We start from the raw sequence: 1,139,530 nt of genomic DNA, 5'->3' as shown, positions 1-1,139,530 counted from the left end.
CAGCATTTTGCGCATGCTACTCTGGATTTGCAGTTTCTGCAGAATCTCTCGTGTCAGCGACAGGCAGACGTCCCCCTTTCCGCCCTCCCACTGACCCACCCTTTCAAATACAAAGGCAGGTCCCCAACCTCAGAATAGCAGCTTCTGGGCCTTCCGACTCTAAACTTTGACCTTCGACCATTGGTATTGACCCTGAGGACTGACTGACGGTGGAACCCGAACTCCAGGCCTTGCAAAAGGTGGCATAGCACTGGAGCGTCAGCTAGCTCCATCATATTATATGAGATAATATATTGAATTATATAATATTAAATTTTATAGTTAGATCATGACTTAATAGAACATAGAATAGTACAGCAGAGTACAGGTCATTCAGCCCACATTGGTGTGCCGACCCTCAAACCCCCCCACCTTAAATTCCTCCATATACCTGTCTAGTAGTCTCTTAAACTTCACAAGTGTATCTGCCTCCACCACTGACTCAGGCAGTTCATTCCATGCACCAACCACTCTCTGAGTGAAAAACCTTCCTCTAATATCCCCCTTGAACTTCCCACCCCTTACCTTAAAGCTATGTCCCCTTGTATTGAGCAGTGGTGCCCTGGGGAACAGGTACTGGCTATCCACTCTATCTATTCCTCTTAATATCTTGTATACCTCCTTCTCCTCTCATCCTCCTTCTCTCCAAAGAGTAAAGCCCTAACTCCCTTAATCTCTGATCATAATGCATACTCTCTAAACCAGGCAGCATCCTGGTAAACCTCCTCTGTACCCTTTCCAATGCTTCCACATCCTTCCTATAGTGAGGCGACCACAACTGGACACAATACTTTAAGTGTGGCCTAACTGGAGTTTTATAGAGCTGCATCATTACCTCGCAACTCTTAAACTCTATCCCTCGACTTATGAAAGCTAACACCTCATAAACTTTCTTAACTACCCTGTCTACCTGTGAGGCAACTTTCAGGGATCTGTGGACATGTACCCCCAGATCCCTCTGCTCCTCCACTCTACCAAGTATCCTGTCATTTACTTTGTACTCTGCCTTGGAATTTGTCCTTTTAAAGTGTACCACCTCACGCTTCTCTGGGTTGAACTCCATCTGCCACTTCTCAGCCCACTTCCGCATCCTATCAATGTCTCTCCGCAATCTTCGACAATCCTCTACACTATCTACACCACCACTAACCTTGGTGTTGTCTGCAAACTTGCCAACCCACACTTCTACCCCCACATCCAGGTCCTTAATAAAAATCAATATAACATACCAGGGGTGATTGATAAGTTCGTGGCCTAAGAGGAGTCAATTTTAGAAAGCCTGGCACATTTATATTTTCTACATTTACGCACTTAGTCCAGCGGTTGTGGAGCATACGGATTCCTTCTTTGTACAAGTTGGCGTCTTGGACCTCCAGAAAGTGATCCACAGCAGGGGTGATTGATAGGTTCGTGGCCTAAGGTAGAAGGAGATGTTATTAACTTAACACTTTCTGCATAATCACGCAGAGTTGAACTGTATGTGGATGTAACGAGAGCTGTATAACTCATCTTCTTCTACCTTAGGCCACGAACTTATCAATCACCACTGCTGTGGACCACCTGGAGGTCCAAGACGCTCTCGTTACATGCACGTGCAGTTCAACTTTTTGAGTGATAATGCGGAAAGTTTGAAGTTAATTACTCATCTCCTATCTTAGGCCACGAACCTATCAATCACCTCTGCTGTGAACCACTTCTACAAAGAAGGGATCTGTATGCTCCACGACCGCTGGACTAAGTGTGTACATGTAGGAGGAGACTATGTTGAAAAATAAATGTGCTAGGTTTTCTAAAATTGACTCCGCCTACCTTAGGCCACGAACTTATCAATCACCCTTGTATAATATATATGTTAGTACCTGAACAAGCAGTGTTGGAGATCCTTAGTAGGTCAGGCAACTTCTGAAGAGGGAGATAATATAATATAATAATATAAATATATAATATTTTATAATATATTAAATCATATAACGTATATTAAATAATATAACATTATACAATATAAAATATTAAATAATGTAATATTACATATATTATTAAAAAATGTAACAGTATGTTTTATAATATAATATATTAGTATAATACTAGATAATATATATAATATAAATATATGATATTGGATATGCCGTGTTCATGGGTTCATTAAGTTTTGGCTCTGCTTCCTTTTCGCACTGGTAATCTGAAACGAGCTGCGTGCTACGCGCACCCTCTGGTGGTCAGGGCGGAATTTGTAAGGGTCAAGTCAAAGTGATGTTTTATTTTTTTAAAAAGCAAAATTCGGAATAACTTCGTTTGTCGCACGTACATCAAACATAGAGCGAAATGCGTCAATTTGCGGTAATGACCAACATAGTCCGAGAGTGTGCCGGTGCGGAACCCGCAAGCGTTGCCAGCTTTCCAGTGCCAACATAGCATGCCCACAACTTACTAACACTAACCCGTACGTTTTTGGAATGCGGGTGAAACCAGAGCACCCAGAGGAAACTGACGCGGACATGTGGAGGACGCACAGTCTCCTTTCAGAGAGCGGCGTAACTGAACCCTGATCCATTCTACTGCTAGCGGAGTAAGCCGTTCCGCTAACCGCTACGATACCGCGCGGCCCTATGTGCAAATATGCACAGTGATTGGAATTGTCCCGAAAAGTCGACTGTTTATTTCTTTCCACGGATTCTACCTGGTTTGCTGACTTCCTCCAGGAGAAAAGTGTGCGTGTGTGTGTTGCTCTAGGTTTCCAACACTTACAGAATCTCCTGTATCCATTTTAGTGCAGAGTGATCCTGGTGTTAAGGAAATTAGGATTTTGCCGGTTCAAGAACCGAATGGTTGGAGGGAAGTAGCATTTTCTGAACCTGTCGGCGTGACATTACAGGCTTCAGGACGCCCTGCCCGATGGGAGATGCAAGAGGATGTCAAATGCAATCTGTTTTTAATTAATGCATTAATTTCGATAGATATACAGCACGGTAACAGGACTCTCTTGCTCGCGAATCAGCGCCGCCGAATAACATGCACGTGATCAAATAATTGGCTAACCCGTACGAATTTGGAATGAGAAGAAAGCGGAGCAACTGGAGGAAACCCACGCAGCTCCGGGGAGAAAGTAAAGGCAGAAGCAGAGGGAGGTGAAGTTAACGGAAAAAACAGAAAAATGAAAAGAAAAATCCTCGTTCGAAGACCAAAAAATATCAGGTGTTCTAAGGCTTTGCAGTAAGTGATTTATATTCCAGGCTGTTTGCAACCGTGAAGGGGAAGCTCCATGGAACGCGTATGAGGAGATTCCAGCGCTTTGGGACCAGTGGCTTAGCGACGCCGGCTATTGAACAATTTAAACTTCATTAAGGTACAGAAATATGCGGAAGCCCCACAGACAGAAACGCGAGGCGTCCGGAGATGAGAGCGTAATACCATAAGATATAGGAGCACAAATGGGCCATTTGTCTCATCGAGTCTGCTCCGCCACTTCATCATGGCTGATACAGTCTTGCCTCTCAGTCCCAGACTCCAGCTATCTCAACGATTCCCTTCATGCCCTGGCCAAACAAGAATCTATCAACCTCTGGCTTAAATATACATAAAGACTTGGCCTCCACAGCTGTCTGTGGCCAAAAGTTCCACAGATTCACCACTCTCTGGCTGAAGAAATTCCTCGTCATATCCGTTCTAAAAGGACGGCTGTCTATTCTGAGACTGTATTCTCTGGTCTTGGACTCTGCCACCATAGGAATCTCCCTCTCCTCATACACTCTATCAAGGTCTTTCACCTTCCGATAGGTTTCAATGAAGTCACCCGTCATTCTTCTGAATCCTGGTGAATGCAGCCCTGGAGCCATCAAATGCTCTTCATATGACAAACTATTCACTCCAGGAATCATTGTCGTGAACCTTTTTCGAACCATCTTTAGTTTTAGCACATCCTTTCTAACATAAGAGACCCAAAACTGCTCACAACACTCCAATTGAGGCCTCACCAGTGCTTTATGAAGTCTCAACATTACATCCTCGCTTTTATATTCTAGTCCTCTTGAAATGAATATCAACATCGCATTTGCCTTCCTTACCACAGGCTCAGCCTGCAAATTAATCTTTAGGGACTCCTGTACAAGGACCCAAGTCACTTTGAGCTTTTAGAAACTAGCCAACTTTTTCATTTCGTCTTCCAAACGTTTCCAGACACAGTATTCCAGCCGCCATTTCTTTGCCCATCTCCTAATCTGTCTAAGTCCGTCTGGAGCCTCTCTCCTTCCTCAAGACTATCCACCCCTCCACCTATCCTCATAACATCGGCAAACTTTGCAAGAAAGCCATCAATTCCACCATCCAAGTCATTGACATATAAATGAAAAGGCATCAGTCCCAACACAGACCCTGTGGAACACCACTGTTCACCGGCAGCCTATCAGAAAAGATGCCCTTTATTCCCACTCATTGCCGCCTGCCAATTAACCACTGCTTTATCCGTGGTAGGATCTTTCCTGTAATACTACAGGCTCGTAGCTTGTTAAGCAATCTCTTGTGTGGCACCTTGTCAAAGGCCTTCTGAAAATCTAAGTACACAACATCAACCAATTCTCCTTGGTCTAACCAGCTTGCTGTTTCTTCAAAGAATTCCAACAGATTTGTCAGGCAAGATCTTCCCTCGAGGAAACCATGCTGACTGCGAGCTATTTTATCATGTGCCTCCAAGCACCCTGAGACCTTATCTTTAATAACTGACTCTAACACCTTCCCAACCACAGAAGTCAGACTAATTGGCCTATAGTTTCCTTTCTTCTGCCTCTCTCCCTTCTTGCAGAATGGTGACGTCTGCAATTCTCCAGCCTTCCGGTACCAGTCCAGAATCTAGTGATTCTTGAAAGATCATTACTGATGCCTCCACAGTCTCTTCAGTCACCTCTTTCGGAATCCTTTGGTGTACACCATCAGGGCCAGGTGTCTTATCTACCTTCAGACATTTCAGTTTCCCAAGATCCTTCTCTCTACTTATGGTAATTTCACACGCTTCACAACTCCTGACAACTGGGGAATTCAACCATATTGCTGATGTCTCCCACAGTGAAGACTGATGCAAATACCTATTCAGTCGACCGCCTTTTCTTTGTCTCCTATTACTTCCTCTCCAGCATTGTTTTCTAGTGGTCGGACATCCACTTTCACCCCTCTTTTACACTTTATGTATCTGAAGAAACTTTTGGTATCCTTTTTGATATTATTTGCTAGCTTCCCTTCGTATTCCATCTTTATTGTCTTGATAACTTTTTTAGTTGCCTTTTGTTGATTTTTAAAAGCTTTCCAATCCTCTAATTTTCCACTATTTTTTCTCTATTGTATGCCGTCCCTTTGGCTTTTATGCAGGCCTTGAATTCTCTTGTTAGCCACAGTTGTGTCATCTTTCCTAGAGAATACTTCTTCCTCTTTGGGATGTATATACTTCGTGCTTTCCGAACTGCTTCCAGAAATTTGAACCATTGCTGCTCTGCCATCATCCCTGCCAGTGTTCCTGTCAAATCAATTCTGACCATCTCCTTTCTCATGCCTCTGTAATACCCTTTACTCCACCGCAAACTGATACATCTGACCTTAGATTCTATTTCTCAAATTTCAGGGTGAATTCGATAATCTTATGATGACTTACCCCAGTGGTTCTTTTACCTTAAGCTCTCTAATCAATTCCGGTTCATTATACAGCACCCAGTCCAGAATGGCTGATCCCCCCGTGGGCAATCACCTATCCTGCCTGGTATCTCTACTGTTCTAGCTGAGGAGATATAAAGACGGGATGGAGAAAAAACTTAACCTAGAGATTTTATTTTGCTTTCTCTACTGTAGCTTCTCTTCACTGAAGTCTTGGAAAGTGAAAGCCTCAAGATGGTCACTCTGACTCTGTCCACTCACTGAACGGCAGTTGCACTTTCCATTGACTTACTTTAATGTGCTCTTGCTAATCAATCTCCAATGCCGAATGGTCGCTGGGTAGATAACGTCTTTGCATAAAGGAGTGATTTTGCTGTCTGTTGTTTTTTTCTGAATCTATCACCGGTTCTTGTGTGGTGATAGTCTTCCCCTGCAGCAAGCAAAATAAAGGCACATCATTGACCCATACTGAGTTGCTTTTTTTTTGCTGCAGTATAAGACGTAGCAAAAAGGTGCACAACAAGATGTTGATCAGCATGATGACTTTGGGAAAGTAATTGTTTTAGAGTCAGGTGGAACTGACGTCGATGCTGCGTAGCCTCATCCCTGACTGGAGTGGGACCAACATTTCAAGTTAAGTTCACTTTTATTGCCATTCAACCATACAGATGTATACAGCTAAACGAATGGTCGTCCCTCCGGGGCCAAGGTGCAAAACACAGTAGATAAAGTCACACACAGAACACTTCGAATTAATACTGCCATAAAAACAAAGACTCACCACACAATTCTCCGGATTATGTCTCTCTCCTTTAAATCCCTGGACTTGTTCGTCAATTTCAGGACTTTTACCACTAACTAACCTTCATCAACGTGGCCCATCATTGCATTACATGGATTACGAGCTCGGAATTGCATTTCGAATAAAATGACGCCGGGGACAGAATATGAACTTCAACCCATCGTAATTGCGCTTTTTGAAAAACAGATCTAGCAAGTCCTATTACGTTTTACTGTAGTTCCTCTCCGGACAACTTAAGTTAAAAGGTTTTACAAGTATGTGAACAGCAAGAGGATAAAACGTCAGAGAATAAGCGTGACAGTGGAACCGGAGGAGATAGCAGAAGTACTTAATGAGTACTTTGCTTCAGTATTCACCTCGGAAGCTGATCTTGGCAATTGTAGGGATGACTTACAGCGGACTGAAAAGCTTGAGCATGTAGATATTAAAAAAGAGGATACTTTGGAGCTTTTGGAAAGCATCAAGTTGGATGTCACCGGGACCGGACTAGATGAACCCCAGTCTACTGTGGGAGGCGAGGGAGGAGATTGCTGAGCCTCTGGCGATGATCTTTGCATCAGCAATGGGGTTGGGAAATGTTCCGGAGGATTGGCGTGTTGCAGATGTTGTTCTATTATTCAAGAAAGGGAGTAGAGATAGCCCAGAAAATTATAGACCAGTGAGTCTTACTTCAGTGGTGGTAAGTTGATGGAGAAGATCCTGAGACGCAGGATTTATGAACTTTTGGAAAGACATAATAAGATTAGGAATAGTCAGCATGGCTTTGTGAAAGGCAGGTCGTGCTTTACGAGCCTAATTGAATTTTTTGAGGATGTGACTAAACACATTGATGAAGGTAGAGCAGTAGATGTAGTGTATATGGATTTCAGCAAGGCATTTGATAAGGTACACCATGCAAAGCTTATTGAGAAAGTAAGGAGGAATGGGATCCAAGGGGACATTGCTTTGTGGATCCAAAACTGGCTTGCCCACAGAAGGCAAAGAGTGGTTGGAGATGGGTCATATTCTGCATGGCCGTGGTGTGCCTCAGGGATCTGTTCTGGGACCCCTACTCTTCTTGATTTTAAGAAAGGACCTGGATGAGGAAGTGGAAGGATGGGTTAGTAAATTTGCTGATGACACAAAGGTTGGAGGTGTTGTGGATGGTGTGGAGGGCTGTCAGAGGTAACAGCGGGGCATTGATAGGATGCAAACTGGGCTGAGAAGTGGCAGATCGAGTTCGATTCAGCTAAGTGTGATGTGGTTCATTTTGGTAGGTCAAATATGATGACAGAATATAGTATTAATGGTAAGACTCTTGGCAGTGTAGAGGATCAGAGGGATCTTGGGGTCCGAGTCCATAGGACACGCAAAGCTACTGCGCAGGTTGAATCTGTGGTTAAGACAGCATACGGTGCATTGCCCCTTCATCAATCGTGGGATTGAGTTTAGGAGCCGAGAGGAAATGTTGCAGATATATAGGACCCTGGTCAGACCCCACTTGGAATACTGTGCTCAGTTCTGGTCGCCTCACTATAGGGAGGATGTGGCAACCATAGAAAGGGTGCAGAGGAGATTTACAAGGATGTTGCCTGGATTGGGGAGAATGCCTTATGAGAATAGGTTGAGTGTACTCGGCCTTTTTTCCTTGGAGCTTTGGAGGATGAGAGGTGACCTTACAGAGGTGTATAAGATGATGAGAGGCATTGATTTAGTGGATAGTCAGACGCTTTTCTCAGGGCTGAAATAGTTAGCACGAGAGGACACTGTCATTGTCCGATCCGTGAAGTCCTCATTCCGGTTCACGGTCCAGTCTGTGGACTCAGGACTCCGGGTCCTCCAGCTGTCCCTTGTTTCGGTTGGGTTAATCATAGGCACCTGATTCCCATCTTGGGGCTTGGAATATAAGTAGCCTTGGGGTCGAGTGTGGGCTGCTGGTTTGTTTTGTTAAGATCCCCTGGGAGCAACCTGCCGGTGGAAGGTTAGAGCGGCTACTTGCCATCTTTAGGCCGCGTTGGAGAACCACCACTTCATGCAGCCTTGCTGTCGGTAGTCGGAGTTTTCTTTGCTGTATGGATTCGGCTGTTTCCCGGGCCAGCTGAGTGGGCCATCAGCCACTCCGAACTAGGTAGGGATCCGACTGTTTCCATAGCCAGCCAAGGTTGCTGGCCATAACTGCGACTTGGAGCAACCCTGATGCAGAGATGGAACTGTCTGTCATTCTTCGGTGTTTGTCTCTTCTTGTCCTCGCCTCCGTGGGGTAAGTTATCCCGTTCTGCCGTTGCCCTGCGGGGGGATCTGTCTTGTCTTGTTCTCGCCTCCGTGGTTTAAGTCAGGCCGTTCCGCCATTGCCCTGCGGGGGGACCTGTCTTGTCTTGTCTTTGCCTCCGTTGGGTAAGTCCGACCGTTCTACCGTTACCCGACGGATGGACCTGTCCCAACTTGTTGTGGAGATAAAATTGAGTCCCGGCTTGTCTAAGGATAAGTCCCGGCTCTATGTCTATGTACTGTCCATTCTCATGTTAGTGTCGTGTTAAAGATGAGTCCTGGCTTTTCGAAGGGTAAGTCTTGGCTCTATTTTGATGTACAGTTCCCAGTCTGTCTCCGAGCTCCAGCCTCCGAGTTAGCAGCATCAAACCTCAAGACCCCAGCCTGCAGCCTCAAGCCTCGAGACCCGAGACCCGAAATATGTTGGTCTTTATTTCTATAGGATTTCATTAAAATATAGCTGTATATACGGCCTTTTATGGAACACCAGAACAAGTGAACTCAATATTGCTTCCTTACCTGATATAAAGGTTAATATGCGTCAGCGGGCGTGCAGTGACTTTCCGAACATGGGAGCATTCAGTAATGGAGAGGTTCTATTGTGTAGGCTTCTTTTCCTCTGAGGTTCTAAGAAGGAAAAGCGATCTCAAGTTCAAGTTCAAGTGTAATTGTCATTCAACCATGCACATGAATACGGCTGAACGAAACAGCGTTTCTCCAGGGCCAAGGTGCATAACACAGTGCCAACAGTCAAACACAGCCCACAACAGGACCAAGCCTGTACAGTTCTCATTATGATCTTTGGCGTGTTTCTTTAAGGCTACAGTTATGACTGCTTCTACTGCCAATCGTGAGAGCATTCCAGAATCATACCAGGCCGTGTAAAAAAGCCATCTGCTGCGCATGTCATTTAATCTCTCCCTCGCATCCCTCCCCCGCCCCCCCCCCCGCAACTTAGCTCTATGTCCTCCACATAACCTTTCTACCTCAAGGAATCCTTAGAGCTTCTACAAATATGTTAAGAGCAGAAGGATTGCAAGGGACAAAAGTGGTCCTCTGGAAGATCAGAATGGTGGTAATCTATGCATGGAGCCAAAAGAGATGGGGCAGACCCCAACTGTTTTTTTTTTTTTTTGCATCTGTATTTATACAGATTGCAGAGGAAGAGGTGTTCGCTGTCTTGAGGAAAATTATGGTGGGACAAATCCCCAGGGCCTGACAAGGTGTTCACTCGGATCCTGTGGGAGGTAAGTGCAGAAATTGCAGGGGTCCTATCAGAGAATTTTAATCATCCTTAGCGACTGGTAAGATACTGGAGGGTAGTTGTTGTTCTGCTGTTTAAGAAGGGCTCTACGAATGAGCCAGGAAACTATAGGACGGCAATAGTAGGAACGTTATTGGAAGGTATACTAAAGAACCCAATATTTGAGCATTTGGAAAGACAGGGAATGATTAGGTACAGTCAGCATAGCTTTGTGTGTGGTAGGTTGTGTCTATCCAATCTTATAGTTTCTCAAGGAAGTTACCAGGAAAGTTGAGGAAGGCAAGACAGTGGATGTTGTTTACATGGACTTTAGCATGGCCATTGACAAGGTCCCAATTGGAAGGTTAGTCACGAAGTTTCATTCGCTAGGTATTCAAGATGAGGTAATAAATTTGATTAGACATTGGCTTTGCGGGAGAAGTCAGAGAATAGTAGTGGTAGATAATTGCATCTCTGACTGGAGGGCTTGGTGCTAGGTATGTTGTTATTTGTAATCCATATCAACGACCTGGATGAGAATGTGGGGAACTGGATCAGCAACTTTGTGGATGACACTGGAGGTGTAGTCGATAGCAAAGTAGACCATCAAAGCTTGCAGCGCAATCTGGACCTGCTGGAAAAATGGGCTAAGAAATGGCAGATAGAAATTAATGCAGACAGCTGCGTGTTGTTGTACTTCAGTGGGACTAACGAGGGTCGATCTTACACAGTGAATGACAGGGTACTGCGGAGTGCGGTAGAACAAAGCGATCTAGGAATACAGGTCTATAATTCATTGAAAATGGTGTCATAGGCAGATATGATCGTAAGGAAAACTTTTGGCACTTTGACTTTCATTGATCGAAGTATTGAGTACAAGAGTTGGGGTGTTATGTTGAAGTTGTATAAGATGGAGGTGAGGCCTAATTTGGAGTATTGTGGCAGGAACGATGTAAGTAAGATTGAAAGAGTAAAGAAAGTTTACAAGGGTGTTGCAGGAGCTGGGGGACATGAATTATAAGGAAAGATTGAATAGTTTAGAACTTTATTCCCCAGAACGTGGAAGACTGAGGAGACATTTGATAGAATGCAAAGTTATGAGGTTCATAAATAGTGTAAATGCAAACATTCTTTTGTTCCACTGAGATTGGGCGGGACTACATCGAGAAGTCGTAGGTTAGGGATGAAACGTGAAGGGGAGCATCTTCACTCAGAGAGCGGTGAGAGAGAGGAGGAAGCTGCCAGCCCAAGTAGGGGATGTGATTTTGATTTCAATGTTTAAGAGGTTTGGATAGGTGGATGGATGGGAGGGGGATGGGAGGGGTATGGAGGGCTATGGTCTGGGTGCAGGTTAATGGGATTAGGCAGTTTAATTGTTTAGGAAAGGACTAGATGGGCCAATAGTCCTGTTTCTGTGCTGTAGTTTACTATTTCTATGTGACTTCATGACTTACGTCTGCCCCGTGACACTCTCAAGCTTCCGGTATGCTGCTGGTGTTTTTCACAGTGAATGAAGACGGACGCAAAATACTTACTCAGTTCCTTCGCCATTTTCTTGTCCCCGACTGCCACCCCTCCAGCGTCATTTTCCTAAGTCTACTCTCGCCTCTATCTTACGTGACATTAATTTAATTTACAGCGTTGATCAGACAAGCGGTGGATGTAGTAGCAAAGAACATTTCCCAGGCTAATTGCTGGGGTTTTATGTGGTAAATCTTAATTAAACTGTAAAATAAAAACCACGTTTCTCTCCACATAGCTAATGTATGCGATCACTTCTTTGTCACCTGCACTTTCCTGCTTCATTGCTGTTCGCAATGTGATATTACAACTGAATTAAGGTAGCAAATTTGCCATTACATGGATATTCACGGAACAGATAAGATGTTGTAAATGCTGTTAGCGTCACATACGTCCGTACTGTCGCAACACCTTAGGACCTGGATCAAATATAAAACATGTGTAAAATATAAAAATAATACCGCTTGATATCAGAGCTGAACTAAAGCAACAAATCTGCGATTACAGGGACATTCAAAGGTTCATCTTATTCTCAAGGTATGCATGTACAATACAACTCTTATCTTTGTCTCTTTCTCCGTAGATCCGTGAAATACAGAAAGACGATGCGTTTTTGATGAAAGAAAAGACATCAACTTCCCCCTTCCCGGCACGAGAAAGAAAAGATACAAAAATCGCAGATCCCAAAATCCCCACTCCTTCACACGCAGAAAAAAGAAAACAGCGACAGTAACAATCCCAAACCTCCTCATCTGCAGAAAAAAAATACAGCGACCATGACAATCCCCGACCCCCTCACTCGCAGAAATAAAAGCAGTGACATTCATAAAACAGAAAAAATATTGAATCAAACTCTCCAAGAAGACCACAACGTCGGCGTAGGGATTGGAGGCTTTCGTATCTCAATGTCCTGAAGAGTTATGTTGATTGGAGTCAGGGCCTTGTGACTTGGCTCTTCGTACGGTCACCCAGGATAAACAGGTCAAAGGGCAAGAAGCCAGCCGAAGAGTGGCCCACCGGTCCTCCAGGTTTGGGGGTTCAGCTATTGGCTAACAACACTAACAGCTGCTCAAAATAAAATTGTAACGGAATCAGCAATAAAGATTCCTCTTACGTGGCCAAGAACAGACCGAAACGGGGCTGCACGAGGACATACCCGATCAAATCTTTTCCATGAACGGCTTCCAGACCGTTTGGGCTGACCGGAAGTGCACTGAGAGCGGTTAACAACCGGGCCCCAGATCCGGGTCATATTACGATCGAGGAACGTGTTTGTAGAGCGGATATTGAACTTTTTGCTGATGGACCCCGGCCATATTCCACAGTGATACAACACTGGGCGTCACGGGAGGTTGTTCCTGCCTGTGGCCAACGAACTTTGCAGCTCCTCCCGTGGAGGGCCGGACTTCCATCTGGCATAGATTGCATTTTGTTGTTTGATTGTTTGTGGTTTTTTGTATTGTTATATTTATGCTCTAGGTTGGTGCGGCTGTAACGAAACCCAATTTCCCTCGGGATCAATAAAGTATATCTATTTATCTATCTATCTAAATTAAGGATCTTCACTGCTACCCCGAACTTCAGTGGCGTATCGGCCAATTAATTATTGATTATTATAACTCGAACCATACTTAACTGTTAGGCTATTTATTGCAAATACCATATATATTATTCATGTTGCAATCATATATGTTATCAATTTACGATTTGTTGATAGGCAAGTCAGCATTCTTGTACTGGATAGACAAATTCCAATGGAATATCAATTTTAACCAATATTAGTAATTGTATGAGGATAAACTACATCCGGCTGTGGAGCATTTGCTTTGGGTAATGAGGTTACCTTTAACTACATCTACCGCTAGGTCACCCTTAGGCAAGGTGTAGCACCTGTTAGCCTCCCTACTTGGGTTACAGCGAAGCCACGGAATGCAGGTGGTGGATGAAGCAGAAGGCAAGTTGTGAATGACGCAATCGATGGTTCCTGCTTCTCAGACGCTGAGCAGTAGATCCTTTTAATAGGACAACGTTCAGGGTCACCCGTCTTGTAAGGACACTGCATCGGAAGCAAGCAAGGGGAAGCTACTTCTTGTATTTTATCCCTAGTACAGCCATGGTTAATACATACACAAATGTAAAAGACAACAGTGTAAATGGCAGCCCACTTCCAAATAGTGCGGACACCTCGCTCGGTACGGGACATCATGTAAACAGACAGGTGAGCCCAGATCGTCATAACACTACTGTCTACAAGAACAAGAGACTGCGAATCGCCACTTGGAATGTTCGAACCCTGCACCAAGCTGGTAAGCTAGAAAACGTAAAATTAGAAATCAAGAGGTTAGAAGTCTGCATCCTAGGCCTAAGTGAAATAAGATGGAAAGGCACTGGAGTATTCCAATCAGACGACTACAGGATGATATACTCTGGTGGAGATAAACATGAAAAGGGGTTTGCAATCAACTTAGACAAAGAAACATCCAAGAGCCTGCTAGGATACTGGCATATCTCAGACAGAATGATGCTAATCAAACTAAAAGGACAGCAAAACAACATCCCTATCATCCAAGTATATGCACCCACAATGGCAAGCTCAGCTCTTGGCTCTATCCAGCTCTGTCCAGCTCTTGGCTCCACCCTCCCCACCACCGTCTTCTCCTATCATTTCGGATCTCTCCCTCCCCCTCCCACTTTCAAATCTCTTACTAGCTCTTCTTTCAATTAGTCCTGGCGAAAGGTCTCGGCCCGAAACGTCGACTGTACCTCTTCCTAGAGATGCTGCCTGGCCTGCTGCGCTCACCAGCAACTTTCATGTGTGTTGCTTGCAATTCCAGCATCCGCAGAATTCCTCGTATCTACCTATGTTTCATTGACTATACAAAAGCTTTTGACACTGTCAGACAGCAAGATCTTCTGGAAATGCTTCAAGATCTTGACATAGATGGGAAAGATATACGTTTCTTTAGAAACTTGCACTGGGACCAGACAGCATCCATCAGAATAGAAGGAAAAGTGAGTGAGTATGTGAATATCATGAGAGGAGTCAGGCAAGGTTGTGTCTTTTCGCCAGACTTATTCAACCTGTATAGTGAAAATATCCTGAGAAGTATCAAAGACACCAAAGGATTCACAATTGGAGGCCATAACATAAATAACATCAGATACGTTGATGACATCGTACTAATAGCTGACTCAGAAACAAAACTTCAAGAACTACTCACTATAGTGGCAGCAGAAAGTAATTGCAGAGGCCTCTCAATCAACACCAAGAAGACAGAAAGCATGGTCATCTCCAGAAAGACAAGCATCCCACAGTGCATGATCAAGATCGGAAATACAAACATCAAACAAGTCAACAAATTCAAATATCTTGGCAGCCTAATAACAAGTAATGGCAGGTGCGACACAGATATCAAATACAGAATAGCAATGGCGAAAGAAGCTTTCCAAAAAATGAAGACCATATTAACAGACAGAAAGATGAGCATGCACACTAAAAACAGAATACTGCAGTGCTACATTTATTCTATCCTGACTTATGGAAGGGAATGCTGGACCATTTCCCCAGCAATGGAAAAGAGACTAGAAGCAGCTGAATTATGGTTGTACAGGAGAATGTTAAAAATATCATGGACCACACACACATCAAATGAAGAAGTTATCAGAAGAGCCCAAGCAGTTCAATCACTCATGTCAACAATAAGAGAAAGACAACTCAGATTCCTAGGACACATCATGGGGAAAGGTGAACTAGAAAAACTCATACTCTCTGGAAAGATTGAGGGGAGCAAACCTAGAGGAAGACCTCGGCTTATGTACATCAAAAGCACAGCCAGGTGGCTACACATCGAGGAAATGGAAGTCATCCAAAAAACGAAGGATAGATCTATATGGAAAACCATGGTCACCGAAGTCCGCATCGGATATGGTTCCTAGTCAGACAGACAATAATTGTGTCCATATGGACATTTGGCAAAACTTGGAAAATAACTGAATTTGGACTTTTATTTAACATATGATAGAGTCGCCAGTTATTTTTATGATTTGACGAATTTCACAAGTAGATTCGCTGGATACATCACCGCGTTCTTCAGCTGCGCTCTGAATTTCCTCTGCGTCAGGACGTAGATGGATGTATTCGTGCACGAGCTGAGGACCTGCAGCATGAATCCAACTGCTTCAAGGTCACTTCCAGCATAATCCAGATTTCCTGCAAAATGCATACTAATGACGTAGAATGTTACAGTGCTCCATAACAGCATAAAAGTGCCGGATATACTGAAGACTAGAACAATTGATTTCCTACGGTTGTCCAACTCTGGGTCCTTATCTTTCGCCTCATTGCTGCGTCCGCGGAGTCCTCTACGGACTCTATTGGCCGCCACAATGTGTCTCACTGTCAGAGAATTGAAAACTAACAGTAGGAAAAACGGGATACAAGGGGTTAAGACTACATCAGCAATGTCAAATGCAATCCATATGGACAGTATATAGAACGTAGGCTTCATATCACACCCTCGGGGAACATTGTCCATTGTATATTCAGGATGAAATGCGAAATACCACGGAATGTTCGTTAAGCAGCTCACTGTACCCATGAGCGCAATAATAACGCCCGCCGTTTTCTCGGTGCAATATTTGCTTCTCAGCTTCTGACAACATATGGCCATAAAACGATCAAAGGTGAACGCCACAGTGAACCAGACAGAGGCTTCCGTAGCAGCGCAATACAGGACAACGTTAACCGAGCAGACCGGGGTAACAGTCAGAAATGAGAGTGGGAAATATTTATCGACTGTCGTGGTTAATAGGACGTTGGTGACACCGACCAGGAGATCGGCAGCCGCCATGGCCACCAGGTAGCGAGTGATGCACCTGGAGAGACCGCACTCTCCTCGGCATAGGATGACAATAGCCACCAAGTTACCTGTAAAGGAAGGAAAGAAGATCATTTTATTCTTGGTTTTCAAGATTGATTTTGTGTGTCTTTAACAAGATTGGTTTGATCAATTTGATTAAAGCCTGGAACTGAGCTTTGAATGACAACTCACGTAATATAGTACAGAAACAGAACTTCCCACTGGGATAAACCTGCAGCAAAAATAAACATTCATCAGGATTAGGAGCGTAGAACGTAGAAGAAATATACTTCATTCCGCAACGCTGAAATGAAATCAGCAATGCATTAAACTGGAGCACAATACCGATGGTACCACAATATGGGCACTTACTATGCAGGCACTGTTGGGGTTTAAGGTGTGTCCAGAGATAGGTAACAGCTCCGCTGAAGAAGCGTGTCGTGCCCATTCCCGCGAAACCCACTGAACATTCGTGCCCCTGGACACTCAGTTCTCATGCTCCAATTTGATGTTTACATGCGATAGCGGCCACATCCCGGTGCACCGCTTCATCTGGAAGGCTGAACTAGGTGAGGGTAGCCGGCTGCCTTACGCCCGGTGGGGTGGGGACGTGACCGTCCTAGTACGCAAAGGCAGCTCCGGCGGACCTGGTGGATAAGATCTACAGTGAGATCCATCGGTCAGGAAGGTGGCACTGTAACGCTTTGTAGAGAGCGAAGGGCGTGACAAGGCGGAGAAGACGTCATGGTCATCCACTGCAACCAAGGAAGAAATCAATTTGTGACGACGACGCACCGGATATTATTTATTTAGCTTATGTAGAGATACAGCGCGGAACAGCCCCTTCTCGCCAAATGAACCGCTCAGCACAGCGACCCACATATTTAACCCTCGCCTAATGACAGGTCAATTTTCAATGAGCAATTAACCAACTAACCGGTACGTCTTTGGACTGTGGGAGGAAAACAGAGCACGCGGAGGAAACCACTCAGTCACGTAGAGACCATACAAACTTCTGACAGTCCGCGCGCGTATTAAAGTCCGAACTCGGCACGTCCCCGGCTGTAACCACGTCGCGCAAACCGCTGCATTGCCGTATTACAGCTGAACTAAGGCAACGAATTCGCTATTGCTGGGGCCTTCTCAGAACAGGTAACATATTGTATACGAGTGAATTTCAGAGGGACCGAGGCGATGTAGTGCATGAAGTGCAAAACGGTAGCCGGTTGGAGAAATTAAACCGTATCACATCGGTCTGGTTTCATGTTGTGTGATATCGAAAAGCAGCGTAATAACCTTATCGCAGATTATAGTCTGAAGGCTTCAATATGGGCAGCACTCACCCGGAACGCCAATGAATGTCACAGCAGGATAGTATATGGCCGCTACTTGATGAAGTACCGAGGTTCCCATCTTTTCCAAGAAGCCACAAGCTATTTCATACAGGACGCATCAGGGAGAGAATTTAATGCCTTCTGAAGTAAACCAAAAACCACTTCTTAAATCGGAATGAAATTTCCAATGACCTCAGCCCCCTGATCAATTGATGTTAGTTACACTCACTGCACAAACAAGTTACATCATTTGTCTCCAGTTGAATACTATTCCAGGAAGACACTAGGGAGAGCAGAGCGAAAGTGCAATCTGTACGTGCGTTCATGATATTTTTCTACTTCTTTAAATTCATCACACCTTCTGGGGCATAGGTCGCCGGCAGAAAGTCGGCAGAGTCCTCTGTCCTGGGTCGAAGTTTGACCGGTGCTGTAATTTCTGTTTTCACCACACAAATTCATATGTCGTTTCGGTGAAGATCCTTCTTCCTCCGGAGATGAGCTCTTCGGAGCTTTTGTTTGCCTTTCTGTAGCTCTGAGTTTTTACAGGACAGCCCCATGCCCCGTTACACTGAATATTCAAAATCAGCGAGCACAAGTGCGGATTTATTAAAGCCTTGTTGAGACCTCTAATGTGTCAGTGTTGGTCATACAGCCATTGAGCACTGAGGCAGAAAATAGACTCTTCGTCAATCTAGTCCGTGCCGGTGTGTTATTCTGTCCAGTCCCATCGAACTGCACCGAACCATACCCTTCCCACCTATGTACTTATCCTAACCTTTCTAAAATATTGCAATTGAACCCGAACCAACCACTTCCGTTGGCAGGCCGTTGCACACTCTCACCAGAGTCTGGGTGAAGAAGTTTCCCGGAGGTTTCCCTTAAATATCGCACTTTTCACTTTTAACCTATCACCCCTAGTTGAAATCTCGCCCAAAGGCAGTGGAAAATACCTGCTTGAATTAACAATCATGAATTTGTACACCTTTATCAAATAAAATCATAAGTTATAACAGCAGATTTCGGCCATTTGGCCCATCGAGTCTCCTCCTCTATTTCATCATCGCTGAATTATTTCCCTCTCAGCCCTAATCTCCTGCCTTCTCCCCGTCAACTTACATGCCCGAACTAAACGAGAACATATCCAACTTTCTCGTACATATACCAAAATGACTTGAAATCCACAGCCGAGTGTGGCAACGAGTTCCACACATTCACCACTCTCTGGCTATTCTCTGATCATTCTCCCGTTTTTCAAGTAATATATAAGACCATAAGACAAAGGAGCAGAAGTCGGCCATTCGGCCCATCGAGTCTGCTCCGCCATTTTATCATGAGCTGATCCATTCTTCCATTTAGTCCCACTCCCCCAGCTTCTCACCATAACCTTTGATGCCCTGGCTACTCAGATACCTATCAATCTCTGCCTTAAATACACCCAATGACTTGGCCTCCACTGCCGCCCGTGGCAACAAATTCCATAGATTCATCACCCTCTGGCTAAAAAAATTTCTTCGCATCTCTGTTCTGAATGGGCGCCCTTCAATCCTTACGTCATGCCCTCTCGTACTAGACTCCCCTATCATGGGAAACAACTTTGTCACATCCACCCTGTCTATGCCTTTCAACATTCGAAATGTTTTTATGAGATCTCCCCTCATTCTTCTAAACTCCAAGGAATACAGTCCAAGAGCGGACAAACGTTGCTCATATGTTAACCCTCTCATTCCCAGAATCATTCTAGTGAATCCTCTCTGTACCCTCTCCAACGTCAGCCCATCCTTTCTTAAATAAGGAGACCAAAACTGCCCACAGTACTCCAAGTGAGATCTCACCAGCGCCTTATAGAGCCTCAACATCACATCCCTGCTCCTATACTCGGAACCTATTCAATACAGTCCGAACCTATTGAATTTTCCCCTATAACTCAAGTCCTCAAGTCCCAGCGACGTTTTTGAAAGCTTTCTCTGGAATCTTTCAAGCTTATTGATATCTTTGTTGTGGGTAGGTGATCCGCAAATCTAATATCTAGATAGAATAACCGTAACAAGAGGATGCTGCAACTATTTGGTTTCGCTTGAACAAATGGACCCAAACTCGATAGTTCCTTCAAAACCCACTCTATTGTTAATACAGAGAAGAAAATAGAGAGTTGCGAGAAATGCTGTATATCGTACTTTATACTTTATTGTCGCCAAACAATTGATACTAGAACATACAATCATCATAGTGTTATTTGATTCTGCGCTTCCCGCTCCCTGGATTACAAATCGATAGTAAATATTAAAAATTTAAATTATAAATCATAAATATATAGAAAAATGGAAAGTAAGGTAGTGCAAAAAAACCGAGAGGCATGTCCGGATATTTGGAGGGTACGGCCCAGATCCGGGTCAGGATCCGTTCAGCAGTCTTATCACAGTTGGAAAGAAACTGTTCCCAAATCTGGCCGTACGAGTCTTCAAGCTCCTGAGCCTTCTCCCGGAGGGAAGAGGGACGAAAAGTGTGTTGGCTGGGTGGGTCGTGTCCTTGATTTATCCTGGCAGCACTGCTCCGACAGCGTGCGGTGTAAAGTGAGTCCAAGGATGGAAGATTGGTTTGTGTGACGTGCTGCGCCGTGTTCACAATCTTCTGCAGCTTCTTTCGGTCTTGGACAGGACAACTTCCATACCAGGTTGTGATGCACCCTAGAAGAATGCTTTCTACGGTGCATCTATAAAAATTAGTGAGGGTTTTAGGGGACAGGCCAAATTTCTTCAGTTTTCTTAGGAAGTAAAGGCGCTGGTGGGCCTTCTTGGCAGTTGACTCTGCTTGGTTGGACCAACTCAGGTCATTTGTGATATTGGTCCCGAGCAACTTAAAGCTTTTGACCTGTTCCACTTGCGCACCACCGATGTAAATTGGGTCGTGCGGTCCGCTACTCCTTCTGAAGTCAACAGCCAATTCCTTCGTCTTGCTGACGTTGAGGGATAGGTTATTGTCTTCGCACCATGCCACCAGGTTCTTAATTTCCTCTCTGTACTCAAACTCATCATTACCTGAGAGACGGCCTACAATTGTTGTGTCATCAGCAAACTTATATATTGAGTTTGGTGGAAACTTGGCTACACAATCTTTGGTGTACAGTGAGTACAGCAGGGGGCTGAGTACACAGCCTTGTGGGGCACGGGTGCTCAGAGTGATTGTAGAGGAGAGCTTGTCCCCTATTTTTACAGCCTGGGTCCTGTTTGTAAGGAGGTTGAAGATCCAGATGCTGATCTGAGTGCTAAGACCCAGGTTCTGGAACTGAGGAATCAGTTTATTTAGAATGATGGTATTAGGTACACTACCTACACCACTGATACGTAGGGCTAACTTAAAGCAACCCCACGTAGTCTACACCGCCGAGTATACTTAGCAAAGTCTGCGTGATCCCTGATGCAGGCGATCGACCGTGGACTGGCTAAGGTGGAGATCCTTGGCGCCGGTTCAGCTGCTCGGCCCGAAGGTGGGACCCAGGCGAGTGGTCTGCCCAAGAAAGAACTTGCCCAACTTTATAGCTGTATCATCACCTCCCAGTCCAGCTGGAAGGGACCAAGCATCCAATCCGACACCTACACGAACCCAACTTGGGCCAGTTCCAAGTCCTGGTCACGTATTAGGCAAACATACATCCTTCACATCTGCAGGTCCCACAATTGGGTGGCCTACAACGGTCGGCCTCTGCCTCCCCAGGGACAATGCATCCTATTAAGCTTACAATCAAACAATATAAAAAAACACATTTTTAGAGACAAGGTAACTAATTGCTTTTACACAAATCAACATTTTTAGCTTGCTTTCATGTATTTTCATCCGGTATACCAGGGGTATATATATTGTTCTCCCCTTATTTAGTATCTATCAAGGGTCAATCTGCCCAACAAACGTAAATTCCTACTTGTTAACCATTTCTTTACCGTATCCATCTTCATACCCACTCACTCTACCCATACACTATACACTTACTTATACAGTAGGTGACAAGAATTGCAGAGAATACTCCAAATTACGCCTAATAAGCGTCTTATACAATTTCAACATATATTGCAATTCCTGTATTCAATACTTTGATTGATGAAGACGAACGTGTCAAAAGCTCTAAATACACCCCTATCTATCGATAACGCCACTTTCAAGGAATTATGGATCTGTATTCCCTGATCCCTCTGTTCTACCACCCTCCTCAATGACTTCAGCCTGCAAGTCCTACCCTGGTTTGTCCTCCCAAAGAGCTGGAAAATAGGCAGATGAGATTTCATGCAGGCTATTGTGAGGATCATATACGAAGAACAGGAGAGGAGGTGGTTGTTGCTTTGAGGCAAACCAGTGCCTGAGAAGATGCCCACTTGGATCTTTGATATCCACTAGGATCTTGTGCGAGGCTAGTGCAGAAATTGTATGGGTCAAGCAAGAGATATTAGCCACGGATGAGGTTGCAATCACCTCCTCTCCTGCAATCCGTGTAAGGACCTCACACATGTCTGCATTAAATTCCATCTCCCAGTTTCAGTCCACTTTTATAGATGGCGAGACAGCTATCTGCTACAATTCTGTGGTCTCTCCCTCGAAGCCAATGTCCAATTCAATTTACTACCTCATCCTGAATGCCAGCCTTCGATGCGGGACTTTGTCAAAGATCTTGCTAAGATCGACGTAGTTAAGATCCACTGCCTTTCCTTAATCACGTTCCCTGGTAACCCCCTCGAATGGCTAGACATGACTTACAAAGCCATGTTGACGATTCTTGCTCAGACACTGTATACAAATACTTATACATCTGGTATGTTCGAATAACTTCTAGGAAGTTAGCAGCTTCTGACGTCAAATTCGCTGTCCCATAATTTCCCACTTAGTTTTAGAATATTTGTTGAACAAAGGAAAAATTTGTAAAATTTACCTCATTTACATAGACTCTGTGTCTGTCTCCCAGGTAAATACAGACGCGAAAAAATCATTTAAGGCCAAGCCATCTCTTTCGGCTCCGTGCACGAGTTACCACTCTGATCTTTAAGTGGACAAATTCTGTCCTTTGCTATCCTTTTGTTCTTAATATAGCTGTAGAATCCGTTGGGATTCTCTTTCGCTTTCTCCGCCCGAAGAACCTCACCCCTTCTTTTAGTGATTTCCCTCTTAAGTGTCCTCTTGTCCCACAAATGTTTGGGATATCTCTACTTTTGTGAGAGAAATGACTGGAATACTGTTGACCGCACGAGTCAAGTTGAAGAAAGGTGTGCTAGACCCGACACAATCATGACGGACCCGAGCAAGGAAACATTAGGCTGGGGGGTGGTGGACATAATGGGAATCAATGCGTTGAGGGAGATGTGGGATTCAGCAAAGTGTCGAAGAGTTTGGCCATGTTCCTAAAGACCAACGAATAAAGAGTCAAAAAGGTCGATATTTCCAGAGGATTTTTGTACAATTGTCAAATTGTGTTACGACTGTTCATAGGGGCTTACTGAGGCAACGCCAGCAAAGTCAGAATCAATATTATCTCCTTATATAATATAGATAACTGCCCAGTGAAGATTCACCAATCTGTTACAGAAATGGAAAGTGTCAGAAAAGGAAGGGGTTCCTTTGAGAGGGCTTTTGATCTTCGAGGTCACAATACCGAGTTTCGAACTGGTTGATGCACGCTCCATACTTAAAAGCACCAGACTGACAGATGTGATGAAGAAACCTTCCAGGATAAATTTGTGCTGAGATGATCCAACAATAATGTATAGCCAGCACAGGTCTGAAATGGAGAGGGATTCCGCCGCTGCAAACGTTTGTTAGTACGTCGACAACCTGTGAAGATTTGGTCGTTGTTTCCGATAATAACTCAAAGGGATATGTTCTCAGTTAACACGTTATTAGGTACCGGCTGCACCTGATAAAGCGTCACTGAGTGTACATTCGTACTCTTCTGCTGAAACCTATGCACTATAAGGTTCGACATGTTGTGCGGTCAGAGATGAGGTTCCTCTGACTTCTGTTGTAACACGTGGTAATTTGAGTTACTGTCAACTTCCTGTCAGTTAGAACCAATCGGACCATTCTCCTCTGACATCTCATATTAACAAGGCGTTGTTGCCCACAGAACTTCTGCTCACTGATTTTTTTTCTGTTTTCCGGACCATTCTCTGTAAACACTAGAGACAGCTGTGTGTGAAAATCCCAGAACATTCCGCGGTCAAAGTCATTTACGTTACATTTCTTCCCCATTCTGATGTTTGGTCTGAACAACTAAAACATGCTATGAGGCATTACGCTGATGTCACACGATTGGCTGATTAGGTATTTGTACTAATGAGTAGATCTAGAGGTGTAACTAATAAAGTGGCCTCTGATTGCATGTTCAACATAGTGTTCAGGAAAATCCGCTTCAGGATTATAGTCAGTATACGACCTTATTCCAAGTGCAGATGGATTCCTTAACATCGAAGTCTGTCAACTGCTGGTCAAATATACAAAATGGGGCACGTTCTCCTACATCATAGACTACACCATGCACGGAGTATGATGATAAATTAGACTAAACCTGGCTGCCTGTGCAGGATCCATTTCCCTCCATTCTGAGTGCGTTCAATGTTACTTCAAGGCAACTCGTGACAGCGATTTCCAGAATCCTACTGGACCATGTAAAAATCATACACATATGCCTTTTTATCCTCCCCTCCTCTTAACTTAAAGTTATGTCCTCTGCCATATAATATTTCTTCCCTCGAAGAAAATACTCTGACTACTTACTATATTGTCTGTTAACTTTATTAACCTCTGACTACCTACTATGTATTCTGATAATGTTATGAACCCCCAACAATTTTATAAAACTCTTTCAGGTCGTCCGTTAGCCTCCGACTTTCCACCACCTACTCTCCTACACCTCCGCCCCCCACCCTTCTTCTTTCTTCCATGGCCTTCTGCCTCTTTCACCAATCAACTTCCCAGCTCTTTGCTTCATCCCTCGACTGTACTTTTTTTCCATCGGTGCTGTCTGGCCTGCTGAGTTCCTCCAGCATTTTGTGCCTGTTGCTCGGATTTCCAGTATCTGCAAATTTTCTCTCGTTTGTCAAGAAAAGAGAATTTTTTGAGAGGGAAGAAGATCGGCATGATCAAATAGCAGACCAGTCTCAATTATGTTCCTATGTCTTATGGTATAATTGGAGCACGAATATTTTCTTTGCTGTTTGCAACGAATAAGCAGCACAGCAAAGCATTGGTGTACATATATTACCTGACGTGTCACAGCGAATTGGAGTAAGTTGAGCGTTTGATGTCAGACGACGCCTGCTTGTTTGATGGGAGTCCTAATCAAGTTCAGCTTCAATCATACACATCTGTCCAACTAAACGAAACAGCGTTCCTCCGGTGCCAAAGTGCATAACATAGGTATATACAGGCACACACAGCGCACAGCATAGGTCGCACATGTAGTTACAATAGCACATATAGTCACCATAGCACATATAGTCACAAAAAATCTGTATGAACCAAGTCCCTGAGTGGCATTACATGAAGGTTGATGGTGCACGAGGCGTTCAGATGGAGCAGCGTTTCTGCAAGAACAAACACACTGCATTTCTTTATCTTGCGTTAGTGCAGCCGCAGACGAATTCAACCCAACGTGTTTTCACCGAGCGAACACTGGAGGTCAGCACCGACGGGAGGAGCCAGCCCCCAACCCAGCACGGAATCCGATGTGTCGACGTTGGAGTGACGTCGGTCACGTGCCATTCAAATATGTCGGCAACCGTGCTATTCCCTAGTGCCTGGGAATGTGGGAGGGTAAGGCTTGGAGGAGGGGTCATCATACTCAAATGAACTTGATGAACGATATCAACATCTCTTCTATATCGCAAACGTTTCCAGATCAGATATTCACTGACATCTACCACAGCAAGGAGAAGACGGATACGGGTTACATGCGGACAAATGTGATTAGATAGTCATCACGGTCGCCATGTAGTTAGACAGTAGGAACCGTCTCTGTGCTCGACAACTATCTGACCCGATGGCCACCTGCACCATCGCTACAATTTTTCGTTCTAATTCGGTTTTGTAATTATGGTGTGCAAACTGCCTCTGATGAAGACAAAGTTCTGTGAATCCAGGTCTAGGTCAGTAGTGGAAATGTGTCCGAATCAACATGCAGCACGCCCCTGTATGCATTCTGAAGAAACAAAGAACCAGTTCTTAAAGCCAAAGACAATTAGTCAACAATTTAGGTTGGTATACATCAGTACTTTCTCTGTGGCCCTCAATGTCAAGAGCAGAGAAACCACAACTCGCAAAAAAGAAAAACGATGGGTGGGCAAGGAGATAACATGAGAGAGAGACAAGGGGATGGGAAATGGTGAAGAGGGGGGAGGCATTACTGGAAGTTAGAGTAATTGATGTTCATGCCATCAGGTTGGAGGCTATCCAAATGGAATATAAGGTGTTGTTCTTCCAACCTAAGTGTGGCCTTATCCCGACAGTGGAGGGGGCTATGTATTGACGTAACGGAATGGGAATGGGAAGTGCAAATAAAATGGGTGGCCACTGGTAGATCTCTCTTGTTTTGGCGGACGGAGCATAGATGATCGGATAAGCGGTCTTCCAATCTACGTCGGGTCTCACTGATATACAGGAGGCCACACCTGGAGTACCGAACACAGTATATGATCCCAACAGACTCACAGGTGAAGTGTTACCTCATCTGGAAGGACTGTTTGGGGCCCATGAATGGTAGTGAGGGATGAGGTGTAGGGACAGGTGTAACACTTGTTCTGCTTGCAAGGATAAGTGCCAGGAGGGAGATCAGCGGGGAGGGACGAATGGACCAGTGAGCGGCAGTTTGATGGGTGAAAACGGCTTCTTAATGACAAGGATCAGAGGAGAATGTCCAGACTGGTCCAAGCTGACAGGAAGCCGAGAGTTTATGCAAATAACCATGCGTTAAAACAGCGGTGTGCAGAAGACCATCTCTGAACGCACAACGTCGAAAGTACAAGAAGTGGATGGTATAGAGCAGCAAGAGAAGAAAAACAGATGGCAGAAAGTTGTGGGGGGTGGGGGGGGGAGGGGAAGATGTGTTTGGTGGTGGGATCTAGTTGGAGGTGGCGGAAGTTTCGGAGAATTATGTACTGGACGCGGAGGCTGGTAGTTGAGGACAAGAGGAACCCTATCCCTGGTAGCTTGGCGGAAAGATGGAGTAAGAGCAGACGTGCGTGAAATGGAAGAGATGCGATTGAGGGCAGCGTTGATGGTGGAGTAAGAGAATCCCCTTTCTTTGAAGAAAGAGGACATCGCCTTCGTTCTAGAATGAAAAGCCTCATCCTGAGAGAAGATGCGGCGGAGACGGAGGAATCGAGCGGAGGGGATGGCGTTTTCTCAAGTAGCAGCGTGGGACGAGGTAGAGTCCAGGTAGCCGTGAGAGTCCGTTGGCGGTGGATAACCTGCCTCCGGAGATAGAGACAACGAGATCGAGAAAGGGAAAGGAAGTGTCGGAAATGGACCAGGTGAATTTGAGGGCAGGGTGAAAGTTGGAGGCAAAGTGGATGAAATCGACGAGTTCAGCATGGGTGCAGGAAGCAGCATCCATGCAGTCGTTGATGTAGCGTAGGAAAAGTGCGGGACGGTCACTAGAGTTGGCTTGCAACATAGACTGTTTCACGTAGCCGATAAGCAGGGACTCATGCGTGTGCCCGTGGCTACTCCTTTTGTTTGAAGAAAGTGGGAGGATCCAAAAGAGAAATTATTTAGAATAAGGACTGGTTCCACTAGGCGGAGGAGAGTGGTAGTGGAGGGGAACTGATTAGGTCTGGTGTCCAGAAAGAAATGGATTTCTTTCCGTACCCTTTCACACCCAAGCCTATCAAGAATCTACCAACTTCCACCTTATGTGCAGACAATAACCTGGTATCCACAGCCACCGTGGCAACGGATTCCATAGATTCACCACCCTCTGGCTGAAGAAAGTCCTCCTAATCTCTGTTCTAAGTAACGTCCCTCTATTCTGAGATTGTGCTCTTTGGTCCAAGACTTCCCCCATATCGGAAACATTCTCTCTGCATCCACTCTATATAGGCCCTTGAACTTCCGATAGGTTTCAATGAGATTACACACCCCCCATACATTCTTCTGTATTCCAGTGAGACAAGCCTATAGCCATTACGAACTGACCATATGATAAACCTTTCAGTCCAGAATCACTTTCTTGAATTTACTTCGAATCCTCTCCAATGTTAGCAACCCCCTTCTTAGATAAGGGACCCAAAACTGCTCACAATTCTCCAAGTGAGGCCTCACACATGCTTTCTATCATGCTTGTTATTTCCTCAAAGCATTCCTACAGATTTTTCAGGCACGAATCCATGCTGACTTTGGCATATTTTACCATGTGTTATTAATATCGTAAAACCGCAACTTGAAGAGTGGTGTGCCATTTTTAGTTTTTCCAGTCCACCGGAATCATGCCAGAATCAAGCGATCCTTGAACAATCATGCCTCCAGAACCTCTTCTGCTACCTTTTTCAGAGCCCTGGTTTGTAATCCCTCTAGTACAGGTGACGAATCTACCTTCAGACCTATCAGCTTCCCTTGCATCTTCTCTCTAGTAATAGCAACTGTACTCAGTAAAAAGATTAGATAGAATAGTGTTTGTCAGATGTGTTCCGGCAGGTTTTCTTGATCACTTCATGGAAGTCCCAACGAAAGAGTACGCAAAATTTGATCTCCTATTAGGGAATGAGGCAGAAAGTAACAGAAGTTTGTGTAGAGTAAAGTTTGCGTCTAGTGATCATAATGCCAATAGTTTCAACCAACGTTGATGGTACGTATCAGAAATGATCTGGCAAGTATGTGTTGGGACAGGATGTTTTCCGGCAAAGATGTACTTGGTAAGTGGAGTCCTTCAAAAGTGAAATTTTGAGAGTAAAACGCTTATATTTGCATTTCAGAATAAAAGGTAAGGATAACGAGTTTAGGGAACCTTGGTTTCGAGGGATATTGAGGCCCTGGTGAAGACAGAAAAGGAGGTGCATAGCAGGTATGGGCAAGGAGGAACAAATGAAGTGCATGAGGATTATAAGAAATACAAGAGAACACTTAAGAAAGAAATCAGGAGGGCTTAAAGAATACACGGGGTTGCTCTCGCAGACAAGATGAAGGAGAATCCTTTGGGCTTATACATATATATTGAGAGCAAAAGGGTTGCAAGAACACAGTTCTTGGAAAATCAGAATGGTAATCTATGCATTGAGGCAAAAGAGGAGAAGATCTAAAATTGATTTTTTTTTTTGCATCATTATTTAGTAGGAGTCTATAGAAGTGAGGCAAAGCAGCAGTGAGGTCTTGGCCGCATGCAGATTACAGATCAGGAAGCGTTGAGGCAAACCAGGGTGGACAAATCTCCAGGGCCTGGGAAGGTGTTCGCTCGGACACACTGGGAGGCAAGTGCAGAAATTGCAGGGGCCTTAGTACAGATGTATAAATAACTCTTAGCGACGGGTGAGGTACGAATTATTGGAAGATAGCTAATGATGCTTGGCTGTTCAAGAAAGACCCTTAGAATAAACCAGGAAATTATCGGCCGGTGAACCCGACATCAGGAGTGGTAAAGTTATTGTAAGGTATTTTAAGGGACCGTATATATGAGTATTTGGAGAGATAGGGACTGATTAGGGATACTCATCGTGAGTTTGTGCGTGGTAGGTCGTGGCTAACCAATCTTATAAAGTTTTACGGGGAAGCTACCAGGAAAAGTGACAAAGGTAATGAGGAACAAGGTCTTCATTGACTTAAACAAGGAATTTGACACAGACCCACATGGGAGGTTGGGCAAGAAGGTTCAGTTACTTGGCATTCAAGATGAGGTAGTAAATAGTATTAACCATTTGCTTTGCGAGAGAAGCCAGAGAGTGGTAAGTCGATGGCTGCCTCTCTGACTGGAGGCCTGTGACTAATGGAGTGCCACAGGGATCGGTACTTTGTCTGTTGTTGTTTGTCATCTTTCTCAACGATCTGGATGATAAACTTGCGGAAGACACGAAGAATGGGGTTGTAGTTGCAGTGAGGAAGACTTGCCGAAAGCTTGCGGAGAAATTTGGACCTGTTGGAAAAATGGGTTGCAAAATGGCAGGTGGAATTTAATACAGGCATGTGTGAGGTGTTGCACTTTGAGAGGACCAACCAGAGTAGGTCTTACACAGAAACCGGTCGGGCACTGAGGAGTGCGGTAGAACAAAGGGATCTGGGAAATCAGGTCCATAATTTACTGAACGTGGCGTCACAATTAGAGAGGGTCGAAAGAAAGCGTTTGGCATGTTGGCCTACATAGATCAAGGTAGTGAGCACAGAAGTTGGGATGCCAGGCTGAAGTCTAATTTGGAGTCAGCGATGTCCAATTTGGGGTATTGTACAGTTTTGATGACCATTTATAGGAAGGATGTAAATAAGATCGAAAGGGTACAGAGAAAATTTACAAGGAATTTGCCGGGACTGGAGGCGCTGAGTTATAAGGAAAAAAGAAACGTAGAAGACTGAGGGGAGATTTGATAAAGGTGCACAAACCTATGACGATAGGGTAAATACAAGCGATCTTTTTTTTCCCACAGAGGTTGGTTGAGCCTACAAATAGAGGTCATGGGTTAAGGGTGAAAGGTGAAATGTTTGAGGGGAACATGAGGGGAAACATCTTCACTCCGCGGGTGGTGAGAGAGTGAAATGAGCTGCCAGCGGAATTAATGGTTGCGATTTCTATTTCAAAGCTTAAGAGAAGTTTCGATCGGTACGTGCATGGGAGGGGTATGGAGGGCTATGGCCCCGTAGCAGCCTATGCAGCTTAAATGGTTCGGCAGGGACTAGATAGGCCGAAGGGCATGTTTATGTGCTGTAGTTTTCTGTGACTATATGACCTCATGGCTCAATTCTGTCTCCTGACGCCCTCGAACTTCCAGCATACTGCTGGTGTGTTCCCCGGTGAAGACAGACACAAAATACTTATTCGGTTGGACCGCCATTTCCTTGCCCCTATGACTATCTGATATTAACCAGACTAATTGCGGCGGTCTTATGTGATAATTCATAATCACATTTGTCTCTGCACAGCTAATATACGTGGCCATTTTTTTATCATCTATATTTTACTGCATTACTGCTGTCAGCAATATGATATTGCAGCTGAATTAAGGCAGCGAATTCGCTATTACAGGGACATTAATAGAACAGATAACATATTGTATATGCTGTTAGCGTCACATGCATCCGTTCTGTCGCAACAACTTATAAAACATAACATAAAACATATGTATAATACAAAAATGCAGCTTGATTTCACAACTTGATTAAGGCAGCAAATTCGCTATTACAGGGGTATTCATAGAAAAGTTAAAATATTACATAAGAGTCAAACTCTCCAAAAAGACTACGACCTCGTCTTAGCGTTTGGAGGCGTTCGTACCTCAATGACCTGGAGAACTATGTTGGCTAGAGTCAGGGCCTTGAGTTTGACTCTCCGGAGGGTCACCCATGTCAAACAGATGAAAGGGTAGAGGTAGAGTGGTTCACCACTTCTCCAGGCTCGGGGTTTCAGCTCAAGGCTAACAACCTTGACTGTTCAAAAATAATACTACAGAAACAGTAATGAAGATTCTTTCTATGTTGCCAAAGACAGACAGAGATGTAGGACCTTCATTGCTGCTCTAAACGCCAGATGTGTAACGGGCAATTAATTAATAATTACTATATAGGAGTCAAAAATGTTTGACTTAGCTTATTTATTGCAAATACTAAATATATAATTCGTGTTGAATCATACACGTTATCGATTTACGATTTGTTGTTAGGGAAGACAACATTCTTGTATAGATAGATTCTGATGGAATTTTAATACTCATTAATATCCACAAGTGGAGCACATAAGGGTAATTGGCATTCAAACTTCCAAAAGGTGGAAAATAGGTGAATATGGACTTTTATTTAACATTAGATGGAGTCGCCGATTAGTTTTATGATTTGACGAATTTCACAATTAGATTTGTTGGATACGTCACCGCATTCTTCAGCTGCTCTCTGAATTTCCTCTGCGTCAGGACGTAGATGGATGTATTCGTACACGAGCTGAGGACCTGCAGCATGAATCCAACTGCTTCAAAGTCACTTCCAGCAATATCTAGATTTCCTGCAAAATGCATACTAATGACGTAAAATGTTTTAGTGCTCCATAACAAAATAAACGAGCCGGATATAGTGAAGACTAGAACAATAGATTTCCGACGGTTCTCCATCTCTGGGTCTTTACCGTTGGCTACATTACCGCTTCCGCGGAGTCCCCTACGGATGCTGCTGGACGCCAAAATATGTCTCACTGTCAGAGAATTGAAAAGTAACAGTAGGAAAAACGGGACACAAGGGGTTAAGACTACATCAGAAATGTCAAATGCAATCCATACGGGCAATATATAGAAGGTGGGCTTCATATCACATCCTCGGGGAACATTGTCCATTGTATATTCAGGTTGAAATGCGAAATACCACGGAACGTTCATTAAACAGCTCAGCGTACCCATGAGCAGAATAACAACAGCTGCCGTTTTCTCGGTGCAATATTTAGTCCTCAGCTTCTGACAACAGATGACCATAAACCGATCAAAGGTAAAAGCCACCGTGAACCAGACTGAGGCTTCTGTAGCAGCGCAAAAAAGGGTAATGTTAACCGAACAGACCGGCGTTATGGTCAGAAATGAAAGAGGGAAATAACTCTCGACTGTCGTGATTAATAGGACGCTGGTGACACCGACTAGGAGATCCGCCGCCGCCATCGCCACCAGGTAGCGAGTGATGCACTTGGAGAGACCGCACTTCCCTCGACACAGGATCACAATCGCCACCAAGTTACCTTTCGTGGAAGGAAAGAAGATTGTTGTATTCTCGGTCCTCAAGATTGACTTTGAGTGTCTTTCCCAAGTTTGTCTTCTTCAATTTGACTAAATTTGGAATTGTGCTTTAAATGACAACTCACACAACATAATGCAGAAACAGGGAACTTCCCACTGGGGAAAAACGGCAGCAAAATAAGCATTAATCAGGATTAGGAGGACAGAACGTGGAAGAAATATATTTTATTCCGCAACGCTGAAATATAATCAGCATTTGATCTGGAGTACCTTGTCGATGGAACCACAATAAGGGCATTTACTATGCAGACCCTGCAAGGCGAGGTGAAGATGGGGCATGAGAAAAAAAATTATAAGATGTTCTCAGTCCTATGATGCGTTTTATAGGGTCAGGTCGTCTAAACAATTTTACAGCAATCGTCTTGGGATTGAAGGTTTGAGCTAGAGCTTTTTATGAAGTTACAATAAGTAATCCAGCTCAACCGCGTAGGAATGGACAAAGAAAGCGTGTTGGCTCCTTATCCCTCACCAGACTTTGAAATGGAATGCAAGGGCTGGGTCATCACTCACAGCTCTAGACTGCAGATGTAAGGCCAGAACTGGAGCACCATGTAGAGCTTTAGTGACTACAGTCAAGGGCGGATGTGATTACAGTGAGCCGGTGCGTTACTTAAGTTACTCTCTCTCTCTCTCTCTCACACACACACACACACACACTCACACACACTCACACACACAAACACACACAAACACACACACAAACACACACACACACACACACACACACACACACACACCAATGCATAACTACCAAAGCAGTTATCAGCTAAACAGTAAAGCAAGTAGTCAGGAAGGTGAACACCACGTTGAGGATATGTTCCTTCAGCATTTTGGGCATCGAGGGAGAGAGGAAGAGGACAGCCAACCAGAGAGGGCCTCAAGATGGCTGCGGCTCAAAAGAGGGGAGCCATGGAGTCATAAGTAGCTTGCCATCTGCACACAAGCTGGGGTCTGATCAGCCCCGGCTGGGTCACCTGGAGGAGGTTGTATGATGTTGAAAGACCCGAAACACCCGATGATTCCAGGAACATCACTGAAGATGTGTCCGGAAGCATCAATAAATGTATGTACACAGCTTGCAGTGGGAAATAGGAGTAACCTCGAAAATTTCGAGGTGGATGTAGTAGCAATGGAGACAGTGTAAAGAACATTCACCAGGCTAATTCCTGTGGCCTTATATGAATCATAATTAAAATATAAAATAAAAATTATGTTTCTTTCTATACGACTAGCTAGGTCGCCTGTTCTATATTATTAACGCTTTTACTGTTTTACTGCAGTTAGTGGCAGATGCGTCGCTCCTGAGACAGGTAAGAAATATTAAGAATCTGTAAGATAGAAAAGCAATGTCACTTTGTATTATATTGTTTAGACTTATTGAGAGATGCAGCGCGGATCAGCAACCCAATGATTAAAATGCAGACGAATCACAGGAAAATTTACAATGGCCGATCAGCCTAGTAATCAGTAGGTCTTTGAACTGTGGGAAGAAACAGCAGCACCCTCAGTAAACCAGGTAGCCACAAGGAGATCGTAGAAATTTCTTACAGTCGGCTTCAGAATTAACCTCCAAATTGCAGAACACCCCGATCTGTAATCATGTCGCGCAAACCGCTATCTTACCATGGCTCCCCGGTATTGCAGCTAAATTGAGGCAGCAAATTGACTATGGATAGACATTCACAGAACCGACCACATATCGAATATGAGTGAATTTAAGAAGAGCATGCACTGGAAAACGTTAGCATGTGATAGAAATCAAACTTAATCACATGGTTTGGCCGGGAGCTCTGGGGTGTGCATGAGGCTGTGGCCAAGTCTTTCAGCTGTTAAATTGTGTTCTTTACACTTGTGCAGCACAAGCAAACAATTAGTAATCCATTTCGTTTTGTGATATATCGAAAAGCAACGAAACAGCTTTAACGCAGATTACGGTCTTAAGCCTTTGATATTGGCAGCACTCACCCGGAACGCCAGCGACTGCCAAAATAGGAAAATATATGGCCGTTACTTGATGAAGTACCGACGTTTCCATCTTCTCCAAGAATCCCTAAGCTACCTCGTGCAGGGCGCATCAGAGAGAAGTTTTAGTGCGTTCTGAAGTTACTCATCAACCACTTCTTAAATCGGAATGAAAGCTCCAGAGTCCTCAGCCTCCTGATCATTGATGTTAGTTACACTAATTGCACAAACAAGTTACATCATTTGACTCCAGATGAATACTACTCTGGGAAGACGCTAGGGAGAGCAGAGCGAAAGTTCATAATAGATTCATAATATTCTTCTTGAAAACTGATCACACCTACTCGGGCATAGGCCGCTGACAGATCGGCAGAGTCCTCTGTCGTGGGTCGAACATTGATCGGCCCTGTGATTTCTGCTTTCACCACACAGATAAAATCATACGTCTAGGTGAAGATGCTTCTTCTCTCGGTGATTAGCTCTTTTGTTAGCGTTCCGATAGCCCTGAGTTTGTACGGGATGGAGTTGATAACCCTATGCTCAGTTAGATTCATGATATCATCACTGAATATTCATAATCTGCGAGCACAAGTGCGGGTTCATCAAAGCCTTGTTGAGGCCGCTAATGTGTCAGTGTTGGTTATACAGCCATTGAGTACTGTGGCAGAAAAACAGATCCTTCGTCAATCTAGTCCGTGCCGATGTGCTATTCCGTCTAGCCCCGTCGACCCGCACCTGAGCTAGACCACGCTGTCAATGTGCGTATCCAAACATCACTTAAGTATCGCAATCGAACCCACATCAACTACTTCCGCTGGTAGCTCGTTGCACACTCTCAGCACCGTCTGAGTGAAAAAGTTTCCCCGAGGTTCCCCTTAAATATTTCACCTTTCCCCCTTAAGCTATCACCTCTAGTTGTAGTGTCGCCCAAGGTCAGTGGAAAATGCCTGCTTGAATTAACACTTCATGCCCTGACGAGTCAAGAACCTATCAAACTCTCCCTTAAATAAAAGCAACGACATGGCCTCCACGTCCGCATGTGGCAACGGGTTCCACAGATTCACCACTCTCAGAATAAACTCTGGTCATTTCCCTACGCCCCGGGAAACACAGGGCTAACCTATTCAACTTCCCCCTATGAATCAGATCCTCAAGTCCCAGCAACAATCTTATAAATGTTCTCTGGGATCTTTCGGTCTTATTAATATATTGCTGTAGGTAGGTGATGAGAATTGCAGACAATACACCAAAGTACGTCTCTTAAACGTCTTACAAACTTCAGCATGCATCACAACTCCAGTATTCAGTACTTTGACTGATGAAGGCAAATGTGCCGAAAGCTCTCTTTATACCCCTATCTATCGGTGACGCCACTTTCAAGGAATTATGTTCTTCCTGTTCTACAACCCTCCTCAGTGCCCATCCGTTCACTGTGTAAGTCCTACCGTGGTTTGTCCTCCTAAAGAGCTGTAAGAATGGACAGATAGGATTTAAGGCAGGCTATTATAATGATCATATATGGAGTACAGGAAAGGAGTTCTTTGTTACCTTGAGGCAAACTAGGTCCACGCGGATATTGTGTGCTCACTTGTAACTTGTGGGAGCTTAGTGCAGAAATTGTAGGTGCCCTAGCAGAGATATTTAAAACATTCTTAGCCACGGATGACGTTGTAAGCACCTTCTCTCCTGCAATCCGTATATGGACCTCACACATGCCAGCATTTTCTGCCCATTTTTATAGATGGTGGGGATCACGCTGCAAACTTTGATAGCCTTCCTTGCTCCGCACTACAGTTTCTATCTTGATATCTTTCGAAAATTTGCTGAACCAGTTTACCACATTATCACCCAGTTCGTTGATGTAGATGAAAAAAAAAACAACAAAAGACCCAGCGTCGATCCCTGCTGAGATTGACATAGACAACATCCACTGTCTTTCCATAATCAACTTCCCTGGTAACCTCTTCGAATGGCTCGGCACGACCTACCACACACAAAACCATGTTGATGATCCTTTCTCAGCCTGTCTATTCAAATACTTATATATCCAGTGCGTTAGAATAACTACAAAGAACTTACCCACCACTGACTTCAGATTCGCTGGCCCACAATTTTCCACTTAGATTTAGATTCTTTGTTGAACAACGGACCATTTATATAGTTTGCCACATTTGCATAGACCCTGTGTCGGTCTTCAGAGTAAAAACACATGCAAAATAAATTAAAAATACATACAGAAATTAAGAACACTCTATTTCTTTCAGCTCCGTGCACAGATTACTTCTCTGATCTTCAAGAGGACCAACTTTGTCCCTTGCTATCCTTTTGTTCTTAATGTATTTGTAGAATCCGTTGGGATTCTCCTTCACCTTGTCAGCCTGAACAACCGCATGTCTTCCTTTAGCCATCGTGATTTCCCTCTTTAGTGTCCTCTTGTCCCAAAAATGTTATGGATATCTGTACTTTTGTGGGAGAAATGACTGGAATATTGCTTACCGCACGAGTCAAGTTGAACAAAGGTGTGCTAGACCCGACGCAATCATGACGGATGGAGAAAGGAAACACGAGGCTGGGCGATGGTGGACGTAATGCGAATTAATGCCGTGAAGGAGATGTGGGATTCATCATGATGCGGGTGAGTTTGGCTACGTTACAGAAAGCCAACGAGCATAAGGCGAATGTTACGTTGGCCTATATTTCCAGCGGATTTTAGTGCAATTTTTAAGATGCGTTTATGGGGCTTACTGAGGCAACGTTCGCAAAGTTAGATGAATATTTTCTCCTTATTTAACACAGACAAGGAGGAGTGCAGATAAGGACTGCGCAGCGAGGATTCGCCAATCTGTTATAAAAATGGAAGATGTCAGAAAAGGGGGTGGTTCTTTTGAGAGGGTTTTTGCTCTTCGGGATTACAATACCGAGTTTCGAGCTATATGATGCGTGCTCCGCACGGAGAATAACCGAACTGACAGAGGTAATGAGGAAACCGTGCTCGATTAATTTGTGCAGAGATCGTCCAACAATATTGGGCAGGGTACAAAGGTCTAAACTGGGGAGAGATTCCAAGTGTTTTTTAATACGTCGAACCCCGTGCAGATTTGATCGTTGAATCTATCATAAACTCGAAGGGATTTCCACTCAGTTACCACGTTATCGGTATCTCCTGTACCTAATAAAGTGGCCACTGAGTGCATGTTCATGGTCTTCTGCTGCTGCTGCTCATTCAATTCAAGGTTCAATATCTTGTGAGTTCAGTGATGCTGTTCAGGACGCCACTGTTGTAGCGCGTGGTTATTTGAGTCACTTTCCCGTCAATTGGAACCAATTTGACCATTCTCCCCTGGCCTCTCTTATTAACAAGGCGTTGTCCACAGAACTTCTGCTCACTGATTTTCTCTCCTGTTTTCCGGACCTTTCTCTGTAAACGCTGGAGACTGCTGTGCGTGAAAGTCCCAGAACATTGCACGGTCAAAGACACTTACATCACATTTCTTCCCCATTCGGAAGTTTGGTCTGAAGATCTGAAGCGCTTGACCACGTTAAGATGCTTTGACGCATTGCACTGCTGTCACACGAGTGGCTGATCAGCGATTTGCATTAACCAGCAGGGGCAGATGCACAGCTAATAAAGTGGCCACTGATTGTATGTTCAACAGTGTTCAGGCAAATCAGGTTCAGGGTAATCGTCAGTGCGCGAACGTGAAACAAGTGCAGATGGAATCCTTAACATCTACAGCTGTAGACGGAAATGGAGCACTATGCGCGGTGTATGATGATAAATTATACTAAACTTTGCTGCCTGCGCAGGGATCCATTTCCCTCCATCTCGTGTGCGTTCACGTGTCGGTCTAAATGTTTCTTCAAGGCTACTATCATGTCTGTTTCTACGACCAATCGTGACAGCGCGTTCCAGAATCCTTCTGGACCTTGTAAAAATCATACGTCGCATATACAATTTAATCTTCCCTCCTCTCAACATAAAGCTATGTCCACTGCCTTTTAACATTTCTACATTGAAGAAAATAGTCTGACTACTTACTAACTTACTTACTTACTTACTTACTGACGAAGGGTCTCGGCCTGAAGCGTCGACTGTACCTCTTCCTAGAGATGCTGCCTGGCCTGCTGCGTTCACCAGCAACTTTGATGTGTGTTGCTTGACTACTTACTATATGGTCCAATAACATTATTAGCCTGTGACTACTTACTATTTCTTCTGATAATTTCATGAACATCTCATAAGTTTATTAAGCTCTTTCAGGTCACACTTCAAACGCCAACTTTCCAGAGAAAATCATCCGAATTCTGCTGAGGAATCAAGTTCTCTCTTACCTTTGGTGAAACATCATGCACTCAGCATATCTCGGAAACCAACCCCCATTGCACGGACACTGTCTGTGCTCCTCATTGCCTCAGTAAAGTAGCCAGCATAATCAAAACCTACCCTACCCCAGTTATTCTCGCGTCTCGCTCTCCCCATTGGCAGAAGATACAAGAAGAACCTCTTGGCCATGCCTGCACACGTTAACTCATTGAGCTACTGCCACATGATTGGCTAATTAGATATTTATATTAACGAGCGGGTATACAGGTGTTCTACATAAAGTGAGCACTGAGTGTAAATGATGTGAACAGAGAAATAATTCCTTCCAAAACAACGTGGGTTATGAACAGGGTTTTCACAAACTGGAAGAGATACATATAGGTAAAATATTATTGGAAACAAAATACAGAAGGCGAGAAATCAGATAACAACAAAATAGCTCGATGAAAAGGACAATATGGCAACGGATTACCCACGGATAACCAGAGATGATAAAAAAATGAGAAAATGTCAACAGAATTCGGCAAAGATGCCACGTAAAGATACAGGAGAAGCTTGAGTAATACAGACACAAAATGCTGGAGGAACTCAGCAGGCCAGCAGCATCTAGCGTGAGGAATAAACAGTTGACGATTCGGGCGGAGACCATTCATCGGACAAGAAAGGAAGGGCGCAGAAGCTTGGATAAGAAGGTAGCGGAGGGGAAGAAGTACAAGCTGAAATTTGATCATCCAGAAACGTTGTCTCGTTATCTCTCTCTATAGATTCTGCTTCAATTGCTGAGTTCCTCCACCATTTTGTATGCGTCTCACTTTGGATTTCCAGCATCTGCAGAATCTCCTGTGTTCCTGGGAGTATCTGTTCAAGATTGTAACCGGAAGGTGGCCACGGGTGGATTGTTAGTGTTAGTGGAATGGAACTAATCTGGTCTATGTTCCAGGTACTGAGGGATATATGCACTTGAGGAAAAAAACGTCCGGCTTTAACTCCGTGATAGATCAGTCCATTGTCGCAAACAGCAGACTCTTCAGCAGTAACGATAGAGATTGACCTATGACGTGGATTGTAGGTTGCTTTTGACGTAGGGCGCTCATCATTTAGTGTTATTATTATAACAAAAAATAATGATGCGTGAAAAATACAAAGGTGTAGCTGCTTTATGCACTGTGCTTTATTAACTGACAATTCAAATATACATCTGACAGAACACTGTGAACAACATATTAGAATGATCTGCCTGTCGGATTGTTCATACTGGCTCACAAAATACTGCTACCTAAATTTCGAAAATGAATTCTGAACGCTCAAAGAATACTATAGATACAGGATCAAAATCAGAATCAGATTTACTGTCACTGGTTTATGTCGCAGAATTCGTTGTGCCGTGGTAACAGTACAGTGCAAGATATACAAATTACCTGAGATTACAAAGATAATTAAATCAGAATCAGAATCAGGCTTATTATCACCTGCATGTGACATGATATTTGTTAACTTAGCAGCAGCAGTTCATTGCAATATATAATCTAGCAGAGAGAGAAAAATAATAATAAATAAAATAAAACACAATAAATAAGCAAGCAAATGAATTACGTATATTGAATAGATATTGAAAATTGTGCAAAAACAGAAATACTGTATATTAAAAAAGTGAGGTAGTGTCCAAAGCTTCAATGTCGATTTAGGAATCGGGTGACAGAAGGGAAGAAGCTGTTCTGGAAACGCTGAGTGTGTGCCTTAAGGCTTCTGTATCTCCTACCTGATGGTGACAGTGCGAAAAGGGCATGCCATTAGTGCTGGAGGTCCTTAATAATAGACGCTGCCTTTCTGAGACACCACTCTCTAAAGATGTCCAGGGTTTCTAGTGCCCAAGATGGAACTGAGTAGACTTACAACCTTCTGCAGCTTCTTTTGGTCCTGTGCAGTAGTCCCTCCATACCAGACAGTGATGCAGCCTGTCAGAATGCTCTCCACGGTACAACTATAGAAGTTTTTGAGTGTATTTGTTGACAAGCCAAATCTCTTCAAACTCCTAACAAATTATAGCCGCTGTCTTACCTTCTTTATGACTACGTCAATATGTTGGGACCAGGTTAGATCCTCATAGATGTTGAAGCCCAGGAACTTGAAGCTGCTCACTCTCTCCATTTCTGATCCCTCTATGAGGATTGGTATGTGTTCCTTTGTCTTACCCTTCCTGAAGTCCACAATCAGCACTTTCGTCTTACTGACGTTGAGTGCCAGGTTGTTGCTGCGGCACCATTCCACTAGTTGGCATATCTCACTCCTGTACGCCCTCTTGTCACCACCTAAGGTAGTGCAAAATAGGAGTAATGAGGAAATGTTTGTGGGCTTATGGACCGTTCATGAATCTGATGGAGTTTGAAGGGGATTGATGAAGAATGAGGGTGGTTCACATTGAAACTTACCGAACATTGGAAGGTCTAGATAATGTTCAAGTTCACGTTCAAGATGAAATTTATTGTCATTCAACTGCACGCCTGTATATACCTAAACAAGAGAACTTTGCTCTAGGACCAAGGTACAAAACACAGTCCGTATATCACATACAGAACTTACAATAAAATAATATTAACAGATAATTAAAACATTCTGTTGAAGTACAAGTTGATACCAAGTGCATAGACAGGCTATAGTTAAATATACAACAATATTACTGCTACTAATGCTATCATAAATAATGTGTAATGGGTGCGGTCAGGATGTTCATAAGACTCACGGGGGAGGTAGGTGTTACCCAGACTAATAGTCTTCTTCTAAGACTGCTGTATCCTCTGCCTGACGGTAGGAAGTCAAAGAGATTGTGGGATCTCCTCAGGACGTGGAGGCGCAGTTATAATTTCTTGACTAAACGGATGATGTTGAGGGATCAGATGAGATCATCCGTGATGTGCACTCAGAAGCCTTGTGCTCCTGACTCTCTCCACCGAGGACAGTTGAGTGCACTGAGGAGAAAAGGAAGTGACGGTTTCTAATACGCGAGTGAGCGTGGCTCTTCAGGCTCCTATACCTCCTAGATAGTAATGAGAAAGGAACATGTCCCAGATGATGAGGGTCTTGAAAGATAGAGGACTATCAACGATTATTGCTCTGGAAGTCGATTACAAAGGTCTCTGGGAATTCCGCGATGGAATCAATATGTTTTGATCTCTCTTTAAAGGAAAGACGGCCATGTCTTCAAACCAGATTTGTGGATGTTTCTAGAATGACTTAGGCAATAAACAGTGTATTCCAAAGTATCTGAGCATCTCGGTTAACACCAGGAGGTCGTCTGAGAATAAGTGTGGGCAGAGGTGCGCTGGGGGAAGTGCAATATGTGCTTAACCAAAACCACGTTTTATCAACATCACAGTCTTATATTTGGTTTGCAAACTTCAAAAGCAACTTCCCGTTTCAACGAGCTCACGGAGTTCAAATTTTTGCCGCCCAGGGTAATTTGGACGGGTGACATGTTTCCCTTGCGGTTTTGTGTGATTGTGATGATTAATCAGAGAATTATGTGAATGACGGGACAAGACTATGTTGTTTTCCCTTCTAAGACAAGAGATTTTGCGGGTGCTGGAACCACAGTGAAACACACACAAGGTGTTGGAAAAACTCAACAAGTCAGGCGGCATCTCTAGAGAGGAAGAAACAGGTGAAGTTTCGGGCCGAGACCCTTCATCAGGGCTGGAGATGTACGGCGCAGACACCAGAATAAGGAAATGGGGGAGGGGTCAGTGTACAAGCCGAAAGGTGTTCGGTCAGAAACGTCGTCTCGTTATTCCTCTCTATCGATTATGTCTCATTGCTGTGTTCCTTCACCATTTCATATGTGTTACTCTGAAGTTCCAGAACTGGCTGAATCTTTTGTGTTCAGAGGAGAATCTTTCCAAGATTGTCACAAAAAGATGTCAACGGGTAGATCGGAGAATGAGTGGGCAGCAGAGCTGGATATGTCAACTAGAAAAAGACATCATATGTCTTTACCCCGGTGACAGATCGCAGACAACCCGCAGATTCTTCCTCAGTAAGCGTAGAGACTGACGTATGACGTTGATTGTCAGTTGCTGGTGAGGTAGGATGTTCATGATTTGACAATTAGCATTATTATTATAATAAAAACAGTGACGTACGAAAAATACAAAGGAGCGGCTGCGCAGTTTAATGCGTGTTATTTATTGAAGACAGAAATATAGATCCAGACGACCACTGCGTACAGAATATTAGAATGAATCTACCTGTCGTACACTCTTGTTCAGAAAAGACTTCTTTGTAAGTTTCCCAAAGAATCATCAAAGCTAAAATAATATTCTCGGTTCAGAACCAAGATCCCCGTAGGAAGGTGCCCGAATAGTCAGGGAACGTTGGTAGGCTGTGTATACATGGGACAGGAGAACACACTGTGTTGTGGAAGGGAGGGGAGGGGTGGGCAGCCTGGGGTATTAACGAAGATCGACTCTTAATACTGTCCTCGTTCTTTATCCCTTCTCCCTTCCAGTTCGTCTCTCGCTTCCCTTCTGCACCCACTTCCCCTCCCTTCTCCTCCCTCTTTCATACTCCTTTCGCCCTCCCTTTGCCCTTCGCTCCAACATCCTCCCTTTCCCTTCCCTTCACCTCTCGACCCCGACCCCTCCCATCTGGGTCACGTGAAACAATGGGAGTAGGTGGGGGATGGTCGTATGAGCAGCTGCTGCAAGATCACAAGTCCTGGTTATGCGACCACTGACCCCAGGCAGACAATCTCTGAAGACAATTGATAATGGGTGAGGACACCCATCTTGAAAAGACTCTGCACAGAGGAAGGCAATGGCAAACCACTTCTACAGAATAATCTGCCTAGAATAATCACGGTCATGAGAGCTTTATCACCTACGGCACACAAGAAACGAATGACTATACTGCTGCCGCAAAACAAACAAGAAAAAAATTGGCACGTGAATGACAATAAACCTGATTGTGATCTTATCGTACTAGGGATCTATTCAATAATCTTAAAACCACAGGATAGAAGCTGTCCTTGAACCTTGTGATACGTACGTTTCTTCTACCCGTAGGACAGGGGAAAAGAGAGAATGCCCCTGATGGGGCATTATAACAACTATTACGTGCCTGTAAAAAGTATTCACCCGCAGGAGGTTATCATGTTTTATTGCTCTACAAGAGTGAATTACTGTGGATTTGATTTGGTTTTTTAAAAATTCTGATCAACAGAACAATTCTCTTGCGTGTCTGAGTGAAGATAAATCTCTACAAAGTAATATAAATTAATTATAAATATAAAACTCAAAATAATAAATTGCTAAACATTCACCCTCTTTAATATGACACACGAAATCATCACCCGTGCAGTCAATTAGTTTTAGAAGTCACATAATTAGTTGTAGATCGCCCTTTGTACAGTCAAGGTGTTTCAATTGATTGCAGTAAAAATATACCAGTTATCTGGAAGTTTCAGCTTCTGCTGAGTCAGTATCCTGGCGAAAACTACACCATGAAGACAAAAGAACACCGCAGGCAATTCTGCGAAAAAGTAATTAAAAAGCACAAGTCAGGACATGGATGCTAGCACATTTTCAAGTCACTGAATCTCCCCTTGGAGTACAATTAAGTCAATCATCAAGAAATGGAAAGAGCATGGGGCAGTTGTAAATCTGCGTAGACCGGGTCTTCCTCAAAAACTGAGTGTCTGTACAAGAAGGGTACGAGTGAGAGAAGCCACTGAGAGATCAATGACAACGCCAGAGGAGTTACAAGCTTCAGTAGCTGAGATGGGAGAAACTGCGCAACAGCAACTGTTGCCTAGGTGCTTCACCAGTCGCAGCTTTTTGGACGAGTGGTAAAGAGAAGGCCAATGTTGAAAAAAAAACTCACATGCAATCTGGGCTAGAGATTGCCAGAAGGTATGTGGGAGAGTCTGAAGTCAGTTGGAAGTAGGTTCTATGGTCTGATGAAACGAAAATTGAGCTTATTGGCCATCAGGTTAAACGATATGTTTGGAATAAACTGAAGATTGCAAATCATCCTAAACATACCGCCCCTACCGTGAAGCATGGTGGTGGCGGCGTCCTGCTGCGGGGATGCTTCGCTGCAGCAGGGCCCGAAAGGCTTGGATAGGTAGAGGATAAAATGTATCCATTAAAATTCAGGAAAATCCTGCCGGAAAACATGATGAAGTCTGCAAGGGAACTGTGACTTGGGAGAAGATACATTTGTCGGCAAGACAATGACCCCAAACATAAAGCCAACGATACACAGGAAAGGCTTAAAACAATGTTAAAGCCCTGGAGTGATCATACAAGTCCAGACCTCAATCCAATTGAAAATTTGTGACTGGATTTGAAAAAGGCGATTCACTCACGATCCTCATAGAAACCGACAGAGCTTGAGCAGTTTTATAAAGAAGAATGGGGAAAAGTTGCAGTGACCAGATGTTCAAAGCTGATAGAGACCTATCCACACAGATAGGTCTGTAATTGCTGCCGAAGGTGAATCTACTAAATACCGACTTGAAGGTGGTGAGTTTCAATTACAATGCAATCAATTATCTTGTATTTAATAATAGCAATAATCAGAATAAGCAGAATCAGGTTTATTATCACTGGCATGTGACGTGAAATTTGTTAACTTAGCAGCAGCAGTTCAATGTAATAAAGTAGAAGAAAGAAAAACAAATAAAATAATAATAATAAATAAATAAGTAAACTAATTACAGTATATGCATATTGAATAGATTAAAAAAGTGCAAAAACAGAAATAATAAATGCATTACTAAAAAGTGATGTAATATCTATGGGTTCAATGACCATTTAGGAATCAGAAGGCAGGGGGGAAGAAGTTGTTCTGAAATGCGGAGTGTGTGCCCTCAGGCTTCTTTGCCTCCTACCTGATGATAACAGTGAGAAAAGGGCATGCCCTGGGTGTTGGAGGTCCTTAATAATGGACGTCCTTAATAATAAATGAGTGATGCCTTTCTGAGACATCACTCCCTGAAGATGTCCTGGGTACTTGGTAGGCTAGCATCCAAGATGGAGCTGAGTAGATTTCCAACCCTCTGCAGCTTCTTTCGGTCCTGCGCAGTAGCTCCCCACCGCTCCCCATACCAGAGAGCGATGCAGCCTGTCAGAATGCTCTCTACGGTACATCTAGAGAAGTTCTTGAGTGTATTTGTTGACACGCCAAATCTCTTCAAACTCCTAATGAAGTATAGCCGCTGTCTTGCCTTCTTTAGGACTGCATCAATATGGTGGGACAAGGTTAGATCCTCAGAGATCTCGACACCCTTGGACTTGAAACTGTTCACTCTCTCCAATTCTGATCCCTCAATGAGAATTGGTATGTGTTCCTTCGTCTTATCCTTCCTGAAGTCGACAATCAGCTCTTTCGTCTTATGTCGAGTGCCAGACTGTTGCTGCGGCACCACTTCACAATTTGGCATATCTCACTCCTGTACGCCCTCTCGATACCACCTGAGATTCTACCAACAATGGTGTGTTATTAGCAAATTATAGATGGTATTTGAGCTATGCCTAGTCACACAGTCATGTGTATATAGAGAGTAGAGCAGTGGGCTACGCACTGAGGTGTGCCAGTGTTGATTGTCAGCGAGGAGAATATGTTATCACCAATCCACACACGTCTTTAGGGTTTCTACAGATAAGTTAAGAAAAGAAGGATTACAATGATCAAAACTGGTCCTCTGGAAGATCAGAGTAGCAATCTATGCGTGGAGCCAAAAGAGTTAGGGGAGGTCATCACTGGATTATTTTGCAACCGTACTTACTCGGGAAAGGTACATAAACTCTACAGAAGCACAAACAAGATAAAATATGCAAATACTGGAAATCCAACCAAAAGACACAAAACGCTGGAGTAACTCAGCAGGCCAGGCACATCTATGGCAAAAAGTACAGTCGACGTTTCGGGCGAGGAGCTGTATACAGATTACAGAGGAAAAGGTTTGGCTGTCTTGAGGCAAATTCAGGGTGGAAAAATCCCAAAAGATGGACAAGGTGTTCAATCGTACCCTGTGAGAGGCGAATGACTGGAGGCTTGTGACTAGTGGAGTGCCGTACGGATTTGTACTGTGTTCACAGGTATTTATCATCTATATCAACGATCTGGATAATAATGTGATTAACTGGATCAGCCAGAAGACGCAGAAGACGCTAAGACTATTGGTGTTTTGGACAGCGAGGATGATTATCAAAGCTGGCAGCGCGATCTGGACTAACTGCAAGAATTGGGCTGAAAAAGGGCAGGTGGAATTTAATGCAGCATATGTGAGATGCTACACATTTGGAGGGCCAGCTAGAGTAGATCTTACACAGTGAGCGGCAGGACACTGAGGAGTGCTGTCGAACAAAAGGATCTGGGAATACAGGTCCAAAATCATTAAAAGTGGCGCCATTGTTAAACAGGGTCGTAAGGAAAGCTTTTGGCGCACTGACCTTTGTAGATCAAAGTACTGAGTACAGGAGTTGGGGTTTTATGTTGGAGTTGCATGAGGCCCAATTTGGAGTGTTGTGTGTAGAAAAGATGTAAATAAGATAGAAAGAGCACAGAGAATATCTACAAGGATTTTGAATAGTTTAGAACTTTATTCTGAAGAACATAGAAGATTTAGGGGAGATTTGATAGAGGTATACACAATTACGAGGAGTTTAGATAGGGTAAATGCAAGCATTGTTTTCCAGTGAGGTTAGCTGAGACGATAAATAGACATAATGATTTAAGAGCGAAAGTTGAAATTTTTAAGGGGAACGTGAGGGGAAACAAATTCACAGACGGTGGAGAGAGGGGAACGAGCGTGGTAGATTCGATTCCGATATCACAGTTGAAGAGAAGTTTGGACAGATACATGGATGGGAGGAGTATGAAGAGCTACGGTCTGGGTACTGGTCGATGGGACTAAGCAGTTTAAGTGTTTCGAAGCGGAATAGATGGACTAAAGGCATGTTTCTGTGCTTTAGGTTTCTTTGTCTATATGACTTTTGACGCACTTCAGCACCCTTACACTCTCGGATTGCCGGCATACTGCTAGTGTCTTCCACAGTGAAGACTGACGCAAAATTCAGGTCGTCCGCCATTTCCTTCTCACCCATTACTACCCCTTCAGCGTCATTTTACAGTAGTTCCCTATCTACTCACGCGTCTCTTATACCTGGTATCAATTTAGTTTACAATGTTCATCAGAAAAGAGGTGGCCGTATTAGCAATGGAGACATTAGCAAATGACGTTACCACGCTAAATGTTGTGGTCTTACATGATGACTCATAATTAAACTGTAAAAAAAAGTTTCTCTCTGCACAGCGAATGTATGTGATCATTTCTTTGTCATCTACACTTTACTGCTTCAATGCTGTCAGCAATATGATATTACAGCTGAATTAAGGCATCAAATTCGCTTTTGCAGAGGCATGTACAGAACAGATAAGATATAGCATGAGAGTCGAACACTCCCAGAGGACCACAACCTTGACCTTCCGGAGGCTAGCGTGCCTCAATGGCCCGGAGACTTACGTTGGCTGGATTCAAGGCCTTGTGCATTGGCTGTTTGTAGTGTCACCCATGACAGGCAGGTCAAAGGGTAAGGCTAGAGTACGAGTGGTCCACCGGTCCTCCAGGTTCGGGGTTTAGATTAGGGCTAACAGCACTGAATGCTCAAAATAACAAATTATACCAAAAACAGCAATGACAATTCCTTCTATGTGGACAAGGGCGGACAGATGTGAAGGACCTTCATTGCTGACTAAACCTCAGTGGCATTAAGGGCATTACTTAATAATCAATGTGACTCAGATTGTGTTTGAATATTAATTTATTTATTACAAACATCAAATATATAATTCGTATTGTAATCATACATGTAATCAATGCAAGATTGTATGATAGGCAAGGCAGCTTTCTTGGATATTCCACTGGAATATTAATTCTAGTCAATATTGACAAGTGGAGCACAAACGGGTAATTGGCTTTCAAACTACCAAAAAGTGGAAAGTAACGGAATTTGAACTTTTATTTAACATTAGATAGAGCTTCCAGTTACTTTTAAGATTTGACGAATTTCACAATTAGCTTCACTGGATACGTCACTGTGATCTTCAGCTGCTGCCTGAATTTCCTCTGCGTTAGGACGTAAATGGACGTATTGGCATACGAGCTGAGGACCTGCATCATTAATCCAACTGCTTCAAAGTCACTGCCAGAAAAATCCAGATTTCCTACAAAATGCATACCAATGACGTACAATGTTTTAGTGCTCCATAACAACATAAAAGTTCCGGATATACTGAAGAGTAGAACAATAGATTTTCGACGGTTCTCCATCTCTGGGTCCTTACTGTTCGCCAAATTACTGCATCGGCGGAGTTCCCTACGAACTCTGCTGGCTACCAAAATATGTTTCACTGTCAGAGTATTGAAAAGTAACAAGAGGAAAAACGGGACACAAGGGGTTAAGATTACATCAGCAATGTCAAATGCAATCCATATGGGCAATATATAGAATGTGGGCTTCATACCACACCCTCGGGGAACATTGTCCATTATATATTCAGGATGAAATGCGAAATACCACGGAATGTTTGTTAAACAGCTCAGTGTACCCGTGAGCCCAATAATAACACCCGCCATTTTCTCGGTGCAATATTTGCTTCTCAGCTTCTGACAACAAATTGCCATAAACCGATCAAAGGTGAAAGCTACAGTGAACCAGACAGAGGCTGCAGTAGCAGCGCCAAACAAGGCAATGTTAACCGAGCACAACGGTGTAACGGTCAGAAATGAAGGTGGGAAATAATTATGGACTGTCATCGTTAACAGAACGTTGGTGATACCGACCAGAAGATCGGCCATCGCCATGGCCACCAGGTAGCGAGTGATGCACTTGGAGAGACCACACTTCCCTCGACACAGGATCACAATCGCCACCAAATTACCTTTGTTGGAAGGAAGGAAAAGAAAGTCCTTAACATTGAGTTTGACTGTCTTTAACAATTTTGTCTCGTTCATCTTGATTATATTTTGGCATTGTGCTTTAAATGACAACTCACGCAATATAATGCAGAAACAGGGATCTTCTCACTGTACGAAAGCTGCAGTAAAATAGGTATTAATATGGATTAGGAGCACAGAATGTAAATAAATATATTTAATTCCACAACGCTAAAATGCAATCAGCAGTGAATTGAACTTGTACACAATGCCGATGGAACCACAAGAGCAGTTTCTATGCTGGCACCGGAAGTCTAGATATGTTGTGGTGGGCCATCGGCAAACTATTTGTAAAATGTTTGCAGTTCAGTGACGCATTTCATGACATCAGTTTGTCTCAAACATTTCACAGCAATCGCCTTGGAACTGAACGTCTGATCTTTAGCTTTTGAGTAGTCACATGAAGTAATCCAGCTCAACCGGGAATCAATGAACAATGGAAGCGTATTGGATCCTTGCCCCCAACTAAACATTGAAATGGCATGTAATATCTGGGGTGTTATTTGCAACTTTAATACGCAGATGTAAGGCCACGGCTGGAGTACCATACAGAACTTTAGTCATTGTACTAAAGGGCAATAATGAACACGTGCAGAGCAGATACAGTAGAATGTTTTTGGATCAGCCTGTTTCCCTCTAATATCAGGTCGACAGCGCGCGCGCGCGCGCACACACACGCACACACACAAACGTACCAACGCAGTTATCAAGTAAACAATAACGCAAGCCAGTAAGAAGTTAAACATCACGTCGAGGATATGTTACTGTTGTACACGGTGGGGAAGAGGAGAAACCTCGAATAATGTGTATAGAATTGGTCCCCGTCCCTCAGAGGTGGATATAGTAGCAATGGGAACAGTGTAAAGGACCTTCAGAAGGCTACTTTCTGGGGGCTTATGCGATTAATCATAATTTAACTGTAGAATAAAAATCTCGTTTCTCTCCACGGCAAATGTAAGTCGGCTGTTATATACGGTCACCACTTTACTGCTTTACTGCTGATGGCGGCAGATGCCGCAACACCTTAGGACCGGTGAGGCACATATAAAGTAAGTCAAATAGAAAAGAAATGTCACTTGATATTATTTATTTAGTTTTATTTAGAGATACAGCGCGAAATACGCCATTCCGATCAAACGAGCAGCTCTGCACAGCAACCTGTCGATTTAACCCTCGCCTAATAACAAGACAATTTACAAAGACCAGTTAACCTACTAACCGGTACGTTTTTGGACTGCGGGAGGAAACCGGAGCTCCCGGAGAAAGCCACACAGTCACGAGGAGATCGTACCAATTCCTTCGAGTAGGTGCCGGAATTAAACTCCGAACTGCAGAACGTCCCGAACCGTAATAGCGTCGCGCTAACCGCTAGGTACCGTGGCGCTCTGGTATTACAGCTGAATCAGGGCAGCACTTTCGCTATTGCTGAGATATTCATAGTATAGATCACATATGTGATTGAATTTCAGCGGGAGCGAGGCGATGTAGTGCATGAATTAGAAAACTTTGGCAAGTTTCAGAAATCAAACCAAAGCACATGGAATGTTTCGGAGTTAGAAACATGGAAATCTACAGCACACTACAGGCCCTTCGGCCCGCAATGTAGTGCCGACTATGTAACTTCCTCTAGAAACTGCTTAGAATTTCCCTATTGTATAGCTCTCTATTTTTATAAGCTCCTTGTACCTATCTAAGAGTCTCTGAATAGACCCTATTGTATTCCTCGCTATCACTTTCGTTGGCAGTGCAATCCACGCGCCCACCACTCTCTTTGTGAAAAAAAAAATCTCTGACATCCCTCCTTGAGCCTATTTCCAAGCACCTTAAAGCATCCACACATGTTAGCCATATCAGCCCTGGGAAAGAGCCTCTGGCTATCCACAAGATCAATAACTCTTATCATCTTACACACTTCTATCAGGTCATCAGTCGCTCCAAGGAGAAAATGCCAAGTTTGCTCAACTTATTCTCAAAAGTCACTCTCTCCAATTCAGGTAACATCCTTGTAAATCTCCTCTGCACTCTCTCTACAGCATCCATATCCTTCCTGCAATGAGGTGAGCAGAAATCAACACACGTGAGGTCTGACTAATGTCTTATATAGCTGTAACACTGCCTCACGGCTGCTGAACTCAATCCCATGGCTGATGAAGACCAATACATCATTCGCCTTATTAACAACACTGTCAACCTGCGCAGCAGCTTTGAGTGTCCTATGGACATGGATCCCCAGATCTCGCTGATCCTCCACAGTTCTAGGGTGCGGTGAGGCTGTAGCAAGATAGTCCTGTTACTCACTTGTGTCCTTTACATTTAAACAACAGAAACACGCAACTAATAATCCGTTTTGGTTTGTGAGATATCGAGAAGCAGCCAAACAATTTTAACGCAGGTTATAGCCTTCTGGGCAGCACTCACCCGGAACGCCAACTGCTGCCAATATAGGATAGTATAGGGCCGTTACTTGATGAAGTACTGCGGTTCTCATCTTCTCTAAGAAGGCACAAGCTACAGAGAGAGATTTTGATGTCTTCTCAAGTAAGCCAACAAGCACTTAAATCGGAGTGATATCTCTAGTGCCCTCAGCCTCCTGATCATTGATGTTAGTTACACTCATTGAACAAACACGTTACGTCATTTCTCTCCAGTTGAATACTATTCTGAGAAGACATCAGGGAGAGCAAAGCGTAAGTGCGGTCGATACGTAGCTTCATGATATCTTATTCTTATTAAACTCATCACACCTGTTGGGTAATCGGCCGCCGGCATCATCTCGGCAGGGTAAACTGTCCTGGGCCGACGGTTGATAGCCTGTATGATTTCTGCTTTCACCACACAAACTCATTCCACTACAAGGCAAAGTTCCTTTTTCTCTCAGGGATGAAATTCTTGAAGCTTCTGTTGGCGTTTCCGTAGCTCTGGGTTTTTAGGGACTGTAGTTAGCCCCATGCCCATGATTCATTTTATGGTAACTGAATATCAGTAATCAGCGAGCACTAGTACGGGTTCATAAATGCTTTGCTGAGGCTCCTATTGTGTCAGTGTTGGTCATACTGTCATAGAGCACTGAGAAACGGGACCTGTGGTAACTTAGTCCATGCCGATATGTTATTCTGTCTAGTTACACCAATCCGCACCTGAACCATACTACTCACATGCATGAACTTAACCAAACTTCTTTTAATTTTGCAACCGAACCCGCATTACCTATTCGGCTGGAAGCTCATCCTACACTCTTACCATCCTCTGCATAAAGACGTTTCCACTCAGGTACCCCTCCACATTTTACCTTTCAACCTTAACTTATTACTGCTAGTTTCAGCCTCACCCAAACTCAGTACCTCTTAAAGTTTTGGATCTCTCCATGAAATCTCCGCTCATTCTCCGACATTCCAGGGAATACCGTACTTATCTATTCAATTTTCCCCTCTAACTCAGATTTTCAAGTCCCGACAACATCCTTTAACCTTTCTCTGCAATCCTTCAATCTTATAGGTATCTTTCCTGTAAGTAACCCATTTTTCAAGATGGTGCAGGTCACGCTGCAAGCTTTGATAGCCTTCCTTGATGTAAACCACATCCCCAATCTTGGTATCTGCAAAAATACGGAGCCAATTTCCCACAGTATCACTCATATTGTTGATATAGACGACAAACAACAAAGACTCAGTCCCAGTCCCTGCTGCACACCACTTGGCACAGGCCGCCGGTCAGAGAGCCAGCTATCTGCTAACACTCTCCGGTCTCTCCTGCGAATGTAAAGCCTAATGCAACTTACTACCTCATTTCGAATACCAAGCGACGGGACCTTCTTGACCGGCCTCCCATGTGGAACTTTGGAAAAGGTCTTGCTAAGATGGACGTAGAGAAGATCCACCGCCTTTCCTTCATTAACCTCCCTGGTAACCTCGTCGATATGCTCTATGAGATTAGCTAGATACGACCTACCACGCAAAAAGCCATGTCGACTATCGTTGCTCGGGCCATTCTACCCAAATACTTTAAGATCCGGTCCATCAAAATACCTTCCAATAACCAATTACATATATAAGATTCAACCACATGCAAATTTCCGCCTAGTTTTAGTGGCTATCTTGAACAACCGAACATACCACGTGTGTTATGCGTGCCTGTATGTTACTGTGTTTTGCACTTTGGCTCCGGAAGATCTCTGTTTCGTTTAGCTCCCCAGATGTTTATGGATGAATGACAATTAATCTTGAACTTGAACTTGATTAGCACACGGAACAAAGACAGAGATGTCGTCTGACACCAAACGCTCGACTTACACCAACTCGCTGTGACACGTCAAGCCAGATATGAACATCAATGTTTGACTGTCCTGTTTATCGTTTGCAAATATTCGTATTGAAATCATACTATAAGACCATAATAAATAGCACTGTAACTAGGCCATTTGGACCATTGAGTTTTGTCCGCTCTTTGATCAGGGCTGATGTACTTCTCTCTCAATCCCATTCTCCCGCGTTTTTCCCGTAAACGTTCATGCCCTGACCTATCAAGAATCTATAAGCTTCTGCCTTAAGTGCACCCAATGACCTGGCCTCCACAGCGGCCGTGGCAGCAAATTCAATAGATGCACCACCCTCTGGTTATAAAAAACTCCCCCTAATCTCCGTTCTAAATGAGTCCCCTCGGTTCTGAGGTTCTGGCATCCGGTCCTACACCCCCCGCCCCATCATAGGGAATTGTCAGTAACTCCGATTGAACTGTGTCTTTTTGTGTGTTTCCCCCTAGCTGTCAGTCTATGGTTTTGTATTGCCATGTGCTCCTGTCCCCGCTCCTACTATATACTTCGGCCCCTGTATTACTGGGTACTCCATCTCTCATCTGCTTCTCATTATTACCTGTATTGCTGCCACTTCTATCTCATTGTTCTCCTTCCATCATCTGCCTCTCTGTTTATTGCTCAGTGTATTTCAGTCCTGTGTTTTCACCTGTTTGTTGCCAGATTGTGCCAGTGACTTTTCCTGAGCCTTTCCAGCATTCGTGTCTGTACTCTGTCTGTCTGAATACCGACTTGGCCTGTTTGCCGATTCTGGTTTTTGGATTTCTCTGGATGTTTTGATCTCTGCTTCAACTTTGACGCCGACTTTGTTTGCACCTCGAGATTTGTTACCCAATTAATATCACTGTGTGCACAGTACTGGGTCTGCTCCAGCGTCCTGATAGGAACATCCTCTCCACATCCACTCTGTATTGTGGCATCAGAAATATCTGACAGATGTGTATGGGGACAGTATCTTTTCCGGCAAAGGTGTACTTTGAAAGCACGAGGTCTTCAAAAGTGAAAGCTTGAGTGTAAAAATGTTATAATGGCCTGTCAGAGTAAAAGGCAAGGACAACAGGTTTAGGGACCCTAGGTTTCCTAGGGATAATGAGGCCCTGGTGAAGAAAGAAAGCAGGAGCATAGCTATTATGGGGGGTGGGGTAGAAAGTACTGATGTATATGTGAAGTATAAGAAATGCAACAGAATACTTAAGCAAGAAATCAGGAGAGCTAAACGAAGACAAGGTTATTCTCGGAGACAATGTTAAGGAGATTATTTAGGGCTGTTACAGTTATGTTGAGAGCAAATGGGGTTGCAAGGACTCAGTTGCTCCTCTGGAAGATCAGAATGATAATGTATGCATTGAGGGAAAAAAAAGGAAGAAGATCTAAAACACAAACACTTTCAAATCTCTTAAAAGCTCTTCTTTCAGTTAGTCCTGACGAAGGGTATCGGCCCGAAACGTCGACTGTACCTCTTCCTAGAGATGCTGCCTGGCCTGCTGCGTTCACCAGCAACTTTTATGTGTATTGCTATAAGATTTAAAATGGATTTTTTGCATCTGAGGCAACCAGCAGCGAGGCAATGGACCTTATACAGATTACAGAGTTGGTGTTGTTTGCTGTCCTGAGGCAAACCAGGACGGACAGATCTTCAGGGCCTGATAAGGCGTTCCATCAGATCCTGTGGGAGGCAAGCGCAGAAATTACAGGGGCATTAGTATAGGCATATAAAGAACTCTTAGCGCCAGCTGAGGTACGAGGTACTGGAAGACAGCTAATGTTGTTCTGCTGTTAAGAAAGGGACTAAAAATAAAACAGGAAATTATCGGACAGCGAACCTGACATCAGTACCGGAAACGTTATTGGAAGGCATTGCAATGGACCTAATACATGAGTATTTGGATAGTTAGGGACAGGTAAGAGGTGCTCATCATGGCTTTGTGCGTGCTAGGTCGTGTCTTACCAATATTATAGAGTTTTACGAGGAAGTTACCAGGAAAGGTGACAAAGGCAATACAGTGGATGTTTCTACATGGACTTATCAAGTCAGTAGACATGGTCCCGCATGGGAGGTTGGTCAGGACTAATTAGTCGTTTGGTATTCAAAATGAGGTAGTAGGTTGGATTAGCCACTGCATTTGCGAGAGAAACCAAAGAGTGGTAGTAGATAGTTGACTATCTGACTGGAGGCCTGTGGCTAATGGAATACTACCTGGATTGGTGCTTGGCCCGTTGTTGTTTGCCATCTACGTCAACGATCTGGATCATAATGTAATTAACCGATCAGGAAACCTGCGGATAACGTCAAGGTTGGCGTTGTAGCAGCAGCGAGGATGACTATCAAAGCTTGCAGCGAGATCTAGGCCAGTTGGAAAAATGGGCTAAAGTGTAGCAGATGGAATTCAATGCCGTCATGTATGAGCTGTTGCACTTTGAGAGAACCAACTAGAGTAGGTTTTACAAAGTGAACGATAGGCCTCTGTGAGTGCGGTAGAACAAAGGGATCTGAGACTACAGGTCCATAATTTATTGTATTTATAGTTACTTAGGGTCGTAAAGAAACCTTTGTCACATTGGCCTTCATGGACCAACGTAGTGAGTAGAGGAGTTGGGAAGTTATGTTGTAGTTGTAAAAGACATCAGTGATGTCTAATTTGGATTATTGCATGCATTTTTGGTTATTTACCTTCAGTAATTATGTAAATAGTATTGAAAGGGTACAGAGAAAATTTACAACGAATTGCCGGGACTGGAGGATCTGAGTTCTAAGAACAGAGTGAATTGATTAGAATTTTATTCCCTGGAACGTAGAAGACTGAGGGGAAATTTGATAGAGGTATACAAAATTATGAGGGTAGAGCCAGGGTAAATGCAAGTAATCTTTTTTCTTCCACCGAGGTTGACTGAGCCTAGAAGTAGAGGTCATGGGTTAAGGGAGACCATAGAACATAGAAATCTACAGCATATTACAGGCTCTTTGGCCAACTATGTTATCTGCTCTAGAAATTGCCTAGAATTTCCCTACCGCATAGCCCTTTATTTTTATAAGCTGCATGTACCTATCTAAGTGTCTCTTAAAAGACTATTGTATCTGCTTGTACCATTGTCGCTGGTAGTGCATTCCACGTACGCAATACTCTTTGTGTGAAAAACTTACCTCTGACTTCCCCCTTGTACCTACTTCTAAGCACCTTAAAATCATGCTCCCTCGTGTTAGCCATTTCAGCCCTGGGGAAAAGCCTCTGACTATGCACACGATCAATGCCTTTCATCATTTTATACACCTCTATCAGGTCACCTCTCATCCTCCGTCACTCTAAGGAGAGAAGGCCAGGTTCACTTAACGAATTCTCATAAGACATGCTCTCCAATCCAGGCAACATTCTGTAAATCTCCTCTGCACTCTCGCTATAGTATCCACATCATTCCTTCCGTGAGGTGACCAAAATGGAACACAATACCCCAAGTGGGGTCTAACTAATGTCTTATATACCTTAACATTACCTCACAGCTCTGGAATTCAATCCCACGGCTGATGAAGGCCATCACACCATATGCCTTCTTAACAACACTGATTTCGCTCATCCCAAGATCTCGCTGATCCACCACACTGCCAAGAGTCTTCCATCGACGTTATACTCTGTTTTCAAATTTGATCTACCTAAATGAACCAGTTCGCAGTTATCTGGGTGGAACTCCATATGCCACTTGTCAGCCCAGTTCTGTATCCTATCGATGTCCCTCAGTAACCTCTGACAACCCGCCAGACCATCCACTACACCTCCAACTTTTGTGTCCTCAGCAAACCTACTGACCCACCCTTCTACTTCCTCATCCAGGTCACTTAGAAAAATCAGAAGGAGGAGGGGTCCGAGATCTGATCGCATGCAGAATACGGACCATCTACAACCAACGTTTCCTTCTGTGGGCAAGCCAGATCTGGATCCACAAAGCAAGGACTCCTTGGATCCTATTCCTCCTTGCTTTCTGACTGTGCTTTAGATGGGGAACCATATCAAATGCCTAACTGAAAGCCATATACCACTACATCCACTGCTCTAGCTTCATAAATATGTTTTATTACACCCTCAAATAATTCAATTAGGCTCGTAAGGCAAGACCTGCCTTTGGCAAAATTATGTTGACCACCCCTAATCAGATTTTGACTCTCTAAATGCTCATACATCCTGCCTCTCAGGGTATTCTCCCTTTCTTGAACAAGGGAGTATTTGCGTATTTCCAATCTTCTGGTACTTTTCCCATCCCTATTGATGATACAAAAATCATTGCTATAGGCTAAGCAATCTTCTCCCTCGCGTTCAACAGTAGCCTGGGGTATGTCTCGTCCAGTTCCGGCAACACCTATCTTAAGACCTTTCAAAAACTCCAGCACATACTCCTTCTTAATGTGTATACGCTGAAGCACTTCAGTCCACTGTAAGTCATCCCCACGGTTGCCAAGGTCCTTTCCCTTGGTGAATACTGAAGCAAAGTGTTCATTAAGTACCTTCGCTGCCTCCTCCGACTCCATGCACACGTTTCCACTATCCCACCAGTTTGGTCCTATTCTCACACGGCTAATCTTCTTGCTCTTCACATTCATGTAAAATGACTTGGGGGTTTCGCTAATCCTGCTCGCCAAGGCCTTCTAGCTCCCCTAATTTCATTCTTGAGCTCCTTCCTGGCATTCTTGGTAATTTTCTAGAGCTCTAACAGTACCTAGTTTCTTGAATCTTTCGTAAGCTCTTATTTTCTTCTTAACTGCATCCTTTGTACACCATGGTTCTTTTACCCTATCATCCTTTCCCTGTATCAATGGAACATACCTATGCAGAACCCCATGCAAATGTACCCTGAATATTTTTCACATTTCTGCCGTGCGTTTCCCTGAGAACATCTGCTCCCAGTTTATGTTCCCAAGTTCCTGCCTGATTACATCATATTTTCACCTACCCCAATTAAATGATTTCACAAATTCATCTGCGCTATCTTCCTATTGTGACCTTCCCTGACTCGTGACATCAGGAATAATTCGGAGATTACCACCTTGGAGGTCGTGATCTTTAGCCTCCTTCTAACTCCCTAAACATATTACGCAGGATCTCTACCCCTCACCTGCCTATGTCATTTGTACCAACATGCACCACTACCTCTGGCTGCTCACCCTCCCCTTCAAGAATATTCTGTAACCGCTCAGAAAAATACTGGACCCTAGAATCCGGCAGGAAACATATTATCCTGGCGTATCTTTTGCTGCCGTAGAATCTCTTATCTGTCCCCCTAACTATTGAATCCCTTATGACTATTGCTCAGCCTGACTTCCCCCTACTCTTCTGAGGCTCAGAGCCAACCACACTGTTATTGGTCTGGGTGCTTCTGCCTTGCCCAGATAAGTCACCCCTACCCAGCAATATCCAAACGGGTATACCTGTTACTGAGGGGAATGGCCACAGGGGGACCCTGCGCTGACGTCTTTCGCCCTTTACATCTCTCAGTGTTCACCCATCTACTCTGCGAACTCCGTACTCTGGGTGTAAACACCTGCTCAAATGTATCTATCTGTCTGTCTCCCGGATGATCTTTAGTTCGTTCAACTCCAGCTGCAGTATCTTAATGCGGTCTTTCAGGAGCTGGGGTTTGCTGCACTTCCTGCAGATGTAGTCATCAGGGAGACCAACAGCTTCCATGAATTTCCACATCCTACAAGGAGGAGCATTCCACTGCCATATCCATCCTGCCTGCATGGTACAATGAACAACCAAGACCAAATCAACAATAACGAAAAGGAAAAATTAACCATTCTAATCTGTTTCTTTGGCCTGTAGCCTCTTCTCGTCGAAGCCTTTTGCGTCAAACCCTGGCGCTCCTACTCTCACTGCTGGCCTACTCCCAACAATGGTCCTTCTGTACTTTTATTTAATTCGCAGCGCTCTGCTCCCGCTCTGCTCCCGCTGATTGGCCCTCCAGAATCACTAACATATGAGAAAGGTACGATGTTTAAGGGAACGTGAGGGGAAACGTCTGCACTCAGAGGGCGGTGAAAGGGTGGAACGATCTGTCTGCGGAAGTGGTGGATGAGATTTCGACTACAAAGTTTAAGAGAAGTTTGGCTCGATACATGGATGGGAGGGGTACGGAGTGTGCAGGACGATGGAGCTAGGCAGCTTAAATAGTTATGCATGGACTAGATGGGCTGAAGGGCATGTTCAGATGTTGTAGTCTTCTGTGATTAGATGACTCTGTGCCTCACTTCAGTCCCCTGATGCCTTCAAACTTCCGGCATACCGCTAGTGTCTTCCCCGGTGAAAACAGACGCAAAATACTTATTCAGTGGGTCCACCATTTCCTTGTCCTTTATCACTAGCTGATAAAGGTGCTCATCGAAAGGTCTCGGCCTGAAACGTCGACTGTACCTCTTCCTAGAGATGCTGCCTGCCCTGCTGCGTTCACCAGCAACTTTGATGTGTGTTGCTTGAATTTACAGCATCTGCAGAATTCCTGTTGTTTACGTCGACTGTTTACTTTTTTTGCATAGAAGCCGCCTGGCCTGCCAAGTTTCGCCTGCATTTTATGCGTGTTACTGTCCATTTAGCGTCATATTCCAGTGATCGGATATTGTTTCTTTTTTTAAATCTAGTATCAACTTAGTTAGAGGTGGATGTAGTAGCGATGGAGACATTGCAAGTGGCATTTACAAGACAAATTGCAGTGGTCAAATGCGTTTAGTCATAATAAAATTGTATAAATAAAATCATTTTTTGCTCTGCACAGCTGATGTAAGTGACTACGTATTTATCATCTACACGTTACTGCTTCACTGCTGTTAGCAATATAATATTACATCTGAATTAGGGCTGCAAATTCGATATTGCAGCGATATTCACAGAGCAGAAAACATTTGAATATGCCTTTAGCGGCGCAAGTGTCCATCTTGTCGCAACAACTTATAAAACTTAAAATAAAGTATATGCAGAATACCAAAATGTCGCCTGATATTACGACTGAATTAAGCCAGTATATTGGCTATTACAGAGATATTCACAGAGCAGATAAAATATTGCTATGAGTCAAACTTTCCAGAAGGACCCCAACCTCGTCGTAGGGTTTGGAGGCTTTCGTACCTTAATGTCTCGGAGAGCTGTGTTGGCTGGAGTCAGGGTCCTGTGCTTTGGCTCTTGGGAGGGTCAACCATACCAAACAGGTCAAAAGGTAGAGGTCAGATTAAGGGTGGTCCTTCGGTCCACCTGGTTCGGGGGTTCAGCTCAGGGCTAACAACCCTGACTGCTGAAAAAAAATGTGCTACGAAAACAGCGATAAAAATTCCTTCCATGTTTCTTAGGACAGATAGAGATGGCAGACTTTCATTGCAGCCCTAAACGCCAGCAGTGTAAAGGGCAATTAATTAGTAATTAATATGAACCAAACCATGTTTGACCGCTAGTTTATTTATTGCAAATACTAAATACATAATTCACTTTGCAATCATACATGTTAACGATTTTTTGATAGGCAAGATAATATTCTTGTCTTGTACAGATAAATCCCGATGGAGTATCACGTCCAATCAATATTGGCAGGTGGAGCGCATACCAGTAATTCGCTATCAAACTTCCAAAAGATGTAAAATAAATCTATATGGATTTTATTTAAAATTAGATGAAGTCGCCAGTAATTTTTATGATTTAACGAATTTCACAATTCGATTCGCTGGATAGGTCATCGCGATCTTCAGCTGCTGCCTGAATTTCCTTTGCGTCAGGACGTAGATGGATGTGTTTGTGCATGAACTGAGGACCTGCAGCATAAATCCAACCGCTTCAAAGTCACTTCCAGCGTAATCCAGATTTCCTGCAAAATGCATACTAATAACGTAGAATGTTTTAGTACTCCAAAGCAAAATAAACGAGCCGGATATACTGAAGAGTAGAACAATAGATTTCCGACGGTTCTCCATCTCTGGGTCTTTACCGTTCGCTACATTGCTCCTTGCGCGGAGTCCCCTACGGATTCTGCTGGCTGCCAAAATGTGTCTCACTGTCAGAGAATTGAAAAGTAACAGTAGGAAAAATGGGACACACGGGTTTAGGACTACATCAGAAATGTCAAATGCAATCCATATGGGCAATATATAGAACGTGGGCTTCATATCACATCCTCGGGGAACATTGTCCATTGTATATTCAGGATGAAATGCAAAATACCACGGAATGTTTGTTAAACAACTCAATGCACCCGTGACCCCAATAACCACACCTGCCATTTTCTCGGTGCAATATTTGCTTCTCAGCTTCTGACAACAGATGGCCATAAACCGATCAAAGGTGAAAGCTACAGTGAACCAGACTGAGGCTTCCGTAGCAGCGCAAAACAGGGCAACGTTAACCGAGCAGACCGGCGTTATGGTCAGAAACGAAAGTGGGACCGTAACCGCCATTGTAAATAGGATGTTTGTGATTCCGACCAGGAGATCAGCCGCCGCCATGGCCACCAGTTAGCGAGTGATGCACTTGGAGAGACCGCACTTCCCTCGACACAGGATCACAATCGCCACCAAGTTACCTGAAGGAAAGAAGATGGTTGTTTTGTTGGTCCTCAAAGTTGATTTTGAGAGTCCTTAACATGTTTGCCTTGTTCAATTTGATTAAAGTTTGAAATTGTGCTTTAAATGACAGCTCACGCAATATAATGCAGAAAAATGGAGCTTCCCATCGCGAGAAACTGCAGAAAGGTAAGCATTAATCGGCATTAAGAAGACAGAACATGGAAGAAATATACTTTATTCCTCAACACTAAAATGTAATCAGCAGTGTACTGACCTGGAGCACGTTGCCGATGGAACCACAACAAAAACACTTTCTACGTAGACACTGGAAGACAAGTTGTCCAGTGGTGGGTGAATAAGGGCTATGGACCAAGTATTTATAGGTTGGTCGCAGTTCTACGATGCATTTTATGGAGTCAGCTTGTCTCAGCAATTTCACAGCAATCGCCTTGGAATCGAAGGTGTGAGTAGGGGCTTTTTGCGAAGTTACATTAAGTAATCCAAGTCAGTCGGGTAGGAATGGACTAACTAGACTTGAAAATGGAATATAAGATCCGGGATATTTTTCACAACTTTATAACCTCCATAACAGTTGGAGTACTCAAACGTTGTAGATATTTAGTGACTACACTCAAGGGCGGGAGTAATTACAATGAAGCGGTGCAGAACAGATTTAGTAGAATATTGTAGGACCCACTCCGTTCCTTCCGCCATCAGGTTTCTGAACGAACAATGAACCCATAAACTCTACCTCACTATCTGTGCATTAATTGTTCAATTTACAAATAGACAGACCATAAACACTAACTTACCATGGGTTTCCTATTTAAGTTATTCTCTCTCTTTCCTCTCTCTCTCTCTCTGTCTCTCTCTCTCTCTCTCTCTCTCTCTCACACACACACACACACACACACACACACATATACACACGCACTCTATATGAACACTTTACTGCTTCACTGCTGTCAGCGGCAGATGCGGCCCTTCTGAGGCAACACCTTGGGACCAAAAAGACATTTAAGACAGCTATACAATAGAAAATCAATGTCACTAAGATTTAGTTAGAGACACAGCAACCCACCAATTTAAACCTTGCCAAATCATAGGAAAATTTACAAAGTTAGAGTAACCTACTAATCAGTAAGCCTTTTTTTACTGCAGGAAGAAGTGGAGCACCCGGAGGAAGCCACGCAGTTACGAGAGGATCGTTCGAACTCCTTACAGTCGGCTCCGGAATTAAACTCCGAAATGAGTTGTAAGAACGTCAAGGTAACCGCCACGCTAAGCTACGGTGGCGTCGCAGTATTACAACTGAATTAAGGCAGCAAATTCGCTACTGATGGGACATTCACAAAACCAATCACACATTGTGTATGACTGAATCTCCAAGAGACCGAGGCGATCTACTGCATGAATTGGAAAACGTAAGCAGGTGATAAAAATCAAACCGGAGCACATCGATTGCCCGGGAGGTTCAGGCGTGCGCGTTAGATTTTGGCCAAATCTTTCTACTATTAACTTGCATCCTTTACATTTGTACTGCACAAGCAGACACAACCAGTTTCGTTTGGTAAGATATCGAAAAGCAGCGAAACAACCTTAACGCAGAATACAGCTTTAAGCCTTTTATACGGGCAACACCCACCCGGAACGCCAACGACTGCCAAAATAGGAAAGTATATGGCCGTTACTTCATGATGTTCCGAGATTCCCATCTTTTCCAAGAAGCCGCAAGCTGCTTTGTGCAGGACGTAACAGAGAGAGTTTTAATGCCTTTTGAAATTCCCACCGATCACTTCTTAAATCGGATTGAAATCACCTGTTTTCCCAGCGTCCTGATCATTGATGTTAGTTACACTCATTACACAAACACGTTACGTCATTTCTCTCCAGCTGAATTCTATTCTGGGAAGACACTAGGGGGAGAAAAACGAAAGTGCTATCTATACATAGGTCTATGAAGGTTCTCAGTCATCCGGGTCATTGCATATCAAGTAGTAGGAAATCAAGGCAACTGGACTTGCTGTGTTGTCCAGAAGACGTTTCCCTACTCATCTTAGAGGCTTCATCAGTTTTGATCCATGGTGGATAGTTTCCGGCATATAAACTCAGTGAATTGTTGAAAGGTATTGCAATCAAATGAAGGTTGACCTTCAAGTTCCTAGCAGCACAACTCATCAATAGCCCGTGCTGGACTAACGCTGAAGTTTCCATGACCAAAAAAGCGCACCAGGTCCTTAAGTCCCTTGGAACATATAACAATTTCTGATGTACCCGTTGACACCAACCAAATACCGTAGATGCAGCATAGATAGGAACCTAATTTGATGCATCACGGCTTCGTGTGGCAGCTATTCTGTCAACGATGATATGAGACTGCAAAGAGATGAGGACACAGCTCAGCTCATCGCGGAAACCAGCCTCCACTTCATGGGCACTGCCTACCCTCCTCACTGCCTCAGCAAAGCAGCCAGCATAATCAAAAACCTGCCCCACCCCACATATTCGCTCTTTCTCCTCTCCCTATGAGCAGAAAATAAAACAGCCTGTAAGGTATACCATCAGTCGCTAGCACAGCTTCTATTCTGTTCTCTTTGGACAATTGCAGGAGAGTCTTGCACGACAAAGATAGACTCTTACCCTCTGATGCTCCTCATCATGGCTCTTGTAAATTATCGTTTGCCTGCCCTTCACGCGCCTGTAAGCCCAATCCTTTATTCAGCAATCTATTGTTCTGCCCCTTTACTACGTCGATATACTGATCGGAATGATCAGCATAGATGATCTTCAATTCAAGGGTTTTCACCGTTGCTCTATACATGTGACAATAATGAACCAGGTTTCCAATTATACTCCCCACACGCAACCTCTTCTGAATAAGTTATCTAAGTCTATTCCCTGCCCATATTTGCAACCATTGTTCACTTTGCTAACCTTCTTCATAATGCACATCTCCAGCATTTTTATTCTGCCATCCGGAATCGTACCATTTTCATCCACATTTTAGCTCAAGTCATTTAAACTTTGAGAATTAAGAGAGGACCCAGCACAAATGGGCATGGAACACTATTACGCTCAAACTCGTATGGTGAACCCAATGTTGAATCGAATTTACCAAGTCCTATGGTGTCCCATGTAAAGCAATCAAACAGATCAGCCTATCGTCAAAAGACTGTATTCATACGATTTAGTACCGTTTATGTGGACAACATCCACTGCGACACCCTCATCAGTCAATGTGGTTTCCTTCTGAAATATAAAAAAAACATTCAGTTTGTAAGACGCGACCTCTCCCGCATAATGCCATGCTGACTATCCCTATGTATCCCCTCTAACATCTTCTCTTTCAATGCAGCATACAATTTCTTCGATTATCTCTATTTCGCTTCTTAAATAATGGGCCCATACTTGTGTATTTCGGGTTCTCTGTAACCTCGACCGTGGCTACAGAAGTTGCAAGCTTCTTTGTTAAGCCCCAGTCAGTCAACTCTTGTGTTCCCCAATAATCTGGAATAAACCCCTGCAGACAATGGTTAGCTATCCACTTTACACCTTCTTCATTAGACCGAAGGAACTTTGTTCCGTCCCAACGAAGGCACTGCACGGATATAATTATTCCAGAAAATGCAAGGAAACAGAGGTGTAAAGAAAAAAGTAATATTTGGTAATTCATATTGTTTGAAAACACCATGAAACAGAAACCAAGAGATTGAGAAGCAAATCAATGCCAGCGTCCGGCAACCCCAATCGCACTGTGATACACGCAGTAGCCACTTTATTACGCACCTCCTGTACTCAATAAAGTGGCCACTGTGCGCATTTTCGTGGCCTTCTGCTGCCGTCACCCAGCCACGTCAAGGTTCAACGTATCGTGCGTTCAGAGATGCTCTTCTGACACTACTGTGTTAACAGTTTTTTCGAGTTACTATTGCCTTCCTGTTAGCTTGAACCAGTCTGGTCAATATTCCCTGACGTCTCATCACAAGCGTCTTATCGCTAATAGGACTACCACTCACTAGAAGTTTCAGTTTTGGTTATGGCACCATTCTTTGTAAACTCTGGAGACTGGTGAGGCGATCGTCAATTTCTGAGATACCCAACCATCTTGTCTGGGCATCAACAATCATTCAATGATCAAAGTCACTTAGGTCATATATCTTTCCCACTCTGATGCTTGTTCTGAACAGCACTGAACCTTTGACCAGGCCTGCATACGTTTACGCATTGAGGTTCTGCCACATGATTGCCTGATTAAATATTTGCATTAACGAATCGGTATACATGTGCACCTAATAAGGTGGCCACTGAGTGTAAATGGTTTCTACACAGAAACAATTCCTTCCAGAACGAGATGGATTACAAACAGGGTTTCTACAGACTGAAAGAGATAGATATAGGTCAAATATTATTAGAAACAAAATATAGAAGGCGAGAAATCAGATAACCACAAAATAGTTAGCCTAATGAAAAGGACAATATGGCAGCTATTTGCTAGCCAGGGGTAATCAGAGATAAGCAGGGATAACAGAAAAAATGAGAAAATATCAACAGAATTAGGCAAGGATGCAAAGTAACAATACAGGAGAACCTGCGTAACACACAGAGAAAATACTGGAGGAACTCAGCATTTCTTCGGGCGGAGACCCTTCATCGGGCCGAGAAAGGAAGGACGCAGAAGTTAGCATAAGGAGATAGGGGAAGGGAAGATATACAAGCTGAAAGGTCAGAAACGTTGTTTCGTTATCCCTCTCTATGAATTCTTCCTCATCTGCTGAGTTCCTCCACCATTTTGTGTGTATCACTGTGGATTTCCAGCACCTACAGAATCACCTGTGTTCACGGGAGGATAGCTTCAAGATTGCAAATGGAAAATATGCACAGATGGGTCAGTGTGTTAGTGCAGAGAAACTGAGCAGGTTTATGTTCAAGGCAGTGCAGGTTAGGTCGATACGAAAAAAAACATACCCTTTAGTCCCGTGATGGGTCAGTCCATTCTTCTTAACCGTAGACTTTTCCGCAGTAAGGTTAGAGACTGACGTATGACGTCGATTGTCGGTTGCTTGTGAGGTAGGACGCTCAACATTTGGGCATTAGTGTTATTATTATAATAAATATAATGACTTCCATGAAAATTACAAAGGCGTGGCTGCGTTATTTACTGATAATTTATTAACTGACGACATAGATATACATCTGACAGACCACTGTGAACAGCATATTAGAAGTATCTGCATGACAGACACCCTCGCTCACAAAAGTCTGCTGTGTAAACTTACCAATGAATTATGAACCTTAAAAGAATACCATCGATTCAGAATCAAAATCAGAATCCGACTTATCATAATTGGCTTATGTCGAGGACATTGTCAGAATCCGAATCAAATTTATTATCACCGGCATGTGTCGTGCAATTTATTAACTTAGCAGTGGCAAAGTGCTGTTGTAACAGTACAGTGTAAGATATAAAATTACAGGAAGTTATAAAGATAATTAATTCTTTCAAAATAGGAATAATAAGGTAATATTTAGGGGTTCATGGACCATTCAGCAATCTGACGGAGCTTGAGGGGGATTGATGAAGAATAAGGGCGGATCGCATTGAAACCTACCGAACATTGAAAGGTCTAGATAGAGTTCAAGTTCAATGTCAAGTTTATTGTCATTCAATTTTACGCATATATACAGCTAAACGAGAGAACGTTGCTCTGGATTCAACGTGCAAAACACAGTCTATCTGTCACATACAGAACACTCAACAATATTAACTGATAATTAAGACATTCTGTAGATGTACAGGTTGACATAAAGCACATGTACGACTTATAGTTATATATACAACAGTATTACTGCAGCCGCGCTCTCATAAATAATGTGTAGTGGGTGGTGTCGGGATGTGCAGAAATCTCACAGACTGGGGGAGGTCGGTGCTATCCAGCTTAACTGTCTTTCTTCTTTTACTGCTTTATCTTCTCCCTGATGGTAAGAAGTCAAAGAAGCTATGGGGCCTGATGGGAGAGGTCCTTGACAATGCTAGGGTCTCTGAGAGCTTAGCTCTTCTGCTGTATACCCGGGATGGGAAGGGAGTGAGACCCCGATGATTCTCCTAGCAGTCTTCACAATCTGTTGCAGGAACTTGCGGTCAATGCCTTGCAATTCTCATATCAGACAGTGAGACAGCTGGTCTGGACATTCTCGATGGAGCTGCGGTAGGAAGTGGTCAGAATAGGGGCGTGGAGTTACGCTCTTTTCAATCTTTTCAGGAAGTGGAGGCGATGTTATGATTTATTAACTAAAGAGATGATGTTGAGGGACCTGATGAGATCATACGTGATGTGCACTCCCAGAAGTTTGGTACCCCTGATTCTTTCTACAGAGGAGCAGTTGAGAAGGACTGGAGTAACTATTTCCAATACGCATTGTGGCTCTTCAGGTTTCTGTACCTCCTCGATAGTAACGAGAGAAGGGCATGTTTCGGATGATGTCTTGAAAGATGGATGACCATTAATGATCTTTGCTCTGGAAGTCGATTACAAACATCTCTGGTAATTCCAGGATGGTGATCAAGATGCTTTGATTTCCCTTTAAAAGAAAGACGCCAATGCCCTGGAACAAGATTCGCGAAGGTTTCTAGAAGGACTTACACAATAAGCAGCTTATTTGGAAGTTTAACAGTGGGAAGCCGTATAAGAATAAGCATCGGCAGAGGTGCGATGGGGGCAGTGTAATATGTTCTTAACGAAAGTTACATTGTATCAACATCACTGTCTTACATTTGGTTTGCAATCTTCAAAAGCAATTTCCCGTTTTAAACACCTCACACAGTTCACATTTATTTTGCCGGCCAGAGCAATTTGGACCCATAGCATGTTTCAACTGCGGTTTTCTGAGTTCTGTGACGATTAACCGGACCATTAGGTTCTCCTGCAGTTAGAACGGGGCACGCCTGTTCGTTGTTTTTTTCTTCTAACAAGAGATTTGCAGATGTTGTAAATCCAGAGAAAAACACACAAATGCTGGAGGAGCTCAGCAGGTCAGGCAGCATCTACGGAAATGAAGAAACAACTGACTTTACGGGCCGAAACCCTTCATCAAGACTGGAAACGCATGGTGCCGAAGCCAGAATAAGAAGGTGCGGGAGGGGACAATGCACAAGCTGAAAGATGATAGGTCAGAAACGTCGTCTTGTTATCTCTGTCTATAGACTCTGCCTCATCTGCTGTGTTCCTTCACCATTTTGTATGTGTTAATATAAATTACCAGAATTGGCTGAATCTCTTGTGTACAGGGGCGAAGCTTTTCATGATTGTAACTGTGTAACTGGAAGATGGGCACGTGTGGATCAGAGAGTGAGTGGGCAGGAAATGCTCAGGTCTATATTTAAGGCAGTCGGGATATGTCCATAAGATCATATGTCCGAAAAAAAAAACATACAACTTTATCCCGGGGACAGAGTAGTCTATTGTTGCAAACCGGGGACTCTTCCGCAGTAAGGGTAAGTCAGAAGTATGACGTCGATTGTCGCTTACTTGTGAGGTAGGCCGCTCATTTGAGTATCAGCGCTATTATAATAATAAAAATAATGACGTAAGGAAAATACAATTGTGTGGCTGCGTTATTTACTGTTTTTTGTTTATTGACAACGCAAATATCGATCTGGCAGACCACTGTGAACTGAATATTAGATGGATTTCCCCGTCGTACCTCCTGGTCACAGAATGCTGCTACGTAAGTTTCCGAATGAATAGAATACCATTGTCGATTCAGAATCATAATCAGAATCAGATTTATCATCACTGGCTTATGGCGGAATCTTCGTTCTGCTGTGGTAATAGTACAGTGCAAGAGAGAAATATTACAGGAGGATACAAAGACAATTCAATAGTTCAAATTACTGCACCATTCAAAAACCTCCTGTATATTGAGGGGGACTGACGATGAATGAGGTCAATCGCACTGAAACCTACCGAATATTGATAGACTTCAGGTTGGTTTGTTGCATTCAACTGTACACATGCATATGTCTAAACGAGACAATGTTGCTCTGGGACCAAGGAGCAAAACACAGTCAATATATCACAAAACAAAATAATATTAACCCGACAATATTTACAGAAGTATATTCTGTAGATCTACAAGTTAACAGAAATGTCATATACGAGCTATAGTTAGACATGTAACACTATTGCTGCTGCTGGCGCTGACATAACTGATGTGTGGTGGGTGGTAGCAAGGTATTCAGAAGTCTTGTGGCCTGGTGGAAGAAGCTATTACCCAGCCGAACAGTCCTCGTGTTTGCACTGCGGTACTTTCTCCTTATTGGTAGAATGTCAAAGAAATTGTGAGACGGATGGGAGGATCACAAGACGGAGAATTTGTAGAATGCCTACGAGATTGCTTTTCAGAGGTCCTGTTTCAGCCCACTAGGGGATCAACTATTCTGCATTCGCTGTTGTGCAATAAACCGGTCTTAATTAGAGAGCTTAAAGTAAAACAACCCTTAGCGGCCAGTGATCATAATATGTCAAGGTTCAGTGGAATTTAAGAAGGAGAAACTAAAGTCAGATGTATAAGTATTACAATGGAGGAAAGGAAATTACAGGGGCACAAGAGAGGAACTGGCCACCATTGACTGGAAGGGAACACTAGTAGGAATGACGGCAAGTCAGCAACGGCTGGAGTTTCTACAGAGCAATTCGGAAGGCGCAGGACAGAGAGATCTCAAAGAAAAAGAAGTATTCTGAAGGCAGGATGATGCCACCGTGGCTGACAGGAGAAGTCAAAGCCAGCATGAAAGCCAAAGTGAGGGCAAAAATTTAAGCAAAATTAGTGGGAAGTAAAAAGATTGTGAAGCTTCTAAAAATCAACAGAAGCCATCTAAGAAGTCATTAAGAAGGAAAAGATGGGCTACGACTGTAGCGTAATCAATAATATTAACGAAGATACCAAAATATTCTTCAGATTTATGAAGTATAAAAGAGAGGCTAGAGTAGATATTGACCGCTGGAAAATGATAATAGACAGCTATTAATGGGGACATGGAAATGGCGGACGAACTGCATAAGTATTTTGCGTCAGTCATGTGAAAGATATTAGCAATATGCCGGAAGTTCGAGAGTGTCAGTGGGCAGAAGTGAGTGAGTTGCTATTACTAGGGAGAAGATGCTTGGGAAACCGAGGTAGTGTTGAAGGCTAGAGTAGGAACTAGACAGATTACCAACCTCTGACTAAAATCTACCCAATAACGTAGCCTCCTGAGCCACCTATGACAACGGACTCCACAGATTCACCACTCTTTAGCTAATGAAATCCCTCCTCTTCTCCATTCTAAGTGGAAGTCCCTCAGTTCTGAGGCTGTGCCCGCTGGTCATATTCTCTTTCACCAGAGGAAATATCCTCTTCACATCATATCTATCGAGGCTTGTCGGCATTCCACAGGCTCCAATGAAATCCATCCTCATTCTTCTGAATTCCAGTGAGTACAGGTCCAGAGCCACAAAGCCCTCCTGATATGGTAAACCTTTCAATATCGGAATCAACTTCGTGAACCTCCTTTGAACCATCTCCAATGTTAGCCCATTCTTTTGAGGCCCGGAACTGCTCACAATACTCGAAGTGAGGCCTCACCAATTCCTTACAAAGGCTCAACAATCCTTGTTTTTATATTGGACCATAACACCTAGGAGCAGAATCAGACCATTCAACCCATCCAGTTTGCTCCGCCATTCCTTCATGGCCAGGCCCGGATCCTACTCAGCAACCATACACCTGCCTTCTCGCTGTATCATTTGATGCCTTGACAAATCAAGAAACTATCAACTTCCGCCTTCATATACCCACGGAATTGACCTCCACCACGGTCTGTGGCAGAGAATTCCACGAAATGACTACTCTCAGGCAAAAAATAAACCCTCCTTACCTCTGTTCTGAACGGTCGCTCCTTAATGTTGAAGATGTGCCCTCTAGTTCTGAATATCCCCACCATAGGAAACATCCATTCCACATCCACTTTACCTAGTCCTTTCAACACTCTATAAGTTTCATTGAGATTCCTCCCGAATTCTTTTAAATCGTAGGGAGTACAGGCCCAAAGCTGCCACAACCGCCTCATACGTTAACCTCTTCACTTCCGGAATCACCCTCGTGAACCTCCTCTGGACTTTCTCCAATGCCAACACATCCTTTCTGAGAATGGGGCCCTAAACTGTTGACAATTCCCCAAGTGAGGCTTGACTCGTGTCTTATAAACCTCAGCACGTTCTCCTTGCTTTTATATTCTATTAACTTTGAAATAAATACCAACATGTTATCATTCTCTCGAAATTAATGCTACCATTGCATTTGTCTTCCTCACCATAGACTTAACTTGCAAATTAACCTGCAGTGAATCCTGCACGTGGACTCACTAGTTCAAATGCACCTCAGAATTTTGTAGTCTCCCTCCAAATAAAAAAAGTCCAAGCTTCTATTTTCTCTGCCAAATTGCATGTCTATATACCTCCGGCACAGTATTCCATCTCTTACTTATTTGCTTATTTTCTTAATCTATCTATGTCCTTCTGCAGCCTCCCTACTTCCCCTAAACTACCTACCTTTCCACTTATCTTCGTATCGTTTGCAAACTCGTCTGCAAAGCCATAAATTCTGTCATCGAAATAATTGACAAACAACAAAAAGTAGCGTACTCAACTTCTGCCAATCAGGCAATGGACTATCCATGCAAGTATATCTCCTTTAATACCATGGGTTCTTATGTTCCTAAGCAGCCTGATGTGCGGCACCTTCTTAAAGGCTTTTTAAATATCCATTTCCCCAACACCCAAACAACTGGAATTCTACAGATGCTGGAAAGTCAAACAACACACGTCAAAGTTGCTGGTGAACGCAGCGGGCCAGGCAGCATCTCTAGGAAGAGGTGCAGTCGACGTTTCAGGCCGAGACCCATCGTCAGGACAGCCCCAACACCCACCGCTTTTCCTTTGTGCACCATACTTGCATTTCCTCAAAATATTCCAACACATTTTCCAGGAAAGACTCTTCCTTAACGAAACAATGCTGACTCTGGTCTATTTTTCGAATATATCTCCAAGAGCCTCGACAACTCATCTGTACAATCTAATCCAACATCTTCCCAACCCCTGAGATCTGGCTATCTGGCGCATACTATCCTTTCTTCTGTCTCTCTCCCTTCTTGAAGAGTGGAGTGACATCTGCAATTTTCCAAATCGCTGGAACGATACCGAAAACAAAGGATTCTTGAAGGATCATTAATAATGCCTCCGCAACATCTTCTACTACCTCTTTTTGAACCCTGGTTTTTAGTCCACCTGACCCGGGTTGACTTATCTATCCTCAGACCTTTCAGCTTTCCAAGCTCCTTCTCCCTTAGGAAAAATGACTATATCGGATAGAGGTTGTCAAATGTGTTCCAGGAAGGTTCCTTAATCACTATATAGAAGTCCCAACGAAAGCGTGCACAATCTTGATCTCCTATTAGGGATAAGAATGAAGGTGAAAGAAGTTTGTGTAAGGAAACGCTTTTCATCATAATATTATTAGTTTCAAGGTAATTATGTATAAGGATATGTCTGGCCCTGGGGCTGAGATACTACTTCGTAGAAAGGCCAATTCTGATGGTACCAGTGAGGCTCTGACAAGCTGCTTTCTGGCAAAGGTGTACGGTAAGCTGAAGGTCTTTAATGGTGAAATTTTGAGAGTACTCATTGTCCGCGTGGCCTCGTGTATGGCGTGTCTAATAGATTATTGTAGAGCTTTTTGAGTAATTTGCCAGGAAAGTTAATAAAACAAAGGTCGTGGACGTCCACACTATATTTGACAAGGTCTTTCATGGAAGGTTAGTGAAAAAGGTTCAGTCGCTTGGAATTGAAGATGTGGCAGTAAATTGGACTTGACTTTTCACTTGCCAGAGAAGCTAAAGAGTGTCTGAAGGTGGTTGCCTCTCTCACTGGAGGCCTCTGACTAGTGGAGTGCTGCAGAAATCGGTGCTGGCTCCGTTGTTATTTGTAATCGTCATCAATGATCTGGATGATAACGTGGTTTCCTGGGTTACCAGCTTTGCGGATGACAACAAGATTAGGTTTCTAGTGGACAGAAGATTAGCGGGACCTGGATCAGCTCGAAAAATCGGCTTAAAATGGTAGATGGAATTTAATGCGGGGTAGTGTGAGGTCCATATACGGATTGCAAGAGAGGCGGCCCCATCCGTCGTTAATGCCGTTTTAAATATCTCTGCTAGTGCCTCTGCAATTTTGGTACTATAGGTCCACATATGAAGTTCCGGCTGGACGTCCTCTCCAAAACGACTCCAATTAATAATTTAGCCCAAAGCAACAAGCAGCAGCCTATTTTCAGATACTGAGCTGGCTGTCAAGGAACTGTAGGAGACCATCAACACGCTGGAGACTGCACACCCGGAGGCTGCCTTCATCGTCGCCGGTGACTTTAATTGAGCGTCGCTGACGAAAGTCTCTCCGAAGTTTTGTCAGCACATCCAGATGAGCACTCTTGGAGATAACACACTTGACCACTGTCACACTCCCTTCCGCAACGCTTACAAAGCTCTCCTTCACCCGACTTTTGGAAAGTCAGTTCACTCTTCGCTCCTGCTTTTGCCGATGTACAGGCAGAAGCTGAAACAAGAGACAGCCATAGTTAAAACCGTCCACTGTTGCTCCGACCGATCGGCCTCCATGCTGCAGAACTGCTTCGATTACGTCGACTGGAGAGCCTTCCATGATGAGGATGTCTCCGACCTTACGGATGGAGACGATATTGTCCCCCAGAAGTCGGCCAAGGTTTTCCCCAACCAGAAACCATGGATCAATAGTTCCATGCGACGTAGAGCTTACATTGCCGGCAATCAGCAGGAGCTCAAGAAAGGCAGCTACGATCGGCGCAAAGCAATCAAGGCTGCGAACCAACAATACAAGGACAAGATTGAGTCAAGATTCACACAACAGCGCCTCTTTCACCTCAGACGGCTAAGGAAGTTTGGTATGGGCTCTCAAATCCTAAGAACTTTTTACAGGGGCACAACTGACAGCATCCGACCTGGATGCATCATTGCTTGGTATGGGCACTGCCCTCCCTTAATCGCAGCATTCTGCAGAGAGTGGCGCAGACGGCCCAGCACATCTGTAGTTGTGAACTTCCTATGATTCAGGGCACTGACAAAGACAGGTGTGTAAAAAGGGCCCGAAGGATCATTGGGGACCCGTGTCATCCCAACCACAGTCTATTCCAGCTTCTACCATCCGGGAAAAGGTACCGCAGCATAAAAGCCAGGACCAACAGGCTCCGGGACAGCTTCTTCCACCAGGCCTTCGGACTGATTTGAGTGTATTTCTATGTTACATGACCGTTCTATTTATTATAAACCAATCTGTTGGACCAATCGTTGGAGTTTTTCGAGGAGATTACCAGGAAAGTGGATGAAGGGAAGGCAGTGGATATTGTCTACATGGACTTCAGTAAGGCCTTTGACAAGGTCCCGCATGGGAGGTTAGCTAGGAAAGTTCAGTCGCTAGGTATACATGTAGAGGTGGTAAATTGGATTAGACATTGGCTCGATGGAAGAAGCCAGAGAGTGTTGGTAGAGAATTGCTTCTCTGAGTGGAGGCCTGTGACTAGTGGTGTGCCACAGGATTCAGTGCTGGGTCCATTGTTATTTGTCATCTATATCAATGATCTGGATGATAATGTGGTAAATTGGATCAGCAAGTTTGCTGATGATACAAAGATTGGAGGCATAGTAGACAGTGAGGAAGGTTTTCAGAGCCTGCAGAGGGACTTGGACCAGCTGGAAAAATGGGCTGAAAAATGGCAGATGGAGTTTAATACTGACAAGTGTGAGGTATTGCACATTGGAAGGACAAATCAACGTAGAACATACAGGGTTAATGGTAAGGCACTGAAGAGGACAGTGGAACAGAGGGATCTGGGAATACAGATACAAAATTCCCTAAAAATTGTCGTCACAGGTAGATAGGGTCGTAAAGAGAGCTTTTGGTACTTTGGCCTTTATTAATCGAAGTATTGAGTATAAGAGCTGGAATGTTATGATGAGGTTGTATAAGGCATTGGTGAGGCCGAATCTGGAGTATTGTGTTCAGTTTTGGTCACCGAATTACAGGAAGGATATAAATAAGGTTGAAAGAGTGCAGAGAAGGTCTACCATGGTGCTGCCAGGACTTGAGAAACTCAGTTACAGAGAAAGGTTGAATAGGTTAGGACTTTATTCCCTGGAGCGTAGAAGAATGAGGGGAGATTTGATAGAGGTATATAAAATTATGATGGGTATAGATAGAGTGAATGCAAGCAGGCTTTTTCCACTGAAGCAAGGGGAGAAATAAAAACAGAGGACATGGGTTAAGAGTGAGGGGGGAAAAGTTTAAAGGGAACATTGGGGGGGGGAGCTTCTTCACACAGAGAGTGGTGGGAGCTGCCAGACGAGGTGGTAAATGCGGGTTCTTTTTTAACATTTAAGAATAAATTGGACAGATACATGGATGGGAGGTGTATGGAGGGATATGGTCCGTGTGCAGGTCAGTGGGACTAGGCAGAAAATGGTTCGGCACAGCCAAGAAGGGCCAAAGGGCCTGTTTCTGTGCTGTAGTTTCTATGGTTCTATGGTTAATACTTTAAATTACTTTGTTTGCACATTGCATATTCAGAAGGAGACGGAACGTACAGATGTTTACTCCTCATGTATGTGAAGGATTTAAGAAATAAAGTCAATTCAATTCAATTTGGAAGGACAAACCAGCGTAGGACGTACACGGTGAACGGTAGGGCATTGATGTGAGCGGTAGAACAGAGGGATGGGGTAATACGGATCCATAGTTCTTTGAAAGATGCAGCAGTAATAGATGGGGTTGAAACGAGTTTTTTTTTGGCAAATTTATCTTAATCGATCACCAAAAGTTTCTTCAGATAAATAAAGTGTAAACGAGAGGCAAGAGTCGATATCGGACCATTGGAGAACGATGCTGGAGAGGGCAAGGAAATGGTGGATGTAGTGCATGAGTATTTTGTATCAGTCTTCCCTGTGGAGGACATCAGCAGGATGGCGGAAATTCCGGGTGTTGGGGGGCATGAAGTGTGTGAAGTTACCATAACTAGAGAGAAGTTTCTTGGAAAACTGAAAAACCTGAAGGCATATAAGTCACATGGACCAGATACTGAACACCCAGCGTTTTGAAAGAGATGGTTGACATGATCGTGGGGACATTAGCGATTATCTTTCAAGAATCACTCGATTATGGAATTGCTCTGGAAGACTTGAAAATGGAAAATGTTACTGCACTTTAAAGAGTGAGAGTGGCTGTAGAAAGTAAATTATAGGCCAGTTAATATGACCTCTGTGGTTGGAAAGATGTTAGAGTCGATTGTTAAGTCAGTGTTTTCGGGTACTTGCAGCTACATGACAAGTTAGGCAGTGGTCAGTATGGTTTCCTCAAGGGAAAATCTTGCCTGACAAATCTGTTGGAATTCTTTGAAGAAATAGCAAGCAGGATAGACAAAAGAAAATCATTGATGTTGTGTATTTGGTTTGTCAGGAGGCTTTTAATAAGGTGCCACACAGAAGGCTGCTGACCAAGCTACGAACCCATGGCATTACAGGGAAAATTCTAGCATGGATAAAGACATGGCTGATTGGCAGGAAGCAAAGAGTGGGAGTAAAGGGAACCTTTTCTGGTTGGCTGCCAGTGACTAGTAGCGTTCCACATGGGTCTGTGTATGGTAATGGTTTGGATGATGGAATTGATGACTCCGTTGTAAAGTTTGCAGGCGATACGAAGATACGTGGAGGAGCAGGTAGCTTAGAGGAAATAGAGAAGCTATAGATGGACGTACACAGATTAGAAGAATGGACAAGGAAGAGACAGAAGGAATATAGTGACGGGAAATGTATGGTCATGCAATTGGTGGAAGAAGTGAAAAGATTAACTATTTTCTAAATGCAGAGAAAATGTAAATATCTGAGAGAATAACAGTGAACATGCATTGCCGGAAGTCCAGTTTGTTTGCCCCAATGTTCCATGATTGTATGACCAACACTGAGACATTAGAGACCTCATAAAGGCATTGATGATCCCATACTATTTCTCGCTGATGAATATTCAGGGATCATATCATGAATCGAACTGTGCATGATCAACTCCATCCTGAAAAAACTCAGAGATACCGAAACGCCAACAGAAACTCCAACGAACACAGCCCCAGGAGAGGAAGGAACTTCGCCTTAAAGACGTATGAAATTGTGTGGTAAATGGAGAAACCGCACAGGCTGTCATCCTTCGACCCAGGATAGAGGACTCTGCCGAGTTGCTATCGGCCGCCTATGCCCCAGTATGGATAATGTGTTAAAGAATAAGAAGAATATCACGATCGCACTTTCGTTCTTCTCTCCTAGTGTCTTCCCAGAATAGTATTCAACTGGGGACAAAAGTTGCAACGTGTTTGTTTGTGCAACGAGTGTACCTACCGTCAGTGATCTGGAGACCGAGGACCCTGGAGATTTCATTCCGATTTTAGAAGTGGATAGCGGGATCTTTCAGTCGTCATTAAAACCTCTCTCTGTTGCGCTCTGCACGAGATAGACTCCGGCTTCTTGGAGAAGATGGGAACCGCGGTACTTCATGAAGTTACGGCCATATATTTTCCTATTTTAGCAGTCGTCGGAGTTCCGGGTGAGTGCTGTCCATATAAAAGGCCTAAGTCTGTTATCTGCGTTAAGGTTATTTCGCTGCTTTATACAATCCAACACAACGAACCAAACTTTTCTTTGCTGTACGAATGTAAGAGCAGAGATTAATAGTAGGAGGAATTGTTATTACCCTCACCCCAGAACTCCCGACCAATCGATGTGGTCAGGTTTGACAACTGGCAATGTTTCCAAATCATGCCATACAGCGCCTCGTTCCCTCTAAAAATCACTCTTATACATTATATAATCTGTTCTGTGAATGTACCATCAGTAGCGATTTTGCGACCTTAATTCAGCTGTAATTCCCGGTGCCCCACAGTAGCGTAGCGGTTAGAATGACGCTCTTACAGCTCGGGGTATTCATCAGTTCGGAGTTTAATTCTGACGCCGACTGTCTGGAATTTGTACGATATCCTCGTGACAGCGCGGTTTCGTCCGGGAACTCCAATTTACTGTCGCAGTCCAAAGTAGGAGTGGTTGGTAGATTAATTGAGTCTTGTAAATTGAGCTGTGATTAGGGTAATCGGTGGGTTGCTGTTTGCGCATGGCAGGAAGGACCTATTCCATGCTGTATCTCTAAATAAACCTAAAGAAGTAATAACACGTGACATTTGTTTTCCACTGTAGATATGTTTTACATTTCTTACCGCTTAGTGCAGTGAAATAGTAACGTGTAAAACATTTCAATTGCATTCGCCGTGTAGAGAGAAACGTGACTTTTATTTAATACACATAAAAATAGCTGGTGATGCTGCAGGCCAGGCAGCATCTCTAGGAAGAGGTACAGTCGACGTTTGGGGCCGAGACCCTTCGTCAACACTAACTGAAAGAAGAGATAGTAAGAGATTTGAAAGTGGGAGGGGAAGGGGGAGATCCAAAATGATAGGAGAAAACAGGAGGGAGAAGGGATGGAGCCAAGAGCTGGACAGTTGATTGGCAAAAGGGATATGAGAGGATCATGGGACGGACGGGAGGCCTAGGGAGAGGGGGGAAGCCCAGAGGATGGGCAAAGAAGTAGAGAGAGGAAGAAAATTGTAAATAATAATAAAAGATAAATAAATAAGGGATGGGGTATGAAGGGGAGGTGGAAGTTAGAGAAGTCAATGTTTATGCAATCAGGTTGCAGGCTACCCAGACGAGCCCTTCGAAGAACAACACCTTATATTCCGTCTGGATTATTTAGATGTGGAGAGAATTCAAATTGCAAAGATGCAAAGGGACTTGGGAGTCCTTGTGGAGGATATGCAAAAGGTTAACCTCCTGGTAGAGTCGATGGTGAAGAAGGCAAATGCAATGTTGGCATTCACTTCAAGAGCTATAGAATATAAGAGGAGGGATATGATTTTGAGGATCTATAAGGCATTCAGGAAACCACACTTGGAATATTGTGTGCAGTTTTGGGCTCCTTATTTTAGAAAGGATATACTGACATTGGAGAGTGTTCATCGAAAATTCACGAGAATGATTCCAGGAATGAAAGGATTACAATATGAGGAACGTCTGGCAGCTCCTGGGCTGTATTCCTTGGAATTCAGGAGGATGTGGGGCCTGACCAGATTAGATACGGCAAAGTTATTTCCCATGGCAGGGAAGACCAGGACAAGAGGGTACCACTTCAAGATTGAAGGACGTCCATTTAGAGCGGGAAAATTACTTCAGTCAGAGAGTGGTAAATCTATGGAATTTGTTGCCACGAGCGGCTGCGGAGGTCAAGTCATTGGATGCATTTAAGGCAGACATAGATAGGTTATTGATTAGCCAGGGCATCAAAGGATATGGGGTGAAAGCAGGGGAGTGGGGATGACTGGAAGAATTGGATAAATCCATGATTGAATGGCGGAGCAGACTCAATGGGCTGAAAGGCTTACTTCTGCTCCGATAACTTATGGTCTTATAATTAATGCAAAAATACCGAGGTAATGTTTATGTGTTCATTATTTGCTCAGAATCCCGTCAGCTACCTGGACCCATAGGTGAGAACTGAGTGTTCAATTGTGTCCAAAAGTGAGTGGGGTGCAACTTGCTGGGCAAGACAAGCCCCTTTTAATGAGGTTTTGCCTCTTCCTGGACACACATACACCACAACAGTAGCCTTACTGATATTCCATTGGCAACGTGCTCCAGTTCAATACACAGGTGATTGCATTTTAGCGTTGCGGAATAAAATATATTTATTCCTCTGGTACGTTGATGGAGAAGATCCTGAGAGGCAGGATTTATGAACATTTGGAGAGGTGTAATATGATTAGAGATAGTCAGCATGGCTTTCTCAAAGGTAGATCGTGCCTTATGAGACCGATTTATTCTTTGAGGATGTGACTAAACAGATTGATGAAGGCAGATCCGTGGATATAGTGTATATGGATTTCAGCAAGGCATTTGACAAGGTACCCTATGCAAGGCTTATTGAAAAAGCAAGGAGGCATGGAATCCAAGGAAACATTGCTTTGTGGATCCAGCACTGGCTTGCCCACAGATGGCAAAGAGTGGTTGTAGATGGGTCGTATTCTGCATGGAGGTCGGCAACAATGGTGTGCCTCAGGGATCTGTTCTGTGACCCTTACTCTTCGTGAATTTTATAAGTGACCTGGATGAGGAAGTGGAGGGATCTGTTATTAAATTTGCTAATGGCACAAAGGTTGGGGGTGTTGCGGATAGTGTGGAGGGCTGTCAGAGGTTACAGCGGGACATTGATAGGATGCAAAACTGGGCTGAGAAGTGGCTGATGGAGTTCAACCCAGAAAAGTGTAAGGTGGTTCATTTTGATAGGTCAAATATGATGGTAGTGTACAGCATTGATGATAAGACTCTTGGCAGTGTGGAAGATCAGAGGGATCTTGGGATCCGAGTCCATAGGACATTCAAAAGCTGTTACACAGGTTGACTCTGTGGTTAAGAAGGCATACGGTGCATTGGCCTTCATCAATCGTGGGATTGAGTTTGAGAGCCAAGAGGTAATGTTACAGCTGTATAGGACCCTGGTCTGACCCCACTTGGAGTTCTGTGCTCAGATCTGGTCGCCTCAGTACAGGAAGGACGTGCAAACAATAGAAAGGATGCAGAGGAGATTTACAAGGATGTAGCCTGGATTGGGGAGCATGCCTTATGAGAATAGGTTGAGTGAACTCGGCCTTTTCTCCTTGGAGCGACGGGGGATGAGAGATGACCTGATAGAGCTGTACAAGATAATGAGAGGAATTGATCTTGTTGATTGTCAGAGTCTTTTTCCCAGGGGTGAAATGGCTAGCACGAGAGGGCGTAGTTTTATGGTGCCTGGAAGCAGGTACAGAGGAGATGTCAGGGGTAAGTTTTTTTACGCAGAGTGTCGTAAGTGCGTGGAATGGGCTGCCGCGGGGTCTTTTAAGAGACTCCTGGATAAGTAAATGGAGCTTAGAAAAATCGAGGGTTATGGGTAAGCCTAGGTAGTTCTAAGATAAGGACATGTTCGGCACAGCTTTGTGGGCCGAAGGGCCTGTATTGTGCCGTATATTTCTATGTTTCTACTTTATTTCCTCCGAATCCTGATTAATGCTTATTTCGGTGCAGTTTTCTGCCAGTTGAAAGTTCCCTGTTTTTGTATTATATTCCTACTGAGAAGCAATCTTGTAAAACAATAATGAACCGATCCTCTTTCCTTGCCTTACAGGTAACTTGATGGCGATTGTCATCCTGTGTCAAGGGAAGTGTGGTCTCTCCAAGTGCATCACTTGCTACCTGGTGGCCATGGCGGCTGCCGATCTCCTGGTCGGTGTTTCCAACGTCCTATTAACCACGACAGTCGAAAGTTATTTCCCACTTTCATTTCTGACCGTTACCCCGGTCTGCTCGGTTAACGTTGTCCTGTTTTGCGCTGCTACGGTAGCCTCTGTCTGGTTCACGGTGGCTTTCACCTTTGATCGTTTTATGGCCATCTGTTGTCAGAAGCTGAGAAACAAATATTGCACCGAGAAAACAGCGGGTGTTGTTATTGGGCTCACAGGTACACTGAGCTGTTTAACAAATATTCCGTGGTATTTCGCATTTCGTCCTGAATATACAATGGACAATGTTCCCCGAGGGTGTGATATGAAGCTCACGTTCTATAGATTGCCCATATGGATTGCATTTGACATTTCTGGTTTAGTCTTAACCCCTTGTATTCCGTTTTTCCTACTGTTACTTTTCAATTCTCTGACAGTGAGACACATTTTGACGGCCAGCAGAATCCGTAGGGAACTCCGTGGAAGGAGTAATGTAGCGAACGATAAAGACCCAGAGATGGAGAACCGTCGGAAATCTATTGTTCTACTGTTCAGCATATCCGGCACTTTTATGCTGTTATGGAGCACTAAAACATTTTACGTCATTACTATGCATTTTGCAGGAAATTTGGATTATGCTGGTAGTGACTTTGAAACAGTTGGATTTATGCTGCAAGTCCTCAGCTCGTGCACGAATACGTCCATCTACGTCCTGACACAAAGGAAATTCAGACAGCAGCTAAAGAATGCAATGACCTATCCAGTGAAGTTAATTGTAAAATTTGTTAAATTATGAAAATAACTAGCGAATCCATCTAATGTTAAATAAAAGTATAAATTCACTTATTTTCCACTGTTCAGAAGTTTGAAAGCCACTAGTTATCAGTTATCAGTTTTCGTTTATTGCCATTTAGAAATGCATGCATTAAAAATAATACAGCGTTCCTCCAGAATGATATCACAAGAAAACACAGGACAAACCAAGACTAAAACTGACAAAACCACATAATTATAACACATAGTTACAACATTGCAAAGCAATACCATGAGTTGATAAAAAGCAGACAATGGGCACGGTAAAAAAAAGTCTCTAAGTCCCAATAGACTCATCATCCCACGCAGGAGGCAAGAAGGAGGAACTCTCCCCGCAATGAACCTTCAAGCGCCGCCAACTCACCGATGCAGCACTATTGGAAGCAATCGACCGCAGCGGACTCTGAGTCCATCCGAAAACTTCAAGCCTCCGATCAGCCCCTCCGACACAGCCTCTCCGAGCGCCATCCTCTGCCGAGCGCTTCGAGTACACCCCGGCCGTCGAGCAACAAGCAAAGCCGAGGACTCGGGGCCTTCTCCCCCGGAGATTCTGGACCACACAGTAGCAGCAGCAGCGAAGGAGGCATTTCAGAAGTTTCGGCAGATGTTCCTCCGTGGCTCACGCCCGTCTCCACCAAATCAGGATTGTGCACGGCACCCTACTTGACAAATAACAGACATCACCACCAGAGTGGCCACTGCAAGCTGCGTCGCGCCGCCATCTTTCCACCTTCAATTTAGCATATGTACTCACTTGCCAATATTGATTAGAAAAGAAACATTTATCCGAATTTATCTATACAATGCCAATCAGTACTGACTCCAGCCTGGTCACCCCACCACACTGCCCATGGTGGGGCGCTCCGGTTATAACGCATCTCTCCTGATGGCTGAAGACAGGCGACATCGTGGTTTGAGGCTCGTTCTCGCCACGACCGAGGCCACGCAGTTCCTCCGCTTTAATGTCCAAAACCGTCTTGCGATTGCAAGTAAAACCGACAAGGCGGTCATTTGCATTGGAATGCAAGCCTCCTTCGACTCACGGATTAGCACTTTGCACAGGTCGTTCATTTTCTGCGCGAGAGAGCAGCTCACTGACAGGAAAGATCTGCAGTATCTTAAGTTCGTAATATTCTGCATGATCTTGCAATCATTAAAATTCGTTTAAATACGAAAGAAGAAAGTGCAAACGTTCGGTTGTTGCTCAGTATTAAGAAAATTAATGTCCACTAGTTCTATTAAGTCCGTGGTAATAAGTGGAAAGGAAGTGGAAGCAATGACGGAAACAGGAATTCTGCAGATGCTGGAAATTCAAGCAACACACATCAAAGTTGCTGGTGAACGCAGCAGACCAGGCAGCATCTCTAGGAAGAGGCACAGTCGACGTTTCAGGCCGAGACCCTTCGTCAGGACTAACTGAAGCAAGAGTGAGTAAGAGGTTTGAAAGTTGGAGCGGGAGGGGGAGATCCAAAATAATCGGAGAAGACAGGAGGGGGAGGGATGGAGCCAAGAGCTGGACAGGTGATTGGCAAAAGGGATACGAGAGGATCATGGGACAGGAGGTCCGGGAAGAAAGACAATGGGGGGGGGGACCCAGAGGATGGGCAAGGGGTATATTCAGAGGGACAGAGGGAGAAAAAGGAGAGTGAGAGAAAGAATGTGTGTATAAAAATAAATAACAGATGGGGTACGAGGGGGAGGTGGGGCATTAGCGGAAGCTACTCTTACTCTTACTCACTCTTCCTTCAGTTAGTCCTGACGAAGGGTCTCGGCCTGAAACGTCGACTCTACCTCTTCCTAGAGATCCTGCCTGGTCTGCTGCGTTCACCAGCAACTTTGATGTGTGTTGCTGGAAGCAATGACGGATTTTGTCTTCCTCGGTTCAAAGGTTTCCCTCGGTGGCAACTGCAGCCACGAAATTAAACTCGCTTACTTCTTGGGAGGGCAGTAATGGCAAATTTAGATAAAAACCTGAAGAGCAGAGGCAGAACATTATCATGAGGATCAGTATAATTAAGCCTGTGGTATTTCCAGTTGTGATGTATGGCTGAGCGAGCTGGACTATTGTTAAGCCTCTATACAAAAGAATCGATGACCTTGAACTTGGATGCTGGAGGAAAGTGTCAAGAATTGGTGGACAGCAAGAAGATCTAACAAGTCAATTCTTGACGAAGATACAGCCAGATTGTTCACGAGGTGGCTCGATTATGAGACAAAAGTATTTTGACCACATCATGAGAAGACAGGATTCCTTGGAGAAGGCTCTCATGTTAGGTAAAACAAGGTAAAAGAAGGAGAAGTCGACAGAGGCTACGATAGATAGATAGTATTACTCAGACGATGCGCATGACCTTGGAGGATCTTTGAGAGCCAGTTTCCAGAAGGAGGCTTGGTGTGCAGGAGTCCATGAAGTCATGAAGAGTCGGACTCGACTTAACGACTGAACAATGGCACCTTTTGTTGAACACTTAGAACCGTCTGAACAAAATTGCCGCTATCTTACCGGAAGATTTGACTGTCCTTAGCCACATAGAAGGAATGTTCATTACTCTCCGTAAGTATCGTTTTAATATTGAGGTTGCTAGCCCTCAGCTAAGGCCGCGAACCTAGGGGACCAGTGCACCACTCTTGGTCTGGCGTCTACACTGTTGTTCAGTTTGGCATGGGTGACCCTACCAAGACCCAAAGCACAAGGCCCTAACTCCAGCCAAGGCAGCCCTCCGGGTCATTCAGGCAGGCAAACCTCCGAATCCTACGACAAGGTTGCAGTTCTTATGGAGCTTATGTCTTATGGACTTCCAGTTCATTGCAATACAAATTCACGAATTATATCTCTGGGATTTTCAATTGATAAATAGACATTCAAACATGGTTATACCTATATTGCTTGACTTGTCAATATGTTGGAGTTAGCTGAGCGTTTGCGTTCATGTGACATCTGTTTCTTTGATCGGAATCCTAATGAAGTTCATGTTCAAGCTTAAGTCCGAAAGCTTCCAAACGCTCCTCATATGTTAACCTCTTTATTCTCGGAATTATCCTCGTTAAGATCCTCTGGACTCTCTCCAATGCCACATTTCCTTTCTGAGATATGCGGCCCAGAACTGTGGACAGTACTCCAAGTACGGCCTGACTATTGCCTGATAAAGCCTCAGCATTATCCCATTGCTTTTATATCCTGTTCCCCTTGAACGAAATGCCAACATCGCATTTGCAAAGCCAACGTATTCTAATCCTCTCGAAATGATTGCTATCATTGCATTTGCCTTTCTCACCACCGAATGAACCTGCAAATTAATGTTTAGGGAATCCTACACCTCTGAACTTTGAATTTTCTCTCCATATATAGAAGTCTATACTTCTGTTACTTCTACCAAATTTCAAGACCATACAATTCCCGGTACTATATTCCATCTGCCACTTCTTTGCCTACATTCCTAATTTGTCTATGTCCTTCTGCATCCTCCCTGCTTCCTCAAAACTATCTGCCCATCCACTTATTTTCGTACCGTCTTCAAATTCCTCTGTAAAAACCATCAATTCTGTCATTCAAATTGACGTTCAACGTAAAAAGTAGCGGACACAACACCTACCAATCAGGCAATGTCCTTTGAATGCTCATATATTTCCTGTGATCCATAGACTCTAATTTCCTAAGCAGCCTGATGTGCGGTACCTTCACAAGGCCCCTTTGAAAATCCATGTCAACAACATCCACCGAATTTCCTTTGTCAACCATGCTTATAATTTCCTTAAGGAATTCGAACAGATTTGCCAGAAAACGATACTGACTATGGCCTACTTTCCCAATGTGTCTCCAAGTACTCCAAAACCTCATCCTGAACAATCGAATCTAACATCTTCCAAAACCCCGAGGTCGGGTTAACTGGCCCCTACGATCCTTTCTTCTGCCTCCCTCCCCTCCAGAAGACAGGAGTGACATTTGCAATTTTCCAGAACGCCGGAACCTTGCCGGAAACAAGTGATTCTTGAAGGATCATTACTAACGGCTCCGCAAAATCATTTGCAACATCTTTCAGAACCCTGTTTTCTAGTCCATCTGGCCCAGGATGACTTATCTACCTTCAGGCCGTTTAGTTTCCCAAGCACCCTCTCACTAGGAATAGCAACTGCACTCCGTAAATGGACTAAATGGGATAGAGGTTGTCAAATATGTTTCAGAAAATTTCCTTAGTCAATACATAGAAGTCCCAAAGAGAGAGAGAGATCAATACTCGACCTCCTCTTAGGGAATAAAAAAGAAAGTGACCGAAGCTTGCGTAGGGGAATGCTTTCCATTTAGACCAATAGACCATAAGACAAAGGAGCGGAAGTCGGCCATTCAGCCCATTGAATCTGCTTCGCCATTTTATCATGAGCTGATCTATTCTCCCATTTAGTCTCACTCCCCCGCCTTCTCACCATAACCTTTGATGCCCTGGCTACTCAGATACCTATCAACCTCTGCCTTAAATACACCCAATGACTTGGCCTCCACTGCCGCCCGTGGCAACAAATTCCATAGATTCACCTCTGGCTAAAAAAATTTCTTCGCATCTCTGTTCTGAATGGGCGCCATTCAATTAAGTCATGCCCTCTCGTACTAGACTCCCCCACCATGGAAAACAATTTTGCCACATCCACTCTGTCCATGCCTTTCAATATTCGAAATGTTTCTATGAGGTCCCCCTCATTCTTCTAAACTCAAAGGAGTACAGTCCAAGAGCGGATAAACGTTCCTCATATGCTAACCCTCTCATTTCCGGAATCATTCTAGTGAATCTTCTCTGAACCTACTCCAACGTCAACACATCCTTTCTTAAATAAGGAGCCCAAAACTGCCCACAGTATTCCAAGTGAAGTCTTACCAGTGCCATACGTTGCATTCGCCTTCTTCACCACCGACTCAACCTGGAGGTTAAACTTAAGGGTATCCTGCACGAGGACTCCCAAGTCCCGTTACATCTCAGAACTTTGAATTCTCTCCCCATTTAAATAATAGTCTGCCCATTTATTTCTCCTGCCAAAGTGCATCACCATACACTTTCCAACATTGTAGTTCATTTACTACTTCTTTGTTCATTCTGTCAATCTATCCAAGTCTCTCTGCAGACTCTCCACTTCCTCAGCACCACCGGCCCCTCCACTTATCTTTGTATCATCAACAAACTTAACCACAAAGCCATCTATTCCATTATCCAAATCGTTGACGTACAACGTAAAAAGGAGCGGCCCCAACACGGACTCCTGTGGAACACCACTGGTAACCGGCCGCCAACCAGAATAGCATCCCTTTATTTCCACTGTCTTTTTCCAGACAAACAGACAACGCTCTATCCACGTATGTAGCTCTCCCATCATTCCATGGGCTCTTATCTTGTTAAGTAGCCTCATGTGTGGCACCTTGCCAAAGGCCCTCTGAAAATCCAAATATACTACATCCACTGCATCTCCCTTGTCTAGCCTACTTGTAATTTCCTCAAAAGATTGCAATAGGTTTGTCAGGCAGTATTTTTTTTTAAGGAAACCATGCTGAGTTCTGCCTATCTTGTCATATGCCTCCAGGTACTCCGTAACTTCATCCTTAACAATCGACTCCAACAACTTCCCAACCACCGATGTCAAGCTAACAGGTCTTTGCTTCCTTGTCCCCTTCTTAAATAGCGGAGTGACATTTTCAATCTTCCAGTCCTCCGGAACCATGCCAGAATCTACTGACTTTTGAAAGATCATTGCTAATGCCTTTGCAATCTCCACGGCTACTTCTTTCAGAACACGAGGGTGCATTCCATCTGGTCCGGGAGATTTATCTACCCTTCGACTATTCAGCTTCCCGAGTACTTTCTCTGTCGTAATTGTGACTGCGCACACTTCTCTTCCCTGACACCCTTGAGTGGCCGGTATACTGCTGATGGCTTCCTCAGTGAAGACTGATGCAAAATACTCGTTCAGTTCCTTCGCCATCTCCTTATCTCCCATTACAATTTCTCCAGCATCATTTTCTATCGGTCCTAGATCTACTCTAACCTGTCTTTTACTCTTTATATACTTAAAAAAGCTTTTAGTATCCTCTTTGATATTATTTGCTGGTTGCCTTTCATAGTTCACCTTTTCCCTCTTAATGGCCATTTTAGTTTCCTTTTGTAAGCTTTTAAAAACTTCCCAATTCTCTGTCTTCCCACTAATTTTTGCATCCTTCTATGCCCTCTCCTTTGGTTTAACTTTGGCTTTGACTTCTTTTGTCAACCATGGCTGCATCCTTTTTCCATTCGAAAATTTCTTCTTTTTTGGCATATATCTGTCTTGCTCCTTCCTCACTTCTCGCATAAACTCCAGCCACTGCTGCTCTGTTGCCCCTCCCGCTAGTGTCCCTTTCCAGTTAACTTTGCCCATTTCCTCTCGCATGCCACTGTAATTTCCTTTACTCCATTGAAATACCAACACATTGGATTTCGGCTTCTCTTTCTCAGATTTCACAGTGAACTCAATCATGGTATGATCACTGCCTCCTAAGGGTTCCTTCACCTCAATCCCTCTAATCAGCTCTGGTTCATTACACAATACCCAATCCAGTACAGCCGATCCCCTAGTTGGCTCAACAACAAGCTGTTCTAAAAAGCCATCTCGCAGACATACTACAAATTCTCTCTCTTGAGATCCAGTGCCGATCTGATTTCCCCAATCCGCTCGTATGTTAAAATCCCCCACAATTATCATAACGCTGCATTTCTGACAAGCCTTTTCTATTTCCTGTTGTAATTTGTAGTCCACATCACTGCAGCTGTTTGGAGGCCTGTATATAACTGCCATTAGTGTCCTTTTGCTCCTGCGATTTCGTAGCTCAACCCATAAAGATTCTGCACCTATGTCACCTCTTTCTAATGATTTAATATGATTTCTTACCAATAAAGCTACGCTCCCCCCTTTGCCTACCTGCCTATCCTTCCGATATACCGTGTATCCTTGAACGTTCAGATCCCAGAGACATGCACCCTTTAGCCACGTCTCAGTGATGGCCACAATATCATACCTGCCAATCTGCAGCTGTACGACAAGATCATCCACTTTATTACTTATGCTGCGTGCATTTAAGTATAACAACTTAAGTCCAGTATTTGGTACTTTTTGCTTTGATTGCACCGCAAATCATCCCATGGCTGCAAATTTGCCCCATCACCTGCCTGTCTTTCCTGACATCTTTACTGCTCACTATCTTAAATTCATTTGTGTTTCCCCCGCTCCTCTGCTCTATCATTCTGGTTCCCATCGCCCTGCCAAATGAGCTTAAACCCTCCCTAACAGCTCTATTCGACCTTCCCGCCAAGATACAGTATTGGTCCTCTTCGGGTTCAGGTGTAATCCGTTCCTTTTGAACAGGTCATACTTCCCCCAGGAGAGATCCCAATGATCCAAGAATATGAAGCCCTGCCCCCTGCACCAGTCTCTCAGCCACGCATTCATCTGCCTGATCCTACTATTCTTGCCCTCGCTAGCAAGTGGCACAGGTAGAAATCCTGAGATTACTACCCTGAAGGTCCTACTTCTCAGCTTCTTTCCTAACTCCCGGAAATCTCTCTTCGGGACCTCCACCCTTTTCCTATCTATTTCGTTGGTACCAACATGTACCAAGACAGCTGGCTGCTCGCCTTCTCCCTTCAAAATATCCTGGACCCGAGACGAGACATCCCGTACCCTGTCACCTAGGAGGCAACACACGATGCGGGTATTTCTATCAGGCTCACCGAATCTCCTGTCTGTTCCCCTGACTATGGAATCCCCTATGACTACTGCATTCCTCTTCTCCCTGCTTCCCTCCTGCACAACAGCGCCAGGCTCAGTGCCAGAGACCCGGTCACCGTGCCCGTCCTCTGTCAGGTCAACTCCCCTCAACAGCATCCAAAACGAGGTACTTGTTGCTGAGGGGGGCAGCCACAGGTGTGCTCTCCACTATTCGGGCATTTTCTTTCCCTCTTCTGACAGTCACCCAGTGATTTAGTGATCATAGCGCTATTAGTTTCAAGGTATTTATGGATAACGATACGTCTGGCCTTCGGCTGAGATTCTACTTTGTAGAAAGGCTAATTCTGGCGGAACAGGTTTTTATCTGGCAAAGGTGTACTTGCTAGTGGGAGATCATCAATAGTGAAATCTTGAGAATATTCAGCTTGTATATGCCTGTCCGAATAAAAAGCAAGTATAACAGGTTTAGGGACCCTTGATTTTCGACGGATATTGAGGACCTGATTAAGAAGAAAGGAGGTGCATGGCAGGTATCTTCAGGGAGGAATAAACTAAGTAGGTGAGGAGTATACAAATGCAAGAGAGCACTTAAGAAATAAATCAGGAGGTCTAAAAGAAGCCCTGAGGTTGCTCTAGCGGAGGAGATGAAGGAGAATCCTCAGGGCCCCTACAGATACTGTATGTTAAGAAGAAAGGAATTGCAAGAAAACATATTAGTCCTCTAGAAGATCAGAAAGCAAATCTATTCGTGGAGCCAAAAGTAATGGGGCGATCATAAATAGATTTTTAAAAACTATTATATTTACTGGTAGAATCCATGCAGCGAGGTCCTACACAGATTATACAGGAGAAGGTGACAACTGCCTTGAGAGAAGTTTGGGTGAACACAACCACACGGCCTGAAAAGGTGTTCACTTGGATCCTGTGAGAGACAAATGCAGAAGTTGAAGGATCTGCAGCAGAGATCTTTAGATCGTCATTAGCGACAAGTGAGGTACCGGAGGTTTTGAGGATAGCTAAGGTTGTTCCACTGTTCAAGGAAATTTCTAGGAATAAGCTAGGAAATTATAGGCCTGTGAGTCTGACATCCGCAGTGGGAAAGTTATTGGCTTGTATTCTAAGGACAGAATTTGTGAGTATTTAGATAGACAAGAACTGTATGGGGATAGTCAGCCTGGCCATGTGCATGGTAGGTCGTGTCGAACCAATTATTGTCGAGGTTTTCGAGTAAGGGAGAAGCCAAAGAGTAGTAGTAGGTGATTGCCTCTCTGACTGCCGGGGTGCCGCAGCCATCAGTGCTGGGTCCATTGTTCTTTGTCATCGTTAACAACGATCTAGATGATAATGTGGATAACTAGATCAGCAAATTTGCCGATGACACCAAGATTGAAGGTGTAGTGGACAAGGAGAAAGGCTATCATAGTTTGCAGCGGGATCTGGACCAGCTAGAAAAATCGTCTGAAAATGACAGATGGAACTTAATGCTTACTAGTGAGATGTCCATATAGAGATTACAGGAGAGGAGGTGCTCGCTGCCTCATCTGTGGCTAATGATGTTTTATGTATCTCTGCTAGTGCCCCTGCAGTTTAGGTACTAGCCTTCCACAAGGTCCTGGTGGACATCCTCTCTGACCTTGGGGTCTAATCTACTCTAATTTGCTTCAAGGCAACAAATACTTTTGATCCCGTAATCCGGATATGATCCTCACAATTTCCTGCTTTAAATCTCACTTTCCATTTTCAGCCCATTTTCCAGCGCCTTGGAAGGACAAACTAGCACAGGACGTACACGGGTCGTTAAGCTGTGCGACAGAGTGGAGGGATGGAGAAATGCGGATCTATAGTGCTTTGAAAGTGGCGTTACCAATAAATGGGGTTGAAAAGCGAGCTTTTGGCAAATTTACCTTCATCAATCAAAGTATTACCAAAAGTTTATTCAGATACATGAAGTGTAAAAGAGAAGCAAGAGTGGATATCGGACCGCGGGAAAACGATGCTGGAGAGACAGTAATGGGGAATAAGGAACTGGCTGATGAAGTGAATACGTATTTTGCATTAGTCTTCCTTGTGGAAGACACTAGCAGTATGGTGGAAGTTTTCAAGTGTCAGGGGGCATGAAGTGTGTGAAGTTACCAGAATTAGAGAGAAACTTCTTGGGAAGCTGAAAGACCTGAACGTAGATAAGTCATCTGGACCAGATGGTATACTCCCTAGGATTTTGAAAGAGGTGGATGCATTAGTAGTTATCTTTCAAGAATCACTAGATTCTGGAATAGTTCCAGAAGACTTGAAAATTGAAAATATCACTCCACTTTTCAAGAATGGAGGGAGTCAGGAGAAAGTAAATTATAGGCCAATTAAACTGAACCCAGTGATTGGGAAATTGTTTGAGTCAATTGTTAAGAATGTGATTCCGGAACACTTGCACGCACATGATAAATTAGGCGGCATTCAGCATGGTTTCTGCAAGGGAAAATCTTGCCTGACAAATCTGTTGAAATTCTTTGAAGATATAACAAGCTGGTTAGAGAAAGGAGAAGAGGTTAATGTTGTGAACTTGGATTTTCAGAAGGCCTTTGACAAGGTGCCACACATGATGCTCCTTAACATGCGAGGCGATGGTATTATGGGAAAGGTTCTAGCAGGAGGCAAAGAGTGGAAATAAAGGGAGCCTTGTGTGGTTGGCTGTTAGTGCCTAGTGGTGTTTCACAGGGGTCTGTTTTTAGACCGATTGTTTCTACGGTATGTTAATAGTTTGAATGATGGAAATGATGTCTTTGTTGTGAAGTCTGCAGTCGGTACGAATATATGTAGAGTGCAGGTAGTTCAGAGGAATTGGTGGTGTGGGGGGCAACAGAAGGACGTAGAAAGATTAGAAGAATGGGCAAAGAAGAGAAAAATAGAAAACAGTGATGGGAAGTGTATGGTCATACACTTTGTTGGAAGAAATGGAAAGATTGATTATTTTCTAGTTGGAAAGAAAATACAAAACTCTGAGGCGCAAAGGGATTTGGGAGTCCGTGTGCAGGATTCCCTAAAGGTTCTTTTGCAGGTTGACTCTGCGGTGAGGAAGGCAAATGTGATGTTAGCACTTATTTCAAGAGGACTAGAATATAAAAGCAAAGATGCAACGTTGAGAATTTATAAAAAATTAGTCAGTCCTCACTTGGAGCATAGTGTACAGTTTTCGACCCCTTATCTTCGAAAGGATATGCTGAAACTCGAGAGGGTTCAAAGGACATTCAAGAAAAAATTTCCAGGATTAAACGGCTTGTCATATGAACAGCGTCTGATGGCTCTGGGCCTGTATTCACTAGAATAGAGAAGAATGAGAAGTGACCTAATGAAAACCTATTGAATGGTGAAAGGCCGTGTTATAGTGAATGTAGAAAGGATGCTTCCTATGGTGGGAGGGTCTAAGACCAGAGCAGACAACCTCAAAGTAGACGGATTTCCTTTCAGAACGGAAATGATGCGGAATGTCTTCAGCCACAAAGTGCTGAATCTGTGGAATTCGTTGCCACAGGTGCTGTGGAGCCAAATCTTTATGTAAATTTAAGGTAGAGGTTGATAGATTCTTGGTTGGTCAAGGCATGGAGGGACAGAAAGAGAAGGGAGGAGATTTGGTCTGAGATGAAAAAATGAATCACCCGTGATGGAATGGCGGAAGAGACTCGGCGGGCAAAATGGCCTAATTCTACTCTTGTATCTTATTGTATTGTGGAATAGTGATGTACATTGTAATTGTATAAGTCATCGTTCAGGCGTAACTTGGAGTGTAGTGTGCAGCACTCATAACCTGTCTCCAGCAAAGATATCAACGTTCATTGAAATATTGCGGAGAAAATTTACCAGGATGTTGCCGGGTCATGAGGACCTCAGTTACAGGTGAAGGGTGAATAGATTAGGACTCTTTTCCCGGGAGCGCTGATCCGATGGAGGTATAGAAAATTTGGTGGTGGTGGTGGGAGGGGGGGTGGGTGGGGGTGGAGGAGGTGGAGTGGGAATAACGTTAATCCAAGCAGGCATTTGACATTAAGCTTGGGTGAGACACAGCAACTAGATGTGATAGGTTAAGGGTGAAAGGCAAAACACTTGAGGAGAACCTGTGTGGAAATTTCTTTACTCTGAGGTTTGTAAGATTGTGGAACGAGCGGAAGTAGTTGATGCGGCCTCGATTCCAATATTTAAGAGACGTTTGGGTTAGTACGTTATTGGGAGCGGTGTGACTCAGGCGCGGGTCGAAGTGGCTGGACAGAACAACACACATAATACATTGCCGAAGATCCAGTTTGTCTGTCTCAGTGCTCTATGATTGTATGACCAACACTGACACATTGGAGGTCTCAGAAAGTCATTGATGAACCTGTACTATTGCTCGCTGCCGATTAACAATAATAATCGGCTACAGAAACTCCAGCCATCTCATCCCTGGGACAGGAAGGAATTTCGCCTCGAAGACGTATGAAATTTTGTGGTGAAAGCAGAAACGATGCGGCCGATCAACGTTCGACTGAGGATAGAGACCTGCCGAGCAGTTCCCGGCGGCCAATGCCCCAGTAGGGATAATGAGTTGAAGAATATGAAGAATATCACAATCCTACGTACCGATCGCACTTTCAGTCTGCTCTCTCTGGTGTCTTCGCAGAATAGTATTTAATTGGAGACAAATGAAGCAACGTGTTTGTTCAATGAGCGCAACGAACATCAATGATCAGGAGGCTGAGGACACTAGAGATTTCATTCCGATTTTAAAAGTGAGTGGTGGGTTCTTCCAGAAGGCATAATAAATTCTCTGTTGCGCTCTGCACGAGGTAGCCTCTGGCTTCTTGGAGAAGATGGGAACTGCGGCACTTCATGAAGTCACGGTCATGTACTATCCTATTTTGGCGGTCGTTGGCGTACTGGGTGAGTGCTGCCTATACAAAATGCGTAAGACTGTAATCTGCGTGAAGGTTATCTCGCTGCTTTTCGCAATCTGACAAAACGAACCGGACTATTAGTTGCTGTACAAATGTAAGGGCCACAATTTAATCGCAGGAGTATTTTCTACTTCGCGCACCCCGGACCTCCCGACTAATCGATGTGATCAGGTTTGATTTCTTATAACTGCCAGCTTTTTCCCAATTCATGCAATGCATCGCTTCAGTACGTCTGAAATTCAGTCATATTCAACATGTAATCTGTTCTGTGAATGTCCCATCAATAGCTAATTTGCTGCCTTAATTCAGTTGTAACCCTGCGGTGCCACAGTAGCGTAGCAGTTAGCGCAGTGTTCTTGCAGCTTTTTTTTTAATATAATTTTTATTAAATTTTCAAAAAGAATACATGAAAAGATAAAATCTACCCACCCCCCCTCCCCTTAACCCTCCCCCCCCATATATAGTCCTGCCTAAAAAGAAAGAAAGAGAAAAAAAAGAAAAGAACCGCCTGGTTATTGGAAGGTTTCCACATGCTCCATGGGATTCAAAATAAATTTGGTATAATTATTCGTTACTTTCCCCAAGTAACCAAAATCTTTATCGGAGCACTTAAATATGCCATCCTATCTTTTGTAAATAAGGGCGCCAAATATTCAAAAATGTTACATAGTTATCTCTTAAAATATAAGTAATTTTTTTCAAGTGGAATAGAACTAGCCATTTCATTATTCCAACGATCCATACTTAAATAAGAATCAGATTTCCAAGTAACTGCTATAGTCTTCTTAGCTACTGCCAATGCAATTTTTATGAATTCTTTCTGATATTTATTCAATTTAAGTTTCGGTTTTATCCCTTCAATATCACCTAATAGAAATAATACAGGGTTATGTGGAAATTGAATTCCAGTAATTTGTTCCAATAAGACTCTTAAATTTATCCAAAAGGGTTGAATTTTAAAACAAGACCAAGTAGAATGTAAAAAAGTACCAATTTCTTGATTACACCGAAAACATTTATCAGATAGATTTGAATTTAATCTATTTATTTTTTGTGGTGTAATATATAATTGGTGTAAAAAATTATATTGTACTAATCTAAGTCGAACATTTATTGTATTTGTCATACTGTCAAGACAAAGTCTTGACCAATTTGTTTCATCAATATTAATATTCAGATCTGTTTCCCATTTTTGCTTTGACTTATAGATTCCTTGTTTAATTGTCTGTTCTTGAATCAAATTATACATACAAGAAATAAATTTTTTAATTTTCCCTTTTTGAATTAAAATTTCAATTTCATTAGGCTTTGGCAAAAACATTGTTTGACCCAGCTTACCTATTAAGTAAGCCCTTAATTGAAAGTAACAAAAGAAAGTATTATTAGATATTTTATATTTATCCTTTAATTGTTCAACTGACATCAATATACCTCGCTCAAAACAGTCTCCTATAAATTTAATCCCTTTTTGGTACCAATTATATAAAAGTTGATTATCCATTGTAAAAGGAATAAGTCTGTTTTGGAACAAAGGTCTCCTTGCTAATAGAGATTTCTGTGTTTCCTTATCAACATTTATCTTATTCCATAGATCAATCAAATGTGTTAATATAGGAGATTCTTTCTTTTCCCGTATCCATGTAGATTCCCATTTATATATAAAATCTTCAGGTTTATTTTCTCCTATTTTGTCTAGTTCTATTTTAATCCATGCTGGTTTTTGGTCATCGAAAGAAGATGCAATAAATCTAAGTTGATTTGCTTTATAGTAATTTTTAAAGTTTGGAAGTTGTAATCCTCCTAACCCAAATTTACATGTCAGTTTTTCCAATGATATTCTTGACATTTTACCTTTCCAAAGAAATTTTCTCACACATTTATTTAACTCTTGAAAAAATTTCTGTGGCAATTGCATTGGTAATATTTGAAACAAATACTGTAATCTAGGAAATATATTCATTTTTACAACATTGACTCTACCTACTAATGTTATTGGTAGTATCATCCATTTGTCAAGATCTTCTTGAATTTTTTCAACAGTGGCAAATAATTAAATTTATATAAATTCTTTACATCACTATCAAGTCTTATACCTAAATACTTTATACCATTTACCGGCCATCTAAATTGGGTTACTAATCGACATTGACTATAGTCTCTTTTAGTAAGAGGTAAAATTTCACTTTTATCCCAGTTTATTTTGTAACCTGATACCTTCCCAGAATCATCCAATCTAGAAGATAATTTATGTAACGAATGTTGTGGGTTTGTTAAATATATCAAAACATCATCGGCAAAAAGATTAATTTTATATTCCTCTTGGTTAACTCTAAAACCCATAATATCTGGATCAATTCTAATTAGTTCTGCTAATGGCTCTATCGCCAATACAAATAAAGCAGGTGATAGTGGACAACCTTGTCTAGTTGACCTTTTTAACTGGAATGGTATTGAAATTTGAGAGTTTGTCACTATTTTAGCTTTAGGGTTAGGATTTAAAGTTTTAATCCAATTTATAAAAGATGTTCCTAACCCATATTTTTCTAATACTTTAAATAAAAAATTCCATTCTAATCTATCAAATGCTTTTTCTGCATCCAAAGCTACTACTGTACTCTTCTCATCCCTTTTTAGTGCCAAATGAATTATACTGAGTAGCCGAGTTACATTATCTGCCAATTGTCTATTTTTAATAAATCCTGTTTGATCCATATGTATTAATTTTGGTAAATATTTAGATAATCTATTCGATAAAATTTTTGCTATTATTTTATAATCCGTATTCAATAAAGAAATAGGCCTGTATGATGTTGGTTTCATAGGATCTCTGTCCTTTTTTGGCAATACTATTACAATCGCTGTTGAAAAAGATTCTGGAAGTTTATGTATTTTTTCTACTTGACGTATTAGTTCCATAAAAAGAGGAAATAAGAAATCTTTAAATATTTTATAAAATTCAGGTGGAAAACCATCTTCTCCTGGAGATTTATTACTTTGGAGTGATCCTAAAGCTTCTTCAACTTCTTTTAATGTAAAAGGCATATCTAATCCCCTCTGTTCTTCCAAATTCAATTTTGGAAGAGAAACTTGTGATAAAAATCTTTCTATCTCATTAACATCATTTTGGGATTCTGATTGATATAATTCAGAATAAAAATTTTTAAAGGTTTCATTTATTTCAAGAGGTTTATAAGATATTTTATTTGCCCTTGTTCTAATTGCATTTATTGTTTTGGAAGCTTGTTCTGTTTTCAACTGCCAGGCAAGAATTTTATGTGCTCTCTCATCTAACTCATAATACCTTTGTTTAGTTCTTATAATTGCTTTTTCCGTTCTATATGTCTGAAGCGTATTATATTGTAACTTCTTATTGAGAAGTTGTCTTCGTTTTTCTTCTGACATATATCTTTGAGATTCTTTTTCTATTCTTGTAATCTCTTTTTCCAATTGATTTAGTTCTGCCATATATTCTTTCTTAATTTTAGACGTATAGCTTATTATCTGGCCCCTAAGATATGCTTTCATCGCATCCCATAATATAAATTTATCCTCCACTGAATGAAAACTTGTATCCAAAAAAAATTGAACCTGCTTTTTCATAAAATCACAAAAATCTTGACGCTTTAATAATGTTGAATTAAATCTCCATCTATAAGCCACTTCTTCCTTGTCAGCCATTACTATTGTCATTAATAAAGGAGAATGATCTGATAATATTCTTGCTTTATACTCCATATTTTTCACTCTGTGTTGAATATGCATTGATAATAGAAAAAAAATCTATCCTTGAGTAAGTTTTATGTCTATGGGAATAGAACGAATAGTCTCTTTCTTTAGGATTGATTCTTCTCCATTTATCAATCAAATTTAGATCTTTCATCAATGATAAAGTTAAATTTACTACCTTCGATTTTATAACAGCCTTGGTTGATCTATCTAAGACTGGGTCTAAGCAAAAATTAAAGTCTCCTCCAATTAATATTTTTTCACGTGCATCCGCCAAATTCAAAAAAGCTTCTTGTATGAATTTTGCATCATTTTCGTTTGGTGCATAAATATTCATAAAAGTCCATAGTTCGGAAAAAAGTTGACAATGTATAATCACATATCTCCCCGCAGAATCAGTTATTACATTTTGTATTCTAATTGGTAACGTTTTATTGATCAAAATTGCTACTCCCCTCGCTTTTGAATTAAATGAAGCCGCAACAACACTACCCACCCAATCTCTCTTTAGTTTCTGATGTTCTATTTCTGTTAGGTGCGTTTCCTGTAAAAAAGCTAAATCTATCTTCATTTTTTTAATATATGTTAAGATTCTTTTTCTTTTCACCGGTCCATTAAGCCCATTAACATTAAAACTCAAAAAATTCAATAAATTAGTCATTATTCTTAACAAAGTTACTCCAATCTAAAACATTACTTATCTTCTCAACTCTCATAGTTCCTTGGGGAATTTCTCTAAACTTCACCATGTTGCTATGTGTTTCCCCCCCCCCCCCCCAACATTCCAGGCAAAAAGAAAAAAAGATAGAAAAAAAAAAGAAAAAACAAAATTCCCCCCCCCACTAATGTTGTGAATGAAAGGATACACAACACTACCCCCTCCATTTTACGGGTCGCGGCAAAAGCCACGCTTGCACACATGATTAACGTAGCAATCGATCAGTGCTTCTTCCAGCTCCCCCGCAACAAAAAAAGTTATATATATATAGACAAAATTAGTATTACTATTCCCATCTAATTTCCTCGAGTGTTAACCTTTCTTACCCCCCTCATATAATTAATAATATATTTATACATTCATCCAGCTTCAAAAATCCAACAAATCCATTCTTTAACCCAATCTTCATCTTCAATCTATCTCTCTCTCCTGAGTTTGTTCTTGTATCTGGTGAATATTCAGAAAATCTTGCACAAATTGCTCTGCTTTCTGGTAGTCATCAAAAAATCTTTTTTCTCCACCAGGAAAAAAAATCTTCAAAGTTGCAGGATAACGCAGTATAAATTGATAACCATGATCCCATAGGGATTTTTTCACTGGATTAAACTTCTTCCTTTTCTTCAAAAGTTCGCAACTTATTTCAGGGTAGAAAAAAACTTTGTTCCCTTTAATTATCAATGGCCCTTTTCTATCTTTGGCAGCTCGAGCAGCTGCCTGTAGAATCCTTTCCTTGTCTTGAAATCTTAAGAATTTTATTAAAATCGATCGTGGATATTGGTCATCTTTTGGTTTTGGTCTTAGAGCTCTATGTGCCCGCTCAATTTCAATTGGTCGAGCCTCCTCTCCCATTTGCAAAACATCCGGGATCCATCTTTGAAAAAATTCTATTGGCTTTTCTCCCTCCATACCTTCTGTAAGACCAACAATTTTAATCTTATTACGTCTACTGAAATTTTCCAACATATCCACTTTCTCCAAGAGTCGGTTTCTTTCCGAGTTCCAAACAAGCAAATCATTTTCTGTTTTTTCCACTCTATCATTCATAAGCCCCATTTCTCTTTCCATCTTCTGAAGCCTCTTTTCCATTTTGTCCTGTCTTTCCATAACTTTATTATAGCACCTCTTCGTATCTCTAAGCTCTTCTCTTACTTTTCTTAGTTCAGCCGTTGATTGCAATAGAGCCACTCTTATGTCTCTATCATCTCCTTTACTTCCACTCGCTTCCAATTCTTCCTCCTCTTCTTCATCTGTGTTCTCTGCAGAGTCCAATTCTGACTCTGAGTCATTTTCAATTGCAGTGGGTGTCGGTTCTTGTAGTTTGCGTTGTCGATTTGCGCATGCGCATTTCCGGTGTCTTCTTCTGAGAAACCGTTGCCACCGCCATTGCTCCCTGTTCTACCGAAGGAGATCCAACCTGAGTCCGAGGCTCCATCGTTGCAGTAGGCCCTTTTTTTTCCTCCCGTCTCGCGGCTGCTTCGCAACAGCAGACTTCTTTTGTTGCAGTTTAGGAGGCATATCGTAAAGTAGTCTTACAAAGTTTATAAATAGTTTTGAGAAAATATTTACCAACTTTGTTTTATTTAAACGGTACTTTACTGATTTGCTGCGGGAGAGCTGGATTTACACGTCTCAATCCCACGTCATCACGTGACCCCCCCCCCCCCCCCACCGTTCTTGCAGCTTGAAGTGCTCCGCAGTTTGGAGTTTTTATTCCGGTGCTGACCCAACGGAGTTCGTACATCTCCTCGCGACTGTACGATCTGATCTCTTCCGAGTGCTCCAATTTCCTGCCGCAGTCCACAGAAGGACCGGTTAGTAGGTTAATTGGGCCTTGTAAATTAGGCTGTGATTCGACTAATCGGCGGGTTGCTGTGCGCAGCGGCTCGCTTGGCCAGAAGGGACTGTTCAGTGCTGTATCTCCAAATAACACTAAATAAACAATAAAAGTGACAATTCTTTTCGAGTTTACGAATGTTTTATATTTCTCGCTGGCCCTAAGGTGTTGCGTCAGGAGAGATGCATCAGTCGCTAACACTGAAACAGGAAAGTGTAAATCAGTTACAGCAGTCAACGTGAATTCGCTGTGCAGACAGAATCGTGATTTTTGTTTTACAGTTTAAGTTCGATTCATCCCGTAGGAATTAGCCCTGTGAATGGGCATTGCAGTGTCTTCATTGCTAATAGGTCCACCTCAAAGGCACAGGGATGAAACATGTGCACAGTATTACCTCTTTCCCACCATGTTCGACTGTAACGTATCTTCAACCTGGTGTTTACCTTCTTGATAGCTTGCATTATTCTCTATTCGATAACTGCTTGGTCCTTATGCACTGGTGTGTGAATGATGTGTGTGTGTGTGTAAATTTAAAAAGTAATACAAACATCCTGAGGGCTCTATATATGTAAATTAAATAATTAATGCAAAAATAGTGATGTATTGCTTATGCGTTTATTGTCCACTGAGAAAACTGTTGGCAAGGGCAACAAGCTGTCCTAAGACATTCCACTAAATCCGCTCTGCACGGGTTCATTGTCGTCACACCTGACCTTTAATATAGTGTCTAAGTCTCTACGTATTTCTCCAGCTGTGTCCTAACATCTGCGTTATATAGTTGTTAATAACTTCCCAGATTTTAGATTCCATTTAAAAGTATACTCAGGGACCAGTATTGGATACGTTTTTTGTGCATGCTTACCCGGTTGTGCTGGATTACTTGAAGTATTTTCGCAAAAATCTGGAGCTCAAACCTTCAATTCTAAGGCGATTGCTGTGAAATTATCGAGACAACCCGATTCCATGAAATGCATCATCGTCCTGCGAACATTTTATAAATAGCTTGCCCATGACCCATCATCACCCACCACAGGACAACTCAGTTCTGAAGGTAGAAACACTGTTGCACTGAGGCGTTCCACTCTTTCGACCTCAGAGATCCAGATGCAGTGGAACGAGCAACACACACAAACTGTTGGAGTAACTCAGCAGCCCAGGCAGCATCTACGGAAGAGAGTAAACTGTCGAGATATCCCCCGAGACCCTTCACCAGGCCTTAGCCCAAAACGTCGACTGTTTACTCTTTTCCATAAGTGCTGTTCAGATTTCCAGCATCTGCAAATTTTCTCATGTTTCATAGTAGTACTAGTAGTCGTCATAGACTGCTGTGTTCATTGACTGCAGTGGATGACCACTTCATGTCCTGTACCTTGTCATGCCTTTCCCTCTCCACCTTCCTGGCCGTTGGATATCACTGTAGACCTCATGCGCGCCCTGCCCGTTAGAACTGACTTGGTACGTAAAGCAGGCATGTCTCCGTCTCACTCGGATATACGGCCGGCGACCACTCTCATCTGGTTTAGCCCGCCTATTGAAGCGGTGCACTGATGTGTGGCCGCATAGAAACAGCTACTTGGATCCACAGGTGAGAACTGAGTGTTCAGTGGTGTCCGAAGGCCAGTGGGGTGCCCCGGAATGGACCCGACAAGCCCCTTCCAGCAGAAGTGCTGCCCCTTCCTGGACACCCATACACCACAACAGTGGTCTTATCGTGATTCCATTGGCAACACACTCCAGTTCAATACACTGCTGATTTCATTTTAGCGTTGCAGAATAAAATATATTTATTCTACGTTGTTTCCTCCTAATCCTAATCAATTCTTATTTCGATGCGGTTTTCTCCCAGTTGAAAGGTCCCTGTTTCTACATTGTATTCCGTGAGCTGTCATTTGAAGCACAATTCCGAAGTGTAATCAAATTAAACAAGAGAAACTTGCAGAAGGAACTCAAAGTCAGTTTTGAAAACCAATAACGCACCGCTCGTCTTTCCTTTCCTTACAGGCAACTTGGTGGCGATTGTGATCCTGTGTCGAGGGAAGTGCGGCCTCTCCAAGTGCATCTCTCGCTACCTGGTGGCTATGGCGGCGGCTGATCTCCTGGTTGGCGTTACCAACGTCCTATTAATCACGACAGTCGAGAGTTATTTCCCACTTTCGTTTCTGACTGTTACGCCGGTCTGCTCGGTTATCATTGCCTTGTTTGGCGCTGTTACGGTAGCCTCTGTCTGGTTCACGGCAGCTTTCACCTTTGACCGGTTTATGGCCATCTGCTGTCAGAAGTTGAGAAGCAAATATTGCACCGAGAAAACCGCCAGTGTTGTAATTGGGCTCGTGGGCGCACTGAGCTGTTTAACAAACATTCCGTGGTATTTCGCATTTCATCCTGAAGACATAATAGACAATGTTCCCCGAGGGTGTGATACAAAGCCGGCGTACTATAGATTGCCCATGTGGATTGCATTTGACATTTCTGATTTAGTCTTAACGCCTTGTATTCCGTTTTTCCTACTGTTACTTTTCAATTCTCTGACAGTGCGACACATTTTGGCGGCCAGCAGAATCCGTAGGGAACTCCGCGGAAGGAGCAATGTAAAGAACGACAAAGACTCAGAGATGGAGAACCGTCGAAAATCTATTGTTCTGCTGTTCAGCATATCCGGCACTTTTATGCTGTTATGGAGCACTAAAACATTTTACGTCATTGCTATGCATTTTGCAGGAAATCTGGATTATGCTGGAAGTGATCTTGAAACAGTTGGATTTATGCTGCAAGTGCTCAGCTCGTGCACGAATACGTCCATCTACGTCCTGACGCAGAAGAAATTCAGGCAGCAGCTGAAGAACGCAGTGACGTATCCAGCGAATTTAATTGTGAAATTTGTTAAATCATAAAAATAACTCGTGACTACATCTAATGTTCAATAAAAGTACAAATTCACTTATTTTCCATACAGTATTTTGGAAGTTTGAAAGGGAATGTCCGATATGTTTCTAATATTGATTAGAATTGATATTCCATCCGAGTTCGTCCATGCAATGCCAGAATTCCCCTCTTGCCTATCAACAAATCGATAATATGCGTGATTGCAACTGGAATTATATATTTCATATTTGCAATAAATAAACTAACATTCAAATATTGTTTGGCTCATATTAATTGTTAATTAATTGCCTATTACGCTGCTAATTAACACCCATTAGCGATTCCGGCAATACTGAAGGTCCTTCATCGCAATGCAATTCAATTCAAGTTTTATTATCATTCAAGCATACATGAATACTCATGAATAGAGCCGAACGAAACAGCGTTGCTCCCCCAACTTGAGGCGTAGTCCTCGCATATACAAGACAGCAAGCACGGAGAGGATATCAGTAAAATCCTATGACTCACAATATGGTGTATATAATCCAGACTCTGAGGCCATCGTACCGCCGAGCGAACACTGGGTGGGGGGGGGGGGGCTACATCGATTCTAGCTTGGACTCCTCGCCACACCAACCACTTGGAGCACGCCGGCTACAACACTTCTCTGCTGGTGGCTGCAGACAGGCGACTTCCTGGCTTGAAGCTTAGTTCTCGCCATGAGTGAGACAACGCAGCCCCCCGCCAGCTGTCCCTGCTCACTGGCAATAAAGCAGTAAACCGAACTTACGGCATTCTACATTATTAATTTCCAAAAGGGTCTCGCAATCACAAGAAAAATGACCAAGACAGTCATTCGACATTAGACTATAAGCCTCCTTCGACTCAGGCAGCAGCAGGTTGCGGAGCTCGTTCATTTTCTGCGTGAGCGAGGAACTCGCTGACGGAATAGATCTGCAGTATCTTATATTCGCAATATTCAGCAGGATCTTGCGATCATTAAAATATGCTTAAATGCGACATTGGCATTGATTGTTTGACCCGTAGAAGCCGTCTGACTGAATACGCATCTATCTTACCGAAAGATCTGTCTATCCTTGGCCCCATAGAAGGAATGTTCATGACTTAGTTTTGCTCTAACATTGAGGTCGATAGTTCTCAGCTCAACACCCGAACCTGGTGGACCAGTGGACCACTGTTAGTCTGGCCTCTACCCTTTGGGATGGGTGACCCAACCAAGAGCCAATGCACAAGGCCCTGACTCCAGCCAAGACAGCTTTCGGGAACATTGAGGCACGCAAGCCTTCGAACCCCACAACAATGTTGTGCTTCTCTTGGAGCGTTTCACTTATTTGCAATATTTTATCTGTTCTGTGAATGTCCCTGTAATAGCAAAGGTGCTGCTTTAATTGAGCTGTTACATTAAGCGACTTTGTCTTTTGTATTTTACGTATGTGTCATAGTTTTACCCGCTCCTAAAGCGTTGCGCTAACAGAATATACAAATTTTTTTCTGATCTGTGAATACCATTGCAATAACGAATATCACACATCAACGTTGCTGGTGAACGCAGCAGGCCAGGCAGCATCTCTAGGAAGACGTACAGTCGACGTTTCGGGCCGAGACCCTTCGTCAGGACTAACTGAAGGAAGAGCTAGTAAGAGATTTGAAAGAGGGAGGGGGAGGGGGAGATCCGAAATGATAGGAGAATACAGGAGGGGAAGGGATGGAGCTAAGAGCTGGACAGGTGATTGGCAAAAGGGATATGAGAAGATCATGGGACAGGAAGCCCAGGGAGAAAGAAAAGGGGGAGGGGGGGATCCCAGAGGATGGGCAAGGGGTATAGTCAGAGGGACAGAGGGAGAAAAAGGAGAGAGAGAGAAAGAATGTGTGTATATAAATAAATAACGGATGGGGTATGAGAGGGAGGTGGGGCATTAGCAGAAGTTAGAAAAGTCAATGTTCATGCCATCAGGTTGGAGGCTACCCAGACGGAATATAAGGTGTTGTTCCTCCAACCTGAATGTGGCTTCATCTTTACAGTAGAGGAGGCCGTGGATAGATATATCAGATTGGGAATGGGATGTGGAATTAAAATGTGTGGCCACTGGGAGATCCTGCTTTCTATGGCGGACAGAGCGTAGGTGTTCAGCAAAGCTATCTCCCAGTCTGCGTCGGGCCTCGCCAATATATAGAAGGCCACATCGGGAGCACCGGACGCAGTATATTTCAGCAGCCGACTCATAGGTGAAGTGTCACCTCACCTGGAAGGACTGTCTGGGGCACTGAATGGTGGTGAGGGAGGAAGTGTAAGGGCATGTGGCCGCCAGAGAAAGCAGGATCTCCCAGTGGCCACACATTTTAATTCCACATCCCATTCCCAATCTGGTATGTCTATCCACGGCCTCCTCTACTGTAAAGATGAAGCCACACTCAGGTTGGAGGAGTAATACCTTATGTTCCGTCTGGGTAGCCTTCAACCTGATGGCATGAACATTGACTTCTCTAACTTCCGCTAATGCCCCACCTCCCCTCATACCCCATCCGTTATTTATTTATATACACACATTCTTTCTCTCTCTCTCCCTTTTCTCCCTCTGTCCCTCTGACTATACCCCTTGCCCATCCTCTGGGTTTTCCCCTGCTCCCCCTTTTCTTTCTCCCTGGGCCTCCTGTCCCATGATCCTTTCATATCCCTTTTGCCAATCATCTGTCCAGATCTTGGCTCCATCCCTCCCCCTCCTGTCTTCTCCTATCATTTTGGATCTCCCCCTCCCCCTCCCACTTTCAAATTTCTTACTAGCTCTTCCTTTTGTTAGTCTTGATGAAGGGTCTCGGCCCGAAACGTCGACTGTACCTCTTCCTAGAGATGCTGCCTGGCCTGCTGCGTTCACCAGCAACTTTGATGTGTGTTGCTTGAATTTCCAGCATCTGCAGAATTCCTCGTGTTTACGCAATAATGAATATTCAGCTTTAATAATGCAGTAATATATTGCTAACAACAAAGTGATAAATAAGTGAACTGGTACATTAAATGTGTAGAGGGAAATACGATTTTGTTCTTACGAGTTAATTATGATCCATCACATAAAACCCTAACAATGAGCCTGGTTATTGCCCTTTGCATTGTCTTCATTGCTGCTGCATCAACATTGTAAACTAAGTTGATACCACGTAAAAGAGAGGCGAGAGTAGATATCGGACCACTGCAAAATGACGCTGGGGAGGCAACAATGGAGGTCAAAGAAATGACGGACGTACAGAATAAATATTTTGCCTCAGTCGCAATGTAAGCGATGAGCAGTATGCTGGAACTTTGAGGGCGTCAGGGAGCTGAATTAAGACACAGTGTAATTGAGAAGGAGAAAACTTCAGCAGAGAAAAATACTCTTCGCACATACAGTCCATGCCGAACCATTTAATTAAGCCCATCGACCTGCAAACGTATTATAGCCCTCCATACCCTTCTTATTCGTGTTTCTATCCAAACTTCTCTTGAACTGTTAAATGTAAATAGCCCACACCATTTCCGCTGGCAGCAGGATCCATCCTCTCAACACCCTCGCAGAGAAGAACTTTTTCCTCATGTTCCCCCTAAACATTGCAACTTTTACCCTTAACCCATGACCTGAAGTGTTGCCTCGGTCAAGTTGAGTTGGAAAAAAAAAGATTGCTTTCATTTACACTATCTATACTCTCAAAGTTTTGCATACTTCTGTCAAATCTACATTCAACCTCTAATTCCTCAGGAATATTCCAACCTATCCTTTTAACTCAGGTCCTCCTTCACGGCGACTTTCTTATAAATTTTCTCTGTGCACTTTCCATCTTATTTACATCTTTCCGGTAGGTATGTAATGAAACCTGCACACAATACTCCAAATTAGGCTTCACCAGCTCTTTTTACAACTTCAAAGTAATATCCTTCCTCCGATGCTCACTATTTTGATCTATGAAGGCCAATGTGTCAAAAGCTTTCTTTAGGATCCTATCTGTGACACCACTTTCTATTAACTGTGAACCTGTAGTCCCCGATCCCTTTGTACTACCAGACTCTTCAGTTTCCTACTGCTGACTGTGCAAGAGCTGCTTTGGTTGGTCCTACCGAGGTGTAACGCCTTGCACTTGTCTGCATTAAATTCCTTCTGCCATTTTCAGCGTATTTTTGCAACTGGTGCAGATCTCGCTGCAAGCTTTGGTGGTATTCTTCGCGGTTAGTACACGTCCAATGTTGGTGTCTTCCGTAAGTTTTCTGATCAATCAATCACACTATCATCCAGATCGTTGATATAGGTGACAAACAACAACGTACCAGAACAGGTTGCAGTGGCACTCAACAAGTCATAGACCTCCTGTCAGAGAAGCAACCATCTTTTACCACTCTCTGATTAATCCCTCAAAGCCAATGGCTAATCGAATTTACTACTTCTTCTAGAATGCTAAGCGATTAAACCTTCTTGACAATCCTTCCATGCTGGACATTGAGAAATGCCTTGTTGATGCCTTACTTTCATCAACATTCCTGGAAAAGTCCTTGTGAAACTCTATAACATTGGTTAGACACGAACTACCATACATAAACCTATACTGACTATCCATAATCAGTTCCTTTCTATCTATATATCCGGTCGGTTAGAATACCTTCCAATAACTTTCCCACTACCGATGTCAGGGTCACCGGCCCATAATTTCCCGTTTTATTCTTAAAGCCGTCCTTTAACAGTGGAACATTAGCTATCTTACAATACTCCGGTCGCTCACAGGTCGCTAACAATGATTTAAATGCCTCTGCCATTTCTGCAGTTACTTCCAACAGGGTACGAGAGAACACCTTGCACGACTAGGGAGATTTTTCCATCCTGATTGACTTCAAAGTTGCAATCACCCTCTCCGTAATTTGCAGAGGGTCCATGCAGTCACTGCTGTTTTGCCTCAGTTCTGCAGGCTCCGTGTTCGTCTCCCGAGGAAATAATGTGGGCAAAAGTCAGTTTAAGATAATCCCCTTCTCTTTTTGCTCTTTGCATGGGTTACAATTCTGATCTTCCACTGGACCAGTTGTGTCCGTTCCAATCTGCTTGCTCTCAACATACCTGTAGAAGGCTCAAGTATTCTCCTTCACCTTGTCTGCTAGAGCAACCTCATGACTTCTTTCGGCCAACCTGGTCTTTTCTTGCATTTGTTCTCTTGCATGTCATACACTCCTCATGTAGTCTATTTGTTCCTCCCTACCTATACCTGCTAGGCACCTCCTTAACCAGAGCCTCAATATCTTTCAAAAAAGAAGGATTCCTAAAACTGTTTTCCTTGCCTTTTATTCTGAGAGGTAGATACAAGGCCTTGTGATCTCAGAATTTCACGACTGAAGGCCTCCCACTTACCACGTACACCTTTGCCAGAAATCAGCCTGTTCAAATCCAGTCTTGTCAGATCGTTTCTGGTAACATTAATATTTATCTTTCCATGATTTAGAATCTCAACCCAAGGATCAGACATATTGTTATCCATAATTACCTTGACATTCGTGGCATTATGATCACCCGGTGCAAAGTGTTCCACTCTCCAAACTTCTGTCCGTAATAGGAGATCAAGAACTGCACACTCCCTGATTTGAACTTCTATGTACTGATTGAGGAAACTGTCCAAAACACACTTGACAAACTCTATCCCATATACAGTGTTCCTTTTTTACTGAGTAAAGTTGCAATCAATACGGGTAAGGATACCGAAATATCTGAAGGTAGATAAGTCACCTAGATCAGATGTTACCAACCAGAGTTCTGCAAGAAGAAACTGAAGAGATTTTGCAGACATTTGAATGAAATTTTCAAGAATCATTAGATTTTGATATGGTTCTGGAGGTCTGGAAAACTGAAAATGTAACTTCCTTCTTCACGAAGGAGGCAGGCAAAAGAAAGGAAATTATAGGCCATTTAACTTGACCACACTGGTTGGTAAGATGTTGAAGTACATTGCTAAAGATGAAGTTTTGGTGTACTTGAAGGCTTATGGTAAACTAGGCCAGAGTGGGCGTGGTTTCCGTAAGGAGAAATCTTTCATGCCAAATCTGTTGGAATTCGTTGAGGAAGTAACAAGTATGATAGGCAAATAAGAATCGGTGGTTGTTGTGTACCTGGATTTTCAGAAGGATTTTGTTGCCGCTCATGAAGTTATTGAGCAAGATTCGATCCCATGGTAGTATGGGAAAGATACCAACATTCAGAGTTTGACAGATTTGCATGTGTTGTGACGGCTTCTTTTTACGTTGTATATCAATCAAAATAGCCCCCACGTGTTCCTTTTCATTGGGCTATTTTGTTGCTATCTGTTTTCTCGACTTCTATATGATATTTTTATTTATAGGTGAGCTACATTTATATCTTTTAGTCTCTGTGAACCCTGTTCGTTGTTTTGGAAGGAAATGAATAAATTCTATCTATATGAGATGTCAGGGTTCAGTTTTTTTACGCAGAGAGTGGTGAGTGCATGGAATGGGCTGCTGGCGGCGGTGGTGGAGTCGGAAACAATAGGGTCTTTTAAGACACTCTTGCATGAATAAATGGAGCTTAGAAAAATAGAGGGCTATGGGTAAGCCTAGGTACTTCTCAGGTAAGGACATGTTCGTCAGAGATTTGTGGGCCGAAGGACCCGTATTGTGTTGTAGATTTTCCATGTTTCTATATTTATATTCAGCGGCCACTTAATTAGGTACACCTCTATACGCTCCCGAATAAAAATACAATATAATACAATTATCAGTCAATGATGTGCCAGCAACGCCAAGCATAAGAACATGCAGACGTGATCAGTTGCTCCTCTGACCAAGCATTAGACCAGGGATGAAATGCGATCTAAGTGACTTTGATCGTGGATTGATAGCTGTTGCCCAGACCGGGTGGCTTGAGTATCTCATGAACTTCTGATCTCCTGCAATTGTCACACACAACAGTCTCTGGAGTTTACAGCGAATGATCCGATAATAAGAAAAAAAATACATCTCGCGTGTGCTAGTTCTGCTGGCGAAATCGCCTTACTGTTGAGAGAGGTCAGAGGAGCACGGCCAGATTGGTTCAAGCTGACAGGAAGGCGACAGTAACTCAAATCACCACTCATTGCATCAATAGTGTGCAGAAGAGCATCTGGGAATTCATAACACGCCGCACCTTGAAGTGGATGGGCCTCGGCCAGCAGAAGACCACTTCTATTGTCCTCTGCATTCAGTACAGGAGGTGGACATTGCGTGTATTCCTGTGCCATAATGGTTTGCCAGAAGCTGGCATTTTTTTTTTACTTCATGGCGTCTTGGTTTCTACGTTACAATGTTTTCCATCAGTACAATTTGCCAAATATTACTTTAGTATTTATACTAATTGATTAATTAATACTTTAGTATTGCATGCAGTTTTGGTCTCCTAATCTGATGAAAGACATTCTTGCCACAGAGGGAGTACAAAGAAGGTTCATCAGATTGATTCCTGGGATGGTAGGATTTTCATATGATGAAAGACTGGATCGACTAGGCTTATACTCTCTGGAATTTAGAAGTTTGAGGGGGATCTTATTGAAACGCATAAAATCCTAAAGGGATTGGACAGGCTAGATGCAGGAAGATTGTCCCCGATGTTGGGGTAGTCCGGAACGCGGGGTCACAGTTTAAGGATAAAGGGGAAGCCTTTTAGGACCGAGATGAGGAAACACTTCTTCATACAGAGAGCGGTGAATCTGTGGAATTTTCTGCCACAGGAAGCAGTTGAGGCCAGCTCATTGGCTATATTTAAGAGGGAGTTAGATATGGCCCTTGTGGTAAAGGGACCAGGGGGTATGGAGAGAAGACAGGTACAGGGTTCTGAGTTGGATGATCAGCCATGATCATACTGAATGGCTGTGCAGGCTCGAAGGGCTTAATGGCCTACTCCTGCACCTATTTTCTATGTTTCTATGTTTCTATATTTGCACCTCCACCCCTGGTTACTTGTCTCCTGCAATTTAGGGTTGACTACCTCCCTGTAGCTCATGTCTATCACCTCCTCATTCTCCCGTACATGTCGGACTCTGCGCTGTAACTTCATTTCCTTAATACTTTGTCTCAGGAACTGCAAATCGGTTCCCGATCGGCTTCTGGCGCAGATATTAAATGAACAAATAAGAAGAGAGAGAAGGAGAGAGAGACGGAGCGAGAGAGGGAGAGAAAGAGTGAGGGGGAGAGAGAGAGAAAGAGAGAGAGAGAGAGAGAGAGAGAGAGAATGAATTTACCTCTCACAAGCTCGAGGAGCCAAGGCCACGCTGAAGACTAGCATGCTCAAAAGAATAGCCGCTCAGAGAATACCCACTCCGCTTGTACTTATTTATTTTCTTGGCCCTTCCTAATGAATCCCTCTTGCTGATTGGTCGCTCCTCGTCTCAGAGAAGCTGCCGCAAAGCTCTGCAGTTTAAATCTCGATGACCCTCCTGATGAAAAGTTAGTTCTTTTTATACAGCCTTGACGTTGATGGTCCAACTCAGTGCGCTATGACTGTATGAGGTATCGGGGAAAGTTGAATAGTTTAGGACTGTATTCCTTGGAGTGTATGAGAATGAGCGGAGATCAGCTAGAGAGTTGTGAATCTGTGAAAGTCGCTGCCACACGCGGCTGTGGAGGCCAAGACGTTGGCAATATTACAGGGAGAGGTTGATAGGTTCTTTATTAGTCGGGGCATGAAAGTTTAATCGGCGAAGACAGGAGATTGGGGCTGAGAGGGAAATGAATCAGCCATGATGAAATGGTGGTGCGGACTCTATGGGCCAAATGGTCAAACTCAGGTGTTTTATCTTAAGGTTTAATTTGATGGAGGTATACAAAATTATCAAGTGCATACATAGTATTAATTTAAGCAGGCATTTCCCATTGAGTTTGTGTGAGACTGCAGCTAGGGCTGATAGGTTAAGCGCGAAAGGCAAAATATTTGTTGGGAAACTTCTTCACTCGGAAGGTGGTGAGAGTGCGGCACAAGCTGCCAACGGAAGTAGTTAATGCGGATTAGAATTTAAATACTTAAGAGGTTTGAATAAATACATGGATATAGCTGAGGTGCAGGTCGATGTGACGAGACGGAATAACACAGAGGAACAGAATACATTGCCGAAAGGCGTATGACTGTATGGCCAAAACTAACACGGCAGAGGCCTCAACAAGGTATTGATGAACCGTACTGTTGGGTGTTGATTTATTAATATTCAATGACAATATTATGATCTAACTGGGAACGTGGATAGCAACTGCATCCCGTAAACCTTTGAGGTACAGAACTGCCAACAGAAGTTCCACCTGGGAGAGGAAGCATCTTCGCCAAGAAGATATATGAGTTTGTGTGGTGAAAACTGAAGTCCAGGACAGAGGACACTGCCGAGCCGCTGTCAGCCTACGCCTCAGTAGGTTTGATAAGTTTAAGGAGAATAATATCATGGACCTTCCTATAGATCGCACTTTCGCTCTGCTCTGCCAAGTGTCTTCCCAGAATAGTATCCAACTGGAGACAAATGACGCAACGTGTTTGTGCAATGAGTGTAACTAACATCAATAATGAGGAAGCTGAGGACACCGGAGATTTCACTCCGGTTTTAGAAGTGGCTGGAGGGTTATTTCAGAAGGCATTAAAACCTCTCTCTGTTGCACCTTGCGCGAGGCAGCTTACGGCTTCTTGCAGAAGATGGGATCCGCAGTACTACAGCAAGTCACAGCCATATACTATCCTATATTGGCAGTCGTTGGCGTTCCGGGTGAGTTCTGCCCATATGAAATGCTGAAGACGACAATCTGCGTTAATGCTGTTTCGCACTATCGCCCCTTTCCCAACCCCTTGCCGAATTAATTTAAACCCACCCGACAAGTCGAGAGAGAGAGAGAAGGGGGGGGGGGAGAGGGAGAGGTACAAAATAATTTACCTCTCACAAGCCCGAGGAGCCAAGACCACTCTGAAGACTAGCATGCTCAAACGAGTATCCACAAGTCAGTACGGACTATTAGTTGTTTGCGTGTGCTGTACAAATGTAACGGACGCATGTTAATAGCATGCATATTTGACCATAGCATCACTCTCCCGACCAATCCATGTGATCAGGGTTGATTTCTCTGAAATCTGCCAATGTTTACCAAATCGTGCACTACCTCGCCTCGATCCCTCTGAAATTCACTCCTATACAATATGTGATCTGTTCTTCGAATGTCCCAGCAATAGCGAATTTGCTGCCTTCGTTTGGTTGTAATAACGGGGCGCCACAGTAGCGCGACCCTCTTATAGCTCGGGTGTACGGCAGTTAAATTCCTGCGCCGAAAGTACGGAGTTTGTATGATCAATTCGTGGCTGCGAAGTTTGCCCCGGGTGCTCCAACTTCCCTCGGCAGTCCAAAGAAGTATCGCTTAAAAGGTTAATTGGGTCTTGCAAATTGTGCTGCGATTAAGTAGGGTGAAATCGGTGGATTGTTTTGCCGAGCGTCTCGTTTGGCCTGTAGAGGCTGTTCCGCGCTGTATCTCTAAGGAAAACTAATATCAAGAGACGCGTATTTTCTATCTTTATATTTTATCTATCTTTATATTTGATATATGTTTTATATTTCTTACTGGTCCTGAGGTGGTTGCGTCAGGAGGGACGCATCTGCCGCTAAAGGAAGTGAAGCAGTAAAATGTTCATCATGTAGAATAGGAGACACAGTCGTGCAGAGAGAAAATCGATTTTTATTTTACTGTTAATCATCCATAAACCCACTGGAATTAGCCCGGCGAATGTTCATTGCACCGTCCCCATTGCTGCTACATCCGTCTCTAAGGCAGAGGGACCGAATCTGTGCACAGTATTCGAGGTTTCTCCTCTTCCCCACCATGTACTATTGTAACGTACCCTCAACATGGTGTTTCTTTCTTGACGGTTTGCGTTATTGGCTACCTGATAACTGGTTTAGTGTGTGTGCGTGTGTGTGTGTGTGTGTGTGTGTGTGTGTGTGTGTGTGTGTGTGTGTCCTCTCCAAAGCATTCAACACTGTGCAAAGAGAGCTCTTATGAGATGTCCTCCTCAGGTTTGGCTGTCCCAATAAATTTGTTCACATCCTCCGCCAGTTCCACGATGGGATGACTGCTCGAGTGACCATAGGAGGACAAGAGTCCGAGCCCTTCCTTGTACGCACAGGGGTGAGGCAGGGGTGTGTGCTAGCGCCAATGCTCTTTAACATCTTCCACTTGTGTGTTACCAAGCTTCTCCACAATGGGATTGAAGACAGCAGCGGTGTGGCAGTGGACGTCAGATTAGATGGCAACCTCTTTGACATCAGGAGGCTCCACACAAACTCCGTTAAGAGCGGGTTCTGGAGCTGCAGTATGCAGACGTCTGTGCTCTTGTGGCCCATACTCCGGAGGATCTTCAGATTTGTCCTTGTTGTGGTGGTGAGAGCGTACAGCAGGATGGGGCTGACTGTGAATACCACCAAGACAGAAGTGGCTTGCCAATGGAGTACCAGTGTCCCACCCACTTTACCTGCCTTCACTGTTCGTGATGAAAAGCTGTCAGTAGTGCTATCTTTCAAATACCTGAGGAGCATTCTCTCTGAGGATGGCGGCATTGACAACGGCATCCAGAGCCGCATTAAACAGGCATCAACTGCCTTTGGGAGACTTCGGCGGAGAGTCTTTCAGAACAGGAGCCTTTGTCCCTCCAGAAAGGTGGCCGTATACCAAGCGGTCTGTGTCACCACCCTCCTTTATAGTTGTGAAGCTTGGGTAACCTACAGCCGTCACATCAAGTCCATAGAGCGCTTCCACATAAGCTGCCTCCAGCGCATCCTGGGAATTACCTGGCGTGAGCGGGCGCCTCACACTGAAATATTTGGAAAGACCATCTATAGGAGTATTGAGGCCTTGATCACCCAGCGTCAGCTGCAGTGGCTGGGCACGTGATAAGGATGCCCCCATGTAGGCTACCCCGCAGAGTGTTATACGGCCAGCCACATCATGGTCGACACTCAGCTGGAGGGCCGAAGAAGCGCTGTAAGGATCAGATGAAGAATGCTTTAAGGAAGTGCAAGATCAGACCCGAGGTCCTGTAGGATGTTGTTGCTGGCCGTACTACTTAGCGACAGCTGTGTAGGGACGAGGTGTTTATTCTGGAGATGGAAAGAACAACCAGAAGACAGCAAAAGAGAGTCAAGAGAAATGCAGCCACGGTTGCCACCACTACCACCATTACCAGCACCACCACGACATATACATGTCCCACCTGCAATAGAGCTTGTGGGTCCAGGATAGGACTGTATAGTCATCAAAGATATCACCGTTAAAGGAATGGACGTCGTCATCGGATTTCGATGGACAACCGAAGAAGAAGAAGGAGAAGAAGAAGGGGGGGGGGGGTGGGGGGGAGGAGAGAGAGAGAGAGAGAGAGAGAGAGAGAGAGAGAGAGAGAGAGAGAGAGAGATAGTATGTGTGTGTGTGTGTGTGTGTGTGTGTGTGTGTGTGTGTGTGTGTGTGTGTGTGTGTGTGTCTGTAAGAGAGAGTGCGTAAAATAAATTTTAATGCAAAAATAGTGACTTAGTATTTATGCGATTATTATCCGTTCAGAAACCTCATGGCGAAGACAAAAAAACAACTGTTCCTAAAACATTTTTCTACTGAATCTACTCTGCACTGGTTCATTGTAGTCGAACCCGCCCTTTAGTACAGTGACTAAAGCTCTACTACAACTGTGGCTTATCATCTGTGTTATAAAATTGTGAATAACATCCTAGGTATTATTTTCTGTTTGAAAATCTATTTAGGGGCAAATATCCAATACGCTTCCTTTGTCCATTCCTACCCGGTTGAGCTTACTTAATGTAACTTCACAACAAAGCTCTAGCTCAAGCCTTCAATTCTAAGGCGATTGATGTGAAATTATTGGACAGTTATTGTGAAAATTTTGTAAATAATTTGTTGGTAGCCCAGCATCACTCACGGCAGGACAACTCGCCTTTCAGTGCTTGCATATATGTGACTTATTGTAGTTCCATCGGCAAGGCGCTCCATTCAGTGCATTTTAGTGCAGCGGAATAAAATATATATTTTTTTCTACGTTGTGTTCTCCTAGTCCTGATTAATGCTTATTTTGTTGCAGTTTTCTGCCAGTGGGCAGTTCCTTGTTACTGCATTATATTGCGTAAGCACTAATTTAACGCGCAATTTCGAACGTAATCAAAATTAAAAAACGAATTTGCTGAAGGCACTGAAAGTCAATCTTGAAGACCAAGAATACAACGATCTTCCTTCCCTTTTATAGGTAATTTGGTGGCGATGGTGATCCTATGTCGAGGGAAGTGTGGTCTCTCCAAGTGCATCACTCGCTACCTGGTGGCCATGGCGGCTGCCGATCTCCTGGTCGGTGTCACCAACATTATTTTAACCACGACGGTAGATGGCTATTTCCCACTTTCATTTCTGACAGTTACGCCAGTGTGTTCGGTTAACGTTGCCCTGTTTTGCGCTGCTACGGTAGCCTCTGTTTGGTTCACGGTGGCTTTCACCTTTGATCGATTTATGGCCATCTGCTGTCAGAAGCTAAGAAGCAAGTATTGCACCGAGAAAACGGCGGGTGTTGTTATTGGGGTCACAGGTACACTGAGCTGTTTAACGAACATCCCATGGTATTTCGCATTTCATCCGGAATATACAATAGACAATGTTCCCCGAGGGTGTGGAATTAAACCCTCGTTTTATATGTTGCCCGTATGGATTGCATTTGACATTTATGATGTAGTCTTAACCCCTTGTGTTCCGTTATTCCTATTGTTACTTTTCAATTCTCTAACGGTGAGGCACATATTGGCGGCGAGCAGCGTCCGAAAGGCATTCCGCAAAAGCAGCAATGTAGCGAATGATAAGGACCAAGAGATGGAGAACCGTAGGAAATCTGTTGTTCTACTCTTCAGTATATCCGGCATTTTTATGTTGTTATGGAGTACTAAAACCTTCTACATCATTAGTATGCATTTTACAGGAAATCTGGATTATGCTGTAAGTGACTTTGAAACAGTTGGCTTAATGCTGCAGGTCCTCAGCTCGTGTACAAATACGTCCATCTACATCCTGACGCAGAGGAATTTCAGGCAGCAGTTGAAGAACGGGGTGATCTATCCAGCAACACTACTTGTGGCATTCGTTAAATCATAAAAATAACAAGCGACTTTCTCTCATGTTAAGTAACAGTCCAAATTCACTTATGGTCAACCTTTTGGGACTTTGAAAGCAAATTACCCATAAGTGCACCAGTTGCCAATATTCATGAGAATTAATATACAATCGGAATTGTAGAAGATTGTCAACAAATCGTTAATTGATATCATGTAAGGTTGCAACGCGAATTATATTATTGTTATTTTCAACAAAAACAGACAAATGCTTTTATTCGTATGAATTAAATTCCCGTTACGCCGCTGGTGTTTAAGGTAGCAGTGAAAGTCCTCCAACACTTTCTGTCCTCCGCCACATAAAAGGAAGCTTGATTGCTATTTCCGTAACAGTTTGTTTTGACTATTCAGGGTTGTTCGCCCTGAGATGAACCCTGCAACCCGGAGGACCGGTGTAGTACTCTTCATCTGACCTCTACCCTTTGACCTGTTTGACATGGGGGACTCTACCAAGGGCGAAAGTCCTGACTCCAGCCAACATATCTGTCCGGGGCATTGAGGCACCAAAGAGTCCAAACCCCATGACAAGGTTGTCGTCGTCTTGTAGGGTTTGAGTCATACCCAGTATGTTATCTGTTCTGTAAATGTCCCTGCAATAACGAAATTGCTGCGTTAATTTGGCTGTAGTATCATATTGCTAACAACTGTGAAGTACTAAAGTGTAGATGATAAACAAGTGGTCACGCACATTAACTGTGTGGAGAAAAACGTAGTTTTATTTTTTCAGTTTAATTATGAATCATCACATAACACCCCAGCAATTAGCCTGCTTAATGACCTTTGCAGTGTCTCCAATCTACTACATCCACCTCTTATCAGATCAATAGGGAAACTAAATGGATACCACGTAAAAGAGAAGCGAGTGTAGGTATTCGATTACGGGTAAATGACGCTGAAGAGGTAGTATTGGAGGACAAGGAAATAACGTGCGAAGTGAATAAGTGTTTTGCGTCATTCTTCCCTGTTGAAGAGGCTAGCAGTATGCCGGAAGTTCGAGAGTGTCATGGGGCCGAATTGAGTAATATAGTCCCAGAAAACTACAGCACAGAACCATGCCTTTCGGCATCTAATCTGTACCAAATCATGTAAAGTGCCTAGTCCCATCGACCAGCACGAGTTACATAGCACTCCATACCCCTGCCATCAATGTATCTCTCCAACCTTCTCTTAAACTGGGAAATCGAAATCGCATCTGTCACTTGCGCTGGCATATCGTTCCATTTTTTTCCAGCAACCTCTGAGTGAGAGGGTTTCTCCTCATGTTTCCCCTTAAAGGATTAAATTTTCACCCTTAGCCTCTAGTTGAGGGCTCAGCCAACCTCAGTGGAAAAAAAAAACACTTACATTTACCCTACCTATACCATTTTGTATACCTCTATCAAACATTCCCACAATCTGCGTTCTGGGGAATAAAGTTGAAAACTTTTCAATCTTTCCTTATAATTCTAATTCTCTGGTCCCGGAAACTTGCTCGTAAAATTTCTCTGTACTCTTTCAACCCTAGTTGCATTTTTTCCGTAGATAAGTGACCGAAACTGCACACAGTGCTCCAAACTAGGCTTCACCAACGTCTTGTACGACTTCATAATAACATCCGTACTCTTCTACTCACTAATTTGATCTATGAAGTCCAATGTACCAAGAGCTTTCTTTACGACCCTGTCTACTTATGACGCCATTTTCAATGAATTATGGACCTGTATTTCCATACCTCTTTGTTCAACCGCACACCCTAGTGTCCTACCGCTCACTGTGTAAGACCTACTCCGGTTGGTCTTCCCAAATTTGAGCACCTCATACATGCTGGCAATAAATTCCATCTGCCAATTTTTCAGCCCATTTTTGCAACAGGTCCAGATCTCACTGCAAACTTTGATAGTGTTCCTGGCTAGCGGCACGGGAGGTCGTTCCTGCCTGTGGCCATCGAACTTGCAGCTCCTACCGTGGAGGGTCAGACACCCTAAGCCAATAGACTGGTCCTGGACCTATTTTCCATTTGGCATAGTTTGCATTTTGTTGTTTGATTGTTTGTGTTTTTTGTATTGTTATATTTATGCTCTATTCTTGGTTGGTGCGGCTGTAACGAAACCCAATTTCCCTCGGGATCAATAAAGTATATCTATCTATCGATCTAGCTGCTACTACCTCCAGACTTAGTGTGATTGCAGGTTTGCCGATCAGTTCACCACACTGTCATCCAGATCATTGATATAGATAACAAAAATCAATGGACTAAGCACCGATATTAATGACACTCCACTAGGCACAGGTCTCTTCTAAGTGAGCAATCATCTACTACCACTCTGGCTTCTTCCGCAAAACCAGTGACTAATCCAATTTGCTACCTAATCATGAATGCCGAACGACTGAAACTTCTTGACCAACCTCTCCTGTTGGACATTGTTGAGGTCCGTGTAGAAGATATCCACTAACTTACTTTCATCAACTTTCCCAGTAAATTCCCCGATAAACACTTTAGGATTGATTACACACGAGTTACCACGCAATAAGCCATGCTGACTATACTCAATCAGTCCCTGCCGATCCCTATACCCATATATTGAGTCCCTTGGAATATCTTCCAGTAGCTTTCCCTACTGATATCAGGCTCAGTGGCCTTATAACTTCTAAGTTTATTCTTAGAGCCTTTCTTAAACAGCGGAGCAGCGTTAGCTGTCTTGGAAGTCTTCGGTACCTCGGTTGTCTCTAAGGATGATTTAGATACTCTGCAAGGGCCCCAGCAATTCCTGCACTTGCTTTCCACTGTATCCGAGGCAACACCTGTGAGGCCCTGGACTTTTGTCCACCCTGATTTGCATCAAGAGCGTAAACATTTTCGCCTCTGTAATTTCCATAGGGTCCATGACCTCGCCACTGCTTTGACTCACTTCACACAATTTACTATCTTCAATATCTATCGTTGCTTTTGCATGCACTTCATTTCTTCCTCCCTGCCTATGCCTATACCGGCTGTTCACCTCCTTATCTGTCTTAATCAGGGCCTCAATATCCCTCGAAAACCAAGTTTCCTTGCATTTTAATCTGACAGGCACACACACGCCCCGTACTTCCAGAATTTCACTTGTGAAGGACTCCCACTTACCAAGTACACCTTCCCCAGAAGACATCGTGCCGATACAGCCTTACCAGATCCTTTCTGATGCCTTCCATTCCGGCCTTTCGGTAATTTAGAATCTCAATCGGAGGACCTGACATATCCTTTTCCGTAATTACCTTAAAACTAATGGTATTATGATAACTCAATGCCAAAGCGTTCCCCTGTACAAACTTCTGTCGCCTTCTTTCTCATTCAGTGATGCAAGATCAAGTTTTGCACACTAATTCACTGTGAATTCTATGTTTTGATGGAGGCAACTTTCCTGAACACATTTGACAAACTGTATCCGATCTCGTCCTTTTACTGACTGCATTTGCTACTAATATAGAGAAGGTGCATGGGACGCCGATGGGTCTGAATGTAGATAAGACACCTGGACCAGATGGACTGCAAGCCAGGATTTCAAAAGAGGTAGCAGAAGAGTTTGTGGAGGCACTTGTAATGACTTTTGAAGAATCGCTAGATTCACGTATGGTTCCGGAGGAATGGCAAATTGCAAATGCCACTCACGTCTTGAAGAAGGGAAGGAGGCAGAAGAAATGAAATTATAGGCCATTTAACCTAACCTTAGTGGTTGGGAAGATGTTGGGGTCGATTGTTAAGGATAATGTTTCGGGGTGCTTGGAGACACGTGGCAAAATAGGCGCAAGTCAGCTTCGTTTCATAATGGGAAAAACTTGTCTGCCAACTCTGTTGGAATTCTTTGCGGAAACAACGAGCATGATAGAGAAAGGCGAACCAAAGATGTTGTTCACTTGGATTATCAGAAGGACTTTGAGATGTTGCAGCATATGAGGCTGCTTAGTAAGGTAAGAACCCATGGAAGTACTAAAACATACTAGCATGGACAGAGCATTGACTGATTGGCGGGTGTGGTGGCCGCCTCTTTTCAGGTTGTATGTAAATCTTTTGGATGACACAATTGTTGGTTTTGTGGCAGGTTTGCGGACGAAACGAAGATAAGTGGAGGGGCAGGTAGTGTTGAGGAAGCAGGGAGGTTTGAGAAACAATTAGACGTATCAGGAGAATGCACCAAGATGGAATAGTGTTGGAAACTCTATGGTCATGCACTTTGGTAGAAGGAATAAAAGCGTAGACTATTTTCTTAACGTGGAGAAATTTCAAAACTCCGAAACTCCGAGATGCAGAGGGACTTGGGAGTCCTTGTGAAATGTTCCCTACAAGTTAACTCGCACAGACCATGCAAGTTGAATCGGAAGGCAAATGCAACGTTAGCATCCATTTCCAGAAGACTGGAATATGAAAACTAGGATGTAATGCCGAGGCTTTATAATGCACTCTTGAGGTCTCCTTTGGAGTATTGTGAGTAGTGTGTGGCCCCTTATCTAAGAAAGGAGTGCTGACGTTGGAGAGGGTTCGAAGAAGATTGAAGAAAGTGATTCCGGGAACGTAAGGCTCATAATATAAAGAGCGCGTAATAGCTTTGGTCCTATACTCACTGTAAATCAGAAGAATGAGGGGGATCTCATTGAAACCTATTGAATGTCGAAAGGCCTGGGTAGACTGACTGTGGGGCGGATGTTTTCTATAGTGGGGTAGTCCAGGATCGGAGGGCGCTACTTCAGAATCCAGGGACGTCAATTAAAAAGGAAACCAAGAGCAATTTATTTAGCCACAGTGTGGTGAATCTGTGGAATTCGTTGCAATGGCGACAGTCGAGGCCAGGCTATTCGGTGTATTTATGGCGGAGGTTGATAGGTTCTTGATAGGTTAGGTCGGGAGGAAGGCAGGCGAATGAGGTTGAGAGGGAAATATATCAGCCATAATCAAATGTGCAGCAGGCTCGATGGACCGAATGGCCCAATTGTGTTCCTATGTGTTATGGTCTTATGGTCTCACAGTATGATTGCAACACGAATAATATATTTGGTATTTGCAGCAGATAAATAGACTGTTAAACATGGTTATACAAATATTGTTTAACTTATCACAGCATGCTGGAGTAAGTTGAGCGTTTGGTCTCAGACGATGTCTGTTTCTTTGATCGGAATCCCAACGTATTTCAAGTTCAAGTTTAGGTCATTCAACTATACGCTAAACGAAGCAGTGTTCCTCTCAGGCCAAGTGCAAAGACCATTGCATAACATCATACACCTAGCACACAGCAGATGTAATATCTGTAGTTACAAAAGCACGTGGAGTTGCAAAAATATATGTAGCCCAAAGTCCCTGAGTTGCATAGCATGAAAATTGATGGCACTTGGGATATTGACCCAGAGCCAGTCTTCAACAAGGACAAACACGCTGCATGTCCTTATCTCGTGCTAGTGTAGGCGCAGACGAATTCAATGCAACTTGTCTTCCACCGGACGTAAACTGGAGTGCAGCACAGATGGGACGGGGTAAGCCTCCAACCCAGCAGGGAATCCAACGTGCTCGCATTGGAATAACGTCGATGATGTTGCATTCCAGATGTGTTAGTATCCTTGCCATTCCCTAATGACTGGGAATGTTGGAGGATAAGGCCTGGAAGAGGGGCGGCCATACTCAAATGAACTTGGTGAACGTTATCAAAGTGCCTGTATAATACAAAGCTTTCCAGAAATAATATTAACTGTCACCTGCCACAGCAAAGAGAAGAAGGATACGGGTTTTATGTGGGCAAGTGGGTTTGGAAATTCATCACAGTCGCCGTGTAGTTAGACAGTAGGTACCGTCTGTGTTCCATAATTCTATGTCCCGATGACCATTTACGCTACCGCCACCATTTCCCGCACAAAATTCAATTTGTATAGTATGGACTGGAAACTGTTAAGTTGACGGCTAATGAAGAAGAAGTTCTGTAAAGACAGATCCAGACATAGTGAGAACGTGTCCGAAGCCACATGTAGCAGGAAAAATCAGAGAATCAGGCCTTAAAGCAAAAGAAAACTAAACAGGGTCGCTTTCAGTGTCAAAGGAAAAAGCAACTACAACTCGCATCTCCAAATCTGCAGTACTGTGCGAAAGTCCCAGGCACACCCACAGATATATAACGAAGGTGCCAAAGACTGTTGCACAGCAACGGGTGACACCCATATTCACTCATCATTTTCACCCAGATATCATCATTTCCGAATTGATATACAGACATCCGTCAGTCTCATGGGACCATGGATTTGCCCCTTGGAAAGGTTGTATGGAAGACCAGCAGTTGCCCATGCTGCAAGTCTCCCCTCTCCACACCACTAATGTTGTCCAAGAGAAGGGCATTAGGACCCATACAGTTTGGCACCGGTGTCGTCGCAGAGCAATGTGTGGTTAAATGCCTTGCTCAGGGACACACACGCTGCCTCAGCCAGGGCTCGAACTAGCGACCTTCAAATCACTAGACGAATGCAACGCCTTAACCACTTGGCCACGCGCCAACATTTCCGAACTGATATTGCATACTATTTGACAATAATATGAAATGGGTGATAAACTATTACCCCTAATAAATTCCGTTCTAGCATTCTACATGCAAATGATAAGTCTGCATAGCGCTTTTATCCTGGTACTCGCTATTAATTGCAACAGTTTCAGCACCCCTGAGGTAGCGGTTCATAGCTCCTCCTTCTGTAGTTTCTTTTGCCCCCCCCCCCCCTTCAGCTACTGCAGTGTGTGGGTCATTAACAGCGGAATTAGCTTGGAATAACAGTGAAGACATGTCGGGGTAATTCATTTCTTTCAGACAGACTTCATTTGCTCACAGAGCTCCCATTGAATTCGCCTTACCTACCAACCCACGCAATGTGGATCGCCTTCCTTCTTAATTTTCTCTCACTGAGTAGGTGTTCTCATTCAACTAAAGACCGGATTGCCTTACTCGCGAAGCTAATTTCATGCTGTCCTCAGTTTTGTCAATCACATGGATCCCTTGTCCTCAACCTCCGTGCAATTTAACCAGCATATTGTTTTTCTGCTTCTCTAGTCTAGTGAAGGGTCAAACCTGAATGGTGGACATGCTTATTCTTCCGGCAGATACAGACTTTCTTCCTGTACAATTTCATCACTTAAAGACTTTGTTTCGTTCGTTTCAGTCTCACTTCCCCACTCCTGGCCAGTGGGAAAACTTCATGTCTCTTCTCTCTCTACCAACGGGAATATTCCACCCCTCTGTACTAGTGATGGCATATTAGCTCTCTGCTTTCTGGAATATTGGCGAAAGGTTATACTTTATTGTCATAAAGTATATAAGGTTTAATTAATTTCACGATTACACATAATTATCCAGAACCCTCAGAAGCAGAGGGAAGATAGGAAGAAAAATTAAGCGCAAGAGATTTTTGAATGCAAAAAATCAGAGTAACCCCTGCAAAATGCCCAGTCCTGATGAAGTGTCATGCCCGAAACATCGACTGTTTATTCATTTCCATATGTACTGCTGAACGGATCCAGACCCGGATCTGGGCCGTACCCTCCAAATATCCGGACCTGCATCTCGGTTTTTTTTGCACTACCTTACTTTCCATTTTTCTATTTTCTATTTATGATTTATAATTTAAATTTTTAATATTTACTATCGATTTATACTCCAGGGAGTGGGAAGCGCAGAATCAAATATCGCTGTGATGATTGTACGTTCTAGCATCAATTGTTTGGCGACAACAAAGTATAAAGTACTGCCTGACCTTTTTAGTTCCTCCAGCATTTTGTCTGTGTTACTGGGAAGAATGTTTCTGCTTTATATATGCATAACTATTGAGCCACATCCATTGACAGTTTTTATTTTCATTCATCTCCTCGATAGCTACATTCATAGCAGGTTATCTGTGGCTACCATATTCCGCCAGTCGGCCCAACGCCAGGTTTTGCACTCAAACATCACCTCGCATCCCAGACCTCAGCTCCTCTGCAGACTAAATGATTCATTTTATTTTCAATCGAAAAGATTTGAGAGGAAGAGCCGATTTTGTTTCTATCTCCACATATGCATCGCATATGCAGAGTGGAAGTTGGAACTTAAGTGAAGTTGTACCCGCAGTATGGCATGGTTCTTTTTCTCGAAAATGAAGGCGGAGACAGATTTCTTTCATGCATTCCAACACCGTCGGGATGTGGGCTCGTGGAGCAGCGACCAGTATGAATGTAATCCAAGCGTCTCTAAATCTGCTTAGGCGTTGCTACCCTCTTTCGACCGCTACCTATTTTACGCACCAAATGACGCTCTTCTGTGTCGAAAGCATGTTGTCTTAATCTTCCTGTCATTCTGTGATCATGCAGAAGATAGGTTTCAACTGCAGAAGGCAGAAAAATAGTGACGCGAACATACAAAAGGCAGCAGGTTTCAATTGCGCATACACCTATTCAGCAGAAGCGGAGGCGATGGGTTGTGAGATTGTTTCTAAGAACAAGCTGATGATAGACAAAATTGAAGTCATTAGGATACGTTGCAGTGTAGAAGGGGGGCGAAATTGAGAAGGGTGATGGATATGAGGCAGAATGGACACAGTCTACCGAATAAGCAGATGAATTTGTAACGCATTTAGAGATTAGCAAGTATGATGTTGTGAGCTTCTTTGCGGTATGGCCGAAGGAAGATTATATTTGAGAGTTTAACATGTAAGGTCTTATGGTAAAATCTTTACCAATGGAGTGAAACAAAATAAATAAAAACACAGTCTGCTGGAGAAACTCATCAGGTCAAGAGAGATGAAGGTCTCGGCCGGAAACATCGACCCTTCAGTGATTGTCATAGATGCTGACTGACCTGCTGTGTTTTCCCAGCATTCTGTGTGTTTTACGCCGTCTTTCCAGCATCTGCAGAATTTCTTGTGTTAAAAATCACACACACACACATACACTGTTGTGTCGTGCACTAACTGTGGAGGGATGTGCAGTTCACACAATGGTCTAAATAATCATCCTAGAGCAAATGAAGCCCCAGAGGAAGCATGTACTTGGTCCAAATTACTCTGAGCACGCAGAAATTGTGAACTGTGTGAGATCGTTGAAAGGGGAATTGGGTTTGAAGTTTGCAAACCACGTGTAAGACAGTAATGTTGATGCAATGTAATTTTGGTTGAGCACATATTACGTTGCCTCAGGGCTACTCTGTTGATACTTTGGCTCAGACGACTTCGTGATGTGAACCAGGAACACTCAATAACTTCCGAACAAACTGCTTATTGCATATGTCATTCTAGAAGCCTTCGCAGATCTGGTCTAAAATCATTGGCCTCCTTCCTTAAAAGAGAGGTCAAAACACACGAATTCCCATCGCGGAATTACCAGAAACCGTTTTAATCGACTTCCAGAACAATTATCACGAATGGTCATCCACCATTCAAGAGTCCCATCATCCGGGATATACTCTTTTCCCGTTACTATCATTGGCGATAATGTACAGTAGCCTGAAAAGCCACACTCCCTCAACGTATTAGAAACAGTTACTTCCCCTCCTCCCTACTGCACATCAACGGCTCCTCCGTGGTTAGAGATAGGGGCACCTAGTATCTGGGAGTGCATATCACCGATGTTCTCACTTGGTCCCTCAACGTAATCTGTTTAGACAAGAAATCATAGCAACGCCTCAGCGTCCCGAGGAGATGGAAGCCAGCGTAACTCCCTGCCCCCGTAGTAACCACATTCTCCAGGAGCACATCGAGAAAGTCCTGACCAGCGGTATCACCGACTGGTATGGAAATTGCAATGCATCTCACCTCAAGACCCTGGAACGGTTTTTCGGGACTGCTGAAATAATTATCGGGTTCTCCCTCTTCTCCCATCCACGGTAAACACTAGGCAAGCTGCCTTGGCAAAGACCCCAGCATTGTCAAGTGCGTCTTCCATCTGCCCCTCAATCCCTTTGACGCCGTACTATCAGGCAGAATGTACCGCGGTATGAAAACGAGGACTTTTATGCAGGATAACAGTTTCTTCCACGCTGAACACGCTGAGACCACCCAGGACACGTTATTTATGAGAGTGCCAGTAGCAGTATTGCTGTTGCATATTTAACTATATGCCATGTATACACTTCATGTTATCTTGTACGTCTACAGAATATTTAAAATAATCCGGCAATGTAATTGTGTTAATATTAATTTATGTTTATGTATTGATTATGTTTTGCACCTTGTTCTCAGAGCAACGTGGTTTCGTTTAGCGGCTGTATGACAATAAACTTAAATTTGAACTTGAACTCTATCTAGGCCTTTCAATATTCAGTAGGATCTGCACTCATTCTTGATCAACCCCCTTATAACTTCTTTAAAAACAGCCATATTCTCCTTTTCATTGAGCTAAATATTTTGCCGTTGTCTGTTTTCTCGCCTTTTATATTTTATTTTAATAATATTTGAGCGATATTTATGTCTTCCAGTCCGTTGAAACCCTGTTCATGATCCACATTGTTTTGGAAAGAAATAAATTCATTATTTCCATTTGTAAACCATTTATACAATGTGGCTATTTTTTTTTAGGTACACCTGTACACCTGCTCCTTATTGCAAATATCCTATCAACCAATGATGTGGCAGCAAATCAATGCACAATAGCATGCACACATTTATCGAAAGGTTCAGTTGATTTTTTGACCAAACAGCTGAATGGGGATGAAATGTGATCACAGTGACCTTGACCGTGAATTGACTGTTTGTGCCCAGACTGTTGGTGGTTTGACTATCTCCGGAACTGCTGATCTCCTCAGATTGTGCAACACAACAGTCTCGCTAGTTTACAGAAAATGGTGCGAAATTTAAAAAAAAAATCTAGCGAGTGGTAGTTTTGTTGGTGAAATGAGGGAGGTCAGAGGAGAATGGCCAGATTGGTTCAAGCTGACAAGAAGGCGACAGTATCTCAAATCACCATGCATTGCAATGGTGGTGCGGAGAAGAACACGTTCGAACGCTTTCACGTTTAGCCTTGAACTGGATGGGCTACAGCAGGAGAGGACCAGGAATATACTCAGATTATTCACTGTGTTGGAATATCTGAACGTTTTTGAGACGAACAAGCCTTTCGGCCCGACAAAGCTTTCCATATTCCTATTCACACAGTGCATTGAAATAACTATCGAGTTTAGATTTGAAAGTCTCTAAGGTATTACTTTAAATACACAACTAGGTAGTTTTTTCCATGTGTCCATGACTTACCGTGTAAAAAATGCTTCCTGATGATAATCTGAAACCTCCCTTTAACCAGTATTCACCTATGGTCCCGCCTCATCGTTGAGGTGCTGAGTTGATTATGAAGTAGAAGCTGGCATCCTCATTACTTTGCCTTTAATGACTTCGAACACTTCTATCATGTCTCCGCTAATTCTACGTCTATTTAGGCTAAAAAAAAAAATATTTATTTCAGTCTTTCTTCATAGCTCGTACCCTGCAGACCTGGAATGGGTCTCGTCGCCGTTCTCTGAACTCTCTCCAGTGTCTTCACATCCCTCACAAAATATGGAGACCAAATTTGTACAAGGTAATATCCTCACAAACGTATTATATAGCTTAAGCAGAACGTCTCTGGGCTTGAACTCCACTGAGCGCATGATGTAACCCAACATTCTATTAACCTTCCAATCGCTTGTGTGCATTGTCTAGATGTTGATAGTGATGAGTCTACCAGGACGCCCGAATTCTTCTCATACTGTGCACTTTCTAACTCAGGACCCTCATTGTCAGGGCGCTGGAGCAGCGATCCAATCGCAGATCCAGTACTGTGCACACAGTGATATTAGTTGAGTAACAAATCCCGAGGTGCAAACGAAGTCGGCGTCAAAGTTCAGACAGAGATGAAAACATCTAGAGAAATCCAAAACCAGAATCGGGAAACAGACAGAGTCGATATTCAGACGGACAGAGCACAGATACGAATGCTGGAAAGGCTCAGGAAAGTTCACTGGCACAATCTGGCAACAAACAGATGAAAACACAAGACTGAGATACACTGAGCAATAAACAGAGAGGCAGATGATAGGTGGAGCACAATGAGACAGAAGTGGCGGCAAAACAAGTAATAATGAGACACAGGTGAGAGGCGGAGTACTCACAATACAGGAGCTGGAGGAGAGCAGGAGCGGGGTCAGGAACACACGGGGCATGAAGACAAACAAGAGCACATGACAATACAAAACCACAGACTGCCAGCTAGGGGGTGTTACATATCTCAAGGAGATCTTGTGTTTTTTTTTGTGAGAATGATGTAATAGTCTTTTGGAGGTCACCTGATGTAATTTTCCCGCCGATGTGAGGTCACGTGATGACATGTTCACCACGGGTATATAAGGGAGGATCTCAGATGACGCAGTTAGTTTTTAGGTTTTAGTTTTCCAGCTAGAACGTTAGTGCTTCTCCGTTTCTGTTGTGTATTTATTTTATGACGCAGTTTCATTTTTAAAACGGAGTGTTACGTTCTGTTGCAAGGTACAATAGTGCTGGACTGGCAATGTTTGCTAGATGTGTGAATGTACCTTTTTCCAGCAGTATTGGAGAGTGAAGACTTCATCGAGGTACGAAGTATGAAGGATTAAAATAAGTCAGGAATGTTCGGCAGTTTAATAAAGGATAGACCTTATTGAGTTTTCGTTGAAGAAGTAGCGATCTGCATCGTGGATAACTCTTGCCAAAAGAGTAATGAAGTTCATGCAAGGTTTGCTCTCTAGAAACTAAGGTCAGTTGGTTAACTTCCGGTAAACGTTTTTGTTTGGTTCTCATTGTTTATCCGTGTTTAATAAATGTTTGGTTGTTTTTATATAACCTGTCTCGATTGATATTCATTGTTGCTGGTTACGTAACGGGGAAACACACAAAAAGACAGAGTTCAACTGGAGGTACTGACTCCCATTGTGTATTTATATTTAATATTTCTGCTTATATGTTTAACAGATCTAACTGTACTGTTTCTGCTTTCTGAACGTTATCAGAACGTCCCTTAATTTTGTGTCATCTGCAAAATTTCCTAGTTTATTTGTTGTATGCTTATCCAAATTAAATGTAAATTAAAAATAGCAGCAGCCCCAAAACTGATCCCTGCGGAACCCCGTTTTTAACAACCTAGGTGTGAAAATGATTCTCTCCCCATTACTCATTGTTTTCTGTTTTTGAGCCAATTCTGCACCCATTCGCACACCTTACCCTGAATCCCTACCTCTTGTAATTTGATTAATAACCTCCTGTGGGGTACCTTGTCAAAAGCCTTCTGAAAGTCCAAGTAGGTTATATCAACTGCTCTACCCTCTATTCTTATCATAAATATTAATTGCCTCTTCATAGAACCTCAGCATTTTAGTAAAACGCGATTTCCCCTTTCTGAACCCATGCTGGTTTTCTGCTAACATATCTGTTCTTATAATCTGTTTAAATCTTATCTTTTAAATATTTCCATTACCTTATCTACTGTAGACGTTAAGCTTACCGGTCAATTGTTACCAGGGTCAGTGCGGTCACCCTTCATATATACCAGGACAACATTAACCCATTTCCAGTCAATAGGGATTTCACCGGTCTTCACTAACTTTTGAAATATACGTGTTAAGGGTTTGTATATATAATTACAGACCTCTTTAAAAATCTTTGGATATATGTTGCCCAGCCCTCGATATTTATTAACTTTCAGCTTTTTTAGTTGAAGCAGGACCTCACTTTCTAAGATCTCTAAGTTACTTAAAACAACCCTATTTTTCTCAACACTTACTGGCATATTTCTAATATTATCACAGATGAATACTTTTGCAAAACATGAGTTAAGAGTATCCGCTATGTCCTCCTCTGCATAGTTTTTCACCCCACTATTATTCCTAATACACTTAACTTCCTTCTTGTCTTTCCTTTTACTGCTAATGTACTAAAACAAAATCTCTTCTGATCAATGTTTGTCACGGTCCGGTAGTGAATTCCCCATTCCGGTTCACGGTCCGGTCAATGAAGTCCGCATTCTCGTTCACGTTCCGGTCCGTGGATTCCGTACTCAGGTTATTCCGTTTTCCCTTGTTCCGTTGGGTGCCTTAACTGAGGCACCTGATACTCGTTTCGGGCTTGCAACTTAAATAGCTCTGGGGTGAAGTGATTACTGTCTGGACCGTCCTCGGTAGTAACCTCGTCAGTGTCCTCGTCTGTAACCGCGTCAGTAACCTCGTCGCTCGAAAGTTGCGACAGTGATGATCCAGCTCTCAGACTAGGATGACTCTTGCGAACACTCAACTAAGCTACGTACAGAAAACTGGAAAGTGCAACACCCAGTATGGTAAAACGAATAGTCACCTCCAAGTGGACCACAGTAGTCCACCAGCCTCCCTGCGCCCCAAAAGGCCACCAGCTCGAATGGAGTGTAATAGCTGATGAGCTGGTCCGCCACCTTATCTTACACACTGACTCTCAGATGTGATCAACCAGGTGTGTGATGCTCTGCAGCGCATCAGAAATATAGGGGCAGTATTGTTGACCAATAACAGTACAAGTGTCACCTTCCTTGTGAGCAGTTAATCTAAGGTAATCGAAATCAGTTCCCGGGATACTCTGGCCACTGCAAACTGAGAAAGGCTGTCATTGAAAACCTTCCTTCCTTTGTAATAAACCTATTACCGACCCTCATAGACAAGTTGCTCATACAGGGCAATGGGGTGGCATACATATGGCACCACATATCAACCGCACCACCCAGTGGGAACCACGGTTAGGCCGAGCATCTGCATATCCAGTAAGTGCCATACATCTAACAAGTGTCCACATTCATAACACAATTTGGCAAAGACACAGCCATCCCAGGATACTGTTTCTGATCATATGAGCTCTCCACTTTGCACCTTGTATCTGCATTCAACATACCACTTAGACTCTGTCAGGTGTGGAAATCACTTTAAGAGTTGGGACCATACAAATAAACAAGTGGTACGTTGGGGGGAAAAAAAACAGCCCTAAAGATCTTACTACACCAGGGCTATTAACCATACTCTGGGTCGAGGTTAGCTGGAACAGATTATTCCTTTCCAGCTCCTTCAAAACGGAATGCCAAAACCCAAGAAGCCAGATTATTCCTCCAACACTTTTTTGTCTTGTCAAAGGGAACAATATCAGTGACATCCCTTCCGTGACGTAGTAAGCAGTCCTCATACATATTGAACAATCTGTTCCGTTGATCTGGTGTGCAAATTCAAACGTCGTCCACAGAAATTTATCACAGGATTTTCTATCACAAGTCAGCATTCACCACTTTGCCATTCTGTAAAGCAGGGAGAGAGAAATGTACTCGTCCCTGCACATGACAAGATAGACCAAAATCCAGTATGTTTTCCTGAAAGGAAAATCGCGGCTGACTAACCTACTGCAAACTTTTGAGGAAATTGCAAGCAGCATAAATAAAGGGGATGCAGTAGATATGGTGTAGTTGGCTTTTCAGAAGGCCTTTGACAAAGTGCCGCACATGAGGCTGCTTAGCACGATAAGTGACTATGGAATTACAGGGAAGTTACTTGCATGAGTGGAGCATTCGCTGACCGGCAGAAAACATAAAGTAGGAATCAAAGAAGCCCAACCCGGCTGGCTGCCGGTTACCAGGGGGAGCTCCACAGGTGTCGGTGTTGGGACTGCTGCTTTTTATGATGTATGTCAATGGTTTTGTGGCTAGATTTGCCGATGATACAAAGATAGATGGAAGACCAGGTAGTGCTGAAGAAACAGAGAGCCTTCAGAGCTAGTTAGGGGAATGGGCAGATGAAATACAATTTTGGAAGGTGAATGGTCATGCACTTTGGTAAAGGAAATAAACGGGAAGACTATTATTTAGATAGGGAGACAATTCAAAATGCAGAGATGTAAAGGGACTAGGGAATCCTTGTGCATGATACCCCAGAGGTTAACTTCCAGGTTGAGTCAGTGGTGAAGAAGGCGAATGCAATGTTGGCATTCATTTCTAGAGGTATAGAATATAAGAGCAGGATGTGATGTTGAGGGTCTATAAGGCACTCGTGAGACCACACGGAGTATTGTGTGCAGTTTTGGTCTCCTTATTTTAGAATAGATATACTGACATTGGAGAGGGTTCAGAGAAGATTCACGAGATTGATTCCAGGAAATAAAGGGTTATCGTGTGAGGAACGTCTGACAGCTCTTGGGCTGTATTCCCTGGAGCTCAGGAGAGTGAGGGGGGATGTCATAGAAACGTTCCAAATGTTGCAAGGCCTAAGCAGATTTGATATGGCAAAGTTATTTCCCATGGCTGTGGAGTCTAGGACAAGAGGACACGACTTCAGGATTGAAGGATGTCCATTTAGAACAGAGATGCGGAGAAATTACTTTAGTCAGAGAGTGGTAAATCTGTGGAATTTGTTGCCACGAGCGGCTGTGGAGGCCAAGACATTGGGTGCATTTAAGGCAGAGATAGATATATTCTTGATTAGGCAGGGCTTCAACGGTATGGCGAGAAGGCAGGGGAGAGGGAATGACTGTACGAATTGGATCAGGCCATGATTGAATGGCAGAGAAGACTCAGTGGACCGAATGGCTACTTCCGCTCCTAAATCTTATGGACTATGGTCTTATGAGTTGTCACTGTGTATTTAGAAAACACGTAACAGAACTAATGGACGTGCTCTCCACGTGGTTATGTCTCTCTTAAATGTGGGCATCTCGTATCCGGAATAAAGTTGCCTAAATGCCGAACCCATCAACTCATATTTCACGTGGCCAGTGTGAAATGTGAATTATCCCTAAAACCAATTACATGGGGAAACAAGTAACAAAATAACAAAGTAACGGATTAAGTCACAATAAACACGTAACAGATTAAGAAAACAAGAAACAAAGTAACGGACTAAAATACAGGAAAGAAAGTAACAGATGGGAGCACAAAATCCAGGCTGTACTCTTCCTCCTGAAAACTTCGTATGGAATTTCAAAAACTTAAAACAGACAGTTAATTTCATACTTGTCAGAAATAGCACACTGTTTAGAAAACAACCGAGAAGAAAAGAAGTAAATGGGAGGGCCCCAACACATTCACATAGTCTCAGAGACTCTTGAAGGCAAATTCCTCACAGACAGATAGACAGACAGACAGACAGACACACACACACACACACACACACACACACACGCACACACACACGCAGACAAACATACACAAAAGCAAAACGAAGCGTGTAGCCACAGCTCGCATTTCTCCGCATTCAAATCATTCACACTCTATTTCCAGGGAAGAGGGATGCAGGCCAGATGAACCCCCCTCCCTACGGGGTTGACGCGCGAAGGTGCCAACCGTCCCCGATTCCCACTGCGGTCGAACGTTAGCCAAGGTGCTTTCCCGTGAACCCCGAATGGAATGCGAGTAATCTGGTAGAAGACAAACTGAGCCTTTATCGGGAGAGGACATGAAGAATTACCCTTCCTCCTCAGCAGTATGTCCGGATAGTATTTCCTCCAGATTGTATAGACGGTGGGAGTGGGAACCTCATTTACCTGCTCCTCTAGAACCCCAGCTTTGAGCAATGCTAAAAAAACATTTCTTTTCGGGACATGCAGGATTCCTAATTCCCCGTTTGTTTTAACAACCGTACCTGGCTACACGCACCCTCTTCTGCATACTCTAAACCTTGCACAAATTGAATCCCTATACCTACAGCTTCCACTTTCATTTGGGAAGCCGCTGTCCCATTATAGCCACATGTCCTATCATTCCGGAAGTCAATTCAATATCCTTCTGCTTCTCCTTCTGCTTGGTACTGCGCAAGTGCTGCTGAACGGCTGTTATAACGCGCAGTCGGTGTGAACGGCTTGGGAGTTAAATTGTAAAGTAAGCGTTTTTGACTAAATCCCCTAAATCGATTTGATTGAGTCTATCTTTAAAAATATTAATGTCAGAAATACTGCGCAGGTCTGGCGGCAGAAGATTCCACTCTCTTGTTGATCTTGGGTAGAGAGTACTGGGAGCAAATCTTATTGAATGAAGGAGTTTCCAATATGTGAGGTCCAGCTTGCTGTCGAGTTGAACTGACCTTGTGACAAATTTGGATGTTTGATGGAGTGATGTTGTGAGCTTCTTTGAAAATGAAATTTAACCGTAATTTCATCCCGTCGGTTTTCAAGTGGTTCCCATTGAAAGTTAGAGAGCATGTTGGTGACACTGGATTTCCTGCTGTAATCGTTTAACACAAAGCGAGCAGCAAGGCGTTGGATTTTTTCGATGGACTTCTTATTGTTAGCTTGATAAGGATCTCATATGGCCGCGCAATACTCAAGCTTTGGACGGATGAATGTCTTATATGCCATGTCCTTGACGGATTTACATCATGAGTGGAAGTTTCTTCTCAGGATACCCAGCATTTTATTTCCTTTGGTTGTAAACTGATTGATGTTGCATATGGCATAAGATCCTTGCTAATTTCAACACAAGGATATGGATGGTGGGTGACTGTTTCAAGAATCTGCCCATTCATGTCATATGTCGTGTTGATTGGTTTAACTTTGTGACTGACATGCACAGCATAACATTTAGATGAGTTGAAGGACAGCTCCTCCGGCGGCTTAGCAGTATCGCGGTATAATTCTGTGATTCGAGCCCACTGCCGTAGAACCTAAGTACTCCCCCTCTACTGTGCTCCATTCTGTCTGGGGTTATAAATTCAATTCAGTAAGAGAATGATACAGAAATTTAACCGGAGCCATTACTCGAAACCAAAGTGATGTATTATGCTCAGGGGAAGCAAACAGCGTTCACAGGGCGTTATTGATCGCATGTTAGGACAATTGGCTCTCTAAAAGATTCACCTCTCTATTAGATAGGCTCACTCTGGTGCCCCACTCATCCTGTCTCCTCAATATCCACGCGGCCAAAGACTCCTTAGCCTTTTGTCTGTACCTATCTGCTAAACTCACTGATTCTTTAACGGAGAATTCTCTGATCTCCGGTTCTCTCGAAGATGCCCATTGTACCATACCGCACACATTCCTGATCCTCCTGTCCCTTAACAGGGTCGGGCTGCCAACCTATTTGGCGCGCAGCGTCTAAGTGCTGTACCGCAGCTTCACTAGCTGACAAGCTATCACTACATTCTTATTCTCTAATTTTGCAGCTCGTCTGGGCCATCAAAAGCGATTTTCCAGAATAATACAGGGCTGATTAAGATTTTTCGATTCATTCTTAACACTCGCCTTCGCTTCATACTGATGTCTTAAAATCGATGCAAACAACCAGAAAGCATCCCGCCGACTATCTTTTCTCCTGGAAATGCCAACGATGTAAGTATGGAAGCAATGTGGTGTCCATTTCAAATCCGGTGAAATCTAACCGGTCTGACAAATCTACCGGCATTCCATAACCCATCAGTGGTTCAGCGAGAGTTCCACGTCATTCCCTGTTATCTGTCCACCCTGGGACTCTGTATCTCTTATACGGGATGTGGAGCAATCTTTTAACTAACTTTGTAAAGAAATGCATATCTGCTCACATCTGCGCAAAGCAGCTTCAAAATGTAATGTTGAATCAGGTCCGCAGGTCAGACGAGCGAGACAGAAAACACTGACTGCGAATAAGTTTATTAATCATTTATTTACAAACAATAAAAATTCTACCAGGCATTCATATTCCCCAAGTTACAGAAACTACAAGGCCGAATATTCAACAAACATACTTCAATAAACTTCAATTCAACAAACATTTGTAATGTCCTTGTTAAGCTTTCTACTGCTATGCTGTGAGGTAGTTCGTAGTTCTCTGTAAAACTAGTGCGCCATGTTGGAAAGTCTGCTTTGGTTTCTGCTACTGTACGGAGCCTGTTGTGTAACTTAGGAATGTGTGTCAGCCAATCAAGATACTGGGGAAGATCTTTCTGAATTACAGTAGTCTAATTTGGGGTCTTTTGGTAGGAGCTGGGGAATAGGGTACAAGGGAAGGTGGCGCAGAGTACAATGAGAAGGAGTGTCCCTGTTGCAAGAAGTGCTTTGTGCAGATGAATAGCTCCAAGGAAGAAGGGATAATACAATTGACAGAGCCAGTTCGTACGAAATGGTCTTCGACGGGAGTTCAGAATATGGCGGGTGATTTCACGCAGACCATGGGTCCATCTCGAGACATAAAACCCCAACTTACCTCCGGCGTATGTGAACAATGTAAAGGGCCCTTTCGGTAACCATTTGATTAAGTGAAAATTGATAAATATACTTTCTTTATAGTTGTATACATTGTACGATCTGTTGACAATCGATAATTGTTCATGGGCAGTATCTACAAGGCATTCACCCAAATCGAAGTTCTTTTACTCATAAATCCCAATATTCCTGTTTGGTTGAACCCCAAATCATACCCACCCCAGATTCAGGAAGGGCATCTTCTCACGATGGAATCACTTGGCAGTCAGCAGAGTTAGCTAATGAGCCTAGTTTGAAGCACCGGTGAGAAGGTTACTTTTTGTGGGGCTACGACCGGGGATTTTGGTTGCCGTGTGAACGTTGTTTTAAGATTGATAAAATGGTTTGTTTGCTTAATCCAGTGATTAAACTAGTGTCGGGGAAAGCCGTTAAGCTACCTTATTGTGGATGCAGTAGGGATTAAGGTTCGATGCGATTCCAAGAGGTTAGCCACAGATAATGTCTGTGTTCCGACCGCGGGGTGACTATCTGAAGCCCTGATGAACTGCTTATTAAAGTGTAGAGTCCTGTAAAATTGTTGGTAAAAGTATCGCTGATTGAACGCTGATTGACCGATCGGCTGGTAAAGATCTCGTGTCAGTCCAAACTAGTAGTGGCGTAACTGAAATTGCGCTACCCGTTACATTAGGGATCCTGGATTGGTACGGCCATGGGCAGTCCATATCTCTAGAGAAGATGGAGAATGTAGCTGAGGGTGAAGACTTTAAAGACAATGTTTTCTCCTTGATGTGAAGTGAGGGAAAGGAGTTGTCTGATGTGAAAAGTCCAATGGGTTCTTCAGAGGTTGATTTAAATTCTGAGGTATTACATTACTGGTTGATAAATGCCAAAGTGTACTTCCGGAGAGCCAAAGTTATCTTAGGCTGAAATATTTTCTGGAGTCAAGCTCACGCACGGTGGGGAAGAATATGAGCCCTGAGCGGAACAGACATCTCAGTTACTGGATGAGTGGAAGTGCTAGGGTTATATGAAAAAACAGAGACCGGTAGAAAGTTTAAAGGGTCCGGCTCCTGATACAATGAGGATTCAAAAGGCAGAAATCCCATTGGCCCCGTAAGCTAATTACTTTCAAGCTCTGGAAGAAGCTTTTGGCATTGCTGAAAATGCAGCCGATGTTAGGATGAATTTTAGGCACACTTTCCAGGACGAAGGAGAGAAGCTGTCTGCCACCCTTTTCAGGTGAAGAGACTGCTGCATTGCCTGTGCCACAAAAGGAGCATTCAGCTGTCTGAGAGAAATTGCTTGAGGATGTAACAACTTGTGAAAGGCGCTCTGTCACCTTATGTGATTGCTCTACGCGCTCAAATGACCGCAAGATGCGCCCTCCGCCATCCTTTACCGGCTACTTAGAGAAGTTAGAGAGGAGGCAACATGACTGAAAAGCGAAACATTTCCAAGAGCCGAGTAGCGTCTTGAGTGGTAGCCTCAGTTGCTAAAGCGACCCGTGGTGCCACAGAGCTAGAGCTTTTGAGGAATAAGGTGAAAAGCTTTAGAGCTGAGCTGAGTCGATGAATGTCTGCTAAAGCTTCAGCTAAACGTGACACGTCCGTTGGGAAACCCCACCCACCTGTAGAGCTTCTGACGCAGAGGAATGCTGCTGAATAGAATCATTTGACTAGAGAGGCGACCGGTATTTCCTATTATAACTGTGGAAAAAATGGTCATTTCAAGCGAGACTGTGAGGAACAGGAAATTCTTCGAAAAGTAAGTCAGCGGTAAATCAAACAGAGATGAAAAGAGGCAAAATATGGAGGGACCCAGTAAAGGAACGGACTGATGTCTCGGAGAGGATACGTTCCAAACAGTGCATCGAGGCAAATGCTGAAGTGCAAAACACCATTCCCGAAGGTTTAAAGGAATGAAGCTCTGTTATATCCAACCGGATTGAATGCGGATTGTGCTAGACCATACTTCACACATGTTCTCAATACTTTGCTTTCTAGATCCTTTTACAACCGGTCTTTGAAGCATTTACCATTGACGCTACTCAGTGCCCTTGAGAGCTGGGGGCTTAGCGCTGATGAGTGCCCGGACGATGGTTACTTACCGTTCAAACTGGAGTATCAGAAGCAGATATTGGATTAACGGAGACACCAGTGTTGGTCTGCCCCGACATTGAAAAGGATGAAGCTTCCATTATATTGGGATCAAATACTTAATTGTGAGAAGGCTCATGACAGAATGCAAACAGAGATATGGAGAGAACTTTTTGAAAACCTTGTCCATTCACCCTCTGCTCAGAGCGGCTTTTGAGACGGTGCACGTTCCTCCTAAGCAGGATGATGAACAGAAACGAGGAGCTGTCTGGTACATCTAGTCTAAACCTGTGATGTTACGTCATAGAAGACGTAAAGCTAGAGTGACAACAACTATCGTAATTTACGTGATTGGCCAACGGCTCGGCCATACACGAGGATGCTCCTGATGATCAGGAAGAAGGGCACACATATCTCAGGAGTGATGATGATACTTGAACTGCAGGAATCTTCGGCTGTATACACAAACAGGATGACATTGATTGTCAGGAGTACTTCAGGAAGAGATGTTACCCTCAGACATGGAATGCAAATTACCCATCGTTTTCCTGTGACAGTAGTGTCTAGTTTTCCGTTGTAAACGGAAGAGAAACCGCTTCCTGGATCGAGGAAGTCGACATCGAGGTCATTCAACTTTGGTGACTGACCGATACCCGAGGGATGAAAACATAGAAAACATAGAAAATAGGTACAGGAGTAGGCCATTCGACCCTTCGAGCCTGCACCGCCATTTATTATGATCATGGCTGATCATCCAACTCAGAACCCTGCACCAGCCTTCCCTCCATACCCTCTGATCCCCCTAGCCACAAGGGCCATATCTAACTCCCTCTTAAATATAGCCAATGAACTGGCCTCAACTGTTTCCTGTGGCAGAGAATTCCACAGATTCACCACTCTCTGTGGAAAAGGAGAATAACTGACAGGATTTCTGGAAAAGCAATGTACCATGCTGGAAAGTTTTGGCTTCGACTAAGATAAGAAGCGTGTTGTCCAAATTATAAATGTGTGTCAGCCAATCTGGATTGTGGGGAAGAGTTTTCTTAATTATAATGGTCTGGTCTGAGGTCTTTTGGCGGGTGTTGCATGGCGGATACAAGGGACGGTACGGCAGGATGCCGTTGAGAAGAGAGTCCCGGTTGACAAAATTGCTTTGTTCAGATGAATGGCACCAGGGAGGAAGGGCCAATACTGCTGAGAGAGACAATTCGTTAGAAATGGTCTTCGAGGGTGCTTGAAACATGGTGGGTGCTTTCACGCAGACCATGGGTCCAGCGCGTGATTAAAGAGGCACACCCCAGCTACTCCAGTATGAGCTCCAACAGTCATGTGCACATTGGACTGCTTTAACTGTAATGTGCCCTGTAGTTAATGTTTGACAAAGCGAGAATTGATAAATATACTTTCCTTAGAATTGAAAATGGTGTACGATCTGTTATTTCTCGTCGATAATTATTGTGTGTGGGCAATATGTACATAGCATTCACTCAAATCGAGGTCCCTTTAATCGGAAATCCCAATATTCCTGTTTAGTTGAACCGCAATTCATACTGACCTTAGACGTATATGTTGATGAAAGGTGGCCTTCTTATAGCTGAGTCACGCGGCTGTTAGCCAATCACGAAAAAAGGACGTTCGACAGGCAGAGTAAGTCACGCCCCCCACAAGACACATTGTAGGGCCACATTTACCTGTGACGCCACCTTCAATGAATTATGGACCTCTATTCCCAGATCCCTTTGTTCTACCACATTTTTCAGTGTCCTACCTTTCACTGTATAAGAGCTGCCATGATTCGTCTTACCTAAGTACAACACCTCGTACCTCCCTTCATTGAATTCCACCTGCCATTTCTCAGCTTATTTTCCTAATTGATCCAAATCCCTCTGCAATCCATGATAGCTTTCCTCGCTGTCCACTACCCTGGGAACCTTGGCGTCATCCGCGATTTTGCTCAGCCAGTTCACCATATTATCACCCAGACTGTTAATATAGATTACAAACAACAACGGATAAAACATAAATAAGGCATCGATCATGTTTGCATATCTTGCACTAGTCAGAGAGGCCTAGAAGTACCATGTAGAGAGGCACGTGAATGCGCTCTGAAAGGGGGAAATGAATCCCGGGAAGGCAGCCACGTTCAGTATAATTTATCGTCGTACTCAGCGAATGGTAGTCTGTGGTGTGGGAGAGTTTGCTCTATTTTCTATATTTTGACCGGCCGTACACAGCGGTAGATATTGGGGACTCCACCTGCACTTGTTATAAATTCGTTCGCTGACTATTACCCTGAGCTTGTACTTCTTGAACACTATATTGAACATAAAATTAATGGCCACGTTATTAGTAATATCTGTACACTGCTGGTTAATGAAAGTACCTAATCAGTCAATTATGCGGCACCAACGCAATGCATCGATGCATGCAGACATTGTCAAGCGGTTCAGTTGGTGTTCAGAACAAACACTAGAATCTAGAAAAATGGACTAATTATTGATTCCAGATAGGATTCTTTCAGTATCTCAGAAGCAGTCTGTAGAGTTCACTGAGAATGGCGTGGAAAACAGAAAAGAAATCCAATGACCTGGAGTTCTGTGGGCAGAAACGCCTTGTTAGTAAGATAGGTCAGAGGAGAATGGTCAGATTGGTTCAATCTGATAGGAAAGTGACAGGACCTCAAATAGCTACAGGTTACAACAGTGGCGTGAAAAAGAGCATCTCTGAACGCACATGTCGAACCTTGCAGTGGATGGGCTACAGCAGCCGACGACAGCGAACATACATTCAGTGGTTACTATATTAGGTGTAGGCGGTGCCAAATAACGTGGCCACTGTGTGTATATCACTTCGAGTATCTAATGGAAAAAACGACAAAACCTGCACAGTGAGTCAAAGTATTAACCAGCACTCGAAGCGACGAAATTCCTCTCTATTTCAGATCCATGTTGCCTACATATCATTGTGTGACCATCTCTGCGTAACTTCTTCCGGGAAGGCTTCTTTATCACATATTTCAGGTTGGCTCTTCTAGGCATGAAACATACATCAAATAGTTGGAAACACAGTATTATAACCCCTAAGAACAAAAGCCATCCCATAGGAATACCCTCCTTTCTGACATTTTTCCATTTTGGAACAGATAGGTGAATCTTTACTGCGTCCCTTATTAAGGGGGGGGGCGTTATCTGCTTTAGATAAAGAGATAATATTCAATCGAACTTTGCTGATGTTGCCTCAGTAAGCCTCACTAAATAGTCGTAACACATCTTACAATTGCACTGAAATCATCTGGATATAAGAGCCTTTATTGCTGTATGCTCGTTGGCCTTCAGTAATATGGCCAAACTTGCCCATACCGTGGTGAATCCCACATCTCCCTTAACGCATTAATTCGCATTACGTCCACCACCGCCTCCACCCCTGTTTCCTCATTTCGTCCATCTTGACTGCGCAGGGTCTAGCACAACTTTGTTGAACTGGGTTTGTACAGTAGGCAGCATTACAGTCATTTCTGCCATAGACGTAGAGATATCGGAACGATTTGTGGGACCTGAGTACACTTAAGACGGAAATTACGATGGCTAAAAGAAGACATGAGTTTGCTCGGGCTGGCAAGGTGAAGGAGAACCCCAGCGGATTCTACAGATATATTAAGAGCAGAAAGATAGCAAAGGACTAAATTGGTCCTCTTGAAGATCACAGCGATAATTTGTACAGTGAGCCGAAGGAGATCGGGATGATATTAAATAAATGGCTATTTCGGTATCTGTATTTACTCGGGAGACGGACACAGAGTCCATGAAACGGAGACAAAACGGCAGGGAGCGCATTGACCATACACGGACAACAGAAGAGGAGATACTTGCTGTCTTGACGCAAATTAGGGTGGATAAGTATTCAGGACTTGAGAAGCTGTCCACTGTGATCTTGTAGGAGGCTAGTTCAGAAATTGCTGGGTCATTGGCAGAGGTAGTTAAACATTCTTAGTCACGGGTGAGCTGCCTGAAGACGAGAGGATGGGTAATGTTGTTCCGTTGTTCAAGAGAACCTTTGAAACTTAATGGGAAGTTATAGGCGTCAAATCTGACGTCAGCCATGGTTATACTCTTAGAAGGTTATCTAATAGACTGGGTATATACGCATTTGCATAGACGGGGCCTGAGCAGGGATCGTCAGCATTGCTTTGTGCGTGGTAGGTTGTGTCTAGCCAATCTTATAGAACACCTTGAGGAGATTACCAGGGAAGCTGATGAAGGAAAGGCAGATGATCTTGCCTACGTCGATCGTCGCAAGACCCTTGACAAAGTCCGGCATGGGAGACTGATCGAGAAGGTCAATCGCCTGGCATTCCGGCGAGATAGTAAATAGGATTAGACATTGGCTTCAGGGGAGGCATCGGAGAGTGGTAGCAGATGGCTGGCTCTCTGACTGAAGGCCTCCGATTCATGGTTCGCTGCAGGAATCGGCGCTGCGTCTGTTGTTTGCCATCTGTATTGAGACCTGGTTGACAACATGATAAACTAGATCAACATAGTCATGGTCATAGTCATAGTCATAGTCATACTTTATTGATCCCCGGGAAAAATGGTTTTCGTTACAGTTGCACCATAAATAATAAATAGTAATAGAACCATAAATAGTTAAATAGTAGAATGTAAATTATGCCAGTAAATTATGAAATAAGTCCAGGACTAGCCTATTGGCTCAGGGTGTCTGACCCTCCAAGGGAGGAGTTGTAAAGTTTGATGGCCACAGGCAGGAATGACTTCCTATGACGCTCTGTGCTGCATCTCGGTGCAATGAGCCTCTGGCTGAATGTACTCCTGTGCCCACCCAGTACATTATGTAGTGGATGGGAAACATTGATCAAGATGGTATGCAATTTAGACAGCATCTTCTTTTCAGACACCATCGTGAGAGAGTCCAGTTCCATCCCCACAACATCACTGGCCATACGGATGAGTTTGTTGACTCTACTGGTGTCTGCTACCCTCAGCCTGCTGCTCCAGCAAACAACAGCAAACATGATAGCACTGGCCACCACAGACTTGTAGAACATCCTCAGCATCGTCCGGCAGATGTTAAAGGACCTCAGTCTCCTCAGGAAATAGAGAAGGCTCTGACCCTTCTTGTAGACAGCCTCAGTGTTCTTTGACCAGTCCAGTTTATTGTCAATTCGTATCCCCAGGTATTTGTAATCCTCCACCATGTCCACACAGAACCCCTGGATGGAAGCAGGGGTCACCGGTACCTTAGCTCTCCTCAGGTCTACCACCAGCTCCTTAGTCTTTTTCACATTAAGCTGCAGATAATTCTGCTCACACCATGTGACACCATTTGAAGATGATATCGAGATTAGGAATATAGTGTACAGTGAGGAAGGCTTTAAAAGCTTGGAACGTGATCTGGTCCGTCTGAACGTTGAATCTGACTCAGATGTAATGTAGAGTATAGTTGTCAGATCTCTTCATTTGCCTACCGCAAAGATATCAATAAGATTGAAAGATTTCAGACAAAATTTACAATGGCGTTGCCGGGACTTGAGGAACTGGGTTATAGAGAGAAAGTAGAATAGATTAGGAATGTATCCCTGGAGTGTAGGTTTAATGGCGGTATACGGAAATTTGAGGAGGAGAGATAGTGTTGAATCAAACAGGCATTTTCCACTGAGTTTGGGTGAGACTGGAACTGGAGGTGATAGGCAAAGAGTAAAAGATAAAATATCTGAGGGGAGCCTGAGAGGAAACTTCTTCACTCAGAGGGTGATGAGTGTGTGGAGCGAGCTGCCATTGGAAGTGGTTGATGTGTGTTCAATTGCAATATTTAAGAGGCGTTTTGATAGAGTATGGTGCAGTTGCAGGTCGACGGGACTAGACAAAATTACACATTGGCACGAACCCTGCTTCTCTGCCTCAGTGCCCTAAAACTGAATGACCAGCACTGATACATTATAGGCCACAATAAGGCATTGATGAACCCGTACTATTTCTCGCAGATCATTAATTTCAGTGACCATATCACTGATATAATTGGGCATGGGGCTAGCAGCTCTATCCTTTCAAACTTCAGAGCCACAGTAACTCCAACAGAATCTCCGGAGACCTCAGCCCTGTGAGAGGAGGAATCTTCGCCAAGAGGAGGTATGAACTTGTGTGAAAAGCGGCCCACAAGGCCGATTCACTTTTGGCCCAGGACAGAGATCCTTGCCGAGCTGCTTTCGGCGGTCTATACCACAGTAGGAGTGAAGAGCGTAAGAAGAAGAATAATAACATGAAACTACGTATAGATCACTCTGTTCCCCCTAGAATTCCCAGAATAGCATTCAACTGGATTTGTGCAATGAGTGTAACTAATACGAATGATCAGGAGGCGGAAGGCACTGGAGATTTCATTCCCATTTAAGAAGTGACTGTTGGCTTATTTCAAAAGGTATTAACAGCTCTCTGTGCGCCCTGTAGGAGGTTTGTAGCTTCGGGCTTGTTGTAGAAGATGGGAACCGTGGTACTTCATCAAATCACGGCCGTATATTATCCTATTTTGGCAGTCGTTGGCGGTCCGGGTGAGTGTTGCCCATATCAAAGGCTTAAGACTGTAATCTGCGATAAGGTTGTTTCGCTGTTTTTCGGTATCTCACAAAACGAAACGGACTATCAATTACTTTCTTGTTAAATTATACAAATATAAGGACACCAATTAATAGCAGGAGGATTTGGCCACAGCCTCACGTGCACCCCAGACCACCCGAACATCGATGTGATCAAACTTCATTTCTACCACCTGCTAATGTTTTCCAATTCATACACCACACCGTCTCACTCCGTCTGAAATTCAATCAAATACAATATGTGATCCGTTCTTTGATTGTCGCAGCACTCGCGAATTCGCTGCCTTAATTCAGCTGTAATGTCAGGGCGCAGGAGTAGCCTATCGGTTAGCGGGACGCTATTGTAGCTCGGGGCGTTCTGCAGGTCGGTATTTAATTTCGGCGCTAACAGAAATGAATTGTGACGAGGTCCTTGTGACTGCGAGGTTTTCTCAGGTTGTCCCAGTTTCCTCCCGCAGTCGGAAGAACTAGAAGGTTAGTAGCTTAACTGGGTCACGTAAATTGTCATGTGATTAGGCTAGTGTTCAATCTGTGCGATGCACTGCGGAGCGGCTCGTTTGAACGGAAGGGACTATTCCGCGATGTATCTCTAAATAGATCTGAATAAATAATGTCAAGTGGTATTTCGTTTTTATTTTACTTATGATATTTAATTTCCTACTGGTCCTAAGGCTTGCGTCCGGAGGAACGCATCTGCAGTTAACAGCAGTGAAGCAGTACATGGTAGATCATAGAGAACAGGCGACGAGCATTAGCCTTGTCGAGTGAAGCGTGATTTTTATTTTACAGTTTAACTAGGTTTCATCACGTAAGCCCTCTGGAATTAGCCTGGTGAATGTCCTTTACACTATCTCCGTTTATGCTATATCCGCTTCATAGGGACCAAGTCAGTGCATAGCATTGGAAGTTTCTCCTCTTCCCCACCATGTACAGCTGTAACATATCCTCAAGATGGCATTTGCCTTCTTGGTTGCTTGCGTTATTTTGTAAACGTCCGATCAGAAACCTGAAGGCGAAGGGAAAGAAGCTCTTCCTAAAAATGTCTACTGGATCTGCTTTGTACCGGTTCATTATCGTCCCACCCGCCATTTAGTGCCGTGACATAGTACTCAGGCAGTGCCCTTACACTGCGATATAAAGTTGTGAATAACATCCCAGATATCGCATTCCATTTCAATGTCTAGTAAGGGAAAAGTATCCAATACGCTTGCATTGTCCATCCGTTCAGATGGAATACTTAATGTAACCTCGCAAAAGCTACAGCTCAGTCCTTCAGTTTCATGGCGATTGCTGTGAAATAGCTGAAACGACCTGATTCCATGAAATGCGTCATAGAACTCAAGCATTTTAGAAATAATTTGTCCCTTGGTCGATCATCACCGCCTCAGGACAACATGCCTTGCAGTGCCTGCATAGCCAGTGCCTTTATTTTGGATCCATCGGCGTTGTGCTCCAGTTCGATATAAATAAAAGCATTTTAGCGCCGCGGATTAAAATATGTTTCGACTACGTTGTGTCCTCCTAACAGAAATTAATACTTATTTTGCTGCAGTTTTTTCCCAATGGCAAGTTCCCTGTTTCAGCGTTATATTACGTGAGCTGTCGCTTAAAGCACAATTATACAATTTAATCAAATTGAATAAAGCAAACTTGTTGAACGCACTGAAAAGAGATCTTAAGGACCAAGAATACAACTATCTTCATTCTTCCCCTTAAAGGTAACTTGGTGGCGATTGTCATCCTGTGTCGAGGGAAGTGCGGTCTCTCCAATTGCATCACTCTCTACCTAGTGGCTATGGCGGTAGCCGATCTCCTGGTCGATGTCAGCAACATCCTATTAACGATAACAGTCCATAGTTATTTCCCATTTTCATTTCTGACTGTTACGCCGGTGTGTTCGGTTAACGTTGCCCTGTTTTGCGCTGCTACGGTAGCCTCTGTCTGGTTCACGGTGGCTTTCACCTTTGATCGATTTATGGTCATCTGTTGTCAGAAACTAAGAAGCAATATTGCACAGAGAAAACAGCGGATGTTGTTATTGGGCTCACAGGTACACTGAGCTGTTTAACGAACATTCCGTGGTATTTTGCATTTCATCCTGAGTATACAATAGACAATGTTCCCCGAGGGTGTGATATGAAGCCTACGTTCTATATATTGCCCGTATGGACTGCATTTGACATTTGTGGATTAATCTTAACCCCTTGTCTCCCGTTTTCCCTACTGTTACTTTTCAACTCTCTGACGGTGAGACACATTTTGGCAGCCAGCAGGATCCGTAAGAGACTCCGCGGACGTAGTAATATGGCGAACGATATGGACCTAGAGATGGGGAACCGTAGGAAGTCTATTATTCTACCCTCTAATATATCCGGCACGTTTATGCTTTTATGGAGCACTAAAACAGTGAACGTCGTTAGTATGCAGTTTGAAGGAAATCTGGATTATGCTGGAAGTGACTTTGAAGCAGTTGGAACCATGCTGCAGGTCCTCAGCTCATGCACGAATACGTCCATCTACGTTCTGACGCAGAGGAAATTTAAGCAACAGCTGAAAAAGGCTGTGATGTATCCAGCGGCACTAATTGTTAAATTCGTTAACTCATAAAAAATAAATGGCTACTCCATGTAATGTTAAATAAAAGTTCAAAATCACTTCTTTTCCACCTTTTGGAAGTTTAAGAACGAATTACCAATATGTACTCCACTTGACATTGATATTCCATTGAAAATTATCTATATATGTCCTCTTGCCTTCCAACAAATCAATAATTGATAATATGATTGCAATACGAATTATGTATTTGGTATTTGCTAAAAAAAAAACAACTAACAGGCAAACTTGGTTGTGGAAGAATTTAAGACTCTTTGGATATGTAGGGGTTAACCTGATAGCTTGTGAGTGCTCTTAAAATTCAGCTGAAGTCCTTGCTCTTAGAATTTAGCTGGAAGTCCTTGATAATGTCTAAAGAAAAGTGGAAATTTAGGCCAAGTTCAAAGTCACGTTGTTTGTTACATTCTAGGCCTAAGTTCACAGTCAAGCAATGTTATTGTTAAGTACTTTTAGTTACGTACGCTGTGTCTATATAATGAAGCGTGTCTGAAAGCTAACCAGAACTTCTGAACACCGCTTTTGGGAAAAGAAGGCTTCCCGTTGTATCACGTATAAATGAAGTCCTTTAGTCTGAAGCAAGTCGGCCTGATTTGTTCTGTTTGCTGCTCCTGAGATTTTTTCCGCAACACAATGGCGACGAGGATGGGATCGCTATAGGGTACGCTGGAGCAAAAGCAAGACGCTGGCTCTTACTCTTGAGCTGAGGCAAGATAGTGGGGAGTACGCTTGAGCGGAAGCAAGACAGCGGCTCTTACGCGATTCTAGGAAACGAACCCTAGGCGGAAAAGGGGAAGCAGGACAAAAAGGTGCCTTCCAAGTTGGGAAGGAAAATTAGTCTCCGAGCTGAAAGGGGGAGACTCGTGTCCTGCGTCCTAGCAGAAAGCGGGACGGCAGGGGTCGCTCGTGGGAGTACCAGGGTAGCTACCGATTTATTCCGTGACTGAACTCAGAGACCTGTGTAAAGACAGAGGAAACACACCAGTGAGTGCTTATTGTGTACATAGTGTGTATAAAGAAACTTTGTGCTGTCTTAATTGAAATTAAAATCTTAAACAGGAAAAATGGGAAGTGCCAGCAGTAGATCAGTTAGCGCTGATCCTGCTCATAAACCGAAGAGTTCCGGAGGTAAGACGGAGGGTTTGAACACTCAACTGCAAGTAGGGAAAAAACTGCCAAAAAGATTCAAAAGATAAAACGGAATCACCAGCAAATAGACACGGTTCAGCAGGTAGACGATGGCATCATCAACTCCTAGTCGGGGCTGGTAGGCGAACTGGAGGGGATCTAAGTGTGGCCTGACCATAGGCCGGAGCAGCACCAGAACAAGTCTCTCCAGGGTCTTCATGATGTGGGAGGTCAATGCCACCGGTCTGTAGTCATTGGGGCCGCTGGGGCGCGGCGACTTCGGCACAGGGACGAAGTCGCGCCTGGATCCCCGACGGATATGGTAATCAGAGAGACTGGAGAGGATGGTTATGGGGTAACATTCAGTTATGAGTGGTCACATGGGGATTGGCTGTATAGGGGAGGTTTTAATTTGAGACTAATCCAGCACTGGGAGGACGCCACCCGAAATGGGGACGGCGACCCAAATTGGGATGCTGATTACATGTTGAGACGTTTTAAATGATGGAAGGTGGTGGCTAAAAGTCACCAACCTCCAAAGAAAAGGAGATTAAGCAGCCTGAAACAGAGAAGGCTGGTGCTGAAACAAAACCTGCCACGGGACTTCATCCCCAACTCCCCGTACTGGTCAGTGCCCCATTGGCACCCAATAGTGAAATAGACCATTTAACCCAGCACCCGAGTGCCCTCATTACCATCTCACGTGACTTCAACCAGGTTACCATGGCTAGAACGCTGCCCAACTTCAGGCAGTATGTGAGCTGTACAACCAGAGGGGAGAGGACTCTGGATTTGATGTACGCTAAGGTTAAGGATGCATACAGCTCCTCTCCCCTCCCCTCACTGGGAAGGTCAGATCACAACTTGGTGCATCTAAAACCCTGCTACCTGCCTCTGGTGAAGAGTAAACCTGCAACGTCGAGGACAGTGAGGAAATGGTCGGAGGAGGCTTATGAGGCGCTCCAGGGTTGTTTTGAGGTGATAGACTGGCAGGCACTCTGTGAGCCACATGGGGAGGATATTGAAGGGCTTCACTGATTACAACAACTTCTGCGTGGACTGCAATGTTTCGACAAGAACTGTCCTTTGTTATTCAAATAAGAAGCCATGGGTGACAAAGGACATTAAGGACATCCTGAACGCTAAAAAGAGGGCGTTTAGAGATGGAAATAGGGAGGAGCTGAGGGCAATACAGAGGGACCTGAAAGTCAGGATCAGGGAGGTTGAAGACAGGTACAGGAGGAAACTTGAGTGGAAACTCCAGCAGAACAACATGAGAGAGGTCTGGAGGGGGATGAGGGCCATCACTGGGTTTCGGCAAACTAGCAACAGAGGAGCTGAAGGCAGTGTGGACAGGGCCAACGAACTTAACCTGTTCTTTAACAGATTTGACATTGTGACCCCTGCCCATGCCCCACATGAGCCATCTGTTGTCGGCCCCCAACCAACACATATTCCACTCTCCCCTCTTACCCCTCCTCACAGTCCCCCACCCTGCTCTCATGACTATACCCTTCCCCCACACGAAACCACCACGGTGGGCTTCACGGCTGACAGGTGAGAAGACAGCTGAAACGTCTCAGCCAAGCAAGGCTGCAGGACCGTATGGTGTCAGTACTAGGGTGCTCAAAGCCTCTGCCCCTCAGCTATGTGGAGTACTTTGCCATGTATTCAACATGAGCCTGAGGCTTCGGACGGTTCATGTACTGTGGAAGACGTCCTGCCTCGTCCCTGTGCCGAAGTCGCCGCGCCCCAGCGGCCTCAATGACTACAGACCGGTGGCATTGACCTCCCACATCATGAAGACCCTGGAGAGACTTGTTCTGGTGCTGCTCCGGCCTATGGTCAGGCCACACTTAGATCCCGTTCAGTTCACCTACCAGCCCCGACTAGGAGTTGATGATGCCATCGTCTACCTGCTGAACCATGTTTACGCCCACCTGGACAAGCCAGCGAGCATTGTGAGGGTCATGTTTTTTGACTTCTCCAGTGCGTTCAACACCATCCGCCCTGCTCTGCTGGGGAAGAAGCTGACAGCGATGCAGGTGGATGCTTCCCTGGTATCATGGATTCTTGATAACCTGACTGGCAGACCACAGTACGTGTGCTTCCAACACTGTGTGTCCGACAGAGTGATCAGCAGCACTGGGGCTCCACAGGGGACTGTCTTGTCTCCCTTCCTCTTCACCATCTACACCTCGGACTTCAACTACTGCACAGAGTCTTGTCAGCTTCAGAAGTTTTCTGATGACTCTGCCATAGTTGGATGCATCAGCAAGGGAGATGAGGCTGAGTACAGGGCTACGGTAGGAAACTTTGTCACATGGTGTGAGCAGAATTATCTGCAGCTTAATGTGAAAAAGACTAAAGAGCTGGTGGTAGACCTGAGGACAGCTAAGGTATGGGTGACCCCCGTTTCCATCCAGGGGGTCAGTGTGGACCTGGTGGAGGATTACAAATACCTGGGGATACGAATTGACAATAAACTGGACTGGTCAAAGAACACTGAGGCTGTCTACAAGAAGGGTCAGAGCCGTCTCTATTTCCTGAGGAGACTGAGGTCCTTTAACATCTGCCGGACGATGCTGAGGATGTTCTGCGAGTCTGTGGTGGCCAGTGCTATCATGTTTGCTGTTGTTTGCTGGAGCAGCAGGCTGAGGGTAGTAGACAGCAACAGAATCAACAAACTCATCCGTAAGGCCAGTGATGTTGTGGGGATGGAACTGGACTCTCTCACGGTGGTGTCTGAAAAGAGGATGCTGTCTAAGTTGCATGCCATCTTGGTCAATGTCTCCCATCCACTACATAATGTACTGGGTGGGCACAGGAGTACATTCAGCCAGAGACTCAGATGCAGCACAGAGCGTCATAGGAGGTCATTCCTGCCTGTGGCCATCAAACTTTACAACCCCTCCCTTGGAAGGTCAGACACCCTGAGCCGATAGGCTGGTCTTGGACTTATTTCATAATTTACTGGCATAATTTACATATTACTATTTAATTATTTATTGTTCTATTACAATTTATTATTTATGGTGCAACCGTAACGAAAACCATTTTCCCCGGGGATCAATAGAGTGTGACTATGACTATGACTAATGACGCCGACTGCCATGGGACGACCCGCACCCACTCCTTACAACCCCCCATGCCAGAAGTTCAGGCACTTGACAGTCCCAGGTGAGCAGACATCAGTAACAAGAGAAGGGTCTCAGGAAAGAGGAATTGAAGCCTAGGGAGTTGAAGGAAGTGCTAGCAGTACTAGAGGTGACTAAAAGAAAAACTTCCGGTAATGCCCTCTCCCTCCCTTCCCCTATCCTTATGTCACTCTGCCCCCTCCCCCAGCTGCCTATCACCTCCCTCATGGTTCCGCCTCCTTCTACTACCCATTGTGTTTTCCCCTATTCTTTCTTCACCTTTCCTGCCTACCACCTCCCTGCCTCCCCTTCCCCCACCCCTTTATCTTTCCCCTTACTGGTTTTTCACCTGGAACCTTCCAGCCTTCACCTTCCCACCCTCCCCCCACCTTCTTTAAAGGGCCTCTGCCCCTTCCCTCTTCAGTCCTGACGAAGGGTTCCGGCCCTAAACGTCGACCGATCTTTTCCATGGATGCTGCCCGACCTCCTGAGTTCCTCCAGCGTATTGTGAGTGTAGATTTGATCGCAAACACGAGGAAATCTGCAGGAGCTGGAATTTCAAGCAACACACATAAAAGTGTCTCATATCCCTCCATACGGCTAAAGGGATCAGGGGATATGGAGGGAAGGCTGGTACAGGGTTCTGAGTTGGATGATCAGCCATGATCATAGTGAATGGCGGTGCAGGCTCGAAGGGCCGAATAGCCTACTCCTGCACCTATTTTCCATGTTTCTAAGTTTCTATCCCTCCCCCTCTTATCTTCTTCTATCATTTTGGATCTCCCCCACCCCCTCCCACTTTCAAATCTCTTACTAGCTCTTCTTTCAGTTAGTCCTGACGAAGGGTCTCACCCGAAACGTCGACTGTACCTCTTCCTAGAGATGCTGCCTGGCCTGCTGCGTTCACCAGCAACTTTCATGTGTGTCGCTAGATTTGATCAGCTGCCCCAACCGGAATTTATACCTAGGTTTGGAATTCCCCTAGGGATAAATAGCGACAGGGGAACACATTTTACAAATACAGTAGTGCAGGGACTGAAGGAAGACTTGGGGTTCTATTAAAAATTGCATAACCCCTACCAGCCTCAGTCCTTAGGTATGGTAGAAAGAGCAAACGGGGAAATAAAAGCGGCTTTTACAAAAGTTTGTCTCAGGTTGAACACTTTTTTTTTGTCTGCCATTGCCCACGGACCTTTTTCCGTATCATCCTCGTGGCCCACACAATCACTCAGCTTTGTGCCATCAGCAGACCTGGAATGGTACTGCTTCAGCATCACCTTCATAAGCCTAGAATGAAGGACATTAGGGTTGTATCGTACTTCTTGTCCTCATTCATTTAACCAATTTTTTTCCTTAATCATTGCAAGTTTCAAGACCATTTAATGGAGCGACACTGTAGCATAGCGGTTAGAGCGCCGCTATTACAGCTCGGGTGTCACAACCACGGATTCAGCAGCGCAGTAGATACGGCAATTCCGCTTTGAATTTGCACGTGTCAGGTAATTATTATTTAATTGTGATAGTATTTAACTCCATTCTTGTCGTCGTATTGCTTGTCGAGACTTGGACAGAGCATAGCAACGCTTCGCTGCTGTTTTGTATTCGGCCTTCCCTGAGCCACTGGACTTTCAAAATCAAATAAAACAATAAACGCTCGGCCAAACAGGGCCGTTAACTAAAACTGTCAAAAGGGAGCCTACACTGCGGCTGAAAAGAATATCGAAACATTAAACAAATACCGCTAGTCTTCAGAGTCAGTGGATTTTGAAAGTCCAATGGCTCAGGGAAGGTCAAGCACTAGGACAACAAGGATGGAGTTAAATACTATCACGATTAAATATTAATTACCTGACACCTGCAAATTCACAAGAGCAGTAGCTGTATCTACTGTGTTGCCGGATCCATGGTTGTGACATCGGGATGCCGGAGTTCAATTTGGATGCCATCTCGAAGGGATTTCCACGTCTTCCCCATGAGCGCGTGTTCTTCCTCCAGGTGCTTCAGTTGTCCTCTCTTGTGGAAGGAAACAGAATTCATGACTTAAGTTGTCAGTCCAGGGTCATCATTGTTGAGTTGACATTTGTACAGTGAAAATAAAGTGCAACCTTTGAATTAAATAGGATCAGGGTAGAGAATTGTCTAACCTAGGTCAGTTGGCAAAAGGTCAATGAGTACATGGATGGGGGAAGTGTGGAGGGTCCAGTCAAGTCAAATTTGTTGCCATTTAACTATATAAATGAATATCGTCAAACAAGACAATGTTTCTCTGGACCAGAGTGTAAAACGCAGTAGTACAGATAACACACATGTATAACACACAATAACTTCAGAGAGTAAGGATAAAATCTGCTGGATCATGGAAAGAAACTGGAGCACTACAGTGAAGTCTACACGGTCACAAGATGAACATGCAAACTACACAAAAGGGCACTGAAGATTAGGTCTGAGTCCACTGTGTTGTGTCACAGCAGGACTATTTTCAAGCAATTGACTTCTGTTCTTTTTCTGTGTGATTAAGCACATACGGCCTTTATTTTGAAATGAGCAGTTTCAGATCTGTATGAGGTCACTTCCTGCAGTCAGGAACTAGGAAGTAGGAAAGCTCTTTGGCTGGCAGAAGTCCGGAGGTTTATGTCAGGAGCTAAAGAAGTTTCTATCTAGAACCCCCCTGTTGTTTCCCCAGCAGAAGCATTGACTGTAACTTGACGTTATATTGTTCAGAAGTTAATCTAAAGGTATCAGTTAGATTTTGCTGAAATAGAACGTTAATTTTGAGTTTATTAGACACTAACCCAGATGCCAATGGTTTACACATACTACTTAACTGTAGTCAGAATCCTATAATATTTACCTGTAGGAAACTTAGCTAAGTTCTTACTTACCTGCGCATATTTACTTGTGGGACTGGGTATATTTGTGTTGTATTTTGTTGTTTATCAGTTTCACTCCTTATTCACTCTGTTGTGCCATTGCGTCTACAATAAACCCAAGGAGCTAGGAGACCGTACCCTGACTCTCATGTCATTTTGAATGGAGTTTGGCTCACTGTCTAGTTGATGTTATTACACCTCGGGGGGGCGGGGGGCAATATGATTGGTATTGGTTTATTATTGTCATATGCACCAAGATACAGTGAAAAGTTTGTTGTTTGCATACTGTTTATACAGATCAAATCATTGCAGAGTGCATTGAACTGAAATTAGGTAAAAGAATAACAATGCAGAATAAAGTGTCAAACCTACTAAAAGAGTGCAGTGCAGGTAAAGTGCAAAATCATAATGAAATAGATTGTGAGGCCAAGAGTACACCTTGTTGCACAAGAGGTCCATTTAAGTGTCTGACAGCCATGGGGCAGAAGCTGTCCTTGAGCCTGGTTCCAGGTCGGTTCTTTCAGGTGTTAGCATCTTTGGGCCAGTGGGAGAGGAGGGAAAAGAGAATGTCCAGAGTGTGTAGGATTTTTAATGATAATAATAATAAATACTTTATTGATCCTGAATGGGCAATTATTTCATTACAGCAACAACATTTAGAAACACACTTAGCAATAATAATAATAAATATAATAATAGTTTTGTTGGTGTTCAGTCATTAAGTTGAGTCTGACTCTTCATGACCTCATGGACCATATGGTTTTCATGGCAAGATACGAAAATAGTTTGCCAGGCCTTTTTTCCGCACAGATACTGCTGCTGCCCAGGTTGGGACCTGGCTGGGTTTGAACTCACGACCATCTGCCTTGAAGTCCAGTGCTGATGCCACTACACCAGCTGGTATTAATTCATATAAATAGAAGTATTAACTAATAATGAAGTGTTATGGTCATGGTTATGCACTTTGGCAGAAGAAATAAATGGGCAGACTATAATTTAAATGGGGAGAGAATTCAAAGTTCTGAGTTTCATCGGGACTTGGGAGTCCTCGTGCAGGATACCCTTAAGGTTAACCTCCAGGTTGAGTCGGTGGTGAAGAAGGCGAATGCAATGTTGGCATTCATTTCTAGAGGAATAGGGTATAGGAGCAGGGATGTGATGTTGAGGCTCTATAAGGCACTGGTGTGATCTCACTTGGAGTACTGTCGGCAGTTTTGGTCTCCTTATTTAAGAAAGGATGTGCTGACGTTGGAGAGGGTACAGAGAAGATTCACTAGAATGATTCCGGGAATGAGCGGGTTAACATATGAGGAACGCTTGTCCGCTCTTGGACTGTATTCCTTGGAGTTTAGAAGAAGGAGGGGGGACCTCATAGAAACATTTCGAATATTGAAAAGCATCGACAGAGTGGATGTGACAAAGTTGTTTCCCATGATGGGGGAGTCTAGTACGAGAGGGCATGACTTAAGGATTGAAGGGCGCCCATTCAGAATAGAGATGCAAAGAAATTTTTTTAGGCAGAGGGTGGCGAATCTATGGAATTTGTTGCCACGGGCGGCAGTGGAGGCTAAGTCATTGGGTGTATTTAAGGCAGAAATTGATAGGTATCTGAGTAGCCGGGGCATCAAAGGTTATGGTGAGAAGGTGGGGAGTGGGACAAAATGGGAAAATGGATCAGCTCATGATAAAATGGCGGAGCAGACTCCATGGGCCGAATGGCCGACTTCTGCTCCTTTGTCTTATGGTCTTATGGTCTACGTGCAGGATAGTTATATATACAGTAATAGTTTACTAATGTGGGATACTCTGCAATAATAATGTACGAAATAACAAAGCAGAGACTATTATACTTTGTGTGTTCTCCTGTCGCACAGAGACGTATAGGCTTACTGCATTTGCTTTACTTATGCTGGCTGCCTTACCGAGGAGGGGGTAAGTACAGAACAGAGTCCATGGCACGGGGCTGGTTCCTGTGATGTGCTGAGCTATGGTCTTGTGGTCACATGCAGAGCTCTTGCACCATGCACCCAGACGGGATGCTTTGTATGGTAAAACTTGATACAAATTGGTATGTCAATGGGACTGTGCTGAACTTCCTCAGCCTCCTGAGGAAGTGGAGGCGTTGGTAAGCTTCGTCGCCCGTGACATCGGTGTGGACCGACTCAGGCTATTGGTGATGGCCACTTGTAACTCTCAACCTCAACACCACTGATATAGGCAGGAGCCTGTGCATCACATCCCCACCCCTTCTGAAGTCAATTTTCAGCTCTTTTGTTGACATTGAGGGAAAGGTTGGCGTCGTGACCTGTCCTGAAGGAACAAGTTATGATGACCACAAAACAGTCAGATTTCTATAAAACCCGATGTGATCTGTTTACCGTCTTCAGGAATAGAACGGATCAGTACAGCCCAGGAACAGGCCCTTCGGCCCACAATATTGTGCTGAACCAGATTAAAAGTAAATCAAAAATGCCCAAACACCAATCCCTCCTACCTACACCATGTCCATATTCCTCCATCTTCCTTACATCCACGTGCCTATCCAAACGTCTCCTAAAAGCCTCTAATGTATTTGCCTTGATAATGAAAGAGGTCAGAGGAGAATGGCCAGACTGGTCCAAGCTCTCAGGGGCACGACAGTAACTCAGATAACCACGTGGTGAGCCAAAGAGCATCTCTGAATACAGAACTTGTTGAATCTGGGAGTGGATGGGCTACAGCAGCAGAAGACCACTCCAGGTTCCACACCTGTACCTGATAAAGTGGCTAATGAGTGTGTCTTCTATTAAACCATTGGAATGTTGCTAAAAATGTACTCAGTGTTACGTAAAATAAAATGTTATTAATCCCCCAATATTTTTATTTCATTTTTGCATAATACACACCAATAAAAATAAAGCAAGCATTAACATACAAACACTTTGGACCTTGGCTCCAGCTGTAATCCACCCATGTTCCTGACCATTGGCGTTCTTGACCTGGACCACAGCTCCGCCTGATACTGAGCCTACTCCCCGGTTCTGTCTGTACACCCTGCTTATATTTGAGACGATATCTCAAACTCCAGACAAATGAGTAAGCCAGATGCTGTAAATGGGAATTTTACAGACCCATGAGAGGCAAGCATTTCATCCATGCCTATTTCAATAAAATCTTTAAATTGAAGGCGGTCTTAGGGTCACAGAAAAGGCCCTTTGGGTCATCTAATCCATGCCAAACCATTCGAACTACCTACTCCCATCAACCTGCACCGGGACCATAGCCCTCCATACCCCTACTACCCATGTACCTATCCAAATTTTTCTTAAATGTTGAAATTGAGCTTGCATGCACCGCTTGCACTGGCAGCTCATTCCACACACTCGCGACCCTCTGAGTGAAGACGTTTCCCCTTATGTTCCCCTTAAACTTTTCACCTTTCACCCTTAAACCATGATGTCTAGTTGTAGTCCCATCCAACCTCAGTGGAAAAAGCCTGCTTACATTTATCCTATCTATACCCCTCATAATTTTGTATACCTCTATCAAATCTCTCTCAGTCTTCTACCTTCTAAGGAATAAAGTCCTAACCTATTCAATCTTTCCTTATAACTCAGGTCTTTCAGTTCTGGCAACATCCTTGTAAATTTTTTTCTGTACACTTTCAATCTTATTTGCGAACTTTGTAGATTAAATTTCACCATGTAGAAACCAACAATGGGTAATATTTAAAGGGGTTGAAGGGCAGGCACCATGGTGGTGTAGCAGTTAGCACAATGCTATTACAGTTCGTGGTGTTCCAGAGTTTGGAGTTCAATTCCAGCGCCTTCTGCAAGGAGTTTGTACATTCTCTCCGGGACCACGTGGGTTTCCTCCAGGTGCTCTGGTTTCCTCCCACATCCCAAAGACATACCGGTTCATCGGTTAATTGGTCATTGTAAATTGTCCTGTGATTAGGCTACTGTTAAATAGGTGAATTGCTGGGTGGTGCAACTTGTTGGGCTGGAAGGGCCCATTCTGCACTATACAGTATCGCTAAATAAAATAATACAAAATAGAAATAATTATATACATATATAATATGTTTATTATAATTATTAAAATACATGCCTATAAACTCAGCATCAAAATAGAAATAAAGTTTAATATTTTACATTAATACTGTAAACACTTCTGGGGAGTATTTTAAATTCTACTTTACAACTATGAATACACTACACATAAAAAGAAAATCTGAATAAACTAATTCTTTTTGTGCTCACTTTTTAAAAGTTTCACAAGTTTGTTTTCATGTCAACATGGCACAGTCGAACTGAGCAAAAACAGGCCTGACTGGAGCACATTTTACAAGGTCTCAACTTGTACCGGAGATAATTCTGTTCTAGCAATCCTTATCAAGAGCATGTTAAAAGCAAACTTTTTCAAGCCGTTCCAACTGCACATAAGCTTGGGCAAAATTAAAATTATCTCCAAACTCATCACTTTTCAAGAGAACTTTTCAAGGTGTGAAATTGTAAAATTAATCTCTTGTTTCAGTTCCCCGATTTTCATAATTTTCTTGCTACAAGATAACCCGTCTCACTGATAAAATGTAGGGTTTACATTTCAAGCATATGATATTGCTGAAGAAGCACGACTTTTTTTTTTTACACTGAAGTGAATACAGATATGGTATCAGTCCACACAGTCGTAGAGCTCTCTTTAGTTCCTTGATGTCTGCAGCCATGTTTCCTCCATTCTCTCTCAAACATCGACGAAAGAGTAACTGGGGTTATTCCGGCAAATGAAATGTGCAACCAACTGTCCATCACCAATCATCAGCAACAAACCGACACTTAAAAGAAGAATCATAGTTGTTAAAACTCATAACTATCACCATGGTCTATGAACTGTACAAATAGTCTTACAATACTTTACAAGATGGAATAGGTTGAAGATCAGGCATCAGAAATTTAAAAGGGACATCAGGGTCAGCTTCTCAGTGCAAAGGGCGGTGTGTTTGTATTTGGGATGAGCTGCCAGATACAGTACAGCACAAAAGTCTTAGGCACACATACACAACTAAGGATTTTGCACAGTGCTGTACTTGTCAATGTGAAGCAGAGAGCGAGTTTGTAACTCTGGCAGGAGCAAAGGTTGTTGGGAATAGTGAGCGTGGAGCGCCGTAGGAGGAGTGTGGGACAGGTGGAAGCAGAGGAGTGCCAGGGGTGGGGGTTTGCTGTAGGTGCAGATACACCCAGCCCTGAGACAACAGGCAAGGTCATTTGATGCCAAACAATTGGTTTATTAATCATTCCGGAATGTCTCCCTGGTGCTTCCCTCTCCCTTCCCCTTTTCCCAACCACGATTCTCCTCTCCCTGCCCCCTTCCCACTCTCAGTTCACAATAGAGACCCATAGGTTTACCACCACTCACATATGCCATGAAATTTGTTTTTTTTTGCAGCAGTACAGTGCAATATATAAAATTATTAGAGTACTGTTTCGTGGAAGTCTGTGAAGAGTAAGAATTTCAAGTTGTAGACTGTATACATTCTCTGATATTAAACTGAACCATTGAACATTTAAAAACCATCAAATGCATGGATTGGAGAGGTTTAAAGAGCTATGATCCAAACATGAGCAGATGAGAGTAGATTGCTGTATAACATGGTCAGCATAGACAATTTAGGCCAAAGGGCCTGACTCTATGACTAACTATGATAACATCATTTCAGCATTGTATCTCTGTTAAACTGCAAAAAGAAATTTAGTGCTCATTGTCCAGTAGAGTCTGATTTAACTATACAGAAGTCAATTGAATTAAGAATCTACAGCATGTTTATAACATTTTTTAAGAAAATCTACTCAGACTCAGCCAATGCCAAACACCATTGCCATACTAAAGGAAATTCGACCATCACTGTAAATGAAATGAAACCCGAATTTAATGACTTTGCAGTGTTTCACACCTTGACATAAGATTCTTAAAACAAGCAAACTGAGGAGGAATTTCTTTAGCCTAGGATGGTGAATCTTTGGAATTTATTGCCACAGATGGCTGTGGAGGCCAAGTCTCATCTTTTCATTCAAATCACAGAATAGAGGAAGACCATTTCCCCACCACCAGTACCCAGAAGAACAGCCCGTCATCCTTTCCCAAACTCCAGTCCATTATTTCCCTTTGTGCCTATCCAGTTCCTTTTTGAAAATGGTTTCTTACCACCCTTACAGCTGATCAGTTCAAAATTGTAAGTATTCTGCATGAAATGTTTTTCCGTCTATCTCCTTCTACCCGTGACCTTGAAACCCCCTTCACACGTCTCCCACCCCCATCTGCTTAACCTGACTAGTGATAGACCCGTACATCTTTATCAAATCAACTCTCAACCTTCATTGCTTTAAGGAGAATAACCCCAGCTTCTCCAGCTTCTCATGTTTTCTGACTTATTACTTGAGACCGTTGATGCAGAGGTATAGCCATTACACCAAGCCACATGTTGCCACCTCTGTCTGGTTCCGCATATCCCCTTGCAGATATACTTCATAGGCACGTACAAAGGGACTGATGGAAAATTTCTTGGTCACCACCTCAGTGGCCCAGGATATACCAACCAGTGAAACAAAGGGCAATTAGAATAATTGACACTAGGGAAAACCATAATATTTAAAGCTGATATAAAATGACTCCCATATTCCAGTTCATGATATGATTAAATCTGAGTTCTTACCTGCTGAAGTCAGCAGGATATGGCTGAGTGCAACTGTGAAAGAGTAGTCCCAAACCCTTTCCTTAACTACAGCTGCAAACAGCAGACCGCTGATGAAATATGTCAATTCCATTGACAGCAGGTTCACCAGGAGAGTGAAGAAAGAAACTTATTGACAAGATTCATTACAAGTACCACAGTGAAGCCATTTTATTGTAAACTATTAGCAAAAACTAACAAGCATAAGCAGTAAACGAACAAAAGCACTGGAAATACTACTTTATTTTAAGGTAAGTAGACCAAAACTGTGTACAGTATTCCAGGTTTAGTCTCAACAATAGGTTGTACGACTATGATAAAACCTAAACTCGCAAATGGTAGGGAGACTTTAAGATCCTCTCTTATTAAACTCTCCATTTTTAAACTCCAGTTCCTTTTCAATAAATGCAAAATACCATTTGCCTTCTTAACTACACATTGGATCTGCATACCAACTTTTTCTGATTCAAGTCAAGTTTATTGTCATTTAGCTATATACATGTTTACCATCAAACGAGCCAACACTTCTCTAGACCAGGGTGTAAAGCATCCAAGTACCCATAACACACATAATACGTAATAACTTATGAAAGTAAGGATAAAATCTACAGATGAATTACACATAATTAAACAAAGTAAAGTGCACAAGTTAAATATTGTAAGGTACAGAACAGTTTAACCGGTGACATTTTGAATGTGACACGGCAGCGACTTCAGGAGCCTCATGGCCTGAGGGAAGAAACTGTTTCCCATCCTGGAGGTTTTGTCTTTATGCATCGGAGTCTCCTGCCTGATGGTAGAAAGCTAAGGAGGAAGCTGGATGGATGAGTGGGAACCTTAATAATACTAAGGGCCCTGTGAACACAGTGCTTCTGCTGTATGTCCCCGATGAATGGTAGGGAGACCCTATGATCCTCTCGGCCATTCTCACAAATCCTTTGAGGGGCGACCAGTCCGATGTTCTGCTGCTCCCAGACCAGATGGAGATGCAACTTGTTGGGATGCTCTAAGTGGCACTTCACCTCTTGGATTCCTCTGAATTTCACTACACAGAGTCTCTCTCCATTTCCATAATCACTTGCCTTTTGGTTCTAGAAGTGCATTACCCCAAATATTCCCTAAGACAATCATTCTATGTATGTCAGAATGCAGAATCACTGTGTCCTCCTCATAACACAACCTTCCGCCCACATAGGTATCATCTGCAAACTTGGAAACCTTACATTTCATTCCTTCCTCTAATTCATTAATGTCAATAGTATAGAACTGACAGCCAATCTCTCCACTCCAGTTACATCCAAACCCAGCCTGATAAGGACCCACGTATTTCAACGTTTTGTCTCCTATGTCACAGCCAGTGTTCAATCCATGCGGCACCACCACCTGGAATAGGAACACCAATGCCTTTAAATGGAAAATCCTGCAAAGAGTAGTGGATTCGGCCCTGTACCTCATCGGTAAAGTCCTCCCGACCATTGAGCATATCTACATGAAACGCTGCTGTAGGGAAGCACAGATCCTCACCACCCAGGCCATGCTCTCTTCTAGCTGCTGCCATCAGGCAGAAGGTATGGGACCCTCAGGACTCGCACACCAGGTTCAAGAACAGTAACTACCCCTCAACCAACAGGCTCTTGAACAAAAGGGGATAACTACATTCCCCTGCCCATATAATGAAATGTTTTCATAACTAATAATCTCACTTTAAGGACTCTTTATCTTGTTATTTCATGTTCTCGTTACTTATTGCTATTTATTTATATTTGCATTTGCACAGTTTGTTGTCTTCTGCACTCTGGTTGATAGTTCATTGACCCTGTTATAGTTACTGTTCTATAGGTTTATTGAGTATGCCTGCAGGAAAATGAATCTCAGGGTGCAAAACATATACAGCGCTTTCAAAATAACGAGGAAAAAAAAAGACACGCCAAAAAAAAAAACACACATATAGTCCAAGACCTTGTGTGACATGTTCTACAAATTGACGGTAATATAATGACATTACCCTTTTGAATGAATGCCTATTTGCTAATCAGCATAAAATACAGTTTGAGACCGTCTCTGAAAGACAACTATAGTTAAACTACAAAATGAATCCTGTTGTGAGAAGAGGTATTAATCTGAAGGAAAAAACCTTAGATTTCCTAGAATAGGCCAGAGCATTAAAAGGTCATTAAAACTTGCAGGGATTCAGGTTGCTCATCTAGCGAGCCCAAAATAAATAATAATTCTACTCCACAGCACTTTGATCAGATTATAATTTTGAAACTCTTCAATCAATTGTGTAATTTTTCTTACCTAGGTACTTTGAGCTGGATGTTCAAGCTGGAGTTTTAAAGTCAAATGGAATCAACCCATCGAATGAATCATGACTGCAATGCGCAAAGAGTTTCAGGAACATATGAATATAGGACGTGGAAGCAAACATAGGCCATTCAGCTCATCATCCTTCTTCAATCATTCAATAATGTCATGGCTGGTTTTTTACCTCAGCACCATCGTTCTGAACAGACCCAATTCCCATAATAAATAAAAACAGATCAAGTCTTGAACGTGTTCAGCGACTGGGGTTCTGCAATGATTAAATAACTTTGGGGAGAAGAAATTTCTTTTAACCTTTTCTCAGACTGATCCCTTACTTTGAGACTGTCAGGAAACCCAAGTCCACATCTACCTTGTTAAGCCTCTTAAGAGCTAATGAAAGAGAAACATTACAAATTGTAGGAGCCCTATATTCTGTGCTGGGCATTTATTATGTGTATATGGTAACTAGTCACATTAATGGGGACGTGGCAAAAGCGAAGGGAATAAGTTACTTATAGATGCTTACTTTGGGACCGTGGAGGTCATACCTTTGCTGACTGCTGACGCCCAATAATGCTTAACTGTATGTTTGCTAATTGCTAATTAAGGAACAGAATAAGGAATTCGAATCTTTGGAGCAGTGGCGTGTCACACAAGTATAACAACGCCGTGGAGTCGCAGGCTGATGGCAATTGATTTGTTTTGATTTTGGATCCATTTTGCAACTACACAAACCTTCCGAGAGCTTGCTTCCCAAAGAATGAATTCTTTTTAAATTTAAACAGGGGCATAAGGGAATGTTGATAGGATAAGATTGTTGGTCCATTGATTCCATCGGATACCATATTTAATACACTAAGAACATTATCACTTCCAATCCCCAGCCATTAATGGTGAAGTTACTAAGTTTACTAGCCGTTCTTTCTAGTATTTCTTTCAGGAGTTTTTGTGTACTAAAAAGCCATTTGCACAATTACTAAATCATTATGTTCACGACTATTTTGGCATACTAATTAACTGAATAAGCAGTTTTCAATGCCCCAGATAACGAAAGCCAATATTCAGTATGGTTTTTGTCTCGCTATGCTGCCATCTTCCAAGGCTCTTTCGTCTTGCAGTCCAAGATCCATCCCTTCCTCGATACTTCCAATGATCGGACTATCCATGGTGTATGTCCTAGCCTCCTAATACTCCCAAAACACATCTCAGTATGTTTATCAGTGTTAATACTATCAGCCGTTTCTCAAGCATGCACACAAAATGTTGGAGGAACTCAGCAGGTCAGGCAGCATCTATGGAAATGAAAGAAGAACATAGAACACAGAAATTTGCAGCACATTACAGGTCCTTCGGCCCACGATGTTGTGCCAATCATGTAACCTACTCTACAGACTGCCTAGAATTTCCCTACCACGTAGCCCTCTATTTGTCTAGGCTCTATGTACCTATCTAAGAGTATCTTAAAAGACACTATTATATCCACTTCCACCACCACTACCAGCAGTGCAGTCCACGCACCCACCACTCTGTGTGAAAAACTTACCCCTGATGTCCCCTCGGTACCCATTTCCAAGCACCTTAAACTAGGCCCCCTTGTGTTAGCCATTTCAGCCCTGGGAAAAAGCCTCTGGCTATCCACACGATCAATGCCCCTCATCATCTTACAGACCTCTATCAGGTCACCTATCATCCTCCATCGCTCCAAGCAGAAAAGGCCAAGTACACTCAACCTATTCTCATAAGGTACGCTCTCCAATCCAGATAACATCCTTGTAAATCTCTGCTGCACTCCCTCTATAGTATCCACGTCCTTCCTGTAGTGAGGTGACCAGAACTGAACACAGTACTCCAGTTGGGGTCTGACCAAAGTCTTATATAACTGTAACATCACCTCACGGCTCTTGAGCTCAATCCCATGGTTGATGAATGCCAACACACCATGCTCCTTCTTAACAACACTGTCAACCCGCGCAGCAGCTTTGAGTGTCCTATCGATACAGACCCCAAGATCTCTCAGATCCTCCACACTGCCAAGAGTCTTACCATTTATATTATATTCTGTCTTCAAATTGGACCTAACAAACTGAACCACTTCACACTTACCTGGGTTGAACTCCATCTGCCACTTCTCAGGCCAGTTCTCCATCCCATTGATGTCCCGCTGTAATCTCTGACAACTCTCCAGACTACCTCCTGATTTCCTGAGTTATTTCTCCTCCTCTTCTTGAACAAGGGAACAACATTTGCAACCCTCCAACCCTCCGGTACTTCTCCCGTCCCTAGTGATGAGGCAAAGATCGTCGCAAGAGGCTCGGCAATCTCCTCCCTTGCTTCTCACAGTAGCCTAGTGTATACCTCATCCAGTCCCGGTGACTTACCTAACTTCATACTTTTCAAAAGCTCCAGCACATCCTCTTTCTTAATGTCTATATATTCTCAAGTGTTTCAGTCCGCTGTAAGTCATTCCTGCAATTGCCAAGCTCTTTTTCCCTAGTGAATACTGAAGCAAAGTATTAAGTACCTCCGCTACCTCCTCCATCTCCATGCACTTCTCCACTATCACACCTGATTTGGTCTTATTCTCACACGGCTCATCCTCTTGCTCTTCACATACTTGTAGAATGCCTTGTGGTTTTCTTTCATCCCACTCACCAAGGCCTTCTCATGGCCCCTTCTGGTTCTCCTAATTCCATACTTAAGCTCCTTCCTCGCAACCTTGTCATTTTCTAGAGTTCTAACAATACCTAGTTACTGTAATATTGTCAATTCAACTGGATTCCAATTGATGTTACCTACAGAATATCCATCTGAGATCTAACCGTGGCCCACCAGCTCAGCAGACATCAAGGCAAGGTCCTAACTGGATACTTTGTATCAAGATTTACAAGCAGAAGGACATCATATTTGGAGAATAGAGGGAGGGTGGTTGCAACCTAGAGGGATGGTGGAGGTAGAGCCTTTCACCACATTTAAGCGAAAGTTTGGGCACCCTGCACGGTCAGTACTTAGTAACTCCTCCTTTGGCAGGTATCACAGTTTGTAAACGCTTTCTGTAGCCAGCTAAAAGTCTTTTAATTCTTGTTTGGGGGATCTTTACTCATTCTTCCTTGCAAAAGGCTTCTAGTTCTGTGAGATTCTCAGGCCGTCTCGGATGTACTGCTGTTTTGAGGTCTATCCATAGATTTTCGATGATGTTTAGGTCGGGGGACTTTCAGTACCACGGCAAAACCTTCAGCTTGCGCCTCTTTTGGTAGTCCATTGTGGATTTTGAGGTGTGTTTAGGATCATTATTCTGTTGTAGAAGCCATCCTCTTTTCATCTTCAGCATTCTTACAGATGGTGTGATGTTTGCTTCCAGAATTTGCTGGTATTTAATTGAATTCATTCTTCCCTCTACCAGTGAAATGTTCCCCGTGCCACTGGCTGCAACACAAGCACAAAGCATGATCGATCCACCCCAGTGCTTAACAGTTGGAGAGGTGTTCTTTTCACGAAATTCTGTACCCTTTTTTCTCCAAACATACCTTTTCCCATTGCAGCCAATAAGTTCTATTTATCTTCATCAGGGCTTGTTTCCAAAATGCATCAGGCTTGTTTAGATATTCCTTTGCAAGCTTCTGACCCTGAATTTTGTGGTGAGGACGCAGGAAAGATTTTCTTCTGATGACTCTTCCATGAAGGTCATATTTGTGCAGGTGTCGCTGCACAGTAGAACAGTGCACCACCACTCCAGAGTCTGCTAAGTCTTCCTGAAGGTCTTTTGCAGTCAAACAGGGGTTTTGATTTGCCTTTCAAGCAATCCTACGAGCAGTTTTCTCAGAAAGTTTTCTTGGTCTTCCAGTCCTCAACTTGACCCCCACCGTTCGTGTAAACTGCCATTTCTTAATTACGTTAGCAACTGAGGAAATGGCTACTTAAAAACAGTTTGATATCTTCTTATAGCCTTCTCCTGCTTTGTGGGCATCACTTATTTTAATTTTCAGAGTACTAGGCAGCTGCTTAGAGGAGCCTATGCCCTCCTTCTTGGGACGAGGTTTGAGGAGTCAGGGTATTTATAAAGCTTTGAAATTTGCATCACCTGGCCTTTCCTAACGATGACTTGTTAGCCATAGCCCTAACAAGCTAATTAAGGTCAGAGACCTTGGTGAAAGTTATCGGAGAGCTCAAATCTCTTGAGGTGCCCAAACTTTTGCATGGTGTACCTTTCCTTTTTTTAACTCTAAAATTGTACAAAACAAAAATAATACACTAGTCTTGCTTAAAATGTTGAAAAGAATGTTTCATCTTTAATTTTATGACATTTTAAGATCAGTTCATCTTCTACTCACTTAACTATTCACAGTAACAGAAATTTTGACCAGGGGTGCCCAAACTTTTGCATGCCACTGTAACGGCGACAATATGTCTTTCCCAAATGCTCCAATGCAGACACTTGCAAACAGGTAGTAGACTGCGTAGAATACCAGCAAACAGACCAGCAAGTTCAGCAGGATAGTCTAGGAAAATGCAAACCAACATGGATTTGATTTTTTATTTACTACTTATCAAGATACAGTGTGGATAGGTCCTTCTGGCCCTTTGAACCACGCCACTCAGCAATCTCCAGATTTAATCCTAGCCTATTCATGGGACAATTTACAATAAGCAATTAACCTACCGATAGATACGTCTTTGGACTGTGGGAGGAAACCGGAGCACCTGGAGGAAACCCACGCAGTCATGGGCAGTATGTACAAACTGCTGACAGACAGCAGCGGGAATTCATTAGAAGCTTCAAGGAGATTTTGGTATATCACCAAAGACTCTGGCAAATTTCGATCGCCGGGCAGCGGAGAACATTCTGACTGGCTGCATCACCATCTGGTATTGTGGGGCTCCAGCGTGCAGGATCGAAGGAGGCTGCAGAGCATTGTGGACAACCCTCGCTTCCATTCAAAATAAAGTGTAGAGCTAATGGCAGGACCCTTAAGAGAAATGCTTTATGGAGTGTCCCTGGTCTCCAAGGAACTGAAAGATTGCTGCACAGTTTGATAGGGGAGTAAAGAAGGTTTACCGGTCGAAGCACAACACCCAAAATGCTGGAGAAACTCAGCAGGCCAGGCAGCATCTGTCCTCTAGCATTTAGTGTGCTTTGCCTTGGATTTCCATCGTCTGCAGGTTTTCTTGTGTTTGTATTCATTGGGGCATTGATCTTATAAAGGAAGGTATATTGCAGCTTGATAAAACTCTCACAAACATTTCTAAATTTTTTATTAATGCTGTCATAGCAACCTGTTATTTTGCACAGCCATTCTGTCGATATATATCATGTGGAGAGAAGTGAAATTAGTGGGAAAGATATGCCATTGAGTGACTGTCTCAGCATGGCATTGGCAGAGACATGGAAACATTTAGTCCGATTGATGCCACAAAGGCATAGAGTGGCATAGTGACTAAGAATTGAATTCATATCCGGAGCCTCAACTGTTCATTCAAACTATACACCCCAACAACAAAAACAAGCTCTAATATCTGTATAAAACTGGAATGAAATACTTGTAACCCTGAAGAAGGATCTCAGCCCGAAACGTCAACTGTTTTCCGTAGATACTGCCAGGCCTGCTGAGTTCCTCCAGCATTTTGCTCGTGTTGCTTGCATTTCCAGCATCTGCAGATTTTCTCTTGTTTGTAAAATAATTGTATAATCAGATGGTTATAAAAACCCCACTGGTTCACTAATGTCTTTTGAGAAGTGAGTTACAGAATCATCCAGCTGGAAGGTGGCCTTTTGGCCCCTCATGTCTGTGCTAGTCATCAAGTACCAGGTACATTAACACAACTAAGTCTGCGGCGCTGGAAATCCAAAGCAACACACACTAAATGCTGAAGGAACTCAACAAGTCAGGCAGCATCTATGGAAGTGAATAAACTGTCGAAGTTTTGGGCCGCAAACCCTATGCAGTGCCTACGCGTTAAATTCTAATACATTAAATTCTAATGTATTTCTTTACTTTCTTCTAAATGCCTGCAAGAAAACCAATGTCAGGGTTGTATATGGTGACATATACTGTACATACTTTGATATGTGTGTGTATTTCTCTCTCTCTCTCTCATGTGCATGTGTGCGCGAGTGTATAGATTTGTCTCCATAGTCACCCTTGATGGACAATTATATGAAATAGTTTGTGACGCACTTGCCATTTCTCTCCAGAAAACATGCAATTCCCATAATTGTGGAGTAACACCAACAGGCCTATGAAGGCCCCAATTCTGAACACATTTCGTTGATCTCTTGCTAGAATTTCTCATGTGTTTATTACTGGAACAAGATACTGAAAATTTTTTGCTTTTGTGATTTCTAAGGAAAGCTAACACTCTTACATTCTGCTAAAATACCAAGAACGTATAGCCGAAATTTGTTGTTCTAAGGACTAAAGCACATCAACATCTTGTTTCCGAAAATTTATCAATTTTGTGTAATTATTCAATACTCACAACTAATGCAAGAATGGTGACTCAGTAGCATAGTGGTTAGCACAACGGTTTACAGTACAGGCGACCTGGGTTCAATTCCTGCTGCTGCCTTTAAGGAGTTTGTACATTCTCCCCGTGACCGCATGGGTTTCCTCCGGGTGCTCTGGTCTCCTCCCACAATCCAAAGACGTACTGGTTGACAGGTCAATTGCTCATTGTAAACTGTCCTGTGATTAGGATGGGATTAAATCGGGAGTTGTTGGCCAGTGCAGCTCTAAAGGCTGGATGGGCCTATTCCATGCTATTTTATTAAATAATTAATTAGATTAGTTAGTGCGCAAAGGCAGCGTGCAGTGTAACCATGGGCAATTGTCGTGGACATTTTACATTAGATTAGATTCAACTGTGTTGTCATTGTGCCGAATACAGATACAAAGCCAATGAAATGCATTTAGCATCTGACCAGAAATACAAAGAATAGTGTTATTTACAAAATAACTGCAAATAAAAAAAGTGCTACAGCACACAAATATAAAAGCACTGAGACAGTACAATACCGATGCAATATTGCTTAGCGCTGTGATGTAATAACATTTTAACCAGTGTTTTATTTCAAATAACATGTGCCTGTTGAAAAGGTAAGGAGAAATGTATTTCTGTTTCCCACATTCATGGAAAACATTTCTCATGATACGTCCAGTTTAGGAGTAAGCGCTGGACTGAAAATACTGTGTAGTGAACCAGTGCAATATGACTGCATGAATTTGCAATTGGTTTTGAAAACCAATGTCTTTTTTCCCCCTCCATGTATTTGCACAGTATTCTGCCTTTTTCACTTTATTGTACTGCTCTTTAGAGATATGCACCCATTGGGGAGCAGAGGTTGTTTTTGTTGTACGGACAAGGGAAGCGTGAATGCCTGCTTCTGCTCCCAACAGATGACATGACAGCCTGGGCTCTAACAGCCACCTTGATCAAATGAGAAGCCAGCAATCTGCTCACCTCCCAAAACCATATCTTTGTTCCAAGGACTCTGTCTTTGAAGGCCATTTAAAGAGCTAAAGAATTCTGAATTGCACTGAGACTTATTCCTTCTCGTTCTTTTGGCTTCACGGTCCTCGGCCGAAGGAGAGACACAGTGCTGCCCACAGGACAAGTTGACAGCAGAGGAGTTAATTCTGGGTATCACCAACCCCAACAACTGCAGATCCCAAACTGTCTACCTTGCCAGTAGAATTTAGCGAAGGACAAAATACCGCAGAAAACCTGAAGTAAAGAACAAAAATGCTGTAATCTTCAGAAAGTAATTGGTTTACAATTGTCATAAGAGACAGTGTTGGAGAGTAAGAATGAAGGCCTTTGCTCATTTATTTTTAAAATTATAGCAATTGTGGAACTTGTTGCTACAGGCGGCTGTGGAGGCCAAGTCATTAGGTATGTTTAAGGTAGAGATTAGTAGATTCTTGATTAGACCATAAGATATAGGAGCAGAATTAGGCCATTTGGCCCATCAAGTCTGCTGCACTCTTTTATCATGGCTGATCCAATTTTCCTCTCAGCCCCAGTCTCCTGCCTTCCCCCCCATATCCCTTCAGGCCCTGACCAATCAAGGATCTACCAAGCTCTGCCATAAACATGCATAAAGACTTGGCTTCCACAACTGCCTGTGGAAAAGAATTTCACAGATTCACCACTCTCTGGCTAAAGAAATCCCTCCTCATCTCCTTTCTAAAAGGACACCCCTCTATTCTGAGGCTGTGTCCCCTCGTCTTAGACTCTCCGACCATAGAAAACATCCTCTCCACATCCACCCTATCAAGACCTTTCACCATTTGATAGGTTTTTAATGACATCATCCCTCATTCTTCTAAATTCTCATGAATACAGGCCAGAACCATCAACACTCTTCATAATACAAGCCATTCAATCTTGCAATCATTTTCCTGAACCTCTTTTGAACCCTCTCCAGTTTCAGCATATCCTTCTAAGATACGGGACCCAAACCTGCTCACAATACTCCAAGTGAGGCCTCACCATTTCTATATAAAGCCTCAACATTACATCCTTGCTTTTATATTCTAGACTTCTTAAAATGAATGCTAACATTGCATTTGCTTTCCCCACCACAGGCTCAACATGCAAATTAACCTTCAGAGAAACCTGCACAAGCACTCCAAGACCTTGCACCTCAGTTTTTTTGTATTTTCTCTCCATTTAGAAAATAGTCAACCCTTTCATTTCTTGTACCAAAGTGCGTGACCATACACTTCATATGAATTGCAGGGTACTGAGGTGTGCAGTAAGAACAAAGAGGCCTGGGAATCATCAGCATGATCTGGTTAGGGCTGGTTAGCAGGACTTAGTGAGGGGTAGACATGCTCTCTTCTCATTGCTGCCATCAGCAAGAAGGTAAAAGAATCTCAAGACTCAGACTGCCAGATTCAGGGACTCCTCAACCATTAGGCTCTTGAACTAAAGGGGGTAGCTTCACTCAACCTCACATATCCATCATTGAAATGTTCCCACAACCAAAGGACTCACTTTCAAGGACTCTTCATCTCATGTTCTCGATACTTGTTGTTTACTTATTTATATTATCGATTCTTCTTTTTGCATTTGCACAGTTTGTTTTCTGCACTCTGGTTGATCTTTCATTGATCCTATTATAGTTATTAATCTATCGACTTGCTGGATATGTCCGCAGGAAAATGAATCTCAGGGTTGTATTGGGTGGCATATATTTACTTTGAACTTTGCTGTGTGAGGACAGGTTAGCTTCCAGCATTAGGAAAAATGAGAGGAGTTCCATTTGAAATGTATAAACTTCTTATAGTGCTTGTCAGGGATATATGGAGAATGTACAATGTCAAAGCCAGTTACTCTCACTCCACCTCTTTGGATAAAAGCTGTGACGAGATCTGAAGCTGCGTCTTGTGACAAAACCCAAACTAAAAATCAGTGAGCAAATTGTGAAGATGACGTTTCACAACACTTATACCGCCTTGCTGATGATGCAGAGTGGACTTTCTTTTCTCTTGCTCTTGTTAGATAGGTCATGACCAGGATAACGTTCAGTAAATGTCAGTGTAGTAGCTACAGTGAAATGGGGTACATGGCTCTTTCGAAATGCAGATACGGTTTGAGTCTATCCCATTTAAAATGACAAAGGGGAAAAAGAGAGCAAGAAGGGAGGTCGTTCGGCTCTTAGAGAATACTCTGCCATCCAAAATGATCATTCTTTACCTCAGCACCAATTTTCCATTGATGCCTTTTGTGTCTGGAAATCTAGCTACCCTCTTAGCTTCTGCTTCCTTCTATATTAAGATTCAATAGTCGTATTTCTCCTAAAATGTCTTTTCCCACATTCTGAGACTGTTATTTATTGATTGATTGATTGTTTCTGATACTGCATGGAATAGGCCATTACAGAAACGCTGAACTCCAACCGTACCATCGACTGTGAACGATGGAGACAAGACAGGAGATCATCAGTGGCCTATGCTCCACTGGGGGCTAAAGGCCCCAGAAGAAAAAAACTATATTACCGGTAAATATGACGTTGTTTCAATATTGTAATGCCCTGTCAACTTTGCTGCCCCTTCTCCCCATGAAAAGCCGCCGCCTCTTTTTGTCACAAACAAGAGGAAATCTGAAGATGCTAGAAATCCAAACAACGCACACACAAGATGCTGGAGGAACTCAGCAGGCCAGGCAGCATTTGTGAAAAAGAGTACAGTTGGCGTTTCAGGCTGAGACCCTTCGAACTGAGAATCCGCCCAAAACATTGACTGTACTCTTTTCCTTAGATGCTGCCTGGCCTGCTGAGTTCCTCCACCATTTTCTGTGTACTGCCTGTTTTTATCTCTGTCATCCAATCAAGCACTGATCCTTCTTTTTTCAGATACTCTTTTTGAAGTAATTCAAAATTCAACAATCTAAATTAATATATTAATTTTGCATAATTCCATATTTATGTGTTAGTATCTTAGCATCTTCCTGACAAAACAAGTTTAATAGTACAAGCTCCTAAGGGAAATTTCTAATCACTCACCTCTCTCTGTTTTCACCATCAATGTCTGAATTCAAATAACAGTTGTTTAGTCAGTATGATGCACCTAACAGAGAGAATGCAAGATCCGGAATTAGAATGCTCTATTATGACGTCTCAATAGTATCCAATGGGCGGATAGAATGGTTTTGGAATTTTTAAACATATTGTTATTTCATTTGTTACTATGCACTTTTGAAAGCTGTGATACTTTACTGCCTTCTATTTGCCTTATACATTGCTACTATTTTTTTTCCCCAACTCACCTGAACCTGAATTAACAGCACCTGCCTGTTACACGGTTGGCATTTAGGACAGCAATGAAGGTCCTCCATCTCTGAATACGAAGGATTCTTCCTTGCTGCTTTCTTAACAATTGTTTTTTTTTGACTAGTCATGATTGTTAGCCCCCCGAACCTGGAGGACCAGTGGACTGCTCTTAGTCAGGCCTCTACCCTTTGACCTGTTTGGTGTTGCACACTTGGACTCAAAAGGGACTTCCAGGCATGCAGAAGTTTAAAATAACGTCTCTATTTTCCTTTCTGGAAACACCGGAACACAGCGCATCGGCTTTCCACGTACGCTGCCGGACCATCTCCGTCTACTCCATCACATGCGCACTCCCGTGCCCCCAGGACCCCTCAGCTGCCCCAAGTGCCTGTATAAGCTTTGCCCATTGAACATTAATCAAATTGTGAATGAATCAAATAACAAAACCAAAGCAATACAAATAATATGAACATAATATAAGAAAATTAGAGGGGTTATCCAGTGTCCAATAATATACTCCACATTACTATGGGTCCCACACTCTTCCCTTTCTTGGAAGGTATCCTAACGGACCGGATATATAAGTATTTGTATAGACGGGATCTGAGCAGGGATCGTCTATATGACTTTGTGCGTGGTAGGTCGGGTCTAGTCAATCTTATAGAACCCATTGCGTAGGTTACCAGGAAAGATGATGAAAGAAAAGGAGTGGATCATAGCAAAACCTTTGACAAAGTCCCGCTTGGGAAGCTGGTAAAGAAGGTTCAGACGCTTGACATTCAGGGTGAGGTAGTAAATTGGATAAGGGGTTAGCGTCGCGGTATTGACCAGAGAGTGTTCGTAGATGGCAGGCTCGCTGACTGGAGGCCTGTGACCAGTGTTACGCTGCAGGGATCGGTGCTGGGTCTGCTGCTGTTTGTCAAAATTTGCCCGCAACTGCGAGCAAACTGCACTTGGGTAGGACGCATCATTTAGACGTTGCAGTTGAATAAGATGCCATTTGGAGTATATTGTGCAGTTCTCCTCACTTACCTACAGCAAAGATACCGGTAAGATGTCAAGACTGCAGAGAAAATTTACAAAGACGTTGGCTGGACTCGAGGACTTGAGTTATAGAGGAAAGGTGAATAGGTTAGGATTGTATGTATCCCTGGAGCGGAGGAGAATAAGCCGGGATTTAATAGAGGTATACAAAACTTTGAGGGGTATAGATAGTGTTAATTCAAGCAGGTATTTTCCACTGAGTTTCGGAGAGACAGCAAAAAGAGGTGATAAGTTTAGCGTGAGACGAACCTGCAGGAAAGCTTCTTCACTCAGAGGGTGGTGACAATGTGGAAGTGAAAGTGGTTGATACGGTTTCGATTAAGAGAGTTGCGGGTCGATGGACAGAATAACACATCGGCACCCACTAGTTATCCGAAGGGTCTGTTTCTCTGTCTCTGCTCTCTTTGATTGTACGACCAACACTGACACATTTGAGGCCTCAACAGGGCACTGATAAACCAGTACTATTACCCGCTGATTGTTAATATTGAGTGAAATTATCATGAATCTAACTGGGCATGCGTGTAGCAGCACCATCGCTAAAAACGTAGAGCTATAGAAACGTCAACACAGACACCAACGAACGCATCCCTGGGAGAGGATGGATCTTCCCTTAGCAGACATATGCATTTGTGTGGTGAACTCTGAATCCGGAAGGCCGGTCATCATCGGCCCCGGACAGGGGACTATGACGAACAGCTATCGGTGGCCTATGGTCCACCAGGTGTAATGAGTGGAAGAAAAAAAAATATAATGAACCTACGTATAGATCACACTTTCGCTATTATCTCCCCAGTGTCTTCCCAAAATAGTATTCATCTGGTTACAAATGATGTAATGTATTTGTGCAATGAGTGTAAAGAACACGAATGATCGTTAGGATGAGGACACTGGAGATTTCATTCCGATTTAAGAGGTGATTGCTGGGTTATTTCGGAAGGAATTAAAACCCCTGTCTGTTGCACCTGAACGAGGTATGTACCTTTTGGCTTCTTCGAGAAGATGGGGACCGCGGTACTTCATGAAGTCATGCCCATATACTTCCCTATTTTGGCAGTCGTTGGCGTTCCGGGTGAGTTCTGCCGATAAAGGACTTAAGGGTATAATCCACGTTATGGTTGTTTCACTGTTTTTCAGTATTACATAAAATGAATCGGACTATTAGTTGCTTGCCTGTGTTGTACAAATGTAAAGGGCACAGGTTAATAGCAGGAGTCACAGCCTCACGACTTCCCGACCAATCAATGTGATCAGGTTTGATTTCTGAAACCATGCACTTTATCGCCTCAGTCCCTCTGAAATTCACTCATACACAATATGTGATGTGTTCTGTGAATGTTCCATCAACAGCGAATTTTTTTGCTGTAGTTCAGCTGTAATACTAGGCGCCAAATTAGAGTAGCTGTTAGCCTCTCGCTGTTATAGATTGGGGTGTTCTACATTTCGGAGACTAATTCCAGCGCCGACTGTCAAGAGTTTGTACGTTCTCCCCGTGAATGCGTGGTTTCATCTGGATCCAGTTTCCTCCCCCAGTCCAGAAGTACGGGTTAGTAGGTTAATTAGGTCCTGTAAATTGTACTGTGATTAGGCCAGGGTTAAATCGGTGGATTGCCGTGCGGAGGGGCTCGTTTGGCCGAGAGGCCCTGTACGGTACTGTATCTCTAAATATATTAAAGTATATAATATCAAGTGACATTTCTTTTCTATTTCATATGGTTTATATTTCTCACAGATACTAAGATGTTGTTTCAGGAGGGACGCACAGCAGTGAAGCAGTGCTGTAGACCACAAAGAACAGGCGACGGACATAGCCATGTAGAGCCAAACGTGATTATTATTTTACAGTTTAGTTATGACTCAGCACATAAGACCCCAGGATCTTACATTCCATTTCAAAGTCGGGTAAGGACAAGTATTCAATCGGCTTTCTTTGCCCATTCCTAGCCCGTTGAGCTGGATTACTAAATGCAACAGCATAAAGCTCTAATATTCCAACTTTCAATTCCAAAGGGACTGCTGTGAAATTTTTTACACAACCTGATTCCATGATATGTGCCATGGAACTATGATAATGACATAAATAGTTTGCCGATCGCCCATCACCGCCCATCACAGGACAACACCTTGCAGTGCCTGCGTGGTTGTTGGCCATGGTGTCCGACGTTGACAGGAAACCTGTGCGAGAGAGTATTAAAAGTGGAAAAGCTTTTGCACTGGGACATTTCCATTCTCTCCACCTCAGACATCCGGATACAGCAGTACGTCTGGTCTTCAGAAACAGGTGTCTTCCTTGCTTGCAATGGATGACCATAAGGTTTTCCGCGCCTTGCCATGCTGTTCGCTGTCTAGGGAGCGTTGCAATACCGCCTTCCTGAACGTTGGATCTCACAGTAGATTTCATCCACCCAGACAGCCGGAGCTGGTTTCTTATGCTAGGACAGGGGGTGTCCCAAACTCGCCGGGTATAAGGCCCACGACCACCCTCACGTGGTTGAGTCGCCAGTCGAACCGGCCCATCGGGATGTGGCCACGTAAGTCAACACCTACTTGGAGCCAAAGCTGAAAGCTGAGTGTCCAGTGGGGGCCACACGTCAGTGAGCTGCCGCAGAATGGACTCGACAAGTTCGTTCAACAGAAGTGTTAACTCTCCGCAGACAGTCTAAACACCCCAAAAGTGGTTGCATAGTCAGGACCACTATTGTGATTCCAGTTGTATACTCCGCTGATTCTATTTTGGAATTGCGAAATAAAATGTTTTTCTTCTACGTTGTGCTCTCCTAATCTTGATTAATACTTAATTTGCTGAAGTTTTCTCCCTGTAGGAAGTTCCCCGTTCCTTCATTATATTGTGTTAGCTGTTATTTAAAGCACAATCCCAAAGTTAACAAGGCAAGTTTATTAAATACACTCAAAATCAATTTTGAGGACTAAGAATACAACGATCTTATTTCCTCCCTTTACAGGTAACTTGATGGCGATTGTAATCCTCTGTCGAGGGAAATGTGGTCTCTCCAAGTGCATCATTCGCTATATGGTGGCTATGGCGGCGGCCGATCTCTTGGTCGGTGTTACCAACCTCCTATTAACCACGACCGTGGATAAATATTTCCCACTTTCATTTCTGACCATCACGCCGGTCTGCTCGGTTAACGTGGCCCTGTCTGCCGCAGCTACGGTAGCCTCTGTTTGGTTCACGGTGGCTTTCACCTTTGATCGGTTTATGGCCATCTGCTGTCAGAAGCTGAGAAACAAATATTGCACCGAGAAAACGGCGGGTGTTGTTATTGGGCTCACGGGTACATGGAGCTGTTTAACGAACATTCCGTGGTATTTCGCACTTCGGCCTGAATATATAATAGACAATATTCCCCGAGGATGTGGTATAAAACCCACATTCTATGTATTGCCCACATGGATTGCATTTGACATTTACGATATAGTCTTAACCCCTTGTGTCCCTTTTTTCCTGGTGTTGCTTTTCAATACTCTGACAATGAGATACATTTTGGCGACCAGCAGAATCCGTAAGGGACTCCGCGAACGCAGTAATATAGCAAGCGATAAGGACCCAGAGATGGAGAACCGTAGGAAATCTATTATTCTACTCTTCGCTATATCGGGCACATTCATCTTGTTATGGAGCACTAAAACATTCTACGTTATTGGTATGCATTTTGCAGGAAACCTGGATTATGCTGGAAGTGACTTTGAAGCAGCTGGGTTCATGCTTCAGGTCCTCAGCTCGTGTACGAATACATCGATCTACGTCCTGATGCAGAGGAATTTCAGAGAGCAGCTGAAGAACGCGATGACGTATCCAGCGAATTTAATTGTTAAATTGTTTACATCAAAAAAAATAACCGGCGACTCTATCTAAAGTTAAATCAAAGTCCTAATTCATTTATTTTCTACCTTTTGGAAGTTTGAAAGCCAATTACCCATTCGTGCTCTGCTTGCCAACATCGATTGGAATTGATATTCCATCAGTATTTAGATAGACAATCCCAGAATGTTGTATTGCCTATCAACAAATCGTAAATTGATAAAATGCATGATTTCAAAACGAATTATATATTCGGTATTTGCAATAAATAAGCTAACCGTCTAACATGGTTTGAGTTATATTAATTATTAATTAATATCCCTTTACGCCACTGTCGTTTAGGGCAGCAATGAAGGTCTTCCATTTCTGTCTGTCCGTGGCCACATACTCTATTGTAGAAGGAATCTTCCTTCTACAGTAGACTGAACTGATAGCACCTAAAAGTGAAGCGAGAGTGCATAACGGACTACTGGAAATTGACGCAGGAAGTGTACTAAAGCGGGAGAAGGAAAAAGCAGACGAGCTGAATAGGTATTTTGTATCAGTATTGTGGAAGACACTAGCAGTATGCCGGAAGTTCGAGAGTGTCAGGGGATTGAAGTGATCAATGAGGATATAGTCATAGGTAACTACAGCACAGAAACAGGCCCTCCGGTCCACCTAGTACGTCTTAAACCATTTAAGCTGCCTAGTCCCATAGACCTGCAAGCGACCTGTATGCCATTCTCTTCCATGCATGTATCGAAACTGCTCTTAAACGTTGAATCGAAATCGCAGCCACAACATCCTCTGGCATCTCGTTTATCTTCCTCACCATACTTTGTCTGAAGAAGTTTCGCTTATATTCCCTTTAAAAATGTCTCCTTCCACCCTTATCCCATGACATCGTAGTCTCACCCAAATCAGAGGAAAACATCGCTCGCATTTTTCCTATGTATATCACTCATAATTTTGTATACCTCTATTCAATCTGCCCTCAATCTTCGACTTTCCAGGGAATACCGTTCTAACCTATTCAATGTTTCCTCATAACTCGGATCCTCAAGTCCTGGCAACATCCTTGTAAACTTTCTCTGTAATCTTTTATCATTATTTATGTATTTCCCGTAGATAGGTGTTCAAAACTGCACACTTTACTCCAAGTTAGGTTTCAACATCGTCTTTTTAAAACCTCAACATAACCTCCCAACTCCGTGCTCAGTACTTTGATGTATGAAGGCAAATGCGTTAAAAACTTTCTTTAAAACTCTATCTATTGTGTCGCCAATTTTAGTGAGTTATGGAACTGTATTCCCAGATTCCTTTGTCCGACTGTACATCTCAGTGTCGTACCGCTTACTGTGTAAAACTTAATCTGGTTGGTCCACCCAAAGTGCAACACCTAACACAAGTCTGCATTAAATTCTACTGAACCTTCTTGATCCAGCTTTTCTAGCGGGACTTTGTCAAAGGTCTAGATAAGATCGACGTAGAGATCCATAATGGTGTCCCTTCATAGACTTCAATGGTAAACCCCTGGATATGTTCACTATGAAGGGCCATCACGCCGAAAGCCATGTTGACTATTCCTGCTCGGGCACTGTATATTCAAACACGTGTATGTCCGATCCGTCAGAATACCTTCGACTAATTTACCTACAACTGACGTCGAAGTCGTCGGCTTATAATTCCCCGCTTATTTTTAGAGGCTTTTTCCAACTTAGATAAGTGTGAGGTGATGTATTTTGGATAGATAAAACCAAAGTAGAACCTATTCAATGAATGGCAGAGCACTGATGAGCGTTGTTCAACAGAAGACTTGTGAAAACGAGTGCACAGGCCTCTAAAGTCTGCCTTGAAAGTGGACAAGGTAGTGAAGGTCGTTATTAGTAATGGCATTCATTGGAGGAGTAGGTGTCACAACCACTGATTTGGCAGCGCAGTGGATACGGCAATTGCGTTTGTGAATATTCATGTGTCAGGTAATTATTATTTCATTGTGATAGTACTTAACTCCATACTTGTCGTCATAGAGCTTGTCGAGACTTGGACACAGCAACGCTTTGCTGCCTGCTTGTATTCCATCTTGCCTGAGAAATTGGACTGTCGAGTCAACTGACTCTGAAAACTAGCGGCATCCGTTATATGTTTAGTGTTCTTTTCAGTTGCAGTGTAGGCTTCGCTTTGAATTTGCGAGTTTTAGTTAACGGCTCTGTTTGGCTCGCCTTTATTGTTTTCTTTTCCCTTTAACACTGTTCGCATTAAAGTCTGTGAACTATCGACCTGCTTCAGTGTCTTTCACACCGCATTTGGGCCATCTCCAAACCCGGGGGGCGGGGTGGTGTGGTGACATTAGCTTCATTATGTTGCAGTTATGCAATTACTTCTTAAGGGTGCGCTTGGATGATTCTGTACATATATTGTCGTCGAATTAAGAAATACATTATCAAGCTGGTTAGAGTGCAGATGAAATTCATGAGGAAGCTACGTTGTCTAGAAGGCCTGAGCTATAGACAGATGTTGGCCACACTGTACTTTTATTCCATGGAACGTTGGAGAATAAGGCTAGAAGATTATAATGTCATGATGGGGTCGAAAATATGGGCGGAAATTTTTGTGCAAGGGTTGGAGAGTCCAAGAGTAGAGGTGAGATATTTTAGAGATATCTGAGAGCTAACGAGTAACGTCTTAATACTTTAATATATATAGGCATCCGTTAGTCTCGTGAGACCATGGATTTGCGCCTTGGAAGGTTTCCAGGGCGCAGGCCTGGGCAAGGTTGTATGGAAGACCGGCAGTTGCCCATGCTGCAAGTCTCCCCTCTCCAGGCCACTGATGTTGTCCAAGGGAAGGGCACTAGGGCCGGTACAGCTTGGCACCGGTGTCGTCACAGAGCAATGTGTGGTTAAGTGCCTTGCTCAAGGACACAACATTAGGCTGAGGCTCGACCTAGCGACCTTTAGATCACTCGACCGACGCCTTTACCACTCGGACACGCGCCAAACCTTAATACAGAGGGTTGTGATTACCTGGAATGAGCTGCCAGAAGAAATCTTGCGAGTTGGGTGCAATTGCAACATGCAAGATGCGTTCTGGTGGATACATGGGGGGAAGTGTCTTGGAAGTTTATGGAAGGTATGTGGGAAACTGGGACTAGCAAGGAAGCTGCGTGGTCGGAATTGGTTAGTTCGGCTGTAGTTTCAGTTTATGTGCTGTACAACTCTAGGAATGAATCAATTAAGCATTGAAAATTACAGCGGCGAATCACTGTCAACATAATGATATAACAATTGTAGAAAGAGAAAAGTAGTTCCACTTGAATGTGAAAAAAGAAGTGTAGTTCCGAGCAACAGCTTAAATAATTTTAAACAAACGTTGAAATAGAAATACATTGAATATTTCCAGACCGGGGCTTTCCTTGATGTTTTACAATCATGAAAGGTGAAAACCACAACGTACTGGGCGAGTGCGTGGTAAAAACAGGGTGAGTGACAACGCGTGTGTGTGATTGCACAAATCTAAAGTTAGACTTTGAATGATGCATTTAAGAAGGAAAACGTCATATTTTTTTCAGACTATTATCTAGCCTGCAGTTACTTCTGTAATTGAAAATGTAGTATTCTCTCTTTTTCCACACCCCTGACAAGAAAATAGAAGAGATAAAAACAAAAATCCAAGGTAAATATTCATTCTCATGGACGTCAGAACAGAAAAATACCATTTTTATACATGTAAGACTCGCTTTGCCTAGTGACATATTCTCGGGGGTGGCACCCCCTAACCGGCCAAACTTTAGCACTCTTGTTTGAGTGGATGCTGCGTGTTGTGTCCGCTGTGCAACATCAGTACCCCGAAATAACATTCAGTCCACAATGTGCAGTTAAACGATTAAGATTTTATATTTAAGTACAGGGTTAGTGGAGAACCAAAAGAAAAGGAAAACAAATAACAACGCCAATAATCTCATAAATATGTCCAGTGCACAAACGTTGGAGCTCACGGATTCCCTGTCACTGATCTTCCACCGTTCGTCGTCGACCCCTGGGCTCCTGCCCTGAGCCCAGGCCCAGCGGGTCCGGCAACCATCTCCTCAAGCCATGTCTTCTCTCTTCATCCTCCTCGCGCCTTCTCCCCAAGCCCGCGCAGACTAACAGCTGTCACTCAGACAGAAAGAATAACATTCTATCCCAATTGGTTAGCAAATGAATACAAGTCCCGTTATCACTAAATATAACCCAAACATGCTGCTCCAGGGAACATTGCCTCATCAGTTAACATTACAGTGAAGCCATTTCATTATACACTCCAGAGAAGCCAGTTCATTATTAGCCTTAGCAAGTAACATGAAAGGACAAACCCTTACATACATAATGGACTAGCAGCTATGGATATTGCCCTCTTCTTTACTCTCTGTATACCAAAACTATGTCGCCACCCCCAGCTCCAATCTGCTACTTAAATGTGCTGACAATACAACATTGATGGGCCGACTCGCAAATAGTAACGAGGCGCCTACTGCGAAGAAGTTATCACCCGGATACAGTGATGTCAAGAAAACAACATCTCCCTCAAAGTCCCAAAAACAGTGGAGCTGGTTGTGCGCTAAAGGAGGAATAGAGACAGGCTAACCCCTCTTGACATCAATAGATCTGGGGTTGAGAGGGTGAACAGTTTTAAGTTCCTCGGTATGCACATCACAGAGGATCTCATGCAATCTGTACGTACCGGCTGTCTGGTGAAAAAAAAGCACAACAGCGTGTCTTTTACCTCAGAAGGTTGAAGAAGTTTGGTATGTTCCACTAAATCCTAAGAACGTTGTACAGAGGCACAATTGAGAGCATCCTGACCGGATGCATCACTGCCTGGTATGGGAACTGTAATTTCCTTAATCGCAGAACTCTGAAGAGAATGGTGCATACAGCCCAGCGCATCTGTAGATATGAACCTCCCACTATTCATGACATTTACAAAGACAGGTGTGTAAAAAGAGCCCGAAGGATTATTGGGGGTCCAAGCCATTCCAACCACAAACTGTTGCAGCTGCTACCATCCAGGAAACGTTACCGTAGTATAAAAGCCAGGACCAACAGGCTCCGGTACAACTTCTTCTACCAGGCTATCAGATTGATTAACTCACGCTGAAACAATTGTATTTCTATGTTATATTGATTGTTCTGTTGTACGGTGCATACTATTTATTACAAATTACTATAAATTGCACATTGCACATTTAGAGGGAGACGTAACCTAAAGATTTTTTCCTTCTCATGTACATGAAGGATATAAGTAATAAAGTCAATTCAGTTCAATATTGGCCACTTAGAGAGCAGTGCATATTCAAATTCCCTACCTGTGAGATCAAACGCCATTCACAATACAGGTGTTAAAACTCAAAATAAACTACAAACTAACAACCAACGATAGTTTGAAGTTAGTAAAATAATTGTCCCTTAGTTGGTGCTCAGTTTACTGACCGTTACGTTGCTGATGTTTAGAGAAGCAATGAATGTCGGCTATCCTTGGTGGTGTTTAGGTTTACCTTCATCATGTCAGTAGGTTCCTCTCAGTTTTCACCACTGTCCATCATGCAAGTCCCTGGTCGAGGCTCAGGAATATCATCCCGCTCAGTATAGAAGGATTCTTCATCGCTTTTTCCATAACGATGTTGTCTTAGCGGTCAAGGTTGTTAGCCCTGAGTTGAACCCCACTAAACCTAGAGGAATGGTGAACTTAATCTGGCCTCGACCCTTTGTCTTTCTTGCATGGGTGACCCAACCAACAGCCAAATGCTTAATTTCCTGACACTAGCCGACATAGGTCTCTGGGTCATTGAGGCACGCAAGCTCCCAAAGCCCGACAAGGTTGTGGTCCTCTGGGATGTTAGCCGATGGCGTTCATTGATTACTCCCAGGAATCGCTCCGTTATATTCTTATCTCTTCTCTCTCAAATTGCTCCAGTTCGCTGAGTGCAAAGGGAAGTTATGGTCATTAAGGACCTTTCTTAAAAGACCTGGGATGTCTGCACTCTATTAATCCGCCTTGTCCCATCGACTGCACGCGGACCATAGCCCTCGCCGCCCTTCCCATCCATGTTCCTGTCTAAGTTACTCTTAAATGTGGAAATCATACCTTGTTCCGCACTCTGAAGGAAGACATTTCCCTTCATGTTCCCCTAAAACATTTCACCCTTCACTCTTAACCATTGACCTCCAGTTCTCGTCTCGCCCGATGTCATTTGAAAAAGCCTGCTTACCTTTACCCTACCTATACCATTCATAATTTTGGAATACCTCTGCCAAATCTCCCTTCATTTTCCTACGCCCTGGGGAAGAAAGTTCTAACCTATTCAACCTCTCCCCATAACTCTCCTCCTCAAGTCCCGAAAACATCTTTGTTACGTCTTTATGACGTTTTTTTCGGCCAATCTGCATGTACATCCAGCGACCATCCTATGCCAATATTATTTTTGTCCCTACGTTTCAATAGCCCCTTGTGTTCAAACGCTGCTATTGGGTTCATTTAGAGTGGCCGGTTGCTTAATAGTGTATCACACCTTCGACGTGCGGAAGGAGTTCGGATAACCCGGGCAAAACCAGAATGGTCACAGAAAGAATGTGAAAACTTAAGCTAAGATGTAATGGAGGTCATAATTGAAGCTGTGAGGAAGCAACTCTGCCAGATGTGTGAATGTTTGCGGTCCCATGCGGTCACAGTACAGACCACAATAATATATAGTAGGCGCCGCTGCAACGTAGCGGGTAGCGCGAAGCTGTTACAGCTCGGGACGTCGGATTCAGTGTTCAGTTCTGGCGTCCGCTGCGAGAATTTTGTACTGTGAGCTTGTGGGGTTCTTCCAAGTGCTCCGGTTTTCTCCCACAGTCCAAAGTCGTACAGATTAGTAAGTCAATTGGTCATTGTAAGTTGTCCTGTGATTACGCTCTGGTTAAAAAATGAGTTGTTGGATAGACGGCTCGTTGAACTGGAAGGGCCTGTTCTGCGCTGTATCAAAAAAAGGTCAAAAGACATCGGAGCAGAATTCGGCCATTGAGCTCAAAAGTTCAAAGGAATTTAATCGCTGTTCATATTATTTTTTTTTCCCTGTCTGTATGTTGTTCATGTCTAAATATATAGGCATAATTTCGAACACAGTTGCAACGTGGTCACATTTCAACTTGGAAATAGAGTCGAGGTAATGAGTTAGAGATAGGAGTTGTAAGGAGTTCCTTCCTTTCGCTAGCCTGAAGGTCATCCTTGAACAATGCTTAGCACTTGTTTAGCCTTCCGCCCACCCCCGATCAGTGACATGTGAAGCTATGGGAGCAGGTGGTGGATGGTCGTATGAGCAAGATAAAATCTGAAGATGCTGGAATTCCGAGCAACACACACAAAAAGCTGGAGAAACCCAGCAGGCCAGGAAACATCTATGGAAAATAAGTACAGTTGACGTTTTGGGTCGAATGTCCTGTCGAAGGGAAGGGGCGAATGGTCAAGGGAGCGGCGTAGGGAGCGATCCCCGCAGAAAGGTAAAGTAATGGGGGGGGGGGAGGAGGGGTTAAAGGGAAAGGTGTGCTTGGTGGTAGGATCCCGTTAGAGATGGCGGAAGTTACGGAGAATTAAGAGCTCTCCCTCTCTTTGGGATTTAAATCATTCAAATTCAAAGAATTAAATCTGGTTTATTTTGACAATGATCAACAGAGAAAGACTCATTCCTGTCAAATTGAACAGATCTTTATAAAGTGATCTAAATTAATTGCAAACATAAAACACAAATTAATGGATTGCATAAAAATTCACTCCCTTCAAGTCAGTAGATGCAACATTGGCAGCAATTGCAGACTTGAATCTACGTGGATATGTCTCCATCAGTTTTGCACATCCCGGCATTATATTTCTTCCTCACTCTTCTTTACAAAACTGTTCAAGCTCCTTCGGATTGCATTGGGATCGCGAGTGAACAGCCCTTTCTAAATCCAGACGCAAATTATCAATTGGATTGAGATCTGGACTCTGACTTGGCCACTCTGGGACATTAGCCTTGTTGTGTTTGATCCATTCCTGTGTGGCTTTGGCTTTATGCTTGGTGTCATTGTCTTGCTGGAAGACGAATCTTCTACTAAGTCGCAGTTCTCTTGCAAACTGAATCAGGTTTTCCTCCATGATTTCCTTATATTTTGTTGCATTGATTTTACTCTATATTTCACGTGCATTCCAGGACCTGCTGCAGTGAAGGATCCCCACAGCATGATGCAAGCACTGCTACGCTTCACAGCAGGGATGGTGTGTTTTTGATTATCTGCGGGAGTCTGCCATTCTTCCGCACTTGAGTTCAGTTGTCTATCAGCGCACCGCGTAACAATATGTAATAGAATCAGAATCAGGATTATCTTTAATATTATTGACATATGCCATGAAATTTGTTGTTTTGCAGCAGCAGTACAGTGCCATACCCATAAAAACCATAAGTTACAATAAGAAACACGCTGCATATTAAAAAAAAAACAAATTAGACAAATAGTGCAAAACGAGAGCAAAATAATGAAGTAGTGCTGACGGGCTGGTTCATTCACCATTCAGAAATCGGATACAGAAGGGAAAAAGCTGTGTGTCTTTAGGCTCGTGTACCTTCTCCCTGATGGTAACAATAACGAGAAAAAGGCTGGCAGTCAGTCCATTCTACCATCCAGTCTATAACACAGTGGAGCTCCCTACCGGTCACACATTTCACTATGCCACTGATATTCCGGTCATCGACTTATTTACAAAGTATTCTTTATACACAGAGATTAATTACACTAACATACAGTGCCATGCAAAAGTCTTAGGCACCCTGGCTATATAAATATGCCCAAGGGGAATCTTGCACAGTACTGTACTTCTCTCTGTCTCTCTGTCTGTCTGTCTGTCTCTCTCTCTCTCGCGCCCTCTCTCTCCATCTCTCTCTCCCTCCCTCCCTTCCTCTTACCACTCAGTGCTTCTCTTACACATTATCTCTTCGGCTCCCTCTTTCTCTTTCTTTCTCTCTATCTCTCAATCACAAATACATACTCATACATTTACTCATGCACCCAGACATACATACACGAGCGCGCACGCTGCTAGTAGAGTTTATTACAAGCTTTGTTTACTCGATGGGTTATAAACACCTTCCCTGGTCAATACGCATATCACCCTATGCCAGTGAATATGCATTACGAATGAGAGTTTTCGCATCAATTTGAATGAATGAAATTTCTTTAGCAGGTGCAGCTCCTGGAACTGGGCATTTATGATAGGCTAGGTTCTTGTACCTGATAGACAGGCCACTGAATGTAAGGAGGTTATTCTGTGGCTGGCCGCTGTCCGACTTCAAAAACCTCCTCGTCCTTCCGATGTTATTCGTTTACGTGGTGACTGGCGTCACCAGGCCCAGAAGTCAAAGGGAATCACACGCCTCGACTCAAACACTCGTACTATGCCTATTCTGACGATTAGAAATAACAGTAGTTAAAATTGGCATTCAGCTCTAAATATCTTTTCTTCAGTCTTGACGTAGCAAAGTCCAATATGTTATACCTGGATCAGATGGACTACATCACTGCGTTCTGAAATAAGACGATAAGATATAGGGCCAGAAGTAGCCCATTCGGCCCATCGAGTCTGCTCTGCCATGCAATCAAGATCCAATTCTTCCAATCATCTCCACTCCCTTGCTTTCACCCCCTTTGATGCCCTGGCCAATCAAGAACCTGGCTAATCAAGAATTGGTAGCAGAAGTGATTGCAGTAGCATTAGTAGTGTTCTTTCAAAAATCACTATATTCTGGAATGGTTCTGAAGGACTGGAAATTTGAAAATTTTACTCCATTCTTTAAGAAGACAGGAAATTATAGACCAGTTAGCTTGACTTCAGTAGTTGAGAAGATATTGGATGATGTTTTCGATAATTAAGGATGAGGTTTCGGGCAGTTGAATCCACATTTTAAGCCATGTAGAAGTAAGCGTGGTTTACCTAAAGGGAAATCTTTCCTGATAAATCTGTTCCAATTCTTTGATAGTTAAAGGAATGCCAGTGATGTTTCATTGGATGTTCAGAAGGCCTTTGACAGGATGCCTCTCTTGAGGCTGCTGAGCAAGATAAGATTCCGTGGGATTACAGGGAAGATACTAGCATGGAAGGAAAATTGGCTAACAGGCAGAAATCAAAGAGTTGGAATAAAGGGGGGCTTTTCTGATTAGCTGCCGCTGATAAAGTGGTGTTTCGCAGAGGTCTCAGTTGTGACCGCTTCTTTTCACGTTACTGTATATGTCAATGATTTGGATAATGAAACTGATGGCTTCTGGCCACGTTTCTGGACGATGCAAAGATAAGTGGAGGGGCAGGTATTGTTGAAGAAGCAGCGTGTCTGCAGAAAGAATTGGATGGATCAGGACAACGGTAAAGAGGTGGCATATGAAATAAAGTGTAGGGAAGTGTATGCACTTTGGTAGAAGGAATAACGACGTAGACTATTTTATCTACGTGGACAAATGTCAGAAACCAGAGATGCAAAGGGTCTTGGGAGTACTTACACAGGATTCCCAAAAGTTTAACTTCCATTTTGAGTTGTTGGTGAGGAAGGCAAATGTGATGTGTGCATTCATTTCAAGACGGATAGAATGTAATATCAAGGATGTAATGCTGAGGCTTTATAGAACGTTGGTCAGACCACACTTGGGATACTGTAAAAATTTTTGGACCCGTTGTCTAAGAAAGGATATGCTGGTATTGGAGTGGTTCCAAAGGATGTTCACGAGAATAATATCAGGAATGTGAGGATTGACGTATGTGGAGCGTTTGATGGCTTTGGGCCTGCCCTCGCCATATTTCAAAAGAATGAGGGAGATATTATTGAAACATATCGAACATCGAAAGGCCTAGATAGATTGGAAGTTGAGACGATGCTTCCTATAGTGGACGAGTCTCTGACCTGAAAGCGCAGCCTCATAATAGCCTTCCCTTTCTCCCATAGTCAACTCTCCACTCATATCAGATATGACCATCTACTGCTCTTTACTTTTTCTACCTATCACCTCCGAGTACTAATTTAATTTCCCTTCTCAAACCATGTGCCTTCATCTATCATTTTCTAGTTTGTACTCCTTTTCATTCCTCACATTTTATTCTGGATTCTTCCTCCTTCTTTTTCAATTCTGCTGAAGTGTCTCGGTCGAAACAGCGATTGTTTATTCATTTCTGTTGATGCTGTCTCATCTGCTAAGTTACTCCAAAATTCTGTATGTGTTGCTCTGGATTTCCAGCTTCTTCAGAGTCTCTTGTGTTTATGCCTTTGGCCAAGTTATTTTTTGAACTCAGATTCAAAATGTGAACGTGTGTACGATCAAGAATTCTACAAGTATTTCAACTTGTTATTGGATAAGTTTGGCGAGACTAGGTTCCCCTTGAACCAACTTTCCATTACGTGCTGCCTTGATGACAGCGGAAGCCACCTTGCCTCACTTCCAGAATACAGCTGTTTGGTCCGCGATTGGACCAAATGCCGTAATTCAGAAAAATTCCTTTCACACTATCTGGCAAACAGATCAGTTGACGCTGTAAAGTACATAAGCAAGCTGGTGACGCAATACGTCCAATTTAAATTGTCTGAGGATTGCATCACAATGTGCGGCTAATTTGTTCCAGGTCATCCTCCGCAGCATTCTTTCAGTCGCAGACTTACCTCAAATTCAAGATGTGGTTATTATAAGACCAAAAGACTAAAAGACAAAGGAACAGAAGTCGGCCATTCGGCCCATTGAGTCTGCTCCGTCATTTTATCATGAGCTGATCCATTCTCCCATTTAGTCCCACTCCCCCGCCTTCTCACCACAACCTTTGATGACTTGGCTACTCAGATACCTATCAATCTCTGCCTTAAATATACCCAATGATTTGGCCTCCACTGCTGCCCGTGGCAACAAATTCCATAGATTCACCACCCTCTGGCTAAAAAACTTTCTTCGCATCTCCGTTCTGAATGGGCGCCCTTCAATCCTTAAGTCATGCCCTCTCGTACTAGACTCCCCCATCACGGGAAACAACTTTCCCACATCCGCTCTGATCATGCCTTTCAACATTCGAAATGTTCCTATGAGGTCTCCCCTCATTCTTCTAAACTCCAAGGAATACAGTCCAAGAGCGGACAAACGTTCCTCATATGTTAACCCTCTCATTCCCGGAATCATTCTAGTGAATCTTCTCTGTATCCTCTCCAACGTCAGCACATCCTTTCTTAAATAAGGAGACCAAAACTGCCCACAGTACTCCAAGTGAGGTCTTACCAGTGCCTTATAGAGGCTCAACATCACATCTCTGCTCCTATACTCTATTCCTCTAGAAATGAATGCCAACATTGCATTCGCTTTCTTCACCACCGACTCAACCTGGAAGTTAACCTTTAGGGTATTGAGGACTCCCAAGTCCCGTTGCATCTCAGAACTTTGAATTCTCTCCCAATTTATATAACAGTCTGCCCGTTTATTAAGTGCATAAACATACACTTTCCAACATTGTGTTTATTTTGCCACTTCTTTGCCCACTCTTCCAATCTATCCAAGTCTCTCTTTAGACTCTCTATTTCCTCAGCACTACCGGCCCCTCCACCTATCTTCGTATCATCAGCAAACTTAGCCACAAAGCCATCTATTCCATAATTCAAATCGTTGATGTACAACGTAAAAAGAAGCAGCCCCAACATGGACCCCTGTGGAACACCACTGGTAACCGGCAACCAACCAGAATAAGATCCATTTATTCCCACTCTCTGTTCCCTGCCAATCAGCCAACGCCCTATCCATATCATGGTCTGGTCCGTGAAGTCCGCATTCCGGTTAACGGTCCGGTCTGTGGATTCAGGACTCCGGGTCTTCCAGCTGTCTCTTGTTTGACTAAATCAAAGGCACCTGATTCCCGTCTTTGGGCTTATAATATAAGTAGACTTGGGATTGAGTGTGGGCTGCTGGTTTGTCTTGTCAGTCCTCCTTGGAGTAAACTGCTGATAAAACCATTTGTGATATCTAGGCCTAGTTGGAGGACCACTGCTTCATGGTGCCTTGTTGTCACCTGCTGGAGTAGTCTTTGTGGTATGGATTCGGCTGTTTCACGGGCTAGCTGAGATGCTGCCAGCCACTCTGAGCTAGGTCGGGATCTGGCTGTTTCTGTAGCCAGCTGAGATTGCTGGCTGAACTGAGACTTGGAGCTACCCCAGAGCAGAGATGGAACTGTCTGTTGTTCTTTGGTGTTTGTCTCTTCTTGTCCTTGGAGTAAGTCAGGCCGTCTTGACGTTGCCCTGCATGGGGACATGTCTTGTCTTTGCCTCTGTTGGGTAAGTCTGGCCGTCCTGCCGTTATCCAATAGTTGGACCTGTCCCACCTTGGTGTAGAGAAGTTGAGTCCCGGCTTGCCTTAGGATAAGTCCCGCCTCTATGTCTATGTTCTGTCCTGTCTCAAGTTAGTGTCGTGTTAAAGATGAGTCTCGGCTTGTTGAAGGATAAGTCCCGGCTCGATGTTGATGTTTGGTTCCCAGTCTGTCTCTGAGCTCCAAGAACCCCAGCCCCAGACCCGGGAACCCCAGCCTTAAGCTATGTCATGTCCTTGCCTGGTTCTGGGGTCCAAGCCCGAGGCAAGATCCAGGTTCTGGGTCCTTGTCCAGTCTCGGTCTCACAGTCCAGGCGTTGTCTTATAGTCCATGGTTCCTAGTCCTGGTCCCACTTTGCCTCGCCCAAGTCTACGCTCTTGTCCCTGCTCCTTGCCTGAACCCTGTCACGTCCTTACTCCAGTCAAGTCCTGTTCCTTGTACTTTAGTGTCTGTGTCTTGCATTTGGGTCCGTTCCCAGCACCGCCATTGTGACAGAACGAACCAGCCCTCCATGGACCCAGTGGCACAGACATTGGAGATGTACTCTCGCCATCCTGGATTCCCTAGGGCTGAAACCTCCCATCCGCCTGCCCTAGTTGTCCTTAGTCCTGGAGAGCCTCTTCAGTCGCCCGGAGGCTCCCGTGGGAAGTCGGGTGGTGGGGGGGGAGGGGGTGAAGAACTGTCATGGTCCGGTCCATGAAGTCCGCATTCCGTTTCATGGTTGGGTCCGTGGACTCAGGACTCCAGGTCTTCCAGCTATCCCTTGTTTGACTAAATCAAAGGCATCTGATTCCCATCTTTAGGCTTGCAATATAAGTAGCCTTGGGATTGAGTGTGGGCTGCTGGTTTTTCTTGTCAGTCCCCCTTGGAGCAACCTGCTGATGAAACCATTTGTGATCTCTAGGCCTGATAGGAGGACCATTGCTTCATGGGGCCTTGTTGATAATTTTTGGTGTAGTCTTTGCTGTATGGATTCAGCTGTTTCCGGGCCAGCTGAGTGGCTGCCAGCCATTCCAAGCTAGATCGGGTTCCGGCTGTTTCCGTAGCCAGCTGAGGTTGCTGGCTGAACTGAGACTTGGAGCTACACTGGAGCAGAGATGGAAGTGTCTGTTGTTCTTTGGTGTTTGTCTCTTCTTGTCCTCTCCTCCGTGGGCTAGGTCAGGCCGTCTTGCTGTTGCACTGCGGGGGGCGGGGGGACATGTCTTTGCCTCTGTTGGGTAAGTCTGGCCGTCCTGCTGTTACCCAACAGGTGGATCTGTCCGACCTTGATGTGGAGAAGTTGAGTCCCGGCTTGTTGAAGGATAAGTCACGGCTCTATGTTGATGTTTGGTTTCCAGTCTATCTCTGAGCTCCAAGAACCCCAGCCTCGAGGATCCTGCAGCCAAGCTCAAGACCCAAGACCCCAAGCCTCGAGGATCCCGCAGCCAAGCTCAAGACCCAAGACCCCAGCCTGAAGCCATGTCATGTCTTTGCCTGGTTCTGGCGTCCGAGCCCGAGGCAAGACCCAGGTTCTGGTTTCTTGTCCAGTCTCGGGCTGGGAGTCCAAGCCTTGTCTCCTAGTCCATGGTTCCTAGTCCTGGTCCTGCTTTCCCTAACCCAAGTCTGCGCTCTTGTCCCTGCTCCTTGCCTGAATCCTGTCACGTCCTTACTCTAGTCAAGTCCCGTTCCTTGTACTTCAGTGTCTGTGTCTTGCATTTGGGTCCGTTCCCAGCACCCCCATTGTGACAATCCATGTATGTAACTTTCCCGTAATTCCATGGGCTCTTATCTTGTTAAGAAGCCTCATGTGTGGCACCTTGTCAAAGGCCTTCTAAAAATCCAAATATACAACATCCACTGCATCTCCCTTGTCTTGCCTACTCGTAATTTCCTCAAAAAATTGTAATAGGTTTGTCAGGCAGGATTTTCATTTGAGGAAACCACGCTGAGTTCTGCCTATCTTGACATATGCCTCCAGGTACTCCGTAACCTCATCCTTGACAATCGACTCCAATAACTTCCCAACCACCGATGTCAGGCTAACAGGTCTATAATTTCCTATTTGCTTCCTTGCCCCCTTCTTAAATAGCAGAGTGACATTTTCAATCTTCCAAGGCTCCAGAACCATGCCAGAATCTATCGACTTTTGAAAGATCGTCGCTAATGCCTCCGCAATCTCGACAGCTACTTCTTCCAGAGCACGACGGTGCATTCCATCTGGTCCAGGAGATTTACCTACCCTTAGACTATTCAGCTTCCTGAGTACTTTCTCTGTCGTAATTGTGACTACGTACACTTCTCTTCCCTGCCACCGTTGCTGATGTCTTCCTCAGTGAAGACTGATGCAAAATACTTGTTCAGTTCCTCCGCCATCTCCTTCTCTCCCATTTCAATTTCTCCAGCATCATTTTCTATCGGTCCTATATCTACTCTTACCTGTCTTTTACTCTTTATATACTTGAAAAAAATTTTAGTATCCTCTTTGATATTATTTGCTAGCTTCCTTTCATAGCTCATCATTTCCCTCTTCATCATCTTCTTAGTTTCCTTTTGTAAGCTTTTTAAAACTTCCCAATCCTGTCTTCCCACTAATTTTTGCTTCCTTGTATGCCCACTTCTTTGCTTTAACTTGGGCTTTGACCTCTCTTGTCAGCTACAGTTGCATCTTTTTTCCATTTGAAAATTTCTTCATCTTTGGAATATACCTGACTTACACCTTCCTCACTTCTCGCATAAACTCCAGCCACTGCTGCTCTGCCGTCCTTCCCGCCAGTGTCCCTTTCCAGTCAACTTTGGCCAGTTCCTCTCTCATGGCACTATAATTTCCTTTACTCCACTGAAATACCGACACATCGGATTTCGGCTTCTCTTTTTCAAATTTCACAGTGAACTCAATCATGTTATGATCACTGCCTCCTAAGAGTTCCTTCACCTCAATCCCTCTAATCACCTCCAGTTCATTACACAACACCCAATCCAGTACAGCCGATCCCCTAGTGGGCTCAACAACAAGCTGTTATAAAAAGCCATCTCGCAGACATTCTACAAATTCTCTCCCTTGAGATCCAGTGCCGACCTAATTTTGCCAATCCACTCGCATGTTTAAAATCCCCCACAATTACCATAACACTGCCCCTCTGACAAGACTTTTCTATTTCCTGTTGTAATTTGTAGTCCACATCACTGCAGCTGTTTGGACGCTCCCCCGACTCGTCAGTTCAGGGTTCATTTCATTTTGTTGAAGCGATGCGTTTGGTCAGTTGCAGAATCCTGTATTCGCCCATTATTGTCACGAGTAGAGATCCACAGTGAAATGCTTGTGTTAAGGCGAGCAGAAAAAACCAACCCCTTTCGGTCGGATGACAAGCAACTGACTACCACTGATTTCCCATCGTCCTGACAACGGCTAGCATATTCTTCGATAGACGTTTAAATAGTTGTGTTCTGGTTGCACCTTTAATTTTTTGGCTGCTTGTTTTTACCGGAATAAGGTTTATTTCGTGTTCTGGCTTTGTTCTATCTCCTGGCTCAGGGTCTCATTACTTGCTACTTGTGTGGAATGAGCTGCTAGCAGAAGTGGTGGATGCGGGTTGGATTTACACAATTAAGAGAAATCTGGATAGGTACATAGATTAGATTGAGGACACGCAGTCCTCTTTTATTGTCATTTAGTAATGCATGCATTAAGAACTGATGGAATATTCCTCCGGTGTGATATCACAGACACACAGGACAGATCAAGACTGAAAAACTAATAAAAACCGCATAATTATAACATATAGTTACAACAGTGCAACAATACTATAACTTGATGAAGAACAGGCCATGGCACAGTAAAAAAGTTCAAAGTCTCTCGAATGTCCCTCATCTCACGCAGAGGGGAGAAGGAAGAAAACTCCTCCTGCTATGCCCGACCACAGTCCGACTCTGAGTCGTCCGAAAAGTTCGAGTCTTCGATCAACCCTCCGTCACCCAGTACCGAGCACCATTTCTATCCGAACGCTTCGAACTCAGCCTTGGTTGCCAGCAGCAGGCAAAGTCGGAGATTTTGGGGCTTTCCTTCCGGATGATTCTCGATCGCGCATTAGCAGTGGCAGCGAACCAAAATTTCAGAAATTTCTCCAGATGTTCCTCTGTGCTTTCACGTCTGTCTCCATCAAATCAGAATTGTCCACGGCCCCTATTTAACAGATACGATATCATTTCACTGGAGAGCTGCGCCCGCTGCGTCACAGTGCCATCTTCTCCTCCCGCCTCATGGGAGGGGTATTGAGGGCAATGATCCGGATGCAGGTGGATGGGACTAGGAATATTCAGAGGTCAGTCTGAACTAGTTTTTGTGCTGTAGTTGTTCTATGACACTGAGACTTTATGAATCTATGACGCTGTTCAACACAGACTAGGTGAGTCTGAGGGCCTGTTTCTGTGCTGTAGCATTCTATAACTCCTTGACTCGATGACAACATACTCAATATATTACCTAATGCATTGAGCTATCCCGAGATGTACTGGAATACATATAGGCCTTCAAGGTAAACAAAAATATAGTGAAAATGATAGAGATTGTCCTCCCGACATAGGAAGGTGCAAAATCTTCAGGCAGACAATTAATGCATATTACGGCAATAGTGCCACCAACAGTGATGGCAATCCGTTCTGCTAGCTCCACGCAAGAGTTATTTTCTTACTTTTGCATTTTCACATATCTTCGCAATTGCATAAACCACACGTCAGATCAATGGCAAAGTTTACGTTTCGAACTGTTTAACGTGCCTGCCCGAAGCAAAGAAAATAGGGACAAACCGCGTTTCTGAGCAAACTCACGACCTTTCCTATTAATGTGTAAATGAGCAAGATGTTCACAATGCACTGCGGGCTAATTACCTCAATTTGTGTTACGCAATCGAGTCGTGCCTGTTCCTTACTTTGTCATAATTTCTTTTTTTCACATGAAAGTGGACGCCGAGTAATTTACGAGGAGTTCAGTCATCAGAAGCCGTGTTATCTTGCAAAAGACATCTGTAGAATATACTCTCAGTGATCACCTCCTCTTTGTAGTCGTCTGCTTCTGCAGCCCGACCAATTCAAATTTCAACACGATATGCCTCTGTTCTAACATTTGGTTATTTGAGTTAATAACTCCTTCCTGTTAGCTTGAAACTATCTGGCCATTCCAATTTGACTACTCTCATTAACAAGGCGTTTTCACCCACATCACTGTCGCCCACTGGAAGTTTTTTTTGCCTGTTTCTCGCATCATTCTCTTTAAATTCTAGAGACAGTTGTGAGTGAAAATCCTGGGAGATCAGCCGCTTCTGAGATAATCAAGTTACCCTGTCTAGCACCAACGGTCAAAGTCACACAGATCACATTACTTCCCCATTCTGATATTAAGATTGAACAATTGTACCTCGTGACCCTGTCTGCATATTTTCTGCATTGAGTTGCTGCCACAAGATTGGGAGTTAGAGGGGCATGAGAGAGGCGGAGGCCAATGTTGGTTGGAGAGATGACGGCAGACAGCAATGGCTAGTGCTTCCGGGAGCAATTCGGAACGCGCAGTATAGATGCATCCCAAAGAAGTAGTATTCTAATGGCAGGATGACACAACCGTGGCTGACAAGGGAAGTCAAAACTACATAAAAGCAAAAGTGATGGCATTTACTAGATCAAAAGTTAATGCGAATTTATGTGATTAGGAAGCTCTTAAAAAGGAACAGAGGGCAGTTAAAGAAGCCATACTGCGGGGGGGGGAGATTAACTATGGAGGTAAGCTAGCCAACGATATCAACAAAAATACGGAAAGTTTATTCAGGTATATAAAGTAAAAGAAAGACAAAAGTACATAAAGTACTTTTGGAAATGACACGGGAGCAATGGGGGACAAGGAAATGGCGGAGGAGCTAAATAAGCATTTTTTATCAATATTCATTGTGGAGGACACGAGCAGTATGTCAGAAGTTCGAAAGTGTCAGAGTCAGAGGCAATTGCAATTATTACAGATCGGTGCTTGGCAAGCTGAAATGTCTGACGGTGAATAAGTCACCTGGATTAGATGGACTAGACCCAACAGTTCTGATGTAGGGAGCTGAAGAGATTGTGGTGGCATTAGTAATGATCTTCCAAGCATCACTAGATTCTGGCGTGGTTCTGTAGGAATGGAAAATTGTAGATGTCACTCCACTCTTCAGGAAGAAAGTGAGATGAAAAGCAATAATAGGCCAGTTAGACTAACCTCAGTGGTTGACAAGAAACTAAAGTTGATTGTAAAGAATGTATTCTCAGGGTACTTGGAGGCATAAGATAAAATAGGACAACGTCAGTATGTTTTCCTTAAGGGAAAAGCTTAATTAAAAATCTGTTAGAATTATTTGCGGAAATAACAAGTAGGATAGACAAGGGAAAAACAGCGGATGCTGTATGATTGAATTCTCAGAAGGCCTTTGACAAGGTGCCACTAATGAGATCCCTTAAACAATTCAATTAATTTGATACAGCATCGTTCAAAATATGTTGACATTTTACAGACCTGCTTCCCTCTTAAGTCACTGAGTGAAAGCTAAATGCATGATAATCATGAGAAAAGCGGCCTAGCGATTTGTAATGGTTCTTTGTCTTTCACCTGAAAGTCGCACCCCTCCTGCAAGCAAGCAAGGTCTGTATACTTTCTGTAAATATCCTTTGGAGTACAAATAGAAATCGCACAGAAGTGCGATTCGCATGAGAACATATCCTTCTCGAGCTGGAGCAGTGCCAGAAAAAACAGTGACAACTTGGAGAAAAATAAAACATTTTGTTAACCATTAATTCCACTTAGAACAAAAACTGCGCAATAAGTGTTTTGAGGCATCCGATAGGGTGAAGTGTGAGGGCGGGGTAGAACAGCAAGCGAAACGTAGCGGTTTAATGAAATTAAACATCATGAAGCGCACGTGAGCAATTGCTGAACTGTACATAGAGTTGAGCAGATGGAGATAGAGAAATATGGATAGATAAACAGAGAGAGGGGAGGGGAGAGCAGTAGAGAAAGAGGGAGTGAGGGGGGAAAGAGAGAGAGAGAGAAAGAGAGGAGAGGGAAGGAGAGGGAGAATAGGGAGATGGATAGTGATAGCCACAGAGACAGAGGGGAAAGAGTGAGATGGAGAAAGATAGAGATAGAGAGAGAGGGAGAGAGAGAGAAAATAGGCAGATCGACAGCGACGAACACAGAGACAGAGACAGACAGGGGCGTAAAACCGAGGTACAGAGGTGAAAGCCGAAAGGGGAGATGGAGAGAGTGGGTAGGCAAATGGGCCTAAGGCGACTGGGAGCAGATGGAAAAGAGAGAGAAGGATGAAGGGCGAGATCGAGGAAAATAAGAAAGGATACTGAGAGTGAGAGAGGGAGGTGGCATGGTAAAAGATAGATGCACAATGAGATCAAGAGAAAACGAGTGGTGTAGACTAAGGCTCAGAGTATACGGGCCTGATATGCAGAAGCCTAATGTGAAGCAGATAGTAATAGTGAGAGGGAAGTCAAGATGCAGTGGAGGGAAAGGTATGGTGAGAAGAAACGAAGAGCGAAGTTGAGATTGAACAAAGGGTGAGTAATCAGAAATAGGGTTAAGATAGAAAGGCAGAGAGAAAAGAAGGAATAGAGTGAGGGGAAGGAATACGTAGAATTAGGGAAAGATGAATGAAAGGGGAGTGGGGGAGGGAGAGAGAGCGAGGGAGATGATGGGGACAGGGGAGGAGAGAGGCACATAGAAAGGAAGAGAAATGTATTGGCAGTTTTCAGCTGGAATCAAGAAGCCGAAATTGAGGAACATATTCTGTGTGAAGAAAAGGAGACAGACAGAGAGAGACAGGTATGAGAATAAAAGCGAGGGGGCAGATATGGGGGGAGAGAGAGAAGGAGAGAGTGAATGAGTGAATGAGAGACAGGGATAGAGAGGAGAGAGAGACAGAGAAAGAGAGACAGCTAAAGGGAAAAGTTCATTGCAGAGAGGAGAATTTTCCCCAACGGTGTAAACACCACACAAACAGAGTCCAGGGAAGTGTAAACACATTGAGAGCATCAAGCCTCCGAGTGCGCACAGAGTCCTAGTTAATGTCAACATATCAGGACATTCACCCTCAGTTCGCAAACACAGAGGGAACACAGGTCGCGAGAATGACAACACAGCACTGGATACGTGGCCAATATAATGTAAGTACCAAGGTGTAGACAGAACACGGGTATTGCCCTTGTGTAAAGACAACAGAAGTACGTTCCTCGGTGCTTGGTCCGTGCGGAACAGTGGTATGCACAGATTGAGCTGGGTTAAGGGTTAGGCTTTGGCTGAAAACGTCGATGCTACTAGGGCGGCTAGGGTGGTTGCGGAATTGCGATTCATTGTAGAGCAAGTATGGATGAACAACATGTACGATTCTAAGTTTCGATATGAAATCCGGTATGTGAACATATGCCCCAACTGTGTTTTTCGTCTGGATCAAGGCTTAAGCTTGGTAGAAGTATAAAAAAATGAAATCCTGACGTTATTGTGAACACCAGATTTTGTGCCTGAGATGTTCGTTTGCTCAATCGAACCTTTTTGTTTTCAAGATTGCTTGACCGTTATCAGGAAGAGGGGTTAGATTTCCAAGCCAGAAACGCGTAGAACACGTATACATGACTTGGACGTTGTTATTTCCGACCTTAGGTAAGTGACTCCAACCTTAGGCAAGTAGTCTCTTGCGGGGATTAGAACAATACAGCACAGTGATAGGCTCTTCCGCTCAAGCTGTCTGTGTTCAGCATAATACCGTGTTATAGTAATGCTTTCTTTCAGCACGTGGGCCACATATAATAGCTACTTGTGGAGTTTATTGTCAGATACACAAGTACATATAGGTATAGGTGTAATTAAAAAAAATATATACTAACAACAGGAACACGCGCATAAAATGCTGGAGAACTGGGCTGCCGGCGACAGTCGTGGAGGCAGAATTGATAGGGTCTTTTAAGGGACTCCTGGATAGGTACATGTAGGTTAGAAAAATAGAGGGCTATGAGTAATCCTAGGTAACTAGGTAAAGTGAGGACATGTTCGGCGGAGCATTGTGGCCGAAGAGCCTGTGTTGTGCTATAGGTTTTCTGTGTTTTTATGAACTCAGCAGGCCAGGCAGAATCTATGTTAAAAAGTACAGTCAACGTTTCAGGTTAAAACCCTTCGGAGTGGGGGAAAAAGCTGAGGAGTAGATTTAAAAGGTGGAGGAGGGGAAAGAGAGCCAACAGGTGAAAATAAGAACATTAGAAATAGGAGCAGGAGTAGGCCATCGGGCCGTTTGAGCCTGCTCCTCCAATCAATAAGATCATAGCTGATTTGACCATGGAATCATCTCCACCAGCCTGCCATTTCCCATGACCTTTCATTCCCCTACAATGCAAAAATCTAGCCAACCTTTTCTGGAATATATTTACTGAGATAGCTTGCACTGCTTCATTAAGCTGTGCATTCCATAGATTCACCACGCTTTGGCAAAAGCAGTTCCCTATCATCTCCGTTCTAAATTTACTCCATCGAAGCTTGAGGCTTTGTACCCTAGTTATTGTCTCACCTACCAGTCGACATAACTTTCCTGTATCTACCTTATAAACCTTTCATATTTTTATATTACTGTAAGATCTCCTCTCATTCTTCTGGATTCCAGCGAGTTCTGTACCAGGCGACCCAACCTCTCCACATGGTCTAACGCCCCGCATCTCTGGAATTACTGGTGACCCGCCTCCAAAGCCAGGAGATCCTTCCTCAAGTAAGGAGACCAGAAATGCAGGCAGTACTCCAGATGTGGCCCCACCATTACCCATAGAATTGCAACCTAACTTACCTGCTCTTAAATTCAATCCCTTTATCAATGAAGGCTAACATTCCATTTGCCTTCTTGATAGCCTGCTGCACCTGCAAACCAATCTTTGACGATTCATGCACAAACACTCCCAAGTCCTTCTGCACAGCAACATGCTGCAATCTTTTACTATTTACATAATTATCTACTCTTCCGGTTTTCCTTCCAAGGTGGATGACCTCGCATTTACCAGCATTGTACTCCATCTGCCAGACCCTTGCCCGCCCACTTAACCTATCTATATCTCTCTGCAAATCTCCGTATCCTCTGCATAATTTGATTTTCCACTCAATTTAGTGTCGTCAACAAACTTTGATACACTACACTCGGGCCCCTCTTCCAGATCGTTAATGTATATCGTGAACAGTTGTGGGCCCAGCACCGACAGCTGCGGCAACTGATTGCCAACCAGAGAAACACCCATGTATCCCAACTCTCGGCTTTCCATTGGTTAACCAATCCTCTATCTATGCGAATACATCATCCCCAACTCTATGCATCTGTACATTATGGACAGGTCTTTTACGCGGCACCTTATCCAACGCCTTCTGGAAATCCAAGTAAATAACCGACCATCTATTCCCCTCTATCCACTGCCTTTGTTATATAGACAATAGACAATAGGTGCAGAAGTAGACCATTTGGCCTTTCGAGCCTGCACCGCCATTCTGAGATCATGGCTGATCATCTACTATCAATACCCGGTTCCTGCCTTGTCCCCATAACCCTTGATTCCCCTATCCATAAGATACCTATCTAGCTCCTTCTTGAAAACATCCAGAGAATTGGCCTCCACTGCCTTCTGAGGCAGCGCGTTCCACACCTCCACAGCTCTCTGGGAGAAGAAGCTCCTCCTCAACTCTGTCCTAAATGACCTACCCCTTATTCTTAAACCACGCCCTCTGGTACTGGACTCTCCCACCATCTGGAACATATTTCCTGCCTCTATCTAGTCCAATCCCTTAATAATCTTATATGTCTCAATCAGATCCCCCCTCAATCTCCTTAATTCCAGCATGTACAAACCCAGTCTCTCTAACCTCTCTGCGTAAGACAGTCTGGACATCCCAGGAATTAACCTAGTGAACCTACACTGCACCTCCTCCACAGCCAGGATGTCCTTCTTTAACCCTGGAGACCAAAACTGCACACAATACTCCAGGTGTGGTCTCACCAGGGCCCTGTACAAATGCAAAAGGATTTCCTTGCTCTTGTACTCAATTCCCTTTGTAATAAAGGCCAACATTGCATTAGCCTTCTTCACTGCCTGCTGCACTTGCTCATGCACCTTCAGAGACTGATGAACAAGTACTCCTAGATCTCTTTGTATTTCTTCCTTACCTAACTCCACACTGTTCAGATAATAATCTGCCTTCCTGTTCTTGCTCCCAAAGTGAATAACCTCACACTTATTCACATTAAACACCATCTGCCAAGTTTCTGCCCACTCACCCAGCCTATCCAAGTCACCTTGAATTCTCCTAACATCCTCATCACATGTCACAATGCCACCCAGCTTAGTATCATCAGCAAACTTGCTGATGTTATTCACAATGCCTTCCTCTAAATCATTGACGTAAATCGTAAACAGCTGTGGTGCCAATGCCGAGCCCTGTGGCACCCCACTAGTCACCAACTGCCATTCCGAGAAACACCCATTCACTGCTACCATTTGCTTTCTATCTACCAACCAGTTTTCTATCCATGTCAATATCCTCCCCCCATGAGTTCTGATTTTACCCACTAATCTCCTATGCGGTACCTTATCAAATGCCTTCTGAGAGTCAAGGTACACCACATCCACTGGATCTCCCGCGTCTATCTTCCTGGTTACATCCTTGAAAAACTCCAATAGATTAGCCAAGCATGATTTGCCCTTGGTAAATCCATGCTGGTTCGGCCCAGTCTTATCACTGCTATCAAGATATGCCGCTATTTCATCTTTAATAATGGACTCTAGCATCTTTCCCACTACTGATATTAGGCTAACAGGGCGATAGTTCTCTGTTTTCTCCCTCCCTCTTTTCTTAAAAAGTGGGATAACATTATCCATTCGCTAATCCTCAGGAATCTAAGGAACATTGGAAAATGATCACCAATGCATCCGCAACTTCCAGAGCCACCTCCTTTAGTACCCTAGGATGCAGGCCATCAGGACATGGGGATTTGTTATTCTTCTGTCCCATCAGTCTACTCATCACCGTTTCCTTCCTAATGTCAATCTGTTTCAGTTCCTCTGTTACCCTATGTCCTTGGCCCATCCATACATCTGAGAGATTGCTTGAGTCTTCCCTTGTGAAGACAGATCCAAAGTACTTATTAAATTCGTCTGCCATTTCTCTGTTTCCCATAACAATATCTCCCAATTCATTCTTCAAGGGCCCAACATTGTTCTTAACTGTCTTCCTTCCCTTCACTTACCTAAAAAAAAACTTTTGTATCCTCCTTTATATTCCTAGCTCTAGCTTGCGTTCATACCTCATTTTTTCTCCCGTATTGCCTTTTTAATTCAGTTCTGTTGCTCCTTAACAATTTCCCAATCATCCGTCTTCCCACTCACCTTAGCTCTGTTATACTTGTTCTTTTTTAATGCTATGCTATCTCTGACTTCCTTTGTCAACCACTGTGGCCACTTTCCCCCCTTTGAATCCTTCCTTCTCCGGGGGATGAACCGATTTTGCTCCTTGTGCATTATTCCCAAGAATACCTGCCATTGCTGTTCCACTGTCTTCAAAGGATTCCAGTAAGTCTGTCAAAAAGGCCTACCTTTACTAAATTCACGCTGCGATGGCTTGATGGACCAGTTTTCTTTCCCAATGCCTCGTTATTTCTTCTTTAGTTATAGCTTCAATCATTTTCCCAACTACACATGTCAAACTGACTGCCCGATAGTTAACTGTGTTTTGCCGACTTCCTTTTTTGAACAGTGGCGTGACCTTAACCTTCCGGGACCTGCTCAGCGTCCAGAGAATTTTGGTAAATTATCACCAAAGCCCCAACTATAACCTCTGCAATTTATTTCAGTATCCTGGGATGCATACTATCAGGACCAGGGCACTCGTCCATCTTTAGGCCCATAAGTTTGCTCAGCACTACCTCTTGTATCGAGATCCTCACCTCCTATCACATCCATATCATCTCTTCAGAATTTTACATGTGTCCCCCATAGTGAAGACGGACACAAAATAGTCATTCAAAGCCTTGGCTATTTCCTCATTATCCAATATCAATTCCCCTTTCTCGTCCTCCAAGGACCTGCGTTCACTTTCGCCAGCCTTTACCGCTTTATATGATTATAAAATCATTTGCTAGCCGTTTATATATTGTGTGCTAGTTTATTTTCGTAATCTATCTTCCCTTTCTTTATTTCTCACTTAATGGTTCTTTAATGTTTTTTAAAGTTTTCCCAGTCTTCCAATTTTCCCCTACTCATAGTGAATTTGTACGCACAAGCTTTTAGTTTGATGCCTTCCTTTATTTTTTTTAGATGTCCATGGCTGGCACTCTCCACCCTTACTGTTCTTGCTTTTAACTGGAATGTATTCGTGTTGAGCACTATGAAAAATCTCTTTGAAAGTCTTCCACTCTTCCTTAACCGTCTCACAATATATCCTACGTTTCCATTTTACCCTACCAACTCCTCCCTCAACCCGTTGTAGTCTGTCTTGTATGGGCACTGGTTTTAGATCGAAATATTGCACCCTTCAGTTGTATGAGAAATTCGCCTATACTGTGATCACTCTTTCCAAGAGGATACCGAACTACAGGATTGCTAATTTTACCTGTTTCATTACATAGAAACAGATCCATGATAGCATGTTCCCTTGTAAGTTCAGTAACACGCTGTTCAAGAAAGCTATCAGGTATGCATTCTATGAAGTCCTACTCAAGATTGCCTCGACCAACTTGGTGCACCGCACCTATGTGCAAGTTAACGTCCCCACGATAACTTCTGTTCCATTCTTACATAGCTCAGATATTTCTCGGTTTATTGCCTGTGCCACTATAATGTTATTATTCACAAAATTATTCAGTGGTCTATAGGAAACTCCCACCAGTGATTTCTTCACCCTTACTATTCCTAATCTCTATCCAGATGGATTCAATATTCTGCTCCTTAGATTTTATATCGTCTCTCACTATCTCCCTGATCTCACCCTTAATTAAGACAACTACCCCACCTTTCATACTTTCCTGCCTATCCTTCAGTATTGCCTGATATCCTGGATATTTAATTTCCAAACCTCTCCACCCTGCAACCACGTTTCTATAATGGCCTCTTAATCATACCCCTTTATACTGATTTGAGCCACAAGTTCACTGACATTGTTACGAATACTACAGGCGTTCAGATAAAGTGCCCTTACACTCAGTGTGCCTTTAAAATCTACTCATCTTTGTCTCTTATGCACTTGGCTTTTCTGCACTCCACCCTTACTTTTCTCTTTTTTCATCTTTTACTTTTACTTTATCTTTATCCACACTTTTCTCTTTTACTTTCTCCATACTTTTGCAGTCTGTTGAAGCAACCCCACTGCTATTTAGTTTAAACCCCTATCTAGAACCTTAGTTATGCGAATCGCCAGGATCCAGGTCCCATCATGGTTCAAGTGGAGCCATCCTAATGGAATAGTTTCCTCCTCCCCAATACTGGTGCCAGTTTCCTATGAATCCAAACCCAGCACTCACACACCAATCCTTCAGGCACGCATTTAATTCTCTAATCTTCTTAATTCTGTGCAGATATGCATGTGGCGCAGATAGTAATTCCGAGATTACCACCTTTTTGGTTGTCCTTTTAAATTTATTCCTTAGCTGCTCAAATTACGTCAGCAAACCTCTTTTCTTGTTCTACCTATGATGTTCATACTCACATGGAGCATTGCAACTGGATCATTCCCCAACCACTGGCAATTCCTCTGCAGGTCAGATAAGATGTCCAAAACCCGGACATCGGGCAGTCGATATATCCTTCGGGATGCTCTGTCCCTGCGACAGAGAACTTTGCCTATGCCCCTAACTGTACAATGTCCAATTATCACTCATTCCTCTTCTCTTCCCCCTCTTGAATGGCCCCCTGAACCACGGTGCCACAGTTAGGTTGCTCATCCTTCCTCCAGCCCCACTCTCGTCCACACAGGAAGCAAGAATCTCAGATCTGTTGGACAAAATCAAGGGATGAGGTTCCTCCAGCACTGCCTCTTGGATGTCACTACCTGCCTGACACGCAGTCACGCCCTCTTTCCCCTGACCAAAGACCCAATTTGGGTGCGCCTAGCTCCTGAAACAGAGCATCCAGGTTACTCTCTCCCTCCCTGCTGTGTCGCAGTTTGAAGCTCAGATTCCAGGTCATCAACTTGGAGTCTGAGTTCCTCGAGCAGCCAATATTTGCTGTAGATCTAGTCACCAGGAACCACAAACTCCCATATCATGCGGCTACCGCACATCGCCTGATCCTGCGCCTTCCTTACTTTATTTAATTAGTTCACAATGCTAAAAATGTGCAGTGAATGATGACCTTTGCTTCGATATCACGTCCGAAGCTTCAGGAACAGCAAAAACTTAAATTCCGTAGAAACCTGTTGTTTTAAGATACGGATGCCCTTTCAAAATCACTTCGCTGCTATATATTACTGGCTCTAGTAAAGTTTCTGGGAATATGTTGCAGAAGGGAATATGCCATGCAAGTTAATTTAATTGCAATATTACACTATAAAATTGTTCAAAACGTTTGTTGATAGCGTATGTTTTTTTACAGTGATTCTGGGAATTCAGCAGAATGTGTATTCACAAGGTTAGTACTTAATTTTTCAGAAAAAAACTCGCCATGGTTTCTCGTAAACATTAATACTGTCCTACAGTTCATACTCTTAATACATCGTCTTTAGTACCTAAGGTGGACAGATCTAAGCCGACTAGCTGTCGCCTTTTTGATGTAAATCACTTAGTTACCTGAATTTACTCTTTACCATCTGCAGAATTTCCCTGTTGACCAATGAATAAACATTTAGGCGACACACCATTTGGCAGAATATGACAAACGAAAGCTCAGCAGATAATTATCAGCGAGAGTTGTATTCGCAAGCGCAGACGCAAGAGTACATAATCTATGCGGAGGTAACCCCTTCACCAACAGACAGAACCACACGCATATAGATACACAGGCGTATCTTTCACTCTCTCACACGCGCATCTTCACACACACACACACACACACACACACACACACAATAGAAGAAAAATATTTCAAAGTTCATTGGAAATCTATTTTCAAATTCGGACGCGTCACCATGTACTTGCGGCCATTCACAGTAAACGAAATAAATACAATTAAAATCAATGGAAAACAGCCAACGACAAACAACCAACGTGCAAAAGAAGTCAAATCGTGCAAATATTAAAAAAGCAAAAAATATATCTACAGATCGACAGATGGAATTATTAATCGAGAGACAGACAGATAAATAGATAGGTAAATAGATGGATAGTTAGAGAGATGGATAGATGGATGGATAGATAGATAGTTAGATAGGTAGATTTTAGCCGTTGGTGATGAGACAGAGTTCTGTATAATTGCGGTATTATATAAAAGATGTGATTAAATTGGGGGGAGTGCAGAGCAAATTTACGAGGGCATTACCTGGTCAGGAAGCCTAGAGTTAAAGGGAAACGTTGGTCAGGCTTCATTGGAATGTGGGAGTAAGAGATATGAGATTATAGAGGGTTATATATGATAACTACATTTTGGCAGGGTCGGGCAGAGTAAAACAAGGGGTCATCAGATTAGGATGGGGGAGAAACATTTAAAAAAGCAACTGTGGAACAACCTTTCACAGAAAGGGTGGTGAGCATACAAAATGAGATGCCAGAAGAAGTGGTTGCGATAGACGCAATAACATCATTGAAGAAGCAATTGTCTGGCCAAGGATTGAGAGATACAGTGCGAAAGTCTCATGTTAGGACTATCTGGATCGGTGACCTTCTAGCTAGCATCTGCGCTGTACTGATGTGCAATTGTTTTCTTCTTTAAATGAAAGAATATCTCATTGGACGAGAGATGTTGACAAATTTCTTTATTCAAAGGTTCTTGAATCTCTTGTATTTATGCCCACAGACGGCCATGGAGGCCAAGCTATCGGATGTTTCAAAGCGAAGGTTGATGGGTTCATGAGTAGTAAGGGGAGAGGCTTGGAGTATGGGGCTGAGCGGGCAAATGTATCAGCCATGATGATATGGCAGAGCAGACTCAAGTGGCCTAATTCAGCAGCTACGTTTTCTGACCTTATAGTCTTAACTCCATGACTCTAGTCAATAAGGGCGTTGTAATCTGCGGATCCTGTTTTATTTTTAAATATTGCAGCATTGCCAATGGCATCAGGAAGCAGCATCAACAATCGAGCATTGCGGTATGTAACTTATCTCCAAATATAGATCATGAGGACCTTCATCGGTCGAGGTCGACCATACACATTCCATTCTGGCTGCAACGTAGTCGATATCGAGAGCAAACTGTTGTCCCTGAAGCAGCAACCCCCACCCCCAGCAACACCACCACGCTACAAAGACGATGAATCCAAAGGTGTGGCAGAAACTGCCAGTTTGTTACCAGCAGCTTTGCTGGAATGATCAGTCGGCGTTGAATTCCTCGCAGGTCTGCCTTAGGATCACAATTTCAGGATTGCTCCTTGGGTTTTACTCCTGAAGCCTTGACCGTAAGTGGGTATGGCCGCAAAGCAGGGAAGGTTTAAGATCAGGGTTTTAGTCTCCAAGATGAGCTGCCAACCACAGATGACCAGCTCATGTGTCTGAAGCAACTGGTTTTATATCGCAAGTAACTCGCCTAGGCCCCTTCTCCTTTCGGTAGAAACTGTTATGTCGGGTGTTGTAGCTAGAACACATATCAATGCCAGAAGCTCGGCTTGCTTGTCAGCGCCATCTCCAGCTGCACGCCATTGGCAGTGTTTAATAATTAGCTGGAACTTATCTTTCTATCTCAACTTTCATCGATCTAGCTATCACGGATGCAACCCCACCCAGAGGGAGAGAGATAAAGACAGAGGTAGAGCGATAGAGAGAGGGAGTGAGCGAGGTGGGGGGGGGGGAGAGAGAGAGAGAGAGAGAGAAAGAAAGAATAGGCAGATCGGTGGTGATAGACAGACATAGAGACAGATCGGGGCGTAAAACCGAGGTAGGGTAGATAGGTGAAGGCAGAAACGGGAGCTGGAGAGAGTGGGCAGAGAGAGGGAACCAAATGCAAAATTAATGTTTGTTTGAATTTCATTTCAGTGCCTGCGGTGCGATTGGTGAACGGAGATGGCTACTGTTCAGGAAGAGTGGAAATAAACTACAATGGAACGTGGGGAACGGTCTGCGATGATGACTGGTCCTTGGATGACGCGCGGGTTGTGTGCCGTCAGCTGGGGTGTGGTCTTGCCGTGTCAGCAGACTCCTCTAGCAAATTCGGGCCAGGTACAGGGAAGATTCTCATGGACAACGTTGCCTGTAGCGGGACAGAATCCTTCCTGTCGGCCTGTTCCTTCGGCGGCTGGGAAAACCACAATTGCAAACACGAGGAAGATGCTGGTGTTGTCTGCCAACCAGGTATGAGTATTGTTGAACAACCTTCTTTCTTTCAGCAGAAGCATTTCCACGTTCAACAGAAACGCTGTTCGAACTTTACTCCATAATAGGTGCGTGGCCAGGTGGTTAAGGCGTTCGTCTAATGGTTTGAAGGTCGCTAGGTCGAGCCTTGGCTGAGGTAGCGTGTGTGTGTCCGTGAGCAAGGCATCTAACCACACATAACTCTGCGACGACACCGGTGCCAAGCTGTATGGGTCCTAATGTCCTTCCCTTTGACAACATCGGTGGCGTGGAGAGCGGAGACTTGCAGCATGGTCAACTGCTGGTCTTCCATACAACCTTGCCCAGGCCTGTGCCCGGGAAACCTACCAAGGGCACAAAACCATGGTCTCATGAGACTAACGGATGCCTATAGAATAGGCGACGATATAGTATCTGTAACTTGTTTATTGTTCCATAAAGCAAAGCGAATATGCAGATGCTGAAAATCCGGAGTGATACATACGAAATATTGGAGGAACATCAGGAAGTAAGTCAGCATTTATGGAGAGGATTGAAGCGTCAGCGTTTTATGTGGAGAGACTTCATTAGGACTGGAAAGTTAGCGGGGAGAAGCCAGACATAGATAGAGAGGTAAATTCCAGCCGTTGGTGAGACTACACAGTTTTGTATAATTGCGGTATTATATAAAAGATGTGATTAAATTGGAGCGACTGCAGAGCAAACTGACGAGGGCATTACCTAGGCATGAAGCCTTGGACTTAAAGGACAACGTTGGCCTGGCTTCATTGAAAAGATAGTAAGGTAGAAGGGCTGAAATGTGTGTACCTCAATGCAAGAAGCATCTGGAACAAAGGTGATGAACTGAGAGCTTGGAAACATACATGGAATTATGAAGTACTGGCCATTACAGAGACTTGGCTGGCACCAGGGCAGGAATGGATTCTCAATATTACTGGATATCAGTGCTTTAAAAGGGATAGAGAGGGTGGAAAATGGGGAGGAGGGTGGCATTACTGGTCAGGGATACTATTACAGCTACAGAAAGGGTGGGTAATGTAGCAGAATCCTCTTTTGAGTCAATATGGGTGGAAGTCAGGAACAGGAAGGGAGCAGTTACTCTATTGGGGGTATTCTATAGGCCCCGTGGTAGCAGCAGGGATACAGAGGAGCAGATTGGGAGGCAGAATTTGTAAAGGGGGAAAACTAACAGCGTTGTTATCATGGGTGACTTTAACTTCCCTAATATTGATTGGCACCTGATTAGTTCCAAGGGTTTAGATGGGGCAGAGTTTGTTAAGTGTGTGGACAGGCCAACCAGGGGGAATGCCATACTAGATCAAGTACTAGGTAATGAACCGGGTCAGGTCACAGATCTCTCAGTGGGTGAGATTGTTGGGGACAGTGACCAACGCTCCCTGGCCTTCAGCGTTATCATGGAAAAGGATAGAATCAGAGAGGACAGGAAATTTTTAATTGAGGAAAGGGAAATTATGAGGCTATACGGCTAGAACTTGCGGGTGTGAATTGGGATGATGTTTTTGCAGGGAAGTGTACTATGGACATGTGGTGGATGTTTAGAGATGTCTTGCGTGATGTTAGGGATAAATTTGTCCCTGTGAGCAAGATAAATAACGGTAGGGTGTTGGAAACATGGGTGACAAGTGAGGTGGAAAATCTATTCAGGTGGAAGAAGGCAACATACATGATGTTTAGGAAGCAAGGATCAGATGGGTCTATTGAGGAATACAGGGAAGCAAGAAAGGAGCTTAAGAAGGGTCTGAGAAGAGCATGAAGGGGGCATGTGAAGACCTTGGTGAGTAGGGCAAAGGAAACCCCACGGCATTCTTCAATTATGTGAAGAAAAGAAGGTTGACAGGAGTGAAGGTAGGGCTGATTAGAGATAAAGGTGGGAAGGTGTGCCTGGAGGCTGTGGAAGTGAGCAAGGTCCTCAATGAATACTTCTCTTCGGTATTCAACAAATGAGAGGAAACTTGATGATGGTTAGGACAATGTGAGTGAGGTTGATGTTCTGGAGCATGTTGATATTAAGGGAGATTTAGTCTCCAAGGTGAGCTGCAAACTACAGTTGACCAGCTCATCTGTCCGAAGCAACTGGTTTCATATCGCAAGTAACTCGCCTAGACCCCTTCTCATTTCGGTAGAAACTTTTCTATCGGGTTTTGTAGCTGGAACACATATCAATGCCAGAAGCTCGGCTTGCTTGTCAGCGCCATCTCCAGATGCACGCCATTGGCAGTGTTTAATAATTAGCGGGAACTTATCTTTCTATCTCAACTTCTCTTTTATCTAGCTATCTCAGGGATGCAACCCCACCCCCGGAATGCGCGCCCACACACACACACACACACACACACACACACACAACCAGAGGGAGAGAGATAAAGACAGAGGTAGAGAGATAGAGAGAGGGAGTGAGCGAGGTGGTGGGGTGGCGGGTGTGTGTATAGAGAGAGAGAGAGAGAGAGAAAGAATAGGCAGATTGGTCGTGATAGACAGACACAGAGACAGATAGGGGTGTAAAACCGAGGTAGGGTAGATAGGTGAAAGCAAAAACGGGAGATGGAGGCAGTGAGTAGAGAGAGGGAACCAAATGCAAAATTAATGTTTGTTTGAATTTCATTTCAGTGCCTGCGGTGCGATTGGTGAACGGAGATGGCTACTGTTCAGGAAGAGTGGAAATAAACTACAATGGAACGTGGGGAACGGTCTGCGATGATAACTGGTCCTTGGATGACGCGCGGGTTGTGTGCCGTCAGCTGGGGTGTGGTCTTGCCGTGTCAGCAGACTCCTCTAGCAAATTCGGGCCAGGTACAGGGAAGATTCTGATGGACAACGTTGCCTGTAGCGGGACAGAATCCTTCCTGTCGGCCTGTTCCTTCGGCGGCTGGGAAAACCACAATTGCAAACACGAGGAAGATGCTGGTGTTGTCTGCCAACCAGGTATGAGTATTGTTGAACAACCTTCTTTCCTTCAGCAGAAGCATTTCCACGTTCAACAGAAACGCTGTTCGAACTTTACTCCATAATAGGTGCGTGGCCAGGTGGTTAAGGCGTTCGTCTAATGGTTTGAAGGTCGGTAGTTCGAGTCTTGGCTGAGGTAGCGTGTGTGTCCATGAGCAAGGCACCTAACCACACATTACTCTGCGACGACACCGGTGCCAAGCTGTATGGGTCCTACTGTCCTTCCCTTTGACAACATTGGTGGCGTGGAGAGCGGAGTCTTGCAGCATGGTCAACTGCTGGTCTTCCATACAACCTTGCCCAGGCCTGCGCCCTGGAAAACTTCCAAAGGCACAAAACCATGGTCTCATGAGACTAACGGATCCCTATAGAATAGGCGACGATACAGTATCTATAACTTGTTTATTGTTCCATAAAGCAAAGCGAATATGCAGATGCTGAAAATCCAGAGTGATACAGACAAAATATTGGAGGAACATCAGGAAGTAAGGCAGCATTTATGGAGAGGATTGAAGCATCAGCGTTTTAGGTGGAGAGACTTCATTGGAACTGGAAAGGTAGCGGGGAGAAGCCAGACATAGATAGAGAGGTAAATTCCAGCCGTTGGTGAGACTACACAGTTTTGTATAATTGCGGTATTATATAAAAGATGTGATTAAATTGGAGCGACTGCAGAGCAAACTGACGAGGGCATTACCTACGCATGAAGCCTTGGACTTAAAGGACAACGTTGGCCTGGCTTCATTGAAAACATAGTAAGGTAGAAGGGCTGAAATGTGTGTACCTGAATGCAAGAAGCATCTGGAACAAAGGTGATGAACTGAGAGCTTGGAAACATACATGGAATTATGATGTACTGGCCATTACAGAGACTTGGCTGGCACCAGAGCGGAAAATGGGGAGGAGGGGTGGCATTACTGGTCAGGGATACTATTACAGCTACAGAAAGGCTGGGTAATGTAGCAGAATCCTCTTTTGAGTAAATATGGGTGGAAGTCAGGAACAGGAAGGGAGCAGTTACTCTATTAGGGGTATTCTATAGGCCCCGTGGTAGCAGCAGAGATACAGAGGAGCAGATTGGGAGGCAGAATTTGTAAAGGGGCAAAAATAACAGGGTTGTTATCATGGGTGACTTTAACTTCCCTAATATTGATTGGCACCTGATTAGTTCCAAGGGTTTAGATGGGGCAGAGTTTGTTAAGTGTGTGGACAGGTCGACCAGGGGGAATGCCATACTAGATCAAGTACTAGGTAATGAACCAGGTTAGGTCACAGATCTCTCAGTGGGTGAGCATCTCGGGGACAGTGACCAACGCTTCCTGGCCTTCAGCATTATCCTGGAAAAGGATAGAATCAGAGAGGACAGGAAAATTTTTAATTGGGGAAAGGGAAATTATGAGGCTATACGGCTGGAACTTGCGGGTGTGAATTGGGTTGATGTTTTTGCAGGGAAATGTACTATGGACATGTCGTGGATGTTCAGAGATCTCTTGCGGGATGTTAGGGATAAATTTGTCCCGGTGAGCAAGAGAAATAACGGTAGGGTGTTGGAAACATGGGTGACAAGTGAGGTGGAAAATCTATTCAGGTGGAAGAAGGCAACATACATGATGTTTAGGAAGCAAGGATCAGATGGGTCTATTGAAGAATACAGGGAAGCAAGAAAGGAGCTTAAGAAGGGTCTGAGAAGAGGATGAAGGGGCATGTGAAGACCTTGGTGAGTAGGGCAAAGGAAAACCCCAAGGCATTCTTCAATTATGTGAAGAAAAGAAGGATGACAGGAGTGAAGGTAGGGCTAATTAGAGATAATGGTGGGAAGGTGTGCCTGGAGGCTGTGGAAGTGAGCAAGGTCCTGAATGAATACTTCTCTTTGGTATTCAATAAATGAGAGGCAACTTGATGATGGTGAGGACAATGTGAGTGAGGTTGATGTTCTGGAGCTTGTTGATATTAAGGGAGATGTAGTCTCCAAGGTGAGCTGCAAACTACAGCTGACCAGCTCATCTGTCCGAAGCAACTGGTTTCATATCGCAAGTAACTCGCCTAGACCCCTTCTCATTTCGGTAGAAACTGTTCTATCGGGTTTTGTAGCTGGAACACATATCAATGCCAGAAGCTCGGCTTGCTTGTCAGCGCCATCTCCAGATGCACGCCATTGGCAGTGTTTAATAATTAGCGGGAACTTATCTTTCTATCTCAACTTCTCTTTTATCTAGCTATCTCACGGATGCAACCCCACCCCTGCAACACACACACACACACACACACACACACACACAACCAGAGGGAGAGAGATAAAGACAGAGGTAGAGAGATAGAGAGAGGGAGTGAGCGAGGTGGTGGGGTGGCGGGTGTTTGTATAGAGAGAGAGAGAGAGAGAGAGAGAGAGAGAGAGAGAGAGAGAGAGAGAGAGAGAAAGAATAGGCAGATCGGTCGTGATAGACAGACACAGAGACAGATCGGGGCGTAAAACCGAGTTAGGGTATATAGGTGAAGGCAGAAACGGGAGATGGAGACAGTGAGTAGAGAGAGGGAACCAAATGCAAAATTAATGTTTGTTTGAATTTCATTTCAGTGCCTGCGGTGCGATTGGTGAACGGAGATGGCTACTGTTCAGGAAGAGTGGAAATAAACTACAATGGAACGTGGGGAACGGTCTGCGATGATAACTGGTCCTTGGATGACGCGCGGGTTGTGTGCCGTCAGCTGGGGTGTGGTCTTGCCGTGTCAGCAGACTCCTCTAGCAAATTCGGGCCAGGTACAGGGAAGATTCTGATGGACAACGTTGCCTGTAGCGGGACAGAATCCTTCCTGTCAGCCTGTTCCTTCGGCGGCTGGGAAAACCACAATTGCAATCACGAGGAAGATGCTGGTGTTGTCTGCCAACCAGGTATGAGTATTGTTGAACAACCTTCTTTCTTTCAGCAGAAGCATTTCCACGTTCAACAGAAACGCTGTTCGAACTTTACTCCATAATAGGTGCGTGGCCAGGTGGTTAAGGTGTTCGTCTAATGGTTTGAAGGTCGCTAGTTCGAGCCTTGGCCGAGGTAGCGTGTGTGTCCGTGAGCAAGGCATCTAACCACACATTACTCTGCGACGACACCGGTGCCAAGCTGTATGGGTCCTAATGTCCTTCCCTTTGACAACATTGGTGGCGTGGAGAGTGGAGACTTGCAGCATGGTCAACTGCTGGTCTTCCATACAACCTTGCCCAGGCCTGTGCCCTGGAAACCTTCCAAGGGCACAAAACCATGGTCTCATGAGACTAACGGATGCCTATAGAATAGGCGACGATACAGTATCTATAACTTGTTTATTGTTCCATAAACCAAAGCGAATATGCAGATGCTGAAAATCCAGAGTGATACATACAAAATATTGGAGGAACATCAGGAAGTAAGGCAGCGTTTATGGAGAGGATTGAAGCATCAGCGTTTTAGGTGGAGAGACTTCATTGGAACTGGAAAGGTAGCGGGGAGAAGCCAGACATAGATAGAGAGGTAAATTCTAGCCGTTGGTGAGACTACACAGTTTTGTATAATTGCGGTATTATATAAAAGATGTGATTAAATTGGAGCGACTTCAGAGCAAACTGACTAGGGCATTACCTAGGCATGAAGCCTTGGACTTGAAGGACAATGTTGGCCTGGCTTCATTGTAAAGACAGTAAGGTAGCAGGGCTGAAATGTGTGTACCTCAATGCAAGAAGCATCTGGAAGAAAGGTGATGAACTCAGAGCTTGGATACATACATGGAATTATGATGTACTGGCCATTACAGAGACTTGGCTGGCACCAGGGCAGGAATGGATTCTCAATATTACTGGATTTCAGTGCTTTAAACGGGATAGAGAGGGTGGAAAATAGGGAGGAGGGGTGGCATTACTGATCAGGGATACTATAACAGCTACAGAAAGGGTGGGTAATGTAGCAGAATCCTCTTTTGAGTCAATATGGATGAAAGAAAGGAACAGGAAGGGAGCATTTACTCTATTGGGGGTATTGTATAGGCCCCCTGGTAGCAGCAGAGATACAGAGTAGCAGATTGGGAGGCAGGTTTTGGAAAGGTGCAAAAATAACAGGGTTGTTACCATGGGTGACTTTAACTTCCCTAATATTGATTGCCACCTGATTAGTTCCAAGGGTTTAGATGGGGCAGAGTTTGTTAAGTGTGTGGACAGGCCGACGAGGGGGAATGCCATACTAGATCAAGTACTAAGTAATGAACCGGGTCAGGTCACAGATCTCTCAGTGGGTGAGCAGCTGGGGGACAGTGACCAACGCTCCCTGGCCTTCAGCATTATCATGGAAAAGGATAGAATCAGAGAGAACAGGATAATTTTTAATTGGGGAAAGGCAAATTATGAGGCTATAAGGCTAGAACTTGCGGGTGTGAATTGGGATGATGTTTTTGCAGGGAAATATACTATGGACATGTGGTCGAAGTCTAGAGATCTCTTGTGGGATGTTAGGGAGAAATTTGTCACGGTGAGCAAGATAAAGGACGGTAGGGTGAAGGAACCATGGGTGACAAGTGAGGTGGAAAATCTACTCAGGTGACAGACTGACAGAAGAAGGCAACATACATGATGTTTAGGAAGCAAGGATCAGGTGGGTCTATTGAGGAATACAGGGAAGCAAGAAAGGTGCTTAAGAGGGGTCTGAGAAGAGCAGGAAGGGGGCATGAGAAGGCCTTGGTGAGTAGGGCAAAAGAAAACCCCAAGGCATTGTTCAATTATGTGAAGAAAAAAAGGACGACAGGAGTGAAGGTAGGACTGATTAGAGATAAAGGTGGGAAGATGTGCCTGGAGGCTGTGGAAATGAGCAAGGTCCTCAATGAATACTTCTCTTCGGTATTCAACAAATGAGAGGGATCTTGATGATGGTGAGGACAACGTGAGTGAGGTTGATGTTCTGGAGCATGTTGATATTAAGGGAGTTTTAGTCTCCATGGTGAGCTGCCAACCACAGTTGACCAGCTCATCTGTCCGAAGCAACTGGTTTTATATCGCAAGTAACTCGCCGAGACCTCTTCTCCTTTTGGTAGAAACTGTTCTATTGGGTGTTGCAGCTAGAACACATATCAATGCCAGAAGCTCGGCTTGCTTGTCAGCGCCATCTCCAGATGCACGCCATTGGCAGTGTTTAATAATTAGCGGGAACTTATCTTTCTATCTACCTATCTCACGGATGCAACCCCACCCCCGCAACACACACACACACACACACACACACACACACACACACACACACACACAACCAGAGGGAGAGAGATAAAGACAGAGGTAGAGAGATAGAGAGAGGGAGTGAGCGACGTGGTGGAGGAGTTTGGGTGGAGAGAGAGAGAGAGAAAGAATAGGCAGATCGGTCGTGATAGACAGACATAGAGACAGATCGGGGCGTAAAACCGAGGTAGGGTAGATAGGTGAAGGCAGAAAGGGAGCTGGAGAGAGTGGGCAGACAGAGGGAACTAAATGCAAAATTAATGTTTGTTTGAATTTCATTTCAGTGCCTGCGGTGCGATTGGTGAACGGAGATGGCTACTGTTCAGGAAGAGTGGAAATAAACTACAATGGAACGTGGGGAACGGTCTGCGATGATAACTGGTCCTTGGATGACGCGCGGGTTGTGTGCCGTCAGCTGGGGTGTGGTCTTGCCGTGTCAGCAGACTCCTCTAGCAAATTCGGGCCAGGTACAGGGAAGATTCTGATGGACAACGTTGCCTGTAGCGGGACAGAATCCTTCCTGTCGGCCTGTTCCTTCGGTGGCTGGGAAAAGCACAATTGCAATCACGAGGAAGATGCTGGTGTTGTCTGCCAACCAGGTATGAGTATTGTTGAACAACCTTCTTTCCTTCAGCAGAAGCATTTCCACGTTCAACAGAAACGCTGTTCGAACTTTACTCCATAATAGGTGCGTGGCCAGGTGGTTAAGGCGTTCGTCTAATGATTTGAAGGTCGCTAGTTCGAGCCTTGGCTGAGGTAGCGTGTGTGTCCATGAGCAAGGCATCTAACCACACATAACTCTGCGACGACACCGGTGCCAAGCTGTATGGGTCCTACTGTCCTTCCCTTTGACAACATCGGTGGCGTGGAGAGCGGAGACTTGCAGCATGGTCAACTGCTGGTCTTCCATACAACCTTGCCCAGGCCTGTGCCCTGGAAACCTTCCAAAGGCACAAAACCATGGTCTCATGAGACTAACGGATGCCTATAGAATAGGCGACGATACAGTATCTGTAACTTGTTTATTGTTCCATAAAGCAAAGCGAATATGCAGATGCTGAAAATCCGGAGTGATACATACAAAATATTGGAGGAACATCAGGAAGTAAGGCAGCATTTATGGAGAGGATTGAAGCGTCAGCGTTTTATGTGGAGAGACTTCATTAGGACTGGAAAGTTAGCGGGGAGAAGCCAGACATAGATAGAGAGGTAAATTTTAGCCGTTGGTGTGGCTTCACAGATTTGTATAATTGCGGTATTATATAAAAGGTGTGATTAAATTGGAGCGACTGCAGAGCAAACTGACGAGGGCATTACCTAGGCATGAAGCCTTGGACTTAAAGGACAACGTTGGCCTGGCTTCATTGAAAAGATAGTAAGGTAGAAGGGCTGAAATGTGTGTACCTCAATGCAAGAAGCATCTGGAACAAAGGTGATGAACTGAGAGCTTGGAAACATACATGGAATTATGAAGTACTGGCCATTACAGAGACTTGGCTGGCACCAGGGCAGGAATGGATTCTCAATATTACTGGATATCAGTGCTTTAAAAGGGATAGAGAGGGTGGAAAATGGGGAGGAGGGTGGCATTACTGGTCAGGGATACTATTACAGCTACAGAAAGGGTGGGTAATGTAGCAGAATCCTCTTTTGAGTCAATATGGGTGGAAGTCAGGAACAGGAAGGGAGCAGTTACTCTATTGGGGGTATTCTATAGGCCCCGTGGTAGCAGCAGGGATACAGAGGAGCAGATTGGGAGGCAGAATTTGTAAAGGGGGAAAACTAACAGCGTTGTTATCATGGGTGACTTTAACTTCCCTAATATTGATTGGCACCTGATTAGTTCCAAGGGTTTAGATGGGGCAGAGTTTGTTAAGTGTGTGGACAGGCCAACCAGGGGGAATGCCATACTAGATCAAGTACTAGGTAATGAACCGGGTCAGGTCACAGATCTCTCAGTGGGTGAGAATGTTGGGGACAGTGACCAACGCTCCCTGGCCTTCAGCGTTATCATGGAAAAGGATAGAATCAGAGAGGACAGGAAATTTTTAATTGAGGAAAGGGAAATTATGAGGCTATACGGCTAGAACTTGCGGGTGTGAATTGGGATGATGTTTTTGCAGGGAAGTGTACTATGGACATGTGGTGGATGTTTAGAGATGTCTTGCGTGATGTTAGGGATAAATTTGTCCCTGTGAGCAAGATAAATAACGGTAGGGTGTTGGAAACATGGGTGACAAGTGAGGTGGAAAATCTATTCAGGTGGAAGAAGGCAACATACATGATGTTTAGGAAGCAAGGATCAGATGGGTCTATTGAGGAATACAGGGAAGCAAGAAAGGAGCTTAAGAAGGGTCTGAGAAGAGCATGAAGGGGGCATGAGAAGGCCTTGGTGAGTAGGGCAAAGGAAACCACACGGCATTCTTCAATTATGTGGAGAAAAGAAGGATGACAGGAGTGAAGGTAGGGCTGATTAGAGATAAAGGTGGGAAGGTGTGCCTGGAGGCTGTGGAAGTGAGCAAGGTCCTCAATGAATACTTCTCTTCGATATTCAACAAATGAGAGGAAACTTGATGATGGTTAGGACAATGTGAGTGAGGTTGATGTTCTGGAGCATGTTGATATTAAGGGAGATTTAGTCTCCAAGGTGAGCTGCAAACTACAGTTGACCAGCTCATCTGTCCGAAGCAACTGGTTTCATATCGCAAGTAACTCGCCTAGACCCCTTCTCATTTCGGTAGAAACTTTTCTATCGGGTTTTGTAGCTGGAACACATATCAATGCCAGAAGCTCGGCTTGCTTGTCAGCGCCATCTCCAGATGCACGCCATTGGCAGTGTTTAATAATTAGCGGGAACTTATCTTTCTATCTCAACTTCTCTTTTATCTAGCTATCTCAGGGATGCAACCCCACCCCCGGAATGCGCGCCCACACACACACACACACACACACACACACACACACACAACCAGAGGGAGAGAGATAAAGACAGAGGTAGAGAGATAGAGAGAGGGAGTGAGCGAGGTGGTGGGGTGGCGGGTGTGTGTATAGAGAGAGAGAGAGAGAGAGAAAGAATAGGCAGATTGGTCGTGATAGACAGACACAGAGACAGATAGGGGTGTAAAACCGAGGTAGGGTAGATAGGTGAAGGCAGAAACGGGAGATGGAGACAGTGGGTAGAGAGAGGGAACCAAATGCAAAATTAATGTTTGTTTGAATTTCATTTCAGTGCCTGCGGTGCGATTGGTGAACGGAGATGGCTACTGTTCAGGAAGAGTGGAAATAAACTACAATGGAACGTGGGGAACGGTCTGCGATGATAACTGGTCCTTGGATGACGCGCGGGTTGTGTGCCGTCAGCTGGGGTGTGGTCTTGCCGTGTCAGCAGACTCCTCTAGCAAATTCGGGCCAGGTACAGGGAAGATTCTGATGGACAACGTTGCCTGTAGCGGGACAGAATCCTTCCTGTCGGCCTGTTCCTTCGGCGGCTGGGAAAACCACAATTGCAAACACGAGGAAGATGCTGGTGTTGTCTGCCAACCAGGTATGAGTATTGTTGAACAACCTTCTTTCCTTCAGCAGAAGCATTTCCACGTTCAACAGAAACGCTGTTCGAACTTTACTCCATAATAGGTGCGTGGCCAGGTGGTTAAGGCGTTCGTCTAATGGTTTGAAGGTCGGTAGTTCGAGTCTTGGCTGAGGTAGCGTGTGTGTCCATGAGCAAGGCACCTAACCACACATTACTCTGCGACGACACCGGTGCCAAGCTGTATGGGTCCTACTGTCCTTCCCTTTGACAACATCGGTGGCGTGGAGAGCGGAGACTTGCAGCATGGTCAACTGCTGGTCTTCCATACAACCTTGCCCAGGCCTGTGCCCTGGAAACCTACCAAGGGCACAAAACCATGGTCTCATGAGACTAACGGATCCCTATAGAATAGGCGACGATACAGTATCTGTAACTTGTTTATTGTTCCATAAAGCAAAGCGAATATGCAGATGCTGAAAATCCAGAGTGATACAGACAAAATATTGGAGGAACATCAGGAAGTAAGGCAGCATTTATGGAGAGGATTGAAGCATCAGCGTTTTAGGTGGAGAGACTTCATTGGAACTGGAAAGGTAGCGGGGAGAAGCCAGACATAGATAGAGAGGTAAATTCCAGCCGTTGGTGAGACTACACAGTTTTGTATAATTGCGGTATTATATAAAAGATGTGATTAAATTGGAGCGACTGCAGAGCAAACTGACGAGGGCATTACCTACGCATGAAGCCTTGGACTTAAAGGACAACGTTGGCCTGGCTTCATTGAAAACATAGTAAGGCAGAAGGGCTGAAATGTGTGTACCTGAATGCAAGAAGCATCTGGAACAAAGGTGATGAACTGAGAGCTTGGAAACATACATGGAATTATGATGTACTGGCCATTACAGAGACTTGGCTGGCACCAGAGCGGAAAATGGGGAGGAGGGGTGGCATTACTGGTCAGGGATACTATTACAGCTACAGAAAGGCTGGGTAATGTAGCAGAATCCTCTTTTGAGTAAATATGGGTGGAAGTCAGGAACAGGAAGGGAGCAGTTACTCTATTAGGGGTATTCTATAGGCCCCGTGGTAGCAGCAGAGATACAGAGGAGCAGATTGGGAGGCAGAATTTGTAAAGGGGCAAAAATAACAGGGTTGTTATCATGGGTGACTTTAACTTCCCTAATATTGATTGGCACCTGATTAGTTCCAAGGGTTTAGATGGGGCAGAGTTTGTTAAGTGTGTGGACAGGTCGACCAGGGGGAATGCCATACTAGATCAAGTACTAGGTAATGAACCAGGTTAGGTCACAGATCTCTCAGTGGGTGAGCATCTCGGGGACAGTGACCAACGCTTCCTGGCCTTCAGCATTATCCTGGAAAAGGATAGAATCAGAGAGGACAGGAAAATTTTTAATTGGGGAAAGGGAAATTATGAGGCTATACGGCTGGAACTTGCGGGTGTGAATTGGGTTGATGTTTTTGCAGGGAAATGTACTATGGACATGTCGTGGATGTTTAGAGATCTCTTGCGGGATGTTAGGGATAAATTTGTCCCGGTGAGCAAGAGAAATAACGGTAGGGTGTTGGAAACATGGGTGACAAGTGAGGTGGAAAATCTATTCAGGTGGAAGAAGGCAACATACATGATGTTTAGGAAGCAAGGATCAGATGGGTCTATTGAAGAATACAGGGAAGCAAGAAAGGAGCTTAAGAAGGGTCTGAGAAGAGGATGAAGGGGCATGTGAAGACCTTGGTGAGTAGGGCAAAGGAAAACCCCAAGGCATTCTTCAATTATGTGAAGAAAAGAAGGATGACAGGAGTGAAGGTAGGGCTAATTAGAGATAATGGTGGGAAGGTGTGCCTGGAGGCTGTGGAAGTGAGCAAGGTCCTGAATGAATACTTCTCTTTGGTATTCAATAAATGAGAGGCAACTTGATGATGGTGAGGACAATGTGAGTGAGGTTGATGTTCTGGAGCTTGTTGATATTAAGGGAGATGTAGTCTCCAAGGTGAGCTGCAAACTACAGCTGACCAGCTCATCTGTCCGAAGCAACTGGTTTCATATCGCAAGTAACTCGCCTAGACCCCTTCTCCTTTTGGTAGAAACTGTTCTATCGGGTTTTGTAGCTGGAACACATATCAATGCCAGAAGCTCGGCTTGCTTGTCAGCGCCATCTCCAGATGCACGCCATTGGCAGTGTTTAATAATTAGCGGGAACTTATCTTTCTATCTCAACTTCCCTTTTATCTAGCTATCTCACGGATGCAACCCCACCCCTGCAACACACACACACACACACACACACACACACACACACACACACACACAACCAGAGGGAGAGAGATAAAGACAGAGGTAGAGAGATAGAGAGAGGGAGTGAGCGAGGTGGTGGGGTGGCGGGTGTTTGTATAGAGAGAGAGAGAGAGAGAGAGAGAGAGAGAGAGAGAGAGAGAGAGAGAGAGAAAGAATAGGCAGATCGGTCGTGATAGACAGACACAGAGACAGATCGGGGCGTAAAACCGAGTTAGGGTATATAGGTGAAGGCAGAAACGGGAGATGGAGACAGTGAGTAGAGAGAGGGAACCAAATGCAAAATTAATGTTTGTTTGAATTTCATTTCAGTGCCTGCGGTGCGATTGGTGAACGGAGATGGCTACTGTTCAGGAAGAGTGGAAATAAACTACAATGGAACGTGGGGAACGGTCTGCGATGATAACTGGTCCTTGGATGACGCGCGGGTTGTGTGCCGTCAGCTGGGGTGTGGTCTTGCCGTGTCAGCAGACTCCTCTAGCAAATTCGGGCCAGGTACAGGGAAGATTCTGATGGACAACGTTGCCTGTAGCGGGACAGAATCCTTCCTGTCAGCCTGTTCCTTCGGCGGCTGGGAAAACCACAATTGCAATCACGAGGAAGATGCTGGTGTTGTCTGCCAACCAGGTATGAGTATTGTTGAACAACCTTCTTTCTTTCAGCAGAAGCATTTCCACGTTCAACAGAAACGCTGTTCGAACTTTACTCCATAATAGGTGCGTGGCCAGGTGGTTAAGGTGTTCGTCTAATGGTTTGAAGGTCGCTAGTTCGAGCCTTGGCCGAGGTAGCGTGTGTGTCCGTGAGCAAGGCATCTAACCACACATTACTCTGCGACGACACCGGTGCCAAGCTGTATGGGTCCTAATGTCCTTCCCTTTGACAACATCGGTGGCGTGGAGAGCGGAGACTTGCAGCATGGTCAACTGCTGGTCTTCCATACAACCTTGCCCAGGCCTGCGCCCTGGAAACCTTCCAAGGGCACAAAACCATGGTCTCATGAGACTAACGGATCCCTATAGAATAGGTGATGATATAGTATATATAACTTGTTTATTGTTCCATAAACCAAAGCGAATATGCAGATGCTGAAAATCCAGAGTGATACATGCAAAATATTGGAGGAACATCAGGAAGTGAGGCAGCATTTATGGAGAGGATTGAAGCGTCAGCGTTTTAGGTGGAGAGACTTCATTGGAACTGGAAAGGTAGTGGGGAGAAGCCAGACATAGATAGAGAGGTAAATTCTAGCCGTTGGTGAGACTACACAGTTTTGTATAATTGCGGTATTATATAAAAGATGTGATTAAATTGGAGCGACTTCAGAGCAAACTGACTAGGGCATTACCTAGGCATGAAGCCTTGGACTTGAAGGACAATGTTGGCCTGGCTTCATTGTAAAGACAGTAAGGTAGCAGGGCTGAAATGTGTGTACCTCAATGCAAGAAGCATCTGGAAGAAAGGTGATGAACTCAGAGCTTGGATACATACATGGAATTATGATGTACTGGCCATTACAGAGACTTGGCTGGCACCAGGGCAGGAATGGATTCTCAATATTACTGGATTTCAGTGCTTTAAACGGGATAGAGAGGGTGGAAAATAGGGAGGAGGGGTGGCATTACTGATCAGGGATACTATTACAGCTACAGAAAGGGTGGGTAATGTAGCAGAATCCTCTTTTGAGTCAATATGGATGAAAGAAAGGAACAGGAAGGGAGCATTTACTCTATTGGGGGTATTGTATAGGCCCCCTGGTAGCAGCAGAGATACAGAGTAGCAGATTGGGAGGCAGGTTTTGGAAAGGTGCAAAAATAACAGGGTTGTTACCATGGGTGACTTTAACTTCCCTAATATTGATTGCCACCTGATTAGTTCCAAGGGTTTAGATGGGGCAGAGTTTGTTAAGTGTGTGGACAGGCCGACGAGGGGGAATGCCATACTAGATCAAGTACTAAGTAATGAACCGGGTCAGGTCACAGATCTCTCAGTGGGTGAGCAGCTGGGGGACAGTGACCAACGCTCCCTGGCCTTCAGCATTATCATGGAAAAGGATAGAATCAGAGAGAACAGGATAATTTTTAATTGGGGAAAGGCAAATTATGAGGCTATAAGGCTAGAACTTGCGGGTGTGAATTGGGATGATGTTTTTGCAGGGAAATATACTATGGACATGTGGTCGAAGTCTAGAGATCTCTTGTGGGATGTTAGGGAGAAATTTGTCACGGTGAGCAAGATAAAGGACGGTAGGGTGAAGGAACCATGGGTGACAAGTGAGGTGGAAAATCTACTCAGGTGACAGACTGACAGAAGAAGGCAACATACATGATGTTTAGGAAGCAAGGATCAGGTGGGTCTATTGAGGAATACAGGGAAGCAAGAAAGGTGCTTAAGAGGGGTCTGAGAAGAGCAGGAAGGGGGCATGAGAAGGCCTTGGTGAGTAGGGCAAAAGAAAACCCCAAGGCATTGTTCAATTATGTGAAGAAAAAAAGGACGACAGGAGTGAAGGTAGGGCTGATTAGAGATAAAGGTGGGAAGATGTGCCTGGAGGCTGTGGAAATGAGCAAGGTCCTCAATGAATACTTCTCTTCGGTATTCAACAAATGAGAGGGATCTTGATGATGGTGAGGACAACGTGAGTGAGGTTGATGTTCTGGAGCATGTTGATATTAAGGGAGTTTTAGTCTCCATGGTGAGCTGCCAACCACAGTTGACCAGCTCATCTGTCCGAAGCAACTGGTTTTATATCGCAAGTAACTCGCCGAGACCTCTTCTCCTTTTGGTAGAAACTGTTCTATTGGGTGTTGCAGCTAGAACACATATCAATGCCAGAAGCTCGGCTTGCTTGTCAGCGCCATCTCCAGATGCACGCCATTGGCAGTGTTTAATAATTAGCGGGAACTTATCTTTCTATCTACATATCTCACGGATGCAACCCCACCCCCGCAACACACACACACACACACACACACACACACACACACACACACACACACACACACAACCAGAGGGAGAGAGATAAAGACAGAGGTAGAGAGATAGAGAGAGGGAGTGAGCGACGTGGTGGAGGAGTTTGGGTGGAGAGAGAGAGAGAGAAAGAATAGGCAGATCGGTCGTGATAGACAGACATAGAGACAGATCGGGGCGTAAAACCGAGGTAGGGTAGATAGGTGAAGGCAGAAAGGGAGCTGGAGAGAGTGGGCAGACAGAGGGAACTAAATGCAAAATTAATGTTTGTTTGAATTTCATTTCAGTGCCTGCGGTGCGATTGGTGAACGCAGATGGCTACTGTTCAGGAAGAGTGGAAATAAACTACAATGGAGTGTGGGGAACGGTCTGCGATGATAACTGGTCCTTGGATGACGCGCGGGTTGTGTGCCGTCAGCTGGGGTGTGGTCTTGCCGTGTCAGCAGACTCCTCTAGCAAATTCGGGCCAGGTACAGGGAAGATTCTCATGGACAACGTTGCCTGTAGCGGGACAGAATCCTTCCTGTCGGCCTGTTCCTTCGGCGGCTGGGAAAACCACAATTGCAATCACGAGGAAGATGCTGGTGTTGTCTGCCAACCAGGTATGAGTATTGTTGAACAACCTTCTTTCTTTCAGCAGAAGCATTTCCACGTTCAACAGAAACGCTGTTCGAACTTTACTCCATAATAGGTGCGTGGCCAGGTGGTTAAGGTGTTCGTCTAATGGTTTGAAGGTCGCTAGTTCGAACCTTGGCTGAGGTAGCGTGTGTGTCCGTGAGCAAGGCACCTAACCACACATAACTCTGCGACGACACCGGTGCCAAGCTGTATGGGTCCTACTGTCCTTCCCTTTGACAACATCGGTGGCGTGGAGAGTGGAGACTTGCAGCATGGTCAACTGCTGGTCTTCCATACAACCTTGACCAGGCCTGTGCCCTGGAAACCTTCCAAGGGCACAAAACCATGGTCTCATGAGACTAACGGATGCCTATAGAATAGGCGACGATATAGTATATACAACTTGTTCATTGTTCCATAAACCAAAGCTAATATGCAGATGCTGAAAATCCAGAGTGATACATACAAAATATTGGAGGAACATCAGGAAGTAAGGCAGCATTTATGGAGAGGATTGAAGCGTCAGCCTTTTAGGTGGAGAGACTTCATTGGAACTGGAAAGGAAGCGGGGAGAAGTCGGCCATAGATATAGAGGTAAATTCTAGCCATTGGTGAGACTACACAGTTTTGTATAATTGCGGTAATATATATAAAAAATGTGATTAAATTGGAGCGACTTCAGAGGAAACTGACAGGGCATTACCTAGGCATGAAGCCTTGGACTTGAAGGACAACGTTGGCCTGGCTTCATTGGAAAGACAGTAAGGTAGCAGGGCTCAAATGTGTGTAACTCTATGCAAGAAGCATCTGGAACAAAGGTGATGAACTGAGAGCTTGAATAAATACATGCAATTATGATGTACTGGCTATTACAGAGACTTGGCTGGCACCAGGGCAGGAATGGATTCTCAATATTACTGGATTTCAGTGCTTTAAAAAGGATAGAGAAGGCAGAAAATGGGGAGGAGGGGTGGCATTACTGGTCAGGGATACTATTACAGCTACAGAAAGGCTGGGTAATGTAGCAGAATCCTCTTTTCAGTCAATATGGGTGGAAGACAGGAACAGGAAGGGAGCAGTTACTCTATTGGGGGATTCTATAGGCCCCCTGGTAGCAGCAGGGATACAGAGGAGCAGATTGGGAGGCAGGTTTTGGAAAGGTGCAAAAATAACAGGGTTGTTATCATGGGTGACTTTAACTTCCCTAATATTGATTGCAACCCGATTAGTTCCAAGGGTTTAGATGGGGCAGAGTTTATTAATTTTGTGGACAGGCCGACGAGGGGGAATGCCATACTAGATCAAGTGCTAGGTAATGAACCGGGTCAGGTCACAAATCTCTCAGTGGGTGAGCATCTGGGGGACAGTGACCAACACTCCCTGGCCTTCAGCATTATTATGGAAAAGGATAGAATCAGAGAGAACAGGATAATTTTTAATTGGGGAAAGGCAAATTATGAGGCTATAAGGCTAGAACTTGCGGGTGTGAATTGGGATGATGTTTTTGCAGGGAAATATACTATGGAGATATGGTCGATGTTTAGAGATCTCTTGCGGGATGTTAGGGATAAACTTGTCCCGGTGAGCAAGATAAAGAACGGTAGGGTGAAGGAACCATGGGTGACAAGTGAGGTGGAAAATCTAGTCAGGTGGAAGAAGGCAGCATACATGATGTTTAGGAAGCAAGGATCAGATGGGTCTATTGAGGCATATCGGGAAGCAAGAAAGGAGCTTAAGAAGGGTCTGAGAAGAGCATGAATGGGGCATGAGAAGACCTTGGTGAGTAGGGCAAAAGAAAACCCCAGGGCATTCTTCAATTATGTGAAGAAAAAAAGGATGACAGGAGTGAAGGTAGGACTGATAAGAGATAAAGGTGGGAAGGTGTACCTGGAGGCTGTGGAAGTGAGCAAGGTCCTCAATGAATACTTCTCTTCGGTATTCAACAAATGAGAGGGAACTTGATGATGGTGAGGACAATGTGAGTGAGGTTGATGTTCTGGAGCATGTTGATATTAAGGGAGTTTTATTCACCAAGGTGAGCTGCCAACCACAGTTGACCAGCTCATCTGTCCGAAGCAACTGGTTTTATATCGCAAGTAACTCGCCGAGACCCCTTCTCCTTTCGGTAGAAACTGTTCTGTCGGGTGTTGTAGCTAAAACACATATCAATGCCAGAAGCTCGGCTTGCTTGTCAGCGCCATCTCCAGATGCACGCCATTGGCAGTGTTTAATAATTAGCGGAAACTAATCTTTCTACCTCAACTTTCCTATATCTTCCTATCTCACGGAATCAACCCCAACCCCGCAACACACACACACACACACACACACACACACACACACACACAACCAGAAGGAGAGAGAAAAAGACAGAGGTAGAGAGATAGAGGGAGTGAGCGACGTGAGGGGCGGGGTTCGGGTGGAGAGAGAGAGAGAGAGAAAGAAAAGGCAGATCGGTGGTGATAGACAGACAGAGAGACAGATAGGGGCGTAAAACCGAGGTAGGGTAGATAGGTGAAGGCAGAAAGGGAGCTGGAGAGAGTGGGCAGAGAGAGGGAACCAAATGCAAAATTAATGTTTGTTTGAATTTCATTTCAGTGCCTGCGGTGCGATTGGTGAACGGAGATGGCTACTGTTCAGGAAGAGTGGAAATAAACTACAATGGAACGTGGGGAACGGTCTGCGATGATGACTGGTCCTTGGATGACGCGCGGGTTGTGTGCCGTCAACTGGGGTGTGGTCTTGCCGTGTCAACAGACTCCTCTAGCAAATTCGGGCCAGGTACAGGGAAGATTCTGATGGACAACGTTGCCTGTAGCGGGACAGAATCCTTCCTGTCAGCCTGTTCCTTCGGTGGCTGGGAAAACCACAATTGCAATCACGAGGAAGATGCTGGTGTTGTCTGCCAACCAGGTATGAGTATTGTTGAACAACCTTCTTTCCTTCAGCAGAAGCATTTCCACGTTCAACAGAAACGCTGTTCGAACTTTACTCCATAATAGGTGCGTGGCCAGGTGGTTAAGGTGTTCGTCTAATGATTTGAAGGTCGCTAGGTCGAGCCTTGGCTGAGGTAGCGTGTGTGTCCATGAGCAAGGCATCTAACCACACATAACTCTGCGACGACACCGGTGCCAAGCTGTATGGGTCCTACTGTCCTTCCCTTTGACAACATCGGTGGCGTGGAGAGCGGAGACTTGCAGCATGGTCAACTGCTGGTCTTCCATACAACCTTGCCCAGGCCTGTGCCCGGGAAACCTTCCAAAGGCACAAAACCATGGTCTCATGAGACTAACGGATGCCTATAGAATAGGCGACGATATAGTATATATAACTTGTTTATTGTTCCATAAACCAAATCTAATATGCAGATGCTGAAAATCCAGAGTGATACATACAAAATATTAGAGGAACATCAGGAAGTAAGGAAGCATTTATGGAGAGGATTGAAGCGTCAGCGTTTTAGGTGGAGAGACTTCATTGGAACTGGAAAGGTAGCGGGGAGAAGCCAGACATAGATATAGAGGTAAATTCTAGCCGTTAGTGAGACTACACAGTTTTGTATAATTGCGGTATTATATATAAAAGATGTGATTAAATTGGAGCGACTTCAGAGGAAACTGACGATGGCATTACCTAGGCATGAAGCCTTGGACTTGAAGGACAACGTTGGCCTGGCTTCATTGGAAAGGCAGTAAGGTAGAAGGGCTGAAATGTGTGTACCTCAATGCAAGAAGCATCTGGAACAAAGGTGATGAACTGAGAGCTTGGAAACATACATGGAATTATGATGTACTGGCCATTACAGAGACTTGGCTGGCACCAGGGCAGGAATGGATTCTCAATATTACTGTATATCAGTGCTTTAAAAGGGGTAGAGAGGGCGGAAAATAGGGAGGAGGGGTGGCATTACTGGTCAGGGATACTATTACAGCTACAGAAAGGCTGGGTAATGTAGCAGAATCCTCTTTTGAGTCAATATGGGTGGAAGACAGGAACAGGAAGGGAGAGTTACTCTATTGGGGCTATTCTATAGGCCCCCTGGTAGCAGCAGGGAAACAGAAGAGCAGATTGGGAGGCAGGTGTTGGAAAGGTGAAAAAATAACAGGGTTGTTATCATGGGTGACTTTAACTTCGGTAATTTTGATTGCATCCTGATTAGTTCCAAGGGTTTAGATGGGGCAGAGTTTGTTAAGTGTGTGGACAGGCCGACCAGGGGGAATGCCATACTAGATCAAGTACTAGGTAATGAATCGGGTCAGGTCACAGATCTCTCACTGGGTGAGCATCTGGGGGACAGTGACCAACGCTCCCTGGCCTTCAGCATTATCATGGAAAAGGATAGAATCAGAGAGAACAGGATAATTTTTAATTTGGGAAAGGCAAATTATGAGGCTATAAAGCTAGAACTTGCGGGTGTGAATTGGGATGATGTTTTTGCAGGGAAATATGCTATGGACATGTGGTCGATGTTTAGAGATCTCTTGCGGGATGTTAGGGATAAATTTGTCCCGATGAGCAAGATAAAGAACGGTAGGGTGAAGGAACCATGGGTGACAAGTTAGGTGGAAAATCTCGTCAGCTGGAAGAAGGCAGCATACATGATGTTTAGGAAGCAAGGATCAGATGGGTCTGTTGAGGAATATAGGGAAGCAAGAAAGGAGCTTAAGAAGGGTCTGAGAAGAGCATGAAGGGGGCATGAGAAGGCCTTGGTGAGTAGGGCAAAAGAAAACCCCAAGGCATTGTTCAATTATGTGAAGAAAAAAAGGATGACAGGAGTGAAGGTAGGACTGATTAGAGATAAAGGTGGGAAGGTGTGCCTGGAGGCTGTGGAAGTGAGCAAGGTCCTCAATGAATACTTCTCTTCGGTATTCACCAAATGAGAGGGAACTTGATGATGGTGAGGACAATGTGAGTGAGGTTGATGTTCTGGAGCATGTTGATATTAAGGGTGTTTTTGTCTCCAAGGTGAGCTGCCAACCACAGTTGACCAGCTCATCCGTCCGAAGCAACTGGTTTTATATCGCAAGTAACTCGCCTAGACCCCTTGTCCTTTCGGTAGAAACTGTTCTGTCGGGTGTTGTAGCTAGAACACATATCAATGCCAGAAGCTCAGCTTGCTTGTCAGCGCCATCTCCAGATGCACGCCATTGGCAGTGTTTAATAATTAGCCGGAACTTATCTTTCTATCTCAACTTTCTTCTGTCTACGTATCTCACGGAATCAACCCCACCCCCACAACACACACACACACAACCAGAGGGAGAGAGAAAAAGACAGAGGTAGAGAGATAGAGAGAGGGAGTGAGCGACGTGGGGGGAGGGGTTTGGGTGGAGAGAGAGAGAGAGAGAAAGAATAGGCAGATCGGTGCTGATAGACAGACACAGAGACAGATAGGGGCGTAAAACCGAGGTAGGGTAGATAGGTGAAAGCAAAAACGGGAGATGGAGAGAGTGGGTAGAGAGAGGGAACCAAATACAAAATTAATATTTGTTTGAATTTCATTTCAGTGCCTGCGGTGCGATTGGTGAACGGAAGTGGCTACTGTTCAGGAAGAGTGGAAATAAACTACAATGGAACGTGGGGAACGGTCTGCGATGATGACTGGTCCTTGGATGACGCGCGGGTTGTGTGCCGTCAGCTGGGGTGTGGTCTTGCCGTGTCAGCAGACTCCTCTAGCAAATTCGGGCCAGGTACAGGGAAGATTCTCATGGACAACGTTGCCTGTAGCGGGACAGAATCCTTCCTGTCAGCCTGTTCCTTCGGTGGCTGGGAAAAGCACAATTGCAATCACGAGGAAGATGCTGGTGTTGTCTGCCAACCAGGTATGAGTATTGTTGAACAACCTTCTTTCCTTCAGCAGAAGCATTTCCACGTTCAACAGAAACGCTGTTCGAACTTTACTCCATAATAGGTGCGTGGCCAGGTGGTTAAGGCGTTCGTCTAATGATTTGAAGGTCGCTAGTTCGAGCCTTGGCTGAGGTAGCGTGTGTGTCCATGAGCAAGGCATCTAACCACACATTACTCTGCGACGACACCGGTGCCAAGCTGTATGGGTCCTAATGTCCTTCCCTTTGACAACATCGGTGGCGTGGAGAGCGGAGACTTGCAGCATGGTCAACTGCTGGTCTTCCATACAACCTTGCCCAGGCCTGCGCACTGGAAACCTTCCAAGGGCACAAAACCATGGTCTCATGAGACTAACGGATCCCTATAGAATAGGCGACGATACAGTATCTGTAACTTGTTTATTGTTCCATAAAGCAAAGCGAATATGCAGATGCTGAAAATCCGGAGTGATACATACGAAATATTGGAGGAACATCAGGAAGTAAGTCAGCATTTATGGAGAGGATTGAAGCGTCAGCGTTTTATGTGGAGAGACTTCATTAGGACTGGAAAGTTAGCGGGGAGAAGCCAGACATAGATAGAGAGGTAAATTCCAGCCGTTGGTGAGACTACACAGTTTTGTATAATTGCGGTATTATATAAAAGATGTGATTAAATTGGAGCGACTGCAGAGCAAACTGACGAGGGCATTACCTAGGCATGAAGCCTTGGACTTAAAGGACAACGTTGGCCTGGCTTCATTGAAAAGATAGTAAGGTAGAAGGGCTGAAATGTGTGTACCTCAATGCAAGAAGCATCTGGAACAAAGGTGATGAACTGAGAGCTTGGAAACATACATGGAATTATGAAGTACTGGCCATTACAGAGACTTGGCTGGCACCAGGGCAGGAATGGATTCTCAATATTACTGGATATCAGTGCTTTAAAAGGGATAGAGAGGGTGGAAAATGGGGAGGAGGGTGGCATTACTGGTCAGGGATACTATTACAGCTACAGAAAGGGTGGGTAATGTAGCAGAATCCTCTTTTGAGTCAATATGGGTGGAAGTCAGGAACAGGAAGGGAGCAGTTACTCTATTGGGGGTATTCTATAGGCCCCGTGGTAGCAGCAGGGATACAGAGGAGCAGATTGGGAGGCAGAATTTGTAAAGGGGGAAAACTAACAGCGTTGTTATCATGGGTGACTTTAACTTCCCTAATATTGATTGGCACCTGATTAGTTCCAAGGGTTTAGATGGGGCAGAGTTTGTTAAGTGTGTGGACAGGCCAACCAGGGGGAATGCCATACTAGATCAAGTACTAGGTAATGAACCGGGTCAGGTCACAGATCTCTCAGTGGGTGAGAATGTTGGGGACAGTGACCAACGCTCCCTGGCCTTCAGCGTTATCATGGAAAAGGATAGAATCAGAGAGGACAGGAAATTTTTAATTGAGGAAAGGGAAATTATGAGGCTATACGGCTAGAACTTGCGGGTGTGAATTGGGATGATGTTTTTGCAGGGAAGTGTACTATGGACATGTGGTGGATGTTTAGAGATGTCTTGCGTGATGTTAGGGATAAATTTGTCCCTGTGAGCAAGATAAATAACGGTAGGGTGTTGGAAACATGGGTGACAAGTGAGGTGGAAAATCTATTCAGGTGGAAGAAGGCAACATACATGATGTTTAGGAAGCAAGGATCAGATGGGTCTATTGAGGAATACAGGGAAGCAAGAAGGGAGCTTAAGAAGGGTCTGAGAAGAGCATGAAGGGGGCATGTGAAGACCTTGGTGAGTAGGGCAAAGGAATCCCCACGGCATTCTTCAATTATGTGAAGAAAAGAAGGATGACAGGAGTGAAGGTAGGGCTGATTGGAGATAAAGGTGGGAAGGTGTGCCTGGAGGCTGTGGAAGTGAGCAAGGTCCTCAATGAATACTTCTCTTCGGTATTCAACAAATGAGAGGAAACTTGATGATGGTGAGGACAATGTGAGTGAGGTTGATCTTCTGGAGCATGTTGATATTAAGGGAGATTTAGTCTCCAAGGTGAGCTGCAAACTACAGTTGACCAGCTCATCTGTCCGAAGCAACTGGTTTCATATTGCAAGTAACTCGCCTAGACCCCTTCTCCTTTTGGTAGAAACTTTTCTATCGGGTTTTGTAGCTGGAACACATATCAATGCCAGAAGCTCGGCTTGCTTGTCAGCGCCATCTCCAGATGCACGCCATTGGCAGTGTTTAATAATTAGTGGGAACCTATCTTTCTATCTCAACTTCCTTCTATCTAGCTATCTCAGGGATGCAACCCCACCCCCGCAATGCGCGCCCACACACACACACACACACACACACACACACAACCAGAGGGAGAGAGATAAAGACAGAGGTAGAGAGATAGAGAGAGGGAGTGAGCGAGGTGGTGGGGTGGCGGGTGTGTGTATAGAGAGAGAGAGAGAGAGAGAGAAAGAATAGGCAGATCGGTCGTGATAGACAGACACAGAGACAGATCGGGGCGTAAAACCGAGGTAGGGTAGATAGGTGAAGGCAGAAACGGGAGATGGAGACAGTGGGTAGAGAGAGGGAACCAAATGCAAAATTAATGTTTGTTTGAATTTCATTTCAGTGCCTGCGGTGCGATTGGTGAACGGAGATGGCTACTGTTCAGGAAGAGTGGAAATAAACTACAATGGAACGTGGGGAACGGTCTGCGATGATAACTGGTCCTTGGATGACGCGCGGGTTGTGTGCCGTCAGCTGGGGTGTGGTCTTGCCGTGTCAGCAGACTCCTCTAGCAAATTCGGGCCAGGTACAGGGAAGATTCTGATGGACAATGTTGCCTGTAACGGGACAGAATCCTTCCTGTCGGCCTGTTCCTTCGGCGGCTGGGAAAACCACAATTGCAATCACGAGGAAGATGCTGGTGTTGTCTGCCAACCAGGTATGAGTATTGTTGAACAACCTTCTTTCTTTCAGCAGAAGCATTTCCACGTTCAACAGAAACGCTGTTCGAACTTTACTCCATAATAGGTGCGTGGCCAGGTGGTTAAGGCGTTCGTCTAATGGTTTGAAGGTCGCTAGTTCGAGCCTTGGCTGAGGTAGCGTGTGTGTCCGTGAGCAAGGCATCTAACCACACATTACTCTGCGACGACACCGGTGCCAAGCTGTATGGGTCCTACTGTCCTTCCCTTTGACAACATTGGTGGCGTGGAGAGTGGAGACTTGCAGCATGGTCAACTGCTGGTCTTCCATACAACCTTGCCCAGGCCTGTGCCCTGGAAACCTTCCAAGGGCACAAAACCATGGTCTCATGAGACTAACGGATGCCTATAGAATAGGCGACGATACAGTATCTGTAACTTGTTTATTGTTCCATAAAGCAAAGCGAATATGCAGATGCTGAAAATCCAGAGTGATACAGACAAAATATTGGAGGAACATCAGGAAGTGAGGCAGCATTTATGGAGAGGATTGAAGCGTCAGCGTTTTAGGTGGAGAGACTTCATTAGGACTGGAAAGGTAGCGGGGAGAAGCCAGACATAGATAGAGAGGTAAATTCCAGCCGTTGGTGAGACTACACAGTTTTGTATAATTGCGGTATTATATAAAAGATGTGATTAAATTGGAGCGACTGCAGAGCAAACTGACGAGGGCATTACCTACGCATGAAGCCTTGGACTTAAAGGACAACGTTGGCCTGGCTTCATTGAAAACATAGTAAGGTAGAAGGGCTGAAATGTGTGTACCTGAATGCAAGAAGCATCTGGAACAAAGGTGATGAACTGAGAGCTTGGAAACATACATGGAATTATGATGTACTGGCCATTACAGAGACTTGGCTGGCACCAGAGCGGAAAATGGGGAGGAGGGGTGGCATTACTGGTCAGGGATACTATTACAGCTACAGAAAGGCTGGGTAATGTAGCAGAATCCTCTTTTGAGTAAATATGGGTGGAAGTCAGGAACAGGAAGGGAGCAGTTACTCTATTAGGGGTATTCTATAGGCCCCGTGGTAGCAGCAGAGATACAGAGGAGCAGATTGGGAGGCAGAATTTGTAAAGGGGCAAAAATAACAGGGTTGTTATCATGGGTGACTTTAACTTCCCTAATATTGATTGGCACCTGATTAGTTCCAAGGGTTTAGATGGGGCAGAGTTTGTTAAGTGTGTGGACAGGTCGACCAGGGGGAATGCCATACTAGATCAAGTACTAGGTAATGAACCAGGTTAGGTCACAGATCTCTCAGTGGGTGAGCATCTCGGGGACAGTGACCAACGCTTCCTGGCCTTCAGCATTATCCTGGAAAAGGATAGAATCAGAGAGGACAGGAAAATTTTTAATTGGGGAAAGGGAAATTATGAGGCTATACGGCTGGAACTTGCGGGTGTGAATTGGGTTGATGTTTTTGCAGGGAAATGTACTATGGGCATGTCGTGGATGTTCAGAGATCTCTTGCGGGATGTTAGGGATAAATTTGTCCCGGTGAGCAAGAGAAATAACGGTAGGGTGTTGGAAACATGGGTGACAAGTGAGGTGGAAAATCTATTCAGGTGGAAGAAGGCAACATACATGATGTTTAGGAAGCAAGGATCAGATGGGTCTATTGAAGAATACAGGGAAGCAAGAAAGGAGCTTAAGAAGGGTCTGAGAAGAGGATGAAGGGGCATGTGAAGACCTTGGTGAGTAGGGCAAAGGAAAACCCCAAGGCATTCTTCAATTATGTGAAGAAAAGAAGGATGACAGGAGTGAAGGTAGGGCTAATTAGAGATAATGGTGGGAAGGTGTGCCTGGAGGCTGTGGAAGTGAGCAAGGTCCTGAATGAATACTTCTCTTTGGTATTCAATAAATGAGAGGCAACTTGATGATGGTGAGGACAATGTGAGTGAGGTTGATGTTCTGGAGCTTGTTGATATTAAGGGAGATGTAGTCTCCAAGGTGAGCTGCAAACTACAGCTGACCAGCTCATCTGTCCGAAGCAACTGGTTTCATATCGCAAGTAACTCGCCTAGACCCCTTCTCCTTTTGGTAGAAACTGTTCTATCGGGTTTTGTAGCTGGAACACATATCAATGCCAGAAGCTCGGCTTGCTTGTCAGCGCCATCTCCAGATGCACGCCATTGGCAGTGTTTAATAATTAGCGGGAACTTATCTTTCTATCTCAACTTCTCTTTTATCTAGCTATCTCACGGATGCAACCCCACCCCTGCAACACACACACACACACACACACACACACACACACACACACAACCAGAGGGAGAGAGATAAAGACAGAGGTAGAGAGATAGAGAGAGGGAGTGAGCGAGGTGGTGGGGTGGCGGGTGTGTGTATAGAGAGAGAGAGAGAGAGAGAGAGAGAGAGTGAGAGAGAGAGGGAAAGAATAGGCAGATCGGTCGTGATAGACAGACACAGAGACAGATCGGGGCGTAAAACCGAGGTAGGGTAGATAGGTGAAGGCAGAAACGGGAGATGGAGACAGTGAGTAGAGAGAGGGAACCAAATGCAAAATTAATGTTTGTTTGAATTTCATTTCAGTGCCTGCGGTGCGATTGGTGAACGGAGATGGCTACTGTTCAGGAAGAGTGGAAATAAACTACAATGGAGTGTGGGGAACGGTCTGCGATGATGACTGGTCCTTGGATGACGCGCGGGTTGTGTGCCGTCAACTGGGGTGTGGTCTTGCCGTGTCAGCAGACTCCTCTAGCAAATTCGGGCCAGGTACAGGGAAGATTCTGATGGACAACGTTGCCTGTAGCGGGACAGAATCCTTCTTGTTGGCCTGTTCCTTCGGCGGCTGGGAAAACCACAATTGCAATCACGAGGAAGATGCTGGTGTTGTCTGCCAACCAGGTATGAGTATCGTTGAACAACCTTCTTTCTTTCACCAGAAGCATTTCCACGTTCAACAGAAACGCTGTTCGAACTTTATTCCATAATAGGTGCGTGGCCAGGTGGTTAAGGTGTTCGTGTAATGGTTTGAAGGTCGTTAGTTCCAGCCTTGGCTGAGGTAGCGTGTGTGTCCATGAGCAAGGCATCTAACCACACATAACTCTGCGACGACACCGGTGCCAAGCTGTATGGGTCCTACTGTCCTTCCCTTTGACAACATCGGTGGCGTGGAGAGCGGAGACTTGCAGCATGGTCAACTGCTGGTCTTCCATACAACCTTGCCCAGGCCTGTGCCCGGGAAACCTTCCAAGGGTGCAAAACCATGGTCTCATGAGACTAACGGATGCCTATAGAATAGGCGATGATATAGTATATATAACTTGTTTATTGTTCTATAAACTAAAGCGAATATGCAGATGCTGAAAATCCAGAGTGATACATACAAAATATTGGAGGAACATCAGGAAGTCAGGCAGCATTTATGGAGAGGATTGAAGCGTCAGCGTTTTAGGTGGAGAGACTTCGTTGGAACTGGAAAGGTAGCGGGGAGAAGCCAGACATAGATAGAGAGGTAAATTCTAGCCGTTGGTGAGGCTACACAGTTTTGTATAATTGCGGTATTATATAAAAGATGTGATTAAATTGGAGCGACAGCAGAGCAAACTGACGAGGGCATTACCTGGGCATGAAGCCTTGGACTTGAAGGACAACGTTGGCCTGGCTTCATTGAAAACATAGTAAGGTAGAAGGGCTGAAATGTGTGTACCTCAATGCAAGAAGCATCTGGAACAAAGGTGATGAACTGAGAGCTTGGAAACATACATGGAATTATGAAGTACTGGCCATTACAGAGACTTGGCTGGCACCAGGACAGGAATGGATTCTCAATATTACTGGATTTTAGTGCTTTTAAAGGGTTAGAGAGGGCGGAAAATGGGGAGGAGGGGTGGCATTACTGGTCAGGGATACTATTACAGCTACAGAAAGGTTGGGTAATGTAGCAGAATCCTCTTTTGAGTCAATATGGGTGGAAGTCAGGAACAGGAAGGGAGCAGTTACTCTATTGGGGGTATTCTATTGGCCCCGTGGTAGCAGCAGAGATACAGAGGAGCAGATTGGGAGGCAGAATTTGGAAAGGTACAAAAATAACAGGGTTGTTATCATGGGTGACTTTAACTTCCCTAATATTGATTGGCACCTGATTAGTTCCAAGGGTTTAGATGGGGCAGAGTTTGTTAATTGTGTGGTCAGGGTGACGAGTGGGAATGCCATACTGGATCAAGTACTAAGTAATGAACCATGTGAGGTCACAGATCTCTCAGTGGGTGAGCATCTGGGGGACAGTGACCACCGCTCCCGGGCCTTCAGCATTATCCTGGAAAAGGATAGAATCAGAGAGGAGAGGAAAATTTTTAATTGGGGAAAGGGAAATTATGAGGCTGTACGGCTGGAACTTGCAGGTGTGAATTGGGATGATGTTTTTGCAGGGAAATGTACTATGGACATGTGGTCGATGTTTAGAGATCCCTTGCGGGATGTTAGGGATAAATTTGTCCCTGTGAGCAAGATAAAGAACGGTAGGGTGTAGGATACATGGGTGACAAGTGAGGTGGAAAATCTATTCAGGTGGAAGAAGGCAACATACATGATGTTTTGGAAGCAAGGATCAGATGGGTCTATTGAGGAAAGTAGGGAAGCAAGAAAGGAGCTTAAGAAGGGTCTGAGAAGAGCATGACGGGAGCATGTAAGACCTTGGTGAGTAGGGCAAAGGAAAACCCGAAGGTAGGACTCTAATCAGTCCTACCTTCACTCCTGTCATTCTTCAATTATGTGAAGAAAAGAAGGATGACAGGAGTGAAGGTAGGACTGATTAGAGATAAAGGTGGGAAGGTGTGCCTGGAGGCTGTGGAAGTGAGCAAGGTCCTGAATGAATACTTCTCTTTGGTATTCAATAAATGAGAGGCAACTTGATGATGTTGAGGACAATGTGAGTGAGGTTGATGTTCTGGAACTTGTTGATATTAAGGGAGATTTAGTCTCCAAGGTGAGCTGCAAACTACAGTTGACCAGCTCATCTGTCCGAAGCAACTGGTTTCATATCGCAAGTAACTCTCCTAGACCCCTTCTCCTTTCGGTAGAAACTTTTCTATCGGGTTTTGTAGCTAGAACACATATCAATTCCAAAAGCTCGGCTTGCTTGTCAGCGCCATCTCCAGATGCACGCCATTGGCAGTGTTTAATAATTAGCTGGAACTTATTTTTCTATCTCAACTTTCTTCTATCTAGCTATCTCACTGATGCAAGCCCACCCCCGCAATGCCCGTGTGCGCGCGCACACACACACACACACACACACACACACACACACACACACACACACACACACACACACACACACACACACACACACACACACACACACACAACCAGAGGGAGAGAGATAAAGACAGAGGTAGAGAGATGGAGTGAGCGAGGTTGGGGCGGGAAGTGTGGGTAGAGAGAGAGAGACAGAAAGAGAGAGAGAGAGAGAGAAAGAACAGGCAGATCGGTCGTGATAGACAGACACAGAGACAGATAGGGGCCTAAAACCGAGGTAGGTTAGATAGGTGAAGGCAGAAACGGGAGATGGAGAGAGTGGGTCGAGAGAGGAGGTGTTGGAGTTGTTAAAATACGTTAGGACAGACAAGTCGCCGGGGTCTGAAGGAATATTCCCCAGGCTGCTCCAAGAGGCGAGAGAAAAGATTGCTCAGCCTCTGGCTAGGATCTTTATGTTCTCGTTGTCCACGGGAATGGTACCGGAGGATTGTAGGGAGGCGAATGCTGTCCCCTTGTTCAAAAAAGTTAGTAGGGATAGTCAGGGTAATTATAGACCAGTGAGCCATACGTCTGTGGTGGGAAAGCAGTTGGAAAAGATTCTTAGAGATAGGATCTATAGGCATTTATAGAATCATGGTCTGATCAGGGACAGTCAGCATGGCTTTGTGAAGGGCAGATCGTGTCTAACAAGCCTGATCGAGTTCTTTAGGGAGGTGACCAGGCATATAGATGAGGGTAGTGCAGTGGATGTGATCTATATGGATTTTAGTAAGGAATTTGACAAGGTTCCACACGGTAGGCTTATTCAGAAAATTAGAAGGCATGGGATCCAGGGAAGTTTGGCCAGGTGGTTTCAGAATTAGCTTGCCTGCAGAAGGCAGAGTGTGGTTGTGGAGGGAGTACATTCAGATTGGAGGTTTGTGACTAGTGGTCTCCCACAAGGTTCTGTTCTGAGACCTCTACTTTTCGTGGTTTTTATTAACGACCTGGATGTGGGGGTAGAAGGGTGGGTTGGCAAGTTTGCAGATGATACAAAGGTTGGTGGTGCTGTACATAGTGCAGAGGATTGTCAAAGATTGCAGAGGGATATTGATAGGATGAAGAAGTGGACTAACAAGTGGCAGATGGAGTTCAACCCGGAGAAATATGAGATGGTACACTATGGAAGGACAAACTCCAAGGCAGAGTACAAAGTAATTGGCAGGATTCTTGGTAGTGTGGAGGAGCAGAGAGATCTTGGGGTACATGTCCACAGATCCCTGAAAGTTGCCTCACAGGTGGATAAGGTAGTTAAGAAAACTTATGGGTTGGTAGCTTTCAGAAGTCGAGGAATAGAGTTTAAGAGTCGCGATGTAATGATGCAGTTCTGTAAAACTCTGGTTAGGCCACACTTAAAGTATTGTGTCCAGTTCTGGTCACCTCCCTATAGGAAGGATGTGGAAGCATTAGAAAAAGTACAGAGGAGATTTACCAGGATGCTGCCTGGTTTAGAATGTATGCATTATGATCAGAGATTAAGGGAGCTAGGGCTTTACTCTTTGGAGAGAAGGAGGATGAGAGGAGACATGATAGAGGTGTACAAGATAATAAGAGAAATAGATAGAGTCGATAGCCAGCCCTCTTCCCCAGGGCACCACTGCTCAATACAAGAGGACATGGCTTTAAGGTAAGGGGTGGGAAATTCAAGGGGTATATTAGAGGAAGGTTTTTTACTCAGAGAGTGGTTGTTGCGTGCAATGCACTGCCTGAGTCAGTGGTGGAGGCAGATACAATAGTGAAGTTTAAGAGACTACTAGACAGGTATATGGAGGAATTTAAGGTGGGGCTTATATGGGAGGCGGGGTTTGAGGGTCGGCACAACATTGTGGGCCGAAGGCCCTGTACTGTGCTGTACTATTCTATGTTCTATGTTTTATGGAACGTGGGATCAAGAGCAATGGGTTTACAGAAGATTAAAATTATGAGAGACCTAGAAAAGCTGCATGATAACTGTTTTTTCGCAGGGTCGGGCAGAGTAAAACAAGGCGTCATCAGTTTAGGATGAGGGAGAAACATTTAAAAAGAAACTGAGAAACAACCTTTCACAGAGAGGGTAGTGAGTATACGCAATGAACCGCCAGAAGAAGTTGTTGAGATGGAAGCCATAACATGATTAAAGAAGCAATTGTCTGGCCAAGGATTGAAAAGACGCAGTGCGAAATTTTCATGTTAGCACTATCTGGGTCGGTGTCCATCTAGCTAGCATCTGCGCTGTATTGATGTGCAATTGTGTTCTTTTTGAAAGAAAAGGTCATCTCATTGCACTAAAGATGATGAGAAATTTCTTTATTCAAAGGTTGTTGAATCTCTTGTATTTATTGCCACAGACGGCCGTGGGGGCCAAGTCATCGGATGTTTTAAAGCGGTGTTTGATGGGTTCTTGTGTAGTAAGTGGAGAGGCTTGGAGTATGGGGCTGAGCAGGCAAGTATATTAGCCCTGATGAAATGGCAGAGCAGAGTCGAGTGGCGTAATTCTGCAGCTACAATTTCTGACCTTATAGTCTTAACTCCATGACTCTAGTCAGTAAAGACGTTGTAATCACTGGATCCTGTTTCGATTTTAAATATCGCAGCATTGACAGTGGTATCAGGAAGCAGCAACAATAATTGAACATTGCGATATGTAACTGTTATCTTGAAACATGGATTATGAGGACCTGCATCGGTCGAGGTCGACCATACACATTGCGTTCTGGTTGCAACGTAGTCGATATCGAGAGCAAACTGTTGTCCATGAAGCAGCAACCCCCACCCCCAGCAACACCACTATGCTCCAAGGACGATGAATCCAAAGGTGTGGCAGAAACTGCCTGTTTGATACCAACAGCTTTGCTGAAATGATCAGTCAGCGTTGAATTCCTCGTAGGTCTGCCTTAGGATCCCAATTTCAGGATTGCTCCCTGAGTTTTACTCCTGAAGCCTTGACAGCAAGTGGGTATGGCCGCAAAGCAGGGAAGGTTTTAGATCAGGATTTTAGTCTCCAAGGTGAGCTGCCAACCACAGTTGACCAGCTCATCAGTCCGAAGCAACTGGTTTTATATCGCAAGTAACTCGCCTAGACCCCTTCTCCTTTCGGTAGAAACTGTTCTATCGGGTGTTGTAACTAGAACACATATCAATGCCAAAAGCTCGGCTTGCTTGTCAGCGCGATCTCCAGATACATGCCATTGGCAGTGTTTAATAATTAGTGGGAACTTATCTTTCAATCTCAACTTTCTTCTATCTAGCTATCTCACCGATGCAACCCCACCCCCGCAATGCGCGCACAGACACACACACACACACAAGCAGAGGGAGAGAGAAAAAGACAGAAGTAGAGAGATAGAGAGAGGGAGTGAGTGAGGTTGGGGGGTGGGTGTGTGGGGAGAGAGAGAGAGAGAGAAAGAATAGGCAGATCGGTGGTGATAGACAGACAGAGAGACAGATCGGGGCGTAAAACCGAGGTAGGGTAGATAGGTGAAGGCAGAAAGGGAGCTGGAGAGAGTGGGTAGAGAGAGGGAACCAAATGCAAAATTAATGTTTGTTTGAATTTCATTTCAGTGCCTGCGGTGCGATTGGTGAACGGAGATGGCTACTGTTCAGGAAGAGTGGAAATAAACTACAATGGAACGTGGGGAACGGTCTGCGATGATAACTGGTCCTTGGATGACGCGCGGGTTGTGTGCCGTCAGCTGGGGTGTGGTCTTGCCGTGTCAGCAGACTCCTCTAGCAAATTCGGGCCAGGTACAGGGAAGATTCTGATGGACAATGTTGCCTGTAGCGGGACAGAATCCTTCCTGTCGGCCTGTTCCTTCGGTGGCTGGGAAAAGCACAATTGCAATCACGAGGAAGATGCTGGTGTTGTCTGCCAACCAGGTATGAGTATTGTTGAACAACCTTCTTTCCTTCAGCAGAAGCATTTCCACGTTCAACAGAAACGCTGTTCGAACTTTACTCCATAATAGGTGCGTGGCCAGGTGGTTAAGGCGTTCGTCTAATGGTTTGAAGGTCGCTAGTTCGAGCCTTGGCTGAGGTAGCGTGTGTGTCCATGAGCAAGGCATCTAACCACACATTACTCTGCGACGACACCGGTGCCAAGCTGTATGGGTCCTACTGTCCTTCCCTTTGACAACATTGGTGGCGTGGAGAGCGGAGACTTGCAGCATGGTCAACTGCTGGTCTTCCATACAACCTTGCCCAGGCCTGTGCCCTGGAAACCTTCCAAAGGCACAAAACCATGGTCTCATGAGACTAACGGATCCCTATAGAATAGGCGACGATACAGTATCTATAACTTGTTTATTGTTCCATAAAGCAAAGCGAATTTGCAGATGCTGAAAATCCAGAGTGATACATACAAAGTATTGGAGGAACATCAGGAAGTAAGGCAGCATTTATGGAGAGGATTGAAGCGTCAGCGTTTTAGGTGGAGAGACTTCATTAGGACTGGAAAGGTAGCGGGGAGAAGCCAGACATAGATAGAGAGGTAAATTCTAGCCGTTAGTGAGGCTACGCAGTTTTGTATAATTGCGGTATTATATAAAAGATGTGATTAAATTGGAGCGACTGCAGAGCAAACTGACGAGGGCATTACCTAGGCATGAAGCCTTGGACTTGAAGGACAACGTTGGCCTGGCTTCATTGTAAAGACAGTAAGGTAGCAGGGCTGAAATGTGTGTACCTCAATGCAAGAAGCATCTGGAACAAAGGTAATGAACTGAGAGCTTGGAAACATACATGGAATTATGATGTACTGGCCATTACAGACACTTGGCTGGCACCAGGGCAGGAATGGATTCTCAATATTACTGGATTTCAGTGCTTTAAAAGGGATAGAGAGGGTGGAAAATGGGGAGGAGGGGTGGCATTACTGGTCAGGGATACTATTACAGCTACAGAAAGAGTGGGTAATGTAGCAGAATCCTCTTTTGTGTCAATATGGGTGGAAGTCAGGAACAGGAAGGGAGCAGTTACTCTATTGGGGCAATTCTATAGGCCCCCTGGCAGCAGCAGAGATACAGAGGAGCAGATTGGGAGGCAGATTTTGGAAAGGTGCAAAAATAACAGGGTTATTATCATGGGTGACTTTAACTTCCCTAATATTGATTGGCACTTGATTAGTTCCAAGGGTTCAGATGGGGCAGAGTTTGTTAAGTGTGTGGACAGGCCGACCAGGGGGAATGCCATACTAGATCAAGTACTAGGTAATGAACCGGGTCAGGTCACAGATCTCTCAGTGGGTGAGCATCTTGGGGACAGTGACCAACACTCCCTGGCCTTCAGCATTATCATGGAAAAGGATAGAATCAGAGAGGACAGGAAATTTTTAATTGGGGAAAGGCAAATTATGAGGCTATAAGGCTAGAACTTGCGGGTGTGAATTGGGATGTTGCTCTTGCAGGGAAATGTACTATGGACATGTGGTCGATGTTTAGAGATCTCTTGCGGGATATTAGGGATAAATTTGTCCCGGTGAGCATGATAAAGAACGGTAGGGTGAAGGAACCATGGGTGACAAGTGAGGTGGAAAATCTATTCAGGTGGAAGAAGGCAGTATACATGATGTTTAGGAAGCAAGGATCAGATGGTTCTATTGAGGAATATAGGGAAGCAAGAAAGGAGCTTAAGAAGGGTCAAGAAGAGCATGAAGCGGGCATGAGAAGACCTTGGTGTGTAGGGCAAAGGAAAACCCCAAGGCATTGTTCAATTATGTGAAGAAAAGAAGGATGACAGGAGTGCAGGTAGGACTGATTAGAGATAAAGGTGGGAAGATGTGCCTGGAGGCTGTGGAAGTGAGCAAGGTCCTCAATGAATACTTCTCTTCGGTATTCACCAAATGAGAGGGAACTTGATGATGGTGAGGACAATGTGAGTGAGGTTGATGTTCTGGAGCATGTTGATATTAAGGGAGTTTTAGTCTCCAAGGTGAGCTGCCAACCACAGTTGACCAGCTCATCTGTCCGAAGCAACTGGTTTCATATCGCAAGTAACTCGCCTGGACCCCTTCTCATTTCGGTAGAAACTGTTCTATCGGGTGTTGTAGCTAGAACACATATCAATGCCAGAAGCTCGGCTTGCTTGTCAGCGCCATCTCCAAATGCACGCCATTGTCAGTGTTTAATAGTTAGTGGGAACTTACCTTTCTATCTCAACTTTCTTCTATCTAGCTATTTCACGTATCAACCCCACCCCCGCAACACACACACACACACACACACACACACACACACACACACACACACACACACACACACATATACACACACACATAAGCAGAGGGAGAGAGATAAAGACAGAGGTAGAGAGATAGAGAGAGGGAGTCAGCGAGGTGTGGTGGCGGGTGTGTGTATATAGAGAGAGAGAGAGAGAGAGAGAGAAAGAATAGGCAGATCGGTGGTGATAGACAGACACAGAGACAGATCGGGGCGTAAAACCGAGGTAGGGTAGATAGGTGAAGGCAGAAACGGGAGATGGAGACAGTGAGTAGAGAGAGGGAACCAAATGCAAAATTAATGTTTGTTTGAATTTCATTTCAGTGCCTGCGGTGCGATTGGTGAACGGAAGTGGCTACTGTTCAGGAAGAGTGGAAATAAACTACAATGGAACGTGGGGAACGGTCTGCGATGATAACTGGTCCTTGGATGACGCGCGGGTTGTGTGCCGTCAACTGGGGTGTGGTCTTGCCGTGTCAGCAGACTCCTCTAGCAAATTCGGGCCAGGTACAGGGAAGATTCTGATGGACAATGTTGCCTGTAACGGGACAGAATCCTTCCTGTCGGCCTGTTCCTTCGGCGGCTGGGAAAACCACAATTGCAATCACGAGGAAGATGCTGGTGTTGTCTGCCAACCAGGTATGAGTATTGTTGAACAACCTTCTTTCCTTCAGCAGAAGCATTTCCACGTTCAACAGAAACGCTGTTCGAACTTTACTCCATAATAGGTGCGTGGCCAGGTGGTTAAGGCGTTCGTCTAATGATTTGAAGGTCGCTAGGTCGAGCCTTGGCTGAGGCAGCGTGTGTGTCTGTCAGCAAGGCACCTAACCACACATTACTCTGCGACGACACCGGTGATAAATTTGTCCCGGTGAGCAAGATAAAGAACGGTAGGGGGAAGGAACCATGGGTGACAAGTGAGGTGGAAAATCTAGTCAGGTGGAAGAAGGCAGCACACATGATGTTTAGGAAGCAAGGATCAGATGGGTCTATTGAGGAATATAGGGAAGCAAGAAAGGAGCTTAAGAAGGGTCAAGAAGAGCATGAAGGGGACATGAGAAGGCCTTCGTGAGTAGGGCAAAGGAAAACCCCAAGGCATTCTTCAATTATGTAAAGAAAAAAAGGATGACAGGAGTGAAGGTAGGACCGATTAGGGATAAAGGTGGGAAGGTGTACCTGGAGGATGTGGAAGTGAGCAAGGTTCTCAATAAATACTTCTCTTCGGTATTCACCAAATGAGAGGGAACTTGATGATGGTGAGGACAATGTGAGTGAGGTTGATGTTCTGGTGCATGTTGATATTAAGGGAGTTTTAGTCTCCAAGGTGAGCTGCCAAGCACAGTTGACCAGCTCATCTGTCAGAAGCAACTGGTTTCATATCGCAAGTAACTCGCCTAGACCCCTTCTCCTTTTGGTAGAAACTGTTCTATCGGGTGTTGTAGCTAGAACACATATGAATGCCAGAAGCTCGGCTTGCTTGTCAGCGCCATCTCCAGATGCACACCATTGGCGGTGTTTAATAGTTACTGGGAACTTATCTTTCTATCTCAACTTTCTTCTATCTAGCTATTTCACGGAGGCAACCCCACCCCCGCAACACACACACACACACACACACACACACAAGCAGAGGGAGAGAGATAAAGACAGAGGTAGAGAGATAGAGAGAGGGAGTGAGCGAGGTGGGGGAGTGGCGGGTGTTTGTATGGAGAGAGAGAGAGAGAGAGAAAGAATAGGCAGATCGGTGGTGATAGACAGACAAAGAGACAGATAGGGGTGTAAAACCGAGGTAGGGTAGATAGGTGAAGGCAGAAACGGGAACTGGAGAGAGTGGGCAGAGAGAGGGAACCAAATGCAAAATTAATGTTTGTTTGAATTTCATTTCAGTGCCTGCGGTGCGATTGGTGAACGGAGATGGCTACTGTTCAGGAAGAGTGGAAATAAACTACAATGGAACGTGGGGAACGGTCTGCGATGATGACTGGTCCTTGGATGACGCGCGGGTTGTGTGCCGTCAGCTGGGGTGTGGTCTTGCCGTGTCAGCAGACTCCTCTAGCAAATTCGGGCCAGGTACAGGGAAGATTCTCATGGACAACGTTGCCTGTAGCGGGACAGAATCCTTCCTGTCGGCCTGTTCCTTCGGCGGCTGGGAAAACCACAATTGCAAACACGAGGAAGATGCTGGTGTTGTCTGCCAACCAGGTATGAGTATTGTTGAACAACCTTCTTTCCTTCAGCAGAAGGATTTCCACGTTCAACAGAAACGCTGTTCGAACTTTACTCCATAATAGGTGCGTGGCCAGGTGGTTAAGGTGTTCGTCTAATGATTTGAAGGTCGCTAGTTCGAGACTTGGCTGAGGTAGCGTGTGTGTCCATGAGCAAGGCATCTAACCACACATTACTCTGCGACGACACCGGTGCCAAGCTGTATGGGTCCTACTGTCCTTCCCTTTGACAACATTGGTGGCGTGGAGAGCGGAGACTTGCAGCATGGTCAACTGCTGGTCTTCCATACAACCTTGCCCAGGCCTGCGCACTGGAAACCTTCCAAGGGCACAAAACCATGGTCTCATGAGACTAACGGATCCCTATAGAATAGGCGACGATACAGTATCTATAACTTGTTTATTGTTCCATAAAGCAAAGCGAATATGCAGATGCTGAAAATCCAGAGTGATACATACAAAATATTGGAGGAACATCAGGAAGTAAGGCAGCATTTATGGAGAGGATTGAAACGTCAGCGTTTTAGGTGGAGAGACTTCATTAGGACTGGAAAGGTAGCGGAGAGAAGCCAGACATAGATAGAGAGGTAAATTCTAGCCGTTGGTGAGGCTACACAGTTTTGTATAATTGCGGTATTATATAAAAGATGTGATTAAATTGGAGCGAATGCAGAGCAAACTGACGAGGGCATTACCTAGGCATGAAGCCTTGGACTTAAAGGACAACGTTGGCCTGGCTTCATTGAAAAGATAGTAAGGTAGAAGAGCTGAAAAGTGTGTACCTCAATGCAAGAAGCATCTGGAACAAAGGTGATGAACTGTGAGCTTGGAAACATACATGGAATTATGATGTACTGGCCATTACAGAGACTTGGCTGGCACCAGGGCAGGAATGGATTCTCAATATTACTGGATATCAGTGCTTTAAAAGGGGTAGAGAGGGTGGAAAATGGGGAGGAGGGGTGGCATTACTGGTCAGGGATACTATTACAGCTACAGAAAGGCTGGGTAATGTAGCAGAATCCTCTTTTGAGTCAATATGGGTGGAAGTCAGGAACAGGAAGGGAGCAGTTACTCTATTGGGGGTATTCTATAGGCCCCGTGGTAGCAGCAGAGATACAGAGGAGCAGATTGGGAGGCAGAATTTGTAAAGGGGCAAAAATAACAGGGTTGTTATCATGGGTGACTTTAACTTCCCTAATATTGATTGGCACCTGATTAGTTCCAAGGGTTTAGATGGGGCAGAGTTTGTTAATTGTGTGGACAGGCCGACCAGGGGGAATGCCATACTAGATCAAGTACTAGGTAATGGACCGGGTCAGGTCACAGATCTCTCAGTGGGTGAGCATCTGGGGGACAGTGACCACCGCTCCCTGGCCTTCAGCATTATCCTGGAAAAGGATAGAATCAGAGAGGGCAGAAAATTTTTAATTAGGGAAAGGCAAATTATGAGGCTATAAGGCTAGAACTTGCGGGTGTGGATTGGAATGATGTTTTTGCAGGGAAATGTACTATGGTCATGTGGTCGATGTTTAGAGATCTCTTGCGGGATGTTAGGGATAAATTTGTCCCGGTGAGCAAGATAAAGAACGGTAGGGTGAAGGAACCATGGGTGACAAGTGAGGTGGAAAATCTAGTCAGGTGGAAGAAGGCAGCATACATGATGTTTAGGAATCAAGGATCAGATTGGTCTATTGCGGAATACAGGGAAGCAAGAAAGGAGATTAAGAAGGGTCAAGAAGAGCATGAAGGGGGCATGAGAAGACCTTGGTGTGTAGGGCAAAGGAAAACCCCAAGGTATTCTTCAATTATGTGAAGAAAATAAGGATGACAGGAGTGAAGGTAGGACTGATTAGAGATAAAGGTGGGAAGGTGTACCTGGAGGATGTGGAAGTGAGCAAGGTCCTCAATGAATACTTCTCTTCGGTATTCACCAAATGAGAGGGAACTTGATGATGGTGAGGACAATGTGAGTGAGGTTGATGTTCTGGAGCATGTTGATATTAAGGGAGTTTTAGTCTCCAAGCTGAGCTGCCAACCACAGCTGACCAGCTCATCTGTCCGAAGCAACTGGTTTCATATCGCAAGTAACTCGCCTAGACCCCTTCTCCTTTCGGTAGAAACTGTTCTATCGGGTGTTGTAGCTAGAACACATATCAATGCCAGAAGCTCGGCTTGCTTGTCAGCGCCATCTCCAGATGCACGCCATTGGCAGTGTTTAATAGTTAGTGGGAACTTACCTTTCTATCTTAACTTTCCTCTATCTAGCTATTTCACGTATCAACCCCACCCCCACAACACACACACACACACACACACACACACACAAGCAGAGGGAGAGAGATAAAGACAGAGGTAAAGAGATAGAGAGAGGGAGTGTGCGAGGTTGGGGGGTGGCGGGTGTGTGTATAGATAGAGAGAGAGAGAGAGAAAGAATAGGCAGATCGGTCGTGATAGACAGACACAGAGACAGATCGGGGCGTAAAACCGAGGTAGGGTAGATAGGTGAAGGCAGAAACGGCAGATGGAGGCAGTGGGTAGAGAGAGGGAACCAAATGCAAAATTAATGTTTGTTTGAATTTCATTTCAGTGCCTGCGGTGCGATTGGTGAACGGAGATGGCTACTGTTCAGGAAGAGTGGAAATAAACTACAATGGAACGTGGGGAACGGTCTGCGATGATGAGTGGTCCTTGGATGACGCGCGGGTTGTGTGCCGTCAGCTGGGGTGTGGTTTTGCCGTGTCAGCAGACTCCTCTAGCAAATTCGGGCCAGGTACAGGGAAGATTCTGATGGACAACGTTGCCTGTAGCGGGACAGAATCCTTCCTGTCGGCCTGTTCCTTCGGCGGCTGGGAAAACCACAATTGCAATCACGAGGAAGATGCTGGTGTTGTCTGCCAACCAGGTATGAGTATTGTTGAACAACCTTCTTTCTTTCAGCAGAAGCATTTCCACGTTCAACAGAAACGCTGTTCGAACTTTACTCCATAATAGGTGCGTGGCCAGGTGGTTAAGGTGTTCGTCCAATGGTTTGAAGGTCGCTAGGTCGAGCCTTGGCTGAGGTAGCGTGTGTGTCCATGAGCAAGGCATCTAACCACACATAACTCTGCGACGACACCGGTGCCAAGCTGTATGGGTCCTAATGTCCTTCCCTTTGACAACATCGGTGGCGTGGAGAGCGGAGACTTGCAGCATGGTCAACTGCTGGTCTTCCATACAACCTTGCCCAGGCCTGCGCCCTGGAAACCTTCCAAGGCACAAATCCATCGTCTCATGAGACTAACGGATCCCTATAGAATAGGCGACGATACAGTATCTATAACTTGTTTATTGTTCCATAAATTGAAGCGAATATGCAGATGCTGAAAATCCAGAGTGATACATACAAAATATTGGAGGAACATCAGGAAGTAAGGCAGCATTTATGGAGAGGATTGAAGCGTCAGCGTTTTAGGTGGAGAGACTTCATTAGGACTGGAAAGGTAGCGGGGAGGAGCCAGACATAGATAGAGAGGTAACTTCTAGCCGTTGGTGAGGCTACACAGTTTTGTATAATTGCAGTATTATATAAAAGATGTGATTAAATTGGAGCGACTGCAGAGCAAACTGACGAGGGCATTACCTAGGCATGAAGCCTTGGATAAAGGACAACATTGCCCTGGCTTCATTGAAAAGATAGTAAGGTAGAAGAGCTGAAAAGTGTGTACCTCAATGCAAGAAGCATCTGGAACAAAGGTGATGAACTGAGAGATTGGAAACATACATGGAATTATGATGTACTGGCCATTACAGAGACTTGGCTGGCACCAGGGCAGGAATGGATTCTCAATATTACTGGATATCAGTGCTTTAAGAGGGGTAGAGAGGGCGGAAAATGGGGAGGAGGGGTGGCATTACTGGTCAGGGATACTATTACAGCTACAGAAAGGCTGGGTAATGTAGCAGAATCCTCTTTTGAGACAATATGGGTGGAAGTCAGGAACTGGAAGGGAGCAGTTACTCTATTGGGGGTATGTTATAGGTCCCGTGGTAGTAGCAGAGATACAGAGGAGCATATTGGGAGGCAGAATTTGTAAAGGGGCAAAAATAACAGGGTTGTTATCATAGGTGACTTTAATTTCCCTCATATTGATTGGCACCTGATTAGTTCCAAGGGTTTAGATGGGGCAGAGTTTGTTAAGTGTGTGGACTGGCCGACCAGGGGGAATGCCACACTAGATCAAGTACTAGGTAATGAACCAGGTCAGGTCACAGATCTCTCAGTGGGTGAGCATCTGGGGAACAGTGACCACCGCTCCCTGGCCTTCAGCATTATCCTGGAAAAGGATAGAATCAGAGAGCAGAGGAAAATTTTTAATTGGGGAAAGGGAAATTATGAGGCTATATGGCTAGAACTTGCGGGTGTGAATTGGGAAGATGTTTTTGCAGGGAAATGTACTATGGACATGTGGTCAATGTTTAGAGATCTCTTGCGGGATGTCAGGGATAAATTTGTCCCAGTGAGAAAGATAAATAACGGTCGGGTGTAGGAAACATGGGTGACAAGTGAGGTGGAAAATCTATTCAGGTGGAAGAAGGCAACATACATGATGTTTAGGAAGCAAGGATCAGATGGGTCTATTGAGGAATACAGGGAAGCAAGAAAGGAGCTTAAGAGGGGTCTGAGAAGAGCATGAAGGGGGCATGTGAAGACCTTGGTGAGTAGTGCAAAGGAAAACCCCAAGGCATTCTTCAATTATGTGAAGAAAAGAAGGATGACAGGAGTGAAGGTAGGGCTGATTGGAGATAAAGGTGGGAAGATGTGCCTGGAGGCTGTGGAAGTGAGCAAGGTCCTCAATGAATACTTCTCTTCGGTATTCAACAAATGAGAGGCAACTTGATGATGGTGAGGACAATGTGAGTGAGGTTGATGTTCTGGAGCATATTGATATTAAGGGAAATTTAGTCTCCCAGGTGAACTGCAAACTACAGTTGACCAGCTCATCTGTCCGAAGCAACTGGTTTCATATCGCAAGTAACTCGCCTAGACCCCTTCTCCTTTCGGTAGAAACTTTTCTATCGGGTTTTGCAGCTAGAACACATATCAATGCCAGAAGCTCGGCTTGCTTGTCAGCGCCATCTCCAGATGCACACCATTGGCGGTGTTTAATAGTTACTGGGAACTTATCTTTCTATCTCAACTTTCTTCTATCTAGCTATTTCACGGAGGCAACCCCACCCCCGCAACACACACACACACACACACACACACACACACACACACAACCAGAGGGAGAGAGATAAAGACAGAGGTAGAGAGAGGGAGTGAGCGAGGTGGGGGGGTGGCGGGTGTGTGTAGACAGAGAGAGAGAGAGAGAGAAAGAAAGAATAGGCAGATCGGTCGTGATAGACAGACACAGAGACAGATCGGGGCGTAAAACCGAGGTAGGGTAGATAGGTGAAGGCAGAAACGGGAGATGGAGAGAGTGGGCAGAGAGAGGGAACCAAATGCAAAATTAATGTTTGTTTGAATTTCATTTCAGTGCCTGCGGTGCGATTGGTGAACGGAGATGGCTACTGTTCAGGAAGAGTGGAAATAAACTACAATGGAACATGGGGAACGGTCTGCGATGATGACTGGTCCTTGGATGACGCGCGGGTTGTGTGCCGTCAACTGGGGTGTGGTCTTGCCGTGTCAACAGACTCCTCTAGCAAATTCGGGCCAGGTACAGGGAAGATTCTGATGGACAACGTTGCCTGTAGCGGGACAGAATCCTTCCTGTCAGCCTGTTCCTTCGGCGGCTGGGAAAACCACAATTGCAATCACGAGGAAGATGCTGGTGTTGTCTGCCAACCAGGTATGAGTATTGTTGAACAACCTTCTTTCTTTCAGCAGAAGCATTTCCACGTTCAACAGAAACGCTGTTCGAACTTTACTCCATAATAGGTGCGTGGCCAGGTGGTTAAGGCGTTCGTCTAATGGTTTGAAGGTCGCTAGTTCGAGTCTTGGCTGAGGTAGCGTGTGTGTCCATGAGCAAGGCACCTAACCACACATTACTCTGCGACGACACCGGTGCCAAGCTGTATGGGTCCTAATGTCCTTCCCTTTGACAACATCGGTGGCGTGGAGAGCGGAGACTTGCAGCATGGTCAACTGCTGGTCTTCCATACAACCTTGCCCAGGCCTGCGCCCTGGAAAACTTCCAAGGGCCCTAAACCATGGTCTCATGAGACTAACTGATCCCTATAGAATAGGTGACGATATAGTATCTATAACTTGTTTATTGTTCCATAAAGCAAAGCGAATATGCAGATGCTGAAAATCCAGAGTGATACATACAAAATATTGGAGGAACATCAGGAAGTAAGGCAGCATTTATGGAGAGGATTGAAGCGTCAGCGTTTTAGGTGGAGAGACTTCATTAGGACTGGAAAGGTAGCGGGGAGAAGCCAGACATAGATAGAGAGGTAAATTCTAGCCGTTGGTGAGGCTACACAGTTTTGTATAATTGCAGTATTATATAAAAGATGTGATTAAATTGGAGCGACTGCAGAGCAAACTGACGAGGGCATTACCTGGGCATGAAGCCTTGGACTTAAAGGACAACGTTGGCCTGGCTTCATTGAAAAGATAGTAAGGTAGAAGGGCTGAAATGTGTGTACCTCAATGCAAGAAGCATCTGGAACAAAGGTGATGAACTGAGAGATTGGAAACATACATGGAATTATGATGTACTAGCCATTACAGAGACTTGGCTGGTACCAGTGCAGGAATGGATTCTCAATATTACTGGATTTTAGTGCTTTAAAAGGGTTAGAGAGGGTGGAAAATGGGGAGGAGGGGTGGTATTACTGGTCAGGGATACTATTACAGCTACAGAAAGGTTGGGTACTGTAGCAGAATCCTCTTTTGAGTCAATATGGGTGGAAGTCAGGAACAGGAAGGGAGCAGTTACTCTATTGGAGGATTCTATAGGCCCCGTGGTAGCAGCAGAGATACAGAGGAGCAGATTGGGAGGCAGAATTTGGAAAGGTGCAAAAATAACAGGGTTGTTATCATGGGTGACTTTAACTTCCCTAATATTGATTGGCACCTGATTAGTTCCAAGGGTTTAGATGGGGCAGAGTTTGTTAATTGTGTGGACAGGCCGACCAGGGGGAATGCTATACTAGATGAAGTACTAGGTAATGAACCGTGTCTGGGCACAGATCTCTCAGAGGGTGAGCATCTTGGGGACAATGACTACCACTCCCTGGCCTTCAGCATTATCCTGGAAAAGGATAGAATCAGAGAGGACAGGAAAATTTTTAATTGGGGAAAGGGAAATTATGAGGCTATACGGCTAGAACTTGCGGGTGTGAATTGGGATGATGTTTTTGCAGGGAAATGTACTATGGACATGTGGTGGATGTTTAGACATCTCTTGCAGGATGTTAGGGATAAATTTGTCCCGGTGAGCAAGATAAAGAACGGTAGGGTGTAGGAAACATGGGTGACAAGTGAGGTGGAAAATCTATTCAGGTGGAAGAAGGCAACATACATGATGTTTAGGAAGCAAGGATCAGATGGGTCTATTGAGGAATATAGGGAAGCAAGAAAGGAGCTTCAGAAGGGTCTGAGAAGAGCATGAAGGGGGCATGTGAAGACCTTGCTGAGTAGGGCAAAGGAAAACCCCAAGGTATTCTTCAATTATGTGAAGAAAAGAATGATGACAGGAGTGAAGGTAGGCTGATTAGAGATAAAGGTGGGAAGATGTGCCTGGAGGCTGTGGAAGTGAGCAAGGTCCTCAATGAATACTTCTCTTCGGTATTCACCAAATGAGAGGCAACTTGATGATGGTGAGGACAATGTGAGTGAGGTTGATGTTCTGGAGCGTGTTGATATTAAGGGAGTTTTAATCTGCAAGGTGAGCTGCAAACTACAGTTGACCAGCTCATCTGCCCGAAGCAGCTGGTTTCATATCGCAAGTAACTCGCCTAGACCCCTTCTCCTTTCGGTAGAAACTGTTCTATCGGGTGTTGTAGCTAGAACACATATCAATGCCAGAAGCTCGGCTTGCTTGTCAGCACCATCTCCAGATGCACGCCATTGGCAATGTTTAATAATTTGCTGGAACTTATTTTTATATCTCAACTTTCTTCTATCTAGCTATCTCACTGATGCAAGCCCACCCCCGCAAAAGAGAGATAAAGACAGAGGTAGAGAGACGGAGTGAGCGAGGTTGGGGCGGGAGGTGTGGGTAGAGAGAGAGAGAGAGAGAGAGAAAGAAAGAATAGGCAGATCGGTCGTGATAGACAGACACAGAGACATATAGGGGCCTAAAACCGAGGTAGGTTAGATAGGTGAAGGCAGAAACGGGAGATGGAGAGAGCGGGTAGAGAGCGGAGGTGTTGAAGTTGTTAAAATACGTTAGGACAGGCAAGTCGCCGGGGCCTGAAGGAATATTCCCCAGGCTGCTCCAAGAGGTGAGAGAAAAGATTGCTCAGCCTCTGGCTAGGATCTTTATGTTCTCGTTGTCCACGGGAATGGTACCGGAGGATTGTAGGGAGGCGAATGCTGTCCCCTTGTTCAAAAAAGTTAGTAGGGATAGTCAGGGTAATTATAGACCAGTGAGCCTTACATCTGTGATGGGAAAGCTGTTGGAAAAGATTCTTAGAGATAGGATCTATAGGCATTTATAGAATCATGGTCTGATCAAGGACAGTCAGCATGGCTTTGTGAAGGGCAGATCGTGTCTAACAAGCCTGATAGAGTTCTTTAGGGAGGTGACCAGGCATATTGATGAGGGTAGTGCAGTGGATGTGATCTATATGGATTTTAGTAAGGAATTTGACAAGGTTCCACACGGTAGGCTTATTCAGAAAATTAGAAGGCATGGGATCCAGGGAAGTTTGACCAGGTGGTTTCAGAATTAGCTTGCCTGCAGAAGGCAGAGGGTGGTTGTGGAGGGAGTACATTCAGATTGGAGGTTTGTGACTAGTAGTGTCCCACAAGGTTCTGTTCTGAGACCTCTACTTTTCGTGGTTTTTATTAATGACCTGGATGTGGGGGTAGAAGGGTGGGTTGGCAAGTTTGCAGACGACACAAAGGTTGGTGGTGCTGTACATAGTGCAGAGGATTGTCAAAGATTGCAGAGGGACATTGATAGGATGAAGAAGTGGACTAAGAAGTGGCAGATGGAGTTCAACCCGGTGAAATATGAGATGGTACACTTTGGAAGGACAAACACCAAGGCAGAGTACAAAGTAATTGGCAGGATTCTTGGTAGTGTGGAGGAGCAGAGAGATCTTGGGGTACATGTCCACAGATCCCTGAAAGTTGCCTCACAGGTGGATAGGGTAGTTAAGAAAACTTATGGGTTGGTAGCTTTCATAAGTCGAGGAATAGAGTTTAAGAGTCGCGATGTAATGATGCAACTCTGTAAAACTCTGGTTTGGCCACACTTAAAGTATTGTGTCCAGTTCTGGTCACCTTCCTATAGGAAGGATGTGGAAGCATTAGAAAGAGTAAAGAGGAGATTTACCAGGATGCTGCCTGGTTTGGAATGTATGCATTATGATCAGAGATTAAGGGAGCTAGGGCTTTACTCTTTGGAGAGAAGGAGGATGAGAGGAGACATGATAGAGGTGTACAAGATAATAAGAGGAATAGATAGAGTCGATAGCCAGCCCTCTTCCCCAGGGCACCACTGCTCAATACAAGAGGACATGGCTTTAAGGTAAGGGGTGGGAAGTTCAAGGGGAATATTAGAGGAAGGTTTTTTTACTCAGAGAGTGATTGGTGCGTGCAATGCACTGCCTGAGTCAGTGGTGGAGGCAGATACAATAGTGAAGTTTAAGAGACTACCAGACAGGTATATGGAGGAATTTAAGGTGGGGGCTTATATGGGAGGCGGGGTTTGAGGGTCGGCACAACATTGTGGGCCGAAGGCCCTGTACTGTGCTGTACTATTCTATGTTCTATGTTTTATGGAACGTGGGATCAAGAGCAATGGGTTTACAGACGATTAAAATTATGAGAGACCAAGAAAAGCTATATGATAACTGTTTTTTCGCAGGGTCGGGCAGAGTAAAACAAGGCGTCATCAGTTTACGATGAGAGAGAAACATTTAAAAAGAAACTGAGAAACAACCTTTCACGGAGAGGGTAGTGAGTATATGCAATGAACCGCCAGAAGAAGTTATTGGAATGGAAGCCATAACATGATTAAAGAAGCAATTGTCTGGCCAAGGATTGAAAAGACGCAGTGTGAAATTTTCATGTTAGCACTATCTGGGTCGGTGTCCATCTAGCTAGCATCTGCGCTGTATTGATGTGCAATTGTGTTCTTTTTGAAATAAAAGGTCATCTCATTGCACTAGAGATGATGAGAAATTTCTTTATTCAAAGGTTGTTGAATCTCTTGTATTTATTGCCACAGACGGCCATGGGGGCCAAGTCATCGGATGTTTTAAAGCGGTGGTTGATGGGTTCGTGAGTAGTAAGTGGAGAGGCTTGGAGTATGGGTCTGAGCGGGCAAGTATATTAGCCCTGATGAAATGGCAGAGCAGAGCCGAGTGGCGTATTTCTGCAGCTACAATTTCTGACCTTATAGTCTTAACTCCATGATTCTAGTCAGTAAAGACTTTGTAATCACCGGATCCTGTTTCGATTTTAAATATCGCAGCATTGACAGTGGTATCAGGAAGCAGCAACAATAATCGAACATTGCGATATGTAACTGTTATCTCGAAATATCGATTATGAGGACCTGCATCGGTCGAGGTCGACCATACACATTGCATTCTGGTTGCAACGTAGTCGATATCGAGAGCAAACTGTTGTCCATGAAGCAGCAACCCCCACCCCCAGCAACACCACTACGCTCCAAGGACGATGAATCCAAAGGTGTGGCAAAAACTGCCTGTTTGATACCAACAGCTTTGCTGAAATGATCAGTCAGCGTTGAATTCCTCGTAGGTCTGCCTTAGGATCTCAATTTCAGGATTGCTCCTTGAGTTTTACTCCTGAAGCCTTGACAGCAATTGGGTATGGCCGCAAAGCAGGGAAGGTTTTAGATCAGGATTTTAGTCTCCAATGTGAGCTGCCAACCACAGTTGACCAGCTCAGCAGTCCGAAGCAACTGGTTTTATATCGCAAGTAACTCTCCTAGACCACTTCTCCTTTCCATAGAAACTGTTCTATCGGGTGTTGTAGCTAGAACACATATCAATGCCAGAAGCTCGGCTTGCTTGTCAGCGCCATCTCCAGATGCACGCCATTGGCAGTGTTTAATAATTAGCGGGAACTTATCTTTCTATCTCAACTTTCTTCTATCTAGCTATCTCATGGATGCAACCCCACCCCCGCAAAGTGCGCGCAGACACACACACACACACACACACACACAAGCAGAGGGAGAGAGATAAAGACAGAGGTAGAGAGATAGAGAGAGGGAGTGAGCGAGGTGGTGGGGTGGCGGGTGTGTGTATAGAGAGAGAGAGAGAGAGAAAGAATAGGCAGATCGGTGGTGATAGACAGACACAGAGACAGATCGGGGCGTAAAACCGAGGTAGGGTAGATAGGTGAAGGCAGAAAGGGAGCTGGAGAGAGTGGGCAGACAGAGGGAACTAAATACAAAATTAATGTTTGTTTGAATTTCATTTCAGTGCCTGCGGTGCGATTGGTGAACGGAGATGGCTACTGTTCAGGAAGAGTGGAAATAAACTACAATGGAACGTGGGGAACGGTCTGCGATGATAACTGGTCCTTGGATGACGCGCGGGTTGTGTGCCGTCAGCTGGGGTGTGGTCTTGCCGTGTCAACAGACTCCTCTAGCAAATTCGGGCCAGGTACAGGGAAGATTCTGATGGACAACGTTGCCTGTAACGGGACAGAATCCTTCCTGTCGGCCTGTTCCTTCGGCGGCTGGGAAAACCACAATTGCAATCACGAGGAAGATGCTGGTGTTGTCTGCCAACCAGGTATGAGTATTGTTGAACAACCTTCTTTCCTTCAGCAGAAGCATTTCCACGTTCAACAGAAACGCTGTTCGAACTTTACTCCATAATAGGTGCGTGGCCAGGTGGTTAAGGTGTTCGTCCAATGGTTTGAAGGTCGCTAGTTCGAACCTTGGCTGAGGTAGCGTGTGTGTCCATGAGCAAGGCATCTAACCACACATTACTCTGCGACGACACCGGTGCCAAGCTGTATGGGTCCTACTGTCCTTCCCTTTGACAACATCGGTGGCGTGGAGAGCGGAGACTTGCAGCATGGTCAACTGCTGGTCTTCCATACAACCTTGCCCAGGCCTGTGCCCGGGAAACCTTCCAAGGGCACAAAACCATGGTCTCATGAGACTAACGGATGCCTATAGAATAGGCGACGATACAGTATCTATAACTTGTTTATTGTTCCATAAACCAAAGCGAATATGCAGATGCTGAAAATCCGGAGTGATACATACAAAATATTGGAGGAACATCAGGAAGTTAGGCAGCATTTATGGAGAGGATTGAAGCATCAGCGTTTTAGGTGGAGAGACTTCATTGGAACTGGAAAGGTAGTGGGGAGAAGCCAGACATAGATAGAGAGGTAAATTCTAGGCGTTGGTGAGGCCACACAGTTTTGTATAATTGCGGTATTATATAAAAGATATGATTAAATTGGAGCGACTGCAGAGCAAACTGACGAGGGCATTACCTCGGCATGAAGCCTTGGACTTAAAGGACAACGTTGGCCTGGCTTCATTGGAAAGATAGTAAGGTAGAAGAGCTGAAATGTGTGTACCTCAATGCAAGAAGCATCTGGAACAAAGGTGATGAACTGAGAGCTTGGAAACATACATGGAATTATGATGTACTGGCCATTACAGAGACTTGGCTGGCACCAGGGCAGGAATGGATTCTCAATATTACTGGATTTCAGTGCTTTAAAAGGGATAGCGAGGGTGGAAAATGGGGAGGAGGGGTGGCATGACTGGTCAGGGATACTATTACAGCTACAGAAAGGGTGGGTAATGTAGCAGAATCCTCTTTTGAGTCAATATGGGTGGAAGTCAGGAACAGGAAGGGAGCAGTTACTCTATTGGGGCTATTCTATAGGCCCCGTGGTAGCAGCAGAGATACAGAGGAGCAGATTGGGAGGCAGATTTTGGAAAGGTGCAAAAATAACAGGGTTATTAACATGGGTGACTTTAACTTCCCTAATATTGATTGGCACCTGATTAGTTCCAAGGGTTTAGATGGGGCAGAGTTTGTTAAGTGTGTGGACAGGCCGACCAGGGGGAATGCCATACTAGGTCAAGTACTAGGTAATGAACCGGGTCAGGTCACAGATCTCTCAGTGGGTGAGCACCTTGGGGACAGTGACCACCGCTCCCTGGCCTTCAGCATTATCATGGAAAAGGATAGAATCAGAGAGGACAGGAAATATTTAATTGGGGAAAGGCAAATTATGAGGCTATGAGGCTAGAACTTGCTGGTGTGAATTGGGATGATGTTTTTGCAGGGAAATGTACTATGGACATGTGGTCGATGTTTAGAGATCTCTTGCGGGATGTTAGGGATAAATTTGTCCTGGTGAGCATGATAAAGAACGGTAGGGTGAAGGAACCATGAGTGACAAGTGAGCTGGAAAATCTAGTCAGGTGGAAGAAGGCAGCATACATGAGGTTTAGGAAGCAAGGATCAGATGGGTCTATTGAGGAATATAGGGAAACAAGAAAGGAGCTTAAGAAGGGTCGCGAAGAGCATGAAGGGGACATGAGAAGGCCTTGGTGTGTAGGGCAAAGGAAAACCCCAAGGCTTTCTTCAATTATGTGAAGAAAAAAAGGATGACAGGAGTGAAGGTAGGACTGATTAGAGATAAAGGTGGAAAGGTGTACCTGGAGGATGTGGAAGTGAGCAAGGTCCTCAATGAATACTTCTCTTCGGTATTCACCAAATGAGAGGGAACTTGATGATGGTGAGGACAATGTGAGTGAGGTTGATGTTCTGGAGCATATTGATATTAAGGGAGTTTTAGTCTCCAAGGTGAGCTGCCAACCATAGTTGACCAGCTCATCTGTCAGAAGCAACTGGTTTCATATCGCAAGTAACTCGCCTAGACCCCTTCTTCTTTAGGTAGAAACTGTTCTATTGGGTGTTGTAGCTAGAACACATATCAATGCCAGAAGCTCAGCTTGCTTGTCAGCGCCATCTCCAGATGCACGCCATTGGCAGTGTTTAATATTGAGTGGGAACTTACTTTGCTATCTCAACTTTCTTCTATCTAGCTATCTCACGGATGCAACCCCACCCCGCAACACACACACACACACACACACACACACACACACACACACACACACACACACACACACACAAGCAGAGGGAGAGAGATAAAGACAGAGGTAGAGAGATAGAGAGAGGGTGTGAGCGAGGTGGGCGGGGTGTGTTATAGAGAGAGAGAGAGAGAAAGAATAGGCAGATCCGTCGTGATAGACAGACACAGAGACAGATAGGGGCGTAAAACCAAGGTAGGGTAGATAGGTGAAGGCAGAAACGGGAGATGGAGAGAGTGGGCAGAGAGAGGGGACCAAATACAAAATTAATGATTGTTTGAATTTCATTTCAGTGCCTGTGGTGCGATTGGTGAACGGAGATGGCTACTGTTCAGGAAGAGTGGAAATAAACTACAATGGAACGTGGGGAACGGTCTGCGATGATGACTGGTCCTTGGATGACGCGCGGGTTGTGTGCCGTCAACTGGGGTGTGGTCTTGCCGTGTCAACACACTCCTCTAGAAAATTTGGACCAGGTACAGGGAAGATTCTGATGGACAATGCTGCCTGTAGCGGGACAGAATCCTTCCTGTCGGCCTGTTCGTTCGGCGGCTGGGAAAACCACAATTGCAATCACGAGGAAGATGCTGGTGTTGTCTGCCAACCAGGTATGAGTATTGTTGAAAAACGTTCTTTCTTTCACGAGAAGCATTTCCACGTTCAACAGAAACGCTGTTCGAACTTTACTCCAGAATAGGTGCGTGGCCAAGTGGTTAAGGCGTTCGTCTAATGGTTTGAAGGTCGCTAGTTCGAGACTTGGCTGAGGTAGCCTGTGTGTCCGCGAGCAAGGCATCTAACCACACATTACTCTGTGACGGCACAGGTGCCAAGCTATATGGGTCCTAATGTCCTTCCCTTTGACAACATTGGTGGCGTGGAGAGCGGAGACTTGCAGCATGGTCAACTGCTGGTCTTCCATACAACCTTGCCCAGGCCTGTGCCCTGGAAACCTTCCAAGGGCACAAAACCATGGTCTCATGAGACTAACGGATGCCTATAGAATAGGCGACGATACAGTATCTATAACTTGTTTATTGTTCCATAAAGCAAAGCGAATATGCAGATGCTGTAAATCCAGAGTGATACATACAAAATATTGGAGGAACATCAGGAAGTAAGGCAGCGTTTATGGAGAGGATTGAAGCATCAGCGTTTTAGGTGGAGAGACTTCATTAGGACTGGAAAGGTAGCGGGGAGAAGCCAGACATAGATAGAGAGGTAAATTTTAGCCTTTGGTGAGGCTACGCAGTTTTGTATAATTGCGGTATTATACAAAAGATGTGATTAAATTGGAGCGACTGCAGAGCAAACTGACGAGGGCATTACCGAGGCATGAAGCCTTGGACTTAAAGGACAACGTTGGCCTGGCTTCATTGGAAAGATAGTAAGGTAGAAGGGCTGAAAAGTGTGTACCTCAATGCAGTAAGCATCTGGAACAAATGTGATGAACTGAGAGCTTGGAAACATACATGGAATTATGATTTACTGGCCATTACAGAGACTTGGTTGGCACCAGGGCAGGAATGGATTCTCAATATTACTGGATTTCAGTGCTTTAAAAGGTATAGAGAGGGCGGAAAATGAGGAGGAGGGGTGGTATTACTGGTCAGGGATAATATTACAGCTACAGAAAGGCTGGGTAATGTAGCAGAATCCTCTTTTGAGTCAATATGGGTGGAAGTCAGGAACAGGAAGGGAGCAGTTACTCTATTGGGGTATTCTATAGGCCCCCTGGTAGCAGCAGAGATACAGAGGAGCAGATTGGGAGGCAGATTTTGGAAAGGTGCAAAAATAACAGGGTTGTTATCATGGGTGACTTTAACTTCCCTAATATTGATTGGCACCTGATTAGTTCCAAGGGTTTCGATGGGGCAGAGTTTGTTAAGTGTGTGGACAGGCCGACCAGGGGGAATGCCATACTAGATCAAGTACTAGGTAATGAACCGGTTCAGGTCACAGATCTCTCAGTGGGTGAGCATCTTGGGGACAGTGACCAACGCTCCCTGGCCTTCAGCATTATCATGGAAAAGGATAGAATCAGAGAGAACAGGAAAATTTTTAATTGGGGAAAGGGAAATTATGAGGCTATACGGCTAGAACTTGCGGGTGTGAATTGGGATGATGTTTTTGCAGGGAAATGTACTATGGACATGTGGTGGATGTTTAGAGATATCTTGCGGGATGTGAGGGATAAATTTGTCCGGTGAGCAAGATAAAGAACGGTAGGGTGAAGGAACCATGGGTGACAAGTGAGATGGAATATCTAGTCAGGTGGAAGAAGGCAGCATACATGATGTTTAGGAAGCAAGGATCAGATGGGTCTATTGAGGAATATAGGGAATCAAGAAAGGAGCTTAAGTAGGGTCTGAGAAGAGCATGAAGGGGGCATGAGGAGACCTTGGTGAGTAGGGCAAAGGAAAACCCCAAGTCATTCTTCAATTATGGGAAGAAAAAAAGGATGACAGGAGTGAAGGTAGGACCGATTAGAGATAAAGGTGGGAAGGTGTGCCTGGAGGCTGTGGAAGTGAGCAAGGTCCTCAATGAATACTTCTCTTCGGTATTCACCAAATGCGAGGGAACTTGATGATGGTGAGGACAATGTGAGTGAGGTTGATGTTCTGGAGTATGTTGATATTAAGGGAGAGGAGGTGTTGGAGTTGTTAAAATACTTTAGGACAGGTAAGTCCCCGGGGCCTGACGGAATATTCCCTAGGCTGCTCCACGAGGCGGGAGAAGTGATTGCTCAGCCTCTGACTAGGATCTTTATGTTCTCGTTGTCCACGGAAATGATACCGGAGGATTGTAGGGAGGTGAATGCTGTCCCCTTGTTCATAAAAGTTAGTAGGGATAGTCAGGGTAATTATAGACCAGTGAGCCATACGTCTGTGGTGGGAAAGCTGTTGGAAAAGATTCTTAGAGATAGGATCTATAGGCATTTAGGGAATCATGGTCTGATCAAGGACAGTCAGCATGGCTTTGTGAAGGGCAGATAGTGTCTAATAAGCCTGATAGAGTTCTTTGAGAAGGTGACCAGGCATCTTGATGAGAGTAGTGCAGTGGATGTGATCTATGTGGATTTTAGTAAGGCATTTGACAAGGTTCCAAACGGTAGGCTTATTCAGAAAGTTAGAAGGCATGGGATCCGGGGAAGTTTGGCCAGGTGGATTTAGAATTGGCTTGCCTGCAGAAGGCAGAGGGTGGTTGTGGAGGGAGTACATTCAGATTGGAGGATTGTGACTAGTGGTGTCCCACAAGGTTCTGTTCTGAGACCTCTACTTTTCGTGGTTTTTATTAACGACCTGGATGTGGGGGTAGAAGGGTGGGTTGGCATGTTTGCAGATGACACAAAGGTTGGTGGTGTTGTAGAGAGTGTAGAGGATTGTCAAAGATCGCAGAAAGTCATTGATAGGAGGAAGAAGTGAACTGAGAAGTGGCAGATGGAGTTCAACCCGGAGAAATATGAGGTGGTACACTTTGGAAGGACAAACTCCAAGGCAGAGTACAAAGTAAATGGCAGATTCTTGGTAGTGTGGAGGAGCAGAGAGATCTTGGGGTACATGTCCACAGATCCCTGAAAGTTGCCTCACAGGTGGATAGGGTAGTTAAGAAAGCTTATGGTGTGTTAGCTTTCATAAGTTGAGGAATAGAGTTTAAGAGCCGCGATGTAATGATGCAACTCTATAAAACTCTGGTTAGGCAACACTTAGAGCATTGTGTCCAGTTCTGGTCACCTCCCCATAGGAAGGATGTGGAAGCATTGGAAAGGGTACAGAGGAGATTTACCAGGATGCTGCCTGGTTTAGAGAGTATGCATTATGATCAGAGATCCAGGGAGCTAGGGCTTTATTCTTTGGAGAGAAGGAGGATGAGAGGAGACATGATAGAGGTGTACAAGATAATAAGAGGAATAGATAGAGTGGATAGCCAGCCCTCTTCTCCAGGGCACCACTGCTCAATACAAGAGGACATGGCTTTAAGGTAAGGGGTGGGAAATTCATAGGGGATATTAGAGGAAGTTTTTTTTACTCAGAGAATGGTTGGTGCGTGCAGTGCACTGCCTGAGTCAGTGGTGGAGGCAGATACAATAGTGAAGTTTAAGAGACTACTAGACAGGTATATGGAGTAATGTAAGTTGGGGGCTTATATGGGAGGCGGGGTTTGAAGGTCGGCACAACATTGTGGGCCAAAGGGCCTGTACTGTGCTGTACTATTCTATGTTCTATGTTCTATGGAACGTGGGATCAAGAGCAATGGGTTTACAGAAGATTAAATTTATGAGAGACCTAGAAAAGCTGCATGATAACTGTTTTTTCGCAGGGTCGGGCAGAGTAAAACAAGGCGTCATCAGTTTAGGATGAGGGAGAAACATTTAAAAAGAAACTGGGAAACAACCTTTCACAGAGAGGGTAGTGAGTATAAGCAATAAACCGCCAGAAGAATTTGTTGGGATAGAAGCCATAACATGATTAAAGAAGCAATTGTCTGGCCAAGGATTGAAAAGACGCAGTGCGAAATTTTCATGTTAGCACTATCTGGGTCGGTGTCCATCTAGCTAGCATCTGCGCTGTATTGATGTGCAATTGTGTTCTTTTTGAAAGAAAAGGTCATCTCATTGCACTAGAGATGATGAGAAATTTCTTTATTCAAAGGTTATTGATTCTCTTGTATTTATTGCCACAGACGGCCGTGGGGGCCAAGTCATCGGATGTTTTAAAGCGGTGTTTGATGGGTTCTTGTGTAGTAAGTGGAGAGGCTTGGAGTATGGGGCTGAGCGGGCAAGTATATTAGCCCTGATGAAATGGCAGAGCAGAGTCAGGTGGCGTAATTCTGCAGCTACAATTTCTGACCTTATAGTCTTAACTCCATGACTCTAGTCAGTAAAGACGTTGTAATCACTGGATCCTGTTTCGATTTTAAATATTGCAGCATTGACAGTGGTATCAGGAAGCTGCAACAATAATCGAACATTGCGATATGTAACTGTTATCTCCAAACATGGATTCTGAGGACCTGCATCGGTCGAGGTCCGTTGCATTCTGGCTGCCAACGTAGTCGATATCGAGAGCAAACTATTGTCCATGAAGCATCAACTCCCACCACCACCACCACTACACTCCAAGGACGATGATTCCAAAGGTGTGGCTGAAACTGATAGTGTGACACAAGCAGATTTGTAGGAATGGCCAGTCCGCGTTGAATTCTTCGTAGGTCTGCCTTAGGATCCCAATTTCAGGATTGTTTCTCGGGTTTTACTCCTTAGCCTTGACCGTGAATGGGTAGAGCCGCAAAGTAAGGAAGGTTTGAGATCAGAGTATTAGTCTCCAAGATGAGCTGCCAACCACGGTTGACCAGCCCCATCTGTCCGAAGCTTTATGTCGCAAGTAACTCACCTAGACTCCTTCTCCTGTCAGTAGAAACACACACACACACACACACACACACACACACACACACACAAAACCAGAGGTAGAGAGATAAAGGCAGAGTTAGATAGACAGAGAGATAGAGAGAGGGAGTGAGCGAGGTAGGGGACAGAGAGAGAAAGTGAGAGATGGAAGGAGGGAGGGAGGGAGAGAGAGAGAGAATATAGGGAGACCAATAGTGGTAGACAGGCACAGAGACAGATCGGGGTGTAAAACCGAGGGAGAGAGTTGAAGGCAGAGAGGAGAGAGTGGGCACGGACAATGTCCCCAAAAAACTCTCACCTGCCTTCTCCCTGCAGGGCCCCATGAGCCTTTTCACAAGAGGGGATTTGGTCCCCACCAGAATGAAAACGCCGCCCGTCTCAACAGGGTCCGGACAAACCAGCACCACTGTATCAAAAACCTTAGACATTCCCACATCAGCCTCCAAGTACTTCAGTTTCAATGACAAATAACCGATGTATGGATAATCACCTGCATTGAGACCACAATATCCAGTGCATTGAATAATGTCAAGGGTAAATGCTTCAGATACCGATTGTAAAACGAACGGTACGGTAACGTGACCTGAGACTCTGTGTCGATTATGGCTTTAGTGTAAATACCATCTATCCGTAGCTACACACCGGAGCGTAGTCCCATTAAGCCTTCAGGAAAAGGGTCTTTTGCTTTCGGGAGTTCCTCGGTACATTGCTGGGAACGTGTTCCCCCAGAGACACCAGGCCGTTCCCTCACTGGGTCTCCTCTGAGTTTTCCCAAAGACTCTCCCTGCGGAGGTACCCGGGGGCTCTACCTCCTTCTGGCGTGACCCCTGCTGCCAGCAGTCCTCTACATTGTTCGTTCCATTGGGGAATCCACCCCGTCCATCAGCTCCATCATATGGGGGGGGGGGGGGGATCACACCAGCAGATAACAGCCGACGTATCTCCGTTCTCAACTCCGCCACAATCTCTTCTACCGCTCCCCGGCTATCTGTGGTCACTTCACCGCAGCGGACTACCACCGAGGACTGTACACTGCTGACTGAGTCCTCCCACGCCTCTGCCGCGTTCTCCTCTTCCCGTACCTCTCTGATCAGCTCAACGAAATTTAGATGGGGGCGCGTCTTATTAGATTGTCGGAGACCCCATGCAATCCGGTCATGGGACTGGGCACCCCTGGCTATCTGGTCCATTGTTAACTGATCCACCTCAGCCGCCTGAATGACCCTCTGCGCCGCAAGCAATTTAGCTGCCTCTCTAGCTGAAAAATAAATGCAAAAAGCTTCTCCCCCTTCTCCTGACGCATGTTCTGAAACCCCACCGTGAGCTCCATTGGGCTCCCAGTCGGACCAAAAGCATTGTCCAGTGCTTGCAGATAATTGACAGCTGTCGCTACAGGATAATTTAACCTACACACATAAAAGTTGCTGGTGAACGCAGCAGGCCTGGCAGCATCTCTAGGAAGAGGTACAGTCGACGTTTCAGCCGAGACCCTTCGTCGGGACTAACTGTCAGTTAGAGATGCTGCCTGGCCTGCTGCGTTCACCAGCAACTTTTATGTGTATTGCTTGAAATTCCAGCATCTGCAGATTTCCTCGAGTTTGGGTAATTTAACCTGACAGTTCTGACAACGTCAGCGGCCCGCCTATTCAAACTTTCCACCAATCTCTGTCGCCTTTTACCATCCGAGCACTGCCACTTATCTAACAACTGAGAGGTCATTTCCGCCCACGTCGCATACTCCTCCTCTCCTTTAGACGTGGGTGTTATTCCAGAGAATAGGCGGAGCCTGCCATAGCTAGAACTTTGAATCTGAATTTTCCATTTATTTGCCAGAGAAGTAAGGGCGGATACTACCCCCGAATTCTCACTCTTCACTGGGGGACGTGGACCAATTAGACATTCCAAATCCGACCACTCCTTCCCCTCACTCTTCAGAAATAATAGAACCCTGTCTTTGAAATCTCCGCCCAAGCTACCTCAGCACTGGTCTGCATTAAAACGAGAGAGGCACCCGCCATTTTATCAAACCTCCGCTCACAATTGCAAATTTAACAGTACTTAACAGTGGAATTAACAATTCATCCGGAGTACAAGTATCTGCCCCACTGGTTCATTGCTCAGGGTAATCACACAGCATCCAACGGAATCAATCCCGAACATAGCCCCCACAATTGTGACACTCGCTTCGCCTAGTGGCTAAATATATGGGATGATAACCCACTGCCCGGCCAAACTTAAGAAATCTCATTTGGGTGGATGCTGCGCGATGTGTCCCCTGTTACAAATCAGTACCCTGAAATAACAAACAGTACACAATGTGCGATTAAACGATTAAGTTTTATAACTCTTACTTTGACTATATGGTTAGTAGAGAAACGAAATACAAAAAAAAAGGGCCCAAATCTTTTTAAACAGTTGAAGCTCATTCATAGGCCGATCGGTCCCCATCGACCTCCTCCGATCGTCGCTACCCTTCGGACCCTCGTTCCGAGTCCACCCCATCCGGCGGGCTACCAAATCTATGCATCCGCTACTTCTCTCTTCATCTCTCTCCCTCTCTCTCCGGCAAAAGCCCGCGAAATCCACTGCTTCCAGAGTGACAAGACAGGGCAACAAAATCCTGATTGGCTAACATGGGTCTAGAATTCTGTATCTCCAGCCATAACCCAAACATTGCTGCTACAGGGAAACCGTTACAATCGAAGTGAAACCTTACAGCGCGTTATATACATAAATTGTTTATTGTTCATAAACAAAAGAGAATATGCAGATACTGAACACCCAGGGTGATGCATTCAAACTATTGGAGGAACGTCAATAAGTAAGGCAGCATTTATGGAGAGGAATGAAACCTCGGCGGAGAGACTTCATCAGGACTGGAAAGGTAGCGGAAAAAAGCCCGACAAAGACGTTGGAGAGGGAGACAGGGGAAGGAGTAAAAGCTAGAAGCTATTAAATGAAGACAGATGTAGAATATCAACATCATAATCATGCGATCGTGGTCTTCGATGTGTCATGACAATGATTGTACTCGGCAATTATTTCCTACAGGTTTTTTTTGGCATTGCCTTCTTCTGCACAGTGTCTTTACAAGACGTATGTCCCCAGCCATTATCAGTATCCTTCAGAGATTGCCTTCCTGACATGAGTGGTCGCATAACCTGGACTTGTGATATGCACCAACTGCTCATACAACCATCGACCACCTAGTCCCATGGCTTTACGTGACCTTGAACGGGGGTGGGGGTGGAGGGCTACTCAAGTATTACACCTTGTCCAAGAGAGACCTGCAGGCTAACAGAGGGAAAGAGCGCCTTACCCCTCCTTCGCCCTCCACCTCGTCAATGGCTAGAGAAGAAGGAATCTGATAGGAGAGGAGCGTTTCCTCAAACGTTCTAAACTGAAAATATGAATTGGGCTAATTAAAGTGAATATACAGAAAAAAAGAAGCATTTCACGATATTAAGCGCACAAAGTAAGAACAATTGTCATATAATCGTGTTTTTGATTTGAGAGTGACGAACAACGGAACCCAGTTAGAAGATAAGAGCCGCTTCGTTATAAAACTTGTTAAGGCATGGAAAAAATCTGCTCTTAAATGAGAGTGATATCTGAAATCCTCTCCCCTGGAGAGCAGTGGATGCAATGTCATTAGATATGTTTATGGCACAGAATAATACTTTGGAGACCTGGGGACTGAGGATTATGGAGCAGCTGATACTGAAGAGCACTTGAGACCATGATCACGTTGAATAGATGATCATGCTTCATTGAACACAAAGTTAGGCTGCGTGTAGCGTATTGCTTTCGTTTTTAGTCGTCTGATTAGAGGAAGGATGTGGAGATTTCGGAGAAGGAGCAGAAACGTTTTCCTAGATGTTGCTTGGGTTAGAGGGCTTGTTCTAGAAGGAGAGGTTGGAAAGGCTAAGATTTAAAGCTCAAAAAGTTCTTAGCGAATTTATTACCAATAGAAATATATCTCATCATTACAACGTGTAACTGCAAACGGGTGAGGTAAAGGAACAGAAGGTTCACACCTAAAATAGACCAGCCAGGGTCTCATTCCCGGTGCATCATTCCGTTACTTACTTACTTAAATCACCCTTAAACGGTCATAGACAGTCGACAGTAGCTCGCCGGAGATCTCTGTCCTGGGCCAATCTTTGAAGATGTCCCCAGGTGTAGTGTACCTTCAAAGATCTTTGCGCTCCCGGGATGAGATCTTGGAAGATACTGTTGGCGTTGCTCTAGTTATGAGTTTTTACATATGGAGTTGCTAGTGCTATTTCCAACCCCTCTTTCTTTCGCAGTCGGGCTCCTTTGCTTCAGCACCACTGTCCTTCAGTCACTCCATTCCTGAGCCATCACCCGTAGAGATCTCTCCATTGCTCTCTGTTAAATCCAGTGTAACGTAGAAATAGATTCACAGGTTTGGTAAGCGAGACAGAGAACACTAACTACTAATAAGCATATTAATCATTTATTTACAAACATTTAAATAAATCGGCTAATTAACCTACCATCGCTTACGTCTTTGGACTGTGGGAGGAAACCAGAGCACCCGTAGGAAACACACTCTCTCATGCGAAGGAATGTACACATTTCTTTCAAACCGAGCAGGTGTTGAACTCCGACTCGCCGACCTGTAAAAACATTGTGCTGACCACTGCGCTACCAGGGGGTCCCCAGATCTTCTTCCTCAGTCAAGTTATGGGGCGTAGAGTCGGAGTGAAAAGGGGAAGATTTGAAAGGAATCCGGAGGACAATGTTTTCAAAACGAGCCTAGTGACTATATGGAATAAACTCCCAAAGGAGGTGGTTGAAGCATGAATTAAAAACCACTTGAGTGGAAACGTGGAAGGGAGTGTCCTGGAGTGATAAGTGTTTAACACAGAAAATTGAAAAAATGTGTGGTCATCATTGTCAGTATGAGGTCATTGTCCCGAAGGGGCTGTATCTGTGCTCTATTGTTCTATAACGGATATTCTATGACTCCATTTCAGGTTTGAAATTGAGACTGGTGGGCGGGAGAAATCGCTGTTCCGGACGACTGGAGGTCCGCTACAATAACGAGTGGGGAACAGTCTGCGACGACGATTGGTCAGCTGAAGACGCTGCAGTTGTTTGCCGACAACTCGGCTGCGGTTTCCCCGCGACTGCGCACCCAGGAACGCACTATGGACCAGGTTGTGGGACTATCTGGATGGACGATGTTGCGTGCGAAGGGAATGAAGATTTTCTCTCAACTTGCGCTTTCAGCGGATGGGGAGTGAACAACTGCCAGCACGACGAAGATGCAGGCGTGACCTGCCAATCAGGTGTGTATAATATCCTTAGAATATAGAACAGTGCAATACAGAAACAACTCCTGCGACCATGATGTTGTGCTGATCTGCTGAAACTAGTAATTAAATGCCTAACTAAACCGATCTCTTCTACTGACAAAACGCCTGTGTCTTTCCGTTATCTTCATATGCCTCTGCCTAACTAGAATCTCATTAAAGCCTTTTATCGTATCTCCCACCATCAACAATCGGGACGGCGCATTCCAGGCACACACCAAGCTCTGTGTGCGAATAAAGAATTGTCCCGCTGATCTCATTTGAACTTACATCGTCTCACCTGAAATGATATTTTGACTCTAGGAAGAAGATGCCGGCTCCCTACCTCATTTATGGCTCTCGCAAACTTGTACTTCTATCGATTCTGCCATGTTCCTTCACTGCTCCAGAGAAAACACACGTTTGTCAATCAGCTCCTTATAACACAGGCTCTCCAATCCAGGCAGCATCCTGATGAACCTCTCTAAATCTTCAACGCTCTTTCCACAGTGATTAAATCAAAATTAAATACATTAGTTCTGGTGCGGCCTGCAACTTAACTTCCTGACACTTGAAATCAGTGCCTCCACGAATAAAGGCACGCCTTCATTACCTTCCTGCCAAACCATGCAGCCACTGTCGGGGAGCGATGGACATGGACTTGATTGAAGAGATACTTATTTAAGTTGGGAGCATTAGTGATAGTGATAGATGTTGGGGAACCTTCTATACACTTCCTTTCACTTGTTCCGCCTCGTTGTTTGAGTATAACGTATGGCAAAGTAGCTATATATCTTTGCCAAAGAAGGCGTAAGGCTCTGCATCCCTCCGCTAGCCTGCAGGTCACACCCAGACAAGGCGTAGCACCTGCTTAGAGCTCAGATCGGGGTCACGTAAAGTCATTGGGAGCAGGTGGTGGATGGTCGTACATGAGCAGCTGGTGCATATCACAGGTACTGGTTATAAGGCCATTGACGCCAAGCAGACAGTCGCTGAAGGGTATTGATAATGGCTGGGGTCACCCATTTTGTAAAATCGCTGCAACATGCACAAAATGCTGCAGGAACAGCAGAGCAAACAACATCTATAGGAAAGAGTAATGAGTCGACATTTCAGACAGAGACCCTTCATCAAGACAGTTTACTCTTTTCCATAGATACTGCCCGACCCGCTGAGTTGCTCAGGCATTTTGTGTGTGTTGCTTGCATTTCCAGCACCTGCAGATTTCCGAGCCTTTGTAAAGTCGCTGCCCAGAAGGCAATGGTATCCACTTCTGTAGAAGGAAGTGCCAAGAACAATCATGGTCATGAATAGAGGAAAGAATAAGCAAAAGACAAATGGAAGACCATGATAACCCACGTAATATGACAAGACATAAAATGATGATGATGATGATGATGATGACGATAATGATGACTTTACGTGAAGAATTGCTAGGATTCCTGGACTCTTCCGAGCACTTTGATGAGACAGCTAACACAGCCGATTTTTTAGTGAATCATTTCATTGTGGCCAAGCGATGATGATACCCAAAAGCAAATCAACACTATTGTTGCTAATTAAACCGAAATAATACAGCACACTGCAAACGACCCCAAACAGTGACTATGCCTATGTTATATTAACTGCAATTAATGCCTTCTCTACCCGACTGTCTGCACCTTTACACAGTAAAGTACTACTTTTTCCTTGCTGTTTAACTCACGTGCTTCAGAAACGCCAATGACGAATTTTGTGGTGTATTTATTTTTTCAGATTTTTTTTCCAGAAAACTAAACTAATACTCTAAACATAACGACAACTGAGAAGCAATCAGGAAAATGCTATTATTACTACAGGAGCAGTGCACTGAGTAGCCACTTTGTTGGGTTACTAAATAACCCAATAACCTGACCTCTGTCTGCAACTGTTTCTGTGATTTTCACGCACAACGGTATCTAGCGTTGACAGAAGATGCTATGGAAAACAAAAAGAAACAAAAATAATTCCAGTGAACGGTGTTTCAGTGGGCCAAAATGCTTTGCTAATGAGAGAAGTCAGAGGAGAATGGCCGCACTGGTTTAAGTTGACAGGAAGGTGCCAGTAACTTAAATAACCACGTGTTACACCAGTGGTGTGCAGAAGAGCATATTTTTGCGCACAGTACTCAAACCTTGAAATGGTTTGGGTACAGCATTAGAAGACATAACGTCTTCCTAAAAGTGCCCCTAATAAAATGACTACTGAGTGCACGTTGGACTTAAAAATAACTGAAAGGAAGTAGAAGAGACTTACAAAATTCTTCAGCTTTGCGGCAGAGAACAGTTTAACTGGTTGCATAACAGACCACAGCAAGAGGCTGCAGAAGGTTGTGGACTGAATCTGTTCTATTTGCGCAGTTCTGCAGTAACCAAAATGCTCCCGTGCATTTTGAGCCTCAACGCAGTCGGAATAAAAACAGTCGAGAAAAGGTTTTCAAACCGTGAAGGATTTTCTTTGTTGTGCTGTATTTTATCATGCCCATAAATAAATTAATAAAATCAAAAGTGTGCGAGTTTTCAATTTTAATTCTGAATATTCATAGTACACATAACTAGAAAAACATTTTAGGTGTAGTGCAGGTTTCAGGCTGTGTAAAAAAATCCATATCATAGCAATGGCTTATCCGCACATTTGAAAAGAATTAGGTAGACCGTTGAGACTCAGCCAGCTGCATCAAGGGCACAAGCTCCCCACCATCGAGGACATCTTCAAGAAGGCGGCATACATCACTGAGCGCCCTCATTATCTGGAGCATGACTTTGTAACGTTATTATCTTCGGGAGGCGGTACAGGAGTCTGAAGACCGACGCTCAGCGATTCATAAGGGTCTTCTTACTCTCTGCTATCAAGTTTCTGAACGATACTTCGTGAGTTTTTTTTCTTTTTTATCTTTGTAATGTACAGTTGATTTGAGTTCATGATTGTACAAGGGAGGAGTACTGAAGTGGTTGCCTTCTTCAGTTGCAGTGTCCATACTGGACAAGTAACCCTGGCCATTGATCAGCAGATCCATATGCCCAGGATTTTTAGTTTTACCACCATAAATTCCAATTGTAGAATCTGCTTAGAAAACATCCACCACGTGCAAACCGTGGCTTCACGTGACCCTGATTGAGAGGCTAAACAGGTACTACACCTTGCCCAAGGCTCTCAGCTGCTATATTCTTCCTCTATGGATGTATGGCTGCGAGTCATGGGACATCACAAATGCAATGGAAAAAAGAATCAATGCAGCAAAGATGTGATTTCTCAGGAGAATTCTATGCATATCATATACGGGCAGGATAACCAAAGAAAAAGTTCTACAGAGAATGAAAACAAAACGTACATTACTTAAAATAAATCAGAAAACAGCAATCAAAATTCTTTGGGCACATCACGCGAAGAGAGGCATTAGTACATTTAATTACAACTAGAAGGCTGGAAGGAAAAAGAAGCAGATGCAGACAGAGATTGAAAATGACAGATGGAATAACATCACGGTTAGAAACTTGGGAGGCAACAACTACAGTTCGGAGGGTCAGGGACCGTGATGGATGGAGAGACGTGATAGCCCACGCCGAAAGGCAAGGCAGCTGAATGACGATGAATGTACAGTATATTTGCATCACACTACTGTCACAAAATAACTGATTTCAAGTCACATACGTTAGTGAAAATAAATCTGATTCTGATCCTGATAACTCGTGTGGAGTAACCTACGATCAAACTTCATGATATTACCATTATAGGAAATTCAATACATAACATGAAAAGAAGCCAAATGTACTTGCTCTGTTACAAACTGGTGATTATCTTCTCCGTGACAACCCGAAGCAAACATATAATAACAAATGACAGATCATGCTTTGAGTCTCAACTAACTACTTTTTCAATGTTGTTTCAGATGCGGCGGTGCGGCTGGTAAACGGCAGCGACACCTGTTCGGGAAGAGTGGAGGTGTATTACAATGAGACATGGGGAACAGTTTGCGACAACAATTGGGGTCCGGAAGAGGCGAAGGTTGTCTGCAATCAGATGGGCTGCGGCTCTCGCGCAAAGGAGGTGTCAGGAGCGTACTTCGGGGAAGGTAGCGGGAAAATTTGGATGGACAATGTCGCGTGCAGTGGAAGTGAATCTTCTATTGTGTATTGTTCCTTCGCCGGATGGGAAGCCCATGACTGCGCACACTATAAAGATGCTGCTGTGATTTGTAAGGAAGGTAAAAACAGTATTATTGTTATTTTCATAGAGCATTTTAGCGTTCTCTTTGGCTTAAGGTCATCATATCTGGCGGGGTTTAGTGGGGATAAGCACCCACTACCTATTAAATGCTCCCAATGGCGTTGGTTTCAAATACCCTCTGACAACCAAATTCAGCTCCTGGCCTCCACGCGTGGCCTAGTTATTAAGCCCAGCGGGACCGTTTTTTTACTGATTCAGAAAGGACAAATCCGGGTTACTAACGCCTTAAAACCAGTCACTGCTGGCAGACGGAGCTCGTATGTCATGGCTGGCAACTCAGCTAGAAGAAAGAAATCTCTGATCTCAATCCTCCGCAGTCTTGTGGTTGTATCCATTGATGGTAATGTTTCAGGAGTAAACACTGACGAAAGATCCGAAGCTTGAGTCCAACCTTGAGTTCAATGCTGACTAGCAACCCCTGCGACTCTGCAGGTGCGAAACAGTATCAGTCTCTGCCATACCTTTCGATACCTCAGTTGCGTGGAGAGTGGGTTGGTTGCTGCATGGGCAATAGCTTGCTCTCCATATCGTACTGCCCTGGTGTGCGTACTAGCTTGCGTATAACATAGACCGCAGGGTCACAACATCTATGGTCGACCCCGACCAACTGAAGTCCTCATGCATTTTACATTCGAATCAATCATGTTCAATCGCTAACTTTCTCTGTAATATGGGTGACGGAATTTATGGCTTTGTGGCTATATTTGCGGATAATCCAAATTTAGTAGTGAAAGTAGTGACGAAGCAAGGAGTCTGCAGAGGAACTCAGAAAGGTTGGGGGATAGGGCAAAGAAGTGACAGATATAATGCAGAGTAGGAAAGTATATGATCATGCACGTTCGTAGAAGGAATATCGGCGTAGATAATTTTCTAAGTGGGGAGTGGACTTAGAAATCGGAGTTGCAAAAGAACCTGAGAGGCCTAGTTCAAGATAACCTAATGATTAACTTTCATCTCGAGGGGTCTTAAGGAAGGCAATTGCAATGTTGCATTCTATTTCGACTTGCCTAGTATCAAATCGATGAACGATGTAATATTGAGCATTGCTCAGGCCACTCTAGAGTATTGTGAAAAGTTTTCAACTTCAAGGTTATTGTTATTCTACTACACATATGGATACAGCTGAACGAGGCATCATTCCTTGGGGTCAATGCGCAAAACACCGTACATATAGTCACACAAAGGAAATATACAGCAGTTACGATCCAGCACTTGCAGTCAAAAATAATATTAACACAAATCCCTGTGTGACATGGCCTGAAGCTTGACAGGTTGACTGGTGCATGTTTTACACTATAATGTTACTACACTACACGATTATAATATAGCAAGCAGTAGTATAAATAAGTGAAACAGCAGCAATCAAAGATCAAAAGTGACCAGTGCATGATGAGAGCTTGCCGGTGAGTTAGGGAGGGATAGGGGCTTAGGCCATTCAAACAGGTGTACAAGTCTAATCGCACCATATCTGATAAGTTGGCGTTGGAGAGTGTCCAGCGGAAATTTCCCAGAATGATCCCGGGATTGAAAGGGTAAACGCATGAGGGACGTTTAATGACACTTGCCCTGTACTCCTTCAAGTTTAGAAGAGTGAAGGAGGGTGGGTCTGATTGACACCTATTGAATATTGAAAGACCTAGGTAGAAAGGACGTGGAGAAAATATTTCCAATAGTGGGGAGAATCTAGGACCGGAGCGACCAGCTTCAGAAAAAATAGATGTTTATTTAGAAAAGAAACGAAGTGTAACTTCTTCAGCCAGCGGGCGGTTGGACTGTGGAAGTCGTTGGCGCAGTCAGCTGTGGGGGCCTTGTTACAGGGAACTGTATATTTAAAGCAGAGGTTGATCGTTAATGATTAGTAAGGGCGTCAAAAGTTCCGGTACGAATGCAGGAGAACAGTGTTGAGAGGAATGGTAAATCAGCCATGATAGAATGCCGCAGAAGACTCGATGGGCCAAACGCCTAGTTCTGTTCCTATGTCTTATGGTAATATGGACTAATAAATGACTTCTGACAATCAGGTCAGCTTTGTTGGCTAGGGTCTCCTTTGTGTTCTGGACGTAAAGTCATCCCGCACTTCTGAGCCAGTACATTCCGGATCTTTAGATTAAAATGCGCATTGAGTGCGTTAGGAAGTTCGAAGATGAACGAAGATTGGTAGTGTGGAGAGTGCAGAAGATTGCCAAACAACACAGCGGGGTATAGACCACGTGCAGATACGGGCGGATAAATGGCAGATGGTGTGTAAGTCTACATATCTATCCTGTTGTGCAGCAAATAGAATTGCGCACAGAACTCCAACTTTGGTGCACCGATGTTTAATAAAAATTCAACATGATTTCCCAATTGTTATACTTAGAACCTCGACCATTGGTGCCAGTCTTGATATGCCCCTTCTTCTCAGCCTATCGTCGTGATGTCATTTCATGGAGCAATGGACTTGCACCCCCAGGATAAGTCACCACATCAATGTTCAGCGGGACTGATTTTTGCTTATTTTTTATATGTCGTGCAGAATTCGTTGGAGTGGAGCTGGTTGACCAATAGTCTTCTCCCCGCACCTCCCGCGCATCTCTCTCTCTCTCTCTCTCTCTCTCTCTCACACACACACACACACACACACACACACACACACATACACGAACACCCATACTCACAACTCCCCTCCCCCCCCCCCCCCCCCGCGCGGGCGCACACACATACAGGTACCGACGCGTATATCTCTCTAGCTCACTCTTTCCCTCTCTATTTCTCGCTCCCTCTCTCAAATCCACAGAACCACGTTCACACACACTCACACACTTGCACACACACATTCACACACAGTGTTTTATTTCCAAAATCCAACCATTCAGCTCCCCTACTTTGTCTGTCTTTTTCTCTCTATACGCGCGAGCTTCACTGTTCTCGCTGTGCCTGTGTTGCCCTCTTTCTCGCACTCTTTGCCACCCTAGAGAGATGTGAACAGAATGATTGGGTTACGACCGATGTTTCTTTCAATGTTATTTCAGAATCGGCAGTGCGGCTGGTGAACGGTAGTTACGCCTGTTCTGGAAGAGTGGAGGTTTATTACGATGGAGTGTGGGGGACCGTTTGCGACGACGAGTGGGGCCCTGAAGACGCGAAGGTTGTCTGCAAACAGTTGGGCTGCGGCAGTCATGCTACAGCAAAGCGCGGAGCGTACTTCGGGAAAGGTTGCGGGAACATCTGGATGGATAATGTGGCCTGCAGTGGAATAGAATCCTCTCTTGTGTACTGCCCCTTCGCCGGTTGGGGGATCCATGACTGCGGTCATCAGCAAGATGCGGCTGTGATCTGTGAGGCAGGTAATACACCCGTGTTCATTTCATTAATCGCTATCATGGTATTCTACTTCAAATCAACATATTTTCTTTCGCTAACAAATGACCTCTCAGTCATAAAGTCATGACGGGGAGCCGCGATGGCGTATCCTGTAGCGCGACGCTATTGCAGGTCGTATCGTGGAGTTTGGAGTTCAATCCCGGAGTCCTCTGTAAGTGGTTTGTACATTCTCGCGGTAGAATGCGTGGCGTTTCTCCGGGTGCTCCGGTTTCATCCCACGGTACAAAGATGTACAGGTTAGTGATTAATTTTCAACTGTCCCGTGATTAGGCAAGGGCAAATCGGGGGTTGCTGGCAGCGTGTCTCGATGGGCCGGATGGGTATATTCCGCGTTTTTCTCTAAATAAGTAAATGAATATGGGCATTTATAGATAAATCCATGGAGTCACAGTTATACAGCCCAAATGACCCATGGCATCACGATGAATATCTGTACTTGTGACACCCCCCCCGTGTTAGCTCACACCCCCTGAACTTTTCCTCCCAATGTACCTGTCCACATGGCTTTTAAATATTGAAATTGTACCTAACTAATCTACTGCCCCTCGCAGATCGTTTTTCACCCAATGGCCACTTTGGTTGGTAAACCTGTACACTTGCATGTTAATGCAAATATCTAATCAGCCAATTACGTGGCAGCAGCTGAATGCATAAATGCATGTTGACATCGTCAAGAATTTCATTTGTTACTGAGACCAAATGATGATTTTGACCGTGGGATAATTGTTGGTGCCGGGGGGGGGGGGGGCGGTGATTGGCGTAGCAATTGAAACATGGAATTTATTCCCGAAATTGGAGCAACCGTTTACTGATGATCTGTTTGCTACTGAATGCCAGGGGTACAGCAGAGTCCAGGGTTCTCTGTCACATCTATCATATGAAACTGTAGTCCTGTTAATGGTTGGTCTGGGAAGACAGAGACTCACTGCAGGCTACAGCGATTACAATAGAGAGACAATATGAGACAATTGTCCTGTCAATGGCTGGTTTCTCAATGGGGAGGGGTGTGAGGGGTGAGGCGGGGAAGGGTAGTGGGGATAAGCTCCAGATACTTAGTAAATACTCCCAGATACGTGCGCCTCAAATAGCCTCCGATAAAGAGAAGATGCAAAGGGAGGTTACTGGTGTCTGAAAACCAGTTATCTGGTTGCCAACTCATCTCGGAGAAGGAAACTCCGATCTCAGACCTCTGCTGCTTTGCGGCTATACCTACTCATGGGGAAAGCCTCGCGAAAAAATCCTCGAGGATAAATCAGGAGTTTCTGTCCCTTGGCCAGTCCAATGTTGTGTTCATCGCTGACTAGCGACACCCGCGACTCCGTTGGTGCGAAATTGTGTCTGGCTCTGCCATTCCATTCGATTCATATGTGGCATGGAGAGGAACAGCCTGCTGCATAGGCAACAGCTTGCTCTTCATATCAAACCGCCGTGGCATGCGTACCACTAGGACCATGTTACATGCATGGTCGACCCCGACCAATCTCTAAGTTGGACCACACTGGCCACAATCAAGGAATAGTGGGGATGTTGTTAATATATTCTAATTATTATGTACTCATTTTTAATTAATTATTATAACTTTCTCTGTCATTTCAGAGATGGATATAAGGGTAGTAGGTGGCAGCGATCGTTGCTCAGGAAGATTGGAGGTCAGTTACAATGGAGAATGGGGGACCGTTTGCCATGATGGCTGGGACATGAAGGATGCCAAAGTCGTGTGTAAACAGCTCGGTTGTGGCCCTCCCACTGCAGCACTCCGGAGCGCTCACTTCGGGCAAGGGAACGGGAAAATCTGGATGGACGATGTCGCGTGTAAAGGAGAAGAGTTGTCCCTTTGGGAATGCTCCTTCCCAGGATGGGGTATTAACAACTGCGGTCACGGAGAAGATGTGGGAGTGAACTGCACGGAAGGCAAGTACATAACCTTGGAATTTTAATCTCTGATTTGCCTGTGGTATAAAGGCCGTGGTGAAATCATGTTACTTCCAATTACTGTGGTCATCTCACAATGACAATAGGCGCTGAAATGGACATTGTTGATGACGTCTGGTGTCAATGACCACCTTGTTGTCAGGTGGAAAACATCATGGCAAGTCAAAATTTTCATCATTATCTCACACACAAAATGCTGGAGGAACTGGGTTGGTCAAGCAGATTCTATAGAAAGGACTAAAGAGTGGATGTTTCAGGCCCAGACCCTTCATCAGGACTGAATTCCTCCAGCAGTTTGTATTTGTTGCTCTGGATTTCCAACTCCGTTATGGTCTGTTCCAAGGCTGGATGAGAAAGCAGAGAGGTTGGCAACGCTATCCTGTAAAAACCCAGTACTGCATTACAGAAATGCCAATAAAGCTCTAAAGATATTTCCTGAGAGGGGAAAGATACAGCAAGCTGGTGGGTGACACTTGGGGACATCGTGAAGGACCGGCCCAGGACAGAGGACTCTGGCGAGCTAATGTCGGCAGCCCATGCTTTTGTAAGATCGATAGCTTTTAACCGACCAACTCTGGATTTCCAGCATATAGATATCTCTTGCTTTACCCTTGACTCCGGTTGTAACAAGCACATAGACGGAAAATTCAGAACTCTTTGTATTTACTAAGCCACGGAGAAGATTCTTCTGGGTTTTCTCCTTCCTTTCCAGAGCTGAAAAATGACTTGTGTTTGTTCATTTTCATGGATGCTGCCTGACCTGCTGAGTTCCTCCAAAATTTTGTATGCATTACTCTGTATTTCCAGCATCTGCAGAACTTCTTATGTCTAAATAAAATGCTTGGGGAATTTTCCTAAAAATATGCGCATTAAAGATAAATCATGCCCCACATTTGCGCATCCTGGCCACACGCCAAATTCACTATATACCTGTAACTAATTTGCACTTTGTGTTACAAGAGTGCCATATGGGAGATCTGTGATGTGAAAACTTTGTGTAACACCTTGCTGTGCAATAGGTCGCCGCTAAAATGGTGATCTTTCAATCTATGTGTACACTTCATTGAAAAGTTAAATACAGCATTGCCAGAAAATAAATCATTTATAATAAATGAGGTAAGACTATTTTTGAAGGTCTGTTGGTTACGAACCCTCGGCTTTGCGACATCGCAACAAACGAAAGGCCTCTCATAATATTATTGAATTCCAACGTGGTATGTCCAATGATGCTCCCAACCTCCCTCTCTCTCTCTATCTATCTATCTATCTATAAATCTCTCTCATATTCTCTCTTCCTCTCTCTCTTTCTCAAGCAGTCTCTAAGTCTTTAACATACACTGTTTTTGTTTGCGTGTGTGTGTGTGAGACTTGTCTATCCGCTTGTGTCTGTTTGTCAGTCTGTTTTCTGTGTCACTCTCAGTCTGTATGCTTACATGAATCTCTCTCTCGCTCTGTCTCTCGCTGTCTCTATATCTCTATTTCTCTCTCTCTCTCTCTCTCTCTCTTTCAAGAATCTGATAGGAGAGTGAATGGTCATATTTGCTGAACAGAACGGAGAAGGGTTAGCATACTTATAACCATATAACAATTACAGCACGGAGACAGGCCATCTCCGCCCTTCTAGTCCATGCCGAACTCTTACTCTCATCTCGTTCCACCAACCTGCACTCAGCCCATAACCCTCCATTCCACTCCTGTCCATATAGCTATCCAATTTAACTTTAAATGACAACATCGAACCTGCCTCAGCCACTTCTGATGGAAGCTCGTTCCACACAGCTACCACTCTCTGAGTAAAGAAATTCCCCCTCATGTTACACTAAAACTTTTGCCCTTTAACTCTCAACTGACGTCCTCTTGTTTGAATCTCCCCACTCTCAATGGGAAAAACTTATCCACGTTAACTCTATCTATCCTCCTCATAATTTTAAATACCTCTATCAAGTCCTCCCTCAACTTTCTACGCTCCAACGAATAAAGACCCAACTTGTTCAACCTTTATCTGTAACTTAGGAGAAGAAACCCAGGTAACATTCGAGTAAATCTTCTCTGTACTCTCTCTATTTTGTTGACACCTTTCCTATAATTCGATGACCAGAACTGTACACAATACTCCAAATTTGGCCTTCCCAATGCCTTGTACAATTTCAACTTTACATCCCAACTCCTATACTCAATGCTCTGATTTATAAGGGCCAGCATACCAAAAGCTTTCTTCACCACCCTATCCACATGAGATTCCACCTTCAGAGAACTATGCACCATCATTCCTAGATCCCTCTGTTCTACTGCATCCTTCAATGCCCTACCATTTACCATGTATGTCCTATTTTGATTAGTCCTACCAAAACGTAACACCTCATGTTTATCAGCATTAAACTCCATCTGCCATCTTTCAGCCCACTCTTCTAACTGGCCTAAATCTATCTGCAAGCTTTGAAAAACTACTTCATTATCCACAACTCCACCTATCTTAGTATCATCTGCATACTTACTAATCCAATTTACCAACCCATCATCCAGATCATTAATATATATGACAAACAACATCGGACCCAGTACAGATCCCTAAGGCACACCACTAGACACCTGCCTCCAATCTGACAGACAGTTATCCACCACTACTCTCTGGCATCTCCCATCCAGCCACTGCTGAATCCATTTTACTACTTCAATATTAATACCTAACGATTGAACCTTCCTAACTAACCTTCCGTGTGGAACCTTGTCAAAGGTCTTCCTGAAGTCCATATAGACAACATCCACCGCTTTACCCTCGTCAACTTCCCTAGTAACCTCTTCAAAAAATTCAATAAGATTTGTCAAACATGACCTTCCACGCACAAATCCATGTTGATTGTTCCTAATCAGACCCTGTCTATCCAGATAATTATATATACCATCTCTAAGAATACTTACCATCAGTTTACCCACCAATTGCTAGGTTTACTCTTAGAACCGTTTCCTCCCATAGTGTAGAATAACTACACAACACGGAAACAAATTTCTGCCAGATTTATCTGGGCTGACCACGATGTCTCACTGTTAGTCCTAGTTGCCAGCATTTAAAGCATATTTGTCTGCTGTGTGTGACTTTATTTAATGTGGAGAGGCTGGTGCAACGATAGACACCAAACGGTTCTTGACAGATCGGAGTCAGGGACCATTGGCATGGAATACAAGACCACTGGTGACCCTGCACTGCTGCACCCTTCCTCTGCCTTCGCTGTTGTTGTAATGTGTCATCATCTTCCTCCAGCTCTGCAGCTGAGATCGTGGTTGGTTCATTCTTTTTCTGTAAACTCCCGCTTGATCTCACAGCCATGCGTGAATCTAACAGGCACCAAGCACCAGATGGCAAAACTCCGTCCAACCTCACACTCGGGATCTCAGGAACTCACAAGTCTCTCCATCACGACAAGGTGCCGCTCCCCAGAGAAGTATTGAACAGTATCTGACAATAAATGGCGCGTCGTATTCTTCACGAGATGTATTTGCACTTATTTATATAGAAGTAGCAAATTGTAATGTTGGCAGAGCAAAACGGAGTGCAAATATAGGGAGCATTCCTGTCTGAGGGACTACTGTCAAGCGAGAAGATTAATTACTGAATATTACAGAGAAAACAGAAATCAGGTGTTCACTCTTGTATGGAGCAAGGTCCTCACTGGTGGTTGCCTCACATACATGTCTCAGATATCATGGCCAGAAGCAAGAAGCAGAGGTGTACAGTTAGGGTTAGGTTTAGTAATTTGTGGTCATGCTATGTTTGCGAAACAAACGTGGCAATAATTGCGGGCTACTTTTGCACAATCCTCGCAGGCTTGATTTGATGCAAACAATGCATTCACAAGAGATTCTGCAGATGTTGTAAATCAAGAGTAACTCACAACAAATGCTAGAAGAACTCAAGAGATAAGGCAATTTGTATGGAAAATAATCAATCGTCGACGCTTCTGGCTGGAACCCTCACCAGACTGGGAAAGGTGGAGGTGGTTTGGTGCTTTGAGCAGCGGCAAATCGATGATTGGAACCCTCAGTCAGGTTCACCAATTGAATAGAAAAGGCAGCGACTCGTGGCATTTTGAAGCTTTGAGTAGCGACCAATCAGAATTCGAAATAGATTGGAAAGAATAAATTAAAGTTAGGCAGGGGCAAGTTGAGCGGCCATTGTCTGAGCGGCCTTCATTTGAGTGGTCGGAGTTAGAGTGGCGATTTTGAGGCTTAAAATCTTCGAAGCTTCACCAAGGAAAGGCTTCAGTGAGAGAAGACAAAGGAAAGCTATAGGTAGTTTTCCTCCACAGTTTGTTGTTTTTCCTTCTTTTTATTTTCTCATTTAGAACAATAAAGATATCAGGCAGGATAATGGACTGCTCCTCTTCCTGCATGCGTGAAGGCAGGGAGACCTCCATTATTCCTGGTGACTACGCCTGCGGGAAGTGCATCCAGCTGCAGTTTCTAACAATTCGCATTCAAGATTAGGAGATGGATAAATACTGGATTACTCCGAAGGCTGAGGGGATGAAATATAAGACATATAGAGATGTCGTTACATCCAAGGTGCAGTCAGTCAGGAAAGGGAAAGGAGTTAAACAGCCAATTCAGAGTATCCTATGGCCATCCCCTTCAAAAACAGGATACTGACCTAGCAGAGGAAAGTCACAGCGATCAGTTCTCTGACGCTGAGTCTAATCTTGCGACTCAGAATGGAAGGGGGGAGAACAGGCGAGTTGTAGGGAGAGGGAATTCATTGTTAGGGGAAGACAAAGAAGGTGCTATGGTTCAGAACGAGATTCCCGGATGGTACGCTGCCTCCTGGGTGGCAGAGCCCGGGCAATCTAACAATCGGGTCCTCCGTATTCTTAAGACAGAGAGGTGACAGCTGGAGGTCGTGGTGCATGTAGGCACCAATGACATAGGTAGGAAGAATGACGAGGTTCTGCAATGGGATTTCAGTGCTAGATTAAAAAGCAGAACCTCCAGAGTTTGGATCTCAGGATTGTTACATGTACCAGGTGCTAGTGCGCCCAGAAATAGAAAACTAGGCTTAATACGTAGCTAAGCAGTTGGTGTAGGAGGGAGGTCATATGATTTTGGATCATTGAGCCCTCTTTTAGGAAACGTGGGACCTATATGGAAAAGGCTGCTTGCACCTGAACTGGAAGGGGACTAATATCATAGAGGGAAGATTTGCTAGTGCTGCATGGGTTTAAACTAGAGTTGTAGGGGCATGGGAACCATTGTGCCCGAACAGTTAGTGAAGTTGTGGAGACAGATATTGTTAGGACCTACGACAAAATCAGGAATCGAACCTTCGAGCATTGTGTGACTAATTTCCTGAGTAGCGTACTTCAATGCAACAAGTATCGTAGGAAATTCAGATGAGCTCAGGGCAAGGATAAACACCTGGAATTATGTTATGGTAGACGTTAGTGAGACTTGGTTGCAGGAGGGGCAGAACTGGCAGCCCAATATACTGGGCGTCGGTTGTTTAAGACAGAGAGGGAGGGGGTAGAAGAGTAGGGGTGGGGTTTTACTAGTCAGGGAGAATGTCACGGAAATGCTCAAATGTCAAGACAGTCTGGAGAACTCGTCAAGTGAGGCGTTATGGGTGGAACTGAGAAATAAAAAAAGGTACGACGCTATTAATAGGGTGATTTAGAGTGATTTAGAGGCAAACTAAATTAGACTTGGTTTCACTCCAAATTAGAGCCACCAGGATAGGTCTTACACAGTGAACGGTAGGGCACTGAGTAATAAGGTTGAAAGGGTCAGAAAAATCTACAAGTAGGGTAAATTTGGAAGTTCGTAGATTGAGATGAGATTTGAAAGAGGTATACAGAATCACGAGAGGTATAGATAGGGTAAATGCAAACAGGCTATTTCCACTGAGGTTGGGTGGGACTACTACTAGAGAGCATGGCTTAAAGGCGGAAGGTGGAAAGTTTGAGTAGAACATGATGGAAAGCATCTTCACTCAGTGTTCATTAGGGTGTGGAATGAGCTGCCAGCACTAGTGTGCATGGGAGCGCGATTTCAACCTGTACGAGAAATGTGGATAGGCATACAGATAGCAGGGGTATGGTCGGCTATGGTCCCGGTGCAGATCGATGGGAGTACTCCGTTCAAATGGATCGTATGGACTAGCTGGGTCGAACGGACTGTTTCTGTTCTGTACTTTTCTATGATGCTATGATTTTATGGCTACGATGCCAGAAATAGGTGAGGCGAGGTGAAGGAGGACAAGTTATAAGATGATACGTGAAAATGGGAGAGTGCCTGAGCGGGAATCAAGTAAAAAGTAGCGAGTGATAGGCAGAAAAGGCAAAGGGCTGGAAAAGGAATTTGATCGGAAAGGAGAATGGACGATGGAACAAAGGGAAGCCACTCCAGAGAAAACAACCCAAATTTGTCAAACATCCCCATTGAAGAAAGTCCAGAAGGTTTGCTAAGCACGATTTCTAATGCACAAAGTCATGCTCACTACACACACACAGAGTCTGTAGATCCAATATGGTGGTAGATCCTCTCCCTCAGAATTGGTTCCAGTAACCTGTCCACTACTGTTGTCAGGCTGTCCTGCCTGTTGTTCCCTGACTTGCCATTTGTAAACATCAGAACAACATAAAGCCTTTGCCTGATCATCAGGGATTCACTGGTAGCTAACAAGGAAGAAAACATCTCTGCATGGGCCTACCCAATTTCTTCATTAGCCTTCCACAAAGTCCCAGATGCACACTGTCAGGACCTATGGATGTGTCCAAGGAGTTGCGATGCAGGAGATACATCTCCCTAATTTTATAAATGTCTGAATACATGGATAGGAAAGGTTGACAATAAAATTGTATATGACTGTGATGCTATAGTAAGTTAGTTTTTCATTACATCTGTGTTTAGCAGGTCAATTAGATTAAATTCCTTGCTGTTATCATTACAAGTGATCTGTACTGCGACGAGCACGTAAGTGTCATTCTGAAGAAAGAACGGCAGCTCCTCTGCTTTCTAAGACGTTTGCGCAGCTTCTGCATGTAATCTGACTCTTTGACAAACTTCTATAGATCGAAGGTGGAGAGCATTCTGACAGATTGCATCATGAGCTAGTATAAAACATCAATGCCCTAGAACGGTCTACAAAAAGTTATGGGTACAGCACAGGGAAAGTCTTCCCCACCATTGAGCACATCTACAAAGTGCGCTGACGCAAGAAAGCAGCATCCATCATCAAGGACGCCCAAATCTAGGCCTACCTCTCTTCTCGCTGATGTCAAAGGGAGGGAGGTATAGGAGCCGTAGGTCTCACACCATTAGGTTTAGGAATAGTTATCACCATTCAACTATCAGGCTTGAGAACCGGCACGGATAACTTCACTCACCTCAACACTGAACTAATTCCATAACCTACGGACTCACTTTCAAAGACTCAACCACTCGTTTATCCATTCCTGATGAAGAGTCTCGGCCCTAAACGTCAACTTATTATTCATTTCCATAGATGCTGGTTGACGTGCTGGAATGAAATTTGCAGAATCGCTTCTGTTTATTGTCTGTATAAAATACGTTAGATTTTGCTGAGATGTCATAGAAGTAGGCGAGAAGACCCAGACTTTCTCCACCACATCGCTCTGCCCTTTTACAAAAAAAAACACAATACGAGATCCGTGTCTAACGTGCAATTTCTTCCTGATTTTTTTTTATTTCAGAGCAAATACGACTAGTTGGTGGCAACGATCGCTGCTCAGGAAGAGTGGAGGTCAAGCATAACGGGCAGTGGGGGACGGTGTGTGACGATGGCTGGGACAATGAAGACGCCAAGGTGCTTTGCAGTCAGCTGCATTGTGGTGCTCCTACCTGGGTTCTTTCGGGAGCACACTTCGGGCAAGGGAGCGGCAAAATCTGGATGGACGATGTGGCGTGCCAGGGAAACGAACTTTTCCTCTGGGACTGCGCCTTCCCGGGATGGGAGAGTCACAACTGCGGTCACGGGGAAGATGCCGGTGTGATCTGTGCGAGTAAATATTCTCTTTTAATTGAATAAGCTTAAGTAGACGGGCAGGAAATGATGGAAAACATTTTTAAAAAGCAATACACGCAAAATGCCGGAGGAACTTACCAGGCCAGGCAGCATCTATGGAAAAGAATGAACAGTTGATGTTTCGGACTGAAACCCTTCCTCAGGACTGGAAAGGAAAAGCAGGTCAGAGTAAGACGGTGGGGGTGGGGGGAGGGAAGGAAGAAGTGCAAGGCAGCAGGTGATGGGTGAAACCGGGAGAAGGGGAGGGGGTGAAGTAAAGTACTGGGAATCTGTTTGGTGAAAGAAATAAAGAGCTGGGAAAGGGGGAATCAAATAGGAGAGGGTAGAAGACCATGGAAGAAATGGAAAGGGGAGAAGCACCAGAAGGAGGAAATGGGCAGGTAACGAGATAAGGTGAGAATGGGAATTTGGAACAGGGAATGCTGAAGGGAGGAGAGGCAAGTCAATTACCGGAAGTTCGAATGATCGATGTTCAGGGCATCATTTTGGAGGCTACCCAGTTGGAATATAAAGTATTTCTCCTCCAACATCGGTGTGGCCGCATCGTAGGAGTATACTGACATGCCGGAATGGGAATGAGAAGTAGGATTGAAATGGATGACCACCGGGAGATCCCACTTTTTGTGGTGGACGGAGCAAAGGTGATCGGCGGACCGATCTCCCAATCTACGTCGGAATTCAGCATGAGGCTTTTCATTCCAGAACTTCGCATATGTCCTCCTTCTTCAATGAAAGGGGCTTACTTCCATCCACCATCAATACTGCCCTCACCCGTATCTCTACCATTAGGCGCTCATCTGTCTCATTCCATCTTCCCGCCGACACACCAGGGATAAGGTTCCTCTTGTCCTCACCTAATACTCCACTAGCCTCTGCACCCAGCATATAGGTCTCCATATCTTCGCCATCTCCCAAGGGGATCCTACTATTAAGCATATCTTTCTCTCACCCTACTTTCCGCTTTCTGCAGGAATCACTCCCTACGCGACTCCCTTCTGCACTCGTTCCTCCACAGTGACTCCCCTCCTAGGACTGATTCTTGCAACAGAACAAGTGCCACAGCTGCTCCAATACCTCCTCCGTCACTACCATTAAGGTGTCGAAGAGTCCTTCCAGGTGAGGCAACACTTCACCTGAGAATCTCTTGGGGTCATCAATTCTATCCGGTGCTCCCAGCGTAGCCTCCTGTATATCGGTGAGACCCGAAACAGATGTGAAGACCCTCCCAGCACCTTCACAAAAAGCAGGATATACTGGTGACCACTCATAGCAGTTCTACTTCCCATTCCCATTCTGACGTGTCAGTTCATGGCCTCCTCTACTGCCGCAATGAGGCCACACTCAGGTTGGAGGTGTAACACCTTATATTCCGTCTCGGTAGCTTGCAACCTGATAGTATGAACATTGACTTCTCGAATTTCTGGTAATTTCCCACCTCCTTCACCATTTTCACATGTTTGTTTCCCTCTCTCCTTACCTGCCCATCACTCCCCTCTGATGCTCCACCCTCTTCCTTTATTCAATGGCCTTCGGTCTTCGGTTCTTCCAATGGTCTTCCACTCTTTGGTTCCATCTGCTTTGCCCTTGATCTCTTTCACTAATCAACATCCTCGCACTTTACTCTACTCCCTCCTCCTGTACCGGTTTCACCTATCACCTGCCAATTTGTACTTCTTTCTCCTCCCCGCACCATATTATTCTGACTTCTCTGACTCCTGAGGAAGGGCCTTGGCCTGAAACGTCGGCTCTTTACTCTTTTCCATGGATGCTGCCTGGTCTGCTGAGTCTCTACAGCATTTTGTGTGTGCCACATTGTATTTCCACCATCTGCAAATTTTCACGTGTTTGTGATACTTTAAAAAAACATCCTTTGCTCGCACATTTAAAATTATTGCAGGAGAATCAGGTGAATTCAAGCCGAGATGATTATTATAAGCACAAACACATAAGTGCATGTGTAATGGAGGGAGTGCTAGCGGCAGTAACGTGGATAAGTTCCCACTTCCTATTAAATTCTCCTAATGGAGTGTGCCTCAGATTGCCTCCCACCACCACGTACACCTCCTGGCCTTCATGTGTGGCTTAGCTACTAAGCCAAGCGGAATCGTTTGTACTTAAGGACAGCATGGAACATAGAACAGTACAGCACAGGAACATTGTTATTCTGCCCACAAAGTTATGCTGAACCAGTTAAAAAAAAAACAAATATAAAATATCCAAACAGTAGCCCCTCCGACCTGCAAAATGTCCATATCCCTCCATTTTCCTTACCTGCATGTTCCTATTCAAACGTCACTCAAAAGCCTCTAATGTATTTCCCTCCATACCAGGTAGCGCCTTCCAAGAATCCACTTCTCTATGAGTAAAAAAAAAACTTACCCCTCAAATTCACCTTGACTCTACCGCTTCTCACCTTCAATACCTGCTCTCTGGTATTAGACATTTCGACCACTGGAAACAGATCCTCTATGTCCACCCTACTTATGCTTCTCATAATCTTGTAAACCTCTGTCAGATGGCGCCTCTGCCTCCGCCTTACAGAGAAATCAATCCATGTTTATCCAGCCTCGTGATAGTACATGTCCACTAAGCCAGGCAGCATCCTGGTAAACCCTCCCCAAAGGCTCAACACCCTTCCTATGATGAGGCAACTGGAACTGTGTGCAATACTCCAGATGTTGCCCAACGAGAGTTTTATAAAGTTTTAACATAACCTCTTGACTTTTGAACTCAATTCCTCCACTAATAAAAGTAAGAACCCTATAATCCTTCTTAACCACGTTATCGTCCTGGTTACTGATGCTTTAAAACCTACCGCTTCGGGCAGATGGGGCTCATAGGCCGTGGTCGTCAGGTGAATTAGGAGAGCAAAAACTCTGATCTCAAGCCTCAGCTGCCTTGCAGCTATATTGAAGGTTTCGGCAGTAAATACCGGGGGACAATTCCTGAGCTGAGTCCCTAAGGAAGTATTACGTTAAGATCAATGTGATTGGCAACTCCTGCGATGCTGCTGGTGCCAAAGTGTATTGGTCTCTACCTTTCCTTTGGGTTCAACAGATTCATGTAGCTTGCTCTCCATATTGTACTGCACAGGCACCTAGAACGCAACCCTGACGAACAGAGGCCTCAGACAAAAAAAAAATTCTTGCAGCAGGAATCTAGAGATGTCGGGACGAGACCCGCGTTCAGGACTCGATGAAGGGTCTGATTGCTGGTTATATTTCGGTACTTGAGGTGAACTCTGTCTAACAATTGGTTTTGCTCTGTAATTTATAGGGAATTGACATAATTTCGCTTAAGGGGATGGATCAGATTTCCCCCGTACTACAGTGACAACGTTTCAAAAACCTAAACGGTGTGTATTACAATTTTCGGGATTGAGCATTCAACAACCCCTTTGCAATGCACCGGTCTCCTGTAAACACTGTCAACCGCCAGGACTTTGAAACCTGCTTGTGATTCGTTGAGCATGAAACTTAATGTCCAACAAATTTAACAAATGTATGGTAAATGTAAATTTATTGAATTCAATGTCCATGCTTGCTTGTGTTAAAGAATAAAATATCTTTTAAATTTAGCTGAAAACTATCGTTAATGGTAGCCTCCAACATTACAGCGTGAACACCAATTTCTCTAACTTCTTGTATTTCCTCCTTCTCTCCTTATTCATTCCCCATTCTGTCTCCCCTTGTACCTGTTCCTTTTTCTTCACCTGCCCATCATCTCCCCCTAGTGCCCTGCTCCAGTTGTGATGAAGCACGTCGACTTGAAAGGTCGAAGGTCCGTTTCCCTCCTTCGAAGCTATCCAACTTGTAGAGTTTCTCCAGCATTGCGTGTGTGCGGGCGCTTGTGTGTGTGTATGTGTGTGTGTGTGTGTGTGTGTGTGTGTGTGTGTGTGTGTGTGTGTGTGTGTGTGTGTGTGTGTGTATATGTGCGTAGGTGTGTTGCTCCAGGTTCCCAGCACATGCAGTCTCTCTCGTGGAAGGAAAGAGGGAGGGTAATTCCGTGGGGCTATTCTGCGAACACATTTCCACGACGTGTTTCCTGAACTGCTTTTCATTCGGGGATGGGTGGATTCAAGCCACTGAAAGAAGTAGTAACAACGCCCTCTACCGATAACCCGCTGCCGCTTTGTGGAAGAGAGGCTAATGCCTGTTTTAAGTAACCTGAGCCCAGTATCTGAATGAGCTATCTGGTGCTGGTTTAAAATAACCTATTGCAGGGAATACAATAAAGAAATTGCATCAGAAACAAGTTCTTATTTTGGGAGAGGAGTACTGAGGTAACGCTACATACAGCCCTGTGCCAGAAGCCAAGGGAATCCACAGGGAATCCAAAAAAGCCAGAACCAATGGGATAGGGGTGCAATAGTGCAAATATTAACAGCAGTAAGAAGATAATAATGAAGGTTTTCCGATCTGGAGCAACTCCTGTCCCTCTTTCCCGATGGCAGCAACGAGAAGAGAGCATAATTTGCGTCCTTGATGATGCTGCTTTCTTGCGTTAGTGCTCCTTGTGGATGTGCTCAATTTAGGGTTGAGGGATTTCCCGTGATGGACTCTGCTGTATTGACCATTTCTGTACGCTTTTCCGATCTTAGGCGTTGGCGTTTCTATACCAGTCTGCGATGTAACCAGTCAGGATACTCCGCACTGCGCATGTATAGAAGTTTGCCAAAGTTTTAGATGACAAGACGAATCTGTGCAAACTCCAAAGAAAGTAGTGGCACTGCTGTATCTTCTTTATAATGGAACTAAAGTACTGGTGCCATCAGTTAAATACGGAATCAGGTTCATTATCACTGACATATATCGTGAAATGTGCTGTTTTGTGGCTGCGGCACAGTACGGACATAACAATTGTTATCATTTATAAGTAAGCAGGCAAATAAACAGTACAAGGGAAGAATAACGTAGTAGTATTCAGGTGTCGTTTAGAAAGCTGATGCCAGACGGGAGGAATCAGTTCCTAATGCACTATGTGTCGATTCGTTCCAATGAAAGGAAGGTATGCCTCGGATGGTGAGGGTCCTTAAGTGATGAATACTGTCTTCCTTAGGCACCGCCTCTTTAGCATGTCTTTGATAGTGGGGATGGATGTGCCTGAGATGGAGTTGTGCGAGTCTAGAATCATAGAACCATAGAACCATAGAAACTACAGCACAGAAACAGGCCTTTTGGTCCTTCTTGGCTGTGCCGAACCATTTTCTGCCTAGCCCCACTGACCTGCACACGGACCATATCCCTCCATACACCTCCCATCCATGTATCTGTCAAATCCTTTGCATATTCTTGTGACCCTGCACTTCGGAGCCGCCATTCCAACCAGTTGGAATGCTCCCCTTTCTGGAGGATGGAGCTGTAGCAATTTGCAGGAGTCTTAGTTGACATACTGAATTTCCTCAGCTTTCAAAGGAAGAAGACCCGGTGGACGGATGTCAGTCTGAATCCACCACTGCCATTTCCCTCCACACTTATTTTAATTTCAAACCTGAACTACATACACAAATTAAATATGCAAAAACAAAGAATAAGAATAAAGTGCAGAACTGTATAGTTTAAATATCATCTTGTCAACACATTCATGCAGTCTTCATCTGAAATGGGGATGAAATTGAGAAATTAAAGTGCAATCGAATTTTGCGTTATGTTTTGTAACTTTGAAAAATAATGCAAAGAAAACTATGGCAGCGGGGAGATGCAGGTCTACTTCGTTTTTTCACTTTTTTTTTCTTCAGAGAGGCGCTCACGTATGACTTGGTAAAGTAATGACGAAAGTCTTTTACCTACTTTTCCACACAACCCATGAAGAATTACATAAACAGCTGTAACAACCTGCTTCACATTTTTACTGCTATGTTATAGGTATTTCATTTTAGAAGTTCTGTTAAGAGCAGTCTGTTCTGCGTTCAGCCCGTTGGGGGTACCGTTAAAGATAAGGGATGCTTAAGAAAGTGTGTCATCAAATCAGGATGGTGGAACTGAAAATGCTGGAGGTCGATTTTGTGAGGGACACTAAGGTTGGCCGATGTCTTTATCAGCGGGAGATGGAGAGAGGAGGAGCTCGAGAGAACTGGCCGTAGAATTTGATTCGGTGGGAACTTATGATCCAATGGAGCCCAAGGAGGGAAATTTTATCGGGGAGCGATGAATAAGAGTTCGTGCAGTCAGTACATTGAAAACAAAGGTTTCTGAAAGTTTTGAGCTCCAGCGTGCACATCTGATTGTTTAATTATAATGTTTTTTTTTGTTTTCCCCCTTTCTTTTCTTTAATAACTCTTTGCTTAAGCTAACATTCTTGAATATAGTTTATTTATAATTGTATGCAGTGTACGATCTTCATTCACGTAAACCGGGTTTTGAGTGGGCGAAACATCCTAATCTCACGAGTTTGGCGGGAGCAAAACCGTGACTGGGAAAGGTGGTTTCCCTGCCGTGGAGTTCAGTGACTGTTAGCCAGGGGCTAACGAGCCGCATTTTCAAAGATCACCAGTAGAAATGAGTTTCATTGTGGGGGGGGGGGGGGGCGGGTATCGTCCTGGATTGAATTCGCTGAACGTTATGTGATTGCACTAATAATTGATTAATGATTTTGTGTTGAGCTATTGTCCTGGAAAGTGGTTAAAATACATGGTTATGGGCGCCGCAGGGATTCAGCGTTGGTGCGATTCAAAGACATTACCTGTAATTAATGTTTGTGTTCTGGGTTTGGTGGATATTCGCAGCTTATATGAGTTGTTGATAGGATTTTAAATACTGTTAGTGCATTAGGCAAAGTTACAATGATGGAGCGGCAGTATGAGCAAACGATGGGGAAAAATGTGCATTAGTTCAGGCTGGGGCTGTAGTAACGGGAGTGGACCTGCCTGGTACACTTGGGGTCCCTGGAGAGGTGGGACCAGAGACCCGAGGGTGTCGAATTGGAAGTCGAGTTTTCCGTAGCTGAAGGCGAAGACTTTAAAGACAATTTGCTCTTGTTTCTACGGAGTGAGGGGAAGGAGTATTTTGATGTGGAAAGTCTAATAAGTACTCCAGCGAGGGGTGAAAATTCCGAGTTGCTATCGGCCCTTACATCCCTGGTGACTAAATGGTCTGGTGCAAGAGAGTCAAAGTTACCATAAGCTGAGAATTACTCGGGAGTGAAGCCTACCCTGGAGGGGGAGGAGGAATGTAAAACTTGGGCAAAACAGACATCTCAGATGCTAGATTGCTAGATGAGTGGCGACGGGTAGAGAGCCTAAAAGGTCCGGTTGCTGAAGTGGTGAGGTACTAATAATGGAATAATAGAATCATAGAAACCCAGAGCAAATCACAGGCCCTTCGGGCCACAATGTTGTGCCGACCATGTAACCTGCTCACCAAACTACCTAGAACTGCCCGAACTGCCTTCTATTTTTCTATGCTCCATGTAGCTGTCTGAGAATCTCTTAAATTCCCTATTGTATCCACCTCTACCACTGTCGCTGGCAGTGCATTTCACACACCCACCACTCTGCGTAAAAAACTTATCACTGACATACCCCTTGTACCTACTTCCAAGCACTTTAAAACTATGCCCTCTTGTATTAGCCATTTCAGTCCTGGGGAAAAGCCGCTGCTTGTCCATACGATCAATGCCTGTCATCATCCCATACACCTCCATCAAGCCACCTCTCATCCTCCGTCGCTCCAAGGAGAAAAGGCCAAGTTCATTCAACCTATTATCATAAGGCATCCCATGTCTCATTATCTTCTGAATAAGCCTTGCATGGGGAACCTTATCAAAAGCCTTACTGAAATCCATGCATACTACATCCACTGCTCTACTTTCATCAATGTGCTTTGTTACCTCCTCAAAGAATTCAATTAGGCTTGTAAGACACGACCTGCCCTTGACAAAGCCATGCTGACTTTCCCTACAGATTTTGTTTCTACAAATGCTCATAAATCTTGCCTATTAGGATCTTATCCAACACCTTACCTGCCGCTGAAGTGACACTCCCTGGTCTATAATTTCCTGGGCTATGCTTACTCTCTTTCCTGAACAAGGGAATAACATTTGCAACCTTCCAAACCTCTGGTCTTCTCCCGTCCCTATAGATGCAAAAAGCATCGCCAGAGGCTCAGCAATCTTCTCCCTCGTTTCCCACAGGAGCCTGGGGTATATCTCGTCCGGTCCCTGCAAATTGTCTAACTCAATACCTTTCAACAGCTCCAGCACGTTCTCTTTCTTAATGTCAGTCTGCTGTAAGTCATCCCCAAAATTACCAAGCTCCTTTTCACTGGTGAATACTGAAGCAAAGTTTTCATTAAGTACCTCTGTTACCTCTTCCGGCTCCATGCACATGTTTCCACCATTGCACCTGCTTGCACACGGCTCACCCTCTTGCTCTTCACGTACTTGTAGAATGCCTTGGGATTTTTCTTAATCCTGCTCGCCAAGGCCTTCTCTCAACCTCTTCGAGCTCTCCTAATTTCATTCTTGAGAGCCATCCTGGCACCCTTGTAATTTTCAGAGTTCTAACACTACCTCGTTTCTTTCAAAAGCTTTTCTTTTCTTCTTAACTAGATTTCCTACATACTTTGTATACCACGACTCTTTTACCTTACCTTCCTTTCCCTGTCTCAATGGAACATACCTATGCAGAACGCCATGCAAATATTCACTGAACATTTGCCACATTTCTGCCGTGCATTCCCCTGAGAATAACTGGTCCCAATTTATATTCCCAACTTTCTGCATATTATTATATTTCGCCTAACCGCAATTAAATGTTTTCCCAAGTTTTTCTGCTCCTGTCCCTTTCCAGCGCTATGTTAAATGAGATAGGGTTGCGATCATCACCTCTACAATGCTGTCCCACCCAGAGATATGACACCTGACCAGGCTCATTTCCCAATACCAGCTCAAGTACAGCCTCTCCTCCAGGAAATCTTCCTGAACACACTTAACAAACTCCACCCCATCTGAACCCTTTTGCTCTGAGAAGATGCCCGTCTATACTGGGAAAGATAAATTCGCCTATCACAACAACCCTATTATTATTGTACCGTTCCAGAATCTGCCTCACTATCTGCTCCTCAATGTCTCTGTTTCTATTGGGGGGGGGGGGTGTCTATGAAAACACCCCGTTGAGTTATTGCCGTCTTCCTGTTTCTGACTGCCACCCACAGTGACTCAGTAGACAATACCTCCATGACTTCCTCATTTTCTGCAGCCGTGATACTATCCTTCATTAGGAATGTCATCCGCCCCACCCACGTCTGTTCCCTCCCTCCCTCTCCCTTTTGAAACATCTATAGCCCGGCACATTCAGCAGCGATTCTTGCCTCTGAGACATCCAAGTCTCTGTAATGGCCACAACGTCATAGTTCCACCTATTGATCCACGCTCTAAGTTCATCCGCCTTATTTATGATACACCTTGCATTAAAATTGAAACCTCTCAAACCATCTGGCTAAGTGCAGCTTTGCTGTATCATCTGCTTATCCTTCCTCACAAACTCCTTATAAACTGTCCTCACTCGTGCGCCAACCGTCCCACCCTCTGCCTCTTCACCTCGGTTCCGCCCTCCCTTAAAATCTAGTTTAAACCCTCCCCAACTGCACTAGCGAACCTCCCTCCTAGGATATTGGTTCCCATCCAGTTCAGGTGAAATTCGTTCTTGAAAGCAGCGAACCCCGTACATGCTACATACAAGCGCCAGAAAGGGTTTTTGGCACGACTGAAAGCCCAGTGGAGCTTATGGCGGGGTTTCGGAGCATGTTTCAGGAGAAAGAGGAGAAAACTTCTGCCTACCTTTTTCGGCTAGAGAAACAAAAGCGTTGCTTGAGGCATAAAGGGGCCATCGAACTGGCTGAGGTGAAGCAGTTAAGGATGGACCAAGTGGCGAAAGATGTCACAGGACATGAACGCTCTAAACCTCCGAATGCCCCGGAATGCGGGTCCCCCTCCCTCGTTGCTGAGCTGATCAGAGAAGTAAGAGAGGAGGAGCGGGAGGCCTCTGTCAGCAGGGTACAGTGCTCAGCAGTAGCCTCTGTTTCTGAAGTGACCCCTGATGTCCCACAGGCGGGAGCTTTACAGGAGTTCGGGAAAGATTTTAGAGCTGAGGTATCTCGGTTGAGATCGGCGTGTGTTGCCACCAAGCATGACGAAACCGATAGGGAGCCGGACCCACTGATACGACGCACTAAGCAGGGAGCTGCTATTGAACAGGGGTCTCTTGAAAAGGGGAGCGATCAGTATTGTTGGATTCAACTGTGGTGAGGAGGGACATTTCAGGCGGGAGTAGGAAGGACGCGAAAACTCTTCGGAATGGGAACCAACCGTTACTTAAGCAGAAAGGGAAGTCGGGGAACTTCGGAGAGATCCAGTGAGAGAACGGCCTGGCGTCAGGGGGAAACATGTTCTAATCAATGTAACAAGGAAAACGTTAAAGTGCAAATCCCTATTCCTGAAGCCTTTGTGGAGCCAAGATCGAGTATATCCCTATGGATCGAGGGTACTTATGCTATAGCCGTACTTGTCACAGGTTTCCACGTTACTCTGCTGTACACAGAATGAAGCGATTTGATGTTTGGGCTCGAAACAAGATTGCCTCTTCGCCTTTGCTTTGGGACTAGTGGGAAAGATTTGCACAGAAGACCTACCTTAAGAATGTGTCTGACGTAAGGAGAGCATTGCAAAAGGCTTATGAACTAGCCGATCTCTGCTACCAAGCAGAATCAGGGAAGTAAGAGGAGATATGATCAAAAGATTCGGTTCTCCTAACTGATGCCCTGGGGACATAAGGAATCTGGGGCTACCTGGGAAGCATAAGTTGACACACCGCTGGGTGTCTACACCGTACGTAGTGGAGAGTCAAATGCCAAATATACCAGTTTTCCGGGTGAAAGAAGATGGGAATGGACCTGTCAAGTTTCGCCATCAGAACCACCTTCTAACTCTACGGCAGGAGGTAGGTATTGACCCAGAGCCTGACATGAACCCTACACCTGGTAAGAGACTTTGTGGAAGAACAGGAAGACAAGCAGTGGAGAGACCTGGAAGGGACCACTGAATGTTCTCCGGGCTCAGAGAATGAGGAAATGGCGGGGGGAGATGTTACATGTTACCCCCATGCAAACTCCCCGATAATTAACGGAGAGATTCCCGAACCTCCCCACGCTGATGTGCATGTACGGGGGATGAGGGGACTAGCAGTGGACAGGCAGGCTTGTGGATGGACTGGACCCAAAAAAAAGGTGATGAAGCTGAGATCAGTCAAGTGACAGAGGACTTGAGCTGTTGGAAGGAACGGATATTCGACGGGGGAAGGCGCTCCAAGTAGACAGAAAAGATCCCAAGGTGTGTGTAAGACTGATGAAGTAGATGATGGGATAAGGAGGTCTCAAAGAGTCAAAAAAGCCCCAGACAGGCTGGCCGGGAGAACAGCGTGTTGAGCCTATCCCTCTAGTGAGATATGTCACTACCATTTACAAACGTATTGAAAGTCGAAACATCACGAAGATCCTTTGAAAAGCTGTGTTATTAATGATGCATTGATAAGTTTCAAAGTCATGAGGACATGACTATTTTCGGTGGGGGGGTGGGTGTAACATCATGGTTACACATTTTTACTGCTATACAGTAGCATTTCATTTTAGCATTTATGTGAGAGCAGTCTGTTCTGCTTTCAGCCTGTTTGGGTTACCGTTAAAGATAAGGGATGCTTAGGAAGCTGTGTAATTCAATCAGGGCGGTGGAAATTGAAAGAAGGTTCCAGAGAACGCTGGGGAGAGGTTTCGTGAGGGACGCTAAGGTTGGTCGAGGTCTTCTTCAGCGGGAGGTCGTGAGAGAAGGAGATCGAGGGAACTGGCCGTAGGATTCTATCCAGCGGGAACATGCAATTCAATGGAGCCAAGAGCGGAACTTTTTAATCGGGGAGCGGTGAATAGGAGTTGATGTAGTGAGTACATCGTAAACACCGGCTTCTGGAAGATTTGAGTTCCAACGTGTACATGTGACTGTTTAATGATAATAGGCCATATTTGTTATTTTTTCCTTTCTTTTCTTTAATAACTGTTTGCTTGTTAACATTCTTAAATATAGCTTCTTTATAGTTTTATACAGTGTACGATCTTTTATTTTTTTCCGACTAGGGGCAGTAAATCACACTGCATTCACACAGACTGGGGTCTGGGTGGAAGAAACATCCCACTCTCATGGATTTGGCGGGACAAAAGTCGTATACACCCTAGAGGAACAGAGTTTCAACTCCCAAGTCCAGTGGCTGTTAGAGAAGAGCTGACAAGCTGAATTTCAAAGATTCAAAGATTCAAAAAACTTTATTGTCATTCTAACCATACATCAGCTCTGCAGGGCAGAATAAGACAGCGTTTCCCAGGAGCAGTGCCATCATAACATAACAAACGCAACACTAAATAATAAACATAACAATAAATATTAAAACACAACAGCCACATGTCAGTTAACTTCTAGAGACACCCAGTAAAAACGGGGTTCAATACAATATCACTCCGATATTACTGAAGTATTAAATATACAATGCTCTTCCCTGCATAGCATTAAACGCGAACTCAATATAAAATGCTTCATAATGTGTACACACACACACACACACACACACACACACACAGAGTATACTATATAATACAACTACTATATAGACATCCACAGCACAGTAAATTTTAAAACGTCCCAGGCAGGCGTAACGATTTAATTGTTGTGGAATATTTTTTAATCTTATAGACATGTCAGGACGCTGCAGCAGGGATCCAATCGCAGACCCAGTACTGTGCACACAGTGATATTAACTGAGTAACAAATCCCGAGGTGCAAACAAAGTCGGCGTCAAAGTTCAGATAGAGATCAAAACATCCACAGAAATCCAAAAACCAGAATCAGGAAACAGGCAGAGCCGATATTCAGACGGACAGAATACAGATACGAATGCTGGAAAGGCTCAGGAAAATTCACTGGCACAATTTGGCAACAAACAGGTGAAAACACAGGACTGAAATACACTGAGCAATAAACAGAGAGGCAGATGATTAGTGGAGCACGACGAGACACAGGTGGCAGCAGTACGGGTAATAATGAGAAACAGATGAGAGACGGAGTACTCAGGAATACAGGGACCAGAGTAGAGCAGGAGCGGGGACAGGAGCACATGGCAATACAAACCACAGACTGACAGCTCAAGGTAAACACACAAAAAGACAGAGTTCAACTGGAGGTACAGACATTACCCCCCCCCCCCCCGCCACACACACACACTATAGACGCCTCCTGGCGTCACGACAGGTAGTGCTGGGTGCTGGTGATGAAAGAGGGGTCCAAGATGTTCGGGGCGGGGACCTAGCACCTCTCCTTGGGACCACAAAGTACTGGAGGCCATGGCCCCGGCGACGAACTTCCAGCAGTCGACGCATCATGGCTTCAGTGTCCTACTGAGCTGCACCCACGAGGCAATGAGCAGGGCAGATGACATCGGGCACCTCAGGGGTCTCAGAGGAAGAAAATCTTCGGGAGGGGGCATCAGGTTTTCCATTCTTGGAACGGGGCGGAAGGACAGAGTAAAATTGAATCTTGAGAAAAACGGAGACCAATGAGCTTGACGGGAGTTGAGACGCTTGACGGTACGGATATATTCCAGAGTCTTGTGATCAATCCAGACTAAGAATGGCACCTTTGCTCCCTCCAGCCAATGCCTTCACTCGACCAGATCTAGCTTCACAGTCAGCAGTTCCTGGTTTCCGACATCGTAATTCTGCTCCATGGGAGTGAGACAGTGAGAGAAGAAGGCACAGGGGTGTACCTTCTCATCCTTGGCCGAGCACTGAGAGAGAACAGCTCCTGCACCAATGTCAGATGCATCCACCTCCACAATGAACTGCCGGTCGATGTCGGGTTGAATCCGGATGGGGGCAGAGGTGAACATAGAAACCCAGAAAATAGGTGCAGGAGTAGGCCATTCGGCCTTTCGAGCCTGCATCGCCATTCTGTATGATCATGGCTGATCATCCAACTCAGAACCCTGTACCAGCCTTCCCCCAAACCCCTGATCCCTTTAGCTACAAGGGCCATATCTAACTCCCTCTTATATATAGCCAATGAACTGGCCTCAACTGTTTCCTGTGGCAGAGAATTCCACAGATTCACCACTCTCTGTGTGAAGAAGTTTTTCCTCATCTCTGTCCTAAAAGGCTTCCCCTTTATCCTCAAACTGTGACCCCTCGTTCTGGACTTCCCCAACATCAGGAACAATCTTCCTACATCTAGCCTGTCCAATCCCTTTAGAATTTTAAACATTTCAATAAGATCCCCCCTCAATCTTCTAAATTCCAGAGAGTATAAGCCTAGTCGATCCAGTCTTTCATCATATGAAAGTCCTGCCATCTCAGGAATCAATCTGGTGAACCTTCTTTGTACTCCCTCTATGGCAAGGATGTCTTTCCTCTGATTAGGGGACCAAAACTGCACACAATACTCCAGGTGTGGGCTCAACGTGCAACGTTCCTTCAGGTCAGAGAATGCTTTTTCAGCAGCAGGGGACCAGGAGAATCTGACAGCAGATGAGGTAAGAGCAGCGAGTGGTGCAGCCAGTGTACTGTAATTTCTGATGAAGCAGCGATAGAAGTTAGCAAAGCCCAAGAAATGTTGCAGCTCCCGACAAGTTGAGGGTTGGGACCATTCGACCACCGCCTTGACCTTCTGTTGGTCCATCTGAATGGAACCGCCTGAAATTACATACCCCAGGAAGGAGACTGTATTGCGGTGAAACTCACATTTCTCAGCCCTCACAAAGATCTGGTTCTCCAGAGAGCGCTGGAGAAATCTGCGGACATGATTGCATATTCAGCAAGGGACTTAGGGAAAATCAAAATGTTCGTCGAGATACACAAAAACAAATTGGTTCAGCATGTACTTGAGAACATCACTTAGCAGGGCTTGGAATGCGGCGGGGGCATTGGTGAGACTGAATGGCATGACCAGATACTCGTAATGGCCTGAGTTGGTGTTAAAGGCCGTCTTCCACTCGTCCCTTTCGCAGATGCAGACAAGATGGTAGGCGTTACGGAGATCAAGTTTGGTGAAAACTGAGGCTCCTTGTAGAGGTTCAAATGCCGAGGTCATGAACGGAAGAGGGTAACAGTTCTTAACAGGGACGTCATTCAGTCCCCGATAATCAATGCACGGACGCAAGTAGCAGTCCTTCTGTTCAACAAAGAAAACACTGGCACCAGCAGGGGAGGAAGTCGGCCGGATGACACCTGCATCTTGAATGTACTTACTCCTGGGAATACAGGTGGCCCCTTGGGGGAGATGTGCTAGGCAAGAGGTCAATGGCGCAATCATATGGACGATAAGGTGACAGGGAAGTGACCCGGGGCCTTCTGAACACAGCTCTGAGGTCCATGTATCCAGGAGGGTTGGCACTAAAAGGTCCAGAAACTCCTCAGTGGGATCTGGACTTGGAGACAAAGGGATCTGAGCATGGCAGAGGCAGTGGGAATGGCAGAATGGGCTCCAGCCTACAATTCTGCGACTGAGCCAGTCAATGTGGGGCTTGTGTCTGACTAACCAGGGATGGCCCAGGACAATGGGAGCTTGGCTAGAGTCAATAACATAAAGAGTTAACTGTTCATGATGGTTGCCAGATAAACTGAGACTCACCGGGGCCGTGACATAGGTGATATTAAGCAGTCTCTGACCGTTCAAGACATTGGCCACCAATGGTGACTGGGGAGCAGACGTGGGTAATCCCCACTGGGCAGCCAAGGCGGAATCGATAACATATCCCTCCGTACCAGAATCGATCAAGGCCAAGACTGCTCGGCGTCGAACGCCCACTCCAGAGAAGGGAGTATGAAAGTGAGTGGTGTCGAGGAGGGCAGGACAGGGGTCACGCTCACCAGTACTCCTCACCCCGAGCGCTTGGCTTTTACTGGGCAGGTGGAGATGAAATGGCCTGGTTGGTCACAGTACAGACAAGAGCGGGTGCTGATTCTCCTTTGTCTTTCAGTTGGTGTCAGGCGGGTACAGTCAACATGCATAGCCTTGGGCTCTGGAACAGGAATTGTAGGAGGCAAACGGCAGGGAAATGTAGACTGATGAGGAGCTTGGAACTCACCCAGTTCCCCCAGGGACCCTCTGGAACCCCTCCCTCTGCGGCGCTACTGAAGGCAAATATTAATATGGATGACCAAATCTACCAGTGCTTCAAAGGTGGCAGGAAGGTCCTGGGTGACCAGCTCATCTTTGAGGTCTTTGGAGAATGTTCAGGAAAATGTCGTACTGTGCCTCTGAGTTCCAGCCGCTGAAGGTGGCAGGAGTCCAGAACTCTATGGCGTAATCTGGTACAAATCTGCACCCCTGGTGCATGTGCAACATTTCACGGACAGCCTCTCTCCCATGTTTGGAGCAATCAAACACTTCCGCATCTCCTCAGAAAATCACCAAAAACTACTGCAGAAAGCGCAGCCTGCCTCCCAGACGGCCGTTCCCCAATCTCTCGCTTGACTGGACAGTTGGGTGATGATGTAGGCTACCTTGGCTCGTGAGTACTTTTGTAGATGAGGCAGACGGGGCTCTTGGACGGGAGGAGCATGCGAGGACGCGGAGGGCGGGGTGGAAGATGCAGTTGCAGAATGTTGGTGGGCGCTCTGGGACAGCGGGAGTGACTGAGCCTGGGCCACAAGATCGGCTACATTGGCAGAAAGCGACTCCACTGCCCTGAGCATTGAGTCCAGCTGTTTCTAGTGTCTTGCTAGCATCTCTCCCTGTTGTTCCAGACAATTGGGGTCTGCTGGATCCATACTGGCCAGATTGTACAGTCAGAACGCTGGAGCAATTCTCCAATTGCAGACCCAATATTGTGCACACAGTGATATTAATTGAGTAACAAATCCCGAGGTGCAAACAAAGTCGGCGTCGAAGTTCAGGAAGAGTTTAAAACATGCGGAGAAATCCAAAAACCAGAACTGGGAAACAAGTAGCGTCGATATTCAGACAGACAGAGTACAGATACAAATGCTGGAAAGGCTCAGGAAAATTCACTGGCACAATCTGGCAACAAACAGGTGAAAACACAGGACTGAGATACACTGAGCAATAAACAGAGAGGCAGATGATAGGTGGAGCACAATGAGACACAGGTGGCAGTGATACGGGTAATAATGAGAAACAGAGTACTCAGTAATGCAGGAGCAGGGATAGGAGCACATGGCAATACAAAACCATTGGCAGACAGCTAGAGAGAAACACACAAAAATACTGAGTTCATCTAGAGGTACTGACAAGATAACGTCTTTCCTGACAAATGGGGAGGGAGGGAGGAGTCACTCTGCTTGGCAGACGAGACATGTAGCTGTGAAACAATCTCAGGTTCTGGACCCTTCTAGGTTGTGATGGTAGGAGTTGACTCAAGGACTGCAGGAAGTGATTCTGACAGCTCAGGACATCTTTCTTCTCTACCAATTGATTCTGCTTTCCTCAACTGATTGATATGTCATCTCCAAATGACATCGGGCGCAAACTCCACTATGTAGGACCATGGTCTAGTTCTGTCATTAATGTTTCTAAGTACCCACTTTTGATCACCTTTGTAGCCCCTCGTCAGGACTGCTTGCCCAGGAGTGAAACATAAACCTCGTTGTTTGAGGAAACCTCAGTTTGTCTCCGCTGTTTATCTTGCACATTTCTTCTGAGATTAGGTTTAAGAAGCAAGTGTGAGTGCAAAGGACGACTATGGCTGGTTAGATGTAGGTTGTGGAATGTGCCGCATTGCGATACACAAGGAGGTTATTGGTGAGCATCTAATTCAGTGTCAGTGTAGAGTGTTCTACTGACATTGTTTGCATTGTGTTCTTTAGACTCTGACAGAACTTTCTGCAAGCCATTTGTAGCTGAGTGGTACAGCACAGATATATTATGTCTTATTCCATTAATTTTCAGGTATGGCTGAAGCATTTCCACAACAAACTGTGGTCTATTGTCACCGACTAAGTGTTCTGGGACACCAGTCCTAGAGAAAAGGTTTCTCCACATATCAGCAGTGTGCAAGACTGTAGTGGAGGCTATTGGGAACACTTCTGGCCACTTTGTAGCTGCATCCACTACTACTAAGAAATTTGTGACCGTGAATGGTTCGGCAAAATCCAAATGAATCCTCTGCTAGGCCAATGGAGGCCATTCCCAGGGATGGAGAGGCTCTGCTCTTGGCATCTTCTAGACGTGCTGGCTTCCTGAGCAGTGCATTGCAAGTTTCTCTACCTACCGATCTGTCTTAAGCCATCAGACATAGCTTTGAGCCAATGCTTTCATTTTCACCATGTATAGATGACCACATGTATCTCCTCCAAACCTTTTCCCCTCAGCTTGGAGGCTAAAACGACTCTCACTCTCCACATAAGGCAACCCCGCCCCCCCCCCCCCCCATCAAGTGCAAGTTCATTCCGGTGCTGGTTAAAAATGGGGGAACTGGAATTTATGTTGCATATTCCAGATTTTTTTTAGTTGTCATGTAAACCTGAGATACTGTGCGATCTTTTTCTCGTTTCCTTTAGAATATTCTCTGCCATAACAGGAAGAGTTTTGACTTACATCAGGGAAAATATGTCAATCAGTCCCCTTTGGTAAAACTTTAAGGTATTTCCTTTCCCAAGGGTAAACAGGACAATCAGTCAACATTTCCTTATTTAGTTGTTCTCCAAGAACAGTGCCCATCTCTGCATTCCTGAACACCCTTCTGCGAAAGGAAAATGGACTCCAGTGGTTGTTGCTCAGTAATGAAGGGAAACTCTCTTCCATACAAATACTAGCTGAAATGCTTTATATCCCAAATTAGACTCAAGGCCTCTCTGTCAATCTGTGTGTAATTTTTCTTTCAGTAAGGGAATTAGATGCAAAGACTATGTTCATTTCCATCACTCATAACATATTACGACTGCACCTGGCGTCACAGACAAGCTTCATTGGTGGATGTGGATAATAACGTATGAGTAGTGCGTCTGATATCATTATTTCCTTTGTCTTTTGAAGAGCCATCTCATACAGCTTTATCCATTGCCATTTCTTCCCAATCTGTAGCAGTGAGTTGTTTCTCCTTGCGTGTTTTTTCCCCCTTAAAAACAGTAGCCAGTGCTCAGGTGGCAGGTATGGCAATGGAATGCTCCTCCTGTAGGATGCAGAAATTGATGGAACCTGATGGTCTCCCTGATGACTACACCTGCGGGAAGTGCAGCCAAGTCCAGCTCCTGAAGGATCTCATTAAGGAGCTGGAGCTGGAGTTGGATGAACTGAGGATCATTCGGGAGGCAGAGCAATAGATATATAAGGTTTTTCAGCAGTTGATTACACCCAGAGTGCAGAATTCAGGGAGTAGATGGGTGGAAACCGGAAAAAGTAAAGGGAGAAAGAAGTCAGTGCAGGGTGCCCTGTGGCCACTCCCCTCAGCAACATGAATACCGCAGGATACCGTTGAGGGGGATGACCTATCTGGGCAAGGTAGCAGCAGCCAGACCAATAGCACTGTCGCTGGCTATGAGCCTCAGAAAGGTAGGGTGAAGCCAGGCGGAACAATAGTCAGAGGGGACTCAGTAGTTACGGGGACAGATAGGAGGTTCTGCTGGTGCAAAAGAGACGCCAGGATAATGTGTTACCTCCGGGTGTTAGGTCCGGGAGTTCTCTGAGTGTTTGCAGAGTATTCTTGAAGGCGGGGGTGGGGGGCATGCAGTGAGCATTGAGAGGTCGTGGTACATATTGGTGTCAATTACGTAGGCAGGAGAGGTGCAGAGGTTTAGGGAGTTAAGAAGGAAGCTGAAGAGCATGACCTCCAAAGTGGTAATCTCCGGATTACTCCCTAAGCAACGAGCAAGGGAAGGTCAAAACAGGAAGGTAGCGCAGACGAATGAGTGACTGAGGAGTTGATGTCGGGGATGCCGGGGGTGGGGTTTCAAGTTCTTGGATCATTGGAACATTTTCTGAGAAAGGAGTGAGCTGTACAAGTGGGATGGGTTGCATCTGAACCTGACGAGAATCAATATCCTAGGAGGGAAGTTTGCTAATGCTATTGGGAGGGTTTAAACTAGATTTGAAGGGGGCTGGGAACCGAAGCGAAGAGGCAGAGGATGGGGCAGTTGGTGCACAAGTAGAGATGAATAATATGGAGTTTGTGAGGAAGTTTTATAGGCAGATGATAAAGCAAAGATGCACTCAGGCAGATGGTTTGAGATGTGTCTATTTTAATAGAAGTAGTATCAGAAACAAGGCCAATGAACTTAGACTGTGGATCAATATGTGGAACTCTGACGTTGTGGCCATTACATAGAGTTGGATGTCTCAGGGACAAGAATGGCTGCTGAGCGTGCCAGGCTTTTTATGTTTCAAAGAGGAGAGGGAGGGAAGGAGGGAAAAGACATGAAAGGGGTGGCATTGCTATTGAGGGATTATCTGCTGAGTCATTGTGGGTGGAAGTCAGAAAATTGAAGGGGACAATAACACCAATGGGTGTTTTTATAGACTCCACCAATAGTAACAGCGACATTGAAGACCAGATAGGGAGGCAGATTCTGGAATGGTGCAGGAATAATAGAATTGGTGCAATGGGTGATTTTAGCTTTCCTAATATTGACTGGAATCTCTTTCAGGCAAGGGGTTTGGATGGGTTGGAGTTTTAGGTGTGTTCAGAAGGGTTTTCAGACACAACATGTACATAAGCCAACTAGGGGAAAGGCTGTACTTCATCTGATATTGGGAAATGAACCTGGTCAGCTGTCAGATCTCTCGGTGGGAGAGCATTTTGTAGGCAGTGATACAACTCTAACGTGCTGGCAGCAGCCCCCCCCCAAGAGTCTCCCATCATTTCAGCACCAACATGGCATGTCAACAATCCTCAGCAGGACAACACAAGCAACCAGCAAAAAAATTCCAGGAAATTTTTACAGATGTCTGGTGGACAGCTTGCATTGTGGCCTGGCACCAGGCTACAATTGCAGGAACGATAGAGGTTGCAGTGAGTTGGAGTCTCAGGCTGCTCTATCACAGGCATGGACCTCTTTGCCACTGGGGACTTCTTCAAAAGAGATTGCCACAAGTAGGCAGCATCCATCAAGGGCTGTCACTATCAGGTACATGTCCAATTCTCAATACAGGAGTTACAGGAGCCTGAAGACACACACTCAAAATTTTAGGAGTAGCTTCTTCCCCTCCACCATCAGATTCTTGAATGGTCCATGAAGCCATGCCTCGCTGTTCCTCTTTTGCAATATTCATTTATTTATGAGTGTTTGTTTGCTTGGTTACTTGCTGTGATTTGGGTATCTTTTAGGTCTTGCATTGTCCTGCAGCCAGAAAACAACAAATTTAATGGCATATCCCTGACCAGCATTACATGGAGCCATGGGTGCAGATGGTGGATGGTCCTATAAGCAGCTGGTGCATATCACAAGTCCTGGTTTCGTGACCACAGACACCAGGCTGACAATCACTGAAGTATTGATAATGGCTGGGGTCACCCGTCCTGTAAAGACACTGTCTAGAAGAAGGCACTTCTGTAGAAAAATTTATCAAGAACTCTCATGGTCATGGAAAGGCCATGATCGTCCACATCATACAACATGGTGCATCATGATGATGATGATGACTATGACCAGGATATCAGTGATAGGATAAAAATGTTTAATTAGGGCATCAAAGGTTAGAGGGAGAGGGCAGGAGAATAGGGTTGAAAAGGAAAATAAATCAGTCATGATGGAAAGCTGGAGCAGACATGATGGGCCAAAGGGCCCAGTTCTTCTCCTACATCTTATGGTCTTAAATTAAACCTGATTCTGAGTTAATAATTGGGATAGCTATAGACTCAAGAGACATTAAAATTGCGTGCCTGGATTCCTGTCCACGGAAGGTTTTAGACCAGGGGCTCCCTCCACGGACCCCTTACTTTATGCTGTTAGTCCATGAGATAAAAAAAAGTTGGGAACTCCTGTTATAGACAATCTGTGTGTGAATTATTTTGACCCTGCAGGGATGATTGAACCTTCAAAGGCATCTCTGCTCCACACCTTTGGTAATATCTACAAGAGGCAGTGCCTCAATAAGTCAATGTGAACCTTCAAAAATCCCCACCATCAGGACTGTGTCATCTTCTCACAGCTCCCATCAGGTTATAGGGACAAAAACCTGAAGACCCATATCACCAGGTTCAGGAACAGCTAATTCCCTACAACTGCTTGATTCTTGAACCCAATGTCACAATGGCAATCCCTAGAGTTTATCAACACTTATTACAAATTTGATCACAGCATGAAAAATTGACTTTGTTTTGATTCTAATTGTATTCTTTCTTGTAAAAATTATGTTCAATTCATATTGAATTTATATATATATTATTGTAAATGTGCCTATCCTGAATATGAGGCAAAAAAAACCTGTGATGCTGCTGGAAGTTTGGCATTGCAAATGTGCATACGTGCATGACAAAAAACTACACTTTGACTTTGTCATGGAACAGAGAACATAACAGTACAGTACAAGCCCTTCAGTCCACAATATTGTGCCAACCTTTTAACCAACCCTAGGGGCAATCTAACCATTCTTTCTCACGTAGCTTTTAATGTTTCTATCATCCATGTGCCTAAGAGTCATTTAAATAACCCCAACATGGCTGTCTCTACCACCACCCCGGAGGGCATTTCACACACCCACTACCCACTGTGTAAAAGAATATACTTCTGACTTCCTTCTTATTCTTACCTCCAATTACTACCTTTATGCACCTCTGCATAGCCATGGGAAAAAGACTCTGATTCTCCACTCATCCTAATCCTCTTATCATCTTGTACACCTCTAGCAAGTCACCACTCATCCTCCTTTACTCCAAAGAGAAAAGCTCTAGCTCACTCAACCTACCTTCATAAGATATGCTCCCTAATCTAGGCAACATCCTGGTAAATCTCCTCAGCACCCTGTCTAAATCTCCCACATCATTCCTATAATGAGGCGACCAGAACTCTAAACAATATTCTGTGCGGTCCAACCCAGGGTTTTATGAAGCTGGAATGTTAGGGAACATGAGGGGAAACTTCTTCAATAAGAGGGCCATGAGAGTGTGGAATGATTTGCAAGTTCAATTTCAGTGTTTGAGAGAAGTTTGGAAACGTACCTGGATGGTAGGGGTATGGAGGGCTATGGTCCTGAGGTATGTCGATGATTAAATAGTTCAGCATGGACTAGACAGGCTGAGGGGTCTTTCTTCTGCGTTATACTTTTCTATGACTCTATTACCTTGTCAAGGTAGTTTTGGAATTGATTTATTATTATTACATATACCAAGGTACAGTGAAAACCTTGTCTTGCATACTGTTCATATGACAGTGCCTCTACTTCCTCAGGAGTCTGCAGAGGTTCAGCGAGTCATTGAAAACTTTGACAAACTTCCATCGATGTATGGTAAAAAGTGTGCTAACTGGCTGCATTACAGCCTGGTAGTATCAAAGACATCTTTAAGGAGCAGTGTCTCAGAATGGTGACGTCTATTATTAAGGAGCCATATCACCCAGGGCATGCCCTTTTCTCAGTGTTGCCATCAGGAAGGAAGTACAGAGCCTGAAGGCACACGCTCAACCATTCAGGGACAGCTTCTTCCCCTCTGCCATATGATTCCTAAATGGACATTGGACCCATGAACACTTTAAAAAAAAAATTGTGTTTGCACTACTTCAATCTATTTCATATTTTTTTCTTTGTATATTATCATGTATTGCATTGTACTGCTGCTGCTAAGATAAAACGTTTCATGACATATGCCAGTGATAATAAACCTGATTCTGATTCTGGCATAGGAACACCAATACCTTTAAGTGTAAAAATGAAGTTGATACAGTCCATACATCATGAGGAAAATCCTCCCAACCATTGAGCATATCTACATGAAACATTGGCCTAGAAAAGCAGCATCAATCACCTAACATCCTCAGCATCCAGGCTATGCTCTTTTCTCTCTGCTGCCATCAGGTGGAAGGTACAGTTGCCACAGGACTCACACCTCCATGTTCAAGAACAGTTATCTCCCCTCAACCATCAGGCTCTTGAACAAAAGGAGATAGCTATTATCATTTAAGGACTGTTATTTTGTTATTTCATGCTCGTTATTTATTGCTATTTATTTATACCTGCAAATGGACAATTTACAGTTTATTGTTCCTGATGTTCACACTTACTGTTCTCTAGGTTTGCGAAGTATGCCTGGGAATTGAATTTTAGTATTTATATGGTGACACGTATGTACTCTGACAATAAATTTGACTTTGAATAAAAGATTATTGCAGTGTGCACTGATGTGGAACGGGTAATTTAAAAAAAAATTATATAGAGCTTTGTGGGTGTGTGGAACATCCTGGCAGAGGTGGGAGTAGAGGAAGATACATTAAGGACATTTGAGAAACTCTTATGCAGGCACATGGTTAATAGAAAAATTGAGGCCATGTAGGAGGAAAGGGTGAGATTGATTCTAAGAATAGGTTAAAAGGTTGGCACATCTTATAGTTTGAGCGAGCTAGGGCTTTTCTCTTTGTAATGAAGGAGGATAAAAGTTGACTTGACAGAGGTGTAGAAGAAAAGCATAAATCAAGTGGATAGCAAGAGACTTTATCCCAGGGTTATACGAAAGGGCATAATTTTATGGTGATTGGTGATAAGCATGGTGGGGGGGGGAAGGGGTAGGTTATCTCCCCCCCCCCCACACACTAGAGTGGTGGATGCATGCAATGTGCTGACAGGGGTAGTGGTAGAGGCAGATATATTAGGGACTTCTTAAGAGGCTCTTAAATAGACACATGGATGATTGAAAAATGGAGGTCCTATAGGAGAGAAGGGTAAGATTGATCTTAGAATAGCATAAAAAGTCAGCAAAACCTCAAAAGCCGAAGGGCTGGTACTATACTGTAGTGTACCAACTCACAAATTTCAGAAGAGGTGAAGAGCATTCTAACTAGCTGCATTGCCATCTGGTTGGAGGGGTAGGGGAAATGCACAGGATTGAAATGAACTGCAGAAAGATGTAAATCAGTCAGCCCCATCATGGGCACTTGCCTTTGGAATATCCTGGAGATCTTCAAAGAGCGATGCCTCAAAAAAGTATCCATCATTAAGGACCCCATCACCCAGGACATGCACTACTCTTATTGCTACCATCAAGGAGTAGTTACAGGAGCCTGAAGACACACACTCAATGATTCAGAAACAGCCTTTTCCCCTCTACCACTGAGTGAACAATGAACCCATGTACACTACCTCATTATTCTTTGTACATGAATGTGTGTATACGGTGAATAAGAGTAAAAAGTCTTTTGCAAGGTACTTTAGTAATTTTCTGTATTGTATTGCACTACTGCTGTAAATAAAGAAACAAATTTCATGACGTATGTGAGTGATGATAAACCTGATCCCAATATGGTTCTGTATTGTGGTCTGACAGTGGGAAGAGGGCAGGGAGAGGGGAATCATGGTTGGGAAAATGAGAAGGTAGAGGGGAGGAAGCCAGAAGCACCAGAGATATTCTGTAATGATCAATAATCCAATTCTTTGGAATCAAATGCCCTTGCCTGGTGTCTCAGGGCTGTGTGTGTCTGCACCCATGCCACTCCCCCACCCCTGGCACACCTTCTCTGCCACCTGCCCCACAGTTACTGTGGCACTCCACCACTGCCACTCCCAACATCCTTTGCTCCCAGATTTAGAAACGTGTTCCTCACTCCACGGTGAAAAATTACAGTACGATGCAAGTCTTAGGCATCCTAGTGATATACACGTGCCTAGGACTTTTGCACAGTCATACAAAATATTATTGTAATTCAGTTTTTTTTTAAATTTACGAGTTGCAATGTACTGATGCAGTAAAACCAAAAAATATTCACAAAATATGCCAGTGATATTAAAACTGATTCCAAAGCCCCCTTCCCACTATCAAGTACATCTTCACAAGACAGTAACTCAAAAAGGCAGCAGGCATCACCGAAAGCCCTCGCCATGCGGGACATGCCCCCTTTTTTGATAACACCACCAGGGAGAAACTACAGGAGCATAAACGCCCGCATTCAATTATTTCAGAATAGCTTTTTCCCTTCCACCATCCGATTTTTTTGAATGGACAATAAACTCATGAACATTATGTCACTTTTTCTCTCTCTCTACCTACTTAATTTATAATTATTACGTTTTGCAATGTATTCATGCCATAAAAGATCAAATTTCACGACATATGCCAATACCAAGGCTAATTCTGATTCACTATCTCAATATCTGTCTTTTACATCTTTAGTTTCTAATTTACAATAATTTTAATGCTTTTGCACTAATAGTGTTGGCCCGAACCCAGATTTCACGATAAACGACAGTGACAATAAACCTGATTCTGTCACATCGAATTCTGATCCCGATTTCGTTTTGCGAAGAGCTGGTCGACGGGCCGAACAGTCCCCTGCCTAGGCCCAATAGCCGTCCTCAGATCCATACTGCAAGGAAATGGAGCGGTGGCGTCGGAGGGTTCCCGGGCAGGGGGAAACGAGAGAGGACAAATGCCCACAATGGAATTCTGTTTAAAAGCCCTCACAAGCTATTCAATGTTAATGTTAAATTCATCTTCAACTAGGGGAAAAAAAGCCGTACGGCGGGACCAAAAAAAAGAAGCGACAGAACGGCGATTAAAAGCCCACATCAGATTCAAATTTATTTCAAGACCAGAGTGAAATCTACAAGGGAACAACAGTGTGGCTTTGTCCAGGCCGGTTTCGCCATTCAATCGGATTACCTCGGCGCCATTTTCCTCGGTGTTTTCTCCTCCACCCCTCCCCCCTTCGCCAACAAACCACTGAAATGTCCAGAAATGTCTATTGATGTCTTCTTGTTTCGGGATGTACCCCGGCGACCGAGCCTCCAGGGAAAATATTAGTAGATCGCGAAAAAAAAACTCACCGCCCGCTGCGAGAACAACTGGTTTTGTTTTTGCAATGTTCGCTCTTTATATCAGCACAGTCCTTTGTACCCAACCCTTGCAAACAGATTCTGTGGGCGGCTCTGAAAAGAGCCTTTTTTTTGTTTTGTGTGTTTTCTGTCTCCTATTCTTTGGAGGGTAGGGTGGTGGGGTGGGGAGGTTAGTGGGAGAGAGGTGGGGGAGGCGGTTCAGATCAGGTCACTTCACTTGCTGGCTCCGCCGGTTTTCTTGGGCAACAGCACGGCCTGGATGTTCGGCAGCACCCCGCCCTGAGCGATGGTCACCCCTCCCAGCAGCTTGTTGAGCTCCTCGTCGTTGCGGACGGCCAGCTGCAGGTGCCTGGGGATGATGCGGGTTTTCTTATTGTCCCGGGCGGCGTTGCCGGCCAACTCCAGGATCTCAGCCGTCAGGTACTCGAGCACTGCAGCCAGATAGACCGGAGCCCCGGCGCCTACCCGCTCGGCGTAGTTGCCCTTCCTCAGCAGCCTGTGGACACGGCCCACCGGGAACTGGAGTCCGGCCCGAGACGAACGAGACTTGGCCTTGGCCCGAGCTTTACCACCGGTCTTTCCTCGCCCAGACATTTCGCCTCCGAGATTAATCGAGGGGGTTAAATATATATATAAAAAAAGCTTCTCCACAAAGAATGAAGAAATCCACTTGTTCTCTTCCCCAAAGCTTCTGCAAGGAATGTAGCTGTCCAGGTGGATGATTGACAAGTCGCTGGCCAATCCCATTGGCCCGCTATACCTCGGCCAATCAGGTCGCGTCCGCGCCTGCCAATCATCAGCAGGGCGAGCGAAATCATCAGCAGGGCGAGCGTGGGAAGGAAATTAATTACTCGAGGAGCCCCTCGCCTCAGAATCAGATTTAATATCACTGCCACTACATACACAAAATGGTGGAGGCACTCAGCTGGACACTCAGCAAATTAATAAACAGCGGACGTTTGCGTTTGGGGCCGAGACCCTTCTTCAGAATATTATTACCGCCACATGTCGTGTAATATGATAGGCTACGGCTGCAGCAAATTGCAATACATAATAAAAATACAGGAGAAAATATTTATCATTATAATATATAAAATTATATATATATGTGTGTGTATGTGTGTGATTAAATAAATAGGGCGTAAAGTACGTGAAAAAAGAGTATGTTGAGGTAGCCTGGCGATCCCTTTCCATTCATAAAATCTGACGGCGGAATGGAAGAATCTGTTTCTGAAAAACTGAGTGTGTGTCTTCAGGCTCCTGTGCCTCCTTCTTGGTGGTAGCATTGAGAAGAGGGCGTGTCCTAGGTATTGGAAGTCCTTAATGATGGATGCCGCCAACTTGAGGCATTGCCTTTTGAAGGTTTCCGCAATGCTGGGGTGGCTAGTGCCCTTAATGGAGCACCGAACATTCTGCAGATACAGCGGGATTCCATCCATATTCCGTATTGAATGCTATTAGTAGTCCACATTCAATTGACAGTCCATATATGAACAGTCCATCAAAGGGTTTGGAGGGATATGGTCTGGGTGCAGGGAAACTGGAATAGGTAGAAAAACAGTTCAGCACAGACTAAACCACCAGAAAATCTGCAGATACTGGAAATTCAAACAACGCACACAAAATGCTGGTAGAACACGGCAGGTCAGGCAGCATCTATAGGAAGGGGTACAGTCAGCGTTTCGAGCCTGCTGTGTTCTACCAGCATTTTGTGTGTGTTGTTAGCACAGACTAGAAGGGCTGAAGGGCCCGATCTATGCTGTAGGACTCTTTACCTCTAAGTTGATCAACATGGACAGTTAGGCAATGCCTTTAGGGAAGACAAACCAGGGCAGGACTTGCACAGTAAACAGTGTTACACTTTGGGAGGACATACCAGGGTAGGTCTAACAAAGTGTAAAGTCACAGTTCAATGTAAAATTTATTATCAAAGTATATACATATATATATACATATATATATATATATATAAAATATATATCGCTATATTCTACACTGTAATTCATTTTCTTGTGGGCATTCACTGTAGCTACAAAGAAACACAATAAAATCTCACTGTTACCATCAGGTAGGAGATACAGAAGCCTGAAGGCACACACTCAGCGATTCAGGAATAGCTTCTTCCCCTTTGCCATCCGATTCCTGAATGGACTTTGAAGCTTTGGACGCTACCTCACTTTTTTAATATACAGTATTTCTGTTTTTGCACATTTTTAATAATCTATTCAATATACATAATTGATTTACATGTTTATTTACTTTTTTTCTCTCTCTGCTAGATTATGTATTGCATTGAACTGCTGCTGCTTAAGTTTACAAATTTCATGTCACATGCCAGTGATAATAAACCTGATTCTGATTCTGATTCATTACAAAGACAGAGAAGCAACCAAAATGTAAAAGACAACAAATTTTACACATGCAAAAAGAAACAAAAAATCAAAATAATAATAATAGTAAATAAGTAATAAATATTGATAACGTGAGTTGTAGAGTCCTGAAAGTGGACACAGCATAGGTTGTGGAATCACTTCATTGTTGAGGTGAGTGAAGTTATCCATGTTGATTCAGGAACCTGATGGTTGAGGGTTAATAACAGTTGCTGAATATTTTAATACTGTACTTCCAGGACTATAATTCTGAGCAAACTCATTACCAAACTCTGGGCTCCAGGATTCAACGTCTTCACTGCAACAATAGCACTTATTTAGAATTTATTGTAACTAAACATAACAAAGACTGACAAACAACCAATGTGCAAAGGAAAACAAATTGTGTCATTGACTCTTGAAAAGGGGAGCAGTACACATGCTTCTGTCTACATCAGTGATATTATAGTTGAGAGGGTTGAGAGCTTCAGGTGCTTAGGTGTGAACATCACCAATAGCCCGTTCTGGTCCAAGCACATAGACATCATGATGAAGAAAGCTCACTACCTCCGCAAGAAGCTAGAGAAATTTGGCTTGTCCCCATTGACTCTTACCAATTTTTATTGATGCATCACAGAATGCATCCTACCTGGATTCATCATGGCTTGGTATGGCACTGCTCTTCCCATGACTGCAAGAAACTACAGAGAGTTGTGGACACAGCTCAGAACATCATGGAAGCCAACCTCCCCTCCACGGACACTATTTATACTTTCAGCTGCCTAAGTAAAGCAGCCAGCATAATCCAAGTGTTCACCCACCTTGGGCATTCTCTCTTCTCTCCTCTCCCTACAGGCAGAAGAAAGCATATACCGCCAAGCCAGCTCAAGGGCAGCTTCTATCCCACTGTTATTAGACTCTTATCGTACAATAAGATGGACACCTGGCCTCACAATCTACCTTGTTATGATCTTGCCTTCACTGTGTACTTGCAGTGCTCTCTGTCTGTGGATGTTGCACTTTATTCAGCATTCTGTTATTGTTCTACTTCAATGAACTGCAGCTGATCTGTACAAACAGTATGCAAGACCAGATTTCCACTGTCTGGTTAAATGTGACAGTTAAAATAACAGTATCAATAGAGTCATAGAGCACTACACCACAGAAACAGGCCCTTTGGCCCACCTAGTCTGTGCCAATCCATAAACTACCTAGTCCCATTGACCTTCACCTGGACCATAGCCCACCATAGACTTTCCATTTATGTCTCATTCCAAATTTCTCTTAAATGCTGAAATCAAACCCAAATCCACAACTGGAGCTCATTTCACACTCTTATCACTATCTGAAAGAAGAAGTTCCCCCTCATGTTTCCCTTAAACAGTTCACCTTTCACCCTCAACCTATGACCTTTAGATCGAGTCTCACCCAACTTCACTGGAAAAAACTTGCTTGCATTTACTCTATCTATAATTTTGTTTACCTTTATTAAATCTTGCCTCATTCTCCTATGCTCTAGTGAGTAAATTCCTAAACTATTCAGTCTTTCCCTACAACTAAGTCCTCAGGTCCTGGCAATAGTCTGGTAAATTTTCTCTGCACTTTTTCAATAAACCAATGAAAGAGACTGGGCACAGTTGCCACAAGGCTCCATTGGTTATTACAGCATCTGATTCACTCAGAAACAGAATTAAGTTAACAGAACAGCTTGTGTACTGTTTAATATACATGTGTGCATGTACACTCACACACACAAATTTATTTATACATAACCTCAGTCCATACATCATTTACAGTGTTATCCAAACCTATACTGTTGTTGTAAATAGGAAAATGGATATGAAGCCTGCACCTTCCCCCCACTCCTCTCTCTCTCTCTCATACACACACACACAAATTTGTATATACATAACCTCAGTCCATACTTCATTTACAGTGTTATCCCAACCTATACTGTTGTTGTAAATAGGAAAATGGATATGAAGCCTGCACCTTCCCCCCACTCCTCTCTCTCTCTCTCTCTCTCTCATACACACACACACACACACACACACAAATTTGTATATACATAACCTCAGTCCATACATCATTTACAGTGTTATCCCAACCTATACTGTTGTTGTAAATGGGAAAATGGATATGAAGCCTGCACCTCCCACCCCTCTCTCTCTCACACATTGTTGTTCGTCCATCTTTGTCGTCGATGAAGACCTCGACACCATTATGATGGTGCCAAGACCAGCGCTTGATTTGGATTTAAGTGAGGGAGAGTTGCGCAGCGTCAGCCTCACTCTCTCTTCCCAATTCCCATCTGGATCCAGCGGCAAGACAACAGTCGAGATGGCTGGAGATGGGACTAGGCGCAGTGGATGACCAGGACATCTTCTGTGTCTTGTTCTGCTCTACACGTTCCACGACGCTTGCAGGACCGCCTTCTTGACCGTCGGACCTTCCGTTGGTCTCGTCCGCTCAGTCCGCCGGAGTCTGTCTTCACATGCTGGGATAGACAACTCCCTATCTCACCGAGGGTTTGAGACCCGTCAGCTACCCTCACCTGGTTTAGCCAGCTTGTCGAAGCTGTTGCTCGGGGGTGTGGCCACTGTCGCATGCAAACAGCTACGGGGAGCCACAGGTGAGAGCTGAGTGCCAGGTGGGGACCAAAGGTGGACAAGCCACCCTGAAAAGGACGCGACATGTTCCCCCACCAGAGGTACTACCCCTCCTTGACACCCCATACACAAACACACACATACACACAAGTTCACATATACATATCAGCACAAGTTGATAGGTACTTGTTTAATAAAGGTGTCAAAAGTGACAGGGACAAGGCAGGAGAATAGGGTTAAGGGGGATAATTATTCAGCCTTGATGGAATGGTGGAGAAGATTCGATGGGTCAAATGGCCTAATTCTGCTCCTATGTCTTATGGTCTTATGCTCTCATCTGTAAAAGAATAAAGACAGAAATAGGAAACCAACTATAGTACAATGAACTGAAAATTTACTGAAAATTTACAGACAAACAGGTGATTATGCAAACATACAAAGCCTTAGGACTCATGCCACCAGGTTCGGGAACAGTTACTACCCTAAAACCATGACCAAAAGGGATAACTTCACTTGCCCTACCATTGAAATGTTCCCGCTACCAACAAACTCGATTTCAAGAACCCATCATCTCATGTTGTCAATATTTATTGCTTATTTGCTTATATAGTTGTTTTCTCTTTTTTTGCATTTGCACAATTTGTTGTCTTCTACAGTCTGGCTGAACACTCTGGTTGAGTGGTCTTACATTGATTCTCTTATTGTTATTATTCTATAGATTTGTTGAGGATGCCCACAAGAAATCTCAGGTTTGTATATAGGGACGTATATATACTTCGATAATAAAATTTATTTTGAACTTTGAACAAAATAAAATAAAGTTACAAGAAAAGTTATCAATTAGTACGATATAAAGCAACATCAGGCCGTGGCGTTGAGAGAGGAACACAATGTAATGTGCTGAAGACACTTTTTCAAAACTCAGCATGAGGGCTGGAGATGGAGGAAGGATCTATCCCAGGCCTAATGTAGTGATGTAATTACAAAGAAGGCACAACAGCAGCTATACTTCATCAGGAATTTGAGGAGACTTGCAAATTTCTAGTGATGCACCTTGGAGGGCTTTCTAACAATTGCATCACCTTCTGGCACGGAGGGGCCTCTGCGCAGGATCAGAAAAAGCTGCAGGAAGTTGTAATCTCATCCAATTGCATCATGGGCATTAGCCCCGCTACCCCCCAAGGACAACTTCAAAAGGTGATGCCTCAAAAAGGGGGCATCTGTATTTACGGACACCCCCATCACCCAGGATATGCCCTCTTCTCATTGGTACCATCTAGGAGGATGTACAGGAGTCTGAAGTCACACAGTCAGCTTTTCAGGAATAGTTTCTTCCCCTCTGCCATCAGATTTCTGAATGGAAAATGAACCCATGTATACCACCTCACTATTAATTTATTTTATTTTTTTCTGCTCTCATTCTTAACTGAGTACTACTTAATTAATTTATTTTTTATATATGTTTTTATTGTAATTTATAGTTTTTATTATTGTGTATTGCAAAGTACTGCTGGCAAAAAAACAAATTTCATGACATATGCCAGTAAGATTAAGCATGATTCTGACTCTGTTTCGGAGAATTTGGCTCGAGAGGCTTTGGTGCGAAGAGGTGGAGGATGTGGTGCGGGGTGGAGAGGTTAAGTAGATCTTTAAGTGAAATGCTTGCGAGAGGAAACAGGTAAGAACAGGTAAGGTTTTACTTTGTTGTTTATCCTTTGTTTTGGTGTAGGCAGGATGGTTATGATGAGCACAAAAGATCCTGCAGATGCTGGAAATTCAGAGCAACGCACACAAAATACTGGAGGAACTCAACAGGTTACTCAGCTTCTATGGAAATGAATAAGCTGTCAATGTCTTGGGCTGAGACTCTTCACCAGAATTGGATAGTAAGAGGGAAGATGTCAGAATATGAATGTGAGGAGAGAACATAAGAAATAGGAGCAGGAGTAAGCCACCTGCTCTGTCATTCAATAAGATCATGGCTCATCTCCACCTACCTGCCATTTCCTCATAACCCTAATTCTCCTATTATACAAAAATCTATCCAACCTTGTCTTAAGTATATCTACTGAGGTAGTCTCCACTGCTTCATTGGGCAGAAAATTCTACAGATTTACCACTCTTGGAGAAAATCAGTTCTTCCTCATCTCCATCCTAAACCTACTCCCCTGAATCTTGAGTCTGTACCCCCTAGTTCTAGGCTCGCCTACCAGTGGAAACAACTTTCCTGCCTCTATCTTATCTATGCCTTTAACAAGGCTGGTCTGAAAAAATCACTAAACAATTACCATCAATAGATCACTTGCAATACCAGAGGAAATAACACACTGGACCATTGCTACACCACCATGAAGAATGCATACCGTGCTATTCCACGTCTGCATTTCAGGAAGTCTGATCATCTAGCTGCACTTTTACACCCTGAATATAGGCAGAGACTGAAGACTGCAGCACCAGCAGTGAGGACCAAGAAGGTTTAGACAAGGGAAGCACAGGAGCGCCTACAGGACTACTTTGAATCAATAGACTGGACTGTATTCAGGGATTCATCTTTGAATCTGGATGAGTATGGTACAGTTGTTACCAGCTTCATTAAAACCTGTGTCAATGAGTGTGTGCCTACAAAGACTTACTGTACATTTCCAAACCAAAAAGCCGTGGATGAACCAGGAGATATGTTGTCTGCTGAAGGCTACATCTGTGGCATTCAGATCTGGCAACCCAGGCCCGTCCCAGAAAACCAGGTATGATTTGCAGAGGCTATTTCAGAGGTGAAGAGACAATTCCAAACGAGTTTGGAGGCGATATCAGATGCACAGCAACTCTGGCGGGGCCTGAAAGACAGTACTTCCTACAAAGCAAAACCCAATAGTATGAATGGCAGTGATGCTTCACTACCAGATGAACTCAACGCCTTCTATGCACGCTTTCAAAGGGAGAACACAACTACAGCTGTGAAGATCCCTGCTGCACTTGATGACCCTGTGATCTCCATCTCAGAGGACAATGTTAGACTGTCTTTAAAGAGAGTGAACCCTTGCAAGGCAGAAGTTCCTGATGGAGTACCTGGTAAGGCTCTGAAAACCTGTGCCAACCAGCTAGCGGGAGTATTCAAGGGCATTTTCAATCTCTCAGTGCTACAGGCAGAAGTTTTCACATGCCTCAAAAAGGCAACAATTATGCCAGTGCCAAAGAAGAATAATGTGGGCTGCCTTAATGACTTTCATCCGGTAGCACTCACATTGACAGTGATGAAATGAGACGTTGGTTATGACTAGACTGAACTCCTGCCTCAGCAAGGACATGGACCATTGCAATTTGCCTAGCACCACAATAGGTCAATGGCAGACACATTCTCAATGGCTCTCCACACGGCTTTAGACCACCTAGATAACACAAACTCCTACTTCAGGATGCTGTTCATCGACTATAGCTCAACATTTAATACCATTATTCCCACAATCCTGATTGAGAAGTTGCAGAACCTGGGCCTCTGTACCTCCCTCTGCAACTGGATCTCGACTTCCTAACTGGAATATCACAGTCTGTGTGGACTGGTGATAACATATCCTCCTCGCTGATGATCAACACTGGCACACCTCAGGGGTGTGTGCTTAGCCCACTGCTCTACTCTCTGTATACACATGACTGTGTGGCTAGGCATAGCTCAAATACCATCTATAAATTTTCTGATGATACAACCATTGTTGGTAGCATCTCTAGTGGTGAGATATGCCAACTAGTGGAATGGTGCCACATCAACAACCTGGCACTCAACGTCAGTAAGATGAAAGATCTGATTATGGACTTCAGGAAGGGTAAGATGAAGGAACACATACAAATCCTCATAGAGGGATCGGAGGTGGAGAGAGTGAGCAGCTTCAAGTTCCTTGGTGTCAAGATCTCTGAGGATCTAACCTGGTCCCAACATATCAATGCAGTCATAAAGAAGGCAAGACAGCGGCTATACTTTATTAGGAGTTTAAAGAGATTTGTCATGTCAACAAATACACTCAAAAACTTCTATCGTTGTACGGTGGAGAGCATTCTGACAGGCTGCATCACTGTCTGGTATGGAGGGGCTACTGCACAGGACCGAAAGAAGCTGCAGAAGGTTGTAAATCTAGTCAGCTCCATCTTGGGCACTAGCCTACAAAGTTCCCAAGACATCTTCAGGTAGCAGTGTCTCCGAAAGGCAGCGTCCATTATTAAGGAACTCCAGCACCCTGGGCATGGCCTTTTCTCACTGTTACCATCAGGTAGGAGATACAGAAGCCTGAAGTCACACACCCAGCAATTCAAGAACAGCTTCTTCCCCTCTGCCATCCGATTCCTAAATGGACATTGAAGCTTTGGACACTATCTCACTTTTTTAAATGTACAGTATTTCTGTTTTTGCACATTAAAAAAAATCTATTCAATATACGTAATTGATTTACTTGTTTATTTATTATTATGTTTTATTTTTTTCTCTCTCTCTGCTGGACTATGCACTGTATTGAACTGCTGCTGCTAAGTTAACAAATTTCACGTCACATGCCGGTGATAATAAACCTAATTCTGATTCATAACTTTATATGCTTCTATAAGATCTCCTCTCATTCTTCTGAATTCCAGCAAATACTGACCTAGGTGACTCAATCTCTCCTCATAGTCTAACCCTCTCATTTCTGGAATCAACCTGTGAACCTCCCCTGCACCACCTGCAAAGCCAGTACATCCTGTCTCAAGTAAGGAGACCAGAACTGCCGCCTCACCAGTACCCTGTACAGTTGCAGCATAACCTCCCTGCTCTTAAGTTCAATTCCTCCCATATTGAAAGTCAATATTCCATTTGCCTTCTTGATAGCCTGCTGCAGTTGCAAACCAACCTTTTATGATTCATGCACAAGCACAACAGCAGGTTGCAAGTATTTACCATTTAAATAATAATCTGCTCTTTCATTTTTCTTTCCAAAGTGGATGACCTCATATTTACCAACATTGTACTCCACCTGCCAGACCCTTGTCCACTCACTTAACCTATCTATAGCTTTCTGCATTATGTCTGTATTCTCTGCAAAATTTGCTTTTCTACTCAATTTAGTATCATCAGCAAAGTTAGATACACTACACTCGGTTCCCTCTTCCAGATCGTTAATGCATATCGTGAACTTCTGCGGGCCCAGCACCGGCCCCTGTGGCACACCATTCACCATTGATTGCCAAACTGAATCACACCCATGCATCCCAATTCTCTGCTTTCTAATAGTTAACCAATCCTTCATCCACGCTAATATTTTTAAATTTCAAAATATACTTTATTTAAAAATAAAATTATATACAATAAATATTCAATAACTTTCCATCCTTGACATGCGTTTCCATTATGGTTTGTACATATCCATACTTATGGCCACCCACGTGGCACTCCAGTTGTTCACCTTAGCACATCATTGTTGAGGGGTATACTCCCCGCCACCCAACCCCTCCCACTCCCGTGGGTGAAGAAACCTATACTGTGGTCCTTCCCCACCGGGCCCTTGCGGTGGCTGCACCGAGTTTCAGTGTGTCCCTCAGCACGTACTCCTGCAGCCGAGAACGTGCCAGTTGGCAGCATTCTCCCACGGACATCTCCATGTGCTGGTAGATCATCAAGTTTCGGGCCGACCAAAGAACGTCTTTCACTGAGTTGATGATCTGCCAGCATACATCACTCAACAATATGCATCCTTATCTTATGGATAAGTCTTCTATGTGGCACTTTATTGAACGCCTCTTGTCCCTGACCACACACCAGATTTGAGGCAGCTAATCTAATGGGTGTGACTGCCTGTTGAAACAGAGACTCCAGGTAACTCTCCCAGTCCCTGATGTGCCGCAATGTTTGACGCTCTGATTCTGGGTCATCATCTTTGAGCCCGAGTTCCTCAGCAGCTAACACTTGCTGCAGATGGGGTCACCAGGAACCACAGTGGGATCCACCAGCTCCCAAATCATGCACATCACCTGATCCTGCATCATCCCTACTTTATTTAATTAGCTGTAATTTGTCGATTTTTTTCATTCAACCACTACGAAAGTCTTACCCTCTGCTTACCTGTGCCTGCTTGCTGAAGCCTCATGAACCAAAGCCTCAAGTACCCACTCATGTACTGGTCCACTCACACAATGGCTGCTCTGCTTCGACCCTGCTTTACTTTTATTTGCTCCTGCTAATGAATCACGAATCAATTGGTCTGCCGCTATTGCCCCAAGCCATTCGAAATGCTCCATTTTAAAACTCTTCTCTGCGACCTGTGCAAGGCTCTCTCTCTCTCTGTGAATTGATTGGCCCACCGCTAATGTGCCAAGCCCCACAAAAGGCCATATTTTAAACTCTTTTCCCTGACCTGTGCAAAGCTCTCTCTCGCTCTCTCTGTGAATCAATTGGTCTGTCACTAATGAGAGGAGCAGGAGTACAAGCTAGAAGGTGACAGGTGAAATCATGTGGGTGTGAGATTGGGAAAATGAAGTAGGAAGCTGGGTGGTGATTGAAGAAAAGAGAAAAGTGCTGGAGAAGAAGGAATCTGACAGGAGAGGAGAGTGGATCAATGGAGGAAGGGAAGGCAGAGGTGTACCGGGGGAGATGATAGGCAGGTGAGGAAATGAGATAAGAGTTCAGAGCTGTGTGGTGAAAAAGGCACAACAGCTCCTCTTTCACCTCAGACAGTTGAGGAAGTTTGGTATGGGCCCCTAATTCCTAAGAACTTTCCACAGGGGCACAATTGAGAGCATCCAGATTGGCTGCATTACTACCTAGTATGGGGACTCCCTTAATCGCAGGATTCTGAAGAGATTGGTGCGGACGGCCCAGCGCATCTGTAGTTGTGAACTTCCCATGATTCAGGACATTTACAAAGACATGTGTGATAAAATGGCCCGAAGGATCATTGAGGACCCTAGTCACGCCAACCATAATCTATTCCAGCTGCTACCATTCGGGAAATGGGACCACAGCATGAAAGCCAGGACCAACAGGCTCCAGGATAGCTTCTTCCACCAGGCCATCAGACTGATTAACTCACTCTGATTTGAATGTATTTCTATGGAAGTTCTACTTATTATAAATTATTATAAATTACTACGATTGCACAGTGCACATTTAGAAGGAGATGTAACGTAAAGATTTTTACTCCTCATGTATGTGAAGGATGTAAGAAACAAAGTCAATTCATTCAATTCATTCATTCATTCATTCAGAGTGGGGAATTAAAGAAGAGGGAAGGAGAGAGGGTAAAAACTTCCAGAAGCTGGAGATGTCAATGTTCATGCCATTAGGTTGGAGGCTGTCTGGTTGGATAGAGAACATAGAGCAGTGCAGCACAGTACAGGCCCTTTGGCCCACAATGTTGTGCCGACCCTTAAACACCACCTCCCATATAACCTCCCACCTTAAATTTCTCCATATACCTGTCTAGTAGTCTCTTAAATTTCATTAGTGTATCTGCCTCCAGCACTTTGCATTCCAGGCACCAACCACTCTGAGTAAAAAAACCTTCCTCTAATATCCCCCTTGAACTTCCCACCCCTTACCTTAAAGCCATGTGCTCTTGTATTGAGCAGTTGTACCCTGGGGAAGAGGCGCTGGCTGTCCTCTTAACATCTTGTATACAACAGGATATGATAGGACTGTAACGTTCCGTTATATTGGCTCGTGTACGTCTAGGAGAAATCCCGCCCAGCACCTGCTTCAGCACTCCCCTCAGGGTCAGTCGTCGCCCGAATCAATCACAAACATCGATCATCAGCCAGCACACCCAGTAAATTTTAACACATACACTTTATAGATATTACTAATTCTATGACATTAATATACATTTGATACAGAGAGGAAAGTAAAGGGGAAAAAAAAGGCACCAACACTTATCAAAGTCCAAGTTCTTCGCGCGCTACCGTTGGAGCTCAGTTCGACGTCAGACGACCACCCGAATTCCGTCGACCCACGGCTCGGGACCACCCGGAGTGATCGACCGGAGCCTCTCCGCACGTCCGCCGTCCTCCTCGTCTCTCCTCCGACTCCCCGCCAAAACTCAGTCCACAGTCATATCATACAGCATGGCATCCGAAAGCAAAACGATACATAACCAGCCAATGGCTAATAGAATCTGGTTATCTCATTTAAAGTAAAACAAACTGTTAACGCAAACTCTCTGCAGCGTTAAAACACAACAAAGCCGCATTCCACAGATTAACATAACAAAATCGCCATTTTAAATGTAACAAAAGAAAGACCCCGTACACTCTCCCCCCACCTCAAAAAGTCATGCCCTCATGACGTTAACAGAATTCACTAGTACTCCTTGTAAAACACAAAACCCAACCCAGGTGCATAAAGCAGTGACATAACTTTGCAGGGCAGTAGAGATCACACCCTGCTCTCCCGGCGCTATATAAGTGAGTCTTTCCGGGGGATGTCTACTCCTCTGAGGCCTCTGTACTTCCTCTGCTGTCTCTCCCTGTTCAGACACCCCAGTTGACCCCTCGAGCCTATCTGACGGACCTTCCCCTTCACCGGGATCCCTCTGCCCCAGTGTGCCCTCTGGCTCGGGCTTTGCCTCCACCCTCTCCTCCCCCAATGCCGGCTGTAATACAGGCGGCTCTGCAACACCCTCCCTCGGTTCCCCTGACTCAGTGATGGAAGGGCCAAGAGTCTCTTCTCCCGGCACCGGGGAATCAGCGAACGGAAGCAGGTACCACACGCCCGAATCATCATCTTCCGATGACGTATCCCTTCTCGAGGTGGGGACCGGCCCCGTTTTCTTCGCAGCGGGCTCTTCCCGCGCCCCGCGCCCTCGCAAAGTCCTCGTAATAGGAGTAAACTCCCATTCGGGCTCTGGGTCCATCTTCACCTCTCGACCCAGAGGCAACAGGTGGTTCCGATGGAGTACCTTGACAGGCCTCTGCCCGCCCTCAGGTCTCACCCGGTAAACCGGGAGATTCGGCATCTGATTCTCCGCCACATATGGGGTGGCTGCCCAACGGTCCGCCAACTTGTGCTTACCCTGTAGTCCTAAATTCCGGATAAGGACTCGGTCTCCCGGCAATAGCTGGACGAACTTTACCTTCTAATCATACCTCCTTTTATTCCGCTCGTTCTGCTTGGTGGCTGCCGCCTCAGCCAACTCGTACGGCCTTTTCAACTCTCTCCTCATATCGGACACGTACTTCAGACACGGCTTCGAAGGTATTTCCCCCGCTTCAGTCCCAAAACACAGATCAATGGGCAACCTCGCTTCCCGTCCGAACATCAGATAGTAGGGCGAGTACCCCGTAGCATCATTGCGAGTACGTTTGTAACAATGAACCAAATGGGCAATGTGCTGACTCCACTTACTCTTCTGTCCAATCTCCAAAGTGCCGAGCATGTCCAGCAGGGTCTGGTTAAACCTCTCGGGTTGAGGATCACCCTGCGGGTGATAGGGGGTGGTTCTGGACTTTTCAACCCCAAGCATATCCAGCAGTTCATGGATAAGCCTGCTCTCGAAGTCCCGTCCCTGATCACTGTGGATCCGCCGGGGAAGGCCATAATGAACAAAGTACTTCTCCCATAACACCTCCGCCACTGTAGTCGCTTTCTGATCCTTAGTAGGAAAAGCCTGCGCATATCTAGTGTAGTGATCCGTGAGGACCAAAACATTCGCGGTATTGCTGGTGTCCGGCTCAATAGACAGGAAATCCATACACACCAGGTCCATGGGTCCCGCACTCTGCAAGTGGGATAACGGAGCCGCTTGCGCAGGCAAGGTCTTCCTCCTGACGCAACGGCTACAGGTCTTACAGTATTCTTCCACCTCCCACCGCATCCGGGGCCAGTAAAACCGGTCCTTGACTAATCCATAGGTTTTCTCTACCCCTAAGTGCCCGGAATCATCATGTAGAGCCTGAAGCACAGCCTTTCGATACTTCTCAGGCATGACCAGCTGCCAGCGCCGGGGGTGGTCCGGAGGCGACGTGACTCGGTACAGGACGTGGTTCTTCAGCTTCAACCGGGGCCACTCCTTCAGTAGTAGAGGAACGGAGGCATGTTTCGCCTTCTCCACCTGCCCCATATCACCCTGGCTAACCGCGTACCAGATAGTGCCAATGCTTGAGTCATCACGCTGAGCCGCCTTTACTTCCTGGGGACTCAACTCCGGCAGCTGCCTGTTCCTCAGAGCAGTCACATTACAGTAAACAGTGGGTATCGCGTCATCGTCAGCCCCCAGATGATCTACTGCCCGATCCGTTCCCATCTGTGCTCCTACTTCCCCGTCGCTCCCAACTTGACACATGGCCTTTACTCCCTGGGCAGGGACACTCTTCCACTCCTCAGTCGTGCCCGACTTGTCGTGCGCCCGACGAGACAGGGCATCTGCATCGATGTTCCGACTCCCCGGGCGGTACTTCAGGCTGAACTCATAGGCAGACAAGGCTGCTAACCACCGGTGCCCAGTAGCGTCCAGCTTCGCCGAGGTCAGGATATAAGTGAGGCGGTTGTTATCAGTTCTCACCTCAAACTGGGCCCCGTATAGGTAGTCACTCAACTTGTCCACCACCGCCCATTTCAACGCCAAGAACTCCAGCTTGTGAGTGGGATAGTTTCTCTCAGATGACGACAAGCTCCGACTGACAAATGCCACCGGCCTCAAGCCGTTTCTCTGTTCCTGGTACAGAACAGCCCCCAGACCGTCGTGACTGGCATCAGTGTGTAGAACATACGGCTTCCGGGGATCAGCAAAAGCCAACACTGGGGCCTGTGTCAGCGCCCTTTTTAGAGATTGGAACGCCTCCTCACATTGAGCATCCCACCTCAATCCAAAAGGCTCCCCCGTGTTCAAGTATCCTCCTACCTCCGACACCTCCTCACTTGCGTCCTCGGGGAGAGTGTGGAGACCCCACGGCCCCGCCTCCCCCTGGACGTGGACTGTCGCTGGTAATTCTATAGTCATGACGTCGGCACTCCCCCACACCAACATCCAGCTAGCCTCCAGTTCTTTCCCACCCCTTCTAGCTACAAGTTCTACCTGCCCGATACCTTTAATCAAACTCAACACTCGCACCAGTACCTCTGCCGAAATGCGATAATCGACCCCGCTTACCACACACGCATGATTCACCGGTACCTCCTCCATTTCACACCAACTTACAATCTTATCTCGCTCCATCTTCACACCACTTACCGCAACAACAAGTACAACTTTCCCGAAAAAGTCCAAATCCCTGACGGTAGCCCCCACTTGTAACGTTCCGATATATTGGCTCGTGTATGTCTGGGGGAAATCCCGCCCAGCACCTGCTTCAACACTCCCCTCAGGGTCAGTCGTCGCCCGAATCAATCACAAACATCAATCATCAGCCAGCACACCCAGTAAATTTTAACACATACACTTTATAGATATCACTAATTCTATGACATTAATATACATTTGATACAGAGAGGAAAGTAATGGGAAAAAAAAGGCGCCAACACTTTGATAAGTTCTTCGCGCGCTACCGTTGGAGCTCAGTTCGACGTCAGACGTCCACCCGAATTCCGTCGACCCACGGCTCGGGACCACCCGGAGTGATCGACCGGAGCCTCTCCGCACGTCCGCCGTCCTCCTCGTCTCTCCTCCGACTCCCCGCCAAAACTCAGTCCACAGTCATATCATACAGCATGGCATCCGAAAACAAAACGATACATAACCAGCCAATGGCTAATAGAATCTGGTTATCTCATTTAAAGTAAAACAAACTGTTAGCGCAAACTCTCTGCAGCGTTAAAACACAACAAAGCCGCATTCCACAGATTAACATAACAAAATCGCCATTTTAAATGTAACAAAAGAAAGACCCCGTACAGGACGATGAAGATATACTAGTCAATAGAATCTATGCATAATGGCCAGTAATACTTCAGAATTAGTTATGTAACACTCCAATAGTAAGTGTTACCCTAGAACCCTTTGGCTTCCGTATCTTGTCTCAGCATGTCAAATGGCTCCAGTCTCATGCTGCACAAAGTCCTGCCTTGTCTGGGTTCAGTGCACACTGCCTGTAAATTATCCTTGCCAGGTCATTATCTTAACCCTTGACTTGCTGTACCTTCCACACCTTCTTCATGATAGCATCAATGTGTTGGGCCCAAAGACCGATCTCTGAGATGGTGAGGTATTGCATGTTGTCTAGTAAGGTAAGGTGTTGACCAGTACCTTCAGAGGAGGCTCATCAATTAGATTACAATGCACGGGATCTGAAGTGGAAAGGTTGGGCTGTTTCAAATTCCTGGGTATCAACATCTCTGAGGGTCTATCCTGGGCCCAGCATATCGATGGCGGACTGATATGTCAGAATGGGAATGGGAAGTAGAATTGAAACGGGTGGCAAACTGGAAATCCCGCTTTTTGTAGTGGATGGAGCGAAAGTGCTCAACTAAGTGGTTTCTCAATCTGCGTCGGGTCTCACCGATATACAGGAGGCCACATCAGGAGCACCAGATACAGTAGATGACCCTCAACAGGCTTAGGTGAGTTGTCGCCTCACCTGGAAGGACTGTTAAGAGCCCTGAATGGTATTGAGGGAGGAGGTGCAGGAGCAGGTGTGGCACCTGTTCCCTTGCAAGGACAAGTACAAGGAGGAAGATCAGCGGTGAGGGACAAGCGATCCCAGCTCTCATCCATGCCGGGTCTTCACAATTCCCTTCGACCTTCCCCTCTCTGATGCAGAACTTTCTGTCCTCAGTAAAGGCCTCACCCTTGTTCCATTGTGCCCAAATCTCAGCGAGTTCTGCGACTGCCATGAGGCAGCGGGTCCAGATCCCAGAGCGTGTCGGAGCGAGAGAACATGATGCTTGGATGACGATTTAAGCACTGGGCCAAATTGGAAAGGTCTGATACAGGTCGAATTGAGGTGGCGAGGGCCAGGCCCCGAGTGTATTGAAGCGACAGAACCCAATGTTTGCATGGCGATTTAAGTGCTGGGCCAGATTGAAAAGGTTAGGGTGTTCGAGGCCTGAGGCGAGGGATGGTCAAATTCAGCTCTCTGCTCTGTGAAGTTTACTGGCTTCTGTGCTGAACAGATGGTCTGTGGATGGACTGACTTTCTTTCCCGGACCTCAGTTCTGAATGTTATTTGCTTGCCTTTATTGTTTATACGATCTGTTTTTTTCTCTCTCTGCACATTGTCGGCACTTTTTGTGTGTGTTGCTTGAATTTCCAGCATCTGCAGATTTCCTCGTGTTTGCGTTTTTAAAAATTGGTTCTTTTCAGTTTCTTGTGGCTGTTTGTAAGGAGACATATATCAAGGCTATGTAATATATATATGCAAACAACAGGAATTCTGCAGATGCTGGAAATTCGAGCAACACACATCAAAGTTGCTGGTGAACGCAGCAGGCCAGGCAGCATCTGTAGGAAGAGGTGCAATCGACGTTTCAGGCCGAGACCCTTCGTCAGCACTAACTGAAGGAAGAGTGAGTAAGGGATTTGAAAGTTGGAGGGGGGAGGGGGAGATCCAAAATGATAGGAGAAGACAGGAGGGGGAGGGATAGAGCCAAGAGCTGGACAGGTGATAGGCAAAAGGGGATACGAGAGGATCATGGGACAGGAGGTCCGGGAAGAAAGACAAGGGGGGGGGACCCAGAGGATGGGCAAGAGGTATATTCAGAGGGACAGAGGGAGAAAAAGGAGAGTGAGAGAAAGAATGTGTGCATAAAAATAAGTAACAGATGGGATACCAGGGGGAGGTGGGGCCTTGGCGGAAGTTAGAGAAGTCGATGTTCATGCCATCAGGTTGGAGGCTACCCAGACGTAATATAAGGTGTTGTTCCTCCAACCTGAGTGTGGCTTCATCTTTACAGTAGAGGAGGCCGTGGATAGACATGTCAGAATGGGAATGGGATGTGGAATTAAATTGTGTGGCCACTGGGAGATCCTGCTTTCTCTGGCGGACAGCGTAGATGTTCAGCAAAGCGGTCTCCCAGTCTGCGTCAGTCAACACTTCACCTGTGAGTCGACTGGGGTGATATACTGTGTCCGGTGCTCCCGATGTGGCCTTTTATATATTGGCGAGACTGGACGCAGACTGGGAGACCGCTTTGCTGAACATCTACGCTCTGTCCGCCAGAGAAAGCAGGATCTCCCAGTGGCCACACATTTTAATTCCACATCCCATTCCCATTCTGATATGTCTATCCACCGCCTTCTCTACTGTAAAGATGAAGCCACACTCAGGTTGGAGGAACAACACCTTATATTCCATCTGGGTAGCCTCCAACCTGATGGCATGAACATCGACTTCTCTAACTTCCGCTAAGGCCCCACCTCCCCCGGTACCCCATCTGTTATTTATTTTTATGCACACATTCTTTCTCTCACTCTCCTTTTTCTCCCTCTGTCCCTCTGAATATACCTCTTGCCCATCCTCTGGGTCCCCCCCCCTTGTCTTTCTTCCCGGACCTCCTGTCCCATGATCCTCTCGTATCATCTTTTGCCTATAACCTGTCCAGCACTTGGCTCCATCCCTCCCCCTCCTGTCTTCTCCTATCATTTTGGATCTCCCCCTCCCCCTCCAACTTTCAAATCCCTTACTCACTCTTCCTTCAGTTAGTGCTGACGAAGGGTCTCGGCCTGAAACGTCGACTGCACCTCTTCCTAGAGATGCTGCCTGGCCTGCTGCGTTCACCAGCAACTTTGATGTAATATATATATTTTTTGGTAATAAATGCACCTTGAACTGGTTAGCTGAGAGTTAACTCGCTGGGTTTCTAGACAGTGCGGCTAAGAGGGCCTGTTCCGTGCTGTATTTCTAAAATGAGAAGTCAAAATAAATTAATTTCCCTCTTAAATGTCTGCAAACTGCACGTGTAACTCGGAGGCCGTTAGGTTTGCTTTGAAATGTGAATGGACATTGTTCGAAATGTTTGCAAGAATTCTTTGATTGACACGCTCCTCCCTCTTTGTGACGCTTCCCAGTCACGTGATCCCAAGCGGAGTGGCGGTGACCCGGCTCCCGGCTTTGATTGGAGCTGACATCACAAAGCAGAACACCCGCGTTGCCGGGCAATGGGTTCAGTGAGAGGAAAAGGGTAACGTCCAGTGAACAAAGGGCGCCATGACGTCACAAGGGATCCGCGACCCTGGCAGCGATAGGCGTGCGCGAAGCCGATGGCATCTCGTCTGTGGACGTCGTCTGGCGAGCTCGGCGTGATGACGTCAGGTGGCACCGTCACCTGGCAACGGCGGCGGCCGAGGTACGATAATGGCGGTCGCTGCCGTTGCGCTTATTCTGCACTCTTTGTGTTTGCTGCTGTCGGCAGGTGGCGGGACCGGGAGCTCCGGACGGCCAGAGACAGGGGAAAGAAACCTGAGGACGGGTAAGACGCTGGAGGGAGGGGAGTGTGTGGGAACTTAGCGGGTCAAGCAGCGTCTGAGGAGGGGAGGGGAGTGTGGGGTCAGCCTTAAATAAAGATAATCATGTCCTTCCACTGGTCGAAACTCGTCCGCCCGCGGTCTATGGAATTTCCTTCTGCAGCTTTGAAATGTGCGTGGGCAATGTTTGCGAGACTGCTTTGATTAACAGTTGATTGACACTCTCATCCCTCCCTCCCCGGGATAGTGAAGGACCCAAATGAGATCAATTCATACAATGGCACGTAGTGCAAGGTAAGATAATAACAGCATGTAGAATAAAGTATAACTGCTACAGGGAGATTGAAAGTTTGGCTGAGTGGTGTCATAACAGCAACCTCTCAGTCAACGGCAGCAAAACCAAGGAACTGGTCGTAGTCTTCAGGAGAGGGAAACCAGAGGTCCACGAGCCAGTCCTCATCGGAGGATCAGAGGTGGAGAGGGTTAGCAATGTTAAATTCCCGGATGTTACTACTTCAGTGGGCTTGTCCTGGACCCTTCAAACTTTCTGCATTATCACTCAGAGTTGAACTGCACGTGCATGTAACGAGAGCGTCTTGGACCTCCAGGTGGTCCACAGTAGGGGGTGATTGATAAATCTGTGGCCTAAGGGGGAAGGAGATGAGTTATACAGCTCTCGTTACATGCAAGTGCAGTTCAACTCTTTGAGTGATAATGCAGAAAGTTTGAAGTTAATAATTCACCTCCTTCTACCTTAGGCCACAAACTTATCAGTCACTCCTGCTGTGGACCGCTTTTGGAGGTCCAAGTCACTGACTTCTATAGAAGGGATCCGTATGTTCCACAACCACTGGACTAAGTGTGTAAATGTAGGAAAAATAAATGTGCTAGGTTTTCTAAAATTGACCTCTTCTACCTTAGGCCATGAACTTATCAATCACCCCTCATACTACAATTTACAGACAAATGGGTGATTAGGTGTAGAATAAGCTAAAGCTACAAGGAAAAGCACAACTAAAACAACAATCTGAACCTAAATCCAACAATCCTTGCACTTGGTGAAGGGCAGGTCCAATTTTTATGCTGTATGACAAGGGTTAATACGATTGCAGGGAGATAAATGGGGGAAACAGAACTGATGGGTGAGAGCTGGCATCGGATCAGTGGGTTGAATGGCCACATCCAACATCATCAAGAAGAGAGATTGGAAGGCTGAGAGGAGTAACGCACCAAAAGTGCTGGAGGAACTCAGCAAGTCAGGCAGGATTTATGGAGGGGAGTAAACAGTTGATGTTTTGGCCCAAGACCCTTCTTCAGGGCTGAGACCTTCATTAGGCTGAGAGGAGACTTCAACGTAGGACTGTGTCAGGGATTCCAGCTCCAGACATTTCTTTGAGGTTTACTCCCAAAGCCTTCCCCATGAGTGGGTACAGCCGCAAGGCAGTGGAGGTTTGAGATCAGATGAGCCTTCCGCCAGATGACGTGCCAACCACAGCTGATGAGCCTCATCTGTCTGGAGGGAAGATGTAATGGAAGTGAATAAAGTGAGGATACATCTCCATGCAACGGGTCGTAGATCAGCTGCTGCTTTTACCGGTTCAAGTTTGAGTTTAATTGTCTTGCAACCATACATGAATACCCATAAATACAACCAAATGAAACTGCATTACAATGTCAAAATACAGTATCAGCAGACACACACAGTGCAAAGTAAGTATAATCAGTAAAATACAGTCACACTAAAAAAAATTGTAAAAGATCCTGAGTCCCAGAATGTTGCAGCAGTCTGCAATCAAACACCATCCGACTTGTCTTTGCTGAGCGAACACTGGGGGCAGCATCGACTCCAACTTGGATGTTGCACCTCACTGCATCCACTGGACGACACCAAATCCAGTGATCGCAGGAATGCGGAGGGGAAATTAAGAGTGATGTGAAGATGGGGGCAAAATTACCTCCACATGACATTCTCAAAGTTCAAGGTAAATTCATCATCAATATGCATTATATGTTGTTATATGCTGCCTTGAGATTCATTTTCTTGCAGGCATTTACAATAGAACAGAAATACAATAGAATCAATGAAAAATTATACACAAAGACTGAGAAACAACCAATGTGCTATGGATGATAAATAGTGCAAATAATAAAAAAAATAAATAAATAATGCTGAGAACATGAGCTGTAGAGTCTTTGAAAGCGAGTCCATAAAGTGGAGTCCATTCAGAGTTGAGGTGAGTAAAGTTATCCACAGTGGTTCAGGAGCCTGATGGTTGCATGGTAATAATTATTCCTGCACTTGGTGGTGTGGTACTTCCTGACGGCATCAGTGAGGAGAGAGCATGGCCTCGATGGTGGGGGTCCTTGATGATGGATGCTGCTTTCTTACATCAGTGCTCCTTGTAGATTTCCTTTGTACGGATGCTCCTATGTGCAGAACCGAAAGAGACTGCAGAAGGTTTGTAATCTCAGCCAGCTCCTTCATGGGCACAATCCTCCCAGTAATTGAGGACGTTGTGTAGAAGTGGTTCCTCAAGAAGGCGGCATCCATCATTAAGGACTGTCAGCACCTGGAGCATTCCTCTTCTCACTACCACAGCAGGTACCATGCACCTGCTGTCCATCTGTGTTGCTATGGAAACTAGTATCATGAGTGGGGGGGCATGGTAAAAGTGAACAGAATGAGTTGCGTCTTCTTGCTTTGTGTGTTGTTGTTTGCAGTTGAGGACGGATGGATATCATATCTTTAGTTAAATGCACAATTATGCTTAACCTGCACTTGAGCATGCTTAAATTCCATCGCTTCAAAATTGTGTGTTTGCTAATAAAGGATCGAATGCACATCTTTGACTTTGGAACGATCATTATTGGAGGTGGGGGTGTGTCATACAAGAATAACAAATCTGTGGGGATTGCCAGCGTTGGCAAGAGAGATAGACACTTTATTGATCCCAAAGGAAATTACAGTGTCACAATAGCATTACAAATGCACAGATATAAATGTTGGAAAAGAAATAGAAAGAATGAAGAAAATACTACAAGCAACTTCCCCTGCTATTGGTTGACTCACTATAGAGCCTAATGGCCAAGGGTAAGAATGACCTCATATAGTGTTTTTTAGAGCAGCGCAGTTGTCTTAGTCTATTACTAAAAGTGCTCCTCTGTTCATCCAAGGTGGCATGCAGAGGGTGAAAAACATTGTCCCCAATTGCCAGGATTTTCCGTAGAGTCCTTTGTTCTATCACAGCTTCCAGTGTTGCCAGTTTGACTCCAACAACAGAGCCAGCCGTTCTAACTGGTTTATTGAGCCTGTTGGCATCATCCGTGTTGATGCCATTGCCCCAGCACACCACTTCATAGAAGATTTGGTTTGATTAGAATTGGCTGCTAAAACCACCAATGGAAAGCAGGAAAAGGAGCCTGAAGACCCAGACTCAACATTTTAGGAGACATATATCAAAGTCAAAGTATTCATATTGGAATTGGTTTATTGTCATCATGTGTCAAGGTGCATTGAAAAGCTTCATTTCTGCATACCCCCTACACAGTTTGTCACATAAGTACATCATAGTAGTACAAAGTGACAAGTAGTAACAGAACGTCACAGTGAATGTTACAGTTACAGAAAAAAGTACAGTGTAGGTAAACAATAAGGTGCAAAGGCCACAATACCTTGGTCCTATGATAGTGCTGGTGAGATATGGTGATATTTTGTGGGCAGTTAACAGAATTACTGGACTGTGATCACTGCAATATGCAGCCTCTAGTTTCCCTTTGGGAGCTGTGTTTTGGAACCATCTGTACGATCTAGCACTTCTGCGGTATCCTGAAGGATTCAGTGTGCTGGACTCTCGAGTGCAAGTACAGCCGCAATGGCCATTGCTGGAGTGGACTTTGGCCCGGATTGAAACCTGGGGCCAGACTGAAGCGGCAGAGCCTGAGCCCAAGAGCAGAAAATAAACATATATTTAACTGATTCAAGCGCCGAGCTGAATATAATGGGAATTAAGCCGTTGAGGCTGAGGGCGAAGGGTGAACTGGAGTTCGACTTACTACTCTGTGAGGCTATACTCACCTCAGTGTTGAGCCAGCTTTGTGTGTGCTCACTTTTGGGGGCTCTGCGGTTCGAGTTCTACATATTATTTGTTTAGTTCTTAATTGTCTGCACTATTTGTTTCTTTCGCATATTCGATATCTGATAGTCTTTGTCAGGTTTCTTGTGGATTCTGTTGTGACTTTGCTTTGTGGCTGCCTGCAAGATGACGAATCTCAAAGTTGTGTAAGGTGTGTATCCGACGATGACAGGAAACCTGAGCGGGAGAGTTTTTAAAGTAGAAAAGCTGTTGCACTGGAGCCGTTCCACTCTCTTGACCTCTGGTCCAGGTCCAGTGGAACAGACAGGTGTCACAAACATGGGTCTTCCTTGGTGGCAGTAGATGACCAAGATGTCTGTGGTGCCTTATCATACCCTTCGCTCCTGAGGCGTTGAGGCTGAAGACGGAGGGTAAACTGGTTTTCGGCTCACTACTCTGTAAGGCTTTTCTCACCTCAGCGCTGAACCAACTCTGTGCCTGAGAGGGGGAAGAAGAAAGTGGGATGTGGGGGTTGGGGATGTCCAAGGCAACGAGAAGTTTGAGAGTCCATCTTTATTGTGCTGAAGGTTTCCCGGATCTTTGGAGGCTGTCATTGCTGTATTGTAAGGTTATGTCTTCTCTTCCAGCGGTTCCTATTTGTATCTGTGACCTGACCCCAGGAATGTGCGAACTGAACTGCTGCTGTGATCGTGACTGCTCCACCACTGATGTCCGTGCTTTCTCATCCTGCCTGCCGGGCAGTGAACCGTGAGTCTCTTTCAGTTACCATTGCTAGACCTGGGTATTGGGTGTGTGAATGGCCATCCCCAGCTTATTATTTGATGCACATGTACACACAGGGATCTGTTCTGGCTCCCCAGGTCTTTGCAATTTTTTAACAAATGACTTTGGATGGGTAATTTGAGAGGAGAGTTAGAAGCTTGCAGGTGACATAAAGATAGGAATATTTTTCCATGGAGTACTTTTTACTTGGTGTGTTTGGGTTGTCCAGAGTGGTAGCACCTCTGGTGAAGTGGTTTTAGTGTCAAATTAGGGGAAGCTTGCTCTCGTTTGGTCCCTGTGGCTCCAAGTAGCTGTTTGCATGTGACAGCAGCCACACACTGGTACACCGCTCTGACAGGCGGGCTAAACCAGATGAGGGTAGCTGGTGGCCATATACCCCGGTGAGAGAGGGACATGCCTGTCTTAGCATGCGATTTACAATGAGATTCAACTGATAGGAAGGTGGTACTGCAATGCTCTATAGAGTGTGAAGAACATGACAAGGCACAGAAGACGTTATGGTCATCTACTGCGACCAAGGAAGACCCCAGTGTGTGACGCTTGTTCATCCCACTGGACCCGGACTTTAAGGTTGAGAGAGTGCGATAGCTTTTCCATTTTAAGAACTCTCATGCGCAGGTTTCTTGTCATCATCTGACATGATGGACAATCACCACTTTTTATTTATTTAGAGACATACTGTGGAACAGGCCTTTCCAGCCCAATGGCCTGCAGCACCCAGCAAACCAACTGTTTAACAGTAGACTAATCACAGGATAATTTGCAAAGTCCTATTAACCTGCTAACAGTTACGTCTTTGGATTGTAGGAGGAAATGGGAGCACCCGGAGGAAACCGCACTGTTATGGGGAGTATGTACAAACTCCTTACAGACGCTGCTGGAATTGAACTCTGAATGTCTCAAGCTGAAATAGCATCGCACTAACTGCTACGCTGCCGTTGCTTGGAGTACTATGTCCAGTTCCAGTCTTCTCATTATAGGAAGGGTGAGAAAGCTTCAGAGAGGGTGTAGAGCAGATTTACCAGAACGTTATCTTAAGAGGAATGGTTGAACTTGCTAGAGATGTTTTCTTTGAAGCGAAGGAAGCTGAGAGGTGATTTGTTATAAGATGATAAGAGGCGTTAATAAAGTAGGCAGCCAGCGACTTTTCCCGGGGCTGATACGAAGGGATATAATTTTAAGGTGATTGGAGGAAAGTGCAGGGGGCATATCAGTGTGGATATGCAGTGGGGATTTTACAAAGTTGTGGGTACATGGAATACATAGCCAGGGGTGGTGGTAGAGGCAGTTACATTAGAGATGTAAAAGAGACGGTTAGATAGGCATATGTATGTTAGAAAAATAAAAGCATAAGACATGGGAGCAGAACTATTTCATTCAGTCCATGGATTCTGCTCTGCCATTCCACCGTGGCTAATTTATTATCTCTCTCATCACTATTCTCTTCCCTTCTCCCTGTAACCTTTGTTGTTCTGGCTAGTCAAGAATCCATTAAACTCCTTTTTAAATATACCCAGTGACTTGATATTCACAGCTGTCTGTGGCAATGAATTCTGCAGATTTACTACTCTCTGGCTAAAGAAATTCCTCACATCTCTGTTCGAAATGAACATCCCAGACTCTAAGACTGCCCCCACTATAGGAAACATCATCTTCATGTCAATTTTATTTAGGCCTTTCAATATCGATAGGTTTCAATCAGATCCCCACTCATTCTTCTAAACTCCAGTGAGTACAGGCCCAGAGTCCTTAAATGCTTCTCATACATTAACCCTTTCATTCCCAGAGTCATTCTTGTAAACCTCCTTTGTACCTTCTCCAATGACAGCGCTGCCTTTCTTAGATAAGTGGTCAGAACTGTTCACAATATTCCCAAGTGCTGTCTGACCAATGTCTTGTAAAGCCTCAGGGTTACATCCTTGGTTTTATATTCTAATCCTCTTGAAATGAATGCTAACATTGCATTTGCCTTCCTCACCACTGATTCAACCTGCAAGTTAACCTTTGGGGAATCCTGCATGATGGCTCCCAATTGCCTTTGCACCTCTGATTTTTGAATTTTCTCCCATTTTAGAAAATAGTCTACGCCTTTATTCCTTCCACCAAAGTGCATGACCATACAATTCCCAACATGGTATTCCATTTTTCACTTTTTTGCCCATTCTCCCAACCTGTTTTTCCTCCTGCATTCTCTCTCCTTGCTCAGCACTACCTGCTGCTCTGCCTACCTTTGTATCATCTGCAAACTTTGCCACAAAGCCAGCAATTCTGTCATCTAAATCATTGACATATAAGGTAAAAAGAAATGGTCACAACACTGACTACTGTAGATCAGCACTAGGCACTGGCAGCCAGCAGAAAGGCCCCCTTTATTCCCACTGTTTGCCTCCTGCTAGTCAGCTAATCTTCTATCCATGCTAGTATCTTTTGTGTAATATCATGTGCTGTTATCTTGTTAAGCAGTCTCATTTGTGGCATCTTGTCAAAGGCTTTTTGAAAATTCAAGCCAGAAACATCCACTGTCTTGCCTTTGTCTATCTTGCTTATTATTTCTTGAAGGAATGACAACAAATTTATCAGACCAGATTTTCTCTTCAGGAAACCACGCTGAATTTGATCTATTTTATCATGTGCCTCCAAGTACCCTGAAACCACATCCTTATATTAGGCGCTGATATTTTCCCAACTACTGAGGTCAGGCTAACTGGCCTATAATTTTCTTTCTCCTGACACCTTCCCTTCCTATAGAGTGGAGTGACATTTGCAATTTTGCAGTCCTCTAGAACTATTCCAGAATCTAGTGATTCTTATAAGATCATTATTAATGCTGCCACAATCTCTTTAGCTATCTTTTTTCAGAACTCTGAACTGTAGTCCATCTGGTCCAGATGTACTGTCTACCTTTGGACTTTTCAATTTCCCAAACACCTTCTCCTTAGTAATAGCAATTACATTCATTTCTGCCCCCTGAGACTTGAACTTCTGTCATACTGCTTGTGTCTTCCATGCTTAAGATTGACTCTATGATTTATTAAGTGGATCTTCCATTTCTTTGTCCGCCATTATTACTTTTCCAGTGTCATTTCCCACTGGTCTGAGATCCACTCCCCTCTTTTTTTCAGTTCTTTATACAGTATGTCTGAAAAAACTTTTGATACCCTTTTTTCTATATTTGGATAGTTTAATGTCCTCTTTCAGTTTTCTTCTCCTTCTGACCTTATTAATTGCCTTCTGTTGATTTTTTTTAAAAGCTTTTCAATTCTCTAGCTTCCCACTAATATTCGTCATCATCATCGTCAGGTGCCATGCCCAGTTTGAGCTTTGACTGCCATGGCCCACACACTCCACTAATATTAGCAATATTATTTGCAATGTAATGTTATATATCATCAAGTGCTCTGTCATATAACACAGGTGATCATGGTCCCATGACCATGGTTGCTCTTGGCATTTTTTCTACACTGAAGTGGTTTTTCATTGCCGCCTTCTAGGCAGTATCTTTTCAAGAAGGGTGACCCCAACCATTGGCAATACTCTTCAGAGATTGTCTCCCTGGCGTCTTGGTTACATAATCAGAACTTGTGAAATGCACTGGTTGCTCGTACAACCATCCACCACCTGTTCCCATTTCTCCATGTGACCCTGATCGGGGGCGGTGGGGGTGGTTAAGTGGGTGCTATAGCTTACCCAAGGGTGACCTGCAGGCTAGAGGAGGGAAGGAATGCCTTGCACCTTTGTTGGTAGAGACCTATCTCCACCCCTGCCTGTTTGGTATAGAAGGATTAGATTGATCTTGGAGTAGGTTAAAAGACCTATACAAAGGACCTATACTGGGCTGTACTGTTCTGTGTTTGATGGCTGTGTTGCGGATAGTGTAGAAGTTGTAGATTATGACAGGACATTGACAGGATGCAAAGCTGGTCTGAGAATTGGCAGATGAGTTCAATAATAAAAAAAAATATGATGAGATTCATTTTGGAAGGTCAAATTTTGAAAACGATGGTACAGGGTTAATGACAGGATTCTTAGCTGCGTGGAGGAACAGAAGGATCTTGTGGTTCAAGTCCGTAGATCGTTAAAGTTGCCGTGCAAGTTGATTGTGTAGTCAAGAACACTTCTGGTGTGTCAGCCTTCAGTAGATGGGGAATTAAGTTCAGGGGCTGTGGGGTAATGTTGCAGCTCCATGAAACTTAAGTTGAACCACACTTGGAGTATTGTGTTCAGTTCTGGAAGGATGTGGAAGCTTCAGAGAAGGTGCAAAGGAGATTTACCAAGATGTTGACTGGATTAGTGTACATGTCTTATGAGGAAAACCTGAGCAAACTGGAGCGAATCGAATCAATTCAAGTTTAATTATCATTCAGACCATACATGGATATAGTCAATCAAGACAGCGTTCCTCTCGGGCCCAGGTGCATAACATACATTCAAAATAGCGAGAGAGAAAATATATCTATCTCTCACTCTCTCACTCTCTCGAACATGCGCGCGCACGCACACGCGCACACACACACACACACACACACACACACACACACACACACACACACACAGTTACACAAGAAAACACGTGTACAGTCCGAGTCCCTGAGCGACATGCAAATTGATGGTACATCTCCCTACAATTTAGCCTGTCCTTCCGTCAGTCGAACACTATAGGGCAACACCGACGGGAGCGGCCAGTGCCTAACAGAGCACAGACTTCATGCTACACCGCCTCCAGCGTCGTTCGCCTGGAGTGCAGCAGCACGCAAGCCTACCTGAGGCCTTGTCCTTGTTACAACCGAGGCCATGTTGCTGTCTTACCACCTGTCTCGCCACCAAACAAGGGAAACAGACCTGCGGCATCTTACATTATCAATGTCCAACAGGGTCTTGCGATTGCAAGAGAAACGTCCAAGACAGTCACTCACAGTTACACTGCACGCTGCTTTCACACACCAACTCTGGTGTCTTCAAGTAGCAGGCAGCAGCATGGCCTGCACCCAGCTCAGCAACTCAGAACCTTCTCTGGGCCGTTCGCCAGATCCTCCACATCCTGACCTGTCTGCCAGAGGTTCTGAACAACAAACAGATCACTGATGCGGTAAACCTGCTATAATTATTGTTCTTGGAGTATAGTCTTATGATCATAAAACACATTTTAAAAAGAAAATAAATATATTCTTATTTGTTTATTGATGTTTGCATATTTGACCTTTCTAATGGATGATTGCTCTTATCTGTGTGCACTATTGCCTTGTAAATTGTTGGTTGCTACTGTGTTGGCTGTATGGTGTTGTCCTGTGGTTTATGCTTGGCACCGAACCAGAATCACATACTGACAATAAAGTGACTGATGATTCTGATTTGAACTGAATGGTAGAAAGTTTGAGAGGGCTGTTAAGAGCTAGTGTTTTTTTTAACCTAAAGACTGGTAAGTGCCAGCTATGAACTGCCAGGTGTGGTGCTGGAGGTTGATACAAAAGGGATATTTATGAGACTCTAAGATAGGCACGTGGAGGAAAGAAAATGAGGGGTTATGGGCACTGCACAAATGAAGGATTAAGTGGATTGATGGGGGCATGCTAAATTTCTTTAGCCTCCTGAAGAACCTGAGGTGTTGGTGAGCTTTCTTGATTTTCCATCTTTGCAAAAATCTCTCCGGATTATACTACATAGCCATGCACCAGAAGCAAGTTGTACACTGGAGGCTATACCTCCAAAACCCCCTCATGCAGTGTGCTCCACATTCTGAATAACTTGTCAGTTTGCATATATTGAGGAAGTGTATGGGAACTCATAGAGCCACCAGGACACAATGCAGACCTCATCAGATTGAACTTGGGTTGCTGGAGCGTCCTGGTTGGTTGTCATTTTATTGTACCCTCCGCACTGCTCCATACCTTTCTGCTCCCAACTATACATAAGACGATAGACATAGGAGCAGAATTAGGCCATTCTGTCCATCTAGTTGGGTCCGCCATTCCATCATGGATGATTTATTATTCTTCTCACACCCATTCTCCTACCTTCTTCCCGTAATTGACGCCATGACTAATCAAGAGTCATTAGACCGCCACCTTAAATATACCCAATGACTTGGCCTCCACAGTTGTCTGTGCCAATGAATTCACCACCTTCTAGTTAAATTCCTTTTCATCTTTGTTCTAAATGGTTATCTCTCCATTCTGTGGCTGTGTCCTCTGATCCTAGACTCTCCCACTACAGGAATCATCCTCACCACATCGACTCTATCTAGGCCTTTTAATATTCAATAGGTTTTAGTGAGATCGCCACCCCCCCACTCCAATTCTTCTAAACTCCAGGCAGTACTGAACCAAAGCCATCAAATGTTCGTCATACGTTAATCCTTTCATTCCCAAGATCATTCTCATCTACCACCTCTTCACTCTCTCCAATGCCCGGACCTCTTTTCTCAGATAAGTGGCCTGAAACTACTCCTAATAATCCAGGCAACACACATCAAAGTTGCTGGTGAACGCAGCCGGCCAGGCAGCATCTCTAGGAAGAGGTACTGTCAACGTTTCGGGCCGAGACCCTTCGTCAGGACTAACTGAAGGAAGGATCCAGAAAGGTTCTGACCATCGCTCTCTTCTCTGTCCACTGCAGGGTCATTAGCCGGGTTTGCATCAAGGACTCTGTTGTCTTCATCAGCAATAATCCTCTCCCAACAGTTCTCGACCGGAACGGTTTGGACGTTCTCTTCTGTGTGATCGTCAACAATCGTAAGTTGCGTGCAGGGTGTAATTCATGAGTGGCAGTTAGTGTGTTTTGAAATTGAGCAAGAAAACAGAGTGAAGCAAGCACTTTATCCAAAAACTATTAAATTAAGTCTGCTGTCTCAGAAGTTTATGAAATTATGGGCAAATTAGATAGAATAGTCGCAGTTCTTTCTTTTCCTGGTAGGTGAGTCTAAAACTAGAGAGCATGCTATTGGTTTGCAGGGGTTCCCAACCTTTATTATGCCATGGGCTAGTACCATTAAGCAAAGGATCAGTAAAGCTCAGGTTGGGAACCTCTGGTTTAAGGTGAGAGGGGAAGGGTTTAAAAGAGGTATATGGGGGATGGTGGGGAAGAAAGTTTTAACACAGTTATGGGTGTATGGAACAAACTGCCAGAAGATCTGGGTAAATGCCCTTCATCTGGATGGAAGAGCGTCAACCCAAAATGTCGCTGTCCATTTCCTTCCACTGATGTTGCCAGACCTGATGACTTCCTCCAGCGTTTTTTGTGTTGCTCTGGATTCCAGCACCTGCAGTCTCTTGTATCTCTGTAGGATTGCTGGTATTAGAATCAGAAGCAGAATTAGGTTTATTATCAGTCTTGTCTGACATGGAATTTGGTATTTTGTGACAGTAGTGCAGAACAAAAGCTTAAAATTACAGTGGAAGTGGTCAATCCGTGTTTGATTCCAACAGTTAAGGGGATTTTGGATAAGTGCGGGAATGGAGGGCTATGGTTCAGTTGCAGGTCGATGGGACTAGGTAAAATAATGGCTTGGCATGGATTAGATGGACCGAAGGAACTGTTTCTGTGCTGTAGTGCTCTATGACTAAACTCTAAATTACAAACTAAGTAAATCGTGGTAAAGAAGAAATGATGAAGTAGCGCCATGTGTTTAAAGACTATCAGAAATATGATGGCAGAGGGGAAAAAGCTGATTTATTGAGTGTGGGTCTTTAGTTTCTTGTACTTCCTCCCCGATGCTGATAACGAGAAAATCAATGAAATCCTGAATGGCAAGGGTCTTTAGTGATGGAAGCCACCTTCCTGAGGTATCTACTGCCTCTTGAGGATGTACTCGATGCTGGGAGGTTAGTGCCCATGATGGTTGGCTGAATGTACAACCTTCTGTAGCCTCTTCTTTTCTTGTGCATTGGAGTCCCGCCACCAGCTGTGATGTGACAAGTCAGAATGCTCTCCACCGTACATCTATAGAATCAGGCTTAATATCACAAACACGGGTGAATTTTTTTCTTTTGCAGCAGCAGTGCAGTTTAGTACATAAAAATCTATAAATTACAATAAGAACTGTATATAAAAATGAATATTAAATAAGTAGAGTAAAAAGAGAGCAAGAATAGTGAGGTAGTGTTCATAGGCTGGTTCATTCTCCATTCAGAAATCTAATGGTCAAGGGGAAGAAGCTGTTCCTAAATTCTTGAGTGTGTGTCTCAGGGCTCCTGTGCTGCCTCCCTGATGGTAGCAATGAGAAGAGGGCGTAGCCTGGGTGATGGGGTCTCTAATGATGGATGTTGCCTCTTTGAGGCATCATTTTTTGAAGATGGTGGGGAGGCTAGTGCCCACGATGGAGCTGGATAAGTCTGCAACCCTCTGCTGCTTTTTCCTGATCCTGTGCCGTGGCCCCTCCATACTAAATGTTGATGCAACCAGTCAGAATGCTCTCCATGATACATCTATAGAAATTTGTTAGAGTCCTTGGTGACATAGCAAATCTCAAACCCTTGATCGAATATAGCCACTAACATGCCTTCTTCATAATTGCATCAATATGCTGGGCTCAGCATAGCTCCTCAGGGATGTTGACACTCAGAAACTTGAAACTGCTCACCTTTTCCACTGTTGACCCCTTGATGAGGACTGGTGGATGCTCAAGAATCTTTGGTGATGTGGGTAGGAGTACAATCTGAAGTAGGGATGGAGCTCAGGGTTATAGTCACGCCACCTGTGATGTTGAAGGCTGCACCAGAGTGGAAGGGCTAAATGGCCTCCTACTTTGTTTGTTCATGTACAAACCCTAGCTTATTGACCCTCTTACCATGTTACAATCTCAAGAAATGCAGGGAAGATGTGTCAGTAATTATCGAGAACATGAGGTGACGAATCCTTGAAAGCAATTCATAGTTTGTGAGAACATTTCAGTAAGGAAGTGAAATTGAGTGAAGTTATCCCCTTTGGTTCAAGAGCCTGATGGTTGAGGGGTAATAACTATTCCTGAACCTGGTGGTGTGAGTTCCTAGACTCCTGTACCACTTTCCTGATGGCAGCAGCGAGAAGAGAGCATGTCCTAGGTGGTGGGTATCCCTGATGATGGATGCTTCTTTCCTGTGACAATGTGCTGAATGGTATGGAGGGCATAGCTTATCTCAGGACTCTCATCACCAGGTTCAGGAAGAGTTATTACCCCTTAACCATCAAACTCTTGAACCAGAGGGGATAACTTTATTCAACTTGACTTGCCATCAGTATCACTGAACTGTTCCCACAACCTATGGACTCACTTTCAAGAGCTCTTCATCTTGTGTTCTCGATATTGTCCGTCTGTCTACTTTCTTTTGTAGTTGCACAGTTTGCTGTCTTTTGCACATTGGTAGTTTGTCTGTCTTGTCGGGGGGTAGTCTTTCATTGATGCTATTGTATCACTTGTATTTACCATGAATAGCTGCAAGATAATGACTCTCAAGGTTGTATATGGTGACATATCTGTAGTTTGATAATAAATTTACTTTGAACTTTGAAATGGTCAGTATCAGTAACTGCTAGTCAATTCTGTATAAAAATGGCATTTCTCTGTTCAGACTTCAGGACAGTTTGGTGACAGGGACCGTGCTGTTCTCCTTGTGCACAATTAAAATAAAGTATGATTGAGGAATGAATGTGAGTTTCGGAATCCAGTTAATTGGCGATGACACTTGCACTTTATTGCCTATACCAGGAGTTCCCAACCTGGGGGTCTGTGGACCCCTTGGTTAATGGTAGGGATCCATGGCATAAAAAAGGTTGGGAACCCCTGCTCTACGCCAACACCAGTGGAACTTTGTTTACCCCAGGCCAACAATTTAAGTCAAGAATGCTACCGTATTAAGGTGTATGGTGTGTTGTCTTTTATTAATTGCGGATTGAGTTCAAAAGCCGAGAGGTAATGTCGCAGTTATGTAAAACTCTGGTTGGATCACACTTGGAGTATAGTTTTCAATCTAGGTTGTGGAAACTTTAGAGAGGGGGGTGCAGCGGAGATTTAACAGGATGCTGTCTGAATTAGAGAGAATGTCTTATAAGCATAGGTTCAGCGAACTAAGGCATTTCTCTTTGGAATGAAGGAGGATGAGAAGTGACTTGATAGAGGTGTAGAAGATGATAAGAGGCATAGATTGAGTGAATAGTCATTGACTTTTCCCCGGCACGGAAATGGCTAATATGAGATGCCAGTATAGAGGGGATATCAAAGATAGGTTTCTTTATACAGCGTGGTGGATGCGTGGTACATGCAGCCAGTAGTGGTGGTAGAGGCAGATACAGTAGGGACATTTAAGAAATTCTTAAATCGGCATGTAGGGTAATGTAATTAGTGGAAAGTGCATAATTCACAACCACTGACGTTGGCGTTCATGTTAAGAGGCTGGTCTGACGTGATGATGTAATTACGTAAAGGACTGTTACTGTGCTTTGTGTTTAGTTTTTTGGAGTTTAATAAATGAGTTGTTACAGCTTTTTCTTAAATAAAATGACATGACCATTTTATGTTTATGAAAACCTACCTTGCTGACCCTAATGCTGCAGGATGATTCCAAGAGTTATTGAACATGTCAGCCAATGCAGTCGCTTTGAAACTGCTAGAGTGTTGGGAACAAAATGCCATAGCTTGGTTTGTACATTCTGAGGCCCAAGTTGCGCTGCGAGAAATCTCTGCCAACAAAACCAAATTCTACTATGTGGTAGCATCACTTGGAAACTCCTCCATAGCTACGAGAGTGGTGAGTCTTCTAGAACACCCGCCTCAGCACAATAAATACCGATTGCTGATAACTCACGTTTTACTCATTTTTGGACTATTGGAGTCTGAGCACGCCAAACAGTTGCTCTCCTTACCCAGTCTTGGCGATGTTAAACCATTGGTGCTAATGGGCCACATGCTGTTTCTCCTGGGAAATCACCATTCTTGTTTTATTTTTAAAGAACTCTTCCTTCAGCCAATGCCTGATTAAGTTTACATGGCCCTTGCTAATACACATGTGAAGGACTATAGGGAGATAGTCTACACTCAGCTTGGCTGGAGTGTAATTACGTCTCTTTTCCATGCCTCAGTGAGCCCACAGCAAGGCCTCCAACATAAGCACGCGAAACAGGCTACTAACAATGCCGCAAAACAGGCGATGCCAGGTCTGTGTTTTTACCATGCTCACTTTGGTACAAATGCTAGGAAGTACCAACTGCCTTACAGCTTCGATAGTACCAGCATATTGGGACATCAGAGATCTGTGAACACTGTGGGTTCTAGCTGCCAGGATTGTCTACTGTTCATTACAGACACCTCCCAGGGTAATTCTTCCTGTGTGATATGGGTGCTCAGTTAAGTGTGCTGCCAACATCGTCTTTTGATGAGAAGGCAAAGAGTGACAAACCCTCGTAGGAGGCTGCCAATGGCAACATGATTTAGACTTGCGGGACACAACGAGTAATGCAGTACTTTAGTGAGTGGTGTTACACATGGGACTTCGTCCTGGCTAAAGTGGCTAGACCTCTGCTCGGTGTAGATTTTCTGTGTGCCCCAGGACTATAAGTCGATCTTAAAAAACGCTGGCTTGTAGAGTCAAGGACTTTGGGTCATTACCCTTCCCCCCCCCCCCCCCGGTAAATTCTATGAGTTTACTGGACTGCTGGGCAAATTCCCAAAACTCACCAAGCCCCTATTCTCCACTACAGTAATAAAACATGGGATCGAGTACCAGATTCCAACAACTGGCCCGCAAGTCCATGCCCGCTTGTGTAGACTGGATCCAGAAAAGCGGGCAACCGCAAAGGCTGAGCTAGCCAATATGGAAAGACTTGGCATTTTACACTCGTCGAATAGCCCCTGGGCTTTGACCTCCATACGATCCCTAAGTTCGATGGTGGTTGCTGCCCGTGTGGTGATTACTGACGCCCTAACAAGGGCACCAACATGATCATTTCCCTGTCCCACACTTTCTAGACTTTACGGCATGTTTAGCCGGAAAGTTAATTTTTTCCAAAGCTGATCTTGTTCGGGGCTACCATCAGCTGCCTGTGTGCTCGGAGGACTGTCCGTAATGGCTGTGATAACCCTGCTTGGTTTCTTTGAGTTTCTGCACATACCATCTGGGCTGAAAAATGCAGTGCAGACTGTCCAATGGCTGATAGATTAGATTAGATTGTGAGGACATGCAGTCCTCTTTTATTGTCATTTAGTAATGCATGCATTAAGAAATGATACAATATTCCTCTGGTGTGATATCACAGAAACACAGGACAGACCAAGACTGAAAAACTGACAAAAACCACATAATTATAACATATAGTTACAACAGTGCAAGCAATACCGTAACTTGATGAAGAACAGGACATTTAGCACGGTAAAAAGTTCAAAGTCTCTTGAAAGTCCCACATCTCATGCAGACGGGAGAAGGAAGAAAACTCTCCCTGCCATACCCGACCACAGTCCGACTCTGAGCCGTCCGAAAATTTTGAGCTCCGACCAGCCCTCCGACACCGAGCACCTTCTCTGCGGAACGCTTCAACCCCAGCTCCGGTTGCCAGCAGCAGGAAAAGCCGAGGATTTTGGGGGCCTTCCCTCCGGAGATTCTCGATCGCACAGTAGCAGCGGCAGCGAACCGGGCATTTCAGAAGTTGCTCCAGATGTTCCTCCATGCTCTCATGGCTGTCTCCATCAAATCAGAATTGTGCACGGCCCCTATTTAACAACACAAAGACACTGTGTTTTAAAAAGAACTTTCTTTTTGTTTGCCTGGATGACATACTTGTCACAAGTGCATCATACTGGACAGCCAGCGCCAATGGCTAATACCAGAGGACATCCTTTTGAGGTGAGTGGAGGAAAGTTTAGGAGAGATGGCAGAGGTAGTATTTTTTTTCCACACAGTGAGTGGAAAGTGCCTGGAATTCTCTGCTGGTGATGGTGGCAAAGGCTCATAGGTTAGGGACATTTAAGAGACTCTTAAGACCATAAGACACAGGAACAGAATTAGGTCATTCAGCTCATTGAGTCTGGTCTGCCATTCCATCATGGCTGACTTATGACCCCTCTCAATCCCATTCTCCTGCCTTCACCCTGTAACCTTTGACACCCTTATTAATTAAAAACCTATCCAACTTCGCTTTAAATATGCCCAATGACTCGGCCTCCAGAGCCATTTGTGGCAATGATTTCCACAGATTCAGCACCCACTGGATAAAGAAAATTGAAGGGTTATCAGCTGTGTTGGCGAGAAGGGTTAGATTGGTCGTAGAGCAGATTGAAATGCCGGTACAACATCGTGGGCTGAAGGGCCAGTATTACGCTGCGTAGTTTTATGTTCTGTGACTGATACAGTGTGTGAAGCATGGTTACTTTAACTTTCAGAAAATGTGACTAAAAATCTCCTCTTCCAGCGGAAACAAATTACTTTGTCGTGCCACGGTCCGTCACCCGGGAGGGGTTCCCGCTGCTGGCTTCACAGTACGGCGAAAGCTCCTTCATCATCCCTTCACAGCTATCAGTGTTCGATGGCAAGTACACGGTAAGGTGGCACCTTCAACTTACAGTTATGGGACCCTGTTGTGGACGTAGCAGTGACTAGACACATGGGGATGAGGGTGGTGGCTGACGGAACTGACCTCAATCAGGTTCGATCTTGACTTCTTGCAATCCCTGTCTGTAGAATTGCAAGTTTGTCCTGGGTGGGCTCCCCCCACCCCCTAACTTCCCCGGATCCCTCCCTCTTCCCACAGATGTGCGGTTCATGAGTTTAGTGGCCCCGAGTCTGTTGGCGAGGGTTAGAATTGGGAGTGAATGTGAGCATAGAACAATATAGCATATGTACGCGACCTTTTGGTCTATAACGCTAACAAAGCATGTGAACTAATAAAGCTAATGGCATCTACTCATTTACGTCCACATCTGTTCCATATATCTCCATTCTCAGCATGTTCACGTCTGTCTAAGGGTTTCCATTTAATTGCCTCTCTCCTATGTGCCTCTACCACTATAGACAAGGCATTCCAGGCAGCCATGGTTCTGTGTTTTTAAAAAAAAAAACAAATGAATTCCTCCATGCGGGTGGCACGGTATCGTAGTGGTTAGCACAAGGCTTTATGGTACTGGCGACCCGGGTTCAATACCCGTTGCTGCCTAAGGAGTTTGTAAGTTGTCCCTGTGACCGTGTGGGTTTTATTCAGGGGCTCTAGTTTCCTCCCACAGTCTCAAAAAGACATACCAGTTGATTGGTTAATTGTAAATTGTCTCGTAGTTAGGCTAGGATTAAATGGCGGGGTGGTATTGCTGGGTTGCATGCCTTGAAGGACCAGAAGGGCCTATTTTGTGCTGTATCTCAATAAAATAAAAAAGATAAAACTTCTCCTTTTATTTATTTATTTAGAGATGCAGCTTGAAACAGGCCCTTCTGGCCTAACAAGCTGCACTGCTCAGTAAACCCACCCATTTAACCCTAGCCTAATCACAAGGCAAGTTACAAAGTCCAATTAACCTACTAACTGCTTGGTCTTTGGACTGTGGGAGGAAATCTACGTGCTCACGGGAGGGGCATACAAACTTCTTCCAGATGGCGTCGGAATTGAAGTCCGAACTGCAAAGCTCTGAACTGTAGTAGTGTCATGCTAACCACTACACTACAACCACAGCACAGTTACCCCTTTTTGTAGCCTGACACCGCAGCGACCCCTAGTGCTTCCTTCATCCTGCCATTGCTATAGCATCTTCAGATCTTCATGGCATTCCCTTCCCCTTCACTCTATGTTCTCTCTCTGTCAGGCATACTGGCACAACTCGTAGAGCCATTGCCTTACTGTGGGGAAAAATAAACCTGTTTTTCAATCCTTTCACGTTCTCCCTTTTGACAGCAGTATATAAAAGAAAGACTACACCACAGGAAAAGGCCCTTCAGCCCATGATGTATGTGCTGACCAGGACAAAATTTAAATGAATCCATCTGGCAGCACAAGATCTATGATACCCCATTCATAGAGTACTATGACAGTGAAATAGTCCCATTGGCCCAATTCGTATATGCAGATAAAGAAGCCTGTCTTGGCCAGTCCCATATTCCCGGTTTTCGCCCAGATCTCTCCCCCTCCCCTCTTCCTCTATTCCCCACTCTGGTCTTTTACCTCTTCTCACCTGCTTATCATTTCCCCCTGGGTTCCCTTCCTCCCTCTCTTTTTCCTATGGTCCACTCTCGTCTCCTATTAGATTCTTTCTTCCCTGGCCCTTTACCTTTCCCATCCACCTGGCTTCACCTGTTACCTGCCAGCTAGCCTGCTTCCCCTTCCCCCACCTTTTTATTCTAATGTGTGTTCTTCCTTCTCGGTCCTGAGAAGTCTCAACTTGAAACGTCGACTGTTTATTCATTTCCATAGATGCTGCCTGACCTGAGTTCCTCCAGCATTTTGTTTGTGTGTCTCTTTAAACCATTCCTTTCCAACTCTCTCTGTCTGTTCATGTGCCTGTCTCAAAGCCTCAGGTGTGTTGGTCAGTAAATGATTAAAACATTGGAAAATTGGTTTATTTTTGTTTGGAAAAAAGCATAGTTTTACATGCCATCTATACAGACCATTCTATTTCACCAGTACACTGGGATAGTACAAGGGTTAAGTATGTCAGAATGCAGAATAAAGTGTTCCTGTTTCAGAGAAAGTGCAGTGAAGGCAGACAATGAGGTGCAAGGGCCCTGACAAGGTTGACTGTGAGCTCAGGAGTTCATCTTATCGTACTGGGGACCATTCAGTAGTCTGATAACTGTGAGGTAAAAGCTATGCTTGAGCCTGCGTTGATAGGTTAATTGGTGCAGGCAGATGGTAGAACTGATGAGAAAATGGGGAAGTTGGATTAAACAAAAAGTGGTGTGGCAATGGGGTGACTGTGTGTGACAGTGTAGACCTTACCAATGTGTAGGTGAGTGATAGAATCTGAGATGTATTGATGGGGTTTGGGGAGAATAACATGAGATTTCACATTGGCCTTAAATGAAAGTACTGAGTACGGGATCAAGAGGTATCTGCAAGATGCTGGTGGAACAAATGCCATCACCTGCCTCTGCACCTGCTCCCTCACTACCCTTCAGGGCACCAAATAGCCCTTCTAGGTGAGACAACACTTCACCTGTGAGTCTGTTGGGATTATCTACCATATCCGGTGCTCTGTGGCCCCCTGTGTATCGATGAGACCCAATGTAGAATTGGAGACTGTTTCACCGAGCACCTTTGTTCTGTCCACCACGTAGAGTGGGATCTCTCGGTGGCCACCCATTTCAGTTCCATTTCCCATTCCCATTCCCATTCTAACATGTCAGTCCATGGCCTCCTCTGCTGCTGTGATGAGGCAACACTCAGGTTGGTTGAGCAACAGCTTATATTCTATTTGGATATTGTCCAACCTAATGGCATGAACGTTGATTTCCCAATCTTCTGGTAATTGCTCCCCTCCCCCTCAACCCCTTTCACCATTCCCCACCCTGTTTTCCCTCTCTCAGCTTATCTCCTTACCTGTTTATCATCTCCCTCTGCTGCTCCTCCCCCTTCCCTTTCTTCCATGGTCTTCCGTCCTCTCCTGTCAGATTCCCCCTTCTCCAGCCCTTTATCTATTTTACCAATCAGCTTCCCAGCTCTTTACTTCACCCCTCCTCATTATTTCACCTATCACCTGCTACCACCTTCTTTTTCCTCCCCTCCCTCCACCCTCTTAGTCTGACTGCTGCCCCCCTTCCTTTCCAGTCCTGATGAAGGGTTGAAGGGTCTCAGTCTGAAATGCTGACTGATTACTCTTTTACATAGATGCTGCATAGCCTGCTGAGTTCAGCCTGGATTCTGTGTGTGCTGTTATTGAGTACAGGAAATGGGATTTTCTGTTGAATTTGTATAAGATATTGGTCAACCCTAATTTGGAGTATTACGTGCAGTTTTGGCCACCTACCTGTAGCAAAGATATCAATAAGGTTGAAAGAAATCAGAGAAAATTTACAAAGATGTTGCCAGGTCTGCAGGACCGTAGTTATAAGGAAATATTCAACAGATTAGGACTTTATTCCTTGGAACATAGATGATTGAGGGGAGATTTGATAGAGGTGCAAGCTAGTTTATGGACAGTAAGTTCTGGATTTTTTTAATGTAGGGTATAGGCTTCTCAGTGAGTTCACAGGAGGCACCCATATCCTGTCCTGAGAATTCAACTGATCTTTTGAATTGTTGCTTGTTTCAAAGAATTGACTTGTGATTGTATAACGTTCGCTTTCTCTCTTCCTTCAATGCAGAGCCCGAATGAGTCTGCGAACTTCTATAAGGTAAGCCTGATACATTTATTTAAGTTTGGCACTTGATCTACCTAGAATCAGAATTAGGTTTATTATACCTGGCATATGTTATGAAATTTATTGTTTTGTGGTTGTAGTACAATACAAGAAATTAAAAATTACTAAGTTACATTAAGGAATAAAAAATTGTGCAAAAGAGGAATGGAAAGGTAGTGTATATGGGATCAAGGATAATTCAGTTCCTTAATGACAGAGGAAAAAGTCCGTTTCTAAATGTTGAGTGTGCATCTTCAGGCTCCTGTACCTTCTCCTTGATGGTAGCAATGAGAAGAGGGCATATCATCTTCTTGAGGCACCACCTGTTGGAGAATCAGAATTAGTATCACTGGCATGTGTCGTGATATTTGTTGTTATGCGACAGCAGTGCATTGCAATACATTAATAAAAACTTAATTACAGTAAGACGTATATATATTTTAAGTTAAATATGTTGTGTAGAACGAGAAAATAAATTAGTAATGTGCATGCAGAAATCTGATTGCAGTTAGAAGAAGCTATTTCTGAAATGTTCAGTGTGTGTGCCTTCGAGCTTCTGTACCCACCTCTCTGCTGATGGCAATGAGAAGAGAACATGTCCTGGGCGATGGGGGGTTCTTAATGATGGCTGCATTCATTTTGAAGCATTGCCTTTTGAAGATGTCCTCAATGCTGGGGAGATGAGTGCCCATGATAGAGCTGGTTAGGTTTACAACTTTCTGCAGTTTTTTTTGATCCTGTGCAGTGCCGCCTTCTCCATACCAGATGTTGATGCAACCAGTTACAATGCTCCCCAAGGTACATCCTTAGAAATTTTCAAGTGTCTTTGATGCAAAACTGATTCTTCTCAAACTCCTAATGAAATATTGCCAGTGTCTCATCCCACCAAACAGCGTGAATTCACTCCAATGGAGGAACGGGGCTTCCTTTCTGTGCGGAACACAGACGGGGAGCGTTGGATGAGAGTGTTAAATCTGTCTGCTGGGGAACTGGTTACACTGTTGGAGATAAGCCACGTGTCCCCCCACCTTGTTGCAAGCAGTGTGAGTCAGGGTGGTGTAAATGTCCCCTCCTGTGTCTTGCAAACATTTCAGGAATTACTCCTGCTCCTCCGCTTGTAGTAGCTGTTTGTAAATGCTAAGTGTGCATCTTCAAACTCCTGTATTTCCTCCCTGATGGTAGCAATGAGAAGATGGCATGTCTTGGATGGTAAGGGTCCTTACTAATGGATGTCACGTTCTTGAGGCACCATCTGATGAAGATGCTCTCAATGGTGGAGAGTGTTGTGCCCATGAGTGAGCTGGCTGGCCTACAACCCTCTGTAGTCTCTTTCGATCCTCTATAGTGGCCCTTCATACCTGGCAATGACACCCTTCTCCACCCATCCACATTCCCCTCACCTGGTTTCAAAGTTCTGTACGCTTTATTATCAAAATATGTACATTTTGTACAACTTCTTGATTTGTTTCCTTACAGGCAGCTACGACAAACGGAGCCCCAATAAAACCTATTGAAAACAAAGACCATCCAAGCAGCCAGTGTGCAGAGAGAGAGGGAAAAAAAGCAAATCTTGCAAACAATAAAAGTAAAGCAAAAGCATTTAGAACTGAAGTTCACAATGTCAGGCATCACTGCAGCCAATCCAGAAGTCCACGAGTTGCAGGCCACAATTTAAGTCCAGCACAGTGAGCAGGTTTCACCTAAAACCTGCCAGCTTGTACTCCTTTCCCTCCCCTACCTTGCTCTAACCTGCCCCCTTCCTTTCCAGTCCTGATGAAGGTTCTCGGTCTGAAACCTTAACTGTTTATTTCCCTCCATAGCTGTTGCCTGACCTGGTGAGAAAAGGTAGTGGAGTTGTGGATTGTGCAGAAGGCTGTGAATGGTGCAGTAGGTTGTGAAAGGATACAGCAGGATATGGATCAGACGGAGATATGGGGGAGAAACAGCAGATGAAGTTTATTCCTGGCAAGTGTGGGGTGCTGCACTTTAGGTCAAATGTAAGAGAAAATTACAAAGTCGCAGGACCCTTAAGAGCAGTGATGTACAGAGCGAACTCGGAGGCCATATGTCTCCGAAACTGGTGACAAAATTGGGCAGAGCAGGAAAGAATTTGTGCGGTGTACTTGTTTTCATCAGTGGGAGCATTAAGTGTAAAAGTTGGGTTATTATGTTTGATCTGTCTAAAACTTTGGTTAGCGTGCATCTGGAGTACATGAAATGCCGGCACAGGGAAACAACATCCATTATTGGGGACCCCCACCACCCAGGGTATGCTCTCTTGTCACTGCTACCATCAGGAAGAAGGCACATGAGCCTTGGGACTTGCAACATCAGGTTCAGGAACAGTTAGTACCCCTCAATCATCAGGCTCTTGAACCAGAGGGGATAACCTCACTTCAGCTTCAACTCATTTTCAAGGACTCTTCATCTCATGTTCTCCATATTTATTGCTTATTTATTTATTATTATTATTTTTCCTTTTTGTATTTGCACAGTCTGTTGTCTTCTGCACTCTAGTTGAACACCCTAGCTGGGTGGTCTTTCACTGATTCTGCTATATTAGATTTGTTAAGTATGCCCACATGAAAGTGAATCTCAGGGCTGTATATTATACTGTATTAATAAATTTACTGTGAACTTTGAGTAGCGTGTGCATTTCGGGTTTCCACATTACAACCGGGATGTGGAGGTTTTGTGGACACGAGATTCTGCAGATGTTGAACAACTTGAGCAACATACACAAAATCCCGGAACATGTTTTTTGTGTGTTTCTAGAGACTTGAAGACGGTGCAAAAGAATTTTAGGTGGAAGTTGCCTCCATGAGGGAGTATAAGCGATAAGGAAAGGTTGGGCAAACTTTGGTGGTTTACTTTGCAGCTTCAGAGGCTGACAGGCAACCTAAGAGAAATCTATATAAATATGACTAACATAGACTGGATATACGGTAGGAATCCTTTATTTCCCTGTGTGTAAATGTTAAAAACAAGAAGTCATTGTTTTAAAGTACGATGCAAGAAGTTTGACTGAGATCTAAAATCTAAAAGCCAGTTTTTTGTAAAACAAAAAGTCTGTTAGGTGCCTGTACTCCAGAAGTAAGACTGTAAGTCTTCAAAGCAGAATTAAGCCATTTAACCTATCGAGTCTGCTTCGCCATTTCATCATGGCTGATCCATTTCCCTTCAAACCCCGTATTCTCCATTCTTATCTTCGTTTATCAGATCAATTTGTTATGCTTCAATATCGTTGGCTCAGGCACATCTGACTGACCTGTGTCAGCTTCTTATTGGGTCTGGCTTAAGACTATAAACAGTATTACTTCAGGTTGGAGGAGAAAACCTCATTATCCAACTAGGTAGTCTATACCTGATGTTATGAACAATGATTTCTCCAGCTTCCAGTAAATTTCTCCCTCTTCAATTCCTCATTCTGACCCCTTGCCTCTTTTCCTCACCTGCCTATCACCTTCCCCTGGTATTCCTCTTCCTTCCTTTTCTCTCATGGTCCACTCTTCTCTTATCCGATTCCTCCTTCTCCAGCCCTTTACCTTTATCACCTGTCATCTCCTAGCATCTTACTTCATCCCCCACTTCCCCCACCCACCTGGCTTCATCTATCATCTTCCAACGTCCTTCTTTTCCCTCTCCCCGCCTTCTTATTCTGGCACCTTCCCCCTTCCTTTCCAGTCCTGATGAAGGGTCTTGGCTCGAAATGTCTCCTGTTTATTCCTTTCCATAGATGCTGCCAGACCTGCTGAGTTCCTCCAGTATTTTGTGTGTTGTTGAGAATTTCCAGCATCTGCAGAAACTCTTGTGTTTAAGCAGTATTACTTCATGGTTCTCCCACCAGACTTGTGCCTCAGGTCTTCCCAACTTGGACCAGTTCAAAGGAGTTTAGCCAGGTCAGCCAAACACTGGGTTCAGGCTACTTCAGGTCACAGGCTGTTCTTTCTACAGCACACACAAAATGCTGGAGGAACTCAACAGTTCAGGAAGCACATAGAGAGGGAAATAAATTGTTGATTTTAAAGCCCGAAACCCATCATCAGGATCCTTCATCAAGACCTGATGGTCTCTGCTCGAAATGTTCACTCTTTAATTCCCTGCATAGATGCTGCCTGACCTACTGAGTTCCTCCAGCATTTTGTGTGTTGCTGCAGGTGATAGAGAAATAATAATAATAAATAAACAAACATGAGATGAATCCTTGAAAGTGAGTCCATACCTTGTGAGAACGGTTCAGGGTTTGTTTGAAAGAAGATATCCCCTCTGGTTCAAGGGCCTGATGGTTGAGGTGTCATAACTGTTCCTAAACCTGATGCTGTGGGTTTTGAGACTCCCTCACCTCCCTCTAGATGGCGAGAGCAAGAAGAGTCCTGTTTTTCTTTTGTGTTCTCACCCATTCTTTCTTGTTGCAGTTTGTAGGCTAGGGTTTTGGGTGACCTGTTAGTTTTTATGCCAGGTGTTTGAAGTTTGAGTTTTTGTTTTTTCTTTTCATGTGGGTGGATGTCTTTCTTTCAACTACTTGTATGATTTTCTGTATTCTATGGCTTTCTGAAGAAGAGACAAATTTCAAATTCTACATACAAAACTTTAATAATAAAATGAACTTTTGAACCTTTGTCTTGGATGGCAAGGGTCGTTGATGATTCATGCTGCTTTACCAAGGCAGCGAGGAATGTAGGCAGGATCTAGAGAGGAGAGGCTGGTTCCTGTGGTGTACTGAGCTGTGCCCACAGCTCTCTGCAGTTTGTTGTAGTCAAGTGCAGAGCAGTTGCCATACCAAGCCGTGATGCATCCAGACAGAATGGTGCATCGATTAAAGAAAGTGTTGACAGGGTTTGGCATGCTTAATCTGTGAAACTAATCACCCTGTTTTCTTCACACCCCACTTCCCATCCTGCCACCAACTCCAGGTTGGTCAACAGATTCTCACCTACTTCCCACACGCCCATGCCCTAGGCGTCTTCATGCAGCCGACGGCGCTGGTTGGAGGGCAGTGCACGGACAGGAACCCAGCAGGTATCGTTGCTGACAATTCAGTGATCACTGTGAATCCTGGTCCTTAAGAATTCCACTCATTTGCAGTCAGGATCAGGTTTAATATTACTATTAGAAGTAAGTTGGAAAGGTGAGAGAGAGAGACAGAGGAAAGAGCGAAACTCCAGATGATAGGTGATACCGGGAGTGGAGGGATGAAGTAGAGAGCTGGGAAGTTGATTGTTGAAAGAGATACAGGGCTAGTGAAGCCGGCAGGTTTGTTAGAGCTGTTGGGGAGGGTTTAAGCTAATTTGGCAGGGGGGTGGCAACTGGGGTAAAGGGACTTAGAATAGGACAGATGGTAAAAATGTAAAGATAGTGTGCAGTCAGGAAGGGCAGGCAGGTGATGGGACTTAGTTGCAGCCAACAGGCTGAGTATCAAAACATTAGGGATGCAGAATCAGAAAGGACAGCAAATACGGTACTCAAGGTGTTGTACTCAAGTGTGTAGTATAAGATATAAGGTGGATGATCTTGTTGCACTATTACAGATTGCCAGGTGTGATGTTGTGGCCATCACTGAATCGTGGCTGGTTGTAGTTGGGAGCTGAATGTCCAAGGTTACACGTTATATTGAAGGGATAGGAAGGTAGGCAGAGGGGGTGGTGTGGCTCTACTAGTAAAGAATGGCATCAAATCAGTAGAAAGATGTGACATAGGATCGGAAGATGTTGAATCCTTGTGGGTTGAGTTCAGAAACTGCAAGGGTAAAAGAGACGTTGATGGCAGTTATATACAGGCCACCCAACAGTGGCTGGGAGGCGGACCACAGATTACGATAGGAAATAGAAAAGGTGAGTCAAAAGGGCAATGTTGCGGTAGTCATGGGAGATTTTAACATGCAGGTCGATTTGGAAAATCAGGTTGGTATTGGATCTCAAATGAGTGAGTTTGTTGAATGCCTAAGAGATAGCTTTTTAGAGCAGTTTGTTGTTGAGCCTGCTCGGGAATCACCTGTACTGGATGGGGTGTTGTGTAATGAACCAGAGGCGATCAGGGAGCTTAAAGTAAAAGAACCCTTAGGAACCAATGATCACAGTATGATTGAGTTCAACTTGAAATTTGACAGGGAGAAAGTAAAGTATGGTGTAGCAGTATTTCGGTAGAGTAAAGGATATTATAGTGGTCTGAGAGAGGAGCTGGCCAAAGTAAATTGGAAGGAGCTGCTGGCAGGGATGTCAGCAGAGCAGCAATGGCATGCGTTTCTGGGAAAAATGAGAAAGGTGCTTGACATGTGTATTCCAAAAATGAAGAAATACTCAAATGGTAAAATAGTACAACCATGGCTGTCAAAGGAAGTCAAAGCTATTGTAAAAGCAAAAGAAAGGACATACAACAAAGTAAAAATTAGTGGAAAAATAAAGGATTGGGAAGTTTTCAAAAACCCTCAGAAAGGAACTAAAAAAAATCATTAGAAGGGAAAAGATGAAATATGAAAGCAAGCTGGCAAACAATATCAAAGTGGATAATAAAATTTTTTTCAAGTATGTTAAAAATAAAAGAGAAATGAGAATGGATATGGAACTGCTAGAAAATGAGGCAGGAGAAATGATAATGGGGGACAAGGAGATGGCTGATGAATTAAATGAGTACACGTTTCCCCCGCTATCCGAAGGTAGAGCGTTCCTATGAAACTGTTCGTAAGCCGAAATGGCGTAAAGCGAAGAAGCAATTACCGTTAATTTTTATGAGAAAAATTTTTGAGCATTCCCAGACCCGAAAAAATAACCTACCAAATCATACCAAGTAGCACATAAAAATACACAGCCTATATAAAGTAGAAATAATGTATGTACAGTGTAGTTTCACTAACCGGAATTGGGAAGACAGCGAGCACACTGATGATGGTGTGTTAGGCTGAGACTGCGGTGGTGGAAGGTACAGGAGACTGGTCACTAACGTCTTCTATGTCTACCTGCCTCGACGTCGAAGGTCGAGGTTCGTCGTCTGCTGTGGCTGATGTGGAAGGCTTAAAAAACGACAGTATGCTTGACTGCTTAGCCTCACGCATTTTTCTATCATACAGTTCTTTGTAAGCAGTCAAACCATTCTGCAAATATGCCCTTTCAAAATTAAAGTCATACTTTTCTGCAATCATTGCAGCGCTGTCAGTTGCAGCGAAAATCTCACGCAAGTGCCTCACGTTTAGTTCCTGGACGACTTCACTTTTGGGCCGTTCGCTACTGTGTTCGGTTTCGATTCGCATCCTTTCCTCCTGCAATTGCATCAGCTCTTCATCTGTCAGTTCTTGGCCATGGGATGCCAAAACCTCTTCAACATCATCTTTGCTAACTTCCACAAACCCAGACTCCTTAGCCAAAGTCACTATTGCAGTATTTATTGTTGATGGTTCGAAGCCTTTAAAATTGTTCACTGCTTCGGGACACAGTTTCCTTCAAACGCCATTTCTCATTGAGACTGTTAGCCTATCGAGAGCATCTCCAAGGTTGGCGATTGCCAATTTTATATTGTATTCTTTCCAGATCTCTCGCAAAGACGCTTCGGAGTTGCCCTCTCTGTCAGTGGTACTTATTATAAAATGCATCACATTTTGCGTACAGTAAGCCTTAATTGTGGCTATTTGGCCTTGGTTGCACAGCTGCAGCAACAATGTCGTATTCAGTGGTAAGAACGCAACATGAATGTTACCACCATACTCGGTAATGCCAGGTGGATGAGCAGCAGAATTATTGACAATCACGAGACACCTATTATTGAGGTTATTTTCTCTGCAGTATTTTTCAACAAAAGGACTAACATATTCACTCATGTACTCAGAAAAAATCCCTTGGGTATTCCAACTACTTGGATGTGAACGGAACACAACAGGAAGTGTATTCTTATCAACACCTTCTAGTGCCCTCGGATTTTCTGAATGGTACACTAGTAGAGGCGTTAATAATAGGCATTAGGGGAAACCTGTCCTTTCGATGCCTTGCGTCCCTTAGCCTGCTTTTCTTCTATCAAAATAAATGTCTTGCTCAGCAATTTTTTCCAATAAATTGCAGTTTTGTCACAGTTAAACGCCTGCTTATACGAATAACCACCTTCTGTAATTTTTTTTTCTTCAGTTCTGCTGGGAGCTTTTTGGCAGCTTCTGTATCAGCAGAAGCACTCTGTCCGGTAACGTTAAACTATGAAGCTGCCCTTCTCTCAGAAACCAATCAAACCACCCATGACTACCTTTAAATTCCACTTTCGCAACACTTTCATCACCATTGTCCAGTGCTTTCTGTTTCAGCTTATTAAAAAGACTGACAGATTTTTCCATAAGTATAAGGTAACCTAACGGAACATCACGCTTTGTACAGCCATCAATTCACTCAAGCAATAGACTTTTCATTTTATCCATTATTGGATGCCGACTAGAAGAGACCACTTTGCTACGAGCAGAACCAATAGTAACATCGGCAGCTTTGAAGATTCTTTCTCTCTGCGTGTAAATAGTGCGAATGGTGGACGCAGGCAAGTTCAACGCACGGACAATGTCTTTATTTCGTTCACCACGATCAAAACGCTTAATTACGTCTAGTTTTACGCTAAACGTAACAACTTTACGAGCTCTCTTAGGCTTTTCCGATACCTTAGAACTCACCTTGCTAACAGATGCACAAAATAAATCCAGATAAAGCACAGATGCTCACAGACACATGTTTAAGCTATAGTGACTAGAATGCAGTTCCAGGGGAGGAGCTTGGCTGCTCAGGGCGCGCGCGCATTGCCTTTTCTCGTAAAAGCGAAAACACACTTCGGTTAGCGAAAACAGGTAACTAGTGTAGGTCTTTCGTAACAGTGAGCTGTCGTAAAGCGAACGTTTGGAAAACGGGGGCCACCTGTATTTTGCATCAGTCTTCACTTTGGAAGACACTAGCAGTATGCCTGATGTTGTAGTGTGTGAAAGAAGAAAAGTGGGTGCAGTTACTGTTACAAGAGAGAAAGTCATAGTCATACTTTATTGATCCCAGGGGAAATTGGTTTTCGTTACAGTTGCACCGTAAATAATTAAATAGTAATAAAACCATAAATAATTAAATAGTAATATGTAAATTATGCCAAAAAATAAGTCCAGGACCAGCCTATTGGCTCAGGGTGTCTGATCCTACAAGGGAGGAGTTGTAAAGTTTGATGGCCACAGGCAGGTATGACTTCCTATGACGCTCTGTGTTGCATCTCGGTGGAATGAGTCTCTGGCTGAATGTACTCCTGTCCCCAACCAGTACATTCTGTAGTGGATGGGAGACATTGTCCAAGATGGCACGCAACTTGGACAGCATCCTCTTTTCAGACACCACCGTCAGAGAGTCCAATTCTATCCTCACAACATCACTGGCCTAACGAATGAGTTTGTTGATTCTGTTGGTGTCTGCTGCCCTCAGCCTGCTGCCCCAGCACACAACAGCAAATATGATCGCACTGGCCACCACAGACTCGTAGAACATCCTCAGCATCGTCCGGCAGATGTTAAAGGACCTCAGTCTCCTCAGGAAATGGAGATGGCTTTTACCCTTCTTGTAGACAGCCTCAGTGTTCTTTGACCAGTCCAGTTTATTGTCAATTCGTATCCCCAGGTATTTGTAATCCTCCACCATGTCCACACTGACCCCCTGGATGGAAACGGGTCGCCGGTACCTTAGCTCTCCTCAGGTCTACTACCAGCTCCTTAGTCTCTTTCACATTAAGCTGCAGATAATTCTGCTCACACCATGTGACAAAGTTTCTTACCGTAGCTCTGTACTCAGCCTCATCTCCTTTGCTGATGCATCCAACTATGGCAGAGTCATCAGAAAACTTCTGAAGATGACAAGACTCTGTGCAGTAGTTGAAGTCGGAGGTGTAAATGGTGAAGAGAAAGGGAGACAAGACAGTGCCGTTTGGAGCCCCAGTGCTGCTGATCACTCTGTCGGACACACATTGTTGCAAGCACACGCACTATGGTCTGCCAGTCAGGTAATCAAGAATCCATGACACCAGGAAAGCATCCACCTGAATCGCTGTCAGTTTCTCGCCCAGCAGAGCAGGGCGGATGGTGTTGAACACACTGGAGAAGTCAAAAAACATGGCCCTCACAGTGCTGGCTGGCTTGTCCAGGTGGGTGGGCGTAGACATGGTTCAGCAGGTAGACGATGGCATCCTCAACTCCTAATCGGGGCTGGTAGGTGAACTGGAGGGGATCTAAGTGTGGCCTGACCATCGGCCAGAGCAGCTCCAGAACAAGTCTGTCCATGGTCTTCATGATGTGGGAGGTCAATGCCACCGGTCTGTAGTCATTGAGGCTGCTGGGGCACGGCGTCTTCGGCACAGGGACGAGGCAGGACGTCTTCCACAGCATAGGAACCCTCCGGAGCCTTAGGCTCAGGTTGAAGACATAGTGAAATACTCCACATAACTGAGGGGCACAGGCTTTGAACACCCTGGTACTGACACCATCCGGTCCTGCAGCCTTGCTTGGGTTGAGACATTTCAGTTGTCTTCTCACCTGTTCAGCTGTGAAGCCCACCGTAGTGGTTTCGTGTGGGGAAGGGGTATAGTCATGAGAGCAGAGTGGGGGACTGTGAGAAGGGGTAGGAGGGGAGAGTGGAATATGTTTTGGTTGGGGGCCGACAACAGATGACTCATGTGGGGGATGGGCAGGGGCCACAATGTCAAATCTGTTAAAGAACAGGTTAAGTTCGTTGGCCCTGAATTTTAATAAGTGGAATAGAATGATATATAAAAGCCCTTTTGCTACTGTTATTACTAATAATTGCAGATCTCCTTTTTTTCGACTCTCGGGGGGTACGAGACAAGGATGTCCGTTAAGTCCCCTGTCATTTAATTTGGTGTTGGAACCCTTGGCCATTGCACTTCATGAAGCTACAGATATCCATAGAATTTTCCATAAATGGGACTATTCATAAGATCTCCCTTTATGCTGATGATATCTTAGATTATGTTTCAAATCCTGAAGAATCCATTCCTCGTTTATTGAAATTATTAAATGAATTTGGAAAGTTTTCGGGATATAAATTAAACCTTCATAAAAGTGAATTATTTCTTCTAAATGATTCTGCTTTTATATATGATGACGTTCCTTTTAAAGTTACGGACTCTTTTAAATATTTAGGTATTATCACTAAAAATCACAGAGACCTTTATAGAGTTAATTTGGTTCCTTTAGTGGATTTCATGAAGCAATTATTTTATAGATGGAATCCACTTACACTTTCGTTAGCTGGCTGAATTCATGCAGTTGAAATGATGATTTTACCAAAATTTTTATATGTATTTCAAAATATTCCTATTTTTTTAACTAAGAAGCTTTTTGATCAGGTTGATTCTATTATTTAATCTTTTGTTTGGAATAATAAAAGACCAAGAATTGGAAAATATCATTTACAAAAATTAAAAAAGGATGGAGGTTTTGCTCGGCCTAATTTAAGAATGTACTATTAGGCTGTTAATATGCATTATGTGTGTTCTTGGTATTTTTTGGTTGATAAAAATGAATGACCACCTTGGACTGATTTGGAATTGAAAGCTGTGAAACAATTTTACTTAACCTCATTATTAGGAGCTTCTTTACCTGTACAACTGGCGAAAATTTCAAATCTAAATTTATATCCTATGATTAAACAGCCGTTACGAATTTGGTACCAGTTTCGTAATTTTTTTAATCTCAAAAAATTTAACCTTCTTAGTTTAATTTATTGAAATTATTTATTTAAACCTTCATTAAGTGATCCTACCTTTTTTCTTTGGAGGAATAAAGGAGTCTATTCCTTCATGGATTTTTTTTCCAAGAAGGCCGATTGATGTCTTTTGAGAAATTAGTAACTAAATACTCTCTCTTGTACTCACATTTCTTGCAATATCTTCAGGTCAGACATTTCTTACAAGAATATTTAAGTAATTTTCCATATATACAGGATTCTGACCTGTTGGATATTATTTTAAAAATAAATCCTTTAGTGAAAGGTTTTATTGAGTAAATTTATAATTTACTGTTACAACAGTACAATTACCCTTCACTTAAGATTAAGCAAGATTGGGAAAGAGAGCTTATCATGACCTTGATAACGGAGGATTGGTTGCGAATTTTGAAGTTGGTTAACTCTTCGATTTGTGCCAGTCACTCTTTAATTCAATTTAAAATTGTACATCATTACTATTTGACAAAGGAGAGACTGTCTAAAGTGTTTCCTAATGTTGATAGTCAGTGTGATAGATGTAAAACTGAGACAGCTATATTGACACATATGTTTTGGTTGTGTTCTGTATTGAAACAGTTTTGGAAATCTATTTTCTCTACAATTTCTAAAGCTTTAAAAATTAATTTACAACCTAATAAATTGACAGTTTTGTTCGGTATAATCCCTCAATATAATCATAGTATTTCTATACCAGGCCAACATGTAATTGCATTCGTTACATTATCAGCCAGAAGGGCTATTTTATTGAAATGGAAAGATGCGTCTGCGCCCACTTTGATACAGTGGTTCTTTCAGGTCTTAGTTTGGACAAAATCAGAAGTCGAACTTTTGATCCTCGTTTTGACTTTGAGAAAAGGTGGGGTTGTTTGGCCCACTACTATCATCTGATTTGAGTTAATTAAGATGGTTTCCTTCTAATTGTTTAATTGGATTTGAATTGGTGGATTGATGTTTTTCTTTTATGGAAGCTTGTATGGCGTATAGCTCCGGGGTTGTGCTCCCCATGGGTTTTTTTTTTCTCTTTTCGTTTTTTTTTTGCTAGTGGGGTTTTTTTTTGTTGTAGTTAGCAGGGGTTCTTTTTTCCCTTCTTGCTTTTTCCCAAAAAAAATATTCTTAATACTTTATTTCTTATTATTATTGGTATATTGTTTAGCTTTGTTAATCAGTTATTTGGTAATCTCATTGCACATATTGGCACGTTGACTTGATTACTTTAATGTATTTTTTTGTTGATCTCAATAATAATCAATAAAAAAGATTTAAAAATGAAAAATCATGTAGTAGCGGGAATGCAGCATCCATGGTCGACCCCAACCACAGAGGGCCTCATTGATGCATCTACACTTGGATGTCGTTTGACTTAATTTAAATATCATGATTGCATGGCAGAGTTATTGTTACGCAGTAAATCCAAATCAACCCTTTTCAGAGTCAGAATCAAGTTTAAAATCACTGGTATCTGTTGTGAAATGTGTTGTTATATGGCAGGAGTGCAATGCAATACATAATAAAAATACTGTGAATTACACTAAGTGTGTGCCTGTGTACATAGACATTCAACAATTGCATCCATAGATTTTCCTGCATTGCCTTTGGAGATGTCAGTGGCAAGTGTGTATGGGGGCACCTACTACTGCACAGAATCGAAAGAAATTGCAGTAAGTTGTGAATGAAATATACATCTATATAAAATAGTTCAATGAAATAAATTGTGAGATAGTATTCATGGGTTCAATGCCCATTCAGAAATCTGATGAGAAAGGGGAAGAAACCATTCCTGAATCGTTGAGTGTGTGCCTTCAGGCTCCTGTACCTACTCCCTGATGGTAGCATTGAGAAGAGGGCATGTCCTGGGTGATAGTGGTCCTTAATGATAGAAGTCGCCTTTTTGAGGCATCGCTCCTTCAAGATGTCCTTGATGTTGGAGGGGCTAGTGCCCATAATGCAACTGAGTTCAGAAATTTCTGCAGCTGCTTTTGATCCTCTGCAGTAGTAGCCTCCTATATACACTTCCCACTGATATTTCCAACAGTGACGCAGAAAAATCTGTAGATGTAATTGTTGAACGTATTAGAACTCAGTCAGCTCCATCAAGCACCTCCCCACCATGAAGGACATCTTAAATAATTAATGCCTTGAGAAGGAAGCATTTATCTAGGTTGGCACAACATGGTGAACCAGAGGGCCTCTGTGTTCTAAGTTTGTTGTCTGTAATGAAAAGACAATTAAAAGGTGGTAGAACATTTGATGGAGGGAGTTTAACGTTTTTTTTCCCCCTCGCTGCCTAGGTTTTCTGCAGAGTCGCAGCTCCACGTGCTCCCGCAACCTCCAGGACTTGCGCACATCTTGCAACGGGCTCCGTGCATTGAATGCAGCTGAATATTACAAGTACTTTGTCCTTCTCCAGGTGAGGATGCCTTTAATCCTTTCCAGTGATGACATGCCAATGTGGTTCAAGGGGAGGGCTTGGTGGAAAAAAAGGGGGCGCTTCTTTTGTAGGTGGAAAGATGATTCTGGCTTCTGCCTCCTCTCTTTCCAGCCATGATGAGGGGTCTTGGCTTGAAACGTTGACTATTCGTTTCCTTCCATAGATGCTGCCTGACTTGCTGAGTTCCTCCAGCATTTTGTGTGTGTTGCCTCCCCCCCCTTGAAACTGTGCTCTCCTCATTTTGGACACCCAATGGGCCCTTCCCATTGGTCATGGTTGACCATGGATATTGTGTCCCAACTGCTTACACGATACACAAGCCAGGGCAGTATGACATGGAGAGCAAGTTATTGCCCATTCAGCAGCTGTGATGAACCCAAAGGAGCAGCGGACACTGATACTTTTTTGCACCATCAGCATTGTAAGAGCTGCCAATCAGCATTGAACTCAATGTAGGACTGCCTTAGGGACTCCAGCTCTGGATCTTTCCTCGGGGTTTACTCCTGAAGCCTTTCCCATGAGTGGGTACTGTCGCAAGGCAGTGGAGGTTTGAGACCAGAGTTTTCCATCTCCTAAATGAGCTTCCAGCCATGGCTAATGAGCCCCATCTGCCCAGATGGACTGGTTTTAAGGCACCAGTGACCCGCCTTTGTCCCTTCTCTTGTTAGTAGAAACAGTTCCTCTGGGCTTAGTAGCTAATCCAGGTGTGGCCATGAGCTGAACTTGATTGTCAGAGCCTATTAGAGATGCACATCATTGGGAGCATTTAATAGGTAATGGGGCCTCATCATGAGTAACTCCCACCTACACCCCCCCCCCCCAAAGCAATGGCAACTTTAAGGACCCCCTAAACCTGGGAAAATGACAAAGACTGTTGCAAAGGGAACTGTCAAGTCCCAGGTCTTGGAGTCTGTAGATCAGTTTGCTTGGAATTATGATATTGTAATCAGAGCTGTCATCGATAAGTTGTATCTGATGTAAATATCTTTATCAGAATCAGAATCCTTTATTATCGCCAAGTATGTGGACACATACAGGGAATTTGATGTTGGTTTCCCTGAGATCTCACTGTACAGAATCAAAAAGCAAACAAAATAATAGTGCAAATAATCGTGAACTATATACAATAAGGTATACCTGTGTATGTACAGGTGGACTTGGTTTATTATGACGATGCTTCAGAGATGAGTGTAGTGCCAGTTGATGGGTAGCACTGACTCAATGGGCTGAACTGCCTGTTTACCTTACTGTAGCTCTTTGCGACTTTGAACGAAGTGCTGGCATTGATTCCCATGTTCTAACCTGCTCTCTCTCTGTGTATTTTGTGTCTTGCAGACTCCGAATACCACAGTCATGAGAGAGGTAAGGCCTCTCTGCCAAGGATTCTGTCATTCTCCTTTGAGCATTCATTTTGACAGGACTAGAATACGGTAGCATAGCAGTTAGTGTAATGCTATTACAGCACCATCAGCCTGGGTTAAATTCAGCAACTTATATGTTCTCCCCATGACTACGCAGGTTTCCTCCGGGTACTCCACTTTCCTCCCACATTCCAAAAAGATGTATGGATTAGTAGGTTCATTGGTCACATGACTGATGACACAGTCTAGTTGCACCAGAAAGGCCTGTTACTGTGTGGTATTGCTATAATAATAAAATAAAAGCAAAGGTGTAATCCTAAAGCTTTGTAAGGAGATGGTTTGACCATATTTGGAATAACGTGAATAGATTTTGGGCAGCCTATGTCTGAGGAAGGATGTGCTGGCATTGGAGAGAGTCCAGGGGAGGTTTACGAGAATGATACTGGGATGAAACAGTTAATGTATGAGTAGTATTTGATGCCTCTAGGCCTGTACTCACTGGAGTTTAGAAGAATGAAGGGGGAGCGGAATCTCATTAAGACCTTTTGAATATTGAAAGGCCTCGATATAGTGGATGTGGAGATGATGTTTCCACTTTTGAAAGGGTCTCGAACCAGCAGCTACTTAGAATAAAGGTATCTCCCTTTAGGAATGAGGGTGAGGATAGTGTTGTATACTGATATTTTGATCCAGGGTTCTTTTGGAAGATGAGAAAGATGGACAAAACTTGTTGCTTCACAATTGTTTTATAAGTGCTCAGAGAACAAAGGAATTGGAAATGTAGAGTAGCAAAAGCCTAGTAACTAAGAGCAAAGAATAGAAAAAGACGGTGGGTCAACATGCTCAGTCCTTCTTATACCGTAGATACGAGACATTCCATTCAAATTAGTAGATAAGAGTTAATCAGATGTCCCCTATTCAAATAATGCAATAGCAAAGGCACTTCTAGAAAGAGAAAGAACCGTAATCACTAGGGGACGTACTGAATGATTGCATGCGTTGAGGCCTTCCATTGGTCAGGGATGACCATGGATGTTGCGTCCTGCCTGTCTATGTGATACACAAGCCAGCGTAATATGATATGGAGAGCAAGCTGTTGGTGATGCAGCAGGCTTCCCCTCTTCACATAGCTGATGAATCCAGAGGAACAGCAGAGACTGATACAGTTTGGCACCAGTGGTATTGCAGAAGTTGCCAGTCAGTGTTGAATTCAACGTAGGTCTTCTTAAGGGACTCCAGCTCTGAATGTTTATGGGGTTTACTCTCGAAACCTTACGCAGAAGTGGGTGTAGCCTCAAGGCAGTGGACATTGGAGATCACAGTTTTCTTTCTTCTAGGTGAGTTGCCAACCACGGCTGATGAGCCCCATCTGCCCGAAGCGACTGGTTTTAAAGTGCTAGTAACCTGATTTGTCTCTTCTCCTGTCAATAGAAATGGTTCATCTGGGCTTAGTAACTAAGCCCTACATGAAGGCCAGGAGCTGGACTTGGTTATTAGAGACCTTTTGGGACACATGTCGTTGGGAGCATTTAATAGGTAGTGGGAGCTTATCTCCACTGCCAACCCTAATATAACACCCTTGAGGATCTGCATATAGAGTGTATAGGTAATTATATAAAATACAAATTAGCATATAAAGTTAAACTGAAAAATAATAAAAATATTAAAAATTACACTATGTAATCTAACAGAGGTGAGCCATACTCTGGCTCCCAATACAGTGGGAGCTTCACTTTGTCTATTATCTGTCCCATTTATGCTCTGGGAGTGAATGATGGAGCGGCACAGTGGGAGGTCCACTTTGCATGTGGCTGGTGCCATTCCTGCTTGGACTGGTGGATGATCAGTATCTCCTCTGAGACTTTGTGATGCAATAGAACAAAGAAGCCTCCCGGTGCTCGTCCCTTCTGTCATTTGACGGTCTGGTTGTGTTTCTGTCCCCTTCGCTGTTGCCTGCAGGCATAGCCGATAGAACTCTGCCTGCTCCATTCACTCTGAGCGTGTTTCTGCTGTGTTCCAGGTGAGGATTCAACCTCAAGGTGGGCGGGTTGTGCCCTCCCCAACTCTTCTGAATGACCTGTGCATCAACGTCATCTCAGAGGTAAGTGAGGTAGTGGTGGTGTGTGTGAGTGGACCCATGTGCTAGCTTTCAGAGTCAGTATGCACAGAAGAAAGGAGTGAGTTAGGGTTCACATTTGTCAGCTATTCTGCCTTCTGCGTGGTCTTTTCACATTTTCCTCCCCAACTCGCTGTAGGCTTTCTCCCCACCCTAAAGAGGTGTGTGCATTAGTATAGTTCTGTAAGACATTGAAGCATAAGACCTCTTGTGCAATAAGATGGGCTCATGACCTTACAATCTACCTCATTATGATCTTGCACTTTATTGTTTATCTGCATGCACTTTTGATTGATCTAGAATAATGTAAGACAATAGCAATGCAGTATAAAGTGTAATTCTTTTAATCTATTTCCCAAATTATGGACTCGCTTTCAAGGACTTTACAACTCATCCTTACTCCCTGTTATTCCGCTAGCATTTAGGACAGCAATGAAGGTCCTCTTTTTCTGGCAGAGGTTAGAGCTTCCTTCATCATGTCAATAGCTTCCTCTCAGATTTCACTTCTGTCAGTCCTGAAAGTCCCGGGTGTAGGCTCAGGAATACTGTCACACTCAGATGTAGGAGGATTCTTCATTGCTGTTTCCATAAGTTTTGTTTTACCAGTTAGGGTTGTTGGCCGTGAGCTGAATCCCTGAACCTGGAGGACCAGTGAACCACATTTAGTTTGGTATTTACCCACTTTGACCTGTTTGGCATGGAATACCCATCCAACACCCAGCATGGCTCTCCGGAACACAGAAGCGTGCAAGCCTCCAAACTCTACGACAAGTTTGTGGTCCTCTTGGACGTTTACAACTCATGTTCTCAGCATTTTTTTTTGTCTGTCTGTTTGCCTAGTCTTCTTTTGCATATTGGATGTTGATAGTCTTTGTGTGCAGTTTTTCATTGATTCTACTGCATTTCTTTGTTCCTCTGTGAATGCCTGCAAGAAAATGAATCTCAGGGTGGTACATGGTGGCAGACCTACTTTGGTAACAAACTTACTTTGAAGTTTGAACCTATTCTGCATTATTACTGTTTTTCGTTGTTTTAGCTCAATGGATGATGGGTGGAGATGTGTGTGTACCAAAGGAGGTGCAAGGCGTTCCTTCCCTCTGCTAGCTTGCAGGTCACCTTTAGGCAAGGTGTTGCAACTGCTTAGCAACCCCCTCCCTTACCCAAGCAGGGTCATGTGAAGCCATGGGAGCAAGTGGGGGATGGTTGTATGAGCAGCTGGTCTATATCACGTCCTGGTTATGCAACCACTGGTGTCAGGCAGACAATGGCTGGGCTCACCCATCTTGTAGAAGACAATGCAAACCACTTCTGTAGAAAAATTTGTCAAGAACAATCATGGTCATGGGAAAGACTACGATCGCATATGTCATCGGAGACATTATGAAAGAACACACCTCAATGCATTGTGTAATGACTTGACCTGTATGAACAATATGCAAGTCAACTTTTTCATTGCATCTTTGCACGTGTGAAAATTTTATACCAAATAGACCAGAATTAGCCCATTTGTTTCATCAAGTGTGTTTTGCTGCATTTGGTTATGGCTGCTTCCCCATTTATTCCTGATTTTATTTATTCCCTCTCCACCCATTTCCCCCGCAACCTCACTAATCAAGAGCCTGTCAACCTCCACTTTAAGTGTACCCAACAAATTAGCCTCCACAGCCATTCTGTTGAAATGAATTCCACAGATTCACCGCCCACTGGTCAAGGACATTCCTCCTCATCTCAATTCTGAAGGGATGTCCTTTTATTCTAAGGTCATGGCCTCTTATCCTAGACTCTCCCACTACTGAGAAATGCCCTCTGCATATCCTCCATGTTCTGGCCCTTTCAAGGTTCAGTAGGTTTCAATGAGATCATCTTCTCTTCCCCCTCACCTCTAAACTCCAATCCATAAAGACCGAGATGCTGGAGCTTTTGGTTTTTGTGCAGCTACAAGCAATTGACTTACAGACATCCGATAGCAGTCACTCACTCACTGAGTCATTGAGGCTGGTTGGTGGCCACTCTGCCATTATAGTTTCCATGATTCTCTTCTGCACACTGTTACAGAACCATAGAACCATAGAGAATGGAAAGAGGCCTTTTGTCCAACTCACCATGTCAGTTTAGTGTCCTGGAGCACTACTGTGCAGAAACGGGTCCTTCAACCCATCCAGCCCATGCCGATCTGGTCTTCTGCCTTGTCTCATTTACCCTTACCCGGACCATTGCCCTTCATACTTCTCTCATCCACATACATATTGAACCTAACTAAACGTCTCTTAACTACAGCTTGTTCCACTCTCGCAGCACTCTGAGTGAAGAAGTTCCTCCACAAGTTACCCTTAAATATCTCACTTTTTGCAGGGGAAAGCCTGTATGTATTTACTCTATCTATACCTGTTATAATTTAATTTGCTTGGATAAGATCTCCCCTGATTCTCCTGTGCTGTGAGGAGTAAAGTTCTAATCTATTCAACCTTTCCCCTACAACTCAGGACCCTCAATTCCCAGCAACATCCTTGTAAATTTTGTCTGAACTCTATCTCATTGATATCTTCCCTGTAGGTTGACTAAGATCAAGTTCAAGTTTATTGTACATATATGGATGCAAACTAAACAATGTTCCTCTGCATCAGGATTCACCCACACAATATGTATCATACACAGCACATAAATCAAAATCTTATACCATGAATTAATTAATAAAATATAATTCAAAATGCATGTAGTAAAGTGTAGCACAGATAATATAGTAAACAGCTTGCTATCCTAGTGATGAGATCACAGTGGTGGCAACGTATTCATTACTTTCACAGCCTGAGTGAAGGAGCTGTTACCTAGTCTGGCAATCCTAGTCCTGATGCTCCTGTACCTACTTCTTGATGGTACTGAGTTAAAGAAATTGTGAGATGGGTGGTAGAGACCTTCAACAATGCTTTGGGTTCTTTGTCTACAACACTCCTGGTAAATGTCAGAAATAAGGGAGAGGGAGACCCCGGTGATCCTCTTGGTGGTTTTTACTGTCCCCTGTAGGGTCTTGCAGTCTGATGCCTTGCAACTTCTGTACCACACAATAATGCAGCCAGACAGAACAGTCCGGATGGTGCTCCTGTAGAAAGTTGTTAGAAAGATGCTCATCTGCTCTCGCCCCATTTGCGACTGTCTCTGAAAGCCTTTCCTATTGAAGTAATATGTACTTGTCTCTTATATGTTGCCTGAAGCACTTCCTCTAGTATCTGTTTCATAGTTTCCCCTGTTAAATTTCTGCATTTAAACCTGTGCCCTCTAGTTCTTAATTTCCTAACCTTGGGGAAAAAAAGAGTGTGCATATTTGCCCTATCTGTGCCCCTCATGGTTTTATACACCTCTTTCAGGTCACCCCTCAGTCTCCTATGCTCCAAGAAATAAAGTCACAGCCTACTTAATGTCTCCATAGAACCTACTGAAGTACTGGCAACACTCAAGGAGGAGGCTATGTAGCATCCTCACCAGGACCATCAGACTCAACAGTTATTTTCCTCAAGCAGTAAAGCTGATCAACACCTCCACCCACTAACCCACCCCTCTACAACCCCAACCACCACTGCTTTATCATCTCCTGTCAGAATCACCTTATGTACAGACTCTCCTGTGCCTAGTGTCACTTCATGGACATATATATAAGCTACCTTATGTATTTATATTTCTGTTTTTATATTATTGTTGTGTTCTTTGTCTTGTGCTTTTTTTTGTGTTGTATTGGATCTGGGGTAGCTTTCTTCTGGATCTCTTTACATTGGAAATGACATCAAACAATCTTGAATATTGAACACAAACGAGAAAATCTGCAGATGCTGGAAATCAAAGAAATACATGCAAAATGCTGGAGGAACTCAGCAGGCCAGGCAGCATTGATGGAAAAGAATGAACAGTTGATGTTTCAGGGCAAAACCCTTTATCATGTGTGAGTCCTGATGAAGGTTTTGTCCTAAAATGTCGACTGTTTTCTCTTTTCCATAGATGCTGCCTGGCCAGCAGAATTCCTGCAGCATCTTGTGTTGAATATTGAACATCCTGCAAAATCTGCTTAGTATTCTTTCCAGCATAATGGCATCTTTCCAGTAGTAGGGCGACCAAAACCGAACACAGTTGTCCAAGCGGCCTCACTATTGCTTCCTGTAAAACTTCAATGTAACATCCCTCTAATATACTCATAGCCCTGACTGCTGAAGGCCAGCAGGCAAAAGCCTTCCCCACTACCCTATCTACCTGTGTTGCCACTTTGAGGGGCCATGTACCTGTACTCCTGGGTCCTTTTGGTCCACAACACTCCACGGCTCTACCATTCACAGTGAAAATCCTACCTGTTGTACGTTTCCAACTTTTGAACATTTTGAATTATGAACAGCTGCAGTCATAGTCTTAGAGTATGGAAACAGGACTTTCAAAGTTCAAAGTAAATTTATTATCAAAGCACATATACGTCTCCATAAACAACCCTGAGATTTATTTTCTTGCAGGCATTCACAGTAAGTACAAGAAAAACAAAAGAATCAATGAAAGAGTGTACCTAACAGGACAGACAGCAACCAATGTGCAAAAAAACACTAAAGAGAAAAAAATGACAATAACTAAATATTGAGAACATTGAGAGTCCTTGATAGCGAGTCCATAGGTTGTGGGAGCAGTGATGGAGTGAGTGGGGTGAACCCTTCTGGTTCTATAGCCTGATGGTTGAAGGGTAATAACTGTTCATGAACCTGGTGGTGCAGGTCTTGAGGCTTCTGTACCACTACCTTGGTGGCAGTGGCAAAAAGAGAATGTGCCTGGGTGTGGGGGTCCTTGATGATGGTTGCTGCTTTCCTGTGACAGTGCTCCATGTAGATGTGTTTAGTGGTGGGAGGGCTTTACCTGTGATGGTCTGGGCCATATCCACTACTTTTTGTAGGCTTTTCTGCCAAAGGGCATTGGTATTTCCATATCAGCCTGTGATGCAGCCAGTCAATATATTCTCCACCTTGCCTTCTATAAAAGTTTGTCAAAGTTTTAGATGATATACCGAATCTTTGCAAACTTCTAAGAAAGAGAGGCGACATAGGGGATAGTCAATGAAGTGGAAGAATTATTAGAGATGTATGCCTAGTAGTACAACATGGGGAGCTTCATAAATGGACATTTCTTTCCTAGTAACTCAGGTCTCCAAGTCCATTCAGTGTCCTGGTGTATCTTTAAGTTCTGAGGAACAGATCCCTGTCATAAACCATAGATTTCCTAAGTTATTTGGGCATCAGATAATGCTCCTGGTGTGTATGTATATGGCAGAAGTTGGGGAAAGTTGTTGGTGATGCAGGGAGAGCACTAGGGGATTTTTTTTTTTTTTTAGCATTTCAGTTCTTGGAAAGTGTCTTGTTCATCCTGAAACAAAATTAAACAGTACAGGCACTTCAGCCTATGATGTTGTGCTGACCTTTTAACCTACTCCAAGAACAATCTCAGCCAGCCTTCCCACCTATATTTTTCTTACATCCATGTCCCTATCTAAGAGTCTCTTAAATGTCTCCATTGTATCTGTTCTGGCATTATGTTCCAAGTACTTATCACTCTCTGTGTCAAACTACCTCTGACATACATACTCAACTTCCCTCCAATCACCTTAAAGGTATATCCTCTCATATTGGCCATTACTGCCCTGGGAAAAAGGAGCTGGCTGCACACTTGCAACACACACAAAAGTTGCTGGTGAATGCAGCAGGCCAGGCAGCATCTCTAGGAAGAGGTACGGTTGACGTTTTGGGTGGAGACCCCTCGAAAGGACTAACTGAAAGAAGAGCTAGTAAGAGATTTGAAAGTGGGAGAGGGAGGGGCAGATCCGAAATGATAGAAGACAGGAGGAGGAGGGATGGAGCCAAGAGCTGGACAGTTGATTGGCAAAAGGGATATGAGAGGATCATGGGACAGGAGGCTGAATGCTGAACTGTAGTCTTAGAACAGCATTCTCACATAAGCATCCCTCTTCTCCAGATGTGCAAGGACGGTTTGTAGAGCTGTGGTTATTGCGTCATCTATCGATTGGTTGTGTCAGAAGGCAAATTGTAGGGGGTCAAGTGTGGGTGGCAGAGGAGTTGATCATGAGGCATAAACCTCAAACTTTTTTTTTTTTGAGACACTCGTTAGTCCTAATCCATCTGAATCGCTGCATCCGGTACAGAAGGGGATAACGAGGATTCCATTAAACAAAGGATGCAAGTGGCCCTAATGTCCCTCTGATACAGCACCCTAGCTCTTTCTCTATCCCCAAGGTTGGCACTCTGACCTACTGAATGTTTTTGACATTTTCTGCTTTGGATAGATTAGTACGACACTGTATGGGCCCTTCAGCCCACAAAGTTGTGCTAACTATATAAACCTACTCAACAATTAATCTAATCACCAGCGATTCTGCAGATACTGGAAATCCAGAACAACACACACTCAAAGTGCTGGGAGCAATCAGCTGATCCGGCAGCATGTATGAAAATGAATAAGCATTGGATTTTCGGGTCGAGACTCTTCATCAGGATTAGAAAGGAAAGGGAAAGATGCCAGAATAAGGAGGTGGGGAAAGGGATGAAGCTGCCTGACCTGCAGAGTTCCTCCATCATTTTGTGTGTGTTGCCCACGATTAATCTAACCCTTCCCTCCTATACACCCCATAGCCCTCCTTTTTTTGTAGATCGATAGGCCTGTTTAAAAATTTTGTAAGTGTCTCTTCCATCTCTGTCACCAGTCCCTGGCACTGTATTCCAGGCATATGCCACTCTTTCTATATATAAAAAAAAACACCTAACTTCGACATCTCTCCTAATTTTTCCTTCACTCTCCCTACTGGAAGATGTCCTCCAGTACTAACATTGCCACCTTGGGAAAAACACTCTGGCTGCCCATTCTATGTATGCCTCTCATAACAATTCACCTTTGTCAGGACCCACTCCTCTTCCTTTTTCTCTGAAGAGAAAAGCCCTAGCTCATTCAGCCTTTCCACATAACATAAGGAATGTTTTCCAGTCCAGGTAGCTTGGGTTCATTTTGGTTGGATCTGGAGATGATATGAGATGAGAAATCTTTTTAAGCCAGAGAGTAATGAATATCTGGACTTCATTGCCATAGATGGCTGTGGAGGCGGAGTCATTTGCTATATTTAAAGCAGCGGTTTATAGGTACTTGATTAGTAAGGATATCAAAGATTACAGGGAGATGGTGGGAGAATGGGGTTGAGAGGGATAATAAATCAGCCTTAATGGAATAGCAGAGTGGACTTAATGGGCCAAAGGTCTAACTCTGCTCCTATTTCTTATTGTTTCACTATACTCATCACACTGCATGAAGAAGTTGCCTCTTTGGTCTCTTTTAAGTCCTGTTGCGCTCACATCAAACTTGGACTCTCTGGTTTTTGATTCCCTTTCAATGGGAGAAAGACCATAAGATATAGGAGCAGAATTAGGCCATTTGGCCTATTGAGTCTGCTCTGCCATTTCATCTTGGCTAATCCATTTCCCTCTCACCCCCAATCTCCTGCCTTCGCCCTGTATCCCTTCATACCTTGACTAATCAAGAATCTATTAACCTCTGCCTTAAGCATAAGACACAGGAAGAATTAGGCCACTTGGCCTATTGAGTATGTTCCACCATTCAACCATGGCTGATCCTTTTTTCCTTTCCTCAGCTCCACTCCCTGGACTTCTCCCTGTAACCTTTGATGCCATGTCCAATCAGGAACCTATCAATCTCTACCTTAATTAAACCCAAGAACCTGGCCTCCACAGCTGTCTGTGGTAACAAATTCCACAAATTCACCACCCACTGGTTGAAGAAATTTCTCTGCATCTCTGTTTTAAATGGACACCCCTTTATCCTGAGGTTGTGCCCTCTTGTCCAAGACTCCCCCACCATGAGAAACATTCTTTTCACATCTACTCTGTTGAGGCCTTTCAACATTCAAAAGACTTCAATGAAATCCCCTCCTCATCCTTCTAAATTCCAGTGAGTACAGACCCAGAGCCTTCAAATGTTCCTCATATGATAGCGCTTTCATTCCAGGATTCATGCTTGTGAACCTCGTCTGAACCCTCTGCAATGCCTGCACATCTTTTCTTAGATGAGGTGCCCAAAAACTGTTCACAATACTCAAGGAGCCTCAGTATCACATCCCAGCTCCTGTATTCTGACCTTTGAAATGAATGCTAACATTGCTTTGCCTTCCTCACCACCGACTCAACCTCAGAGTTAACCTTCAGGGTGTTCTGCACAAGGACTTCCATGTCCCTTTGCCTCTCAGGTTTTTGGATTTTTCTCTCCGTTTAGGAAATAGTCTGCACATTTATTTCTATTACCGAAGTGCATGACCATGTATTTTCCAACATTGTATTTCATTTGCCCCTTTTGGGCAAGAATGGGCAAATTCTTTTAATCTTTCGAAGTTCTTCTGCAGCCTACCTGTTTCCTCAACACTACCAGAAAAGGATCCTCGTATTCCCACTCGCTGCCTCCTACCAATCAGCCAATGCTCTAACCATACAAGTAACTTTCCTGTAATACCACGGGCTCTTAACTTGTAAACAGTCTCATGTGTGGCACTTTGTCAAAGGCCTTCTGTAAGTCCAAATATACAACATCTACTGCATCCCCTTTATTAATCCTACTTCTAATCTCCTCAAAGAATTCCAACAGGTTTGTCAAGCAAGATTTTCCTTCAAGGAAACCATACTGACTTTGTCGTACCTTGTCCTGTGTTGCCAAGTACTCCATAACCACATCCTTAACAATTGACTACAAATGACTTGGCTGCCGCAGCTGCTGGTGGCAACAAATTGTACAGATTCACCATTCTCCGGCTAAAGAAATTTCTCTTATCTCAGTTCTAAAAAGACATAGCTCTATTCTGAGCCTGTGTCCTCTGGTCTTAGACTCCCTCAAAATCAGAAACAACCTCTCCACATCCACTCTTTTGAGGCCTTTTAACACTTGATAGGTTTCAATGAAATCTCCCTCATTCTTCTGAGTTCTAGTGAGTTCAGGCCCGGAATCTTCAATGGCTTCTAATATGATAAGCTTTTCCATCTCAGAATCATTTTCGTGAACCTGTGTGTATTCACCCTTCCCATAGGCAAGGTGATTTTTTTTTACATCTCCACTAGGTCACAGGGATACTGGGTGTTAAGGAGGTCTTTTGACATGGTGGAATTTGTGACTGGGCATTCTGTCACACTCACCTCAATAATAAGCAAATGCTTTGAGAGGCTGGTCAAGGATTACATCTGCAGCTTGCTACCACCCACACTAGACCCCCTATAATTCACCTAACAACACAACCGATGGACAGATGATGCAATAGCTGCTGCTGTACATGCTGTCCTTACACATCCAAAGAAGAAGGATGCTTATGTTAGAATGTTGTACTTGGACTACAGTTCAGCGTTCAACACCGTAGTTCCATCCAGGCTTGATAAGAAGCTCAGAGTCCTCGGCCTTGACCCTGTCTTGTCCAGCTAGATCCTGGACTTCCTTTCAGATTGCCAGCAGATTGTAAGAGTGGGCTTCCTCACCTCCAACCCTCTGACTCTCAATACAGGAGCCCCTCAGTGCTGCGTACTGAGTCCCCTGCTTTATTTCATGTATACCCACGACTGTATTGTCACCCACAGCCCCAATCTGCTAATTAAATTTGCTGACGACACTACATTGATTGGCCTTATCTTAAACAATAATAAGGTGGCCTACAAGGAAGAAGTAATCTCTCTGATACAGTGGTGTCAAGGAAACAGCCTCTCCCTCAATGTCGCAAAAACAAAGGAGCTGGTTGTGGATTACAGGAGGAATGGAGACGGACTAACCCCTATTGACATCAATGGATCTGGGGTTGAGGTGGTAAACAGCTTTAAGTTCCTTGGCATCCACATTACCAAGAACCTCACATGGTCTGTACACATCACCTGAGTGGTGAAAAAGGCACAATAGCATCTCTTTCACCTCAGATAGTTGAGGAAGTTTGGTATGGGCCCCCAAATCCTAAAACTTTCTACAGGGGCACATTTGAGAGCATCCTGACTAGCTGCATCACTGCCTGATATGGGAACTGTACCTCCCTTAATCACAGGACACTGCAGAGAGTGGTGCGGACAGCCCAGCGCATCTGTAGTTGTGAACTTCGCATGATTCAGGACATTTACAATGATAGGTGTGTAAAAAAGGGCCCATAGGATCATTGGGGACCCAAGCCATCCCAACCACCATCTATTCCAGCTGCTACCATCTGGGAAGCGGTACCGCAGCAAAAAAGTCAGGAGCAGCAGGCTCCAGAACGGCTTCTTCCACCAGGCCATCAGACTGATGAAATGATGGTGACTTGAGTATACTCTCTATTGCATTGTTCTATTTATTATAAATTATTTTAAATTACTATGATTGCACACTGCACATTTAGATGGAGACGTAATATAAAGATTTTTACTCCTTATGTATGTGAAGGATGTAAGAAATAAAGTCAATTCAATTCAATCCTTCGTGATGCTACTGGCTTTTTTCTGACCCCTTTCCACATGTGTCCTTGATGACAGGTAGGCTGGTGCCAGTGATGCGTTGGGCAGTTTTGACTACCAGTTGTAGAGCCATCCTATCTGCCACAGTGCAATTTCCATATCGTGTAGTGATGCATCATGTTAGGCTGCTCTCTACTAGCCATCTGTAGAATGATGTGAGCATAGGTGTGCAAGATATAGTCCGGCTATCCATCTATAAAACGCTAGAGTCCCTGATGAACCAATGTCAATAACTCCCTTCCTCTTCTTGCTACTAGCTCTCCCCTCAGCCTCCACCACATCACAGAAAACAACAGAAGTTTGCTCTACCTCTCCTGATCCCACTCCTCATGGGTCGCGGTTCCCTACAAAGCTACCGACATTGGAGTCATGGGGCCACAGAAGGAAATGGGAGATCCTGGGGGGGAAATCTGTGGAGTAATGAGAGATATAGGCAAGCAACGCACAACACCAGGGGGTCAAGGTCGAACAGGTTGTCTGAGCTCTGAGGTGGCATTCCCACTGTCCAGCGCGTGAGACCAAGATTCAGGCTATCACAAAGCAATCATTGAGTGCATATTTCCTCCTCCTGTCCCTCCCAGGTGACCTACATGATAAGAAGTCGAGGCCGAGAAGGGATCGTTGAGGCAAACGTCAGCTTCACCTTCACGAATGTATCATTGACGGCCACCAGCATTCAGCAAACCTATCGCGTCTTCTTTGTAATGGTGAGTTCAGGGTCCAGAAAGTGACAGATTCAGATTTAGATTAATTTATTATGTGTACATGAAAAGATAAAGTGAAATGTGTCATCTGTGTTTACACCCAACACAGCCAAGAATGTACTAGGGGCAGCCCGCAAGTGTCGCCATATATTCCAGTGTTTTGCAATGCTTGACAGAACAACACAGAGGACAATAAAACAGAGCTATAGCTGTGAAACAAGACCTGTTCCCTCCTCCTTCACACCCATGCCGGCTTGTCTAGTGCATGCTAAGTTGGTTTTCTGCTTAGTCACACCTAGCTGCAACTGAACATACCCCTTTTTCATCCAAGTATGTCTCCAGACACTGGTCCCTGACTTCACTCTTGGACTTGCAGAAATTCAGAGACCCGGGCTCTGGTTATCAGACCTCGATGTCTGGACTTCTGATTGATGATGAGGCTTCGATCCAGACCTCCGATCAGCCTTTAAGGCCTCAATCTAGACCTCTAATCTGCCTTTGAGATTCGATCTTCAGCCCAGGACGCACAGATGATGGCAGGAATCAAATGTGAACAGCAATCACAGAGTTTGTATGAGGGGTGCGTGGGGCCCTTCATAATGCTGTTTGCTTTACGGATGCAGCGTGTGGTGTAAATGTCTGTAATAGCAGGAAGAGAGACCCCGATGATGATCTCAGCTGAACTCACTATCCACTGCAAGGTCTTGCAATCTGAGATGGTGCAATTTCCGAACTAGGCAGTGATGCAGCTGCTCAGGATGCTCTCAATACAACCTCTGTAGAATGTGGTGAGGATGGGGGTGGGAGATGGACTTTTCTTAGCCTTTGCGGAAAGTAGAGACGCTGCTGGGCTTTCTTTGCTATGGAGCTGGTTTTGAAGGACCAGGTGAGATTCTCCGCCAGGCAAACACCAAGAAATTTGGTGCTCTTAACGATCTCTATGGAGGAGTCATCGAAGTTCAGCGGAAAGTGGTCGCTCCGTGTCCTCCTGAAGTCAACAACCATCTCTTTTGTTTTGTTCACATTCAGAGGCAGGTTGTTGCTCTGCACCAGTCCATTAGCCACTGTACCTCCTCTCTGTATGCTGACTCATCGTTCTTGCTGATGAGACCTACCACGGTTGTGTCTATAACAGATCCATGCTGTTCCTGCTTACTGCTGGGAGTTGGGGGAAGGGGTGTTTATAAAGGTCACTACTCTACTAGATCATTACTGGGGATTACAGACCCCTGTTCTTCTCATTCCTTATTGAAGATTACAGAGTTCTGCTGTTCCGTTTCATCACTGGGGATTACTGACCCCTATTGTTGTCTTTCATTGCTGGGAGATTACAGAACCTTGCTGTTCTGGTTCAGAACTCGGGCATGACAACCCCTGTTGTTCTAGTTAATCCCTGAGCATTACAGTCACCAGCTATTCCATTCCATCACTGAAGTTTATAGACTCCAGGTACTCTTGTTCATCAATAGGGGATTACAGACCTCTGCTGTTTAAATTCATAAACTGGGGGAATCACAGACTCCTGCTGTACGAGTTTATCACTGCGGATATGTGTAGGCATCTGTATATGCATATATGTGTATGTATGTGTAATTATGTACTTATATTTATTTATTTTGCAATAAAGCCATTCCACACCAGCAACTCCATACCCCAATTAACCCTAACCTAATTAGGGGCAAATTGTGGTGAATTTGTGGAACTTGTTGCCACATGCAGCTGTGGAGGCCAGGTCATTGGGTGTATTTAAGGCAGAGATTGATGGGTTCTTCACTGGACGTGGCATCAAAGGTTACGGGGAGAAGGCCGGGAACTGGGGTTGAGGAGGAGATCGAAAAAATCACCAGCCATGATTCAAATGGCGGAGTAGACTCGATGGGCCAGATGGCCTAATTCTGCTCCTATGTCTCATGGTCTAATTACAATGACTAATTAACCTATGTGGATGTGTCTTTGGATTGTGGGAGGAAACTGGAGCACCCAGAGAAAATCCACGCATTCCACAGAGAGGACATACAGAGACAGAGCACCTTTGGAATTGAACTCCCAAAGCCTGGAACCTCCCAAACTCTTAACAGTGTCATGCTGACCACTATGTTACCGTGGTGCTTATTTACAGATGCTGGTTTTATTACTCAGTGCCGTGACTATGATCTTGATACTTAGCGGTAGCACGACGCAGCTCAGAGGATTGGAGTTTGGTGTTCGATTCTGGTATCATCTGCAATAAGTTTGTATGTCCTCAGTGTGAAGGACATGGGTTTCTTCTGGTGCTGTTGTTTCCACCCAGAGTCCAAACATGTACTGGATAGTAGGTTAATTGGTCTTTGTAAATTGACCTGTGATTAGGCTAGTGTCAGATGGGTGGGTTGCTGGGTGGTGCGGCTTGTTGTGGTAGAAGAGCCTGTTCTGTGCTGTATCTCTAAATAAATAATTTCTGTGTCGTGAATTTCAGAACCTTGCTAACTTGCTTCTATATTTTGGGTTTGCTAACCATTGTTGGTATAGTTCAGTAATAGACTTTCCAGGCCCTTGTTACACTCAGTGACCACTTTATTAGGTACACCTACACACTTGCTCATTAATGCAAATATCTAATCAGCCAATCATGTGGCAGCTAGTGCCCGTGTTGGAGCTGGCTGGGTTCACAACCTTCTGCAGCTCTGTCTTACCCTGTGCAGTAGCTCCTCCACCCTAGGCGGTGATGCAACCAGTTTGAATGTTCTCCACGGTACATGTATAGAAATTTGCTAGAGTCCAAGTCATCTCACTCAGTGGCCATTTTGTTAGGTACACCTGCTTGTTAACACCAATATCTAATCAACCGATCATGTGTCAGCAACTCTAAGTAAAAGCATGCAAGCATGGTCAAGAGATTTAGTTCTTTTTCATGTAATGCCCTGCTTTATATTTTTTTACTGTTATGCTGTATGTATTTCATTTTAGCAGCTTTGTGTGAGCTGCTTGTTTTTATATTTCTACTGTTATGCTGTATTTATTTCATTTTGAGCTGTTCTGTGCGAACTGTTTGTTTTCAGCTTGTGTTTGGGTTATTGTTGAAGATAAAAGAGGAGGAGAAATGTGTACCATCCAATTAGGATGGTTGAATTGAAGGGGATGTTTCTCTGGTGAGGGACACTAAGGTTGGGCTTGGGGTTTGTTTTTGGTTCGAGAGAGATGAAGAGAGAAGAGGTTGTAGGATTTGACCTGGAGTGGGACTGTGATTCGACGAAGCCCAGGGTGAGATTGATTGAGGATCGGTGACTTGGGGAAACTGTGAGCGCCATCTTGTGCACATTAGACTGTTACATTAAAATGGGCCCTTTTCTATTTTGTTCTTTTCTTTACTAACCCTTTAGTCATCTTAAGAATTATAAAGATAAATCTTAATTGTATGTGGTATGCGGTCTGTTATTTTGTGACACTCATTTGTAACAAGGTAGTGAATTACACAGCATCCACAGGAACAAGGGATTTGGGGTAGGCTCGCTCCTCAATCTCACAAGTTTGGCAGGGCCAGAGATTGTCTTGCCTAGACTTATTCAGCCCAGGAAACCAGGGTGTTTCATTGAAAACAACCATTAGAATGGGGAAGGAATATGCTTTAAGTGACTTTGACCGTTGAATAAGTGTTGGTGCCAGACAGGGTGGACTGAGTATCTTAGTATGTGCTAATCTGCTGGGTTTTCATGGACACCAGCTACTGGGCTTTATAGAAAATGGCGTGAAGAACATAAAAGATATCCAGTGGGTGTCAGTTCTGTGGACAGAAGAACCTGTTGATGAGAGAGGTCCGAGGAGAATGGCCAGACTGGTTCAAGCTGACAGGAAGGCAACAGTAACTCAAATAACCATGCGTTGCAGCAGTGGTGTGCAGAGGAGCATCTCTGAACATGTAACACATGAAACCTTGAAGTGGATAAGCTACAGCAGCAGAATATACCAGAAACATACAGGACAACACTCAGTTGCCACTTTATTAGGTACCTCCTGAACCCAATGATGTGCCACTGAGTGTATTTTGATTCTGTGTGTGTGCTCTCCATTTTTCTTATTGTGTGAAGAAGGTTGCTGATGTGAGCATGAGTCCATGCACTTGTGGTGTTAAGTATTTTATTGACTTGTTTTGTTCGCCTTGCTGTCTGTTATAGTCCACCGCTGTGATTTCGGCATTGACATTAAGTTGTGGCAGTACCCTTGTAGTTGTGTTTCAGCCTTGTAAACGAAACCATGCTGATTCAGCTTGTCTCTGACTCCCTCTTGAGCACTGTCCTGGGATGTTATAGTCAGTTGAAGCTTGCAGACTGCCTTGGTCTGTCAGGAGTCCTCCTCTGTTGACCCTTTTGTTGGCTTAAGTCATGCTGGAGTTTGATTGGGTGATTTGTGTGTTGTGGCTTTCCATATTAATGCAGCAATATCTTTTCTCCATGTCCAGGATTCGGGGAACAGCACAGTGAAGAGACGGAGCGGAAATCCCGGTTACCTGATTGGGAAGCCCATTCTGGCCTTCAGAGGGGAGGACTCTGCATATCCATTTTCCATGCGGGATGGATGGGAGACAATGATGTGGTCCATTGAACCAGGTCCTGCATTAGAGCTACCCCAGGGCAGCTGAATACTGGGCTTGGATAGTTACCACTGTGGGTCAGGCCACTGTGTTTCGCCAATCTCCCAAGGATGCCGAAATCCCAAGGAGGAGGACATTGGATATTGTCAGTGTTCACTGGATCTCTTGAGGAACAGGGCACTGAGTTGGGTCTGCCCCCACTGGATTCCCAGTGGAATTGGGCACTGGGCTTGGTATGACTCCACTTTATCCCCTATGGCAATAGGGTGGGTTAATCTGCACTAGACCCTCGGTGGCAGCTGTCATTTCCTCTGTAGTGGTTCAGTCTGCGCTGGATCCCCAGTTAATCTGCGCGGTGTACTGGCTCAGGCTCCACTGGGTCCCTAGTGGTACAGGAGTCTAGTTTGTCAGTTGCCACTGTACCCCATGTGGAACTGGGCACTATTCTGCATCTGTCTCTGCCTTGTCCCCAGTTGAACCCAGCACAGATCCAGTTTAGTCTCTGCTGGATCCCTAGTGGAACAGGACCCTGGCTGATCTGTATCCACTGGATGCTCAGGGAACAGGTTACTGTGTTATGCCGGTCTCCACTGGATCCGCTGTGGAACATGACGCTGGGGTTGCTCAAACTCCACTCAGTGCCCATGGAATAGGTCACTGGGTTGGTTCAATTACCACTGGCTGCTGAGGGAGCTGGACACTGGGATGGTTCAGTCCCCACTGGATCTTAAGTAGAACTGGACTGCACAAGTCTCATATGCAACCATTGGGAAGTAGTGTAGGTCTGACTATTGTCAGTGGGCAAGTTTGCCTGTCCCCAGTCACCGACCTATTTGTATTGGGGTGGGAGGGTGGAGGTAGGTATGGAGAGTTGGGCAGGTTGTGTGGAGGGCTTCTGTCCCTCATGCAGGTCTGGGCCTGTTGTCCCAACACTGTCTTCTACTCTGGATTCCTTAACCTGTCCTGACACCAGTCTGAGTATCCTGCACAGCGAGATGGATGGATCTTGCTCCCCAACCCTGAGGACAGCAGTGGTCTACCGGCACAACATGAGGGCTGGCTGCTGGTACAGGTGAGGGGTATGGGGTGGGGTGTGTAGGGGTGATTTTTTTGGTGGTGGGGCTGCCAGTGAGGGTTGTGGGGGAGGGGAGCTGCAAATGAAATCAAATTATTTTGCTTCAAGTTCACTTGATTGAGCTCTGCCAAGAGCACGGAGAGCAATAAGATTGTACAGCACAAAATTAGACCCTTCAGCCCATCAGTATCTGTGCAGACCCTTGTTTATTTCCCCCATCTACGCTAATCCTGTTTGCCTGCCCTTCCTTGTTCATGCCCTTCCACACTTCACCTATTTTAATGTCTGTCTAAATGTCTGTTCACCAACTCCAATCAGGGAACAGGCTGTGTAGCATCCATGCCAGGACCACCAAACTCAACAAAAGTTACTTTCCCTAAGCTGTAAGGCTGATCAACCCCCTCCCACCACTATCCCACCCTTCCACCACCTCAACCATTTTTGCACTACTGATTTAAATTATCTATTTTAAATATATACAGTAAATCCTACTTTTTCTATTATTACGTGTTGCATTATACTGCTGCTGCAAAGTCAACAAATTTCACAACGTATCCCGGTGATATTAAATCTGATTCTGATTCTAACCATTAACCAACCAAACCGGTAAATCTTTGGACTATGGGAGGAAACCCACGTGGTCACGGGGAGAACGTGCAAACTCCTTCCAGGCAGCGATGGGAATTGAACCTGGGTTGCCTGTACTGTAAAGCAGTTTGTTAACCACTATGTGACCGTGCTGCTCCATTAGCAATTAGCATAAGTTATTACAGCTGCAATGACCCGGTTCAATTCCCACTGTTGTTGGTGAGGAGTTTTTATGTTCACTCCGTGAGGTTTCCTCCTCACAGGGAGAAATAAGAAAGGTATGACCACGTTAATGGGGTTGTATTACAGACCACCCAAACGTCCTGGAGATTTAGAGGAACAAATTTGTAAGGAGATTGCAGACTGTTGCAAGAAACATAAAGTTATCGTAGTAGGTGAATTTTAACCTTTCACATATTGATGGGGAGTCCCGTAACGTAAAAGCACTATATGGGATAGAATTTGTCAAGTGTATTCAGGAAAGTTATCTTCATCAGTATGTAGAAGTTGCAGTGAGAGAGCGTGTGATACTGGATCTGCTAATAGAGAATGAGGCAGGGCAGGTGACAGATGTTTGTGTAGGGGAACACTTTGCATCCAGTGACCACAATGTCTTTAATTCAAAGTAAGTATGCACAGAGATAGGTCTGGTCTGTGGGTTGAGATTCTAAATTGGAGAAAGGCCAGTTTTGATGGTATCAGAAATGATCTGGCAAGTGTGGATAGGATAGGCTGTTTTCTGGCAAAGGTGTTCTTGAACAGTGGGAGGCCTTCAAAACTAAAATTTTGGAAGTACAAAGCTTGTACATGCCTGTCAGAATAAAAGGTTAAGATTACAAGTGCAGGGAACCTTGCTTTTCAAGAGATATTGAGGCCCTGGTTAAGGGAAAAAACGACGTGCATAGCAGGTAGAGGCAAGTAGAAACACCTGAGGTACTTGTGGAGTACAAGAAATGCACGAGAGGACCCAGGAATCAAATCATGAAGGCTAAAAGAAGGCATGAAGTTGAAGGAGAATCCTAAGGAATTCTATAGATATGTTAAGAGCAAAAGGATTGCTTGGGATGGCATTGTTCCAGAATGGTAATCCATGTGTGTAGCCAAAACATATGGGGGAGATCTTAAATGCATTCTTTGCTCAGGAGGTGGACGCAGAGTCTACAGAAGTGATGCAAAGAAGCATCATCTTCATGGATCCTCAACAGATTACAGAGGAGGAGGTGTTTGCTACACCGACGCAAATGAGGGTGGATAAATCCCCAGGGCCCAACAAGGTGTTCCCTCTGGACCTAAGGCAGGCAAGTGCAGAAATTACTGGGGCTTGAGCATAGATATTTAAAACATATTTAGCGACAGGAGATGTACCAGAGGATTGGAATATAGCCAGTGTTGTTCCCCTGTTTAAAAAAGGTCCTAAACAGAAACCAGGAAATTAAAGGCCAGTGAGTCTGACATCAGTTGTGGGAAAGTTATTGGAAGATATTCTAAGGGATCAGATATATAAGTATTTGGATAGACATGATTAAGGACAATTAGCATGGCTTCATACATGGTAGGTTATGTCTAATCATCTAGAGTTTTTCGAGGAAGTACTAGTAAAGTGGATGAAGGCAAGGCAGTGGATGGACTTTATGTCTACATGGACTTTAGTAAAGCATTTGTGATTTGGCATTTCACAATATCTACATGGACTTTAGTAAAGCATGGGAGGCTGGTCAAGAAGGTTCAGTGCTCAGCATTAAGGATTAGGTAGTAAATTGGTTTAGACGTTGGCTCTGTGGGAGAAACCAGAGAGTAGAAGTAGATGTTTGCCTCTCTGACTTGAGGCCTATGACTCGTGGTGTGCTGCAGCGGTTTGTGCTGGGTTCTTTGTTGTTTGTCATCTAAGTCAATGATCTGGATTATAATATGGTTAAATGGATCAACAAATTTGGAGATGATACCAAGATTCAGGGTGTTGTGGACAGTGAGGAGGCAATCATGGCTTGCAGAGAGACCTGCATCAGCTGGAAAAATGGGCTGAAAAATGGCAGAACGAATTTATTGCAGAGAATTGCGAAGGTTTGCACTTCAGTAGGACCAACCAGGGTAGGTCTTACACAGTGAATGGTAAGGCACTGAAGGGTGTGGTAGAACAAAATGTTCTGGGAATACAGGTATATAATTTGCTGAAAGTGGTGTCACACATAGGTAGGGTCGTAAAGAAAGCTTTTGACACACTGGCCTTCAGAAATCAATGTATTGAGTACAGAGGTTGGGATGTTGTGTTGAAGTTGTATAAGACATTGGTGAGGCTTAATTTGGAGTATTTTGTGCAGTTCTGGTCAGAGAAATTGTAAACAAGGTTAAAAGAATGCAGATAAAATTTACAACAGTGTTGCCTGGTCTGGAGGACCTGAGTTATAGGGAAAGGTTGAATAGGTTAGGACTGTATTTTTTAGAACATAGAAGATTGAGAGGAGATTTGATAGAGCTAAGCAAAATTATGAGGGATGAGGATAGAGTAAATGCTTGCAAGCTTTTTCCACTAAGGTGGAACTACAACCGGTGGTCATGGCTTAAGAGTAAAAGGTGAGAAGTTTAAGGGGAACAGGAAGGGAAACTTCTTCACTCGGGGGATCATAAGAGTGTGGAATGAGCTGCCAGCACAAATGGTCCATGCGAGTTCAATTTCAAAGTTTAAAAGAAGTTTGAATAGGTACATGGATAGTAGGGATATTGAGGGCTATTGCCTTAGTACAGGTTGTTAGGAGTAGGCAGTTTAAATGCTTTTGGCATGGACTAATTAATTAATTGGTTACATGGTTGTACAGGGGCAGCATAGGCTGTTGGGCCAGAAGGATCTGTTATAGGCCATATCTTCAAATAAAATAAATACCTAATAAATGTTTGTAGCTGATTTCACCACCTTTTCTGGCAGTACTTTCTTGATGTCACCCACTCTCTGTCTAGGAAAGAAACACCAAATCCTCTAAAGCTTCTTTGTTTCCCCTGAAGCCTCTGCCCTGTTTTTTTTTCTTGGACAAAAATACATACTCTGTGTTAGACTATGTATCCTATCTCTGCCTCTAATAACCTTGTATTCCTCTATCAGGTCACACCTCAGTCGTTATGTACAGAAGCCTGAAGTGACATACCACCACGGACATCCAATCCCTTTACACTTCTATCCACCATGAAGAAGGTTTTAAAGCACTTTGCTTCTTTTTTGTCAACAGATCCAACCAGTTCCTCTCCACCATCACCCTCCTCCATTTGCGAGAACCTGGTACTTGCCTTTTACAACTAGTTTTTCAGCTCCTCCCTCATGATTTTATGCACCTCTACAACATCACAGAGAAGGAAAGCCTTGATTTCAAACCTCTGCTGCCTTGCGGCTATCCCCCTTCATAGGGAAGGCTTTGAGTGTAAACCTTGAGGGAAAGATCCAGGGCTGGAGTCCCTAAGGCAGTTCCACAATGCGTTCAACGTTGACTGGCGTCACCTGCGACATTGCTGATGCCAAACTGTACCGGTCTGTGCCGTTCCTGTAGGTTCATAGGATGTGTGGAGAGGGGGAGGCTGCTACATGTACGACAGCTTGCTCTCCATATTGTATTGCCTAGGCTTATGGATGTAGACAGCTAGGACGCAACATCCATTGTTGACTCTGACCAACTGAGGCCTGAGATAAGATCATAGAACATAGAGTATTACTGCAAAGTTATGCTAACCTACTCTGACATCAGTCCAACCTTTCCTTCCTATGTAGCTCTCAATTTTTCAATCATCCTTGTGCCTACCTATGAGAATCTTCCACACACTCATCACTCAGTTTGGGGGGAAAAAAATTACCTCTGACATCCCACTTATTCTTAGTGATTACCGTGACGCTATTACAGCTCTGGGCGTTGGAGTTCATTTCCGACATCATTTGTAGGGTGTCTGTATGTCCTCCCCATAAAATGTGTGGGTTTTCTACGGGTCCTCTTGTTTCCTCCCAAAGTCCAAAGATGTACCAGTTAGTAGGTTAATTGGTCATTGTAAATTGTCCCATGATTGGGCTAGCTTTAAAATTGGTGGGTTGCTGTGCAGTGCGACTTGAGGGGTCGGAAGGGACAACTCCGAACTGTATCTCGTTACGTAAATAGTAAATAATAAATTTCTTTAAATTTATGCCCCTTCATTTCGGGTGCCGTAGGAAAAAGTCTCTAGCTGCCCAGTCGATCTATGCCTCTTATCATCTTGTTCGCCTCTATCAAGTCACCTGTCACCCTCATTTGCTTCAAAGAGAAAAGCCCTAGCTTGTTCATCCTTTCCTCATAAGGCTCTCCAATCCAGGCAGCATCCTGGTAAATCCACTCTGCACCTTCTCTAAAACTTCCACGTTCATTCGTTATGTTACGTGCTGTGTTGTATGATGTGGGCGATCATGATCTTTCCACGACCATGACTGATGTTGGCAAATTTTTCTACAAAACTGGTTTGCCATTGCCACCTCCTGGGCAGTGTTTTTACAAGACGGGTGAGCCCAGCCATTATCAATACTCCAGAGATTTTCTACCTGGTATCATTGGTCACATAACCAGAACTTGTGCAATGCATCAGCTGCTCATATGACCATCCACCACCAGCTCCCATGGCTTCACGTGACCCTGATCAGGAGGGCTAATCAGGTGCCACAGCTTGCCCAAGGGTGACCTGCAGGCCAGTGGAGGGAAGGAGTGCCTTACACCTCCTTTGATAGGGCAAATCCTATATCTTACGCCTATCACCTCCTTTGGTAAAGCTTCCACATCCTTCCTTTAATGAGGCAATCAGAAATAATTACAATATTCCAAGTTGGGTCTAACCAGAGTTTCATGGAGCTGGATCAGTACCTTGTGACTCTTGAACTCAAACCACTTACTACTGAAGGCCAACGTGCCTCCTTAACGACCCTGTCAACTGCATTAACTTGTGCAGTAATTTTGAGGTCATTGTTCAATCTCCTACGTTGCAAGAAATAAAGACCTAATGTGCCTGACCTCACTCCCCAATGCAGGCTCCCACATCCTGGCAACATCTTTGCAAATCTGTTCTTCACTCTTCCCAGTTTCAACATGCCTTTCCTATAACTGGGTGATAACACAATATTCGAAGTGTAATCTCATCAGTATCTTTCCCAACTGCAACATAATGTCCGAACTCCTGTACACAGTATCCTGACTGATGAAGGCTGGTGCACCAAACGGTTTGTTCATCACTCACTTTCCATAAGACAGAGGGGCCATTCTGCCCATCTTTTCTATTCTGCTACTGAATTATGGCCAATTTATTATTCCCTATCAACCCCATTCTCCTGCTTTCTCCCTGTAACCTTTGACACTCTTAGTAATCAAGAACCTATCAACCTCTTCTTTAAATATACCCGGTGACGTCCTCCACAGCCATCTGAGGGAGTGAATTTCACAGATTCCTCAGATTCACTACTCTTTGGCTAAAGAAATTTCTCCTCATCTCTATTCTAAAGCGACATCCTTTCATTCTGACTCTGTGCCCTCTGGTCTTAGGCTCTCGCATTACTGGAAACATCCTCTCCACATCAGTACTGATGAAGTTTCAATATAGTCCCTATTCAGTGAGCTATGCATTTGTGCTCCGTCTGGTCTACACCACTTCCATGTTGTGATCTTCCTTTCTGTTTCTTCAGCTAGACCCATCTACTTTCATTTTTTTTTTGGCAGTTTTGCCTCCCGAAATACGTGCCGTCAACGCCAGGAAGCCATTAACCTCATCCTCCTGGGAGATAATCCCCCCGATTCCCTCGGCATCCTGGGTAACGCCAGTGGCAGTGAACTCCAGGGTCTGACTCGGATTATCAATGGCATTCCTGAGACAGCGGTGAGAAACTCCTCGTCACAGCGGTGCCTTCTTCTGGAGGGAGGGAGCAGGGGGAGCAAAAGGGAAGGGGAGGAGGGAAGGAAGGAGGGTATGGGATGGGGTGGATGGAGGGAAGGGATTGGACGGGGAAGATGGAGGGAGGGGAAGGGAGGGAGCGGATGGAGGAAGGGCATGAGTTAAAGGAATTCTCCCGGGAATTTTGTGAATAATTCTGAGGAGCAAAACAAATATACTACAGTAGCCAGTCATGGCTCCGTCTGTCTAAGTAGACAATGGACGAGCCCGTCTGGGGCGCAGACCTGGGCGATGAATATGGAGATTCTGGGCTGCCCAGACATCAAGATCCCCCTCTCGGCCTCGTGATGCAAAGCAGTACATTTGGCAGCAACTCGGCTGCAGGAGCTGCCGCGGGGTGATGTGATACGTCATCCAATCGCCTTAGGGGCTCCAGTCTGGATTTGTGTAGGGTTTACTCCTTAGCTTTCTCTTCTCCCGAAGATACCCACAAGGCAGTGGGATCCGCAACCCTGGATAGGGGCCCATACCAGGTACTGTCAGCCGAAGCCAGCTGAGCTTGGGACTCGAGTAAGGCAGGGTCCTCACGCCCTGTAGCAGTACATAATGGAGCCATTACCCACTACAGTAAACAGGATTGTAACATCAGAAAATGGAGATACAAGAGGCTGCAAACACTGGAATACTGCTGGAAAATCTCAGTAGGTCAGGCAGCAGCTGTGGATGCAAATTGATGGCCGGCACCCATTTCAGACAGGTAGGGGGCAAACTCATGAAAGAAGGTGAAATTCCAATAATCCTGTGGGTTTGGGACTTTGGTGTTACTGGACTGGCAGATGTTCTTGATTGTTGGATGTTGTGCAGAATTGAAATTACAATTAATTAAAGTATTTTATAAAATTGAAGTTACCCTGTGTTATCATACAGTACTATGCAAAAGTCTTAGGCACATCTATATAGGGTGCCTATGACTTTTGGACAGTACTGTATTTGTCAACACAGAGCAGTGAAAAAGTCTGTAAATCAGGAGGAGACAAAGGATGTTGGGGCATGGTGAGGGTGGAGTGCTACGGGAGGGGTGTGGAACAGGTGGCAGAGAAGGAGTGCCAGGAGTGTGGAGTAGCACTAGTGCAGACATACCCAGCCTTGAGACATGAGGCAAGGTCATTGGATTCCAAACAATTGGTTATTGATCATTACAGAATTTGTCTCTGGTGCTTCCCCCTCACTTCTTTTCCCAACTACAATTCCTCTCTCACTCCACAATAGAGACCCATATCAGAATCATGTTTATCATCACTCACATATATCATGAAATTTGTTTTTTTTGCAGCAATGGTACAGTGCAATACATAAAATTACTATAGTGTGAAAAAGTGTTAAGCACCCTAGCTATATGTGGCTAAGACTTTTGCACAGTACTGTATACTTTCCAGTGAACCCAGTAAGTTTAAAAGGAGTGTAGGAAACATGGCAACAGTTTTTTTCTAGGGAGTGGGAAACAGGACCCTTGTTTAATGGGAGAGAGGGAAACAGGGCCTTTATTTAACAGGAGAGAAGGAAGTGGAATCTCAGTGAATTTAAAGGGGATGGATGGTGAATAGGGTTTCTGTGTTTTAAGGGAGCGAGAAACGGCCTTGGTGAGTTTAAAAGGGGTGGGAGACAGGGTCCCAGTGGATTTAAAAGGAGTGGGAATAGGGATTCCGAAAGGTTTAAATGGAGTCGGGGTCCCAGTGGGTTTAAAGGAAGAAATGGGGTTCCGCTTGGTTAAAAGGGAGTGGGGAAAATGGTGTCTAAGTGAGTTTAAAGGGAGCACATGGATTTCTTCCAGGTGCTGTGGTTTCCTTCCACAGTCTAAATACGTACCAGTTACTAGGTTAATTGATCATTGTAAATTGCCCTGATTAGGCTAGAGTCAAATCGAAGTTGCAGGGTAATGTGCCTTGCACTGTGCTACATCTCAATAAATAAATAAATTTGTGTCTTTCTTGTGAATACTGCTTATAACATGTCATGTGCATATGATGCTGGTGCAAGCCAAATTCATCCATAGAAGATATGCAGGTTTTTTTTTTAAACACAGAAAGTGGTGGATGTCTGGAATGTGCTTCTGTGGTAGTGGTAGAGGAAGAACATTGGAGACTTTTAGGAAACGTTTAGATAGGCATGTGAATCTGAGTAAAATGGAAAGATATGGACATTGTGCAGGCAGAAAAAATTAGTTGAGTTAGCCGTTTGATTACTAATTTAGATTAGATTAGATTATGAGGACACTCAGTCCTCGTTTATTGTCATTTAGAAATGCATTGCATTAAAAAATGATACAATGTTCCTTCAGAAACACAGGACAAACCAAGACTAAAACTGGCAAAACCACATAATTATAACATATAGTTCCAACAGTGCAAAGCAGTACCATAATTTGATAAAGAGCAGACCATGGGCACGGTAAAAAAAAAGTCTCAAGTCTCGATAGCCCCATCATCTCATGCAGACGGTAGAAGGGAAAAGCTCTCCCTGCCATGAACCTCCAAGCGCCGCAAACTTGCTGATGCGTTGGAAGCACCTGACCGCAGCCGACTCTGAGTCCGTCCGAAAACTTCGAGCCTCCGACACCGAGCACCAAGCACCATCTCTGCCGAGCGCTTCGGCCCCGCTCCAGCTGCCGAACAACAAGCAAAGCCGAGGATCTGGGGCCTTCCCTTCCGGAGATTCTGGATCACACAGCAGCAGCGGCAGCGAAACAGGCATTTTAGAAGTTTCACCAGATGTTCCTCCGTGCTCTCACGTCTGTCTCCATCAAATCAGGATTGTGCAGGGCATCCTACTTGACAGATAACAGATATCATTCACTGGAGTGGCTGCTGCAAACTGTGTCGTGCCGCCATCTTCTCCTCCCTCCTCAATTTAATTGGCTTATCGCAACATTGTGGGAATATGGGTGTGATCTCCCATAAACTAGTGCAAGTCTAACCACCCACCCTTGACACTGTGGCAAAGTTTACGGATGCTACAAAGATAGGTGGAGGGGCAAGTGAAGTTGAGGAAGCACGGAGGCTGCAGGGACTTGGGCAGATTAGGAGAATGGGCAAAGAGGTGGCAGATTGAATATAGCGTAGGGAAGTGTATGATCGTGCACTTCGGTAGAAGGAATAAAGGCGTAGATTATTTTCTAGATTGGGTGCAGATTCAGAATTCAGAGGTGCAAAGGGACTTGGGAATCCAAGTGTAAGTTAACTTGCAGGTTGAGTTGGTGATAAGGAAGGTAAATACAATGTTAGCATTCATTTTCAGAGGACTAGAATATAAAATCAGGTATGTAATGCTGAGGATTTATAAGGCATTAGTCAGACCACATGTGAAGTACTGTTAGCAGTTTTGGGCCCCATATTTTAAAAAAAAACAAACAAAGTGCAGGCATTTGAGCGGGTTCGGAGGACGTTTACAAGAATGATCTTGGGAATAAAGGGGTTAAGGTATGAGGAGCATTTAATGGCTGTGGGTGTGTACTCACTGGAGTTTAGAAGAATGGAGAAGGAGGATCTCATGGAAACATACTGTCTGTTGAAAGGCCTAGAGAGATTGGATGTGGGAGAGTCTAGTACCAGAGGGCACAGGCTCTGAATATGAGGACGGCTCTTTAGGACAGAGATGAAGAGGAATTTTTTTAGCCAGAGGGTGGTGAATCTGTGGAATTTATTGCCACAGATGGCTGTGGAGGCCAAGTCATTGTGTATATTTAAAGCAGAGGTTGATAGGTTCCTGATTAGTAAAGGCATCAAAGATTACACAGAGTAGGCAGGAGAATGGAGTTGAGATGGAAAGTAAATCAGCCGTGATGGAATAGTAAAGCAGTCTCAATGGACTGAATGGCCTAATTCTGCACCTATGTCTTATGGGCATTCAGTGGTGTTCTCATCGCACCAACAGCATCCTGGAGGTAACTATAAAGCAGCAACATAATTTCATGACTTTTGAACTCAGTGCCTTGACTAACATAGACAAGTATGCCATATGACTTCTTAACCACCCTTTCAATCTGTGTAGCCACTTTCAGGGAGCTATGAACTTGGAAGCTAAGATCCCTCTGCTCCTCAACACTGTTAAAGTATCGTCCTTCATGAAGCTGTAAATACTACCAATGGTGAGGTACATTGTGCCAAGATGTATCGGTCAAAGTCCGGTTCTCTGCAGTATTGTAAGTTCTTGGGCATTCATGTTTCCGTACCAGACCACGATGCAACCAGTCAGGGTACTTTCCCCAGTACATTATTAAAGTCTGATGGAGTGTTTGATGACAAGCCAAACCTCTGAAGAAACAAGATGTAGGCCATAAACAGAAGAGGTGTTGCAGATGCTAAAAGCAAGGATGTACTGCTGAGGCTATATAAGCACTTGCTCTATAAGATATAGGAGCAGAATTCATCACGGATGATCCATTTCCCTCTCAGCCCCAATCTCCTTCCTTCTCCATATATCCTTTCATGCCCTGACTAAGCCAGCATCTATCAACCTCTGCCTTAAGTTGGAAGTTTGGAGAGGAGGGGACTTCAATCAGGTCTACTGCCCAGGGACACAAGGCAGGAGCAGTTCGCAGCTGTGTAATACAGCTTTGACCAGTGGCCAATTGACGTTTAGGATTGATTAGTTGGAGCAAATTAAAGGAAGGTAGGTGCAAGAGCAGCACCGTCATCTGAACTGACATAGTTGAAGTGGTGATCTTAAAGCTTTAGCTCTTTGGGGCTTTTGTGAAGAGGGGCTTCACTCAGAGAAAGCAAAGGAAAGAAAAGCTAAAGTTTTTTTCCTTCTCTTTATATATGCTCAGCTCGGACAGTAGAGGTGTCAGGCAAGTTAGTGCAATGCTCCTCTTGTGGGATGTGGGAAGGAAGTGAGTCCTCCAGTATCCCTGACCACTACAACTGCGAGAAGTGCATCCAGCTGCAGCTTCTAAAAAAGAGTTGCAGCTGGAACTGCATGAACTCTGGATCATTCAAGAGGCTGAATGGGTGATCAATATGGCATATAGAGTGGTAATTACACTCAAGGTGCAGGAAACAGGAATCTGAGTGACATTTAGGAAGGGGAAAGGGGTTAAGGAGCCATTGCGGAGTACCCGTGGCTATCCCGCTCAACAACAGATATATCACTTTGGATACTGTTTGGGGGAGGGGGTGAGGGCGAATGACCTAACGGAAGAAAGTCACAGTGGTCAGGTCTCTGGCACTGAGTCTGACTCAGAAGGGGGAAGAAGAGGCATGCTGTCGTGATTGAGTATTCATTAGTTAGGGGAATGGACAGAAGCTTCTGTGGATGAGAACGAGATTTCCAAATGGTATGTTCCCTCCCAGGTGCCAGGTCTGGATATCTCGGATTGAGTCCTCAGCATTCTTAATGAACAGCTGGAAGTTGTGCTCCATGTAGGTACCAATGACGTGGATAGGACAAGTGACGGACTTCTGCATAATGAGTTTAGGGAGTTAGGTGCTAAGTTAAAAGGCAGGATCTTCAGGGTTGTGATCTCAGGATTGCTACCCATGCCACTTACTTGTAAGGCTAGAACTAGGAAGATTATGCATTTTAATACATGGCTAAGGAGTTGGTGCAGGAGGGAAGGCATAAAATTTTTGGATCATTGGGCTCTTTTCCAGGAAAGGTGGGACTTGTACAGAGGGGACGATTGGCACCTGAACTGGAGGGAGACTAATTTTCTAGTGGGAAGGTTTGTTAATGCTGCATGTTGGGGTTTAGACTAGATTTACAGCGGATGGGAACAAGAGTGCCAGAACAGTTAGTGGAGAGGTTGTGGAGGCAGATGTTGGTAAGACCTCAGACAAAGTTATGAATCGAAAGGTTGAGCATGGTGCGATAAAATCAAAAAGGGTTGAATACAGGATTCAAGGCGTTATATCTGAATGTGCGCGGTATACAGAATAAGGTAGATGAAACGGCAGCACCGTTGCAGGTTGCTAGGTATAATGTTGGAGGCATCATGGAATCCTGGCTGAAAGATTATAGCTGGGAGCTTAATGTACAAGGATACACATTATATTGAAAGGATAGGCAGGAAGGTATAGGGGGCAGCTTTGCTTTGTTGGTAAAAAATGAAAGGAAATCTTTAGAAAGAGGTGACATAGGGTCAGAATATGTTGAATCATTATGGATGGAGCTAAAGTACCACAAGGGTATAAAGACCCTGATGGGAGTTGTTTACAGATGTCCAAACAGTATTAAGGATGTGGCTTACAAATTACAACGGGGAGATAGAAAATGCATGCCAAAAGGGCAATGTTACAAAAGTCGTGAGGGACTTCAATGTGCAGATAGATTGGGAAAATCAGGTTGGTACTGGATTACAGGAAGGGAAATTTATAGAGTGCCTACAAGATGGCTTTTTACATCAGCTCGTGATTGAGTGCTCTAGGGGATCAGCTATTCTGGATTGGGTGTTGTGCAATGAATCAGAATTGATTAGAGAGTTTAAAGTAAAAGAACCCTTGGGAAAGTCATCATAATATAATCAAATTCACCCTGAAATTTGAGAAGGAGAAGGTAAAGTCAGATGTACCAGTATTACAGTGGAGTAAAGGAATTACAGAGGCTTGAGAGAGGAGTTGGCCAGAATTGATTGAAAAAGAACACTGGCAGAGGTGATGGCAGAGCAGCAATGACTGTAATTTCTGGAAGCAATTTGGAAGGCACTGGATATATACCTGTACATCCCAAAAAGGAAGAAATATTCTAAAGGAAAGATAACACAACTGTGGATAATGAGAAGTCAAAATCAACATAAAAGCCAAAGAGAGGGTATATAATAGAGCAAAAGTTAGTGGGAAGTTAGAGGATTGGGAAGCTTTTAAAAAACAAACTGAAGGCAACTAAAAAGTCATTAAAAGGTAAAGATGGAATACAGAAGTAAGCTAACCAATAACATTAAAGAGAATACCAAAAGCTTATTGAAATACATAAAGTATAAAAGAGAGGCAAGAGTGGATATCGGACCGCTGGAAAACGATGCTGGAGAGGTAGTAATGGGTAACAAAAAGGCAGATGAACTGAATAATTATTTTGCATCATCATTCACTGTGGAAGACACGAGGAATTGGAGGAAGTTCCAAGTGTCTTAAGTTACCATAACTAGAGAGAAGGTTCTCGGGAAACTGAAAGGTCTGAAGGTCGGTAAGTCACCTGAACTAGATGGTGTACACCCCAGAGTTCTTAAAGAGGTGGCTAAATAGATTGTGGAAGCATTAGTAATGATCTTTCAAGAACCACTAGATTCTGTAATGGTTCCAGAAGAATGGAAAATTATTAATATCACTGCTCTCTTCAAGAAGGTAGAGAGGCAAAAGAAAGGAAACTATAGGCCAGTTAGTATGACGTCAGTGGTTGGGAAGACGTTGGAATCGATTATTAAGGATGAGGACTCAGGTCACTTGGAGGCACATGATAAAATAGGCTGTAGTCAGCATGGTTTCCTCAAGGGGGATATCTTGCCTAACAAATTGGTTGGAATCCTTTCAACAAATAACAAGCAGGATAGACAAAGGAAAATTGGCTGTTATGTTCTTGATTTTCAGAAGGCCTTTGACAAGGTGCCACACATGATTCTGGTTAACCAGCTATGAGTCCATGGTATTACAAGAAAGATTCTACCATGGATAAAGCAGTGGTTGATAGGCAGGAGACAAAGAGTGTGAATAAATGGAGCCTTTTCTGGCTGACTGTTGGTGACTAGTGGTATTCCATGGGGTCTGTGTTGGGTCCAGTTCTTTTTACTTTGTATGTCAATGATTTGGATGATGGTATTGACGGCTTTGTTGCAAAGTTTGCAGATGATATGAAGATAGGTGGAGGGACGGGTAATTTTGAGGAAGTAGAGAGGTTACGGAAGGACTTAGACAGATTAGGAGAATGGGCAAAGAAAAGGCAGATGAAATGCACTGTTGGGAAGTGCATAGTCATGCACTTTGTAGAAGAAATGAAAGGGTTGACAATTTTCTAAATGGAGAGAAAATATGAAAAACTGAGGTGTAAAGGGACTTGGGAGACTTTGTGCAGGATTCCCTGAAGGTTAATTTGCAGGTTGAGTCTGTGGTGAAGAAGGCAAATGCAATGTTAGCATTCATTTCAGGAGGACGAGAATATAAAAGCAAGGATGTAATGTTGAGACTTGTTATAGCACTGGTGAGTCCTCACTTGGAGTATTATAAACAGGTTTTGGCCCCCTGTCTTAGAAAAGATATGCTGAAACTGGAGATGATTCAAGGGAGATTCACGAAAATTATTCCAGAATTGAAAGGCTTGTCATATGAGGAGCGTTTGATGGCTCTGAGGTTCTACTCACTCGAATTCAGAAGAATGAGGGGAGATTGCATTGAAACCTATGGAATGTTGAAAGTCATCAATAGAGTGGATGTGGAGAGGGTGATTCCTGTGGCTGGGTCTGAGACCAGAGGGCACAGCCTCAGAATGGAGATGAGGAGTAATTTCTTCAGTCAGAGAATGGTGAATCTGTGGAATTGATTGCTACAAGTGGCTGTGGAGGCCAAGTCATGGGGTCTATTTAAGGCAGACATTGATAGATCCTTGATTAGTCAAGGCATGATGAGATACAAGGAGAAGGCAGGAGACTGGCACTCACAGGAAAATTAGATCAGCTATGATGAAATGGCAGAGATGACGCGACGGGCCAAATGGCCTAATTCTGCTCCTATATCTTGTGGGCTTAAATATACCTAATGACTTGGCCTCTACAGCCTCCTGTGCCAAAGTATTCCACAGATTCACTACTCTCTAGCTAAAGAAATTCTTCCTGATCTCCGTTCGAAATGGACATCCTTCTATTCTGAGGCTGTGTCCCATGGTCTTATACTCCCCTACCATAGGAAATATCCTCTCCACATCCACTCTTTCGAGGCCTTTCAATATTCAATACTTTTCAATGAGCTCACCCCCACCCCCATTATTCTTCTGAATTTGAGTGAGTAGCCTAGAGCCATCAAATGCTCCTCATATGACAAGTTTTTCAATCCCGGAATAATTTTCATGAACCTTTTTTGAACCCTCTCCAATGTCAGCACATCCTTTCTTAGATAAGGGGTATTGGAGTATTGTGAGCAGTTTTTAACCCCATATTAAGAAAGGGTGTGGTGGTGTTGGAGAAGGTCCAGAAGAATTTCACAAGAATTATTACGGGAATGAAAGGGTTAATATATGAGAAATGTTTGATACCTTTTGGTCTGTTTAGAAGATTGAGAGGGGAGCTCATTGACACCCATTAGATATTGAAAATCCTAGGTGGAGTGAACGTGGAGAGGGTGATTTCTATAGTGGAGGAGTCTAGGACCAGAGAGGGCATAGCCTCAGTATACAAAGGTGGTCCCTTTAGAATGGAAATAAGGAACTCCTTTAACTAGTGTGTGGAATTAATTGCCACAAATGGCTGTGGATGCCAAGTCATTTGGTACATTTAAAGCAGAGGCTGATAGGTTCTTGATTAGTGAGGGCATCAAAGGTTACGGGGATAAGGCAGGAGAATGGGGTTGACAGGGATAATGTCAGTCGTGATAGAATGATGGAGTAGGCTTGATGGGCAAAATAGCATAAAGTTTCTCCTATATCTAATGGACTTATGGAAACCGAAAGCAATGCTCAAAATGCCAGAGGACACTCAGCGAGTCAGGCAGTATTTATGTAGGCAATGAACAGTTGACATTTCAGGCCAAGATCCTACATCAGAGACCCTTCATTACTGATGAAAGGTCTTGATCTGAAACATTGGCTTTTTATTCAGCTCCATAGCCACAGCCTGAGTTGCTACATTCCTCCAGCATTTTGAGTGTGTTGCCAATGTCACTGGCACTTATCATTGCATCTTTGTGACACTAATGAAGGCAGATCACAGCTGGATGTAGAACAGTCCATGTACCCTCATTAAGCACTTTATGATCTTATGATCTGCCAAGCTGTGCATAATAGGGGCAGCATGGTAGTTTAGTGGTTAGTGTAAAACTATTTTTGTGCCAGTGACTGGGGTTGTAAGGAGTTTGTACGTTCTCCCTGTGACCTCATGGGTTTCCACTGAGGTGCTCTGTTTTCCCCCCACATTTCAAAGATGCATGGGTGAGTAGGTAACTTAGTTACATGGTATAATTGGGAAGTACAGGCTCGTTGAGCCAGAAGGGCTTGCTATCGTGCTGAATCTTGTCACAAAAACTCACTGTGCTTCCCTTTGCAGAATATCATGTGTGAGGTCAGCTGCACCCTTGCTGTATCGCTGGACATCCAGATCCTGTGGGCAAAATTGGGTCCGCTCTCCAATCCTCAGTCCGCTGTGCTGGGTGCTCGCTTCCAGTACCACACCCAGGAAGTTCAGGTGGGTGCCTTGTCTGTTCCTCACAGGGGTGACCATTTGAGAGCCTTTCAAGGCAGCACCAAGAGTTTTGAGGTAATAGGTGGGCATTCGAAACTTGAGGAGGCCAGAGACCCTTCTTTTGATGGCAGTGGATCTCTGGAGCTTTCTTATTCCAGAATGTGGTGGAGATGGGATTGGGAGTCCTTGTGCAGGATTCCCTAAAGGTTAACTAGCAGGTTGAGTTGGTGGTAGAACAGAGGGATATGGGAATACCAATCCATAATTCCTTGAAAGTGGCATCACAGGTAGATAGGGTTGTGAAGCGAGATTTTGGCCTATTGATTAGAAGGTAAGAGCTATAAGGAGAGGTTGGACAAACTTGGGTTGCATTTTCTGGTGCGACAGGGGCTGAGGGGAGATCTGAAATAGGTTTATAAGATTATGAAAGGCATAGATAGAGTAGAGAGCCGATATCCTTTTCCACTGGGTGGAAATATCTAATACCAGTGGGCATGCATTTATGGTGAGAGATGGCAAGTTGAAAGGAAATGTGCGGGGCAGGGTTTTTTTTTTACACAGACTAGTGGATGCTTGGAATATTCTGCCAAGGTGGTGGTAGAGGCATATATGATAAACGCATTCATGAGGCTCTCAGAATGTCCAGGGAATTGGGGGGATAATCTGTATGCAGAAAAGTTTAATGTAGTTCCACATAAACAAGGTTTTGCAGATGTTGGAAATCTAGAGCAACAGACACAAAATGATGGAGGAACTCAGCAAATCAGGCAGTGGAGGGTAATAAACAATTGAAGTTTCAGACCAAGGTCCTTCACCAGGACTGGAAAGGAAGGGAGAAGAAGCCAAAATAAGAAGATGGGGGAGAGGGGAAGGAGCACAAGCTGGAAAATGATTAGGTGATGCTAGATGAGGGGGAATGGTAGGTAGGTGGGGGAGGGGAGGGATTAAGTGTGAAGCTGGGAGTTGATAGGTGGAATACAGCAAAAATGAGTGGGAAGTTTAGAGGACTGGGAAGTATTTAAAAAAACAATAAAGGCAACTAAAAAAACCGTAAGAGGTGAAAAGATAAAATATGAAGGTAAGCTGGTTAGTAATATCAAAAGTGATACTTTTTTTTGGATATGTAAAGAGTAAAAGCTGGAGTATATAGTAGACAGCTGGAAAATGATGCTGCAGAGGTAGTAATGGGGGTCAAGGAAATGGTGGATGAACTGAAGGAGAATTTTGCATCCATCTTCACTGTGGTAGACACTGGTAGTATGTCAGAAGTTCTAGAATGTCAAGGGGCAGAAGTGAGTGCAGTTTCTCTTACTAGGGGGATTGTGCTTGGAAACTGAAAGGTCTGAAGGTAGATAAGTCAACTGGACCTGATGGGACTACACCCCAGAGTTCTAAAAGAGGTAGTTAAAATATTGTGGATGCACTAGTAACAATCTTTCAAGAATCAATGGATTCTGGTACAGTTCCAGAGGACTGGAAAATTGCAAATGTCACTCCACTCTTCAAGAAAGGAAGGATGCAGATGAAAGGAAGCTATAAGAGATAGATAGGTTCTTAATGAGTCAGACACGAATGGTTATGGGGAGAAGGCAGGAGAATAGGGTTGAAAGGGCGGAGCAGACTTGATAGACCGAATGACCTAATTCTGCTCCTATGTCTTATGGTCTTATGAAGAGCTGAAGAAACAGAAATCTGATAGGAGAGTGGACTATTGGAGAACGGGAATGAGGAGGGGATGCAGAAGGTGGTGATAGGCAGGTGAGAAGAGAAGGGGTGAAAAGGGAGACAAAGGGGAATGGAAAAAGAGAGAAGAAGGAGTGGTTACCCTAGTTAGGCATTTGATTACTTGTGTAATTAGACTGGCAGATTACAGTCTGCCAAAGGGCCTGTTCTGGTGCACTGATCTATGTTCTGTGTAAGGATCTACAGTGTCTTAATAACATCTCATTGTTTCACAGTGTTCAAGAACCAAAGTCTCCCTGAGATCCTCTGTCATCTTTGTGGAGACCACTCGCTACCCGCCGTCACCCAGGGGCCAGCCGTCCCTGGACTGGAAGCTGCCTATTGACTTCTTCTACCCGTTTCGAGTCTCGCGGGCTGGAATTGCTGAGCCAGCGGGTGGGGCACTGGGTCCCGTCTATGCTGTGGCTGTAGTGCTTTTCCTGAGTCAGCGGTGAGGACTGGACAATCTGATTGTGGCAGGATTGACAGATGGGGGTGGGTGGAGTCACTGGGCGGGCAGCTTTTGCTGAATGCAGGAGGGCTGGCGCATGGCATAGCTCTTCCTGGTCTTTGCACAGAGGCAGGACATGTGAATTACACAGGGTGCTGGATAGGGATGATTGCACACTTCACAGGGTCCTGGGCTGGGACAGGAATGTGGATTATGCAAGTTCCTGGACTGGGACACAGTGGATGTGGATTACACAGGGTGTGTGCATTACTCAGGGTCCCAAGGTGGGTCAGGGTGTGGACTACACAGAGTCATGGCTGGGACAGAAGTTGTAGTTACACTGAGGTCTGATCTTGGACAGCGGGTGGCATGCATTATTCCAGGTCCTGGTCTTACACTGGGTGTTGGGCTAAGTGAGAGGGTGTGGTTACAGAGCATCCAAGACAGGTAAATAGGTCCCACAGCAGCACTCCAGAGGGATATGGGACCCACTTAGACCAAGGAGTTCTTGTCCATTTAAAGCCCCCTCCAGGAAGTGTATTGGGGAAATGTATCAGGGCAGGATGCAGGGGGTGTATGAATCCCTCCCTACCGCCCCTGCCCCCCAAATGTGTGCTGCCTCTATATCAGGTAGGAGAGGTTCTGAACCAAACCAGAGGCATCAACACAAACATGTGGAGTGCGAGCCTTTGACTCAAAGCCTGCTTATTTGAGTGCTTTTGAGGTTCATCCCTTGCTTCTGAGCATGAAGTGCCTTGTCCCAGCCCCTGCCACCATTCTTGAGCAGGACAGAAAGGGGACGACCTTGAATACAATGTTGTTCCGAACCAATTAAATTATAAATCAATGTCCACCAAAACTTATTCCTTCTGCCTACATAATGTCCATATCCATTCATTTCTTGCTGATTTGCGTGCCTATCTCAGATCCACCGAAATGCTTCTATTGTATTTACCACCACAACCATAGTTCTACCACAACTCTATGTATACAAAAGCTTACCCCACACATCTCCTTTGAAATCACTCCCTTTCACCTTAAAGGCATGGCTCTGGTATTAGACAGTTCAATCCTGATAAAGGATACTGAGTGTCCATTCTATCTTTGCCCCTCTTAATTTTCTAAACCTCTATGCGGTCTCCTCTCAGCCTCTGTTCCACAGAAGACAATCCAAGTTTGTTCAACCTTGCCACATAAGTTAATAAGCTGCTTAAGAAGGCACATGGTGTGCTGGTTTTCATTAAACCATTAAATATAGGAGCAGAATTAGACCATTTAGCCCATCGAGTCCGCTCTGCCATTCTATCGTGGCTGATCCCTTTTCCTCTCTCAGCCCCATTCTCCTGACTTTTCTCTGTATCCCTTCATGCCATGACTAATCAAGAATCTATCAACCTCTGCCTGAAGTATATCCAATGATTTGGCCTCCACTGTTGCCCGTGGGAATGAATTCCACAGTTTCACCACTCTCTGGCTAAAGATATTCCTCCTCAACTCTGTTCTAAAAGGGCGTCCCTCTATTGAGGCTCTGTCTGGTCTTAAACTCCTCCACAATAGGAAACATCCTCTTCACATCCACTGTATCAAGGCCTTTCAACATTCAATGGGTTTCAATGAGGGCACCCCTCATTCTTCTGAATTTCAGTCAGTGGAGGCCCAGAACCATCAAACGCTCCTCATATGTTCAACCTCTCAACTCTGCAGTTATTTTTATGAACCTCCTTTGAACCATCTCCAATGTCAGCACATCTTTTCTTAGAGAAGGGGCCCAAAACTGCTCTCAGTACTACTAAGTGTAGCCTCACCAGTGCTTGGTAAAGCCTCAATATTGCATCCTTGCATTAGCCGGGGGATTATGTTCAGAAGAAGTAATGTTGCAGCTGTATAGACTGCACTTGGAGTATTGTGTTCAGTGCTGGTCACCTCATTATAGGAAGGATGGGGAAGCTTTAGAGAAGGTGCAGAGGAGAATTACCAGGACGCTGCCTGGATTAGTGAATATGTCTTTTGAGGAAAGGTTTAGCAGGGTAGGGCTTTTCGTTTTGGAGTGGAGGAAGATGAGAGATGACCTAGTAGACTTTGAGAAGCATAGATGGAGTGGACAGCCAGCATCATTTTCCCAGGGTGACAATGGCTATTTGTTTAAAGTAATTTGAGGAAAAGTTAGGGAAGGTGGCACGGGTAGGTGTTTTACATAGAGAGTTGTGGGTGCCTGGAATGCACTGCTGGGGATGGTGGCAGAGGGTGATATAACAGAGACATTAAAGACTCAGATGGGCACATGAACGTAAGAATATTGGAAGGTATTAGGTGGATCAAAATCATGGGCTGAAGAACCTGTACTCTGCTGTATTGTGTTGTTCTTAACATTTTATATCACAAGCTCTTTAATCCAGGTGGCATCCTGGTAAACCTCTTCTGCACCCTAAATTCTACATATCTTTCCCATAATGGGATGACCAGAACTGAATGCAATCCTCCAGAAGCACCCTAACAACTGCAATGTATCTTCCTGACTCTTGAACTTAATTGTTACCTGTTGACTTGAGGTTAGTGGGAATGTACACAGGCTCGCGGGTTTTAATACTTGTTTGTATTTGGATCTTTATAAATAAAATTCATATATTTTATTTTCAACTGACATAATTTGTGTGTCTCCTTTACCAAACATGAGGAAGGGGAGGGCAAGATCAAAAGAAAAAAAATGTGCAATAATACCACAGTATGTAATAGTTAGAGCAGCAGTCTTACAGTTCAGGGTCATTGGAGTTCAGAGTTCAATTCTACCGTCCTCCATAAAGAGTTCATCCAGGTTTCCTCCGGGTGCTCCGTTTTCCTCCCACATTCTAAAGACCGACTAGTTAGTAAGTTAATTGGTCATTGTAACATGTCCTGATTAGGCTAGGGTGAAACAGGTGGGATGCTGGACAGTGCAGCTTGTTAGGCCAGAAGGTCCTGTTCAGTGCAGTATTACTAAGTAAAAATAAAATACATATATGCTCAAACAGATTGATGTTAAGTACAGGAGCACATAATGTGATTGACAGGAAAGGATAAAGTGGTGATTGGGGGTGTGGAGTGGGGTGCATTAGTGGGTAGCGGCCTGATTTCTTGGGGAAAGTAGCTATTTTCGAATCTTGTGGTCCTGCTGTGAATGCAACATAGCCTCCTCCCTGATGGGAGTGGGAAAACAGTCCATAAACTAGGTATTGGGCTCCGTCATGATGCTACTGGTCCTTTTCTGGTACCTTTCTGAATATGTGTCTTCAATGGCGAGTAGGTTGGTGAAGGTGATGTGTTGGGCTGTTTTGAATAACTGTAGTTGATTCCTTAGGTTTGTTTCCCTGTTTTATAATTACATTACTGTAAGTGAATTAAGTCATAGGGTGAATAGGTAGTGGAGAAACATGGGAACGATTCATTTGTTTAATGTCATTTGCAGTACAAAGGTGTAAAGGAGAACAAAATATTTGTTACTCTAGATCCTATGCAGCACAAAATAACAATGAGATAAAGAACACAATAATAAAAGAAAGACAAATAATATATGGTAAATCCAGTAATGCTTATATATGGATGGTGTGTACATAAATGGACAACAGGTACTGGAGTGTCTGCACATAAGGTGACTCTGGACAGGACATGATAATGCAGTGGCAGCAGAGTTGTGGTGTGGTGAGTTAGTGGGTGGAGGTGTTGATCACTATTAATTCATCAGGAATGCAACTGTTTTTGAGTCTGGTGGTCCTGGTGTGGATGCTACATAGTGTGGGGCTAACAGTCCATGAGCAGGATGAGACCAGGCAGGGAAACCACTAACACAGAACATAGAAATCTACAGCACATTACAGACTGTTTAGTTAACAATGTTGAGCCGACCATGTAACCTACTCTAGAAACTGCCTAGAATTTCCCTATTGTATCCGCTTCCATGACTGCCGCTGGTGGTGCATTCAACACACCCACCACTCTCTGTGTGAAAATATACATTAAGTATAAATGTAAAAGCAATCCTGTTGAATGCTATGTAGAAGTATCTATTATATACATAGACTAATTGTATATACATAAACTGACGCTATGTGATGTCTATCGTGGTGGTGGGGGGTCGTGGGTTGGGTTAGTGGGTGGAGGTACTGATCAGCCTTACTGCTTGGGAAAAGTAACTGTTTCCGAGTCTGGTCGTCCTGGTGTGGATGCTGTGTAGCCACTTCTCTGATGGGCGTGGGACAGTCCATGAGCAGGGTGGGTGGGATCCATTATGATATTGCTGGCCTTTTCCTGCCACCTTCCTGTAATTACATCCTTGATGGTGGGTGCACTGGTGTTATGCTCATATTGAAAGGGAGAACAGTGGTAAGTGGTTGGATCTGCCAAAGGCATCAAAGTTTTCAAAGTGAAAGTATATGTCACCATATGCTACTCTGAGATTCATTTCCTTCCGAGCATTCACAGTAGAGCTAAGAAATACAGTAAAATCAATGATAAACTACCTACAAAGACAGGCAAACGACATAATGTGCAAAGGAAAACAAACTGTGCAAATACAAAAAAAATGTTTTAGATGGTAGGTAGGCTTGTGCCAATGTTTTAACAACCTGTGTAAAACCCTCCTGTCTGCCATAATGCAGTTTCTGTACCACACAGTGATGTAGCATGTTAAGGTGCCTAACAAATTACATTGGTAATCTGTTGTCCAACTGAATTAATTACACCTTCTATATCTTGCATTTCCTGTGTGTACATATGCCTACTTAAAATGCTTCTATTGCATCTGCCTCCACCACCACCTCTGGGAGCACGTTCCAGGCACCCACCACCCTCTTCCAAAAAAACTTGCCCTGCACATCTCGTTTGAACTCATCCCCTCGCTCTTTCAATGCATGCTCTTGAATATTAGACATTATGAAGCTGTGGGGAAAATACTAGCTGTCTATGCCAGAGTCTTAATATTATATAAATCTCAATCAGATCTCTCTGCTCAGCCTACACCAACCCAGAGAAAGCAACCCAAGTTTTCCCAACCTCTCATTATAAGCACATGCCCTCTCATGCATAAGACCGTAAGGCATAGGAGCCAAATTAGGCCAATTGGCCCATCTTGTCTGATCAAGGCTGATTATTATTCCTCTCAATCCATTCTCCTACATTCTCCCCGTAATGTTTGATGCCTTTAATAACCAAGAACCTATCAAATTCCACTTGAAATATACTCAATGACGTCCATGGCAATGAATTCCACAGTATCACCAACCTCTCTGGCTAAAAGAATTCCTCCTGATCTCTGTTATAAATGGATGTTCCTGTATTCTGAGGCTCTACCCTCTGAAACTAAACTTCTCTGTTGATGAAACATCCTCACCAGATGCACTGTATTTAGGCCTTTCAGTATACGAAAGGTTTCAGTGAGAGTGTACAGTGAGAGTGGTGATACGCTGTAATAGTTTGAGGTGGCAATAGTTTTATATATCATTATCGGGACAAGGTATACCTGTTCATATTTCATACTCTTTCAATTTCCTCTTTTAATTCAGAATATTTCTGTTGTTATATTGCTTATTGATTTCTGTCGGTTATGTGCGTTTGGAAAGACTATGTGTACTAAGTAAGTGGTTCTTGCTTTTTCGTCCCATCCTTGTTTATTCCGTATGGTTATTATCCATTGCCATATATGCAATAATGGCTCTGTCGTAATAGAATTTGCAGTACCCTGACTCTAAAACTAGATTAGGTTTACATTTACAATAAGGTATGGTGTCTTTTATGAGTTTACATTTCAAAGCAAGATTTTAGTGACTGGTGTTTGCCAGTTGATTGTGTTTGTGTAAGTAATCAGATTGAGTTAAACTGCTGTGAGGTCCTGTAATGTGTTAGATTGTTTCTGGTTTCTCTTGGCATTTTCTGCATGAATTCTCTGGAATTTGATGTTTTTATTAGGTAATGTTGATTTTTTTTTTGTGTTACCACCTGGTCCTGTATTGCCATAAGGAAACCCACTGTTTCTGGGAAGAGGACCCAATTCTGAGCCAGGTGTTCGATGCTTTCTTGATGACATCTAGTTTGATCAGGTCTTGTGGATATCTTTCTTAGAGGGCCATGCTCTTCCGTTGATCAACTTTTTCTTCTATAGTGATGATTTTTTTTTCTCTTTTTCTGAGTTAGGATTTAATTTAAGTTTAGTGGTTTGTGCTTCATACCAGAATTGCATATGCTCCCGTGGAGTGCTGTGTCCTGTGTTAGTCACTGGTAAGCAGCAAAAACGTGAGATAATTGATAAAAAAAAAGAGGAAATAAATACGAACTCTGCAGGAGTAGAATGAGAGGATTTTCATTTGCCTTGGATTCAGTGAACATTGCGGAGATACAGTACCACGTTCATTTCTAGATTAATCGGCTGCTGTGACATCAACAGAAGCACAGAAAACCATTGTAACGTACAGCAGAGTTTTAAATAAAGAGGAACAGTGAAACATTCAGGTCAAAATGTAAACAGGACAGACATTTGACAATATTCGTAAAAGCTGAAAATAGAGCCATTGCTTTTAAACTGTCATGTTACACGGCACACCGGTCTTTTCCCTAAAGGAGATCTGACGCCATGGACATTTATGTGTTACTACAATATGTGCACCATATATAATAATGTTGATGCAATGTGTTTGTTCAAGTGACTAACCAGGGAAAATGATCAGAGCTATAACCTTGCTACTGGAGACTGATCCTCTATAAATTAGTGCCTTTTGGACTAGATCAGCTGCGAGTGGCTGCCAGTGCTTTGCATTCCGGAGCAACGAAAATCACTGCTTCTCACTGAAATGCAATATCCAATAATCTGGCGGATGGAAGACATTTTCCAGCCTGTTATTTCAGCCATTGGGATTCCCGGTAAGCTATTGACTCATCTGGCTTTGGTGGAAATTCATACTTAATTTCAATCTCCAGACGTGTATCTCTGGTGACCCATCGAATCCCAGCATTTCAAAAACGGGATTTCGTGGTCTCGTATCCTTTTGTCTTGTAGCAACTGCATCATGACTGCGTTTCTGCAGCAAGGGTACTGATAGTGGATTACATGTTTAAGTGTAGTGGGGGCAAGTATCAGACTGTATGGCGGAAATTGGACCATCGGCAACTTTTAGCAGTAACATTGATGTGTAAAAAACCTCCTCTGCAATTTCTTTCAGGGTATTTGAAATCAGAGGCTGAATTTGAGTTCGTTGGGTAAGTTGCAGAGTCCACGAAGCGAACGCAATTTCAGAATGAACAGAGACATTTGAGTTAATTAGCTATCAAAGTAGCGAGACATGTTTCATTATTTCTATAGCAGACATCATTACCGGGGGACAAACTGCCGATCTGGTTAGTTGCATCTTATTGGCATCCCCTTCTGTTCCCTATTGATGCATTCAATGTGAATCGTACGTCTCGTTTTGAGGTTACCAAATTGCGCTAAAAGTGCTGTGACCAGCGGACCGGTCACTGGGGTGCAGCAAGTGTGTGACTGGTTGATGGGACAATACCTCCCTCTGCCGGATCGCTGCGTTCATTTCAGATCAGGTAGCAAATAAGCTATAGGTGCCAGAATCTGAAAGAGAAAAAAATGATGAATGCTCAAAGAACTCAGCCAGTAAAGGAGCACAGAGGAAAGTGGAACAATAGCGTTGAGGAGAAGTGTACTGGACAGTAAATCTCCACTAGTTAACTTTATCCTGCATTGCTGTCTCTCCTGCCATTGACTTAATTTGATTTACGACGTTACGGTGCCAGTAAACGCAAACACGAGGAATTCTGCAGATGCTGGAATTTCAAGCAACACACACAAAAGTTGCTGGTGAACGCAGCAGGCCAGGCAGCATCTCTAGGAAGAGGTACAGTCGACGTTTCAGGCCGAGACCCTTCGTCAGGACTAACTGAAGGAAGAGTTAGTAAGAGATTTGAGAGGGGGAGATCCGAAATGATAGGAGAAGACAGGATGGAGCCAAGAGCTGAACAGGTGATTGGCAAAAGGGATATGAGAGGATCATGGGACAGGAGGCCCAGGGAGAAAGAAAATGGGGAGGGGGGGAACCAGAGGATTTTTTTTAGTGTGACTGTATTTTACTGATTATACTTACTTTGCACTGTGTGTGTCTGCTGATACTGTATTTTGACCTTGTAATGCAGTTTCATTTGGTTGTATTTATGGGTATTCATGTATGGTTGCAAGACAATTAAACTCAAACTTGAACCGGTAAAAGCAGCAGCTGATCTACGACCCGTTGCATGGAGATGTATCCTCACTTTATTCACTTCCATTACATCTTCCCTCCAGACAGATGGGGCTCATCAGCTGTGGTTGGCACGTCATCTGGCGGAAGGCTCATCTGATCTCAAACCTCCACTGCCTTGTGGCTGTACCCACTCATGGGGAAGGCTTTGGGAGTAAACCCCAAAGAAATGTCTGGAGCTGGAGTCCCTGACACAGTCCTACGTTGAAGTCTCCTCTCAGCCTAATGAAGGTCTCAGCCCTGAAGAAGGGTCTTGGGCCAAAACATCAACTGTTTACTCCCCTCCATAAATCCTGCCTGACTTGCTGAGTTCCTCCAGCACTTTTGGTGCGTTACTCCTCTCAGCCTTCCAATCTCTCTTCTTGATGATGTTGGATGTGGCCATTCAACCCACTGATCCGATGCCAGCTCTCACCCATCAGTTCTGTTTCCCCCATTTATCTCCCTGCAATCGTATTAACCCTTGTCATACAGCATAAAAATTGGACCTGCCCTTCACCAAGTGCAAGGATTGTTGGATTTAGGTTCAGATTGTTGTTTTAGTTGTGTTTTTCCTTGTAGCTTTAGCTTATTCTACACCTAATCACCCATTTGTCTGTAAATTGTAGTATGAGGGGTGATTGATAAGTTCATGGCCTAAGGTAGAAGAGGTCAATTTTAGAAAACCTAGCACATTTATTTTTCCTACATTTACACACTTAGTCCAGCGGTTGTGGAACATATGGATCCCTTCTATAGAAGTCAGTGACTTGGACCTCCAAAAGCGGTCCACAGCAGGGGTGACTGATAAGTTTGTGGCCTAAGGTAGAAGGAGGTGAATTATTAACTTCAAACTTTCTGCATTATCACTCAAAGAGTTGAACTGCACTTGCATGTAACGAGAGCTGTATAACTCATCTCCTTCCCCCTTAGGCCACAGATTTATCAATCACCCCCTACTGTGGACCACCTGGAGGTCCAAGACGCTCTCGTTACATGCACGTGCAGTTCAACTCTTTGAGTGATAATGCAGAAAGTTTGAAGGGTCCAGGACAAGCCCACTGAAATAGTAACATCCGGGAATTTAACATTGCTAACCCTCTCCACCTCTGATGCTCCGATGAGGACTGGCTCGTGGACCTCTGGTTTCCCTCTCCTGAAGACTACGACCAGTTCCTTGGTTTTGCTGCCGTTGACTGAGAGGTTGCTGTTATGACACCACTCAGCCAAACTTTCAATCTCCCTGTAGCAGTTATACTTTATTCTACATGCTGTTATTATCTTACCTTGCACTACGTGCCATTGTATGAATTGATCTCATTTGGGTCCTTCACTATCCCGGGGAGGGAGGGATGAGAGTGTCAATCAACTGTTAATCAAAGCAGCCTCGCAAACATTGCCCACGCACATTTCAAAGCTGCAGAAGGAAATTCCATAGACCGCGGGCGAACGAGTTTCGACCAGTGGAAGGACATGATTGTCTTTATTTAAGGCTGACCCCACACTCCCCTCCCCTCCTCAGACGCTGCTTGACCCGCTAAGTTCCCACACACTCCCCTCCCTCCAGTGTCTTACCCGTCCTCAGGTTTCTTTCCCCTGTCTCTGGCCGTCCGAAGCTCCCGGTCCCGCCACCTGCCGACAGCAGCAATCACAAAGAGTGCAGAATAACCGCAACGGCAGCGGCGGCAAAAGCCACCATCATCGTACCTCGGCCGCCGCCATTGCCAGGTGACGGTGCCACCTGCGTACACAGACGAGATGCCATCGGCTTCGCGCACGCCTATCGCTGCCAGGGTCGCGGATCCCTTGTGACGTCATGGCGCCCTTTGTTCACTGGACGTTACCCTTTTCCTCTCACTGAACCCATTGCCCGGCAACGCGGGTGTTCTGCTTTGTGATGTCAGCTCCAATCAAAGCCGGGAGACGGGTCACCGCCACTCCGCTTGGGATCACGTGACTGGGAAGCGTCACAAGGAGGGAGGAGCGTGTCAATCAAAGAATTCTTGCAAACATTTCGAACAATGTCCATTCACATTTCAGAGCAAACCTAACGGCCTCCGAGTTACACGTGCAGTTTGCAGACATTTAAGAAGGAAATTAATTTATTTTGACTTCTGATTTTAGAAATACAGCACGGAACAGGCCCTCTTAGCCGCACTGTCTAGAAACCCAGCGAGTTAACTCTCAGCTAACCAGTTCAAGGTGCATTTATTATCAAAATATATATATATTACATCAAAGTTGCTGGTGAACGCAGCAGGCCAGGCAGCATCTCTAGGAAGAGGTGCAGTCGACGTTTCAGGCCGAGACCCTTCGTCAGCACTAACTGAAGGAAGAGTGAGTAAGGGATTTGAAAGTTGGAGGGGGAGGGGGAGATCCAAAATGATAGGAGAAGACAGGAGGGGGAGGGATGGAGCCAAGAGCTGGACAGGTGAAAGACAAAAGGGGATACGAGAGGATCATGGGACAGGAGGTCCGGGAAGAAAGACGGGGGGGGGGGGTGGACCCAGAAGATGGGCAAGAGGTATATTCAGAGGGACAGAGGGAGAAAAAGGAGAGTGAGAGAAAGAATATGTGCATAAAAATAAGTAACAGATGGGGTACCAGGGGGAGGTGGGGCCTTAGCGGAAGTTAGAGAAGTCGATGTTCATGCCATCAGGTTGGAGGCTACCCAGACGGAATATAAGGTGTTGTTCCTCCAACCTGAGTGTGGCTTCATCTTTACAGTAGAGAAGGCCGTGGATAGACATATTAAAGTGGGAATGGGACGTAGAATTAAAATGTATGGCCACTGGAAATTCCTGCTTTCTCTGGCGGACAGAGCGTAGGTGTTCAGCGAAACGATCTCCCTGTCTGCGTCGGGTCTTGCCAATATATAGAAGGCCACATCGGGAGCACCGGACACAGTATATCACCCCAGCCGATTCCAATTCAGTTTCTGGGCAATATTAAAGCCCAGGGTATTGATTGCAGGTGTCAGTGAATACAATTTCATGTCAAAGGGAAAGGCATGGATTTCCTGTTGCTGCGTAGTGCCATTGTTTTGTACTTCTGTCGCGAGAATGTCACTTTGCACCTATCGTCGCCCAGATCTCACTACGTTCGTATGTGCACTTATGCGTTAACCGAAGAGTTGCTCTTTCTTTTCTAAATATTGCGAACTCAATATCTCCTTACTATGGAAGGAAAGGTAACGATGAATCATTGAAGATAGCTGGGACATATACACTCCTGTAGCGAGCTGCTCTGCAAGAGGTAATTGAACTTTGTCCACCACAGCCATCCTCCTTTGTCATTGGTATTATTCTCCCTCGCTGATATTTTTATGTAATTATTTTATCAGTAATATTTCGTGTCGATTTTGTCACTTTATGGACAATTTCAGAGTTTAAAGAAATGTGGATGACCACTAGACGTGCAAAATCTCTTTCCGGGGTGTAATATTTTCGCCTACATCGGATGGTGAATTCAATTGAACCCAAGGCAATCTTTGACAGAATTTGGGATCAGCCATCCATGATAAATCGCATGATCAAAACACAAAGAGAAACTTTCCTGTGGTTGTGATAATGGTTCGCAGTCAGGACAGCCCTTGAGGTGATCAGAGTTCAGCCAGCCAGCCGCAGGACATCACTCAGGATGTTTCGCAGATTGCTGCTCCTTAGATCCATAGTTACATGACCTTCAATTCCATTTCCAGTTCATCTGAAAATGGCACCGGGTGATAACCAACAAGAGCCGTTCTAACCACCTTAAATAGAATTCCATCACGTTAGCATGATTCAGGGCGAATTATCAAAACGCGTGTCTTTGTATTGAATCGAAATCCATCCTGCCGTCTATACAAAGCCAATGTTCGTGGACGCTTCTGAGTTCTCTTGTGACATTCGTGGTCGGATTGTGTTCGGCACTGGCTTGAGGATGGGTTAATTGCAATGCAACTGCGTGCTGTTGAAAGTAACAATAATAATGAAGCATAATTGCAGTAATAGCGAGGCATAAGATTTTATTAAATGTTGCAAGTACTCACACTCATGTCGGTGCGTTCCGGGTTGAACGGGCGGTGTAACTCCAATGGGGTGAGGGATGGGGACATCAAGTGGGTTAAACTGGTACTGCACCAGAACCAAAGATGCATCCACATTTTTAAAATTAGCATTTCCATAATTCCTTGTGTAAGTTTGCATCAGATATCCGTAAAAAAGACCTGGTCCTCAATATCTGGAAATAAGTGTCTCACATTGAATTTTTGCGAGCACCGGAGTTTTTGTCGCCAACAAAACTGCTGACGCGTTACTTGGGTTTGTTTTTGCACTGAAACTCTTGCACCGATGGAATGTTTCAAGTTTTTGATTTTAAAAAGCTGTAGAATTCGCGTATCTCTTTTTTTTACTTCCTATAACGCTGATGCTTTGACAAGGTAATAAAACTTTAACTAGCGTTTTCACGTTGATCTATACTAGGGGTGATTGATAAGTTCGTGGCCTAAGGTAGGCGGAGTCAATTTTAGAAAACCAAGCACATTTTTTTTTCAACATAGTCCCCTCCTACATGTATACACTTAGTCCAGCGGTCGTGGAGCATACGGATCCCTTCTTTGTAGAAGGGGTCCATAGCAGGGGTGATTGATAAGTTCGTGGCCTAAGGTAGAAGGAGATGAATTATTAACTTAAAACTTACTGCATTATCAAAGAGTTGAACTGCACGTGCATGTAACGAGAGCGTCTTGGACCTCCAGATGGTCCACAGCAGGAATGATTGGTAAGTTCGTGGCCTTAGGTAGAAGGAGATGAGTTATACAGCTCTTGTTACATGCACGCGCAGTTCAACTCTTTGAGTGAAAATGTAGAAAGTTTGAAGTTAATAACTCATCCCCTTCTACCCTAGGCCACAAACTTATCAGTCACCCCTCGTATTATAATCCTGCTTCACCATCCTCCAAATAACCGTACAGGTCCACTCTGATCCCATCGCGGCTACACTTTAACCATCTTTCTCATTTTGCCTCGAAGTGTTTCGCTTTACTTTCCCCATCATAAAAATGCACCAACCGCTCATTTGGCCCGTCACGTTGGAGCAGCTTCTTTGCTCAAGCTAGGATGATCCCATCAAGAAAGCTGAAACAATGTGCGTTGCTAATCCTGATGTTTATTATAGTATGAGAAGTAAACGCAGTCGAACATACACATTGTAAGAAGGTAGAAAGTAGAGTTTGAGTTGTCTTCACTCAAGGGAGAGTCATGAACAGGGAGAAACAGCAAAAAAAAAAGATGGATCGATCGATAGATAAACAAACAAATAAAACGAAGAGCCAGGGATTTAAAACAGAGATGCGTAGACGCCTTTTCTTCTTAGAGCACGCGTTCCCAACCTTTTTTACGCCATTGTCTCCAACCATTAACCGAGGAGTCCGTGGACTCCAGGTTGGGAACCCCTGTGTTACAGGGTAATTAATAGGTGAAGTTCTCTGGTCAAAAGGGCATTGACGCAAGATAATCAGAAATATTTAAGAGGAGATGGATCTAAATTCTGCCTGCCGTGTACATAAAGTCAACGACTATCGTGTCAGTGGAGGCTTCTGATTTCTCTTTTGACCTTCATGCTTGGACTGTGTTCAGCACAGGTTTGAGGATGGATTAATTGCAATGCAACAGTGTGCTGCTGAAAATAACAAAAACAACGAAGTATAATTGCAGTAATGGCGGGGTATGGGACTTAATTAAATGTTGCAAGTACCCGCTGTCAGTTCCTAAGTTTGTCTTAGCCGGGGGTGGTAGTGGGGATAAGCTCCCACTACCTATGAAGTGCTCCAAATGGCGTGCGGCTCTAATAGCCTCTGACAACCAAGTTCAGATCTTGGCTTTCACATGTGACTTAACTGCTAGGCCCGGCGGAACTGTTTCTACTGACAAAAGAAGGGGCAAAAGCGGACCACTGGTGTCTCAAACCCAGTTGCTTCGTATAGGTGGGGCTCGTCAGACTTTGACGGCAGCCTGCCTAGGAGGAGGAAATCTCTGATTTTAAACTTCTGCTGGCTTGCGGGCATACCCATCCATTGGAAAGGCTTCTGGAGTAAACCCCGAGGAAGAAATCCGGAGCCGTGGTCCCTAAGGCAGTTTGGTGTTGTTTGCAACTTCACTCTGGAAACGTTTGCGACGACACTGGTGCCAAACTGCATCGGCGCTTGCCCTTCCCTTGGACTACATCAGTGATGTGGAGATGTGGGATCGACGGCTGCATACTACTACCCGCTGTCACGTCAGTGCGTACCAGGGTGAATGGGTCGTGTAACTCTGATGGGGTGTGGGATGGGGACATCATGTGGTCTGAACGGGAACTGCAATAAAAACAGAAGCACGCCTGCAGGTTTTAAATTTGTTGTTTCAGAATTCTGGATGTAATTTTGCATCTGATACTCCATGGTAAAGACACTTTTTTAACTGCAGAGTTCGCCTATCTCCTTTTCTTTTCATTTCTTATAACTCTGTTGCTTTAATAAGGAGATCATTGAATACTAGTGAACTCTTAAAGTCGGGTTTTCTCGTCGAACCTTACAGTTCTTATTGACCATCCCCGACGTCACCGTAGAAATCATGGTAGTAGGACACCCTGAAGTCATCGCACTCCAGTTAAACACTGAAGGAGTTGATATTGGTGAGGAATTGGCTCCAGGGAGAATCGGAGACCAACATCAAACAGTCATCATCATATTGAAATTGAGGCGGGGGTGGGGGCAAGTCTCCTTTGCCAACGCTACTCGTAGATTGCATGTAGAACATAGAACTCAGAACATAGAGGAATAACTACAGAACATTAGAACAGGCTGTTCCTGCCAGGATGGTGTGCGGAAGTATTAATTGCCCAGCGAAACTAATCCGTTTTGCCTGCACAATGTTAATTGCGCTCAAATGCCTGCGCATTGATCTGCCCATCTGAGAGCATCGTAAACGGCTCCGTTACCATCTCTATCACCTTGTGCCGTTTTTGCCTCCTTTGAACTCTTCCCTTACACCTTAAATACAAGCTGTCTAGTATCAGATAATTAAACTTAAAGAGAATCTCGTGCTTTCCTAATCCACCTATACTTCTTATCAACGCCTTCCCGCATCTTCCGCTGATCCAGAGAAAATAAACGAGCTTCATCAAACCTCTCTTTATAGACATGCTCTCTAGTCCAGACAAGATCTTAGTAAACCTTATCTGCACCCTCTCCAAAGCCTATAATAGGACGAAAAGACATGAATTGAAACTTGACATGCGGCCTTACGAGAGCTTCACTGTATAAAGCTGCAGCGCAACTTCCCAACTGCCAAAGCCGATTTTCACAACTACCAAAGTCAAGTATGCTATACGTCTATTTTTTTTCGAAACTATCAACTTGTGGAGACACATTCGGGAATCTATATGCCCCGAGATTCCTCTGTACATATAATCTTGGGGCTTTGACATTAAGAGCACGATCCATTTACATTTGATCTCCTAAAGCAAAACTACTCACACATAGCCCAATTCACGACGTGGTATTACTCTGCCTTTTTGTGCAACTGTTTTATATCCCGCTGCTTTACTAGGCAAAGTTCTACGATATTCATAACATCTTCAAACTCTTTACTGTCTGTGAACTGACTAACACACACTTCCACATTTTCATCGCAGAGGGATCTGCCCAGATCTATAAACACCATTGGTGAGGGACCTCGAGGCGGAATACATCCCAACGACTATCACGTCACTTCTCAATCCAAAACGGCGCGGTCACTCTGAATCCTTTGCATCTCAATCTTTTGGATTGTCTACCACGAAGAGCGGCAAACATCTGATTATGTGCTATGTTTTAACACTCTAAGCTCTAACCTCAAAGATCAGTCAAGCTAGTTATATGCAACTTCTCCTACCAATGACGTGACATTGGTGCATCATTTACAGGTTATTTCGATTTTCTCAATTCCTTTCATTTCGCATCCAGCTAGTTTGTACACGAACATTTTGGTCATGGCTCCATAAATCTTATCACTTGATTCTATCAATCACCTGGGGGTATATCTCATAAGCTCTTGGGGATATACACAGCTTAATATTCTTTAAGGTATCCAACACTCTCCCTTTCGTTATTTCAAAATACCGTAAGATAATAGCACATTCCATACTGACATCACTGAGCACCTGTCGTTCTTGTTTAAAAATATGAACACCAGGAACTTGTTAAAGAATTCGCCTTCCCCTTCCGTGTCCAAACACATGTTCATTTCTTCATGCTTGAATGACCCAGATCTCTCTCTCGATATGCTCTTTCTTGTGATGTATGCGTAAAATTCTTCAGACTTCTCTTGCATTCCACTTGGCTAATACTTTTCGTGGAGCCTCCTTGCTCTCTCTCTCCTTTTTCTCCCTCTGTCCCTCTGACTATACCCCTTGCCCATCCTCTGGGTTCCCCCCTCCCCCTTTTCCTTCTCCCTGGGCCTCCTGTCCCACGATCCTCTCATATCCCTTTTGCCAATCACCTGTCCAGCTCTTGGCTCCATCCCTCCCTCTCCTGTCTTCTTCTATCATTTTGGATCTCCCCCTCCCCCTCCCACTTTCAAATTTCTTACTAGCTCTTCCTTCAGTTAGTCCTGACGAAGGGTCTTGGCCTGAAACGTCGATTGTACTTCTTCCTAGAGATGCTGCCTGGCCTGCTGCGTTCACCAGCAACTTTGATGTATGTTGCTCCAAAACCATTTGTAGACTTAAAAAGAAAAAAAAACAAAGGCAAGAAGAAGTTATCATCTGTGTTCTATGGTGTGTGAGAGAAGAAACTATAATATGAGTTCCTTGTTCTGAAATAAGTGCTCACCCATGTGATGCACAGGTTGTGTCATTTATACTCCAAAATGGTCCGAAGTAGTTGACGGTATCCTCTTCAACGAATAAAATATGGAGGTAAGTATTTAGCGAGAACAATATGCGAGAAGGATTTAACCGTGTTCTTGTTAGGTGGAGAAGAAGGCCCGAGACCCTTCCGCGATTGCTTCCGGATAAACACGGTATTTCATAAGAATCTGAGACGACTCATTATTGCCTGATCAACAAACTTCAGTAGTTACTAACATTTCTTTCCATTTCTTTATCGGGAGTTTATGGGAAAACAGCATTAAATACAGGAACAAGTACTTTACCTGCAAAGTGCAAAATAATCGTATATAAAATAATGAGAGTGTGATGGAATTAGAATAGTCTTTGAAATAAACATTTGGGCCAACTTTCTTGTCTCTAATACAAGGGGAGTTACAACACACCAACAGCCTCCAGAAAAAAAAAAATAAGTAAGGAAACATCATTTTACGAATACAAAAGAAACATACCCGAGCTGTTTGCCCAGATTTCATACTTAACGGGATTGGTTGGCGCCCCACAGCAAACCCTTGCCATGGAAAACAATAATACATATAATAAATCAGCAATATTATAATGGTAATCGCTGCAGTTTTACGCCAAGGACGTAAATGATAGCTCCCACTCAACAACTTACAACAAACAATTCAAAGCATAACTATTTCCTTGTTGGTCCAGATTTTATTCATTCATGTGGTGGACACTTCGGAGGTCTTAAGCACGGCGAGTTTTACAGAACACTCGTGTGCTATTTCTACGGATGTGCGGTCATATTCAGTCTCCGCTCACCTGATGCCAATTTTCTCTTTAATTTCAGCTTTGAATTTCTCCATCTGCCTCAAAGTAATCTACATTCATGTCCCGAGAATCAATAAATATAAAAATTTCATTCTATTAATCGTAAACACGTATCATCAGCGTTTCTCCAAGTTCTGCGATTTAAACTGATTAATGTTGCTGAACGAGGTGGACGCAACATGCTCAGGGTTGTTATATACATAGTTCAACGTAAGCAAGTCATTAAGTTCACGTTCGAGCTTACTGTCATTCAACGGCGTACATGATATCGTCAAACAAAACACGTTTCTTCGAGACCAAATTGCCAACACAGTACATATAACTCACACATAATACAAAGTAATATAACCACAAATAACGAAATCAATTCCAGAGGAATGACAACATTTACGACACAAGTTAAAAAGTCAAAAGTCAACAGCATAACCTTGGTGGTACTTCATACGTGATGAGACCTGGGTGGCGGCAGAGAATTCAGTAGTCCAAAGGCTTGGTGGAAGAAATTGTTTTCCATTCTAAAACGTCTTGTTCTAATACTACAGAAACTCCAACTTGATGATAGGATTTCAAAGGCATTGTGAAACGCATGGCAGATATTCTTGACAACACTAAGTTTATTACCCACAGCTCAAAATATTATAACATCGCTCAGTGAATGTACTAACAGAATTTATACGTCATTTGCATAGCTGTCCACTTAATCTAGGCAGATACTTCAGCGCATTCTTCAGCTCCTCCCTGAATTTTCTCTGTGACAGTGTGTAGATACACGTGTTAGTGCAGGTACACAGAAATTGCAACATGAATGCACATTGCTGCAAGATATATATCGGGTTACTGAAATATTTGTCTGTGTAAAAATAATTTTGCGGTTGCCAGTTCGTGGAGTGTACTACATAGGGTATCCACAGCAAAATGAAATTCGTTGATATGGCGAACAACAAAATCATCGACTTTCTCCTGTTCTTCACCTCTGGATCATTCTGATCTTCACTGTTGTTACGGAGTCCACGGCGGACTCTATTTGCTGCTATAATATGTCTGACGGTTAAAATATTGAACAGCAGGATCAGAGCAATTGGTAATAAAGGTGTTATGATGCTGTCGAATGACTCGTAGACTTTCCAAAAATATGATGTATAGTATTCAATTTTGGGGACGCAACGCCACGGCACGTGGTTAATGACCATCAGAGGCTCCACTGCAAAGTAAAACGGCACACATCTCCCACTGCTCAATGCACTCGTGATTACTATAATCACAGTCGCCGTTTTCTCGGTGCAGTATCGCTCCCGAAGCTTTTGACAAGAAATAGCGATAAAGCGATCGAAAGTGAATGCAACCGTGAGCCAAACAGAAACGTCCACGGTTGCTATCCTTAGGACAACTATCACTGCGCAGATCGGTGTAATAAGCAAGACTCTGGAATACACATAGATATTATTCAGCTGATCCAATCCAACAGCGAAGATGACGCTCATTAAATCAGCCGCTGCCATCCCCACTAGATAACGGGTAACGCATTTGGTTAGACCACAATTTCCCCGAGAAAGGATCACTACCGCTATTAAATTAACTGTGAAGAATTAAAAAGAAAGCATGTTAGTTCCAAGCACGTACTACGTTGTGTGTGATACTTGATTTAGCCTTGGGTTTGTCCTATGTCCTGCCGAATGGTTCCATTTATTTTTCCTCTGATATCCTCTCTGTCTGCGTGGGAATCCTGGAGTAGAAATGTATTGGGCCCCGTATCCGCCACGGCGCTGTGGATGGAGAACAAGTACGGTCCCAAGCTGTGGTTGTGTCATTAACTCCCCAACAATTTACACCGGGGTATTTGAAGTCCACGAAAGAGTTACCGGTTAGCGTCCGATCGGGTGAGTCGTTGCAACTTTGCTCATCAACAGAGTGATGGATGTTGAAGGGAGCATTAAGCGTGCCAAGAAAGTGCACGAAAAGGGATTTATTCGTCGGGTAAAATATATTTGGGAATTGGAACGCCGAATAATAATAATAACAATAATGTTATCAATAATAACAACAGCAACAGCAACAACAATGAGGATTTTACTAGCTTGAGCTGAGAAAATAAATAATTATAATAACAGTGGAGATTATTGCTATTGAAGGAAAATTTAAACAAGGGAAGAGCACGACCATCCATCGAAAAGAACCCCACCATCTGAGCGGACTAGAGGTCTACAAGGAAACAACGAACTCCTGCCTCAGAGTTGGGTACATCTTCCCTGAAACAGAGGGGTTCTTTCGGCAATTCACGACACAAAAAAGGCAAAAACAGAAATAAATGAACAAACAATTCAAAATGATAGATGTAAAAAAATGTCAATAAGAAGCAGAATTAACCCAATACGCCACAGGATCCTCTAGCAGTTTTATTCAATCTGATTACTCACATAGGCACAATCAAGTGGGAAACATCATTCATCAAAATCTTGTTTTAAAATATAAACTCAAGAAAAAAAACATACCTCAGTATAAATACAAGCCTGATCCGTTATTACAGATAGTATAATCCATGATAACAATCTGATTATCATAATACAGGATAAACAAACAGGAACAGCTTACTTAATATAGTCCTTCCAAAGACACGTAACTTTCAGAACTCAATTAAGTAAATAACAGCAGAAATATGCTGAATTAAAAGAGGCGATTGAAAGTCTTTTGAATATGAACACGGTATACATTGTTCCACTAATAATATTTACAACTGGTATCATCCTAAAGACACTACACAATGGCACTAACCAATTAGGGCTGTACAAAAATATCTGTGTAAATCTTCAGAAACCCATAATACTAAACACCAAGAGAATGGTCCGAAAGTTCCTAACGATTGAGAAATGAATGTGCTTGGCTATGCCCGATCCTTAAGGTCTACCAGCTTGAGCTGAGTCAAAATAAAGAAACATAAATTAATAATAATTTCTAAATGGGACGAAAATATGGTATAATATCAGAAACAACCAAACAAGTTGCACGTTGATAAAAATTCTCTACATGGAGGACTAGAAATTACAGACGCTTTCATCAGTAAATCTAAACCGATTAATATAAAGAGTAGAACTATTTTTTTAAGATATAAACATAACTTTGGACTAAATAGGTGCGGCGCATTAAATATAAAGAGAGCTGCAATAGAGCTAATAGAATAGAAAGCAGTCCAATGCGATACAATACAGTCTCTAGATGATAAGGAACATAATCGTTAACTGGGATATCAACAAGTACAGTAAATAACTCATCGTGTAATAAATAACTTACTTCAACGCTTCAGAAGATCTGACAAATAAAGCTCAATAGTAAAGATATTACAGAAGGAATAAACACGTTAGCTATACCATTTTTAACGTATTCTTTTGGCAGTCGACCTTGGTCTGAAACTGGTCTGGAAAAATTACAAGGTAAAATAAGAACTGAAATGACAAATTACGGAAAACACTATGTGTACTCGAAAGCTCGCATGTTAACACTACCCAGGACAGAAGGAAGAGGGAGTGTAGATTACACAGCAGTCAGATAAAGCACATAAGGACATATTCCATCAACGAAAACAGGATTCTACAACGACAAAAGCTATGATTTGCCTGGTTTTCTCTTTGAAACTTCACGCGAGTATATGCTACTGAGGTAAAAAAGTAAACACTGCTAAATTTAAATGAAAGCACAGCCCAAAAGAAAATTAAGAAATTATCACTATAGAAGAGAAAGTTAACGACTAGAAGAACACGACGTCCCATGGAGGGCATTTCCAGGATCTTAGCAAACTACATTGCGCCAAGGAAGCGCGGAACACTTAGTCAAGTGTTCCCATTCCCAGAAAAAAATTATGTCAAAATACATAAAAATGACCGAGAACCTCAAGTCGATAATTACAGAAGTGCCAAGACTGGGCATTATCCGACATGTCAAGGGGATGTCCTAAAGGTTCGGCTCGCCTATGGAGGCCTAGGATCTCCGGTCTTTGGAGACAGGCGGACTGAAGGTCGGTCATCGACAGATCGGTGTTGCGGGGGACCGGACGATCTTTGGCTGTGTGCCCAGAGACAGAAGATGTTTAGGCGCAGAGCTCGGAAGAGGCAACGCAACGGATTTTTGACATCATGAAACAGCGAGCCGTTTGCGATGTCCTTTCTCCATGTGAAATGGAGACGCCTCTTTCTCCCTTATCAGGAAGAGAGAGACTGTGGTATGTCGAATACCGGGTGAACGCGCTGCCTTTGGAGGACTGAAAGTATGTGTTTTTTGGTCACGCTTGACTGATCGGTGGTGGGTGCCGATGTTTTTTTTTCTGGTGGAGGGATGGGGATCGTTGCTTGCTGCCACTTACGCGCGGGAGGGAGGGGAGTTAAGGGGGACTTTGGGGTTTTAACACTTAGCTGTCATTCATTCTTTGGGACAGTCCTCTCATTTCGTGGATGGTTGCGAAGAAAAATCATTTCAGGATGTATATTGCAAACATTTCTCTGACAACATTAAATGTACCTTTGAAACCTTTGAAAGAGAAGAAGAAGAAGAAGAAGAATTTGTCAAAAGAAAAAAGAAGGAATGCAGCGGTGATGCATTTCAAGAGCCAGGTGCAACAGAAAGGTCCTTTAAATGAAGGATGTAAAAGTAAAACACGAATTTGCCTAGTTGCTACTGAAATCATCTGGAGGTTCTTTGAACAAAAAAAAAACCTTTGGCACGGGGAAAAGTTACTTCTTCGTGAGTTAGTTACGAGTGTCTTCAATAGTGCAGATTCACACTTCGAACATACTAACTGTGATGTGTGGGATTGTCGATGTAAGTAAAATAATGTCAAAAACGCCACGATTGGCACAAAGTGCAATGGTGATATTGACAAACTAACTAGTAGTCAAAGCGATTAACACACTTGAAAAAAACATGACTCGTCTTCTGACACGAGGAAATCTGCAGATGCTCGAAATCAAGCAGCAGACACAAAATGCTGGTGGAACGCAGCAGGCCAGGCAGCATCTATGGGAAGAGGTACAGTCGACGTTTCGGGCCGAGACCCTTCGTCAGGACTAACTGAGAGAAGAGCTAGTTAGAGATCCGAAAGGACAGGAGAAGACAGGACGGGAGGGGTGGATCTAAGAGCTGGAAAATTGATTGACAAAAGGGATACCAGACTGGAGAACGGAGAGAATCATGAGACGGGAAGTCTGGGGAGAGAGAGAAGGGGTGGAGTGGAGCCCAGGGGGTGGAGAGCAGGCAAGGAGCTATAGTGAGAGGGACAGAGGGAGAAACAAGAGAGAGAGAGAGAGAGAGAAAAAAAGGGGGGGGGGTATAAAAATATATTAAATAAATAAATAACGAACAGGGTACGGGGGGAGGTGGGGCATTAACAGAAGTTAGAGAAGTCAATATTCATGCCATCAGGTTGGAGGCTACCGAGACGGAATATAAGGTGTCGTTACTCCATCCTGAGTGGCTTCATCTAGACAGTAGAGGAAGCCGTGGATAGACATATCAGAATGGGAATGGGACGTGGAATTAAAATGTGTGGCCACTGGGAGATCTTGCTTTCTCTGGCGGACAGAGCGTAGGTGTTCAGCGAAACGGTCTCCCAGCCTGCGTCGGGTCTCGCCAATATATAGAAGGCCGCACCAGGGGCACCGGACGCAGTGTATCACCCCAGCGGACTCACAGGGGAAGTATCGCCTCACTTGGAAGGACTGTCTGGGGCCCTGAATGGTGGTGAGGGAGGAAGTGTAAGGGCATGTGTAGCACTTGTTCCGCTTACAAGGGTAAATACCAGGAGGGATTTCGGTGGGAAGGGATGGGGAGACGAATGGACAAGGGAGTCGTGTAGGGAGTGATCCCTGTGCAAAGCAGAAACGAGCGGGGAGTGGGGGGGTGGGGAGAGAAAGATGTGCTTGGTGTTGGGATCCCGTTGGAGGTGGCGGAACTTACGGGGAATTATATGTTGGACTCAGAGGCTGGTGGGGTGGTAGATAAGGGCAAGGGGAACCCTATTCCTAGTGGGGTGGCGGGAGGATGGAGTGAGAGCAGATGTGCGTGAAATGGGAGACATGCGTTTGAGAGCAGAGTTGATGGTGGAGGAAGGGAAGCCTCTTTCTTTAAAAAAGGAGGACATCTCCTTCGTAGTGGAATGAAAAGCTTCATCCTGAGAGCAGATGCGGCGGAGACGGAGAAATTGCGGGAAGCGGATGGCATTTTTGCAAGAGACAGGGTGGGAAGAGGAATTGTCCAAGTAGCTGTGAGAGTCTCTGTAGGCTTATAGTAGACATCAGTAGATAAGCTGTCTCCAGAGATAGAGACAGAAAGATCAAGAAAGGGAGGGAGGTGTCAGAAATGGACCAGGTAATCTTCAGGGCAGGGTGAAAGTTGGAGGCAAAGTTAATGAATTCAACGAGCTCAGCATGCGTGCAGGAAGCAGCGTCAATGCAGTCGTCGTTGTAGCGAGGGAAAAGAGGGGGACAGATACCAGCAAAGGCTTGGAACGTGGATTGTTCCACAAAGCCAACGAAAAGGCAAAAATAGCTGGGACCCATACGAGTGCTCATGGCTACACCTTTTGTTTGGAGGAAGTGAGAGGAGCCAAAGGAGAAATTGTTAAGAGTAAGGACAAATTCCGCTAGACCGAGGAGAGTGGTGGTGGAGGGGAATTGGTTAGGTCTGGAATCCAAAAAGAACTGGAGAGCTTTGAGACGTTCCTGGTGGGGAATAGAGGTATATAGGGACTGAACATCCATGGTGAAAATAAAGCGGTGGGGGCCAGGGAACTTAAAATCATTGAAAAGATTCAGAGCATACTCCTCTTCTGATGCACCATCTGTGCTGAGCATTAACTCATCTGTTTCATAGTGCAGTGGGTAGAGCAATAGGAAGCAGATACAGATTTGGCATCCAGATTCAATTACTTACCAGGTATCCCAACCGATAAAAGTACAGGATAGAAAATGCTCGCTACATAGTAAATCGCTGGATATCCCATATTTCACGTGAGGCAATCAGATGCATGAAGGCTTCCAACACTCGGCTGAACTGGGGATTAGTTTAATCAACTCTTATATAAGAAATGGAATGCCCACAGTGCCAATTAGTGCGAATACTGTGTCATCTAACCCCCCCGAGCAAACAGACACAAACATTATTATTTTTTTAAAATCATAGTGTCACTGTACAATGAATTTTGTCTCTCGCGGGATATTACAAACAATCAGTTGTAATATTTCCTGTCTATTTTTCTAAAGTACAATTGCACATTCTGTTTCTATGCCACATGGTTTGAGCTCCTTCCATGAATGAAACAGTATTTCTAACAATATACGCAGCTCCTGGATTTATAAGATTCTGGACTGAAGCTTACTTTGGCATCCAAAATTATGTATTTGTCAAGGAAAGATTGGGGCAATTACTTTTGTGTCGGAGAAATGCCATGTAAGGCAGAATTGGGGAGTACCGGTTGATGAGGGATAATGTCGGTCAGGCGAGGAAAGCTGAGGTATAAGTTAGGTAGTGGTAGCTGGAATCAAACGAACACCTTGACGAGTGTAAGGGATGTAGAAGAGCACCATGTGGAAATTTAGAAGGGGAAACAATGCAGTCACTACCTTTGGAGGACAAACAACATATCCGAACATTCTAAAGTATCCTGTGAGTACTTTAAGAGCAAATGAGTAGGTTGGCAAATGATAATTCCACATAGGATCGAACAGTAGGACTTTCAATCAGTGATTTGCGTCACTATTTATTGTGGAAAAGGAAGCCAAGAGAAAAGAATAAAGATGCATTGAAGCATATCCCTACTTATAAAAGAGGAAGTGCCGGACGTTTTGCATATATATTAACAAATCAACAGTGCCTCTCCGCATGCTGGGAACAAGAACAGTAATGTTTTACAGAGGCAGTTGTATCATCATTCAGCACGATATGAGAAGATTGGAAGTGAGGGAGTTCGTTCTGTGGCAAAGTTCGCCTCGCAAATTTGATAGAGTTTTTTTTTATGAAATCGTGACCGAGAAGATTCATAATGGCAGGTCGAGGGACTTTGTCTATTTGACTTTTAAAAACCTCTTTTATAAGATCCAAATTGAGTTGGCCGATTGGATACAGCTGTCCTTGGTGCTACGAAGCAGGGGTTGTTATTAGAGGGTTTCAGGTTAGAGGGCTTTGTTCACTGGTGTCCGAGATGGAACAGTTCGAGGTCCACCGTTTTTCTTTTGTCTTGTATGTTACCAATTTGAGCAAAATTGTGGATAGCAAAGTTAGTGCGTTTACAGATGAAATGGTCATTCGTATTGCAGTGGATATCGAAAAAGGACGTATACATTCACCCAGGACCTTTATCAAATAGGAAAATAGGACGAATACGATTTTTTTGCATTTTGATAACATAAAACGGGGGTGGTGGGGGGGGGGGGGAGTGGATGGCATTGTAGAACAAAGAGAAGAATGATGTAAATATATAAGATAATTATATAAGATATAAGATTCTTCTCTCTTCTTATGGTGTCAGGACGTCATGTTACACAGGTTCAAAAAGTTGGTTAGACTACACTTGGAATATGGAATAACGTTACAGTCCTCTAACTACAAGATGGATGTTATGAAGGGGAAAGCGTAAATAAAATATTCGCAATGCTGTTACTGGGGGCTGGTGAGCTACAGTTTTAAAGAGAGACTGGATAGGCTGGGGATTTCAGTACAACACCTGGACTGTAAGAAGCTGATGTTGACCTTATAGAGGTGCAACGATAATGAAGATAGCAGTAAGAATAAATGCTCATTGACTTTTACCTAGGATAGAGGAGTCTAAATATGGACACATGTTTAATATTCATGGAGAAAACACGTGGTACAGAAACATGACCGTTTCTGGATTAGAACGCTGGATTCTTCTCATTGTGGCACATTCCTCCATGCACTGGTCCGTGGCACAGAGAATAATCCGAAAATTACTACCTTGGATGTTTTCAACTTCGTTCCTAACTCTATGTACTAAGTGGGTAGGGACTGTTCCCCTTTTCTCCCTATGTCATTCGTGGCAATATGCTCCATGATCTTTGGCTGTTCACGCTGTCCCTTGAGAATATCCTGCAGCTGCTGCGATACATGGTGGATCTTGATATGCTTGTGTGCCTTTTGCAGCCACAGCATCTCCTTTCAGCCCTCCTAACTATTGAATTACCTTTAACTGTTCTTTCTTGTTGAGCCTCAGTGTCAATCCCAGTGCCACCAGCCTGGCCGCTGCTCCCGAGCCCTGATGGGTCATTCCATCCCAGCAGTATCCATAGAGGAATACTTGTTGCTGAGCAGAATGTCCACAGGGAACCCTGCTCTGACCCGGTCAGTCAGGTGCTGAAGATGGGTGCAATTCCCAGAGATATTTAATCACGAAGCCGTAATTCGACGGAGGAGTATTCCATTCTGACCGCTCTGGTAAAAAAAAAATGCTTCCCACTACTTAACCGTTCCTCCGCCTGTTCACGTCGATGACTGTTAAGCTACAGCCTTCCCACTGTATCACTGACACTCTCCAGCAATCGCCGTTCCACTTGAGCCTACCGTCCTTTTTATTTGCAGCTGAGCTTTGGTCTCCAACGCCGGCACTCACCACCCCTGCGCAGCCGAAAAAAAATCCGGCATTGCCCGAATCTGCTCCTTTAATGCTCCATCTCCGGTCTTCGGTAGGATCCTGACACGGACACTCACACCTCTGCTCCTGAGTCACCGAAAACAATACCGGAGTAACGCACGTCTCTTTTTTAAATTTTTACTTTTTAAATACGGCGGAAACCGTTAGAAATTGGCATAAATGGCGTCGCAGAAGTAGCCATTCAGCGTTGCATTAGAAGTGCTACTGCCTTAGGGACTCCAGCACCGGATTTTCCCTCGAGATTTACTCCCGAATTCTTCCCGATGAGAGAATATAGCCGCAAGGGCAGCGGCGGTTGGAGATCAGTTTTCCTTCTCCTAGATGAGCTGTCAGCCACGGCTGACGAGCCCCGTTTACCCGAAGGCGCCAATATCCCGTTTTGTGTCTTCTCTTGTCAATTGAAACAGTCCACTGGGATTAGTAGCTAAACCACACGTGAAGGTCAGGAAAAGGACTTGGTTGTCAGAGGCTATTTATTTCGTCCACTATTTAGTAGGTAGTGGAGGCTTATCTCCATTACTACCCTCGGCTATTGAAACCTTCTTATCGGATGAGAATAAATGCGTTGTGTCGCAGAGTACAGCAACATCATGCTTTTAGTTGTATCATGTAGTGTTGAATAAATAAATCTCAGGATTGGAAAACGCTGAAGAATGTTGCAACACGCAAAAAATACTGGAGGAACTCAGCAGACCAGGAAGCATGTAGGAAAAATGTCCAGTCGACGTTTCGGGCCAAAACCCTTCCGCAGGACTGGAAAATAAAGCTGAGGATTAGATTTAAAAGATGGAGGGCGGGGAGAGAAAAACTCAAGGTGATAGGAGAAACATGCAGAAGGGAAAATGAAGTAAAGAGCTGGGAAGGTGATTGGTGAAAGAGACAGAAGGCCTTGGAAGACAGAAGAGGAGGAGCAGAACCTGAGGGAGTCGATGGCGGGCAAGGCGATAAGGTGAGAGAGGGAATAAAGGTGATGGGAAATGGCAAAGGTAGGGGTGCGGTGCTGGTTGAAGGAATTACTGGAAGTTTGAGAATGCGATGTTCCTGCTATCAGGTTCGAGGGTACACAAACTGTAAATAAGGTGTTGTTTCTCCAACCTAAGTGTAGCCTCATCACGAGGAGACCATGGATGGATATAAGGGAATGGTAAAGGGAAGTGGAATTTTAATGGGTGACCACTAGGAGATCCGCTTGTTCAGGCGGAGAGACCATAGATAATTGGCGAAAAGTTCTCCCAGTCTACGTCGGGTCTCAGCGATATACAGGAGGCCACACAGGGAGCACCGAAGAGAGTAAATGACCCCAACAGACCACAGGTGAAGTGTCGCCTCATCTGGAATGGCTGTTTGGTAGTGATGGAGGAGGTGTAGACTTGTTCTGCTTGCAGGGAGAGATCAGCGGGGAAGGGCAAATGTACAAGGGAACCATCCCTATAGAAAACAGAAAAGGGGGTGGGCGTGGGAGATGTGCTTGCTGGGGGGATCACGTTGGAGATAGCGGAAGTATCGGAGAATTACCGCAGGACGCGGATGCTGATAGAGTGGTAGGTGAGGACAAGTGGAACCCTATCCCTGGTAGGTTGGCGGGAGGATGGGATAAGAGCAGACGTGCGAGAAATGGAAGAGATCCGGTTGAGGGCAGCGTTGATGAGGGAAGAAAGGAAGCCCCTTTCTTTGAAGAAGAGGACATCTCCTTCGTTCTAAAATGAAGCGCCTAATCCTGAGAGAAGATGCACCAGAGGCGCAGGAATTGAGAGAAGGGGATGGCGTTTTTAAAAGTAACAAGGTGGGATGAGGTATAGTCCAGGTAGATGTGACCGCCCGTGGGTTTATAACAGACATCGGTGGACACGCAGTTTCTGAAGATAAAGAAGAAAAATCGAGAAACGGGAAGCTGGTGTCAGTAATGGACCAGGTAACTTTGAGGGCAGGGTGGAGGTTGGAGGCAAAGTGGATAAAGACGACGGGTTCAGCATGGGTGTAGGAAGCGGCACCAAAACAGACTGCAAAACAGGCTCCATCACGGAGGACATTTTTAAAAGGCGATGCCTTAAAAGAGTTGCATACTTTATTAAGGACTACTACCATCCAGGCCATGCCTTTTTCTCGTTACTACCACGAAGGAAGAGGTACAGGAACATGAATGCACACAGCCGACGTTCAAAGAACAACTACTTTCCCACCACCATCCGATTTTTGAACGGTTTGTGAACCGTTATTCACTACGTCTGTCTATGCTTTGCTATTTCTTTTTCAGAATTCATTCCCAATGGCCATAGGATTGACTTTGACGGCACAAAACTATTGTGCCGCACCAATAGCCTTCCTCCCTGCTTAATACGCCGCCAAACTTCGTGTCATACGCATATTTGCCAATCCAGATTACCTCATTATCAGATTGTTGATATAGGTGATCAACAACCATGGACTCAACACCGATCCCTGTGGAAAGCCATACTCACAATCATCCTGTCAGAGAGTTAGCCATCTTCTATCGCTCTCTAGCTTCTCCGTATAGCCTATTTCCAAACCTCATCGTAATGCTAAGGAACAGAAACTAATTGCCCAGCTTTCCAAGCGGCACTCTGACAAAGGTTTTGTTAAAGACCATGTGCATAACATTTATCACATTTCCTTCAATAGCATTCCTGGTAAACTCATCAAAAACTCTATAAAATTGGTTGGACGAAGCATACAAAAAACACATAATTATCACTCCATTCCAGTCCAAGTCCATCAAAATATAACTGGTGCTTTAGATTACATTCCAATAGTTCTCCCACTACTAAGGGCAGGCTCACAGGCATATAGTTTTACGGCTTATTCTTAGAGGTTTCCTCCAACAACGAAAAAAGAAATATGGGTTATTCTCCAGTCCACCGGCACCTCATCCGTGGCAAAGGACGTTATAGATACCTATTCCATCTCAGTTTCTGAGCTACCATCCGACAAGGTCCGAAGAGATAGCTTGTCGATTCTTGTATCCTATCTAGCATAATGAAACTCAAGACAGCAAGAACATCCTCTTCAGCAATCCATAGTCTATGAGGTCAGAAGTGTATTACACGGTTCTACAAGCTCTCTTTATATTTTAGACCCTTTGGACTTTCCTTTACCATGTTTGCTGGAACAAAGACTTGCCATATTTTAACGTTTCTGCTTTCCCCCCGAGGTGGTCTCTTGCATTTCATATAATCAATCGACTTATTAGTATCTTGCTGCCCGTACCTCCTGCGCGCCTCCTTATTTTCCTGAACAAATGCCTTGATGTCTGTAAAAAACCAGGGGCCCCTATATCTGTTAGCGTTGGGTTTTTATTCTAACAGGAACTCTCTCTGTACTCTCGAAATTTCACTTTTGCAGTCACCCAACTTACCAAGAGTCACTTTGGGAGAAAGCAGTCTAACCAAATCTACATTTTCCAGATGCTTTCTTATGCCACCAAGATCGGGCTTTCTCTATTTTAGAATATCAAACCGACAGCACGTTCTCTCCTTCTCCATCGTTATCTTGAAACTAATGGAATTATCATCATTCGAACCAAATTGCTCCCCCAACACACAATTCTGTCAAATTCCTTGTGTCATTCCCTAATAGGGTCCTTAGTATCACGATCTCTCCAGTTCGCAATTTTATGTATTTATTAAGGACACTTTCCTGAAGACATCTGAGAAACGATATCCCAGTAAGCATTTTTGAAATAGGGGACTCTTAGTCAATTTGCGGAACATACAAAGCTCTTACTATCACAACCTTATTTCTTTTGAAACTCCTTACTCTCTAAAATGTGATTCTCAAAATTCCAATGAGTATTGAGTAGTTCGTAATATAATTCTATCAACGTGATTATACTACTTTTATTCCTAAATTCCACCCATATATTCTCAGAAGACGAACCTTCCAGTGTGTCCTGTTTGTGTACTTCGGTGACATTTTCCCCGAGTAGATATGCCACCCTTCCCCATTTAATACTTCCACTTCGATCGTGTTCCTGCCTTGGCGGTAACATACTTGAATATAGTGTAGCAGCGATCGACTGTTGATCAGTGTTGAATTGACTACAGTAGCATAGCGGTTAGTGAGACGCTATTGCAGCTCAGCTGCACGAGTTCAGAATACAGTTCTGACATCGTCTGTAAGAAGTTTGCACTTGCTTCCCAGTAGCGCGCTGGTTTCTTCTAGATACTCCTGTTCTCTCCAGCATTTCAAATACATATCGGTTAATACGGTAATTGGTCATTGTAAACTCCAGTAATTATGCTAGAGTTAAACATTTGCATTGCTAGGCGGTGCGGCTTTATAGACAGGAAAGACCCATTCCGAGCTGTATCTCTAAATAAAGGAAAAGAAGTATAAAAACGGGATCACTGAAGATTGACTTGAATATCCTGCGCCTCCTGGAAGCATGTCTTACTAGTGGCTATAATATCATCTTTGCATGCGCTGCCGTATTCTGTAAGCTCAATCGCCTTACCTGCAATATCCTTTGCACTGGAATATATACAACCTTGCATATTCTTCCAACATGCTCAACATTTAGATTGTGATTTCATGTAGACTTCATCTTTCACCGCAACCGCACCACTCTCTCCACTGGTACTTTGCTCCCATCTCTTCCAACTCTGGTGTAAACATCGTCCTGGGAGGAGCACCAGCAAATCTTCCAGCAACGACTTTGGTCTCGCTTCAAAAGCTTCACCTTCCCAGGAGTCTGAAGACCTCTCTGCTGCAGCATTTGCTTAATCACGCGTGAAAATGAATTTTCATCTTACTTCTGTTCTCACTAGTATGTGTGATGGGGACGAATTCTGAGATCACAGCTCTTGATTTACTCTCCTTTGAAATCCTGGGATGAAGTGGAGATTCCGGATTAGACTGGAACCAACGAAGGATGCTCGACAACTGTTGCAAGGATTGAATGTCATAACCTCCTACAAATATAAATCCTGCAATATAGAGGACAGCGGAGCTTCGTTTCACATAAGCACAATGTCTTCTAAGCTCGCTTTGACATCCAGAACGGAGGGGGGCGGGGGAAACCACCGCGCACCACCATGTCTCCCAATGATGCTTTCGTCTCAGTGTCTGAAGATGATGTGAATGCTGCTTTCAACAAAATGAAACCAACGAAAACATCTGGTCCGGACAGAATACCTGGCCGAGTACTGAAGATCTGTATTGACTAACTGGCTGATGTTCTCACTGATACATTCAACCTCTCGCTCCGGCGGTGTGTGGCACCCTCCCGCTTCAAGCAGGCTTCAATAGTACCGATACCCAAGAAGAGCGTGGTAACCTGTCTGAATAAATATCGCCAAGTGACACTTACATTCACAGTGATGAAGTCTGTTGAGAGGCTGGCGTTGGAACATATCAGCTCCTGTATGAATGGCGACTTGGATCTGCTCCCATTCCCTTACCGAAACAACAGGCCTACCGCAGAATCTGTTCCGCTGGCTCTTCATACAAGCCAGAAACATTTGGACAGCAAAGATTAATTCATCAGGATGCTCTTTATAGATTACTGCTCGGCATTTGACACCATCATCTCCTCAAAATTAATCCGTAAACTCCAAGATCTGTACCACAATAACCTCTTGTGAAATTGGATCATTGATTTCCTCACTTACAGACCCAATTCAATTCGGACTGGGAAAATCCATCTCCTTCACAATCTCCATTAGCACCACAGGGACGCGTACCAAGCCCCCTTCTCTCACTCAATGTCATTAAGAACAGGAAACTGATTGTAGACTTCAAGAGAGCGAAACCGGAAGTCAATGAGCCAGTCTAAATGGAGACAAGTTTCAAACACTTGAGGTGCAGAGGGACTTAGGAGTTCTCGTGCAGGACTCCCAGAATGATAATTTGCAGTTTCAGTCTGTGGTAAAAGCAATGTTGTCATTTAATCAAGGGGAATTGAATATAAATGGAAGGCGATATTGCTGAGGCTTTATAAGACATCAATCAGGCCGCAGCTGGAGTATTGTCAGCAGTTTTCGGGACCACATCTCAGTAAGGATGTATTATCATTGGAGAAAATCCAGAGGAGGTAAACAATGATTATTCCAGGAATGAAGGAGTTAACGGACAAAGAGCGTTTGGCAGCTTTGGGCCTGAACTTACTGGAAATTAAAAAAATCCTTGACATATCATTGAAATCTAATGTGCTGAAAGAACTAGATAGTGTGGATGTGGAGAGGATGTTTCATGTTTGGGGAGTATCCAGAGCTAAAGGCCACAGTCTCGAATTTGAGGAGTGACCTTTTACAACAGCTATAAGGAGGATCTCTTTAGCCAGAGGGCGGTGAATCTGTGGAATGCTCTGCCAAAAATTGTGATGGAGGCCAAATCCGTGGGTATATTTAAGGCGAAAGTTGATAGTTTCCTGATCAGTCAGGGCATCGAAGGATTATGGCGCGAACACAAGAGTATGGGGTTGATTAGGGTCCAGGATCAGCCATAATGGAATGGCACAGCAGATGGTCTTAATGGTCCAATTTTGTTCCAATGTCTTCTGGTCTGCTGGTCTTATTATCGGAGGATCGGAAGTGAAGAGACTCAGAAACTTTAAATTTCTGGTTGGAACTATCTCAGAGAACTTGTCCTGGACCCATCATATAAATATTATTGCGAAGAAAGCACGATAACGCCTCTACCTTCTCAGGAAGTTTTGGGGGTTCACCATGCCATCAAACACCTTGCCAAACTCTCGTGGAAAGTGGGTAATCACAGGTAAAACCATCTCAACCATTGAGTATATCCACAGGAAATGTACGGATGCCTCAGAACTAGCATCACCAGGTTCAAGAACAATTACTACCACCCAACCATCAGGCTCTTGAACAAAAGGGATAGCTACACCCTTTTGATTCTGTTATATTGTTAAATTGATGGCGGCTATATTGTTACTTCATCTTCTTTATTTATGGCTATTTATTTATATATATGTTTGTACAGCATGTTTCCAGTTTAAAGTTACTGTTCTATAGATTTACTAAGTATGCCCGCAGATAAATAATCTCAGGATTATATGTGGTGACATACATGTACTCTAATAATACATTTTAATTTGAATTTTGAAATTTAATTTACAGAGAATGATACTGCCGTGGTTCTCACTAAGGTTTGCACACCACAAAAGGCATACGTCAAGCAAGATCTCGATGTATTGTACTGGTAATCAAGCAAGAAACGTCCTACCATGAGGACTTTTAATCTATTTTAGCGGACTTCATCAAGATTGCCTGAAGAACTCACTCCCTGACAATCATCAGAATATCACCTGAAGCAATAGGTGATCTGGATTCCAGAGCACTCGACAACAGTTAACTACAATCACGACTGGCTATTTGATCCATCCTCCGAACATTGTTCTGGAACCCTGAACGTTCAGCTTTTCACCTACTTGCATATATTCAGAAGACTGAGCATGTAATCAGCGGAGGGACAATAAAGACGTAATCGCTGGTGACAGAGAATCTACAGCGGGTTTGCTTCGAGTCGGTGGCCTGGGCCATGATTCTTCACAGGTCTAGAATAAACACGCCATAGTTGTCACGGACTTTGTAATGACATTGGTGGACTGGTGTGTCATGGCTACAGCATTCCGAGTCAAGAATCCATCAAACTCTGCCTAAAATATAAATAAAGACGGCCTCCACAGCTGCCTCGGCAAAGAGTTCCACAGTTTGTCCAGTCTCTGGCTAAAGAAATTCTTCCTCATTTCTGTTTTAAAATAACGCCTCTCTGTTCTGACGCTCTGTCCTGTGGCCTTACACTCTCCTACCACAGGAACATTCCTTTCATATCCAGTCTATCAAGGCCATTCACATTCCATAGGTTGATGAGGTCAACCCTCATTTTTCTGAATTCTAGTGAATGCAGGCACGGAGACATCAGACGTTTTTCGTGTGACAAGCCATTGCAGCCTGCAATCGTTTCGTGAACCTCCTTTGAACTCTCACCATTTTCAGCACATCATTTCTAAGATAAGAGCCCAAATCTGCTCACAATGCACAAGTGAAGCCTCACCAGTCTTTTAAAAATTTTTTTAACATTACTTCCTTGTTTTTATACTCTAGTTTTCTTCAAATTAATGCTAACACACGACAGACTCAACCTGCAAAGTAACCTTTAGGGAATCCTGCAAAAGGACTGTTAAGTCCCTCTGTGCCTCATTTTGCTTCGTAACTTCTTTCCATTTGGAAAATCTTCAACCCTTTGATTTGTTCTACCAAAGTGCATGACCGTACTCTTCCCAACACTATATTCCACTTGCTAACTCTTTGACTATTCTCCTAATCTGTTTGCTCTTCTGTAGCCTCTTTACTTCCTTAAAACTACCCGTCCTCCACTTGTCTTCACATCGTTTGAAACCTGGGCAAGAAGCCATTAACTCAATCTTTCAGATCATTGACATGCAACGTAAAAATAATCAGTCCGAACACAGACCCCAGTGGAACACCATTAGTCACCGGCAGCCGGTTAGAAAAGGCTCCCTTCATCCTCACTCTTTGGCTTCTGCCAACAAGACACTGCTTTATCAATGCTAGAATCTTTCCTGTAATACCGTGAACACTTACCACAATAAGGTGCCATATTTGCTTAACATTACTAAAGGTCTTCTGTAAATCCAAGTACAGAACATCAACTGATTCTTCCTTGCCTACGCTGCTTACAATTCTTTCAAAGAATCCCAACAGATTTGTCAGACAAGATTTTCTCTTTAGGAAACTATGCTGACTACGGCCTATTTTTATCCTCCAAGTACCCTGAAATCCCCTCCTTAATAATCGCCTCCAAGTACCCTGAAATCCCCTCCTTAATAATCGACTCCAACATCTTCCCAACCACTGAGGTCAGACCTACTAGCCTATAGTTTCCTTTCTGCTACCTCTCTCACTTCCTGAAGAGTAGAATGACTTTTGGCAGTTTTTTTTTGTATTCGATAACCATTCTTGAATCTAATGATTCTTGAAAGACGATTACTAATGCACCCATCATCTCTTAAGCCATTTCTTTCAGAACGCTAGGGTTTGTACAATCTGGTGCAGGTGAGTTCTTTACAACTTCAGACGTTTCAGTTTTCGAAGAATGTTCAATTTAGCCTCTTTAGTAATGGTAATTTCACACACTTCATGTCCCCAGACAGCTGGAACTTCTGCCTTGCTACCGTTGTCTTCCACGGTGAAGAATGATACAACGTACTTAATCAGTTCGTCCGCTATTTATTTGTTCCCCATTAAAACTCCAGCAAAGATTTCCATCGTCCGATATCCACTCTCTCCCCTCTTTTACATCGGATGTCTATGAAAACTTTTGGCATCCTTTTCAATATTACTAGCTAGCTAACTACCGTATTCCATCTTTACCTTATTAATAACTTTTTAGTTGCCTTCTGTCGGATTTTTTAAAAATATAATTTTTATTAAATTTTCAGAAAGAATACATGAAAAGATAAAATCTACCCCCCCTTAACCCTCCCCCTCCCCATATATAGTCCTACCTAAAAAGAAAGAAAGAGAAAAAAAAGAAAAGAACCGCCTGGTTATTGGAAGGTTTCCACATGCTCCATGGGATTCAAAATAAATTTGGGATAATTATTCGTTACTTTCCCCAAGTAACCAAAATCTTTATCGGAGCACTTAAATATGCCATCCTATCTTTTGTAAATAAGGGCGCCAAATATTCAAAAATGTTACATATTTATCTCTTAAATTATAAGTAATTTTTTCAAGTGGAATAGAACTAGCCATTTCATTATTCCAACGATCCATACTTAAATACGAATCAGATTTCCAAGTAACTGCTATAGTCTTCTTAGCTACCGCCAATGCAATTTTTATAAATTCTTTCTGATATTTATTCAATTTAAGTTTCGGTTTTATCCCTTCAATATCACCTAATAGAAATAATACAGGGTTATGTGGAAATTGAATTCCAGTAATTTGTTCCAATAAGACTCTTAAATTTATCCAAAAGGGTTGAATTTTAAAACAAGACCAAGTAGAATGTAAAAAAGTACCAATTTCTTGATTACACCGAAAACATTTATCAGATAGATTTGAATTTAATCTATTTATTTTTTGTGGTGTAATATATAATTGGTGTAAAAAATTATATTGTACTAATCTAAGTCGAACATTTATTGTATTTGTCATACTGTCAAGACAAAGTCTTGACCAATTTGTTTCATCAATATTAATATTCAGATCTGTTTCCCATTTTTGCTTTGACTAATGGATTCCTTGTTTAATTGCCTGTTCTTGAATCAAATTATACATACAAGAAATAAATTTTTAAATTTTCCCTTTTTGAATTAAAATTTCAATTTCATTAGGCTTTGGCAAAAACATTGATTGACCCAGCTTACCTATTAAGTAAGCCCTTAATTGAAAGTAACAAAAGAAAGTATTATTAGATATTTTATGTTTATCCTTTAATTGTTCGAATGACATCAATATACCTCGCTCAAAACAGTCTCCTATAAATTTAATCCCTTTTTGGTACCAATTATATAAAAGTTGATTATCCATTGTAAAAGGAATAAGTCTGTTTTGGAACAAAGGTCTCCTTGCTAATAGAGATTTCTGTGTTTCCTTATCAACATTTATCTTATTCCATAGATCAATCAAATGTGTTAATATAGGAGATTCTTTCTTTTCCCCTATCCATTTAGATTCCCATTTATATATAAAATCTTCAGGTTTAATTTCTCCTATCTTGTCTAGTTCTATTTTAATCCATGCTGGTTTTTGATCAGCGAAAAAAGATGCAATAAATCTAAGTTGATTTGCTTTATAGTAGTTTTTAAAGTTTGGAAGTTGTAATCCTCCTAATCCAAATTTACATGTCAGTTTTTCCAATGATATTCTTGACATTTTACCTTTCCAAAGAAATTTTCTCACACATTTATTTAACTCTTGAAAAAATTTCTGTGGCAATTGTATTGGTAATGTTTGAAACAAATACTGTAATCTAGGAAATATATTCATTTTTACAACATTGACTCTACCTACTAATGTTATTGGCAGTATCATCCATTTGTCAATATCTTCTTGAATTTTCTTCAATAGTGGCAAATAATTAAATTTATATAAATTCTTTACATCATTATCAAGTCTTATACTTAAATACTTTATACCATTTACCGACCATCTAAATTGGGTTACTAATCGACATTGACTATAGTCTGCTTTAGTAAGAGGTAAAATTTCACTTTTATCCCAGTTTATTTTGTAACCTGGTACCTTCCCATAATCATCCAATCTAGAAGATAATTTATGTAACGAATGTTGTGGGTTTGTTAAATATATCAAAACATCATCGGCAAAAAGATTAATTTTATATTCCTCTTGGTTAACTCTAAAACCCATAATATCTGGATCAATTCTAATTAGTTCTGCTAATGGCTCTATCGCCAATACAAATAAAGCAGGTGACAGTGGACAACCTTGTCTAGTTGACCTTTTTAACTGGAATGGTGTTGAAATTTGAGAGTTTATCACTACTTTAGCTTTAGGGTTAGAATTTAAAGTTTTAATCCAATTTATAAAAGATGTTCCTAACCCATATTTTTCTAATACTTTAAATAGAAAATCCCATTCTAATCTATCAAATGCTTTTTCTGCATCCAAAGCTACTACTGTACTCTTCTCATCCCTTTTTTGTGCCAAATGAATTATACTGAGTAGCCGAGTTATATTATCTGCCAATTGTCTATTTTTAATAAATCCTGTTTGATCCATATGTATTAATTTTGGTAAATATTTAGATAATCTATTCGATAAAATTTTTGCTATTATTTTATAATCCGTATTCAATAAAGAAATAGGCCTGTATGATGTTGGTTTCATAGGATCTCTGTCCTTTTTTGGCAATACTATTACAATCGCTCTTGAAATAGATTCTGGAAGTTTATGTATTTTTTCTGCTTGACGTATTAGTTCCATAAAAAGAGGAAATAATAAATCTTTAAATTTTTTTATAAAATTCAGGTGGAAAACCATCTTCTCCTGGAGATTTATTACTTTGGAGTTATCCTAAAGCTTCTTCAACTTCTTTTAATGTAAAAGGCATATCTAATCCCCTCTGTTCTTCCAAATTCAATTTTGGAAGAGAAACTTGTGATAAAAACCTTTCTACCTCATTAACATCATTTTGGGATTCTGATTGATATAATTCAGAATAAAATTTTTTAAAGGTTTCATTTATTTCAAGAGGTTTATAAGATATTTTATTTGCCCTTGTTCTAATTGCATTTATTGTTTTGGAAGCTTGTTCTGTTTTCAACCACCAGGCAAGAATTTTATGTGCTCTCTCACCTAACTCATAATACCTATGTTTAGTTCTTATAATTGATTTTTCCCTTCTATATGTCTGAAGCGTGTTATATTGTAACTTCTTATTGAGAAGTTGTCTTCGTTTTTCTTCTGACATATATCTTTGAGATTCTTTTTCTATTCTTGTAATCTCTTTTTCCAATTGATCTAGTTCTGCCATATATTCTTTCTTAATTTTAGACGTATAGCTTATTATCTGGCCCCTAAGATATGCTTTCATCGCATCCCATAATATAAATTTATCCTCCACTGAATGAAAATTGGTATCCAAAAAAAATTGAATCTGCTTTTTCATAAAATCACAAAAATCTTGACGATGTAATAATGTTGTATTAAATCTCCATCTATAAGCCACTTCTTCCTTGTCAGCCATTATTATTGTCATTAATAAAGGAGAATGATCTGATAATATTCTTGCTTTATATTCCATATTTTTCACTCTGTGTTGAATATGCATTGATAATAGAAAAAAAATCTATCCTTGAGTAAGTTTTATGTCTATGGGAATAGAACGAATAGTCTCTTTCTTCAGGATTGATTCTTCTCCATATATCAATCAAATTTAAATCTTTCATCAATGATAAAGTTAAATTTACTACCTTCGATTTTATTCTATCTAAGACTGGGTCTAAGCAAAAATTAAAGTCTCCTCCAATTAATATTTTTTCATGTGCATCCGCCAAATTCAAAAAAGCTTCTTGTATGAATTTTGCATCATTTTCGTTTGGTGCATAAATATTCATAAAAGTCCATAGTTCGGAAAAAAGTTGATAATGTATAATCACATATCTCCCCGCAGAATCAGTTATTACATTTTGTATTCTAATTGGTAACGTTTTATTGATCAAAATTGCTACTCCCCTCGCTTTTGAAGTAAATGAAGCCGCAACAACACTACCCACCCAATCTCTCTTTAGTTTCTGATGTTCTATTTCTGTTAGGTGCGTTTCCTGTAAAAAAGCTAAATCTATCTTCATTTTTTTAATATATGTTAAGATTCTTTTTCTTTTCACTGGTCCATTAAGCCCATTAACATTAAAACTCAAAAAATTCAATAAATTAGTCATTATTATTAACAAAGTTACTCCAATCTAAAACATTACTTATCTTCTCAACTCTCATAGTTCCTTGGGGAATTTCTTTAAACTTCACCATGTTGCTATGTGTTCCCCCCCCCCCCAACCTTCCAGGCAAAAAGAAAAAAAGATAGAGAAAAAAAAAAGAAAAAACAAAATACCCCCCCCCCCACTAATGTTGTGAATGAAAGGATACACAACACTACCCCCCTCCATTTTACGGGTCGCGGCAAAAGCCACGCTTGCACACATGATTAACGTACCAATCGATCAGTGCTTCTTCCAGCTCCCCCGCAACAAAAAAAGTTATATATATATAGACAAAATTAGTATTACTATTCCCAACTAATTTCCTCCGGTGTTAACCTTTCTTACCCCCCTCATATAATTAATAATATATTTATACATTCATCCAGCTTCAAAAATCCAACGTCCATTCTTTAACCCAATCTTCATCTTCAATCTATCTCTCTCTCCTGAGTTTGTTCTTGTATCTGGTGAATATTCAGAAAATCTTGCACAAACTGCTCTGCTTTCTGGTAGTCATCAAAAAATCTTTTTTCTCCACCAGGCAAAAAAATCTTCAAAGTTGCAGGATAACGCAGTATAAATTGATAACCATGATCCCATAGGGTTTTTTTCACTGGATTAAACTTCTTCCTTTTCTTCAAAAGTTCGTAACTTATATCAGGGTAGAAAAAAACTTTGTTCCCTTTAATTATCGATGGCCCTTTTCTATCTTTGGCAGCTCGAGCAGCTGCCTGTAGAATCCTTTCCTTGTCTTGAAATCTTAAGAATTTTATTAAAATCGATCGTGGATATTGGTCATCTTTTGGTTTTGGTCTTAGAGCTCTATGTGCCTGCTCAATTTCAATTGGTCGAGCTTCCTCCCCCATTTGCAAAACATCCGGGATCCATCTTTGAAAAAATTCTATTGACTTTTCTCCCTCCATACCTTCTGTAAGACCAACAATTTTAATATTATTACGTCTACTGAAATTTTCCAACATATCCACTTTCTCCAAGAGTCGGTTTCTTTCCAAGTTCCAAACAAGCAAATCATTTTCTGTTTTTTCCACTCTATCATTCATAAGCCCCATTTCTCTTTCCATCTTCTGAAGCTTCTTTTCCATTTTGTCCTGTCTTTCCATAACTTTATTATAGCACCTCTTCGTATCTCTAAGCTCTTCTCTTACTTTTCTTAATTCAGCCGTTGATTGCAATAGAGCCTCTCTTATGTCTCTATCATCTCCTTTACTTCCACTCGCTTCCAATTCTTCCTCCTCTTCTTTATCTGTGTTCTCTGCAGAGTCCAATTCTGACTCTGAGTCATTTTCAATTGCAGTGGGTGTCGGTCCTTGTAGTTTGCGTTGTGTCGATTTGCGCATGCGCATTTCCGGTGTCTTCTTCGGAGAAACCGTTGCCACCGCCATTGCTCCCTGTTCTACCGAAGGAGATCCAACCTGAGTCCGAGGCTCCATCGTTGCAGTAGGCCCTTTTTTTCTCCCCGTCTCGCGGCTGCTTCGCAACAGCAGACTTCTTTTGTTGAAGTTTAGGAGGCATATCGTAAAGTAGTTTTACAAAGTTTATAAATAGTTTTGAGAAAATATTTACCAACTTTGTTTTATTTAAACGGTACTTTACTGATTTGTTGCGGGAGAGCTGGATTTAAACGTCTCAATCCCACGTCATCACGTGACGCCCCCCTGTCGGTTTTTAAGAGCTCCCAATCCTCTAACTTTCTCTAATGTTTGTTCTGTTGCTCTTTTCTCTTTGGCTTCTATGATGGCTTTGACTTTTTTTGTTAGCCATGGTTAAGTCACGCCAGTTTTACGCCACAGGCATAAATGATGGCTCCCACTCAACAACTTACAGCAAACAATTCAAAGCATAACTATTTCCTCGTTGGTCTCAGACTTTATAAATTCATGTCGTGGATACATCAGAGGTCTCAAGTGGGTGAGTTTTTCAGAATATTCGTGTGCAATTTCTTCGCATGTGCGGTCATATTCAGTCTCCGCTTACCCAATGACAATTTTCAGTTTAATTTCAGCTTTGATTTTCTGCAGCTACCACGAAAGAATCCACAGTCATGCACCGAGAATCAATAATTAAGAAAAGTTTATTCTATTAATAGTAATCTCATATAACCAACAGTTATCCAAGTTTTCAGGCTTCAACTGATTAATGTGCTGAATGAGGTGTACAATAGGCTTAGGATTGTTACATACACAGTTAAACGGAAGCAAGTCATCAAGTTCATTGACATTCAATCGTATATGTGATTTCATTAAACAGAACTAAGTTTTTCCGAACCAAAGTGCCAACACAGTACATATAACTCATATATAACACAAAGTAATATAACCACAAATAATTAAGTATATTCCAGAGGAATGACAACATTTACGACACAAGTTAAAAAGCCAAAAGACAACAGTATAACGTTACTGGCACTTCATACGTGATGAGAGCTGGGTGGCAGCAGAGACTTCGGTAGACCCACGGCTTTGTGGAAGAAGTTTTCCATCCCAAAAGTTCTCGTTTTAATACTACAGAAAGGCCGACCTGATGACAGGGTTTCAAAGGGATTATGTAACGCATAGCAGGTATTCTTGACAATGCTAAGTTTATTGCCCTCAGGTCAAAATCTTTGAGACTCATTATAACAAGGCTCAGTGAATGTACTAACAAAATTATCAAATTATTTACACAGCTGTCCACTCAATCTGGTCAGATACTTCAGCGCATTCTTCAGCTCCTGCCTGAATTATCTCTGCGACAGTGTGTAGCTACACGTATTAGTGCAGGTACAGAGAAATTGCAACATTAATGCACATTGTTGCAGGATATAAACCGGGTTACTGAAACATTTGTCTGTGTAAAAATAATTTTGCGGTAGCCAGTTCGAGGATTGTACTACATAGGGTATCCACAACAAAATAAAATTCGTTGATATGGCGAACAACAAAATCATCGACTTTCTCCTGTTCTTCACCTCCGGATCATTCTGATCTTCACTATTGTTACTGAGTCCACGGCAGACTCTATTTGCTGCTATAATATGTCTGACGGTTAAAACATTGAACAGCAGGATCAGAGCAATTGGTAATAAAGGTGTTATGATGCTGTCGAGTGACTCGTAGAGTTTCCAAAAAGATGATGTATAGTATTCAATTTTGGGGATGGAACGCCACGGCACGTGGTTAATGACCATCAGATGCTCCACTGCAAAGTAAAACGGCACACATCTCCCACTGCTCAATGCACTCGTGATTACTATAATCACAGTCACCGTTCTCTCGGTGCAGTATCGCTCCCGAAGCTTTTGACAAGAAATGGCGATAAAGCGATCGAAAGTGAATGCAACCGTGAGCCAAACAGAGACGTCCACGGTTGCTAATCTCAGGACAACTATCACGGTGAAGATCGGAGTAATATGCAGCACTCTGGAATACTCATAGATATTGTTCAGCTGATCCAATCCAATAGCGAAGATGACGCTCACTAAATCAGCCGCTGCCATCCCCACTAGATAACGGGTAACGCATTTGGTTGGACCACAATTTCTCCGAGAAAGAATCACTATCGCTATTAAATTAACTGTAAAGAATTAAAAAGAAAGCATGTTAGTTCAAAGCACGTAATACGTTGTGTGTGTTACTTGATTTTGCCTTCGGTAATGTCCTATGACCTGCCAAATGGCTCAATTTATTTTTCCTCTAATATCCTGTCTGTGTGTGTTAGAATCTTGGACTGGAGATGCATACGGCCCTGTATGCGCCACGACGCTGTGGATGGAGCACAAAGACGGTCCCAACACCGGGGTCTTTGAAGTCCACGAAAGAATTACCGGTTATGGGCCGATTGGGTGGGTCGTTGCAACTTATCTCATCCACAGTGAATGATGTTGTGGGGAACATGAAGCGTGCTGAGAAACTGCACTAACCGGGTTTAGTTCTTCGGGTAAAATATATATGGAAATTGGAACACTGAATAATAATATTAATAATAATAATAGTAACAACAATAATGATATCAATAATAATAACAACAATAATGATTTTACCACCTTGAGCTAAGATAATTAAATAATTACAATAACATTAGACATTATCGCTATTGAAAGAAAAGTTAAATAAGGGACGAACACAACCCTCCATCGAAAAGAACCCTACGATCTGAGCGGACTAGATGTCTACGGGGAAGCATCAAAAGCCTGCCTCAGAGTTGGGGACATCTTCACAGACACAGAAGGGTTCCTTTCGGCAATTCAGTATGATTTGTGTGACACAAAAAAGCAAAAGCATATAACATATGAGCGAACAATTGAAGGTGATAGATGTAAAAAATGCCAAGAAGAAGAGGATTCAGCCCAACACATCACAGGATCCTCTAGCAGTTTTAATCAATCTGATTACTCACATAGGCCGAATCAAGTGGGAAACGTCATTCATCAAAACCTTGTTTTAAAATACGAACTCAAGAAAGAAGTCATATCTCAGTATAAATACAATCCTGATCTGTTATTTCAGATAGGACATTCCATAATAACAGTTCGGTTATAATAATACAGGATGAACAAACAGGAAAAGCTTACTCAATGGATATAGTCCTTCCAAACACACAAAACTTTCAGAAATCAATTAACTTAATAGCACCAGAAATATGCTGAACTAAAAGAAGAAATCGAAAGTCTCTGGAATATGAACAAGGTATACATTGTCCCAATAATAATATCTACAACTGGTATCATTCTACAAACACTACACAATGGCACTAAACAATTAGGGCTGCACAAAAATATCTGTGTAAATCTTCAGAAACCCACAATTATAAACACCACGGAAATGGTCTGAGCTTTCCTAACAATTGGGAAATGAGCGTGCTTGGCTATGCCCACTCCTTAAGTTTTACCAGCATGAGCTGTGAAAAAAATAAATAAATATAAATTAATAATAATTTCTGAATTAGTTGAAAATATATTATAAAATCAGAAACAACCTAACAAGTTGTACATTGACAAAAAATTCTATACATAGAGGACTAGAACGTACAGACGTTTTCATCAGTAAATCTAAACCAAATAATATAAAGAGTAGAGCTATTTTTAAAAGATATAAACATTAATTTTGGACTAAATAGGTGCGGCACATTAACTATAAAGAGAGCTACAATAGAGCTAGTAGAATATAGAACAGTCCAACGAGATGCAATACAGTCTCTGGATGATTAAGGAACATATTGTTAACTGTGGTATCAACAAGTAAAGTAAAATACTCATCGTGCAATAAATGGAAGTCTTTCGACAGAACTTACTTCAACGCTTCAGTAGATCTACCAAATAAAGCTCAATAGTAAAGATATTACAAAGGCAATACACACGTTAGTTACACCAATTTTTTCTTGGTCTGAAACTGGTCTGGAAAAGTTGCAAGATAAAATAAAAATTGAAATGACAAATTACGGAAAATACTATGTGTACTCGAACGCACTAGTTAACACTACCGAGGAAAGAAGGAAGAGGGATAGTAGATAACACAGCAGTCAAATATAACGTATAAGGATATATTTCCATCAACGAAAACAGGATTCAACAACGACAAATGCTATGATTTTCCTGGTTTTCTCACTGAAACTCCACGCGAGTATATGCAACTGATATGAAAAAGTACACACTGATACATTTAAATTAAAGTACAGCCCAGAAGAAAATTAAGAAATTATCACTATAGAAGAAAAGGTTAACCACTGGAAGAACACGACGCACCATGGAGGGCATTTCCACTATCATAGCAGACTAAATGTCACCAAGGAAACGTGGAACACTTGACCAAGTGTTGCAGACCTATTCCCAGATGCATAGGGGTTACTTGGGGCAATTTATGGCCAGTTGTTTAACCCCAAAATATTGCAAAATACATCAAAAAATACCAACAACTTCAAATCAATAACTGCAGAAATGCCTAGACTGGACATTATCCGACATACCAAGAGGATGGCCTAAGACTTCGGCTGGTCTTTGGAGGCCTAGGATCTCGGGCCTCTGGAGACGGTCAGATCGAAGGTCGATGTACCGACAGATCGGTGTGTCGGGGGACGGGACTAACTTTGGCTGTGTGCACAGAGACCTAAGTTTTTTATGCACAGATCTCGGAAAAAAGCGGAGCAACAGACTTTTAACATCGTGAACCAGCGAGTTGTTTGTTATGTCTCCTCTCTCGCTGTGAAACGGAGACAGTTATTTCTCCTTTATTAGGAAGAGAGAGACCCTGGGGATGTCGAATACTGGGTGAGGGCATTGGCTTTGGAGTACCGCAAGTCTGTGTCTTTTGGTCACGCTTGAGTGCTCGGTGGTGGGCGCCGGTGTTTTGTTTCCGGTGGGGGAAATGGGGGATCGTTGCTTGCTGCCGCTAACGCGCAGGAGGGATGGGAGCTTGGGGGGGACTTCGGGGTTCTGACACTTAACTGTCATTCATTCTTTGGGGCACTCCTTTGTTTTCGTGGATGGATGTGAAGGAAAAGCATTTCAGGTTGTATATTGTATGCATTTCTCTGACATTAAATATACCTTTGATACCTTTGAAGAAGAAGAAGTATTTGTCAAAAGAAAAATAAAGGAACGCAGCGGTGAAGTGTTCCACGGGGCAGGTGTAACAGAAAGGTCATTTACAAAGATGTAACAATGACACTCTAATTTGCCTGATTGCGGACTGAAACGATCTGGAGGTTCTTTGAACAAAAACAAATCCTTTGGCATGGGAATGAGTTACTAATTACTTCTTCGTACTTGCTAGTTACGAGATTATTCAGTAGATCAGATTCACACTTAGAACATACTAACTGTGGTGCCTGGGTTGATTTCAAAAACGCCATTATTGGCACAAAGGGCAATGGTGATATTGATAATCTAACTAGTACTCAAACGATCAAAAACATGAAAAAAACATGACTCATCTTCTGATGCAACATCTGGGCTGAGCATCAAGTCATCTATTTCATAGTGCAGTGGGCAGAGCAATAAGAAGCATCCAGAGTCAGTTACTACCAAGTATTCCAACCGCTAAAAGTACAGGATAGAAAATGCTCACCACATAATAAATCGCTGGATATCCCATAGTTCGTGTGAAGCAATCAGATGAAAGAATTCTTTCAGCACCAGGCTGAACTGGGGATTAGTTCAATGAACTCTTATTTAAAAAATGGAATGCCCACAGTGCCAATTAGTGCGAATACTGTGTCATCTAACCCCCCCCGAGCAAACAGACATAAACATTTTCTTTAATCGTGATGTCACCGTGCAATGAATTTTGTCTCTCGCGGGATATTACAATTTTTTAAAAAATTACAATTTCACATTCTGTTTCTCTGGCACAAGGTCTGAGCTCCTTTTATGAATGAAATAGTATTTCTCGCAATATATGTAGATCCCCGATTTACAAAGTTCTGAATTGAAGCTTACGTTGGCATCCAAAATACTGTATACGTCAAGGAGAGATCGGGGCCATTAGTTCCGTGTCGGAGGAATGTCGTGTAAGGCAGGATTGGGGAGAACCAGTTGATGAGAGATATCGCTGGGTCAGGCGAGGAAGGTTGAGGTATATGTAAGGTAGCGGTAGCGGGAATGAAACGAGTATCTTGACCAGTGCAAGGACTGTGGAGGAGCACCATGAGGGGAAGCAGTGCAATCATTACCTTTGGAGGACAGACAGCATACGTGAGCATGCTAAGGGATCCTGTAAGTAGTTTAAGAGCAAGTGAGTAGTTGACCAAAGATTATTCCACGTAAGATCGATGAGTAAGATTTTTAATCAGTGATTTTCGTCACTATTTATTGTGGAAAAGGACGCCATGAAAAGAGAATAAAGATGTCTTGAAGCATAGCGCTATTATTAAAAGAGGAATTGTTGGAGGACCTGATGTGCATGTAAATTGACAAATCAACAGTGCATATCGCTCTATCTTCCAAATATTCATGTACCTATCTAAACTCTCTTAAAAGCCTATAATATGCTTCCCTCTCCCACCGTATGGGGAACCGCATTCCAGAGAGCATTTTACGATGCAGGTACCATTAACGAACTTGGCATATTTTTTCAAAAAACTGTCATGACATCACGTAAACAATGACGTTAAATGGATGGAGGACAATATCGTAGAACAATAGGAAATGTTTGTACAAAACTGACACTTTTAAGCAAAGTGGTGAATTTGTCTGAGTGATAAAAAGAACAAAAATCTCCCCCACTCACGAATATTATACACAAGTGGTCATCGCAGAACACAATGAATCGCCATCATACGGACGTAGATATAATTCACGTGGACGTTCTACCACTATACAGTATGAAATTTGCTCACGACACAGGCGCTTCACAATGCCGAGAGCAGGACTGGGGTAAAATGAAATTAGTCACGGGGCGGGTACCATAGTAGAAAGGCAAGGAATATTTCAGTATAACAGGAGTAGCCTTACATTCCAGGAATTTCATTCACTTGAAGTGTCCCTCAGCCTCATTACCGAAGTGGTTCATTCTGGTGGGAATCTCTATGTTTATATCAGGTTGCCTGGGTTATTTTCCACGGAACTGCACGGCGAGGAATTAGCTCCTTGACCCCGTAGAGTGGATATGCGCCTGAGCAATCGATCACACTAATCATATGTCTCCCTCTTATGCCTGAGTGCTTCCTACCACTTCCCCAGAACTCACCATATTCCAAAGACCTTCCTCACCACGTTAAAGGGAATATGTTCAAATCATCCGAGGTCCACTTCTCCACTCCTTCCATTTGTTTCCTCTAAATAAAATGGCGGCACAATGTAGCAGCCGTTAGCGTAATGTTTTCAGAACTTCAATGACCAGGGTTCAATTCCAGCCACTGTCCGCAAGGAGTTTGAACTTCATACCGCTGATTGTGTGGATTTTCTGGAGGGTTCTCCAGTTTCATTTTACGCCCCAAAGGCGTACAGGTTATTTTTTGTTCTAGTTATTCACATAAATATAATTGAGCAGTGCGGGCTGGTTCGGCGGGATGAGCCAATTAATACACCGTATCAACCTCTCTGGTCACCTTGTCAAAAAGCTCAATCAAGCTGGTAAGAAACAAAGCCTTGCTGGCTCTCCCTGTCAGGCCATTGGTTTCCAAATGCTTATATATCCTATCCCTAAGAAATTTATCCAGAAATTTCCCTACAGCTGACGTAAGACTCATCGGTATATAGTTCCCAGCATTTCCACTTGTTCCCTTCTGAAACAGAGGAACACCATTGGCCACTCGACAGTCCTCAGGGGCATTGCCTGTGCCAAGAAAGGACAGCAAGATAGCAGTCGAGGCTTCAACAATCTCCTCCCTTCCCTCCTTCAATAACCAGCCGTCTCGACTTTTTTCTTGTCACTGGATAAAGATGGGAATTGGGAGGAGAGAGTGAAGCTGACGCTGCGCAACTCTCCCTCACTTAAATCCAAATCAGGCGCTAGTCTCGACACCAGCAAAAAATCAGCCGGCTGGTGGCGTAGTGGCATCAGCGCTGGACGTCGGATCCGGCCGGCTCCCTTGCATGCTCTCCACCCGTGCTGGGTTGAGCGTCGAGCTAGCAACTCGACCTCGTAAGAGGTACTAATGATGTCGAGGTCTTCATCAATGACGGTGGACGAACCTTAACCTTGAATGGTAAGCTCCAAACTACAGTCATCCATCAGCTACGACTCAGTTATGCCAACAACGCCATTCCAGCCAATCTATCGTTGTAGCATTTGTAGATGCTACATCTATCTTACTCCGTATACTGCTTGCATTCCAATGCAATACAGCCAGTCCCATATTTGTCACCCTTTTCGATTTTGTTCCCCTGTTCCACTACAATTATTCCCACTGACTGCAATTTTGCCCTATCACGTGCCTGTACTTCCTGACAGCCTCATAATACGCATCCACTGCCTGTATACCAGTTGCCTCACCCACAGCCCTATCACTCTAGTTCGTATTTCTCTGCCAAATTCGTTCAAAACCTCCCCAACAGCTTTAGAAAACCGCAGGGATATTGGTCCCCTTCCGGTTCAGGTGTAATACCTTCAGCTTGTACAAGTTATACCATCGCCAGAAGTGATATCAATGATCCAGAACTCTGAACCTCTGCCCTCTGCACTACTTTTTCAGCCACGAATTCTTCTGCTATGTCATCCCATTCTTTCCCTCCACGGGCGTGAGGCATAACTACATAACCATATAACAATTACAGCACGAAACAGGCCATCTCGGCCCTTCTAGTCCGCGCCGAACGCTTACTCTCACCTAGTCCCATCTACCTGCACTCAGCCCATAACCCTCTGTTCCTTTCCTGTCCATATACCTATCTATTTTTTTAAAATGGCAAAATAGAACCTGCCTCTACCACTTCTGCTGGAAGCTCGTTCCATACAGCTACCGCTCTCTGAGTAAAGAAGTTCCCCCTCTTGTTACCCCTAAACTTTTGCCCTTAACTCTCAACTCATGTCCTCTTGTTTGAATCTCCCCCACTCTCAATGGAAAAAGCCTATCCACATCATCTCTATCTATCCCCCTCATAATTTTAAATACATCTCACAAGTTCCCGCTCAACTTCTACGTTCCAATGAATAAAGACCTGACTTGTTCAACCTTTCTCTGTAATTTAGGTGCTGAAATATAGGTAACATTCCAGTAAATCTCCTCTGTACTCTCTCTATTTTGTTGACTTCTTTCATATATTTCCGTGACCAGAACTGTACACAATACTCCAAATTTTGCCTCACAAATGCCTTGCACAGCTCCTATACTCAATGCTCTGATTTATAAAGGCCAGCATACCAAAAGCTTTCTTCACCACCCTATCCACATGAGATACCACCTTCAGGGAACTATGCACCATTATTCCTAGATCCCTCTGTTCTACTGCATTCCTCAATACCCTACCATTTACCATGTTTGTCCTATTTTGATTAGTCCTACCAAAATATAGCACCTCACACTTATCAGCGTTAAACTCCATCTGCAATCTTTCAGCCCACTCTTCTAACTGGCCTAAATCTCTCTTCAAGCTTTGAAAACCTAATTTATTATCCACAACGCCACCTATCTTAGTATCACCTACATTCTTACTAGTCCACTTTACCACCCCATCATCCAGACCATTAATGTATATGGCAAACAACTTTAGACCCAGTACAGATCCCTGAGGCACACCACTAGTCGCCGGCCTCCAACCTGACAAACAGTTATCCATAACTACTCTCTGGCATCTCCCATCCAGCCACTGTTGAATCCATTTTATTACTTCAATATTAATACCTAATGACCTAACTTTCCATGAATTTACCCGCCACTGACGTCAAACTTACAGGCCGATAATTGCTAGGTTTACTCTTAGAACCCTTTTTAAGCAATGGAACCACATGAGGAATACGCCAATCCTCTGGCACCAGTCCCGTTTCTAATGCCATTTGAAATATTTCTGTCAGAGCCTCTACACTAACTTCCCTGAAGGTCCTAGAGAATATCCTGTCAGGACCCGGAGATTTATCCACATTTATATTCCTTAAAAGCGCCAGTACCTCCTATTCTTTAATCATCATAGTTTCCATAACTACCCTACTTGTTTCCCTTACGTTACACAATTCAATATCCTTCTCCTTAGTGAATACTGAAGAAAAGAAATTGTTCAAAATCTCCCCCATCTCTTTTGGTTCCGCACATAGTTGTCCACTCTGATTCTGTAAGGGACCAATTTTATCCCTCACTATCCTTTTGCTATTAATATAACTGTAGAAACCCTATGGATTTATTTTTACCTTACTTGCCAAAGCAACCTCATATTTCTTTTAACTTTTCTAATCTCTTTCTTAAGATTCTTTTTACATTCTTTATATTCCTCGAGCACCTCATTTACTCCATGCTTCCTATATTTATTGTAGATCTCTGTCTTTTTCCGAACCAAGTTTCCAATATGCCTTGAAAACCATGGCTTTCTCAAACTTTTAACCTTTCCTTTCAAACTAATAGGAACATAAAGTTTCTGTACCCTCAAAATTTCACCTTTGAATAACCTCCAGTTCTCTATTACATCCTTCCCACAAAACAAATTGTCCCAATCCACTCCTTCTAAATCCTTTCGCATCTCCTCAAAGTTAGCCTTTCTCCAATCAAAAATCTTAACCCTGCGTCCAATCCTATCCTTTTCCATAATTATATTAAAACTAATGGCATTGTGATCACTGGACCCGAAGTGCTCCCTAACACATACCTCCGTCACCTTTTGATTGCATAGACAGCAATCAAAAGTTCTTTACCGAGGAAATCTTGATTCTCAGCTTACCACCTACCTTCTTAAATTCTCTCGTTAGGAACTTTTCGTTTTCCGACTTACGCCATTGTGCCAACATGTAACTAGAGTGTTGGTTGGGGGCGGGGGAATACTCATCCTCCCCCACCTTAGAATGCAATGGACCCGATCTGAGATATCCCTGACCTACGAGGCAAAGTACCATCCGGGTAACTCTGTGGTGTCCACAGAATATCCTGTCTACACCTCTAATTATCGAATCCCGTATCACTACTGCAGTTATTGTCTCCCCTCTTCTGAGACACAAAGTTAGACTCAGTGCCAGTGGCATGGTCCGTTCCGTGAAGTCCGCATTTCGGTTCACGATCCGGTACGTGGACTCAGGACTCCGGGTCTTCCAGCTGTTCCTTGTTTGAGTTAATCATTGGCACCTGATTCCCATCTTTGGGCTTGCAATATAAGTAGCCTTGGGATTGAGTGTGGGCTGCTAGTTTGTCTTGTCAGTCCCCCTTGGAGCAACCTGCTGGTGGAAGGCTAGAGCAGCCGATTGCCATCTTTAGGTTGCGTTGGGGAACCATCCCCTCATGGATCTTTGCTGTCAGTAGTCAGAGCTGTCTTTGCGGTATGGATTCGGCTGTTTCCCGGGCCAGCTGAGTGGATGCTAGCGAGGTAGGGATCTGGCTGTTTCCGTAGCAGCTGAGGTTGCTGGCCGAACTGAGACTTGGAGCTACCCGGAGCAGAGATGGAACTGTCCGTTGTTCTTAGGTGTTTGTCTTGTCTTGTCCTTGCCTCTGTGGGGTGAGTCAGGCTGTCTTGCCGTTGCCCCGCGGGGGGTCATGTCTTGTCCTCGCCTCCGTGGGGTAAGTCAAGCCATCTTGCCGTTGCCCCGCGGGGAGTCATGTCTTTTCTTTGCCTCTGTTGGGTAAGTCTGGCAGTTCTGCCGTTACCCAACAGGTGGACCTGTCCCACTTTGGTGTGGAGATGAAGTTGAGTCCCGGCTTGTCGTAGGACAAGTCCTGGCTCCATGTCTATGTCCTGTCCTGTGTCATAGTAGTGTTGTGTTAAAGATGAGTCCTGGCTTGTCGAAGGATAAATCCCGGCTCCATGTCTATGTTCTGTCCTGTCTCATGGTAGTGTTGTGTTAAAGATGAGTCCTGGCTTGTTGAAGGATAAGTCCCGGCTCTATGTAGATGTTTATTTCCCAGTCTGTGTCTCAGCTCCAAGAACCCTAACCTCGATGATCCCGCAGCCAAGACCCAAGACCCCAAGCCTCGAGGATGCCAAGCTCAAGACCCAAGACCCCAAGCCTCAAGTCATGTCATGTCCTTGCCTGGTTCTGGGGTCCAATCCCGAGGCAAGACCCAGGTTCTCGGGCTCGGAGTCCAAGCCTTGTCTCCTGGTCCATGGTTCCTTGCCCCGGTCGCCCTTTCCTAGCCCAATTCTGCGTTCTTGTTCCTGCTCCTTGCCTGAATCCTGTCACGTCCCTACTCTACTCAAGTCCTGTTCCTTGTACTTCAGTGTCTGTATCTTGCATCTGGGTCCGTTCCCAGCACCCCCTTGTGATAGCCAGGGACCCAGTCACTGTAGTTTTTCCCTGGTAGGTCGCCCCCTCAACAGTATCCAAGCCTGTTATTGAGGGGAACGGCCAAAGAGATGTTCTGTATTGGCTATTTCCTTCCCCTCCTCAGACAGTCACTAATCTACTTACCTCCTGCAATGTAGAGGTGACTACCTCCCAGTAGCTTCTCTCTACCATCTCCTCAGTTTCCTGTATAATCCGAAGGGCATCGAGATCCAGCTCCAGTTCCTTAAGGTGTTATTTGAGGAGCTGTAGCTCAGTGAAATACGCAGATGTGGTTATCCGTGAGAGCTGACTTCTCACGAACTTCGCACATCACACAGAAAGAAAACAGCGCAGCGCTTAGAGCCATTTAGATTGATCTACCTATGTAACAACAGACGAAGAATGAATAACAAAGAAGCTTACGAGAAACTTGCAATGTCCAGGTGTTTTCTCGCCGAAGCCTGATGAGCCAAACCCTCCACACTCTAATGCCAGAACACTCCAATAATGGTCGTTCCACTTGAGCCTGTCTTATTTTTATTTCCCCTTGTTAATAAATCGTGATGTGACTGGGTCACAAGACAAATGCCGAAAATCCTCAACCATCCCTTTTCAAAGCCGTTTCTCCGAATGTCCATACCACTGATGTGATTGGGCACAGGTTGTGGACTAAGTTCATCGAGGTGAGTGACGTTCTCCACGTTCTTCTGAACCCTGTTGGTTACAGGATAATGACGGCTCCTCAAACCGGCACTGTGGGACTCAAAACTGTTTCTCCTTGCCTATGACAGCAGCGAAAAGACAGAATGGCCTGGATGGCGGGGGAGCTGGATGTTGGATACTACTTTTCTGTGGCAGCGCTCCTTGTAGTTGTGCTCACTGGTGCGGAGGGATGTTTCTGAGATAGACTGGGTTGTATACACCACTTTAGTAGGGATTTTCGTTTTGCGGGATTAGTGATTCCACAGCAGGCCGTGGTGTAACCAATGGGGATACTCTTCACTGTGCATCTATTGTAGTTTGTCCAAGTTTCAGATGACATGCTGAGTCTGTTCAAACTTCCAAGATAGGTTCTTCCAGCTGATGTGACCCAATATTATTAATTGGATATGTATGTATGTATGTCCGTCCTTCTGGTAACCCTGATTGAAACCGAGCCTAAACACGGGACAATTGCTAATGACTATTTACCTTTCTCCGTAGGGTCTTTGGACTGCCAGAGAAACCAGAATACTTGGAGAAAAACACATATTCCATGGGAAGGAGGTACATATTCCTTACAGATGAAACCGCGATTAATCTCTGAATTCCGATGGCACCTACTGTAATAACGTTACGGTAACCACTAAGCTACAGTGACACTTTTCCCGCCTTCGTGGTAGTAGCATTGCATACTTCCGCGAAGAATTACCATATATTCATCTAGAAAGCACACAGATGACAATGTAAATTCGAGACATACAAGGTTCAGTTACTGCTAGGCGACAATGTTTATATTAGAACAAAATATTTATTTTGTAGTTACATTTCATCTATGTACAATTGAGTATAATGACCGATCAGTTACTCATCATGGTCTGTACACTACTGGGTCAACTATAACAAGTATCGGGAGGATGCCATTTTAAACAGATTTTGTTTAGTATAGAAATGGGTCAATTAATCCCGAGTGAACATACACTCCGGGATTTGTACGCATCGCAATTATTTCCCAGAAGGATTGTACCACTATAACTATGACGGGTATCGAAATGTTCAGCATATTCATTCAGTCGGCACCTTCTTCCTAGAAAAGTTTGCATCAACGATTGCAGCGTGAAATGGAATATCCGGTGATATTTCTGATAGAACGCATCTACTACCCTATTCTTGCCACCGTCGGTGTCCCCGGTAAGGTTCTGCATTCAGTCTTCAAGGTACTGAAGAGTGAAGAATGTTTCACTCTTGTAGTTTCTCGCACAATCGTTTTGCTTTCAGTTTTCCATTCTAACGTTTTGTCGACATGGTCATCGCGATGTGTTGTTTTATTCAGCAGATTCATCTGTTCAAACTATCATTATATTTACCTTTGGCGACTATATATCCCCACCGGGAAACATGCAGCCCAGGCGTTAAAACAAACATTTATCACACCTTAAAATGTTTCTTTATAATACTGCATAATGGACTTATTTCAAATTTCCGCATTATCTTAGAAATGTACGGGAACCATCCGGATTCGTTGAAAAAAAAAAAAATCCTAATACAGTATGCCTTCTCGGACAAAGAGGTACGTATAATCCCAAATGAAACGAAGTCAAGAAGATTCCCCCCAGTTCATGCTATACAAGTGGGTAGCGTGACAAAAGGTTAATTTAGAACCCGAGTTAGTCGAAACTCCAGTCTAATTTTAACTGATCGTAGATGTATGCAGTAGGGGACTCTGCTTACAAATATTACGAACCTGATCGGACCTGTTCAAAATAACATTGGAAAAATTAAAGTCTGCTATTCCTCCTTTAGCAAAAGATTATCTTCAATGCTTGAATCGTTGTTCATCACCGGAAGTACTGGAACAGTTGTAGATAATTGATTTTTAATAGGTTATAATAACCTGTGAAACAAACTGTACTTTTCCTGTATATTCATAATTGTAAATATAAGCAGAACACCTGAGCAACTGCGACCTGATGAAAAAATAACCTTCGAATTCATTTTCCCATCATTAATTGCCTCTGATAACTTTCATGAACTCGTTTACTAATCATCTCAGTTCCTTGTCCCAATGAACAATTTAGGTATTTTTGATCGTGATTCCGTATAAATGACTGATGTATACTACCATACCCATGTACTATCGATTTATTTCTACTCGTTCACATCTTTATTTCAAGAATTTGTTTAAAGTTCACCTCATTAACCGTGGAGAAGTTTCATTTTCCGCCACTCTTGATATACTCATAGGTTATTTCAGATATGTAAATATATTTTGCTGAAGCTCGTTTTACACTTTTGACTTTCTACGCTTCGATATTGTGAATAAGATAATACAGTTCAAATGGTTACTGAACTGTCTCAATCATTATACACATTTATAATTGTCTCTTTTGTCAATTATACAATTCGGATATTATATCTAGAACTATACAAATGATATACAATTATATCGCTGTGTCACATCTCTGTAATCACCGGTTGCCATTACATTCAAACTTATGTCTTCTGTTACCACATTAGTTCTCGATTTTCGCTTTGTAGTATCTTAATGAAAATTTTATTTCTTCATGTCCCAACTACATTTTCGGCTATTCTTTATTGAAATCCATCTGTTGTTTTACACCTCTTTTGAAACAACCCTGGCACTCTATGTGCATACTGTTAGTCTTGAAAATAACACATACTTGTATGCTGTATTTTAATAGATTTTCTATGTTTATTGTTTTATTTATTGCGTTCTTTAGGCTTATTGTATTTTGTTTCTACGTTGCTTTGGATTCAGAGTAATAACCGTTTTGTTTCCTTCACACTTTTGTACTGAATGAGGACAATATGCAATCTTAAATCTTGAATATTTAATCATTTTTGTTCTTTCCTTTCTTTGAAATATGATTGGCGTGTGCTGTTTCAGGACTTTGTACACTCCCAATCTTGATAATTCGTTGTCAGCCACACGGTATTCGATTCCGTTTTGCCTTATTTTGCACCGTTGAAAATTACATTATTTAGTCAGAACAAGGAATAATATTAACTTTCACAGAAAGCAACGATTAAAACACCTATCGACGTTATTCTTTTAAGACTTTTTAAAGTTTACTGATGAGAACCAGTTGGCATTCAATAATTATTTCTGTTGAACCTAACGTATTGCTAAGAATAACTAAAGTACCAGCCTATCTGATAGTAAGATAACTTAGAAGGAAGGTAGTATTGCTTTTTCCTTCGTGGGAATGCTGATATTTCTCGTTCATTTATCAGTTTGGATACAAGTAGTGCATATTAAGAAAAAAAATCATGAAATATTAATTAACCGACGCGGAATTACAGTACCGCTAGCTACGCCATCAAGAAGACATTATTCGGCTAAAGTAGTAGAGTTCATATTCAACAACAAGGCTACACTAGATGACCTCAGTTCTAATAAATAATTGTATTGTTTTCGATTCAATTCGCTCAGTGCGAATGTAAAGAGTGAATTGAAATTTCCAGGACGTAGATATAGTAGATGGCTAGCATATATTTTTTTTCACATGGCAGCGAATCTAAGGAATATCACGGTGGTAAGAGGAATGTTAGGATATTTGGCTGGATGTTCAGTGAGTATTGTTTCACACTGCATGTGTTTGGAATTCCTTCATGGATAGTCCTAACGCCAGCTGCCACGGGGTAAGGTTGCACAACCCCATCCCCTCAGAAGCCAGAGTTACAAAGCTGCCACCAGAAGATCCAAAGACATCATCCCTGGGGAGGCAGAAACCCTGAAACACACTTAACTCAAAAGTGTATGAAGTGCTCCGAAAAACGGCGGTAAAAGTAATTTGTACTGAGAAATAAAACGACAATGAGAAGAGAGATTGTCGATACAGTTTCTGTGACATGGCAGGACTCCCTGATGGGACTAGAACGCAACAATTTTTCACATTGATACAATGTTGGGGGAGATATCAACGAATTTCTTGTTTGATTTCCGCAGTTAATTTGTTTGCGATTGCGATCCTGTCTCGTGGAAGATGTGGGCCTTCAACGTGCATCACATTCTACCTTGTGGCCATGGCGACAGCCGATCTAGCGGTCCTTGTTACAGATGTCATTTTACATCGGATTAATAACATGTATTTTCCCGTTAGCTTTCTGTTTCTAACTCCTGTGTGCTCTGTCAGACACGCACTGTACATTGTGTCCAAAGACTGCTCCATTTGGTTTACGGTCGCGTTCACTTTTGATCGTTTTGTAGCGATATGTTGTCGGAATATCAAACGAAAATTCTGCTGCCGGAGAACAGCAGCTTTCATTCTTTTCGCCGTGATCGGAGCGAGTATTTTGAAAAACATACCGGTTTACTTTGTATATAAACCTGGCATTGTAATCGGCAGTCTGCCGTGGTACTGCATTGAGAAAGCAGAATTCTGGACTTCTCCATACTGGAAACTCTATCAGCGCGGTAGTACGTTTGTAACGACTATATTACCTATTGTATTAATCTCTCTGTTCAATGCTCTAACGGTCAGGTATATTATAGCAGCAAATAGGGCTCGCAGGAGACTTCGCAGTAGTGGTGGAAATAAAACTGATCAGGAGGTGGAGAAGAGGAGAAAGGCGATTGTTTTGCTCTTCGCTGTGTCTGCGAACGTCCTTCTATTGTGGATGCCCAAAGCCGTTCATACGCTAAACTGGCAACTGCAAAATTACAATTACGCAAATAAGTACTTGGATATTCCAGTGTACATCCATCAACAGGTCGGGTTCATGCTGCAATTTCTCAGTCTCTCCAGTAATATTTGTATCTATGGAATAACACAAAAGAATTTCAGAGAAGAACTGCGAAATGGAATAACATACTTCCTGAATCTCAACAGAAAATTAATTGTAAAATAAATAAACGGGCAATCTTCTCTCTGTTTTTATTAATTGTTCATTATTTTATTTGACAGGATTTTCTGGCTGTAGCCAGAAAACTCAGATAAATCAGATAATTAACGCACAGGACTTCGCTTTTGCGAATGGAAGGGAGTAAATAGTGAAAGAAGCGTCCGGATATTAATGGATTTAAAAAAAAAACAGGTGGGAGATGACAGTATTCCGCCTTCTCGATATAACGGACTGTGGTCTGCTGAACATCATCTGTTTATCTGTAAAAGCCGCATACACTGCGCGCACTATATCAGGTAACACAGCATAAACCTCCTGTGCACTGTATTGTGGGCCATTGAAGAACTGCTGAGAAGTTGGTATTTCGGATTAAAGCAACGATATAATGCTGAGGCTTCGTAAGGCAGCAGAGAGGCCTCATATGGAGTTTTATGAGCAGGATTGGCCACGCATTTGCAAAAATATGTGCTGACGTTGGGGAGGGTAGAATGGAGTTTCACGGGAAAAATTTCAGAAAAGGAAGTCCCTCTGATGAGGGACTGATATCTCTGCATCTGCAGAGAGATCACCATGGCACTGACAGTAGGTCGAGTGGGTCCAGTATTACAGGTAGTAGCTTTGCATTGCCGCAGATTGTAGGGTTCAACAAATAAAGTACATCACAATCTTTGCTGATACGCGGTGAATCAGGTAGCCGACAGTGATGGGGCATAGTGAGCACAAGCATAGTCATCGGAAGGGGGCAGAGAGTGAGAACAAAGAGCATATAGACAAATAAAATTGTAAGTGAGAAAGAGAACGTCGGGAAAGAAAGGGAGCCCGAGAAGGAAGAAAAAAAAATGCCCGGAACACAAATAATAATTAAAAATACCGAAAGGAGTACGTAGCATTCGATACAGAGTAATTTAACAGAATGCTAACCTCGTAACAGAGTGGCGCAGCGGAAGCGTGCTGGGTCTATCACCCAGAGGTCGATAGATCGAAACCATTCTCTGCTTCCAAAATAAATATCACTCATCGATTTTGCATGGAAGAATCGAACTTTCCTGACAACACGGTAATGAAGGATAAGATACTCTAAAGACAGTACTAATGCGCGCGCGCACACACACTGTAAATCCAGAACCCCGCCCCACAAAATTCAGGACCGGCTCAGCGGGTGAGACAGCATGGAGACGAATAAAGGAGTCGACTGTCTTGACCGAGACACTTCATCAGGACTCGAAATAGAAGAGTAAAATACCAGAATAGCGAGGTGAATAAAGCGGACTGAGTACAAGGTGGAAGGTGATAGGTGATAACGGGTGAGGGGGATAATAGGGGGATGGGCCGAGGTAGATGAAGTGAGACATAAAAAATGCTGGATGAACTCAGCAGGCAAGGCAGCAGTTATAGAAACGGGTAAACATATGTCAGTTCGGTCCGCAGCCATTCTTCAGGACTGGAAATGAAAATGAGGTCAGTGCAAGATGATGCGGGGAGGGGAGGAGCAAGTACAAGGTGGCAGAGGATAGATAAAATCGCGAGGTGGAGAGCGTGATGTGAAAAGCGCGGACGTTGATTGGTGAAAGGGATAAAGTGGTTGGTGAAGAAGTGATCTGGTAGGAGAGGGTAGAAGACCAATGAAGAAAGGGAAGGGGGAGGAGCACCATTAGGAGGAGATGGGCAGGGAAGATGAAGCCGAGAGGGGATCTTTGGAAAAGGAAAAGGGCTGAATAAGAAGTAATCTGTCAGAACAGGAGCATGGGCCAATTGAGAAGTGGGAGGAGAACGGGCACAAGAAGAAGTTGATAGACAGGCGAGGAGAACAAAAGAAATTAAAAGCGAGCCAGAATACGGAATGGACATGGAACGGAGGGCGGATACATTAGGAGAGCTATCCTAATATTGCCCTTTTGACCGGTCTTTTCTATCTCCCGTTGTAATATGTGGCATACATCCTGGTTAAGTTCGAACGCCTATGCATAACTACCAGCTGGGTATTTTTACCTTGCAATTTACCTTTATTTTTACATTAACTCTACCCACGAAAACTCTACAGCTTTCGATCGTATGTCGTTTTAAGGATTAGATTTGTTTCTTTTTACCAGCATAGCCACGAAAACCCTTCTGCCCACCTTCCCTTCCTATAGATACAATTAGTCCGTGAGCCAGTAGGGTTGGTCGGACCACCTGAGGGGAATAATGCTCATAGTGATTTCTGGCAAGATATACAACTCTACAGTTAGAAGATATGTGATAACATTGGATCCGTAGTAGCTTTAGGAGTACTATCCTGCATTTTATACCACTACCCTAAAATAAGCATTTCTGAAAAGTGGTCAATATAAAGTACAACATGTATATTCAATCTAGTGGTATTTTGTCATCAGTGATCCCTCAACATTGAAATTTGTCACAATGATAGCTGAGGTCAAGCACTTTTAATCAAATGTTGTTATGAAATTCTACATTGAAACCTGGCTACTGCAAAACTTAAAGCTGCTTTTCCTCTTCGCCGATGGTAGCAGTGAGAAGACAGTACAACCAGGAGGGAGGAGGACCTGGATGTTGGGTTCTAGTTTCCTGTGGCAGTGCTCCCTGCTGATGTGCTCTATGGCGGTAAGGGATATTCCTCAGAGAGACTGTGTCATATCCCCTAGTTTTGTCGGGTTTTCCGCTTTCTGGCATCGGTGTTTCCGTAGCAGGCCGCGGGGCAACCGGTACTGATATTCTTCACTGTTTATCTGTTGAAGTTTGTCCAAGGTTAGGATGACATGTTGAATCTGTTCAAACTTCTAAGATAAGTTCTCCGAACTAATTTGGCCTAGTATTGTTAATTTTATTGTATTTAGACATAACATATAGGAGGAGAATTGGGCCACTTTGCCTACAGAGTCTGGCCCGCCATTTCAGTTTTGGCTGATCCATTTTCCCTCTCAGGCCCAATCTCCTGCCTTCTCCACATAAGTGTTCATGCACCGGCTAATCAAGTATCTATTAGCCTCTGCCTTAAATATACCAGTTGACTTGGCGTCCACAACTGCTTGTGGCAACGAACAATGGCTAAAGAAACTCCTCGCCTCTAAAAGGACGCCTTTAGTGACACAGCACGGAGAAGGACCTTCCGACCACCCCGAATGAAACCTAACCTAAATATGGGACGGTTTACAACGACCAATTAACCCCCTCCTTCGGGTCATTGGACTGCTTGAGAAAACAGAATATTAGGGGAAAACTCCCGCATTCCACAGGACGGATGTGCAGATTGCTTACAGAAGAACCAGGATTCATCTCCGAACTCCGACATCACCAGCTGTAATACTCTTACGCTAACCGCTAAGCTCCCGTGACACCCCGACCCTCCTTCGTGGTAATAGCATTGCTTCAACGTCCTCAAATCTGTATACTTCTCCGCAAAGTGTTACCATATATTCATTTTGAAAGCACACGGCTGGCAACCTGAATGCGAGACATGCTCTTACAAGGTTCATTTCCTTCGAGGTGACAGCGTTTATATTTCAGAACAAAATAATTATTTTGTAGTTAAAATTCTTCAATGCACAATTCAATATAATGATCGCTCAGTTGCCCGTCACGGTCTGTACACTACTGGGACAACTATAACATCTGTCGGAAAGATGCAATTTTAAACCTATCTTGCTTAGTGTAGAAACGGGTCAATTAATCCGTGTGAGCATATTCCCCGGGATTTGCCTGCGCCGCAATTATTTCCCGGAGGGATTGTACCACTATAACTTATGGGCTGTTATCGAAATGTTCTGCATATTCATTCAGTCAGCATCTTCTTCCCACAGTCGGCTGCATTTGAGATTGCTGCATGAAATGGAATATCCAGTGATATATCTGATAGAACGCGCTTACTACCCTATTCTTGCCATCATTGGTATCCCGGGTAAGGTTCAGCATTGGCATGAACATTATGATCTGTGTTTCACTCTTCTGTTGGTGTCTCACACCATAGTTTTGCTTTCGGTTTTTTAGTTAGCTTTTTTTGTCAACATGGCCATATCAATGTGTTGTTATATTCAGCAGATTCATCTGTCCAAACAGTTATTATGTTAATCTCCCGCGACAGACGTTTATCATATATCCTCATTAGGTAGAATGCAGTCCACGCGTTAAACTAGCATTGCTCTCGACTCATTTTTTTAAATTTTAAGATTGCGTTATATTTTCAGCATTATGTTAGAAATTTGCGGGGATCATCCTGCTTCGATGAAAAAAAATCCTGATATGCCATCTCGGTCAAGGAGGTACGCGAAATGCCAACTGAAACCAAGTCGAGAAGATTCCCTCTCACTTCATGCTATGCAGGAGGGCACCGTAATACGAGGTTAATTTAGTACTCTAGTTTGTTTCAAATTTCTGTCTGAATTTAACTGATCGTTGAGGTGGGTAACAGAGGACTGAACTTACAAATATTGCGAACATGGCCGTGACATATTCAAATTAACATGGACAAATTTAAAACCTGTTATTTTCTTCATTATCAAAGGAAATTTTTCAATGCTTGAATCGTTGTTTGCCTCCGGAATTGTTGGAGCAGTAATAGATAATCTATAGATTATAGATAATTTATAACAGAAATGCAGCATGCTAGGAACCAAGAAACACGAATTAGCTCGTTCGTTTACCCGTCGTCTATGATTTAGTTCAATGAAAACTTCTTTTGTCTACAAGATTTCGCTCTTTGAATAGAAAGTTAAAATCTATACCTGTGTGGGAAAGATTGTAAGATTTTATCTGAATTATAAAACTGTTGAGATTGTATCGCTGAGTGCAGCAAAACAGCGATCACTATGTTCGAAGGGTAACTTTGGAAAACGAAAGAGAACAAATTTTTGAAACAAATCGTAGTTTCCTGCATGTGCATAACTATAAATGTAAGCAGAACCAGATCCAAAAAATCCTTCGAGTTCATTTCGCCAATCGTTTATTGTCCCCTGACGACTTTCATGACCTCTTTTACCAATCGTCTGACTTCCTCGTACGACTGAACCTTTTTAGTGCTTTTAATCGTGATGCCACATAAACGGCTGTTAGATAATGTCATACGCATATTTCAGACCATCGATTTATTTGTACTCGTTCACATCTTTGTTTCAATATTTTTTCCAAGTTCACGTCTCATTAACCGTTTTGAAATGTTATCTTCTGTAAGACATGACATACTCATAGATTATTTCAGATGGATAACGAAATCGTGCTCAGTCTTTTTCAACGTAGTACATTTTTGAATTGCCACGCTTCGATACTGTGAACAAGATAATACGGTACAAATAATTATTGAACTGTCTCTTTAGTCAATTATACAATTCGGGTGTTATATCTAGAACTATAATAATATATACAATTGCAACTGTATTTTAGATTTCTGTAACACTGGATGTCATTGCACTTCAATTTTTGTCTTCTGTTGCTACATTAGTTCTCGATTTTCAGTTCGTAGTATCTTAATGTAACTTTTATTTTTCTTCACGTCACGACAACATTGTCGGCTATTCTTTATTGTATTCCATCTGTTGTTTTACACTTTTTATGAAACACCCCTGTCGCTCTATGTTTATACAATTAGGTCTTGTATAGAACAGTTACTTTACACTGTATTTTAACGGACTGCTTTGATATTTATTATATTTATTGTTTTATTTATTGCGTTCTTTAGGCTTATTGTGTTTTTTCTATGTTACATTGAATCTAGAGTAACACCCATTTTGTTTCCTTTGCACCCTGGTATTGAAGAACGAGAATATGCAATCTCAAACCTTGAACACCTCGTTCTTTCTTTTCAATTGTTTGAACTGTCATTACTTTGCGGTGTTTTAGGAATGTGCATATTCTCACTCCAGTTAATTCGGAAATAAATTCATGTCTATTGTTTCAGCGTCAACCTCAATACTTCTACTTAGAAAAATCCTCATCTTGTTCATAGGTGTCGTTTTCTTTACAATCGGTTGAATAAGACTTTCACATTATACCCTTTTCTGTTAAGTGTCAGCTACACCTCATTGGACTCCGACTTGTTTCACTTTGCAGCGTTGAAAGTTACATTATTTAGTGAGAACACATGTAATATTAAATTTAACAGACAGCACCTTTTAAGCAGGTATCGCCTTATTTTTTTCAAGGGTTAGTAAACTTTTCTGATGATAACCAATTGGCATTCAATATGTATTTTGTTGACCCTGTCGCATTGTTTGGAATAACCCCACAGAACCAGGCTGATAATATGATCTGATAAGAAGATAACTTAGTAGGTAGGTAATATTGTTTTGAATCTATTAAAATGTTACTATTTTCTTCCTTCTCCGGAATACTTATATTTCTCGTTCATTGACCAGTTGGATAGAAATAGTGCATGCCAGAAAACAACAACAACAAGAAAAATACATCTGAACTAACAATTACCCGTCTCAGTATTACAGCACTGGTAACTACACGATAAAGAAGACGTTATTCTGCTAAGACAGCATAGTTTCTGTTCACCAACAAGCTTATACTGGATGACTTCCTTACTAAGAAATAGTTCCTGATTTTTTGTTCAATTTGCTGACTGTGAATGTAAAAAGAGATATGAAATTTCCAGGGCGTAGATATACTACTAGATTGCTGGCATCTTTTTTTCACGTGGCGGCGAATCTAAGCAATGTCACGGAGGTAAGAAGAATGTAATGATATTTGGGATGATTTTCAAAGAGTTTTCTTTCACATTGCATGTGTTTGGAACTCCTCCATGAATAGTCCTAATGCCAGCTGCCAAGGGGGAAGGGTCGCGCAGCCCGATCCCGTAAGAAGCCACAGTTACAAAAACGCCAACAGAAGGGCCAAAGACCGCATCCCAGGGAGAGGCCTCGGAGACATATGATTTCGTGGGGGAGGGGGTCGGTGGTGGCGGAATCGGAGTCTCTGACAAACACTTAACTATTAAGTTCATCAAGTACACCCGACGGTTACCGTAAGTTAGGTTGCACGCAAAAATGTAAAGCAACAACGAAAAGAGAAATTGTCCGTACCTGTTTTGCGACATGGCCGGACTTTCTCAGGAGATTAGAGGGCAGTAATTTTTCACATTGATACGTAGTTTGGGGAGACACCAGTGATTTCTGTTTTATTTCTGCAGTTAATTTGTTTGCGATTGTGATTCTGTCTCAAGGAAGGTACGGTCCTTCAACGTGCATTACACTCTACCTTGTGGCCATGGCTACAGCCGATCTAGGGGTCCTTGTTACAGATGTCATTTTGCATCGGATTAATAACATGTATTTTCCCGTTAGCTTTCTGTTTCTAACTCCTGTGTGCTCTCTCAGACACGCACTGTACATTGTGTCCAAGGACTGCTCCATTTGGTTTACGGTCGCATTCACTTTTGATCGTTTTGTAGCGATTTGCTGTCAGAATATCAAACGAAAATTCTACTGCCGGAGAACAGCAGCTTTCATTATTTTCGCCGTGTTTGGAACGAGCGTTTTTAAAAACATGCCGGTTTATTTTGTATATAAACCTGTCTCTGTAATCGGCAGTCTGCCGTGGTACTGCACTGGGAAAGCAGAATTCTGGACTTCTCCATATTGGAAACTCTATCAGCGCGGTAGTACGTTTGTAACGTCTATATTACCCATTCTACTGATCTCCTTGTACAATGCTCTGACGGTCAGGTATATCATAGCAGCAAATAGATTTCGCAGGAGACTTCGAAGTAATGGTGGAAATAAAACTGATCGGGAAGTGGAGAAGAGGAGAAAGTCAATTGTTTTGCTCTTCGCTGTGTCTGCCAACGTCTTTCTATTGTGGATGCCCAAAGCCGTTCATACGCTAAACTGGCAACCGCAAAATTACAATTACGCAAACAAGTACTTGGATTTTCCAGTGTACATCTATCAGCAGATTGGCTTCATGCTGCAATTTCTCAGTCTCGCCACCAACACTTGTCTCTATGGAAGAACACAGAAAAAGTTCAGAGAAGAACTGAGAAACAGAATAAAATACTTCTTGATGCACACCAGAAGATAATTGTAAAATAAAGCAAAGACGATCTTCTCTCTATCTCTCTATTTTAATAAATTATTCTTCAGTTTATTTGAAAGTTGTTTCTTGTGATAGCTAGAGAACTCAGATAAATCAGGAAATTAACGCGCAGGACTTCGATTTCGCGAAGGGAAGGGAAGCGAAGGGGGTAAACAGTGGAAAAAGCCTCCGTATATTAATGGGTAAAAAGCAGGTGGGAGACGGACAATATCCCGCTCTGTCGGTATAATAAACTGTGGTCTCCTGAAAGTTATTTGTTTTTACGCAAAAGCCGCATTTACTGTGAGCGCTGTATAAGGTACCATAGCACACGCCTCCTGTGCTCTGGAATGTGGGCGATTGAGGAACTGCTGAAACGTTGGTAACTCGGGTTAAGGCAACGATATAATGCTAAGGGTTTACAAGGCAGCGGCGAGGTCTCACAGGGCAGAGTTAGTCCCCTTATTTACGAAAGTACGTGCTGACGTTAGCGAAGGTTCAGTGGAGTTGAACGAGAATGATATCAGGAATGGAAGACGTATCGTATGAGGAGCAATAGATATTTCTGGGTCTTTAGACACTGGAATATAGAAGAGTGAAGGGGTGGCGGCATGCGGTGATCTCATTGAAACCTATCTAATGTTGGAGGAACTAGAAAGGCAGGATGTGGAGAAGATCTTTCCTATGGTGGAGGAGTCATGGACCAGAGGGCACAGCCTCAGAACAGAGGGAGATTTATTACGTGTAATTTTTCAGGTAGACTGCAGAAGAATTGGGTTGCGAGGGAAGGGGATAACCCGTGATGATTAGGCCGAATGGCCTAATTTACTGTTATGTCGTTATGGTCTCATGGTTAAGATGACTTTCAGCTCTGGTAACATTTTCCCATCCCTTGTCTGTGTGATCCAGAGGTGCTGGCACATTCTCTGACAGGTCAGCGACCTATAGGTTAACTGGACGTTTCTCAGTAACGATGCGGTACCATCTGCTCACTATTTCTGTCGTTTTGACTTTTTATTCTTATAACATCAGCCACTTGAAATCCAAATTGCACAAGCCATGCTCAACGATGTGTGTATCACCGTACAGCACCGACCACTTCTCACTCACGTTCACGTATGAGCTCCCGAACACATTTGATAAGGAAACTGACAGATCTAGACACAAACGGATCGGGCGGCAACATCATTGCAAATAATCAATTTAGTCCAATACCAAGTTTCATTAACCTTTTTTTTTGTGAGTGCGGGAGGGAGATGGTGGATGGACTGTGATCATATAGTTTCAGTTCAAGTGATTTCATCCCACAAAACTTAACAGAAATAACAGAGCTGTTATTATGGGTGACTTCAACTTCCCTAATATTGATTGGCACCTGATCAGTTCCAAGGATTTAGATGGGGCAGAGTTTGTTAAGTGTGTCCAGGAGGGATTCCTGTCACAGTATGTGGACAGGCCGACTAGGGGTAATGCCATACTAGATCTAGTACTAGGTAATGAACCGGGTCAGGACACAGATCTCTCAGTGGATGAGCATCTGGGGTACAGTGACCACCGCTCCCTGGCATTTAGCATTATCATGGAAAAGGATAGAATCAGAGAAGACGGGAAAGTTTTTAATTGGGGAAGGGCAAATTATGAGGCTATAAGGCTAGAACTTGCGGATGTGAATTGGGGTGATGTTTTTGCAGGGAAATGTACTATGGACATGTGGTCGATGTTTAGAGATCTCTTGCAGGATGTTAAGGATAAATTTGTCACGGTGAGGAAGATAAAGAATGGTAGAGTGAAGGAACCATGGGTGACAAGTGAAGTGGAAAATCTAGTCAGGTGGAAGAAGGCAGCATACATGAGATTTAGGAAGCAAGGATCAGATGGGTCTATTGAGGAATATAGGGAAGCAAGAAAGGAGCTTAAGAAGAGGCTGAGAAGAGCAAGAAGGGGGCATGAAAAGGCCTTGGCGAGTAGAGTAAAGGAAAACCCCAAGGCATTCTTCAATTATGTGAAGAAATAAAGATTGAGAGGAGTGAAGGTAGGACAGATTAGAGACAAAGGTGGGAAGATGTTCCTGGAGGCTGTGGAAGTGAGCGAGGTCCTCAATGAATACTTCTCTTCCGTATTCACCAATGAGAGGGAAATTGATGATGGTGAGGACAATATGAGTGAGATTGATGTTCTGGAGCATGTTGATATTAAGAGAGAGGAGGTGTTGGATTTGTTAAAATATATTAGGACGGGTAAATCTCCGGGGCCTGACGGAATATTCCCCAGGCTGCTCCACGAGGCGAGGCAAGAGATTGCTGAGCCTCTGGCTAGGATCTTTATGTCCTCGTTGTCCATGGGAATGGTACCGGAGGATTGGAGGGAGGCGAATTTTGTCCCCTTGTTCAAAAAAGGTAGTGGGCATAGTCCGGGTAATTATAGACCAGCGAGCCTTACGTCTGTGGTGGGAAAGCTGTTAGAAAAGATTATTAGAGATAGAATTTATGGGCATTTAGAGAATCATGGTCTGGTCAGGGACAGTCAGCATGGCTTTGTGAAGGGCAAATCCTGTCTAACAAGCCTGATAGAGTTCTTTGAGGAGGTGACCAGGCATATAGATGAGGGTAGTGCAGTGGATGTGATCTATATGGATTTTAGTAAGGCATTTGACAAGTTTCCACACGGTAGGCTTATTCAGAAAGTCAGAAGGCATGGGATGCAGGGAAGTTTGGCCAGGTGGATTCAGAATTGGCTTGCCTCCAGAAGGCAGAGGGTCGTGGTGGAGGGAGTATATTCAGATTAGAAGATTGTGACTAGCGGTGTCCCACGAGGATCTGTTCTGGGACCTTTACTTTTCGTGATTTTTATTAACGACCTGGATGTGGTGGTAGAAGTGTAGGTTGGCAAGATTGCAGACTGTACAAAGGTTGGTGATGTTGTAGATAGTGTAGAGGATTGTCAAAGATTGCAGAGAGACATTGATAGGATGCAGAAGTGGGCTGAGAAGTGGCAGATGGAGTTCAACCCGGAGAAGTGTGAGGTGGTACACTTTGGAAGGACAAAGTCCAAGGCAGAGTACAAAGTAAATGGGTGGATACTTGGTAGCGTGGAGGAGCAGAGGGATCTGAGGGTACATGTCCACAGATTCCTGAAAGTTGCCTCACAGGTGGATAGGATAGTTAAGCAAGTTTATGGGGTGTTAGCTTTCATAAGTCGACGGATAGAGTTTAAGAGTCGCGATGTAATGATGCAGATCTATAAAACTCTGGTTAGGCCATACTTGGAGCACTGTGTCCAGTTCTGGTCGCCTCACTATAGGAAGGATGTGGAAGCATTAGAAAGGGTACAGAGAAGATTTACCAGGATGCTGCCTGTTTTAGAGAGTATGCATTATGATCAGAGATTAAGAGAGCTAGGGCTTTACTCTTTGGAGAGAAAGAGGATGAGAGGGGACACGATAGAGGTGTACAAGATAATAAGAGGAATAGATAGAGTGGATAGCCAGCACCTCTTCCCCAGGGCACCACTGCTCAATACAAGAGGTCGTGGCTTTAATGTAAGGGGTGGGAAGTTCAAGGGGGATATTAGAGGAACGTACTTTACTCAGAGAGTGGTTGTGCGTGAAATGCACTACCTGAGTCAGTGGTGGAGGCAGATACATTAGTGAAGTGTAAGAAACTACTGGGCAGGGATATGGAGGAATTTAATTTGGGGGCTTATATGGGAGGCCGGGTTTGAGGGTCGGCACAATGTTGTCGGCCGAAGGGCCTGTACTATACTGTACTATTCTATGTTCTAAGCTTATCGCAGGGTGCGTGGAGAGGGCAGGACTGGGAATTAAAATCAGTTGGTCAATCAGAAGCGCATTGATAGATGAAGCAGGAGAGATCGAATGGTCTGCGCCTGCTTCTCATTCTCTGCTTCAAACTCTATAGTTGTACTCATCAGGAGAAAGACGCGAGGGCGTTTACCTTTGGAGATTCTGAGCAGTGTTGGGGTCTTAACTCAGTGCTGAGAGCGTACACTTCGCCTGAGTGAGTAACGGGTTCAGTTCCTGGCAAACCAATCCTGTGACAGTGTATGTTGAATAGTTCGGGCAAAAATGATCTGAGCTTCGAATTATCACAGACTGAGGTACCCAAACCAGATTATAGTTCCGAGCTGAACAGAATTCGGAATTCGACATCTAACAGCGATTAGCACTGATATTGCACACAGATGTTATGCCTCAGTCTCAGGCAGCCTATAAATAGCATTGCGACCTGATAAAAGGCGACTCTCAGCTGGTTTCTGGTCATCACCCATATTACAAGCAATAACTTTCCGGGGGCACCGATTGCAAGATCGAACAAAAATGTACAGCATATTATTTGCCGATATGTCGTGGAAGAGGCACTCGACTAGGTCGGAGCACAGCTGATTAATTGGATGGGGGGCAGAAATTGAGGGAAAAATAAGGAGCGTATAGCGTAATATAAAAAAAGTGTAAGAGGGGCAAAGGACGCTGGGAAAGATAGGGAGATCGGAAAAGAAAAGAAAATGCCGGGAACGTAAATGACAAGTAAAAAGAACAAAAGGAAAACGCATCGTTTAGAACAGTGTAACATTATGCAATACTCACCATGTAGTAGAGTGGCGCAGCTGAAGCGTACTGGACCCATAAACCAGAGGTCGATTTCTTAATACTTAGAAGCATACACCACCTATGTACTTACAGGGGAAGAATGGAAATTTCCTGTACCGACTATAATGTTGAATTAAAAAACAAATTCTACAAAGAAGCGCAACACACACACACACATAAAAAGTAGTGAGGAACTCAGCAGTCTGGCGGCCTTTATGGAGAAGATTCACCTTCGATTGAAAAAGAAAATATTTAGCAGATGCTGTAAATCCAGACGCCCCGCCCCCTAACAAAATTAAGATCAAACTCAGCAGTAGAAGCAACATCTACTATGGAGAGGAATGAAGGCATCGCTGCTTCAGGCCGAGACCAGTAATCAGTATTGGAAATGAATAAACAAGGTAGTGGAACAGGGATGTAGATGGAGCGGTAGGAGTAGAAGCTGAACGGTGATAGGTGATACGTGATCAGGCAGATAACAGCTGAATGGGAAAGGTAGATGGATTGAGAAGCTGGAAGGCGATAGATGGAAAAGAGAAAAAAGGCTTAACAAGAAGGAATCTTATAGAAGAGGAATATTGACTATATAAGAATTGCAAATCGAAGGTGCAACAATAGAAATTAATACGTTGGTGAGGAGAAGGGAAAGGGTAAGAGGGAATCAGAAAAAGGTGTGCAAATGGAGAGAAAAGAGTGGATAAATTGCAGGAGGTTTGACAAGTTAATGCTAATCCCATCAAGTTGGCATCTACCCAAAGGTAATATGAGGAATAGATAAAGAACCGTTGTGTCAGGGATCTAAGTAACGATGTTTCCACAGAGCAGAAGGTGTGACTGGAGCTCTCAATGCAAACAGATAATGCAAAGAATATTCAAGCGGATGTTTCTTGCAGGGAAAATATCATTGATGACCAGACACTGAATCTGACTGGGTTTGTATTCCATTGAGTGCAGGAGTGTGACGGGGAACTTGAAGCAATGTACATTTATTTATCGGCTATTGCGTATTGGACAAAAATGGCAGATAGAATACAGTGTTGAGAAATGGACGGTGATGCGCTTTAGTTGAAGAAATAAAAGGGTAGCTTGTTTACTAGGCGTAGAGAAACTTCCAAATATTTAAGGCGCAATGGGACTAGCCAGTACTTGTGCAGGTTTCCGGAAAGGTTAAGGTACAGTTTGATTCAGGGGAACAGCTGTACTGGATTGGGCGTTATGTACTGAACCGAAGGTGATTAGGGAGCAGAAGATAAAAGAACACTGAGGAGACAGTGATCACAATATGATTGAGTTCAACATGAGATCAAGAGGGAAAAGTAAAGTCTAACGTAACAGTATATCATTGCAGTAAAGTGGTATGAAAAAGGAGTTGACCAAAGTAAGTTGGAATGAGTTGCTGGCAGGGGCGATAGCAAAGCAGCCAGGAAGAGAAGTTCTGCGAAAAAAACGAGGAAGGTGCAGTATAGCAAAGAAATACTCAAATGGCAAAATAGTACAACAGTGGCTGACATGGGAAGTCAACGATAATGTAAAAGCAAAGGAGAGGACATATAACCAAGCAAGAATTCGTGGGAAGGTAAAGAATTGGGATGCTTTTGAGAACCCACAGAGAGTAACTAAGATAGTCATTGGTGAAAAAAAGGAGAAATATGAAATATGAAAGTAAGCAGCACGAAGTATCCAAGCAGACAATAAAAGCTTTTTCAAGTAAGCAAAACAAAACATAGCTGAGAGTGGATATACGACCGCGAGAAAATAGGGACAGGGAGATGGCAGCTGAAATAAATGAGTATTTAGCATTAGTCTTTACTGTTGAAGACACTAACAGTGTGCCAGATGTTGAAAGGTGTGAGGGAACAGAAGTGAATGCAGTTACTGTTACAAGCGATAAGGGGCTCAAAAAGCTTAAGAATCTAGGGGTACTTAAGTCACCTGAGCCAATTGAACTGCACCCGAGTGTTCTGATGAGGGAGGGGTAGAGATGGCGGAGTCATTGGTAATGATTTTTCCAAAATCATAGTATTGTGCCGGAGGATAGAAAATTGGAATTCGCTCCCCACTATTTAAGAAAGGAGGAAGGCAGAAGAAAGGAAATTATAGACCAGCTAGCCTGATCTCAGTTGGAGGACAGGTGTTAGAGTGAATAGTTAAAGATGAGGTTAAGGAGTACTTGGTGATACCGGACAAGATAGGACAAAGTCAGTATTGTTTCCTTAAGGGAAAATTTTGCCTGACGAATCTGTTAGAATTCGTTGAGGAGATTACAAATAGGATAGATAAATGGATGTTGTACATTTGGACTTACAGAAGGCCTTTGACAAGGTGCAACACATAAGGCTTCTTATCAATTTAAGACCCCATGGAGTAGGAACATTACGGGCATGATTAGAGCGGTGTCTGATCGGTAAGGGGCAGTGAGTAGAAATGAAAACAATCATTTTCTGGTTGGCTGCAGTGACTAGTGGTGCCCGCAGGAGTCGGTGTTGTGACCGCCTCTTTTTATGTTCTATATATGAATCAATTAGATGATTGAATAGATGGCTTTTTGTCAGGTTTGCAGGTGGTAAGAACTTTGTCCGAGGGACAAGTATTGTTGAAGAAACATATAGGCTGTAGAAGGACTCAGACAGAAGAGAATAATGGGCAAGAAAGAGGCAAATGAAATACAATGTTAGAAAATGCATGATCATGCACATTGGTAGAAGAAATAAATATGCAGACAATTTTCTACATGGGGAGAAAATCCAAAAATCTGAGAATCAAAGGGATTTTGGAGTCCTTGTGCAGAACAACCTTAAAGATAACTTCCAGGTAGAGTCGGTGCTGGACAGATACAATGTTGGCATTCATTTCAAGACTTCTGGAATACAAGAACAAGGGTGTAATGCAGAGGTCTCACCTTGAGTATTCTGAACAGTTTTGGGCTTCTCATCTAAGAAAATGCTGACATTGGAGAGGGCTTAGAGGAAGTTCATCAGGATGATTCTGGAAACAAAAGGGTTATCATACGAGCAATGTTTGATCGCTCTGGGTCTGTACTCTATAGAGTTAAGAAGGATGAAGGGCGATCCCGTTGAAGCCTTTTGAATGTTGAAAGTCCCGGGCATGGTAGATGTGGAAAGAATGTTTTCAGTGGTGGGGCAATCTAGAACAGGAGGGCACACCTCAGGAGAGAGGGGAGTACATTTAAAACAGATGCGGAGAAATTTCTTTAGCCAGAGGGTGGTATATTTGTGGAAATTATTACCAGAGGCAGCTGTGCAGGCCGGGTTGTTGGGTAGATTTAAGACAGAGCTTGATAGGTTCTTGATTGGACACGGCATCACAGATTACGGGGCGAAGGCCAGGGAGTGGATTTGAGGAGGGAAAAGAAGATCAGGTATTAATAAATGCGGAGCAGACTGGATAGGCCAAATGGTCTAATTTTGCTTGTATTTTGTATGGTCTTACGGTCTTTCATGCATCTGTTTAAACCATCATTATACTGTACTATTCTTCTGCGAAAAATATTTACCAGTCATCCACTCCGAGCAGTATGCATTTCATGCGTTAAAACAAGCACTGATCTCATCTTCATTTATTTTTTGATTTTAAGGAATAAGCTTTCCAATTTTATCCAAAACTTCAGCATGATGTCACAAATCTGTCAAACCATTTGAGTTCCAGTGAAAAGAATATATAGTTATGTCACCAGGAATCATTTCTCCGCTAAGGAGGTAAGAGGACTCCCTACAGAAACCAAGTGTAGAATGTTCTCTCTTAGTGCACGCTATGCAGGTCTGTGCCGTGCCAAGACATAAATTCAGCACCCTATATAACTTTTAAACTCTTGTCTAAATTTAATTGGTTGTCGAGATGTGAATTAGAGTATGCAACTTACAAATATTGCGAACATGACTTGACCTTTTCAAATTAACATTGGATTATTTACAGCCTGTTATCTCTGCCAAGTTCAAAGGAATATTTTCAATGCTTGTTTGTCACCGGGATTTGTGGAGCAGTTGTAAATAATTTGACGGGAATACAGCATTGAAGGAATACGGATTATCTCGCTTCATGTGATGTCCTTTGTGAATGGTTTATTGAACACTTCCTCTGTCCACGAGATTTCGTTCTTTGCGCAGAAAGTTAAAATCCACCCCTTTGTGGAAAAGATTGCAAAGGCAATGCTAATTACATTTTATTTGAATTAGAAAATTGTTCAATTTGTGTCCTGTGTTGCAGCAAAACAATGTTCACTGCCTGTGAAGGGGAACAGTGGATAATTAAAGGGAACAATTATGAGAAACAATCCATAGTTTCCCGCCAATTTATAATTGTAAATGTAAGTAGAACGTATTATGCACCTGTGACTGAATGAAAAAAGAAGCCTTCGAATTCAGCTCTCCGATCATTTATTGCCTCTGACGATTTTCATGGCCTTTGCCTCCAGTCGTCGCTTTTCCTTGTCCAACTGAACCTTCACAATGTTTCTGACAGTGAATCCGTATGCACAGCTGATCTGTATTTTAATGTAACGGTTAGTCCTCAACTGTATTATTGTTTACTTCTTGTGTTTCATCCTATCGCTTTATTTCTAATTGTTTACTTCTTTGCTTCAACTGTTTTGTTTAGATTTCCTCTGATTAAACGTGCTGAACATTTATTTTCGATAGGACGTGATATACTCAGATTATTTCAGACATGCAAGTACACATGGCTGCAAATATTTCCAGTATAATGCAGTGCAAATGTGAATTAAACTGCTTCAATCACTATACACATTAAGCATTGCTGTGGCTCTTCTTGCCAATTATATATTCGGGAGTAATATCTAGAAACATTCAAATAATCTATATTTGTATCTTCACTTTAAATTTCTGTAATCTTGATGTCGTAATAACACGTTACATTTCAGTGCATAGCTTCGGTTGCCACATTACTTCTCGAATTTCCCTTCGCAGAATCCTAATATAACTTTTATCTTTCTTCGTGTACGTAACGACATTTCCAGCTAATTATTATTGATTTGCATCTATTGTCTTACACATGTTTTGAAACATTCCTGATAGTTTATGTGCATACAATTAGTCCATGTTTTGGAAAGGCGTTTGTACTTTGTATTTTACAGGATTTATTTGATATTCGGTATATTTATACATTTTTTTTTAATTTATTGAGCTCTTTATGCTTTTGTTCTGCGCTGCATCGGATCCAGAGTAACAACCATTTCGCGTTCCCTTTAACTTGTGTACTGAAGAATGACAATATCCACTCTCGAAACCTGAACCTTGAATAATTCACCTTTCTTTCTTTTGCAGTATTTGACACATCAATACCTAACGGTAGTTCAGAGTTTTACGTGCTCTCTCTCCTCGCAATTTTCAGAATGTTCACAAGCTAAAAGGTGATAGTTGATGCCAGATGAGGGGGATGATACGTCGATCGGATGGGGGGTATGAAGAGAGAAGCTGGGAGGTGATAAGTGGAAAAGGAAAAAAAAGGCACTGAAGAAGAAGGGAATTGATACCGGAGTTGAACGGGACAAGGGACACCGGAGGACCTTGATAGGCAGGCGAGAAGAAGAGAAGGGTTAAGACGGGAGCCAATATATGGAACAGGAATCCATGCTGCCTCCGTCCTATTTTATCATGTGTCTCAAAATACCCCGAGACCACAACCTTAATAATCGATTCCAATATCTTCCCAACCACTGAATAACTGGGCTATAGGTTTTCTTTCTTCCGTCCCTCTCCTTTCTTGAAAAGTGGAGTGACATTTGCGATTTTCCAATCTTCCGAAACCATTCCAGAATCTAGTGATTCTTGGAAGATCATTACTATTGCCCCAACAATCTCTTCAGCCATGTCTAGCAGAACCATGGAGTATACGCCGTCTGGTCCAGGCGACGTATCTACCTTCAGACCTTTCAGTTTCCCAAGAACTTCTGTCTATGTATGGCAAATTCATACACTTCATGTCCGCTGACACCTGGAACTTCCACCGTACTTCTGGCGTCTTACACAGAGAAGACTGAAACAAAATACTTTTCATTGTACCCCGTTACTACCTCTTCAGCATCGCTTTCCTGCGATCCGATATCCACTCTCGCCTCCTTTTTACATTATGTGTCTGAAGAAAATTTTGGTATCCAGTTTATTATTATTGGCTATCTTACTTCGTATTCCATCATTACTTCCTCCATGACTTTTTAGTCGTCTTCTCTTGTTTGTTAAAAGCTTCCCATCCTTTTTCTTCTCACTGATTTTTGTGGCATTATATACCCACTCTTTGGCTTTATGTTGGCTTTGACTTCTTTTGTTAGCCACGCTTCTGTCATCTTTCCTTTCGAATACTTCTTCCTCTTTGAGATGTATATATCCGTGTCTCCCGAAATGCTTCCAGAAATTGCTGCCAGGCTACATTGCCGTCAGCCCTGCGAGTGTTCTTTTCCGATCTATTCCTGCCATCACCTATCTCATTTCTCTGTAATTCCCTTCACACTACTGTAATACTGACACATCTTACTTTAGCATCTCCTTCTCAAATTGCAGGGTGAATTCGATCATACTATGGTCACTCTCCCCTTAGGGTTCTTTTACCCCAAGCTCTCTGATCAATTCCGATTCACTGAACCACACCCTATCCAGAATAGCATATATCCCTAGTGGGCCCAACCACGAAATGCTGTAAAACTCCACCTCGTAGGCACTCTTGCCACTATGGAAATAGGTTCTCCAAAGCTGCCCACTGCATTGTTCTCCCCAGGGTGCCGTCAGCTAGTGATATTGTCACCCTCATGGTTCAGCCGGTGTTCAGGCAGTATGGCTTCCGTCAGGAAGTAGCGTCTGACCGACAGCCACAACTTACATCTCGAATTTGGGAAGCTGTTTGTTCACTAATTGAGAGCCACAGCCAGTTTCGCATCAGTTACCCACCCTTTTTGCAGTCTGCAACTCTAGAACTTAGGCCATACTACTAGTGTCTTCCAAAGTAAAGATTGATGGACAATTATTGTTAAGTTCCTCCGCCATTTCATCGTCCACCATTACTAATTTCCAGTGGCATCTTCCAGTGGTCCTATTATTAAATTTACCTCTCTTTTATTCTTTATATAGCTGAAAACATGGTATCCTCGCTGATATTGTTGACCAGTGTACCTTCATATTTAACCTTTTCCCACCTTATGGCATTTTGGTACCATTTTTTTATTTTGAAAAAATCTTAACCTTCTAACTTACTGCTAGTTTTTAGACTACCATCTGCAATCTGAGGGTTTTCTATTGATTCCTGCTTCCCGTTGTAATGCTGATGTATTGGACCTTATCTCTTTCCTATCAAATTGCAGCGCAAATTTTCTCCTATTATGAACATCGGCTTCTCAGGCTTCATTTTCCTTACGCTCCTTAATTAATCTGTTTCATTACAGAATAACTAATCCAGAACAATTGATTCCTTACTACGTTCAACCACAAGCTGCTCCAAAGAATCAGTTTGTAGTCATCTTACAAATTCTCTCTATTAGGATCTAGCAACAAACTGATTTTTCCCAATCTACATTTTGTTGAAATTGCCTACGACTATCGCAACTTTGCTCTTTTGAACTGCCTTTGCTATCTCCCATTGTATTTGGTAGAACAATTAGTTACACTTTGGAGGCCTGAAAATAACTTCGATTAGAGTATTTTTACTACATCTTCCAACGGATGTTTCCTCTTTATCAGAATTTGAGTTCAATTTTTTAAACAGCAGAGCCTTCCATCCCCTTTACCTACCGGCCGATCTGTTGCATACAATGCGTGGCATTGGATGATAAGTTTCCAAATGAGTCATGGCTATTCCTGCCAATTGTTAACTATGCAACAAGAGCATCTGCTCTATTACGTTTACTGCCTGCTTTTAAATATAACACCTTCAGTCCTCTATTTGTCATTGTTTTAGATTTTGTCCCTCTGTTACACTGCAACCAACTCATCGCATATCATCTGTCTGCCTTTTCCTTAGAGTCTCAGTGCACACTGCCCCTGCTTGTGTACTCACTTCTCTAACCTCAGCTCTAACACAACGGTTCGCACCCTCTGTCAAATTAGTTTAATCATCCCCAGCAGTTCCATAAAGCAGCAAAGATATTGGTCCCATCGGTTCAGGTCTACCCCATCCCTTTGTTCTGTTTATTCCTCCCCAGAAGAGATCCCAATGATCCAGAAATCTGAAGCTATTCCCTCTCCGCTAGTTCCTCAGCCACGCAGTCGTTTGCTAAATCATCCTATTCTTATCCTCACTCGTGCAGTGGCACAGGCACCAATCAGGATATTGCTACACTAGAGGTCCTGCTTTTCAGATTTCTACCTAGATTCCAAAATTATCTCCTCACGACCTCCTGTTTTCTACCTATGACATTGTGCCAGTAAGTAACAAGTCTACTGGCTGCTCTCCCTCCCCTTTAGAATGCGATGGACCCGATCCGAGATGTCCCCGACTTCGGCACCTGAGAGGCAAAGTACATTTTACGTGGCTTTATGGTGTCCACAGAATATCGTGTCTACTTCTGTAACGATTGAATCCACGATCACCTCTGCAGTTCTCCCCTGGCAAGATGTGCCCCTCAACCCACTCAAAGCACTATGAATATTATTTAGTGGGAAGACCAAAGAGCCGGTCTGTACGGGCTGCCCATTCCTTTCCCTCTCTTGACAATCACTCAGCTGCTTCCGTCCTGCAACGTACAGTTTACTACATCACTGAGACTCTTCTATCATCTCCACAGTTTTCCGATCGAGCAACAGCTGGAGGCTGGAGGTCCCCCAAACTTTCCACCATGCACACAAATAACGCAACGCAGCAGCTGGACAATTGTCATCTATCTAACTGTGAAATAACAGACGAAGCGTGAACATGACAGAAGAAGAAACTTATGAGACAGTCACCTCGCTCAAGCCATTTTTCGCAGAACTCTGGTGAACCAAAGCATCCCGATTCTAACACCAGAACACCCCCACATTGGCTGTTCCACTTGAGTCTGCTTTATTTTAGTTTGCTCTTGCTAATGAATCGTGATGTGATTGGCTCGGCGAAAGAGAAACACCAAAAACTCACGCACACTCCTTTTTAAATCTCTCTCTCAAAACTTGCATTAGCGTTGAGGTGAGTGACATTATTCACGGCGCTTCCGGACACTAGTGATTCATCAGAATAACTCCTCCTCAACGCGGTACTGTGTGACCCAAGGATTTTGTTCCTCCTTGCTGATGACAGCAGCGAGAAGACATAATGGCATCGAGGGCGGAGGACCTGGATGTTTACGCTACTTTCGTGTGGAGATGCTCCTTGCAGATATGTTCAATAATGGGAAAAGATTTTTCTGAGATAGACTGGGCTGTATTCGGCTGTCCTGTCGGCTTTTCCGCTCTTAGGGATCGGTGTTTACATAGCAGGCCGAGGTGCAACCAGTGTGGATGTTCACCACTGTACACCTATAGAAGTTTGTCAAAGTTTAAAAATACGTGCAGAATCTTTTCAAACTTCTAAGAAGGTTCTCCCAGGCGATTGGATCAATTATTGTCAACTTTATTTTATGTGGACCATGAGACCATAACATATAGGATCAGAGTCTGCCCTGCATTTCATGATGGCTGATCCGTTTTCCCGCTGAGCCCCAATCTCCTGCCTTCTCCCCGTATCACTTCATGCCCTGACTAAACAAGTATCTATCAACTTCCGCCTTAAATATCCCCAAATACGTGGCCTCCACAGCCACATGTAGCAACGACTCCACAGATTCACCACTCTCTCGCTAAAGAAATTCCTCCTCATCTTCATTCTAAAAGAATGCAATTTGCGATTCAGAGACGGGTAGGCCCTTCTGGCAAACCCTATTTAACACTAACCTAAAAACGGGAAATTTTTTAATAATCAATTTATCTTCTCGGTAGGGTCTTTGAACTGTGGGAGAAACCCAAGCACTAGGGCAAAACCCACGCATTCCATGGGGAGTACGTACAGACTCATTCTAATGACATCAGAATTGATCTCGGAATTCCGGTGCCACGAGCTGTAATAGCGGTACGCTAACTGCGACGCAACCGTGACACACCGCCCCTCTTTAGTGGTAGTAGCATTGTTTCAAAGTCCTCACATCTGTATACCTCTCTACGAGAAGCATTTCCATATATGCACCAGGAAAGCGCAGAGATGGCAACGTGAAATTGGGACTACTCTTTTACCATGTTCATTTATATCGGGACGACAGCGTTTATATTTTTAGCACAAAATGTTTATTTATTTTACAGGCTGAATTCATAAATGTGCAATTATGTCTTGTGATCATTCAGTTACTCCTCAGTCTGTGCACTATATTGTCAACAATAATAAGCGTCAGAACGATCTTATTTTAAAGATATCTTGATGAGCGTAGAGAGGGCTTAGTCCAATTAATCCCGAGTGAACATACTCCCGGAGATTTGCCTGCACAACAACTATCCCCGGAGGTATTGTACCTTTATAACTATGGGCTGGTATCGAAATATTGAGCATACCCAGTTAGTTACCATAATCTTCCTGGAATCGCCAGCATCTGCGATTATTGCATGAAATGGAATATCCGGTGATACATCGGATAGAGCGCATTTACTACCCTATTCTTGCGACCTTCGGTGTCCCTGGTAAGGTTCTGCATTGGTCTGAACCCGATTATCAATGTTTCAGTCATCCTTCAATGTCGCGACGTTTGTTTCGCTCTCTGATTTCTATTTATCTAATTGTCGACATGTTCATACCAATGTGCTGTATTTATCAGAGCCACGTGTTTAAACTACGATTATGCTGATCTTCTGCCACGGATATTTACCATTTATCCACACCGGATAGTATGTAGTCCGCACGGTAAATCAAGCACAGATCTCTTCACGAAATGTTCTTTTTTTGGTTTGTAAGCATGTCTTTACCAATTTTATTAGAAATTTTAGCATCATATTAGAACTCCGTCGGAACCATTCCCGCTCAGATGAAAGAAAGTATAGGTATATCTTCAGGCAACATCTCTGCGTTAAAGAGGTAAGAGAAATGCCAGCTGAAATCAAGTCTAAGAATCTCTCTCAGTTCATGCTATGTAAGTGGAAGTTGTGACAAGGGATTAATTTAACACCCTACTTAATTTTCAAACTCCTGTCTATTTTTTTCTTATCGGCGGCATGTGAATTAGAGGACTCAGATATTGCGAACATAACCGGGACCTCCTCAAATTAGCATTGGATAATATAATCATGTTATGTCGGTCAATATCAAAGAAACATTTTCAATGCTTCTGTTATTGTTCGTCTCCCGGACTTCTGGAGCAGTTGTATATGACTTGACGGGAATGCAGCATGCAAAGAACACAGAATTAGCTCGTTTGTTTTTGAGTCGTCCGTGAATAGTTTAATGAAGCTGAGAGGGGGACTGACGAAGAAGGAAACTGATAGGAGAGAAGGATGGACCATGGAGCAATGGGAGGGGAAGAAACTCCAGAAGAAGTTGATATGCGGACAAAGAGAAGAGAAAGGGTAAGAAGGGTGCCAGCACACGGAATAGAAATGGAGAGAAGAGGAGAGTGAATAAATTACAGCATGCAATGAACACAAATTAGTTCGTTTGTTTTTCGGTCATCTGTGATTATTTTAATGAAGAATTATTTAGTCCGCGAGATTTCACTCTTTGGATGGAAAGTTAAAGTATACCATTCTCTGGGAGATACAGCAAATGTAATGTTATATACCGAACTGCTCAATTATTATATACATTTAGAATTACTGTGTTACTTTTGTCAATTATTCATTTCGGGGATTAAATTCAATGACCTTTCAAATAATATGCAATTGGATCTCCATTTATGATATCTGTAACTCCGGATGTTAGATTAAATCATTATGTTAAATTTTTCTGTAGCCACATTACTTCTTGACTTTCACTTCATAGTATCTTCATGTAACTGTTATGTTTCTTTACGTAATGACAAACTTTTCAATCATTCCCATCTGTCGTCTTCGACCTCTTTTGAAACATCTCTGACACTCCATGAACATACAATTAGTCCATGTATATAACAGTTACTTGTACGTTCTATTTAATAGCATTGATTTGATATTCAGTATATTTGTTGGTTTTACTTATTGCAATCTTTATGTTTACTGTGTTTATTTTTGTTTTGTGCTGTATCGGATCCATAAAAGCAACCATTTTCCCTTTCTTTACACTGATATATTGAAGATTGACAATATCCAATCTTGAATCTTGAATTTTGAATAATTCATTGTTTATTGTTTTCCAGAAATATGATTACCTTCTGGTGTTTCAGAGCTGTGCTTACTCACACTCCTGGTATTTCAGAAATAAATTCATGTCGATTGTTTCTTTGTCCACTTCACTATTTCTATTTAGAAATGAAAAACCTCATCGGTGTTTATTGATATATTTTTCTCTATTATGAATTTAATTAAACAATCTTCATTTACCCTTTGTCTGTTGAATGTCACCTACACATTGCTGGACTTCGTCTTGTTTTATTTTGCAGTTTGAAATTTGTAGTATTTACTTAGAACATACAATAATATTAAATTTAACTGATATCAAAGATTCAGTTAGATATCGACGTTATTCTTTCATGACTTTTTACTAATTTCTGATTATTACCAAATTACTGTTTATTTTTGTTAAACCTACCGCATTGTTCAGAGTAACTTAAGAACCATTTGCTCTGATTGTAAGGTAATTATTGCTTGGTAGGTAATTTTGATTATGAATCTATTAAAATGTTATGTATTTTCTTTCTTCTGGAAATGCTGATGATTTTCATTCGGTCACCAGTTGAAAATAAATAGTGCATACCAAAAAAAAAAACTGAAACGATTGATTACCTGTCGGACAATTAGAGTACTGACAACTATACGATAAGGAAGAGATAATTGAACTGAGCTAGTACAGAACATATTCAACAAAGAGATTATATTGAGGGACTATAGTTATAATAACTCATTTTATTGTCGGAATTTATATCCGCCGAGTGTGGAAGGTAAGTGAAATTTCCAGTGTGTAGATACAATAGATGGCTGCTATTTTTGATTCACATGGCGGAGTACCTAAAGAAGATCATGTTGATACAGGAGAGTCAGGATATCTGGTTGGATGTCTGGCAGTGAGTTTGATTTCAAGCAGAATGAGTTTGGACCTCATCTATGCATAGTCCCAATTCCCGCTGCGAATGGAGGAGTGATAGGTATGAGGCGAGAAAACCTTTACCGCAAAAAAAGTTAAATAAACGCTAACGGAAGTCTGATGCCTTCATCCCTGAGAGAAAAAGGGCCTTCGCCGATAAGGCGTATAAATTCGTGGGGTTCAGCTACAGGCCGAGACAAGCTACAATGCATCGAGTGCACCCAATAGCGGTGAGAATGGGCATTGTAGTTGTTTTACTCCTTGGCAGGACTCTCTGATGAGATTAGAACGCGGCAATTTTTCACACTGACACAACGTTTTGGAAGACGCTAAAGATATTCTGTTGTATTTCTGCAGTTAATTTGATTGCCATTGCGATCCTGTCTCGAGGAAAGTGCGGTCTATCGATGTGCATTGCATTGTACCTTGTGGCCATGGCGACAGCCGATCTCGCGGTCCTTGTTACAGATGTTATTTTGCATCGGATTAATAACATGCATTTTCCCGTTAGTTTTCTATTCCTAACTCCTGTATGCTCTCTCAGACATGCCCTGTATATTGTCTCTATTGACTGCTCCGTTTGGTTTACAGTGGCTTTCACTTTTGATCGACTTGTAGCGATTTGTTGTCAAAATCTGAAACGAAGATTCTGCTGTCTGAGAACAACCGCTGTGATTATTTTCGTTGTGTTTGGAGTGAGCATTTTGAAAAGCGTTCCAGTTTTCTTTGTATATAAACCTGTGATTGTAATCGGCAATCTGCCGTGGTACTGCGTTGGGAAAGCAACATTCTGGGCTTCTCCATACTGGAAACTTTATCAGCGAGGTAGTACATTTGTAACGACGTTATTACCGATTCTATTGATCTCTTTGTTCAACGCTTTAACGATCAGGTACATTATAGCAGCTAACAGAGTTCGCAGGAGACTTCGAAGCAATGGTGGAAATAACTCTGATCAGGAGGCGGAGAACAGGAGAAAGTCGATTGTTTTGCTGTTCGCTGTATCAGCAAACGTCATCCTGCTGTGGATGCCCAAAGCTGTTCATACACTAAACTGGCAACTGCAAAATTACAACTACGCAAATAAGTACTTGAATACTCCCGCGTACATCGCGCAACAGGTCGGCTATATGCTACAACTTCTTAGTTCGTCCACTAACACTTGTATCTATGGAATAACACAGAAGAAATTTCGGGAGGAACTCAGCAAGGGAATAAAATACTTCCTAATGCTTAAAAGAAAATTAATTGTAAAATAAATAAAACGGCAATTTTTTCTCCGTTTCAAAAATTGTTCATTAGTTTACTTGAAAGAGCTCTCTTGCTGTCGATAGACAACTAAGATAATGGACGATCTTGAAATTCAGCTACAGATTGTCAATTATGATGTTGTGGCCTGAAACTTGGCTGAAGGATGGCTGCTATTGGGAGCTGAACGTCCAAGGATATGCGGTGAATCGGAAAGATAGATTAATAGGTAGAGAGGGTGTTGTGCCCCTGTGTATATGAAATAATGTTAAACCAATAGAAAGGGATGACATAGGATCGTAAGGTGTAGAGTCTCTATGGGTTGAGTTAAGAAATGGCGAGGGTAAAAGGACCCATATGGTAGTTGTATACAGGCCTCGCAACAGCAGCCGGGAAGGGTATTACAAAATACAGCAGGAGATAGAAAAGGCGTGTGAGAAGGGCGTTATCATGATAATCATTGGAGATTTTAATATGAAAGTAAATTGGGAAAACCAGGTCAGTACTAGATCTCAAAAGAGAGAATTTGTAGAATGTTTAAGGAATGATTTTTTAGAACAGCTTGTTGTTGAGCCCACTAGAGGATCGACTGTGCTGGATTCGGTATTTTGCATGATCCAGAGGTAATAAGAAAGCTTAAGGTTAAGGAATCCTTGGGAAACAGTGATCACAATATAATCGAGTTCACTTTGAAATTTGAGAAGGAGAAACTGAATTCCAACGTGTCGGTATTTCAGTTGAATAACGGACATTACAAGAGCATGAGAGGGGAAATGGCCATAGTTGACTGGAAAGATACATTAGCAGGAAGGCCAACAGAGCAACAATCGCTGGAGTTTTTGGGAAAAATGAACGAAATGCAAGACAGATATATTCCAATCAAGCAGAAATTTTCGAATGGGAGAAGAACACTTGTGGCTGACAAGTGAAATTAGAGCCAAAGTAAAAGCGAAAAAGAAGGGATACGAGGAAACTAAAGCTAGTGGGAAGATAGAGGATTGGGAAGCTTTTAAAACTTGCGGAAAGAAACTAAGAAGGTCATTAGGAAAGAAAAGATGACTTATGAGAGGAAGGTAGCCACTAATATCAAAGAAGATAGAAAGGTTTTTTAAGTATATAAAGGATAAAAGAGAGTCAAGGGTAGTAGAGGACCAATAGAAAATGATATGGAGATATTGTAATGAGAGATGCAGAGATGGCAGTGGAACTGAATGCTTATTTTGCGTCAGTCACTACAGTGGAAGACATCTGCAGTATACTGGACATTCAACAGTGTCGGGGAAGTGAAGTATGTGCGGAAAAAATATGACTGAGAAGGTGCTCAGGAAGCTTAATTGTCTGAGGGTGGATACATCTCCTGGACCTGTTGGAATGCACCCTTGGGTTCTGAAGTATGTAGCTGGAGAGATTGCAGAGGCACTAACAATGATCTTTCAAGAATCGATAGATTCTGACATTGTACCGGATGATTGGAAAATTGCAAATGTTATTCCGCTATTTAAGAAGGGTTAGAATCAGCAGAAAGGAAACTATAGACCTGGTAGCCTGCCTGACATCAACGGTTAGGAAGTAGGTGGAATCGATTGTTAGGTATGAGATTATTGATTACCTGGAGGTACATGCGAGATAGGCAAAAGCCAGCATGGTTTTCTAAAAGAAAAATCCTGCATGACTAACCTACTGCAATATTTTGATGAAATTAAAAGCAAGGTAGACAAAGGAGATGCAGTAGATGTGGTGTACTTGGATTTTCAGAAGGCCTTAGACAAGGTGCCGCACATCAGGCTGCTTAGCAATATAACAGCTTATGGATTTACAGGGAAGTAACTAGCATGGGTGGAGCATTGGTTGATCGGCAGAAAACAGAGAGTGGGAATAAAGGGATCTTATTCTGAATGGCTGCTGGTTACCAGTGGAGTTCCACAATGGGCTGTGTTGGGAGCTCTGCTTTTTGCGATGTATGTCAATGATTTGGACCATGGGATTTATCGATTTGTCGCTAAATTTGCCGATGATACGAATATAGGTGGAGGAGCGGGTAGTGCTGAGGAAACAGACCGCCCGCAGAGAAAATTTTATAGTTTTGTTGAATGGGCAAAGATGTGGAAAATGAAATACAATGCCGGAAAGAGTATGGTCATGCACTTTGGTAGAAGAAATAAACGGGCAGACTACTTTTTAGATGGGGAGAGAATTCAATATGCAGAGATGCAAAGGGACTTGGGAGTTCTTGTGCAGGATACCCTAAAGGCTAACCTCCAGGCTGAGTCGGTGGTGAAGAAGGCGAATGGAATGTTGGTATTCATTTCTGAAGGTATAGAATATAAGAACAGGGATGTGATATTGAGACTCTATAAGGTACTCACACTTGGAGTATTGTGATCTGCCTTGGGCTCCTTCTTTTATAAAGGATATACTGACTTTGGCGAGGGTTCAGAAAAAAAATCACGCAAATGATTCCAGGAATGAAAGGGTTACCGTATGAGGAACGTCTGACAGCTCTTTCGCTGTATTGCCAGGAGTTCAGGAGAATGAGAGGGGATCTCATAGAAGCATTCCGAATGTTAACAGGGGTGAGTAGATTAGATATGGCAAAGTTATTTCCTATTGTAGCGGAGACTAGGACAAGAGGAACGACTTAAGGATTGAAGACATCCATTTAGAACCGAGATGCGGAAAAAGTACTTTAGTCTTAGGGTGGTAAATCTGTGGAATTTGTTGCCACGAGCGGCTGTGGATGCCAAGTCATTGGGTGTGTTTAAGGCAGAGATAGATAGGTCCTTGATTAGCCAGGGCATCAAAGGGTATGGGGAGAGAACAGGGGATTGAACGGCGGGGCAGACTCGATGGGGCGAATGGCTTTCTTCTGGTCCCATATCTTATGGTCTTATGCTCTAAGTCAGTAAACAGGCAGGAACTATGCATTCGTGAAGGGAATTAGTAAACCGTGAAAGAATCCTCCGTATATTAATCGGTAAAAACATGGAGGATTAAAATATCCCGGTCTGTCGGTATATCAAACCGTTGTGTCTCGAAATTTTCTGATTATCTGTAAAACCGGCAGTCTGTACATTAACACGAGAAATTATGCAGATGCTGGAAATTCAAGCAACGCACATTATGCATGATTAATCAGATAATGCAGCACGAGCCGCGAGTCTCCTGTTTCTGGAATGTGGTCGATTGAGTATTTGCTGGAGGGTTAATATCTCAGGTTAAGGCAAAAATGTAATGTTGAGGCTTTGTAAGGCATACCATTGTTAGCTATTTTCGGCCTCTTATGTAAGAAAAGACGTACAAAAACGGGGTGTGTTCAAAGGAGGGTGTTCAAATGATTCCGAGAATGAAAGGCTGATTGTATGAGGAACGATTGACGACTCTGGATCTATAAACAATATATATCTGCAATTTGGAAGAATATGGGAGTATCTTATTGAAACTTATTGGATGAGAAACGCCTTGGTAAAGCCGATGGGTAGAAGACATTCACTAAGGTGGGGTAGGTTATAACCGCAGAGCACTGTTCCAGAATAGGGTGACGTCAATTTAGAACAGATATAAGGAGGAATTTATTTAACTGAAGGCCGTGAATCTGTGGATTTTGTTGCCACAGGCGGCTATGAGGGCCAGGTCACTCCATGTATTTTAGTGGAGGTTGATAGTTTCTTGAATAGTAAGGGCGTGAAAGGTTACTTGGAGAAGGCAGGAAAATGAGATTGAAGTGGAAGTGGATCAGCCGTGATGAAATGGCGGAGTAGAATAGATAGGCTGAATGGCCTAATTCTGTCCTTATGTCATACTGTCTTACGATTAAAATGCCTTTCAGGTCTAGCAACATTTTTCCAACTCTCTTCTGTGTGATCCACTGTTATTCGCTCCAAACTCTGATCTGACAGAGCCCGGACAGTTTAACTGCTGACAATTTCTGTCATTCCGTCTTTTTATAAGAGGGTAACGTTCGTTGTTATGGTTGCTGGATATGTTGGTTTCTGCGCCGCTGCGCCAAAGTTACAAAGTAACGCCAGTCGGTTAAAATCCAAATCATAAAGCATATCTTCAATGATGTGTGTACCGCCGGAGAGTACGCCAGCATCTTATGAGGAAAGAGAAGGATTTGGGCGCAAAACCGATAGACCGGCAACATCATTGCAAATAATCAACATTTTTGTCTAATTCTAACTCTTTTTTTTAGTGTGGGGGGAGGGTGATGGTGGATGGGACTATTATCATATAATTTTTGTCTTCGTGACTGCATCCCAGAGAGCTTATTCCGGAGTGCGTGGCGAGGGCTGGATTGGGAATTGTAATTGGATAGTTATCGCACTGACAAGTATAGCAGGAGGGATAGACCGCACTGGGCAGTTTCTCACTTCTGTGGTTCAAAGTGCATAATTGTGCTAATCGGGAGGAAGACAGGACTTTTGCAGTTGCTGACCAGTGTCGGGGATTTAGATAGGTGCTGAGAGCGTATATTTCGTCTGTGTGAGGAAGGGGTTCAATCCCTGGCATCCTAGTCTTGTGACTGTGTATTTTGAACAGTTCGGGCAAAGCAAACATGAACTTAGAATGGATTCAGTCTGAGGAACCCAAACCAGATGATAGCCTCAAAAAGCTGAGAGCTTGGAAAAACAGCTGACCTCCAATACCGTTGCAACAAGCAGCAGCTTTCTATGCCCGCAGATGGTAGGTTCAACAACTAATGTACAGCATAATCTTTGCTGATATGTAGTGAACGAGATAGCCAAATGGGTCGGAGCACAGAGCTAGTCATTCAGTAGGGGCCGAAACAGAGGGAAAAATAGAGCATAAAGAGAAAACACAATGCTCAACCTAAAGTGGAGTGGCGTAGCGGCAGCGTGCTGGGCGCATAACCCAGAGGTCGATGGATCACAACCATCCATTGCTGTTTCTTTAATGCTTCCAAATAGAGGCCACACATCTATATCTCTAAATATCTGGTAATGAAAATATCGCACGGTAATCATGGATTAAAAGAAAACACTGAAGACAGTAAAAACACGCACAAACACACACACACACACACACACACACACACACACACACACACACACACACACACAGAACCAAACACACACACACAGAACCAGACAGGGTTTATGGAGGACATTCTCATGGTTTGAAAGTAAGATGTTCAAAAGATGCTGTAAATCCACCCCCCGCCCCCACCACAGAAAATTCAGGACACACTCAGCAGGAGAGGCAGTATCGATGGAAAGGAATAATCGAGTTGCCGTTTCAGGCCAAGACCCTTCATTAGGATTGGCAATAAAATAGTACGATGCAAGAATAAGAAGTACGATGGAGCGGAAGGGGATATAAGCTGGAAGGTGATAAGTGATACCATATGAGGGAGATGATAGGTGGATGGGTGCTGGAGAAACTCAGCAAGCCAGGCAACCACAATGGAAAAGGCTGAACTACCGACTTTTCTGGCCGAGCCGATTCAGCTTGACCGGAACAGTCAGAGCAAGAAGATCAGGGACGGGAGGAAGAAATACAAGGTGCAATGTGATAGGAGAAACCTCGGGGGGTGGGGGGGGGTGGTGATGTGAAAAAAAGAGTTGGTTTGTGAAGGAGTTGATTTGTGAAGGAGATAAAGTGTTGGAATAGAGATAGGCGAAGGTCGGAAACTATGCTAAAAGAGAAGGAGGAAGAGCATCAGAAGGAAGAGATAAGCTGGTAAGGAGAATCTGGGAGGAGACAGGTGGAAAAGTAAAAGTGCTGAAGAAGAAGGTATCTCATTGAGTAGGAGAATGGACCATGGGAGAAATGGGAGGAGAAGAAGTGCCGGAAGAAATTGATAGGCGGCAAGGAGAAGAGGAGTAAGAAGGGAACCCGCACATAGAATGGAAATGGAGAGAAGGCGAGAGTGAATAAATTGCAAGAATCTGAAGAATCTGATGTTCATGCCGTCACCTTGGAATCTACCCAAACGGAACCGGAGGAGTAAATAAAGAACCGTTGGCTCAACGATCTAAAGCGATATAATCCCTTTCAACAGAAAATGGAACTGGAACTCTTAATGCAAACAGAGAGTGCAAAGAATTTTCAACCCGATGTTTCCTGAGAGGGGAAGTATCATTTATGAGCAGACACTGAGCTGATAGCGTTTATGTTCCATGGAGCACAGCAGAATAACGGGGTTCTTGGAGAATTATTTATTTATTGCAATACTGTGTGGTTGTGAATCGGTTCTCGAAAGCCGCCACCTCATTGCTCTGCCCAAGCTCCCGTCGGCTCGTGAAGTTGACACCCTCATGATTCAGCACGTGTTCAAACAGTGCAGTTTCCCTCAGGACATAGTGTCTAATCAAGGGCCATAATTCAAATCCCGACTTTGGAAGGCTCTCTGTTTTCATTTTGGGTCAGAACCAGCCTCCCTTCAGTTTCCAGTCTGATCTACGTCCTGTCACTCTGGTTGATGTCTTCTAAACTAAAGACTGATGCAAAATACTGCTTTCATTCGTCTTCCAGTTCATTGTTGTGCATTGCTAATCTACAGCGACATTCTCCTGCGTTCCAATATTTACTTCTGTCTCCCTTTTATTCTTCATATATCTGAAGAGAAAACTCTAGCTTTTGATGTCCTCTCTAATATTATTGGCTAGCTTCGTTTCAGATTTAATCTTTTTTCCATTTAAGGCATTTTAGTAGTGTTCTGTTTTTTAAAAGATTCCCAGTCTTCTAGCTTCTTACTATTTTCACTCTACTATCTGCTTACTTTTTGCTTTTCTCTTGGCTTTGACTTCCTTTGTCAGCCACGGTTGCGTCATCCTGCCGTTAGAAAACTTAATTTTATTTGGCATGCATCTGTACTGCCTCTTCCGAATTGTCTGAGACACTCCATCCATTGCTCTACTGGAATCACTGCTAATGTCTTCTTCCAATAAACATTGGTAAGTTTCTCCGTCATGCCTCTGTAATTTACCTGCCTCCACTGTAATACTAATACACTTGACTTTAGCATCTTCCTTTCAAATTGCAGGGCGAATTGTCTAACGTTATGAACATTCGCTTCTACGATTCAGTTAGCTTAATCTTCCTGAACAAATCGGTTTCATTACAGAACAGCCAATTCACAATAGCTGATCCCCTAGTCGTCTCAACCACAAGGTGCTGTACAAAAAAAAATGTAGGTATGCTCAGAATTCTCTCTATTGGGATCCAGTATCAACATGACCTTCCCAATCTATCTGCTGATTGAAAATTCCTTGCCAATCGTAACATTGCCCCTTTCACATGCCTTTTTTGTGTCCTGTTATAAATGGTAGAACACATCATGGTTATTGTTCGGACGCCTGTATATAACTTCTTTCAGGGTATTTTTACCTTTGCAATTATTTATCTCTGCCCACGTCTTTCCAACCGATGTCAGCTCTCTCTCTAAGGATTTGTTTTCACCTTTTCTTTTACCGACAGAGCCACGCTATCCCTCCTGCCACCCTGCCTATCATATCGACGCTATATGTATCCTTGGGTGTTAACCCCCCAACTATAACCATTCTTTATCCGAGATTCAGTTGTCCCTATAACGCCACTGTTCCCAATCTCTAACTGTGCGACAAGATGATACGTGATTCCGTATACTGCTTGATTTCAAACATAACGCCTTCAGTCCCGTACTTGTCAGCCTTTACGATTTTGTTCCCCTGATCCACTGCAACTGTTCCCACTGACTTGTGTTTGCCCTTTCTTCCTCCTGTCCTTCCTGACAGTCTCAGTACACACTGCCCTGCTTGTATACCGGCTGCCCCATCCTCACTCTTATCACTATAGTTCGTATCCTGCTGACACATTAGTTTAAACCCTCCCCAGCACTTCTAGAGAACCGCAAGGATTTTGGTCACCCGCGCGTTCAGGTGTAACGTCTCTACTTTGTAGAAGTTATAGCTTCGCCAGGAGAGGTACCACTGATCGAGAATTTTGAAGCCCTGCCCTATCGACCAGTTGCTCAGCTAGGAATTCGTCTGCTAAATCATACTATTGTTACCCTCACTGGAGTGTGGTATAGGCAGCAACCAAGAGATCACTATCTTGGAGATCTGATTCTCAGCATTCTATCTAGCTTCTTAAATTCTCTCGTTAGGATCTCCTTCTTTTTCCTACGTGTGTCATCATGCCGATAGGGAACAAGGCTCACTCTCCACTCCCCCACCCCTCTTTTTAGAATGCGATATTCGATGGACCCGATCTGAGACGTCCCTGACCTTGGCACCAGGGAGGCAATGTACCACCCGGGTGACTCTTTGGTGTCCATAAAATATCGTGTCTACTCCTCTAATGATCGAAACCCCTATTTGTACCGTAGTCTCCTTCTGTCTTATTTACCTCTGAGCTACAACGCCAGACTCGGTGTCAGAGACGTCAGACCAGATACCCGAGATCTACGATCTCCTGAGTTTCCCACATGGATCGAAGACCATCGAGATGCAGATCCAGCTCTTAACATGTTACCCGAGGAATTGCAGCTTGCTGTACCTGGTACATATTTGGTCATCTGGGAGGCCGGGTGTTTCCGAAACTTCCCACATCGCACAAGAAGAGCACAACGCAGCACCAGAATCTACTCTGAGTATTATACCTATGCAATAAGAGACGAAGAATGAAGAATGACGAAACTTAAGAGATACTTAACTCGCCTAAGACGTTTCTCGGCGAAGCCTGATGAGCTACGGGCTCGGAGTTCTAACTCAGGTCCACTCCAACAATGGCTGCTGCACTAGGCACTGCGCTATTTTAGTTTGCCCTTGTAAGAGAATCGCGAAGTGGTTGGGCCGCTGGGGAGCGGGGGGTGGGGGGTGCGGGGGACGGCGGAAACACACCAAACGTTTCTTTCTAAATCCCTCTCTCAGATCTTTCACGCTCCTGGTGTGTTCCAGCTTAGTTTATTGTGGAGGTGAGGTGCATTATACACGTTGCCTCTGCAGCCGGCTGGTTGCAGGATAATATCTGTTCCTCAACTCGGTTGGACACAAAGGTTTTATTACTTCTTCCAGATGAAAGCTCCGAGAAGGCACAATGGCCTGAATATTGGAGAACTTTGATAGTGGATGCTTCTTTCTTGTGGCAACTCTCCTGTTCGATGTGCTCAACAGTTGGGAGGAAGGCATTTTCAACAGATAAAGTGGGCTGTATACACCAGTTTTGATGAGTGTTCAGTTCTTTAGCTATGGTTGTTTCCATAGCAGGCCGCGATGCAGTCACTGATGATACTCTCCACTTTGCATCTATGGTAGTTTGCCAACGCTGAAGATAACTTTCCGAATCTACTCAAACTTCTGAGAAAGTTACTCCAGTCGAATTGGTCTAATATTGTAAATTTTAATTTAATTAGAGTAAGAGACCATAAGATACCGGAACAGATTTGGGGCAGTTTGCCTATAGAGTTTGACCCGCCATTTCATCATGGCTTGTCCATTTTCCCTCTCAGTCCCAATCTCCTGCCTTCTCCCGTATCACTCCATGTCACCTAATTAAGAATCTATCAACCTATGCGTTGAATATACGCAGTGCCGTGACCACCACAGCCGCCGGGGGCAACGAATTCCACAAGTTCACTGCTCTTTGATTGAAGAAGTTCCTTTTCAGTTCTGTTCTAAAAGGACAGAATGCGGAATAAGCTTTTCCGGCAAAACCTACTAAACACAACCTAAAAATGGGACAATTTACATTGACCAATTAACTTCAGCGTGGCATTTTGTCTGTGGAAGAAACAACAGCAGCAGTAGAAAGCACAGGCATTTCAGGGGGAGGAATACAGATTGACTACAGATGACACCGACGACACGAACTCTAATAACGATAAGCTAACCGCTGTGCTACCGTGTCATCTAGCGCCAGCGCCTTCTTTGCGGTAGGAACATTCTTTCAATGTCCACACATTTGTATACTTCTCTACGGAAAGTATGTCCATCTATGCCCTGGAAATTAAGACGGCTGAGTACGCAAAATTGAGACAGACTCTTTTACATCTAGGTCCCAACGTTTATCTTTTAGCACAAAGTGTTTACTTTATAGCTGCAATTCATAAACGTACAGTGCAATCTTATGATCGTTCAGTTAATCGTTACGTTTTGAATACTACGGGATCAGCCATAACATGTGTCTGAACGATGCTATTTTTAACTTACCTGGCTTATTGTAGAAACGAAACAATCAATCTCGAATCAACGTAGTCTCCGGGATTTGCCTGCTCCACAAGTATTACCCGGGGGGATTGTACCACTATAACTACGCGATGGCATGGAAATATTCAGCATATTATTTCAGCTGCGTGAAATGGAATATCCAGTGATATATCAGATAGAACGCATTTACTACCCTATTCTTGTGGTCCTCGGTGTCCCCGGTAAGTTTCTGCATTGGGCTGAACACTATTAGTGAGGTTTCACTCTTCTTTCAGTGTCCGGAAACTTAGTTTCGCTTCAGTTCTCTATGTACCTCATTGTCGACATGCTCATAGCGACTTGTTGTTATATTTGTGCGTTTCATCTGTTTAAACTATCATTATGCTAATCTTCTGCGCGGAATGTTTACCATTCAGCCACGCCGGGCAGCGTACAATTCACCCGTTGAAAAAAATGCACAGTTCTCATTTAAAATTTATTTTTTTTATTTTTGTTTTTTTATAATACCTTACGAATTTCATCTGAAATTTCATCATTATGTCAGAAAACTATCGGAACCATTTCCACCCCGATGAAAATAAATCATGGATATGCCACTAGATAGCATTTCTCTGCCAAAAAGGTACGAGTATTCTCAACTGAAATTATGCCTAGAGAATTCCCTCTCTATTTGCTCTATGTTGCTAGGCGTCGTAAAAACCGATTGGTTTAATATCCTAGTTAGTTTTCAAACTCCTGTCTAAATATAGCTGGTCGTCAATACGTGAATTAGAGGACTCAACTTACATATATTAGGAACATGCCCGGAACCTCTTCAAATTAACTTTAGAACATTTACGACCTATCTCTGCCAATGTCAAAGGAATATTTTCAGTACTTCTTTGTCACCGGGATTTGTGGAACAGTTGCAAATAACTTTAGGGGAATACATCATGTAAGGAACAAGATTTAGCTCGGTTCTTTTGCCGTCGTTTGTTGGTAGCTTAATGAGGACTTCTTTTATCCACGACATTTCGCTCTTTGAATAGAACATTAAAATCTACTCCTGTGCAATGTTGTTTACGTTTTATCTGAATTAGGAAATAGTTCAGATTTTGTCCTCTAGACACAGAAAAACAGCGTTTACTGTCTGTGAAGGATAACAGTGGAAAAAAGGAGAATAATTCTCTGCAACGAACCATATTTTCCCCTTCATATTTACAATTATTAATGTCCCTAGAACATACTGTACAACTGTGACTGGATGGGAAAAAATACATTCGAATTCATTTCCCCAGGTATTCATTTCCTCTGTCACTAATCGTCTCAATTTCTCTTCCAAGTGAATGTTTCTAATGCGTATTTGATAGTAAATGCTCACACATGGCTGATATATATTTTAATATCCGGCTAATCCTGAACTGTATTATGGTTTACTTCCCGTGTTTCAGCCTGTCGCTATATTTGCACTCGTTAACAGTTTCGTTTCAATTGCTTTTTTATATTCACCTGTCATTAATCGTGCTGAGAATTCATTTTCTCTAAGACGTGATATACTCATAGATTAGTTCAGATATGTAAATGTATATAGCTCTAAATCCTTCCAATTTTATGCGGTCCAAATGCCTACTGATCGGCCTCAATCATGATATACATTGGGAATTGCTATGGCTCTATTTGTCAATTATATGTTCGTCAATTATAACTCCGGATGTCGTAATAACACTTTATACTTCAGTGTCTTACTTCGATTACCACTTTACTTAATGAATTTCGCTTCGTAGAATTTGAATGAAACGTTTATATTTCTTCACGTAGCCGCAACCTTTTTCGGGTTGTGGAAATTGATTTCCACGGTATTCTTACATCTGTTTTGAAACGTCTCTGACACTTTATGTACATACAATTATAACAGTTGTACGTTCCATTGTGCAGGGATGATTTGATATTTAACACGTTAATTGTTCTTATTTATTGCGTAACTTGTGCTTGCTTATTGTGTTTCTTTGTCTCTGTGCTGCATCAGATCCAGTGCTATAAAATTTCGCTTTTTATATACAGTCTTATACTGAAAAGTGACAACTTCTGGAATCTTGAACCTTAAATAATTCCAGAGCTTTGCGGGCTCTCACTCCTGGTAATGCCTATTGTTTGTTCGTCAACTTCATTATTTCTGTTTAGAAAATCCCCGTCCCTGTTTGTAGGTGTGTTTTAGAACATAGCACACTGAAATCCTCAGCCCACAATGTTGTGTTGACTATATAACCTACTCCAAAAACTGCCTATAATTATCCTACCGTAAAGCCCTCTATTTTTCTAAGCTCCATGTATCTATGTAAACATCTCTTAGAAGAGCCTATTGTATTCGCTTCTACCATCGCCGCTGGCAGTGCATTCCATTCACTCACCAGCTACTTTCGTGTGAAGAATTTACCGGTGACGTACTCCCTGTGCCTGCTTCCAAGCATCTTAAATCTAAGCCCCTTCGTGTTAACTATTTCAGCCTTGGAAAAGGCTTCCGGCTATCCACACGATCAATGCCTCTCATCATCTTAGACACCTTTATCAGGTCGCCTCTCATCCGCCGTCGCTCTGAGGAGAAAAGGCCAAGATCACTCAACCCATTATCATAAGGCGCGCTCCCGAATCCAGACAAAATGCTTGTTATTCTCTATTGCACTCTCTCTATAGTATTCACATCCTTCCTGAAGTGAGGGGATCAGAACTGAACATAATACTCCAAGTGGGGTCTGACCAAGGTCTTATATAGCTGTAACATTACCTCACGGCTCTTGAACTCAATCCCATGGTTGATGAATGCCAGCACAACACTATCAACCTGCACAGCAGCTTTGAGTCTCATATGGAGATGGACACCAAGGTCTATCTGAACCTGCACACTGCCAAGAGTCTTACCTTTAATACTATATTCTGCCTTCAAATATGACCTACCAAACTAAACCATTTCACCTGAATCTGGGTTGAACTCCATCTTCCACTTCTCAGCCCAGTTCTGCATCCTAAAGATGTCCCGCTGTAACCTCTGACAACCACCCACACTATTCAGAACACTCCAACCTGTTCTTCATTCCTATTGAAATAAAACATTCTTAGTTTGCCCTTTTTTTCTCGAACATCACATTCACATCATTGAACTCGTTTTGTTTCATTTTTCAGCATTGAAAATTGCATGACGTAGTTAGAACACGCAATAATCTTAAATTTAACAGATACAAACAATTAGGACAGGCATCGAAATTTTCTTTTATGACTTACTGAAGCGTTTAATGATTATCAGTTGGCATTGATTATTGATGTTTGTTAACCCTGTTTGATTGTTTATAATTTATATCCATTCGTGAACAATAAAATACATTATTATTGTTATTGTAATTATTACTATTGTTATTGTTGTTGCTGTTGTTGTTAAAAAGGTTTGCAGTTTTTTTCTTGGCAGGATTGCTGACGTTTCCCATTCAGCTGCCAGTTGGATACAAATATTGCCTGTCAGGGAAAAAGAAAAAGCAACAACTGGAACACTTAACTTTACACGGCAGAGAAATCATTCTACTAAGATAGTGCAGAACATATTTATGAGTGAACTTATACAAGGATATTAGATATAATAAATAATTGTATTGCATTTTGCTGAGTGTTTAAGGTAAAGGGTGGCTTGAAATTTGTAGCTCGTAGATGGTGGGTTGAGTTGTTCACTGAACTAAACGGCGGAGCATGTACCGTCAGAAAACTGCTGGACAAGACGTAAACTCAACAAGGTATCAAGTGCACCTTCCAAATGCGAGTAAATGTAATTAGTGCACAAAAATAAAACGTTGATATTGGCATTACACTTGCAAGGTTTTCGTCAGCATACAAAGTGACACCATCAGTGCACTGATAAATGTGGTGTACTCCGAATGCTTGGCCTTCATATACTTATCAGTCAGCTGATTGTTCTTTATTACCGACGCTCAGTTGTGACATAGGGAGGCCATCTCGTCGCTGATTGATTGCGTGGCAAACTTCGTACATTGTGATCTTTAATTTTGCCCGCATTGGCTCTTTAATAAGATCGATGTCTACCTGTATGTTTACATAATTCTTCGCGGGAAACCACGCCTGTAGGAATATCTTGCGTGCCGCTTGGTTAATTGAACCATGACTTAAACAGGTCTAGTCAAATTTGTGCCTTCATGTGTAGAGACTGGGGAGAGTTGTCCATGCCGCTTTACAGCACTCAGATGTTTACGAATCCTTGTGGATAGTTTTCTCCAGGTCTGGCCAACGTAATATTTTTTGCATTCCCCTTATTGAAATTTGGAGACCACACTGGTCCTGTCCAAATGGTTGGGTAGTTCCTTTGGTTTTCAAAGTGCTCTCCTCGACTCGGCTGTTGGAGTACACACGACAGACCACAACTAGCATTGTCAGAATATCCAGCTGGATACTCAGTGAGATGTTATTCTTCACACCTAATGTGTCTCGAGCTCCTCCATGGAGAGTCACATCACCACTGCGAATGGAGGACGGTTGGACATAGGGCTAGCAACACCTGCCCGTAAATACCCAGAGTTACCAATACTCCTACCGAAACTACAAAGACCCCACCCCTGAGGGTGGAAGGATCTTTGCTTCGAAAAGTTCGAGTGGTGAAAGCTGATGACACAGAGCTGATGAACGTTCAGCCCAGGACAGGAATCTGGGAAGCAGCAGCTGATGGCCGATACATCAGTAGGGGACATGGGTTTAAAAGCATGACAGTAGCACAGTGTTTAGCACATTGCTTTATAGGATAAGCGACCAGCGTTCGATTCATGTCGCTGTCTGTAAGACGTGTGTACGTTCTCGTCGTGACTGCGTGGGTGCCTCCGAGTGCTTCGGTTTCCTCTTACTGACCAAATATGTATCATTTGGTAGGGTAACTGGTCATGGTAAATTGTCCCGTGATGAGTCCACAATTCAATTGGGTGATTGTTGGGCGGCGCGGCTCGAAGGGCCAGAAGGGCTTAATATACAGTGTATGTCAATGAATAAAATAAATAAACGTCTGGAACACAGTGCGGGGCAAGGCTGTGGACGAAGGTACCTAAAGAACAGCCAGAAAGCGTCTGGATATGAACAAAACTCAACAAGGCAGCAAGTGTGCCCTCCAGCTGCCAGTAAGTATAATTAGTCCACAAAAACAAAAATCAACGATTAGAATAGACATTCTCTTTACGGGTTCTGTGCTGAGATTATGACGCCGTATTTTTCCACATTGTTACTGTTCATTGTCTCGGGGAGACACTAATGATTTTCTGTTTTATTTCCACAGTTAATATAGTTGCGATTGTGATCCTGTCTCGAGGAAGATGCGGTCTTTCAACATGCATCACAGTTTACCTTGTGGCCATGGCAACAGCCGATCTAGCGGTCATAGTTTCAGATGTTATTTTGCATCGGATTAATAACATGTATTTTCCCGTTAATTTTTTATTCCTAACCCCTGTGTGCTCTCTCAGACACTCCCTATACATTGTTTCCATTGACTGCTCCGTTTGGTTTACAGCCGCTTTTACTTTTGATCGCTTTGTAGCGATTTGCTGTCTGAATTTCAAGCGATATTTCTGCTGTCTGAAAACTGCAGCTGTAATTATTTTCGTTGTTTTTGGTGCGAGCATTTTAAAAAGTATTCCGGTTTACTTTGTATATAAACCTGTCCTGGTAATCCGCAGTCTCCCGTGGTACTGCAGAGGGAAAGCTGAGTTCTGGGATTCAACGTACTGGAAACTCTATCAGCGCGGTAGTATGTTTGTTACCTTTTTATTACCCATTCTATTGATCTCTTTGTTCAATGCTTTAACGGTCAGCTACATTATTGCGGCAAATAGAGTTCGCAGGAAGCTTCGAAGTAATGTTGGAAATAACTCTGATCAAGAAGCGGAGAACAGGAGAAAGTCGATTGTTTTGCTCTTTGCTGTATCAGCCAACGTCATCCTGCTGTGGCTGCCCAAAGCTGTTTATACTTTAAACTGGCAACTTCAAAATTACAATTATGGAAATAAGTACCTGAATATCCCCGTTTACGTCGCTCAACAGGTCGGTTACATGCTTCAACTTCTGAGTTCCTCTACTAATACTTGTATCTATGGAATAACACAGAAGAAGTTCAGAGAGGAACTCAGAAACGGAATAAAATATTTCTTGATGATTATTAGAAAACCAATTTAAAAATAAATCGATCTCTGTTTTAGAAATTGTTCATCAGTTTCCCTGGGAGAGTTCTCTTACTGAGCATTGAGAACTGAGATAAATCAGTTACTTCAGAAGCAGGACCTTGCTTTCGGGAAAAGAAGAAAGCAAAAAGCGAAAGAAGACTTTGGATATTAAGCGTAAATGCATGTGGGAGATAACAATATCCCAGTCCAACAATACTCGGTATAACAAATTATAGTCAGCTTATCTGACTAATAAACTTATAAACTATCTGCTTATCGGTAAAAGTCGCATATATTGAGCGCGCTGTACCAAGCAACACAACATGAACCTCCTGTGTTCTGGAAAGTGAGCGATTGAGAAGTTGGTATCTCACGGTAAAGCAAGGATGTAACGCTGAGGCTTAATAAGACACCGGCGAGGCCTCTCTGGGAGTCCTGTTCCCTGATTTACGAAATGATGTGCTGACAAGCGAGGGTTTACTGGAAGCTTACCAGAATGATTCCGGGAATGAAAGGGTTATCTTATGAGGATATCCGATGGCTCTGGGCCTGCGCACACTGGAACTTAGAAGAGTGAGGGTGTGGGGCAATGCGGCGATCTGATTGAAACCAATCTAATGTCGAAAGACCTAGAAGGCGCGTATGTGAGGAATCATTTCGATTGTGGGATAGTCTCGGACCAGAGGGTAGAGCCTCAGAATAGAGGATGGTCCCTCTACAAATGAAATGTAGATGCATTTCTTTCCCCAGACGGTGTAAATCTCTGGAATTCATTGCCAGATCTGGCTTTGGAGGCCAGATAATTGAGTATATTTAACACAGAGGTTGATAGGTTATTGATTAATAAGGCATGAAATCTTACGTGGAGAAGGAATGAGAATAGGGCTCAGAAAGAAGTGGAACAGTCATGATAAAACGACGGACTGGAATGGATAGTCTGAATTCTCTTCCTCTGTCTTATGGTCTTAGTGAAGACGACTTTCAGACCTGGCAACATTCTCCCAACTCTACTCAGCGTGATACACTAGTACGGTTACTGGACAATAACACACACCGATTCTGCAGATATGCTGAGTGCCTCTGTCATTCTTGCTTTTTAATCGAATCTACCATGTGGTGTTGTCTTTCATACAAGCATTTCCTTCAGTCTCGCTGCGCCAATATTATATATTAACACAAGCGAAGTGTTTCGGTAGGAAACGTCAACTCTCGTGGTCGCTCTCACTCGCGCTTGCTTTCTCGCTCTTGCTCTCGCTCTCTCGCTCTCACACTCTCTCGCGATTGCTTTCTCGCTCTCACTCTCACTCGCGCTTGCTTTCTCGCTCTCACTCTCTCTCGCGCTTGCTTTCTCGCTCTCTCTCGCGCACGCGCTGTCTCGGTCGCGCTCTCTCTCTCGTGGTCGCTCTCACTCGCGCTTGCTTTCTCGCTCTTGCTCTCGCTCTCTCGCTCTCACACTCTCTCGCGATTGCTTTCTCGCTCTCACTCTCACTCGCGCTTGCTTTCTCGCTCTTGCTCTCGCTTTCTCGCTCTCACACTCTCTCGCGCTTGCTTTCTCGCTCTCACTCTCTCTCGCGCTTGCTTTCTCGCTCTTGCTCTCGCTCTCTCGCTCTCACACTCTCTCGCGCTTGCTTTCTCGCTCTCACTCTCACTCGCTCTTGCTTTCTCGCTCTTGCTCTCGCTTTCTCGCTCTCACACTCTCTCGCGCTTGCTTTCTCGCTCTCACTCTCTCTCGCGCTTGCTTTCTCGCTCTCTCTCTCTCTCCCGCACGCGCTGTCTCGGTCGCGCTCTCTCTCTCGTGGTCGCTCTCACTCGCGCTTGCTTTCTTGCTCGCGCTCGCTCTCTCGCTCTCTCTCGCGCGGTCTCACACGCTCGCTCTCAAAAAATTAATTTCCGGGACATTGTATATAATTTGCGGGCATCAGGGAGCCACTATTAAAATGCGGGAGACTCCCGGAACTTCCGGGAGAGGTGGGATGTCTGCACTTCACCACGCAATGCTGTGAACTTTTATCGTATTGTAAGTTCAATGTAATTCTTCCCTCCCACAGCGCTCATTTTTTTTCAATAATTAGTACACTTATCTGAGAGTTTCTTAAAAATCCTTATCTATCTGCTTCTATCCTTACCCCTGGCAGGTTCTTCTTCAGACGCACCATTCTGCGAAACAAACACTTTGACATCTAACATAACTTTGCAGTCCATTTTGTAAACATTATTTTGCGTAATTAGAAATGAGAGACTCTTCGGGTTTCAATAAAATGTACCCTATCCTCTTCGTAATATGTAAACTATTTGGCTGTCACACGCATTGTCGCTTTGTGAGTTTTTGCGAAGTCCTGCTGCTTGCCTCATCCTTTCTGCTATGACAAATGGTATCTGAAACACGATTATTATTCAAAAAAAAATTATAATCCCTGCTTAAATCTAGCTTAAATCTAGCTTTTTGGTGTGCACAGACGCAATAGTTTTGAAAACTACCCTGCTGTTCATTTTTGCTTATGTAGTGCGTAATGAAAGACCTCTTTAATTTGCATACGCACCGTCCGGACCATGCCTTCCTCTCACTTGCACTATCAGGAGGGAAGTGCACGAAACTGGAAATCCACACTCAGTATTTTTGGGAAGAGCTTCGTTCCGTCTCTCAGCAGTGTTTGAAACGGTCGATGAACACATGAACACTACTTCACTCTTTGCTAAATTAATTTATTATGATATAGCCCAGAGCAATTTGGTAGGCATGCACTGTACAGCGCTACAAAGCAACAGATTTCACAACTAATGTCAGTGACTATAAACCTGATTTTGACTCTGACAGTCTTTCACCTAAATGAAACATCACAAAAAATGCTGGAGGAAGTCAGCAGGCGAGGCAGCATCTAGAGAAAAGAGTTAACAATCGAAGTTTCGGGCCGAGACCCTTCATCAGGACTGGAAAGGAAGTGGAAAATCAGAGTCAGATGTCAGAAGACTCTAAATTCTCCCCTATCTTCCCAGTCTTGATGAAGGATCTCGGCCTGAGACGTCTACTGTTTACTCTGTTTCAGAGATGATCCCTGGTCTACTGTGACTCTCCAGCATTTTGTGGGTGTTGCTTTGGTTTTCCAGCATTTGCAGATTTTCCCGCGTTTCTAATCTAGAATTGCTGGAAGGCCAATGGCATTTGTACGCGTACAGCAAAGCCTCAAAAACTGTACACCATATTCCAGGTGTGGTCTCACCAGGGCCCTGTCCACTCGCAGAAGGACCTCTTTGCTCCTATACTCAATTCCCCTTGTTATGAAGGCCAGCATGCCATTCGCTTTCTTCACTGCCTGCTGTACCTGCATGCTTACTTTCAGTGACTGATGAACAACGACACCTAGATGTCGTTGTACTTTCCTTTTCCTAACGTGACACCATTCAGATAAGCAGGATCTCCCAGTGGCCACACATCTTAATTACACATCCCATTCCCATTCTGATACACCGCCTTCTCTACTGTAAAGATGAAGCCACACTCAGGTTGGAGGAAGAACACCTTATATTCCGTCTGGGTAGCTTCCAACCTGATGGCATGAACATTGACTTCTCTAACTTCCGCTAATACCCCACCTCCCACTCGTACCCCATCCGTTATTTATATACACACATTCTTTCTCCCTGTCTCCTTTTTCTCCCTCTGTCCCTCTCACTATACCCCCTTGCCCATCCTATGGGCCTTTCCTCCCTCCCCCTTTTCTTTCTCCCTAGGCCTCCTGTGTCATGATCCTCTCATATCCCTTTTGCCAATCAACTGTCCAGCTCTCGCCTCCATCCCTCCCCCTCCTGTCTTCTCCTATCATTTCAGATCTCCCCTTCCCCCTCCCACTTTCAAATCTCTTACTAGCTCTTCTTTCAGTTAGTCCTGACGAAGGGTCTCGGCCTGAAACGTCGACTGTACCTCTTCCTAGAGATACTGGCTGGCCTGCTGCGTTCACCAGCAACTTTTATGTGTGTTGCTTGAAATTCCAGCATCTGCAGATTTCCAAGCCTAACGAATCTTGGTTTTCGAGAAATATTGAGACACTTGTTAAGAAAAAAATAAATGAGTTCCACAGTAGATGGGAGACATATGAGGAGCTTATGCAGTGCAGGAAATGCCAGAGGACATTTCAGAATTAAATCAGACGGGCTAAAACGGAAAATGACGTTTCCCTTGCTCACAAGGTGAGAGAGAATCCTAAGGGATTCTACCGATATATCGCCTGGATAGCGCCTTCATAAACGCTCTCTCCGACGACTTTTGGATAAACCAGAAAACTACTTATTTCACTTACTTTATTTCCTTTGCATCTGTGTTTTGTCTTGAATATATTTCTAGAATTATTGCAGCCTGTGATATGCAGTTTCGAGATCGTTTGTGTGCTCCAACACTTTGCTATGTCCGACAGGATTCCGTGAGTCCGCTAGTGCAAACGTCGAGGCGAGGAGCCTGCGGGATTTGCGAGAAGCGATGTTCGATCACATTCCGCCGATAAAAGCTTCCTTTATCCGCCGATTCAAGTAACGAGAAAGATTGAAATTCGAGGCGAATGCCGAGATGAGCGCAGGCTGTCTGCCTTCTGATCGCTGGTGGAATCGTGCTAATGTCGAAGAAAGGAACATATGTTGGTGGCCTATCACTGCGTGGGGAAGGTAGCATCAACGATGTGTCGTTTATAGATGTGATTATGGATATAGTTATGGATTTCGACTGTAGACTGCGGACTTACTTTTCAGTCTTACAGTGTTTTTTTTATATTCAATGTTTTCACCCATTCTTTCATGTTTATTTTTTTGGAGGGTATTTAGGGGTCGAGATACTTGTGGAGTTTTGTGTGGGGGAAAGGGGTCTGGTAGTTGATGTTTTTCCATTTTTTTTGCGCGAGAAGAGGAGTAATTGGGGGCCTATTGCATTTGTCTCGTTTGGTGCGGAGTGTAGGGGCGTGTTCTCGTTGCGATTTTTTTGTTAGTTGTTTTTGTACGACGGTTGAGGATTTGGAGGTCGATCTTCTGGTTGCGCTTTGTGCGGGGAAGAAGGGTTCGGAGAGGTTGATAATTGCGCTACCGTTCTTTTTTTTGTGTGTTGGTTTGTTCTTACTCTCTGAAATGACTCCCATGGTTTTTCTTGGTTTCGTGGATGGCTGGAGAACAAAAATATCACAGTTGAATACTGCATACATACTTAATTAACAAATAGAGCTTTGACCCTTTGACATGTTGGGAGCTAAAGGATTCCAACTTCAGCGGTAGGTAAGGAACCACCTTGTCTAGCAGACAAGGTGAAGGAGAATCCTAAGGGATTCTACAAATATGTTAACAGAAAAAAATAATCGCAAGTGACCAAGTTGGTCTTCCAGAAGACCAGAATGGTTATCCATGTATGGAGCCAAAAGCATACATCCAGTTACCGGAGATATTAAATGGATTCCTTGCATCTATAGTTACACAAGATACGGATGCAGAATCTATAGAAGTGAGACAACGCGGTATCAACTTCATGGACCCTGTACAGACAACAGGGGAGAAGGTATTTGTTATGGTGAGGCAAATCTGGGTGGATAAATCACCAGTGCCTGACAAGGTGTTCCCTCGGACCCTACAGGAGGCAAGTGCAGAAATTGCCGGGCCGCCAGCTGAGATATTTAAATCAACGCTAGTGACAGAGGAAGTATCTGAGAATTGGAGGATAGCCAATGTTGTTCTGCTGCTTAAAAAGGGTCTAAACATAAACCAGGATATTACGGGTATAGACTGCTATGGTCCCGTTGCAGGTCGATGGAAGGAGCCAGGCTAAATTGTTACAACATAGTCCAGATGGACTGAAGGACCTGTCTCCCTGCTGTACTTCTCTATGACTCTATGACTCCAGCAAGGTAATCGATGGTAGATACTGTTGTTCCGCTGTTTAAGAAAGGCTCCAAACATAAACCAAAGAATTATAGGCCGGTGAGTCAGCAGTAGTTGTGGGAAAGTTATTAAAGTTATTGAAGTGGTTGGTCAAAAAAAAAACAAACAAAAAAACCTAAAGACAGATTCTATCTCGCTGCTCTAGGGCTATTTAAATGACCTCTTATGCGATAATTGGATTGTAGAATATACTGTCTGACTTTTCATGCCCTTGCACCTTATTTCCTAACTGCACCTCACACTGTCTATAACCTTATCACTTTATTTTGAATTCGATTATTTTTTTCCATTCTACTACGTGAATGCACCGAGGAAATGAAATCATCCACTGGATGGATTGCAAAGCAAAATTCCTTACTGCACTTTGGTACATTTGGAACCAATTTCGAATTTAAAATCTGTTCTCTGTTCCAGAGACAATCTAATCTATCAATGTTTAGACTGAACTGGGCCATTTGTACAAAACGCGTTCTTTCCCGAATGAGCACATTCTTAGACGGATAACTTATTAACTAAGGCAGTTAATCCTCACCAGACAATTGAAACGGGCATAATCACCCGAGCGGCAAACAGCAGACAATAATGCTGTCCGATTTTTGGTCTAAAGCCATCACAACTCCATAATCGTCAAGCAGGGCATCACTGGTTCTATATACAAAGAGCAATCGAACAGAATTCCAGACCTCGTACGATCCTTTAATTAGTCATTGGGATATTGTTGATGCTTCAACCGTTTACAGATGGACAGCCGTCTATATGCCATCAAGGTAGATATCGAAGAACCGGTTAGTCCCCGAAAATGTAAGTGATGCTCTGGCAATATTACTGGTGAGTTTTGAATGCTCGCAGCACGGATGTGCACCAAATCCACCTGATACGGAGGTCGTGGAATTCGCCTCAGCATGTACTGATAATGAAACCGAACTGTCAGGTTTTATTTCTAATCTATTCTTCTTCTTCATCATCATCATCTTCTTCTTCTTCTTCTTCTTCTTCTTCTTCTTCTTCTTCTTCTTCTTCTTCTTCTTCTTCTTCTCTCCTTCCTGTTCATCATCATCTTCTTCGTCTTCTTCTTTTTCTTTTTTTTTCCTTCTCTCTCCTCCATGGGGCTATCCATGGCAGACTTTTCAATTACATGGGAAAGTGAAAGTTCTTTCCAGATGAGGTCCCACGAATTATGTTCACGTAATTTGTAATTCCTTTATCACTGTCACCTTAACAGAGATACAGTTAAAACGATTATTTTGCATAGAATCTATGAAGATCATTCTATAGCGTAAGTACATAGAGGTAATGATGGAGAAGAGTAAAAATCGAATATGAATATGGTATAATACAGAGAAAATGAGTTTCAGATAGACAGATAGGGTCCAAGGCCTACCTCGAGGAGGACCGATGGATCAAATGTTCATCTTTAGAGTTCAATGGGTCAGTTTCAAAATCTTAGATTAGTGGGATCGAAACTGTCCTTGAATTTGGCAGTGTGTGTTTTGATGGTTGCTGTGTTTTTGGTCGATATAAGGGGGCTGAAGAGAGAAGGAAAGAAATATAGTGCTGGCAGAGGGACTTTGATTTTGTTGGCTGATTTCCTGAGACACCACGACATGTAGAGACTTTCAACAGAGGAGAAGTATCAGTGAGCATGTCCCAACTCTTTGCAATTTCTTACTGTCTTGCGTAGAGAGGTGTCACATTAATCTGTGATGCATCCCGATCGGAAGCTATATAGGTGAATCGTTGTGACGATCATATGCGACCTGCAGAATTTACTTTAGCATTATGAGGAAGTGGAGGCGTGGGTGTGCTTTCCTTATTTTCGACTAGCGCAAGTTATTGGAGTATTTTCACCACCACAGCCTCATTGTTGCATACGCCACGCTTTTGAGGTAAATTACCTGCATTTTTTTTTGTTAATATTGAGGTATAAATTTTCACAGCATGCTACGAGGCACACTATCTCTTTCCTGCAATATGTTTCGTCACTGGTTGAGATCTGGTTGTTACCGGGATATCTTCTCAGAAGTTGGACAGAATTTGGTGCTTATCCTTAATAATTGCGTTATATTGGTCAGGAAATTCAGTTATAGTGTAAGTTCTGAATGTTATGCCTAGGTTTGTAGAACTGCGTTTGTACGACTTCACAGAACTGAGAGACGGACTATAGCGACTAATATGTTTTAAAATATACTCCTGCACATATGTAACGGGTACGATGGTAGGTGCTTCAGTAATTCAGTGGAAGAGATCCAACAGGTGGGCGGTGCAGGTTCGTGTTTGGAAAGTTTGGTATGAAATATGTCCATATGCTCCTGCTAGTTTTGTGAAACAGATTGCGAGCATGAACCCGTGGTCTATGTGCGTATGTCCATGTCTTTACAGGTGAATATACTCAGAGGTCGTTTATTAATGTATGTAGCCCCCCCTGGCCACCTTCAGGGTCGTTCGGCTCGCTGCCGTCTAGGGAAACAGCCTCGGCCCTGGCAAACCGGGTAATTCGTTTGTGTGGATGCTGTGTGAGGTACCCCACCCCGCCCAAATAACAGACAATACACCAGATGCAATTAAATGATTTACAGTTTATAGATATTACTAGAACTATATAATTAAAAGAGAAGAAAATATAAAAGGAAAATAAAAGGCGCCACTCTTATTAAAGTTCAATCCCTTTGTGCACAAAAACCGTTGGAGCTCGAGGACCTTCTTCGTCACCCTGCGACCCCTCGGACCACCTCGACCGGCCGCCTGGGACCAACAACGGTGGTCGACCAGACGCTCCACACGAGTCCGTCTCCGTCTCCTCGCCGAACGTCCCGCTCGGGGTCCGATCTCATTAGCGGACTCACAGCACCTGGTCCATCCTCTGTCTTGCTCTCCCGCCTTCTGCCCGAAACCCCCGCGCATACAGTATCTTCAAATACACCAAAACCATAACAACTATCCCAATTGGTTAATAGCACTCTCTTATCACACTCTAAAGAAAAACAAACTGCTAGCGCAAACTTTCTCAGCGTTTATCACAACAAAGCAGCATTCCCCAGATTGACATAACAAAGACGCCATTTTAATTAGCCTCCCTAGTAACATAAAAGTCGAAACCCCCTTACATGTAAATATCATTAACTATAGCATATTACTTGCCGTATATCACTCTGCCGCATATTCCCACGCAAAGGCAAAAGGGGTGTGTGAAGCTTCCCCTTTCAGGAAAAAGTATCCCCCTTGAATTACCAAACTAAATTCCCTTCCTTAATTTTAAAATACTAAGGTTCTGTGTCTATTCGTATAAAGTAGTCTATGATTGTTCACGGTGCAGAACGATTGAACCAAACAATTGCTCCAGGTAAACACCAGAAATACCATGTCGGAAAAATCAACTGAATGTCATTCTGTTTTGAAAAGGTGAACAGACAATATTAAACATATGGATTCTTAGAAAACTCCCTGAGGAGAGATTTTTATTGCACGTTGACACAATGTATTAAAATAGTTCAGTGGATAAAAATAGACCTGCTGACGTGTTTGTTCAATGGGTTTTGACTGATTTTACGGGGCAGGTGATCTTATTAATTGCCACAATGCTCAACCTCAACCTATATAAGAGCATTCAAACCAATCAGCCGTCAGAACGGTTAAACATTACGACGGCTGTTTCACGCGAAAATGGGATATCCTACCATTTACTATATAGCAAGCATTTTCTATCCTGTACTTGCTGCAGTGGGGATCCCTGGTAAGTGCAGGGTGAGTTGGCGGTAAGGAAAAAAAAAATAACTGCAATGTTAACATTCATTTCGACAGAACTAGAATATAAAGAGAACGGTGTAATGCTCTGGATTATTATGCATTGGTCAGACGGCATTTGGTGTATTTTGTGTCAGTTTGGGTCTTTAATCTAAACAAAAATGTGCTGGCACTGAAGGTTTTCCAAAGGAGGTTCACGAGTCTGATTACAGGAATGGAAGGTTTAACGTATACAGAGCATTGGATGACTTTGGGCCGCCCCTCGCTCGATTTCAGATGAATGAGAGGAATCTATCGAATCCATCTATAGAAATGTATCTATTGAAATCTATACAATATTGATAGGCCCACAATGAATGGGCGTGGAGAGGATGTTTCCTATAGTGGATGAATCTATCACCAGAAGTCGCAGACACAGAATAGAGGTACTTCCATTTAGGACAGAAGAGGAGGCACGTCTTTAGCCAGATGGTGGTGAATCTGTGGACTTTATTGCCGCGGATGGTTGCGGAGGCCAAGTTATTGAGTGTATTTAAAGAGGAGAGTGATAGGTTCTTGATGAGTCAGGGCGTCAAAGGTAACCGGGAGAAGGCAGAAGAATGGGCTTCAGAGGGATAATAAATCAGCAAGGTGGAGGCGCAGTCACTCAATTAGCTTAATTCTGCTCCTATAGCTTATGGTTTTGTTTCGTTTTCCCTTTTAGCCTTCTTTTGTCAATTTTAATTTTAAGTCCGTGAATTCCCTTCAACTACATGTTCTTCCTGACGCAAAATACAAACTTACGCCCAGTGCATAACCAGAACTGATATTAACTTCAGTTTTTACAGGTCCCAAGATGACACAGTCTTGGAGCTGTTTTTCTGTTATATTTTGGATGTCAGGTTGACGAGAGGAAAATTTGTAATCTTGCTGACACAACAGTCACTGGGATCCGTCGTGGTCCTCTGGTTGGACTACAGCAGGGGAGCCTCGACAGGCTGCTTTCCACTGTCTAAAGAAAGACACCCTGACCTGATAGAGAATCTGTAAAAATAAGCACGCAGCCTGGCACAACACATGGAAATCCATTTAAGCGATGCATGTTTGCGTGCTAGGGACTAATTATAATTTTCCCATTCCTTCCAGTTAATTTAATGGCAATTGCAATCCTGACTCGGAGAAAATGCGGCCTCACGAAATGCATCACCATTTACCTGGTAGGAATGGCTACAGCAGATTTACTTGGCGTCATCATCGCTGTTGTATTGGAACAGATCAATAATATCTATGTTTATGCCCGCTTCTTGCTTATTACTCCGATTTGCGCTGTGATACATGTCCTCAGGCTTGCCATCATGGATTGTTCTGTTTGGCTCACGGTGGCCTTTACGTTCGATCGCTGCATCGTCATTTGTAGTCAAAGGCTCCGAGAACGATATTGCACAGAGAGGACAGCAAACGTCGTTATAGTAATTGTTTGTGTAGGGAGCTGTGCGAGGTACGCTCCATGTTATAACTCGGTGGAACCTTACATTATCATTGACAACGTACCCTGGCGCTGCATTGGTAGCGTTGAATATTTTACTTCAGCTGTGTGGAAAGCATACCAGATGTTTAATACTATCACGACACCTTTATTGCCAATTGGTTTAATTCTACTGTTCAATGCTATAACAATCAGACACATTATTATGGCAAACAGAATCCGACGGGAGCTCAGGCAGAGCAGCGATAATCGGAAAGACCCAGAGGTGGAGAACAGGAGATTCTCAATGATTTTGCTATTCGCCCTCTCCGGCAATTTCATATTGTTGTGGATACCCTTTGTTGTATATACTATGAACTGGAAAATTCAAAATTATTATTACACAGACAGGTACTTCAGTAACCGGACGTACATCCTGCAACAATTTGGGTTCATGTTGCAGTTTCTCTGTACCTGCACAAACACGTGTATCTACACAATGTCACAGAGGAAATTCAGGGAGGAGCTGAAGAAAGGAGTCAGACATCTGATCACAATAAATGGGGTGTTTTGGAAATAAACGTAGTACCGATAGCATCATTCTTTGCGTGTTCACATCGATGTTTCCGAAGATTAATAATGTTGCTAAGTAAGCCATTAATCCATATGGCTGCGAACATGAAGGTCGGCGGCCTGATGTATTCAGATAATCAGCAGCATTAATTAAGTTCACTAGGGTACCAGAGCCAGCGAAATAAATGTCAATCTCTTGATCCTTCAATTTGTAAAATTGTGTATCAAATCAATGGATTACTGCGGAGATCTGGACTAACTCATTAGGTGATATTCATGTGATGTATGCTGGGAGATAAATAGTATTGTGGAAAACTCTTAGTCTACCTAGATTTTTATATAGTTTTAGGTGGTGTGACCCCCCACAGAGCTCATATCTCAAGATCATTGTGGCTCTCTGCGATAACCTGGGAAAGCAGAAGCAAACGAGCTGTTCAAATTGTGCAGGAAAAATATGACACGTTTTCGAAGATGTTTGCAACAACCTAAAAACCATTTTTTTAATTAAAGTACAGGAGTGTACTTAATATAATAGAGGTTGTTTTAAAGATAGTGACGGGTCACACCTAATATCGAATTTGAATTAGTTTTTTTTTTACTCTTTACTGCTCTTTATAGCATGTTTTAATATTTAAAAATCATTTAATTTCATTATTTTTGAAGCATGTTCGCTTTACATGTCTCTAAGACTATTGCACATGCTGAAACATGTGTTCCTTGAGAGAGGTAGTCCCGATCCTAATATCGACAATTTAATTCTTTGCCAAAAAGCGGCCTGACCTGTGCTCGTTTAGCATTTTGTTTGTATTGCTCTAGATTTACAACATCTGCAGAATCGCTTATGTATATATGAGTGTACATGTTCCATAGTGAATCGATAAACAAAAATGACAAAGGGAAAGTTGTTTTCAATTAAGTTGATTGAAAAGTATCCGATTTATTTAAGAATGCTGAAAATGCTGATGCAATTGATTCAAAGTATCGGATTTATTTTAAAATGACAAGGTTGATTCAATTGAGAACATACACCGTACTCTAATGGTATTGTTACTTTGCTTTTTTCAATGGTTACATCAGATATAGCAGTTCTTTGAGGTCATTTACTTATGTTGATACATAAACTCCCCAATTTAATCCGAGCCTAATCATTTAAAATGACCTATTACTCCGCCAACCAGTGCGCTTTTGGACTCTGAGAGGAAACCGGAGAACCTGCTGGAAATTCAGGCGGCACGAGGATAACTTCCAAACTCCTTACAGGCAATGGTGAGTTTTGAGCCGACACTGGAAAGTGCTGTCCCAACTATTACGCTCTAGCGTTGATTGCGTGAATTCATGTATGAGAGCCTCGTGCGCCATGTCAATGCTTACATACTAGCTGAAGACCGTGCAGTCAGCGAGATAAGTAGAGTGGTTTCCACAATTTATCTTCCGGAGAATGGACAGGGTGCTCCGTCACCTCTCGCTGATAATCCCAGCGTCTCGGTGGCTTGACCCAAAGTATAGCATTAGGAAATTTAAATAGTGTTTGAATATTCGATGAAAAATAGAGTAAAAGCTAAGCAAATATCTCCACATCCTTCTTTTATGTGACAGGATTCATGCAATTTGGAATTTAACCGTCCAACACAAATTGTAAATTGTTATATGCACGACATGTATTAAACACTGCGGTATTGCCAAAGGGTACAGAAAACTCTCCGTGTGTCCTTTGCTTGTTTTTCTATATTCGTCGGCTAAGAGTAAGAATTTCAGAGTTTATATTCTGATATTAATTGGAAAACATCTGTGTGAAAAGCTTACCCCTGACATCTCCTCGGTACCTATTTCCAAGCACCTTAAAACTATGTCCGCTCGTGCTAACCATTTCAGCCCTGGGATATGGACTCTGGCTATCCACATGATCAATTCAACTCTGTCACTTCACCTCTCATCCTCCGTCTCTCCAAAGAGAAAAGGCCAAATTCAATCAAAATTTCCTCATAAGGAACGCCCTCCAATCCAGGCAACATCCTTGTAAATCTCCTCTGCACTCTCTCTATAGTATCCAGATCCTTCCTGTAGTGAAGGGACTAGAACTAAACCCAGTACTCCAGGTAGGTACTAACCAATGTCCTATATAGCTATAGCATTAGCTCACGGCTCTTGAACTCAATCCCATGGCTGATGAATGCCAATACACCATATACCATACGCCACCTTGACAACACTGTCAAACTGCACAGCAGATTTGAGTGTCCTATGGACATAGACTCCAAGATCTCTGAGATCCTCCACACTGCCAAGAGCCTTACTATCAATATTATATTCTGTCTTCAGATTTGACCTACTAAAATGAATCACTTCACACTTATCTGTGTCGAACTCCATCTGCCACTTCTCAGGCCAGTTTTGCATCCTATCAGTGTCCGGCTGTAACCTCTGACAAACCTCACGTAATCCACAACACCTCCAACCTTTGTGTCTTCAGCAAATTGACTAACCCACACTTCTACTTTTTCATCAAGGTCTTTTATAAAAATCACAAAGAGGAAAGGTCCCAGGACAGATCCCTGCGGAACACCACTGGTCACCGACTTTCACGCAGAATAAGAATCATCTACAATCACCCTTTGCCTCCTGTGGGCTAGTCAATTCTGGATCCCAAGACAGGACTCCTTGGATCCCAGGCTTCCTTACTTTCTGAAGGAGCCTTGGAGATGCCTCATCAAATGCCTTACTGAAATCCATATACAATACATCCACTACTCTACCTTCATCAAGGTACTTTTCCCCTCCTTATTGATGACGGAATTATTATCGCAAGTGGCTCAGCAATCTGCTCCCTTGCTTCCCAGATTAGGTTGGGAATATATCACATTCGGTCCCGGTGAATTATATAATTAATGTTTTTCAAAGGTTCCAACACAAACTCTTTCTTAATGTCTATATGTTCAAGCGTTTCACTCCGCTGTATGTCATCCCCACAATTTCCAAAGTCTTTTTTCCCGGGTGAATACTGAAGCAAAGTATTCATTAAGTACCTCCGCTTCCTCCTCCCACTCCATGCAAACGTTTCCGCTATCGCACCTGTTTGGTCCTGTTTTCACACGGCTTATCCTCTTGCTCTGGACCTACTTGTAGAATGCCTTGGGGTTGTCCTAAATCCTTCTCACCAAGGCTTTCTCATGGATCCCTCTGGATCTCCCAATTCCATTCTTAAATCTAATTCCATTCATGTGTGGATTACATCGTGTGACTCACTCCATTTCTGGCCATGTAAGCCTTCCCTTGTTGGATATCTCTTTGAACGCTCGGAGATATAACTGAACTGTTACAAAGCGAGATTGTGGGTACATACTTGTAGGATCGCCTACGGATTAAATGTTTCGTGGATGTTCGCAGACTTAATTACAATTGGCGTGATGGGTTTATATTCAGTAAGAACTTTCCGTTGGTGAACTGATGTGTGTATGCAAGAGCTACTGGATTAAGAGCATGCTCTACAGAGAGTCGGACTGACAGTTACATAACATGACAACAGAGCCTTCGACTGGAATCGTCTACGCTGATCATTATGTCTACATGAAATCGTGAAATTTTCTATTCTTGTTCGATATCCCTCTAAAATCTTCATATGCACGAGCTTATGCAGATATGAATGAAACACTTAAATGTATCCGCCACTACATATTCCTCTGGAAGTTTGTTCCACACTGTACGTGGAAAATATTGCCCCTCAGTTCCCCTAAAATCTATGCTGTTTAGTTTTCCAAGTTTCTTACCAGGGGAAAAATCTGTGACCTTTAACCTTACAGATACGAGCGATGATTCTTAAATATCTATAAATTCTCCCTTACACGTCTATAACGTCTACTCACGCTGGTTTGCAGAGGGTCGGGTGGGGAGTTAATAAAACACAGCTGAATGTATTTATTCCTTCCTAACTTTCCACATCGCTCCGCCTTCACTGTTTCCAAAGTGAAAGATGACAGAACCATTAATACAATTGTAATTTTAAACTCCCTGCCCACTTCCTAAAGTTGCAGATAAGCACGATTTTACAATTTCGCTCATATTTAAGACCAACAATATATTGGACGCGTCATGTTATTGAGTCCAAATCTATATCCGTACAGACAAGGTAACTACCCACATTACTAACAAGGGTTTTGGGGAATTAATAAGTTGATTTTGCCGATAGGCAGTATCATAGAGGGGTCATAGGTTCGTATTAGTTAGTTGTCATGCAGACCGGTCGACTTCTTAAATCTAATACTTTCGTTTTGAGTGGCCGAGTATTAGATGTCACTTAGTCAGCGGATTTGCCGGAGGAGAGATTTGATAGGACAATCCAGCTACCGTGCGAATCATAGAGTTTTTAGGTTTTCCGTTTGTTGTATGTCATCCCCACGACTGCCAAAGTCTTTTTTGTCTGTTGAATACCGAAGAAATGTATTCATTAAGTACCTCTGCTCCTCCTCCGACTCCATGCACACGTTGCCACTATCTCACCTGATTGGTCCTATTCTCACACTGCTCATTCTTTTGCTTTGCACATGCTTGCAGAATGCCTCGGGTTTTCCATATTCCGGCTGACCAAGGCCTTCTCATTGCCCTTCTTGTCTCTCCCAATTCAATTCTTCAGCCTAATTCTATTCATGCGAGGAGCACATCGTGTGATTCACTCCATTTCTGGCCATGTTAGACTTCCCGTGTTGGAAATCTCTTTGTACGCTCGGAGATATAACAGAACAGGTACAAATTGCGCTTATGGGTGCATACTTCTAAGATCGCTTACAGATTAAAATGGTTCGTGGCTGCTTGCAGGCTGAATTACAATTAACGTGAAGTGTTTATATACAATTAAAGTTTTGAGTTGGTGAACCGATGTATGTATGGAAGAGCAGCTGAATTAAGAGCATGCACTGCAGAGTTGGACTCACAGTTATACAACATGTCAGCAGACCCCTTGAAAGAAAGTGTCAATGCAGATCAATATGTCTACATGAAATCGTGAAATTTTCTAATCTTGACTTATATCCCTCTGAATACTGTACTTGCTATGCATGTACTTATCCGGATATGAATCAAGCACTTAAAAGTATCCGCCACTACATATTCCTCTGGAAGTTTGTTCCTTGCTCTACGTGGAAAAATAGTGCCGTTCGGGTACCCTAAAATCTATGCCATCTAGTTTTCCAAGTTTCTTACCCAGGGAAAATGACTGTGACCTTTAACCCTACGGATGAGAACAATGATTTCATAAACATCTATAAGTTCTCCCTTTCACTTTTATAACGCCTGTCCACGCTGGTTTGCAGAGCGTAGGGTGGATAAGTTAATAAAACGCAGCAGAAGTATTTATTCCTCTCCAACATTCCACATCCATCCGCGTTCACTGTTTCCAAAGTGAAAACTGACAGAGCTAATAATATAATTATAATTTTAAACTCCCTGCCCACTTCCTTAAACTGCTGAAAAGCAGGATTTTATAACTTCGTTTATACTTAGGACCAGCAATATATTGGACGCGTTGGGTAATTGAGTCCAAATGTACATCGGTACAGACAAGGCTACTGCTCACATTACTGACAAGGGTTTGGGGGAATTAACCAGTTCGTTTTGTCGATAGCCGGTATTATAGAGGGGTCATAGACTCTCATTAGTTAGTTGCCACGCAGACCGGTCGATTTCTTGAACCACATGCTTTCGTCTTAACTGACGGAGTATTAGATTTCACCGAGTCACCGGATTGGCCGGATGAAAAAATTGATAGGGCAATCCAGCCACTTTGCGAATCATAGAATATTTCGGATTTATAACGGAATGGAATTCTGCAGAGTAGTGACTGACAGGGTCGCGCTATGTGAATTCAGAAGCCTCACGTATCTACTGCTCTGTCCACACCATCATTACTCGGAGAGGGACAGGTGATGATGCTCTCTTCCAACAGGATTTTACGCATCAATAACAAACACACCAATGCCCTGCAGGAATTCACATTAAAAGGATTGCTGGGCATGGGTGAGAGAGCACAGGTCCGTGTATTTTTAGCGTTCTTAAGGGGTACAGGGGTTTTTTATAGGTTATGACGAATAAACAGGAATAGGGTACTAGGATGGTCAAAGATGGGAGGGTAAAGTGTAGGTTTGTGTGTGTGTGTGTGTGTGTGTGTGTGTGTGCGTGCGCGATTGGGTGAAGGGATTTAGCATATATGTCTAGTGCACATTCCAGAGCAGAAGGTAGCGGTAATGCATCATTAAGCTGGATGCCAAGCGCCGTAAAACAAGACACAGACAGACAGACAGACAGGAAAATTGTTCTCTGACATCATCACTGACGTAGAGAAGCAGACGATTTGTGAATTTTAATTGTATTTCGTGGTTTCAATAGGTGTAGTTGTTTATTGCCCGACTGTAGCAGTGATGACCAAAAGGACATCCAAATGAGCAGCAGGTCAAGTCACATAAGGCGGAAGTGAAGACGTTTACAGTTGAAAAATGTCAATCACCCCTATTCAGAAATTCATGACGATGTTCTGCGAGGTAACTTTGTTGGCCCAGCCATGTGCATCATTTTATACTCCGTTCGCTCATGGGAACGGCAATGGCGATGTTTGCGGATGATTGAATTCTTCAGTTGTACTCCCAAATTCTCAGGAAACGAAGCATCCCCCACGCCTACATGCAGCAAGAATTCCGATAATGGTTGGGTGCAGGTTATTAAACCGAGTGTGCCTGATAAAGAACAAGTAATATCAGCAAATTAAAAGTACAAGTCAATGACCATATACAATAAGGGAGATTCCCACCTACACCTGTTAATCAAAGCCATAACATACATTAAGGCCCAAATCAATAGTTCCAATGGTTGAGTTTGATATCAGAGAATGTATACAGTATACAACCTGACATCCTTACAGTTCGCAGACAACCAGGAAACAAAGGAACCCCCCCCCCCACAAAAAATGACAGAAAATAATAGAACCCTAAAGTCCCCCTCCCCCGGTCTCAAGCACCTGTAAATGCGTGAAACATTTCTCCATCTTCCTTCCACCACTTGCTTCAGAAAATAATCAAACTCGGCCTTCCATCGTGCAAAGACAAGCAAATCCCACAGAGAACATGAGAAGCTGCACTGTCAGTCCGACCACTTCGACATCTCAGTCAAACTCTCTCTTTCACTAGCGAGGGAGAGAGAAAGATACCGCTCCTGTCACAGACGAGAGGGGAGGCTAACAGCTCACTGTTTCGATGTTACAATCTGCAACGTCACTTATTCGAGTTTCCCCGAAGCAAGGACTAAAAAGACTTTCACTAAAACTTTCATTTGAGAGAGAGAGACAGAGAGAGAGAGAGAGAGGGAGGGAGACAGACAGAGAGAGATAGATAGATTCAGAGAGAGGGAGGGGAGAGGAAGAGAGGGAGGGAGAGAGAGAGAGAGGAGAGAGGTGGAGAGAGAGATACAGAGAGAGGGAGAGGAGAGGTAGAGAGAGAGAGAGAGACAGAGAGAGGGAGGTGGAGGGAGAGAGAGAAAGAAAGAGAGAGAGAGAGAGAGAGAGAGAGAGAGAGAGTGAGAAAGAGAAGAGAGAGAGAGAGAGACTCCGCAGTCGCATATCCTCCAGATCACGAGATATCGAACCGACTGACAGAGCTCGGCCGAGAACAAGAATCCACCTCTGGTGATGAACGGCAGTTTGTGTGCAGCTGTGGATCATGGACGCGGACCGGACCCCAGCCACCTTGAAACTAAAAAAAAGAGACATGAGAATAGAAAAAAAAAGTTAAACCATTTCGCAGACGAACTGGAGGAAGTTTCCCAGGTCCGCAAAAACCTATGGCGCCATCGTTGTGGTCCCTAGTGAAGGAAAGTTCCACTGTTGCAGTTAGGTTAATACTAAATTAACAGGATAGAAATTCGGCATCTTATGCCCCAGTGAAGAATACACTGTGTGAGTTATGGTGTTCCAGGAATCAATAACCAGTGATTTGAATATAATTCTATGAGAACAATGGCACATCAGTAGCATTTATTTTATTGCCTGTTTCTTACTTAATTGAATTGACTTATCTGACTTTCCTGAGAACAGTTGGCTCGAGGTGCCTAAGAGAACGACTTATGGTATAATTATCAGAAGCATGAGTCACTTAGACCATTTCTTTGAGCTCACAACAGAAAATCCATATTTCGAAATTTGTTTATTTAATGTAAGCTTCTGCTTCATTCCGTTCCTCAGTTCCTATCTGAATTTCCTCTGTGGTAGTATGCAGACAAACTTATTGCTGCAGGTACAAAAACTGGAAATAAAGACCAATAGACCATAAGACAAAGGAGCAGAAGTAGGCCATTCGGCCCATCGAGTCTGCTCGGCCATTTTATTATGAGCTGATCCATTCTCCTATTTAGTGCCACTCTCCCGCCTTCTCACAATAAACTTTGATGCCCTGGCTACTTAGATACCTATCAAACTCTGCCTTAAATACACCCAATGACTTGGCCTCCACTGCTGCCCGTGGCGACAAATTCCATAGATTCACCACCCTCTGACTAAAACAATTTCTTCGCATTTCTGTTCTGAATGGGCGCCTTTGAATCCTTAAGTCAAGCCCTCTCGTACTAGACTCCCCCATCATGGGAAACAACTTTGCCACATCCACTCTGTCCAGCCTTTTAACATCCGAAATGTCTCTATGAGGTCTCCCCTCATTCTTCTAAACTCCAAGGAATACAGTCCAAGAGCGGACAAGCGTTCCTCATATGTTAACCCTCTCATCCCCGGAATCATTCTAGTGAATCTTCTCCGTACCCTCTCCAACGTCAGCACATTCTTTCTTAAATAAGGAGAACAAAACTGCCCACAGTACTCCAAGTAAGGTCTCACCAGCGCCTTATAGAGCCTCAACATCACATCCCTGCTCCTATACTCTATTCCTCTAGAAATGAATGCCAACATTGCATTCGCCTTCTTCACTACTGACTCAACCTGGAGGTTAACTTTAAGGGTATCCTGTACGAGGACTCCCAAGTCCCGTTGCATCTAAGAACTCTGAATTCTTTCGCCATTTAAATAATAGTGTGCCCGTTTATTTTTTCTGCCAAAGTGCATAACCATACGCTTTCCAAATTGTACTTCATTTGCCACTTCTCTGCCCATTCTTCCAATCTATCCAAGTCTCTCTGCAGACTCTCCGTTTCCTCAGCACTACCGGCCCCTCCACCTATCTTCCTATCGTCAGCAAACTTAGCCACAAAGCCATCTATTCCATAATCCAAATCGTTGATGTACAATGTAAAAAGAAGCGGTCCCAACACTGATCCCTGTGGAACACCACTGGTAACCGGCAGCCAACCAGAATAGGATTCCTTTATTCCCACTCTCTGTTTCCTGCCAATCAGCCAACGCTCTATCCACGTATGTAACTTTCCCGTCATTCCATGAGCTCTTATCTTGTTAAGTAGCCTCGTGTGGCACCTTGTCAAAGGCCTTCTGAAAATCCAAATATACAACATCTACTACATCTCCCTTGTCTAGCCTACTGGTAATTTCCTCAAAAAATTGTAATAGGTTTGTCAGGCAGGATTTTCCTTTAAGGAATCCATGCTGAGTTCTGCCTACCTTTGTCATATGCCTCCAGGTACTCTGTAACCTCATCCTTGACAATCGACTCCATCAACTTCACAACCACTGATGTCAAACTAACAGGTCTATAATTTCCATTTTGCTTCCTTGTCTCCTTCTTAAATAGCGGAGTGACATTTGCAATCTTCCAGTCTTCCGGAACCATGCCAGGAATCTATCGACTTTTGAAAGATCATCGCTAATGCCTCCGCCATCTGCACCGCTACTTCCTTCAGAATACGAGGGTGCATTCTATCTGGTCCAGGAGATTTATCTACCTTTAGACTATTCAGCTTCCTGAGTACTTTCTCTGTCGTAAATGTGACTGCGTACACTTCTCTTCCCTGCCACCCTTGAGTGTCCGGTATACTGCTGATGTCTTCCTCAGTGAAGACTGATGCAAAATACTCGTTCAGTTCCTCTGCCATCTCCTTATCTCCCATTACAATTTCTCCAACATCATTTTCTATCGGTGGTATATCTACTGTCACCTGTCTTTTACTCTTTATATACTTGAAAAAGCTTTTAGTATCCTCTTTGATATTATTTGCTAGCTTCCTTTCATAGTTAATCTTTTCTCTCTTAATGACCTTCTTGGTTTCCTTTTGTAAGGTTTTAAAAACTTCCCAATCCTCTGTCTTCCCACTAATTTTTGCTTCCTTGTATATATAAGCTAAATTACTTCATTACTTTACTTTTGAACCACAACGTGAGGATTATAAATTGCATTCAGAAGGTACCAATATAGCATTTCTGACTCTTCCTTTCTTCTCCGCAGTGAGGGTCGCTCTATCAACTAATAAGTGTGATCTATTTTGTAGTATAAATCACACAACCCGTGCATCACATGGGTGAGAGCAAATTTCAGATTAAAGAACCTTAATTACAGTTTCTCTTCTCTCACTTCATAAAAGACTGATGATAACTCCACCTAAATTTAGTCTTCCTTTATAAATCCACAAATGGTTTACCGCCGCAAAGTACATCTTACTGCAAAGTATCCAAACCGTGGAGATGCTATAACGTAGAGACATGTGTATGCCTGTATTCAAAATGTATAGGGGAGAGCTATGGAGTATGCTTGTGTGTGTGTGTGTGTGTGTGTGTGTGTGTGTGTGTGTGTGTGTGTGTGTGTGTGTGTGTGTTTGTGTATGTACGTATGGGTGTGTGTGTGTGTGTGTGTGTCTCAAAAGAAGGGTAAAGTGTGGGATTGGAGGATGCTGCGAAAGCAAGGAAACCTTCCAGCAGTCGGGGTGGTGAGGACCTCGGGAATGATGATAAGCCATCAGTTGTGCTGTCGCCGTTGATTTTAATTTTCCCATTATAGACTGGCACGTGCTAAATACAAAAGGTTTAGACGGACGGAAGTTTTGGGATAATCAAATCTCTCACCGGATCCAAATGACACAACGCATTCTTAACCTACAATGTACTGACGTGAGAGCGGTCACTTTCAACATTTCCTGAGGTGTTATTAAAGTCTCATGCCTGGCTGCTATACTTCATTTTTTTGTTATTTTCAATAGCACGCAGCTGCGTACATTGAAAACATCCTCAGTCCGTGTCTGATCATGGAAGTCAACAGAGAACACAGAAGCCTCCAGTAACACAATAGTTCTTGCCTTTCTCTAGACCGCAAGATGGATTTATATTCAACGCTAATACACAGGTTTGAAATTCCTGGACTTAGTCATTGTAAAGTGATTGAATTCCAGTTAAGATATCTAGACCAGCTGTTCTTGACTGTCAGCCGGAAGCTGAATGCTTGATGATTCATGTTCACTTGAACTGGAATTGCAATTAAAGAGCATGTACCCATATCAGATCGAAGATTGAAGTAATATATAAAGATGCTTTGACCTAAACCGCATTCTGCTAAACCTTCTGAGCGATGTCCTATTGCTGAGTTGACCAACCTCCGGCCACTTCAAAGGGTGTGATCCATTATCCAAAGCGCAGCAATTTTTTTTATTACTTTAGATTGATATATGATAGCTGATGCTAACTTCTGTGAAAGTCTGCCCGAGTTTAATTTCATTCACCGGTCGATGCAGACGAAATGATTTAACCCCGGAAAGAGTAGTTGCATATCTCGTCAGTTTCTTTAGACACTGGATTTGCCATTATAGCGAAAGAATTGGTATAAAATATGACTGGTCAATATGACTCACGGAAAATAATCACAAAAACACATGATTATCATAATACCAATGATAAAGGTTACTTGGTTGTGTTAGATAAAATTCAATTATTTCAGATAGGGAAGATCGCTACAGCAGTGTCTAAGGCCCAACTAACTTTAACTGATCTGTTGTTACCTTTCCTTCAATCTTCAGGAGAGCCGTAGGTATATTCGCTATTGATTTAACAACTTTTTTAGAAAAGAAATAGCGGGCTCACTCGCAAGGGCTCCTAAAATCGTATCCTTGATTATATTGCTTTTTATTTATTACTGTTAATATTTTCTTTTGTATTTTTTCATGTTTAAAGTTTTGCTGTCATTTGCACAATAGTTGCTAATCCTTCCTTTTCGGTGCGATTTCTTATGACCGGCGGATAGCGTAGTGGCATCAGTACCCGACCTCGGGGCGGGTGGTCTCGGGTTTGAATCAGGCTGGCTCCTTGCACGCCGTCCATCCACGCTGGTTTGACCGTCGAGTTACCATCTCGGCCACGTTAATGAGACAAACGCTAAAGGAACGGCTGGGGCCACCCGATGCTCCAGCGAGGCGGGGGAGGATTTTATCTTCCATGCAATCGTATTGCGTTTCCTGCATTTACTGTGAACATCAGCCAGATTGTCAGGTTTGTATATTGAGACATATATGTATTTTGACAATAAATTAAATTTGAATGTTGAACTTTTAAGTATTGTTAAAGCGACACTGAGTCGGGTAAACTAAGAGTATTCCGTCAAACTCCTGACTTGAATTTTGGGCATAGTGACCAACATTTAGACATTAGCAGGCGAATACCCACCACAACAATCCCAGGCTCTGACCTGCTCCTGTAGCCTCACTCTCTACATTTCTACCCCAGTTCAGTCTCTGGGCAAAGATATACCCCAGGATATAGATAGTGCAAGTTAGTGAGTACAATTTCATGTCAGAGGTCGAGGGATGGGTTTTCTCTTGCTTGCTACCGCCATAGTTTTGTACTTCTGTAGCGGTGATGTCACTTGATTTAACCCCGGAAAGAGCAATTGCATGTCTCGTCATCATCCACATTTCTTTAGACTCTGGATTTGCCTCTATAGTAAAAGAATTGGTATAAAATATGACTGGTCAATATGACTCACGGGCTGAGAAGTGGCAGATGGAGTTCAACCCAGATAAGGGTGAAGTGGTTCATTTTGGTAGGTCAAATATGATGGCTGAATATAATATTAATGGAAAGACTCTTGGCGGTGTGGAGGATCAGAGGGATCTTGGAGTCTGAGTCCATAGGACGCTCAAAGCAGATGCGCAGGTTGACTCTGTGGTTAAGAAGGCATTCGGTGTATTGACCTTCATCAATCGTGTAATTGACTTTAGGAGCCGTGAGGTAATGTTGCAGCTGTACAGAACCCTGGTCAGAACCCACTTGCAGTACTGTGCTCAGTTCTGGTCGCCTCAACAGGAAGAATGTGGAAACCATAGAGAGGGTGCAGAGGAGATTTACAAGGATGTTGTCTGGATTGGGGAGCTTGCCCTATGAAAACAGGTTGAGTGAACTCGGCCTTTTCTCCGTGCAGCGACGGAGGATGAGAGGTGACCTGATAGAGGTGTATAAGATAATGAGAGCCATTGATTGTGTGGATATTTTCAAAAGCTTTTTCCACGGCCGAAATGGTTGCTACAAGAGGACACAGGTTTAAGGTGCTGGGGTGTAGATGCAGAGGAAATGTCAGGGGTAAGTCTGCTACGCAGAGAGTGTTGAGTGCGTGGAATGGGCTGCCGGCAACGGTGGTGGATGCGGATACGATAGGGACTTTTAAGAGAATTTTGGATAGGTACATGAAGCTTTGAAAAATAGAGGGCTATGTGTAAGGGACATGTTCCGAAGAGCCTGTACTGTGCTGTAGGTTTTTTATGTTTCTATATTCTTGCTTCATCAGTGCGGAGGTTAATGTATTCCTGAAACGGAATCTACATTTAAACCACTAAGAAATGCATGGCTGGTCTCGGCCCGAATCGCGACTGTACTCTTTTCGGTGGTCACTGCCTGACCTGCTGAATTCCTCTAGCATTTTGTGTGTGTTCCATTATTTTTCAGCATCTGAACATTTTCTCCTGTTTGTGAAGAGATGTATAACAATGCATGTGTAAGATGAATTAATGCTGGAACCAGAAGCTACTCAGTATATTACACCACTTTTATTAGCTTAATCATGAAACGTAATAAATATTTAACGCCGTTTCTCAGCTCCTCCCTGAACTTGCGCTGCGTCACGACATAAATACATGTGTTGGTGCAAGTACTGAGAACTTGCAACATATAAGCAGTCCGTTCTGTTATATAATTAGGGTCATAACAAGAGTAATACATATAAATATTTTCAATTCGTCTGTATATCTGAAATACAACTGAGGTAACCCACAAAAGGAGAAAACTGACGGTAATACTGAATAGTAAAACCATGGATTTCCTTCGGTTCTCCATCTCCTGGTCCTTCTCATGCTTTGCAGTATTGTGGCCCCGGAGCCCCCGACGGACTCTACTGCCCGCTATAATTCGCCTGACCGTAAGAATATTGAACAAGAAAATGAGACAAAACGGGATACAGGGTGTTAAGATGCGGTCAATTAGATCGAACGCGGCCCAAGCGACGGAGGTACTGAACTCTCGCTTTGTGACGCAACCCCAGGGGACGCCAGTGATGAAGTAATTTGGCTTATATATAAAGTACCAGGGGACAGAAAGTAAACATCCCAGAACAGTCACTGTGCCGATAACCGCAACAGCCGTTCTCTTGGTGCAATATCTTGTTTTCAGCTTCTCACAACAAATGGCTACAAATCGATCAAAGGTGAAAGCGACCGTCAGCCAGACAGACACGATGGTGGATGCAGAAAGCAGGACAACAGTGAGACTACATACCGGAGTAATTGACAGGAATGAATTCCCGAAATAAATCCTACCAATTCTTCTCATCATAACGTCAGTGATAACGGCCAATAGGTCGGCCGCTGCCATTCCTACCAGATAATGAGTGATACATTTGGCGAGACCGCACTTGCCTCGGGACAGTATTAAAATTGCCACCAGGTTAACTGCAAGAAAGAAAAATGGAGCAGTGGAATTGTTGACGTGACATTATTTTTCTTTTCAAATGCATATCTGTCACTTTCTCATTGGAAATCTGAAACCATCTATCTACAAAACCAGACACCACAATTGTAGCAAGAAGTTGTTCTTCGCAGGTGACTAATGCGTTGATAATTACACTTCTTGTGTCAAATAAACCACCATGTTGGCAATTTCATAGCTGTTCAGCAGAACTGTTAATACTTGGTATATTTTAATTACAAGCTGCTGTTGTTCACTAAAAAGATACCATGCATCATGTATTGACCTCTATGAACACACTGCGTCCAGCCTTACCCAGAATGCGAAGCATCTCCTTTCATGTCTTTCTCGCATACATAAAACCCTATATCCTGAACTCCGGGATAATTATCAGTCAGTTTATAGAAGCACGGTATTCCCCTGGAGAAGTTTGGGCCAATCACACCCCAGGTACTGCGTGTGTCCGTTGTCTTGCAGGCTTTGCTTCACGAAGTACCCTCGCACACAGTTTCCCATCTCCAGTCCAAAATCAGACAGATATCTTAGATCAATCACGTAAGAACAATTTAAGTGGAAAAAAAACCCCACTTCCCTCTGTCCTCCCTCCGGTCGCGTGTCCAGTGCCTGCTAGTCCGGGGCTTGTACCAAGGACAGGGATCCAGAAAGCTGTCGTCACCCTGTCCTGGTGTTGGAGTCTCGGCAGCATGTTTGCGTGGCACGCTGTGAAAGAAGCACCTTATTTCTTTGTTGCGTTGGTATATTGTTATTTCTATCGTTGTTGTTCGTTCTAGCATTTTGCTGAGCATAGTGGGCATTCTATGTTGTTGTTCGTTCGTTCTAGTATTGTGCTGCGCATCGTGTTGTTGAGTTGTTGTTCGTTCTAGTATTGTGCTGGGCATAGTGGGCATTCTGTGAGGAAAGACGAGCATGTTGCCCCATTACATCCTCAGATTAAGTGAGTTTGCGCAACATTTTATTTTATGTTTCAGTGTACATGTGGTAAATAAATTTAATATGGTCTACTTTATGATACTCTAGTCTAATCCCTTTCATCCAACAAATTTAAAATCATAATGTTAAACTATTGTCCTCACTCTTCTGAAAAAAAATCACATCCACACTGCAGCCGTTTTAAAAGGCTTTGCGTTTAGGTCTTAGCTCCGGTGTGTCTTATTTTCTTCAAAGCAAAACTTTTCAGCTGATCTCTTCTAAGATAAGAATCTTCATCACCGGAGCTTCGTCGTCAACATCATCAACACCTCAGAAGCTGCGACCTCGGCCTTCCTGTAGTGAAAACTGCAGACAATGTACGGGGCTACAGTGTGCGAGTTATTATTTTAGTATTTATATATCCGGACGATGGTGGTGTTAGTTTATCCTATAATAAACTAACACCACCATCAGCGAGGCATATGCCCCAATATCAAGTAGTCTCTTCAACTCTTAATACTGTGGCAACGTATTCTGGAGCCTACTTCTCTGCACCATTTCGGCGCTCTGTATCCGTATCTAAATTAATTTACTACAATCTAATCTAATCTAATATAATTATAATAATCTTTTATTATCCCTTTCAGCCAATACCTATAAAGTTACAAGGTCAAGTTAATATCCTTGCCCCTCAGAAAAGAGACCTTCTTCTGGCTTTCCATCAACTGCAGTCGTTCAAAATATTATGGTTCACGTTATATCGTCGATGGATTTATTCTGTCCAAGGAAAAGCATTAAATCTTTTCTCGGTGCAGAATCTCCATCTATGGCAAATTCATCATCAACGTCATCAAAACCGTACGCGGTCCTACCTCAACCTTCCTGCAGTGAAAACTACAGACAATGTAACGGACTGTTGCGGCCAAGTTATTGGTTTGGTATTTCTCTATATAGAATATCCTTCAACAATAAATGATTTCACCAAAGCGCGTCAGATATCACTATGTCCAGTGGTCTCTGCAACTCTTAATTCTGTGAGAAAGAATTCGCGTACCTGCTGCCCTGCCGCCTTTCGACGCTTAATTTCTATTTTACTTGTTCACATGTCACATGGAATCACTCGCACTTTATTACAATGAATTCCAACTAGTCTGACTTGTTCTTCTCATCTGCCTCGTACGTTTACGTTTCTCTTCTGTCCGCACCGTGTCCACATTCCGGCATTATTTCAGAATTATTAATAACTGATTGCATATTTATCTTCAAAATCGTCACATGTTAGCACTGCATACTGACCAAACCTTGAAGCTTGTGGAACCTCTACTTGCATCCTTGCAGTCAATAGCGAGCTCTATATCTCATTATTTAACTGATGGAAAATAATTAGTCTTGAAAAAATAGGATTATGCATGTTTGGTGCGTCAAGCCTAGTCCAACACTTTTAAAATACAAGCATTATTTAACAACTCTTGACGATTTACTACCTGCTCTAAATCTGGACACCTCGTTTCAGTACATTCGGTGCAGGTAATAATTCAGTACCAAAGGCAGCCCAGTCATGCCCAGCGCCTGTTAGACAAATGTAGCTCAGACTTGAATCTTTTCGTCCTTGGATTGCTATAATGACCCAATGGATCGAGCAAAAACAAACAGCAGAGACAAGCAGCAATATTCAGCAGAGCAGCACTTTAATAAGAATCAACTATGTTGAGAGGGTGCCTTACCAGGAATGCCAACGGCAGCGATGACAGGATAATATACATCCTGTATACGGAGAATTACAGGTTTTCCCATTTTCTACGGGCTGTGCCTTGGTTTTATTGGGAAGAGACAGCTTCAGCAGGATCTATGAAATGATGCATTGTAGTAAGGGCCGATTTATACAGGGGTCGGATCCCGAAAGACACGACTGTAATCCTCATCATCGTTATTAGTTACACTTAATTAAACAAACACAATGTATCAGCTCTTTACAGTCCGACGCAAAGCATGTATTTGAGTTAACATAAACACATTTACAGTGAATCTATAATTTCCACAATACTTTTGTCTGATTAATGGCCTCTTGTATGGACCTTATATTTCCTAAGGTTTTCGTTTAATTTTCCTGTTCGTGCTGTCCATTTTATATTCAATTAGATGAGCTATTTTTATTCTTAAGGTTTTAATGTTTCTTAATCTCTTCTGCCATGCTGGTGTCCTAGTTCATTAATTAATTCTTGTTTTCGATCAATGACTGTCTCTATTTTGGAGCCATTGCAATGCACACCTGTTAAAGCTGCACAATATGTTACTGTGTTTAGTCCTTAAGATGTTTCAGACTTTCCTAAATATTATAGTAATATAATATTATTGAGTGTAATAACAATTTTTGCAAATTCTTATGACCTGTCTTGTTTTGGCATGTATTTTTGTTTTCTTATTTGTCTTGCTGGGTCAATACAAATATATTGTATCAGTATGGTGTTAAATGGTGTTAAGTAGCATGTCAGGATAGTTTTGTCTGTAAGATCAGCTTTGTCATCATCTTTCTGCAGAGGCTCTACATCCATGTTGTCGCTGTCACTGTCCGTTTGTAAGCAGTTGAAATGATTGTATTTTCATGAGTGCTTTGGTGGATTATATCTTCATTATTTTCTGGCATAACATTGTTGTGGTCTATGACTTGTTTTCTTTCCATATCTTATGTAGCTTCATGTTTTATTTAATTTATCTCGTCATATTATTAAGTGATTTTTGTTACTCTCACTCCACGTTGATCTGTATATCATTGTACATTTACCTGCAGTTTGTCCCTGTAGGCTGTCATGTCAGTCTCAGTCTCTTCAGTCATAGAGTTATAGTCATATGGAAATACCGCACAAATGCAGGGCATAACGGCCGATCCGATCGATGTTGATACTATCCAAACTGCTATCATTTATGTATCCATCCAAACTTCTCTTAAATGGTGAAATCGAGCTCGCTTCCGCCTCTTGTGCTGGCAGCTCATTGCGCACTCTCACGGCCCTCTGGGTGATGAATTCTCCCCTCATCTTCCCCGTAAAATTTTCACCCTTCCCCTTAACTCATGACTTTTCGTTGTAGTCCCACGAAATCTCAGTGCAATAAAGCCTGTTTCCATTTTCACCATATATGCCCCACATAATTCTGTATGCCTCTCTCAAATGTCATCATAATCTACTATGTACTGAGTAATAAAGTAGAAACCTATTCACTTTCCATATAATTTAGGATCTCCAGACCCGGCAACATCCTTTCAAATTTTCACTGTACTCTCTTAACGTTGCTAAAAGGTTGAGTAGGCGGTGAAGAAGGCGAATGCGATGTTGGCATTGATTTCTAGAGGAATAGAGTATAGGAGCAGGGATGTGATGTCGAGGCTCTATAAGGCGCTGATGAGACCTCACTTGGAGTACTGTGGACAGTTTTGGTCTCCTTATTTAAGGAAGGATGCTGACGTTGGAGAGTGTACAGAGGAGATTCACTAGAATGATTCCGGAAATGAGAGGGTTAGCATATGAGGAACGTTTCTCCGCTCTTGGACTGTATTCCTTGGAGTTTAGAAGAATGAGGGGAATCCTCATAGAAACATTTCGAATGTTGAAAGGCATGGACAGGGTGGATGTGGCAAAGTTGTTTCCCATGATGGGGGAGTCTAGTACGAGAGGGCATGACTTAAGGATTGAAGGGCGTCCTTTCAGAACAGAGATGCGAAGAATTTTTTTTAGCCAGAGGGTGGTGAATCTGTGGAATTTGTTGCCACGGGCGGCAGTGGAAGCCAAGTCATTGGATGTATTTAAGGCCGATATTGATAGGTATCTGAGTAGCCAAGGCATCAAAGTTTATGGTGAGAAGGCGGGGGAGTGGGACTAAGTGGGAGAATGGATCAGCTCATGATAAAATGGTGGAGCAGATTGGATGGGCGGAATGGACTACTTCTGTTCCTTTGTCCTATGGTCTAAAAGTACAATGTTATGATAGTTATGGGCGATTTCAATATGCAGGTCAATTGGGAAAATCAGGTTGGAAATGCATCTCAAGGGTGTTAAGTTGTTGAATGCCAACGAGATGGTTTCTTAGAGCGGTTTGTCATTGAGCTTACTGGAAGATCCGATATATTGGATTGGGTGTTATACAATATACCGAAGGTGATTAGGGAGCTAAAGGAATAAGAATCCTTAGGAGGCAGTGCTTACAATACCACTGAGTTCAACTTGAAATTTGATAGGGAGAAATTAAAATCTGGCGTAGCATTATTTCAGTGGAGGAAAGAGAGGACTTGGCCAAAGTAAATCGGATGGAGATGCTGGCAGTGATGACAGCAGAGCAGCAATGACGTGTGTTTCTCTGATAAATAATAAAGGTGAAAAATAGATCTATTCCAAAAACAGCGAAATACTCAAATGACAAAATAGTACAACCGCAGATGACAAGGGAAGTGAAAGCTGATGTAAAAACAAAAAAAGATGGCCTACAACAAAACAAAAAAATAGTGCGAAGACAGATGACTGGGAAGTTTGAAAAATACCTTAGAGAGAGAAACTAAAAGAATCACGAGGAGGGAAAAAGATGAAATACAAATGCAAACTAATAAACAATACCAAGGGGGATAGTAAAAGCAAAAGTATAAATAGAAAGTTAGAGTGGATATAGGACATCAATTGCAAAAGTCTTTAAAAAAAGGAGGCAGCATAAAGTAAATTATGACCAGGTAGCCTGATCTCAATGGTTGGGAAGATGTTGGAATCAATTCTTAAGATTGAGTACTTGGTGACAAAGGACAAGATAAGACAAAGTCAGCATAGGTTCCTTAAGGAAAAATCTTGCCTGACGAACCTGTTGTAATTTTATGAGGAGATTACACGTAGAATATATAATGGGGATGCTGTGGTGGTTTTATAATTGGACTTTCAGAAGGCCTTTGACGAGGTGCCACACATGGGGAAGCTAACCACGTTAAGAACCCATGGCATTACAGGAAAAGTTACTAGCATGCTTAGAGCATTGGAGGATTGGTAGGAGGCAGAAAGTGCGAATAAAATGAGCTTTTTCTGATTGGCTGCCAGTGACTAGTGGTGTTCCACAGGGATCGGTGTTGGGACCGCTTCCTTTATGCTGTAAAGCAAGGATTTAGATGTTGGAGTATATGCCTTTGTTGCCAAGATTGCAGCTGATTCTAAGATTGGTGGAGGGACTGGTAGTGTAGAGGAAACAGTTTTGCTGCAGAAGGACTTAAAAGATATTAGTAGAATGGGCAAGATAGTGGAAAATGAAATATAGTGTTGGAAAATGCAAGGCAATACACTGTAGTAGCAGAAGTAATTGTGGTCTAATTTCTAAATGGGGAGGAAACCCAAAAATCTGAGATACAACGGAACTTCAGAGTTCCTGTGCAGAACTCCCTGAATGTTAACTTGCAGGTAGAGTCGCTAGTAAGGAAGGCAAATGCAATGATATACTCATTCAAACGTGTCCAGAGTACAAGATGAAATGTGATGCTGAGGATTTATAAGACACTGGTGAGGCTTCAATTTAGGAATTGTGAATAGGTTTGGGCTCCTCATCTACGAAAATATGTGCTACGTTGTAGCTGGAGAGGATTCAGAGGATTTTGCAGGGTCGATTCCAGGAATGAAAGGGTTATTAAACCAAGGACGCGTGATAGCTCTTGATCTATACTCGCTTGAATTTAGGACGATGGGGCGGGGGATTGGCATTGAAACCTGTAGAACGTTGAAAAGACTCAAACAGAATTGATGTGGAACGGATGATTCCCATGGTGATGGACTATCGGTCGAGGGAGCAAAGCTTCAAGGTAGAGGGTCCCCCATTTAACAAAAGAGAAAACATAGACGGGGAGAACTTTCTTTAGCCAGATGGTTGTGAATTTGTGTAATTTACTAACACGGGTCGCTGGGTGGGTGCATTTAAGTCAGAGATTTATAGTTTCTTGATTGGACTCGGCATCAAAAGTTACGGGGAGAAAGTCAGTGACTGGGGCTGAGGAGGGGAAAAAGGATCAGCCATGATTGAATTGCGGAGCAGAACAAATGGCCTAATTCTGCTCCTATGTCGTATGGTTTTATTGGTACAATGCTCCAAATTAGGTCTGACAAACGCCTTGTACAGCTTTAACAAACCATTCCATCTGCTTTACTCAATATTTTGATGTTTGAAGGACACCGTGCCTAAAGCTTTCTTTACGATCCTGTCTACCTGTGACTCCACTTTCAACGAATTATGGACCTGTACACCGAGATCGCTGTGTTCTACCAAAACAGCTAAGTGCAAACTGTTCACTACAATGACCTCCCTTGGTCGGCCCTACCCAAGAGCAAAACTTCGCTCTTCTCTGCATTAATTTGCATCAGTCATGTTCTGCCCATTTGTCGAGCTGACATAGATCTCTCTGCAAGCCATAATAGCCTTCTTCGTTCTCCATACACCCACTTTCTGACTAACCTCCCATGCAGAATTAAATGGCTTGAATATCTCCATGTAGATTACACCCACTGACTTGGCTTCACCCATGTTCCTGGTTACTTACTCGAAAAATTTTATAAGATTGGATAGACTTGGCCTACCAAAGAGAAACATGCAGATTATCCTTAATGAGTCCATGTCTAGCAATTACTTATACTTCTTGACCGTTAGGACCCCTTTCGATAACTTTGTTACAACTGATGTCAGACACACCACCCAACAATTTCGTGGCTTTTGTCTAGAAACTTTTTTAAACAGTGGAACAATATTTTATACCTTCCAATGCCCTAGTATCTCCCTAGTCGCGAGGAACGATTTCAATATCTCTGATAAGACTCCATCAAGTTCTGCACTTGCCTCGCGTGGGGTCCAAGGGAACACCTTGTCAGGCGTTCCGGATTTATCCACACTAGTTTTCTCAGGAGAGCAAACGGCGCCTTCTTTATGATCTGTACCTTGTCCATGAAGTCGATAGCACTTTGTCTCATCCTATAGACTATATGGCCTGCTCTTAAGTAAATACAGTTATAAAAATTATTTACAACCTCCCCCATCTGTTTTGCCTGCACACATACTTTGCTATTCTGATATTTCAGTGGACCAGTTTTGTTCCTTGCAATCCTATTGCCCTTAGTATATCTGTAGCATCCTTCAGTATTCTCTTTGCAGTTGTCTGCTCCAGAAAATTCATGAGTTTCTTTAGCCCTCCTGATTTCTTTCTCAACTGTTCCTTTGCAGATAACGTACTTCATAAGCTACTGATTCAGTCCTTCCATGCCTTCCATGCATCTTCCTTTTTGTTTTAACCAGGCTCTCACTATTTCTTGAAAACCTTTGATTATAACAGGCACATAGAAGCTATGTAATCTCAAACTGTCTATTTTGAAGGCCTCTCATTTACGAAGTGCACCTTAGCTAGGAAACAGGCTGTTTGTGCAGCTGGATCCTGAAGTTCCTATCAGATCGTCGGCAGGTGCTAAGAGTGAGCTCCCTCACCTCTGCCCCTCTGACCCTCAACACAGGTGCCCCTCAGGGCTGTGTCCTAAGTCCCCTTCTTTACTCTCTGTATACCGATTAATATGTCGCTACCCACAGCTCCAATTTGCGAATTAAGTTTGCTGAAAACACTACACTGATTGACCTAATCTCAAATAATAGGGATGCTGAGAGTGGTGTGGACAGGCCGGTGCATCTGTAGATCTGAACTTCCCTCTATTCAGGACGTTTACAAAGAGGGGTGTGTGAAAATGACCGGAAGGGTCTTTGGTGACTGAGTCAGCACAACCACAGTCTGTTCCAGCTGTTACCATCCGGGAAACGGTACCGCCGCATACGTAAAAGCCAGGACCAACAGCCTCCGGGATAGCTTCTTTCAGCAGTCCATGAGACTGTTGTACATAATATTTATATAAAGTACCATAAATTGCACATTTAGACGGAGGTGTAACGTGAACATTTTCATTCCTCATGTATATGAAGGATGTAAATAATAAAGTCAATTCAATTCCATTCTTAGTATAAAGGATGGAGATGAGACTGCTGGTGCCTGGTAAAAAGATCCTTACCCCAGGAAATGGTTATCGCAGAAGAGCCCAGCTTTAAATGTTTGGATGGAAATTACAATGGGCATTTATAAAATGGAGAAGATAACAGCATCTGTTAGTCATAAGTTGGAGCAATTTGATTCCTACTGGGAAAAATAGTTTAACTACATAACATCTCAGAGACCTGATTTTGTTCTCACAAGTCAATGAATATGTTGTAAAAAAAATCACTCCCTACTTTGTACATATTTTTGTTGTTTTGATTATTCTTTCTTTCCTCTCCTTTCTATGTGTATACCTCAGATAAATATTATGTGGAGATTTGTGACAAATATAACTGTATGATATATATTTACAGTATCTGAAATACATCTTATGGAAATGTTTGTTTGATGATGAACTTCAATAAAAATAAATTACAAAAAAAAAGAGAATTTGCTATGTGTATACAGCACGATTTCTTATAATCAATTTGACGAAGGTCCAATGAGCGGAGAGGCCGTATTGGACATGCTGTCGAGTAATGAGTACGGCCATGTGACTGACCTGTCGGTAGTGAGGCAATAGAGAATAGGGACCAGAGTTCCGTAACTTTCAGAATAGCTATAGATAAGGGTAGGTATAGACCTTGTAGGAAAGTTCTAAATTGAAGTGGGATAAATTACGATATAAGTTAGGAACGAAGAAGGGTTAATTCGAAAGAAACTTTCCTTTGTCAAGTCTACATCTAACACGTGTAAGGTATTTAATGATCAATTGCATAGAGTACTAGAACGGTGTGTTCATTTTAGAAGGAGAGGCGAGGATATAACGGCAAGAAGAAACGTGGTAGCCACAAAGGTGATGAATTTAGTTAAGTAGTATTGGAAAAATATCTTCTTTTCTGCTCTAGCTTCAGGTGAGGTCCCGGAGGACCAGGGGGTGGCTAATGCTACCTCAATGTAAAAACAGACACAAGAGAACTATAGGCCGATGAGTCCCCCGCCAGTTTCATGGGAGTTTCTGAACTAAATTCTTAGGACTAGGATATATGGACATTCGGTAACCCCTTCTCTAACTAGGGAGAGCCAACATCGCTTTATGTGAAGCAACAGCAGGTAGAGGCTTGATTGAGTTTCATTTTGACAGTTGTGATTGATCAGAGTAGAGCAGTGGTTATTGTCTACATGGATTTTCGTAAGGCGTTTGAAAAAGTCTGTCGTGGAAGTCTAATCTAGAAGATTAGAATGCGGAGGCTGCGTGATGAAGTTGCATTTTGTTATCAGAACTGATTTGAGCACAGAAGACAGCGGGTAGTGGTTGAAGAGACTTATTCGAGCTGGATGTCTATAATTAGTCGAGTGCCACTGGGATCTCTACTGGACCACTGCTGGTTCTGATGTAAATAAATGACCTGGATGAAAATGTAGCTTGGTGGTTTAGTAGGTTTGCGGATGATATCAAGATTGGTGGACTTGTGGATAGCAAAGATGAAAGGAAAGTAATGCATCAGTACAGATCAATTGCAGATAGGGACTGAAAAATGTCAGGTAGCGTTTAACACAGATAAATTTGCACGTCGGTAGAGCAAATGCAAAGAGACAGTACACTACTAAAGGCAAGATCCTTACCAGTGTTGCTGAACAAAGACATCTTGGTATTCAAGTTCATTGCTCCTTGGACGTGGCGACACCGGTCTATAAGGTGGTTTAGGAGGCTGACTGAATGCTTGTTTTTATTAGTCGAGGCTTTAAGATCGAAAGTCAGGAGATTATATTGAACTTTAGAAAACTGGTTGGGTTACATCTCGAGTATTTAGTAAACTTCTGGTCGCCGTACGGTAGAAAGGATGTTGATGCTTTGAAGAGTGTGCAGAAGAGGTTTAATGGGATTCTGCCTGGTTTAGAGGGCATGTGCTATTATGAGAATCTAGATAAACTTGGGTTGTTTTCTCTGACGTGGCGGAGACTGATGGGGGGGGGGGGTAGGAGAGAGAGAGAGACGATTCCACAAGGCATAATTGGTCGCTTCTTGCCACAGTAGCGATTGAAAATAAAAATAAAGAGAAGAATGGATTTACAAATTTGCAAATGACCAATTTTCTACAAAAATAAAATTAAGAAGTTATTGGAAGTTGAAGAGGTTCAACGGTCAGTCATACAGGTATTAGGCGGTGACCGTACGCTAGATGCGCTGGTTCTCGCTGCATCCGTCGAGCAATGCATGGAGTCGTCAGTATGGCAGTGAGATGGTGAACTGACATATCAGGCAGCCCGTAACACAAGGTGAGTATGGATATATTCCGTAAACAATTTAATTCAAAGGAGCATTTGATAAGTAGGTAAATGCAACTGAATGATCGACCTGAAAACATAGTTAATTCTGAGTGGAATGGGAGTTGAATGATAAATCATGTAGCAATAAAACATGCATAGGGGCCAAATATGTTGTTTCAGATGCAACATAGTTTTCATGAGCTCTCTTGTCTCCAGTCGTTAAGCCTTTGTGCTTTCCGTGTAATCTTCTCACGTTTATTTTGATTCGACGGGTAACTGTGATTACATAAAGTGGACTTCCAATTAATGCTTATTTCGAGGTCCGTGAGTATGTTTCCAGAATGATTTAACTCGTGGGGTCGCTCGGTGAAGCCACCGATGTTGTTCTGGAATTCCGATAAATAATCTCTTGTTTCTGTCTCAGCACAGGATTCTGTCGTTCCTCTGCAACTAACATCATTCGTCTGTCAGCGCCACCGTGGCAATCATGCTTCAAAGAACCTTGAACCGATGACACGCATACGTGCCACCACACCCCCACTTCAACCCCTACCCCTCCCCCGAACGAAGATGTAAAATAGGAACTGTATTCATTTTTCCAGCCCGGATGCCTTTCTTATTTCCAATGCCTTCTTTACAGTGCAAATCACTGGTTACATTTAAACCAGTGGTAAATAGGTTCTGGATTAGTAATCGTTCCAAGAGTCACAAGGAGAACGCAGAATATTCCGGTTCAGAGGGATGATAGCAGACTCACAATAGAATACTGGAGCAGAGAGATGAGCTGAATGGCATTCTGCCGCTCCGCCGTCTAACGGCCTTCGAGGACTGTTCTGAATACCAATTTTACCAAAAGAACAATGACCTCGGTAATACCTACCTTTCAGAATAGTTATTTTATTCAGTCCAATTGCTTACTCTTTTTTTTTAATCCGTGAAAACGAGACTAAGATTGCAAATAATCTAGCTTTTTGTGTTGATATTATGCTCAGGAAATATACGAAGTCTTTACACAGTCCATTCGAAATTAAGCTGCCACTTTCAGAATCACTTCGTTACTTACATAGTTCCAATGATGTGTCTCAGTTCAAAATATCGACTGTTTCGACGTTTCATAAAATGTTGCCCGGCATTCTGTGTTCTACCAGCATTTTGTGTGTCTTATTCTGAATATTAGAATTAGTAGAACTTCTTGTGTTTATGGTTAAAAGAGTCTCCCGTTTAATGTAAACACATACCTCACTCCATTCTTCAGTTCCTCCCTGAACTTCCTCTGGATCAGTCCATAGATACATGTATTGGTGCAGGTACAAAGAAATTGAAACATATAACCAGACTGCTGAAAGACCTATATAGGCGTATTCAAAGATTTGTCGCTGTAGGAGTAATTCACCGATTGCCAGGTCGTAGAGTGTATCAAATAAGGCAGCCACATTAATATGAAATTTGCTGATATGGTGAACAGCAATACCATCGATTTTCTTCGGTTCTCCACCTGTGAATCTTTTTGATTCCCGGTTTTGTTCCGGAGACCCATACGGACTCTATTTGCTGCAATAATGTGTCTGACAGTCAAACAATTAAAAAGCAGAATGAAGCAGATTGGTAATAACGGTGTTATGATGCTGTCTAGCAGCTCGTATACTTTCAAGACGGGTGCAGTGTAGTACTCAGGTACTGGGACGCAACGCCAAGGCACGTTGTTAATGATTACGTACGGCTCACTATCGCTATGATGATTATCATGACCAGTGCTGTTCTTGTGGTACAATATTTCTCCCGTAAGTTTTGACAGCAAATCGCGACGTATCGATCGAACGTGAAAGCCACAATTAGCCAAACGGAACAGTCCATGACTGCAATACTATAGAGAAGCTGGAAAGCACACACTGGAGTTATGAGCAGAAAATACGAGTATGAATATAGATTATTAATCTCCTCCAGAACAATAGCAAGAAGGACCACAATAAAATCGGCCGTTGCCATTCCCACCAGGTAGAAAGTGATACATTTAGAGAGTCCGCATTTCCTGCGGCACAGAATCACTATCGCCTTTAAGTTAACTGGAAGGAGAGAGAGAGGGAGAGAAAAAAGCAATTAATTACAAAAATAAATAACTGATCGATCTTCATTGAGAGGAAGATACTGAGTGTACACCACACGTCAATGGTAATCACCGGATTTAGTATCGACCACTCCGCATTTACCACGTCTGAATGCAAATTGCACGTCTGACTAACACTTAGTACTGTCGAGCTGGATGATAGTGCGTTAAAATAATTCTGTTCTAAATGCAACATGGAAATTATGTTTCCAGGAAGTAAAACATAGGCAATAAATGCTTGCAAAATTCAGAAGATCAGGCATTCATTCATTATTAAGGACCTCATGACCTTAATTTACACTTATCAGTACAATCGTACATGACATATTGGAAACTCAGGGCATATATGTTCATCTATTGCGCTGTATTGCTGCCGCAAAGTAACTGATTTCATGCCATTTGTAAGTGGTATTAAACATGATTCGGATTCTGGTTCTAAAAGGTCGAGTAGGTATTTCAGATGCGTTGCAACTCTAATTATATTGGGAACGCGAGGAAACAGATTAGCGTCGAGTTTCAGATTCGACGAAAACGTATGGAATAAACAATAGAACAATAAATTATTTACTAATGTTTCCCTTTGCATAACAAACCCATCAATCATATAGCACCATTCGCAATAACCTTGGTGTTTCAGTCAAGGATATTGACATGTTGTCCTGTTTATACCTTCTCATGTTATTGGTAACAGGAAAGCTTCCTCTCTTAGACATTTCCGATGGAGAGTTCCATCTTCAAGCGTTCACTTTGCTTCCCTGTCCCCAGCTGTTCAGTGACCATTTGGATGTGTCCAGAAAGTTCGTTTATTATTATCTTTGACCCTCCGCACCCGCACCATTTTCAATTTATTTTGTAATCCGAGAGTGTCTCTTTGACCACGGGAGGCATCGATACAACAGATATCGGTTGCTTTAGCCGTTTGGGTGTCTGTGGGAGGCCGCCACTTCGTTCAAGTCCAGTGACTTGTCGGTTGTACCGAAAGGAAATGCAGTTTAGTCTGCACAGCAGCTCATTCTTCAATATGATCAGCAGGATTTAACCGATAAGATGATGCTGGAATGTGTTCGATGGCTGATAAAGTCGTCTTTGACTCATCAGATCTGGTTTGGAGATGAAGTACCGTTCTAACTGTTCATCTGCAGCAGAAAGTGCGGTCCTGTTGAAATATTCAGACCGTTTTCGAACAAGAAATATTTTTCGGTGTGTGACAGAGATTTCAGAAGACCGTTGATGAATTGGTAAGCAGTTTGAAAGCGTTGCAAAAACAGCAAAGAACTAAATTGTACCTGCTAAATAAATCTGTTTCCTTATTTACCGAAGACCAGATATAAGCACGTACCGACAACCTCTGGTAAATTCTCGCAAGGTTACAAGTCAGCCCTAGAGTCAACATAGCCACTAACTGAAGTGTTACAATTGATTTAGGAGCTGGACAGATGTGAGTTCAAAATGTACGAAGTGTCACGATTAACAAAAGGTCAGAGGTAATTAAATAATAACCATATCCAGGAGCTTACCAGGAATACCAAGCGCTGCAAGTAAAGGGTAATAAATGCACGCTACATCGTAGATTGTCACATTTGTCATTTTTTTTTCCAAAAAAGACCTGCCAGCATTTGTTTAGTAGTTTCCAGTTGCCCTGTCTACTGGCAATTGAATTCAGACCGTCTTATAAAGAAGGGATAAGATCCACGGGGACCTTAGCGGGAGCATGTTCTATTTCAGATGAAGCAAGTCTTACTGAACAAAACACTGCAATAAACCAGGTTTATTGTGTAATGTATTTCACTCGCTTTGTGATATTATAAAAGACTTGTTTACACAACATGCCAGAATAAAATGTTCCAAGTTTTATCACCTCCAAATAAGCAATATTGTCATACATTAGATGCAGGACGTTGTCTGGGAAAGTAAAGGAATTGGTTGTAATTTTTCAGTTTAACCGAAGTGAATTCCCAATCGTAGACATATTTACTTTCACCCCTTCCCCGCACTCAACCTTTCTCATTAGGGCAGATTTATTCCAGAAAGTAATTGTGATAGCAGATATTCACTGTATATCTTAGCTTTTATGGTATCATTTAACCTATCCGTAGTTTCATAAGCTTGCAATAGCGCACGAGCACACACACACACACACATACACACACACACACACACACACACACACACACACAAACACACACACAGGTTCTCTCGCACACACAGATTGGTTTTACGAAGGCAGTTGGCATGGCATTTGGATATAGATCGATTCCTAAAAGAGCATCTCGCCGAAATCCTACTTGGGTACCTTTAGTATACTCCCTTATATTTCTATTGATGTCTATTTAGCAATGGCCTGCAGTGCATTTCGCCGAATATTACAAAGCACTTGCTTGCACAACTTACCTGAATGAAAGGTTTCACGTCCAATACGAGGTTTAATTACCTTCAGCAAAGACTTTCATGAGCCCAATATTATTTAAAACATGGCCGAACAGATCTAAATAAGGATCGGTATTTCAGGAGCACATTAACTGGCAGAATTCTCTATGTACAATGAAGGAAATGACTGTCTAGTAGGGACATATTTGCAACTTTAGTTCTGATTGATGGCATTCAGCACCATCAAATTTCTTCTCTATACATAAGAAGTTTGATAAGTTGCCTGAGATGATATTTGAAGCGCTTGTAATGATACAAGAAAAAATGCTTCGAGAAGTTATCTGAAATTTGTGAAAAAAATTGAAGAAGGTAATTACAGCATATAAGTAAATATATTCATCCGAACCGCTGCAATACGCGCTAGCAGATGTCAAAGTTCTGACCTTTGTTGCACTTTTGTCATTCTTCAAAATGTATTTACATTACGGTAGTAGTATTTTCTATTATTTTAATTGCGAATTCTGAGATTTTTGTTTGTTTTTCTTTAAAAGAAAAAACTGCTTCCAATACAAAACGATAATCTCTCTGAATGTTCCAAGACTCAAATCTTTTGCCCAAAAAGAATAGAATTATTAGCATTTTATCCATATTTTCCTGCCATTTTGCCTTTTCGATTCACATCAACCTTTACTCAAAAATATTCAGAAATATTCCAGCTGAAAAAAAAACGTGTTCTGTCGTTATGTAATTCATCGTTGAATCAAAGTATATGAAAATGCTGTTAGTCTCGCAGCGCGGATAGAATAATTTGTAATGCACTGATATAAATCATGCAGAATATGGAAAAGATCTCTTCATGATTGAAAGAGTGCACACAACATTTACAATGCCTTTGCCGGGCCTGGTAGACCCAAGTAATCAGGAAAGATTGAATAGGTTAGAACTTTATTGTCTAGAACGTAGAAGATTGATAGGATATTGGACAGAGTTATGAAAAAACGTAAGAGGTCTAGTTAGAATAAATAGAAGCAGGCTTTTCCCACAGAGGGTGGTTAAAGCACAAACAGAGGTCATGGGTTAATGGTAAAACGTGAAAGCTTTAAGGGGTACATGAGGGAAGCATCTTTCCTCCGTGGGCAGTGAGAGGATGAAACGAGCTACCAGCGTAAGTAGTGGATGGGACTGAGATTTAAAAGCTTAGGAGAAGTTCTATTGCATGCATGGATGGGACTGCGATAGAGGGTTATTGTCCAGGTGCAGGTCGATGGGACTACGCAGTCTAAATGATTCAGCACTGGCTAGATGTGCTGAAGGGCCAGGTTCTGTGCTGTCGTTTTCTATGACGCTACGGCTCCATATACTTTGTAGGCCTTCAGTGGGCCTCCTTCAATGTGCCCGACGCTAAACAAAATAAAGCCAGTCCATGCTTCGACTATAGTTGACTGAAATACTCTTTCCTCGGGAACATTTAAGCGAATCTCCTCAGGGCACCCTCATGCAGTGACGTATCACATCTGATACTTCGACCAGAACTATGCACATTTTCGCACAGCTGACCGAAAATAAAATATTTTAATTGGTGCTGATAGACTCATCCTCCTTTTCACCATCAATTAGGTAATCCTAATAGGGTCATAGAATCAACTTGCCCAGGCCGAACAAATCGAAAAACTGGGCTTTTCCTAATTCCTTGTGTAAATGCTCTAAACATTTCTTGTCCAGGCCAGTATCCAAATTGTTTGGACCATGCGGGCTATATGTTAAACAGCTGACCCTGAATTACCGTTATGCAATTTCCTCTCTCTTAATGCCTCTGCAATCTAAGTCTAACCTCGTGAAGAACAGTACAGTACATGACAGACTGTTGATACCCAATGTTGTTTGGAACTAATTAAAACAGTATGAGGCGGGAGAAGAAGATGGCGGCGGACGCAGCGGGCGCAGCTCTCAGGTGAATTGATATCGTATTTGTAAGTACGATGCCGTGCAGAATTCTGACTTGATGGAGACAGACGTGAGAAGCAGAGGAACATCTGGAGAAAACTCCTGAAATGCCTGGTTCGCTGCCGCTGCTACTGTGCGATCGAGAATCTCCGGACGGAAGGCCCCAAAATCCCCGGCTTTGCCTGCTGCTGGCGACCGAGGCTGAGGTTGAAGCGTTCGGAAGAGATGGTGCTCGGTACTCGGTGTCGGAGGGCTGATCGGAGGCTCCAAGTTTTCGGACGACTCAGAGTCGGACTGTGGTCGGGTATGGCAGGGAGAGTTTTTCTTCCTTCTCCCGTCTGCGTGAGATGTGGGACTTTCGAGAGACTTTGAACATTTTTACTGTCACCATGGCCTGTTCTTCATCAAGTTACGGTACTGTTGCACTGTTGTAACTATATGTTATAATTATGTGGTTTTTGTTACTTTTTCAGTCTTGGTCTGTCCTGTGTTTCTGTGATATCACACCGGAGGAATATTGTACCATTTCTTAATGCATGCATTACTAATTGACAATAAAAGAGGACTGCGTGTCCTCATAATCTAAAAAATGTTAATTAATCAAACTCTCCTTTCCTGCCCGTGGAACATATCCCGCCGTTCTCCCAATATTCAATAGCTATCTAAACATCCCTTCAATGTTGTTATCACGTGTGTCTCTGCCACCTCGCAAGCAATGCCTTTTCCGCCCCCATTAATCGATGTGTTGAAAATACATTTATTTGCACATCCTTGAGGACGAGACAATGTAGGATGATCAAGTCAAACAGAGGGTGTGGTATATATGGATTTTAGTCAGACGTTTGATAATGTTCCTTATAATAGGTTCATTTAGAATATCAATAGGCGTGGGTTCTAAAAGGCTGACTACGTCGATTCAGAATTCGCTTTCTCATAGGTTCAGAGGGTAGTTATCATAGAAACCATAGAAACTACAGCACAGAAACAGGCCTTTTGGCCCTTCTTGGCTGTGCCGTACCATTTTCTGCCTAGTCCAACTGACCTGCACACGGACCATATCCCTCCACACACCTCCCATCCATGTACCTGTCCAATTTATTCTTAAATGTTAAAAAAGAACCCGCATTTACCACCTCATCTGGCAGCTCATTCCATACTCCCACCACTCTCTGTGTGAAGAAGCCCCGCCTAATGTTCCCTTTAAACTTTCCCCCCCTCACCCTTAACCCATGTCCTCTGGTTTTTTTCTCCCCTTGCCTCAGTGGAAAAAGCCTGCTTGCATTCACTCTATCCATACCCATCATAAGTTTATATACCTCTATCAAATCTCCCCTCATTCTTCTACGCTCCAGGGAAAAAAGTCCTAACCTATTCAACCTTTCTCTGTAACTGAGTTTCTCAAGTCCCGGCAACATCCTTGTAAACCTTCTCTGCACTCTTTCAAACTTATATATATCCTTCCTGTAATTTGATGAGAAAAACTGAACACAATACTCCAGATTCCGCCTCAGCAATGCCTCATACAACCTCATCATAACGTTCCAGCTCTTATACTCAATACTTTGATTAATAAAGGCCAATGTACCAAAAGCTCTTTTTACAACCCTACCTACGTGTGATGCTACTTTTAGGGAATTTTGTATCTGTATTCCCAGATCCCTCTGTTCCACTACACTCCTCAGTGTCTTACCATTAACCCTGTATGTTCTATCTTGGTTTGTCCTTCCAACGTGCAATACCTCACACTTCTCTGTATTAAACTCCATCTGCCATTTTTCAGCCCATTTTTCCAGCTGGTCCAAGTCCCTCTGCAGGCTCTGAAAACCTTACTCACTGTCTACTACACCTCCAATCTTTGTATCATCAATAAATTTGCTGATCCAATTCACCACATTATCATCCAGATCATTGATATAGATGACAAATAACAATGGACCCAGCACTGATCCCTGTGGCACACCACTAGTCACAGGGCTCCACTCAGAGAAGCAATTCTCTACTACCACTCTTTGGCTTCTTCCATTGAGCCAATGTCTAATGCAATTTACCACCTCTCCATGTATACCTAGCGACTGAATTTTCCTAACTAACCTCCCATGCGGGACCTCGTCAAAGGCCTTACTGAAGTCCATGTAGGCACAATCCACTGCCTTCCCTTCATCCACTTTCCTGTTAACCTCCTCGAAAAATTCCAATAGATTGGTCAAACATGACCTACCATGCACAAAGCCATGTTGACTCTCCCTAATTAGTCCCTGTCTATCCAAATGCTTGTAGATTCTGTCTCTTAGTACTCCCTCCAATAACTTACCTACTACCGACGTTAAACTTACTGGCCTATAATTTCCCGGATTACATTTCGATCCTTTTTTAAACAAGGGAACAACATGAGCCACTCTCCAATCCTCCGGCACCTCACCTGTAGACAGCGACATTTTAAATATTTCTGCCAGAGCCCCTGCAATTTCAACACTAGTCTCCTTCAAGGTCCGAGGGAACACCCTGTCAGGTCCCGTGGATTTATCCACTTTAATTTTCCTCAGGACAGCAAGGACCTCCTCCTTATCGATGCAAAAGATTCTGCAGATGATGGAAAACCAGAGTAATACATATAAAATGCTGGAGGAACTCAGCAGTGGACTTTTCCGTTTCGGTAGATGCTGACTGATATACTAAATTCCTGAAGAATTTTGTATGTGCTACTTTGGGTGTTAGCAGATGGAGAGTATTCTGCCTGGAGGTCCATATGCGCGCTGTTCTGCAGGGATCTGTTCTGGATTCTGCTGTTTGTCATTTCCATAAATGAATTGGATGTGGAAGTGGACGGATAGTTGGTAATTTTTCAGATGACACGAATGCCGTGGGAGCTGTGGACAGAGAATAAGGTAGTCGTGGATATCAACAGAACATTAACGGCATGCAGAGTAGGGCTGAATATGGCATAAGTAGTTGAATCCGGACACATGTGAAGTAATTGTCTTTGGAATGTAGAATTGGCGGGCAGAATGCAGGTTTATGTGGTGATACTCAACGTTTTGGGAGAACATGGTATTTTAGGGTTAACGTTCTTAGATCCCTCAGAGTTGCCGTACAAGTTGAAAGTGTCCTTAGGACGTTTTACATAGAAACATAGAAAATAGGTGCAGGAGTAGGCCATTCGGCCCATCGAGCCTGCACCGCCATTTATTATGATCATGGCTGATCATCCAACTCAGAACCCCGCCCCAGCCTTCCCTCCATACCCCCTGATCCCCGTAGCCACAAGGGCCATATCTAACTCCCTCTTAAATATAGCCAACGTACTGGCCTCAACTGCTTCCTGTGGCAGAGAATTCCACAGATTCACCCGAGATTCAGTTCCAAAGCCGAAAAGTAATGTTGCAATTCTATCAGACGCTGGTTACACTACACTTGGAATATTGTGTACAGTTTTGGTAACCTCACTATAGGAAGATTTAGAAGCTCTAGAAAGGGTGTAGAGGAAATTTATTGGGAAGTACAAACAACGGAAAAACCGCATATGCTGGAAATACAAGCAAGACACACACAATGCTGGAGGAACAGGTCTTGATGAAGAGTCTCGCCCCTAAACGTCAACAGTTGACATGTTTCCATAGATGCTGCGTGGCCTGCTGAGATTTAGTGATATTCTGCCTGGACTAAAGAGGATGTCTGTCTCCTTTCACTGAGCGTCTCAGGAAAACCGTCTTGTTAGCCCCTCGCTAACAGCCACTGGATTCCGCTGCGATAAATCCTCCTTCTTCCCGCTTCGTTCATCTAGGGTGTATACAATTTTGGTCCCGCAAATCCGTGAGTTTGGGTGGTCTTGCGCACCCAAACCCCGGTTTGTGTTAATGCCGTGTGGTTTACTGCCCCCGGCAAAAAAAAAAAAAAAATGACAGATCTTACACTGCATGCCATTAAAAAGAAGTATATTTAATAATATTAAGTTAAGTTGACAGTTATTAAATGAAGGAAAAAAGAATGCAAAAATGTCCTATTACTCCTAAACAGTGTAATGTGCGCTTAAGTTGGAGCTCATCTTGAATTTGTCTTTCACTCACGCGCTGGATCCTTCGCCTGCGTGAAAGCACCTACCACTTTCCGAACGGTGCTCGAAATCCATCCCAAACAAACAGGCCTCCCACGGGAGTATTCGTTTTTCTTTCTCGAAGCCATTAATCTGCACAAAGCACCCTGTGCAACAGGGGCGGTGCACTCAGGCATCTCCCCTCCCCCCCCCACCCCGCGTTTCTTCTACCAGCTCCCGCCCACAAAGATCTCTCTGCCTGTATCTCTAGAACCTCTTCCCAAATCTACCATCCTGATTGGCTCACACCATATTCCAAAGCGAATAACAAAGCTTCTTATCTCGTGTCATATCGAAACAAACTGAGAGCAGCACAGCCTGCTCATACAGAACTGCTGGAATGAATTACCTGCAGTAGACCAGTAAAAATCTTAACCAGACGTACTCTCTCCTCCCAGCTAAAAATAGCCATGTCCTCATGACTCCAAAACTTATCAGCCCATCATCTACTACAGCTTTCAAACGAATTTCGTGACGTTGGGACCCCCAATCATTGTGAATGGTAGTGATATATATCACAAGGTTGACAGACGAAGCACTCTGCTCCCAGGTGCGTCATAGGTCAGCCTGCACGTGGGCTTCCTGAGTACCTGAGACCTCCTTATCCCAGTTTCAGCCTCTCCAGCTTCAACCATACCTTCCTGTTTACTGGACAGTGCCACTCTCTGTCTATCACTCGTGACTCCGGCAGTTCAGCGGCCCCCCCCCCCCCGCCCCAATTCTATTACAGAATTTAACTTTTGTTAGTTTACGCCTGTGCAACCAAGCATCCCCACACTCTGCTGGTGCTAAACCGCGAGACATCTGTCGGAAAGGAGTGTCCTCGGCTACTCTACTAGTGTGGCAAGTACCCTCCCAGAGTAACCAGAATCTGCATTGTCAGTAGAAAACGCATCTTCCTGCCCAAACATCTTCTCAGTTAAGCTTCTTTTCTACTTCTCAGACACTCCGGCAAATTCAGGGGTTCTGTCACGCTAGCTACTCCTTCCTGGTGTAACCGGACAGCTTTAGACGGGGTGCACCACAAATTTCCTCTTTTACGCTCGTCGTACTGTTTACGGGGAACTTGCATCTCATCAAAAGCAGCTCTGTACACAAGGTGATTGGACAAGGTGTTCAAAAAGTTGTCTCCATTCCTCTCTTTGCATACTCCCAGGAAAATTTCCATAACAGCAGCATCTGTTCTCACAAGAATGGAAGCTCCACTCTTTTCAACCGGATCCTGGCAGAGCAACACAGGTGTTTCTATAGTTTCAGTTACTCCAGCATCTGCTTCCGAAAACTCAAACTTCAACGACAAATTACTGTCGTAGGGCTGCTTATCAATATTAAGCCCCCGAAACGCAAGAGCACGGACTGGTGTCAATGGTAAATACGTCAAATACCGGTTGTAATATGATCTATACAGCAAAGTAGCTGAGAATCTGTGTCAGGTATGGATAAACGCCTTCAATCCGCATGGTTACATCAGAGTTGGTCCCCCTAAACTTGTAGGAGTAAAATTGGGTGCTTTAGTTTTTCCCTTGATACGTAGGAGCGTATACTCTCCTAAACGTCAACCCGTTCTCCTACTGGGTCCCTCCGTAGGTTTACCTCTTTTCCACTCGGTTTGACTAACCTCAGGACTCAAATCTGCCCTGAACTCCTGTACCACCCCAGGAAGTGAGACACCCTGGGTCACTTCACCAACCGAAGCTACTATCGAAGACGGAGGCCTCCCGCTCCTCTACTGCGTGTTCCTCTTCTCTGACTTGTTTGAGTAACTGAGTAAAAGGCGAAGCAGGGCGCATCTTGAGTGTCATTTGAATCTTAGAGCAATCTCATCATGCGTTAGCACTCCTTTCACAACTTGCTCCATCGACAAGCAATTTCTCTCAGGCACTTGAAAGCCCCCTCTGTGGCACAAACAGTGCAGCAGCTTCTGCAACCTGAAAATGTATACAGACGACTTAGCTCCTTCCTCCTGGAGTGTGTGCCCAAACGTAATCCTAAAATCGGCTGCACTTCCAGCAGTGCCAAAAGCAGATTCTAGAGCTTGCTGATAATTAGCTGACGTGACTAATGGTTTTCTGCCTTGAGAAAACTCACTATATCAAATGCCGGCCCCTTTCTCTATCAGTGTCAGTCTTTTTTTCATATTATCTGAGCATTGCTATTCATCCAGTAACCAGATGTCTGCTCAGCCCAAGCCTCTTATTGTTTTTCCGGATCGGGGCTTGATCCCGGAGAACACTCCCAGTCTACCATATCTTTGGCTTTCCGCAAATACAATTCTGCATTTATCAACCAGGAATGTAATAGCCAAAACGAGCTCAGATTTTAAATCAAGAACTGAGGAACTGTCACGTCAGAGAACTCCTTCCCCTCACTCCGCAGAAACGAGAGCAACGTTTCTTTAAAGTCTCCGCCCTCAGCTGCCGGAAACATGACTTTCAACTCGGCACCCTCACCTACGCTCCGACTCCCAACATGATAGGGTGTATACAAATTTGGTTCCGCCACGTCCGTAAGGTTGCGATGTCTTGCCACATTCCCGTTTTGTGCGAATGCTGTGTTAATTACCGCCCCAGGCAAGACCATACATTACATGCCATGAAAAGCAAGTATACTTATATATCTTAAGTTAGGCAACGCGTTACAGTATTAAATTAAATAAATTTAAAATTAAAAGAAAAACAAGAAGGGTCGATTACTCTTAAATAGCGAAATGTGCACTTAAGTTGGATCTCATCTTGAACTTGTCCGTCAATTACGCGCTCGACCTTCGGTCTGCGTGAAAGCACACACTACTTTCCAAACAACACTCGAAATCCATGTCGAACCAACGGGTCTCCCACAGGGGTATTGATTCTTTCTTCTTGAAGCCATTCATCTGCACAACGTACCTTTTGCTATAGGGACAGCGTCCTCAGCCAGCTTTTTCCCGCTGTCTTCTCCCAGCTCCCACCAACAGAACCTCACGCCAGATCTACCTCCCTGATTGGCTGACACGACATCCCTAGGTAGAAAGACAAATCTTCTTATCTCAGCTCAAACCCAAAACAGCTAGGAGCAGTACGGGCTGCTTTTACGGAACGGGTAAAATGACATACGTCCAGAATAGCAATAGAAATCTCATTCAGTGGCGTCACTCGTGTTGTATGAAGATAGGTTGAGAGAGCTAGGGCTTTTCTGTCTGGAGTGAAGGAGGATGAGAGGAGACTTGATAGACATATATAATAAGAGGCGTAGATCGATTGCCGATGTAGAGACTATCTCAGAGAGTCTCTGAGCAGGCACTTTAGAATTATCTATGAAACTCTTAAATTTATGTAGGTATTTATTTATCTATTTATTCTTTATTATTTACTTATTCATCCATTCATTTACTTACTTCCTTATTTAGTGAGGGCTTTGAGCCACGTTGTTCATGAAACCACCAATTTAATCTTAACCTAATCACGGGACAATTTATAGTGATCAGTGTAAAGTGCATAAACGAACTGCTCTGTAGTGATGTTCATGATGATGACCAGTAAGGCATATGTTTTCAACTTGATCTGTTGGCACTACCACCCTGACCTATCATTCGGTATGCAATCAAAGCCCGTCTGCATTTTTCGATACCCACAATATTCTGGTTTTCCTTAGTTATTTCCTATGCTCGCTAGTACTTCCAAAATGCAGTACCTTAATACTTATCAGGATTAAAATCCATATTCAATTTCTCAACCCATATGAGCAATATCAGCCAATTTCCCCAACAATATGCTTTTGTGTGTGTGTGTGTGTGTGTGTGTGTGTGTTTTCAAGGATTACAATCGAATCAAACTCTGTGAAAACGTCAGTGCCATCGGCTGGGTCGTGAGGTCAGTTGGACACAGCCAACAGCGTGTTGCAACTGAGTGCTCTGAAGTGCTGAAGAAAGGAGGTGCATACTCCTCAATGTGAAAGTGTAAAGCAGAGTGAGAGGGGCTACTCGCGTCCCACAATAAAGAGTAGACCCGGTAAAAACAAAATATTGCAATTACGTTTAGATCAACAAGACAGCAGTTTGTAGAACAACTCTATGTAAACTGTAAATGAAGTCAGTCACTGTTGTTTCAATGCTCGGATGATCACATCTTTCAGTCCAACTCCCAAATGAGGACATGCTGCGGCACAGGAGAGCACGGAAATGTATTTTCTTTAATTCGTCGCAATACTTACACCGGGCACAACGGCGTTGATGTAATGTGTTTCTTTCGTTAACTAATTAAGAGCAATGGTGAGGAGTATAATTGCCATTGGAGGTTACGTCTTTGTGTAAATCAGAGCCGACTGTGGTACTTCAGATAAGAATATCTGCTGGATTTGTGGATAATCCAGTTACATAATTCTCAACTTCATTCTGCAATGGGCTACCAGGTAATACGACGGATAGAAGACATTTACCATCCTTTTATTTCAGCCTTTGGAATTCCCGGTAAGGCGCTGTCTTAAAACGCCTTTAATGAGAATTGATATTTAATTGCAATGTTAATAAATGGCTTGCTTGTTACTTATTTCCATAGCCACATTTCAATAATTGGTTGTCATACATCTATTCACAAAACTTCTAACAGCTGCACTGCATTTGCAATGAATGTGCTCGAGTATTCATCCTAGATCATTGTAAGTATCCAGGAACCGTGTGTTCAGGACAGGAGCGGGAAGCACCGTAGGTAGCAGTTAACACATAACCTATCTTTGAATTGTTTTACGTGCAGGCTGGAATATTTTCTTTTATTGTAAACATGCTTTCCTTTCATTGCTCAAACGGGTCTCTGGCTGACACTGTTGTAAGGCATGTTTCCATTATCTCTGCATGTGACACCAGCCCAAATCATGAACAACCATCTAAGGTGCTGGTTACTGAAATCACCTGCCCTACATGGCCAACATGCACTCGGTGTGGATTGTTACACTGGGTAGCAGCTGCTTTCCCCTGTCGGTGACATTTCTGAACACCCTGCTACTACCCAGTACTCACTATTTATGACAGGGCCAGCAGCATTATACCAATGTATATGTAACTACATATCGTTTATACAAATTATGTCAGCTTGTAGAATAACAAACGTTTATAATTCAATGCTAATATTAGATTATGAGGACACGTAGTCCTCTTTTATTGTCATTTAGTAATGCATGCTTTAAGAAATGATACATTATTTCCTCCAGTGTGATATCACAAAACACAGGACAGACCAAGACTGAAAAAACTGACAAAACCACATAATTATAACATATTACAACAGCGCAACAATACCATAACTTGATGAAGAAGTCCGTGAGCACAGTAAAGTTCAAAGTTTCGCAAATGTCCCACATCTCACGCAGACGGGAGAAGGAAGAAAAACTCTCCCTGCCATGTCGACGACAATCTGACTCTGAGTCATCCGAAAACGTTGAGCTCTGATCAGCTCTCCGACACCGAGTACTGAGCACCATCTCTGTCCGAACGATTCGACCTTCTTCTCGGTCACCAAAAGCAGGCAAGGCCGGGGATTTTGAGGCCTACCCTCCGAAAGATTCCCGACCACACAGTAACGACAGCAGCGAACGGGCGTTTCAGAAATTTCTCCTGATGTTCCTCTGTGCTTTCACGTCCATTCTCCATGCAATCAGAATTGTCCACGGCCCATATTTAACAGATACTATATCATTTTTCACCGGAGGGCTGCGCACGCGCAGGCGCACGCCATCTTCTCCTCCCGCGTTTTATATTATTGCGTTTATATTATTTTGCGTGCGTTAAGTGATATATGTGTTTTGTAGCTTGATCCTGATAGAGATTTTGTTGAGAATTGTTCTGAGTGGTAAAAAAACAAACGAAGACCAGAAACTTCTAAACTGCAATATGGGTTTTTTAAGGATAGAGGAACGAGGAACGCAAATTTTATACTAGAATGTTTTCAGAAAGGGCAATTGAAAATCAAAATGATGTCTTTTTATGTTTTATTGATTTGACTAAAGCATTCGACGAAGTGCAACATGAAAAATTATTCCAAATTCTCGCTAAACTAAACATTGACGGAGGGACCAACAACCTCTTCAAAATTTATATTGGAATTAAACGGCGGAGGTAAAAATTGATGATAATATAAGTAATTGGACTAAAATTCAAAGAGGAGTTAGACAGGGATGCTTTGCCTCACCGGAATTACTTAAGATGTGTAGTGAAATGATTCTCAGAGAAATGGAAGACCTAGATGGGATAAAAATTGGAGGTGTTGACATCAATAATATAAGATATGCAGACGATACTACCCTAACAGCAAGTGCTGCAGAAAACCTACACGTCCTCCTGGACAAAGTAGTACGAACAAGCGCACATTTTGGTTTAACTATCAACTGTAAAAAAACAAATATATGGTAATATCAAAACAGCAGGATACTCCCAACTGCCAATTATACATCGATAACCAAGAGTTTGAACAAAAGACCAGCTTTAGGTACCTCGGTAGCTTTATTTCACCAGATGCTAGAAGTAAAGTAGAAATATAAAGAAGAATTGCCATTGCCAAAATCTACTTCCAAACAATGAAATCCATTTTTACCAACAGAAGCATTTTTATGACAACAAGGCTTAGGCTACTAATAATTTATTTCTGGTCAATCTCACTGTATGCTTCCGAAACATGGACTATAACACCAGAACTCCAAAGAAACTTAGAAGCAACAGAAATGTGGTTTCTTAGAAGAATGCAGAAAAATTCATATAGAGATAGGGTAACTAATGAGATAGTACTCCAACGTGCCCATACAAAAAGATCTTTAATGAGAACATTAAATGAGAGGAAACTTAATTTCCCGGACCATGTCATCAGAAAGGGAGCAATAGAATGCCTTACATTACAAGGCCGTATGCCGGGGAAACGCGGAAGAGGAGAAAAGAATATTGGTGTCTGTTCAATGGAATAATGCCGCCATCGAGCGACCAGATTTAGTCATTTCAATCACTCTGAATTGCGAACGGCGATTGAAATGACGATCTGCACCGCATTGACTTTGTGGGGTCCGTTACCCGGCATGTACTTCGCGGCAGCTGAAAATTCCAGTCTTGAGGCGGAATCCATGCCAGCATCTAATCAGCCTCATTTATCTCTGTAAATCCTTCCCTATCCTAATCCACATGTTGTCCCCTCGAGACGTTGCTTGTGGACCTCGAACCAGTTCGATACGCAATTGCAGCAACAAAGCAGAAGTGTCCTCCGAAACCATCAAACTATAAGGTATATTAACTGCAATTTCCCTGTTTTCTTTTCTCTCTTCTGTAATGAACTTGCTGGCGATTGTCATCCTGTCCGGAGGAAAGTGCGGACTGTCCAAATGTATCACTCGCTACCTAGTGGGAATGGCAGCAGCTGATCTCCTGGTCGTTATCTCGGGTCCCCTGTTGAGGTGGACTGCTCTGATTTACTTTCCTCGATCATTCTTCCGCATTACACCTATGTGCAGCCTCGGCCTATGGCTAGTTTTTGCAAGTACCGCCGTTTCTCTCTGGCTAACTGTCGTTTTCACCTTTGATCGATTCGTAGCCATTTGTTGTGAGAAACTGAAGACAAAATACTGCACCGAGAGAACAGCGGCTGTGGTTATAGGAACAGTCAGTGCTTTGGGCTGTTTGGAGAGTGTTCCTTGGTATTTTACGCAGCAGCCCAGAGAAATAATTGATGATATTCCCCGGGAATGTTTCAATAAACCAAACTTCTACACTTTCCCAGCATGGGCGGCATACGACCTGTTTCACCGCATGCTACCTCCTTGTGTTCCTTTCTTTCTGATTCTGCTGCTCAATGCTTTGACAGTCAGACAGGTTTTAGTGGCCAGCCGAGTCCGTAGGGGTCTCCGAGGCCGCATCAGTGGGGGGAATGAGAAGGACCCGGAGATGGAAAACCGAAAGAAGTCAATTGTTTTACTCTTCAGTATAACTGGTAGTTTCATTTTGTTGTGGGCAACAAAGGTGACATTTTCTATCTATCGACGAATTTCAAAGAATTATTATTATTCACACACCGATCCCCCTTATATCACCGAACATACAGCAACGATGTTGCAGCTTCTTAGTTCCTGCACTAACACGTGTATTTATGCCGTGACACAGAGCAGATTCCGAGCGGAGCTGAGAAACGCACTGAAATATCCTCTGAATCGGATCATTAGTCTTGTTAAGTGACAGCAATAAAGCGTGTGACCGTGTGCTCCTAAAATTGCAAGTATAAATCATGTTTTCAGCAAAGAGTTCTGAAGCAGTCGCTCATAGTGGATCCCGGCGCCCGCAGCAGTGTAACACTGTTAGAGATTTTCACTTCGTCCCACAAATGGCCGCTTATTCTCCACCCACGATGAATCTAACACAATATCCCTTCCACCCGCCTTTGATGTCAGTTTCTCAATAGAAGCGTGAACGCTGTTTTTGTTTCTTCCGAACTTGACCTAGCTTCCGATACTTCTGATATCTTCTGTTTTCTTCCAAGGCTATCTGCAGTACCTCCCGCCCGGATTGAGAGCACCCCCTACCCCCCCCCCCCCGCCATTGCTGACTATTACACGTTCTCCTCTTTGCCGATTCTCCCTGCTCTTTAATCCCCACTTTACACCCTCTGACCCTGCCTACTTCCATTGTTCCTCTGCACTGTCAGCTGCTCTGCATCTCCCTGCCCACATATTCCCCACCATACATCACGCGCGGGGCTTGATTTTAGATATTAAAAAAAAAATTGCTTTAACAGCAGTAGTACATTTGTTGGATGGAGTTGTCGTCGCAAACAGAATGCATTCTCTGCATAGAACACTCATGGCACCCTTTGAACTTCGCTATCCTGGAGACAGAGCACATCTCTGCAAAGAGAAAACATCTCCCATTTATAATTTTTTTAAAAAAAATAATGGATCTGGAAGGGCGAACCTAACCCTGTTGTCAGGCCTTTGCTTCCTTCCATATTGCGGTAAAATAAGCACATACCCTGAGTTATCACATATGACATGTATTTATTAAAACACAAAATTCCAGTAATCGAAATTTGAATACCATTTACGGAAAATGTTACATTTGGCTAAATTCTCCGTAAGTGTTTCTCCATCAGCAAAGTATCAGGCACGACGGAGTCTATATCCACGTGACATTAGCAATAAAAATGACCGTCTGATTCAACTGAAAAGACCTTCCGATTATTACATATTGGTCGCCTTTTCCGCAGGACATTCTTTGATGAGAATCTAATGGCAGGTTTAGAAGCCGCTCTGTGCATAAGGAAGCAGTAGGTCGTTATTCAAGCAGACACTCCCAAGAAAGTGTGAACTATAGCTCCCATAGTATACTGCTGAACTCTACTACAATAGACACTGTGGGGTCAGAATGGGGTTAACCCTACTCAGCTTTGCCAGTTAAACGGTAAGAACGCTTACTACAATTGAAATATCCAGCTCACAACCAAGTTGTCCTAACGCTGTCCCGGCACCTGGCTACAGAATCACAACCATGCCGTCTGTCGGAGCCAGCATCCAAAACTTTGACAATTTAAGTTTTTGGACTGTTACTCTCTATTAATGACCTTAGGACCAGTGTAGATATACAGTACCCTCATCTCCTAAGTACATTAATTCTGAACCGATTCCAAAAACCCGTGAATTTCTTTCGGTGTCTGAAAACTCGTGAATGTTTTTCTGTGTCTGAAGCCCGTGAATTTCTTTCTACCTGAAGACCCGTGAATTTCCTTCTGTGTCTTCAACGACTTTATTAATGAGATTCTACGATTCACTAACTAGTGAAACTGATTTTTTTTACTATTCATGCAGTGTTAAGTTCTGTGAGAATGGGCGATACGGTATAAATTACATATAACCATTTTGAAACTATAGAAAACCCTAGCATATATGTAATACCCAGAAAAACAAATTAGTGAAAAAAATATAACCGTTTCATGGCCTGTATAATTAGAAACAGGTGGAAATCACCATATAAGATAGAACATAGAACAGTACAGCACAGGAAAGCCTCTCCGTCCACAATTATATGCCGACCCGTTAAAAGGTAAACAAACCAAAAGACAACGAATCACTCCTTCCTAACCAAGATCCATATTACTCCATCTTCCGCATATTTATTTGCTTATCAACTCTTTAAAAGCCTCTAATGTGTTTGTCTCTACCACCAGAGCTGACTAAACTTTCCCAGCATCCACCACTCTCTGAGAAAAAAAAATACCCCTCACATCCATTTTGAACCTACCCATTCTCACACTTAATGCATGCCGCCGGTATTAAGCATTTCTACCCTGGGGAAAAAAGATGATCCCTGTCTATTCTATCTATGTCTCTGATAGTCGAAAAAACATCTATTAAATCTTTCCTCCACCATCGCCGTTCCAGAGAATACAACACAGATTTGTGGAGCCTCTCACTATGGCACAAACTCTCGAAATCAGACAGCATCCTATTAAAACACTTTTGCACCCTCTATAAAGCCTCAACATCCTTCCTATAGTGGGACAGTTGAACTATATGCGATATTCCATACGTGGCCAAACTAGAGTTCTATGAAGTTGGATCAAAACTCTTGACTTTGAACTGAATATCTCGACCAGTAACGACAAATATTCCAAAAGCATTCTTAACTACGTTATCGACTTGTTTACCTACCTGTATAGCCCAAGGAGATGTGAACTGGGACACCGAAATCCTGCCCTTAAAAGTGTACTGTCTCCATGCATTTGTATTATCACGTGCAACACTTTACCTTTATCTATGTTAAACTCCATGTACCATTTCTCTGCCGATGTATGCAAATGACCTATATTGTGCTGTATTACTGGCCAGTCTTCCAAACCATCAATAACTCATCAATCTTGGTATCCGCCGCAAATACCTAAATTTGTGTTAGGTTGAGAACTGTATCCACCACCAGGCTTCAACCATTAGACTAAAAGACGGGCGCCATAGTATTTCGTTTAATTTCATTTCGGTTCAAATGATATCAGAAAATGTATAGAGTATACAAACTGAAATTTGCTGATATATGGAAGCAAAATCGAATAATTAGCACGGTAAGGTACACCAGTGGCACGATATCTTGAGTACCCGCTACGTTTCTGGTCACCGGAATCCTGCAAAGCTATAGTTGCACAATAAGGATTGTAGAAGAGATTTGATGATGTTACCATGTTGAATGATATCTATCTACTTTGTATCTGAGGGTTAGACATATAGTATAGTGACAAAGAAGGAGAAAGTCGTAAGAACGCACTTACTTCCGCGGAAAGAGGGAAAACAAATGGAAAATATGTAATGAATTTGTAGAAAAAAGGAGGATTTCGACGATAAGTTGTCTATCAATCTATGAAACTGCATTGTCCAACAACGATTTTGCTTCCTGAATTCTTTTGGGTGTATCTTTTGGATTAAGCTGCTGATCATAAACATCAACGTTATATTACGCTTTCACGCACCATTTTTTTTGTAATTTATTTTTTATTGAAGTCAATCATGAAACCATATTTTCCATAAGACGTATTTCAGGTGCTGTACATATATATCATACAGTCATATTTGTCACAAATCTCTACATAATATTTATAGGAGATATACGCTTATAGAAAGGAGGGGAAAGAAAGAACAATCAAAAGAAGAAAACTATGATAAGTGTGATTGCACGTTGGAAGGACAAACCAAGGTAGAACATACAGGGTTAATGGTAAGGCACTGAGGAGTGCAGTGGAACAGAAGGATCTGGGAATACAGATACAAAATTCCCTAAAAGTGGCGTCACAGGTAGACAGGGTCGTAAAGAGAGCTTTTGGTACATTGGCCTTTATTAATCAAAGTATTGAGTATAGGAGCTGGAATGTTATGATGAGGTTGTATAAGGCAATGGTGAGGCCGAATCTGGACTATTGTGTTCAGTTTTGGTCACCAAATTACAGGAAGGATATAAATAAGGTTGAAAGAGTGCAGAGAATGTTTACAAGGATGTTGCCGGGACTAGAGAAACTGAGTTACAGAGAAAGGTTGAATAGGTTAGGACTTTATTCCCTGAAGCGTACAAGAATGAGGCGAGATTTGATAGTGGTATATAAAATTATGATGGGTATGGATAGAGTGAATGCAAGCAGGCTTTTTTCCACTGAGGCAAGGGGAGAAAAACACCAGAGGACATGGGTTAAGGGTAAGGGGGGGAAAGTTGAAAGGGAACGTTAGGGGCGGGGGGGGTCTTCTTAACACAGAGAGTGGTGGGAGTATGGAATGAGCTGCCAGACGAGGTGGTAAATGCGGGTTCTTTTTTAACATTTAAAAATAAATTGGACAGATACATGGATGGGAGGTGTATGGAGGGATATGGTCCGTTTGCAGGTCAGTGGGACTAGGCAGAAAATGGTTCAGCACAGCCAAGAAGGGCCAAAAGGCCTGTTTCTGTGCTGTAGTTTCTACGGTTTCTATGGTTTCTATGCTAATGAAAAAAAATTATAAAAGAAAAAGAAGGAAAAGATTGAACCCCAGCTAACTAAACAAACCCCCACTAACTATAAAACAAAAAAAAGAGGGGTGAAAACCCATTAGGAACCGACTCTCGGAGCGATACATCTTACAATCATATATATATATATTTACATATAAATAAAGAAAAAGAAAACAACAACCACCAAATCACATTTATATAATATAAAATTGGAAGGAAACCGTGTAAATTGATTCAAATTAAATGATAATATTTGGCAAAAGAGTCCCACCTTCTCTCAAAATCCAACCGGGGGTCAAAAGTTCGACTTCTAATTTTTTTCCAAACTAAGACATTACTTGGGAAAACCATTGAGTTAACGTAGGAGCATATTGTACAGCATATTCATTAACTTGTGAGAATAAAATGAGGCCTATGAGGCGTTATGTAGTTAAACCATTTTTCCCATTATCACTCAAATTGTTCTAACTTATGATTAACAGATGCTGTTATCTTCCTGATTTTGTAAATGACCATTGTAATTTCCATCCATACATTTAAAGTTGGGCTCTCTTGTGATAACCATTTCCTGGTAAGGGACTTATTACCAGCCACCAGCAGTACATTCATTAAATATGTAGCTCTTTTCAACCATTCTTGAGGTATATACCCCAAATTATGGTCTTACTTTCTAAGGGTATTTCATATTTAAATATGTCTTGTAGGGCATTGTGTAACCCACTCCAATGGTCTTTGATAACGGGGCATTCCCAGAATATATCATAATGGTTTTCATTTTGATTTTCACAATTTCTCCAGCAAACAGGGAGGTTACTATCATAATGGGTTTTCTACGCACCTTCTTATTGAAATCGCCTATATTTTCAAATTCTAATTAATAATTCAAGTAAATTAAAATTTTGTCCATAATGTAAGCTGAAAAGCTTTCTACCTTGTCCAAGCATGCCCGGACATGCGTAAACCTGACAGGTGCTGCATGGCAGGGCAGGTTTTAGAAATACTATAGATTTCAGTGAAGGATTTCGATATTTGAGACCGAGGTTTCCCATAATAACTATACCAAGATTAAGAAAGAGTTTTTTTTTCTTCGTCCAGAAGTCCAAAAGATCATCAATGACAAGCAATTAGAAAACCTTTGATGTGACTGGCGAAAATCACATGGAAGGCATGTATGAACATTGTTAATTTTTTTCTTGGCAACTGCAGAACACCAAACTACTTGCAGTTGATTGACAACATACTTCAAGCATACAGAACAATGAAGTAGAACATGTCTTTAAATATTCATTTTCACATTTCCATTTAGACATTTCCCCTGCAAATCTGGGCACTTTAAGTGACGAACATGGTGGAAGGTTTCAGCAGGACTTTTTGGTTATGGAGAAACGGAATCAGAGCTTCTAGAATCCATCAATGCCGGCTGATTATGGGTGTACACTTAATCGAGAAGCGTCAGACACTGAGTAGAAGCTAAAATCATTAACAAAACAATAGTAGCTTAGTTGAGCTCTTGCAAGATGTCAGCGCCGTTATGTAATTAAACACGTATTCAGGAGAAGAGAATTTATTGTTTCTCTAAATTCCTACGTGATATGTGTAGTCTGAAATTATATGTGTGATAAGATTCATGTGGTCTAACACAAATAAAAAAGCAAGATACTGTGGAAACAACACTTTCAAAAGAAAATTGTCCAAAGCTGTCTATTCGTCTATCTATCTATCCATCTATCTATCTATCTAACTATCTATCTATATATGTGTATAGATATGACGCTAACTGATATGCCTCCGTGGTGGCCATGTAGTCTCACAGGTAATCAGACAGACAATTACTCTCACTATTTTCAACACCGTTACGAAGTCTGTGAAATATAAGTGCTATGGAAGTATCTTCGTCCCAAGATCTTAATACTGTTGCTCTTTCCGCTGATATGGCCGTCCTTATCTCGTCGTTACGATAATAGCTTTTGCGGTTTTACCGTTGGGTTGTATTTGGATTTACACTTGATCCCTGATTTGTGGAGAGACGCACTCCTTGTTTGGATGTGCATTTACACCTTGCGCTTCGATACTAGTTTGGGGAAGGGGTGCTGGAATGATAAGTGTGCCTCTGTCCGATGCAGGATACCTGACTTCGTGACTTGCAGCATAAAAATACCTTGGTGACGCATTGGAAGTAGTATGATTTGTTCAAGGATGCTGCTTTCTATAGCACTTTCTTTTCGCAGTAAAATACTTTCCAATGCCAGAATCATTAAACGCCAGAATATTGAATCGTGAAGGATGCCGAATTTTACAAATGGACGTCATACCACTTTCTCTAGTATTGAAACACAGTTTACTCATTGGGTATTTCAATGCACCCTTGAGTTCCCCCATGAATGCATTCTGAGTTTAGACATAACTTTGTTAAGCTGTTGCCATAAATGAGGGTACAGAGTAATAATCTTCAATTAACAAGGCATGAATAGTTGCTCTGTTCCTGCACGTCATCGCCCTTTCCCTAGTGCCGCATACTGGAAGCAAACTGTTTTTGTTTCCACACATGGAATCCAAGTAGGAAGAACTCGGAGAAACTAGTTGCACTAAAGTTTGTGTGGCACGGTCTTGGAAAGGACGTGCATTATTGGGCTATGTGGAATGTCAGCGGGTAAAAAAGGAACAGGTGTTTTCAAGTTCCGTTAGAACCCTTTGATATCCCAAAGGGCGGTTTGACCATGTCAATGAGGACCACTTTGGACCTCCTCTCCAATCACCTTGCGGAATCATGCACCACCTTGCCACAACAGGTGAGCAGGGATCGGCCACCTAGCATCAACGGCAGACGCAGTCAGGCTTGGGCGATTATCAGCACCTTAGTTGCTCGGTTTGCCACCGGAGATGATATTTCCTCTGATGGCCCAGAAACTCGGTATTAGGCCACGTCATACCCCTGTTTATCACCAGCAGTCTAGCGGCCTTAGTGACGTCACGGAGAAAATGAGGAGGATAGTCTCGTGCCGACAAGTCCAGTCTCACTTGGAGGAACAGGTATGTCCCTAGCTGCCAACTGTTCAACAGCTCACCGCAGACAATCGAACTCAGGTGGCCTATCAGGGGCATAGCAGGTCGGCGGCAGTTACGTAAAAAAAGGAGCTTTAAGAGCGTTGGTCCATTGCACGAGGCCTATCGGCGGCGGTAACCGAGCTTCTACCAAGAGAAATTTCTCTCAGGTCGTGGCGACGTTTATTTAAAAAAGGGAGCTTGAGAGCGTTTGTCCATTGTACATGGCCTCTCAGCGGCCATAACCGTAGAACCAATCGTGAGTTAAGTAGCAGGGAAGGTTTACGTATAAAAGGGAGAAACTGACTAGCGGAACGGTCATCAAATGAGTGGTTATCGACGCAGTGAGCAGAGGCAGAGTGGTAGGGCTTTGGCTCATTTGGGCTTCGGCGATAGCGGGTAGATATCCCAAAGTGGGAAGCTGAATAGCCATAGGTCGTGGTATATATTAGTACCAACGACATCGATAGGTCGTGGTATATATTGGTACCAACGACATCGATAGGAAAACGGAGGAGGTCCTGGAAACAGACTACAGGAAGTTAGGAAGGAAGTTAAGAAGCAGGACCTCAAAGATAGTCATCTCGGGATTACTGCCTGTGCCACGCGACAGTGAGTATAGGAATAGAGTGAAGTGGAGGATAAATGCGTGGTTGAGGGATTGGAGCAGTAGGCAGGGATTCAGAATTCTGGATCATAGGAACCTCTTTTGGGGCAGGCGTGACCTGTACAAAAAGGACGGGTTGTACTTGAATCCGAAGTGAAACAATACTGTGGCAGCAAGGCTATTGGGGAAAGACTAACATTCCTGGCGGGAGGGAACCGAACTGAAGAGACGGAGGAAGTGGCGGTTGGCTCACATATAGAGAAAGCTTGGAAACAGTGCGAGAGGGAGGATAGACAGGTGACAGAGAATGGATACACTCAGACTGATGGTTTGATGTCATGTCTATTTTAATTCAAGAATCATCATGAACAAAGCGGATGAGTTTCGAGCTTGCATCAGTCCTTGGAGCTATGATGTTGTGGCCGTTAGAGACTTTGATGGCTCAGGGGCAGGAATGCTTATTTAGAGTGCCAGGCTTTAGATGATTCAGAAAGGTCAGGGAGGGAGATAAAAGAGGTGGGGGCGTGGCACTACTGTTCAGAGATAGTGTCACTGCTGTAGAACAGCAAGAAGTCATGGAGAGATTGACTACTGAGTCTCTATGGGTGGAAGTTAGAAACAGGAAGGGGTCAATAGGTCTACTGGGTGATTTTTTAGACCACCCAATAGTAACAGGGTCTCGAGGAGCAGAAAGGGAGATAGATTCTGGAATGGTGCAATAATAACAGGGCTGTAATTATAAATATAATAAAAGTGCAATAATAACAGGACATTATAATTTACCAAATATTGATTGGCATCTCCCAACAGCAAGGGGTTTATATGGGGTGTGTTTGTTAGGTGTGTTCATGAAGGTTTCCTGCCAGAATAAGTAGATAAGCCCAAAAGATGATCTGGTATTGGAAAATAAACATGGGCAGGGGTCAGGTCTCTCCATGGGAGAGCATTTTGGAGATAGCGCTCACGATACTATCTCATTTACCATAGCATTGGAGAGGGATAGGAATAGACAAATTGGGAAAGCGTTTAATTGGAGTAAAAGGAAATATGGATATATCAAGCAGGAATTCGGAAGCATAACTTGGGAACAGATGTTCTCAGGAAAATATACGGCAGAAATGTTGCAAATGTTCACGGGATATTTGCGTTCCGTTCTGCATAGATACGTTCCAATGAGTCAGGGAAAGGATGGTAGGATACAGGAACCGTGGTGTAAAACGGCTGTTGAAAATCTAGTCTAGAATAAAAGAGAAGCTTACGGAAGGTTCATAAAACTACGTAATGATAGAAATCTAGAACATTATAAGGCTAGCAGGAAGGGGCTTAAGAATGAAATTAAGAGAGCCAGAGGGAGCCATGAGAAGGTTTTGTCGAGCAGGATTAAAAAGAAAACCCCGATACGTTCTACAAGTAGGTGAAGAGCAAGAGGATAAGACGTGACAGAATAGGACCACTGAAGTGTGAGAATGGAAAATTGTGTATGGAACAGGAGGAGGTACTTAATGAATACTTTGCTTCAGTATTCACTATGGAAAATGATTTTGGCGATCGCAGGAATGACTTACAGCAATTGAAAATCTTGAGCATATAGACGTTAAGAAAGAGAATGAGCTGGAGCTTTTGGAGAACATCAAATTGGATAAGTCTTCGGGACGGGACGAGATGTACCCCAGGCTACTGTGGGAAGCGAGGGAGGAGATTGCTGAGCCATCTGGAAATGATCTTTACACCATCAATAGGGACGGGGTAGGATCCAGAGGATCGGAGGGTTGCAGATGTTGTTCCCTTATTCATGAAAGGGAGTAGAGGTAGCCCAGGAAATTATACACCAGTGAGTCTTACTTCAATGGTTGCTAAGTTGATCGGAAAAGATCCTGAGGGGCAGGATTTATGAACATTTGTAGAGACATAATACGATTAGGGATAGTCAGCATGGCTTTGTCAAAGGCAGGTCGTGCCTTATGAGCCTGGTTGTAATTTTTTGTGGATATGACTAAACACGTCGATGAAGGAAGAAGGGTAAATGAAGTGTATATGGTCTTCAGTAAAGCATTTGATGAGGTACCCCATGCAAGGTTCATTAAAAATGTAAGGAGGCATGGGATCCAAGAGGACCTTCCTTTGTGGATCCAGAACTGGCTTTCCCAAAGAAGATAAAGAGTAGCTGTAGACGGGTCACATTCTGCATGGAGGTAGGTGACCAGTGAGGTGCCCCAGGGATCTGTTCCGGGACCCTCTTTCTTCGTGATGTTTATAAATAACCTGGAAGACAAAGTAGAGTGATGGGTTAGTAACTTTGCTGACGACACAAAGGTTGGGGATGCTGTGGAAAGTGTGTAGTGTTTGCTACGTTGAGAGAGACGTTGTTTTTTTGACACCAGTGTGCCAGGGTAATGACTTCACTGTAAGCTGCCTCATTATTATTTGAGATCAGGCCAATCAGTATAGTGTCGTCAGCAAATTTACTTAGCAGGTTGGAACTGTGGGTGGCGACACAGTCATTGGTATACAGCGAATAACAGAGGGGGCTTAGCCCTGAAGGCCACATGAGTTGAGGGTCAGAGGAGCCGAGTTCAGGGAGCCAACGCTTACCACCTGCCGGCGAGCTCACAGGAAGTCCAGCATTCAGTTACACAAGGCAGGGTGAAGGCCGAGGTCTCTGAGCTTCTTGTTGAGCTGGAGGGAATTATGCTGTTAGAAGATGAACTGTAGTCCAAGAATAGCATTCTCACATAAGCATCCATCTTCTCCAGCTGTGTCAGGACGGTGTGTTGAGCTGTGGCTATTGCATTGTCTGTTAATTGGTTGTGTTGGTAGGCGAATTGTAGAGGTTCAGTGTTGGTAACAGCATGTTGCAGATGTAGTCCTTGACCAGTCTCTCAAAACATTTGCTCATTATTGAGGTGTGTGAGACAGGACGCCAGACGTTCAGACATGTTACCTTGGTCCTTTTAGGTGTCGTGACAATGGTGGATGTTTTGAAGCAGGCGGGCACCTATATTGGGGGAAAGGAGTACTCGTCCTCGGATAACGTCCGGGTCCACAGCAAGTTCCGGTCCCAAGGAAAAGAAAATATTTTATGAATCCAAATATCAGTTACAAAAATGGTACTTGCAACACAATTTCAGAGTTGTAAGAAACATTGATGCAATATCCCTCGAGAAGTGCAATGTGTTGCACGGTCACATATTGAGTAAAATTGCTGAATGAATGTATTTGTTCAGTGGGGTGTGTTTGAAGCGACTGGAGACTAATTAGCTCAGATGAACTTCTCTCTGTAGTACACGATTTTGTTGAGCCAATTTCCTACCTATTAGGCAGTTGGAAAGTTGAGTTCACGTAATCGCTGCCGCCAACAGACAATCGGTTATACGGCAATATTTTACATAGCCAGCAATTCTATACTGTACTTGCCGCGGTTAGTGTTCCTGGCAAGAAATAGACCTGGTTATTATTTGTATGAATCCCTTTATTTGTTACAATTGTATACTGTGCATTATATCATTACCGTAGAGTTCGTTGATAAAACATATAACTTTGTTTTATTGTCTGATGCTAATATTGGCATCGATAAAAATAAACTGTTTTATAACAAAGAATGGAGCAACACTGCCCGTCTTGATCGTCCCCCCAAATTCGTTATAGTTTAAATATAAAATCCACATTTTCAAGCCAGTTATCTAATGCTCCTTACGAACGTGTCTAAGAGCCCCTAATGTCCTAGTATGTTGTAATACCATAACATCTAAGACCATACGATATAGGAGCAGAATTAAGCCATTCTACTTCTCCAGTACACCATGACTGATCCCAGATCCCACTCAACTCGAAACGTCGGCATTCTCGCCATATTTTTGGATGCACTGAACGATCAAGAAACTATCAACCTCGCCTTAAACATACGCACGAACTTGCCCTCCATCGTAGTCTCTGGCAGAGCATTCTACAGATTCACTAATCTCGGCGTAAAAATAAATCCTCCTTCCCTCTGTTCTAAATGGACATTTCTCAATGTTGAGTCTGCGCCCTTTAGTTCCCCACTATAGGAAATATCCTCTAAACCTCCATCATATCTAGTCTTTTCAATATTCGGTAGGATTCAATGAGATTTCCTCAACCCCGACCGCCACCCACTAACCCACTACCGACCACACACACACACACACACACACACACACACACGCACAAACACAATATTCTAAATTCCAGTGAGTGCAGGCCAAACGTTCCTTTTGTATTAACTCCCTCATTCCCGGAATCAGATTTATAAAGCTCCTCTGGACCCTCTCCAATTGCAACACATCCTTTCTGTGATATGGGACCCGAAACTATTGACAGTACTCCAAGTGCGGCCTGAAAAGCTTCTGCTTCATCTTCTTGCTTTTTAAGTCTATTCCCCTTGAACTAAATTCCAACATTGAATTTTCTTTCTTTACCACAGATTTAACCTGCAAATTAAACTTCTGAGAGTCTTGCACGATGACTCCTAAGTCCTTCTGTACTTCTTATGTTTGAACCTTCTCTCCAGTTAGATAGTAGTCCGCACTCGTGTTTCTTTTAACAAAATGCATTATCGAATTCCATCTGTCTGTCAGCAGAGTTCTGATATGGCACAAGTGCGGAGTGAGAGACACTGAAGTGGGTCGATAGTTCATAGAGTCTAATGCGAACAATGTTAAAGCGAAAAGAAAACAACACACATTAGGTCAACCAGGGGCGTTAACTAAAACTCTCAAATTGAAAACGAAGCCTACAGTGCGGCTGAAAAGAACAACAAAATATCCCAAGATGTCCCAAGATGTCCGCGACTTTGTATCTGCTGTCCTACCTGTTCACGGAACAAAATGTTACGCCAGCGTCCTGCGGGTCTACAATGTCCACTGCCTGTGCCCACTGCCCATCGTCCAACTTCCTGCAGATTTCATCTCTGGGCTGCTTGCGTTTAATAAACACTACCATTTTTTGTCGTTGTGGATAGACTGACCACGGTTTCCCACTTCAGTTCCCATCGGCTCGCGAGGCTGCCACACTCATAGTTCAATGTGCGTTCAGGCTCCACGGCTTCCCTCAAGACATACTGTCTGATCGTATATCACAGCTGACTTCCTGGTTTTGGAAGGCTTTCTGCTGTCTTCTAGGCGTCGGAGCCAGCCTCTCGTCTGCTTTACCGCCAATCCAATGACTAGACTGAGAGAGTGAACCAGACAATTGCGCTCGTGAATATGCAAGCGTCAGCTAATTAGAATTTTACTGTGACCATATGTAACTCCATTCTTTTTGACATACCACTTGACGAGACCTGGCCAAAGTACAGCAAAGTTAAGCTGCCTGTTTGCATTCGACCTAACTTAAGGAATTGGATTGTCGAGTCAACTGACGCTGAAAACTAAAGGTATTCATTATATATTTAGTTATTCCTTTCAGCCGCAGGGTTGGCTTTGTTTTCATTTGAGAGGTAAACAGGTTAACCAACCTGTTGTACCTAGCGTTTATTGTTTTCTCTTCCATCTAAACACTGCTCGCATCAAAGTCTATGAATTATTGACCAGCTTCTGGGTCTCTCTCTCTCCATTTTGTCCATATACGAACGTACTGATGCTTAGTTCTTTCTTCTGCTCCCCATAGACATTTTACCTAATTTTCTCACCTGCATTTCACTTCACCCTGGTGCCTCTCCTACTTCCATTTTGTGCATGGTCCACTCTCTTAGATTCATTCTTCTCCAGTCTTTTAGGTTTTCTACTTAGAAACCATAGAAACTACAGCACATAAACAGGCCTTTTTATCGGGCTTCACCTACCGCCTTCCAGCTCACATGCACAAAATGCTGGAGGAAGTCAGCAGGCAAGGCAGCATCTATGGAAAAGAGTAATGTCGACTTCTGGGACCGAAACCGGATTTCCAGCATCTGCGGATTTTCACTTGTTTGTGATTGGCCTCCTTGCTTCCTCCTGCACCCTTTTCTTCATTCTGGCGTCTTCCCCTTCCTTTCCTGTCCCGATGAAGGGCTCTGGACCGAAACGTCGAGTATTATTCATATGCATACATGTTACTTGAACTGCTGAGTTCCTACAACAGTTTATGTTTATTACTCTGGATTTCCAGCATCCGCAGAATCGCTTGTTTTTTATTGTCACACAGTGGTAGCACCTGAATATTTTAGTGAATAGTCCCTCAATTTACAACTCTCACAGTTGCAATATTGGAACGTGAAGTTGTGCAACCAAAACAGTGAACGTCAACGTTCTAGCACGGTAAAATAGCCGCTTCAAACCTGTACAAACACTTTGAATCCAAACACCGTATAGATAAGTAACACACAGAAAACCCAAGAGACCACTCCCTGTACGAGTCTCTAAAAATTCAAAGTGGGAAGACACTCCTCCACCAGGAAAGTCTGGGGAGCGCCCTACAAACGGAAAAAAAATCATACGTACGCCCACCTCTGTGCAGTATGAACAGGCCACATTTACAGGATCTTCTGCAGTCGACACTAGCAAGTATGAAGATAACGTCAAGGGCTTTCGGGGCAGGAAAATCATTGATGCAGTTATGTTCTGAGTTAATCCAAGTTCCATAGCAACAGCTTTCTCTCTCAAATCTTCCTTCATTCTCTAATGTTTCAAGGGATAAAGTCATAACCTATTCAATGTTTCCCTTGTTGCTGCAGACCATATTTCTTATCAGGTTACAAGAATGGCTATCTCTGAGAAAAAATAGGTGGAAAGTTGGAAACTTCCTTAGGCTTGGTCTCGTCTGATGTTAAGGGATACGAATAGACACAGTGTCATCGAGTGAGAGAAGAAGGCGGGGGGGGGGGAAGAGAGAGAGAGAGAGAGAGAGAGAGAGAGACAGAGAGCTGTCTGCAGATATTTGTAATTCCGTCCAGATCTTGAACTGTATGTAATTATTATCTTGATTCCCATAGTATCACCACTTTAATCATTTGATTCTTTTTTTGTTTTTGTACCACATGTTTTGTATAATTTTAATCAATAGATTTCCTGTTTCTTTGCACGTGTGCACTGCCAAATTTATTCACTAATGAATCAGAAAATTATACGAAAACCTAACTTAAGATATTTTATTTTCTGTTTAGATGATGCTGGCTCCAGAATTCTGAAGGTAAAAGTGCAAGAAATTCAGTATTAAGCACCAGAAATGGTTTAGTAGTGGTGACAAAGATACAAACCTTTCCACTCTCCAATCAGTTCGACCTTAAATATTTGCTGAGATCCCGATAACATTTCAGATAGCTATACTAGAGATTTGTAATTTTGCGATCCAGAATGCGCCAAAGTTGAATAGAACACCTAAATGTAGCCTAACCACAGATTCATTACGATGTAATATAACTAGCTAAATCTGAGGACAATACCTCAACTAATGAAGACGTGCATGTCATAGGCTTTTTCTTGCGTGGATAATTCTGGGGAGCACAGGTTCTTCAGCACTCTGTCTATCTATCTCAATACTTTAAAAATTGTGTATCATGGCTCCGTCACACAACACTCCCCACGTTATTATCTTCACTGTGTAAATTCTGAAACATATAACACCTCACAATCCTCTGACCAGAAGAATCCTGACATTCAGCGGCCTACAGCGTTGATGTGATATATTTGTTTCGTTGACTAATTAAGAACAAGCGTGAGCAGTATAATTGCCACGGGAGATTAGGTTTCGGTATAAATCAGAGGCAATTGTAGTACATCAGATGAGAGTGTTTGCCTGATCTGTGGATACTGGAGTGACATAATTTTTAACTTGATTCTGAAATGGTATACCCAATAATACGGCGGATAGAGGACATTTACCATCCCTTCATTTCAGCCTTTGGAATTCCTGGTAAGTCGCTGTTTTAAAACGCCTTTAGTGGGAGTTGTATTTAATTGCAATGTTCAGAAATGCAGCCTGGTTCTATGGCTAGTTTTTGCAAGTACCGCCGTTTCTGTTTGGCTAACGGTTGCTTTCACCTTTGATCGATTCGTGGCCATTTCTTGTGAGAAACTGAAGACAAAATACTGCACCGAGAGAACGGCGGCTGTAATTATAGGAACAGTCAGTGCTCTAGGCTGTGTGGAGAGTATTCCTTGGTACTTTACACAGCGGCATAGAGAAATAATTAATGGCATTCCCTGGGGATGCTTCAATAAACCAAGCTTCTACACATTCCCAGCATGGGCGGCATATGACCTGTTTCACCGCACGTTAACTCCTTGTGTCCCATTCTTTCTAATTCTGCTACTCAATGCTCTGACGGGCAGACGGATTTTAGCAGCCAGTCGAATCCGTAGGGGGCTCCGCGGCCGCATCAGTGGGCGAAATGAGAAGGATCCAGAGATGGAGAACCGAAGGAAATCAATCGTTTTAATCTTCAGTATAACTAGTAGTTTTATTTTGTTGTGGGCAAAGAAGGTGACGTTTTATATCTATCGACGAATTTCAAAAAGAATTATTATTATTCATCCACTGACCCCCCTTATATCACACGGCACACAGCAACGATGCTGCAGCTTCCCAGTTGCTGCACAAACACGTTTATTTACACCGTGACGCAGAACAGATTCCGAGAGGAGTTGAAAAACGCGGTCAAATATCCGGTGAATTGGGTCATCCCTACCTCAAAAGACAGCAGTAAAGCATGTAACTAAGTCAGCTTCGCGCTGATCCCCTGTATTCTCGAAATATCAAGCATAAATCATGTTTTCAGAAGGGAGCTCGGAAACCGTCGCTACCGTTGATTCCGACACCTCTCTTGTCACTTTCTGAAGCTTTGTCCCATAAATGTGTCCTTCCCTTTCAAAACAGGATCCTACTAACACGATTTCCCTTCCACCCACCTTTGACGTTAGTTTCTCAATAAAGCATCAACGCTGTTTCTCTTTATGCGAACTTGCCTCATCTTATGATACGTTCTAGTATCTTCTGTTTTATTCCAAGATTATCTGCTTTCCCTCCCACCCTAGGACCCGGCGCCATTGCTGACCATTGCACATGGTCTGCTTTATTGATTCTTCCCGCTCTCTAATTCAAATCTCACACGCTCCGACTTTGCCTGCTTCCATTCCTCTTCTGCGCTCGGTTGTTCCCTGTCGACACATGTCTCACATCCACAGCGCGCAGGGCTTGACTTTAGATTTTGCTTTGCTTTAACAGAATATGTATCTTTGTTCGATGGAGATGCCATTGCAAGTAGAATGAGGTCTTTGCATTGAAGGGACATGGCACCCTTTGACCTTAAACAGCTTGGAGACATAACATAGCTCTGCAAAGCAAAATATCACCCCTTAATTTTAAATTAGGGCCGGACGAACGAACTGTTGTCCGTCACTTGCTCCCTTTCCCATTATGGAAAAATATCTACATATTCCGGGTTATTTGATATTATTATACGCAATATTCCAGTAGTCAAAAAATGAAATACCGTGTAATGAAAATGTTACACTTGCGTGAATTCTCCATTACTCTTTGTCTTTCAGCAAAGTATCAGGAATGACTGATTCAAATATGCGCGTGACATTGACAATATAGATGACAGTCTGATTCAACTAAAAATAAATCGTCCGATTATTGCATATGCGTCGCCTTCTCCGCAGTACATTTGCTGATCAGAATCTAATGGTGTTTAGAAGTCGCTCTGTGCAGGATGAAGTCGTTGGTCCTTATCTCAGCAAAGTCCCCGAAGGAAGTATGAGCTGCGGCTCCCGCGATATGCTCCTAAATGCTACTACAATAGGCCCTTTGGGGTCACAACAGGGTTAGGATCACTCAGCTTTGTCATACAAACGCCGAGAACGCTCGATGCAATTGAAGGTTGCAGTATAAAGACAAATATTCAGCTCACAACCAAGTTGTCCAAACACAGTCCCACCATCTGGCTATAGATGCCACCTATCGGGGGTAGCTGCCAGAACTTTGAGAATTAAACATTTCGAGCTGTTAATAGCCTCGGGGTCAGGGTACCGATTTGGTATCCACATCTCCTAAGTATATTAATTCTAAACTGAATCCGGTCTCACGGCCCTGAAGACCCGTTTCTCTTTGTGTCCTCAGCGACTTTATTAAACAGATTTTAGGATTCACCAACTGTGAAACAGATGTGTGCATTTTTTGCCTATTCGTGCAATGTTAAATTCCCCGAGAATGGGGTGGTACAATATAAATTGCATGGAGCCATCTTGAAGTAATAGACAACCCTCATATATATGTAATACCAGATGAAGAAATTAGAAAAAAAATCGTTTCATAGGGTTTATAAATAGAAACAAACGGTGTACTCGCAAGGAAAAACTGAGAACATAGGCCATAAGATCATAACACCATAAGACATTGGAGCAGGTTAGGCCTTTAGGACATTAGACTGATCCCTAATTCCATTCAAACACAGACACCTGCCGACTCACCATATCTCTTGATGACCAATCAGGAATCTATCAAGTTCTGCTTTAAATATACCCACGCATTTATCCTCCACGGTCGTCTGTATCAGAGCATGCCACAGATTCACCATTCTCTTGCTAAATGAATTCCTTCTTACTTCTGTTCTACGAGGTTACCCCTTTTGAGGCCGTGCTCTCCAGTTCTGAATGGCCCTACTAGATGAAACATCCTCTCACGATCCACCTTATCTAGTCCTTTCATCATTCGGTAGGTTTAAACGAAATTCGCACGCATTCTACTAAATTCCAGTGAGTACGAGCCCAACGCTGCCCAGCGTTCCTCATTTCTTCCCAGGAATCATCCTCGTCAATTTCCTCTAGACTCTTTCCAATGACAATACATTCTTTCTGAGATATGGGGCACAGAACTTTTGATAATACTCTATGTGCGGCGTGACTAGTGTGTTAGAAAGCGTCAGCACAATCTCCTTGTTTTTGTTTTTATTTTCCATTCCCCTAAAAATAAATGTTAACGTGGCATTTGCCTTCTTTACCACAGACTCAACCTGTGAAGTAACTTTCAGGAAGGCTTGCACAAGGACGCCTAGGTCCCTTTGCACCTCTGATGTTTGTATTTTCTCCGCATTTATATGATAGTTTGCACCATTCTTTCTTCTACCATAATGCATCATCGTACATTTCCAAACATTGTATTCCATCTGCCAGTTTTTACCCATTCTTCCAATTTGTCTAGGTCCTACTGCGATCGCATTGTCCCCTGAGCACAACGTACCCCTCCACCTAACTTCGTATCATCCGCAAACTCTGCCACAAAGCCATCAATTCCACTATTTAAATCACTGACAAACAATGTGAAAATTAGTGCTCCCAAGACTGCCCCCTGAGAAACACTACTAGTCTCGGACAGCCAACCAGAATGGCCTACTTTATTCCCACTCTCTGCCTCCTGCCTGACAGGGATGCCTCCATCTATGCCAGTATCTTTCCAATAACACCATCGGATTTTATCTTGTTAAGCAGCCTCATCTGAGGCACTTTATCAAATGCCTTCTGAAAATCCAAGTAAATGACATCTACTGCCTCTCTGTTGTACATTCTTCTTGTTACTTCCTCATAAAATTCCAACACCTTTGTCAGGCAAGATTTTCCTTCACAGAATTTTCCGTCCATGGACTCACTTTACGCTGCACGCTGTCGGAGCAGTGCTGCCAGGATAATCAAGGACACGACCCACCCAGTCAACAGACTTTTCGTCCCTCTTCCCTCCAGGAGAAGGCTCAGGAGCTTGAAGACTCGTATGACCAGATTTGGGAACAACTTCTTTCCAACTGTGATAAGACTGCTGAACGGATCCTGACCCGGATATGGGCCGTACCCTCCAAATATCCGGACCTGCCTGTCGTTTTTTTTTGCGCTACCTTACTTTCCATTTTTCTATTTTCTATTTATGATTTATAATTTAAATTTTTAATATTTACTAATTTTAACTATTTTTAATATTTAATATGTGTAATCCAGGGAGTGTCAAGCGCAGAATCAAATATCGCTGTGATGATTGTACGTTCTAGTACCAATTGTTTGGCGACATTAAAGTATAAGGTATAAAGTATAAAGAAACTATGCTGACTTTGACTTATTTTATCATTATTCTCCAAGTACCGCGAAACCTCATCCCTAATGATGGACTCTAACACTTCCCCAACGACCGAGATTAGGTTGACTGGCCTATAATTTCCTCAGTTTTGTCTTCCTCCTTTCTTAAAGAGTGTAGTGACATTTTTAATTTTCCAGTTCTCCGGCTCCATACCAGAATCAAGTGATTCTTGAAAGAACATAACCAATGCATCCGTTGTCTCTTGAACAATCTCTTTCTGCTATATAGTCCATCTGGTCCAGGTGAGTTAAGAACCTTAGAACCTTTCAGTTTGCCTAACACGTTATATCACTAACAGTAATGGCAATCACTCCTGCTCCCTGACACTCACGGTACTCTGGCATACAGCCAGTAAACTCCTCAGTAAAGATTGAAGCAAAGTACTTAATAGGTTCATCTGCCACTTCCTTGGTCCCCATTGTTACCTCACCAGCATCACCTTCCAGTGGTCCAGTATCAACTCTCAATTCCCTTTTAATCTTGATATAACTGAAAATACTTTTAGTATCCTGCTTTATATTATCGGCCAGTTTGCCCTCATATTTCTTCTTTTCTCTTCTTACAGCCTTCTTCTTTTGGATTTTAAAATGTTCCCAATCATCCAAATTCCCAATAATTTTTCCTTGGCTTTTTTGCAATCCTTAACTTTCTTTGTCAGTCGCGGTTGCCTAGCGTGCCTTTTATAACTTCTTCTGTTGGTCATATCTATCCTACGTTTTGTGAGCTATTCCCACAAATGTCAGTGTCCTCTGTTCTGCGGCGTCCCACCCAGTATCGCCCTCCAATCGACCTCCTCTGTGATTCAGTTTATTCTTCACGATACTGATAAAAGTTACGTATGTCTCTCCCTCTGAAAACTGCAGTATGAATTCAATCATATTATGATCACTGCCTGCTAAGGGTTCCATTACGTTAAGCGGACTAATGACATCTGGGTTTATTACACAATATCCACTCTATGATAGCCTTTCCCCTGCTGGGCTCGAGCATAACCTGCTGTAAAAAGCCATTTCATAGGAATTTAACAAATTCCCAATCCTGAAATCTGACTCCATCCTCATTTTACCATTCCCTTTGGGTATTTACAATTACAGTTTTGGCATTACTGTTATTACATGATCTTTCCTGATCTCTATGCCATCTCAGCCCCACATCCTGGCTACTATTTGGAGGCATATATATGGTTCCCATAATAGTTTTCTTCTTACCCTTGCAGTTTCTTCAATCCACCCACAAAGATTCGTCATTTTCTGACCCGGTGTCACCTCTTTCGAAAGATTATCAATACAGCCATGCCACCACCAATGCTTTCTGTACATGTCCTTTCGATTCCAGGTATATCCTTTAATGTTATGACCTTCTTTCAGCCACGGCCAGTGATGCCCACATTGTCAAATCGAACAATCTCTAATCGTGCTACGCGTTTTTCCATATTATTCCAAAAGCGACATGGATTTAAATACCTTCAGTCCTGCATGTTCCTCTCTTATGAATTTGCCGCTGGGATACAATTTAAATCTTTGCTCTGTCTGCAGTTGTACGCCGTCATGCTTGTCCTTCCTTACTTTCATATTACATGTTACATCATCTTCTTGTAAACCCGCTGGCTCATTCTCACCTCTATCATACTTGTTCCCCTGCCCCGAGATATTAGTTTAAAGCACTCCAAACAGGTCTAGCAAACCTGCCTGCAAGGATATTTCTCCCCCGTCGGATCAACTGCTACCAGCCCCTTTTGTAAAGACCACACCTAACCCAGAAGGGGCCCTAATAATGCAGAAATCTGAATCGCTGTTCCCTGCTCCAGTTCCTCAGCCATGTATTTATCCACCACCTCATTCTATTCTTAACCTGAACGTCGCGACGCAAAGACAGCAATCCCGAGATTACTACCATTGAGCTCCTGCTTCTCCGCTTCTACCTTAACTCCCTGTAGTCGGTATTCAGGACCTCCTCCCTTATTTTTACCTATGTTGTTGGTAACAATATATACCACGACTGCTGGTTGCTCACCGTCCATTTCAGGGCATTGTGAATGCGTTGTGAAACATCGCAGACCCTGGCACCTTGGAGGGAAACTACCATCCGTGTTTCTTCTTTGTGTCCACAGATTCGCTTATCTGTCCCCCTACGATTCGGTTCCCCTGCTACTGCTGTCATCCTCTTCAGTTCCCTGCTCTTCCGAGCCACAGCACCAGACTCAAGTGCCAGAGGCGCGGCCACTGTTCCTTCACCCAGGTAGGTCGCCCACCAGTGGTAGTCAAGATGGAGGAATTATTGCTGCTGTGCGGTTATAGGGATACTATCAAACATCGGACGTTCACACTTCCCTCTCCTGACAGTCACCCATTAATCTGTCTCCTGTAGCCTTGGGCTGACTACGTAGCTGCAGCTCCTATCTATCACCACTGCGCTTACCGTAACAAGACGAAGGTTACCGATTTGAAGCTCCAATTCCCCAAGATGATGTCAAAGGGGCTGCTTCTTTGTGCACCTGGTGAAGACGTGGTCATCGTAGATGCTGCAGGTCTCTTAGAAATCCGAAATTTCGCACCCAGAGCAGAATACTGGCCTCTGCCCCTGCAGACCTAACCACTATTCCCTCCAGAGTTAGTTACTTCAAAAAATAAAGACATAATAAATGATCTTACCGACTTAACTTCCCTCCTCCTGTCCTCGCCAAAGCGTTGTGATCCAACGTCTTACTACTCTGACTGAGACTACTCCATAGACGACCGCTCCACTAAGCGGTACTGTTCTCTAACGAGACTGGATTTTTAAATGTCTTCACCGGACCTTCGTGAGAATACTTCTGTTCCGTCTGTGCAGTACTCCAATCAGAGTTTTCATCAAAAAAAAGCCCGGTTTTTAAACTCTTCACCAGACCTGTGGGAGAACCACTGTGTTGCGTCTGCGCAGTGCTATAATGGAAGATTCCCTTCGAAAAACTTCCTGCTTGTTAAAGCTGTTCACCGGACCTGTGCGGGAACGCTTCTGTTGCGCTTATGCAGTACTGCAAGCGAAGACTCTCGTTGAACACCGGACAAGCGCGGAAACACTTCTGAATAGTACTGAACAAGAACACTCCCTTCGGCCCATAATGTTGTGCCGAATCCTCTAAAAACCAAACCGAAATAAATAAATCGGATCACTCCTACCACCACAATGTTCATATCCCTCCCTTTCCCTTATATTCACATGCCAATGAACACTTCAAAGCCTTTTAAAGTGTTTGCTTATACCACCATACCAGGCAGCAGATTCCAGGTATCAACCACTCTCCGAATTAAAAAAAAAAAAATACTTTTCCACATCTCCGCGGAAATCTGCAGACGCTGGAATTTCAAGCAATATACATAAAGTTGCTGATGAACGCAGCAGTCCAGGCAGCATCTTTAGGAAGAGGTATCGTCGACGTTTTGGGCTGAGACCCTTCGTCAGGACTAACAGAAAGAAGAGCAATTAAGATTCCCAGCAGCTAGATATGCTGCCTGGCCTGCTGCGTTCACCAGCAACGTTTATGTGTGCCCCTTTCACATCCCGTTTGAACCTACCCACTCTGACTTTCAATTCACGTCCACCCGTATTAAACATATCTACCGTGGGGTAATAATATACACCTTGTCTATACTACCTAGTATATAAACAACTCCTAGTCTTAGAAACATCTGCCATGTCCCTCCTCCACCTCTGCCGCCCAAGGGAAAACAGCACAAGTTTCTCCAGATTCTCATTTTAATACATACCCTCCGATGAGGCAGCATACACTTCTGCACCCTTTTCAAAGCATTACAATCCTTCCTATATTCGGGCTACCTGAAGTATAATCAATACTCCAGATATGGTCTCACAAGAGTACTATGATTTTGGAACATAACCGCTTTACTTTTTAACTCAATTCTCCGACTCATAAAAGTAAATATTTCATAAGCCTTCTTAACCACCTCATGGACCTGTATTGCCACTTTCAAAGAGCTGTGAATTTGGACCCCAAGACTTCTCTGCTCATTAACACTGTCAAGGTTCTTGCCCTTAACAGTTTACTGTCTTCATGCATTTGAATTGCCAAGGAGCAACCCCTCATATCTGTCTGTGTTAAACTCGATCTGTCATTTCTCTACCCCAATCGACAATCTTGGTATCACGTGCAAATACCTAAGATTAGTGCTAGTTTGAGAACGGCATCCATCTCCAGATTTGAATCATTGGATTGAAAGGCAGAAGCTTTATTTTTTCGTTTAATTTTTTTCCGCTTCCTTTAGAGTCAGTATGCAGCCTGAAACTCCTGCTCTTCACAGACATCAACGAAACAAGAGACTCTATGGAGCAGTGACAGAGCATCGAAGCTCCGAAGCTACACTCCCCAACCCTTCGCCAGCAGCAAAAGCTTCAGCCCACCCCCACCCCAACCTGCGCCAGCAGATGCAACGACTCCACCACACACCCCAACTCCGCACCATGCAGGCATCAGGAAAAGCCCCCAGTATCTGCCGATTCAACGGATTATGCAAGACATGGGAAAAATACATCAAATGATCAAACACATCGTAATTAGGTTTCTGAAAGGTCCTGGAAAGCATTAACACTACTTCGTTTTTCGTCCTTTGCACTACTTGGAGGTGTTGTGGATAGTGTGGAGGGCTGTCAGAGGTTACAGCGGGACATTGATAGGATGCAAAACTGGGCAGAGAAGTGGAAGATGGAGTTCAACCCAGATAAATGTACAGTGGTTCATTCTGGTAGGTCAAATATGATGGCAGCGTATAGCATTAATGGTAAGTCTCTTGGCAGTATGGACGATCAGAGGGATCTTGGGGTCCGAGTCCATAGGACGCTCAAATCAGCTGCAAAGTTTGACTCTGCGGTTAACAAGGCATACGATGTATTGACCTTCATTAATCGTAGAATTGAATTTCGGAGCCGAGAGATAATGTGTGCAGCTATATCGGACCCTGGTAAGACCCCACTTGGAGTGCTGTGCTCAGTTCTGGTCGCCTTACTACAGGAAGGATGTGGCGCCATAGAAAGGGTTCAGAGGAGATTTACAAGGATGTTGCCTGGATTGGGGAGCATTCCTTATAAAAACAGCTTGAGTGAACTCGGCATTTTCTCCTTGGAGCGACGGAGGATGAGAGGTGTCCTGATAGAGAAGTAAAAGATGATGAGGACATTAATCGTGTGGATAGTCAGAGGCTTTTCCCAGGGCTGAAATGGTTGCCACAAGATGACATAGGTTTAAGCTGCTGGGGAGTAGGTTCAAAGGAGATGTCAGGGGTAAGGCTTTTACTCAGAGTGGTGAGTGTGTGTAATGGGCTGCCGGCAACGGTGGTGGAGACAGTTACGACAGGGTCTTTTAAGAGACTTTTGGATAGGTACATGGAGCTTAGAAAAATAGAGGGCTATGGGTAAGCCTAGTAATTTCTAAGGTATGGATATGTTCGGCACAACTTTGAGGGGCGAAGGGCCTCCATTGTGCTATCGGTATTCTACGTTCTATGTTCTAATTACACTATTTGTTTATCCTTGCGACACATTGTAAATTTTATGGCTTATACTGTGCTGCTTCCGCCAAGCAATAATCTCGCAACGTACTGTATGTAATCGATAATAAAAATGGAATCAGAATCAGAATCGGCTTAAATATCGCTGACATATGTCGTGAAATTTGATGTTTCTTCTGCTGCATCACAGTGTAAAGCATATCAAAAACGATACTACAACAAAATATAAATACATACATACAAGATGTTTTACAAATGCATCTATATCTATCTATCTCTCTGTCTGTCATTCTTCCGTCTATCTATCGGTTTATCTCTTGTAGTATGGATGGAAGCAAGAAGCAGTGCAGTGTTAGATGGAGGGGTAAGTTCGGATCTTTAAAGTAAATAGGATTGGTAAGTAAATATTTCCTAGGCAGATAGGATGTGTTCCTTCAGCAGCTGATATATAGAATGTTCCAACAGTAAACTCGGTAAAATATACCAATTGCGCGATATCTTAAGTTCTTGCAATGTTTCTGGTCACCAAAGTCCTGCAAAGCTGTGGTTGCACAGTAGGGATTACAGAAGAGATTTGATGATACAACGTATCTTCTTTGTATTCGAGGGTTACCAACATAGACTAGAGACAGAAAGTGATAATAATAAATTTCCTTCCGCGAAAGAAAGGAAAAAAAAAAAGAACAGATTTCATGTTTTCAGATGAAGGGAAACGAGTGCTTTCTTCGGGCAGATATTAGTATTGATGTAGTTGTTTACTTACCGACCCGGTATCTATCTATTTATGAAACGGGAATGGTGCCGGAGGATTGGCGTATTGCTCATGTGGTTCCATTGTTAAAGAAGAGTTGTAAGAGTAAACCTGGCAATTATCGGCCTGTGAGTTTGACGTCAGTGGTGGGTAAATTGATGGAAAGCATTCTAGAGATGGTATATATAATTTTCTTGATAGACAGGGTCTGATTAGGAACAGACAACATGAATTTGTGCATAGAAGGTCATGTTTAACAAATCTTATTGAATTTTTTGATGAGGTCACTAAGAAAGTTGCCGAGGGTAAAGCAGTGGATGTTGTCTATGTGGACTTCAGTAAGGCCTTTGACAAGGTTCCACAAGGAAGGTTAGATAGGAAGGTTCAATCGTTAGGCATTAATATGGAAGTATTAAAATGGATTCAGCAGTGGATAGATGGGAGACGCCAGAAAACAGTGGTGGATAACTGTGTGCCAGATTGGAGGCCGGTGTGTAGCAGTGTGCCTCAAGGATCTGTACTGGGTCCAATGTTGTTTGTAATATATATTAATGATCTGGATGATGGGGTGGTAAATTGGATTAGTAAGTATGCAGATGATACTAAGATAGGTGGTGTTGTGGATGATGAGGTACGTTTTCAAAACTTGCAGAGAGATTTACGACAGTTAGAAGAGTGGGCTGAAAGATGGCAGATGGAGTTTAATGCTGAAAAATGTGAGGTGCTACATTTTGGTAGAACTAATCAAAATAGGACATACATGGTAAATGGTAGGGCATTAAAAAATGCTTTAGAACAGAGGGATCTAAGAATAATGGTGCATAGGTCCCTGAAGATGGAATCTCATGTGGAAAAGGTGGTGAAGAAAGCTTTTGGTTTGCTGGCCTATTAATCAGAGCATTGAGTATAGGAGTTGGGATGTAATGTTGAATTTGTATAAGGCATTGGTAAGGTCAAATCTGGAGTATTGCGTACAGTTCTGGTCACCGAATTATAGGAAAGATGTCAATAAAATTGAGATTGCACAAAGGAGGTTTAATAAAATGTTGCCTGGGTTTCATCTCCTAAGTTACAGAGAAAGGTTGAACGAGTTAGGTCTTTATTCTTTGGAGCGTAGAAGGTTGAGGGGAGACTTGATAGAGGTGTTTAAAATTATGAGGGGGATTGATAGAGTTGACGTGGTTAGACTTTTTCCATTGAGAGTGGGGAAGATTCAAACAAGAGAGCATGGGTTGAGAATTAGAGGACAAAAGTTTAGGGGTAACATGAGGGGCAACTTCTTTACTCAGAGAGTGGAGTTGTGTGGAATGAGCTTCCAGCGGAAGAGGTTGATGCAGGTCCTATGTTGTCGTTTAAAGTTCAATTGGATAGATATATGGACAGGAAAGGAATGGAGGGTTATGGGCTGAGTGCAGGTCGGTGGAAATAGGATAGGGTAACAGTTCGGCACGGACTAGAAGGGCCGAGATGGTCTGTTTCCGTGGTGTAATTGTTATATGGTTATATCGTTATATCGTTATATGATACAAACCATTTTATTGAAATCGCCTATATTTTTATTTCATTTTATAATTCAAGTCTATTAAAATTTTATCCATAATGTAAGCTGAAAAAAATTCTATCTTGTCCAGACATGCCTGGCCATATTTAAACGGGCCAGGTGCTGCAAACAGGACAGGTTTTAGAAAGGCTATACATTTCCGTGAAGGATTTTGATATTTCAGAGAGATGTTTCCTATAATAACTGATGCCAGAGTTAAGGAAGTAATTTTTGTTCGTCCAGAAATTCAACGGGTCATCAATGACAGGCAATTCGCAGACTACATATGTCACGCAAGAATTTAGAGACCAGAGAAAATCGCATAAAAATTTATGAACGCTGTTGAAAATTTTCTTGTCAAATACAGACCACCAATATACGTGCAGCAGATTAACACTATACTCCAACTGTACAAAACCATGAAATGCAACATCTCATTAAAGATGCATTTTCTGCATTCCCATTTAAACTCTTGCCCTGCAGATTTTGGCACTTTCAGTGATGAGCATGGCGAAAGGTTTCAGCTGGACGTTGTGGTCATGGAAAAATTGATTAGAGGAACTGGAATCCATCAATGCTGGCTGATAATTGTACATTTAAGGAGGAAGCCTCAGACACTGAGTACGAACGAAAATCATTAATAAAACGATATTAGCTTAGTTAAACTATTTCAAGGCATCAGCACCATTATGCAATTAAACGCATTATATTCAAGAAAAGTTAACTTCTTATTTCTCCAAATTTTTACGTGATATATGTACTCTGGAATTATATGTGTGTTCAGATTCCAGCGGTATATGATAACCAAAACAAAAAGGTTTTAGAGGAAGGTCCAGTTTCGAAAAAACTTATTGCCCAGGTCTGTATATCCGTCTGTCTATATGCCTGTCTGTAAGACCGACGTCTGCCCGCCCATCCGTCTGTCCGACCTTCCGTCAGTCCGTCCCTCTGCCGGTCCTTTCGTCCTGCCCGTTCGACTGTCTGTCTGTCTTTCTGCCTGCCTCTCCATTTGTTTATTTAGCTATTCCTGAGCTGTAATATCCGCGCTCTAACCGATATTCTACCGTGGCAGCGAAGTAGTCTCACAGGTAGAAAGATAGACTTTCATTATCTAATATGATGCTGGGCAGGAAACTTCAGCACCGTTATGAGTCTGTGAAATGCTACGGAAGCATCTTCGTCCTACGACGTTAACGCTGTTGCTCATCTACTGAAATGGTTGTCCACATCTCAATGTTATCTAGTATATGTTACTGTTTTACCGTTGGGATTCACACTTGAGCCCTGATTTTTGGAGAGACGCAGCCTGCGTTCAGATGTGCCTTGCCCTTCAAAACCAGTTTGGTGAGGAATTGGTGAACGCAGCAGGCCAGGCAGCATCTCTAGGAAGAGGGACAGTCGACGTTTCGGGCAGAGACCCACCGTGTAGTTGCTTGGAATTCCAGCATCTGCAGATTTGCTCGTGTTTGCGTTGGTGAGCAATTACTAGGTTGAGCAATACGCCTGTCTTCGATGCAGAATACCTAACTGCGTAACTCGCAGGGAACAAATACCGAGGAGACGCACTGGAAATAGTACTTTTTTTTTAATTCCAGGATGATGCTTACCATAGCACTTCCGTTTGTGATTAGGTACTTTCGAATCCAATTTTTCACTCATCATTCACCTAATAACGTGGTGACTGAGAGCGCATGACAAATGACAGCACTGCAAGTGATTACGTGGAGACGCAGATCAGGGAACATGAAAAGTTACCCTAAATCCTCAGTGCTAATGCTATACTTTCAAGGTTAGCTCTGTTTAGAAAGGTTAGAAAGACCCAAGGGTATTTCTGATATTTAACGAAGCAGAGCAATGACAATGAAACTGTTAATTTATTTTTACACCATATCTGCTAAGCATGGGAGGCACTTTGCTAAATGGGCTTATTCTATGATTCAGCGTGGTCTGTATCAGGTAATACTAGCACAAACAGTAAAATAGTATTGGCTGTAGCTAAGTGTCCTTGAACGTACTGTCATCATGGTCATCATTCCCATTATAATTGTGGTGATGCAAATCGGTATCTTCCGGATCAGGTAGACCATTAGAATGAAACACTAAAAAGAGATGGTGGTAAAATTAGATTGCTCAAATTTTGAGTCAGTTTTCCATTCAAAACCACTGTAGCTGGTATTGCCCAGCATCGAGCTCTCTGCGCCTCACTACCCACAGCTGACGTTACATTGATCTTTCTAAAAATCTTCGACAATTTTTTTTTATTTCCCGAAAATCTAGCTTTTACAAATATCAGATTCACTGACGCCCGTTTAGGTACCTTTTTCACATCATTTTAAATGCAATAGTACACTGACGCAAATGACAAATTGCGATTGACATTGGGATGTTGTGAATCAAAGTTAGACTGTACTCAAATATACGTCCAATAAGGGAACTAAGCTATAGCCAACACATGTTATGCTCCTTGTTCAAAAAAAAAATATTTCACTAAATTAACTACTAAGTAGCCATCCCGATTGCGGACCACAAATTTATCTGGAATTCTGGAACAGCTTCATAAAATACAATATTACGTTGTTTGTTCGAAAATACGCTAAGGTTTGCTAGTCATTTACAGAGCCGCCCGTTCAACATGAATAGATATTTCACTCCATTCTTCAGTTCTTCCCTGAATTTTCTTTGTGTCAGTCCGTAGATGCACGTGTTGGTACAGATGCTGAGAAATCTGAACATAAACCCAAATTGCTGCAGAATATATATCGGGGTACTCAAAGACCTGTCTATATAAAAATAATTTTCCGCTTGCCAGTTTAGAGAGTGTACGATGTAGGGCATCCACAGTAAGATGAAGTTGGCTGAGAGAGCGAAGAGCCATATCATTGATTTCCGTCGGCTTTCCACTTCTGGATCTTTTTGGTTCTCGGTATTGTTCCGCAGACCCCGACGGACTCTGTTTGACGCCATAATATGCCTGATGGTTAGAGCATTGAACAATAGAATACAACATATTGGCAATAACGGTGTTGAGACACTGTCAAAAATTTCGTATATTTTCCACACCGATGCTGTAAAGTATTCGACTGTTTGGATGCATCGCCATGGAACGTTGTTGATTATAACGTAGGGCTCCACTGTGAAGTAAAATGGAACACACCTCACACAGCTTACCGCACCTACAGTCGCTATTACCACAGTCGCTACTCTCTCGGTGCAGTACTGTTTCCGCAGCTTTTGACAGCAGATGGCGATACCACGGTCAGAAGTGAAAGCCACCGTAAACCAAACAGAACAATCCATTGCCACCATCCTGAGGACGTGTATTACAGCGCATATCGGAGTGATAAGCAGGAAATGAGCAAAGACATATAAGTTATTTATCTGTTCCACTATAATAGAAACGATGACCACCATCAGATCCGCAGCCGCCATGGCCACCAGGTAATGCGTCACGCAATTAGAGAGACCGCATTTTCCACGAGACAGGATCAAAATCGCCGTTAAATTAACTGAAGGTATGAAACATAAAAAAAAATCACAACTTGCCCATATTTCACGCTTAAATGTCATCTGCATAATTAAAGTTAATGCGCTGTAGTTGTTGAAACCCGTCAGCCATAGACAAATCCCGCCTGTAGTTTACTTAATTCATTGTGAAACACCTGATATATCAGCACTCCTGAGTTGAAAGACCGAATTTTAAAGTGAGCAGTGAACGAACTGCAGCAATCTTCTGCTTAAATTAAATATATTTGAAGTCTTAACGGTTATACTGTTCACTTGCGATTCCTGTCTTGAGGAGAGAAATTTGGAGACGAGCGAAAAGGTTGTGTACATGCTGTCATGGATTCTAGGGCAGCGCTTCACTGTTCACAGTTGGAAGCTTGGTAGCAGCTCACTTACCACTTTGTTATCGTGGCGCATGTGAAACATTAAACATTGGGGACGTGAGGTCCTAGATGGGCACAGAATAATGCTGGTTCACATGGTGTGAGCAGAATTATCTGCAGCTTAATGTGAAAAAGACTAAGGAGCTGGTGGTAGACCTGAGGAGAGCTAAGGTACCGGTAACCCCTGTTTCCATCCAGGGGTCAGTGTGAACACGGTGGAGGATTACAAATACCTGGGGTTACGAATTGACAATAAACTGGACTGGTCAAAGAACACTGAGGCTTTCTACAAGAAGGGTCAGAGCCGTCTCTATTTCCTGAGGAGACTGAGGTCCTTCAACATCTGCCGGACGATGCTGAGGATGTTCTACGAGGCTGTGGTGGCCAGTGCGATCATGTTTGCTGTTGTGTTCCGGGGCAGCAGCCTGAGGGTAGCAAACACCAACAGAATCAACAAACTCATTCGTAAGGCCAGTGATGTTGTGGGAATGGAACTAGACTCTCTGACGGTGGTGTCTGAAAAGAGGATGCTGTCTAAGTTGCATGCCATCTTGGACATTGTTTCCCATCCACTACATAATGTACTGGGTGGGCACAGGAGTACATTCGGCCAGAGACTCATTCCACCGAGATGCAACACAGAGCGTCATAGGAAGTCATTCCTGCCTGTGGCCATCAAACTTTACAACTCCTCCCTTGGAGGGTCAGGCACCCTGAACCAATGGGCTGGTCGTGGACTTATTTCCTGGCATAATTTACATATTACTATATAACTATTTATGGTTTTATTACTATTTATTATTTCTGGTGCAACTGTAACGAAAACCAATTTTCCCCGGGATCAATAAAGTATGACTATGACTATGCGTGGCTGGTGCTCAATATAACTCTTCCAGTGAAATCTCCATCACAAAAAAAACCTGCTCATTCAAAATCTACAACAAATTGAAAGCAATGATGAATAAATGGCCTCAAACTTAGAGGTAACTCGTTTCTGAATGAAGATACACGGGAAAAACATTGTTCTGACCATTTCTACAAGACGGCATTGTGACAGTCTTAGCGCAAAGGTGTAGTGAAGAAACTGAAGAAGGGAACTTTTAAGGACAAAGTTATTTCCAGCAGATGAAATCAAAGATTATTTTAATTTTATTTATTTAATTTATTTGTAAATATAGCTTAGAATTGGCTCTTCCGGCTATTCGAACCGCACCTCCCAGCAACCCCCGATTTAACTCTAGCCAATCACAGGACAATTTACATCAACGAACTAACCTCTTAACAAGTATGTCTTTCGAATGTGACAGAGAACCGGAGTACCTCGAAGAATCTGTGGAGGCCACGGGGAGTACATACAAACACATCACACTTGGAATGGAACTGCAATCTCCAGACCGCCCGAGGTGTAACAGCATTGCGCTAAACGCGAAGGTACCGTGGCGTCCGAGATAAGTATCGATTAAGTAGCAATAATTTATTACATATTCTGACTCTCATGATCTTGATCATCTATGAAATACCGAACATCTCCAGGCCAATACTTCAAAGGACTACCAGACAGTATTTCTGACGGGATCATATAAGTATCCAACTTAAAAGCAGGAGAGAACATTCGAAACGGTGTGCTATTAGAATGGAACAGGAGACCGGGTGCTGAGTTCAAGGAATATTACACTTTTTTTCTGAAAATACGGTTAATTCTACAGTAATTTTCTTATATCTAAGCGCCGCACACGCCATCACCACTTTACTTTTGAACAGTATATTAATATATTAAAATAGAAGCATTCTGCATTTTTACCTTCAGAAGAGCTTATTTGGTTCCTACCAGAGTACTTAGCAGACGAGCTGGAAATTTCATCGAAATCATTTGCATTTAGAACAGGGAGAAATTTCATGAGGCAATCAATAATCAGCTAAGTGGTTTGTTCATATAGGTTTGATGTATTTGTGTTACAGATGAACGCAGATTAGATCGAAAAACAGGCATAGCAGGGTGGGACACACCAAATTGAACTTACAGCTGGAAACATGGGTTTAAAATAGATTTGGCGAAAAACAAAGCGGAAAGAGAATGACTTTGATACAGAGCCCCAAGGGGATCTTAGACCCGTTGGTAAGTAGGATTAGCTAACTGGCTTGAAATTGTGGATTCAATATATAGACAATCTAACGCCTTTGGAGGGAATATCAACACGTGCAGGATTGCTCCCTTTGTTGTGAAAAAAAAGTTTATTTAAATTGATACGTTGTAAGCATCAGACAATCACGCAGTTATATATTTTAATATTGAACTCTACGGTAACAATATACGTGTTACCAGTACCATTGCAACAGCTAAAGGGATTTAAAGAAATAATAGCCAGATCGATTTCTTACCAGGAATACCAACAGTTGCAAGGACAGGATAGTAGATGCTGGCTATGTAAAATATTGTCGGATATCCCATTGCCCGTCCGCGGCAGCGATTATGTGAACTCAAATTTCCAACTGTTCAGTAAGTTGGGCATTGCTTCAACAACCTTTTATACTACAGAGCGAGGGACTGAACTAATTAGTCCTCAGTCGCATCAATTACAATCCATTGAACAAATACATCCTTTGAAGTATTTTTACTCGATTTGTCATTGTGAAACTCAATTTGCACCTCGAGGGGCATTGCATCATTGTTTGCTCAGACTCTAAAACTATGTATTGCAAGTTGTATGGTTGTGACAACATATATCAGATTATGCGGACACGCAGTCCTATTTTATTGTCATTTACTAATGCATGCATTACAAAATGATACAATATTCCTCCGGTGTAATATCACAGAAACACAGGACAGATCAAGACTGAAAAAATAACAAAAAACACGTAATCATAAAATATAGTTACAACAGTGCAACAATACCATAACCTGATGAAGAACAGGCCATGGTACAGTAAAAAAGTTCAAAGTCTCTCGAATGTCCCTCATCTCACGCAGACGGGAGAAGGAAGAAAACTCTCTCTGCCATGCTCGACCACAGACCGACTCTGAGTCGTCTGAAAACTTCGAGCTCCGATCAGCCCTCCGACACCAAGTACCGAGCACCATCTCTGTCGAACGCTTCGACCTCAGCCTCGGTCGCCAGCAGCAGGCAAAGCCGGGGGTTTTGGGGCCTTCCCTCCGGAGATTCTCGATCGCACAGTAAGAACGGCAGCGAACAGGCATTTCAGAGATTTCTCCAGATATTCCTTTGTGCTTTCGCGTCTGTCTCTATCAAATCAGAATTGTTCACGGTCCCTATTTAACAGATACGATATCATTGCACCGGAGAGCTACGCGCGCTGCCATCTTCTCCTTCCCACCGTGGGAGTGGGTAATTTCATTTTTTCCCTCGGGGTCAATATTATTCAGCATATTACCGTTCACTTCAAATAATTAGCATTTATTAGATACTACTAGGCATGTCAACTCACAAAATAAGGCAATGAAACTTAACTTTGGCATAAAATGGCGTTGCGGCAGAGGAAGATGTATACAACCGTCTTGTCTTTTGTGGTCTTAATTCTCAGAATCAGAATCAGGTTCTGGTTTTTTATCACCGTCATGTGACGTGAAAACTGCTAGCTTAGCAGCAGCAGTTCACTGCAGTGCGTAATGTAGAAGAGAACAAATAATAATTAAAATAATAATAATAAATAAGTAAACAAAGCAACTACAGTACACGTATATTATTAGATTTAAACATGCAAACAACAAAAATACAGTATATTAAAAAACTTGAAGTAGTGTCCAAGGGTTCAATGTCCATTTAGGAATCGGATGACAGAGGGGAAGAAGCTGTTCCTGAATCGCTGAGTTTGTGCCTTCAGGCTTCTGTACCTCCTACCCGATGGTAACAGTGAGAAATGTGCATGCCCTGGGTGAGGGAGAAACTTCACAATTGACGCTGCTTTTCTGAGACACCGCTCCCTGAAGATATCTTGGACACTTTGTAAACTAGTACCCAAGATAGAGCTGACCAGATTCCCAACGCTCTGCAGCTTCTTTCGGTACTGTGGCAGGGTCTAAATAAGATCACTGGGCGCAAAGAAAAGGCTGGGAATATCAATAACTGTGGCGCTTATCTTCCTGACGAACTTAACGTATTCTAGAAGACGAGCGTCCCGCTCCCTCCGGATGAATCGGACCTGGTGGCATCGAGATTCATCGTCACCAAGGAGGACGTTAGACGGGCCTTCCTGGAGGTGAATTCAAGGAAGACGACGCGCCCAGATGGCGTCCCGGGAAGGGTTCTCCGGGCCTGTGCAAGAGAGCTAGCTGAAGTGATTGCTGACATATTCAATTGCTTCTTGCTTCAGTCAAAGATACCCTCGTGTTTTAAGAAGGCAACTATAATCCCGATGCCGAAGAAGAGCAAGATGGCATGCCTGAATGACTATCGACCTGTGGCTCTGGCATCAATGGCTATGAAGTGCTTCGAGAGATTGGTTATGGCACACATCAACCACAGCCTACCGGTCAACCTCGACGCTTTGCAATTCGCCTACCGTAGCAACAGGTCAATGGCAGATGCCATCTCTCTGGCCCTACATTCCTCCTTAGAACACCTGGAGAATAAAGACGCATACATAAGGCTCCTTTTCATTGACTGCAGCTCTGCCTTTAATACCATCATTCCAAATAAACTGATTCCTAAGCTCCGGAACCTGGGCCTTAGCACTCAGATCTGCAGCTGGATCTACAGCTTCCTCACAGGCAGGACCCAGGCTGTAAAAAATAGGGGACAAGCTCTCCTGTACAATCACTCTGAGCACCGGTGCCCCATAAGGATGCGTACTCAGTACTCAGCCCCCTCTGTACTCACTGTACACCCATGATTGTGTAGCCAAGTTTCCATCCAATTCAATATATAAGTTTGCTGATGACACAACAATTGTAGGTCGTATCTCGTGTAATGATGAGTTTGAGTACAGAGAGGAAATTAAGAACCTGGTGGCATGGTGCGAAGACAATAACATATCCCTCAACGTCAGCAAGACGAAGGAATTGATTGTTGACTTCAGAAGGAGTAGCGGACCGCACGGCCCAATCTAAGTCGGTGGTGCGTAAGTGGAACAGGTCAAAAGCTTTAAGTTCCTCGGGGTCAATATCACAAATGACCTGACTTTGTCCAGCTAAGCAGAGTCCACTGCCAAGAAGACCCACTAGCGCCTTTACTTCCTGAGAAAACTAAAGAATTTCGGCCTGTCCCCTAAAACCCTCACTAATTTTTATAGATACACCGTAGAAAGCATTCTTCTAGGGTGCATCACAACCTAGTCTGGAAGTTGTCCTGTCCAAGACCGGAAGAAGCTAGAGAAGATCGTGAACACGGTGAAGCACATCACACAAACCAATCTTCCATCCTTGGACTCACTTTACACCGCACGCTGTCGGAGCAGTGCTGCCAGGATAATCAAGGACACGACCCACCCAGCCAACACACTTTTCGTCCCTCTTCCTTCTGGAAGAAGGCTCAGGAGCTTGAAGACTCGTACAGCCAGATTTGAGAACAGCTTCTTTCCAACTGTGATAAGACTGCAGAACGGATCCTGACTCGGATCTGGGCCGCACCCTCCAAATATCCGAACCTGCATCTCGTTTTTTATTTGCACTACCTTACTTTCCATTTCTCTATTTTCTATTTAAGATTCATAATTTAAAATTTTAATATTTACTATCTATTTGTAATTCAGGGAGCGGGAAGCGCAGAATCAAATATCACTATGATGATTGTACGTTCTAGTATCAATTGTTTGGCGACAATAAAGTATAAAGTATAAACTACAGAAGTATAAATTACTGTGCAGTACCTTCCCACCGCTCCCCATACCAGACAGTGATGCAGCCTGTCAGAATGCTCTCCACAGTACACCTATAGTTTTTGAGTATATTTGCTGACATGCCAAATCTCTTCAAACTCCTAATGAAGTATAGTCGCTGTCTTGCTTTCTTTATAACTACATCGATATGTGGGGACTAGGTTAGATCTTCAGACATTTTGACACTCAGGAACTTAAACTGCACACTCTCATCACTTCTGATCCTTCTGTGATGACTGGCATGTATTCCTTTATCTTATCGTTCCTGAAGTCCACAATCATCTCATTCATCTTAGTGACGTTGAGTGCCAGGTTATCACTGCGGCACCACTTCAATAGTTGGCATATCTCACTCCTGTACTCCCTCTCGTCACCACCTGAGATTCTACAAACAATGGTTGTAACGTCAGCAAAATTATAGATGGCATTTGAGCCGTGTCTAGCCACACAGTCATGTGTATATAGAGAGTACAGCAATGGGCTAAGCACACACCCCTGAGGCGCACCGGTGTTGATCGTCAGCGAGGAGGACATGTTATCATCAGTCCGCACAGATTGTGGTCTTCCGGTTAGGAAGTCGAGGATCCAAAGGCAGAGGAAGGTTTAGAGGCCCAGTTTCTGCAAATTCTCAATCCGGATTGTAGGGATGATGGTATTCAATGCTGAGCTATAGTCGATGAACAGCATCGTGATACGGGTATTTCTGTTGTCCAGGTGATCTAAAGGCGTGTGCAGAGCCATTGAGATAGCGTGTGCCGTTGACCTATTGTGGTGACAGGCAAATTGCAATGGGTCCAGGTCCTTGCTGAGGCAGGAGTTCGGTCTAGTCATGACGAACCTCTCAAAGTATTTGATCACTGTCGATGCGAGTGCTACCGGGTGATAGTTATTTACGCAGCTCTCCTTATTCTTCTTAGACACTGGTATAATTGTTGCCTTTTTGTAGGAAGTGGGAACTTCCGCCCGTAACAGTGAGAGGTTGAAAATATCCTTGAATACTCCCGCTAGTTGGTTGGCACGGGTTTTCAGAGCCTTATCAGGTACTCCATCTGATCCTTCCGCCTTGCGAGGGTTCACTCTCTTTAAAGACAGCCTAACATCGGCCTCTGAGACAGAGATCACAGGGTCAACAGGTGCAGCAGGGATCTTCACAGCAGTAGTTGTGTTCCCTCTTCCAAAGTGGGCATAGAAGTCGCTTAGTTCATCTGGTAGTGAAACATCAGTGCTCTTCATGTTATTGGGTTTCGCTTTGTAGGAAGTAATGTCTAGCAAACCCTGTCAGAGTTGCCTTGCATCCGATGTGTTTTATGATATTTTTTGCATGAATCACCTGGTCCAGGGACCCTGCTGTTTCAGGGAAGCTGTTTGCAACTCTAAGACAGGTGTTTGACGCTTGCTTGTGGATATCTAGACTGCTCAGCTCCTTGTCTTCATGGAGGGCGTGTTCTTCTGTTCGCTAACTTTTTCATCGGTCTTGGAAATTTCTGGATTTTACTCTCACTTAAGTTTCGTATTGTATACAAGGCTGTTATATATTCTAAAACTGGCGAGTGTTGTTTTTATTCTAAAACTGAAATCGTTATGTATGTATTTTAAATCCGAATCAGGCTTGTATTTACTCAAAAAATGTATCAGGCTTGAAATTATTCTAAACCTAGTTCACGTTTGTATTTATTCCGAAATTCGATCAAATTTATATACATATGTATAATAAATTTGTGTATTTGTAAATGCCATTACGCTTTTGAAACTACATAGTTCTGGTATTTTTCATTTATTGGTTTCTGTACTTTATGTGCGTTTGGAATGGCATTTCTTTTAAGCAAGCTGTTGTTGCTCATTTATCCTGTATTATGATATCCAGTCGCTTATTATGGATGTCTAATGTTTTTAATAAGTGATTGGTCGTAATATAATTTGTGGGATTCTAAATCTAAACCTGGATCAGGCATATATTTATGATAAGGTATGATTCATTTTATTTTAAATTGAAATTTTGATGAGAGATACTTTCCACTTGATTGTGCCTTTACAAGTAATCTGTTTGAGCCAATCTGCTTCAAGACCTTGTAATGTGTTAGATTGTTTCTAGTTTTACTTGGCATTTTGTGCATTTATCATCGTTGATTTGTTGGCCTTTTATTATGTATTTTTTGCTCATTTTTGGGTTAACCACCTGGTCCTGTATTGCCACAAAGAACCCTTCTGTGTCTCGGAAGAAGACTCCAACTCCGGGAACAGCGTTCGACGCTTCCATGTCGTCATCTACACTGCGCTGATCGTGGAGACATCTTCTATGCAGCCCCATAGTCTTCCTTTGGTTACCTTGTTCATCAATAGTGATAATCTCTTCATTTCTCTGTGTTTGGCTATCATTTAAGTATGTTGGTGTATGCTTCGTATTGGACTTTCATATGCTCGCGTGCAATGCTGAATCCTGTTTTCTTGGCGAACCTTAACCTGTTGAAGGATCACAGCTGAAAATGTCAACTGTTTACTCGCTTCCACAGTTGCCTACTGTTGTTCTGTGTTCCTCTAACATATTGTGTGTGTGTGTGTGTGTGTGTGTGTGTTGCTTGGATTTCAAGCACATGGATATTTTCTCGTGTTGGTGAATGTAGGGCAGTAGCCGTGGTCGTTATGTGATTTTATAAAGCCGTAGATAGTCTTCAAAATGTTATGATTCTCTAGTAGGTCAGATTGCAGGGAATACATGAAATGTACTGTACTGCATATAAAATTTACTTTATGATAATAGCAGTGGCAAGATTTTCCGTTTTGTTTTGCATATCGGGCTTCCTGACACGGTGCGCTCACGAAGTACTGGACCCAGGTGCAAGGAACGGCAGGGTCCTCAGGAAGGGACGGAAGCCAAAGGGTAAACTTTGGAATGCCAACTGAGCCTCGGGAGAGCAAGATAATTCGTTCTTTCCGACGCAATGACCCAAGTGAGGCACCGATGAGAGTCCACTTTAAATAATCAGAGAGTGTGGGAAACATGCGCCAGTCAGAAAGATTAAAAGATTAATTTAGTAAGATTAAAGAAAAAGCACAAAAGCTTAACAATTCCTCTTAGGATAGCCATATGTAAATGCAGGTACTCAAACATTTCTGAAGGTCAATACTCTGCAGCTAGACGCAGGTAGACCTCTTTGGGCAATGTTGTAAAATCCAGAACAGATCCGGTGCTCCCGTGAGAAGGCTGAAACAACATGTGCCCGACCTGGAACTGGAGACATTGCATACGTGTTAACAACGTTGCATAAATCTTGGAAACTTGCATTCAACATGGCTTCTTTGCATACCACATGGAAACGTTGCATATAACTTGTAAACATTGCATTTCATTTGGAACCACAGCGAGAACATATTGCTCAGAAACATTGCATTTGAATTGGAAGCACAACAAGAACATATACCTCAGAAATATTGCACGTTGCATTTCAATTGGAAGCATAGCAAGATTAGAGAGAGAACATCACCTGGTACATCAGTGCCCACGTTCTCGATTCTCTGAAGCGTATTCATTTGTAAAGTGTACATTCATAAGACCACACGACCATAATAAATATGATTAATATTAGGCCATAGGGCCTACGGAGACGATTCTGCTATTCCATCACAGGGGACAGTGAAAGTTCCGATGCCACAAATAAGTAAAATGCAGTTTTATAAATAATCCCCATCAACGATATCTGCAACATATACCAACTATTGTAGGATGTGGGGGTAGAAGGGGGAGTTGGCAAGTTTGCAGACGACACAAAGGTTGGTGGTGTTGTGGATAGTGTACAGGATTGTCGAAGATTGCAGAGAGACATTGATAGGATGCAGAAGTGGGCTGAGAAGTGGCAGATGGAGTTCAACCCGGAGAAGTGTGGGTGGTACACTTTGGAAGGACAAATTCGAAGGCAGAGTACAAAGTAAATGGCAGGATACTTGGTAGTGTGGAGGAGCAGAGGGATCTGGGGGTACTTGTACATAGATCCCTGAAAGCTTCCTCACAGGTAGATAGGGTAGTTAATAAATCTTACGGGGTGTTAACTTTCATAAGTCGAAGGATAGAGTTTAAGAGTCGCGTGGTAATGATGCAGCTCTGTAAAACTCTGGTTAGGCCACACTTGGAATACTGTGTCCAGTTCTGGTCGCCTTATTATAGAAAGGATGTGGAAGCATTGGAAAGGGTACAGAGGATATTTTTCAGGATGTTGCCTGGTTTAGAGAGTATGCATTATGATCAGAGATTAAGGGAGCTAGGACCTCACTCTTTGGAGAGAAGGAGGATGACAGGAGACATGATAGAAGTATACAAGATATTAAGAGGAATAGATAGAGTGGACAGCCAGAGCAACTTCCCCAGGGCACCACTGCTCAGTACAAGATGACATGGCTTTAAGGTAATGGATGGGAAGTCGAAAGGGGATAGTTGAGGAAGGTTTTTTTTTACTCAGAGAGTGGTTGGTGCGTGGAATGCACTGCCTGAGTCAGTGGTGGAGGCAGATGCACTAGTGAAATTTAAGAGACTGCTAGACAGGCATATAGAGGAATTTAAGGTGGGGGTTATATCGGAGTTAGGGTTTAAGGGTCGGCACAAAATTGTGGGCCGAAGGGCCTGTACTGTGCTATACTATTCAATGTTCTATATTCTATAGATGTTACTTTGCTGAGGTGTATCTTTCTGTTTGCCATTTCATAGAACGCCCAATACTTGGTATCCACAATAATATGAAAGTGACTGATATATGAAGAAGTAAATCATTGGCTTTCTCTTTTTCTGCACTGCTGGTTCCTACTTATTCTTGCTGTGTTTCCGATGTCCCCAGTGGATTATATTCGAGGTTCTAACATGTCTGACAGTGAAAGCACTGAAAGAGCCCCTCTACCCCCATGATCCCTGCTACTGAGCACACCTGCAGTGAAAGATTGCGCAGGAAAGCAAAATCCAATATTAGAATCATTAGGATCACTCAGCTCCCGATCTCTCCTTGTTTTGCTGCCATCAGAAAAAGGTACAGATTCTTCGGGAATACGACTATCAGGATCTTCAAGAGTTATGATCCCTCAGCAATAAAGCTCTTGATCCAGTGAGATAACTTCGCACCTTCCTAAACTGCTGAATCAGTTTGCATAAAAGGACAAAAAAAGATACGAATTATACAGCGATACTTGGCAGTACACTGAGCATCAATATAAAATCTAAATATTCTCAGAATTTATGATAAACCAAAGGGAATTACTGGATTCGTTATTTTAAATTTGCAAATCTGCCTATTTAGTGTAAACACATATTTCGCTGCATTCTTCAGTTGCATTTGGAGTGTTTTCTAAGTCAATCCGTTGATACATGTATTCGTGCTGTAACTGAGAAATTGCATAACATATCCAGGCTGTTGCAGGATGAGTGTCGATATTTTGAGATATTTGTCTCTGTAGATGATGGTTTTCTGCTTGCCATGCTAGAAAATGCACTATACTGGGTATCGGCTTCAATATGAAATTGGCGAATAGGACGATAACAGAATCATCAACGTATACTCCGGTTCTCTACTTCTGTATCCTTCTGATTCGCCCTGCTATTCCACGTGAATGATTCTAAGCATTCGGGTCTGGGAAGGCAACGCACTGGTTCCACTGCGAAGAAAAATGGAAATGACTGAGCACAGCTCGCTACACCCATCGCAGCGGTGATGACATTCGCTGTTCTAACGGTGCGCAGCTTTTGGCAGCAGATAGCGAAGCAGTGATCGAAAGTGAAAACAACCGACAACCGAAGGGAACAGTCGATGAACAGAAACGATAGCGTTGACACCACGGGACATGCTGGTGTTATGAAGACGAAATTAGCCAACAAACATGCAAAATCAATCTTCGCCAGCCCAACAGCAAAAACGACACCCAACCGATTTGCTGCAGTTTTCACGACCGGGTAGCGAGTGCTGCACCTGCAGAGGCCACAGTTTCCGCAGGACATGACCACGATTGCCGTTAACTTAACTAGGAGTGATGATGATAAAAACAAATGATTATTCACAACAGATTTAATCTCGTTTAAACTAGATTATGTCAATGGTAAGACTAAAAGACTGGAACGTCCCATGGCTGAAACCTCGACCAAGACGATTGCACTCCTGTGTTGACGGCGCTGGAATTCGTGTGGTTCAAACTCTAAAACATTCTAACAAATTTCAGATTCTAAAAAAATAACCAACGATACTCAAAGTATTTCGTCTTCCCAGATAAAGAGAGTGGGAGAGAGAGAGAGAGAGAGAGAGAGAGAGAGAGAGAGAGAGAGAGAGAGAGAGAGAGAGAGAGAGAGAGCAGTGTACATTTGGACATTTCTCGGTGGAGACATAGGTGGTGGATGTGCACCTTAATGAATATTTCGCCTGCGTATTGTAAGGTAGGGATGAAGATTTCGAAATTAGGGAACGATAATGGGAGGGTCTTGCGGCTAGTCCGGTACAGTGGACGTGGTGCTAAAAGTATGATGGTAAATAAATCTTTAGGACGTGAACAGTTAATTCCAAGAAGACTTTCTGAGGCACGATAAGGAATTGCGGGAGCCCCTGCAGAACGTTGGATCGTCGCTAGTCCCCGAGAACTTCATATAAAAGTGAGATAAATATGTTGTGCCTTTAGTAATAATAATTATTAATAGCAATGATAACGTTTGAACGATAACCCGGATATCTAAAATCAGTGTTATGTACGTTACTCAGGAGGATTTACTGAGTTAAAATCAGAGAGTGATCAGTAATTGTCAGCATGAAATTCATCATGGGAAACATCTTATCAACGTACTTCACTATTTTTTGATGACATAATCAAGAGCAGAAGGAAGTTTTGCGAGTGAGAAAGATAATGGAATGCACTTACCATAGCAAAAATCGATAAAAAAAATTGCAATGTACCGCCAGAAAAGATCGATGAAATCAGTAAACAGTTGGTGATTAGGTAATGATCGAAATCGAAAAAGTGCAGCTTAAATGAATGGGCCAACTGATATAATGGACCACACACTATGCTGGAACTGGGTTCAAAGTTAAGTGAAGAATTTCGAGTCAAAAAGAGCAACTGATGTGGGGAAACTGGTTACAAATAATGATTAGAGTGCAAAAGGTATTCATATAGAAACGTAAAAAAAAGAACACTTAAGGGAAATGTGGTTCCGCACGTTTAAAAACAGTGATTTTATTTGCTGGCCGTGGTTTTCACATTGTCCACGAGGAGTCCAGGTTTCGCGTCATGTCTGCTGATTGAACATGAAACTGTACAAGTTATGAGCCGAAAAATTATAACGTTAGTACAATTGGATAATGATTGTTTTGCATTGTAACTCCACAAAAAAATCGAAAGAAAAACGCTAGAGCAGCGATGAACTTGCCTACTTAGTTTTTCCTTACTGAGGCGATCACATCTGATGTGATGACGCAATAACCTATGCTGTCCACATACTTTTTCCAGATAACCGACAATGAATTGTGTAAACAACGAATCAAACATGTATTTACAACTGTACGCAAATATTACTGAAATATTAAATATACTAGTCTCCACCCTGCTGAACAATGAACTCCAACTCAATACAGAATGCTTGGCAATTCAAATATCTAACTAGTTGCTCTTTACTAATCTTAGACCTCTCTACCATAATACACTTTAAATTTTCCCTTTCAGGCTTGAAGATTTGATTGCTTTGCAAAATGTCTTACTTTTGTGGGATAACGCCCTTTCTGACATTAGGAAAAGGGCGCGGGGGTTGAGATTTGTGGCTGTAAAACAATCTCATGTTCTGAAGCCTCTTCTGTGGTGAACGTAAGACTCTGTGATTACAGGTTGTGATTTTACCAACACCTGACTTGTTGGCATCACGCATAGTGCATGGCAAGCAGCTCGATCATCAGGCAATTTTTCCAGGCAACACTTCCGTTTCCAACATCAACACAGGACAGGCATTTGCGCCTTCAATAATTTAGCTCTGAGCTGTTTGGTAGAAGACCTTCCAATCCCCAAATAATGGAGCAGCCGTTGCACGTTCATCCCTGCTCTGGTTAAAAAAAAAGAGGAACCTTTTTTTCTCTACAGTACAGAGATTTGGGGCCGCCATGTAGACCTGAAATTGTGTGGGTATCTTCGGGGTTTCCTTTGGATCACCTCTACCGTAATGGGGAGACCTTAATTTGCATTTTGGAGAATACGTCAGGAGGAGTGTCCTATTTATAATTGTTCTGAGGTATTTCATTTCCAAGGAATACGGGGCAACCCATCAGCATTTTCTGAATTGGTTTTCCTCTTAAATTCGACCTTCCCCTGAGAAACAGAGCCGACCTCTGTATCCGTATTAGTGCTGTAAGTGCTATATCCTTCTGTGGATTGGAAATGGACGCCAGTGGTTGATGAACAGTAATGAGGGTAAACGCTCTTCCATGACAGTACTGCATGAACTCTTGTTTGTTTTACCTCAAACCAGACCCAAGACATTTCTGTCAATCACTACGCAATTCTTTTCTGCAGCGGCAACGTGTTTCACTGCGACCTTGAGCTTCCCCTCAGGAAGTTATTCTGAGTTTAGACCTAACTTTGTTCTGCATTAGCCATAGATAATGGTACAGGTTAGTAATATTTAACTAACAAAATGTGAGTTTTTTTCTGTTCTTACCAATCTGAATATCATCGCCCTCGCACGACTAGTACCGCAAATTAGAGACGAACTGTTTCTGTTCCAGCATTCAACAAAGGAGCAGGTTGCACCAAAGTTTGTGTGGCACGGCCTTAGGAGGTACTGCCTGGTTGGAATGCAGCCCTTGTGGAGTGCCAGCGGGCAAATGTTAACCGGTAATTACAAGCTTCATTGGCACCCAGTGAGCTCGTAAGTGACGGTTTGACCATGTCAATGAGGATCTTGTTGGTCTTCTACACCAATCCTGCAACCTTACCCACCTCCTTATCATGGTGGGCCGTACCAAGAGATGGCCAGGTATCGTCCCTCCAGCATATGCGACGGCCACAGACATGGCTTGGGCGTTCATAAGCCCCTTGGTTTCTACGTTTGGCACTCTATTTGCTGCTTCCTCTGACCGGGGTCTCCAAATGAGAGCACTGGTTTGCCATGGTCCAGAAATTCGGCATTATTCTGTTTCAGATCTCGGCGGCGTATCACCCGTAGTCCAATGTCCATTGCGAGCGGTTTGCAGGTCCTTAAGTGCGGACTTGAGGGCTGCCCTGACCGATGATAGCCTGCTTGATCTTCTCCCGTGTGTCCTGCTGGGGCTCAGAAAATGTCCAATAGAGGACCAGCAGTTGTTCGTGGCTGAACTGGTATAAGGCAGCCATTCCGAGTACCAGGTGAATACATTCCTGACTCTACGACCAAGTGTCGCCCTCTTAACAGTGTTGCAGACTGCTTCGTAAAATTACTTTTCACCGATTCCTACCTCCCATCATGGCGTACAGCACTCTTAGGTTCCTGCTGTCATACAGTCCGCCTTGTTTGATTTCGACCGCCATGATGCACACCGTCGTACTTTGACGCCCATTAACGAAGGCCTGTTCCATAGTTTGAAATGGGGAAAACGTTTATATCATGGACGTGTGTGTGTGTGTGTGTGTGCGTGTGTGTGTTGGGGGTGGGGGTGGTTAATCCTGAACGGGTTTCGGTAAATACCCTTAAACCGGCCCACTAAGGTTTGGACGATTCCGCTATCAGGCTGCGGTCGTCAAGACATGACCATAACACTGTCAACACACATCTGAACGAGCCAGAAGCACCTACTGTTACAGTACCTATAGAGCATAGGACCCAAGGTCCGGATAGGCTCACAGGGCCTGGTTTAGTGAATTTGGGGGCGGGAGGGCTTGGGTTTGCTGTTTAGGGAAACGTAATTGATGAAAATGTGCAGAATTCACAAACACCGACATGGAGCTGGAATTTCACGTTAAGAGACTGGTCTCGCGTTATGACGTAACTACGATTTTTTCCCCCACGGGACTCTGTGTTCAATACTTGGTGTACAGTAAGTGAACCGTTATGGCTTTTCTTTAATATAGAACGTCTCCACCGTTTATATTTGGGAAATCCTACAAATGGATCTACTACCTCATTTTGCAGATGGTACCACATGCAGTGTTTAGTAATATAATACTCATCTGATTCATCTTCAAGACTCTCCATACACCCATGCACATAATATTAAGAAGTTTACGGTCGGTTTCTTGTGCCTATTAAGAAGAGCCGCCGACTTTCTAAACTCTCTATTTAACTACAGTTTTCTAATCTTATTGAACTTCTTTTACACTTTTCCAATGCGGTAGTGTGCCCTTGTGTGGTCTTACCAAAAGGCTTTAACAGCGTAATTTGAAATGCACTCTCATGGCCACAACGAAAGTGGGCTCTGGTACACTACCCACCCATTCAGTAGTTTGCAAGAAACTATCAGCTTGCAAACGAAATCTCTCAATAGGTAAACTTTTTTTTTTAAGTGGCTCAAAAATTATTACCTTAAACTTATCTGAACTACATTCCATTTGCCATCCCTCGCCCGAACATTTGACTGAATATGTCCATCTGTCTCATTAGAAATCCATTTTCGCTACATGTAACTGACCCAAATTTTTCGTCAAGAAGCTCACCCATATAATTCAGATACATTCACTGAATACTTTATTAGTATATCTCTACACCTGCTCGTTAATACAAAGCTATGATAGACTAAACTTGTGACAGAAAATGAATGCATAAGCTCATACAGGAAAGAGATTCAGTTATTGTTTAGACCAAATGTCAGAATGGGGACTAAATGTGGTGTAAGTGACGTTGACTGTGGAAGGATTATTGGTGACAGAAGGATGGTTTAAGTAACGCAGGAACAGCAGATCTTAAGTAATTTTCTCGCACAGCGGTGTTGACAGTTTACAGAGAATCGTGCAAGAGCAAATAAAAATCATCCATTGAGTAGGTGTGCTGTGACTGAAGACACTTGGTGTGTGAGAACGGTTGGAGGAGAGTGGTCAGATTGTTTAAAGCTGACAGGAAGGCGGCAGTAATTAAACAGTCACACATTACAGCAGTGTATGTCCGAAGGCACAACATGTCGTAATCATGATCATCATTCTCATTATCAACGTTCTTGAACACATCGATATCTTCCGCGTCAGGAAGATCATTAGAAAGAAAAACTAAAAGGAAATGGAGGTAGAAAAAGATATTCAACTTTCGAAACAATTTCCATTCAATAACACCGTAACTGCTATTATCCACTCTCGAACTCCCTTCTGTTTCCCTGCCCTTAACTGACGTCACATTGATTGTTCCAACAATCTTCAACATTTCAAATTTTCCGAAAATTTAGCTTTCACAAACGTCGGATTCAGTGACGCACTTTTAGGTGTCCTTTGACATCGTTTGAAATGCAAAATGGATACTGATACAGCTGGCAATTTGGAACTGAAATTCGGATGTTAGGAAACCAATTTGGAATATACTCAAATATAAGTTCAATAATGAAACTAAGCATTCGTCAGCACATTTTATGTTGATTGCTTCGAACAAATTGATTTCCTGAAATTAGCTGGAAAGTAGCCATCCCGATTGCCGACAACAAGTTTACCTGGAATTCTGTGATACCATAAAATATAACACTACATTATTTGTTTGAAAGCACACTAAGCTGTGCCTTCCATTTACAGAGCCGCCCGTTCAACGTGAATAGGTATTTCACTCCATTCTTCAGTTCTTCCCTAAATTTTCTTTGAGTCAGTCCGTAGATGCACGTGTTGGTACAGATGCTGAGAAATCTGAACATAAACCCAAATTGTTGCAGAATATATATCGGGGTGCTTAAAGACCTGTCTGTGTAGAAATAATTTTCCGATTGCCATTTTAGAGAGTGTACAATGTAGGGCATCCACAGTAAGATGAAGTTGGCTGAAAGAGCGAAGAGCCATATCATTGATTTTCGCCGGTTCTCCAGCTCTGGATCCTTCTGCTTCTCGCTGCTGTTCCGCAGTCCCCGACGGACTCTGCTTGCCACTATAATATGTCTGATGGTTAGAGCATTGAACAGCAAAATAAAACATATTGGCAATAACGGTGTTGTGACACTATCAAATATTTCGTATATTTTCCACATCAGTGCTGTAAAGTATTCTACTGTTTCGACGCAACGCCAAGGGATGTTGTTGATTATAACGTAGGGCTTCAGTGTGAAGTAAATTGGCACACACTTCACACAGCTCAGCCCACCTACAGTCGCTATTACGGCAGTCGCTACTCTCTCGGTGCAGTATCGCTCCCGCAGCTTTTGACAGCAGATGGCGATGCCGCGGTCAGAAGTGAAAGCGACAGTAAACCAAACGGAACATTCCATTGCTACCGCCCTGAGGACATTTATTACAGCGCATATCGGAGTAATAAGTAGAAAATGAGCAAAGAAATAGATGTTGTTAATCTGCTCCAATATAACTGAAACTACGACAACCATTAGATCCGCTGAAGCCATCGCCACCAGGTATCGAGTCACGCATTTGGAGAGACCACATTTTCCATGAGACAAGATCAAAATCGCAGTTAAATTAACTGAAAGTATAAAACATAAACACAATTTCCAAATTTGCCCATGTTTCTCTTTTAAATTTCATTTGCATAATTAAAGATAATGCGCTGATATATTTGAAACCGTCACCCATAGATAAATCCCGTCTGAAGTTTACTTAGCCAATTAGCTGTCAGACGAGCACTCCTGAGCCGTAAGACCGGATTGTTAAGTGTGCACTGGACAGTGATGTTTTCGTAAATTATATAAGTTTTTGCCATTTAACTGTTCATTTTCGATTTATGCCTTGAGGAAAGGGATTTAGAGACGTGGGAAAAGGTAGTCTGCGTGCCGTCATGGATGGTAGGGCAGCGCTTCACTGTTCTTTGCTGGAGGCTGCGACGCCACTCTCTGACCACTTTGTATTGTGGTGCATGTGAAATATAAAATCTTGTGGACGTCAGGATCTCGACGGGCACAGCATAATGGAGCGTTGTCGGTGCTCTCCCATCACGGAAATTAATTGCTCTTTCAAAATCTACAGCAACTTGAAAGCAATGATAAATAAATGGCCTGAAAATCTACCAGTAACTCGTCTCAGTTTTGGAATGAAGATACATGGGAAGAATTACTGTTCTGACCAATGCTACAAGGGGGCATTGTTGGACTTTCATTAAAAAGACGAAGTGAAGAATCTGCCGAAGGACAATTTTTAAGGACTAAGTTATTTTCGGCTGAATAAATCAAAGATTATTTACATTTTATTTTATTTAATTAATTTAGAGATACAGCTCGGAATAGGCACTTCCGGCTCTTCCAACCGCACCTTGGATTTAGCCCTAGCCAACCACAGGACAATTTACAACGACCAATTGACCTCTAAAAGAGTAAGTCTTTGGAGAATGGCAGGAAACCGCAGTACCCAGAGGAATCTCTAGTGGCCACGGGCAGAAAGTACAAACACCTTGCAGATGGAAAGAAACTGCAAACTCTGGTACCCCAGAGCTGTAATAGCATCGCGCTGAACACTTAGCTACCGTGGAGATAAACATTGATTAAGTAGCAATAGAGTATTAAATATTCTGACTCTCATGATTTTGTTCATCTACAAACGTTTGTATGAAATAGGGAAGATCTTCCGACCAATATGTCAATGGATTACAAAACAGCATTTCTGAAGAGATCATCTACATATACAAAGTAATGATGCGTGTAAACATTCGTCGCATGGTATGCTTTTACAACGGAACGGCAGAAGAAGTGCTGAAGTCAAGGAATATTACATTTGTTTTCTAACAATGCGTATATAATTAGGTACTTCAATGGTTACCTTCTCATACCTTAGTGTCACGGCCGCCATTGCCATTTTACTTTTGAACATTGTTGGAATATATAGCAATAGGACTATTCAATTTCTTTTACCTCCTACTAGAGCATCAAACAGCAGTGCACCAAATTAATGGATGAGGCAGAAGTTTTAATCGAACTTATTCGCATTTAGAACAGGCTGCACAATTTCAAGAGATAATCAATAATCAGCTAAGTGGTTTGTTCATATAGGTTTGATTTATTTTGTGGTACAGATCAAAGCCGATTTGATGGAAGTAGCAGGCATATAACATAATGGGGCACACCAAATTGAACCTACAGCTGGAAACATGCGTTTAAAATAGCCTTAGCGAGAAACGAGGGGGAAAGAGAGTGACTGTGATAAAGAGACACGAGCGGCCCTTATACACGTGTGTAAGGAAGATTAGTTAACTGGCTTGAAAATGTAGATTCAATATATATAAACTCTAACACGTTGGAGGGAGCATCAACACATGCGGGACTGTTCCTTCCTTTGGTAGAAAACAGATTATTATTATTGATACGAGTATGAGAATCACCCAATACAACAAAGTTACTTATTTTATCATGGAACTCTACAGTAATAATATAAGTGCACTGCATGCAATTGTAACAGGTAAACGGATTCAAACTCAAACGAGCCGGATCGATTTCTTACCAGGAACACCAACCCCTGCAAGTACAGGGTAGTAGATACTGACTACGTAAAATATTGCCGGGTATCCCATTGTCTGCTTGCAGTAGCGATTACGTGCACTCAGCTTTCCAACTGTCCAATACGTAGAAAATTAATACAGCAATCTCTTATATTACAGAGCGAATATCACCTGAACTAATTAGACCTCAGTCGCCTCAGTTACTACCCAACGAACAAATACATTAATTGAAGTATTTTACTCAATTTGTCACCGTGGAAAACATTTTTGCTCCTCCAGGGACAATGTATCAATGTTTGTTCAGCCTCTGAATCTATGTGTTGCATGTTCAATTTTGGTGACAAGACATTTGAGTGGGTAATCTAAGTTTTCCTGTGATCAAAATTATTTATCATCTACTAATCACCTTAAATAATTAGCATTCATTAACTTCTGCTCATCATGTCAACTCACAAATTAAAGGAACGGATTTTACCTTTGGCATACAATGCGTTCTGGCAGAGAAAAAAGCATACCGCGGTCTTGCCTTCTGGGTGTGGTTTTAGATCTGCTTGTGATTGTAACCAGGATATGTCCATAAATATAGTCAATGTTTGTTTAATTCCATGTTTCCCAAAACAACAAAACCCCTGACCATAAGACCATAACACCAAAAGATATCGGAGCAGAATTAGGACAGTGGGTCATCGAGTCTGCTCCATCATTTCAACATGGTTGACTTAATTTCCCTCTCAGCCCCTATCTCTTTCCTTTTGCCCTCAACTCAACTCCTGCCTTAAATATACAGAAACACTTGGCCTCCACGGCTACCTGTGGCAAAAAATTCCAGAGATTCATCACCCCCTGGCTGAAGAAATGCTTCATCATCTGCGTTCTAAAAGTGGACCCTCTAATTTGAGACAGTGTCCTCTGGTCTTAGACCATCCCATTATAGGAAACATCCTCTCCACATCCACTCTATCAAGGCATTTAAAAATAAGATTCTGAATTCTTGTGAATAAAGGCGCAAAGCTATCAGGCGCCCCTATTATTACAGGTCATTCAATCATGTTGCAATTTTCTTGAAAGTCATTTGAATAAGCTGCAGTTTCAGTATATTGTTTCTGAAATAATGGGCCGAAACCTGATCACAATACTTCAAGCGAGATCTAATCAACGCTTCTTAAAGTTTCAGCATTAGATAATTGTTTTTATATTCTATTCCTCTTCAAATGAATGCTAACTTTGCATTTTCCTTCCTCACCAGAGACTCATCCTGCAACTTAACTTTTCGGGAATCGTGCACAATGTCTCCGAATAATTTTGCGTCTGGTATTTTCTGTCCGTTTAGAAATAGTCAACTCTTTCATTACTTCCAACAAAGTGCATGACCATACCCCTCCCGACACTGTATTCTATCTGCCATTTCTTTGCCCATTCTCCCAATCTGCCGAAGTCGTTCTGTAGCCCCGGACCTGATATTGAAATCGCCCCTGATACACACACACACACACACACACACACACACACACACACACACACACACACACGCACGCACACACGCACACACAAACACACACGCGCGCACACACACACACAGTTTGTTTGCAACAAGGTAGTTCCGTCGTTCCGTCGTTCCGTCTTGGCGGCTGGCTAAAGGCCGATCCATGATAGTACAGATAATCCACTCGGTCACAACCAAAAGGCCTATCCCATTGAAAATCGAGACCATTCCATTCTACATACCTCTTCCAGTCACATATTCCACTTCATTTAAATCCAAGATTTTTTTTTCTTTCGCTGTATCTGCCGCCGTGACTCTTCTACACAGAATTTTCTGCTGAATTTAGTGATCTCCGCTCGTCTTCCTCTGCCGATATATGATTTCAAGATGCCGCTTATTCGTATACCATATATTCAGAATATAATTTACTATGCGTCACTATTTAGGCCTCCCCTCGATGCAGAGGACGAAAGCTTATAAACTGACAGTCAGTATTTTGCAATGTATACACAGGGAAAAGAGACGGTTACATCTCCATAAACCAACCTTTTGGAGTTGTTCCTTCATTCTCTATTATCCAAGGTGTGAAATGCCTCTGCCGCCACGCACACACATGTGTGTTATTTTTAAAAATCCAGGCCGAATCAGATGTATAAGCACTGGGTTCAAAGGTTCATAGGGTTCAAAGGTACAGTTTAATGTCAGTTAAATGTATACTATGAGCATAGGAAGCGAGATGCGAACGGGCTCACAATGCCAGTTGTAGTGAATTTACGGGGCGGGGGTTGCTGTTCATGGTAACGTGTTTGATGGAGATGTGCAGAATTCACAGACACAGACTTTGAGTTGGGATTTCACTTTAAGAGGCTGAACTTACGCTATGAAAAGATTACGTGAAGTTTTTTTTTCCTAGGGCTTGGTCTTCATAGTTTGAAGTTCAGAAAATGAGTTGCTACGGCTTTTCTTAATATAGAACGCCTCCGCCGTTTTTATTTCGGGAAGGCGACAAATGGTTCTACGGCCTCCTTTGGTACAGGGTACCATACGAACACTACACGAGATGTTTAAAAATGTAATATTCATCTGATTTATTTTCAGTATCCTCCCCTGACTTTAAACCTATGTCACGTTGTGCTACTCTTCTGTAGAAGTCTCGAAGCAGTCTGTGACTCTCGACATCTCCATACTTCTCTTAAGAAGTTCACGGCTATTTCCTTGTGCCTATTAGGATGAGCAGCAGAGTTTCTCAACTGTCCATACAGCTAATGTTTTCTAATCCTATTGAACCTGTTTTACACCCTTTCAATGCGGTTCAATGCTTTCTGTAGTTTGCTGAACAGATCTACAACATAATATACTTGTCTGATCTTACCAAAAGGCTTTCACATATGCAAATTGTAGTGCACTCTTATGGTCACAGCGAATGTGGTCGTAAGTACACTATCCATCCCTGCAGTAATTTGCAAGAAGGGGGTTGAACGGGCCAGGACTGCGGAAGCGCGTAGAGGTCAGCCCGTGAGAACAGCGGGAAGAGTTTAAAAAGAAGACAGCTTTGCAGAGCGGGCGTATGATGAGCGGCCGAACGGTGACAGAGCAGGAAGGCTTTGGCTCAACGGGGCTTAGGCGTTAATGGGTCGAGGCCAGGTAGGTTATCTGGTTAGAATACAGACAGAATGTGCGTGAGACCGGTTTTCTCTGCTCGGTCTCCTATATGGGAGGTCCTCAAGACTCCCAGCCTGCCAGACGGCCACAACGTCACCAGATGTGTCCAGCTGCAGCTTCTTAGAGACTGCGTTAGGGAACTGGAGATGCAGCTCCATGGCCTTCGTTGGTCAGGGAGAGTGAGGAGGTGATAGAGAGGAGCTATAGGCAGGTAGTCTCCCTGGGGCCTCGGGAGACAGATAAGTGGGTAACAGTCAGGACAGCGAAAGGCAAGAAGCGTGTGCTAGAGAGTATCCCAGTGGCTGTCACCCTTAACAATAAGTACTCCTGTTTGAATGCTGTTGGGAGAGACGGCCTACCTGGGGGAAGGAAGAGTGGTCGCGCCTCTGGGACAGAGTCTGGCCCTGCAGCTCAGAAGGGTAGAGAAAGGAAGAGGATGGCAGCAGTGACAGGGGACTCAATTGTTAGGAGGTCGGACAGGCGATTCTGTGGACGCAGGAAAGAAGCACGGATGGTAGTTTGCCTACCAGGTGTCAGGGTCCGGGATGTTTCTGATCGCGTCCACGCTATCTTGAAGTGGGAAGGAAAGCAGCCAGAGGCCGTGGTAGATATTGGCACCAATGACATAGGAAGGAAAAGCAAGAAGGTCCTGAAAGCAGACTACTGAGAGTTAGAAAGTGAGTTGAGAAGCAGGACCTCGAAGTTAGCGATCTCGGGATTGCTGCCTGTGTCACGTGAAAGTGAGTATAGGAATAGAATGAGGTGGATCATAAATGTGTGTCTGAGTGATTGGAGCAGGGGGCAGTGATTCAGATTTCTGGATCATTGGGACGTCTTCTGAAGCAGGTGTGACCTATACAAAAAGGACGGGTTGCAGTTGAATCCCAGGCGGACCAATGTCGTGGCGGAGAGGTTTGCAAAGGCTATTAGGGAGAGTTTATACTGAAATTGCTGGGAGGTGGGAACCGATCTGAAGTGACGGAGGAAAGGGAGGTTGGCTCACAAATAGAGAAAGCTTGGAGACAATACGAAAGGGAGTTGATAGGGAACGGACGTACTCAGACAGATGATTTGAGATGTGTCTATTTTAATAAAGCGGATGAGCTTAGTGCATGGATCAGCACTGAAGCTATGATGCTGTTGTCATTATAGAGAATTGGATGGTTATGATGTTGTGGTTATTATAGAGACTTGGATGGTGCAGAGGCGGGAATGCCTACTTCAAGTGCCAGGCTTTAGATGCTTCAGAAAGGACAGAGAGGGAAGCGAAAGAGGTGGGGGTGTGGCACTGTTGATCAGAGATAGCTTCACATCTGCCGAAGGTGAAGAAGTCATGGACGGGTTGCCAACGGAGTCTCTGTAGGTGGATGTTAGGAATAGGAAGGAGTCAGTAATTCAACTGTGTGTTTTTCATAGACCACCCAATAGTAACAGTGACATCGAGGAGAAGAGAGTGAGACAGATTCTAGAAAGGAGTAATAATTACAGGGGTGTTGTGGTGGGAGATTTTAATTTCCCAAATATTGATTGGCATTTCCCTACAGTAAGGGGTTTAGATGGGGTGGAGTTTGTCAGCTGTGTTCAGGAATGTTTCTTGATACAATATTTAGATAAGCCTACATGAGGAGAGGCTGTACTTGATCTGGTATTGGGAAATGAACGTGGTCAGGTGCCAGGTCTCTCAGTGGGAGAGCATTTTAGAGATAGTGATCACAATTCTGTCTCCTTTACCAGAGCATTGGGGAGGTATAGGAACAGACATATTAGGGAAATGTTTAATTGGAGTAAGGGGAAATATGAGGCCACCAAGCCGGAACTTGGAAGCATAGATTGGAAACAGATGCTCTCAGGGAAACGTACAGAAGAAATGTGGCAAATATTGAAGGGATATTTGCGTGGGGTTCTGCGTAGATAAGTTCCAATAAGACAGGGAAAGGATGGTAGGGTACAAAATGCTTCGTGTACAAAGGCTGTTGTAAATCTAGTCAAGAATAAAAGAAAGACAAAATTTTCAAAAAAGCAAACAAACAAACAAACAAACAAACCTGGATAATGATAGTGATCTAGAAGATTATAATCCTAGCAGGAAAGAGCTGAAGAATGAAATTAGGAGAGCCAGAAGCAGCCATGAGAAGGCCTTGGCGGACAGGATTAAGGAAGACCCCAAGACATTCTACAAGTATGTGAAGAGCAAGAGGATAAGATGTGAGAGAGTGTGACAGTAGTAAAGTGTCTATGGAAGCGAAGACATGCTAGAGGTACTTACTGAATGCTTTGCTTCAGTATTCACTACGGAAAAAGGATCTTGTCGATTGTAAGGATGACTTGTATCGGACTGAAAAGCTGGAACATGTAGATATTAAGGAGGAGGATATGCTGGAGCTTTTGGAAAGCATCCAGTTACATAGGTCACCGGGACCGGACGGGATGTAACCCAAGCTACTGTGGGAAGCGAGGGAGGAGATTGCTGAGCCTCTGGCGGTGATCTTTGCATCATCACTGGGGACAGGAGAGGTTACGGAGGCTTGCCGGGTTGCGAATGTTGTTCCCTTATTCAAGAAAGGTAATAAGGATATAACAGAAAATTATAGACCAGTGAGCCTCACTTCAGTGGTTGGTAAGTTGATGGAGAAGATACTCACGCATTGCAACAGAGCTATCCAGAGGAGTACTTCTTAACGGACAACTCGATGCGACCTCGAAATGAATGAGCTGCAGGAGTAGAAGACCAGGAACATCTCTGAATAACCCTTTTCTGAGGTATATGAGGTACTTAATAATGTGGCTACTGAGAGCGTATGCCAATCACCAGCACTCGAACTGATTGCAATGACACGCAGTTCGGGGAAAAATAAACGTTTACCTTAAATTATCAGTTTTTTCCTGTATTTTCAAGGCTAGCTCTCTTTTGTAAATATGCGCTGGTATGTCTGACAGGTATCGAAGCAGGGCAATGGTCGCGTGAAGATTAATTTATTTTTACACAATACGTGGTAAGGTCGGGGTGGGGGGAATCATTTTGCTAAATGCGCTTAGTTCACGATTTACAGATCCGCCCGTTCAACGTGAAGAGATATTTCACTCCATTCTTTAGTTCCTCCCTGAATTTTCTTTGTGTCAGTCCATAGATACAAGTGTTGGTACAAATGCTGAGATATCTGAACACAAACCCAAGTTGTTGCAGAATATATATAGAGGTGCTCAAAGACCTGTCTATATAGAAAATATTTTCGGTTTGCCAGTTTAGTGAGTGTACGATATAGGGCATCCACAGTAAGATGAAGTTGGCTGAAAGAGCGAAGAGCCAAATCATTGATTTTCGCCGGTTTTCCACTTCTGGATCCTTCTGGTTATCGCGGCTTTTCCGCAGTCCCCGCCGGACTCTGTTTGCTACTATAATATACCTGATGGTTAGAGCATTGAACAGCAACACAAACAATATTGGCAATAACGGTGTTGTGACACTGTCAAATATTTCGTATATTTTCCACACCGATGCTGTATAGTATTCGGCTGATGTCACACAACGCCAAGGGATGTTGTTGATTATAACGAAGGGCTCCACTGTGAAGTAAAATGGAACACACCTCACACAGCTCACCGCAGCTACAGTCGCTATTACCACAGTCGCTACCCTCTCGGTGCAGTACCGCTTCCGCAGCTTTTGACAGCAGATGGCGATGCCGCGGTCAGAAGTAAAAGCGACTGTAAACCAAACGGAACAGTCCATTGTTATCCCCCTGAGGACATCTATTACAGCGCATATTGGAGTTATAAGTAGGAAATGAGCAAATAAATAGATGTTATTAATCGTCTGCAATATAACAGCAACTATGACCACCATCAGATCCGCTGCTGCCATGGCCACCAGGTAGCGAGTCACGCATTTGGAGAGACCGCATTTTCCACGAGACAGGATCAGAATCGCCGTTAAGTTCACTAAAGGAATGAAACATAAAAAAATTATAATTCCAAATATGCCCATATTTCACGCTTAAATATCATCCGCACAGTTAAACACAATGCATTGACTTTGCTGCAACCCGTCACGCATAGACAAGTCCTGTCTACGCGTTACTTAACTGATTCTGAATCACCGGTCAGAATAGCGCTCCTGAGCGAGAATAGCGGATGTTAAAGTATGCAGTGGAGATACTGCAGTAATGTTCTCCTTAAATTAAATATGTTTAAGGTTTTTGCCATAATTTTGTTCATTTGCGATTCATGCCTTAAGGAGCGGAATTTAGAAACTGCGGAAAAGGTCGTTGGCACGCCATCATAGGTTCAAAGCCACGCTTTGCTGTTCGAACCTGGAGGCTGCGTCGCCGATCTCTGACAACTTTATAACGTGGCACATGTGAAACATTAAAGCTTGGGGACGTAAGGACCTAGACGGGCACAGAATGATGGCAGGTTGTCGGTGCTCAATAGAACTCTCCCTCTGAGATCTCCATAACGGAATTTAGTTGTTCATTCAAAATCCACAGCAAATTGAAAGCAATGATAAATAAACGGCCTCAAAATCATAGTAACTCGTTTCAATATTGGAATGAAGTTACACGGGAAAAATAATTTCTTCATGGCATCGATAGAAGAGGGCATTGTGGCACCTTTGACAGTGAAGAAACTGCCGAAGGACAACTTTTAAGGAGAAAGTTATTTCTAGCTGAAGAAATCAAAGATTATTTTAATTTTATTTATTTAATTTATTTAGAGATAGTCCTCCGAATAGGCTCTTCTGGCTCTTCGAACCGTACCTTCTGGCAACACCCGAGTTAACCCTAGGCAATCACTGAAGGATTTAGAAAAAACAAATAACCTCTTACCAAGTATGTCTTTGGTAACATTCACAACGCACTGGAGGAACTCAGCAGGTCGGGCAGCATCCGTGGAAACGATCAGTCACCGTTTCGGGCCAGAACTCTTCGTCAGGACTGAAGGAGGAAGGGGCAGAGGCCCTATAAAGAAGGTGAGGTGAGGGTGGGAAGGAGAAGGTTGGTAGGTGCCAGGTGAAAAACCAGTAAGGGGAAAGATAAAGGAGTCGGGGAGGGAAAGCAGGGAGGCGATAGGCAGGAAAGGTGAAGAAAGAATAGGGGAAAGCACAATGAGCAGTAGAAGGAGGCGGAAAAATGAGGGAGGTGATAGACAGCTGGGAGAGGGGTCAGAGTGAAACTGCGATGGGGGAAGGGAGGGAGAGGGAATTACTGGAAGTTGGAAAATTCAATGTTCATGCCAAGGGTCTGGAGACTACCCAGATGGTATATGAGGTGTTACTCCTCCAACCTGATGTTAACGTCATCATGGCAGTAGAGGAGGCCATGTATGGACATATCCGAATGGGAATTTCAAGCAGAGTTGAAGTGGGTGGCAACGGGGAAATCCTGTCTCTTCTGGCGGATGGAGCGGAGGTGCTGGACGAAGCGGTCCCTTAATCTGCGTCGGTTTTCACCGATGTAGAGGAGGCCGCACCGGGAGCACCGGATGCCGTAGATGACCCTAATAGACTCACTAGTGAAGTGTTGCATCACCTGAAAGGACTGTTTCGGGCCCTGAATGTTGGCAAGAGAGGAGGTGTAGGGACGGGTGTAGCACTTACGCTTACAGGGATAAGTTCCGGGCGGGTGGGGGGGGGATGAGATGAGTGGGGAGGGACGTGTGGACCCGGAATTCGCGGAGGGAACGATCCCTGCGGAAAGCGGAGTAAGGTGGAGAGGGAAAGATGTGCTTAGTAGTGGGGTCCTGTTGAAGGTGGCGAAAGTTACGGAGGATAATGTGCTGGATCCGGAGGCTGATGGGGTGGTAGGTGAGGACAAGGGGAACTCTGTCCCTGTTGTGGTGAGGGGAGGATGGGGTGAGGGCCTAAATGCGGGAAATGGAGGAACTGCGGGTGAGGTCATCAATGACGACGGCAAAAGGGAAACCACAATCCTTAAAGAAAGAGGACATTTGAGACGTCCTGGAACGGAAAACCTCATCCTGGGAGCATAGAGTGAAAATGAAGCTGTCGGAACCGGGGAACTGGAAGTTATTGAATAGGTGGAGGTATGTCTTTGGTATGTGGGAGGAAACCCGAGTACCCAGAGGAAACCGTAGCGGTCACAGAGAGAACCTAGGACTTACAAACGGAATGGAACTGCAAACTCTGGGAAGTCCCGAGCTGTAATAGCATCGTGCTGAACGCTTAGCTACCGTGGCGTCCGAGATAAATATCGATTAAAAATTCTGACTCTCATAATCTTGTTCATCCATGAGTTACCGAAGATGTCCCAGACAATTCGTCAATAGCTTGCAAAGCAGCATTTCTGAAGGGATCATATTAGTATCCAAATTAAAGATACAAAAAAACGTTTGTCGTCGCATGGGATATTACTAGAATGGATTGGGAGAAAAGGTGCGAAGTCAAGGAATTTTACCCCTATATATTCAGTTAAAATGTCGACTTCTTAAAACTAAGCGCCACGCCCGCCATTGCCATTTAATTTTTGAACAATAATGGAATATATAGAAATACAGCAATACTGTGCCCCGAATTAACGGACGAGACTGACACTTTCATCGAACTTATTCGCATTTAGAGCAGGGCACACAATTTCAGGAGGTAATCATTGATCAGCTAAGTGGCTTAGTCATATAGATTTGATTTAATTTTTGTTACAGATGAAAGCTGATCTAATGGAAATAACAGGCATATGACAAAGTGGGACACACCAAATTGAACTTACAGTTGGAAACATGGGTTTAAAATAGCCTCGGACCAGAGACAAAGAGGAAAGCGAGTGGCTGTGATACAGAGACACGAGGGGCTCATGGACACGTTCGTAAGGGAGATTAGTTAGCAAGCCTGAAAATCTGGATTCACTATATGTAAACTCTAACCCTTTTGAAGGGAGCATCAACACGTATATGACTTTTCCCTTCTTTGATATAAAAGAGTTTATTTGTATTGATAGGAATATAAGCGTAAGACAATAAAAGAAGGTTATATGGTTTATCATGGAACTCTACTGTAACAGTATAAGCGTACTGCAAACAAATGTAACAGATAAAATGATTCAACGAAATATTAGCCAGATTGAATTCTTACCAGGGATGCCAACTGCACAAAGTACAGGATAGTAGATACTGGCTATGTAAAATATTGCCGAATATCCCATTGCCTGTCTGCAGCAGCGACTACGTTAATTCCACTTTCCAACTGCCCAATGCGTAGAAAGTTAATACAACAATCTCTTATACTACAGAGCGAAGAACACCAAAACTAATTAGTCCTCCGTCACATTGGTTACAACCCTTTGAACAAATCCGTTCATTGAAGTATTTCTACTCAATTTGTCACTGTGAAGCACATTTCGCTCCTCGAGGGACGGTTGCATCAGCCTGGGAAACTATGTGTTGCAAGTTCTATTTTTGTGATCAGATATTTGACTGGGTACTTTCTCTCAATTCCTCCGTCCCCACCGCATCTGCTGTCATGGTAAGGACTTTCATTCTGGAACGAAAGAAATTTCCTCCTTTTTCAAAGAACGGTTCTTCCCTTCCTCCACCATTAAACCTGCCCTCGACCGCATATCTTCAATTTCACGCACGTCTGATCTTACCCCATTCTCCCGCGCGATAGTGTTCCTCTTGCCCTCACCTACTGCCCCAACAGCTTCCGCGTCCAGCACGCAATTCTGCAAAATCCCGCCTTCTCCAACTGGATGCTACCACCAAAGACATCTTTCTTTCTACCACCCCTCCCCCACATTCTGATGTCCTCAGGGATTGCTCCCTACGCGACTCTTTGTCCATTCGTCCTTCCCTTCTAACCTTCCTCTTGGCACCTAATCCTGCCGAGTGGAACAAGTGCTTCACCTGCCCATACACTCCCTCCCTCACTACCCCAAACAGAGCCCTAAACTGTCCTTCCAGTGGAGGCGAAACTTCACCTGTGAGTCTGTTGGGGTCATATACTGTGCTCGCTTTCCGGTGTGGACTCTTGTATATCGGTGACACACAGCGGAGATTGGGAGACCGCTCCGTCCGCAAAATAAGGAGGATCTCCCAGTGGCCAGGCAAATTAATTCCACTTCCCATTCCCATTCTGATATTTCCATCCATGGCCTCCTCCACTGTCTGGATAAGGGCACATTTAGGATGGAGGGACAAAATCTAATGTTTAATTTGGGTAGGTTTCAAACTTATGGCATGAACATCGATTTCTCAAACATCTAGTAATGCCTCCACCATCCCCAACCATTTCCCATGGCTTTGTGCCCCCTCGTGTTAGCTCCTTGCCTGCCGAGAGCTTTCCACTGGTGCTTCCCCTCCCCTCTTCTTTCTTCCATGGCCTTCTGTCACGTTTCATCTTCCTAGCTCTTTCCTTCATTCCAACCCCTCCAAATTTTGCATATTGTCTGGCGTTTCTGTTCCCTTCCTCCCACCTTTCAAATGCAAGTCTCAGCTTTTTATCCAGTCCTTCTGAAGGGTTTCCACCTGAAACGTCGAGGGTACTTTTTTCTATGGATGCTGTCTGGATTGCTGAGTTCATTCTGCATTTTGAGTTCATTTTGTGTATGTTGCTGGGACGTCCAGCTTCTGCAGATTTTCTCTTGTATAGCATTTATCAGATTCTGCTCGCACTTCAACTCACAAAACAGTGCAACGGAACTATCTTTGGCATAGAACAGCGTTCTGGTAGAGGACGATGTATGCAGCCGTCTTTTCTTTCGGGTGGTTTTTATCCTGCTAGTGACTGCAAATAGGATGTGTGTTTTAATATAGTAAAAGTTTGCTGAATTCCATGTTTGTCAAACATCAAAACCCCTGACTATAAGCCATAACACCAATGGATAGTGGAGCAGAATTAGGCAATTTGGCCCATGGAGGCTGCTGCGGCATTTCATCATGGTTGATCCGATTTTCCTCTCAGCCACATTCTCTTGCCTTCTCCCCGTATGCCTTAATACCCTGACTAATCAAAATTCTATCAACTTCGGCATTAAATATACTCAAGGAATTGGCCTCCACAGCTCTCTGTGGAAAGAAATTCCCCACCTGGCTAAAGATATTCCTCGTCATCTCCCTTCTAAAGAAGGACACTTTATTTTGAGTCAGTCTCCTCTAGTTGTAGACTGTCCCGTTAATGGAAGCATCCTTTCCGCATTTAGTCTATCAAAGACTTTCATCATCAGATCGGTTTCAGTAAAGTCACCCCGCATTCTTCTGAATTCTAGTGAGAACAGACCCAGAGCCGTCAGGCGTCCTGCATATATCAAGACATTCAGTCCTGTAACCATTCTGTCGTGACCTCATTTGAACTCTTTCCAATTTCAGCATATCCTTTGCAAAATAAGGTGCCTAATCTTGCTTACAGTACTCCAAGTGAGGCCTCACGAGCGCTTTATAAAGTTTGATCAACACACATCAAAGTTGCTGGTGAATGCAGCAGGCCAGGCAGCACCTCTAGGAAGAGGTACAGTCGACGTTTCGGGCCGAGACCCTTCGTCAGGACTATTCTTTCGGTAGCCACTCTATTTCCTCAATACTATCTGCTCTTGCCCTGATATGGAATCACTCGTGATACCTTTACACACAGTAGGGGGTTCCCTGATGACGGCTGTCCGAAGGTTGATCCATCGTAGTACAAATAGTACATAGTCCACTCGCCAGAATCAGAGGGCCTATCCAAGGGGTACTTGGAGGTAGGTCAAAATCGAATAATTGAAAATTTAAACAACGAATGATTATCTCTGACATGTTGAAATGAGGCTGAAAGATACAGCCTGGAAAGTCGAAGATATCTTGGATGTCGAGCCATGTCGAAGACTGAGCAACAAATAGAATAATAGTTCAGCAGGAAAACAGGGAAAAGCCTTTAACTATAGGGTAACTGCGAGGCCATCATAAATAAATTAACATGGCAAAGATGAGGGATGAAATACCTGTGACACACAAGAATCAAAAAAGTTTAAAATATCCTATGATTCCCTTTTCGGAGCAAGAGCCTAAGCATGGAATAAGTAATCGAATTTAAGCACCCTTTATTACGTTCATTGCGTTATTACGTTATTACGTTTATTATTCTGTTTTTTTTTTCTTTTTTTACTGTGCCGCCTATATGCCTTAACATCCAGGGAACTTTAATTTAGTACTTGGAAAAAAAAAAGTATTTCTCTCTTACAGTCAATACGGACAATATGCATGTTTGGGCTGCCGGTAAAATGCCAGTAAGTATTCTATTGAGCACTAAAAGAGAAGATATTAAATGTTTTATGAATCAATCGCTATCAACATATCTGAGCATAATATACTAACTGGCAGATTCTGCTATTATAGGGAGCAACAGATTAGATGTCTGTTATAACACCTGAGCATTCTAACGCCAAGTGCATTCAAGAAAGTGATTGTAGACTTTGGGAGGGGAAAACGAGAAGCCCATGAGTTAATCCTCACCGCATGAATATAGGGGTAGTAGGTTAGAAGCTATAAGTTTGTTGGTGTTACTATTTCAAGGACCTGTCCCTGACAGCTCACATAAATATAATTGCGTAGAAATCACTGCAGCGTCTCTACTTAGTCAGAAATCTGTGGAAATCTGGCATGAAATCAAAAACCATGACAAATTGCTATAGATGTGTTGTGGAGGCTCTTTTTAGCTTCTGTCTCACAGCCTGTTACAGATTCACCAATGCCTCTGAACAAATATCATGCAAAACGTAATGAAGTCGGCCTTGCGCATCGCAGGTTAAGACCTCCCAACCATTGAACACATCTACATGTAAAGCTGTCGTAGGAAAACAGCATCCAGTATCAGAGATCTTCTACACAAAAGCTATTCTCCTTTCTCACTGCTGCCATCAGATGGAAGGTAAAAGTGCCTCGGAACTCGCACCGGCAGGTTCAAGAACAGCTGTTAACCCACAGCTGCTATAGTCTTGAAAAAGGGGGATAACTACACTCACTTGCTCATCCATTGAGATGTTTGCACCACAAACGACCTCACTTTAAGGACTCTTTATCTTGGTATTTCAATTTCTCGTGATTTCTTGCTATTTGTTTATATTTGCATTGGCACGTTGAGTTGGCTTCTGCAATCTAGTTGATCTTTCATTGATTTTGTTGTCGTTACTATTGTATAGATTTGCTGATTTTTCCAGCGGAAAATGAATCTCACGGTTGTATGTGGTGACAAATTTATATATACTCTGAGAATGAAATTTTCTTTGAAGTTTGAACATTCGAGTTGAGTCTCTGCATCACAGCACAGGAAGAAAATGCAGACTCGATATCCAAATGCGAACGCAGATAAGCCCTGATCATAAAGCACGATCTCAAGTCAGTAATAGGTAAGTTGTTTTTAGCAAACAAATATTAAAAAGAACAGAAACATAGCTACCAAATAATTTACGAACCCTAATCCGTATCGAAACATCGGTTCTGAAAGTTGACTTGCGGGACTACTTTAGAAAACAACGGGGTAGATATATCGAGCATTTTAACATCAAATGCATTTCAGACGCCGGGTGACAGCAGATGGAAAAATTAAGTCTCCAGATCCAATAGTGGGAGTTAATTGAGTGGGTACAGTTCTGTGAAATAAACCTGCTCGTAACAAAATAAATAACAAACGCGACTTAGTCTACGAAGTAAAATAAATTATTTTATATCCTTACCGCATGAACTCCATTTCTCTCTCATCGATACCGTCTGATCTGCGGAGTGTTTCAGTTTTATTCTTGCTGTTTCTACAAATTTCCAGCACCTGAATTTTATTACATTTTTTGTGTTGATGATCAAACAATGTAGGTTGTAAATTCGGAGTAGAATAGCTTCAGAGGTATATCCATAGAGAAAGTGAGAAACAAGGACATGGCGGACGTGACGTAATGTTTAAAACTGTGAATTGCCGCTCAGAACAAAATATTGCCGTGCAAATAATTGTAATGGGTTTAGGTCAAAAATGAAACATATGTCCTTTTACACCGTTTACCGAGTGACCCAACGAGTCAACTCTATTTCTGGATCCACAGGTGCTGCTTGACTTGCCGGAAGTTTCTGACATTCCCTGCTTTGCTAGGCCCGTAATTTCTGGCCGGAAATATTGATACCTGTAAAGTACCGGATATCAGCAGCAATCACTCACCTGTACACCACAGTCCGAAAGCATATTTATTATGCCCGCTTCCCTTTACAATGGCGTATTCTGTCAGCATCTTCTGCTATTAACTGAATTTGAGAGGTTCGAGGCATCTGGCGCAATAGCTAATTTTGTGTGTGTCAATGTCAAGTGCACAACACTGTGGAGTCCCATCAAATAACCAGCGGCATAACTAGTGAGGAGTAAAAATAGTGCCAGAGGTCCTTTGCGCAAATGGGCGTCATCTTCCAGTTAACCTGCGAGGCATTTTACTTCGCCTGTTCTCATTACTCTTTTTTCCCTTTCTCAAGGTGGCTGTATGCTACGTCGGAGGCCCTGATCTATAGCTGCTCTATTCTTCGTGGGCGGTGTGCTCTCGGTACTGGTAGTGGCCGAGTGGCCAGGCTCTTCAGAATTTTCAGGAGCACCTTGGAAGACGTGGCTCTTACTGGAGCAAGCTTGTGAACAACCCAACTCCTTTTCCATGTTGTCTACTGAAGCATCGTGGAAGATAGAAATATCAGTATAACTTCGTAGCTGTCGGAGGCCTTCGTACTCTGGATGGTCAAATCGATATAACCATGGGCAAAAGGTATACTCTGTTCATGTTCCAAAGTCCTTCAAATTCCTCTTTTAATTCGGCATTTGTCTGGTATTTTTCACTTGCTGATTTCTGTAAGTTATGTGCGTTTGGAATGGCATTATTTGTTAAGTTGTTGCTGCTTATTTATCCTGTATTATTACATCCAGACTGTCAATATGGCTTTTTCCTGTCTGTTATAACTGATCGGTCGTAATATACTCGTAATTTGTCTGATTCTGACTCTAAAACTGGATGAGGCATGTATTTATAGTAAGGTCTGATTTATTTTGTTTTAAAACAAGATATTTCTGAGCGATATTTTCCACTTGATTGTGCTTGTTTGAGGAATAAAATTTAGTTAACCTGCTACAGAATCCCGTAATATTTTGGATTGTTTAATGGTTTTACTTGGCAATTTCTACGTTTATCATCTTGAATTTGTTGGCTATTATTATTTTTTTGATCATTTTTGTGTTAACCACCACCTGGCTTGTATTGCTACATGAATCCCTTCTGTTTCTGGGGAAATGTCTCCAACTCCGAGTGAGGCGTTAGGCGTTTCCATGTCGAAATCTATTCTGAGCTGATCGTGGGGACGCCTTCTATGGAGGGCAGTGTTCTTCCGTTGGTTAACTTGTTCGTCCATGGTGATAAATAAGTAAAATGCAGGTTTCTGAATAATTTCCATCAACTGCCACTGCAACATATATCCAAACTGTTATTGGATAAAGGTCGGTTTGTAGAGGTATACTTATCTACTAGCCATTTCATAGAATACACAATACTTGGTATTCACAATAATATGAAATTGGATGATAGATGCAGAAGTAAATCAGCGACTTTCTCTTTTTTTCTGCACTTTTGGATCCTTCTGATTCTTGTTGTTGTTCCGAAGCCCCCCGTGGACCATATTGCCGGCTACAATATATCTCACTATCAAAACAATGAAAGGGACCCTCTCGCTCCATCAAAACCGAGCTATTGTTTAGGAAAGCAGCATCCGTCACCAGGATTCCCCATCATTCCGGTCACGCACTCCCCTCTCTCTGCTGCCATCAGGAAAACTTTCAGGAGCTTCAGGTTGGGCAAGAATTATTATCCCTCAGATATCAAGTTCTTGAACTTGTGGGTTAACTTCTCTCCTTCCGGGACTGTTGAATCAGTTCACATAAAAAAAAAAACACATAAGATTTACACCGTGACAATTCGCTGTCCACTTTGTCCACTGAGCATCAATATGAAATAAAAATATTCTTACACTTTATGATAAAAATAAGGGAATCAATCAACAATTTTTATTTGCAATACCGGCTATTTAATGTGAACACATATTTCGCCCCATTCTGTAGTTCCTCCCGGAACTTTCTTTCTGTCAATTGGTAGATGCATGTACTGGTGCAGGAACTAAGCAATTGCAGCATATATCCAAACTGCTGTTCGATGAATGTCGGTGTGCTGAGGTATTTGGCTGTGAAGGTGTACTTTTCTGCTTGCCATATCAGAGAATGCACAATATTGGGCATCCAGATTAATATAAAATTGGCTGATAGAGCGAACATAAAAATCATCGACGTTTTCCGGTTCTCCACTTCTCGTTCCTTTCGATTCTTGCTGCTATTCCGAAGTCCCCGACGGACGATATTCGGGGATCTAACTTGTCTTACAGTCAAAGCATCGAAAGGCAGAATTAAACAGATTGGTAATAACGGGATTGTGATGCTATCCAATAACTCGTGAGCTCTCCACGTGAACGATGTAAAGCAGAGGTCCCCAACCACCGGGCCGCAAAGCATGCGCCACCGGGCCGCGAGGAAACGATATGATTTGGCGATAGGAGTCAACTGCAACTTTCCTCACTCCCTGACACGCCTACTGTTGAGCTTGAATTTACGCGAGGTCATTACGCAAACGTCATCCATGTCAACGCGGGAAGGAGATCAATTCCTCGAGCTTGCAAATGACGGCGGGCTGAAAAGTATGTTTGATATAACATCTTTTCCGGCATTCTGGATAAAAGTCAAAGCTAAATATCCTGATGATAGACACGAAAGCACTGAAACGTTGCTTTGATTTCCAACATTTTTCGGCGAAGCGGAGTTTTCTGCAATGAATGCCACGAAACCCAGATTGCATAATAGACTGGACATAAGGAACCCCCTTCGAGTATCGCTGTCTCCCATCACCCCTCGATGGCACCGTCTTGTTGCAGGAAAACAAGCCCAGTGCTCCCACTGATTCAGCGATATCGGTGTGTTGCAATGATTTTATATGTTCATATGGGGAAAATATGCGCTGTGTGTTTACTATTGAAACGTTACTTAAAGGCTATGATGCTATTGACGTACTTATATAACGATATAACAATTTCAGCACGGAAACAGGCGCTCTCACCCCTTCTAGTCCGTGCCGAACGCTACTCTCACCTAGTCCCACAGACCTGCACTCAGCCCACAACCCTCCATTCCTTTCCTGTCCATATCCCTATCCAATTTTTCTTTAAATGATAATATCGAACCTGCCTTTACTACTTCTACTAGTGTTCGTTCAACACTTACTTCAAGATCCCCTGTCCTCCCCTTATCGCTATATTCATGCGAGGGAAATATTTCCGCTGTGTGTTTAATATTAAATTCGTTAGATAAATCATTTTAGAAACGAAATTGAGTGCATTAGCCACTTATCACCTATATTCCGGTCGTGATTAACCCCTCCCCCCGAACAGAATCGCCAAAAACGATTTGCAGAGAGAAAAAAAATCAGCGGGTACACGTAGGCGAAGGTTACGCATGCGCACTGGTGCACGTTCAAGGCTTCATGGTCATTGTAGTCTTCTCTGGGTAAACACAACATATTTGACTGCTACTCTTGTCCGTTGGCAACCCTACCCCACTCCCCCCTCCCCTAGTCTGCCGGTCCGTAAGTATATTGTCAATATTAAACCGATCCGCAGTGCAAAAAGGTTTCGAGACCCCTGATTTAAAGTATTGAGCTTTGGGAAGGCGACACACTGCTTCCATTGCAAAGTAAAATGGAAACAACTAAGCACAGCTCGCTTTACCAACTGCAGCTGTCACGACAGTCATTGTTCTCGTGGTGCAATATCGGTTGCGCAGATTTCGGCAGTAGATGGCGATGTAGCGTTCGAAAGTGAAAGCGAACGTCAACCAAACGGAACAGCTGATAAATCCAATCAATAGATTTGTATCTATTTGGATCGATATATGTATATTTTAATCTTCTTCAGTATAACAGTAAAAACGACACCGAACAGATTTGCTACAGCCATTGCGACTAGGTAGCGAGTGATGCATTTAGAGAGTCCACACTTTCCGCGGGACAAGACCACGCTCGCCGTTACGTTAACGAAAAGAGATGATAAAACAAGGGATCATTCACAACAGGACCTAGTCTAGTTAAGGCAACATTATATCAATGGTAAAACTACGAGTGTGGATCGTGAGCTGGAATGTTGATTGCCGAAAGCGGTATGAGAAGATCATGGGACTGGAGGCCTAGGGAGAAAGAAAGGGGGAGGTGGGAAGCCCAGAGGATGGTCAAAGAGTATAGTGAGAGAAACAGAGAGAGAAAAAGGACAGATAAAATTAATAATAATAATAATAATAATAATAAATAAATTACGGTTGAGGTACGAAGGGGAGGTGAGCATTAACGGAAGTTAGAGAAGTCAATGTTCATGCCATCAAGTTGGAGGCTACCCAGACGGAATATAAGGTGTTATATTATTTGTCTGGCAGTGTTTTGTGAACTATTCACAAGGAGTTCAGAATTCAGCTCATCTCTGCTGTTTGAACATGAAATTGCATAAGTTATGAAAAGAGAAATCATAACGCTACTACAATGGACTAATGATTATGTTTTGCACTGTAATTCCACACATTAATCGAAAGCAAAACACTAGAGCCGGATGAACTTGGCTACTTAGTTTTTCTAGAGTGAGGCGATCACACTTGGCATTGTGGCGTAATGTCGACTGCTGTCCACGTACTTCTTCCATATGACCTATAATGAATTATGTAAACAACAAAAATGCTTAATCAAATAGCATATTTACAACTCAAACAAATATTACTGAAATATTAAATACAGTATTCTACTACCTGCTTAACAATGAATTCCAACTTAATATAGAATTCTTCTAAACCCAGGTATGTAACATATTGCTTTCTACTCATCTTAGACATCGTTAATGGCACGTTCAAGCAGGCGCTGGTGGAAAGAAAAGGATCTAGAATTTTTCCTGAACAGTACGTACAATTTGGTTCGCCATGTAAACCTGAGACGGTCTGGGTAACTTTGGGGTTTCATTTCGATTATCTCTGCCGTAAAAGGGAGACTTCAATTTGCATTTTGGAGAATATATCAAAAGGAGTGACCTCTTTTATAACTACTTTCACTTGTTTTATTTTCCAAGGAAATCAGGACAATCCATCAGCATTTTCTAGATTGGATTTTCTCTTGAAAACCTGGAAGCTGTCGATCGTAAGGTTTGAGTACAGTGTGTCACTTCAACATTTATTTTCTCACTACCTATTTGTAGTGTGTCAATTGCCATAAAGGTTTCCAAATTAGGCAGGAAACCTTTATGGCAATTGACACACTACAAATAGGACCGCTATTGTGACACGCCCTTTGACATTTTGACATCCAAATTTTGCTGAAATTTCCATCCAACTCTGCTAGAATTTCCTCGGCACATCTGTGCAAAACCGGATCGTCAATGGTGTGAGCACAGTAAGTGATGTTTCGTTTAAAGAACTCACATTTGTATCTTCGAGTTCGAAGCCGCTGATCTTTTAATATGTTTAACATTCTTTTGCGAATTTGGAGATGTTCTCTGTCATCCATGCCAATAATTATGATGTCAACCAAGTAACACCGTGTGCTTGAGCAGTCTTGCAGCGGCTGGTTGACCATAGTGCAGGTGCAGATGCAACTTCAAAAATAAGAAAATAATAGCTGTAAAGAACTTTTGTCTGTGTTTATGACGAGAAGCACTTTGGATAGTCCTTCGAAATCCATCTGTAGTTAGGCTGCAGCTTCCTCAACTTTGTAGAAGTTTCTCCCCTGTAAAAAGTTTGCAAATATATTCTCTAACCTGGACGGCGATTATTGATCTGTATGGGACGTTGGTGACCTTAAAATCACCACAGATACTGTCATATCCATCCTCCTTCTACTGTGACAATGGGCTCCTCTCAAACTTGGAAACATTTCCTTCATCATCCAAGCGATCTACCTGACCAGTAAAATTATCACGGCGGGTATAATGCTTCAGGTGTTCATTTCTGCATTGCGCTTCTCCGATAGTTGACAAAGAAGGCGTTGGGCTGAACAACGTGCCTCTCTCCGATGCTAAATACCTGACTGCGTGACTCTGAGGGTAAAAATACCACGGAAAAGGACTGGAAATACTATTTCTTTTATTCAAGAATGCTGCTTACCATAGAACCTATTTTGCGATTAGGTACTTTCGAATCCAATATTCCACTCACCATTCATTGCTTGAATTATTGAATACCAAAATACTGAATAGAGAAGGATGCCGACTTTTAACGCTGGATATCATGCCAGTCTTTCTAGTATTCTAACAAATTTTCTCTGTGGGTATTCCAATGCGTCCCTGAGCTTGACTCAGGAAGTTATTCTGAGTTTAGATATAAATTTGTTCTGCAGTAGCTATAAATGATGGTTACAGAGTAGTAATATTCAATTAACAAACTGCATTTTTTTTCTGTTTCTGCTATTCTGCATATCATCACCCTCGCACAGGTAGAACCGTAAATTGTGTTTGTTCTAGCCTCCAAGTCGTTTGGGCTCAAAGAAGCAGGTTGCAATAACGTTTGTGTGGTGCGGCCTTACAGAGTACTACGTGATTGGAATGCAGGCTGCGTTAAGTGCCAGCAGGCAAAAGTTAACCGGCATGTTCAAGAGCCATTGGCACCCTGTGAGGTCTCAAGGGACGGTTTCACCATGTCAATGTCGTCAACACTCCCGCTGCTTCACGCACCTCCTTACCGCGGTGACCCGTAGCAACCGATGTACAGAGATCGTTCCTCTAGCATCAGCCCCTTGGTTGCTCGGTTTGGCACTCCAACTGATATTTCTTCTGACCGGGTCAACAAATCAGAACTCTCGGTTGCGATGGTCCAGAAAGTCGACATTTGCTATATCACTCTTCGGAGCCGTATCACCTGCAGTCCAATGGCCTATGCAGGCGGTTTCACAGCTCTTTCAGTGCGGCTCTGAGGGCCGGCTAGTTTGATCGTCTGCCATGTTTCCTGCTGGTGTTCAGAATATCTCTAAAAGCGGACCCGCAGTTGTCCGTGGCTGCGTTGGTATAAGGCAACCATTACGAGGGCCAGGTGGTTACATTCCTGACTCTGCGAGAACATTGTCGGCCGCACAACAGTGTTGCATACTCCCTAGTGAATTCCTTTTCACCTATTCCTACCTGCCATCATGGCGTACAGCACTCTTCGGTTCCTGTTGGCATACATTCCGCCTCGTTAGACTTTGTTCCGCATTGATGCACAACAACGTCCTCTTAGGCCCATTAACTGTGGCCTGTTCCGTAGTTTGAAACGGGAGGAAAATATTTTTATCATAGTGAAGTGGGTGGGGGGGGGGGTGATTAACCCTGAACCAATTTCGGTAAATCCCCTTAAACCAGTCCACTGAATTTTTGGGGTTTCCACTATGAGGCTGCTGGCGTCAAGACATCACCGTGACAGTGTTAACGCACACCTGGACAAGCCAGAAGCACCTACTGTTAATGAACCTATGGAACATAGGGCCCAGGGTCTCAAAAGGCCTTTTTTAGTGAATATGGGGGCGGGCGGTTTGAGTTTTCTGTTTAGGGAAACCCAATTGATGAAAATGTGCAGAATTCAGAAACATTGACATTGAGTTGGAGTTTCAATTTAACAGGCTTGTCTTATGTTATGACGTGATAGCATACTTTTTTTTCCCCACAGGGTTTGGTGTTCAATGTTTGGTGCAGAGTAAATAAGTTGTTATGGTTCGTCTAAAAAATAAAACGCCTTCGTTGTTGGCATGTGGGAAAACCTACAACTGCATATTACAGAAGGTACCATATGCACACCCCACGAGAAATTTAAAAATATAATACTCAGCTGATTAATTTTGAATATCTCCGCTGACCTTAAACCTAGGTCTCATCATGTTATTCTTCTGCAGAAGTGTCAAAGAAGTCTGTCAATCTCTACACCTCCATACACCTCATAGTTTTAAGAAGTTCAGTCAATTTCTTGCACTTGTTCAGAAGAGTCGCAAACTTTCCAAGCTTTCCATGTAACTAAAGATTTCTAATCCTATTGAATCTCATCTGCGCCCATCCAATACGTTGGGATGCTCTCTGTACTGAGGCGAACAGATCGACAACACTATATCCTTGTCTCCTCTTACCAAAGGGCTTTCACATCTGCAAATTGATGTGCACTCTTATGGCCACAGCGAATGTGGTCTTAAGTACACTAGCAACGCAATCAGTAATTTGCAAGAAGATAACAGCTTACAACCTAAATCATATACGTCAACTCTTAGAATGTCCCTGTATTTAAGTGCCAGAATATTTGTAACCACACACGTATCTGAACTAATTTCCATTTGCCACCTCTCCGCTAAACGTTTGGCTGAATATATCCATCTGTCTCGTAAGAAATCCATTTTGGATACATATTCCTAACACAATCTTTAAGTTGTTAAGAGTCTCACCCAAATCATTCAGGTACTCTCAGTGGATACTTTATTTGGTGTATTTCTACACCTGCTCGTTAACACATAGATATTATAGACCAAACCTGTGGCAGAAAACCAATGCATAAACGCATTAAGGCAAGAGATTCGGTTATTGGTCTGACAAAACATCAGAATCGGGACGAAATGTAGGCTAAGTGCCGTTGACTGCGGAAGAATTATTCGTGCCAGAAGACGGTTTAAATGGCGCAGAAACTGCAGATATCATGTGTTTTTCACGCACAGCGGCACCTATAGATTAAACAGAAGATAAATAAAAGATCATCGAATGAGCAGCTGCGATGTGGCTGAAAACGCTTTGTTCGCGACAACGGTTAGATGAGAATGGACAGATCACTTGAAGTTGACAGGAAGGCGGCAGTAACTCAGATAGTCACGTATTACAACAGAGTTATTCAGAAAGTATCTCTGAATGCGCAACACGTTGACATCATGATCATCATTCCCATTATCAACGTCCTTGTGCAAAATCAGAACGACCATGAGAATGGATCATTAAAAACACATGGCGGTAGAACTTTCGAAACAGTCTCCCATTCAATACGACCCTAAAATGTTTTATTCAGCCTCGTACTGTTTTCTGTTTGACTGCCCTAAGGTCACAGTACAGTGATCGTTCAACTAATCTTCGACCATTTATATTTCCAGAAACTCTAGCTTTTATGGACTTCGTATTCACAGACTCACTTTCAGGTACCCTTTGACATCATTTGGAATGCGAAATTGCAACTGACAATTTGGAGTTGAAATTCGGATGTTATGAAACAAAGTTAGAATATACTCAAATATACGTTCAATAATGGAACTAAGCTCCTATCTTCAGCGCATTTTATGTTTCTTGTTCCGAACAAATTGATTTCCTGAAATTAAACAGGAAAGTAGCCATTCCTATTGCTGTCAAAAAGTTTATCTGGAAATTTGGGACACCTTCACAAAATACAATATTACTTTATTTGTTTCAAAGCACACTAAGCTGTGTCTGTCATTTACCAATCCGCCTTTTCAATGTGAATAGATATTTCACTCCATTCTTCAGTTCCTCCCTGAATTTTCGTTGTGTCAGTCCGTAGATGCACGTGTTGGTACAGATGCTGAGAAATCTGAACATAAATCCAAATTGTTGCAGAATATATATCGGGGTGCTTAAAGACCTGTCTGTGTAGAAATAATTTTCCACTTGCCAATTTACAGAGCGTACAATGTACGGCATCCACAGTAAGATGAAGTTGGCGGAAAGAGCGAAGAGACATATCATTGAATTTCGCCGGATTTCCACCTCTAGATCCTTCTGCTTTCCGCTACTGTTCCGTAGTCCCCGGCGAACTCTGTTTGCTGCTATAATTTGTCTGATGGTTAGAGCATTGAACAGCAGAATTATACATATTGGCAATAACGGTGTTGTGACACTGTCAAATATTTCGTATATTTTCCACACAGATGCTGTAAAGTATTCGGCTTTTTCGATGCAACGCCAAGGGATACTGTTGATTATAACGTAGGGCTCCAGTGTGAAGTAAATTGGAAAACACTTCACAGAGCACACCGCCCCTACAGTCGCTATAACAGCCGTTGCTACTCTCTCGGTGCGGTATCGCTTCCGCAGCTTTTGACAGCAGATGGCGATGCCGCGGTCAGAACTGAAAACCACTGTAAACCAAACGGAACAGTCCATTGCTATCATCCTGAGGACATGTATTACAGCGCATATCGGAGTTATAAGTAAAAAATGAGCAAAGAAATAAATGTTATTAATCTGCTCCAATATAACAGAAACGATCACCACCATCAGATCCGCTGCCGCCATGGCCACCATGTAGCGTGTCACGCATTTGGAGAGACCACAGTTTCCATGAGCCAGTATCAAAATCGCCGTTATATTAACTGAAGGATTGAAACATAAAAAAAAATTACAACTCGCCCATATCTCATGCTTAGTTTTTATTTGCATTATTCAAGATGATGCGCTGATGTTGTTAAAACTCGTCAGCCATAGTCAAATCCCGTCCGCAGTTTACTTAACTGATTATGCATCACCGGTGAGACCAGCTCTCCTGAGCCGTTTAGACAGAATGTTGAAATGGTTAATAGTCACACTGTAAAATTGTTCTGATTAAATTAAATAACATCATGGTATTAGCGATGATCTTTCAAAAGTCGATAGATTCTGGCATGCTTTCGAAGGACTGGAAGATTGCAAATGTCACTCCGCTATTTAAGAAGGGGGCAAGGAAGCAAAAAAGAAAATTATTGACCTATTAGCTTGACATTGGTGGTTGGGAAGTTGTTCCAGTCAATTGTCAAGGATGAGGTTACAGAGTACCTGGAGGCATATGACAAGATAGGCAGAACTCAGCATGGATTCCTTAAAGGAAATTCCTGCCTGACAAACCTATTACAATTTTTTGAGGAAATTACAAGTGGGCTAGACAAGGGAGATGCAGTGGATGTTGTATATTTGGATTTTCAGAAAACCTTTGACAAGGTGCCAACCATGAGGCTAGTTAACAAGATAAGAGCCCATGGAATTACGGGAAAGTTACATACGTGGATAGAACGTTTGCTGATTGGCAGGAAACAGAGAGTGGGAATAAAGGGATCCTATTCTGGTTGGCTGCTGGTTACCAGTGGTGTTCCACAGGGGTCCGTGTTGGGGCTGCTTCTTTTTACTTGCACATCAACGATTTGGATTATGGAATAGATGGCTTTGTGGCTAAGTTTGCTGACGATACGAAGATAGGTGGAGGGGCTGGTAGTGCTGAGGAAACGGAGAGCCTACAGAGAGACTTGGATAGATCGGAAGAATGGGCAGAGAGTGGCAAATGAAATACAACGTTGGAAAGTGTATGGTTATGCACTTCGGCAGAAAAAAATAAACGGGCAGACTATTATTCAGATGGGGAAAGAATTCAAAGTTCTGAGCTACAACGGGACTTGGGAGTCCTCGTATAGGATACCCTTAAGGGCTACCTCCAGGTTCAGTCGGTAGTGAAGAAGGCGAATGCAATGTTGGCATTCATTTCTGGAGGAATAGAGTATAGGAGCAGTGAGGTGATGTTGAGGCTCTATAAGGTGCTGGTGAGACCTCACTTGGAGTACTGTGGGCAGTATTGGTTTCTTTATTTAAGAAAGGATGTGCTGACGTTGGAGAAGTTACAGAGAAGATTCACCAGAATGATTCCGGGAATGAGAGGGTTAACATGTGAGGAACGTTTGCCCGCTCTTGGACTGCATTCCTTGGAGTTTAGAAGAATGAGGGGAGACGTCATTGAAACAGTTCGAATGTTGAAAGGCATGGACAGACTGGATGTGGCAAAATTGTTTCCCATGATGGGGAAGTCTAGTACTAGAGGGCATGACTTAAGGATTGAAGGGCGCCCATTCAGAACAGAAATGCAAGGATTTTTTTTTAGCCAGAGGGTGGTGAATCTATGGAATTTGTTGCCACGGGCAGCAGTGGAGGCCAAGTATTTAAGGGTGTATTTAAGGCAGGAATTGATAGGTATCTGAGTAGCCAGGGCATCAAAGGTTATGGTGAGAAGGCCGGGGAGTGTGACTAAATGGGAGAATGGATCAGCTCATGATAAAAAGGCGGAGTAAACTGGATGGGCCGAATGGCCGGCTTCTGCACCTTTGCCTTATGGTCTTTTGGTCTTAACATTAACGTTTTTGCCGTTATGCTGTTCATTTACGATTTATGCCTTGAGGAGAGGATTTTGGAGACGAGGGAAATAGTTGTCTGCATGCCGTCATGGATTCTAGAGCAGCGCTTCACTGTTTGCAGTTGGCGGCTGCGTCGCCACGCACTGATCACTTTGTATCGTGGTGTATGTGAAACATTAAAACTTGGGAACGTGAGGACCTAGACGGGCAAAGAATAATGGTTGGTTGTATGTCTGAGTATCACTCTCCCTCTGAACTTCCCATCACATAAATTACCACTCTTTCAAAATCTACAACAAATTGAAAGCAAGGACCAATAAACCGCCTCAAAATCAGCAGTAACTTGTTTCAATATTGGAGTGAAGATACATGGGCAAAATCATTGTTCTGACCATGTCTACAAGAGGTCATTGTGACACATTCAGCGCAAAGGTGCGGTGAGGAGACTGCAGGATGACAACTTCTAAGGACTAAGTTATTTCCAGCTGAAGAAAAGAAAGATTATTTTAATTTTATTCATTTAGTGATACAGCTTAAAATAGGTCTTTCCGCTCCTCAAACCGCACTTTCCAGCAACCCTCTATTTAACCCTAGGCAAACACAGGACAAGTTACAACGATCAATTAACCTCTGTACAAGTATGTCTTTGCAGTGTGAGGGAGAACCGGAGTACACAGAGAAAACGTCACTGGTCACGGGGAGAACATACATACACATTACAGTCGGAATGAACTGCAACCTCCAGAACGTCCCGAGCTGTAATAGAATCGCGCTAATCCCTAAGCTACTGTAGCGTCCGAGATATATATCCATTAGATAACAATAATGTGCTAAATATACTGACTCTCATTATCTTGATCATCTAGGAAATACTGAAAATGTTCCAGCCAATGCTTCACTGGATTATATAAGTATCCAACGTAAAGATACGAGAGAACGTTCATCGCTGGGTGTTATTAGAATGGAACAGAAAATAAAGTGCTGTGGTCAAGGACTATTACACCTGTTTTCTGACAATGCATATATATTCAGTTAATTCTATGGCCATCTTCTTATTCCTAAGCGCCACGCTCGCCAACGGCATTTCAGTTTTGAACAGTTTTGGAATAGCTAGAAATAGAACTATTCCGTATTTTTACCTTCGGAAGAGCTTACTTGGTTCCTACCAGAGTAACGAACGGATGAGCTGAAAACTTTCATCAAACTAATTCGCATTTTGAACAGACACCGCAATTTCAGGAGGTAATCAATGATTGGCTAAGGGTTTTGTTCATACAGATTTGTTTTATTTTGTGTTACAGCTGAAAAGCAGATTTGATCAAAATAACAGGCGTATGACAGAGTACACATCAAATTGAACTTACAGCTGAAAACATGGTTTTAAATTAGCTTTGGCGAGAAACAAAGCAAAAAGAGAATGATTGTGTTACTCAGACACGAGGGGCTCAGGCACGTTCGTAGGCAGGATTAGCTAACTGGCTTGAAAATGTGGATTCAATATATATAAAATCTAACGTCTTTGGGGGGAATATCAAGACGTCAAGACTTCTCCTACTTTGTGGAAAAAAGGGTTTATTTTATTGACTCGAATACAGGGACCAGACAATAAAACTCATTTATATTTTAACATGGAACTCTACGGTAACAGTATAAGTGCACTGCATGCAATTGTAACTGTAAAAGGGATTCAAAGACATCGATTTCTTACCAGGAATACCAACCGCTGCAAGTACAGGATAGTAGATACTGGCTATGTAAAATATTGCCGGATATTCCATTGCCTGTCTGCGGCAGCGATTACGTTAACTCAACTTTCCAACTGTCCAGTAAGTTGAAAGCTAGTTCAACAATCTCTTATACAACAGAGCAAATTACTGAGCTAATTACTCTTCAGTCGCATCAGTTACAACTCATTGAACAAATACAATCATAGACGTATTTTTAGTCAATTTAACACTGTGAAACACATTTCGTTCCTTGAGGGACATTGCATTACTGTTTTTTCAGATTCTGAAAATATGTGCTGCAAATTGCATTTTTGTGACAAGATATTTGATATTTGTGTAACCTGATTTTCCCTTCGGGATCAATATCATTGAGCATATGATCGTTCACCTCAAATAATTGGCATTTATTAGATTCTGCTTGGCATGTCAACATACAAAATAAAGCAACAAAACTCAGCTTTGGCGTAAAATGGCGTTTTCGTACAGGAAGACGCATACAGCTGTCTTTTCTTTCGGGTGGTCTTAATTCTACTAGCGATTGTAACAAGGATGTGCGAACTTATATAGTGAATGTTTCCATGTCTGCCAAGACTTCAAAACCCCTAACTATAAGACCATAATACCAAATGATGTTTCAGCTGAATTAAGCAATTTCAGTCATCCAGTCTGCTCCGCCAATTCACCATGGCTATTTCAACTTTCCTCTTCCCCAGTCTCCTACCTTCTCAACGTATTCCTTAATGCTCTGACCAATCAAGAATCTAACCTCTGCGTTAAGTTTACGTAAAGACTTGGGTCTCCAAAGCATCTGGTGGCAAAGAGTTCAATAGATTCATCACCCTCTGACTAAAGAAATTCCTCCTCATCTGCGTTCTAAAAGGACGCCTCTTTATTTTGAGACTGTGTCCTCTCGTCTTGGAATCTTCAGTTATAGGAATCATCCTCTCCACATCCACTCTATCACAGCCTTTCTCTATTCGATAGGTTTCAATGGCTATCCGGCATTCTTCTGAACTCCAGTGTATACAGGCCCAGAGCCATCATATGGACTTAATACGACAACACTTTCAATCTTGTACTCGTTTTCGTGAAATTCATTCGAACCCTCTCCAGCTTCAGCATCACACGTCCAAGTTGCTGGTGAACGCAGCAAGCCAGGCAGCATCTTTCGGAAGAGGTAGAGTCGACGATTCGGGCGGAGACACTTCGTCGACTGTACAGTGCAGCCTTCTGGGCAGCGATGCAGACCTGAGACTGTCTGAGTAACTTTGGAGTTTCCTTTCGATCATCTCTGCCGTAATAGGGAGACTTCAGTTTGCATTTTGGAGAATGTGTCAAGAGGAGTGTCCTCTTTTATTATTGCTTTCTGGTGTTTTATTTACCAAGGAAAACGGGACAATCCATCAGCATTTTCTGTTTTTTTTTTCTCTTGAATTCGACCTTGTAATTGTGTCCTCCGAGAAACAAAGCCCATCTTTGCACTTGTGCCAGTGCGGTACTGGGACACCGTTCTGCGATTGGAAATGGATGCCGGTGGTTGATGATCAGTAAGGAGGGTAAACGCTCTTCCATTACAGTACTGTTTGAAATGAGTTTGTTTTTTTTAAATCTCAAACCAGAACCAAGGCATTTCTGTCAATAACTACGCAATTCTCCTCTGCAGTGGCATAGGTAATGGAAAGGCTAAGGGGCATTCACTTCCGTCATCTGACATCGTACGACATGTCTGCAATTGCACAGAAAGCTAGGCGCCACAGCAAGTTTCACTGGAAGCTGTGGATCTTAAAGTGCGAGTATAGTGTCACTCCAACAACTATTTTCTCTTTTGCAGAAAGCACCTCATACTTCGTTGTCCATTACTATTTTTTCCCGATCTCTAGTGATATTACGTGGCGGACAGAAGCCAGATTGGGCAGGAAACCTTAATGATAATTGACACATCCCAAAAATTGACCGCAACTGTGACACGCCCTTTGTCTTTGGGGCATCCGCCTGCGCTAGAAATTCTTCAGCAAGATTGTGTTAACCTTGTTTTTCAATGGTGTCAGCACAGTAAGTAATGCTTCGTTTAAAGAATCCACATTTTTTTATTCGTGTCCGGAGCTGATAATCTTCTAATATGTTTAACGCTGTGTTGAGATTTTGCAGATGTTCTCTGTCATCAATGCCGATAACCATGATGTCAACCAAGTAACACTGTGCGCCTGGACAGTCTTGCAGCGCCTGGACGGCTAGAGCTCAGGTGCAGATTCAACCTTAAACATAATACAATTTCAATTATAAAGGCCTTTTGTGAGTGTTTATCGTATGAAGAACTTTGGGCAGTCCTTTAATATCCATCTGTAGTTGCGTCGCAACTAACTCCATCTTGTGGAAGTGTTTCTTCCCTGAAAGGTTTGCAGATATATTCGCTAACCTCGATGGCGAGTAATGGTCTGTATGGGATGATGGTGACCTAAAGATCACCACAGATCCTGACAGACCCTTCCTTCTTCTACCTGGTCAATGGGCACCACTCAAACTTGGAAACAAATCCTTCATCCTCCAAGCGATCTAGCGCGTGGCTAAAATTATCACGGCTGGGATAAGGGCTTCAGATGTGCATTTATGCCTTGCTTTTTTATACCAGTTTGGGAAGGAGGAATTGGGCTGAACAAATGCGCCTCTGTCCGATGCGAAGTACCCGACTGCGTGACTCTAAGGTGAGAAATACCACGGAAATGCACTGGAAATATTATGTTTTTATTCGAGAAAGCTGCTTACCACAGCACTTCAGTTTTCCGGATAGGTACTTTCGAAACCAATATTCAGCGCAAGAATCATTAAATAGCAAACTACTGAACAGAGAAAACTGCCAAATGTTATAGCTGGATATCATGCCACTCCTCCTCTTTTTCTAACAAGTTTACTCCGTGGGTATTTCAATGCGTCCTTGAGCTTCCCCCTAGGAAGTTACTCTGAGTTCAGAAATGCATTTGTTCTGCAGTAGCCATAAACGACATGCAGAGTAATAATCCTCAAATGACAAAATATTATTTTTTTTTCTGTTCCTGCCATTCTGCATATCTTCGCCCTCGCAGTAGTTGTACCGCAAACTGGAGACGAACTTTTTTTGTTCCACGATCCAAGTCCTGTGGCTTCAAAGGAGGAGGTGGCACTGAATTTTGTGTGGTACAACCTTAGAAAGTACTGCGGTTTTGGAGTACATCCTTTGAGGAGTGCCAGCGGGCAAATGATAAACCGCATGTTCAAGCGCCATTGACACCCTTTGAAGTCGCAAAGTACGGTTTGACAATGTCAATGTGGACCTTGTTGCTCTTCAGCCCCACTCCCGCGGCTTCACGTACGTCCTTTCCATGGTGAACTGTACCAGCAGATGGTCAGATATCCTCCTTCTAGCATCTACGACGGCCGCAGACCTGGGTTGGGCTTTCATCAGTCCCTTGGATGCTCGGTTTGGCACTCCATCTGATGTTTCCTCTCGCAATCACGAGGAAATTATGCAGATGCTGGAATTTCAAGCAACACACACAAAAATGCTGGTGAATGCAGCAGGCCAGGCAGCATCTATAGGAAGAGGTACAGTCGACGTTTCCGGCCGAGACGTCGACTCTACCTCTTCCTATAGATGCTGCTTGGCCCGCTGCGCTCACCAGCATTTTTGTATGATGTTTCCTCCGATCGGGGATCCAAATCAGAACACTGGGTTGCCATGGTCCAGAAACTCGACATTATGCTGTATCACATCTCTGCAGCGTTTTACCTCCAGTCCAATGTCTTGTACAAGCGATTTCATAAGTCCATGAGTGCGGCCCTGAGGGCTTCCCTTACCGGTGAGAGCTGGATTTATCTTCTCCCGTGTGTCCTGCTGGGGTTCAAAAAGTCTCAAAAAGAGTACCCGCAGCTGTCCGCAGCCGAGTTATTATAAGGCAACCGTTACGACTGCCAGGCCATCATAATTCCTGACTCTGCTACCACGTTGTTGACCTGTCAACAGTGTTGCACATTCCTTAGTAAATTTCACCTGTTTCTACATCCCATCATGGCGTACAGCACTCTTCGGTTGTGTTGGCATATATTCCGCCTCTTTTGATATATTCCGTCAATATGCACAACAACGTCCTCTTAAGCCCATTAACGCTGGCCCGTTTCACATTTCGAGACGGGGAGAAAATACTTTTATCACAGGTAAGTGTGTTTATGTGTGTGTGTGTGTGTGTGTGTGTGTGTGTGTGTTTGGGAGAGGTAGGTGTAGGTGTGTGTGTGTGTGTGTTTGTGGGGGGGGGCGGTACTGTTAATCCTTAACGCATTTCAGTAAATCCCCTTAAACCGTGCCACTAGGAACTGGAGGACCCCGCTATCAGGCTTCTGTCTTCATGACATGACCATAGCAGTGTCAACGCTCAAATGGACGAGCCAGAAGCTGAGGTCCGGATATGCTCACAAGACGTGTTTTAGTGAATTTGGAGGCGGGAGGGGGGTGCGTTGTGGTTTAGGGAAACGTAATTGATGAAAATGTGCGGAATTCACAAACACCGACAATGAGTTGGAGTTTCACTTTAAGAAACTGGTCTTGCTTTATGACTTGTTATGTAAATTTTTTTTTTACGGGGCTTGGTGTTCAATGTTTGCTGTATAGTAAATGGGTTGTTAAGGCTATTCTTTAATATAAAACGTCTCTGCAGTTTGTAATCGTGAAATCCTACCACTGGATCTACCACCTCCGTTTACAGAAGGTAACACATGCACACAACATGCAGTTTAAAAGATAATTTTTAATTTATTAATTTATTAATCATTGATCATTTTATTAATTATTATTTTTATTTTATTTTGTATTTATTATTATTATGATTATTATTTATAATAATAATTATTTATTAATTTAATCAGTTTAGTTAATTTATTTATTATTAATCAATTAATAATTAAATAATTCCAATTTCTCAGCCACACATTTATCCTCTACCTCATTCTAATACTCACTGTCATGTGACACAGGCAGTAATCCTGAGATTAGTACCTTTGTGGTCCTTCTTCTCAACTTCCTTCCTAACACCATGTATTCTACTTTCAGGACCTCCTCCCTTTTCCTACCTATGTTGTTGTTACCAATAGTACCGGATGAATAGGACCTGGTGGCATCGAGATTCATCGTTACCGTGGAGGACGATAGAAGGGCCTTCCTGAAGATAAATCCAAGGAAGGCGACGGGCCCAGATGGCGTCCCGGGACGGGTTCTCCGGGCCTGTGCCAGCGAGCTAGCTGAAGTGTTTGCTGACATCTACAACTGCTCCTTTCTTCACCCTAAGATTCCCTCGCGTTTTAAGAAGGCAACGATAACCCAAGTGCCGAAGAAGAGCAAGGTGGCATGTCTGAATGACTATCGACCTGTGGCTCTGACATCAACTGTTATGAAGTGCTTCGAGAGATCGGTTAAGGCACTCATCAACCACAGCCTACCGGTCAACCTCGACGCTTTGCAATTCGTCTACCGGAGCAACAGCTCAACGGCAGTTGCCATCTCTCTGGGCCTACATTCCTCCTTAGAACACCTGGAGAATAAAGACGCATACGCAAGGCTCCTTTTCATTGACTACAGCTCTGCCTTTAATACCATCATTCCAAATAAACTGATTCCTAAACTCCAGAACCTGGGCCTCAGCACTCAGATCTGCAGCTGGATCTTCAACTTCCTCACAGACAGGACGCAGGCTGTAAAAATAGGGGGCAAGATATCCTCTACAATCACTCTGAGCACCGGTGCCCTACAAGGCTGTGTACTCAGCCCCCTGCTGTACTCACTGTGTACACCCATGATTGTGTAGCCATGTTTCCATCGAACTCAATATATAAGTTTTCTGATGACACAATAATAGTAGAAAGTATCTCGGGTAATGATGAGTTTGAGTACAGAGAGGAAATTAAGAACCTGGTGGCATGGTGCGAAGACAATAAGCTATCCCTCAACGTCAGCAAGATGAAGGAATTGGTTGTTGACTTCAGAAGGAGTAGCGGACAGCACGACCCAATTTACATCGGCGGTGCGCAAGTGGAACAGGTCAAAAGCTTTAAGTTCCTCGGGGTCAATATCACAAATGATCTGACCTGGTTCAACCAAGCAGAGTTCACTGCCAAGAAGGCCCACTAGCGCCTTTGCTTCCTGAGAATACTAAATAAATTTGGCCTGTTCCCTAAAGCACTCACGATTTTTTATAGATACACCGTAGAAAGCATTCTTCTGGGGTGCATCACAACCTGGTATGGAAGTTGTCCTGTCCAAGCCCGAAAGAAGCTACAGAAGATCGTGAACACGGCGCAGCGCATCACACAAACCAATCTTCCGTCTGTGGACTCACTATACATCGCAAGCTATCGGAGCAGTGCTGCCAGGATAATCAAAGACACGACCCACCCAGCCAACACACCTTTCGTCCCTCATCCCTCCGGGAGAAAATTCAGGAGCTTGAAGACTCGTACAGCCAGATATGGGAACAGCTGCTTTCCAACTGTGATAATGCTGCTGAACGGATCCTGACCAGGATCTGGGCCGTACCCTCCAAATATCCGGAGCTGCCTCTCGTTTTTTTTTTGCACTACCTTACTTCCCATTTTTCTATTTCCTATTTATGATTTATTATTTAAATTTTTAATATTTACTAATTTTAACTATTTTTAATATTTTTAATATTTAGCATTTGTAATCCGAGTGTGAAGCGCAGAATCAAATATCCCTGTGACGATTGTACGTTCTAATACCAATTGTTTTGCCACAATAACGTATACAGTAATAAAGTATAACACTCATCTGATTCATCTTCAATATGTCCCCCTGACCTTAATCCGATGTCCCATTGTATAATTCTTCTGAAGAAATCTCAAAGACGTCTGTTACTATACATCCATACACCTCATAATATTAAGAAGTTCATGCTCAGTTTCTTGCACCTTTTAAGAACCGCAGACTTTCCAAGCTCTCCATATGACTACAGTTTTCTACTCCTATTGAATCTCTTTTGCACTCTTCCAATGCGTTTGAATGCTTTCTGTAGTGTACTGAGCAGATCTACCACTCAATACCATTGTGTGGTCTTACCAAAAGGATTTAACAGCTGTAAATTGATGTGCACTCTTTTGGCCACAGCGAAAGTGGGCTTTAGTACACTATCTGCCGATTCAGTAATTTGCAAGAAGCTATCAGCTTGCAACCTGAATCTTTTCATAGGTCAACTGTTCGAATGCCCCTTTATGTAAGTGCCCCAAACTTTATTACCTCACACGCATCTCAACTACATTCCATTTGCCATCTCTTCTCCTAAAATTTTGGCTAAATATGTCCATCTGTCCCGTTAGAAATCCATGTTCGCTACTTATAACTAACCCAATCTTGTCGTCAAGAAGCTCACCGAAATCATTCAGACACTCTCAGTAGATACTTTATTGGGTATATCTCTACACCTGCACTTTTAAGAAAAGATATGATAGGCCAATCTTGTGGCAGAAAATCAATACATAAACGCAAGGGATTCAGTTATTGTTCCGATCAAATATCAGAATGGGGACGAAATGTGGTCTAAGTGACGTTGACCGTGGAATGAGCATTGGTGCCAGAAGGATGTTTAAGTATCGGAGAAACTGCGGATCTCATCTGATTTTCACGCACAGCGATACCTATGGTGCGAGAGACAAATAAAAAATTATCCAGTGAGTAGCAGCGGTGTGGCTGAAAAACGCTCTGTTGGTGAAAACAGTTAGAGAAGATTGGTCAGATTGTTTGAAGCTGACAGGAAAGCGGCAGTAACACAAATAGTCACGCATTATAACAGAGCTATCCAGAGGACTATCTCTGACCGCACAACACATTGTCCTCCCGATGATCATTCCCATTATCAACGTTCTTGTGTAAATCGATAACCTTCGCGTCAGGTAAATCATTAGAATGAAAGACTAGAAGGAAATGGCGGTAGAAACAGATGTTCAACTTTTGAATCAGTTTTCCATTCAATACGACCGTAAATGGTATTATCTAGCCTCGAACTGTCTTCTGTTTCACTGCCCTTAGCCGAAACTACATTGATCGTTCAAACAATCTTTGACATTTTATGTTTCCCGAAAAACTAACTTTCACAAATGTCGGATTCACTGATGCAGTTTTAGTCACGCTTTGACATCATTTGAAATGCAAAGGTATACTGATGCAACTGACAATTTGGAATTGAAATCTGGGTCTTATAAATCAAGGTTGGAATATACTCAAATACAGGGGTGATTGATAAGTTCCTGGCCCAGTGTAAACAGAGACAATTTTAGAAAGCTTAGCACATTTATTTTTCAACATAATGCCCTCCCACATTTACACACTTAGCCCAGCGGTCGTGGAACATACGGATCCCTTTTTTTGTAGAAATCGGCGTCTTGGACCTCCAGCAGTGGTGATTGATAGGTTCGTGGCCTAAGGTATCAGGAGATAAGTTATACAGCTCTCGTTAAAGGCACTGCACGTTCAACTCTTTGAGTGATTATACAGAAAGCTTGAAGTTAATAACACATCTCCTTCTAGAATGAAAGACTAAAAGGAAATGGAGGTAAAAACGGATTGTTCAACTTTTCAATACGAACGTGACTGGTCCTACCCAGCCTCAGAATCTCATCAGTTTCACTCCCCATCAGCTCACCTTACATTGATCTTTCAAACCATTATCAACATTTTATATATCCCGAAATTCTAGCTTCACAAATCTCGGATTCACTGATTACCTTTTAGGTACCTTTTTTAACATCATTTGAAATGCAAGAGTACACTGATGCAACTGACAAATTTGAACTGAAATTCTGATGTTATGAATCAAAGTTGGAACATACTCAAATATACGTCCAATAATGGAAAAACGATCGCCAACGCATTTTATTTTCCCTGTTCCAAACAAATTGATTTCACTACAGTAGCTGGAAAATAGCCAACCCGATTGCATGACACAAGTGTATATGGAATACTGGGACACCTTCACAAAATACAATATTACTTTATTTGTTTGAAAGTACACTTAGGAGTGCATGTCAATTACAGATCCGCCCGTTCAATGTGAATAGGTATTTCACACCGTTCTTCAGTTCTTCCCTGAATTTTCTTTGTGTCAGTCCGTAGATGCACGTGTTGGTACAAATGCTGAGATATCTGAACATAAACCCAAGTTGTTGCAGAATATATAGCGGGGTGCTCAAAAACCTGTCTATATAGAAAAAAATTTCCGCTTGCCACTTTATAGAATGTATGATGTAGGGCATCCACAGTAAGATGAAGTTGGCTGAAAGAGCGAAGAGCCATGTCACTGATTTTCGTCGGCTTTCCACCTCTGTATCCTTCTGATTCTCGCGGCTGTTCAGCAGTTCCCGCCGGACTCTGTTTGCGACTACGATATGTCTAATGGTTAGAGCATTGAACAGCAGAATTATACATATTGGCAATAACGGTGTTGTAACACTATCAAATATTGCGTATATTTTCCAAACCGATTTTGTGTAGTATTCTGCCGATTGGATGCAAGGTCAAGGGATGTTGTTAATTATAACGAAGGGCTCCACTGCGAAGTAAAATGGAACACACCTCACACAGCTCACCGCACCCACAGACGCTATCACCACAGTCGCTGCTCTGTCGGTGCAGCACCGCTTGCGCAGCTTCTGACAGCAAATGGCGACACCACGGTCAGAAGGGAAAGCAACCGTAAACCAAACGGAATAGTCCATTGTTATCGTCCTGAGAACATCTATTATAGCGCATATTGGTGTTATAAGTAGGAAATGAGCAAATAAATATATGTTATTAATCTGCTGCAATATAACAGCAGCTATGACCACCATCAGCTCTGCCGCCGCCATGGCCACCAGGTAGCGAGTCACGCATTTGGAGAGACCGCATTTTCCACGAGACAGGATCATAATTGCCGTTAAGTTCACTAAAAGAATGAAACATAAAGGTTACTGATTCCAAGCATGCCCATATTTCACGCCTAAATATCTGCACAACTAAAGATAATGCGCTGCTTGCAACCCGTCACGCATAGACAAATCCAGTCTGCAGTTTACTTAACTGTTTATGAATCACCGTCAGAACAGCACTCCTGAGCAGGAAGACTGGATGTTGAAATGTGCAGTAGAAACACTTCAGTAATTTTCTCCTTAAACTAAATATATTTAAAAATTTTACTGTTATTCTGTTCATTTGCCATTCATGCCTTGAGGAGAGGAATTTGGAGACCAGGGAAAAGATCGACTGCACGGCTTCTTAGATTCAAAGCAAAGCTTCACTCTTAGAAGCTGGAGGCTGCGTCGCCGCTAACTGACCACTTTATATAGCGGCGCATGTCCAACATTAAAATTTGGGGACATGTGGATCTAGACGAACACAGGATTACGGTGAGTTGTCGGTGCTGAGTATAACTCTCCCGCTGAAATCTCCATAACAGAAATTAATTGCTCATTCAAAATCCACAGCAAATTGAAATCAATGTTAAATAAACGGCCTCAAAATTAGCAGGAACTCGCTTCATTATTGGAATGAATATCCATGGGAAATATCGTTGTTCTGACCATTGATACAAGAGGGCATTTTGGCACCTTTAGCGCCAAGACACAGTGAAGAAACAGCCGAAGGACAACTTTTAAGGACAAAGTTATTTCCAGCTGAAGGAAACAAAGATTTTTTTTTAAAATTTTACTTACTTAATTTATTTAGAGATACACCTCTGAATAAGTTCTTCCGGTTCTTCGAACCAGACATTCCAGGAAACCTTCACTTAACCCTAGTCAATCACAGAACAATTTACAATGACCAAGTAACAAGTATGTCTTTAGAATGTGGGAGGAAACCGGAGTACCTAGAGGAATGCGTAGCGGTCAAAGGGAGAACCTACAAACACCCTAGAGATGGAATGGAACTAGAAACTCTGGAACGTCCCGAGCTGTAGCGACCGTGGCGTCCGAGATAAATATCGGTTAGGTAGCAATCATTTACAAATATTCTGACTCTCATGATCTTGTTCCTCTAAGAATTACCGAAGTCTCCTAGCCAATATGTCAATGGTTTACAAAACAGCTTTTCTGAAGAGATTATATAAGTATCCAAAGTAAAGATAACAGAGAAGTTTGTCGTATGATATGTTATTACAATGGATTGGAAGAACAAGTGCTGAAGTCAAGGAATATACCCTTATTTATTCGGTTAATTCATAGGTCATTTCCTTAAACCGAAACGCCACGCCAACCATAGCCATTTTGTTTTTTTAACTTTATTGGAATATATAGACATAGGACCATTCAGTTTTGTTTATCTCCTACCACAGTACCGAACAGTAATGCCCAGAATTAACGGATGAAACGGAAGCTTTCATCGAACTTACTCGCATTTAGAACAGGTTGCACAATTTCAAGAGGTAATCAATGATCAGCTAAGTAGTTTGGTCACATAGCGATTGATTTACTTTATTTTACAGATGACAGCTGATTTAGTGGAAATAACGGGGATATGACAGAGTGGAAGACACTTAATTAACCTCACAGGTGGAGACATGGGTTTAACAGGGCCTTGGCGAGAGGCAACAGGAAAAAAGAGTGGTTGTGATACAAAGACACGAGGGACTCATAGCCACTTCCGTAAGGAAGATTAGTTAACTGGCCTGAAAATATTGATTCAATATATATATGCTCTAACGACTTTGGAGGGAGCATCAACACGTGCAGGACTGCTCCCTTCTTTGTTATAGAACAGGTTAATTTTATTGATACGAATATAAGCATCAGACAATAAAACAACGTTATATATTCTTCTTCAGGAAAATCTACGGTAACAATATAAGTGCACTGCAAACAATTGTAACAGATAAAATTATTTAAATAAATAATAGGCAGATCGATTTCTTACCAAGAACACCAACTGCTACAAGTACAGGATAGTAGTTACTGGCTGTGTAAAATATTGCCGGATAACCCATTGCTGTCTGCGCAGCAACTATGTGAACTCAACCTCCAAACTACCCAATAAGTAGGAAATTAATACACCAATCTCTTATACTGCAGAAAGAAAATCACCTGAACTAATTAGTCCTCAGTGGCATCAGTTACATCCGAATGAACAAATCCATTCACTGAAAGCATAATTATTCAATGTGTCACTGTGAATCACATTTCGTTCCTCGAGGGACATTTGCGTCAGCCTCTGACAGTATGTTTTGCAAGTTCTATTTTTGTGACAAGATATTTGAGTGGGGAACTTCTCTCAATTCCTGCGTCCCCGCCGCAGCTGCTCTCAAGATGAGGCTTTTCATTCATTTTTCAAAGAAAGGGGCTTCCCTTCCTCCATCATCAACGCTGCCCTCAACTGCATCTCTTCCATTTCACGGAAGTCTGCTCTTAGCCCATTCCCCCCGCCTCGCTACCAGAGATAGGGTCCCTCCTGTCCACACCTACACTCCACCAGCCTATGCATCCTGCACTCATTTTGTCGAAACTTCCATCACCTCCAACTGGATTCCACCAACAAACAATTCTTTCCCCTCCACGTTACCCCAGCACCCGCATCCTCATTTTCTGCTTTCCTGAGGGATTGTTCCCTACGCTGTTGTCTTCTCTATTCGTCCCTCCCCATTGATCTCACTCCTGGCACTTATTCTTGCAAGCAGAACGAGTACTTCACCTGCCTCCACTCTTCTTCCCTCAGTACTATTCATGGCCTCAAACAGTCCTTCCAGCTGGGGTGACACTTCACCTGTCAGTCTGTTGGGGTCATATACTGTGCTCGGTGCTCCGTTGTGGCTACTTGTATATCGATGAGTGTCGACGGAGATTGGGACACCGCTTCGCCAAGCAGTTACGCTCCGTCCGCCAGAACAAGTAAGATCTTTCAGTGGTCACCCTTTTAAATTCCACTTACAATTCGCATTCCTGTATGTCCATCCATGGCCACCTGCACTGTCGGGATAAGGCCACACTTCGGTTATATTCCGTTTAGGTAGCCTCCAACTTGTGGCATGAATATCGATTTCTCAAATATCCAGTAATGCCTGCACCCCCCCCCCCGCGCTCACCAATTCCCATCCCCTTGACCCTCTTTCATTTTATCTCCGTGCCCGCCCATCGCCTCTCTCTGGTGCTCCTCACCCCTCCGATCTTCTTTATTCCATGGCCTTCTGTCTCTTTCACCTATCAATCTCTTTGATGTTTGTTTCATTCCTCCCCCTCCAAGTTTCACCTATTGTCTGCCGTATCTCTCTCCTCCCCTCCCATCTTTCAAAGCTAATCGTCAGTTTTTTGTTCTCCAGACCCGCCGAAGGGTTTCGGTCCGAAACGTCGACTCTACATTTTTCCATGGATGCTGCCTGGCCTGCTGAGTTAATTCAGCATTTTGTGTGTGTTGCTCGGATTTCAGGCATCTGCAAATTTACTCTCGTTTCGCATTTATCAGATTCTGCTCGGCACGTCGACTCACCATACAAAGCAACAGAACATAACTTTGGCATAGAATAGCGTTCTGGTAGAGACCGATGCACGCCGCCGTCTTGTCTTTTGGTATGGGCCGGCAGGTGGCGCAAAGAGATCAGCGCCGAACTCCGGACCGAAGGTTCCCTGGTCGAACCCAGTCGGGGCCGCTCCTGAGTACGCTTTTCATCAGTGCCGGGCTGAGTGTCCAGATCACAACTCGACCTCGTAAAATAAAGGGAAAAATACTGCGAAATGGCGGAGCGGCGCGCCACACAGTCTCTCTCTCGCTCCGCGTTTTGTAAAGGCATGAAAAAGACATCCTCCTGCACGCACACGTCAAAAAAAGAAAGAATAGCGTTCTGATAGGGAACGGTGCATGCCGCCGTCTTGTCTTTTCGAGTGGTTTTTGTCCTGTTACTGATTGTAGGAAGGATTTGTGCATTAATATGGTTAATGTTTGCTTAGTTGTATGTTTTCTAAAACATCAAAACCCCTGACCATAAGACCATAACTCCAAAAGATATTGAAGCAGAATTAGGCCATTTGGCCCATCGAGTCTACTCCGGCGTTTCATCATGTTTGATCCAATTTTCCTCTCAGCCCAATCTCCTGTCTTCTCCCATTACCCGTTAATTCCCTGACCAATCAATAATCTATCAACTTCTTCCTTAAATATACATAAGGAATTGGCCTCCACAGCTACCTGTGGCAAGGAGTTTCACAGAATCACTACCGTTTGGCTAAAGAAATTTCCCGTCATCAAAGGAGGACGCTCTATTTTGAGACGGTGTTTTCTGATCTTTGACTGTCCCATTAATAGAAACATCCTCTCCACATCCACTCTCCTAAAGCCTTTTACCATTAGATAGGTTTTAATTATTCTGCATTCTGGTGAATACAAACCCAGAGCCATCAGATGCCCTGCACATGACAAGTTTTTCAATCCTGTAATCATATACGTAAACTTCATTTGAACCCTTTATAGTTACAGCATATCCTTTCTAAAATAAGTGGCCAAATCTTGCTCACCAGTGCTTTATATTCTAGTCCTCTTGAACTGAATGATAAAATTGCGTTTGTGTTCCCCACCACAAACTCAGTCTTCAAATTAACTTTTCAGAATTCCTGCAGAAGCTCCCTATGTGTGTGTGTGTGTGTGTGTGTGTGTGTGTGTGTGTGTGTGTTTTGTCTGGGTTCTTTGTATTTTCTGACTATTTGGGAAATAGTCAAGACTTTCACTACTTCTACCGAAGCGCTTCTTTGCCCATTCTACCAATATGTCTAAGTCTTTCTGTAGCCCCATCCATTTCCACAAAACAAAATGCCCTTGACTTAATATTTGGAATCGCCCATGATAACCTACACACATTTGGCCGCCCTTTGCGGCTGACATAATGTCAATCCTTCATAGTATCATAGCACAAATAGTACATAGCCCACTTGTCAGAGCCAAAGGGCCGATGCAATCGAAAATCTTCACCATCCCATTCTGGTTACATCTTCGGGTCTGGTGTGCTTTGCACATATTTTACTGCCTACAATGCAGAGATTTTATTTCTTTCGCTATTTCTGCAGTCGGTTCTCGCCTCCTTCAGTTTCTTCGCTGCAATTGATAAGATTTTACTTGCCACTTATTCCTGTACGTATAACCAGAATATAATTTATTACGCGTCACCATTTAAACCACACCGCGAACATCAGGATTATAGCTTATAAATGTACAGTAAATATCTTAGAATAATTTCACTGGGAAAAGGTGAACCGGTTACTTCTCTGTAAACCAGCCTTTTGTACAGTTCCTTCATTCTGTATTATCCAACATTCGAAATGCTTCTGCCACTCTGCACAAAGAAAAGGGAGTTACTGTTCAAACTCAGTCCGAATCAGATATATAAACACTGGCAACACACATCAAAGTTGCTGGTGAACGCAGCAGGCCAGGCAGCATCTTTAGGAAGAGGTACAGTCGACGTTTCGGGCCGAGACCCTTCGTCAGGACTAACTGAAAGAAGAGCTAGTAAGAGACTTGAAAGTGGGAGGGGGAGGGGGAGATCCCAAATGATAGGAGAAGACAAGAGGGGGAGGGATGGAGCCAAGAGCTAGACAGTTGATTGGCAAAAGGTATATGAGAGGTTCATGAGGCAGGAGGCCCAGGGAGAAAGAAAGGGTGGGGGGAACCCAGAGGATGGTAAAGGGGTATAGTGAGAGGGACAGAGGGAGAAGACGGAGAGAGAGTGAGAGAGAGAAAGAATGTGTGTATAGAAATAAATAACAGATGGGGTACGAGGGGAGGTGGGTGATTAACGGAAGTTTGAAAAGGCAGTGTTCATGCCATCAGGTTAGAGGCTACCCAGACGGAATGTAAGGTGTTGTTCCTCCAACCTAAGTGTGGCTTCATCTTTACAGTCGAGGAGGCCGTGGATAGACGTATCAGAATGGGAATGGGACGTGGAATTAAAATGAGTGGCCACTGGGAGATGCTGCTTTCTGTGGCGGACAGGGCGTAGGTGTTCAGCGAAACGATCTCCCAGTCTGCGTTGGGTCTCGTCAATATATAGAAGGCCACAACGGGAGCACCGGACGCAGTATTTCACCCCAGCCGACTCACAGGTGAAGTGTGGCCTCACCTGGAAGGACTGTCTGGGGCCCTGAATAGTGGTAAGGGAGGAAGTGTAAGGGCATGTGTAGCACTTGTTCCGCTTACAAGGGTAAGTGCGAGGAGGGAGATCAGTGGGGAGGGGGTGGGGGACGAATGTACAAGGGAGTCCAGGAGGGAGCGATCCCTGCCTAAACCGGCGGGGGGGGGGGCGGGGAGGGGAAGATGTGCTTAGTGGTGGGATCCCGTTGGAGGTGGTGGAAGTTACGGAGAATAATATGTTGGACCCGGAGGCTGGTGGGGTGGTAGGTGAGGACAAGCAGAACCTTATTCCTAGTGGGGTGGCGGGAGGATGGAGTGAGAGCAGATGTGTGTGAAATTGGGGATATTCGTTTGAGAGCAGAGTTGATGGTGGAGGAAGGGAAGCCCCTTTCTTTAAAAAAGTGAGGACACCTCCTTCGTCCTGGAATGAAAAGCCTCAACCTGAGAGCAGATGCAGCGGAGACGGAGGAATTGCGAGAAGGGGGTGGCATTTTTGCAAGAGACAGAGTGAGTAGAGGGATAGTCCCGATAGCTGTGAGAGTCAGTAGGCTTCTAGTAGACATCAGTAGATAAGCTGTCTCCAGAGATAGAGACAGAAAGATCTAGAAAGGGGAGGGAGGTGTCTGAAATGGACCAGGTAAACTTGAGGGCAGGGTGAAAGTTGGAGGCAAAGTTAATGAAGTCAACGAGCTCAGCATGCGTGCAGGAAATAGCGCCAATGCAGTCGGCGATGTAGCGAAGGAAAAGTTGGGGGCAGATATCAGAATAAGTTTGGAACATAGATTATTCCACAAAGTCAACAAAAAGGCAGGCATAGCTAGGACCCATACGGGTGCCATAGCTATACCTTTAGTTTGGAGGAAGTGGGAGGAACCAAAGGAGAAATTATTAAGAGTAAGGACTAATTCCGCTAGACGGAGCAGAGTGGTGGTAGAGGGGAATTGGTTAGGTCTGGAATCCAAAAAGAAGTGGAGAGGTTTGAGACCTTCCTGATGCGGGATGGAAGTATATAGGGACTGGACATCCATGGTGAAAATAAAGCGGTGGGGGCCAGGGAACTTCACATCATCGAAAAGTTTAAGAGCGTGAGAAGTGTCACAAACATAGGTAGGAAGGGATTAAACAGTGGGGGATAAAATCGTGTCGAGGTATGCAGAAATGAGTTCGGTGGGGCAGGAGCAAGCTGAGACAATAGATCTGCCAGGACAGGCAGGTTTGTGGATCTTGGGTAGGAGGTAGAAACGGGAAGTGGTGTTACTGCGGATATCTGAGATCCTTCCTTGACCTAAGAAAGGACAACAATGACTTTCACTATATTAATTCTGGGAGATGGCGCGATGTCTATGCGACTAGAAGCAAGGAGTAATTGAGTGACGGTATGATGGGAATTGAACACAGCATTGTTTGCTTTGTAGCATGGAATACATGTACCCATAGGAAATTTAAAGTGCATCCAAGAAGGTCGTTTCATGAAGTAAATGCAAATTGAACTACTTCTTTGCTGAGTATGCAATGAAACATGAGTAGGCATGTATTTTTTTGGAAGTGATATGAACACTGAAACTTTGAAGGTTGCCATGGAAGGGAGAAAGGATTGATGAAAAATTAAGGTCGCGGATTCAGGAAATGTGGAATGAAAGTCATAATCAGAGATCGGACAAGACAAGAATGGGAGAGCTACTTGGAGGTAGGTCGAAATCGGTCTAGTGTGAATGATTGAAAAGTAAAACAACGAACGATTATGTCCGGTGTGTTTAAATAAGAATGAAAAACATGGCCGGCAAGTTTAAGATACCCTGGGTGTCGAGGCATATCGAAGACTGAGCAACAAATAGAATAATAGCTCAGCATGAAAGCAGCGACATTATCTATTGAGTAACTGCGAGGCTATCAAAAATAATTTAACATAGCAGTGATGAGGCATGAAATACCTGCGACACAAAAAGATTTAAAAAAAACAGTCTAAATCAATCTATGCTTTTTTAAAAGCAATAGATTAACTATGGAAAGCATAAGCTTATTTCATCACTGTGCTTGAATTTCCGGCATTTGCAGAATTCCTGTTGTTTGCGTTTAATCACTGTTTATTACGTTTAGACGTATTATTGTTGTATTTTATTTTAACCAGGCCTCCCATACGTCTTAACATCCAGGTGACTTTAGTTTGGTACTTGAAAACATTAATTCCTCTCTCTTATAATCAGTAAGATCAATGTAGATGGGCAAATTAAGCTAATCCGAGTGCGTATTCTATTGCCAGTTAAAAGAGGAGATATTATTTTTTTTTAACAACACTTAATCGCTATTAACACATCCGGGCATGATAGACAGACTGGCAGACTACTATTATAAGGAAAATGGGTTAGATTTTAGGTGTACCACCTGAGCATTTAAGAAACTGATTGTAGACTTTGGGGAGAGGGAACCAGAGGCCCATGCGTTAGCCTAATTGCATGATTTGAGGTGATTTTAGTTTATTGGTGTTACTATTTCAAAGGGCCTGTCCTGGACAGTACGCATTAACGCAATTGCGAGGAAAGCACTGGAGAGCGTCTATTTCGTCAGAAATCTGCGGAAATTCGGCATGACATCAAAAATTTCGACAAATTTCTATAGATTATTATAGATGTGTTGTGGAAGTTTTTATTTGACTGGCTGCATCCGGATGTACCAATGTCTTTGAACAGATATCATGCAAAATGCAATGGATTCGCCCGAGTACACATCGGGATAAGCTCCACTCCCCCCACCAACTAGTGAGCACTTCCACATGGAACGCTGCTGCAGGAACAGAGCAACCATCATCATAGATCTTCGTCAACCAGGCCATCTGCTTTCTCGCTGCCGCCACCAGAGAGAAGGTACAAGAGCTCAGGACTCGCACCGGCAGATTCAAGAACATTTACGACCGCTCAACTATCAGGCTCTTGAAAAAAAAATGGATTACTATTCAACTTGCCCAGCCAGTGAGATGCATAATAAATTATCTCATGTAAGGAATCTTTATCTCGATTTTTAAATTACTCGTTATTTATTGTTATTTATTTATATTTGCATTTACACCGTTAGTTGTCTTCTGCACTCCGGTTGATCTTCCATTGATTGTGATATCGTTAAAATTCCATAGATTTACTGAGCATTCCTGCGGGAAATGAATCTCCTGGATGTAAGTGGTGACATATAAATACTCTGAGAATGAAATTTACATGGAACTTTGAATATTTGAGTTGAAACGCTGGGTGATTAGAGTGCAAGAAATACGCATTCGGTATCCAAGTGGGAGCAGAGAAAAGCTCTAATCATAAAGCCCAGTCACAGGTCAGTAATAGGTATTTTTATTTTTGGAAAACAAATATGAAAAAAATTAAGAATAATAGGTATTAAAGGCTTTGTAAAACTTAATAGGTATCAAAGTCTCGGGACTGAAAGTTGACGACGAGTATTTTAGAAAACAACAAGTTAGGTTTATGGAGCATTTTAACATCAAACGCATTTCAGGCGCCGGATGACAGCTCAAGATCGACAGTTAAGTGTGTGAGTAATCTGTATAATAAATTTTCGTATGAAACGAAGTAAATAACAAACACAACTTTCTCACCAAAATAAAATAAACTATATTTTCTGATGGTAACATTACGAGAGGCAAAGTTTAGGAGATCTCTTTGCTGCATGAACGCCATTTCTCTTTCCATCAGTACCGTATGTTATGGTGAGTGTTTCAAGTTTTTTTTTCCCGCTCGTTCTTCAAATTTCCAACAACTGAAGTTTGTTTGAATTTCTGTGTTGACGATTGTACTTAGAATATCAAAATCGGTGTAGAATAGGTCCAGACGAGTATCCATAGGAGAAGGGGAGAAACAAGAGCACGGCAGACGTGACGTAGTTTTTAAAACAGTCCTTGGCTGTTTAGAAAAAAAAAACATGCGGTAATAACAATAGTAATATGTCAAGGACCAAAATAAGACGTGTGTTCTTTTCAAAATGTTAGCGAGGGACCTACCGAATCAACTCTGTTTCTTGCTTCACGGGTGCTGTTTGATTTGCCGGAAACGGCTGACATATCCTGATTTGTCCCTAATCTCTGACACGAAATACCGATGCTCGTGAAATACCAGGTCTCTGCAGCAATCTGTGACCAACACATTCCAACCGGGATGGTGAATTTACTAACCCCTTTTCCCTTTACAATGACAGTAGACAATAGACAATAGACAATAGGTGCAGAAGTAGACCATTCGGGCCTGCACCGCTATTCTGAGAACATGGCTGATCATTTACTATCAATACCCGGTTCCTGTCTTATCCCCATAACCCTCGATTCCCCTATCCATAAGATACCTATCTAACTCCTTCCTGAAAGCATCCGGAGAATTGGCCTCCACTGCCTTCTGAGGCAGCGCGTTCCACACCTCCACAACTCTCTGGGAGAAGAAATTCCTCCTCAACTCTGTCCTAAATGACCTACCCCTTATTCTTAAACCATGCTCTCTGTTACTGGACTCTCCCAGCATCTGGAACATATTTCCTGCTTCTATCTTGTCCAATTCCTTAATAATCTTATATGTCTCAATCAGATTCCCCCTCAATCTCCTTAATTCCAGCGTGTACAAGCCCAGTCTGTCTAACCTCTCTGCGTAAGACAGTCCGGACATCCCAGGAATTAACCTAGTGAACCTACGCTGCAACTCCTCCATAGCCAGGATGTCCTTCCTTAACCCTGGAGACCAAAACTGCACACAATACTCCAGGTGTGGTCTCACCAGGGCCCTGTACAAATGCAAAAGGATTTCCTTGCTCTTGTACTCAATTTCCTTTGTAATAAAGGCCAACATTCCATTAGCCTTCTTCACTGCCTGCTGCACTTGCTCATTCACCTTCAGAGACTGATGAACAAGTGCTCCTAAATCTCTTTGTATTTCTCCCTTACTTAACTCCACACCGTTCAGATAATAACCTGTCCTGTTCTTGCTCCCAAAGTGAATAACCTCACACTTATTCACATTAAACGCCATCTGCCAAGTTTCTGCCCACTCACCCAGCCAATCTAAGTCAGCCTGAATTCTCCTAACATCCTCATCACATGTCACACTGCCACCCAGCTCAGTATCATCAGCAAACTTGCTGATGTTATTCACAATGCCTTCCTCTAAATCATTGACCTAAATCCTAAACAGCTGTGGTCCCAATACCGAACCCTGTGGCACCTCACTAGTTACCACCTGCCGTTTCGAGAAACACCTATTCACTGCTACCCGTTGCTTTCTATCTGCCAACCAGTTTTCTATCCATGTCAATATCCTCCCCCCAATACCACGAGCTCTGATCTTACCCACCAATCTCCTATGTGGTACCTTATCAAATGTCTTCTGAAAGTCAAGTTACACCACACCCACTGGATCTCCCGCGTCTATCTTCTTGGTTACATACATGACGTATTCTGTCAGTGTTTTCTGCTATTAACTGATTGCTGAAAGGTTCGAGACCGACAAGACGCCATTCGGCCCAGCAGCTAATGTTGTTGCTGTCAATATTAACTTCAGAACACTTCAGAGTCTCTTCAAGTAACTAGCGGCGTAAATGCTGAGGAGATAAAGGGAGGGCGCCTTCGTTGCTTTTTGCGCAAATGGAAATCATCGAGATCATCCGGGAAACAGTTAAATGCTGCTGTTTTCCTGACTCTTTTTTCCCGTTTCTCAACGTGGCTGTGGCTATGTCGGAGGCCATAATCTACAGTTGCGCTGTTCTTTACGGGCGGAAGTTTCTCAGGAGCTTCCGTGTTTTCAAGAGCAGTTTGGACGACGTGTGTCTGACTGGAGCGGCCCTGTAGACGACCCAACTACTCCTCGGTGTTGCCGACTAAAGAGTCCCGAAAGATCGAAATATCAGTACAACCGTCGCAGCTGTCGGAGACCTCCGTACTCTGGATGGTAAGAGAAAGTATGCTGATTCTCGGGTCGGGGTAAACGGCAATCAGAGACGCTGCAGTCTAATGTCGAAACAGGGATAATTGGCCTCCCTTCTCTCTGTGACAGGAGCGATATCACTCTCCTTCGTTAATGAAAGAGTGGCCCTGTTCAGTTGCCAAAGTATTAAGAAGAACAATAGTTTATAACGGACTCAAGATCATATTCTCCAGTGGACTTGCTATTGCTACCACGGTGGATGGTGGGGACTCTGATGTTATTTGCTGGAACATCTGAAGGGAGAGAAAGGTTGGTGCTTTGTTGCTGCGCGTAGGAGGTGGGGGGATGACCTTGGGGTTCCAGTGTTCTTCTATCATTCATGCTTTGTATTTTTGTCTCTGTTTCATAGATGTGTACGAAGAGTAAAGATTTCGAGTTGTATACTGTATACATTTTCTGACATTAAATTGTACTAAGGAACCATTGAAGTAATGAACAATCGTACCATTGAACCACTGAGTCATCAAATAACTACTCCGCTTTCCACACCAGTCACGTTGTGTATTCGTTGGCCGGATTTAAGCCTCGTAGGCCCACTAAAAGGAAAAAGGATAACTCTGTATAACATGTGCCGTAAACACCACAGTCGCTAATCTCTCATACAATATATTTTCCTCAAGTTTTGACAATGCGAGCCGGGAGACATGAATTCAGCACAGTTAAGTTAAGAACAACCAAATCTTCAAACATTGAGATAGCTTCAGCGTGCAGCATTATAAGAGCGACGATTCAGTGCCATTAACGATATCATTTATCAGTTTATTCTTGGTATTACTTCCTCCGTCTTTTTGAGTTGTGAACTGTTATCCGTGAACCTGAACACTGAACTGATTACAAAACATGTAGCCTCCTTTTCAAAGTCTTTGAAGTTCATGTCATCAGATTTCTCCATCCATCTCGCTACCTACCTACCTATCTATCTATCTATCTATCTATCTATCTGTCTATCTATCTATCTATAATTATTTAAACATGTTTTCTCAGCTCAAACTGTTGAAAACTAAGGTACGGTCATAGCCAAACACGCTCATTTATCAATTGCAAGGACCTTTCCAACTACTCCAATGTTGTTTAGCATTGTGGCTTTCTGAAGATTTACACAGATAGTTCAGTACAGCGTAAATTGTTTAATGCTATTGTGTAGTGCCTTTGGAATGACACCAGCTGGCGATATTACCATCGAGGTAATGTATACCCTGCACATGTTACAAAGTATTTTAATGTCTTCTTTTATTTCACCATATTTCTGGTGTTTTTAACTTATTGGGATTCTGCAAATTATGTGTGATCCTGATGGCTATATCAATCATATCAATAAGTTGCTGTTGCTTGTTTATCCTAGATTATTATATATGGGGGATTATTATAGATTGTCCAATCTCTAACAACGGATCGTTCGTAATATAATGTACAGGATTTTGACTCTAAAACTGGATCTGGTTTGCATTTATAATAGGTATGATTTACTTTATGAATTTGTATTTTAAGCAAGATATGAATGAATAATGTTTGCCACTTGATTGTGCCTATGTAACAAATGACATACAGTTAACATGCAGGATCCTGTAATACGTTGGACTTTCTTTGGTTTTATTTGGGATGCTTTATATTTATCATCTTGAATTCCTCGGTCTTTTATTATGTATATGTGATGTAGTTTGTTTTTGTTTGTTCACAACCTGGTCCTGTATTGATACAAGGAAACTTTCTGATATTAGGCAGAGGCGTCAAGCTCTGAATCAGTCGTTCGACGCTTCACTGTCGACATCTAGGTTGCTCAGATCGTGGGGATGTCTTCACGAGGCTGAAAGTCTTCCATTGGTTGATCCTTTCTTCAATAGTGAACATGGAAGCTTCAGGTTCGGCTAGTTTGCGTTTAATCTAGGGGAAGACAGCCTCCGGCCTAGCCAAACTTAAGAGATCTTGTCTGTGTGGATGCAGCGTGATGTGTTGACCGGTTACAAATCCGTACCACAAAACATTAGACAGTACTCAATATGCTATTAACCGATTGATCTTTATAATTCTTAATTTCACTATAGAGTTAGTAAAGAAAACAAAAAAAGGCCCATTTTAATGTCACGGTCTAAAGTGCAGGTTGGAACTCACGATTTTCCGGCCATTCGTTCCCCATCGACCTCCTCCGATCGTCGCCGACCCCTAGTCCCTCACTCCAAGTCCACTCCATCATATGATCTACCAACTGTCGCCACTCGCGTCTTTTCTCTTCATCTCTTGCCAACAAAGGACTGCGGATACCTTCTCTCAGACACATAAGAAAGAAACAACACGCCTCTCATTGAATGGTGGACATTCCAAACCCCCGTTATCACTAATAATAACCGAAACAATGCTGCTACAGAGAAACCATTACGTTAGCAGTGAAACATTACAGCGCATGATAAACATTTTAAAACATTTCCTCCGTTGTGCTCTCATTTAAGTTCAGTCGTGTATACAGATATCAGAATGGTCAATGCTCAAGTCCAGAGCCGAATCATCTATTCGTCGATGCAGTTATATGCTTAGAAACTTTATCTCACTGTTGTGTAGATTATTAATATCTGTTAATCCTCATTCCCCTTCTATCCTCGGCATTGTTAATCTAAGCGCAGTCGAGTGGCAATGGTATTTTCTGCAATTGAGCATTTCAGTTCTTTCGTTTCGTTATATATCTTCGAGATTGATTTCGGACCAAAATTTTATGCCAAATGAATACGTTAATATCGGGAAGTGAAAGTCTTTATTCTCTTTGTAATTTGGTTAAACTCAGTTTGCCAGGGTTTGTTTTTTGTAAGGCCGTGAAGTAATCTCCGTCGATTGATTTTCGTTCACCGTAACATGCCCTATTTTATTTGCTTGTTGACATTCCAGATATTTATATGCTTCATACTCATCGGTCGGTAGTATTGTATTCTGCTGCTCTGCTTTGTATTCCGTTAGCTCTATTGCCCCTTTCTTTATGTTTAATGATCTGCATTTATTCAGTCCAAATTGCATGTTTATATGTGTCAAAATAGTCCCACAATTTGAATTAATTGGTTTTGCTTTACTGGTGAAGGACCATAAAATTTCATGTATAGAAGGCATGTTAAGTGTACGACATTTTGTTGCTTCTGTTTTGCTACCCAACTTTAGTCCAATTCGTTAAATTAGAATGCAGTTTAAGTCTAGACGGAACCATAGTGGATTTACTACCATTATTATTTATATTTTGTCAGCTGGAAATCTGAAACCTGAGGTGAGGGCATAGCCAAGTATGTTCTTTTCTCTCTTGCTCGTATTAGCCATTGAATATTAATATAGCTATTGCTGTGTAGCCCTAATTATTTAATGCTACTGTATAGTGAGTTTGAGATGATACCAGTTGGAGATATTTCAATCGGGCAATGCATACCATTCTTATGATCCAAAGACTTTCAATTTCATTTTTTTTTAAATCAGCATTTTTCTGTTTTGTTTTTCACTTATTTGTTTTTGTAAGTTATACGTGACCTGGAAGATTATATGTATAAAGTAAGTTACTGTTGCTTGTTTATTCACCATTATTATATCCTAATTGTTATTATGGATTTACCTATATGTAATAACGGATCAGTCGTAATATAATTTGTTGGATTCTATATCTAAAATTGAATCATGTGCGTATTTATAGTAACGTATAATTTCATTTAGGAGTTTGTCTTTTAAAGCAAGATTTTATTGACGAAGATACATTCAAAACCCACAGCACAATACAGGCCCTTCTGCCCACAAAGCTGTGCCGAACATGTCCTTACCTTAGAAATTAACTAGGGTTATCCACAGCCTTCTATTTTTCTAAGCTGCATGTACCTATCCAGGAGTCTCTTAAAAGACCCTATCGTATTCACCTCCTCCACAATCGCCAACAGCCCATTCCACGCATCACGCCTGTCTGCGTAAAAACTTACCCTTGACATCCCTTCTATATCTCCTTCCAAGCACCTTAAACCTGTGCCCTCTCGTGGTAGTCATTTCAGCCCTGGGAAGAAGCTTCCAACTATCGACACGATCAATGCGCTCATCATCTTATACACCTCTATCAAATCACCTCTCATCCTCAGTCGCTATAAGGAGAAAACACCGAGTTCACTCAAGCTATTCTCATAAGGCATGCTCCCTAATCCAGGTCATATCCTTGTCAACCTCCTCCGCACTCTTTCTATGGTTTTCACATCCGTCCTGTAGTGAGGCGACCATAACTGAGCACAGAACTCCAAGTGGTGTCTGACCAGGATCCTATATAGCTGCAACATTATCTCTCGGCTCCTAAACTCAATTCAACGATTGGTGAAGGCCAATGCACCGCATGCCTTCTTAACCATCGAGTCAACTTGCGCAGCAGGTTTGAGTCTGCTATGGACTCGGACACCAAGATCCCTCTGATCCTCCACACTGCCAAAAGTCTTACCAGTAATATTATATTCTGCCATCATATTTGACCTACAAAAATAAACCACCTCACACTTATCTGGGTTGAATTCCATCTGTCGCTTCGCAGCCCAGTTTTGCATCCTATAAATGTCCCGCTGTAGCCTCTGACAGCCCTACACACTATGCACAAGACCCCAAACCTTTGTGTCATCAGCAAATTTACTAACCAATCCTTCCACTTCCTCATCCAGGTTATTTATAAAAATCACGAAGAGTAAGGGTCCCGGAACAGATGCATGAGGCACACCACTGATCACCGAACTCTATACATAATATAACCTGTCTACAACCACTATTTCCCTTCTGTGGGCAAGCCAGTTCTGGATCCACAAAGCAATGTCCCCTTGGATCCTATGCCTCCTTACCTTCTCAATAAGCCTTGCATGGGGTACCTTGTCAAATGCCTTGCTGAAATCCATATACCCTACATCTACTGCTCTAACTTCATCAATGTGTTTAGTAACATTTTCAATAATTTCAAACAAGCTCGTAAGGCACGACCTGACTTTGACAAAGCCATGCTGACTATTCCTAGTGACATTATACCTCTCCAAATGTTCATAAATCCTGCCTCTGAGAATCTTCTCCATCAACTAAACAAACAATGAAATAAGACTCACTGCCTATAATTTCCTGGGCTATCTCTACTCCCTTTCTTGAATAAGCGAAACAACATCCCCAACCCTCCAATCCTCAGGAACTTCTCCCGTCCATATTTCTGATACAGAGATCATTGCCAGAGGATCACCAATCTCCTCCCTCACCTACCACAGTAGGCTGGTGATCATCTCGACCGGTTCCGGTGACTTATCCAACTAGATGCTTTCCAGAAGCTCCAGCACAACCCCTTCTTTAATATAGATGATCAAGCTTATCAGTCCGGATTATCCCTACAATAACCAACATCCTGTTCCGTAGTGAGTTCTGAAGCAAAGTATTCATTAAGTACTTCTGCTATCTCTTCCGTTTCCACTTTTCCACTGTCACACTTGATTGATCATATTCTCTCACGTCTTATGCTCCTGTTCTTCACATAGTTGTAGAATGCCTTGGGGTTTTCCTGAATCCTGTCCGCTAAGGCCTTCTCATAGCTGTTCTGGCTCCCCTAATTTCATTCTTATGCTCCTTTCTGCTAGCGGTACAATCTTCTAGATCTCCATCACTACCTAGTTTTACTACCTTCCGTAAGCTCTTCCTTCTTGACTGGATTTACAACAGCATTTGTACACCACGGCTCCTGTACCCTACCATCCTCTTCCTGTCTCATTGGAACTCCACGCCAATATCCCTTGCACATTTGTCACATTTCTTCCGCCTGTTTCCCTGAGAACATCTGCTTCTAATTTATAGTTCCATGTTCCATCCTGATAGCCTTATAGGTCTCCATACTCCAATTAAACGCTTTGCTAACTTGTCTGTTTTTTATCTTTCTCCAAAGCTATGGTAAAGGGGACAGAATTGTGATCACTATATCCAAAATCCAGTCAGAGATCTGCCACGTCACCAAGTTTAATTCCCAATACCAGATCAAGTACATCCTCTCCTCTTGTAGGTTTATCTACATATCGTGTCGAGAAACCTTCCTGTATACACCTATCAAACTCCACCGCATCTGAACCTCTCGCTCTACGGACATGCCAATCGATATCTGGGAAATTAAAATCTCCTACCACAACAATCCTATTATTATTTCACCTTTCAAGAATCTGTCTCGCTATCTGCCCCTCGATTTCTCTGTTACTACTGGGTGGTCTATAAAAACACCCAGTAGAATTATTGATCCCTTCCTATTCCTAACTTCCATCCACCCAGTCTGTGTAGACAATCCCTCCATAACTTCCTCTTTTTCTGCATCTAAAGCCTGGCTCTCGAAGTAACAATTCCTGCCCCTGAGCGATCCAAGTCTCTGTAATGGCCACAACATCATAGTACTGACCCTCACTTTAAGCTCATCTGCTTTGTTCATAATACTCCTTTCATTAAAATAGACACAGCTCAAATCATCGGTCTGAGCGCGTCCCTTCTCTATCACCCGTCTATGCTCCCTCTCGCGCTGTCTTCAAGCTTTCTCTATTTGTGAGCCAACCGCCTCTTCCTCCGTCTCTTCAGTTCGGTTCCCAGCCCCCAGTAATTCCAATTTAAATAGTCCGCAAAGCCTTCGCAAACCTCCGCGCAACCCGTCATTTCACTGAATGATGTTTGCGGCTCGATGGTTTCTGTGTAAGTAATCAGATTGAGTTAAACTTTTGCAGGACCCTGTAATGTATTGAGTTATTTCTGGTTTTGCTCAGCACTTTCGACATGCATCATCCTGGGTTTGTTTGGTCTTTATTTATGTATTTATGATTTTTTTTTGCGTTAACCACTGGTACAGTACAAGGGCTCCTTCTGTTTCTGGAAAGAGGTTTGCAACTCTGCGACAGGCATTGGGCGCGTCCCGTCGATATCTAGTCTTCCCTGTTACTTGTCCTCCATGCACGGTCATGCTCTTCTATTCCTTAACTGTTTCATCAGTAGTGATAATTTCTTCGTTATTCTGCGTTTTGACGTCACTTAAGTTTGGTATTGTATAGTTCATATCGTAATTGCATAAGCTCGTATAGATTGCTGACTCCTGTTTTTGTTGGCAAAAAAAAAAACATCCGTAGAAACTTATCTCACTGTTGTGTAGATTATTAATGTCTATTATTGCTTTTTCCCCGTCTGTTCTCTGTAATCTTAATCTAAAATCACAATTGTTTCTGAAAATGCGAAAATTTCTTAATTTTCTTTGTAAAATTTTCAAGTTGGCTTCGATCCAAGATATTATGCCTAAATAATACGTTAATATGTGTGTAGAAAACGTGTTTATTTGTTGCTTTTGTTTTATTTTTACTGCTGAGCTCTGTTTGGCAGATGGTCGTAAGCCTCGACGTAATTTCTATGAAATGTTTTTCCTTTAACGCACTATGCTCTATTTTCTTTGCTTGTTGATACGCCGGGTTGGTACATGTTTCATCCTCATCCATCGGTTTTATTGTATCCTGCTGATCTGTTTTGTATTTTATCACCCAATGGCACCTCTCGAAACGTTTAATACCCTGCATTGATACAATCCAAAGTTAACGTTTATATCCTTCGAAAATAGTTCTATTATTTGAATTCTTTTATCTTTTCTCAGCTGAAACGGTTAGAAACTGACGTGCGGGAATTGCCAAGCACAGTCACTCTCAATTGTTAGAGGCTTTCGGACTATTCTAGAGTTGCTTAGTATTATACCTTTCTGAAGATTAATATCGATACTGCTGTATAGCCCTATTTGTTCACTGCTGTTGTATAGCGGCTATGTGATTACACCATTTGTAGGTATAACTCCAGGGAACGAGGTATACTCTGTTCATGTTCCAAAATCTTTCAAATTCCTCTTTCAATTCAGCATGTTTCTGGTATTTTATTACATTGATATCTGTAATTTATGTGTGTTTGAAATGGCATTATTTGTTAAGTAAGTTGATTTTGCTTACTTATCCTGTATTGTTATATCCAGAGGGATATTATGGATTTCCCCTCTCTGTAATAACTGATAGCTAGTAATATAATATGCAGGATTCTGACTCTAAAACTGGATCAGTTATGTATTTATAGTAAGTTTTTTTTTCAGTTTTAAATCAGGTTTTTGATGAGGGAGGTTTCCCAGTTCATTGCGCCTGTGTAAATAGTTAGATCCAGTTAACCTGTGGCACGATCCCGTAATGTGTCGGATTCTTTTTTTGTTTTGGCAATTTCTATATTTATCATCTCGAAATTTTTATTCTTACATTATGTATTTTGATTACTTATGTGTTAAACACCTGGTCTTGCATTGCTGCAAGCAACTATTCTGTTTCTGGCAAGAAGGCTATAGCTCCGAGCAGGGCGTTTGATGCTTCCATGTCGACATCTATTCTGCGCTGATCGTGGAGACGTCTTCTATGGAGGGCCATGCTCTTCCTTTTGGTTGCGTTATTAATCTCTAGTAAATCTTTATTAATTTTCCTGTGGTTTGCTATCATTTAAGATCGTTTTTGTATACTGGAATTGCACATGCTCGCGTGGAGTGTTGAATCCAGTTTTCCTGGTGAACCTTAACCTGCTGAAGTGCCTCGGCTGAAAATGTCAACAGCCTGGTTTTCTGAGTTCCTCCAACATATTGTGTGTGTGTGTGTGTGTGTGTGTGTGTGTGTGTGTGTGTTTGTGTGTGTGTGTGTTTGTGTGTGTCTCAACAGCAACGTCAATTATTCACTCGTTTCCATCGTTACTGTCTGGCTTTCTGAGTTCATCCAACATGCTGTGTGTGTGTTGGTTGGATTTCCAGCATTTGGATATTTGTTCGTGTTGGTGAATGCAGGACAGTATGCGTGGTCTTTATGTACAGTAACAAAGCCTTGATTATCTTCCAGATTTAATGATGCTGTAGTAGGATAGATTTAGATTGCATGAAACGCAAGGAGTGTCCTCTAAATGCATGCACAATTGACTTGATGATAATAGCAGTCTGCAGTAGTGGAAACCTGTTTTCTGGTCGTGAAGCCTGTGACTCGTGGAGTGCGTCAGGATTCACTAGTCGGCCTACTTATGGAATTTGAGTCGCAAGCGTTTCTGATTCGTTTTGTAAGTCGGGCTTCCTGCCATGGTACGCTGACGAAGTACTGGACCCAGGTGCGGAGGGGCGGCAGGGCCTCCAGGAAGAGATGGAAATAGGAGGTTAAACATTGGAGCCACATAGGAGCTTTAAATAATTAGAGACTGCGGGACACACGTGGACACCAATCTTAACTTAACAGGATTAAATCGGAAGCACAAAAGTTTAACAACTAAAGTTAAGATAACAATTAGTAAATATGGGTGATCAAACATCCTAGAAGCTCAAAACTCTACGGTTAGCCGCAGGGTAGATCACTTGGGGCAGTGTTGGAAAATTGGTAACAGGTACGGTGCTCCAGAGAAAGGACTGAAAGAACATAAGCAAGGCCGGGAGCTCGAACCAGCTCCCCTGGCAGGTCTCGACAAAAGAACCAGGCAGACATGGGGCTCGGGTCGTTGCATATGAATTGGAAACGTTGCATACATCCTGGAAAAGTTGCATATAACTTGGAAACATTGCATTTCACTTGGAGGCACAGCAAATTCACAGGGTGGACGTAACATGAAGCAGCAGTGCTTACATTCTTAATTCTCTGAAATATATTCAATTAAAAATTGAACACTCATATGACCATAAGACAATAAGAAATATAATTAGTATTGGGCCATACGGCCCAGGGATCAAGATTTCAGCTCCATTAAAGGCTAGGCTCTGGATAGTGAAAGTTCCGATGCCACAGATAAGTAAAATGCAGATTTTGGAATAATTTCCACCAACTGCAACTACAACATATACCCAAACTGTTATAGGATAAATGTAGGTTTGCTGAAGTAAGGTTTACTGCTTGACATTTCATAGATTGCACAATACTGAGTATCACAATAATATGAAATTCTCTGATAGACGAAGGAGTAAATCATCGACGTTCCCTTTTTTCTGCACTTATGAATCCTTCTGATTTGTTGCTGCTGTACTGAAGTCCCCGGTGGACCATATTCTCGGTTCTAACATCTGACCCTGTCTTCTCCCTTTTATGCCCTGGATAATCAAGAACGTATCTATTTCTTCCTTAAATACAGCCAAGGACTTCACCTCCGCAGCCGCTCTTAGCAACAAATTCCATAGATTTACTACTCTCTGACTAAAGACATTTCTCTGCATCACTGTTCTAAATGGACGTCCTTCAATCCTGAAGCCGTGCCCTCTTGTCCTAAACTCATCTACCATGGGAAATAACTTTACCACTGCCACTGATGGAGACAGATTTGAGAATCCCGGAGGAACATCTGGAGAAGCTTCTGAAATGCCTGCTTCGCTGGCGCTGCTACTGTGCGATCGAGAATCTCCGGAGGGGAAGGCCCCAAATCCTTGGCTTTGTCTATTGCTTGGCGGTCGGGGACGGGATGAAACGCTTGGCAGAGATGGTGCTCGGTGCTCGGTGTCGGAGGGCTGGTCCGAGGGTCCAAGCTTTCGGACGGACTCAAGAGTCGGCTGTGGTCGGGTGCTTCCAGGGTGTTGCTTGCTTGCTTGCGGAGCTGGAGTTTCATGGAAGAGAGAGTTTTTCTTCGTTCTACCGTCTGCGTGATATGATTAGACTTTCGAGAGACTTTAAGACTGTTTTTACCGTGCCCATGGTCTGTTCTTTATCGAATTATGGTATTGCTTTGCACTGTTGTAACTATATGTTATAATTATGCGGCTTTTGTCAGGTTTACAGTCTTGGTTTGTCTTGTGTTTTGTGATATCATACTGGATGAACATTGCATCATTTCTTAATGCATGCATTACTAAATGACAATAAAAGAGGACTGCGTGTCCTCATAATCTAATCTAATCCAATCTAACTAATCTAATTTCGTGCAGAAAAGCAGCATCCATCTTTAGTATTCCCCATCATTCAGGTCATTGTCTCCTTTCTCTCTTTGCCAACAGGAACAGGTACAGAATCCTCCGTGCTCTTACCACCAGATTCTGCAAGAATTATTATCCCTTAGCAATCAAGCTCTTGAATCAGTAGCAGTTCCTTCCTGAACTGCTGACTCCGTTCGCATAAAATAGATATGAATCCTAATATTCTAAGAATTCATGATAAAACAAAGGGAATATGGACTTCAATTTTATTTGCAAAACTGCCTATTAAATGTAAACACATATTTCGCCCCATGCTTCCCGGAACTTTCTCTGAGTAAATCGTAGATACATGGATTAGTGCGGAAATGAGCAGCATATATCCAAGCTATTGTAGGATGAAAGCCTGTTATTCGCTTCTTGATTCTTCAGATACATCCTACTATTCTGATGTCGCTGGCGGTTCTGACATGTCTCAGAGTCAAATCATTGAACGACAGAGTTAAACAGATTGGTAACAACGGGGCCATGATGCTGTCAAATACCTGGGGGAACTCAACGACGTATTGAAACATCCAAAGTGTGAATTTGTCAGAATAATAGGAAGAGTGGCAAAATATCCAGCTATTAAATTCTGCTATCCTTCTCTGTTCAGTATTTTGGTGTTTAATGATTCTGGCGCTGAATAGTGAATCGGATATTGGATCCAGAAGTACCAAATCGCTAAACGGAAGTGCCGTGGTAAGCAGAAGTACGTCGATAGCATATATTATTGCGCCACCATGTCAGATGTGATCGCCTCACTAAAGAAATACTAAGTAGCCAAGTTCATCGCAGTTCTAGCTTTTTTCTTTTGATTAGTTTGTGGACACCATGCAAATCATAAGCATTACACCATTGTACTGACATTATAATTTTTAGGCTCATAATTTGTGCAGTTTTATGTTCAATCAGCAGAGATGACCCCAAATCTGTACTACTCGAGGATAGTGCACAAAAGACGGCCAGACAAAAAAAAAAGATTACTGTTTTTTAAAGTGCGGTTCTGCCTTTCGCTTATTTGTTTTTTCCAGGTTCCTCCAAGAATAGTTTTGCAATCTGATTATTATCTGCAACCAGTTGCCTACCTCACTTGCACTTTCGGCGCCAAATTCTTCACTTACCTTTGAAGACTGTTGGAGCATAGACAGTCTCCCATTATATTAGTCTTGACCTTCATTTAATCTGCAATTTTTCGATTTCGATCCTTACCGTATCACCACCTGCTTACTGATTGCATCGATCTTTTGTGCGTGCACATTGATTGCAAGTTTAAATCAAATTTTGAAGTCATTCTGATATTTTTTAGCTCAATTCCTCCGATCACACCTGACTCGGTACAACGTACTTCTGCCCTTAATCACCGTTTTTATGACGACACCAAACGATAATAGCTTACGTTTCTATGATATTTCCCATTAAGAAAGCCATGCTGACAATTACATCACTGTTGATTTTAAATATCAAAATACTCTTCAGTAACGTACATAACACTGAATTTAGATTTCCGCGCTATCGTTCCAAAGGTTTTACTTGCGTTCTATCTTAATAAATGCACAATAATTTCCTTGCTGGCATATGAGGTTCAGCCTGGTCTAGCGACGATGCAACCTTCTGCAGAGGCTCCCGCAATTTCTTATCATGCCTGCGAGAGTGTACTTGGATGTAACTGTTCAGGTCCTGAAGATTTTTTCACCATCATGCTATTAACCCCACATCTACTGTAATGCGGACGATCCACATGACCTTCCGATTAACTTTCTGTAACTGCAAAATCTTCAGGCCAACCACTCAGGCGAAATATTCATTATCGTGCCCACCCATGACCTGTGCCTCTACAGATTCACTACAGACACTACAGGCCTCGCCCCCCCCCCACCTCTCTCTCTCTCTCTCTCTCTCTCTCTCTCTCCCCTCCCCCTCTCTTTTTAACTACTCTTTCCTTTCTGTGTAAATCTTCACTGGATTCTATTAGTTTCCTGACAAACCTATCTTATTTCACCTTCGTGTCCTCTTGATATCTTATTTCAAAGACTACTTCATCCTATTTATTTGATCCCATTGCCTTCTTTCCTTCCTTCTCTTGCGTAACAACAGTATGTCTGGTCATCCAGAACACTTTGTTCCAAAGAGACATGACCTTCACGGTAACAGTTATGCATTCACTACGTTCAACGTTTAGTTATCCTAGCGCAGCTTTAATATTCTTCCAATTGTCAATGGCTGCTTTGCTATACCCAGTATCAACTTTTGCAAGCTCATACATTGATAAATGTACCTTGTCCAATAGTAGATAATAAACCTGTCGGCTGGTTCTGTACCTTGCGTAGCTATGCGAAATATAAAAGTACTATGGTGACTGTTAAGAAAATCTTCCTCTGCTATCACAGTGCCACTTGTATTACAAAATAAAGATTAATCCTCATTTGATTTCGTTCACAATGATGCACACCGACGTCCTCTTGGGCATGTTATTGATGGCCCATCCCGCGTTTTGAAACTGGGAGAGAAAACTTTTATCATAGTCAAGCGGGGGGGGGGGGGGGGGGAGGAGGGATTAAACCGAACAGATTTCAGTAAATCGCCTTGAACTTGTCGAACAAGATTTAGAGGGTACCGCTATCTGGCTGCTGCGTCAATGACTTGATAATGACTGTGTCACTACACATCTGGACGAGCCAGAAGCAGCTACTGTTATTCCACTCCATGTCCCAACAGGTTCACATGGCAGGTTTCAGTGAATTTAGGATGCGGTTGGGTTTTGTGCAGTGTAACCTAATTGGTGAAAATATGCAGAATTCGCGACCACCGACATTGAGTTGGGGATTCAGTTTAAGAGGCTGATTTTGCGTTATGACGTGATTAGTTAAAGCATTATTTTTCATGGGCCTTGGTGTTCATAGCTTGTACTTCGCAGTAAATGAGCTGTTACGACTTTTCTTACATATAAAACGCCTCCGCCGTTTTTATTTGGGGAAACCTACAACTGGATCTACTAGCAACATACATCAAAATTGCTGGTGAACGCAGCAGGCCAGGCAGCATCTCTAGGAAGAGGTACTGTGGACGTTTCGGGTCGAGATCTTTCGTCAGGACTAACTGAAAGAAGAGATAGTAAGAGATTTGAAAGTGGGAGGGGGAGGGGGAGATTCCACTTTCAAATTTCTTACCCACTTTCAAATCTCTTACTAGCTCTTCCTTCAGTTAGTCCTGACGAATGGTCTCGGCCCGAAACGTCGACTGTACCTCTTCCTAGAGATGCTACCTGGCCTACTGCGTTCACCAGCAACTTTGCTGTGTGTTGCCTGAATTTCCAGCATCTGCAGAATTCCTCGTGTTTACTGGATCTACTACCTCCTTTGGCAGAATGTACCGTATGCACACCACACCGGATGTTTAAAAATAGAATACTCATCTGATCTACTTTCAATATTTTTCCATGTCCTTAAACCTATGTTGAGTTGTAATATTCCTCTGAAGAAGTCTCTGACTCTCTATACTCCTATACATCGCATAATATTAAGCAGTACACGGCCAATTCTTTGCGCCTTCTTACGAACAACCGCAGGCTTTCTCAACTCTCCATATTACTGAAGTTCTCTATTCCTATTGAATTTCTTTTGCACCCCTCCAATTCGGTTGAATGTTTTCTATAGTGTGCTGAACAGATCTACCACACAATGTCCTTGTGGCTTTACCAAAAGACTTTATCATCTGTAAATTGAAGTGCAATTTTATGGCCACAGCGAACGTGGTCTTAAAGACACTATCCACCCATTCAGCAATTTGCAAGAAGCTATCAGCCTGTAACGTAAATCTCTCCATCAGTGAATCTACTGATGTCCCTGAATTTATGTGCCACAAAGTGTACTACCTCGCAAGTATCTGGACTAAATACCCTTTGCATTTTCTTCACCTAAACTTTCGGCTGAAAATTTAGGAGTTTTCATGGCTCCTTAGAAATCCAGTTCTGCTGCATATCACTAACCTCAGTAAACTCACCCAAATCATTCATATACTCTCAGTGGCTACATTATTAGCTACATCTCTACACCTGCCCCTTAATACAAATGCATGCTTGGCCAATATTGTGGCAGAGAATCAATGCGTAAACGGATACAGGCAAGAGGTTCAGTTATTTTTTAGACCAAACATGAGAGAGAGGGCGGAATGTGGGCTAAGTGACGTTGACCATGGATTGAGTATTGGTGCCAGAAGGATGTTTCATGTACCGCAGAAACTGCCGATATCATGTAATTTTCACACACAGCAGTACCTACAGTTTAGAGAGAATGGTGCAAGAGACAAATAAAAATCATTGAATGAATAGCTGTGGTGTGGCTGAAAACGCATTGTTCGTGAGAACGGTTCGAGGAGAATAGTCAGACTGGTTCAAGCTGACAGGAAGGCGGCAGTAACTGAAATAGTCACGATTGACAGCAGAGCTAGCTGGAAGAGTATATCTGAAGGCACAACACGATGCGACCTTGCAGTGAACGTGCTACAGCAGTAGAAAACCAGGAATATCACTGACTGACCCCTTTCTTAGATACATTGAGTTTCTTAATAAGCGGCTACTGATAGCGTAAGATACACAACATCACTGCAACTGATTGCGTGGAGACGCAGATCGGGAACAATGGAACGTTATCCTAAATCATTAGTAATTTTTGTACTTACAAGGCTAGCTCTCTTTTGTAAATGTGCGCGGGTATTTCTGACACTTAACGAAACAGAACAATGACCGCGAGATGGTTAATGTTTGTACACTGTAAGTGCTAAGGTGGGGGGGGGGGGGGCATTTTGCTAATTGTGTTTAGTTTACAATTCAGCATTTCTGCTGAAGATGTTTGTATCAGATACTGCTGGTACCAATAATAAAACAGTATTGGCTGTAGTTACATGACCCTTGAACATTGTCATCATGGTCATCATTCCTATTATCAACGTTGTTGCGCGAATTGATATATTCCGGGCCAAGTAGACCATTAGAGTGAAAGAATGAATAGGAACGGCATTTTAAACAGATTGCTTAACTTTTGAATCAGTTTCTCATTCAATACGACCATGACTGGTATGATCCAGCCTCGAACTCCCTTCTGTTTCACTGCCCAAAAATCTTCTATCTTTTCGAAGATTTTCGACATTTTTTTTTATTTCCTGAAAATCTAGCTTTCATAAACCTCGGATTCAATGACACCCTTTTGGGTACTTTATTTTTACATGAATGGAAATGCAAATGATAAATTGGGTTTGCAAACGGATGTTATGAATCAAGGTTGGAATATACTCAAATTTACGTCCAATAATGGAACTATGCGATCGATAACGCATTTTCTGTTCCTTGTTCAGAACAAATTCATTTCACAAAAGTAGCTGGAACGTAGACATTCCGATTGCCGAACACAAATTTATAGGGAATTTTGGGACACCTTTATAAAATACAAGATTACTTTAGTTGTTTGACAATACGTTAAGGACAAACTGTCAATTACAGATCCGCCCGTTCAATGTGAATAGGTATTTCACTCCATTCTTCAGTTCTTCCCTGAATTTTCTTTGTGTCAGTCCGTAGATGCACGTGTTGGTACAGATGCTGAGATATCTGAACATAGACCCAAGCTGTTGCAGAATATATATCGGGGTGCTCAATGACCTGTCTATATAGAAATAATTTTCCGATTGCCAGTTTATAGAGTGTACGATGTAGGGTATCCACAGTAAGATGAAGTTGGCTGAAAGAGCAAAGAGCCATATCATTGATTTTCGCCGGGTTTCAACCTCTGGATCCTTCTGGTTCTCGCGGCCTTTCCAAAGTCCCCGCCGGACTCTGTTTGCTGCTAAAATGTGTCTGATGGTTAGAGCATTGAACAGCAAAACGAAACATATTGGCAATAACGGTGTTGTGACACTGTCAAATATTTCGTATATTTTCCACGCCGATGCTGTATAGTATTCGGCTGCTTCGACACAACGCCAAGGTATATTGTTGATTATAACGTAGGGCTCCACTGCGAAATACAATGGAACACACCTCACACAGCTCACCGCACCAACAATCGCTATTACCACAGTCGCTACTTTCTTGGTGCAGTACTGTTTCCGCAGCTTTTGACAGCAGATGGCGATGCCACGGTCAGAAGTGAAAGCGACCGTAAACCAAACGGAACAGTCCATTGTTACCGCCCTGAGGACATCTATTACAGCGCATATCGGAGTAATATGTAGAAAATGGGCAAATAAATAAATGTTATTAATCGTCTGCAATATAACAGCAACTATGACCACCATCAGATCCGCTGCCGCCATGGCCACCAGGTAGCGAGTGACGCATTTGGAGAGACCGCATTTTCCACGAGACAGGACCAAAATCGCCGTCAAATTAACTAGATGTATGAAACATTAAAAAAGAATAATAATTCCAAATATATGCATATTTCACATTTATATATCATCTTCACAACTAAAGGTCATCCATTGAAGTTGATGAAACCAGTCACCCATAGACAAGTAGGGTCTGCAGTTTATTTAACTTAATATAAATCACCGGTCAGACCAGTACTGCTATTCCGAAAGAGCGGATGTTGAAGTCTGTCGTGCAGTAATGCTCTCCACAAATTAAATCTGCTTAAACTTTATTACCGTTATGCTGCTGATTTTCGATTTATTCCTTGAGGAGAGGAATGTGGAGACGAGGGAAAAGGTCGTCTGCATGCCGTCATAGATTCAAAGCAACGCTTCACTGTTCTAAGTTGGAGGCTGCGGCGCCGCTCACTAATCACTTTACATTGGGCGCATGTGAAACGTTAAACCGTGGGACCGTGAGGACCTAGACGGGCACAGAATAATTCTGGATTGTTGGGCTAGGTATTAATTGCTCATTCAACATCACAGCAAATCCAAAGCAATGTCAAATAAACGTCCTTAAGATCAGCAGTAACTTATTCCAATATTGGAATGAAGACATATGGGAAAAATCAATGTTATGACCATTGATGCAAGAAGGCATTGTGGCCAAGGCGCAGTTAAAAAAAACTGCCGAAGGACAACTTTTAAGGACAAAGTTATTTCCAGATGAAGAAATCAAAGATGAATTTATTTGTACTTATTTAGAGATACACTCAGAATAGGCTCTTCCGGTTCTTAAAACCAGACCTTCCAACAACCCTAGTCAATCACAGGACAAATTACAATGAACTAGTTTTGTTGGAATGTGGGAGGAAATCGGAGTACGCAGAGGAAATAGAAACGTCATGGGGAGAACGTAGAAACACTGTAAAAACTCCAGATTGTCCAGAGCTGTAATAGCATCACGCTGAAATCTTAGATACAGTGCCGTCTGAGATAAATTTTCACTCGGTAGCAATAATTCATTAAAATTCTTACTCTTATGATCTTGTTCATCCATCACTTAACGAAGATCTCACAGCTTAATAAGTTAATGGCTTATAAAGCAGCAGTTTTGAAGGGATCATATGACTATCCGAAGTAAAGGTACGGGAGAACGTTTGTCGCTTATTAGAATGAATTGGGAGAACAAGTGCTAGAGGCATGTAATATTGCACCTACTTATTCCGTTCATTCAATGGTCGTCTTCTTGAACAGAAGCGCCACGCCCGTCATTGCCATTTTTGAACACTATTGGAATATATAAAATAGGACCATTCTGTTTCGTTTGTTTCCGATCAGAGCACCGAACAGAGGTGCCCCGAATTAACGGATGAGTTGAAATCTTTCATCGAAATTATTCGCGTTTAGAACAGGGTCGATGATTTCAGGAGGTAATCAATAATCAGCGAAGTGATTTGGCCATACAGGTTTGAATTGTTTTGTGTTACAGATGAAAGCTGATTTGATTGGAACAACAGGAAAATGGCAGAATAGGACACACCAAATTAAATAACAACAGGAAACATGATTGTAAAATAGCCTTGGCGAGAGACAAAGAGAAAAGAGACTGGCCGTGAAGCAAAGACACGAGGAGATCACAGACACGTTCGTATGCAAGATTTACTAACTTGCCTGAAAACGTGGATTCGATATATATAAACTCTAAAGCCTTTTGAGGGAGCATCAGCACGTGTAGGACTGCTCATCTCTTTGTTATAAAACAGTTTAATTTATTGATACGAATATCTGCATCAGACAATTAAACAAGGTTGTATATTTTATCTTGAAACTCCATGGTAATAATATAAATACAGTGCATACAATTGTAACAGATGAAAGGATCAAAGAAATAGTAACCAGATCGATTTCTTACCAGGAATGCTAACCGCTGCAAGTACAGGATAGTAGATGCTGGCTATGTAAAATATTGCCGGTGATCCCATTGCCTGTCTGCGGCAGCGATTATGAACACAACTTTCGAAGTGCCCGATGAGTAGAAAATAAATACAACAATCTCTTATACTACAGAGTGAAGACTATCTGAACTAATTAGTCCTCAGTGGCATCGGTTACAACCTATTGAACAAACCCATTTATAGAAGTATTTTGCACTCAATTTGTCACTGTGAAACACATGAAGTATCCCCTCGAGGGAAATTTGTATCAGACTCTGAAAATATCTGTTGCAAGTTCTATTTCTATGACAAGATATTTGAGTGGATACTTTCTCTCAATTCCTCCGTCCCCAGCGCATCTGCTCTGCAGATGAGGCTTTTCATTTTAGCAAGAATGAGGTGTCCTCCTTTTCGCTTCCTTCACCATCAACGCTGCCCTAAACTTTTCTCAGTGATCGCTCCCTACGCGGCTGCCTTGTCCATTCGCCCCTCCCCACTGATCTCCCTATTCGCACCTATCCTTTGAATCGGAACAAGTCGTTGATCTGCACGAACGCCTCCTCCCTCACTACCATTCAGGGCCGAAACCAGTCCTTCCAGGTGAGGCGACACTTCACCTGTCAGTCTGTTAGGGTCATATACTGTGTTCGGTGCTCCCAGTTTGGCCACTTGTGTATCGGTGAAACCCGAAGGAAATCGGAAGACCGCTTCGCCGAGCTTTCACGCCCCGTCTGCCAGAACAAGTACGATCTCCCAGTGGCCACCCATTTTAATTCCACTTCCCATTCCCATTCCTATACGTCTATCTATGGCCTCCTCCACTGTCGGGATAAGGCCACACTTAGGGTAGAGGAAGAACAAAATATATTCCGTTTGGTTTGCTTCCATCCTGATGGCATGGACATCGTTTCTCAGACATCCAGTAATGCCGCCATCCCCCCTTCAACAGTTCCCATCCCCCTGTCCCTCTCTCATGTTATCTCCTTGCCAGCCCATCGCCTCCCTCTGGTCCTCCTCCCGCCTCTATTCTTTTTTAATCCATTACCTTCTGGCTCGTTCACCTGTCAACCTCCTTGATCTTTGCTTCATTCCTCACCCACCACGTTGCACCTATTGCCTGGCGAATCTCTGTCCCCTTATCCCACATTTCAAATCTAATCCTGAGCTTTTTTCTCCCGTCCTGCTAAATCGAACCTCTTCTTTTTTCCATGGATGCTGCCTGGCCTGCTGAGTTACTTCAGCATTTTGTTCGTGTTGTTCGGATTTCCAGCATTTGCAGATTTTCTCTTTTTTAGCATTTGTCAGATTCTGCTCGGCACGTTGACTCATCAAACAAAGCAACAGAACTTAATTTTGGCATAGAATAGCCTTCTGTTAGAGGCCGATGCATGCCGCCGTCTTGTCTTTTGAGTGTTTTTGTCCTGCTAGTGATTGTAACCAGGATGTGTGCATTAATATAGTTAATGCTTGCTTAGTTCCATATCTGCCAAAGCATCAAAATCCCTTACCATAAGACCACAATACCAAAAGATAATGAAGGAGAATTAGGACATTTGGCCCACTCCAGCATTGTATCATGCTTGATCCAATTTTCCTGTCAGCCCCAGTCTCGTGCCTTCTCCCTGTATTCCATAATACAGTGCCTTAACCAATCAAGAATCTATCAAATTCTGCCTTAAATATACAAAAGGAAATGACATCCACAACTACCTGAAGCAAAGAATTCCACAGATTCACCACCCTCTGGCTAAATGAATTCCTCGTGATCTATGTTCTGTGAGAAGGAACCTCTATTTTGAGACCTCTGGTGCCCTTAGACAGTTCCATTAATGGAAACATCCACTCCCATTAAAGGGAACATCCTCTCCACATCCACTCTATCAAAGCCTTTTACCATTAAATATGAAGTTAATGAAGTCACCCCGCATTATTCTGAATTCTAGTGAATATAGACCCATAGCCATCAGACGCCCAGTATATGACAAACCACCCCAACCTGTAAACATGTTTTTAAACCTCATTTGAACCCATTCCAGTATCACCATCTCCCTTCTAAAATAGGGACAAATCCTGCTCACAATATTACAGGTGTGGCCTCACTAGTGCTTTATAAAGTTTCACATTTATATTCTTGTTTTTATATCTTAGTCCTCTTGAAATGAATGATAAAATTGCGTTTGCCTTCCTCACCACAGACTCAGCCGGCAAATTAAAATTTCAGGAATCCTGCAGTGGGTCCCAAGTTTGCGTTTTTTTAAAATTTTTGTTTGTCTGGGTTCTTTGAAATTATTTCTGTCTATTTAGAAAATAGTCAACTCTTTCACTACTTCTACCAAAGTGCATAACCATACACTTCCCGACACTGCATTCCATTGGCCACTCCGTTGCCCCTTCTCCCAATGTGTCTAGGCCTTTTGCTAGCCACTTTATTTTCTCAAACTATCTACCCCTGACCCAATATTTGGAATGGCCTATGATACCCACAAACACAGTTAGCGGCTGGCAGAATGTCGATCCGAATGTCGACTAAAACTTAAAAACTTACAGGAAATATCTTGGAATATTTTCACAGGGAAAGAGAGAGAGCCGGTTACTTAGCCATACACCTGCCTTCTAGAGCTGTTCCTTAATTCTGTATTATCCAACATTCGAAATGCTTCTTCCACTCTATACATATATATGTGTGCAACTTCCGCCCCAATCAGATATATAAACAGTGGTGTCTCTGCGTATATCTGATACCCTTCCTTGACCTATGAAAGGACAACATTGTCTTCCACCATATTAATACTGGGAGGTGAGACGATGGCTATGCGACTGGAAGCAAGGAGGAATAGATTGACAGTATTATGGGAATTGAACACAGTAATGTCAGCTTGGAACTTTGTAGCATGGAATTCATGTACCTATAAGAAATTTAAAGTGCGTCCAAGGAGGTCGTTTAATCAAGTAAACGAAATTGGGCTTCTTCTTTGCAGAGCATGTAATTGAATGATGAGTCGGCAAGTATTTTGGTGGAAGTGATAAGAACACTGACACTTTGAAGGTTGCTATAGAACGGAGAAAGGACTGATGAAAAATTAAAGTCACGGATTCAGGAAAGGTGGATTGGAAATCATAGTCAGAGACCTGACGAAACACGAATGGGAGATGTACTTGGAAGTAGGTCAAAATCGGTCTAGTGCGAATAATTGAAAAGTAAAATAACGAATGATTACACCCGACGTGTTGCAATGAGACTGAAATATATGGCCCGAAAGTCCAAGATACCCTGGGTATCGCGGATTATCGAAGTCGGAGCAACAAGTAGAATAACAGCTCAGCAGGAAAACAGAAGAACGACTTTGTAGAGTTACTAAGCCATCAAAAATAAATTAACACAGAAAAGATGAGTCATGAAGTACCCGTGACACACAAGATTAAAGAACAGTCTAAAACTATCTGTGACGCTTTGCACAGCAATAGTGTAGCCATGGAAAGAGTAAACTTATTTAAGCATTGTTTATTACGTTACGTTTAGACGTACTATTATTCTATTTTAACCAGGCCTTCAAAATGCCTTAACGTCCCGGGGACGTTAGTTTGGTATTGAAAGTATAAGTTGTTTTCTCTTACAAAAGTAAGGACAATGTATGTGGGGAAATATTGCAGCCGGTAAAATCCAGGTGTGTATTCTATTGTCCACCAAAATAGAAGACATCATATAACTTAAGAAACATAATCGCTAACAACACATGCGGGCATGATAGGCTGACTGGTAGATTACTATTCTGAGGAAAAAAGTGTTATATTTTAGGAGCATCACCTGAACATTCTAACACCAAATGCATTCAAAACATCGATTGTAGAATTTAAGAGGGTGGAAACCAGAGGCCTATGAGTTAGTCCTTATTGCAGTACTTGAGGTACAGTAGGTTATAAACTTTAAATTTATTAGTGTTACTATTTGAAAGGACCTGTCCTGTATAGCGCAGAGTAATGCAATTGCGATGCAAGCACTGCAGCGCGTCTATTTCGTAAGAAATCTGCGGAACTTCGGTATGGCATAAAATACTTTGTCTCATGTCTATAGATGTGCAGTGGAAGTATTTTTTTAGCTGTCTGCATCATGGCCTGATACGGATCTACCAATGTCTTTCGACATATATCGTGCAAAATGCAATGTATTCGGCCCAGTACATTGCAGATTAACAACCCCCCTCCCCCACACACAACCTCGCACCAACCACTGAGCAGTTCTACAAGGAAAGTTGCCTCAGGAACATAACATCCATCATCAGAGATCTTCGTCACCCATGCCATACTGTTTTCTCGCTGCTGCCATCAAATAGAAAACACAAGACCCCCAAGAGTCGCACCATCAGGCTCAGGAACAGTTCCCACAGCTCAACTATCAGGCTCTTGAAAAAGAAGGGATACCTGCACTCACTTGCCTATCTATTGAGAAGCTTGCACAATAAATTATCTCACTTTAAGGAATCTTTACCTTGGTATTTCAATCACTCGTCATTTATTGTTATCTATTTATATTTGCCTTTGCACCGTTAGTTGGCTAATGCACTCTTTCATTGATTGTGATATCGTTACTATTCTGTACATTTATTGAATATTCCCGCGGGAAATGAATCTCATGAGTGTATGTTGTGACATATACATATTCTGAGAATGAAATTCACTTGAATTTTGAATATTTAAATTAAGCCTTAATCATAAAGCTCAGTCGCAAGTCAGTAATACGATTTTTTTTTTCGGAAAACCATGTATGAAAAAAGGAAATAATAGGTATTAAATGTTCTAAAAAAATCTAATCCGTATCAAAGTATCGGGATTGAAAGTTAACTTGCAGACTATTATAGAAAACAAAGGGTTAGGTTTATCGAACATTTTAACAACGAATGCAGTTCAGGCGCTGGGTGACAGCCAAAGAGCGACAGTTAAGTCAGTCAATAAACTTCTGTGCAATGAAATTTCGTATGAAAGAAAGTTAATAACAAACACGACTTTCTCACCAACATAAAATATTTTATCGAATTGTAAAATTGCGACAGCTAAAATTACTTGATCTCTTTACTGTACGAACGCCGTTCCTCTTTCCATCAGTACTGTACAATCTGCTGAGTGCTTAATTTTTTTTGTCATTTCTTCTTTAATTTTCCAGCATCTGAAATTTCTTTTAACTTGTATATTGACGATTGCACTTAAGATTTCAATGCATGTTGAAAAATCGGTGTAGAGAAACGTCAGGGGAATCTCCAAAAGAGAACGGCAGAAACAAAGACATGGCGGAATTGACGCAATTTTTAAAACCGTCCTTGGCAGTAATAACAATTGCAATACGTTGAGGACAAAATTAGGACGGGTGTCCTTTTAAACTTTGTAGCGAACGACCTACCGAGGCAACGCTGTTTCCGGCTCCACGGCTGCTATTTGACATGCCTGATGTTTCTGACATACCCTGATTTGTATAATCCGTAATTTCAGGCTTGAAATACTGATGGTCATGAAATACCAGTTATCAGCAGCAATATTTGCACAACACCTTTCAGCCAGGATGATGAATTTATTGTCTCCTTTTCCCATTACAATGACATATTCTGTCAGTGCCTTTCACTATATCTGATTGCTGGGAGGTTCGAGACCGACGAGGTGACATTAAGCAGCTAATGCGTGTGTCAATATCAACTTCAGTAGAACACCGCGGAGTCCCATCAATTAACTAGCGGCATAACTTTTAGGAGCTAAAGATAGGGCCAGAAGTTCTTTGCGGACCCACTTCTTCGAAAATATTCGCGATATAGTTAAAAGCTTATGTTCTCGTCACTCTTTTTTCTTTCCTTTCTCAAGGTGGCTGAGCCTGTGTCGAATGGCGTGATCTACAGCTGCTCTGTTCTTCACAGCCGCAGGTTTTCGCTCTTGGTAGCCGCCGAGTAGCCAGGCTCCTCGATATTTTCAGGAGAAGTTTGGAAGATGTGTGTCTGACTCAAACGGCCCCGTAGAGGACCCGATTGCTCGTCGACGTTGCCGACTGAAGCGTCTCGGAAGATCTAAGCATCAGTACAGTCGTCGCAGCTGTCGGTGACCTCCATCCTCTGGGTGGTAAGAGAGAGTATGCTGACTCGCGAGTAGGGAGAAATTGCAATCAGAAACGCTGCGGACTACTGTCTAAACAGAGACGTTGTGGTTGGAACGATATCACTCTCCCTCGTTAGTGTAAGTGTGGCTCTGTTGAGATGTTGAAGTGTTCAGAAGGACAGTAGCTTATAATGCACTCAAGATAATATTTGTTATTGCTTGCATGGTGGATGGTGGGCTGTTTGACGCTTTTTGTTGGAACATGTAGACTTGTAGAGGGAGAAAAGGGTTGATGCTTTGTTGCTGCACGTCGGGGGGATGACGTTGGGGTTCGAGCGTTCTTATATAATTCGTTCGTTGTCTTTTTTTCTCTGTTTCACGGATATAGACAATAGGCAATAGACAATAGGTGCAGGGGTAGGCCATTAGGCCCTTCCAGCCAGCACCGCCATTCACTGTGATCATGGCTGATCATCCACGGTCAGTATCCAGTTCCTGTCCTATCCCCATAACCTTTGATTCCGCTATCTTTAAGAGCTCTATCCATCTCTTTTTTGAAAGCATCCAGAGACTTAGCCTCCACAGCTTTCTGGGGAGGCCATTCCATATATCCACCAGTCTCTGGGTGAAAATGTTTTTCCTCAAATGTGTACGATGATTAGATTAGATTAGATTATGAGGACACACAGTCCTCTTTTATTGTCATTTAGTAATGCATGCATTAAGAAATGATAAAACATTTTCCAGAATGATATCACAGAAACAAATGACAAACCGATTTAAAAACTAACCAACGCAAAAACATATAATTATAACATATAGTTACCACACTACAAAGCAATACCTAATTTGATGAGAACGGGCTTTGGCACGGTAAAAGTCTCAAAGTCTCTCGGAAGTCCCATAGTCTCACGCAGACGGTGAAACTCCAGCGCCGCCAACTTGCCAATGCAGCATACTGGAAGCATCCGACCACAGTCCGACTCCGAGTCCATCCGAAAACTCCGAGCCTCCGACGAAATCTCCAACACCGAGCACCGGGCACCATCTCTGCCGAGCGCTTCGACACCGACCCCGGCAACAGGCAATAGGCAAACCCGAGGATTTGGGGCCTTCCTCTCCGGAGATTCTCGATCGTACAGTAGCAGCGACAGCAAAGCAGGTATTTCAGAAGTTACTCCAAGTGTTCCCCTGTGCTTCTCACGACTGTCTCCATCAAATCCGGATTGTGCACGCCCCCCTACTTAACACATACGATATTCATTCGGAACGGCCGCGTAAGGATTTCAGGTTGTATCAGTCAGTCAGTCAATGGGTGATTGGCGGCTATGCATCTCAATCGTCATCGATATTGCGCTCTTTTTCTGGCCTTAGCGTAACTCAACTCAGTCCATTGCCTCACATTATCGTACCAAGTGGTTCGCTGCCTTTCTCTTTCCCTCTTTCTTTCTATCATCCCTTCCACTAACAATTTCTAGAGTCCACTACCTCTTAACAAGTGCCCGGCATATTCCAGCTTCCTTTTCTGCACATTCTTCAGTAACTCCTTTTCTCTACTCGCTCTCTTCAACACTTCCATATTACTGACCTTCATCACCCATCTATTTTTCTGCATTCTCGTTAATCACCACATTTCAAATGCCTCCAGTCGCCGTTGCACTTCCTTCCATAAGGTCCACGATTCGACTCCATACAACAAACTGCTCCAGACGTAGCTTTTCCAAATTCTACAACGCAGCCCAAAGTCCAACCTCTTGCCACACAGCACGTCACTGAGGCTCCAGAACGTTGATCTTGCAATCTCAATTCTTCGTCTAATTTCTGTATCACATTTCCCATCCTCCGTGACCATCTGTCCCAAACTTCTTGACTTGCTCTATGTCTAGGCCCTTAATTTTGATACAGATTTTGGGAACTTCTTTCTTTCTTGATACCACCATCATCGTCGTCTTTGTAGCATTTATTTTCATACCAAATCGTTCACCTTCAGCATTTATCTTATCTACTATTCTGAGTAACTCGCCCTCGGTTTCAGCTAACAACACTGAATCATCTGCATACCTCAAGTTGTTCACCGTCACTCCACCAATTTGGACACCGGCTTCATTGTTCAACACCCTGAAGATTACCTCTGAGTAAAGATTAAGAAAGCCAGGCTGGATATGGACTTACTGAAGGCGAGCGACTATAGTGAAATATTTTCTATAGCGGTACAAAATAGGTTTAAAGGACAGAGAGTAGAAGACATGGAGCAGACACCAGATAACATGTGGTCAAAACTGAAGGACTGTATTCAAATTGCAGCTGAAGAATGTCTCCCAAAAGAGGGCGAGTAGCTAAACAAGCCTGGATGACGTATCTAATTCTGAAGCTCATGGAACAGAGAAGGAAGCACAATAAGGACACATCTAAGTACAAGGAATTGGACCAACAAATAAGAGCAGATTGTCCAAAGTTTAAAGAACAATGGTTTATCAAACGGTGTGAAAAGATAGAGACCATGGACAGGTTGCATCATTCAAGGGATATGCACAGGGAGATTGCAGAGATGACCAACAGGAACAAGAAACAATCAGGGACTGGCATTATTGAAGGCAGGTTGTATACTGTATACATTTTGAGACATTAAATTGAACCAAATGAATCACTGAACTATAGAACCATCGAAACATTGAACAACTGAATTATCAAAAAACTAGCACGATCTCTACACGGGAGGCGTTGACGATTCATTAGCCGCTAGGCAGCATCGTGAACCCACTGAAATTAAAGTGGCATAACCCTTGTACAACATGTGCCATAATCTCCGCAGTTGCTAATCTCTCAATCAATATATTTTGAACAGGTTTTGACATTGCGAACCGAAGCAGACTAATTCATCACAGTTAACCAAATCTTCATATACGGCGATAAATTTAGCTTGCAGCATTATAAGAGCGACGATTCAGTACCACCGACTGTATCCTATGTTATATTACCCTTTTATTCTTGGTATTGCTTCCTCTATCATTTTGAGGTGAGTAATGTTATCCGTGCACCTGAACACTGAACTGATTCCATAAAATATAGCATCACTTTCAAAGCCTTTGAAATTCATGTACGTAATCAGATTTGTCTATCCATCCATCTATCTATCTATCTATCTATCTATCTATCTAGAATTATTCAAAACTTTTTCTTCTCTCAACCGAAACTGATGTAACCTGATGTCTGAGCACGGCGAAGGACGCTCATTTGTCAATTGCTAGGACCTTTCGGAAATTCGTAGTGTTCTTTAGCATAGTGACTTTCTGAAGATTTACATCGATAATTCAGTCCAGCTCAAATTGTTTAATGCTATTGTGTAGTGACATTGGGATGACATCAGCTGCAGATTATACTATCGAAATAATATTTACCCTGTACACGTTCCAAAGTCTTTCAATATCTACTTTTAGTTCAGCATATTTCTGATGTTTTTGCTTATTGATGTCTGCAGATTATGTGTAATCGTGATAGCTGTATCAATTAAGTAAGTTGTTGTTGCTTATTTATCCTCCATTATTATATCCGGGGGATTATAATGGATTGTCCAATTTGTAACAACCCATCGGTCGTAATATAAGTTATAGGAGTTTGACTCTAAACCTGGCTCTGGTTTGTATATATAATAAGGTATGATTTGTTTTATGACTTTGTATCTTAAAGCAAGATTTTGATGAATGATGTTTGTCACTTGATTTGGTCGGTGTAACCAATGACATACAGTTAAATTACGCAGGATCGTATAATATATTGGACTTTTTCAGGTATTAAGTGGCATATTTTGCATTTATCATCTTGAATTCGCAGGTCTTTAAATGTGCAATTGTGATGCAGCTTTATTGTTTGTTTCTTTGTTTTTTTTGTTAATAATCTGGTCCTGTATTGACAGAAGTGTCCCTCCTGATATTGGGCAGAGGCCTCCAGCTCCGTGTCAGTCGTTCGACGCTTCATTGCGGACATCTCGGCTGCTCAGATTTTAGATCCATAGAAACATAGAAACATAGAGGATAGGTGCAGGAGTAGGCGATTAGACCCTTCGAGCCTGCACCGCCATTCAGTATGATCATGGCTGATCATCCAACTCAGAACCCTGTACCAGTCTTCCCTCCAAACCCCCTGATCCCTTTAGTCACAACGGCCATATGTAACTCCCTCTTAAATATAGCCAATGAACTGGCCTCAACTGTTTCCTGTGGCAGAGAATTTCACAGATTCACCACTCTCTGTGTGAAGAAGTTTTTCCTAATCTCGGTTCTAAAAGGCTTCCCGTTTATCCTCAAACTGTGACCCCTCGTTCTGGACTTCCCCAACATCGGGAACAATCTTCCTGCATCTAGCCTGTCTAATCCCTTTAGGATTGTATAGATTTCAATAAGTCCCCCCTCAATCTTCGAAATTCCAACGAGTATAAGCCTAGTCGATCGAGTCTTTCATCATATGAAAGTCCTGCCATCCCAGGAATCAATCTGGTGAACCTTCTTTGTACTCCCTCTATGGCAAGAATGTATTTCCTCAGATTAGGGGACCAAAACTTCACACAATACTCCAGGTGTGGTCTCACCAAAGCCTTGAACAACAGCAGTAGTACCTCCCTGCTCCTGTTCTCGAATCCTCTTGCTATGAATGCCAGCATACCACTCGTCTTTTTCACCGACTGTTGTACCTGCATGCCCACCTTCAATGACTGGTGTATAATGACGCCCAGGTCTCGTTGCCCCTCCCCTTTTCCTAATCGGCCACCATTCAGGTAATAATCTGTTTTCCTGTTTTTGCCACCAAAGTAGATAACCTCACATTTATCCACGTTAAATTGCATCTGCCATGAATTTGCCCACTCACCTAACCTATCCAAGTCACCCTGCATCCTCTTAGCATCCTCCTCACAGCTAACACTGCTGCCCAGCTTCGTGTCATCCGCAAACTTGGAGATGCTGCATTTAATTCCCTCATCTAAGTCATTAATATATATTATAAACAACTGGGGTCCCAGCACTGAGCCTTGCGGTACCCCACTAGTCACTGCCTGCCATTCTGAAAAGGTCCCGTTTATCCCCACTCTTTGCTTCCTGTCTGTCAATCAATTCTCTATCCACATCAATACCTTACCCCCAATACCCCCATTAGATCATGTTGATGTCACCTTAATTTGCTAAGACTATAAATTGTCTTTAAAATATTCCACGATTATCACAAATTTCATAACCCTTTACATTAATATCATTTCCCTCAGACTAATATTACGGATTGCAGAAGGAAATTTCAATGTTCTGGATCAGCCATACTCTCTCAAAACTCACAGACTGCCTAGAAATTCAACTACGCTCTAATAATGGTGAAAAACAACTATTCTGGTTTTTGTTCCACAACAGTAAAACCTCAATCAAACAAAACAACATTTCGCACTTCTTGTATTTACAAATGTAGCTAACCCTCCACTCCCAAGGGCAAGTTCAGAATATAAATCAAAAGCACAATTGCCACACACTGTTTTTCACTTTCATACCTCAAAGTATTTGTTTTGAAATTATCTGTATGGTTAGCTTGCAAAATAGTTTTTCACTGTAAATCAGTGTTCTGTATGTGAGAATAGTATCTGTATGTGTATCTGAAGGTCGCTAGTTCGAGACCCAGCCGAAGGAACGTGTTGTGTCCTTGAGCAAGGCACTTAACCACAAAGTGCTCTGCGACGACACTAGTGCCCAGCTGTATCGGCACTTGCCCTTCCCTTGGGCAACATCGGTGTCGTGGAGGGGGGAGACTTGCAGCATGGGCAACTGCTGGTCTTCCATACAACCTTTCCCTGGAGAGTGAAGACTTTCCAGGCACAAATCCATGGTCTCGCAAGACTAACGGATGCCTGTAAATGTGAGAATACTAAACCAATACCTGCACCAAGTCAGGAGCTGAGCAGCTGGCAGCAAAATATCAAATCACTCACGTTTTGTCATAGTAATTATGTGACTGGATGGACCAGATAAATTTCTTGGCAGTGGTAACTCCAGTTATTGGGGAGCAGAATTTCTTGTTAAATATCAAGAAATACCATTGACTATCAAGATAAGATGGCTTGACTCTCTTTTATGAGATGGCCATTATCTGGCATTCATATGACAGATATTTAATTTTATTGTTTTCATTGAGACATAGCACAGAATATGTCCTTCGAGCCATGCTACCCAGCAATCCCGCAATTTAGCCTGAGCCTAATTACAGGACAATTTACAATGACCAATTAACTTACCAACCAGTACATCTTTAGTCAGTCGGAGGAAAACGATGGGAGTCACGGGGAGAACATACAAGCTCCTTGTTGGCAGTAGCAGGAATGGAACCGAGCTCACTATACAGTAAAGCACTGTGCTAACCACTGTGCTACTGTGCCACCCCGAATACACCATAATATACTCTTCATTAATTTACACCCAAACCTGGAACAAACCTTGCTACTCATAGGTGTATCAATGGAAATGCAATGATCAGACAACATCCTCACTTCTGAAATCATAAAAACAACAGATGGCTCAGCTCACTATCATTAACAACTTCAGCAATATCCTGGAAATGAGATGTCTAGAGTCCTTTAAAGGAGGCTTGACTAGATTTCCTCCCCATATCAACGCAACACACATCAAAGTTGCTGGTGAACGCAGCGGGCCAGGCAACATCTCTAGGAAGAGGTACAGTCGACGTTTCGGGCCGTGACCCTTCGTCAGGACTAACTGAAAGAAGAGCTAGTAAGAGATTTGAAAGTGGGAGGGGGAGCGGGAGGGGGAGATCCGGAATGATAGGAGAAGACAGGAGGGGGAGAGATGGATCCAAGAGCTGGACAGTTGATTGGCAAAAGGGACATGAGAGGATCATGGAACAGGAGGCCCAGGGAGAAGGAAAAGGGGGAAGGGGGAGAAACCCAGAGGATGAGCAAGGGGTATAGTGAGAGGGAGAGAGGGAGAAAAAGGAAAGAGAGAAAAAGAAAAAGAATGTGTGTATATAAGTAAATATGGGGATGTCTTCCACAAAGTGTGAAACTCTTCCTCTGGTTAACCTTGTCTTCAATAGTGACTATTTTTAAACATTTGCTGGGTTGTGCTCTCATTGAAGTTTAGTTGTGTAGAGGGATATCAGAATTATCAATGCTGGAAGGAAGTGCTGAATAATGTTTTCGTCGTTGAAATTATACCCTTAGAAGCTTTCTCTGATGGTTGCGTAAATTATTAATGTCTCTTAATCCCCATCCTCCTCTTCTACTCGACTTTGCTAATCTAAGCACAATTGAGTGAAAATAATATTTTCTGCAATTGGTCATTTCTGTTCTTTTGTTTCATTATATATCTTCCAGAACCGTTTTGGGCCAAAATAATATGTCAAATGAATGCGTTAATATCGATATAGTGAAAGTGTTTATGGTCTTTGTTATTTTGTTACCGTTGAGCTCTGTTTGACAGTTTTTTTCTTAATCCATGAAATAATCCCATTCGAATGTTTTTCGCTCATTGTACTATGTGCTATTTAATTTGCTTGTTGATATTCCAGATATTTATATGTTGCATGCTCATCGATCCGTTTAATAATGGGAATGATTACCATGATAACAATAAGTTCAACCGTGGTGCCAGAAGTACCGCAGAAACTGCAGATATCATGTAATTTTCACAGACAGCAGTACCTACAGTTTGGACAGAATGGTACAAGAGACACATAAAAATCCGTCCAATGTGTAGCTGTGGTGTGGCTGAAAACGCTTTGATCGTGAGAACGTTAAGGGAGAATAGTCAGACTGGTTCAAGATGACAGGGAGGGGACAGTAACGCAAAGAGTCCCTTATTAGAACAGAGCTATCTGGAAGAGTATTTCTGAACGCACACACGACGTGACCTTAAAGTGAAGGTGCTACAGCAGTAGAAGATCACAAACATCACTGACTGGTCCCTTTCTTAAATACATGAGGTACATGACACTTGAATTTATTATTATCATGCTCATCGTTCCCATCATCAAACTTGTTTTGCAAATCGGTACGTTCCGGGTCTCATAGATAATTAGAATGAAAGGATAAAGAAATTGGCGGTATAAACAGATTGTTCAACTTCTGAAGCAGTTTCACATTCAATACGACCGTGAATGGTAATATCCAGCCTCGAATTCTCTTCTATTTCAATACCCATAGCTCACCTTACATTGATCTTTCCAACAGTCTTCGACATTGTTTTATTTCCGGAAAAGGTAACTTTCATAAATCTCGGATTTATTGACGCCTTTTTAAGTACCCTTTCTACATCTTTTGAAATGCAAATATGCACTGATGCAAATGATAAATTGGGATTGAAATTTGGATGTTATGAATCAAATTTGTAATATACTCAAATACGTCCAATAATGGAACTAAGCGATCACCAGCGCATTTTATGTACCTTGCTGCAAACAAATAGATTTCATAAAGTAGCTGGAAAGTAGCCATTCCAATTGCCGACAACAGGTTAATCTAATTATCTGCGGCACATTCATAAAATACAACATTACACCAATTGTTTGAAAGTACGGTAAGGTGCGCCTGTCAAGTATAGATCCCCCCGTTCAATGTGAACAAATATTTCACTCCACTCTTCAGTTCTTCTCTGAATTTTCTTTGTGTCAGTCCGTAGATGCACGTGTTGGTACAAATGCTGAGATATCTGAACATAGACCCAAATTGTTGCAGAATATATATCGGGCTGCTCAAAGACCTGTTTACATAGAAAAAATTTTCGGTTTGCCAGTTTACAGAATGCACGATGTAGGGCATCCATAGTAAGATGAAGTTGGCTGAAAGAGCAAAGAGCCAAATAATTGATTTTCGCCTGCTTTCCACCTCTGGATCCTTCTGATTCTCCCGGCTTTTACGCAGTCCCAGCCGGATTCTGTTTGCCGCTGTAATATGCCTGATGGTTAGAGCATTGAACAGCAGAATTATACATATTGGTAGTAACGGTGTAGTGACACTGTCCAATATTTCGTATATTTTCCACAGCGCTGCTGTATAGTATTCGGCTGATTGCTTGCAACGCCAAGGGATGTTGTTGATTATAACGTAGGGCTCCACTGCGAAGTAGAATGGAACACACCTCACGCAGCTCACCGCAACTATAGTCGCTAATACCACAGTCGCCACCCTCTCGGTGCAGTACCGCTTCCGCAGCTCTTGACAGCAGATGGCGATACCGCGGTCAGAAGTGAAAGCCACCGTAAACCAAACGGAACAGTCCATTGTTATCGACCTGAGGACATCTATTACAGCGCATATTGGAGTTATAAGTAGGAAATGAGCAAATAAATAGATGTTATTAATCGGTTGCAATATAACAGCAACTATGACCACCATCAGATCCGCTGCTGCCATGGCCACCAGGTAGTGAGTCACGCATTTCGAAAGGCCGCATTTTCCACGAGACAGTATCCAAATTGCCGTTAAATTAACTGAAGGTATGAAATTTTGAAAAATAATAATTACAAATATTCCCTTATTTCACGCGTAAATATCATCTGTACAATTAAAGATAGTGCGCTGACGTAGTTGAAACCCGTCACCCATTGACAAATCCCGCCTGCAGTTTTTTTTCTCTCTCTCCTTTTTCTCCCTCTGTCCCTCTCACTCTCTCCCTTGTCCATCCTCTGGTTTTTCACCCTCCCCCTTTTCTTTCTCCCTAGGCCTCCGGTCCCATGATCTTCTCATATCCCTTTTGCCAATCAACTGTACAGCTCTTGGTTCCATCCCACCCCCTCCTGTCTTCTCCTATCATTTCGGATCTTCCCTTCCCCCTCCCACTTTCAAATCTGTTACTAGCTCTTCTGCCAGTTAGGCTTGACGAAGGGTCTCGGCCCGAAACGTCGACTGTACCTCTTCCTAGAGCTGTTGCCTGGCCTGCTGCATTCCACCAGAATCTTTTATGTTGGTTGCTCAAAACCAGCAGTAACTCGTTTCAATATTGGAATGAAGATACATGGGAAAAGTCACTATTCTAAACATTGATACAAGAGGGCAATGTGTTACTTCTAGCTCCAAGGCGCAGTGAAGAAACTGCCAAAGGACAACATTTTGGGACGAAGTTATTTCCAGCTATGAAATCAAAGTAAATTTTAAACTTTGTATTTAATTCATTAATTCCGGTTCTTCAAACCAGACCTTCTAGCAACCCTCGATTCAACCCACGCCATTCACTGGACAATTTGTAATGAGCAATTAACTTCTTAACAAGTATGTGTTTGGAATGTGAGAGGAAACCGGAGTATGCGGAGGATACAGTTGCGGTCACCGGAGGACGAACAAACACCTTTCTGACAGAATTGAACAGAAAACTCCGGAACGCCCCGAGCTGTAATAGCTCAACGCTTAGCTTCCGGGCGTCCGAGATAAATATGGATTGGGCAGCAATATTTGATGAAATATTCTGAGTCTTCTGATGTTGTTCATCTATGAATTACCAAAGATCAACCATCCAGTATGTCAATGGCTTACAAAACAGCATCCAAAATAAAGATGCGAAAGAACGTTCGCCGCATGGTATGTTATTAGAATAGATTGAAAATCCAAGTGCTGAAGTCAAGGAATAATGCACGTACATATTCAGTTAATTCAAAGGTCATCTTCTTAAACCGAAACGTCATGCCCGCCAGTGTCATTTTGTTTTTGAACAATATTGGAATACACAGAAATAGGACCATTCAGTTTCGTTTATCTACTACCAGAGCACCGAACAACAGTGCACCCAATAAACGAATGAAGCGGAATCTTTCATCGAACTTTCAAAAAAAAAAATCTTTCATCGCATTTAGAACAGGCTGCACAATTTTAGGAGGTAATCAATGATCAGCTGTGTGGTTTAATTTATATTGTCTTACAGCTGAAAGCTGATTTGATGGAAGTAACAGGAACACGAAAGACTAGGACACACCAAATTGAATAACAGCAGGAAACATGAGTGTAAAATAGCCATGGCGAGAAACAAAAGAGAGTGGCTGTGATACAAAGACACGAGGGGCTCATAGTCATGTTCGTAAGGAAGTTTAGTTAATTAGCCTGAAAATGTGGATTCGATAAATATAAACTCTAACGCCTTTGGAAGGAGTACCAACACGTACAGCACAGCTCCCTTCTTTGTTATAAAACAGTTTATTTTTATTGAGACGAATGTAAGCATCAGACAATAAAACAAGGTTTTATATTTTATATTTTATGTTTCATTTCCTAAGTTCCAGAGAAAGGTTGTGCAAGATGGGTCCTTATTCTTTGGAGCGTAGTGGGTTGGGGTGGGGGGGACTTGGTAACGGTAATTAAAATTATGAGGCGGATAGATAGAGTTGACGTGGATAGGCTTTTTCCATTAAGAGTGGGGGAAGTTCAAAGAAGAGGACATGAGCTGAGAGTTAAAGGGCAAAATATTAGGGGTAACATGAGGAGGGACTTCTTTACTCAGAGAGTGGTAGCTGTGTGGAACGAGCTTCCAGCAGAAGTGGTTGAGGCAGGTTCGATGTTCTCATTTGAAGTTAAACTGGGTAGCTATATGGTCAGGAAAGGAATAGAGGGTTATGGGCTGAGTGCAGGTCGGTGGGACTAGATGAGAGTAAGAGCTCGGCACGGACTAGAAGGGCCGAGATGGCCTGCTTCCGTACTGTAATTGTTATATGGTTATATGAAGGAACTCTACGGTAATAATATTGAAAAAAAAGAAACATAGAACACTTAAAGCACAATACAGACCCTTCGGTCATAACGATGTGCCCAACAGATACTTACTTTAGAAGTTACCTAAGGTTACCCATAGCCCTCTATATTTCTAAACTCCATATACCTATCCAGGAGTCTTTTAAAGACTCTGTCGTATCCGCTTCCACCGCCGTTTCCCGGAGTCTATTGCAAGCACTCACCACTCTCTGCGTATAAAAACTTTACACCTCTGGCAGGTTACCTCTCATCCTCCGCCGCTCCCAGGATAAAAGGAGGAGTTCACTCAACCGATTCTCACAATGCATGTTCTCCAATTCAGGCAAATCGCCAATCCTTCTAAATCTCCTCTGCACCATTTCTATAGTTTGCTCAGGCTTCCTGTAGTGATGTGGCCAGAACCGAGCTTGGTACTCCAAGTGGGGTCTGACCAGGGTGCTATATAGCTGTAACATTACCTTTCGGCTCTTACTCAATCCCACGGTTGCTGAGGGCCAATCGATCGTATGTCTTCTTAACCACAGAGTCAACTCCGCAGCAACTTTGAGTGTCCTATGGAATTGGAACCCAAAGATCTGTCTGATCCTCCACACAGCCAAGAGTGCTACCATTAATACTATATTCTGCCATCATATTTGACCTACCAAAATCATCAACCTTACACTTAAAAACGAAAACACGATTTTTTTCTCCCTCTGTCCCTCTCACTATAACTCCTTGCCCATCCTCTGGGTTTGCCCCCCTCCCCTTTCTTTCTCCCTCGGCATCTCGGCCCGAGATCCTCTCGCTTCTCCAGCCTCGTATCCCTTTTACCAATCAACTTTCCCGATCTTAGCTGCATCCCTCCCCCTCCTGCCTTCTCCTATCATTTCGGATCTCCCCCTCCCCCTCCCACTTTCAATCTCTCACTATCTCTTCTTTCGGTTAGTCCTGACGAAGGGTCTCGGCCTGAAACGTCGATAGTGCTTCTTCCTATAGATGCTGCCTGGCCTGCAGCGTTCACCAGCACTTTTTGTGTGTGAAACTTATACTTATCTGGGTTGAACTCCATCGGCGACTTCTCAGCCCAGTTTTACATCATATCTATCTCCCGCTGAAACTTCTGGCAGCACTCCACACTATCCACAACACCCCCAACCTTTGTGCCATCAGCAAATTTAATAACACATCCCTCCAGTTCCTCATCCAGATCATTTACAAAAGTCACGAAAAAGGGGTCCCAGAACAAATCCCTGAGGCTCACCATTGGTCACTGTCTTCCATCCAGATTATGACAGTCAAGCCATATCTTCAAAGCAATATCTACTTGGATCCCATGCCTCCTTACTTTCGCAATAAGCCTTGAATAGGTACCTTATCGAATGTATCAAATCCATATACACTACATCTATTGCTCTATCTTCATCAATGTGTTTAGTCACATCCTCAAAAAATTCAATCAGGCTCGTAAGGCACGACCTGACTTTGACAAAGTCATGTTGACTATTCCTAAACATATTACGCCTCTCCAAATGTTCATAAACCCTGCCTCTCAGGATCTTTTCCATAAACTTACCAACCACTGAAGTAAGACTCATTGGTGTATAATTTCATGGGCTATCTCTACCCCCTCTCTTGTATAACGGAAATACATTCGCAACCCTCCAATCTTCTGGAAGTTCACCCATCCCCATTGATGATGCAAAGTTCATTGCCAGAGTCTCAGCAATCTCCTCCTTCGCCTCCCACAGTAGCCTGGTACATTTCATCCGGTCCCGAGGACATATCTAACTTGATGTTTTCCAAATGTTTTCGCAAATCCACTTTCTTAATGTTTATATGCTCAAGCTTTTCAATCCGCTGTAAGTCATCCCTACAATCGCTAAGATCCTATACCGGAGAGGTGTACTGCATACAATTGTAACAGATAAGATTATTCAAAGAAATACTAGCCAAATCGATTTCTTACCAGGAATACCAACCGCTGCAAGTACAGGATAGTAGGTACTGGCTATGTAAAATATTGCTGGATATCCCATTGCCTATCTGCGGCAGGGATTACAGGAACTTAACTTTCCAACTGCTCAGTAAGTAGAAAATTAATACAGCAGTGTCTTATACTACAGAGCGAAGATCACCTGAACTAATTATTCCTCAGTAGTATTGGTAACAACCAATGGAACAAATCAATTCATTGAAATATTTTTACTCAATTTATCGCTGTAAAACACATTTCGCTCCTCAAGGGACATTTGCATCAGACTCTGAAAGTATGTCTTGCAAGTTCTATTTATGTGACAAGATATTTCAGTGGGTACCTTCTCTCAATTCCTTCGTCCCCACCGCATCTGCTCTCAAGATGAGGCTTTTCATTCCAGAAGGAATGAGATGCCCTCCTTTTTGAAAGAAGGGGGCTTCCTTTCCTCCACCATCAACGCGGCCTCTTCTTTTTAACCATTTCTATATAACATAGAAAACAATACAGGGTCTTTGGGCAACAATGCTGTGCCGAACATATACTTACTTTAGAAATTACGTAGGGTTACCCATAGCGTTTTATTTTCTTGGCCTCACGTACCTCTCCAGGAGTCTCTTAAAAGACCCTATCGTATCCGCATCCATCACCGTTGCCGCCAGTCCATTCCACGCACCCGCCACCCTCTGCGTAAAAAAAAACTACCTTAACATCTCCTCTGTACCTACTTCCAAGCATCTTAAAACTGTGCTCTCTCATGTTAGCCATTTCAGCCATGGGAAAAAGGCTCCGATTATCCACACTATCATATACAATTCTACTAGGTCCCCACTCATCCTCCGTGGCTCCAAGGAGAAAAGGTGGAGTTCACTCAACCTAGTCTCATAAGGCATGCTCCCCAATCCATGCAAGATCCTTGTAAATCTCTCCGGCACCCTTTTTATAGTTTCCACATCCTTTCTGTATTGAGGCGACCGGAACTGAGCACAATACTACAATTGGGGTCTGACCAGGATCCTATATAGTTGCAACATTACCTCCTAAAATCAATCCGGCGGTTGATGAGGGCTAATGCTCCGTATGCCTTGTTAACCACAATGTCAACCTGCGTGGCAGCTTTAAGTGTCTTATGGACTCGGACCCCAAGATCCGTCTGATGCTCTACACTACCAAGAATCTTACAATTAATACTATATTCCTCTATTATTTTTGACCTTCCAAAGTGAACCACCTCACACTTATCTGGGTTGGACATCATCTTCCATTTCTTAGCCCAGTATTGCATCCTATCGATGTCCCGCTGTAAACTCTGACAGCCCTCCACACTATCCACAGCACCCCCATACCTTCATCAATGTATTTAGTCACATCCTGAAAAAATTCAATCAGTCTCGTAAGGCAGGACCCGCCTTTGACAAAGCCAGGCTGACTATTCTTAACCACATTATGCCGCTCCAAATGTTCATAAACCTGCCGTTCAGGATCTTTTCCTTCAAATTACCAACCACTGAAGTAAGACTTACTGGTCTATAATTTCCTGGGCTATCTCTATTCCCTGTCTTGATTAAGGGAACAACATCCGCAACCCTCCAATCGTCTGGAACCTCTCGCGTCCCCATTGATGATGTAAGGATCTTTTCCACAGGCTTAGTCTTCTCTTCCTTTGCCTCCCACAGTAATCTGCGGTACTTCTCATCCGGTACCGGGGACGTATCCAACTTGATGCTTTCCAAACGTTCTAGCAGATCCCCTTTCTTAATGTTTGTATGCTCAAGCTTTTCAATCGACTGTGAGTCATCCCTAAAATCGCTAAGATTCTTTTCCGAAGTGAGTAATGAAACGAAGTATTCAATAACTATCTAAGGTATCTCCCCCGGTTCCATATACACTTTTCCACTGTCAGACTTGATTGGTTCTATTCTCACACGTCATAATATCTTGCTCTTCGCATACTTCTAGAATATCTTGGGATTGTCCTTAACCCTGCCTGCCAAGGCCTTCTCATGGCCCCTTCTGGCTGTCCTAATTTCATTCCTGAACTCTTTGCTGCTCGCCTTATCATTTTCTAGTTATCTATCAATACCAAGTTCTTTGAACCATTCGTAAGCATTTCTTATCTTCTTCACTAGATTTTCAACACCCTTTATACACCACGGTTCCTGTAACCTACCATCTTTTCCCTGTCTCATTGGAAAGCACCTATGCAGAACTCCCCGCTAATATGCCCTGAAGATTTGTCAGATTTCTGCCGTAAATTTCTCTGAGAACATGAGTTCCTAAGTTATGCTTCCAAGTTCCTGCCTGAGGCCTCATATTTTCCATTGCCCCAATTAAACGCTATCCTAACTTGTCTGTTCCTATCCCTCTCCAATACTATGGTAAAGGAGATAGAATTGTGATCATTATCTCCAAACTTCGCTCCCACTGAAAAATAGAACACCTAACCAGGTTCATTTCAAATTCAGACTTCGCTCTTGTAGGCTTATCTACATATTGTGTCTACAAACCTTCCAGAAGACTCCTAACAAACTCTACCCCATCTAAACCCCTTGATCTACCATATCCGCATCTCTTCCATTTCACGCATGTCTGCTCTTAACCCGCCTCTCACCTTGCTATTGTAGGTAGTTTTGCTCTTATCCAAACCTACCACCCCACAGTATCCGCGTCCAGCGTATCATTCTCTGAACCTTAATCCACCTGACACTGGATCCATCACCAAACACTTAGGTTGGAGGAACAACACCATATGTTCCGTTTGGGTAGCCTCCAGCCTGATGAGATGAACATCGATATCTCAAGCATTCAGTAATGCCTCTAACCACCCCCCTCACCATTTCCCACCCCCTTGTCCATTTCTCATGTTATCTCCTTCTGGTGCTCCTCGCCCCCCACCCATTCTACTTTCTTCAAATGGCCTTCAGTGTTTTTCACCTATTGTTAGTACATCCAGTTGAACTCTGACTTTTTGTGTGTTTCTCCCAAGCCGTCATTCAGTGGTTTTGTATTCCCATGTGCTCTTGTTGTTGTTATGCTCTATCTGCTCCTATCCCCGCTCTTGCTCTATTCCGGCTCCTGTCTTACTGAGTATTCTGCCTCTCACCTGTTTCTCGTCATTACCTGTTTTGCTGCCGCTTATGTCTCCTTGTGCTCCACCTAGCATCTGCCTCTCCGTTTATTGCTCAGTGTACTTTAGTCCTGTGTTGTCACCTGTGTTGTGCTAATGAGTTTTCCTGAGCCCTTCCAGCATTCACATCCAAACGGTGTCCGTCTGAATATCGACTATCATGCCAAATGCAATGGATCTGACCTTAAGAAAATCTCCCCATCCCAACCACCAACCATTCAGCACATCTACATGGGGCACTGCCGTAGGAAAGCAGCATTCATCATCAGACATCTTCGTCAACCAGACTATCTGTTTTCTCGCTGCTGCCATCAGATAGAAGGTCAAAAAAGAGCCTCAGGATTCGCACCGCCAGGTTCACGAACAGTTACTACTGTTCAAATATCAGACTCTTGAAAGAAGGGATAACTTCACTCACTTCCCATCCATTGAGATGCTTGCACAATACATTATCTCACTTTAAGGAACCCTTATCTTAGTAATTCAATCACTCTTTATATCTTCTATTTATATTTGCATTTGCACCGTTAGTTGGCTCTGCACTCTGGGTGATCTTTCGTTGATTGCAATATTATTCCTATTCTATAGATTTGCTGAACATGCCTGCGGGAAACGAAACTCATGGGTGTACGTGGTCACGTATACATACTCTGAGAATAATATTTACTTTGAACTTTAAATATTTGTGTTGAAACGCTGCGGGACAGCAGAGGATGAAATGCACACGCGATATCCAAGTGCAAGCAAAGAAAAGCCCTAATGAAAAAACCCAGTTGCAAGTCAGTAATACGTTTTTTTTTGCAAAAGAAGAAAATAATAGGCATTAAATGTTTTATAAAACTTAATCTGTATCAGATTATTGGGATTGAAAGTTGACTTGCGGACTATTAAAAAAATCAACCAGTTAGGTTTACCGAGCATTTTGAAATCAAATGCCCTTCAGATGCTGGATGACAGCCCAGGAGGGATAGTTAAATGAGTGGGTAATGAACCACTCATTTCTGTCTAATGAATTTAGGAATGAAATAGATTAAATAACAAACATGACTTTCTCACCAAAATAAAATCAATTATTTTATCTAATGGTAAAATTGTGACAGGTAAAATTATTAGATCTCTTTATCGCATGAACGCAGTTTCTCCTTCCATCAGTACCGTCTGTTCTGTTGAGTGTTTTTCTTCTTTCCTCATAAAATTTCCAGCATCTGAAATTTCTTTTAATCTGTGGATTGACGATCAAATTTATGATGATGTAAAATCGGTGTAGAATAAATTCAGGGGTCTATCCATATAACAAGGGCAGGATCAAGGACATAGCGGACGATGAAATTTTTAAAATTGTGCTTGGCTGCTGAGGAAAATTATTGTAGTACTGGCAGTTATAATATTTCAAGGGCAAAAAATATGACGGGTGTGCTTTTAAACATTTTAGCGAGCAACCTAACCAGTCCACTCTGTTTCCGGCTCTGCAGATGCTCCTTGACTTGCTGAAAGATTCTGACATAACCTGGTTTGCATGGCCCGTAATTTCTGTCCTGAAATACAGCAGCTCGTGAAATACCAGTCATCAGCAGCATTCTCTGACCAATACATTCCAGCCGGGATGGTAAACTTACTATCCACTTTTCCACTTACAATGACGTATTCTGTCAGTATCTTCTGCTATTAACAGATTGCCGTCAGGTTCGAGACCGACAATATGACATCTGGTTGAGCATCTAAAGTTGTGTGTGCCAATACCAACTTCAGAACACTGCAGAGTCACTTCGAGTAACTAGTGGCATTGCTAGTGAGAAGTTAATGGTACTGCCAGGTGTCCTTTGCGGAAACAGGCGTCTTCTTCGAGTTAATCCGCGAAACATTTAAAAGCTTCTGATCTCGTGACTCTATTTTTTCCTTTCCCAAGGTGACTGGGGCGACTTCGGAGACCGTGATCTGCAGCTGCTCTGTCCGTCATAGGCGAGAGTTCTCGCTGTCGGTAGTAGCCGAGTGACCAGGCGCTCCGGCATTTTCAGGAGCAGTTTGGAAGACGTGCTTGTGACTGGAGCGGCATTACAGACGATCCGATTGCTCGTCGATGATGCCGAATGAAGCGTTGCAGAGGATCGAAATATCAGTACCGCTATTGGAGCTATAGGATACCTCCGTGCTCTGGGTGGTAAGAGAGAGTATGCTGATTCTCGAGTCGGGGGAAATTACAATCAGAGAATTTGCAGACTAAAGTCGAAACAGGGAGCTGTCGGCCTCCATTCTTGCTGTGGCAGGAGCGATATCACTCTCCCTCGTTAGTGGAAGAGTAGCCCTGTTGAGATGTCGAAGTGTTAGGAAAGACAGTTGGTTATAATGCACTCAAGATCATATTCTCCGGTGGATTTGCTATTGCTTGTATGGTAGATGGTGGGTGTCTGATGCCTCTTGTTGGAACATGTGGAGGTGAGTGAAAGGTTCATGTTTTGTTGCTGCATGTGGGAAATGGAAGGGCTGACTTTGGGGTTCCAGTGTTCTTCTGTCATTCGTTCTTTGTCTTTTTGTCGTTGTTTCGTGGATGTGTATGAAGTGTAAAGATTTAAGGTTATATACTGTATACATTTCAGACATTAAATCGAACCAATGAACCATTGAACTAATGAACTATCGAACCATTGAACCATTGAATCATCAAATAACTAGTACTCTCTCCACATGGATGGTGTTGTCTATTTATTAACCGAATGCAGGGTCTTGAACCCAGTGAAACTAAAGTGGAATAACCTTTGCACATGTGCCATAGTCAACGCAGTCGCTACTCTCTCATACAATATATTTTCCTCAGGATTTGATATTGCGAGTCGGGGAACATGAATTCAGCACAGTTCTGTTAAGAACAACCAAATCTTCAAACACAGAGACAAATTTAGTTTGCGGCATTATAAGAGTGACGAATTAGTACCACTGACGATATCCAATATTATATTAACATTTTATTCTTGCTATTACTTCCTCTGTCTTTTTGAGGTGAGTATTGTTGTCCTTGCACCTGAACACTGCATTGATTCCACAAAATATACCATCACTTTCGAAGCCTTTGAAATTCATGTCATCAGATTTCTTTTCCATCAACCTCTATCTGGAATTATCCAAAAATTTTTCTCAGTCAAACTGATGAAACCTAATTTATGAGTATAACCAAGCACGCCCAATTGTCAATTCTTAGGACCTTGCGGACTATTCTAGTGTTGTTTAGCATAGTGGCTTTCTGAAATGTGATATAAATAGTTCAGTCCAGGGCAAATTGTTCAATGCGATCGTCTGGTGAATTTGGGATGAAACCAGTTGGAGATATTACTATCGCAAGTAATATATACCCTGTACATGTTATAAAGTCTTTCAATGTCTACTTTTAATCAGCATATTTCTGATGTTTTTAGCTTATTGATTTCTGCAAATTATGCGTGATAGTGATGGCGATATCAATTAAGTACGTTGTTGTTGATTGTTTATCCTCCATTATTATATCCGGGGGATTATTTTATATTTATCATCTTGAATTCGTCGGTCTTTTATTATGTAACTGTAATGTAGTTTGTTTGTTTGTTGTTTTTTTTTTTTGTTAACAACCTGGTCTGTATTGATAGCAAGTACCCTTCTGATATTGGGCAGCGGCCTCCAGCTCCGGGTCGGTCTTTAGACTCTTCATTGCCGTCATCTAAGCTGCTCAGATCGTAGGGATGTCCTCCACAGAAGGAGAAACTCTTCCACTGATTAACCTTTTCTTCAATAGTGAACATTATTAAATACTTCCTGGATTGTGCTCTCATTTAGGTTTAGTGGTGTAAACAGAAATCATGATTGTCAATGCTGGAGGGGAGTGCTGAATAATGTTTTCGTCATTGAAATTATATTCTTTATCTGACCGTTGTGTAGATTACTAATGTCTGTTATTCCTTCTTTCCTCGGCATTGTTAATCTAAGTGTAGTCGAGTGATCCATCTTCCGTTCATCAGAAATGGGCTTAATTGTCAAATTGTCAAATGCACATCAGGAAAAACTTCTGCATTTGCTAAGTCATTCCCTAACATTAAAGAAACATCATTCACAGGTAAACTAGGTTGTAGTCCTACTTTAACAGATCCTGCAACAAACCTTGACCTTAAATTTACTTTATGCAAATGTACAGGGATAAGGGCACCCCAACACCTCGGATATAGTTTACCTCAGCAGTTTGAGATTAATCACTAAACTTTCGAACTCTGCCTAAAATAAGTTATTGAGAAGCTCCAATATCCCTCAGAATTTTTATTGGCACCAGAGTGAATCCCTCTTTCAAGGATACAAATCCTTCGGTTATAAAGTGTTCATATACCCTCTTAACTTGGTCAGTATCAAAGCTTCATTCGAATTTATCGAACCCTGTGGATATACGTGACCCGGTTATATCTATTAAGAAATTGCTGTTGCTTGTTTATACGGACTGTTATTATGGATTTTCATTTCTGTAATAACAGATCTGACTCTAAAACTAAATCAATTGTGTATTTATAGTAAGGTATAATTTCATTCATGTTTGTATTTTTAACCATAATTTTGGTCAATGATATTTGCGACTTGATGGTGCCTGTGTAAGAAATCGAATTGAGTTACTGTCATTCAGGATCCTGTAATGTGTTGGGTTGTTTCTGTTTTTTCTTAGCACTTTAGACATTTATCGTACTGAAATTGTTGGTCCATTATTATGTATTTATGGTATTTTTTGGGTTACCCAGCTGGTACAGTATTGCCACAGTGGACACTTCTGTTTCTGGTAAGAGGTCTCCAACTCTGAGACAGGCGTTCAGCGCTCCTTGCCGATCCCTAGTCTGTTCTGCTCTTTGCATGCCATGGAGTGTTCGTTAACTGTTTCCTCTGTAGTGATAATTTCTTCCTTATTCTACATCTTGACCTCACTTAAGTTTAGTATTGTATACTTTATATCGGAATTGCATCTGTCGTGTAGATTTGCTGAATCCCTTTTTCGTTGATAAAAATATATCCTCAGAAATATTATCTAACTATTGCGTAGGTCATTAATGTCTGTTATTCCTCTTTCTTCTTTTATTATCTGTAGTCTAAATCTAAGCTGATTCGACTGGACATAATGCTTTCTAAAGTTTGGGGATGAGATTTTTTTTTCTTCTATTTAAAATTTTCAGATTGGCAAAATAATACGTTGATATAGCTATAGCAAAAATGTTTATTTATTGCCTTTTGTTATATGTTTACTGTTGAGCTCTGTTTTGAAAGATGTTCTTAAGCCTTGAGGTAATTTCTATGAAATGTTTTTCCTTCAACGAACTATGTTCTATTTTCTTTGCTTTGTTGATCTGCCAGGTGCGTAAATGTTCCATGTTCATTCATCAGTTGCATTGTATCATGCTGCTCTGATTTGATATTTTATCAGCCATATGGCACCTTTCCAAATGTTTAATATTCTGAATTCATCCAGTCCAAAGTTTACTTTTCTATCCTTCGAAAATAGTTCTACCATTTGAATTCTTTGCTTCAGCTTTACTAATGCAGGAGCGTATATCTGATTTCGTTCTTGTTGTTCGATGCGCAATTTCGGTCCGTCAGGATCAGGCTTGCATCTATTCTGAAATTGGTCAGGCTTGCATTTATTCTGAAACTAAGATAGGTTTGTATGCATTCTAAAAGGAATTCAGGCTTGTACTTCTTCACATAGTGTATCGGGATTGAATTTATTATAAACCTGGATCAGGTTTGTAATTATTCTATAACTGGATCATCAGACTTCCAAAGATTATTATTTTTTTTTCTCAGCTGGAACTGTTAGACCTGACTCGTGGGCACTGCAAAGCACCCGTATTTTTTAATTGCTGGAAACTTTCGGACTATTCTAGAAGTGCTGAGTATTTTGCCTTTCTGAAGATTTGTATTGGTACTGCTGTATGGCCCTCTTTGTTTAATACTGTTGTATAGTGACTTTGTGATGACATCAGTTGTAGCTATTACTCTGATGAATAAGGTATACTCCGTTCATGTTCCAAAGTCTTTTAAATTCCTTGTTAATTCAGCATATTTCTGGTACTTTTCTTACTTATTAATTTCTGTAAATTTTGTGTGTTTGGAATGGCATTATCTGTTAAGTAAGTTCATGTTGCTTATTTATCCGGTAATTTAAGGAAGAAATCTCTAACTCCGAACAAGACGTTTCAGGTTTCTATATAGACATCTATTCTGCTCTGATCGTGGAGACGTAATCTATAGAGGACTATGTTCTGCCTTTTGATCACCTTATTCATCAATAGTTATAATTTATTACTTATTCTGTGATTCGCTATCATTTCAGTTTGGTTGTCTAGACTTCTGATCAGAATTGCATATGCTCGCATGGAGTGCTGAATCCAATTTTCCTGGTGACCTCCGATCTGCTGAAGCGTCTCTGTCAGCTGTTTACTCGTTTCCATAGTTGCTGCCTGGCTTTCTGAGTTCTTATAACATATTGTGTTATACTAAACATATTGTGTGTGTGTGTGTGTGTGTGTGTTGCTAGGAATTTCAGCATTTGAAAATTTTCTAGTGTTGGTGAAAGCAGGATAGTAGACGTGGTCTTCATGCAAATTAATGAAGCCTTTGATAATCTTCAAAATTTTATGATGCTCCGGAAGGTCAGATTGCATGAAGTACAAGGAATATTCTCCAACTGCATATACAATTAAGTTGATGATAATAGAAGCCTGTAGTAGTGGAAGCTTGTTCGGTCTTGAAGCTCATGCCTCGTGGGGTGCGTCAGGAATCGCTGGTCCACCTACTTATGGGAATTGAGTAGCAAGCATTTATGTTTTGTTTTGCATGTCGGGCTTCTTTCCTGGTGTGCTCGCGAAGTACTGGACCCAGGTGCGGAGGAACGGTAGGGCCTCCAGGAAACAGGAATTTTAGAAGCTCAACACTCTACGGCTAACCGCAGGACAGTTCGCTTGGGGCAATGTTGCAAAATCCCTAACAGATACGGTGCTCCCGAGACAGGTCTGAAACAACACCAGCAAGACCTGGAGCTCGAAGAAGCTCCAGAGGCAGGTCTCAAAGAAAGAACGAGGCAGACCTGGTCCTCGGGACGTTACATATATCTTGGTAACGGTGCATGCAACTTACAAAAATTGTATTTCACTCGGAAGCACAGAAAGATCATAAAGCTCAGGGACATTGCATTTCACTCGGAAGCATAGACAATTCAGGGGGTGAACGTAAGGGACATTGCTCAGGGACATTGCAGTTCACTTGGAAGCATAGCAAAATCATATAGCTCAGGACGTTGCATTTCACTCAGAGTGAACGCAACATGATGCAGCAGTGTTCATATTATAAATACTCTGAAACATATTCATTCAAAAAGTGAACACACATATGACCATTGTTACATACTTCGTAACTGTTTTATGACCATGATGTAATCGTCTTGCGGAGGTAATATGATGTAATTTTCCCGCCAGTGTGACGTCACATGATGACCTGCTCTTAACAGATATAAAGGGGAACGCCGTTGTGACGCAGTTAGGTTTTTAGTTTAGTTCGTCAGTTACTCCGTTATGCTGTGTATTCATCTCATGGCGCAGTTTCGTTTTAAAATGGAGTTCTACTTTCTATTGTAAGGTAAAATCTCTGTGCAGGCAGTTTCGCCAATCGCTGCCAGTTATGTTGGTATATCTTCGATTTACCTTTATAGTAGTATTGGAGAGTGAAGACATTACGAAAGTACGAAAGTACGAAATTTTGAAGGATCGGATAAAGTTAGAGTCGTTCGGCGGTTTAATAAAGGATCGGCCTTATTGAGTATTCGTTCAGAATTGGTGACCTGTATCTTATATAACCCCTGAAAGAGCAGGGAAGTTTGTGCAGTGTTCACTCGCCTGGAAAAGGTCAGTTCCTTTAAGTTGTTTTATTTCCTTCGTCGTGAATCCTTTGGAGAATCAGCAGGAACGTCACGTCTTTGAAGAAATCCGTTTCCAGAGAAGTCTCTCCTTACCGACTCTGTAAAACACTTGGACTTTTGAATTTACCCTTTTAAGAACTGTTCCAGAGTTGCCGTATAGTAGTTAGATTTCGGTTAAGTTAGTCGTTGGAATACTTTTCTCTATTGTTAGGCAGAGTTTAATAACTGTGTGTTTGTTTTTATAAAACCTGATTCAATTGATAATTCATTGTTGCGGTCACGTGACAGAAACTGGGGGCTCGTCGGGTTCGTTCCAATTTGGAGCTTAAGTGCTTGTTTAATTCTCGATCTGATTTGGAAAAAGGGGGATACCCGTTTCTTGTGTTTGGTTGGACTGTGTGTCGTATTCGTCAGCAATGAATATTGATAAGTTTATGGATTCGCCTGACCCGGCGCTATTAGCGAAGGTGAATAAGGGTGAGGTGTCCGAGATTGCGAGAAGGTTGGAACTTAAATGCAAAGAACGATTGCAGAACACTATATAAAGTCGGGAGATTTTGATGAAGGGGTGTTAGAAAGGTTTTCAATAAGTAAATTAGAGATGCAGTTACAAATAGAACAAATAAAGTTTGAGCAACTTAAAGTGGAAGTGGCCGAAAAAGAGGCAAATAAACTAAGGGAATTTAAAGCTCAAGAAGCAGAGAAACAGAGGAAGTTTGAGCTAGAGTTGGAGAAATGAAAGATGGAAAATCGATCCTCTGGTTCTAGGAAACAGTTTGTTCCTAGTAGAGAAGTAAAATTAGCTCCTCCCTTTAATGAAACAGAAGTGGATCAATATTTGCAACATTTTGAGACAGTTGCTCTGATTTCAGAGTGGCCGAAAGATAAATGGCTAGTGATGTTGCAAAGTGTAATTACAGGGTAAAGCGCAAAAAGTTCATACAGCGTTAACTGCTGAACAAGGACTTGATTATGTCACAATGGGGTGCTGTGAACGGACCCAAATGCGAGTCAAAGAAACTGAAGTACAAGGAACAGGACTTGACTGGAGTAGGGACGTGATAGGGTACAGGCAAGGAGCAGGGACAAGAACGCAGACATGGGCTAGGGAAAGCGGAACCAGAACTAGGAACCATGGACTAAGAGACAAGGCTTGGACTCTGACCCCGAGACCCGACATGGATCCAGAACCTGGGTTTTGCGTCGGGCTTGGATCCCAGAACCAGGCAAGGACGTGACATGGCTTCAGGACAGGAAGTGGCTGGGGTCTCGATGCCTGAGCTTGGAGACAGGCTAGTGTCTTTGGTCTTGAGGCTTGAGGCTGGGGTCTTGGGTCTTGAGCTTGGCTGCAGGCTGGGGTCTTGGGTCTTGAACTAGTCTTGGGATCGTCGAGCCTTGGGTTCTTGGAGATTGGCTTGGAATCCTCGAAGCTTGTGTTCTTGTAGCTTGGCTTGGGATCCTCGAGGCTTGGGTTCTTGGAGCTTGGCTTGGGATCCTCGAGGCTTGGGTTCTTGGAGCTTGGCTTGGGATCGTAGAGGTTTGTATTGTTGTAGCTTGGTTTGGGATCCCCGAGGTTTGAGTTCATGGAGCTTGGCTGCGGGATCGTCGAGGCTTGGGTTCTTGTAGCTTGGTTGCGGAATCCTCGAGGCTTGGGTTCTTGGAGCTCAGAGACAGACTGGGAACCGAACATCAACAGAGAGCTGGGACCCATCCTTCGGCAAGCCGGGACTCATCTTTAACACGACACTAACATTTGACGGGACAGAACATAGACATAGAGATGGGACTTATCCTAAGATAAGCCGGGACTCAACTTCATCGCCACACCAAGGTGGGACAGGTCCCTCCATCAGGTAACGGCAGAATGGCCGGACTTACCCAACAGAGGCGAGGACAAGACAAGACAGGACCCTCCGCAGGGCAACGGCAGAACGGCCTGGCTTACTTCACGGAGGCGAGGAGAAGAAGTGGCAAACACCAAAGAACGACAGACAGTTCCATCTCTGCTCCGGGGAAGCTCCAAGTCTCAGTTCGGCCAGCATCCTCAGCTGGCTATGGAAACAGCCGGATCCCTACCTAGCTCGGAGTGGCTGGCAGCCACTTAGCTGGCTCAGATGCAGCCGAATCCATACCACAAAGACAACTCCGACTACCGACAGCAAGGCTTCATGAAGCGATGGTTCTCCAACACGGCCTAAAGATGACAAGTGGCCGCTCTAGCCTTCCACCGGCAGTTTGCTCCCAGGGGAACTGACAAGACAAACCAGCAGCTCACATTCAACCCCAAGGCTACTTATATTCCAAGCCCGAAGATGGGAATCAGGTGCCTATGCTTAGCTCAATCAAACGAGAGACAGTTGGAAGACTTGGAATCCTGAGTCCAAGGACCGGACCGTGAACCGGAATACGGACTTCACGGACCGGACCATGAGAGATTATGATATTGTGAAGCAGCATGTACTGAAAGCGTATGAACTGGTTCCAGAAGCTGATCGAGAAAGATTCATAAATTTGAAGAAATCCATGAAAAATACTTATGTGCAATTTGCATACGATAAATCTATGTGTTTTGAGAGATGAGTTTCTTCTAAAAATGTGAATGGAGCGCATAATAAATTAAAAGAGTTGATTTTATTGGAGGAATTTAAAAGGAGCATCTCTGTTGAAGTAAGGACATACTTAAATGAGAGGGACACTGCTACATTGCAGGGGTCTGCTAAGTTAGCAGAAGAGTATGCTTTAATCCATAAGAGTAAATTTTCTCCAGGCAGAATTTTAAAAGGAAAAGCAGCACAGAGATTCAAGGTAAACCAGAAATTACATCTGAGGTTAGTGCGAAAGTTAAGGATGAAGGGAGACAAGTGATTGAAAGACAACTTGGTCCTATTTGTAATTGTTGTAGGAAACCTGGTCACGTAATAGCTAACGAAGCAGAAGGAGGCAGTCCCAGAGGCTTGCGTGAAACATATTGAAATACCTGTAAATCCGCAGGGTTCGATAAATTCGAATTAAGCTTTGACAGATTCTGACCAAGCTAACAGGGCATATGAACACTTCATAAACCGAAGGTTTTGTGTCCTTGAAAGAGGGAACCACTCCGGTATCAAAAAAAAAAAAAAAAAATCTTAGGGATACTGGAGCTTCTCAGTCACTTATTTTAGACAGTGTTCTAAAGTTTAGTGATGAATCTGATATTAGTGAGGTAAACTATATACGAGGTGTTGGGAGTGCGCTTATACCTGTACATTTGCGTAAAGTAAATTTAAGGTCAGGGTTTGTTACAGATCCTGTTAAAGTAGGACTACAGCCCAGTTTACTCGTGAATGGTGTTTATTTATTGTTAGGGAATGACTTAGCAAATGGAGAAGTTTTTCCTGATGTGCATTTGACAATTTGACAATGAAGCCCATTTCTGATGAACCAAAGATGGATCATTAGCCTACGCTTAGATTAACAATGCCGAGGAAAGAAGGAATAACGGACATTAGTAATCTACACAACGGTCAGATAAAGCTTCTAAGGATATAATTTCAATGACGAAAACATTATTCAGCACTCCTCTCCAGCATTGACAATCATGATATCTGATTACACCACTAAACCTATATGAGAGCACAATCCAGGAAATGTTTAATAATGTTCACTATTGAAGAAAAGGTTAATCAGTGGAAGAGTTTCACCTTCTGTGATGTGCATTTGACAATTAAGCCCATTTCTGATTAACCAAAGATGGAGTCTAAAACGGATTCCTCCTGTGTTGTAACCCGAGCTATGGCCAAAAAGATTTCCGAGGTGAATGGGTCCGTGCAGGATATGTCTGCGTCCCGTGACCGTCCAACTCGAGATTCCAATTTCGAAGATGTTTTAGAAACTTTCTTACCTACATTGTTTGATCAAGATTATGGTGGTAAATCTGACCATGAAGATTTGTCTCTATCTTGGAAGGAGTTGGTAGCAGAGCAGGGTAGAGATCCTGAGGTAGTCAAATTAAAGGAACAAGCTCTTCTAGATAGTGAAATTGAGAAGAAGCCAGTAGGATATTATTTTGAGAAGCGAGTATTAATGATGAAGTGGAGATCACCTACAATTCCTGCCAGTGATGAATGGGAAGTTAATCACCAGGTAGTGGTTCCTAAAGTTTATAGGGATTAGATTTTAACTTTGGCTCAGAGTGTGCCTTTGGGTTGCCATCAAGGTGCAAATAAAACTATGAACAAGCTTTTTAAACATTTTTTATTGGCTTAATTTAAGAAAGGATGTGGTGACATTTTGCAGAATGTGTCATACTTGTAAAATTATGGGTAAATCTAATCAAGTTACTCCAGTGGCCCCACTGCAACCTATCCCAGCATTTGGTGAGCTTTTTTCAAAAGAATATTGTAGATTGTATAGGCTCATTGCCAGAAACTAAAACTGGGCATCAATATTCGTTGACTATCATGTGCACAGCGTCTAGGTTTCCAGAGGCAATACCTCTTAGGAATATAACAGCCAAAACTGTGACAAAAGCTCTCATAAAATTATTTACTTATTTCGGATTGCCTATAGACAGACATCTGATCAAGGTAGTAATTTTATGTCTGAATTATTCCAACAGATAATTTATAAATTGGGAGCAAAGCAGATTACCTCATCTGCATACCATCCAGAATCACAAGGAGCCTTAGAGAGTTTCCATTCTACCCTCAAAACCATGCTAAGGACGTATTGTGTGGAAAATAAAAAGGATTGGGATGAGGGAGTTTATTTACATTTATTTGCAGTACGGGAGTTAGTGCAGGAATCTCTAGGATTTTGTCCTTTTGAACGTGTTTTGGCATAGTGTTAGAGGACTTTTGGCCTTGTTAAACGAACAATGGATTAATAAAGAGGTACATACTAATTTGCTAGATTATGTTTTGAAATTTCAGGGAAGATTGCATAAAGCTTGTAGCTTAGCCGAGGAAAATTTAAAGTCGGCTCAGGAGAAATGAAACCTTGGTATGATTAGGACGCTAGAATGATGTCATTTAAGCCTGGAGATAAGGTGTTGGTTCTTTTCCCGGTGCAAACGAACCCTTTACAAGCTAAATTTCATGGCCCTTGTAAAATTAAATCTGAAGTTAATGATGTGGATTATGTGATAACAAAACCAGATCGAAGAAAGCCAACACAGTTTTGTCATATAAATATGATAAAACCATATGATGAGAAACAGGTTGCTACTATAACTGTTGTGGTCAATAATAATGAGTCTCATCCCATTAGGAACTTAATGAATGATTCATCTGAAACTCATTTTAAACCCAACATTATTTATGCCAGATTACCAAACTCAACAATTCTGGAAAACGTTGATGGTAAATTAGCTCATTTACAGACAGAGCAGAGAGAGCAGATGAAGCAGTTATTTTTTAAATATATGGATTTATTTAGACGTTCCTAAATATATGGATTTATTTAGACGTTCCTAAATATATGGATTGATTTAGACGTTCCTAAAAGAACTACAGTAGCTTCACATGATGTAGATTTTAGAGACGCAAAACCCATAAAGCAACATCCATAACGGATGAAAATGGCAAAATGTAAATATGCTGAACAAGAAATTAGGTATATGTTAGAGCATAATATTATCAGACCTTTTAATTCGAATTTGAGTTCACCATGTGTTATGCTGCCTAAGCCAAACAGTAGTATTCGGTTTTGTACAGATTACAGCAATGTGAATGCTGCGACAAAAACTGATGCGTATCCAATCCCTAGGGTAGATGATTGTGTGGATAAAGTTGGAAAACCAAAGTTCCTTACAAATATTGGTTTGTGAAAAGGGTATTGGTGTGTTCCATTGACGGATAGACGTAGAAAGATTTCCGCAATTGTAACCCCATCCGGGTTAGATGAATATAATATTTTTCCATTTGGGATGAAGAATGCACCAGGTGCTTTTCAGCGGATGATTAATTCTATAATTCAGGGGTTCAAAGATACAGATGCCTATATTGATGTTTTAGATATAGGACATGATACTTGGGAAGCACATATTACTGCGATGGAAAAGCTTTTTGAAAGGCTTTCAAAAGCTAACTAAACTATTAATTTAGCTGGAAGTGAGTTTGGTCAAACCACTGTGATTTACCTTGGTTATATTGTAGGTCCGGGCTTGGTTAACGAAAATGGTTAAGGAAATAAATCGAACCCCAATTCAGCAACAAAGTTTGATGTTACAGGAGTATAATATTTTGGTAACTCATATGAAATATAAAAATCATGTGATTGCTGACTGTCTATCTAGATATTGAATGTACAATGTAATTTTTTTCGTGGAGTGGTATTTTAACATTTGGAACACTCCTACTGTATATTAGTTTACAAGGTTCTGTACCATAATACTGTGTATATTGTGTACGTTGTAAATTTTACACATTTGTTTTTTTTGTAAATGGACAAATTTAATTTTGGAGGGAGGTGTTACATACCTCGTGAGTATCTTGTAACTGTCTTACGACCATGATGTAATGGTCTTGTGGTATAAAGGAGAACGCTGTTGTGACGCAGTTAGGTTTTCAGCTTAGTTGGTCAGTTACTCCGTTATGCTGCGGATTCTTCTCATGACGCAGTTTTGTTTTGAAAGGAGTTTTACTTGCTATTATAAGGTAAAATCTATCTATTGTAAAATCATTGTACGTTCTACTACCAACTGTTTGGCGAAAATAAAGTATAAAGTATAAAATCGTTGTACCGGCAGTTTCGCCAATCGCTGCCAGGTTTGTTGGTGTATCTTTGATTTACCTTTACAGTAGTATTGGAGAGTGAAGACCTTACGAAAGTACGAGAGTCTGAAGGATCGAATGAAGTTGGAGTCGTTCGGCGGTTTAATAAAGGATCGACCTTATTGAGTATTCGTTCAGAATTGGTGATCTGTATCTGAGATAACTCCTGCAAGAGCAGGGAAGTTTGTGCAGTGTTCACCCGCCTGGAAATGGTCAGTTCCTTTAAGCCGTTTTATTTCCTTCGTCGTGAATCCTTTGGAGAATCAGCAGTAACGTCACGTCCTCGAAGAAATCCATTTCCAGAGATGTCTCTCCTTATTGACTGTGTAATTCACTTGGACTTTTAAATTTACCCTTTTAAGAACAGTTCCAGAATTGCCGTGTAGTAGTTAACTTCCGGTTAAATTAGTCGTTGTAATACTTTTCTCTACTGTTGAGCAGAGTTTAATAAATGTTTGTTTGTTTTTATGAAACCTGACTCAATTGATAATTCATTGCTGCCGTTCACTTGACACCATAAGAGAATAAGAAATACAGTCCGTGTTAAGGCCAAACGGTCCAGGGACCGATTTTACAACTCCATTAAAGACTGGGATTTGGAATATGAAAGATCCGATGCCACAAATAAGTAAAATGTAGATTTCGAAAGAATTTCCATCAACTGCAACTGCAACATGTACCCAAACTGTCATAGGGTAAATGTCGGTTTGCTGACCTATAGTTTTCTGCTTGACATTTCATAGATGCACAATACTGAGTATCCGCAATAATATGAAATCGTCTGATAGTCGAAGGAGTAAATCAGCGACGTTCTCTTTCTCAGCACCCCTGGATCCCTAGGATTCTTGCTGTTCTGAAGTTCTCGGTGGACAATATTCACAGTCCTGTGACGATTAACGCGTTGAAAGGATCCGTCTCCTTCCATCTACCCCGTTATTGAGCACATCTAAACAGACTGCTTGTGCAGGAAAGCAGCATCCATCCAAGTCTTGCTCCCCCTCTCTCTCTGCTGCCACCAGTAAAGGGTAGAGAATCCTCAGGACTCTTACCACCAGTTTCTGCATGAATTATTATCTCTCAGCAATCAAGCTCTTGAAACAGTGGAGTAATATTTTTAATATTTACTAATTTTTACCTTTTTAATATTTTTAATATTTAATATTTTTAATCCAGGGAGCGGGAAGCGCAGAATCAAATATCGCCGTGATGATTGTACGTTCTAGTACCAATTCTCTGGCGACAATAAAATATAAAGTATAACATTGGTCCTTGCTGAACGCCTGAATCAGTTTGCATAAAAAAGATGTTAATTACACCGTGATGACTGGCAGTCCACTGGGCATCAATATAAAATCAAAATATTCTAAGAATTTATGATAAATCAAAGCGAAAATGGACTTGATTTTTATTTGCAAAGCTGCCTATTTAATGTAAACACATATTTCGCCCATTCTGGAGTTGCTTCCGGAATTTTCTCAGAGTCAATCCGTAGTTACATGTAATGGTCCAGGAAATGTGTGGCACATATCCAAACAATTGCAGGAAGAATGCCGGTTCTGCACTGCTGGATTCTTCCGATTCTTCCTGCTATTCTGATGTCGCCGGCGGTTTTAACATGTCTTAGAGTCATAGCAGTTAGCGGTAGAATTAAACAGATTGATAATAACGGGGCCAGAATGTTGTCAAATACCTCGTCAGCTCTCTGTGTGAACGATATAAGGTGTTCGGCTTTGGGAAGGCAACACCATGATTCCTTTGCAAAGCAAAACGGAAATCACTGAGCGCAACTCACTACTCCCACCACAACTGTCACGACAGTCGCCACACTCGCTGTACTCGCGGTGCACTAACAGTTGCGCAGCATTTGGCAGCAGATTGCGATGTGGCGATGGAAATTGAAAGCGACCGTCAACCAGCTGGAGCAGTCGATGAATGGAATCGATAGATTTGACACCAGAAAACATTTAGTTGCTATGAATACGAATTTAGCAAACAAATATACAGAATTAATCTTCTGCAGTATAACAGCAAAACCGACGTCCAACAGATGCTGGCTGTAGCATTGCCACCAGGTAGCAAGTGACGCATTTAGAGCGGCCACACTTTCCCCAGAATAATATCACGAACACTGTTAAATTAAATAGTACAGATGGTAAAAGAAAGAAGAGAGGAACAGAGATAGATAGATAGATAGATAGATAGAGATAGATAGAGAGAGAGAGAGAGAGAGAGAGGCGGGAGAGAGGTAGAGGGTGTGGGGGGGGGAGAGATGGAGGCGATTTACCCTTTCTCTATTTTGTAAGACCAGTGGCATTGTGATAGCTGAGAAAGATTTTCTTAACCTTAGTACTTTTGAATTTTCCACAGGTATGCAAGTGTCAGAACAAGACGATAGGTTTATTTTCTAATATCGGTAAGGTGCATTTCTCAATATGTGAGCTTGCAAACGTTGATTCGACTATTCTGGATATGGGCAAATGGGCCATGGACGATTGGAAGAATATTAAATGTGCGCTAGGGAAAGATGAATGCACAACTGTTACCGTGAAGGTCATCTCTGTTTGAAACAATATATCCTCGTTGACCAGATATATTGATGTCTTACGCAGGAGAAGGAAAGATGGAGAGGTAATGGGATGCTGTACTGTTTGAAATAAGGTATCAAGAAAACACGAAAATGAAATTTAAAAAAACTTTGGCAGGAAAGTAATAAGAATTCCGTGAAAATTTACAAAGAGGTAAGTTTAATTAAAGAGAGAGCTCTCTCGATCCCGTCTCGATCATCGTTTGCCTTTGTCTTCCTCTTGCTATTTTTCCCTTCAATATTTCCCATAATTACCGTGCATTCTAACTCCTCTTTCCTAAATCACATGTCCAATGAAGTTACGTTGCCTTTTCATGATCTCATACATTATTTCTCTTTTTGTGTTTGCTTTGTTCATTACATCCTCGTTAGATATTCGTTTCGTCCATGATATGCTTTCCATCCTCCTAAAAAACCGCATCTCTGCTGCTTCAATTCGTTTCCTCATGTTACTAGATATTGCCCAACATTGACCAACCTTTTGTTGTCTTTCATAATGGGAAACATATCAAACGAAAATAAGCCATTATTGTTTGGTGACGTCATAAAGACGGTGATTTAGGGCAAAAGGAGGTTCTGTCGAATCAAGTCCAATCTGGAGTGAAATAAAAAAATATGAAAATGCACTTACCACCTCAAAATTTGATTTAAAATGTACTCAATGTACACACACAAAAGATCGATGCAATCAGTAAACGGATGGTGAAAGGGTAAAGATTGAAAACGAAAAATTGCAGATTAAATGAATGGGAAGACAAATTCTTGGAGAAACCTAGAAAAGAAACAAATAAGGGAAAGGCAACACCACACTTTTAAAAACGGTGATCTTGTTTGCCTGCCTGGGTTTTATACACTATCCAAGAGGAATAGAGTTATCGGGTCATCTCTGACGATTGAACATGGAACTGCACAAACTATGAGTCTAAAAATCATAACGCTAGTACACTGAAATACTGATAATATTTTGTATTGTAACACCAGAAATTAATCGAAAGAAAACCGCTAGAACCACGATGAACTTGGTAACTTAGTTTTTCTCTAGTGAGGCGATCACATCTGACGTGGTGGCGCAATGACGTTTGCTATCCACCTACTTCTTCCAGATAACCCATAATGAATTATGTAAATAACAAAGAATGCTTAATCAAACCGTATATTTACAACTTTACGCAAATATTACTGAAATATTAAATACGCTACACTCCTCCCTGCTTAACAATGAACGCAAATTCAACATAGAATACCTGCCAACTCAAATATGTATCATATTGCTTTCTACTCATATTGGAGATCCCTACCATGCTGTGTACATACATATTGATGCTTCTGGACACATCTTCAGTGATGTTCCTGGAATCATCGGGTGTTTCGGGTCTTTCAACATCATACAACCTCCTCCAGGTGACCCAACCGGGGCTGATCAGACCCCAGTTTGTGTCCAGATGGGTAGCTACTTATGACTCCATGGCTCCCCCCTTTTGAGCCACAACCATCTTGAGGTCCTCTCTGCCGCATCGGTGGTACTGCGGATGGCTCTCCTTTTCCTCTCTCCCTCGATGCCCAAAATGCTGAAGGCTCTAACTAAAGAACGGTCTACGAATCCCCTACAACCAACCTCCACTGGGAGACACTTCGCTCTCCATCCAGCCTGCTGACAGTTGCTGACCAGTCCTGTGTACTTGGAGAGCTTCCTTTCAAAGGCCTCCTCCAACCAATCTTCCCATGGGACTGTCAGCTCCAGCAGCATCACTTGCTTAGTAGACTCAGACACTAGGACAATGTCTGGTCTCAGGGTGGTGGCTGCGATATGGTTGGGGAAATTCAGCTGCCCTTTGAGTTCCACCAACAGCTGCCAGTCCCCATGGCTCTGTCAGCTCCAGCAGCACCACTTGCTTAGTAGACTCAGACACTAGGGCAATGTCTGGTCGCAGGGTGGTGGCTGTGATATGGTTGGAGAATTTCAGCTGCCCTTCGAGGTCCACCAAAAGCTGCCAGTTCCTTGCAGAGGTTACCATAATACACTTTAAATTTTCCTATTCGGGCCTGAGGATTTATGTGCACTTAAAATGTCTTATTTTTGTGGAACGATGTCTTTTCTGACAATAGTGAGACGGCCTGGAGGTCACTATGCTTGACTGTTGAGACTTGCGGCTGAAAAACAATCTTATGTTCTGAGTCCTCTGCCGTGATGATTGTAGGGCTCCATGACTGCAGTACGTGGTTTTGACAACACCTGACCTGTTGGCATCTCGCACCGTGCATGGAAAGCAGCTCGATCAGCAGGCAAATCTTGCTGGCAACACTTTGGTTTTGATCAGCGTTACAAGACAGGTCTGTAGCGCCTTCAATAATTTAATTCTCAGCTTGGATGGTACAGCCACTTTCAATCCCCACATAAGCGAGCACTCGTTCATGACATGTTCATGTCGGTGCTGGTAAAAAAAAAAGGAACTGGAATTTTAGGTGAATGCTACAGCCAATTGGAGCGGCCATGTAGACCAGAGTGTGTGAGTAAATTTGCGGTTTCCCTTGGGATCGTCCTCCCATGGTAGGGAAACTTCTATTTGCATTTTGGACAATATGCCAACAGGAGTGTTGTCTTCAGGTGTTTCCTTTCCAGAAGGAAACGGAGCAATTCATCAGCATTTTCAGTAATAATGTGCGACGTCGCCATTTATTTCCTCTTTTGGAGAAAACACCACACACTGCTTTGTCCAATAGCATTTCTTCTGGATCTCTACTGATACGTTGAATAGGTGGAGCGCAGAAGCAGATGTGGCAAGAATCATTTATGGTAATTTCCACATCCCAGAAAAAATCTCAACTGTCACGCGTCCTTTGACCTTCGGACATCCAGCTCTGCTTGAATTTCCTCAGCACAACTGTGCAAACCCTGTTCGTCAATGGTAAGTAACAGATTGGGTACGAGGGGGAGGTGGGGCATTAGCTGAAGTTAGAAAAGTCGATGTTCATGCCGTCAGGTTGGAGGCTGCCCAGACGGAATATAAGGTGTTCTTCCTCCAACCTGAGTGTGGCTTCATCTTTACAGTAGAGGAGGCCGTGGATCGACATGTCAGAATGGGAATGGGATGTGGAATTAAAATGTGTGGCCACTGGGAGATCCTGCTTTCTCTGGCGGACAGAGCGTAGGTGTTCAGCAAAGCGGTCTCCCAGTCTGCGTCGGGTCTCGCCAATATATAAAAGGCCCTCGTACCCCATCTGTTACTTATTTTTATACACACATTCTTTCCCTCACTCTCCTTTTTCTCCCTCTGTCCCTCTGAATATACCCCTTGCCCATCCTCTGGGTCCCCCCCCCTCTCTTTCTTCCCGGACCTCCTGTCCCATGATCCTCTCGTATCCCTTTTGCCTATCATCTGTCCAGCTTTTTGCTCCATCCCTCCCCCTCCTGTCTTCTCCTATCATTTTGGATCTCCCCCTCCCCCTCCAACTTTCAAATCCCTTACTAACTCTTCCTTCAGTTAGTCCTGACGAAGGGTCTTGGCCTGAAACGTCGACTACACCTCTTCCTAGAGATGCTGCCTGGCCCCCTGCGTTCACCTGCAACTTTGATGTGTGTTGCTTACCATAGTACTTCAGTTTTGCAATTAGGTACTTCTGGATCCAATATCCGATTCATTATTCAGCGCCAGAACCATTAACAACCAAAATGCTAAATAGAGATGGATGCAGAATTTTATAGCTGGATATCATGCTGCTCTTCCTAAAATTCTAACAAATTTACCTCTCGGATGTTTCAATGCGTCTTTGATCTCCCCCAGGAAGATATTCCGAGTTTAGACATGAATTTGCTCTGCGGTAGCAATAAATGAGGGTACAAACTAATAATCTTCACCTAACAATATGTGTTTTTTTTTCCTGATCCTGCTAATCATCGCCCTCGCCCCACAGTACGGCAAACTGGAGACGAGCTTTCTTTGTCTCCAGTCATGGTCTCTAGCAATCAAGTCGGATGACCTCAAAGGAACAGGTTGCACAAAAGTTTGTCCATATGACCTTAGACTGTGTGATTGGACTGTGGTCTGTGTGGGGTGCCAGCAGGTAAAGGTACCCGGCATGTTCAAGCACCCTTTCGGGTCCAAGGGACGGTTTGAGCATGTCAAAGAGGACATAGTTGTTCTTCGTTCCTCTCCCGAGACTTCACTCACTTACTTACCATACCGACAGTTGGCCACAGATCGTCCCTCTAACACATACGGCTGCCGCAAATGTGGCTCGAGTATTCCTCGGCCCATTGGTTGGTCAGTCTGGCACTCCATCTGATATTTCCTCTAACCTGAGTCCTCATATCAGAACTCTGGGTTGCGATGGCCCAGAAAATCGGCCATAAGCTGTCTCACACCTTGGCGGCTTAACATCTGTAGTCCAATAGCCAATGCAAACTGTTTCACAGCTCCTTAAATACGGCTCTGACCGGAATAGCTGGCATGATCGTCTCACGTGTGTACTGCTGGGGCACAGACCAACTCGAAAAGATTTCCGTGGCTGAATTGGGATCCGGCAGCCGTTTCTAGGTGATATCATTCCTGACGCTACGTTGTCGGCCTGCCAATAGTGTTCCACACTCCTTAGTAAATTCCTTTTCACCTATTCCTACCTGCTATCATGTCATACAACACGCATGGTTTTCTGTCGGCATGCATTCCGCCTCGTTTGATTTATTACGACATGATGCACACTGACGTTCTCTTAGGCCCATTAAGGATGGCCAGTTCCATGTTTTCAAAATAGGTGAGAAGACTTCTATCATGTTAAGTGGGGGCGCGGGATCTAAACCTGAACAGATAACGGTAAATCGCCCTAAGCCCGGCCCACGTAGATTTGGAGAGTACCGCTATCAGGCTGCTGGCGTTAAGACATGACCAAGACAGTCTGAACGAGTATCTGGACGAGCCAGAAGCTCAATTTATGGAGCATAGGAGCCGAGGTCCGGTCGGGCTCACAAGGCCGCTTTTAGTGAATTTGGCGGGTTGGGGTGGGGACGGTGGTGGATGCTGTGTTGTTTAAGGTAATTGCTGAAAATGTGCAGAAGTCACAAACATCGGCTTTGAGTTTGAGTTTCACTTCAAGAGGCTGGTCTTACGTTATGACATGATTGAATAGCTTTTATTTTCACGGGGCTGGGTGCTCATAGTTCGGAGTGCAGTAAATGCGTTTTTTCCACTTTTCTTAAATATAAAACGCCTCGGATGTTTTTACTTAGGGAAACCTACAAATGGATCTAATACCTCCTTTGGCAGAAGGTACCATACGCACACCAGACGAGATATTTAAAAATATAATACTCATCTGATTTATTTTCATTATCTCCCCGACCTTAAACGGATGTCGCGTTTTCTTCTGAAGAATTCTCTGACTCTCTATACCTCCATATACCTCATAATATTAAGACGTTCACGGTCAGTTCCTTGCGCCTAATAAGGAGAGCGCAGACTTTCTCAACATCATACAACTAAAGATCTCTAATCTTATTGAATCTCCTTTGCACCCTTCCAATTCGGTTGAATGCTTTCTGTAGTGTGCTGAATAGATCTACCACGGGATACCCCGCGTGGTCTTATCAAAAGATGTTAACATCTGTAAATTGAAGTACACTCTTATAGCCACAGCGAATCTGGCCTTAAGTATACTATCCGCCACTAAGTCATTTGCAAGAAGCTACCAGCTTGTAACGTAAATCGCTTCATCGTTCAATACCTCCAACGTCCCTGTATTTCTGTGCCACAAAGTTTACTACCTCACATGTATCGGAACGAAATTCCGTTTGCCACCTCTCTGTCTAACCTATTGGCTGAAAATATCCATCTGTCTCCGTGTAAATCGATTTCCGCTATGTATCACTAACCCAATCTTCAAACCGTCAATAAACGCACCCAAATCACCCAAATACTCTCAGTGGATACAATAGTAGCTATATCTATACACCTGCTCGTTAAAACAGAGATATGACTGGCCATTATTGTGGCAGTAAATCAATGCATAAGCGCATACAGGCAAGTTGTTCAGTTATTGTTCAGACCAAGCATCAGAAGAGGGTCAGAAAGTGACGTTTGACGTGGAATGGTTATTGGTGGCAGAAGGATTGTTTAAGTACTGTAGAACGTGCAGATGTCATGTCATTTTTCACAGACAACAGGACCTGGAGTTTAGAAAGAATGGTTAAAGGGACAACTAAAAATCATCGAATGAGTATCTGTGGTGTGGCTAAAAGGACTTTGTTCGTGAGAACGATTAGAGGAGAATGGTCAGACTGGTTCAAGCTGACGGGAAGGCGGCACTAACTTAAGTAGCTACGCATTACAACGGAGCGATCGAGAAGAGTATTTCTGAACGCACAGCACTTTGCGACCTTGAGGTGAATGAGCTACAGCAGTAGAAGACCAGGAAGGCCCCTTTCTTAGATACATGAGGTACTTAATAAATGGCTGCTGAGAGCATATGACATACAAAAGCAGTGCAAATGATTGCGTGGAAACGCAGGTCGGGGAAGATGAAACGTTATCGTAAATCATTAGTAATTTCTGTACCTTCAAGGCTAGCTCTCTTTTGTAAATATGCGCGGATATTTCTGACACTTAGCGAGGCAGAACAATGGCCGCGAAATGTTTTTTTTTTACACACCATGCGTGCTAAAGGCGGGGGGCGGGGTGTCTTTTTGCTAAGTGGGTTTAGGTTACAATTCAGCTTTCCTGTCGAAGATGTTTGTGTCAGATAATGCTGGTAGCAACAGTAAAATAGTATTTGCTGTAGTTACATGACCCTTGAACATGGTATCGCTCTCATTATGAACGTAAGTATGCAAATCGATATCTTCCAGGCCAGATAGAGCATTAGAATGAAAGAGGGAAATGGCGGTCAAAACAGAATTTTCGACTTTTGAATCAGTTTCCATACAATACGACCGCGGTTGTTAAGATCCAACATGGAACTCTCTTCTGTTTCACTGCCACAGCTCACCTTACATTGATCTTTCCATCAATCTTCGACGTTTTTTAATTCGCGAAAATCTAACTTTCAGTAGTTAAGAAAGCTTATAGGGTGTTAGCTTTCATAAGTCGAGGGATAGATTTTAAGAGTAGCGATGTAATGATGCAGCTCTATAAAACTCTGGTTAGGCCACACGTGGAGTACTGTGTCCAGTTCTGGTCACCTTACTATAGGAAGGATGTGGAAGCATTGGAAAGGGTAAAGAGGAGATTTACCAGGATGCTGCCCGGTTTACAAAGTATGCATTATGATCAGAGATTAAGGGAGCTAGGGCTTTACTCTTTGGAGAGAAGGACGATGAGAGGAGACATGATAGAGGTGTACAAGATAATAAGAGGAATAGATAGAGTGGATAGCCAGCGCCTCTTCCCCGGGGCACCACTGCTGAATACAAGAGGACATGGCTTTAAGGTCAGGGGTGGGAAGTTCAAGGGGGATATTAGAGGAAGGTTTTTTACTCAGAGAGTGGTTGGTGCGTGGAATGCACTGCATGAGTCAGTGGTGGAGGCAGATACACTAGTGAAGTTTAAGAGACTACTGGACAGGTATATGAAGGAATCTAAGGTGGGGGCTTATATGGGAGGCAGGGCTTGAGGGTCAGCACAACATTGTGGGCCGAAGGGCCTGTACTGTGCTGTACTATTCCATATCTATAGCTATATCTACAAATCTCGGATTCATTGACTCTTTTTTTAGGTACCTTTTCACATCATTTGAAATGCAGAGATACCCTGATGAAAACGACAAATTGGAATTGAAATTCGGATGTTATAAATGAAAGTTGGAATATATTCAAATGTACGCCTAATAATGGAACTAAACGATAGCCAGCACAATTTATGCTTCTTGTTCCGAAAAAAAATGATTTCACTAAAATACCTGGAAAGTAGCCATCCGATTGCCGGACGCAAGTTTATTTGGAATTCTGGAACACCTTCATAAAATACAATATTACATTATATATTTGAAAGTACACTACGGTTTGCGTGTCATTTACAGATGCGCCCGTTCAATCTGAATAGATATTTCACTCCATTCTTCAGTTCCTCCCTGAATTTTCTTTGTGTCAGTCCGTAGATGCACGTGTTGGTACAAATGCTGAGATATCTGAACATCAAACTAAATTGTTGCAGAATATATATCGGAGAGTTCAAAGACCTGTCTGTATAGTAATAATTTTCGGCTTGCCAGTTTATAGAGTGTATTATGTAGGGCATCCACAGTAAGATGAAGTTGGCTGAAAGAGCGAAGAGCCATATCATTGATTTTCGCCGGGTTTCAACCTCGGGATCCTTCTGATTCTCGCGGCTTTTCCGCAGTCCCCGCCGGACTCTGTTTGCTGCTAAAATATGTCTGATGGTTAGAGCATTGAACAGTAGAATAATACATATTGGCAATAACGGTGTTGTGACACAATCAAATATTTCGTATATTTTCCACAGCAACGCTGTATAGTATTCGGCCGCTTCCATGCAACGCCAAGGGATGTTGTTAATTATAACGTAGGGCTCCACTGCGAAGTAAAATGGAACACACCTCACACAGCTCACTGCAACTATAGTCGCTAATACCACAGTCGCCACCCTCTCGGTGCAGTACTGGCTCCGCAGCTTTTGACAGCAGATGGCGATGCCGCGGTCAGAAGTGAAAGCGACCGTAAACCAAACGGAACAGTCCATTGTTATCGCCCTGAGGACATCTATTACAGCGCATATTGGAGTTATAAGTAGAAAATGAGCAAATAAATAGATGTTATTAATCGGCTGCAATATAACAGCAACTATGACCACCATCAGATCCGCTGCCGCCATTGCCACCAGGTAGCGAGTCACGCATCTGGAGAGACCGCATTTTCCACGAGACAGGATCACAATCGCCGTTAAATTAACTGAAGGTATGAAATATCAAAAAATAATAATTACAAATATTCACATATTTCACGATTAAATATCATTTGCACAATTAAACATAATGCGTTGACTTTGTTGAAACCTGTCATCCATTGACAAATCCCGTCTGCATTTTACTTAGCTGATCATGAATCACCAGTCAGACCAGTACTCCTGAGCCAGAAGACCCGATGTTGTCCTGTGCACTGGAGACACTGCAGTAATGTTCTGCTTAAATTAAATCTGTTTAAAGTTTTCTGCCGTTATACTGTTCCTTTTTGATTTATGCCTTAAGGAGAAGAATTTGGAGGCGAAGGAAAGGGTTCTCTACAATGCCGTCATGGATTCAAAGCAACGCTTGACTTTTCTAAGTTGGAGACTGCGTCGCAGCTCACTGACCACTTTGTATCGTGGCGCATGTGAAACATTAAAGCTTGGGGACCTGAGGACCTGGTGGGTCACAGAAAAATGGTGCGTTTTCAGTGCTGAGAATAACTCTGCCTCCGAAGTCTCCGTCACTGAAATTAACTGCTCAATCAAAACTCACAGCAAATTGAAAGCAATGATAAATAAACGGCCTCCAAATCAGCAGTAACTCGATTAAATATTGGAATTATAATACATGGGAAAAATCATTCTTCTGACCATTGATACGAGAGGGCATTGTGGCACCTTTTGCGCAAAGGCGCAGTGATGAAACTACCGCAGGACAACTTTTAAGGACGAAGTTACTTCCAGCTGAAGAAATAGGAGGTTATTTTAATCTAATTTATTAAATTTATTTGGAGATACACCTCGGAATAGGCTTTACCTGCTCGTCGAACCGGACCTTCCAGCAACCTTTGATTTAACACTAGCCAATCACAGGACAATTTATAATGAACAATTAATCTAGAATGTAGGAGGAAACCGTAGCACTCACGCGGAGAACGTACAAACAGCTTACAGACGGAATGGAACTGCAAACACTGGGATGGCCTGAGCTGTAATATCATAGCGCTGAACGGTTAGCGACCGTGGCGTCCGAGATAAATATAGATTAGGTAGCAAAAATTTTTTAAATAATCTGACTGTCATGATCTTGTTCATCTATGAATTATAGAAGTTCTCACAGCCACTACGTCAATGGCTTACAAAGTAGCATTTCTGAAGGGATCATATTAGTATCAAAAGTAAAGATACGAGAGAACGCTTGTCGTCGCATGGCATGTTATTAGATTGGATTTGAGACTCAGTGCTGAAGTCAAAGAATATGAGACCTATATATTCAGTTAATTCAAAGGTTATCTTTTTAAATCGAAGCGCCAGGCCCGGCATTGCCATTTTGTTTCTGAACATGACTGGAATATTTCGCAATAAGGCCATTCTGTTTCTCTTATCTCCTACCAGAGCACCGAACAGCAGTGCACCGAATTAAGGGATGAGACGGAAACTTTCATCGAATTTATTCGCATTTAGAACAGGTTGCACAATTTTAGGAGGTAATCAATGATCAGCTAAGTAGTTTAATTTATACTGTGTACAGATGAAAGCTGATTCGATGGAAATAACAGGCATATGACAGAGTGGGACACACCAAATTTGATTATAGCAGGAAACATGGGTTTGAAATCGCCTTGGCCAGAGACAAAGGGGAAAAAGAGTGGCTGTGATACAAAGGTACGAGATGCTCATAGAGACGTTCGTAAAGAAGATTAGCTAACTAACCTGAAAATGTGGATACAATATATATATATATATAAATTCTACCGCCTTCGGGAGCATCAGCACGTGCAGGACTTCTCCTTTCTTTGCTATAAAACAGTTTATTTTTATTGAGACGAATATAATCATCAGACAATAAAACAAGGTTTTATATTTTACCATGGATCTCTACCGTAATACTATCAATACATACAATTGTAATACATAAAATGATTCAAAGAAATAATAGCCAAATCGATTTCTTACCAAGAATACCAACAGCTGCAAGGACAGGATAGTAGATACTGGCTATGTAAAATATTGCCGGATATTCCATTGTCTGTCTGCGGCAGCAATTATATGAACTCAACTATTACAATAAGTAGAAAATTAATACAGCAATCTCTTATATTACAGATAGGAAAATCACCTGAACTAATTGGACCTCAGTCGCATCTGTTACAACCCGTTGAACAAATCTATTCATTGAAGTATTTTTATTCAATTTGTCAATGCAAAACACATTTCGCTCCAGGGGGGACATTTACATCAGTCTCTGAAGCTTATGTGTTGCACGGTCTATTTTTGTGGGAAGATAATTGAGTGGCTACCTTCTCTCAATTCCTCCTTTCCCGCCGCATCTGCTTTCAGGATGAGGCTTTTCATTCTGGAATGAAGGAGATACCCTCCTTTTTCAAAGAAAGCGGCTTTCCTTCCTCCACCACAAACGCTGCTCTCAACCACATCTCTTCCATTTCACGCAGTCGGCTCTTACCCCATCCTCCTGCCTCTCTACCAGCCTCCGCCTCCAGCACATAATTCTCCAATACTTCCACCAGCTCCAACTGGATCCCACCACCAACATCATCTTCACCTCCCAATCTGCTTTTCTCAGAGTTCGCTGCCCAGGCGACTGCCTTGCCCATGCGTCCCTGCCCTCTGAACTCCTTCCTGGCATTTAACCTTGCAAGTCGAATAAGTTCTTCAGCTACCCCTACACCTACTCCCTCACGATCATTTAGGGACCCAAACAATCCTTCCAAATGAGGCGACATTTCAACTGTTTATCTGTTGGGAACATATACTGTATACAGTGCTCCCGGTGTGGCCTCGTTCATATCGGCGAGACCGGACGTAGGTTGGGAGACCTCCCATCATCTACACTCTGTTTCGCCCATCATTTACGCCCTGCCCGCCAGAACAAGTAGGATTTCCCAATTGCTACCAGTTTAATTCCACCTTCCATTCCCATTCCAATATGTCCATCAATGGACTCCCCAACTGTCGTGATGAGGTCACACTTAGGTTGCAAGAACAACACCATATACTCCATTTGGGTAGCATCCAAACTGGTAGCATGAACATCGATTTCTCAAACCTCCAGTAATGCCTCCACCCCACCGCTCTTCACCATTTCACATATCTTTGTCCCTTTCTCATGATATCTCCGTGCCCGCCCATCGCCTCCCTCTGGTGCTCATCCTCCTTCTCTTCCTCTTTCTTCCATAATCTTCTGTCTGTAAACTTCCTCGCTCTTTGCTTCATTCCTCCCCATCCACGTTACACCTGTTGCCTGAAGTTTCTCTCTCCGCTCCTCCCACCTTTCAAATATAATCCTCTATTTTTTTTTCTCCAGTCCTGCTAAAGAGTTTCAGCCTGAAACGTCGACTATACTTTTCTCCATAGGTGCTGCATGGCTTTCTGTGTTCTTCCAGCATTTCGTGTGTGTTGCTCGGATTTTCTCTTGTTTAGCATTCATCATATTGTACTTCGCACCTCAACTCACAAAACAAAGCAACGGAACTTAACTTTGTAATAGAATAGCGTCCTGGTAGAGGGCAATGCATTCCATCGTCATATCCTTCGCTTGGTTTTTCTCCTGCCAGTGATTATAACCAGGATATGTGCATTAATATCGATAATGTTTGGTTAATTCCATGTTTGACAAAACATCAAAATCCCTGACGATAAGACCATAACACCAAAAGATATTGGAGCGGAATTAGGCCATTTCATCAGGTTGCTCCAGCATTTCTTCATGGTTGATACAATTTTCCCCGCAGACCCAGTCACTTGCCTTCATCCTGTATCCCGTAGTACCCTGACCAATCAAAAATCTATCAACTTCTGCCTTAAATATACATAAGGATTTGATATCCACAGCTACCTATTTCAAAGAATTCCATAGATTCACTACCGTTTGGCTAAAGAAATACCTCGTCATCTCCGTTCAGAAAGAAAGTCCCTCTTTGTTGAGACGGTCTTAGACTGTCCCATTAATGGAAACATCCTCTACAAATGCACTCTATCAAAGCCTTTCAGCATTAGATAGGTTTCAATGGAGTCACCCCTCGTTCTTCTGAATTCTATTGAATACAAGCCCAGAGCCATCAGACGCTCTACATATGACAAGGGATTCAATCCTGTAATAATTTACGTGAACCTCGTTTGACGTTTCCCAGTTTCAGTATATTATTTCTAAAATAAGGGGCCAAATCCTGCTTCCAAATTTCCAAGTGAGACCTCACAATTGCTTTGTAAAGTTTCAAAATTATATACTCTCTTGTATATTCATTCAGTTTGCATTCCGAACTACAATTTCAGCCTGCAAATTAACATTTCAGGAATCCCGCAGTCGGTCTCTCATACTTCTTTTCCGTCTGTGTTCTTTATATTTTCTGTCCATTTAGAAAATATTCAACACTTTCATTACTCTACCAAAGTGCATGACCATACACTTCCCGACATTGTGTTCCATTGGCCACTTCTTTGCCCATTCTCCCAATCTGTAGCCACTCCACTTCCTCATCACCATCTACCCATTGGAATCGCCCATGATATCCATGCACACAGTTGCCGGTTCCCAGTTGACATCGTCACCGATGAAGACTTCGACACCATTAGTACTTTTTCTAGTGGGACACTCAACCGTGCGCAGATCCGAACTCGGGATCCTTCGCTCCGGAGTCCGGCGCTGATGTCACCGCTCCACTAGCCGGATGGTGTCGAGACTAGCGCTTGATTTGGATTGAAGTGATGGAGAGTTGCACAGCGTCAGCCTCACTCTCTCTCTTCCCAATTCCCACCTGGATCCAGTGGCAAGACAGACGAGTGACCTAAACTGGCTCGGCCACTTATATATCTGTGCAAACATCATATTCCTACCTGCACTAGTCCCTGGCACCGGAAGAAATGTGGAGATTACTATGTCCTTCCTTTCAGCCTCCTTCTAACCCTATAAACAATGTGGGCCGAAGGGCTGTTCCTGTGTTGTAGTGTTCTATGTTCAAACATATCCGAATCCCACTGAGTTCAGTGAGGTAGCGCTTCGTTCCGAACAGAGCAGTATTTCCCAGCTGGCAGTGAAATGCACAGGAAAAGCTGCTGAATCAGCAGCGTCCCTGAATGAGCTCGAATCAGCAATAATTGTGTTATCAATCGAACATACAGGACGATTGCCCCACCGTCACAACCGATGTAAGCTTCAAGGTAGCATAGCGGTTAATGTGGCTCTATTATAACACTGTTCAAAAGTTCAAAGGTTCAGTTTTTTCAAAATAAGTATGCAGTATGCAACTCTGAATCTTGCCTTCAACTTGTTGGAGTTCCGAGATCAATTGCGCAGCGCTGACTGTAAGGAGACTGTACAATCCCGTACGCGCGCAGGTTTCCTTCGGGTGCTTCGAGTTCCCTTCGCTACCCGGAGATTATTTTGTCATTGTAAATCGGCTTGTGAATAGGCTAGGTTTAAATTGGTGAACTGTCTGTTGCGCAAATCGAATCACCGCAAAGAATGATTCTAGATGTATCTTTAAACATTAAGTAAATAAGTAAGTAAATAAATACATAAATAGTCAATTCCCGGGTTGGCTGATTCTACCAGAAAACAACGCTGCATCCAACTTTTCACAATCTGCATAAATTCTTTGGTTCAGAGAGTGATGGACATTATAAACCAGAAAGGGTTGCTAAGAGTAAAGGATTTTGTGGATTGAAATACAGATGTGTTCCTTCTATCTTTTCGTGATACGGTGAATTTCTGTCTTAAAATACACCAATGGACAATTACTGCTATGAAACTGGCAGAGGATGGTTTCGATGAGTCAACCTTTACGTTGCGTGCCCAGCGCACTTCCGTTGCACCACGTTGCTTCTGGGAGAAGATGAGATGAATGTGCTACGACCGCGCACGTGTGTGTGTGTGTGTGTGTGTGTGCACGCTCAAACAGTACGTCGATTCATCCTTCTTCCCTCCAACTCATGCCAACATTCCAACTCCGATGACCATGAAACCATGTCGATGGTCGTAAAAGCCCATCTGTTACCAATATCCTTTAGGGGAGGAATCCTGCCCTCCCTACCTGGGCTGCTCACTATGTGACACCAGTCCCAGTACAATGTGGACGACTCGTAAAGGCCTTGTGAAATGGCCTAGCAAGCCATTCAGTTGTATCCTACCTCGGAGAAGATAATAACGAGGAATGAACCTGAACGGACAACTCGGCATCGACCTGGGCACTGGAAAACGACAACAGCAAAACCAGCCCTGTCGACACTGCAAAGTCCTCCTTACTAACACCTGGGGACTTGATACAAATCTGAGGGAGCTGTTCCATAGTCAAGCAACAGCCTGACATATCTGTACTTACAGAATCATACCTTCTGGTTACCATTCCTTACTCCACCCTCACCATCCCTGGTCATGTACTGCCTCGCTGGCAGGACAGACCTATAAGAAGTGGTGGCACAGTGGTGTACAGTAGAGAGGGAGTTGTTCCGGATGCTCTCAACATCTACTGTGGACCATGTGAAGTCTCATGGCACCAGGTTAAGGATGGGAAAGGGACCCTCCTGCTGATCACCACGTACCATCTTCGCTCATCTGATAAATCAGTACTTCTTCATACTGATTAAGAATTTCTGCTTTTGAGCAGCACTTGGAGGAGGCATTGAGGTTGGTCAAGGGACAGAATGTACTCCGGGGGTGGATTTCAACTTCCATCACGAAGAACGCCTCGGTAGTACCACTACAGACCCAGCAGGAAGGATCCTACTGGATGTAGCTGCTAGACTGGGACTACAGCAGGTGGTGAGGGAACCAATAAGAGGGAAAAGCACACTTGACATCATTCTCACCAAACTGCCTGTGGCGGAAGCATCTTTCCATGACAGCATTTGCAGAAGACACCACTGCACAATATTTGTGGAGACTAATTCCGATTCCAGTTGAACAAACCCTACACCGCGTTTTGTGGCACCACCACTGTGCTAAATGGAATTGATTTCGAATCAGATTTAGCAGCTCAAGACTGGACATCTCTACACCGTTGTGGGCCATCAGCAACAACAGAATTGTATTCAACTACAATTTGTAACCTCATGACCCTGTATTTCGAAACTCTAACGTTATCACCAGGCCAGTGGATCGACCTTGGTTCAATAAATAGTGGAGGAGGACATGCCGAGAAGAACACCAGACATTATTCAACTTGAGGGTCACTCAGCTGAAGCTACGAAGCAGGACTACTTGCATGCTAAACAATATAGGCAGAAAGTAATAGACAGTGCTGGATCATCTACTCGGTACATCTGACTGAAGGTTTTTGAAAATGTCACAACCAACAGATCAGATCAAAGCCCTATAGTCCTGGAAAATCCAGTCGTGAATGGTGGTGAACAATCAAACAACTCTCTGGAGGAGGAGGCTCCACAAATATCCCCATCCTCGATGACTGAGGAGCCCAGAACACCTGTGGAAAAGGGTAGGCTGAGGCATTTGTTACAATCTGCGGTCAGAAGTGCCGAGTAGATGATCCAGCTCGGCCTCCTCCAGAAGTCCCCAGCATCTCAGATGCCAGTACGCAGCCAATCCGCTTCACTCCACATGATATCAAGAAACGGCTGAAAGCACTGCAAAGGCGATGGTTCCAGAAAAATTGCAAGCAAAATTCCTGAAGACTTGTGCTCCAGAACTTACAACGCCACAAGAGAAAACTGTTCCAATACAGCTACAACAGCGGCATCTACCGGGCAATGTGGAACTAACAAATCCCAGCTATGCCTGTACACAAAAAAACAGAACATATCCAAACCAGCCAATTACTGCTCTATTAGCCTGCTCTCAATCATCATCAAAGGAATGCAAAGAGTCATCAACAGTGCTATCATGCAGCACTTAATCGGCAACAACCTGCTTGCGGATGCCCAGTTTGCCGTCCGACAAGCACCTCCTTGGTACTAACATGGACCAAGGAACTAAATACCAGAGGGGAGGACTAGGCAGCGTTTGACCGAGTATTGCATCAAAGTTATTAGCTAAAATGGAGTCAATGGGATTAGGATGAAAACCCTTCTCTGGTTGGAAACATGACCGACACAGTGGACGGTGGCTCTGATGGTCGGCGATCAATCATATCATCATGCAGGTGCTCCTCGGGGAAGCGCCGTAGGACAAATAATCTTCAACTGTTTCATCAATGACTTTCCTTCCATCATAAGGCCAGAAGTGGAGAAGTTCGCAGGTGACAGCACAATGTTCTGCATCGTTTGTGACTCATCGGACCGTGAAGAAGTTTTTTCCAAATGCAGCAGAAGATGGACAATATCCAAGCTTGGGCTGACAAGTGGCAAGTAACATTCCAGCCACATAAGTGCCAGGGAACTAACAACTTCAAGAAGAGAGGCTCTAACCATTGTCTCTTGACATTCGGTGGCATTGAAACCCTTACCTATCAACGTCCTGAAGGTTACTATTGACAGGAAACTGAACTGGTCTAGCCATATAAACAATATGGCTACCAGAGCAGGTCAAAGCCTATGAATCCTACGGCGTGTTGTTCACTTTGTGACTCCGCAAAGCCTATTCACCATCTGCAAGACTCAGGTCAAGGGTGCAATGGAATACTCGCCACTCACTTGGACGAGCTCAGCTGCATCAACACTCAAGAAGCTTGAAACAATGCAATGCAAGGCAGCCCAATTGATTGGTACCCTTTCCGGCAGTATCCAATCTATCCACCATCGACGAACGGATGCAGCAATGGATACTATGTACCAGATGCACTGCAACAAGATACCAATGCTCTTAAGGCAGCATGATAGCACCTTTCAGGCTTACGACTACTACCATCTAAAAGGACGAGAAGAGCTGATACCCGGGAGCACCACCACTTTGATATCCCTCCCCAAGTTACTCCTGACGTGGACACATATCGTCCTTCGCTCATTGTCGTTCTGTTAAAGGCATGGAATTCCATCCTTAATAGCACTGTGGGTGTACGTGCACCTCAGATACTCTAACGGTTTAGGAAGGCAGCTTATCACCACTTTCTCAAGGTGAGCTAGGAAAGAACAATAAATGCTGCCTTAGATGGCCGCGACAACATCACGTAAATGACTATAGTTTTTTTTTTAAATCAACTAATTCCCGATATGTCAAAGATAAGGATGTTTTCCAGTCCGGTAATTGCTTCATTCCCGGCATACGACAAAACTTTTCGACAGCCCTGCAATCACAGTGAAATACTTCAAAGTTAGCGAAATCAATGGTCACCGACGAGGAGGTATCGTTACAGGGAAATATTATTTTGTGTCTCTGCCGCGGGATTTCAAAAAATGGAAACCAGTAGTCCAGATAGTCTCGTCATCACATCCAACCAGCTCCGGCATTCATCCTATCCTGGTTGAATAACTAATCGCAGTTTTCTGCTCCTAATCTCTCCCCAGACACTTTGAAACTTTTTCGATTTGAATTCTTTTCGTTTTAGTCGGGTTTTGGGGCGAGACTACGCGGTTAAGAAAAGAGCTCATGCCGCGGTCAAACACCACTGAACAACACATTTTTAGCTAAGTACAAGAACAAACTTTTAAAATGTAGTATTCATTTAAAACACTGAGATAGAAGCACATGAAGTATATACTTCACCAAATAAAAACACTGCATATCAGCTTCAAATAGGAAATAATGGAAAATCTCACCCGCAGTGAATGAAAGTGAACATGTTTATACTGGAAACAATTTACCACATCCTTGTAGACTAAAACTGAATAACCATTATCTCATCAAATTAACACTGAACGCTCCGGTCGGGAATCATATTAACAAGGTAGGGGGGATTTCAATTTGTTATTTTTAACATGCATGTTTATGCGTTCAAGAGGTAAAAAATCCGGAGTCCTCGATTCGAGAAAAGATAAATAAAGCTCTCAGAGAGCTCGGTGGGGCTGCACTAGTCAGAAGTCTCTGAAGGTTTGGGCCCTGTGTAATAAGGATTTCCTCCAGAGGGCACCGAAGCGTTGAAAGCTGTATCTCACCGGTACAAAACTTCGTGGTCATATTGATTAAATGGTAAGCTCTGTAAGAGTGTTGTATTGGCTTCATGGTTCCGCTTCTAGATATTAATTCCATGGCAATATGAATGTAAAGAAAGTCCAAGTACGAATCATCTATTTTTGCTTGAGGGTATCGGGTTCAATACAGATATTTTTGAAAACTATGCAATGCACAACACGGACAACAAAGGTAATAGACTACGAGCGTCCCTGGGTAGGCTCGAACCGCCAACCTTTCGGTTAACAGCCGAACGCACTGACCGAGTGCGCCACAGAGACAAGCTGGGAGAAAGGGAATGGATGGGGTCTTCCCGGGCTTGGAGGTAGTGACCAGAGAACCGACGTTTCCAATACATGCTGCCTGCTGAGTATGTCCTTCATTTTGTATGTTTTACAATCTGCATCCGTGAGTTGGAACAGAAAGTCCCGGACGATATAAAACAGAAAAGGTAGTAACACGTAATCGGCAGGATTCGAAACTGCGCGGGGAGCCCCAGTGGATTTCTAGACTATCGCCTTAACCACTCGGCCACGATAATCCTATTCCCCACATCTGTGCAGGCAGAAGGATATTTTCCATTGGATGTGCTCAGCGTGTCCATGGATGGAAGGAACTGCGCAGATCCCGGATTCACAAACATAAGTGATCCTGAACTAAGTACAGGAATTGCTGTAAATGCACAGCATATCTGGTCATGAGGGAACAAAGTTTATTAGTACCGCGAGCACAACCCCCAGAGTTTGCATCCTGCCTTTATTGATGAATGTGGCGTCAGGAGAAGGGCAGCCATTAATTCCGTTGCCCAACTAACATGGAAAATGTGGTGCCCTTCCCGAGCCACTCACGTAGTGAGAGGCTCCAGGATTCGAACCGGACGCTCAGCCAGTATAGGCAATGGGAAGCCTCGCCAGTATGGACTGGGACGGCGTTCGAAACGGTGGCACTCTTCTTGACCTTTCCGACCTATCCAGCCGCCTCGATAGGGCGCTTCAGTACCCACCCTCCAGAGAACAACATAGGTGCGGGAATCCAGTCCTGAGTGGTGAGGAAAGCGGGTACTGTATCCGCAATAACCAAGAATCAGGACGTGGGAGAGACCGATGGTGACACGGTTCCAGTTTACGCAACGTGATGAGGATGCGAACAACGGAGATTCACCGGGATATTGTCTGTCAGATGGCGTGTCATCTATATGGCGAGAGTAGCACGGCCGTTTGGACTTTTTAGAGTGAACTGTGCGGAGTTGGGACGGGTTTGAGGTGTAAGCCTTCTGAGCGTCGTAGGGAGATGGAGAATAACGAAGTTCTTCTACAGATGCCCGCCGAGCAGCATTAGGTAATTTGGTCCATCGAAACTGTTCCACATAGCAGAGCTAACTAAATCTCGAGGGACGGTTTTAAATCAGTATGACAACACGCATGGTGTTAGGAGGGAAGTTGAGAGTGTAAACTGGAAACAGATGGCCCCAAGGAAATGCACAGCAGAAATGTAGAAGTTGTCCTGGGAACCGTTTCATGCAGTTTTGAATAGGTTTGCATAACTGAAACAGGGAAAGAATGGTAGGATAAAACAACCATGAATGATAGGAGGGCTGGAATACTTAATCACGAGAAAGAAGAAAGTCCATTTAAGATTGATGATGCAAAAAAATAAGGCAGGCCTGTTCAGAATATTAAAGAAGGCGGGAAGAAGGATAATGTTAGATTATGAGAACACTCAGTCCTCTTTTATTATCATTTGGAAATGCATACATGCATTAAGAAATGATACAATGTTTCTCTGGAGTGATATCACAGAAAACAGGACAAACCAAAGACTAACACTGACAGAACCACATAATTATAACATATAGTTACAGCAGTGCAAAGCAATACCATAATTTGATGAAGAACAAACCATGGGCACGGTAAATAAAGTCTCAAAAGTCCCCGAGTCGATCGACTCCTGAGGCGCCGATAGCAGGCGGCAAAAGAGAGAAATTCCCTGCCATAAACCTCCAGACACCATCAACTTGCTGAGGCCTTGGAAGCAGCCGACCACTGCCGACACCGAGTCCATCCGTCCAAAAACTTCGAGCTTCCGACCAGTCTCTCCGATACAGCCTCCCAAGCGCCATCCTGTGCCGAGTGCCTTCGACATCGCCTCGGCCGCTGAAACACGCAAAGCCGAGGATTTCGGGGCCTTCTGATCCGGATATTCCGGTTACCACACAGTAGCAGCGGCAGGGAAGCGAGCATTTCAGGAGTTTTCCCGATGTTCCTCTGTGCTCTCACGTCTGTCTCCATCAAATCAAAATTGTGCACAGTCCCCTAGTTGACAGATAACTGACATCACACTGAAGTTTCCACGCGTGCTGCCGTCGCGCCACCATCTTCTCCTCCCTCCTGGCCCTGAGGAGACGTAAGAGAGCTATAACGAGACATGAAAACATTTGCCAAGTAACATTAGGCAACAGTCGAAAGCATTCAGCATTATGTGAACAAGAGGTGAATGACGAAAGTGAAGCTGGGACCGCACAGGGACAGCATGTACCTGGAAGCAGAGGAGGTCGGGGAAGGACTTAATGAATATTTTGTTTCATTGTTCAATAGGGAGCAAGATTTGCCAAATGTGAAAGCAAAGCTGGACAGGCGGGAGTATATTAACGCTAAAAATGGGTATTACTGGAGCTGCTGTAAACATTAGAATTGTTGAAACCCTGATGTCGCAATCCTGGAAGTGTGGGGCTGGTTCAGCTCTGGGAATTTTTAATTCTCCCTGACCACAGGAGTAATTCACGAACAATGGGGAACGACAAATGCTATGTTGTTCATCAGAGATAACAGTGATAATCTTTCAAATTATCGACCATTAAGTCTTACGTCAAGGGCCTGCAAACTATTGGAAACGAAATGTTACAGAGAGTATTTACGAGCATTTGGAGAAGTATAGACTGCTTATTTACAGTCAGCATGGCTTTCTGAAGCAGACTTATTAGGTATAGTCAGCGTGGTGGTAGAAAAGGGTTGAATGGTTGAGTTGGCCAGTCTTGCAGGTATTTTGACGCTTCCCAAGGACCTTAGTCCGAACATATTCATCTGATCATAAAATTGTTCTTTTTGTTACCTTTTCCGCACTCCCCTTTCTGTTTTGCGGTGATTTCAATAGAGGGCTTGTTATTTGCAATCGACTCACTTGAGAAATAGACGTCGCAACATTGAATGCATTACCCTATGTTCAGAAGGAAACATCGTAAAGATAATTTTCTGTGCCCTTCCCTGTTAATTAAACAGTGTCCCTCGATACTGGAAATACCGGGTACACACACGCCCCGTTAGGATCCCGGAATTGAACACACACTCTATTGAATTTTAGCTGACATCGTCATACATGTCCAATCGTGTCCCTGGAGAATACTGCTCTTGTTGTCAAAATTAGAGATCTGCTGGGTAAAGGAGGCGCATGACAGTGCGAATATGTAAAAAAAAACAAGACGTTTCCAGTGATTGCGGAAAAAGAATAACAGTTATTTATTCTTGCAAATGAAAATGCGAAGATGCATTCTTATGGGAATGTGAAAGGTATATTCGGGAAATTACGATCATAGAAAAGCGGGATGGGACCCGAACTGTGGCACATTAGTGATTGCTAACTAGGAGTTACCAATGTGATATTATCACACAGACAACAAAAGAAATAGGTCAGTTGAATCCGAATCTGAATCATATTTAATGTCGCTGACTTCAATGATGTGCGAAGTGTTGTTCTATTAAACACAAATGATTCTGCAGATTCTGCACAGCAGAAGTAACATACACAAAAAATGATGGTGTCCGGGTGCGGTGAAGGACTCAACAAGTCTGGCAGCATCTGGGCAGTGTGTGGCTGACGTTTCGGGCCTCTGTTTATTCGGTTCTGTGTATTAATGGGATGATTTGCCATATTGGGACTGCATAACAAATAAATATACGGTAAAAATACATGAATATATGCATTGCATAAACTAAATATCGTAGAATCGTGTGCTGGTCAATGGGCAGCTGAAAGGTTCTGACAGCGGAGGTGATTTTTTTTTATGAATCACTGAGTATCGATGTTCATGTTCTTCGTCCATGGTCACAACGAGTATTTTACAGATCCGGATCATGTGCGTCCCTAGGGATGATGCCACCACTTTGGGTCACCTACTTGGAAAATGACTTCGTTACTACTTTGGGTATTGACCATGGTAGAGTTACCATGTCCACAGCCATCTACAGGACTATATTTTAGAACAGTGATAGGAGGATATTCCTCAACCAGAGAATGGTGTATCTGTGCAGTTCATTGCCACAGACGGCTCTGGAAAACAGGTGGTTAATTTTCACTCAGTTACAAAAGGTGGCGCAATTTACGGGTGAAAGGGATGAGTTTCAGGGTAAAAACAAATCAGCCATGATAGAATGGTAGAACAGATTCGACTGTCTGAATTGTCTAATTCTGATCCCATGTGTTTATGTCTTATGGTCTATGAGGCCTCTTGTGAAAGTATGCACTGGAGCTTCTATACAGTCGGTCATGCCCTGAGTGAAAACTTTATTCACGATAGATTTGCAGAAATTTGCAGGAGCCTTTGGTGACCAATCGATTCTCTTAGAGCACCGAGCAAAGTAGAGCCCCAGTTTCGTGATGGCATCATCGTCCTGTACCCGGAAGAGTTCTTCTAAGGTGTTAATCCCCAGGCAATTGAAGATACTCATAATTTCTGCTGATGATCCAACTATGGCGACTGACGTGGAGATTCTCATCATCCCCTTCCTGAAGACAATAATCAACTCCTTGTTCTTTCTGATGTCGAGTTCGAGATTGATGTTACGTAAATGATGCGTGGCATTCTCCACGACAATAAGCGTTAGATTCGAAAGTCAACATAATTCAAGATTTGCTTTTTCTGTGTCTCTGATTGGTAATCTTTTTGAACAATGAAATCTGCGGCATCGCAATTTCACTAGAAATGAAATAAACAAAGAAAAATATTCTCCCAAGATCTAAGAATACATGAAGGGAATATAGTGATATCATCAGTATGTGAACGTGTGGGAACATTGCGTCTTAGTGGTAAGGTTTGTTCGGAGAGTGACGTGACCGAGTTTGTCATGTAAAAAACATTCAAAGTTAATACAGTTAATAATAACAAAAAATATAGATACTACCATGTATCATAGCAATAGAATTAAGCCATCGTCCCGCCGAATTAGCCCCACCATTCCGTCATAGCTGAACTATTATTTCTCTCAACCCCACAGTCGTACTTTCCCCCCATTATATTGACACCTTTACTAATTAAGAACCTGTCAGCATGCACTCTAAATGTAGCCAAATGAAAAATATTCAACGATACGAAACGCTTATGCCTTTCAACGTCTATGTTGCGAAGGTTTCAGATGAGCATTCAAAATTGGAATGTTTGTGCACCATTTGCATTCAGCTTCTTGACTACCTGCATGGCAACATAACAAGTTCCAGAAAGGGGTTGGGTCTGTTCATGTAATGAGCCAGCTATATTTCAAGCATCCAGGTATGTCTCGATGAAGGGTCTGCGCCTGAAAAGTCAACTCCGAATTCATTTCCATAGATACTGCCTGACATTCTGAGTTTCCACATCATTTTGAGTGCATGTTACTCAGTACTTCCAGCAGCTGCAGAAACTACCGTGATTGTGAACTACTGCGATTTTGTATCTCATCCGCCCGTCACCGTCGCTTCCAGCAGTGATTCAGCCTCAGAATAAGCTGGGGCTGAGCCACCTCCTGCAAAGAATGTTTTTTCTCACATTTCTTCAGGGAAAATAAATCTATGTGATACTGCCATTAATCAGTGTTTGAAGTGTTAAAGTTGCTTGTGTATACAAAACAATGGTCATTAGAAAACTTTTGCTTCTGCAGCTCACTGTTCGTGAGATAGAGCATGCATTGCAAATATGTCAACCGAAAATATGCGCAGATAGGATCAAAACAATTTGTTTGCTTCGCCCCTTGATAGTTAAGCGGTGGCATATTTTGTAAACTAGTTTATCCCGGGTGTTTGTTCAGTGGACTGCAGTTAATTGAGAGCTGGGCTAATTGTCTTAATGCAATTTATTGCTCACGTACAAGAGCTGCTTGTATCAGCGCATTTAGGCTTTCGACAGTTTCGCTCAGATAATCGCCACTTCAGACGGAAAATGAAATATCCAGCAATTTACTACATCGCGAGCATTTACTATCCTGTACTTGCAGCGTTTGGTATACCTGGTAAGTTACTGAATGGGAACACTATTAGTGTGTGCCTTCAGTTTTATAGCTCGCTTGCTGCATTGTAGTTGAACCGAATCTTTCTGTCCACTGCTCAGTGCATCTCATTATTTCCGTCAGCTGCAGTTGTTTTCTCAAGGTCTAACTTGCTATATTAATTGTTTGATATTTTATGAGAGTACAATCATATTTAATAAGTTTAAACATTTTATTTTGTTTTCCATGTATTATATACTGAAACGTTAAACTTTTATTACTGTCACCGAATTAAGAATTATTTAATACGCTTACCAAGTAAACTAGTGGCCTAGATCTGTCCAAGTATTATCTCCTGTCGCAGGGCGCCAGGATATCATGGTGATGAAGTCTGCACGTGTGCGTGGTGGATCGACTGTGACCTAGCATTTACCAATACTTTCCGTGAAGCCCATCTTTGGTTTTCCGCAGTAAACGGGAATTGGAGCAACCAGTCCACTGAAAGCGTTCCGGTCAAATCACTGAAGTTAATTAATTCTAAACCACACTCCGATTAGACACTCTACACTCGCTCTGCGATCCGATACACCTATACACTGCACCCACACCCCGCCACGGTAGCGAACAGGTCACCGAGAGTCTAGTACACCTTCGACGTTCAATTCTAGTGCTGTCCATAAGGAGTTTCTAGACACTCGCAGGTGTTTACTCCGCGTGGTCATATTTGATCGTACAGTCAAAGACGTACCTGCTAGTACGTTAATTGATCATCATGAATTGTCCTGTGATTACGTTAGTATTAAATAGATGGGTTGTGCAGCGTTGCGGTTTGTCCTTCTCTGTATCTCTGAGGAAGGAAAGAAGGAAAGAAAGAAAAATAAAAGACTGTCGTTATGTTAGATGCCACAAACCGATCTCCCGTAATTGCTTAACACAACCGCCAGAGGGCGGACTGCCATTACTCAAGCAAAGCTTTGCCTCCTGCTTTTTATCCTGTCCGTTTACTTTTGGAATGGAACAGAAAGGTTGTCAGGTGTATACGGCTGAATAGTAACCGGCTATACGCAGCTCGCCTCGTTCAGTGCAAGGGTTCGTTGGTAGCCAGCCTGCAATTCTAGGCAGTACCTCGATCCCGACTGTACCAGTTAAGTCAAGTCAATCTGATCAAAAGTTGAAAATTAACTCTTTATTTCATGATTTCCGGCAGTAAATCTGACGGCGATCGTAATCCTGTCCCGTGGAAAATGTGGCCTCTCCAAATGCATCACTCGCTACCTGGTGGCCATGGCAACAGCAGACCTGATGGTGGTTGTCGTGGCCGTTGTAGTGGAGCAAATTAATTATATCTATGTGTTTGCCGATTTCATGCTCATAACTCCGGTATGTTCCGCGACGGTTGTCCTGGGAATTGCAACCACAGTCTGTTCCGTCTGGTTGATGGTCACTTTCACGTTCGATCGCTACGTCGCCATCTGCTGTCAAAAGCTGCGGAAACGATATTGCACCGAAAAGACAGCGACTGTAGTTATAGTGACGGTGGTGGTAACGAGCTGCGCTACGTCTATTCCATTTTATTTCGCAGTGGACCCAGCTGTAATCATTGCTGACGTACCGTGGTATTGCGTCGCCAAACCTGAATACTTTTCGTCACCTACGTGGAAAGCCTATGAGATCTTTAACAGTTTCATGACGCCGTTGTTGCCAATCTGTTTAATCCTACTGTTCAATGCTTTAACAGTCAGATATATTATAGCAGCAAATAGTGTCCGCCGGGGTCTCCGTAATAGCAGCCACAATCAGAAGGATCCAGAGGTGGAGAACAGGAGAAAGTCAATGGTTTTGTTATTCGCACTGTCAGCTAATTTCTTATTACTGTGGATGACCTACGTCGTACATTCCATGAACTGGCAAGCGGAAAATTATACCTATACGGACAGATATCACAGCACACCGATATATATTCTGCAACAGTTCGGGTTTATGTTACAATTTCTCAGTACTTGCACCAACACTTGTATATATGGACTGACACAGAAGAAATTCAGAGAGGAGTTGAGGAGTGGAGTGAAGTATGCGTTTACGTTAAACGGGCGGCTCTGTCAATAAAACGTATAGTCAATTCCGACTTCGCTGAGGTTTAAAATGCAGTGCATATTTAGAAAACATTTAGTAAATATTTAGTAAATTTGTACGTTGCTTCGCAAATGTACCTGAAATCTGCACTTAGTGGTGGCTTTATTAAGTAGACGTTCTAGCTGCTCATTAATACAACTATCTAATCAGCCAATCATATGGGAGGAACAATGAATAAAAGAATGAAGGCATGGTCAAGGCCTCTGTTAATCTTCAGAAACTGGAATGGGGAAGAAATATGGCCCGTGATTTTGACAATCGAATGATTATCACGATAATACATTTTACCGCTCTCAATTTCTCGTAAAATTTGTTTCGTACGGAAAACTGAACTAACTATGACTTAACTCATCCCAATAATGAACTGATTCCACGACTTAAGCTCTCACTTTCAAGGGCTCTACAACTCACGCTCCTCATGTTATTTATTGGTAATTCTTTGTTACTATTGTATTTTTTTTTCTCAGTTCAAGCTGGTAAAATTGAGATACGTGGGTAGCCAAACACACGAATTAATTAATAGCAAAGAACCTTGAGACTATTCTATTGGAGCTTGGCATTGTGGTTTCATGGAGAATTACATAGATATTGCCGTCTAAAAATAGATATTGTTTAATGATATTGCGTACTGACTATGTGATAATACCAGTAGTAGATATTGGCTCAATGTATATCCTGTTTATGTTGAAACTTTAAATATCTTCTTTTCATTCAGCATGTAACTGGTGTATTTTACTTATTGATTTCTGTATGCTATGCGTGATTGAATGGCTGTCTCTATTACCAAAGTGCTTGTTCATCCTGTAATATTAAAGCCGGACGGCTATTACCATTAATCCAATTTATAATAATGGATCGGGCGTAATATAAATAGTCAGACTCTGACTCTACAACCTGTTCAGGCTTCTATTTATCAGAATCTATGTTTTCTTTCATGAGTTTGTATTTTAAAGCAATGTTTTGGTGCATGATGTGTGTGTCTGTGTAACTAATCAGATTGTGTTAAGCTGCTGCAGGATCCTGTAATGTGTTAGATTGCATCTGGTTTCTCTTGACATTTTCTGCATTTACCGCCCTGAATCTATCGGTCCTTTAGTATGATAATATTTGTTTTAACCACGTGGTCCTGTATTGTCACACGATGCCCCGCTGTTTCTGGGAAGTCATCCCCTTTCCACGCCAAGTGTTCGAACCCACCTTGTCAACAACTAGTCTGCTCAGACGGTGGGTATTTCTTCCACTGGGGGTCTCGCCCTTCCTTTTTCTTCTATAGTGATAAATTCTTCAGTTTTCTGGATTGAGCTCTCGTTTAAGTTTAGTGTTGTGCATTGTCATTTTTATCACAAATGCGCATGTTCGCGTGGAGTGCTGAATCCTGCTTTAGCTGATGAAGATACATCTTTAGAATTTGTAGGCGTTTGTTATGTAAATTTAAATGTCTGCTACTCCTCCTTATATCCAGATACAGTGAATCTAAGTGCGTTGGAGCGTACATAGTGTTTCTAAAATTTGTCATTGCAGTACATAAATTAATTTGTGCAATTTCCTGATCGGTTTCGGACCAATTTATTCTGCCAAAAAATAAATTGGTATAGTTTTAGTAAATGTGTTTAATGCCCTTGTTATATTTTTACTATTGAACTCTGTGTGGCAGATTTTCTTAAGCTTTGATGTAAATTCTGTCACATGTATTCCCTTTATCATATTTTGATCTATTTTCATGGCTTGTTGATATCACACATCCTTATATGCTTCATATTCATCTATCAGTTTATCTTCTCTTATGTTCTACTATTCTGCTGTACAATCTACAAATGCGCCTTTCTTTTTGTGTAATATTCTGCACATATCTAATCCAAACATCATGTTTACAGCTTCCGGGTATACCCCCAGGTGACATCTTATAGTATCTCATTATTATTTGCTATACTTTATTTTTTTTTTTGTATTTGTGCGATTTGCATTAAACTGCGGAATTGTTGTTTGCCGTCATCTTTTGTGCAGTTCCTCGTTAATACTATCGTGTTTCTTTCTATATACTGTGAGTGCTAGCGAATCTCATGGTGGCATATATGCACTTTGATACTATATTGGCACTTAACTTTGAAGTTGAAAAACAGACGGTAAAATTCTGAGCTCAGCAGGCTTTCACTGTGGAACTATTAACCCGCATAACATGAGGTTGACTTTCATTGCTGTAGATGGGAAACTGTAACTCAGAAATGGAAGGCAGCTGTCTTTTAACGTGAGCAACAACCTAGACAGTTTTTATTGGAAAACAGTCGACTAAAGCTTTTCCCAATTTAAACGCAATTGAGGTCTACAGAAACAAGGATAAAATCGCTTACTAATCCGAATTCGTACTAGTTTGCATTTGCTGGTGGACACGAGGAAGTGCCATGCACCAGAACCTTCGCCACCTGAAATGTCACGAATTTGATGCAATTATTGTACATGCATTTCTCGAAACGTGGAGACACGAGAGGACAGTCATGAAACCGATCTGGTTCCATTTCGTATGAGGTCTAACACGAAACATATTTCTAAGATTTCGATATGCTTCATTTATCCATGAACAATCGCACGGTTTTGATTCTCATCTTTTCATAATTTTCCTTCCGTCCAATTCAATTTAGGATAAAGGAATATGTTTGAATTGCTTTATTTCCTTTAACGCAAAATAAGCCACCATTAATTTTTCAGGGTGCAGCATCAGCAAAATCCTTCATTACCATTCTTACAAGTAACAATTCAAGACTGTTTAAGGTCATCTCCAGTACACAACTGTAAAGGAGAACAAAATAATTGTTACTCATGATCCCGTGCAGTACAAGAAAAAAACAATAAAATAAAAAATACAACAATAAAAACATATAAATTCTGTGTGATTACATAAATATACCTTATATAGATAGACAGATTTTAGTTCCATAAAAGGACGCTAGGCAGAGGAGTGTATGTACAAAAGGTAACCCTAGCAGGAAACTGATAACGTGATGAACTATACATGATAAAATGCATTGGATTTAGTTTATTTAATAATTATAGCCGCTGCGTCTGATTTGCAGTGGTTCAAATTTGAAAGTGAATTTATTGCCAAACTACGAATATATTAAAATCCATCAGCATTTTCCTGCAGCCATTTACAGGAATAAGGAAATACACGAGAGAATACGTAAGGCTGAACATCAATAGTAAAAGGTTTAGAAACATCCAATCTACAAAGAAGATAAACTGCAAATAAAATATTGCGAAGAATATGGATTGAAAAGAGTTTTAAAAGTGTGTTTGTAGTTCGTAGAATCAGTTCTGAGTAATGATGAATGAGGTGGCATTCGCAAAATCATGCCAATAAAACAACGTTGCGCTTCCTCTACGTGTTAGAAGATTTCTCTTCAGTTCAGAACAAGTTTCTTTTACAGTTGTAGGGAGATATTTACTCCATTCAACTCATAAACAAACGCGCGCACACACACACTCACACACACCATTTTATTTGTGCTACAGACTTCAAAATGCTATGCATATTTCACCCATCCATCTCATTGATGCAACAGGTAATAATCCCGGATTACTGAGACATTGAACTGCTAATTTCCCAACGAAATCCTGCACCTGTTGTCAGTCAGTCAGCCTTTACTCAACCCCTGCGATTATACTTCACTCAGCTTCCCTACATGAATTCTTCGATGAAGTTGACTCTGTCCAATGTCTTATTGATCAAAAAAATCCACACATGCTGGATTTTCACTACTTATTGATCTCGCATAGCAGTGCGCAGTTATCGATTTAATACCCATAATTTACCCAACCTGAAACCACAGTCATAGTGTTCTCACCGCTTTTAACTCTTTTCTGAGTTCTGTTAACATACTTTTGGATTAGGTTCCGGCGTTTGCGCTCTTACGTGGTTCATTTATGGTTCTTGCCTCAGGTTGTGTTCCGGGTAGATCAGAGATATAGTTTAACTTTGAGTATTATTGCAGATAGTTCGTAATATTTTGAGATAACTTAAATTAATTCGTAACAATTTGAAAGCACCGAAACGCTATTTATTTATAACTCATCACTGTCGCAGGAGTATATTCTCATTTCATTCGGTTCACAGCTGAGTAATGAATGGGTGTTGTGTAACTTTCCTGTGTTTCAGGATGGCGATACTATTTGGAAAGAGTGGAACAGCAGTGGAGCAGGCAATATATCGCCAGAAAACAGTTCAAGAGAAGTACATATCAGGTCACCTGTCGTCGTTGTATTATGTAAACAAATATGTTGACCGGACACAAACCGGTCTTCCAATAAACTGAAATCAGATGTTCCCTTTAGGAAACTTCTTGTGGTTTTAGCGCTTATTAGTCCTATTTTCCAAACAGTCTTCTGGTTCTGTTCCAGGCTATTTCGTTTGTGAAGTTGCCCCAATGCAAATTCACTGAATGCGACGTGTTCCTTATTTGTGGAGGAGGAGTCTCAAAAAGAGCTAGAAGAAGTACAACGATCTATGAAAGGCATAGCTACGTACATAGTCAGAAAGGTTTATGCATTACGAACCTTTCGTTAAGTTCCGGTGAGATTATAATTCTAAACTCGATCAAATACAGTCGCAGAGCCATAAAATGCTCCTAATACGTTAAATATTTCAATCCAGGAATAAATCTCGTGAACCATCTCTGGACGCTTACGGATTAATGCTCATTGTTAACACGGGTGTAATTATCAGCTCTGTTACATTACATGTATTAACAGCGTTCCCGAAATGGACATTGCAATACTCTTCTCTGCTCTTTGATATCTTCCGAGGCCATGTTTCTATCCGTTGCCTGTAGTAATTGCTCAGTATATATGTGTGTACGTAGCATTCATTTGTCACTTAGGAGCTTATCGCGGATTTATGCGGCAGACATTGGCGTTATAGTGTTTTCAGAAATGTAGGCGGACACAGTTCCGTGGTCAGCATGAACCGAGACAGGGGCAATGTAACCACAATTAGCAACAAACACACAATCCGATTAAGAGGCTCAGTCCAAAATGTCCACCGTTAAATCCCCTCCATGCATGCTGTCCGACTTGCTGAGCTTGTCCATAATTGTGTGTTGCACATGATTTTTATAACCCCTTGCACTTATTGTCACATTTAGTAACGTATTTAAATTAAAAGGTTCAGTAACCTACCGCGCAGTGGAATGGCATATCATTGAATTACATGGATTATTTTTTTTATTTCAAGTATCCTGCATTTGCGGCTTTGCTTTTTGAGCTCGGTTCTGTAAGAGTGGAGCTGGTTTGCCATCTGGCGTTTGTGTTCATTAGTTACATCTAGTTTTTCCACATATACAGCAGAGGTATGATAGAATATTCAATATCGGTGAGCAGGACAAATAATACGAAGATTTGAAACTGAAATAAATCAGGGTTAATGGGAAATGATCAATAGATCAGGGAGACACAATTATTTGAAGAAGCAACAGGCAGGACAGAGAAAGGACAGTCAGTACCTGTTTTATTTTGCTTGGATTTTCAGAAAGCCTCTGACCGGTACCTCAAATGAGGCTGTTTAAACAGTTAAGTGCCAATGTCATTACAGCAAAGATATCATGGATACAAAATTAGCTGATTGGCAGGAGATTAAAGCTGAAATAAATGGAGCCGCTAGTGACGTGGCAGTCCGGAAAGGTCGCTAATGTGTCCATTTATTGTTTATTTCTGCGTTATGCATTAATAATCTGATGACTGGTTAGGTGGCTTCGTGGCGGTGGTTGCGGAAGATAGAAAGACATCTGGAAGGGTTAGTAGAAGGCCAATGGAACTGTACTGTCAATTCATTTCTCGAGTACTAGAATATAGTAGGTGAAAGGATGTAATAGGGAGTCTTTATACAGCAAGTCGTTGGAGATACCACGTGTGGAATATTGTGAGCAGTTGTCGGCCCCGTATCTAAGAAGGGCACATTGGCTTTGCGGGAGTTGCAGAAGACGATCACTGCAATCTCGCCTCGAATGGAACGAATAATGTATGAGGAGCCATAGATGGCTCTGAGTATATTTGGTATATACTCTGGTATAGATGATAACTCATTGGGTGTATTTACAGCGAACGCTGATGGTTTTTTGATTACTAAGGTAGTAAAGTTACGGGAAATCCAGAGGAGCTGTTGGGAGGGAGGTTGATAGAGAAATAGTAAATTATGCATGTTTGAATAGCACAGGGAGCTTAATGGATGCAACTGCTTAGAGCTGCTCCTCTGTCCAATGTCTTCTGGTGTACCTTTTTACCTTACTACCAACCGTAACAGCAGCCGTCAACACCAAGGAATATGGCTCTTCGGATCATTGCTATTTCTATGGGGCTAATCGGTAATGTTTCCCTTTCTTTTTATCTGCTTTGCAGTCAACCTAGTGGCGATTGTAATCCTGTGCCGTGGGAAATGCGGTCTCTCCAAGGGCATCGCTCGCTACCTGATGGCGATGGTCGCTTCTGCTCTCCTGGTCGTTGTCACCGATCTGTTTATGACGTGGATCGACCAATGTATTTTCCGTATACATTCCTGAGCAAGATTGCCGTGTGTACTTTCATCAATGTCCTGTTGTTTTCTTGCACCGTGGTCTCTGTCTCGCTTTCACATTTGACCGGTCTGTGGCCATTTGTTCAGAGAAGTTCACAACAAAATATTGCACCGAGAGAAAGGCGGCTGTGGTTATATTGTCAGTGAATATGCTGTGTTGTGTGGGGTGTGTTCCACAATGGTTTGTGTATGTACTCAAATATAAGTTTAATAATAATCCATGGCAATGTAGTTGTAGAGGCAACTAGTATTCCTCGCCACGATGGGTCCCGTATGATCTCAATCATCGCATTTATCCCCTCGTGTTCCTTTTTTCTGGTTCTGCTGTTCAATAGAACAATATAATAAATATAAACATCAAAACAATCTATCGAACACAATGTGCACATAAGTGTTTGTATGTGGCCGTATTTACTTATATGCATAGACTGGAAATATGTACATAAATTGACACTAGAAGCAGTAACATCTGTAAATAAGGTAACATGAAATGAAAAAGATTACATTTTGACTGTTGACAAGAGGAATTCCTCTAAGTAGCAGCAGAAAATACGAAAACACTCTAGGCAAGTGACTGTGGTAGGAAGGAGATGTGTAATGTAAACGCAAAGTGACAGTACATAGGGGAATGAAGTGTATTGAGGGGCTTTAGAAAAGATAGTGTAGTGCTGTTGGGGATGGTGTAGGGATTAAGAGATCGAGGTGTTGATCAGCCTGGTGGCTTTTTGCTAGGTACAGGTGTGCAAAACTAGAAGGCTGAGATTGAGATGAAGGGCAATGCTTTACTTAGGGATTAGTAACAGCAGCACGCGTATGGTTTGCGGTCGGTGCATGAACCGAGCTGGCAGAGGAAACTTTAGAGATGTATAGAATTATAAAGTTTAAGGTGTATTTCGATGTGTACGTGAGTAAGAAATATTTGGAGTGTTAAAGGCCTAAAGCAGGCTAATGGAATTACCTTAGATAAACAAGCTGAGTCGGCAGGATCTCGCTGAAGCGAGCATCTGGAAGGTTCTAAAGCCCATTTGAGAATCATCTACAACCTCACCATTTTTTTCTTTTTTACTTCATCACAAACATCAATTAGATTAATTTGGTGTTAGTTCTTATGAGGAAAATATAATTGCTTCCAATCAATCTCTATCTGTAAACTGAACATTAATCTCGCCCCTCAGATACGCCAAGTATTTCCATACAGCTCCCGTGAGTTTCGGCGAATTCTGTTGTTTTGGGTGGTTTCTCTTTCCTAGTCTGAAGAAAGGCACATCCTCCATTCTACTGATACCTCCACTGTGGCGAAGTAAGGGACGGATTTCTCCCACAGACCCGCATCAATCACCCTCGTGCTCACAAAAATCTTGTAAAACCTGGTAGAAGCAGTCCAATCTATACCAGGAAAACCCCTCCACGCAATTGGTCACATCTGAAAGAAGCACTAACTCAGCTCTATTTGCGTATATATTTACTTCCTAGATATTTATTTGTTAATGTATGTATGTATGTATCTTTCTATCTATCTATTTATATGTTTGTTTGTTTGTTTATTTATTTATTTATTTATCTTTCCTTCGCTTTATTTATTTATTCCAGAATCAGAATCAGGTTTAATAACACCGCTATGTCGTGAAATCTGTTAACTTTAACTCTGAAGCACAAGTACCATGTAATTCATGATAAATATAGAAAAACAACTTAACAACAGTAAATATATTTATGTATATTAAATAGTGAAATTAAAAGCAGTGCAAAAATAGAGCAAAGTAAGTACGGAGGTAGCGTTTATGGGTTCAATACCCATTTAGAAATCGGAAGGCACAGCGGAAGAAGCTCTTCCTGAATCGCTGTCTGGTTTAATGCATTTTCACTTATTATCCGGTGGTAACAATGAGAACAGGACATGTCCTCAGTGGTGGGGGTGCCTAAAAATTGAAACAGCATTCCTGAGGCAGCTCTCCTTGACAATGACATGTAATCCTGCGGAGGCTAGTACCCATGATGGAGCTGAGTAATTTTAGAACTCTCAGGAACTTGCTTCAATTCTGTTCAGTAGCCCAAACACCCACCATACCGGACAGTGATATGCAGCCAGTCAGAATGTTCTCCACGGACCAGCTATTGATGTTTTCCTATGTTTTAGCTGACAAGCCAAATCTCCTTAACCTCCTCATGAATTATAGCCGCTGCCATGCCTTCTTTATAACTGCATCGTTATGCAAGGACCAAGTTAGATTCTCAGAGGTATTGACACATAAGAACTTGAAATTGTTCTATTTCTCTCTCCCTCCTTCTCTTACTCTTCCTCCTTCTCTCTCTCTCTCTCTTTCTCTGTCACTCACCCACTCTCTCTCTATCTCGCTCATATTCTTTCTCCTTCTCTCTTTCTCTCTCCCTCCTTCTCTTACTCTTCCTACCTCTCTCTTTCTCTCTCTCTCTCTCTCTCTCTCTTGCGCTCTCTCTATCTCTCTGCATCAACACCAAATTTACAGATAGCATTTGATCGATGCCTAACACACAATCATCGATGTAGATAGAGCAGAATAGAGGGCTAAGCACACATCTCTGGGGTACGCAGATGTTAACTGTCAGCGAGGTGGAGATGTCGTTACCGGTCTGCACATATGGTGGTGTTCCGGTTAGGAACTCAAGTATCCAAGTACAGAGGGAGATAGAGAGGCCAAAGTTCTGTAGTTTTTCGTTCACGACTGTGAGAATGATATCGCTAAGCGCTGGGCTATAGTCAATAAACAGAATTGTAACATCGGTATTTGTAGTGTCCAGGAGATCTAAGGCAGTGTGGAGAAGCATTGAGGTAGCATGCGCCGCAGACCTATGATGGCGATAGGCAAATTGCACCCTTCGTCTTTTGATCTGCCGATAAGAACTGATGTGTATCTGTCAATGAAATGTAGCCGCCGTTATTATTTGGTATGCTATAACTTTAGCTCCTGTTGTCCATATTTCAGGGAATAATACTGACCAGAGACTTCACTAGCGTAGCCAATATGTACAACATGGCTCAGAGCCTACCAACCGTCTATAGGGCTCATGTGAAAAGCTGTGGAAAGTCTACCAGAATCCTGGATGCAGGGGGCCTCTACATCTATCAAGGAGCTCAAAACCATGAAGGCATGGCAACCTCATGATCAGTACCACATCCGAATTCCTACAGTTACTTAATCATTAACGCAGAGTAGCAGCAAGTAGAACAAACTACAGGATTCACTGAATTGCATTTTGGGAAATACCGCAGAAAACTGCGTCTCTACAGGATGGAAGAACGAAATGTTCAACCAAAATTTCATGTTCAAGTTTATTGCCATTTGACTGTACAACCAACCTAAACAACGTCCGTCTTGATCGTGATTCGCTAACAAAAGTATTACAATAAATCTGTTCATATAATATTATTTAAAAATGTATGTGAATTTCGAGGCCCAAGTACACAGCAAAACGGTACTATAAACATTTCGCTGAGCTACTGAAAAGACCTGGCTGGTGGTAGGGTATTCAATAGAGTCACAACCTGCGGGACAAAGCTGTTAGACAGTCTGACAGCTTTAGACTTGATGCTTATCGACTTTCTTCCCGACTGTAGTGTATCAAAGAGATTGTGGGATGGGTGGTAGGCATCCTTAACAATGTTTCGAGCCCTTCCACCATATGTGTCCTTTAAACGTCACCAGTAGGGCAGATAAAGACCCCAAAGACCCTCTCGGCGTTTTTTCTCTATCGTCTCTAGGGTCTTTCGGTCTGACGCCTGTCATCTTCCGTACCACACACAATGCAGCCAGGCAAGACTCTGTTGATGGTGCTTCTGGAGAAAATAAGTCATTTACAACGGGGCGGGGAGCCTGCACGCCTCCAGCTCTCAGAAAATCTAAACGGAAGAAAACAAGGCCGAATGGATGTTTCAGATCAGTCGGCCGCACACCACACTGAGGAGGTTTATATCGCCCTCCCTTCAGCATTCTGTCGCAACATCGAGACCTGCATCACAGGGAATGTAACGGTTTGTGAAAGTAGCGCATCTTCAGCTTTGAATGAAAATTGGGGATGTGGTATACCATGCTGCTGATTGGTGCTGTCCACATCTCATGGAAGATTAAACGAAAAGCTCTTCTTTGAATTGATTCTAAAACAATCAACAATCTGAGGTATGGAATAATGTCGAATACGAGAAAACCTGCAGATGCTGCAAATCCAAAAGAACACATGCTGCAGGAAATCAACAGGCCGGACAGCATGTATGGAAAAGAGTAAACAAGCGATGTTTCGGACCACGACCCTTCATCTGGAATAATCTCTGCAATCTAACCAATGGATTTCTCTCTTAATTCTGTTCACCCATCTCGTCCTGGAATCAGTTGGATTAACACAAGTCAGTACAGCTCGGCAATAATATGACCAGTTTCATCATTTTACACTACACAAAACATTGTCTTTTCTAGTATTGATTCTGTATTTCCTTAGCAAAATGCTTATCTTTTAGGTTCACGTGTTGACATTCTTGTGACCGCTGCATTTATGTAGATATGAACATGCAATGCAGGACTTTCATGGCATACACTAAATCCATATTTGATAGAACCTTGATAGTTTCTAGAGTTTTCACTGCGATTTATTGATTTTTTAAATATCTTTACGGATCAATAAACTTCAAAGTAAAATTAATGTTTATTATCGGATTACAAACATGTCACAACATACAATACCGAGTTAGTATTGGTTTAATGGGTATATTTAAAGCGAACTTTGATAGATTTTTGATCTTTAAGGGCGTCAGGAAAATTGGTGGAGACTGATAATATGTCAACCTAGACTGAGTGGCGGTGCAAACGGTCAGCATCAGCCAACCCTCCCCAAAATCACTTTATAGGAGACCCATAGAGAAATACATTACGGAAATGAAACCCTTCGTCCCTCCAGGCTACACAGTTTTCCGTTTAAGCGCGTACAGCTTAAACAATGTGAACTATTGTGGAAAACCTCACGCATTAGTGACCCCTATACCGTCTGTGTGCCTAAGATATCCGTATGCCCATCGGTAGCATGATTTCCCCCCACATCCCATAATCCTCATTGTCTGTAGTTTAAAAAGCCTGAATGATTTGCCCGAGTAAAAGTGGTTCCAGAAGCTAGAGGGAAGAAGGGGAACTTGGCTGGGTGCAGTGTCAATCTGTGTTTAATCGTCGGCCGAATGGCAGGATGTTCTTCATGAAGTACACCTTGGACCCCGCCTTTCGGTAACGACCGTCAGGTGCAAACTTGCGCTAATCTCACTTACCAGCATTTAGTTTATACGCTTCCAGACCGAAGTGATTGAAACGCTACTCTCTATACCGCATAAAAGTCGTGAATGCCTCTGACTCTGCAATTCAATCAGGATGACTGAATCAGAATCAAGTTTTAATCAACTGGCACAGTCGTGAATTTTATCTTTTTTCAGTTTAGTACTTTGCAATAAAAATAAAAAGATCATAAATGATAAGAATAAATACATGTAAACGAAATTAACTTAAATTGTTAGTGCAAAAAGCGAGAATGGTAAAAGGAAAGAAAATGAGGTAATGTACGTGGTTTAATTTTTCTTTCAGAAAACTGATGTCTGAGGGAAAGCAACTGTTCCCACAAGGTTGAGTGTGTACATTTAGGGTCCTACTCCTCCTTTCTGATGCTTGCAATGGGAAGTGTGCATGTACTGCGCGATGGGTGTCCTTAATGATCTCTTTGTGAGGCTTTGCTATTTGAATATGTCCTTTATGGTGGGGTAGCTAGAGCCCATGATGAAGCCAGCTTAATTTACGACCCTCTGACACCTTTTGCGATCCTGCGATGGGAACATTTCATGGTAGACGCTGATGTAAGCAGGTACAATGTTCTCCAAGGCACATCTGCAGAAATTCTCTAACGCTTTTGAAAACATGCGAAATCTCCTCAAACTTTCAATACAATATGACTGCCGACGGGACATCTTCGTAATTACATTAATATAGTATGTTGGACCAAGGATAGATCTGCATAAATGTTGACACCGAAGCACTAAAAACTGCTCACATTTCCATTGTTGATCACTCGGTGAGGAAGGATGTACGTCCCCTGAGGAAATATAACCGCTAATATACATTGGTATTACCATAATTCAATTCGCCACAGACTACATTCAAAAGGTTTACCACTGAACGGAGACTGGACTAGCGTAGCCAATCTGTACAAAGTGGAGCAACCTAGAGGCTAGGAAGCCTGCGGCGAGGAATACTAACAATCACCTAAAAGGCTCAAGTCGCAGTGTAATGAAACAATCAACTAGAAGCTTGAATGATGCCTCTGGATCACATAAGATGCTCAGAACCATGAAAGGCAAATGACCCACATGATCGCACTGAGGTTAGGGTCATAACAAGAATGAATAAAATATCAACCAAGCGATAACTAACTGTGCAAATGCGAATAAAGATAAATAGCAATAAATAACGAGATCACGAAATAACAACTTAAAGAGTCCGTGAAGTTAAATCATTAGTTGCTAGAATATTTCAATGGATAGGCGAATACGAGTAAATTATCCCCTTGCGTTCAAGAGCCTGATAGTTGAGGGATGTTAACTGTTCCCGAACCAAGTTGCCCAATTTTGAATTATATGTTTGTGCATGACCTCATGATATCAATTTACATTGATGCAACGGTATTCACTCATAACAATGCACAGGGGTATTGCGTCAATGGTGACGTATGTCTCTATATATCTCCGAGCCCAGAGTCAGAGAACCAGAGAACTGAAGGAATTACCGTATCACCGTGCCTTACAACGTGACAGACGCCACTGTGTTTGATAAGATGAGATATCAAGTTATCTATCGGATTGAAGACATATTCTATCCTACCATCTCAGTCATTGGAGTACTGGGTAATGCTCTATTTTTAGACTGATGTAATTGTCATATCTGCTTCTGTGCTGAATGTGTCTCTCTTGTGCGCTTTAATACCCGGAATAGACCATGGTTATATTACTAACTTCCCTAAGTTAGTTGTATTTTTTTAAAATAATTTTTCCATGACCTTTGCTGCTTGTCGATATCTCCCGCGGTGTTGTTACTCTCCGTTGGCTGTATTAATTGTTGTTTATCAGCAATTAATATAGCCAACGTAACGCGTAGTGATTCAACCATCTGGAACTAATCACGGAATTATGTTGAGGAATATTAGTGAAACCCCCAGTTTCCTTGGCTGCATAAGTCTAGGGAAGCCGCTGTCCGGTCCCCGCCACACACGTGAGATTGAGACGGATCCTCCACTCCAAACGCCGGTTTGTGTGGATGCAACGTAGTTTGCTACACATTAGTGCCACGAAATAATAGATAGTACACTGCATGTGATTCAATGAAATATATTTATGAATCTTAACTTAACTAAATGGTAAGTAAAGAAAATCAAAAAGAAAATAGCCCATTTTAATTAAATAGTCAAATGTGCACAAGTTGGAGCTCAAAGTTTCGTAATATTCACCAATCCTCTATCAATCGCGCCTCTGGCTTTGACTAATCACTGTCCCTTCCGGCTCAATTCCTACACCTTCTTCTCTCCCGCGTCTTCTCTCGTCATGTGCTGCCGAACAGAAGCCCCAAGTCGAACCTTAGTGTCCAGCACCACAGAAACTTCCCCTCAGCTCTACCATCCCAATTGGATGGCACACATTGTTCCTCATCCCTTATCTATAATAATAAACCAAATGAGCTGAAAACAGAACAGACTGTTCTTACAGATCTGCCAAATTAAATACATACCGCATAACAGTAAACAGATGAACCAGGATATCATATTGGTTCGTTCATATTTTCAGAAAGATTGGGAAGGCAATTCCTTGGTCATCATGAAACGAAGGAGCGACATTTAGTAACATGCACAAAATACCTCTGGAGTGTCTCAGTTAGAAACTGCGCCTGGTTATTGATTGCATAAATGCGCCTGACTTGTGGAGATCTCCCGGCATTTTGTGCAGTTGCTCATAACTTCCAGCATCTGCAGAAATTAGCGTCTTTATGTTCAAATTTAGTAGCGTATGCAGTTTAAAAACAGTCATTTTAGAATTCCGTATTATGCAGTTGTTTATTTTAGTTTGTTCTGGTTTCAAAGCTATTAATATCTCATTAAAATATCAGACCGTTTTTTTCTGCGATGCGTCTGCTGATCCCAAACTATTGATAATCAAATCACATTGCCATAGATGTAAACTTCTCTGACACATGTGATCTGGCACAATTCTTCCCACCGACCATATTGCCAGTCCAAACTACTCCTTTCACTTCGCGTTTGACACATCTCCACGGAAACATCTCCTTTCCAGGTTCCCGTCGGAAAACTCTTTTAACCATGTTAATTGTAAACCAATCTACCATTTCATATCACATCTAGTTCCATGATACTACGAACTCCTTTGCGAAAATGTTTATCTTCGCGTTCCCTAGAAATCCTTCTCGTTTCCACTTAAAGCTATATCCTCTCCTATCATGTGGAAAAGTTTAGAATGTGATTATGTGTCCGTCATGATTTTATAAGCGTCTAATGTCACCGAAGACTCCCACTGTGCAGGAGAAAGAGTTCTAGCTTGCGTATCATTTCTTAATAAATCGTTCTTCCGGTCCCCATTGCATATCTGAGAAGATTTTCCTGTCCTCTTTCGACCTCAATGGCATCCTCCCCCTTTTGCACCGTAGCGATGGCATGACGTCCAATAATATAAATAGTTTTACAGAAGAATACAGTGATACGCCACAAAATTAATTAAGCCGCTGAGCTATCTCGCGTTAATATATCAACAGGAATTCTGCAGGTACTGGTGTTGGCATGCACAAATGCGAAAACAGAATGCCAAAATACCCAGCATCGGCCAGGTATTTTCCGCTGAAAGAGGAAAAGAGTCAAAGAATCAAATCTTAAAAAAAAAATATGCACCAACGCTCAGCAGGTCAGGCAAAGTTGCAGGTCGAAGTCAGGCGAAAAGTACTGTTTCACTGAGAAGACTGGTTAGCAAAATGGACGTAGGGGTCGAAGGTTCTCACCGCACGTGAAAGCAGTGTATATGAGTGTATATTAGGTGTACAAACTAACAGGTGGTATTTAAGTAACAACAGTGAGATAAAAGATGTAAGTAAGCTAGCCACTCATAAAAAAGAAGACACCATATATTTTCCTCAGATATTTAAGAAGTAAGGGAGAGGGAAGAGTGGAAAATGACACTGGAGAGGTAGTGATGAGGAGCAAAGAAACTGTAGACGAACTGAACAATTATTTTGCGTTTGTCTTCAATGTAGAAGGCAGAAGCAGGCATCTATAAGTTCCAGGGTTTTAAGGGGAAGTTATGTGTGCAGGAGGTGAATGGAAGGTGAAAACACACATGGCAACCCGATCTACGCCTTAAGTTTCTCCAAAGGGTATTTGAAGCGAATGTCGACGAATTAGAATTGCACTTTTAAGGGACACTAGGCTCCAGAATGCTCTGCGAGGACTGGAATATCGCAATGTCACTTCACTCTCCCTTTGGTACAAAGCGTAAAAACGCAGACAATTTTCTGAACCTGGATTCGGCCGTACAAGCAGAATTGGATGTCCTCGTGCAGATTTCCCTAAAGATAAACCTGGAGGTTGAGTCGGTGGTATGTTGTAATGTTCGTATTTATTTCGTGATGGTTTGTGTATGAACCTTCCTACAAGTTTAATAATCTTCCGTGGCAATGCGTTACGAGAAACAACTTCTATTCTTCACCAGGATGGGTCGTGTATAATAACGTTCACCGTACATTAACTCCTCGTGTTCCCTTCTTTCTGATTCTGCTGCTCAATGTGGCGACGGTAAGACGGATTCTTGCAGCTAGCAGAGTGGGCCGGGGGCGCAGGACAGTCAATAATAAAGATCCGGAGTTGGAGAACCGCAGGAAGTCCATTGTCCTGCTCTTCAGCATCACAGGAAGTTTTATTTTGCTGTGGATGACGCAGGTTGTCTTTTATCTGTTCAGGGTATCTGCAAGGCTATCACATGGAAATACCTCTACCAGCTCCCACTACATAGCGGAAGTCACAGCTGTCATGTTGCAGCTTCTCAGTACCTGCACTAATACGTGTATTTACGTGCTGACGCAGAACAAATTCAGGGAGGAATTGAAGAACGCGATGAACATCCCAATGAAGATAATTCTGGCAGTTTTTTTTTCATTCAAGAAGTCGGTAGAGACTTGTTTGCACCCTATGTCTCATCCCTTAAAAAACATAAGATCATAAGCTAAAGGAGCAGAACTTGGATGTTCGGCTTGGTGACCTACCTCCACAGCCCCCCCCCCCCCGCAGCAATGATTCACCACTCTCCGGGTAATAAAATTTCTCCTCATCTCAGTTCTACAGCCCCGTCCTTGTATTCTGAGTTTTCCCCCTCTGTTTCAAGAATCCCCCACTTTAGGAAACATCTTCGCCAATTTCACTCAATTTAAACATTCAATACTTTTCAATGAGACTTTCATATTCGATTTAGAGACATGGATGGAACAGGCTATCCCGGTCCAACGAACTGCGACGTCCAGCAGTCCACAAAATGAACCCTAGCCTAATCACAGATAAGCTCAAGTATGACCAATTGGTCTATTAACCATTACGTCTTTGAACCATGGGAGGAATCCGGAGCACCCAGAGCAAAGACACGCGAAGACGGGAAGTATGTACAAATTATCTTACAGAAAATGTCGGAATGGATCTCCAACAGCCAGACTTAGCGTTGTTCTAACCGTCATGCGACCGTAGAACACTCCCTCTCATTCCTTTAAACTCCAACAAGTAAACACGTTCATCCTGGGGATCATACTCGTAATCGTCCGCTGCTGCTCCCCCTTCTTAAATAAGGGGGCTGTTGCCTTCTATCTTTTCTGTATCTTCAACTTTACAGCTGAACTTAAATCCATAATAGAATTTCCGGTTCCATATTAGGGGTGTTTCCGTTCGTTTCAAACATCACAGACCACCAGAGCAAAGAGACGCACCCTGCGTTCCACTCTGCCCATAGCCAGTGTCACGAATTATAATAATGCCATTATCCGGAAGCTGGCTCATAGCTATTCTTAAAGTAGCGATTCAATAGTTCGTCTGAATGACCTTATAATCCCCTGAGACTACCTCTGTCAGTAGATTTGTTCTGCGCATTTTCTCTCCCAACATGTGGAAAAGGCAAGGTAGCATAGTTTCTGATGGCATGATATTATTGGAGGTATAGAGTAATAGATTCACAAAGCAACCCTTCGGCCAAACTAATCCATCCTGGTCACTGTACCAACCAAGTGACTCACAGTGTTCTGGGTGTGGCTCATGTACCTCTGAATATTAGCGGACCATATACCTACACGAGTGCATTTTAAATTATACTATTTCAGTTTCATCAGCTTTCTCCAGCAGCTTTTTACATATACCAAATCAACGGTTGCATATATAAAGTTGTCCCTCAGGACCGCAATAAAGATTTCTGCTCTTATCCTAAATCCATGTACATCTCTGGAACACTGTGGAAAGGATTGTTTTTGTCTGCGTCAGCTGTGATTCTCATTGTTTTAAACGTTTATATGTGGCCGCCTCACTTTCCCCTGCATTCCAAGGAGTAAAGACCCGTCAGTCATTTCTCTGTGTAATCCGGTCCTCTTGTGCCGCTAGAAAACGGATAAATCTTTTCTGCACTTTTTCCAGTTTACCAAGACCATTTCTCTAAAGAGGTGACGAAAGCGTATTTCAGGTGCGATATATGCACCTGGAACGTAAATTCACAACTGTAAGAAGCAGCGTCTCAGCAGACGGAGGCCAAATTGCTGCTCCGCTTTATATAGCGAAATGTAGTCGGCTGCACGAATTGACCGGGTGAGCCGGCAGCCTCGGAAGAACAGAGCTAATTCATGATACCCATCAACAAGACTTCTGGACGTAATATCAGCAGGAGTATCACTGGTCTACGCATGGCGTAACAAAAATTCACAAGGTGAGACTGGGGTGGGGACAATTCAGATAAACTGGCTTTATTGTATTCGGCCCTAGCTTCATCAGTTTTCGCTGTTACTTCCTCACGAAAAAAAAATAAATTACATTTGTCATGGTGACTTCGAAGCAGTCCTTCTTTCTGTCAAAGTGAACATAGATCTCGCCCCCCCCCCCCCGGGAACGTCCACAATATGCCTACAACTGCGGTGAAGCTTGTCGATTTGTGTTCTTCGAGGTGATCACTCCACCACTTTCTGGAGGAAGGAAAAACATTAACCACCTTCCGTCCTCGTGGTACCTCAAGCTGCTTTAGGGAAGAGAGAAAATATCTCCTTCAGAGCCGCAGCAATCGCCCACTTTCTTCCAAAAGGCCTAAAAAACGTCATGAATACAGGGCAGTCGGTCTCAGAGAGAAAAAAAAATCCCCGCCCATCATTAACACATTTCCAAGAGGCGTTGCGACAAGAAAGAAGCCTCCATCATCGAGGATCCCTAGAGTCCAGGACACGCGCTCTTCTCGCTGCTGCCATTAGGAAGAAGGTACATTCGCTTCAACATCGGATACAGAAACAGTGATTATCCTACAATCGTCTCGGTTCGGTGCCAGCGTGAATAACTTCACGCACTTCAACTCTAAAATGGTTAGCTCGTGGTCTCAGATTTATTTTCTATTTGTTTGTTTGTTTACCGATCTATCATCTCAGACATGTGTATCTCTCTGTCTGTCTGTCTGTCTGTCCTGTTAACTGTCTTACCAATTATCTACTTATAGGGATTTATGCAGTTTGTCTTCTTTAACATATTGGATTCATGTCCGTCTTTGAGAGTGATTTTTCAATAATTCTACGGCGTTTTGCTCTCGTTCTTTGTTCTACTGTGAACTCTTGAAGAAAATGAATCCCAAGTTAATAGAAGGTGACATATGCGTGCTTTGACTATTTGTTCGAACTTTGAACTACTGATATCGTACTTTATCATACTGATATAGTAATTCTGTTCTGGCCTGGCAACTTACCCGTGCAGGCTTACTCCATTAAATTCACTCTTCCCCCCTCACTGATACAGACGTGCTGAGGAATATCGCCGCACTTCTCCATTAACTCTGCAACCACCTCCTCATTTTGTCTGGTTAATACCGATAAGATGTTACCATTTAAGACTTTGTGCACTCAGAGATCAGACTCAGATTTGTTCGAATGTATTTATGAGCGTTCTTTTGTTCTGTAACAGAAAAAGTGTATCAAAACGAATATCGCATTAATAATTATCTGTTGGTGAATTGTTTATATATCTAATGACAGAGTGGAAGATGCAATACATCAATCACTGCGTGTAGGTGTTCGGGCTGCCCTATCTCAGTCTTAATGGTGATAAGGAAAACAAGTCTCGAATCGTCTTGTATAGATCCGTCGATTCTCCTTTGTTTATCCACCTTACCACTTCTTCAAAGATTTCCAACAGATTTCTCAGGTAAGATCTTCCCTTTGGGAAACCCTGCTGACTCTGGCCTACTTTATCTTGTGCCTTCAGGTACACCAAAACCACATTCTTATCAATCGACTCCAACATGTCCATCCAAACACTGAGGACAGACTAACTGTCCTATAAGTTCCTTTCTTCTAGTCCTCTCCCTTATTGAAGTGCGGAATGATATGTTGCAATTTTCCGCTCCTTTGGAACCATGCAAGAATACACTGACTCTTGAAAAATCATTACTAATGTCTTAGCATTTTCTGCAGTCACCTCTCTCAGATCCCTGGGGTGTTGACCATTAGGTCCAGATGATTTAGCTACCTACAGTTCTTTCAAATTACCAAGCACCTTCTCCCTAATAATGACAAATTCACTCACTTCTGCTCTCTGACACTTCTCGAATGTCGGGCATACAGCTTGTTCTTCACAATGAGGACCGCTGCAACACACATATTCAGTTATTCTGTCATTTTCTTATCCCCAATCCTACCACTCCCACAACATGTTCCAGCAGTCTGATATCTTTTCTCGACACTCTTTTACACTTTATAAATCTGAAGAAACTTTTGATATCTCCATTAATATAATTAGCTAGCTGATCTTCGTATTCCATCAGTTTCTTCTTTATGACTATTTTGTTGTCTTCAGCTGTTTTAAGAGCCTCCCAGTGTTCTAAATTCCCACTAGTTATTATTTCAAAGTTTTCGAAGTTTCTATAGTGTACTTAATGTCAGAGAAATCTATACAATATACATCTTGAAATACTTTTCCTTCGCAACCATCCACGAATACAGCAGAGTGCCCCCAAAGAATAAATTGTACGGGGTCTTTCTTTTTTGTTAAATTTAAAATGGCTTCTTTTGTCATGTTATACTGGGGAATGCTGAGAAAGTCTCTAACTAGACAGTTGCTTGGGTTATTATAAATAGCAGGATGCTATTAACCAATGGGTGGTCATGTATCGTTTTGTTTTTCGGATACCATGCTGTATCATATAACAGTGGACGGGGATTTTGGGGGGGAGTCGGAGGAGAGGCGGGGAGGACGGCGGACGTGCGGGGGTTTTTGGGGGGGAGTCGGAGGAGAGACGGGGTTTTTGGGAGGGGGATTCGGAGGAGACACGAGGAGGACGGCGGACGTGCGGACGGGTTCCGGTCGATCAGTCTGGGTGGACCCGAGCCGTGAGTCGACAGGATCCGGGTGGTCGTCAGGAATCGATTAAGCTCCAACGGTAGCGCGCGAAGAACTTGGACTTTGATAAGCGTTGGCCCCTTTTTTCCCATTACTTCCCTTTCTGTATCGAATTTATACTAATGTCATAGGCTTAGTAATATCTATAAAGTGTACTTGGTAAAACGTACTGCGTGTGCTGGCTGATGATTGATGTTTGGGATTGATTCGGGCGACGACCAACGCTGTCGGGAGTGTTGAGGCGGGTGCTGGGTGGGATTTCCCCTAGACATATACGTGCCAATATAACGGAAAGGCACAAGTGGGGGCTACCGTCCTGGATTTGGATTTTCGGTAAAGCTGTAATAGTCGTCGCGTTAAGTGGTGTGAAGATTGATCGAGATAAGGTTATAAGTTGGTGTGAATTGGAGGAGGTACCGGTGAATCATACGTGCGTGCTAAGTGGGGTCGATTTTGGCATTCTGGCAGATGTACTAGTGCGAGGGTTGAGTTTGATTAAAGGTATCGGGCAGGTAGAACTTATCGCTAGAAGGTGTGGGGATGAACTGGAGTCCAACTGGATGTTGGTGCAGACAAGTGCCGACATCATGACGTTGGAACTACCAGCCACAGTCCATGTCCAGGGGGAGGCAGGGCCGTTGGGTGTCCACACCCTCCCGGAGGACGAAAGTGAGGAGGTGCCGGAGGAGGAGCTAGACGAGGCCCCAGGGGAGGTCCCAGTAGCCAGGGTTGGAGGTGTGGAGTGGGAAGGCTTGGCCAGGCCCCGTCCCCCAGTTAGGGCTGAGACCTCCGAGTTAGCGGCTGCCATTACCTCGCTGGGGAGAAGGGTTGAGGGGCCCCGCCCGAAGCTGAGAATTTTCTCGGGAGCCAGGCCCACCCCGGAAGGGGAGGATGAATATGAGACCTGGGTTGAGGATACGTCCCAGTTGTTATAGGTGTGGCCAGTTTCGGATGAGGAAACGAGGAAAAGATGAGGAAAGCTCAAGGGGCGGGGTTTTTGGGATTTTGCGGATATTACCGGCGATTCATGAAAGGATATGCGAAAATGAGTCATCCACTGAACCAGCTGTTGTGTGGTTATCCACCTGTGGGGAGGAAGAGGAAGGGAGACCGAGGTCCGGAGGTAGGAGGATACTTGAACGCGGGAGAACCTTTTGGATCGAGGTGGGATGCTCAATGTGAGGAGGCGTTCCAATCTCTAAAAAGGTCGCTGACTCAGGCCCCAGTGTTGGCTTTTGCTAATCCCCGGAAGCCGTATGTACTACACACTGATACCAGTCACGAGGGTCTGGGGGCTGTCCTGTACCAGGAACAGGGTAATAGATTAAGGCCGGTGGCGTTTGTCAGCCGGAGCTTGTCGCCATCTGAGAGAAACTATCCCACTCACAAGCTGGAGTTCTTGGCGATGAAATGGGCGGTGGTGGACAAGTTGAGTGACTACCTATACGGGGCCCAATTTGAGGTGAGAACTGACAACACCCCCCTCACTTATATCCTGACCTCGGCGAAGCTGGACGCTACTGGGCACCGGTGGTTAGCAGCCTTGTCTGCCAATGAGTTCAGCCTGAAGCACCGCCCGGGGTGTTGGAACATCGATGCAGATGCTCTATCTCATCGGACGCACGACGAATCGGGCACGGCTGAGGAGTGGAAGAGTATCCCTGCTCCGGGAGTAAAGGCCATGTGTCAAGGTGGGAGCGACGGGGAAGTAGGAGCACAGATGGGAACGGATCGGGCAGTAGATCAATTGGGGGTTGACGATGACGCGCAACCCACTGTTTACTGTAATTTGACTGCTCTGAGGAACAGGCAGCTGCCGGATTTGAGACCCCAGGAAGTGGAGGCAGCTCAGCGTGATGACCCAAGCATTGGCACTATCTGGTACACGGTTAGCCAGGGTGATATGGGGCAGGTGGAGAAGGCGAAGCATGCCTCCGTTCCCCTACTACTGAAGGAGTGGCCTCGGTTGAAGCTGAAGAACCACGTCTTGTATCGGGTCACGGCGCCTCCGGACCACCCCCGGCGCTGGCAGCTGGTCATGCCTGAGAAGTATCGGAAGACTGTGCTCCAGGCACTACATGATGATTCCGGGCACTTAGGGGTAGAAAAGACCTATGGATTAGTCAAGGACCGGTTTTACTGGCGACGGATGGTGGGGGGGGGGGGGGGGGGGGGGTTGGAAGAACACTGTAAGACCTGTAGTCGTTGCATCAGGAGGAAGACCTTGCCTGCGCAGGCGGCTCCTTTGTCCCATTTGCAGAGTGCGGGACCCATAGGCCTGGTGTGTATGGATTTCCTGTCTATTGAGCCAGACGTCAGCAACACCGCGAATGTCTTGGTCATCACGGATCACTACACTAGATATGCGCAGGCTTTTCCTACTAAGGGCCAGAAAGCGACTACAGTGGCGAAGGTGTTATGGGAGAAGCACTTTGTTCATTATGGCCTTCCCCGGCGGATCCATAGTGATCAGGGACGGGACTTCGAGAGCAGGCTTATCCATGAATTACTGGGTATGCTTGGGGTTGAGAAATCCAGAACCACCCCCTATCACCCGCAGGGTGATCCTCAGCCCGAGAGGTTTAACCAGACCCTGCTGGACATGCTCGGTACTTTGGAGATTGGACAGAAGAGTAAGTGGAATCAGCACATCGCCCAGTTGGTTCACTGTTACAATTGCACTCGCAGTGATGCTACGGGGTACTCGCCCTACTATCTGATATTCGGACGGGAAGCGAGGTTGCACATTGATCTGTGTTTTGGGACTGAAGCGGGTGAAATACTTTCGAAGCCATGTCTGAAGTACGTGTCCGATATGAGGTGAGAGTTGAAAAGGGCGTACGAGTTGGCCGAGGCGTCAGCCACCAAGCAGAACCAGCGGAATAAGAAGAGGTATGATTAGAAATTAAAGTTCGTCCGGCTACTGCCGGGAGACCGAGTCCTTATCCGGAATTTAGGACTACCTGGTAAGCACGAGTTGGCGGACCGTTGGGTAGCCACCCGCTATGTGGCGGAGAGTCAGGTGCCGAATCTCCCTGTTTACCGGGTGAGACCCGAGGACGGGAAGGGGCCTGTCAAGGTATTCCATTCGGAACCACCTGTTGCCTCTAGGTCGAGAGGTGAAGGTAGACCCAGAGCCCGAATGGGAGTTTACGGCTAGTACGAGGAATCTGCGAGGGCGCGGGGCGAGAGAAGAGCCCGCTGCGAAGGAGACGGGGCCGGTCCACACCTCAAGAAGGGATACGTCATCAGAAGATGATGATTCGGACGTGTGGTACCTGTTTCCGTTCGCTGATTCCCCGGTGCCGTGAGAAGAGATTCCTGGCCCTTCCCTCACTGAGTTAGGGGAACCGAGGGAGGGTGTTGCAGAGCCGGCTGTATTGCAGCCGGAATTGGGGGACGAGAGGGTGGAGCCAGAACCTGAGGCAGAGGGCTCACAGATGTTGAGGGGTCCCGGTGAGGGGGAGGGTCCGACAGACAGGCCCGGGGCGTCACCTGGGGTGTCTCAACAGGGAGAGTCAGCAGAGGAAGTCCAGAGGCCTCAGAGGAGTAGGTATCCCCCGGAGAGACTAACTTATACAGCGCCAGGAGCACAGGGTGTGATCTCTACTGCCCTGGAAAGTTATGTCACTGCTTTATGCACCTGGGTTGGGTTTTGTGTTTTACAAGGAGCACTGGTGAACTCTGTTAACGTCATGAGGGCATGACTTTTATTGGTGGGAGGAGAGTGTACGGGGTCTTCCTTTTTTGTTAAATTTAAAATGGCTTCTTTTGTTATGTTATATTGGGGAATGCTGAGAATGTCTCTAACTAGACATTTGCTTGGGTTATTAGAGATAGCAGGGTGCTATTAACCAATGGGTGGTCATATATCGTTTTGTCTTCGGATACAATGCTGTCTCGTATGACTGGGAACGGGGTTTTTGGCGGGGAGTCGCAAGCGAGACGAGGAGGACGGCAGACGTGCGGAAAGCCTCCGGTCGATAACTCCGGGTGGTCCCGAGCTGTGAGTCCACAGGATCCGGCTGGTTGTCCAGATTCGATTGAGCTCCAACAACTGCGCGTGAAGAACTTGGACTCTGATAAGTGTTGGCGCCTTTTTTTCCATTACTTCCCTTTCTGTATCGAAGTTATATTATTGTCATAGAATTAGTAATATCTATAAAGTGTTCTTGTTAAAATTTACTGGGTGTGCTGGCTGATGATTGATGTTTGTGCTTGATTCGGATCACAACCGACCCTGTGGGGAGCGTTGAGACAGGTGCTGGGTGGGATTTCCCCTAGACATATACGACTCAATATAACGGAACGTTACATAAATCACAATTATGTTAGAACTCCCTCAGCTCCCGCCTCCCACGCGTAGGACGCAGCAAAGCAACAATCGCCCCTCCCCATCAGAAAAAATGCGTCAGTGCCCCTCACCCAGCACTCATGCATACAGCAAAGCGTCAAAACAGAGTCAGACTTGCAGTACCCCAAAGGCTACTCTTTCACCCGATAATTCATAATACCATAGGCTATCTGACTCCCTACATAGAGCATAGAACATAGAATAGTACCGCAGATACAGGCCCTTCGGCCCATAATGTGGTGCCGACTCTCAAACCCGGCCTCCTACATAACACCCCACCTTAAATTCCCCCGTAAACCTGTCTAGTAGCCTCTCTAACTTCACGAGTGGATTTGCCTCCACCACTGACACAGGCAGTGCATTCCACGCACCAACCAATCTCTGAGTAAAAAAAACTTCCTTTAATTATACCCCTTGAACTTCCCACCCCTTAACTTAAAGCCATGTCCTCTTGTATTGAGCAGTGGTGCCCCGGAGAAGAGGCGCTGCCTATCCACTCTATCTATTCCTCTTATTATCTTGTACACCTCTATCAATTCTCCACTCATCCTCCTTCTCTCCAAAGAGTAAAGCCCTAGCTCCCTTAATCTCTGATCATAATGCATACCCTCTAAACCAGTCAGCATCCTGGTAAATCTCCTCTGTACCATTTCCAATGCTTCCACCTCCTTCCTATAGTGAGGCGACCAGAACTGGACACAGTACTGCAAGCGTGGCCGAACCAGAGTTTTATAGAGCTGCAACATAACATTGCGACTCTTAAACTCTATCCCTCGACTTATGAAAGCTAACACCCCATAAGCTTTCTTAACTACCCGATCTACCTGTGCGGCAACTTTCAGGGATCTGTGGACATGTACCCCCAGATTCCTCTGCTCCTCCACACTACCAAGTATCCTGCCATTTACTTTGTACTCTGCCTTGGAGCTTGTCCTTCCAAAGTGTACCACCTCACACTTCTCCTGGTTGAATTCCATCTGCCACTTCACAGCCCACTTCTGCGTCCTATCAATGTCTCTCTGCAATCTTCGACAATCTTCTACACTAACTATCGTCCGCAAACTTGTCAACCCACCCTTCTACCACCACATGCAGTTCGTTAATAAAAATCGCGAAAAGTAGAGATCTCAGAACAGATACTTGTGGGACACCACTAGTCATAATCCTTCAATCTGAATGTACTCCCTCCATTACGACCCTCTGCCTTCTTCGGGCAAGCCAATTCTGAATCCACCTGGCCAAACGTCCTTGGATCCCATGCCTTCTGACTTTCTGAATAAGCCTACCATGTGGAACCTTGTCAAATGCCTTACTAAAATCCATATAGATCACATCCACTACACTACCCTCATCTATATGCCTGGTCACCTCCTCAAAGAACTCTATCAGGCTTGTTGGACACGATCTGCCCTTCACGAACCCATGCTGATTGTCCCTGATCAGACAATGATTCTCCAAAATGCCCATAAATCCCATCTCTAAGAATCTTTTCCAACAGCTTTCCCACCACAGACGTAAAGCTCACTGGTCTATAATTACCCGGACTATCGCTACTACCTTTTTTGAACAAGGGGACAACATTCACCTCCCTCCAATCCTCCGGTACCATTCCCGTACACAACTAGGATATAAAGATCCTAGCCAGAGGCTCAGCAATCTCTTCCCTCGTCTCGTGGAGCAGCCTGGGGAATATTCCGTCAGGCCCCACAGGCGTATCCGGCCTAATGTATTTTAACAACTCCAACACCTCCTCTCCCTTAATATCTACATGCTCCAGAACATCAACCTCACTCATATTGTCCTCACCATCATCAAGTTCCCTCTCATTGGTGAATACCGAAAAGAAGTATTCATTGAGGACCTCGTTCACGTCCACAGCCTCCAGGTACATCTTCCCACCTTTATCTCTAATCGGTCCTGTCACTCCTGTCACCCTTTTTTTCCAAGGCCTTCTCATGCCCCCTTCTTGCTCTTCTCAGCCCCTTCTTAAGCTCCTTTCAGGCTTCCCTATATTCCTCAATAGACCCATCCGATCCTTGCTTCCTAAGCCTCATGTATACTGCCTTCTTCCACCTGACTAGATGTTCCACCTCACTTGTAACCCATGGTTCCTTCACCCTACCATTCTTTATCTTCCTCACCGGGACAAATTTATCCTTAACATCCTGCAAGAGATCTCTAAACATCGACCGCATGTCCATAGTATATTTCCCTGCAAAAACATCACCCCAATTCACGCCCACAAGTTCTATCCTTATAGCCTCATAATTTGCCCTTTCCCAATTAAAAAATATTCCTGTCCTCTCTGATTCTATCCTTCTCCATGATAATGGTAAAGGCCAGGGAACGGTGGTCACTGTCCCCCAGATGCTCACCCACTGAGAGATATGTAACCTGACCCAGTTCATTACCAAGTAGTAGATCTAGTATGGCATTCCCCCTAGTCGGCCTGTCCACATTCTGTGACAGGAATCCGTCCTGGACACACTTAACAAACTCTGCCTCATCTAAACCCTTGGAACTAATCAGGTACCAATCAATAATAGGGAATTTAAAGTCACCCATGGTAGCAACCCTGTTATTTTTGCACCTTTCCAAAATCTTCCTCCCTACTTGTTCTTCTGTATCTCTGCTGCTACCAGGGGGCCTATAGAATGCCCCCAGTAGAGTAACTGATCCCTTCCTGTTCCTGACTTCCACGCACACTGACTCAGAAGAGGATCCTGCTACATTACCCACTCTTTCTGTAGCTGTAATAGTATCCCTGACCAGTAATGCCACCCCTCCTCCCCTTCTTCCGCCCTCTCTATCCCTTTTAAAGCACTGAAATCCAGGAGTATTGAGAATCCATTCCTGCCCTGGTGCCAGCCAAGTGTCTGTAATGGCCACTACATCATAATTCCATGTATGTATCGAAACCCTCAGTTCATCACCTTTGTTCCTGATGCTTCTTGCATTGAGGTAGAAATACTTCAGCCCTTATGCCTTACTACCTTTACACTGCTTATTCTGCTTCTCTTTCCTCAAAGCCTCTCTACATGTTAGATCTGGCTTTACTCCATGCACTTCTTTCACTGCTATATCGCTCCAGGCCCCATCCCCCTCGCAAATTAGTTTAAACCCTCCCAAAACATGCTAGCAAACCTATCGCAAGGATATTGCTCCCCTTCGAGTTCAGGTGCAACCCATCCAATCTGTACAGGTCGCACCTTCCTTAATAAGGTAAAAGTAGATGTCCCCGTTTCACAGCGAGAGGGAAGACAGAACAAATAACCGGCTGATTTACGGTGTTAAAAATCCGTTGTGTCGTTTTTTTCCCGCACTCTATTGTTCTATTATATGCCCTCTCTTTAACTTTTATATTAGCTTTTACTTCTCTCGTCAGTTACGGCTGCGACATTCTGTGTTGGGATGTATCTACTCTGTTTCTTCTGAATTTTTCCAGAAACTCCAGCCATTGCTACCCTGAAGTCATCCCTTCTAGTGTCTTTTCCTATTCAGGATTGGCTACCTCCTTCCTCATGCTTCAGTAATTCCCTTTACCCCACTGTAATACTGCTACATCAGACTTTAGCTTCACCTTCCCGAATTGCAGAATGAATTATATCATATTATGATCAAAGGTCCTTAAGTGTTCCTTTTCCTTCAACTTTCTAATTATTTTCATTCACTGCATAACGTCCACTCCAGATTAGCTGATCTCCTGTGGGTTCTGCCACGAGGTGCTCTGTAAATCCACAACATAGGCTTTCAACAAATTCAACCTCTTGGGATCAAACACTAACCTAATTTTACCAAACTCCCTGAATTTGCTATCTCTAGTGACTGTCGTAATACTGACGTAAGGTAAACAACATCTTCGCCACTGTTCGAGGTCTGTATAAATCTCCCTTCAGAGTCTTGTTACCCTTGAAGTTCCTCAGCACTGCCAACACCGATTCTACCCCTTTCGATCCTCTGTCAATTATTTCTAATGACCTTATTTCACTTTTACCCCTTCTGCCAACCTGCTTGACCCTTAGAGACAATGTTTCTAAGAGGATTATAGCTGGGAACATAAGGCGCCTTGCACCTTATGCTCACAGTTATAATCATCAGCCACGATTTACTAATGCTCACAGCATCACATATGAAAATCTGCAAATATGCTATGTTAGTCTGCTTTATTCCGTGTACTGCGTACACCTTCAGTCCTGTATGCATCATCTTTTCGATTTTGCCCCTATTTTACATTGGAATTCATCCCAGTTTACTGTAATGTCTCCCTCTCATCAGCTTCTTCATGCTAGCTGTCTCAATGCATAGAGTCACTGTTTGTAAACCATCCACTCCATCTTCAGCCCTCTCACTGCGTTCTCCACTCCCCTGCCAAATAAATTTAATCCTTCCTGAAAAGCTCTAAAAAACTCTGCGGAAGGATAGTGGATCCCCTCGAGTTCAGGTGTGACCCATCCCTTTCATACAGTTCGTACCTTCCCCAGAAGTGATTACAATGATTCGTTAAATATAAACCCTGTGTCTTTCACCAGTTCTGCAGCCACGCATTCATCTGTCAAGTAACCCTATTTTTACCTTCATTGCCGCTTGTCAGAGGCAGAAATTCAGATATTACAATCCTGTAGGTCCTGCTATTCATTTTTCTACCTAACTACCTAAAATTACCCTTCAGGACACCCTCGCCTTTCCTATCTATGCAATTGGTGTCAATATGTACTGAGACTTCTTGCTGCTCACTTACCCCTGTTAGAATACAATGGACCCCATCTGATAAGACCTTGAACAGTCAGCTGGGAAGCAGCATACCATCCGTGTGACTCTATCTCGTCCACAGAATCACTCCTGTATTCTATTGAATCTATTAACACTACTGCAGCCCTCTTGACCTCTGTTCTCATCAGAATCACAGCACCAGACTCTGTCCCAGAGACCCAACCTCTCCGTTCTTCCAATAGGTGGACCCCTCAAAATGGTACAATGATCCTTTCTTCCTAGCGTGTCTTACCAGACAGTCACAAATTCTTGTCTGGGGCGTAGTGTCAGGATTGGTCTCCTTTTTGATTAGCCAGGTCACGATACGAACGTTCCTGACTCGACCCTTGTTTTTACGAGTCCCAGTCGCTAGCTCGACGCTCAATGCAACACAGATGGAAAGCGTACCCGGGGGGTATTCCGACTTGGATTCGAACTCGAGAGCCTTCGCTCCGAAGTCCGGCGCTGATGACACTGCGTACAATGGTTATTGAGGGGAACGGCTACTGGGTTAATGTGCACCGGCAGCTATTTCCCTTTCATATCACAGTAGCCAGTTATTGGCATCCTGCAAATGAGGATTTACCACCTCCACGTAGCTCCTATTGATCAATTCAATCCAAAGGTAATCGAGCTGCACCCCCAGTCCCTTACTGCGTTTTGTGAAGAGCTGCATCTCGGTGCACCTGGTGCAGATATGGACAACCGGGAGGCTGGATGATTTCTTAGAAATACCACATCTCACACACAGAACAATGCACAGCCCCTAAGAGCCCTTCTCATTTCACAAACTGTGCTCTAACAAATGAGGAATTAATAATAAGGAAGAAGAAGAAGAAGAAGAAAAAGAAGAAGAAGAAACAACACCGGATAATGACCTCGCCTAAGCATGATCTTTCCGAAGCCAGACGAGCCACAGACACTCCAACACTGGCTTACTCACAGAATGCCGGCACCGACAATGGTCCATTCGCTTGCCGCTACTTACTTTTACGTGTCCTTTCTAATTAATCACTTTCACTGTTTGGGTGCAGTAAAAACATATTTGGCATATACATTGGTTGGAACGAGAGGTGTGCACCAATTGCTAGCAGGTGGGAACAAATCAATGATCATATGTTCGGCGTTGGCCAACTCACTCTAAAATTCTGTCTTCCGTGATGTGCAGCTTTCTTGTTATGATCTATTGTGGACATACCAATATCCGTGGGACCACGAGTGCGGTATGAATTGGACTTTTCCGTATTCCCAGTGGCTGCATGAATTCTGCACTCTGCACCCCCCCCCCCCCGCCGCGCCTGTCGGTTCCCACACATTCCAAAAGATGTGCCTGCCGTTAGGTTAATTGCCCCCGTCATTTTCCCGACATCGGAACATGAACAAGGTGTACATTCTTTTGACAGTGATATCGCCAGTTAGTGTTCCAAAATAGAGGCACTAAATAATAAAAATTCGAAACTGTGTGATGAAATGAGAACACCTAAATGGCAGAAAAGATTTAAAAACAAAATTGAAACATTAAGAGTAGAGCTAGCCGGCCTAATGGAGCCTAATGGATAACTCAGAGCAAGCAAATGAAGAGAAAATTTAAGTAAACATTCAGTAAGCATTATGTCCATGCAAGGTGCATTCAAGTTTATAAAAACGAAAGCATTGTAGAATTTATAGATACACTAAAGCAAAAGAAGTGTACTTAAAGAGCCAGACGAAATAAATCCATGAAATTCGCCAGACGAAGAAAGCAGAATTATTACATAGAATATAGAATAGTACAGCACAGTAAAGGCCCTTCGGCCCACAATGCTGTGCCAACCCTCAAACCCTGCCTCCCATATAAGCCCCCACCTTAAATTCCTCCATATACCTGTCTAGTAGTCTCTTAAATTTTACTAGTGCATCTGCCTTCACCACTGACTCAGGCAGTACATTCCACGCACCAACCACTTTCAGAGTGAAAAATCTTCCTCTAATATCCCCCTTGAACTTCCCACCCCTTACCTAAAAGCCATGTCCTCTCGTACTGAGCAGTGGTGCCCTGAGGAAGAGGCGCTGGCTATCCAGTTTATCTATTCCTCTTATTAATTTGTACACCTCTATCATGTCTCCTGCCATCCTCCTTCTCTCCAAAGAGTAAAGCCCTTGCTCCCTTAATCTCTGATCATAATGCATACTCTCTAAACCAGGCAGCATCCTGGTAAATCTCCTCTGTACCTTTTCCAACGCTTCCACTTCTTTCCTATAGTGAAACGACCAGAACTGGGCACAATACCCCAAGGATGGCCTGAACAGAGATTTATAGAGATGCATCATTACATCGAATCTTAAACTCTATCCATCGCCTTATGAAAGCTAACACCCCATAAGCTTTCTTAACTACGCTATCCACCAGTGAGGCAACTTTCAGGGATCTGTGAACATGTACCCCCAGATCCCTCTGCTCCTCCACACTACCAAGTATCCTGCCATTTACTTAGTACTCTGCCTTGGAGTTTTTCCTTCCAAAGTGTACCACCTCACACTTCTCCGGGTAGAACTCCATCTGCCACTTTTCAGCCCACTTCTGCATCCTATAAATGTCTCTCTGCAATCTTGGGCAATCCTCTACACCATCTACAACACCAACAAAATTGTGTCGTCTGCAAACTTATCAACCCCCACTGTTACCCCCATATCCGCGTCGTTAATAAAAATCACGAAAAGTAGAGGTACCAGAACAGATCCTTGTGGGACACCACTAGTTACAATCCTCCAATCTGAATGTACTCCCTCCACCACGATCCTCTGCCTTCTGCAGGCAGGCCAGTTCTGAATCCACCTGGCCAAACTTGCCTGGATCCCATCCCTGCTGACTTTCTGAATAAGCCTACCATGTGGAATCTTGTCAAATGCCTTACTAAAATCCATATAGATCACATTCACTGCACTACTCTCATCTATATGCCTGCTCACCTCCTCAAAGAACACTATCAGACTTGTTAGACACGGGCTGCCCTTCACAAAGCCATGCTGACTTCGTGATCAAACCATGATTCTCTAAATGTCCAGAGATCCTATCTCTAAGAATCTTTTCCAACAGTTTTCCCACCACAGACGTAAGGCTCACTGGTCTATAATTACCCGGACTATCCCTACTACCTTTTTTGAACAAGCGGACAACATTCGCATCCCTCCAATCCTCCGATACCGTTCCCGTGGACAACGGGAACATAAAGATCCTAGCCGGAGGATCAGCAATGTCTTCTCTCGCTTCGTAGAGCAGCCTGGGGAATATTCCGTCAGGACCCGGGGATTTATCCATCCTAATGTATTTTAGCAAATCCAGCACTTCCTCTCCCTTAATATCGACCTGCTCCAGAAAATCAAACTGGCTCATATTGTTCTCACCATCATCAAGTTCCCTCTCATTGGTGAATACCGAAGAGAAGTATTCATTGAGGACCTCGCTTACTTCCACAGCCTCCAGGCACATCTTCCCACCTTGGCCTCTAATCGGTCCTACCTTCCCTCCTGTCATCCTTTATTTCTTCACATAATTGAAGAATGCCTTGGGATTTTCTTTCACCCTACTCGCCAAGGCCTTCTCATGCTCCCTTCTTGCTCTTCTCAGCCCCTTCTTAAGCTCCTTTATTGCTTCCCTATATTCCTCAATAGACCCATCTGATCCTTGCTTCCTAAACCTCATGTATGCTGCCTTCTTCCACCTGACTAGATTTTCCACCTACTTGTCACCCATGGAACCTTCACCCTACCATTCTTTATCTTCCCCATCGAGACAAATTTATCCCTAACACCCTGCAAGGTATCTCTAAACATCGACCACATGTCCATAGTACATTTCCCTGCAAAAACATCATCCTAATTCACACCCGCACGTTCTAGCCTTATAGCCTCATAATTTGCCCTTCCCCAATTAAAAATCTTCCTGTCCTCTCTGATTCTATCCTTTTCCATGATAATGCTAAAGGCCAGGGAGCAGTGGTCACTGTCTCCCAGATGCTCACCCACTGAGAGATCTGTGACCTGACCCAGTTCATTACCTATTACTAGATCTATTATGGCATTGCCCCTAGTCAGCCTGTCCACATACTGTGACAGAAATCCGTCCTGGACACACTTAACAAACTCTGCCCCATCTAAACCCTTGGAACTAATCAGGTGCCAATCAATATTAGGGAAGTTAAAGTTACCATGATAACGAACCTGTTATTTTTGCACCCTTCCAAAATCTGCCTCCCAATCTGCTCTGCTGTATCTCTGCTGCTACCAGGGGGCCTATAGAATACCCCCAATAGAGTAACTGCTCCCTTCCTGTTCCTGACTTCCACCCATTCCGACTCCAAAGAGGATCCTGCTGCATTACCCACCCTTTCTGTAGCTGTAATAGTATCCTTGACCAGTAATGCCCCCCTCCTCCCCTTTTTCCGCCCTCTCTATCCCTTTTAAAGCACTGAAATCCAGGAATATTGAGAATTCATTCCTGCCCTGGTGCCAGCCAAGTCTCTGTAATGGCCACTACATCATAATTCCATGTATGTACCCAAGCTCTCAGTTCATCCCTTTTGTTTCTGATGCTTCTTGGATTGAGCTACACACACATCAGCCCTCCTACCTGACTGTCTTTACACCATTTACTCTGCTTCTCTTTCCTCAAAGCCTCCCTATATGTCAGTTCTGTTTGAGAAATCATGAAGGAAGTTTATACAAGACATTGAAACGAAATTCCAGGTACCAAAAGGGCAACACCTCCAGCATAGGATTACCAGAAAACAGAGATAACGATGTTTGACAGAATATCTAGTGGAACAGTGTGACGCACAATCAAAAAGTATGCTGGGCGAGGGAGGAAAAACAACGGTTTCACGCATTAAAGAAATGTAACTACCTGAAGTTGCAATAGCTTTGCTAAAGACAGTAATACACAATACCCATAAATGGCAAGTACTGGCAGCCATAATATTAATAATTATTTATATGAAAATTTACTTGCCTTCGCCCGTAACTATTAATTCATATACACAATTTCTTTAAAGATTCTGAAACAGTGCCTGAATTTTTGTCTGAAGGCAAAACGTATTTCTTACGGAAAGCAGAAAACACAAATTATCCATCAGAATAGCGTCCTATCACTTAGTTACAAACTAACATATAAAACTATGGCAACATGCCTCTCGCCACACTCTCGAAATCCACACACAAGCAAGAGAAAACCTGCAGATGCAGGAAATGCAGGTAACACACACACACACACACACACACACACACACAATGCTGAAAGAACGTAGAAGGCCAGGCAGCACAATGGTAAAGAGTAGACAGTCGCCGTTTCTGGCTGAAACCCTTCATCGGGACTCTGAACCTCCTGTCGTTTTGTCAAGCTGTAAACGGTTCTCTAATTTACTGAATCGGACGAAAGTAGCAATCAAATAAGAAACAAGCTACCGACTTATACAGTGACACTCCTTCTTGTACGCACGATGAAATTATACTCCAATTCATCAGAGCAGCAGGATAAAATATAACTGATGGATGGTACGAAACATGAGTATCTGGGATATTAATTAGAAAAGAAAATAGATTAAAGTGCTTTGATGGGGAAAAAATAGGCAGAATTTATTTCAAGGCTTATGAAAAATTGCCAAATAGAATTCAATGGTAAAAAAATAGCAAAGACAATAACCACTTCCGCTATACCCATATTAACGTATGCTGTTCGCATAATATCGCGGTCCTAAACTGATCTGGAAAATTTGCAAAGAAAAATAAAGACTCAAATTACATATTTTAGGAAACAGCATGCACACCTGAAAGTAGGTGGATTAACACTACCTTGGACAGAACGAGGAAGAGAAATAACAGACATAAACACTTTACACAACAGTCAGATAGAATTACTAAAACGTTTAGTGTATAATTCATTGTCTTGTGAATGCCACCTATATAATGTTGTGTTCTGTGATGCTGCTGCAATAATTTTATTTTTGCACTTGAACACACATGGACTTGTGCAAATTGCAGTAGCGGATAAATCTCAATATATCCACTGAATCTACTCAGAGGCAGGTAATAACTGAGTATCATGTAGAAATAAGTTATGTTCCGTGGTCATCAGTATATTGTAGGTTTATCACTGCACCCTAATGTACAGTCAATTGTGCACGTGGCTGTAAACTCTATTTTAATTTACAACCGTATAAGGAATAAATCTCTACACAACTGTGGGCATCATCTAGCCAAGAAGGTATAAGAGTCACATGGTTTGAATTTTGGATCTGCGGATGATTATATCCAGTGATGTGGGATTATCACAGTTAAGTGGCGCCAAAGTATTTGATTAGCCATGATCCTGACCTGTGATTGGCCAGGCAGCGTGATGTAATTAACCTGCTTCTGTTACCGTATTTCATGACAGAACATTTAGATCTGAGTTCATATTCTATGATTTTACGCTGTATCTGCTAATGCAAACGACGTATCTTACTGAATGTTTAAATATTCCGTGTGATAAAGAAATTACCTTAAATTTGAATGCTGCTCTGAATCTGAATCAGTCATGTACTGCTCCCGCTAAAAGGAAATTGTATCTGCGTACATATCTACGTGGAAGGGATGTGAGGCATTATCTTGGTAATACAAAATGTAATACAAATACCAGATTTTCTGCGATAAAGTTGAATGGTTGGACGCAATGCAAGAGTCCAAGTAGTTCAGATTTTCTTCAGCTGTCTACGTTTTCTATTAACCCGCTACACAGGCGTCACTTCCCGTGAGAGACGGTGAATATAGGACGACCTCATCACCCTGAAAAGTCAACCCAGGGCAGACAGATTGAACATGGTACTGTGTGTTCAAAGTAATATCTGGAGGGTTAGAGGAAAATTGTCCATTTTACACAACTCAAAGAAGTTGGCAATTAGTGAATACCGCTGGATAATATAACGCTCTCTAGTTGATATTGTTTTGATTAGCACCTTATCTCATGATTAGGTAGACACAAACAATATAACGGAGACATTTCTCCCTTGTACAGCTTGAGGTCAGCATCGCCGTGTATTTCAGACTGTTCTTTCTTGCCGTGAGGAAAATGTCCAAACTGGTTAGTAAGTCACTTGCAGGGCCCCCTATCCGTTAATTGCTGAAAACTACTTTAACGACAGATGAACGGTAGAAGATCGCGATAGCAACAAATTGTTTAGATTGAGCTTCTAATAAACATGCGGGGCCCCGGTAGCGGTGCGATTAGCGCGAATTTCGGGGCGTCGGATTCCGAAGCTCATTTACCTTGCCGTCTTTAAGGAGCTTGCACGTTCTTCCAGTAAGTGCGTAAGTTTCCTCCGGGGACCTCTGTTTCGTTCCACAGCCCAAATCCGTACGGCTTAGTAGTATAATTGGTCATCGTAAATTGTCCTATGATTATGTTGCTTGTAAACAGTTGGATTGTTTGGCAGCATGAGTCGTTAGGTCGAAATAGCCTCTTCCGCGCTGCATCTCAAAATAATTTGAATAAATAAATAAAGAGGATATAGCCTGAGAACTTGCGTTTATACATAAAGGTGGTTTAGCCAGCGCAAGGATGTCGTGTTAACATCAAAGTAGGGTTGGCTTCGTTCACGTACACCAGCGAATGAGATTCAAAAATTACCAAACCTGTTGTTTGCCTCACAGTCTTGGCGAAATAAACGTCCTAATTCTTAGTTCCAAAAGCACCGAACGAGTAAATATTTGGAACGGCATGGCGATAACCCCAGTAGCTATTGCAACAGAGGAAATTTTATTATAATTACGCCATTTACTGAGGAGTATCTTGCACATTTCAGATATTTTGGATGGTCAGGTTGCAAATATAGAGACTTTTCTGCTCCTTATCCCAGTCTCTGGATCTCCGTCACCAAAATAATGAGCAATTGAAAACGATCCTAGGTATAATTTCCTATGTATGACACAACATACTGTTACTTGTCCCGTGAGTATCTCACGAGTGTGATGTAATTCCCTCATGATATTGGCATGATGTAATTGTCTCGTGATAGTGGGAGGAAAGAGAAAGAGCGAGAGTGAAGAATTTGCCAGTTTCGTACGAACCCAAGAAATCAACGGCGCTCTCTGTGCCTTGAATGTGACTGATATTTGGTATGGTCCATACGGGTATTGTGACACACACGTTTGGTTAACCCCTGCATGGTCTCGGGTGTTGTGTGGTGACCACCTCCAGCGAATGGTGAGATACTGTCAGAAATCCCATTCTTCGTGATCTCTTCGAACAAGGCATTTCTCGGCTGGGATCTGCGTCAGCAGTTTCGTCTTTTCTTCATCGCTGGTTCGGGAAGCCTCTGCTCTCAAGTATTTCATAAATCACTTGGACTCCTTGAACTACCACCTTAGGACTGTGTTTCAGCAAGATCTGTTAAGAATTGTCTCTAAGTTCGATTGTTTGAAAACTATAGATGCATAACACTGTTAACTTCCGTTTCAGTTAGTCGTTTGTTTACTTTGCTATGTTTCTGAGTAGAGGTTAATAAATTACGTTGTATTTTTATAAAAACCCGACTCAATTTCATATCTACTGCTGCTGGTGCGTGACAATACAAATGAAAGAATAAGCTTAAGTGGCAATCGAGTCATGCCTTGATTGCGCAATAATGTGTACCATTCCTCGTAATTCACTTCTTCGTCTTAGTACGATGTCCCATTCAATTTTCTTTATAGTCCCTGTTTCCTTATAATACATGTGGAGCCAGAAGGAGAGATGGTATTAACAGAAACTGGGCAGCAGCAGGAATGGTCAAAAAACAGGTGAAATGCAGTACATTAAAAGCCTCCAATGGAGTGAATAAAATCAAAAGCTGGGAAGATAAATGATGAGGGAAAATCAGCAAGAATTATATATGCGGGAATGTGATGAGGGGGTATTCGGCCATTCGATCGCGTAGTCATTGAGGTGTGCATGTCTTTGGCGGGCATTTTTCTTGTTTCTCATACTGCAAGGTGTCCACAGTGTACCGTTACTAAAACGACTCAATAATAACGTTTAATTATATTACCCCAGTACCGTTCTTACGTCGCAGAAACGTAACAAGAGAAGTTAGTTTTGAGTGTGTTATCTATTTGAAGAGACACCTTGGGAGCTGCAAATGCAGACAATGATCAATCGGGAAATAATTTGCGTCATAATACTACCTCTACTTTCGACTTTCCTCAATATCGGGTAAAAATGTTACATTGCACTAACTGTTTGAGAGATTTTTTCAATCTATTGTTTCGAGATGTCGTTCAGAATTCTAAAACTTTCTCCAGCATTTGAATATGGGAGTTAATATCTTCTAGGTTCTGCTGAAATCATGTCCGCACCCGATTACTCCGCAGCCTCCTGTCTTCCCTGTAAATGATATGGAGGTTTAAAACAAAATAAAGACGAAGAAGTTGAGAGCGAAATAGAGGCATCATGGCCGCATGCATCTTTGTGAACTCTGTTCCTTGGATAAAACTCCTGACCAAATCCACAAGTGTTTTGAAGAAAACAAACAGGGCCCTTAAGGCAAAAGAGAAGCTGAAGTAAAAACATATAACAAAAAGAAGGAAGAAAAGAAAAAAAAGATAAAAGATGGATTAAATGCACGACAACGGCAGTGGACGAGAACTAGAGTAAATAGACTGCAGGTGATGAGTTTGCAACGAGAAGCGGATGATTCGTATTAGCTGGTGGAGGCAGGGAGGAATCGACATTTTGTAATCTGCGATACGTCAGCGCGAGTTAGCCTATCAGAGAGGGCATTGAAGCAAGTGAAAATAATCGGTGGAAATCTTTAATAAACTTAGATTTCCGATGCTTATATCAGACTCCAGAATAATAAACAAACAAACAAATAAATAGAGATTTATACTGAAATTTAGGAGTGAACCATCCACTATTCCCCTGACGAATCCTTCCAAATGAAGCTAAACGCAACTGGCGACCATAGAGGGATAGGATGTTTGATACTATTTTGCAACAGCCAGTTATTTTTCTTATATCGGCTCCCATACGACTACAAGAGCAACAGCTCTACGGCAAATACTATGTCATTAGCTCTTAACACGGCCCAGCGACATCTGGACAGCAACGACGCACAAAATAGGATTTTCTTTACTAACTACAGGTCGGCATTCAATAACATTTTCCAATCAAAATTAATCAATAAACTTCAGGACGCTGGCCTCAATATCTTTTTCAGCAATTGGATCTTTAGTTTCTTCATTTGCAAACCCCAGTCAATATCGGGTAAAAGCGTTACATTGCACTAAGTGTTACAGAGATTTCTCCAATGCATTGCTCTGAGATGGCGTTCAGAATTCTAAAACTTTCCCCAGTATTGTTATATCCTTTAATAGCTGCCAAAATCATGTCTTCACCCCAGTTCTCTGTAGCCTCCTGCATTCCCTGTAAATGATGCGGAGATTAAAAAAACAAGTTAAAAACGAAACAGTTGAGAAACAAATAGAGAACACATCGTGCTTTCAAGAATATTTGCAAATTTTGCTCCTTGGGTCAAAATACAAGCCTGACGAAATCCACAAGTGTTTGAAGAAAACAAATATGGCCCCAAGGTGAGAACAAGGCTGAAATTAAAACAAAACAAAAGTAAAGAAGAAAAGAGATACTTGACCTTTCAGGTATAAAACACATTGTCAGAACACGGTTATTTGTGTTAAGCTACGGATTTGATAATATGAGTAAAGCAGTGCGAAGCGTTTCGGCATTCCATGTTGCTGAGAATCCCAGCAGTTGACCCTGGTTGAAGGGAAAGAGGAAAACTAAACCAGTTCCGCAAATGGACGACGTACATCGGAAGCAAAGTGAGAGAGAGAGAGAGGAAGAGAAGCAGATAGCGTGACAGAGAGAAAGAAAGAAAGAGAGAGATCGTTACAGTGCGTACTGGAACCACAATATCAAGGTCCTCCCACATATTAACATTGCGGACCAAAGTAATTCCCGTCTTTCTTTTTCTCTGATCTTATAAGAAGACATGAAAATAAAACTAGAATGCTCTCATCAAAACTGTTGAGTTGTTGCAGAAATCTTGTTGCTGTTTTTCTAAAAAAAAATAGATTTAATGGAGGTTTCGTTTTTTTTTATTTTACCCGGCATCGCTTCCTCTCATTGCGTCACAAAACTGAGACATAATCGGACTGAGAACTTGCTGAACTGGGATCGATGTTTCGCACGCCAGCATAGAGGCAAAGTTACCTTTTATACTTCGTAATGGTTACAATTTTCTTGTGATTGATGGCATGGGGGAACGGGAGATTGGGGCTGGGGTTGGAGAGAGAGAGCGAGCGAGGGGCAGACAGATATAGAGATACAGACACAGACACAGAATGTGTGTGTGCGTGTGTGTGTGTGTGTGTGTGTGTGTGTGTATGTTTGCGTCCGTGTATGTGGCAGAGAGAGGGAGGGAGAGAGAGGGGAAAAAGAAGAGTGGAGAAAGTGAAAACTGAGTGAACGAGACAGAAATGTGTGTGTGTGTGTGGAGAGCGCGATCTGTATACGTTGCGGCTACAGTGCTGACGTACTATTAAGTGGATCAAGCACGTAATTGTGGTGATGAGAGCATATTTCATGGTCAATTGACAAAACAATAGATAATTAAAAACGAAAACGGAACCAAATTATGCACTAACCAGACAAGGATTTGACGTGTTTGGAAACGTGAGGCAATCGAGCAAGTTGGCTACCAAATTCGGACTGAGACTGGCAGCTATGTTTTGCTATTATTATGCCTGCGTGTAACTACGGCCCTTCGAGTGTATGTGAATAGCCGGTTTCACTCTTATCCTTAAATCTCCTGTAACAAAATTTTGTTTTTCGCGTGGCAGTTCATAATATTTTGTTATTTATCGCCGAAACGTAGCTGATGACTGGTCGCTGTTGCAAACAGAATGAAAGTGAGAAAATAGTCTTCCTTTTCCATGCTGTACGGTTAGTTCTCGTTCGCTGGTGTCGCCGAACATTATACTCCAAGCATTAACATCAGGGCCACGACAGATAAAGCTGGAATCCACGGCTGAAGCAACTTTAAAATCGACAGATAAATAGGCGAGATAATGCTGCGGACATTTCTTTTCGGCAATATTGCAGAATAAATTCAGTCATCTATGGAAGAAAATTCAAAATTGTTTACATTCTTATCCAAGATCAAATGTTGGCGACGGGCTTTATAGGGTTCTGCAGTCTTTAAACAAAGTAGTGAAATGCTGATTTGCAAAAGATAAACTTATACTTTCTGGGCCAAAGTTCATTGCAAACGGAGGCACAATCTGTTTATTGTATTATGGATCATATGTGACTAGTCATTTCATTAATGTGTTCGGTTTGCTAAAAGGTCGGTGACCAGTCCTGTTCCGCAGGGGTTTGCTCTGTGACCCCACACCCATCCCCCAGCTTTGTTATTTTTATGAATGACCTGGATGAAAAAGTAGAAGGGTGGGGCAAGTAAGTTTGCTGATGACACAAAGGGTGGAGGTGTTGCGGATAGAGAGGTTTGTCAGAGGTTAGCGGAGGTGTGAGAGCAGATGTTTCCTGCTCCTACATGAGATGCCAACCACGGCTGACGAGGCCCATCTGCCCGAAGTGACTAGTTTTAAAGTGCCAGTAACCCGCCTTTGTCCATTGTCCTGTCTGTAGAAGTAGTTCCGCCGGACTTAGTAGTTTAGCCACACGTGAAGGCCAGGAGCTGGATTTAGTTGTCAGAGGCTACTTGAGACGCATGCTATTGAGAGCATTTAATAAGTAGTGAGAGCTTATTCCCACTACCCCATAGCTATAAAGACCTTAAAGAACCACTAACAGTGCAAAACTATTTCCTGCAGCTGATTATATCTCATGGCTAATCCCTATTCTATTTCCCGTCTGACGTTCTATCTTCAGAATAAGTGACATATGTCTGTTTGATTGAATGGAAAGCTCCACTAGTTTAAGATATGCCCATGACAGAAACAGAAAAGAGTATGATAAGCGGGGAGTGGAAAAAAATTTAAATATGTTCCTTTATGATCCCGAACCGTCATAGGATATTTTCTTTCAATCTAGCAGGCGTCAATGCAAAGAACATATCCTTAAATCGACAAATATTAAACTCACCCACGGCATTAATTTGCACTTTCACTTTCCTCTGAGTCTAGAATTCTCGCAGAAATTGTGTGTATACAAATCCAATCGCAATATTTCATGCTGGTCCCTGTGTCCGTAATAATAGATGTCGTACTACCTTGCCATGAAGGGTATCTGTCTTTTGCTGATGTTTGTTGTCTGACGTCGTATAGACGAAAGCTGCTGTTTGAACCGAGACCCGGAGCTATTTTACAAGTAAATGTGATCTGTTCACTAGACAAATAGAATTTATTCGCTCTGTCAGTTCATATTCAAAGTTCGTCTGGACGAGGGTCAAGAGCCGGAACCGCATCAATTGTCACTATAGATTTATGCGTAAGAGGTCATGACTGACGAAGGTCTCTCACGGCAAGCTATTTCGACAAGGTTAGATCGTATGGGATTCAAATGGGACAAGGAAAATTGATTCAGAATTGACTCGATGAGTAGAAGCAGTAGGTTATGGTGAAAGCTTGCGATCGAGATTGCCTCGGGGTTTAGAGATTAGCAGTTGGTTTTAATCATGAATTTACATTATTTAGAATGCAAATGTCAATATGAGCAGGTTTACTGCTGTTACTGCATTGTGCATTCTTGTAAACAGTAAAGGAATCATATTATAATGAATTGCAAAGAAATCTTGAGCAAATAAGCGAATGGACGGTGGAATAGCAAATGGATTTTAACTTAAATGACTGTGACGTAATGTATTGCGGACAGCCAAACCAGAGAAAGATGTCTACAATGAATGGCGAATGTTGTGGACAATAAGGAGCTGGGAGCTGGAATGCACAACTCTCGGAAAGCCCCTTGTGCATAGAATAGTGAAGAAGGAGCTTAGCATCCTGGCCGGTGTTTAGTATGGTGGATTGCTGGATATTTATATAAGTAGTATTCCGTTGGCTTAATTGTTGAATGCTGTTGTGTAGTGATTTAGGGATGACTCAGTCTGTAGCTACTATATTAGGACAATGTATAACCTATTGATTATCCATAGTCTTTTAATTTTCTCTTTTCATTCAGCATATTCCTGTTGTTTTACACTGGCTGATTTCTGTATGTTGTGTGCGTTTGGATTTCTATATCTATTAAGTAAGCTGTTCTTTCTTGTTTATCCTTTAATATTATATCTGGACAGTTATTAAGGATCATCAAGTGGAGGTAGATAGACCAGCTGTCATTATTCTTGCCTTAACGTCGAACGAGTGGATTCAATCATTTTTTGAAGCTGTTCTATATGTTTCATTTGGTGGACTGGTTTTCCCGGATGAATCATTAATTTGAAGTAGAGACTACATATTATTTCCAAATGAAAGCTTACTTGTTGAGGTGTTCTTTTGTAGATAACATGCAGGTTTGTCAATGTTGGGTCTCTGTCTGTCCTGAGTGATTCGAAGTACTTACTAGTTTGGTAACGGATGTAGAACAAAGAGACATATATTACCAGTTGTCAGCTGTGGAAGCTACTTTTATGACGACATTCACATCTTCGGATCTCTACAAAACTCTCGCCGATCTTTTACTTTAAATGAACTCTGCAATCTAAACACTCGATATCTCCCTTAAGCAGTTAATCCATTCAACCGACTCTTTCTTAAATTATCCGGGTACAGACCAGTCACTACAGTTCAGCAATCCTGTGTCCAATTTAATAGCTTTGAAATAAAATAAATTAATTCTGTGATTTCTTTTAAAACCTGAGCACATTTTATGGTTACATATTGACTTCATTGTGAACCCTGCTATTCAGCAAGCATACTTTCTGCCAACATAATTTATTTGTCTATCGACCTTGCTATTTATTCATTTATTTAGTACTAACTTACCTATTTAATTAGTTATTCATTCAATCATTCGTTCTTTCCTCCATTCACTTATTTATACATTCGACCAAGTAACCTACTAACTCGTACATTTTTGAACTGTGTGAGGAAACCAGAGCAGCCAGAAGAAATTAACTAAGTCATTGGAAGAGACAATTTGCATATAACGTGGAGGGCGACAAATATCCCAGCAAGAAGGCTTGCAGTAGCACGGGGGTGGGGAGTTAAACTAGAGTTGCAATGGAATTGGAAGCAGGGCTCCAGAAAAGGTGGTAGAATGGGGTTGGACACATGCTGTGGAGGTCTGAGGAAAAGACAAAAAGCAAAATATTTTGGATGGTGGGACTAATGTCCTCAGGTGCGTATATTACAATGCATGAAATATTGACGGAAAGGCAATTGAGCTCATGACATGGTTCTACACAAGGCTTGCAGTAGCACGGGGGTGGGGAGTTAAACTAGAGTTGCAATGGAATTGGAAGCAGGGTTCCAGAAAAGGTGGTAGAATGGGGTTGGACACATGCTGTGGAGAACTGAGGAAAAGACAAAAAGCAAAATATTGTGGATGGTGGGACTAATGTCCTCAGGTGTGTATATTACAATGCACGAAATATTGTCGGAAAGGCAAGTGAGCTCATGACATGGTTCTACACATAGAATTATGATACTCTAGTCACTTGTGATATTTACTTGCTGGGGGTGGGGTGTGATAGCAAGACTGCCATCTCGATATTCCGGGGTTCCTTTGTTTTAGATATAAAATAAAGAACATAGAATAGTACAGCACAGTACAGGCCCTTCGGCCCACATTGTCGTGCCGACCCTCAAGCCCTGCCTCCCATATAACTTCCCCCCAACTTAAATTCCTCCATATACCTGGCTAGAAGTCTCTTAAATTTCACTAGTGTATCTGCCTCCACCACTGACTCAGGCAGTTTAGTCCACGCACGAACCACTCTCTGAGTAAAAAACCTTCCTCTAATATTCCCCTTGAACTTCCCACCCCTTACCTTAAAGACATGTCCCCTTGCATTGGGCAGTGGTGTCCTGAGGAACAGGCGCTGGCTATCCACTCTATCTATTCCTCTTATTATCTTGTACACCTCTATCATGTCTCCTCTCATCCTCCTTCTCTCTAAAGAGTAAAGCCCTAGCTCCCTGAATCTCTGATCATGATGCATACTCTCTAAGCCAGGCAACGTCCTGGTAAATCTCCTCTGTACCCTTTCCAATGCTTCCACATCCTTCCTATAGTGAGGCGACCAGAACTGGACAAAGTGCTCCAAGTGTGGCCCAACCAGAGTTTTATAGAGCTGCATCATTACATCGCGACTCTTAAACTCTATCCTTCGACTTATGAAAGCTAACACCCCATAAGCTTTCTTAACTACCCTATCCACCTGTGAGGCAAATTTCAGGGATCTGTGGGCATGTACCCCGAGATCCCTCTGCTCCTCCACACTGCCAAGCATCCTGCCATTTACTTTGTACTCTGCCTCAGAGTTTGCCCTTCCAAAGTGTACCACTTCACACTTCACCGGGTTGAACTCCATCTGCCACTTCTCAGCCCACTTCTGCAACCTATCAGTATCTCTCTACAGTCTTTGACAACTCTCTACACTATCTACAACACCACCAACCTTAGTATCGTCTGAAAACTTACCAACTCACCCTTGTACCGCCACATCCAGGTCGTTAATAAAAATCACGAAAAGTAGAGGTTCCAGAACCGATCCTTGTGGGACATCACTAATCACAGCCCTCTAATCCGAATGTACTCCGTCCACCACGACCCTCTGCCTTCTGCAGGCAAGCCAATTCTGAATCTACCTGGCCAAACCTCCCTGGATCCCATGCCGTCTGACTTTCTGAATAAGCCTACCGTGTGGAACCTTGTCAAATGCCTTACTAAAATCCATATAGATCACATCCACTGCACAACCCTCATCTATATGCCTGATCACCTCCTCAAAGTATGCTATCAGGCTTGTTAGACACGATCTGCCCTTCACAAAGCTATGCTGACTGTCCCTGATCAGACCATGATTCTCTAAATGCCCATAGATCCTATCTCTAAGAATCTTTTGCAACAGCTTTCCCACCACAGACGTAAGGATCACTGGTTTATAATTACCCGGACTATCCCTACCTCCATTTTTGAACCAGGGGATAACATTCGCCTCCCTCCAATCATCCGGTACCATCCCGTAGACAATGAGGACATAAAGATCCCAGCCAGAGGCTCAGCAATCTCTTCCCTCACCTCGTGGAGCAGCCTGGGGAATATTCCGTCAGGATAAAGCAGCAGGGGTTAAAGGGGGAGGCATATCGTTACTAGTCAAGAAAAATGCACGTCGCTACTTAGTCAAGGCAGACTGGAGCGTCAGTAGCTCTAAAAAGCTGTCCTGAACCCATTGTGTAAATATAAATCCGAAGAAGGACGTCAGCGCTCGACTTCCTCAGGAGTCTGCAGAGATTTGGCATGTCATCAGTAACATCGGAAAACTTGTATAGATCTGTACTTGAAAGTGTTCTGACTAGCTGTATTACAGCCTAGTATGGTAACACACGCGTCTTTGAGCGGGAAATCCTGTAAACATTACTGGAATCAACATGTGTAAAACCCTGTCAACCGATCAGCACCCCTACATGAAACGTCGCCATAAGAAAGAAGTATCCATTATCAAAGATCCTCACCACCGATGCCATAATTTTTTTCGCCACCAGACAGAAGGTGCAAGTGCCTTAGGACACGTACCCCACGGTTCAATAATAATTACCGTCTCTCAATCATCAGTCTCTTGAACAAAAGGGGACAGCTACACACATTTAAGGACTTTTTATCTTGCTCTTTCATTATCATAATTAATTGATATTTATTTATATCTACAGTTGAACCGTTTCTTGTCCATTGATCCTGTTTACGCTTACCGTTGTATCGATTTGTTAAGTACGCCCATTGGCAAATCACCTCAGATTTGTATGTAGTGATATGTATGTACACTAACAATAAATTTCACTTTGAACATTGGAATTATAGGCCTTGGAACCTGTCATTAGTCGTGGGTAGGTTGTTGGAAAGAATTCTATGAGACAGATACATGGGTATTTTAATGGACGGAAATTGATTTCAGACAGTCAGTGTTTCTTTGTATGTGGTACTTCCTGTCTAACCAATTTTGTGGAGTTTCTTCGAGAATGTTACCAGGAATGTTGTTGAAGGCAACGCAATTGATATTGTTTATATGTACTTTAGCACGTTTTCACGAGACCCGCCATGGGAGTTTGGTTGTGTCGTGCTCTGCAGGAAGACTATCGAAGATCTGTACCAGCTAAAACAATGGCAGATAAAATGGAATGCATGCAAGTCTGCCAACTGAAATGATGGACGCGATTCGATTTCAAAGTTTAAGGAAATGTTGGATAGGTACATGGATAGGAAGTAGACATCAGGCAGTGGTCTTGGGACAAGGCAGTACAAATAGTTCGGCATGGATCAGAAGGGCCGAAGAACCTGCTTCAATGCTGTAGTTTTCTATAACTCATTTAAAACTCATTACAGTCAGTAGCGTTGCAATAGAGTTGTGCTATACACTACGCTATCCTGTTGCCCCACAAGTTTGACCTTGATAGTTTTGTACAGCTGAAATTTAAATTGTTATTATTTTTATTATGTTTATGGATCATCTGATAGATCTTATATCTGTATTACTGATGTTATTGACAAATTGCAAAGTTTTTAATTACTTGCTTGACGCCGATCTCATGACAATTCATTCCATTGATGTAATGTATTTTAGCGTCTATCAGTCCCACTCATAATAAATCTCAAAGATTACGGGTCGCTGATGACCTGTCCTACTGTATATCACAGTTCCTGGTGTAAAGCAGCATCTGAGAGCGTAGAAGGAGTCATGGTTGCTTGCAGGCTGGCAGACGTCACCGTATGCCACGTGATGGGATTACGACTAATGCATCAGATTGAAGAGATATTCTATCCTACCATCTCAGTCATCGGGGTATCCGGTAATATGCTACGATAACGTGCATATAATTGTCGGTTCTGTTTCCATGCTGAATTTATTTCTGTTGCAATCTTTCTTTTCATCGAAGAGTTTCTCAGTGCCAACTGTTGCATTGTCAACCTCCTTCAAATATACGCTTTCTTTTCTATCGTGCTTTTCGCTGCTCTTCGATGTGCCCCACAGTGTTGTTGTTCCTCATTGCCTGTACTGGGTGGTTTGAGTATCTTAGAAACTGCAGATCCCCTGGGATTTTCATTCACAGCCGTCTCTAGCTGAATTAGATATGTATGTAACGAGTAGTAATTTGGCCATCAGGATCTAATCACGAGCTTTTGTTAAGGAATATTGCTGACAGCATGTTTTTAAAAATAAAGGTGGAATGTTGTCGTGGTAACTGTGAAACGATACAACGACATTTAGCAAAGCACAGAATTTCTATGAAGGATCTCAGTACGAAACTCGTCTGTTTATTCCCCTTCAAAGATGCTGCTTGACTTGCTGAGTTTGTCCAGCATTTTGTGTACTAGCTGAAGTTCCCCAGCTCTTGCAATATCTCTTCTCTTTATGGTCACATTCCACAGAGTATTTAAGTTAAAATTTCAGTCATCTTCCGCAGTGTCATTCGATTGGAATTCCATTATATTGATTATTTTCGTTTCAGAATTCCAGAATCTGCAGAGTTTCTTATTTTTCTTTCCTGGTTTCCAAAATGTTAACGTTCCACTAAAGGTCATTACGCTGTTACCGCAATGTGGAAGTTTTTTTTAATTGAGTCAGAGAATCGTAGCTTTACACTGCAGGACAACAGGTCCTTTGTCTGAACTCCTTCAGGCACCATTTTGGCTACTCATCCAATCCAAACAGAGTGTATTTGACCCACATCCTCGTACGAAACGGAAAATTCTTTAACATGTTAATTGTATACCTGTCTGCAACTTCGCCTAACATCTTGTTCTATGTTACCACGAAATGTTGAGTTGAAATATTAGCCGTCGCGCACCTCTTATATCGTTTCCTTTCATCTGAAGTATTTTGCTACTTATTTAGATTAAGGATTTTCGTCATCTTCCGCGCAGTGAAATGTTATTCAATTGCAATATCATTATATGGATTATATTAATTTCGGAATTCCAGCATCTGCAAGGCGTATTTTTTTGTTCTAGTATCGAAAATATTAACTTTCAAGAAGACGTCTGTCCGCTCTTACCTCGATATGTATGCTTATACTGAACTATTTTTAATGGAGTCAAACAGTCGTAGATTTACATTATACGAAAATAGGTCCTTTGTCTGAACTCTCTCTGACGACTATCTTGGCTATCTATCCAATCCCGTTAGACTGTGTTTGACGCATATCCTGTTAATCATGCCTTCCCATTCAGAAGTTGGAAAATTCTTTACCATGGTCGTTGTAGGTCTGCTTGCAACTTCGTCTAACATCTTGCTCCTGTCATGGTCCGGTCCGTGAAGTCCATATTCCGGTTCACGATCCGGTCCATCGACCCTTGCTCGAGGTTTTCCTGACTACCCTGCTTCTGGCTTGTTGAGCTCTAATTGAGTCAGCTGATGCGCGTAGGGGCTGGCTGCATAAATACCTCCAGAGACCAGGGTGTGGCTGCTGGATTGTTCTTGTCCTTACTCCTTGTATCGCTTGCTCTACCTTCTGTTTCCTCGCCTGAAGCCCTGCCTTGTCCTGCCGGTAACTCTCGCCTCGCCTGAAGTTCTCGTCTCACCTCGCTTTGCCAGAAGCCTTGCCTTGTCTTGCCGGTAACTCTCGCCTCGTCTAGCCTGCAGTCTTGTCCTGGAGCCACACTGTACCTAGCTCCCTTCCTGTCCCTTGCCTCCGCCCAGGTAAGCCAGGCCGTCTTGCCGTTACCTGGGGTTGGTTCTTTCCCTTCCTGTCCCTTGCCTCCGCCCAGGTAAGCCAGGCCGTCTTGCCGTTACCTGGGGTTGATTCTGTCCCTTACTGTCCCTTGCCTCCGCCCAGGTAAACCAGGCCGTCTTGCCGTTACCTGGGGTTGGTTCTGTCCCTTCCTGTCCCTTGCCTCTGTCGGGTGGTGATCCGCGCCCTGCCCAGGTGAGTACCGCGCCCTGCCCAGGAGGAGCGGGCCCAGCCTCGCCTCAAGACTCCTGCCTCCTGCCAGGCCTCGCCTCAAGTCTCCTGCATCAAGCCTCCAGCCTCGCCTCGCCTCAAGTCTACTGCCTCCAGGCTTCAGCCTCCAGCCTTGACTCGCCTCAAGTCTCAAGTCTCAAGTCTCCAGCCTCCTGCCAAACTTTGCCTCTTCTCCTGCCTATCCTCAAGCCTGAAGACTCCAGCCTCCTGCCCAGTCTCAAGGCTGAAGACTCCAGCCTCCTGCCCCAGTCTCAAGCCTGAGGACCTCAGCCTCCTGCCCAATCTCAAGCCTGAGGATTCCAGCCTCCTGCCCAGTCTCAAGCCTGAAGACTCCAGTCTCTAGCCTCTAGCCTCTTGCCAAACCAAGTCAAGTCTCTAGCCTCTAGCCTCAAGCCTGAAGACTCCAGCCTCCTGCCTCCTGCCAAGCCTTGTCCTTGCCTAGTTCTGGGGTCCGTGCCAGAGACAAGACCCGGGTCCAAGCGCGGGCTCCTCGCTCTCTTGTTCAGTCCTGTTCCAGGTTCCTGGTTTTCCTGTCCATGTCCTTGTCATCGCCGTGTATCCTAGTCCTGTCCCTAGTACTTCAGTGTCTGTGTCCTGCACTTGGGTCCGTTCCTGGACACCGCCTTATGACAAAACGATCCAGCCAACTATGGTCCCAGCGACACAGACACTGTCGTTTTCTTCTTGCCACCCGGGCTTCCTTTCTGTTAAATACTCTCCCACCCGCCCGGGTGGTCCATAGTCTGGATACCCTGCCTGGTCGCCAGGAGGGTCCCTAGAGGCGGTGTTACTGTCATGGTCCGGTCAGTGAAGTCCGTATTCCAGTTCACGGTCCGGTCCATCGACCCTTGCCCCAGGTTTTCCTGCCTACCCTGTTTCTGGCTTGTTGAGCTCTAACTGAGTCAGATGATGCTCGTAGGGTCTGGCTGCAAATATACCTTCAGAAATCAGGGTGTGCCTGCTGGATTATTCTTGTCTTTACTCCTTGTATCTCTTGCTCTGCCTTCTGTTTCCTCGCCTGAAGCCCGGCCTTGTCTTGCCGGTAAATCTCGCCTCGCCTGAAGTTCTCGTCTCGCCTCGCTTTGCCAGAAGCATTGCCTTGTCTTGCCGGTAACTCTCGTCTCGTCTCGCCTGCAGTCTTCTCCTGGAGCCACCTTGAATCTAGCTCCCTTCCTGTCCCTTGCCTCCGCCCAGGTAAGCCAGGCTGTCTTGCCGTTACCTGGGGTTGGTTCTGTCCCTTCCTGTCCCTTACCTCCGCCGGGTGGTGATCCGCGCCCTGCCCAGGTGTACTGCGCCCTGCCCAGGTGTACCGCGTCCTGCCCAGGAGGAGCCTGCCCAGCCTTGCCTCAAGTCTCCTGCCTCCTGCTAAGCCTTGCCTCAAGTCTCCTGCCTCCAACCTCCAGCCTCCATCCTCCAACCTCCTGCCAAACCTCGCCTCGTCTCCTGTCTAGCCTCTATCCTGTAGACTCCAGCCTCCTGCCCAGTCTCATGCCTGAAGACTCCAGCCTCCCGCCCAGTCTCATGCCTGAAGACTCCAGCCTCCCGCCCAGTCTCATGCCTGAAGACTCCAGCCTCCCGCCCAGTCTCATGCCTGAAGACTCCAGCCTCCCGCCCAGTCTCAAGCCTGAAGACTCCAGCCTCCTGCCTACCCTCAAACCTGAAGACTCCAGCCTCCTACCAGCCTCAAGCCTGAAGACTCCAGCCTCTAGCCTCTAGCCTCTTGCCAAGCCAAGCCAAGTCTCTAGCCTCTAGCCTCAAGACTGAAGACTCCAGCCTCCTGCCTCCTGCCAAGCCTTGCCTCTAATCTCTAGCCTCAAGCCTGAAGACTCCAGCCTGCCTGCCAAGTCTCGTCCTTGCCTATTTCTGGGGTCCGAACCAGAGGCAAGACCCGGGTACTGGGTCCTTGTCCAGTTTCTGGCTCGGAGTCCAAGCCCGGGCTCCTTGCTCTCTTGTTCAGTCCTGTTCCAGATTCCTAGTTTTCCTGTCAATGTCCTTGCCATCGCCCTGTATCCTCGTCCTGTCACTCGTACTGTGTCTTGCACTTGGGTCCGTTCCTAGCCACCGCCTTATGACAGCTCCATACTACCAAGAAATGTTGAATGGAAATGTTAGCCGTCACGGTATTTTAAATATTTACCTTTCATCTTAAGTACTTAGCTGCATATTCAAATTAAGATTTTCAGTTATCCTCCGTGCAGTGAAATGCTATTCATTACATTGATTATGTTCATTTCAGAAATCCGCATCTGCAATTTTGTTTTCTGGTGTCCAGAACAGTTTCAGCCATGCCCCTGCTTATCCTGAAGTCTTTATACTCGAGTCATAGTGTAACATATTAACACTGCACCAAAACAGGTTCTTTGGCCGAACTCTTCTTGATAATCATGTTGGCTATCCAATCCAGTCCCATTAGCCTGTGTTTGACCCTTAACATCGTAAGCATGCTGGATGCATTCATCCGTCCTGCAGTCTTTTAGAAATGTTATTTTATACTAAACTACCACTTCGTCTAATATCTCGTTGCATGTTCCCACTAACTTCTGTGTGGTAATGTTGCCCTCCAAGCGTTTTTCACATCTTTCCCTTTCACATTAAACGTATGTCGTCACCTACTATAGATTAAAAATGAATGTGAGAATGAATTCACCTGCGTCCCTCATGAGAGTATCTTTATCTGGCGTGTAGTATGACGTGGGAGCCCATGGTATTTTCATGAACATAATTTTTCCTGATATTGTGTTTTAGATTTTTTTTGTCATTGCCTTAGGAAGACAAATGACCACATCCGTTGTTAATGCTCTTCAGAGTTTGTCTACTTTGCGACAGTTCTCGCATAACCAAAACTTGTGATATGCACCAACTGGTCATATGATCATTCACTACCTGCTCCCATTAATTCATGTGACCCTGATCGGAGGTAGGGGTTAAGCTGATGTTAAACCTTGCTCAGGGATGACGTGACGGCTGGCGGAGCGAAGGACGCCTATCTATAATAATAATAAAAAAACTCTTTAACGTCATCCTAACTCTCTCGGTCTGTGGGGAATCAGCCCCAGCCTAGGCCAACGCCACGGTCATTGTTACATCCTCCTAATACTTTCAGCTTAATGGCATCTACCCTACAGCTGGGGGACCAACGGTGTGAAAAAATTGCAGCTTCACCAAGCGGATTCATCGTAGTTGAAATCCGTTATTTCATATATGTTTGCGTCGTATAGATGAATCATGTCTAATAAGGTAACTTTTTATGTAGTCGCCAACATGGTAATTGCCGTTTCAAGATTTGAGCATATATGCCATCTAGCGTTAATATTTGTTGCAGCTAGTGTTGTCTCAAATTCGACCGAATTGCTCACCATAGATCAGGCATAGTCCACTGAAACAGGAAAGTAGGCAAAAACTCGGACTGAAACTGAAAGGAGGATATATGGTCAGGCAGACTTACAGATTGTAGTTTCTCAGCGATCAATACTGGTTCACGTCGAAGACATGTTAGCAGAAGGAAGGTGGAAGTCGAAAGTGATCTTCGTACAAGGGTGAACAGTGGTCGCCATGACTGTATTTGATCAGTTGTACAACACGAAAAAAAGGTAATTTAAAACCAATAAGAGGAGAAAATATTAATTGAGTTGGTAAGCTAGACAATAATAATAAAAAAAACAACTTTGAGTATAGGAGTTGGGATGTAATGTTGACATTGTACAATGCATTGGTAAGGTCAAATTTGGAGTATTGTGTACAGTTCGGGTCAACGAATTATAGGAAAGATGTCAACAAAATTGAGAGTACAGAGAAGATTTACTAGAAAGTTACCTGGGTTTCATCTCGTAAGTTACAGAGAAGGGTTGAACAAGTTGGGTCTTTATTCTTTGGAGTGTAGATGGTTGAGGGGGAAATTCTTTACACAGAGAGTGGTAGATGTGTGGAACGAGCTTCCAGCAGAAGTGGCAGGTTTGATATTGTCATTTACAGTTAAATTGGATAGCTATATGGACAGGAAAGCAATGGGGGGTCATGGGCTAAGTGCAGGTCGGTGGGACTAGGTGAGAGTAAAAGTTCTGCACGGACAAGAAGGGCCGAGATGGCCTGTTTCCGTGTGGTAATTGATATATGGTTATTTAGATGTTTTTCCCCCACAATCTTCTGTTCTTCTGAGTAGCAATTACCCCATTTTTTTGTCCCCGCATTACAGTCAACTTGGTGACGATTGTGATCCTGTGCCGATGGAAGTGTGGTCTCTCCAAGTGCATCACTCGCTATCTAGAGGGAATGGCCGCGTCGGATTTCCTGGTCGTTGTCACCGATCCGTTTTTGATTTGGACTATCAGGATACATTTCCCTTATAACTTTCTGAGCGTAACTCCCGTGTGCACTTCCCTTTATTGCCTGCTGTTTTCAAGCACAGTGGTCTCTGTTTGGCTGACGGTCGCCTTCACATTCGACCGATTGGTGGCCATTTCTTGTGAGAAGCTGAGAACAAAATATTGCACCGACAAAACGGCGGCTGTTGTTATAACGACAGTGAGTTTGTTGGGCTGTTTGGGATGTGTACCCCGATGGTTTATGTATGAAAACGTCTCGGAGCTTAATAAACTTCTCTGGCACTATGTAAGGAGAAGCAAATTCTATACTTCGCCAGCATGGGTCGTGTATGATCTCATTCATCGTACGTTAACTCCTTGTCCTCCCTTCTTTCTGATCCTGCTGTTCAATGTAGCTATAGTCAGACGGATGGTTGCAGTCAGCAGAGTGCGCAGCGGGCTTCGGGAAGAGAAGGCAAAAGACCCCGAACTAGAGAACCGCAGGAATTCAATCGTTCTGCCCTTCAGCATCACGGGAAGTTTTATTTTGCTTTGGGTTACACAGGTTGTCTTTTAGTTCGTTAAGGGAATTGCAACGTTATCAATGGAAAACACTTCCACCGACTCTTACTACATAGCGGAAGTCACAGCGGCCATATTACAGCTAGTCAGTACCTGCAGCAATACATGCATTTATGTGTTCTCTCAGAGAAACTTCAGGGAAGAGTTGAAGAACGCAGGGAAATTTCCATTCGGCAAAATTATTACATATTTTCTTTCAAGAAAACCGTAGAGCCTTGTTTTCCATCTCTTCCATATCATAAGATATGGGAGCACAATTAGTCCATTTGGCGCATCGAGTCTTCTCCGCCATTTCATCATGGTTGATCCAATTTTCCTAATTTTTTTCCTAGCACCAATCTCCTCCTTCTCCCATTATCCTTCTTGCCCTGACCAATCAAGTATCAATCAACCTTTTCCTTAAATATACATAAAGACTTGAACTCCAGGGCTGCCTGGTGGCAAAGAATCCCATAAGTTTACCGTTCTCTGGCTAAAGAAATACCACCTAATTTCCGTTCTAAAAGGTCGCTTCTCTATCCTGAGGCTGTGTCCTCTGGTCTTGGGGTTTCTCACCTAGAAGACATCCTCTCGGCTTCCACACCATCAAGACCTTTCACCGTTCAATGGGTTTCATTTAGTTCACACCCCATTTTCCCCGTTTTCTGTACTTTATTCGGTACTTTATAAAGGCGAATGGGTTTGTGTGTTGTTTGGTCACGGTTGTGTAAATGGAGTGCTCGTGTTACCATGTAATATCTTTAAATGTTTAAACATGTGGACAAACAAGCAAACAAACAAACAAACCATGGAAACGAATGTACAAGCAAGTAATAAATCAATCACGAACAATCAATTACATAACCCAATTCAGTAGTCTCTTCACTGCAATTTGGTTTATAGTAGGAGTTCCCAACCTTTTGTATCGCATGGAGCCCTAGTACTAACCAAGGATCCCTGGACCGTAGGTTGGGAAACCTTGGTTTAGATCTATTCAGTTAATGCTTGCCGCACAAGTAGGTGTGGTGGTGTCACGAGTTCCTTTCATATTCCTCGCCCGCCCAAGCCTTCGGCCGTCATCCCTTTAACAGATCCTGGTAAGGTCAACAGTCTTAGAATCTTCTCCGCACAAAACAATGATGTGTCCAAGCATTACACAATGGTCCATGAGCAACGCCGCTTCGATTCTGCTGTATGGTAGGTCGTGAGACAATTCTGCAGGATATTTAAACGGATATATTCCATACCTTTAACATCTCCTTGAAGTGAGAGTGAGTACGGTTCAATGTTCCCTGTTGCTCTTCGTAGTTCATGAAAGCAGGGAAGCGGGGCATTTATATTCAATATTTCGGTACAAATTAATGAAATTGTGTTTCTGCCGCTTCGAGCACATAGATTTCAAAACTGTTAGGTTGTTATGCAATATAGATATATTTACTTACTTCGAGAAAAAACAAACTCGGATCTCAAAACTGAGCTGCCTTCCCGATAGACCAGCTAAAAGGCTTCTGGAGTAAACCCGGAGGAACATCCAAAACTGGAATGCTGAGGTTATGTTCAGTTCAACCCTGACTGTTAACATCTGCGAAGCCGCTGGTGCCAAACTGTATCGTTCTTTTTTTTTTTTTTTTTTCCGTTCCTTTGGATTTGTCACTTGCGTGGAAAGGGGTCCCTACTGTATGGACAACAGCTTGCTCTTCATGTTGTATTGCCATGACTTGTGAGTCGACGGATGGCGCTATGTCACAGCTCGGACACAATATCCATGGTCAACCCCAATCATTGGAGGACCTGCAACTTACTTACTTCAGTAATATTTTGGGTTCGTCTTACCCGAATGTTCTCGTTTACTGTGTGTTCTTTGTGTTACTGTCCTGAATGGAAATCACCATATTTCGCTGCAGGATAAAATACCGAGGGCTCTTTAGGGGCCAAATGGCTGTCCGGACTATATTTAGCCATATTGATGCATTCAGTCATTTCAGTAACACGTATTCTAAATCACGCTTGTTTTGAATTTTTGTCCTTTTTTTTGTGTTGCTCTCTGGATGCAAACTTTAGTTTTCGCTGCAAGTTAAATTTCTGGAAAATCATTAGCGGCGTAATCGTAACATATTTTTGTCGTTCATAAAACAATATTAAAATCCCCCCCTCCCCACACCTACAGAATACATTGCGCATTGCATTTAATGTCAGAACAATGTGCGTAAATAAAGCTCACAGAGCAAGCAAGAGGAGAATATGTGTACCAAAGGTCGTGGATGGTGTTCTCTTTTCACTGCAAATTCGTACCTGATGGGGACAACGCCCACAAACGGCTGGAGAAGCTCAGCAGGCCAGGTTTCTATAGATGCTGCCTGACCTGCTGAGTTCCTTCAGCATTTTGTGTGCGTTTCTAGAATTTCCAGCATCTGCAGATTTTCTCTTGCTGATAGGGACAGGTTCCTCTTTCTGGGAATTAATTTCGCTTTTGGTTAAAACTTCCTCCGTCTGTTATGACACCCAGCTACTTTTGCAGAAGTCATTACATTCTTCTTTTCTTCATTATGTTGTTTCCTATCTTAACTTATAACTGCTTTTCATTTGGATATTATCGTATAGTAAGGTATGTGAATGTACATTTATAGAGCCCTAGTATATATATATCGGTTTTCGGCTGTCCCACCTTGTTTACAATCAAATTCTAGTTCTCACTCAGATCGGGACCTTCCTCTTTGATAGAGTCACCTTTGGAACACATCTTGTCCTCTTGCTTGTTCTGTGAGCTTTATACTTGGATGTTGTTCTGACATTAAATGCAATGGACAATGTATTCTGTAGGTGTGGGGAGGGGAAGATGTTATCCTTGATGCGGATTTCCACCGTGCATTCCATCTAGCCAATGATCTGGTCTCCCACTTAATTTTATATACTGACACTGATATGATCAACCAGGTGAGTATTGTTCACCATCTCATCAGGAATATAGGGGAAGCTTCCTTTGTGAGCAGGCAATCCAAGACATCAGTTCTTGGGACAGTCTGGCTGTACCATGCTGAGAAGAGCTATCATTCAAAACATCCTTCCTTTGCCATAACCCTCTTATCAACCAGCACATGCTAGGTGCTTATCCAGGACACTGGGCTGGCATCCGTGAAGCACCACGGGAAAGCTGAACCAACCTGTGGGAACAACGGGTAGACCTTGGAACTGCAGGAAAGTTTAATTAGACTGCCAGGCTTTAGATATTTCAGAAAGGACAGGGTAAGAGGCAAAAGAGGTGGGGGCGTGGCATTACCGATTCCAGATAGTTGCATGGCTGCAGAAAAGGAGGAAGTCATAGAGTGATTAGCTACTGAATCTCTGTGGGTAGAAGTTAGAAACAGGAAGGGGTCAATAAATCTACTAGGGATTTCTATGGACCACCCAATAGTAACAATAGGTCGTCGAAGAGCAGATAGGGAGACAGATTCTGGAAAGGTGTAATAGCCATAGTCATAGTCATAGTCATACTTTATTAATCCCTGGGGAAATTGGTTTTCGTTACAGTTGTTCCATAAATAATAAATAGTAATAGAACCATAAATAGTTAAATAGTAATATGTAAATTATACCAGTAAATTATGAAATAAGTCCAGGACGAGCCTATTGGCTCAGGATGTCTGACCCTCCAAGGGAGGAGTTGTAAAGTTTGATGACCACAGGCAGGAATGACTTCCTATGACTCTCAGGGCTGCATCTCGGTGGAATGAGTCTCTGGCTGAATGTACTCCTGTGCCTACCCAGTACATTATGTAGTGGGTGGGAGACATTGACCAAGATGGCATGCAATTTAGACAGCATCCTCTTTTCAGACACCACCGTGAGAGAGTCCAGTTCCATCCCCACAACATCACTGGCCTTAAGAATGAGTTTGTTGATTCTGTTAGTGTCTGCCACCCTCCGCCTGCTGGCCCAGCATACAACAGCAAACATGATAGCACTGGCTACCACAGACTCGTAGAATATCCTCAGCATCGTCGGGCAGATGTTAAAGGACCTCAGTCTCCTCAAAAAATAGATACGGCTTCTTGTAGACAACCTCAGTGTTCTTTGACCAGTCCAGTTTATTGTCAATTAGTATCCCCAGGTATTTGTTATCCTCCACCATGTCCACACTGACCCCCTGGATGGAAACCGGGGTCACCGGTACCTTAACTCTCCTCGGGTCTACCACCAGCTCCTTAGTCTTTTTCACATTAAGCTGCAGATAATTCTGCTCACACCATGTGACAAAGTTTCCTACCATAGCCCTGTACTCAGCCTCATCTCCCTTGCTGATGCATCCAACTATGGCGGAGTCACCCGAAAACTTCTGAAGATTACGAGACACTGTGCAGTAGTTGAAGTCCGGGGTGTAAATGGTGAAGAGAAAAGGAGACAAGACATTCCCCTGTGGAGCCCTAGTGCTGCTGATCACTCTGTGAGACACACGTACTGTGGACTGCCAGTCAGGTAATCAAGAATCCATGACACTAGGGAAGCGTCCACCTGCATCTCTGTCAGTTTCTCCCCCAGCAGAGCAGGCGGATGGTGTTGAACGCACTGGAGAAGTCAAAAAACATGACCCTCGCAGTGCTTGCTGGCTTGTCCAGGTGGGCGTAGACACGGTTCAGCAGGAAGACGATGGCATCCTCAACTCCTAGTCGGGGCTGGTAGGCGAACTGGAGGGGATCTAAGTGTGGCCTGACCATAGGCCGAAGCAGCTCCAGAACAACTCTCTCCAGGATCTTCATGATGTGGGAGGTCAATGCCACCGGTCTATAGTTATTGATGCCGCTGGGGCGCGGCGTCTTCGGCACAGGGAAGAGGCAGGATGTCTTCCACAATACAGGAACGCTCCAGAGACTCAGGCTCAGGTTGAATACATGGCGAAGAAATCCACATAGCTGAGGGACACAGGCTTTGAGCACCCTGACACCATCCAGTCCTGCTGCCTTGCCTCGGTTGAGACATTTCAGCTGTCTTCTCACCTGTAGAGCTGTGAAGTCCACAGTGGTGGTTTCGTGTGGGGAAGGGGTATAGTCATGAGAGCAGGTAATAATAACAAGGTTGTTGTGGTGGGAGATTTTAATTTCCCAAATATTCATTGGCACCTCCCTAGAGCAAGGGGCTTAGATGGGGTAGAATCTGTTAGTTGTGTGCAGGAAGGTTTCCTGACACAATATCTAGATAAGTCTAGAAGAGTCGAGGTTGTACTTGATCTGGTATTGGGAAATGAACCTGGTCAGGTGTCAGGTCTCTCAGTGGAAAAACATTTTGGAGATAGTGATCACAATTCTATCTCCTTTACCATAGCATTGGACAAGGATAGGAACAGGCAAGTTAGAAAAGCGCTTAATTGGAGTAAGGGGAAATATGAGTCTATCAGGAAGGAACTTGGAAACATAAATTGGGAACAGATGTTCTCCGGGAAATGTACAGCAGAAATGTGGCAGATATTCGGGAGATGTTTACGTGGCGTTCTGCATAGGTAAGTTCGAATGAGACAGGGAAAGGATGGTAGGGTACAGGAACCGTGGTGTACAAAGGCTGTTAAAAATCTAGTCAGGAAGAAAAGCGAAACTTACGAAAGGTTCAAAATCTAGGCAATGATAGAGATCTAGAAGATTATAAGGCGCTTAAGAATGAAATTAGGAGAACCAGAAAGAGCTATGAGCAGGCCCTGGCGAGCGATATTAAATAAAACTCCAATGCAATCTACAAGTATGTGAAGAGCAAGAAGATAAGATGTGAGAGAATAGGACCAATCAAGTGTGACAGTGGAAACGTGCGTATGGTACCGGAGGAGATAGCTGAGGTATTTAATGAACACTTTGCTTCAGTATTCACTACGGAAGAGGATTTTGACGATTGTAGGGATGACTTACAGCAATTGAAAAACTTGGGCATGTCGATATTATGAAAGTGAATGTACTGGAGCTTTTGGGGGCATCAGGTTGCATCAGTCTCCGGGACCGGACGATATGTACGCAGGACTGCTGTGGGAGACGATGGAGGAGATTGCTGAGCCTCTGGGGATGATCTTTGCATTATCATTGGGGACGGGGAGGTTCTGGAGGATTGCAGGTTTGCAGATGTTGCTCCCTTATTCAAGAAAAGGGGTAGAGATAGGCCAGGAGTTTATAGACCAGTGAGTCTTACTTCAGTGGTTGGTTATTTGCTGGAACAGTTCCTGAAAGGCAGGATTTATGAACATTTGGAGAAGCATAATATTATTAGGGATAGTCAGCAGGACTTTGTCAAAGGCACGTCGTGCCTTACGTGCCTGATTGAATATTTTAGGATGTGACTAAACCCGTTGATGAAGGTAAAACAGTTGATGGAGTGTATGTGGATTTCAGCAGGACATTTGATAAGGTACTCCATGCAAGGTCTATTGAGAAAGTAAGGAGGCATGGAATCCAAGGAGACTTTGCTTTGTGGATCCAAAATTGGCTTGCCCACAGAAGACAAAGTGTGGTTGTAGATGGATTATATTCTGCATGGAGGTCGGTGACTCAGGGATCTATTCTGGGGCCCCTTCTCTTCATGATTTTTATAAATGACCTGGATGAGGAAGTGGAGGGATGGGTTAGTACATTTGCTGATGACATAAAGATTGGGGGTGTTGTCGATAGTGTGGAGGGTTGTCAGAGGTTACAGCAGGACATCGATAGGATGCAAAACAGGGCTGAGAAGTGGCAGGTGGAACTCAATCCAGATAAGTATGACGTGATTCATTTTGGTAGGTCAAATATGATGGCAGAATATTGTATTAATGATAAGCCTCTTGGCTGTGTAGAAGTTCAGAGGGATCTTTGGGTCCGAGTCCATAGGATGCTCAAAGCTGCAGCGCAGGCTAACTCTGTGATTAATAAGGTATACGGTGCATTGGCCTTCATCAACCGTGAGTTTGATGTTCAGAGCCCAGAGGTAACGTTACAGCTATAGAGGACCCTGATCAGACCCCACTTGAAGAACTATGCTAAGTTCTAGTCACCTCACTACACGAAGGATATGGAAACTATAGAAATGGTGCAGAGGAGATTTACAAGGATGTTGCCTAGATGGGAGTGCATGCCTTATGAGAATCGGTTGAATGAACTGTACAGTGCTTTCGTTTCACTATGTTCTATGTTGTAATATGCACTGTGCATTTTGTTAAGAAACTGCCCTGTCACTTTTAACCCCTTGCCTTCTTTGTTTTAGTACAACCTTCCCTCTCCATGGGAAATAGTACGTGCTCTCACCTTGCACAATCCCCTAAGGCCCCCGGGACCAAAGCTTTCAGACTAGCCTGCCTTGAATAACCCTTCCTAAGACCTTGCTGGTCCTAATCAACTTCAATTGCTTATCTTCCGAGCTAATGGAATGTATTTGGTGCTGGTAAAGTGAACACCCCCCCCCCCACCCCCAATGTCGAATTACATGGAACACAGAGTTAAACTGCAACAGAGGAACAGGCAATCTAGCTCCCTACCCGCCCCGGCCTCATGTCTTTGCTGACCATGATTCTCATCTTATTGCCGGCTCGTGGTCGCAATTCCTGCCTGTCCAAACGACTACTAAACCTTGCTGTCATATCTGTTTCGAAAACATCCCCAAACATAGCGTTTTATGCACAGAACTTGTTCAGCTTTAAAATGAACTTGCGTCGCAAGCCATCTCAGAATTCATTCCCTCAGAAATTTAACAATGTGCCCCCCAGTTTATGTGATTTCCATCCTGGCCGAATTACAGGAACCTAGCAGGGACTGGGCGATTATTTACAGAACATGAACAAGGAACTGCTGGCTCAGCCCAGGATCTCCACACAGAGCTGTGGCCTATGTTTCTGTGACGTTCTGCGCAGCAACTATCTGGATTGAAAAGTGAAGCAGAACCGACGAAGTAAAAGGGATTGCAAACTTGAGAAGTAAGAATGATGACGGGCGTAGTTTCGTCGTTCCAATAGGCACAACAAGAGATAATCTGCAACGATGAGTGAGAAGAGGGAAATCACTGGAGAGGGACGAATGGGCGAGGGAATCGCTTGAACGATCCCTCCGGAAAGCAGAAAGTTGGGGGGGGGGGCGGTCGGGGGTGATGAAAGATGTTTGGTGGTGGGTCCAGCTGGAGGCGGCAGAAATTTCGAAGAATTATGTGCTGGATGCGGAGGCCGGTGGGGTGGTAGGAGAGGACAAGAGGAACCTTATCGCTGCTATTGTGATGGGAAGATGGGGTCGGAGCAGACGTGCATGAAATGGAAGAGATGCGGTTGAAGGCAAGGTTGATGGAAGGGGTGCCCCTTTCCTTGAAAAAGGAGGACAGCTCCTGTGTTTTAGAATGAAAAACCTGTTTATTAGAGCAGATGAAGGCGAGACGGAGGAATTGAGAAAAGCGGATGGCTTTGTTACTAGTAAGGTGGGATGGAGGTGTAATCTAGGTAGCTGTTCAGATGGAACAATAGAACGTGCCTCAACACGAAAATAAAAATCTGCAGTTTCTGGAAATCCAGGGAACACACAAAAATGCTTAAAATCATCTGGCGAGGCAGCATCTATGAAAAAAAGTAAACAGCTGACATTTCGGGTTGAGAACCTTCATCATGAAAGTGCATCACCTATTGATTATGTCACATAGTAATTTCAGACTTTCATTTTGATTTCCAGATGGTGAAATGTGAAACTCGTCCCATTGGAACGCTTAGAATTTCCCGATTACAGTTGACAATGCTCCAATAATTAAACCTGCTGTCCGTCAGAGGGTTCTGTGGGGTCACAGTTGAGAATTGGGCGGTGCACCAACCACCATATGCAGAAATGGAACACTTTATGGTTATTGCTATAATCTTACGCCGACAAATGTTGTATTCTTCTTCAGGAGGGCCTCGTCCAAAGTCCCATGACTCTCTTTCCCGTTAGGACAACATCAGCTCCATTGGGAAGTATTCACATTTCCTGTCCTTTTCAGCCACTGTTGCTGGATTGTCCATGAAACCAGGTTGGGCAACGAATCCCCTTAGACTCGAACAATTGTTTGTTTGTTTGTCTGTTTTTCTATCTATCTATCCGTCTATATATCCCAACCAATAGAAAATCTGCAGATGCTGGAGATCCAAGTAACACACTCAAAATACTGGAGGAACTCAGCAGGCAAAGTAACATCTATGGAAAACAGTACAGTCGACATTCCGGACCGAAACCTTTTGGCAGAAAGGTTTTCATTGTCCCAGTAATGATTCCTGTGGTACACTATTAGTCACAGAACTCCAGTGTGAGAGGCAACTATCTACTGCAACCTTTTGACTTCTCCCGCTAAGCTTATGTTGAGTCCAATTTGGTACTTCGTCCTAAATGGCATGTTCATCCTCCCTTGCGAGATTTAATAAAGGCCTTTCAAAAGTCTATATAGTCAAAGTACACAGACTTTCCCTCTTCAACCTTGCAGGTAACATGCTTAAAAATCTGCAAGATTATTTGCATGTAACCTATCCCTGTCCAAGACATCTTCACTGTCCCTAATCATGCCTTCTCTGTCCAAATACTTATATTTCTTGCACCTTAGGTAAGTTAGGCTCTCAGGTAAATTACGTACTGCTGACGTTTAGCTCACTGGTCGATGTTTTCCAGGTTATTTCCTAGACCCTTCTTTAAAGAATGGAACAACATTAGCTATTGTCCATTCCTCCGAAATATCACCAGCCTGTGGTTGTTTTCAATAAATCTGCCGGGCCTCCTGCAATTTCTGCATTAGCTTCCCACAAAATCCGAGTCGTCAGCTTGTCCAGTGCGCAACAGTAAAAATCCTGGTTAAATTGGTTCGAAGGACGCAGATAAAACTCGGCCATAGACTTTGCCAAGACCAGCTACGAAACAAGCAGGTTTCGACAGGAGAGAATGAACCTCAGGTGTTACAGAAATGTAAAAGGGTAGTGTTACGAATCACTTACAGAGGCTCCGAACACCTCTTCTCTGGAAGAAAAATGATCTTCGTCTAAAAGACGGCTGAAGTCACGTGGTAAAGACAGATGAAGTCACGAGGTGAAAATAAAGTCACACGGGCGATCAGCCTTCGATCCAGGGCAGAAAAATCTGGCGAGCAGCTTTCGGCGGCCTATGCCCCATTATCGGCGGTGAGGTTAAGCTTAAGACGTTATCAATAGATATAATGACATTCAGGTACATACTCTATCTTCCATGTGAGCAGTGTGCTTGATTCTAACCAAGTTTATAGTTAAACTGCATTATGTACCCACCTGATAGGCAAGCCAGTACACAAATCAGGGCAGTACAATATGGAGAGAAAGCTCTCGCCCAGGGGCGAGGCTATCCCTTTTCACGCAGCTGATGAATCCAAAGCAATGTAAAAGAACGATGCAGTTTGACACTAGCGGCGTCGCAGGAGTTGCTATTCAGCGTTGAACTCAACGTACGACTGCCTTCGGGACCCCAGCTCTGGACTTTTCCTCGGGGTGCACTCCCGAATCCTTTTCCATAAGTGGGTATAGTCGAAGGCAGCGGAGGTTTGTGCTCAGAGTTTCCCATCCCCTAGAAGAGCCGCCAACGGCTTCTGATGACCGTATCGGGCCGAAGGGACAGATTTTAAGGTGCCAATAACCCGCCCTTCGCCCCTTCTCCTTCAGTAGGGACGCTTATGCAGGGTTTAGTAGCTAAGACACACGAGAAGGCCAGGAGCTTGACTTAGTTTTGAAAGACAATTTGAGGCCCACACCACTGGGAGATTTGAATAGAATTTGGGATACTAGCATACAGATAAAAATATAATTAGGCACTACGTTGAAATGAACATACTGCTGGCATGGAAAATAGAATATACACCAAAATAGTAATGTCTCTGTGGTAAGAAAATGGGACAGTGTTTCCGTTGTTCGCATTTGCGCCTTTCTGAGTTAAAACCGTTGACTTCCTTTAAGCCCTTATCGGTCTAAACCGTGCAGTCATTATGCGTTTGATTTATTTGTCATTTTGTCATTCACCCTACTTCGTTGTTTTTTTTCCATTTCCAACTGAATTTATGTTAAGTCACATCATCGGTGTAGATTTAAAAACGAACTATTCCTACTCAAGTTATCAATATGGTGTTTTCTGTATAAAAGTAGAAGTGATGACAACTTCGGCTCAATGTCTGTAAGAGAACGTCACTGACATATCAAATATCGATACCAATCTGGGCGGTATCCAAACCTTTGTGGTAACATTGCTCATTATTTACCTCCGTAACGACATCGCAGTTCACTCTTTAAGCGCACCCGCCCTTTCCATTGCACACCGCTAATGTAAATCACCTTCACCATTCTTGAATAATACCTTCAAATAAAAGAATAATACTATCATAACAATAAATTCTGGCTGCAAAGATACTGCGGTTGTGAACAGCCCATGTCTCTCAGTAACTCATCACCCACATGGCCACCTGCTGCGTTTCCTCATATTGCCTCTGAACATCCTACATTAGGCTCACTAGGGTTCCATAAATTTCACGGGTTAGGTTGATATTTGGTTAATATTGGTGAATATCCCCATTAGCCAATCTTGATAGCCATCTCAATAATTTGAGTTTAGATAGCGATCGCTGTATAAAGTGAGATTTCGGGAAAAAATGATGCTTACAGTGTGAAGTCGGTCAGGAGGGTACATCTTTGGACAAATTCTGAACATAGATTCAGCTTTCAGCTCAATTTCCCTTAATAACCATGAAACGGAACTTACGAATACAAGAGCCTATGATTTTACGTCAGAATTAGAACATTCGGCTCATGGGGTCTGCTCCGACTGACTGATTTATTACCCCGCTCAGCCCTATTACCTTGCCCGCTCGTCGTAATGCTGTACGTTCTGACTAATCAAGAACCTATCAACCTCCGCTTTAAGTATACTAAATGACCTGGCCTCCACAGCCGTCTGTAGCAACGGATTTCAGAGATTCACTGGCAAAAGAAATTCAATCTCACCTTTATTATAAATGGCTGTCACTCTAGTCTGAGTCTGTGCCCTCTGGTCCTATTATCATTTACTACTGGAAACATATTCTCTATCGAGACCATTCAATACTCGATGGGTTTCAATAAGATTCCGCCACACTCGTCTAAGTTCCGGAGAAATTACAGGCCCACAGCCATCAAACGCTCTTGATGCTATACTTTAAACCTTTCATTAACAGTGTCATTCTCTCGTGAACCTGCTCTGGATCTGTCCATTGTCAGCACATTTATTCTTAGATAAAGGGCCCACATCTGCTCGCAATACTTCTTAACCTTTAGGGAATCTTGCACTCACTTCCAAGTCCCTTACCATCTCTTAATTTTGATTATTTTCCACTTTTAAATAAATAATCTATGCCTTTATTCCTTTCAACCAAAATGTATGACCATATAATTCCTTACAGTATATTACAACTGCCACTTATTTATCTATTGTCCCAATCTTTCTAAGTTCTTCTGCATATGCCTTGCCTCCTTATCACTACTTGCCCTTCCATTCATCTATGTATCGTCTGCAGAACGTGGCCACAACGCCGTCTATTCCGTCACCCTGATCGCTGACATAGAACGTGAAAAGAAATGGTCCCAACAACAAACCCTACGGTAAACCACTAGTCACCGACAGGCAACTAGAAAAGGCCCCCTTTATACTCCGTATCTGCCTCCTGCCAGTCAATCAGTCTTTGATCCATGCTTGTATGTTTCCTGTTGTATCACGGGCTCGTATCTTGTTAATCAGTCTCGTGTGCGGCATCCTGTCAAAGCCCTCTAAAAATCGAAATAAACAATATCAACTTACCCTCCTTTAACTGTCTTCCCAGTTACTTCTTCATAGAATCCAACAGATTTCTCAGTCTTTCGGAAACCATGCTGACTTAGGCCAATGTTATCTTGTGCCTCGAAATATCCCCGACATTTTATCCTTAATAATAACCTCCAAAATATTTCCAACCAGTGAAGTCAGCCTAAATGGGATATAATTTCCTTTCTTCTGACTCCCTCCCATTTTAAGGAGTGGTGCGAAACTTGCATTATTTCAGTCCACCGGAACCTTTCCAGATGTAGTGATTCTTCAAAGATCATTACTAATGACCCCACAACCTCTTCAGCTGCTTCTTTCAGAACCCTGCGATGTAGTCCATCTAGTTTCACGTGATGTATCTATCTTCAAACATTTCAACTTCCCACGCACAATCTCCTTAGTAATAGCAATAACTCTCTCTTCTGCACGCGGCACTCGAATTTCGGGTTTACCACGAGTATTTTCCATAGTGAAGACTGGCAGAAAACATAAATTCTCACGCCTTTTTGCTCCCGATTACTAATTCCCCAGCGTCCCACAACCATTTTCGCCTTTGTTTTGCTCTTTATATATATATTTTAAAGATGTTGATACTTCCATTATATTGTTGCACTGGAAGCCGCACAGACGCAATGGTTCGAATAACCTCCTCCAGTTCCAGTAATGGTTTGAAAACTGAGTGCAAATGACCATTAGACAGGGAAGCAGAATTTGGCCTTTTGGCCCATGGAATCTCCTTACCATTTGATTACGGTTAATTTTTTATCCCTCTTAAATTCATTCTCACCATAATCTTTCATACCCTTTCTAATCAAAAACTACTCAAATTGCACTTTAACTGTACTCAATAACAGCGTTCACAGCCATCTGTGGCAATGAATTCTACAGATTCACCATTCTCTGGCAAAGAAAGTCATCCTCATGTCTGTTATAAAGGGACGTCCTTCTGTACCAAGGCTTTTTCCTCAGCTCCACAACCCCCATCTGGGTTTTCAATATTCGATAAGTTTTATTGAGTTCCCCCTCATCCTTCTAACCCGTAGCAAGTGCAGGACAAATAACATCAAACACACTTCATATGTTAACTCTTTTAATCCCTGAATCTTACCCATGAAGCTCTTTTGGACCTTCTCCAATATCAGCATATCCTTTCTTCGATAAGCCTCAAAATACTCCTGTTAATTCCAGTGTAGTTTATCCAATGTCTTATAAAACCTCTGCATTATATCCTTGCTGATACATTATTGGCTAGCTTCCGTTGATATTTTATCTTTCCTCTACATGTGGTTTCTATTTGATTTCTATTTTTTTTAAAGCTTCCCAATCCTGAAAACTTCTATTTTCTTTTGCTATATTGTATGTCCACTCATTTCCTTTTATGTTTACTTTGACATCCCTTGTCAGCCACGAATGCCTCATCCTCTCTTGAGAATGGTTCTCTATCTTTGGGATGTACCTATCCTGCGCCTTCCGAATTGCTCCAAAACTTCTCATTCATTGTTGATCTGCCGTCGTTCCTGCTGGTGTGCTTTTCCAAGCAATTTCAGCCGGCGCCTCTCTCATTCTTTTGCAATTCTTTCTACTGCTGTGAAATATACCTGACTTGATCTACTCCCTGTCAAACTTCTACATTGATCGCTGCTTCCTACGGGGCCCTTTACCTTCAGCATCAAAATCAAATTCTGTCTATTAAACAACACCCAGTCCAGGACATCGCTCCCCTATTGCTTTCTACCAGAAGCTGCTCCTATGCATTCTACACATTCCCTCTCTTTGGATTCAGCACCAACGTGATTGTCCCAAACCACCCGCATGATGAAATCCCCAATGACTATTGTAACACAGCACACGTTACTTCCCTTTGCTATCACCCGTTGTAATTTGTTTCGCACATCTGGCTAATATTTGGAGGAATGTATATAACTCCCTTTTTCTCTTGCAGTTTCTTAACTCTACCCAGAGCTATTCTGCATCTTCCGATTCAATGTCGCCTCTTTTTAAGGATTTAATTTCATTTTTTCTTTACCAACAGAGCGACACCACTCCCTCTCTCTACTGCTTGTATTTTCGGCACCTGGTGTATCTTTGGATGTTAAGCTCCCTTTGTCATCTTTTTTCTTCAGTCACGACTCAGTGATGCCCACATTGTCGTACTAATTACTCAAAAATATCATCTACATTATTCGGTATAGTAAGTGCATTCACATATAACATCCTCAATCCGGTATTCATCGCAATCTTTGATAATGCTCCATGTTACGCTATTTCACTGATTGCAATTTTCACCAACCATCTGCTTGTCTTTCATCAGTATCACTGCAACTTTCCCATCATCAGCCCTATCAGTCGATTTCCCATCCCCCGGCCAAATAGTTTTAAACGTTCACGAACAGGACTAGTGAACCTGCCTGCAAGGACACTGGTCCTCCGCAGATTGAAGTGCAACTTGTCCTATTTATATAAGTATTTATACTTTCCCCAGGGTACACCCCAGTGATTCAAAAACCTAAAAGCCTGCAACAATTCTTCAGCCACGCATTCCTCTGCCAAGTCATTCTACTCGTGCTGGCACCGGCACGTGACACAGGTAGTAATGCGCTAGGCCCTGCATTTGAGCAGTCTACCTTACTCCCTATATTCTCCTTCAGAATCTCCTCCCATTTCCAAGTTATGCCGTTTAGTTCAGTCACCCAAGTACCTGCCTTCTGACACAACTTTTTGATACTCACCCTTTAGAACGCTGGGGTTGTGATCGGCGACCACTCTGACCCTTGCTCCTGTGAGGCAAAAGACCATTGGTGTATCCTGTCTGCTCCCTTAACTATGAAATCTCCTATTTTTACTCTACTGGACTTCTCCCCTTTCTCTACTGAACATAGAGACATACTGTATGCGGTCTCTCCATGATAGATCGACCTTCTCCCCAGACGGTATCCAAAGTGGTGTACTTAGCATTGAGAGAAACGGCCATAGTGATACTCTGCACTGGCTGTCTATTCCCTTTTCTTCCCCTGACAATCACCCAGGTACCTGCCGCTTGCAAATTAGGGGTGACTATCTCCCTGTAGCTCCTACCTATTACCTCTTCATTGTCCTTCATTCATTCAGCTGCAGCTCTAGTTCGGACAGATGCAGATATCAGGGAGAGAGATGGCTTCACAAACTTCGGCACATTTCATACAAGGAACACGCCACTAAATCTGACCCCATTTTTAGCGTAGTAGCTATGTACGAAAAGAAAAAGAAAGCTACTTAGAGCCTTACTTAGAGCCTGCATCTATGCATACCCAAGCCTGATGTAGCCCAATGCTCTTGAGACAAAGTCGGTCCAACGGTCCAATCTAACAGTTCCCCACTTCTACAATGGCCACTCCTCCTATTCATTTTTTATCGAATGAAATAAAACTCACTCCCGTCGAGACTTGCAGTTTTCAGACAGTTCCCTCATTGTAAGATGTCGCTCTCTCACTTGCTACTTCAAACAAATAAAGCACCGGATTCTTTAGGTTTTGCCATAGTAATAGTGTTCCTAGAATATATCATACTTGGTGATACCTTTGATTAAAAGGAAAAGTCGGAAATAATCACTGAAGCAGTATTGCGACAAAAGCAGTGGATTGTAGGTGGGAAAAGACAAATAAAAGGAGACAACGAACACAGAATGAAAGAAGAAATAAAGAAAAAAAGAATGAAAATAAGGGTGTTAGACAGGTGGATAGACGGTTAGATCGTTAAGTAGATAGAAATCGATAGAGAGACAGAGAAACAATAGATAGATTACATTTGCAAAACTCCCAAAAACCTGTTGACTGCGTCGTTTCGTTTTGCTTTATAGATCTGTAAAAAATATTAAGCCAAAGAATCGAAGCATACTTTCACGGTGAGCATTCTGCAGGAGTCATTGTATAGTGCAGTTTCATGAGGGAAATTATGGACATATTGCTGCCAGGATAAACCAATCAGTGCCTGACTACAATGAACAGAATATGGAGTACAAGCGTGTAGTCCATGAAGCAGCAGAGCTCCCCCTGAGATCCTGCATCTCCTTATTGGAACTGCCTCAACATGTTGAGACCACCAGAAGATTTCGGAGAAAATCCATTTCCTCCTTTAACTGCATTCATCAACGGGAAAGAATTGGATATTGATAGCCAAAAGAGAGGGTTCCATCGGGAGATTATATCAACTTTTCACGAACAGTAAGCCTCCATGATTCCCTTGTACATTGGTCTTTTCCCACTAATCTCCGTCCCGGCACTTCCCTGAAAGTGGACAATATGCTACAGCTGCCCATTCACCTCCTCCTTGGTCTCCATTCAGGGCCCCCAAATTCTCTTTCCAAGTGAGGCAACACTTCACCTGCCATCTGCTCGGGTTAGTTACTGTATCTGGTTCTTCCAGTGCGGCGTGGAGGGCTGAGGAACAATACCTTATATTCTGACTCTGCAGCTCCCAAACCGATAAGACGACTATCGATGTCTCCTTCTGGTAAAAAATTGAACCTCTTCACACATTTTCTACTCCGCACTCTGGCCTCTATCTCTTCTCACCTGGCTACGCATTCCTTAGGTCCCTTCCTCCTTCTCTTTCACCAATGATCCACTTGTCTTTCTTGTCAGATTCCTTCCTTTCAAGCCATTTATCATTCTTGGCTTCCCCTATTTCCATAGAAACATAGGAATACTGGAGGAACTCAGCAGGTCAGGCAGACTCTTCGTGAGGTCTGCAGTGGATAGGGGAAGATGCCAGGATACGAAGGTAAGAGAATGAAAGGAGTACAAGCTGGAAAGTGAGAGATGAGTCCAGGTTGGTAGGATAGGGGAAATTATATGAGAAGCTGGTAGTTGATAGGTGGAAATGATAAAGGGCTGGAGAACAAGTAATCTAATAATAGAGGCGAGAGCACCACAGATAAGGGAAAAGAGAATGGACTGCGATAGTCAGGTGAGGATGAAAGAAGCGGTAAAAGGGGAGCCACTGTGGAAAATGTAAGGCGAGAGAAGGGGCAAGGGGAAAATTATCGAAAGTTAGAGAACTCGATGTTCATGTCATCAGGATGGAAGCTAGCCAGACGGAAAATTAAGTTTTGTTCCTCTAACATGATAGTGGCGTCATTGTGGAAGTAAAGGACACCATGGACCGACATGACAGAAAGAAAATGGGGATGGGAATCAGAATGGTTTATAAACAGAAAATCCTACTTGTTAAGGATGGAGTCAGATGCTCGACAAAACGGTTCCTCGTCTACGTCGAGTCTCACCGATGTAGAAGAGGTCCAATTGAGAGCACCAGTGCGCGCCATTCATAGTACACTCAGACGCATCACCTCTCTTTTCCGGACATCAGCCCTCACTGCTCTTTCCCACCGTCTTTACTGTGAAAGAGTTGATTTATCGTTATCTATCATTCAATAAGCCTTGGCATCTACCACATGATTCTCTGACACTTCTGCCATTTTCAACCGGAACCAGCCACCAAACACTTCATTACCGCCCCAAAACCCACTCCAAATCTACGTTTTCCACAGGGATGGCTCTCTCCGTGATTCCCTTGTCCATTTGGAGCTCCCTGTTATTCTCCTTGCAAGCGGAAGAAGTGCTACACCTGCCCATGCACTTCCTGTCTCATTTCAGGGCCCCAAACGGCTATTCATGGTGAAGCAAGACTTTATATTCAAGTCCATTGGTGTCGAAAGCTGTGTCCGGCGCTCCCAAAGCAACCTCCTCTACCAACAAACATAAGGAGTCAAATGTTTACTTCTTTGTAGAATATTTATGAGACGTTTTACGGACGTGAAATTAAACGAACAGACAGTAGTATGAATTCAGACAAATTAGATTAAATATAAGTCACTATGGTGTAAATATTCTACCAGTAATTTTAAGGGGAACCAAGTTATAGTGTTTATATAAAGCCTATTGTGATTGTGTTACAAGGCAAGTATCGTGGAAGGAAGCAGGGCTGTTGAAGACGTAAAGGATAGTCCTTCGCCCGCGGGAGATTGAAACCAGTCTGGAAGCGACCGTCAAAAGCTGATTGTAAAATGATTCAAACGGGAGCCAACGTTTCCCTCAGTATATGTGAAGAGACGGAAAAGTTGGCGAGGATATTTCAAGGCCTCCCACATCCTTACTTACACACACGATGTCACCATTTTACTCTTCTTAGTTTTCGGAAAGCAGCGTGTGTAACGAGATTGGGAATAGTAGCAACTGACTGGGATAGCCGCTACAACCACATTAATACATAAGCACGATCCATCGTTTGACATGCATCCATAATTGTCCCAAAATACCTGGACGTACTCTGGTCAACTGGGGAGAAAGCTACTTGCAGGAACTCGAAGAAAAGAATATGCTTTCTACCTGCCCTTAGCTTCTGTGGCGGCGAAGTAAACTCTAAAGTTAATATCAGAAAACAGTCAATGGACCTTGCGTATTCAGTGCTAATAACAAAATAAAAGAAAAGCTAAACATCAGCCTTATCATATCAATGCAATTATTTCCCGATTCATTTCAAACAATGCAACCATCAGTAATGTAGCGGTATTGCGACGTCACGTGACCATGCCAGCCACCCCCACCTCGACGCGTCCGGGTAAAATTGTCAGCCGTCCAACTTCAGAGAAGTATGCTGTGTGAAGACGCCAACATTAGAGCATGAGCAACGTCGCTTTCTTTCTAGTGGCTGGTGAGTTCTGCCATAATATTCTATCTAATTAGACTATTTCAGTATCTTCCATTCAGCACGTTAAGTTAATGTGAGAGAGATAAATCGCTGTCTGATCTGCATAGTAATTAGAAACAGTCACACCAGGTTTGTAAAAAAAAAATCAGTTGAAATGCATCAAAAAATGTTTCTGCAGAATTACATTGAAAATTCTTATATCTACCTGCATATTCTGAAATATATGTAGTAATTTGCACAGTTGTTTTTATTAGTTTTGCTTTGGATCAAGGTTGCCGTCTGTTGACTAGAATGTAAAAGACTAGCTTTCATATTTTCTGGAAAGCACAGAGCAGACCGATGAGATGAAATCCGAAGAAATGTTTACCCGTGGTAGTGCATTGTAAAACTATCACTCCATAACATATGGCACGGTGCATTTTGATAACAGAAAAAGAGTTTTATATATTTCACTCAATAAGGAAAACAAGAAGAGAACATTTTTTTACAGACGGTAAAAAAATTCTGAGTAATTTTTTTAAACTTTAGTGAGCAAACATTTATCAACAAATATCAACAAACAAGAATCGGCTCTCAGTCCACAGTTCACTGTACAATGGTAACTATCTATATTAACAATACCAGGGGTAAAAGAGAGTAGGAGTAAAAGAAAAAAAAAGAAACAAAAAGCTCATACACATAATTGCATACAAAAACAAACATGCACATGATCTACATACTTTACCTCACCACTCAATGTAGATTTACATCTATTTTAAACAAAATCACATTCTTCAGTAAATCAACTCAAGTCCCACATTTCACCAGGCCCCTGTATGGGCTTTTCACTGTGCCAGGTACACTATAATAGAGTTCCACCTTTCCAAGCAAGAGTGCATTTTCAGTTGCAGACTTGCAGTTTTATTCTGGGTAAATTTTATGAATTTGAAACCAAATTCCGCTTTCTCTGATTTGATGCTTCTCTCTTACTGTAACGTAATTAAATGAAAGTATTCACGTTTGTTCTTATTTTCCTTAATTTCTCCATCTATAATACTTCCTAATTTCATAGTAATGGCTATGAACATCCATGAATAGGACATTCATAGACACCGTCTCTGGCCCAATTGAATATTTATGGAGGTAATAGAGCAATTCTAAAGGATAGGAACGTATGGAAGATCACGTCCTCATGTAGCCCATCTGAACCAAGCACTAATACTATAGCTAGAGGCGCATTTCCACTGTTCATAGAATAATTCGCTGACGTTTAGACCGGCCAATCATGCTACACTTGAAACAACACAAACTTCTTGAGGCAACAGTGAAGTGTTGCATTCTCAATTCCCGCCATGAATGCACCTAACTTTTCCAAGCAGAGCGATCCTGCTAGGATTCCAAGCTTTCTTCACAATTAAGAAGCAGCCGCATCAACGTAAGGATGCGATTAAAAAAAAAAAACAAGATTCAACATATCAGTTGCCCATTGCCTGCCAGTAACAGTTTTGTGCATACGCAGACCTGTATACCTGTAGTATACCCGCAGAGATCCTAGTGGAAAATGGAACTTTTTCCACACTAAAAATATGTCTAATCTTCTCTGACATGTTTTCCTAATCATTGTCAACGTGACTTCAGATAGCAAAAAGATCCTGTGTGAGATGAGGTGTGGGACGATAAGATTCTACACACACACAGTGGAACAGAATGCAGAACCGCAGCCTGTAATTTCCTGCCACATGGCTGCCCACTTTTGCTCACTGCCGATTAATCACTTGACTTCATGGAGTCATGAGATTGGGCAAGGTGACAGCACTCTGATTATTACGGGAAATAACTGTCATGCCAATGGTGAGAACCGTTGCTTTAGGAGAGGCATAATTAATGACTCCTACACACAAGAGATTCTGAATATGCTGGAAATCCAGAATCGACGTTTCGGCCCGAGCTCTCCTCTTCAGGACATGGTACTGACATAGTGTATTTTCTCTCCATGACCTCAGCAATGAGATATCGATCAGCGATGTATGCTCAGATCAGCATCATACAGGAACCAGAGTAAAGCACTTGACATCTGAACACATTTTTACCGCTTAACAAAAACTTTGTCTTAGCAATGCCTTGAGTCCAAACCACCGAGTTCTGTTACCACATTTATCATTCTGACATCTGCAGTTAGAAAGAATCATTAATTATTCCTATTTCCCTTTGTTTCTCGTTCTCTCTTTTTTTAAAGTTCAAGATGTTGTTTTCTCTAATAATAAAGAACACTGGTGGGAGATTTTCTAAAATAAACGATTCCACGATAGATATTCATATAACGTTTTTTGAGGTTATGTTCGGTTTGTGCTTGAAACAAGCTCAGCAAAGAGACATATATCAATGCAGAGGTCGGAAACCACGATCTCTCAGGCAGCCGAATTCAGCACTTGCCGGCTGAGCGCGCGATTCACACCTTAAACGACAATAAATATGCTGAATTTTCACTTCTAACTCTCACAACGCATGAGCTAAGTTCCCCTTTGTCAGAACTCCATCGTTTCTGAACTGCGACTGCAGTTTATTTTTTTGTTTTATTGTTATTATTGTTATTCAATGGCGTAGATTCATATCACCGTAAAGCATGAGAGAATTTCGATCTATTGCACTTATACCGAACATGCTTCACACTGTGGTCAACGTCTCGAACACATTACCGGGGAAATGGTGGAATCAAATACCACACAGCCTGAACCCAACTTGTCTTAATCATCAGCATCAGGTTGCATTGAAATTCCTAATTAATTCCTTAACAAAGACCATTGAGACAACATTCACTCATTGTCTTTGGCCAACAGTTATCCCTATCACCTACAAAAAAAAACACAGTCGTGTTCGTGACAGGACTTGCTCCGCACATAAACATTTTGGCTACTACTAAATACGTTTCATTAATGCGCATATGGAAGTGAGCTCAGACCGTTGAAGCAACAGTCTTTTCCAAATATTTGTCCACTAATTTTCCTAATCTGCCTGACGTTATCAGTATTGTGGACTAAGTATCAAAGCAGCAGATTTATTCTCAAGCGTTTAATTCTATCAACCAGAATGCCGTAATTTCCTAAATTAAATTGTATTTCCCGTCCCTATTGCTAAAATAAATAAATATTTTTCTTAAAAATTACATGTCTAGAAATTCTCACCTCCTCTTCCAACACTATCTCATCTCGGTGCCAATCGTTTCAAACTCCTGTTCCCACTCCCCGCTCTTCTTTATCGCTTAACTAAATTAAATCAGGTGATTGATAGCGGAGACAGCAGATTTACTTCAAGGGAATTAATTACAACGGCACGCCGCCGCTCAAGACTATCAATGTAAGACTCTTACATTGATCATTTGACCTCTTGGAATGTTGAGAATTGGTCAGGAAAGTGACTTGATGAGGTGGTTTTTCTGTTGCTATACTGCATAACAAAACAGGTTATTCCGTCCTGATGAAGGTTCTCGGCCCGAAACATCGATTGTTTATACATTTGCAGAGATGGTACCTGATCTGCTGAGTTCCTCCAGCATTTTGTGTATATTGCTTTAGATTTACAGCACCTGCGGACTTCGCCGTGTTTACGAAGCAAATTAAGTATTTTTTTGTTGCGCGACCCGTCCGTATTTCTGCCAATATTGTTTATTTCTTTATTTTTATATTGACCTGTAATAGATAGCAGAGAATAGTACCTGTAGAGATAGGGCCTTCTTCCCATGATGTTTGCGTCAAACTTATTGCCAAATGATCTATAGACGCACCATTCCATGGTTGTTTAGGTGTCTGGCGACACATCCCTTAAACTTTACTTTACTTTACTTTACTGTATTGTCGCCAAACAATTGATACTAGGGCGTACAATCATCACAGCCATATTTGATTCTGCGCTTCGCGCTCCCTAGATTACAAATCAATAGTAAATATTAAGAATTTTAATTATAAATCATAAATAGAAAATAGCAAAGGGAAGGTAAGGTAATACATAAAAGAAAACCGAGAGGCAGGTCCGGATATTTGGAGTGTACGGCCATCAGGAAACGTTGCATCCGTGGAAGCTACCTCTCAATGTGTGAAGATCCTACCGCCAAAATCCCATATCTGCTCTTAGCATTTTACATTTTAAACCCAAGAAAATAAAATCCTATATATGACCTGAATAATGCTATGTAGTTCTATATGGCTGCACCTCACCATCACAGGCTCGAAAGTAAGCATTCGAAATTACCCGAACGCTCCTTATATTTAATCCGTTCTTATGTAGGAAAAGTCCTGGCAAACCTCCTCTGCACTCTATCAGAAATCTCCACATGCTTCCTGCAATATAGCCAACTGGTTGATATATTGAATCCAAATGTGATCTCAGAAAAATCCCAAAGCGGCGTGGTTTTACACCAAAAAGCTCTCTTCTCCTTTTTGTCGGTTTCAACTTCTGCACGTTTCTTGTTCTGGAATGTTCCAGTTCTCTTTTATTCATATTAGATTAGATATTCAATTAACCCCTCAAGTGGTTCTATTTGGATCTTTGGCTAAGACGCCATTGAATTACAGAAACTACTTTGTTTACAAAATCTTAATCAATATCAGGTTGTTGCATTGGCGTCATTTGGCCCACCTCCCTCCACACATACAAAGGACATAGGTTTTTCTTCATTTGACTGGAGAAAACTATCTCATGTCAGAAGAAACCACAGTGTAGTTAAGGCACAATATGATTGGGAATAGTCAGCATGGCTTTGTGAAAGGGGGGACATGTATTACGAGCCTGATTGAATTTGTTGAGGATGTGACTAAACACATTGATGATGGTAGAGCAGTGGATGTAGTGTATATGGATATCAGCATGGCCTTTGACAAGGTACCCCATGCAAGACTTATTGAAAAAATTAGGAGGCACGGGATCCAAGGTGAAATTGCTTCGTGGATCCAGAACGGGCTTGCCCACAGAAGGCAAAGAGTGGTTGTAGACGAGTCATATTCTGCATGGAAGTCGGTCACCAGTGGTGTGCCTGAGGGATCTGTTCCGGGACTCCCACTCTTCATGGATTTTATAAATGACCTGGATGAAGAACTTGAGGAAGGGGTTAGTAAATTTGCTGATCAGACAAAGGTTGGATGTGTTATGGATAGTGTGGAGGGCTGTCAGAGGTTACAGAGAAACACTGATAGGATGCAAAAATGGTCTGAGAAGTGGCAGATGGAGTTCACCCAAATAAGTGTGAGGTGGTTCATTTTGGCAGGTCAAATATGATGGCAGAATATAGCATTAATGGTAAGACTCTTGGCTGTGTGGAGGATCAGAGGGATGTTATGCATAGCCCTCTATTTTTCGGAGTTCGCTCAACGCCGCTGCGCAGATTGACTCTTTGGTTAAGCAAGCATACGGTGCATTGGCCTTCATCAATCGTGGGATTGATTTTAGGAGCCATGAGGTAATGTTGCAGCTATACAGGTACCCGCTCAGACCCCACTTGGAGTACTGTGCTCAGTTGTGGTCGCCTCACTATAGGAAGGATGTGGAAACCATAGAAAGGTTGCAGAGGAGATTTACAAGGATGTTCGCTGGATTGGTGAGCACGTTTTATGAGAATAGGTTGAGTGAACTCGGCTTTTTTCCCTCAGAGCAGCGGAGGATGAGAGGTGACCTGATAGAAGTGTATAAGATGATGAAAGGCATTTATCGTGTGGATAATTAGAGGCTTTTTTTCCTAGGGCGGAAGTGGCTGGCACGAGATGGCACAGTTTTAAGCTGCTTGGAAGTAGGTACAGAGGAGATATCAGGGGTATGTTTCTTTACGCAGAGAGTGGTGAATGCATAGATCGGGCTGCCGGCAACGGTGTGAAGGCAGATACGATCGGGTCTTTTAAGAGACTCCTGGACAGGTACATGGAGCTCAGAAAAAATAGAGGGCTATGTGTAACCTTAAGTAATTGCTCAGGTAAGGACAGTTCAGCACAATTTGTGGGCCGAAGGGTCTGTATTGTGTTGTAGGTTTTCTATGACCTATGAAATCGAAAGGTTGAATGCGAGCAAATCAATGTCCATACCGCTGATTTCACGTTAATTAGTCGCATAAAGAACATGCGAGCTTTAAAAAAATGACATTTGCACCCTCTCCTACATAATTATTGTCTCACTCTAAATAATTAATATTTACAGCCTGAAGGCAATAACCACTGCAGGCCAGAATCTCCGATTAGTATCGAAGTGTAGAAGAATTTCTTGCAGAGTTAAATAGACAATAGATGCAGTGTGTGGACATCAAGCTGAATATATATAATAACTGTTGCCTATATAATGGCTATACCACCTTCTGCACACTATGCATATATGTCACAGTCTTTATAAAAATTTTTATAACATTTGCCTCAATTACCATTCCTGCTAGGGCATTCCATGCAAACGTTACTCTTCGATTATAAACCTTATCTTCCATACCTCCGCCGAGCCCGTTTGAAATTAAATGCGTTCCCCTCTGGGGAACAATGCATGCTATCTACCATGCCTATGTTTCTCATAAATGTAATACATACGGACAGGCCACCTCGCAGGTTTCGCTATTCAAGTGGCATGGAAAGGCAAAGTTTGTCTTAACTTTCCTTTAGGAACAACTCCTTTGTTACATCCAACATCCTGGTAAACCTTTTCTGCGCCCTATATATACCGTCTATTTCCTTCCAAAATGTGGCGACCATAATTGACTGAAGTACACTCGATAACCTTTTCATTCTTGAACTCAATGCCTCAACTAATAAAAACAAGGTTTCCCTATGTATTATTTATCTTCATATTTTGCAGCCATTATTTTTGGAGCTCTGGAGTTAGACCTCAAGATTTCTTCACATATCAATGCTGTTAAGCGTCTTTTCATTAACTGTGTAACATCCCTTTATGGCTGATCTCACAAGGTGCCTTAAGGTAGTAATCCACAAGGTAGATTAAGCTCCACCGAATATTGCACTCAATCTTTTATGTGCAAATAACCTCTGAGTCCAATCGTCTCAGTCAAAGTGTTCCCCTGGATTCCTAATATTCTGGATGAGGGAACTTATCCAATGCCTTACTAAACCCCATGCATTTTATTCCCTTCATCTTCTGCTAGAGTATGCACAGTAAAGATTGTAGAATATGACATTTCATGTTGCACAACATCATGATAACTATTCCTCTCTAGGCATTGTTTTTCCCCAAATGTTCCAAAATCCTCTGTCTCTGTGTCCTATCGAATTGGCGCGAGACACCTCGTCAACATCCGTGTCAGTTTCATTTTGAAATCTCTCCAGTTTTATACCTGAATTCCATTGCTCCCCGATTTCACAGAGTTCTTACTGGTGACGTCAGTCATTGAAGCATTCATGGTTACTGGGTGCCTAACACATTCCAATCACGCCCTCCTATTACTGTAACGACATAATGTACCTGACACCTCTTCTCAAGCAGATATTTCTTCCACATTTCTTCCATCAGTATTAGCCAGAAAAGTCAACAATTCCTAGACTGCGATTTATGCATGCGGGTGTGTGTGAGTGAGTGTTTGTGTGTGTGTGTGTGTGTGTGTGTGTGTGTGTGTGTGGGTGCGTGTATGTGTGCGTGTTTGTCTGTCTGTTTCCAAAAGCGACTGTTAAAATGCATTTGTTTCACGGAGATCGAGAAACAAACTCTAGAATTCGAAACAACTCAAACATTTAGAAGAGTGATAAATCAAATTTGGTATCTGGTGGGTAAACTATTACCCTCGTAATGTCGTGAAGCAGCGAAAGGCAGACAATGGCGATTTGGAAAAAAAAATATGGAGAGGTCTGCAATCAGAGTTCGGGGGAACAATGGACAAAGAATCATTTTGCGTCGTGGAATTCAACGATTAGCTAAAATATGCTGACAGTGGAATTCGCACAACTAATTCTTACTTCCTCCTTTCAGTGGTCATGAAGATTCAGATGACCGATACTCAAGGTTAGTGACAAAATTCGTTTCCGTTATATTTGGCCTTATTGCTTTCTGTGCGTACTGCCCATCTACTGGTGAGGTTAAAAGAGATTAGGTTATTCTTATTCAGTGGCGCAGTCTCTGAGATCAAGAAGCATTTATAACCAGAGTGAAGATTCCAGTTACGCTATTTAATTGTAGATGTTCATGGATTCCAGTGAATGTGGGAAAAAGGATATAAAATTATCAATTCTGGGTCGAGATCGCATTGAATTGATGGTTCATATTTACGTGTAGGATCGTGTTTAAACAAAAAGTTACACGTAAAGAATGCCAATATGATTGACGACAAAGAGCAATTAGCCAGCGGTATCTGATATCTATTTCAGAATGCAACTGCTAGCATAAGACGCCATTGCAGGTGCTTTTTTCTGAGATATTTCCTTCATTCCTAGTCACAGTCGAGGCAACAGATGACTATAGGAGAAAAATCCTATCTTTCATTCAATGAGAAGAGAAGAGATACACCAGTAATTATTCAGGGGTGTTTGAATTGACCATCAATATAAAATCTAAGGATTGGACTTAACAAAACTTGGAAGGGCAGGATTAATGAGAGGCAATCAAAATAGGATTGTTCGTTATGATTTCTCTGCTATTAGATCAATAGCATTTTTAAAATTAATTAGACATTTTCATGACGGGTCAGATGGCACATACTGTCCATTTGTACTGTGCTGAGGTTGTTGACGCATTCCTACGTGGTAGCATGACGAAAGTAATTAAAGCCCATTTGATCTTGAAGGAGCTAGAAAAAAAAATCCAAAGTGGGTGAGTAAATGATGTAGATTTGGGTGGAGGTTCAGTTTTCTGAACGAAAGTGTGTGGACAAAGCTTCTATTAGAGCTGTTGGTTCTGAGTTCAATTATATTTGTGGTATGCAATAATTATCTGTTTGTGAATGTAATAAAAACGGGTAGAAAGTTGGCGGATGGAGTTGGAGAGAATTGGTGTCTAAAGATATTGCGTGATGTGTCTAAAGGTGATTGCAGAAGGGCACCAAAGAATGGCTTGATGGATGAAGATTTCGAGGATTCTACGATGGAGGAAGATTTAGGGAAAACATCGGTTGTCAGTCTTACGCTTCACAGTGTACTAACATACTTCCCGAAAATTCACGCAGTTCACGTTACTTCAATGTTCATATCTTCTTTCACACTTCCAGACTGAGATTACTTCTCAGATCCGGCATTATCCGATTTTCTTCCTTCGCGAGCACCCGTTTCGGCTATTTTCCTTCCCTGAAATTTGCCTTGTTCTTGAGAAATCATCCCTTCATTTTGACTGTTCGTTTTGCAGCAAACTATGTTTTTAGCCGCCTACCCCAGTTCTTTCCGATCTTCGACGGTCACGTCCCCATTTCTCGCAAAAACGACTTAACTACGATTGTTCCACTATTATTTTCTTAACTGCTTGCCTTGTCCTTTCAGGCCTTTCTGCACACGGACAACTCTAATCGGTTTAACTGAGTTCAATCAGATTTATAAGGCTTGAAATACATAAGTGGCCTTGCCTATCAGTCCTTAGGCAGCTAAAACAAATATAATTTGGAAATTAAAAGAACATTTTATGACACAGCAGGAAAGCAGAGAATACCATTCAATAGAGCGGTGCGTAATATTCGTAGAGTAGATTCCTGGAGAGAACAGTGAATCAAATTTAGCAAAAGAAAAACAAATAAGTAGGTCTGTAGGTATTTAAAACTGAAGTGACCATAAATAAATTCGAACACGTTTACTTGTGAATTTCGCATTTAAATGGTAATAATTATTTGCAGTCAGTGAATGAAATGGAAACTATCGATGCGTGTACGAGTATCATTTTCAAAAGATGAACATAATCTAAGAAACTACTCAGGTGCAAACAGGAAACTCGTGCAACATCTATACACTCTGTGCTAAAGCCACGAACCGAACAAATTCTTTACACTTTGAATCAAATAAATGCGAGGTTCAACACCGCTCGCTTTTTGCCTCATCTGAGTTTCTTTCTGCCCTACAGGTCTCGGTAAACTGCGCCTATCAGCTGATCGTGTCGATAACTTTTATTTCGTGGAAGAATCGGTTACATTCACCTGTGAATCTAACTATCAATATTCATTCTGCGAGTTTGAATTGGTTTTTGAACAACGTCCTTTACAAACAAAACCCCAAACAACAATTTCAGTAATAAACACGGTCCTATTTACCACCAAGGTTCTGCACACATCGTCCCGATATTACACGTGCGTTTATAAAAGCAAGTTATCTCAGAAACCCATAGCGCAAAGTGAAGCAGTTTTGATAACAGTAATTGGTAAGTGCTAATTTACGTCGATATGTGTGAATCCTGCTTCAGCTGTACCCCACGCTATTGATACATGCACATGTTTGGAAGCACAACTTTCCCACATTTCTCTGTAAGATGTGTTACATTTTTTCCGTGATTAATTGCATTCAATTCACAATTCGTTTTGCTCTTTGGTTTTTCGTACGTAGTTAGTCGACGAACATTCCCATACTAGCACTCACTCCATGGTTCCATATGTCTGGTTTATGATGATCCCCATGACTTTCTTTCGCTCCGTGTCATCTCATCTTCTGAATCATTACCTCATTAATAGGTGATTTCTTATCTGAAATTAAAGGGAAACAAAGTTGAGCTGTACAGAACCACACCACACAAGCAGGTCCAAGGAGACACTTTATTAGGCTCTGGCGATTTACCCACCTTAAATTGCCTCAGTACAACAGTTATTTTCTCCGTTATCTGCATACAGTTCATGGGTTCGCTGCTGTTTTCCCACAACCCTATAAACTCTGTGTCCGTCTCCACAGTAAATATAAATGCAAAAAAATCAGTTTCAGATCTCCTCCATGACGTTCGGCTTCATATATAGATAACCTCGCTGATCCCCAGAAAGAACAGTTTTCTCACTTGCCTTCTTAACCCAGGCAACCGGTTCATATTCTATACCTCTACAGTATGGTCCGGGTCAATTTTAACCCGGCCCAAGAATCTCCTCATAACAAGTATCTATGCAAAATTTTGAACAACAGATCTATTTAGAATTTATAAATAGCCTATCTGACATTAATAAATGGGTGATTAATCCTTAATTATTGTTTCCGAGATTTAAAATGTATTTCAATAGCTAAGGTTAAATTTGACCCAGAACAGCCTCAATGTACATTAATCCTTTATTAATGTTTCAGAGATCTAAAATCTATATCAATAGATACGGGTCAAATTTGATCCGGAACAGCCTCAATGTACAACAATTTGTAGCACCTCTACAAATGTATATTTTTTTTAATATTTTCATTTTTGCGTATTTTAGGTCACATTAGGAAAAGTCATCAAATTTCGGCAAAAAATATGGCATTAGGGTGTTCTTATTCCTGTCAAATATCAAAACGGGTCAAATTTGACCCGAGCAGTATGTAAGGCTTAATACTGTGTAAGTGTAGAAGCTCGTGGGATTCCCCTTCACTTTGTCTGATTGAGCAACCTCGTATATTTTTAGCGCCCCCCACCCCCCGCATTTCTGACACTGCTCAAGTAGCTCATTTGCTCTTGCTACCTGAACTTGCTACGCCTCTCCTTTTGCTTATTAACCGGAGCCTTACTATCTCTCGAAAACCAAGATTACCGAATACGGTTAGTCATTCCTTTTATTCTGACAGTGACATAAAAAAACTACTCTCAGAACTTCACATCTGCAGGCCTCCCATTTACCATGTAGATATGGAAATGTGCTGAAAATATCAGTCTCGATTATTTCCAAGCTACTAAGAATCTTAAATCATCCTTCTACCCGTAAAGAAATGAATGTGGGATCTACCATGTATCACCATTTGAGTCACCTGCATAACTTTCTTCTCCTCCTGGCAGGTCAAAAAAAACTCCGACTGTCAGCTGACCGTGCGGATAAAGTATATTTGAAAGGAGAATCGGTTAATTTCACCTGTGAGTCCAACGAGGCACATAAACGCAGCCACTTTCAATTATCCGGTGTACGTCAATATTCCCCAGAAGGCGACCAGGCAGACACTTCGAAGACAAAGAAGGTCACCTTTGCCTTCATGCCCGTAAATACTGGAAAGCAATTTTACTATTGCTTGGCACCCTTAGGACAGAGCTCAGCAGAAGCAATAGAAATATTGGGTATGTCTAAACTTCTATATATTTGACAGATTTATTTAATGTACATTTTTGATGTGAACATACATGGATATATTATTGATTTTAAGTGCAGTGCAAAATCTTGAGAATGATCTATGTACCCACTATTGTTTTGTTTTTTGCTGGACAAAAGTAGCGTTAGCTAATACAACACACATAAAAGTTGCTGGTGAACGCAGAAGGCCAGGCAGCATCTTTAGGAAGAGGTACAGTCGACGGTTCGAGCCGGGACCCTTCGTCAGGATCACTTCCTAGAGATGCTGCCTGGCCTGCTACGTTCGCCAGCAACTTTTATGTGCGTTGCTTGAAATTCCAGCATCTGCAGATTTCCTCGCGCTTGCGTCAGCTAATACAGGTCTTTCCTCTACCATCAGGAGTAATGTAACTTCATGTTGTCCGTTTTCCCACCTCCTTCAACTACTTAGGAAGTCTACGAAACAATTATCTACAAACGTATATCGCAGGAATAAATGTTACTCTTGCTCGAGGCTCTTTGTTTCTCGTTACATTATCTTCCGAGTTGGCATCATTGGAAACATTTCTGCAGGCAACGTTGACCGTAAGACCACAACATACAGGGGCAGAATTAGGCCATTCAGCCCATCGAGTCTGCTCTGGCATTTTATCATGCTGAGCTATTTTCCTCCTGCCCCAGTCTCCAGGATTGCTTCTAACGCCTTGTGCCATAAATAATCGATCATCCATCAACCTCTGCCTTAAATACAGCCAATGACTTGGCCTCTATAGCCACCTTAGGCAACGGATTTCACAGAATGACAGCTCTGTAGCTAAAGAAATTTCGACTCATTTCCGTTTTAAATGGACGTCCATGCATTCTGAGGCTTTGCACCTTGGTCCCAGACTTTCCCACCATAGGAAACATCCTCTCCAACTATCGGTGCCTCCTTTCAATACTCTCCAATGTTAGCATACCGTTTCTCAGATAAGGGACCCCAAACTCTTCCCACTACACAATGAGACTGCACCAGTGCCTCATAAAGTCTCATAATTATATCCTTGCTTTTATATTCTAGATCTAAGGTTCTGTTTGCCTTCCTCACCACAGATTCAACCTGCAAATTTACCTTTCAGGAATCCCAAGTCCCTTCGAACATATTTTTTTTTGTAATTTTTTCCCCATTTAGAAAGCAGTCCACGCTGATACTTCCTCTAATGTGCACGACCATAAAACTCCCTACACTGTTTTCCATCGACCACTTCTCTGCCCATGCTTCTAATTTGTCTAAGTCCTTCTTTTGCATTCTCTCTACATTTTCAACACTTTCTCTCCCTCCACCATACTTCGCATTGTCCATAAATCTGACGAAATGCCATCAACTCCATAATCCAAAACATGGACAAAGAGAAGAAGACCCAACAAAAACCCTTGTGGAACATCAATCGTCACCGGCAGGCAACCAGAAAAGGCTCCATTTATTCCCACTCCTTGTCTCCTGCCAATCATACAATGCTGTATTCATTCCAGTATCGTTTTATTAACACATTAGGATCTTAATTTGTTCAGCGGCCTCATCGATGACAACGTGTCAAAGGTCTTCTGAAAATCCAAGTGCACAACATCCACCTATTCTTATTTGTCTACTCTGATTTTCATTTCCTCAAAGAATCCCTACAGGTTTGTAAGGCAAGATTTCCCCTTAAAGAAACGATTGTGACGTACGTCTATTTAATCATGTACCTCCAAGTACCCCAAAACAACATCTTTAAAAATCGATTCCAAAATCTTCCCAACTAGTGAGGTCAAACTAACCGTCCTGCTGTCATTTAAAGCCTCAGCATTATCTCCTTAGGTTTACATTCTATTCCCTTTGAAATAAATGCCAACAATGCATTTCCCTTCTTTTCTGTAGACTCACCCTGTAGGAGTCTTTCATGAGGACTCCTAAGTCCCACTGCAACTTTGGCGTGTGAGCCTTCTTCCTGTTTAAATAATAGTTCACATTACTGATCTTTTTTTTTTTTTACCAGCATGCATTATCGTACATTTCTCAACACTCTATTCCAACTGCCACTTTTTTGCCCATTCTTCCAATTTGTCTAAATCCTTCTGCAAACGCATTGCTTCCTCATCACTGCATACCTCTCCACGTGTCTTCGCATCATCTGCAAACTTGGCCGCAAAGCTACCGATTATCTAAATCATTGGCAAATGATATGAAATTAGGGGTCTCAGTTCTGACCTCTGAGGAACAATACTAGCTACCGGCAGCAAAACAGAAAAGCCCTCCTTAATTCCCACAACACACACAAAATGCTGGTGGAACGCATCAGGCCAGGCAGCATCTATAGGAAGAGGTACAGTCGACGTTTCGGACCGAGACCCTTCGTTAATTCCCACACGCTGCCTCCTGGCTATCAGCCATTCCTCTACCCAGATTAGTATCTTTCCTGTAAGTCCATAGGATTTTATCTTGCTAAGCAGCCCCATGTGTGGCACCATATTAACTGCTTTCTGAAAATCCGAGTAAATGACATCCACTGCCTCTTCTTTGGTCACCCTGCGTGTTACTTTCTTGAAGACCTCTAACAGATCTATCAGGCAAGATTTCACTTAATAGAAACCATGCTGACTTTGAGTTATTTTATCATTAGTCTCTAAGTATCCCGAAAGCTCGTCCTTAATAATAGGTTTCAACACTTTCTCCACTACTGAGGTTCGGCTAACTGGCCCATAATTTCCTCTCTTTTGTCTACCTCCGTTGTTAAAGAGTAGAGTGACATTTGCAAATCTTCCAGTCCTCCGGAAGCATGCCAAAATCAAGCAACTCTTGAACGAACATGACCAATGCATCCCTTACCTGTTCAGCAACTTCTCTCATGACCCTGGAATGTAGTTTATTTGCTCCTTATCCACCTTAAGACCTTTGCGTTTGCCAAGCACGTAACCTAAAGATTTTTACTTTTCAAGTAGGTGAAGGATGTAAGTAATAAAGTCAATTCAATTCAATTCAAATCACTTTTTCCTTTGTAATAGCAATGGATTTTAAAAGCTTCCCAATCATCCAACCACTTGCCTACTATAGAGAGAAATAAACAGATGACGTTTAGGAAAGAGACCAATCATAATGACCTGCTGAGTTCCTTCTGCATTCTGTACGTGTTCCTCTGATAATTGCACCACCAAGTTGTCGCTTTGTATGCCGTCTGAAAATATTTCCTCTGTCCTCACAGCTACTCATGAAGTGCGACTATCAGCTGACCGTGAGGACAAAGTGTATTTCAAAGGAGAATCGGTTAAATTCACTTGTGATTCCTACAGTGAACGTGCAGTCGAGACGTTTGAACTGTATGAAGGAGGACAGTTTGTATCAATGCCACGCAAGACAGCATCATCATGGATTAAAACGGCCACATTTTACATCAGCGCGTTGAAGACTGGAATAAGTTACTACCAGTGTCGGGCAGGTTCAGCATCCAGTCGCAAACTAAAGATAACAGTATTGGGTAAGTTACAGTTCTATTAGTCTGAGAGAGTCCCGCGTAACCTGATGCCCACTTTTGATATTAAGAATAAGATTAGCTTAATTTGTCCACGTACATGGAAACATAAAGAGGAAGTTTTCGTTTATATTAAATCAAATCAGTGAGTATTGTTCTATGCAACCCATATGCGTCGCCATGTTTCTGACGCTAACCCGTACATCTTTGCAAAGTGGCAGGAAACCAAAGCATCCTCGGGAGATACACGAGGTCACGGGGGAAACGTACACATTCCTCCTTGGCTGCGGTGGAAACTGATCGCCAATCGGTGATCTGAAACAGGCTCCGTAAAGCTACTTCATTAACTGCTACTCTACCGTGCTACTAGGACAGGAGGAATGCAATTCCATTTTACCCTAAAAATTGTGTTTCGTGCAAAACAAACGTTGAGCAGTGCTGGACCTTCTTTGATTGCCCGACCAAAATTGAAAATAATATCCAAATGTAGTGTGTTCCGTAATATATCAATTCCACAGTGCTCTTAAGTCCAATCCAGGAATGAGTCAACACATTCGTCTGAGACTGGTAGTCCATTCCTACATTCCAATCGTTCCAGGTGCCGTAATTTTCACAACTTCGGGACCTGCACGTAAGTTCCAATTTGTGAATGAAACTCCTGAATATGCCAGTTATTTTCATTCTGGTGTCAAAGGTAAATGATATGAGATGCGCAGGAATTCAGCAGGTCTCTTCAAGGTAAAGTGGCTGGACCAAGGTCCACAGATAACACGTAACCCCCACTGAATTCTAAGTCGGCTGTGAGACACAATTCAAGATCAACAGTAAATATTAATTGAAGGTCAGACTGGAAGTATCACTTTGAAAGGACATATCCAGATTTTTTAGCCACTTGGACGCAACCATATTAGATGCAGCTGCAACAATTCTGCAAGGGACATTTCAATTGGATTTGAATATTTTGACGTCCTTGGCTTAACAATCCACAAAATGAGCACACGCCTTTATCAGGAATGTACAACTCCACCTAAGTATTTTCCAGTTCTTGCGTCGATTTTACTGTTCCAGCCATCACTGATCTAGGTTCATCTAAAGACTAGAAGAAGTCCAGGGGTCGTGTGACTTCCAATCATCAGCTATTACAGGTGTCGTGCATTAGAGAAGGATGAACCTCGATTGAAGATCGCTGGTGCTGTAAAGCGATAAGGGTAACCACTACGCTAGCGTCAATCATTGCCATCAATTAATATAATATTAGATGACATAAACCAGGTTGTATCCGTTATATGAATAAAAGTAACGACGGACATTTTAGGAAGTAACAACAACCTGAGTCATGAGGTTACTAGCACCTTTAGCAACAAACTAGTGACCTCTTAAATTTATGGATGTTCAAGACGGAATCTATCCATTTTATAATCTAACCATTATGCTAATAGATTACTAATAGACTGAAAAATAGTTTTCAATTAGCCAAACCACAGGGGATTACCCAGGTGACGTTTTGAGTATCGCTGAACAAACTTTCTTTCTGCAGCAGGTCTTGATAAACTGCGACTTTCGGCTGATCGTGCGGATAGGGTATACTTAAGAGAAGAACTGATTGTATTAACCTGTGAAGCTAAGAATCGGCGTTGGCTCAACAATTTTCACTTGTATGATGGAGGACGACACTTAGCAGACACCCAGGAAGAAATTGCTTCACGGTCAAACGCAGTCAACTTTACTGTCATGGAACCTGAGAGTGGGCCACATCATTATGTTTGTCTTTACACCAGCAGTACGTACTCAGAGCAAAGCGACATTGTGAATATAACCGTAGTGGGTAAGTTTCAATACCTGTCGATTTCTCAGAAAACTCTTTCATCTCATTCTAACGCCTGTTTTGATGAAAGCATGGCGTTGAAAGATTCGCACAGGAAGAGATGAATTTAATGTACTTATCGGTCTCTAAAATCTTTGCATTTATACTTACAATTAGTTTCAATGTGAATAAGTATATTTCCTGATTGATCTAATTTCCATTATAATGTGCCCTATTTAGCTATTTTAAGCTACAGGCTATTTTTTTTTTCTCCCCAACAGACTATATATAATCTGTTGTTGTGCAAGACAAAGGTTATATTGTGCAGGTCGGCCTTTGCTCCTTGTAGCATGTTTCATTAGTTTTTTTTCGTGAGTTGAACAGTTTCCTTCGAGGAATGCTGGCAGTTCCACTCGAAAATTCATCAGGGTCCGGTGCAGAGTTTTGTTTTGTTGTTGTTTTTTTTTATTTCAGTACTCCACATCATCGTTCTAGGATGCAATACCCTGAAACAGCCTGTCTTCGCCAGTCCTCCGTCATGATTTAAAAGCAGAGCTTCGCGTCAGTTTCGCTGAGTTGGACAATCCACATCAGGGCTGCGTAAAAAGAGCTAACATTAAACAGGAGGGTGATCTAAGGTAGAGTTGCGCGACAGTTTCTATGAGTTGCGCAGCGGCAAATCAATAAGAGGGATTCGTTAGAAAGGGTCAATTAAATTATTTCAAGTTCAATCGAAGCGGCCATTGTTTTGGATTGTCCCGTCTTTAAAATGGTTTTGGCCTATCAAGCTTGTGCGAGTTCAGGTTTGGGTAAGGTCAGTAGTCTTGTAATTTACTCTGTATCTCTGTACTGATTTACTTGTTCTTCATCTGTTACGGCATAGTAAATTAGTGAGAATGGCACCAGGGGCGGTGTGTTGTACTTGTAAAGCATGTGGGAAGCCGGGGAGACCTCCAATCTCCCAGCTAAACACATATGCACTAGATACACCGAGTTGCAAATCCGGTGAAAACTAATGAAGGAACTGGAGCTGCAGCTCAGTGACCTTCTACTCATAGGGGAGATTTAGCAGATGATAGACAAGAGCTAGAGGGAGGTGGTCGCCTTTCGGTTGCAGGAGGTAGGTAACTGGGGAACTGTTAGGGGAAATATGGGAAAAGCACAGCCAGTACAGAGTACACCTTTGGCCGTTTCCCTCCATAATATATTTATAACTTTAGATTCTATTGAGGGGGACGACCTAACAGAAGAGAGCCAAAATGACTGGGTCTCTGCAACTGAGTCTGGTGCTGTGGTTCGAAAAAGCACAGACGGGATGAACACAGCAGTGTTTATAGGAGATTCCTTAGTCAGAGGAATAGAGATGATGTTCCGTGGGCGCTTTACAGCCATCTGAATAGTACGTTGCCCCCCTGGTGCCAGGATCCGGGATGTCTTCGATCAGGGCCATCACATTCTCAAGGGCGTGGGTGAGCAGCCAGAGGTCTTGGTACATATTGGTAGCAATGGCATAGGTATACGATGTAAAGAGGTCCTGGAGACAGATTTCAGGGTGCTAGGTAGAAAGCTGAGAGGCAGGATATCCAGGGTAGTAATCTCTAGATTGCTGTCTGTGCCACCTGCCTCTGACGGTAAGATAGAAAGATTTAGTCAGTGAATGCATGGCTGAATAATTGTTGCAGGCGGCAGGGGTTCAAATTTATGGATCGTTGAGATCTCTTCCGAGAAAGGTTACATCTAAACCCAAGGATGTCTAATATCCTTGCGTGCAAGTTGGCTAGCGTTGTACCGGTGGGTTTAAACAATTTTGGCAGGGGGATGGGAACAGCAATCATAGTGCTGGGGATGAGGTAGTTGCTTTAGAAACAAAGGCAATGTTCCGTGAGACTCCCAGGAAGGACAGGGAGATGGTAGCATCCAATTCCGGTCAACAGGATGAGCTGCAAGGTAAAAGGTGGGCAAAATCGAAAGACGTGAATACAGGACTGAAGAACTTGCATTTGAAAGCGCATAATATACTCTATAAGGCCAAGTCTGTCTGTATACTTAAGGCGGAGGTGGATAGATTCTTAATTGGCCAGGGCATGAAGGGATATGGGCGAAAGGCAAGACATTGAGGCTGAGAGGTAAAATGGACCAGCAAAGACGAAATGGCAGGAAGACTCGGTGGCCAAGCAGTCTACTTGTCCGTAACTTCCGCCATCTCCAACGGGAGCCGACCAAAAGCAGATCTTTCCCTCCAGCCCACCACAACCCCCACCCCGCCCACACATTTTCTGCTTTCCGCAGGAATAGCTCACTACGCGACTCACTTGTCCATTCATCCCTCCCTATTGACCTCTGTCCTGGCACTTATATTTGCAAGCGGAGCAAGTGCTTCACTTGCCCCTACCCTTCCTCCCTCACTACCATTTAGGGCGCTAAACAATACTTCCAAATGAGGCAACACTTCACCTTGAGTCTGCTGGGGTCATCTGTTGTATCTGTTGCTCCCGGTGTGGTGTCCTGCATATTATTGAGAGGAGACATAGAGTTAGAGGCCGCTTCGCTGAACATCTGCCTTCCCTTCGCCAGAAAACAAAAAAGCGGGATCTCTAGTGGTTACTCATTTAAATTCTATTTCCCATTCTAATTCCGGAATGTCTGTTCATGTCCTCCTCTACTATCGTGACGAGGCCACACTCATGTTGGAGGAGCAATACCTTATATCCGTTTGGGTAGCCTTATATGTTGATGGCATGAACATCGATCTCTCGAACGTCCGGTAATACCCTCCGCACCCGCACCCCACCATTCCCCACTCCCTTTTCCCTCTCTCACATTATCTCCTTACCTGCCCATCACCTCCCTCTGTTGCTTCTCCCCCTTTTCTTTATTCCATGGCCTTCTGTCCTCTTCCATCAGATTCCTCCTTCTCCAGCCCTCCATCTATGTCACCAATCAACTCCACAGCTCTTTGCCTATCTCGGACTCCTCATTTTTTTTCTCATTTTTTTCCTCCAAACCTGATGAAGGGATTCGGACCGAAACGTCAACTATATTCTTTCCCATAGATGCTGCCTAGCCTGCTGAATTCCTCCAGCATTTTGTGTGTGTTACTTGGATTTCCAGCATCTGCAGATTTTCTCTTGTTTGCAATTCTGGTCGTATGTATTATGGTCTTATAGTCCAATGGTCAAATCAACAGGTTGCATCAGTGACTTGCACACAGGAGAATGAACCACAACTGTCATAATTCTATTTTCAATGAAGGGAATAACGTGGCAAACTTAAGCTTTTTCAATACTTCATGCTTACGTTGAATAATGTTTTAACAGGTATCAAACTCCGAGAGTTTAGGTGCACTAAAATCAACCACTACAATACAGAACGTTTAAAAATCTGATTCACATAAGTGAAAATTAATCAGGTTTAGAATTAGATTAGATTAGATTAGATTATGAGGACACTCTCTGCAGAGCGCTTCGACCGCGGCCGGCCGCCGAGCAATACAAGCAAAGCCGAGGACTCGGAGCCTTCTCCTCCGGAGATTCTGGATCACACAATAGCAGCGGCAGTGAAGAAGTCATTTCAGAAGTTTTTCCAGATGTTCCTCCATGCTCTCACGTCTGTCTCCATCAAATCAGGACTGTGCACAGCACCCTACTTGGCCGATAGCAGATATCATATATCATATCAGCGTCGCAGAATCATACCCTGGTTATCATCATTGCGAAGTTGTTTTAATGATTCAATACCGGTGACAGGCGTCCAAGCAGCAAGCTGATAACTAATCAGTACGGTCGACCAACAAACCCATAGCGAAATGGTCTTGCATACCACCTCGATTAAACTGTTGATCTTAAAGCTTCAAGGCTTTGAGGATACACACGTAACTCACATCTCTCAGAGTATGATGACATGTTGCTCTTCGGCCCTCTTCATAGGATGTATCCCAGTTAATTGCATTACATATCTGTTTTCTTATTTAGTCCTATATCATATTTTGTGTGTTTACAGAAAAAAAAACTTTATTTTGCAGATTTGCCCATACCGCTGTTGTCAGTGGTTTCCTCTGATGTTGTTCAAGGGGGACACGTTATCTTTATTTGCAGAAGTCCACAGGAATTTCCGAGAATAACCTTTTATTTATATGAACAAAATGGATTAAATAACTTGGTGTCCAGCAATCCCAATCCACAGAACAATACTGTAAACTTCACAATTCAGAATATAGATCGTAACAGGACTGGTGATTACACCTGTGTTTACGAGGCTGTGGTAGAAGGAAGACGGTTTACATCGGCGTGGAGTAATTCTGTACATTTGTCTGTAAGAGGTGAGTAAAAAATATTGGAGTCCGTTAGCAAGAAAGAGGCGTCGGGGTACATGAAGATGCATGACAAAGTAGGCCAAGATTAGCATGCTTTCCTTCAGACAACGTAGACAAAGAAGAGTCATTTGTTTGTTTGGATTATCACTAGGCCTTTGTTAAGGTGCCGCATATAAGGCTACTTAACAAGATAAAAGACGATAGTATTACAGAAAAATGCGAGCCTGTGTAGACGATTAGCTGACGGGCAGGAGGCAAAAGTGTCGGAATACAGTGGGTTGCTGTTGCTGGTAAGTGGTATTCCTCAGTGATATGTAGTCGGACCGCTTTCTTTCACTTTTTATGTCAAGGATTTGGATGACGAAATCAGAATCAGGTTTAATATCACCGCAAATGTCGTGAAGTTTGTTAACTTTACAGCAACAGTACATTGCAAAGGGTGATAAATACTTAAAAAGTAAGTTTATATGTGTTGTGTGAGTGTTTGCAATAAATAGTTAAATTAAAATAATTAGTGCAAAAGCAGAAATAAATGAAGTCCTGCAGGTGGTGTTCATGAGTTCAATGTCCATTCAGAAATCAGATGTCAGAGGGACCCGAATCGCTGGGAGTGTGCCTTTAGGCTTCGCTGCCTCCTTCCAGATGATAACAAGGACAAGAGGGCATGTCTTGGGTAGTGCGGGTTTTTAATGACGGACGCCGTATTTCTGATGCTCTTTGAAGACGTCTTAGATATTATGGAGGCTTGTGCCCATGATGGAGCTGACTAATTTTACCACTCTGTGCAATTTATTCAATCATGCGCCATCACCTCTCCCCGCCCGCCCCCCCCCAATACCAGACGGTGTTGCAGCCAGTCAGATTGCTCTCTACGATGCATCCGTAGAAGCTGTCGGGTGTTTTAGATGATAAATCAAATAACCTCTGACTCCTGATCAAATATAGCTACTGTCTTACCTTATTTATAGCTGCATTGATATGTTAGAACCAGGTTATATGCTCAGAGATATAGACACCCAAGAACCTGAAAATGCTCATTTTTCCACTTCTGATCCTTTTATGAGGATTAATTTGTGTTCCCTCATCTTACTCTCGCTGAAGTCCACAATCAGCTGTTTGGTCTTACTGAAGTTGAGTGCTGGACTAACCAAAAAAAGAGACAGTAAGAGATTTGAAACTGGGAGGGGGACGGGGAGATCCGAAATGATAGGAGAAGACAGGAGGGGGAGGGATGAGGCTAAGAGCTGGAAATATCTCTTCTTTCAGTTAATCGTGACGAAGGGTCTCGGCCCGAAATGTCGACTGTACTTCTCCCTATAGATGCTGCCTGGCCTGCTGCGTCCCACCAGTATTTTGTGTGTGTTGCTCAATATTTCACTCTCTTTTTTATTACTTCTTCAATTCTTAGATCTATTTATATTTATATTTATATTGTAACTTATAGTACTTTATGTATTGTACTGCACTACTGCCGCAAAACAACAAAATTCACGACATTTGTCACTAATGCTAGATCTGATTCTGATTCTGATTCCAATTCAAAACTACTTTGTTTTGTGTGTGTGTGTGTGTGTGTGTGTGTGTGTGTGGTCGGAGAGGCTCCGAAGTCATTTTCCCCAATGGCACAGGTCGGAATGCAAGGCTCTGGGAAGTAATTCTTGGAAGTCCTGTTCAAAATCTGAAATGAAAGCATAAAATAGTGGAAACACAGTGCGCACCAGGTCATATTCGCAGTAAGAAATAAACACTGTATATTTCGGGACAGTGGGCCGTAGATTCTTTTGCTCTCGAGGGGAAAATGCTAGCGTGCTATACGGTAGTTCTACAATTGTTCGCCCGGTTGATTCTTGCGTTGGTGCTCTGTCAATCGAGCAGACGTAATGTTGAAGGTGAGAGTTGCTCTCCGTTAAAGTTTGCACATGCCTACGCGTCTTGGTGCGATAAATGCAGGACTAATTACTCAACTTATATCAGTGACTTAGCAGACATCGAACAGTTAAAACTGCGCTCAGGATATTTATCTTTCATTTCGTCTGCCCACCCCCTCCCTAATTACTCCCTCATTTCGGTCAGAAATCTTCGCCCAGAAAGCATTTCATGTTCTCAGTATAACACAATAAAGACTGTTAAACGTTGATCAATGACGGAATATATAATTGATATATTTAATATTCTATGCTAAGGTAAATTCTTCTGGGAATGGATCCTAATTCCTGCTGTCTTCATGCTGCTCGTAGTCTGTGCTATAGTGGGCATCTACTGCTGGAAAAATGGTAGGTTAGTTTATGTGAGTAAGCTCTATTATAATTAACTGTAACCATATGTATCACCTTGATACCACTGAAACAATGTACAGTGCTGGACAATTCGTTTTTGAGATTAAAACTGTATACTGAGAAAAAGATGCATGGATGGGTAATATTCCGAAATTCCTATTCTGATCCTACTTGCGTGGACTTGACCGTTCTGCATTTAACCAGGTTGGTTTGCTCTCGGAAAGCAAGGTTTATCTTAGGAGTCCAAATTGATGTCGATTTTGACATTGCAAATATCCCTACTATTTAAATAAATGGCAGAATCAAGGGAGAGTTAATTGGAATGTTGGGAGATTAAAGTGGGATTGGTTTAAATGCGTGCTTAGTGGGCGGTGCGGACTTGACGAGCTGACGAGTGTCGATTCCGTAGCATGTATTATTACGAAGAACGGATATTGTTCATTGTCTGGATCAATAATAACACAACTAGATGAGTTAAAATTCACATTTCAATTATTAAGCTGTATGTAGCACGGTATCCGAATTTACAAATGATTCCCTTCCATCTGCTCGGCATCTGATGGTAAAAAAAGATATTTTAAAATTGGCTATGTTCTGTTTCCTCGCCACCTCAGGGTATCCGCAAACAAAGGAGACGACACACGTGTTCAAAGCCGCAAAAAAAAAATCATTTTATTCGAACTATCACAAATAAAATACAGAAAAAAAACCAAATTTTACAGTAGCAGCAGTACAGAAATCAAAATTATACTTCCCTCTCACTCTCTCTCTCTCTCTCTCTTTCTCTCTCTCTCTCTCTCTCTCTCTCTGTCTCTCACTCTCTCTCTCTCTCTCTCTCTCTGTCTCTCACTCTCTCTCTCTCTCTCTCTCTCTCTCTCACTCTCTCTTTCTCGAGGAAATCTACAGATGCTGGAATTTCAAGCAATACACATAAAAATTGCTGGTGAACGCAGAAGACCAGGCAGCATCTATAAGAAGAGGTACAGTCGACGTTTCGGGTCGAGACCCTTCGTCAGGACTAACTGAAAAGAGAGATAGTAAGAGATTTGAAAGTGGGAGGGGGAGGGGGACATCCGAAATGATAGGAGAAGACAGCAGGGGGAAGGGATGGAGCTAAGAGCTGGAAAGTTGATTGGCAAAAGGGATATGAGAGGATCATGGGACGGGAGGCCAACGGACAAAGAAAGGGGGAGAGGGGAACCCAGAGGATGGGCAAGGAGTATAGCGAGAGGGACAGAACGAGAAAAAGGAGAGAGAGAAAGAAAATAATGATAAGAAAATATAAATAAATAGCGGATGGGGTACGCAGGGGAGGTGGGCATTAACGGAAGTTAGGTAAGTCAATTTTCATGCCATCAGGTTGGAGGTTACCTACGGAATATAAGGTGCTTTTCCTCCAACCTGCGTATGGTTTCATCTTGACAGTAGAGGGGGCCGTGGATACACATATCAGAATGGGAATGGGACGTGGAATTAAAATCTGTGTCCACTGGGAGATCCTACTTTCTCTGGCGGACAGAGCGTAGGTGTTCAGCGAAACGGTCTCCCAGCCTGTGTCGGGTTTCGCCAATATATAGAAGGCCGCTTCGGGAACACCGAACGCAGTATATCACCCCAGCCGACTCACAGGTCAAGTGTCGCCTCATCTGGAAGGGCTGTCTGGGGCCCTGAATGGTCGTGAGGGAGGAAGTGTAAGGGGATGCGTAGCACTTGTTCTGCTTACAAGGATAAGGCCCGGGAGGGAGATCGGTGGGAAGAGATGGGGCGGGGGGCAATGGACAAGGGTGTCGCGTAGGGAGCGATCCCTGCGGAAAGCAGAGGGAAGGAGAGGGAAAGATGTGCTTAGTGGTGGGATCCCTTTGGAGGTGGCGGAAGTTACGGAGAATAATATGTTGAACCCGGAGGCTGGTGGGGTGGTAGGTGAGGACAAGGGGAAACCTATTCCTAGTGGGGTGGCAGGAGGATGGTGTGAGAGCAGATGTGCGTGAAATGGGTGAGATGCGTTTGAGAGCAGAGTTGATGGTGCAGGAAGGGAGACCCCTTTCTTTAAAAAAGGAGGACATCTCCTTCATCCTGGAATTAAAAGCCTCATCCTGAGAGCAGATGCGGCGGAGACAGAGGAATTGAGAGAAGGGGATGGCATTTTCTCTCTCTCTCTGTCTCTCTCTATCGATTTATCTCTCTCTCTCTCTCTCTATCTCTCTCTCTCTCCCTTTTCCTCTCTCTCTCTCTCTCTCTCTCTCTCTCTCTCTCTTTCTCTCTCTCTCTCTCTCTCTCTCTCTCTCTCTCTCTCTCTCTCTCTCTCTCTCTCTCTCTTCCCCCCCCCCCCCAAGTACTTTTCCTTACCACAGAACTAGCTACGAGCCGTGGCCTAGCCTAGGACAAAACTCTCTCCCTTTGCACGTCAAGAAGATGTCCATTCTCCCTTTGCACTCGTACTTTTCAATGCATTTGGTACACGCATCCGCACAATGACCTCAGCTCCCGTGAAAAAACACGTTTTCACCACCTCCCACTATTAGGACAGTAAACTTGTACGCCCTAAACTGTTTCAAAACACTACTATCGACTAGTTCTCTTGTACTTTCTCCAAACAATCTCACTCCAAGCTAACACCATTTTAACTCATAGGCTTCCATTTTATTTTTGCTGATGTATCAATGAGAAACAGCATTTAAATCTTCCCTTACACTGATGCACCCATACTTTAATCCGCTGTTGCTTATTTTTGAGTGAACTAGGCGGAGATAATACTCAGTTCCGCCGGAGCTATGGGTTTTCAGCAAGACGATCAAGTCTACAAAATATCAGATCGATCTGTTCGCTAATTCCTTTCCAAATCCCCTCAGCAATTTTGGACCTCTGTTTCTTGGAGGTACCTCAACATTTCTTCACAATGCAAGCCTGACCAATCCTGGTTTCATCCTTTCACCGCCCTGCTCTTTTACATTACCGATCCGCACTCACGCTTGTCTGATTAACACGATGGTTTTCTTTCCTTCCGTGGCTCAAAATTCTTCGATCGGACACATTAAACCTTTTCACCTTCCCTGGATGCTGAACAGCATGTCGTCTGTTTCCAGTATGTAATGCTTATATTTCAGTTTTCATCATCCACAAAGTTTTTGTTGCACTCATTATATTTCATCTTTTATGGACTCAGACACTTGTAATATTTGGCTTAAACCTTATAAGTTAATGGCAGACTTGTTATACCGTGCACTAATTCTTGATATTCAAAAATACTTCCAACTAACGGCAAGATGTTTGTACGTTCTCCCCGTGACCGTGTGAGCTTCCTCAGGATACTCTCTTTACTTCCACAATCCAAACACATACCAGTTGGTAGGTTAATTGGTTATTGCAAATTGACCCGTGATTAGGCAGGGGCTAAATTGGGGTTACCTGGCGGCCCGGTCTGAGGGGCCAGTATAGGCCTGTTCTGCGGTGTGTCTCTAAAAATAAACAACAAATAAAAATCTGATTTAAAAACATTTTTTTCATTTAATATTTACAGTGTGTTACTGTTATGTCGTCCACAGGGAAGATAAGAGGTCGTAGTGGAAAGAAGTGAGTACATAATTTCCGAGGCCTGCGTGGAATGAATACCCATCATTTTCATCGAACTGAATATCTTATCTGCATATTAAAAGCCATTGTATCGTATAAAAATGCCACACGTTCCTCATAAACCCTATATCTTTAAACATTTCCCCGTTAAACAAGTCTGACATTTGCAATATTTCCCACAATGGTTCATAATTTCACATGTTTCTCATTTATCGAATCTGTCATGATCTGCATCCTTCACTTATATATTTTCTTGCGTTGGTGCCTATCTGTATCTTCCATAAAGATAACGCGTCCTCTTTATTATATGAGAGGCACAATTCTTGTCTGAAAACGATTTTGCTATAACCATTGTCTTGCCAATTAAAATGAAACATTTGTTGATTTTATTGTTCTAAGGACAGGGTCAGCTGCTGAAGACCATGTATATGCCAGCATCACTCGTAAGTTTCATGTTGAATAACTCTTATGCACGGCGTGTTTTGTTTAACAGCTGATATAGCAGAATGGTTACAATTCAATTTCTGAAATTCTCCTGTGTCTGCAATCAGCAGGATGCCATTAGATCTGCTCCGAATCACATTCACTATCAACATATGATATTTGTGTCTGTGTTTTACAAGAAACCGTAACGAACAGTTAAACTTTTGTCGCTGTATTATCCATTAATTGAATGCTGACTATAATTGATAGATGACAGACGTACAGTGAGTATTAGAAAGTCGCATCAAGTATATTAATAAGCATCTACAGAGTGGTCAACAGAAACTAAGAATCACATCTAATAGAAAATATTGCAAAACCGCTAACACTCTGGTGGGATCTCAGGAAAGGAGCCCGATCTGAAAGCTCGAACCTGTTCTACGCTCTCTACAATGCTGATGATTCACTCAGTGTTTGGGGAACTTGCAACTTCCCTTTCAGCGCGAGCGATACTTTTGTTTAGACCAGTCTCTTTCATCTTCCGCTGGGTTGATGTAAATCTGGGCTTGCCTTCAGACAGTGGTGAATTTTATGTTGACTTCATTTTGTTACAATGAGCTCAGATTTGTTTTATTCCATTAAATTTCCTATCCCGCGAAGGTGCTAAATTACATTAACTTTGTAAAATTATCTTTCATCTCTGCGCCTTTTACAGCTGACGACCGAGATCATGGAAATCAGAGGTGAGAACATATTTTTAATCGGAACGTAGGTGTATAATGCCCGGGGGCAGGCACACCAGAATTTTTATTTTATCACTCTAGTATTTCTGATTACTTCGGCAAAAGGTTTTTAAGCAGGCACGACAATCACAAGCATTCATCAAATCATATGCAGATTTAATTCCAAGAAAGGAATTTGTATCAATTAATTTGTCTGCTTGGGTCTCGGTACTGGTGAAAAGACTGAAATAATGTGCAAGTAAACTATTCCCCTTGTCTTTTGCTTTCACTCTCTTCATTCAAAGCTTTATTAGATACCGTTTTAAATATTTCTAGATGTTGCATGTGGCATCGCTTGCGGAAGAGTGTTTTCTGTCTCCTTCCTCTCCTCTTTCTCTCCAGCTCCCTCCGAAGTCCACTTGGTCTGCAAAGTTGGATGAACATACATGATGCCGAATTAAATTAATGTCCCGTCGTAAATTGGGGGACTGCTTCATCGAGCACCTCTCAGCCGCCAAAAGCTGAACTCCCCGGTGGACAAACATTTTCATTCTGAATCTGCTTTCCCTTTCCGTCATGTGGTTTATGGCCCGCCTCTTGTGCCAAGATGAGGCTACAGTCAGGTTGGAGGAGCAACACTTTATAATCCGTCTGGGTAGCTTCTAACCTGATGCCATGAATATCGGTTTCTCCATCCAGTAAAAAAAAGTACTCTTACTCCCGTCCCCTCTTCCTCTATTCCCCACTCAGACATTTTACTTCTTCTAGCCTGACTGTCACTTCCTCCTGTCCCGCCCCACTTCACTCCTCGCCCCTCGCTCTTCCACTATCAGTTTCCTTCTTCACCAGTTCTTTACCTTTTCCACAAACCTGGTTTCACCTATAACCTTCCAGCTAGTCTCATTCCCCTCTCCAACCTTTTTATTCAGGCGTATTCCCCCTTCCTTCTTCGTCCTAAAGAAGGGTCTCGGATTGTTTATTCATTTCCATAAATGTCGCCTAACACCTGTCAATACTTTGATATTTTACACATCAGCCCATTTTTTTTGAATGCAATTGCTTCCTCCTTGACAATTAACCCCACACTCCTGATCTTAACTTGCGAAGTATTTTCCATTAACCGTAATACTTTAAACAGAGGTCCCCAACCTGGGGTCCATGCACGCTTAGCTGAATTGCATTTGTCAATGGCATAACAAAGGTAGGGACCATGATTTTAATCGTTCTCTCTGCAAAGTAAGATGACTGATATCAGAACGTTTCATTTTCAGGGCAGCTCTGTCGCCGTGGGAAGACCGAAGTGATAGCAACGTTGTCTGTATGTTCTGTGTTACATTTCTTGTTCAGTATTCTGCGTGCGGTATTTAGATTAGTCTGTGTATCATTTCATAAATCATAAATCCATGCGGTCAAATAGAGAAAACAATCTCCACACAATTATCAGCGGAAGTCAGTATTGAATCAGTATTTTTGGAGCTGTGAAGGAGTCAGTGAGGAGACATCATAATTTGAAAACTACTCGTTCATTATGGGGATTGTTGGAAATGTTTAAACCCAACGACGACCGCATATTCGGCACTCTTTCTTTTTAAATTCATAGTGAGCTCAGGGCTATTATTTAACATAAAAGAGAGGGGAGAGTTTCGGTCTTATTGAATTAGCAATGTCCTGATCTTAGGAAACGACTCCCCTGTTGGATGCGCCCTACATTATAATCTTGATAATCACAGGAAAAAGAAGGGGACATATATTCTATATTCTTTTATCCAAGTTAAGAGTAAATATGGACCACAGAGTAACCGACATTTGGTTGTGGTGGAGGTGGGGGAGGACATTCGCCCAGTTGATCGCCTTGCTATCTCAGAGATCAAGTACCCATCTTGAATTCTGACCTGCGGTTCTTCTTGTATGGAGTTTGCACTATCTCATTAAAATCGCGTTTCAAAGAGACTGGTAGAATGCAAATTTAATCACCCAGTTTAAATTTATGCTAATATGTAGAGGGCAGAATCTAGAAGGATGGAGAGTTTCATGGAAAAGATTCAGAAATGGGGAAAGGACAGAATGTATTCAATGGACCAAAATGTTATCTTTCAACCCGTTTGAAATATGGAAATAGCCATAATTTGTTAATCTTTTGTAGATGCTGATATTACGATGGACCTTCAAACAAAGGAACGGAAAGTGAGTTTAAATTTATATTTCGATAATAATTTCGATTTAGATGTTTGCCGCAAACAAAACTCCCATGAATACAACATAGAATATAGAACATAGGGCAGTACAAACCCTTCTAACCACGATATTGTGCCCTAACTATGCCTACTCCAAAGTCAATCCAACCCTACACTCCTGCATAACATTATTGTTCTTCATCTTCTGTTGGTTAAGCCTATTGCCCCTATTGAGACGTAGACATCCGAATGCAGATCGCTGTCCTGCGCAGTCCTAGGCTGGTAGAGGGGTTTCCGGTCCTGTAGCTTCCACTTTACCTGCACAACATTATATTTCTTTGATAGAAAGCTCATTCGTCTCCAGGGAATGAGATCTTTGGAGTTTCTGTTGGCGTTTCTGTAACTCAAGATTTTTACGAGATGCGACTGCTTGCCGCTAATTCTTCCGTCTTGCTTTTGCAGCAGGGCCTGCGACCGCCGAAGCTGGAGTTCTTTCACCGATGTTTCTAATTAAGAGTAACTTTCTCTTAAATGTTCCGAATGTATCTTCCTCTGAAAAAGAATCTAGTGCTTTCCCGGCGTATATGATGAATAAACTCTTCTCGCGCTTCCAATTATAAACGTGAGAAGAATTTATTTGTATCTTCCTCTACTGCCGTCCCCGGTAGCGTATTCCATGCGTCTACCGCTCTCCGTATGTAAAGTATATTAAAAAAATCCTCTGATAAACCCCGCTCCCATCTACTTTCTATAACACCATAAAGATATGCCCGTTGGAAGTAACCATTTTCGTCCTCGGAATAAGTCTCTGGTTGCCCACTCTATTTATGCCTCATTATATTGTACAAGTCACCTCTCATCCTCCTTCCCTCAAAAGGAAAACCACTAGGTTGCTTAACCTTTCCTTATGAGGCATACTCGCTAACCCGGGAGCATCCTGGCAAATCTCCTCTGCACTTTCCTTAAAGCTTCCGATATCTTTCCTATAATGATTTGACCAGAACTGAAGATAATACTTAAAGTCTGTCCATATCCTGAATGGGAAATATACCCCTTCGATTTTCGAAAGAAAATTCCCGTTATTTTTAATCACTGTTGAGTAAAATCATGAAGGGAGAAATCAGAGCAGTATTAGTGTAGGGCGATGAGATAACTACATATACCTTTGATTTCACGTATGATACAAGCCATGCTATTTGGATCGATCCTTATGTTGTTTCGTGCAAAATCGCGCTGCCTAGAGAGAGAAAAATGCAGTCAGCGATTGAGTAACACATTCATATTGCGGTCAAGTCACGCCTGTACCACCTAAAATATGAGCCTTACTGTGCTCTGAAGTTTCAGTGCTAGGAATAACTATTGGTGAATATTTGACGGCAGTAGACTCGGTTCATTCGATTACCTCCCAGGTGTACTTAACAGGTGTTATTCTTGATATCATCCGAAAAAAAACATTGCGAGGCAACTTCGTACCAACCAATAATCGCTGAAGTTCAGATCCAGACTTCATAGAAGCACAAAATATCGTATATGTATTATTTTCCTCCTCTGATAGAACATTTTTCATCTGTTGACTGAATTACCGACAATCAAGTGCGTTAATTAACCAATTAAACTGCTCTCCTTAGAATCACCAAGACAACTTTGAAATCCACAATGATGATGGAACGGTCTATGCAGCAGTGAAGCAATAGACATTTCAAGGGTTCTCGGTGAGCCTGTGTCCAACTTGATGCTCGGGAATGATCAAAGCCTTGACCATGGGGATTGTAAAATAGTTTTGAAAGAGATGAATGCGCTATTGAGATTTTCTAACGCCCTTCTGACACGGAACTTCACTCGCGACGCCTTGCCCGACTGCCACTGAAGAAAAAAGATGATGACGCCTTCTTTAATCCATTGATTGGTCAGGGAACTGCCGTCTGAGTTGTTGTTCAGTAGCTAGCGACTATCACGTGGGCAGTAGAAACTGTTCGGCCCTAAGCGATTATCCCGCCAAACTGTATACTCGAATAATTCATACTAAAAGTACATTGATGCTCTCCCCTTTCGCATTGACAGCTTGTAATCTGATATCCAGAGCTTCAAATCAGTTTCCAAATGCATTGGAATGAAGTGCAGAATTGCATCATTATTATGTCAGTCGGGCCACGGGTCCTGTTTAGAATTTTGTTGTCTCATTTCTGATAATTTACCGCACAACCACCTCTTTTGCTTCTAACTTGACATTTTCCAAATCAACATAAAATAAAGATCTTAATGCATTTAAAAACTGACCATCCGCAGTTCTCCTTGACAGAGTATACCAAATTCGAACTATTGGTGAAAGATTGTATTCCTAAATCCTTCCACTGAAAGTTCATTCAGATTTCTTGTTTTTATATAAATTTTATTTATTTATGTATTTGTTTGCTTGTTTATTTGTTTGCTTGTTTGGAGATAGAACAGGAATCAGAACGGTTCCGGCATTGCCCTGCAACCCACCTATTTAGCACTAGCCTAATCCCAGAACAATTTACAATGACCAATCGAACTACTATCCATTACTTAGGACTGTGGCAGGAAACCGGAGCACCCGGAACAGCCGCATTCGTCACGTGGAGAACATAAAAGACCCTTCTAGATGTCTCATGTTTCAATCTCGCTCTGAATTTACTCTGGTTCGGGACATATAAACACCAGTTGGTGTAGCTACCGAAGAGTTGTAACTTCTGAGATGTTGCCTGTGTGGTGTACGGATAACAGAAAGATTGATTAGGCGTAAACTTCCTCATTCGTTGTTAGATTATGAACTGTTAACGTCGGGTTGAGGTACATGAGCATGAAGACCCACACATAATGACTTAGAAGCTGCTTATTCACCTCGCCATTAGACTTTTGGTAAGTCCATGAACCCATCATTACACCATATATATGTGTGTGTATATATATATATATATATATATTTGTACAATCAATTAAGCAGCAATAGTAAATTATCGGTTAAGAGTTGAACTGCGTCCAATCAGTGAGAGTGTGCACCAGAAGTTGCGGCAATTTCATTTAAGTCCGCGGCTTATTAATATAGACTTAACAGGAAACACCAGGAGACCTTATTCAAAGAGCAAGTTGTTCGAGAGAAAAAAAATACAATGAAATCTAAGCGATTAACGACACTTGGTAAAGAATAATTAACCAATACAGAAGCTCTAAAAACCTCTGAGCACAATGCTCTCCGGCTCCCCGCACAGGCCCGTAGATCTCATAACAACTGATTCATAATCTTCCCAGAACCTACTGCCGATTTATAAACTCCGAACAAGTCCTGAAAACCCACCGGCCTTTCTTCGCGCTTTTCCATTGGCTCTCGTTCTGCAACAGTACCATATCCAATTTTTGTAAGCATACAAGTGAATTTCTCTGCCTCTTCACATGGTTCCACACCCCCTCTCCTACTGTCCTGTCTTCAGGTACGTGAGGGTTGTATTTCCTTTGTTCTTGCTTTCAATCGTCACTCTCATGCAGTCGCAGAATTGTGTTATAGTAAACTTGCAGGGAAATGCGGCACATAATCTTTCTCCTCCTCCAAAGTCTGACCTCATTGTGAAGATCCATTTCTTCGCCGGTCATTTCAACTCACGTCGGTCCAAATGTAAACTACACTGAACCGACGAACACCGTTTTCAGTTTGGTACTCTTTCTTAAATTCCACTTAAACGTAGTGAAGAGAATCAAACAAAGGTGCAGTCGACGTTTGAGGCCGAGACCCTTCGTCAGGACTAACTGAAGGAACAGTGAGTAAGAGATTTGAAAGTGGGAGGGGGAGGGGGAGATCCAAAATGATAGGAGAAGACAGCGGGGGGGGGGGGGGGGAATGGAGCCAGGAGCTGGACAGGTGATTGGCAAAAGGGATACGAGAGGATCATGGGACAGGAGGTCCGGGGAGAAAGACATGGCGGGGGGGGGGGGAACCCAGAGGATGGGCAAGGGGTATATTCAGAGGGACAGAGGGAGAAAAAGGAGAGTGAGAGAAATAATGTGTGTATAAAAATAAGTAACAGATGGGGTACGAGGGGGAGGTGGAGCATTAGCGGAAGTTAGAGAAGTCGATGTTCATGCCATGAGGTTGGAGGCTACCCAGACGGAATATAAGGTGTTGTTCCGCCAACCTGAGTGTGGCTTCATCTTTACAGTAGAGGAGGCCGTGGATAGACATGTCACAATGAGAAAGGGATGTGGAATTAAAATGTGTGGCCACTGGGAGATCCTGTTTCTCTGGCGGACAGAGAGTAGGTGTTCAGCAAAGCCCAGTTTGCGTCGGGTCCCAGTCTGCGTCGGGTCTCACCAATATATAAGAGGCCACATCGGGAGCACCGGACGCAGTATATCACCCCAGCCAACTCACAGGTGAAGTGTCGCCTCACCTGGAAGGACTGTTTGGGGCCCTGAATAGTGGTAAGGGAGGAAATGTAAGGGCATGTGTAGCACTTGTTCCGCTTACACGGATAAGTGCCAAGAGGGAGATCAGTGGGGAAGGATGGAGGGGGGGGGAACGAATGGACAAGGGAGTCGCGTAGGGAGCGATTCTTGCGGAAAGCAGAGAGAGGTGGAGAGGGAAAGATGTGCTTAGTGGTGGGGAGGGAAAGATGTGCTTAGTGGTGGGATCCCGTTGGAGGTGGCGGAAGTTACGGAGAATAATATGTTGGACCCGGAGGCTGGTGGGGTGGTAGGTGAGGGCCAGGGGAACCCTATTCCTAGTGGGGCGGCGGGAGGATGGAGTGAGAGCAGATGTACGTGAAATGGGGGAGATGCGTTTAAGAGCAGAGTTGATAGTGGAGGAAGGGAAGCCCCTTTCTTTAAAAAAGGAGGACATCTCCTTCGTCCTAGAATGAAAAGCCTCATCCTGAGAGCAGATGCGGCGGAGACGGAGGAATTGCGAGAAGGGGATGGCGTTTTTACAAGAGACAGGGTGAGAAGAGGAATAGTCCAGATAGCTGTGAGAGTCAGTAGGCTTATAGTAGACATCAGTGGATAAGCTGTCCCCAGAGACAGAGACAGAAAGATCTAGAAAGGGAAGGGAGGTGTCGGAGATGGACCAAGTAAACTTGAGGACAGGGTGAAAGTTGGAGGCAAAGTTAATAAAGTCAACGAGCTCTGCATGCGTGCAGGAAGCAGCGCCAATGCAGTCGTCGATGTAGCGAAGGAAAAGTGAGGGGCAGATACCAGAATAGGCACGGAACATAGATTGTTCCACAAATCCAACAAAAATGCAGGCATAGCTAGGACCCATACGGGTGCCCATAGCTACACCTTTACTTTGGAGGAAGTGTGAGGAGCCAAAAGAGAAATTATTAAGAATAAGGACTAATTCCGCTAGACAGAGCAGAGTGGTGGTAGAGGGGAACTGATTAGGTCTGGAATCCAAAAAGAAGCGGAGAGCTTTGAGACCTCCCTGATGGGGGATGGAAGTATATAGGGACTGGACATCAATGGGGAAAATAAAGCGGTGGGGGCCAGGGAACTTAAAATCATCGAAAAGTTTAACAGCGTAAAAAGTGTCACGAACGTAGGTAGGAAGGGATTGAACAAGGGGGGATAAAACCGTGTCGAGGTATGCAGAAACGAGTTCGGTGGGGCAGGAGCAAGCTGAGACAATAGGTCGGCCAGGACAGGTAGGTTTGTGGATCTTGGGTAGGAGGTAGGAACGGGAAGTGCGAGGTGAGGGAAATATAAGGTTGGTAGCAGTGGATGGGAGATCCCCTGAGCGGATAAAGTCGGTGATGGTGTGGGAGACAATGGCCTAGTGCTCCTTAGTGGGGTCACCATCGAGGGGTAAATAAGAGGACGTATCCACGAGTTGTCGCTGTGCCTCGGCAAGGTAGAGGTCAGTACGCCAGACTACAACAGCAACCCCATTATCAGCGGGTTTAATAATAAGGTTAGGATTAGTGCGGAGGGAGTGGACAGCAGAGCGTTCCGTAGGAGTGAGGTTGGAATGGGGACAAGGTGCGGTGAAGTCGAGACGGTTGATGTCTCGTCGGCAGTTAGCGATAAAGAGATCCAGAGCAGGCAGAAGACCAGAGCGGGGTGTCCATGAAGAAGAGGAGGGTTGAAGACGGGAGAAGGGGTCATCAGTGGGGGTGGAAGAATCCTTGCCGAAGAAGTAGGCTCGGAGACGGAGACGGCGGAAGAAGAGTTCCACATCATGGCGAATGCGGAACTCGCTGAGGTGTGGGCGAAGGGGGACAAAGGTAAGGCCCTTACTGAGGACCGAGCGTTCTGCCTCCGACAGTTGAAGGTCGGAGGGGATGGTAAAGACCCGGCACGGATGAGAGCTGGGGTCAGAGGTGGGAGGGGGGAGGCTGGGTGTGTCAATGGAGAGGGGAGGGTTGGTGTGAGAGGAAGATGGAGCCTCTGAGGACCCAGGAGCTGACGATGGGATCTGAAGGAGATGGGATTGCAGAGTATTGGTCGGGGAAGGGGAGACGGGAGTCACAATAGCAGCACATAAAGATCCGGCCTGGGGTTCAAGGCTGGAATCTTGAGAATCACTTGGAATCTCTTCCATCCCCACCGATGACCCCTTCTCCCGTCATCAATACAGACAGGGTATACAGGCGGGGTATCCAAGCTAGGTGTCCAGGCAGAGAGTCGGGCGAAGTGTCCAGGCACAGAGTCAGGCGAGGTGACCAGGCAGAGTGTCGGGCGGGGGGGGGGGGGGGGGCGGGGGAAGACAAGGAGGGGAGCAGAACAGTCCAGCAGGGAATCCCTGGTTTGCAGAGAGATTTATATCTCAGCCCCAAAACGAGAATCATGTGCCTACAACAGAAACTGGGGAAAACCAGAAACCCCGGAACAAGGAACCACGGACCGTGAACCAGAACACGTACGCCACGGACCATGACACAGGCTTAATAAATAAATAAATAAACTGTGCAGATACTACTACTACTAGTCCTAGTACTACTACTACTACTACTACTACTAATAATAATAATAATAAATAAGCAAAAAATATTGAAAGTAAAAGAGGAAGAGCTTTGAAAGTGACTCAATATGTTTTCAAACATTTCAATGATGGGTCACGTGAAGTTGAGAGGTTATCTCCACTCGTTCAAGATCATGTTGGTTGAAGGATAATAACTGTTCTTCAACCTGGTGATGAGAGTCTTGAGTCTCCAATGACAGCTGCGAGGAGAGGGTATTTCCTCGATGTTGGGGCCTCGGATGAAAGATGCTGCTTTTTATGATAACGCTTCATGTAGATGTGCTCAGTGCTAGAGAGGATGTTTTCCGTGATACACATGCATTCAGTTGTTATAGGTAACAGTCCCCATCGGGGAACCTAGTAATGCAATTACTTCAACACTGCAGTGTTATAGAACAGTTCATTTCTGAAGTCTGGAAAGAAATATAATATTTTGCATTATTTTATATATCAATAATATTTATATTATATTTATGTATGTATGTAAAGATAATATTATAAGTAAATACAATACATTAGACAAAGATATACAGTAGTTATAGTGCTGTGTGTGTGTGTTTCTGTATGTATGTATATAACTCAATCTCACTCTCTCTCTCACTCTTCTCTCTCTCTCTCTCTCTCTCTCTCTCTCTCTCTCACACACACACACACACACACACACTCACACACATTACTCTCCCCCCAAATATGGAGTTCAATTATTTTAAATACAGCAATGGAAAATGATAGATCAAGTCTGCAAGTTCAGACTCTCAACTGGAGCAGAGTTCATTTGGGAAAGCCAGACAGAATTTAGCAGAGGCTGAGCGCCGAAGTAGGTATGGATGATATAGAGGTTTTAAGAGCGTGATTGCAAGCGTCCAGGCTTAGTCTGTCCCTGTTAGAGTGAGGGGTACACCTGGCAAATTCAGGTCACCTCGATCAACAAGAGGTATTAAGGATGTGGTCAAGAAAACCAAGGAAGATAAATTGGACTTGTCAGGTCGGGACAGGTCGGTGCAGATCGTATCCGTTGCTGAATATTAAAGGATTGACAACGGCCCTAAGAGTGAAATCGGGAGGACAAATGGAGGGTTTGCGATGAACGCAGCAGGTAAGAGTAAGGAAAATCGCAAGAGCTTCCATAAAAAATATTAAAATCCTGAATACCGAAATAACAGCTCTCCTTGGAGTTTAGAAGGCACTGTTCCCTTTTAGCTACGCGTGTGCGCGGCCGCGCAGTAACTGAATTGTCCCCGAACACATAATCTCTGTTGCCCGGCAGCTGGAAATCTCGCGCAGATTTCAGGCCGTGTACAATAAGATATCCTGTTCAGAGTAACGGTTTGTCGGTACAAATGCAACAAAAATAAATTAGAGGGTACGTTGATTCAAACCGCGGCTTATGTCTTGAGATACTGATGATGGATGGGAAGTAGGAGGGTTTTTTTACGGGGCGATGATTGTTATCGTAGATTACAAGAAGATCGCTATCAGTTAGGTAAGCGGGCCGGGGAGTGACAAATGGATTTCAATACGGATAACTGAGTGTTTCTCCGATTTATACTGACCTGGTTAATCTGGAAATAATTCAGAAGAAATTTCGAATACATAACCCGGACTAGAAGGTCCAGGTTACCGGGATAGGTAAGTCATGCTGAGTTTTTATTTCTTGCAATGTAGGCGAATGAAGGGCGACATTATCCTAATGTTGAAAATGATGATAGTCATAGATAAGACGAGCAGTAAGAGTATTTCTTCAAGAGTAGGAGTCGAATAAAAAGGCCATAGACTTCAGGCGACAGAGATAGATTTTAAAGGGACATGAGAGGTAACAGTTTTTTTCCGGTAGGGTGGTGAGTGTATGGAAGGACAGATTTAGGAAAGTGGACGAAGCAGGTACAATAATATCACTTAAGAAACACTTGGATGGGTAATTAATGGGTAGGAGCTGAGAGGAATAATGGGCCACACGCAGGAAACTGCGGCACAGTGAGGGTTGGGGTGTAGGGGAGAAGGTGGTTGGTACGAGCACGTTGCCCCGAAGCGTTTGGAGACGTGCTGCATTGCGCTAACAATCATTGCCGATCCAAACGTTATTTAAACCTCTGTATACCTCCATGCTGTGGTGACATTTCACCACGGGCTTTGCCAAAATCTGGGGTGAACACCTGATGGCACAGGAAATGTCACAGGATGTTTGAATAACCCAGATTAGCAAAGGGTTGAGAAGTTTCGAGCTGAATGTTCTATAATAGACTTAGCATGGAAATGTGATCATGTATCGCATGTCGCTTACCTCTGCAGCAGTGTATGCGTACAGTATGATTCTGTCAGGAACGCGTCCTAGCGAGAAAAGTAGAATCAGACATAAGGTTTGAAATTCAATTGTGGGAGAGAAGCCTGTAGAAGGAACGGTCAGACTGAAAAATATAACTCACGCGGTATAATGGGACACTGAGTGTAAAGAAGGCTCTCCCTATCGATATTTTGAGGAGAAAAGTGTCATATATTTTTCAGAGGGTATTTCACTCCATCCTTCAACTCCTCCCTGAATTTACTTTGCGTCACGACGTAAATACCCGTATTGGTGCAGGCACTGAGGAGTTGTTACATCCCAGCTGTGGCTTCCATTATGTAGTAATTGCTGGTGGGACTGTTTTCATATGCTGTCTTTGCAATTCTGTTAAAGAATTCAAAGGCAACCTGTGTTACCCACAAAAGAATAAAACTTCCCGTGATGCTGAAGAGCAGGACGATGGACATTTTGCGTTTCTGAACCTCGGGGTCCTTATTTTTCCCTGCACGAAGCTACCGGCGCACTCTGCTGGCTGCTGCCAGCCGTCTGACCGTCAGCACGTTGAGCAACAGGATCAGAAAGAACGGAACACACAAAGTTAATATGCGGTGAAGGAGATCATATGCGATCAATGCAGGAAAAGAATAGAAGACCCAAGGAATTTTATTAAAGTTGTAGGAAGTTTCTAACACAAACCACCACGGTAAACAGTCCAAACAGCCCAGCACACTCACTGTCGCTATAACCACAGCAGCCATTCTCGCTGTGCAATATTTTGTTCTCAGCTTATCACAACAAATGGCCACGAAACGATCGAAGGTAAAGGCGACTGTCAGCCAGACAGAGACTACAGTGTTTGTAAACACAAGGAAATAGATAGCCATGCACGTGGGAGTAATGCTCAGGGATATATACGGGAAATATATCTGAATAGTCCACGTCAAAAACGGATCGGTAACAACGACCAGGAGATCGGACACGGCCATGGCCACCAGGTAGCCAGTGATGTACTTGGAGAGACCGCACTTTCTCCTTGACTCAGTATCGCAACTGCCAGCAAATTAACTGCACCAGAGGGAACAGGAAGCGGAGAAACAGGAAAGGTATGGCCACATTAGAGGGATTGTATTACAGACCACCCAATAGTCAACGAGACTTGGAAGACCAAATCTGCAGAGAGATAGCAGGCAACTGCAGGAAACATAAAGTTGTGGTGGTAGGGGATTTTAATTTTCCATACATTAATTAGGACTTCCATACTGTTAGGGGTCTAGATGGTTTAGAGTTTGTAAAATGTGTTCAGGAAAGTTTTCTAAATCAATATATAGAGGGACCAACTAGAGGGGATGCAATATTGGATCTCCTGTTAGGTAACGAATTAGGGCAAGTGACAGAAGTCTGTGTAGGGCAGCACTTTGGTTCCAGTGATCATAACACCATTAGTTTCAATTTCATCATGGACAAGGATAGATCTGGTCCTAGGGTTGAGGTTCTGAACTGGAAGAAGGCCAAATTTGCAGAAATGAGAAAGGATCTAAAAAGCGTGGATTAGGACAGGTTGTTCTCTGGCAAAGATGTGATTGGTAGGTTGGAAGCCTTCAAAGGGAAAATTTTGAGACTGCAGAGTTTGTATGTTCCTGTCAGGATTAAAGGCAAATTGAATAGGAATAAAGAACCTTGGTTCTCAAGGGATATTGCAACTCTGATAAAGAAGGAGAGGGAGTTGTATGAAATGTATAGGAAACAGGGTGTAAATCAGGTGCTTGAGGAGTATAAGAAGTGCAAGAAAATACTTAAGAAAGAAATCAGGAGGGCTAAAAGAAGACATGAGGTTGCCTTGGCAGTCAAAGTGAAGGATAATCCAAAGAGTTTTACAAGTATCTTAAGAGCAAAAGGATTGTAAGGGATAAAATTGGTCCTCTTGAAGATCAGAGTGGTCGGCTTTGTGCGGAACCAAAGGAAATGAGGGAGATCTTAAATAGGTTTTTTTCCGTCTGTATTTACTAAGGAAGCTGGCATGAAATCTATGGAATTGAGGGAATCAAGTAGTGAGACCATGGAAACTGTACAGATTGAAAAGGAGGAGGTGCTTGCTGTCTTGAGGAAAATTAAAGTGGCTAAATCCCCGGGACCTGACAGAGTGTTCCCTCGGACCTTGAAGGAGACTAGTGTTGAAATTGCGGGGGCCCTGGCAGAAATATTTAAAATGTCGCTGTCTACGGGTGAAGTGCTGGAGGATTGGAGAGTGGCTCATGTTGTTCCGTTGTTTAAAAAAGGATCGAAAAGTAATCCGGGAAATTATAGACCGGTGAGTTTAACGTCAGTAGTAGGTAAGTTTTTGGAGGGAGTACTAAGAGGCAGAATCTACAAGCATTTGTATAGACAGGGGCTTATTAGGGAGAGTCAACATGGCTTTGTGCGTGGCAGGTCATGTTTGACCAATCTGTTGGAGTTTTTCGAGGAGGTTACCAGGAAAGTGGATGAAGGGAAGGCAGTGGATATTGTCTACATGGACTTCAGTAAGGCCTTTGACAAGGTCATGCATGGGAGGTTAGTTAGGAAAATTCAGTCGCTAGGTATACATGGAGAGGTGGTAAATTGGATTAGACATTGGCTCGATGGAAGAAGCCAGAGAGTGGTGGTAGAGAATTGCTTCTCTGAGTGGAGGCCTGTGACTAGTGGTGTGCCACAGGGATCAGTGCTGGGTCCATTGTTATTTGTCATCTATATCAATGATCTGGATGATAATGTGGTAAATTGGATCAGCAAGTTTGCTGATGACACAAAGATTGGAGGTGTAGTAGACAGTGAGGAAGATTTTCAGAGCCTGCAGTTGGACTTGGACCATCTGGAAAAATGGGCTGAAAAATGGCAGATGGAGTTTAATACTGACAAGTGTGAGGTATTGCACGTTGGAAAGATAAACCAACGTAGAACATACAGGGTTAATGGTAAGGCACTGAGGAGTGCAGTGGAACAGAGGGATCTGGGAATACAGATACAAAATTCCCTAAAAGTGTCGTCACAGGTAGATAGGGTCGTAAAGAGAGCTTTTGGTACATTGGCCTTTATTAATCGAAGTATTGAGTATAAGAGCTGGAATGTTATGATGAGGTTGTATAAGGCATTGGTGAGGCCGAATCTGGAGTATTGTGTTCAGTTTTGGTCACCAAATTACAGGAAGGATATAAATAAGGTTGAAAGAGTGCAGAGAAGGTTTACACGGATGTTGCCGGGACTTGAGAAACTCAGTTACAGAGAAAGGTTGAATAGGTTAGGACTTTATTCCCTGGAGCGTAGAAGAATGAGGGGATATTTGATAGAGGTATATAAAATTATGATGGGTATAGATAGAGTGAATGCAAGCAGGCTTTTTCCACTGAGGCAAGGGGAGAAAAAAAACAGAGGACATGGGTTAAGGGTGAGGGGGGAAATGTTTAAAGGGAACATTAGTGGGGGGCTTCTTCACACAGAGAGTGGTGGGAATATGGAATGAGCTGCCAGACGAGGTGGTAAATGCGGGTTCTTTTTTAACATTTAGGAATAAATTGGACAGATACATGGATGGGAGGTGTATGGAGGGATATGGTTCGTGTGCAGGTCAGTGGGACTAGGCAGAAAATGGTTCGGCACAGCCAAGAAGGGCCAAAAGGCCTGTTTCTGTGCTGTAGTTTCTATGGTTCTATGGTTCTAAATTATTGAAAGTGTTATTGCTACTGACCGGAAACTGTAAAAGTTGCAATCGTTGTGCAATCAATGATAGTCTCCCTCTCTCCAAGATTATGGAGATTCGTCCTAATCAGCCATTGAATTCCGCACTATACATGTTGCGTTAGATCAGCCAATGCGCACGTTCCGCTCCCAGGAAAGGGAGACTAAGGAACACGAGGACACGCTCTTAAGGTGAGCTGGTAGACACCTAACAGGAACCCATGGTCTACTTTAATCATACATATCTGTATATGGATTGAGCTATCAGCCAAACTGGCTGTGGATGGTACTGAACAATAACTGAGAAGTACTTGGAGTAATATATGGGTAGGAAACGTTTAGAGTGACACAGGGAAATGCCGAAGAATTGAACTATCTGAAATGGGAATCTTGGTCCACTTGAACCTGTTTCCGCGCCGGATAATTCTTTACATTTCGACTACATGACTCTATGAACCACTCACCACTGTTCCACTCGAAGTGGTAAGTGGATATATATGACAGAGGGTCCTTTTAGTTTCCCACCTTCATTAGAACTTGCTGTGCAATCGGTAACACATAACAAGGAAATACACAAGTTTCCAGTACCACGGTTAGCATATTACACGTGGCACATTGCCCATAAGGCAATCACATCACATCCCAGTACAGATAGCCAAATGTCTTCCTACCGCCTGCAATTCAGTTAAACGAAACTGAATTTGTCCTCCCATGCTCTAACGGACCTCTTCAACCTGTAACTCCATGTGACCTACTGAGCGTTGCCGTATCTCGTGCTTTTATATTGTATTCCCATTTTACCCAGCTTTTGTTTCTTTCTTTTTTTTCTGGTTGGTCCATCGTCGTCGAGGAAGACCTGTACACCATTAGTCTCTTTGAGACTGGATGCGGTGTGTCCGAAGATGACTGGTCAGGCCAATCCCGGCACGGAATGTCCTGGCACATGTTGGGCAGACATGTGCCGGCACTGCAGTTATTGCGCTCGTGGCTTTGGACTTGCGCAGATGGCGCTTATGTTGTGCTTCAGCGATGCGCCTTGCTTCGTAAGCTTGACAGCCCTTGTGGATGAGGCCGCGCCAGGTAGGGCGGTTTTGTGCCAGCATTTCCCAAGAGGTCGTGTCTATGTCAAACGACTTCAGAGAGGCCTTTAGTGTGTCTTTGTAACGTTTCTTTTGCCCTGCATGCGAGCGTCTTCCAGTGGAGATTTCCGCAAAAAGGGGCTGCTTGGGTATGCGCTCATCCGGCATGCGGATGAAATGACCTGCCCACCGGGTCTGTGCTCCCATCATCAGTGTGTGAACTGATGACAGACTTGCTCTAGAGAGAACTTCAGTGCCTGGTACCTTGCCTTCCCATCTAATGCCTAATATTCTGCGAAGACAAGTCAAGTGGAAATGGTTGAGTTGTCTTGCATGCCTTCGATACACAGTCTACGTTTCACAGGCATACAGGAGGGTAGTGAGTATCACACCTCTGTAGACCTTCAGTTTTGTTGCTGGACTGATTCCTCGGCGTTCCCATACAGTGGAGCGCAGTCTACCGAAAGCAGAACTTGTTTATGCTATTCTGCAGTTAACTTCTGTATCAATAGTCACTGCTCGGGAGAGGGTGCTGCCAAGTTAAGTAAACGGGTCCACTTCCTGTAGCTTCTGTCCTTTGACTGTGATTTTCGGTTCTGTGTACGGTGCATGAGGAGCAGGCTGGTGCATGACTTCGGTCTTTTTGATGCTGATGGTGAGTCCAAAGTTGTCACAAGCCGTGGAGAATTTGTCCATACTGACTTGCATCTCTGGCTCCGAGCCAGCATACAGGGCGCAGTCACCAGCAAAGAGGACGTCTCTCAGAACAGTCTCCTTCACTTTGGTGATAGTTTGAAGTCTCCTCAGGTTGAAGAGCTTCCCATCCACTCTGTACTTGAGGCTGATTCCAGCATCACTGTCCTGGAAGGCATCGTTCAGCATGGCAGTAAACAGCATGCTGAACAGTGTGGGTGAGAGCACACAGCCCTGTTTGACGCCATTGGTGACTGGGAATGTCTTAGAGGATTCTCCGCCATCCAGCACTCTGGCCATCATGCCATCATGGAACCGATGTACCATCTGAATGAATTTGGCGGGTCAGCTGAACTTTGACATGATCCTCCACAGGCCTTGTCGGCAGACAGTGTCGAAGGCTTTCGTGAGGTCAACAAAAGCTGTGTAGAGTTCGCGATTCTGCTCCCGACGCTTCTCCTGAAGTTGGCGCGCGGCAAAAATCATGTCAATAGTCCCACGACCTTTTCGAAAGCCACACTGTGACTCTGGCAACAGGCCCAGCTCCAGACGAGTGACAAGACGATTTAGCAGGACTCTTGCAAGGGTTTTTCCTGCGATGGAGAGCAGCGAGATTCCTCGGTGGTTATCGCGTACTTGTCGATTGCCCTTCCTCTTGTAGGGGTGTACGATGGATGCATCTTTAAGTTCCTGGGGAATGGATCCTTGCTTCCAAAAAGACTGGAACAGCTTGGTGAGCTTCTCTATAAATACAGGACCGCCGGCTTTGTAGATCTCTGCAGGTATGGCGTCTGCCCCTGGGGCTTTTCCACTGCATAGATGGCTGACAGCTTCTGTGACTTCGGCTACTACTGGTGGGTCATCCATGGCGCTGTTGAAGTCGACGTGGGGAATCCTGTCTATCACCTCATCGTTAATAGATGACGGTCGGTTGAGGCCGACTTCACAGTGTTCAGCCCATCTTCAAAGTGTTCAAAATCTTCAAAGTATTATGGATTATGTATACGTGATCACCTTGAGCGTCACTTCCTCTGCATGTGTGGCGACACTCGCTGCAGAGAGTAATCATTACCGCTAGATGGCGGACTTGCTCAACTCTCAAAGCACCAGCATAGCGCTTGTCTATGACAATATGCATTGACAACATTGGATCTAGTTTAACAGATACGACCCACGTGGATTACAATGACGATAAAAGATTAATTTGTTTAACGCAATTTATCTATAATAACTGATTACTGGTCTACTTGATAGTTAGTTTCGTCCTGAAATCCGAAATCCGGAAAGAAAGGTCACAAATCTAGAGAAATAGAAGAGAAGCTTCACAAGGGTGTTACAGGGACCGGACCAATTAAGTTCAAAACAATGACTGGTTAGGTTGGAACTGTTCTCCAAGAAGCTGAGCGGGTTGAAGAGTGACCTTGTAGAGGTTTATGAATACATGAGCGGAGTAGATCTCGTATATCATTACAATCTTTTATTTCCTGACGTAACGGACAAGGCACATTTAAAGACAAATAGAAAAGTTCTATGCTCGCAAGGGTCAGCCGGACGAGCATACTACTATGGATGGAGTTGCCAAAGCAAGTGTTGTAAGAGGCTGCAATTAAAATTTTAAACATGAATCAGGACTCTCCATGCAAAACAATCTTTACAACGACAATTCAAACTGAGAGGAATGGGCTCGACAGCTATCCTCATCCTACGGACGAATTAGATAAAGTGAGTCGTTCTGTGCTGTGGCCTACGTCTCTCTGACACAATTATAATTGGTTCGGGAGCAGTTTATATATCGGGAACACCATTGGACTGTTATCTGCTGTGTTTCTAACATCACCATATGACCATACGAGATAGGAGCAGAATTAGACCATTTAGCCCATGAAGACTGCTTCGCCATTCCATCATAGTTGAATCTGGGGAACAGCGCGGATCATTGTGACCTCCTTTGGGAAAAATATGTTCTGGTTCAGTTGCACCTGAACTCGGGGTGCGGGTATGAGCATGTTTGCTGAAGCTGTTAGAGAGCGTTTAAACTGATTTGGAAGGGAATGGGAAGTAGAGTAATAGAGCAGAGTATATAAATAGATACAGTGTGTGTTGAGGCTGTGAAAAGGATAGGGAGATGATTAGGCAAAATTGCATCAATGGGATGGGTTGAATTCTGCTTTTAGACAAAACAGTAGATTCAGCAGTTCAACAGCTTGCAGAAGTGAGGGTAACATAAATGGGAAGTAAAATGCATGGGAAGTTCGGAAAATCACCAGACCAGATGAATAGTCATAATAGTTTAGAAATGGATACAAATTTAATTTATGGTAACAGTTTTCGGAGAAACTGTAAGTTTGTTGAATCAGGGTCGTGGGTGTTCTTATTTGTTTTCAATGCACACAACATAAGGAATAAGGCCGATGATCTTGTAGTGCGGTTAGAGAGTGGATGGTATGACGTTGTAGGCATTACTGGGTCATGGCTGCAAGAAAATCAGAGATGGGAGCCTAACGTAAAAGGATATATATTGTCTCTAAAGATAGGCTGGTAGACCGAGGGGAGATGGGAGACTTTGTCAGTAAAAAAAAAAATGAAATCAAATCTTTAAAAAGGTGTATCATAAAATAGAATCTATGTGATTATTTTAAGAAACCGGAAAGGTAAAAAGACCCAGATGGCCTCTGAACAAACTTTCCAGATTTGGTGTACAAATTTCAACAGGAGAAAGAAAACGCATGCAAGAAGGACAGTAGTATGATAGTCACAGGAGATTTTGATATGTAGGTGGATTGCTAAAATCGGGTTCATGTTGATCCCAGAGAAGGAATTTGTCAGATAGATTTTTAGACTAGTTTGTGGTTGAACCAACTAGGGAAAAGACAATTCTGGATTGGATGTTATGTACTTAACCAGGTATGATAGGGGGCTAAAGGCAAAGGAAGCAGAGATCATAATATGATACAATTCACGCCACAGTTTGATGGTGTTAAACTAAAATCAGATATATTGGAATAACGGGATCTACGGAGGCGTGAGACCGGAGCAGACCGAAGTTGATCGGAAGGGATCACTGGCAGGAATGAACAGCAAAACAGCAAAGGCTGGAGTTTCGGGACAATTCGAAACGTGCAGGTTAGATACTTTCCAAAGAAGAAGTATACTAAAGACAGGATGACAGCACCGACAGCACCGCAGCTGACAAAGGAAGTCAAAGACAGCATGAAAGCAAAAGTGGGGGAGCATAGAATATAGCAAAACTATGTGGGAAGCGAGAACATTGAAAAACATTTAAAACCCGACAGAAGGCAAGTGAAAAGTAATAACGAGAGAAAAAAAATACGAAGCTATGATAGCCAATAGCATAAAAGGAGACGAAAATTTGTTTTTGTTCAGATACACAAAGTATAAAAGAGAGATAACAGCAGATATGCTCCTCAGGCGATTTTCCTGCCCTTCCTGACAGAATATCCATACACCTATCATCGTCTGTCTAAAAATAATCGGAAAATGACGCTGGAGAGGTAGCAATGTGGGTAAAGAAATGGCGGAAGAACTCAATATATATTTTCTGTCAGTCTTAACTTAGGAAGCCACAAATTCGAGAGTGCCAGGGGGCAGAGGTGAGTAGAGTTGACATTACTAAAGAGGAGGTGCTCAGGAATCTGAAGGGTCTGAAGCTACACAAGTTACCTGGATCAAAAAGACTACACATCAGCGTTCTGAAAGAGGTAGCTGAGAATATTGTGGAGTCCTTAGTGATGACCTTTCAAGAATCAGTATATCCTGGAATTGTACATGAAGTCCATAAAATTGCAAAGGTCGAACCACTTTTTAACAATTGAGGGAGGCAAAAGGAAGTACATTAAAGCACAGTTAGCCTGATTGCAGTGGTTATAAAAATGTTGAAATGCATTATTAAGCATGGGTTTTCGGGCTATTTTGATGCACAGGATAAAATAGGCCAAGTTAGCATGGCTTCCTCAAGGGAAAATCTTGCCAGACAAATCAGTTCGAATTTTTTTGAAGAAATAACTGACAGGATAGACAAAGGAGATTTAGGTGATGCTGTTTACTTGGATTTTCAGAAGGCTTTACATGGTGCCGAACATGAGGCTGATAAGAGGCCATAATATTACAGCGGAGGTGCTAACCTGATTAGTAGATTGATTGATTGCCAGAAGGTAACGAGAGAAAATAAAGGGGGCGTTCTCTCATTTTCTGCTGGTAATTAATGGTGTTTCACAAGGGCCAGTGTTGGGAACGCTTTGCATAACGTCATGTGTCAATGAACTGGATAACCGAATCGATGGGTTTCTGGCCACATTTGCTGACAGTACAAATACAGGGGAGGACCAGATCCTGATAATGCTCTTTGTTGGAAGGACTAAATGACTAGACTATTTCTTAAACGGGAAGCAAATTCAGAAATCAGAGAGACAAGGAGACTTTGGAGTCCTCGTGCAGAATTCCCTAAAGTTTAACTTGCAAGTTGAGTCGGTAATAAGGAAGACAAATGGAGTGAAACAAGAATGTAGTGCTGAAGCTTTATAATGTACTGGTGAGACAGTACTTGGAGTACTTGAGCAGATCTGGCCCATTATCCAAGAAAGAATGTTCTGGCATTGGAAAGTGTCCAGAGAAGGTTCACGAGGATGACTCTGGAAAAAAAAAAGGGCTAACGCATGAGGAGCATGTGATCGCTCTGAGACTATACCTGCTGAAGTTTAGAAGAATGAAGAGTGGGGAAGGTCTCATTAAAACCTCTAATACAGAAAGACATAGATAGAGCTTGGAGAAGATGTTTCCGTATACTGAGGGACACTTGGAGCAGAGGGCGCAGCCTCAGAATATATTAGAACAGAGATCAGGAGGAAAGTCTTTAGCCATAGAGTGGTAGATCAGTGATTCACACAGTTGTTGTGGGAAAGATATTAGGAATATTTAAATTTGATGTTCATGGGCTCTTCCCTAGTAACTGTGTGGAAGATTACGGGAAGTAGGCAGGAGAATGGGGTTGAGAGGTATGTAGAATTATGGAAGAGTGGAGCAGACACAATGGGCCTAATGGCCTAATACTGCTCCTCTCTGTTATGTCACGTGCTCCTTTCAGCTCCTCCCTTCTGCAGTCATATTCTTAACAATTCCTGCTTATAACAGCAGTCTCAGAATCTTCTCTGCTGAGAACTATAACATGTCCAAGCGGTCAAAATAGATCATGATCATCGCCGCTTGGTTTCTGCTACTTGGTGAGTCGTGAAAGTATTCTATACTTGAATAGATGCGTTCAATACCGGCAACTTAGCCTGATAGTCAGCGTGAGTAGGTTTAAGTGCTCCGTATAATCTATCGTAGTTCTTGGAAGTAGGACAGTTCGGTACTAATTTATGGAATTATGCTTCTGCTGCCTCGCGAAAAAGCATCTAACGCAGTTAGGGTTCTCTGCAATACAGATGCTTTTACCTGCTTCGGGTTTTTTTCTTTGTTTGTCTCACGCACGCGTTGCTGTTTTTCAGTATTCGCGATTCTTTTCTTAAATTAAAAAAAAAACACTACTCTTTACTGCAAGAGAAAACGCTGAGGGACCCTAACTATGAAATTAATTTCTAAACGCCGGTTTATAAAACGCTGCTAAAATTTTCTTCTGCTTAATGAACTGTCTATTACAGTTTGAAGACAACAAGTAAGGATACAAGATAAATTCCGGTCGGTAGATAGTTTACTCTATATTTTGTTGTCTTCTATGTAAATTTGTGCCTTGTGGGGACATGTTCCCCTTTCTCCAAAGTACTTCCCCCTTCGATTAAAACTGCCTCTTAACTTTATGGCATCCATCGCTTTCAACGCTCGATCAGAAGTAATAGTTTTCTCAGTGCATATATTATTATTAGTAATAGTATTTATTCGGGTTTACTACTTAAAAACATTATCACATGATTTCATTTAAACTTATATTACTGCTACTTTGTCTCCTACAAATTCCTCTTGCGCACTGTGCATCCTCCACTCCGATTATTTTGTTAGCATGTTCTCGCCCTATGCACGTATTCCTACATTTCATCACAATGGTAAAGGAAGTATGACTCATATTTCACAGCTAAAATCCACATCTAATTTATCTCTAACAAGCAATTTTGAGTTAAAAGAACATTTTAAATCGATTTCAGTAAATTATACTGCGAAATGCGTGTAATTGTTTTATTTTGCAAACGAGGTATTGAAAAATACTCTTGACCCTGTCCATCAGTTATGATGTGTCCCTGAGATGAAACTGCGTTTCCGTTTCAACAACCTTCTTTCACAGATCAATGCAGAAGTAATGATCTTACAACAAACAAATCTGTCAGCCTCTCCATCTTCAAATCTACTTTATTTTGGCCTATGTCCTCGGCATGTTTCTTTCAATGAAAGTTCAAGGAAAGTCATATGTGTGTGTGTGTGTATGTGTATACGCTCACCGTAATGTGCTAGACAGGAAAAGAACTGGAAGCTGTTGACAGCAACACCCAACAACGTACATGGACGATTCCACCCAAAGCCGATCGTCGAGCCACTGTACACCCGCCAGTATATAAGTTCTAAAATATTCCAGTCTTCACATTATTGCAACTCTCTATTGCATCACGCCAGAAATAGACCACCTACGAAATCTTTATAAATGTAAAACTGTCGAGTTGACGGTATATTGATACAGTAGTAATTCTGCAGTCACGATCAACCGATCAGTGGTTCATAGGCGGAGGCTAGAAGTGCATAGAAATAAAGTCTATCAAAGAGCACTTCTCATTAACTGGAGCTGCGTTAAAATCGTCTACGAGGTTACATTTACTGGAAAAATTATGAGAAGCAACTACCGTCCCCATGTTCAATTCTGTGAAATATGCGTTAGTAGCAGGGATACTGTATATTGTGTATAACCATTTCCCCTTGTGTCCTGCAATTCCTACAGTACGAGATATACATTAAAGACAGAGGGCGGATATTTCTGAAAATAGTTTTTAGTTGTTTGTTCTGTGAAATACTTCTGATGTGACAAAGAATTTTGTTGGAACTTGACTGAGTTAAAGTCACTGTTTTGCTGTGGAAAGCGGCCGGTGAGTGAGTGGGCCTGTGAAGGAGTGGAGCTTTGAGGCTTTGACTCGAAAGGCTGAGACGAGAAGAGGCGGAAGACAAGCTTGCTCGTAGTTTGTCTTTACAATGCCTCCTGAGTTGTGGCAGTCTTGGGGGAACGCACTTCTCCCGCAGAGTCACATCTGTCAGAAGTGCATGCAGCTGGGCGATCTGGAAGAACGTGTAAGGAACCTAAAGCAGCAGCTGGATGACCTTCGACTCATAAGGGAGAACGAGACAGTCAGTATGAGAGCTACAGGGAGGTAGTCAAACCTAGGCTGCCGGAAGCAGGTCCTTGGGTAACAGTCAGAGAGGGGAAAGCGAAGTTGAGTAGACATGTAGTGCAGAGCACCCCTGTAGACATTCCCCTAAATAATAAGTTTCCCGTCCTGGATACTGTTGGCGGGGACGACTGACCAGGTGTGAGTCACGGTGGCAGGGCCTCTGGCACTGAGTCTGACTCTGTGGTGCAGAAGGGTGGGACGGAGAAGAGGAGACTGTTGTCATTGGAGACTCTATAGTCAGGGGAGCAGACAGGAGATTTTGTGGATGTGAGAAGGACATCTGCATGGTTTGTTGCCTCCCGGGTGCCAGGGTCCGGGATGTCTCTGACCGGGTGCACGACGTCCTGGTACGAGAGGGAAGGCAACCGGAAGTCGTGGTACATGTTAGTACCAACGATATAGGCAGAAAGTGGGATGAGGTCGTGAAGTGTGAATGTCGGGAACTAGGCAGGAGGCTGAAGAACAGGACCTCAAAGGTGGCATTCTCAGGATTGCTGCCAGTACTACGTGACAGTGGTAGCAAGAATTGGAGGAGATGGCAGTTGAATGCATGGCTGAGGAGTTGGTGCAGGGAGCAGGGTTTACGATTTTTCGATCATTGGGATCTCTTCTGGGGAAGGTGGGACCTGTACAGATTGGATGGGTTGCACCTGAACTTGAGGGGCAGCAATATCCTTGCAGGTAGGTTTGCCAGCATGGTTCGGGAAGGTTTAAAGTAATTTGCAAGGGGATGGGACCCGGAGCGATAGAGCAGTGAAAGAAGTGCATGAAGTAAAGCCAGATCTAACATATAGAGAGGCTTTGAGGAAAGAGAAGCAGAATAAAGGGTGTAAAGGTAGTAAGGTAGAAGGGCTAAAGTGCGTGTACCTCAATGAAAGAAGCAGCAGGATCAAAGGTGATAATAGACAATAGACAATAGGTGCAGGAGTAGGCCATTCGGCCCTTCGATCACTGTGGTCATGGCTGATCATCCACAATCAGCATCCAGTTCCTGCCTTATCCCCATAAACTTGATTCCGTTATCTTTAAGAGCTGTATCCACCTCTTTCTTGAAAGCATCCAGAGACCTGGCCTCCACAGCCTTCTGGAGCAGAGCATTCCATATACCCACCACTCTCTGGGTGAAAAGGTTTTTCTTCAACTCCGTTCTAAATGGCCTACCCCTTATTCTTAAACTGTGGCCTCTGGTTCTGTACTCACCCATCAGCGGGAACATGCTTCCTGCCTCCAGCGTGTCCAATCCCTTAATAATCTTATATGTTTCAATAAGATCCCCTCTCAGCCTTCTAAATTCCAGAGTATACAAGCCCAGTCGCTCCAATCTTTCGACATATGACAGGTCGCCATCCCGGGAATTAACTTTGTGAACCTCCACTGCACTCCCTTAGTAGCAAGAAAGTCTTTTCTCAAATTTGGAGACCAAAACTGCACACAGTACTCCAGGTGTGGTCTCACCATGGCCCTGTACAGCTGCAGAAGGACCTCTTTGCTCTTATACTCACTTCCCCTTGTTATGAACCATAGAAACATAAAAACATAGAAAATAGGTGCAGGAGTAGGCCATTCGGCCCTTCGAGCCTGCACCGCCATTTATTATGATCATGGCTGATCATCCAACTCAGAACACCGCCCCAGCCTTCCCTCCATACCCCCTGATCCCCGTAGCCACAAGGGCCATATCTAACTCCCTCTTAAGTATAGCCAATGTACTGGCCTCAACTGCTTCCTGTGGCAGAGAATTCCACAGATTCACCACTCTCTGAGTGAAGAAGTTTTTCCTAATCTCGGTCCTAAAAGGCTTCCCCTTTATCCTCAAACTGTGACCCCTTGTTCTGGATTTCCCCAACATCGGGAACAATCTTCCTGCATCTAGCCTGTCCAATCCCTTTAGGATTTTATACGTTTCAATCAGATCCCCCCTCAATCTTCTAAATTCCAACGAGTACAAGCCCAGTTCATCCAGTCTTTCTTCATATGAAAGTCCTGCCATCCCAGGAATCAATCTGGTGAACCTTCTTTGTACTCCCTCTATGGCAAGGATGACTTTCCTCAGATTAGGAGACCAAAACTGCACACAATACTCCAGGTGTGGTCTCACCAAGGCCTTGTACAACTGCAGTAGTACCTCCCTGCTCATGTACTCAAATCCTCTCGCTATAAATGCCAGCATACCATTCGCCTTTTTCACCGCCTGCTGTACCTGCATGCCCACTTTCAATGACTGGTGTATAATGCCATTAGCTTTCTTCACTGCCTGCTGTACTTGCATGCTTGCTTTCAGTGATTGATGTACAAGAACACCTAGATCTCTTATACTTCCCCTTTTCCTAACTTGACTCCATTCAGATAATAATCTGCCTTCCTGTTCATACCACCAAAGTGGATAACATCACATTTATCCACATTAAACTGCATCTGCCATGCATCTACCCACCCACCCAGCCTGTCTAAGTCACCCTGCATTCTTATAACATCCTCCTCACATTTCACACTGCCATCCAGCTTTGTGTCAATGGCAAATTTGCTAATGTTACTTTTAATTCCCTCATCTAAATCGTTAATATATATTGTCAATAGCTGCGGTCCCAGCACTGAACCCTGTGGTACCCCACTGGTCACCGCCTGCCATTCCGAAAGGGGCCCATTAATCGCTACTCTTTGTTTTCTGTCAGCCAGCCAATTTTCAGTCCATGTCAGTACTCTTGTCCCAATACCATGTGCCCTAACTTTGTCCATTAATCTCCTATGTGGGACTTTATCAAAGGCTCTCTGAAAGTCCAGGTACACTACATCCACTGGCTCTCCCCTGTCCATTTCGATGAACTGAGAGCTTGGATACATACATGGAATAATGATGTAGTGGCCATTACAGAGACTTGCCTGGCACCAGGGCAGGAATGGATTCTCAATATCCCTGAATTTCACTGCTTTAAAACGGATGCGGGGGAGGAGGGGAGGAGGGGTGACATTACTGGTCAGGGATAGTATTACAGCTACAAAAAGGGTGGGTAATGAGGCAGGATCCTCTTTTGAGTCAGTATGGGTGGAAGTCAGGAACAGGAAGGGAGCAGTTACTCTATTTGATGTATTCTATAGGCCCCCTGGTAGCAGCAGACATACAGAGTAGCAGATTAGGAGGCAAATTTTGGAAAGGTACCAAAATAACAGGGTTATTATCATGGGTGACTTTAATTTCCCTAATATTGATTGGCGCCTGATTAGTTCCAAGGGTTTAGATGGGGCAGAGTTTGTTAAGTGTGTCCAGGACGGATTCCTGTCACAGTATGTGGACAAGTCGACTAGGGGGAATGCCATACTAGATCTAGTACTAGGTAATGAGCGGGTCAGGTCACAGGTCTCTCAGTGGGTGAGCATCTGGGGGACAGTGACCACCGCTCTCTGGCCTTTAGCATTATCATGGAAAAGGATAGAATCGGAGAGGACAGGATTTTTATTAATTGGGTAAGGGCAAATTATGAGGCTATATGGCTAGAACTTACGGGCATGAATTGGGATGATGTTTTTGCAGGAAAATGTACTATGGACATGTGGTCGATGTTTACAGATCTCTTGCAGGATATTAGGGATAAATTTGTCCTGGTGAGGAAGATAAAGAATGGTAGGGTGCAGGGACCATGGGTGACAAGTGAGGTGGAAAATCTAGTCAGGTGGAAGAAGGCAGTATACATGATGTTTCGGAAGCAATGATCAGATTGGTCTTTTGAGGAATATAGGAAAACAAGAAAGGAGCTTAGGAAGGGGCTGAGAAGAGCAAGAAGGGGGCATGAGAAGGCCTTGGCAAGTAGGGTAAAGGAAAATCTGAAGGCATTATGTGAAGAACAAAAGGATGACAGGAGTGAAGGTAGGACCGATTAGAGATAAAGGTGGGACGATGTGCCTCAAGGCTGTGGAAATGAGCGAGGTCCTCAATGAATACTTCTCTTCGGTATTCACCAATGAGAGGGAACCTGATGACGGTGAGGACAATATGAGTGAGATTGATGTTCTGGAGCATGTTGATATTAAGGGAGAGGAGGTGTTGGAGTTGTTTTGTATATTAGGACGGATAAGTCCCCGGGGCCTGACGGAATATTCCCGAGGCACTCCACGAGGCGAGAGAAGATATTGCTGAGCCTCTTTCTAGGATCTTTATGTCCTCGTTGTCCACAGGAATGGTACCGCAAAATTGGAGGGAGGCGAATGTTGTCCCCTTGTTCAAAAGGTTTAGTAGGGATAGTCCGGATAATTATACACCAGTGACCCTTACGTCTATGGTGGGAAAGCTGTTGGAAAAGATTCTTAGAGATAGGATCTATGGGCATTTCGAGAATCATGGTCTGATCAGGGACAATCAGCATGGGAAGTTTGGCCAGGTGGATTCAGAATTAGCTTGCCTGCAGAAGGCAGAGCGTTGTAGTGGAGGGGGTACATTCAGATTGGAGGGTTGTGAGTACTAGTGTCCCACAAGAATGGGTTCTGGGACCGCTACTTTTCGTGATTTTTATTAACGATCTGGATGTGGGGGTAGAAGGGTGGGTTGGCAAGTTTGCAGACGACACAAAGGTTGGCGGTGTTGTAGATAGTGTGGAGGATTGTCGAAGATTGCACAGAGACATTGATAGGATGCAGAAGTGGGCTGAGAAGTGACAGATGGAGTTCAACACGGAGAAGTGTGAGGTAGTACATTTTGGAAGGACAAACTCCAAGGCAGGATACTTGGTAGTGTAGAGGAGCAGAGGGATCTGGGGGCATATGTCCACAGATTCCTGAAAGTTGCCTCACAGGTAGATACTGTAGTTAAGAAAGCTTATGGGGTGTTAGTTTTCATAAGTCGTGGGATAGAGTTTAAGAGTCGCAAAGTAATGATGTAGCTCTATAAATCGCTGGTTAGGCCACACTTGGAGTACTGTGTTCAGTTCTGGTCGCCTCACTATAGGAAGGACGTGGATGCATTGGAAAGGGTACAGAGGAGATTTACTAGGATGCTGCCTGTTTTAGAGAGTATGGATTATGATCAGAGCATAAGGGAGCTAGGGCTTTACTCTTTGGAGAGAAGGACGATGAGAGAAGACATGATAGAGGTGTACAAGATATTAAGAGGAATATATAGAGTGAATAGCTAGCGCCTCTTCCCCAGGGCACCACTGTTCAATACAAGAGAACATGGCTTTAAGGTAAGGGGTAGGAAATTCAAGGAGGATATTCGAGGAAGGTTTTTTACTCAGAGAGTGGTTGGTGCCTAAAATGCACTGCCTGAGTCAGTGGTGGTGGCAGATACACTAGTCAAATTTAAGAGACTACTAGACGGGTATATGGAGGAATTTAAGGTGGGGGTTTTATGGGAGGCAGGGTTTGAGGGTCGGCACAACATTGTGGGCCGAAGGGCCTGTAATACGCTGTACTATTCTATAAGTTCTATCAGTTCTATTTTCGTTGTTCTGCCTTTCTGAATTAACTTTCCAATTAAAAACTGTCGGTTTAAATATTTAGTTTTCCCTTAAAACTTTAAACGCTGTTCGGGCAGCTTCTGTTAATGAGATCTGCAGTTTGCTGGACTTTATTTTTATGCACTTCTGGCCTCCGCCTATGATCATCTGATTGGTTAATCGTGACTGCGTCAATTCCACAGACTGCATTCTCAATAATCATCTTAATACCCATCCTGCAGAATTACAACTTTGTCAATATACTGTCAAATCGATAGATTTACGTTTTTTTTTTAAGATTTCATGGACAGTCTGTTTCTGCTGATGCCGTAGAGAGTTGCAATAATGTGAAAACCGAAATATTTTACCATTTTCTCTATGTCATTCAAAAGACTTTATGTGATCATTCAGAACATGTGGAATACCTCGAATAGATTTGGCATACCCTCAAACGCATCTAAACTTCGCTTCCTTTTTGTGTCTGCAAGGGCGCCTCATGGAGCTATAAATCAGTAGAGAGGCGTGCGGCCCGGAGCCTTCTGAAAACACTGTGCCGCACCATCTACTGACGTCACAGTTATCTCCTTGACAACAAACAAGTTACTTGTACTCAAAATTCCAGATTTCCAGATGCTGCTGCAATTTTGAACACAACGAAATGCTGATTTCGTTTCATGGGTGAAGTTTTTTTTGTTGAGGAGAGGAATGAGAAAAAAAGAAGAGAAAACAAAGAGAGAAAGATGAAAATAGGAAAAGAAATAGAAAAAAAGTGAGAGAGAGAAATGAAGGGCGAAAGAAAGAATGGAAGTGCGAAAGGAAGTCAGAAAGAGCGAGGCAGACAAAGACAAAAAGAGAAGAGGAAATGGAAGAAAGGAAGGAAGAAGGAAACACTCACAACACGCTGAAGGAACTCAGCAGGTCGGGCAGCATCCGTGGAAACGATCAGTGAAAGTTTCGGGCCGGAACCCTTCGTCAGAAACGTTGACTGATCGTTTCCACGGATGCTGCCCGACCTGCTGAGTTCCTCCAGTGTGTTGTGAGTGTTGCTTTGACCCCAGCATCTGCAGAGTATTTTGTGTTAAGGAAGAAAGAAAGAAAGAAATGCTGATAAATTCAGGGAAGAGTGAAGAAGGAGAGAGAGAAAACGTCGTACGAAGGGATTTTGGTTAGGCAAAGTTAGCTTATCCTAGGGGTTTAGTTCCATCATTTTCAGACATACGACAATTTCAGATGAGGAACCAAACTTATTCCCACGGCTATAAATAATTTATTACAAAATTATCTAATTTCAATGTCAATGATTGATTTCACTTCCTTGTTCCCTGTAGATGACTCACGAGTTCATGTAGTTCTGAAAGGAGACTCAGACCTTGGAAAATACTGAACAACAGCCTCATGTACGAATGGTCTGTTCTAAATATTTGGACATAATTTATGCAGTATATCCGATGTTACCAATTGAAGGAGACAATTTCACAGCACAGGGAAGATCGGTGTTAACCACGTAAATGTAGTTAACACGGACCTCAACAGTAGCTACTTCGTAATCTTCTGAATTTAACATTTTTGAGGAATGTGTCATTGAATAATATGCCCAGAATCCTCAGACTTGAAGAGTAAATTTTCAGCAAGTACAAACTCCCATCTCTGATAAAAACAATTAATACCTTACTATCAATCTAATTAACACTTTGTTTTCCTCTCCTAATTCCGCCATTTCACTTGCTCCAGCTCTTTGAAAGAACAAAGAGATCCATGCATAACTTTACTCAGCTTGTTTAAATGCGCTGCAAAAGAAGCTGCTGGTTGGGTACAGATCGAGTGAGATATATGCTCACCATATGAACATTTAGACTATAAGCTTTTGCTCTCATAGCGCAAACAGAGATAATTACTATGAAGAAATTGCAGCAAACATTCCTTACGCTTCCTGGAAACACTAATTGGTTTTTGATTGAACTCGTTAAATCACTCATCACGTGACGGGCTTTTCGAACAAAATCTATTCCGGTTGATAAACCGTAGTTAAACAGAAAGATAGACAGATAGGTAGATAGGTCGAGAGAGAGAGAGAGAGAGAGAGAGAGAGAGAGAGAGAGAGAGAGAGAGAGAGAGAGAGAGAGCTAGGTGGATATTAGATAGATAGATGAAAGATAAGTTTGATAGCTCGGGTTGGCTGTTTGACTGTAGGTTGTTAGCCGAGCCTGGAGGTTAGGTCACGAACGTTTCGTCAGCAATCGACCTAATATCATCAGTGCGCAATTAAGTGTTGCCACCTGCGAGAGCTCGCGTTTATATTGATCCAACACGTCGTTATGATTGGTTGTCTGTCGCGCTGGCAGTGAGTCTCTACTGCGTCCCGGCCAAACGAATAGCTGTCTGAACTTTAATAGATTGATAGGGAGATATATACATGTATGTATATATGTATGCATGTATGTACGTATATATATATGTGTGTGTGTGTATATATATATATATATATATATATAGAGAGAGAGAGAGAGAGAGAGAGAGAGAGAGAGAGAGAGAGAGAGAGAGAGAGAGACCAACAGACAAATCGACATCAGGTAAGGGGGAGAGAGAACAAGTCACACAGCTGGAGAGACAGAGACAGTGGTTGATTGGTAAATTAATTATTTTGTGATCTTCCTGATCTTGCTAAAGAAAAGCACATGACATTTGAGGTTCTTAAATAAACTGGGAACTGGTCATGAATTGTACGAACATCACTTGTTTCTATATTACACTTTTCTTCTCAGCAACGAGAACATTGAACGTGATGTTATTCACATTTAATAGAAATTCTCGTATTTTTATTCCATAACCCACTATTGAATTGAAATAAGCCTTAACACCCTCAATAATTCATTTCGAAAAAATCTTGGCATTGTTTCCCACTCCATCCGCAACTGCTTGTCTTCTCCTCAGTAACCTCCCCCTACTGGAGGTTTACCATCACTGCTAAAGAAGAGATAAAAGATGAAGATATTCTTTGCTCAACGTTTCCCAGTATTTCATCTACAAACCATCTTGCGCCTCCCCCCCCCCATACATTACGCACATTCTCCGCTAACACCATGTATTAATATCTAATAAGTCACCTGCGCATATTCTCTTCATCATAACTATTTATATGTATTTATTTGCGCTTCGTTTAGTAATTCAAGGGTCTAATTTAACGTCAGAGAAATGTATACAATATACCTCCTGAAATGCTTTTTCTTCGCAAACATCTACGGAAACAAAGAAGTGCCCAAAAGAATGAACGACACGTGAACGTAAGAACCTCAATGCCCTCTCCCTCGCGTAAGTAGCAGCGAGCAACAATCCACTCAAATTTCTAGATGCTGCTGCAATTTTCAACACAACGAAACGATTATTTGGTTTCATGGAGAAAGTTTTTTTGTTGAGGAGAGGAATAAGAAAAGAAGAGGAAAGAAAGGGAGAAAGATGAAAATGGGAAAAGAAAGAAAAAGAAGGAAGAGAGAAAGAAATGAAGGGCGAAAGAAAGAATGAAAGTGAGAAACAAAGTCAGAAAGAGCGAGACAGACAGAGACAAAAGAGAAGAGGAAATGGAGGAAAGGAAGGAAGAAGAAAACACTCACAACACGTTGGAGGAACTCAGCAGGTTGGGGAGCATTCGTAGAAACGATCAGTCAAATGTTTCGGGCCGGAACCCTTCGTCAGAAACGTTGACTGATCGTTTCCACGGATGCTGCCCGATCGGCTGAGTTCCTCCAGCGAGCTGTGAGTGTGGCTTTGACCCCAGCATCTGCAGAACATTTTGTGTTAAGGAAGAAAGAAAGAAAGACATGCTGATCAATTCAGTGAAGAAGGAGAGAGAGAAAACGTCGTACGAATGGATTTTGGTTAGACAAAATTAGCTTATCCTTGGGTTTTAGTTCCATCATTTTCAGACATATGACAATTTCGAATGAGGCAACAAACTTATTCCCACGGCTATAAATAGTGTGCTATAAATTTATCTAATTTCAATGTCAATCGCTCCTTTCACTTCCCTGTTCTATGCAGATGAGTCACGAGTTCATGTCGTTTCGAAATGAGGCTCAAATCTTGGAAAAGTACTGCACAACAGCCTCTTGCACAAATGGTCTGTTTGAAATATTTGCACATATTTTATTCAGTATTTCCGATGTTACTAATTGATAGAGACAACTTCACAGCACAGAGAAGGTCCGTGTTTACCATGTAAATGTAGTTAACATGGGCCTCTACCATTGCAGCTTCGTAATCTTCTGAATTTAACATTTTTGAGGAACGTGGCATTGAATAATATGCCCAGAATCCTCAAACTTGCTGTTCCCAAGAAGAGTAAATTTACAGCAAGTACAATCTCCCACCTCTGATTAAACCAATGTACCACCTTACTGTCAATCTAATTAACACTTTGCTTTTCTCTCCTAATTTCGCCATTTCACTTGCTCCAGCTCTTAGAAAGAGCAAAGAGATCCGTGAATAACTTTACCCAGCTTGTTTAAATGCGCTGCAAGAAAGGCTGCTCGTTGGGTACTGAATGAATCAGATATATGCCTACCATATGAACATATAGACTATAAGCTTTTGCTCTCACAGCGCAATTGGAGATGATTACTCTGAAGAAATTGCAGCAAACAGTTCTTAAGCTTCCTGGAAATACTAATTTGTTCTTGACTGAACTCGTTAAATCACTCATCACGTGAAGGGATTTTCAAACAAATCTATTCTGGTTGATAAACCGTAGTTAAACAGAAAGATAGAAGGATGGATAGGTAGGTCGAGAGAGGGGGGGGGGGGGAGAGAGAGAGAGAGAGAGAGAGAGAGAGAGAGAGAGAGAGAGACGCAGACCAACAGACAAATCCATAGACGGTCAGGTAAGTTGGAGAGACAACAAGTCACATAGCTGGAGAGACAGAGGCAGTGGTTGATTGGCTGATTAATTATTTTGTATCTTCCTGTTCTTGCTAAAAGGAAAGCACATGACATTTTGAGTTCCTTAAATAAAATGGGAACGGGCCGTGAATTGCAAGAACATCATTTGTTTCTATAATACGCCTTTTTTCTCAGCAACGACAACACTCAACGTGATTTTATTCACATTTAATAGAAATTCTCTTATTTTTATTCCATAACCCACTATTGAATTGAAATTAGCCTTTACACCCTCAATAATTCATTTCGAAAAAATCTTGGCACTGTTTCCCACTCCATCCGCTACTAATTGTCTTCTCCCCCTACTGTAAGTTTACCATCACGTCTAAAGAAAAAAATAAAAGATGAAGAAATTCTTTGCTCAACGTTTCCCAGTATTTCATCTACAAACCATCTTGCCTTTCTCCCCATACATTACGCACATTCTCCTCTAAACACCAGAAATAATATTAATATCTAATAAGTCACCTGCGCATATTCTCTTCATCATAACTATTTATATGCATTTAATTACACTTCGTTTAGTAATTCAAAGGTCCAATTTAATGTTAGAGAAATGTATACAATATACATCCTGAAATGCTTTTTCTTCACAAACATTCGCGGAAACAGAGAGGTGCCCCAAGGATGAACGTCATGTAAACGTAAGAACCTCAATAGCCCCTCCCTCGCGTAACCAGCATCGAGCAACAATCCACTCAAAATTGCTGCAATTTTCAACACAACAAAATGCTGATTTGGTTTCATGGGAAAAGTTATTTTGTTGAGGAGAGAAGAAAAGAAGAGGAGACGAACAGAGAAAGATGAAAATAGGACAAGAAAGGAACAAAAAAGGAAGAGAAAAGAAATGAAGGGCGAAAGAAAGAATGAAAGTGAGGAAGAAAGTCAAAAAGAGCGAGAGAGAGAAGAACAAAAAGAGAAGAGGAAATGGAAGAAAGGAAGGAAGAAAGAAACACTCACAACACGCTGGAGGAACTCAGCAGGTCGGGAAGCATCCGTGGAAACGATCAGTCAATGTTTCGGGCCGGAACCCTTCGTCAGAATACTTAGAGTGTTGTGAGTGTGGTTTTGACCCCAGCATCTGCAGAACATTTTATGTTAAGGAAGAAAGAAAGAAAGACATGCTGATCAATTCAGTGAAGAAGGAGAGAGAGAAAACGTCGTACGAAATAATTTTGGTTAGACAAAATTAGCTTATCCTCGGGCTTTTGTTCCATCATTTTCAGACATACGACAATTTTTGATGAGGCAACAAACTTACTCCCACGGCTATAAATAGTGTGTTATAAATTTATCTAATTTCAATGTCAATGATTGATTTCACTTCCCTGTTCTATGCAGATGACTCACGAGTTCATGTAGTTACGAAATGAGGCTCAAATCTTGGAAAAGTACTGCACAACAGCCTCTTGCACAAATGGTCTGTTTGAAATATTTGCACGTAATTTATTCAGTATATCCGAATGACTAATTGAAGGAGACAGTTTCACAGCACAGGGAAGGCCGGCGCTTACCACGTAAATGTAGTTAATACGGACCTCCACAGTAGCTACTTCGTAATCTTCTGAATTTAACATTTATTGAAGAATGTGTCATTGAATAATATGGCCAGAATCATCAAACTTGCTGTTACTAAGTCGAGTAAACTTTCAGCAAGTACAAACAGCCCCCTCTGATTAAACCAATTTACCACCTTACTGTCAATCTAATTAACACTTTGCTTTCCTCTCCTAATTTCGTAATTTCACTTGCTCCAACTCTTTGAAAGAGCAAAGAGATCCATGCATAACTTTACCCAGCTTGTTTAAATGTGCTTCAAGAAAGGCTGCTCACATCAAAGTTGCTGGTGAACGCAGCAGGTCAGGCAGCATCTCTAGGAAGAGGTACAGTCGACGTTTCGGGCCGAGAAACTTCGTCAGGACTCACTGAAGGAAGAGTTAGTAAGAGATTTGAATGTGGGACGGGAAGGGGGAGATCCAAAATGATAGGAGAAGACAGGAGGAGGAGGGATGGAGAAAGAGCTGGACAGGTGATTGGTTTACTAGCTCTTCCTTCAGTTTCTCTTACTAGCTCTTCCTTCAGTTAGTCCTGACGAAGGGTCTCGGCCCGAAACGTCGACTGTACCTCTTCCTAGAGATGCTGCTTGGCCTGCTGCGTTCACCAGCAACTTTGATGTGTGTTGATTGAATTTCCAGCGTCTGCAGAATTCCTCGTGTTTAAAGGCTGCTGGTTGGGTACAGATCCAGTGAGATATATGCCTTCCATATGAACATATAGATTAAAAGCTTTTGCTTTCACAGCGCAACCGAAAATCATTACTCCGAATAAATGCAGGAAACATTCCTTATGCTTCCTGTAAATACCAATTTGTTTTTGATTGAACTCGTTAAATCACTCATCACGTGACGGACTTTTCAAACAAAATCTATTCTGGTTGATAAACCGTAGTTAAACAGAAAGTTAGACAGATAGATAGGTAGGTCGGGGGCGGGGGCGGGGTGAAGAGTGAGAGAGCTGGGTGGATAATTAGATAGATAAATGAATGATAAGTCTGGTAGTTCTGGTTGGCTGTTTGACTGTAGGGTTGTAAGCCGCGGCTGGAGGTTAGGTCACAAACGTTTCCTCATCAGTCGAGCTAACATCATCAGTGCGCAATTAAGTGTCCTACCGCGGACAGCCTGCGTTTATATTGATCCAACACGTTCTTCTAATTGGTTGTTTGTCGCGCTGGCAGTGAGTCTCCAATGCGTCCCGGCCAAACGGGTAGCTGACTGAACTATGAGTAGATAGATAACGAGATAGATTTATAGATTGATATATAGACAGAGAACGAGAGAGAGAGAGAGAGAGAGAGAGAGAGAGAGAGAGAGAGACAGAGAGAGAGACGCAGACCAACAGACAAATAAACAGACAGTCAGTTAAGGGGAAAAGAGGACAACTCACCTAGTTGGAGAGACAAGACAGTGGTTGATTGGTTGATTAATTATTTTGGATCTTCCTATTCTTGCTAAAAGAAAAGCACATGAAATTTGAGGTGCTTAAATAAAATGGGAACGGGCCATGAAATGTACGAACATCACTTGTTTCAATAATACACTTTTCTTGCCAGCAACGAGAACACTCAACTTGATGTTATTCACATTTGACAGAAATTCTCGTATTTTTATTCCATAACCCACTATTGAATTGTAATAAGCATTTACACCCTCGATAATTCATTTCGAAAAAAAATCCTGGCACTGTTTCCCACTCCATCCGGTACTGCTTGTCTTCTCCTCAGAGAGCTCCCCCTACTGGAAGTTTACCATCACAGCTAAAGAAAAGATAAAAGATGAAGATATTCTTTGCTCAACGTTTCCCAGTATTTCATTTACAAATCACCTTGCCTTTCTCCCCCATACATTACGCACATTCTCCGTTAAACACTAGAAATTATATTAATATCTAATAAGTCAGCTGCGCATATTGTCTTTATCATAATTACTTACATGCATTTAGTTATGCTTCGTTTAGTAATTCAAAGGTTCAAAGGTCCAATTTAACGTATACAGAGAAATGTATACAATATACATCCTGAAATGCTTTTTCTTCGCAAACATCCACGAAAACAGAGAAGTGCCCCAAAGAATGAAAGACATGTAAACGTAAGAACCACAATGTCCCCTCCCTCGCGTACGCAGCAGCAAGCAACAATCCTCCCTCCCCCCACCGGCAAAAAAAAAACAACGCCACAGCTACCAAGCACTCAAGCGTGAGCAAATCAATAGCCAAGGTACCGACTTGCAGTTGCCACAAGGACTTCGCATTTCATCCGGCATTCGACATACCACAGGTTCTCTCTCAGCCTAATAAAGGAGAGGGAGGTGTCTCCCTTTTCCCATTTTTTGGATTGGTGTCCCAATTTTCACACATTGGATACCCACTTTTAATGTGTACGGATTATATACGTCATGACCCAACTCTCGTCCAAGAAATTGTTCAAATTCTCAGTTACATCGCTGATAAATAATGGAATCTTTGTGTTTTAATGCTTGCGTGTAGTGTTAAATCAACTGTAGGCAAGGATGGGATTCGAATGACCATTATCATGTACGACTTTTGTGTTCTCTTTCCTGCCTCGACAAGCGGCGCCCTTCAGATGCGAGTGCGGCTGTGGAATAACTGAATGGAGATAAGTGAGAGCTGTTTCTATCCACGTACTAGTCTTTCTGTTTCCGTCATGATTCTGTTCTATGCAGCGAAGAATGTCCAAGGGAGACAGTACTTCACAGAACGACATCATAGTATCAAAGCTGCTGTATCAACAGATGGGGAGAACTGAGAATGGGGTTTGTGGGAGGACAGCGCTGGCAAACGGAAGTCACAGAATAATAACCATGATTCTTCTACGAAGCGAAATTGGAAGATTTATAGAGATTTGATGTATAATTCATGTAACTTAATATTATCTTTCCTTTACAGTCGGCGTGAAGGCGCAGTGTGAACGTTTTCAAGGTGTGTAAGTAACTTTGTTGATTGTTCTTTGAATGCCGTTTCTCTATCTTGCTGTTTGGTTGATGATCAAACAGACGTTATCTGTTGTCTCTAATTTTTCTACGACTCTGATACGATGGATAGAAAACCAATGTGATCAAGAGTCAACACCAGAGGCAACCGCCATTCCTTGGTTCAGTATTTAGAAATGATATTTTAGGGAAATGCTATTTATTAAAATCTGGCCACACATTTTAATTCCCCGTCCCATTCCCATTCCGATAGGTCTATCCACGGCCTCCCCTACTGTAAAGATGAAGCCACACTCAGGTTGGAAGAACAACACCTTATATTCCGTCTGGGTAGCCTCCAACCTGATGGCATGAACATTGACTTCTCAAACTTCTGCTAATGCCCCACCTCCCCCTCGTACCCCATCGGTTATTTATTTATATACACACATTCTCTCTCTCTCTCTCTCTCTCTCTCTCTCTCTTTCCTTTTTTCTCCCTCTGTCCCTCTCATTATACCCCTTGCCCATCCTCTGGGTATCCCCCCTCCCCCTTTTCTTTCTCCCTAGGCCTCCTGTCCCATGATCCTCTCATATCTCTTGTGCCAATCAACTGTCCAGCTCTTGCCCCCTCCTTTCTTCTCCTATCATTTCGGATGTCCACCTCCCCTTCCCACTTTCAAATCTCTTACTAGCTTTTCTTTTAGTTAGTCCTGACGAAGGGTCTCGGCCCGAAACGTCGACTGCAGCTCTTCCTATAGATGCTGCTGGCCTGCTGCGTTCACCAGCAACTTTTGTGTGTGTTGCTTGAATTTCCAGCATCTGCAGATTTCCTCGTGTTTGCTATTTAGGGACGCTATTTTGACGATGTAAGATGACAAGATAGTGTTATAGATGTAGAATGCATTCATTAAAGAGAGGTTGTTAAGAAAGGTCAGTTTGAAGAATCAAATTAGACACAAAATTTTCTAAACATTTGGAATCAGAGGTTATAATTCCACAATTACTTGTAAATGAATCTCTGCAATCAACTCCCTTCCGAACCGGATTACTTGCAGTAATCATCGCAAGTGCCCATATAGAATCCATCAACGTCACACGAAGAGAAACGTACAGGGTCCTTTGGAACCTGTGCAGTCCACGTTTTTAGCATATGTGTTTTATGCCAACCCAAAAGAAAACAAATTCTCGACAAATTGTAAAAGGGAGCAGACATCCGGGACGAAATGTAAGATTTCTAAAAGATACTTAGATTGTATTAAGTGATGCAGTGTTTGTAATTCACAAGGTAGAATTCCAATTAGCTTAAAAAATATCCTAGGCAGGAGCAATCTCAGAGCGGACGCCTGTGACAATATCATAGCAGCTCGAAGGGCCAGAAGGGCCAATTCAGCGCCATATCATTAAATAAGTTATAGATAGAGGAAAAAGTAAAAGGCTGGAAAAAAATGAGTGAGAGAGAAAAGTGAAGAAAGGGAAGGGGAGGAACATCATGGATTGTGATAGACGTGACGACAAGATGTAAGAGGCTGGAGTGAGGAAGAGAAGAGGGGAGGATAATGACGAACAAAGTTTCAGGAAGTTGGAGAAAACAACGTTCATGCTATCATATTCGATAATTATGATAACAAAACAGGCACCTTATGATAATATCCCATTCTAACAACACATCATGCTGCACGTTGCTACAACAGTTAACCAGCTATTCACGAAACACGTGAATACATTTTCTTCACCGCGAGACAAAACTTAGTAAATGTGATAATGAGTTCGGAAATAAAGGTTATCTGTAGAAAATTCATGCGAGAAATTGAAAATTTAAATAACACATTAATATTTGCCAAACACGTGAGAAGATTTCGCTGAGCCGGTTTTACACGGTCTGAGTCGATTTATTCTCTGCATTTGCAGCTCGTCCAGAGAAACCTATACTGTCAGCCGACCAAGAGAACGGAGACTATGTATCCGGTGAAGTGATCACTTTTACCTGTAAAACAACGAAGAATCTAGATTCGAACAGCAGCTTTCTCCTGTACAAAGAGGGCGAACATGTATCAATTGAACCCACATACAATTCTGAGCGAGACAACGCCACGTTTACTATCCAGGCAACATTGACCGGCTTGAAAGATTACAACTGTGCTTACACATGCAATGCGTTTGGGAGAAATGTAGAATCGGATAAAAGTCGTAGGTGAGTTTGACGTTTATGAACTTAAGTATGGACAGCATATAATGATGCCCGTGATTTGTAGAAAAATACTTGAAATGGCCGGTGTAATCTGAAGATGTACAAGAATAATAAAATATGTTTTCTATCACGGTCTTTGGACTGCTTCTGTTTTTGCCTAGAGTGAAAATTGAACAAGTACAACTCCTCCTGAGGTCATCCAGACGTATGTCACACCTCGTCCCCCGGGAAACTCATTTTCGTACATATTTCATACAGGAGGGGCATAGATATGAGAAATATGCAGGAGCAAGGAACCATTACTGTACCACAATAAACAGAATGTTCTCTTACGTGTCGGCTTTCCGTAGCCTAATTTGATTTATTTTAATGCTTCCAGATGCTCCAGAGAAACCCCGGCTGCTTCCTGACCGTGCGGATAAAGTCTATGTGGCAGATGAATTGATCACTTTCAATTGTACACCAACCGACGGTCTAAATCCGATTTTGAACTATCTGTTCTATGAAGTTATGCAACAACCGCCAGTAGATTACAAATACTATTCATGGCAAAATAGTACAACTTTTACCATAAGGAACACAACGACTGGCATAAAATACTACCACTGTATTTACTCCAGCAAAATGCTTGGGAGGATTGTAGTATCCGAGGAAAGTGAAAGAGTGCAGATAGCTGTTGTAGGTGAGTTTACTATTTGTCGATTTAAGGATATGTTGCACATATTGATGCCTGCGAGTGATAGAAGAATACTTAGACAGATGGGTCGTAAAGGGCAGGTTAAATTTTACTTTTACTCAGCCTTTTCATTCTTTCTATCTTGGACATGGGCGTATCTTCAACTAGAGTCATAGAGTCACAGAACAGTTCAGCACTGAAACAGGCGGTTCGACACAGCTAGTCCGTGCCGAAACATTTAAACTGCTTATCCCATTCGACCTTCACAGAGACATAGCCCTCCATACACCTACTATTCGTGTAGGTGTACAGACTTCTCTAAAAAGTTGAAGTCGAACTCCTGTGCATCACTTGCGCTGGGTGCTCGTTACGTACTTCACGACACTGTGAGTGAAGAAACTTCCCCCCATATTCCGCGGAAAGTCCCACCTTTCACTCTTAACCCATGACGTCTATTTGCAATCCCACCCGACCTCAGTGTAAAAGCCTACTCGCATTTACCCTGTATATACCCCTCATAATTTAGAATACATCTATCAAGTCTCCTCTCAATCTTCGACGTAGCAAGGAATGAAGTGCTAACCTATTCAATCTTTCCATATATCTCAGGTCCTCCAGACCCGAAAACATCCTTGTAAATTGTCTTTGTAATCTTTCAAACTTACTATATCTGTGCTGTGTCTGGGCGACCAAAACTGCACACAATACTGTAAATTAGGCCTCGCCAATGTCTTATACACCTTCAATATAATACCCATCTCAAGTGCTCAGTCCTTTGAATTATGCAGGTAAGTGCCAAAACCTTCCATTACGACAATATCAATCTGTAACACTACTCTCAGTGAATTATGGACCTGTATCTCTACATTGTTTTCTTCCATCGATTTCCTCAGTTTCCTCCCGTTCACTGTGTGAGACCTATCTTGGCTGGTCCTACCGAACTGCAGCAACTCGCACTTTTCTGCACTAAATTCAATCTGCCATTTTCATCCCATTTTTCCAGCTGGTCCAGATTCCGTTGCAAGCCACGATAGTCACACTTGCTGTCCACTGCACCCCAATCTAGGTGTGATCCTCAACTTTGCTGTTCATGTTAACTACATTATCATTCATAAGTTTGATAGATGGCAAGTAACAACAGACCCAGCATCGGCCCATGCAGCACTCCACTAATCATTGGCCTCCAGTCAGAGAGACAACTATCTGATACCACAAAGACAATGTCTAATACAATTTAGTACCTCATCTTGAATGCCAAGCGACTGAAAATTCTTGACCAAACTCCCATGCGGAACTTTGTAAAATACCTTGCTGAAGTCTTTGTAGACCACATCCACTGCCTTGGCTCCATCAACTTACCCCGTAACTTCCTCGACAAACGCTATAAAATTTGTTAGACACGACCTTCCTCGCAATAAAACCATACTGACTATTCTTAATCAGTCAATCTCTATCCAAATACCTATATATCCGGTCTTAGAAACCTTTCAATACCTTACAAATTCAGGCTCACCGGCCTATAATCTGCTGGTTTTTTTTAGATCTTTTCTTAAACAGCAAATCAAGATTGGCTATCCTCTGATCCTTTGGCATCTCACCTGTTGCTAAAGATAATGTAAACATTTGTGCCACTGCCCCACCTCCCGCAGGATCCGACGGAACACTTAGTAAGGTCCTGGGGATTTACCTATCCTTATTTGCTTCAAGACAGCAAACACCTCGTGTTCTGTTACCTGTCCAGGGTATATAAAGTTGATGCTGTTGTTCTTATCTTCTGTAGTCTCTGTATCCATCTTCTGAGTCAATACAGATGCAAAAAGAAATCATTTGAGAGCTCTCCCACCTCTTTTGGCGCCCCGTGCTCCATGTTGATTACTATTCTGATCTCCCAGAGAACCCTTGCAATCCTTTAGTTCTGAGTGTATCTGTAGAAGCCCCTAGGATTCTCATTCACTTTGTCTACTTAAGCAAGCTCATGCCTTCTTTGAGCCTTGCTTTTTTTTTTCTAAAGTGTTCTCTTGCATTTCTAACGCTCCATATGCACCTCATTTCTTCCTATTTGCCTATACCTGCAATGCACCTGAACTTGTTCTTAACCAGGCCTCCATATATTCTGTTTATTCACGCCTGTTTTCTTTACCACCACCAGTTATCGTTACCTTTTATTCTGACAGGCTTTGTACTCCCAAGTTTTCACTTCTAAAGGTGCCTCACTTACCAAGTACACCTTTGCTAGAAAGCAACCTGTACTAATCACTCTTACCAGATTCGTGCTGATACCATCAAAATTGGTCTTTTTCTAATTCTGAATCTCAATCCAAGGACCAGGCCAATTTTTTTTCGGACTTACTTTGAAACTAATTATTTGTGATCACAAGATGCAAAGCGCTGCCCGACACAAACTTCTGTCACCTGCCCCATCACATTCCCTTGAGACTTCTACATACTGATTGGGGTAACATTTATGAACACAATTCACAAACTCTCCCCCATCTCGTCTCGAAGCTTCTGAGTTTTGAAAGACCTACGTAGAGCGGACGTGGAGTGGACGTTTCCCATGCTGGGAAACATAGTCGGATGTTTCCCAGTTCTATCCATAAAGCCTCATTAGGCGAGTTCTGCCGTCTGTCCTGACAGCACTGCCGTGACATTTTCGCCCACAATGCGCAGTCTGAATCAATTCATTTTCTTTCCTTCTAACTCAACCACCGAAACCTCTAATATCAACTGACCGAGCGGATCAAGTCTATGTGTCAGATGAATTGGGCAGATTTACTTGTCGGACAACCTATCGTTTACATTCCGACGGCACCTTTCACCTGTACAACGGCGGACAACAGGTAAATAAAGAGCCGTCATACACTTCACAACGAGACCGTGCGACGTTCACCATCGCGAACGGAGGAGATGCTCCGAGCGATTACTGTTGTGTTCACACATGCACGGTGTCCGGTAGAGTCATATACTCAGGACAAAGCGACGGAATAAAGATAACAGTCGTTGGTGGTTTTTTCTTGCTTGTTTCTATTCAACGAGGTGATTTATGCCTGCAATTGGAACAAGAATATTTCGACCGAGAGGTACCACTATTGGTAGAGGAAACACGTTATCCATTCACACTCATCTTGGTTTGATGCTTGTGTATTACGACCGAGTAAACCCCCTCCTTCAATCGTCCCGTTTTCCCCGCGAAATATATATTATTTCGGAGACATTCGGACGTGAAGGGCAAAATTGAAAGTTTAATGTTCAAACTAAGTTTATTATTGAAATACATATATGTCACCCATATGCAACACTGAGATGCATTTTCTTGCGGGAATACTCAACGAATCCGCAGTATAGAACAACCATAATACAATCAATGAAAGTCCGTGTCAATGTGGGCGCTCAGCCAAGGTGCAAAGACAACAAATTCCAAATATAAAAGAAAAAAATATATATAATAATAATAATAGTAATAATAAATAAGCAATAAATATCTAGAACGTGATGAAGAGTCTTTGAAATTCAGTTCATGGGTTGTAGGAATATTTCAATGGCGGGGCAAGTTGAGTGAAGAACCTCTTGGTTCAAAAGCCTCATGTGTGAAGGGCAATAACTGTTCCTGAATCTGGTGGTGCGAATCCTGAGGCAGCAGCGAGAAGAAAGCATGTACTGGGTGGCGGCACCGCTGATGATGGATGCTGTTTTCCTGCGACAATGCTTCGTGTAGGTGTGCTCAATTTTGGAGAGGGCTTCACTCGTGATGGGTTGTACTGTATCCATTGCTTTTTGTAGGATGATCTGTTCAAGGCAGTTCGTGTTTCCACACCAGAATGCGTTGCAGCTAATCAGCATATGCTCCACTGCGCATCTATGGTAGTCATCAAATTTAGAGATGTTTTGCTGATCATTCGCCAACTCCAAAGGAGGTAGAAGCGCTGCAGTGTTTTCTTCGTAATTACAGTTATGTGCTAGGCCCAGGAAAGATGCTCTGAAATAATAACACGAGAAAAAGTAAAGTTGCTGACCCGCTCCATCTTTGATCGTCTGATGAGGACTGATTCATAGACCTCTGGTTTGCTTCTCCTGAAGTCAATATTCATCTCCTTAATCTTTATCACATCGTGTAAGAGTTTACTGTTATGGCATTCCTCGGCCAGAGTTTCAATGGCTCGCATATATGCTGATTCGACACCACCTATGATTTGGCGTCCGACAGTGGTATCGTCACCAAATTTAATGTGGCATTGAAGCCGTGCTTAGCCATGCAGTCATAAGTGTAAAGTGGGTAGAGCTGTGGGCTAAGCACACAACGTGCTGATGGAGATCGTGGAAGAGATATTGTTGCCGATCTGAACCAACTTGGGTCTGCAAGTGAGGAAATCGGTGATGAAATTGCACAATGAGCTATTGAGGTCAAGGTCTTGAAGTCTGCTAATTATTTTTGTGTAGCTGATGGTATTGAAGGCAATAGTCGATAAAGAACATCCTGGTGTGTGTGCATCTCTGTTGTTCAGATGTTCCTGACTTGCGTGAAGAGCCGATTACATGGCATGTGCTGTTGAGCTGTTGCTCCGGAAGGCAAATTGCGGTGGATATCAGAATACGTATGCAGTTGCAAAAGAGTATCTCACCTCTTAACCCTCATTGTTCTCTCGTTGCGTTTAAAGTAATGGGAAAGGATTTCTCTGGGAAATGCTGGAAGATCCTGTCCCATATGCCATTATACATCCCGTGGTATTTTTTTTTTTCTGGGATCTGATAAAAGTATGCGAAATCCAAGACTGTCAAAGGTTTCCACAGGCTATTTTCATGCGCTTCCATGCCATATCTATTAGGTGTGCTCCATCTGGCATTTTCCAGCCTACAAATTCAGGCCCATCTCAGTCTGCATCCAGCTAATAGGATTCACCTGCCACTCGTTCCAGACTCATCACCTGCAGCCTATTTAATCCGTTATCACCCACAGTCCTTGTTCACTTATCGAACTATCCAGCTTCAGCTAGCGTTCCACGTCTTCAGTTTTCCTGGATACAGTTCACCCTGTTGCCTGCTGTGTTTAGTTTCTGTTCTTTCCTGTTTTGAGCTCCCTGGTGGCTTGTATATCACTAAAGATTGTCCTTATTGCTAAATCGTCTCCCCTCTCTGCGTTTGGGTCTATGCTTCTCTATATTTTCTGACACAGTCACTTTGCGCTAATTTCCTGGTTTGTTCGGAGTATATTTATAAATATATACTTTAAACTTTGAACTTTAAATTCTCTGTTTTTTTTTTTTTTGGTCTTCTGTTGACAGATCTGCCCAGTCCTAGAATATCACTAGCCTCCAGTCATGTTTCTCAAGGTGAAGACGTTACGTTTAACTGCACATTCACGAAAAACACCTCGGTCGGAACATTCTACTTATACAAGAATGGCGTTCGATTGAATGACTCGGTTCCCCAGAGTGCAGATGCACAGAACAAATCAACCACTTTCACTATCCGGAATGTAGATCCAGGAAATAGTGGGGATTACACATGTGTCTATAAATTATTGGAAGGAGTCAGGTATCTAATGTCGTCGCCCAGTGATTCGGTGCATCTCTCTGTCAGCGGTAAGTTCATTCAAACCAATCATACGGCTAAACTTCATCTTCCAGAAAGGCATAAATTAAAAAAAAACACTTTCAATTTATTGTGACTTATTCTGGTCCACTGAAATCAGTCAAATCATACCGCAGGCACCCGCCATAAATAACAAGATTTCCATTGGTCTACCTGTGCGGATATTCTGACATCTTCTTGTGCTTATGGGTCTTTAACTTACCAGGAAGTTGACTCTTCATGGGATTAGATCGCTTTCAGCCTATAGCTGTAACTGCCGTCTTGTCTTCCGTCTTTCACTCATTCTTTTACTCCGTCCACGCCGTGGTCTAGTAGCGGTTAGTGCGACACTATGACATCTCGGGAGGTCGGAGTTCGGAGTTCAATTCCGGCATCCCCTATAAAGAATCTCTGTAGATCCTCCCCATGGAATCTGTGGGGTCCTCTGGTTTCCTCCCACAGTGCAAAAACGTACCAAGTACGTAATTTTTTTTAAATAAATTGTCCCGTGATTATGTTAGAGTTAGATTGGGGTTGTCGGGGGTTGCTGGGCGGTGTAGCTCGAAGGGTTAGAAGGGCCTATTGCGCGCTGTAAGTCTAAATATTGTAATATGATATGCGTGGTATCTGCGTTAGACTGTCACGCGTGCTTCATCGGATTTCCCTCTGATACGCTGTTATTGGGTTGATAACGAAGTTCCCTTATATCAAAATGCTCTTGATATCGACAAGCGTGTCAACAGTCAAGAATGTGTTACAAAGCATTTCTACCTATGTTCCTTTTAGTAAACAAAAAAAAAAAAGAATGAAATGACTGGACGCATGTGAGCCAATATGCAATGATCTGAGATTTTGGCTTCTTTGCTAATGAACTATGACTCGAAGAGTAGAATTTTTTTCTTTTTCATGTCACATATTTCAGCATGTTCAGCATCTTTTTTGAAAATTCCCCATTAATACAGGGAAACATACTGTGAGGACCGGCAGTAACATTCGACCTGGGAGAGGAATGTAGACAATTTTGAACTTTCTTCAATAGATGCCTCACCTTATTCTCCATTCATGCCGAAAGGATATGTGTGCAACAACTATTCTGACATTATCTCGCCTATTTATCTATTTTAGTAAAGTCAATTCAGCGGTGGATTGCAGCTTCAGCTGTATTGGCCCCGGTGTTAATGTTTGGAGTGTTGAGCGTTTACTGCTGGAAAAAAGGTAGGCGACATTAGCGATCGAGAACCAACTATACGGCATGCAAGAGGGAGATTGTTTTATCACTTTAATCCCTCTTGCAACAGCCTAACATTCATCGCGTAAATGCGGGATACAAAGGGCAAAAAGATTATGAATTGTCATACGAAATGGAAAGGCTGAATGTATAGATTTAATATAAAGATCAGAATAAATTGGACCATTCCTGCGCACCTTAAGGGCAGAGAAGAATCAGAATCGGGTTTAATATCATCGATATATGTCGGGAAATTTGCTAACTTTACAGGTGAAGTACAATGAAATACATGATAAATAAATGTAGGAGAAAAAAAACTGAATGATAGTACTGAATATATAAATATTAAGCTAAAATGAGTAGTGCGCGAGAAAAAAAAAACAGGAATTAAAAAAAAGTGAAGTAGTGCTCAATGTCCATTTAGAAATCGGATGGCAGGAGGGAAGAATCTGTTCCTGATTCACTGAGTGTGAGCTTTTAAGCTTCTGTACCTGCTTCCCGACGATAGCAATGAAATGACAGCATGTCCTGGATGGCGGGGACCCTTAATCATGGGCGCCGGCTTCCTCGGGCAACACTGCTTGAAGATGTCATGGAGGATACTCCCCACAATGAAGCTCACTAATTTGACAAGTTTCTGCAACTTACTTCGATCTTGTGCGGTAGCCCCACGTCCCAACCCCCACACCAGACCGTGACTCAACCAGTTAGAACTCTCTCCACGGTGCAGTTGCAGAAGTTTTCGAGTGTTTGCGTTGGCAAAGCAGATCTCCTCAAACTCCGAATGAAATATAGCTGCCCGTCTTGCCTTTGTTATAGTTGCATCAATATGTTGTGTCCAGGTTACAACACCCAAGGACATGAAATTGCTCGCTCTCACCATTTCTAGTCCCTCTGTGAGGATTGGTTTGCGTTTCCTCGTCTGCCCCTTTTTGACGAGCGCAATCAGCTCTTTAGTCTTGCTGACGTTCAATGCAAAGTTGATGCTGCGATACAAGTCACCTGACTGGCATCTCTCGCTCCTGTACGTTTCGTCACAATCTAAAATTCTGCCATCAATGGCTGTATCGTCAGATGGCATTTGACGTATGCGTAGCTACACAGTCATTATGTTTTCAAAATGCAGAATTCAGCTTTTCAAAAGATTCCTCTCAGTATCAGTCCGAATTTGATAGCCACCTTAGTCGATTGTCTCGGGTTTCTTCATTTGTCACATTCTTGTCAGGTAGGCGCAAAAGCTGGTTCCGTTTTCGCTTTTGAGTATCTATGGCTTTGACCGTTCCTTATTTTATATACTCCCATCAGTTTCATTATGTGCTTAATATACGCAACAGCACTAAAAAAAATTGTAACCTCAACAGATCTCTCTATCTCTAACGCAAACATTCTCTCTCTCGCTCTCTCTGTCTCTGTCTCCGTCTCTGTCTCTGTCTCTGTCTCCGTCTCTGTCTTTGTCTCCCTGTTTTTGTCACATAACATAAGGTAGAAGAGCAGAATTAGGCCGTTTGGCCCATCGAGTCTGCTCCGCCAGTTAATCATGACTGATACATTTTCCTCTCAGCCCCAATCTCCTGCCTTCTCCTTGCCCTGACTAATCAAGGATCTACCACTGCCTGAACTAGACATAAAGACTTGCTCTTCTCACCCGTCTGTAGCAACGAATTTCATAGATTCGCCACTCTCTGCCTAAAGAAATTCCTCTTCACCATTCTAAAAGGACCACCCTCTGTTAATATACTAAATCTGTCTGTCTGTCTGTCTCTCTCCCTCTCTCTCTCTCCGTCTCTGCCCCTCTCTCCCCACCGCCCACCTCCGTTTCATTCATGTCAACAACTGCAAGAGAAGTATGACCATTATGCCATGGAATGGTAACAGTGCAGAAATTCGAAGCGCAGTCATCAAGTCCTGAGCCCGATTATGCATCAGCATTGTGACAGGTTGTTCGCTCGGTGGTTCCTTCTTTCTGCTAGTTGCAGATCACCCTTGGGCGAGGTGTAGCACCTTCCTAGCCACTCCCAGTCCCTCCACAGCCCCGATCAGGTCACTTGAAGCTATGGGAGCGGTGGTGGATGGTCGTGAGAGTAGCTGGGGCAGATCACAAGTCAGGGGTATGCGAGCACTGACGCCAGGCAAACAATTTCAGAAGGGTATTGATCACGGCTGGGGTCACCCGTCTTGTAAAGACACTGCCCAGAAGAAGGCAATGGCAAACCGCTTAGGGGGACAAATGTTCCAAGAGCCAACATAGTCATGGATAGACCGTGATCGCTCTCGCAATACGACAAAGTACATTGATGATGACCACAATGATTCAGTCATGTTTTGTCTCGTTTCTTTTTTGTTTTTATTAATTATTTTAATTTCAACTTCGTTCTCACCTTAGGGGCGATGTTTGTATTCTTCAAACAATTGCGGATTTAGTCAGGATTTTATTCTGTGCGAAGAAGCAGGATTTGCAAATGTTCACGCAAGTCTGCTGTTCTCTATACGGCTCTGAGCTGCTTCATTTTAACCATTTAATTCTCCGTATAATTTACAGGGAAGGCAAGAGGCCGCGGAGAATTGAGGTAGGAAGATGATTTCCGCAGAAATAAATACATATGACATTCATATTCAAATGTTGGGGAAAGTTTTAGAATTCTGATCGTCATCTCGGAACACTTTTACCCAATATTCAGTAGTGTCAATTCCAGATTGTAGAGTGGTGTTATGACGTAAACGAACTCCCGTTTGATCATTGTCCCCAGTAACTACTCCCCGAAGAGTCTTTCCAAATGGACTGCATGCTCCAGAGTAGCCCCTCGTGTTGTGTTTCTGCGGGGTAAGAACGGCAAAGGAGCAGAATGATTCAACTTTTATATTGTGCCATTTTAATGACGGTACACGATGGACACCTTCCACGAAGCGCGCCCGCCGGAAGGAAAGACATGAACTCTTGTAATGCCCGCGACCAAAAGAAAAAAGCTTCCCACACGTAGGAAGCCCAATTGATTAACTGCGTGATCGATCGTCCAAATGCGCACTCGCTACATTCTCACAATCGATCTGATACGGTTCACAACCAATTCTTGCTGATTTTCCTCATTATTTGCCTTTTCAGTTTTTTGATTTAATTCAATCTTTTGGGGCATCTTAATGTGCTTTCGTCTTTCGTTGACCATTCATTTCTTCTCCCCGTTTTCCTCTTAATACCATTTGACTTCACCCTCTCGCTCCCATTTTCAAAGTCCAATCTTTCTCCGTCCACTTCCATCCTCGATCTGATATGGTACACCACTGGCCGTCATGCGGTTTCCACATTCAATTCTAAATTTTGAACACGATAAAGGTCTTACATTGATTGACAGAAGTCAGAATTGCCTATGGCTTACGTGCTAATGTTGAGAGTATCCCCTGTGTCATCCCAAGTTCAAGTCGAGTTCAAGTTCAAAGTTATTGTCATTTCAACCACGTACATGTGTACCGCCAAACGAAATAATCTTCCTCCGAACCAAGGTGCACAGTACAATACATATACTGTAACTCATGCACAACACATAAAATACGCATTGCCACAAATAAATTAGCTAATAGTATGATGCGTTTACTACACAAGTTAACGATGTAAACAGTGCATCACAAACTGGCGCTTCATGTGTGATGAGACCTGGGTGGTGACAGGCACTGCCATATTTTTGCTCTTCCCATCCCCCGTGTTCATCTGGACAATATCTTCTTTGCATTGCATCATAGTCACAGGGCATGCCAAACAGTGATACACGTAAATCTTCCACCATTTGTAAAGTGCCCCTCACTTCCATTCTTCTGCTAACGTGTACAATTGCACGTTACTCTCGTTTAATCCCATCTGTCCTGCTGGGGACAACTCACATACAGTACAGTCAACATATCAAACAGATAGATCTCCTGCAATTTCTTTCCCGCCGCCTTCAATACTTTCACAGTATTTTACAAATAAAAAAAAATGACTTGCAAATTTATGTCCCTTTCAGGGCCGTTCCACCGCCTGAAGATGGTCCCAATGTCAGAACCATATCTAAGTATTGTGGGACATCTAGATTTGCACGAGAATTTAATTGTGTTTTGTTTGTCGTCTTATGAAGTACAGCGAGCATGTGATCTGGTTAGAAAGCGAGTGACTTTGCAACGTGCTCGTAATCTTGTGAGTACGCTATGAACTGTCTTCAGGATCCAATACCAGGAACTAACATTGTGTTTTCTCAGTAAAAGGCGCTTAATACTTCTGAAATTGCATGCCTGACGTTCAAGTAGCAGCCTGAGGGAAAGTTAGAAGCAGATAACACATAATGTATAGGAAAAGAGATATGGAAAATAAACACTCACAACACGCCGGAGGAACTCAGCAGGTCAGGCAGCATCCGTGGAAAAGATCGTTCGACGTTTGTTGGGATTTACACCGCCGTCTGCTGTTGAACTGAAATGTGGGCGGAAACTGAAGCATGGAAGCAGTGGTAGGGTGTTAAAGTGGCCCAAAGTCAGCGCTGTAATTCGCTGCAATTCGTTGACAAAGTGCTAAACACCCATGGTATTACAAGAAAGGAGAGCATGGACAAGGGGTCCCACTCCGCGCTGCATGCTGGATTCAATAAAAATAAATAAACATTGGTTGACATGCAAAAGGCAAAGATTTAGAATAATGGGTGTCTTGTCTGGTTGGCTCTTCCAAAAGGGATCTCTACCTTGTTGTAGAATTTGGAGGCCTGCGTGTCTCAATGATTCCGAGACTTATGCTGGCTGGAGTCAGCGCTTTATACTCTGGCTCTGGGAGGTTCACCTATGCCAAACAGATCAATGGGTAGAGGCCGGACTAAGATTGGTCTACCGGTCCTCCAGGTTCAGGGATTCAGCTCAGGACTAACATCCGTGACTGGTCAAAACATTTTTTTCGGAATCCTTCTATATCTGTGTACGACTAAAGACCCTGAACCACACCAGGGGCACAATAGAGAAGATGACCAAAGACAGAAAAAGATAGGGGACCTGCATTGCTGCCCTAAACGCCAGCGGCGTAATGGACAGTACACAAGATTCTGGTTGGATGCCAGTGAGTATTAGTGTACCACAGCGCTTGCTATTGGGATCATTTGTTTACACATTATTCGTTAATAATATGGCTAGCAGAACTGGTGGCTTTGTAGCCATGTCTGCAGGAGATAGAAAAATAGGCGGAAGGTCAGGCAGCGTGAGGAAATAAGGAGTCCGCTGGAAGACTTGGACAGATTAGGAGAATGGGCAAAGAAGTGACAGAGAGAATGCAGTGCAGGGAAGTGTACAGAACAGAAACGAGAAGGTATTTCTTTATGCATAGGGTGGTGAATCTGTGGATTTATTTGTCAAGCATGGCTGCAGAGACAAAGTCGCTGGCTTTCGGTAACCCGAACTTGGTAGGTTGTTCATTAGTAAGGGCGTCAATGGTTACTGAATGAAAGGGGAATAGGATTGAAAAGAAAAAAAAAAATCAGCCATGAACGAATCACAATGCAGCTGAGAGGAGCCGAATGGCCTTTTCTGCTCCTATATCTTCTGGCAAACCGCAACTGAGTATGTAACCTCCGCCAAACACAGATCGCAAAGGTTCCCAAATAGACCGTACAGCCGTTCATGACGCAATGAACTATCCCGGAACGTAGCTGTCGCACATTTGTTCACAGTTCACTCCTGACCTCCGGCGTTGTCTGCTTCTAGTTTGCACGTCCTTTCTTTACGGTGCTCCTGTTTCTTTCCTCCTGCAAAATGCGCCTGTAAGTTTGTGGTTTAATTGGAAACTGCAACGGGCTACATCTAACGAAGCTTTTTATCAATGTTGAATACAGTGCTTTAATCATTGATGTCTTGCTTTTATTTTTGTGCAGGTGCTGATCTTAAGGTAATACCACAAACGAAGAAACAAAAAGTGAGTTGAAAACCCTCCTTTGGTTATAATTTATGATTAACGTCCTTGCTTTGAGAAAGTTGGCTATTCATCTTCGGGCTGCCTAGTAGGTTACATCCAACATTATATTCTGTAAAAGGCATTGCAATATTTATTGGGGTTATCTCCGTCCTATCCCAAATATTAACTTGTCCGATGCTCTTGGAACTAAGAATTAGTGCGGTTGTTTCGTTAAGGCTGTGAAGTCAAGAGGTTAGGTTTGATCATTTTATTGAGTCACGTCTTCAGGTTCTCGTGAAAGAAGCCGATCCCACTTTGATGCTAACCCGACAACCTTTACGGGTTTAATCATCTGCATCTGTAACCGACTGCGCTCAGACGATAGACTTTATTATTTATTCATTTTACTTACTTCGCGAAGCAACCCGGAACAGGCTTCTCTAGACTAACAAGCCCAGCAACACACATATTTAACTTCAGGACAATCACAGGACAATACACAGTGACCAATTAACCTATTAACCGATACACCTTCTCACCGTGGGAAGAAATCGGAGCACCCAGAAAAAAAAAACACACACGCGGTCAACAGGGAGTACGTACAGTCTCCTTAAAACGGCGCAGGAAATTTGAATTCCGAACATTGTGCTGTAATACCGGCCCGTTAACCTCTACGACATCATTGCGCCCGCAGACCTTATTCCAGATCTACCATAAACAATTTGCTGCTCCTGCTTGTTGCAACTGCTCATCTGTCCATAAATAGTTTTAAGTCATTAATAGATAGGGGGACGTGCAAATTATTTACTGACGAATTTGAACATTTACCTCAGGGCAAGAAGGAACGCTTTGAAGCCCACGCCGAAAATAGCAAGATCTATGCAGACCTCAAGCTGTAGAAGGGACAACGGATCATCCGCTGTGCCCATTTCACCAGGAGGTAAGGGGTCGCTCAAGGCAATGGTCAAATGGAATTCAGATTGTCCAATATTACTGGTTTCAAACTGCTTTGAAATGTGTGAAACAGGCAGTTTTAGTCTTACCCTCCTGACATTCCAGTGAACACACAGCACCAAGCCCAGTCTATGTCCTGCGATGTGGTTACTGGCTGGTGACATCATCCTGGTTTTATATTTCTCAAGTGAAGTGACATTTGTGTTCCCGGTTAATGGAAAATATAGAGAACTGGGGCAACTTTGACAATTCAGACGCTTGTATTCCGTCTCACCATTCAACGCTGTCATAGAAAATCCCACATTTGAATTACATGTTGCTGTCGTCAGCGCATTAGGAGTGGGAGCTAAAGATGGCGCCAGAGATTTTTGCGTACCTGGGCGAAACAGTTCAATTCTTCTTTTCTTGTTTCTTATTCCTTTTCAAGGTGTCTGGAGTCCTTTTCGGAATCTGTAATCTACAGTTGCATCTCAAACTACGGTTTCCTCATGAGTGGTGGGATTTCGCTTTCGGAACTCGCCAAGCCGCCTGTCGTTTCGATGTTACGACGTGCGCCTTCTGGGTGCAGTCCTGTGGACGAACCGATACGGACAGTACCTTCTGATGAACTCTAGATCATGGTTTCCGGAAGCTTTAATATTGATTTCACGGTGGGTGGTGGGTGTTAATGGTTTTGTTGGAGGAAGTGGAGGGGAGGGTCGAATCTTTCGCTGCTGCTTGTGCGTGGGAGGCGAAGGGGAGTTTCGTGGTTGTAACATTTTCTCTCATTCTTTTGTTTTTTTTTACACTGTTTTGTAGATGTTTGCAAAGAATTTCAGGTTGTATACTGTATACACTCTCTAATAGTAAATTGAACCATTGAGTCTCTCATATCTTTTGTGTACTTCATCCTCAAGCTTTGGACCGCGGATCCAAGTCCTTTGCAGCAGGTAAAAGGCCTGGGAGCCTGATTCATATTCAGAGTTATTCATTTATCACAATGTATACTTAAGCGTACAGTGAAATACGCTGTCTGCGTTAACAGCCAACGCCGTAGTTCAGTCCCAGAATTTGAATTTGAATCCGAGTGTTTTGAAAAGAAATAGGGTAACAGAAACTCAGAAAACAAAAACATAAACACTAGACTCAGCATCAATAGCATATTTCATTAATCGCTTCAAATTCATATATTCAAGTAAGTACTAAAACCCTCTGTTATCTGTTCTCTCATGCTGGAGATTCTGCAATTTGTTTCTCAACTTTGGCCTTGTTTTAGCTGGATCTCAATGGGTACTTAAATGTCAATCACAGTATTAGAATCACAAGCCAAAATGTATAACCAGAGTTGACTGAAAATATAATACTAGAGTTAAAACTCAAAGCATCAATAGTCACAACCCAAAATTTTACTGGAACTGTACCTGAAATATCAATAGTTGGCCCACAGTATCAATAGAGTCACAACCCGAAATATTTTCATAGATTTGTGCCCAAAAGTATCAAAAGTTGCAAGCTTGAATATTATTAAACAGGCCCTTCTGTACTGAAATAAGTCAAATTCCTGGAATAAGGAGGACATATTGGAAGATACACAGGTAGAGAACATGTTTAACACAGCCAGTTAAAAAACATGAAAGTCAACCGCTATGTAACTGTAATATCATTTGCCACCAGTAGATGACGCTTAACACCACATATTATGAAAAATACAAGTTAACAATTTATGTTTGTGAAACTAGAATTTCAGTCTTGCTAAAAACTCAATTCAATTAATACCTTAATAAAATCATAAGGACAACCGATTCCAACACTTTCGATCTCTATGTTCTTGAATTAGGTCTGCTTACATGCGTTTCTCATTGATATAAAGGGTAAGTGTATCAGGAACTATTAATGCAGATGCAGTACACAATGTCATTTTTAAAACTTGAAATGCTTTCAGTTGGTCTTCATTAAGAACCACAGGGTTTTCTGAACCTTTGCTGTCCTTCAGCAGATTATTGAGTGGTTAAACAACACTAGCTTGTCAATACTGTACATTAATTAGCAATGGACCCTGATGAAGGGTCTCAGCTCAAAGTTTTGACTGTTTATACTTTTCTACAAATGCTGCCTGACTTGCTGAGTTACTTCAGCATTTTGTGTGCCGCACAGTTGAAGTTGATGCCTGCGCTTTCTGACTTTGTTTCAATTTCTGAGCCACATGCAATTTAGATTGATTGAATTAAACACACATGAGATTCTGCAGATGCTGGAAATCCAGAGCAATACACACCAACACAAGTACTTTCAGCATTTTGTGTGTGTGACCTTGAATTACCATCTTGTTCTTTTGCTCATTGGTTTGTGCAAAGATTTGCTCTTTAGGCATTTTACTGTTTCTATCGTGTTTTTGTAGTTCATCACAAGTTTTGTGTTTCTTTCAATTAGTAAAAGACTTTACTCATCCCATTAAGCTTTAATCGCTCACACATTCGATCAAACTAACCAAAGACTCTTGTCTCTAAATCAGTAACAAACACTTCCTGAGTCTTATCCCATATGTTCACAATATCATCTAGGAGCCATATTTGATTAGATTTAACATTATTGGTATATTTCAAAAATCTTATCAAGATTAAATGTTTCACAACTTTGGCCATTGTTTTGATGCAAACTTAAACACATATGTACTTTTACTTTGACCGTAATTTTGAATTTTTAACAGGTTGTCCTGCAAACTGAATTTTCCCCATGCTCTGCTAGCTTACACAATTTCATTAGCTTTTTATCTGTCCTCTACTGCCTGTATGATTTTTTTTTGAAGTTTGTACTTCTTTTTAACAACTGTCTTTTTAAAAAAATAGCAACACAACAGTCCTCAATCCTGATTTCCATCCGATAATGTAAAAGTCAGAGCAAGGTTGTTTTTTTCTCTCTCAGACAATTTACAACATGAAAGAATGTTCTTACCCATTTTTTTAGGTGCCAAATATTCCTTCATTGTCTTGGATTATCCTGAACTCTAAGTGCTGCCGACTACACCAATTGGCGGATTTGGTGTTTAAATCCAAGGTACTTTTAAAAGTCAGAAATGAGGCATAAACTTGTTGCTTCACTATTGTTTTATTAAAAGTTGTTAGGAGTGGAACAGTGGCAGGGTTCTACTACTTGAAGAAGAGAGAGAAACTAAAGATGGCACACCTAGCATAAAACAGCTACTTCTATGCCAGAAGATAAGAAAAACCACATCAAATCTAGATATGATAATCTACTTAGAAAGTGCTTGGTCAGTATCTACAGCAAAAAAATAACCAATGACAAAACATTTACTTACTTAATGAAATGCAAAGAATCCCCAGAATTATATTTTGAATAGCCATGAGAGGCATATTAAACTGTTATGTATACAATGACTGCATAAAATACAAGGTAAATAATTGTTAAACTGCCAAGACAATAATAATTAAAATTGAAAATCTGGATCCAACACTCTCAGCACCTGTGCACTCGATTCACGGTGCTAGTACATTCTAAAGCTCACAAATTTTTGGGGAATGACAGTGCCATTGAATGTCTTTACAAACAATGCCAAACAGCATCACCCGGTCAATATTTTTAACAGAGCTCACCAAGCAATTTAACATAGCAAGCTTCCACAGGCAATATACTCAATGTCAACCGGCACTGTGTGTGTCAAAAGGTCAAAAGTCAAAGTCAACCTTTTTTTTCTCTGTCAATCAGCTTCCAAACATTGCCACAACCCTGCTAATCATCATCTGCTCTTACCCATACCTCCGTGCAGAGCACCAAACTCTGCCCTGTGCTGACACATCTCTGGTTTCTGACTCTGCTCCAGTGAACATCCAACTAATGGTTCTCCATTCTGCTTTCAAATTTTCAAGGACAGTGGTGTATTGTAACAACCAAGCTCTGTGAGTCACAGCTGTTTAGAAGCAGTGAAAGTGACCATAAAGTTGAAATGACCAGGGAATAATTTGGTTAACTACCAATGTCAGTCTTCCTCAGGCCAGAGATTTGTGGGACAAAGAACATGTCAGTCACCACTGTAGTCAGCTCACCTTCTTCAGCCTGCAGAAAGTCAGGCAGTAAATTCAAGGGAAATCTCTTCACCCACAGAGTGTTTGGAATGGATAACCACAGGTGAGCAGCAGGAAAGGATTTTAACGGATCGTCATGGAACAGGAACAATAGCAGGGACCGGCTGTGCTGAGATGATTCTCTACTGTAAACTGGGTGTGCTGTAGACTCACTCAATACCTGAGACAGAGTTTCAAATAGAACTGATTTATTTGTCATAGATCCAGACTATTAAACTCCAGTCCTACTAAACGGGAACATCCGCAGACAAAACCCCTTCCACGCCCAGTGACAGGGTACAGAACTGGGTGTGATGAACAGCAGCAACAATTGCAAAGTTCAACACCAACAGTCACTTTTGAACTTGCCACGGAATTTAGCAAACTAAATGCTTAAATATGCAGTATGCAGCTTATTTAAACTGTTTCCCCAGTGTGAATTTGGTAGTGTGTCACAAGGTTGGATGAGTGAGTGAATCCCTTCCCACATTCAGAGCAGGTTAATGCTCCACATCTTCCCCACTCCCCGTGTGAACTCACTGATGTTTCAGTAGGGCAGATGACTGAGTGAATCCCTTTCCACAGATTGAGCAAGTGAACGACTACCCCTCGCTGTGAACTGACTGGTGTGCCTGTAGCTGAGATGACCAAGTGAATCCCTTCCCACAGTCTGAGCAGGTGAATGGTTTCTTCCCAGTGTGAACTAACTGGTGTTGCAGTAGGGCAGATGACCGGGTGAATCCCTTCCCACAGACTGAGCAGGTGAATGGCCTCTCTCCAGTGTGAACTCGCTGATGTACCTTCAGATAAGATGACTGAGTGAATCCCTTTCCACAGTCTGAGCAGGTAAATGGCCTCTCCCCAGTGTGAACTAACTGGTGTGCCAGTAACTGAGATGACCGAGTGAACCCCTTACCACAGACTGAGCAGGTGAATGGTTTCTTCCCAGAGTGAACTAACTGGTGTTGCTGTAGGGCAGATGACCGAGTGAATCCCTTCCCACAGGCTGAGCAAGTGAATGGCCTCTCTCCAGTGTGAACTCGTTGATGTACCTTCAGTTCAGATGACCGAACGAATCTCTTCCCACATTCTGAGCAAATGAATGGCCTCTCCCCAGTGTGAACTGGCTGGTGTCTCTGTAGTTGAGAGAACTGAGCAAATCCCTTCCCACACACAGAACAAGTGAATGGCCTCTCTCCTGTGTGAACTCGCTGGTGTGCCAGGAGATCAGATGTCTGACTGAATCCCTTCCCACAGTCTGAGCAGGTGAATGGTTTCCCCTTAGTGTGAACTGACTGGTGTGTCATAAGCTGAGATGACCGAGTGAATCCCTTCCCACAGTCTGAGCAGGTGAATGGCCTTTCCCCGGTGTGAACTCGCTGATGTATCTTTAGTTCAGATGCCCAAGAAAATCCCTTTCCACAATCCGAGCAGGTGAATGGCCACTTCTTGGTGTGAACTGACTGGTGTCTCTGCAGGTCAGATGACCGAGTGAATCCTTTCCCACAGTCTGCGCAAGTGAACGGCCTCTCCCCACTGTGAACTAACTGGTGTGTCAGCAGGTGAGATGACCGAGTGAACCCCTTCCCACAATCGAAGCAGGTGAATGGTTTCTTCCCAGTGTGAACTGACTGGTGTGCCAGTAGGTCAGATGATCGAGTGAATCCCTTCCCACAGTCTGAGCAGGTGAATGGCCTCTCCCCAGTGTGAACTCGCTGATGTAGCTTCAGTTCAGATGGCCAAGTGAATCCCTTCCCACAGTCTGAGCAAATCAGCGGCCTCTCCCCAGTGTGAACCGACTGGTGTCTCTGTAGGTTGCTTAACCGAGTGAACCTATTCCCACACACAGAACAGGTGAATGGCCTCTCTGCCATGTGAACTCGCTTGTGTGACTGCAGGTGGGTTGACTGAGTGAATCCCTTTCCACATTCAGAGCAGGTCAGTGGCCTCTCCCCAGTATGAACCCGCTGATGTACCTTCAAATGAGAGGACTGAGTGAATTCCTTCCCACAATCTGAGCAGGTATATGACATCTCCTTGGTGTGAACTGACTAGTGTGCCAATTGCTGAGATGACTGAGTGAATCCGTTCTGACAGTCTGAGCAGGTGAACAGCCTCTCCTCTGTGTGAATTCGCTGAAGTAGCTTCAGTTGAGACGACTGATTGAATCCCTTCTCACAGTCTGAGCAAATGAATGTCCTGTCCCCAGTGTAAATTCGTTGGTATCTCTTCAGGTGGGATGTGAAGGAATCCCTTCCCACATTCCGAGCCGATGTACATCCACTCCGGCATGTGAACTCACTTGTGTGTCAGCAGAGCTGATGCCTAAGTCAATCTCTTCCCATACACGGAACAATTGTGTAGTCTCTCTCCCTTGTGAACTCACTGGTCTGTCTGTGGTGGGCTGAGTAAGTGAATCTCTTCCCAGATACGTAACAGGGTCCTCTCTGTGAGAATTTTTGCCATATATTTAATCTGGATGGCAAAATGAATTGCTTCCTGCAGCCAGAAATGTAATGAATGCCTCACACAGTTATTACAGTTGAAGGATTGATCTCTCGTGAACAAATGCTGGTGTGTTCTCAGCACCCCAGTTCCAGTGGTTTTTACTGAGTTTCAGCAGAAAAGCTCATTTCAGATACAAGCACGTTTCCAGTTGGGATGAGAAACTTCTTCATCTCAAAGAATCAACAACAGATATATTGCTGTTACAAAGGAAATACCTGGTCACTCCTTAAATATCTGGATAAAGACAGCAAAGTTGATGTGTTGTTGTGTTTGAGATTCCAGTGGACAAATTACTTGCAGTTTCTAACCTGTAAAAAGATTTGCAAAAGACATCAATGGTTAAAGGACAACATTTCAGATGAAATAATTTTAGTCTTTACTGTGAACTCTGACCTCATACTGTCACAAGTTGTAGGAACAATTCATCTTCTAACTGGTTGCAGATCAGGCATTCAGACTGATAATCAAATTCTCTGTGTTCCTGTCTGCATCAGAATAGCCCGTTTCTGCCCATCTTTAATCTGTGACTTGGCTCAGTTTGTCTCTCTCCATTAGTATAATTTCAAGTCCTGGTCATGGCCCACAGTGCTACAAAGAGCACATGATATTACATGGCCGATTCTGGAGACTTTCTAATCACTCTGAACCTTCCCTCTTCCCCCCTCCCAGTGAATGACAGTGGTGAACTCATATGGCAATGCCAGTGAATATGAAGGGGAGTGCAGTAGGATTTCTCATTGGAATGTGGCACTCTTGTGATGTGAAAGCTACAGTTCACTTGTTACCCAGGACAAAAGTGTTTGATATCATTATGTACCCAGAGAGAATGGAACAAAACCTTGTTCTCATGGGTATGGACAATCTTGAAATTCAGCTACAGATTGGCAAGTGTGACGTTGTGGCCATCTCTGGAACTTGACTAAGGAATGGCTGCCATTGGGAGCTGAACATCCAAGGATAGACAGTGTAACAGAAAGATAAGTTAGTAGGCAGAGGAGGTGGTGTGGAACTGTGCATAAAAAATAATATTATATAATTAGAAAGGGATGACGTAGGATCGGAAGGTGCAGAGTCTCTATGGTTTGAGTTAAGAAATGGCAAGGGTAAAAGGACCCTAATAGCGGTTGTATTAAGGCCTCCAAGCAGCTGGGATATTGATGATAAATTGCAGCAGGAGCTAGAAAAGGCGTGTCAGAAGGGCAATGTCATGATAATCATTGGGGATTTTAACATGAAAGTGGATTGTGAAAACCAGGTCAGTACTGTACCTCAAGAAACAGAATTTGTAGAATACCGAAGGGATGGCTTTTTAGAACAGCTTCTTCTTGAGCCCACTAGGAGATTGGTTGTGCTGGATTGAGTGTTGTGCAATGATCCAGAGGTTATAAGAGCTTAAGGTTAAGGAAACCTTAGGAAACAGTGGACATTATATGATGGCGTTCACTTTGAATTTTGAGAAGGAGAAACTAAATTCCAATGTGTTGGTATTTCAGCAGAATAAAGGAAATTACAAAGGCACGAGAGGGGAACTGCCCAAAGTCGACTGGAAAGGGACACTAGCAGGAAGGACAGCAGAGCAGCAATGGCTGGAGTTTAGAAACATAGAAAACCTACAGCACAATACAGGCCCTTTGGTACACAAAGCTGTGCCGAATATGTACTTACTTTAGAAATTACCCAGAGTTACCCATAGCCCTTTATTTTTCAGAGCTCCATGTACCCATCCCGGAGCATCTTAAAAGATTCTATTGTATCCGCCTCCACCACAGTCACTGGCAGCCCATTCCATGTCACTCTGTGTAAAAAACTTACCCCTGTCATCCCCTCGGTACCCCCTTCTTGTTAGCCATTTCAGCCCTGGGAAAAAGCCTCTGGCTATCCACACGATCAATGCCTCTCATCATCTTATACACCTCTATCAGGACACCTCTCATTCTCTGTCGCTCCAAGGAGAAAAGGCCAAGTTCAGTAAACCATTCTCATAAGGCATGCTCCCCAATCCAGGCAACATCCTTGTAAATCTCTTCTGCACACTTTCTATAGCTTCCACATCCTTCCTGAGGTGACCAGAACTGAGCACTGTACTCCAAGTGGGGTCTGACCAGGATCCTATACGGCTGTAACATTACCTTTCGGCACTTGAAATCAATCTGTCGGTTGATGAAGGCCAATGCACCGTATGCCTTTGTAACCACACAGTAAAACCTGCGCAGCAGCTTTAAGTGTCCTATGGACACAGACCCCAAGATTCCTCTCATCCTCCACACTGCAAAGAGTCTTACCATTAATACTATATTCTGCCATTATATTCGACCTACCAAAATGAAGCACCTCACACTTATCTGTGTTGAACTCCATCTGCCACTTCTCAGCCCAGTTTTGCATCCTGTCGATGTCCCTCTATCTAACAGGCCTCCGCACTATCCACAACACCCCCAACCTTTGTGTCATCAGCAAATTTACTAACCCATCCCTCCACTTCCTCATCCAGGTCATTTATAAGAATGACAAAGAGAAAGGGTCCCAGAACAGATCCCTGAGGCACACCACTGCTCACCGACATCCATGCAGAATATGACCTATCCACAACCACTCTTTGCCTTCTATGGCCAAGCCAATTCTGGATCCACAAAGCAAGGTCCTCTTGGATCCCATACCTCCTCACTTTCTCAATAAGCCTTGCATGGGGTACCTTATCAAATGCCTTGCTGCAAAAAACGGGGGAAGTGCAAGACAGATATATTTGAAATAAGAAGAAATTTTTGAATAGAAGAAGGTCACTAACATAGTTGACAAGTAAAGTCAGAGCCAAAATAAAAGCAAAAGAGAGGGCATACAAAGTAGCCAAAGCTAGTGGGAAGATAGAGGATCAGGAAGCTTTTAAAAACTTGCAGAAAGAAAATAAAAAGGTCATTAGGAAGGAAAAGATGAATTATGAAAGGAAGCTGGTGACTAATATCAAAGAAGATACTAAAAGATTTTTTTAAGTATGTAAAGGGAAAAAGAGTTGAGGGTAGAATACAAAATGATGCTGGAGATATTGTAAGGAGAGACGTAGAGATGGCAGAGGAATTGAATACGTTATTTTGCATCAGTCTTCATAGTGGAAGGCACCTGCAGTATATTGGACATTCAAGAGTGTCAGGGAAGTGAAGTATGTGCAGAGAAAATTACAACTGAGAAGGTGCTTAGGAAGTTTAATGGTCTGAGGGTGGATAAATCTGCTGGACCTGATGGAATGCACTCTCAAGTACTGAAGGAAGTAGCTGGAGAGATTGTGGAGGCATTAACAATGATCTTTCAAGAATTGATAGATTCTGGCATTGTACCGGATGATTGCAAGATTGCAAATGTTACCCCGCTATTTAAGAAGGGTGGGAGGCAGCAGAAAGGAAACTATAGACCTGTTAACCTGATACCAGTAGTTGGGAAGTTGTTGGAATCGATTGTTAGGGATGAGATTACAGAGTACCTAGAGGCACATGACAAGATAGGCCAAAGCCAGCATGGTTTCCTGAAAGGAAAATCCTGCCAGACTAACCTGTCAGATAGCCAGCAGGTTGTAAGAGTGGGCTCCCTCACCTTCAACCCTCCTACTCTCAATACAGGAGCCCCTCAGGGCTGCATACTGAGTCCCCTCCTTTACTCCCTGTATACTCATGACTGCATTGTCACCCACAGCTCCAATCTGCTAATTAAAGTTGCCAACGACACTGTATTGATTGGCCTTATCTCAAACAATAACAAGGTGGCCTACAGGGAAAAAAATCATCTCCCTGACACGGTGGTGTCAAGAAAACAACCTCTCCCTCAAAAACAAAGGAGCTGGTTGTGGATTATAGGAGGAATGGAGACAAGCATTGACATCAATGGATCTGCGGTTGAGAGGGTAAACAACTTCAAGTTCCTCGGCATCCAAGTCACCAAGAACCGCATGTGGTCTGTACACCCCAGCTCTGTGGTGAAAAAGGCACAACAGCACCTTTTTCAGCTCAGTCAGTTGAGAAAGTTTGGTAACAGCCCCAAATCCTAAGAACCTTCTACAGGAGCACAGTTGAGGGCATCTTGTCTGGCTGCATCACTGCCTGGTATGGGAACTGTACCTCCCTTAATCGCAGGACTCTGCAGAGAGTGGTGTGGACAGCCTAGCAGATCTGTAGTTGCGAACTTCCCATGATTCCGGACGTTTACAAGGACAGGTGTAAAAAGAACCCGTAGGATCACTGGGGACCCAAGCCATCCCAACCACAATCTATTCCAGCTGCCACCATCCAGGAAGTGGTACTGCAGCATAAAAGACAGGACCAGCAGGCTCCAGGACAGCTTCTTTCACCAGGCCATCAGACTGATGAACTTATACTGACTTGAGTGTACTCTATATTACATTGACTGTTCTATTTATTATAAATTATAAATTACTATGATTGCACATTTAAATGGAGACATAACTTAAAGATTTTTACTCCTCATGTCTGTGAAGGATGTAAGAAATAAAGTTAATTCAATACTGCAATTTTTTAAGGAAATTACACGTAGGGTAGTCAAAGGAGACGCAGTAGATGTGGTGTACTTGGATTTTCAGAAGGCCTTTGATAAGGTGACACGCATTAGGCTGCTCACCTAGATAAGAGCCCATGGAATTACAGGGCAGTTACCAGCATGGGTGGAGCATTAGCTGATAGGCAGAAGACAGCAAATTGGAGTAAAGGAATCCCATTCTGTCTGGCTGCCGGTTACCAATGGAGTTCCAAAGGGGTCAGTGTTGGGACCGCTGCTTTTTACAATGTATGTCAATGAATTGCACTATGGGATTAATGGATTTGTGGCTAAATTTGCTGATGATAGGTAGAGGAGCGGAGAGTGATGATGGAACAGAGAGCCTGCAGAAAGACTTAGATAGTTTAGGGGAGTGGGCAAAGAAGTGGCAAATGAAATACAATGTTGGAAAGTGTATGGTCATGCACTTTGCTGGAAGAAATAAAGGGGCAGACTATTATTTAGATTTGGAGAGAATTCAAAATGCAGAGATGCAAAGGGACTTGAGAGTCCTTGTGCAGGAGACCCTAAAGGTTAACCTCCAGGTTGAGTCGGTGGTGAAGAAGGCAAATTCATTTCTAGAGGTATAGAATATAAGAGCCGAGATGTGATGTTGAGGCTCTATAAGGTACTCATGAGACCACACTTGGGATATTGTGTGCAGTTTTGTGCTCCTTATTTTAGAAAGGATATAGTGACATTGGAGAGGGTTCAGAGAAGATTCATGAGAATGGTTCCAGGAATGAAAAGGTTACCATATGAGGAACATTTGATAGCTCTTGGGCTGTATTCCCTGGAGCTCAGGAGAATGAGGGGGATCTCATAGAAACATTACGAATGCTAAAAGGCCTAAACGGATTAGATATCGCAAAGTTATTTCTTATGGTAGGGGTGTCTAGGGCAAAAGGTCACGACTTCAGCATTGAAGGACGTCTATTTACAACAGATATGTGGAGAAATTACTTTAGTATGAGGGTGGTAAATCTATGGAATATGTTGCCACAAGCAGCTGTGGAGGACAAGTCATTGGGTGCATTTAAAGCAGAGACAGATAGATCCTTGATTAGCCACAGGGCAGCAAAGAGTATGGGGAGAAGGCAGGGGAGTTGGGATGACTGGACAAATTCGATCAGCCCATGATTGAATGGCGCAGCAGACTCAATGGGCCAAATGGCCTACTTCTGCTCTTGTATCTTATGGTCTTATGGGTGGAAAAGTCCAGAACACAAGGAGATAGAACAAAGGTGATTTTTTCAAGAACTAAAGCCGATTGAAGGATTTTATTGTTTTTTCATGTAGTACTAACTCAGACACCTTCATTAACTGGCAGATATACTATTTAATCGAGATTAACTACGAACTATATTTTTGTGCCCAGTTTCTAATCTTTGGATTTACACAGCTGGGGCCTGGCGGTGTCTGAGAGATCCATCCGATCCCATTTCTTCTGACTGTACTTCCAAATACGCCTTACAGACGGCAGAGGAGAGCCGTGGACAGGTCACCCATGGTCGCCTCTCTACCCAGAATTCCCCACGAAAGAGAAACCCCTCGATTCACCACGGTCTCAGCGATACGCATGTACTAGAAATGGGCGCCAGTACCTTCGCTCATCAGCAGAAAACTCTCCGGGTACAGATCGTGGGGCTGAGAGAAGAAAATAACCGATGCTGTCCCAGGATGCAGGGCCACAGCATGTTCGAAATTCGCGGCAATTATCTTCGGGTCACGGTGCGGCCGCCAGTTCCGAATGAACCTTCGCCAGAGCTCCGCTCCAACCTGCTGCCGATCTTCCGGATCCTTTTGTCAACAGCGCGCATGCTCAAGTTTGGGAACAACCGATGCCCTTTACGCCTGCGCATTAAATCGCTGGTTCACCGATGAATGCTGAAGCGTGAAGTTTCAAAGCTTCATCAGTTCATTTTTATCAAAGCATGTATGCAGTATACAACTCTAAGATTCTTCTCCAGATAACCCCAACATAAAGAAAAACATGGAAGTAAGTTCAAAGAGAAACAGCCTAACAGCACAAAATATCTTGCCTGGCATATCTGTTCGAATTCTTCGAGGAAGTAACAAGCAGGGCAGACAAAGGAGAGGCAGTGCATGTCATTTACTCGGATTTTCAAAAGGCATTTGATAAGGTGCCACATATGAGGTTGCTTAACAAAATAAAATCCAATGGGAATTAATGGCATTGATAGAGGAACGGCTGAGAAGCAGGAGGTAGCGAGTGGGAATAAAGGGGACCTTTTCTGGTGGCTGCCAGTGACTAGTGGTGTTCCTCAGAGGTCAGTTTTGGAGCCGCTACTTTCCACATTGTTTGACAATGATTTAGATAATAGAATTGATGGCTTTGTGGCAAAGATTGAGGATGATACAAAGATAGGTGGAGGGGTAGGTAGTGCTGAGGAAGCAACGCGATTGCAACAGGACTGAGGCAAGTTGGAAGAATGGGCAAAAAAGTGGCAGGTGCAATACAGTGCTGGAAAATGTATAATATATTTTGGTAAAAGGAACAATAATGCAGACTATTATCTAAATGGGGAGAAAATTCAAACATCAGAGGTGCAAATGGACTTTGGAGTCCTTGTGGAAAACTCCCAGAAGGTTAATTCATAAGATGAGTCTGTGAAAAAGAAGGCAAATGCATTGTTGGCATTTAATTCAAGGGGAATAGAATATAAATACAAGTAGATACTGCTGAAGCTTTATAAGAACACACGTGAGGCCACACTTGGAGTACTGTCAATAGTTTTGAGCCCCTTATCTCAGAAAGGATATGTTGTCATTGGAGAGAGTCCAGAAGAGATTCACAAGGATGATTCTGGGACATGAGGAATATGTAGTAGCTTTGGGAATTTATTCACTGGAATTCAGAAGACTGCATGGGATCTCATCGAAAGGACTAGATAAGATGGGTGTGGAGAGGATGTTTCCTCTGGTGGGAGTATCCAGGATTAGAGGGCACAGCCCTGAAATTGAGGGCAACCTTTTAGAACAGAAGTATGGAGGAATATTTTTAGCCAAATGTGGTGAATCTGTGGAATGAACATTGAACCCATGAACACTACCTCACTTTTTTAATATACATTAGTTCTGTTTTTTTTGCACGATTTTAATACTGTAAATTTAATTATTTATTATTAACTTTTCTTCTATGTTATGTACTGCATTGAACCGCTGCTGCTCAGTTAACAAATTTCACAACACATGTCAGTGATAATAAACCTGATTCTGAGACTGTGGTGGAGGCCAAGTCCGTGATTTTATTTAAAGTGGAAGGTGATAGATTCCTGATTGCTCAGGGCATCAAGGGATATGGTGAGAGGGCAGGTTTATGGGGTTGAAATGTGATCTGGGATCAGCCATGATGAAATGGTGGATCAGACCTGATGGGCTGAATCGCCTAATTCTGCTTGTTGGTCAAGGTTTTATGGTCTAACAAAGTACAACAACATGATCATCAACCCCCCCCCCCTCCCCCCCGGCACAAAAGGCAACAAGGACATCGGCTCCCAAACCCCTCATCTCCCCCATACAAAATGCAACAAGAACATCAACTTCCAACTACCACTCCCTTGTACAAAGAATATTGACCCCCAACCTCCCCCCGCACAAAAATCAACTAGAAAGAACAACATAGAATATGAAAACCATAAAACTGAAAAAGTCCGTAGTCCACAGTCCAAATCCATAACGCAAAACCTCGGTATCATCATCGAAAGTGGGAGACACTGCTCGGTTGTGGAGGCCTGGCCCCTGAGCATAGTGAAAAGCCACACAGGCTCCTTCTCCGGCAGCAGAGGGATCCCATCAGAGATCAAAAGGCAGGTTCCGCATTTGCCTCAGTGCTGTAATCTTCCTTGATAATGGAAGTTTTAATCGGTGAAATAGAGTCGAACAATGGCTTGCGCCCATCTTGTAGTTTCTTCGCCTCAAGGCTCGTGCTCGCTTCCCAAACAGCAAAACACTGGATCACTCAGTCGATCTCCAAACTGTAAATCGCAGACTTCAACAGTTCCAGAAACACAAATGTAAAAAAATAAAATAAATATTTTCATGGTCTATTCAGAAGACGTTGACAAAGGGAGCATTGTATGCAAGTGCCATCATGATGCAGGAAGGCATATCTGGGTAGGCAAGCTGTCATTAAAAGTGTTTGCAAACACTGGTTCCATGCTGCATGCTTCATGCTTCATGCTTCAGAAATAGTCAGTGTTTCTCAGCAGCTACTTAATGCAGCCAGCTGCGATAAAGAATATCAACAGGCATTCCAGATGTGAAATGCTAATGTCCAATCCACTTACAACTGGTGATATTACAGATGCGGGAAATACAGAGCAACACACACAATGTGCTGGAGAAACCCAGCAGCTCAGGTAGCATCTAAGCAGAGCAATAAACAGTCAACATGCATGGTGATAGTTCTCTGCCCAAAATATCAATTGTTTATTCCTGTCCATAGATGCTGCCTGACCCACTGAGTTCCTCTGTCATTTTGTAGAATAAACCACATGTTTTTTGGGCAATCTTTTTCCAACTGTTCCTGATATTTCATTTGTAGTCACATCGTCTAGTTTGATTCCTTTCTCCTCTTCCCCTTAAGCTTGAGCCTCCAACTTTTTCTGTAGCCCAAAAGCCTTGAATCGTCTGGCTCCTCTTTGGTTTATGAACCTGCTCCAGTGAATATATACCTATCATTCTGCTCTCATGCTTTGGTAGAGAGTTGTGAATTTGAATAACCCAGCTGTGTGAGGCACAACCTTTGAAATCAGTGAAAATGACCCAAAATGTGGATAAGAGCAGGGAAGAAGGTTGGCGAAGGACCAACTATGACATTTTTCCTTGGCCTAGAGCTCTGAGAAATGAAGAATATTTGGGACAAAACCACAGTGAGCTCATCATCTTCGTCAGTTTGCAGGAAGTCACCGAGGAAATTGAAAGAAACTTCTTCACCCACAGTTGCAACCTGTCATCACAAGGAGAGCAAGGGGTGAACAGCATGGGTGGATTTAAAAGCACTGATATAGAACAAAACACAAGCAGGGTCCAGCTGGACTGAACGGCCTCTTTAATGTACCCTGGGTGCCAGCACCTGAGACACAGGATTTGAAAGAGAACTTATTTACTTGCACAGTTCCACATTATTAATCGCTAGTTTAATTACAGGCTAACATCAGCAGAGCAGACTCTCCAATGCTCAGTCCTGGGTGTGATGAGCAGCTGCAAGAGCCACAGAATCTAATGTGAACAATTGGTCGGGAACTTGCAACTGGATGCTGCTACCGTGATGGTTAAAATTTTAACATAAAGCTTATTCGAACTTCCTCCCTGATGTGAAGATGGTGGTGTTTCAGCAGGCGGGATGCTTGAGTAAATTTCTTTGCTCACTCAGGACAGAAGTGTGTGGCCTCTATTTACTCTGGACTCTTTGGAACCTCACATGCTGGAATAACTGAATGAAACCCTTCTCACACTCAGAATAGGTGTACAGCAGCTTCCGTGTGAACTCTGGTATTTCTGCGGATTGAATGCTTGGATGAATTCCTGCCCACATTCGGAGCAGGTGATTGGCCTCTCCCCGGTGCGAATTTGCTGGTGTGTCTGCAGGTGCAGTGGCCTAGCGAGTCCCTTCCAAAATGAGAACCAGTGAATGACATCTCACTGCTATCAACTCTATGGCCATTCAGCAAGTCAAATCACGGATGTGTCCACATATTCCTGTTCTTACTGTGATTGATGTGTTGTCTTTTCAGGAATCTCCTTTACATTTAAGGAACAGTGGCATTCATGTGCTGTTGAACTGACAGGCACAGCAGGACTGACGTTCTGCTGTGTTTGAGATTCCCATAAACAAAATCCTTTGCTCTCTGTTTTGCTTTTATTCTGTCTTTGACTTCTCTCATCAGTCATCGTCTTCCCTTTGGAATACCTCATCTTTGGGATCTATTTGTCCTGCTCCTCCGAAATTACACACAGAAACACCAGCCATTTGCTGTTCTGCTGTCATTCCAGCTAGCGTCCCCTTCCAATCAACTTTGGCCAGCTCCTCTCTCGTGTCCCTGTAATTACCGTCACCCCACTGTAATAATGATACACCTGATTTTAGCTTCTCTCTCACAAACTGCAGGATAAATTCTAGAGTATTACAATCACCGCTTCTTAAGGATTCCTTTACCTGAAGCTCCCTAATCCAATCTGTTTCATTACAAACACACAATCCAGAAGTGCCTTTACCCAAGCTGCTCTAATAAGCCATCCTGTACGCATTCTGCAAATTCCCTTTTTTGGGGTCCTGAGTTTTCCAATCTATTTGCATATTGAAATCCCCCATGACCATCGCAACATTGCCCTTTTTAAGCAACTACAACCCCGTTGTAATTTTCACCCCACGTCCTGGCTACTGTTTTTAGTCCATCAGAGTCTTATGACCCTTGTAGTTCCTTCACTCTCCCCACAAGAATTCTACAACTTCTGATCACGTGTCACCTCTTGCTAAGGATGTCATCTTTACCAACAGAGCTAACCTACCCATCTGCCTACTTGCCTTTCCTTTCAATACAATGTTGATTTATCCTTGGATATTAAACTCCCAACTATGATCTTCTTTCAGCCATGACTCAGTAATTCTCAGCGTCATAACTGCCAATTTCCAATTGTATACAAGATAATCTAACTTATTCCATAAACTGAGTGCACTCAAACATAACACCTTCAGTTCTGTATTCATCACCCTTTTCGGGTTTGCACTTATGTAACACTTCCACTCATCCCACTGATTCCAGATTTATCCAGTCATCTGCCTGTTCTTCCTCACAGGCCCACTACACACCTTGTCTTCTTGTATCCCAACTGCACCATCTTCAACTGTATCACTCTGGTTCCCATTGCCCTGTCAATTAGTTTAAATCCTCCACAAGAGCTCTAGCAAAATTGCCCACAATGATATTGGTCTCCCAGGAATTCAGCTGTAATCAATCCTTTTTGTTCAGGGCAGACCTTCCCCATAAGAGATTCCAATGGTTGAAAAATCCAAAAACCTGTCTGGTGCACTAATTCTTCAGTCATGCATTTATCCACCAAATCATCCTACGCTAATCCTCATTGGCATGTGGCACAGGCAACATTCCAGGGCCAGCTTGAAGGGCTGAGTGGCCTATTCCTGTTTTTCAGCCTCCTCTAAATGAAGATGAGGGTGTGGAGAGATTGATAGGCAGAATGGCCTATCCCGAGGAAAGGCTGGCTGTGCAGGTAATTAAATATGAGACGCCCACCCCTGGATTTCCTGAATCACCCTGCACCCTGAATTTGCAAAGGAAGGCAAATGCAATGTTAGCATTCATTTCAAGTGGACTAGAATATAACAGCAAGGATGTATAGCTGAGGCTTTATAAGACATTGGTTGGACTGCACTTGGAGCAACATGAGCTGTTTGGGCCCCTTGCCCAAGAAAAGATGTGTTTGCATTGGAGAAGGACCAGAAGAGGTTTACAAGAATAATTCTGGGAATGAAAAGGTTAAAGTATAAGGAGCTTTCGTTGGTTCTGAGTCTGTAGTCGCTGAACTTTAGGATAATAATGGGGGGAGCTCATTGAAACCTATCGAATATTGAAAATCAAGGTAGAGTGGATCTGAAGAGAGCGATTCCTGCAATGGAGGAGTCCAGGAACAGAGGACACAGCCTCAGAATAGAGGGACATCTATGTAGAAAAGACATGAGGAGGAATTTCTTCAGCTAGATGATGGTGAATCTGTGAATCTCGTAAAATATCAATAAGACCAAGGAACTGATTTTAAACTGCAGGAGACGGATACCAGGGGTCCATGAGCCAGTAATCATTGGAGGATCAGAGGTGGAGAGGGTCAATTACTTTCAATTCCTGGGTGTCACTCTCTCAGAGGACCTGTCCTGGACCCATCATATAAACATTATTGTGCAGAAAGCACAATAGTGCCTCTACTTCCTTCGGAGTCTGTGGGGTTGGGCACATCATTGAAAACCTGGGCAAATTTCTATAGCTGTCTGGTGGAAAGTGTGCTGACTGGCTGCATTACGGCCTGATTTGCGAACACCAATACCCTTGAGTGGAAAATCCTACAAAAGGTCGTGGATTCAGCCCGGTACATCACAGGTAAAGCTCTCCCAGATGTTGAGCACATCTACATAAAACGTTGCCGTAGAAAAGCAGCATCTATCATCAGATCCTCACCACCCAGGCGATGCTCTTTTCTCACTGCTGCCATCAGGTAGAAAGCACAAGTGGCTCAGGACTCACACCACCAGGTTCAAGAACAGTTACTGCCCCTTAACAATCGGGCTCTGAAACAAAAGGGGATAGCTACACTCATTTAAGGACTCTGTTATATTGTTATTTTATGCTCATTGTTTACTGCTATTTATTTATATCTGCATTTGCACAGTTTGTTTACAGTTTACAGTTTCTGATGTTATAGTTTACAGTTACTATTCTATAGATTTGCTAAGTATGTCCTCAAAAAAAGAATCTCAGGTTTGTATGTGGTGACATGTATGTATTCTGATAATAAATTTTACTTTGAACTTTGGAATTCATTGCCACAGATGTTGTGGAGGCCAAGTCTTTGTGGAAATTTAAAGCACATCTTGATAGATTCTTGATTAGTCAAAGGTTCTGGGGAGAAGGCAGGAGAATGGGGTTGAGAGGGATAATAAATCAGCATGTTGGAATGGTAGAACAGACTCAAGGGGCTGAATGTTCTGTATGTCTAAGACTCTCTATAGTAATAAATTTAAAATATGGTGGAATTGGTAGACAATTGGTTTATGATGAGCTAGAGCACACAGACATGAAATATTAACATCCTCAGTCAATCAATGTCTATACGGGTACCAAAGACATAGGTATGAATTAAATTTAATTGACAACGTAGGAAGAGTGTGTCTGGATATGACTGAGTGGGTTCCCTCCCTGGGTCATAGCACCTGGTCTGGGGGTGTTTTGTGCTTGTCACAATAAAGATGTCAGTTGAGAGAAACATGTTTTTTCATGGACGGAATGCTCACCACATTGGTGTTAGAAGCAGGATTAGAAATTGACAGCGAGATTGAAGAATTATGACGTTGGATAGAGCGCCTTAAGACCCAGAGAATAAGTGGAGGGATCCAGCAGTATGCCTCTCCCGCACACCTGGGCTGAGCTCCTGAAGACAGGACACTAAGCTGGAGGGAGAACCTAGGAACCAAGAATCGTGTCTTCCCAGGGAACGCTGACGGGGTGAGCATATCCAGGCTCCACAACCCAGCGGACATGGTGGCGAGCTCTCTCGTGGCCCACGCTGAGGAACCTAAGATACCACAGCCACTGGAGGACAGACAACATGGCAGGCACCACTGACACAGCTGGAGCAAGAGGAAGACCAACGGGCCTGAGTAATTCACACCGCAAGGTCCACCCTGAAGCTCCCCAGATACAATGGCGCCAGCCGGCTGGAGATTTACCTGGTGCAAGCCAAACTTACCTTATGGCACAATGGGCGGAGCAGCACGGAGAGAGCATTGCACCCTCCACGGGCACTGGAACCCAGGCTTGTGTCGCCGAGGCGGTGGAGGAAACTGACGAGGAGGAGTCCACGAGACAGGCCTGACCAGCGCCGCGCCTGGCTTTTCCCACCGCGTGCCACGGAGCGATCTTTGTCATCAGCCTCTACTTGCTAGGGAGTCTCACTACATACTGCCTTTGTTTGTAAACCTCGTCTTCAGCACTATCACTCTGTTTCCCATCGCCCTGACAAATTAGTTTAAACCCACCTGAACAACTCTAGCCAACCTGCCTGTAAGCATATTGGACCCCCTCAGATTCAAGTGCAACCTGTCCCTTTTGTACAGGTCACACCTTCCCCAGAAGAGATCCCAATGATGCATAAATCTAAACCCCCTGCCCCCTTCTGCAGTTCCTCAGCCTGCCAAATCGTCCCATTACTTTACTTTATTGTCGCCAAACAATTGATACTAGAGCGTACAATCATCACAGCAATATTTGATTCTGCATATTATCACCCTCACTAGTGCATAGCACAGGCAGCACTTTAGATTACTACCCTGGAGGTCCTGTTTCTCAGCTTTCTACCTGTCTCCCTACAATCTCTCTTCAGGATCTCCTCACCTATGTTATTGGAGCCAAAATGTACCAAGACTTATAGCTGCTCACCCTCCACCTTTAGAATGCTATGGAACCAATCTGGCACCTGGGAGACAACATACCATCCAGCTGTCTGTAACGCGTCCACAGAAAGTCATCTCTGTTCCTCTGACTAAGATATTTCCTATCAACACTGCAGTCCTCTACACCTCTCTGCTCTTCTGAGCCATAGCACCAGACTCAGTGCCAGAGACCTGGTCACTGTGGCTCCGCCTGTAGGTCAACCCCCTCAGTAGTATCTAAATTGTGTATACTTATTATTGAGGGGAACAGCACAGGTGTACTATTCACTGGCTGCGCATTTTCCCTCTTCTGACCGGTTACCTGTCTCCTGCAAGCTAGGGGTGACTACCACCCTTTAGATATTGTCTATCACTTGCTAATCCACATGCCTAGAAATCTTACCGCCGACACTTCTTCAAGAATTTGACCATATAATTTCCAATCAAGTACAAGGGTCTCGGCCCGAAAAGCCGACTGTACCTCTTCCTAGAGATGCTGCCTGGCCGGCTGCGTTCACCAGCAACTTTGATGTGTGTTGCATATCTATTAATCCTCTTTGTGAAATATAACTTGATTTTTAGCTGCTGAAAGCTTAAATTCCCATCTATTTGCCCGCTGTTCATTTCATACTTGCCGCCCGGGACCTGATCGGGCTTTGCCAAGGAAATGACGTCGATGAAGGGCGGACCCTGTGGAACGTCGCGCACGATCGGTGGGCAAATCGTTGGGTATCACATGACGGTGTGCAAAAAGCCCGGGAGGAGCGAAAAGAGGGAGCTGTCAATCAGAGGAACCGCTGGCTACTTTGTGAACATTGTAAATAGATCACTGAACCCTTCATGAAAACAAAGAGGGTCACCAAAAAATATTGTCAAAGTAAACTTATTATCAAAATGTATACGCCATCATATAATATTATTTTACCATTCATTTTCTTCCATGCATTTACTGGAAAATAAATACAATACAATTTAAGAAAACCAAAAATAGTACAGACTGACAAACAACTAATGTGCGAAAGAGGACAAATCTTGCAAATAATAAAAACAATAAATAATATTAAAAACATGAGTTGTAGAGAACTTGAAAGGGAGTCTGTAGGTTGTGGAATCAGTTGTAGTTTAAAGTTCAGAGTAAAATTTATTATCAGAGTACATACATGTCACCACATACAACCATGAGATTCTTTCTCTGCGGGCATACTAAGCAAATGTACAGAGCACAGATCCCTGCAGCCCACCACTGGTCACAGGTCCCCAATCTGACAGGGGAAAGTAACGATGCAAATGGCCCACAGATGTGGGAGAGCAGACATTTCAGAGGGTCATGGGGATGGAAGGAGGTTACACAGTGTGAGGCTACAGAGGGATTAATATTTAACTAAGCCCCTCTTGATTTAATGTACCTCTTCAAATTCACACTCATCTTCCTGCGCTCCAGAACAAACAGTCCCATGCTATCTCAGTCTCCTCTTGTAACTCCAGCCCTCCAGTAACGTCCTTGTGACTGTTTTCTGCACCAATTGCAGCTGAATCACATTGTTCCCATAGCTAGGTGGCCAGAACTGCATACAATACCCAAGTGCAATTCCACCACAACATCTCGTACAGTTGAAACACAACATACCAACTCTAGTACTCATTGCCCTAACCAATGATGGCAAGTGTGCCAGTTGCTTTCATTGGCACATTCTCCACCTACATCTGCACTTTTAGGAATTGTACCCACTGGTCTCTCTGTTCTGCAGTGCTCTCCAGGGCACTGCCCCTCTCTGGGGTTGTATACACTGGAATTTAGAAAGATAATAGGGGAGCTGTTTGAAACATATAAGATTACTAAGGGATTGGACACGCTAGAGACAGGAAACATGTTCCCGATGTTGGCGGAGTCCAGAACCAGAGACCACAGTTTAAGAATAAGGGGTAGACAATTTAGGATGGAGTTGAGGAAAAACTTTTTCGCACAGAGGGTTGTGGTTCTGTGGAATGCTCTGCCTCAGAAGGCAGTGGAGGCCAATTCTCTGGATTCTTTCAAAAAGGAGTTAGATAGACCTCTTAAAGATAGTGGAGTGAAGGGATATTGGGAGAAGGCAGGAAAGGGTACTGTTTGTGGATGATCAGCCATGATCACAGTGAATGGTGGTGCTGGCTCGAAGGGCTGAATGGCCTACTCCTGCACCTATTGTCTATTGTGTAATCTTCTGCTCTGGTTTAACCAATCAAAAGGCTGCACTTTGAATTTGTCTGAATTAAAATACAGCTGCCGTTTCCTTACCTATATACACAACTGATGTCCACCCTCTTGTAGTTTTGACCACCTTTGTCATTGTCCATCAATGTTGGTGTCATCTGCAAATTTATTAATCACGCACTTATAATCTTATCCAGATCATCAATATGCCAGATATGACAACCAACAGGAGACCCAGCGCAGATCCCTGCCACACAGCACACCAATCTAAAAACAATAATGTGAGGATGTGAAAGGGACCAGAGAGGTAGGAAGGAGGAGATGTGGGAGTTTGCCAGCATGGGAGAGGTTACAGAGGGAGTGACGTGCTGAAGTCCAAGGAGTATGTGAGTCTGAGAATGAGAATAGGAAACCTGAGGCTGGGAAATGCTTTAGCGTATAATGTTTCAAGATTCAAGATAAGAAAGAAATTCTCTGTGAGAATATGGAAATATTTAAGACAGAAATCTTCTGATTTTTCAATGTGTTTTGAGAGTGTTATTTGGATTTAAGTGATTAAATAAAATCTGTGCTTTAAACTACATAATTAAATGCAACTTCCACCATCTCCAAAAGGATCCTACCACCAAACATAACTTTACTTCCCACCCCCTCCGCTTTCTGCAGGGATTGTTCCCTCGTAACTTCTTTGTCCATTCATTCCCCCCCCCCCCCAACCAATCTCCTGCCTGGCACTTATCCCCTGAAGTGGCCAAAGTGCTATACCTGTCCATCCGCTTCCTCCCTTACCTCCATTCCGGACCCCAAAGTGTCCTTCCAGGTGTGGCACCATTTCACTTGTGAATCTACTGGTGTTGTCTATTGTATCCAATGCTCCCAATGCAGCCTCTACTTTGGTGACACCCGTCGTAAATCAAGGTACTGCTTGTTGAGCACCTCCACTCTATCTGCCAATAGTGGAAAGAACCGATGTCCCAAAATTCCATTTATGATTCCCATTCCCATTCCGGCATGTCAGTTCCATGGCCTTTTCTTATGTCTCAATGAGGCCACCTTCAGGGTGGAGTAGCAACACCTCATATTCTGTCTGAATCTTGTTCTTGTTCTTGTTCGTCCATCGTCGACGTCGATGAAGACCTCGACACCATTATTAAATTCGACACTGTCTGAATAGCCTCTAAACTGATGACATGAATTCTGATTTCCCTATCTGGTAAAAAAAACCTCCATCTCTGCTCTTCTATTCCCCACTCTGGCCTTTTATCTCTTTTCTCCTGCCTATCACCTGGTGCCCTTCCTCCTTCCCTTTTTCCTGTGGTGCACTGTCCTGTCTTCAGTGGTTGGGAAAGTGTTGGAGTCTATTATTAACAATGAGGTTTTGGGTATTTGGAGACTAATGATAAAATAAGTCAGTCAGCATAGTTTCTGCAGAGTGGAATCTTGCCTGACAAATCTGTTAGAGCTTCTTGAGGAAGTAACAAGCGGGGTGGACAAAGGAGAGGCAATGGATTTCATTTACTTGCATTTTCAGAAGGCATTTGATAAGATGCCACACATGAGGCTACATATCAAGATAAAATCCTATAAGTTACAAAAACATATAGGAATTGTTAGAGGAATGGCTGACAGGCAGGAGGCAGTGAGGGGAATAAAAGGGACCTTTTCTGCTTGGCAGTTATTGCCAAGTGGTATTCCTCAGGGGTCAGCATTGGGAATGCTACTTTTCACATTGTTTGTCAATGATTTGGATAATGGAATTGATGGCTTCGTGGATGATATGAAGATAGGTGTAGGGGTAGGTAGTGCTGAGGAAGCAATGTGTTAGCAGCAGGACTTGGACAAATTGAAAGAATGGGCAAAAATGTGGCAAATGGAATACAGTGCTCGGAAATGTATGATAATGAATAATAGGAGTCTGTATAAGACGTTAGTCAGGCCGCACTTGGAGTATTGTCAACAGATTTGTGCCCCATATCTCAGAAAGAATGTGTTGTCATTGGAGGGAGTCCAGAGGATTTTCATGAGGATGATTCTGGAAATGAGCGGGTTAACATGTGCGAAGTATTTGGCAGCTTTGGTCATGTACTCACTGGAATTTAGAAGATCGTGTGGGGATCTGATTGAAACCTACCAAATGTTTAAAGGACTAGGTAGGGCGGACGTTTCCTATGGTGGGGGTATCCATAACTCGAGGGCACAGACTCAAAATTGAGGGTGATCTTTTAGATCAGAGGTAAGGAGGACTTTTTTTTAGCCAGAGAGTAGTGAATCTATTGAATACTCTGCTACAGACTGTGGTGGAGATCATGTTGGTGGGTATATTTAAGGTGGAAGTTGACCGTTTCTTGATTGGTCAGGGTATCAAAGGATATGGTGAGAAAGCAGGTGTATGGGGGTTGAGTGGGAACTGGGATCAGCCATGATGGAATGGCAGAGCAGACTCGATGGACTGAATGGCCTAATTCTGCTCTTATGACTTATGGTCTTATGGTTTTATCAGATTGCTTCATCACTAGCCCTTGACCATTCCTACCCACCTGGCTATCCTTCTTACCTCCCCCACCTTTCTATTATGGCCCTTTCCCCCTTCCTTTTCAGTCCTGAAGATGGATCTTGGCCTGAAACATCGACTGTTTGTTCTTTTCCATGGGTGCTGCTTCAGCATTTTGCGTACATTATTTTGGATTTCCAGCATCTGCAGAATTTATTGTGTTTATTATTTTAAACTACTCTGTTAGCTGGAAGTACCTTCTCCTTGGTAGGGAGAGGGGACCCACCACTCAAATAGTGGGTATTGGGAGCTAAACGCACAATGGAGAACAAACAGGGAAGTAAACTAGTCTTTGAAGATTGGGTCATCACAGTATTATCTCCCTTTAGTGAGAGTATTCTTGGCTATTAATTTATAATGGTTCTTAGCATCTTCACTTAAGTTTAGAAGTTCGCAGTCAGCAAACTCAATACCATCACATAACTCAGGTCTTCAATTTCCACCATCACTCTTCTAAATCTTCTTTGCAGTCTTTGCAACCTATTACACTGTAGCTCTAATGAGGTTGACTAAAGCTACACAGTATTCTGGGTGTGGATACACAAAAGGTACATCACATTCCAGCTCCTGTGCTAATTATGTTTGCTGATGGAGGAGGCCAGTGTACCAAATGCTTTCTTCCCTGTCCAGTTTTGTGGAAGTTTCGGGAAGGAAAGGTTTAAAATTGCAGGCGACCAGATTTCAATTCCTGCTGTTGCCAGTGAGGAGTTTGTACATTCTCTGGGTGTTCTGGTTTCCTCCTACAGTCAAAATACCTACCATTTCGTAGGTTAATGGGACAATTTACAATGACCAATGATTAGGCTGGGATTAAACTGGTGGATTGCTAGTCAGCATGGCTCAAGGGGCTGTAGGGACCTTTTCGGTGCTGTATATCAATAAATCCAAACATTGTGTCCTGACAGAACAGAGTGCAGACACTGTACAGTCACAAGCTGAACCAAACCTTTGCGATCTGGCATTCTTTCTACAGTTTTTTCTGAGTGTGGATGTTCAGTAAGGCAACTGTTCCTCAGCTGACTTACACAGTTGACCAAGATTCCCTTGTAATTTTTGATACCTTCTTCATTCTCTGTTAGTTTAAGAGAGCGATGGGAAGGATACAGTTGGTCAGCTCCACAGGTTAGGGCTGTAAATTGGGGCAGGGTAACGTTGGGGGAATTAGTCAATTAGCCAAGGTCGATTTGGAGAGCCAATAAGAAAGAAAATGAATGAATGGCAAGTGGGACTTGGTTGAGAGTGGGGCAGCAAGTGTTTGGGAACAAAATGTTGCTGTTAGGGTGAAGGGTAATCTGGCAGGTGTTCATCTGAGTGCTACTTGTACCATGTAACCCAGTACTACCTGTCGCATGGTCAAGTGGTCGGTGACCAAACTGGCCCCCCCACCAGGCTTGCCTGGTTAGGAGGGTGGCTAGACACCCTGCAGGATGAGAAACAAGACCTGCCAAAGGGTGGATGAACCCTCTCGTAGGGTCAACGGCCATATGGCAAACACGTACCATGAAGCGCAGAAAGGGCATCCCTTTCGTCAAAGCTTGGTCTGGCCGTTCATTGCAACAGAACTTCCCCCAGCCATCTTGGACCCCACCATGCCGCTGGAGCCAGAAGGGGATGTTGAGAGGGTGGGTCTGGATCTGTGCAACCCCCTACTAACCTAAAATCCACTCACACACACACACTGTTCCTTTCTGAGGAGTGGGGTACCACCCCGCTAACTGACTGAAAGGAAACATCATCATCTTATGGGATGGATAGCCAGAGAGAGAGAGACAGAGAATCTGGCAGGTTTAGGGAACCTTGGCAAATGTGAGATAATGAGGTTCAGGTTTGGAAATAAAAGAAAACATACACTTCATTCAGGAGGTTGGCATCAAACCAATCCCTTTTTGGTTACAAGAAGTTTCAGAATACTTTGAGGAAGGAAACCAGGAGGAAGTATGAGATGGATCTGGCAGGTAAGGTTCAAGAATCTCCAAAGAGGTTCTCCTGTTGTCTTAAGAGTAAAAGGGTAGTTAGGGAGAGATTTGGTCCCCTTAGAGACCAGCAGGGCTACCGAGATCTTGAGCCGCGGGAGGTGGGTGAGTTTTGTAAGGAATATTTCTTCTCAAAGTTTACTAAGGAGAAAAGTATGGCTCAAGATGGAAGGAAGGGAAACAAGAGGAGATGTTACTGAGCTGGGAATCTACAAGTAACATGCGAGCAGAGAGGAAAATCTGTGTTGGGAACTGCTCCGGGCCCACAGTTTGTGCCGTAACTATGTTGATATGAACGTTGTGTCAAAGAGAGAGTTAAATGGCCCGACGCCTCAGATTGGTGTCACTGTCAAGTCAAGTCAATGCAAATTTATTCTCATTAACAATATATATGTATACCATCAAATGAGACAACGATTCTCCGAACTCTAGTGTAAAGCACCGTACACACAGCACATAACTTATGAAAGTAATGCTGAAATCTACAGACGGGTTACACATAAATAAACAAACTAAAGTGCATAAATTAAATATTGCAAGATGCAGAGCAGATAACCAGTGAGAATTTGAATGCGTGGCGGCTGTGTTTCTGAGTCCGATCAAGTCGCCACATTCCGCCGCCCCTCCTGTGGAAAATAAAACGATTTCTCTGCCACGGGATGCTCCAGTTCCCCAGCTCAGTCCTGAAGTGGGAATAGCCGCATTTTTTGGTCAGTTTCAATATTTCAGTCGGAAAACAACGAACATGCCGGCTGTTGCGGGAGAGAACATTAGTGCAGCAGTTAAACCGGTTTATATGAAATCCCTTGTCTCTAATTCGGTCCAAACTTGTTTTACAGCAAAGAATCCGTCCTCGGACACAAACAGAGAGCGGTCTCGGTGATGAGGGTACTCGGTTTTAATTGGAATGGGGGTGTTTTTGAGGACACAGAAACACAGAGAGACAGAGTGGCCGGGAGTTGACTACAGGGTGTCTCCGCCCCGTCCGCTCGCTGCCTTTAAATTGCTCTGCACCACCGCCTCTCGCTGCATTTCTCACTCAGTTCTTGAGTTTTCAGAGAGTTTGTGCAGAGTCGACGACATGACCGAGACCGCAGCCGCTGAAGTCGCTCCTCCACCGGCGCCTGCCGCTGCAACCAAGGCTCCCAAGAAGGCGGCGGTGGCCGCCCGGACCAAGCCAGCCGGTCCCAAACTGGGCGAACAGATCGACAAGATCGTGGCGGATTGCCGCAGTCACCGAGGGGTGTCCATAGTCGCGATAAAGAAGGGGTTGGCTGCCAACGGCGTCGATGTGGAAAAGCTCAAAAGTCAGATCAAGATGGTCATTAAAAGGAAATTGGAAAGCGGCTCCCTGATTCACACCAAGGGCGCAGGTGCCTCCGGCTCCTTGAAGGCCGCTAAAAAGGACAGTAGCGCGAAAATCGTGAAAAAAGCGAAGAAACCAGCGGCGAAGACATCTCAGACCAAGAAGCCAGCGATCAAGAAAACTGCGGCCAAGAAAGCAGCTAAGAAATCTCCCGCCAAGAAACAAAGTGTTAAGAAGCCGACGGCTAAAAAAGCGGCTGCTAAGAAACCAGCGGCCAAGAAGGCTGCGCAGAAGACCAAGAGCCCCAAGAAGGTCGCGGCCCCGAAGGCGAAGGCGCCCAAGAAGTCGGCGAAACCCAAACCGAAGGCGAAATCCGTAAAAGGCAAGAAGACGGCTGCCAAAAATTAAATAAAAATACATCTTTTAAACACCTGAAACCAACGGCTCTTCTAAGAGCCACTCAGATTTTCCACGAAAGGGCTAGAAAACTTACGGTTGTAGAAAAGTCGGGAGACAACTGGAATATAGAGGTCTCTCTCTGCTTTATTACTCTGACCCCTTCTCCTCTGCTTCCCTGCGTCCCGCGGTCAGGACGGAATCAGAGTCAGTGACGGTGCGTATAAAAGTGGCTCTCGGTTTGCCACTGGGCAGCGACTTGGAGATAGAACAGATAAGGAATTTAATTATTTGGTTGTAATTAATGTTTTGGAGATATATCGAGCAGCATTTCATTTCAGTGTTGATTCCTGTGGTCCTTTTGAATACATTCCAGTTGTTTTCCCGAAAAGCCATTTAATAAATGAATGCATTAAAATCGATTTCAATTCGGTCTGCCTTTTCTCCGCGAAGCTATTCAGTAAAAATGCAAACATTCAGCTAACCGAGTGAAGCTGAAATTTGATAATTCAAGATTCTGTCATAAGAAAACCGGTTGCTGTTGAAACAAAATTTTCTTTTGTTTGCTCTTGGAATTGGCGGGCGATTTGAAATTGAGCCGGCATCCCCCATCACTCACACAGATTGGCTAAATTCTGACCCTCAGACACCAATTTCTATATTTGGTCACAGATAATATTCCCCATCATCTCCCTCTCCCCCGCCCCCCCCCACCCCCACCAGTACTGGCCAGCTTCAAACTGGTGATAGAAAAGCAGCCATTCGGAACGCTGAGACTCTGTAATGGACATCTCCCTTGCAACCAATCACGGAGTAGGGCAGCACTTCATCAACTCTTTAAAAGCCGGTTCCCGAGTTTTCTCCAACATTGCAATTCCAGTATTCGAAGCTGCTTTTGAACTGCTGAAGGAGAATGGCCCGGACCAAGCAAACAGCACGAAAGTCGACTGGTGGGAAAGCTCCCCGCAAACAGCTGGCCACCAAAGCGGCACGAAAGAGCGCTCCAGCCACAGGCGGAGTGAAGAAGCCTCATCGCTACCGGCCCGGCACTGTGGCTCTGAGGGAGATCCGGCGCTACCAGAAATCCACCGAGCTGCTCATCCGTAAGCTTCCCTTCCAGCGCCTGGTGCGAGAAATCGCTCAGGACTTTAAGACCGACCTGCGCTTCCAGAGCTCAGCCGTCATGGCCCTGCAAGAGGCCAGTGAAGCTTACCTTGTGGGGCTTTTTGAGGACACCAACTTGTGCGCCATCCACGCGAAGCGAGTCACCATCATGCCCAAAGACATCCAGTTGGCCCGGCGCATCCGCGGGGAGCGCGCCTGAATTCGGCCTCGGCACCAAGCACAACAAAGGCTCTTTTAAGAGCCACCAATCCGACAGTGGCAAGAGCTGTCACTTCTTTTTCGCCGACACACCATTCTCGTGTGATATAACCTCCCTCACCGTCAGCGCGTGTTCCTGTCCCATACATACATCTGTCGTGTACTACTGTTTTCCTTACGGCAAGTTTTCCAGGGATTTGCTGTTGGTATTGTTATCGAGAAAGGACTTTGATAAGTGCAAACTTAACCTTTAGTAACCGGTCCTATTTCCAGTCGATTCCAGGATAGTGTTACAGGGACACAGTCGTCCACAGATGCTGTCATTCCGGTTCTTTCACACAGCCACTTCCTTTCTTATGCGTTGCAAACTGGCAAGCCCTTTGACAAGAGAGACCTGTGTTGACGTTTATATACAGACCCAACGAGAGTATAAACTGGATTTGGCTTTTGGTAGCTAAGTGGCCAGAAACATTCAAACAGGCCAGTTGGGCTAATACAGAAAAATAAATCTTGCTCGAATTAATCAGTCAATGCATATTGTTGCTGACTACGGTTGTTACTGTTATGGAGAATGGGTTTAATAAATGCAGCTTTCCAGTCCTGTTTCTAGTGGAGTCGATAAAACAGGAGTAGAATCTGGCCCATCGAGTCTATTCCCCACTCAATGATTTACATGTTTGAATTGTTTTTGTGGTCGAGGTTGTCGATGATACAAAGGAAGGTGCCTTGATGGGTAGTGAATAAGAAGCAGGGAGCGTGTAGGATAACTGGGAAACACTTGGAGACTGGGCAAAGAAGTGGCAGATGGAATACTGTGTATGTAATTATACGGTCATTCACTTTGGTAGAAGGAACAAAGATGTGGACAATGTTCTGAACGAGAGGAAAATTCAAAAATCAGAGGAGCAAAGGGACTTGGGAGTTCTTGTGCAGGATTCCCTGAAGGTTAATTTGTACATTGATTCAGTGCTAAGGAATGAAAATGCAACGTTAACTATTCATTTAAAGAGGACTAGAATGGAAGAGAAAGGATGTGATGCTGAGGATTTATAAGGTATTGTTCAAATTGCACTTCGAGTAGTATGAGAAATTTTGGGCCTTTTATCTAAGAAAGGATGTGCTGGCATTGAAGATGGTCCAGAGTCCAACATTGACTCTGGGAATGGAAGAGCTAACATATGAGGAGTGTTTGATGGTTCTGGGCCTGTACTTGGAGTTTAGAAGAATGAGGAGTGATCTAATTGAAAGGCCTAGATGTGGAAAGGATGTCTCCTGTAGAAACACAGAAAACATAGAAAACCTACAGCACAATACAGGCCCTTCGGCCCACAAAGCTGTGACGAACATGTCCTTACCTTAGACCTACCTAGGCTTACCCATAGCCCTCCATTTTCTAAGCTCCAAGTATCCATCCAGGAGTCTTTTAAAAGACCCTATCGTTTCCACCTCCACCACCACTGCCACTGGCAGCCCAATCTATGCACTCACCACTCTCTGCATAAAAAAACATTTCCTCTGTACCTACTTCCAAGCACCTTAAAACTATGCCCTCTTGTGCTAGCTATTTCAGCCCTGGGAAAAAGCCTCTGACTATCCATACAATCAATGCCTCTTGTACACCTCTATCAGGTCACCTCTCATCCTCTGTCGCTCCAAAGTTGAATCTTGGACCAGAGGGCATAGCCTCAGAACAGAAGGATGCCAATTGATAGAGGGGTGAGGAGGGATTCCTTCAGCAAAAGGGTGGTAAATCTGTGGAATTCATTGCCACAGTTGGCTGTGGAGTCCAAATCATTGATTATATTTAAAGTGGAAGTTGATAGGGCCTTGATTTGTCAGGCTTCGAAGGTTATGGGGAGCAGGCAGCAGAATAGGCTTGAGAGAGATAATAAATCAGCCATACAGAATCACAGAATAGAATCGATGGGCTGAATGGCCTAATTCGGTTCCTATATCTGATGGTGCCATTTTCAAATTGATTATTCATTCCATTTACATTGTTACCCAAACCATGAATGCACGTGACAAACAACGGAGCACAGATCCCTGCAGCCCACCACTGGTCACAGGTCCCCAATCTGACGGGGAAGTGACGATACAAATGGCCCACAGATGTGGGAGAGCAGACATTCCAGAGCGTCATGGCGTTGGAAGGCGGTTATGCAATGTGAGGCTACATAAGGACTTATATTTATCACAGCCCCTCTTTATTTAATATTCCTCTGTAAATTCACCCCTACCTTCCTGAGCTCAAGAACAAACAGTCCCACTCTATTCTAGTCTCCTCTTGTAACTTCAGTCCTCCAGTAACATCCTTGTGAATGTTTTCTGCACCAGCTGCAGCTGAATCACATTGTCCCTGTAGCTCAGTGACCAGAACTGCACACAATATCGAAGTGCAATCCCACTAACATCTTGAACAGTTGTAACACAACATCCCCACTCCTGTACTCATTGCCCTAACCAATGATGGCAAGTGTGCCAGTTGCTGTCTTTGCCACCTTGTCCACCTACATCTGCACTTTTAGGAATTGCACTCACTGTTCTTTCTGTTCTGCAGTGCTTTCCAGGACACTGCCCATCACTCTGTAATCTTCTGTCCTCGTTTAACCTACCAAAAGGTTACACTTTGGATTTGTTTGAATTAAATTCCAGCTGTTATTTCCATGCCTATTTGCACAACTGATGTTTATTCTCTTGTAGTTTAGAGAACCTTTGTCATTGTCCACCATACCATCAATGAAGGTGTCATCTGCAAACTTATTAATCATGCACCTATAATCTCATCCAGATCATCAATATACCAGATACGACAACCAAAAGGAGAGCCAGCACAGATCCCTGCAACACACCACTGAGCACAGGCTATCAATCTGAAAACAGTAATGTAAGGATATGAAAAGGGCCAGAGAGATAGACCGGAAGAGATGATGTGTGAGTTTGCCAGCATGGAAGAGGGAGTGATGGGATGAGGACCAAGGAGTATATACTAAGCCTGAGGATGAGAATGGGAAACCTGCGGCAGGAAATGTTTTAGAGTATAATGCTTCAAGATTCAAGATAAGCTATAATTCCCCTGTGAGAACTTGGAAATGTTTAAGAAAGAAATCATCTGATTTTTCAATGTATTTTGAGAATGTTGTTTGGATTTAAGCGATTATGACTGTAAATGAAAAAAAACTGTGCTTAAATACTTTAAACTACATAACTAAATGCAGCTTCCACCATCTCCAAAGGGATCCTACCACCAAACATAACTTTACCTCCTACCCCTCCACATTCTGCAGGGATCGCTACCTCTGTGATCTCTTGTCCATTCGTCCCAAATCCCCACCCCCACTAATCACCCTCTGGGATTTTATCCCTGGAAGTGGCCAAAGTGCTATATCTGTCCATCCACCTCTTCCCTTACCTCCATTCAGGACTTCAATGAGTTCCTCCGGGTGTGGCAACACTTCACCTGTGAATCTACTGGGGTTGTCTGTTGTATCCAGTGCTCTGAATGCAGCCTCCCCAACTTTGGTGGCACCCATCATAAATTGGGGTGCTGCTTGTTGAGCACCTCAGCTCTATCTGACAAAAGTGAAATGAACTAGTGTCCCAAAATTCCACTTATGTTTTCCATTCCCAATCCGACATGTTGGTTCCATGGCCTTCTCTTGTGCCAAAATGATGCCACCCTCAGGGTGAAGGAGCAACACCTTATATTCTGTCTGAGTACGCTCTATGGCATGAATTCCAATTTCCCTTTCTGGTGAAAAAAATACCCTCCATTTCTCCTCTTCTTCTATTCCCCACTCTGGGTTCTTATCTCTTCTCACCTGCCTATCATCTCCCTCTGGTGCCCCTCCTCCTTCCCTTTTTCTTATGGTGCACTCTCCTTTCTTCAGTGGTTGGAAAAGTGTTGGAGTCTATTATTACCGATGAGGTTTCAGGGTACTTGAAGACGAATGATAAAATAAGTTAAAGTTAATGAATGCGCGGGGATCTCATTGAAACCTACCGAATGTTGAAAAGCCTCGACAGGGCAGATGCAGAGAGGATTTTTCCTATGGTGAGGCTATTCAGAACATGAGTGCATAGCCTCAAAACTGAGGGTAACCTTTTAGAATAGAGGTAAAGCGGATTTTTTTTTATATACCAGAGAGTAGAGAATCTGTGGAATACTCTGCCACAGACTGTGATGGAGACCATAAGGCAGAAGTTGTCGGTTTCCTGATTTGTCAGGGTATCAAAGTATATGGTGAGACGGCAAGTGTATGGGGTTGAGAAGGATCTAGGATCAGATGGAGCAGACTCGTGTGCTGAATGGCCTAATTCTGCTCCTATGTCTTATGGTCTTATCAGATTGTTTCATCTCCAGCCCTTGACTATTCCTACCCACCTGGCTATGCTTCTTCCCCTCCTCCCACCTTTTTTATTTTGACCCCTTTCCCCTTCCTTTCCAGTCCTGAAGAAGGGTCTCAGCCTGAAAATCGACTGTTTGTTCTTTTCCATGGATGTTGCCTGACCTGTGTAGTTCTTCCAGCATTTTGTGTATATTGCTTTGGATTTCCAGCATCCGCAGAATTTCTTGTGTTTATTATTTTAATCTACTTTGTTAGCTGGAAGTATCTTCACCTTGATAGGAAGAGGGGACCCACCACTCAAATAGTGGAGATTCGGAGCTAAATACACCATGGAGAACAAACAGTCTTTGAAGATTGGGTCATTACAGTATTATCTCCCTTTAGTGAGAGTATTCATGGCTATTAATATGCAATAGATCTGAAAGTCTTCAGTTGAAGTTCATGGTCAGAAAACTCAATACCATCACATAACTCAGATCTTCAATTCCCACCATCACTCTTCTAAATCTGCTTTGCACTTCTTTAAAATTAATTACACTGTGGTTTTAATAAGGGTGACTAAAGCTGCACACAATATTTTGGGTGTGGATTCATCAATGTCTGACACAAAAAGAACACCACATTCCAGCTCCTGTGCTAATCATTTTTACTGATGGAGGCTAGTGTATCAAATAATTTAATCCCCATCCTGTCCGTCTGTGATGCCTGTTTTGTGGAAGTTTCAGGAAGCAAAGGTTTAAAATTGCAGGTGACCAGGCTTCAATTCCTGCTGTTGCCAGTGAGGAGTTTATACATTCTCTGGTGCTCCAGTTTCCTCCCACAGTCTAAAGACCTACTGGTTGGGAGGTTAATGGGATAATTTGCAATGACCAATGATTAGGCTGCGATTAAATTGGTGGATTGCTGGCCAGCATGGCTCAAGGGGCTGTAGGGACCTTTTCCAAACATTGTGTCCTGACAGAACAGAGTGCAGACACTGTACAGTCACAAGCTGAACCAAACCTTTGAGATCTCCCTTCTTTCTACAGTCTTTTCTGAGTGTGTATGTTCAGTAAGGCAACCGTTCCTCAGCTGACTTACACAGTTGACCAAGATTCCCTTGTAATTTTTGATACCTTCTCCATTCTCTGCTAGCTTGACAGAGTGATGGGAAGGATACAGTAGGTCAGCTCCACAGGTTAGGGCTGTAAACTGGGCAGGGTAATGTTGAGTGATTAGTTACTAGCCAAGGTTGATTTGGAGAGTTTGTAAGAAAGAAAGTGAATGAATGGCAATTGGGACAGCAAGTGTCTGGGAACAAAATGTTGCTGTTAGGGTGAAGGGTAATCTGGCAGATTTAGGGAACCTTGGGAAATGTGAGATAATGAGGTTCCGGTTTGAAAAAAAACATATACTTGATTCAGGAGGTTGGCATCAATCTAATCACTTTCTAGCTACTAAAAGATTCAGAATACTCTGAGGAAGGAAACCAGGAGGGCAAAGAGAGGGGGTATGAGATGAATCTGGCAGGTAAGGTTCAGGAATTTCCAAAGAGGTTCTCCCGTTGTCTTAAGAGTAAAAGGGTAGATAGGGAGAGATTCGGTCCCCTTGGAGATCAGCAGGGCTACCGAGATCTTGAGACCCAGGAGGTGGGTGAGACCACGTTTCTCCGAACTCGAGTGTAAAGCACCGCACACACAGCACATAACTTATGAAAGTAATGATGAAATCTACAGATGGGTTACACATAAATTAACAAACTAAAGTGCATAAATTAAATATTGTAAGATACAGAGCAGATAACCAGTGATATTTGAATGCTTTGCTGCTCTGTGAATCCGATCACGTCGCCACGTTTCGCCGTCCCTCTTGTGAAAAATAAAAAAAATTTCCCTGTCACGGGATGGCCCAGTTCCCCAGCTCAGTCCTGAAGTGGGAATAACCGCATTTGCTTAGTTAGTTTCAATATTGCAGTCGGAAAACAACGAACATGCCTGCGGCCGCGGGAGAGAACGACGTTAGTGCAGCAGTTAAACTGATTTATATGAAAACCCTTGCCTCTAATTCGGACTAAACTTGCTTTAAAGCAAAGAATCTGGCCTCGGACACAAACAGAGGGCTGTCTGGGTGATAGGGGTGCCCGATTTTAATTGGAATGGGGGTGTTTTTGAGGAAAAAAGAAACACAGAGAGACAGTGGCCGGGAGCTGACTACAGGGTTACTCCGCCCCGTCCGCTCGCTGCCTTTAAATTGTGCTGCATCACCGCTTCTCGCTTCTTTTCTCTCTCAGTTCAGAGTTTGTGCAGAGTCGACGACATGACCGACACCGCGGCTGCTGAAGTCGCTCCTCCACCGGCGCCTGCCGCTGCAACCAAGGGTCTCAAAAAGGCGGCGGCCGCCCGGACCAAGCCAGCCGGTCCCAAACTGGGCGAACAGATCGACAAGATCGTGGCGGGTTGCCGCAGTCACCGAGGGGTGTCCATAGTCGCGATAAAGAAGGGGTTGGCCGCCAACGGCATCGATGTGGAAAAGCTCAAAAGTCAGATCAAGATGGTCATTAAAAGGAAATTGGAAAGCGGCTCCCTGATTCACACCAAGGGCGCAGGTGCCTCCGGCTCCTTGAAGGCCGCTAAAAAGGACAGTAGCGCGAAAATCGTGAAAAAAACGAAGAAACCAGCGGCGAAGACATCTCAGACCAAGAAGCCAGCAATCAAGAAAACTGCGGCCAAGAAAGCAGCTAAGAAATCTTCCGCCAAGAAACAAAGTGTTAAGAAACCGACGGCTAAAAAAGCGGCTGCTAAGAAACCAGCGGCCAAGAAGGCTGCGCAGAAGACCAAGAGCCCTAAGAAGGTCGCGGCCCCGAAGGCGAAGGCGCCCAAGAAGTCGGCGAAACCCAAACCGAAGGCAAAATCCGTGAAAGCCAAGAAGACGGCTGCCAAAAAGTAAATAAAAATTCATCTTTTAAACACCTGAAACCAACGGCTCTTTTAAGAGCCACTCAGATTTTCCACGAAAGAGCTAGAAAACTTACGGTTGTAGAAAAGTCGGGAGACAACTGGAATATAGAGGTCTCTCTCTGCGTTATTACTCTGACGCCGTTTCCTCTGCTTCCCTGCGTCCCGTGGGCAGGTCAAAACGGTGTGTGTAAAAGGAGACCGCGGCATTCGGATTGCCATTGAGCAGCGACTTAGAGACCGAACAGATAACAAATTTAATTATTGGGTTGTACTAAATGATTTTGTAGATCTATCGAGCAGCATTTCATTCAGTGTTGATTCCTGCCGTCCTTTTGAAAATCTTTTGCGGCTGTTTTCCCGAAAAGCCATTTAGTAAATAAATGCATTGAAATCGATTTAATTATTTTACTCCGAGAAGCTATTCAGTAAAAATGCAAGCATTCAACTAACCGAATGAGACTGAAATTTGATAATTCATGATTCTATTACAGTATAAGAAAACCGGTTGCTGTTGAAACAAGATTTTCTTTTGTTTGTTCTTGGAATTGGCGGGCGATTTGAAATTTATTTGGCTGCAGTCATATTGGCTAAATTCTGACCCTCAGTCACCAGTTTCCATATTTGGTCACAGATTAAATTCCCCACCATCTCCTCCCCAACCCACCCCTCCCCCACCACCAGCACTAGCCAGTTTCGAACTGGTGATAGAAAAGCAGCCATTCGGAACGCTGAGATTCTGTAATGGACATCTCCCTTGCAACCAATCACTGAGTGGGGCGGTCCTTCATCAACTCTTTAAAAACCGGTTCCTGAGTCTATGCCGACACTGTAATCCCGGTATTTGAAGTTGCTTTTGGACTGCTGAAGGAGCTTTGCCCGAACCAAGCAAACAGCGCGGAAGTCGACAGGTGGGAAAGCTTCCCGCAAACAGCTGGCCACCAAAGCGGCGCGGAAGAGCGCTCCAGCCACGGGCGGAGTGAAGAAGCCTCATCGCTATCGGCCTGGCACCGTGGCTCTGAGGGAGATCCGGCGCTACCAGAAATCCACCGAGCTGCTCATCCGCAAACTGCCCTTCCAGCGCCTGGTGCGAGAAATCGCTCAGGACTTCAAGACTGGCTTGCGCTTCCAGAGCTCGGCCGTCATGGCTCTGCAAGAAGCCAGTGAAGCTTATCTCGTGGGGCTCTTTCAGGACACCAACCTGTGCGCCATCCACGCCAAGCGAGTCACCATCATGCCCAAAGATATCCAGTTGGCACGCCGCATCCGTGGAGAGCGCGCCTGAATCCGGCCTCGGCACCAAGCATAAGAAAAGGCTCTTTTAAGAGCCACCAATCCGACAGTGGAAAGGGCTGTCGTTTGTACACCAACACAGCATTCCTCTGTGATACAAACTCTCTCACTGTCAGCGCGTGTTCCTGTCCCACATATCTATCGTGTACTAATGTTTTCTTGTGGCAAGATTTCCAGGGATTTGCGGTTACTACTGCTATCGAGAATGGGCTTTGGTAAGTGCAGTCTTAACTTTTAATACCCACTCCTATTTTTAGTAGATTTCAGGATAGGTTCACGGGGACACAGTGGTCTGTAGATGCTGTCATTCCGGTTCTTTCACACGACCAATTTTTTTCACGCGTTGCTAACTCCTTTGCCCGCAGTTTGATAAGATAAGTTCGTTGTGTGTATTTAAAGATGCTGCTAAAAGGTTCTTGATTGGACACGGCCTGAAAGCTTACGGGGAGAAGAGGAGGAGAAAAAAGGATGGGGCATGAATGAATGGCGGACAAGAGTCAATGGGCCAAATGGCCTGCCGACTAATCTTCAGTGAATGATCCGGAGTAAAAATAAATTTGATTCCATCCATTGCTCTTCGCAATAGGCGCACGTTTTGCAGACTCCCTCAGGAAACTCGTTGTGTAGAAAAAAGATCAATAACATTTCAAAATTATAACAGCCATTTGCTTAAAAGGAAATTCCACAAAAAAATTTTCGCAGTGACAGCGAAACGCAGGCCCTTTCCCCCCATACTCAGGGTATCCGCAAAGCAGCCCTTTCACAGACACTGTGAGCGGCTCTGAAAAGAGCCTTTGGGTTACTGTGTTCAGATTCTGTCTCTTCACTTGCTGGCTCCGCCGGTTTTCTTGGGCAACAATACGGCCTGAATATTGGGCAGCATCCCGCCCTGAGCGATGGTCACCCCTCCCAGCAGCTTGTTGAGCTCCTCGTCGTTGCGGACCGCCAGCTGCAGATGTCTGGGGATGATGCGGGTCTTTTTGTTGTCCCGGGTCGCGTTGCCGGCCAGCTCAAGGATTTCAGCCGTCAGGTACTCGAACACAGCAGCCAAATAGACCGGAGCTCCGCCACCCATCCGCTCAGCATAGTTACCCTTTCTCAGGAGCCTGTGAACACGGCCCACCGGCAACTGAAGTCCGGCCCGGGATGAGCGAGACTTGGCCTTGGACCTTGCTTTGCCACCGGTTTTTCCTCGTCCGCTCATCTTCACAATCTCAGCAAATGTCTCACAGAGAATGAGGAATTGCTTCCGGCCCTCGTTCGTCTTGGACTTGAGGGAATGCACTGTGACATTTCTGATTAGTACAACAAACGTTACTGTCATTGGATAACGCAAATAAACCAATCCGACAACAGACTTATTACCAATCAAAATCAAATGCAAAGGCACGGAAAAAAAATTTTGTTACTGCCCGCCAAATATCCTTTGTTCAAACCCAATCTAAAATCAAGTCATAGCAGGTCTGCTTGTCGACTTGTTCTCCGCATTCACCCATTACTGAAGTCCGCTACTACTAATCGTTAAGTGTAGCTAATATTGTGGAAGAGCCTGGGGGATCGAATTCAACAATTTCCTGGCTCAGAACCAAAATCGATTCTCAGCTTCAATCCCGGTTAGTTCTGGTGATTGAATTGTATCAAGTTATGAATGAACTACGACTGCAGTTTAAAAAATAATTATTGGCGAAAGAACGGCTGGCATTGAAATGGGATTTAGAAGTTACCAAAATGGGATAGAAACAAATAAAACATACCCTAAAACAATTAAACGAGAAGGAGCAGGAAATGTCCGATTCACTGATACAATTTGTGATTCCCGAGACGAAGTGATAAGGAAGGGTCATGTTTCCATGTGTAGAGTAGTTAAACTGGATGAGACATTGAGATTATACCGACCATTGGTCAGCATATTCCGATTAACATGGATAGAATTTGAATTAGCTCAAGAAGCAGCTCTGTTAATGAAATAGTGAGTGGCTCTTAAAAGAGCCTTTGGGCTTTCGGTTGGTTTTGGCAGCACTCTTCACTTGGAGCTGGTGTACTTAGTCACTGCTTTGTCCCTTCCGACACGGCGTGCTTGGCCAGCTCCCCGGCAGCAGTAGGCGCACTGCGCCTGGATCTCCCGGGAGCGGATGGTCGACCGCTTGTTGTAATGGGCTAGACGGGAAGACTCGCTCGCGATGCACTCGAAAATATCGTTTACGAACGAGTTCGTGATTCTCACGGCCTTGGAGGAGATACCGGTATCGGGGTGAACCTGCTTCACTTTTTAGATATAGATGGAGTAATTCTCCTTCCTCAGCCTCCTGCGCTTCTTGCCAGACTTGCCTGATGGTTTAGGCAGCGCTTTCTTAGCGTCCTCCTTGGGAAGAAGTTTCTGGTCGGGCATTTCTTTTGTTCTAGTTGAGACACGGTAATAAACAGAATAATCTTCGGAGCGCGGATTAAATAGGCAGAGCCGACAGCCGTATGGTAATCACTCGTGGAGAATCGGAGCATTTTCATTAGCTCTGCAGATGCTGGAATTTCAGGCAACACACATAAAAGTTGCTGGTAAACGTAGCAGGGCAGGCAACATCTTTAGGAAGAGGTACAATCGACGTTTCGGGTCCTGACGAAGGGTATTGCTTGATTTTCATTAGGTGCTTGGAGAGACGAATCACCCGTCGAATTTATTTCGACGAATCGGTTAATTGGATAGCAGAAGGAATAAATCACAATAGCTTGTTCCACCAATCAGAAGCCGGTACCATTTGGTTCGGGTAGCAGTGCGGACTGGGAACCTTGCCAACCAGAGAGGATTGGGGTAGAAATTACATAAATGAAAACGTAAAATATAGATGCAGATGGAATAAAAACACATTCTGTTGAAAAGTTTAAAGGAAATTTATTACCAAAGTCCATATATGTTACCATCAGCAACCATGATTCATTTTCTTCCGGGCATATTCACAAATTCTACAACTGATTTCTAACCATCATAGAATAAATAGGCGACAGTGTTAAATTGGGCATTCAACTTGTGTGCAAGAGACACAAAATGTACAAGTAAAAGGTAACAATATTAAACAAATCAGCAATATACCTTGAGAACATGACGTGAATTTATCTCCTTTGGTTCAAGAGCCTGATGGAACAGTGATAGTAACCATTACTGAAACTGATGGTGTGAGGCCTGAGGCTGTTTTACTTTCTTCCTGACAGCAGCAGTGACAAGAGAGCATCTGCTAGGTGGTGGTACTGGGTGGTCCCTGAAGATGGATACTGTTTTTTTTTAATGGAAAGGATATATTTGCCATAACAGCTGTACTTACCACCACACATCTATAGAAGTTAATAGCATATGAAATATTTTAATACTGAAAATAAAACATAGAACATGGAAGAATACAGCACAGGAACAGACCATTTGGCAAACAATGTTGTACCAAACCAGCTGCAAAGCAAGTCAAAAAACACCCAATCCCTCCTACCTATACCATGCCCATGTCTCTGCATCTTCCATACAACAATCACATGAATTCCTCCATAATCTCTTAATAACCTCTTTCAGCACCCTGTGTTGCACCTTGCCTCCCTTCAGAGCTTTCAGATTCCCAACAATCTTCTCCCACGGAATGGCAATTTCATGCTCAAAAGTCCAGCGTACTGTTAGTGCCTTCCACAGTGAAGATGCAAGCAAAATACATATTCAGTTCATCCACCATTTCCTTGTCCCCCATTACTACCTGTCCGGCATGATTTTATAGCAGTCTGATAACTTCTCTTTATATTTTTTATTTTTACACATCGTACCCCATCTGTTACTTATTTTTATACATTGTACCCCATCTGTTACTTATTTTTTTATACATTCCGCTAATGCCCCACCTCCCCCTCGTGCCCCATCTGTTACTTATTTTTATACACACATTCTTTCTCTCACTCTACTTTTTTCTCCCTCTGTCCCTCTGAATATACCTCTTGCCCATCCTCTGGGTTCCCCCCCCCCTTGTCTTTCTTCCCGGACCTCCTGTCCCATGATCCTCTCGTATCCCTTTTGCCTATCACCTGTCCAGCTCTTGGCTCCATCCCTCCCCCTCCTGTCTTCTCCTATCATTTTGGATCTCCCCCTCCCCCTCCAACTTTCAAATCCCTTACTCACTCTTCCTTCAATTAGTCCTGACGAAGGGTCTCGGGCTGAAACGTCAACTGCACCTCTTCCTAGAGATGCTGCCTGGCCTGCTGCGTTCACCAGCAACTTTTATGTGTGTTGCTTGAATTTCCAGCATCTGCAGAATTCCTGTTGTTTAACTTCTCTCAACTCTCTTTTGCACTTTATGTAACTGAATAGACTTTTGGCATCCTCTTTAATATTATTGGCTAGCTTACCTGCATATTCCATCTTTCCCTGTTTTATGACTTTTTAATTGCCTTGTGTTGGGTTTTAAAAACTTCCCAATACTCTAACCCCATTAACTTTTGCTCAATTAGATGCCTTCCCTTTGTCTCTTATGTCAGCTTTCACTTCTCTTGTCAGCCACAGATGTGTCATTCTGCCTTTGGAATACTTCCTCCTCTTCAGGATGTTTATATCTTGTGCCTTCCAGATTTCTCCTAGAAATTCCAACTATTGCTGCTCAGGCTGTTTTCCCTGCCAGTGTTCTTTTCCTATCAATTTTGTCCTGTTCCTCTTTCATGCCTCTGTAATCTCCTTCACTCCATTGTAATACTAATATATCTGACTTTAGCTTCTCCTCAAATCTCAGGGTGAATTCCATCATATTATGATCACTAACGCCACCTTAAACTCTCTAAACACATCCAGTTCATTGCACTGTGCATAAATCCAGCAATGTTCATCCCTTAGTGGGCTCAACCACGAGCTTCACTAAAAAATACACCTTATAGGTATTTTAGAAATTCCCCCACTTCCAATCATTGGATCTAGCACCAAACTGATTTTCCCAATCTACCTGTATATTGAACTCACTCATGACTATTGTAACATTGCCTTTTTTATATGTACTTTTTATCTGTTGTTGTAATTTACAGACCTTATCTGTTTGGGGTTGTATCCTCATACCTTATAAACTCTACCCTCAATGCTTCAACACCTTCCAGCCCAATACCACCTCTGTCTAATGATTTGATTACATTTTATTTTACTGACAGAGCCACAACACTCCCTCTGCCTACCTGTCTCTCTTTTCAATACAATGAGTAACCTTAAATATTAAGCTATTAGCTATAATCTACTTTTAGCCATAATTCTCTGATGTCAACATTATATATGCCAATATGTAACTGTGCTATAAGTTCATTTACCTTATTCCATGTATTGCACACATTCAAATAAAATACCTTCAGTCCTGTATTTTCAGTCCAATTTTGTCCACATTTTACATTGCAACTCATCCTGTTGACTGCAATTTTGCCCTCTCATCAGTCCCTCCAGCTAGTAGTTTCTCTACACACAGCCCCTATTTGTAAACCCACTACCTCATCCTCAGCACGATGACTCCAGTTCCTATCCCACTGACAAATTAGTTTAAACCCTCTGACCAGCTCTTGTAAGCCTATCAGCAGTATTAATGGTTCCCCTCAGATTCAGGTGTAACCCATCCCTTTTATAAAGGTAGTACCTTCTCCTGAAGAGATTCCAGTGATTGATAAATGTAAACACCTGCACCAGTTCCTCAGCCATGAGTTCACCTACTAAATCATCCTATTATCCTTAACAATGTAACAGAAACACTTACAATTAATATACTCAATGTTAACAGGACTGTGTGAGTCAGCAGTCAGTCAAGCTAGTTTTATTTTCTCTGTCAATCAGCTCCCAAATATTGCTGTTCAGTAATCCGTTGTCACCCCCCCCCCCCATCATCATTACCCCTACCGCTGTCTGGAGCCCCAAGCTCAGCACTTGTGCTGAGACAGCCCTGGTTTGTGACTCTGTTTCACTGAATTGGTCCCCCATTCTGCTTTCAGACTTTTGTGGATCGTGGAGTATTCTATCAACCCAGCTGTGTGAGACTCAGTGGAAGCAGTGGAATGGTCCCATAACAATGAAAAGAGCTGGGAAGGAAGAAGTCAGCCACCAATATCAGTCTTACTCAGCCAAGAAATCTGAGGGATGAAGAACATGTGGGACAAAACTGCAGTCAGCTCGTTGTCATTTTCAGTCTGCAGAAATTCATATAGGAAATACAAGGGAAACCTCTGTTAGTGATCCATCACCACAGGGAGAGTGGGGGGCGGTGAACAGCAGGGGTGGATTAACAAGGACTGTTGGGGAACAGAAACACTGTCAGGGAGCGGATGGGCTGAGTTGAGTCCCTTCTGTACATTGGGTGTGTTGTAGATTCACTAGGTATCTGAGACAGAGTTTAAAGTAGAACTGATATATTGGTCACAGATTCAGAATTTGAAACTCCAGTCCCATTAAACATTGACAGAAGAAATTCTTCCCATGCCCAGTGACTAAGTGTAGAACTAGGAGTGGAGCAATAATTGCAGAGTTCAACACCAACAGTCAATTTTGAACTTGCCGCTGGATTCAACTACTGTAATGGTTAAATATCTAGCATGCAGCCTATTTAAACCTTTCCCTCAGTGTGAACTCAGTAATGTGTCAGTGTGTCCTGAAGCGGGATGAGTGATTGAACCCTTTCCCACATTCAGAGCAGTTAAACGGTTTCTTCCCAGTGTGAACTTGCCGATGTAGCTTCAGTTCAAATTACTGACTGATTCCCTTCTCACAATCTGGGGTGACTGGTTTCTCCCAGTGTGAACTGACTGCTGTGTACGTAAATCCCTTCAAACAATAAGACCAGGTGAACGGTGTCTCCCCCGGGTGAACTGACTGGTGTGCCAGTCATTGAGATGACTGAGTAAATCCTTTTCCTCAGAGAGTAGGTGAACAGCTTCTCCTCAGTGTGAACTGACTGGTGTCTCTGTAGACTGGATGATGGAGTGAATCCCTTTGCCCATATAGAACAGGTGAGTGGTCTCTTCCCAATGTGAACTCGCTGGTGTCTCTGTATTCTGCATAATTGTGTGGATCCCTTCTCACAGTCTGATCAGGTCAAACTCTCCTCTCCAATGTGAATTTGATGATGTATCTTCAGTTGAGATGACTGAGTGAATCCCTTCCCACAGTCTGAACGGGTGAATGACCTCTCCTCATTGTGAACTGATCAACTATGTGCGAATAGCTGAGATGACGGAATCCTTTCCCACATTCAGAACAGGTGAATGGCCTTTCTCCAGTGTGAACTCGCTGGTGTGCCAAGAGGTCTGATGTTTGAGGGAATCCATTCTTACTGTGTGAGCAGGTGAATGCTCTCTTCCCAGTGTAAACTGCTGGTGTCTCTGTAGGTTGGATGACTGAGTGAATCCTGAGCAGGTTAACAGACACTCCCCAGTGTGAACTCACTGGTGTCTCTGTCAGTCAGATTATTGAATGAATCCCTTCCCACAATTTGAGCAGGTTAATGGCCTCCCCCCAGTGTGAACTCGCTGGCAGGATGAGTGAGTGAATCCCTTCCCACAATTCTCTATTAATTCTCTGGCAATGCATCATGTCAGATGTCATAGTGAATCCCTTGCACAATAAAACCAGTTCAAAGACTGATCACTTGTGAACAAATGCTGGTGTGTTCTCAGTACCTAGTTCCAGATGATTTCACTGAGTTACAATAGAAAACTTTCATTTCACAGACAAAGAACATTCCCAGCTAGGGTGGTTTGTCGTCTCCAAGGATCAATACCAGATATATTGACGTTACTGAAGAAATATTTGGTCACTCATTAAATATTTGGACAGAGACAGCAAAACTAACATTTTGTTATGTTTGAGATTCCCCTGCACAAATTATTTGCCATTGCTAACCTGTAAAATGAATTACAAAAAAACATTGATGTGTGAAGGATGACATCTCAGATGAAATAATTTTAGTCTCTATGTTACAGCAGGTAATCCTAAGAATTTCTAATTAATCTGATTCCCTTTCCCTCCACCCCCCACCCCCACACACAGGTGATTGACAGTGTTAAATTAATCAGTGGCAATGCCAATGAATATGAAGAGGAGGGCAGCAGGATTTCTCATTGGAGTGTGGCACTTCTGTGATGTGAAAGCTGCAGGTCATTTGTTACCCAGGACAAAGGTGTTTGATACCATTATGTCCCCTATGTACCAGGAGATGGGCAAAATTTGTTCTCACAGGTAGAAAGGTCCAGAAGAAGAGCTCGAACAAAGGTGATTTTCTCAAAAATTAAAGCCGATGGAAAGATTGTATTCTTTTTTCCATGCAGCAGAATCATTTCCATTAACGGGACGATTCTCTATATTTTGTCACGAGTTACTCATTCTTGGATTTGGATAGGTGCAGTACGACATTGTCTGGCAGAACCACCCGCTTCCATTCCACCGTCCGTGCTTCCAAACACGCACTGCAGACTGGTGGGGAAATCGGTGAAAGTGTCACCCATGGCTGCCTCTCTACCCAGAAAGCACCACAAAGGAGAGGCCGATCTATCTGTCACAGTGCCCCAGCAATACGCATGCGAAATGGTGCGAGTACCTTCGCTCATCCGCAAAAGCTTCCCGGAGCCTGGGTACGGATCGTGGCACTGAAAAAGATGGAAACAACTGAGATTATTCCGGACTTCTGGGCCACGGCATGTCCGGGCTCACAGCGATTGTCCCAGGGTCATGGTGCAGACGCCGGTGCTCATAATCCCCCACCCAGAGCCCTGTTACGTCCTGCTACCGATTCTCCCAGGACTTGTGTCCACTGAGCGCAGGGGTGATATTGAGAACGAACTATGACCGTCACGCCTTCGCATTAGCCCCAAGGTATAAGGAAAGATTGAATAGTTTAGAACTTTATTTATTGGAACGTGGACGATTGAAGGGAGATTTGTGAGAGCTAGAAAATTGTGAGGAGCTAGATAAGGTAAATGAGAGCAGTTTTTTTTCTCTGGGGTTGAGTGGGACGACAACTAGAGGTGAAGGGTGAAAGGTGAAATATTTAAGGGGAACGTGAGCGGAAGCTACTTCTGTCTAAGTTGGAAATTGGACAGGAGTTTGGATGATAATAGCTCCAGAAATTTGTTTTTCTCCCTTCAGGAATTGCAGGAAGCTGTTCAATCAGGTTCAAACACTTCTCCTGGTAGGGATGGACTGTGTTATGCATTGCTTAAGCATTTAGATGACTCTGTATTAATAGGAATTCTAGCATTGTTTAATTCAGTGTGGAAAGAAGGAAAATTACCAGTAGAATGGAAGCATGCGGTGGTAATTCCAGTTTTAAAGTCAGATAAGGACGCCTCAAGTCCTAGTTCGTATTGGCCTATAGCTTTAACGTCAGTGCTTTGTAAAACTATGGAACGAATGGTCACGAACAGACTTGTTTATTTTTTGGAAAATAAGGGACATTTTGCTGCCTATCAAAATGGCTTTAGAACTGGAAGTTCAAAAATGGAATCTGTTGCCCTTTTAGATCATGATATTAAAAAAGCGTTTCAAAATAGAGAAGTAATGTTAAGTGTATTTCTAAATATTGAAAGAGCATATGACTCACTATGGAAGGATGAGTTATTAATTAAACTCTATGATGCGGGAATTAGAGGTAGAATGTTTAATTGGATCAAAGATTTCCTTAAGGAAAGGACGGTTCAAGTAAGAATAGGTGGAACAAGCTCCAAGTCAGTTAAAATTGGTAATGGTACCTCTCAAGGAAGTGTCATTAGTCCAGTTCTTCTTAATGTCATGATAAATGATATCTTTGATCAGGTTGAGACAGGATTTCGCAAATCATTGTTTGCAGATGATGGTGCAATCTGGAAAAGAGGAAGAAATATCAAGTATATATTAATGCAGGTAAAAAAGGCTTTAAGATCAGTTGAAAACTGAGCTAATAAATGGGGTTTCAGGATTTCTGCTTCTAAGTCCAAATACATGATTTTTGGCTTTAGAAGAAAAATTCCTGATTGTGAATTGTGTCTATATGATTCTCCACTGGAAAGAGCAAGGTATTCAAGTTCTTACGTGTTTGGTTTGATGAAAGACTTTCTTGGAGGGTTCATATAGATAAAGCAATTGGAAAGTGTGAGAAAGTTTTAAATGTTATGAGAAGTATTGCTGGATGCGACTGGGGAGCAGGGCAGGAGACTATGTACTTAATATACCTAGCTATGATTAGACCAGTTATAGATTATGGTTGTATTGTTTATGGTTCCGCTGCTACGACAGTGCTGGGAAAACTAGGCACTGTGCAGTCCAAAGCAGTTAGACTCTGTTGTGGATCTTTTAGAACAGTCCCGGCATGATGTGTGGAGATGGGAGAAGTGCCTCTGCATTTAAGATGAATTCAGTTGGGCTTGCAGTATTGGGTAAAACTGAATGGATTCAATCACAGCTGTCCATCAAAGTGTCTTTTTTGCAGGGGAAGTCGGAGCACCAAAGTAAAATTAAAAGATACACATTTTTAGATTTGGTTAATAACTGGGCTGTGAAATTGAAACTGACCGAGGAAGACATAATGGACCAAATTTGCTTACCACCCGTCCCTTTTTGGCTCTTTCCAGAACCAGAAGTAGACCTATTCCTCCTTTTTCAGCTGAAAGGAAGCAGTGCAATTTCATCAGCATTGATCACAAATGAATATTTAAATAATAAATGGGAATCTTATCTGAAGATTTTTACTGATGGCTCAGTGGACCCAGAGAGCAGTAGGGCAGAATTTGAGATGTATGTGTCTCAACTTAGTCACCGGGTTACAGATGGTGTTTCTGTCTTTGCAACAGAATTATTAGCAAGCCTCTGGGCCTTATGATGGATAGAAGACTCTCGACCATGTAGGGTTATCATCTGTTTGGATTCTGCTGCTGCCTTAGAGTCTATAAAAGGGAGTAAATCAAAAGCTCGTCCTGACATAGTTATTGAGATTCTCTTAGTGTTCTTTAGAGTAGGGAAGTTGGGTTGTGCAGTTAGATTTTCATGGCTACCTGGGCATGATGGGGTGGAGGGAAATGAAATTGTGGATGTCATTGCAAAGTCTTCCTTACAAAGCAGGCAAGTAGAAATTAAAGTTCCCTTAGGCAGAGCAGAATTGAGAAGTAGGATTAAAAAAGGTATAGAGAAGAAGTAGCAGGAGGTTTGGAAAAATGAATTAAGGGGCAGGCATTATTTTTCTAGTCACCCACTAGTTAAAAAGGTCTCAGACTGTTACCTTTTAAGTCGTAGAGATGTGGTGAAATTTACAAGACTTAGGTTGGGGCTTTGTGGGCTCAACTATTATTTAAAGATAATAGGAAAACATGCTACTGGATTATGTGACTGTGGTAGTCCAGAGACAGTCCAGCATGTTTTGCTGAGCTGTAATCCATACAAAGTTGAAAGAAGCATGTTGTTCAAGAGGCAATCTGGCTTAAATTTATTTTGGTTTTCTATTAAATATTTGTTTGGCCATCAAGAGAATCAACATTTGATTGAAGAGTCTGTTATTCAGTTTATACGTGAGACTAGGTTGTATTCGAGAATTTGAGTTTCTTGAAGTTCTATAATTAATTATACATCTTGTAGAGGGCTGTAATATGCCTAGTTTCGTCTAAACAGCCTGAAATAGAAGAAGAAGAACTACTTCTCTCAGCAATGGACCTTTAAGTTGGGTTGCCAACCACCATTAAAAGTTAGAAGAAAAACTTCTTCGCTAGTGTCGGTGTTGGCTTGGCCTTGCCACTGTTATGGCTCAGCAGCGCGATTGGTGGCGCTGGCTGTGACTCTGTGGGGATGTTGGGAAATAGTGTAGGTTCAGGTAGGGGGAGGATCTGGGTAAAGAACCGCAAATGATGGGTTCGGGTGAGTGTGGGTTGGCGGGAGGAGGTTAAAATGAAATACTATCCAGATCTGGAAAACGGAAAAAAGAAACATAATATTGGAATGATTTCAAGTGATGGAGAGGAAGGGCGGAGTCTTTTGGTGGGAAAAAGGAAACACTGTATTGTTTCAATTTGACTCGGAACATCCTTCTATATCCTATGAAATTAACTACAAGGTTGAAATCTGCTATATGTACTTTAGGAAGAGGCAATCTGTTAATCGTTTGTAAGGATAAGAAAACAGTTTGAGAAGGCATTATGATTGAAGACTTTACTTTGCAAAAAGCTAGTATCTATGTTGCCTAATGAAAACAAAGGCATTAGGGCTGTTATAATGGGTATTCTGGTGGAGATTTTATTAGCAAAGGTTAATTTTCATTTGTTGGGAGGCAAAGTTGAGGAGGTAAAAGAGATTGCAAGTAGTCAGAAATGTGAACAGGGTGGATAGATTATCTGTACTGATGTATTTTAATGTGGTGAAACTCCCTGATAAAGTTTGTTTGGGGTATGTTAGTTATAATCTTCGAGTTTATCTTCCACCTCTGCTGAGATCTTACAAATTTCAGAGGTTTGGGCATGGAGTGGCAGTATGCCATGGGAAACTAAGATGTAGCAAGTGTTGAGGGGAACATAAGTATGAAGATTGTGAAGACATGAAGTTTAATTTTTGTAATTGTGTAGGAGAGCATAGTGCAGCTTATAAAGAATGTGAAATGCTTATGAAGGCAGCTGAAGTTCAAAACGTTAAAGTACAGTTAAGTGTGTCTTATTCAGAGGCCTTGCAAAAGTTAAAACAAATTTGATCAACTACCAGTCAGAGAACAGAATCTGAAGTCAGAGGCTATATGTTGGCATCATAGTTCTCTTACTAAAAATATTTTGTTAGTTAATAAAATAAAGTTTGTGATGTTTATAACAGATGCGGTGAATTGTATTGCTCAAACATCTAGTCGTACTGAGAAAATCAAAATTGTAAAATTAAACTTTGTATAACTGGTGTTATGTGGGAAACTGTAAATAAAGCTCTAATGGGTGGTGTATCTGTATTTCAGTCTCCTTGTGAAGGTACATAATGGGATTAAGAATATTGCAGTGGAACGCGAGAATCCTGATTTCTAATGGTCAAGAGTTTAAGAAGTTTATTTCTGATTTATCAAATCCACCTGATGTTATTTGAACTCAGAAATCCTGGCTGTTAGCACATTTAAGTTTTTCTTTGCAACATTATATTGTAATTGGGTGTAATGGGTTAATTGGTAGAGGGGCTGGTATTGCAAGTTTTATAAGGAAAGGGAAAGGATATAGAGTTGTTGAGGTGAATGAAGTGCGTGAAGCACTTACAACAGAAATATTTGATTCAGCAGGTAGGGATATTAAGTAACACACATCGAAGTTGCTGGTGAATGCAGCAGGCCAGGCAGCATCTCTAGGAAGAGGTACAGTGGACGTTGCAGGTCGAGACCCTTCCTCAGGACTCATCAGATGCTGCCTGGCCTGCTGCGTTCACCAGCAACTTTGATGTGTGTTGCTTGAATTTCCAGCATCTGCGGAATTCCTGTTGTTTAGGGATATTAAGTGGTAAGTTTTTACAACCCTTGTGGAAAACCTTTGATTTGCTGAAAAGTATATGTACCTTTTGCGCACTAAGGGTTGTATGATGTGGGGATTGTTCACAGAATGCTGGTAATGGTTTGCAGAAGAATTTTTAGATATTTCCCATCGTGTGTGCCTTATTGATGGGAGGGCTATGAGATTTAATGCTCATAATAAGTCTGAAACTGCTATAGGTTTAACTATAGTTTTGAATATTCTAGCTGAAGTGAGTGAGTGAGATGTCATGGGAGATGAAACATTGAGGAATGATCATTCTTCTATATTTATAAGCTTAGGTTTGGATTTATAGGGGACAGGAAGCCACTTTTAAGAGGTGAAAATTTGGTAAAGCAAATTGGGAAAGGTTTAAGGATTTATGTGACGAACGTCTGTCAGGGCTGAATGTTGAGGATGATGTCGATTTTTGTAATAAAAGGTTATGTTACGCTATTCATCATACTGCAGTGGAAGAGATTCCTATTAAAAAGAGCATGAATAGGTCCCAACACAGACCCTTGTGGAACAGCATCAGCCACTTGCCTCTCTTTTACTCTTTATATTTCTGAAGAAACTTTTCCTCTGTAGTATTATTGGTTAGCTTACATTCCGATTCCATCGACATGCCTTTAGTTTTCTTTTCCAATCCTCTAACCCCACTATTGTTTGCTCCAGTATATGCCCATTTATGTATTTACCATTTGACTTTGACTTCATTTGTTCCCCTTTTCATTGCAAAACCTGCAGGCTAAACTCCAGTCGCAGTTTGAAAAAAAAACTCATTTATAACTGATGCGGTTCATGCATTGACAGCGAACGGAACTTGCCAATCGATTTTTGTTCTGAACGTTTATTCGTTGAAAGAAATCGGCGAATTGAATCGCTAGATATTGTTACAATAATTGCTATACTTAAATTCAATGTGGCGGACTTCAGTAATGGGTGAATGGAAGGACCAAGTCGACAAAGGGAGCTGTATGAGTTGATTTTAGATTAGGTTTAAACAAAGGATTTTGGCGGGCTGTTTCAGATTTCAGTTTATTTTAGGAGAGTAGCGGTTATTTTCCGCGCTTCTGCTGTTGTTTCTTGATTGGTGAATAAGGCAGCTCTCCGATTGGATCTCTTGTTCTTTCTAATGAGACGAAAAGTTGTTTAACCAATTATAAACGTTCCGCTGCATTCTCCCAAAATATATAAGAACGGCGAGAGCTGGAAGCATTGCTTCATTCTCTGTGAGAGTTTTGCTGAGATTGTGAAAATGAGTGGACGAGGAAAAACCGGCGGCAAAGCTCGGTCCAAGGCCAAGTCTCGCTCCTCCCGAGCAGGACTGCAGTTTCCCGTGGGCCGTGTTCACAGGCTCCTGAGAAAGGGTAACTATGCTGAGCGGGTGGGTGCCGGAGCCCCGGTCTATCTGGCTGCTGTGCTCGAGTATCTGACCGCTGAAATCCTTGAGCTGGCTGGCAACGCAGCCCGGGACAACAAAAAGATCTGCATCATCCCCAGGCATCTGCAGCCGGAGGTCCGCAATGACGAGGAGCTCAACAAGCTGTTGGGAGGGGTGACCATCGCTCAGGGCGGGGTGCTGCCCAACATCCAGGCCGTGTTGTTACCCAAGAAAACCGGCAGTGCCAGCAAGTGAAGAGACAGAATCTGAACCAGTGACCCAACGGCTCTTTTCAGAGCCGCTCACAGAGTCTGTGAAAGGGCTGCTCTGCGGATATCATGAGCTGGGGGATAGGGCTCAGATTCGGATTAAATTTTTGTACTAATTATTTGGCATTGAAATTCTCTGCTGGTGTGAAACTCGCAGTTTTAGTGGTGGGTGTACAATCTGAAATATCGGAGCTGGGTCCTCCACCGACTGTTGGATTTGATCCGCACCGGCTGCACCTATTGTAAGGCTCCACTGGTGCTATCGACGTAATCGATTTCAAACAGCCGCCTTTTCCAGAGCAATTACGAGCGAGCGAGGTGAGCGTCATCTGTGTCCAGCTACCGATGTGTATGATTGGCACTTTCTCAAAGGCCTTCTGAAAATCCAAGTGCACAACAACAGACTCTCCTTTGTCAGTCCTGATTGTTATTTCTTCAAAGAATTCCAACAGATTTGTTAGGCAATATTTTCCTTTGATGAAAACTAGCCTTATTTTATCATGTGCCTGATCCTTAATAATCAACTCTAACATCTTCCCAATCACTGAGCTCAGACTAACTGGTCTCTAGTTTCCTTTAGAAACATAGAAAACCTATGGCACAATACAGGCCCTTCAGCCCATAAAGCTGTGCCAAACTTGTCCTTACTTTAGAACTACCTAGGCTTACCCATAGCCCTCTATTTTTCTAAGCTCCATGTATCCATCCAGGAGTCTCTTAAAAGACACTATCGCTTCCACCTCCACCGCTGCCGTAAAAAAAACTTACCCCTGACATCTCCTCTGTACCTACTTTCAGGCACCTTAAAAATATGCCCTCTCATGCTAGTCATTTCAGCTCTGGGGAAAAAGCCTCTGACCATCAACACGATCAATGCCTCTCATCATCTTGTACACCTCTATCAGGTCACTTCCAATCCTCTGTTGCTCCAAGGAGAAAAGGCCGAGTTCACTCAACCTATTATCATAAGGCATGCTCCTCAATCCAGGCAACATCCTTGTAAATCTCCTCTGCACCCCTTCTATGGTTTCCACGTCCTTCTTGTAGTGAGGCAATGAGAACTGAGCACAGTACTCTAAGTGGGGTCTGACCAGGGTCCTATATAGCTGCAACATTACCTCTCAGCTCTTAAACTCAATCCCATGATTGATGAAGGCCAATGCACTGTATGCCTTCTTAACCACACAGTCAACCTGGTAGCAGCTTTGAGTGTCCTATGGACTTGGGCCCCAAGATCCCTCTGATCCTCCACACTGCCAAGAATCCTGCCATTAATGCTATATGCTGCCATCATATTTCACCTACGAAAATGAACCTTCTCACACTTATCTGGGTTGAACTCCATCTGCCACTTCTCAGGGCAGTTTTGCACTCTATCAATGTCCCACTTTAACTTCTGACAGCCCTCCACACTATCCACAACACCCTCAACCTTTGTGTCATCAGCAAATTTACTAACCCATACCTCCATTTCTTCATCCAAGTCATTTAGAAAAATCACAGAGAGTAGGGGATCCCAGAAATGTTCCCAGAGGCACACCAGTCATCACCAGCCTCCATGCAGAATATGACCCATCTACAACCACTCTTTGCCTTCTGTGGGTAAGCCAGCTCTGGACCCATAAAGCAATGTCCACTTGGATCCCATGCCTCCTTACTTTCTCAATAAGCCTTGCATGGAGTACCTTATCAAATGCCTTGCTGAAATCCATATACACTACATCTATGGCTCTACCTTCATCAATGTGCTTAGTCACATCCTCAAAAAATTCAATTGGGCTCATAAGGCACGACTTGCCTTTGACAAAGCCATGCTGACTATTCTTAACCATATTATGCTAACTATATTATGCCTCTCCAAATGTTCATAAATCCTGCCTCTCAGGATCTTCTCCATCAGCTTACCAACCACTGAAGTAAGACTCACTGTTCTATAATATCCTGCGCTATCCCTACACCCTTTCTTGAATAAAGGAACAAAATCCACAACCCTCCAATCCTCCAGAACCTCTCCTGTCCTCATTGATGATGCAAAGATCATTGCCAGGCACTCAGCAATCTCCTCGCTCACTTCCCACTGTAGCCTGGGGTACATCCCATCTGGTCCTGGTGACCTATCCAACTTGATGCTTTCCAAAACCTCCAGCACATCCTCTTCCTTAATATCTACATGCTCAAGCTTTTCAATCTGCTGCAAGTCATCCCCACAACCGCCAAGATCCTTTTCTATAGTGAATACTGAAGCAAAGTATTCATTAAGTACCTCTGCTATATCCTCCGGTTCCATACACACTTTTCCACTGTCATACTTGATGGGTCCTATTCTCTCACATCTTATCCTCTTGCTCTTCACGCACTTGTAGAATGCCTTGGGCTTTTCCTTAATCCTATCCACCAAGGCCTTCTCATGTCCCCTTCTGGCTCTCCTAATTTCTTCTGCCTTTTGACCCTATGTCACTTCTTTCTAATGATTTGATTTCATTTTTTACTGAAAGGGCATTACCACCCCTTATGCCTTCCTGCCTGTCCTTCTGGTATAATATGTATCTTTGGACATGAAGTTCCCAGCTATAATCTTTCATAAATGATTCAGTGATACCTGCAGCATATCTGCCTATCTGAAATTGTGCTACAAGTTCATCTATGTTATTCCATATACTGCGTGCATTCAGTCCTGTACTCACTCTTTTCAATTTTGTCTGCCTTTTATGTTGCACCTCATCCTGTTGACTGCAATTTTGCCCCATCAGCAGCCTCTTCTCACTATACATTGCCTCTGTTTGTAAACTAGCTACCTGATCTTCAGCACTATTAACCACCTTCCCTATGATACCTCTTGCAGTGAAATATATGCAGATCAGGACACCAGTTGCACCATGCTTAATCTTTTAATTTCTAACTTACTTCAAACCTCCATAACTTATCCACTTACAACCGTGTAGCATTACCAAACGTTCCCGCTAGGATATTCATTCCCCTCCAGTTCAGTGCAAACTAGGCCATTAGAACCAGTCCCAGCTTCCCTGGAAAAGAGTCTAATGATCATAAATCTTATGCCATCCCTCCTACACCAACTCCTTAGCCACATATTAAATCAGATAACCTTCCTACTTCTAGCCTCATTAGCATGTGGCATGGGTTGCAGCCCTGAGATTACAACTCTGGAGGTCCTGCCCTTTAACATACCACTTAATTCCTAGACCCAGCTATACAGAACTTTGTCACTCATCCTGCCCATGTCATTGGTAATTACGTGGAGCACAACTTCTGGCTGTTTACCCTCCCACTTGCTGAGGACTCAATATACGCTACCTCGGATCCTGGCACCCAGCATGCAGCATACGATCTGGGAAGCTCATTCTCGCTCACTGCTCGTTCCCCTAAATAATTAGTCCCTTATTGCCACAGTGTGCCTCTACTCCTCCCTTCCCATCTAAGTTACAGAGCCAGGAACCTGTGGCCTCTAGTTCTAGTCTCACCCAACCTCAGTGGAAAAAGCCGTATGATTGCATTTATCCTATCTGTATCTAACATTCATTGAGCATTCCCTTAATCTTAGCTTCCACTGATAATTTCTGACTTGTCTTTTCCCTTCTAATTTCTTCTTCCAAACTCTCCACACACTCTCTATACTGTTGAAGGGCCTCCCCAGTCTACAGTGCTTTGTCCCCGACTGAGGCGGTGTGATAGAACATAGAACAGTACAGCACAGGAAAAGGCTTTTTGGCCAACAATGTTGTGCTGACCCAGCTAAAAAGCAAATCAAAAACACCCAAACACTGACTCCTCCTACCTGCACAATATCATATCCCTCCATCTTCCTCATATTCATGTGCCTCTCCAAATCTAAATGTCTCTTAAAAACCTCTAATGTATTTGTCTCTACCACCATACCATGCAGCACATTCCAGGAATCCACCATTCTAAGTAAAAAAACTTACCCTACAACCCCTTTGAAACTACCCCTTCTCTTGAATGCGTGCCCTCTGGTAATAGACATTTCAACCCTACTGTCATTGGCATTGAAACCTACCGAATGTTGAAAGGACTAGATACGGTGGATGCGGAGATGATGTTTCCTGTGTTGGGGTCTCCAGAACTAGAAGGCATAGCCTCAAAATTGAGGGTGATCCTCTAGAACAGAGGTAAGCAGGATTTTTTTTTTTTTTAGCCAGAGAGTATTAAGTTGGTAGCATGTTCTGCCACAGACTGTGGTGGAGGCCAAGTATGTGGGTATGTTTAAGGCGGAAGTTGATTGTTCCCTCATTGGTCAGGGCATCAAAGGATCTGGCCAGAATGCAGATGTATGGGCTTGAGGGATCAAAGATTAGCTATGATAGAATGGTGGAGCAGACTTAGTGGGCTGAATAGCCTAATTCTTCTCCAATGTTTTATGGTCTTATAAGTGTCCAGGGTCTGGTGAGATATATTCCAGGCTGCTGTGAGAGACAACAGAGGAGAGTCTGGGGCACTGATGGAGCATTCACTGGCCACAACTGAGATACCAGGTGGCTAGAAGACAGCATATGTGTGATAATTATTCAAGAACAATAATAGCGAAAAGCCGGAGAATTCTAAGCCAGTTTTTTTTTAAATCTATGATATGGAGATTAGTCGGATGATATTCTGAGGGACATGAATATTTTGCACTTTGAAAAGCAGGGATTGATCAGGGGCAGTATGTAGGAATTGGTCAGTAGGACTGTGATGGGGTTCTGAATTACCCCTATGAACTGTGCTTTGGAAAAGAGAGAGAGAGAGTTATTTAACACCGACATGTGTTTTGATAGAGAGAGAGAGAGACGAAGACTGCTCACAGGTTGCTTATACTTTCTTCAAGAATATTCGCCTGCCGGCACTTCTTACACAGAGAGAGGAAGGAGGAGTTATTTGAATGACAGCTGGTATCCAGTACGGTGAGATAAATAGGTCAGATGATATAGACCTCAAACACATGTTTTGGGAACTGAATGAGCTTTGTTGTGCCCATAGAAAAAGTGGTTTTTGGAGGATCGATCAGGCAGATCGATCAGTGGCTCTTGCAGTGAGAAGAAAAGGCAGTGACTGGTGGGGAGTTGTCCATGTGTCCACCCTTGCCTGGGTGATAGCTCCACCACAGAAAACCGGTCCCCTTCTCGTGGTCACAGTCAGTGACTTTTAATGGATTTTCAAGGACAACAAGAAGATCGATGGTGTCAGCTCAACTGAAGACTCAAATCTCTCCTTTTCTCTCTCTCCATCACTACTCAACTCAATACCATGAACTGAACTTTTCTCATCATCGTAAGACTGGATCTTTCTACCCCTCGACATGAAGAAGCTTGGTTTTTCATATATATATATATATATATATATATATCCACACATTGATATACTTATATATAATCATTGCTAACCTGTTTGATTTATCTACATTTTTATTACTGTATTGTGTAGTTACTAATAAATATTATTAGCTAATAGCAATACTGGACTCCAAAAGTGTTTTCTATTTCTGCTCGTTCTTTATTCCCGTCACAGGGTACATGAGAAAATACTGTTTGGCAAATTGTGACCTTTTATAAGAGATAACCAAATACACTGAAGAGAGCAGTGAGGATAATGATCTACCATGAGATCTTAACTCTTGTACTCGGTGCCGTAGCCAAAGAAGGCAAATGTGCTAAATGCCTTCTACACTGTCATCAACCTGTGTCACCACTATCAGGGAACTGTGTACTTGTATCCTAGCTCTCTCTGCTCTACAATACTACCCAGGGCCCTGCCATTCACTTTGCTAAGCTTGTCCTAGTTTAGTCATAGTCATAATCATACTTTATTGATCCTGGGGGAAATTGGTTTTCATTACAGTTGCACCATAAATAATAAATAGTATTAAAACCATAAATAGTTAAATAGTAATATGTAAATTATGCCAGGAAATGTCCAGGACCAGCCTATTGGCTCAGGGTGTCTGACCCTCCAAGGGAGGAGTTGTTAAGTCTGATGGCCACAGTCAGGAATGACTTCCTATGACGCCCTGTGTTGCATCTTGGTGGAATGAGTCTCTGGCTGAATGTACTCCTGTGCCCAACCAATACATTATGAAGTGGATGGGAGACATTGTCCAAGATGGCATGCAACTTGGACAGCATCCTCTTTTCAGACACCACCGTGAGAGAGTCCAGTTCCATCCCCACAACATCACTGGCCTTACGAATGAGTTTGTTGATTCTGTTGGTGTCTGCTGCCCCAGCACACAACAGCAAACATGATAGCACTGGCCATCACAGACTCGTAGAACATCCTCAGCATCGTCCGGCAGATGTTAAAGGACTTCAGTCTCCTCAGGAAATAGAGACGGCTCTGACCCTTCTTGTAGACAGCCTCAGTGTTCCTTGACCAGTCCAGTTTTTTGTCAATTTGTATCCCCAGGTATTTATAATCCTCCACCATGTCCACACTGACCCCCTGGATGGAAACAGGGGTCTCCGGTACCTTAGCTCTCCTCAGGTCTACCACTAGCTCCTTAGTCTTTTTCACATTAAGCTGCAGATAATTTTGCTCACACCATGTGACAAAGTTTCCTACTGTAGCCCTGTACTCAGCCTCATCTCCCTTGCTGATGCATCCATCTATGGCAGAGTCATCAGAAAACTTCTGAAGATGACAAGACTCTGTGCAGTAGTTGAAGTCCGAGGTGTAAGTAGTGAAGAGAAAGGGAGACAAGACAAAATGTAACTGCCCAAAATATAATGTTTTGCACCTGTGTAACTTAGATATCATCCCCATTCCTTTGCCTACCCTCCTGGATTTATCTATGTGGTATTTGGAACCTTGCACCAATTTTCATGTTAACTGTAAACTTACCATTCATGCTATCCACATCCTCATCCATATCATTAACAGAAATGACAAAATAAGAGAGTACAGGTATCAGCGCTGATCCCTGTGGTGCACTGCTGGTCACAGTCCTACAGACAAACAAGTCAGGGACATGAGGATACAAACAGAACCAGAGACGGTGGACAGCAGAGTTGAGTGGTAGCCAGGATGGGAGGAGGTTACAGAGGGAGTAAGTGGGTGAGGACCAGAATCAGGTTTATTATCACCAGCATGTGATGTGAAATTTGTTAATTTAGCAGCAGCAGTTCAGTGCAATACATAATCTAGCAGAGAGAAAAAAAATAATAAATAAAATAAAACATAATAATAAATAAACAAGTAAATCAACTACATATATTGAATATATTTAAACACGTGCAAAAACACAAATACTGCATAATTTTTTTAAAAATGAGGTCATGCCCAAAGCTTCAATGTCCATTGAGAAATCAGATGGCAGAGTGGAAGAAGCTGTTCCTGAATCTCTGAGTGTGTGCCTTTAGGCTTCTGTACCTCCTACCTGATGGTAACAGTGAGAAAAGGGCATGCCCTGGGTGCTGGAGGTCCTTAATAATGGACGCTGCTTTTCTGAGACACCGCTCCCTAAAGATGTTCTGGATACTTTGTAGGCTGGTGCCCAAGAGGGAGATGACTAGATTTACAACTTTCTGCAGCTTCTTTCGGTCCTGTGCAGTAGCCCCTCCATACCAGACAGTGATGTAGCCTGTCAGAATGCTCTCCACAGGACAGCTATAGAAGTTTTTGAGTGTATTTGTAACATGCCAAATCTCTTCAAGCTCCTAATAAAGTATAGCTGCTGCCTTGCCTTCTTTGTAACTACATTGATACATTGAGTCCACATTAGATTCTCAGAGATCTTGACACCCAGGAACTTGAAGCTGCTCACTCTCTCCACTTCTGATCCCTCTATGAGGATTGGTATGTGTTCCTTCGTCTTACCCTTCCAGAAGTCCACAATCAATTCTTTCATCTTATTGACATTGAGTGCCAGATTGTTGCTGCGGCACCATTCCACTAGTAGGCATATCTCACTCCTGTACACCCTGTCGTCACCATTTACCACTCATTCATCTGCCATGAAACACATTTAAACATTTGGCATCCACAAATTTTCCCCAAAGTAAATTATTTTTATCTGGAGACATTCCTGTGATTACTCCCCAAAGCCACTGTCATCCCATGTAATTACTTGGTGCTACTTTGTTTCTTCCCACAGCTTTTAACCGAAAAGATTTCTCTCATTGCTTACTAATGTTTAACTGTCATTCATACTTTGGGGCGCTCCTTTCTTTTTGTTGATGTTTGCAAAGAAAAAGAATTTCAGGATATATATTGTTTCAATTTCTCTGACATTAAATGCACCTATTGAAACTTACCTTTAAAAAACACTAATACTGCCTTCGTCCCTTGAAGTTTTTGCACCCACAATATCTCTTTCAGTTTCTCTCTAGATACTTCCTCCCCCACACAACTATCTCCTTCCAGCTTCTCCTCCTTCCCAACTTTTTATTCTGACATATTCCCTCTTCCTTTCCAGTCCCGATGAAGGGTCTCGGCACGAAACGACTGTTTATGCATTTCCATAGATGCCTCCTGATCTGATGAGTTCCTCCAGCATTTTGTGTGTGTTGCTTTGACTTCCAGCATTTGAGAATTTCTCGTGTTTAAGAACTGTAGAATATCTTGTGTTTTTAAACTCTTCCTTCCTACTTAATTTAAATCCTGTTTCTACCTTTAACTCTTCCTTCTTTTTTAACGTTTATCGTTATTTGTCACATGTGCGTTCAAATATCTAGTGAAACGTCTCGTTTCCTTTTCTTATTTACATCCTGTCTACTTGCCTATGTGACCGGATGTTAAACCATGACAATCCTCAATCTGTCGCTGATATTTCCATTTCAAAGAAACCTGCCACTGGCCTTCCTCCATACAACTCATAACGTAGTCCGATCCTCAACAGCTATGCTTCCGGTACCGGGACTCGCCCACTCACTGGCCAGTTGCTGGGGAACGACAACAGTACTTAGATTGCTTTCTGATGTCAACTTTCAAATTGTTCGGCAAGAAGAACTGGCTGTTGCCCATGCAGCAGGTTCCCCCTCTCCGTGTCGCTGAAGTAGTCCAAGAGAAGGACAAGCACTGATTTAGCCTGGCACCAGTATCATCACAGAAGTTGCCAGAGTGAAGATGTAGATGACATCAAACTGCCCAAAGCAACTAGTTTTGAGGCACCACTGGTCCACCTTTGCCCCTCCTTTTGTCAGTAGAAACAGTTCCGTCAGGCCTAGTAGCAAAGCTACATGTGAATGCCAAGAGTTGGCCTTTGTTATCAGAAGCTATTAGAGTTGCATGCCATAGAGTGGGAGCTTATCCCTACTACCATCCCAGCTACGACAACCTTAGGAACTTGACTTTTATAGTGGGTTAGCTATAGGTGGTAACTGCAGCCATGAAATTAAACAGCACTTACTTCTGGGGAGGCCAGGAATGCATCTGGTATGGGGGCTACTACACAGGACTGAAGTAAGCTGCAGAACATTGAGATAAAATTAGTCAGCTCCATCATCAGTACTAGCCTCTGTACCATCCAAGATATCTTCAAGGAGTGATGCCTCATAAAGACGTCATCCATCATTAAGGACCCTCCACCACCCAGGACATGCCTTCTTCTTATTCTTACCATCAGGAAGTACAGGAGCCTGAAAACACACATTCAGCAATTCAAGAACAGCTTCTTCCCCTCTGCAAACCAATTTTTAAATGGACATTGAACCCATGAACACTATCTCACTACTTCTCTTGTTTCTGTTTTTGCACGACTTATTTTAATTTCTTCTTTTCAAAATATATCTATCATGTATTGCATTGTACTTATGCTGCAAGTTAACAAGTTTCCTGACATATGCTGGTGATAATAATTCTGATTCTATACAAAACACTGACACTATTGAAAACGTACTGAGCTGCCCGAGCACAGCAACGGCCAGTGAGGTCACAGACTAGTACAACATGCAGCTTTCTAATACAAGCACAGAGATTTAACAAAATACAACATGAATAACTAATAAACATCAATGGCATTGTACTGTAAGGGCACAGATCTTTACTACAACCAGTTGTAGAAACACGTGAAGTTCAAATGAACTGCAAGTTTCAGATATCTAAAACAAAAATGGGAACAGGCTGATTGTGAGAGGCTGTTTCCAAGTGAAGCGATGTCTATCAAGTGGAGAATGTTTTCCTGATGAGTGTTCAAACTCAGCATTTTCCTGTTAGAGTGAAGGGCAAAGTGCCAATGTTAAGAAGCACTTGGTAATGGGGGATAAATGGGCACTGCTTAGGGAAATGGAGGAGGCAGATGTCAGGTATCTGCAACTGGAATCAAGTGAAGTCTCCAGGATCACTTGCTGTAATGAGTGATATTAGATTTCAACCTAGAGACTAAAATTATCTCATTTAAAATGTCATACTTCACACATTGATGTCTTTTGTAATTTTTTTTAGATTGGTAACGGCAAATCATTTGGGCTGGGGACTTGCAAACACAACAACACGTCTGTTTTGCCGTCTCTGTCCAGATAATTATGAAGTGACCTGATATTTCCTTTGGTTTATCAATATATTTGTTATTGATCCTTGGAGATGACAAGTTATTTTATCCCAGTTGGAAATGCTCTTTGTATCTGAAATGAAGTTTTCTATTGTAATTCAGTGTAATTGACTGGAACCAGGGAGCTGAGATCACATCAGCTTTTGTTCACCAGAGATCAGTCCTTTAAGTGCATTGACTGTGTGAGGGATTCACTGCGTCTGGCAGCCGACTTGATGCCAGAGAATTGCTAGAGAACTGTGGGAAAGGATCTACACGCTCCTGCCATCTGCGGAGACGCCAGCGAGTTCACACTGAGGAACGGCCGTTCACCTGCTCAGACTGTGTTAAGACATTCATTTGGTCACCTGACCTACAGAGACATCAGCAAGTTCATACTGGGGAGAGTCTGTTCATCTGGTCAGATTGTGGGATGGGATTTACACAGTCATCCAAAGCACAGAGACACCAGCAAATTCACACTGGAGAGAAGCTGTTCACCTGTCTGGATTGTGGGAAGGGATTCACTCGGTCATCTCAACTGAAGGTACATCAGCGAATTCACACTTGGGAGAAGTGGGTTACCTGCTCAGACTGTAGGAAGGCATTTAACCATTCATCTGACCTACTGGCACACCAGCGAGTTCACACTGGAGAGAGACCATTCTCCTGCTCAGAATGTGGGAAAGGGTTCACTCAGTTAATCAACCTACACAGACTCCAGCGAGTTCACACTGGGGACAGATCGTTCACCTGCTCAGACAGTGGGAAAGGATTTATCCTGTCATCTCAACTACTGGCACATCAGTGAGTTCACACTGGAGAGAGACTGTTCATCTGCTCAGACTGTGGGAAGGGATTCACTCAGTCATCCCAACTGAAGATGCATTAGCGAATTCACACTAGGGAGAGGGCATTTGCCTGCTCAGACTGCGGGAAGAGATTCACCCAGTCATCTCAACTACAGGCACGCCAGTTAGTTCACACTTGAGAGAAGCCTTTCATCTGCTTAGATTGTGGGAAGGGATTTGCACAATTATCCACCATACAGAAACACCAGTGAGTTCACACTGGGGAGAGACCGTTCACCTGTTCTATGTGTGGGAGGGGGTTCACTCAGTCATCCAGTCTACAGAGACACCAATCAGTTCACACTGGGCAGAGGCTGTAAAACTGCTCTGACTGAGGAAAAGGATTTGCCTGTTCATCTCAATGACTGACACACCAGTCAGTTCACATTGGGCTGAGGCCTTTCATCTTTTGAGACTGTGCGAAAGGATTCACTCTGTCATTTGAATTAGAGCTACATCAGTGAGTTTGCACTGGGGAGTTTGTGGCGTAAGGTAGAAGGAGATGAGTAATACCACTCTCGTTATATGCACGTGCAGTTCAACTCTTTGAGTGATTATGCAGAAAGTTTGAAGTTAATTACTCATCTCCTTCTACCATAGGCCACAAACTTATAAATCATCCCTGCTGTGGACCACTTTCTGGAGGTCCAAGACGCCGACTTCTACAAAGAAGGGATCCGTACACTGGACTAAGTGTGTAAATGTAAGTGGGGACTATATTGAAAGATAAATGTGCTAGGTTTTCTAGAATTGACTTCTTCTACCTTAGGCCACGAACTTATCAATCACCCCTTGTGTGATGTTGGCATCACTGGATCATGTTGAAAGAAGATTATAGCTGGTAGCTTAATGTGTAAGGATGCACGTGGTATCAAAAGAAGAGGGAGGTAGGCAGAGTGGGTGGTGTGACTCTGTTGGTAAAAAACAATGTAATGAAATCATTAGAAAGAGGTGACATAGGGTTGGAAAGTGTTGAATCATTGTGGGCAGACCTCACACTATTGGCTGAGAAATGGCAGAGGGAGTTTAACCCAGGTAAATGTAATGTGTTGCATTTTGGTAGGGCAAATGTTAAGGGGAAGATCTTTGACAGTGTTGCTGAACAGAGAGATCTTCAGATCAAAGTTCATAGCTCCTTGAAACTCGCTACACAAAATGGATTGTAAGAGGGCTTATAGAATGTTTGCTTTTATTAAAGAAAGCATTGAGTTCAAAAGCCAGGAGGTTACATTGCAACTTTATAAAACTCTAGTTAGGCCACACCTGAATTGTTTCACACAGTTCTGGAGGTCCTTCTACAGGAGGGATGTTGAGGCTTTGGAGAGGGTACATAGAAACATAGAAAATAGGTGCAGGAGTAGGCCATTCAGCCCTTTGAGCCTGCACCGCCATTCAGTATGATCATGGCTGACCATCCAACTCAGAGCCCTGTACTAGCCTTCCCTCCATACCCCCCTGATCCCTTTAGCCACAGAACAGGTTTACCAGAACGCTGCCTGGTTTAGAGGGCATGCCTATCATAAGGAGCCGGATAAACGGCTTGCTTTCTCTGGAGTGCCAGAGGCTGAGGGAAGGTCTGATAGAGGTTCACAAGATTATGACAGGCATAGATAGAGTGGACAGAGAGTATCTGTTTCCCAGGGTTGAAATGCCTAATTCCAGAGGACATGCATTGAAGCTGAGAGGGGGAAGTTTTTAACTCAGAGAATTGTAGGTGTCTGGGATGCATTCCTTGCTATGGTGGTAGAGGCAAATACATTTGGGGACTTTAAGAGATGTTTGGACAGGCACATGGACATAAGGAAGATGGATGGTGCTCTATGTAGTAGGGATTAGTGTTTGGGTGTTTTTGATTTGCTTTTTAGCTGGTTTGAAACAACATTGTGGGTGAAATAGCCTGGTTCAATGCTGCACTGTTTTATGTTCTATGTTGATGTTCCAGGGTAAAGTGATGAGCCAATGCAATACCATTAGTGTGGATCTATTGTGCTACAGGCAAAATGGAACAAATCCAAGTCACTTATCAGGCCAGAGTTGGTGTGCTTCATTATCAACCTCTCAAAGCACTTCACCACAGTGGATGTAAGTGCTACTGCATGGTAAATAATAAGGCATATTACCATGTTCTTCTGAGGCATCGGTATGATTGAAGCCTGCTTGAAGCAGATGGATAACTCAGACTGCCAAAGTGAGAAGTTAAAGATATTGGTAAGTGCTCCAGTACAGGGCCAGAGCCATTAAACTCTCCTCAAACATTAACATTTTCATTCCCATGATAAATGTTGCGAAGCTCCTCTGGACACTGTCCAATGCCAACCCATCCTTTCTTAGATGAAGGGTTCAAAACTGCTCGTGGTACTCAAGCTGAATGACAAATGCTTTATTATGCCTCAATATTATTTCCTTGCATTTATATTTTAAACATCTTGAAATGAATACAAACTTTTCATTTCCCTTCCTTACCATTGACAGAACTTGCAAGTTAGCCTTTTGGAAACTTGTACAAGTCCCTTTGCCCTTCTGATAACTGAATTTTCTCAGTCGGTCTCTTGCAGCCCTTGACCATGAAATAAGCAACTTACAGTACAGGTCCTCAACATTGTTGCTTAGCATGGAAACCTTGGGATCCAAGATCATAGCTCCTTAAAAGTGACTCCATCAGCAGGGACCCCCACCACCCAGGACATGCTCTTTTCTTACTCTGCTATAAGGACAAAGTTAAAAGCCTCAGGACTCACACCATTGGTTTCAGGAATGGTTATTATTCCTCAAACATCAGACTCTTGAACCAAAGGGGATAAATTCATTTCATCATTGAAACGTTAACTCAACTTGATCTCACTTTCAGCGACCCTTCGACTCATATTCTCAATGTATATTGCTTATTATTTATTAATATTATCTTTCTTTTTTATTTGTATCTTTTGCACACTGGTTGAATGCCCAAATTGATACAGTCTCCCATTTATTCTATGAAACCTAGTATTCTGTTATCAATGTATGGAGTCTGCCCGCAAGAAAATGAATCACGCTTGTTGATGGTAACATATATGCACTTCGATAATAAATTTACTTTGAACTTTTCATCTGAATGTGAGTTTATTTGAAATCCATTTGTAATTAACACTTTCCTTTGTTTAATGTCAGCCACAACTCTCGCTTTACCCTCTAATTAACGGCACAGAGAAACGCCACGGGTTGGCATGGGTCCAGGTCCGCAGTCTGGGCGAAGCTTCTGATTGGTGGTGCGAGCGACTATATTTGTAATCTTTGATATCCAATGAAATGATTTGTGGAAATAAATTCAATGGTTGATTCGTTTCTCCAAGTATCCAATGAATATGCTCGGAAACCCCATTCCTGTATTAGCATACCGCCGTCAGCGTTTCCTATTTAAGTACCACTCCGCAGGTTCTTCTTTTAATTGAGTCTGAACTCGACGGAAGAAATGCCCGATCAGAAGCCTGCTCCCAAGAAGGGCGCTAAGAAAGCGCTACCGAAGCCATCCGGCAAGTCTGGCAAGAAGCGCAGGAGGCTGAGGAAGGAGAGTTACGCCATCTATATCTACAAAGTGATGAAGCAAGTTCACCCCGACACCGGCATCTCCTCCAAGGCCATGAGCATCATGAACTCGTTCGTGAATGATATTTTCGAGCGCATCGCTGGCGAGGCTTCCCGCCTAGCCCATTACAACAAGCGGTCGACCATCAGCTCCCGGGAGATCCAGACCGCTGTGCGCCTGCTGCTCCCCGGGGAGCTGGCCAAGCACGCCGTATCGGAGGGGACAAAGGCAGTGACCAAGTACACCAGCTCCAAGTGAAGAGTGCTGCCAAAACAAACCGAAAACCCAAAGGCTCTTTTAAGAGCCACTCACTATATCGTTAACAGAGCTGCATATCTGGTCATGTTCTGTGAATCCGATTTCAATGCCAAATGGTTCTTTCACCTATAATTTGTTAAAACTACGCAAAATTCCAACCATAATTTGAGAAGAGCAATGAAATCTCCAGACACTTCTGTAATATTAGCTACTCTCAAACATTAGATGTGGCGAACTTCAGTAATGGAATAATGCAGAGAATTAATCGACAAATATCTGCAATGGTTTGACTAATTTTCAACAAAGGATTTTGGCGGGCTGTTTTCAAGTTTCAGTTAATTTTCGGCGGGTAAGCAGTTACTTCCGCGCTTTTGATTTTGATTGGTAAATAAGTCGGCTCTCTCATTGGTTTATTAGCTCTCTCCAATGAGATTAAGCGTTGTTGTACCAATCCTAAATGTTTCATGGCATCCCCGCAGGAAATACAAGAAGGCCGACGGCCGGAAACATTTCCTCATTCTCTGTGTGCTGATCTCGTTGAGAGGAGTGGATAAAGAAAAACCGGTGGGAAAGCTCGTTCCGGGCCGGACTGCAGTTCACATTGGGTGGTGTTCATAGGCTCTTGAGAAAGGGCAACTATGCTGAGCGGGTGGGTGTCGGAGCCTTGGTTCTTCTGGCCGCTGTGCTCGAGTATCTGACGGCTGAAATCCTTGAGTTGGCCGGCAACGTGGCCCGGGACAACAAAAAGACCCGCATCATCCCCAGGCATCTGCAGCTGGCAGACCACAAAGACGAGAAGCTAAACAAGTTGCTGGATGGAATGCCGATTGCCCAGGGTGGAGTGTTAACCTAGATCCAGGCCGTGTTGTTGCCCAAGAAAACCGGCGGAACTAGCAAGTGAGGGGATAGAATATGAAACCCCCTTACCTAAAGGTTCTTTTCAGAGCCACTCACAGTGTCTGTGAAGGGGCTGTCCTGCGCATACCATGAGTGCTGAGGAAAGGACTGGGTTTCCCTGTCACTGCGAAAAATATCTGAGGAATTTCTTTTTAGAGAAACACGAAAATCATTCTAATTTATTTTCTACAGTTTTTTTTTCTAAACAAACCGAGGTGGTTTTCTGAATTGCTTCCGGAGCTGGGGAGGTTTTTTGTTGTGTATGTTCCCCGGAGAGATGGTTGGGATCAATTTTATTTTCACTTTGGTTCCATATGGTAGGTCAGTCTGTAACATTACTACCGAACGTCCTGAATAACTGATATAAAAATTCTTAAGATTTGTACTCATTTCTCCGAAAATTAATCACTGATATTCTGGAAAAAGAACAAACGCGGAGACCGGAGTCCTGAAATTCAGGTAAAACACAGCTCGGGCAGCAAATGTAAAAGCTATTAATCTTTCAGCCTCTTCAGATAATATTCTTTTGTCTGTGAACATTTAGAGAACATGCTTAGTTGCATAGTTAACTTGCAAAAATGCATTTACTCCCATAATCTCCCCTCATTGCCTCATCTTCACTACCGCCTCTCTTTGTTAGAGCCTCAAATGTTTTCTGGGGCAGATGTTAAACTGTAGGTAGGTGACCGGAACTGCACATAGTACTCTAAATTAGGCCTTATCAATGTGTTATTCAACTTCAGCATAACATCCCAACTTCTGCACTCAATGTTTTGATTTATGAAGGCCAATGCGCCTAGAGTTCTCTCTATGGGCTCGCTACCTGTGACATCACCTTACCGAATAATTCCCAGATCACACTGCAAGCTTCAAAAGCTTCTTCGTTGTCCGCTACATCCCCAATCTTAGGGCCAATCCGCAAATTTGTTGATTTTGTTATAGTATTGTCATCCAGATCGTTGACGTAATGACAAACAGACACTGCCCAAGCACTGATCCCTGCTAAAGAGGGGAGATTGAATTAAATTCACTTTATTTCTTACATCCTTCACATTCATGAGGAGTAAAAATCTTTACGTTACGTTTTCATCTAAATGTGCAATGTGGAATCAGTAATTTATAATAAATAGAACTGTCAGTGTAGAGTACACACAAATCAGCGTGAGTTCATCAGTCTGCAGAACCGCTTCCTGGATGGTAGCAGCTGGAACTGATTGTGGTCGGGATGGCTTGAGTCCCCAATGATCCTACGGGCCCCTTTAACACACCTGTCCTTGTAAATGTTCTGAATCATGGCACGTTCACAATTACAGATACGCTGGGCTGTGCGCACAACTCTCTGTTGAGTCCTGCGATTAGGGGAGGTACAGTTCCCATACCAGGCAGTGATGCAGCCAGTCAGGATGCTCTCACTTGTGCCCCTGTAGAAAGTTCTTGGGATTTGGGGGCCCATACCAAACTTTCGCAACCGTCCGTTGTGCCTTTTTCACCACACAGCTGGTGTGCACAGGCCACGTGAGGTCCTCGGTGATGTGGATGCCAAGGAACTGAAGCTGTTTACCCTCTCAACCCCAGATCCATTGATGTCAATAGGGGTTAGCCCGTCTCCATTCATCCTGTAATCCACAACCAGCTCCTTTGTTTTTGTGACGTGAGGGAGAGGTTCTTTTCTTGCACCACTGTGTCAGACGGATGCTCTCTCTCTCTCTCTCTCTCTCTCTGGCTATCCATCCCATAGGATGATGATGGTTCCTTTCAGTCAGTTAGAGGGGTTTGATATGTGTGTCCTGGAGTGGCTGTACAGGCTGATCCTTGACAGGCAGTGCTTGCCACAAACTTTGCAGGTGAGGCCTGGAGGGGCAGCAGGGTCAGAAGCTTTGTTGTGGTGCTTCCTGTGCCTCGTTGAGCTTGTTCTCAGCAGCAGCCACATCTTTTCTGATGACGTCCCTCCACTGTGAGTGATCTTGAGCCAGATCCTCCCATGTTGATGGGGTAATGTCAGCTTTCTTGAGGCTCCTGTGAAGAAGGGATAACTCCTTCCCTGTATGCCACCTCTTTATTGTTTGAGATTCGGCCAATCAATTTAGTGTTATCGGCAAATTTAATTAGAAGATTAGAGCTGTGGGTGGCTACACAGTCAATGGTATACAGGGGTAAAGGAGGGGACAGTATGCAGCCCCCAGGGGCTACTGTGTTGAGAGTTACAGGGGTGAAAGTGAAGGGGCCCACACTTGTAACCTGCTGGCAATCTGACAGGCAGTCCAGGATCCAGCTGCACAAGACAGGATTAAGGCTGGTGTCTCTGAGCTTCTTGTCCAGCCTGGATGAAACAATGGTGTTGAATGCTGAACTGTAGTCCAAGAACAACATTCTCACATAAGCATCTTTAAGATGATTTAGGTATAGAATATTATCACGGGAAGAGTTAGGGTAGGTTGCAGAGTGTTTTTTTCCCCCATATCAGGAGTAGATAGACCTGCAGGACATGGGAATTAGTTTGAGGGATGGTAACTGGAACACTCTACCAGAGAGAGTTGTGAAAGCTGAGTCGCTGATGGTAATTTAGAAATGTCTTGTCAATCACTTGAATTACCCAGGCTACAGGACAAAATATCGATGTAATGGGTCAAATGGCCTGTCAGAGTGCTGTAACATTCTGGAAAAGTGGGAATCAATGAATCTCTGCTACTAGAATCATGTGAAATTGGTAAAAATGATAACCCCATTAACCTGATCCAGCTGGATCTGGTATACACAGATACTTATTTCATCCCATCAATTTCTCCACCATCCTTTTTCTGCAAATTAAAACAAACTTGCTTTACCCTCAGTTTCCAAATTCTAACCTGAATGTTCACACTCCTCCGCTTTCAGTGCTGAACATAAGGTTGCTGACAATTTTGATAAGGGACACTGAAACATTTCTCGAATATTGCTCTCATTCAGAAAGTTGTGTTGTTCAAATGTGTATTTTTCAAGAACCTTGCCCCAGAAGGGAAGTTTTGATCTATGCCTGTTGTTAGTAAGCAGGGATTTTACAGCCCAGTTTTGAAGGCACCTGGAAAAATTGCAGTCAAGGGAAGTGTTAATAATTTTAATAGCAGCTATTAAGAAGGTCGGGCAACCATAAAAGACCTCCTTTATTCCTACTCAGCTCTCTGCCAATCAACGAATCTTCCTGACATGCTTGCAACACATACAAAGTGCTGAAGGATCTCAACAGGCCAGACAGCATCAATTGCGAAGAGTAAATACTGAAGAAAAAGCTTGCTTTTCCAACTTTGCGATATATCTATTTTGTGCCTTCCAAATTACTCCCGTAAACTCCAGTCACTGCTGTACTGCTGTCATCCCTGCTAGTGCCACCTTTCATTTGACTTTGATGAGCTCCCAACTTGACCCTCTGTAATTCCATTTACTCCACTGTAATATGGACAGATCTAGCTCGACTTTCTCCTCCTCAAATTGTAGAGTCAAACTCACAAACTATCCTCATCAATATATACTGTAAACCTCGTAAATTTATTACAATCAAACTGGGCTGAGGGTATCTGAAGTAAAAAAAAGCCCGATAATTGTCCTTGTTAGGTTTAATGATGACTGGCAGAGTTAGATAAGGTTCAATAACAGCACCTACAGAGTTGGATTGTGGAATTAAGAGACAGGAAGTATACCAACTAAATTCTTCCTCCAAAAATTTAAACACAAATAATATCAAAATCTATATTGCTTTTCAGAATGTCAAATATAGACTTGCATACATTACAATGGCAGTGATAATCTAACAAGCCTTCCATGTTAAATTGTGTTTGTCCCAAAGAACTCAATTTAGCAATTAGATGCTTCCTTTGCACCTCATAGGAACTGTATTGAAAGAATGCACGTTGCACCATTTCTTGGCAAGCTCTTTCTATACATAATACGCTCTCTATACAAATGCCCACATAATCCATATTAATTGAAAACAGGGATTTATTCAACCTTGTATGTCCAAAATGTAAGTATAAATTCTTCCCTCTTTTATATACATCTGATGTAAATGCCATCCTTTCATTATCAAAACTTTGTTGCCACAGTGATCAAATTAACCTTTTAATTATAGTTTTCATCTCTCATATTTCCAAAGGCCACATTATAATGATATCCTGAAGTCTAAATGGTTGGTTGGCAAGAACATTTGCCACTTTATTTTATACACAAGCCTAGATCCTGTAACCTCCATGATTGTTGTCCAATCCAAAGAAGAATTATTGGTTCAATATACCTGTTTTACTAGATGGCAGACCTGAAACTTGTAAAGGCATTGACCAGAAGAAGGCAATGGCAAGCTACCTCTGTAGAAAAATTTGCTAAGAACAGTCATGATCATGGAAAGTCTGTGATCACCAATTTCATACAACACTTCACATAATAAAGAAAACCCAAAAATAATCAAAACACAGATGTACAGAATCGGGGCATGCTTCAACCCATTTCAAGGCTGAAATGATAGCAAATATCCTTGATGTGAATTCTGATACTTTATCTGATAATTGTTTTCTTAATAATCACCTGAAACTTCAGAACAAAACTGGAACACCTGAATGACCTATCACTGAAATACCTGTGCTACTGATATACAATCATTCTTCATCATGATATTTTCTTGAAGGCTTAAATCAACACAAGCACAGGGAAAATACATGGAGTGACAGAAAGGGGTACACTGGGATCATATTTCACATGATACAAGCCAATATTTTGTACCCATACATTTCCCATCCACTCAGAACTGAAGACCTTCTGAATGAAATGCTCCCAACACTCTACTAATGTTGCCAATATTAGGTAACTAACTTTATGTCTCCTTATGTTAACAAATGAACCATTGCTAACCCCTGCTGACTGAGAATGGGCTCATGTTGGTTTCTCTGATTAGATTGTCCCAGAATCAAGAATCAGATCAGAGTCCATGCCATTATATAACAAATGGCTACTTGTCTGAGAATGGTCTCAGGTTTAGCAGATCATTACTTGAAGCTTCCTGTGTCCATATTCAGTTCCTCTGATTAGATTATCCAATTGCAAGAATCAGATTGGATTTGACAAAAGGGTGAAACTAAGAAAATTGGATGTCTGCATCACTTGTCCTATATTAGACTGCTGTTTCCTCTGGCCAGCAGCTTCATGCACCCATTCTGAAATGAGCAATATCAGGTAATAATGAGGGACAAGGGGATTACAGATCAAGTAAATCATTACTGTATTTTGCATCAGTCTTCACTGTAGAAGAAAGTAGCAGTATGATGGAAATTGAGGAGTGTCAGGGGACATAAGTGAATGCAGTTGCTACTGGAGGGAGAAGGTGCTTGGGCAATTGGAATGTCTTAAGTTAGATAAGTCAAGTGGAACAAATGGGTTCTGAAAGAGTTAATTGAGGAGATTGTGGAGACATTAATAATGATCTTTCAAGAATCACTAGATTCAGGAATAGTTCCAGAGGACTGGAAAATTGAAAATGTTATTCCATTTTTAAGAAGGGAGAGAAGCAGAAGGAAGGAAATTATAGACCAATTAGTCTAACTTCAGTGGTTGGGTAGATGTTGGAGTCCATTGTTATTGATGAATTTTCGAGGTACTTGAAGGCACATGATAAGCTAGGCCAAGGTCAGCAGGGTTTTCTAAAGAAGAAATTTTGCTTGACATACCTGTTGCAATTCTTTCAGGACATAAGGGGCATAGTAGACAAAGGAGAGTCAGTAGGTGCTGTTAATTCGGATTTTCAGAAAGGCTTGTGCAAGTTGCTGAATGTGTGGTTGCTTAAGAAGGTATGAACCCACAGTTTTATAGGAAAGGCACTAGTATGGATAGAAAATTGGGTGAAGAGCAGGAGGCAAAGAATGGGAACAACGGAGGCCTTTTCTGGGTAGCTGCCAGTGACCAATGAGACCACCACTTCTCATGTTATATGTAAGTGACTTGGATGATGTAATTGATGGCTTTTTGGCCAGATTATTGGCGGATACAAATATAGGTGGAGAGACAGGAAGTTTTGAAGAAGATAGGAGTCTGCAAAAAGACTTGGAGAGATTTGGAGAATAGACAAAGAAGTTGCAGATGCAATATAGTGTATGGTCATGTACTTTGGTAGAAAAAAATAAAACATAGACTATTTTCTAAAGAGGGAGAAGATTCAAAATCAGAGGTGCAAAGGGAATTGGAACTACTTGTGCAGGATTCTGTAAAGGCTAACTTGCCAGTTGAGCCAGTGCTAAAGAAGGGAAATTGAATGCTAGTATGCATTTTGACAGAATGAGAACATAAAAGCAAGGATGTACAGCTGAGGCTTTTTTTGTAAGGCATTGGTTAGACTGCTCTTGCTATATTGTGAGTAGTTTTTAGCTTATTATCTAAGAAGAGTTGCACTGGTGTTCGAGAAGGTCCAGAGGAGGTTCACAAGAATGATTCCAGGAGTGAAAGTGTGAATGTATTTTGTGCATTTGATGGCTCTGGGCTTCAACTCATTGGGGTTCGGAAGACTGAGGGGTGATCTTATTGAAACCTATCAAATATTAAAAGGCCTGAACAAAGTAGATGTGGTGAGGATGCTTCCTGTAGTGGGTGAATCTAGAAAGAAATAGCACAGTCATAGAAGAGATAGATGTCTATTGAGAACAGAGATGAGGAGGACTTTTTTGAGCCAGCAGGTAGTTACTTAGTGGAATTCATTGTCACAGACAGCTGCGGAGGCCAAGTCATTGGCCAATACTGTGGTTACTTCAGTGGTTGGGTAGATGTTGGAGTCCATTGTTATTGATGAATTTTTGGAATATGATAGGTGCTTGATTAGTCAGGAGTCAAAGGTTACAGGGAGAAGGCTGACGAGTGTGATTGACAGGGTTAATAACTCAGATATGATGGAATGACAGAGCAAAATCTATGGACTGCATGATGTATTTCTGTTCTTATAGCCTAAATCTATTCTGAATCCTCTCCAAAGTCTTCAGTTCTTTCCTCTAATGCCCCAACCAGACTTGAATGTAGTATTCCAGTGGAGGCTGAAATGGACTTTTATACCCTAATCCTCTCCAGCTTCAGGTTTATGAACACATTTCATTCTGAAATCTGATGCTTGCTTTATTGTTTGCATGAATTGATTTATGTTTTTCTCTCTCTGTAGATTGGGTGTTGATTTTTTTTTAATTGGGTATTGTGGCTGCCTGTAAGCAGACAAATCCAAAGATTGTATAATTTATACATATTTTGATAATAAAATGTACTTTGAACTTTCAACTTTGAGAAGGCTGACCTAGATTTTTGAACAGCACTCCAGAGAAGGCTTAACTAGACTTTTAGCTCAAATCCCCAGGAGTCCTAACTAGACTTTAGGCTCTTATCCGAGGAGGCCTAACTAGAATTTTATACGAGTCCAGAAGAGGACTAGACTCCACTCCAGAGACGGCCTAACTAATATTATTAGTTTAACACTGCCCAGGACATACACTCTTCTCAGTCTGTTTATGCCCGCAAGAAAATGAATCATGCTTCTCGATGGTGAAATATATGTACTTAGATAATAAATTTAATTTGAACCTTTCATCTGCATTTGTATTTTACGTTCCCCTTTGTTTCTCTTTACCCTCTTACCCTGCTAGCGCAATGAATGGCACGAAGAACGGTCACTTCCCGGCAAGGTTCCGGGTCAATAGGCTGGGAGAGGCTTCTGATTGGTGGACCGAGCCACAGTATTTGTAATTTCTGATATCCAAATATAGAATTTGACGTTGTTATTTCGATGGTGATTCGTCGCCCAGTGTAGCCAATGAACATTCTCGCAAACTCCATTCCTTGATTAGCATACCGCCGGCAGCGTTTCCTATTTAATCAGCGCTCTGCTTATTCTGCTTATTTTAGTCTGAACTGGACAGAAGAAATGCCCGATCAGAAGCCTGCTCCCAAGAAGGGCGCTAAGAAAGCGCTGCCGAAACCATCAGGCAAGTCTGGCAAGAAGCGCAGGAGGCTGAGGAAGGAGAGTTACGCCATCTATATCTACAAAGTGATGAAGCAGGTTCACCCCGACACCGGCATCTCATCCAAGGCTATGAGCATCATGAATTCGTTCGTGACCGATATTTTCGAGCGCATCGCTGGCGAAGCTTCCCGCCTAGCCCATTACAACAAGCGGTCGACCATCAGCTCCCGGGAGATCCAGACCGCAGTGCGCTTGCTGCTGCCCGGGGAGCTGGCCAAGCACGCTGTGTCAGAAGGGACAAAAGCGGTGACCAAGTACACCAGCTCCAAATGAAGTGTGCTGCCATAACAAACCGAAAACCCTAAGGCTCTTTTAAGAGCCACTCAACCTTTCATGAACAGAGCTGCATTGTTTCGTCATGTTCTCTGAATTCAATTTCAATACCGGACGGTACTTCAACCAATAATTTGTCTAAACTCCAGCCGTAGATTGAGAAGAGCAACTCGGTCGTAATATGATGCAGTTCACACAATATCTGACCGGGGACAATAACTGAGAATCGAATTTTGTTCTGAGTTGGGAAATCGTTAAATGAAATCCCCAGACAGATCTTCAATTTTAGCTACACTCAAACATTAAATATGGCAGACTTCAGTAATGGGTTAATGCGGAGAATTATTCCACAAGCTGATCTGCAAATGATTTGATTTTAGATTAGGTTTGAACAAAGAATTTTTGGCGGGCTGTTTTCCAGTTTCAGTTTATTTTCGGCGGGTAAGCAGTTACTTCCGTGCTTTTGATTTTGATTGGAAATCCGCACTCTCACTGGTTAATTTTTTTCTCCATTGAGTTTATGCGCTATTGCACCAATCATGGAAGTCTCACTGCATTCCCTCAAGACATGCAAGAGGGCCAAGGGACGGAGGTATTTCCTCCTTGTCTGGGTGTTCCTGATCTTGCTGAAATGAGTCGATGAAGTAAAACAGGCAGGAAAGCTTGCCTCCGGCCCAGTTTCCTTTGGGCCGTGTTAATAGGTTCTTGAGAAAGGGCTACTATGCAGAGCGACTGGGTGCCGAAGTCTTGGACTTACTGGCTTCTGTGCTCGAGGATCTAACGGCTGAAATTCTTGAACTGGCTGGCAACGCGGCCAGGGACAGCAAGAAGGCCCGCGTCATATGTAGGGGTAGAGTGTTACCCAATAACCAGGCCGCACCGAGAAAAACGGCGGAGGCAGTAAGTGAAGAGTCCGAATACGAAACCCAGCTACCCAAAGGCTACTCAGAGCCATTCACAGGTACGTAGAGGGGTTCCCCTGGGATACCATGAGTGCGGAGGAAAGGACTCGGGTTTTGCTGTGACTGCGGAAGATTTCTGAGAAAGTTCTTTTTAAAGAAACACGAATATCATACTAATTTATCTTCTACAGGTTATTGTTTTTCTTTTAAAAAGCGAGCTGGGATGTGCCGAGGTGGTTTTATGAAGTTTTCTGCTGCGTGTGTATGTTCCCCGAAGAGATGGTTGAGATCAATTTTATTTTCACTCCGGTTCCATATTGAAGGTTAGTCTGTAACATTACTGCCGAACGTGCTGAATAACTGATAGAAAATCTCTTTAGATTTGTGCTCATTTCTCCGAAAATTAATCAAAAGATATTCTGGAAAAATGGTGGAGGAACTCGACATAATTTTGATATGAATGCCATACTTTCCTTATCCAAAATTTGTTGCCACAATGGTGAAATTTAAATTTTACTTATAGCTTTCATCGCTCATATTTCCAAAGGCAACACTACTTTGATGTCCTTAAGTTTAAATAATTGATTGGCTGGAATATCTGCCACTTTATTTTATACACAAGCCTAGATGTAACCTAAGTGACTTGTCCAATGCCAAGGAGAATATAGTTCAATATAACAGGAATTCTGCAGATGCTGGAAATTCAAGCAACACACATCAAAGTTGCTGGTGAATGCAGCAGGCCAGGCAGCATCTGTAGGAAGAGGTGCAGTCGAAGTTTCAGTCCGAGACCCTTCGTCAGGACTAACTGAAGGAAGAGTGAGTAAGGGATTTGAAAGTTGGAGGGGGAGGGGGAGATCCAAAATGATAGGAGAAGACAGGAGGGGGAGGGATAGAGCCAAGAGCTGGACAGGTGATAGGCAAAAGGGGATACGAGAGGATCATGGGACAGGAGGTCCGGGAAGAAAGACAAGGGGGGGGGGGAACCCAGACGATGGGGAAGAGGTATATTCAGAGGGACAGAGGGAGAAAAAGGAGAGTGAGAGAAAGAACGTGTGCATAAAAATAAGTAACAGATGGGGTACGAGGGGGAGGTGGGGCCTTAGCGGAAGTTAGAGAAGTCGATGTTCATGCCATCAGGTTGGAGGCTACCCAGACGGAATATAAGGTGTTGTTCCTCCAACCTGAGTGTGGCTCCCTTACACTTCCTCCCTTACCACCATTCAAGGCCCCAAACAGTCCTTCCAAGTGAGGCAAAACTTCACCTGTGAGTCGACTGGGGTGATATACTGCGTCCGGTGCTCCCGATGTGGCCTTTTATATATTGGCGAGACCCGACGCAGACTGGGAGACCGCTTTGCTGAACATCTACGCTCTGTACGCCAGAGAAAGCAGGATCTCCCAGTAGCCACACATTTTAAATCCACATCCCATTCCCATTCTGACATGTCTATCCACGGCCTCCTCTACTGTAAAGATGAAGCCACACTCAGGTTGGAGGAACAACACCTTATATTCCGTCTGGGTAGCCTCCAACCTGATGGCATGACCATCGATTTCTCTAACTTCCGCTAAGGCCCCACCACCCCCTTGTACTCCATCTGTTACTTATTTTTATGCACACATTCTTTCTCTCACTCTCCTTTTTCTCCCTCTGTCCCTCTGAATATACCTCTTGCCCATCCTCTGGGTTCCCCCCCACCCGTCTTTCTTCCCGAACCTCCTGTCCCATGATCCTCCCGTATCCCCTTTTGCCTATCACCTGTCCAGCACTTGGCTCCATCCCTCCCCCTCCTGTCTTCTCCTATCATTTTGGATCTCCCCCTCCCCCTCCAACTTTCAAATCCCTTACTCACTCTTCCTTCAGTCAGTCCTGACGAAGGGTCTGGGCCTGAAACGTCGACTGCACCTCTTCCTACAGATGCTGCCTGGCCTGCTGCGTTCACCGGCAACTTTGATGTGTGTTGCTTATAGTTCAATATACCTGTTTTAATACAAACCCCATTTCCAGAAAAGTTGGGATATTTTCCAAAATGCAATAAAAACAAAAATCTGTGATATGTTAATTCATGTGAACCTTTATTTAACTGACAAAAGTACAAAGAAAAGATTTTCAGTAGTTTTACTGACCAACTTAATTTTATTTTGTAAACATACACAAATTTAGAATTTGATGGCTGCAACACACTCAACAAAAGTTGGGACAGGGGCATGTTTACCATTGTGTAACACCACCTTTCCTTTTACTAACACTTTTGAATTGTTTTGGAACTGAGGATACTAATTGTAGTAGATTTGCAATTGGATATTTTGTCCATTCTTGCTTGATATAAGACTTCAGCTGCTCAACAATTCGTGGTCTCCATTGTTTGATTCTCCTCTTCATGATGCGCCATACATTTTCAATAGGAGATAGATCTGTACTGGCAGCAAGCCAGTCAAGCACACACACTCTGTGACTACAAAGCCAAGCTGTTGTAGCCCATGCAGAATGTGGTCTGGCATTGTCCTGCTGAAATAAGCATGGACGTCCCGGGAAGAGACGTTGCCTTAATGGCAACATATGTCTCTCTAAAATCCTAATATACGCCTCAGAGTCAATGGTACCTTCACATACATGCAACTCACCCATGCCGTGGGCACTGATGCACCCCCATACCATCACAGATGCTGGCTTTTGCACCTTTCTCTGATAACAATCTGGATGGTCGTTTTCATCTTTGGCACGGAGAACTCGACGCCTGTTTTTTTACGAAAACTAGCTGAAGTGTGGACTCATCTGACCACAGCACATGGTTCCACAGTCTTTCAGTCCATCTGAGATGAGCTCGGGCCCAGAGAACTCACCGGCATTTCTGCATAGAGTTGATGTATGGCTTCCTCCTTGCATAATACAGTTTCAAGTTGCATTTCTGGATACAGCGACGGACTGTGTTGAGTGACAATGATTTTCCGAAGTACTCCCGAGCCCAGGTGGCTATAATTGTCACAGTAGCATGATTCTTTCTTAGGCAGTGCCGCCTGAGGGCTCGAAGATCACGCGCATTCAACAGTGGTTTCCGACCTTGCCCTTTACGCACTGAGATGTCTCTGAATTATCTGAATATTTTCACAATATTATGTACTGTAGATGTTGAAAGACCTAAATTCTCTGCAATCTCGCATTGAGAAATGTTCCTTTTGAACTGACTAACAATTCTCTCACGACCCATCCTTGCTTGCAAAGACTGAGCCTTTGATGGACGCTACTTTTATACCCAGTCATGCTACCTCACCAGCTACCAATTAGCCAGCTTAATGTGGAGTCTTCCAAACCGGTGTTACTTGAATATTCTGTGCACTTTTCAATCTTATTTTAGTTCTGTCCCAGCTTTTGTTGAGTGTGTTGCAGCCATCAAATTCATAATTTGTGTATATTTACAAAATACAATTAAGTTGGTCAGTAAAACTATTGAATCTTTTCTTTGTACTTTTGTCAGTTAAATAAAGGTTCACGTGAATTAACATATCACAGATTTTTGTTTTTATTGCACTTTGGAAAATATCCCAACTTTTCTGGAAATGGGGTTTGTAGATGGTAAGCCTGAAACTTGTAAAGGCATTGACCAGAAAATGGCAACAGCAAGCTACTTCTGTAGAAAAATTTGCTAAGAGCAGTCCTGAGCATGGAAAAACTATGATCACCAATGTCATACAACACTTCACATAATAAACAAAAATGAATCAAAGCACAGATGTCCAAAATCAGGGCATACTTCTTCAACCCATTCCAAGGCTGAAATGATAGCAAATATCTTTGCTGTGAATTCTGATACTTCATCTGATATTTTTTTCTTCATAGAAACCTGAAACTTTGGAACAAAACTGAAACACCTGAACGACCGGTCACTGGAGTTTATGAACCATCCCTGTAGAGTGTAAGAATCTATCATGTCTGCTTTGCATATATCACTGAAATACCTGTGCTACTGACATACAATCATTCTTCATCATGATATTTTCTTGAAGGGCTAAAATCATCCACAGGCAAACCATGGAGTGACAGAAAGGGGTGCACTGGGATCATATTTCACATGAAACAAGCTAATATTTTGTACCTATTTATTTACCATCCACCCAGAACTGAAGACCTTGTGAATGAAGTGCTCACAACACTCCAGTAATGTTACCAATATTGGATACCCAAATTTATGTCTCCTTGTATTAACCAAATAACCATTGATAAACCTTTTTGACTTTGGTCAGCCTGGGCTGTGGTTGATCTATTCACATTGCCCAATGGAAGGGTTAGATTGAAATGTTAGCTTTCATTTGTCCAAATCTACGAATGAGAACCTTATTTTTGCCGAATCCTCATTACTACAGGGATGGGACTTTCATTCTGTGTCTGAAACAGATTTAAGAAATGCCTGAACTATCCAAAGCTGCCAAGAAGCATGCCAAGAAAACAGTGTCCAAAGCTCAAAGCAAGAGATAGAAGCGCAAAAGGATGAGGAAAGAGACTTACTCCATCTACGTGTACAAGGTGATGAAGCAGGTTCACTCTCCTCCAATGCCATGAGCATCAGCATCTCCTCCAATGCCATGAGCATCAAGAGCTCAACTATGAACAAAATGTTCGAGTTCATCGTGGGTGAGACTTCCCATCTAACCTACTACAACAAGCGATCGACCATCAGCTCCTGGGGAGTCCAGACTGTGGTATGCTTGCTGCTACCCGGGGAGCTGGTCAAGTACACCATGTCGGAAGGGACAAAAGCAGCGATGAAGTACACCAGTACAAAGTGAAGCGGCTGAGTGCTGATAAGACAAACCCAACGGCACTTTTAAGAGCCACTTACAGTTTCCATGGAAGAGTTGTACTCGTAATTCGATATTGGATCGCTACAAGCTTGTCTTGAAGGTTTTACTCTTGGAGGTAGATGTTTATGTTGATGAATCTTTCCATTGCTTTGTACAATCCTGTTGTCGCTGTTCCTATCCATTGCTCCAACACAGACATTTTGTCTTCTCACTTCGGTCAGTTTGTGCGATTTTCTCACACAAACTTTACACGTAGAGTAGATAGAGATGAAGGTGTTTGCTGTTGCTGAAGTGATTTAATTGCTGTGAATACCATGTATTAACTATTATGTTTCAACTTTATAGAATGCTGGTTCTGCCTCATCTGGAGTATTGCATACAGTTCTACTTGCCCCATTGTTAGAAGGATGTTGGGGCTTTGGAGAAGGTGAGAAAAGAGGTTTACAGCTATTTTCTCAATACACGCTAGGGATATTAAACCTGATTCTGATTCTGAATGTTGCCTGCATTCGAAGGCATGTGCTACAATGAGAAGTTGGTCAAAATTGGGTTGTTTTCTTTGGAGTGGCAGTGGCTGAGGGAAGATGTGATAGGTTCATAAGATTGTGAGAGACACACGTAGAGCAGACAGATAACGTTCTCAAGTTTGAAATGTCTAATACCAGAAGCAATCATGTAAGGGGGTTATTACAAAGGAGATGTGAGAGTTTTTTTTTACAGAGTGTGGTGCATGCTGGGGTGATAGTAGAGGCAGATGTATTCAGGTATTTTCAGAGAGTTCATATAAGTAAGTGTGTGAGGAAGTGTCTGGATAATATATAGACAGACGTTTCTTTGGTCATTTGATTACTAATTTAATTAGTTCAATAAAACATTGAGGGACAAAGGGCCTTTTCCTGTGATATGCCATTCTATGTTCAGCATTCCAAACTTTCTTACATAAGGGACTCTTAACTGCTCACAATACCCCAAATGCTGTCTGACCAGTGCCTCATAGAGCCTTAGCATGACATTCCTGATCTAATTTTTTTTTGTGCACGAAGTCTCAGCCGGAAACATCGAGTGATTATTTCTTTCCAGAGATGCTGTCTAACTAGCTGAGATCTTCCAGCATTTTGTATGAGCTAATCTGGATTTCCACCATGCACTATCTTGTTGTATTTGAGTCCTCTGGAAATGAATGCTAATGCTATTGTCTTCCTTAGCTGAAGCTGCAAGTTGGTAGTCTTTTTGCAACTCTGAATTCAGAATTTGCTGAACACAAAGAGATCCTGCAGATCCTGCAACACTCAAATAAAAAGTGCTGGAAATTCAGCAGGTCAGTCAGCATCTACGGGCATGAATAAACCGTTGGCATTTCAGACTGACTCTTCTTTAGGACTGAAATGAAAGAGGGATATTGCCATAATAGATAGGTTGGGGTGGTGGGTGGAAACAAGGACTGACTATTAATAACATTCCATCTTCCTAGCCTTCACTGGTAGCATCTCTAACTTCCGCTATGAACATTGACTTCTCTAACTTCTGCCAATGCCCCACCTCCCCCTCGTACCCCATCGGTTATTTATTTATATACCCACATTCTTTTCCTCTCTCTCCTTTTTCTCCCTCTGTCCCTCTGACTATACCCCTTGCCCATCCTCTGGGTTTTTCCACCCCTCCACCTTTTCCTTCTCCCTGGGTCTCCTGTCCCATGATCCTCTCATATCCCTTTTGCCAATCACCTGTCCAGCTCTTGGCTCCATCCCTCCCCCTCCTGTCTTCTCCTATCATTTTGGATCTCCCCCTCCCCCCTCCCAATTTCAAATCTCTTACTAGCTCTTCCTTCAGTTAGTCCTGACGAAGGGTCTCGGCCCGAAACATCGACTGTACCTCTTCCTAGAGATGCTGCCTGGCCTGCTGTGTTCACCAGCAACTTTGATGTGTGTTGCTTCACTGGTAATGCTGTCCATCTCATCTTGTGCCACATGAATAACTACATTGGTTCTGCTTTGTTGGCCAGAAGAAACTGCAGTCTAGTCAAGAACAGGGGAAGCAGACAAATCTGCAGCCGTCTTTCTGCAGTCATGCTTGTGTGTTGCAAATCCCTGCGAGTTCTGTGCAATGATTTGCTGCACCTTCTGATCATTGCTCATCTCCTCCAGTTTTACCCACATTTCACCCGTTGTGCATATTCTATCCTGATATACTCCTGCTGGGTCTGCATCTTGTGTATGTTATGACTATGATGATTATGAAGACACATATTCCTCTTTTATTGTCATTTATTAATGCATGCATTAAGAAATGACACATTATTTCCTCCGGTGTGATATCACAAAACACAGGACAAACCGAGACTGAAAAAGCTGACAAAACAACATAATTATAACATATAGTTACAAACAGTGTAACAATACCATAACTTGAAGAAGTCCGTGAGCACTGTAAAGTTCAAAGTTTCTCAAATGTCCCACATCTCACGCAGACAGGAGAAGGAAGAAAAATTCTCCCTGCCATGCCGACCACAATCGGACTCTGAGTCATCCAAAAATTTTGGGTTCTGATCAGCTCTCCGACACCGAGTACTGAGCGTCATCTCTGTCCGAACAATTTGACCTCCTTCTCGGTCGCCAAAAGCAGGCAAGGCTGGGGATTTGAGGCCTACCCTCCGAAAGATTCACGACCACACAGTAACGACAGCAGCGAACGGGCGTTTCAGAAATTTCTCCAGATGTTCCTCTGTGCTTTTACGTCCATTTTCCATCAAATCAAAATTGTCCACGGCCCCTATTTTACGGACACAATATCATTTTCACTGGAGAGCTGCGCACGCATGTTATTCATGCCAGTTGGCATCTGCCAAATCATACAATTAACTGGGTCAAAGCAAAGCCCCGCTTTGGCCATATAATCACACCCCTGTATATGGTCCTGCTCCCTGGGTAATTCCACCAACACTATTGAATGCTTCAATGATATGTCTCCTATTCTAACTTCCAGTGGTACACTCACATGTCCCACTTGTGAATGTCCTGTGAATCCACTTTGGATAATTTTACCTTGTATCTTCCAATTTACATTATTTATATTAGTGATGTTGACAGTGGTTTGGGATCCTGCAGTATCCCCCAAAAAGGTAACAGTGTGTCCTCTGGCCCTACCACTCACTAGACGTCTTCCGGTTTCATCCCACCTTGTGTCACACACCCAGGTTGGTGAGGCCTGACTCCATCATTGAAGCTCAGGGTACAATTCCCTAGATGGAGGTGTCTCAGCTATGTTATTTTGTAGGCTCCACCTTTCTGGCCCCTCCAAGGGCAAACCGCATTGCTCTGTTCTTTCTCGTCTCTGGTTTGGACATTCTCTCTTAATGTGCCCCTTTTGACCTCAGTTGTAGCATTTAATTACTGCACCTTCAGTTCTGCCTGTTCCATTTCCTCTGCTCTTCCTTGCCCCTTGATAGTGCGGCAGGGAGGCCCTCGCTGTAGGTCCCCTACCCTCATTTCTCCATGCAGGTACCTGACTTTTAATAGGCGTCACCGTCCATTAGGGAGTTTATTTGGGCTTTGTATCTCTTTTTCCCATGCTCTACACATTTTCCTCAGTACCCATGCCTCAGTATGTATGAGTTCAAAAGGGTCAAACATTTCCACTGCCTTTTTAGATTCATTGGTACAGTGAGACACCAGTGCCCTCAACCATCTATTTGAGGCCCCTGGTCCGAAAGGGTCCCGCTCTAATGCTGTCCAATAAACCCCTTGGAACACAGTCCATAACCGGGATGTTCACCTCTCCTCTGGTAACATTTGGCTAGCACATCTACTGGGTCCCCTCTATTAACACCCATAACACTCATTATTGTGTTTTACAGTCCCTCACTTGTTCCCCCTCCATGTCATTGTATATCTGACAAAGGTGAGTGTATACTTGTGTGTAAGCATATTATTATTTTTTAAAAGCATATTATAACCACTTTCCTTTCCTGAGAGTCGTCTGGGCAATGTATTATTCTCTGATGACTAATTGCTTGGAAAATCTCTCGTGTCCTCCCTGAGCACACATGTTCCGATATCCTTAGCAATATCTCTAAGCTGCTGTATCCCAAATGGTGTGGTGTTTGTTCTATTCTGATTTTGATTTGGTCCCCTGTTCCCCCCCTCTCTGAGAGTAATTAGGGGTGCCAATTGTGCAGATGGTACCGGATCCCGTTAGTATGGTGTCAGTGGGAGTTCCTCCGGAAATGGTGCTCTGTAATTATTGTCAGCGTATCTAGTAGCTTTGTCTGCTAAATCATGCCAATCAATGTCCATATTCATCTTCTTTCCCTTTTTCAGATCCAAAAGCACATATTATACCTTGCTGTGTAAGTTGGTCCTGCAGTTTTTGAATATGTTTTAAACACTTTGCATGATCGCTAGTGTTACTCTTCCTTTGGTGTCAGTGGTAAGGAAGGGAAATTCAATGTTAGTATTCATTTTGACAGGACAAGAACAAAAAAACAAGGATGTAAAGCTGAGGCTTTTTTATAAGGCATTGGTTAGACTGCACTTGCTGTGTTGTGAGCAGTTTTTAGTCTATAATCTAAGAACAGTTGCACTGGTGTTCGAGAGGATCCAGAGGAGGTTCACAAGAATCATTCCAGGAGTGAAAGTGTGAATGTATTTTGTGCACTTAATGGCTCTGGGCCTCAACTCATTGGAGTTCAGAAGTATGAGGCGTGATCTTATTGAAATCTATCGAATATGAAAAGGCCTGAATAGAGTAGATGTGGTGAGGATGTTTCTGTACTGGGTGAGTTGAGGACCAGGTGGCACAGCCACAGAATAGAGAGATTGCTGTTAAGAACAGAAATGAGGAGGAATCTCTCGAGCCAGTGGGTAGTTACTCAGTGTTTTTTTTTTTGTCACAGACATCTGTGGAGGCCAAGTCACTGAGCATATATAAGCGCAATTAGATAGGTTTTTGATTTGTTGGGAGTCAAAGATTACAGAGATAAGGCCGAAAAATGTGATTGACAGGGATAATAACTCAGATATGATGGAATGACAGAGCAAAATCGATGGACTGAATGACCTTTTTCTGTTTTTGTGGCCTAAATCTGAATCCTCTCCAAAATCTTCAATTCTTTCCTATAATGCACGAACTGGACTAGAATGGAGTATTCCATAGGAGGCCGAACTAGTCTCTTAACTCTAATCCAGAGGAGGCTGAACTGGACTTGCATACTCTCATCCTCTTTAGCTTCAGGTTTATAGACTCAATTTCATTCTGAAAACTGATGCTTGCTTTATTGTTTGCATGAATTGATTTGTTTTTTTACTCTCTATGTAGATTGGGTGATCATCTTTTTTTAAATTGGGTTCTGTGGCTGCCTGTAAGTAGACAAATCCAAAGATTGTGTAATTTATACATATTTTGATAATAAAATGTACTTTGAACTTTAAACTTAGAGAAGGCTGAACTAGATTTTTGAACAGCACTCCAGAGAAAGCTTAACTGGAATTTTAGCACAGCTCCACAGGAGTCCCAACTTCACTTTAAGCTCTACTCCCGAGGAGGCTTGAATAGAGTTTAATACTACAGTATTTCAGAAGAGGCCTAGACTCCACTCCAGAGATGGGCCTAACTAATTTTTTTATTAGTATAATACCACCCAGGACATGCTCTCTTCTCAGTCTGCTATCAGGACAAAGGTGAAAGAGCCTCAGGACTCACACCATTAGTTTCAGGAATGGTTATTATGTCTGAAAGAAAATGAATCCTGCTTCTTGATGGTGACATATATGTACTTTGATAATAAATTTACTTTGAACTATTCATCTGAATGTGAGTTCATTTCATCTGCATTTGTAATTTACGTTTTCCTATGTTTAATGTCAGCCACAACTTTCTCTCTTCTTCTTCTCCTCCACCTCCACCTCCACCTCCACCTCCACCTCCAAGGTGCATTACCACCAACTGCTAGACAGGAGTGTGGATCATTGGGTAAACAGGAGAAGGGAAAAGAATTGCATTCGGTACATTCCATATAATAAACCTAAGTCTTTCAGATACTTCATGATACGGATCTGTATTTCTCTTGAATTCCCACTTAAAATGTCTCTATACCCACATCAGTTTTTCTGTTTACCTTAAGCGCTCCTATCATCTTCACTCTTTCTTTTTGATACTTCTTACATTTTATCAATACATGTTCAACTGTTTCTGGTTGACTACAGTCTTCACACAACCCAGTTGGATGTTTAAAAACACAAACACGAGGAATTCTGCAGATGCTGGGAATTCAAGCAACACACATCAAAGTTGCTGGTGAACGCAGCAGGCCAGGCAGCATCTCTAGGAAGAGGTACAGTTGACGTTTCAGGCCGAGACCCTTCATCAGGACCAACTGAAGGAAGAGCTAGTAAGAGATTTGAGAGGGGGAGGGGGAGATCCAAAATGATAGGAGAAGACAGGATGGAGCCAAGAGCTGAACAGGTGATTGGCAAAAGGGATATGAGAGGGTCATGGGACAGGAGGCCCAGGGAGAAGGAAAAGGGGGAAGGCGGGAAAAAAAAACCCAGAAGATGGGCAAGGGGTATAGTCAGAGGGACAGAGGGGAAAAAAAGGGGAGAGAAAGAGAGAAAGAATGTGGGTATATAAATAAATAACGGATGGATGGGGTACGAGGGGGAGGTGGGGCAATAGGGGAAGTTAGAGAAATCAATGTTCATGCCATGAGGTTGGAGGCTACCCAGACGGAATACAAGGTGTTGTTCCTCCAACCTGAGTGTGGCTTCATCTTTACAGTAGAGGAGGCCGTGGATAGACATATCAGAATGAGAATTGGATGTGGAATTAAAATGTGTGGCCACTGGGAGATCCTGCTTTCTCTGGCGGACAGAACGTAGGTGTTCAGCAAAATGATCTCCCAGTCCGCGTCGGGTCTCGCCAATATATAGAAGGCCACATCAGGAGCACCGGACGCAGTATGTCATCCCAGCCGACTCACAGATGAAGTGTCGCCTCACTTGGAAGGACTGTCTGGGGCCCTGAACGGTGGTAAGGGAGGAAGTGTAAGGGCATGTGTAGCATTTCTTCCGCTTACAAGGATAAGTGCCAGGAGGGAGATCAGTGGGGAGGGAGGGGGGGGGACGAATGGACAAGGGAGTCGCATAGGGAGCAATCCCTGCAGAAAGCAGAGTGGGGGGGGGAAGATGTGCTTAGTGGTGGGATCCTGTTGGAGGTGGCGGAAGTTACGGAGAATAATATGTTGGAGCCGGAGGCTGGGGGGGGGGGTGGTAGGTGAGGACCGGGGAACCCTATTCCTAGTGGGGTGGTGGGAGGATGGAGTGAGAGCAGATGTGCGTGAAATGGGGAAGATGTGTTTGAGAGCAGAGTTGAGGTGGTGGAAGGGAAGCCCCTTTCTTTAAAAAAGGAGGACATCTCCCTTGTCCTGGAATTTTAAAGCCTCATCCTGAGAGCAGATGCGGTGGAGACGGAGGAATTGCAAGAAGGGGATGGCATTTTTGCAAGAGACAGTTTGAGAAGAGGAATAGTCCAGATAGCTGTGAGTGCAAGAGACAGGGTGAGAAGATGTCTAGTTGGATGTTTCCCTATTTTGTGTAATGTGTAATTAAGATTAGTGTGTCCGATTCTCAAATGACTGATGATCACTTCTGTCTTTCTATATCCACTTGACAGTGTTCTGTATCTGACTTGCCTCTCTATTTTGTACAGTTGTCTCCCTGTTTTACTCTCATCCCAATGCTTCTGCCATGTCTCCTCAATACTTTTGACTTCCACTTTGCTAAGAGGGATCTGGACCCCTATTATAGACGATTTGAGTGACTGTTTAGCTATACTATCCACCTTTTCATTACTCTCCACTCCACAATGAGCAGGAACCCAAAGAAAGCTTACTTCTACCTCATTTTTGGTCCGTGTATATAACTTGCATAAAATCTCCAATAAAATATCCTGTCTACTTTCTGATTTTCTTGATTTGATTGAGATTAACGCAGATCAACTGTCTGAACAGGTTACAGCCTTTTTGATATTATTTTCTTCTACCCAAGATAATGCACTCAAAACATAAGATAATGCATGCATTTCTAAATGACAATAAATGAGGACTGAGTGTCTTCATAATCTAATATTGCCATTAATTCTGTTGAATACACTAATAAATGGTTTGATGTTCTTTTCCTGTTACTAGTTTTGCTCTGAGGAATATAGACTGCAATACCTGTGTGGCCAGATCTAGGGTGTTTTGATCCATCTGTAAATATTACAAGTTCATTTCTAAAATGTGAATCTATATATTTTTGTACTATCTGTTTGATTCCATAGTTAGACTTTTTTTAAAGGTTGTAGCAGGTTTTTATCTATTGTATGCATTGTAAAGAGCCAAGGAGGAACATCAGATATTGGAACTGTAGGGCTATATTCCATTTCGTGTAGACCATATTTTTCTGCTGCTGCATCACCGATCCATCCAAAGCTATTATAAATTGACTTATTATGTTCCCAGCAGTCTTTTAATATAGCTTTAGCTGGATGTGAGTAGTTATGTCCCATGATGATGTTAACCCAGTAATTAGCTTATTCTTAGCTTTATTCTTCGAAGTCTTTATGGTATTTCCCCCATTTCGACTTGGAGAGCTGATATAGGTGATGTTCTGAATGCACCACTACGTATCCTGCGGGCCTGAGCTTGCTCAACATCCAGTATCTCTCTACCTTCTTACTGTACCCCTGCAGTCGCAATGAACGGCACGGAGAACAGTCGCTTCCCGGCATGATTCCGGGTCAGTCGGCTGGGAGAGGCTTCTGATTGGTGGAGCGAGCGACTGTTCATGTAAACTCTGATATCCAAATATAGGATTTGTCGTTGAAATTTCGATGGTGAGTCGTCTATCAATGTAGCCAATGAACATCCTCTAATACTCCATTCCCTGATTAGCATACGACGTCAGCATTTCCTATTTAATACGCGCTCCGCCGGAACTGCTGCATATTCGAGTCTGAACTCGACGGAAGAAATGCCCGATCAGAAGCCTGCTCCCAAGAAGGGCGCTAAGAAAGCGCTGCCGAAGCCATCAGGCAAGTCTGGCAAGAAGCGTAGGAGGGTGAGGAAGGAGAGTTACGCCATCTACATCTACAAAGTGATGAAGCAGGTTCACCCTGACACTGGCATCTCCTCCAAGGCCATGAGCATCATGAACTCGTTCGTAAATGACATTTTCGAGCGCATCGCTGGCGAGGCTTCCCGCTTAGCCCATTACAACAAGCGGTCGACCATCAGCTCTCGGGAGATCCAGACCGCAGTGCGCCTACTGCTGCCCGGGGAGCTGGCCAAGCACGCCGTGTCGGAGGGAACAAAGGCAGTGACCAAGTACACCAGCTCCAAGTGAAGAGTGCTGCCAAAACAAACCGAAAACCCAAAGGCTCTTTTAAGAGCCACTCACTATTTCGTTAACAGAGCTGCATTCAATTTCAATGCCAGACGGTACTTCAACCAATAATTTGTCCAAACTGCAGGCTAAACTCAAACCGTAGATTGAGAAGAACTCGGCCGTAACATGATGCCGTTCACATAATGTCTGACGGGGACAGCATCTGAGAATCGAATTTTGTTCTGGGTAGAGATATCGTTAAATGAAATCCCGAGACACTTCTGCAATATTAGCTGCACTCAAACATTAGATATGTCAGACTTCAGTGATGGGTTAATTCGGAGAATTATCCCACAAGCAGATCTGCAATTATTTGATTTTAGATTAGGTTTGCACAAAGGATTTTTGGCGGGCTGGTATCAAGTTTCAGTTTGTTTTCGGCGGGTAAGAAGTTATTTTCGCGCTTTTGATTTTTCTATTTGTTCTCCAATGAATTTAAGCGTTGATACACCAATCCTGAATGTCTCACTGCATCCCCTCAGGGCCATACAGGAAGGCCGTGGACCGGAAGCATTTCCTCATTCCCTGGGTGTTGCTCAGCTTGTTGATATGGAGGAAGTAAAACCAGCAGGAGAACTTGTCCCCGGCCCAGTTCCTATTGGGCCGTGTTAATAAGCTCTTGAGAAAGGGCAACTATGCTGAGCAAGTGGGTGTCGGAGCTTCGGTCTCTCTGGGTTCTGTGCTCGAGTATCTGACGGCTTAAATTCTTGAACTGGCTGGCAACGCGGCCAGGGACAACAAGAAGGACCGCGTCATCAGGAGGGGTGACAATCGCCCAGGACGTTGTGTTACTCAATATCCAGGCCGTGTTGTTGCTCAAAAGAAACGGACGATCCAGTAGGTGAAGACAGAGAATATGAAACCCAGCTACCGAAAGGCTCTTTTCAGAGCCACTCACAGTGTCTGTGAAGGGGCATTCCATGAGTGCGCAGGAAAGGATTCGGGTTTCGCTGTCGCTGCGAAAGTTCTTAAGAAAGAGAATGCTGTTTGGTCACAGCAAAAGAGAATGAGGAAGTACTTTTTTCAGAAATACGAAAATCATACTAATGTATATTCTACAGGTATTTTTTTTTTGCTTTTAAAAAAGGCGAGTTGGGATGTGCCGAGGTGGTTTTCTAAATCGTTTCCGGAGCTGAAGAAGTTTTCTGCTGTGTGTGTGTGTGTGTGTGTGTGTGTGTGTGTGTGTGTGTGTGTGTGTGTGTGTGTGTGTGTGTGTGTGTGTGTGTGTGTGTGTGTGTGTGTGTGTGTGTGTGTGTGTGTGTGTGTGTGTGTGTATGTGTGTGTGTATGCTCCCCGGAGAGATGGTTGGGGTCAATTTTATTTTCACTCCGCTTCAATATTGAAGGTTAGTCTGTAACATTACTACCGAACGTCCTGAATAACTGATATAAAAACTCTTCAGCCCTTCATCAGATAATGTTTTGTTGTCTTTGAACATGCTTAATTGCATATTTAACTTGTATAAGTGTATTTATTCCCATAATCACCCTTCATTACCCTATTTTCACTACTTACATTCCCGCCTCTCTTAGACCTTCAAATCTTTTCTGGGACAGATGTTAAACTGTCGGTAACTGCACACAGTACTCTGAATTAGGCCTCTTGCAATTTCATCATAACATCCTAACTTATGTACTCATTTATGAAGGTCAATGTGCCAAGAGCTCTCTGTGTGCTCGCTACCTGTGACTCCACATTCACGCAATAATTCCCAAGTCACACTGCAAGCTTCAATAGCCTTCCTCGTTGTCCCCCACACCCTCAATTTTGGTGCCATCCGCAAATTTGTTGATCGGTATTACAGTATTATCATCCTTATAGTTGCTGTAAATGGCAAACATGCACTGACCCAGCACAATCCCTGATTAAGAGGGGAAATTATTTAGTTGTATAAAATTATCAGGGGTTGAGATCGGGTAGGTTGCAGAGAGCTTTCTTCCATGTCAGGAGTAGATAGACCTGCAGGACATGGGAGATAAGTTGAGGGTGAGTAACTGGAACACTCTACCCGAGGGAGTAGTGAAAGCAGAGTCCCTTTGGTACTTTAGAAATGTCTTGCAATCACTTGAATTACCCAGGTTACAGGACAAGTGCTGGTAGATGGGATGAATATGGATGGATTCCAACTGATTGGTATCAGTGTAATGGGCTCATTCAGAAAGTTGTGTTGTTTGAGTATGTCTTTCTCAGAAACCTTGCCCAGGAAGGGAAGTTTTCATCTATTCCTGTAGTTAGTAAGTAGGGGTTTTACAGCCACAGACTTGAAGGCACCTGAAAAAATTCTTGTTAATGGGATGTGTTAATAATTTTCCTAGCAGCTATTCAGAGGATCTGACAATCATAAAAGCCTCCTTTATTCCTACTCTGCTCATTGCCAATCAACCAATCTTCTTTACATGCTTGCAACACACACAAAATGCTGGAGGAAGTCAGCAGGCCAGAAAGCATCTATGGAGAAGAGTAAACACTGAAGGAAAAGCTTGTTTTTCCAATTTTGTGATACAACTGTTTTGTGCCTTCCAGTTTGCTCCTATAAACTCCAGCCATTGCTGCAATGCTGTCATCTCTGCTTGTGCCACCTTTCATTTGACGTTGATCAGCTCCTCTCTCATGCCTCTGTAATTTCATTTACTCCACTGTAATATGGATAGATATATCTTGAATTTCTCCCCCTCAAATTGTAGAATCAAACTCTCAAACTACCCTCGTCAATATATATTTGTCACCTCTTAAAAACATTCCAATCAAATTGAGTCAAGAGTATCTTAAGGAAAAAAGCCCTACTAATTTTGTTTTTGTAAGGTTGATTGGTGGTTGGCAGAGTAACACAAGATGCAATACCACCGCCTACTGAGTTGGATTGTGGTATAATGAGACAGGAAGTATACCCACTGAATTCGCCATCCAAAAAATTAATCTCAAATAATATCAAAATGTCCATTTATTTTCAGAATGTTAAAAATAGACTTGTTTACATTAAAATGATAGTGATATCCTAACAATCCCTCCATGTTAAATTGCGTCCATCCCAAGATCTCAATTTAGCAATTAGGTGCTTCCTTTGAACCTCATAGGAACTGCATTGAAAAAATGCATGTTGCATTGTTTCTTGACAAGTTCTCTCTATACAAGTGCCCATAATATGCTCTCTTTCCAAATGTCCATATCACCCTTGTTAATTGAAAACAAGGAGTTATTCAATCTCGTATGTCCAATATCTAAGTATAAATTATTTCCTCCTTTTATACACAATTTCCCAGTTGAGTACTCACCAGCTAAATCTGATATAAATGCCATTCTTTCCTTATCCAATCTTTGTTGTTATGGTGATCAAATTGACCTTTTAATTATAGATTTCATCTCTCATATTTCTACTTTGATATCCTTAAGTTTAAATGACTGGTTGGCTATAATATCTGCCACTTTGTTTGTATACACCAGCCTGGATCCTGTAACCTGCTGTCCAATCCAAAGAAGAATTTTTGGCCTATAGTTCAATATACCTGTTTTAATAGATGGTAAGCCTGAAACTTGTAAAGGCATTAACCAGAAGAAGGCAACAGCAAGCTACTTCTGCAGAAAAATTTGCTAAGAGTAGTCATGAGCATGGAAATACTATGATCACCAACGTCATACAACATTTCACATAATAAACAAAACCGAAAAAGAATCAAAGCACAGATGGACAGATTTGGGGCATAATTCTTCAACCCATTCCAAGGCTGAAATGATAGCAAATATTTTTGATGTGAATTCTGATACTTCATCTTATATTTTTTTTTTTCTTAATAATCACCTGAAACTTTGGAACAAAACTGAAACACCTGAAGGACCTGTAACTGTATCTTCTGAACCATCTGTGTAGAGTGCAAGAATCTATCACGTCTGCTTTGCATATATGATGGAACTACCTGTGATACTGACATACAATCATTCTTCACAATGATATTTTCTTGAAGGCTTAAATCAACCATGGAGTAACAAAAATGGGTATACTGGGATCATATTTCATATGAAACAAGCCAATATTTTGTACACATACATTTCCCATCCACACAGAACTGAAGACCTTATGAATGAAGTACTCCCAATGCTCTACTAATGTTGGCAATATTGGATAACCAACTTTATGTCTCCTTATGTTAACCAATGACCCATTGCTAACCCCTGTTGACTGTGGTCAGCCTAGGCTGTGATTGGTCTATTGTCCAATAAGAGGGTTGGATTGAAACGTTAGCTTTCATTTGTCCAAATCTACTGATGAGAACCTTATTTTGCTGATTCCTCATTACTACAGGTGGGGACCACATTGCCAATTAAATTGTCGATGCCACCAGTTCCATTTCATTCTGTGTCTGAAACTCATTTAAGAAAAGCCTAAAGCTTTTACTCCATCTACGTGTACAAGGTGATGAAGCAGGTTCACCCTGATAACAGCCAGTAACCGATAACTACCCAGCCCCAAATCGCTGCACCTCACTCACATGGTCCGACTCAAGTCTCCTGCTGAACAAAGAGATTTATCCTCGAGCCCAGCCAGGGACGCCAATTCTGTTACAAGAATCACCCCTTATAATAATGATCAGTGAGGCACAGAAAATCTGTATGTGCTAACAAGTAACTTTTATTATTTCAACTAAAAAGCATGTGGGTTCACACTCCTATCTACCTGTGTGCTCTCTACTAGAACCCCTGACAATCCGTGAACCGTCAATGAAGAGAAAAGGTATTACCCGGGAAATGAGTCTACACTGGACAGGGATTCCTCATGGTTCCAATCTCCACGTGTCTGTGGGGTCCTCCTTATCCACAATGGTTGGTCTATGGCTGTTGGAGAGGGTTCTAATAACGCCCCTGCTTACTTAGAGCTCCTGAGTCTTATACTGTTCCTCATCAATTGAACCATTGCATCTCCATCCTATTGGTTCAGGTCACGTGATGTACCTGGGTCACCTGCTTACTGGTCATTGTACAGGGCTACAACCAATATTGTTTTATGGCTCTGCCCACCCCAGCCTTTTGTATTTATGCCTTTGCACTCTGACTGGTCCAAACCAGTTAAATGAGGCAACCCAGACAGAGTCTAATGAGATTACAGATTGGTCTGGCATTTTACATGACAAGTAGCTACTCCTTTGTGAATGGTCTCAGGTTTGTTGCTCTGATTAGATTGTCCCAGAGTCAAGAATCAGATTAGAGTCCACTCTTTTTACATAACAAATGACTACTTGTTAGAGAATGGTCTCAGGTTCAGCAAATCATTCCTTGAAGCTTTCTGTGTCCACATTCAGTTCTTCTGATTAGATTATCCAACCGCAAGAATCAGTTTAGAGTCCACAAAAAGGGTGAAATAAAGACAACTGGATCGTCTGCTTTCCCTGTCCATCAAACTGCAGTTGCTTCTGCCCAATAGCTTTGTGCACCTATGCTGAGCTGATCAATATCAGGTAGTAATGGAGCACAAGAGATTTACAGATTAACTGAATAACGATTTGGCATCAGTCTTCAATGTAGAAGAAACTAGCAGTATGATGGAAGTTGGAGAGTGTTGGGATATAAGTGAATGCAGTTGCTATTGGAGGGAGAAGGTGCTTGGGGAATTGCAATGTCTTAATGTAGATAGGTCAACTGGACCAATTGGATTCTGAAAGAGTTAATTGAAGAAATTGTGGAGGCATTAATAATGATCTTTCAAGAATCACTAGATTCAGGAATAGTTCCAGAGAACTGGAAATTTGGAAATGTCATTCCACTTTTAAGAACGGAAGGAGGCAGTAGGAAGGAAATTATAGACCAGTTAGTCTGACTTCAGTGGTTGGGTAGATGTTGGAGTCCATTGTTATTGATGAATTTTGAAGGCACATGATAAAATCGGCCAAAGTCAGCAGGGTTTTCAAAAGGAGAAATCTTGCCTGACAAAACTTTTGCAATTCTTTGAGGAAATAACAGACAAAATAGACAAAGGAGAGTCAGTAGATGTTGTTTATTCAGATTTTCAGAAAGGCTTGTGCAAGTTGCTGAACATGCTGTTGCTTAAGAAGGTAAGAACCCATGGTATTACAGGAAAAGTACCAGTATGGGTAGAAGATTGTCCAAAGAGCGGGAGGCAAAGAATGGAAATAATGGAGGCATTTTCTGGTTAACTGCCAGTGACTAGTGCTTTACTGCAAGGTTTAGTGTTGAGACTACTCCTTTTCATGTTATATGTAAATGGTTTGGATGATGGAATTGATGGCTTTTGTGGCCAGGTTCAGAATCAAAATAAGAATCAGGTTTATTATCACTGGCATGTGACATGAAATTTGATAACTTAGCAGCAGCAGTTCAATGCAATACATAATCTAGAAGAGAGAAAAAAAATAAAAAATAATAATAAAGAAGTAAATCAATTACAGTGTACACATATTGAATAGTTTTTAATAAAAGTGCAGAAACCAGAGGTACATTATATTAAAAATTGAGATAGTACTTAGGAATCGAATGGCAGAGGGGCTTATTCAGGAGCTTTTCCTGAATCACTGAGTGTGTGCTTTTAGGCTTCTGTACCTCCTACCTGATGTTAACAGTGAGAAGAGGGCATGCAGTGGGTGCTGGAGGTCCTTAATAATGGATACTGTCTTTTGAGACACTGCTCTTTGAAGATGTCCTGCGTCCTTTGTAGGCTGGTAACCAAGATGGAGCTGACCAGATTTATAACCCTTTGAAAATTCTTTCAGACCTAGTAATTGATGATACAAATATAGATGGAGAGGCAGTCAATTTTAAAGAAGCTGGGAGTCTGCAAAAGGACTTAGACAGATTTGAAGAATGGGCAAAGAAGTTTCAGTTGCAATAGAGTGTTTTGAAGTGTTTGATCATGTATGTTGGTGGAAGAAAAAAAGGTATAGATTGTTTTCTAAAGAGGGAGAAGATTCAAAAATTAGAGGTACGAAGTGACTTGGGAGTACTTGTGCAGGATTCCATAAAGGTTATCTTGCCATTTGAGTCAGTGGTAAGGAAGGGAATTTCAATGTTAGTATTCATTTTGACAGGATAAGAATATAAAAGCAATCATGTAAAGCTGAGTCTTTTTTATAAGTCATTGGTTAGATAGCACTTCAGTATTATGAACAGTTTTTATCCTATTATCTGAGAAGAGTTGTGCTGGCATTCGAGATGGTCTAGAGGAAGTTCACAGGAATGATTCCAGGAGTGATAGTGTGGATATAGTTTGTGTATTTGATGGTTCTGGGCCTCAACTCATTGGAATTCAGAAGAATAAGGGGTGACCTTATTAAAACCTATCAAATATTAAAAGGCATGAATACAGTAGATATGGTGAGGATGTTTCATGTAGTGGGTAGAGCTTAGGACCAAATGACACAGCTACAGAATAGAGAGATTACTATTGAGAACAGAGATGAGGAGGACTTTCTTGAGCCAGTAGGTAGTTATTCAATGGAATTCACTGTCACAGACATGTGTGGAGGTCAAGTCATTGAGCATATTTAAAATGGAATATGATAGGTGCTTGATTAGTCAGGGAGTCAAAGGTTACAAGGGAGAAGGCCAAAGAAAGTGATTGACAGGGATAATCTCAGATATGATGTAATGGCAGAGTAAAATAGATGTACTGACAGACCTATTTCTGTTCTAATGGACTAAATCTATTCTGAATCCTCTCCAAAGTCTTCAGTTCTTTCTTGTAAAGTACCAACCAGACTAGAATGTAGTATTCTGGACAAGGCCTAACTGGTCTCTTAGACTCTATTCCAGAGGAGGCCTAACTAGAATTTCATTCTCTAATCTTTGCCTTCATTCTGAATACTGACGCTTGCTCTATTGTTTGCATGAATTGATTTTTTTTTTAATCTCTCTATAGATTGGGTGTTGGTCTTTTCTTTAAATTCAGTTTTGTGGCTGCCTGTATGCAGACGAATCCCATGATTGGATAATTTATACATACTTTGATAATAAAATGTACTTTCAACTTTGAGAAGGCTGAACTAGATTTTTCAACAGCACTCCAGAGAAGGCTTAACTAGACTCTTAGCTCAACTCCACAGGAGTCCTAACTAGACTTTTGGCTGTACTCCAGAGGGGGCCTAACTAGTATTTTATAGGATTCCAGAAGAGACCTAGATTCCACTTCAGAGATGGCCTAACTGATTTTTTATTAGTATAACACCACCCAGGACATACTCTCTTCTCAGTCTGCTATCAGGGCAAAGGTAAAAGAGCCTCAGGACTTACCCCATCAGTTTCAGGAATTATTATTATGCTCGCAAGAAAGTGAATCATGCTTGGTGATATATATGTATTTTGATAATCTAATTTGAACTTTGAGCTGAATGTGAGTCTATTTCATCTGTATTTGTATTTTACATTTTTCTCTGTTTAATATCAGCTACAATCTCGGGATTACTGGCTGTCCCACATGACAGTGAGTATAGGAATAGACTGAGGTGGAGGATAAATGTGTGGCAGAGAGACTGGAGCAGGGAGCAGGGATTCAGTTTTCTGGATCATTGAGACCTCACCTGGGGAAGGTGTGACTTGTACAATAAGGACGGGTTGCACTTGAGTCTGGGGGGGCCAATATCCTGGCAGGGAGGTTTGCAAGGACTATTGGAGAGAGTTTAAACTAGAATTGCTGGGGAGTGTGAACTGAACGGAAGTGGTGGAGGAAAGTGAGGTTGGCTCACAAACTGAGAAAGCTTGGAGACAGTGCAAAAGGGAGGATAGGTAGGTGATAGTAAAGGGACACACTCAGACCGATGGTTTCGGATGTGTCTATTTTAATGCAAAGAGTATTATGAATAAAGTGGATGAGCTTAGACTGTGGATCAGCACTTGGAGCTATGATGTTGTGACCATTACAGAGACTTGGATGGTGCACAGACAGGAATGGCTACTTCAAGTGCCAGGCTTTAGATGTTTCAGAAAGGACAAGGAGGGAGGCAAAAGAGATGTGGGCGTGGCACTGTTGATCACAGATGGTGTCACAGCTGCAGAAAAGGAGGAAGTCATGGAGGGGTTGCCTATGGGGTCTCTGTGGGTGGAAGTTAAGAATAGGAAGGGGTCAATAATTCTACTGGGTGTTTTTTAAAGACTGTTCAATAGTAACAGGGACATCGAGGAGCAGATGGGAGACAGATTCTGGAAAGGAGTAATAATAACAGTGTTGTTATGTGGGAGATTTTAATTTCCCAAATATTGATTGGCATCTTCCTGGAGTGAGGGGTTTAGATGGGGTGGAGTTTGTTAGGTGTGTTCAGGAAGGTTTCTTGACACAATATGTAGATAATCTATCAAGAGGAGAGGCTATACTTGATCAGATATTGGGAAATGTACCTGGTCAGGTGTCAGGTCTCTCAGTGGGAGACCATTTTGGAGATGGTGATCACAATTCTATCTCCTTTACCATAGCATTGGAGAGGGATAGGAACAGACAAGTTAGGGAAACGTTTAATTGGAGTAAGGGGAAATATGAGGCTATCAGGCAGGAACTTAGAGGGATAAATTGGAAACAGATGTTTTCAGGGAAATGTACGGAAGAATTGTGGCAAATGTTCAGGCCATATTTGCATGGGGTTCTGTGTAAATACATTCCAATAAGACATGGAAAGGATGGTAGCGTACAGGAACTGTAGTGTAAAAATGGTTATTGTAAATCTAGTCAAGAAGAAAAGAGGAGCGTATGAAAGGTTCAAAAAACTAGGTAATGATAGAGATTTAGAAGATTATAAGGCCTGCAGGAAGGAACTTAAGAATGAAATTAGGATAGCCAGAAAGGGCCATGAGAAGGCTTTGGTGGACAGGATTAAGGAAAACTCCAAGGCATTCTACGAGTATGTGAAGAGCAAGAAGATAAGATGTGAGAGAATAGGACCAATCAAGTGTGACAGTAGAAAAGCGTGTATGGAACCGGAGGAGATGGTAGAGATATTTAATGAATGCTTTGTTTCAGTATTCAATATGGAAAACGATCTTGGCAATTGTAGGGATGACTGGCAGTGGACTGTAAAGCTTGAGCATGTAGATATTAAAGAAGAGGATGTGCTGGATCTTTTGGAAAGCATCAAGTTGGATAAGTCACCAGGACCGGATGGGTTGTACCCTAGACTATTGTGGGAAGCAGGGGAGGAGATTTCTGAGCCTTTGGCGATGATCTTTGATTCATCAATGAGGACGAGAGAGGTTCCAGAGGATTGGACAGTTGTGGATGTTCTTCCCTTATTCAAAAAAGGGAGTAGAGATAGCCCAGGAAATTAATGACCAGACAGTCTTACTTCAGTGGTTGTTACATTGATGCAGATGATCCTGAGAGGCAGGATTTATGAACACTTGGAGCGGCATAAGATAATTAGAAATAGTCAGCATGGCTTTGTCAAATGTAGGTCATGCCTTACTAACCTGATTGAACTTTTTGAGGATATGACTAAACACATTGATGAAGGTAGAGCCGTAGATGTAGTGTATATGGATTTCACTGAGGCACTTGATAGGGTACACCATGCAAGGCTTATTGAGAAAGTAAGGAGGCATGGGATCCAAGGGGACATTGCTTTGTGGGTCCAGAACTGGCTTGCCCACAGAAGGAAAAGAGTGGTTGTAGATGGGTCATATTCTGCATGGAGGCCAGTGACAAGTGGTGGGCCTCACGGATTTGTTCTGGGACCCCTACTCTTCATGATTTTTATAAATGACCTGTATGAGGAAGTGCGGGGTGAGGGGATGGGTTAGTAAATTTGTTGATGACACAAAGGTTTGGGGTGTTGTGGATAGTGTGTAGGGCTGGCAGAGGTTACAATGGGACATTGATAGGAAGCAAAACTGGACTGGGAAGAGGCAGGTGGAGTTTAACCCAGAAAAGTGTGAGGTGGTTTATTTTGGTAGGTCAAATATGATGGCAGAATGGCAAGACTCTTGCAGTGTGGACGATCAGAGAGATCTTGGGATCCTAGTCCGTCGGACACAATACGGTGCATTGGCCTTCATCAATCGTGGGATTCAGTTTAAGAGCGCCGAGAGGTAATGTTGCAGCTATATAGGACCTTGGTCAGATCCCACTTGAAGTACTGAGCTCAATTCTGGTCGTCTCACTACAGGAAGGACGTGGAAACCATAGAAAGAGTGCAGTGGAGATTTACAAGGTCTTGCCTGTATTGGGGAGCATGCCTTATGAGAATAGGTTGAGTGAACTCGGTCTTTTCTCCTCGGAGCGACGGAGGATGAAAGCTGACCTCATAGAGGTGTACAAGATAATGAGAGGCATTGATCGTGCGGATAGTCAGAGGCTTTTTCCCAGTGCTGTAATTGCAGACATATTTTTAAGGTGTTTGGAAGTAGATACAGAGGAGATGTCAGGGGTAAGTTTTTTTTTACGCAGAGAGTGGTGAGTGCATGGAATGGACTGCCGGCGGCGGTGGTGGAGGCGGAAACGACAGGGTCTTTTAAGAGACTCCTGGGTGGATGCATGGAGCTCAGAAAAATAGAGGGCTATGGGTAAACCTACGTAGTTATAAGGTAAGTACATGTTCGGCACAGCTTTGTGAGCCGAAGGGCGTATATTGTGCTGCAGGTTTTCTATGTTTCTAACCCTCTGTCGCAATAAACGGCACGGAGAACATCACGGGCCTGCAAATTTCCTAGTCCGCAGACTGGGAGGGGCTTCCAATTGGAGGAGCGAGTGACTGTATTTGTAGCCTCTGATATCCAAATACAATATTTGTCGTAATAATTTGATGATGATTCGTCTCTCAAGGTAGCCAATGAACATTCTCAAGTGCTCCATTCCTTGATTAGCATACTGACGTCGGCGTTTCCTATTTAAGACGTGCTCCGACGGAAATCCTGCTTATTTGAGTCTGAAATCGACGGAAGAAATGCCCGATCAGAAGCCTGCTCCCAAGAAGGCGCTAAGAAAGCGCTGCCGAAACCAACAGGAAAGGCTGGCAAGAAGCGCAGGAGGCTGAGGAAGGAGAGTTACTCCATCTATATCTACAAAGTGATGAAGCAGGTTCACCCCGACACCGGCATCTCCTCCAAGGCCATGAGCATCATGAACTCGTTCGTGAATGATATTTTCGAGCGCATCGCTGGCGAGGCTTCTCGGCTAGCCCATTACAACAAGCGGTCGACCATCAGTTCTCGGGAGATCCAGACCGCAGTGCGCTTGCTGCTGCCCGGGGAGCTGGCCAAGCACGCCGTGTCGGAGGGGACAAAGGCAGTGACCAAGTACACCAGCTCCAAGTGAAGAGTGCTGCCAAAACAAACCGAAAACCCAAAGGCTCTTTTAAGAGCCACTCACTATTTCGTTAACAGAGCTGCAATTTTTTCGTCATATTCTTTTAATTCAATTTCAATGCCAGGCGGTATTTTCACCATTTTTTTTTTCAAAATTGCAGGCTAAACTCCAGCCGTAGTTTGCGAAGAGCAACTCGTCGTAACATCATGCAGTTTACTCAATGACCGGGGACAGCAACTGAAAAACGATTTTTTTTTCTCAGAGTGGACATATCGTTAAATGAAATACCCAAACACTCATGCAATATTAGCTACGCAAACATTAGATGTGGCGGACTTCAGTAATGGGTTAATGCGGGGAATTATTCCACAAGCAGATCTGTAATGATTATTTTAGATTCGGTTTGAAGAAAGGATTTTTGGCGGGCTGTTTTCATGTTTCAGTTTATTTTCGGCGGGTAAGAAGTTACTTCCGCGCTTTTGATTTTGATGAGTGAATAAATCGGCTCTCTCGCTGGTTTATTTGTTCTCCATTGAGCTTAAGCGTTTCCGCACCAATCCTGATTGTCTGATTGCATCCCCACAGGGTATACAAAGAAGCCGAGGGCCGGAAGAATCTTCTCATTCTCTGGGTGTTGCTGAGCTTGTTCAAAAGAGTGGACAGAGTAAAACCAGCAGGAAAGCTCGTACCCGGCCCATTTCCTCTTGAGAAAGGGCAACTATGCTGAGTGAGTGGGTGCCGGAGCCTCGGTCTTTCTGGGCTCTGTGTTCCAGTATCTGACGGCTGAAATTCTTGAACTGGTTGGCAACGCGGCTAGGGACAACAAGAAGGCCCTCATCATATGGAGAGGTGACGATCACCCAATAACGAGGCCGCACCAAGAAAAACGGCGGAGCCAGTAAGTGAAGAGGCAGAATATGAAACCCAGCTATCCAAAGGCTCTTTTTAGAGCCACTCACAGTGTCTGCAATATTTTGCCGTCTGTGAGCATTTGGAGAGCATGATTAATTGTATATTTTCCTGGCAAAAATGTATTTACTCTCATAATCTCCTTTCATGACCCCATCCCAACTTCTGTACCCAATGTTTTTATTTATGAAGGCCAATGTGCTTAGAACTCTCCCTGTGGGCTCGCTACCTGCGACTCCACATTCACGCAATAATTCCCAAAACACACTGCAAGCTTCAATAGCTTCCTCATTGTCCACTACATCCCCAATCTTGCTGCTATCAGCAAATTCGTTGTTCCGTGTTAAAGTATTATCATCCAGACAATATTTGATGTAGATGGCAAACATACACTGACCCAGCCCTGATCCATGCTGAAGAGGGGAGATAATTTAGGTGTAGAAAATTATCAGGGGTTGAGATCGGGTAGGTTGCAGAGAACTTTCCCCCATATCAGAAGTAGATAGACCTGCAGGACATGGTGGTGGGGGGTGTAAGTTGAGGGTGAGTAACTGGAACACTCTACCAGAGAAAGTGGTGAAAGCAGAGTGCCTAATGGTATTTTAGAAATGTCTTGTCAATCACTTCAATTACCCAGGTTACAGGACAAGTGCTGGTAGAAGGGATAAATATGGATGGATTCTAACTGATTGGTATTGATGTAATGGGCTCATTCAAAAAGTTGTGCTGTTTAAATATATCTTTCTCAAGAAACTTGCCCAGGAAGGGAAGTTTTGATCTATGCCTGTAGTTAGTAGGGGTTTTACAGCCACAGATTTGAGGACACCTGGAAAAATTCCTGTTTAAGGGAAGTGTTAATAATTTTCCTAGCAGCTATTAAGAGGATCGGGCAACCATAAAAGGCCTCCTTTATTCCTACTCTGCTCATTGCCTATCAACCAATCTTCTTCACATGCTTGCAACACACACAAAATGCTGGAGGAACTCAGCAGGCCAGACAGGGAAGAGTAAACACTGAGGGAAAAGCTTGTTTTTCCAGCTTTGCGATATAGGTTTTTGATTAGTCAAGGAGACAAAAGGTTACAGAGAGAATGCTGAAAAACGTGATTGACAGGGATATTAACTCAGATATGATGGAATGACGGAGCAAAATCGATGGACCGAATGACCTATTTCTGTTCTTATTGTCTAAATCTATTCTGAATCCTCTCCAAAGTCTTCAATTATTTCCTATAATGCAACAACCAGACTAGATGTAGTTTTCCAGAGGAGGCTGAACTGGACTTTTATACTCTAATCCTCTTTGGCCTCAAGGTTTATGGACTCAATTTCATTCTGAATGCTGATATTTGCTTTATTGTTTTCACGAATTGATTTGTTTTATTTATCTCTCTGTAGATTGGGTGTTGATTTTTTTTAATATTGGATACTGTGGTTGCCTGTAAGCAGACAAACCCCAAGATTGAATAATTTATGCATACCTTGATAGTAAAATGTGCTTCGAACTTCAAACTTTGAAAAAGCTGAACTAGATTTTTGAACAGCACGCCAGAGGAGGCCCGACTAGAGTTTTATACGACTCCAGAAGAGGTCTAGACTCCACAACAGAGACCGCCAAACTAATTTTTTATTAGTATAATACTACCCAGGAGGACATGCTGTCTTCTCAGTCAGCGATCAAGACAGGAATGGTTATTTTGCCCGCAAGAAAATGAATCATGCTTCTTGATGGTGACATATATTTATATTGATAATAAATTAACTTTGAACTTTTTATCCGAATGTGAGTTTATTTCTTCTGCAATTCCATTTTACGTTTTCCTATGTTTAATGTCAGCCACAACTTTTCTCTCTACCCTCCTATCCCTGCTGTCGTAATAAACGCCACGTAGAACTGTCACTGGCGGCAAGCTTCCCGGTCCGCAGACTGGGAGAGGCTTCTGATTGGTGGAGAGTGCGACTGTTTTTGTAACCTCTGATAGCCAAATATAGGAGTTGTAGTAATAATTTCGATGGTGATTCGTCTCCCAATGTAGCCAATGAACATTCTTTGAAAATCTATTCCTTGATTAGCATACAGTCGTCAGCGTTTCCTATTTAAGAGGCGCTCCGACGGAAATACTGCTTATTTGAGTCTGAATTGGAGAAGAGGAATGCCCGATCAGAAGCCTGCTCCCAAGAAGGGCGCTAAGAAAGCGCTGCCGAAACCAACAGGCAAGGCTGGCAAGAAGCGCAGGAGGGTGAGGAAGGAGAGTTACTCCATCTATATCTACAAAGTGATGAAGCAGGTTCACCCAGACACCGGCATCTCATCCAAGGCCATGGGCATCATGAATTCGTTCGTGAACGACATTTTCGAGCGCATCGCTGGCGAGGCTTCCCGCCTAGCCCATTACAACAAGCGATCCACCATCAGCTCCCGGGAGATCCAGACCGCCGTGCGCCTGCTGCTGCCCGGGGAGCTGGCCAAACACGCCGTATCGGAAGGGACAAAGGCAGTGACCAAGTACACCAGCTCCAAGTGAAGAGTGCTGCCAAAACAAGCCGAAAACCCAAAGGCTCTTTTAAGAGCCACTCACTGTTTCATGAACAGAGCTGCAGTTTTTCGTCATATTCTTTGAATTAAATTTCAATGCCAGACGGTACAGTCACAATAATTTGTCAAAATTCCAGGCTAAACTCCAGCCGTATTTTGAAAAGAGCAACTCGGTTGTAACACGATGCCTTTCACACAATGATCAGGGAAAGCAAATGAGAAAACATTTTTTTCTCTCTGAGTAGAGATATCGTTAAGTGAAATACCCAGACCGTTCTGCATAATTAGCTTCAGTAATCGGTTAATGCGGAAAATTATTGCACAAGCAGATCCGTAATGATTTGATTTTAGATTCGGTTGGAACGAAGGATTTTTGGCGGGCTGTTTTCAAATTTCGGTTTATTTTCGGCGGATCAGAGCTTACTTCCGCGCTTTTAATTGGTAAATAGGTCGGCTCTCTCGTTGGTTTATTTGTTCTTCAATGACCTTAATCGTTGTTGTAGCAATCCTGAATGTCAAATTGCATGGCCACAGGACATTCAAGAAGGCCGAGGACCAGAAGCATTTCCTCATTCTTTGGGTTTTGCTGAGCTTGTTGAAAATGAATAAAGAGAGTAAAAAAAAGAGTAAAAGCGGCAGGAAAGCTCGCTCCTGGCCCAGTTCCTTTTGGGCCGTGTTAATAGGCTCTTGAGAAAGGGCAACTATGCTGAGCAAGTGGGTCCGGAGCCTCGGTCTTTCTGGGTTCTGTGCTCGAGGATCTGACGGCTGAAATTCTTGAACTGGCTGCCGACACGGCCAGGGACAAGAAGGTCCGCATCCTATGGAGGGGTGACGATCGTCCAGGGTGGAGTATTAGCCAATAACTCGGCCGCACCCCAAAAAACGGCGGAGCCAGTAAGTGAAGAGACAGAATATGAATCCCAGCTACCCAAAGGCTCTTTTCAGAGCCACTCACAGTGTCTGTGAAGGGGCTGTCCTGCGGATACCATGAGTGCGGAGGAAAGGACTCGGGTTTTTTTTGTCTCTGCGAAAGATTTCTGAACAAGCTCTTTTCACAGAAACACGAAAACCATACTAATTTATCTTCTTTCTTTTTTTCTTCAATGTTTTAATTAATTACTTGCATAGACAAATACAAAATACATTATGATATTATGGAAACAGAAACAAGATTGAAATGCCCCATAACTATGTATGGTAAATTAACCATAATATTGAAAAGGTGTATTTTATTCTAATCTAAAACAAAATCAAAACCCGTAACAAAACAAAAAAAGAGAGAAAAAAAACAGCTGTTTGGTTAAAAGAAAAAAATCTCTGACATATAATCGTAAATTCAAACATATAATAGCCATCATCATTGCTAAACAAATCAAAAGTTGTGAAAGTAGTTCCAAAAACGTCTCCATAATGTGACAAAATCTTGTCTAGGTATAGAAATAGAACACCTAATCTTCTCTAGATTTAAACATGACATAACATCAATCAACCAATGGGTATGAGTAGATGGTGCGGCATCTTTCCACTTAAGCAACAAAGCTCTTCTGGCTGCAAGAGAAATAAAAGCCGAAATATGCAAATCATTCTGCTTAAGAGTAAAATCATTTCCTCCAACAGAGCGGTTTAAAGTTTACTTTAAAAAGCTCCAAGAAAGTTTGAAATACTTCTTTCCAAAATTTGTCAAACCGCAGACAAGACCAAAACATATGAATTAGAGAGGTCTCTTTGACATTACATCTATTACAGTATGGAGAAAAATCTGAGTAAAAATGAGAGAGCTTATCTTCAGTCATATAGGCTATATGAACCACCTTAAATTGTAAAAGTGAGTGATGCACACATAACAAAGAGGTGTGAACAAGTTTAAAAATTCCATTCCAAGTATCCTCATCAATTGAAATCCGTAGGTCTTGTTCCCAGAGGATTTTAATTTTGTCTAATGGAATATTTCTCATTGCCAACAACAGACTATATTAGAGATAGATCCATTATGAATTGGTTTCAAAGTAAAAATTGTATCAATTAAATTCTTATCTGGACATTTAGGAGGTGTATGAAGTTGAGAATGCAAGAAGTCTCTAATTTGTAAATATCTAAAAAAGTGTGCTTATATTTTTCTAAGCAAGTGGAGTTGTGATGTGCGAGATGGTTTTCTAAAGCACTGCCGGAGCTGAGGAAGATTTCTGCTGTGTGTGTATGTTCCCCGGAGAGATGTTTGGGATCAATTTTATTTTCACCCTGTTTCCATATTGAAAGTTAGTCTGTATCATTACTACCGAACACCCTGAATAACAGATATAAAACTTCTTAAGATTTGTACTCATTTCTCCAAAAATTAATCAATGATATTCTGGAAAAAGAGCAAACACAGAGACCGGAGTCCTGGAATTCAGGTAAAACACAGCTCGGGCCAGCAACTGAGATAGCTTTTAATCTTTCAGCTTCTTCAGCGGATAATATTTTGTTGTCTGTGAACGTTTAGAGAACGTGCTTAATTGCATATTTTCCTGGCAAAAAATGTACTTACTCCCATAATTTTCTTTCATTAACCCATCCCAAATTCTGTACTGAATGTTTTGATTTATGAAGGCCAATGTGCCTAGAGTTCTCTCTGTGGGCTCGCTACCTGTGACTCCACATTCACGCAATAATTCCCAGATCATACTGCAAGCTTCAATAGCTTCCTTGTTGTCCACTACATCCCAAACTTGCTACCATCGGCAAACTTGTTGTTTGATGTTAAAGCATTATCATTCAGATCATTGATGTAGATGACAAACATACACTGACCCAGCTCTGATCCCTGCTTAAGAGGGGAAATGATTTAGGTGTAGAAAATTATCAGGGGTTGAGGTTGGGTAGGTTGCAGAGAGCTTCCCCCATATCAGGAGTAGATAGACCTGCAGGACATGGGGGGTAAGTTGAAGGTGAGTAACTGGAACACTCTACCAGAGAGAGTGGTGAAAGCAGAGTGCCTAATGGTATTTTAGGAATGTCTTGTCAATCACTTGCATTACCCAGGTTACAGGACAAGTACTGGTGGAAGGGATAATTATGGATTGATTCCAACTGTTGGTATCAATGTAATGGGCTAAGTCAGAAATTTCTGTTGTTTGAATATATCTTTCTCAAAAACCTTGCCCAGGAAGGGAAGTTTTGATCTATGCCTGTAGTTAGTAAGTAGGGGTTTTACAGCCACAGTTTTGAAGGCACCTGGAAAAATTCCTGTTCAAGGGAAATGTTAATAATTTTCCTAGCAGCTATTTAGAGGCTCAGGCAACCATGAAAGGCCTCTTTTATTCCTACTCTGTTGATTGAAATCAACCAATCTTCTTTACATGCTTGCAACACACACAAAATGCTGGAGGAACTCAGCAGGCCAGACAGCATCTATGGTGAAAAGTAAACACTGAGGGAAAAGCAACACACATAAAAAATCAAACACGAGGAAATCTGCAGGTGCTGGGAATTCAAGCAACACATACAAAAAATGCTGGTGAGTGCAGCAGGCCAGGCAAATGTTGACTATACCTCTTACTATAGATGCTACCTGGCCTGCTGCGCTCACCAGCATTTTTTATGGTGACCCATAAAAAATGCTGGTGAATGCAGCAGGCCAGGCAGCATCTGTTGGAAAAGGTACAGTCGATGTTTCGGGCCGAGACACTTCGTCAGGACTGAGGGAGAAGCTCATTTTTCCAACTTTGTGATATAACTATTTTGTGCCTTCCAAATTGCTGCTCTAAACTCCAGTGATTGCTATACTGCTGTCATCCCCGCTCGTGCCACCTTTCATTTGACTTTGATCAGGTCCTCTCTTGTGCCTCTGTTATTCCATTTACTCCACTGTAATACATATAGATCTAGCTTGAATTTTTCCCCCTGTAATTGTAGAGTCAAACTCACAAACTACCCTCATCAATATATGTTTGTCACCTCTTAAGAACATTACAATCAAACTACTTTGAGAGTACCTTAAGGAAAAAAGCCCTTCTAATTTCTTTTGTAAGGTTGATTGGTGGTTGGCAGAGTAACACAAGGTACAATACCACCATCTACTGAGTTGGATTGTGGATTAAAGAGACAGAGACTATACCCACTGAATTCTCCTTCCAAAAAGTTAACCTCAAATACTATGAAAACTTCTATTGCTTTTCAGAACGTCAGATATAGACTTTTATTTATTACAATGACAGTGATATCCTAACAAGCTTAAATGTTAAATTGTTTCTGTCCCAAAGATGTCCATTTAGCAATTAGATGCTTCCTTTCCATCTCATAGGAACTACATTGAAAAAATACATGTTGCACCATTTCTTGACAAGTTCTCTCTATACAAATACCCATAATATGCTGTCCATACAATTGCCCATATCATACATATTAATTGAAAACAAGGAATTATTCCACCTTGTATGTCCAATATACAACTATAAATTGTTTTCTGCTTTTATACACATCTCCCAGTTCTCACTATCCTTTCCTTATCCAAACTTTGTTGCCACAATGATCGAATTGACCTTTTTATCTCCCATATTTCCAAAAGCAACACCACTTTGATGTAGGCCTCCGACACTCTGATGAGACATTGGATTTGCACCTTTGGAAGGTTTCCTGGGCAAGGTTGTATGGAAGTCCGGCAGTTGCCCATGCTGCAAGTCTCCCCTCTCCATGCCACCGATGTTGTCCAAGGGAAGGGTATTAGGACCCATACAGCTTAGCACCGGTGTCATCACACAGCAATGTGTGGTTAAGGCCTTGCTCAAGGACACACACAGCCTCAGCCAAGGCTCGAACTAGCGACGTACAATCACTAGATGAACGTCTTAACCACTTGGCCACACGTCAACACTCCACTTTGATATCCTGAAGTTTAAATGATTGGTTGGCTAGAACATCTACCACTTTATTTGTATACACAAGCCTAGATCCTGTAACCTCAATGACTGCTGTCCAATCCTAATCAGAAATATTGGGCTATAGTTCAATATACCTGCTTTAATAGATGGCAAACCTGAAACGTGTATAGACATTGAGCAGAAGAAGGCAACTGCAAGCTACTTCTGTAGAAAAATTTGGTAAGAGCGGTCATGATCATGGAACGACTATGATCGCCAATGTCATACAACACTTCACATAATTAACTAAACTGAAAAAGAATCAAAGCGCAGGTGTACAGAATCGGGGCATACTTTAACCCATTCCAAGGCTGAAAAAATAGCAAATATCTTTGATGTGAATTCTGATACTTTATCTGATAATCTCTTCTTTGATAGTCACCTGAAACTTTGTAACAAAATGGAAACATCTGAATGACCTGTCACTGTATCTTTCGAACCATCTGCATAGAGTGTAAGAATCTATCATGTCTGCTTTGCATATATCACTGAACCACCTGTGCTATTGACATACAACTACTCTTCATCGTGATATTTTCTTGAAGGCTTAAATCAACCACAGTCAAACCATGGAGTGACAGAAACGGGTACACTGGGATCATATTTCACATGAAACAAGCCAATATTTTGTACCCATTCATTTCCCATCCACCCAGAACTGAAGACCTTATGAATGAAGTGCTCCCAACACTCTTCTAGTGTTTCCAATATTGGATAACCAACTTTATGTCTCCTTGTGTTACCAATGAATCATTGCTAAGCCTTTTTGACTTTGGTCATCCTTGGCTGTGGTTTGCATGTTCATGTTGCCCAATCAAAGGGTTATATTGAAATGTTAGCTTTCATTTGTCCAAATCTACCAATGAGAACCTTATTTTGCCAATTCCATGTTACTACAGGGCAAGGATGTAGCTGCCAAGTAAATTGGTGATGCAACCAGTTCCATTTCATTCAGTGTCTGAAACTGATTTAAGAAATGCCTGAGCTATCCAAAGTGGCCAAGAAGGGCGCCAAGAAAACTGTGTCCAAAGTGCAAAGCAAGGGAGGCACGGAGTGCAAAAGGATGAGGAAGGAGACTTACTCCATCTATGGGTACAAGGTGAAGAAGCAGGTTCACCCCGATACCAGCATCTCCTCCAGTGCCACGCGCATCATGAGCTCATTGGTGAACGACATTTTCGAGCGCATCACGGGTGAGGCTTCCCGACTAAACCATTACAACAAGCCGTCGACCATCAGCTTCTAGGAGATCCAGAGTGCCATGTGCCTGCTGCTACCCAGGGAGCAGTCCAAGTACACAATGTCGGAAAGCACAAAAGCAGTGACCATGTATACTAGTTCCTAGTGAAGTGGCTGAGTGCTGATAAGACAAACCCACCAGCCCTTTTAAGAGCCACGTACAGTTTCCGTGGAAGAGTTGTACTCATAATTCAATATTAGATCGCTGCAAGCTTGTCTTGAAGGTTTTACTCTTGGAGGTGAATGTTTATGTTGAGTACAATGCTGTTGTCGCCGTTCCTGCTCACTGATCCAACACAGACATTTTGCCTTCTCACTTCAGTCAGCTTGTGCGATGTTTTCTTTTCACACAGAACTTTACACATAGAGCAAATAGTGATGAAGATGTTTGCTGTTGCTGAAGAGCTTTAATTGCTGTAAATACAATGTATTAACTATTATGTTTCAACTTTACAGAAATCTGCTTCTGCCTCATCTGAAGTATTGCATACAGTTCTGGTTGCCCCATTATTAGAAGAATGTTGGGGCTTTGGAGTAGGTGAGAAAAGAGGTTTAGGGCAATTTTCCCAATATATGTCAGAGATATTCAACCTGATTCTGAATGTTGCCTGAATTAGAGGGCATGTGCTACAATGAGAAGTTGGACAGAATTTGGTTGTTTTCTTCGGAGACACAGTGGCTGTGGGGAGATCTGCTAGGTTTATAAGATTGTGAGGGACATAGATAGAGTAGACAAATCACATCTACTCAGGGTTGAATTGCCTAATACCAGTGACAATCATGTAAGGTGGTCATTTCAATGGAGATATGAGGTTTTTTTTATACGGAGTGTGGTGGATGCTATGGTGATGGTCAAGGCAGATATATTAGGGTCTTTTCAGAGAGTTTAAATAGGTACGTGAATGTATGGAAGGATATGGGTAATATGTAGGCAGACATTTTCTTTGTCATTTGTCATTTGTTCGACAAAATATTGTGGGACAAAGGGCCTGTTCCTGTGATGTGCTGTTCTATGTTCAACATTCCATACTTTCTTACATAAGGGACTCATAATTGCTCACAGTTCCCCAAATGCTGTCTGACCAGTGCCTCACAGAGCCTCAGCTGACATTCCTGATGTAATATTTTTCTGCAGGAAGTTTCAGCCTGAAATATTGAATGTTTATTTCTTTCCAGAGATGCTTCCTATCCAGCTGAGATCTTCCAGCATTTTGTATGAGTTAATCTCGGTTTCCACCATGCAGTATCTTAATATATCATTGCTTTTATATCCGAGTCCTCTGGAAATGAATGCTAACATGGCATTTGTCTTCCTTACCACCAATTGAAGCTGCAAGCAAATTTTACTGAATCCTTCACGAGGGTTCCCAGACTTTTTGCAGCTCTGAATTCAGAATTTGGTAAAGACAAGAGATTAGATTATTAAATTATTAGATTATGAGGACACACAGTCCTCTTTTATTGTTATTTAGTAATGCATGTATTAAGAAGTAATACAATGTTTTTCCAGAATGATATCACAGAAACACATGACAAACCAACTGAAAAACTAACAAAAACCACATAATTATAACATATAGTTACAACAGTGCAAAGCATTACCGTAATTTGATAAGAACAGACCATGGGCACGGTAAAAAATCTCAAAGCCTCTTGAAAGTCCCATCATCTCACGCAGACGGTGAACCTCCAGCGCCGCAAACTTGCCGATGCAACATCCTGGAAGCATCCGACCATAGTCTGACTCTGAGTGTGTCCAAAAACTCCGAGCCTCTGACCAGCTCTCCGACACTGAGCACCGAGCACCATCTCTGCCGAGTGCTTCGACCCCAGCCCCGGCAACAGGCAATAGGCAAAGCCAAGGAGTTGGGGCCTTCCCCTCTGGAGATTCTTGATTGCACAGTAGCAGTGGCAGTGAAGTGGGCATTTCAGAAGTTTCTCCAGGTGTTCCTCTGTGCTTTTCATGGCTGTCTCCATCAAATCAGGATTGTGCACGGCCCCCTATTTAACATATATGATATCATTCAGAACAGCTGCGCGCGCTGCGTTGCACCACCATCTTCTCCTCCGGCATATTTCCTGCAGGTGCTGGAAATCCAGAGCAACACTTGAATGAAAACTGCTGGAAACTCAGCGGGTCAGCCAACATCTATGGACATGAATAAACCGCTGGCGTTTCGGGTAGAGACGCTTCTTTAGGACTGAAATGAAAGAGGGAAATTGCTGTAGTAGGTAGGTTGGGGTGGTGGGTGTGTAGGAACAAAGACTGGCTGGAAAGTGATTGGTGATAGGTACGTGGAACAGTCCATGTTCCTTGCCTTCACTGGTAATACTGTCTGTCTTATCTTGTGTCATATCAATGACTGCATTGGTTCTGCTTTGTTGGCCAGAAGAAACTGTAGTCTAATCAAGGACAGGGGAAGCAGACAAGCCAGTTGTCTTTGTTCTCAGTCATTACTCTATCTGATCTACTTCTACCCCCTAATTTTTGTTTTGATACAAATATGGCCTTGGGATCATTTCCTATCATAATTTGACACTCATGTTCAGTTCCTTGGTACACATAGTGGTAGTGTTTACTCACTATACACTAATATTTCTTTCTTGCAGCAGCAGTGTCTATCTAGCAATTCTGTTTTTGCTTACTGAACCATCTTTAATCCTTTCAGCTAACAGTAATTGTGTGGGGGTATGTTCTGTCAGTATTGTAAGTGAATTAAGTCCCACTATGTAGGCAAAATGTTGTACCACACTGAAAACTGCTAACAAGTGGTTTTCACATACAGTATACCCCTGTTCTACTGGAGAGAGCATGTGTGATGCATACATGACTGGTCTTGAATTCCCATGTGTCTCCTGTAACAGCACTGCTGAGAGGGTGATATCATTTTTTGCCACCTCGAATGAGAATGACTCATTTGGATTTGGGGTTTTTAATGCAGGTACAGCAGCCAGTGCTTGTTTCAGAGCTGTGATGGCCTGGGTGTGTTCTTATTTCCATTCCCACTCCACATTTTTTTTTCAGTAACTCCACTAAAGAAGCTGCTTTCGTGAAAAATCCATCAATGTGATCCCTACAGTGTCCTGCCAGCCCCAGAAAAGAACGTAGCCCTTTCAGGTCTCAGAGAATGTGCCGTTTCATAACCGATTCTACTCTTCGCTTCTCAATTTCTCTTCTTCCCAGTGTCAGGATCATTTCCAAATAACTAACTTCTTGCTTCATTACCTGTGCTTTTTTAGAGTTTACATTCTGTCCCAATTAAAAAGGTTCTGCTTGGTTTCCGTCCACAGGAGGAGATCATCTACATATTGCACCAAGCATTTGGGTGTTGAAAACCATTTTAACCCTTCATCTAAATATTGGTGAAATACGGACGGGGAACCATGGAACCCCTGTGGTAGGGCAATCCATGTATACTGCTGCCCCTGAAAGGTAAATGCAAATGTGAATTAACAAAAATCCGTTATTTATGTCCAAAACTGTGAACCATAGCGCTCTTTTATTCTGTTTGTCCACAGTTAGTTGCTACAGTTGGGGCTGTTATTGATCATTGCTCATCTCCTCCAGTTTTCTCCACATTTCACCCATTGTACATCTTCTATCCTGATATACTCCTGCTGGGATCTGCATGTTGTGTATGATATTCATGCCCATGTTGGCATCTGCCAAATCATACAATTAACTTGGTCAAAACAAAGCCCTGCTTTGGCCATATAATCACACCCCTGTATATGGTCCTGCTCCTTGGGTAATTCCGCCAACACTATTAACTGTTTCAATGATCTGTCTCCAATTCTAACTTCCAATACTACACTCACACGTCCAAATTGTGAATGGCCTGTGAATCCACTTAGGATAATTTTACCTTGTATCTTTCAATTTGCATTATTTATATTAGTGGTGTTCACTGTGGTTCGGGATCCTCCTGTATCCCATAAAAAGGTAACAGGGCATCCTCTGACTCTACCACTCACTGGAGATCTTCCGGTTTCATCCCACGTTTTGTCACACACCCGTGTTGGTGAGGCCTGATACTGTCATTGAAGCTTAGGGTACAGTTCCCTGGATGGTGGTGTCTCAGCCATGTTATTTTATGGGCTCCGTCTTTCTGGCCCCTCCAAGGGCAAACCACATTGTTCTGCTCTTTCTTGTCTCAGGCTTGGACCTTCTCTCTTATTGTGCCCCTGTTGACCACAGTTATAGCATTGAATTACTCCACCTTCAGTTCTGCCTGTTCCATTTCCTCTGCTCTTCCTTGCCCCTTGATAGTGTGGCAGGGAGGCCCTCGCTGTAGGTCCCCTACCCTCATTTCTTCATGTAGTTGACTGACTTTTAATAGGCGTCACCTTCCCATTAGGGAGTTTAGTTGGGCTTTGTATCTCCTTTTCCTACGCTCTACACATTTTCCTCTGTAAACATGCCTCAGTATGTGTGGGTTCAGAAAGGATCAAACATTTTCACTGCCTTTTTACATTCATCGATACAGTGAGACACCAGTGTCCTCAATCAACTATTTGAGCCCTCTGGTCCTAAATGGTCCCACTCTAATGCTGTCCCATAAACCCCTTGGAATATAGTTCATAAATGGTATGCAAATACAGTGAGATGTTGACCTTTTCTCTGGTAACATTTGGCTGGCGCGTTTACTGGGTCCCCTCCGTTAACACCCATAACAGTCGTTATTGTGTTTTTCAGTTCTTCACTTGTTCCCCACCATGTCGTTGTATACCTGGTAAAGCTGAGTGTAAATTTGTGTGTAAACACAATATACTCAATTTCCTCTCCTCAGAGTCATCTCAGCAGTGTATTATTCTCTGATGATTAGTTGCTTAGAAAAGCTCTCGAGATTAGTCTCCGAGCACACCTCTGGATATCCTCAGCAATATCTCTAAGGTGCTGTACCCCAAACGGTGTGGTGTATATTATATTCTGCTTTTGGTTTGCTCCCCTGATCCCCTCTCTGATAGTAACTAGGGGTGCCAATCGTGCAGACAGTGAGACTGGCTCCAGTTGGTATGGTGTAGGCGGGATTTGCTTGGTAAGTGATGCTCCGTAATTATCGTAACTGTTTCTAGTAGCTTCATCTACAAATGCCAATCAATATCTCCATATTCACCTTTCCCTTTTTCAGATCCAAAAGCACATATTATACCTCGCTATGCAAGTTGGTCCTGCAGTGTTTGAATATGCTTTAAATACTTTGCATGATTGTGCAATACTTGTGCTGATTTCTGAATCACATTCATAGCTGTCTTTAAGTCACTTCACTGTTTCCTTAATCCTTCTACTTCATCCTTTTCTAGTTCAGCTGCTTCTCTAGTTTACATTTCCGTTTAAGTAATTTCTCACATTTTAACTGAAACTGGTTCATATGCATCAAGTCTATGCCTCTCTGATCCTATAAATCAGTAACCTTTTCTCTAAAGGTTTCTAACTCCTTTCGAGCCTTCTATGTTTTCCTTCGAACCTATCTCGCTCGGCCTCAGATTTATGCCGATATTTTTAGATTTCCTGTGGTAATATATTTTGCTGGGCTTCTGCTTTCTACCAACATTTATTTTCTGATTCTAACCTATGCCATTCTGCTTTAGCATTTTGTCATAACTCTATCAAATCTTCAATAAAACAACCAACTGCTACTGTTTTTTGTAATTGTTTAAACTTCCTGCTCAACAGATTCCCTTGGGTGATTTTCCATAGGGCATCACCAACAGTTTTCCCTTCACAGCCAGGGTGACCAGCAAACTCCTCATATTGCAGCCACCTCCCCCAGTATGTATTTCAGGAGGTATCCCCTCGAATCAAAACAATCCAAGTCCTGTGGACTTGCAGAATTTCCTGAATTCTTCATCCTGGGTCAGTAACCACTAAATACCCAGCCCCAGATCTCTGTACCTCACACACGTGGCCTGACTCGAGTCTCCTGCTGAACAAAGAGATTTATCCACGAGCCCACCCAGGGAAGCCAATTCTGTTACAAGAATTGCCCCTTGTAATAAAGATCAGTAAGGTGCAGAAAATCTATATTTGCCAACAAGTAACTTTATTATTTCAACTAAAAAGCATGCTGGTTCACACTCCAATCATACCTGTGTGCTCCATATTAGAACATCTGACACTCCATGAACGGTCAATGAAGAGAGAAGGTATTACACAGACAAGGAGACTACACTGGACAGGGATTCCTCATGGTCCCAATCTCCATGTGTCCGTGGGGTCCTCCTTATCTGCAATGGTTGGTCTCTGGCTGCTGGAGAGTTATCACACCTGCGTATTTAGAACTGCTGGGTCATATACTGTTCCTCCTCAATTGAACCATTGCATCTCCATCCCACTGGCTCAAGGTCACCTGACCTACCTGGGTCACCTTCTTACTGATCATTGTACAGGGCTACAACCAACATTGCCTCATGTCTATGCCCACCCCAGCCCTGTGTATTTCTGCCTTTACACTCTGACTGGTCCTAACCAGTAAACTGAGGCAACCCAGACAGAGTTTAATGAGACTGCAGAGTGTAGTTCTGGCATTTTACATGACAAGTAGCTACTCCTCTGAGAATGGTCTCAGGTTTGTTGCTCTGAGGGACGCGCTGAAACTTGGTGCACCCACCACAAGGGCCCAGTGGGGAAGGACCACGGTTTAGGGTTCTTCTCCCAGAGGTGTGGGAGGGGTTGGGTGGCAGGGAGTATACCCCTCAACAATGGTGTGGAAAGGTGAAACAACAGAGTGCCATGTGTGTGGCTAAAAGTGTGGAAATGCATAGACCATAATGGAAATGTCTGTAAAGGATTGAGAGTCATTGCATGTTTTATTGTACATAATTTTATTTTTGAATAAAGTATATTTTGTAAAAAAAAACATTGTCCCAGAGTTAAAAAAAATCAGATCAGAGTCCACGCCCTTTGCATAACAAGTGGCTACTTGTTTGAGAATGCTCTAGGGTTTAGCAGATCATTACTGGAAGCTTCCTGTGTCCACCTTCAGTTGCTCTGATTAGATTATCCAACAGCAAGAATCAGTTCAGAGTCCACAAAAAGGGTCAAACCAAGACAACTGGATTGTCTGCTTCCCCTCTCCTTGATTAGACTGCAGTTTCTTCTGGCCAATAGCTTCATGCACCCATGCTGAGCTGATCAAAATCAGGTAGTAACAGGGGACAAGGGAATTACAGATCAACTAAATAATTACTTTGCATCAGTCCCCACTGTAGAAGAAATTAGCAGTATGATGGACGTTGGAGAGTATCAGGGGACATAAGTGAATGCAGTTGCTATTGGAGCGAGAAGATGTTTGGAATGTCTTAAGGTAGATAAGTCAGCTAGACCAAATGGGATCTGAATGGGATTGTGGAGGCAATAATAATGATCTTTCAAGGATCACTAGATTCAGGAACAGTTCCAAAGAACTGGTAATTTGAAAACGTCATTCCACTTTTAAGATGGGAGGGAGACAGAAGGAAGGAAATTATACTCTGACTTCAGTGGTTGGGTAGTTGTTGGAGACCATAGTTACTGATGAATTTTGGGGGTATTTGAAGGCACATGATAAAATAGGCCAAAGTTAACAGGGTTTTCAAAAGAAGAAATCTTGCCTGACAAAGCTGTTACAATTCTTTGAGGAAATAACAGGCAAAATAGACAAAGGAGAGTCAGTAGATGTTGTTTATTTGGATTTTCAGAAAGGTTTATGCAAGTTCCTGAACATGCGGTTGGTTAAGAATGTAAGAACCCGCGGTATTATCGAAAAGGTACCAGTATGGATAGAAGACTGGCCGAAGAACAGGAAGCAAAAAATGTGAATAACAGAGCCTTTCTCTGGTTAGCTGCCAGTGACTAGTGGTTTATTGCAAGGTTTTGTGTTGAGACCACTCATTTTCATGTTATATGTAAATGATTTGTATGATGGAATTGACCGCATTGTGGCCAGGTTCAGATTCAAAATCAGACTAAATCAATTACAGTGTACATGTGTTGAATAGATCTTTTTTAAGTGCAAAAAAAGAGGAGTATTTTAAATTTTAAAAAGTGAGTTAGTGTCCAAAGATTCAATGTCCATTAGGAATTGAATGGCAGAGGAGCCACTTCAGGAGTTTTTCCTGAATCGCTGAGCATGTGCTTTCAGGCTTATGTACCTCCTACCTGATTGTAACACTGAGAACAGGGCATGCCCTGGGTGCTGGAGGTCCTTAATAACGGATGCTGTCTTTTGAGACTCTGAAAATGTCCTGCGTACTTTGTAGGCCAGTACCCAAGATGGAGCTAACTAGATTTATAACCCTCTGCAGCTCCTTTTGGTCCTATTAATGGATGATACAAATATAGATGGAGAGGCAGGAAGTTTTGAAGAAGGTGTAAGTCTGCAAAAGGACCTTGACAGACTTGGAGGATGGACAAAGGCATTTCAGATAGTGTATTGAAGTGTTTGGTCATGTACTTTGATAGAAGAAAGAAAGCATAGACTATTTTCTAAAGAGGGAGAAGATTCAAAGGGACTCGGGAGTACTTGTGCAGGATTCCATAAAGCACATCTTGTCGGTTGAGTCAGAGGTAAGGAAGGGAAATTAAATGTTAGTATTCATTTTGACAGGACAAAAACATAAAAGCAAGGATGTAAAGCGGAGGCTTTTTTTTTTATAAGGCCTGCACTTGCAGTATTGTGAGCAGTTTTTAGCCTAGTATCTGAAAAAAAAGTTCTGCTGGCATTCAAGAGGGTCCTGAAGTGGTTCACAAGAATGATTCCAGGAGTGAAAGCGTGAATGTATTTTGTGCATTTGATGGCTCTGGATCTCAACTCATTGAAGTTTAGAAGACTGAGGGGTGATCTAATTGAAGCCTATCAAATATTAAAAGGCATAAATACAGTAGATGTGGTGAGGATGTTTCATGTAGTGGGTGAGTCTAGGACCAAATGGCATGACCACAGAATAGAGAGATTGCTATTGAGAACAGAGGTGAGGAGGACTTTCTTATGCCAGTTAATACTTATTCAGTGGAATTCATTATCACAGACAGTTGTGGAGGTCAAGTCACTGAGCATATTCAAAATGGAATATGATAGGTGCATGATTAGTCAGGGAGTCAAAGGTTACAGGGAGAAGGCAGAAGAATGTGATTGACCAGGATAATAACTCAAATATGATGGAATGACAGAGCAAAGTCAATGCACTGAATGACCTATTTCTGTTCTTATGGCCTAAATCCATTCTAAATCATCTCCAAAGTCTTCACTTCTTTCCAATAATGCCCCAACCAGACTTGAATGTAGTGTTCCAGAGGAGGACTAACTGTCTCTTTCACTCTAATCAAGAGAAGGCCGAACTGGACTTTTATTCTCTAATCCATTTTGGCTTCAGGTTTATGGACTCAATTTCATTCTGAATACTGACACTTGCTTTATTATTTGCATGAATTGATTTGTTTTTTTTTATCTTTGTCGATTGGGTATTGATCTTTTTATTAAATTGGGTTTTGAGGCTGCATGTAACCAGATGAATCCCAAGATTCAATACTTTTTTTTACATATTTTGATAATAAAATGCACTTTGAACTTTAAACTTTGAGAAGGCTGAATTGGAGCCAGAGAATTAAAAAAAACTAGAATTTTAGCTCAACTCCACAGGAGTCCTAACTAAACTTTAGACTCTAATCCGGAGGAGGCCTAACTAGAGTTTTATACGACTCCAGAAGGGGCCTAGACTCCACTCCAGTGACAGCCTAACTAATTTTTTATTAGTGCAACAGCACCCAGGACATGCTGTATTCCAGTCTGCTATCAGGACAAAGGTAAAAGAGCCTCAGGAGTCACCATCAGTTTCAGGAATGGTTATTATCCCTCAACATTCAGGTTCTTGAAACAAAGTGGATAAATGTTCTTCATCATTGAAAAGTTTGCACAACTTGATTTCATTTTTAGGAACCCTTCAACTGGCATTCTCAGTATATATTCTTTATTTATTATTAATATCCTTTCTTTCTTTTTTAATTGCACTATTTGTGTCTTTTGCACACTGGTTGAATGCCAAATTGATATAGTCTCCAATTTATTCTATTATAGATAGTATTCTGTTTTCCACGTACTAAGTATGCCCGCAAGAAAATGAATCATGTTTGGTGACATATGTGTAATTTGATAATAAATTTACTTTGAGCTTTTCAGCTGAATGTGAGTTTATTTTATCTGCGTTTGAATTTTACGTTTTCCTTTGTTTAATGTCAGCAACAACTCTCTGCCCTCTTAATCTCTCTGTGGCAATAAACCGCACGGGTTGGCAAGGTTCCCGGCCCGCAGACTGGGAGAGGCTTCTGATTGGTGGAGACTCTGATATCCAAACTAGGATTTGTCGTAATAATTTCGATGGTGAGTCGTCTCTCAAAGTAGCCAATGAACATCCTCAGATTTTCCATTCCTTGATTAGCATACTGACGTCAGCCTTTCCGATTTCATCGGCTCTCCGAAGTTTACTCTGCTTATTTGAGTCTGAACTCGACTGAAGAAATGCCCGATCAGAAGCCTGCTCCCAAGAAGGGCGCTAAGAAAGCGCTGCCGAAACCATCAGGCAAGCCTGGCAAGAAGCGTAGGAGGGTGAGGAAGGAGAGTTACTCCATCTATATCTACAAAGTGATGAAGCAGGTTCATCCCGACACCGGCATCTCCTCCAAGGCCATGAGCATCATGAACTCGTTCGTGAACGATATTTTCGAGCGCATCGCTGGCGAGGCTTCCCGCCTAGCCCATTACAACAAGCGGTCGACCATCAGCTCTCGGGAGATCCAGACCGCAGTGCGCCTACTGCTGCCCGGGGAGCTGGCCAAGCACGCCGTATCGGAAGGGACAAAGGCAGTGACCAAGTACACCAGCTCCAAGTGAAGAGTGTCGCCAAAACAAACCGAAAACCCAAAGGCTCTTTTAAGAGCCGCTCACTATTTCATTAACAGAGCTGTATTTTTTCGTTATATTCTGTGAATTCAATTTCAATGCCAAACGGTGCTTTCGCCAGTAATTTGTCAAAATCGCAAGCTAAACTCCAGCCATAGTTTGAGAAGAGCAACTCATTCATAACGATACAGTTCACACAATGACTGACCGGGGACAGCAACTGAGAATTGAATTTTGTTCTGAATGAAATCCCCAGACACTTGAAATTTTAGCTATACTCAAACATCAGATGTGACGGGCTTCAGTTATGGATTAATGCGGAGAATTTGCTGACAAGCAAATCAGCAATCATTTTATTTTAAAATAGGTTTGATCGAAGGATTTTTGGCGGGCTGTTCAAGTTTCAGTTTATTTTCGGCGGGTAAGCAGTTATTTCCGCGCTTTTGATTTTGAATGATAAATAGGTCGGCTCTCTCATTGGTTAATTTGCTCTCCATTGAGCGAAAGCTTTGTTCCACCGCTCCTGCATCCAGTAGCATATACAAAAAGGCCGAGGACCTCACTCGCTGGGTGTTGAAATGAGTGGACAAAGTATAACCGGCAAGAAAGCTCGTCTCCGGCCCGGTTCCCATTGGGCCATGTTGACAGGCTCACGAGAATGGGCAGCTCTGCTGAGTGGGTGGGTGCTGGAGCCTCTGTCCATCTGGCTGCTGTGCTCGGGTACCTGACAGGCTGGCAAAGCGTGTCCTCCTTTTATACACATCTCCCAGATGAGTTTTCCCCAGCTAAATTTGATATAAATACCATCCTTTTCTTATGCAAACTTTGTTGCCACTTTGATCAAATTGACCTTTCAATTATAGCCTTCATCTCTCATATTTCCAAAGGCAATACTACTTTGATATCCTTAACTTTAAATGATTAGTTGGCTGGAACATCTGCCACTTGCATACACAAGCCTAGATCCTGTAACCTCAATGACTGTTGTCCAATCAAAAGAAGAATTTTTGGGCTGTAGTTCAATGTACCTGTTTTAATAGATGGCAAACCCACAAGTTGTAAAGGCATTGGCCAGAAGAAGGCAACAGAAGCTACTTCAGTAGAAAAATTTGCTATGAGCAGTCATGATCATGGAAAGACTATGATCGCCAATGACATACAACACTTCACATAATAAACAAAACCGAAAAACAATCAAAGCACAGATATTCAGAATTAGGGCCTACTTCTTTAACCCATTCCAAGGCTGAAATGATAGCAAATACATTTGATGTGTATTCTGATACATTATCTGATAATCTTTTCTTAATAGTCACCTCAAACTTTAGAACAAAACTGAAACAGCTGAACGACCTGACACTGGATCTTTCAAACCATCTGTGTAGAGTATAAGAATCTATTATGTCTGCTTTGCATTTATCACTGAACTGTCTGTGCTACTGATATAGAATCTTTCTTCATCATGATATTTTCTTGAAGGCTTAAATCAACACATGCAAAGGGAAAATTCATGGAGTGACTGAAAGGGGTACACAGGGATCATATTTCACATGAAACAAGCCAATATTTTGTACCCATACATTTCCCATCCACCCAGAGCTGAAGACCTTATGAATGAAGTGCTCCCAACACTCTACTAATGTTGCCAATATTAGATAACCAACTTTATGTCTCCTCATGTTGACCAATGAACCACCGCTAAGCCTTTTACTGTGGTCATCCTGGGCTGTGGTAGATCCATTCACATTGTCCAATCAAAGGGTTAGATTGAAATGTTAGCTTTCATTCGTACAAATCTAATAATGGGATTGTAATTCTGCTGATTTCTCATTAGCACAGGGTTGGGACCATGCTACCTCTGTCTGAAACTGAACTAAGAAATACGTGAACCCTCCAAAGCTGCCAAGAAGGGCACAAAGAAAACTGTGTTTGAAGCGCAAAGCAAGGGAGGCAAGAAGTGTAAAAGGATGAGGAAGGAGACTTACTCCATCGTTGTGTACAAGGTGATGAAGCAAGTTCACCCAGATACCAGCATCTCCTCCAACTCCATGAGCATCATGAGCTCATTTGTGAACAACATTTATGAGCTCATCATGGGTGAGGCTTCCCGTCTAACCCATTAGAATAAGTAGCTGACCTTCAGCTCCCTGGAGATCCAGACCACCATTCGCCTGCTGCTATCCTGGGAACTGGCCAAGTGCATCGTGTTGGAAGGGACAAAAGCAGTGACCAAGTACACCAGTTCCAAATGAAGCGGCTGAGTGCTGATAAGACAAACCCAACGGCACTTTTAAGAGCCACTTAGTTTCCAGGGAAGAGTTGTACTCATAATTTGATACTGGATCGCTACAAGCTTGTTTTACTCTTGGAGGTAAATGTTTCTGTTGATGAATCTTTCCATTGCTTCGTACAATGCCATTGTTGCTCTTCCTGCCCGTTGCCCCAACACAGACATTTTGCCCTCTCACATCAATCAGTTTATCACAATTTTCTCACACAAAACTTTACACAGAGCAGATAGAGGTGACGATGTTTGCTGTTGTTTAAGTGATTTAATAGCTGTGAATATGATCTATTAACTATTATATTGGAACTTTATAGAACTCTGGTTCTGCCTCATCTGGAGTACTGCATACAGTTCTGTTTGCTCCATTACAAGAAAGATGTTGAGGCTTTGGAGAGGGTGAGAAAAGAGGATTACGGCAAATTTCCTGACATATACCAATGATATTAAAACTGATTCTGAATGTTGACTGGATTAGAAGGCTTGTGCTACAATGAGAAGTTGGGCAAAATTGGGTTGTCTTCAATTTTTTTTTCCTATAATGCACCAACCAGACTTGAATATAGTATTCCAGAAGAGCCCTAACTTGTCTCTTGGGCTACAAACCAGAGAAGGCCGAAATGGAATTTTTTACTCTAATCCTCTTTGGCTTTAAGGTTTATGGACTCAATTTCATTCTGAATGTTGATGCTTGCTTTATTATTTCCATGTATGATTTGTTTTTTTTTTATCTTTCTATAGATTAGGTGTTTGTCTTTTTTTTTAAATATGGTTTTGTGGTTGCCTGTAAGCAGATGAATCCCAAGATTGTATAATTTATACATACTTTGATAATAAAATGTACTTTGAACTTTCAACTTTGAGAAGGCTGAACTAGATTTTTGATCAGCACTCCAGAGGAGACCTAACTTGCCTTTTAAACTCTACTGCAGAGAAGGCCTAACTAGACTTTTAGACTCAACTCCACAGGAGTCCTAACTAGACTTTAGACTCCACTCCAGAGGAGGTCTAACTAGAGTTTTAGACTACTCCAGATGAGACCTAGACTACACTCCAGATATGGCCTAACCAGTTTTTTTTTTATCTTGAGGAGGCCTAAACTACTGCAGTGGAGTCCAAACTGGACTTTCAGACTCCATAGGAGGTCTAACTGGAGTTTTGGACTCTACTCCAGGGGAAGCCTAGTCAGTACTCTAGAGAAGGCCTAACTAGATTTATAGACTATTCCAGAGGATGCTCAGACAGTGCTCTAGAGATGGCCTCGGTACATTCCAAACTAAAACTACAACATAACTTCCTGACTCCCGCAGTCACCTCAACTAATAAAGTCAAGCACGTAATACGCATTCTTCACCAGACGAACATCCTGTGTAGCCATTACCAGGGAGCCATGGACTCAGACTCCAACATCCCTCTGTGTATCAATGTTGCTCAGAATATACACCTTGAAATGCTTTTTCTTCGCCACCACCCATGAAAACAGAGGATTGCCCCAAAGAATGAAGGACCGTCAAATGTTAAAACCCCAAAGTCGTCCCCCCACAGCTCCCCCTCCTACGTGTAAGTGGCAGGAAGCAACAAACCCACTCCCCCCCACCGGCAAAAATGAAGCATCGGCACCCGCCACTGAGCAGTCAAGCGTGCAGCAAAGCAACAACAAAGACACAGCAAACACGAGGAATTCTGCAGATGCTGGAAATTCAAGCAACACACATCAAAGTTGCTGGTGAACGCAGCAGGCCAGGCAGCATCTCTAGGAAGAGGTACAGTCGATATTTCAGACCGAGACAAAGGGTCTCAGCCTGAAACATCAACTGTACCTCTTCCAACAAAGACACAGACTTGCAGTTACCCCAAAGGCTGCATTGTTCACCCGGCATTCGACATACCACAGGTCCTCTCTCTCCCCAATAAGGGCGAAAGAGGTGTGTCCATTTTCACAGCAAGAGGGGAGACATAACAAACAACTCACAAATTTACAATGTTAAAGGTCCACCGCATCGCTTTTTTTGTGCTCTGTGCCCAAAGATCACGAGTCTCTGGGCACAAAGCTCAGATATTCTGACTCACCAACAACACGTGGATCTCCAGTCTTGACAACGACCCTCGATCTGGCCATCCCCAGAGGCCCGAATTCCTAGGCCTCCAGAGTCGAACCACATACTTAAGCCGAGCCCTTGGTGTGCTGAACAACAACCAGTCCTGAAACATCAAGAGCATGTCCCAGTCCTGCAAAGAACCATAGTCACCATGTAACTTCAGGTCAGGGTCTTCAAAAAACCCCTGAAAGGGAAAAATAAAGAAATTAAAGATGGTAGTAGAGCTGTTTCTGAATGCTGCCAAATACTGTGTGGTTTTCTTGCACTACACTTTCTCTTAAGATAGAATGGTATATTCTGCTTTTTGATTTTGTTTTCCTTTTTGTACTACCTCAATATACCTGTGCTTAGAATTACTCTCACTGAATGAACTTAGGAATCTATGCGTGAATATCGATTTCTCCTTCAGGTAATTTTTTTCGCTCTCCCATCCCTCTTCTATTCCCTACTCTGGCCTCTTATCTCTTCTTCTCATTTGCCTGTCACCTCTGCCTGATGCCCTCCTCTTCCCTTTCTCCCATGGTCCACTCTCTTCTCTTATCAGATTCCTTCTTCTCCATCACTTTACATTTCCCACCGAGCTGGCTCAACCTATCACCTTCTAGCTATTCCTCCTCCCCACTTTTTTTTATTCTGGCATCATTCCCCTTTATTTCCAGTCCTGAATAAGGGTTTTGGACTGAAATGTTGATTGTTCATTCATTTCCACAGATGCTGCCTGACCTGCTGAGTTCCTCCAACATTTTGAGTGTGTGTCTGGATTTCCAACTTGCAGAATGCCTTGTGTTTATGACAATACGTTTGACTGAGAGTCTGTTATGTGATTAACTAGACCCTGAAACATTACATAATTCCTCAAATGCAATCTACTTTATTGAGCACAAGGGGAACATCTTGGCCCCTGTCACCACACTGTTCTGAAATTTGAATAAAGCAATGCTATTTTTATCCTGAAATCAACTTGCTGTATACAGATATTGGTCTGATAAATACTGCACTTTTGAATTGCATCAATTTCCTGTTTAATTATCAATCATAACCCATAATGTATGTATTAGAGGCCAATAAGGCTTCAGAATCAGTGAAATAACAGTCCAGTAGCAGATGTTGCCCTAGAAAGATTTGTTTCCATCTTTATCCTGCTATTCTTCAGTACCTTGATTCAGGAAGGCTGTACAAAGAAGAGCTAAGTTTTTGAGGGTTGTTGTTCGCCTGCCTAATTGCACTATGTCTGCACACTGTCTCTGTCAGTTTATCATCGTGACTGCGGCATAACTGAACTACTACACTCAGAAAGGCTATACAAAGGGAAATGTAGCTCTCAATGTTTTGCTTCAGCTTGTGACTATACAGTGTCTGCCCACAGTTCTATCACCATTCCCTGGCTAAAGAAATTCATCCTCATTTCAATTCTATAGGATCTTCCTTATATTCTGAGGTTGTTCCCGCTGTTCTGTAAATCCCCCACTAGAGTAAACATCCTCTCCACATCCACTCTATCTAGGGCTTCCAACTTTCAATATGTTTCAATGAGATCCCCCTCATTCTTCTAAATTCAAGTGCGTACAGAGCCATTAAACTCTCTCAAACATAGCATTTTCATTCCCATGGTAAATCTCAAAAAGCTCCTCTGGACACTCTCCAATGCAACATATCCCGTCTTAGATAACAGTTTCAATACTGTTCATGGTCCTCCAAGCTGTCTGACAAATGCTTTATTATGCCTCAATATTATTTCCTTGTATTTATATTTTAAGCATCTTGAAATTTCATTTCTCTTCCTTACCACTGACATAAAAATTAACCCTTTGGAAACTTGTGCAAGTCCCTTTGCCCCTCTGATATCCAAATTTTCTCCATCGGTTACCTACTGCCCTCGGTCACGTAATAAGCAATACCATACAGGTCCTTAACAATGTTGCTAAGCAGGGAATTTTGGGATCTAAGGTCATAGCTCCTTGAAAGTGGTTCCATCATCCTGGACTCCCAACACCCAGGACATTCTCTCTTCTCACTCTGCTATCAGGACAAAGGTAAAAGAGACTGAGGATTCACACAACAACAGGAATTCTGCAGATGCTGGAAATTCAACCAACACACATCAAAGTTGCTGGTGAACGCAGCAGGCCAGGCAGCATCTCTAGGAAGAGGTACAGTCGACATTTCAGGCCAAAACCCTTTTGTCAGGACTAACTGAAGGAAGAGTTAGCAAGAGATTTGAAAGTGGGAGGGGGAGGGGGAGATCCAAAATGATAGGAGAAGGCAGGAGGAGGAGGGATGGAGCCAAGAGCTGGACAGATGATTGGCAAAAGGGATATGAGAGGATCATGGGACAGGAGGTCCGGGGACAAGGGCTGGGGAACCAGAGGATGGGCGAGGGGTATAGTCAGAGGGACAGAGGGAGAAAAAGGAGAGTGAGAGAAAGAATGTGTGGATAAAAATAAATAACAGATGGGGTACGAGGGGGAGGTGGGGCATTAGCGGAAGTTAGAGAAGTCGATGTTCATGCCATCAGGTTGGAGGCTACCCAGACGGAATATAAGGTGTTGTTCCTCCAACCTGAGTGTGGCTTCATCTTTACAGTAGAGGAGGCCATGGGTAGACATGTCAGAATTGGAATGGGATTTAACTCTTTCTTCAGTTAGTCCTGACGAAGGGTCTCGGCCTGAAATGTCGACTGTACCTCTTCCTAGAGATGCTGCCTGGCCTGCTGCGTTCACCAGCAACTTTGATGAGGACTCACACTGTTAGTTTCAGTAGTGGTTATTATCCCCCAAACATCAGACTCCTGAACCAAAAGGGATAAATTCACTTCATCATTGAAACGTTCCACAACTTGATCTCACTTTCAGGACGCTTCAACTCATATTCTCAATATATATTGCTTATTAATTATTAATATTCACTTTATTTTTTTTATTTGCACAATTTGTTTCTTTTGCACACTGGTTGAATGCCCAAATTGATAGCATCTCTTATTTATTCAATGAAACCTAGTATTCTGTTATCCATTTATTGAGTATGCACACAAGAAAATGAATCATGCTTCTTGATGGTGACATATATGTACTTTGATAATAAATTTTCTTTCAACTTTTCATCTGAATGTGAGTTTATTTCATCTGCATCTGTATTTTACGTTTTCCATTGTTTAACGTCAGCCACAACCTCTTATCCCTTCTGCCGCAATAAATTGCACCGAAAACCGTCACGGATTGGCAAGGTTCCCGGCCCGCAGACTGGGAGAGGCTTCTGCTTGGTAGAGCGAGCGTTTTAATTTGTTGCCTCTTATTACCAAATATAGGATTTGCCGTAATAATTACGATGGTGAAGCGTCTCTCCAAGCAGCCAATGAACATGCTCTGATTCTCCATTCCTTGATTAGCATACCGCCGTCAGCGCTTCCTATTTAAAGGGCGCATCGATTGTTATTCTGCTTATTTGATTCTGAACTGGACGGAAGAAATGCCCGATCAGAAACCTGCTCCCAAGAAGGGCGCTAAGAAAGCGCTGCCGAAACCATCAGGCAAGTCTGGCAAGAAGCGTAGGAGGGTGAGGAAGGAGAGTTACGCCATCTATATCTACAAAGTGATGAAGCAGGTTCACCCCGACACCGGCATCTCCTCCAAGGCCATGAGCATCATGAACTCGTTCGTGAACGATATTTTCGAGCGCATAGCTGGCGAGGCTTCCCGTCTAGCCCATTACAACAAACGGTCGACCATCAGCTCCCGGGAGATTCAGACCGCAGTGCGCTTGCTGCTGCCCGGGGAGCTGGCCAAGCACGCCGTGTCGGAAGGGACAAAGGCAGTGACCAAGTATACCAGCTCCAAGTGAAGAGTGCTGCCAAAACAAACCGAAAACCCAAAGGCTCTTTTAAGAGCCACTCAGTGTTTCATAAAGAGGGCTACATTTCTAGTTATATTCTGTGTACCCCATTTCAATGTCAAACGGTTCTTTCACCAGTAGTTTGTGAAAACTGCAGGCTAATCTCCAGCCGTAGTTTGAGAAGAGCAATGAAATCCCCAGACACATCTGCAATATTAGCTACACCCAATCATTAGATGTGGCGGATTTCAGTAATGGATTAATGCAGAGAATTCGTCCACAAATAGATCAGCAATCATTTAATTTTAGATTGGGTTTCAACAAAGGATTTTTGGCGGATTTTTTTATAATTTCCGTTTATTTTCGGCGGATAAGCAGTTACTTCCGCGCTTTTGATTTTGTTTGGTAAATAAGTCGGCTCTCTCACTGGTTGATTTGCTCTCTCCAATGAGCTTAAGCGTTGTTGAACCAATCCTGAATGCCCCGCTGCATCCCCACAGGACATACAAGAAGGCGGAGAGCCGGAAGCTTTTCCTCATTCTCCGGGTGTTGCTGAGCTTGTCGAAATAAACGGACAAAGAAAAATAGACGAAGTAAAACTGGCGGGAAAGCTCGTCCCCGGCCCAGTTCTCATCGGACCGGGTTCACCGGCTCTTCAGAAAGCGCAACTATGATGAGCTGGTGGGTGCCGGAGCCTCGGTCTCTCTGGCTGCTGTGTTCGAGTATCTGACGGCTGGAATTCTTGAGCTGGCAGGCAACGCGGCCCCGAACAACGAGAAGACCCGCAAGGTCCGGATGGGTGACGATCGCCCAGGATGGAGTGTTACCCAATACCCAGGCCGTGTTGTTGCCCAAGTAAACCGGCGGAGCCAGTAGGTGAAGCGACAGAATATGAAACCCTGTTACCCAAAGGCTCTTTTCAGAGCCACTCACTGTGTCTGTGAGGGGCTGCCCTGCGGAGTGTGGAGTAAAGAACTCGGGTTTCGCTGTCACTGCGAAAGATTTCTGAGGAAGTTCTTTTTACAGAAACACGAAATTCATACTAATTTATCTTAGACTACTTATTTTTTTCTAAACAAGCCGCGATGGTTTTCAGAATCTCTTCCGGAGCTGATGAACTTTTCTGCTGGCGTGTGTATGTTCCCCGGAGAGATGGTTGGGATCAATTTTATTTTCACTCCGTTTTTATATTGAAGGTTAGTCTGTAACATTATTACCGAACGTCCTGAATAACTGATATAAAAACTCTTGAGATTTGTACTCATTTCCTGGAAAATTAATCAATGATAATCTGGAAAAAGAACAAACGCGGAGACCGGAGTCCTGAAATTCAGGTAAAACGTAGCTCGGGCAGCAACCGTGAAAGCTTTTAATCTTTCAGCCTCCTCATGAGATAATATTTTGTTGTCTGTGAACATTTAGAGAACATGCATTATGGCACATTTTCCCCGCCAAAATGTACTTACTCCCACAATCTCCCTCATTACATAAGAACATAAGGAGTAGGACATCCGGCCCATCGAGCCTGCCCCGCCATTCAATAAAATCCTCGAGGTAAGGAGTAATTTCTATTGTTGAATTTCCGGGGTACTTGAAGGCACAGGATAAAATAGGCCAAAGTCAACAGAGTTTTCAGAAGGAGATATCCTGCTTCACAAATCTGTTGCAAATCTTTGAGGAAATAACAGGCAAAATAGATAAAGGAAAGTCAGTAGATGCTGTTTATTCGGATTTTCAAAAAGACTTGCACAACTGGCTGAACGTGCGGTTGCTTAAGAAGGTAAGAACCCATGGTATTACAGGAAAGGTACTCGTATGGATAGAAGATTGGCTGACCAGCAGGAGGCAAAGAGTGGGCATAATAGAGGCCTTATCTGTTTAGTTGCCAGTGACTAGTGGTCTACTGCAAGGTTTAGTGTTTGGACCGCTCCTTGTGGCTACGGGGGGTCAGGGGGTATGGAGGGAAGGCTGGGACGGGTTCTGAGTTGGATGATCAACCATTATCATAATAAATGGCGGTGCAGGCTCGAAGGGCCGAATGGCCTACTCCTGCACCTATTTTCTATGTTTTTCATGATACTGTATATATAAATGATTTGGATGATGGAAATGATGGCTTTGTGGCCAGGTTCAGAATCCGGATCAGGTTTGTTATCACTGGCATGTGATGTGAAATTTCAAACTGAGCAGCAACAGTTCAAAGCAATATATAATCCAGAAGAGAGAGAAAAAATAAAAATAATAAGAACAAATAAACAAATAAATCAATTACAGTATGTGTATATTGAATAGATTTTTTAAAAATGCAGAAAAACAGAAATACTACTTATTAAAAAATTGAGGTAGTGTCCAAGGATTCAATGTGCTTTCAGGAATTGGATGGCAGAGGAACTGTTTCAGGAGTTGTTCCTGAATCGCTGACTGTGAGCCTTCATGATTCTGTACCTCCTACCTGATGGTAACAGTGTGAAGAGGGCATGCCCTGGGTGCTGAAGTCTTTAATAATGGACGCTGTCTTTCTGAGCCACTGCTCCCTGAAGATGTCCTGGGTACTTTGTAGGTTACTACCCAGATGGAGCTGACTAGATTTACAAACATCGGCAGCTTCTTTCGGTCCTGTTAATGGATGATACAAATATAGGTGGAGAGGCAGGAAGCTTTGAAGAAGCTGGGAGTCTGCAAAAGGACTTAGACAGATTTGGAGAATAGACAAAGAAGTTGCAGATGCAATATAGTGAATGGAAGTGTATGGTCATGTACTTTGGTAGAAGGAATAAAAGCATAGACTATTTTCTAAAAAAGGAGAAGATTCAAAAATCAGAGGTGCAAGGGGATTTGGGAGTACTTGTGCAGGATTCCATAAAGGACATCTTGCCAGTTGAGTCAGAGGTAAGGAAGGGAAATTCAGTGTTAGTATTCATTTTCACAGGACGAGAACATAAACGGGTCAATGTAAAGCTGAGGCTGTTTTATAAGACATTGGTTAGACTGCACTTGCAGTATTGTGAGCAGTTTTTAGCCTATTATCTGAGAAGAATTGTGCTGGTGTTCGAGAGAGTCCAGAGGAGTTTCCCAAGAATGATTCCAGGAGTGAAACAGTGAACGTATTTTGTGCATTTGATGGCTCTGGTCCTCAACTTATTGGAGTTCAGAAGACTGAGGTGTCATCTTATTGAAACCTATCAAATGTTAAAAGGTCTGTATAGAGTAGATCTGGTGAGGATGTTTCCTGTAGTGGGTGATTCTAGGAGCAAACGGCACAGCCACAGAATAAGACAGTAAGATATGCGAGCAGAAGAACACCATTCGGCCCATCTAGTCTGCTCCGCCATTGAGTCATGGCTGATCCAATTCTTCCAATCAGCCCAACTCCCCCTGCCTTGTCTCCATACCCTTTGATGCCCTGGCTAATCAAAAACCTCCCTATCTCTGCCTTAAAAGCACCCAGTGACTTGGCCTCCACAGTTGCTCGTGGCAGCAAGTTCCACAGATTTACCAGCCTCTGACTAAAATAATTGCACCGCATCTCTGTTCTAAATGGACGTCCTTCAATCCTGAAGTCGTGCCCTCTTGTCCTAGAATCCCCTGCCATGGGAAATGACTTTGCCATATCTAAACACGAGGAAATCTGCAGATGCTGGAAATTCAAGCAACACACACAAAAAATGCTGGTGAATGCAGCAGGTCAGGCAGCATCTGTAGGAAGAGGTACAGTCGATGTTTCGCGCCGAGACCCTTCATCAGGACTAACTGAAAGAAGAGATGGTAAGAGATTTGAAAGTGGGAGGGGGATGGGGAGATTCAAAATGATAGGAGAGACAGGAGGGTGAGGGATAGAGCTAAGAGCTGGAAAGTTGATTGGCAAAAGGGACCTTCTGGGTAGCCTCCAACCTGATGGCATGAACATTGACTTCTCTAACTTCCGTTAATGACCCACCTCCCCTCCATACCCCATCTGTTATTTATCTATCTATTTATTTATTTATTTCTCCCTCTGTCCCTCTCATTATAACTCCTTGCCCATCCTCTGGATCCCCTCCCCCTTTCTTTCTCCCTAGGCCTCCCGTCCCATGATCCTCTCCCTTCTCCAGCCTTGTATCCCTTTTGCCAATCAACTTTCCAGCTCTTACCTCCATCCCTCCCCATCCTGTCTTCTCCTAAACGTCGACTGTACCTCTTCCTAAAGATGCTTCCTGGCCTGCTGTGTTCACTTTGCCATATCTAATCCGTTCAGGCCTTTTAACATACAGAATGTTTCTGTGAGATTCCCCCCCCCCCCATTCACCTAAAACCAGGAAATACAGCCCTGGAGCTGCGAGACGTTCCTTGTACAGTAACCCTTTCATTCCTGGAAACATTCTTGTGAATCTTCTTTGAACCCTCTTCAAAATCAGTATATCCTTTCTAAAATAAGGAGCCTAAAACTGCAAGTGTAGTCTAACAAGTGCCTTAGAACCTCAACATCACAACCCTGCTCTTACATTCTATACCTTTAGAAATGAATGCCAACATTGCATTCGTCTTCTTCACCAGTGACTTAACCTGAAGTTAACCTTTAGGGTATCCTGCACAAGGACTCTCAAGTCCCGTTGCATCTCTGCGTTTTGAATTCTCTCTCCATCTAAATAATAGTCTGCCTGTTTATTTCTTCCACCAAAGTGCATAATCATACATTTTCCACATTGCATTTCTTTGCCCATTCTTCTAAATTATCTAAGTCTCTCTGCAAGCTCTGTGTTTTCTCAAAACTACCCACTCCTCCACCTATCTTTGTATCATTGGCAAATTTAGCCACAAATCCAATAATCCCATGGTCCAAATCATCGACCTATATCGTAAAAAGCAACAGTCCCAACACCGACCCCTGTGGAACTCCACTGGAAACCGGCAACCAGCCAGAATAGGATCCCCTTATTCCCACACTCTGCATTCTGATGATCTACCAATGTTTCACCCATGCTGGTAACTTCCCTGTAATTCCATGGGCTCTTATCTTGCTAAGCATTCTCCTTTGAGGCACTTTATCAAAGGCCTTCTGAAAGTTCAATTACACCGCATCCACTACATCTCCTTTGTCTACCCTGCTTGCAATTTCCTCAAAAAAATTGTAGTAGGTTAGTCAGGCAGGATTTTCATTTCATGAAACGATGCTGGCTTTTGCCTATTTTCTCATGTGCAAGATAGAGAGATGTCTATTGAGAACAGAGGTAAGGAGCATTTTCTTCAACCACTGGATAGTTATTCAGTGGAATACTTTGTCACAGACAGTCATTGAGCATATTTAAAACAGAATATGACAGGTTCTCAATTAGTCAGGGAGTCATAGGTTACAGGGAGAAGGCGGAAGAATTTGATTGACAAGATTAATAACTCAGCTATGATGGAATGACAGCAAAATCAGGGTACTGATTGGCCTATTTCTGTTGTTATGGCTTAAGTCTATTCTGAATCCTCTTCAAAGCCTTCAATTCTTTCCTATAATGCACCAACCAGACTTGAATGTACTATTCCAGAGGAGTCCTAACTTGTCTCTTAGGCTACAAAGCAGAGGAGGCCAAACTGGACGTTTATACTCTAATCCTCTTTGGCTTCAGGCTTATGTACTCAATTTCATTCTGAATACTGATGCTTGCTTTATTGTTTGTATGAATTGATTTGCTTTTTTTAATCTTTTTGTAGATTGGGTGTTGATCTTTTTTTAATTGGATTTTAGATAGATATACTTTATTGAACACGAGGGACATTGGGTAAATGTTGTAATTTTGTGGCTGCCTGTAAGCAAACGAATCCCAAGATTGTATAATTTATAAATACTTTGATAATAAAATGTACATTGACCTTTAAACTTTGAGAAGACTGATTTAGGTTTTTGATCAGGACTCACAGGAGTCCTAACTAGACTTTTAAACTCTACTCCAAGAAGGCCTAACTACACTTTTAGACTCTACTCCAGAGAAGGCGTAACTAGAGTTTTATACTACTCCAGAAGAGTCCTAGACCCACTGCAGAGATGGCCTAACTAGATTCTTTTATACAGTGGAGGCCTAGACACTACTGCAGGGGAGGCCTAACTAGACTTTTAGACTCAATAAGAGACCTAACTGGAGTTTTGGGCTCTACTCCAGGGGAAGCCTGGACAGTACTCCAGAGAAGTCCTAACTAGATTTATAGACTATTTCAGAGGATGCTCAGACAGTGCTCTAGAGGCAGCCTCAGTCGATTCCAAACTAAAACTGCAACATAACTTCCTGACTCCGGCAGTCACCTCAACTAATAAAGTCAAGCACGCAATACGCCTTCTTTACCAGATGGACAACCTGTGTAGCCACTACCAGGGGCCATGGACTTGGACTCGAACATCCCCCTCTGTATCAACATTGTTAAGGGTCTTGACAAACACTGTGTACTTTCCTTGTGCTGCACTTTCTCTTAAGATATAATGATTATATTCTTCATTTTGATTTTATTTTCCCTTTTGTCCTTGCTCAATGTACTTGTGCTTTGAATTACTCTCGCTGGTTGAATTTAGGGATCTAGGCACGAATACCGATTTCTCCATCAGGTAATTTTTTTCCCACACCCTTCCCTCTTCTCATCCCCACTCTGCCCCTGTCACTGTTTGGAAGATTGAATAAAGCAATGCTATTTTTATCCTGTAATCAACTAGCTGTATACAGATTGGTTCGATGGATACTGAACTTTTGAATTGCATCAAATTCCTGTTTAAGTATCAGTTTAACATCAGTAGTAGGTAAGTTATTGGAGGGAGTACTAAGAGGCAGAATCTACAAGCATTTGGATAGACGGGCTTATTAGGGAGAGTCAACATGGCTTTGTGCGTGGTAGATCATGTTTGACCAATCTATTGGAGTTTTTCGAGGAGGTTACCAGGAAAGTGGATGAAGGGAAGGCAGTGGATATTGTCTACATGGACTTCAATAAGGCCTTTGACAAGGTCCCGCATGGGAGGTTAGTTAGGAAAATTCAGTCGCTAGGTATACATGGAGAGGTGGTAAATTGGATTAGACATTGGCTCGATGGAAGAAGCCAGAGAGTGGTGGTAGAGAATTGCTTCTCTGAGTGGAGGCCTGTGACTAGTGGTGTGCCACAGGGATCAGAGCTGGGTCCATTGTTATTTGTCATCTATATCAATGATCTGGATGATAATGTGGTAAATTGGATCAGCAAGTTTGCTGATGATACAAAGATTGGAGCTGTAGTAGACAGTGAGGAAGGTTTTCAGAGCTTGCAGAGGGGCTTGGACCAGCTGGAAAAATGGGCTGAAAAATGGCAGATGGAGTTTAATACTGACAAGTGTGAGGTATTGCACGTTGGAAGGACAAACCAAGGTAGAACATACAGGGTTAATGGTAAGGCACTGAGGAGTGCAGTGGAACAGAGGGATCTGGGAATACAGATACAAAATTCCCTAAAAGTGTCGTCACAGGTAGATAGGGTCGTAAAGAGAGCTTTTGGTACATTGGCCTTTATTAATCGAAGTATTGAGTATAAGAGCTGGAATGTTATGATGAGGTTGTATAAGGCATTGGTGAGGCCGAATCTGGAGTATTGTGTTCAGTTTTGGTCACCAAATTACAGGAAGGATATAAATAAGGTTGAAAGAGTGCAGAGGTTTACAAGGATGTTGCCGGGACTTGAGAAATTCAGTTACAGAGAAAGGTTGAATAGGTTAGGACTTTATTCCCTGGAGCAGAGAAGAATGAGGGGAGATTTGATAGAGGTATATAAAATTATGATGGGTATAGATAGAGTGAATGCAAGCAGGCTTTTTTCACTGAGGCAAGGGGAGAAAAAAAACAGAGGACATGGGTTAAGGGTGAGGGGGGAAAAGTTTTAAGGGAACATTAGTGGGGGCTTCTTCACACAGAGAGTGGTGGGAGTATGGAATGAGCTGCCAGACGAGGTGGTAAATGCGGGTTCTTTTTTAACATTTAAGAATAAATTGGACAGATACATGGATGGGAGGTGTGTGGAGGGATATGGTCCGTGTGCAGGTCAGTGGGACTAGGCAGAAAATGGTTCGGCGCAGCCAAGAAGGGCCAAAGAGCCTGTTTCTGTGCTGTAGTTTCTATGATTCTATAACCCATAATCTATATATTAGAAACCAATAAGGGTTGAGAATTAGTTAAATAAGAGGCCAGTAGCAGATGTGCCCTCGAGTCATTTGTTTCCATCTCCATTTTGTTATTCTTGGTGACTTTGCTTCAGAAAGGCTGTACACAGGAGAGTTAGGCTTTCAAGAGCAGTGTTCAGCCTGGATAACTACACTATGTGTGCACACTGTCTCTTGTCAGTTCTTCATCTTAACTGGGGCCTGACTGAACTTCTACCAAGCCCAGCTCTCAAAGTTTTGGTTCAACTTGTGGCTGTACAGTGTCTGCCCTCTGTTCTATCACCTCCTTTGGGCTAAACGAATTTATCCTCACTTCTGTTCTATTGGGTCTTCCTTATATTCTCCAGGTTGTTCCTGCTGGTCTGTGACTCCCCCACTACAGGAAACAGCCTCTCCACTTCCACTCTATCTACACCTTCCAACATTCAATAGGTTTCAATGAGATCCCCCTAATTCTTCTAAATTCAAGCGAGTACAGGGTCAGAGCTAGCAAACTCTCCTCAAGCATTAACATTTTCATTCCCATGCAAAATCTTGTGAAGCTCCTCTGGACAATCTCAAATAAAACACTTCTGTTCATAGATAAGGGGTTCAAAATTGCTCACAGTACTTGAAGGCTGTCTGACCAATGCTTTATTATGCCTCAATATTGTTTCCTTGAATTTATATTTTAGGCATCTTGAAAGGGATACAAACTTTTCATTTCCCTTCCTTACCACTGACATATCTTGCAAGGTAACCATTTGGAAAATTGTACAAGTCCCTTTGCCCCTCTGATATCTGAATTTTCTCCAACTGTGTCCTGCTGGTCATGAAATAAGCAACTTACAATACAGTTCCTTAAATGTTGCTAAGCAGGGAAATCTTGGGATCCAAGCTCATAGCTCATTAAAAGTGGCTCCATCATCGGGGACCCCCACCACCCAGGACATGCTCTCTTCTCACTCTGCTCACAGGAGAAAAGTAAAAGAGCCTCAGGACTCACACCATGAGTTTCAGGAATAGTCATTTTCCCTCAACCATCATGTTCTTGAACCAAAGGGGCTAATCCACGGGTTAGCAAGGTACCCGGTCCGCAGGCCGGGTGAGTCTGCTGACGGGTGGAGCGAGTGTTGGCAATTTGTTCCTTCCGATATCCAAATATAGGATTTGTCGTAAAAATGTCGATGGTGATTCGTCTCTCCAAGCAGCCAATGAACATGCTCGAATTCTCCATTCCTTGATTAGCATACCGCCGTCAGCGCTTCCTATTTAAAGGGCGCTCCGAAGGTTGTTCTGCTTATTTGAGTCTGAACTCGACGGAAACAATGCCTGAGCAGAAACCCGCTCCCAAGAAAGGCGCTAAGAAAGCGCTGCCGAAACCATCAGGCAAGTCTGGCAAGAAGCGTAGGAGGGTGAGGAAGGAGAGTTACGCCATCTATATCTACAAAGTGATGAAGCAGGTTCACCCTGACACCGGCATCTCCTCCAAGGCCATGAGCATCATGAACTCGTTCGTGAGCGATATTTTCGAGCGCATCGCTGGCGAGGCTTCCCGTCTAGCCCATTACAACAAACGGTCGACCATCAGCTCCCGGGAGATCCAGACCGCCGTGCGCCTGCTGCTCCCCGGAGAGCTGGCCAAGCACGCCGTGTCGGAGGGGACAAAGGCAGTGACCAAGTATACCAGCTCCAAGTAAAGAGTGCTGCCAAAACTAACCGAAAACCCAAAGGCTCTTTTAAGAGCCACTCAAAGTTTCATTAAACGAGCTACATTTCTAACTCATATTCTCTGAAGCCCACTGCAATGCCAAACTGTTTTTTCACCAATAATTTGTCAAGACTGCGGGCTGAACTCCAGCCGTAGTTTGAGAAGAGCAATGAAATCCCCAGACACATCTGCAATATTAGCTACACTCAAACATTAGATGTGGCTACTTCAGTAATGGGATAATGCGGAGAATTAGTTGACAAGCAGATCTGCAATGATTTGATTAGATCCGAACAAAGGATTTTTGGCGGGCTGTTTTCAAGTTTCAGTTTATTTTCGGCGGGTAAGCAGTTACTTCCGCGCTTTTGATTTTGATTGATAAATCGGATCTGTCGTTGGCTTATTTGCTCTCCAATGAGCTTAGGCGTTGTTGCACCAATCCTGAATGTCTCACTGCATCCACCAGGACATACAAGAAGGCTGAGGGGCGGAAGCATTTCCTCATTCCGGACTGCAGTTCGTATTGTGCCGTGTTCACGGGCTCCTGAGAAAGGGTAACTATGCTGAGCGGGTGGGAGCCGGAGCCCCGGTCTATCTGGCTGCTGTTCTTGAGTTCCTGACAGGTAAAATTCTTGAGCTGGCTGGCAATGCAGCCCGTGACAACAAAAAAGACCCCCATCATCCCCAGGCGTCTGCAGCTGGCTTTTCGCAACGATACCGCTCAGCAAGCGGTAGGGAGTGGTGACTGTCGCCCAGCGTGGAGTGTTACCCAATAAACAGGCCGTGTTGTTGCCCAATAAAACCGGCGGAGCCAGCAAGTGAAGCGATAGAGTATGAACCCAGTCACCCAAAGGCTCTTTTAGGAGCCACTCACAGTGTCTGTGAAGGGGCTGCCCTGCGGATACCATGAGCGCGGAGGAAAGTCTTGGGATTCGCTGGCACGGCGAAAGATTTCTGAAGAAGTTCTTTAACATTAAAATCATACCACTTTATCTTATAGTAGTGTTTTTTTTCTCTAAACAAGCCGAGTTCGAATCCGTGGAGGTGATTTTCTGAATCGCTTCCGAAACTGTGCAAATTTTCTGCTGCGTGTGTATGTTCCCCGGAGAGATGATTGGTATCAATTTTATTTTCAGTCCGGGTTCCATATTGAAGATTAGTCTGCAACATTACCACCGAACGTCCTGAATAACTGATATAAAACCCCTTCAGATTTGTACTCATTTCTCCGAAAATTAATTAATGATATTCTGGAAAAAAAGAACAAACTCGGAGACCGAAGTCCTGAAATTCAGATGAAACACAGCTCGGGCAGCAACCTACAGGACAGTGGGTTTAGGCTGAGGGACAGTAACTGGAACACAAAACCAGAGAGAGTGGAGAAAGCAGAGTAACTGATAGTACTTTAGAAATGTCTTGACAATCACGTGAATTACCCAGGCTACAGGACAAGTGCTGGTAGAAGGAATAAATATGAATGAATTCCAACCGATTGGTATTGATGTGATGGACTAATGGCCTGATATAGTGCTACAACATTCTGTAAAAGAGGGAATCAATGAATCCCTGCTACTAGAAACGTGTGGAATTGATAAAAATGATAACCCCATTAACCTGTTCCATCTGGACCTCGTTTTTACTGATATTTATTTCACACCATCGATATCTCCACCATTCTTTTCAGCAAATTAAAACAAACTTGCTTTTTCCTCACTTTCCAAATTCTGACCTGAAATATTCACTCTTCCTCTTTCAGTGCTGAACCTGAGGTTGCTGACAATTTTGGTGAGCGCCTGACTGAACTTTTCTTAAATGTTGTTCTCAGTCAGAAAGTTCTGTCGCTTGAATATTTCTTTCTGAAGAATCTTGCCCAGGAAGGGAAGTTTTGCTATATGCCTGTAGTTCGTAAGTAGATGTTTGACAGCCACAGTTTTGAAGGCACCTGGAAAAATTCTTGTTCAAGGGAAGTGTGAATAATTTTTCTAACAGCTATTAAGAGAATCGGGCAACCATAAAAGGCCTCACTTATTCCCTCTCTTTGCTTCCTGCCAATCTGCTATACATGCTTGCAACACACAGCATCTATGGAGAAGCGAAAAGCTTGTTTTTCCAACTTTGCGATATATCTGTTTTGTGCCTTCCAAATTGTTCCAATAAACTCCAGCCATTGCTGTAATGCTGTCATTCCTGCTACTGCCACCTTTCCTTTGACTTTGATCAGCTCCTCTCTTGTGCCTCTGTAATTCCATTTACTCCACTGTAATATGAATTGATCTAGCTTGAATTTCTCCCCCTCAAATTGTAGAGTCAAACTCAAACCATCCTCATCAATATATATTGTCATCTCTTTAAAAACGTTCCAATCAAACTGGGTCGAGAGTATCTTAAGGGGAAAAAAAAAGACCTACTAATTGTTCTTGTAAGGTTGATTGGTGTTTTGTAGAGTAACATAAGGTGCATTACCACCAATTACTGAATTGGTTCGATTGCGGAATAACGAGACAGGAAGTATACCCACTAAATTTTCCCTCCAAAAAGTTAACCTCAAATAATATCAAAACGTCTATCGCTTTTCAGAACGTCAAACACAGATTTGTATACATTACAATGGCAGTGATATCCTGAAGAGCTTTCCATTAAATTGTGTCTGTCCCAAAGATCTCAATTTAGCAATTAGATGCTTCCTTTGCACCTCAGAGGAATTGCATTGGAAAGATACATGTTGCACCATTTCTTGACAAGTTCTCTCTGTACAAATACCCATATCATCTTTACTAATTGTGAACAAGGAATTATTCAGCTTCATGTGTCCAATGTGTATAAAATGAGGGAAGAATTTATGCATACCTTCCAGTTGAGTTCTCACTAGATAAATTTGATATAAATGTCATTCTTTCCTTATCCAAACTTTGTTGCCACAGTGATCAAATTGACGGTTTAATTATAGCTTTCATCTCTCATATATAGAAAGACACCACTACTTTGATATTCCTAAGTTTAAGTGATTGGTTGGCTAGAATATCTGCCACTTTATTTGTATACCCAAGCCTAGACCCTGCAACCTCAACGACTGTTGTCCAAACCCAAGAAGAATTTTTGGCCTCTAATTCAATATACCTGTCTTATTAGATGGCAAAACTGAAGCTTGTAAAGTAATTGCCCAGAAGAAGGCAATGGCAAGCTTGCTCTGTGGTAAAATTTGCTAAGAGCAGTCATGTTCATGGAAAGACTATGATCACCAACGTAATACAACACTTCTCATGATGAACAAAACCAAAAATGAATCACCGAAGTACAGAATCCAGGCAGACTTCTTCAACCCATTCCAAGGCTGAAATGATAGCAAATACCTCAGACATGAATCCTGATACTTTCTCTGATAATCTTTTCTTAATAGTCACTTGGAACTTTGGAATATAAACAGAAACACCTGAACAACTTGCAACTAGATCTTTTGAACCATCTTTGTAGAGTGTAGGAATCTGTAATGTCTGCCTTGCACATATCACTGAACAACCTGTGCTACTGGTATACAATCATTCTTCATCATGATATTTTCTTGAAGGTTTAGATCAACCACAGGCAAAGGGAAAATCATGGAGGAGTGACAGAAAGGGGTACATTGAGATCAAATTTCACATGAAACAGGCCAATATTTTGTATCCATAAACATTCAGAGCTGATGAAAGCCTTATGAATGAAGTGCTCCCAACACTCTACTAATGTTATCAATATTGGATAACCAACTTTGTGTCTTCTTATGTTAACCAATGAACCTTTGCTAAACCTTGATGACTGTGGTTGGTCAATTCACATTGTGCAATCAAAGGGTTAGATTGAACTGTTAGCTTTCATCCGACCAAATCTGCCAGCGGGACCACGCTGCCTATTTAATTGGCATTTACAGTGTCTGAAACTGATTGAAGAAATGCCTGAGTCATCCAAAGCTGCCAAGAAGGGCGCGAGAAAAGCAGTGTCCAAAACGTAAAGCAAGGAAGGCAAGAAGCGCAGAAGGACGTATTCCATCTACGTGTACAAGGTGATGAAGGCTTCTGGGAGATCCAGACCTCCGTGCGCCTGCTGCTGCCCGGGGAACTGGCCAAGCATGCCGTGTCGGAAGGGACAAAAGCGGTGACCAAGTACACTAGCTCCAAATGAAACGGCTGAGTGCTGATAGGACAAACCCAACAGCTCATTTAAAAGCCACTCACAGTTTCCGTGGAAGAGTTGTACTCATAATTCTATATCACATCGCTGCAAGCTTGTCTTGAAGGTTTAACTCTCGAAGGGAAATGTTTATGTTGATGAATCTTTCCATTGCTTCGTACAATTCCATTGTTGCTGTTCCTGCCCATTGCTCCAACACGAACATTTTGCCCTCTCACTTCAGTCACTTTGTCGCTATTTTCTCGCACAAAACTTTAGATATAGAGCGGATAGAGATGAAGATGCTTGCTGTTACTGAAGTGATTTAATTGTTGTAGATGCGATTTACTATTTGCAACATCCCAGTGTTATAAAAGTCTGAATCGTATTTCAACTAGAGATCAGAATAGGTTCACTCAGGATCTTTTCAACGAATTAACACGACCGTCACTGCTCCGATTGTATTTTATAAGTGGTAACCCGTCTTCAGTCTGCGTTGTACATAATTGACTAATACTATTCCGTTCTGTGAACCATTGGAAATGGGAAGTGAAGATTAAAACCAAATAATCTCTTCATAAGTGATGAATTCACACACGGTCTTTATGGTAAATGAGTGGAGACTCTCTGTCGTGAAATCCTGTTCACGCATCTGCATTTGTTTTGGACTAATGGACATAATAATTATCTTGGCAGGATTTACATATTCTGGGGATTGAGGTTAGTCTGGATAATTTCTTTTTGTCACCTGTTTATTGGTGAAATTGCCAGTTGTCTGCACCATTCTGCATTGCTCTTGGAAGTACCGGGGCGAGCCCAGGAGAATTTCGTCTTTTGTGTAAAATACCGGATGCGAAAGAATAAAGGCATTCAGGGGGGCCGCAATATGCACAGATGAAAGCCAATTTATTTCAAGGAAGATCAAGACGTGGCCGGATGGCCTTGTCTGCTCCAGGTACACTGAATGCACTCTCTAGAACTCGCCCCAACTCATCCTTTCCACAGAAATTGTAAGTGGCTCTGAAAAGAGCCTTTGTATCGCTGATCGATGACCAATTACTTTGCAGATTTATCTGCCCTTAGAGTTGGTGGATCCGCCGGTTTCTTGGGCAATAGCACGGCCTGGATATTGGGTAGCACCCCGCTCTGAGCGATGGTCACCCCTCCCAGGAGCTTGTTGGAGCGCCTCGTCGTTGCAGATGGCCAGCTGCAAATATCTGGGGACGATGCGGGTCTTTATGTTGTCCCGGGCCGCATTGCCTAATTCTGCTCTTATGTCTTGTGGTACAGTGGTAGGAGGGGGAAGTGGTGGGAGGTAGTTGCAGGTGTAGGTGCCGGTAAGAGCGGGTGTTCCGGTAGGAGGTGGTCGGGAGGCGCCTGGGCTGATCTCACCGCCACAGATCCACCGTGCGCAAGCCCCTCCCTCCTTGGTCCCAGCCCGGAGCTCCGCCATGGGGTCTATGCCTCCCTCCTTGGTCCCAGCCCGGAGCTCCGCCGTGGGACCCGAGACTCCCGAAACGGCCGGAAGCGTTTGAAGCAACAGACGCAAAATGCTGGAGGAAGAGTAAACAGTCGACGTTTCTTGGTCAGGGTCTTGGTCCGAAACGTCGGCTGTATACTTTTCCATTGATGTTGTCTGGCCTGCCGAACTCCTCCAGCATTTTGTGTGTGTTGCTTGGATTTCCGGCACCTGCAGATTTTGTCGTGGAAGCGTTTGAAGGTGCCTCGCATTCTCGCCGTTTACTGCTAAGTATGCCCGAGGGAAAACTAACCGTGGGCTTGTTTGTGGTGATATTAAATTGCACTTAAACATTTGACCTTTGAACTCCCTTACCGAGCAGGCCGCGCACGCGCAATACCGCTGGACAGATTAATATGGAGACCAGCGGCTCCGATGTTCCCGGACGGATGAGATTCTCTTCCTCAGCGTGGTCTCGGTCCTCAGTGTCACAGTGGAGGAGGCACCATTCACTATACCCCCTCCCTCATTTTTGATCCACCCGCTTAAGCAGATTGATGGCTGCTGCACTGACAATAACAGTGAAGATGAGGGTGACGGACCAATCTGCGTTTGGTTTCTCCAGTGCCGAGGAGACCACGGTGTGATCACCGATTACAGCGGACTAGACTGGAAAAAGTGCGACTGAATCACCGCTTCACTTGGATGGAAAGTTCAGGACCGTGGATTGGGGGCGTGGACAAGGTGAGAGTCAGAATTCAGCACAGAATCAGGCCGTTAACCCATCTAGTTTGTATCGATCTGTTTTTTTTCCCCCATTTACCCGCACCCGGACCATACCCCTCTCATGCATGTAGCTATCCAAACTATTCACACTTGGCTGCATTAAAATTCCTTCTGTCATTTTGCCAGTTGGTCCAGATCACGTTTCAAGCTTCGATACCCTTCCTCGCTGTCCACTACGTCCCAGATTTTATTGTCATCCTGATCCACATTATCATCTAAATCATCGATATAGGTAATAAACAAGAATGGACCAAGCACCAATCCCTGTGGTGCACCAGTGTAACAGACCTCCAGTTAGACAGACAACCATCTACTCCCACAATTTCATCCTGAATGCTATGCCATTTAACATTCAGGACTGGCTTCACATGCTGTCATAGGCCTTGCTAATGGCCATTTACACAACGTCCACCGCCTTTCCAACATCAACCTTCCTCATACCAATTCAAAGTCTATATAACGTTAGTTAGCAATGTACTTGGTAGGGTTTATCTATGTTAACTATTCCTAATTGGGATTATGTCTGTCCAAATACTTTTATGTTCTATCCCAAAGAATACTTTCCAATAATTTACTCACAACTGATGTCAGGCTCACTGGCGTGTAATTTCCGGGTTTATTCTTAGAACCTTTCCTAAACAATGGAACAGTTGCTGTCCTCCAGTCCTCTGGCACCTCAACTGTGGTACAGGCATTTTAAGCGTCTCTGTTAAGCCCCGTGCAATTTCTGGACTAGACTTCTGTAAGGTGGAGGGGACACTTTGCAGGCCTTGGGAATTTTTCTGCTTAATTTGCCTCAAGACAGCAAGCACCACCTTTTCTGTAATTGGGGTAAGTTCCAGCACCTCACTACTCTTAAGCCTCAGTCAGGTCTATAGATCCTGTGTATTTCTCTCAGGTAAATACAAATACAAACAACTCCCTTAAGATCTCTCCCTTCTCTTCTGGTTCTGTGGGTAGATCTCCACGCTGATCTTCAAAAGGACCAATTCTAGCGCTTGCCGTCCTTTAGCCTTTGATATATCTAGTGGCATCAGCGCCAGACTTCGGAGCGAAGGCTCCCGAGTTCGAATCCAGCCGTGTCCCTTGCACATTTTCCATCCATGCTGGGTTGAGCGTCAAGCTAGCAACTCGGCCTCGTAAAAATAAGAAAGTCCTGCTAAAAAAAATGCCGTCATGACGGCGTCCCGATGACTCCACTCAGAGTTAAGAGCTTTCTTCTTCTTCTATATCTAAAGAAGCCCTTGGAATTCTCTTCTACCTTATCAGCAGACCAACCTCATGTCCCTGTTTAGCCTTCCTGATTTCTCCCTGAAGTTGCAGGGGGGTGGGAAGCAGAGTACCGGAATAGTTAGCAGAGAGGTTGTGGAGACATGTTGTTAAGACCTCAGACAAAGTCAAGAATCAAAAGGTTGAGCATGATCTGACTAATGAGCTGAGCTGTGTTTAGTTCAGTGCAAGGAGAATTGCAGGAAAAGCAGATGAACTCAGGGCATGGATCAACACCTAGAATTTTGATATTGTAGCCATTAGTGAGGCTTGGTAGCAGGAGGGGCTGGTCTACCATGTCAATATTCAGGGGCTCTGATGTTTTAGACACGACAGTGGGAGTGATTAAAGGAGGAAGGGTGGTGTTACTAGTCAGGAAAAATGTTCTGGCGGTGCTCAGTCAGGACAGACTAGTGAACTCGTCTACTGAGGCGATCTGGGTGGAACGGAGTAATAAGAAATGTACGACCACATTAGTGGGGCTATATTACAGACCACCCAACAGTTTGAGGAATTTAGAGGAACAACTTTGTAGAGAGATTGCAGACTGTTGGAAGAAACACAGGGTTGTTCCAGTAAATCATTTTAACTTTCCACATATTGTCTGGGACTCCCATACTGTAAAAGGACTAGCTGGGATAGAGTTTGTCAAGTGTGTTCAGGGAAGTTTCTTTAATCAGTATGTCCCGATGAGATGTTGATTTTCAAGAGATATTGAGGCCCTATTTTGGAAAATAAAAAGGAGGTGCATAGGCAGGTTGAAAGAAATTAAGTGTTTATGGAGTGTAATAAAATGCAAGAGAACACTTACGAAATCAGGGCTAAAAGAAAGTATGAGGTTGCCTTAGTAGACAAGGTGAAGGAGAATCCTAAGGAATTCTACAGGTATGTTAAGAACAAAAGGACTGCAAGGGATAAAGTTGTTCCTCTGCGAGATCAGAATAGTAATCCATGCATGGACGCAAAAGAGAGGGACTGATCATGAATGCACTTTTTGCATCTGTATTTACTCAGCAGATGGACACAGAGTGTATAGAAGGGAGGCAAAGTGGCATCAACTTCATGGACCCGGTACAGGTTACAGAGGAGGAGGTGTTTGCTGTCTTGAGGCAAATTAGGGTGGATAAACCCCCAGGGCCTGACAAGGTGATCCCTCAGACCCTGCAGAAGGCAAATGCAGAAATTGCTGGGGCCCTAGCAGAGATGCTTAAATCATCCTTAGCGACAGATGAGGTACCAGAGGAGTGGAGGACAGCCAATTTTTTTTGATGTTTAAGAAAGGCTCTAAAAGGAAATTATAGGCCGGTGAGCCTGACATCAGAAGTGGGAAAGTGTTCTAAGGGACCGGATATCTGAATACTTGGATGCCTGAATACACAGACCTACAGAAAAGATGTAAATAAGGTTGAAATAGTACAGAGAAAGTTTAGAAGGATGATGCTGGGTCCAGAGGACCTGATTTATAAGCAAAAATTGAATAGATTTCCTTAGAATATAGAACACAGAAAGGAGATTTGATAGAGCTATACAAAATTATGAGGGGTATAGATAGGGTAAATACAAGCTGGTTTTATCCACACGTCCCTCCCCACGGATCTCCCATCCGGCACTTATCCCTGTAAGCGTAAGTGCTACACCTGTCCCTACACCTCCTCTCTTGCCACCATTCAGGGCCCCAAACAGTCCTTCCAGGTGAGGCAACACTTCACTTGTGAGTCTGTTGGGGTCATCTATTGCATCCGGTGCTCCTGGTGCAGCCTCCTCTACATCGGTGAAACCCGACACAGATTGGGGGACCACTTTGTTAAGCACCTCCGCTCCATCTGCCACAACAGACAGGATCTCCGAGTAGCCACCCACTTCAACCCTTCTTCCCATTCCCATTCAGATATGTCCATACATGGCCTCCTCTACTGCCATGATGAGGCTAAACTCAGGTTGGAGGAGTAACACCTCATATACCGTCTAGGTAGTCTCCAGCTCCTTGGTATGAACATAGAATTCTCCAACTTCTGGTAATTCCCTCCCCCTCCCTTCCTCTATCCTTATTTCACTCTGCCCCCTCCCCCAGCTGCCTATCACCTCCCTCATGGTTCCGCCTCCTTCTACTACCCAGTATGTTCTCCCCTATTCCTTCTTCACCTTTCCTGCCTATCAGCTCCCTGCTCCCCATCCCCCACCCCTTTGTCTTTCCCCTTACTGGTTTTTCACCTGGAACCTACCAGCCTTCTCCTTCCCACCCTCTCCCCACCTTCTTTATAGGGCCTCTGCCCCTTCCCTCAGTCCAGACGAAGGGTTCCGGCCCGAAACGTTGACTCATTGTTTCCACTGATGCTGCCCGACCTGCTGAGTTCCTCCAGCGTGTTGTGAGTGTTTCTTTTATCCATTGAGGTAGGGTAAGGTTGTGTGGGACTACAACCAGAGGTCATGGGTTGAAGATGAAAAGATGAAAAGATTAAGCAGACCATGAAGGGAAACTTCTTCACTGAGATGGCCGTCAGAGTGTAGAAGTAGCTACCAGTACAAATGGTGCTTGCAAGCTCGATATGGGGAGAAGGCGGGAGATTGGGACTGAGAGGGAAAATGGATTATTCGTGGTGAAATGTTGGAGCAGACAATGGGCTAAATGGCCTAATTCTGCTCCTCTATCTTATGGCCTTCTGGTGTTGCTTTGGATATCCAGCATCTCCAGACTTACTCAGGTTGGGGTTTCATCAGCGTCATCGGTGTCTGCATCTTCATTGAGGGACAATTGCTCCGAGTTTAGGACACACCGTGGTTCCGCAAAGGCGGGATCTCAGCCCCACAATCTGTACCCGGGCCCCAGCAGCTTTCTGCTGTTGAGTGAAGGTACCAATGCTATTTCTGTGGCGCATATGGATCGTTGGAAGCATGACGAATAGATGTGTCTCTCATTTGCGGAGGTTTCTGGGTATAAAGGCAGCCATGGGTGACACTTCCAGTGCTTTCCCTGCCATAGGGCGTGCTTGGAAGGATAGACGGGGCAATGGGAGTGGATGGATCTCCCAGACACTGTCAGGCTCCATCTGTCTAAATCCACGGATTAGGAACTTGGAACAATCCCTTTCCAAACTTATTTTATTTCTTTGTAATATTGGTTGAGAGGAAAGGAGTCGTCGACACTAAGGTTTCCTCTTTTTTTATGATGTTACATAACAGCCCATGTCTTTTTTAGTTTAGTTGATTAATTCTGTTTAGATTAGTTTTTTTTGCGGGGGGGGGAGAATTATAGTTTTTTTTTCTCCTTATGATTATTTCTAGATATTTTTCTTTGTTTTATATTGCTCATCTGTATCCTATATGATTAGGAGTTTTATCATTTAAATGTCATCTGGCTTTATAATTACTTATGCTAATTATAACAATGTATTCCCATTACCATGTTATGTTCATTATTATGAAACTAATAAAAAAGATTGAAAAAGAAAGAAAAAAAAGGAACAAAAATATACTTCTGAGTTCATCACGGATGGAGAAGCTACCAGTAAAAAATACCAGTTAGAGCTGCATGGAAAAACAGAACAAAATCCTTCCACCGCCTTTAGTTCTTGAGAAAATCACCTTCGTTCTATCTCCTTGTGTTCTGGACCTTTCTACCCATGAGAATCTGTTTTGTACCATTCTCTCTGGGTACATAATGATATCAAACACTTTTGTCCTGGGTAGCAAGTGACCTGTAGCTTCCACATCACACAGGTGCCACACTCCAATGAGAAATCTTAGTGCCCTCCTCTTCATATTCATTGGTATTCCCCACTGTCAATCACCTGGTGTGGTGGGGGTCAGAGTAATTAGAAAGTCTCCAGGCTCAGCCATGTGATATGTGTTCTTTGTAGTGCTGTGAGACATGAGCAGAACTTGAAATGATACTAATGGAGACACACTGAACCAAGTCACAGACAGTGATGGGCAAGAATGTCCATTCTCATACAGAGAGGAGGACTGTTAGACAATTTGATGGGCGATCTAGGTGCTCTGAGCTGTTAAGGAGCTGTTCCTTAACAGCTCAGACCTTCTGCCCCTTCCCTCTTCAGTCCTGATGAAGGGTTCCAGCCCGAAACATTGACTGATCGTTTCCACGGATGCTGCCCAACCTGCTGACTTCCCCCAGCGTGTTGTTAGTGTTCCTCTGAAATGTTGTCCTTCACCCATTGATGTCTCTTGTCAATCTTTTTACAGATTAGAAATGACAAAGAATTTGTGTATGGGCATATAAAACAAAACAGCACGTCAGATTTGCTGTCTCGTGTCTAAATATTTAAGGAGTGACCAGATATTTCCTTTGTAACACCAATATATCTGTTTTTGATTCTAGGAGATGAAGAAGCATTTCATTCCAGCTGGAAATAGGTTTTGTGTCTGAAATAGAATTTTCATCTGTAACTCGGTGTAATCCACTGGAACTGGGATGCTGAGAACTCAACAGCATTGGTTCATTAGAGATCAGTTCTTCAACTGCATTGACTGTGTGAGGGATTCACTACGTCTGACATCTGACTTCACAAATTGTCAGAGAATTGAAAGCAAGGAGATATCATTCACCTGCTCTCAGTGAGGGAAAGGATTCTCTCATGCAGCCGATCCCCAGACACAACAGTGAGGCCATTTACCTGCTCAGACTGGGAAGGGATTCAATCAGTCATCTGACCTACTGGCACACCGGTCAGTTCACATTGGGGAGATGTCTCTTACCTGCTTAGACTGTGGGAAGGGATTTACTCGGTCATCTGACCTGAAGGAACATCAGCGAATTCACACTGGGGAGAGGCCGTTCACCTGCTCAGACTGCGGAATGAGCTTTACTCGGTCATCTCAACTGAAGGAACATCAGCGAGTTCACACTGGGGAGAGGCCGTTCACCTGCTCAGACTGTGGGAAGAGGTTTCGTCGGTCATCTCAAATGAAGGAACATCAGCGAGTTCACACTGGGGAGAGGCCGTTCATCTGCTCAGACTGTGGCAAGGCATTTACTCGGTTATCTCAACTGAAGGAACATCAGCCAGTTCACACTGGGGAGCGGCCGTTCATCTGTTCAGACTGTGGGAAGGGATTTCCTCGGTCATCTCAACTATTGGAACACCAGTCAGTTCACACTGGGGAGATGCCATTTACATGTTCACACTGTGGGAAGGGATTCACTCGATCATTCAGCTTACAGAGACACCAATCTGTTCACACTGGGGAGAGGCCATTCGTGTGTTCCATGTGTGGGAAGGGATTTACTCGGTTATCTGACCTACTGGCGCATCAGTCACTTCACACTGGGGAGACACCGTTCACCTGCTCAGACTGTGGGAAAGGATTCACTCGGTCATTTCACCTGAAGGAACATCGGCGACTTCACACTGGAGAGAGACCGTTCATCTGCTCAGACTGTGGGAAGGGATTCACTAAGTTATCCCACCTACAAACACACCAGCGAGTCCATAATGTGGAGAGGCCATTCACCTGCTCAGACTGTGGAAAGGGATTTACTCAGTCATCTCAACTATTAGGACACCAGCGAGTTCACACTGGGGAGAGGCCGTTTACCTGCTCAGACTGTGGGAAGGGATTCACTCGGTCATCTCAACTGAAGGTACATCAGCGAATTCACACTGGGGAGAAGCCATTTACCTGCTCAGACTGTGGGAAGGGATTCACCCGGTTATCTCAACTGAAGGTACATCAGCGAGTTCACACTGGGGAGAGGCCATTCATGTGTTCAGTGTGTGGGAAGGAATTCACTCGGTCTTTCAGTCTACAGAGACACCAGCGAGTTCACACTGGGAGAGAGGCCGTTCACCAGCTCTGACTGTGAGAAGGGATTCACTCAGTCATGTAGCCTGCAGAAACACCAGTGAGTTCACACTGGGAGAGAGGCCACTCACCTGTTCTCTGTATGGGAGGGGTTTACACAATCATGCAACCTCCACAGACACCAGCAAGTTTACACTGGAGAGAGACATTTCACCTACTCAGAGTGTGGGAAGGGCGCCACTGGATCAACTAATCTACTGGCACACCAGTCAGCTCACACTGGGGAGAAACTGTTTATCTGTCAGACTGTGGGAAGGGATTCACTCAGCCATTTCAGCTTACTGAGACATCAGCGAGTTCACACTGGGGAGAGACCATTCACCAGTTCTGAGTGTGGAAAGTGATTCACTCGGTCATCTCACATTGTGACACACTGTTCAGTTCACACTGGGGAGAAAGTTTAAATGGGCTGCATGTTGGATATTTAACCACTGAGATTGCTGAATCCAGAGGCAAGTTCAAAAGTGATTGTTGGTGTCAAACTCTGCAATTATTGCTGCTGCTCATCACACCCAGTTCTGCACCCTGGTCACTGAGCCTGGGAGGAGTTTCTTCCGCCGATGTTCACTAATATGACTGGAGTTTACTATTCTGGGTCTGTGACGAATAAATCAGTTCTATTTTAAACTCTGTCTCAGGTACTTAAGTGAACCCACAATACACCCAGTGTACAGTAGGGAGTCCACTGAGCCCAGCTGATCCCTGCCCGAGTTTCTGTTCCGTAACAGTCCTTTAAATCCATCCCTGCCGTTCACCTCTGGCTCTCCCTATGGAGATGGGTTCCAAACAGTCACCATTCTGTGGGTAAAGAGGTTTCCCTTGAATTTCCTGCATGACTTTCTGCAGATTGAAGGAGACGAATTGGCTGCAGTCATGTCTGGCTTGTTCTTCATCCTTTGAATATCTGGGCGAGGAAGAATGACATTGGTAGATAATGTCCTTCTTCCCTGTTCATTTCAACGATATAGGCCACTTTCACTGCTTCTAAAGGGCTTTTTCCAACAGCTGGGTTGTTAGAATACACACTGTCCTCTAAAGTCTGAAAGCAGAATGGGGTCCAATAGTTCACTGGAACATGGTCAGAAACCAGAGACAGGTCAGCAGAGAATGGAGTTTGGGGCTCTGGACCGTGGTAGGGTTAAGAACACGTGATGAGGAACAAGGAACCAGAGCAGGGGTGTGGCAACAAATGGCAGGATAGCAACATTTGGAAGCTAATTGACAGAGGAAAAACATTAGGTTGACTTTAACTGTTGATACACTATGTTGACATTGAGTATATTGCTTATGGGAGCTTGCTATGTTAAACTGGCTAATGAGTTCTCATAAAAATATCGACTTGATTGCTGACATTTGGCATAGAGGAGGCGATGCTTGTAAATACTTTCAAGACATTATTCTTACCCAGAAATCTGAGTTTTAGAATGTACTATCACTGTGAATTGAGTGTGCATGTGCTGATTCTGTTGGATCTGACTGTTTAATTGTCATTTTCTTTGCAGTTTTACAATTAGTTATCTGCTTGTATTTTCAGTAGCCTTTGTATACATAATAGTTTAATATGCCTGTACAAATTACAATTCTGGGACTTACTTGCACTTCATTTAATAAGTAAGTATTTCCTCATTGCTTAATTTGTACTGCAATATTGACTAAGTACTTTCTTATTAGATTATTGTTATCATAGATTTGAATGGAAATTTTTATTTGTGTATGAAAGTAGCTGTGTTATACAAGGTGCCATCTTTAGTTTCTCTTGCTTCTTCAAGTCGTAGGCCCCTGTCACTGATCTGTTCCTGTTCTATCATCTCTTAATAAAACAATCGTGAAGCAACATGTTTTATGCCTCATTCCTGACTTCTAAAAGAATCTTAGATCTAAACTTATAAAATCCATCAATTGAAATAGTCAGCAGGATCTAGAGCTTGGAATAATCCAAGACAAAGACAGAATATTCGGTGCCTAAACAAAATTTCAAGATCCTGGTCGAGAGCACAGGTTCAACTTCAAAAAGAAGGGTCTTAGCCCAAAACATTAACTGTTTAGTCTTCCACAGATCCTGCTGGTACTCAGCCTCAACCACATCTCTTTCATTTCACACATATCTACTATCACAACATCTCACATTTATCTGGGTTAAACTCCATATGCCATTTCTCAGCCCATATCTGCAATTAATCTAAATTTTATACTTACTATCAATTTGTAATCCAGGGAGTGGGAAGTGCAGAATCAAATATCGCTGTGATGATTGTACGTTCTAGTATCAATTGTTTGGCGACAATAAAGTATAAAGTATTGTATTTTTTGCCAGTTTTCTACTCTATCCAGAACTACATCAGTCTTGGTGTCATCCACAAATTTACCAACCCACCCAGCTACATTTTCATTTGTCAGCTATATACGCCACAAACAGCACAGATCCCAGCAGAACTCCATTAATTACGGACCTGTAGCTTAAATAAGTCCCTTCAACCACTACCCTTTGTTTTCTTCTCGCCAGCCAGTACTGAATTCAAACAGCTAATTTGCCACAGAATTCATGCATCTTCTGTATTAGCCTCCCATAAAGCACTTTGTCAAATGCTGTACTAAAATCCATGCAGACAACAATCACTGCCCTACCTTCATCAATCTCTCGTCCTCTTGTCAAAAAAAAACAATCAAGTTGGTAAGGCACGATCTGCTATGTGGCAAATCCATGCTGGCTCACCCTAGTTGGGCCAAGTGCTTATATACCCTATCTCTAAGAATTTTCTCCAGCAGTTTCCCTACAACTGAGACTCAGCGGCTTGCAGTTCCCAGGAAGTTCCCCTGTTCCCTTCTTAAGCAGAGGTACATTAGCCACTGGCCAGTCGCCTGGAGTTCAGATATGATAGCTGTCTCAGAGGACCGTCCATTGTTGGCTGTAATTCTCCGGAGTTCGGGTGCCATCACTGTCTTCAGAAACCGTTTGATATAATTCTCTGGAGGTCGCATGGTTGTGCTGTATAGGGAGACTGATGTAATTCTCTGGAGTTTGTATACTGGCGTTGTATAGAGACTGTTTGATGTAATTCTCTGGAGTCTGTATGATGGTGCTGTACAAGAAGACTGATGTAATACTATGGAGTCTGTATGGTGGCGCTTTAGTAGGAGACTGTCTGATATAATCTCTGGAATTTGGATGCTGGTGCTAAATAGGCAGACTGTTATGTTTCCCAGAGTGAAGCTGGAGAGAGTGTTTCTGCCGAGAGCGCTTCCGTGAGATTTTCACTATGGAGAACAGTGCGGCAATGATTGTAGAAAAGTATTTCTACTTTATACAGGCTGTGTATTTATCATATCATTCCTGCTTTTACTATATGTTACTGTTATTTTTATTTTAGGTTTTATGTGTTATTTGGTATGATTTTGGTAAGTTATTTTTGTGGGTCTGCAAACGCGCACAAATTTTTCCCATATAAATAAATGGTAATTGCTTCTTCACTTTACGACATTCCGGCTTACGAACCGTTTCATAGGAACACTCTACCTTCTGGAGTCTGTATGGTGGTGCTGTACAAGAAGACTAATGTAATACTATGGAGTCTCGGGCAGGCAGGTCATCTTCTTCTATGTCTGCCTGCCTCGATGTCGAAGGTCGAGGTTCATCATCTGCTGTGGCTGATGTGGAAGGCTTGAAAAACAACGGTATGCTTGACTGCTTATCCTCGCGCATTTTTCTATCATCTCAAGCTGTTGCTTCACGTTCAGTTCCTGGACGACTTCACTTTCGGTCCGTTCGCTACTGCATTCGGTTTCGGTTATTATCCTTTCCTCTTCCAGTTGCATCAGCTCTTCATCTATCTGTTCTTGGTCATGGGATGCCAAAACCTCTTCAACATCATCTTCGTCAGCTTCCACAAGCCAAACTCACTTTGTCCTTGCTTCGTTCACCACGATCGGTACGCTTAATTATGTTTACTTTTACGTTAAGTGTAGCACCCTTACGAGCTCTTGTAGGCTTTTCCGATACCTTAGAACTCATCTTGCTGATGGCTGCTTATAGGCATGTATTTAAGCAATGCCGGCCAGAATGCAGTTCCGGGGGAGGAGCTTGGCTGCTGGGGCGCGCGGCGCGCTGCCTTTTTTCGTAACAGTGAAAACACCTTCCGATAGCGAAAACAGGTAACTAATGTAAGTCTTTCATAACAGCGAGGTTTCGTAAAGTGAACATTCAAAAAGCTGTATCTTTGCTACTTTTCAGAAACCTGTATATAACTCCCATCACCTGCAGTTTCTTAACTCTACCCACAATGATTCTACACCTTCTGACCCTGTGTCATATCTTATCACGGATATGCAAACTTGTCTGTCCTTTTGATACAATGTATATTTTTGGATGTTAAGCTCCTCCCACAACCTTCATTCAACCACGACTGAGTAATGCCCATAACGCCAATCGCTAACTGCATTACAAGATCATCAGATTCATTCTGTATACTGCATGCATTTAGATAAAAAGCCTTCAGTCTTGTATCCAACAACTTCTTCAATGTTCTCTCCCTTTTGCAGTGCAACATTAAACTGACTGCAATTTAGCCCAATGATCTGCCTGACCTTCCTGAGAGTTTCACTACTCACTGCCTCTGCTTGTAACCCAGCAACCCTATCCTCAGTCCTTTCATCCGGTTCCCATCCTCCTGCCAAATTAGTTTAAGCTCTCCCTAACAGCTCCAGCAAATATATCCGCAAGGATAATGTATCCTTCCGGTTTCCAATGTAACTATGTCTGCACACTGTGTCAGCTTATCATCTTTACTGTTGCCTTACTGAACTTCCACACTCAGAAAGGTTGCACAAAGGGAAGCTCGCCTCTCAAAGCTTTGGTTCAGTGTCTGCACTCTGTTTTGTCAGCACACCATCTTAAGACCATAGGACATAGGAGCAGAATTAGGCCATTTCGCCCATCGCATCTGCTCAGCCATTCCGTCATGGCTGATATATTAGCCTTCTCAACCTCATTCTCCTGCCTTCTCCCCATAATCTTTGATGCCATTACTAATCGAGAACCTATCAATCTTCACTTTAAATATACCCAATAACTTTGCCTCCATAGCCTTTGTGGTAACAAATTCCACAGAGTCACCACCTTCTCACTAAAGAATTTCATCTTCATTTCTATTCTAAAGGGACTTCCTCATATTCTGAGGCTGTGCCCGCTGGTCTAAGATTCCCCCACTATAAGAAACATCCTCTCTATGTCCACCCAATCTCGGCCTTTTAAGCTTCAGTGGGTTTCAATTAGATCCTCCATCATTCTTCGAAATTCCAGTGAGTACAGGCCCAGAGCCATCAAATGTTCCTCATACGTTAACCCTTTCTTTCCCTTGATAATTCTCTCGAAGCTCTTCTGGACTCTCTCCAATGCCATCACACCCTTTCTCAGATAAGGGCCCAAAACTGCTCACAATACTCCAAGTACAGTCTGACCAATGCCTTTTTATGCCTCAATATTGCATCCTTGCTTTTATATTTTAATCCTCTTGAAGTGAATGTTAACATTTCATTGCCCTTCCTTGCCACCGATTCGACTTGCAAGTTAAACTTTAGGAATCCTGTATGAGAATTCCCCAGTCCTTTTGCACCACTGATTTCTGAATTTCCGCCCTCCAAAGCGCCACATTGCCCCTCACCTGAGGGGTCAACTGTCCTCAGTAACCTCAGAGTCAACAACAAAATCCAAAAGTCCTGGTGGTGGTCAACGCCGCCATCTGAGGCGTTGTGGGTGTCTGTAGCCCCTCCCCACCCTCCCAACTGACTGGAGGCATTATTTGATGAGGCGAGAGGCAGGGTACCGCAGTGTCACTTCCTTCCTTCAGCCTCACTGGGTCGGTGGTAGCCGAGAGCCGATACGGTGCCAGCCGCTCCCCATGTAGCACGACTGCCTTTCGTCTCTCAGGCAACCGCACCCGGTATATCACATCGGAGATAAGGTCCAGTACCTCTCCCGGTCGTTTCCAACGGCTTCCAAGTTTGGAGAATAGCGCTTTCTTCCGGGTGGGGCAGCAGCTCCATAATGACCCCCACCAGGTATTGCTGCATTGGCGCAGCTTGCCCAACGTCCTTGCGACCCCGAAATGGCCGGCTCCCACCAGCCTGTGCCTCGACCGCAGCACCATGGCGTGGAGCTGTCGGGGGACCATCCGCTGCAAGAGATGTCTGCCGTTGTCGGAAAACTGCTATGGCTGGAACAGCAACCTGTAACATATATCCAGCCTGCCCCACTGAGAGTCCCTGAATCCATGGCGGAGATCTCTGCCCAATCCGGAAGCTGTCGCACGCTCAGCCACCCCCCTCACATGGGACAGCATAGAATTGGTCACTGCTGGTCAATAGTGGAGAGGTCTACCTCGCCGATGGCTGCCACCTGAAGCGCAGCCACCACCGCTTGCCCCTGGTTCCGCTGTGTTGCTTTGAACTCTGGGGTGCGCTGCACTGCGGAGGGCCACTGTAAGACCGTGGTGATCGATGCAGCGCCCGCCTGGTCCGCTTCCTGGAGCCGCCCTGCCGGAGAGCCACGGCTTCAGCGTCGAGGTGGGTGTTGCTCTGGCACACCCACAAGGGCCAGCAGGTCAAGGCCATCTCGTGCTCCACTATCTTTTCACCCACTGCGATGCGCAGTCATCTCTTCCCTCTCATCGCCTCACAGTCACCAGTCAGCTGGACCGCCGTCGTTGTCCAACCAGGCGGGGATGGCTGGACTGTATTGAGGAGGACACTAGGACGGATGATGGTGATGGATGACCCCATGTCCACCAACGCACGGCAGCTGATGCCCTCTACTCAGTCCAAGTCATGCTCTTTATCCAAGCGGCCCACCCGGAGAGGCGACAACGGAGAGATTCGATATCTCGGGTGGTGCCCTCCCCTTGGTGTTTCCCGATGGATACGCCGGTGCGGGACAGTACCGGGCCAAGTGGCCTGGCCTCGCCACGTCGGTAGCAGAGATCGCACCGTGGCACGCGGCGGGAAAAGCCAGGCGCAGCGCTGATCGGACCAGTCTCGTGGGCTCCTCCTGGTCAGTTTCTTCCTCTGCCTCGGCGACACAAGCCTGGGCTCCAGTGCCAGTGCAAGGCGCACCGCTGTCTCTGTGGTGCTCCACCCGTTGTGCCGAAAGGTAAGTTTGACTTGCGCCAGGTAAAGCTCCAGGCGGCTGGCACCATTGTATCTGGAGAGCTTCGGTGTGAATTACTGAGGCCCGTTAGTCTTCCTCTTGCTCCAGCTGTGTCGGTGGTGCCTGCCTTGTTGTCCTTCCTCCCATGGCTGCGGTCAACCTTAGGTTCTCCGGTTTGGGCCACGAGAGAGGTGGATGATGCTCTCCACTCTGTCCCCTGTGCTGTTGTAGACTGAATACACTCGCCCTAGAAAGGCACGATTCTTGGTTCCCAGGTTCTCCCTCCAGGTCAGCGTCCTGTCTTCGGGAGCTCGGCTCGGGTGTGCGGGAGAGGCATACTGCTGGGTCCCTCCACTTATTCCCCAGGTTTTAGGGCGCTCCATCCAGCGTTGTAGTTCTTCAATCTCGCCGTTAATTTCCAATCCTAATCCAAACACCAAGGTGGTGTGCATTCGGTCCATGCAAAAATACGTTTATCTCAACTGACATCTTTACTGTGACAAGTACAAAACCCGGGGAGGGAACCCACTCAGTCACATACAGACGGGGGCGGTAACTATTACACACTCTTCCTACCTTGTCAATTCACTTATTTATTCAATTCATACCTTTGTCATTGGTACCTGCATGGACACTGACTGGATTAAGGATGTTAATATTTTCGTGTGTGTGTGCTCTAGCATATCATAAACCAACTGTCTACCAATTCCACCATATTTTAAATTTATTACTATAGAGAGCCTCAGACATACAGAACATTCAGCCCCTTGAGTCTGTTCTACCATTCCAACACACTGATTTATTATCCCTCTCAACCCCATTCTCTTGCCTACTCCCCCGAACCTTTGATGCCCTGACTCATCAAAAACGTATCAAGATATGCTTTAAATCTATACAAAGATTTGGCCTCTATCAACATCCGTGGTAATGGATTCTGAAGTTCAAAGTAAAATGCATGCAGTAAAGTACATACATGTCACCACATACAACCCTGAGATTCCTTTTCTGAGGGCATTCATAGCAAATCTATAAAACAGTAACTGTAAACTGTAAACAAACTATGAAAATGCAGATATAAATAAATAGGAATAAATAACCAGAATGAAGTAACAATATAACAGAGTCCTTAAATGGGTGTAGCTATCCCCTTTTGTTTCAGAGCTTGATGGTTAAGGGGCAGTAACTGTTCTTGAACCTGGTGTTGCGAGTCCTGAGCCACTTGTACTTTCTACCTGATGGCAGTGGTGAGGAAAAAGCATGGCCTGGGTGGTGAGGATCTGATGATAGATGGTGCTTTTCTATAGTAATGTTTCATGTAGATGTGCTCAATGGCTGCGAGGGCTTTACCTGTGATATACTGGGCTGAATCCATTACCATTTGTAGGGTTTTCTGCTCAAAGGCACTGGTCAGAGGTTCGAAGTTTTCGGACGGACTCAGAGTCGGACTGTGGTCGGGGTGCTTCCAGGATACTGCATTGGCAAGTTTGCGGTGCTGGAAGCTCATGGCAGGGAGAGTTTCTCCCTTCAACCGTCTGCATGAGATGATGGGACTTTCAAGAGACTTTGAGACTTTTTTTAATGTGCCCATGGTCTGTTCTTCATCAAATTATGGTATTGCTTTGCACTGTTGTAACTATATTTTATAATTATGTGTTTTTTGTCAGTTATTTTAGTCTTAGTTTGTCTTGTGTTTCTATAATATCATTCTGGAGAAACAAATTGTATCATTTCTTAATGCATGCATTACTAAATGACAATAAAAGAGGACTGCGTGTCCTCATAATCTAAATCTAAATCTGAATGTTCGCAAACTAGGCTGTAATGCAGCCAGTCAGCACACTTTCCACCAGATACCTATAGAGGTTTGCCCAGGTTTTTGATTACATGCCCAACCCCAGCAGGCTCCTAAGGAAGTAGAGGCACTGTTGTGCTTTCTTCACAATGATATTTATATGATGGGTCCAGGACAGGTCCTCTGAGATAGTGACACCCAGAAATTGAAAGTAACTGACGCTCTCCACCTCTGATCCTCCAATGATTACTGGCTGATGGACCCCTGGTATCCCTCTCCTGCAGTCTACAATTAGTTCCTTGGTCTTATTGACATTATGCGAGATTCACAGATTCACCATCATCTGCCTGAAGAATTTGCCCCTCATCTCTTTTCTAAATAGATGTCCCTCTATTCTGAGGCTGTGCCCTCTGCTCCTCCATTATAGGAATCATTCTCTCCAGATTCACTCTCTCAGTTTTCAATATTTGATAGGTTTCAATGAACTCCCCCAACATTATTCTAAAGTTCAGCGAGTACAGACCCAGAGCCATCAAAAGCTCCTTATACTTTAACCTTTTAATTCCCAGAATTATTTTTGTAAACCTCTTCTGGACCCTCTCCAATGCCAACACATCTTTTCTTGGGCAAGGGGCCAAAACAGCTCATGTTGCTCCAGGTGCAGTCCAACCAATGTCTTATAAAGCCTCAGCAATACATCCTTGTTGTAATATTCTGGTCCACTTGAAATGAATGCTGACATTGCATTTGCCTTCCTTCGCAAATCCAGGGTGCAGGGTGACTCAGGAAATCCAGGGATGAGTGTATCACATTTAATTACCTCCACAGCCAGCCTTTCCTTGGGATAGGCCATTCTGCCCATCAATCTCTCCAAACAACACACATCAAAGTTGCTGGTGAACACAGCAGGCCAGACAGCATCTCTGTGACTGACGAAGGGTCTCGGCCTGAAACGTCGACTGTACCTCTTCCTGGAGATGCTGCCTGGCCTGCTGCGTTCACCAGCAACTTTGATGTGTGTTGCTTGAATTTCCAGCATCTGCAGAATTCCTGTTGTTTGAATCTCTCCAAACCCTCATCTTCACTTAGAGGAGGCTGAATAACAGGAACAGGCCTCTCAGCCCTTCAAGCTGCCCCTGGATTGTTGCCTGTGCCACATGCCAATGAGGATAAGCGTAGGATGATTTGGCTGAAGAATTAGTGCACCAAACAGGTTTTTGGATTTTTGAACCATTGGCATCTCTTATGGGGAAGGTCTGTCCTGTACAAAAAGGATTGGTTACAGCTGAATTCATGGGAGACCAATATTGTTGCGGGCAATTTTGCTAGAGTTCTTGTGGAGGATTTAAACTAATAGGCAGGGGAATGGGAACCGGAGTGATGCTGTTGAAGATGGTGTAGTCAGGATACAAGAAGACAAGGTGTGTAGTGGGCCTGTGAGGAAGAATAGGCAGATGACTGGATAAATCTGGAGTCAGTGGGATGAGTGGAAGTGTTACATAAGTGCAAACTGAAAAAGGGTGATGAATACAGAACTGAAGGTGTTGTGTTTGAGTGCACTCAGTTTACGGTATAAGTTAAATTATCTTGTATACATTTGGAAATTGGCGGTTATGACTGTGAGAATTACTGATGTTACATAACTGGCAACAATGAATATCAACCGAGTCAGGTTATATAAAAATAAACCACACATTTATTAAACATTGATAAACAATAAAAAAAATCAAACGAAAACCTTAACCGGAAATTAACCGTTATGTGGCCATTCTGCAAACCGCCACTGAAAAGGTACATCAACAAATCTGGCAGAAATGGGCAAACTGCCAGTCCAACACTATTGTACCTTACAATAGAAAGTAAAACTCTGTTTTAAATTGAAACTGTATCATAAAGCAAATACACAACGGAACAGAATCTCTGGCTGATGTTCTAACTGGAAAACTAAACTGCGTCACTAGGGTCTCCCTTTTATATACCTGTTGAGAATAGATCATCATGTGACCTCACATTGGTGGGAAAATTGCATCATGTGATCTCCAACAAAAAAAAAACCATGACATCATGGTCATAAGACAGTCACAAGATATCCATGAGGTATGTAGCACTGAGTCATGGCTGAAAGAAAATCATAGTTGGGAGTTTAACATCTAAGGATAAATAAACATTGTATTGAAAGGAAAGTCAAGGAGGCAGGTGGGTAGGTTGGTTCTGTTGGTAAAGATGAAATCCTTAGCAAGAGGCGACACGTGATCAGAAGTTATCGAATCCTTGTGGGGAGAGTGAAGGAACTACAAGGGTCAAAAGACTCTGATAGACTAAAAACAGTTGCTGGGATGTGGGGTGAAATTTACAATGGGATTGCAGTTATTTAAAAAGGGCAATGTTGCGATAGTCATGGTGGATTTCAAGATACAGGTAGATTGGGAAAATCAGGATCGTGCTGGACCCCCAAGAAGGGAATTTGCTGAATGCCTGCATGATGGCTTATTAGAACAGATCAGTGAAAGGCAATTCTGGATTGGGTGTTTGTAATGAAACAGATTGGATTAGGGAGCTTCAGGTAAAGGGATCCTTAAGAAGCAGTGATTGCAATATTCTAGAATTTATCCTGCAGTTTGTGAGAGAGAAGCACAAATCAGGTGTATCATTATTACAGTGGAGTGAAGGGAATTACAGAGACATGAGAGAGAAGCTGGCCAAAGTTGATTGGATAAGAATGACAGCAGAACAGCAAATGGCTGGAGTTTCTGGGAGTAATTTGGGAGGTGCAGGACAAATACATCCCAAAGATGAAGTATTCTAAAGGGAAGATGAGAGAACTCAAAGATAGAATAAAAGCGAAACAGAGAGCAAAGGATTTTGTTTATGGGAATCTCAAACACAGCAGCACGTCAGTCCTGCTTTGCCTCTCAGTTCAACAGCACATGAATGCCACTGTTCCTTAAATATAAAGCAGATTCCTGAGAAGACAACACATCAATCGTAGCAAGAACAGGAATATGTGGACACATCTGTGATTTGACTTGATGAATGGCCATCGAGTTGATAGCAGTGAGATGTCATTCACTGGTTCTCATTTTGAAGGGAATCGCTAGGCCACTGCACCTGCAGACACACCAGCAAATTCGCACTGGGGAGAGCCCAATCACCTTCTCCGAGTGTGGGAAGGAATTCATCCAAGCATTCAATCCGCAGAAATACCAGAGTTCACACAGGGGAGCTGCTGTACACCTGTTCTGAGTGTGGGAAGGGTTTCATTCAATTATTCCAGCATGTTTGGCTCCAAGCAGTTCATAGTAAGTAGAGGCCACACTTCTGTCCTGAGTGTGCAAAGAAATTTACTCAATCATCCCACCTGTTGAAACACCAGCAACTTCACATCAGGGAGGAAGTTCAAATAAGCTTTATGTTAAAATTTTAATCATCATGGTAGCAGCATCCAGTTGCAAGTTCCCAACTAATTGTTAACATTAGATTCTCCGGTTCTTGCAGCTGCTCATCACACCCGGGACTGAGCTTTGGAGAGTCTGCTCTGCTGATGTTAGCCTGAAATTAAACTGGTTATTAATGATATGGATCTATGCAAGTAAGTGAATTCTTTTTCAAATCCTGTGTCTCGGGTGCTTGCATCCAGGTTATATTAAAGAGGTGGCTCAGTCCAGCTGGACCCTGCTTGTGTTTTCTTCAATATCAGTGCTTTTAAACCCACCCCTGCTGTTCACCCCTTGCTCTCCTTGTGATGACAGGTTACAACTGTGGGTGAAGAGGTTTCTTTGAATTTCCTCAATGACTTCCTGCAAATGGACCAAGATGATGAGCTCACTGTGGATTGGTCCCAAATATGCCTCGTTCCTCAGGGCTCTGGGCCAAGGAAGAATGTCATGGTTGGTTCCTCCCCAAACTTCTGCCCTGCTTTTTCCCACATTTTGGGTCATTTTCACTGATTTCAAAGGTTGTGCCTCACACAGCTGGGTTATTCAAATTCACAACTCTTCTCAAAAATATGAGAGCAGAATGACAGTAAATCTTCACCGGAGCAGGTTCGTAAACCAAAGAGGAGCCAGACGATTCAGGGCTTTTGGGCTCCAGAAAGAGTTGGAGGCTCGAGCTTTAGGGAAGAGGAAGAAGGAATCAAACCAGAGTATGTGGCTACAAATGAAAGATCAGGACTATTTGGAAACAGATTGACTGAAAAATGGTTTATTCTGCAAAATGATGGAGGAACTCAGTGGGTCAGGCAGCATCTATGGAGAGGAATAAACGGTCGATGTTTTGGGCTGAGAACTATCACCATATGTGTAGACTGTTTATTCCTTTGCTTAAATGAGCTGCTGCGTTTCCCTAGCACTTTGTATGTGCTGCTTTATATTTCCAGCATCTGTAATAATACCAGTTGTAAGTGGATTGGATATCAGCATTTCAAATCTGGAATGCCTGTTGATATTGTTTATCAGAGCTATCTGTGTTAAAGTAGCTGCTGAGAAACGCAGAAGCATCTGGCGTGGAACCAGTGCTTGAAAACACTTTTAATGATGCCTTGCCGACCCAGATATGCCTTCCTGCATCATGATGGCACTTGCATATAATGCTCCCTTGGTCAACATCTTCCGGATAGACCATGAAACTATTTATTTCACTTTTTTACATTTGTGTTTTTAGATCTGTTAGAGCCTGCAATTTACAGTTTGAGGATCGACTGTTTTGCTGTCTAGGAAGAGAGTACAGGCCTGGAGACGTTGAAACTATAAGACAGCACAAGCCAATGTTTGACTCCATTTCACCGATTAAAGCTTCCATTGTCAAGGAAGATCACAACATTGAAGCAAATGTGGAAAGCAAGTGAAGGTTCAGCGCCAACCACCCAGCTTTTGATCTCTGATGGGATCCCTCTGCTGCCGGAGAAGGAGCCTGTATGGCTTTTCACCATGCCCAGGGGACAGGCCTGCACAATCGAGCGGTGTCTCCCACTTTCGATGATGTTACCGAGTTTCTGCATTATGGATTTGGACTATGGATCTTTTCAGTTTTATGGTTTTCATATTGTGTGTTGTTCTTTCCCGTTGATTTTTGTGCGGGAGGGAGGTTTGGGGGGGGGTGGCGTCAATGTTCTTTGTACAGGGGAGTGGTAGTTAGAAGTTGATGTTTTTGTTACGTTTTGTATGGAGGGGGTGATGTTCTTGTTGCCTTTTGTGCGGTGGGGGGAGTTTACTGATCATGTTGCCATACTTTTTTAGACCATAAGACATAGGAGCAGAACTAGGCCATTCAGCCCATCGGGTCTGCTCCACCATTTCATCATGGCTGATCCCGGATCCCATTCAACCCCATACATCTGCCCTCTCGTCATCTCCCTTGATGCCCCGACCAATCAGGAATCTATCACCTTCCACTTTAAATATACCCACGGATTTGGCCTCCACGTCAGTCTCAGAGTCAGAATCAGGTTTATTATCACCGGCATGTGTCATGAAATGTGTTAACTTAGCACCAGCAGTCTAATGCAATACATAATATATTAGAAAAAGAACAAATAATAATAATAAATAAGTACTCGGCGGGAGGAGAAGATGGCAGCGCGCCGCGCGTGCGCAGCTCTCCGGTGAAAAATGATGTTGTATCTCTTAAATAGGGGCCGTGGACAATTCTGATTTGATGGAGAGGGACGTGAAATCACAGAGGAACATCTGGAGAAATTTCTGAAACGCCCGTCCGCTGCTGTCGTTACTGTGTGGTCGGGAACCTTTCGGAGGGTAGGCCTCAAAATCCCCGGCCTTACCTGCTTTTGGCGACCGAGAAGGAGGTTGAATCGTTCGGCAGAGATGCCGCTCAGTACTCGGTGTTGGAGAGCTGATCAGACCTCGAAGTTTTCGGTTGATTGTGGTCAGCATGGCAGGGAGAGTTTTTTTCCTTCTCCCGTCTGCGTGAGCTGTGGGATATTTGAAAAACTTTGAACTTCACTGTGCTCACGGACTTTCTTCATCAAGTTATGGTATTGTTACACTGTTTGTAACTATATGTATAATTACGTGGTTTTGTCAGTTTTTTCAGTCTTGGTTTGTCCTGTGTTTTGTGATATAACACCAGAGGGAATAATATATCATTTCTTAATGCATGCATTACTAAATGACAATAAAAGGGGACTACATGTTTTCATAATCTAAATCAATTACAGTATTACATATATTGAATAGATTAAAATTGTGCCAATAAACAGAAATAATATATTTAAAAAGTGAGGTGGTGTCCATTGGTTCAAAGTTCGTTCCACAGCATTCCACAGATTCACCGCTCTTTGCTTAAAAAATTCTTTCTTACTTCTGTTCTGAAAGGTTGCCCTCAATTTTGAGGCTGTGCCCTCTAGTTCTGTATTCTCCCACCAGAGGGAACATCCTCTCCACATCCACCTTATCTGGTCCTTTCAACATTTGGTGGGTTTCAATGAGATCCCATGCATTTTTCTAAATTCCAGTGAATAAAGGCCCAAAGCTGCCAAATGTTCCTCATATGTTATCCCCTTCATTCCCAGAATCATCCTTGTGAATCTCCTCTGGACTCTCTCCAATGACATGTCCTTTCTGCGATAAGGGGCTCAAAACTGTTGACAATACTCCAAGTGAGGCCTCATTAGTGTCTTATAAAGCTTCAGCATTATCTCCTTGTATTTATATTCTATTTCTCTTGAAATAAATGCCAACATTGCATTTGCCTTCTTTTCCATAGACTCATCCTGTGAATTTAACTTCTGGGAGTCCTGTACAAGGACTCCAAAGTCCCTTTGCACCTCTGATGTTTGAGTTTTCCCCCATTTAGATAATAGTCTGCACTATTGCTTCTTTTACCAAAATACATTATGATACATTCCCCGACACTGTATTCCATCTGCCACCTTTTTGCCCATTCTTCCAATCCGTCTAAGTCCTGTTGCAATCGCAATACTTCCTCAGCACTACCTATCCCTCCACCTATCTTTGTATCATCCTCAAACTTTGCCAGAAAGCCATAATTCATTATCTGAATCATTGACAAACAATGTGAAACATAGCAGCTCCAATACTGACCCCTGAGGAACTCCACTAGTCACTGGCAGCCAACCAGAAAAGGCCCCCTTTATTCCCACTTGCTGCCTCCTGCCTGTCAGCCAATCCTCTATCCATGCAGCATCTTTCCTGTAGGCCCGTAGAATTTTACTTTAAGCAACCTCATATATGGCACCTTATCAAATGCCTTCTGAAAATCCAAGTAAATGATATGCACTGCCTCTCCTATGTCCGCCCTGCTTGTTACTTCCTCGAAGAATTCTAAAAGATTTTTCAGGCAAGATATTTTGTGCTGTTAGGCTGTTTCTCTTTGAACTTGCTTCCATGTTTTTCTTTGTTTGGGGGCTATCTGGAGAAGAATCTCAGAGTTGTATACTGCAGACATACTTTGATAAAAATGAACTTTTAAAGCTTTAAACATTCACGTTTCAGCATTCAACACCGATGTAATGCGCAGGCGTAAAGGGAAGTCGTTTTTTTTTCCAAAATTGCGCATGCGCTCTGTTGACAAAAGGATCCGGAAAATGGGGAGCAGGTCGGAGAGGTGAGGTGGGTGGCTGGTGGTTGCTCTTGATGCGTGAATGTGGTTTTGAACTTGTTGAGGGAAAGAGAGCGGGGAAGGAGCGGGAATTGTTGGGAGGGGGTCGCGCGGGTCCGCTAATGGCGGACAAGGTGGGGGGGGGGTATGGTTGAGGGAAAGAGAGTGGAGAAGGAGTGGGATATGGATTCGGCATCAGAGGTAGTCAGCTGGGGAGAAATGGATTATTGTGAAGGGATAAATAAAGAGAATGAGGAGATAGTGAGGGGACGGATGAATGAAAACTGAGACAAAGGGAATAAAAGAATAAGAAATGACAGTGGAGAGAGCTCTGAAAGTGAGGAAGATGAACAAGTTCAGAGAGAAGGTGTTGTCATAATTAGGTTTAATGAGAAGGCTCAGGGACATATGAAGAAAATTAACCCGTTTGTGCTAACAACAACTCTGGCAAATAAGATAGGGGAAATAGTATTTGCAAAAGTCATTAATGATGGCAACCTATTGGTAAGATGCGCGAATGAAGAGCAACTTGAGAAAGTATTCAAGCTAAAAGAGATAGGAAAATGCAAGGTGGAATACACAGGGAGGGTAGGAGCACGAAATGGTGGTCGTAAAGGAGTGATCACGGGGGTACCAATGAATATAAATATGGAGGAGTTAAAGAGGAATATCAAAGGAGGAAAAGTAATGAATGTTTAAAGACTGAAAACAACAAAGGAGGGAGTGAAAAAGGAAAGTGAATCAGTATTGATTGAATTTGAAGAAGACAGAGTGCCAAGGAAGGTGTTCCTGGGTTTCATGAGCTACCCAGTAAGGGTGTATGTGCCAAAGCCACTGAGGTGCTATAATTGTCAAAGGTTTGGACAATAACTAAAAACTGTGAAAGGCAGAGGAGATGTGCTAGATGTGGGGGTGATCATGAATATGGAAAGTGCGGAACAGGAATGCAACCAAAATGCTGCAATTGTGGAGGAGCTCATAATGTGGCATATAGTGGGTGTGAGGTTATGAGACGGGAGAATAAAATTCAAGAAATAAGAGTGAAAAGAAAGATCACTTATGCAGAAGCTGTAAGAATGTTAAGAGAATAGAATAATGCTCCTAATGAACAGGGAGCAATAGGGATACGAGAGATGCAACAAAGAACAAATAACAGGATTTATGTAGACAAAAAGGCTCTAGTAACATTCATTGCAGGAGTGATTAATTGTATGGCTGAGGTAAAGTCAAAAAGTGACAAAATTCAGCTGGTGGTCAAAGCAGCAGTAAACCATTTAGGGTTAGTAGGACTGACACGGGAAGAAGTGAGGGAGAACCTCAGTAATCAGTCAAGCCAGGAAGTGTCATGGGTTGGTTAATACTAATTATGGTGATTCTTTGGCAATGGAATGCAAGGAGCTTACTGGCCAATAGCCTGGAATTCAAGCACTTTATTAAAGAAATGGTTGTAAAACTGGATGTAGTGTGTATTCAGGAAACTTGGTTGAAACCAACTTTAGACTTTGTGGTATATAGGTATACAACGATAAGGAAAGATAGAAATCTAGTGGGAGGAGGGGGTTGTGCTATGTTAATCAAGCAAGGTATACCATATAGGGTACTGGAAAAAGGAAATGATCAGGAATACATAGTGGTGGAAGTGTGGGAGAGAGGGGAGGGAGTGGTTATAATTAACTACTACAATCCATGTAAAAGGTTGGATTTGGACAGCCTATTAAAGATACAAGGACAAAACAGACATAAAGTAGTGTGGTGTGCAGATTTCAATGCTCACAGCACAATATGGGGTGGGAGGGGGATCCGATTACAGATCCAAATGGAAAGGTAATTGAAGATTTGATGGAAGAAAGGGATTTGGTGTGTATGAATGATGGTAGAGGCACAAGGATAGACAAAACAACAGGAACTGAGTCAGTGTTAGATATTACGTTAGTGTCTAATACCTTGGCTGGCATTAGTAACTGGGGAGTTTGGACTGCTTCAGCAGTAGGCAGTGATCACTACCCAGTTTTATGTTCAGTGGGTGGAAGAGTTGAAATAAGACCAGGTGGCGGAATCCCAAAGTGGGTGTTTGGAAAAACAGATTGGGGTAAGTTCCAGAAGTTGAGTGAAGAAGCATTGATAAAGATTGACATTTCTGGAAATATAGATGAATTAAACAGTCAGGTGACTTCAGCAATTATTATGGCAGCAGAAGGATCTATACCCAGGAGTAAAAATAGGATGAATAGGAAACTGGTACCATAGTGGACAGAGGAATGTTGTCAGGCTGTAAAAAAACAGAAATAGAGCATTCAGGCTAGTTAAAAGAACCCATAATATGCAGCATTTGATTCAATATAAGAAGGCACAGGCAGTGGTGAGAAGAACTATACGTCAAGCTAAAAGGGCAAGTTGGAGGAGTTTTTGCAACGAAATAGGAAGAACAACACCTGTGGGAAAGGTGTGGGAAAGGCATGGGGAATGATTAAGAGGATGGGGGGACATAGAAGGGAATGGGAATATCCAGTAATGATATCTGAGGAGGAAGCTGCAGTCTCCATTAGGGATAAGGCTGAGATCATGGCCAAGTCGTCTGTACAGATACACAGTTCAGAAAATTTGTCTGAGGAAGAGAGAAGAAGAAGGGAAAGAACAATGAGTCAACACCCAGGTGTGTTAAACAGGAGGGAAGGAACAGATATTGATGATCCATTTACGTTGGCAGAAATGGTGAGAGCAATAAAGAGATCGAGACCAACCTCCACAGGGAAAGATCTGATATGCTCTGTTAGGCTAAAAAATCTAGGAGAAGGAGCGCTCTTGAAGTTGTTGCAGTTTTATAAGAGAGTGTGGGTGGAGAGCAGATTACCAAGTGCATGGAAAGAAGCAGTAGTAATTCCAATCAGGAAACTTGGCAAGGATCCATCAAAACCCACTAGCTACAGTCCAACAGCATTAACATCAAATATATGTAAGATAATGGAAAGGATGATAACAGAAAGGTTATCGTATGAGCTTGAGAGGAGGGGAATGCTGGCAAGTTATCAGAGTGGTTTTATAAAGGGAAGGAATTCCATGGACTCAATGATAAGGTTAGAGACTGAATTAAGAAAGGCCCAGGCAAATAAATAATCAGTAGTTGCAGTGTTTTTTTGACCTTGAAAAAGCCTATGATATGATGTGGAAGGAAGGATTATTAATTAAACTGCACAAGATGGGGGTTGGGAGAGGTTTTAATTGGTTTAAAGATTTTTTGTTTGGTAGAAAAATTCAAGTTCGGATTGGATCAGAATGATCAAAACAGTACATAGTGGGAAATGGCACACAAGGTAGTGTGATTAGCCCATTACTTTTCATCATTATGATGAATGATGTCTTCACAAAGGTACCAGTGGATATAGGTAGGTCACTGTTTGCGGATGATGGGGCCTTGTGGAAAAGAGGCAGAAACATGGAGCATATAATCAGGAAGCTACAAGAAGCAATTGATGAAGTGGTGGAGTGGGGTTATGATTGGGGATGTAGATTTTCAGTAGAAAAAACTCAAACTGTATTTTTTACCAGGAAAAGAATTGAGGTAGGGAAGAAGTTAAGGATGTATGGGATTGAATGAGAAAGGGTTGGATCGTTTAATTTTCCTGGAGTTATATTTCGTTCACGATTAACATGGGCAGACCATATCAGGAAAGTTGAGGAGAAATGTGAAAAAGTAATAAATGTGATGAGATGTTTGACTGGTAGGGAATGGGGAGCAAGTTGTTCAGCGTTGAAGAGAATGTATGTGGCTTTAGTGAGATCTGTGTTGGACTATGGAAATATAGCATATGGATCAGCAGCTAGGTCTCTTATAAGGAAACAGGATGTGATTCAGGCTTTTAAAACATCACCAGTGTCAGCCCTACAGGTAGAAATGGGAGTAATGCCTTTGGAACTAAGAAGGATGCAATTGATGGCAAACTACTGGGCTAATTTGCAGGGGCAAAATGATTCTCACCCTGCTAAAGGAGTGTTGCAGGAGTTCTGGGAAAATGGGAGGTTTCAGAGGGATAACTTTAGTGGGGTAGGGAATGATATTGCTAAAGAATGTGGAGTGTTTGATCAAAGGATAAGTCCTTCAGTCGTTTATCCGGTTGTAGCTCCATGGAAGCTTGTATGGCCTGATGTAGACTGGCATTTGTTGGAGGTAAAAGGGAAAGGAAAATATAAAACTGATTTGGTAAATGCATTTAATTGTCATGTGATGGAAAAGTATAGTGATTATACTCACATTTATATGGATGGTGTGAAGGAACCTGAAACAGGAGTGACAGGTTTTGGAGTGGCTATACCAGCAAAAGAAATTGGAATCAGCAGAAGAACATCTAATAAGTTAGGGGTGTTTACAGTGGAGATGCTGGCAGTGTTGGTTGAGTTGCGATGGGTGGAGAAACCCAGACAAGTCAAAGCATTGATATGCTCAGATTCTTCCTCAGTTCTAGTGAGTTTAAGGTCTTTTCACTCAAACAGTTGGCAAGATGTACTTTATGAAGTCCTTCAGTCAGTCACAAGAATTGCAAATCAGGGAGGTCGGGTAAAATTTCTATGGGTTCCAGCACATGTAGGGGTGAAGGGGGATGAGAGGGTGGATGAGTTGGCAAAGAGGGTGTTAAAGAAAGAGAGTGTAGAAATGCACATTAGTATCAGTAAAGCAGAGGTTAAGTGTGTAATCTGGGAAAAAATCAACCGAATGTGGCAAGAAAGATGGGACAGGGAGGCATTTCCATCAAATACAAAAAAATGTTGCAGGTACTGGGGTAGGTAGTGGATACAGAAGAGAGGAGACTGTGTGGACTAGGTTAAGGCTGGGGCACTGTGCATTAAACAAAACATTGAAAATGATAGGGAAACACCAGACAGGATTGTGTGAGGAATGTCAGGAAGAGGAGTCAGTAGAACATGTAGTTCTGAGTTTCAGGAAGTATGGGATACAGAGAGAGATGATGAGAATTAATCTAAGGGAATTGGGGGTGCAGGAATTCACATTAAAAGGGTTGCTTGGCATGGGTGAGAGAGCACAGGTCAAGGTATTTTTAGCTTTCTTAAGTGGTACAGGGGTTCTTTTATAGGATATGATGGATAAGCAGGAATAGGGTACTAGGATGGCCAAAGAGAGGAGAATGAAGTGTAGGTTAGGGTATGTGTGTGTGTGTGATTGTGTGAAGGGATTTAGAATGTAAGTCTATTGCACACTCCAGAGCAGAAAGTGGCGGTAATGCACCATTAAGCTGGCTGCTAACCACCGTAAAACAAGATGGAGAGAGGGAGGAGCAGGTCGGAGTGGGCCCTGGGTGTAGGTTCATTCGGCACAGCCGGCCGCATCATAACCCTACGATAATTGCCGCGAACTCCGGACATGCTGTGGCCCCGCATCCCGGGACAGTACCGGTCATTTTCCCCTCTCAGTCCCACGATCTGTATCCGGGCTCTGGGCAGTTTTCTGCTGATGAGCGAAGGTACTGACGCCCATGTCTGGCGCTTGCGTGTCGCTGAGACCGACCGTGGTGGATAGACGGGTCTCTCATTTGTGGGGAATTCTGGGTATGTTAGTGACCATGGGTGACACTTGCACCTCTGTCCTCTGCAGTCCATAAGGCATGTTTGGAAGTATAGGCAGGGGAATTGAGATCGGATGGATCTCTCAAGACACCGCCAGGTCCCAGCTGTCTAAATCCAAAATCAGGAACTTGGAACAAAAATATAGTTGGGAGTTAATCTCGATTGAATAGTCTATCTTCCAGTTAATGAAAATGTCTGTGTTAGTGCTACATGAGAAAAGAACAAAATCAATCGTTTTTAGTTCTTGAGAAAATCACCTTTGTTCTATCTCCCCGTGCTTTGGACATGTTTTGTACCATTCTCTCAGTACATAATGATATCAAACACCTTTGTCCTGGGTAACGAGTGACCTGTAGCTTTCACATCACAAAGTGCCACATTCCAATGAGAAATCCTGCTGCCCTCCCATTCATATTCATTGGCATTGCCATCAACGAGGCCATTGATGAGTTCACCACTGTCATTCACTGGGTGGGGGGGGTGGGGAGGCTCAGGGTAATTTGAAAGTCTCCAGGATCAGCTGTGTAATATCATGTGCTCTTTATAGCATGAGCAGAACTTGAAATTATACTAATAGAGAGAGGCAAACTGAGCCAAGTCACAGATTAAAGATGGGCAGAAATGGGCTATTCTGATGCAGACAGGAACACAGAGAATTTGATTATCAGTCTGGAGGCCTGAACTGCAACCAGTTAGAAGATGAGTTGTTCCTACAACTTGTGTTGCACTTCGCTGTGACAGTGTGATGTCAGAGTTCACAGTAGAGACTAAAATTATTTCATCTGAAATGTTATCTTTTGTCCATTGATGTCTTTTGTAAATCTTTTTACAGGTTAGAAACTGCAAGTAATTCGTGTACTGGAATCTCAAACACATCATATCAGTTTTGCTGTCTTTATCCAGATACTTAAGGAATGATCAGACATTTCCTTTGTAACACCAATACATCTATTGTTGATTCATGGAGAAGAAAAGGAGTATCTCATCCCAAATGGAAACATGCTTTGCATCTGAAATGAGGTTTTCTGTTGAAACTCAGTAAAAACCACTGGAACCAGGGTTCTGAGAACACACCAGCATTTGTTCACGAGAGATCAGTTCGTCAACTGTAATGACTGTGAGGGATTCACTACATTTCTGGCTGCAGGAAACATTTCAAATTGTCATCCAGGTTAAATATTTATCAAAAATTCTCACAAAGAGGACCGTATTACGTATCTGGGAAGAGATTCACTTACTCAGCCCACCACAGAAAGACCAGTGAGTTCACGAGGGAGAGAGACTGCACAACTGTAACATGTGTGGGAAGAGATTGAATTAATCATCAGATCTTCTGACACACAAGCGAGTTCACACACAGGAGTGGCTGTACATCAGCTTTGAATGTGGAAAGGGATTCACTCACATCCCACCTAAAGAGATAGCAACAAATTTACACTGGGGACAGGCCATTCATGTGCTCAAACTGTGAGAAGAGATTTACTCAATCATCTCGATAACTGATGCACCAGTCAGTTCACTCTGCAGAGAGGTCTTTCATCTGCTCAGTCTGTGGGAAGGGATTCACTCAGTCATCTCAACTGAAGCTACAGCAGCGAATTCACACAGGGGAGAGGCTGTTCACCTGCTCAGACTGTGGGACCAGATTCACTCAGTCATCTCAGCAATTGGCACACTAGTCAGTTCACACCGAGGAAATGTCATATACCTGCTCAGACTGTGGGAAGGAATTCACTCAGTCGTCTCATTTGAAGGTACATCAACGCGTTCACACTGGGGAGAGACCACTGACCTGCTCTGAATGTGGAAAAGGATTCACTCAGTCAACCCACCTGCAGTCACACAAGCGAGTTCACATGGCAGAGAGGCCATTCACCTGTTCTGTGTGTGGGAATAGGTTCACTCGGTTAAGCAACCTACAGAGACACCAGTCGGTTCACACTGGGGAGAGGCCGCTGATTTGCTCAGACTGTGGGAAGGGATTCACTTGGCCATCTGAACTGAAGCTACATCAGCGAGTTCACACTGGGGAGAGGCCATTCACCTGCTCAGACTGTGGGAAGGGATTCACTCGATCATCTGACCTACTGGCACACCAGTCAGTTCACACTGGGAAGAAACCATTCACCTGCTTCGATTGTGGGAAGGGGTTCACTCGGTCATCTCACCTGCTGACACACCAGTTAGTTCACAGTGGGGAGAGGCCGTTCACTTGCTCAGACTGTGGGAAAGGATTTACTCAGTCATCTGACCTGCAGAGACACCAGTCAGTTCACACCAAGAAATGGCCATTCACCTGCTCGGACTGTGGGAAGGGGTTTTCTTGGGCATCTGAACTGAAGATACACCAGCGAACTCACACTGGGGAGAGGCCATTCACCTGCTCAGACTGTGGGAAGGGATTCACTCGGTCATCCCAGCTTATGACACACCAGTCAGTTCACACTAAGGGGAAACCATTCACCTGCTCAGACTGTGGGAAGGGATTCAGTCAGACATCTGACCTCCTGGCACACCAGCGAGTTCACACAGGAGAGAGGCCATTCACTTGTTCTGTGTGTGGGAAGGGATTTGCTCAGTTCTCTCAACTACAGAGACACCTGTCAGTTCACACTGGGGAGAGGCCATTCATTTGCTCAGACTGTGGGAAGACATTTGTTCGGTCATCTGAGCTGAAAGTACATCAACGAGTTCACACTGGAGAGAGGCCATTCACTTGCTCAGTCTGTGGGAAGGGATTCACTCGGTCATCTGGCCTACAGCAACACCAGTTGGTTCACTCTGAGAAGAAACCATTCCCCTGCTCAGACTGTGGGAAGGGATTCACTCGCTCACCTGACCTACTGGCACACCAGTCAGTTCACACTGGGAAGAAACCATTCACCTGCTTCGATTGTGGGAAGGGATTCACTCGGTCATCCCACCTGCTGATACACCAGTTAGTTCACAGTGGGGAGAGGCCGTTCACTTGCTCAGACTGTGGGAAGGGATTCACTCGGTCATCTGACCTGCAGAGACACCAATCAGTTCACACCAAGAAGTGGCCATTCACCTGCTCGGATTGTGGGAAGGGATTTTCTTGGGCATCTGAACTAAAGATACATCAGCGAGTTCACACTGGGGAAAGGCCATTCACTTGCTCAGACTGTGGGAAGGGATTCACTCGGTCATCTCAGCTTATAACACACCGGTCAGTTCACACTAAGGGGAAACCATTCACCTGCTCAGACTGTGGGAAGGGATTCAGTCAGACATCTGACCTCCTGGCACACCAGCGAGTTCACACTGGAGAGAGACCGTTCACCTGTTCTGTGTGTGGGAAGGGATTTGCTCAGTTCTCTCAACTACAGAGACACCAGTCAGTTCACACTGGGGAGAGGCCATTCATTTGCTCAGACTGTGGGAAGAGATTTGTTCGGTCATCTGAACTGAAGGTACATCAACGAGTTCACACTGGAGAGAGGCCATTCACTTGCTCAGTCTGTGGGAAGGGATTCACTCGGTCATCTGGCCTACAGCAACACCAGTTAGTTCACTCTGGGAAGAAACCATTCACCTGCTCAGTCTGTGGGAAGGGATTCACTCGCTCATCTCAGTTACTGGCACACCAGTTAGTTCACACTGGGGAGATGCCATTCAGCTGCTCGGACTGTGGGAAGGGATTTGCTCAGTCATCTTCTCTAAAGGTACATCAGCGAGTTCACACTGGAGAGAGGCCATTCACCTGCTCAAACTGTGGAAAGGGATTCACCCGGTCATCTGCCCTACTGCAACACCAGTTAGTTCACACTGGGAAGAAACCATTCACCTGCTCAGACTGTGGGAAGGGATTCACTTGTTCATCTCAGCTACAGGCACACCAGTCAGTTCACAGTGAAGGGTAGCCACTCACCTGCTCAGTCTTTGGAAAGGGATTCACTTGGTCATCTGCCCTACTGCAACACCAGTTAGTTCACACTGGGGAGAGGCCATTCACCTGCTCAAATTGGGAAGGAATTCATTCAGTCATCTCAGCTGAAGGTGCATCATTGAGTTCACATTGGGGTGGATGGCGAGAGCATTAACTTGCTCTGTGGGAAGGGACTCACTCACTCATTCAATATTGTGACACTGTCCCAAATTCACACTGGGGAAACAGTTTAAATAAGCTGCATGCTGGATATTTAACTATTTAACTTGCTGAATTCCAAGGCAAGTTCAAAAGTTGTTGTTCGTGTTGAACTTTGCAATTGTTGCTGCTGTTCATCACACCCAGTTCTGCACCCTGTCACTGGGCGTGGAAGGAGTTTTTTTCTGCTGATGTTCATACTTAATAGGACTGGAGTTTAATATTCTGGATCTATGACAAATAAATCAGTTCTATTTGAAACTTTGTCTCAGGTATTGAGTGAATCTACAGCACAACCAGTTTACAGTAGGGAATCAACTCAGCACAGCTGGTCCCTGCTATTGTTTCTGTTCCACGGCGACCCTTTTAAATCCTTTGCTGTGTTCACCTGTGGTGATCCATTCCAAACACCCTGTGGGTGAAGAGGTTTCCCATAAGTTTCCTGCTTGACTTTCTGCAGACTGAAGAAGGTGAGCTGACCACAGTGGTGACTGACATATTCTTTGTCCCACAAATCTCTGGCCTGAGTATGACTGAAATTGGTAGTTAACGAACTTATTCCCTGGTCATTTCAACATTATGGTCACTTCCACTGCTTTGAAAGAGCTGTGACTCACAGAGCTTGGTTGTTACAATAAACCACTGTCCTTGAAAATCTGAAAGCAGAATGGAGAACCATTAGTTGTATGTTCACTGGAGCAGGGTCAGAAACCAGAGACGTGGTAGCACAGGGCAGAGTTTGGTGCTCTGCACGGAGGTAGGGGTAAGAGCAGATGATGATGAGCAGGGGGTATGGCAACGAATGACAGAGTAGCAACTTTGGAAGCTGATTGACAGAGAAAAAGATAGGTTAACTTTGACTCTTGACACACACAGTGCCTGTTGACATTGAGTATATTGCCTGTGGAAGCTTGCTGTGTTAGATTGCCTGCTGAGCTCTGATAAAAATATTGACTGGATGATACTATTTGGAAGAGTTTGTAAACACTTTCAATGGCACTGTTGGTACCCAGAAATCTGTGAGCTTCAGAATGTATTATCATTGTGAATCGAGTGCACAGGTGCTGAGAGTCTGTTGGATCCAATGTTTAATTTTAAATTATTATTGTCTTTACAGTTTAACAATTATTTACCTTGTATTTTATGCAGCCATTGTATTCATAACAGTTTAATATGCCTCTAGTGGCTATTCAAAATATAATTCTGGGGCTTTGCAATTCATTAAGTGAGTAAGTGTTTTGTCATTGGTTAATTTTTGCTGAAGTGTTGACTCAGTTCTTTCCAAATGGATTACCGTATTTAGATTTGAATGGGGTTTTCCTTCTGGCATAGAAGTAGCTGTTTTATGCTAGGTGTGCCATCTTTAGCTTTTCTCTCTTCTTCAAGTACTAGACCCCTGCCACTGTTCCCCTCCTAACAACTTTTCATAAAATGATAGTGAAGCAACAAGTTCATGCCTTGTTCCTGACTTTTAAAAGTAGCTTGGACTTAAACATCAAATCCGCCAATTGGCGTAGTCAGTAGCACTTAGAGTTCAGAATAATCCAAGACAAGGAAAGAATATTTGCCACCTACAAAAAGGGATAAGAACTTCCTTTCATGTTGTAAATAGTCTGAGAAAAAAAAATCTAGCTCTGGCTTTTACATCATCGGATGGAAATCAGGATTGAGGACTGTTGTGTTGCTATTTTTTTTAAATCATCATCTGTTAAAAAGAAGTGCAAACTTCAAAAAATTATATTCATACAGGCAGTAGAGCACAGATAAAAAGCTAATTTGTGGAAGTGAGCAGAGCATAGGGAAAATTCAGTTTGCAGGACAACCTGTTTAAAAATTCAAGATTGCGGTCATAGTAAAAGTACGTATATATTTAGGATTGCATCAAAACAATGGCTAAAGTTGTAAAACTTTTAATTTTGATAAGATTATTGAAATATACCAATAATGTTAAATCTAATGAAATACAGCTCCTAGATGATATTGCAAATATATGGAATAAGACTCAGGAAATGGCTGTTGCTGATTTAGATGCAAAAGCATCTGGTTAGTTTGATCAAATGTGTGAACAATTAAAGCGTAATGGGATGAGTAAAGTCTTTTACTTATTGAAAGAAGCACAAAACTTGCGATGAACTACAAAAACAGCATGATAGAAACAGTAAAATGCCTAAAGAGCAAATCTTTGCATTAACCAACAAGTGAAAGAACAAGATGGTAATTGAAAGTCACACACACAAAATGCTGGAGGTACCTGTGTTGGTGTGAATTGCTCTGGATTTCCAGCATCTGCAGAATCTCTTGTGTTTTTAATTCAATCGATCTAAATTGCTCACGGCTCAAAAACAAATTGAAACAATGTCAGAAAGCACAGGCAGCAACTTCAACTGTGTGGCACACAAAATGGTGGAGTAACTCAGCAAGTCAGGCAGTATCTATAGAAGAGTGTAAACAGTCAAACCTTTGAGTTGAGACTGGCATCAGGGTCCCTTGCTAATTAATGTATTGACAAGCTAGTGTCAGATCCATCAACAGTTGCTCAACCAGTCAACAATCTGCTGAAGGACAGCAAAGGCGCAGACAACCCTGTGGTTCTTAATGAAGAACAACTGAAAGCATTTCAAGCTTTAAAGATAACATTGTGTACTGCACCTGCATAAGTAATCCCTGACACAGGTAAATCATTTACCCTTTGTATCAATGAGAATCATATATTAGCAGACCTAATTCAAGAACATGGAGATTGAAAGTGTTGGAATCAGTTGTTGTTACGTTTTTAGTAAGGTATTAATTGAATTAATGAGTTTTTAGCAAGACTGAAATTCTAGTTTCACTAACATAAATTGTATTTTAACTAACACACATCAAATTTGCTGGTGAACGCAGCAGGCCAGGCAGCATCTCTAGGAAAAGGTACAGTCGACGTTTCGGGCCGAGACCCTTCGTCAGGACTAACTAGCTCTTACTAGCTTCGGTTAGTCCTGACGATGGGTCTCAGCCCGAAACGTCGACTGTACCTTTTCCTAGAGATGCTGCCTGGCCTGCTGCGTTCACCAGCAAATTTGATGTGTGTTGCTTGAATTTCCAGCATCTGTAGAATTCCTTGTGTTTGTATTTTAACTTGTATTTTTCATAATATGTGATGTTAGTCTCCACCTACTGGTGGCAAAGTGATATAACAGTTATATAGCAGTTTATCGCCTTACATTTTTTAACTGGCTGTGGTAAGCATGCTATACCTGTGTATCTTCCAATAGGCCCTCCCTTATCTCAGGAATTTGCCTTATTTCAGTATAAAAGTGTCTGTTTAATAATATTCTGACTTACTACTTTTGTTACATTTTGGGCACAACACTATGAAAATATTTTTGGGTTGTAACTTGAATCTTTGAGTTTTAACTAGTATTTTATTTTCAGTCATCTCTAGTTATACCTTTTAGATTGTGATTCTAACACTGTCATTGACATCTAAGTGAAGAGTACTCATTGAGATCTAACTAAGACCATGCCCAAAGGTGAGAAACAAATTGCAGAATCTCCAGCTAGAGAGGACAGATAACAGAGGGTTTTAGTACTTATTTGAACATATGAATTTGATGCGATTAATGAAAAAGTCAGGAAGAAATATGCTATTGATGCCAGTCTAGTGGAAATTCTCTTATGAGTGATGTTCAAAAGATATGGAATAAGATTCAGAAAATGTGGTTGGGAATTTTTTTTTTTGAAAAGCTTATTATCTATCAGAGCTAAGAAAGCATGAGTAGGCCAAGCTAAAAGGTGAATTAAATTAATATAAATGTGAAAGTGTCAGGTTAGAAAACCAAGTGTGTGATCTAAAGCAAGCACATGGTGAATGAACTAGCAAGTAAATAATTTAACTAAACAATTGGGAGAAAAGGAAGAATTATGTACATGCTGAAGGAACAGTACGATAGAGATAGTAAAAGTCTTAATGAACAAATTTCGTTGTTAACTGACGGAGTGACAAAACAACATGATAAATGTAGCCATATGGAGGCACACTTTTCAGAGTTACAAACAGACAAAGTTGCAATGCCCAGCAAGGACCTTCGGTGGACAATGTTAACAATGATGTCACATAGTGGAATGCAGCAACATTGAATTGACCTCTGAAACAATGCCGTCTTGGGAACTCTAAGGAACTGCAAAATGGATAAAACTTTGGCTCAACAGAGACCTCCAATGATGACAGTGATGAGCTGATTGGTCTAGCGGCCATGACGCGACTTGCCACACTAAAAACTAAGGGAGTGAAAGTACGCAAGAACTAAAATGGAGATTATGAAAGGAAACAGGAGGTTTATCATCGACTACCAGACCCAGAAAAAAATGACAAATAGTCATTAAATACCACATCCTAAAAACAGAAACTTAAAGACTTGAGCTGAACTTCAACGAATTAAGAAAATATACAAATTTCACCCATATGATGGCACCCAAATTTTGGCTGCCATGCAGTCTTCTCAATAGATAAGACAGTTGACATGTCAATCTGAGGATGATAGAGGAGAGGATAAGCAGTATTTACTAGATGGTTGGGATGCAATTAAGAAATGGTTGGAAGAACAAGCCCCAACACAGACTGATTTAAGCAAAGTAGTCATTTGCAAACAAAAGGCTTTAGAAGATATTTCTGAATATGGGGACTGCTATAGGACAGTTAGGATCAGTTTGAAGTTGTAAGGCATAAGAGAAGAACTAGGTCACTTGGCCCATTGAACTTACTCCACCGTTCAATCATGGCTGATCTTTTATTTCCTGTCCTCAGTCCCACTTACTGGCTTTCTCCCTGTTACCTTTGACATCTCTTCTACTGCTGTTGGGCAGGAGGTGCCGGAGCCATAGATCCTGTACTGCAAGGTTCAGAAGCAGTTTTTCCTCTACAACCATCAGGTACCTGGGCCAGTGTGGATAACTTCACTCACTTCAACTCTGCACTGATTCCACAACCTACAGACTCAATTTCAAGGACTTTTACAACTCATGTTTGCAGTATTATTTTTATTATTTGTGTAGGTTGTCATCTTTTGCACATTTTTTTTGTCAGTCTTTGGTCACGTATAGTTTTTAGTAGATTCTATTGTGTTTCTTTATTTTCACTGTGAATGCCTATAAGAAAATGAATCTCAAGGTACTACAGTGGATTCAGATTAATTGGGACACATCAGGACCACTACATTTTGGCCCAATTAAGCAGTTGTCCCGATTAGCAGAAGTTTTGTGGAAATGGTTAAAACCGTATGAAAAAGAAAAAGAAAATGCCTTTTAACTGAGTAACAAATACTGTATTTAAATACAGAACAAAATAGAACACTACCAATGCTACTGGTACTTAACTGAAATATCCAGCAATGACAGGAGATGTGGAAGATTTTAAAGTGGAAAAGACATTGTACTGGAGGCCAAGTCTTTATGTATATTTAAGGCAGTTTGTGGATAGATTCTTGATTTCTTGATGAAAGGGTATGAGGAGAAGGTAGGAGATTGGGGCCGAGAGGAAAACTAGATCAGTCATGATGAAATTATTTGTCAAAAAATAACTTTTTGAATTTGAAAGCCAGTATGTGGACTGTTTTTTATTCTCTTCTTCACCTGGTGAGTATGCATTGTCCTTGGATTATTTTCCTTTTATGTTTCGTTGTTCATTTTTGCACAAGCTCTGGTTTTTCACTGTGCTTTGCAGGTGCCTCATTTGGAATGCTGTCATGGGGTTATCAAACTCTTTGCTTTTATGATTTATATTTAATTTGGGCTTGTTTAATTAGCACAGTAATGACAATGTCTGGAATTCCTACATGCCCAGGGTATATTTCAGGCCAACACCCCCCCCCCCCCCATTACTTGGTCATTATGATTTGTTGTTGGATGAAATTCAGAACTGATTATTATAGCAGAGACATAATCCGTAGAAGATAAATTATGAATTGATTATTATTTCTCTATCTATCTATGTATTTATCACCTTTCTCTCTGTCTCCTTCTCTCGCAATTAATCTATCGATATGCATGGATATCTATCAATCTGGACATTTATCAATTAATTATTTTTCATGGAGTAGGCCCTTCCTGCCTTTCCACCTGTGCGACCTAGCAATCCCCCATTTCAGTTTGAACCTAATTATGGGACAATTTACAGTGACTAATTAACCTACTGACCGGTATGTCTTTGGACTGTAGGAGGAAACCAGGGCACCAGGAAGAAACACAATTGGTCACGGGGGGTGGGGGGTACATTCAAATTCCTTGCAGGCAGTGGCGGGAATTGATCCCAGGTCCCTGGTACTGTAAAGCAGTTTTCTAGCCGCTGCCCTTCCATGCCGCCCTGATTGATATGCATGTTGTTGAAAATACAAAGTGTCAAATGAAATTAATTAATCAAAATGCATTTCCTGACCTTGAAGTAAAAATCAAACACAAAGACCCTCCTGAAAGAGCACAATGGTCCCCCTCCCCTGCCCCACATGGCAGCATTTCAACTTCCAGAGGGGTCTGTGGAGGCTTGGAATGTCACCAAGAACCTTTGAAAACTTCTACAGATGTGTGGTTGGAAGTGTGCTGATTGGCTGTATTATGGCCTGCTATAGGAGCAGAAAATCCTAAAAAAGGTAGTTGATTTGGCTCAGTACATGATACATCATGGGTAAAATACTCCCAGCTATTCAGTAGATCTACAGGAAACATTGTCACAGAAAAGCACCATCCATCATCAAAGATTCTAAGCACCCAGGCCATACTCTTTTCTCGCTGCTGCCATCAGGTCGAAGGTACAACAACCTCAGGACTTGCACCACCAGGTTCAAGAATAGTTACTACCCTCAACCATCAGGCTCTTGAACAAAAAAGGATAACCACACTCATTCTACATCTGGTATTCCCACAGCTAATGGTGTCACTTTCAGGACACTTATCTTGTTATTTCATGTTCATTACTTATTGCTATTTATATTTGCATTTGCACAGTTTGTTGTCGATTGATCATGTTTACTGTTTCTGTTCTATATATTTGATTAGTATGCCCACAGAAAAATAATCTCATGGTTTTATGTGGTGACATGTATGTACTCTGATCATAAATTTTACTTTGAACTTTGAATTCTAAAGTTGAACTGATTGGACAGCCTACAGGCACCCTTTCAAGTTCTCTACAACTCACGTTCTCAATATTATTTACTGTTTTTTATTATTTGCAAGATTTGTCCTCTTTTGCACATTAGTTCTTTGTCAGTCTGTGCTATTTGTGGTTTTCATAAATTTTATTGTATTTATTTTCCCTGTAAATGTATGTAAAAAAACTGAATCTTAAAAGAATACTCTCTGGTGGTGTATACATAGTTTGATAATAAATTTACTTTGATAAATGTTTTTCAGTTTCGGTCTTTGTTTTGCCAGTGATGTTGTGGGGATGGAACTGGACTCTCTGACGGTTGTGTCTGAAAAGAGGATGCTGTCCAAGTTGCATGCCATCTTGGACAATGTCTCCCATCCACTACATAATGTACTGGGTGAGCACAGGAGTACATGCAGCCAGAGACTCATTCCACCAAGATGCAACACAGAGCGTCATAGGAAGTCATTCCTGCCTGTGGCCGTCAAACTTTACAACTCCTCCCTTGGAGGGTCAGACACCATGAGCCAATAGGCTGGTCCTGGATTTGTTTCCTGGCATAATTTACATATTACTATTTAACTATTTATGCCTTTATCACTATTTAATTATTTATGGTGCAACTGTAACGAAAACCAATTTCCCCTGGGATCAGTAAAGTATGACTATGACTTTTCATGAATGGTTCAGTGACCTGGTTACAAAGTTCACTGAGGTCCCAGCGGCTCCTCTGATTGACAGCGCCCTCTTTCCCTCCTCCCGGGTTTCTGCTCACCGTCATGTGACACCCTACGGATTGCCGACCAATGGCGTGCTGACGTCACAAAAGATCCTCCCTTCATAGGAGTCCTTTCCTTAGCAGCGCCCGATCAGTTCTGGAGCGGCAAATATGAAATGAGCAGTGGGTAAATAAAAGGAAATATCAGCGGCTAAAAATCAAGTTATGTTTCACAAAGCGTATTAATACATCTGCACTTCATTGGAAAGTATATGGTCAAATCCTTGAAGAAGTGTTGGTGGTAAGATTTCTAGGCATGTAAATGTTAGTAAAATATGTAAACAGGTCGTCCCCTGCGTCGGCTTTACTGGTTGAATTGGAACAATTACTCTCATAATTGTGGAGGTTGAAGTTTATGTGAACATACCAGATTAATTTGAGGGGGCAAAGAAATGATGATCCTCTGTGTTGGAGGGCTGGTGGTAACATCAGAAGAGTGTTTTTACTTTGGGTGACTGGGTTTTTATCACATTAGGAATATAGGTTTGTTGGATTACACAATATGTCCTGATATAGCTTTCTTGGTAACCAATTGATTTTTCTTTAGTTGATTTTAGGTTACACGATTTAATAAAATCTGAGGATTCTGCTATGCTTGAGAGTCTGTTGGTTCATCAGTATATTAAGGAAAATTATTATGATATGACAACCATTTTTTTACAGATGAATCAACAGAAAATTCAACTGAGAATGTTGGTGTGGCTGTTATTATGTCTGAATTACAGGTAACGATAAAAAAAAAACAATTTACTACCCACTTATCAGTATTTACCACAGAACTGGTTACCATCATTTTAGGCTTACAGTCAGTGGAGGTAATTTGTCCATGTAAAGTTGTAATTTGTTCAGATTACTTTTCAATTTTGATGATCCTAAAACATGTCATTCTAGCCGTAGGTCATATTTACTGTAGGAAGCTCATCAAACATTATTTTGTATACAAAGTATTGGTTTATATGTTGGTTTCTTAAGGGTCCCTGCTCTTAAGAATCAGCAGGATGATTGTTCAGCTAAGGAAGCTGTTAAAAGTTCAATAATGGATATAAACTTCCCACTTAGCAAGTCAGAGGGTAAAGGGTTAGTAGGGTTAAGGATTAGGGGATTATGGCAAGATTTGTGGATAATGGGCATCACCTTAACAGAATACATAAAACTGTTGGGTTTTTGGGAGAAGGAGGTAAAACAAGAAGGCAAATGATTATTTTGACATAACTTAGAATTGGATATACTGTGCTAAATTATTCCTTATATCTTGTAAAACATCACTCTGGGTTGAGTAGGTTTTGTCATCATTATGAAACAGTTGAACATTCTGTTACTGTGTGAAGCATACAAGGTTGAAAGAAATCAAATGTAGACTTCATTACAATTTTGGGGGGTTGATAGTTTTCACTTAAAAACTTTGTGAATTATCAGAGTGACTTTAATTCACAATATCATCTTTTATTACTTAAAATCTATCAGGCTTTTTGGGATAATTTATCTTTCATTTGAAAGAGAGGTAGTAAGCACTTTTCCCCCAACTCTCTACACCACACTCCAGTCCAGTTGGTCATAGTCATACTTTATTGATCCCGAGGGAAATTAGTTTTCATTACAGTTACAGGTGATGTTAATACACCTTTAAGTTTTACTACCAACCGTCATAAAAATTCAGAAGATGAAGAAGATAGTGGGGTCGTTCTGTACTTGCTGCATTTCGATTCCACTGTGAGCATCAGCCTCTTCACTTCCTGCCTGCCTCCCAGGGGACAATGAGTGTATGTCAGTTCCTTACTGCCCCGGCTCCCTACCTGATGTTTTCCATTCCAATCTTCGGGCCCACATCCCTCCTTGGTCCTCACCCCTCACTCTCTCTGTAACCTCCTCCCATTCTGATGAACTGTCTCAGATCTGTTCTCACCCCCCTGTGGCCCTTCTGCATCTACACATCTGCTTCCTTTTCAGATTGGAGACCTGTGACCAGCGGTGTGCTACAGGGATCCGTGCCTGCCCCCTGTTGTTGTCATGTATATTCTTGATTTGGATGTGAATGTTGAGAAATAAATTCACTAATCATTGCAAAGCTGGTCATAAGGTCACAACAGGCTGTGGAAAAACGAGATGGAATTTACTCACAGAAGTTCAAAATGTTGCACTTTTGCAAGTTAAACCAGGACAGGACTGACAGGACTTATTAGGTGGCAGAACCCAGGGAGTGTTGTAGAATAGCAAGACCTCAGAGTACATGGTTCATTGAAAGTGATGACAGTGTAGACTGGGTGGTGAAGAAGACCTGTGTCATAAATCGTTCATCAGGGAACTGAGTACAAGAGTTAGGGTGCATTATTACAAGTGTACAATATGTTGATGAGACTGGAGTGAGGTGTTGCCAAGCAACAGAAAGGAAGTGATTCAGCTGGAAGAGGGTGCAGTAAAGATTCACAAGGATGTGACTGGGACTGAGTTTGAAGGAGGGACTAAGTTCAAAGGAGAGACTGGAAATATTGAGTCTGTTTTCCCCAGAATGTGGAAAGCTGAGTGTTGAGCTTATGTAGAACTTTTTGGCCCTTTCCAGCTTAATCACATTCTTCTTATAAATGAGTGAGGGTAGAACCACACATAGTATATCGTGGTCTCATCACTAACTCCAAGCTACAACTGATAAAGGCAATGTATCAAGTGTCTTCCTCACCACCCTGTCTACACGTTTAGAGAACTATGCACTTGTGCTCCTTGGTCTATCTGTTCTCCAACTCTCTCGAGGACCCTACTCATTGCCACAGATACACCTGTGTGTGCCCCTGGCTGAAGAATTTTCTGTCACTCTTGCTCACCCAGAACAGAACAGCACAGGAAGAGGTCCTTCTTCCCACAATGACTGTGCTGAACACAATGTCAAATGAAACTGAATCTCTTCCGCCTGCATGTGATTCATATCCTTTCATTTCCTATCTAAAAGCCTCTTATCATATCTACTTCCAGCAATATCCATAGCAGCCCACATCAGACCCCACCACTGTAAATAAAACAAAACTATTACTTGCACTGCCACCACCTTTAAATTCTCACGCTGTCATCTGAAAGTTATGTTTCCTCGTATTTGACATTTCCACCCTGGGAAAATAATTCTGACTCTCTACCTTATCCACATTCTCATAGTTCTCTAAACTTCTGTCAGGTCTCCCCTTAGTCTCCTTTACTCCAGGGAAAACAGTCCCGGCCCATCCAATCTTTCCTTGCAACTCAATCCTTCCAGTCCAGTCAACGTTCCTGTGAATCTTTTCTGCACCTTTCCAGCTTAATCACATCCTTCCTATAGTGTGGTGACCAGAACTGCACAGGGTTCTCTGGATATGGCCCAATGAATGATTTGCACAACTGTCATGTGATGTCCCAATTCCTCTCAGTGCCTTTGCCGACGAAGGTAAGCATGCCATGCACCTTCTTCTTGATGTTATCTACCTGTGTTGCCAATTATGTACCTGTATCCAAAGGTCTCTTTGTTCATTCACACTCCCCAGGACTCTGCCATTCACTGTGTATGTCCTGACCTGCTTTAACTTGCAAAAATCCATCACTGTAATAATGATTCAAGACCGTTTATCATCATTATTCAGTACATGACTGTAAAGGAGAATGAAATGATTTACTCCAGTCCTGATGTAACATAAGAAAACACAATAAGCATCAAGAACACAGTTTAAAAAAAACTATCAATGTAGAAGTAATTCTATGAGACAATGTACATGTAACTGTTCTATATATAGACTGTCTTCTATATGATAACCAGTCTTTATTCCATGTTAACACGCTTAACCCAGCACTGTCAGCCCTGGTTTTGTGCACCAGCCTTTCATGTGGCGCCTTGAAAATCCAAACACAGGACATCTTCAGCTTCCCCAGTAAAGTATGGCAATTGTCCTGTATCAAACCGCAGAACACTCCAACGTGTGGTGAAAACTGTCCAGCGGATTATTGGCACCCAATTGCCCACCATTGAGAACATCTACCATAAACGCTGCCTGGGCAGGGCAAAAAGCATTATCAGGGATGCATCTCACCCTAACCATGGACTTTTTGCTCTCCTGCCATCCGGTAGGCACCACAGGAGCCTCCACTCCCACAGGCACAGGAAGGGCTTCTTCCCTGAGGCTGTGACCCTGCTGAACCTCACATCACTGTGCTAAGCAGTATTGCACCCATATTGTACTGTCTCAGTACTTTTATATTTGTGTGCTGTAGCAGTTACTTTTTATTCACAGTTATTTTGTAAATAACACTGTTCTTCACAATTCTGTTTAGATACTAACTGCATTTCATTGGCTTTGTATCTGTAGTCGGCACAATGACAATAAAGTTTAATCTTATCTAATCTAATCTCTGGCACATTTGACAAATGTACCAGACAAACCTTTCACCAAACCAGATGACAGGTTCTCAAACCAGGTCGCAGGAGGACAGGGTAGCGAAGGCGGTCTTTGGAATGCTGGCCGTCATTGGTCAGGACACCGAGTATAAAGTTGGGATGTAATGTTACAGTTGTGCAACATGTCACTGTGGCCATATTTCAAGATTCAAGCAACACACATCAAAGTTGCTGGTGAACGCAGCAGGCCAGGCATCATCTGTAGGAAGAGGTGCAGTCGATGTTTCAGGCCGAGACCCTTCGTCAGGACTAACTGAAGGAAGAGTGAGTAAGGGATTTGAAAGTTGGAGGGGGAGTGGGAGATCCAAAATGATAGGAGAAGACAGGAGGGGGAGGGATAGAGCCAAGAGCTGGACAGGTGATAGGCAAAAGGGGGTACGAGAGGATCATGGGACAGGAGGTCCGGGAAGAAAGACGGAGGGGGGGGGGACCCAGAGGATGGGCAAGAGGTTTATTCAGAGGGACAGAGGGAGAAAAAGGAGAGTGAGAGAAAGAATGTGTGCATAAAAATGAGTAACAGATGGGGTACGAGGGGGAGGTGGGGCCTTAGCAGAAGTTAGAGAAGTCGATGTTCATGCCATCAGGTTGGAGGCTACCCAGACAGAATATAAGGTGTTGTTCCTCCAACCTGAGTGTGGCTTCATCTTTACAGTAGAGGAGGCCCTGGATGAACATGTCAGAATGGGAATGGGATGTGGAATTAAAATGTGTGGCCACTGGGAGATCCTGCCTTCTCTGGCGGACAGAGTGTAGATGTTCAGCAAAGCGGTCTCCCAGTCTGCGTCGGGTCTCGCCAATATATAAAAGGCCACATCAGGAGCACCGGATGCAGTATATCACCCCAGTCGACTCACAGGTGAAGTGTTGCCTCACCTGGAAGGACTGTTTGGGGCCCTGAATGGTGGTAAGGGAGGAAGTGTAAGGGCATGTGTAGCACCTGTTCCGCTTACACGGATAAGTGCCAGGAGGGAGATCAGTGGAGAGGGATGGGGGGGACGAATGGACAAGGGAGTTGTGTAGGGAGCGATCCCTGCGGAATGCAGGGGGGGGGGGAGGGAAAGATGTGCTTAGTGGTGGGATCCCGTTGGAGGTGGCGGAAGTTACGGAGAATAATATGTTGGACCCGGAGGCTGGTGGGGTGGTAGGTGAGGACCAAGGGAACCCTATTCCTAGTGGGGTGGCGAGAGGATGGAGTGAGAGCAGATGTACGTGAAATGGAGGAGATGCGTTTAAGAGCAGAGTTGATAGTGGAGGAAGGGAAGTCCATTTCTTTAAAAAAGGAAGACATCTCCCTCGTCCTAGAATGAAAAGCCTCATCCTGAGAGCAGATGCGGTGGAGACGGAGGATTTGCGAGAAGGGGATGGCGTTTTTGCAAGAGACAGGGTGAGAAGAGGAATAGTCCAGATAGCTGTGAGAGTCAGTAGGCTTATAGTAGACATCAGTGGATAAGCTGTCTCCAGAGATAGAGACAGAAAGATCTAGAAAGGGGAGGGAGGTGTCGGAAATGGACCAGGTAAACTTGAGGGCAGGGTGAAAGTTGGAGGCAAAGTTAATAAAGTCAACGAGTTCTGCATGCGTGCAGAAAGCAGCGCCAATGCAGTCATCGATGTAGCGAAGGAAAAGTGGGGGACAGATACCAGAATAGGCACGGAACATAGATTGTTCCACAAACCCAACAAAAGGGCAGGCATAGCTAGGACCCTTACGGGTGCCCATAGCTACACCTTTAGTTTGGAGGGAAGTGGGAGGAGCCAAAGGAGAAATTATTAAGAGTAAGGACTAATTCCGCTAGACGGAGCAGAGTGGTGGTAGAGGGTAACTGATTAGGTCTGGACTCCAAAAAGCTTTAAGACCTTCCTGATGGGGGATGGAAGTATATAAGGACTGGACATCCATGGTGAAAATAAAGCGGTGGGGGCCAGGGAACTTAAAATCATCGAAAAGTTTAAGAGCGTGAGAAGTGTCACGAACATAGGTCGGAAGGGATTGAACAAGGGGTAATAAAACAGTGTCGAAGTATGCAGAGATGAGTTCGGTGGGGCAGGAGCAAGCTGAGACAATAGGTCGGCCAGGACAGGCAGGTTTGTGGATCTTGGGTAGGAGGTAGAAATGGGAAATGAGGGTGTGGGAACTATAAGGTTGGTAGCAGTGGATGGGAGATCTCCTGAGCGGATAAAGTCGGTGATGGTGTGGGAGACAATGGCCTGGTGCTCCTTAGTGGGGTCACGATCGAGGGGTAAATAAGAGGAGGTATCCGCGAGTTGTCGCTGTGCCTCGGCAAGGTAGAGATCAGTACGCCAGACTACAACAGCACCCCCCTTATCGGCGGGTTTAATAATAAGGTTAGGATTAGTGCGGAGGGAGTGGAGAGCAGAGCGTTCGGAAGGAGTGAGGTTGGAATGGGGACAAGGTGCGGTGAAGTCGAGACGGTTGATGTCCCGTCGGCAGTTAGCGATAAAGAGATCCAGAGCAGGCAGAAGACCAGAGCGGGGTGTCCATGAAGAAGAGGAGGGTTGAAGACGGGAGAAGGGGTCATCGGTGGGGGTGGAAGAGTCCTTGCCGAAGAAGTAGGCTCGGAGACGGAGACGGCGGAAGAAAAGTTCCGCATCATGGCGAACACGGAACTTGCTGAGGTGTGGGCGAAGGGGGTCAACCGTGAGGCCCTTACTGAGAACAGAGCGTTCTGCCTCCGACAGTTGAAGGTCGGAGGGGATGGTAAAGACCCGGCACGGATGAGAGCTGGGATCAGAGGGGGGAGGGGGGAGGCTGGGAGTGTCAATGGAGAGGGGAGGGTTGGGGTGAGAGGAAGATGGAGCCTCCGAGGGCCCAGGAGTTGCGGTGGGATCTGAGGAAGACGGGGCTGCGGAGTGGTGGTAGGGGAAGGGGAGACGGGAGTCACAACAGCAGCACATAAGATTCAAGATTCAAGTTTGTTTAATGTCATTTCCAGTAAGGGAAAACAAAATAGTTGTTACTCCGGATCCAATGCAGCAAAAAATGCAATAATAAAAAAAAAACATATAAGTATACAAGTACTTCTTGGTTGTACAATATCTAGCACCATGAGGAAACAAATTGTAGCAGCAGAGATGTGGTTTTTGAGGAAGATGCAAAAAATATCATGGATGAACGAATATCTAATGAGGATGTCATGAACAGAGCAAACACAAAAAGAGAAATGATGTATAAGAACATGAAAAGGCAATGTAACTTCAATGGACATGTGATTAGGAAAGAGGAGTTAGAATGCACGGTAATTATGGGAACGATTGAAGGGAAGAAAGCAAGAGGAAGACAAAGACAAATGATGATGGAGACAGCAGCCAGAGAACTGGAAATGAATACCAATTTAATTGATCCACTTGACCCGAACAGGAGTGTGTGGGCCATGGCAGTCAAAGCTCAAACTGGGCACGGCACCTGATGATGATGATGAGTTTATATACACTGATTGTATGTCTATATAGTGATGCTAGGCACAGGAGTGTCTGTACATGAGGTGACTGACAGGAAATGGTAAAGTAGTAGTGGTGGGGGTGTGCCAGGGTGGGTTGGTGGTTGATGTGTTGATCAGACTGACTGCTTTAGGCCTTGTGTTTGGGTTTCTGAGACTGCAGGTTATATGTGGTTGCCAGATAGCCTCCTCCCTGATGGGAGTGAGACAAATATCATGGGATCCTTCATGATATTGCTGGTCTTTATCCAGCACCTTTCTGTAGATATGTCCTTGATGCTGGGTAGACTGGTACTGGTGATGTGTTGCGTAGGTTTGAATCCCCATTGTAGGGCCTTCCTGTCTGCTCCAGTGCGGTTTACGTATTATGCAGGAGGTTAGGATGCTAATACACATCTGTAGAAAGTTGCGAGCATTGATGTGCACAGTCCAGCTCTCTTCAGCCTCCTCAGAAAGTGGAGGTGCTGGTGAGCTTTCCTGACTGTGTAGAATGTGTTCTTGGACATGAGAGTTTGGGCGAGATGTGCACTCCCAGGAGTTTGAAACTGCTCGCTGTTTCTGCTGTTCTGCTGCCGATGTATAGGGAGGGGGTGAGTGGTGCGAGTTCTGAATTCGATAACCATCTCCATTGTCTTATTGACATTTAGGAAGAAGCTATTTGCCTAGTAGCAGGCCTTTGGCTCTTCCACCTGCTCCCTGTAGACTGTCTCATCGTAGTTGGTGATGTCTTTGGCAATCTTGACAATGTGATTTCATGGCCAAACACGTGAATAGTCTTCTGTGAGGAGACCGTAGAGCAACGGGCTCACCATACCTCCCTGGGGGTGAAGGGGCATTTGTGTTGAGGATGATGGTGAGGGAGGAGCAGTTGTGTGTTCTGATGATTTGAGGTCTGTGTTTAGGAAGTCCAACACCCAAATGCACAGTGGTATATTTAGACTGAAGAGTAAGAGTTTGTTCACCAAGGTCTGTGGAACAATAGTGTTGAATACCGAACTGAAATCCAGAAACAGCATTCTGACATAAGTGTCCTTGTTTCCCAGGTGGTATATAGTATTTCAAATATGGTAAAACACACAAAATGCTGAGGAACTCAGCAGGCCAGGCAGCATCTACAGAAAAGAGTACAGTCGATGTTTCGGGCCGAAACCCTTCTTGCAGGATTGGCCTGCCAAGTTCCTGCAGCATTTTGTGTGTGTTGCTTGGATTTCCAGCATCTGCAGATTTTCTCATTTGTTATTTAGTTTTTAGTTTTTTTTTTCTCACGCTGCTGGAGGACATTAAGCTGGAAAGAAATTGGAAATTTATGAGGATGCTGTTGGGTCTCGAATGACTCATTTATAGAGAGTTTCAGCAGGTTTGGACAGTTTTCCTGTGAGTGTCGGACAATGTGTGGTGATATTATAGAGGCCTATACAATTATGAGGTGCCTAGATAGGGTCAGGAAACAGGTTTTTTTTTGCTACGGTTGGGGAATCAAGAATTGGAGGGCATTGGTTTAAGATGAAAAGATAGAGATTTCATAGGAACCTGAAGGGCAACTTTTCTACGGAGAGTGGTCAATGTATGGAATGATCTATCAGTGGAAGCGGTTGAGGGAGGTATATTACTAATGTTAAGAAGTTATCGGACAGGTAGATAGAAAGAAGAGGTTTCGAGAAATATGAACCAAATGCAGGGAAATGGGACAGGCTCAGATGGGAACCTTGGTCGGCTTGATCATTTGAACCGTTGACTCGGTTGAGACAGTAAAACTTTTCTAAATGACTTGTTACTTCTTCATAAATCACAGATACTAGCATGTTGTCAACACCATATGAGAAGTTAACAGGACTACAATTATCTGCTTGTTGTCTTCAACCCTTCTTTCTCAATTGAGTCACATTAGAAGTTTTCCATCCACTGGGACCTTACTGGAACAGAGTGAGTTTATGCCTCCTCTTTCTCTCCAAACCCTAGGATGCAGGTCATTTGGACCTAGTGATGTTTGCTTTAGACTCTCCCCCGTAATGGTGATTGTTACTGATTATTGAACGGTGTTGAAATGTCACCCATCAGATACCTAAGGCATGTTTGCTGTGTCCCTACCATGAACATTGATTAAATTATTGAGTTAACATATCTGCCTGTTTCTTGTTTTATTTTTTGTCTCTTTTCACTGCTTCCTGAAATATTCTCTGTACTCTGGCCCAATAACAACCCTTGCCTCTTTATATGCTTTTTGATTCTATATTTACCTTGACGATTTTGGCTGACCATAGATGGTTCATCCTTCATCTGGATCCCTGTGTCTATTTGGGTCAGTGTCTGCTGAGCCTTATGAATCAGCTGTTTAAACACCTGCCACTGCTTACCCACTGATCTGTCCCTGAACCTATTTGCCCCATCCACCCTAGACAACTCCACCATCACACCCACGTAACTGCCCTTATTTTGGTTGAGGACGTCGGTTTGGACGCAGGTGTTTGTCCTCAAACTGTGTCTGGAATGCTCCGATGTTGTGATCACTTCTTCCTCGGGGATCCTTCATCATGATCTTTCTCAGTATTCTGACCTCATTACACAGAACCACGTATGAAATAGCCTTTTCTGGGTGGATTCTGTAACATACTCCTGTAAAGAACATTCCGTAGCCACTGCATAAATTCCTCTTCCTTGTACCTTGCCAGTTTAATTAGATTCATCAACATACAAGAGTTGATTGAACAGGAAGTGAATGGTGACAAGGGTCTACTACTTGAAGCAGATAGACATTAAAGATGGCATCCAGCATAAAACAGCTACCTCTATACCCAAAGATAAGAAAAATCCCATTCAAATCTATAGATAAAATAATCGGATTAGAAAATACTTAGTCATTACTGCAGTAAGAATTAACCAATGAGGAAACACTCACTTAGTAAAGTACAAAGAAACTTCCAGAGGTCCACTTTGTACAGCCACTGGAAGCATATTAAACTGTAATGTATATAAAGTCTACTTAAGATATAAGCAGATAATTAATTGTTCAACTGCAAAGAAAATGACAATTAAACAGTCAGATCCAACAGGCTCTCAGCATCTCCCTGCTCGATTTGCAGTGATAGTACATTCTGAAATTCAGAGATACTGATCTGGGTAAGAACAGTGCAATTGAAAGTGCTTACAAGCATTGCTTCCCCTCTGCCAAATGCCAGCAATCAAGTTAATATTTTTATCAGAACTGAGTAGGAAATTTAATACAGCAAGCTCCCACAAGCAATACACTCAAAGTCAACAAGCATCGTACGTCAAAAGTCAAAGTCAACCAATTTCTTTTTTCTCTATCAGCTTCCAAATGTTGCTACTCCGACATTCACTTGCACACCCCCTGCTGTGTTTCCCTGTTCAGCTCTTCAGAAGAAGTGAAAATGACCCATAATGTTGAAATGAGCAGGACATAGGACCTGGGATGAAGAACATGACAGACATAAATAACTGCAGTCAACTTGTCTTCTCCAGTCTGCAGAAAGTCATGCAGGAAATTCAAGGGAAAATTCTTCACCTACAGAGTGGTGACTGTTTGGAACCCATCTCCACAGGAGAGCCAGAGGTGAATGGCAGGGATGGATTTAAGAGAACTCTTGTGGAACAGAAATTCTGACAAAGACCAGCTAGGCTCAGTTGGCTCCCTACTGTACACTGGGTGTGTTATAGATTCACTAGGCACCTGATACAGAGTTTAAAATAGAACTGATTTATTAGTCACAGATCCAGAATATTAAACTCTAGTCCGATTAAAGGTGAACATCATCACAAGAAATTCCTCCCATGCCCAGTGACCAGAGTGTGATGAACAGCAACAATAATTGCAGAGTTCAATACCAACAGTTACTTTTGAACTTGCTGCAGGATTCAGCAAATGTGATGGTTTACATATCCAGCATGCAGCTTATTTAAACTGTTTCCCCAGTGTGAACTCGCTTATGTGTCAGTAGGTCAGTTGATCCAGTGAAACCCTTCCCACAGTCTGAGCGGGTAAACAGTTTCCCCCCGGTGTGAACCGACTGGTGTGTCTGTAGGTGGGATGACCGAGCGAATCCCTTCCCACAAACGGAACAAGTGAATGGCTTCTCCCCAGTGTGAACGGACTGATGTCTCTGTAGGCTGAATGACCGAGTGAATCCCTTCCCACAGTCTGAACAGGAGAACAACATCTTTCCAGTGTGAACTAACTGATGTGCCAGCAGGTCAGATGACCGAGTGAATCTCTTCCCACAGTCAGAGCATGTGAATGGCCATTCCCCAGTGTGAAATCGCAGGTGTGTCTGCAGGCTGCCTGACCGAGTAAATCCCTTCCCACACATGGAACACGTAAATGGTCTCTCTCCAGTGTGAACTCGCTGGTGTCTCTGGAGGCTGAATGACCGAGAGAATCCCTTCCCACAATCAGAGCATGAGAACGGCTTCTCCCCAGTGTGAACTGACTGATGTGCCAGTAGGTCAGTTGATCCAGTGAAACCCTTCCCACAGTAAGAACAGGTGAATGGTTTCTGTCCGGTGTGAATTGACTGGTGTGCCTGTAGGTGGGATGAACGAGTGAATCCCTTTCCACATACAGAACATGTGAATGGCCTTTCCCCAGTGTGAACTGACTGGTGTCTCTGCAAGCTGGATGACCGAGTGAATCCCTTCCCACAGTCCGAGCAAGTGAACGACATCTCCCCAAGGTGAACTGATTGGTGTACCAGTAGGTCAGATGACTGGTTGAATCCCTTCCCACAGTCTGAGCAGGTAAATGGCTTCACTGTTGTGTCTGAGGGTTGGCTGAGTGAGAGAATCCTTTCCCTCACTGAGAGCAGGTGAATGATATCTCTCTGTTGTGAGTTCTCTGATAGTTAATGAAGTCAGATGCTATATGTAGTGAACCCCTCATACAGTCAATGCAATGGATGAACTGATTTCTAGTGAACAAATGCTGGTGTGTTCTCAGTACCCTGGTTCCAGTGGATTTCACTGAGTTGCAACAGAAAACACAAAGCACACTTCCAGCGGGGATGAGATACTTCTCCAACGACAGATATACCGGTGTTACAAAGGAAATATCTGTTCACTCCTTTGATATCTGTAAGAGGCAGCAAAATTGACGTACTGTTGTTGAGATCTCCGTACACAAATTCTTTGTCGTTTCTAATCTGTAAAAAGATTGACAAAAGACATCAATGGGTGAAGGACAACATTTCAGATGAGAGTTCAAGCCCTGTAGTGAGCTCTGACAGCACATTGTTATAATGAGGTTCAACCCAAATTGGGGGAACAGCACCTCAATTGTTCAGGGATTCTCAAACTGTCCATGAAATTCTCTTAACAATCCTCCTGTCTCAATAAGAATGTGACACTTCACCTGTATGCCTATGGGGTCATTGACTATATCCAGAGCTGCCGGTGTGGCTTCCTGTCGATCGGTGAGACCTGAGGTAGATTGGGAGACTGCTTCACTGAGCACTTATGCTCTGTGCACCAGATAAAGTGGGATCTCCCAGTGGCCACACATTTTATCTCAACTTCCCATTCCCATTCCAACACGTCAGTCCATGGCCTCCTCTACTACTGTGATGAGCCGACACTCAGGTTTGAGCAGCAACACCTTGTATTCCATCTGGGTAGCCTCCAACCTGATGGCCTGAACAGAGATTCCTGGAAATCTGTTACTTGCCCCCCCCCCCCCACCTTCACCATACCCCATTCCCATTTCTTTCTCTCAATTTACCTGCCCATCATCTCCCTCTGGTATTCCTCCTTCCCTTTCTTCCATGGCTTTCTGTCCTCTCCTATCAGATTCCCCCTTCTCCAGCCCTTTATCTCTTTCACCAATTGACTTCCCAGCTCTTCACTTGACCCCTCTCCCCCTCGGTTTAACTTATCACCGACTACCTTGCATTTCTTCCTTCCCTCCACCCACCATCTTACCCTGATCTCATCTTTTTTTTCTACAGTTCATATAAAGGGTTTCAGTCTGAAATGTTGACTGTTTACTCTTTTCCATTGATGCTGCTGAGTGCCTCCAGCATTTTCTGTGTGTTGATGGGACATTTCTGCCTGTCTTCAGTCTGTGATTTGGTTCAGTGTGTCTCCATTAGTATCATTTCAGGTTCTGCTCATGTCTCACAGTGCTATAGAGAAGATATGATATTACATGGCTGATCCTGGAGACTTTCTAATTACTCTGACCCCCCACCACTCCAGGTAATTGAGGGTGGTGAACTAATCGATGACAATACCAATGAATAAGGGGGGGGGGGGGGCAGCAGGATTTCTCATTGGAGTGTGGCATTTACATTATATGAAAGCTACAAGTCATTTGTTACCCAGGACAATGTGTTTGATATCGTTATGCAGCCAGACAGAATGGGACAAAACATGTTCTCATGGGTAGAATAGTCCAGAACAAGAGGAGGCAGAACAAAGGTGTTTATCTCAAGAACTAAAGCTGATGGAAAGATTTTTCTTTCTTTTTATGTGTAGAAATAACCGATATTTTAATTGACTAGAAGGTAGACTCTTCATCAGCGATTAACTCAGAACTATATTTTTGTTCTGAGCTCCCGATCCTTGGATCTAGATTGCTGGAGTTGATTTTGGGGAATCGACTCCCTCCACGTCTGCTTCCAAGCATGCTTTACGGACTGGTAAGGAAAGCACTGACACTGTTACCCATGGCTAATTCTGTACCCGCTCCCCCAAAGAAAAAAAAACAAAAAGAAGAGATCTGTCTGTTCATCACGGTTCCACAATGCACATGTGCTGCAGAAATGGCGCCAGCACCTTCGCTCGTCAGCAGAATACTCCCTGGGGCCCGGGTATCGATCGAGGGGCTAGAAGAGAGGGAAAGGACTAAGACTGCCCTGGGTTTGCAAAACCAGGGTGTCCTTAGCTCACAGCAATTACCCCTCAGTCGAGGTGCGGGCACCGGTGCTGATGAAACCCTCAGCACCAGAAAGTCTGCGGGTGCTGAAAATCCAAAGCAACGCATACATAACGCTGGAGGAACTCTGCAGGACAGGTAGCATCTATGGGAAAGTGTAAACAGTCAACGTCTTGAGCCGAGACCCTTCTTCAGGATTAAGAAAGAAGGGGGAAAGTGCCAGAATAAAAAGGTGTGGTGAGGTGAAAGAAAGAGGCTAGGTGGAAGGTGATAGTTGAAGCCAGGTGGGTGGGCAAGGTCTAGGGCTGGAGAAGAAGGAATCGGATAGGCGAGGAGAGTGGAGAATAGGAGAAAGGGAAGGAGGCGACTCCAGGCAGGTGTGAAGAAGTGAAAGGTCAGAATATCGAATAGAAGATGATGGTCGGGGGTAATTTGTTCACCGAAGGGAGAAAATTATATTCGTGCCATCAGTTTGGAGGAAGAGGAATCCATGTGTCGATATGTCGGAGCAGGAAAGGGAATCGAAATTGAAATATTAGGCCACCGGGAAGCTCCACTTTTGGGGCTGATGCAGGGTGCTCGACGAAGCGGCCGCCCAGTTTACGAAGAGTCCCACCTTCGACCCTTCATCGGGGCCTGTCGCCCAGCTCCCCGTGCGTGGGTACGGATCGTGGGGCTGAGAAAGATGGAGAGAACTGAAACTGTCCCAGCGGCGGGGCCACGGCGTGTCCGGATTCGTTGCCCCTCAGTCGCGGTGCAGAAATTGGAGCTAATGAAATTCCCCCACCCGGACACTGACTCCTACCTGCAGCCGATTCTCCGGAACCCTTTGTCTAGTCCACCAAACGCATGCGCGTATTCGGGACTAAATGACCCTCACGCTTGCGCATTTGATCGCTGGGTCACCGATGGCGAATTCTGAACCGTGAAGGTTTCTGGGTAGGAAAGATGCCATTTACAATCCATTCAAACACCTGTTCCCCCGTCACTTGCCCCGAGAACTGTCAATGCTTTTATGCAGAAACTCAGCAGCTGCTTTAACACGCCACGCTCCCACAATGAATATATTCAATATCAACAGGCATTCCGAGTGTCAACTGTCAAAGTCCAACCCATTTAAAAATGCAGTATAAAACACGAGGAATTCTGCAGATTCTCGAAATATAGAGCAACACACACAAAATGCTGGAGGAGCTCTGCAAGTCAGGTGGCATTGATGCCGAAGAATAAATAGCAGAAGCTTCAGGCCGAACCCCTTCACCAGTCATCAGCATGGTGAATGGTCTCTGCCCGTAAAGACCACTCTTTATTCCTCTCCATAGATCCTTCCTGACCTGCTGGTTTCCAACAGCATTTTGCAGAAATAAGCAACATCTTTTTCAGTCAATCATTTTCAAAATGTTGTTGATCTTACATTTGTAACCACATCCTCCTGGTCTGATTCCCTCCTCCTCCCCAAATACTCGACCTCCCACCTCATTTGGAGCCCCAAAGGCATGGCTTGTTCGGGATCCTCTTTGGTTTCTGATCCTGCACTGGAGAAGATTTACTGACTATTCAACTCTCATAATTTAAAGGAGAGCTGTGTATTGCCACAACCCAGCTCTGTAAGACACTACCCCTT

General features: G+C 43.3%; 22 protein-coding genes, 1 long non-coding RNA gene and 5 pseudogenes across 34 annotated transcripts; 23 read left to right on the top strand and 5 right to left on the bottom strand.

Annotated features, from left to right (window-relative positions):
• The first annotated feature begins 204,903 nt into the window (after positions 1 to 204,903).
• On the top strand, positions 204,904 to 253,602 carry LOC140189903 (scavenger receptor cysteine-rich domain-containing protein DMBT1-like). Its single transcript, XM_072246243.1, has 16 exons — positions 204,904 to 204,975; positions 205,128 to 205,224; positions 212,169 to 212,204; positions 214,697 to 215,011; positions 217,640 to 217,954; positions 220,551 to 220,865; positions 223,484 to 223,798; positions 226,429 to 226,743; positions 229,352 to 229,666; positions 232,291 to 232,605; positions 235,136 to 235,534; positions 238,129 to 238,443; positions 241,027 to 241,383; positions 243,978 to 244,292; positions 250,227 to 250,541; positions 253,202 to 253,602. The coding sequence occupies exons 2-16, from the start codon at positions 205,194 to 205,196 to the stop codon at positions 253,600 to 253,602; spliced, it is 4,374 nt and encodes a 1,457-aa protein (XP_072102344.1). The 5' UTR covers positions 204,904 to 204,975; positions 205,128 to 205,193.
• A 1,122-nt stretch (positions 253,603 to 254,724) lies between these two features.
• Positions 254,725 to 301,261, top strand: LOC140189902 (scavenger receptor cysteine-rich domain-containing protein DMBT1-like). Its single transcript, XM_072246242.1, has 11 exons — positions 254,725 to 255,079; positions 257,693 to 258,007; positions 260,625 to 260,939; positions 266,731 to 267,045; positions 269,678 to 269,992; positions 279,795 to 280,109; positions 284,020 to 284,334; positions 287,369 to 287,683; positions 289,317 to 289,631; positions 297,353 to 297,661; positions 300,961 to 301,261. Exons 1-11 carry the CDS (start codon positions 254,965 to 254,967, stop codon positions 300,966 to 300,968), a joined length of 2,952 nt encoding a protein of 983 aa, XP_072102343.1. The 5' UTR covers positions 254,725 to 254,964; the 3' UTR covers positions 300,969 to 301,261.
• Positions 301,262 to 324,365: 23,104 nt separating this feature from the next.
• Positions 324,366 to 971,503, bottom strand: LOC140189991 (histone H2A type 2-B-like). The gene is made up of 4 exons (XM_072246375.1): positions 971,127 to 971,503; positions 834,089 to 834,098; positions 478,487 to 478,496; positions 324,366 to 325,244 (listed from the first exon to the last, which is right to left on the bottom strand). Exons 1-4 carry the CDS (start codon positions 971,501 to 971,503, stop codon positions 324,859 to 324,861), a joined length of 783 nt encoding a protein of 260 aa, XP_072102476.1. The 3' UTR covers positions 324,366 to 324,858.
• LOC140190088 (tectonic-3-like) lies at positions 344,687 to 423,291 on the top strand. Its single transcript, XM_072246557.1, has 15 exons — positions 344,687 to 344,975; positions 349,691 to 349,811; positions 356,460 to 356,575; positions 363,219 to 363,346; positions 367,091 to 367,120; positions 372,040 to 372,145; positions 381,141 to 381,259; positions 382,616 to 382,642; positions 384,662 to 384,742; positions 395,880 to 396,005; positions 400,438 to 400,529; positions 401,540 to 401,641; positions 407,938 to 408,094; positions 418,347 to 418,484; positions 420,440 to 423,291. Exons 1-15 carry the CDS (start codon positions 344,861 to 344,863, stop codon positions 420,656 to 420,658), a joined length of 1,677 nt encoding a protein of 558 aa, XP_072102658.1. The 5' UTR covers positions 344,687 to 344,860; the 3' UTR covers positions 420,659 to 423,291.
• On the bottom strand, positions 426,967 to 430,827 carry LOC140190089 (uncharacterized). The gene is made up of 2 exons (XR_011883534.1): positions 430,476 to 430,827; positions 426,967 to 428,239 (listed from the first exon to the last, which is right to left on the bottom strand). It is a non-coding gene; the product is annotated as an uncharacterized lncRNA (long non-coding RNA).
• Positions 897,111 to 932,460, top strand: LOC140190069 (uncharacterized). Of its 7 annotated transcripts, XM_072246525.1 has the most exons (10): positions 897,111 to 897,203; positions 914,168 to 914,200; positions 916,101 to 916,383; positions 916,760 to 917,062; positions 922,336 to 922,635; positions 923,750 to 923,839; positions 926,392 to 926,419; positions 929,726 to 929,766; positions 930,579 to 930,685; positions 931,127 to 932,460. In XM_072246525.1, exons 4-8 carry the CDS (start codon positions 916,891 to 916,893, stop codon positions 929,730 to 929,732), a joined length of 597 nt encoding a protein of 198 aa, XP_072102626.1. In that variant the 5' UTR covers positions 897,111 to 897,203; positions 914,168 to 914,200; positions 916,101 to 916,383; positions 916,760 to 916,890; the 3' UTR covers positions 929,733 to 929,766; positions 930,579 to 930,685; positions 931,127 to 932,460. The 7 variants fall into 7 exon arrangements, with proteins under 7 accessions (XP_072102626.1, XP_072102624.1, XP_072102625.1 ...); XM_072246523.1 differs by lacking the exon at positions 926,392 to 926,419 and having other exon boundaries at positions 931,127 to 932,459; XM_072246524.1 differs by lacking the exon at positions 926,392 to 926,419 and having other exon boundaries at positions 914,168 to 914,204; positions 931,127 to 932,459.
• LOC140189926 (uncharacterized) lies at positions 933,800 to 943,596 on the bottom strand. The gene is made up of 2 exons (XM_072246272.1): positions 943,406 to 943,596; positions 933,800 to 937,573 (listed from the first exon to the last, which is right to left on the bottom strand). The coding sequence occupies exon 2, from the start codon at positions 936,788 to 936,790 to the stop codon at positions 935,360 to 935,362; it is 1,431 nt and encodes a 476-aa protein (XP_072102373.1). The 5' UTR covers positions 936,791 to 937,573; positions 943,406 to 943,596; the 3' UTR covers positions 933,800 to 935,359.
• On the top strand, positions 959,781 to 960,433 carry LOC140190073 (histone H1-like). The gene has a single exon (XM_072246536.1). It carries the CDS (start codon positions 959,781 to 959,783, stop codon positions 960,411 to 960,413), a length of 633 nt encoding a protein of 210 aa, XP_072102637.1. The 3' UTR covers positions 960,414 to 960,433.
• Positions 961,315 to 961,725, top strand: LOC140189976 (histone H3). The gene has a single exon (XM_072246360.1). It carries the CDS (start codon positions 961,315 to 961,317, stop codon positions 961,723 to 961,725), a length of 411 nt encoding a protein of 136 aa, XP_072102461.1.
• LOC140190042 (histone H1-like) lies at positions 968,369 to 968,998 on the top strand. The gene has a single exon (XM_072246456.1). The coding sequence runs from the start codon at positions 968,369 to 968,371 to the stop codon at positions 968,996 to 968,998; it is 630 nt and encodes a 209-aa protein (XP_072102557.1).
• LOC140189885 (histone H3-like) lies at positions 969,285 to 970,291 on the top strand. Its single transcript, XM_072246224.1, has 2 exons — positions 969,285 to 969,292; positions 969,877 to 970,291. Exons 1-2 carry the CDS (start codon positions 969,285 to 969,287, stop codon positions 970,289 to 970,291), a joined length of 423 nt encoding a protein of 140 aa, XP_072102325.1.
• Positions 971,504 to 972,322: 819 nt separating the features above from the next.
• LOC140190204 (histone H2B-like) lies at positions 972,323 to 972,688 on the bottom strand (annotated as a pseudogene).
• Positions 972,689 to 985,018: 12,330 nt separating this feature from the next.
• On the top strand, positions 985,019 to 985,399 carry LOC140190041 (histone H2AX-like). Its single transcript, XM_072246454.1, has one exon. It carries the CDS (start codon positions 985,019 to 985,021, stop codon positions 985,397 to 985,399), a length of 381 nt encoding a protein of 126 aa, XP_072102555.1.
• A 14,781-nt stretch (positions 985,400 to 1,000,180) lies between these two features.
• On the top strand, positions 1,000,181 to 1,000,582 carry LOC140189990 (histone H2B 1/2-like). The gene has a single exon (XM_072246373.1). The coding sequence runs from the start codon at positions 1,000,187 to 1,000,189 to the stop codon at positions 1,000,556 to 1,000,558; it is 372 nt and encodes a 123-aa protein (XP_072102474.1). The 5' UTR covers positions 1,000,181 to 1,000,186; the 3' UTR covers positions 1,000,559 to 1,000,582.
• An 8,778-nt stretch (positions 1,000,583 to 1,009,360) lies between these two features.
• Positions 1,009,361 to 1,009,760, top strand: LOC140190005 (histone H2B 1/2-like). The gene has a single exon (XM_072246394.1). It carries the CDS (start codon positions 1,009,368 to 1,009,370, stop codon positions 1,009,737 to 1,009,739), a length of 372 nt encoding a protein of 123 aa, XP_072102495.1. The 5' UTR covers positions 1,009,361 to 1,009,367; the 3' UTR covers positions 1,009,740 to 1,009,760.
• Positions 1,009,761 to 1,010,219: 459 nt separating this feature from the next.
• On the top strand, positions 1,010,220 to 1,020,016 carry LOC140190100 (histone H2B type 1-L-like; annotated as a pseudogene).
• Positions 1,020,017 to 1,024,439: 4,423 nt separating this feature from the next.
• Positions 1,024,440 to 1,039,731, top strand: LOC140190055 (histone H2B 1/2-like). 4 transcript variants are annotated; one of them, XM_072246493.1, is made up of 3 exons: positions 1,024,440 to 1,025,924; positions 1,037,678 to 1,037,990; positions 1,039,400 to 1,039,731. In XM_072246493.1, exon 1 carries the CDS (start codon positions 1,024,450 to 1,024,452, stop codon positions 1,024,819 to 1,024,821), a length of 372 nt encoding a protein of 123 aa, XP_072102594.1. In that variant the 5' UTR covers positions 1,024,440 to 1,024,449; the 3' UTR covers positions 1,024,822 to 1,025,924; positions 1,037,678 to 1,037,990; positions 1,039,400 to 1,039,731. The 4 variants fall into 4 exon arrangements, with proteins under 4 accessions (XP_072102594.1, XP_072102593.1, XP_072102596.1 ...); XM_072246492.1 differs by having other exon boundaries at positions 1,037,678 to 1,039,731; XM_072246495.1 differs by lacking the exons at positions 1,037,678 to 1,037,990; positions 1,039,400 to 1,039,731 and adding an exon at positions 1,036,235 to 1,036,747.
• LOC140190056 (histone H2B 7) lies at positions 1,036,759 to 1,037,684 on the top strand. The gene has a single exon (XM_072246496.1). The coding sequence runs from the start codon at positions 1,036,856 to 1,036,858 to the stop codon at positions 1,037,099 to 1,037,101; it is 246 nt and encodes an 81-aa protein (XP_072102597.1). The 5' UTR covers positions 1,036,759 to 1,036,855; the 3' UTR covers positions 1,037,102 to 1,037,684.
• A 414-nt stretch (positions 1,039,732 to 1,040,145) lies between the features above and the next one.
• Positions 1,040,146 to 1,040,553, top strand: LOC140189986 (histone H2B 1/2-like). The gene has a single exon (XM_072246370.1). The coding sequence runs from the start codon at positions 1,040,155 to 1,040,157 to the stop codon at positions 1,040,524 to 1,040,526; it is 372 nt and encodes a 123-aa protein (XP_072102471.1). The 5' UTR covers positions 1,040,146 to 1,040,154; the 3' UTR covers positions 1,040,527 to 1,040,553.
• A 5,858-nt stretch (positions 1,040,554 to 1,046,411) lies between these two features.
• Positions 1,046,412 to 1,046,780, top strand: LOC140190035 (histone H2B 1/2-like; annotated as a pseudogene).
• Positions 1,046,781 to 1,057,163: 10,383 nt separating this feature from the next.
• LOC140189971 (histone H2B type 1-H-like) lies at positions 1,057,164 to 1,057,565 on the top strand. The gene has a single exon (XM_072246354.1). The coding sequence runs from the start codon at positions 1,057,171 to 1,057,173 to the stop codon at positions 1,057,540 to 1,057,542; it is 372 nt and encodes a 123-aa protein (XP_072102455.1). The 5' UTR covers positions 1,057,164 to 1,057,170; the 3' UTR covers positions 1,057,543 to 1,057,565.
• Positions 1,057,566 to 1,058,129: 564 nt separating this feature from the next.
• Positions 1,058,130 to 1,060,575, top strand: LOC140189901 (histone H2B 1/2-like; annotated as a pseudogene).
• A 4,812-nt stretch (positions 1,060,576 to 1,065,387) lies between these two features.
• Positions 1,065,388 to 1,065,790, top strand: LOC140189983 (histone H2B 1/2-like). The gene has a single exon (XM_072246367.1). It carries the CDS (start codon positions 1,065,400 to 1,065,402, stop codon positions 1,065,769 to 1,065,771), a length of 372 nt encoding a protein of 123 aa, XP_072102468.1. The 5' UTR covers positions 1,065,388 to 1,065,399; the 3' UTR covers positions 1,065,772 to 1,065,790.
• Positions 1,065,791 to 1,066,353: 563 nt separating this feature from the next.
• On the top strand, positions 1,066,354 to 1,102,958 carry LOC140189846 (uncharacterized). Of its 3 annotated transcripts, XM_072246157.1 has the most exons (4): positions 1,081,600 to 1,081,935; positions 1,087,583 to 1,088,845; positions 1,101,492 to 1,101,585; positions 1,102,659 to 1,102,958. In XM_072246157.1, the coding sequence occupies exons 2-4, from the start codon at positions 1,087,949 to 1,087,951 to the stop codon at positions 1,102,709 to 1,102,711; spliced, it is 1,044 nt and encodes a 347-aa protein (XP_072102258.1). In that variant the 5' UTR covers positions 1,081,600 to 1,081,935; positions 1,087,583 to 1,087,948; the 3' UTR covers positions 1,102,712 to 1,102,958. The 3 variants fall into 3 exon arrangements, with proteins under 3 accessions (XP_072102256.1, XP_072102258.1, XP_072102255.1); XM_072246155.1 differs by lacking the exons at positions 1,081,600 to 1,081,935; positions 1,101,492 to 1,101,585; positions 1,102,659 to 1,102,958 and adding an exon at positions 1,066,354 to 1,066,958 and having other exon boundaries at positions 1,087,583 to 1,090,892; XM_072246154.1 differs by lacking the exons at positions 1,101,492 to 1,101,585; positions 1,102,659 to 1,102,958 and having other exon boundaries at positions 1,087,583 to 1,090,892.
• Positions 1,075,198 to 1,075,667, top strand: LOC140189993 (histone H2B 1/2-like). The gene has a single exon (XM_072246377.1). The coding sequence runs from the start codon at positions 1,075,204 to 1,075,206 to the stop codon at positions 1,075,573 to 1,075,575; it is 372 nt and encodes a 123-aa protein (XP_072102478.1). The 5' UTR covers positions 1,075,198 to 1,075,203; the 3' UTR covers positions 1,075,576 to 1,075,667.
• LOC140189849 (histone H2B 1/2-like) lies at positions 1,079,515 to 1,079,744 on the top strand (annotated as a pseudogene).
• Positions 1,102,959 to 1,105,539: 2,581 nt separating the features above from the next.
• Positions 1,105,540 to 1,116,146, top strand: LOC140190318 (uncharacterized). The gene is made up of 2 exons (XM_072246944.1): positions 1,105,540 to 1,105,585; positions 1,111,984 to 1,116,146. Exon 2 carries the CDS (start codon positions 1,112,849 to 1,112,851, stop codon positions 1,115,033 to 1,115,035), a length of 2,187 nt encoding a protein of 728 aa, XP_072103045.1. The 5' UTR covers positions 1,105,540 to 1,105,585; positions 1,111,984 to 1,112,848; the 3' UTR covers positions 1,115,036 to 1,116,146.
• Positions 1,116,147 to 1,134,759: 18,613 nt separating this feature from the next.
• On the bottom strand, positions 1,134,760 to 1,138,747 carry LOC140190091 (uncharacterized). Its single transcript, XM_072246572.1, has 2 exons — positions 1,138,712 to 1,138,747; positions 1,134,760 to 1,136,176 (listed from the first exon to the last, which is right to left on the bottom strand). Exon 2 carries the CDS (start codon positions 1,135,700 to 1,135,702, stop codon positions 1,134,938 to 1,134,940), a length of 765 nt encoding a protein of 254 aa, XP_072102673.1. The 5' UTR covers positions 1,135,703 to 1,136,176; positions 1,138,712 to 1,138,747; the 3' UTR covers positions 1,134,760 to 1,134,937.
• Positions 1,138,748 to 1,139,530: the final 783 nt, after the last annotated feature.

This window comes from Mobula birostris, chromosome 29, assembly GCF_030028105.1.
Source record: "Mobula birostris isolate sMobBir1 chromosome 29, sMobBir1.hap1, whole genome shotgun sequence".
Taxonomy (NCBI): domain Eukaryota; kingdom Metazoa; phylum Chordata; class Chondrichthyes; order Myliobatiformes; family Myliobatidae; genus Mobula; species Mobula birostris.
The sequence above is the reverse complement of the archived record's forward strand: the minus strand, read 5'-3'. Positions and strand labels throughout refer to the sequence as shown.

Coding starts and splice junctions, on each gene's coding strand:
- LOC140189903 (XM_072246243.1), top strand. CDS start 205,194: ATGACTTGGACGTTGTTATTTCCGACCTTAG. Junction 226,744..229,351: donor TGGTGTTGTCTGCCAACCAG/GTATGAGTATTG, acceptor ATTTCATTTCAG/TGCCTGCGGTGCGATTGGTG. Junction 238,444..241,026: donor TGGTGTTGTCTGCCAACCAG/GTATGAGTATTG, acceptor GGTAGAGAGAGG/GAACCAAATGCAAAATTAAT.
- LOC140189902 (XM_072246242.1), top strand. CDS start 254,965: ATGGACAACGTTGCCTGTAGCGGGACAGAATCCTTCCTGTCGGCCTGT. Junction 255,080..257,692: donor TGGTGTTGTCTGCCAACCAG/GTATGAGTATTG, acceptor ATTTCATTTCAG/TGCCTGCGGTGCGATTGGTG. Junction 269,993..279,794: donor TGGTGTTGTCTGCCAACCAG/GTATGAGTATTG, acceptor ACTCCATTTCAG/GTTTGAAATTGAGACTGGTG.
- LOC140190088 (XM_072246557.1), top strand. CDS start 344,861: ATGGCGGTCGCTGCCGTTGCGCTTATTCTGCACTCTTTGTGTTTGCTG. Junction 363,347..367,090: donor TGTTCGATGGCAAGTACACG/GTAAGGTGGCAC, acceptor CCTTCAATGCAG/AGCCCGAATGAGTCTGCGAA. Junction 401,642..407,937: donor AGGGCTGGCTGCTGGTACAG/GTGAGGGGTATG, acceptor TTTTTTTGGCAG/TTTTGCCTCCCGAAATACGT.
- LOC140190069 (XM_072246523.1), top strand. CDS start 916,891: ATGCAACAACCGCCAGTAGATTACAAATACTATTCATGGCAAAATAGT. Junction 923,840..929,725: donor CGTTTACTGCTGGAAAAAAG/GTAGGCGACATT, acceptor ATTTTTGTGCAG/GTGCTGATCTTAAGGTAATA. Junction 929,767..930,578: donor CACAAACGAAGAAACAAAAA/GTGAGTTGAAAA, acceptor CATTTACCTCAG/GGCAAGAAGGAACGCTTTGA.
- LOC140189926 (XM_072246272.1), bottom strand. CDS start 936,790: ATGTCATATACCTGCTCAGATTGTGGGAAGGAATTCACTCAGTCCTCT.
- LOC140190073 (XM_072246536.1), top strand. CDS start 959,781: ATGACCGAGACCGCAGCCGCTGAAGTCGCTCCTCCACCGGCGCCTGCC.
- LOC140189976 (XM_072246360.1), top strand. CDS start 961,315: ATGGCCCGGACCAAGCAAACAGCACGAAAGTCGACTGGTGGGAAAGCT.
- LOC140190042 (XM_072246456.1), top strand. CDS start 968,369: ATGACCGACACCGCGGCTGCTGAAGTCGCTCCTCCACCGGCGCCTGCC.
- LOC140189991 (XM_072246375.1), bottom strand. CDS start 971,503: ATGAGCGGACGAGGAAAAACCGGTGGCAAAGCAAGGTCCAAGGCCAAG.
- LOC140190041 (XM_072246454.1), top strand. CDS start 985,019: ATGAGTGGACGAGGAAAAACCGGCGGCAAAGCTCGGTCCAAGGCCAAG.
- LOC140189990 (XM_072246373.1), top strand. CDS start 1,000,187: ATGCCCGATCAGAAGCCTGCTCCCAAGAAGGGCGCTAAGAAAGCGCTA.
- LOC140190005 (XM_072246394.1), top strand. CDS start 1,009,368: ATGCCCGATCAGAAGCCTGCTCCCAAGAAGGGCGCTAAGAAAGCGCTG.
- LOC140190055 (XM_072246493.1), top strand. CDS start 1,024,450: ATGCCCGATCAGAAGCCTGCTCCCAAGAAGGGCGCTAAGAAAGCGCTG.
- LOC140190056 (XM_072246496.1), top strand. CDS start 1,036,856: ATGAAGCAGGTTCACCCCGACACCGGCATCTCCTCCAAGGCCATGAGC.
- LOC140189986 (XM_072246370.1), top strand. CDS start 1,040,155: ATGCCCGATCAGAAGCCTGCTCCCAAGAAGGGCGCTAAGAAAGCGCTG.
- LOC140189971 (XM_072246354.1), top strand. CDS start 1,057,171: ATGCCCGATCAGAAGCCTGCTCCCAAGAAGGGCGCTAAGAAAGCGCTG.
- LOC140189983 (XM_072246367.1), top strand. CDS start 1,065,400: ATGCCCGATCAGAAACCTGCTCCCAAGAAGGGCGCTAAGAAAGCGCTG.
- LOC140189993 (XM_072246377.1), top strand. CDS start 1,075,204: ATGCCTGAGCAGAAACCCGCTCCCAAGAAAGGCGCTAAGAAAGCGCTG.
- LOC140189846 (XM_072246155.1), top strand. CDS start 1,087,949: ATGTCTCTTACCTGCTTAGACTGTGGGAAGGGATTTACTCGGTCATCT.
- LOC140190318 (XM_072246944.1), top strand. CDS start 1,112,849: ATGTCATATACCTGCTCAGACTGTGGGAAGGAATTCACTCAGTCGTCT.
- LOC140190091 (XM_072246572.1), bottom strand. CDS start 1,135,702: ATGTCGTTCACTTGCTCGGACTGTGGGAAGGGATTCACTCGGTCATCC.